At 36.8% G+C, this 1,153,433-nt stretch overlaps 3 protein-coding genes, 2 non-coding genes and 3 pseudogenes across 9 annotated transcripts; 3 read left to right on the forward strand and 5 right to left on the reverse strand.

Moving 5' to 3' along the window:
- Window positions 1-1,138: 1,138 nt before the first annotated feature.
- Garin2 (golgi associated RAB2 interactor family member 2) lies at window positions 1,139-32,609 on the reverse strand. The gene is given in 6 exon segments (XM_076848317.1): window positions 1,139-1,163; window positions 4,825-4,853; window positions 24,388-24,621; window positions 27,013-27,017; window positions 27,658-28,210; window positions 32,551-32,609. Coding segments are annotated over 6 exon segments (888 nt in total). The 3' UTR covers window positions 1,139-1,155.
- On the forward strand, window positions 6,219-13,901 carry LOC143393472 (X-ray repair cross-complementing protein 6 pseudogene; annotated as a pseudogene).
- A 14,097-nt stretch (window positions 32,610-46,706) lies between the features above and the next one.
- On the reverse strand, window positions 46,707-644,832 carry Gphn (gephyrin). Of its 5 annotated transcripts, none has more exons than XM_076850346.1 (23): window positions 644,373-644,832; window positions 504,665-504,743; window positions 393,022-393,079; window positions 374,968-375,060; window positions 332,734-332,828; window positions 299,702-299,768; window positions 295,664-295,936; window positions 271,724-271,858; window positions 256,284-256,340; window positions 207,129-207,171; window positions 171,191-171,328; window positions 134,039-134,131; window positions 121,854-121,909; window positions 117,390-117,509; window positions 115,764-115,822; window positions 114,434-114,587; window positions 97,178-97,299; window positions 80,672-80,759; window positions 67,903-67,976; window positions 63,443-63,507; window positions 60,507-60,610; window positions 48,985-49,081; window positions 46,707-47,714 (listed from the first exon to the last, which is right to left on the reverse strand). In XM_076850346.1, the coding sequence occupies exons 1-23, from the start codon at window positions 644,434-644,436 to the stop codon at window positions 47,581-47,583; spliced, it is 2,268 nt and encodes a 755-aa protein (XP_076706461.1). In that variant the 5' UTR covers window positions 644,437-644,832; the 3' UTR covers window positions 46,707-47,580. The 5 variants fall into 5 exon arrangements, with proteins under 5 accessions (XP_076706461.1, XP_076706457.1, XP_076706458.1 ...); XM_076850342.1 differs by lacking the exon at window positions 256,284-256,340 and adding an exon at window positions 294,254-294,361 and having other exon boundaries at window positions 644,373-644,831; XM_076850343.2 differs by lacking the exons at window positions 256,284-256,340; window positions 374,968-375,060 and adding an exon at window positions 294,254-294,361.
- LOC143393473 (uncharacterized) lies at window positions 95,199-95,918 on the reverse strand (annotated as a pseudogene).
- Window positions 474,517-474,589, forward strand: Trnaa-agc (transfer RNA alanine (anticodon AGC)). Its single transcript has one exon. It is a non-coding gene; the product is annotated as a tRNA-Ala (tRNA).
- Window positions 528,442-528,546, reverse strand: LOC143395998 (U6 spliceosomal RNA). Its single transcript, XR_013090899.1, has one exon. It is a non-coding gene; the product is annotated as a U6 spliceosomal RNA (small nuclear RNA).
- A 12,524-nt stretch (window positions 644,833-657,356) lies between the features above and the next one.
- Window positions 657,357-669,955, reverse strand: Ccdc196 (coiled-coil domain containing 196). Its single transcript, XM_076848319.2, has 11 exons — window positions 669,909-669,955; window positions 669,654-669,806; window positions 668,123-668,219; window positions 667,353-667,403; window positions 665,183-665,260; window positions 664,933-664,982; window positions 664,720-664,765; window positions 664,127-664,186; window positions 663,598-663,739; window positions 657,781-657,839; window positions 657,357-657,476 (listed from the first exon to the last, which is right to left on the reverse strand). The coding sequence occupies exons 1-11, from the start codon at window positions 669,953-669,955 to the stop codon at window positions 657,357-657,359; spliced, it is 903 nt and encodes a 300-aa protein (XP_076704434.1).
- Window positions 669,956-941,080: 271,125 nt separating this feature from the next.
- On the forward strand, window positions 941,081-943,049 carry LOC143393829 (protein O-linked-mannose beta-1,2-N-acetylglucosaminyltransferase 1-like; annotated as a pseudogene).
- Window positions 943,050-1,153,433: the final 210,384 nt, after the last annotated feature.

The raw sequence follows: 1,153,433 nt of genomic DNA on the forward strand, positions 1-1,153,433 counted from the left end.
TGGGCCTACATTTTCTTCTAGCAGGTGCAGGATTTCTGGTCTAATACATAGGTCTTTGGTTCACTTTGAGTTTTGTGTAGGGTGAGAGATATGGTGAAATTTCATTCTACTGCATGTGGATTCCCAGTTTTCCCAGCACCATTAGTTGAATAGGCTATTTTTTCTTTAATGTATATTTATGGTGCCTTTATGTGGGTTTGTTTCTGTGTCCTCTATTCTGTTCCATTGGTCTTCATGCCTGTTTTGGTGCCAATAACATGCTGTTTTTGTTACTGTCGCTCTTTAGTACAATTTAAGGTCTGGTATTGTGATGCCTCCTGCTTCGCTTTTCTTGCTAAGGATTGCTTTGACTATTCTGGGCCTCTTAATTTCCTAAATGAATTTCATGACTGCTTTTTCTATATGAAGAATGTCATTGGAAGTTTGATGGGAATTGCACTGAATCTATATAGCACTTTTGGAAGTATGACCATTTATAACAATATTATTTGATCAATATCATTCTCTAGTATTTCCCCTTTCTCTCTACTCCTTCCTCCCCTGGTCCTTTCCTCTATACTACTGGTCTACCTTCTATTTTCATGAGACCTTGCCCTCTTTTTTTAATATTTATTTTTTAGTTTTAGGTGGACACAATATTTTATTTTTAAGTGGTGCTGAGGATTGAGCCCAGTGCCTCATGCATGCTAGGCAAGCACTCTACCACTGAGCCACAACTCCAGCCCCCCATTTCTATTAAATGAAGAAGTCTTTAAAAAAAAAGATTTGGAAAGAGCATGAGGAAGCAAAGAAGTATAGGTGTGTAAATGAGAAGAATCATTATGGCAGCAGCAGGCAATTCTCTTCCAGTGTGTCTCACCAAAGCTCCCCCTTTTCTTCCTCAGGCTGATATTACCTTTTGACCCATGATGGATTCTAAGACAGAAACCATTAAAAACCCCTCAACATTGTATTCTACCTCTTTTATAAGATTCACTTTTTTTCACCACTACTATTAAAAGATTCCATTTATTAATAGCTTTTTCTGAAAGCATCATATCTATCATTTGAATCTATAGAAACTCATAATTTTAAAAAGTTACTTACCTTTAGTTTTCTTACACATTTTTTTTGGTCAACTTTGCCTCTTTCTGTTTTACTCTCCTTTCCTCACATCTATTCCCCTGAGAAAGGGGGAGACAGGTGAGGCACAGGGTTGAGGAAATTAGAAGTGGATTTGATATGAGAGGATAGAGGTGGAGGGAAAATGGGTTAAAAAGTGGGGGAAAGTAGAAGAGATCATTAGAGAAGAAGTGAGAAAGAAAAAGGCCAAAAGCAGGAGAGAAAAAGGCACAGAAGGAGAAAGAACTTAATTTGGGTCTTAAATTCAAATTATGTTCTAACCACCTCACCTCATCAAAAATGCCTTAATTCTTTCCAGTGGTGTTCACTGTTAGATTTCACAAACCTGTTTCCTTTTAGGGGCATCCTTCCCTTTTTATTTTTAGCCCAGACTTCATAAACAGGGAATGAACCTGACTGTTTAGGATTCCAAGGAATATGATTTGTAATATTTAAGAGGAAAGTAGAAAAGAGATAGGGGTGGGAAGGAACTCTCAATATGTCATAAGTGTTTTTCCTCTCTCTATATTTTGTCTCATTTCTTTCCATCTTGGAAAAATACCATGGAAGCACAGATAAGCCTATCATTTGGGCTCACTGTAAAGAAATCAGAAAAGCTAACGAGAATAAAGATTAGACAAACAAGAAATTAAAAGTTAAGAAAGGGGAGAGATGGACTTCGATCTAGAGAGACAAGTTTAGCTTGGGACCTATCATGTAGGTACATAGGCATGTCATAAAGATGGTGTATTGGAAGTATCATTTTACCCAAAAATCTCATGCTGCAGGGATTAAAAGTAAAATTCTCTCAAACTGCTGAGTGGTGTGAGAGATCATTGTCCCTAACTAGCATTGAATGCCAATCAGATGAGCGTAATACTACCAGAAATTTACTATTTTGGGGAGAAATTATTATTCTGGTTTCTAGCTAAAATAGAAATTGGAATTACAGACTCATTTTTAGTCTACACTTAGACTAAATTTAATGGAAAAAAATATTAAGATTTGGCTTTTGCGGGAAATAAAGTAGTGTTAAGGGTAAGAGTGTATGAATGGGGAAAAATGAATAAGAGGAGGGTGAAAAGGGGGAAAGAAATACTAATCAGGGGGAAAACTGAAAAACTATACAAGCCTAAGGAAAAAATGGGAAGATTGGGAGAGAGAAATGAAAGGAAATGAAAAAGTACATGAAAGAAAACAAACATGGAAAATAGTTAATACTTTGTGGAAAACTGTGTTGCCAATTTTGTATATTGTACTATCCTTGTTATTTAACAAACTCAAAGTGAACTTTGCTGCTCATTCATTGTATTTTTGCTTAGCTCCTGATTTCCAGAGCCCCATTTTAAGCTGCCTGCTAGATTTTAAAAGATGGGCCACCAAGACCACAAACATTTCAGCTTAAAATATTATATATTATAACTGCCCCAAAGGCCTTGAGACTACTCATGCCCTCCTAGTCCCAGCCCCTGAACCATGTGCACGCACATTTTATGGTTAGAGAAACGAGGGTCAGAAAAATTAAATATTCACGTAACAGAGGAGATACAGTTAGATCTAAACCTGGGGTTTTTGATCCTAACTTCAGTGTTCAGTAGCTGATTTCTTCATCCTTTCCAACCTTCCGCTAATTCCTTTCCACACCTCATTTTATGGACTTACTCCTCCTTGTCATGTTGTCTCCCAAACCATCATCCTCAGTATTTTTTTTCCTTGTTCTCACAGGCTGGCTGTGAGTAGCTTGTTGACTGTGTATTTTTGTCCTTATTTTCATTCTGACAGCTCCTTACATGGTCAAGACTTTGTTACCCTTCACCTGGACTATTATAATAGCTTCCTAACTGGTCTCTACTTCTGGGCCTCCTCTGTCTTATATTGCAGTCAGCATATCGTCCTAAACATGACACCAGTTTTGTCATTTTCCTATATTTTAGCAGCACCTCTTTAGCTACCTAACAGTTGTATACAAATTTCTCAGCAAATATTATATATCTGGCTCCTGCCTTGCTTTCCAACTGCATGTCTCACTACTCCTAAATGGAACTGAACTGCCTTGCATTCTCCTATTGTTTTGATGTAGCTCACATCATTCTCTATCCAGGGTATCCTCATTTCTCCTTTCCTAACTCAAAACTGCCTCCTTTACAGTTTTGCATGATTTATTCTCCTGAGCTAAAAATATTCTCCACTTTCAAAGTAGAGAATAATAACATTCTGAATTATGTTATTTGTACATGTTATAAGGCCAGGTAACCTGTCCTGTTATTTTTTAATCTCTCCCAGAGCCTACACCAAAGACTCTTCCTGCCTCATATGTAATATAGTCAGGCACCAAATGCTTGTTCAATTGAACAAAATTGAGTTTGTGGAAGAAGAGAATGAAAGAATTAGTCACATACAGAATAAAGTATCAATGTCCTATGTTAATTTTACATTTCCAAAGTCAAATAAATGAATGCCTCAGAATGTATGTAAAATGTACTAATTAGGTAACAATGTTATTTATAAAACTGCCAAATAAAATATTTGCCTGTACTAGACATCTCTGAAGTTTCTAAAAATTATCTTGATTTCTTTACAAAATACAATTTGTAGTAGAAATTGAAAGATGAAAATTCTATAAACCGCAAAGGAAATTTTGTATTTTTCTTATAAATGTCAGTAGCATTTTCCTACCAAGTTCTCAGGTTCAAACCTATAATTGGAACATAGGCCTCATATTACCATGATGTTATCCAGTACTTTTGGACACTAATACCCAAAAGGAAAGCCAATAATCATTTTTTCTTTATTTTTTTTGTAGGACTCATAAATGTGACTACAAATGCTTTCAAAGTATTCAAGCTTTTTGAATTTTTTTTTTCTCTCTTCACTCAAGCCAAGTTAAATGTTACTGTTTCTTGTACAATATTTGTATGTATGTGTGGTACTGGGGATTGAACCCAGAAGTATTCTGAGCTATACCTCCCCTTTTATTTAATCTTTTTATTTTGAGGCAGAGTCTCACTAGGTTGCTTAGGGCCTTGCCAAATTGACCAGGCTGGCCTTGAACTTGTGATCTTCCTGCCTCAGACTCTAACGTGGTTGTATTATAGCCATTCACTACAGTACCTGGCCCTATACTACTATTTTATATGCACAACTTAAGCTGAGGCCTATTCCATCTCCCTAGTTAAAAAGAAACTTGGAAGTGGGTCAGTAGCCAGCAAATGGAGGGATACCCATGTATGTCCATAAGATAACCTTCATGTGATAAATTTGTTATTCCAAGTTATCTTATTAGACAAGGGATTTTATAAAGAAGAAACTGCTTCTCCCCAGAAAATGAAATAGTATCATCTAACAGTGAGTGAGAGACTAAAGATATAAGCAGGAAGAAACGAGGAGCTAAATGATTTAGATTTACCAAAAATTTAGTTGTGCACAATCCCCCTTATAGTTTGGATTCTTCCTGCTGAGTTAGTCTTGGATTAGTTCATGCCTGATGGGTTATTAAATTCAGGTAATTGGAAAACCAAATGCTACCAGCACAGAAAAAGAAATGGGAAGCAATGCCTGGCCACTTGAAAAATAGTCTGAGGATAGGCTTTGAGGAAAAGTTTCTAAATGTAGGGCTCTCAGAATGGATTCTTTTCCTCTTAACTACTCTACTATTCAAGAACCAGAGGCAACTCCCAGACACCAAACATCACAATGAAATATGTGATGGAATTTGTTCCATACCTGAAGGATGTGAATGAGTTCTCATGCTCCTGTAAAAATAAACAGCACATTTCAAAAGTTTTCCATCATAACCACAAATATTTAGAAAAGAATTATTAGGTATGAGATAACTAGTCATTCTCTAAATGCTTTGTGGGTAGTAATGAACCATGTTTGGCAAGCTGAGGCTGTTATTGATTACAATGTTAGATAAAATTATTTATTTACCTATTATCCAACCTGTAAAAGCTATAAAAGCAAATTTTATGTAATAACATATAATTTTTTATTGCATTTATTTCCAGTCACTCAGTGAGGTTGCTGGCATCCCCAGTCCTGCTGCCTGTTAGTCCTTCCTTCTGGGCAGAGACAGATTCTAATTGCTGCTACTCAGGAGAGTAAATAAATAAATCAGTTTTATTGGTAATATAAGGTCTTATAGAAACCTTGGAGTAAATTCTGGATTGGATGGTTTGAGAAGTCACCAATCTGCTAGCTTCTTCACCAACCTCTCGCTAGGGGTAACAACAATTGGGAATCTTGTAGGCAAAGAACATACCTTTATGTATACTTATTAATATTTCTTATGGCTTATTGGATTAAACAGGAAATTAGTGGTCAGTTTTTCAGATAATTTAACTTTCAGAAATGTCTTTGGATAAAGAAACTTCTTTTTCAGTACCCCTGATTTATTAAAAAAAAAAAAAGTAGCAATAGTTAAAATACTTATTTTCTTAACTTCATTGGCATGCTAAAATATAAACCTAAGTCATTTAATTTTCTTTTCTTTCCCCCTTGGATTTTTTTATTAGAGTTTTATGGTTATACAAGTCATTTAACTTTCAACATTTTCTTGCTTATTTGCCAGACTGTCAATAAATATTTTTGACACATAATCCCTAATTATGATCCACTTTAAGGAGTCAGGCAAATACATCCAGTTCAAGTTCTAAAATTAGTCTTTCAGGAAGTAAATTTAAAATAGTAATTTTCTGAAAGATTCAAGATGGCAGACTAGAGGAAGGCTACATTCCTAGTTGCTCCATGGCTCAGGATTCAAGAAGCAGGAGTAGTGTACTTCTGTGCAAGGTGGGTAAAGTAGGGATTTCACTAAAACTCATATTGAACAGACAGGGTGTCTTAGAGATTCAGAAATTTGGGTACATTAAACAAAGAAAGACTACATTGGAGCCAAGCTGTTTGCCACAGCAGTGGTAGTGGCATTGGTTCAGCACAGAGGGAAGGGGAACACAGAGAAACACAATAGACAAATTTAATTTGGAAAAACCGGAGATCAGAAAAGCAGCCTGCCCTTAGCTAATGCATAGGCTGTACTGTGCACTGGTGCTTGAAAAGTGGCCTGTGTTTCCCAGCTGGGCATTCAGAGCTGAGGTGAGAGCTATCCTGAGGCAGCCATGCTGCAGCTGCTGCCAGGGGAGCTGGCAGATCTGAGTAAACATGGTTACACTGTCTTAGCAAGCACCTTCCACCTTCTGTATAGCCTGGGGTGTACTTAGCAGAATGGGAGCAAAACAGGCACAGAGAATATTTTACCCAGGGGGATGCAAGTTGGAAAAGTGAAGGGGAGCCCAACTCACTTCCCCTTTGAGTCTGGTGGCTCGCATGACTAGCTGAAGTGGTCAGGAATCTGAATGGGCAGATATGAATATACTCACAAACTAAGCCTGGGAAGCCTGGAAAGACTGTGTTTGTGGCCAGCAGAGTGGGTGAAGGATTGGCTCCTTTAATCCATAAGAACAATTTTTGAGAGGCTCCTGAGATGCACACTCCCAGCAGAGATAATTGCCAGGCCCTAGGGGTATGTTGATCTAATCTCTCCAAAGCAGAAACCACCCAGCAAAGCCACTGAGGCCTGATTAGATCTAAGCCTCACCTGCTGGAACTCCACTCAAAACTCTGCAGCAGCAACCCCAGCCCTGGAGTGCATTGACCTGGTCTGTATCGATAAAACTCCAACTGACAGTACTTCCAACTGACAGTACTTCCCTTCCCATTCTATCTCATAGCAGGGAGAAGAGAAGCTGAGAATTATTTGAACCAGTTTCATTCTTAGACTATTCCAACTGGTAGTTTGGTGAACAACACAAAAAGAGGAAAGGGTTAACAACCCCCAGCCCTTGCTCTCATTTACAGTACATAGCCAAAAGAAATGAAAAGAAAGACGGTTGGGCATAGATAGTATCTATTCTCATTGACTATTTTGATCACCTCAGTGGAAATAATTCATTAATTTTTCACTAAAATTTTGTTTTGTTTTGTTTTTGGTTTTGTGTGCATTTGCTATGCTGATTGGTTCATGTACATATATACATATTTGTTTCTTTTTTTCTCATTTGTAGCATTTTTAAAATATAGTTATTTTTCCTTATCTTGTCTTTTGAGGGTTAGGGATTTTGATTAGTATATTTTGATTAGTATATTTGATTAGTATATTTGTTTTATTTTATATTGTTTTTCATTTGTAAATTTCTCTTGTTTCTCTTTCTCTCTTCTGCTAACAGCCAAATTCTATTGTTCTCTCCTTTATACCTCTTTACTATGTTATTTCTATTTCTTCTTCTCCTTCCTTACAACCATCACATATTATATCTTTTCTGCATTCTCCTTGTTCACTTTTTGAAATTATGAACTTTTCCCTACCTTTCTATCACATTTCCTTTTATCTTAATTAACTGCATTCTTACAGTCTTTTAGCACTAATTGACTTATATATAAACTGCTGTCCCCACCATTAATACTGATGGATGACATAGTTGACACTTCTTGTTTGTTTTAATGCTAGACATAGTTAATAGTTACTTATTGGTTTTGCTGTTGGCAATTTCTGACCCTACAATTTCTGTTTTTTTTTTTTGCAATTAACATTGTAGATGTCATAGTTTTCACTTTTTGAAATTATGAACTTTTCCCTACCTTTCTATCACATTTTCTTTTATCTTAATTAGCTGCATTCTTACAGTCTTTTAGCACTAATTGACTTATATATAAACTGCTGTCCCCACCATTAATACATGTGGATGACATAGTTGACACTTGTTGTTTGTTTTAATGCTAGACATAGTTAATAGTTACTTATTGGTTTTGCTGTTGGCAATTTCTGACCCTACAATTTCTGGGTTTTTTTTTTTTTTTTTGCAATTAACATTGTAGATGTCATAGTAGGAACCAAGAACAACTTAGTTTAATGCTTTGTGTTGGTTGTTATTGTTATTTGTGTTGGTTGTTATTGCTATTGTTTGTTTACCCTTATTCTGTGAAGTGCTGGGAACCTACAGTTCATTAGGTAGAAACTTTGCTGCTGAACTAAACTTTACGAAAGACCCAGTGCACCTTGCTCCAAACACTATACTTTAATATAAGTATATTATGTTAAGCTTCCACTATACTTTAATATAAGAAATAGATAAAAACTCAAGCTAATGACCAGGCCCCCAGAAACAACTAGGGGTAGGACCCCAGGTAATACATATGGATATCCATTGCTATAGCAAAAACAGAGAGAAATAACACAAAAGCTGTTGAACACCTACAAGGGGTCTCAATCCAGATCACTCTAGGACATTTTATCAAGTGAAGACTGTGTCGTACAAAGGTCCATATATAGAATGGAAGAGAAATTCCTTTCAACAAAGGCATAAAATCTACCATATAAATTTAAGAAATATGAAAAAACAAGCTAGCACAATGCCTCCTAAAGTTCAAATATATCAGCAAATAACCCCAAAGTATTGAAGTGGATTAAATATCAGATAAGGAATTCAAAAGAATCATTATAAAAATGATGAATAAATTCCAAGAGAACACAGAAAAATAACTGAATGAATTAATGAATTAAGTACAGAATATGAATGAGAAATTCAATAAGGAGATAGAAATAGTGAAAAAGAACCAAAAAGAAATCTTGGAAATGAATGATACAGTAAATCAAATAAAATGTCTGGTTGAAAGTCTCTGATAGAGTAGACCATGCTGAAGACAGAATCTCAGAGCTGGAAGACAAAGTGGTTATCCTTGTATATTCAGGCAGTACTAAAGGGAAAAAAAGTAATCAGGATCAGAATATAAAAGAAATCTGGGACAACATGAAGAGACCAAATTTAAGAATTACTGGAATTAAGGAGGGCCGTGAGATATAGGCTAATGGAATGAGTAAACTCTCCAGGGAAATAATAACAAAAAAATTTCCAAACCTTGAGAATAAGATAGACATCCAGATACAGGAGGCATTCAGAATCCCAAGTAGACAAGACCAAAAAAGAACCTCTCCATGACACATTATAATTAAAATGCCTAACATATAAAGAAGGATAGAATTTTAAAAGCCTCGAGAGAAAAACATCAAATCACATTTAGAGGAAAGCCAATAAGAATCACTTCTGATTTCTCTGCACAAATTGTACAAGCTAGGAGGGCTTGGAACAATATATTCCAAGTCCTGAAAGAAAATAACCCTCAACACCAAGAATGCTATATCCAGCAAAGGTATCATTCAAAATTCTTCAATATTTCAATTGAAATAAAAACCTTCCATGATAAGTCAAAACTAAAAGAATTCATGACTACTAAACTAGCACTACAGAACTTACTTAAATACCACACATAGAAGAAATAAAAAACAAACCTCAAAGTTCACAAAAGAACAAATCTAATTTGAAGAGTAGCTAAGCTAATGATAAACAGGACCAAATTAAACATAATACTGATGCAATACGATAAATAAATCAAATGGCAGTAATTGAAAGGTTAATAAAATAGGTACTTGTCACTCCGTTTTTCTGTATGCTTAACAAAACACTGTTGAAATCTTAAGAACTGTTTGCTAATCTTGTTCCCAAAATGTGCTGTCCCCAACTGCGAACTGTTTGCTAATCTTGTTCCCAGAATGTGCTGTCCCCAACTGCCAAACTGCAAAATGTAACTTCTCTCCCTGCCCTCTCCAAGAAAAGTATATAAGCTCTGCTTAAGCTGTTCTCAGGGCTCTCTCTCTTTCTCTTTGCTCTACTCAAGTGAGCTCTGAGCCCCAGCATGCTGGTCAATAAACCCTTTGCCGTTGCATGAGATAGTCTCTTGGTGGTCTCTTCCTCCGACGCTCCCCTGACCTTTACATAATTAATAAATATTTCTCTATAATAACATTGAATGTAAGTGGCCTCATCTCTCCAATAAAAAGATGTAGGCTGACAAAATGAATTAATAAAACAAGATCCAACTATATGCTGTTTGCAAGAGATGCACCTTTTAAAGGCAAAGACAGCTACAGGCTGAAAGTGAAAGAATGAAAATTGATATATAATGTAAAAGGAGCCTCCAAACAAGCAGGATTAGCTACTCTCATATCTGACAAAGATTTTATACCAAAATTAATCAGAAGAAACAAAGAAGGTCACTTCATACTGGTAAAGGGAACAATCAAGGAGATATAACAGGGCTGAGGATATAGCTCAGTTGGTAGAGTGCTTGCCTTGCATGCTTAGGCTCAGGTTTCAATCCCCAACACTACCAAAAAAAAAAAAAAAGAAGAAGAAGAAGAAGATATAAAAATAATGATTTTTTTTTGCCCAAAATGTGTGTATAACTTATTACATAAGATATACTACCCAAATTGAAGTCCTGGATAGACCCCAGTACATAATACTTTGCGATTTCAACACACTTCTCTCACCATTAGGTAGGTCATACAGACATAAACTTAGTAAAGACTCATTGGACCTGAAAAATATTATAAGTCAAATAAACCTAACAGACATTGATAGAATATTTCATCCAACAACAGCTGAATACACTTTCTTCTCAGAGGCTCATGGAAACTTCTCCAAAATAGACCTTAAGAGTTGCCACCAAACTACTCTTAGCAAATACAAAATATTGACATAATTCCTTCTCTCTCTCTTTCTCTCTGGTACTAGGGAGTGAATCAGGTGTACTCAACAGCTGAGTCATATCCCTAGCCCTATTTTGTATTTTATTTAGAGACAGGGTCTCACTGAGTTGCTTAGCACCTCGCCGTTGCTTAGGATAGCTCTGAACTCAAGAATCTCCTGTTTCAGCCTCCCAAGCTTCTTTTCTCTATTATTAGATCATAATGGAATGAAATTAGAAATCAACATAACCAAACCCTGCAGAAACTATAAAAACACAGGAAAATTGAACAATAGTCTTTTGAATAATTTAAAGGATGATAGAAGAAATCGATGGACAAATTAAAAAATTCTTAAGACTCAAATGAGAATGGTGGTATAACATACCAGAACCTCTGGGACATTGTAAAGGCAGTTCTAAGAGGAAAGTATATAGCTATGAGTGCCTACATAAGAAAATCAGAAAGATCCCCAATAAACAACCTAATGGGACACCTCAAGTCCCTTGAAAAAGAACAAATTAATTCCAAAACCAGTAGAAGGGAGGAAATAGTTAAGATCAGTCCCCAAATCAATGTATTTGAGAATAAAAAACATTACAAAGGATTGATGAAATAAAGAGTTCATTGTTTGAAAAGGTAAATAAGATTGATAATCCCTTAGCCAAACTAACCAAAGGAAAAAAGGAGGAAAAACCAAAATAATAAAATTAGAGATGAAAAAGAAGAAATCACCATAGGCATCTCAGAAACCCAGGAGATCATTAGGAACTATTTTGAAAATGTATATTCCAATAAATTGGAAAATGTAAAAGAAATGAAGACATTTTTGACACATACAATGTGCCAAAATTGAGTCAAGAAGACACAGAAAACAAAGATCAATGACATGTAATGAAATAGAAGCAGTAATAAAAAGTCTTCTGACAAAAAAAAAAAACAAGCCTAAGACCAGTTGAATTCTACCTGACTTTCAAAGATGAACTAATTAATATCACATTCGTTAAACTATTCCATGAAACAGAAAGGGATGGAACATTTCCAAATTCATTCTACGAAGCCAATATCATGTTTATACCCCAAACCAGAGAAGGATACCTTAAGGAAAGAAAACTACAGACCAATATCCCTGCTGAACTTAGATGCAAAAATATTTAATAAGATATTAGCAAATTATGTTCAATAACATATTAAGAAGATTGTATTCTATGATCAAGTTGGTTTTATTCCAGATATGCAAGGATGGTTTAATATATGCAAATTAATAAATATAAATTCATCACATTAACAGAATTAAGGACAAAAATCATTTAGTAATCTCAATAGATGCAGAGAATGCCTTCAATAAAATTCAGCACCCATTCATGATAAAAATATGGAAAAAACTAGAGATTAAAAGGAACCTACATTGAAAAACTCAAAGCAAGTCTCATAGCAATGGGTAAAACTGAAAGCATTACCTTTGAAATCTGGGACAAGACAAGGATGTCTACTCTTACCACTCCTATTTAATATAGTGTTAGAAATTCTAGCCAGAGCAATTAGGCAAGAGAAAGAAATAAAATGGATGAAATATAGGAAAGGAAGAAGTAAAATTATCACTGTTTGCAGATGACATGATCCTATACCTAGAAGATTAAAAAAAAAACTCCACCAAAAGAATTAATAAATTTGCCAGAGCTAATAAATTTGGCAAAGAAGCACATTACAAAATCAACGTACAAAAATCAATAGCTTTTTTATTTAACCACAAGAAATCTGCTGAGAAAGAAATCAGGAAAACAATTCCATTCACAATAACCTCAAAAAGCAAAAGCAAAACCTAGGAATAATTCTAACCATAGAGGTGAAAAGGTGAGAAAACAAAAGAAACAAAAAAGAAATTCTATGATGAAAACTATAGAGCACTGAAGAAAGAAATTGGAGAAGACTTCAGAGGATGGACAAACGTCTCATGTTCATGAATAGGCAGAATTAATATTATTAAACTGGCCATACTACAAAACACAATATATAGATTCAATGCAATCCCTATCAAAATATCAATGGCATTCTTCACAGAACTAGAGAAGACAGCAAAGATATCATCAGCAGAGCAGAGGATGAGAATCTCGGAGTTCACTTTGAGGAATCAAGCAAGCTGGAACACCTATTGAGGAAGGTTTGCCTCAAGGAGCCCAGGAAGCGAGTACTGTCCAGATTCAAGTTTAAGTTCAACAATGGTATAGCGCTCTCTGTAGGCATTTATAACTTGGTCCAGAAGGCTAGCAGGCCTTTTCCAATGACCTCCAGGGAAACAAATGAACCAGGAAAAACTAAGACTCGACATTTGATGTAAATATAGGCAAAAGATACTTCAGATCTATGGGAGTTTTCAGATTTTACTAGAGAAAGAGGAAATGGAGGAGTTGAAGCAGTTTGATGAACCAGGTTTCATTTTCCTTGACTTTAAGCCCTTGCTCATGCTGAAGAAGCACCATTAACCTGAGACCTTCCCTGTTCCTTTACCCTGAGGAGACCCTGGTAAGTGGGAGCTCAACCCTGTTTAGTGCTCTGCTCACCAAGTGTCTGGAGAAGGCAGTCAAAGCAGTATGCAGATACTCATTCCACGAGAACATCCTCCCTTATTTTGTGGCTTTGGTGCCACAGGAAGAAGAGCTGGATAACCAGAAAATTCCGGTGACCCCTCCAAGCTTCCTACCCCTATGCTGGGATAAATAGAAACTGCCTCTTACTAAAAAAGTCATGGCCAACCCTGAACAGATAGCCAAGATGAAAGCCATTGTTAAAAAGGTGTGCTTCAAATACAGAAGTCACAGCTTTGAGAATCCAGTGCTGCAGTACCACTTTAGAAATCTGGAGGCCTTAGCTTTGGATCTGATAGAGCCTAAACAAGCAATAGATCTGACATTGCCCAAGGTTGAAGCAATGAATAAAAGACTGGGCTCTCTGGTAGATGAGTTTAAAGGAACTTGTCTACCCCACCAAATTACAATCCTGAGGGCAAAGTTAGTAAGTGAAACCAAGATGATGGAGGTTCTGGAAGCTAAAGGCTCAAAGTAGAGGTCTATGAAGAGGAAATGAAGGCCCACATTGTCAAGGTCATGCTGTCAAACTCACTGTGCTCATGAGAAAGAGGCCTACAGGTGTACAGGCTGAAGGGGGGCTGAAGAAGCGGGAGTTGCTGGCCACCCTCACTAAGCATTTTCAGAAGGACTGACTGGTGACCACACATCCTTGCTGACGCCAGGTTGCCTCATTTTTATTCTCAACAAAACGTGTTTTTCCTGAGATGGGAAGAGCTTCTTTCAGAAGCTGAAGGACTTTACATTTGAAACTTGTTGGCACAGAGACTGCACAGCTCTCCCACTTGGCCTATGCCTTACTCTATGTGAATAAAGAACCCCAACTTTGTACTAAAATATAAAAAAAAAAAGTTCAAAAAATAAAAAAAGTTCAAAAGGCCCGTGTCTTACTCTATGTGAATAAAGAACTCCAACTTTGTACTAAAAAATTAAAAACAGGAGATCAGTAGAGAAAAGGGATCAGGGCTGGGAGGAAGGGAGGGAGAGTGTTGGGGAGTGGTATTGGCCAAATTATATTGTTATATTGTGTGCATGCATGAATATGTAACAAGTCCCATCAATCTGTACAACTCTAATGCTCCAATAAAAAATGTAGAAAAAAATATAGTAGTAATTTTCTGAAGAGTTAGTAAATAAGAATTCATATGGCCTGTACCAAAATTGATCTGTTGATTTGAATGAGACTGATAATAAAAGTTTTTAAGAGACTAAAGATATAAATTAAGTATATCTTTAATAAATAGGTGCAAGTTAAAATAAAGCCTGCTATTATTCTATTATTAACAGTCATGGTAGCACTATTGTCAAGGCATAAGAAGGAATATACATTCTTCATAGAGTAAATACTTCATTTCTAAAAGACCTAAACTGACAATATTGAAAAGTTTAAATCTCCATCTTTTTTATCTTTCATTCATAATTAACATTCTTAAGTTAGACTCCAGCTAGTCATTATGTTCCTAATACAAATAGGCAATAAAAAAGAATTCATGATTGATTACATTGAACTTAACAGGGTTACTTAGAATGAAAATTTGTTTTTGTTTTATTTTGTTTTTCTTCATCTGTTTATTTCTCCCAAGTGAAGTCAGTAGATTAATGGCACAGGAAGCCCAGGGATGAAGCCTTGAAGAATTTAAGATTAGTTAAATAGTAAGTTCCTTTATATCTTTTTTAAATTATTCTTTTGGTTGTTAATGGATCTTTATTTATTTATGTATATGTGGTGCTGAGAATTGAACCCTGTGCTTCACACTAGCTAGGCAAGCGCTCTACCACTGAGGTATGCCCCTAGCCCAAGATCCTTTATATCTTTAAACTTCTATAATTTTTTCATTTGTATAGGGGTTCATTTTATAATTTCTAATAGTGATCATAACATGAAACTAAAAAACTTAGCACCTGCAGAACATTTTTTATCCTAAAAATGTGTTATCTTCGTAATTTTAAATATTTTAAAGAGCAGTTAAAAGTTAGCTTAATGATGAGGAGGGCTTTTTAGAGTAATAAATTATTCTCTGCAAAGATATAATACTGGTTACCTATTATGCATTTGTCAAAATTCACTAAACTGTACAACACAAAGCATGAACCTTAGTGTAAACTATGGAGTATAGTTAATAATAACATATCAGTATATCATATATAAGATATATAGGAGAAACTGTGGGGGTGAGGAGAGGAGGTGGCGGTGAGATGGAACTCTATCTCCCATCTGCCCAATTAGTCTGTAAATCTAAAACTGTAATAAAAAGTAAAGTTTGTAAATTCCTTAAATGTTTTTTAAAAGGCATCAAATATTAATCTAATGGTTTCAAGGAATTCGTTATGTACAAAAGGGCAAGGAGGAAGCTGAAATGATTTAAGTAGTTAACCTTATAATATTTTGATTCATGGTGTGTTTCTTTTTTCTTTTTTTAAAGAGAGAGAGAGAGAGAGAGAAAAGAGAGAGAGAGAGAGAGAGAGAGAGAGAGAGGGAGGGAGAATTTTAATATTTATTTTTTAGTTTTTCGGCAGACACAACATCTTTGTTTGTATGTGGTGCTGAGGATTGAACCTGGGCCGCACGCATGTCAGGTGAGCGCGCTACCGCTTGAGCCACATCCCCAGCCCCCCATGGTATGTTTCTTAAGTATTAGACAATAGCTAGGGACACTGTATTTAAGATATGAGAACAAAATAAAACAGGAGGACATCAGAATGATTTGACTTGATCAATAATTATTTAGGGGAAATTGCTAAGTTAGATGAATTGATTTTATCTTGCTCCTATCCCCCGTTTTAAAATAAATCATAGGCTTTTCTATTAAACCTGTATTTCTGCATAGTAGTGAAAGGAATATTCCCCACTGAGTGGCACATTTTTATGTCCCTCTGCATCTAACAATTCTGTCTCCCCTCTCTATTTCTGATAGCTTCTCTCTCTTTTTCTCCCTTCGTTATTCTCCTTTCTTTCCTTTTTTTTTTAATCTTGGTCTTTCTTTCTCTGTAACACATTAGACTTTCCAGTACTCCTTCTGGTCATTGTTTAGTTTCAGTGAAATAATTCAGTGGTTACAATCAAGAAATAATAGGTCAGTGTTCTGGGTGAAATTTGTATCTATTTTAGCTACTCTGTGCCTCCAATAGGAAGTAGGGTGACACATACATATACAGTCATGTTCTGTTGTTTATTAATATATATATCTATATTTTTATCTATACCTATATATTAGCTCCTAGTCATATAAGAAAGATTCCTGAAAAAGACTCCTTTGAGTTTGAGGGTTCTTTTTATGACCTTAAAGGGAAATCCTTATTTTGACTCTGAGCCTATAGGAGAGAGAGTATCCTGGCTCAACCCCACTTTGTACATAGTACTGGCTCCTCAATCAGGCAATGAATGTTCCCCCAAACTGGGCATGCATTAGAATCACTTGGAGATCAATTAAAACACAGAATGCTATGTCCCTTCCTCAGATTTTATGATTCAATAAGATAGGCCTAAGAATTTAAATCTCTTAACAAGTTCCTAGACACTCCTGTTATTGCTGTCGCTGGTCTAGCAGCCACACTTCGAGAACACTGGCATGAGAACCCTAGATATTAAATGATGTTTCACCCGAGCAGATAATCAGGATCCAACACATTGGATGTCTTGACACATGGACCTAGAGGCTCTAGAATTAGGGGAAATGTGTTAAGGATACAACATAAACATTACTCTGATTTCAAGGTTTGTGGCTCTCCTAAGGATCACTCATGTTCCTTTGCTTTCCTTGACCCCTACAACTTTGCTAGGAAAGATTAAAAAGAAAACCAGTTTTGAGTAATTAATCCTTAATCAATTAAGATATTTTAAGGTAGCTATTTTTTTGCCAGAATAGCCTACTTTCTTTAATCTACATGAATGTAAATGAATTATTAGTGACAATAGTGATCATCTAATATATCCCAACTTCTTTATATACTTCTATCACTCTACTTTTTATAACCCTACAATATGCCTACTATTTCCATACCACCACACTCCTTTTTAAGGAATCCTTCAGAATACACTTAGATTTAACATTAAGCTTACATTCTATCATTTGTTTAAGCAGTAGATATTCCCAGTGATTAAAATTATATAGTAATTAGAAACACAAAAGGATCTAGATACCTCAAAGGAGAATGTCTAAAGTCTATCCAGGATAAACAACTTAATGTTCATTTCTGAGATATTTCCAGGGACAGATTCCATAACCTATAGAGACCAGCCCTGTTATTTGTTTTTTTTTTTAGTACTAGGGATTTAATTTAGAGCCTTGCACATGGTAGTCAAGTACTCTACCACTAAGCTACATCCCCAGTCCTTTAAAATTTTTATTTATTTATTTAAATCTTGAGACAAATTCTTGCTAAATTGCAGGTGGCCTGAATTTTTAATCCTCCTACCTTAGTCTTACAAGTAGCTGGGATTACGGTTTGTGACACCTTGCCTGGTTCAGGTCTGTTGTTTATTGGTATCAAACCCATGATATGTACTTATTTTTATTTTATTTATTTTTTGTGGTACTAGGGACTGAAACAAGGGGTGCTTTATCACTGACCTAATCTCTAAATTTTTATTTTTATTTTGAGACAGAGTCTTGCTAAATTGCCAAGGCTGGCCTTGAATTTGTGATCTTCCTGCTTCAGCCTCTTGAGTAGTTGGGCTTATAGGTGTGTGCCACTGTGCCTGGCTTTGTTTTTGTTATTTTTAACTGACCTGTTACTGCTGTTACTTTACTCCATAATAATTTTTGTTCCTTTGTGTTTAAACTAATTTTTATTTTAAATCTACTTTTTAAATTTAGCCCTCTGGTAGACTTTATCATGTATTAGAATAACGACATTTTCACTTACTAAATTAACATTCTCCTATCACCTCAATTTTTTTGCTGCATTAAAAATATTTAATGAGAAAAAACTTTTTAGTTTAAGTAAGTCCCATTTGTTGATTCTTGTTATTAACTCTTGTGCTATGGGTGTCCTATTAAGGAATTTGGAGCCCGACTCCACAATATGTAGATCAGAGCCAACTTTTTCTTCTATCAAATGCAGAGTCTCTGACTTGATATCAAGCTCCTTGATCCATTTTGAGTTAAAGCTGGGAATGGAACCACCATTTGACCCAGCTATTGCCCTTCTTGGACTATTCCCTGAAGACCTTAAAAGAGCCTACTACAGGGATACTGCCACATCGATGTTCATAGCAGCACAATTCACAATAGCTAGACTGTGGAACCAACCCAGACGCCCTTCAATAGATTAATGAATTAAAAAAAAGTGGCATTTATACACAATGGAGTACTACGCAGCACTAAAAAAAATGACAAAATCATGGAATTTGCAGGGAAATGGATGGCACTAGAGCAGATTATGCTAAGTGAAGCTAGCCAATCCCTAAAAAACAAATGCCAAATGTCTTCTTTGATATAATGAGAGCAACCAAGAACAGAGCAGAGAGGAAGAGCAGGAGGAAAAGATTAACATTAAACAGAGACACGAGGTGGGAGGGAAAGGGAGAGAAAAGGGAAATTGCATGGGAAATGGAAGGAGACCCTCATTGTTATACAAAATTACATATAAGAGGTTGTGAGGGGAATGGGAAAAAAAACAAGGAGAGAAATGAATTATAGTAGAGAGAGAAGATGGGAGGGGAGGGGAGGGGAGGGGTGATAGTAGAGGATAGGAAAGGTAGCAGAATACATCAGTTACTAATATGGCATTATGTAAAAATGTGGATGTGTAACTGATGTGATTCTGCAATCTGTATTTGGGGTAAAAATGGGAGTTCATAACCCACTTGAATCTAATGTATGAAATATGATATGTCAAGAGCTTTGTAATGTTTTGAACAACCAATAAAAAAAATGCTCTATGGAAAAAAATATTTAATGAGTTTTGTGCCCTTCAATTTCTTCCCTAGGTTCAGTTTATTGGGTAGTATAATAGAAAAATTATTTTAGAGGTATTGCATAATGTAGAACCATTTTTTTGTACTCTATTCAATGTGAGTCAAATCTACATTAGATTTTTTTTGCTAAGTCTAATCTAGAATTTGAACCAACCAACCTTCCTTCCCTCCTGCCTTCCTTCTTAACCTACCTACCTTCTTTCCTTTCTTCTTCCCTTCCTCTCTCTCTCTCTCCTTCCTCTATCCATATTTTATATATATATACACACATTCATATGTGTATATATAATAACATTTATATATACATATATCGAATTTATATATATACACACATATATAGAATTTATATATATACATATGTAGAATGTATACATATACATATATATAGAATTTATATATACATATATAGAGAGAATTTATATATAGAGAGAATTTTTATATACATATATAGAATTTACATATATAGAATTTATATAGAGAGAATTTATATATATAAATTTAAATCAAATATATATAAATTTTTATATATAAATTTATATATATATATATATATAAATTTATATACTTAAATTTAAAGCAATTACCATGAGCCTGACATGTGTTTTAATTCCTAACATAGTTCTATATGGTTGACATTCCCATTTTACAAACGAGAAATCTAAAACCTAAAGAAGATCACAGAGCTAGTAAGAGAGGAGTCAAGATTTGAACAGAGATCTAACTGCAAAGCTCATCCTTAGTTGCTGTGTTAAATTTCTCCTAATTAAGGCATCAATCTTCTTTTTAAACTGTATATGTAATCAATTACATAATAAAACTTTAATAGAAACATCTATCAATAGCTACAATAAATATCAATTCCTCAATCATCAGCTATGCTCAAACTGTGGTTTCTTCCCATCCCATAGTAGAAATAAATATCATTGTATATACATTTTTGGAATTTTATTTTTCTAGCTTATAAGTCCCTATTAATTATGTAGCCCTTTTTCATTGAAATTCTATTGCTTTTCCTAATGAGAATCTGCTGTTTCACTAAATCCTGGTTAGCCATTCTTCCACTATTGGTCATTTGGATGACTTATAGGCTTAAACTATAAAACACTATGTTCAGGACTGGGGTTGTGGCTCAGTGGTAGAGCACTTGCCTAGCACTGCATAAAGATGAATAAATAAAATAAGGGTATTGTGCCCATCTACAACTAAAAAAAGTTTTTAAAAAACCACTATGTTCAAATAAGTTACTTTCTCCCTTGACTTATTTCTTTAACATGTATTTCTGTAAGTCAAGGGGTATAACCATTTGTAGCATTGAGTTTCCAAGTCACTCTGTAGAAAGCCCTCTACTATTTACGGTGACATCATAAATGTTATGGACAGCTAGTAAAGTGCCAACTGGTAACTGCTTTACTTGTATTGTATTTCTTTACTATTAATGAAGTTGATGACTCTTCAAGTATTTGTCTTCTGGTATTTTCTTTCTTTTTTTAATTTTTATTTTGGTTATAGATGGACACATACTATTATTTATTAATTTTTATATGATGCTGAGGATCGAACCCAGTGCCTCACACATGCCAGGCAAGCGCTTTACTACTAAGCCACAACCCCAGCCCCTATTTTTTTTTTTTTTTTTTTTTGGTACTAGGGATTGAACTCAGGGGCACTTGGCCAGTAAGCCACATCCCCCGCCCTGTTTTGTATTTTATTTAGAGACAGGGTCTCAGTGAGCTGTTAAGCACCTTGCTTGCTGAGGCTGGCTTTGAACTTGAGATTCTCCTGTCTCAGTCTCCCGAGTTGCTGGGATTACAGGTGTGCGCCATTGTACCCAGCCTGGTGTATTTTCTATTCCTGTTCTTAAACCATTTGTTAATTGGATAGTTTACAAATTCCTATCAGCCATTTAAGTATAAAGATAATCTATTCTGGGCTGGGGATGTGGCTCAAGCGGTAGCGCGCTCGCCTGGCACGCGTGCGGCCCGGGTTCGATCCTAAGCACCACATACAAACAAAGATGTTGTGTACGCCGAGACTAAAAAATAAATATTAAAAAAATTCTCTCTCTCTCTCTCTCTCACTCTCTCTTTAAAAAAAAAGATAATCTATTCTTTTTCCATTCTGTTGTTATGCATTTATTTAAAATTGTTTATTTGGCTGATACTTATACTTGTTATGCAGCTTGGAACTCAGTTCCCCCAGAGCTCCCATTTCCTCAGCTTTCTGCTCAAAAGTCCCTTCCTCAGAGAGCATGCCCATGACTACCTGTGTAAAATATCCCTCTACTTTTCTCAAATCACTCTTTTTTCTAAGTTTTAAATCACAGTTCATTCCAGTTTGCATATATATCTTATTTGTTTATGATCTCCCTACTAGAATAAAACATTTCATGAGACAGGGGCATGATTATTTTTATAGTCTATCTCCAGTGCCTAGCACATAGGAGGAATTTAATAAATATTATTGAGGGAATGACTCCAACTTGGCCATTGAAAATTATTTTTATTGCTTCTGTGGACAAGAAATGAACTTCCCTCTGTAACAAAGGCAATGATAATATTGCATTTTTTCCATCTTATTTTAATTATTTATTTACTCTTTTCTTATCTGAAATTTTTTGGTTGTACAGTGTAAATCTTTGGCTAACATCTTTCTTTTTGTATATTGTCTGATCTCATCGATTCAAATCTATTTTTGTATCTTTATTTCTATATTCTAAACTTTGTACTGGTAATTATTTTTAATAGGGTGCCGGGGATTGAACCCAGAGCTTTGAGCATGCTAACCATGTGCTCTATCTACTGAGCTGCACCTCTGGCCCCTGTCTTAGAATTCTGATAGCTTTAATTATGACATGCCTTAAGATGTTATGGGACCCAGTGCCCTGAAGACATTTTCTTTTCTTTTTAGTTTTTGGTTCTGGGGATTTAACTCAGAAGGGCTTTTACCACTGAGTCACATCCCCAGCCCTTTTTACTTTTTATTTTGAGACAACTTGTCTTCCTAAGTTGCTTAGGTCCAGGCTAAATTGCTGAGGCTGGCTTTGAATTTGAGATGCTCCTGAGTCACTAAGCGTACAGGTGTGTGCCACTGTACTTGGCTCCTGAAGACACTTTCCATCCCAACTGTTTCTTTGAGACTCATACCCCTATCTTTTCCATTTATTTTTAATTATTTTGTTTTGGTACTGGAGTTTTATCCCAGGGGTGCTTAACCAATGAGCTATATCCCTAGCCTTTTTTTCTTTCTTTCTTTTTTGAGACAAGGTCTCACTAAGTTGCTAGGTCTCACTGAATGGCTGAGTCTGGACTTGAACTTGAGATCCTCCTTTCTTTGCCTCCTGAGTTGCTAGGATACAGGCAAGTACCACCATGCCCAGTTTTTTAATAATTTTATAATTTCCTTGAAATATCCTATTGAGATGTTCACTGGTTTTATATTAAATACATAAATCAGTTGAGGATATCTTCTCAACTTTGCTGTTTTATTAAACTTACTGACCCATAAGGAAAGCCTCTTTTCTTTTTTCAAGTTGTACTTTATTTCTACCATGTAAGTTTTATGTTTTTAAAATCAGTTATCTTATTACCACACTTGATTTTTGTTGCTGTTGCTATTAAAAATGCATTCTTTTTTCAGTATTCTTTATGTTTATTAATTTAAAAAAATTGAGAGGTGGGTGTAATGATGTGCACCCTACTATCAACTACTCAGGAAGCCGAGGCAGGAGGATTGTAAATTCAACGTCAGCCTGGGCAACTCAGTGAGACCCTGTTTCAAAATAAAAAACAAAAAGAACTAGAGATGTAGCTCAGTGGTAGAGTGCCCCTAGGTTTGTTTTTTAATCCTGCAAAACACAAATAAACAAAATATATATAAATTTGTTACATGTGTTTAAATTATCATAACTTTTCTATTCTTTTGTATTTATATGATTAATATTAATAATTTCCTTAATTTTACAATAAGCTTGTTGTGTTTTGCCTGTTGAGATTCTAAGAATTTAGTATTTATTGTAGACTAAACTAGAATTTTCTTTTTTGTGTTGTCTTTGCCTGGCTTTATAATCCAAATAGATTATTTGCTTCATGAAATTGTGAAAACAAAACAGAATATTTTTTCTATATTTCTATATTAAAACAAAACAGTACATAAAATAGAGACAAGTCTTAGAGTATCTAAAAAACTGTTCTGGAAAAGTCAAAACTGTCTTTTACTTAAATGAGAGCTTTTTGATATTTTTTTTTTCTATTTCTTCAGTTTTCAATTTCTGGTTGCATTAATTTTGCTTTTTTTCTTTTACATTTTTAACCTTATTTAGCATTTTCAAGTTATTGAAACAAAACTGTATTTGACCTTTCTCAATAATGTTTTACCATTCTTCTTGATATAACATCTTTTACATTTTTCAATTTTACTTTAAAAACAAAATAGCCAACCCAATGGTTTGTCAGTTTTGTCCAGTTTTGTTTTGTTGCTCTTCTTGAAGAATCAACCAATCTTTTTAGCACTTCAAATTATTTTAAAATTTTCTAGTTAATTAATTTTTAATGTTAATTTATTCTGTTTTCCCCTGTTATATATATATATATATATATATATATATATATATATATATATATTTTTTTTTTTTTTTTTTTTACATTCCTCATTTCATTCTTACTAATAGGGGTCTTGCTTTGTGGCCCAGGCTAGTTTTGTTTTGTTTGTTTGGTTTTTTTTTTTTTTTGCATTCAAGTTTGCAATAAAGCTATTGAAATTATGAAAATAGTTTTTTGAATTTTCATTAGTGCAAATGTCACTCATTAGATAAATATAAGAAATACATAGAGGCTATGTAGAGAAGAAGATATAGAGAAGTATAAAGATAAAAGAAAACATACCCACACAAGCCCTCCAGAACTCAACGTCCTGGCTTCAAAATGTGAACACTGTGATTCTCTTATATTTTGTAAACACAAAATGGACAATAGGCCAATAGCCATAATACTGAGTGGTGTAAGAAGCTGGTTTAAAAATAAAAATTATCCAAGGTTGAATCAAGGTTGTGGGTAGTTAAGAGTTGACTATATCATTGGGCAATTACACTGTTATCTGTCTCTGAGAATCTTCAGAGACAAATGGCTCAATTATAAGGACTTTAAAGCACCTATTTATATTGCTTTACATCTTAGAAACCCCCACAACATTTTCTTGCCCCATACCTGGAATCTACTGCCTTGAGAGCTGTGTTTTTTAAATCAGTTGTCTTTTCTTCAGAGGTTTTGTCACTCGTTTCTTTTGATATGTTTGCCTCACTTCTTGCTGCACTCAAAGTAGTATGAAAACACCTTTCACCTTGGAAAGTAAGTGTTATGTCTGAGATGGTGACACGTTTTGAGGATTCTTTGAATTCACTCTTACTTTTTGTATCTCGTAGACATCCAGGCTTCATAGTGCTTTCTACTTTTTCCTTTGAAAATGACAAAGCAATAGCAAGTCAGGTAATAGAAGAGTGTGATATAGAAATAGATAATTTATGGAGCAGTATCTAGTACAGTAATCATTTCATTCACATTTCCTGAGTGTGCACAGGTGTTGGAGGCAGGCAGTGTGGGAACCATGGCCTGCCCCACTGCAGCCTCATTTTGTGATGTGCACCAATGTCACCTCACATAAAACAAGTAGCACTTATAATTACAGCATTTCTTGTCTGCGAATTGTGGGGGCAAGGAATGTTTTCTGAAAATGTTAGTCTCCTAGTCTACGAGCAACAAAGATATGATAGAGGCTTGGAGTTCATAATACTAGTCTTTGATTTTCAAAAGATTTAAAGCCTGTACCTAAAATCTAATACCCTAAAATCTCTCCCCATTCTTCTAATTTCCTGGAATCTGTTACTGTGCCACTTCTTAGTCACTTACTGATCACAGCAGAATCTCTCATTCAGGCTGGTGAACCCCAAAGCTTGTGTTAACATTCCTCACATCTGTACCTTCTTCCTCCCATTGCCCCTACCTGGTCCATTACCTCTATTATATTTCCTTAAAAATAATGTAGTAATCTGGATCTGGGGTTGTGGCTCAGTGGTAGAGTGCTCAGCACTACCTAAAAAAATTAATAAATAAAAATAAAGGTATTAAAAATAGTGTGATAATCTTATTTTAAAAGATAACACTTTCCTTTTTTCCCTGAAAATTAAAGCTATTTATATTATAGAATACTTGGAAAATCCTCTAAGGAATAAAGTGAAAGGTAGAAATTATTCCTTGCATGAAGCCACTGTCCAAAAAAAGCCATTCCTCTGGCACAATTAATTCCCATCTCTTTGTTCATTTATTTATTTTTTATTATATCTGCTTTGACATTGTTTTGAAGTTGCTGCCTACATTTTTTCACCTAATAAGCATTTTCCTCCTGTCATTAATAATTGTGTAAAAACATTTGATTTTTTCATAATTAAAAATAATTTATCTTTATTATAGGAAACAGAGAATCCAAAACAGTATAAACAAGACATAAGTGGCCCATAGTCCTATAATCTAAAGATTAACTGCTATTCACAATATATATATATATATATATATATATATATATATATATATTTATTTATTTATTTATGTGTGTGTGTGTAAATGTATTTTTACATCCCAGAGAACATATTATTCATTTTTCACTCAAATTTATATCATATACACTTTTCCAGGTTAAGAAACATTCTTAAATAATTTTAATAACTACAAAATAGTAATTCATTTAACAAAGTTTTACTCAGTGCCTATGATATTATCAGGCACTATGGTAGCTCCTGAACAAGATAAATATGACATCTGCCCTTCATAAGCTCAAATTTGTTTAGCTATTCCTAAGTAGATATTTAGGTTGCGTCCGTGCTTTCATTATTATAAGCATGGGAAGCATAAGATATGATTAATGTGTGGGTGTGCGTGTGCGTGTGTGTGCGCAACCAGAACCTTGTGAGTGCTAAGTATGTTCTACCACTGAGATGCACTCACAGCCTATAACTAACATCTTTGTAATTAAATCTTCATTTCTGTCAAAGGGTACAAATATTTTTAAGGTTCTTGACTCAGAATTATTTCAAGAAAACTGACCCAATTCTCATTTATACTATAAATCTCTACAAATTCCCAGTTGACTACACTTTTGCTAATATTGATAGTGTTTATTCTTTTAATTTTTAACTTTTTTGCAGTGCAGATTGAACCCAGGGCCTTGAACATGTCAGGCAAACACTCTACCTTAAGTACACTTACAGCTTTTTTTTTGAGATGGGATCTCACTAAGTTGCCCAAACTGGTCTCAAACTTGAGATCCTCTGCCTGCCTCAGCCTCCAAAACAGCTGGAATTACAAGCATGTGTCCCTGAGTCCAGTTCTGTGTCTGTTCTTTTTTTTCTTTTTTATTTTTTTAGTTGTTGATAGACCTTTATTTATTTATATGTGGTGCTGAGAATCTAACCCAGTGCCTCACACATGCCAGGCAAGTGTGCTACCGCTGAGCCACAGGTCTCAGGCCCTGTGTCTGTTCTTTTAATTAACAATTACATGGAGAAATAGGAGTCGCTGGTCAATAGGAAGATCAAGTTCTGATATTCTATTGCACAGCATAACGGCTATAGATTGTAAAATACCAGAAAAGAGAAATTTAATTTTTTTTCTAGTATTATTTATGCTCAACTTCTTCTGTGAAACTTCTGTCCTCATCCTTTGATCTATTTCTATTGTGAGCCTAGTGGAGAAATTTTAGCAGTTTTCTTCAGACTGATCTCTTCACCTATTATGCATCCTGCCATCAGATTGATCTTTAAAACAAACAAAAACCCAAACAACTCCTTCATTCCCTTACACAGCCCTTAGTTGCTAAGTTTTCTCAGAATGAAGTCTCCACTTCTTGATTTGGCATTCAAGGTTTACAAGCAACTTTCCAATCCTATATGCTAATATTCTCCACATATATTATGCTCCATCCTATTTGAATTAACCTGAAAATGGCTTTGTTTTTCCACTTCCTGAACTCTGCCTAGTGAAGTTTCATCCCTTTCTTCAAGTTACTGGGCACTTCTATATATATTTAAAATTTAAAACAGTCTTACTTTTATTCATGTCCTCATTTTGGAGGTGAAGAAACAGAGGATCACGTAGGTTCAGTGAGCTATTCAAAGTCACACAACTAACATGCAGCAGGTTAAGAATCTAACCCAGGTTTTCTGACTACATCCTCATTTCTTTCCATTACACCATAGCTTTCAGCACTAGGTTAAGTTTGACAGTAAGGATGGTTGCTGTCTATTTCAAGAGATATCATACAACCCCTTTACACCAGGTCTCAGGGATCAGATCTCATTTTTAAACTTAGGTCACTCACAGACGGCTCCACAGGTGATAATTAATGTCACCTGACTGAGAACTGTGACCTTGTTTATTGTTCTAGTGCTTGATTATTAAAGAATCAAAGTCTTCCATGTCACATACCTTTTCCTCTTGTTTAGCTCTTATTATGTCATCATTTTCAAACACCACAGTGACTCCTGAGAAGTTTGAGGCATCAGAGCTATGTGTGTCTTCTGTGGCCTCTACGACTTCTGTGATTTCTGTGACGATATTTATATCTGGAACCTCTGGGACCTCATTTTCTGGAACATCTGTCACATCTGTGACGTCGGTGACATCTTCAAGTTCCGAGAAATCTATGCTGTCCATGACATGAATGCCTTCGGTCCATGTGTACGGATGTGGGTTCTGTATAGTTGAGAACTCTGTAATGTCCATGATGTCCACGGAGCCTGTGATATCTGTGCTATTTGTGATTTCTGAAAAGCTTGAGACCTCTGATGCTTTGAGAACTTTGATTTTCTCATGATTCAAGAGGGAGATGAGGTCCACCCACTGAGAAAATAAGGCCTCCTGTTTATATGGAGGAGCACAGAGCTGTAAGTAGTAGGCTCGGCCACTCACCAGCTTTAATTTGAGGCGCAAGTTCTTAGCATCATGCACAGAAAGAGTAACAAACTGCAGAGGGAGAAACCTGAAAATGAATGCAAATGTAACATTATCTGGAGACCTGGTTGGAGACCTATAAAACAGTCTTTCCTTTTATATTTTGTATCAGCTTGAAGAGTGAGACTCAGGAAAAGGACTTTTGTCCCAGATAGTTCTGAAGGAGGACTCCTCAGAGTCATCTCATCCTAATCATGTGTCTAGACCTCTGATATACTAAAAATCAGAATGCCACCTATGTATCATGAGAAAATATGCACTTTAATTAACTCTAAAAGAGCTGTGTCTCAGAGAAATTAAGTGATTTGCTCAACATTGCAGAGCAAGTGACTGACCGAGATAAGACCAGAGCTAATTCTGATGGCAGCCAGGACATTGCGTGGAGAGGAGGCGTGTTCTTGGGAGATTATTTATCATGAGTCATCAGTTTTTGTTACTTAGGTTTATTTATTTAATTTTATTTATTTTATTTTTTAAAAAATATTTATTTTTTAGTTGTAGTTGGATACAATACACTTATTTTATTTATTTGTATGTGGTGCTAAGGATTGAACCCAGGGCCTTGCACATGCAAGGCAAGAGCTCTACCGCTGAGCCACAACCTCAGCCCCAGGTTTATTTATTTTTAAATTAATTGCCTGTTTGACTTTGTCATAAACCATGTTCCTAGACTTTGAGAACAGTTTTCCGTCATTTGCATTAGGGAATGCAAGTGAGATGCTTCTTTGGAGCAATTGTCATCAGTGGTTCCATTTTCACAGGGCTCATGCATATTTTCTAAGAGATTCTTAACCTCTTCTCTTTGTAACTCACCTTGTAAGCACCAGCTTCCCTGTAGAAGGGGATGTCAGGAGACTTTCAAACAGGGGTTCTGAACGTTTTTTAGCAGCAGGTGTCAGATGTGCTAGCAGCATCACATTGGGAGTCTTCTGGTTGGAACTGGAAGAACAGATGCCTACAGTCACCCAGTTGGCTCGATTATGGAGGTAAATGGATTCACCTCTTCTGTTGACCTGAGTGCAGAGAACAAGACAATGATTATAATATATATATATATATACACATACATACATACATACATATATATACACATTTAGTTGTTGTTGAATCTTTATTTTATTCCTTTATTTATATGTGGTGCTGAGAATTGAAACCAGGCCTCATGAGAGTCAAGCGTTCTCCTATAGAACCACAGCCCCAGCCTGAAGATGATTTTTGATGAAAGTCACAGAACAGGCAGCCTCTCTTACTGGATCAATGTAAGAGAAGTCAGGATACAGAGGGGAAATTAATCATGATGTATTTATTCCTTTGTTTGTTTGGGTTAATTTTTGGAGATACCACAAGTGAAGAGACATAATCCCTTCATGTGTGGGGGTCTCCCAGGGAAGACAAACATTAAACAACTTAAGTAACTAATTATTACTGTAGCAAGTATTACCAAGAACAAATTCTGGGAACATTTAACAGAGCACTTAGCTTAGGGTGGGATATAGCCAGTGATGTGACAGTAAATGTTTAACAGAAGATTCACTTACACATAAACTTTTTGAAAATGTTACGGATAGTTGGGTAGCAGGAAGATCAAAGCTAATCTCAGCAACTTAGCAAAACCTGCAGCAACTTTGTGAGACCCTATTTCGAAATAAAAAAGGACTAGAACTATGGTTCAGTGGTAAAGTACTCCTGGGTTCAATACCCAGTACCAAAAACAACAACAACAAAATGTTACAGATACATTGGGCAGTGGTAAGAGTGCTTACATAGCATGCATGAGGCCCTGACTTTGATCCCTGGAAACACAAAAAATAAATATATAAATAAATGAAAACTAAAATAAAATGTTACTGATATAAAAGATGAGCACCATACAATTTACATAAAACAGACAATAATCTTTACTTTTAATACCATAGAGTCAAGTAACATATTCTATAAACCTTTGTAAAACTCTTGCATCTGTAACCTCAAGAACATAGATAATAGTAAAATGTAGTAAAAAGTAGGAATTGTGAGTTTTGGCTATTTATTGGTTTGGATGTAAATTTATATATGTTATTATAATTATTACTATTATTATTATTTTGCAGTACTAGGGATTAAATTCCAGGCTTCACACATGCTATATCCCACTGAGCTATATCCCTAGTAATATAACTTAATTTTTAATAATGACTGGATTAAGTCAGGCATGGTACATATACTTGTAATTTCAACTACTCAGGAAATTGAGGCATAAGGATCTCTTGAGCCTAGAAGTTTATTGCCAGCTTGGACAACACAGCAATATCTTGTTTCTATTAATAAACAAATAATAAAATAATGATAATAATGGCAGGACTTAAAGACCAACTTGTAAACTTCCTGAACACTTGCCAATAGGCCCACTCCAGCCCACCATTGGATATGGGGTCATGGAAATATACTCTGAGGAGGGGACTCCTAGCTGAGACCTGAAGAATGTGAGAGATAAACTGACTGGTGGAGGGAAGAAGTTTCTGGGCATAGGAACAGTATATGTAGAAATCCCAAAGTCCAGTAATCTTGGGCAATAACATCTCTGTTAGTTGGTAAAAGAAGAGACTGATAAAGGGGTTGACAGAAATGTGAAGGAAACCACAGAGGAGCTACACTGGTTTCTCAGTTGTATGAGAACTGGTTCAATTAAAAAATAAACCACTTATAAACAAATATATTCCAAAAGAAGTTGTGATCCACACTCCTCACAGCCTACCCAAAGCTGTGCCTCTGATGAACAGAATCCTGGATTTGTTCATTATCCACTCTTCAGAGATGGTGACTCAGTTCTGAGGTTAAATCCCAATTAACCTAAAACTGACTTGGGACCCCTCCTGCTTGCCTGTGACTAATTTCAGCAGGGACATGTGGAGAAGGCCTGGCCAGTGAGAAGCAGGTGGGGGCCTCCTGGTGGCTCTGGGAAGGTTTCTCAACCCTCACAAGAACACAGCAGGATGAGATGTTTCTCTTGTGTTCTTGGCAGCTGTCACTGCAAATGTCTTGTCAGAGAGCAAAAAGAGAACCCAGCACCCTGGGCTCTTCACTCTATTTGAGATTATTGTTTTTGTTTGGTTTGGTTTTTTTTTTTTTTTTCATTTGAACCCATTGAGTCAGGAATCTGAGTAGCTTGCTACCAAGGACATACTGACCAGGAGAGGTTGTGGTGTATCTTGAAGGGTATGACATTTTTTTTTAAAATAGTTTTCTTAGTTGTGTATGGACTCAATGCCTTTGTTTTTATGTGGTGTTGGATCGAACCCAGTGCTTCACACTTGCAAGGCAAGTGCTCTGTAACTGAGCTACAATACAACTCTAGCCCCGAGGAGTATGACTTTTCCCCAAATTATCATGTGGCGCTGTGTCTGATCTATAGACTGTTAACTCTATCCCCAGTGTAGGTCAAGTGTCATGCAATGAAAATATTCCAAAGGTAATTTGAAAAGGGCATAGGAAGAAAAGTGAAAAAATAAAATAAAATATTATTGGTAGGAAACAAATATGTAAAAGGCAAAGAGCATCAAATCATGACTTGTTACTAAAACAAATGTTTCTGGAGGCTTCACTTCCTGCTATATTATACTGGGGCTGGAGGGGTCATGCTAAGTTAGGAATCAGTGCCCAAAACATGTTTACAAAAGGTGAAGTCTCCTTACCTTTGAAGAAGGGTCTGTTATCCTCCCTGTCACCCCTCTGTGGAATCAGCTGAGTAGCTGCTAGAATATGTTGGAATTGGAATTCAGTGTGGCTGTTAGGCAATGATGAGGCATTTCCCAACCTTTTCAATTAGAAGTATGGCCCATCCACTGAGCTCCTTTCTCCATTTATTTATCTGAATATTCTAATGTCAAGTGTGTAGAGGAGAGTTTGTGCAGCTTACAGATGTGCAGACAAGCAGTTTCATTCCCAACATAGGCATGATTTTTTAGGAAAGAGTCAGGTTTTCTCCCTGACACTATCTGAGCTAAGATTCATTATAATCCTTAGTTTGTTACAGATATTTTTCTTTCAAACATCTTGTAAGTCTAAGAAAGAAGTTATCTGAATGTTTTCCTGTGACAGGATGCTTTAAAAGTCACTTGCTGTGACTTTGGGAATATTATGTTAGAATAACAATTATGGTAGCATCAGGACAGAATTACTAAGAGTTTGTTGGGAACATTTGAAATTAATGATCCTTTAACATTGTTATTATTTCAGTTTCTTTGAAGTTCCAAAACTGTTCCCTTTAATGTTATCACATATTCCCTCACTACATTTAAGACAAGTTTCTTCCCAACCTTTTCAATTGTCTTTGAGAAAATTAAATGCTATGATTACTGGAACTGAATTTAGGGCCCAAGTTTTATTTACCTGTATAAAATTGCTCTCTAACATGGGAGGAGACACAAAAGGGGCATACTCTCCTCCATCCAACATATTTTGAAGATCTCCTGGACTGCAAGGTTGTGGGGCACAGAGTGCATCTTGCTCATTGGCCGACTTCCTATTGATTTTCTTCATTATGCTTATATGCAAACATCAAAAAATTGAAGGAATGGAAATGCAATTAATGAATACAGAGAGAATATAATATAATTAAGTTGGCTCATTTTTCATTATTTCAGCAAATTTTATCAACATCATGATATGCTTGGCATTTTGCCAGGCACTATAGATATTTCTAAATAGGACTGATAAGATCCCTCATGTAGTTTATATGCTATGGGGTGACAGATAGTAAGCAAGCCAAAAAAAGTGGGGGAGGGATTGGATAATAGGAACTATAAAGACCATAAAAGAGATATCTGTAATAAAGGTGGCTGAGATCTGTGGCTGGCAACAACACCTATAGGGTAATTAGGAAAGACCTTTATAGGAGTTTTCTCAATATATACCTTTCCCCAAATATCATTTCTTACCTCTGTAACTAATGATCCTACTGTACTTTATGTCATCCAGTGTTCTCTAATCCTTTTGTGTGAGTAGGATATCAAAAATAAACTAAACTGGTTGGCTTCCTGTTCTAAACTGAGAACACTTCTTTCATGCTATTCATCTATGACTGAGGCTTAGCTTTTGGTTGAGAGGAACTGGTGGACATTTGTCTGCTGTCTAACTCTAGTGCTCTCTCGCTCTCTCTCTCTCTCTCTCTCTCTTTCTCCCTCCCTCCCCCTGAAAACCACTTCAACAGACAACAGTGACTCTATATATTTGGATTTCACCTTTCACTTATCAGAAATAACAATTCTTACCAGAGTAAGAACCCAGAATGTAGTGTGATCAGACATTAAAAAATCACCTTTCCCACTTAAACAGATATTCCTCCAAAGATACACAAATGGCCAATAACCACATGGATAGATGCTAAATATCACAACTTCAATAATACATCATATTCTTCAGGATTACTGCTATTACAAAAAAAGAAAGAAAGAAAGAAAAGAAAAAGAAAAAGAAACAGGACTGGGGGTGTAGAGTGCTTGTGTAACATGTAGAATGCCCTAGGTTCAATCACCAGTACTGGAGGGAAACAAACAACAAAAAAACAAAAAAAAAAAAAAACAAAAAAAACAACAACAACAACAAAAAAAAACAAAAACAGAAAATAAAATTATTGGCAAGGATGTGAAAAAATTTGAATCCTTGTGCACTGTTGTTTGGAATATGAAATAGTATGGCTGCTATGGAAAACAGTATGGTATTATCTCAAAATACTAAACATAGAAATGCCACATAACCCAGCAATTCCAGTTCTGGGAATATACCCAGAAGAATTGAAATCAAAGCCCTGAAGACATATTAGTACACCCATATTCATAGCAGTATTATTAACAACAGTTAAGATGTAGAAACAACTTAATGTCCATTGGAAGATGAATGAGTAAACTAAATCTCTCTCCCTCTCTCTCTCTGTCTCACACACTCACACACACACACACCCACACACCCCCCCCCAAAGGAATATTATGCAGCAAAAAAGGAAGGAAATTCTGTCACACACTACAACATGAATGAAACTACTTGAGGACGTTATGCTAAGTGAAATAAGCCAGTCACAAAAAGACAAATGCTTGATGATCCCATTTATAAGGAGGTGTCTAGAATAGTGAAATCACAGAGGCAAAGTAGAATGATGGTTGCTAGGGAACAGAGGATTGGAAGATGGGGAACCAGTGTTTATAAAAAATGTTTCAATTTTACAACATGAAAAGAGTTCTGGAGATGAATGATGGTGATTGTTGAAACATCATTATAAATCATTTAATGCCACTAACATATATTCTTAAATATAGTTAGGGTGACACTTTCCTTCCTCAGAGACCCCTCACCCACGCAAAAGGATAAGTAGTGATTATGTTTGTTGTGGTCCCAGCCAGGACTGCAGGATACAGAGACCTCTGCTGCCAGATGTGCTCTGAGCAAGGGCTTTGGGCACAATAAGCTGTGGCCAAGGCACAATTATCCCCATCAGACTTTCCACTGGTGGCAATTCCATGGCACCCCTTGACCACATCTTATGCATGTACAGGGAAAATCAGAGTCAAGAAGAGCAAGAAAATAAAGAAATTGAAATAATCCATATGAACTGAAATGTGATGGGGCTGGGGATGTGGCTCAAGCGGTAGCGCGCTAGCCTGGCATGCGTGTGGCCCGGGTTCGATCCTCAGCACCACATACAAACAAAGATGTTGTGTCCGCTGATAACTAAAAAATAAATATTGAAATTCTCTCTCTCTCTCTCTTTAAAAAAAAATGTGAAAATCAGACCCCAAAAAGAACAATCAGAAAAAAAAAGAAGAGATAACAACCACCACCACCACCACCTAAAAACAAGAGGATGAGAAATAATAATTAAAAGAATGTATTTAGTGCTTGTTAAGTGGCAAGCAATAAAGGCTTTAATGCACTCTCTCATATAATTCAGATAACACTATGAAATAACAGCATTAAGACACTTACTTAAGGCAACTGAGACTTAGAGAAATTAACTTCCCAACATAACATAGCCTGGAAGTCCCCAAACCAGGATTCAGACCCTCCTAGCAAACTAGAAGAGCTCATGTTGTTGCCCAATGTTCCGCCCTGCCAGAGGTGCTTGGAGAGGTGAGTGTGAGAACTGGAAAGGGTGAGAGGTGGAAGGAGGAAAAGAGGACAAAAGAATACAGAAAGCACCCTTCCCTTCTCTTCCTGTTCACTCCTCTTCCTGAGCAATAGAGCCCTAAATGTGTTGGTGGGACAGAGAGAGAGAGAGAGAGGTAGGAATCTGTGCTGGAAGAAGCTGGAAGCCTCAGTTCAGAACCTAAGCAAGGAAGAACTATCCCCATCCCTTCCACACACGCCCTGCTCAGCTCAGACTCTCCTATCAGTTCATACATCTCCTCTAAAGTCTAGAAAAGCTGTTCCTGTGGGCAGACCTCAGGAGTGAGGAAGGGAAAAAGAGAACTTGGAAAGGGAAGTGGAAAAGGAAGGGAGAGAGAAAGGGAGGAAGAGAGCAAAGGTCAAGAGTAGGAGTGGCACGCCCTGTGCATGTCACACCCACAGGACTGTCAAATCTTACCTCCACTCAGGACTGAACCACATCTTCTTTTGGAAAAGAAGTTTGTTACTCACTTCAGTTTGGGCTTCCTCCTTTTCATGATGAAACCTTTTGTGAAAAAATCAAAAAGAAAAGTAAAGTATTTAGCAAGGAAGCTAATTTCATTCCCCACTTCTATTTCATATTCGAGGTCCATGAGTCAGTCTTCTAACTATACTAGGGTGAGACCTGGTCGGAGAGGGCTGTTGTCGATTATCCTATTTATGGTCTTTGAGTAGAACTGGAGTCATGAGTCCCTAGCTCATTGTTGGCCTGAAACTGCCAAACAGGGAAATCCTGGGCTCTTGTGGCCAAGGAAGATATTTGATAATGTGGCAAAGGAAGTAATAACAATTGTATTACCTGGGTGTGTTTAATTGCCACTAAAATGTGTTCTTGTGATTCCCCTGAAGCTTTTTGTTGACAACTTCTGTTAAGACTGTCTCAGTACAAAACCAACAGAACACATATCAGAGACTTGGAAGAAGTTCCTAGGATAGCCCTTTAAGAAATGTGCAGAAGATGATGGCAGAGAGGAACAACAGGTAGATATTGTAAGGGAAAAGTCTAAGTAAAAAGAAGCATCAAGTTATATGATTAACAGCATTTTTTCTTTCTTAGTGATCCATAAAATAGTGTCATGTCTCATCATGATCTTGAGGAAATGCAGTAGTCAGCTTGTTCATCCAGAGGTGGGTGATGGACCTGGGGACATAGGGCAGTGTCAAAGCACTTGCCCAGCTTGTGTAAGACCCTGGGTTTGATCCTTGTGCCACACAAACACAAAAAACAACAACAATAAAAACCCAGAGGTGGGTGATGAAGTACACATTTTTGAAAACAAAAGAAAAAAAACCCACAACATTCCAAAAAAGTGAAAACATCCATGTGTTGGAGGGTATGTCTACTTTTTACAGATACTTTCTAATCAGTAGGTGCCACATGGTCACGGGGTCTAGGGAGTGTTCCTTCTCAGTGCAGTTATTTATGTGGCCACAAGATCCCTTGGATTTAAGACCTAGTCCTCCAGAGATCAGTTGTACAGTCAGCAGATGATCTCCCAGGGGAGCTGGTAGACACAGAGAGGAAGGAGAAGATGAGAGAAAGGGAAGTGATGGAAGTAACGCAGGAAATCTGCAGCCATGAGGGGGTGTTGCCCCTATTTTTGAACTCTGGCACAAAGGTGAGGCTCTTTTATAATGTGGTGTGATGACTTTTGTTTCTATATATTTTTTCTAGAATTATTTTGACTTTTGGACTAATGGTTAGATTTTGATTAGTTTTGTTGTAACTATGATTTTATGTTATCTGTAAATTGTACTGTCTGACCTCTCCAATTTTGCAATTTTGTGTGTGTGTGTATACACACACAGACACACACACACACTATATATATACACATATATGTGTATACACACACACACACACACACACACACATATATATATTTTTGGTCTACAATAAAAATATATATGTATTTTGGTCTACAATATATAGATGATCTAAACATAAAACTCAAAAATAAAAAAACTAAATTTTAATATTTAAAGACTAATTACATTAAGACATGACAAATGTATATATAATGGAATTATAATACTTACCTGTTGAACAAATTTATAAATTAAAGCAGAGGAACAAAGCAGGATTTCTACAGACTGTTGTGGGGAAGCAGAGTTAGCTTTATTCATGGATGTACAGTATGTTTTGGTTTTGAGGTCCTGGAGCAAACCCAGGGTCTAACACCCGCAAGTACACTACCACTGAGCTACACCCCCAGCCCCAGAATCTTTTGTTATAAGGTTCTACCAGGATTATGTATTAATTTTCCCAGTCATAGTTTATATTTCCCCCCCCCAAATTATGCCTTTTCATGGTCTATCCAACACCCTATACACTTAATTAGTAAGCAAGAAATATACATAATAATATCATAGATAAGGGCTTTAATTATGCTATAGAGCAAGGACTGCACAAAGGAATCTAATTTTATTTGAGAGGGACCCTGATTTATCCTATCACTAGAAGATCCTTAGTCTCTGTTATTTCGTTTAACTAGTGCTTCAGTCATTTATTTAGTAGACAGTTCCATTGGGCTGTATTTTTTCTGAATAATTGTAGTGTAATTTTCATCTGAAAAAAGCATTGTTGGCTTTTTTAGTTAAAGAAAAGGCAAAGAGATCCCATATTAAATCTGATTATAGACCACAAATCATTGCCTTTCACGCACTGGAAACCTATCGCAGCTGTCAGGAGGGGAGCTCCTTCAGCTTTGCCCTTGACTCCACGTGGTGCTGCTGTCCCCAGGACTTCCCCATCTGTGCTTACTGTTTCAAGAATGACCAAGGCCTGTTAAGGATGAGTACAGTATTGGTATGGGGTATATGAATACTGCATTGATGGTCGGGTATCTTTATTTTTCCAGAATAAATGCAATCATCAGAAATTTTTTTGAAATGTGAGAGGTTGAATCTTAATGGAAATCAGGAAGGGGAGGCAGTGGGAGCCCAAGGAGCCATCATGGAAGTGTTTCGCTTGGGTTTTCTGGTTGCTTAATTCAGTGGAATGTCTATACACACCCCTAAAATGTTCTCTGTAAATGTTTACATTCCCATATGGTCTTTTCCCGTCAATGTTTTATTATAAATAATTTTGAAGCCTATGGAAAAGTTGAAAAAAATTCTATAGTGAACATCCATATATCTACCACCTATGTTCTCATGTGGTCTTTATTGTGCTTTTTTCCTCTGGTGCTAGGATGGAACCTAGGGCCTCACATATGCTCGCAAGCCCTCCATCGCTGAGTGGCATTGCCAGCCCCTATTATGCTTTTTCTTTGTAGTTATATGATAGCTCTTAAATGATGTTGTTTACCAGTCATTCATTAATATGCTCTCTGCGGTACTTTGCAACTTGAGGTTAATTCTTCACAGTACTTTGAAGCATACTATTTTATCTACAGGATTTTTTTCTAAGATTCATAATATATTAAAAATATTTTTAGGATAGGTCAGTCATGATTCTAGGTTGCAATTCTGGTTTCCTCTTGGAAAAAGATCTGACTGTGTAGCCTCTTCTTTCTTCACAACCATGCTCCCACCTCAATCTTTCAGCTTTGAACAGCAGACTCTGCATTTTGGATCTTCTTTTGCATTTTAGTAACTAAAAATAATGTTACTCCAATGTATTTATTCAACTCATAATTTCTAATGGAAGAAAAGTAGATTAGTAGTTTGAAAAAACAAAATTTTATAGTAATCCTGATAGCAAGGTTTCATTTCAAACTCAAGCTGTCAATAAGATTTTTAAGAAAAAGGAATTCAATCACTCAAGTTTAAGTTTCTGAGTTTCCTGCTTGTTCTGGTTGAAGTACAAGAAAAGAAAATAGAAGGAAAAGAAGAAGATGGAAAGAAAGGAGACATTTCTACCCTCTAATGATCAGTATTACTCAAATTATCCATTCCCTTGTCCCTCAGGTTCACACCAAAGTTGCAGCAACCAAACAGACACTTACATGAAGATGAGGCTGAAATAGGTCTCTGGAAATCTGGATGTTGAATAGGAGAATAACCTCCCAAAACACGTTACCACTCTTTTCACATTGCTTTAGGAGGAGATGTTTATGTCTACCAGGCAGGAAACTAACCACTGGCAAAAGAAGTGCAAGCCAGGCTGCTCTGGGCATTGTTCTATTGCTCCTGCATCATAATGTGCTGACATAGCCCTGAAGTAAGAGAAGGGGGAGAAGCAGGCCTGGAGATCAGCCACTGAGGTGACTTATCCTCAGCATTCCTGGGGAACAGGTAGAAGTTCTTGTGGCCTGTGACAATTTCAGGGTTTCCTTGGGGAGAAAACAACCTAGAAATAGTATTACAGTGGAAAAGATATTAAACAGTGAAATTTGAAAATACTTTACATTGTTTATCATTCAACTGATAATGTGTCATTCAGTCTTCCTATATCCTAATTTTCAGATTTAAACATATTTAAGCCACTTTGTGAAGAAAACCTGCAAAAAGATGCAGAATTCTTATAGGGCAGCTCTGCTTGGAAATAGGTTTGAGGGCCAGATGTATAACTTGGCCGTTTTATCCTGGTATCTTCAGCATCTAGTGTTTTCTGGACACTTGTTAAGAAGGAACTCAACAACTGTTTATCAGATGAATAAATGGCTACAAATAAATTCATGGTATCCTTTTTTTGAAGGAATCATTTCTCTTGATAATATGTGATTAGGTTGTTTGTTCCTGCCTTTCTGTGTGTCTGGGGTTCTCCCTACCATATCATCCTTCACTTTTATATCTAAGTCAAGTGCTGCAGATGCCCATCTCTCTAGCTCCCTTATTGCCTGCTTATGAGGACACACACCAGGGGCTGCTAGCTAGCTATTCAGGCCTGGGAGGGGAATTCAGTCACTCAGGTTTAAGTTTCTGAGTTAACTCTAGTGAATTCACTTCATTGAAGTCTTTATATTCTGCTTGCTTTTGGCCAGGCCCAGATAGTATTACAGTTTCTCAGAATAAACATGAACAGTGATGGTGTTCCTATAACAAGAGAGTAACTGCCATTTGGGACCAGGTGTGGCTGTCAGGGAGTTGATGGCATTCACTCCCACAGGATATGCATCAGGAAACTTTCCCAGAAGCAGAGTAGAGAGCTGGATGTATAGCTTGAAGAGTTGATGGCTCAGGCTCTGCAAAGAGTTCAACATGTATGTTCAGTCTTCAGAAAAGGGCAGGCTCTCCCTGTGAAGACACTGGGAACGTGTTGTTTTTTTGCCTTGGAAGCTCCATATTTTATGCTGAGTACCAACTTTCAGATGGATGAACTCTTCCTGTAGTCATACCTCTAGGACCAGTGACTAGGTTTCTAGTCACCTATTCAGCATATTTCTTACCTAATATAGCATAATCAGGAATACTTGCCATGTTCCTATTCTTCCTGTTCCACAACCAGGAAACATTTTTGCATAAATGTAGTTGCATTTATTCAGTTTTGATGATATTAATTTAATTCTGAAGTAGCTTGATAAAATCATTTGGTGTTTCTTCTTTTTTGAGGCTATTGAAGTATGAAAAAAGTGAAGAAATACCAAAAGAGAGAAATAAAAATTATGATGTTTTAATTATTTACTTTTCAAATATTAATGCTTTTTAACATGCACAAAATATTAAAACATATTTATGACTTTGTCCGGAGATGATGCCATAAATCAAATTTGAAGCACTTTGTCAACATGAGATCCGTGACCAATTACCCCTGTCCTTACTCCCATGAGCTGGGCCCGCTTGTTCTTGCCTACATTGGGTCCTCTCTGCTGTGTGTTGTAAGTTTGAATAAGAAGGTTCTTCCATGTTCTGTCTCTGGCTTTCTGGTGAGTGCTATGCAAGATCAGTTCTGTTGATCAGTTCAGGAATGAGCACCTATTACACACTGGGAACCAAACCTTGATAGTCTACAAAGATGAACAGTCTCTGCCTTCAAGGAACCTGCCATAGAGTTGGGGAGAAGGGATGTAAACAAATTATTTCAAGGTGTAGTGAGACAGAGGGGACTCTGGAGCACAGATGAGAGGCCCTTTGTTCAATCTGGGGATTTAGGGAAGGCTTCCTGGAGGAGCTACTGCTTAAGCTAAATCTCTTTGTGTGGTGTACTAGGCAAGTGCTCTGTCCCTGAGCTTTATCCCAGCCCTCAAGTAGAGTCTTGAAAGATTAGTTAGCCTGAGCAAAGTCAATGAGGCATCAAATGACAGGATTTGAGGGAGTAACTGGAAATGGTCTGGTTTTACATAAAGTTGGAGTGGAGGAAAATGAGGTTAGAAGAGGGAGGGAGTAGACTGTAAAGGGCTTTGAATGTCATAACTGGGCACTGGAACCTCATCTCTGCAGAGGTTTTCTACTAAAGAGGTTTCCATGGGGAGATTTATTTTCTGAATTGATCACTCTGATAGCAGTGAAAGGGATAGATTTTGGGAAAGCAATTCTGGCGAGGCACAGAGTCCAAAGTAGTGGCAGAAGGAATGGAAAAGAGGGAGATAATTTAGGAACTGTTAGTAGAGTCAGAATTTGGTGACTCACTGGATGTGGGGAGTGAGAAGTAAGATGATTCAGAAATTTCTCATTTCAGAAACTGAGTGAATGATAGTGCTATTAACTAGGAAACAAAATCTAGGCACAGAAACAGGTCTGGGAGGCAGAGGGAATGAGTTACTTGTCCAGGAACCTTGTTTAACATGGCACCTTGAATCCAATTGGTGTTTAGTAAATAATTGCCTTCTTTCTTTCTTAAATTCTAGTGGCTTCCCAGTGCTCTTAGATTATGTGACACACATCATAAGTTGTGGGTGTCTATTTAATGCTACACCCACAATACTATACTCTGGCGAGCATGATCTGACTCTGTCCTGGCTTCAGTTTTCTCCAGTTGTATTTCAGACCACTTTCCCCTTCCTCATCGTACTTCTGTCTCCATCCTGATGTTATATTCTTTAAGCCCTTTCCTCTGAAATGCTCTTTTCCCAACTTTTCACATATGGGGCTTATTTTCATATATTAGAACCCAGCTCAAATGTCACCTATTTGGAGAACTCCTTCTCAGTCATTTGATAAGTGATGATCTCTCAGCTCCAAATCCACTATTGCAGATTGCCATGTGTACTGTGGCTGGAACTTGGCAAACTGCATTTCTCTCTCCACCTGACTTTGTTAGGTTCAACAGTGGGTTGTACTAGGTTAGAGAGAGCTTGGAAAGCAGTGGGAGGGGAGAAGGGACTGCTCCTTCTTATTCTGTCAATGTCACCCTGGCAATAGCAACTTGTTGTAGCTTGTATTTGCTTCCCCTCTTTGAATTCAGCATCTGGCAGTGCCCTCCCCTTAACCTTAGTTCCAAAGTGTCTGACCTCTGAGGGTTTAGATCTGATCACTTTAACTTCTCTCTCCCTTCTAACTGCCCAGTTCATTGTAGGTACTTCCTGTAATTATTGTCTGATATCTCTGTATTTTCTTTATGCTTTTCTAGACCTCCAACATCTATTTAATTTATTCCCATATTAAAAGCTTTGTTTTGAAATACTTAGTGTGCAATTTTTGTCTTTCACAAAATGTCTGGGCCCTAACATAACTACTGAACCTGATTTAGGCCTTCACCCAGTCATTCTCTAACACATAATAGTATTTTCTTCAGAGACATTTCTTAGTCTATATTTAGAATACTTTTTCCTTTCCTGTAATCTATATTCTCCACTTGAATATCAAAAACTTTGTGCTATTTATCATTATATCCTCAGTGCCTATCATGGAAACCGGAAAACTGTAGGAACTTAATTAATATTTGTTACATAAATTGAAATATTACAAAGGACCACGTGAGAAATTCTCCATACAAAAAAAAAAGTCTACAAGAGAGCACTTTCTAATCTATTTGGTCTTAGGCTAAGTTATTAATGAGCTATGTAACAATATAAATCTCTTAAGAGAGTCAAGCATAATACTTATAAACATTATTTAATCTATACCCATCATCATTACAATAACAACACACAATTTATTTGCTTTGAATTCTTTACTTATATAAACCTAACTTTCTTTACCTAGGAACGATAATGACTTACCTTGTTAGGGTTTCATAAACATCAAGAGGGGTAATCAGATCTACAGATTTTTGTTGGTTAGCAAATAATTTAAAAAATGAAAGTCATCCTACTTGCATAACATGTAACATCACTTAATAACATTTAGTTGGTAAACTTAGTCTGTTTGTGTTCTTTTTTTATTGTGTGGTATGGATTAAAACAACCAAAACAGAACCAATAAAACTGGTTAACTTCTGTACAGCTATATGTAAGAATCTGAGAACATCTTCTGTAGTCTTTAAGTATGAATTACTAAGACAAAGAAGACTTGTTGTTATTTCATATATGTTTAATTCTTAAAAATTTTTGGTCAAATAAATGTGAAGAAAGTGAATGAAATTAATGTTCACCTTGCCAAGTAAAGCCATTCTGTTGATCTTCAAGGTTTAAATTTCTTTTGTGTTCACTTCAAATATGTTCATATGTTTTCCAACTCAGAAGGAAAAATGTCCCTTTTCTTCCTCAGGTTAATTGGGCTACCAGAATCCTTAAATCCAGCACTTTATTCTTTTGCTATTGTTTCTCCTTTTTTCAAAAGATACAAACCAAAATCTTCTTTCCACCTCATTTTCAGTTCAAGTTATCATCTTGTGTCTTTCCTTTCTCAAATTTTATCTCATGCACAATTTCCAAAGAATTTATATTCACAGTTCCATTTTATAATCTTTTGCTTTCAAACCGCTATTGAAATTTTTACTTAGAGCTCACAAATGACTGCATAATCAATAAATCCTTTTTAGGCTTCATCCTTCTTACTTCTTTTGACAGTTGATTCTTCTTTTTTGAGACTCTTCTCCTTGGCTTGTGGAATGCTGCACTTCCATTTCTTTTCTTCTGCAAACTGCTTTCCCCTTCATTCCATTTTCCCTCTAACCCCAAGGTCTCTTCTCTTCTCTTTACAAAGCTTTCCTTGACAATCCTTTCATCCGCCTATGGATCATTTATTTATGAACTCCTAACCTGAACTTTCAAATGCCAACAGGACATGGTCATTCAGTACTCCTTTGGCATCTTAAAACACATGTCCAAACTTACCAGCTCCTCCATAAAATCCAATTTTCTGACTTTTTTAAAATAAGTTTTACATTTTTCTCAGTCAAGATTGAAGACTTTGAATTAGTTCTCCTCTAACCTTCCCATTCTCATCACTTCTACCCCTCATCTGTAAAACCTCAATTACTGGTTCCTTCCTTTTTTGCAGTGCCAAGGATCAAACCCTCAGCCCCTTTTGAAATCTTATTTTGAGACAGGGTCTCACTAAGTTGCCCAGGCTGGCCTTGTGATTCCTTACTGTGTGCCTCAGCCTCCAGAGTAGCTAGAATGACAGCCAGAAGCCACCGAGTCTGACTTGATCACTTAACTGATTTCTCTCATTTCAATTTCTCCCTACCCTAATCTGTCTTACTAGATTCTGCCAAAGACTTTCCCCTAAAAGGATAGCTCTGATCATAACACTTCCCTGATCAAGAATCTCTAACAGTTTTATCATATCTAGAATAAATCTGGACTCCTTAACTTGATATTTAAGAACTTTATAGTTTGGGCCTTAACTATGTACCTTTTCAGCCTTAAAATATATCAACTTTCTGTTTTTATAGCCCAGTGTTCAAGAGTATGGACTCTGGAGCCAGAGTGCTAAATTTGAATCCTTGGTCCTCTCCAAAGCTAGCCATGTAACCATGGTCAAGTTTCTTATCTTTTGGTGCCTTGGTTTTCTCATCTGTAATATGGGAATAAGAACTACAGGGTATTGTGAAATAAGTGCTTACAATGGTGTCTGGCATATAGTAAGCTCCATATAATGTATTTACATATATTTACATATGCCAGGAACTTTTCTAAGGATTTGGGAGATCGATGAACAAAATAACAAAAATCTTTGCCTTTGTGGCATTTAACTTTTATCATAAAACAATAATTATTAAGGTCCTTAATTCTGTTTTTAGAATATTCTTCTTCCTATACCATCATTTATAAAATTCTACCCTTCCTTCAAGACCCACTGTAATGTCATTTTACACCTTGAAATTTTACCCTATAGAAGTTATCATTTGAACCCCTCCAATCCTTTTTAGTCTGCTATAGCAACTACCACTTTCTACACACTCTATCATATATTATCAAATATTAAATATATACAACATTATTGTTACTTGCACATGTTTTTGTTATCTCCCCTGATGGAGTGCAATATTAGCTATTCTGTCCTATTCATTTCTATAAATAGTAGCTTAGCGTACTTTATACCCAGCACATAGTAAATTCTTAACAAACATTTTGTAAATGAATGTAAGTAAAGAACTCTGCATGTGCTTTCATTTGACTTCTATTACCTAATCTTTCCTCAATTGTACATACAAGAGAAAATTTAAGGGGCTGGAGGGGTAGCTCAGTGGAGGCTTATGAGTTAGACACCCTCGTTTGATCCCTAGCACAAAAAGAAAAAGTAAAAAAGAAAGAAAACTTAGAAAAATATGTTTTCCACTCTGGAATTATTGAGTATTAGTGTCCAATATTGTCGTCTACAACTTGCCTTTGTCACTGTCATCTGGCACCTTTATAGTCATTTGCCAGCCTTTATAGTTTGCTTTACTATGCCTACTCTACAACATATACATCTCCCTGTTACCATCATTTGAAAAGTACCCCTAAGTTTTTTTTTTTTTTTTTTTTTAGAGAATTTTTTAATATTTATTTTTTAGTTTTCGGCGGACACAACATCTTTGTTTGTATGTGGTGCTGAGGATCGAACCCGGGCCACACGCATGCCAGGCGAGTGCGCTGCCGCTTGAGCCACATCCCCAGCCCCACCCCTAAGTTTTTATTAAAGGAATCATTATGGATACAGTCTATTTTATTTGTTATACTTTTTATGGTCAACACAGATTTTCCCTACTTCTTACTTCATTAAAAAAATTTCCATGTACTTATCTGAAATTTTCTAGTTTATTCCTTAATTATTTCCCTTCATTTCAAAGAACAGTAGCTATTTGAAATTTGCTTTTATGGCATTTAAAGTAAGATTTCGTATCTTTCCTCTATAGTGCTTAGATACTATTCTCCAACTATAACCAGCAAGGCCACACTAATGGGAGGTTCTTTTATTTTCTAATCTATATTTTCACAATGCTATAGATCACGATGGTATTTTTTCCAAACACTGTAGTAAGATACAGAGTTTCATTATCCACATTCTAAATTTCCCTCATGCCACTGAGCCTTGGTAGGCCATCTTAACTGTTCCTTTTATACAGGCAGAACCCCAACAGAATAGCATGTCAATCAATCTTCTTTTTTTAACAAAAAGGTCAACACAATGAATTTTTAAATAATGATCAAGGATTTTTTTTATTCATTAAGTTTTAGTATCATTACAGAAAATGTTATGGTACAGAGTTGTTTAACATTATTTTGTCTTTGCTCTTGATTTCCACGTGAATGCTGGTAACACTAATATCTGTACAAGATCAGTCTTTGATTTTTTTGTTGTTGTTGTTCTGTACAATTTTAAATGTATTGGTTAAAAAGGCTGTCAGCACTTAAGGAAGCATTTTCTCCCTCAGTTTGTTTGTTCAAATAAAAGGTATCCAGTTACTGCCCAAGAGTACTGTGCCACGAGGCTACTAGGGTAAGAATCTTCCCCGATGCTCTGCAGAGGATGGTTCTTGAGGCAGGGCAGGGCCTCCACCCAGTTACTCTTCTTTTGGCACAGTGCACATAAACACGAGATACATGATAAAGAACAAGCAAAAGCTCTCTGTAAAGCAGTTATGAAGCATACTAAGAAGGGAAATCCAAGTGTTGTCTAAGCTAGTATAAATAAGCAGACAGCCTTGATTTAAGAGCATAAGTAGTTGTATTTTAAAGATGAGAAAAACACAAGTTCTGCAGGCACCTACCGCTGTCTACTAAAAGCTATCGCTATCAGACCTAGCATTGAACACACAAAGCAATTTGCAAGAAAGGAAAAAATTTGCTTTGATATAATCAGAATAGAGTTGTCTGTTAAGATTTATTCTTAGGTGTTTTTTTTTTCTTTTAAAAGGTATTTAAATTCATTTGAAATATAGTTCAAGATGTTGACTATACAGATCAACTTTTATCCAAATCAGAAAACTAGCTGTGCCGATGCATATTACAGGATACAGTCAATGATATGTGGACATGCATCAAAGCTTTCTCCTGCTGGTGATCATCATAGCCGTCCAATGACCATGACATCCACCACCTCGCCCTTGTGGAGCTCCACATACTGTTCTGTCTTTGGAGGTAGCATCAACAATCCATTGGCACTGCGCATGCTCATCAGACGGCTGCTCATCTGATTACCTGGAATGAAATACTCTCATTACAGCAACATAGGCATCACAGTGTATATACTTGAAGCCCTTGCAGACATTTTTTGTCTTTAAAAATGACAAACTAAAATGCAGGGCCACAAGAGGGAAAGAGATGATTAATCTTCCTAGTACTTTTCAGTTGGCCTATAACCTATACCTTATCTCTAGAACTTCAAAAGTAGACATTAGATATTTCTATTTAAAAGAATAAAAATGAGGATTTTATAGCATTATGCAAAATGCCACAGATTTTTCCCAATTCAGATCAAAATGTTATATTTAAAATAAAGGCATATATATACATACACACACACACACACACACACACACACACACATATATATACACACATTTATTTATTTATTTATTTATATTTTGCAGATGGACACAATACCTTTATTTTATTTATTTATTTTTATGTGATGCTGCGGATCGAATCCAGTGCCTCATGCATGCTAGGCAGGCGCTCTATCCCTGAGCCACAACCCCAGCCCAAATACAGGCTTTTAAAACCTACCAAAACAATAAGGATAATAACAGTAGCAGCTACCATTTCTTTACTAAATGTCAGACTAGGTACTAGGCATTTTACTTAACTATCTTATTTGACTTTCACAAATTTAAGAGCCTTAGGTAACAGTTTAGGTCATGCTAACTGACCAATTAGAAAGCAACTTTCTCTGACAGCAAAGCCCATGTGTTTTGCTGATGTTGGCACTTCATAGGTCCTTTGTTTAAAGGGTAATACAATTTTTGTGGAGTTGCATCAAATTTAGGCAAAGTATGCCTAGAGAAGCTGGTGACAAATGTTGAAAGCCTAGTGCAGGTAACTATAAAACTCTGAATTATCAGCATTGATCTCTCTACCTTAAAATTTACCAATAATATTTAGAAAATAGTATAGTCTACAAAGATCATATTATAAGTTAGGTTTTCATCTCACACTTCAGGGTGCCCTCCTTTTCCTACAACCAAAATTATGCTTAGAATATTGCTTGAACAAACAGAACAAAATCTTCTGTAATTCTAGATTTATATTTCAAGTATTCAGAAAATATGGCTCAGTGAAATAACTACATTTTTATTAATTCTTCTTGTCCTGTTATTCTGTTTAGGAATGATTTAGCTCATCTAACCTTTCAAAAAGAAAAAAAGTGCATAATAATTTTAAAATTAGGTATAACCAATGAAGATTTTATATAAATTTGTGTTTTAACAGAATGAGTATACAAGGGTACCTGCAGATCTGAATGACTAACCTGTACTCTGTGCCCAAGGCAGTGGTTCTTGGTGATGCCAAGTCAATATACAACGATGATATTCTGGGCGAGGATCTAGTTTTACATCACATGATAACTACAGAATAAAGAGAAAAAGAAAGCAAACTTGGTTACCTCATAATTTCTCAAAACTATAGGGTAATGGAGGTCATACTGAAAATACAATTGACATGGAAGATATCCTTGGCATTCTGCTATTTTTATCACTTCCACTTCATGTTTTCAGTATGGGCAGTCAGTTTAGGGGTTTAGTTGCTCTGATGGAAAGAAAACACTAAGAAACTAGTTTTATAGTAGTGAGAAGGAGAGATGAAAAAGATAAAGTCTAATTCTGCAGTCTGTTTTTATGGGTTGTGAGGACAGAAACTCCTTCCTATGAATTGGTAAACAGAAGTAGTTATAGTGACAATAAAGGAGGTAGACCTAAATAAACAAATTCAGTATCCATTCATCCATCCATCTATCCTTCCATCTATCCAACTATTCAGTAAATATTTACTGAGGACCTAATATGCACTAGGTACTCTTTAGCTACCCCAATCCCAAAGTTGAAATATATAACTATTTTCAACATAAAAGGGATAGGTGCTTTCCCTTTTCTCACTCTTTGACTTGATTATTTGCATTTATATTTACTCATAGGGTAAACTGTCATTATTCCTAAGTCATTTTATGCTTCTCTCAATCTGTGTGTTCCCTAGTACTAAACTACAAGAGCTACTCATGTGGATCTTTTTTTTTTTTGGTAGTGGTGGTTATCAAACTCCAGGCCTCATTGATACTAGGCAAGTACTCTACCAGTGCACTACATCTCTGGCCTTCACATAGCTATTTTATTTGCTAGTGTTTCAGAAAGGTTTTTTTTTCCCCCAAACTAGTAATAGCATTATTTGGTTCATGGTGATACTGTGGATGGACACTGGACTAGGATGATAACAGACATATAGGTTCTTTGAGCTCTACTGCTAACCAGTCTTCTGCGTTAGCAGGCTATTTTGCCTTTCTATACCTGTTTATTTATCTTCAAAATGCAATTGTATTACAAATGGCTAAACTGTCTTCAAGCATTATGATCCTATTTTTTAAATAACTGAATTTGGAAACAGTTATATTATTTTTCAGTAATATATGTGATGACTGAATCTTGAGAGTAAGGAATTCACCAAGCTCGGAATTCACCAATAAAGGAATTATGGTGGTTAGAGAGAACTTACTAGGAAGGAGAAGAATCACAGTATATATATTATTTTTCAGTCTTAATCTAACTCTTAAAATTTATTTTTAGAGGAAGATATTTATGTAAATTTAAGAAACAAAAGTCAAATATATCAAATTGAAGTGAATGAAAAAATTATTTTTCATAGACTCTTTACAAACAGCTGTTTCTAGCTGGGCATGATGGCATGAGTCTATAAACTCAGCTGCTCAGGAGGCTGAAACTGGAGGATTATAAGTTTGAGGCCATCTTGGTCAACTCTGGGGGACCCTGTCTCAAAATAAAAACAAAAAAGGGCTGGGGATGTGGTTCAGTACTAGAATGTCCCTGAGTTCAATCCCCAGTACTGAAAACACTCAAAAACAAAACTGTTATTCCTTTTGTAGTCAGAAATGAAACTGATTGGGGTTTTTTTTTTGGGGGGGGTACTTCATTGAAATGCAGAAGTTTATTAACCAATTTTTTTCTTTTTTTGTATTAACACTGTTCTGGTCTATTACACTGCTTAGTTTAAGAAAGCACTTTTTACTGAGTTTCAGTGCTTTAAAGAATGATGAACACTTTGTAAACATAGACACATTCTTTGGTGCTCATTCCCACAATATCACTATGAACCATATAGTGCTATTATTGGGGGAAGAAATGAAAGCCTTGCTGAAACACTAGTGAATAAAATAGGCCTTTGAAGGCTGGGGTGTATAGCAGTGGTAGAACACTAGCCTAATACCCATGAGGACTGGTGAAAATGGTTGATATTCCTTTTCCAATGACTTCCTTTATTCATTAAAAAGTGGGCAAAAGGCTGGATGTAATGGTGCATGCCTGTAATTCCAGAGGCTCAGGAAGGTAGGAGGACTGAAAGTTTGAGGCCAGTCTCAGCAACTTAATGAGGCCCTAAGGAACTTGGTGAGCCACTGTCTTAAAAAAAAAAAAAAAAAAAAAAAAAAAAAAAAAAAAAAAAGCCTGGGATGTAGTTTAGTGGTAAAGTGTCTCTGGGTTCAGTACCCTTCACCTCCACAATGCCCCCAATAAGTGGGCAGAAGGATGTGGACCAAGAGTGGTTTTGGTTTTTTTAAAATATGTGCCTGGTACACAATAATTATTTAAAAGAAAAAATAATATTATTTGCTATAAGTAGTATTATATGGTGTGGTCTACATGCAAATGTCTAAGGGAAAGAATTAGTTTAAAAAAATCTAGGAAATGAGAAGACTAGCCATAGACTGAGAGAAAAATTTTAACATAAGCTAACATCTGATAAAAGATAATTATTCAAAATATACAAAGAACCATTGAAACACAATTATAAGAAAATGAATAATACAATTTCAAAAATGGACAAAAGACATGAGTAGACACCTCACCAAAGAAGATCTATAGATGGGAAGTAAGGATATGAAAAGATGTTCAACTTAATGTCATTATGAAATTACACATTAAAAACAACAACAATGCATGAACTATATGAACATACACCTATCATAATGGCCAAAATCTAAAACACTTATCAAATCCTCACAAGGATGTGAAGCAACAGGGACTCTCATTCACTGCTCATGGAAATGTAAAATGGTATAGCCACTTTGGAAGACTGGTAATACTTTTGCATAAATCCAATAACCATATTCATTGGTATCTACTAAAATGATGTGAAAAACTTACGTCTACACAAAAGTCTACACATGGAGGCTTCATTCAAAATTGCCAAAGCTTGGAAGTAACCAAGGTGTCCTTCAGTAGGTTAATGGATAAACTGTGTACATCCAAATAATGATATTGTTCAGTACTAAGAAGAAATAAGCTACTACTCCATGAAAAGACATGGAGGAAACTTAAATGCACATTAATAAGTCAAGTTAATCCTAAAAGATGACATATTGCATGATTCCAGCTATATGTTATTCTGGAAAAGGCAAAGTTATTGAAAAAAAAAGATCAATGATTGACAGGGGTTGAGAAAAGGAAGGACAAGTAGGCAGAGCACATAGGACCTTTAGGACAGAGAAACTATTCTGTATGATACCATAATGATAGATTACATGTCATTATACATTTATCAAAACCTATAGAATATACAACACCAAGAATAAACGTAAATGTAAAGTATGGACTCTGGATGATCACAGTATGTCAATGCAGATTTGTCAATTCTAACAAAAATGAACCATTCTTGTGCCAGATGTTGTTAGTGGGCAAACCTTTTTATTTTTTTCACTCAATCCTGCTATGAACCTAAAGTGCTCTAAAAATAAAATTTCTTAATTAACAAAAGGGAGAATATTCTGTTTTTCCTCTTTGTCCTGCTCATCTTATAGAAAAGTGACCTCAAAGTGACTTTAAGAAAAGCTTTACAGGGGATGTGATGACTGAGTCTTGAGAGTAAGGAATTCACCAAGCTAAGAAAGGAATGATGGTGGTCAAGAGAGAACTTACTGGGAAAGAGAAGAATCACACATACAGGAGGGAACCTAATGTTCTTTCTAGAAGCTGCAAATACCTTGTTATGGTCAGAGTGAGGACGAGAAGAAGATGAAACTTGAGAAGAAAACTGGGGCCTTCAGATGAAGGTCCTATGCCCTTTTGAGGAGTACGGATTTGACCCTGGTATCATGGCAAGCACTGATAGATTTTAATTGGAGATAGATTTTAATTTGAATTAGACATAAAAAGGATTTAAGAGCAATTAAGATTAGAAATCATTAAATATGTCCAAAGTTTTAATATTAGTTAATGCTAAGCTATCATTCAAACCCAGGATTATTTGGCTATGAAATTCAGGGTGTGTGTGGATGGGAGAGAGGCTTGAAGAGAATGGTGAAGATTTCAAAGACTGCAGTAGGGAATGAAAGAAGTTGATCCATATGTATAAAAGAACAGGTAAGGTGAACTTTACTTCTGCTGCTAAACTATAAGTTGGAAGTGGTAATTCAAAGAGCTGTATACTCTTTTTAGTGTTTAGTGCCCTGGAAATAAAAATGAAGAGCAAAGAAGAGACAATTGCCAGTCAGAATGTCAGTTATCAAGAATACAAACAATAATATCTGTTGGTGAGGATGTGGGGGAAAAGGCACACTCATACACTACTGCTGGGACTGCAAACTGGTGTAGCCAATCTGGAAAGCAGTATGGAGATTCCTTAGAAAACTTGGAAACCACCATTTTACCCAGTTATCACATTCCTCCATATATACCAAAAGGACTTAAAATCAGCATACTACAGGATGCAGTCGCATTAATCTTTTTTAAAATTATTTTTTATTTATATATGACAACAGAATGCATTACAATTCTTACTACACATATAGAGCACAATTTTACATATCTCTGGTTGTATACAAAGCATATTCACACCAATTCATGTCTTCATACATGTACTTTGGATAATAATGTCCATCACATTCCTCCATCATTCCTAACCCCATGTCCCATCTCTTTCCCTCCCACCCCTCTGCCCTATCTAGAGGTCCTCTATTCCTCCCATGTTCTACCTCCCTATCTCACTATGAATCAGCCTCCTTATATTAGAGAAAAGATTTGGCATTGGGTTTTTAGGATTGGCTAACTTAACATTAGCTTCTCTAACTCCATTTATTTACCTGCAAATGCATGATTTTATTCTCTTTTATTGCTGAGTAATATTCCATTGTTTATATAGGCCACATTTTTTTAAATTCATTCATCCATTGAAGTGCATCTAGGTTGGTTCCACAGTTTAGCTATTGTGAATTGTGCTACTATAAACATTGATGTGGCTGTGTCCCTGTAGTATGTGGTTTTAAAATCTTTTAGGTATAGACCGAGGAGAAGGATAGCTGGGTCAAATAGTGGTTCCCTTCCCAATTTTCCAAGAAATCTCTATACTGCTTTCCAGATTGGCTGCACCAATTTGTGGTCCCACCAGCAGCATGTGAATGTACCTTTTCCCCCACATCCTCGCCAACACTTATTGTTCTTTGTATTCATAATAGCTGCCATTCTGATTGTAGTGAGATGATATCTTAGTTTTGATTTGCATTTCTCTAATTGCTAGTGATGATGAACATTTTTTCATATATTTGTTGATTGATTGTATCCTCTTCTTAGAAGTGTCTGTTAAGTTGCTTAGCCCATTTATTGATTGGGTTATTTGTCTTTTTGGTGCCTAGCTTTTTAATTCTTTATATACCATAGAGAATAGTGCTCTATCGGATGTGAGAGGGGTAAAGATTTGCTCCCAGGCTGGGGATGTGGCTCAAGCAGTAGTGCGCTCGCCTGGCATGTGTGCGGCTCGGGTTCGATCCTCAACACCACATATAAACAAAGATGTTGTGTCCACCAAAAACTAAAAAATAAATATTAAAATTTCTCTCTCTCTCTCTTAAAAAAAAAAGATTTGCTCCCAAGATGTAGGCTCTCTATTCACCTCACAGATTATTTCTTTTGCTGAGAAGAAAATTTTTAGTTTGAGTCCATCCCATTTATTGATTCTTGATTGTAATTCTTGTGCCAAAGGAGTCTTATTAAGTAAGTTGGGACCTAATCCCACATGAAGGAGATTAGGGCCTATTGGGATAGGTAAAATTAATATTCCCAAAATGATCACACTACCAAAAAGCACTATATGGATTTAATGCAATTCTGATCAGAATCTCAATGACATTCCTCATAGAAATAGAAAAAGCAATCATGAAATTAATTCCTGCTAAGGATAGCTTTAGCTATTCTGGAAAAATAAGAGACCCAGAATAGCTAAAGCAATCCTTAGCAGGAAGAGTGAAGCAGGTGGCATCACTATACCAGACCTTAAACTATACTACAGAGCAATAGTAACAAAAACAGCATGGTACTGGCACCAAAACAGACTGGTAGACCAATGGTACAGAACAGAGGACACAGAGACTAACCCACAAAAGTGCAATTATCTTATATTAGACCAAGGTGCTAAGAACATGCATTGGAGAAAAGATAGCCTCTTCAACAAATGGTGCTGGGAAAACTGGAAATCCATATGTAACAAAATGAAATTAAAACCCTATCTCTCACCATGCACAAAACTCAACTCAAAATGGATCAAGGACCTAGGAATAAAACCAGAGACCTTGAGTCTAATAGAAGAAAAAGTAGGTCTTAATCTCCATCTTGTGCGATTAGGCCCCAAGTTCCTTAATAAGAGTCCTTTGGCTGAAGAATTAAAATCAAGAATCAATAAATGAGATGGACTCAAACTAAGAAGTTTCTTCTCAGCAAAAGAAATAGTCAGTGAGGTAAATAGAGAGCCTACATAATGAGAGCAAATTTTTACCCCACATTAATCTTTATAGCAGCTCAATTATTAATAGCCAAGCTATGGAACCAACCTAGCTGTTTGTCAACAGATGAATGGATAAATAAAATGTGGTATATATACACAATGGAATATTACTCAGCCTTAAAGAAGAATGAAATTATGGCACTTGCAGGTAAATGGATGGAGTTAGAGAATATCATGCTAAGCCAAGTAAGCCAATCCCCAAAATCCAAAGGCTGAATGTTTTCTCTGATAAGTGGAAGCTAATCCATAATGTGGGGAGGGTATGGGATGAATGGAGGAACTCTGGATTGGCCAAAGGTGGGGAGTGCAGGGGAGGAGACATGGGGATAGGAAAGATGGTGGAATGAGATGGACATCATTACCCTAGGTACATGTATGATTGCACAAATCATGTGACACTACTTTGTATACAATCAGAGAAGTGAAAAACGGTGCTCCATTTGTGTACAATGAATTGAAGAACATTCTGCTGTCATGTGTAACTGATTAGAATAAATAAATAAATAAAAGAGGAGAGAAGTGAACCAAGTTTGTGAATTCTTAGAGTGAGTTATAGAAAGAAGAAGAGACAAAAAAAAAAAAAAAAGGTTGAGTGTTTTAGAAAATGTTGTGTGGGGTGTTGTATCACACATCCCAGGATTTGGGCTGGATAAAGAAAGCTGTGAGCCAGAGGGGTTTACAGACTGAGGGAAAAGGGGAAGAATTGTAGGAGTGAATATTTATGCTAGATTTTCCATCTACTACTAAGTAATTTGCTATTATTCCTAAATGGTCTACCAAAACTGTCAATTTTTGAGATGGAGCCATTCAGAATATGAAAAGGGTGAGCATGTGAGTTGCTGAAGCAGAAATAAAGGTATAATGGAGGTAAAGCATCTAATGGTTGGAGACAAGGTAGAGAGGAAGATGTAAGCAATTTCCAGATCTGAAAGTGTGTGGAGAATGATGTCTGGAAGGTTTGATGGTAACAATGGGGAGCTGAATGTACCAGGGGATTCAGGGGAACAGTTGGCACTAAGAGCTGCACAGTGTGGAGGAGAGAGTTTGTGAGAAAATAGGTGTCTAAAGTGGATTCTATTTGAGATAGAGGCCCAGGATGACAAACGGTGACACTGGGTGTTGCCGGAGTCCTCACCTTAGCTGGGGTTTGGTTGAAGCTTCCAAAGAATGGTTAAATGAGCTTTATCACACTAAGTTTTTTGATGAGTGCTATATAAGTTATGAGGTACTATTTCCATTAGTTTACCAGAGAGGGCTTTGAGCATATTTTCCCTGTAAATCATGTATCTAAAACTTGTCAAGAAGCTTCAAAATCCTTGCATTTGCTGGTACGGATCAGTTTCAAGTTCCTATTTCCAAAGTTTCTGTAGTATAGTTATAGTTCTCATTTCCTAATAAGTTAAAGTCAAAGTACATTGCTTCTAAGTAATGTGCAGTTCTGTTGTTTTAAATATTTATTTTTTTAAATCTATAGGCCAATATATTCTCATGTAACAGGCATTTCATAATATCTTTTAATGATCAATCATTGATCTTACCACAATAAACAACCATATTTCCCTCTACAAATGCAAATACCTCAGCAGTTTTCAAAAAATAGGAACATTTGTTGAAATGCTCTGTATTTCACTGCTTATAACACCACTCAGGAGCAACCATCAAGTTCTTATAGTGTGCAGTTCAGCAACGCTCTATGAAATGAAAAGGTGGACACATCAGAAGTCTGGTGGATATCCAACATACTCATACTCTCCCCGGACTGACCAGCCCCATGGGAGATGAAGGTATTTTCCCCCTTTTTATTTCTCAATCACTACCTGAGGTGAGTTGTTAATACTAATGGAAGCTACCTCAGGTACATTTTTAGTGGGGGAAAAGTTGAGAACAAGGGCAGTATAGGGTACTTTGATGGGATATTAAAGAAACTCATGATAGGATGTCCTTGTGTTGAAGGATTGGGTCAATAATTCTATTTGATAAATTTCTAGGATTCTCTTTCTTACAATGGAGTGAAAATCAGAAGTATTTCAATTCCCAACCATAAGGGGAATATTTATTTTAAACTGTTGCTCTTCTTAATGCTTTGATATAAAAGGATGACTTTTCCTGTGCTGACATTTTGAAAATAATGCAGTGAGTTAGTCAGCTTTTTGTTGCTGTGACTATGGCCAGCAGGCTCCATTGCTCTGGGCATGAGGTGAAGCAAGACACCATCATAAAAGGCCTGGCAGAGAAAAGCAGAGACCAAGCAAGGCCCAAGAGACAAAATATAAGCCTCAAAGGCATGCCCCCAGTGACCTGCTTCCTTTAGCCATATCCACCTGCCTACAGTTACTACCCAATTAGTTAATTCAAAATATTAATCCATTAAATGGAAAAATTCACTGATTAGGTTACAGCTCTTGTAATCTAATCATTTACATCTGAACATTCCCTCATTAACACAGGAGCTTTGGGGGGACACCTCAAATCTGAACTATAACTTGCAACATTGCCCTACTCATAGGATGGTGATAACAGAGTCTAGCAGAGTATGAGCAAAACCAGCGTTAACATCTATCCCACTTCCCCAAGGCAGCGAGACAAAGCAATAAATGACTGTGGCATCTATTTTGGAGAGCAATATTTATGTAGTGTCTGTAAACTGTATCTTTTTTTTTGTACCAGGGATTGAACCCAGAGGTGCTTAACCATTGAGCAACATCCCCAGCCCCTTTTTATACTTTATTTATAGAGACAGAGTCTTGCTCAGTTTCTAAGGGCCTCCCTAAGTTGCTGAGGCTGGCTTTGAATTTATGATCCTCCTGCCTCAGCCTCTTGTGCCACTGGGATTATAGGTGTTTCACCACAGCGCCTGACTCTAAGTTGTATCTTGCATTGGAAAAGAGAGATAGTGATTTATTATGCTTCAAGGAAGTGAATAGAATTTTGCACTAAAGTGGCAGTCATGTCAGTGAAGATGTGGGGGGTTATTTTTTGTTACAAACAAAAAGGACAAATAGCCAAGTGTACTGATGACCATGCTGGCAGTTCCATGGAAGAAAGGCATCTAATTCTTGGACCAGTTCTCAGTTCCGTGAATTGACAGGAAATGTGCAGCATGTGAACAATATATCAAGCATCAGTTTGATTATAGAACACAAACTCATCATTACTGTCAGAATGAATGGCTGCCATATGTAGGCTTTAAGGAGGAGATGGTGGAGGTTAAAATAAGAAATAAATGAAAGGATTCAAAAGAGTTTTGCAGAGTCAAAGAGAAGTCATCTTAAGCTGCTTTTCTCTCTTTCTTATATCAATATAGATTTTTCTTATTTTCTTAGTGTTGCAAATATGAAAATAGTGAATTCATTATTACCAGTTTGGATGTCTAAATCTAAGCTTTAGGACTCTGACTTTTTGACTTGATTGGAATACGTTTTGTTCAATGATGGCTTTTTTTCTTCTGCTGTTTAATGTCAAATAAGACCAATACTTCACATGACTATAAAAAAATCCAGCTGATTCTTTAATGAAATTTTAAGGAAAAGAGATTTTTTCTATCTATCTGTCCACAAAATCTCAGTATTTAGAAAGTCAATTATAAGAATATCTAAAGCCTAAATTTTCTTAGTGTTTTGTCCTATGTATTATTAGAGTAATATTTTATTTCCTCTTCCTCTTATATGCTTTATGTTCTTTAAGCTAATCATAACACTCTGTCATATCTGAAGTTATTTCAGATTTTTTTTTTTGGTACTGGACATTTAACCCAGGGGCAATTTACCACTGAGTCACATCCCTAACCCTTTTTAAATCAAATGTTAATTTTGAAACAGGGTCTTGCTGAGTTGCTTTAGGGTCTCTTAAGTTGCTGAGGCTGGCCTTGAACTTTCAATCCTCCTAGCTCAGCCTCCCAAGTTTCTGGGATTACAGCACATTGGTGTGCACCACCATACCCAGTTATTTCAGAACTCTTGAAAAGTAATGTTTTGGAACTATAGTTTAAATTGCCAAGAAAGTTGTTCATCAGTAATATAGAAAGTGTACAATTAGTTGAGTAGTAAGTTAAATTGAGTGGTGTTGCTGGAGAAAGACTCTAATTTCCAAGTAACTCTTACTATACTTCCTCAGTCTTAATAGTCCTTTTCTAAACAATATCATCACCTTTTCCTCTTGAAGCACCAGGATCTCTTTTTAGTTTTATGATTGTTTTTTATTTTTTTAAAAAATTTAAAGACATTTTTAGATTTTGCTGGACAAAATACCTACTTATTTATTTATTTACAGATCACCAGGTATTGAACTCAGGGGCACTCGACCACTGAGCCACATCACCAGCCCTATTTCATATTTTATTTAAAGACAGCGTCTCACTGAGTTGCTTAGTGCTTCCCTTTTGCTGAGGCTAGTTCTGAACTCACAATCCTTCTGCCTCAGCCTCCCAAATTGCTGGGATCACAAGAGTGCATCACTGTGCCTGGCCTATTTATTTATTTTTATATGGTGCTGAGGATTGAACCCAGTGCCTCACATATGCTAGACAATGCTCTACCACTGAGCTACAACCCCAGCCCCTCTTTGATTTTTTTTTTCTGAACTGTTTGAAATTTATCAATGACATCACTGAAAAAGTAGATTAACTGCCATTCTCTGTGGTTTATAATAGAAAAAGAATTCTTATCTCTCATTCCATACAGGTCTAGTGTTAGGGCTGTGTTAGCTGCATTGTATTGCTTGTCTTGTTCTTAAGTATCCACTCAAAAGTTTTAAGTCTTTCTCTCTGGACTCCTTTATGGATGTCTAGCTGAAGAAAATAATTCACTTCAGAAGCCATGTAGGAGGGTAATAAATGCAACCCTTTCTTCTCTATTTTCTAACTTGAAGGGGTGAATATTACATTGGCCTACAAGATTACTATAAAATCCTAGATGCTTATTCTGAGCAGTTAGAAAACCCTATTCTTAACTGGTCATCAGACTTCCATGTTGGTTTCTGATCATTAGAAGACATTACCCTGGCTTTGATGATGGTTGGCCGAGGATCCAAGATGCCTTGCATCTTTCTCAGTGCAGGCACAACAAAGAGGTTACAGGTGACCACGGCTGATACAGGATTCCCTGAAAGTCAACCAAACAGTTATTTATAGCACCTACCATAAAATTTCGCCAAATAATGACATCTTATTATATCTTTAGTCATCACTGAATATGACAAGTGACTAACCACTAGTCTTCCTCTTCTGAAACACTTGGAACCCAACAGGATGACCAAATAAAGATATAGTCAACCAAATGTCATGGAAGGTATAAACATTTGGGTCTTCCAGTAAAATGAATTCTGATACCCAGAAGCTCTTTGACACTACTTATTTCTACTTTCCTGAAAGCCATGAATTGAAAGCCATTACTACTTACTAATCTTGATAATTCTTTTTTTTTTTTTTTTTTTTTTTGTGCTGGGGATTGAACCCAAGACTTTGTGTATGTGAAGCATATGCTCTACTATTGAGCGGCAGCCCCTTAATCTTGGTAAATTTTAAAGCAGTTAAAATAAACCTTTAAGATTTTAAAATTACTATAGTAACAGTGTTTTGTAAATATGACTTAAATATGAAAAATTACTGTAGTAACATAAGCCCGGTACCAAAAAATTAAAAAATATAGATAAGCATAAGGAAATTTACCTGTAATCATCTCTACCTAGAAATGTCTTTAAATTTAAAAAATGACATCAATTTAGCCTATTATTATATAAAATCATAACTTCAATTATCTTTTACTTACAAAAATTGGTTAAGAAAGGACTTATTTTTAAGTAGCAGAAAGTGATGAGGGATACTAATATCAAAGAAAAAATGAGTTGCCCAACAGAACAGAACCTGGGAAGAGGATGGTGAACCCAACGTTTCATACACGCTACGTAAGCACTCCACCACTGAGCTACATCTCCAACCCCTTTTTAAATTTGAAACAGGATCTTGCTAACTTGCCCAAATTGTCCTCAAACTATAATCCTTCCCCTCAGCCTCAGCAGTAGCTAAGACTATAGGTATGCATCACCACACATGGCTAGAAAAGCAGATTTTTAAGGAGAATACATTACTTTACCAATTGCCTCAAAAATACAACACCAATGATTATAAAATTCCCGCAATACTACTTTATATACAATTACTGTTAAGAAAGTAATTGCTGTTTATAAGAAAAAGAACTAGAAGGAAAAAGAATAAAAGGTTGTAAATAATGGTTATTTCTGGGTGGATGGGAATTATGAATAACATTTCTTTGCTTATCTGTATTTTCTATTTTTTTTTGGTAGGGAATATGTGTTACTATATAATTTTAAGAAGTTAAAAAATAGGGGGCTAGGGTTGTGGCTCAGGAGTAGAGCGTGCGCCTTGCACATGTGAGGCACCGAGTTCGATCCTCAGCAACACATAAAAATAAAGGTATTGTGTCCAACAACTAAAAAAATATTTTTAAAAAAGTAAGTAAATATGCAAAACTTTTAGGGCTGGGATTATGGCTCAGTGGTAGAGTGTGTACCTGGTTCGTGTGAAGCACTATGTTTGATCTCAGGACCACATAAAAATAAATAAATAAAATAAAGTCATTGTGTCCATCTACAACTAAAGAAAAATATTTAAAAATATGCAAAACTTTTAAATTGTTTAAAATGTGTTAAGATTAGTGATCTTTAAATATATGTCCTCAAGGAAAGTAGAATATACTTTAGAAATTGAAAATCCTCAGGGGGGGCTATATGTATAGCTTAGTGGTAGAGTGCTTGCCTAGCATGCATGAGGCCCAGAGTTCTATCTCCAGCCCTGTAAAAAAAAATTTTTTGGGGGGGGAAAGTCTTGTTTGTAAACTGAACAACTTTGCTGTTTCTGGAATCCAAACATTTGAGTTGCTGCTGCCCTCTTTTGGTTCATTCTGGTTAAGCAGAGAAAATTTAAGTAGCAATTTGAAGATAGGGTTTATTTATTTTATTTGGCAGATCATCAACACTTTTATTAGTAATGCTAAAAAAAGTTTCCAAAAATAACATTATTATACTATCACTGATGCTCTGTAGGTTAAGTCAAGACTTCTGTAGACAAAGTAAATAGTCTCTTCAAGGCAAAATGAAACTTGGAAGAGGAATCCATTTCTTTTATCTAGTGGTTTTTCAGAGAAGTCAAGGGAACATTAAAGGCCCTATGGAGTTTCTTGCCATAGATATATGGTGAAAAAATACTTAAAAAACTGATTTTGAAAGTGCATGTAACCGAATCACTTTTCTTTTTCTACAATCTAAACTTGTGAGGTTCTACTCACATGGGAGTAAGAGTGGTGATGGTAATGTTGTCAGACTGAAAATGTGAGGGATCTGGCTGAGATGTCACAGTATCAGTAGTCCCTCCTCTCTTTCCCATTCCTCCTCTTTCCAAACCACCTCAAATCTGGCAAGGGCCAGAGGCTGTTTTATTTTTATTTGTTTATTTTTTTCCTGCATGCTAGGCAAGTGCTCTATGACTGAGTGATAACCCCAGCACTGGCTTTGTATTTCTTAATTTAGTATTTGCACAAGTGAATTAAGCAAAATGCTTATAGTTGTGAGAGGTGATTCAACTGTTGATTTTGACAAATGTTCTGTAAAAGGCAGGTGCCTTGAAAAGATTTAGTGATAGCTAATACTTGATTATCATCTTAGGGTCTGGAATGTGCTTTGGAAGATATTCTCTAGTTAGACTTTCATACCATCCTGTGATGTGGACATTAGTTTCATTTATACATGAACAGCCTCAGAGAAGGTAAGCAATTTTTAGTTAGTAAAGCTGAGACTTGAATCTAGGACTTTTAGATTCCACTTTGAGTGATCTGATTGGGGACTCGTCAAATGAGAAGTTCAAAAACGTTTTGGTTATTTTTTCAGAAAAAAAAGAGAATAATTTCAATGATTCTTACCTGGTAGTGCAAAAATAATTTTTCTTACACCATCAATATCCAAAGTTGCAAATGTTGTTGGCAGGCTAGAGTAAAAAAGAGTTATACTTGTTAGTGATTGCTAAACAACATGACAGTAAATTAAGTGCTCAGTTTTTCTGTTATGTGACTACCCATACAGATCACTTATCATGTAAAAACACTTTTCTGTTGACTTACTTGTAAATCTATATACTCTGAAGTATTTCAGTAGTATTTAAATAATTTTTTTAGCATCTTTTGTTTTCAAATAACCAAACTTCTTGGTTTTCTGAAATTCACATTCTTTTCTTCTTGACAGTCCATAGAAATATATTTCAAACACCAAAGTGTCTATTTCTCCACCGTTGTAGTCAACAATATCTATACCATTTTTGCTGGACAACAATCATTCTTTTTATCAGAATATAGCCTGATATGTCTAACCGCTGATTGTTGAAGGTGAACATTTCTTATCCTTTTAAAATTATACTCACCAGTATACATAAACCTCCTTCCTATCAAAGGAGTTTTTTCCTTAAAATATTTATTTTTTAGTTGTAGTTGGACATAATACATTTATTTATTTATTTTTATGTGGTGCTGAGGATTGAACCTAGGGCCTTGCATGTGCTAGGCAAGCGCTCTACCACTGAGCCACAACCCCAGCCCTCAAAGGAGCTTTTGAAACATCTAAGTAAATAAAATACCATGGCTAGAACAGAATTAAAACAATAAACTAAAAATATTATCAAATTATAATTCCTCAATATTCTGACTCTAACTCTTATCATAGGAAGTTCATGAGGGGTGAGTGGCATGGAGGAAGTAGGCAGTTGATATCAGTGATTTTTTAAAAATTAATTATCCTTATGTGAAATTTTTGCTATAATCTTCTTTATATTACTGAAAACTAATCAATGCAGAATCCCTAGAGAAGGCTGAAATTTCCATATGGGTAAAATTTTATCCTTTTAAGCACACAAATTATTTTTATTTTTATAGGTTGATAATTCAAAACTGAATTACTCATTATTACTTCCTGCAAAAATATGGTGACACTGGTGGGGCTGGGGTTGTGGCTCAGTGGTAGAGCGCTTGCCTAGCGTGTGTGAGGCCCAGGGTTTGATCCTCAGCACCACATTAAAAAATAAATAAATAAAGATATTAAAAAATTTTTAAAAATGTGGTGATACTGGCATTTTTGATCATTTATAGCTATCATTAGTATAATCTATTTATCAGATAATATAATACAGTCATGGTAGTTCACAATGGTACTACGGGCTATTTTCATCTAGAAACCATAACTGCACAGTGTCATTTCTGTTTTATTACCGTTGTTTTTTTCTGTCTTCCCTTAATGCCAGACTGTTATTTCAAACATTAAAGCTGGCTTCAGGAATAAAGGTCAGAAAAGGAGTAATAGTCACATTGTTGGAATGATAATAGTGATAATATAAATTACTATTTTAAAATAATATCTAAGTATAACATCAACTATATAAGTCTCACAATAATCCCAAGAGGTGACAAGTATAATCCCATTTCATAGATGAGGAAAAAAGTGAGATTATACAATTTGGTCAAAAAATCACTGAGCTACTAAATTGGGAAATAAAAGAGTTGAACCAAGGTTGTTTTAACATTATGGTTCATAAATCTTTGTGGGATGTTCTGTGAAGTGTTAATACATGAACTTTGTGACCTCAATTTAGATCTTCTGAGACTTTTTTTGTTGTTTACTTCTTGATTCTTTGCTGTGCTTTAGAAAAATGAGATTAGATTGTCATATAGATTTATGGATAAGCAACTTAGCAATGATTATTACTGTGTGATGAAAATAATTTCCAAGATGTATTCTTGATAACAGCTATGTTCACTATAGATGACTATAAAATCAGTGATTGGTAGATTGGTTGATAATAATGCTTTTCTGAGTATCTTTGTCTCTAAAATGACAAAGATAATTATATTGGAATGCACTAAAAAGAACAAAGCTAAACTGTATTTGAGCTTTTTATGTTTCCTTTTCTTCTACTAGTAATAATTACCTTTAAGTTCATCTTACCTCTAGACAAGTATAAGTATAAAATTCTGACTAATTAAAGGAAGCCCACTTAAACTTAAATCACTTTATTATAGCAAACCAGCACCCAGATAATAAGAGTAAGAAAGGAATGCAAAATACTTCTTGCTTCTAGTGTATGTAAAGTAAATTTTAATTATAAGGCCACTTAAATTTTGCATCTTGCAGATAGGTCATGATAGGTAACGTGGTTTCTCTAAAGGTACTCACTTTAAAAAGATTCTACTTACAAGGAAACATTTTGCTATCATGCATTATTAACCCAAGTGTCTTACTGCTAATCTGTGAGATTTCTGTTTAAACTCTGGAAACCTTTTTTATTGGAATTCAACACTTATTATTCGTTTTGATTTCTCTCTTTTTTTTTTTTCCAGTAAGAAAAAGGAAAAAGAAGATTTATGCTTGGCTAGCAAAGGAGAAAACACACTCCTGTCCCAAAGGCTGTGATTCTCCCGTTTTGATCTCTTGAAATCAGAGTGTAACAACATTTATACAATGACTGAGGTCCCAAAGTAGTAATGAGTTTAGAGAGAATAAACATTAGGAACTGAAGAAGCAAGTGGTAAATAATAAACTGAAAAAAAGTGTGAAAATTATCACCATAGGTGTTGTATTTTAAATAACAGATATTATGCAGATAATTCTATAGAGGTAAGGGGCAAGTTATGTCAGCTTCCTTCCTGCCACAAAAGGAAAAATTAACTCAGTTTTTGAGATTAATGGAAAGTAAATTAACATGCTTTTGGGATGTGTTCTTTCTTCTAATCAAATTAATACCATCTAAAGGAATACTGTCTAAACCTAGCATAACAATATTTGCTTATGACAAAATATTATCCTTAATAAGAATGATACAAATCCCACAGTTTGAACAAAAAATGGCCCTGTCAGCAATAGCCACATTGGGGCACATTCAATACAGAAATATACTGCTAAGATGATAAATTCTATCAAACTGTGGAAAAAACTTTAGTGATAATCTTAACTTTATATAAAATGACCAAATCATGGAGGTAAAGCCTAATCTCTGTCCTAGAATTGAAACCAGGTACTAATAAATCGGGCATATCAGAAGGGCTGGCTTGACATTCAAAAGGCTTTGGGAATGTATTGATGCATCCCATAGCTCCCTGAAAACAACTGGGAAGCCACTACTCCATTCTCTTAGGGCATTTGACAACATATCATTCTAAACTAATGCATCATTACTGTTGCACTTTACAACACAGAGGTGTGCTGAAATGCTCATCCATATGCCAAAGTCTTTGAAGAGGGAATCAAAGGTTCATTGAGTAGCAGGGCTCTGAGCAGGCAGACTACGCTTGAAGACATGGCTATTCATGTTTCACTAATACCAATGTTTGGCATTCTTTGAAGACTTAAAATTAACTACAGAACTTCCCTCCACCTGCTCTTCCTTAGAGTATTATTAGATTTTAGGAAATATGAAAATATTGGTATGTGGTTACTTTTTTTCCTCCCAAGAAACAATGTGAAATCCCACTTATGAAGTATTCTTGTGAAGAATAAATAAATTAGATCTAAATCTAATTAAATCTTTAGATCTAACTTTCAATCTATAGAATATATGGGGAAAACAGGAACATTTTAAACTCAACCCATGGATATAATTAGCCAAATCCATTCTCAGGACAAGTGATTCAGTTTCTCTAACAATTCAGTGGCATAACCAAAAGGGAGAAAAATGTCAAAGAGGAGTAAATATTCTAATTTAATAGAGACTTAACTAAATACAAGGAGTGGAACTTACTTGAACCCTGATTCAAATGGAACAATTTTAAAAAGGTATTCTTTTTCTTGACATCTGGGAGGAATCTGAATATGATAAGCATATTAGATGCTATTAAAATATTATGTTTATCTAAGAGAATGCTATTGTTATTATTATTTGAGATATACACCAAAATGACACGATGTCTACTGGCCCTCTCCCACCCTCCAAAAAAGAGGCAGGGTAGGGGGGATTAATAAAACAATTATAGACAAACATTGATAGGTACTGAAGCTGGTTGATGGGTACACGGGAGGGGTTCATTGTACTTTCTTCTTTTTTGTACATTTGAGAAGTTTCATACTAGACTGTTTAAAAAAAAGAGGATAAAGTAGTTTGGGGAGAAAGAAAAAGAGGAAGAATAAACTGGTCATGGGAATTAAAAAGGAAAACCTGCTTTGCTTTGTTTATACCAAATTCACTGATTCATAAGGAAGATGAATACTAATTTGAAATAGGAGTTGCACTTATTTCTTTTATTAGCACAGTTAACTTATAACAGAAAATGTAAAAAGAAAGCAATTAAAACTTGATCAGTTAGAGTAATCCCAATCAACCCAAGAGATAAGATTATTTTCATACCCTGGTTTCATAAAAACCCTGCCAAAATGGATCTGAGCATGAAGATCAATGTCCAGCACCTGCTTGAGATAGTCCTGCAAACATCAAAAAAAAAATCACTTTACTTTCAAACATTTTAATAGCAGATTTTCAACACTTTAATGAAGATAAAATGAATTTATAAGATTGTAAAGAAACATCTTTTTATTTTAATGAAGATGATTTACTTAACAAATATGACTTTATTCCTTATTTGTTCATTCATTCATTCAATACATACTTGTTGAGTGTCTGGTAAATGCTGGTACCAATATAGGTGCTGGTACCAATATAGCTTTGAACAAAAGAAAAAATGTCTCTACCTTCATAGAAAGTACATTCTAGGGGCTGGAATTATGGCTCAGCGGTAGAGCGCTCGCCTAGGATGGGCAGGACCCGGGTTCAATTCTTAGCACCACATAAAAATAAAAAGGTGTTGTGTCCATCTACAAAAAAAAAAAAAAAAGATTCATATTCTCTCTCTCTCTCTCTCTCTCTCAAAAAAAAGTACATTCTAGTAGAGGAAGCTAGATAATAAGTAAAATAGCTAAATAGCAAAATAGTATAATATCTTTACTTGATAGATTATTGTCTCATTTCAGACAGAATTTTATGCATGAGAAAGAATGTTAACAAATATATCTTATGAAGTTATACCTAGGCAGGGAAGCCACATCTATGTGTCCTACTCTATTCTTCTTCCTTTTTTAATTTATATTTATTTATTTATTTATTTATTTATTTATTTATGGTGCTGGGGATTGAACCCAGGGCCTTGTGCATGCAAGGCAAGCACTCTACCAACTGAGTTATATCCCCAGCCCCTCTATTATTCTTTTTAAATATATATTTAATATATTTAAATATATATGCATATATACATATATACATACATGTATATATATATACACACACACATATATATACATACACACATATATATATATATTTAGTTGTAGCTGGACACAATACCTTTATTTTATTTATTTTTCCTGGTGCTGAGGATTGAACGAACCCAGGGCCTTGCACGTGCCAGGCAAGCGCTCCACTGCTGAGCCATAACCCCAGCCCTCCTCTATTCTTCTTAATGGACTTAAAACAATATACTTTCCTTGAAGAGAGACTTGGACATTTGCTCACAGATTACCAAATCTAAATAAGTCAATTAAAATGAAAAACAGAAGCAAACTATGAAACAGATATTCTGCTAACAAAAACCTATACCACCCTGTGGTTATGACAACCCAGAGTGATCTGATAAAACCTGATCTTTGTAATGAAAGGTAACACTCATTGCCCTGCAATTGGCTTTGTAAAGAAAAAAAATTTACAGTCCTTAAAGTTTCTCTTAATTAATGCAACCTCTAGATCTACTACTGAATTTCTTCTCAGTAGATTAGAGTGTCTACCAACTTGCCAAAATTTTTAATGTTTTACAAGCTATGTATGTGTGTTTTTACATACATATTTGAAGTCTATATATTTTAACTCTATATAATTTCCTACACATACAGACAATATATATTCTACATATATATTTATATATATTTTAAATATCACAAGACATTTTGCTTCTTAATCCTTTTTGCATTTCCAAGATTCTGAATCCTTTTCCCTAAAAAATTCTAGTACATATCTGAACAATTTTTGTTTGATTGAAAGTTTTTTTTATTTCATCTTCATTTTGGAAGATAATGTTTTTCTGGACATACAATTCCATATTGGCAGTTTCCTGAAATTTAGAATGCCAGTTCATTATTTTGTGGGTTCTATCATTTATGCTTAAATCATTTGTTATTTTCTTGTTCTTCTGAACACAATAGGTTCTGCTGGAACATTCTATGTTGTTGGTTTTCATTAATTTTGCCATGATTACCTAGGTGTAGTTTCTTTGCATTTATCCTCTTTGAGATTAGAAGAGATCCCTGAAACTCTGGCTTACTGTCTTTTATCATCTTTGGAAAAACTACTAATATCTCTTAAATATGACTCTTTCTTTCTCCACTCCTTGAACTTCAATTATACATGTTAGACCTTTTTACCATATCCCCCACATGTCTTTTATGTACTTTTCCATATTTTCTATTATTTTAATAAAAATTTCATTTGGTTCTTCTCAGTAGATTTGTTTTCTAGTGAAATCTATTTATAAGAACCAAATGAAAAATTGTTATTTTTTGTAAATATACAACACTTATTTAAAATCCATGTGAGACAATATAAATACTGGGATCATTTTTAGGGCTATTCTAGAAATTTTTTTCTTCCCTTAATTTCTAGACATTTTGTTCTTTCTCTGGTAATGTCTGGTAATTAAAAAAACTAAAGCTCAAATATTATGTATAAAAAATCTGAAGAGGCTCTGGATCATAATACATTTCTTCAAAATTTATCCTGGCAGTTAATTAAGGTAAACTCCAATTATACTGATCTTATTAGGTACTGAGATAATTTGATGGTAGATTTCAGTCCCTGTGAAGGCTAGTTTATTTCTGATATGTCCTTATTTCTAGAGCAAAACCCTTCAAGGGTTTAAACTGATTTAAGTCTCAAAGTTTGTGTCAGGTTCTGAACTCCTAGGCTGATAAAAAAAAATCTACTTATTTCATTAGCTTCTTAGCTACTCTTTTATGCTTGGCTTCTTGTTTCATTACCTCCCTCCCACCTCACTCTGGTTAGGAAATTAGTAAATTCTTTGAGGGAAAATATGGTGACCAGGTACAATGGCATACACCTGTAATCCCAGAGATTCAGGAAGCTAAGACAGGCGGATTCCAAGTTTGAAGCCCTAAGCAATTTAGTGAGACCCTGTCTCAAAACAAAAATTAAAAAATAAAAATAAAAAGGGCTGGTGATGTAGCTCAGTGGTAAAGCACCCCTAGGTTCAAACCCCAGTGTCAATAAATAAATAGATGAATAAACAAATAAGGTGAAAGAATTCCAGTTTGATTTCTCAGTGGTTCATTTTTCTCTGAGATCTTGGTGTCTTGAATTCTTGCTATCTTAGTTGTTCTCTTCAGACACCTGCCTTTTCTTTTTTTCTTCTTTAAAAAGTTTTCTACAGCTTTTATAGATGAACTTGATCTAAATATTCTGTTTTATCATAGCAGGTACAAAAATCTCTGGGTATTTCTCATGTGCTCTTACAGCACTATGCCCTTCTGACATCGTGCATGTAAGTTCTACTGCTCTTGCTTATAGTTCCTTATTGGACTACAAAGTTTGTGAGCCCAGGGACCCTTTCTAAGTGTGTGTGTGTGTATACTTTTGCGTGTGCGTGTGTGTGTGTGTGTGTGTGTGTATGATTGTTTATATATATAATCAATGTATCCCTAGTGAATATCACATACCTTTCACTCATTCATTAGTTCAACAAACATATTTTAGTGCTTTTTGAATATCAGGAATTCTGTGCTGAGGATTTAAGAGTAAACAAGACAGACACAATCCCTGCTACAAAGAGGTCATTCTATTTTACTAGGTGCAAATAGACAATATTAGGTAAACCAACAAATAAAATAATTGCCATTTTTTTACATGTTATAAAAGATATAAGCAGGTGCTAGCATAGTGAATAAGGGGTGAGGTGGAGAACAAGGAAAGTCCATTTTAGAAGAGATGGTAATATATTATCTATTCTTGAAGGATAAGAAGGATTCAGGCATGTGATGTGTAGACGAAAGAGAAATCTAGAGTAAGGGAAATATATATGAAGGCTTCTAAAACAGTAAAAAGTGTGTCTAGAACTGAAAAGCCAACTGGAAGCAGTGAATGAGTAGGTCAGAGGCATAAGCTGTAGCTGCTGAGACAGGTAGAGGTTATTCCAGCAAGGCCTTAGGTTATGACACAGAGTTTGAAAAGCAGATGCTTACTAAGTGAATGGGAGGAGTATATAATTTTTCTTGAAAAAAATTCTTGTTTTCAAAAATTCTCTTTTTAGATCTTTTAGAACAGGAAGGAGTGCTTCATTTTCCTGTGGCATAGGGAAAGCATTTACCAGATATAGTGATACAGACAGACTGAGGATCACCATTGTTCTTAAATTTTTGTCTACTTATTGAAGCAGCAAGAATATTTTGGTATTCTGAAACCTGGCATCAGATGAGAAGAAGAAAAACAAATAGATGCAGGAGCAAGGTCTTTTTTTTTTTTTTTTTTCCAACTCTGGTAAAGACAAATATCAGTGTCAGAAAAGTTGTAAAGACTTTGAAACGAACAAAAAACATTGCTGGGTATTCAGTGCAATACAATCTTCTGGTTTGTCTTTGAGCTATTTTACAGCAATTATCTGTAGAAAACTGATAGTAAATCTAATGGACTAAATGTACCTCCCTCCTCCTAATTCATATGCTGAGAACCTAATCCCAGTGTGATGATAGGGCCTTTGGGAGGTAATAAGGTCATGAGTGGAAGCGTCATAAATGGGATTAGAGCTCTCAGAAGAAGAGGCCAGAAAATTAGCTAGCTCTTTTTCTATTATATGAAGATATAAGGAGAAATCAGCTGTCTGAAGCTGACCTCTGGAGGAGAACCCTCACCAGAACCACTGTATTGCCATCTTGATTTACAAATTTCCATGCTATAAACTGTGAGAAATAAATATATGCTGTTCAAATTACCCAGTTTATGGTATTTTATTACAGCAGCTTGAGCTATGACAGTGAACTAAATGTTTAGCCAAAGAAATATGCAAATGAACACTGTCTGATGAGTATAACTGAATACACCATGGGTATCAACAAGTTTTGCATCTATTAGCAACTTTATTTCAGCATTCCTGACTACCTGTGTGTGTTCTTTGAATTCCCTTTTGAATCAGTTGTAATATCTTATGGTTTCCATATTATAAAGTTAAATAAAATATGTTACATTTGTTCATTTTACATATGTATGAGGTACATAGTTTAATCTTTAAAAATTATACTTCAATTTTAGAGACTCTATTGAGATGCCCCACTGATTTATTTGATAGAATCAATTAAACTTCATTGCCAGATAAGTGTTTTTTTTTTGGGGGGGGGTACAGGGATTGAACCTGGGGCACTTTATCACTGAGCTACACCCCCAGTCCTTTTTACTTTTTGAGACAGAGTTTCACTTAATTGCCCAGGCTGTCCTCAAATTTGTGATCTTCCTACCTTAGCCTTTGCAGTTGCTGAGATTATGGCTATGGGCCACAGCAACTGGCTTAGAGAAGTGCATTTTATGGGTTGCTTGAACTTGGAAATAACTTTTCTTGGTTCCTGGGGTGAATTCAAAAGAGCAGTATAACTCTTTTAGTTTCTCTATTTTGCCTTGGTTCTTTTTTTGTTTCTGTGCGCAACCAAGAATGTATTCCCCCATGTGACAGTAGTGATTGGAAATCTGGTTTTATGGCCTAAGCATGTGGTGATAGCTATAAGTGGATAATACAAATCTATTTTTAATAGAAGACAGATAATCTAGTTTATTAGTCTTTCTTGTTTATTTCTCTTAATGTCCATTTCAAGCCCAAATTAAGAATTCTGTGCCTTCTAGGAAAAGAAAATAGCTCTTTATTAGTATACAGATTAATTTATGAGTGGCTGAAATTGTAGAACTTAAGTGATCATGTTCCTTATGGGTCTAGGTGTCTGTAATCTAGAAGAGCACTTATCTTACTGAGTGTGAGATGTTTTCTTGTTTCAGGGGGGTATTCATAAATTAGATTATATTGTATCTTAAAAGTGCTCTGTTCTGATTGGCTTAAAGAGATAATAAATGCTTATATAAATAGAATATTTATAAAATTCTAGATAATAAAGAAACTTAGAGCATTTATTTATTTGTTTATTAATTTTATTAAGACATGGGGTATAGCTATTTTGCCCAGGTTGGCCTCAAACCCAAGGTTCAAAGGCTTCTCCTGCCCCATCCTCATGAGTAGTTGGGCCTACAGACACATGCCACTGTACCTGGCAAGTTAACATATTTTAAATGTGCTACACTAAGAAAAAAAATCATACAATTTTAAGACTCCAAGTTCATATAGTGAAGATAAATCTTTGGCAAATGTGACTAGTGTAATAATTTTAGTTAATAAGAACCCCCCTACCACCAAAAAAAGAAAACTCATCCATATTATTTTCTTTTTCAGTGTTAAATATAATAAAAAGTATGTATTTTACTTCAATTGGGTGTTTCCCCCCCAAATTATACAGCTTTACATACCAAATGAACTAACAATATTCCCACATAGAATTTAAGATTATAAAAATGTAAAACTGAGTCAGGCATGGTGGTGTACACCTTAATTCCAGTGACTTGGAAAGCTGAGGAAGTAGGATCACAAGTTCTAGGCTAGCCTCTACAACTTAGCGAGATCTTAGGCAACTTAGCAAGAGTGTCTCTCAAAATAAAAAATAAAACAGTGGTTAAGCAACTCTTGAGTTCAATACCCTATACCAAACAACCAAACAACCAAACAAACCAAACCAAACCAAACAAAAATTAAAACTGAGATCAATGAAAGAAAATAATTACTCTGAGAAACTTAATTTCTTTAGTTATGTTTTTTGTTTGTTAGTTTGAAGGCATGGAAAGTGTGGCTGTAGAAAATTGTATTCTGTGTGTTTATGAGATTTGCTAATCTGCTAAAATGAATATATATGATTTCTCAACTATCAGTGTTTTCTCAGAGAAATAGAAATTAGTTATTTTCTTAAACATTATAATTAATATGGGTATTTACAATTATGCTAGGATTAATAATGACAAAGTATATATGTAAAAAGAAGTATAATTATAAAAAGAATTATAATTATGTGTGTTCTTGTGTTTTCCAAGGGAAAATGATATTTTTTCTTTTTCTTGTTTTAGTTTTTTAGTTGTATATGGACATAATACCTTTATTTATTTATTTTTATGTGGTGTTGAGGATTGCACCCAGTGCCTCACATGTGCTAGGTAAACGCTCTACCACTGAGCTACAATTGCAGCCCTAATTTTTTTCCTTAAAGTCAAGTTCCCCAAATTTTTGGTTTCATGACCCCTTTACATGCTTCAAATTAAAATTCATTAATAATTTTTGTTTATATGTTTTTAACCTATAAATATTTACTGTATTAGAAGTTAAAACTAAGAAATTAAGAAAGATATTTGTTGATTCATTGGAAAATAGCAATGATGAAGCCATTTCATGTTAATACAAGTAACTTTTTTTGAGATGGGTACTTCAGGTTGAACATAGGGGTGCTTCACCACTGATCTGTATCCCCAGCCCCTTTTAATTTTCTACTTTTGGACAGGTTCTCATTACATTGCTTAGGGTCTTGATAAATTGCTGAGTTTGACCTTGAACTTGTGATTCTTCTGTTTCAGCCTCTCAAGTTGTTGGGATTAAAGATGTGCACCTCTGTGCCCATCAAATAATAAATTTTTAATACACTGTTTTATAATTTTGAAGATCTCTTTAATGTTTATCTTAACATAAGTCTGCTAGGCTCTTATCTGCTGCATTCAATTGAATGAGATATCATACATCCTTTAGCTGCTCGGAAAACTACACTGAATACTCAAAAAAGAAAAAGAATAAAAAAGGTAACTAAAGTCCTAATATTCTTATGAAAATAGTTTTGACCTTGTAGGCCACCTAAAAGGTCTCAAGGGCTCTGGTACTCTTTATTTGAAAGTAAAATGTCAGTTTTTACAGAATATAAAAGAGTAAAATCAAAAACAAAACTTTGAAAGTGACTTTTATTTGCCTTGGTTTTATTTGCCTGAAATGAAACTGAGAAATACATAAAAATTTTAGTGAGTTCACCTCATCCCTATTCCTTTTTTATTTTATTTTACCTACAGCCTTGCTAAGTTGCTGAAGCTGGCCTAGAAGATCCTCTTGCTTTTTATGGGGTATTTTAATTAATGCTTTCTCTATTATATGAAAAGCTTTTCTTATTGCGTATTCTGCCTTTTGTGCTTTATGTTTGTTTTGTCTCTAAGAAATAAAAAAGAGAGGCTGGGGTTTTGGCTTAGTAGTAGAGCGCTCACCTAGCATGTGTAAGGTGCTGGGTTAGATCCTCAGCACCACATAAAAATAAATAAATAAATAAATAAATAAATAAATAAATAAATAAATAAAGGTATTATGTTCGACCACAACTAAAAAAAAATTTAAAAAAATTAAAAAGCAAAGAACTAAGATTCCTCATTTATGAATGAGTCAAACATTAAAAACATGTTATTTACAAACATGTTATTTTCAAATATTTCAGTGTTGCTTTGAAAAATTAGGTAACTAAGTAATTCTTAAATACATATGATCCTATCATAATCAAGTACCCATTTCTCTTTTGATAACTTGTTTGATTTTGTTTTCTAAAAGTCAGACCTAAATTTAGGGGGAAAAACTCAGAGTATCTTTTACATCTAAAATCTTTGAAATTTCCTAGATAAATTGGGTGTGGTAGTGCATGCCTATAATCCCAGTAATTTAGAAGGTTAGGCAGGAGGCAGGATTGAAAGTTCTAGGCCAGCCTTGGCAACTTAGCAAGGCCCTGTCTCAAATAAAAAATGAAAAGGGCCAGGGATGTGGCCTTGTGGTGAAACACCCTAAGTTTAGTCCCCAGTAGGGGAAAAAAGAAAAAGAATTCTTAACCAGAAAAATCACAGGTTTGTTTTTCTCATAAGAAGACATGCTGGAGCGGGGCTGGAGTTGTGACTTAGCGGTAGAGTGCTTGTCTCGAACGTGTGAGACCCTGGGTTTGATCCTCAGCACCTCATAAAAAATAAATAAATAAGTGAAATAAAGGTATTGTGTCCAACTACAAAATAAATTAAATAAATCAACAAAAAAGATGCTGGAAATAATTAGGTTTATTTGATGTACTACTATTTTAAGAGCTGTCATATCTGAGAAGATATGCTCAGTCTACCCTAGGTTAGATTCATATAGGTAAAATTGTAATAATATGAAGATTTTCAAATTGTTTGCTTTATGGAAAGTCTTTGGAGATTTAACAACATCCTCCCTGTTTTTCTCTCAGGGAAACAGTGAGCAAAACATTTATGAAATTGGGCTGGGGATTAGCTCAGTGGCAGAGCACTTTTCTAGCATGCATGAAGCTCTGCATTTGATCCCTAGCACTGCAAAAACAGAAAACACACACACTCACTCACACCCCGAGTTATAAAATATATCCCAATACACAGTTTTACTTATTGGCAAATTAAACAGTCATTGAGAATTCATTATCTATAGAAAGTTTGTTTTATTCTAATGTTTGTCTGAAGGCTATGATAAGCAAGTTGATAATATGTGTCTGGGACAAGACAGATTCAGTGCACTATTGAAAAGGACTATAATAGGTACACTAAACTACAGACATTTCAAAGAATAGCCTCTTGGATACAGTTTCTGTATTGATAAACTTTGGATAACTTTTACTCCACAGCAGTGGACTGAATCAGGAATTCCAGAGCTCTTTTGTTTGTAAGCAGATAGTTTCATGAAAATTAAACTGCTAACCCAAGATCTAACAGAACAAGAAGACATAGGACTGAATGAAGTGTAAGGAAGATTTCACTGTGTATATTTATTTGGGATATTGGTAATTAGTTTAAAACATTTTGTGGCTGCATTGCTCTAGATTTGGAAAACCAAGAAGGCTTATATGGTCAATTAATACTCTTGTGTTCAAATCTGGCTAAAGCTACTACGATTAACCCTTTTTTGTGTTCAATAATAATATCTGAGATACTTTGATCATCTGGGTGGTGGAGATACTGTTGGGCAAAAGTAAGAGACTTTGAAATGGGCAAAAAAGATTACTGCTGTCAATTTAGGTATCCTTCTGGCATATTTCATTATCTTTGAACTATTTTATCATTTTGTAGGGTGTGAACAACTTACAGTAATGCATATGATTCTTTAGTTTTCAAGGCAAAAAGCAGTTATAATTTAAATTTAAATGAAAACTTTCAGTGTTGTATAACGATGAAAACTGTGAAAAAGCTGTGTGGGGGCAGGATGAGAAGATCTGTAGGGAAGCAATAAGCAATGGTGGAAGAGTCATTTCTTCTTGGCAGGGAAAAGGTCAGAATTCTGTGGGTTCTGCAAGCAGCAGGGGCCTCTCCTTCCACTCTGCTTAGCAGGTAATTTGCTGGGGAGGTGGCCAGACTTCAGAAGAGATGGCTAAAGGAAAGAAGCTGGCTGCCCTGAGGCTCCCCACCTCCCCACCATCCTAATGCTGGTAGCATGGCCCAAAGGAGCAAAGACCTGACACCGAAGGGCACATAAGAACACTCTGGACATTTACAGTGTAGACTAGACCAGATGTGTTTCCCTGATGCTTTCATGCTGCTTGAGCCCCTCCAGATTCTTTGGCATAATTCTTGGAGGAAGTGGGTCTCAGCTGTGGCTTAAATAAAATTTCCTGCCAGTTCTGTTGCATAGGTGATTAGAGTATAATTTAATCAAATGAATTTCTTGCATACTTAAATTTTTACACTTAAGATTCATGTGTGTCTTCTACATAATGCCTCTGGATCTTCCTTTATCTCCCTGTCTTTTCAGTAACTGGTTTTCAGGCCTTTCTTTCTGCTACCAAAGTACAATGAATTTCTTTTTGGGAATATAATTGGCAGGAGTTTGTTGCATGTTTTACTTCTCTCTTCCTGGTTCCTCTATCATCTCATTGTAGTTCAGAAGGTAATAAAGACAATTATAAGCTAATAGGGCATACTTTGGCAGGCCCAGGTCCTAAAATCTCTCACTTAGTAAATTAAAGGTGTAAGTATCTAACTGCACAGAATATAACATAAATAAAACCAATATACTTTATTATGTTGGCCTTATTTACTTGTAGTTTATTTGTAAGCAAATCCCTAGGATAACTGACATCTTTGTTAACAATAATGAGGAAGGTTAGGTTCACAAGTGTTCTGTCCTTTCTAAGGTTGAGCCATACTGCCAAGCCTATGTGTGCTATAAGCTTCTTGCCTCTCTAGAAGTACTAGAAAAGACAAACTTTACTTCTGTCAAATAAGTATTATCCCACAATTAAATTCATTAGAAATTAAGACAAATCCTATATGAAACAATCCCTGAAAATAACAAATTTATCATATAAATAATCCTGGCTTCAGGATATGCTCTTGTGATACTGAGAGCATCTCGTAGTAATGAAAATAGACAAGTTGCAAATTATTTTTTATAGTCCGAAGCAACTGGCTCTACTTGGAGCTAAAGACTTCTGGGAGACTTGGAGAAAAGACTAACCCAGCTACCTATCTGAGAATACTTACCTACGCTTCAATATTCTCACACCTGAATGTAATTTGAGATTGTACTCTTGAACTGAGATTCTTTTTTTTCTCTAGTTTTTGGAAGCAAGTGCTGTTCTCAAATACTCTAACACTAAAGTTTATGAATGGAAGTCAGTAATTCCTTGTTCAGGGTGTTGAATTCTGAATTTGCTTTCAAAGCCAATGCTCTCAAATTCTAACATTTGCTCTTAAAGTTCACTGTCTAAAGAGGCAGATTATAAATTTAGGCAGTTTTGTAACTACAGTGAGCAGGGACTAAGAACAAGTGTATAAATGCTAAATATATACTACATGTAAAATACAGCTTAAAATAAATCATATTCTTAAAAAAATATGAATCTTGTTATAATTTTCAGTTTAAGATTAATATGAGATAAAAGAAAACAATGGGAAGGGATTATAAACTATAATATATATTTTATATTTCTGTGATCTGAAATATTTTTGAGCCAAAATATAAGTTGGTTATTGCAGTAAAGAATATTTTACTTTAATAACATTCAGGCTGGGTATGGTGGTGCATGCCTTTAATCCCAGCTACATGGGAGGCTGAGGCAGGAGGATCACATGTTTGAAGCCAGCCTAAGCAATTTAGCAAGACTCTGTCTCAAAATAAAATAAAAAAGGCTGAAAATATAGCTCAGCAAGTGTGAGGCCCTAGGTTCAATTCCCAACATGAGGAGTGGAGACCATTATTCATGCATCCAATAATCATCACAGCTAACACATTTCATTAAGATATATAAACTTAATGATGCCAAAATATTCAAATTGGGATTTTTATAGGACTAAGCACATACCATGTACACATATACTTAGCCCCAAGAAATCATACATATTCATGTATTTATACATATATTCATTACATTATTATTATAAAAAGAAGGGCAAAAGGAATGTTTAGTTTTATCTTTCTTTCACTTCTGGGAAGGTGAGCTAAAGGATCTTGTAAGGTCTGCAATAAATATGTGGTGAGTGAGATATATGGTTGGCTCTAGGAGATTATGTTTTAATTTAAGTGGACGTCTTGGGGTGCAGCTTATAGGTTTAGTGCATACATAGGCCCCAGGTTCAATCTCTAGCACCTAAAAAAAAAAAAAAACCAACTGAGTAGAAGGGAAGACATTGGAGCTTTACCTTGGGCATAAATATCATACAAAAAGGAAGTCCTAATATAGTAAAATTTATGACAACCAAACAAAAAACAGAAGTCTCCAAGGCAAAATAAAAACAAACAAAACCAAAAAACCAAAAAAGCATTTTGCAAGTTGCAAGATTCTCTAGGCTGTCCCTGGGGTATGCTCTCTGACCTATGTGCACTATATTCTTTTTGTAGAGACAAGTAATTTCTGAAGGCCCATGGGCTTTCAGCTTTATGGGGGACTAGTTACAAATACAAGACCACAGTTAAATGACTGTAGGCAAGAATGTTAAAGGGGATAGATCTTTATGAGCCCATTTTTCATACCTTTTCCCCCATGGATACGCCCCCCGATGTGATGATGACATCAGCACGACTGATACCCTCATTCAATGCATTGAGTAAGTCATCTGGGCTGGAAAAAATAAAGACAAATAAATTAATAATACACATTAGATATAGTGCCAACTTAAAACTGAACCACCTTATTCACTGAGTAGGCATTACCATGAGCACAGCAATACATTTTGCATGAAGTGAAAATCAAAAGTGTCTCTGATCAATAGAAGCATTCATCTTACTGTGGAAAAAGGATCTTGTAAATGTTGAAGTAGTGACTACTGGTGCTTTCACAGTGTTTTTATCTCAGCAAGGCTGTCCAATGAGGGGAGCCAGTGTGGTGTTATAGGATGTCGAACAGTTTTGGATTGTCTAGGAATATCCTAGTTTCAGTGCTAAAAGTCACATGTCTTCGCAAATCCCAGGCAAACCAGGATAGTTAGTCATGCTAGATGTTGGAAAGATCCCATAAGTCTCATTAGAGGGAGTGACTTAAGTGAGCCCCTGAGAAATGGACTGGATTTTGATAAATGGGCAGGAATAGGAAAGGGCTTTGTATGCAAGAGGATCTGCACTATCAAGAGCTAGAACAGTGATTAAATCTCTTCTGTTACCTAGGTTGATGTGGATGATGGTTTGACTAGAGTAACAGACTTGACTGGAAATGACTGGTTTAGACAGGGTAAGGTATGATTTTTTTTTGGATTGTCTAGGAATATCCTCACATTCAAGAATAAGGAGTTCATCTAACAGGAAATAGAGGGGGAATCCCTAGAAATATGAAGAGCCCATAGGTATTTATTGGGAAAAGAAAAGGTAGAGAGAAAAAAAAAAAAAGAAAAAGGATAAGGAAGGCAGAGGCTGTAATGAACTTTTTTGAGAGGGTAAAAGTTCAGAGTGAATCTTAGGGATTGATACTAAGCACATTCTTGACTGTCAGCAGAAAAGGCAAGTGCACCAGGTCCTTTGATGACATATATGAAAGGCCTGGGGAAAGAGATGAAAAAGATGAAGGTCCTCATTATTGCATGTTAGGAGGGTTGTAAAACATCCCTATCTTGGGATTCATGAAGTGAAAATAAACAAAATCAGAACTTAATAAGGGACTGGATGGCAGAGCGCAGCTGAAAGGAACTGTTAAACTGTTAAACTGCTTTAAATCCAAATAAAGTTCCTGGGCAATGTGACCTGAACCTAGAATTTCCCTTTAACTGATGGAGTATAGAAAAAGTGTCTTTGAGGACTACATGTTCAGTCTCTTGTTTTTCTGAGAACTTCTAAGATAGAGGAGAGGGTATTTCCCTTTATATTACTTGACTTCTTTTCCCCTTCTCCTCCATAGATATCTAACATGGTCATCTGAAAAGGAAATGATACTGGCTTCTGGTTTTCTAGTTTCTGCTTTTAGTCCCTCTTGAGGCTGAGCTGTATTTTTGCTCTTGAATTCCATGAGATAACTCTCTATCCTCCCATTATCTGAAGTCCCTCTTCTGTAAAGCTAACTTCAGCAGATTGTTTGTTATTTGAAATCATGTGATCTCTAAATGAGACAGCATATGTTTTTCCAAATTTCTCATGACTGTGAAGCTTAATGTCCCTTCACTTTAACGCACAACTTAGTAAGAGAGGAAGAAGGAAAGTCAGGGACTACAGATGGTAAGAACTGTAACAAGAATATCATTTTACTTTTTTATACAGGCATGAGAGAGGGGAGAAGAGGAACCTAATATCTATCAAATACACAACCTTCATAGACTTTATGAGATAAGCTAGTTGGTAGGTGGCATAGCACAGAGATTAGTACCATGGACTCTAGAGTCAGATTGCCTGAACTTGAATTCTGGCACACCACTACTTGCTAGATGTCAAACCTTGGACAAGTTGATTACCTTCTCTTTGCCTCATTTTTCTCTAAGTAAAGTAGAAATAATAGAATTGTTATGAGGACTTAATAGCATAACATATATAAAGCATGTAGAATAGTACCTTGAGCAAATTAAGTTTTAAAGAAAGCATAGAGGTTGCCATTACTATTGCTGTCGAACTGACAGAAGTTGTTATGGTTTAGATATGAAGTATCCTCCAAAAGCTTAAGTGGAGACAATGCAAGAAAGTTTAGAGCTGAAATAATTGGATGACAGCCTTAACCTAATAAGTACATTAATCCACTGATAGGGATTAACTGGGTGATAACTGTAGGCAGGTAAGATGTGGATGGAGAAGGTAGGTCATTGGAAGAATCTCTTTGGGGTACATATTTTGTCTCTGGTGAGCAAAGCTTAGTCTCTCTGCTTACTGATTGTCATGTCCTGAGCAACTTTCCTCTTCCACAGCCTTCTTCAGATGTACTGCCTTACCTTAGGCACAGAGTACTGGAGTTGGCTATCTATGGACTGAGACCTCTGAAACTGTGAGTGCCAAATAAACTTTTCCTCCTCTAGAATTTTGTCAGGTCTTCTCGTTATAGAAGCAAAAAAGCTGACTAAAATAGAAGTTAAGCACATGAACATACACAACAACCTGGAAAAACACAACTTTAGCACCTGGGCAGTTTTTATTCTGGAGAATACCTATAACTAACAGAAGAAAATCTTAGATTGGGATGTAAATACATTCACAGAGTATCATGTGGAAAGTCCAAAGGACAAGATAGGCCACGTCGAGTTTGAGTAGTTTCATTTACTACAGGGTATGAGTAAAATTTCCTTGTCCTTTAGATTGGCATGTCCAAGGGTATACTGGGATTGTTCTGGCTCTGGGAAGTAATCTCCCAAGGAGAAGGAACAAAAGTAAAAGTTTGAAAAATGGCTCACATAAGGTCCAGCCTACCAATATAGGGACCCTTTCGAGTCATTCAGTTAATTGTTTATGCAACCACAAAATTACCCAGCTATTCCCTGAAAGTAAAATCTATGTATAAAATTAGAAACTTTAAAAAAATTCATGATATAGATTTGAAATTAGCTGTTTGGGCAAATATCTAAGAAGAATCATACTGAATTATGGGTATATTGAAAGTATTTTTGAATCAAGTATTTTGAACATATTTCTCTTTAATCCTTTTAATTTTGCTTTAGGGAAAAAGAAAGGCAAAATCAATATATTGTATGAAAGCACTATGTGATATATATATGATAGGTTCCTGAACTCCTTGCCTTTCTGGATCACATTATCATTGAATTGAGCCAAATGAATAAACAATGGAGTAAGTGGGGAAAGCACCATGTAGACTGTGGTTTGGGTGAGTGACTAATGAATATTATCAACAAAATACGATTTTCTGCCGTTACAAAGAAACATTAACTAATTTCATCAAACTCAAAATATATAATTTATAACATCGATTCTATTAGGATTACTGTAAAGCCAATAGAAACAAAGAAGCAATGATATGTATATCATCATGGTACTAGTAGTCTTTGTAGGTGGATAAAGTATGGTTCTTTAGCTGATGATTAGAAATAAATATATTTTTCAGTGATTTTCAAAAATTCATTATTTTCATATTATCCAGAAAGTTTTTTCCTATTTTATAAAACTGTGGAGTCTTCAACTGTCCACATGCATTTTCTAATTTGCAGAAATAAATTAGAAGGGATTTTGTTCATAATCTTTACTATAATATACCATGTTTCAAAGAGTATGCTCAGTGCTACTTTCTACTCTGTGGCCAGCAGATTAATAAAGTCATTGACTCTGAAGTTGGAAAGGTTATCTTGTCCATCATCACAGCTGGGTCTTTTATTTGGGTCCTGCTCTTCTCTGTTCTTATATGTCCCTCTCTCTCTCACTCTACTTTCTGCTACATACTCTGGTGTTTGAGGATCTGGTCAAAAATCATGGGTGCTACAGATGCAGATCTGAAAACACTTAAAATGATCTATAACTTCATTTATGTTGCATACTAGATCTTCACTTATTACTTCATAGTAAATCCATGAAGTAAACTGAGTATTATTATATCCATTTTATAGAAAAAGAAAGTGATATTCAGATAGGCAAAGTAGCATATTAAAATCCAGACAAAGCAGTAAGTGGCAGAACTGGCTAGAATCACAACCTCTACCTCCTCATGTTTGTTTTATTCCCTCGCTAATCAGAAGTGATTGTGCATTTTTTCCCCAGGCATATGATGTGTAATAAAAGCAAGATTCTCATGAGACTGGACCCTTATGTAAGGTACCTTTTACCACTTGTGATCCTCTTTACCACTGTGATGGCATGCATATGAGGTCCAAAGTGCTCTACCAGTTTCTTGAACCCTTAGGGTAAACAGGACTTTCAATAAAAAAAGGAAAACATTGTGAATATAAGAAGCCAAAACTGGAAGCTAGAAGAATAAGTACAACATTTAGTACAGCTCCTAATGAAATAAAAGCCTGGGAGAAGAGATAATTTAACAACAGCAATAATCATAACAACACAAAAAACACTAATGGATATTCAATTTCAACATTAGAAGAGTGTTATAAAACAAAAAAAATTCAAATTTAGTAGATAGAGGTGAGCATAGTCTCCATGGAAAACTCAATTAGTGGTCTAGAAGATCAAGTGTCGTATCTCCAAGGATTGTATAAAAATACAAAAAGATGAAGTCATACAGAAAATAATAAGAAACTTGGAGGACACAGCAAGAGACTGATATAAGACAAACAGGAATAAGGAGAAAAAGAAGGAGGGGAAATAGGAAAATTTCATTTATTTGGAAAGAGCTGGACTTGAAGAATGAAAAGGTCTATAAGTCCAGGTAAGGACTGTGAAAAATTACAAATCTAAGTTCTGATAAAATTTCGTAATTTTAAGAATAACTTTTAAATCTTAAAAAGCTGCCAGATAGAAAGATTGATTAGTAACAAAGGAAAAATGATATTGGCCTTGGGCTTCTTATCTATAATATATAAAACTAGAAAATAGTAAAGTAACATCAACATTTCTCTCAGAATAAAGGTGTACAACCCCCAAATCCTATACCCAGTCACACACCTTCACCAGTCAGGATAGAAGAATATTTGTTAAAATGCAAACATTCACATAACAAATCAAGTAATGTTCTAGAACAGTAATTGTAAATAAAAAAGTGAATCAAAATAGAAATCCCAAGATAGGGGAAGATAGATGGAGAGAAAACAGTACTGAAATACACACAGAGACACATATTCACTCATTTATAAAAATATATAGCTAAATCTAAATGGCTAATGATTGAATAAATTGGGTAGTTATAATTGTGTTTTAAATATGAATTCCTGAAGTTATAGAGATTTACTATAAAATAACACTTATAATAATACTCTAGAATTAAAAACATTCTAAAGCATTTAAATAAAGCATTACTCAGAATTACCTAAAAGTTGAGAGATTGGGAGGATATGGAATGTAAAAGTACTCTAACGTTACTGCCTTATTGATGCAGGGAGTGCACAAGAGAAATAAGTACATCTTGTGAGAGCGATATAGTCAGCACCTTGTTTTTATATAATAGTGAATAAATATATATTTGATTATGAGTATCACTAATTGGAAGGAGAACATGAAGGGAATTAGAAGATATAGCAAGACTTCCAAAATAATAAGGTGATAAAGGATAGCAAGTAGTGTCTGAGTCTAACCACAACAGAGGAAAGGAAAGTTAGAAATAATAAAGTTGCATAATTCATAATAAAAAGTAAGATGGAAGCAAAAAAAATCATGGGCATTATTTATAGCACATTTGGGTAAAACAAAAAGAATTTTATGGGGCTGGGGATGTGGCTCAAGCGGTAGCGCGCTCGCCTGGCATGCGTGCGGCCCAGGTTTGATCCTCAGCACCACATACAAACAACAATGTTGTGTCCGCCAAAAACTGAAAAATAAATATTAAAATTCTCTCTCCTCTCTCTCTCTCTCTCTCTCTCTCTTAAAAAAGAATTTTATGCTAGAGTTACAGTAATTTAAGGCAAATAAAAATTAGATTTTTTGTTTTAATCTCAAATCCCATTTTAATATGCTTTATAAGGGACAGACTTAAGAAATAAAAGACTGAAAATAACAAGCAGGGCAAAAAGTCACGAGGCAAATGTTAATGAATAAAAAAGCGGAGTGCCAATGTTAATGTTAAAATGGATTTTAATGTCAAAAGAACAAAAAAGGATAAAGAGAGTCAACAAATTGTGATAAAAGGTAAATCTGTAAAGTATATCTGTCTTATAGGATGGTCTCATCTCATTTCATCTCGTTTAGGCTTGGTGACTAAACTGCCAAATCTTTGTACACTGTGGCCACTCTGTAAAGGTGTTGAATGAACCCTGAATTCAAGTCAACCTCTCTGTAGTAGCTTTGGGAATAAAGAGTAGTTAGTTATTACATTAGTAACAATATTGTAGAAAATACTGTCTGACCATGGTGCAGAAGATGCTACTTAACATTTACATAATCATGGTTTCTTCTTTGAGAAGATATTAATGCAAAACAGGACTGTGTATTAAAATATCTGAAAGGCTACTATGCAAAGGGCGAGTGAATTTATTTGGTATTGCTTCAAAGGGCAGAGTTAGGATTAATGGATGGAAGAAACAGGAAGAAAGACTTTGGCTCAGTGTCATGAAAAATCTTCCTTTCTAGATAGTCACCCAACAAGAGAATGTGCTGCCTCATGAGGAAATGCAATCTTTTCATTAAAAAACAAATTAAAACAAGGGCATGGGATGTGGCTCAGTAGTTAAGTGCCCCTGAGTTCAATCCCTGGTACCAAACAAACAAATAAACAAACCTCAAAACAAAAACCTGATGGCTACCAGGAAGGGATTTTTCTTAATTTCTCTATTGAGTAAAGGCTGGACTAGTTCATAACAGAAGTTCCTTTTAATTTTAAGATATTGTAAGTCTATAAAAATAATAAAAGTTACATAAACACTATTCTCTTTGCACATTAAGACTGAAGCATTGAGGGATAAACTGATTTGAGCATTGCAATATGATACTATCTTTTAGATCAAACTCTTTTTTTTCTCACTTTGTGAACATTAGGGGCATTCCATTCCGTTATTTGACTTAAGTGAAGGGGAAAAAAAATACAAGTATCTTTTTTTTCCTAAAGTCATGCCATTAATTTTCAACTTGGGAGATGGCTACCAACAAAAGTAACAACCTCGGGCTGAGGTTGTGACTTAGCGGTAGAGTGCTCGCCTAGCACATTCGAGGCCCTGGGTTCAATCCTCAGCACCACATATAAATAAATAAAATAAAGGTATTGTGTCCAACTATAACTAAAAATATATATATTTAAAAACAAAACAAAAGTAACAACCTTCCTAGAATTCTAAGTTAATCCCCATGTCACAGAAGTATAAACTTAATAGTTAGAAAAAGAGAAAGGAGAAGTATATCTCAAAATAAATGTATCAGAGAATGAATGTGGCTTTCTCAAAACTATATGGACTAATCAGTTTCTGTGAAGGAAGAGTATAGTGTTTAGAGACTATAGACAATTTTTTTTGCTTTGCAAATCAGCAAGTCTGATTGCATAGGGAGCCCTACTTCATTAAGAGTTTTTTGCTTTTTAAAATTTGAATCTGCCTTAAATGACTATAATCCTGATTCTGGCATATATTTCTTTTTGCTTTACTATGAAGTCTGCTGCAAAATCCAAAACCAAGACAGAGCATTTACCCAAGTTTAGGATTTGTAAATTTCAGACAGCATATTCAGAACGCAAATGCATTTTTATTTTAAAATATTTAATATAAACACACAGATGGACAACAGCTGCTAATTAGTTTTATGTTTCATCTGTTACACCAACTGTAAGTTGTATCATTTTAAGATGAGTGACGATGACAGTTGAATGGTGAGAAAAATTCTAGGATTTGTAGATTAAGGAATGGTGAACCAGGCTTGGTGACATGTCTGTAATTCCAGCTACTTGGGAAGCTGAGGCAGGAGGATCACATATTTAAGGCCAGCAGTTTAGTGAGACCCTATCTCAAAATAATTACAAAGGGCTGGGGGGTGTAGCTCAGTGGTAGAGTATCTTTGGGTCAATACCCAGTTCCAAAAAAAAAAAGAAAGAAAGAAAAAAAAAAAAAAAGGAACAGTGACAGTTAATCATTTGAAGATAACAAAAAAGCTCAGGATATATATTAATTCTTCAAAGGTCAAGGATAAATTCCTCAATTACAAAATTTTCTGTGTGTCTTCTTCATGTATGGAATAAAACTATACTATATATAATCATCATTTTGTCCTTCATCAATTCTGATAGATGTTCTTGTGCTAAAGAGTCATATAAAGAAAAAAGAGAATATGGTTCCAGTTTGAATTTTTAAAAAATTTTTTATTTAAAAATTTTTTTTTAATATTTATTTTTTAGGTGTAGATGGACACAACACAGTGCCTTTATTTTTATGTGGTGCTGAGGATCAAACCCAGGTCCCACCCATGCTAGGGGAGCGCTCTACCGCTAAGCCACAATCCCAGCCCTCCAAATTGAAAATTAATAAACTAGTGTAAACAACATTTGAAAAAAAAATTTACAAATGAATAAGCAAAAATAATATCATTAATTAAATTAAATTATATAAAAATTAAAATGAAAATACAAATGGTGAGACAAAATGATCAGAATTGGTTTGGGACAATTAAGAAAGGCTTTCTGGAGGATATTACTTTTTATGAGGTGAGGGTAGGAAAATAATTTCTAGAGGTACAGTAATACCTAGAGGTTATTATTAGAAGAAACGGAAATATCAACTATAATAGCATTTTTTTTAAGGATTAAGAAAGGCAACTGTAATAACCACTAAAAAAATCTTTCATAGTATGAAGAAGCTCATCATTAAACATAAGTTTGTTAAGGTAGGAAGAATATTCTTTGTTTTTTTTTTTTTTTTTGAGAGAGAGAGAGAATTTTAATATTTATTTATTTATTTATTTTAGTTTTAGGTGGACACAACATTTTGTTTGTATGTGGTGCTGAGGATCGAACCCAGGCCGCATGCATGCCAGGAGAGCGTGCTACCCCTTGAGCCACATCCCCAGCCCTATTCTTTGTTAATCAAAAAAAAAATGAGAGACATTTGCTGACAAAGTGATCAGAAAATAAATCTATTATTTTGATTTAAAAATTAAAATTTTGTATTTTGAGCACAAAAGGGTGTTTATTCCATAAGGAAAGCAGGCAGTTATAAAGACCAATTAAATTAAAGTCTAATTTCTCTCTGATGATTAGAAAATTCCTTTAAGAACATTAGGAAATAAGCACTAAGAAGTTAGGACACATTTGGTTCAAAAATTGGAAATTGTAAAGCACTGGGCTTTGCCCATGTAATCACCATACTGTTAAGTCTATCTTGGTAATTTCTGCTAAATGTGCTAGTTTTGTAGGAACTCAATTTGCTATCTCAGTACTTGTTAATCTTCTACTTCATGCTTTAATGTGAAGAGGCAGCTTCACAAATTGGCAACGTTGAGAGCAAGCAATTCAAATTCAGAACACAAGACTATGACAGAGGCAAGCAAACCAAGAATGATTTGAGTGGGGCAGGCTTTTGTTTTTCAGAAGGGGGACCCTTTTTTTAAATTTCCCAGTTCTTCAGGTCTTAAAAGGCTATAAGGTCCAAGTCAGCATTTGGTAAGCTGTATTAAAGCTGAAGTAGAAACACAATTCAATAGTCACAGTTTTAGGAATGATTTAAACTCAATTAATGCTGAATTTTATTTTTAAAAAAGTTCCTCAAGTGGATTCTGTATATTTGGAGCATGATTACCACTTGTTACATTAAAGAGGTAAATGTGTAAGATTTAAGCCCAAGAGAGAAGCTCCGCAATATTTAAAATAGCCTTCTAAATCCATTTTAATTTTCACTTCTTTCTTTCTCCTAAGATCCTTTTCTTCAGAAATATAAAACAAGTCATTCCAGTCACAAAACTTTTGCGTTGTGCAATTTTCAGGGATTCATTTTGTTAGGTTCAGAGACACCCAGATGGCAGAAACAGAGTATTAGAAAGAAGGTGCTGTAGGAAAAGACAAGGAGACAGTCCTATCCCTGTTTAAAATAAATCCCATTATCATGACAACTGAGGACTTATCACCATTACAACTCCTGCCATAGGTTCAAATTTTAAAATGACCAATGGGAGTAAAATGGCAGTATTCTAGTTACGTTTTCTAAAGTAAACAATGGGGGAACTGGAAAGTATTCTAATCAGGTATCATATGACAGCCAATGAGAGAAAATGGGGTGAGATCTTTAATATGATCTGTATAGGGAAGAGAATGCCCCATAGTTCAGGATACAAGACCCAGATTTCCAAACATTGAGGTTTTGAGCCTCTCTATTTTGCTCGCCCAATATGCTTTACCTAACAGAGTGCTGTCTTCACCTTCAAGCCTATATAAGGGCTCAGGAGGCTGGGGTAGGAGGATCTTGAGTCAAAGCCAGGCTCAGCAACTGGGAGGCATTAGGCAACTCAGTGAGACCTTGTCTCTAAATATAATACAAAATAGGGCTGAGGATGTGGCTCAGTGGTTGAGTGCCCCTGAGTTTAATCCCTGTTACCAAAACCAAAACCAAAACCCAAAACCCAAAACTAATCAGAGATGCACATATGTCCAAATGACCAATATCTTGAGTAAATTCTGGCCTCACTGGATTAGCTGGCACATATAGTATTCTGTACTTATATATTTATCCAAATTTCCTCCTTTGTCTTAGACTCTTGCCCCTGTAATAGCTCATGCTGCCTAGAAGGACAAAAAGGAGGCTAGTAGGTTACTGAACCAGTCACAGGAAAAAGAAAACTAGGACATCTATGATCTCATATTCAAGGTAGCTAGAAATGGGTTGGCCAGTGAAAGAATATAAACTCACAAAAATCTGTGACAATTTGGAATATCTGTGCTTGACTAGTTTCACATTCAGGGTAGAGACATAAGATTTGGGAGTCCTTGGCATAAAGAAACAGAAGGACAGAAAATTATTGGTGAGCCATGGGAAGAGTTATTTTTAGGGAATAAGCATAGGAAGAATTATTTCAAAGTCAAAAGAAACAGACTGCAAATGGAGAATAAAGATGGGGAAAGAATGTTGTTAGAGGGGGATATAAAATTGTGGCAAGAGGCCTAATAGCTGGTTTTGTGGGCATTTAGTTTGTGTTTATAGATACCATTTCAACAAAGTATTGTTATTCAGATGAAGATAAATCAAAGCTGACATCATTCTGTGGTAAAAGTCACAATTTCTGTTAATTTAATCTTTCTTTTTTATTGGTGGGGACTGAACTCAGGGGCACTTAAACACTGAGCCACTCCCCAGCTTTTTCTTGTATTTTATTTAGAGACAGGGTCTTGCAGAGTTTCTCAAGGCCTTGCTAAGTTGTAGAGGCGGGTTTTGAACTTGTGATCCTCCTGCCCCAGCTTCCTGAGCTGTCAGGTTTACAGGCATGCCCCACCAGGCCCTGGCTAATCTCTTTATTTTTAATTCTACTTTCAAATATGATATTAAGTACTGGGGAACTTTCTAAAATATTTTTACTATTAGGCTATAATTTCTTAGTGGTAAGATCTATGTTTATTTATTTCAACTTCGTATCTTCAATATGAGTTGGCTTAGAATTCATGTTAAACACATGATTGAATTTATTATATCTTTGCTTCTTCCTGCAATCAATGGATCAGCAGTTTGGTATCAACTGGAAGCTTGTTAGAAATGCAAAATCTTAACCCATCACAGATTTGTGAATCACAATCATCATTTTCAATAAGATCTCCAGATGATTCTCAGAGGAATCAGTACTTACTGGTGACTGAAAAAACAGTGAATAAATAAATTGTATTGGTCTTATTTCCAGTCCCCTTCATCATAGCTCATGTGATGCATCTCAGTTCAATTATCTTTCCAAAATAATCATTTATTATGTCATTTTTGCTAAAAAAAAAAGCCTCAAATTTGACAGAATTGGATAGTTCTGCCTGGATTGCAAAGTCTCAAATTTTTACTATATTTACCTGCATTATCCTTCTACTAAAACTTCCTGTTCTAATCATTTGAACTGATCTGAGTAGATACTTATTTCTTCTTCTCCATATTTATTTGGTTCTACTTCTCTATTTTTGATCATTCAGTGTTCCCTATTTGGATTAACACCTCATCTTTTCCCATCTAAATCTCACTCATTATTCTAATCATAGCTAAAACTGCACCTTCATAAAAACCTCTGACCACTCCAGCCCATAGTGCTACTACTCTTCTGACATATAATATCTTGGCTTCATGATGATAGCAGAGAATTGTGGACTGTTAGTCCCAAGAAATTTAGATTCCATTTCTACCTCTGCCACTAACTAGCTGTATAATGCTGAGTAAGTTATTTAACATGTCTGAATTCCAAGATTTGCCTTTTTAAAGAAAAGAACTAGGAATCCCAACAGTATTATGTTCCATATAGTGTGTGAAAATATAATTTGGGGAATGTATTTTAATATACACATAATATTTGTAAATGAATGCTTTTCAAATATAGTTGTTAACTCTCAGGTATCTGAAGTACCACTTCTATAATTTTACTATACTAATAAATTATCCTCTTCTTAGATAAAAGGTCCAATAAATGAAGACAAATTTTAGGCCAACTTAATCTAAATATGTAATGGCTTACTCTTCTACTTTACATTGTCAAAATTATGGTAGGTTTAGATAAGACCAAGAACTGAGAGACTGAATCATATAGAATTTAAAAACCAGATTCTATCCTTTTTATATGACAAGAAGAGAACTGTCACTCTCTACCCATATGTGTGATAGCTTATTAGACAGGGTTTAGTGCTTGCTGACATTCTTGAGTAATTTATCTTCCTTGCTTTAAACACAGATTAGAGTTTCTCCTATGACCCTGCTTGTGTTCCTGCAGAGATTCCTGCAGAAGCTTATATATAACATTTGCATTCATTAGCAAAAGGCTATGAGAAAGAATGAAGAGCCAACCTACACAGAATATCAAAAGGCTGTAGGAGAAATGTACTTGTTTTCTTTGCTAAAGTTCTAGCGCAAATTTCCATTAAAATAGTTATAAAATCTTTTCTCCCACATTCTACCTCTGTATTCTAAACCATTCACCTTGGACCTCTAAGAGTAACAAACCTAAATTTGCATGTTGCTTAAAAAAGAAAAACAACCAAAAAATTGTTCTCAGTTTGATATAAGGCACTGCTATCAAATAAAAGGGTAAACAGTAGAGACTGGCACATTTCTTGAATTGTCTATACCTGCTTATAGTTTGTTGTTGTTTACGGCTATAGAAGGTACATCTTGGAGTTAAACATAACAGCAACATTAATTATTAGGAAATGTTCATAACAAATCAACAGTTTGGATTCCACACAATTAAATATTATCATACCAAAATAAGAACCTTTCAATGGTGTTTGGCCTTAATAGAAAAATGTCAATATAATACAGTAATTTAAAAAAAAAAAAACAAAAGTCTAACAATAGAATTAAGAATGGACAGAATTATAGTCCAGAGCAGTTTAGGGCTAAGAAGAAAAAGAAAGCTTATTTTATCTTAGAATATTTCTTGGAGCTTATTAATGCACTGGAGGCAGGGCTAGCACCATGGTTGGTTGGAAAACAACTGTACTAAATCTAGTGAGTTTGTTTTCTACAGTTTGGGGCCTGCTTGCCTTATTTCTTTCTGTGCTTTTAAAACTCTTAGATTCATCTTGTCTCTTTTCAGAAGTTGATTTTTGTGTTCTTTAAAGCTATGTCTGCATCAGGATAAGTTCTAGGTGCTTGAAATTTATGTAAAAGAACAGACTAATTCCCTTTCCTTGTAGTAGGTCTTTTCTACTATCTTCCTAAGACTACCGACCTTGATACTGCGTAACTTGTACACTGGCTACATCAGTATGGGTTCTCAGTTGGCTGGTGGACTTCTTCAGAACTAAAAATCCAGGTAAATAACAAATGGCAAAGATTTAATAATAACACATTATTATAAGTGTTGTGTTAGTAGTGGGATGCTCAGAAAGCAGACTTGCTTTTGATCACATGTGAGATACCACTAAAGAGTCATAGAAATATTTGGGAAATTTACAAGAGGGCTGAATTAATTTGGTAGGTGGGGATAATATACTCTTTTTTTTTTTTTTTTTCAGGAGAAATGGTTTTATTTGGACCCAGAGTTGAAGAATGAGAGTAGGACCTGAGATAGCAAATTGAGTTAAGGAGTAGAGATTAGCTTACAAAAGGGCAGTCAGAGATCATCAGCCAAGTGGACTCTACTTCCCAGCAGCCTTGCTGTTAGTACAATCAATAAAAGGACTGCTGGGAAATATATTTGCCACTAAATCACCCCAGTGTGCCATCATTACAAAAATGTACAGGTTTTTCATCATAGTGAAATTTCTACAAACCCACCTTTTAAAATGAAATTTTAAAAGATCACATTTTACAGAACTTATACTTGTCTTCAGCATTTAGCTCATTTACCATCTTCAAAAAAGCAGCTTCCCTGCTAAACTTTTCAGCTGTAAAATCTATTAAGCAGTGATAAGGCTGCCTTTAGTAGCCCATTGCAATTCTCTTCCCATTTTCCCTAGCCAGTCAGGACTGAACAGCAGGGTAAGGCTCAGGTGGGGACAGAATGGAGGGGCACAAGGGCTAAATTCCCCCAGTACAACACGGCAGCTGGAGCTTGATGGGACAGCAGAACTGGTGAGACTTGAGGGGAGGGTCCGGGCCCTGTATTCAGTCAGAATCACTTCACTGCTGGAAGAGGAGGAAGAGGAGAAATGCTTGCCATGCTTGTGGTGTTTGTGCATCTTTTTATGAGCTTTCTTCATTTTCTTCCGCATCTTCTTGTCCATTATCATTCCTGGGCCTACCATGCCAGGAGCCATGGGGTTCACAGGAGGCATAACAGGGGCAGGTGGTGGGTATGGAGGAGAATAGTGACCTGAGTCAGGTTGATGTCCTGGATATCCTGGTTGTGGAACAGGATAAGGGGACACCCCTGGAGGAAAACCTGGATTGACAGGTGGTGGATATGGTGGATACCCAGGATTGGAACCTCCAGGGTACTCCAAGTTGGGGGATGTGGATTTGGCCCTGGGTGCCCGGCACTGGGATTCTACACATTCAGGTGTTTCCCCAAGCCTTCCCTCAGTTGCCTGGGCTTGATCCATCCTCCTCCAGTCTCAGCTCTCACTTCCTGGTTACTCCCATACCATGCTTTGGCACCCGCCTCTATTATCCGTCATAATATACTCTTAAATATGGGCAATTATAGTCACTCTGCTTCCGTTTGTATTTTCAGTAGGTGGAGTTGGGAGAAACTTATGTTACTCAAGGATTCAAAACTCAATATAAAAATCCTAGAAAGCTATTATACTTAAATTTAAAAAAATTAATAATGAAAAATTTGACCATCTCTCTTACTCTTCTCACCTGTGTTTTTTGTGTATTTCTTGAAACCAGTGAAAGTGTAAATAGGAATAACACTATCATTAGTAGTTCTGATAGGTAACAGACAGTCACAAGTAGTGGGAACATGAAGTTAAAGGAATAATTCTATAAACTGGACCTTCTTTGTTGACTCCTTCACGCTTGCTTGCTTATTTATGGTAATGGAGATTGAACCCAGTGGTGCTTTACTGCTAAGCTACATCTCCAGCCCTTTTTTATTTTTGAGACAAGGTCTCAATATGATGCTATGGCCTTGCTAAATTGCTGAGATCACAGGCATGGGCTACCAAACATTTGTCTGAAGGAGAAATGCAGCTCTGAAATGCTGATAAGTTATCCTGAAGAGAGGGACTTTTGTGACTCTATACAGACTAGATTCCAGAACTCAGGGACAAAAGGATAATTCCCCTTAACTATAAAAATGTCAGAATAGGTTCCAGTTAAAACCTGTATGCATGGGCTTATGTGACCCAGAGTTGTCTTGGATCTTTGCCATGGACAGTGGGGGCTTGAAACTCTGATGCAATCCCATTGTCAGTCAAAAGTCAGAGAATGGATCTGGGTGAGACTCTGGAAACTTACTTGGGATTCCTAATAAAATTGGAGAGAAGAAAGAGCATGCAATCCTTCTTTTCTCTGAAAGAATCTACTCTCTTGGGAGTATCCCCTTTTAACTTTTCCTATTCTTTCTAAAAAACTCATTCCTGCTACTCTGAGCCACTTTCTAGAGTGATGGCAAGAACCAGTAAGATGAAACTTTATAGCTGCCTTGGATCAGTTGGCAGGTCCTGGCATAAAGCAAACACTATAAAAAAAAATCTCTGTACACCAAATACATCCATAGCAAAGTAAAATATTATAATAACATTCTAAGAAAATGTCTATTCTCAAAGTACATAAACACCTCTATAATTCTTTAGCCTCTGAAGAATGTGATCAGTGAAAAATTATGGTATTAGATTTTTCTCTTTGGCAGCAATTCCAACTAGTTAGTGTTTTAAAGTTAAATTTGTAGTAACAATAACAACTTTTCAAAATAAAATACAATACTTACTTGTCTCCAACAATTCCCAAGTTGATTGTGGGGTAACCATGTTCCTGAATTGTTGCTAGGAGGGTTGAACGATTGCTGTCTCGAATCTTTCCTGGTAAGAGGTCATCTTCAGGATTTAGCAGCTAAAAGCCAAAAAAAAAACCAAAAAAAAAAAAAAAACCACCACTAATTATTTTCTTAGAATAACGTTGCCTATTTCTAATGGAAAAATAAACAGAACCAAACAAAACAAGAGCCCCAGATATACTAAGCATAGTTCGGCACTCCTAACACCTATAACAGTATCTGGCATCATACGCTCAAAGGATCTTTGGAAAAATATTCAAGTAAAGGAGAATGAGAAAATGTTCTTAAAGAATTTAAAACAACAACAACAACAACAAAAACTGCAACAACAGAGATTTCCACTGTGTTGAACAGCAGATCAAATATCACACCATCTTTGGCTACAATTTGACAATAATGTTTTGGAGATACTGGGCCTTCCTAGTAATTGGTCCAAAAACAAAAACAAAAAACAATGATCTTTTGTCCTCCCAAAATTATTTTCCAACATATCTCTCAATGAGAACATCTGAAGTAGAGAATGTGTGACATTATATTCTAAAGTTTGAAGAGAATGATCATTTTTTTCAAAATTTTTTTCTTTTTTCTGAAGTGGGATCAACAGTAATAAAGAAATTAGACCTTTCTAAAGGAGGCAGATATATCGTCTCTGAGACAAACTTAAGTAATACTTAGCTCACATTCATAATTCTGTTACTCTGAATTTAGTTGATCTTTAGATATTTAATATCTATTATTAGTATGTCTTGCAGAAAATCAGAAAATGCTATTCTATAGTATGAAGTTCCAATAAGATAGAGCATATAATAGGAGGAGCTTTGGATTCAGACCCAAACTCTTTTTTCTTAATTTTCTATTTGTAAAATAATTATAACAACTACCTTCATGGTACTTCTTAGCACTGAGATAATGAGTACTCAGTTTTTTGCAGATAAATATACAATAAATGTGTTTCTTTTTCCTTCTTTATGATATATGATGTTGAAAGGGCTTCTATTTTCTTCCTAGTTGTTCTTATACTGTTATTCTTAGATGCTCATACACATGGAATTAGTTTACAATGTGAACATAGACTATTAGATTATAAAATACTTAAGAAAGGGAGTCCTTAACGCAGAGACACACACAAAACAAAACTTTAACATTAGGTGTAAAATACACTTTGACTTCAGAAAGGTTGAATGTTTTCTCTGATATGCGGAAGGTACATCAAAATAAAGAGTGGTAGGGTAAAAAAGGGGGAGAGAGGGGGGGAGAGAAAGGGAGAGAAAGGGGAGAGGGAATTTTATCAAAATAGAGGAAAGATCAGTAGAGTAGGCAAAGATCAGTAGAGTAGGGGATTGAGGAGGACGAAAAAGGGACAGGAAAAGGGAAGAACAGTGGAATGAATTTGACCAAATTTTCATATGTGCAAGAGTGGATGTGGCATGGTGGGTCCCAGAATCAGGTGTATCCAAAGGACAGTAATTTTTTTAAAAGTATGTATTTTAAAAATGTAAATAGATTGAAGAGAGATCAATCAATGGAGTGGAGGAAGGGGAATGGGATGGAGCAGTGGCAGATGAGGGAGTGCTGGGGACTGAATTGGAGCAGGTTGTGTTCCATGCTTTTGTGATAATATCAGGGTATATCCTAGTGTTGTATATAACTAAAAACAACCAATTAAAAAAGACACTTTAATTTCAGAAATGTCACAAGGTTTAAAAAAAGTATTGTTTTTCTTTTTGTGATGTGGAGAATTAAACCCAGGGCCTTACCTAAGCATGTACTCTACTGTTAAGCTGCATCTCCAGCCTAAAAAGTACTTCTCTGAAGTGAGAAAATTTGAAATATTTATTTAGGAGGTCGAAGGCAAGCCTACACACCCCAGAAACTTAAGATAGTCATACGGCCAATACCTAGGGCTTCATATATCAGTTCTCTTAAACAGTAACTGCAAGCCCCTTTCATCTTTATTCTGACTCAGTGATACTATGGGGTCAGACTTCTGGCTTTATGTTGCAAAAGTAGCTTTTCAGTCACCTGTCCCCTTATATAGATTAAAGAAAAACTATGAATATCTCAGGTAGAATCACCTGAAATTCTCCCCTTTAAAAACTATACTGATTTACCTTAATCACATGCTTTGTGACACTGCAGCCCACTTTCATCCTTGGTCATGGGTAGGCAGTGCTTGAAAAGTTGTTACGCTAATATTGATTAATTTTATGATCTTAGTTAACATATTATTGAAGTCACTCTAATTTTAAAAAGTCAAGGCTTATAGCTCTTTAACTTGTATGGTTACATTTTTTTCCCTTTCCCTCACAACAGGGTACTTATTACCAATTAAGTAAGATTCTCTCGATATTGGGCTGTTTTCTTTGCATTCATATTCATTTCTCATTTTGTTGCAGTTCCAGAAATAACAGAAGAATTAGAGATCATTAGAGGATGAGTTATATGTCTGAAAAGTTCACCTAATAATAGTTGGTTAAATGAGGGTGTGGAATTTACAGTATATTTTAAGTTATTTTTAAAGAAAACACAAAGAATTAAATAGAAGATTCTAAAGCTAAATATACTAGGAAAAACTCATAACTTTCCTGTTTATAACTAAAACTTATTTTCTCTTATACTTCTAGTCATTTTGGAAATGATACCTAACATTTATTATAGTTAAAATACAAAAGAGAAAGAAAAAGAAAACAAAAACAAAAATCCCTCAACATTTCCATTTTCTATCTACAACATATTAAATTTCAATTTCCTTTTTTTTTTTTGGCATTGTAACTGGTGCCATTATCTTCCCAGCTTTCAAATATTCAATTTTGAACCCTTTCCTCTTTTTATAGTCTACTTTCTTCCCAAAGGCCTTGATTATTAAGATTCTAATCTATTTCCTCCTTATCCCTACATTTTTCATTCCTCCAAATTCCACAGTAACAGCCTAAGTCCACTGTTCCAAGCATTCATTATATTATGTATGAATTTTTGTGAAAGCCTTATAATTGGCTGCCTTACTTACAAATGCTTTCCTTTTGAGAAATAAATCAGACATCAACTTGCAAAACTGTTACTTGCATAACAGATGTTTGTACCAAACTATGACACGTAACTCAAACTATCTTAAGATAAATTTTTTAAACATAAGTTTGTTCAGATCTATATCCTCTGACATAGAACCAAGAACAAATTGATTAAGAGTAACTTCACATGGACTTAAGTGCTCCAAAGATAAGACTAATTGTTCCAGCAAGTCACTTACTTTACAAATTCTAACTCATGGACCTTACTTATTATCTTATGCCTTAAAACCAGCCCATAATCAACCCTAGTTCTCCAAAATGTTTAAGTACCTTTCTGTAACTTCCTCATTTTGAGACACTACTGAGATCTGTTGAAGGGCAGTGGAATATGCCACTCCAAAATATACCAATTTGGTATAAGGATGATATTTGAGCTGACAGCATTTGAGAAGAAACAGATACAAGAAAAGCTCTCTGCTTTCCCCTTATTTACAAAAAATAGGACATAAATTTCCAAATGTGTCCCTCCTTTCCTCTCCACAAGGAAGGACAAACTTATTGGTCTGAAGATGGAATTAGAGGTATCTACAGAACAAACTTTTATTAGCTTTTATCTATCATTAGTTTCCCATATATCTGCTGTCTTGTCACTAAAAGTTTAAGATAATTGTTCAATGTTAAAGATGCAGTACAAGCCAGACTTATAACCATGTCTTTGAGAATTACTCACTTTACCTTGGGTATTGGCCATGTATACATACATGAGGTATACATGGTAATAAATTTGTTTTTCTCTTATTAATCTGCTTCCTGTTATGGGGGTCCCAGCTAAAAATTCAGAAGGGTAGGTTCTTCTCTTACACTGACAAGGTGATATCCTCTCTTGCTCAGAAACTTTAATATATTCAGCTTGTTTTGATTATCAGGTTTCTGGTGGCCTTTGTATTAGGACTAGGATAGTTATGAAGGTCTTACCAATTTAAGCAAGAACCCTCGCCATTGGTATTCTCATATTGGTTACATTGCACTTCACTGAATTCTCTGAGACTCTGCTTGGGGGATCTTTGTTTATGATGAAGGAGTAAGTCTAGAGCTTATCTTGAGTTATGATTCTTTTTGTTGAGCTTCGAAAGGTAGATGATATTTATTTTATTGGTTGTAAGAATAATTCTCAGGACTTTTTAGTTATTTGATTAGATTTGTAGTATTTTTGGTTTTCATTGGTGGAGATCTGCTAAAGCATTGATTTGATACTAACAATCCTATATAAAATGGCTACACTGTGTCTACAAGAATTTAAAAATTTTGTCTATGTTTGAGAGACAGCTTTGGGAAAGAGCTTCTCTTACCAATCCTGGCCTGTTAATTTTTACGGTTAACATTCAATGGTTTTAGTGTTAGCTAATACATTGATAGATTCATCATAAACTTGTGTTACCATCCTGGAATGACTTTGGCTTCTGTTTTTTCTTTCTTGCATTTATCTTTCTAAAATGCATAACTGCATCAAGGAAAACTTGCAATTGCAGTGGCCATTTTGGAGTAGTTTTGACACAATTATTATTATTAAAAGTACTTTCAGAAAAAAAGGGGGGTATTATTCTGGGTATTTTATGATTAGCACTTTTAAAAATTATTATATAAACTTGAAAATGAAATTCTACCGAAAAAGCAAAAGTTCTTTTGTTAAACCCTCTTGAAGAATTTGTCTTATGGTTGTAGTGTTAGCTAATACATTGATAGAGAAATCATTTAATTTATTTATTTATTTTTAAAGAGAGAGAGAGTGTGTGTGTGTGTGTGTGTGTGAGAGAGAGAGAAAATTTTTTTAATGTTTATTTATTTATTTTTTTAGTTTTCGGCGGACACAACAGGCTTCCTCCTTAATTTCTGTTATTCAGAGATTTAATCCCACAGGCTTGACAGCAAGGGCCTAAAGACAGTACCTGAACTGGTTGGTCACTTTCTCTTTTTTCATGTATTGAAATGGGTTTGCTTGCATCTAACACTTTTCTTCTTTTTGCAAAGGGAGGATGATTAAACTTTTTAGAGTGGTCAATAACTCTTTACATACTCACTTTTCTTTCTCCCTTTTCTGGAAAATTTATTAATTGATCAACAATTCTGGTCAGATGTTCATAACTTTAAATACTGAGATTGTCCAGATAAACAGATTGATATCTGTCTCTCTCTCTCTCTCTCTCTCTCTCTCTCTCTCTCTCACACACACACACACACACACACACACACACACGAAAAGTCACATTATAAAGTCTGATGGAGCACATTACTATTCCAAATAGCTTTTAGTTACACTCTGGGAAAAAAAGTTTTAACTGAGAACCATGACAATTGCCTCAGTTACTTGGTTATAAGATAAAGAGGAACATTCAGAGATTTTAGATATGATTTAAGGAGTGTCAAAAATTTTGGTTTATACAGAGCTGTGGAATTGCTCAGAAATAGACCACTTCTCTAGCATGCATGAGGCCCTGGGTTTGAGACTTGCACTGCAACAAACACCCAGAGAGAAAAAGAGAATTTGTTTTATAAATATAGATTTACAAATTATATTAGACAAATGTATATAATGTTTCTATTAAGATGATTTGATAATTTTTTAATTATTTATTATTTTAAAACTTATTTTGATTTTTTCCTTTTTGAGGCTGGGTAGTGGGGATTGAACCCAGGGGAGCTCTACTACTGAGCCACATCTCTAGATCTTTTTATTTTATTTTTGAGACAGGGTCTTGCTAAGTTGTCCCGGCTGGCCCTAAAGTTGTGATTCTTCTGCCTTAGCCTCCTGAGTTGCTGGTATTACAGGCATGCACCATCAATGATTCTTTAGACAGATTAATAGTTTTGGTTTAAAAATTGTGTTGTTTTCTTCCTAACTTTTGACCACGTAAGAAAATTATATTAGAAGAATATTCTAATTATGAAAGCCTTGGGTTTATTTTCCACACAAAAATCCTAATTTGGGCTGGGGATGTGGCTCAAGCGGTAGCGCGCCATGCCTGGCATGCTTGCGGCCCGGGTTCGATCCTCAGCACCACATACAGACAAAGATGTGTGCGCCAAATGCTAAAAAATAAATATTAAAAAAAATTCTCTCTTCCCTCTCTCTCCTCTCTCTCACTCTTTCTTTAAAAAAAAAAACAAAAAACAAAAATCCTAATTTGAATAATTTAAATTCCTTTAGTGGTTTTGCTAGAAAATAGCAAAATTTATGTTTATCTAAATTGAATAATGATATGGAATGACTCTGAAAAGAATTTTTTTTTTTTTGCAGTGAATCTAGGGCCTTATGAATGCTAGATGAGTGCTCTACCATGAGTTACACAGAGTTACATATCTAGCCTAAGATGAATTCTTATAATGCTTCTAAAATCATAAGTTTTTTTATGAATTTAAATTTTAGTCAGATCCTTAGTTAACTCTAAGACCTTAAATTAACATTGATTAGAGAAAATGATAATACTCTTGGATATGTGGACAATATAATGTTTAATGTTCCAGAGCTCTTCTTAATATATTATACAGTAATCATCACTAACAGGTTTAAAAGGATATATGAAGGTAGAAGAATGCTTATGTGAGATAACTAATAGGTTTTATGTTTACCTATTAAAAAAGAATAATTTTTAAGTAAAAATTATGTGATTGTGCCAGAATATGAAGAAAAATAATAAAGAATAAATCTGTGGGGGCATTACACAACAAACATAAAAAGTTCTGAGGGGAAATGACATTTATTTTCTGGGGAATAATAACCACTGTTATAATTTGGATATGAGGTATCCCCCTAAAGCTCCTGTGCTAATGTATAAATATTCAGGTGAAATGATTGGATTATGAGAACTGTAACCTAATCATTCCATCCTAATTTGAATGGACTAACTGGATGGTAAATGTAAACAGGCGGGGCGTGGGTATAGGAGGTGGGTCACTGGGGATATGCCCTGGAAGTGTTCATCTTCCTTGTGACCCCTCCTTTACCCTTCTGCTTCCTGAATGCTATGAAGTGAACAGAATTGTTCCATGCCCTTCTGCCATGATGTTCCTCCCACCTTGGGCCCACAGCAATGGACTTAGTGGACAATGGACTAAACCTATGAAACCATGAGCCAAAATAAACCTTGCTCTCCTTTCTGTTGTTTTTGTTGGGTATTTTGGTAACAGCATTGCAAAGCAGACTAACACAATTATGTAAAATAAATTTACATTAAGAACAATATATGTGTCATGATCTGAATATTTGTGTCCCCCCAAATGCAAATGTTGAAATCCTAACCCTGGAGTGATGGTAACAGAAGGCAAGCGTTTTTGAGAAGGTGACTGAATTCTGTCAGAGTTCCTTTAAAATAGGCCCATGGAAGCTTGCTTGCCCCTCTACCATGTGAAGATGCAGTGAGAAAGTGCTCTGATCTTGGAATTTTTAGCATCCAGAACTGTGAGAAACAAATTTCTGTTGTTTATAAACTACTTAATTTATATTTTATTAAAATAGCATAAATGAACTAAGACAATGTGTTAAAATTATTAACAGTTACATGATGTATTTATTCATAAGAAAAAAGGCCTTATACATTCTGCAAATTGTTACTGAAATTTGATTTGTTTTGTCAAAAATGATCAAGGTTATTTTGTGCCCAAATAACAAAGGTCCCTTTTTATAGCCAAACACAGTCTGTTAATTCTCTTGGTTTTTGAGATGCTCTTGAACTATTTTAAATATAAATTTCTAATACAGTTACTTTTTGCTGGTTTTAAAAAATATTGTTCTTTTTAAAAAAATAGTACTGAGGGTCAAACCCAGGGCCTTGTGCATGCTAGGTAAGCTCCTGACCACTAAGTTATATCCCCAACCTCTGTAAGTGTTTTTTGTCTTTATTTATGACATGTTACTATCTTGCTTCTGACAACTCTTCTAGATTTTACTTTTCCCAAATGCAGAATAATAAAACTGTTAAGATGTCTTTTAAGCTCCATCTGTATTTGTTTCTTGGGTGGCTAGTAAATAATACAAAAATTAGCTCCTTTCTCCTTATAAAAGGAGGGATGCTAAGATATTTGCAAACTTTAGTGATAATCTTGTTTTACTTTGTGTTCATATGGCAATGGTCAAATGTGTAGTCTATAGAGCCTTATCTGTTGTTGAGCCATATAGGTACAATAAATTATCATGCAGTAAAGAGAATATGAAGGCATGGTGCTTGTAGAGATAAAAGTAACCACAGAACACCTAAAACACAATCACAGTTTATAAAAAGTAATACAAGTCAATCTTGATTGACTCGAATCTCCAAAAGATAACAGTATAATTTGGCATGAAAAGTGACCAGAAGTGAAGGAACTGAAAATGAAGCAGAAATTAACAACTTGCAAAACTATACTTAACTTTCAAAACAGACAAATTACACCATATCATGACATGGAATGCAAACCATCTTAGCTTTAATTGTTTTAATACTAGCTCCTTCAGACCATATGTTCTAGAAGGAAAAGCATGAACAATTTGATTTAATAGTAACTTCACATAGATCAATATGTTATACAGATAAAACTGACTACTCTAGTAACTTTTCCAGATTATAAATTCTGACCAAACCTCATCCAGCTCTTCCCGAGCCTTAATTTCCTTATGACCAACTACCATAACCTAAATGGTATACATACCTGTTGTAATTTTCCTTTTAGAGATACTACTGAGATTGAGTCAAAGTTCTGCCCTTCCTTTCTGAAAATTTAATAGATGCTTAAAAAAACTAATTAATACGTTCTGCAGGGAGTCTTTGTATGAAGTTTTGACATGACTGTACAATACCTCAGTGATGCAGAGTTACTGAGGTTATTTTTCTCAAACACCAATTTCATTATTTTTTCCTCTTTAACTTTACTCTCTGCTATCTGCCAGTCAGCCAATCCATGGCAATATTTTATACTATTTAAATACTATACCAAAGGCTCAAGAGTCACCTCTTTCATGAAAACCAGTATTAAAAATTTTATCTCATACAGTTATATTTTTCTAGAACTTTGTGTATACTAATACTAATAAACTATCATTAGATATTTTTTGTTTCATATACATATTATATATCTTTATGTATTTCTTTTAAAAGTTTTTTTTTTTACTTTAAAATAGTTATAGATTCACAGGAAGTTAAAAAAAATACAGAGAGGTCCTCTATACCCTTCACCCAGTATCCCCCAGTGGTAACATTTTTAGAATAGTGTTAAAACAGGAAACTACAGTCAGACATATTGGCTGTCAGTTTCCTGTAATCCCAATGGCTAGGCTGAGACAGGAGGATTGCAAGTTCAAAGCCAGCCTCAGCAATGGCAAGGCACTAAGCAACTCAGTAAAACCCTGTCTCTAAATAAAATACAAAATAGGGCAGGAGATGTGGGTCAGTGGTTGAGTACCCTTGAGTTCAATCCCCAGTACCAAAACAAACAAACAAGAAAACAAAAAAAACCAAAAAAACAAAAAAAGCTCTGAAGACAACTAAAAGACACAACACTGCATGCCACAGAACTCATCTCTGAAAACATTGCACAATGCCACTGCCCGGCTCCCCCACATGACCTGACACCCTGGTGCTGGAAGTGGCCCGCCTCCATCTTGGGTCACCCTCCTCACCATCTTCAGTGGGGGCAGATCCCAGATTGGAACTCCAGCTGGCCAGATACTGGGTTTCCAACTTCGCCCTCTCCCCAGCGGCCGGTAGCCCAGCACAGTAACTGCCCAACACAAAACAGCTTTCAGTGGGACAGGTGCACAGTATGACCAGGGTGCTGCCTATGGGAGCCCTGGTGAGAGAGGTCCCTAGAAGGGGAGGGTGTAACAGTTTGGAGACTAACAGAGAGTTCGGGAACTGGGAAATCTTCAGGCAAGTTAGGGAGATAGAATGGGCGCTCAAGTCATGCAACCCAACCCCAAAAGAGACCCTTGAGGTGCAGTCTTTCTTCAGGGACTGGCGGGTGCCAAACCTCACTTCCAATGCCCTGCACCAGGACTAGCCTTCCCACTCTGGTTACCTTCACCATCTTGAGGGCAGAGATATCAGCTAACAACAGAAAACCCCACATATTGGATGAAAAGGGAGGCAGGAAAGATACTAATCTCCAACCAAAACAATTAACAATCTTGGTTTCTTCCTTCAAGATTTTTTTTTATTCTGTTTCTTCTCCCCCTCTATTCTCTTGCCCTCACATCCCCAACATATGTGGAACCAAGTACTTTGCATGAATTATAATTTTCAGGACTGAGACATCTGAATAGTATATTATAGTTATGTTGTATATGACTTTTTTTCCTTCAAATTTTACTATTTTAACATCCTTTATTTTTCTTAAAACATATGTTTTTTTTAAATGTACTCTACTATCTTCTCACATACTTGTCTACCCCAAATTACTTCCTGTCTATTCTCTTGCTACTAACCTTCTTCACTAGATTTCTCTTTCACACTTTCTAAGATGTACTGACTCTATATCCTCACATCCTGCCTCCTCAGCATATCATCCTGTGCCTCACTCCCAGTTCATTGTCCACCATCAGAAACTATAAACCCTTTTACAAACCTGATTATATTATAGATAATAATCGAATTCAACATTTCTGTACTTTGTGACCAAACTGTAAATGTCTTAATAGCAATGAATTGTTTATAGGTGGTATATTGTTTATATTGGAATCTGAGAGGTATTGGAACCTTACAGGAGCACTACAAGCCTATAGGTTAAAAAACAATAATGCCATGGACCCACAGTGCTAGAAGGGAAGACACATGAACAACAGGAAAGACAAGGGAAGAAAGTGCCCCAAACAAATCAAAATACCACATTATTAGAATCCATGGCTAGCACAGTGGAAGAAATGACAGAGAAGGAGTTCAGAATTAAATGTTCTGTGAATTAAAGGATGCTATAAGAGAGCAAATACAGGCAGCAAAAGATAATTTTGATAAAGAGCTACGTAAACATTTACAGGAAGCAAAAGATTACTTCAATAGGGAGATAGAGGTTCTAAAAACAAAACCAAACATAAATCCTTGAAATGAAAGAAATGATAAACCAAACTAAAAGTTCAATTGAAAGCATCACCAACAGAGTAGATCACATGGAAGACAGGACCTCAGACCGTGAAGACAAAATATATAATCTTGAAAAGAATGTAGACCATCAGTGAAAATGGTAAGAAACCATGATCAGAATATTCAATAAATATGGGAGAGCATAAAAAGAGAAATTTAATAGTTATTGGGATAGAGGAAGGCATAGAGTTCCAAACCAAAGGAATGAACAATCTATTCAATGAAATAATATCAGAAAACTTTCCAAATATGAAGAATGAATTGAAAAACAAATTCAAGAAGCTTCAAATAAACAAAATCACAACAGATCCTAGAACAACATATATCAAGCTCTGAAAGAAAATGGATGCCAAGCAAGAATCTTGTATCTAGCAAAATTAAGCTTTACATTTGATGATGAAATAAAAATCTTGCATGATAAACAAAGGTTAAAAGAATTTATAGCTAGAAAATTGGCACTACAAAACATCCTTGGCAAAATATTCTATAAATAGGAAATGAAAAACAACAATGAAAATCAGCAGAGGGAGGTATTACACTAAAGGAAAAACTAAACAAAGGAGAAACCAAGTCAAGTTAAATAACAAAAATAAATAAAAATGGCTAGGAATACAAATCATGTCTCAATCATAACCCTGAATGTTAATGGCCTAAACTCACCCATCAAAAGATATAAGTTAGTTGACTGGATAAAAAAAAAAAAAAGAACCAACAATATGCTTCCTCCAGAGACTCATCTGATAGGAAAAGACACACACAGACTGAATGTAAAAGGTTGGGAAAAAATCATACCACTCACATAGACTGGACTGTGGAAGCAAGCAGGGATTTCCATCCTTGTAACAAATAAAGTAGATTTCAAGCTAAAGTTAATCAAAAGGAATAAAGAAGAACATTTCATACTGCTCAACCATACACCAATAAGACATAACAATTATAAATATATATGCCCAAAACAATGGAGCATGTATGTTCATCAAACAAATTCTTCTCAAGTTCAAGAGTCAAATTGACCACAACACAATAATCTTGGGTGACTTCAACACACTTGTATCACCAATAGATAGATCTTCCAAACAAAAGCTGAACAAACAGACTATAGAACTCAATAATATAATCAATAACTTAGACTAAACTGGCAGATATAGAATATTTCATCCTTCAACAAGTGAATAAACTGTTTTTCAGCAGCACATGGACCCTTCTCTAAAATAGACCATATAATATGCCATGAAACAACTCTTAGAAAATACAAAAAAGTAGAGATACTACATTGCATTTTATCAGATCATAATGGAATGAAATTAAAAATCAATGACAAAATAAAAAATAAAAATTACTCCAATACCTGGAGACTAAATAATTTGCTACTGAATGAACAATGGGTTGCAAAAGACATCAAGGAGGAGATTAAAAAATTCTTAGGGGCAAATGAGAACACTGACACAACATATCGAAATCTTTGGGACATTATGAAGGCAGTACAAAGAGGAAAGTTCATTGCATGGAGTTCATTCCTTAAAAGATGAAAAAAATCAACAAAGGAATGACCTAACATTACATCTCAAAGCCCTAGAAAAAGAAGAACAAATCAATACCTAAAGCAGTAGAAAACAGGAAATAATTAAACTCATAGCAGAAATCAATGAAATTGAAACAAAATAAACAATTGAAAAACTGACAAAACAAAAAGCTGGTTCTTTGAAGAAATAAATGAAATTGACAGACACTTAGCTACAATATGAAGAGAGGAGAGAGAAAACTCAAATTATTAACATATATGATGAAAAAGGTAATATCACAACAGAAATGCAGAAGATAATTAAAAATTATTTTGAAAACTTGTACTCCAATAAAATAGAGAATATTGAAGAGATTGACAAATTTCTAGAGGCATATGAGTCGCCCAAATTGAATCAGGATGATATATACAATTTAAACAGATCAATTTCAAGTAAGGAAATAGAAGATGCCAACAGAAGCCTAGCAACCAAGAAAAGAAAAGCCCAGGACTAGATGGATACACAGTTGAATTCTATAAGACCTACAAAGAAGAACTAATACCAGTACTCTATAAATTATTTTGTGAAATTATTTCGTGAAATAGAAAAAGAGGGAGCATTTCCAAACTCATTTTATGAGGCCAATATCACCCTGATTCCAAAACCAGGTAAAGGCACAACAAAGAAAGAAAACATCAGACCAATATCTCTAATGAACATAGATGTAAAAATTCTCAATAAAATTCTGGCAAATCAAATATAAAAACATCAAAAAGAGAGCGCAGCATGATCAAATGGGTTCATCCCAGGGATGCAAGATTGGTCCAACATATGGAAACCAATAAATGTAATTCATCACATCAATAGACTTAAAGATAAGAATCATATGATCATCTCAATAGATGCAGAAAGAGCATTTGACAAAATACAGCACCCTGTCATGTTCAAAACACTAGAAAATCTAAGGGTAACAGGAACATATCTAGGCATCGTAAAGGCTATCTATGCTAAACCTCAGGCCAACATCATTCTAAATGAAGAAAAATTGAAGGCATTCCCTCTAAAAACTGGGACAAGTCAGGGATACCCTCTTTCACCACTTCCATTTAACATAGTTCTTGAAACACTGGCCAGAGCAATTAGACAAAAGAAATTAAAGAGATACAGATAGGAAAAGAACTCCAATTAACACCAGTTGATGATGATATGATTCTATACCTAGAAGACTCAAAATTTCTACCAGAAAACTCCTAGAACTAGTAAATGAATTAGGCAAAGTAGCAGGATTTATAAAATCAACACCCATAAATCAAAGGCATTTCTAATCAGTGACAAATCCTCTGACAGAGAAATGAGGAAAACTATCCCATTTACAAGAGCCTAAAAAAACAAAACAAAAAAACAAAACAAAACCAAAAAACCAAAAAAACACCTTGGGAATCAACTTAATGAAAAAGGTGAAAGACCTATACAATGAAAACTACAGAACCCTAATGAAAGAAATCAAAGAAGATCGTAGAAGATGGAAAGATCTACCTTGCTCGTGGATAGGCGGAATTAATATTATCAAAATAACCATACTACCAAAAGCAATATACAGATTTAATGCAATTCCAATCAAAATCCCAATGGCATTCCTCACAGAAATAGAAAAAGCAATCATGAAATTCATCTGGAAAAATAAGAGACCCAGAATAGCTAAAGCAATCCTTAGCAAGAAGAGTAAAGCAGGTGGCACCACTATACCAGACCTTAAACTATAGTGCAGAGCAATAGTAACAAAAACAGCATGGTATTGACACCAAAACAGACCTGTAGACCAGTGGTACAGCAAAGAGGACACTGAGACTAACCCACAAAATTACAATTGTGTTATATTAGACAAAGGTGCCAAAAACTTATATTGGAGAAAAGATAGCCTCTTCAACAAATGATGCTGTGAAACCTGGAAATCCATATGCAACAAAATAAAATTAAACTCCTATCTCTCACCATGCACAAAATTCAACTCAAAGTGGATCAAGGACCTAGGAATTAAACCAGAAACCTTGTGCCTAATTGAAGAAAAAGTAGGCCCAAATCTCTATCATGTCAGATTAGGTCCCAATTTCCTTAATAAGAGTCCTATAACACAAGAATTAAAATCAAGAATTAATAAATGAGATGGACTCAAACTAAAAAGGTTCTTCTCAGCAAAATAAATAATCAGTGAGGTGAATAGAGAGCCTACATCTTGGGAGCAAATTTTTACCCCTCACACATCAGATAGAGCACTAATCTCTAGGGTATATAAAGAATTCAAAAAGCCTTTATATACCCTAATCTCTAGGGTGTATAAAGAACTCCCCCAAACAAATAACCCAATCAATAAATGGGCCAAGCAACTGAACAGAACTTCTCAGAAGAGGATATACAATCAATCAACAAATATATGAAAAAATGTTCATCATCGCTAGCAATCAGAGAAATGTATATCAAAACTACTCTAAGATATCATCTCACTACAGTCAGAATGGCAGCTATTAAGAATACAAAGAGGGCTGGGATTGTGGTTCAGTGGTACAGCGCTCGTCTAGCATGTGCGAGGCCCTGGGTTTGCTCCTCAGTGCCACATAAAATAAATAAATAAAGGTATTGTGTCCAACTACTTCTAAAAAATAAATATTAAAAATAAAGAATACAAAGAACAGTAAGTGTTGGCAAGGATGCAGGGAAAAAGACATACTCATAGGTTGCTCTTAGGACTGCAAATTGATGCAACCAATATGGAAAGCAGTATGAAGATTCCTTGGAAAACTTTCAATATGTATAGTTTGTTGAAATCAATAAATATCTAAATAGGATACTCTGTATTAGAATTGATAAGTTTATCTCCCTAATTTTGAAATAATTCTTCATTCTCAACAAGGTTATACATTTACAGTATATTGGGCAGGTTCCAAAAATGCACAGCTTTTTTCTCTTAGCTTTTGAAACAAAGAGGGTTACACCTCTGAGGTACATTCCTAATGTTTTTTTTTTGTTTGTTTGTTTTTTTAAATCTTGAGCCAACATCTCACTAAGTTGTAGAGGCTGGCCTTGAACTTGTGATCCTCCTGCCTCAAACTCCTGAATAGCTGAAATTACAGATGTTGTACCATGATACCTGGTTACTTAGACAACTTGTAAAATGTTCTTATGTTGCCTTAAGCAATTGTCCTGCTCACCAATATATCACATTGGATTTGAGAAGTAGATCATACATATCAAGGGAAATCAAGACCAATACTTTAGGGGAGCTTGCACTGTGACTAGCAAAATTATGTAGTCTTATCACATTAATAAATAAGTGCAAAACTTTTTTGGTCTCCCCAAAAATAAATACATTTTTTTTCCTGTTATTGTTTTCTGGGTATCTGAGGATCTCAAGCATTCAGAAGAGACTACACTATGCTTTATTTATCTCTTTAATCACCAATTTCCAGTGTAGTGCCTGGTATAAAAGTATCCAGTAAACATTTATTGAACTAAACTACATGGTCATGGAGAGTCATAATAATAGCTAATTTTGAATAAGACTGGGGGAGAAATGTCGAGCAATATGGAACCAGAGATTGCAGAATTTAGAAGCAAAATTCTTTCTGTTAAATATATGTTATGTTAAATATAGTGCTAGTTGATTTTAGAGATCAAAGTCAAAACTATACAGATTAAAATGAAAACAATGTTTATTTTGGATCAATCAATAGTTTTAGGGAATAACTAGTGCAACTATTTGGGGAATAATCAAATTTGGAATGTTGATTTAGGTCTCCATTAGTAAAATCAAAGATTGTATTCTTTCTTTTGCCCTAACCAAAAGAACTATAAGGGTCATAGAGAGACCTGAAAAATTTTCATTTCCATGACTTCAAGAATTTAAAAATAATTGTAATAAAGGGCTACTTTCAGAATAAAGTTAGCGATTTTAAAATTTTGGTCCATTATGAGAAGCATGCTGCTAGAGATGCTATCAATAGAGAAAAACAAATAAACAGTATAATCAAACTCCTATTGGTGATCAAAGATTACATGGAACTTTAACAAGAAAACCGGTTAGCCACAGTATTCTAATTCATTGATTTATTTCCCACACAGAGGTAGCCTATCATTTCAGTAAAAGGATAGACACAAGTCATTGTCTTAATAGACTTAAGTACTGAGTATGCACAGTTTGGTATCTATAGCTTGCAGCTAACATTCTTTGTTTATGTGTACTGAATATGTGGAAATGCCATTGGTTGCAATATTTCATTCTAATAAATGGAAGGAAATATTTCTTAACCTGTAATTACTAGTGCTTTCTTCTTATCTTTACCCAAATTATCCTAAGGCCAACTTCTTATTTCCCTCTTACCAGAATGTGATGTCACTGGTAAGATACATGATCTACAGTGTTCTATTTATAACACAGGACAGGTGTCAGAAATGGCCTTGAAAACCCTCCCATAATATAAAAAATATGTATATAAATAAAATAAATATATTATATATATATATATAAATAAAATACACACACACACATATATATATATATATAAAAATAATTTTTTTTACCTCATTTCCTGTTGACATGACTGCAACCACTGGAAATTTATTAACTTCAACTTCTGTGACACCTACAGTTGCTAGAAGACCAATCTCTGAAGGGCCCATGTGGGTTCCTTTGGCCAAAACGCATTCCCCTCTTTTAATATCATGGCCGATGGGTCTGAAAAATCAAAACAGATCCATAAGTAGTATGACTAAGAATAAAATTTTCTCATCTCAGAGGGAAACTTTAGTGTCAAAGAAGAAAGAATCTTAGGGGACAAAATATCCAGAAATGAGGCAGGAAAAAAAATGAACAGATTCTAAAAACTGTATGCTTTTTTAATTTTAAAAGTTAGACACACAACAGAAGACAGAAATAAGATTTTTATCTATTTCTGCTAAACAGAAATTTTACTTCATTTATGAAAATTATTTTACAGATTGCTTTGTAATATACTATTGTTAAAAATGTCAATTGCAAACTTTCTCTGGTATAAGGCAAAGATTTATATAAAAATATCTAATGGCATTAATAGAGCTAGATAGATGTTTAACTTTGTGATGAGACTACACAAAGAGGTTATAGTGATAGAAGTAATTGACCACTTAAGTTGGTCTTGATCTGAGGTGACAGAGGTCTCAGTTAAGTTGCAGAGGGTCTTGCTAAGTTGCTGAGGGTGGCCTTGAACTTGTGATCTTCCTGCCTCAACCTCCCAAGTTGCTGGAATTATGGGCATGTGCCACTGTGCCTGTTTTGATTATTTCATTTTTTAAAATATTTTTTATTTTTTAGTTGTAGTTGGATACAATTACTTACTTATTTATTTATTTTTATGTGGTGCTGACAATCTAACCCAGGGCCTCACACATGCTAGGTGAGCGCTCTACCGCTGAGCCACAACCCCAGCCCTTGATTATTTCATTTTTAAGGGTAGTTAGTGGAGGATGTGCTATCAGACAATTATGTGAATACCCAGGTCTGGGATTATCTGTGTTACTACAAATTTCTAGATAACCCAGGGGTGGGGTTGAATATTTATGGATTATCTAGGGGTAGAATTAACTGTGGATTATGTATGCTTATGATGACTTTACCTTCTCATGTTGGTTTTGATTATTTCATTCACCTGTATCATCTTCATTAAAAAGTAGGCAGGGAAGATGTTGGATATAGAATTCAGACAATTCATTTTGCTTCTTGTTAAAGCTTGAAAGCAAACTATTATAAATCCATAGCTATAGCAATTATGGCTACTTGCTATAGCTATGGATATGTAATAGTTATATGCTCTCCTGAGTTTATGATCGTGTAGAAATGAAAGTTGGCTATATATTCTGTATATAATGAATTTACCTGATATCTTGGCCTGGTCGAGCCTGCACCAGAATTCGCACTTCAAGTTCTTCAGTACCCTATAATAAAAGCAGGTCTTATAATTTCAAATAGAAAAATCTAACAAAATTTCTGTAGAATTAAGTTTCTCTGACTTTTGTCATCAGATAGACCCAGAATATGTATAATTACAGAGAAACACAAAACAATCTGCTAACTCTTTGAAAATACTAAGAATTTCTAATATAGGTTCCTAAAAATGTAGTAGTTTGGTGTCAATAAATAAATAAACATTCTCTATAATTTTCATGCTTCTAAAAATATATCAATTCAAATATTGAATCTTACTTGTGAGTAGCATTTTCAAGGAGTGAATATGTAAATATGTGTGTATATATATGTATATACATACATATATGTGTATGTATATGATATATGCCTACCCTAATACGTAAAATGAAGATGCATAAAGGAAATCTCTCCCTCTTCAGTTCCCATGAATCGCCAATTCAAACCATGTTGAGGTTCCCAAACATCTGCAGAAATTTCAGTGAAGGACTTAAAGTTTGCCTGAGAGTAGATTTCTATAAACTAATAGTGATCATTGATTTTATATTTATTGGCTGTGAATAATATCGTGATATTGAAACTATGTCCTGTCATCTGGCAGTCTAACGATGCATGTGTCCTGGGTTTCAATGGTCTGCTGGCTTCCCTGATGCAAATAAATCCCTGTGTGGACAGCTTTAACAGCAGGCACTGTGATGTGTATGCCAGGAGTTGAATTTTATAAGCTGTGCATGTGGAAAGGTGATTAAAAAGAAAATCTCCAGAAAAATGGCTCTCAGCAAGACTGAATTTTACTATCTCACCAATCTAGGAGGATATATATATCTATTTTTAACCTCTGCTTAAAAAATAAGATATCTTAAACTTCTTCACAAAACAAGTAAGATTGCCAATCATTAAAACCTCACTTGAATCTTCCCTACCTGTATTAGTGGCTGATAATTTGGCTTCAATAATTGCCACTAATTTTAGTGAGAAAAAGGCCTGCTTAGAACACAAAACATCCAAGCATCCTTTATTTGAGAAAATGGGTTGGGGGTATTTGAAACTAATATATATTTAATATTTCTAGGCTGTCTTTTTGATAGTATAACTTTTTCCTGAACTGAAGAAAATCAAAGGAGAAATGGGTCATTTGGTTGAAATGTTTGGCTTAGTGTAATATTCAAGAACTTGCCCAAGGGTTCCTAGTTGAATTCTTCCTTATTAAATTCTGATTTCATGAACTCCATCACTCACATTTTACAAAAGCTGGTTTCAATGACACCCTTCTGAGCTACAAGGCACATCAACTGTTAAAATCATTATTTTTATCACGAGTCATTTTCTTTTCCTTGTTTGCACGTGAATCTTCTTCGGTTACTCATGTTTCAAATTTAGCTATAACAATAGCATAAAAGAACCCTCCTATGACAAAAGATTGATTTTTGAATGTTAAAGCAATTTCTTATTTATTGGAGACCCAAACATTACATAACCCCTCAAACTAGATTAACCTCATCAACATTGCAGAAAATGGGTGTGACTTCTTATATTGCCTTAGGAACAGTAACATGGTAAGACCTGGTGGTTACGTACATCATCTGATTCCCTGATAAGTTCAGTATCTTCCACTTGCACTACTGCATCAGCACCGCAGGGGATTGGAGCACCTGTTGTAACTCTCATAACTTGTCCTGGCATTACTGTCTGAGTTGGCTGGAAATACAAATATGAAATAGACTGTTGATTATCTTGCTGTTGCAAAGGAAAATATGCAGGGAATGTAACATTTTCAGATACAAACCATGAAAAAAAGTCTTATAGTGTTATTCATTTTGGGCCAATGTAATAGATCTTATCTACAATTAGGTTCGCTCATACCCAAGCTGACTTTATAGATACTTTAAGGTAAAAACTATTAGATATCTTTCTTTGCACCCTGTTCTCCTCTTGAAGAACTGTCATATTTGCCACTATTGTTTCTCATTCAATAATGTGAACCTTCTTAATGTAAGTGATTTGACAATCTGTAAGAAAAAAAAGTAGGCCATATGATATGAACAATTCTGAAATCCCAGCACCTTTGTAATGTCATAAACTTTTCATGTTTGACAAATGCAGTACTTTATTATCTAAACTTCCTGGCTAAATAAAGGCAAGTCAGAAAAGCATTTTAATTATTGGTCTAGAAAACTTTCTAAAATATATTAGTTCACTTAATTAATACTAAACATCTGACAAAAGTAATAACATCATTTAAAAATGACCCAGTGTTTGTAATGATCTGTATTAAACATTATTTTTTAAATTTAAAAATAAGAGTTCTCATTTGGTTGGTATAAGAGATAGGACCTGCCCTGCTAACTTCTCACTGCATGAAGAAAAGCATATTTCTGTATGATTCACCTGATAGACTTGATCAGACTTTAGGAAAATCACTTGTCTGAGGCTATGATTTAGGTCAGATTTGGAAAAATGAATGCTTCAAATTTTCCCTAAAAGAAAATCCTCAGACAATATTAATTTAAAAGATATCTTTTTAAAGACATCTGTTTAATAAGTATTTAAAATGTTAAGTCGTTATAACAAGAATATACTTATCACTATTGAACTATATGCTTAAAAATGGTTAAACAGGACTTTTAATGTAATGTGTTTTTAACACATGCACAAACCTCTCCTTCTCCCTCTCTTTCTGTCTCTCTCACTCACACACATACCACTTAGGGATTGATTAAAGAAAAATACCCCACCTCACCACTGAAAGTACAATCAAAGTAAAATTAGATATTTATTTGCTAGAAAAGCTTTAAAAACCTCTCTATAATATTATTGTCATAAACTATGCCACCAATTACTAGTGTTTATTGAACTCATTGTTTATGCTAGGTATAGTATTAAATGTATTATATATTTTAGAACATAAAATCTATAAAGGTAGAGATTTCTTTCACTTTCTGTTTGCCTCTCCTGATCACATCATCTTATAACTTCTGCTGTGGTCAAAAGGGCTGAACTTGATGGATTGTTTTAACCAGGTTCACATCGCTTTGGCATCTGTCTAGATTCAGCCAATGGGAGAGGCTAACAAGAGATTAGAGGGTAGAAGAGAGAGACAAGCAGAGTTTTCATTTCCTTTGTACTTTTCCTGCTGGGCTATAGTTTGGTAATGATTAGGGCACCTCTACTCAGTGAGAGCCACAGCCCCTTTGGGTGGTCCTGTTCCACAGCTATGAATCTCTGGAAGTTCAGATACCACTATTTCACTTTACTCTTTCAGATCTCGAGGTGGTAAAAGAACCTTACTGCTGTTAACACCAAGGTGCTTACTTCCCTTTGCTGGGTTCCCTTATCCTTATCCATATTTTGGAAATAGTTCCTGCATTAATCTTCTTTAACCTCCCCTTTTCCAGACATATTGCTTTATCATCCCAAGGCTTATAAGTGTCTAGCACATAATAGATAATCAAATATTTCTAGATTGAATGAATACTCAATATCTTATTATCACAATTGCATTAAGTATGTGCCTGGTTTCTTGGCTTACAACTCCATTTTTCTCCCTGTTTTTCTCTCACAGTCTTGGAAAAAGAGCTGCTTGGGATCAGATCTGGCATTAAGTTATGTAACTTAGCTCCTTTTATTCTTTATTTGAACAAAAGACATTCTAGGATTATTCACAATTATTATATTTTAATGTAATTTTTCCACCAAAATAATGCATAGAATTTAAAATGAAAAGTTGAGGGCCCATCATTTTTAAAAAATTATGTTCTTCAATTCCAGATACCACATATTGTTTGGGGCATCTCTTAATCCACTATACATAACTATTTTGCGGTACAGTATTTTTTTTGATGAAAAAGCATTTAAAATTTTCATATAATATGTGCTTTTTTTAGAAGAGGGATTACTGCCAAATTATCTTCTGAGGATTTGGAAAAATGGCATTTAAAATAGGCCTAAAGAAACTCTTGGTGGAAATTGAATTCTGAAGTGGATTTCAGGGTAGTTGCTGCTGAAACTGAACTTTGTTAGCCTATATCTTTGCCTCAAAGTAGTCAGAGTCAACGTGCTGTATTCTGGAAATTTTCTTAAAGTTTTATTGTGTTTTGGCCTCTAATTTTCTTTATTCTTGGCTTAAAACAACTCTTATGTTTTTTCTGTGATTAAGAATAAAAACATTGGCTTTTCTCTTAGATCAGCAATTCTAAATGGTAGGTCAAGGATTCCTACCGGATGACATATATTAACCCCATTTTAAAGATACTGGATATATAAAAAACATTTATATATTCACTTAGGTAGACAATATAAACAGCAATTGAATGAAGTCAGTTAAAATGGTGCATTCCAGCAATATATGCAATATTTCCCAATGATTATTAAGGTTAGCAGTTATTCTCTCCTTATTTTTATATGCTTTGTATAAATGTAAAAATGGTTGAAATATGACTTTTCCTTAATGAAAGTACTGAGTTTGATTTTTTGAGCTTTGTTTAAAGATAGTACTTTATAAACACAATTGTGCTAATCAATGAGCACAAACTATAAGTGATTTAAGGTCAAGTATTTTAGTACATCAAGAAATCATTTTATAAAATCACTGCCTCATTGTATATATGGCATTCCAATGGTCAAGTTTAAGTACTTTCAGTAGGTGAGCAGTTTGGCTCTTGCAAGTTCTCTGAATTTGCTATAAAGTATGTGTGACACATTGATTATAGATAAAGGGCATTATAGATAATTTAAGGAGAAACACACTTTGAGTAGAGTTTTGATTTTTTTCTTGTAAAAGTTTTATAAGAACTTATAAGCAGTTTTATAGTTCTTTTCTTCTAGGTCTCTAGCATAGGTGGCGGTCTTAACTACTAGTTTAATAAGGTTTAAGAGGTTCAGAAGGCCCCTAATCTGCTGTTATGGCTACTACAAATAATTTGCAGTTTCATAAGCATCCCATGTAACTATTTTTTAAATTCACCTCTGGATCATTGATTCATGTTGTTCTCTCTGCCTAGAATCCCCCTTTCTCATTTCTGCTTTTGCAGAACTCTAATAAGGTTCTAATTCCATCTCTCTACCCTGATTATGCTGAAGTGCTCAACTTCCGTTTTGTGGTCCATTGAACTTGAGTGATACCATTACCTTAACACTTAATATATTCTCTTACATTTAGTTGTATATGGTCTATTCATAATAAGAATAGCAATTATGTATTAATGTATTCTTATCTCCAGAACCTAGCAGCAGGTATACACACACATAGTGTCCTTGATAAATGATGGATGGATTTAACTAAAGATTAGGCAAGTATTCCTTGAATAATTCCTGCTCTGTGGACTTATTATAAAAATGATTTCTTTAGATGATGGAAATAGGTACCAAGAAGTAAAATAAATTGAGCGTCACAAGGTAAGTCATTTATAAAAAAGAATCAAGCCTAGCTATTCTTTCATTTGCAAAATGGTCATAGAGACTATAGTCAGCTGTGTGCAACATGTCAAAAGTCTTATAACTATAGTACCAGGCTTAGCTGAGGTTGTGGCTCAGCAATAGACCACTTAGCTTCCTCTCCTAGGCTAGGATACTCAACCACTAATATAAAGCACTCATAAGCGCTGTATAAAAATACAAATGGAAAAAATATACAGACATATTTTTTAAAAAGGTGGCAGTTTGCAAAAACTATTTCTTCCTTGGCTTAACATGTGCTTTCATATGTATCAACAATAGGAGAGGTTAAGGAAACACACAGAAAGATGATGCCAATAATAGTGACCCTAGTTTCCTTATTATAGCATCCATGCATTGAGGAGATCCAGTTCTAACCAGAAAAATCAGTATTTTTACAGGAAGAAAGAATCACTCAATCACAGGGCTAGAGGATTCTCTAAGAGAGACTTATTTTGGTTTTCCAGGTTACCATTCTTTCAACTCTTTGATAGTCTTTTGAGTAATCCTTCTCTAAGATCTTTCACAATGCTCATAGGAGTTTAGAATTAGAGCCCCAAAACTCATGAAGCTGAAATCACTAGTGTTTTTCAGGTCTATAAATCTTACCTGTTCACCAGCTTGGGATTCCCCAATGATGAAACGATCTCCGGGGCCATCAGCAGCTGAGAGATGGAACAGAGTCAAAAATAAACATCAGTATGGACCTATACCAAGGAACAATAACCTAGATTTGGGATTCTAAAATTTCACTCAGATTATGTGATAAAGTTTCAGTAAAGTGGGATATATTTCTGTTTTCCTAGACTAGATAATGGCTTTGTTCTTACTGGTTTGATTTTTTAAGTCTTCAACTCCCAAATACCAATAGAAGTGGTCCTACTTGTGTCTTTTCTTGGTGTCACAGGAGATTCTTCCTGTCACCTCAATTTCCATACTTGTGGGCTTCCAATAGGAGGTTCTTGTAGGTTATTATTCTAAATAAAGAATCAATCACAGGACTGGAAAATGCTTGAGGGGCAGTCCTGAATACCACCTTATCCATGTGCATGTATTTGTGATAGGTATGTGCATACTAATGGATATCTATGTGAATCTTAACACTTAACATATCATACTTTTCCATTTTTCTATAAATTTATTTTTATTTTTATTTTAAACATCAGAAATTTATTGGTTGCTCAAAACATTACATTGATCTTGACATATCATATATCATACATTTGTTTCAAATGGGATATGAATTCTTATTATTCCCCCATGTACAGACTGCAGGATCACGTTGATTATACAGCCACGTTTATACATACTGCCAAACAAGTGTCTGTTATAATTTATTATTTATCTACTATTCTTGTCTTCATAATAACCAAGTGAAGTAGGATGAATATATGTTCCTTTCTTCATTCTACAGCTGAAGGAAATCACTTACAAAATGAAGGAATTCAGACAGAAAAGATTTAAGTACCTAAAATAAATTCTGGTCAGTGGTAGATGTAATACTAACATTCAGCTCTTAATTCCTAGCACAGTATTTTTAAAAATTATGCATCAGAAATTATGTTACTTCTGAACCAGAATACACAGGCGGTACTGAATCACATTTTCCACTGCACATTTATTTATTTATGATAGTGCTGCAGAGTAAACCCTGAGCTTTGCTCATGCTAGCAAACATTCTAATACTGACCCAAACTCCCAACCCTGGCTATTTATTTTTAAATTGGAAAAGACATTTCCAGAATTGGGTGGAAAAAACTTCTCACCCAATCTTTTTCTCTTTGTTACATACAGTATAGTAGTGGTTGGATGAAAAAATATTCCTGGAAAACTCAGAAGGGTTTTACTGATATATCATTTGGGCTTCAGACCAATACTACTGGCAAGGAAGTGCCTATCTAATGAGTTTTATGATCATGACCTTACCTCTATGTCATCTGTGTGTGGCAAGAGTTTGGGGTACATATATAGAAAACATAACACCTTATGTATGAAAATTTTAATTGTATTTGCAATAACACTGATAGATAATAAGGCAATTTGTCTTAAAAACATGAAATTGTTTGTTCTTATAACTATAAAGTAGAATTTTTTTCTAAAGTTTTAAATAAAATACTATACATAATAAGTGTTTTGTACAGATAACTTTGGTTAACTTGATGGGGATAGGGATAAAAATTAACATTGGATTTTTCTATTGCTAAATGTACTTTATAGATATTATTTCAGTTAATAAATTCTTGGATTTCTTGTATTTTCTTGAAATCCTGTTATGTTTTAGGTGTTCATTATTATATTATAAGAGTGATGCTATTTTTTTTTCCTTTGGTACCAGGGATTAACTCAGGGGTACTTGACCACTGAGCCACATCCCCAGCCTTATTTTGTATCTGATTTAGAGACAGGGTCTCATTAAGTTGCTTAGTGCCTTGCTTTTGCTGAGGCTGGTTTTGTTGAGGCTGGCTTTGAACTTGCGATCCTTCTGTCTCAGCTTCTCAAACTACTGGGATTATAGGAATGTGCCTTGTGCCTGGCCTATGATGCTATTTTTATTGTGTCATTTTCATGATTTCCATTTTTAAAAAATAATTTTTAAACATAAATTATTTAAATAGTGATAAGAAGTCACTTCTTTAACAATTAACAACATCTTATCAATGTTGTTTAACCTATTCTCCATTTATTTTTGCAGTATTTTAAAGCAAATTATGATTTTTCTTATGGAAAATAATTAACCCGTCATTTATCTTCCAGAATTCCACACTAACTGTACCTCCAGTGTGAATAAATTTATTTTTAATTGTTTCTCTAGTAGAGAAATAATTATCAGCTTGCCACCCTCCAAATAGCCTAGATATTTTCTCTTTTTACTTCTTGCCCAAGAGGAATTAGTATGTTTTTAGATTAAAACAAAACTGAATCTGAATCATGATTCTGCCATTGGCTTTAGGACTTTCAGCAAAATTACTAAAACTTCAGTTTTATTGTTGATAAAAATGAGGATAATCATACTATAAAAGTAACACCTTTTATTGCTTATTCAATCCTCTTATTTATTCATTAAATTTCTACTGTCTGCTATTCTGTGTCATACTAGGGTCTGGGAATAATGTAGAGTAAAATCAGATATTATATTTCTATTTTAATGTAGTTCCAGTCTGTTACAAGGTTTTTCAAATTCTGGGTCACAAATGAAGGTGGGCAATAAAATCAATTTATACTGTATATTCTAGGCATTCTTACCTTCTAGTACTATAGTTCTAGTACTATATTTTTCTAATTAAAAAACATAAAAAAATATATCTCATAGGCTGAGCATGTTGGCAATGCCCATAGTCCCAGCTACTCTAGAGAGTGAAGCAGAAGAAACACATGAGCCCAGAAGTTTGACACCAGCCTGGGCAACAAAGAAGACCCTGCTTCAAAAACAAAACAAAACAAAACAAAAGTCTCATCATCCCGGTAAGAATGGTTAATGTTTCATGAAACCTGTTTTTGCATATATATATATATTAGTGTGTGTGTGTTTGCATAGGTATATACTATTGGCTTATAATGTAACAGAACTCTATTAATATAAAGTCACTGATTTTGTGGGGGGAAATAGGTATGAATCAAATAATCACATTCATGAATATATAAGTACAAATTTGGAAAACCATTCCAAAGGGGAAAAAATGGTTTTATCAGAGTATACAATAAAAGTACCTGAGCTACCCTGGAGGGTCAGGGAAAGCCACCCTGACAAAACGATATCTGATTTGAGTATGAAGGATGAATAAGAACTAAGCAGGTAAGGGGTGTGTGTATATGAGGGAGAGGGAGATGCTCCACGATTATGTACAGAGAGCATTATGTTTAGGAGCCTATGGTTAATTTATACTGTTTACTCTAGGCATTCTTACCTTCTAGTACTATAGTTCCTTGAGTACCAAGATGACTCATATTTCAGCTCCATGACAGGCTATTTCTACTACTTGCAGTATCCTTTCCTTGTGTTTCCTTCTTTTGGGTGGGGGTACGGGGGATTGAATTCAGGAGCACTTGACCACTGAGCCCCATCCCCGGCCCTATTTTGTATTTTATTTAGACACAGGGTCTCACTGGGTTGCTTAGTGCCTTGCTTTTGCTGAGGCTGGCTTTGAATTCGTGATCCTCTGCCTCGCCTGCCTCCTGAGCTGCTGGTATTACAGGCGTGTGCACTATGCCAGGCCTTATCAGTGTTTCTTGATTAAAGACCTCTTAGCTTTTAAGACTCAACTCAAGTGGCACCTTCTTTATAAAGTTTTATCTGATTACCCTCCCCTTAAGTCACCTACTTCCCCAGGTATTCCAAAATAATTCTAAGTATGGCTTCAAAAATGTATTTGCAGTTATGTGCTTACTCATTTCAGGGGAATCCCTATATTTTGTCATACAATAGATGTTAAATAAATGTTCAGTCACAGTGTAAATGTCCAATAAATAGTATCTTAAGAATCTTTTTAGAGGCCTGGCATGATAGTATATGGAAAGGGGTATATATATCCCCCAAAGATAAACTTAAAATAACGCTTTTTATTCTTAACTTTTAAAATTTGGATTCATCAGGACTTAGTGCTGCGGAAAGGCATATGTATCCAAAAAATGTACATAAGCCTAAAGTACTTTGGAAAGATATTCTAACAGGACAATGGAAAGGTCCTGACCCAGTGATTGTCTGGAGTCGGGGCTCTGTTTGTGTGTTTCCACAGGGAGAACAGCAGCCTATTTGGATTCCAGAAAGACTAACTAAAACGATTTCTACAGATCGAAAAGAAGATGATTTGACTCAAATCCATAACAGCTGATATCCAGAACTCCAGCTTGGCCATTCTTACATCTGTGACAGTGATTAACCAGGATGCTTTTTTCAATATCTATTTTATTATTGCATTTTTCCCACATCATAAGGTTCTATTTTATTTTTTGAGCTCATACAAACCTAGGTTAATGTTTTTCTGAGTTTTATTTTTTGACTGTGGAGTTTTTAAACATTGCAATGGAGATTTCACCTAGGTAAAGCTACAAGGCCTTTATTATTGTCTTATGTGTTGTACTTTTGTGTCTTGTGTTGTATGTCTGTGTGTGCGTATGTCCATATTTCATATATGAGGAGCGCTCATGAAAAATGGATCCAAATTATTATTTTTTTTATTCACGTGATTTAAATGGCTTAATTTAAATTAGGTAAACAGCTGTTAAGGATTGTTTTTAAAGGTGGTTAACAGATCTGCTTGTTTACTAATTTAAATCAGGTAAACAGCTGTTAAGGATTGTTTTTTAAGGAGGTTAACAGATCTGTTTGTTTACTTTCACCTTTCCTTTTCATTATATTTAATAATTCTTTTCAGGATAATGTCTCTTTAGCATCATTGCCAGAATTCCTATCTTCATCCCAATGAATATAACTCAACAAGTATGCTCAATCAAGGAGTCAACTTACTTTGGGAGGAAACGGACTTTGGGAGGAGACGGACACATTGATAGATTCCTCCACTTTGAACCGCTTGCAGAACTTGCCTGGACTATGTAACTACGTTTAGTGCAGCAAATTGTGGTAATGCTGGCATATCTTTGCTGATGGTGTCACCAGTGATGCAATTTTTATTTCCTTGCCAGCGCACCACATGTTAATTGTGGTAATGCTGGCATATCTTTGCTGATGGTGTCACCAGTGATGCAATTTTTCCAAAGGAACTGTCAATTGGCTTGGTGTCGTGGCATTTCTGTATCCTCCTCCCTTCTGCTAGTGATGGTCTAAAATTTGGGGGCCAATGGCTATATGCTGGACCGGTAGTCAGTGACGGGTATGATCCAATTGCAGTGGCATCAACCTAAGACAGGAGGCTGACGCCTAAAGGTCAGTTTTCCGATGACGGGTAAGGACCATATGTTGAATTGGACAACCTACCAGGCATGGTCCTTAAGCCACATTAACCTCACTCCCCCACTGGCACCAAGGCCAAATTTGGGGGCCAACAGAGGTGAGGCAAAGAACCTCACCCCCCCACTGGTGCATAGACCTATCCACAAGTATGGCTGTATGCTGGACTGGTAGTCAGTGACGGGTATGATCCAGTTGCAGTGGTATCAACCTAAGACAGGAGGCTGACGCCTAAAGGTCAGTTTTCCGATGACGGGTAAGAACCATATGTTGAACTGGACAACCTACCAGGCACGGTCCTTAAGCCACATTACTTGTTGTTTAATTAATCAGAAGGGGGGAGATGCTGGGAGCCATCAGCCAAGTAGGTATGACAATTTCCTTGCCAGCATACCCCCATGTTTCTTTAGTGGAAGGACTCGTGGAAATAGGACATTTTGCAGCTACATTGCATGTAAGGTGACCTTGCTCAAGGACCAGGGCAGATCCGTGTTTAGGGTGCTCCCGGTTTAGCGTAATAGGAGATTAGGGTGTTCCCCGTTTAGAATAGGGCGTATCTAGCTGCCTGAGTTCCTCTTGAGTTCTTAGGGTCAGACAGTATATTTTGGGAGACAGAAGCCCGGTGGAAGTGTGGATTTGGGCAGAGAACGTGGATTTCCCCAGAACGTGTTTGTAGAAGGCCGGTGTGAGATCGGGAATAAAGAATTGCTGTTTGAATCTACAAGCTGTGTGGAGGCTCGTGATTTGTGCCCAGCCAGAGAGTGTGGCAAGTATATGCATTAATCCCAGTGACTTGAGAGCCTGAGGCAGGAGGATTGCAAATTCGAGGCAGTCTCAGAAACTTAGCGAGGCCCTAAGAAACTTAGGGAGAGCCTGTCACAAATTAAAAAAAAAAACACAAAACAAAACAAGGGACTGGGGTGTAGCTCAGGGGTAAAGTGCCCCTGGGTTAAATCACTAGCACCAAAAATCCTCAAACAAAACATCAACAACAAAAACCCACCAAACCTGGGCTGGGATTGTGGCTCAGTGGTAGCATATGTGAGGCCCTGGGTTTGATTCTCAGCACCGCATATAAGTAAATAAAATTAAAGGGCTGTTGACAACTAAAAAATATTTTTAAAAACCCCACCAAACTGAAACAAACCAAACTAAACCAAAAACTCTTTTTAGAAAGATGCAAGCAATAATAGTTTACAATAATAGTTTGTTTTCCAGTGGTAAATGTATCTCTATATTGCTGGCTAAGGAAGATTCAGTCAACCAACAACATAGAAAGTTCTTGTTCCCAACAGGAGTTATTTTTATCATTTCCCTTTAACCATGTTTCCTAAACTTTAATGTTCATCCAAATTATCTGGGGAACTTGTTAAAATACAGATTCTGGTTAGTAAGGTCTGGGATTAAGAAGGTGATGCTGGTCCTTAGACTTCCCTTTTTGAGGGGCAGAGAACTACAAAATCAATTGAATACAAAAAAGGTCTAACTAAAAAAAAAAAAAAAACAATAAAAATTAGTCAACCACAAAAGACTTTATTTTACATGAACAATAAGCATCCCTATTTTCTTACAGACACAGAAAAAAAATGATCAACCTATTTAACTTGATGATAGCTGATTTTAAAATATGTTAAAATACTTTTTAAAAAAGCTTCTATTTTCCAAGATGAATTCTATAAGCTAAGGGGGGAAGGAACAGAAGTGGAGGTTTGGTGGCACATGAACCTAAAGCTTGGAAAAAAAAAACTAACCACTGTATGCTATCAGAAAAGATAGATGGGGCTGGGGTTATAGCACAGTGGTAGAGTGCTTGCCTAGCATGTGTGAGGGCACTGGGTTTGATCCTCAACACCACATAAAAATAAATAAAATAAAGGTCCATCAGCAAATAAAAAAAATAAAAGATAGGTAGATTCCAAGGATTTCTGTAAATTCCTTTTCCTCCTAATTCTGACATAACTGCTAATAAGTTTTCTTTTCTGCTTTGTAACTTTAGAATTTAATTTAAAGGAAGTAATAAAAGCAACATAAACCAAACTCTAATAGTACATGCATCATATAAATAATGTATAAAGCTTAAAGTTAGATCTTGAAATTGCTCTCTTCTTCCTCCTTTTTTCATGTCCAGAAAACACTTATCCTTTTTTTTTTTTGCACCTGGGATGAACTCAGGGGTACTTATTCACTAAGCCACATCCCCAGACCTTTTTATATTTTGTTTAGAGACAGGATCTCACTAAGTTTCTTAGGGCCTCACTAAATTGCTGAGGCTGGCTTTGAACTTGTGATCTTCCTGCCTCAGCCTCACAAGCTGCTGGGAATACTTGCATGAGCCACTGTGCCTGGCAACACTTTTACTTTTGTTCACATATTTATTTCAAGAATTTATATCATTTGACATAAAATTGATTCTAGGAGATAACTATTCATTGTGGCACTGTATAGAAAATAGTCATCTTCAAAGCATTTGCCATAGATTTATTCTTTATTTCTTTTTCCAGCACCATATGTAATCTCTCCTTAAGCCTCTTGAAATACTGTATAGTTATTCATTTATTTTCAATAATAAATAATTTCATCATTTCTATGTTAGGACTGAATAAATTGAGGCTTCTATAAATAACATAACTTTCAGAGATCCTAGAAAATATTTTTGACAGAGGAAGAAGGCAGAAGTGTTAACAATTCATCTGCTCTGATTGTGAAACTACAACTGTATGATAGATTGATAAATCAAGATTACAGGAAGAGTTTGGGCAGGGAATGTGAAAAGAGAAGGTAACAACACTGGGGTGAAAGGGTCAATATAGCAATTACGTGGGGAACTAAATTGGGGAAATTGTTTAGAGTTTTAATTGTACTGTTTTTTCTTATGGACAAGTGGGAGCTGGGAGTAGGATAAGAGAGAGATATTTGGTATTCTTTTCCAGGGGAAAATGCCTGTTTATTGTTACTATTGGGAAAGAAGGTATTTATTTCCTCAAATATAGTATTTTAAACTCTCTAGAAATAACTAAAATTAATTATTCTAAGTTATTCATCACATAAATAATATTCCTCTTTTGCATCTGAGTATTCTACAGTGGAAGGTCATAACAGGCTACCAAATGGGTTGAAAAACCAGATGAGGCGGAAGATGATTCAAATAGAATAGAAACCCTGAGACATGAACATCACTGCAAGAATAAGAACTGATTCTAAATCAGAATGGTTGTGGACTGTTCATATTGAATTTTAGTGTACTTTAGCATAATGGATTTCAGTTAAACACATAAACTGTTAATAATAGCCAAGCAGTAAGATAATGGGTTGTTTCATAATGTTCTTTTTGATTTTCTGATTAAAGTATTTTAAACCAGAATGTAAAAAAGAAAAGAGAAATTAAAAATTTACTCAGACGGCAAGAATTTCTCTTAATATATCCTTTCAGGATTGTATGTTATACATGGTTTTCATAATAATTCCTGGGTTATTAAAATAGTCCCTTTCTCTAAATGATGCCAACACAAGTTCTGAAGGGATAAATCTTTCAACTTAAACTTTTTGAATAAATTTAAACTTGAGATTCAGAGGCATTTTTGCCTTTATTAATATCTAGGAAGAAACTGTGAGACGACAGGTACCCACATTGATACTAGTGGGTATAAATGCATCAAGAGGATGATCAGTGTGATCAGTGTTAAGGAAGAAATAAAATTTCAAAAACATGAAGAATAAAAATATTATAGTGATTCTAATTCTTAATATGCCACTTTCATCTTCTTTTTTTTTCTATTTTTATCTTTCAAATTCTCTCCTTCCTGAATATGGTTTTAGATTTAGTAGATCTTCCTGTTACTTATATCATTATCACTTGATTACTGCATTCCTGACATTCTATTCTTTCTATGTTTTTAAAAAATCTTTTTAAAAAAATTTTCTTAGTCACTTTATTACTATCTTAACTGTTCAACCCACATACCTTAAAGCAAGTGATCCTCCAACTGGTTTGGAGTTTTATCCCACATGTTTCTGAAGGATACTGGCTAATGCTTAGTGCTCCAGAGCAAGTTAGCAACCTCTTACACCTAGAGGGTTAGCAATGCTCACGAGTGCCACTGGTTATTACTGGAAGGCCTAAGGCAAAGGCAAAGGGGAAGAAAAAAGGGAGAATAAAGGAAGTGGGGAGAAAGGAACTGAGTAAAGGAAGACAGAGGTGGAGAGAAGGAGGTACACAAAGTAGAAAGTGGTAGAGAGCCATAACAATTGCCTCAACTTTTTTTTTTTTTTTTTTTTTTTGGACTAAAACACTGCCTGGGGTGATAGTATGTCAGTGAAGAGACTAATGAATACAGTTACCTTATAAACGAAAATCTTAATTACTAACAGAGTTTCTCTTCCTGAATTAGAGACAAAATATACACTGAAAAATTCAGCTTTGTTAAAAAAACGTCTTTTTGTCCACCAAAGACTATTGATGCTTCAATTATAATGTATAATAAGCATTCCTACTTTGAGATTTAACCAAATCCACAATAATCATGTTATATGTTATGTCTTTGTTATAAGTTCATATCTTAGAGAACTAGGAAAATGTTATGAGAAAGAATGTGAATCAGTTGCATGTTAGATAATATCTTGGACTTTTTATACTGTGAAATATCATTTGAAAATTTTCTTTTTGGGGAAATAACTAAAAATAACACCATTCCAAAACAAAAGAATAAAGAAGATACTGAATAGTAACTTTATATAAAAAAATTAATGGATTCTATAGTAACAGAAAGGCTCTTTTATGGCTCATCTGGGTTAAATTTTGGGTAACAAAAAAGGTAAGTGCAATGGTTTCTTTTTTATTGAGTTGCTTTTAGTTACCTCAGTTAAAAATTACAGAATAACATTCTCTTTGAGAACAATACTGCACAAATAATTTATTTCTCACTCTTCTACTGTATATTTCTCTAGTATTTCATCTGCTATAGTTGTTTTACTCTGTAAGTAAGAATTGTCATTTTATAGTAATACTGTATGGCCACAAATTATAAGATCAAAACTGAATTTAGATGGGGAATAAGAAATAAAAATAATCAATAAAGCTATGGGAAAAATAAAATAATTTTCTTTCTGGACAGTATTCAAATACTACAGAAGGAACTGATTTGAAAGGAAAAAAATACAAAAGCCATTAGAAGTTATTTATTTTGGCTTTCTCAGTTTCAGAAGTAGTCTGATCTAGTGATATCAAGCTAAATGAGGCACATTCAAGATAGATTTTTTTGGGAAAAAGTACACTAGGGGAAATTAAAATATAAAACCAATCTTCCCACTATCTTATTTACATAGACTATAAGAGTAAAAATTCAGATAAATATCTTTTTTCCAGAGATTTTTTAAGAAAACATGTTAATAATAATAATAATAGTAATAATAGTTATTACCACTAAACATTTAAAAAATTATTGAGTTTTTTTTGTGTGTGTGTGCCAGGCATTTTATAAGGTTTTCTATGGTCTTATTTAATCCTCAAAACAACTCATCAGAATAAGTGTTATTATAATTATCACTATTTTACAAATGAGAAAATCAAGGCTTAAAAATTTTGTGACTTTGTTAAAGTTACATAGATGATTCTAGTATTAGAACCCCAAGTCTGACTTTGGGCAAAGCCCATACATAGCCTAATCATTTGCTACACTGCCTTCCAATATAAAAAGATACTGCTAAGAAATACTAATAGAACATGAAGGAGATTAATGAATACATCTAATTACAAGAAAAAATTTACTTTAAGGATAGATGTGGTTAAAATAAAAAACCAAAAAGCAAGTAAGAGAAGATACATATTTAACTGACATTAAAAAGGAATTGGCCTATGAGGAAATAGACATGTTTAACCTTAATGAAGTATTATAAAATATATACCTGTACTGAAACATTACATGGTACTCCAATAATAGTATAGTTTTTATGTTTTAGTTAAAAATAAATAAATGATTGGACTTTTAAGCAATGCTGATAAATCAAGAAATTTTTTAGTTTTCTTTGTTATAAGCCTTGAATCAATAATTAATAATGTAATAATGATGTATTGTTATTTTGAAGTTGCTGAGTAGATTTTAAGTGTTGTATCACAAATAATAAGTATATTAGGTAATGCATATGTTGATTAGCTCTATTGAACCACTGTACAATGTATACATATTTCAAAATATCATGTTGTACATGGAAAAATAAAACAAAAACAAAAAAATCCAATAATAGTTTCTAAGCAATTTAGTTTATTTTCATTTGGGGTTCTTAGATTGGATTTTGGGTAGGCATGTGCTATTTAGTATTTGCTTTTAAGCTTTATGCAATCTCAGGCAACTCTGAGGGCATGGCTGCTAGTACCATCTGGGGCTCCAGAGCTTTGAAATATGGCATCTTTCAGAGAAAGGTTTCCCTCATACTTGCTTTACATGAAGCCCTTTACTAATGTTTGAGTTTGAAGCAAGAGAACAGACTATCTCACTTAATGCCTGTGTTGAGAATTGGCTCACTTTCTTGAGACTGTATAGACATTTTCAACAGAGAATATTTAGAACACTAGACAAAGACTGATTTCTGTCTGGCATGTGTAGGGGTCAATAAATAAATTATAGTAACTGTGTTTTTATTTGATCACTATATATTATTTGTAAACAAGAGTTGTCTTATAACTATCATATTTTCATTGAAAAGTTTTAATTATGATTGTGCCATAAAATTCATAATTGTAGATAAGCATGATTATCTGTGAATTTAAGTTATTCTAACAATCACAGGGGAAATACACATAACAGTAATTGATTGCCTGGGCTGAGACAAAAAAATGAAAAGAAAAAAAAATACAGCATGAATATGATGAACTCAAGTAAACAAAAACATTTACCTCGGACAGCATAGCCATCTTTTACTGATGCTGGGAAGGGGGGTAGGTTGTCTTTTGCATATACATCTTGAGCAAGGACTCGCCCCATTCCATCTGATAGAAAAAAAGGAAATATGAATATTGTTAACAATGGGGTGAGCAAGCAGTCTTAAACAAGATGGGTGTGAATACTTGTCTGACACCACTTATGATGGGCTCAGTCAGATTTCCTGATTTCAGTCCTAGGGAATAGGAGACAGAAAGAAAAGATGCATCCTAGTACTTAAAATAAAAGATTACGTTTAGTTAACCATAGTAATTTTGCAGAGATTATATAAATGTGGGTTGCTATACAATCAACAAAGATGTGCTCTGATGATGTGTCATTATTTCTTTAAAAACCCAAATACGATGTTCTTTAAAAATAAAGCCAAATCTTCAACATTTTCATATCCATTGATTCAGTAATTTCCCTTCTAGAAATCTACCCTCAGAAAATAGATTAATTTTGATGCACATTTATTTTTAATTTTTAATTTTTTAATATTTATTATTATTATTTTTTTTAGTTATACATGACAGTAGAGTATATTCTGACGAATTTAAAAAAATATGGAGTACATCTTATTCTAATCAGGTTTCCCAGTCTTGTGGTTGTATATGATGTGGAGATTCATTGTGGTGTATTTATATATGTACACAGGAAAATTAAATCAGATTCCTTCCAGTGTCTTTCCTATTCTTATCCCCCTCCCTTTCCTTCATTCCTCTTTGTCTAAACCAATTACCTTCTAATTCACACCCTCCTCCACTTAATTTGGTTAGTCTCCACATATTAGAGAAAAATCTGATCTTTGTGTTTTAGGGATTGGCTTATTTCACTTAGCATGATAGTCCCCAGATCCAGCAATTTACCAGCAAAAGTCAGAAAGTTATTCTTTTTTTTATGGCTGAGTAATATGTCCATGTGTATACATAACACATTTTCTTTATTCATTCATCTGTTAAAGGACACCTAGGTTGGTTCTATAGCTTAGCTGCTGTGAATTGAGTTGCTATAAACATTGATGTGGCCAGATCATTGTAGTATGCTGATTTTTAGTCCTTTAGGTATAAACCTAGGAGTGGATAGCTGGATCAAATAGTGGTTCCATTCCAAGTTTTCTGAGGAATCTCCATACTGCTTTCTAGAGTGGTTGCACTAATTTGCAGTTCCACAAGCAATATATGAGTATACCTTCTCCCCCACATCCTCAAACATTTGTTGTTACTTGTATTCTTGATAATTGTCATTCTGACTATAGTGAGATGGAATCTCAGTGCAGTTTTTGTTTCTTTTGTTTCAATTTCATTGATTTCAGCTCTAATTTTAATTATTTCTTGCCTTCTACTGTATTTGCTGCTGATTTGTTCTTCTTTTTCTAAGGCTTCGAGGTATAGTATGAGGTCATTTATTTGTTGGCTTTTACTTTTTTTAAGGAATGAACTCCATGAAATGAATTTTCCTCTTAGTACTGCTTTCATAGTGTCCCAAAGATTTCGATATGTTGTGTCTCAGTTTTTGTTTACCTCTAAGAATTTTTTAATTTCCTCTTTGATGTCTTCTGTAACCCTTTGTTCATTCAGTAGCATATTGTTTAATCTTCATGTGATGTAGGGTTTTTCCTTTCTCATTTTATTATTGATTTCCAATTTCATTCCATTATGATCAGATAAAATGCATGGTAGTATCTCAACTCCTTTGTAATTGCTAAGATTTGCCCTGTGACATAATATATGGCCTATTTTTGAGAAGGATCCATGTGCTGCTGAGAAGAAAGTGTATCTGCTTGATGTTGGGTGATATATTCTGTATATATCAATTAAGTCTAAGTTATTAATTGTATTATTGAGCTCTATGGTTTCTTTATTCAACTTTTGTTTGGAAGATCTGTCCATTGGTGAAAGAGGTGTGTTAAAATCTCCCATGATTATTGTGTTGTGGTGTATTAGACTCTTGAACTTGAGAAGAGTTTGTTTGATGAACGTAGCTGCACCATTGTTTTGGGGCATATACATTAATGATCATCAAGTCTTGTTGGTGTATGGTTCCCTTGAGCAGTATGTAATGTCCTTGTTTATCCCTTTTGATTAACTTTGGCTTGAAGTCTATTTTATTTGATACAAGTATGGACACCCCTGCTTGCTTCTGGGGTCCGTATGAGTGATATGATTTTTCCCAACCTTTCACCTTCAGTCTGTGTATGTCTTTTCCTATCAGATGAGTCTCCTGTAGGCAGCATATTGTTGGATCTTTTTTTTTAATCCATTCTACTAGCCTATGTCTTTTGATTGGTGCATTTAAGCCATTAACATTTAGGGTTACTATTGAGATATGGTTTGTATTTCCAGCCATATTTGGTTATGTACGATACTTAACATGATTTGTTTTTCCTCTATGCTTAGTTTTTCCTTTACTGTACTACCTCCCGCTGTTGGTTTTCATTGTTATTTTTCATTTCCTCTTCCTGTAATGTTTTGCCAAGGATGTTTTGAAGAGTTGGTTTTCTAGCTGCAAATTCTTTTAACTTTTGTTTATCGTGGAAGATTTTTATTTCATCTTCAATCCTGAAGCTTAATTTAGCTGGATACATGATTCTTGGTTGGAACCCTTTTTCTTTCAGCATTTGAAATATGTTGTTCCAGGATCTTCTAGCTTTCAGAGTCTGTGTTGAAAGATCAGCAATTATTCTGATTGGTTTACCCCTAAATGTAATCTGCTTCCTCTATCTTGTGGCTTTTAAGATTCTCTCCTTATTCTGTATGTTGGGCATCTTCATTATTATGTGTCTTGGTGTGGATCTCTTATGATTTTGTATATTCGGTGTCCTGTAGGCTTCTAGTATTTGGATTTCTTTTTCATTCTTTAAGTCTGGGAAGTTTTCTAGTATTATTTCATTGAATAGATTGCTCATTCCCTTGGTTTGGCCCTCTGTACCCTCTTGTATCCCAATAACTCTTAGGTTTGGTTTCTTGATGTTATCCCATAATTCTTGGATGTTCTGCTCATGATTTCTTAACATTCTTGCTGAGCTGTCTATGTTCTTTTCAAGTTGAAAAACTTTGTCTTCGTTGTCTGAAGTTCTATCTTCCAAGTGTTCTACTCTGCTGGTAATACTCTCATTTGAGTTTTTAATTTGGTATATTGTTTCCTGCATTTCCAGGATTTCTGTTTGTTTGTTTTTTATATCCTCTATCTCCCTATAGAGTTGATCTTTTGATTCTTGGATTTGTTAATTCATTGTCAAAATGATTTTTCATTGTCTGAATTTGATGAATAATGTCTAACTTGAAACTCCAGATCATCTGAAGCATGTATATCCTGAACTCTTTGTCTGACATTCCATCAGCTGCAGATATTACCTTGTCTAATGTTGAATTGACCTGAATTGTTTGTGGTCCTTTCTTTCCTTGTCTTTTCATACTGCTCATGATTCTTTCTAGCTTTGTGAAACTGTTGTGCAAATGTTTTTCCCCTTATATATTTGTATTGTTCTTGTATAGCTCCAAAATCCCTCTTTTGCGGAGAAAGACAATGTTAACAGATCCCAATATCAACAGTACATTATCTAAGCACAAGTTTTCATTATTAATACATTTATAGTTAGATTCTAAGACTATAGATATTGGTTTTAATTATTACTTAAGAATACATTCCTTAGTTTCATAAAAGGCGTACCATATCTGGTGGCATATAGAAAACTTAATTTCAGACGAAGGATGTTATACTTAGAGGGAAAGGAGTGAGGGTATGAGGTTAAACTAACTTAGCACCTTTGGAGAACTCTAACCACTAGACTGGTAATTTATGGAAGAATGTATAGACTCAACCTCCTATTTAGATAGTTACCCTATGTATAGATAGCAAAAGTTAGGAGGTTGAAAGTGGGATAGAGAGAATACGAATTAAAAAAAAGAAAAAAAATAACAAGGAAGAAAAGAGAAATAATAGAAGGGAAAGGGAAGTAAGATAGAAATAAAGAAAAAAAATGGGGGGGAGGTGGGGTATATGCAATTCCTCTATATTATATTACTTTGGTAATTCAGTTGTTCATGCACAGTTCTTGGTTTCACATATGCTGAAGTTGTGGAAGAGAGAGAAGAAAAGAGAAAGAGGGAAAAAAAAAGAAAAAAAAAAGACTCTCAGAACACTGTTTTCCTTGCTTCCAGTAGGTGGCGTTGTCTATTCCTAGCTTGAGCCTCTGTATTCAGGGTGGTGGGTATAGCCAGTGTGAAAGGAAATGAGCTTCCACCTGTATCTTCCCTACTCTAGTCTCTGAGGTAGAAACCAGGTGCCTGTACAGTTGTTGTTTTGCATTGATAGCTACAACCCCAAAAAGCTTGTGGGAAATATTTTGAGTTATCGCGGCTAAGGGTGGGGGAGTTGGAAACCGGGTACCTGGATCAGCCGCAGAACCGTGCTGGTAGCCACACCCCCTTTGATGGATTTTAAGGGTTGATGGGCTTCCTCCAGACTAGCACTCGGGGCGGGGCCTGACTTCCGCGCCTGGCGTTTTCCTGCTCCGGTGTGGCTGGGCGGCTGGCCTCAGTGCAGTTTTAATTTGCATTTTTCCAATTGCTAGAGAGGTTGAACAATTTTTCATATATTATTCACATAGTTTTTCTTCTGTAAAGTGTCTGCTTAGTTTTGGCGCCCATCTATTGTTTGGGTTATTTGATTTTTGGTGTTGAATTCTTTATATATCCTGGAGATTAATGTTCAGAGGTGTAGGTGGCAAAGATTTTCTCCTATTCTGTAGGCTCTCTCTTCATGCTCTTGTTTCTTTTGCTGTGAAGAAACTTTTTAGTTTAATGACATTCAATTTATTGATTCTTGTTTTTACTTGTTGTACTTTAGGAGTCTTGTTGAGGAAGGTGGTTCCTAAGCAAACAAAAGCCTTCTACAGGGCTTTTGGTCTTTGATACACTTTGAGTTGAGTTTTGTGCAGGGTGAGAGATGGAGGTTAAATTTCATTCTACTATGTATGGCTTTCCACTTTTCCCACCATCATTTGTTAAAAACGCTATCTTTTCTCCAATGTATGTTTTTGGTGCCTTTGTCTAGTATGAGGTTACTGTATTTATGTGGGTATGGCTCTGTGTCTTCTCTTCTGTTCCATTGGTCTTCATTTCTGTTTTTATGCCAATACTATGCTATTTTTGTTACTATAACCTGTGGTGTAATTTCAGGTCTGGTATTGTTGTCTCCTGCTTCACTTTTCTCACTAAGGATTGCTTTGGCTATTATGGGCCTCTTACTTTTCCAAATGAATTTCATGATTGCCTTTTCTACTTCTATAAAGAATGCTATTGGATTTTAATAGGAATTGCATTAAATCTATATAGCGCTTTTGGTAGCATGGCTGTTTTGATAATATTAAGCCTGCCTATCCAAGAACATGGGAGATCTTTCTGTGATACACATTTATTTCAGAGTTGTTTACATTAGTTCAAAAATGGAAATCAAAAGAGCAATAATATAGGTATTTAAAAAAAGGTCTATCCTTATGATTAAGTATTATGCTGCCTAAAATAATACTTACAAAGAATATTCATGGACAAAAGAAAACTCTTAAAATGTATATTTAAAAAATGCACAATTGAACATTTAATATATAATCTTAACTACATTAAGATATATATATATATATATATATATATATATATATATATATATGTAAGTATCAATGGACAAGACAAAAAGGACATGCAGGAAAATACAAAGCATTTGTTATTTCAGAATGTTGGAATAATTTATGATAATTTTATTTACTTTGCTATCCTTTTATGAAAATTTCCAAGTTTTCTACAATAAGCACAAGTAATTTTTATAGTCATAATGGTTTTCATTATTAAACAGAAAAAATTAAAAATAGGAAGGAGTTTCCCAGTCATTCCATTTGAATTTTAGCATTTGATTTTGACTTCATTAACCTATATGATTTAGTGACAGTTAAAATGCATTAGGGAATGGGGATATAGCTCAGCTGGTAGAGTGCTTGCCTTACTGGGTTCAATTCCCAGCACCAAAAAAAAAAAAAAAAAAAAAAAAAGTGCACTAGTAATCTATGTTGTAGAGAATATTTTGATAGAGTCATAACCAATTCCTCAGAAGGTATCTTTATTATTAGTTTAAAAGTAGAAGAATAAAAATAAGTAGAAGATAGAAGAAGAGGAAGCAAAAAAAATCAACAAAAGAAGTAATATAGGATTGGATTTACATGAAGTTTTTCTGTAATTGACAAAATTTCATCGCTTCCACAGCTAAATAAGTGAATCTGCATTTTGGGGGGTTTTGATCTTCTTAGCCATCTATGGCTATACTTTCCAGATCCTAGGATCCAGAAGTTGTACAGAGAAATTTTAAATTTTATACTCTGATTTATAGCAAATAGTATTATTGACTCTTTCCTGTTAGAGAAATAATACCTAAATTGGTAGGGAGTGCTTCTTGATGGATCCGAGCTTTTGATATTCCTAGAAGATTGAAGTTATTCTGGATCTTTGGACCATGTAAAACAGGGAAGTGGTGGTCTGATTTATATTCACATATACAATATTAACTCCTAAATAGATCAGAGGCTATAAGGTAGTCCCTGGTAGTAAGCATTAGGATATTTGTCTAAGATCATGATTAAGCTCAAGGGCTGGAGATATAAGCTCAGTTGGTAGAGTGCTTGCCTCACATGCACAAGGTCCTGGGTTCAATCCCCAGCACAAAATAACTAACAAACTAACTAAATTAATTAATTAAAATAAAATAAAGGCATGCTGTCCATCTACAACTACAATTTTTTTTTTTTTTTAAATGTAAGCTCTATACTAGCTCAGATTCTAAGAGAATGAGTTTGTTGGGATTTCTGAATAGTTCCCTGCTAGTGGTTAATAATTAAAAATAGTACAAGGGCTGTTTTCCTGGCAACCAGCCCTGATAGTAAACATTTATTAACATTTTATAAATTAATAAGTAACATCACATACAAAATATTATTTAATCCCACAAAAAATCTAGTAAAGCATTACATTTACTTTACATATGAGGTTTAAATAACAATAGGTTATTTACTCAAGGTAATATATGGCTAAATTATACATAGTAATGGGATTAATTTAAAAAAATCATATATGCATGGAATTTAACTTGCTCCATTTCAGACCCCAGTGATTTCTTTCATTCCCCTTATTCCTTTCCCTACTGGTTTTCCTTCTATTTGTATGTTGTTTAAAATTGGTGCTTTATAAATGTATACAAAGGTAGAATTCACTGTAGTATATTTGTATAGGTACACAGTGTAATTTTGTCAAATTAATTCTGTATTTTTTCCCTTTCCCCAACCCTTCTCCTCCCCCTCAATTTCATTCCTCTACTCCACTGATTTTCCATTTTTGTGAGATTTGGCCCCCTCACCCCTTTTACCTTTACTTTGTTCTAGCTTTCACATTTGAGATAAAAACATTTGACCTTTGACTTTTTGAGTCTGGTTAATTTCATTTAGCATGATAGTCTCCAGTGCTATCCATTCACCATAATTTTATTTTCCTCTATGGCTGAGTAAAACTCTATTGTATATTTAAACTACATTTTCTTTATTCATTCATCTGTTGATGGGCACCTGGGTTAGTTCCTTAACCTGGCTTGTGAATTGTGCTGTTATAAATGTTGATGTGCTTGTCTCACCTTATAAATACCCAGGAGTAGGACAGTTGGGCCATATGGTGATTCTATTCCTATTCTTTTGAGGAATCTCCATTCTACTTTCCACAGTGGTTGTACTAATTTATAGTCCCAATAACAATGTATGAGTATACATTTTCCCCACATTTTCATCAGTATGACTCTTTTAATATTCACATTCCAAGAAGATAGGGGCTGCCCACTTAGTATGCTAAATTTGAAAGACTACTGATATAGATAACTGTAGATCTCATAGTAAACAAATGAAATAACACAATACTCTAAGGACAGAAATGATGATTATCTGCTGCTTTTGCACATTTGGAACACATAGAAGTGGAAGGAAGTTGATTAAGGTATCACTGAGAAAAGATTATCAGCTGGCTTGATTTTTCTTTTAATTCCCAAGTTATTCATATATTTTATTGTGCAATTCCATTAAGGAGGCCTTTCATGATACAGAACCTACTCAATCACAATTGGATAAAATTTGATTCTGAAACTAAAGTATAGTTTGTTCTGGTAGTTTGCAATAATTTTTTTGATTTATATTTACATATACAATTACACTATTTGCTATGAATCAGAGTAAAAAATTTAAAATGTCTCTGTACAACTTCTGGATCCTAGGATCTGGAAAATACAGCCATAGATGGCTAAGGAGATCAAAACCCCCTAAAATTCAGTACAAAAAACTTTGTTCTGGTAGTTTGCAATAATAATTGCTCCCCACCCCATCCTAACAAACACACAAACATCATAAAATATCCCTTAGATTTCTAAGAATGCTCAAATAATAACTTTGGTTTGAGAAAAATGTATATATGTAATAACAGAGTTATTTAAATGCCACTGAAACTTCATTAGGCTATAAAATAATAATCGTATCATATCACTAAGAATTCTTCAGTGTTAGTTGAAGAGTCATCTATCATAATGTGGGAAATGTTATATTGAGAATGAGCTTTTTTTTTTTGACAAGCATCAAGCTTTTTTGGTGACAAATGTCTAGTTTCTAATAAAGTGTGATTTGTCTTTTTTTTTTTTTTTTGGTGGGGTGCTGGGAATCAAACCCAGAGCTTCATGCATTCTAGACAAGTGCTCTACCACTGAGCTACATTCCTGGACCAGTAATTTGTCATATCTTCCACATGCTGTTTTTTTTTTTCCCTCATTTCTGTGCTTTAGACACATTTTTTAGACACATTTAATGTTGCTTTAGACAGGAGTGCTTTTTTTCTTTCCCCTTTCCTCCTACTGGCAAATCTCATACATCTTTCAAAGGTCAGATCATATGATTCCTCACTGGTTTTCTTTCTTTTACCAGGGCAAATTAATTCATTGACTAATTTATTTACTCTTCATCAAATGCTCGGATCTACTATGTGCTAAACACTAAGGATAAAAACACCAGTAGGATTTAGCTGATGTCCTCTAAGAATTTATGTGTATAGTACATGTGAGAAAGAAGAAAAGGAGAAATGTGTAGAAGATTATAAGATAGGATAATATGGGCAATCACAGAGATAAGTACAGGGTGATACAGAGACATACAGAAAACTATCAACCAAGAATCTGTGGAACATCTAGAAAATTTTCCTAGATGAAATAAAACCTGAGCTAAAATTTAGAGAGTAAAAAGCACCAGGTAGAAGAGGGGGCCATTTTAGACAAATAAAACAGGATAAAGGAGTTCAAACAATCTTGTAAAACCAAGAATCTAAGAAGGGACTTTAAAACAGATAATTAACAGTAATGACTTCAAGTTAACTTACCAGCAGAGTATAAGTCTCTTAACAAATAATGAGATCTGACTTAGGAATTTCTCTCGTGACAAGGTAGAGAATGTATCAGAGGGACTGCATTTATTCTTAATGTTTTGATAATATTTGTATCCATGTTATTATATACTTTTCACATTGTATTATGTTTATCTGTGGAACTTCTCTGACTTCTCCATCAGGCTATCAACTTCTTATTGTCATAGCATCTATCACTCATCTTTGTATACTAGTACCAACACAGTGCTTGGTGCACAAAAGATACACAGTAAAGGTTTGTTCAATCACTGAGTATATTAATGGCTATGTCTCATGAAAAAATATCAGACAAGTGGAGAAGAAGTTCTTAGCAATGAAACATAACCAACTTTAACCAAAGAGAATAAAAATAGGAAAGGATCTCTTGCTACCTCACTTTTACTCTCATTATTCCCCATCTGGATTCCCCCCCTACCCCCGTATAGTGCTTCTGATCTCCAGACCTATGATCCTGACTTCCCTAAATCTGTATTATCATTTTCCTTTTTGCTAACCAAAGGAACAATGCATTTTCAAGACTTCATTCAAATAGTGAATCTTTTTTAGTAAATTATTTATTTATTCTAATTTGTTATATATGGTGGCAGAATGCAATTCATTTCATATTATATATAGAGAGCACAATTTTTCAAGTCACTGGTTGTATACAAAGTATTTTCACATCATTTTTGTCTTCATACATGTACTTAGGGTAATGGTGTCTAACTCATTCTACCGTCTTTCTTACCCCCATCCCCACTCCATTTCCCTCCCCTCCCCTTTGCCCTATCTAAAGTTCGATTCCTCCTATGCTCCCCCTGTATCGCCATTATGAGTCAGCATCCTCATACCAAAGAAAACATCTGGCCTTTGGTTTTTTGGGATTGGTTTACTTTACTTAGCATATATTCTCCAGCTCCATTGATTTACCTGCAAATGCCACGATTTCATTCTCTTTTAATGCTGAGTAATATTCCATTGTGTATATATATCAAAGTTTCTCTATCCATTTATCTACTGAAGGGCATCTGGTTTGGATCCACAATTTAGCTCTTGTGAATTGTGCTGCTATAAACATTGATGTGGCTGTGCCCCTGTAGTATACTGTTTTTAAATCCTTTTGGTATTAACTGAGGAGTGGGATAGCTGGGTCAAATGGTGATTATATTCCCAGTTTTCCAGAGAATCTCCATACTGCTTGGTTGCACCAATTTGCAGTCCCACCAGCAATGTATGAATGTGCTTTTCCCCCACATCATCACCAACACTTATTACTGTTTGTATTCTTGATAGCTGCCATTTTGACTGGAGTGAAATAAAATCTTAGAGTAGTTTGGGTTTGCATTTCTCTAATTGCTAGAGATGTTGAACATTTTTTCATATATTTGTTGATTGATTGTATATCCTTTTCTGAGAACTGTCTGTTCAGTTGCTTGGCCCATTTATTGACTGGGTTCTTTTTTTTTTTTTTTTTTTGATGTTAAGGTTTTTGAGTGCTTTACATATCCTAGGGATTAGTCTTCTATCTGATGTGCTTGTGGTAAATATTTGCTCCCATTCTGTAGGCTCTCTATTCACCTCACTGATTATTTCTTTTGCTGAGAAGAAGCTTTTTAGTTTAAATCCATCCCATTTATTGATTTATTTCTTGTGCTATAGGAGTCTTATTAAGGAAGTTGGGGCCTAATCTGACATGATAGAAGGGGCTGGGGTTGTAGCTCAGTGGTAGAGCACTCACCTGGCATGTGTGAGGCACTGGGTTCAATCCTTAGCACCACATAAATAAATAAATAAAGGTATTGTGTCCATCTACAACTAAAAAATATTTTTAAAAATCTGATGTGATGGAGATTTGGATCTACTTTTTCTTCCATTAGGCACAAAGTCTGTGGTTTAATTCCTAGGTCCTTGATCCACTTTGAGTTGAGTTTGTGCATGGTGAGACACAGAGGTTTAATTTCATTTTGTTACATGTGGATTTCCAGTTTTCCTAGCACCATTTGTTGAAGAGGCTATCTTTTCTCCAATATGTGTTTATGGCACCTTTGTTAAAATCAGAGCTGAAATCAATGAAATTGAAATGAAAAAACATTTGAAAAAATTGACAAAACAAAAGTTGGTTCTTTGAAAAAAATAAATAAAATTGATAAACCATTAGCCATGCTAATGAAGAGAAGGAGAGAGAAAACTCAGATTACCGATATCCATGATGAAAAAGAAAATATCATGATGGACACTACAGAAATACAGAAAATAATTAAAAATTATTTTGAAAATTTGTATTCCAATAAAATAGAAAATACTGAAGGCACCAGCTAATTTCTAGAGGCATATGATATGCCCAAACTAAATCAGATGATATACACAATTTAAACAGATCAATTTCAAGCAAGGAAAATTAGGATGCCATTAGAAGCCTACCAACCAAGAAAAGCCCAGTATGGATACACAGCTGAGTTCTACAAGACCTTCAAAGAAGAACTAACACCACTACTTTTCAAACTATTTCATGAAATAGAGAAAAAGAGAACACTTCCAAACACATTCTATGAGGCCAATATCACCCTGATTCCAAAACCAGACAAAGACACATCAAAGAAAAAAAATTTCAGACCAATATCTATAATGAACATAGATGCAAAAATTCTCAATAAAATTCTGGCAAACTGAATACAAAAACATATCAAAAAGATAGTACACCACTATCAAATAGGGTTCATTCCAGGGATGCAAGGTTGGTTCAACATATGGGAATCAATAAATGTAATTCATCACATCAGTAGACTCAAAGATAAAAATCACATGATCACTCAATAGATGCAGAAAAAGCATTCAACAAAATACAGCACCCGTTCATGTTCAAAACACTAAAAAAACTAGGGATAACAGGAACATATCTCACCATCATAAAAGCTATCTATGCTAAGCCCCAAGCCAATCATTCTAAATGGAGAAAAATTGAAAGCCTTCACTCTAAAAACTGGAACAAGACAGGGATGAACTTTTTCACCACTTCTCTTTAACATAGTTCTTGAAACTCTAGCCAGAGCAATCAGACAGATCAAAGAAATGAAAGAAAGTAAATTGATAAGGGCATTAAGACCACTAAATGGGGAAAGATGGCATCTTTGACAAATATTATTGGGAAAACTGGGTGCCTATATGCTAAAGAATGAAGTTGGACTTTCACATTATACCATACATTAAAATTAACTCAAAATAAAGACCTAAACATAAGTCCTAACATTATAAAATGCCTAGAAGAAAATGGGAGAAGTTTATGACAATTTGGCAATGATTTCTTAGATATCATGCCAAAAAGCATAGGCAAAACCAAAAATAGACAAATGAGACTATATAAAACTTAAATATTTTGCTCATCAAAGAACATTATCAATAGAGCAGTCTGTGGATTGGGAGGAAAGAATTATATACTATATCCCTGATAAAGGAGTATATCAAGAAACAACACAACAACAAAAAATAAGATAACCCAAGTAGAAAATAGTCGAAGTATTTGAATATGTATTTCCCTAAAGATGAAGTATAGCTGGGCACAGTGGCACATGCTTGTAATTCTAGAAGCTTGGAGGCTGAGGTAAGAGGATCAAAAGTTCAAAGCCAACCTCAGCAAAAGCGAGGCACTTAGCAACTCAGTGAGACCCTGGCTGTAAATAAAATACAAAAAAGGGCTGGGGATGTGGCTCAGTGGTTAAGCACCCCTGAGTTCAATCCCTGGTACCAAAAAATGAGGTATAAATAGTTAAAAAAGATATGAAAAGATACTAAATAATTATCAGAGAAATGAAAAATCAAAACAACAATGAGATATTACTTCATACCCATTAGGAGTCTTCTATCAACAAAACAAAACAGAAAATAACAAATCCAAATTTTGGTGAGAATGTAGAGAAATTAGGACACATGTACATCATTGGTGGGATTTTAAAATGTTGTAACCACTATAGAAAATAGCAAGGCAGTTCCTCAAAAAAATCAGAAATATAACTACCATTTAATTCAGCAATCCCACTTCTGGGTATATTTCAATGGAGGGCCTTGAAGAGATATTTGTTTTTCTTTTGAGACCGTGTCTCACTATGTTGCCCAGCTGATTTTGAACACCTAAACTCAAATGATCCTCCTATCTTAGGTTCTGGAGTGCTGGGACACCAGACACACATCACCATGCCCAACTTTTTGAAGGGATATTTGTACACCCATATTCATAGACACAATATTCATGCTAGCCAAGAAACAGAAGCAACTCAAATGTCCATCGATGGATGAACAGATAAATAAAATGTAGCTGTTTTATTATCCATTAAATGAATGTATTATATACATTCAATGGTGAAATTGAAATTATTCAGCCTTAAAAAGGAAAGAAATTCTATCACATGCTATAATACAGATAAACCTCAAGGACTTCATACTAAGTGAAATTGATTAATCATAATAAGACAAATTCTTCGTGGTTCCACTTATATGAAATATCTGAAGAAGCCAACGACATAAGAACATAAGGTAGAAAGAATGTGGTTGCTGGGCATAGCAGTGCACACTTGTTTCAAAATAAAAAATAAAAAGGACTAGGGATGAAGCTCAGTGGTGAGCTTAGAATGTGCCAGGCTTCTGAGTAGAAGAAGAAGAAAGAAAGAGAAGGAGGAGGAAGGAGAAGAGGAAGAGGAGGAGAAGGAGGGAAAGAAGAAGGGGAAGGGGAAGAAGAGGAAGAATAAGAAGAGGAGGAGAAGGAGGAGGAAGGTGGAAGAAGAAGAATGTGGTAATTTACAACAATGTTAACATGTTTAACAGTATTGACAGTACTGTTTCTTTCTTTCTTTCTTTTTTTTTTTTCCTTTTGGTGCACTTGGGATTGAACCCAGAGGTCTTTTAGCACTGAGATGCATCTCTACCACTATCATCCCTTTTTGTTTGTTACTGGGGATTGAACCAAAGGTGCTTTACCACTGAGATACATACTCAGTCTTTTAAAAAAAATTTATATTAAAAAAAATTTAATTTTGATACAGGGTCTTGCTAAATTGATTAGGGCTTTGCTAAGTTGCTGAAACTGACCTCAAATTTGTGATTCTCCTGCCTCAGTCTCCTAAATTGCTGGGATTACAGGGGTGTGCTACCATATCTGGGTGAACTGTATACTTCAATATGGTTAATGTGGGCTTTAAAATGTAATTATTAAAAAAAGAGAGAAAAGAATGGAGGGCTGATATATGTCACAACATGGTGGGATTTTGAAAATATTATAAATCAAAGAAGTCATTAAAAAAAGTCAAATATTATATCATTCTATTTATACAAAGTGTCCAGAATAGGCAAAATAGACTAATAATTATTTAGGTTTGGGGGTCAGGTAATCAGAGGATATGAGGATGATAGCTAAAAGGGATAGATATTCTTATTAATGTGATGAAAACAATCTAGAATTGATTGTGGTGATGGTTCACATATCTCTGAATATACTAAAAACTTTTGTGCTATGCACTTTAAAGCTATTATTTCTTTTATTTTTTATTTTTTTCATTGCTATTACCTAATGAGTATATATTTTTTTTATTGGTTGTTCAAAATATTACAAAGCTCTTGACACATCATATTTCATACACTAGATTCAAGTGGATTATGAACTCCCATTTTTACCCCAAATACAGATTGCAGAATCACATCGGTTACACATCCACATTTTTACATAATGCCCTATTAGTAACTGTTGTATTCTGCTACCTTTCCTATCCTCTACTATCCTCCCTCCCCTCCCCTCCCCTCCCATCTTCTCTCTCTACCCCATCTACTGTAATTCATTTCTCTCCTTGTTTATTTTCCCCTTCCCCTCACAACCTCTATTATTTCTTTTAAAGTCAAGGATAGAAGTAGTTTTTACAAGGAGAATATTTCTCTCATCTCAATATATAACTATATTTACAAAAGTCATAATTATAGCATATACCAGCTAGTCTTTTTAGACCTTCTTTATATATATTGGGAGAAAAAAATAAAACATTTTATCTGGAAAGGAAGAAATGTCTCACACTTGGATAAGATTATTAATATAGGACTTAACAGTATATATAAGTGACCATCTTTTTATTTTGAATTTATGATAAATATAGGGATTGCTATTTTTAAGATAAATTGGATTCCTACTAATTTAGAGTCCAGCTTTTGGAGTTGGTATTAATATACCAGTCCAGTTTAAGTCTCTTCAAAGAGAAAAGCATGACTCACCTCAGTTTTGATCTAAGAGTCTAACAGAAGGGAAAAATATTTGGAGAAAAATATGCAATCTAGTGGAACATGGTGAAGGATTCCAGTTGGCAACAGACACAAAAGAACTGAAGGAACAAATATCAGACACACCTCCTCACTACACAAGCAACTATACTCCTGTGTCTCTCGTTAGAGTTTAGGACCAAACAATTACAGGGTCTTTCCATGCAGTAAATATGAGATTTCATTGAATGTTTAACCAGATAGATGATCCACTTGAGAATATAAGAATACATAGCAGTTCTGCAAATTTATATTATCTCACAACATGAGACAGTCTCTCTTGCATACATGTAAATAACTTACATTGATGTTAAACAATCTTTCCCCTTACTCATAGGTGAAGCCTAAGCATTAGTGTTGAATAAACTTTGGACATGTGATTTTTAGAAAGGGAGGCTTAGTCTTCAAGCCTAAATGGGAACCAGAAGCAGTAACTTCTCATTGGGATATTATGACTGTTTTGAGTTTTGCATTTGGTAGAGAAACAACAGTGGGCAGCTGAAGTAGTGGCAAGCAAAGGACTTACTGAACAAATGTAATTTCAGGAAAACATCAGCAAAATTTTTTTCTCAAATTGCCCCATTCCAATGAGACCTCAATTTATAATAAGCAAAAAGAACAGTTTTCTCAGTATGTAATTAGTGCAACTAATATGCTTACTTAGGAACATTTGGTGGTGGGAGTCTGTAGCCCTTAACAGACTGCAGTGAGCTTTTAATTTTGTTGGAGGTTAGGCTGCATGCCAAGATGCTATGGCCCTGCTTTCAGAGTCTAAGGAGATAATGTTCCTTCTGTTCTACTTTTATCACACATTGCATATCCTAAATTCTGTAAAATAATGTCTTCAATTTGATAAAGATGAAGACCATACATTATATACACATATATCTGGTTTATGTAGTAAGAAATCCTAAAGGTAGAGCTATGTATCATTAAGGACTCTGGCCATATATAATAAATGACCTCAAAAGGCTGATGACAAGGAGGCAGTGGAAAATACTGACTGGAACACTGTTGTTTTGTGTGGCATGCTTGCTTGTGTTGCAAGAAAACAGTGGCAGAGTAGTGGATCAAAAAGGGATAGTATTTTTAGGTTGTAAACAGGATACTCATAAAAGAATCTGCTTCCCAAATAATAGTGATTTACAAATTCCCTACTAGCCTGAGTACTGATGTTTTTAAACTGAAATTTGCCTAGAAAGTATCTTCATAAAGAATCCTTACAGATTCAAACATCTGACAATGAACATTCACATCAAATTAAGACAGGTTCTGAGGTTAAGTATGAAAGTGAGCATACACTCAAGTGTATTCTCTAAAGGATAAAAGTTAAATATTTAATTGGTTTGGGTGGGTATTTGTTCTGATCCAGATAAGCTCTTCTTGCTACATTAAGATATTAGAAAAAATAAGTGACTTTTCAATGTAAGATTGGAAAGAATCTTAATTTCTTACTTATCAGAATGATTACACAGTTATAAAGTTCCCTGTGTAGTTAGCTCTAAGAAGGCTTTATAGGAGGTGAAGGGAATATTCTATGTTCAGTGCTCCTCACCTTGGTTAACCAAGATTCTATTATTTGTATGAATCAATAGTATAGTGAGTAACAATGTTGATGGATAGATACCACCCAAGACTTCCTAATATATAGCATAGACATAAAACCTTCTGCAATTAATTATAAATTTGTCAAAAAGTTTATTTATTTCATTGCAACAGCATCAATACTGCAACATTAAAAAAATACCATTCCACCTAATACACGTGAGAAGTTGCTAAAAGGTCTTTTTTACTTTATTTTTTTTCTTTTTCACCCAACAGTTATTCATTGTGCTCACCAAAATAGTTGAAGAAGGCAGTGTTGACATATATCCTTATCTGGTCAAATGGTCATCAATAAGAACAATATTGACTAAGGCCAAGGATTAAGAGAGCTACTAAGAAAGTTAAAGCCTGTGTAGATTTGAGTCTCTACATCCTTCAAAAAAACTTTAAAAATGAATATAACATACTTTTTTTTAAATATATTTTTTTATTGTTGGTTGTTCAAAACATTACATAGTTCTTGATATATCATATTTCACACTTTGATTCAAGTGGGTTATGAACTCCCATTTTTACCCCGTATACAGATTACAGAATCACATCATTACACTTCCATTGATTTATATATTGCCATACTAGTGTCTGTTGTATTCTGCTGCCTTTCCTATCCCCCCTCCCCTCCCCTCCCCTCTTCTCTCTCTACCCCCTCTACTGCAGTTCACATCTCCCCCTTGTATTATTTTTCCCTTTCCCCTCGCTTCCTCTTGTATGTAATTTTGTATAACCCTGAGGGTCTCCTTCCATTTCTATGCAATTTCCCTTCTGCCTCCCTTTCTCTCCCACCTCTCATCCCTGTTTAATGTTAATCTTCTTCTCATGCTCTTCGTCCCTACTCTGTTCTTAGTTACTCTCCTTATATCAAAGAAGACATTTGGCATTTGTTTTTTAGGGATTGGCTGGCTTCACTTAGCATAATCTGCTCTAATGCCATCCATTTCCCTCCAAATTCTATGATTTTGTAATTTTTTAATGCAGAGTAATACTCCATTGTGTATAAATGCCACATTTTTTTTTTATCCATTCATCTATTGAAGGGCATCTAGGTTGGTTCCACAGTCTTGCTATTGTAAATTGTGCTGCTATGAACATCGATGTAGCAGTGTCCCTGTAGCATGCTCTTTTTAGGTCTTTAGGGAATAGACCGAGAAGGGGAATAGCTGGGTCAAATGGTGGTTCCATTCCCAGCTTTCCAAGAAATCTCCATACTGCTTTCCAGATTGGCTGCACCAATTTGCAGTCCCACCAACAATGAACAAGTGTACCCTTTTCCCCACATCCTCGCCAGCACTTGTTGTTTGACTTCATAATGGCTGCCAGTCTTACTGGAGTGAGATGGTATCTTAGGGTGGTTTTGATTTGCATTTCTCTGACTGCTAGAGATGGTGAGCATTTTTTCATGTACTTGTTGATTGATTCTATGTCCTCCTCTGAGAAGTGTCTGTTCAGGTCCTTGGCCCATTTGTTGATTGGGTTATTTGTTATCTTGTTGTCTAATTTTTTGAGATCTTTGTATACTCTGGATATTAGGGCTCTATCTGAAGTGTGAGGAGTAAAGATTTGTTCCCAGGATGTAGGTTCCCTGTTTACCTCTCTTATTGTTTCTTTTGCTGAGAAAAAACTTTTTAGTTTGAGTAAGTCCCATTTGTTGATTCTAGTTATTAACTCTTGTGCTATGGGTGTCCTATTGAGGAATTTGGAGCCCGACCCAGCAGTATGTAGATCGCAGCCAACTTTTTCTTCTATCAGACGCCGTGTCTCTGATTTGATATCAAGCTCCTTGATCCATTTTGAGTTAACTTTTGTGCATGGCGAGAGAAAGGGATTCAGTTTCATTTTGTTGCATATGGATTTCCAGTTTTCCCAGCACCATTTGTTGAAGATGCTATCCTTCCTCCATTGCATGCTTTTAGCCCCTTTATCAAATATAAGATAGTTGTAGTTTTGTGGATTGGTTTCTGTGTCCTCTATTCTGTACCATTGGTCCACCCGCCTGTTTTGGTACCAGTACCATGCTGTTTTTGTCACTATTGCTCTGTAGTATAGTTTGAAGTCTGGTATCGCTATACCACCTGATTCACACTTCCTGCTTAGAGTTGTTTTTGCTCTTCTGGGTCTTTTATTTTTCCATATGAATTTCATGATTGCTTTCTCTATTTCTATAAGAAATGCCATTGGGATTTTGATTGGCATTGCATTAAACCTATAGAGAACTTTTGGTAATATCGCCATTTTGATGATGTTAGTTCTGCCTATCCATGAACAGGGTATATTTTTCCATCTTCAAAGATCTTCTATTTCTCTCTTTAGGGTTCTGTAGTTTTCATTGTATAATTCTTTCACCTCTTTTGTTAGGTTGATTCCCAAGTATTTTATTTTTTTTTGAGGATATTGTGAATGGAGTGGTTGTCCTCATTTCCATTTCCGAGGATTTGTCACTGATATACAGGAATGCCTTTGATTTATACGTGTTGATTTTATATCCTGCCACTTTGCTGAATTCATTTATTAGCTCTAATAGTTTCTTTGTAGACCCTTTTGGGTCTGCTAGGTATAGAATCATGTCATCTGCAAATAGTGATAATTTAAGTTCTTCTTTTCCTATTTTTATGCCTTTAATTTCTTTTGTCTGTCTAATTGCTCTGGCCAGTGTTTCGAGAAGTATGTTGAACAGAAGTGGTGAGAGAGGGCATCCCTGTCTTGTTCCAGATTTTAGAGGGAATACCTTCAATTTTTCTCCATTCAGAATGTAGCCTGAGGCTTAGCATAGATTGCTTTTACAATGTTGAGGTAAGTTCCTGTTATCCCTAGTTTTTCTAGCGTTTTGAACATAAAGGGATGCTGTACTTTGTCAAATGCTTTTTCTGCATCTATCGAGATGATCATATGGTTCTTATTTTTAAGTCTATTGATGTGGTAAATAACATTTATTGATTTCCGTATATTGAACCAGCCTTGCATCCCAGGGATGAATCCTACTTGATCATGGTGCACAATTTTTTTGATATGTTTTTGAATCCGATTCGCCAGAATTTTATTGAGGATTTTTGCATCTAGGTTCATTAGAGATATTGGTCTGGAGTTTTCTTTCTTTGAAGTGTCTTTGTCTGGTTTAGGAATTAGGATGATGTTGGCCTCGTAGAATGAATTTGGAAGTTCTCCCTCTTTTTCTATTTCCTGGAATAGCTTGAAAAGTATTGGTATTAGTTCCTCTTTAAAGGTTTTGTAAAACTCTGCTGTATACCCCATCTGGTCCTGGGCTTTTTTTAGTTGGTAGTCTTTTGATGGTTTCTTCTATTTCCTCAATTGATATTGGTCTGTTTAGGTTGTCTATATCCTCCTGACTCAATCTGGGCAGGTCATATGACTTAAGAAATTTATCGATGCCTTCACTATCTTCTATTTTATTGGAGTATAAGGATTCAAAATAGTTTCTGATTATCTTCTGTATTTCTGAAGTGTCTGTTGTGATATTGCCTTGTTCATTCCGTATGCTAGTAATTTGATTTCTCTCTCTTCTTCTCTTCGTTAGCATGGCTAATGGTCTGTCGATTTTATTTATTTTTTCAAAGAACCAACTTTTAGTTTTGTCAATCTTTTCAATTATTTCTTTTGTTTCGATTTCATTAATTTCAGCTCTGATTTTAATTATTTCTTGCCTTTTACTTCTTTTGCTGTTGTTTTGCTCTTCTTTTTCTAGGATTTTGAGATGAAGTATGAGATCATTTATTTGTTGTTTTTTTTCTTTTTTTAAGGAATGAACTCCAAGCAAAGAATTTTCCTCTTAGAACTGCTTTCAATGTGTCCCATAGATTCCGATATGTTGTGTCTGTGTTTTCATTTATTTTTAAGAATTTTTTAATTTCCTCCTTGATATCTTCTATAACCCATTGATCATTCAGTAACCTATTGTTCATTCTCCAAGTGATGCATGATTTTTCCTTCCTTCTTTTATCATTGATTTTCAGTTATATTCCATTATGATCAGAAAAGATGCATGGTATTTTCTCTACTCCTTTATATTGTCTAAGAGTTGCCCTGTGACATAATATATGATCTATTTTTGAGAAGGATCCATGTGCTGCTTAGAAAAAAGTGTAACTGCTTGATGTTGGGTGGTATATTCTATATATATCAATTAAGTCTAGGTTATTAATTGTGTTATTGAGTTCTATAGTTTCCTTATTCAACTTTTGTTTGGAAGATCTGTCCAGTGGTCAGAGAGGTGTGTTGAAGTCTCCCATGATTATTGTATGGTGGTCTATTAGACTCTTAAACTTGAGAAGAGTTTGCTTGATGAACATAGCTGCACCATTGTTTGGGGCATATAAATTTATGATTGTTATGTCTTGTTGGTGTATGGTTCCATTGAGCAGTATGTAGTGTCCCTCTTTATCCCTTTTGATTAACTTTGGCTTGAAATCTATTTTATTTGATATGAGTATGGACACTCCTGCTTGTTTCCGAAGTCCATATGAGTGATATGATTTTTCCCAACCTTTCACCTTCAGTCTATGTATGTCTTTTCCTATCAAATGCGTCTCCTGTAGGCAGCATATTGTTGGGTCTTGTTTTGTGATCCATTCTACTAGCCTGTGTCTCTTAATTGGTGAGTTTAAGCCATTAACATTTCGGGTTGTTATTGAGATATGGGTTGTTCTTCCAGCCATATTTGTTTATTTATGTTACTAAACATGGTTTGTTTTCCTTTTTGATTATTTTTCCCCCCTTTACTGTCCTACCTCCCACTGTTGGTTTTCATTGTTATTTTCCATTTCCTCTTCCTATAATGTTTTGCCGAGGATGTTTTGAAGACATGGTTTTCTAGCTGAAAACTCTTTTAACTTTTGTTTATCGTGGAAGGTTTTAATTTCATCTTCCATCCTGAAGCTTAATTTCGCTGGATACACAATTCTTGGTTGGAACCCATTTTCTTTCAGTGTTTGAAATATGTTATTCCACGATCTTTCAGAGTCTGTGTTGAAAGATCAGCTGTTATCCTGATTGGTTTACCCCTAAATGTAATCTGCTTCCTTTCTCTTGAAGCTTTTAAAATTCTCTCCTTATTCTGTATGTTGGGCATCTTCATTATAATATGTCTAGGTGTGGATCTCTTATGATTTTGCACATTTGGCATCCTGTAGGCTTCTAGGATTTGGGATTCTGTCTCATTCTTCAAATCTGGGAAGTTTTCTCGTATTATTTCATTGAATAGATTGCTCATTACTTTGGTTTGGACCTCTATACCTTCCTGTATCCCAATGACTCTTAAGTTTGGTCTCTTTATATTATCCCATATTTCTTGGATGTTCTTCTCATGGTTTCTTAACAGTCTTGCTGAGATGTCTATGTTCTTTTCAAGTTGAAATACTTTGTCTTCATTGTCTGATGTTCTATCTTCTAAGTGTTCTACTCTGCTGGTAGTATTCTCAATTGAGTTTTTAAGTTGGTTTATTGCTTCCTGCATTTCTAGGATTTCAGTTTGTTTGTTTTTTATTACCTCTATCTCCCTGTATAGTTGACCTTTTGCTTCTTGGATTTGTTTATGTAATACATTGTCGAAGTGGTCGAAGTGATCTTTCATTGTCTGATTTTGCTGTCTAATGTCTTCCTTGAGACTCCAGATCATCTGCAGCATGTATATCCTGAATTCTTTATCTGACATTCCATCTGCTACATCTATTACCTCTTCTAAAGTTGAGTTGACCTGCATTGCTTGTGGTCCTTTCTTTCCTTGTCTTTTCATATTGCTCGTGTTTCTTTCTGCTTGGTGAAACTGCTGTGTTTTTTGAAATTTTCCCCCTATATATTCATATTGCTCTTGTATAGTTGAAAAGTCTCCCTTGCAGGGGCGGGCGGCGGCTCTGCTCCTCCTCCAATTGGTGTGATGTGTCTACCACGCCCGCGAACCCCTGGGCCTGTTCTGCCGGTCGGTCGCAGGTCTGCCTACCTTGCAGGCGCGGGCGGTGGCTCTGCTCTGCCCCTACTCCAATTGGGGTGTCGTGACTACCACGCCGGCAGGTCGCTGGGCCTGTTCTGGGCGCGGGCTGCGGCTCTGCTCTGCCCCTACTCCAAATGGGGTGACGTGACTGCCACGCCGGCGGGCCGCTGGGCCTGTTCTGGGCTCAGGAGGCGGCTCTGCTCTGCCCCTCCCCCAATTGGTGTGACGTGTCTACCACGCCGGCAGGCCGCTGGGCCTGTTCCGCCAGTTGGTCACAGGCCTGCCTACCTTGTGGGCACGGGTGGCGGATCTGCTCTGCCCCTACTCCAACTGGGGTGTCGTGACTACCACGCCAGCAGGTCGCTGGACCTGTTCCGGGTGCAGGCGGCGGCTCTGCTCTGTCCCTATTCCAATTGGGGTGACGTGACTACCATGCTGTCGGGCTGCTGGGCCTGCTCCGGCCGTGGGCAAAGGCTCTGCTCTGCCCCTACTCCAATTGGGGTGACGTGTCTACCACACCAGCAGGCCGCTGGGCCTGATCCGCCGGTCGGTCGCAGGTCTGCCTACCTTGCCGGCACGGGTGACGGCTCTACTCTGCCCCTACTCCAATTGGGGTGACATGACTACCACGCCGGCGGGTCGCTGGGCCTGTTCCGGGCGCCGGTGGCAGCTCTGCTCCGCCCCTCTGGCCTCCACAGTATTCAGTAGGACCCAGACCGAGAAACAGTTTCTGCAGGTTCTTTATCCCTGGGCCAGAGCAGTTCCGGAAGCCAGAATTCGGCCTCTCCGGGCTTGGTGCATGCTCTGACAGGAGCAGGCTCCAAGAAGCAGTTTCCGCGGGTTCTATAGCCCTGGGCCAGAGCAGCTCCGGGAGCCGGAACTCGGCCGCTCCGGGCTCAGTGTGTGTTCCGATAGGAGGAGGCTCCAAGAAGCAGTTTCCACGGGTTATTTAGCACTAAGTCTGAGCAATTTGTCTGCGAGACGCAGACAAATGTCAGCCTGAAATTACCTGTTCTATAGCTGAAAGAGCTGCGATCAGTCGAAAACAAGGACGGTGATGTCAGCTCTCCAAGATGGTGGCCGCTGGCTTCCTCTGTGGTCTGACCGGTGTGGAGAACCGAACTGGACCGTTTCCTTCCCCCGTCTCAAACCCAGAATTCAGCTCCGAGCACAGCAAATGCACAGCTGGCAGGAGCCCGCAGAATCAGCAGCGCTGCATCTCTGCGCCGCTAGCTCGTCGTTTCCCAGCGTGCGCTGCAGACTCTAGCCGCGGGGCGATTTGCTGAATAAGCAGCGTGACCCTCCGTATGGACAGATCGCTCGCGTTTGAGTCCCCGAAGCTGATCCTCCTGCGATGAAAATCCTTCCACTAGGTTTTGGAGCACCCCAATTTTGCTGGAAATTCCTAACAAGATAGCTTTTAGCCGTTCTAACTCGTCATTTTCCCTCACAGTGACGCGGTACAAGGAGTTGATGCACTCCCTTCGCCGCCATCTTCCTACCTCTATAACATACTTTTTAAAATATTGGTTTTTTAAAAATTTTGTAGGTGTAGATGGACACAACACAATGCCTTTATTTTTATGTGGTGCTGAGGATCAAACCCGGGTCCGCCCGTGCTAGGCAAGTACTCTACCGCTGAGCCACAATCCCAGCCCCTGAACCACAATCCCTGCCCCAAATATAACATACTTAAAGAAAGCTTAGTGATTATTTATGACACTAAAATAAATGTTTAACCAGTGAATGTTCAAAAGCACATTCTAACTCAATTTATTTCCCACAACTTCATTTGAAAGACTAACTAGACAAAATTTCAGTGCATTATAGATGTGACGTATTTAAGATTTCACATGTATGAACTCAGAAGGACTGAATGATTTAGGGGTAAAAGCCTTGTGTTAATTAGCTTTCTGTTGCTTTGACAAAAAATCTAAGAAAAATAATTTAAAGGAAGTAAGATTATCTTGGCTTATTATTTTAAGATTATTTTTGGTTTCAAAGCTAGCTCCTAGCTTCATTGCTTTTGGGCCCGTGGTGAGGTAGAGTATCATGGTACAGAGGGCATGGTGTAAAAGAACCCTTCAGCCCTTCACCTAGGAAGCAGGAAGAGAGGTTGTGCATTATAAAAGGTAGGGAGCTGGGCATGGTATCACACACCTATAATCTGAGACACTCAGGAGGCTGAGGCAAGAGGAATATAAGTTTGAAACCAGCATAAGCAACTTAGAAACCTTGTCTCAAAATAAAAAATAAAAAGGGTTGGGAAATGTAGTTAAGTGGTAGGGTGTCCCTGGATTCAATCCCCAGTACTGGCAAAGAAAAAAAAAAAAAAAAAGAAGATCCAGGGTCAAGATATACTGTTCAAGGCTATGCCCCCAAGGACCCACTTCCTCTGACTAGGCCCCACCTCCCAAGGTTCCACCACCTCCCAATAGTGCCACTAGCTGGGGACCAAGCCTTTAACACATGAACCTTTGGGGGACATTCCAGACTTAGACTATAATAGGCCTCCTCTGGTAAAAAAACAACAGCAACAACAAAAAACCCCCCATATTAATTAATGCATACTCATCCCAGCAATCATGTATATAGAATAATACAATAAAATTCCTATGCCTATAAAATATATAGCTTGTTCAAAGTGTTAGCATGTAATGCATTTGTATATTTCCATTTAAGGATGCTCATTACCTGCAAATGTGATAAGAAAGGGAGAGTATCACAGTTCTTTTGCCATTAAAAAAAAAGCCCCAAACTTTCTGCACAGTTATAGGTAGGGTTTGGAATAATAGAAAGGTTATGATTATCAGAAATGATTGTCATAATTTAGCAATATAAAAAGATATAACAGAATTGATAATTAGTTCTTAAGTTGAGTTGGATTTTATTTTATTGTCACAACTTATATCCGTTATAAATATTCATTTCTATTTATGAAATGTTAAACTTTTAAAATAATAACTGTGCTAACTATAAAAAGAATAATAGTTTTAAAAAATATTTAAAATATTCTTGGGATTACAGAAAATGCTTCAATCAAGAGCACTGAATCAAGAGCTCACTCTTGTCAGTAGTAAATAATGGAAATCTTGCCATACTCGGGGTGTAGGGTATCACTGACAAATGGGTAGCACTATGTCCAAGGTGGGAATTATTTGGTCAGGTTTTGATGTAGACAAAAAACCCAAAATGTTTATTTCATCATTTAAATAATTTAAATTCTTCTTTAATGATAATCATCTTCTTCTTCTTCTTTTTTTTTTTGTATCGGGGATTGAATTCAGGGGCACTCAATCACTGAGCCATATCCCCAGTCATATTTTGTATTTTATTTAGAGCCAGGGTCTAATTCAGTTTTTCAGAACCTCGCTTTTGCTGAGGCTGGCTTTGAACCTGTGATCCTCTTGCCTCTGCCTCCCAAGACTCTAGGATTACAGGTATGCACCACTGTACTTGGTGATGATCTCTTAATCAGTGCCCTAAAAACTTCCATATGGTCCACAGGGGAAAAATATTTTCTTACTATTGTTTCTGTGATTTTGAACCACAGAATCCAGTATTTTATTTTATTTTTTTTTAAAGAAAGAGTGAGAGAGAGAGAGAGAGTGATAGAGAATTTTTTAATATTTATTTTTTAGTTCTCAGTGGACACAATATCTTTGTTTGTATGTGGTGCTGAGGATCGAACCGGGGCCGCACGCATGCCAGGCGAGTGCGCTACCGCTTGAGCCACATCCCCAGCCCAGAATCCAGTATTTTAAAATTAATTCCTAACGTTTCCACCATAGATTGGTCCTATGTCAGGATATTACTGTGGCTATTAAGATTTAACTACAGTATTTTTTCATTGCCTATGTTATGAATCCTAAATTAATGCTATTAATATAGAATATGGCACATCAAAATTGACACTGAATAAACAGATTGTTAAATACATGTACCAAATAAGAGATGAATATTAAAAATGTGGAAAACTAATGAGGTGCCTAAATAGAATAGAAAAATTAAGAGTTATATTTAAACACTACCTTGTTTTAGCCACAGATATATTCTATAAAGCTATGTGTAATACCTTTAAAAATCTTATTGAAAAATTAATTGCTCCTTACTTTTCTAGCTAAACATTAATTACGTTCTATCAAAATTGCTTGAAGTGAGATATATTCATATGCTTTAGTTTTTATATACAATTATGTATTGGTATACATAGAAGAAAGTATGATACAGAAAGACAAGTCTGTTTGGTTATGATATAGGGCAATTAGGCCAAAAATTGTCCAATTTCTATGTGAATAAGTTAATTTTATTTAATTATATAACTATAAAAATAACCTTTCTATACAAGGGTGTTTAGTGTGTACCATGATAAATCACACATGTGGTACTCACCATAGTGGGGGAAAAGAAGCACCTGAAAGCACATATACAGAGAGCTGATTGGTAATATAATGTAATTTTTGGATATGAAGTACATAACCACAATTACTTACAGGTAATTATGATTGTACTCATACACACATACACACACCTGCACATGTCACAAACATTTATGGAGTAGTCCCTCTTATCTGCAGTTTTGCTTTCCACAGTCTTAGTTTCTGCAGTCAACTATGAACTGAAATATTAAGTGGAAATTTCCAGAGATAAACATCAGAAGTTTTAAATTGTATGTTGCTTTGAGTAGCATGATAAAATCTTGTGTCATCCCACTCTGTCTGACCTGGGATGTGAATCATCCACTTTTTCATTGTATTTACACTGTATGCACTACCTGCCCATTAGTCACCTAGCAGCCATCTTAGGAATCAGATGAACTGTGAAGATATTGCAGTGATTGTGTTCAAATAATACTCATTAAAAAAATAACACTCATTTTACTTGATAATAACCACAAAGCAAAGGAAGCACCAAGACATAAAATATGGAGGACAGATTAATTCTGGTAGTATGTAGCAATACTAAAAGGCCTATACTAGAAAAACATAGTATATAGGGTCCAATAATATCAGCAATTTCAGGCATTCACTGAGGGGTCTTGGACAAGAGAGAGAACTAATATAGAGACACATAATGAAATGTTCATAGTTGAAGAATATAGGGAGAAGTAATGATGTCATAAGATGCAGAAACAGAAGAATAAAATGAGGTGTACATATTTTAGAGACTTAATGAGGTTCATTGGACTAAAGAGATAAGAATAACTGAAAGACCAATAAAAAAAAAGAATGACTGAAAGAATGGTATAAGTGGCCATATTCATGAAAAAATAAAATATCTGTAGCAAATTCCAATGCAGACCAATATTCCAGGAGATATCTGCAAGCAGACAGGGTCACTGAAGTGATGTCCTTATTAGACTGAAGACAGACATAGCAGTAATTTGAATAATACAAATTTATTCTTTTACTAGAAAGAGTAATCATTCTCAATTCTTTGCTTCGATTTTATAAAGCTCAACCAGGGGTAAGTCAAAAAACAATGAAAAATGCTGCTTAAAAAAAATTTTCTAATGAGACACAGAGTACATGCCTGAATGACCTGAGTGGGTGGAATGTAATTATACTAGATCAAAATGCATACAGTATCTAGAGTCTATTAATGTGGACCAATAAATGGAACTGAGCCAAGGAATTCTAGCTTTTACTTTTGTAATTTAAAAGTCTTAGGGCTATGATCTTAGAATCCCCAAGAGGGGGAGAAGGAATTCAGTTACTAAATCCCCAATACAGAAGCTTAGTGAAAGTTAGATATTATATATATATATATATATATATATATATATATATATATATATATATAAATAAAATTTTTTCTTTATAGTATCCTAAAATAGGCCTATACTGGGTGGACATTATTTCCATTTTACATTGGTTCAGCTTGTGAAAGGCACAGCAAGGTAAGGAATGTCTGATGGTAAAGCTTCTTCCAGTATACTTTGCTTCCTTTTTCCTTATTCACTGACAGCCCCTGAATAATTAGGAGGAATTAATTAACTCACTGCATGACTTGTGAATCACCTTGATAAGTACTTTCTACTGCTTGGAATCCCAAGTTTCTGAATTTCTCTAAAGGGCAGGGGATTTCTATTTAAGATAATTGCCCATTTTCAGGCAACTAACTAGAAGTCAGAGACAGGAACATGTGCTTCTGTGCTGTGATCAGTATTTTAAAAGAAATAATTCACTGTTTCAAATTGAATTCGAGCAGCAAAGATTAAAGTTTCCTTGGCTAAAACTGCTAAAACTTTTTCAAAAAACAAAGAGCCTAGGTCAGAGATACTGAAGTCTTTGATCATGTAATCATAAACAAGAAAACTTAGCATTTATGATATAAGATAAAGCTCCTAAGAGAGCAGAGTCATTTCTATGGAAAACTATAGTTTTTCCTTCATTAACTAAGAATTACAGAGTGATGCCAGAATATTTTAATCTTACAGTAGTTGCTATCACATAAAATATGAAGTTGTGATTTATTCATGTCACACATTTTACCAGTAAAGAAGATGAATCATAAATGGTAATTTTGCAAATATTATCTGCATTTTTTTTTATGCCAGGTATGTCTTTCCCAAGAAATCAAAGGAAAGCTATTTATATCAATGGGGCTTGCTCCTTAAAAGCCTTGATTGCAAACAGGAGCTAAAATGAAAAGATATACTAAAGGACAGATCAGAGACAATAGAAAATTAGTTCATAGCCAAAATGGACTAAACAAACAAATGAACAAAAACCAGTTTACACACATATACCACCTTTAGGTACTTGCTTCAAAAGAATAATTTTTATACTGATTTGTGAAGCAGTATAGCATACTGAAATGAGCATCAGACTTGGAGTTAATAATCCTGGATTCTAGATGTTTTAATCATCACTTTTTTTCACTTTAAGAATCTTATCATAACTCTTTGGTCATAACTTTCCTCATCTTTAAACTAAGAGAGACCACTTGATTTCCAGGTTACCCTCTTACTATTATGGAATTCCTATATTTTGGAACTCCTTCACTGAGTTGTCTATGGCCTTCACAGCAATCACCTCCAACATTTCTCTACATGTTATATCCTTAGTCTTCTGATCCTATTGTTGAATTTTCAGAGACATACAAAAAAATCATCTTAGAGATGTCATAGCTCCAAACTGGCTCAAAGATTCAGTGGTTTCCAACTTGCCTTACAAAAACATAGAATTTCCTTGAAGGGCTTCTTTAATTATACCACCAGTAATTGCAAAGGCAAAAAAAAAAAAAAAAAAATTGAGAGTTCAGAGAACTGGAAGGTCTTTCAGTCCCCTCAAAATACTTTTCCTATTCAGTGATTAAGGGATGAAATGAAATAGTTTAGAGGTGCATCTAGCTAAAATCAAAATTAACTTTGAAGTTTTGCTCATTAAAATGCAAATGTACAGGGTACATATAACATTTTAAAGTGTAGTGAGAATAAGTATCTAATCCCCTTTCTGTGGAGTTCTGTTCCATTAAGTAAGAGAATAACAAGCCATATTTCACTCATAACAATTGAACTTTAAGTGATTCACACTTGGGACTGCTTTTTTTTAAAATGCCCTTGTTATTTATTAAGGCATTCATGATAGACAGTTAACAAATATGTCAGTCGGTTCTATCATAGAACATAGGAACAGGAGGGAAGTGAAGTCAAGCCAATTGAGAAAAGACGGAAATGGACATGAGGAAAGTCTTCATGGAGAGGCTCCTTAAACTTTGATCTTAAAAGATCAAAAGTTAGGCAGAAAAGTAAGATAAAGTTTCAAGGAAAAGATAGTGTAAGTAAGGATGTAGAGGTAGAATAAGAGGCAAGAAACAGAATGTCAGATTTGGAGAGAAGCAAGTTCTGATGATAAGGAAGTGAGGGAGGAAACTGAAAAAAATTAGAAAGATAGTACATTAGAAAGCACCTTATATGACGAATCAAGGAGTTTGGTTTATTTTGAGGTTATGGTCATCTTCACTATACCAAAGTACTGTAGATAGACAGAATTAATAACGAATTTGCCATTTGAACAGATTACCTTTGCATGAAATTGGAGAATGGGTTGGGATGTTGTTAATTGGAGGGAGCTTGTTATAATAATCCAGGAAGCTAATAATGAAGACTTAAACTAAAACAATAGCAGTGGAGATAGAGAAGAAGGAATAGATTTAAGAGAAATAGATTTAAGAAGCAAGTTTCATTGAGGTACAGAAAATAAGTTTAGTATCTGTCATATTAAATTTATTATTAGCAGATATACATATGATAAATGAGTTTGGAACTCAGGCAAGGTCTAGACAGTAACAGATTTCAAAATCACTTTATAGGTTGTATCTGAAACCACTGGCATGTATGAGATCTTGTAAGGAAATGTACAAGATGTAAAAAGAGGCAAAGAAAAAAGTAAAGAAGCTAAATGAAGGAATTGACACAAGGTGTCAAGCCTGCAAAAGAGCCAATAAAAGAGACAAAGTTTCACATTGTTTTCTTATCTCTTTTCTGTACTAGCCTCTAAGATCCATGGGGCAAACATTTTATTTTTAATTCATCTTTGTACACACAGGACTTAATAAATAAAATACCCATCTTAGTAGATGCACAATCAACATTTGTTGAACAGAATGAGTTATGTTTTTATATATTATGCTGTTTTCTAAACACCTAAAATGCCTACAAGTTCTCATTATAATACAATTGCATTAAAATTTGAGTTTGATCCAACTCCAAGGTTGAATACAAATCTCATTATTATTATTTTTTTATATTTATTTTTAGTTGTAGTTGGACTCAATATCTTTATTTTATTTTTATGTGGTGCTGAGGATTGAATCCAGGGCCTCACACGTGCTAAGCGAGCGCTCTATCGCTGAGCCACAACCTCAGCCCACAAATCTCATTATATTTTATCATTATTGGGGAAACACTTGATAAAGAGGTTAACCATCCATGAACAATTTTCTTACTTATGATGACAACTGTTCTGATGAACAAACGAAGGGGAAACAAACACATGAAAGGAAAAGAGAATGTTATCTGACAGTAATTTTCTCCTGAGGGAAAAATGAAATGGCCATTTCTAAATCTCTTTTTCCTTTAAAAAATCTCTTTCTCTAGTTAAACATGACTTAAAATACAGTTTCCTTCTTCCTTCTTTCTTCCCTTCCTTCCTTCCCTCTCTCTTTTTGTATCATTCTCTCTCTCCTCTTTTTTTTTCCCCTTTGCAGTTCTGAAGATAGAACCCAGGGCCTTATACATGCTTGGCAAGCATTTTAATTTTTTTGGCAGTTTGAAAATTTTATTTCATTAACTTAAAAGGTGAACAAAGCGTGTATTTAAAATCTTTATTTTTTATTTTTTATTTTTTTTTACTTTTTTTTATTGGTTGTTCAAAACATTACAAAGCTCATGATATATCATCTTTCATACATTTGACTCAATTGGGTTATGAACTCCCATTTTTACCCCAAATATAAATTGCAGAATCACATCGGTTACACACTCACATTTTTACATAATGGCATATTAGTGACTGTTGTATTCTGCTACCTTTCCTATCCCCTACTACCCACCCTCCCCTCCCCTCCCATCTTCCCTCTCTACCTCATCTGGGGGGGAAAACAAGGGAGAGTATTTAAAATCTTATTAAACTTTTATCTGACATATATAGAGGACAAACAGGATTTCAAGTGACTTATGAGACAGTCCACTGCCATTTAAAAATATTCTTTTTTCCACAAAACCTCTTAATTGAAAGACAAAACAAAACCTTGTCTTTTATACTGTACAAATGCTAGATGCAAACTTCTGATTTATTTATTTCATTGTCAACTCTGATGATGAAGATGGGAGGCATAAATGTTCCCAGTGCAGTCAAATGATGAAAACAAAAAGCTGTTTCCCTCAGATACAAAGAAGTTTTCTTCATTCATGTCTCTTACAGTAGGATCACATACTTGATGCTCATACCAGATCACTTCTTCTTTCGTCTTTTTTACTTCCCTCTCCTTGCTGAAGACTTGGGTCACCACCTCCTGTTTTTTGTGTCCTTGTTTTTAGCTTAAGTATTATTTCTGCTGCATACAACATTACTGATTTACGTGAAGGGAACTGTACAAGACAGAGGCTTGGCAAGCATTTTACCACTGAATTATACCCCAGCACATTTTTATTTTTGAGACAGGGTCTTGTTAGGTTACCCATATTGGCCTTGATTTTGTTCCTCTTGAGTAGCTGGTATTGCAGAAGTGAACCACTGCACCTAGCCCATTTGCTTTTTCCAAGGACCGACATTAAAGGAAACTCTTTTGAAATTTCAAGGGATCAGGGATGGTTAATTTATTTTTATGATAGGCAACACATTATTAATTTGTTTTATAACTTAATTTTATATTTATATTGTCTTAGTTTAGATTGATATCAATAAATAGCTTAACATTCTAATTTAATAATAAAGAAAATCATTTCATTAACGTTGATTTCTGAAATAACATAGTTAATTCCTGACAATTTCCTCACACCAGTGAGTTTTCTAATCTTTATTTTTGTTAATGAGGAATTAAAAAAAAAAGACAAAGTTGAAGCCTAATTATCTATATATCTATCTACCTATTAAAAGAATGTGAGTATGGGACTGGGGTTGTGGCTCAGCGGTAGTGCAGTTGCCTGGCATGTGTGAGGGGCTGGGTTTGATTCTCAGAATCACATAAAAATAAATAAAATAAAAGGCCTATCAACAACTAAAACAATATTTAAAAAAGAATATGAGTAAATTATGGAGAATGAATGGAAACTGTATAAAAACTCTTTTTGTCTAAATAGAGTCAGACTAGAGAGCTAAATCTGGCATCTAATATTTCACTAAATTTTAGGTCTTTTCATATAATTTGTTATAGCTAGGATAATTTTAAAGTATTTTAATGCTGAAAGAAGTGCATTATCACGCAGTAAAAAGAAGACTGTAATTGACACCTGAAGCCTATGCCTTTTCTGCTTTTCTTAGAGTTTCCTTGCAGAAAAATTAAAGTGTTTGTACAGATGCTCTCTAATGTTCATTGCAGTTTGAATATTTTATGACTGAATAAAGTCCTTTACTTATAAGATTTACTTAATTCTTTTGTGTTGTTTCTGCATGACAAACTAGTAAGAAACAATATTTTATTCATTTTGCATTAAGCAACTTTTTAGGGGGGAAGGAACTACATGTTATTGGCAGTAAGTTCTTAGGAGCTTTGGCTACTGGGATTACATGTTTAAATACAACTCCAATGGTAAATTATTAGAAATGGAAGTTGTTGATTAAAAATTGAAAACACTGGAGAAAACTACTATGATAGTTTGGATATTGACCGTTCCCCCAAAGGACCATGTATGAAAGGCTTGGTCTCTAGCTGGGAGGTGCTGTGGACTTTTTAGAAAGAGGAAGCTTGTAGGAAGGAGTTCCTTAGGTAAATGGAAATACGCTCTTGAAGGGCACTGTGGGGCTGCAGTCCCTTCCTCTTCCTTCTTTTTTGTTTGCTGGCTTACTGTTTGTTCTGCTCTGTGCTCTCACCATGATGTGCTGCCGTAATAGAGACTCAAAGTCATAGGGCTGGAACCTCCAAAACATGAGTTAAAATAAGCTTTTTCTCTTTATGAGCTAATTGCCTCAGGCATTTTGTTATCATGATGGAAATATGACTAATACAAATTACCTTTCCATTATCTTTCTATAAACTGTTCTCAATATGCTACTAGTAAAACAGCAACAAATAAGATAAATGAAGCAGGGAACTGAGATTAGACTGATTACTTAGTGATTTATGAATAGTGTATTTTTTCATAGGTTACATTAAAATATACATGCTCTTCAACTTAAAATGGGGTTATGTTCTGATAAACCCATTGTACATTGAAAATATCAGTAAGTCAAAAAATGCATTTAGTACACCAGCCTACTGAACATCATAGCTTAGAAACACAGTACTGTTTATCCTGGTAACCACATAGCTGACAAGGAGCTGCAGATTGCTGCTGCTGCTGCTCATTATCACAAGATACTATCATACCACATACTGCTATCCCAGGAAAAGATCCAAGTATAAGATTCAAAGTATCGTTTTACTGAATGTATATTGCTTTTGCACATAATAAAGTTGAAAAACTGAAAGTCAAATCGTTGTAAGTCCGGGACTATCTGTGTTTTCTAAAACATGATTTTAAGACACATTAGCTTTTTTGAGATATTCATGTTTATCTGTTTTATTTTTTCTGTTTATTAGTTTGTTTATCAGTTTTTTCAAGAAAATCTAATATGTATTATAATTATGTTTATCTGTATTAGAAAACACAGACAGAAAATGGGCTAAGGAACTGAACAGAGAATTCACAGAAGAATACAATCAAGCAACAAATGTATTAAAAAATGTTCAACATCTCTAGTAATTAGAGAAATGCAAATCAAAAGTACTCTAAGATTTCATCTTTCATCTCACTTCAGTTGGATGGCAATTATCAAGAATATAAGCAACAGTAACTGTCGGCAAGGATGTGGGGAAAATGGTACACTCATACACTATTCATGGGATTGCAAATTGGTGCAAAAAAAAAAGCAGCATGGAGATTCTTTGGAAAATGTGGAATGGAACCACCATTTGACTAGCTATCCCACTCCATGGTCTATAGCCAAAGAACTTAAAATCAGTATAATACAATGACACAGCCACATCAATGTTTATAGCAACTCAATTCACAATAGCTAAACTATGGAACCAACCTAGGTGCCCCTACAACAGAAGAATGGATAAAGAAAATGTGATATATATATATATATATATATATACACACACACACACATACATACATACACACACACACACACACACACACAATGGAATATTACTCATCCTTAAATAAATCGAAATCATGGCATTTGCTGGTAAATGGATGGAGCTGGAGAATATCATGCTAAGTGAAATAAACCAAACCCAAAGAACCAAAGGCCAAATGTTTTCTCTAATATGCGGATGCTAATTCACAATAAGTGAGGGAATGGTACTGGGAACAAAAAGAGGTACTTTGGATTATACAGATGGGAGTGAAGGGAGGGGAGAGGGTATGAGGCTAGAAATGATAGAATGAATTGGGCATTATGACCCTAGGTGCACATGTGATTACACGACCAGTGTAATTCTACATCATATACACCAGAAGAATGAGAAGTTACACTCACTTAGGTATGATGTGTCAAAATGCATTCTACTGTCATGTATAACTAATTAGAGCAACAACAACAAAAAGACATTATTTGTATCCCATTTCTGACAGAGAAGTCATCAGACAGACTCAGAGTTAACTATTTTCCTTACTCAGCAATGACAGCTCTCTCTTTAGAGTACTGGTAATTTGAATCAGAAACACACCTGATATCTCCCTCAACACTTTTATTTTTTTGGTACTGGGGATTGAACTCAGGGGGCACTTGACAGCTGAGCCTCATCCCCAGCCATATTTTGTATTTTATTTAGAGACAAAGTCTCACTGAGTTGCTTAGTGCCTTGCTTTTGCTGAGGCTGTCTTTGAACTTGTGATCCTCCTGTTTCAGCTTCCCAAGCCACTGGGATTACAGGCGTGCTCTACTGTGCCCGGTTCCCCCCATTTTTATGAAAAGCAACCTTTATGGTGTTATACTTTGTATAATGTTAAGGCTGACCCTATAGTTGAATAGAAATAAAAAACAAAAAGAATGATTAAATTGTGACAGTGATAAACAATCTTTCTCTTTCAGGGCAATTATACCTTCGTGTTTTATGAATCTTAGAAAAAAAAAAAAGAAGAAATAAAAGGGCAAATATGACAGTACCTCGGTAATTGATGATTTCTGTCCCAAGCACCGGAGTCATCTCCAGGACTGTGATAAAGGCTTTGTCCATAGATGTCAGAGGAAAAGGAGACATGCGGTGTCTTCTAGCCACCTTGGTGATATCAACAGCACTGTGACCTAAACAGGAAGATAATTAACTGAGAATATGATGCTGAAACACTGATCAAAAAGTGGAAATAACTTATAAATATCAGAACTCCTAATTTCAAGTGTCCCCAAGTGAATATTACCAGAAACTTTCTTTCCTTCTTCCAAAACACAGCTTGCTCTGTGTGAAAAGTTAGCATTGTTATATCATATACCCAAAGCTGGTGAAATTTAATGATACTGGCTAATGCTTTTTTTGTCAAGAGACTGTAGTAAATAAACTCATTAATCTTCACAACCACATATGGTGAGGCACCATTCTTATCCTTACTTACAGATGAGGGAAGACAGGCTTTGAGAGGCTGTATACCTTTGTGTAAATCTCAGAACTAGTAACAGAAGAGCCAGGAGTCAAATGTAGGTAGTCTTGGCTTTAGAGTTCATGTGCTCTACCACTGTTCTCAACTTTGAATACTAAAGAAACTAGTTAGCAAAATTAAGTTTTAAAACATCAATTTTTAGGATATACAGGAAATTTTCTTTCCTATGTAAAAATGCATGGAAAATATTATTTTTTATCTTTCTACTCCCTATATGACCATTGTAGTCCCATGGCATTAATATCACCCATATACTAAAACAACCAATTTTTCACCTCCAATTTCAGCTTTTACCCTCAATTCTAAATTTGTATGTCAACCAATAGCTATGAGATGGTATATGTTTTCAGACTTGGAATCACTTATCCAGCATGTACTTGAATGTGTATGTCAAACATAAAGAGCCCAAAATTAAATTCTCAATTCTCAACCCTCCTATTCTACCCATGATATCTTATTCTTGAGCAATTAACATCTCAATCATCAACAGTAAATCCATTATTTCAGCTATTATGCCAAAACCTTGGAAACAACCTTGAATCTTCTCTTTTTGTCATAGTAATATTTGAAATATATTAGAACCTGATTATTGTCACTTCCACTGGTACTGCAATAGTTGGAACTATTGCTTATGTCCTGGAAAACTGAATAGCCTCCTAACTGGTCTCCTTGCTTCTATCCTTGTTCCACTTCAGTTTCTTCAGAGAGTAATTTACAGTGATCCTTTTACATTTTACATTGGACTGTGCAAATCTAGGCTTACAACTCTCCAAAGACTTTCTATTTCAATTACAGTAAAATCTTTGCTAGGTTCTGTAAGGCCCAACTTATTATCCCCTCCACTGTTCTTACCTCCTAATATTTCCTTCCTTGTTCACCGTGCTATAGCCATACCAGTTCCTTCCTTTACAATGATCCTGCTAAATTTATCTCCCCACAGGGCCTTTATACTTGCTGTTTCCTCTCTTGAACCATCTATTCCAGATAGCATCATCCATCCCCCATTTCTTTTAAGTCTCTGCTCAGATTTCACCTCATCAAAGAGGTATCATCAGTATTATCAGACAGGCATTTCTTGAATACCCTATATATAATACTGCCTACTATTAGTTCACTTTACCCCACTTAATTTTTTCAAACACACACAGATGTTCATAACCATATAAAAATACATCAAATAATTATTTGTTGAATTAACAAAGGAATCATTTAATGACAAAAAGATTTCTTGGGGCACTATATCCTCATGCAAAAAAAAATTGGCCTTACCCTTGGAAGCTTATAAATGTACAGACCAAATGGTAAAGAGAAAGGAGTAATACAAACACTATTGGTTGGCTGTCCTAATTGCTATTCACAGCCTCCTTTTTCTTCCCTAGCCACTCTGCAAGTTAGGAGTAGTGTTATGATATAGATATTTTGGCCATTAAGATGCCCCTGGGGGCAATAATCTTATTACAAATAAAGAGATAAAGAGACAAAGCTTTAAAAGAAAACAGCTTTTTCCCTGCTACCTTCTTTCTACCTGTAACATGGCTGGATACTGGGAGCCATTTTTCAAGTATGAGAATGTAAGCCCACACAGTAATGGAAACAAGAGGACAAAAAAAGTCTGAGTCTCTGATGAAAAAGATGAGTTGCTAGGCAAGCCTGTGGACTCCCTGCCTCTGAACTTTTGATATGGGAGATAAATAAGCTTTTAATGCTTTAAACCACTTTATAATGATTACACATATCCTTCAGAAGATCGTCATTGCATCTTATTAAATTTAGCACTTTACTCCAACCCCAGCAGCTGCTCCAGAAATGCTCACTGAATTGGCTTAAAGGCACTACCCCAAAGAGTTTCTATGATTAATCATAAGTCACCCCCAAAAGACACAGAAAATTACTTATACTCTCAGTATGACATTTCTTTTCATGGATAATCAAGATCACAAGAATTCAAAGCTTGTAGGATTTTATAGATTATTTTGTGGAAAATATGAATAATGTTTTCTATTCAGAATAGTGGGTAAACATTTAAAAAAGACTTATGTATGATTTGTCACATATAATTGAAATGTAAATTTACTTATAACTCACTTTTTTTGAGGTCTGGGATTAGTCAATCAAATATCATACAAACACACTGTCTCAACCAGTGTAATTGAAAAGAATGATAGAGATAGCTGCTTCTGCTTTCTATTCAGCTATATAGGTCTCAGATATCTTTCTATGATATGCTGCATTTAATGGTGCAAATTTTATGTAATCTTATAAAAAACTGTCCCTAAAAATGTTTAGTTTCTGAGAATTAAACTATATTTTAAATTATATAGTTTATCTGTTGAATATGCTTTGTAATGGTATAAAAATAATTTTTTAAAGATCAGACAAACATATATCAAGTGATTTTATATGAACTAGGTCCAGCAGAAAAGAAAGACATGCAAATAAATAAATAATAAGAGCAAAAGGTTTGTAAACTACATGATGGTCCTTTAACTGCAGAGATTGGTAGTTATTATTTTCTTGTTTGTGAATTGCAGAATGAGTAGGTACTAGCCAGGAAATATAACTTTCATTTCTAAAATACTTTTGTACCTTGTTTATAATTCTTCTGGCACTTACCACTCAACATATTATGCTATAGATATTTAAATATCTGCCTCACCTCTGTTAGATTATGAACTTGAAGGCAGAGCCTATAAGCATATTAATCTTTGTGTCTGTTGCCACTTTTAGAACAGTGCCTCCCTCATGCTTATGAAAGCAGATCTTTTCAACAGAAAGTCCAAAGTTGGGAAGAAAAAAGCAAAGTGGTGCTTCCTGCTTTGTCCTTTTATTTCTCTAAGCCGTGAATATTTATAAATGACTACCTTATTTAAAAGTGACTACCTTATTGGGTACATAATTCATACATTTAAAAATAGGATAAACATTTAATTTTAAATTGAAATTAAACTTATTTTTTAACTAATATATAAAAAATTATACATATTAATGGGATACCATGTGAAGTTTCAACACATGTATATACATTGTGTAATGTTTAAGTCAGGTTGAACATATATGTCTCCTCAAACACTTATTAATTTTTTATGATGAAAATATTCAGAATCCTTTCAAGAAAATAATAACTACCAATCTCTGCAGTTAAAGGACCATCAGGTAGTACTCCACTGTGTATATGTATCACATTTTCTTTTTCTTTTTTTATAATATTTTTTACCTTAGTTGTTGATAGATCTTTATTTTGTTTATTAATATGTGGTGCTGAGAATTGAACCCAGTGCCTCACATATGCAAGGCAAGTGCACTACTGCTGAGCCACAGTCCCAGCCCTGTATCACATTTTCTTTATCCATTTATCAGTGGATGGATACTTCAGTTGTTTCCATTTCTTGACTATTGTGACTGGTGCTGCAATGAACATGGGAGTGAGTGCAAATGTCTCTTGGACAGAGTGATTTCACTTCCCTTGGAAACATACTCAGTAATACTTTGCTAGATCATATGTCAGTTATATTTTTAATTTTTTGAATGAAACTCCATAATGTTTTCTACAAATGGCTGTACTATGCCCACCAATAGAGTGCAACAATTCCCTTTCTCCACTACATCAGCAGCATTGTTATTGTTAAGTCTTTTTGATAATAACCATTCTTACTGGGATGAGGGGATATGGAGATACATGGCTTTACTAGTCATCTATGATGACTAGTAAGGCTAAACATTTTTTCACACACCTTTTTGCCATGTTTGTCTGCTTTCGAGAAATGTCTATTTAGGACTACTGCCCATTTTTTAATTCAGCTATTTTGGAGTTTTAGTTCCTCCTGAGTTTTTGGAGTTTTTTTAGTTAAAGAATTAAAAATAGTGTATATTTAAGACATATGATATGTTGTTTTGAAATTTTTATACATTGTAGAATGGCTATTTGGAAGTCAATGGGTTAATACTGGTCCTTGTCGATAGTATTTGCACGTTAGCCCAGGGATCTTCTAAATATATAATAAGTTAACTGCAAGGAATCTCTCAAAGGAGGATAATTTAAATTTTATGGCACATTAGCAGGTAAAGGTGTGTGTCTGCACATGTGTGTGTGCATACATATATATTTTCTTTTTTTTTTAAAGATTTTTATAATTTTTTTCATTTTAATTCGTTATATATGACAGCAGAATGCATTACAATTCATATTACACATGTAGAGCACAATATTTTATATCTCTGGTTGTATAAAATACCTTGTATATATAAATATATTTTCAACAAAAACTTATTGAGTACATTTCATGTGACAGGTTCTTCTGACTCATGATCTGTATCAAATCACATAGTATTATGAACAGTCAGCTACTTCATCAATAAAGAAGAGTTAACTTGGTCCCATAAATGTAAGGAAAACTATGTTTGTGATTTTTTCCATTTGAGAATAAAATGAATGACATAGATAAGCTAAAGGAATGGCTAATGTATCTTTACCATACCCAGTTCTCTTAGATCCTTCACCAAATGGAGGAGGAATTTATATATCCATTTAAAAAGAACCCACTTAGGTACTGGGGATTAACTCAGTGGTAGAGTGCTTGCCTATCAAGAACAACAGTAGATGGGGTAGAGAGGGAAGATGGGAGGGGAGGGGAGGGGGGATAGTAGGGGATAGGAAAGGTAGCAGAATACAACTGTCACTAATATGGCATTATGTAAAAATGTGGATGTATCACCTATGTGACTCTGCACTTTGTATTTGGGGTAAAAATGGGAGTTCATAACCCACTTGAATCAAATGTATGAAAGATGATATGTCATGAGCTTTGTAATGTTTTGAACAACCAACAACAACAACAAAAAAAAGAACAAGGTTCCAAGTTCAATCTTTAGGGGAAAAAAATTAACTAAAGATTGTAGCCAAAAAGTTTTTAAACTATTGGTTCAGTGCTCCATTTTCAAATCAAAAGTGGGTGAATAATGCTCCAGGAAATGTCCTAGGGAAACACAGAATGGAACTAGCAGCTGGAGCCCTAGGTTAGAATGCATAGCATTCACATGTCTCAGGGTCTCTTACCGAGGGCTGGCAAAGGGTAAACCATTTTTTTAGAAAGCATGTATTTCCAAAATAAATTTGGTAAGAAAATACTTGTATTTCCATTTTAAAAAGAAAAACAATTTGAACTATTTTTCTGATGTTGATGTCAGTGATTTATAAGGAGCTTCAAAATGAAAGCTTCAAAAAACTTATCTATTACTTCTCTTATTTTGAAAGTTATAACCCTAAGACCCCTTTATTGTCTTGGGCCACAAGAAAACTCAATTGGTGGGAAAAAGGATAAAAAAAGTTCCCCTGCACATCGTAACCTTCTTCTTCATTTTGAATCTACCATAGAAGTCTAAGGAAAAGAGAAAAAACAAAAATGAGGGAAAAACCCATTCATTTTTGCCCCTTGAAGACCATGTGAATTATAGCCTGACAGCCAGTGGTCCATAAAATTCATTTAGGCAAAAGTAGGAAAGGGGGGCTGTGGCTGTGGCTCAGTGGTAGAGTGCTTGCCTAGCATGTGCGAGGTGCTGGGCTCTATCCTCAGCACCACATAAAAATAAACAAATAAAATAAACATATTGTGTCCAACTACAACTAAAAAAATTTTTTTAAAAAGTAAGAAAGGAAGGAATGAGACTTTTTTTTTTAAGTATGAATGCTGTAATGAAAGGAAGTTGGATTTTTAATAAAGAAAATAGTCTCCTATAAAGCAAAAACTGGTTTTTGGCCACAAATATATTCTGATAGCTACCTCACAAATGAATACCAGTTGTGAGAAAGAGAATCTGTGAGAGCATTGGTTCCATTAAACTAATTCATACTACAAAATGGATGAAAACAAACATGTGAAAACACAACCTACTGAAAAATTACAGTACTCAAGGAAATATTTGTTGTAATAAAAATTACTTGGTCATATATGATTGCTATTGACATTTGTAGGTTGTTTAACTAATGTGGCAAAAAGAAAATACAAAAAACCTTAGGATATGGGATCTTTTTGTGGGGTTGGGGGTAGAAGTGAGGTAGACAGTCTAGAGAACCTTCCCTCTTATACCTGTCTGAATTGAGTGACAGGTTGAATTATTATAACATTTAAATTGATAGAATTCATCTGCAATGGTTTAATTTTCTGAAGTAGGTTTACAGGATTAAAGCTCTTCTACAATAGCTTAAGAAAAACAATAAAAAGCTATTCTTATAGATAGCCACAAATGGTTGCTAGAGTTTTCTGTAATAAGCTTAGTTTTCCATAAGTAAAACTAAACTGGTCTTTTTTTATAAATGTATTTTGGGGTTCAATCCAGAGGTGGTGTTGATTATAGTTTTGTTCTAATCTTGTTAGGGAAAGAACCTGAAATGCTCCTGCAGTTTCCTATCTTTCATGTAACAGTTATAGTCACTGAAAAGGCTATGTAAGAACTTATGCAAAAAGAATTTAAGAACTTATGCAAAAAGAACATGAGTTTGCCAGGACTGCCATTATTAAGACACAGTTAAATACTAACAGTAATGTTTATGATATAAAAAGCCTTTATAGGGGCACTCAGAAAATATAAATGATTCCCTTCTATAGAGTAAGGTCACAACCTTCTTTTTGTGGCATAGCGGTCTTGAAATAGAGCATTTACATCAATGAAATCATTGTTCTCACTTTCAATGCATCATTTAAACTTTTTTGTTGTTGTTGTGGTTTGTAAATGGATACAATACCTTTATTTTATTTTTTATTTTTATGTGGTGCTGAGGATCAAACCCAGCACCTCACACATGCCAGGCAAGCGTCCTACCACTGAGCCACAACTGCAGCCCCTCAAAAGTACCATTTTTAACCTCCCAATTCTTAGTGTTTGATGTTTCATCTTGATTTGAAAATTCATTTTTTAAATTAAAAGTAAGTGAAGAAAAGATTCTTTCAGGTCTTAGGATAGACTATAGTAGAAAAAAAAATGTTCACAAAGCTTCTTCTTGATTAAATAAAAACCCCAGGTGGAAACTTTATTCTTCAAAATAATCAGTAAAAGAGTTTCCTGAACTGCCTAAAGTATAAGTCATTATTCATTCTTTAATACACAGAAAATCTCAAAGAAATCTCAAAGAATAGACTTGTCTGTCCTTATTAACATTACTACTTATGTTTCACAGAGTATTTGCAGATAGAGAATCCCTTGCATTTCTATTTCCTGGATCTTTTTGAATAAAAAACTACCTATGATGATGAATAGCTCTCCTAGGACACTTAAAGAGTGAAGATGATAGTATTATGCTCATCTTAACTAGTTAGGACCTTTGGTAATTCAAAGAATGTGTGGTTCAGATGTACAAAGCATTTAGTCTTTCATATACATCTTTCCAATTGAGAGAAGTGGGTTCAAAAACTCTAAGAAAACACTGGTAAATGGCAGAGTTCATAGACTCAAGACTATAGGGCACTTTGTATTATCTGCAAATAATTTCTCATATTGTCTTCAACTGATTAGTTTTATAAGTTTTCTTATTTGCTTATTTAAGATAATAAATCTCTTAGCATTTCTGACAAAACTTAGCATGTCTGAGAAGATTACTTATTTTCTAGACCTGAATAAAAAATACTAAAGAAAGTACCTAGGATTTTTGTGCATCAAGATTGTAAAACATAGCACTAATGTCACAAAATGTTAGCTCTGCAATTATATCAACAGTTTCCTATCGCTCACAGCTTAATATTTCAGTTCCTTAAAATAGTACACAAAATTCTTCTGTTTCCTTTTTAACCAAATCACTCATTGTGCCACCCTTTGGAATTTGATAATATCATAGATATCAGAACACGTGTTATTGTTTCATATTTTTCTGCCTGGTATATTATGTTCTCTCTGCTTAGAATGCCTTTTCTTTCATTCTTTTGTTCCCTTGGGAAATTACTACTCTTCCTTCACAACTTTTTTTTTTTTTTTTTTTAAAGTAAGGATGTATGCAAACAGTGATGGGAACATGTTAGAAAGACCTGGTATAAGCTTGAAGAGATTTCCTTTGGTCTATTAAAAAATTACCACTTTGGGGCTGGGGTTGTGGCTCAGTGGTAGAGCGCTCACCTAGCACGTGTGAGGCTCTGGGTTTGATCCTCAACTACAACTAAAAAATAAATAAATATTTAAAAAATTACTACTTTGGTAACTATCATAGCAATAATTGGTTCAGGCAAAACCCATCAATTGATGCTAAGACAAGAAGGCAAAAACCTCAAGAAAAACCCCAATATATTTATATGATCTCAAAGTATATTCCCATAAGACAGTTACCAAATACAAAGCAAAAAACTGTATTTTTCAGTGGAGAAACCTGGTATATGCAATCTTAGCCAAGTGATCAAAATTAATAAAACCAGTAATGGAACACATTAACATCATAGGTCCTCTGATATGATGCACTAAAAAGGATATATCATCACATGTGAGGTATTCCTGACAAAATGCACAATGAATTGAATCATTAGGATGCATCAGAAAAGTCTAAATTAGAGGGACATTGTACAAATTGCACAATTGATCTATACTGCTCAAATATAATAAGATCATTAAAGATAAAGAAAACTTCATGAATTGTTCTAGATTAAAGAAGCCTAAGGAGTCATGATAACTAAATGTAATATATAATTCTGGGTTGGACACCAGATAAGAACAAAAGAATGTTTTTCCCTTTTGTTATAAAGAACACTATTAGAAAAACTGGAAAATTTTAATGGAATAAGATTATATAATAATATTGTGACAGTGCTCATTTCTTAATTTTCATAATTTTACTAAGGTTATATAAGAGAATGTCTTCTTATTTCCTTCCATTCACATTGTTTTTTTTGAAGGAAATGCACAGTGAAGTAGGGTGAAGAAGTATAGTGTCTACATTTGACTCATAAGCAGTTTAGGAGAGAAATGATAAAGCAAATGTGGTTAAATGTCAAGATTAGAAGGAGTCTAGTTCAAAGGTATATAGGAAGTCTTTGTTTGTAACATTTGTGAAGTTTGAAATTATTTAAAAAACAATAAAAAATCAAAGAGATTTGCTTAAAAAATACCTCCTTTATAAAGCAATGTATGCACTATAAATATTAAGATTTATTGAACACTGCATTTTAACCACATATCTCATACTAATTGTACTTATTTATACACATCTGTTTTCTTAACTAGATTCTCAGCTCTTTAAGGAAGAAAAAGTATTTTAACATCAATATCCAAAGATGCTGTGTACTTAGTAAGCCTAGATTATAAAGATTGACATAGGAGATGGGCTGAAGAGATAAACAAAACTATATACAACTTCAAACCTTATTCTTGTCAATAACTTCAGTGCACTCTGTACTAGAATTGTTCATTAAAAAAATTGCAAATGTTAGGTTGAAAATATATTTTTCTTTGCTTTTGTTAAACAGTCCTGAAAGAGTCAATTTAGGAGGCTGAAGAAAAAAGAGAATAAGATACGATAATAACTTCACTAAGATTGAAATCACGGAAATGAAAAATTAGCTTTGTTTAATGTTTGTATTTCCTAGTTTAAAGATTAAATGGTAAAACTGTAAGCAGCACTCAAAACAAATCCTTACAGATCATATTTGTGCTCAGGAAGTTTATAAAAAACAATAAGTCCAAAAGGAGAAAAAAGCAATAATTTCTCATGACTCAATGTGAATTGTCTTTAAGCTGTCTTCTTTTGCCTTTATTTTTAACTTACCACATATTAACTAAAATAAAAATATAATATTAAAAGTAAATAGAACCTTGTGCAGTGGTGCATGCCTGTAATCCCAGCAGCTTGGGAGGGTGAGGCAGGAGGATCACAAGTTCAAAGCCAGCCTCAGCAAAAGCAACTCAGCGAGTTGTCTCTAAATAAAATACAAAATGGGGCTGGGGCTGGGAATGTGGCTCAGTGGTGAGTGCCCCTGAGTTCAATCGCTCATATCAAAAAAAAAAAAAAAAAGAAAAGAAAAGAAAAAGAAAGAAAAAGTAAATAGATAAAATTTGCTGAGACCACGGTAAAAAAAGATAACATGAAAAAGAAGATGTTATTAAAATATATGACATAGATCTACTAAAATTGCACACAAAAGGGATAAAATTTTATAAACTATAAACTATAAATATAGGAATAAAGTGCTAATATGCCCACAAAGGGAAGCAAAATATTTATGCCTGAGGTGGCTTTCAATGATTTATAGGAGTTTTTCATGACTGTCTTTATAGGGCTGGGCTTTACTACAAGGTGCTTTTAAGGACTGTAAACTCTTGAGGAAGAGCTCCAGATCAGGATCCCTAGACTTTTGTCTTTACTAGAAGCTCTAGCAATGCATAAACACATTAATAATTGTGGGTACTGGTTTTAGCCACCATAGTAAAAAGACCAGCTCTCAGCAAAAGTCTCCCCTTTCCTGAACCCCTCATCAGATCTTTGTTGTCTTTGCTCCTTCTATAGGTAATAACTTTTTGCTGTGCTGTCATTTGGCTCAGGAATATAAACCTCAGCAATTATGTATCATTTGATCTGGAAGACCTTGGTTCACTCTTATCTGTTGATTTCTGGTTTGGGTACCCTTACTTTGGTCTCTGACTCCAGCTTGCTCTGTTATGCTACCAGGTTGCTGCTTCAAACCCTAAACAACCAAACTGCCTAAGATTTCTTATCCTCTAAAGAGGTTGTAATTTATTCAGAGACATTAATATAAATACAGGTTTTTGGAAATATTTTCATTGTGTTGTCATTGATATTAAAATACAAAAATTGGAATTGTGTTTTCTTCAGTAGGCTATTGTTCCAAACATTCTCTAAACAGAAGTAGAGAAAAGTGATTTTCCTTTAGAAATTATAAGTTATTATATCACTAAAAGTAGAACCTGACAAGTACATTTTAAAGTCCTTAACAAACATTAACTAATAGGTTTCCATAATGCCCTGGAAGATGGACCAAGAGAAGTTCAAAGGTTTTTTTTTGAAGTTAAAGGTATTTAACTTTTTGCAGTTAAAGTATTTTATCAGCTCATAAAAAGCTACATTTCTGTTACTCAACCTTAGTTGTCCTACATAATGGTGTTTCTCCTGTTACTTAGGTATAAGCACAAAAGGCTTCAACTTCTAGAACACCTATTCCAAATATTAACATCAATGACAGACTAATAAAAAAGCAAATTTCAGTAATATCTTTTCTAAGATATAAAAAATGGGAGAGAAGATGGCAGATTAGAGGAAGGATGCACTTCCCAGCAGTTTCTTAGCACCAGACTTACAAAGCGGGAAGACTGTTCCTCTCAGAAAGGTCGGCAAATTAAGGAATTTACTGAAACTTAATACTGAACTGTAAAAGAAATCATAGAAACACAGAAATTCAGAAACTTCTAACATAAAAAAATATAAAAATTATTCATCAGAGACACTGCCATGTCAGCTGTATATAGTGTTGGGGAGAGGTGGTGGGGGGGGGGTTGGGACAGCATGGCAGATAAAAACTAAATAGATAAATAAATAATAAAATTGACTTGGAGGAACTTGTGGATTACAGAGGTAGGCTGATCTCAATGAGTATAGTTCTCTTAAAACTGATGGAGAAATAAAAACTTTCCACAACAAGGATAAACTTAAAGAATTCATGAATACCAAGTCAGCACTACAAAGAATACTCAAAGATAAACTGCACACAGAGGAATCCCAAAACAAGCCCCTGATCCCCAAATAAATGAAGTTGGTTACTAGAAGAGTAACAACCAACGAATAAAAATCCAGACAGAATTAAAAATAGCAAACAAAGCAAAATGGCATGAAACAACAAACATATTTATAATAACATGAAATGTAAATGGTCTCAATTCCCCAGTTAAAAGACATAGATTAGCAGAACAGGTCGAAATATGCTGTTTGCAAGAGACTCATCTCCTAGGCAAAGACACCCACAGGCTGAAGGTGGAAGGATGGAAAAAAATATTCCACATAAATGAGAATCTGAGAACAAGTGAGAGTTAGTATTCTCATATCTGACAAAGCATATTTGAAGCAAAAGTTAATCAGAAGAGGCTAAGAAGGCCACTATATCCTAGTTAAGGGAAAAATCCAACAATAAAATATTATGATAGTAAATTTATAACTCCCAATGGTCAGCACACCCAATTACATAAAAATATACTTCTTAATATTAAATCTCAGATATACCCCAATACAATAATACTGGATGATTTCAACACATCATTTATCCCCAACAGACAGGTCATCCAAACAAAAATCAATGACAATATTTCCAATCTAAATAATACTACAAGTCAAATGGGCCAAATAGATATCTATAGAACATTTCACCAAAACAGCTGAATTTAACTTCTTCTCAGCAGCTCACAGAGCATTTTACAAAATATACCAGGTTCTAGGTCACTGCATAAGTGTTAGCAAACACAAAAAATTTGATATAATCCCTTGTACACTAACAGATCAAAGGGAATGAAACTAGAAATCAACAGCAAGAAAAATGATAGAAACTATATAAATACATGCAAATTGAATGACACTTTTCTTTTGGTACTAGGGATTTAACACTGAGCTATATCCTCAGCCCTTTCTATAATTTCTTTTGAGATAGGGTCTAAACAAGTGCCTGAGGGCCTCTTTAAGTTACTGAGGCTGGCCTCAAATTTGTGATCCTTCTGTCTCAGCCTCCTGAGAGGGGAATTAGTGGCATGTGTCACTGTGACTAGCTGAACAATACTCTTTTAAATGAAGACAGGATCACAGAAGAAATGAGAGAAGAAATAAATAAATTCTTAGAAACAATTGAGAACAGAAATACAACATATCAAAATCTCTGGGACAATATGAAAGCAGTTCTAAGAGGTAAAGTTATAGCACTGGGTTACTACATTAAAGAAATAGATCCCAAATAAATAAGTTTATGTTCTACCTCAAGGCCTTAGAAAAGAAAAAACAAAGTCAGTAGAAAACAGGAGATAATTAAGACCATAGCCGAAATTAATAAAATTGAGAAAAAAATATAGAGGATCATTGCAATGAAGAGAAATAAGAGAAAGAGAAATAAGATTGAGAATAAGATTTATCAATCTTATTTCAGAAAGAGAAATAAGATTGATAAATCCATAGCCAAACTAACTAAAAGAAACGGAGAGAAGACCCAAATGAACAAAATTAGAGATGAAAAAGGAGATTTTATCATAGACACTTCTGAAATCCAGAGTATCTTTACAAAGCTTTATAGTCCAATAAACTGAAAACTCTAGAAGACATTGATCAATTTCTTCACACACATCATTTGCCCACGTTGAACTGGGAGGATGCAGAAAACGCAAATAGACCAATATCATGTGGTGAAATTGAAACAGCAATTAAAAGCCTTAAAACAACAACAATAACGCCCAGAACCAGATGGATTCTTGGATAAGTCCTACTAAACCTTTAAAGAACTAACATGAATCTTTGTCAAAGCATCCAAAGAAATTGAAAGGGAGGGAACACATCAAAACACATTCTATGAAGCTAGTATAAACCTGATACCAAAACCAAACATGCATCAAGGAATAAAAACTATAGAGCAATATCCTTGATAAAAAGATGGAAAAATGCTTAAGAAAATATTAATAAACTGCATTCAAAATACACATGAAGAAGATACGCCACCATTATTAAACGTATTTGAACATAAGAATGAAAGGTTGACTCAACAGATGCAAATCAATAAATGTAATTTACCACTTAAATAGAAGTAAGGACAAGAATCATATGATCACTTCAATAGGTGCAAAAAAGTCCCTCCACTAAAAACTAGTACCCATTCATATTTAAAATGCTGGAGAAGATAAGGATAGAAGGAACTTACCTCAATATTATATGACAAATCCAAAGTCAACATCATATTGAACAGGGAAAAACTGAATTTCCTCTAAAACCCAGAAAAAGACAAAGATGTCCACTTTGACCGCTTACATTCAATGAAGTTCTTGAAACAACCAGACAAGAGAAAGGATATAAATAGAAAAAGACAAAGTCAAACTATTTTTGGTTGTTGATGACATACTCCTCTATCTAGAAGACACCCCAAAATTTCACCAGAACACTTCTAGAGGTTACAAATGAATTCAGCAAAGTAGCATGATAGAAGATCATAAATCATTAGCTTTCCTATACTCCAACCTAGTGATTCTGCTGTAAAAGAAATTAGGAAAACCCCATTCAAAATAACATCAAAAACAAAATTAAATATTTGGGAATTAATCTAACCAAGGAGGTGAATGATATCTAACAGACATAGAACACTGAAGAAAGGAATTGAAAAACCTTAGAAGATGGGAAGACCTTTCATATTCTTTAATAGGCAGAATTAATACTGTAAAAATGGCATATTTCCAAACAGATTCAACATACAGATTCAACATACAGATTCAATGCAATTCCCATCAAAATATCAGTGACATTCTTCATGGTACTAGAAAAAGAAGTCATTAAATTCATTTGGAAGAATAATAGATACAATAATATATACAATAGTCAAAGCAATCCAGAGCAAGAGAGTGATGCAAGAGGCATTATACTACCTAACTTCAAATTGTACTATAGGGCTATAATAACAAAAACAGTATGGTATTGGCATAAAAATAGACCCACAAATCTTTGGTACAGAATAGAAGACATAGAGACACATCAACATACTTACAGCCATCTGATACTTGTCAAAGTATATGTTGCCAAAAGATAGCCTTTTAAACAAACTGTGTTTGGAAAACTAGCTATCCATATGTATAAGAATGGAACTAGATACCTATCTTTCACCTTGAACAAAAAGTCAAATTAAAATGTATCAAAGACTTAGAAATTAGACCAGATAACTTGCAACTGCCAAAAGAAAACAGGGTCAACACTCCATCATATTGGTGTAGGCACTGACTTAATAACATCCCAAAAGCTCAGGAAATAAAACCAATAATCAACAAGTGGAGATTTACCAAAAAACTAAAAATGGAACCACCACATGATCACACTATCCCACTCCTTGGTATTTACCCAAAAAAACTAAAATCAGCATACTGTAGCAAAATGGCCACATCAGTGTTTATAGCAGCACAATTCACAAGAGCCAAATTATGGAATCAGACCAGATGCCTGTCAATAGATTTGTGGATTTAAAAAATACACACACAATGGAGTTTTACTCAACCTTAAAAAAGAATGAAATTATGGCATTTGCCAGAAAATAGCTAGAAATGGAGAAAGCCATGCTAAGTGAATTAAGCCAGGTTCAGAAAATCAAGGGTCAAATGTTTTCTCTCATATGTGGAAGTTAGAGCAAAATAAGGTAAAGAAGGTGGGCTGTGGTGATAGTGGGGAATCAGACAACACAAAGATATAGGAAAGATCAGTTAAAGTAGAAGAAGATGGTCAAGAAGGAGGAAAGATGAGCTGGGGTTGTTGCTCAGTGGTAGAGTGCTTGCCAAGTATTAGAAAGGCACGGGTTCAATCCTCAGCACCACATAAAAAAATAAATAAAGATATTGTGTCCATCTACAACTAAAAAAATATTTAAAAAAATGAAGTTGGCAAGAAGGATAGAAAAGGGGAGGAAATGTGGAATGAATTTTACAAAATCATGCTATGTGCAAATATAAATATGTTACAGGGGATTTCACCTTTATGTACAGCCAGAAAAATGAGAAGTTATGCTCTATTTGTGTACAATGAGTTTAAATGCATTCTGCTGTCATGTCTAACTAATTAAAACAAATTAAAAATAATTAAGTAAATAAATGAGTGAAACGAAGATCAGTGGAGTAGAAGGAGAATAGAGGGAGGGAAGAGGTAAGGGAAAGGGGCGGGTATATGGGAACTGAAATCAAATTCCATGCATGCATGATTTTGTCAGAATGAACCCAATTACTATGTATGACTGTAATATTCTAAGACAAAGATGTAAAAAATATTAAACATGATCTTTAGGCACAGGTAGATGTTAATCTGTATAGTCACTAAAATAAATCTTAGAATGGATAATCATAGAGAATGAGGCAGAGTCTCTCCATATAAATATTTAGATTTTAATGTATTTTGTACATATATAAAGTATGTATTTATTAGGCACTGGATATAATCCAGTCTTTCTGTAGACGTAAAAATGGAGTTAAATTTATAACTAATATCACTCACACAGTGATACTGTTAAAAAATCATAGTATGATTATAAATGTGAAGAACAAAATAAATGAATATACTGAAAGGGAATAATAAGTATTTTTAGCAGTAGTAGTCTTTCAATAATAGAATGAAAGTAACCTTTCTTTCTACTTTTCTGTAGATTTCACAATGACAATGTATCACTTTAAAATGTAATAAATGCTTTTTAATTCTAAATAATTGTTTTCTTAGTCAATCCAAGGTCAAAGTCCAAATTTTGGGAACTCTAGGTAAATTTCTTAACAATATCTGGTTTAATTTTGTGTGTGTATGTTTGATTTGAGACAGTGTCTCACTTAGATGCTAAGGCAGGCATGGCATGAAACTTTCAAATCTTCCTCAGCTTCCCAAGTCACCTGGATCACAGGCAGGTGCCACTGCACTTGGCTTTGTGTTTTTTTTTTTTTAAATTTTTTTCCCTATTTGAGGTGCAGGTGGCAAAGAATTTTTCCCATATTGTAGGCTCTGTCTTCATGCTCTTTATTGTTTCTTTTGTTGTGAAGAAGCTTTTTAGTTTGATGACATCCCACTTATTGATTCTTGTTTTTACTTCTGTGCTTTACAGTCTTGTTGAGGAATTTGGCTCCTGAGCTGTCATATTGGAGTGTTGGGCCTACACATTCAACAAGCAGGTGGCAGGGTTTCTGGTCTAAAGCCTAAGTCTTCGATCCACTTTGAGTTCTGTACTGGTTGATAGACAGGGGTTAAATTTCATTCTACTACATATGGATTTCCAGTTTTCCCAGCATTAATTGTTGAAAAGGCTATCTTTTCTTCAATATATGTTTTTGGCACCTTTGTCTGAGATAACTGTGGTTGTATCTGTGTTGTCTATTTTGTTCCATTGGTCTTTCTGTCTGTTTTGGTGCCAGTACCATGCTGTTTTTGTTGCTATAGCTCTGTAGTGTAATTTACCATTTGGTATAGTGATGCCTCCTGTGTCACTTTTCTCATTGAGGATTGCTTTGTCTATTCTGGGCCTCTTATTTTTCCAAATGAATTTCATGACTGCTTTTTCTATATCTGTGAAGAACACCATTAAAATTTTTATAGGGATTGCATTAACTCTGTATAACACTTTAGCACTTTTGGTAGTAGGGCCATTTGATAGATCGTTATAACTATACAATGTTTTATGTAAGACTCACATTAACTACACACACACACACACACACATACCTATAGAAAATACAGGAAAAAAAATGAGAAAGGAGTCAGAGCGTATCAATAACACAAAGGAAGACAGTGAAACAAGAAATGAGACAAAATGTTAATTTTGTCTATCTACTAAGAACATGGGGGATCTTTCCATTGAGATAGGGTCTTGACTATGTTGCCCTGGCTAGCTTTGAACTCTTGGACTTAAGTGATTCTTCTGCCTTATCCTTCTGAGTATCTGTTTGTGTTGTTGTCTGAGTATCTGTTTGTGTTGTTGTCTGTTCCATTGGTCTTCCTGTCTGTTTTGGTGCCAATACCATGCAACATCATACCTGGCTTGCTTGGTTTCTTTTTTTCTAGTGGAGGTGAAAAGTTATGCTGTTGTTTTGAGATGTTTCTTCCTCATTTATTAATGTAGGTGTTCACCTCATAAACTTTCCTGGTAGTACTGGCTTTTGTTGCAACCCATAAACTTTAGCATGTTGCATTTTTGTTTTTGTCTCAAGATGTTTTCTAATTTCTGTTGTGATTTTTTTTTCTTTCATTTGCTGTTCAAATGTATGGTGTTTAATTTACAGGTATTTGTGTATATTCCAGTTTTCCTACTGCTGTTGATATCTAATTTTATTCCATTGTGGATAAAAAGGATAATTGGTATATTTCAATCTTCCTAACTTTGTTAATATTTTCTTTTTAGCCTGCAACATGATTTATCCTGGATAATGGTCCATATGTGCTTGATAAGATAACGTGTTCTGTTGCTGTTTGGTGGTATGTTCTGTATGTTTGTTAGACCCAATTTGTTCTATAGTATTGATCAAGTCCTGTTTCCTTGTTGAGCTCATTGTTCTACACATTATTGAAAGTGGCACATTAAAATTTCCTATTAGTAGCCAGGTCGTGAGGTACACCTATAATTCCAGTGGCTTGAAAGGCTGAGGCAAAATCACAAGTTTGAGGCTAGTCTTCGGCAATTAAGTAAAATCCTGTCTCAAAACAAAAAGAAAATGAAAGCTGGGAAAGGAGCTCAGTGATAGTGCCTTGGTGTGGGTTTCCTTGGATTCTTCCTAGTTATAGTCCTTTGAGCTTCATGTGTATTTTCTCCTTAGAGTTGGAATATTTTTGACTGTTAATTCTTTAAGTTTTGTGTCCTTTTCTCTTTTTCTTCTTTGATAATGTTCATTTTGATCTGCATGATGGCATCTTATAAATTCCTTTGGTTTTCTTTACTTTTTTTTTTCCCTTCTGATCCTCTGATTGATAACTTCAAATTACCTGTATTCAAATTTACTGATTCTTTCTTCTGCTTGGTCAAATCCACTGTTGAACTCCTCTAGTTATTACATTCTTCAGCTCCAGAACTTCTGTTTGATTTCTTTTAAAATATCTTTAACCACTTTGTTCATGTTCTAGGTATGTACATGCATATTTTCATGGTTTCATTTAGTTGTCTATGTTCTGTTTCAGATCACTGAGTTTTAACAAATAAGTACTTTGGATTCTTTGCTAGATACTCAGCTCTTCTTTTCATGGGTTGGTTTTGTAGATTTATTTTGTCCCTTTGACTGGATCATGTTTCCCTATTTCCTGATGTACCTTATAATTTTTTTTTTCTGAGTTTTATGCATTTGAGAAAGCAGGCACATGTCCTAATCTTTACAGAATGGCTTTGTATAGGAGATGACTCTTACCAATCAGCCCTCATGACTAGGTTCTGGGGAGGTCCTGGAGAATTCTTTTGAGAATGTGATACCTTTGGGCTTAGGCATGTGATTTCTTCCTTTCTTTTTTAAAAAATATTTTTAGTTGTAGATTGATACAATATCTTTATTATTTTGCTTATTTATTTATTTTTATGTGGTGCTGAGTATTGAACTGAGTGCCTCATATGTGCTAAACAAGCTCCCTACCCTGAGGTACAACCCCAGCCCTGGGCATAGGATTTCTAATCAGCAAAATTTGTAGTTTTCTTTTTCAAGAACTTCAAATTTATTGTTGCTTCTGGTGTTTGTCTATAGTACCACAGGGTCCCTGATGTTGCAGCAAGCTGCCTTAGTTTTCTTTTGTATTCAGTGACACTCTTGCCCCCACTAGGCATCCAACTTTTGCCAGTTCACTGTCAGCACTATAGTTATGAAAGAAAGAAAGCAGTCATCTGAGCAGCCCCGCAAAGAGCTGGATACGAATTGTATGTTCCATTCTCCCTCTTTACTGAGGGAGAAACCAAGATTTGGGTACCTCCTCCTGATTATGCTGGGAGGTGCTAGCATCTATGTGTGGCCTGTAGACTCTGTGGTGCCAAAGCAAGTCAATCCCATTCTTCCATGTTTTAGCAATCTGCACATATTCAAATTATGCTTGTTTTGTCAATGCAGTGAAACAAAATGCAGCCCTTTGGGCAGCACTATGAAACATTGGCATTTTGAATGCCTGTTCCACTCTTCTGCAAGGAGAAGCCCTGAGTCAAGTGTTCTCTCCTGATAATGCTGAACTGTGATGGCTTAGGGGAGAGGGGAATCACAGGTAAAGCGAATGAGCTCTTCTTATTCATTTCAGTGTGGCTGTTCTCACTTCTACCTACTTGGGATGATGTAACTTCTTATCTGTTTTCTGGTGTTCTCATAAAAATACTGTGATCCCAGGCTGGGGTTGTGGCTCAGAGGTATAATGTGCGCCTAGCATGTGTGAGGCACTAGTTCGATCCTCAGCACCACATAAAGTAAAATAAAGACATTGTGTCCACCTATAACTAAAAAATAAATATTTTTAAAGAATTGTGGTCCATATATTCCTGTTAAGTGTTGTTGGAGAATTGGAACTGGGAGTTCCAATCTGTCATCCTATGAATTTAATATTTTTAGTTATACCAGCTACAATATTGACAGTGAAGAAGGTAAAAAGATTAAATAGAAGAAATTAAAGATGAAATTTTTCATATAGAATAAAATGTGATGATTAAGACAATAAGACAAGTGAGACCAAATTTAAATTGAAGGCACATACTGTTTGGGAGTTAGTAGGTTTCATAAGTTAAAAAATAAAAATATTTAAGAACTTGGTAAAGCATGTAAGGATGTATTAAAGAAAACTGATTAAAGTTTTGGTTATTAAGGAGATTGGATGAGAAAGTTGAGAGAGACAGTACTCATAAACAGTACCTCAATGAATATTTATAGTCAGTTGCTAATTATTTTTAGTTATGTAAAGAAAGACTGTCTGAGGAACTATAAGCAGCTGTTGTTAGATCCTGTGAATGTTAATCAAGAAGATAAGGGATTAAATTATAGCAGGAGAGAAATAGGAAAATTTTCCTAAACTAAAAACTACATGAAATTAGTGTCCTTTTCCAAGAATTATTTCAAAATTCTCTTTCCTGGGGAATCATAAAAAAGAACATTTCATGTCTCTTAAAGCAAGGTGCACGAAAATTAACTAGAATATCTACCTATCTGTGACGATTATAACCAAAAAGTCTAAAAATATGCTCCAGGGAAGAGATAGTAATAAGTAATGAACTTGGTTTGCATCAGTCAGAATAAATTAAGGGATAAAGGCCAATGTGAAAATATGAAATAAACAGAAGAGAAATAGTTAGGAAAAACAGTATTTTTAATAAAGAAATTGGTGGTTGATATGTATTGTTTACCTTCTCTGCTTCCATTATGGTTTCTTATTCAGGTGTTGTGTCTCTTGCCTGTTCTGCCTGTGCAAGGTCTTCCTCTCATTTATTTACTTACCCACTGAACACACTTACTGAGAGAAAGTCACTATGCTAGATTCTAGGGATAGTATCATAAATAAGAGAGATGAGGTAGTGACAGGAACTTTAAGCAAAGTGAAGAAGAGAGTACAGAAGACAGAAGTACTACTCAATAAATATGCTAGCAATAAAGTATGAAATTAGCAGGCTTTAGTGAAAAATATGGGGCAATTTGCTTATATTTGGGAGGCAAGAGAAAACCTCCAAGAGGAAATACAGCACAAGTTTTGGAAGTGATATGAAATCAACATTTTAGAAAAGAGGAAACAACTTGTAAATTGAATTTCATTAAAAAAAAAAAAGAACAATGATGGTACATAATAATGATAGTAGTATTTGTAGTACTACTAGTAGTAATCACAACAATAATAATTGACAGTTGTGTAATGATTATATACCAAGCATTAAACTATTTAATTTATACAACAACCTTCTTCTTATTCTCGTTCTATAAATGAGGCACAGATACTGAACCCTAATGAAAGTCACACAACTAGTAAGCACAGAAACAAAGATTTAAGTGTAGGTAGTTGACTCTAGATCATGTGATCTTTTATAACTTATGCCAGTGAGGATGGGTGTTTGAGACCTGCTGATATTTTTATTATATGAAAATACACTACAAAGGTAAACACTTGCTTTGCTTATGTGTAAGCTTGAATTTGGGCAAGAAATTAAAGATGCAATTTTTTAATATAGAATAAAATGTGATGACTTAAGACAATAAGATAAGTGACACCAAATTTAAATTGAAGGCCCATACTGCTTAGGGAGTTATTAGGTTTCATAAGTTAAAAAATAAAAATATTTAAGAACTTGGTAAAACATGTAAGGATATATTACTGAGAGATGTAATAAACTTGTTACATCAAAAGTCTTGGGTAACTGAAAATTGTTTTATTGCTTCCTTAAATAGGATGAAAATTTGTGACCTGTAATATTTTAAATGCTAAGGAATTTTAATGGATTGGATCTATAATTATAGGCAATATTCATCAAATCTAGTGGTAGTGACAAAAACAATTTATAAAAATTTATTTTAATTCAATAATATTAAAAGGAAGCTGCATGCAATGGTGCACACCCGTAATCTGAACTACTTGGAAGGTTCAGGCAGGAGGACCAAGGCAAGTCTGGGAAATTTAGCAAGATCTTGCCTCAAAATAAAATTTTAAAAAGACTGGGAATATAGCTTAGTGGTACAGCATCCTTGGTTTCAATTCCCTGTTCTATTAAATAATGAAATTCTCTAATCAAGTAGTAATGTCTCCTAGTAAACACGTCTCTGAGATAAAATCTAAAATTTAAAATCACAGTAAGCCAGGGATGAATATTTTAGTCTTTGAGCACTGACAAGACAATTTGGCAGAAAAGAGTTCTTGAAAAAGAGGGAAATGCTGAGACAATTTCAAATTAAAGCCACAAAAAATTCCTTATTTTGGTAGCAGTTTAACTAAATCATTATTCCAGTTTCTTGAAAGTAAAGTAAAATCTCTTAATTCATTAAAAGGAGAAAGTCATTTAGGTCTTTACATATTTAAAAACCAAAAGCCTCTTTTTCCTTACATTTTACTTTTTTAACTTTCTGTTTTATTCTAACATGAATATCTAGCAATTAGCATAGAAATTTACATATGGTTGAATAAAGGAAGACTCTTTTTCATCAAATGTGGGTGTAGATAAATTTCTTTATACTCTAGGGGTATTTTATTTCTGCCTGTATAACTGATCCTGCTTATTACATTACAGTGAGAACTGAAACATCAACTTCACTATTTACTATTACCTTCATCAACATAGTTTTAAATAGAAAGTATCAGAGTGATGTCCTTTGTTTCCTTACAAAAACACTTAGACATCCATAAACAGAACTTGCCCTAGGAGGGCTTCATTGTCTAATTAAGAACCTACAGCAACACATGGAGCAAAAAGAAAATGTCTGCACAGAAAGGACTGCTGTGGAGATTGGCATAGCTGAGATATCTGGAAATAGCCAAGAACAAAGAGGGGCAAGGGTAAGAGTATTAGCCATGTAGAGAGTGTTATATGGTCCCCAAAGGCCTGATCTGCAGAGGACAATAGCAGGTTTCACCACTGAGGTAACAAATAGTCATTATTTGGTAGAATCCTGAAAGGGGAGCTGCTTTTCAAGGAGGAGCCATTTATTGTTCTGCCCCAGATTTGTGTCCTCCAATCCCATGCATATTATGGATCCTGGCTCCATGAGCAGCAGTGGCTAGGACAGTAGACCATTGCCACAGTGTGGGTGTACACACCCATGAGTCTCTATAGATTTGTGTACCTATATTCAGACCCCAACTCTCCAGCTGTTCAACAAAGTACCAGCACCTCCTACCATATTGCCAACAGTGCAGTTGAGGCACCTGCAACCTGGGCACCAGTGCTAGCATCAACCAGGATTCCTAAGTTGAAGTCTTTCCACATGTATTCCAAAATCTGGTTCCATGGAGACTTCAGGGGCACTGTGCATAGACACTTGTGTCACTGCCACCATAAGCACTCTCATGAGCCAGACCTAGTGCTAAGAAGGATCCTTAGGACATGGCATACTCCTTAGGAGAAAAAGAGATCAGATGGTCCCAGTAGACTTCATCATCAAAGACTTCAATAGTTTTCACCACTGCTGTGGACACCACAGTTTTTATTGCTGAGGACTTCTGCAATCTGTTGATGCTGACCTCAGCTGATGAACTGTGCTGTTGTGTCCTTTCTGGAGTCAGAACTGCTGTACCCCATCCAGCCTACATCCTCACATCCACCTCTACATGAAGGTCTTTATCCACCAAAACAGGTCTATAAAGTCTAAAAGAGAAGACTGTTCCATCAAATATGCAGAAATCAATACAAGGCAACATGGAAAAAAAATCAAGGAAACATGACACTACTAAAGTAACAAAAAATTTCCAGCTACTAATCTCAAAGAAATGGAGACTTATGAATTGCCTTAAAAAAGATTCAAAATAATTGTTTTAAGGAAATTGAGTGAGCTGTAAGACAATACCCTCTACAAAATCAGAAAAATGATACATTAACAAATGAGAAGAAAGAAAGGACAAAAGGAGATAGAAATCATAAAACAAACAAAAGAGGAGTCCAGGAGCTAAAAAATATAGTACATGGAATGAAAAAAAAATGCAGAGAACATCAACAGCAGATGTGATCAAATGGATGAATCTTTGGAGGTGGCAGATATGCGTATGACCTTGATCTGATTTTACACACTGTGTACATATTGAAATGCCACACTATGATGTATAGATATGTATGAATATATAATTATTGTATGTTAATTTAAAAATGAAACTAAAAATGAATGTTTTTGTTGTGGTGGTGGTGCTGGGGGTCAAATCCAGGGCCTTGTACACTCTGAGCATGTATTCTACTACTGAACTACATCATTAGCCCTCAAAAATAATCTTTGAGCTTGAAGACAGGTCATTTGAAAGCATCAAAGAAAGTTTATAACCCAATATGCTTTTAAACCCTTGCACCCAAATTCTTGTGTTGGGATAGGCTTGAGCATTACTGTGGCATTGAGCTTTTCTCAGTGAGCTGCGCTATGGGCACAGGCTCTTGATCTCTGCTGCTGGCTGATGCTACCATGGGAATGATGCTCTTCCTGGCCTTTATGGCACCAGACTCTAACTAGAGGAGCAGCTTGGAGGAGTGCCTGGAGTCTAGCAGGGCAGACTTTACAAGTCTAACTCTGGTATGCTATTTTTACTTCTAAGGTAAGAAAATGCAAGAGACATTTGTGTGATAAAATTTCCTCCAGAAATGTAATGTATAGCTTAGGTTATGATTGGGAGTGGAACCTCCACCCAACACATACTTTAGCCTACTACAAGGAGGAAATGTAAAAATATCTGAGATGTAAAATGAGCCTCACATTACAATCAAATTAAAAGAGCTCTTAATGGAAAGCTTAATTAAAAAACTAAGAAAACTTGGATGGTGGACTGGAAAACTTGTTAAGAGATGGCAATATTACCCAAAGTAATCATTAGATTTATACATTTGCTATCAAAATTCTACAACCTTTTTTTTTTCCCTCTCCAGAAACAGAAAGGCCAATCCTCAAATTTACATGGAAAGGCAAAGTCCCGACTCTTAACGTCCCTATTTCAAAACCTTACTATAAAGTTATGGAGGCTAAAAGAGGGTAGTACTGGCATGAGGACAGACATGCCACTTACTAGGTATATTCTGAGAAAAAACTGAAAACAGGTACTTAAATCTGTACACACATTTCCACCAGCACTATTCAAAATAGCCAAAATGTGGAAACAACTCAAATATTCATCATCTGCTCAATGAATAAAGAAAGTGTGGTGTGTACTAAAATGAAACATTATACAGCCTTAACAAGGAATGAAATACATAGGCACTCATGATCCTCAGCAAAAGCAAGGCACTAAGCGACCCAATGAGATTCTGTCTCTAAATAAAATATAAAATAGGACTGGGGATGTGGCTCAGTGGTCGAGTGCCCATGAGTTCAATCCCCAGCACACTCCTGCCCCCCCCCCCAAAAAAAAATACACAGGCACCCTACAACATTACTGAGATTTGAAAAAATTAGGCTAAGTAAAAGAATCTAGAGAAACATCATATATTATATTACATGAAATATCCAGAATACAGGCATAAATCTCTAGAAATAGAAAACATTGATGGTTTCCACAGGCTGATGGCAGGGGGAAAATGAAGAGTATCAGCATAATTGGCATTGGGGTTTCCTTCTTGGGTGATGAAAATGTTCTAGAAGTAGATAGTGCTGATCGTTCAGTAACATTGTGAATTTATTAAATACAATTGAAATGTTTACTTTAAAATGGCTGATTTTACATTTTATGAATTTCACCTCAATTACAAAAAATCAAAGGGAAGAATATGGCAGACCGGCTCTGCATGAACTTAGGCAGCCAATGATGAATAATTTGATGCTTACACACAAAAAAATCCTATGCATTATAGAAATTATGGAATTCGTGTTCCTATGGTGATCAGTTCAGATAGCATTTGAAACATTACCTGATGCTTCATTCTTGGAATAGGAATGACACTTCAGTGAAATTCAAATGTGAATAAATGAAATGAATTGCTTTAGTCATTTTGTATTTGGATTGACTAGCTTTTGAAAAATATGGCTCCTTATCCTCATCTAGTTGGTTAGCCTGATAACATAATCATTGACTATCTCATGGTCACTCATGCTGAGTGATATCTGAAGATTGTAATTAAATTGTATATTGAGGTAATACACAAAACAAAACCAAACCATAAGAACCACACACAATCTGTTCAAGCCAAAACTTTACCATGTCATCTATATCTCTGGAGATCCCAGCAGGACTTCTCAGAGTTAGCATTGCCTTTTTGTTCAATTTGAGCTCTGTTCAGGTTTTAATTAATTTTGCTTACATACAAATCTTATTCTGTAGAGTAGAATGGCCAACAAGCAAACAAATCCCCAAACAACTACTCCCTTTACATACAATCCATGCCTTGCAAATATCCACTGTTTCTAAATTATTTGCTCAGTTTTAATCAAGTCACCACACTTAAAAACTCAACTTGAATTTGACTTTAAAATATCATTAATATTCCAATGCTGAACCTCGCATAATGTGGGGAGCCAACATTCAACACTCTTAGAGATCCTAGGAAGACCCAGTCAAGACAAAACTCTTTCCTACCACAGCCCAAGAATCTTGATTTGAAAAATCCCGAGCCTCCTGATTAGAAAAGGGATAGCAATTTTAACTGTTAATAATGAGATAGTCTGGCATTGGAATAAATTCTGATTTCTTTTCTTTGAGCACCCTAAATGCTAAGTTTATTTTGTCTCCTAAGAGTAAAGAATCTTTTAAAGACTCTTTAATCTGAATAAATTTGAAAAAACTTTTTTTTTTTAAAGAGAGAGAGAGAGAGAGAGAGAGAGAGAGAGAGAGAGAGAGAATTCTTTTAATATTTATTTTTTAGTTTTTGGCGGACACAACATCTTTGTATGTGGTGCTAAGGATCAAACCGGGTCGCACGCATGCCAGGCGAGCGCGCTACCGCTTGAGCCACATCCCCAGCCCCTTGAAAAAACTTTTAACCTTGGTGGATATCTGCCGTATTATTAAAAACAGACGAATGGTCTCTGTCCATCCTTATCATTTTTTTTGTATCTCCATTAGGTTAAATTTCATAAGGGAAAAGATGGGCATAGGCTCCATTACGTGTTTTTTTTTAAAATCTGTATCTGGAAACAAAGAGTTTTAGGTTTCTTCTCAGATTGGTGTCCTTTGAATAAACTTTGCCTTGGGTCATTCATTGCCTATAAGAACTTTCCTTGTTTTATATATATTTTAAACAGGTTCTTTTTAGTTATACATGACAATAGAATATACTATGAAATAATTATAAAAGCATGGAATATACTTTGTTCTAATTCAGTCTCTAGTATTTTCCCTTCTCTTTCCTTCCTCTCCACCCTGTTCTTTTTCCTGTACTCTATTAATCTTTTTGATCTTTACTTACAGTGGTTTTTAAAATTAGTTATTCTGGATGTACATGATGATAAGATTCACTGTGGTATATTCATATATGTACATAGGAAAGTTAAGTCAGATTCATTCCACTGATTTTCCTGATCCCTCCTCCCTTTCTTTGATTCCCGGTTGTCTACTCCTCTGATCTTACTTTTATTCTTTTTTTTAATCTACCCCTCCACTTATTTTGGATTAGCTTCTACATATCAGAGAAAACATTTGGCCTTTGACTTTTTGGAAGTGGCTATTTCACTTACAGTCTGCAATTTTTCTTTGTAGTTGAGTAATGCTCCATTGTGTTACTCAATGATGAATGGGTATTTTCTTTATTTATCAGCTATTGTGACTTGTGCTATTATAAACATTGACGTGGCTGTGTCACTGTGGTATGCTGATTTTATATCCTATTGACTGATATATACTGAGGAGTAGGATAGCTGGGTCACATGGTGTTTCCATTCCTAGTTTTTTGAGGAATCTCCATACTGCTTTCCTCAGGGTTGCACCAATTTGTAGTCCCAGCAGCAATGTTGGAGTGTACCCTATTACCCACATCCTTGCCAGCATTTATTGTTACTCATATTCTTGATAATTGTCATTCTGACTAGAGTGAGATGAAACTGAGATTTAGTTTTAATTTGCATTTCTCTAATTGCTAGAGATGTTGTACATTTTTTCTTAAATTTGTGGGCCATTTATATTTCTTTTAAGAAGTATCTATATAATTCCTTTGCCTATTTACTCATTTGGTTATTAAAGTCAACACCCACCAATCAATCATGTTCCTTTACTCCAATGATAAATCTTCTGAAAAAGAAATTGGAAAACTATCCCATTCACAATTGTCTAAAAACCAAAACCAAAACAAAACAACAACAGCAACAACAACAATAAAAAAAACAATGACAACAACCTAAAAACCAAAAAACCAAAACCAAAACCATGGGAATTAATCTAACAAAAGAGGTAAAGGACCTTTACAAGGAAAGCTCTCCCATGTTCCTGGATAGGTAGAGTTAGTATTGTCAAGATGACCATACTACCAAAAGTGCTCTACAGATTTAATGCAATTCCTATGAAAATTCCAATGACAATCTTCATAGAAATAGAAAAAGCCATCATGAAATTCATTTGGAAAAATAGGAGACCCAGAATAGCTAAAGCAAGCCTTGGTGAGAAAAAGCAATGCAGGAAGCATTGATCTATCAGACCTCAAATTATACTACAGAGTTATAGTAACAATAACAGCATGGTACTGGCATCAACATAGACATGAAGACAAATTGGAATAGAATACAGGACAAAGAGACAAATCTTTATAAATACAGCTCTTATACTAGACAAAGGTGCCAAAAGCATGATGGAGAAAAGCTAGCCTCTTCAACAAAAGCTGCTGGGAAACTGGAAATCCATATGTAGTAGAATGAAATTTAACCCCTATCTTTCACCCTGCACAAAACTCAACTCAAAGTGGGTCAACTAAAAACTTAGGCATTAGATCAGAAACCCTGTACCTGCTTGATGAAAATGTAGTCCCAACACTTCAATATGTTGGGTCAGGAAATAACTTCCTTAACAAGACCCTTAAAGTGCAAGCGGTAAAATTAAAAAAAAAATCAATAAATTGGATGGCATCAAATTAAAAAGCCTACTCAACACAAAGTAAACAATCAAGAGCATGAAGAGAGAATCTACAGAATGGGAGAAAATCTTTGCCACCAGCTCCTCAAGGCATTAATATCCAAGATATACAAAGAATCCAAAATACTTATTTTATCTTGTTATTAAAACTCTGGCTATGGGAGACAGCTTCCTTTTAAATATTTCCACTAAAAATGTGTCAGTTTGGATGGCTTAGCCATTAGATTGTATGATATACTCAAGCAACATTTTGGACCAACTATTTCCAGGTTCTCAAGTTTGTCTTAGTTTAAAACTAAATCTCTACTTCTTCCAGGTCAGGCTCCTATTTCTTACATGTATTTATGATATAACTCAAATTTATGTACTCATCTTTTAAAATGGCATAATTTCACTAAGGATAATTTAGAATTACAGGGGCCATTTGTGAACCACTGATGTTACCAAATTAGGATAAACTTTATTCCTACAATATGAACACCTTTGCTAGGGGCAAAGCTGCCCAGATGGCAGAACTCATTGAAGTCAAACAGTTTATCAATGAGAAAGAAGTGGGTTAATATATGTATTGATAGTAGATATACTTTTGGTTTAGGCCATGATTTTGAATTGCTTTGGGAAATAATGAGGGGTTCTTGACTCAGCAGGAAGCCCAGTTAACAGTGGTTAGTACTTAAAGAACTTTTAAGTGCTTTAATGCCTTCTAAGGAAGTAGATAGTATAAAAGTAGGAGCTCAAATACAAGGGAATGATATAGAGGCTAAAGAAAATTTGAGATCTGATATCATGCCAGATGGGTAGTTCTCATTAAGATTATAGCCCTATTAATCCCAAGAGACTAAATCTTTAGTTTAAAAGCAGTTTGAAGCTGTTACTGTAGAATGCCAGTGATCAGCTACAGAAAAAGATAAAGAAGTACTGAGAGAAATCTGGATGTAATTTGGTTTGTCAGCTAGCAATCCAATAATAATAGCATCAAAGGACCTCAAATGGAAAATTGCAAAAATTTTACATAAAATTATCCACCACTGTTGCTATGGTTTGAATGTGTTTCCACCAAAATCCAGGTTGAAATTTAATCCCAAATTAATATATATGCTGTATATATTTCCATATTCTTAATATTGCTCTTTGTATCCTTAATCATTCACTAGCAAGTGTCTAATACCTTGTTATTTAGTTGTGAACTGGTTAAAGGAATCAACCATAATTTTTTGTATCTGTTTTTGTACACATTTTTTTTTTTTTTTTTATAGCCACACTAATTCCTTAGGTTCCACTTTCTTGAAATGAATCAGTTTGTTTCTTTGGTTCAACTACTAGGTGAATTTTCAGATGACAATGCGCTAATAAGCCAGAGAGATGGAAATCCAAAATCCCCTATGAGCTCAGTCCTAAAATAGGAGGTTCTTATCTCCACTGCTGTTTGTAACTAAACTTTAACAGAAATAGAACTAATAAGAGAACTAGTGGGGCTGGGGATGTGGCTCAAGTGGTAGCGTGCTTGCCCAGCGTGCGTGAGGCACTGGGTTCGATTCTTGACACCACATAAAAATAAAATAAAGATACTGTATCCACCTAAAAACTGAAAAATAAGTACAAAAAAAAAAAAAAAAAAAAAAGGAGAGAGAACTACTGTCAGATGTGGTGATGAATGCCTGTAATCCCAGTGGCTTGGGAGGCTGAGACAGGAGGACTATGAGTTTAAAACTGGCCTCAGCAATTTAGCAAGGCTCTAAGCAACTTAGTGAGAATCTGTCTCAGAATTAAAAAAAAAAAAAATGCTGAGGTTCAATCCTTGCTACAAGAAAAAAAAAAAGAGAGAGAGAACAAGAGAACTAGAAAATAAAGATATATTATTTGTAGGCTATCTTATTTTTATAGATCTTACAAGTACTTCTCTTCTGTTTTAGATCTGCATAATGATCTTACCACTATAAAATGTTCTATTTAGCACAAACGAGCAACAACAAAATGTTAGAACATATCTAACAGGCTTCAGGGGTATTTTGGCCAGAAATAATTCCCAGGTATCTCCCAGTAGCTGGTATTGGATTTGCAGTATAAAATTTTTGACTACTACATGCAAACTCAACATGAACTTATTTTTGTTTCTTTGTTTTGGTACTAGGGATTGAATCCTAGATGCTTTACCATTGAGCTATATTCCTATCTCCTCCCATTGATCTATATTCCTATCTCCTGCATTTCAAACTGGGTCTTGCTAAATTGTCAAGGCTGACCTCAAATGTGCGGTCTTCTTTCCTCAGCCTCCCAAGTATCTGGGTTTAGAGGCATGTGCCACTGTACCCGCTTGGACAGAGAAATACATTATCTTGGCAAACTGATGCTTGTGCTTTTAGGAGATTCCTGGACATTATCCAGGTTCCACTTTAGCCTAAATCTTATTCTATAGGTTGGTTGCTCAGATTGGGGATGAAGTTCTATTTATTTAGCTTTAGATTCTCCTGGCTCCTGGTTAAGAAAAAGATCATAAATTCTGACCATAATCTTTTTCACATTTGTGTAACATGACTCAGATGTGTGATATCCACAGTCTTAAATGCTACTATATAACTGCTCTCTCATAAGATGATTCAATAAATGATCATCCAACAATGAAACTGAAAAACTTCATATTTCAACAGCATTCCCAAGACACTTCATATACTATTGTGATCTTCAAGCAGGAGTGAAGATGTGGACTGATCACATTCCTAGATGTTAATAGCCTATCTTTTAGCTCAAGCTGAAGAATGATCATAAGGGAACTCTGGTACCTGAAACCATCTATAAATTCGAAGCTTACTATCTTCATTAGCATAACATTATTATTCCTCTGTCTTTATCAACTCAACTTTATGATACCAGAAAACTCTTCCTTTGAAGATAACAGTTGTAAATAACCTTATTGTTCATCCTAGAAACTTTTGGAACAATTCATCAACTCTTAAATGAAAACTATCAAAAGACAGTTTATATACCAAGACTACAAACTGCTTGCCTTGCTCTTACCATCAGTCCTGAATGATTATATTATGATCCTTATCCAATGCTAATCAAGACTCCATACTGCTTTAATTGAACTTCAAAATCTTATAAATATCCTGATCTTATCCTTTCCTTCCTGAGAGTCTGACTTCAAGACTAAGACTCCCTTATTACAATAAGAATAAATTCAGTTTTTTCATTACTGAAACCATTTTTAAGGAGTCAAAGTGACCTCTTCCTTGGACAAAGTTACCAAAGTTACCTCTTTTTCTTTTTAATATTTATTTTTTAGTTGTAGTTGGACACAATATCTTGATTTATTTATTTTTATGTGGTACTGGGGATTGAACCCAGGGCCTCACATGTGCTAGGCGAGTACTCTACCACTGAGCCACAACCCCAGCACCCAAAGTTATATCTTTATTAAATGATATAGATAAATTCTATTAAGTTCTAACTTTTTTCCTTTTTCTAGGATCAACTGATATATTGTGCTAACACATTTTGATATATGTTGAAAAGCTGATTATACTTTTCTTTAGGTTGGTTACAATTTGGAAATGTCTTTCTTGAGGATAATTAATTCAGTAAATAAGTGAAAAAAGAAAGTGAAGGAATAAGAAGAATTCATCCTCTTGAACATAGGAAACTCAGAGATATCATCAAAGAATCATACCTGAGCTGACTCTAAATGAATAAGTAAGAGTTTTCCAAGAAAACAAGGGAATAGACAGTTTATGTAGGGGGAAAGTTCTCATAGGAACAGAAGCAGAAATTCTCTCTGAGAAAGTGAAGAATTACTGATAGGTTCTAGAGAACTGCAATATGGTAGCTCATGGCAAAGGAAGAAAAATGGGGAAATAAAAATAGCCTAGATAAGCAATGGGGGTATTATATTAAGAAGTTTTCAGGAAGAACAGCTTATGGTGCTGAAAGGTTTGGGTGTGGCCACATGTATGGATATGAGTCAACATGGAATTGGAAGAAAAGACCACAAACCTACAGAACTCATAAAACTATGCATTATGATGTTGAAGAGGCTCCCTAAATGGAACTAAGTGGCAATCAGTGCCATCCACAGGACTATTTCATCCTAAGAAAACAGGATAGGAAAAAATTGAACCATCATGATGTCCATCCATCCAAAGTGATTGTTAGCCATCAAGCCAATAACAGAATTATTGAAATGAAAGACATTTCTAACAACCCAAAGAGCCATGGTAGAAGTGAAAGAAAGTTCCAAAGAATCTTTCATCAGTAAGAAACAATTTTTGTTTTTAGTTATCATAAGCACCACCAATGGCTCATCACCATTTTAGGATCAACAATAAATGGAAATTATACACCGATCATCAGAAAATGTTGCTTTAAAGTTTTATCTGTATTGTTTAATTTTAATGAACTTTCAATCATTATTCTTCTGACCTTTAGATTTCTCAAATTAAGGTATTAGGGATTGTGGGATTTAATACATCATTAAAGAGCATCCTTCAGATTCACTTGTCTGTCACTTATTTCTAGAAGGTAAAAAACTGAATATTCACATTGATACGAGTGAAAACTTGTGAAAGGATAATATTAAACAATCTTGTTTTATTTAATTATTTATTTACTTTTGTGGGTGCTGGGCAATTTAAACCCAGGGCCTCTCACATGCTAGGAAAACATTCTATCACTAAGATATACCCAAAGCCCTGCATTTATTTTTAAAATAAAAAAATTATATTTAAATTTATTATTTTTTAAAATTTAATAAGTAAACAATATAAAGGTCTTTAGAAAACAATTACAGTGTGGGTAATTGTCCCAGTGTTTGGAGCTAAGTTAACAGATCTACAATACAGAAATGAGAATAAAACAGATTTTTACCCATTTGAAATTCTCCAATTACTATCTGATTGTGAAATAATACTGACACTCTATAAGAAATATAAGCCATTCCATTTGCTAAAGCTCCCAATAGTGTAGGTATCCTGTAGACCCATTTCAGTGTGGACCACTTGTACTTCTCTTGATAAAGATAAGGAAAAATATGGGATGATGTCAGTAAGCTATTAAGTAACAGAAAACAATTATAAAATAATTATCATTTATCCAGAGTTTTATCCTGGGAGCCCAAAACATTTATGGGAAAACTTTCAATATGACATAATTACAGGACATAGTAAAGGAAAAGCTATTTGTAGTTTATTTTTATAAAATAGGAAAATGAATAATATACAAAATTAAATGACTGTTAATTTAATCCAATTAATGATCAAACGAAAATGCAAAATAAGGATGCTTTACTATTGTTTCAGGATACTACATTTTAAAACATTGTACCTGCCAGGCACAGTGATGTACACCTGTAATCTTAGCTACTAGAAAAGATGAGGCAGGAGGATTCCAAGTTTGAGGGCAGTCTGGGCAACTTAGCCAGACCCTGTCTCAAAAAAACCCCCAAAAAACAAAAAAACAAACAAACAAACAAACAAAAACCCCAAACATCCAAAAAACAAAACAAAACGAAAAAACCCAAAAATAAAACACAAAAATCTCTAAAAACCAACAACAAAAAAAGGGTTGAGGATATAGCTCAGTGATAGGCAAGTAGCACTTACCTAGAATGTGCGAGGCCCTGGGTTCAATTCCCAGTACTGCAAAACAGACAAACAAAAAATCCCCACAAAAACATTTTGCCTGTTGAAGGTAAAATCTCTCAGGAATTCATATTCACAAAATGATTATCATGTACCCTCTTAAAAGTCACATATACTCTTTTTTTTTTTTTAAGTTAGCCTCCTTTTATGGATTTACTTCACTATTGTTTTTAGGCAGTCTGTTTTCAAATAACTTTGTGTCAGTGAAGCCATTAAAGGAGGTATCATCTTAAGGTCAGAGCGGAGTTCATTTCTACCTATTAGAAATGCATCAATGTTCTGCTGAAAATCAATTGGATTAAAGAAATATTCATTTAATAGTGATATTAATATTTTTAGAAGGTAAAAAACTGAATATTCATATTGATACAAACTTCTCTTATTGCTCTTCTTCATTCTTTAATCAAAATGTTATTTTTAGCTTTATTTTCTGTTGAACCATAATTTCTACTTCAGTAGCCTGCCACAAGTGATGAAATACTCACTGGCTCTGAGAATGTTCTCTTTGCTGCTGCACCTGGACTGGACCTGCAGAGAGAGCATAAACTCAGTAATTCAGAGCTTATAATATAAATGGCCAAATATGCAAATTCAACGGGCAAGCTCCTGAGGTCTAGGAGCAAAGGTTTTATATATCTCAGATTTTATAGCATATTAATAAAAATGTTACATTTGTTCCATATATATCTTAATTCATCCTACTTTATGTAAAGACTGACTTCCAGAAAAAACTGCAGGCACAGTATTACAAACTGGACAGAGATAAAACCAAAGGTAATATTTTGTTAATGTGTATTTGAAATCAATATTGTTGGACCTCCATAATCATTGGTTTCAAATTCATGAATTCAATAAACTATAAACCAGAAATATATATAAAAAACTATCTGTACTGAACATATACAGACTTTTTTCTTGCCATTATTCCCTAATCAATACAGTATAGCAATTATATTTATGTAGTATGTATACTGTATTAGGTATCATAAGTAATCTAAAGATGATTTAAAGTATATGGGAAGATTATATAGGTTATATGTGAATACTATGCCACAATATGTAAAAGACTTGAGTAGTAGAATTTGCTATCCATGAGGGTTTTGAAACACTTTCCCCACGAATACTGAGGAATGAATATATATGAAAAAATTAAAGTTACTTCATAGTTGTGAATACAAACCTTTAATTTTAAAGCATTTAGCATATCTCTTGACCAGAGTAATGATATAATTCAAGAAATAAAGTAAAACATTCTATTGTAGTTATTTTTATTATATATATGTTAATGAGGGGAAATAGAAAAATCCTCATGTACAACATTTACCATTGATTTAATAACTGTTGTGATTTGTTGGTTATAATAATTTATTATAATTATATGTTGGTTATAAAAGATGCTTCTATTGAAAATTAATTAATTCATTTATTTGTCAGCTCTCAATTATGTTTCTAATTTAATAAAAAACCCTTATGTTCTGACTCAATATTCAGGTCAAAGTGGAACATTCTTTTAAAGGTTTCAAAACATTCAAGGACCATGTTGGATGGCATTAACATTGTTGTTAATGTTAGATATAACTGTATTAAAGCTCTATACCTCTTTTTCCCACTCTACAGGAGCTTGCCCCAAGTGGATATGTATACAACAAATTAATTTCTATAGCTTAAAGCAATCTACTATTATATGAAACAATTTATGAAAGGAATGTTGTAACTTAGGGTGGGTTATGGTTGTCCTCCCCTGAAAAAAACTGTTAATGTTTAAAGAAATAACAATAAAAATGTCACAAAATACAGATGGGAGATGGGGGGGGGGTAGGGAAAAAAATCACACACACATACACACAAAAAAAAGAAAGAAAGAAAGAAAAATAATTTCAAATGTTAAAGTTATTCTCTTTTGGCCCAGATTGTTTTTTACTAGTTTTAAATAAACTATAATGAAGAAGCTGATCAGAAAGATAAAACTCTTATATTCTTCTACTTGGAAGTCTAATTGAAGAACAATTCTGGACCAAATGGGAAAGAAATTAATGAATCTTAAGGGAAAAAGAAATACAGAGAAAATGGCAAAAAGAAAAGAAAAGGAAGAAAGAGAGGCGGAGAGAGTAAATCTAGATAATAGAAAAGAAGGTATGGGTTAATAGAAGGGGACAATATGTAAATGGAAAATGTTCTGCTAATTTCTTACTAAAAATTCATACCAAGAGGATAAGAATGACTAATGAACTTGCTGAAAAAGAAATAAGCAAGTCACCATACTATGGAATGAAAATAAGTGTAACTATACCACTACAGCTTTAAAGGAGAAAAGAAACACATACTAACAAACAAATTAATAGACAAGCTTAATAAAGAGAGAAACTACTTTTTAAAAAGTGATTCAAAGAACACAAGAGAAAGCTAAAAGTGTGAGAGAAAAATCTGGGAGAGAGAAAGAAAAGAAAGAGCAAAATGTTGAAAGACAAAAAACAGTTTAAAGAAGTCAAATGGAAGTCAAGAAAGTCTTCAACAAGATGTGAAACAGAAGGAGCCCAAATCCATAGCGCAAAGCAATGTTTGCGAATGGAAAGTAGCTCCTTTGATCAGTAATAGTTACTCTTAAGTCGAAGCCTCTATTCCTCCAGAGTTCATCTTTAAGCCCTTCCAATCTAGAGTGGAGCTAGTGTATGGATAGAAACAAGAGATTTACAATGAACAGAGCAGTTCAGATGAGTAGTTAAAACATCTCATAAAATGTTCCAACAGATTTACATAATGTCAATTATATACATTAGATAATGTATATAATGGAAATGGTGGTGAAGAACCAGCTGTTTTTTTTACCAAAACAACAACTTAATACCTTCTTCTCCCCTAGGTGGCTTAAAAATTAAATAACAAAGAAATCATTTATAACATGAATTTAATAAACCTGTATTGCTTTGTGACAATCCAGTTTAGAATTATTTTTTCCAAATAGCTTTAGAGGAGACATTTGGATGATGAAAACAATTCAATTCTCTGAATATGAGCATTTATCAGGGTTTGTAATATGCCAAGAGTAGTAGAACCAATGTTTTCTCATTTATGTTACATTGGCTACATAGCCAGATTTGAGGGAAATCACTTAAAATATGTGCGTGTATGTATGTATGTATGTATGTATATACTGAGGATTGAACAGGGGTACTTTACCACTGAGTTACATCCACAGCCATTTTCATTGTTTATTTTGAGACAGGGTCTCATTAAGTTGCCCGGGTTGGTCTCAAAATTGCAATTCTCCTGCCTCAGCCTCCCGAGTAGCTGGGATTATAGGCTTGAGGGAAATCACTTTAAAAATTAATGATTATGAAATTTTCTTTACTTCAGTGATTTTAGTACATATATATTTAGAAAAGCACGAGGAAAATTCTTCTTTAAAAAACTTTATCATTTATGCATTCAGCAAATGATATACTATGAACCTGATCATATTTATAAAAATTACTTAATTTCATAAAATCTCTTTATATGCTCATAATGTAATGGGATTTACTTGAAAGAATAAAGAAGCAACTATTACTCTTGTTCTCACATCTAGGAACTATAAGGAAGGAAACACATAGGTCTGTCTTAAGTTTTATGGTTCGTTTTTTTTTTCTTTTTCTTTATGTTACACTGGCTTATTCAGTGGGGGGAAAAATGAAAGTCTGAAAAGCAAACAAAACCAAACCAAAACCCTGAGATTTTGGCCTACTATCAAATTTGTCAGGGATTAAAATGAAGGACTGAATGAAGGGTATGGTATAAGATTACTCAATACTATATTCTTTTGGGTCATGTTCTTTTACTATAGTTAACATCTGACTGATTTTATGGTGCTGACAAAAAAATTCCCCTTTCAATTGGAATCCAAACTAAAATAACATGTAGACATAGTACATTATATTAAAGTCAATGGAGGAAATGAAAAACATAAGAGACTTACTGAAAACACCAGTATTTATTTGCTAATCAAGAGTGCTTTGAGGCATCAAATAATTCATTTCAACATATGTTTACATATAATTTTTGCTGAAGATCACATTGTCCATTAGGAAATATTAAGATATGAAACAGAAAACAAAAGGGGGAAAGCACATAATAAATGGTAAGGAAGAAAAATGTAAATGCCTTAAAAAAAGCTGAGAACATTTTAACAAACAACCACAATCTTTAGATACAGTTAGAGAAATCACTTACCTTATGCTTAGGTCATAATAAGAATAGCACAGTGTTTAAAGTCAGCTCTTCATTATGGGAGGTACAATTGAAAGCCATAGGTTATATTAACATGAACAGCTACACGGAAATCAAGATTTTTTTCAGCCCAACATGAAAAGCTAACTCTTATGGGAGAACTTTCAACTTATGTTTAATGCGACATGAAGGACAACTGAGAATATAGACATAAAAACACACTAAAACATAAATCTCACACCAAAAAGGGAGAGATGGCTCAATCTCTCAGGACACAGATTTCATGTGATCATAGTTTGTGACATATAAGGGTAGGCACATCACTCTAACAACAGTGAAAGAAGCATGCATAAAGTATACTCATCCATTTACCTTTTACCCTCTACCCCACTCATACACAAACAAGCCCACCAAGATACAGGGAAAGAATGTAGTGCCAAGCTGTTATGAAGAAAGCAGGACACACGGAAGCACAGCAGTGGTCATGTGATTTGAGAGGTGTTCTTCCCTTAAACCATCCCATCACCATGCTTTAAAGAAGCCAGGAAAAAGATCCCCTTTCAATGCTGCAGTAGCTACGAGCCCCCAGCATGAAGCTAGTGTGTGGAATTTTGATCACCGTTCCCTGCGATGTCAGGGGCTCTCCAGTGGAAGCCAGATGTGTAACAGCAGTTAGTGGGGATACAAATGTATGAATAACAAACATCCTTTTCCTTCTGCATTTCACAGAAGTAAGAGGAGAGCAACAAATAAAATAAAACCCATGTTAAAGATAGGTTCATAACAAGATAATATATAAATATTAAAATGAAGATCACATTTGATTGCTGGTTAACACAACTCAGGTTTCACAAAAACTACCTCTATTTGCTGCCCACCAGGCTAATTCATATTCTTTTTCTTGTAAATGCTACACAGTATAGTCCATATGAAAAAATTTTGAGCAATTGGTCAGATGGGGTCCAAGTCAAGAACAAAAGTCATCCTCTTTGATGTTCATTAAGAAAAATCTATTTTTAGCATGATTTTACTGACCAATAATCACATTTTAAAATAGAAATTAAAATTCTATGTGTTTGATTACTTATGCAAACTGAGAAGTTCTAATATTTTAAATTCTTTTTTTACATTGTTAAAACTAAAAAAACAACCAAAAAAGTTTATCTATTTGGAAATGAAATTCTTTACATACTTTACTCTAACTTACTTAACATGAGCTTTTCTTGTCATTAACAGGGTTATATCAACCCACCAGAAAACATTTCAACATTGCTTTCCTATTATTGATGACAGTTGTTAACTTCATCTAGTTTATATTCTTTGTATAAGATGAACTTTATTTCATATGGGCATCTCAAAATTTAATTAGAAGTTTTTTAACTATTCAAAGATGCTGTATTTATTTTACCATTTTCTCTCCCTCATTTTATTCTTAGCAGGCCAACATAGTTTGACCTTCCCTACAGAATGGCTTCAGTATTTTAGGCTATGAGTTTCATCCATAATCTTGGTTTCCTCATGGGAAATAAAAAAAAAAAATTTGTTGTGGAGCTCAAAGAAGATAATGTATACACCACTGACTTGAAGTAATAAAGATGGAAATGAAAGTCAGTAGTTATGATCAGGGGAGCCACTCATATTTGTAAGATAACTATACATCCTCCTCATTACAATTTCCTCATTGAGACAAGCTCTTATTTTTGACCCCACAAAAGGGGGAAAAACCCAATAGGGATTGGCCAGTACTTTTCTGAAATATCAAAGTCACGACCACAGGTAGGAATGCAAGTCACATAATCTGTTATAGGGCAAAGTCTGAACCAGCTCATCTAGAAAATGCCTTGCATTCTTGAGCTTTTAAACTTTAGTTTCTTCTCTCTAAAATACAGTGCTGTTTATTTCCTGATCCAAATTCTACTTGTCCTTTTAGATCTCAGCTTAGATTATATCAGTTGCAAAAAATATTTTAAAAATCCTCAATCAGAAATATCTTCTTTTTCTAAACTCTTTTGAACATTGTTGAGCTATAATTACCATAAAACTCAGTCATTTTAAATGAGTTAAATTGATGACATTTAATGAATTCATGTGGTTGGGCCACCATCACAACAATTTGGTTTAAATTTCCCTAAATTCTCTTAATTTTTATCTTGCAGTACTAGGGATTGAATTCAGGGAGCTTCTTTCACTGAGCTACATCCCCAGCCCTATTTATTTTTTTATTTTGCAACAGGGTCTCCCTAAGTTATCCAGACTGGCCTGAAATTTGCAATCCTTCTGTCTCAGTCTTCCAAGTAGCTGGGATTACAGGTGAGAGCCACAGTGCCCAGCTCCTGAAATTCTTAAAGATTCTTATTTAAACCTCTACTAATTTATCATAGTTACTTATATAAAATTTATTGATATGAGCCCCACATAGACTGTAAGTTTATACCTTTAATTCATTTTATATTTCCCACTATGTCAAATAGTTCTTTGTACATAGCAAACAGTTACTAAATCTGAATGTTTATTTTATGTTAATTATTCTTTTCAATTTGAGCAGATGGGAATAATTTTTGTTAATATAAGTATGATTGGAGCCATTTCTATAGTATGTAAAGCTGTTTTACTGCTCACAAAGGATTTTTGCTTATTTGAGACTGATAGTATTAAGAGATATAACATGAAAAGTGAGTGAATTATAGCTAAGAGATATCTGATACCTTATAGAAAGATCTCAAGAATTTAGGAAACACATAAAGAAACATGGTTATTTTAAAAAGTTATAAGAACTTTAGGGTTAAAAAAATTCTGCTTTACTTGCTCTTTTCCCATTGGCTTAGATGATTAATTAAATGGTATAATCATTTAATAGTCATCACATTTAAAATCCTTAACCAAAGGTTAACACACACACACACACACACATGCACACACACACACACACGTGTCTGTGTGTGCACATGTGCACACACACACATCCATAACTAATCTTTGAAATTTTAGTCATTTATGTACTATCTATATAATAACATAAGCCTATGCAGACACATAGACAATATTTATAAGTAAAACAATTTTATAAATCTTATTCAGAGGACAATTCTTGAATGTTTTCCTACTGTTATATAAACTTTTATTACTTTAAATTTCACTGTTTTCCTAAATCCTGGGTAAATGTGAAAAATTCTTCTTTTTCATATTAACCTCTTCTAAAAATGCTAAAACTGTGGAGGCAACACATCTAATGAAGTGAATGATAATTACAATTGAAAACCAAAGCTTATTTATGTTCTACTATCAGTAAATTGATTACTCATTTGTACTTAAAGGGAATATTGTAGACTAACATATATGTATGGCATACCTAAGTATAGAATTGGTTATTTCCATGATTTGAGAAAATGTTAATTTGATAACTTAATTTGATGATTAGTAGTGATTAATTGTGAATAGTCTTAATGTATTGCCTAAATTTTCTAAACAGAGTCATTCTCAGTGACCTGTAGAAACTGCAAATCCTGTTAGGCCTGGTGGCACACACCTGTAATCCCAGGAACTGGGGAGGCTGAGGCAGTTCAAGGCCGACCCTCAGCAACTCAGAAAGGCCCTAAACAACTTAGTGAGACCCTGTCTCAAAATATAAAATAAAAAGGGCTGGGATCATGGTTCAGTGGTAAAGCGTCCCTGGGTTCAATCCCTAGGACCAAACAAACAAAACCCTGCAAATCCCAGCCTGGTCTCCCTTTGGTACCAATATTTTTGATTTGGTATTTGTTCTGAGAACTTTAATGTTGATCATAAGTATAAAGATGAATATGCTACCTGGTTAAATAATTATTTTAGAGCTATATGAAATGTTTTTGACTAGCAGGAATTTCAGATTATTCATGACAATATTTCCCAACCTTTGATGAATAATTGATTATTTTATAAAGTAGTTTGTCCTCATTCTAGAGGTTAGCAGTCAGGGATTATTACTGGTTTTAGGTAACACAGTAAGGTAGTAATAGAATTTAGTCCTTTTGACTTTCAAACTTAATTGTCTTTGAAGCCAGAATTAGACAGGCAGTCAGTATAGATAGGTAAATCGAGTCAAGTCAGATCAAGGAGGCCAATTTTGAGTGAGTCTGGGAAGTTGGAGACTGTCTCCTGAGGGATTGAAATGTTAATTCCTTCAGAGCCCTTCTTCCACCCTTATCAAGAACCTGCCCCTGCTCCAACCTGTTGCCAAGGTAATCTGTGCCAGGAGAATCGGTCCCTACTCCATCCTACCCTTCCCCCTTCAGCCCACCCGTTTCCCACCTTTGGGCCAGCCCACCAAGCATTCCTGGGCCTTGTTATGTAAGCAGGAAGGAGAAAGAAAAGGGGGAAAACAAAGGAAGCCTATGACATATAAAAAGGGCAGAACACCTCATCTCTTGGTATACCAGGATACGAGCTATGGCCCCTTTCTCCCTCTTGGGAAAAGTCTATATTACCCCTTTTTAAATAAACCCTGCTTTATTTAAAAATATGCTTGCCTCAGCGTGCTTCTCTAATGTTCAAACTTCAATATGTGGGGAAGCAGGACTCTTCACTGATAACCAGTGGTATGGTCTTTATACCAGTAGTTGGCCCTATCTTTCCAATTTACTAAAGACAATCATTGCATTTCTTGTTTTTTATTATATATTTTTTATTTGTTCTAATTAGTTATTCTACCTGACAGTAGAATGCACTTTCATACATCATATATAAATTGAGTATAACTTCTGGTTGTACATGTTGTAGAATCATATCAATCATGTAGTTATATATGCACATAGGATAATAATGTTTGATTTATTCTACTACCTTTCCTACCCCGATACCCTCTCTTCTCCTGTTTTTTAGGATTGGCTTATTTTGTTTACCTTGATAGTCTCCAGTTCTATCCATTTACTGGCAAAATCACTGCAATTCTAATGAGACCTCCTGAATTTCCATTGCCTCTTTGCTCCTGAGTATTTCTCTTAGTACAGAGAAGCACTGAATAGGAATGTGTATAAAGTGAAGGAAAACTGGTATAATCAAAGATATTTTGTGGAGCAGCACTCTGAGCTGCCTAGGTTTGAATCTTGGTTCTATCAATATTAGCTGTGAAATACTGTCTGAGTCATAATCTTTCTAGGCCTTTATTTCCTTATGTATAAACTGAATATAACAATAAAATCTATTTATACTCAGAAAAATTATTAAAAAACAGTATATATAAATGTTTCTTTAGAAAAGTATCTCAGAGTGAAAGTATTATGAGTGTTAGTAATTACATTATTACTAGTATTATACTTTTTCTGGATGACATTCTGAATCTGTAATAAAAATGTTGACTTTTTTTTTTTTGTGTGATTTTTGGCAGCTCTCATAAGTAAGATCAAGTAAGATTACTTTATGTAAGGCCTGACCTGTTTCAAAAGTGTTAAAAATACTAATTAAGAGATAGATGATAAAGGATAAATATGACCAATAATATAAAAATCTGAAATATTGAGCATCATGATTATTATGCATTTTCTGGAACTTCTAGAAGAAAGTTGCACTGGTTTTCATTAAACGTGAGTTTTAAAATACTGAATTTCAGGGCTGAAGTTGTGGCTCTGTAGCAGAGCACTTGCCTTGCATATGTGAGGCACTGGGTTCGATCATCAGCACCACATAAAAATAAATAAACAAAATAAAGATATTGTGTCCATCTAAAAAATTAAAAATACTGAGTTTCTAGTTTTTAGTCTTCTTGGTTTTCATTATTGAGTGTCTCATCATATCACTTATTCATTCATAAAAGAAGAAAAACTAGTGCTTCTATGGAGTATAGTAGTTTTCCTTTATAATAACCATTATTTTCCTTTTTAGTATGTTTTTCTTTATAGTTTACCATTGCTTCCCTTTTCTAAATCAAAGGCTGCAAAGTCATTATTGGTTGAAAAAGTAGTGACTCTTATTTCTCTAAATGCTTAACTTCCACTAAAAAGGCACATAGAAGATATATAAATGAGATAATCATTAATATGGCCCATTTAATCCAAAAGAGGATTTAAAACATGCACACATATGAACCATTAGAAATATTAAAATGAATCTGCAGATTGATCAACTGATTAATAACAGGGGAAAAGTCAATTACATTGCCAATTGGATATAATTTGCATTTCTATAAAATATGAACATTATCTGTATACCACAACTTATGGTAGTGCAATAGCTCTTAAAATAAAAGGAAGAGAGGTGACTCAGAGAGTCCCAAAAAATACAGCCAGTAATATTTTTTTTTATTAAAAAAATATATTTTTTAGTTGTAGTTGGACACAGTACCTTTATTTTTATTTGCTTTTATTTTTTGTGGTGCTGAGGATTGAACCCAGTGCCTTGCAGTGCTAGGGGAGTGCTCTACTGCTGAGCTACAACCTCAGCCCCAAGAGCCAGTGATCTTTTTTGTCTGTTTCAAACTCTTGCATAATTTTATCTGACAACTTTATGGCTTGGGAGTACCTGACAGAATTTACGTCTGTTAATTGATTCTAGTTTTAGAGTTTGTTCCAATTATATACCTTGATTTCAAAGATTGTATGTAATACCTCTTATAGTCACTTTAAATGGACTGCAGTCTTTTTTTTTACTGCAATATTATAAATGTAGTTTATCATATTAAAAATGGAATGAATTTATGAAAATACATTATTATTTTAAAAGTTCAACTTAAAATATAATTTCAAATGCTAAATACATAACTTTTTTTTTTTTTTTGTGTGTGTGTGTGTGTGTGTATGTGGTGATGGGGATTGAACTCAGGGTCTTGCACATGCTAAGCAGGTTCTCTATCACTAAGCTACTACACAGCCCCAAAACACATTTTTGCAGTTTTCTTTTTCATAAAGTCTGATTCAACCAAGAGAAAGTCCTAAGGGAAAGTCCTATTAAAATCAAAGAACTGTAGTATAAAAGATAACTATATGGTCCTTGTGTTACTATGGAATTCAAGCACTACATTTTTTTTTTTTGGATAAGACATTTTAGACATCTTTAATCCAAAAGGAGAAAGGTAAATAATGATGTACAAGAAAAAGTCTGAAGAAGGAAAATTCTTTCTTAGAACATTGCTTTTGGGTATTTTGGGGGTACTAGAAATGGAATCCAGGGTACTCTGTCACTGAGTAGCATACCCATCACTTTTTATTTTGAGATAGGGCCTCCTTAAATTGTCCAGGTTGTCCTTGAATTTATAATCCTCCTGCCTCAGTTTCCTGAGTCACTGGGATGACAGGTATGCACAACTATGTTTGGCTTCCTAAAGCATTGTTAAATTTGAACTTATATGTAGTTACAGTTGTTTCATCCACTTTAAATTCATTAAAAAACTTGCATTTGCTCCATCCATACTCCCTCATACTAGTGTAAATTCACATTCTTATAACTTATTCCCAGCATTATCAAGATAAGTCAGATTATTTTAGATGTTTGTAAATTGTTTCTCAATATAAGCTGTATAGCTGTATATCCAGAGGCATAAACTAATTTGATCTCTTAAAGCTAAAGTCTTAAATTATTTAATTTTCTAAGCATTAGTTTTCACATCAACAAAACCTCACAAGAATAATACTATTCATTTATTGAACAAATACTTCTCGAATACCCACCCAACGCTAGGGTCTGATCTAGAAGCAGGGTAAGCATAAATAAGACCTTGGAATTTTCATTCTTAAAGAAGACAGCTAGTTAGCAATTTAGCAAGTATATAAATAGGCTAGTTTCTGATAGCAAGAAGTGTTATAAAAAAAACAAAACTCAGTAATGGGATAAAAAGTGACTAGGGATAGGATACAGCTATTTTAGATAGAGAAGACAAGAATTCTCTGAATAAGTATTATTTTAGACCTGAGACAGTCATATGAATATCAAGGGATTAGAACTGCCAAGGCTGAGGGAACAGCTTAGTACTGTGCAAGAGGCTCAAATGTTGGTTGAGTTCCTAACTTCTATGATTATTGTGAGAACTAAACTAATGCAGGTAGAATATTTAGAACTACACCTGACACAAATATGTTACTGTGATGATAACAATAGGGGTAATAATAATAACTATTAAGATTATTACACCAACTACAAATTTCTAGAACCTAGAACTACTTTCCTCAATCTCTATTGATCTAGAACTGTTTGTAATCTCTTCCAAATAAAAAGAAACTGTTGTGATTGGTCAGAAAGGCCAAAGATTGGTAACAAAAGGAGACACAGATAGTATTTAGACTTATGGTTTTATCAAAGCAGGATAAAAAAAGGTCTTTTGGGAAAATCTGATATTTCCTAAAAATCAACAAAGGTATCTATGATTAAAGAGAATATAGGAATTGGACACATACACCTATAATTCTAGCTACTTAGAAGGCTAAGGCATGAGGATTACACATTTGAGGACAGCCTGGGAAACTTATTGAGACCCTGTCTCAAAAAAAATGGCTGGGGGTATATAACTCAATGGTAAAGCATCCCTGGGTTCAATCCCCAGTACTAGGGATGGGGTGGGAGAGAAAGAATATAGGGATTAGGGATATAGTTCAGCAGTAGAATCCAGCATGCATGAAGCCCTGGGTTTCATCCCAGCACTGTAATTTAAACTACACACACACACACACACACACACATGCACACTTTGTTGTTGTTGTTTATTCAAGTTTTACTATAAATAAATTTTTGCATAAAAACTCTTGTGGTAGCATATTACAGTTGACCCACTTGTTAGTATTTTCCAAATAGTTGGATCTGTACTTTGAAATATTGAGGTATTTAAAAATTTATGGGAAGATAAATCACATGGCATTCAATAATCACCAAACTAGTAAAAGTTTATTCATAAATAATTTCTATTTTTAGCAATCATTAACAACCAAACCCAAAATATATTGAGATGCTTTGATTCATTGTTTGTGCTTTTTGTTTCCTTTAAATTTCTGTTTTGTTTGATTTGATTTCCTGTGTATTTCTCTCACAGATTTATGACAATGGCTTGGTCAGGGTCAGCCAGGGTAGTTTTGGGATATTTTCTTTGCTTTTGGGTTAGCTTATTTTATTGCTTTCTCGGCACAACAAATAGGAAACTGGTCAGAAATGTGTGTGTGTATACCATATCTCTTTCTCTACATATGATTTGTGTATTTATAAATGCAACACACACACATAGACATTTTTTTGTGTGTGCATATTCTATCCCCACTAGCACTTACAAAATATTTTAAGTGGTACTATAAACTAGTTGATTATTTTAAAGATAAATTGAAGCAACTAGACATGGTGGTGTACATATGTAATCCCAGCAACTTGGAAGGTTGAATGGCAAGTTCCAGGTCAGTCTGGGCAATTTTAGCAAGACTCTGTCTGGAAATAAAAAATGAAAGGGCTGGGGACAAAGCTATGTGTTCAAATATGTTCTATTAATAGATATATCATTGTGTTTTTAGAAATGTAAATAATTGCCAAGGACGGCTGTGATTACCAAAGAATTGGTACTGCTCTAAGCCATGCCTCTACACATATTTGTTATAATTACATTGGTTTATGGGCATTATATCTACAAATCCTTTAGCTTAGATTTCTCAAATTCAGAATTTGAGATAATCTAAAAAGCCTATCATACTCTTTATTCTAGAAACAAATACAATGCCAATATTTTCAACCCATATTTTTAGATATAAGTATCTATTGAATTGAGAGTGCTGTTAAATTTTGAATTGCTGTCCTAGACAGTTGCACCATGAACTCTTTTGCTTTTTCTACCCCTCTCAGGGTTGTCTGAGATAGCTTTGCTGTGTCTTGTATAGCTCAGGTGATATAATGAGCAATACAATCAAGTCAAATTGCAGAAACTCATTCAGCAAAGATTTTCAACTCAAAACTCTTCCATGTCAGCGATTCTTAAAACTTTTCCACAATTCTTCAATGATAATTCTTTCTCCTATATATGTTTTTTATTCTCTATTTACCTTATATTCTCTATAGAATTCCTTACTTTTTTTCTCTTTCTCCAATTCACCATCCTATTTCTTCCTGTTTAAATGTTAACAACAATCAACTTGAGAGGAATTCAAGCATGTTTTTTTTTAATTTCCTCTTTGCATACCTATTTTTTTTAATGAAAATATGAAAAACAAGACAAAGTATAATTAAAATGAAAGAAAAATAGAAAATGCTATTGAATTTGACAATGTTTGATTTTTTTTTAAATTCTACAATTCCAAACTTTTATGTAGGCTTACTCTGCTCAAATATATTATTTGCTGAAATCAATGTTACTCAAGTGTTGATAGATCTAGTCTGAACCATGAACACATATATATCTGTGATAAGATACTTGGGATCAGTTCACTGCCTATTATCATGGAACAGCTGTGAAGTTCACTGACTTCACTGTGGACTCATCATATATAAACAGTCTGTAGACAGGGTCACTGTATGATTTAAATTTTGTGGGTTTTTTGGGTACAGGGGGATTTAACTCAGGGGCACTTGACCACTGAGCCACATCTCCAGCCCTATTTTATATTTTATTTAGAGACCAGGTCTCACTGAGTTGCTTAGCACCTCACTTTTGCTGAGGCTGGCTTTGAACTTTTGATCCTCCTGTCTCAGCCTCCCAAGCTGCTAGGATTATAGGCATGTACCACTTCGCCTGACTGATATAGAATTTTTATCCCTGGAAAAGATATTCTTAATTACACTGCTGGTGGGACTGCAAATTGGTGCAGCCAATTTGGAAAGCAGTATGGAGATTCCTTGGAAAGGAATGGAACCACCATTTGACCCAGCTATTCCTCTTCTCGGACTATACCCAAAGGACCTAAAAAAAGCATACTACAGGGACACAGCCACATCAATGAAAATAGCAGCACAATTCACAATAGCTAGACTGTGGAGCCAACCTAGATGCCCTTCAATGGATGAATGGATAAAAAAAAATGTGGCATATATACACAATGGAATATTACTTAGCACTAAAAAATAACAAGATCATGGAATTTGCAGGGAAATGAATGGCTTTAGAGCAGATTATGCTAAGTGAAGTTAGCCAATCCCCCAAAAACAAATGCAGAATGGTTTCTCTGATATAAGGGGAGTGACTCAAAATGAGGAAGAGAGGAAGAGCATGGGAAGATTGTCTCTACATAGGGAAGAGAGGTGGGAGGGAAAGGAAGGGAGAAAGGGAATTGCATGGATGGTGGAAAGAGACCCTCATTTTTTTTTTATTGGTTGTTCAAAACATTACAAAGCTCATGACATATCATCTTCCATACATTTGATTCAAGTGGGTTATGAACTCCCATTTTTACCCCAAATACAAGTTGCAGAATCACATCGGTTACACATCCACATTTTTACATAATACCATATTAATGACTGTTGTATTCTGCTACCTTTCCTATCCCCTACTATCCCCCCTCCCCTTGCCTCTCATCTTCCCTCTCTACCCCATCTGCTGTTGTTTAATTCTCTCCCTTGTTTTTTTTCCTTTCCCCTTACAAACTCTTATATGTAATTTTGTGTAACAATGAGAGTCTCCTTCCATTTCCATACAGTTTCCCTTCTCTCTCCCTCTCTCCCACCCCACTCGTCTCTGTTAAATGTTAATCTTTTCCTCATGCTCTTCTTCCCTGTTCTGATCTTAGTTGCTCTCTTTATATCAAAGAAGACATTTGGCATTTGTTTTTTAAGGATTGGCTAGCTTCACTTAGCATTATCTGCTCTAATGCCATCCATTTCCCTGCAAAATCCATGATTTTGTCTTTTTTAGTGCTGCGTAATACTTCATTGTGTATAGATGCCACAGTTTTTTAATCCATTCATTATTGAAGGGCATCTAGGTTGATTCCAAAGTCTAGCTATTGTGAATTGTGCTGCTATGATCATTGATGTGGCAGTATCCCTATAGTATGCTCTTTTAAGGTCCTCAGGGAATAGACCGAGAAGATGTGAGGAAAAAAAAAAGAATAGTGCTATCTTAGATTAGGTAGAGAGAAGTGATGGGAGGGGAGGGGAGGGGCTGGGGAGATAGGAAGGACACTAGAATGAAATAGACATTATTATTACTGTGTGTATATATGTGAATGCATGACCAATGTGATTCTGCAACCTGTATACTCAGAAAAATGAGATATTGTATCCCATGTGATTCAAGTATATGATATGTTAAGGTCATTGTACTGTCATGTGTAACTAATTAAAACAAATAAAAAATGTGGAAAAAAAGATATTCTCAATTTATTTATAGTAGTTGTAACCAGAGTATATCTTCAGATTCCTGTGAACTATATGACCTAGAATTTAGGCACAGTATATTGGAACATTAAAGCTATTCCATGCTATTTTTTTAAAGCACACTGAGGCATATACATTTACTTTAACAATAATTATTATGATTCATCTTCTTTCTCAGTGGCTCAAATGGGCTACCATTTGCTGAAAAGGGAAAGGGAAATGAAGAGAAACAGCTAGAGATAAAAATATTGGGTGATTCCTAATGGGAAAAAACACTCCCATAACTACCATCACCACCACCTTACACACACACACAAACACACACACACACACACACACACACACACACATACAGACACACAGACACATAGGAAAAAAGCACAAGAAAAAATGAAGTATAGGCAAGGAGAGTAAGTTGGTGAATGTAAATGAGGTAATAAATAATGGAATGGGGCTTCTTATAGATTATTCTCTTCTTCACACTTCTTCAACTTTCCAACTACAAGGCAGAACTTTAAAACAACTATCACTGCTGATCTGAAATTATCTCTTAAACCCAAATGGGCAATATTCAAAAAGCATACCTTATAAAATTTGAGAAGATATATATATGTGTAAAAGAAAAGATAAAAAGATAGACATTTTGACTCACATCATGGCTAATCTTAAAGAGCTATAGCAGGGCTGGGGTTGTGGCTCAGTGGTAGAGCGCTCGCCTAAAACATGTGAGGCACAGGGTTTGATCCTCAGCACCACATAAAAATAAATAAATAAAATAAAGGTATGTGTCCATCTACAACTAAAAAATAAATAAAAAAAGAGCTATTGCAAAATTTCTTTGTGGGTAGGGTGTTTTATTTGTTTGTTTTTCTTTTGTGGTGTGGGGGATAAACCCAGTGCCTCACACATGCAAGGCAAGTGCTCTACCACTAAGTCATATCCCCAGCCCAAAAGGATGTTTTAAAAGGAAGTTAAAGAGATTTCAGACACAGCTTAAAGAAAATGATTATGAGTATAATTATTACATCTTCAAGGATATATGACTCTGTAAAAAAAATAATAGTTGGGCTAGGATGTGGCTCAAGTGGTAACATGCTCACCTGGCATGCGCGGGGCTCTGGGTTCGGCCCTCAGCACCACATAAAATAAAATAAAGATGTTGTGTCCACCAAAAACTGAAAAATAGATATTAAAAAATTCTCTCTCTCTCTCTCTTCAAAAAAAACGTAATAGTAGATAGCTCTAGCTGAGGAACGTTTTGGGCTAGAATTTTGAAACAAACTTAGTTATGTCTAAAAGTTAGGTAACTGCAAGTGATAAGACAATGACATATTTGGATGGAAAAAGTGATACTTACATGCCCAAGAGCACTTTAGAGATGCTACTATCAGGGATGTGGTATACTTCAGCATATTGTGTGCCTTGCATGCTTGAGGCCCTAGGTTTATTTTTGGGAGAGCTGAGGGAAGCTACTATCTATAACAGTGAGAATAGTGACTTATAATAATGAGAATGACTATAGTTTTCTTTTATTCCTTATGTTGACAGAGTCCAGCTGATAGACAAGGACAAGCATGTGGGGAACATTTTTAGTATTTGCTATTAGCAAATATTTACAGAATTCTGTCAAGTTTCAATATATCCAAATGTTCCATAAACAGATATGTCATTGTGTGTTCAGAGATGCAAATAATTGCTAAGTATAGGTGTGTTTACCAAAGAATCAATATTGCTATCGAGACCCTTGCTAAACAGTGGCAGCTGAGGTTGAACAAATAACACTAGATTATTGTGGCCTGTCCTTTTGTTACAGAACAGTAGTCTTCCAAGAAACTGATGCACTGCAAAGACCCTCTCTTCAAATCCCTATTCTTGCAGTCAAGTCAGAGATTTCAAACATGTCATTCAAAGTAACAGGAATGAGTTTATTGAAGGGATAGGAAAAGGCAAAGGGAGATTCTCAAGGGAGAGAGTGGGTCCTCTCAGACACACAGAGAGGACCTCTCCTGCACTCCAGTTCTATTGGGGATCCCAGAGGACTATCCAGAGAGTCCTGCCCAGATCCACCTCTTGACTTTTGACTGAGAGCAGGGTGACATCAGACTTTCAAGTCCCCACTGTCATGGCCACTCTAGGTCATATTGGCTCATGCTGCCTGGTTCTAATTGGATTCTTAACCATATACTCTTACAGACTTTATGATTAGGAAGAACTATCCTTTTCTCCCAGAGTTTCAGGATTTGGTCACAAAAGTCCTGGGTTTCTTTTATCAACATTATTTTGGGCCTGCATTTCTCTTGCAGTTAAAAGGTAGTTTGCTGAGGAAGGTAACATATCCTGTTCACTTGGCCACGCAGGACTTCAGTCAAATTGCTTCTTGGAAAAGAAAGCATGTGGGGGGTCAGCACAGTGGGTCCATTTTATAGAATTATTCTCCTAACCTTGTGTTCCCACCATCCTCATCTGTTTGTCCCCTAACACTTTGAACTCTTGGACTGTTCTATGTGAATCCAAAACTGATGAATTGGTATAGTTTTTGATGAACTTGGCATGTATAAGGGAAATGAATAACAGGTTATTTAGATAATTTTAAGTTTCTGGTTTATAATGTTTTTTGTTTGTTTAAACTTCATTAGCCTACATACCAAAGGTTGGAGTAACTAAGAGTTGTGTGATTAATTACTACACGTAAATAAATTCTTTGGGAAATTTTTGATACAAATTAAGCAAAACTTAGTTAACTCATGGCCTTGGAAAATAGTTTAAGAATTAAGGATTAAATGACAGATTTCAGGATGATTTTCTACTTGAAAAATAACATTTGGTTTAATTTCTTTTCTATTAACAACAAAAAAATGCACACATGAATAAGATGAGACAATAGAACTGATGAAAGATGTAGATCATTTGATCATCAAACGAATGCTCCTGACAAACATCTAAAGTACTAAAGGTGGATTATAAAGTTTATTAAAAACAAAACAAAATAATTTGGAACTATCAGGATACAAATGAGTTGTCACGATTGATATATGTTAAGCTGGATGATTTTGCTGTCAAGTTTTATGGTGACAAAGTCAGTCTTAATTTGACTCAAACTGCTTCAGACTCTAAGCAAAATATTTGAGACAATATGCAAATAATTAACCACCCCTAATATAATCTCTTTCAAGTTTCAGTGGCATCCCTTTTTTTCTTTCCTGCTCTCATAACAGCACATTTTTGGCAGGGATGCCCAATCTTCACAACACAACTAAGTTGTACTAGCGACTAACTTAGCAGACTCTGACTCAAAGTACCATTTTTATCTCAGTTTTCACTTTCACTTCTGGGGAATTCCCTTATTTGTTAAATAGTACAGAAACTCGTCTATTAAATTCTAAAGGATTAGATTATTATATGAATTTTTCTTTTAGTGTATATGCACACAGCAGCATCCCCAAGAGTCATGCATTAATTCAGGCCATGGTTCTCAACAGAACTTTTAAGCATGGTAGCCCAAGCAGAACTGAATTGAACTGCTGTGCTGGTATAGTTGCCTAAGCGGGAAAAATAGTAGCAAGTTGGATTTTTATGACTCCAGACAATACTGTAGAGAATGGCATGGAAAAAAAATTCAAAAATAGATCCTGTTCTTATCCTGAGGCTGACTTAGAAATAGGACAAGGAAAATAGCTAATATAATTGAAAACTATGCCTCTAAAAAGTCCATATGAATCAGGGTTCCATTCATGGTTTCATGGAATATGAATCCTAAAATATCTTTAATGTCTTTCTGAATTTGCCCTTGTTCTATAAGTTGCTGCTATGATCTATAACTAATATGGGAAAGTTGGGAAAAGAGATCTATTCTTTAAATACTGAAGCAGAAATAGTAATGAAAGCTACAGCTAATTTCTTTCCTTTCTTCTTTTTGTTCCATCTCTCCCTTCTTTCCCTTTATTTTCTATGACCCCTCCTCTTTTTCATTCTTTTTTTCCCTTAAATACAAAACACTTGAGGGCTGGGGTTGTGGCTCAGTGGTAGAGAGCTTGCCTAGCACATGTGAGGCACTGGGTTCGATTCTCAGTACCACATAAAAATTAAATACAGATATTGTGTGTCTACCTACAACTAAAAAATAAATATTTTTTAAAAATATAAAAATACAAAACACTTGAGTACCCATATACTTACTTATTTCTCTCCTACTACAAGGTATATGTGCAATATTAGTCTTTTCAAGCATAATCCACACCAACTATTTTTATTATAAAATAATAGTATTTTATAATAAACCTTACTGTCTTTCATAATTTTTTGTTTTCTCTTATAACAAATCACATGGAAAGTGAGTCAAATGCACTATAAAAGGTAGATTCAGAAATAATATATTCATAATATATCAAGCAAGTTTATTTCAAAGGATGTACGTGATTTCAATTTCAACTATTGTGTTAATACTTCATTCACAGATAAAAAGTAAGTAACAAAACATGAATCTGGGTTCCCAAAGTATTTAAGCTAAAGAGAAGTCAGCCTGATGAAAAAACCATATCTATGAAATACTTTGATGTCATAGATATGAAACTATACAAGTTAGAGTTTTCAAAGCTAATGGAAAAGACATCACCTGCATTTTTATATCTAACTTAGCCTATTTCAGATGATGGAATATCTTGTGAAAATACCCTGAACTTTTCTAATTTTGTACTTTTTATTAAAAATGAGAATAAGAATGCAAATCCTGTCTGAAAGTGATGTTGCCAAAAGGTAAAAGAATAAAATTAAGTAAATTGTGAATAATAGGTATTGATGAATATAGAAAAGCAACCCCCAGGGAGAAAAGGACAATGGGTCCTAGGAAGAGAAGGAAAACAATAGGTTCTGGATTTTCATTATTTCCCAGCAACAAAGGGGTCTGAACTTTCACAAGTGTTCCCCCTGACTGTCCAATCAACATATTCTGCTATGATTCAGTTTCACTGAATCTATAAAATTCAGACTCCTATTGTAACCAGCTGCCATTTATTTCTCTTGAAAATGTGTCCCTCAAGTGCTTAATAAAGCATCACTGATCTGCTGAGGTCTGTTTCCATTTCTTTTTCTCTTTCATTTGGTGCTGAAACCCAGGAAGAGAGTCTTTATCCCACCCTGTCATAACAAACCTCTACCACTTTTTCATACTTCCTCCCATTTCTCTCTCTCTACCTTATACTCAAAGGTTAATAGCAGTCATGTTAAATGGCTGATGAGACCTGGAAAATGGCTGTTGATTGTCCCACACCTCTGTGACCCTGGGGCTGCGGAAGCCCCTAGTCAGGAGTAGCATGGCCGAATTCCCAAACTCACTCTCTTCCTTTTTTCCTTATAGATAGAGAGCCTTCGAATCCTCTGAGTCCACATTGGCTAAATAGCGGCCAGTGTGCGACCTGAAACTGACCCCATTCTTGGGCTAGGTTTTTGTTGCCTCATTGCTACATGGACAGAGAAAAGACCTGTATCAGGTACTTATTGGCTTTGGAGGCATCCTCCTTCTAATCCTCTCCTCTCCAATTCCTCCCTTCTCTTACACACTTAGACCTCCGAGTCAGAGGCCACTTTTTGCCATTTTGTTCCTGCATGTAACACTGGCCTTCTCATTCTTTAGTGAGGTAAAATCCCTTCTGGTATAATCAGGTAAACAGATGAGAGTAAAGATGTCTTTAAAATTACTAATTCACAAGTTTTTCTAGGTGGTCAGACAATTAAGAGAGTGTTGGTTTCTATAAAATATCTAGAATGTAATATACATTGTTTCTAGCAAGGAAGCGGTAGCTAGTACTGTTAACTACACTTGTCAGATAACTTGGCTTTTACAGTTAAAAATGAGTAAATCAGATTTAAAATTAACAATGGGATTAATCATAAATATGTTAGAGGAGACATCTGATTAATTTACAAAGTTAAAGTGCTGAAAAACATCAACTGTAAATATAAAATCAAGTACTCTTAACTTCTTAAATTCCATAAGATAATATATTTAAACATTGAATTTGTTTTTATAAATTGGTAAATAAAACAAGTTTAAGACTGCTTTGTTTCTGGGTCTTCACTAAAGAAAAGTCAAAGATTCTAATCAGGTGTAATTTATATGCAAAGAGTATAAGAGGTTTCAGTTGGGTTTCAATTAAAGTACTATAACAACATAAAAGTATTTCATCTTATTAAATGCAGTATTTTATCTAAATTCAGAAATTTTATAAGGGTAGTTTCAAAATGTGAATTTTAAAAAGGGGTAAACAGCTAGGAAAGAGATCTAAGAAGCTTCTAGGTATGGAAATATATTTTCTTTAAAAAAGTAAAACTTACAGACAGGATATAAGGCTAACTTCCAGTACTAATACTGACCCCAATTAAATAGAAGGGGTAAATAACTGTAAAGTTGTAGACATTAAAGTTAAAATCCAGTACTCTTAACTTTATGACTCGATGTTTAAGACCAAAACTTGGAGACTAAAGTTAAAGAATAAAAGGGCCAAGAAAGAATATAGCAAATATTTGGCTCTTGCCCTCTGAGGTCAGCTTGAACCCAGGGAAAAAAGGGGATTTCTCTAAGGGCTTTACAACTCTGGGCCCTATGACTTCCCAATCAGGGAGATTAATGAGACCCTGGAGAACAAAAAGCTGATCAATGCACAGGCTGCAAAGAAGTGTGTGGGCTTTAGAAAACAATACACCAAAAGTATGACACTTTGACACGCTGAGCATTTGGAATTAAAGGAAACTGGGAGGCCTTGGATGATACCTTAGAATCAGTTCCTAGTGCAGTTCCAGTCCTCACCTTTCTAAACCTATAGTCACCTCCTCCAAAGCCCAGTGGATCTTTGTCCCAAGTTTTTGTCTGTTGTTGGAGGGCAGGAGTCATTGATTTCTCCTAAAGTTGCCTATAGCCCCTGCCCTCCTTTTACTTTCTCATATGAAGAAGGTATTTTAGCTTTAATTATTCAGTCCCTCTGAGTTTTCATATTTAGTGTGGTTCCTGCACATGTATACATCAATAAATTTAAGTGTCTTTTCTTTTGTTAATTTGTTTATTGTCAGTTTATCAGACTTAAAGACCTTCAGAGGGGTGGGAGGAGTTCTCTTTGCTCCTTCATTTGCTAATCACATCTGGCCTTCTGAGTTTTCATGTAGAAAGTAAAATACTCATGGGATAATCAAGATCCAATTCCTTTAAAATTGTATTGCTTTAATAGGATTAAAAACTTTTTTTTTTTTTTTTTTTTGCTACATTCATAGTGAATTAGATGTTGCATGAATCCCTTCCATTTTCTGTAATTTTATCAGAACATTCCCTGAGGAACTTAAAGGTCTAATTCATTCCAGTTTTAGAGATGGATTGGGGCAAAGAGAAATTCAAAAACATCTAACCAAGTCTGATTACATGAAGCACAGACCTGGCAGTAAAAGTCATCACCTCTTTTAAGTCAAGCATATATTTATTTTACTTTGCTCAGCTGAATCAAAAGCCTACATCTTGTTTACAAGATACCAAGGAACAGAAGATATTTAATAAGTAGCACTAAATAAAGAATAAGGAACGATTCTGAAAAATCAGCATGTACTAGGAGGAGGAGGAGGAGGAGGAGGAGGAGGAGGAGGAGGAGGAGGAGGAGGAAGTATCCTATTTATAGGTCTAGAATAAAACCATAATATACAAAGCTTATTGAAATTTAACTGTATTGACATAGAATTTCAATATAAATATCCAGCTCACACATTCATTCAATAAGAATTGATTTATGATGCTGTGAGGAAATCCTTGTCCCAAATTTCCACTTTCCCCTCTTCCTTTACCATCCACCACAATGAGTATTCTAAGAAATACTGACCTGTTAATATCACCAATCAGAACTTGCCAGGTAAAAACACATTAGAGCAGGCTAAGTCTATTATATGTTAAAATGCATTTCTCTGAGAAATAATGTTAAAAGTAGTATATAGATTTCTGCATCAATCTATATATGTCTATTTACCCCACAATTCAGTTAACCTATGGTACAACTATAATTATAAGGTTACATAAACTTCTGAACACTAGCCAAGACATACAGTATCATTTATAAAGTAGTTTTCATGGGAAACTGCTTTCTTTCACAATTTTTGATTGCCTGTAGAGTTTGACACATAATGGAACTCAAGAGCAATACAACAATGACTGACAAAAAAAGCACCTTTTACATTAGCTATTATCTTTAGAAGTGTGTATATACACATAAATAATCTAGATACTAAACAAGAAAATGACTCTAGAAAAACAATTTAAAAAGCCTATAAAACAGTTAACTAGAAGATGAAAAGAAAAACATATCTTTTAAATAGATGTTTATATATTTCATACTCCACAGTCTTCATAATGATTAGAAAAAATCAAGAGAGGAATGGTGCAAATGCTGACTTAAATCAATCTGGCTGCAAAGCTAATGACACTTGATCTTTCAATCAGGCCCTGGCTGATTACTACATACAAAGCATATTTTATTTAATGAAAAATGTAGCAGATAATGAATCTGAAAGAGTTCATTTGAACTCAACATAACTTTATCTTTGAACCTTTACAATTATTATTGTGGTTACTCTTTTTGTTGTTGTTATTGTTATTTTGCAGTACTGAGGATTCAACCAAGGGGCACTCTAAAAGTTGGCTATATTCCAGACCTTTTAAATTTTTTATTTTGAGACAGGGCCTTGCTAAATTTGCTGACCTCAAACCTGAGATCCTCCTCCTCATCCCCTCAGTCTCTGGGATGACAGGCATGTGCCACCCTGCCCAGTCCTTTGGATCTTTCACGTTAAGTCTTGATAATAACAATTAATACTTATTGATTACTCTGCATATCAGGCATTGCACTAAGCAGTGTTAAACTGTTCAGTCTTTAGGTAGCATCATCCCCATTTTATAGAAATAGGAAATACAGAAAAGCTAACTTCCTTAAGTTACAAAGCTAGTAAGTTTTCACATTTAGGGGTAGAATTCAAATTTAGCTCCAAATTCAAACATTTAAACTCTTTACTGAATTAATCTTTAGTAAATTTGCATCAAAACCATAAGAAAACTAGTACTATATTAATAATTACCAAAGTATGAAAATCTTTACAATACTGTGAGAAGCTGATTGAAGTTCATTCTTTCAGAAAAACAGACCTCAGACTCTCACATCTGAAGCATAGGCTATTAAGACTATAGATTTAAAAACAAACAAACAACAACAACAAAACCCCCAAACAGGTTATATGAATGATTTCTGAAGAAGGAGAGTAAAAGTGTGGCTTTAAATAACAAATGGCTTCAAGGATTAGTGAGCTACTTAAAATAAACAATCTTTCTCAATTCTAGGGTAAGAATTAAGCCCCAACGCAGTTAATACTTTCACTATATAAAATGAGTCAGCCTTTCTCTTTCCTTTTTATTTTGAAATAGGGTCTTGCTAAGTTGCTGAGGGTATTGCAACATGCTTTCCTCCTGTCTCAGCTTCCCAAGTTGCTGGTATTACAGGTGTGAGCTATTGCCCTGGCCATGAATAAACTTCTCTTTTACAACTCTAGAATTGCACCATCTTTATAAGAACTTAAGAAAGTAGCTACATAAATTACTTCTGATATTCTATGGTTTAGATGAAGAACACTGGTTGAGAAATGGAACTAAATTTCCTTTAAAATGGAAAAAAAGGTGACTAGAGAAAACTGATAATTCTACTTGTTGAAGTCCAGGGCATACCTATTTTTCATTATACTAAAATGCACATTTTGTGTGAATAAGCAAAGGAAAACTTACACTGCTGTACTCAAGAAAATACTTATCTGAATCTTTAAAAATTAAACTAGGATTGATGATTATCCAAAGCTGTCTATAATTGAATCTATGAGAATGAATTGTAACATATGACCATGAGTTGCTCAGTGTTTGCTGAATTCCTGTTATTTATAGGAAGCTATGCAAGAGTGCATTGGCATTACCTCCTAGATCAAAGAAACAATGTGATTATTAAGAAAGACAAGGAGAAATGAACACAAAATACTGGCCTATGGTACACAAGGGCACATGAAGGAAGAGAATGATGAGTATCAGCATAATGGAGAATTAAAATCTCTCTAATGTCCACTTCTCTTACTACTGCAAAGAGAGTAATAAAAAAATACAAATTTATATGTTGTTCCTTCTTTTGAATTGGAGTTGGGGAGATAGGAATAATTATTTATTATTTGAATCTAAACAGAAGAAAAATTGGGCAAGTTACTCCTCCTATTTATTTATAAATGGAATATCAGAGTGTAATGTAGGAAGAATCAGTCAGCATACAGTTAAAATATTTTAGGAGCATTTACATAGGTTAATATATGCGTTAGGGATTTAGAAAAATGCATGCTAATCTCATGGATATCTTAGACTGGATTCTAATTCATAATCTAGTCCAACATGTGTTTATTAAATGCTTACTTGTGTGCTAGAAGGGGAAAGGGAAAAACCAAAAGAAGTTGAGTCAGTATCTTTACTGAACCAAGTTCATACACTACTACACATATAGTGATTTGTACATAATTTCCATTCAATCATTAATTCAAATCATAATTACTGAATATCTACTGCTTATTCTAAATGGATCTAGTTTATAAAGTACAGGGGGGCGGGAAAGCACCCCCTAGTCTCCAGCAGCTCAGAACACAAAAAAGGAAGTCAAGTAAACATACAATATATCATAAGTGCTATCATAGAAGTAGTGCAAACAGCTAGGGGGATATGTTAGAGATGACTGGGGTGGAGGTGGTGGAAATATTATCCGGAAAGTATTCTTGGAGCTGCTATATGAGTTTTCTCTTTTCTCCCCCGCCCCTTTTTTTGTGGGGAGTTCCTAAAATACCCAAAATTTATCATATCAGTAATGGATGTCAGAATTTAAAAATTAAATCTTCAAAACAATGGGATCACTAAACCAAGTTAAATTCAATGGAAAGCATCACCAATCGACTAGGGTACTTGGAAGACTGGGTTTCAGGCAATGAATACAAAATGTAAAATCTCGAAAATAAAGTTGACCATGGAGAAAAGATGTTAATAGTCCATGAACAGAACTTCCAAAAAATATGGGATAAAATTCAAAGGACAAATTTAAGATTCATCAGGATAGATGAAGGCTTTGAAATACAAACTGAAGGAATGCACAATCTTTTCACTGAAATAATATCATAAAAATTCCAAACCTTAAGAATTAAATGGAAAATCAAATACAGGACTCCAAATATATAGAATTATAATAGACTCACACAAAGGAACATTATTAATAAATCCTTACATAGAGTATAAGGGTAGAATTTTAAAAGCTGCTAAAGAAATAGGTCACATTTAAAGGTAAACCAATATGGATTTCTTAATATAGTCCCTAAAAGCTAGGAGGTCTTAGAATAATATGTACAAAGCTCTGAAGAAAATAGATGGCAACTAAAAACACTATACCCAACAAAATTAAGCTTTGTAATTGAAGATGAAACAAAGACCTAAACAAAAGTTAAAGAATTCACAACTAGAAAGACTATACTACAAAACATAATAAAATATTTCATGAAGAAGAAATGAAATATAAAAATGAAAACCAGTATAGGGAGGAACTACACTAGAAGAATATCCAGTCAAAGGAGAGTAGAATTTAACTTAAAAACTAGAATAAATCAAAATGACAGGGAGTAAAAATCACCTCTCAATAATAACATTGAATGGAAATGGTCTAATTTCATCAATCAAAGACAAGGCTGGCAGATTGGATTAAAAAGCAAGACCCAACAATATGCTGTCTCCAAGAGACTCACCTCATAGGGAAAGACATCCACAGACTGAATTTGAAAGGATGGTTAAAAACATCATTCACATGGATTTCTTAAATAAGCAAGGGTTACTATTCTCATATCAGATAAAGTGGTAAATCAGAAGAGACAAAGAAGGTCATTTTATCTGTTTAAGGGATTCATACAGCAACCAGAAATAACAATCATAAATTTATGCCTCAAACAATGGAGCATTTACATATATCAAAAAAACTCTTCTCAATATCAAGAATTAAACAGACCACAACGCAATAATACTGGGTGACTTTAATACACCTCTCTCATCACTGGATAGATCTATCAAACAAAAACTAAATAAAGACGCCACAGAAGTGAAAAATACAATTAATAATTTAGACTTAACAGACACATATAGAATATTTCATGAATCAATGACTAAATATACTTTCTTCTCAGGAGCACATGGATCATTTTCTAAAGGAGACCATATTTATTGTAGGCCACAAAGGAATTCTTAGCAAATACGGGGGAAAAATAGAGAGATAATAGCTTGCATTCTATCAGATCATAATGAAATGAAATTAGAAATCAACAATAAGATAAAAAATAGAAATAACTCTACTACCTAGAGAATAAATAATACATTATTGAATGATGAATGGATAGCAGAAGAAATTATAGGTAACTGAGAATAGTGATAAAACATATCAAAATCTCTGGGACATTATAAAGGTAGTTCTATGAGAAAAGTCAATAGCATTGAGCTTATTCATTAAAAGAACAGAAAGACCCCAAGTAAATAATCTAACATTACATCACAAAGCCCTAGAAAAAGAAGAAGAAGTCAATACCAAAATCAGAGGAAAGAAAATAATTAAAATGAGAGCTAAAATCAATGAAATTGAGATAGAAAAAACAATTCAAAAAATCAATAAAATAGGGCTGGGGTTGTGGCTCAAGTGGTAGAGTGCTCGCTTAGCACACGCGAGGCACTGGGTGATCCTCAGCACCACATAAAAATAAAATATAGTGTCCAGTTAAAGCTAAAAAATGAATATTAAAAAAATCAATGAAACAAAAAATTGGTTCTTTGAAAAATAGAAGATATTGATAAACCCTTAACTAAGTTCACCAAAGAAAGAGGGAAAACCTCAAATTATTAAAATTCATGATGAAAAAGAAAATATCAACAGAGACAATGCTGAAATACAAAGGATATTAAAAAACTATTTTGAAAATTTATACTCCAATTAACTAGAAAATCTTGAAGACATTAACAAATTCCCAGAGACAGAGGACCTAGCCACGTAGAACCACAGAGATATAGAATGAAATTGAAGATGCCATGAAGTTTATTAACAAAGAAGTCCAGGGATGGATGGTTTGTAAGCTGAGTTCTACCAGATCTTTAAAGAAGAAGTAACACCAATCATCTCAAACTATTTCATGAAATAGAAAAGGAGGAAACTCTTTCAAAATCTTTCTGTGAGACTAGTATCACCCTGATATCAAAATCAGAGAAAGACATCAAAGAAAAAGAACTTTAGAGCAATATCCTTGATGAACATAGATGCAAAAATTCTTAATAAAATGCCACCAAATCTCATACAAACACACTCAGTTAAGATAGTACATTGGCTGAGTGTGGTGGTGCACGCATTAAAATAGCTACTATAGCTGGGCACAGTTGGGCACACCTGTAATCCCAGCAGCTAGGGAGGCTGAAGCAGGAGGACTGCAATTTCAAAGCCAGCCTCAGAAAAAGCAAGGTGTTAAGCAACTCAGTGAGATCCTGTCAACAAATAAAATACAAAACAGGGCTGGAATATGACTCAGTGGTAGACTGCTCCAGAGTTCATTCCCTGGTATCCCCTCCACCAAAAATAGAAAGATAGTACACCATTATCAAATTTCATCCTAGGGATGCAAAGCAAGTTCAACATATGGAAATTAATAAATATAATTCACCACATCAATAGGTTTAAAGACCAGAATCACATGATTATTTCAATAAATGCAGAGAGCATTTGACTAAATGCAGCATCCTTGCATATTCAAAACACTAGAAAAATCAGGGATACTAGGAACATACCTCAACATTGTAAAAGTAATATATGACAAACTGAAGGTCAACACCATGTAAATGAAGAAACAATGAAAGCATCCCTTCCAAAACCTGGAATAAGACAGGGGTGCCCTCTTTCACCCCTTGTATTTAACACAGTCTTTGAAACTCTTGTCAGAGCAATTAGGCAAAAGAAATAAATTAAAGAATATGAACAGGAAAAGAAGAGCTCATACTATCTCTGTTTGCTACTGACATAATCCCATATTTAGAAGACCTCCAAAACTCCACCAGAAAACTTCTAGAACTCAAATGATTTCTACAAAGTAGCAGGATACAAAATAAACACCCATAAATCTACTGTATTCCTATTCACCAGTGATGAATCAGCTGAAAGAGAAATTAGGAAAACTATCCCATTCACAACAGCCTAAAAAAAAAAAAAATTGGGAACCAATCTAACAAAAGAGGTGAAAGTCATCTACAATGAAAATTACAGAATAATAAAGAAGGAAACTGAAGAAGACCCTAAAAGATGGAAAGAGCTCATGTGTTCTTGGACAGGCAGAATTAATAGTCAAAATGGCCACAATGCCAATAGTGTTATACAGATTTAACACAATTCCTATTAAAATTCCATTAATGTTCTTCATAGAAATAGAAAAAGCAGTCATGAAACTCATTCAGAAAAATAAGAGGCCCAGAATGGACATGCAATCCTTCGAAAAGTGAAGCAGGATGCATCACAATACCAGACCTTAAATTAAACTAGAATTATTCTAACAAAAACAGCTAGGTATTTGCACCAAACTGGCATTAAGAAACAGAATAGAAGACACAGAAACAAACCCACATAAGTACATTTATCTCATACTACACAAAGTGCCATAAAGATACATTATAGAAAAGATAGCCTCTTCAATGAATGGCGCTGGGAGAACTGGAAATCCCTATGGAACAAAATGAAATTAAACCCCTGTCTCTCACCATGCACAATGCTCAACTCAAAGTAGATCAAAGACTTAGGAATTTGGGGGCTGGGGCTGTGGCTCAGCAGGAGGCACTGGGTTTGATTCTCACATATAAATAAATAGAATAAAGGCCTATCAACAAGTTAAAAAAAAAAAAAGACTTCGGCATTAGACTAGAGACCCTGTGTCTACTAGAAGAAAATGTAGACCCAACACACCAACATTTTGCCTTAGGAATTGACTTCCTCAACAAGACTCCTAAAATGCAAGAAATAAAATTGAAAAATCAATAAATGGGATGGATTCAAACTAAAAACCTTCTTCACAGGAAAATAAACAATCAAGAATTCGAAGAGAGAGCCTATAGAATGGGAGAAAATCCTTGCCACCTGTACCTGAGATATAGCATTAATCCACAGGATATACAAAGTACTAAAACCTTAATACCAAAACCACAAGTAAACCAATCAATAAATGGGCAAAGGAACCGAACAGATAAAAGTGGATTTCTTCTTCTCAAAAGAAGAAATACAAATACTCAATAAATATATGGAAAAAATGTCCACCATCTCTAGCATTAGAGGAATGCAAATTAAAACTACACTGAGATTTTATCTCACTCTAGTTAGAATGGCAATTATCCAGAATACAAGCAACAATAAATGTTGGAGTATATTGGGAAAAGGGTACATTTCTACATTGTTGATGGGACTGCAAATTGGTGCAGCAACTCTGGAAAGCAGTATGAATATCCCTTAGAAAAATGGGAATGGAACCATCATATGTCCCAGCTATCCTATTCCTTAGTATATATATCCAAAGTATCTAAAGTCAGCATACTATAGTGATGCAGCCACATCAATGTTTATACCTGAACCAGTCACAATAGCAAGCTATGGAGCCAACCCAAGTGCTCTTCAACAGAATCATGTATAAAGAAATTGTGGTATATATGCACGATGGAATATAACTCAAATGAAGAATGACTTTATGTCATTTGCCAGTAAGTGGATGGATGTGGAGACTCTTATGCTAAGTTAAATAAGCCAATCACCCCAAATTGAAGGATGAATGTCTTCTCTAATATGTGGAAGCTAACTCACAATAAGGGGGGTCAGGAAGATTAGTTCAGAGGATCAGACAAAGGGAAAGGAAAGGAGGGGAAAGTTTATAGGAATAGGAATGACAGTGGAATGAATTTGACCTAACTTTCCTATATACATATATGAATATACCACGGTGAATCCTATCATCTTGTACACCCATAAGAATTGGGCCCTAATTGTAATAAGATATGTTCCATGAATGTATCATTTTATTAAAATGGATAAAACTGTCATGTATAACTAAAAAGAACCAATTAAAAAATAAGTTCAAAATTACGCTGTCAGCAGGCCCACTCTGTCTGAAAATTATAGGGGAGTTCCATCTTTGCCCATGAACAGAATTTTAAGGGGCAATTGTAATTTAGTCAGGTGAAAAAAAAAGTGACAGAAAAAAAAAAAGGCCTGTAAAATTCACAGATGTTAGGGACCCTGACAACTGGGAAACTGCAAATAAGTATGAAGCTAACTTTAGCCTGATATGGTGAGGGGTTAAGATTGATAGAGACCAATTCCGAGGCATCATGGAGAGCCCATGAAATAATTTAAATAGGAGAATGATACAGTGACATTAACATTAAAAAAAAAATCTCTGTAGTGAACAGTGTGAAGATGGATTATTAATGGAATAAATAATAAGGGAAGAGAAGTAGTTCGGAGATTGATTTAGTAATCCAGAGGAGAAACCCAACTACATAATTTAAAGTAGTTCTGGAGAGTCTGATATAGATCTTAGAGATACAAAAAAAGCTCAAAGTTGTAGAAGCCTGACTGGTCATGTGCGATAAAGGTAACTCCCAAAATTCTCATCTGAATAAATGGGTAGTGTCACCAGGATACAGTGGATACAGGAACAACTTTGGGGACCTGATTTACATTGAAAGTGTTCGTGACTTTGGAGAGAGATGTGTCCTAAAAATAGGAATTGTTGTAATAGTCATATATATAACGTTCCTAGAACAATTCCTGATCAAAGTAAATATTATAAGCAGAAGTAATAATCACAATGATGGATTGCAATGATAATAACAACAACAATGGTTAATTAAAATATTACCATCTGCAAGAACTGTCTGTAATAATGAAATTATTCTACATCTAAAGTTTATAATGTGGTAATCACTAGCTCCATGTGGCTACTGAGCACTTGAAATGGCTACGGCAACTGAGAAATTATGAACTTTATTTAATTTTATTGCATTTAAATTTAAAAATCACATTGTATTAGTGAAGATATGGCTATTCTATTAGTGAAGATCTATGTTAGGAAATGTTATAGAGACTGGGAGAAAATCAAGGTGATTACCAACATGTAAAGAATAGAGAGAAATTGGCAGGTAGACAGGTAAAAATGGTAAGACTACAAAAATGAGGCTTTCTGGAGGAAGATGGATCAAAGCTATAAAGTGAAGGAGGCATTTTTAGCAGACAGAACAACATAAATAATGGCCAAGAAGAAAGAAGGAACATAAAATGACAGGAAGATTCACCTTGATCAGAGTCATGATAGTTAAGTGGCCAACTGTCCTAGTTTGTCAGGAATTGAGAAGATTCCTAGGATGTAGCATTTATAGTTTTTTTTTTTTTGAAAGAGAGAGGGGGGGGAGGGAGGGAGGGAGAATTTTAATATTTATTTTTTAGTTTTCAGCAGACATAACATCTTTGTTTGTATGTGGTGCTGAGGATCGAACCCGGGTCGCACCCATGCCAGGCCAGTGTGCTACCACTTGAGCCACATCCCCAGCCCACGCATTTATAGTTTTATAACTGGAAATTCCCAAGATATGGGACATTCAGTGCTAAAAATCAGTAAAGGGTGCAATCAGCAAGGGTGCAAACCAGGAGGAACTAGTTACGAAAAAATAATGTTAGAATAATGACTGTCCAAAGTATGAAGGATTTATAGAAAGAAAGAAGCATTTATGCTTATTATGGTAAGAAATAGGTATTGTTTGTAGCTTTTTTGGGTTAGAGAACTGAGGGTAATTAAAGTAATGTTCAGGATAATCAGTCTGGCCTAAGAGGAAAGAGGGAGTATGCCAAAAAAAAAAAAACAAACCCTGATTTTTTAGTTACTATAGTAATTCAAGTCTGAGGTGACTGGGGCTTAAATATCAACAATGGAGAAAAACCAGATCCAGAAAACCCCTTTATTTCTCTAATGCTTACAATGTTTCAGGTATACTAGATATTACATAAATTATCAATTCTCTTGAGCCTCTAATGCAGAAACTTCATAAGTTTTAGAAAGTTTATATGTTTGTTCATGCACTCACTCACCATTTCCCAAATATTTCTTTAGTGCTTCTTATATGGCATGCCAAGTTTATTATCTACTTTCAAATCTACCAAGTTTATGTATTTTCAAATTTACCACTATAAAGTTTACCACATGTATTAGAGGTAAGATTTCGGAGGACATAATTCAAGTGAAGAAATAACAAAAATGATAAAATTTATAATACACTGGATGTCAAAGGTGAAAAACAAGAAAGACTAATTGATAACTAAATTTCTATGCCAGGAAACTTTAAGAGCAAGACCTCTGACAGAAATAAGGTATTTAAAATGCAGAGTTCAACATTCGATGTTTGGGATCACAAAAGACATTCAAACAACAACTGGATATGTTAGGTATGAATATGGGTGAGCTATATCATTAAAGCTCATATTATAAAATATCATTATTTGATCTCTAGCCATTTCTAATATATTTAATTTGTAAATAACACAGGGGAAAATATTACCTCATGATAAGCTAATCTGTATTTATGTATATAAAGTTGAACTTTTACATAAATACTTTATAGATTCTCGGCATCCTTATATCCATGAAGAATAAGATATCTTTCTCTCTTTCCTCTTACCTCCTTCCCCCTTAGATATACCAAGCTTGTATATTAGTTTTAAGATATTTACTTCAAAAACTTTATAGTTATTCAGGTACTAATAGTTTATCTTAAATTTTAAATTTCATATGCTAAATTGGCGTATGAAAATATCAACGATGACCTCTTTTGTATTTTAAATGATCACAGTACAGAGGCAGTATAAAAGCAAAAGTTCACTAGTGAAGCTACAATGGTGTTTAAGAAAATATTTTTATTATAAAAGTTGAAAAATGTGTGTCTGAGTAGATAGAAGTGTCCATCATCTTGTTTTAATACTTATCAACTGATTCAAGAATGCTTTAAGTAGACAGATTTATCAAATGTGCCTGTCAAGAAAAGTCATTATCTTTAAGGCTATGACTTATTTGGATGTCAAGGAAAGGTATGTACTTAATTTTCTTATTTTGATCAAAACAATTTATATATTCTAATTCATTCTAAAAATTCAAAAGTGAGGTAAAAATCAAAAGATGTTAACAAGCAACACTTGTACTGTTTGTGAAAGATATTATTTCTAATATTTCTTCATGTAATCTCCAAATTCAAAATTCTTGTATACAAATGGCATGAAAATAATATACATAAGAGTGAAAAGAAAGAGAACATCAGAGACACTATATTGTAATAAATAATAAATCAATTATTAAAGATAGAATTTCTAAATTTGATTTAATGAAGTAGGTGATTGCTTAGGGGTGCACAGTGAAGGTGCAATCTTAGGTGATTGCTTAACTGTGCAAAATCTTTATTTAATGGATACAGTGTCTTTTACTTTAAATATTTTCTAGTTCTGTGCTGTTTAAAAAATGGTCTTTTTTTTTTTCTTAAATAGGAAATGCTATGGTGTTTAAAGGCCAACTGTCTTTCTTTTCTTTTTGCCTTCTTTGACAAATCTATTATCTGCAATTTTACCGAAACTTTGTTTGCAAAAGCTCCACACTTATTCAATCAAGGTTGTTCGCATCAGAGTTGTTATTCTTTTTTTCTTACTCTTTTGTACTGGGGATTTAACCCAGGGCCTCTTTACTACTGAGTTACATCTTGAGCCCTTTTTATTTTTAAATTTTGAGACAGGGTCACTCTAAGTTCATTAGGTCTTCACTAAGTAGCTGAGGCTGGCTTAAAAACTTGCCATCCTCCTGTTTTAACCTCCTGAGTCTTTGGGATTATAGGCATCCACCACTGTGCTGGGACAGAGTTGTTATTCTAATAAGTATGTTAAGAGTTCAAAGGACAACTGTTTTACATGTTACAATTTTAAAATAGCACCATTTCTTTAGGGTGCTGGAAGTTCTTAAGCAATAAGTAAAAATATGGCTATGTTTTAGTCTTTGTCCATTCAAAAAGAAATAATTTATCTTCAAAATTTAAATTATCTAAATCAACCTTGTAACTCAGAAATCTAAGGTAAGGTTTTAAATGGTTCAATCTGGACTAAAAGCATGACAACTTAAACATTTATTTATTTATTTATTTATTTTGGTTTAGACTTGTTATACATACATATATATATATATGTGTGTGTGTGTGTGTGTATATAACACACACACACACATATATATATATGTGTGTGTGTATATAATATACACATATATATTGGAGAATACACACACACACACACACACACACACACACACACACACATATGAATGTTATTTCTACCAGGAGATAGTTCTTATTCTATTTTGTTTTTTTAAAAGTAAATTCTGAAGTAATCTTTTCAAAGGATTTAAGAAAATGAAACAGTGCTGGAAAATTGGAAAATGAACACTAGTTAGAAGTACGGAAAGTGAGGTTCCTCTCCCTGGGCACAGTTTTTAAAAGAAACAATCAACTACATGGAGTAACATTTGCTCAGTGGTATCAGCCAACTGAGGTTAAAAATCTTCTTGTTCTTGTACAATTATAGATAGATTCATTTTTGAGCAAGGCTTATTTTTTTCATCTAACAAATGCCTAGAAGATAGTGATGTACAATTCGTAAAGCCAATGTGCTATATTAGGGGTTGGAGACTTTCTTCAGTAGTGGGGGTAAGTGAAGATGAATTAAGTGAAGATGAATTAAGGTGGAAAAAGATACCACACCATGTTTGCCTATTTCTACAGGGATGCTATAAAATAAACACTGAACTTTACAAAACATGCCTATCAAGAGGCTTTTATGAAACTGAAACACGAGGATATTCCTTAAAATTTTAGTTATCGAATTTAGTTTTAAGTAAAAAATTTTGTGAAATAAATATTGTAAATTTAAGATTAAATAGAAAGCCATTATAAGTTATTTCTGTGTACAGGATTATTATGAATATTAGGTTCCATAATTAGTTCTTCAATTTATTGCTTTTTATAAATTAAACTTAAATACCACCTATGAAGACCACAGAAATGTGATATTGGGTGGACTAGAGAAATCCTAGGACAAATGACAATAAAGAGAAACACTTATGACAAAGAAAGCCCACATCTCACAATGGAAGAAACAAACCCAGATGAAGCCAGAGTTTATTTAAGAGCTGAGTGCCATGGAGCAAATGCCACAGCACACACAATCCCGCCTCCCAAAAGCCACTTCCACATTCCAACCTGAGAACCCTCCTGCACACATGCTGTCAGAGAGAAAGTAATACCCTGATGGATGCTGTAGGCTGTGATTGGAGATGATGCCAATGGTAGACTTCTTATACACTCTCATGGGAAATGGAGAATTGCCTGGATGAAGTGGCAGAAAGAAATGCGTTATATATTTTTTACACTGGGAAGCATAATCCTGGGGAGTTAAGAAAGACCTATGAAAAATGTAATATGAGATGATATCAACCTTCTCTTTCAAAAGTCTTTGTTGATATCACAAGTAGTTCATTTGCCTGTTAGTACTTTGTTTCTCCATCAGTATGTTTCAAGAAGAAACTAACTCTTCATCTTTATGTTAGCAAATAACATGCATGTCTAATAATGCCATCATTTTTTTTTGGGGGGGGGGGACTTGTTCCATTGTGCATATTCTTCTTAAGATTACTTTGTAAGTTTAAGTCTTCCATACCGATTGAGATTATAGTTTACTTACAAAAACATTTTATATTGCTCAAGAATCTTTATTAAAATAATTCTTCAGCCTTTTATGAAATCTCATTATGACAACAGTAGCACTATATCAAATGCATGCTAAATGTATTCCCTATATATTTCAAGCACTATTTGATGCTTAAAATACCAGATGACAAGGAAAAAGTAAAATAAAAAAATTTACATTGTTTCCTAATAGTTTGTTGTATAAGGATTCTCCTATAACCAGAACTTTTCAAAGATTTGCATTCTTTTCTTGGCACTTTTCCTGAACTCTTCTATAAATATTTTATATCCTTTTAGAACTGTATTCCAGATCTAAACATATAAGTTAAAAAGCATATATATATATATATATATATATATATATATATATATTTGTTTTATTTTAAAAGTATGCTTTGTGAATAAAAGAATAAATCCCTTTTCATCTTAAAGAGAGAAATTAACTTTTCACAAAACCAGTTTTAAAAGAAAAAAATGTATTACAATTTACAAAGTAAAATTAAAGAAGATGGCTGTAATTCTACCAACTCAATAAATTCAACTTTGTAAGGCTATGAATTTAGTAAAGCTATTTCTTTCAAGGCTTCTTCCTAAAATTTGAAATCTAAAGATGATAGTCTACCTGTGGTTCTGCATATATTACTTGCTATTTTATTTTATTTTGGTACCAGTGATTGAACCCAGGGGTACTTAATCAATGAGCTACATCCTCAGCCCTTTTTATTTTTTATTTTGAGACAGGATCTTACTAAGTTGCTTAGGGCCTTGCTAGGTTGCTGAGGCTACCCTCAAACTTGTATCCCAGGTCACTGGGACTATAGGCATGCACCATGGTGCCTGGCTGACACTTATGATGGTGTTTCTGTTTTTTTTTTTTGCATAATATTATTCTGAGATAACTTTTTGTGATCAGAATTAAGTTAACAATACTGGCCTGAATATGATAGGTACCAGTTGCTGTTTAAAGTAAATATATCATGTTGTAAACTCAAAAACTGAGATCTTAAAATCCATAGATTGTTAAAGTCCTTTTACTAAGTAGTCATATTTTGATTCCTCTCAGTTACTCAACAATGCCTCTGCTTTTGAAAGTAGACTTCATGGATTGGATATTCAGTTTGTTCATAATTTTGACAAATATGCTTTATAAATAAAAGAAAACCTATTTATGCTACAATTTAACACAACAGGAATAAGAAATCAAATCTCTACAATGGCAAAGAATAGAGGCCAAATTTCATGTTGTATATTTTGTTAAAAGAATGTGATTCTCATGACTGATAAACTCTTTTATTAGATAGTAAGAACCTTATGAATATACAAGTGTCAAGGAAAATACTTAAGTATAGTAAGTTTTTTTTTTAAAAAAGGAAATGAATCCTTACTTCATAAAAATAGAGAAATTATATTTCTTATTTTTCAGATTTTTTTATTGAATAACTAACTTTGGATGCTTTCCTATGTCTTTGTTTAATAGGATGGAATCATCACTACTTCAATGCAAATTCTCAGCTACCAAAGAAACACACAAATACGTATGCAAAGTGGATCTTTGTCTTCAGCTAATGAGTTGAACAAATTACCTGGCTCAAAAGTTTAATTCTATAAATCTTTATGGAATTAAGGTGGTAACAAGTTGGCTATTTGGGCTTAAGCCATTTAATGTGACTTCTTTTCTTTTTCTGGTGGTATTAAGGATTGAACCCAGCACTTCATTCTTGCTAGGCAAGCACTCTATCACTGAGCTACATACTCAGCCGGCTTTATCCATTTTAATGTGATACAGTGGCTGCCCCACCATACCCCAAGTTATTCCAACAACAATGCATTATAAAAATATAGAAATTGCCCCCTAATAAGTGATTTTTTTCCCCTGGTACCCTCATCCCTTTCAGCCAAGTGCAAAGTGCAAGGCAAAATAAATTAAGGCAGAAGGAAAATAAAATAAAAATGGTGAGGGCGAGCATGTTGTTGACCATGTAAGAAAACACGTGCAAAATATACCTCAGATACACTATAGGTAGATGAGCACGAGGGAAGTCGAGCCTGGTTTTGCAGTGGGGAAAAGAAAACACTGTTAAAGAGGAAATGACAGAATAATAAGGGTCCAGAGGCTCAGATGGCTCCATCACAAACACATCTGCCAGATAATAAAACAGGCTTACAAGCAGACACTTGAGTTTGAAAACATCTCAAGCCTCAAGTTACTTGAAGGAGAACTTTGTGATTAAAAAAAAAAAAAAGAAAAAGAAAAAACAAAAACAAAAAACCCATGAAAAAAGATAACATTGGACAAATTTTCCTATGGTAGCACACTAATCTTCATTGGCTTCACATTTGGAAACTACAAGTGAGGGTATTTACATCTTTACTGTACAACTTCATATAATTCCCTAAAGTGAGCACCAAAGCCAGTTCGGTATTTTGATTTATGATTTCCTGTTCTTACTATTACATTTTCAGTATTACTAGATGCCCGCCTTCTTGCTCTTCCTTTTCCTATATGTCAATACCAATACCATATAAAGTATAGAAACTTAAAACATAAAACTATTTGAGACATCTCTTTTATCTAGATGTTTCAATGATTTTCTCGAATAGTTATTTTGTCACTGATTTTTTTAAAGTTATTTTATACTTAAAAATCATGTTTAACCTTATGACGTGGCAGATTTCTTTCTTTCTTTCTTTCTTTTTTTTGAAACAGAGTCTTGCTGTGTTGCCCAGGCTACTCTTAAAAACTCCCAGGCTCAAGTGATCTCCCTGCTTCAGCCTCCTGAGTAGTTGGGACTATGAGTGGATCACTGTGCTGAACTAAGCTTTATTAATTAGAATTGGTAATTTTCTGACTTGTTCTTACTTTCTAGGTTATCATAGTGCCATGTTCAATTATGTGGCTTCTTCCTTCATAAAGGTTTTTTTGTTTTGTTTTCTCTTGTTTTGGTAATAAAGTTGAACTTAGGGGTACTATATTACTAAGCTACATCCCCAACCCTTTTATAAAAAAGACTGAGGCAGGGTTTGCTAAGGTGGCTCAAGTCCTCACTAAGTTGCTAAGGCTGGCCTCTAATTTGTGATCCTCCTGACTCAGCCTCCCTCTCAAGTAGGTGGGATTACAGCATGGATTACTACACCTGCCTCTTTTTTCTTTTTTTAGTAATTTTAATTGTAGATGGGTACAATACCTTTATTTAATTAATTTATTTTTGGTGGTGCTGAGAATTGAACCCCATGCTTTACACATGCAAGGCAAATGCTCTACCATTGAGCTACAACCCCAGCGCTACACTCAGCTCTTCGAAGTTTTACAATGCCATGTGAGCTAAAATTGTTCAGTATGTATTCTGTAGTTACAAATTGTGCATGAAATTTCAAGATACAAAGTTAGAACAAGGAAATGTAGAAGATAACAAATTGGAAGAATCAAAAACAACTTATCAGCTTTGTTCTTTAACTATATTTCTAGCACAACACTGCAGAATGTAAGAGGTGCTCAGTAAGTGTTTATTGAATGAATGAATGAATGAATATATTAACTCTTGTTTCATTTATCCTTGAAATAACTAAACTGATGAATTAATATTCAGAACTTTTGAAAGCTTAATTTCAAAAAATTTGTGATATGGCTGGGGGAACATTTCAGTGATAAAGCTTTTGTCTAGCATGTGTGAGGCCCTGGGTTCAATCCCTACTAATGAAAAAAAATAATATATTGTGATTTATAAGTATCAAGGCCACTTACTGCTTTGAGGTAGCTCTTAAAATATGCTCAATTCTATACATTTTAAGAAATTAAGCATTTTTCCAACCATACATATCTCATTCTCATAGGAGAATAGTCTTAAGAAAACTATGCTATGTCTGTTCTGTTTGAAACAGTTTGAGAACCTTGTTTTCTTTTTTTCTCAGTTCTCTATCTTTTATTATTGGGGAAAGTTACTTGTCAATGAGATCTTTTATTAGTGCCTTATTTTTGAATTAAAGTTAATTCTGAGAAGGTCAATTCTGCTTTGAGTATTAAGTACCTCATAGATGCATCATTTCCATTTCAAATTATTCCATTTCAAATGGTTATTTTATAAATATTAGAAGAGGACTTGATTTGAAGAATAGGATAAGATATACTATTCTTATGTTTTAGTAGAACCAAAAGCTTAAGAGAATTTTATTTACTTTTCACAGTAAAATTGATTTATTGTCATCAGCATTATAATTTATGATATTTATATACTTAATATTTATATATTTAATTTATATATTTAAAAGAAAACAGCCACCAAGATACTCAGGATGTTACCTAATTACTATAGTAAATAAATACATTTTTAAAATATAAATGAATGCCAAAATATCAAACAGGGAAGACTTAGGAAACTCAAACAATGTTCTGCATATAAGAACTGAAAGACATTGAAATTTACCTAAAGAAAATAGATTCTATAGACAAACAGATGTTTAGATATCTAAGGACTATTGATTATTTACTCTTTAAGAACTAATGTTCTATCTATTCATCCCTGCTCAAAATTGGCTGATTCAAAACAGATTACTTTCAGATTTTACATGCTATATATTAAAATGGTTTATATTACTTCATCATGTCAGGATATTTTTCTCAGTTATATAAAACTTTTTGTAGAGGTTATAAGATTTTAGGTAAGGTCCAATAGGCTATTTAGCATAAATCAAAAGTCCATCATGTGCTTCAGGGAATTAACTTTTTTAAAAAAATGCAATATATACAGAAAAAGTACTCATCACATTTTTAATAAATTTTGAATATGAGGAATGAATTTTAGTTTTATATTCTAAGTCCCCACAGGGACCCTTTCTCTTATCAAGAGAAGAATCTATAATATATACTCTTTATAATAATATTTTTCTTTTCTTTTTCTTTGGTACTGGTGATTGAACCTAGAGGTGCTCTACTATTGAGCTATATCCTCAGTCACTTTTTACTTTTTATTTTGAGACAGGTTCTTTTGTTAAGTTGCCCAGGCTGGCTTCGAATTTGCAATCCTCTTGTTTCAGTCTCCTCAGTTGCTTGGATTACAGAGGTCCAGCAATGTGTCCAGAAATAGTTTCATATTTGAAGACTCAGTAATGGTAATTCCATAGATTTACTTTGTGTGTATATGTGAGTGTGTGGGAGAGGTAGTATATGAAGAGAGAATAGAGAAAAAAAAAAGTAAAAAAAAAAATATGTGTGTGTGTGTGTGTGTGTGTAAACTATCTCAGGGGACTAACTCTTTTAAACATGAATCCATGCAGAATAATTAAAAACCATATCCAGAAAAATGAGCGGCTCTCCTTTCCTCAAGTTCTAAAATGAACATATTTTACAGTGTCTACTATAATCATTTTTTTTTTTTTTTTTTTTTTTTTTTTTTTTTTTTTTTTTTTAGTGGTACTAGGCATAGAATCCAAGGGCACTCTATCACTAAGTCACACCCCCAGGCCTTTTTATTTTATTTTGAGATAGGGTCTCTAAGTTGCTGAGGTTGACCTCAAACTTATGATCCTCCTGCCTCTGTCTCCCTAGTAGCTGGGATTATAGGCATGTGCCATCACACCCAGTTTATGTCAATTTATATTGAAACACTACATAGTTATAGCAAATCTTGGGAAACTTTTTTTTTGGTAAAAGATCAGAAAGAAAATATGGTAGGCATGTGCATTGTTGCAATTTCTTCTTTAACTATTCAACTCTCTCTCTGTTGCAGTCCAAAAGCTACAACTGAGTTGAATATGAAATGAAACAAAGATGAAGATGTAGATAATAGGCAAATGAATAAGCATGTCTATGTTTCATTAAAACTTTAATTTTGGACACTGAAATTTGAATTTCATATAATTTTTACATGTCACAAAATGTTCTTTTTTGATCCTCCAACCCCCACCATTTAAAAATGCAAAAATCATTCTTAACTAGAGCTGGGGATGTGGCTCAAGCGGTAGCGCGCTCGCCTGGCATGCGTGCGGCCCGGGTTCGATCCTCAGCACCACATACAAACAAAGGTGTTATGTCTGCCGAAAGCTGAAAAATAAATATTAAAAAATTCTCTCTCTCTCTCTTTCTCTTAAAAAAAAAATCATTCTTAACTAATGGGCCTACAAAAGGATGGGATTTGGCCTACAGGATGATTTGCTGACCCGAGTTATAGAACTCACTTAATGAATATAAAAGTGCAAATATCCCCAAAGATAATACCTATTCATTAAAACTGTAAGAAAGTAATTTAGAACTAAGGCTAAAGTGAAAATGCTGATCTTAAGAAACTTAAAAAAATTGCAGTCATGTAAATCATTGTATTAGCTCAACTTCCAAGTTCTAAATAACTTCCTTGTAAATTTACCTTGCATTATATTATCTAAACAAAGCATTAGTTTGCAGTATCTTATTCTGTGCTTTTCTATCTTAACACTGTCTGTACTGGTTTTTGATCCTATGCATTAACATTTGTGTTTTCCCTACTAGATTCATGTTCGATTAAATGGAAAATTTTTCTTATGTTGTTTTATTCTTTAGTCATTACTCTCAACACATTGATCAATCTAAGGATTTATAGAAATTTTTGCACTTATTAAATAAGGCAAATACTGCTTATATATTAACAGTTATTATTAAAATCACTAAAAACCCATTTAAGGATTCAAAATATCCTGCTCTGTAAATATAAAGAAAAAGATGACTCATTCTTAATTCAGAAACCAAGAGTCTAATACATCCTGCTTTTTGCTACAGAAGAGTCAATGTAGAATGAAAAATATGTTTACATATGAGAAATAAATAAGACAATATTATTCCAAAAATTACAAGGATCATTCATCAAGAGAATGCAGGGCTCTTTTTTTTTCTTGAAAAAAAATGTGTCTGTGTGTGTGTATGTATATATTTATATATATACATATACACTTAATGTTTTATATATAAATATGTATTTATATATATACATACACACACACTATGCATCATATAAATTGATGCATCAATGATTAATTAAATCCTGTCCCACAGCTCTGAATGATGTATCACATTCTCCAACTATTAAATAAAATGTTTAATTGGCAACCTGGTTCTGAAACTTTCACTTTACTGAAATTATTCCGTATTGTTTCAATGAATTGAAAGGTATCCAAATCCTTACTCTTGTTGTGTGAACACATGCAATAAATTTCCACAGAATGGAATGGTCACTGTTTGTCACTTCATTTTTAGAAAGAAAATCTGTTTAATTTGGTCTATGGTTCTGAGAATAACTTTATTTTTAAGCAACAATTTTTAATATACATGGCATACTTGAGGTATACTTGGGTAATAAGAATTAAAAAGTAAAGAAACTGAACACTTAGCTGAGACTTTGATTTGCAAGTTTTCTTAGTTGAAATTTTTAAATCTGGTAGTTAACAGATCCCTTAGAATGATATATCCCATATTTAATCTTTTACTGTAAAAATGTAATCAGAACAAAGTATTTCTGATTGAAATGGAACAAAATATGAAGATGTTGAGACTAGTTAATATATAGCAGTACAAGTGCTTAAAACAGAAATTAAACTTGTAATTTAATCCTAATTTTATACCAACTCCCTATCATGTAGACGTTAGCAAGTCTCGACTTTCTAGTCTTAATTTGACTAAAAGAAAAATATCAGTTCTCATGACTGGTTAGGGAAGAGCATGACACTAAAATACACGTATTGGAATATTTTAGAGGTTTCTAGGATAGTATTCAGCTATGCTTAGTCATAAAATTCATAATAACCTTTTTTTTAAACAACTGTGTAACAGATTCTAGGATCTGATTTTGGACAGTCTTTCAGATTCTATTAAGAATATACATAGAAAAGGACTGGCTCAAAAAAAGTAGAGAAATGGAAGATGTACAATTTCTTTTTCTGTTTAGCTATCAGAATTAATGACTGGTAATAGTAAAAACCACTAACTTTAGTAATCAGAAATGTAATATGGAGACATACATAATTATACATGGAATATAATTAAAAAGAGGCTGATATCTCAGAGAATTACCATTTTCCTAACTTTTATTCTATTTTTTAAATAACAAAATTACTATGGTAATATGAATTACATGAATGGTAATAATCTTTGGGGAAGTATATGAGGTGCTAGATTAATAGGAACTTTTTAGAAATCCCAGGAACAGGATGTCAAGGTTAAGTCATAAATTATTTAGTTTAATAATTTAATTATTTTGCTGTATTTAAATAATATACTATTTTAGAAAATTTTAACTTGACTTTTATTCAAGAGATACATTAAAAGGAAGACCAAGCATTCTAAAAGCCTGAATTATCTGTCATGAAAAATACTGTGTTAGTACTGTCTATATGATATGTACAGGATTGAGCGGCTGTGGGTATTGTTTTCCTCCAAAGGTTGTCTTTGGTATATGAACCTTTAGCTCAAGAATTTGTAATATGTTACATGAAGGTGTTCCTGGTGAAGAGAATTGCTGCTAATTTTCTTATTTTAAAACAAAAAATGACATAATTATTTTAAAATCTGAGTTAAGATTATAGTCTATTAACTCAGAATATATATGCCTACTTACTTGTCTGATTACCTATGATACTTTAACATTGATCATTTTCCTTGAAAAGTGAAATTGAATAATCAAAGCTCTACTCTTTGGGTCCAGTCCATAATTTATAATGTTGCTGACACATCCAACAAGGGACAAAAGAAATGGTTAATGGAAAAGCTCCAAATAGAAGTCCCCTGAAAAGAACATCAGAAAAGTGTATTGCTATAAAAGAAGCAATGATTTTGAAAATTTTTATTTTGCATTGGGGCCAAAATGTTATCAAATCAACTGCAATGTTAGTGTGTCTTAAGCATCCTCTATCCTGCCAATATAATCTTTATTTTACAATGTGAGCATGATGCTGTAGCTAGAAAAGAAAAAAAGAGGGGGAAAGAGACAGAAAGTAAAAAAGATGGAGATGAGAGGACAAACCAGTCAGATTTGGAATTACCAGTCAGCAGAAGTTTAAGGGGGAAAAAAATCATCAAGTGAAATCGTACATTTACTCTGAGAGAGTATCCTTTCACATTGCCTTCTAGGTGATCTCTGAGCTCCTCCAGCTTTCGATGGAGCTACATGTAAACATCAGAAAATGAATTGAAAAGGCAACTTGTTCTCTTTTCAGTTTTCCTTTTTTTCCTTTTAAAAATAAGATCATAGCATTATACATTTCTCACTGCCTTTGGCAAACATTTCAAAGCATCAAAGATCTTTGTATAACATAAGAAATACATGCTTAACAAACCCAAGACTGAGAAGCCAACATTTTACTTTATTTTTTAAATTAGAGTATCTTTTCTCCCCAGCATTAATGTAAACAAATACTATGACTATCCTTATAATTCCCAAGAGATTAACTTTAAATTTTTCTATTTGGCAGAAATATTGAGTAAATTTATTTAAAGAATATGAAATTTGCCTTTGTTTCTCAAACATACTTTTTAAAATTTAAGACTGCATCCATATTGAAATACCTAATGAAACTGTAAATATGTCAATTTGTTCTTAAGCAGATATGTGTATATACATAATTATACTGTATATACACTTAAAAGTAATAAACACACATTTATAACCTGATGTTCTATATATACCCAAAAGGTGAACTTGAGATAATCTCACACACACATACACACACACACACACACACATACAATTTCACATATAATCCAGTTTAAAGCAAAAGATGCTATAGTTATGGATGCCATTTTTTCCTTAATTAACTACCATAATTTTTAAAAATGTTGTACTGCACCCTCTCACTTGAATCTGTCATAATCCATATTCTAAACAATAATGGAATTATCTTCTCTTAAGGACAAGGTAAGATATGATACCTCACAAGCAGACAGTGAGGAATGCTACTGATATATCATCACATTTTCCTGAATGAAAAATCTTAAGTTGCCTTGTTTTTGAAATAAGCATACAATCAACACTTCCCACCCCTCTGATTATCCTTAGTGAAATAACATTTTAATATAATAGTTACCCACTATAAAGCAGTGTTAGAGAACAGAGAGGATGGCTTTTCAGGAATAAAGAACACAAACATACAAACACACCTTCATCCATGTGCACTGGTGTGTGCACACACAAATAAATAAATAAACAACAACAAAAAGTAAAACTAAGAAGGCAGAAGAGGCAACAAGAGAAAAGAGTGCAGAAGTTTGTGTTTCATAAATTGCTAAATGCAAATAAATTAGAGGTGTGTAAAATTTTGAAATGACTCAATATTAAGTCTCAAGGCAGTTACTGAATTTTAAGACACTTCAGTGCATTGAATTATTTGGTATTTTGATTAACAGTTACTATTACTGTAAAGACAAATGGGATTGAGTTATAAAAAAGTGCTTAACTTTGTGGGTGATTATTCTGCATGTTTTTAGAGTTCAGCAATTTTCTAACTTGCACTTATGGTGGCAGCATTAAGTGATCAATGACTATGTCTGTTTCTTAAGGGTGAGAACTTGCTTACCCTTTCATTATGATTAAATGTTAGGAGTACTGAGTGACCAAGATATATTGACCAAGTGGTATTTAGCCATTAGCAAATAGCTAAATCAGAAATCTACAAGTTGTATATTGTATACATGAATGGGTAAATGTTTAGATAAACCTGTGTAATGGCTATAGTTATATCAATTTTTTTTAAACTTAAAGAAAAAAAAAAGGGGGATTTAGAGTGTTTAAACACTTAGCTATATGTGGGCCCACTTACTAGCATCTTATAAAGTTCTTTTCTAGTTCCTAAGATTATATGTATTCAATACAATTATTAACTCACAACGATTTTTGTCTGGACTGAACTATAGCTGATAATGACACTAACATAGCATTTAATTTTTTACAACAAAAATGTTAAAAGGGGAAATAACATTCTAAAAATATATTAGTTCTCTGTGTAAGAGGATAATAACACACAATCAGTGACATCAGTCAGAGGAACGGTTTACTCTAGAACCCCAAATTATAGGCACCTGTAAGGAGGCAGTTGCCCTTTCTCTTGTTTGTGGTGCCATTCAAAGCTAGTTATTTGGCATCTTGCCTTCAGCTGGTTGCTCTATGTGTAGCTGAAACAAAAAAAAATAATATGACCCAACAGCCAATAAAAATAATTAAAATAAAAAAATGGGATGGTGAAAAATGGAAAAAGCCCCCTTCCTCCCACCACCCTCCAAAAAGGAAGAAGTGTAGGCTATAGACGAAATCTTGCCAAAAAATGTTAGAAACATATTTACTTTGAGGGATCCAACTCTACTAGCAACTCCTTTGCTTTCATCCGGCCGTCTAATTTGCTACAATGAGGGAAGATGGGTAAAAAAGACAGAATAAAGAAAAAGTGAACTTAAAAATTTTTCTACACATTATTAAGTAATACATGCAAAAACATTAATTGACTCTTTTAGGTACGTATTAGGAGGCCAAGGAGTTAATTAACCCAGAAGGCTGTATGACATGCTTTGTAAATAGGCTGACCACTAGAATTAAATCTTTGTTATGGCACTATTCCTGAGATGAGGAAATTGGCACTTACTTTTGGTTATCTTGGGGACTTCTGATGAAGCAGTATCTGCAGTAGTGTTACATTTGCATTTGGCTTACAAAAAACAAAGAATTACAAATATACCTATGCACTTATTCTTTTTCAGTCTTGAAGTGTTTATTCCATTGTAATACCAGAAAACCTCAATGGTATGACTAGAAACACGAGTGTTCTCTAAGTAAAAGGATCGGTCCTGACAAGCATCATTCTTGATAGACAACAGAGTGAAGCTCCTCTGCTTGCTGACCCAAGCATTGAGGTTGTTCAGCTGTCACTGAGATTCCCAATTAAACAATTGTGCTGCCCAACCAGAAAATTTTAATGCCAGACCAATGTTAGAAAGATTCACTCCTTCAAAGCTTTCTGTTATTTCAGCTGAATTTTCCTCATGTAAGATAGTGAAAATGAAAAGTAAAATTGCTATTTTTAAAAATTTGTTCCATACCATTATATAAGGAATAAAGGAAGATTCTCAATACAAAGTATCTTTCTAGATGAGGTGTTTTATAAATAGAGCTCTATAAGAACTAATGTTTTGGTGAAAGAGGGAAACAAGCCAAAGAATAAAAAGTAAAAAATAAAAAGGGTGTGTATGAGTGTGGAAGTTTCAGATCAAGTGGTTTTTTCCTATTCTCCTTCATTTTCTGTGTTGCTAGGGATTGAACCTTTGCTACATGCAAGGCAAGAAACCAATGATTTTGTAATATAAATTCCTGCAACTGAAGAATAAGGTCTCAATTCACACCAGCATGGGTGAAGTTAGACATGTTGTTCCTTATTTATCAGCAGATAGTAGAAGAAATATCAGTGTGATGCCAAGTCCCTAGCTTTAAAAATCTCAGAAAAATAAATAATACCAGAAAACATCTATGGTATACTAAAAACATAAGTGTTCTCTTAAAATAAGAAAACTAGCTATAACTACAAAAGTTTATTTCTTGGAAGCAGGATATACATTGTCTCATTCCTTTTAGGAATGTCCCTTTTAGGAATGTCTCATTCCTTTTAGGAATGCACAGGAGATTGATGAGAAAACTGAATTTTTGTTTTGAAAAAAAGCATCTTTGTACATTAGAATTACATCAACTTTTGGTTTTACGTGATATAAATAGTTTGTGTTAATGTTTCATCATTAAATAAATGTTTTGACTAAAAGATAATCATCAATTCTCACTCTTTTTAGTCAAACAGAATTGCCAAATTTAGAAAAAATGCAAATGAATGAGATCATCAACACTTGATGACCTCTCAAGGGAGAGTTAATTCACAGTGAGTTCATAATATTTACTCACTTACTTGTGCTATTTCCTTTTAATCTCAGAGAGCACCTTCATTTGGAAAGCTGTCTCTCATCTTAAATGGAGACTCACAATATTTGAAATATAGTCTTGATAGTTTCCTATAAAAATAGAATCTAATGCCTTTCTAAAGGTTTTTAGAAACTGTGAAGATTTTTGAATTATTATACAATAACAAGTGCACACTATTTTCTACACTGTTCTTTATTTCTAAAAGGCTTAAAATTGTATTAATTCAGCAACATGAGTTGTCTTCTTCAAGGTTACAGGGGAGGCTAATTACAAGTCTAGGAACAATACCCACCATTGCTGATTTCTAGTTTGAACTTGTATTCCCTAATAGGTCTAGGAATAAATGGGGCTTGAAAAAAAATTGATGTTTATAAAAAGATGTAAATTTGTATGTCTGTCTATTTCTCCATCTATGTAACAAATTTTATCTGCTAATATATTTATATATAAAAGAAAAATTCTCTGTTTCATTTCAGTTCCAAATGTAAGCACAAGCACAGAAATTTAAAGAATAAATTATAAGAGAAAAAAAGACAGTTACTCCTGAACTCTGAATGTTAAAAATAGATCATAGAACTGATATAAAGACTCTGGGAACAATTTATTAATGCTTGACATCACCTTTTGACCACAAGCCTGCTTATGAAACTATTATTAAAGAAAGACTAGAAAACCAATGTGGTTTTTAAAGCCAGAAGTGGTGGCAAATCAAGTTTCATGGTATTTTTCTTTTTTCTTTTTTGGTGGCTCCTGAAACAGATAAAAATACCTAATACTGAAAAATTTCAGAAAGAATTGGAGAAAGGTTTGTAAATATAAACTCAAATTTGAATAATGGGAAAAAGTGAAATTAACAGGTTTAAAATGTAATATCTTCATTTATCCTAGTCAACTTTTAATGGTTAATTATAATGGAATAGTATAATTCAAGTGTCTGATAATTTTTCAGACAATAATTTAAAAAACCATAAGAGTAGAATTTGGATAAGATGGATTCATTTACTTTATTATAATGTACAAGCCTCACCTTGTTAGCTTCTTTTTGAATACTTTTCTATAAAGCCAAACATTCTCTGTCATTAGATAAATAGTTTGCATAGCTTGAATATTCCTTACCCAAAATGTTTGGAAGTAGAAGTCATTCTACTTAATAGAATATTTTGGATTTTGGAATATTTGCATAGATTTTACTGGTTGAACATCCCTAATCCTGAAATCCAAATTACTCCAAAATCTGAAACTTTGAGTCCTACCAGGACACTCAAAATGTTTAAGATTTTGGAACATTTTGAATTTCAGATTTTCTGATTAGGGGTGTTTTGTCTTGTTTTTATTGTACAGGGGATGATTGAACCCAGGAGTGTTTAACCACTGAGTCACATATCTAACCCTTCTTAATTTTTATTGGTAGTCAACCTGTATTACACATAGGATCATTGCAATATGAAGCAAGTTTGAGAATTTGATGTTAAAAATTATGAGGATTACCAAGTCTGTTGAGATTATTAGAATATTTACATCATGGAAATCAACTTACTACACTAAAGAAATCTTACAAGCAAATAACCAAGAGATCAAAAAATTTCAATCATCTATTCAGTCTCTTAGTTAGAATATTTTAAACAAAATGTCCATTAGAAATATTCTGAAAATACCATACTACACTGTACCATTTCTTTTGTAATATTTGGGAACTCTTTCTTTATGGATTAATTACTGATGTAGCTATATTCAGGGATCATTAACAGCATGAGGCCTAGTGAAATAATTCTGCCATTTGTGTTTACCTTTTCTCTAAGAATATGAATTCTAGAAATTCCATGTAACACAAGAAATTGCCTGGATCCTAATCTAAAATGATGTCCATTCACTTTCATTTAGTCCACTTTTCTAAAACTAAGCTTACTGCAAAACAATTTCTGTTGTTACTAAGATAGAAAACTAACGCCACTCTGACTTTTGTGGAAATAATAAAAAATTTAAATGCTATATTTTTCATTAAAATTAGATTACACTTTGGAGTAGAAAGCCTACTTTAAAAAAATTTTTAAAAATAAAATATGAAATTAAAAAAATTTAGGCTTATGCAGTTATGTTAAGGTGGCTCCTATATAACTGGGCATAGACATTTACAGTTTGCTTCAGTTATAAGATGCTTGATGACAATATTTTAGAAAAGGTTATATACTTTGTTTTACTAATGAGGAAATTGATGTCTTGAGCACTTCACTGGTTTTCTGAACATATTAATTAAAAAGAAAAGCATAGCTGCTGTTAAATTCTCCACTCTCAGGTCTTTCCTCTAAATTTAGGCTCTTGCCTATGGAAAGGAGAATAATGTAGGTCTCCTTTCTCCCCATGATAATATTTTATATTTATTTAGATTAAGATTGCATAGATAAAACATTTCTTCTTGTTTGCCCTAAACACTGGATCATCTTATTTTTAGAAGTATCTAATTTACTTTTAGCTACCTTGAGAGACAAAATTTTAACCATATGATATTATACACCGCTTTAAAAATATTATAGGTATCAATGATATATAAATTTTTTTTACTTAAAAATTGCTTATCTTCCAACTAATATCACTGAGTATACACTGATATAGCTATAGATTATTTCTGGTAGCTATAATTTGAAGGAGTAGATTTTTTAAAAAAAGTTTTGCTTAGGAGAACAATAGTTAGGGCTAGGGCTGTAGGTCAGTGATAGAGCACTTGCCAAATATATTTGAGGTCCTGGGTTTGATCCCCAATACGAGGGGTGGGGTCGGTTCAGCATTAAACAAATTCCTATAAATAAAGAAGTATACTTTAGGGCTTTGGTTAATATTACACTTTACTACATTATTCATTTTATATTATTCAGTTCTTTAAAAAAACTGATGTAAAACAACTGTTTCATTTGTGATTTATTAAAACAAAGTAAAAAATAGTGAATAAATAAGTAAAAGTTAAAAAAAATGAGGACAAGTGTATCAAGGAAAAATAATTACTCTAGTGTTTCTGGAGGAAAGACAATGAGATTATAAAACTAAGCAAATAAATGCATAAAAAAGGAACATTATAGAGAATAAGGAGAAAATGAGAAGTAAAAAATTAGAATCTTCATACAAGTTACAGATTCTCTATACCCTTCCTACTCCCATATATTTTTATCCTTAGGAAATTGTCTTTTAAAAAGGTTTTCACTTCTCATTGTTTATTAACATTTGTAGTCATTAATTTTTACTTTATATAAATTTATAATTGTGATTCTTCAATTCTATAATAGCTTTGATTCCAAGAAAATATTGTCTATATAAAATCAGCCTTTTAAACAAGTTATTTCCTATATGTTAGTCAGAATCAATTCAATCATGTATTTTTAGACAAATTTTTATCTGCTTAAAAATATAAAGCCTATCTTTTATGGTATGAATTATTAGGCATCTTAAAATATATAACTTGTAAAGAGTATATTATATGTTATATGTTCTTTAAAAATTTATTGTTTATTTGTATATGAGTCAGAAAAAAAATTCTATAACCTTTTTTTAAGATTACAGAACAACAGATGTGCATCTACAAGTTATTTAACCCATACACATTAAGGCTATTTCTCATTTTTATGAATATTAATAATGATGTGGGAAATAATCTTGTACATAATCTTTGATGACCTCTGAAATTTTTGCATAAATTTCTAAAAACAATGCGGTATATTAAAACAAGACTTTTAACCTTCTTTGTGAGTGTGTATGCAGTACAAATAAATACATTTTAAGCCAATGTATACTTGTTGATTAAAAGGCTATATAAATTTATTTTCTTACTTGTGTGAATAGGAATACTCATATTGCTGCTCACTATAGCACTGACAATTATAATTTAAAGATAGTTATTAATTTGCAACATTTGTGTTGTTTTAAGTTTTCAGAAATTTCTAATTAGGGCACTTTTTTCATATATTTCTTTATCTATTTTTATAGGCGGCTACAGGGGATTTGCATGCCTCTTCCTGTCCTTTAATCATTCTATTATTTTTTTTCTACAGGATTAGAAAAACTCTTTGAGTCTATCAATTCTTTGTCTGACATATTTGTTATAAATATTTTATTTTTGTATCAATGCCACTATAGCTCCTTGAGGGCAGAGTTAATAAGTAAACCTATTAATTGCTATATCTCCAACACAGTACAGTATTTGACATATAATGTATAATACAAAATATTCAGAGTCAACTTCTGAATTAATATGTTTTATCCTTAATAAAAAGTTAGAATGAATAAGGAAACCTGATAATCCTAACATTTTGGGCTAGAAAATGTCTGGCTAATCTTTAAAATATGTGTAATTTAAATATATGAAGATCTACAGAATAGTTTTGAGATATACTCTCTAATAAAGTCATCAATGGGACATGGATAGTTAATTATACAGATTTAAATCATGACTATATCTAATCAATTTTGTTGCTGAAATGATGTCACAGGTAATTTTTATTTCTGCATTTGCAGAAAGTATTACCAAAGTATTAATTTTATTTATAGCAACCAAAGCTGAAAGCTAGTTTTTTGTTTATTTGGTACTATTGGGACTGAATCCAGGGGCTCATGCATGCTAGGTAAACATGAATAACATATATATCTGCCACTGATATATATCTTCAGATCTTTTAAAATTTTATTTTGAGACAGGTTCCTGCTAAATTGTTTAAGCTGAACTCAAATTTGTTTGTTTTGCCTGTAGTTGGGATTACAGGCATGTTATACCACACCCAGTTGAAAACTAGAATTTTAAATTTCATTATTTCTTGTACTTCTACAGTTTGCTTCCTATAACTTGAACAAAAATCTAGGGTATACCAAGAGAAGTCAACATTCCATTCAACAGAGACAAGTCTGATTTAAATGAGAAAGATTTTAAGGAAATTAGTATATATTTAATAGATAATCTCAAACTTTATGTACTAACATAGAAGGCAAAGCTAAAATAAATGTATTTTTTCTATATTACTTGGAGATTAATAAAATATCAGGAAGAAGGGCTAAAAAGAATATTTATTCAGTTGGAAGAACTATGCCAAAAGAATAAGATAACAGGCCTGTGACACGCTTTAAAGCCTATTTCATTTAGTATCTTGATGTTACAGATATAGAAACTAAGCTCTACTAGCTCTTATAAAGACATACAAATTTTAGGCTAGGACTTATGCTCATTATTTAGTGCCTCGTAGTGCAATAATTTTACATACTCAATGTTGTTATCTTTTCAAACAACTTTGGGTCCATAATTTTTAGGGGGTTGCCAGTAAATCATGTAAATGCAAATGCTAGAAACAGCTTCTTCCAATATAATATTAAGTTGAATTCATAAAAAAGCAAAAATAATTTATATTGATATCCATGTAAATTTTATGAATCATGAGCCTAGAAGTTCTGCATATATTCTCAATAAAGGTAGAGTTAACACAAGTTGCTCAGTTTAATTAGGACACTACTCCAAAATATTTAACTTCCAAAAGATTGCCAATAGTATTGTTTTTAAAACAGGAAAATAGAAAAGAACAAAATATCTAAATTAAGATCTAATGAAAAATTTATGCACATTTATTAGTTAAAATTAAAAATAAAAATAATTTTGTAAAATAGTATTTATTCATTATTTTGTAAAATATTATTTATTTATTATGCTCTACCAGTTTAAAATAATTACACTATGGGGCACTAAATAATGAGCACAAGTCCTAGTCTAAAATTTTTATGTCTTCATAAGAGTTAGTTGAGCTCAGTTTCTATATCTCTAATATCAAGATACTAAACTATAAATCCAGCCTTTTTTATTTTTTTTTTAAATTTTGAGACAGGATCTTGCAAATTGTCCAGGTTGACACTAAACTTGTTATCCTCCTGCCTCAGTTTCCTGAGTAGCTGGGATTATACAGGTGTGTTTCAATGAGCACAGGTTTATAAGAAAATGTGAAGTATATAAAGATGTTCATGACATAAAAAGATGTTTATATTATTAAATGAACAAGATAAGTTACAGTTTAAAGACAATAGCTAATATTTATTGAGTATTTTATTTCAAACACTATGCTAAGTGATTTATCTGCATTTTAAAATTTAATTCTTAAAATAATACTATGAGGCAAACACTATTATTATCATTTTTTTTTTGGCACTGAAGATGGAACCCATAGGTGATTAATCACTGAGTCACATCCCAAGTCCTTTTTATTTTTTTTTTTATTTTGAGATGGTTCTCGCTAAATTGCTTAGATCCTTGTTAAGTTACTGAGGCTGGCTTTGAACTTGCAATCCTCCTGCCTGAGCCTCCTGAGTTGCTGGGATTATAGGTGTGCAATACTATACTGGGCTGTGACAATCAGTATTATTATTTTTCATATTATGGATGAGATAATTCAGGTTATAGAGGTGAAATAACTTTCTGAAAGTCACATATTTAGGAAGTGATAAAATTGTGATTCATCACCAGGCCCACTGGACTCTAGAACTTGAACTCTTGATTACTGCCTTTCCATTGTGACAAAATATTTGAATGCATAGGAAAAAAAACCAGATTGATACTTAGCAAAACTTTAATAGTGATTTTTTTTATAATGAAGGGCATTTTGTGATACATTTTTTAATACTGCATTTTCTAATTTTTCAAAGTGAGCATATAAATTACTTTTGCATTTTTATTTTAAAATTAAAAAACTCATACAACTTATACTTTGTCCTAGCTATAAAATTGTTACTTACATGTTTAATAATTTCTGGTTTGTTTTATCTTAAGAGGTTTCAAATCTCATTTTAAAATTCAGATTTCAGAGTGGTAATTATACATTTCATAGTTAACTTATACCTAGCTTCAATAATGGGCAAAATTCTGTAAATACTGAATAATTGTAAAGGGATGAGTGCATTCCATTTTAAGTATCATTATAAAAGCATAGGGGAATCTTAGACAAATAAAGGCACAAATCCATGTAAAATCCTAAATATATAGCAGAATGTTATAGAAAAATGAAAATAAATGAAAAACTCAAAGTTAATAGCAAAATATAATATTATCTAATTTCAGTTTTATCAAAATGAAACGTTCTACAATATGGGCTATGTCTTTTACTCATTAAAAAGTAAAAGAAATTCTTTTATTTGAAGTTTCAATATTATGTTTCACTATCATATCAGAACAAATATAAAACAAGCAGGTTGTTATAAAGGAGGAGACACTAGACAATAATGAATTAGAGCAGAAGTGGGTTACTCAAATGTCTGTGGGATCAGGCATTGAATGTAAATGAGTAAATAATCTAGAGGATCTAAAGAATGCCAACTAAGTATGGGTTTATGTCAGTGCTAGTCCAGCAAAGTTGATCTGAGTTTTAAGGAGCTTCTGAAAAAAAATGTGTCACTTTTACTTGAAATTTATTCCTTCCTTCTTTCCTTTATTTGTCTTCTCTCTCTGCTACCTCCCACCACCCCTACTCTTTTGCTGGGGATTGAACCCGGGGCCTTGTTCATGCTAGACAACTACTCTACCACTGAGCTACACCAGCCCTGAAATTTCCCAAATTTTAAATGCTTCAAACTATTTTTAAAAATGAGCCCTCCTTACTATATCCTCAACAAAAACTATCTGTGAACAAAAAGATTATTATTTAAGAAAGGACTTTGTGTGTTTCCTGTGGAAAATTAGTTGTACTCAAATGTAGAAAGTAGAATCACACTGAAAGTGAATAGGGCCAACTAGAAATGTCATGAAGTTTTTTCTCATTTTGAATCAGAGTAACTTTTCCCTGCCCAAGAATCAGACTAGATTATAGAGCCCAAGTAAACTATTTACAATACTGAAGCATAATACTGATAATCATTTACATAAAGGATCAGATCTTTTGGACTGAAAACACAACAGTAAGATTGTCTTTATGGAAAATATATAAAAAAAGATTCAACATACATCATTTTGACTCACAAGATTTTCAAGAAACATATGCCAGTTTGTTAATTTCTTTACATCACTGCTAGCTAAGTGTGGTTTATGAACCCATTAGGGTTTCTGAGAACTTTTCAGTGGTTTACAAAATCAAAGTTATTTTGCTAATAGTAATAAGACATTATTTGCATTTTTTGCTATGTTGACATTTGCATTGATAGTATAAAACCAATGGTGAATTGGCAGTTTAGTTCAAATCAAGGAAGTGGATCTAATAGTATGAATAGTCATGTGTTATTCACTGTTGTGTACTAAGAATTTGTTTAAAAAAATCTAGTTTCATTTAACATTGTCCTGAATGAAACAGTAAATATTAACCTAATTATATTAATGCAACTTGATTGTTGAGTGTTACAAAGTAGTAAGTATGAATTAAATACTTCTACTGCATACCAAAGGATGCTGGTTGTCTCAAGAAAAAGCACTTTATGCAACTCTTTAAGTTATAAGCTGAACTAGCCAGTTTTTATATAAACACCATTTTTTACCTGAAAGAATTAAAAAAATAACCATTTCAATCATGATTATTAAGATTTAGATGTCTGGTATACATTTTCTTAAAAATGAACAAAGTGAAACTGTCAATCCAAGAAATACTGACAGTATTTTTTTTTGCCAAAGATAAACGTCTAGATCCTAAGAAAAAATAAGTTATAGAAAATGTGTATCTGTTACTTTAAGCACTTCTAATACTTTGAAAGTTTTTAGATAAGCTGGGTGGTTATATTAACAAGGATGTTTTCTTGATATAGTAAAATAAAATACATCAACACTTGGAAGAAATTATACTTTTAAAATGACAGACATGTTAGAAAATTATGCCTGGGTAAAATATCCATTCAAAATGTAAGATAGATCAATGTATTTGAGCATATTTGCACAAAAGACAACTTATTTTTTTAAAATCAAGAATATTTTTTATTTATTTTTTTTCACTAATTCAATGGTTTCTGATCTTTTTGTTGATTCTATGTATAGAACCATATATTTCTATGTTATTAACAGCTGAACAGACACTAATATGTCTATGCTGAAAGAATTTAAGATAAAAACAAAGAAAGCTGATGTTTAGTCTTCTTATTTTGTTTAGGCTCTTAAAAATGGCAGAAAATAACTTTGGGGCACAAGTAGGACCTTGATTTAGGCTAGAATTTTGGAAACTAAATGAAATTATCCAGAGACTTGGGAATCTCAGAGTTGGTCAATGCATTAGCCATATGACATAATCATTTGCATTCAATGGAAAACAGTGACAATAAGGAAGAGTTTTTAAAAAGCAACATTACTAGGAGAAAATACCAGGGAAGATTATGTTGATACTGGATAAATAATGTCATTTTTATGAGTAAAGGAAATCATATTGCCCTTCAGATTCATACATTAAAAACCTCGAATTTAAGAAAGTAGTTCATCCAGTGTAATCTATTTTTTTTCTCAAAGAACAATAATAAAAACCTGCAAAAAAGTTGTAACTCTGCATTCTGTTTGCATATACAGTTAGACAATGGTGTACTAAGGAACATACTCTTCACACAAAGATATTTCAAAAACATACTTTAAAGTCACCATATGAATTTTAGTTCAAGAATATATTAATACAATTTAGATTTTTTTCTCAGAGGAAAATATCAACTTTTTAGTTAGTCTGGGCACAAAATTCTTTTCCCACTTTTAAGGTATAAGAGAATATGTAATTATAAACTACATTTACTTAAAGTTAAATTTCAGTTGTTTAGGGAATAAAAGAATAAAATTAACCTTTAAAAATATTCTGAAGTTTAATAAAGTCTAAAGAGAATAGTAAAATGATTGAAATTTTATAGTTTTTCTTTTATTATTTTTGACCTTAAGCTTCCTAATTTAATTTCTAAATAGAGATGCTGTTGCCCTTCATAATTGAAAATCAGCAGTCACTTAATTTGTGAATTATACTTATTTTAAAAGAGAAGATACCTGTTAGAGAATTATTCTTTCATCATACCTTTTTTTGAAGACTATCATTATTTTCATACCTGAATGCTCTAGATACTGCTTAAACTTGTTTAAATAGAATCTACATACCATTTCACTTCTTTTGCTTAGGCAATGAAAGACTAAAATCCCCAGTTTGTAGTTAGAAGATTCACTGTCATAAAGCAAGAGGAGTGAAAATCATTCATCATTCAGTCAGATTTTATTTTATTTGTTGGAGAAAATACCATTCTATGAATAATCGTTTAGAATAGAAAATATATTAGACTTTGATAAGTTTACTAGAAGAAAAAAATCAAAACAGCATATTTTATAGAGAGATCTTGCTCTTATAGTAAAAGAAACTTAAAGGATCAAAAAACAATCTATATTGCAGTATGCATATAAAATGTTAATCTAAAATTAATGTTTAATATTATAGTTGACCCAGAGAAATAGGTATACACATGCAAATGAATATAAAGTATTTCAGTTTAACTACTAATCAGTGATAAAAGCAATAGAGGGAAAGATAGGAATTGGTAATTTTGAATCATTACTTAGCCATTTTGATTTCCTTTTTGTGTGTGTGCTGCTGAGGATTGAGTCCAGAGTCTTGTGTATGCTAGGCAGGCATACTATCACTAGCTATATCCCCGCGCTCTATTTTGAGTTTGTACAGACGTAGTTATTCCCATAATATTCTGTACTGCTTATGATAAATTGTAACATTTAATTATGTTTCATTATAATTTGTGGTTGTCTGTTTCATCTGTTTGTAAAGGCAGGAGACTACTTGGCAAAGACTATTTAATAAATTAATCAATCTGCTGGGTAAACAGAGATTGCGGACCTCATAATAGACACAAAGCTCAGAAATGTTAAGCACCTTTCCTAATGTAGTGTGGTTATTAAGTAGAGAAACAAGCCTTTGAATCCAGACCTTTCATTATCAAATCAAGTGCTTTTTAATGCTGATCATTTAAGACCTTATAGTATTTTTGCTGTAAAGAATTCATTTGCACATATATTTCTGTATATGACAGACTGTGCATGCTTAATCTGAAACATAGAAAGGGGATTTCTGTGGGGTTTGGCCAATACTGATAGGTTATTAAATTATAAGTATTATAATAAAGATGAAGAAAAAGCTTGAATTGTATTTCCAATTTTGTCTTGAATATCATTACATGGATATTTTACACATACCTTAGATTAAATACATTCAGAATCAAAATGCACTTCCCCTTTTCTTTAACCCTGAGAAATTGCTGCTTCTCTTTTACCTAGAACAGAGATAAATACTAAAAGATTTATGGTCTTGAAATATGACTCAGTGGAGAAAAGAAAAAAAAAGCATCACTTAAAAAATACCTGATATGTGAAATTAGATTACTGAAGTCACTGAATTAAAACTATTCATGTACTAATGAAGTTTTACCCTGAGAATTCTTGATTGGTGACAATGCCTTCATAGTGATCATTATTGCTGAAAATAATTCTTAAAACTTCTATGCAGCACAAATGCTCACGTATGGTTTTCATGTATCCTTCACACTCCTAGTAGAATGCTGCTAGAGAGGCCTTCTTTGATCACTTTACCTAAATGAGGTTCTCCTACTACACATTTTTGTTTCTTCTTGCTGTGATTTCAATAAGTTTTAAATTATTGTGAAATTATAATTTGTTGTTTCTCCACAAGTATATTTTAACATACATTCGAATAAAATACAAACTCCACGAAGACAGAGGCTATTATCTGTTACTGATATCAAAGCACTGGTAAGAGTACCTACTTTCAACTAAACAGTCTTATAAGACTTTCTATTGGACAGATTAATTTGACTTTCTTTACTCCTTTTAAAAAACAGTATTCAAATTGGTTTCTTTTCCTGAACTAGTATACTAATTCCGCATTAAAAGTGTATTTTCAAAATTACAGAAAGACAATCATTTTATCTTTAAGGCATAATAGTGTTGGTAAAAATTATCTGAAGGGAATGCAATCTTATTCCTAAAAAAATGCAGTGCTTGGGCTGGGGTTGTGGCTCAGCAGTAGACCACTCGCCTAGCACATGCAAGGGGTTGGGTTCTATCCTCAGCATCACATAAAAATAATTAAATAAAATAAAGGTATTGTGTCCAACTACAACTAATTTTTTTAAAATGCAGTGCTTTATATGAATTCATTATCAGTTAAAGGAAAAAATATGAAGTCTCCTGCTTGCCTGAAGTTTCTCAGTTGGCATATTTATTTAATAAATGTCAACTTTTTTATTTTTAGAATTTTACTTTGGTGATTTAGAAATACAAGTAATTTAAAAATTGCTGTAATTGTAAAGTTTAAAAAATGCTCAATAACTACTATGTATAATCAAATTTAGCTAAAACATGTTCTGAAAATATTTATAATTATTGCATGTTATTAAGGAAAAATTATACTGTGGCTGGTTCTGTATTCCCAACATTTAGGTCTTAATAGCGAATGAACTGAACTTTTACTTAAATTAGTGGACCTAATTTACTTTTAATAACTTCGACTTAGTAAATAAGTCTAGCTGATACAGTTCAAATTTCATGCAGTCAAATTATAAATTATTTTGTTTTAATAATATTATAACACATATGAGATTTTCTATGCAATTGAGGAATTGATAACTCATTTTTTAATTCAATGAAAATGTAGGTGACTGACACCCAAAGGGCATTAACATTCATTTTATATCTAGAATATTCTGATGGTTTTTCTTCACTGACAATTTACCATCTCAATTTTAAGTGATAAATTAATATCAGTTATTTTGGACACATGTGTAAAAACAATGATATACAACACTAACACTCTGAAGACTTCGCTGAGAAGGTTGTATCATGTAATGTACATGATACAAACTGCACTATTCACATCAAAAACTGTTTGAGATCAGTTTGAGTCAAATGCAATTATAACACTTATAAAACTAATAGAAAAGTTGGAATTGAGGAACACAGTTACATAGGTTCTTAAATGTGATGACAGGAAAAAAAGTTACAGTTTGAAAAATTAACTATTAGATCCTTAGGATAAAGATAGTATGTAGCCTGATATCTAACACTATGTTTTATTAAAGAAGATAAAATGTTACTGTAAGTCTTTTGATATCAATATTAGATTCATCACAGAGAGAACTTGAATGCAAAAATGACTAACTTATCCAGAGCAGTGACATTCCAGGAGAAAATAATTACAGCAATAATTAAATTTGCTAACTAATTTATTATACACATAAATATGTGGGAAGCAAATAAACTGTCTCATCTTGCCCCACCCTGATTCAGTGACAGGTTATAAAATATAAAGACTAAGAAATTCCTTCCCTTCCCCAAAGGTTGGCATTAAAACTTTCTAATAAATTTAGATTTGTTTCCAAATATTAGGCAGCAACATTCCAAGCTGAATATTTTTGAAAAAATCTGGAATGATACTAGAGCAGGGAGCTACCCCAGCCTGAACAAAATTTTAAAAATCCCTTTGGTTACAATATTTTGCTAATCTTGCTGTTTACTGGCCCCAAATACATTTATCTTCAGTATAAACAAATATTTTTACATCTATATTGATGAGTATGCTCAAAAATAACAGATCTAAAATAAAGAAACAGGAGCTACAGAAAGTGATACCCTTAACTGTGATGTTAGAGTAGATATCTTGCATGAAATTTCTATTTCCTACATCTATTGGGCTAATATAACAATTTGTGAAACAATGGGTGGTGACTACATTATATTCCATTTATTTCTCATAGTATCTTACATGCAATCAAAACATGACAAGCAGGGGTGAATATTGGTTAGTTTTCCCAGGTTTCATAGTAAAGCAAGTATAAGGTGCAAAGAAACTATACTTACTTTTGGTGTTGGGCAGGAAGCTGTAGAGAGGCGAGATGTAGCTTGAGCACGAGGCGATTCTGAAGGAGTAGTGCTGAGGGATGCTGTGTCTCGTGGGAGCACCTGAACACCACGAGAAATAATGGAGTCTGGAATCTGAACAAGAGGAAGAATTACGGTTTAATATTCTGAAAATCTGAATAATGTATAAAATCAATACTGACATCTAGTTTAAATTGTTTTTTTTTCTTTGGTACTTGGGATTGGATTCAGTGACACTCAACCACTAAGCCACATTACCAGCCTTATTTATTATTTTTTAAAAATATTATTAGTTGTAGCTGGACATAATACCTTTGTTTATTTAGTTTCATGTGGTGCTGGGGTTTGAACCCAATGCCTCACACATGCTAGGTCCTTGTTCACCACTGAGCCACAACCCCAGCCTCCCAGACCTATTTTGTATTTTATTTAGAGACAGAGTCTCACTGAGTTGCTTAGCATCTTGCTTTTGCTGATGCTGGCTTTGAACTCGTGATTCACCTGTCTTGGCCTCTGAGCCACAGGGATCACAGGTGTGTGCTATGGCGCTACACCCCCATAGTTTAAATTTTTTTTGGTATTCTTTGCTGCTCAGGTTTCATGTAGCTGCTGTTACTTATGGTAAGTTATAAATATATCCAAAATTTTTGGACAGGATAGACTTTCAGATTTAAAATATTTTCTTAACAAATAATATGTCATAAAACATGTACTTGAAAAGCAGTACAGCACTGTAAGTAAAAGTAAAGTGCTTAGTTTTTAAATATACTAGCCCTGTCATTTAATAGTTTGAAATTTGATAAAAGATACTCAATTCCTAGATATTATTATCCAACATTCTTTACCCTCTCTGCTTATAACTGACCTGTATGGACAGCACTGACAAGATATTTTGTGCTCCCTGACATCCAATTGGTTTAGTTAGTGGGAGGCACTGGCAAGAGAGTGAGGCTTAGGAATAAGGAATGGTATTCTTTCCCCCTGGCTCCCTCTTGACCAGGTCAACATAGGTTGGCTGTGTCCCTCAACTCAAAATCACAGTTCCTTTTTGTTTATAGCTCTTTCTTTGGGATTCCAATAGGCTCTCTAGTTCCCTTAATCACATTAGGACTAGGAGAAATGATTCTAATGTTACTAATTCCATAGTAATCCATAATGCTCAAACCTGTGTAAATACTATAGACCCTTATTAAAACCTCTTAAAATACCTATTAAGGTATGTTTTCCCACTTCTGCTAGGATCCTGATAAATATATCATTTGAATCACCCTTTCCTTTATCTGAAAAATGAGGATGGTAGTATTTGCTGAATTACTGTGATAGCTAAGATAATGTAGGCAACATTTAGCATGCTGATACAGTAAATAGTTAATAAATGTTGGCTATTATTATTTATACCTATCAATATAGTAAAGACTAAAATAAATGAGTCCTATTCCCAAAATACACAAACATAATGACAAATAGTACAGAGCATTTCTAATATTATTATTTTAGGGAATGAATTTTTTTTTTTTTTTTGGTACTGGGGATTGAACTCAGGGGCACTTGACACACAGCCCTATTTTTGTATTTTTTTTAGATACAGGGTCTCACTGAGTTGCTCAGCTCCTCACTTTTGCTGAGGCTCCCTTTGAACTCATGATCCTCCTGTCCCAGCCTCCTATATTACAGGGATTACAGGCATGTGCCACCGCACCAGGCTATGCATATTTTAATTTGTGTTTTTGGATACTAGAAATAGCTATGGGTCTACTAACCTAAGAATGGGAACTAGAGCAGTTTCAAGTTATGTACACAAACTTTTATTTTATTTTATCTTATTTTTTTGTGGCCCTGGGGATTGATCCCAGTGGCCTCACAGATGCTAGGCAAGTGCTCTGCCACTGAGCTGCATCTCTAGTTCTGTGTATAAGACTTGAAACATATCATAAAGGAGGTTTTGAATCATGCAAGCTATAAGATTGTGGGTAATTCAATGTCTATCCCTGAGAACTCATTCCTTTGGTGCATGTTAAATAACTGGGATTATTTTAAGACAGAGGATTAAAGAAAAGAAAATTGAATTTTCTTCTGTAACATAGTTTGGTCCCAATATTAATTAGAGATTGGAGGCTTGTTCTGTAAATGGGAAGGAAAATGGTCAGAGGTCTGACTATTTTTTGGCTTTTTTTCCCCAGCTACACATAAATAAACTAACAGTTATTCAAGTCTTGTTATTTTAAGCAATTATTCAAGGGCTCTTAAAGTCACTTGGGACTAAAAGAACGACAAGAAATCTTCCCCCGTAGAAGGCCCTAAAGAGGGGGATAAAACTGGTGATTGATGAAATGGACAAGTGGCCACCTGAATAATTGATTCAGTGTTCATCACAACTGATAGATCTGCTGTAGCTATGTCCAACTATACAGGCCTCCCTCTTTTCTGTGTCCTCTTTTCTATAATCCATTACTTACTGTGTTACTTTCTGAAATTCTTTTTTTTAAAAATTTCTTCTTTTTTAAAATAGTTGTATATGGACACAATACCTTTATTTTATTTGTTTTTATTTTTATGTGGTGCCAGGGATCAAACCCAGTGCCTCACACATGCTAGGCAAGTGCTCTGCCACTGAGCCACAACCCCAGCCTCACTTTCTGAAACTCTAAATCTGTCCTGTACTCTGTTTAGTGAGCATCTGTAACTTTCTTGTCCCCTACTTGTGGGTACCCAATATCTTATCTATGTGAACTTTTTTTGTTTTTGTTGTTTTAAAAAGGCTCTTTATTTCTTTTTCAAAATCTGTCTTACAAGATACTTTCTTTTCTGTTTCTTTATTAAAGGGGATATCTGACACATTGGTGGTTTTCCGTTAAAAAAAAAAAAAAAAGATCTCTATAGACCTTAGCTTTGACTCTTGCTCTAAATAACAGATAAGCATCTAACAAAGAGTTCTAAAAAAAAAAGCATCAGGCAGACATTTTATTAACAAAAGTTTTGAAAACTCAAAGGAGGCTTTCCCAGGTGCTCTTTGGTATACTCATTGGAGGGCTACCTTTGATTAACCTGTTTAAAAGGGATTTCCATTTGTAAGGGTGTCTCCCTCTGTTGGTTGCTCTTAAACTGGGAAAGGACATTAACTTAAGTGTGGAGAGTGGTGATTTGGATCATGGTCTCTCCTGTCTATGCCTGTGCTTGTGGTGGGAACTTTCTGTGCAAAGATGCAGGATAGATTTCCCAGTTGCTATGGTGATGCCCTGCCTGAGAAAATTCTGTGCAAAGCATGGAACTATATTAGTCTTGAACTTGAGTGCTGGGGATAGAGAATTCGGGGCATAACAAGATAACCACAATGTCACCCAAGTGACGTGACCTTCAAGTTTGTCTGCTTTGCAGAAGTTTTCCCACAAATAACCTTTTGATGATAAATCATATATAATGAATGGGTTGTACTAGCTCTGGATCACTGTTCCTCTATCAGAGGTCTGTGTCCCTAGTTCCAGTTTTCTCTAAGTGTTTATTTGTCTTTCCTAATCCCCCATTGCTCCTTGCTGGTTTCTAGGGTTTGACCATGCAAGTCTTGGCACTTAAATTTGCATAATAAGCCTCACCTTTAAAATTTTGCTTTCACTAGGCCTAGCCTATGCCCTTCTCAATGATGTTTAGGCTAAATTCTGTGTCTTTAAGATGTAAATTTTCTCCTTTGTTTCAAATAAATCATAACTTTGCAAGGTCAGAGTTAAGATCAAGGATTATATAGAACTATGGTAACCATATCGACAGATTAAAAAATCTAACAAATAGTATAATTTTGCTTTTTATGTATATTTTTATGTATGTTTGTATACATGTGTGTAGTGTATGTTGTGTCTACATGGTTCCAAATCATTTTATAAATGAGTATTCATAAATTAAAAAAAAATGATCCAAAGATCGTTTAGTTCATGTGAATTAAATAATTGGCAAATAATTTAAATTTGTTGGTAAGATTGTGAGAAATAGAAAGTCCAGTGGTCCATTTTCATACTACAGTATTTAACCTTAAATGTAAAGTTACTGGGGCTATAAGATAAACAGTTGGAAGAGAAACAGAGCAGAGTGGAAGGTTACCCACAATTAATTCACACAGTGCACAAGAGCCTGCCTGCCTATGTAGCAGACTCAAAGTTCTTGCACCTAAACAGCCCCTTGACTAACAGGATGGGGGTGGGGGAGAGGAGAATCAAATGAGAAAGTAAGAACTGTCTAAAGTGCCAAAATGTACTCATCCCAGGAAGGTCTTCCTACCACAATGTACAAAGAGAGGTGGAAACAACTAAAAGTACATTTCTTTAAATAACCTAAGAGGAAATAGTAAAACCTTTGGAGATCCTGCATGCTGTAGTAAAGTACTCAGCCAGTGAAGAATCAGATGTGGGACCATGCACACTGGAGATAAAATACTACTTGTAAAACACTCTGGATGTGCCTGTTCACCAGACACCTGATCTTGCAATTAAATTAATTAATTAAATTAATTTAAGTCTTGCTTCCACTGAACTTCATGTCTCTGAGTCCATTATTTGGATTTGGGCAGGTCAGCGTGTTTCTCACAAGATACAAAAGTAAAGATGTCTTTAAAATTACTAACATAAACTTTTTTTCTTTTTCTGCCTAGGTTATAAACCAGTTGGAACTGTATTTGTCCCTGTTAAGATGTTTAAAGTACAGTGACTATTGCTTTTTAGGGTTTTTCTTTGTAGGAAAAAAGTGGCTTAAAATGTTAAATATGCTTGTTGGCTATCTTAGTTTTTATGGGTAATCAAAAAATAGCTGTTTAAAATGGGTAAATTAGGTTTGACATAAATGAGATGAACATTTTTAAATGTATTTGCTAGAGAGGATATTTGAGACATATCTAAGTTAACATATTAAAACATCAACTGCTAAATATAAAGTCAAGTTCTCTTGGCTTCTTAAATTCTATAAGACAATATATATTTGGGTCTATTAATGAATATGTTTTTATAAATTTTTGGTTTATGGAAAAACAGATTAAATTGCTGTGTCATTGGTTTTTTCACTAAAAAGCAAGGTTATTTTTTATTTTCTTTAGTTGTACATGGACACAATATCTTTATTTATTTATTTCTATGTGGTGCTGAGGATCACACTTAGTGTCTCACCTGTGCAAGGCAAGCGCTCTACCACTGAGCTGTGGCCCCAGTCCAAAAGCAAGGTTATTAAGAGTTAAAATTCTAATAAATGCAATTATATATATAAAGAATATAAAATTTTAAGTTGTATTTTGATTAAAATACCATAAAAAGCATAAATAATTCTATATTATTGAGAAAAAGGAGTAATTACAATTTCAAATTATTAAGTAATTTTTAAGTAGTTCAGACATTTCTTGAAGGTGAGACCTGGACTCCTAGCACAGGTAATGAATGATTGAGTCAGGGAGATGGGGGCTAATTCAAAAGGAAATAAAATGCTAATATCTCTAAAACACTTCCCTTCTCCCAAACTGTTGCCAAGGTTTCCTGCCTCCAGGGCATTGTTCTGCCCAGCAAGGAAGTGTTAATGAATACCCACAAGGGCACTCCTTTCTCACCTTTCATCATTCACACCTTTTGGTAGACAGAGTGGTAGAAGGGGGCATAGGAAGAAAGGAAACCTGAAATTTATAAAAGGGGCAAGATACCCCCAACTACCAGAAGCCTCTTTCTCTTTCTCTCAGCTCAGTCCCCTATTTTACTTATTTTATTTTTTGGGGTACCTGGGATTGAAGTCAGGGACAGAAGGCCATTAAGCAACATCTCTAGCCCAGTTCTGTATTTTATCTAGAGACAGGGTCTCACTGAGTTGCTTAGCACCTTGAATCTGCTGAGGCTGGCTTTTGAACTCTGGATCCTCCTGCCTCAGGCTCCCAAACCACTGGGATTATAGGTGGACATCCTGATTTTCAAGACCTGTTTCAAAGGTTGTTTTAAATTATAAACTTAAAAATGGGAGTTCATAACCCACTTGAATCAAATGTATGAAATATGATATGTCAAGAGCTTTGTAATGTTTTGAACAAACAATAATAAAAAAATTATAAACTTAAGGAAAGTAAAAAGGCAGAAAAGAAATGGATCAAAAACTTAGGCACTAGACCAGAGACCCTGTGCCTAACAAAAGAAAAAGCATGTAGGCTTAGGATCTGACTTCCTTAATAAGACTCTTAAAGCACAAGAAGTAAAATCAAGAATCAATAAATGGGATGGATTCTTCTGAGCAAAGGAAATGATCAATGATGTAAAGAGATAGCCTATAGAAAGGGAGAAAATCTTTACCACATGCATTAATCTCTAGGATATATAAAGAACTCAAAAAATTTAACACGAAACAATCCCAGCCTATTCAAGAAATGGGCTAAGGAGGTGAATAGATACTTTTCAGAAATATGAGTGGTCAACAAATATATGAAAAAATGTTCAAGATCTCTAGCAATTAGAGAAATGCAAATAAATCAAAACTATTCTAAGATTTTATCTCACCCCAGTCAGAATGGCAATTATTAAGAATACAAAGAACAATAAATGCTGGCAAGGATGTGGGGAAAAATATACTCATACATTGCTGGTGGGAATGCAAATTGGTACAACCATTATGGAAAGCAGTATGGAAAACTGGAATGGAACCACTATTTGACCCAGCTATCCCACTCCTGGTTTTATACACAAAGGACTTAAAATCAGCATAGTACAGTGATGCAGCCATATCAGTGTTTTAGCAGCTCAATTCACAATACTTAAACTATGGAACCAACCTAGGTACCCTTTATTACTCAGCCTAAAAGTAGAACAAAATTATGGCATTTGCAGGTAAATGGATGGAACTGGAGAATATCATGCTAAGTGAAATAAGCCAATCCCAAAAGACCAGAAGCCAAATGTGTTCTCTAATATATGGATGCTAATTCCCAATTGGAGAGCTAGGGAAGAATAGAGTTACTTTAGATTAGGTAGAGAGAAGTGGAGGGAGGATAGGGGATATGGTGGTAGGAAAGATAGATAGTAGAATAAATCAGACATTATTACCCTATGTACTCATATAACTATATAACCGGTATGATTCTACATTATGTACAACCAGAAAAATGAGAAACTATACTCCATTATATATGATGTATCAAAGTGCATTCTATTGTCATGTATAACTAATTAAAACAAATAAAAAAAGGCAGAAAAGAATTATGTAGAAGAAAAATATGTACTACAGTCATAGTTATGAGGACATATCTCAGTAAGGAAAGTTAAAAGAACAAAGAAATGTTTTCTATGGTAAAGTAAGATTTTTGTCCTAAAGTCTAAAATAGAAAAGAGAGGACAAGACTAAGGATATAAACAATTGTAGAATGTCCAATAAGTCAGAGAAGGTTTAAGGAAGAAAATTTTAGGAAATTTGCATTTGTGATTAAGTTGACTATAATTAAGTTATTGAAAGATTTTTCTAAGGTCAAAATTTAATGTATTAATATGAAACTAGAATCTAATAATCTACATTTAAAGCAATAATGTTTTCTATAAACATTAATATGGTTTATTTTATTTTATTTTATTTTTTGGTACTAGAGATTGAACTCAGGGCACTCAAGCACATCCCCAGCATTATTTTGTATTTTATTTAGAGACATGCTCATGCCATTGCTGAAGCTAGCTTTGAACTTGCAATCCTCCTGCCTCAGCCTCAAGTTATTATGATAGATTTGCCACTCTAAATATCTGACTAGAGATGTATATACATCTAAGGTCTAAATATACCATGTCTGAGCTTTGCCTAACTATTATAATACAAGAGCTTGTAAAGTTAAGATACGTAGGTTTAATAAATGGTAACTGATAAATGCTCTCCTTTGTACAATATGAGGCATTTTTTATTATATATTTGCTATGCACTTACAATTACCTTATTTCCTAAGCTTATAAAAGTCTAGAGTTACTGATTTTTGTAAGTGCTATTAATCTACACAAACCTGACACTTCTATGTGGCTGTGATGTTAATTATTACTGGCTTCTCTGTATGTTAAACTTATTTGTGCTCCCCGAGTATATAAGTATTCTACAATGCAAAGCTTAGGAAAATATCATGCTACTTTGCTCCAAACTAAAGTTGTAGGGACACCCTTTTCCAGGTTTAAGTTGGTTTAACAGTCGTTCAGCTTATGCTTTAAATATAGCCATTACTGCTCTGCCACTAGGACTTATTTTTTAAAAATGCTTTTCAGACTATCTTATTTTTTTAATAGCTTTATTCTATTCATTTATTTTTATGTGGTGCTGAGGATTGAACCCAGGGCCTCATACATGCTAGGCAAGTGCTCTACCGCTGAGCCACAACCCCAGCCTCCCCGTGACTTATTTTTAAAGGGACATGTTTCTTCCTCTTCCTTTCTCCTTTCCCTTCCATAATCTTGGGGGGAAACAGGTTATCTTTCTTTCCCAGCATAGGCAGACTTATCTGCCTATTTACCAAAAAAATAAAATAAAATAAAATAAATCATATTAATGTTTAAAGAAAATATTGTTTCTGTCCTTGAGCACACACCCACCACAGAAATGAAGTAATTCAGACTTTAGAGATGGCACCAGAGGATCTCAGAAATAACTCTCTCCCAAAGTAATTCAGACTTTAGAGATGGCATCAGAAAATCTCAGAAATAACTCTCTCCAAAAGTAACAAGTGAATTATAACCCTGGACAGGGAATACCTGGAATGTGGCCTTTGAATAACCTCTTTTAAAACCCCTGTTCCTCAATTTGCAGTCCCACCAACAACGTATGAGGGTACTCTTTTCCCAACACTCTCGTCAACGTTTATTGTTACCTGTATTCTTGACAGTTATCATTCTGACTGGAGTGAGATGAAATCGCAGTATAGTTTTAACTTGCATTTCTCTAATTGCTAGAGATGTTGAACATTTTTTCATGTTTGTTGATTGATTGTATATCATCTTCTGAAAAGTGTCTGTTCAGTTTCTTTGCCCATTTATTGATTCAGTTGTTTTCTTTTAAATATTTATTTTTCAATTGTAGTTGGATACAACACCTTTATTTTACTTATTTATTTTTATGTGGTGCTGAGGATGGAACCCAGGGCCTTGCACATGCTAGGCAGGCATGCCCTCTACTGGTGAGACACAATTCCAACTCCAGTGTTAAGCTTTTTTGAGTTTTTTTTTTTTTGTGTGTGTGGAGAGTCCTCAAAAACTAGGAATGGAAACACATTTTGACCCAGTTATCTCACTTCTCAGCATATATTTAAGGATTTAAAATCAGCATACTACAGTGACACAGCCTAATCAATGTTTATTCACACCCCAGTGTAAAGACTGAGATGATTTTATGATCATACCCTCCCCCACAACAGGTATAGTAAAAAACCAAGCAGCACAATCCACAATAGCTAAGCTATGGAGCCAAACTAAGTGCCCTTGAACAGATGAATGGATAAAAAAAATAAAAATTGTGGTATAAATACACAATGGAATATTACTCAGCCATAAGGAAGAATAACTTTATGACATTTGCAGTAAATTGATGGATCTGGAGACCATTATGCTAAATGAAATAAGCCAATACCAAGAAAAAAAAGTTGAAAGTTTTCTGATATGTGGGAGCTAAACCACAATATTGGGGGTGGGGATAGAAGTTCAGAGGATTAAAGGGGAATGAAGGGAAGGGAACGGGTATAGGAATAGGAAAGACAGTAGAATGAATCTAACATAATTGTCCTGTGTACACATATGAAGATACCTAAGTGAATTCCACCATCATGTACACTCACAAGAATGGGGTTCTCATTAGAATACGATATATCCCATGATTATATAATTTTATCATAATGGATTCTACTGTCATGTATGATTAGAAAGAATAAAAAAAAAACCTACCTAGAGTGCATATTACTCAGAACTCTGTCATCAGAGTGCCCTAGAATCATGACTATAGAATAAAAGAGCTTTACCGTAAACAAAAAACAACAACAAAAAATCTTGTTCCCCTGGATGGGCAGAATCACGGCCTCTGGGACAGGAGTCCCTGTGTTTCTCCTTTGCTAGCAATGCATTAAAACTTCTTCTTATTCTTCCTTTTAATCAAAACTATGTCCTTATTACTGGATTGGCATCAGGAACAAGGACCATGCTTTTGGTAACATTTGTGTACTCTTAATTATATTAGAACTATCATCTTTGAGCAAAAATAATTAGCTGTGTCCAAATGTATGGCATTCCAAACTGGGCCACTGTGATAAACAAAAAGATTGGACATTAGTCACCTAGGGAGTACATCTGTAAACAGTGTATTCTATTTTATTTTTAAAACATTTAATTTATTCTTAAAAGACAAACTAAGTTGGAATATATTTGCCATTCAATTCTTTGCAGTTGGATAAAAGTAACCTGATATTGACAAGTTAATATGAAAAACCATCTCAGTCTTTACCCTGGGGTGTGAATTTATATGTATTTTTGAAAAGATAATAAGAGCCTGACTAACTTAAACGTTGGCAATGTAAACCATAAAAACCTTTTGCCAATTTTCCACAAGGAAAGGAAAGGAAATTGAAAGATCTTTTTGTCTTTTTGTTTGATGAATCTTTCAGCTGTGATATTATTATGTTAACTGTTCTTAAAATAGACTCCAAAAACAATACATGAGAACTCTGCTTCCTTATACTCCTAAATTGAATTTAGAAAGGGGCAAGGATTAACTTCAGACATAAAAACTTTAGCTCAGATTTTTTTCAAAAGGTCCATCTTACTTGGGACAAGGCTGTGCCGCTTGCCCTGCTCCATGTTAGGCTTTAACCTATTAATTTTAATTAAGCCCATCATTTAAAGTTCTGTTCAAATGATAAATTTTTATCATAAAGATTACTATGATTATACCCTCCCCCACAATAGGTATAGTACAAAGTAGATGTTTGGGTAAATTATAAAAGGTATTAAAAAGTTTTTTAAAAAATAGAAATTGTAAAAGATTTTTATGTGTGATTGAACTGACAAATTGTCTACCTAGTATCGTCAGTATTATTAATTAAAAAAAATATAGTTAGGTATGTAAAAATTTCTCACTGTGGTTTTATTTTCACTTTTCCTGATTGTTAATGAGATTAAGCACCTTTTATACATTTAATGATAATTTAGATTTAGATTAGATTTGGATTTACGTGTTTTTGTAGAACTGAAGAGATATCAAAGGCACACAAATATCATAAAAGTTTGGTTTCTTGGTTCAGAGCTATCACACAAACTGAATGTCTTAGTTCTTAAAGCTTTATAATTGTTCCCTGCTAGCAGTTTGCAGACATGCAACTTCTAACAGAGTAATCTGAGTTAATTTGAGATAATAAGCCATTACTTACAGGACACCTAGGATATAATACTATGACATTACTTACAGGACACCTAGGATATAACACTATAACTGACTCCCAATACTAAGACTGACCCCAGTTAAATGGAAGTATAATTAAAATTACAAAAGTTAAAATTAAAACTGTCTAATCCCACTTCAAGTCTGGTAGAAATGGCCATTTGGATATTTAACATCTGAGAAGTGAAGCCCCTAACTAAAGAAAATAAAAGGGCTAAGGAATAAAATGGCCATTAATTTGTCTTTTGCTCTCCAAGGTCAGTCAGGACCCAGGGAATTATAGAAGCCCTTTAAGGACTTGCAACTCCAGTTACCGGACTACTGATTATGGGGATAGTGAGAACACTAGAGAACAGAAAGCCAACCCATACTCAGTAAAAAGGAGGGTCATTGAACAGGGAAATGTACCTAGTACCAAGGGAAGCCACATGTGGTCAGCAAGATCCTGACCTACCTTGGTAAAGGATAAGAATGAGGAGCTAGACTCCTCAAATATTCCTAACTACCACCCCTGAGGCATCTCGGCTGATCTTAAAAGTAGAAAGAAAAGAGGTTAATTTTTGGCCAATAGAGGGTTCATCTACTTGGTCTATTTGTGTGTGTGTGTGGGGGGGGGGCGGGTATTTGGGGTTGAATTCAGGGCACTCTACCACTGAACTACATCCTTTTTATTTTTTATTTTTGAAACAGGGTCTCATTCAGTTACTTAGCCTTGAACTTGGCCTCAGCCTCCTGAGTTGCAGAGATTATAGGTGTATGCTCCCTACCTGTGATAACCACCCTTCTACTCAACTCCTATTAGATTAACTTTTTTTTTTTAAAGATTCCACATATGAATGAGATAACATAGTATTTATCTTTCTGTGCCTGGTTTATCACTTAACACAGTGATCTCCAGTTTCACTCACATCAATGTGAATGACAGGATTTCATTCTTTTTATGGCTAACAGTCTAAATAGATATTCTCAAGTTGAAAATTATAACTAAAAGGAAAAATCCACTATAGAGATTCACTAGCAGATAAATAATTAGTGGAGCTGAAGATAAGTCAATTGAAATTATCTAGTCTGAGAAGCAAAAAAGGGAAAATTAGAAAAAAGAAAAAAGTGATATACACACACACGCACACACATACACAATGGAGTTTTACTCAGCTATAAAGAAGAATGAAATTATATCATTTGCTGGTAAATGGATAAAACTTGAGAGAAAACATAATGCTAAGTGACATAAACCAGATTCAAAAAGTCAAGGGTTGAATAGTTAGAAAGACAATAGGAGGGGCTGGGGATGTGGCTCAAGTGGTAGCGCATTCGACTAGCATGTGTGAGGCACTGGGTTCGATTCTCAGCACCACATAAATGTAAAATAAAGATATTAAAAAAGATATGCTATTTAAAAAAAGAAAGACAATTGGAATAAAAAAGGGATCAAGAAAGGAGAAAGGAGAAGGGAGAAGACAAGTGCAAGTGAACTAAGAGGGAGGAAGGAGGAAAGGAAAAAGGGAGGCTCTGGAAATGAAATTAATCAAATCATGCTGTGTGTATGTAAAAATACATTACTACAAATCCCACTTTTATGTATTAATTACAATGAACCAATTTAAGAAAAATGAAAGGGAGACTAGTGAGCAAAGATCAGGAAGAGTGGAGGAAAAGGGAAAAACTGGGCAACAAAATTGGTTAAATTATGTTATATGTATATATCAATATATTGTAATGAATCCAACTGTTATATATAATTGTAATGCACAAGTGAAAACATTAAATAAATGAAAGTACAAAATTAAAAAATACAGGTCTTAAGGAATTTGTGGAATATCATTAAGTGTATAAAGATATGCATAATGGTGATCCCAGAAGCAGGAGAAAGCATCAGTAATTATTTAAGAAAATAATGCCTGAAAAAAACTCCAAATTTCATAAAAGGCCTGATTATACACAAAAAGCCCAAATCTTAAGAATGATAAATTAAAAATGATGGATACTGAGACATATTACAATCAAACTGTTAATGGTGACAAAGACAAGGAGTATTCTGATCATCAAAAGATTAATAGCTGATTTCTCAACCACATTAGCTGAAACCAAAGGAATCAGAAGGCAGTGGGATGACATAATCAAAATGCTAAAAGTTAAAAAAAAGTGTCAATTAGGAATTATATCTGGCAAAACTATACTTCAAAAATGAAAGGAAAATTATGATTCCCAGACCAATAAACACTAAGTTTATTGCTGCTGGATCTGTCTTATAAGAAATCTTAAAGGGAGTCTATAAAGTTGAAATGAAAGGCTATTGTATAGTGATTGAAATTCATATGAATAAATAAAGAATTCTACAAAGGTAAAGTACTCTATGTAGGTAAATATAATTTAAAAAAAAGCAACATAAAACAATTATAAATCTATGGTGATACAGGTACCCACATACAAATATGTAATTTGTGAAAAGAACATAAGCAGAGGAAATAGCAAAATTTTTACATAATAATAAAACTAATTCAAACTAGATTGCTATAAATTAAGATGTTAATTAATTCCAAGGACAATCACTAACCAAATAACTAAAAACTCCTTAGTAAAAGAAATGAGAGAAATCAGAATAGTATAGTAAAAGTTATGTATGATAAAAAAGGAACCAATGGAGGAAATGAGAAAAAAAAAGATGACGTATAGAAAAAAAAGACAAAATGCAAAAAAATCTGTTGATATAATTACATTAAGTATAAATCAATTAAACTACCCAATTAAAAAATGGGCTGTATAGTTTGAAGAAAACATGATTTAACTATATGTTATCTACAAGAAATTCACATTAGACTCCCAAATATAATCAGTTTGAAGGTGAAAGAAATTATAGTATTTCATGAAACAGTATCCAAAAGAGACCTAGAGAGGCTATAGTAATATCAGACAAAACAGACTTGAAGATCAAAATTATATAGGGAAAAAGAAAATTATTACATGGTGATAAAATATCAGTTAATCAAGAATTGGATAACAAATATATAAGAAGCAAAACCTGACAACACTGAAGAAAGAAAAGTTCAACAATATGATAAGAGACTTCACCATCCTACTTTCAACAATGGTTAAGATAGTTATCAAGACGATCAACAAGCAATATAGAAGATTTAGACAACAGTATAAACCAACTAGCCCTATATTAACCATATGTAGAACAATTCTCCCAATAACAGCAAAAATTTTTTTTTCTCAAATGAATAATAAGCATTCTCCAAAATATACCTTATAATACTGTACAAACTGTACAAAGAAAGTTTAAAAAGATTTAAATCTTATAATGCATCTTCTCTTACTTATAATGGAATAAAATTAAAAGTTGATAAGTATTCTTTAAGGAGCAATAGGCAAAGAAGAAACCACAGGGTAAATTAGAAAATAATTTGAGAAATTCATAGAATACAAAAAAATCAGTGCTCAGGGAGAAATTAGTGGCTATAAATATCTATTTTAAAAATTTAAATTCAATACCTTTTTACTTTAAGGAACTATGAAAAAACCCACGAAGCAATATTAAGAGGAAAGTAAATGATTCAAGTGAATATAAATGAAACAGAGAACAGAAAAGTGTTCAAAGTTTCAACAAATCAGAGTTGGTTCATTAAACAGACCAGTAAAATCTTTGCAAAGACTGATCAAAAAAATAAGAGAGAAGACTCAACTTATAAAAATCAGAAATGAAAGCGTGGGGGGCACTGCTATTGATCTTATAGGAATAAAAATGATTATAAGAGAATATTATGAAAAATTGCATGCCAACAAACTGGATAAAATAGATAAAATTTTAGAAGTACAGAAACTATCTAAACTGATTCAAAAAGAAGTAGAAAATATGAATAAAAGTATAACTAGTAAAGAAATTGAATCAGAAATAAAAAAATATTTTGAACAAGAAAAAATTCAGGACCAGATGGCTTCTTTAAAATTCTACCAAATATTTAAAGAAGAATGAACACAAATCCTTCAACTCTTTCACAGAATAAAAAAGGAGGGATCATTTACTGATCCATTTCATGGGACCAGTATTCTTCATCACACTAAAGACAAATAAAAACACAGAAAAAGGAAACTGTAGACCAATATCCTTTATGAATAAATTTGCAAAAATCTTCAACAAAATAGTGGGAAATTAGATCTAATGGGATATTAAAAGTATTGTACATCCAGACCAAATTTGATTTATTTCAGAAATGCAAGGAAGGCTCAACATAAGAAAATAATGTCACATCACATTAATAAAATGAATTTAAAAAAACCCTCAAATGAAAACCTCTCACAAAACACACTCAGAAAATTAGGAATAGAAGGAAACTTCTTCATCTTGATAAAGCATCTATAAAAAAGCATAGCCAACATCCTACTTAATAGTGAAGACTGAAAGCTTTCCCATAAAGTCAGGAAAAGGATTTCTGCTCTCCTCACTTCTATTCAACATTGTACTGGAAGTTCTAGCAATGGTGATTCCACCCCCACCCAACCCCATTACAGGGGATGGAACCCAGGACCTTGCATATGCAGGCAAGTGCCCTAACTCTGACCTATACCCCTCAGCTCTTTTTATTTTATTTTCAGACAGGATCTGGCTAAGTTGTCTAGGATAGCCTCAAATTTGTAATCCTCCTGCCTCAGCGTCCTGAGCAGCTGGGATACCATGCATGCGACATCAGATTTGGTTTAGACATGGAATTTTGAAAAGAAAAATAAATAAAAGGCATCTAAGTTACAAAGGAAAAAGTAAAAACACCTATATTCATAGAGACATGATTATATATGTAAAATACTGAAGATTTCACAAGATGAATGGATAAACAAATTAGAGCTAATAAACAAATTCAACAAGGTTGCAGGATAAACAAAGAACACATAAAAATCAGTTATATTTCTATATACCAACACTGAAAAATTCAAAGAAAAAATTAAAACTATTTCATTTATAACAGCATCAAAGAGAATTAATACCCACAATAAATTTAACAAAGGGGGCACAAGACTTATACATTAAAAATTATAAAACATTGCTGAAAGAAATTAAAGAAAATGCAAATGAGTAGAAAGACATCTGTGTTAATGTATGAAAGACTTAATATGGTTAAAATGGCAGTACAACCCAGAGGGATCTACAAATTCCAATGATTCCCCCATAAAAAATTTAAAAATTATGTTGAATTTCATGGAGCCCCAAATAGCTAAAAAAAAAAATCTTGACAAAAACAAAGCTGGAAGATTCTCATTTCCTGATTTCAAAACTTACTTCCAAGCTGTGTAAACAAAACAGTAGGACACTGACATAAAGGCAGATATAGATCAATGGACTAGAGTTCAGAAATACTCTTAGGAAATATCCATATACAAAAAGTAAATATGAAGTCTTACCTCATGCCACATATAAAAATTAGCTCAAAATCAAACACCTAACTATAGGAGCTAAAGCTATAAAATTCTAAGAAGAAAAAACAGGGGCAAATCTTTATGAACTTGGATTTGGTAAAGGATTCTTAGTTAGGACATCAAAAACACAAGCAAAACAGAAAAACTAGATAAACTGGATTTTATTGAAATTAAAAATCACTGTGCATCAGAGGACATTATCAAAATATAAGATATGAGATACAAAATGGGAAGAAATATTTTCAAATCATGTTTCTGATAAGGGTATAGAATACAGAATACATAAAGAACTCTTATAACAATTCACTTTAAAAATGAGCAAATAATTTGAATAGACATTTCTCCAAGGAAGATATACAAAAGACCAATGTTATGGTTTAGATGTGGTATCCCCCAAAAGCTCATGTGTGAGACATGCAAGAACGTTTGGAAGAGAAATGATTGTGTTGTAAGAGTTTTAGCCTAATCAGTGAATTAATCCCTAATGGGATTAATTGGGTGGTAACTGGAGATAAGTGGGGTGTGGCTAGAGGAAGTGGTTCATTGGGGGTGTGGCTATGGGGCATATATTTTATATCTGTAGAGGGCAGTCTCTCTTCTTCTTCCTAATCATCATGTAAGCCACTTCCCTCTGCCATGTTCTTCCTAGGAATGGAGCCAGCTGTCTATGGATTGAGACCTGTGAAACCATGAGCTCTTAGATAAACTTTTCCTCCCCTAAAATTGTTCTAGTTGGGTCCTTTAGTCACAGCAGCAACAAAGCTGACTAAAACAACCAACAAGCACAGGAAATGATGTTTAATATCCTTAGTCATCAGTGAAAAGCAAATCAAGGCAAAAGTAAGATATAGTTTCACACTTACTCAGATAATAGCAATTAAACAAACAAACAAAAAAAAAAAAAAAAAAAAAGGAAGGCTGTGGTGGACTACACCTGTAATCCCAGCAGCTCTGGAGGCAGTTGGACAGCAATTCAAAGCCAGCCTCAGAAACTTTGGGAGACCCTAAGCAACCTCAGTGAGATCCTCTCTCAAAATAAAAGAAAAAAAATAAATTACTAGGGATGTGGCTCAGTGGATGAGTGCCCCTGAGTTAAATCCTCAGTACCAAAAAGGAAAAAAAAAAAAAAGGGAAAACAAATGCTGGTGAGGAGGTAGAGAAATTGGAAACCTCATACAGTGTTGGATATGCAAAATGGTGCAGATCTGTGAAAAGTATTTTGATACTTCATAAAAAATTTTTTAAGTTATTATACGATCCAACAATTCTACACCCAGGTATCCATCCAAGAGAACTGCAAGTGGGTGTTCAAACAAAATTTTGTACAAGAATGTACATCACAGCATTATGCCTATCAGTGGATAAATAAAATGTGACTTATCTATACAATAGAATATTGTGTAGCCATGAAAAGGAATACTGGTATATACTAAAATATGGGTGAATCATGAAAATATCATACTAAATGAAAGAAGTCAACTATAAAAACCTTATATTATATGATTATATTTAAATGTAATATCCAGAGAGGCAAATCAATAGAGACAGAAACTCAATTAATGGTTATTAGCTGCTGGAGGTCAGAGGGATGGGGAATGACTACTTAATGGACAATGTGTTTTCTTGGTGGGTGGGACGTACGTGAAGAAATATTTTGGAATTAGATAAAAGTGATGGCTGTACAACATTGTAAATGTACTAAAAGCCAATGAATTGAACACTCAAATATTTCTTTTTTCAGGAAATGTATATCATGTATGCCTTCAGGACTTCTGATATTGATCCCTTTAGGGGCTATGAATAAGTGTAATAAAAATTATACCAAAGAATGAAACTGTCAAACAAGTATATCTTGAGTTCCGTTAAATATCTGTCAAGTCACTAAAAATCCTTATGGACAAGATTCAGAAAGTGGATTTTTTTTCTTATAACATTTTTTAATTGCAGATGGACACAATACGTCTATTCTATTTATTTATTTTTATGTGGTGCTGAGGATCAAACCCAATGCCTCACACATGCTAGGCAAGCGCTCCACCACGGAGTTATATCCCCAACCCCAGAAAGTGGATCTTGATGGACTATAATAGAAGGGCATGTCAACTAGTTAAGAAAGTATAAGCAATAGGGTTTCTGGTATTATGTGAAGTGGCCTGAGCTAGTTTTTGATGCTATGACCAAAATACCTGACAAGAACATCTTAGAGGAAGACAAGTTTATTTTGGCCTCACAGTTTCAGAGTCCATGGCTGGCCAATTCTATTGCTCTAGGTCTGAGATAAGGCAGAACATCATAGCAGGAAGGGTGTGGTGGAGGAAAGCCCTTTAGTTCATGGCAGCCAGGAAGTGAGGGGAAGGAGGAAGATATGCTTGAGAAGGCAGCAACAAGATATAGGCTCCAGAGGCATAACCCCAGTGACCTACTTCCTCCAGTCATGCCCACCTGCCTTACCACACAGAAATGCAGATTATTAATCCACCAAATGAATTAATCAGTGGATCAATCCACCAATGAGGCTACAACTCTAAATCTAATAATTTTCTCTCTGAACATTCCTGCATTACCTAATATGAGCTTTTTGGGGGACATGTGAGGATACAAACCATAACATGGCCTATCCTAAGAAAAAATTTTATCAATAACTTGAATGAAATTATGCTTAATATACCTGTGAGAGGAGATAGAAAAAGGTAATATACTAGATGGCTAATATAGATTTTTAAAAGATCTAGTTAGTAAATTAATGGCAGAAACCAGCAATATGAAATTTAGTAATAAACATGAAGACCTGAATTTAGATTAAAACAGTGATGCAAAATAGTCCACAAGAATTTATGGTTCATATTTATAAAGGAAAATCATGCTTATTAATTTTGTGTAGATGGTGAACATATAAATATGAGATATTTTCTTATAAATTTAAAAACTAAAATAGAAGCTTGACTGTCTGAACCTGAACACCAGTTCAGCCAATAGGCAGTTCTAAGATCTTAACCATTCTGAGCTTCAATTTTCTCACGGGCAAAATGAAGGTGAATGTAAATATTTGATGTATGTAAAATGTTTAGAAAAGTGACTGGTACTCAATTTAAAATTTTAAAATTTCACAATCATCATTGATAGAAAGAAAAAAACCATATATGTGCGCTTATAAATACTTTAATCTTCACACCCAAACTTTATAATGTATTTATTCACGGTCATTTATAAGAGTGTCATTTATTTCCAGGCAGGTTCTGTCTCATGTTCTAATCAAATGCTCTAGAAAGACAGATTTCTTCCCAAGTGATCATGTGAATCTGACATGGTTTTCTACATATCTTTTTACCAGGAGAAAATCACCACCTTTTCCCAGGGCAAACAGAAGATTTTCTTTCATTCAATGCATCTTGAGAGAATTATTCTTAATCTTGATTTCTCCAGAAGATTTAAATCAGTCAGTGAGATGGGATTTCCTATTATGTATTTCCAAAGGTATCTTTCCTTTTTGTCTTAAATTTATACTTTTCCTGTCATTATGAATTTTTTTGAACCTATCATTTGCCTTCACACTTTAAAGCACAAATTGTCTTCAGATTTGTATCTAGTCTCAAGGAGATGAACTTCACATTTATTTTATAAGCATAGAGTGGCAGGAGTTTTTTTTTTTTCCCCTCTTCTTCCTCCTTTATGTCTCATTCTCCCTACTCTCTATCCTCTAAAATTAGGTTAAATCCCTTTACTTTCATATTTGAGTTAAATCTAACCCAAATATGAAAGTAAAGGGAGTCCTATTTGATATGACGTAGTCATTATTAGAACATTTTTCATCTTTTTGATGAGACAGTAATATTGATGCATGTTAGAGAAAATGCTTTTGGTTATTAACAATAGTATACCTATCTACCTCTAATTGGCCTTTTAAAATTTATTTTAGGGCTGGGGATGTGGCTCAAGCGGTAGCGCGCTCGCCTGGCATGCGTGCGGCCTGGGTTCGATCCTCAGCACCACATACAAAGATGTTGTGTCCGCCACATACTAAAAAATAAATATTAAAATTCTCAAAAAAATATTTATTTTAGTTCATAGAACTGAAAAATCAAGAGTTACATATAGCTCATCAGGGCTTGGGTTGTTGGTTCAAATAATAGAATAAGGATCCAGTATCTCTATCTTTCATTTCTTAAGGTTATTCCTTTACAATTGATGCTACTATGTAGGACGTCTTCTTTGCAATATTACAAGAAGGATATTCTTGGAATTGTACATATTTCTTTATTCATTTTCAGCAAAACCCCAGAATTTGTGTCCTAGTACTTCAAATAAAGTCTAAGAGACAAGACCCACTGGCTCTGACTGGTTTGAATTAAGTATTCATTGAATCAATAATGGTGACTGGTTGAAATAGTTATGCTATTACATTAAGCCACTTTACCCAAACTACATGATTGAAGTGCAGTGTAGTATTACAAAGAGGGAATGGGAAATGGCTGCTTATGTGGAACTAACAAATGCCCATCACAAGAGGCATTTCCTGAAATAGCAAGTCGATCTGTTTGACAATAATTAGTAACTAATTATTAAAGAATCAGAACATGGATTGTTTCATTTTCTTAAGTGTAAGAAGTAGAAAATGGAGTAAGGAAAGTGAAGAAGTAATAAAGAGACCAACTCTAGCTGGGCTGTAAATTCTTTATGGCTGAAACAATCTATTCATATTTGCATTTAGAAGCACTAGAGCATTAAAGGCTTTCCTTTTCTTTATTTTCTGTTACCTATTTCTTTTCATTCTTTTTTATGGATGCCAGGTACCAAGAACAAGAATATTATACTCTGACAAACTCCTCTTATTATCATTTATCAAAGAAAGTACAATAATATTATATCTATTAAAATAACCAATACTACTACTTGGACAGGATTATTAAACATCAATTAATAAATGAGAAGTTCTGAGTGATGCCATATGAGGACATGTAGTGAGTACAGTTTAACAGCCATTCTCAACTTGTCCTAAAAATTTAAGGCATGCATCATATGCAGTAAATAACTTCCCTTTGAGTCATGGTCTAACTTATCACTATTTAGTGACTTATTTTTGCCATTTTATACTCTTTAATCTGGAAATTTATGGAATTTTCAAACTATCATTCAAAATATATGCTTTTATATGCTTAAAAGAATATAAATTCTTGAAAGTTTGATTCTAAAGATATGTAAATCATAGAATTTGCGTTAAGATTCAATTCCTTAAATGGTTGTAATGAGAACACAGTGAAGGAAAATAAATGAGATGCAAAATCATGAGGAAAAAAATGTAGAAAGCAAGGTAAATACAAATTAAATATTAGCTTGACTAATCTATCTAGATTTTTATGACCTCAAAGTAATCCTTTCAGGGGTTATCTTAATTAAGTCAGTCAATTTATTTAAAGATTATCCATAAATTTTCCAAGAAAAAAAATTTGGAGGAACAAAATTCTTGAAAGTCATTTGATCAATGCTCATTATCACAAACTACAGAATCAATGATAGCAGAGATAATTAGGCACAAGACAAACTATTATGTTACTTGATAAATTAGGCTCAATTGCAGTTATACTTTCACAAGACACTGTTGAAAATCCATCAGAATAAAATAACACATCTTCCATGATATGTTATAGTCCACCTCCAAAGAGAAGAAGTAGGGTATATATCTGCAAAATCACTAATGAGAAAGCCTTGTCTTACCCGTTCATCTGTACTGCCTGTTGCATGATGGGGATAATTGATGAGACCAGGGATGGGCTGCGCACCATGTGCCATGATAACAGCAGGACTGGTGTAGAATGGATGCTTCTAATGCACAACACATAACAATTATGAATATAGTGACAGGAAAACATGCAACTACACAAGCAAAATGACCAAAAGGAAAAATGGTAAAAACAAATGGAACAATGAGATGCCATAATTTTCTAACTACGGTAACAAAATCAGCTTAGATTTCAAATTCTATAAACGTTTTCCTTAAGACTGAAACTAATGGTACTTTTTACTTTTAGTTAACAGTAAAAGTGAAGAAAATGTACCTATTTAACCATTTGTTCCATTAAAAAATCACACACAACTTAAATACTTACTAGTATTAAGTAAGGACTTAATAGATCATTGAATAATCTGGATATAGATCATCTTGTCTTCATTGAAGGAACCATTTGCTACTTGCCTTAATAGAAACTTGGAAAGGATTTCTCTATGATTCTAATCTATATTTTCTCAATAAAAACCTAACTATGCTCATAGCCAACATATCTGAATGACCTATAAAACTCTGCAAATTACTTCATAAAGCAATTGAATTTCAACCTTCGTGCTATTAATCAATAAATAAACAATTATCATTTTTACAATTGATATGTTCCTTTCTAAAGATACTAAAGAAGATTAGGTGAATTCTACCAGGTAAGAATAACAGTGTAAGTCATTTAGTGACTTTAAAATGACTGAAGTTACTTTAAATATCTCAAAAACTGTTTAAAGAGAATTTGTAATACTTTGATATTATTCTAACAATATTTATTAGTTTATTAAGTTAAAAATGCAAATGTATTATATTCATTTTTTTTCTATACCACTAGGGTAATTTGTGTGCAATATTATTTAAATAAATGTTTAGTTAAGGAACATTTGACAACTGCTTAAAAGCCTTGTGTTTAAATTTTTTTAATTAATTTTTCTCAACTGATTTCTAAGGTTTTTTAACTTGTTTTCTGCTCTGTTAAGAATATGTTAAGTTTTGATGTTTTTCATATGTAAATATTATGTTTTAATATGTCCATAAAAATGATATCTTCAAAGAGTTCTTAATGTCGCATTGTTTGTCATGGAAGCTAAACTTCAACAAGTGATAGTAGTATCTATAATGTCTCATAGCACAGAATAAACTTCATTGTCTTCAAGGTCTATATCAAGAGGGAAACATAGTAATAGAGTGTAATGGATATCCCAGTTCTTTAGTATGCTCTAAAGAGAAGTATGGAAGAATGGGATGGAAAGAGGGATGTAATCAACACATTCACCTGGGGGTCCTCCAGATCTCTGAGCCTCTCTCTCTCTCTCTCTCTTTTTTTTTTTCTGAGCCTCTCTTAACAGGCTTACCTTGGCAGCAATGGCTGCTGCAGTTATATGTGATGAAGAACTATCTTCTGTTGAAGCAACACCACTGTCTTTCTTCTCTTCTTCCTCTTCTTCACATTGTACCCCTTTGTCTTCTGTCTGTTTATGGGGACTCGTTGTAGGAGGAGGGGAGAGAGGAGGTGGTGGGGAAGGTAAATCTTCTAGTTCATCATGTACCTCCTTTACTTTTACAATGGCATCACGTAAAAGGTCAATGGCATGAGGTAGAGCAGGCAGTATGAACTGAAAGCATTCCTGTCCACAAGAAGAATAAAGGAAAAAAATGAGGATGAAGCTTTTTCTACACATATAAAATGGTGTCAATCAAATTGACTCTTGATTTTGGATTTGCATTTCCTTCTATCAATTTCAAGAATGAATTACATTTAAAGCATTGCTTTTACAATGTGAAATATGAAGTAAGCATGGCATACAGTATTTTCCGTAAACTAGAGAATGACTAAGCTAGTATTACAGTACTAGATAAGCACATGCTGCATTTTTTTAAAGTTAAAATCTGATACAATTTTAGGGTTTAAAAATACATCATGAGAAAGGTGAGAAAGGCAAAAGTTTTCAGTTATAGTAGGACACTAGAACTGACAACCCACAGGACGACTAGATTATTTTGTTCAGAAAATAGTCATTATGTGACTATCATAATACAGTATAACTAGGAAACACAGTACAATATGTAAAAATAGAAATGAGCTTATATATTAACTTGCATAAAGTAAATATAATCTGCTGCTCAAGTGCTGACATTACCTACAATGTATTACCAAAAGATAAATGTGAGAAGTTATAACCAAAACATAGAGCCAGGTATATTGGGGAATAAGTAGAAGTATTTCTCTTTCTCATTTAAAGTAACACTATATCAACTAAGATGTAAAGAAATAACTTAAAATTTTGGAGAGATTACTGGAATACTGGAAGGCTGCCTAAACTTTTGACTTCTCTTTGTATGGCTCAATCAGTTTACTATATAATAAGAATTTAACCTTGACCAAAGGGCAGTAGGGCCTTTACTCTCAGCTTCTGGGAAGTTTCTCTAGACCTTTGGAATGACATGCCTGATAAAAAGTCTTTGCCTGGAGACTTTAGTCACCAGGCACTAGCACTAAAACTCTGGATACCACCAGCTAAGGTTAGCATTCTTAGCTGGCAATACTCTGAAAGTACTATTATACACTGATGAAGGGTAACATTTCCATGTCCATGACTCCAAAAGGAGAGGACAATGTAATCTCCTTGTTTGATAACTTTCTTGTATTCTTCCCTATGTACTTTTCTCCTTAGATGATTTTAATTTATATTCCTTCCCTATAAAAAATAACAATGAGTATAACAGCTCTTAGTGAGTTTTCTGAATCCTAATGAATTATTAAATCTAAGAGTGGTTTTAGGTATCTTAAATTTGCAATTGGTATCTGAAGTGAAGGCAGTCTTTTGAAGTATTCCAACTTTGTAGTTGGCTGAAGAAGATAAAAGCAATTCAACTCGATGGTCCGAAATACATTATTCTTGCTTCTAAATTTGGGTTTTTGCTGACTCATGAGTGGTGTCCAGTGGTCTGGCCATATAGTCAGGCAGAAGGGCAACAAAAACTGATCTATTAAAGAAATGTCTGCTTGGGGCATGGCCCTAAGGAAATCATTGGGGGAAATTAACAGGTGCGTTAACTGATGGATACGTTAATGTTCATCCGAAGAACTTCCTTGTAAGATTAGAAGTTGATTAGAAATGGAGAGTGGATATAAAGTGTAATTGCTTGATGCCATTACCTTGGCCCATGAGATGATTGGACACTGAAGGGCTACCCCAATGTAAAGATAGGCTGAATCTAGATATAGTTGTACCCTCTGAGACAAAATGCCAATAAGAATTGTTTTAAGAGACTGCAGAAAGCTATGGGGCAGAATCCAATGGTTTGGGAAAGGCCCTGCATGTAACTGGCAAATCATATTGATGCAAGTGGCTGCTGGTTTACACAAAGAGATCCTAATATTTTCATCCTCAGAGTAAGAGTTTGATAGAGAATAGAATCGGCAACTGAAATATTTGTTGTTTTTGGTGAGAGGAGATAAAGGTATTAAGGGCTGGTTTGTGTGTGTCTTCATGAGTACATGATCGCATTCAACATAGGAAGTGGAAAAGGAAGGTCCCCACTACAGAAATACTTTCGCTTTTCTGGGAAATGGGATTTGGGGAACGATGCTGGTATGACTATACTTTTTTTTCTTTATAAGTGTACTTTTTCTTTTTCTTCCATGTTACCTCAACTTTCTCTTTTTCTACCTGATGCAGTGGTCTCAGGATCAGTATACAGCTGTAGGTACCAGAAGAGGGAATGATTCTGAAGTGAGAAAACTGTTAACTATATCATTAAATTTTTAAGTTATAATCCTTAAGGAACTAATGTTACCATCTGGCCAAATTAGGTTTGAAAGAGTGCAGTTATATTGCCTAGTAGGATAAGGCAGTCCACTAGCTCTTTACCTTTATAATCGTACCCTATATGGATAGGAATGGAGTGAGTGGGAAGCATTTGCAAAACTAGCATTACTGATGACAATCTGGACCACCACAGTAATTGAACCTTGTGTTCCTTTCAAAGAAATGTTTGGGTAAAAATGGATACAAGAAAAGAATGGAAGCTTAGGTGAAGAAACGCATGAAAAGGTTATGCAGTGAGGAAAACAAAAGATAACACTGGTGTCTCAAAAGAGGCTTAGAACAAAAGATGATATTGTTTCTTAGCACAACAATATCAGACACTTGAAATGATGAAGTCATATGTTGCTAAGACCACTCCTTTTTTAGAACCTGACACGCTTGAAAATCTCAGTGGTAACACCTTGGGAGACATTTTGGTCATCCGATATGATGATAGATGAGCTCACTGTTAATTTCCGAGGAGGACTCTAGTATTGGGTCAGTATCTTTTGACTTGTTTATCTACCTCTATACTGTAATGCTGTAATATGTCATTATTAGTAATACTGCAGTACTGAAATAGATGATCAGATGTATAGAGAAACTGAGTTAAAAATTAGTTTCCTCAGAATATAATATCAATAGAAAATGACAGGACTAATGAAGAAGTGAAAATTAGTTCAGCTAATTTCCTTGGTATACAGTTTTGCACAAATATAGTACAAAAAGCAGTAGGTCAAGGTGGAAAATGAGTATACTACAAAAATATAAAAATGTTTGCAATAGTCCACATTACCTCTTTCAAATCTAAGTCATATAAATACTGATAATATAGATGTCCAGGCTCTCTTTGATTAATGTTAATTTTTTGCTATATGAAAGCTTGGGCAAAAAGCCAGTGGCAACTTGTGTAGTGAAGAACTAACATTACCTCAAGAGAGTTTGACCTTTGTTTTCAGCTACTGGGAGGTGATCCTTAGGTCCTCAGAATATCATGCTTGATTGGAGTAAAAATCCTTTGTTTGCCTGAGCCTTTGGCTACCTAACAGGGGCTTTGGGTTACAAGGGTATTGTTGTATTTGGAAGGTAATAGAGAGTATACCTTCCAAAGACATCAGTCCAATCTCTGGGAAGGGCTAAAAAACTAAAGGTTAGCCACATAGTCAGTATATAACACCACCACCTCTGGATACCAAGAGTGCAGGTGATGATCTCTGACTGACAATATTCTATGTGTACTGTCACACATTGACACCAGGAAAATAAAACATTCATGACTTTACCAGCAGAGGACAATAAAAACTCCACATTTGGCATTTTTCCTCTGTATTCTGTCTTATGTACTTTTTCTTTTGGTTAATTTAATTAGTATTTTTCCCTTATAATGAACTATTACTGTGAGTGTAACAACGGTTGAGGGAGTTCTCTGAGTCTTTCTAGTGAATTATTGAAAATAAGGGTGATTTTGGGAATCCCCCAATTACTGTCAGTAATGTGGAATGCTCCAACTTTTTGGTTGGCTAACTCCCAATACTTGGTTAAAAGTCCTCACACTAAACCATAAATGTCAAGGATGCTTACCTGAGATCCTTTCTTGCTACCTGGTAGGTTAATTATGAGAGTTTTCCCTCTGATTCCACATACAGGCCTGAAAGGAAAGAAAAAGTGGATGAATACTAAATTGCAATGAATGTTTGGTTTAAATATATTCAATAACAAAAGCCAATCAAATTTTCTTTACATATAAAAAACTGTTTTAGGAATAAAATCATTATAGTAAGAGATCTTCCAGTTGCTACACAAATTGGGCATTCTGGTTAATGTTTTTATAGTAACAATTAGTATGGTGGATTGAAAAAAGGCACTGAATGTGGAATCAGAATAAAGAAGCTACTTTGAAGCAATTTGATTATGTTCAAATTAGCATTTTCCCCCTAATATAAGTTTTTTCATATCTCATACAGTTGTAAGATTTCAATCAGTGAATAAAAGTTATCAAGTGTAGTAATATTTATGTTCACATAAAGCACTGAACAACTGAGTGAGATTTAGATTTGTGCTTCTGCTCAAGAAGTATAGAAGCTGTAAAGTAAAATAAGATTTTTCATAAATGAATGGCATTAGGGAAAAGGTTAGAGAGCTCAGTTACTAACAGGCTCATTGGTGGATACAGATCACTGAGAGATCATTATCAATTTCCAGTCTACATTTTAACCAATATATTAGATAAGAAAGATAAAAAGGTGGAAAAGCCCTATAAGTCTATTGTCAAAGTTGACGGTCTGGATTTTTGTGTGGCAGTTAGAATCATGTTCTTTGTTACTTTGATCTTGTAACATTATTTCTTTTTCATCTTTTGAAAGCAAAGAAATTATGTTAATTAAAAAATTTTACAACTATTTTTTTTTTTAGTCATGTAAGAGAAGAGTTGTTCACATTTATTTAAAACTTTTCTTATATCTGAAAATGACTACTGAATCACCTTTAGACTTCTTACGGAAATTCATGATTTCATTAAAAAATTAAAGGCTTATTTTCTATCCTTTAATTTTAGTTATATTTCTTTAAAATATGCTTTTGTTCTAGCAGTCAAAATTGGATAATGTACTTTAGTTATTCTCAAAATGGCCACCGGATAATTATATAGTTGTTAATATGTTCCTATTAGGAATTTTACCTGTCTTTCCTAACCAAAGTGCAGTATTATAGCCTTTTATAATTTTGATAGCTAATTCATTATAATATCAGTAATGTAATTGGAAGGCCAACAACTTCTGGCAATTTATTGGATAAATCTAAAATTTCAGCGAAGAACTTTAGTATGCCCTCATAGAATACCATGTTCAGAAGGCTTTTAGCACTTTGCCTCCTCTAAGAATTAAAAACATTCCCATAATAGGGCTGGGGATGTAGCAGAGTGGTAGAGTGTTCGTCTAGAATGCATGAGACCCTGGGTTTGAACCCCAGCACTGGGAAAAGAAAAAAACAATACACACATACATACACACACACACACACACACACACACACACACACATTCATTCTCATAACAATTATGGCATGTTATGCTCTCACCATTTCTGTAGAAGAGAGAAAAATATAATTTTTAAAAATAAAACATGATAAAATAATCTGACATGCAAAGAATTTGACTGACCCGTGGCCCTGTGAACTTTGTAATTTTACATATTAAGTTCATTCTACCTTGTGTTTCTGTAGTTTCTTTTTCAAAGCATAATGTCCATGATTTTATCCTGACAATGATGTTCTTTCTATATGTATTTTTTTTCATTCTTTTGGCTAAGCTATGTTTTTAAACATACATATGTTCTTTCTATATGTATTTTTTTTTCATTCTTTTGGCTAAGCTATTTTTTTTCTATATGTATTTTAAATTTATTGGATATTATGGAAGTTGAATTTTATTTCCAAGAAAATCATAACATCATACCACAATGTTAATAAGAAATGAAACTATAGTTAATTTTTTTCCAACTGTTTAATTTATAAGCTCAGACTTGTAATATTTCCAAAAATACTTCATCTTTTCTAGATTGACACCCAAAGAGCAGTGCTAATATAACCAATGGCTATATTTTGACGACTATTTCTGTGTGTTATTTATATGTGTGTGTGTATGTGTGTGTGTGTTTGTTTGTGTGTGATAATGACAGGTTTTGCTACACAGCAGGAGAAATTATTTCTGTTGTTCAATTTCTTTGGCCTTTTATTTTGCCAAAATTAAATTTGTCATTTTTTATTCTCTGTGAATTCCCTGATCTCCATAAGTGTTTACAAATTAATTATAAAATGTCCTTTTTCATTTCTAGGATGCTCAGAGTCTATGAAAGACAAAAGTACATCATCTTTATATAACATTTCATGGTTAATAAAGTATTTTTACATGAACTATCATATTTAATAATATAAAATAAAAGCACTAGAGTCTTAAAAATAGTCCAATATTTACTAAGCATTATGTGATAAACACTTAAGGAATTTATAAATGTAATACAGAACATTAAAATACATAAACAAATAGCTACAACACAAGATAGTAAGTGATGATAGAAACTGGTATAAAGTTTAATGAGTTCAAAAATAATAGCAGTACATTTATAGCATGAGATAAGACTTTAGAGAAAAGGGGGCATTTGAGCAGCTTTATAAAGGAAAGTTACTCCAGCAGGTAAGGAATGATAGGGGTAAGGGCAAGAAAAAGAAAGTAGCTATGTGTGGGGAAAAAAATTAAAAAGTACAAAGGAAAAAAAGCACCAAGTGCATTTTGAGTATCACTCTTTCAATTGGCAAGAGTGCATTATACTTATGGAGGAGTAATGTGAAACAGGAAGTAAAAGAGAAAACACGTTGTAGTCTGGTAGATCAGTAATGTTTCAATGTGTAGTCTCTGAATGACCATAATATACATAACTTGGGAACTTAGAAATGCAAAATCTTCCACACTGTCCCTACCTCTTCCTCTCTGTTACTGATCTATGGGGTAAGAAGCTATGGGGTTGGGATCTAGTAGGCTGTATTTTAACAAGCTGTCTGGCTGATTCTGATCCATGTTAAAGTTTGAAAATTACTGTGATAAACTGCTTGAATTTTGATACTAGTTACTATCAGTGTGATCCTGGATTAATCACTGAACTTCTCTACTCCTTAGTTTTTAAAACCTAAATTATTGAAAGGAGTAACCTAATCTCTTAAATATAATGTACGCAGTAGGTAGTATATAACTGACCTGTCTTCTCTCAAAAAGTACACTGGGATTAGACAGTGGAAGACAAATTTGCTGTAAGAAGCTAGAATATATTCTTAAGGCACTGGGACCATTGATGGATTCTGCTAAATATTGTTAAGAACTATTTCAGGAATAATAGTCTAAGATTATCTGAAAGGGGGAAACACATGATGTAAAGGAAAGAAAATCTAATAATGCAAAACATTAAATATAAGTTGAATGAATTTTGGTTCATGTTCTCTGAGATATCTATTTCAGCATGTTATGCTCTCACCATTAAACAATGCTTTGTTCTTTTCTCCCTTCTGTTTTTTAATTTTTCCCTTCCTTTTTCACAGCAGGTGAGATGTGGAGGAACTTTTCTTTTAGTCAGTAGTAATATTATGGCAATTCAACTAGGACGACATGTAAATAATGTAACACATAACATTTATGTGTTACTGACTGCTATGTACTTACATATTATTTTCATATTATTCTCATAGTAGCCCCATGAAGTAGGTATTGATTCCAACTTTATAAATGAGGAAACAGTATGAATTTGACCATGGTAACAGTTAAATGTGCAACTGGGATAAGAACTTTTCCAAAATAAGATGTAATAATATTACTGCCTTTCAGGAAATCAGTTCCTCTTGAAATCAGTGTATCTTACTCCCTCCCTCACTCCCTTCCTCCTTTCTCTCTCTTGTTCTTTCTATGTTTTTAAAAAAATCTTTAAACTTTACTCCTTTCAGGTAGACTGAATTAAAAATGAAAAAGAGTTGAACTGTAAATTTAACAGTAGACTGGTTATATGAAGAAATAATCCAGTATATGACTTCAGATACAACCAGAGCTGGATAAATAGATTTTTAAACCAAAAAATTGGGGCTTAAATTTTTAGTGAAATGTTTAGAGAAAGAGAAATAAAATAAAACTACCCACCAAGTCCCATCTCAATAAAGTCATCTCTCATGTGCATTATCTTCTAAATTTTTCACATGTAAATATAAATAACCATCATCTTGGATAGAGATGTTACTTGCCTTTTAGTTCTAGTTTTTAGATAATTTTTTCTATTTCAGATTTTTCTGATATAGAAGACTAAAAATGGCACTTTTGTCAGAATTGTAGTTAGGATAGCATACACCTTAGTCAATGAAAAACTGAAGCATATTTGCCAAAATTTATACTTGTAAACCACAGATATTAAAAAGAAAATAGAAGATATAAATTTTTCTTTTTTAGATATCTTCATTTACTATTTTATTTCTTATTTTTATTTTTTTAAGATACATATTTTTATGTATTTCCTTTGAAAGGGTTTCAGTTTCTTTAAACATCAAATTATAGGAGGCATGAACACCTAATATATTCAATATTAAATGACCATGTAAAAGAAATTTTTTAAAGCAAAACAAAGAATATATTAAAATCAGTCAACTAGGCTAGTGCAAAAGCCTGAGTATAAATTCATCAAGTTCATTCAATAAATAGTTATTGAGTACTTTCCATGGGGGTTAGGCAGTGTTAGGTAATGGGGCTACAAGAATAAAATAATCTTGCCCTGGGGGAATTTACAGATATACAGAAAAGTATCAATAAGTGTTAATATGCTTAAATAAATACTACAGGCATATTACTGCAAAAATACTAAGGGAAAAATGGGAAAGGCATTTTAGCTATATGTGAGGGAGGGTTGGGTGGCTAGGGAAACTTCTAAGAAGAAAGGAATATATAAGTTAAACCTTGTAGGTGTTACACAGATGGAAAATAAGAAGTACACTTTCAGGGTGAGAATATGGCATGTACCAAGGATCCAGAAGCTAGCAAGAGAACAACCTTATGTGTGTGGTAACAATAAATATAGGTGGAAGATAGTGTTAAGAAAAAAGGCAAATTAAATGTTGAGAGCCACAGCCAGTCAGAATGATGCCTGGCATTTGCCAGAGGGAATGTTTGAAAGATGATGCCAGCGAACCATTGAGATGATGATTTGAGTTAAGCTATATATAATTGCTGTGATGCTGGATTGATTGTATTGTATATTTGACCTGCAATGAGCTACAAAGAGCTGCAATGGGGCAGCTCTTGCTGCCTCGGGTGCTTGCTACTTTGAAGTTCTCACAGGGATTCCCAGAGAGTTCCCATTGGTTGGGGAAGTACGAGAAGAGGGATTTCTGGTTGGGGTGTGGTGTGTCCCGGGAGAAAGCCACATGCATGGTGGTCACGGGAGTACGGAGAATAAAGGAGTTCCTGTTTTGAACCTACAAGGCTGTGTGGCTGCTGGATTATTTTGTGCCTAGCCAGACTGCGGCAATTAAATAGGCCTTGGAAAGTAATCTTAAAGTATTCAGTTTTTATCCATAAACTATATCCACAGCAGAACATGAAATTCCACTGAAGAGTTCTGATCAGAGAAATAACAAACTATCTGTATTTCCAAGAAATATTTCTGACTGCAATACGGAAAACTGACTGGGGAAGTCCAAGTCAGGAAACCAGGAAATCAGTTAAAAGGTGAAATAATATAAGAAGTGAATTAGGTTGGTTACAAACACAATGAAGCAAAGTAGGCAGGTTATTGTTAAGTGTATTCTGCTATACAGAATACAATGTGTTAGGTACCTTTTTCTCCAAAAATACTTTAGGCAATTTTAATACATAAAGAATAATTTTTAACAAATGGAACATTTTGAGGAAAACTAGTACTGATCTAGATTTGTAGTATATTTGTAGTATATTCTATATTAAACTTGATCATAACAGGTATGGGTGAAAAAATATAAAAAAGTATTAACTAAAAAAAAGAAAATTTTATTAAGTATTAAATAAAAAATGTGTAAAATATACACAATAACAATAAAAACTTACTGATATGCCTACCATCTAGGTGAAGAAACAGACTATAACTGAAATCCCAAAACACTACTCGGTGCCTTGCTTAGATTTCAACTCCCTTCTTCCCCAGATAACTATTATCCTGAGTTTCAAAACTATTATCTTCTTATTTAATTTTAGCAGCATTATTGACATAGTTCGGTCATAATTAATGGATTTAAACTGTACAATTCAATGGTATGTAAAGTATATACATAGTTGAGTAACCATTACCATGATCAGTTTTAAAACATTTTCATCACTCCTGACAAAAATACCACAGCCATTAGAATTCACTTCACATTTTCTTCCAACCCTCAACCACTAATCTACATTCTGTCTTTATAGATTTGCCTATTCTGAACCTTTAACATAAATGGAATCATATGTGACTTTTTGTGACTAGCTTATTTTACTTAGCATAATGTTTTCAAGGTTCATCCATGTGGAATGCACATCAGTCATTTGCTTACTTAAATTAAAAAAAAATCCAAAATTTCCTTTTCTTGGTGACAGGGTCTTGTTTATATTGCCCGGGGTTGGTCTTGAATGTTTGGACTCAAGCAACCCTTCTGCCTTAGCTTCCTAAGCCAGGACTATACTACAGGCATGCACCATTACAACTGGCACTTAAGCATACTTTTGTACACATGTTAATCAAAACATATTGTTCAGTTTAGCATGTTTTAAAAACTTATACAAAAGAAATCATACTGTATATGTTACACAACTGGCTTGCTTACTCAATACTGTGTTTGAGATTCCTCCTTCCTGATGTGTGCAAAGCTATAGAACATTTTCACTGTTGTATACCATTCCATTATCTGACTATACTTCATTTCATTTATCCATTTTTCTTTTCTTAAATACATTTTTTAGTTCTCAATGGACCTTCATTTTATTTTTTTTTATGTGGTGCTGAGAATCGTACTCAGTGCTTCATACATGCTAGGCAAGAGCTCTACTACTGAGTCACAACCCCAGCCCCTTATCCATTTATCTTGATGGACATTTATTTTCATTTGCTGCTACTATAAACAATGTAGCTATTAACATTACTTTACATTTCACGTGAGGCTTTCATTAGGATAATGTTCTTCAAATTATTGATCATAAATAATTAATAAGATGGTGTTATGGTTTGAATGTATTCCCCCCACAAGCATGTGCATTAATCCCTAATGCAACAATGTTGGGGAGGGGGAGCTAAAGGGAGGTATTACTTGATGAACCCAGCCTAAGTCCATCTTAAGATTGGGAGCCAACTCCTCACAAAGTCATGAAAAGTTAATTTCTGTTTTACTATAAATTACTGCAATTTCTAAACTTGCTTGGAATGCCTGCCCATGCCTTGAACTCACCCATGCCTGGTTTTCCCTGACCAGATAATAACTCTCTCTGAAACCTTAGTGGTGCCTCATAAATTCTGACTTTTCCTGACCAGATAACAACTCTCTCTGAAATCCTAATGATGCCTCATATATTCTGATGTTGGGATCTAAATTTTACTCCCTAAGTGCTGAACCATTTAGACCATTAACCTACTACCTTAATGGTCTATATATTATGCTTGTCAAAATCGTGTTTTCTGTAAGTTCTCAAGACACCCCACTTTTATAACTTTTGTGCTATAAAACTGCAATCCTTGAGAGCTGGAGTATTGTTCTCTAACACAAGGATTTCGGGAGAGACAGTCCAGGCAGGTCAGAATTACACGCTTGCTTCAATTTGATCCTGAAATTGGGGTTGGTGGTCTTTTCTTTGTGTTGTGGTTTAACATTAATGAATTCTCCATCCTCATGAATGGATTATGGGTGATTATAAAAGGGCCTTTCGGTTATGAGCTCAACCTCCAATCTCTGTCAAGCATACTCTTTTACCCTTCCACCATTTGCTGTGGAATAACACAGTAAAAATATCCCAGTTTCATGTGGGCCCCCTGATTTTGGACTTATCAGCTTCTACAATTGTAAAAAATAAATTACTGCACTATATAAACTACCCATTCTCAGATATTGTTATGGCAGCACAAGATGAATTTAAGACAGGTAGGAAAAAAAAAAAAAACAGAAAGTATCAAAAAGCCTTCCTTAAAGTTATGAAAAGTATTGTGTCATAAATTTGTGAGCTCTGTATATACCCACATGTGGTGTATATGCTTAAACACACACACACACACACACACACACACACACAAGACATGAATATATGCATGTGTGTGGGTACTAGGTTAAGATGTGAAATATATTTGGTTAAAAGTTTGAAAGCTACTGTTCTAGGGTATCTAGATAGAAGTAAAACTTATGAGTCGTAGGAATAGGCAGATGTGCAGCTTTAGTACATAAAAGCAAATAGTTTTCCATAATGTTTACCAATTTACATTCTTATCAGCACTGCTGCTACCTGTTCTTGACATTGCTTGAGCTGCTTTTTAAAAAATGTATTTTGGAGTCTTGTTAAGGAAGCCGGTTCCTATTATGACATGTTAAAGTGTTAGGCCTCTATTTTCTTCTAGCAGTTGCAGGGTGTAGGGTTTCTGGTCTAATATCTAGTTTGACTAACCAAGAAAAGCCCAGGACCAGATGGATACACAGCTGAGTTCTACAAGACCCATAAAGAAGAACTAATACCAATACTCTACAAATTATTTCGTGAAATAGAAAAAGAAGGAGCATTTCCAAACTCATTTTATGAGGCCAATATCACCCTAATTCCAAAAACAGGTAAAGACACAACAAAGAAAAAAAATTAGACTAATATCTCTAATGAACATAGATGCTAAAATTCTGGCAAATCAAATAGAAAAACATATCAAAAAGAGACTGCAACATGATCAAGTGGGAATCATCACAGGGATGCAAGGTTGGTCTAACATATGGAAACCAATAAATGTAATTCATCACATCAATAGACTTAAAGATAAGAATCAAATGATCATCTCAATAGATGCAGAAAAAGCATTCGACAAAATACAGCACACCGTCATGTTCAAAACACTAAAAAATCTAGGGATAACAGGAACGTATCTAGGCATCTTAAAGGCTATCTATGCTAAACCTCAGGCCAACGTCATTCTAAACAGAGAAAAATTGAAGGCATTCCCTCTAAAAACTGGGAAAAGGCAGGGATACCCTCTTTCACTACTTCTATTCAACATAGTTCTTGAAACACTGGCCAGAGCAATTAGAAAGATGAAAAAAATTAAAGAGATACAGATAGGAAAAGAAGAACTCAAATTAGCACTATTTGCAGATGATATGATTCTATACCTAGAAGACCCAAAACGTTCTACCAGAAAACTTCTAGAACTAGTAAATGAATTAGGCAAAATAGCAGGATTTAAAATCAAAAATCCATAAATGAAAGGCATTTCTAATCAGTGACAAATCCTCTGACAGGGAAATGAGGAAAACTACCCCATTTACAATAGCCTCAAAGAAACAAAAAGAAGTTGGATCCAAGATGGCGGAGGAGAGGAGGTACTGTTTCTGGCTGCTCTGTGGAATTAAACCAAGAAAACAGGCGGCGTCTCCACAAGGTGTCACCTAGATGAAATACTACATCTCAGAGCATTTGACAAGACCCCTATACAGTGAATTTTCACAGAAACCATCAGAGCTACGAACACCTGTGCAGAAATCAGAGCGTCTATATTCCAATAAGACTTTGGACTCTGGACACAAAGCCTGCAGTTTCAGCGCACACATGGCTCTCAAGCAGCTTACCAGAAATATCACATAGTCAGCTCCGCGCCGCTCCCACGCAGGCCACGTGGCTGCAATCTAGCTACAGCACAAAGCCATCCTAGATCCTCCTGCCTCACCAGACAGCTTGGCACTGGAAGCAGTCCGACTCCATCTTGGAAAACCTCTCTAGCCATTTTGGTGGGCGTGACTATCAAATCGGACCTCCATTTGAGAAGCATATTGTCCTACATCCAACCTCCAGTTCATTGGCCACCGCCAGAAACTATAAACCTTTTTATGAAACTACTGATTATATTTTAAATAATAATTGAATCTAACATTTCTGGACATTGAGACTAAGCTGTAAATGTTTTAATAACAATAATTTGTTCATTAGGATCTGTTCACATTGTCCTTCCCCACAAAGGAGGGATCATGGAACCATATAAGAGCACTACAAATATATAAGGTAAAAACAATAGCACACCAGTCACATAGAGGTGGAAAAAAAAAAAAAAGAAATGTGAGCAACATGAAAAGACAAGGAAAGAAAGTACCACAAATAATTCAAGACAACACATCATCAAAAGAATTGACGGCTACAGCAGAAAGAATTATAGAGAAAAATTTAAGACATTAGAGAAGAAATACAGGCAGTAAAAGATCACTTTGACAATGAGCTAAATAAACAAATCCAATAAGCAAAAGATCAAATCAACAGGGAGATAGAGGCGATTCAAACAAACAAACAAACAAACAACAACAACAAAAAACCCAACAGATATCCTTGAAATGAAAGAAATAATAAATCAAACTAAAAACTCAAAGGAGAGCATCACCAATACAGTAGACCACTTAGAAAATAGGACATCAGATAATGAAGATGATACACTTTATCATCTTGAAAAGAATGTAAACAGCACAGTGAAAATGATAAGAAACCACAAGCAGAATATCCAAGAAATATGGGATGGCATAAAAAGACCAAATTTAAGAGTTATTGGGATACAGGAAGGCATAGAAGTACAAACCAAAGGAATGAACAATCTGTTTAACAAAATAATATCAGAAAACTTTCCAGACATGAAGAATGAAACAGAAATCCATATCCAGAAGCCTACAGGATGCCAAATGTACAAAATCACAACAGATCCACACCAAGACACATTATAATGAAAATGCCCAACATACAGAATAAGGAGAGAATTTTAAAAGCTACAAGAGAAAGGAATCAGATTACATATAGGGGTAAACCAATTAGGATAATGGCAGATTTTTCAACACAGACCCTGAAAGAAGATTCTGGAACAACATATTTCAAGCTCTGAAAGATAATGAGTGCCAACTAAGAATCTTGTATCCAGCAAAATTAAGCTTCAAAGTTGAAGACGAAATAAAAACCTTGCACGATAAGCAAAAGTTAAAAGAATTTATTGCTAGAAAACTGGCACTACAAACATCCTTGGCAAAATAATTCATGAAGAGGAAACGAAAAACAACAATGAAAACCAGCAGAGGAAGGTAGCACACTAAAGGAAAAACTAATCAGAGAGGAAAACCAAGTCAAGTTAAATAACAAAAATAAACAAATATGGCTGGAAATGCAAATCATGTCTCAACACTAATCCTAAAAGACAATGGCTTAAACTCACCAATCAAAAGACAGGCTAGCAGACAGGATTTAAAAAAGATCCAACAATATACTGCCTACAGGAGACTCATCTGTTAGGAAAGACATACCCAGATTGAAGGTGAAGGGTTGGGAAAAAAAATCATAACACTCACATGGACTACGAAAGCAAGTAGGGGTTTCCATACTCATATCAAATAAAGTAGACATCAAGCCAAAATTAATCAAAAGGGATAAAGAAGGACATTACATACTGCTCAAGGGAACAATATGGCAACAAGATATAACAATCATAAATATGTATGCCCCAAACAATGTGCAGCGATGTTCATCAAATAAATTCTTCTCAAGTTCAAGAGTCAAATTGACTACAACACAATAATCATGGGTGACTTTAACACATCTCTCTCACCACTGGACAGATCTTCCAAACAAAAGTTGACTAAAGAAACTATAGAGCTCAATAACACAATTAATAACTTAGACTTAACAGGACATATATAGAATATTTCAACCAGTATCAAGGGGATACACTTTCTTCTCAGCAGCACATGGATCTTTCCCTAAAATAGACCATATACTATGCCACACAGCAACTCTTAGCAAATACAAAAAAGTAGACATACTACCATGTAATTTATCAGATCCTAATGGATTAAAATTGGAAATCAACAACAAAATAAAAAATGAAAATTTATGCATCACATGGAGACTGAACAATATGCTACTGAATGAACAATGGGTTACAGAAGACAGAAAGGAGGAGATTATAAAATTCTTAGAGGTAAATGAGAACACAGACACAACATATGGAAATCTCTGGGACACTATGAAAGCAGTACTAAGAGGAAAGTTTATTGCATAGAGTTCATTCCATAAAAGAAGAAAAAGTCAACATATAAATGACCTCACACTACATCTCAAAGCCCTAGAAAAAGAAGAACAAATCAGCAGCAAAAGCAGTAAAAGGCAAGAAATAATTAAAATTAGAGCTGAAATTAATGAAATTGAAACAAAAGAAATAATTGAAAAAAATGACAAAACTAAAAGTTGGTTCCTTGAAAAAAGAAATAAAATTGACAGATCCTTAGCCACACTAATGAAGAGAAGGCGAGAACTCAAATTACCAGCATAAGTGACGAAAAAGGCATATTACAACAGACACTACAGAAGATAATTAGAAAGTACTTTGAAACCTTATACTCCAATAAACTAGAAGACATTGAAGGCATCGATAAATAACTTAAGTCATAAGATCTTCCCAGATTGAGCCAGGAAGATATACACAACTTAAATAGATCAATATCAAGTGAGAAAACAGAAGAAGAAGAAGAAGAAAAAAAAACGAAGAAAAGTCCAGGATCGGATGGATACACAGCTGAGTTCTACAAGACCTTTAAAGAAGAACTAATACTAATACTCTTCAATTTATTTCAGGAAATAGAAAAAGAGGGAGCACTTCCAAACTCATTCTATGAGGCCAATATCACCCTGATTCCAAAACCAGTCAAAGACACTTCAAAGAAAGAAAACTTCAGACTGATATCTCTAATGAACATAGATGTAAAAATTCTAAGTAAAATTCTGGCAAATCGAATACAAAAACATATCAAAAGGATTCTATATCATGATCAAGTGGGATTCATCCCAGGGATGTAGGGTTGGCTCAACATACAGAAAATCAATAATGTAATTTATCACATCAATAGACTTAAAGATAAGAATCATATGATCATGTCTATAGATGCAGAAAAAGCATTTGACAAAATACAGCACCACTTTATGTTCAAAACACCAGAAAAACTGGGGATAATAAGAACATATCTCAACATCACAAAGGCTATCTATGCTAAGCCTCAGGCCAACATCATTCTAAACAGAGAAAAATTGAAGGGATTTCCTCTAAAATCTGGAACAAGACAGGGATGCCCTCTTTCACCACTTCTATTCAACATAGTTCTTGAAATACTGGCCAGAGCAATTAGACAAAAGAAATTAAAGGGATATGTATAGGAAAAGAAGAACTTAAATTATCACTATTTGCTGATGATATGATTCTATACCTAAAAGACCTGGAAAAACTCCACCACAAAACCTCTAGAACTAGTAAATGAATTCAGCAAAGTAGCAGGATATAAAATCACTACTAATAAATCAAAGGCATTTCTGTATATTAGTGACAAATCCTCTGAGAAGAAAATGAGGAAAACTACTACACTCATAATAGCCGTAAAAAAAAAGGGGGGGGGTACTTGGGAATCAACAAAAGAGGTGAAAGATCTATACAATGAAAATTACAAAACCCTAGAGAAAGAAATCAAAGAAGACCTTAGAAAATGGAAGGATCTACCTTGCTCTTGGATAGGCAGAATTAATATTATCAAAATGACCATACTACCAAAAGCACTATATAGATTTAATGCAATTCCAATCAAAATCCCAATGGCATTTCTCATAGAAATAGAAAAAGCAATCATGAAATTCATCTGGAAAAATAAGAGACCCACAATAGCTAAAGCAATCCTTAGCAGTAAGAGTGAAGCAGGTGGTGTCACTATACTAGACCTTAAACTATACTACAGAGCAATAGTAACAAAAGCAGCATGGTATTGGCACCAAAACTGACTGGTGGACCAATGGTACAGAATAGATGACATAGAGATTAACCCACAAAATTACAATTATCTTATATTAGACAAAGGTGCCAAAAACATGCACTGGAGAAAAGATAACATCTTCAATAGACAGTGCTGGGAAAACTGAAAATCCATATGCAACAAAATGAAATTAAACTCCTATCTCTCACCATGCACAAAACTTAACTCACAATGCATCAAGGACCTAGGAATTAAACCAAAGACTCTACATCTAATAGTAAAAAAAGTAGGCCCTAATCTTCATCATGTGGGATTAGGCCCGAATTTCCTTAATAAGATTCTAATAGTGTAAGAATTTAAACCAAGAATCAATAAATGGAATGAAATCAAACTAAAAAGGTTTTTTCTTAGCAAAATAAACAATCTGTGAGGTGAACAGAGAGCCTACATCCTGGGAGCAAATATTTACCTCTCACACATCAGATAGAGCACTAATCTCTAGGGTATATAAAGAACTCAAAAAGCTAAGCACCACGAAAACAAATAACCCAATCAACAAATGGGCCCAAAACCTGAACAGACACTTCTCAGAAGAGGATATACAATCAATCAACAAATATATGAAAAATTGCTCATCATCTCTAGCAATCAGAGAAATGCAAATCAAAACTAATATTTCATCTCACTTTAGTTAGAATGGCAGCTATTATTAAGCCAAACAACAGTAAGTGTTGGCGAGGATGTTGGGGAAAAGGCACACTCATACATTGCTGGTGGACTGCAAATTGGGGCAGCCAATATGGAAAGCAGTATGGAGATTCCTTGGAAAACTGGGTATGGAACCATCATTTGACCCAGCTAATCCTCTCTTCAGATTATACCCAAAGGACTAAAAACCACATACTACAGGGACACAGCCACATCAATGTTTATAGCAGCACAATTCACAATAGCTAAATTGTGGAACCAACCTAAATGCCTTTCAGTAGATGAACGATTAAAAAATATGTGGTACATACACAGAATGTAATATTATTCAACAATAAAAGAGAATAAAATATGGCATTTGTAGGTAAATGGATGGAGATGGAGAATATAATGCTAAGTGAAGTTAGCCAATCTCCAAAAAACAAATGCTGAATGTTTTCTCTGATATAAAGAGGCTGATTCATAGGGGGTTTTCCAGGGGGAGCATGGGAGGATTAGAGGAACTCTTGATAAGACAAAGGAGTGAGAGGGGAAGAGAGAGGGCATGGAGGTAAAAGATGGTGGAATGAGATGGATATCATTACCCTAAGTACATGTATGAAGACACGAATGGTGTGAATATAATTTATATACAACCAGAAATATGAAAAATTGTGTTCTATATGTGTAATATAAATTGTAATGCATTCTGCATTATATACAACAAATTAGAATAATAAAACAAATAAATAATAAATAAATAAAATAAAATAAGGACAGTGAAGTCAGACCTTTTCCTGTACCACTTTCCACTGGGTTATTTCATTTGGTTTTGTAGTCTATTTAGATTTTCCACTTAGAATTTGCATTCCTTCCTGGGATCTGTTAGCCATAATCTGCATATGTGAAATTTTTTCCCAGTTTTGACAGATGTCTAATGTCATGCTTCCATGTTTCTACTTCTTAGTACCATAGAAAATAGTGTTAAGTGCTCTAAATATCTGCTAAGCACCACCTATTCATCTATCTACCTTTTCCACAAAAGCACTGGTTGCCACTGATCACTTTACTTTCCTGATAGTTTTACTTTTTCCAGAATGTTGTAAAATTGGAATCATATTTTAGGAATAATTTTCAGATTACCTTCTTTTACTAAAGTGTATGCATTTAAGGATCTTCCTGTCTTTTAGTACATTGATAGATTTTTGTTTGGACCTACGTTTTCAATTGGGAAAATACCTATATTGTTGTTTATTTGCATAAAAGTGATTTTTTTCAGGTATGTAACATACCTGGAAAGTAATCTAAAAGGACAGAGAACTAAAAACCACCGCTAATCATTAGGATAGAATTTATGAACATTCCACTGGATTAAAAAATATACATTCTTATGGCCATGGAATGTTCAGAAAAATAATGTCTTGGACCTATATATATATTAATTTATTATTAATTTAAAAAATTTAATTTATTATTATTATTATTTTTTTTTGAGGTAAGGGAGGTTGAACCCAAGGGCCATCTTCCACTGAGCAACATTCTAGTCTTACTTAAAAGAAAAAAAAATTTGTGAAGAGTGACTCACTAAGTTGCTAACATTGACCTTGAACTTGCTATCCTCTTGCCTCAGCCTTTCAAGTTACTGGAATTATAGGAGCGTACCAACACGCTTAGCTGGATCACAATAAGTTTAAAAGATCTGAAATCAAACAGATTGTCTTCTCTAATCACAGTGGAATCAAGTAAGAAGTAAAAAACTTAATGATAAATAGGAAAATTATATAAACCTGGAAACTAAACCATAAACTTTAGAATAATCCATGAATTAACGAGGAAGGCTCAAAAGAAATGAAAAATATTAAAATGAATGAAAATGCAAAGACAACATATCAAATTTATGATGTACCCAAAGCAGTACTTCTCATGCTTACACTAGAAAAGTCCAAATCACAAATATAAATTCCCACTTCAAGTATGTAGATACAGAGCAAAACAAACATGAACCAAGCAGAATGAATGAAATAATAAAGATAAGAGCAAAAATCCAATGAAATTTTAAATGAAAATTAAAGAGAAAAATTAATGAAATAAAATCTGGTTATTAAAAAAGAATCAATAAAACTGAAATAGTCTAGTATTGAAAAAGAGAATATAGAAATTACCAATTTAAGAGTAAACAGTGATGTTAATATAGACCTTGAAGTAAAAAAAAATGATAATAATAGGATACTACAAGCAACTTTTAATACATAAATTAGATAACTTAAATGGACAAATTCCTAAAAAAGTATAAAATGTCAAAATGAAATTAAAAAATAAGTAGTTTAAATTTCCAATAAATCAATTTCTACTGGAAAATAAATCTCCAGGCCAGTTGGCTTTGCTAGCAAATTTTATGAAATATTTAAAGTAAAAATTGAAACAAAATATGAGAAAACATTTACTAATTTATTTTATATAGTCCATATAGTTTATAAGTCAGTAATTTGACACTAAAATCACATAGAGCACAAAAATAAAACTACACACCAATATTTCTAATGTCTGCCAATGTAAAAATCCCTTAAAAAGTTTCAGAAAATAAGGAATAGTGTGTAGGATGTACTTCCTCAGTTTGAAAAAAAGCTCAATAAAAATGAAGAATGAGAAAGTAGGTTTCATTCCAGGGATGCAAGGCTGGTTCAACATATAAAAATTAATAAATGTAATTCACTACATAAATAGAGCAAATGACAAGAATCACATAATTATCTCAAAAAATGCAGAAAAAACATTTGACAAAGTACAACACTCACTCATGTTTAACACGCAAGAAAAACTAGGGATAGAAAAAACTTATATCAATATTATATAGATACATATGACAAATCCAAGGTCAACATGATGTCAAATAAAGAAAAACTGAAAGCATCTCCTCTAAAAATAGGAACAAGACCAGGATGCCCACTTTCACCAAAACTTTTATTCAACATACATGTTGAAACTCTAGCCAGAGCAATCATGCAAGAGAAATAAATTGAAGGGATATGCATAGGAAAGAAGAGCTCAAATTATCTTTGGCTGATAAAATGATCCTATATTTAATAGACTTCAAGAGCTCATAAAATAATTAAGCAAACTAATAGGAAACATGATCGCACTCATCAATCAATCATGTTCCTATACTCCAGTAATGAATCTGTTGAAAAAGAAATTACAAAAATGATTTCATTCACAATAACCTCAAGAAAAAAAGATAAAAGATAGAAAAAGAAAAGAATATATTTGGGCATCAATCTAACAAGAGTCAAAGGACCTCTACAATGAAAAATATAGAACACTGAAGAGAGAAATTGAAGATCTTAGAAGATGCAAAGACCTCTCATGTTCTTGGACAGGCAGAATTAATATTAACTGAACTGTGATACTCCCAAAAGTGTAATACAGATTCAATGCCATCCCCATCAAAATACCAATGACATTCTTCACAGAACTATAAAAAGTAGTTCTGAAATTCATTTGGAAAAATAAGAGACCTAGCCAAAGCAATCCTGGAGTATGTAAAAACATAGATGTGTAACCGATGTGATTCTGCAATCTGTATGGGGGGGCGGTAATGGGAGTTCATAACCCACTTGAATCAAATGTATGAAATATGATATGTCAAGAGCTAAGTAATGTTTTGAACAACTAATAATAATAAAAAAAATTTATGCTGGAGGCATCATAATACCAGACCTCAAATTATGCTACAGAGCTATATCAACAAAACCAGCATGTTATTGGCACCAAAATAGGCATGAAACCCAATGGAATAGAATAGAAGATACAGAGACAAACCCACATAAATAAAATTTTCTGATACTAGACAAAGGTGCCAAAAAGATATGTTGGGAAAGATAACCTTTTAAACAAATGTTGCTGAGAACAATGAAAATCCATATGTAGAAGAATTAAATTTGACACCTGTCTCAACCTGCACAAAAGCAACTCAATGAGAAATTGGACCAGAAACTCAGCAAGTACTAGAAGAAATGTAGACTGAACATTGTACCACGTCAGCATACGAACTGACTTCCTTAATAACATTCCTAAAGTACAAGAAGTAAAATTTAAAAAAAATAAATGGATGGTATCAAATTTAAAAGCTTCTGCACAGCAAAGGAAACAATTAGGAGTATGAAGAGAGAGACTACGGTATGGGCCAAAGTCTTCACCACTGGCTCCACATGTAGAGCATTAACATCCAGAACATACAAAGAACTCTTAGTACCAAAACCCAAACCAAACCATAAAACCAAACAAAGCAAAACAAACAAATGAAGAAATTAAAAAAAAAACAAAAAAACAAAAAACAAATAACCCAATACTAAATGGGCAAAAGAACTAAACAGACACTTCTGAAAAGAAGAGATACAAATGATCAACAAATAGATGAAAAAATGTTCATCATCTATAGTAATCAGGAAAATGCAAATCAAATATGCACTGATATTTCATCTCCCTGCAGGCAGAATGGCAATTATGAAAAAAACAAATAATAATGAATGTTGGGGAGGATGTGAGGAAAAAGACACACTTACACATTGTTGGTGGTACTGCAATTTAATATAATCACTTCAGAAAGCGAGGCAATATGAAGATTTCCCCCAAACACTAGGAATGGAACTACCATATGACCCAGCTATCCCACTCCTTGGTATATATTCAAAGAGTTTTAAGTCAGCATACTACAGGGATGCAACCACTTGAATGTTTATAGCAGTACAATTCACAATAGCCAAGCTATGGAACCAAACTAGGTGCCCTTCTACAGAAGAATGGAAAAAGAAAATGCGGTATATGTACATAAGGTAGCATTATTCATCCATAAAGAATGAAATTATAGCATTTGGCAGTAAATAGAAGAAACTAGAGACTAGCATGTTAAGTAAAATAAGACAGTCCCCCAAATTCAAAGGTCAAATGTTATCTGTGATATGTGGAAACTAATTAAAAAAAAAAACAAGAGAAGAAAATAGAGAGTACAGAATGAAAGAAAAAAAAAGAGTGGAGATCAGTCGAGTAGATAAAAGGGATTGAGGGAGAAGAAGGTGGTACAGAATAGAGGGAGACCAGTTGAGTGAATCTGACTGATATTTTGTATGTACATACATGAATATAGTACAGTGAATCTCAATATCAAGCATATCCACAAGACACTAATTAAAATAAAACAAACAACAACTACAAATTATAGAAAGATCAGTAGAATAGAGGGAGAAGAGGGGGGGGAAGGGGAAGTTCTGTGAGCTGAATTAACGCAATTATAGTCCATGCTTTTGTGATTATGTGAAAATGTATCCCAGTGTTAACTAAAACTAAAAAGAATCAATAGAAATTTAAAAAGTAGGGGCTGGGTTGTGGCTCCGAGATAGAGCACTTGCCTTGCATGTGTGAGGCACTAGGTTTGATTCTCACCTCATATAAAAAATAAAATAAAGGTTCATTGACAACTAAAAAATATTAAAAAAATAGTTTTTTTTAAATTAAAAGAATGTACAGATAACATTGTACTTAATTTTAAAGACTACACATATTCCCCCTAAGATCAGGAAATAGGCACAGATGTCCATTCTCATCATGGCTATGCAGCATAGTTCCAAAAGTAACAGACAGCACAAGGAAGAGAATAAAAGGCATACAAATAAGAAAGGAAATATGGAGAGCAGATGAGACCCGGGTCATTGTCTGATCCTGCAGTGTCAGTAAAAGCCAAGCCTGGGAAACAATCCTTGTCAAAAAGGTAAGGATGTTAACAACCTTGACACTTGGCTCTGATGCTAACTAACAGTTATCAGGCATTCCACTACAATTGGCTTCCTGGGTGCTTCCTAGCACTGTAACAGCAGGATAGCCACAAAATTGTTTCTATCTCTGTAACTTTTTAGTGCACAAAGAAGCCTCTAGATAACTCATAAGCCTTGAACAATTTATAATGCCCTATAGTTAACTTCCTGATTATGTGACCCTACATAATAAACTTGTGGAGCTAGTTCTGGGTCACTATTCCTCCATCAGAGTGCAGTGTCTCACCTGGCCACAGCTTTACTTAAAAATGTCTCTCTGTTTTCTTTGTGTGTTTTTCTCCATCTCCAGTTGCCCCTACTCGAGATCTTTTGTTGATGCTGCACAGGTTGCAGCAAGGAAGAACTAAAACTAGCCCTTTTTCAGATATAGAAATTTCCAAAGAATAAAAGCAAACAAGCAAGCAAAAAGAAAACAAAAACCAAACAAGCAAACAAAAACCAACAAACACACAAACCCTAAGATTAAACCCTCCTAAAACTAGTACTATCAGGTAAGAAAGCTAAACTATGAATATCCAATGAAATATATAGTAGCAATGACTATGTGATGGACACTGAAATTAAAAATGCCATTTAATAATGATTCAAAGCAAAATAAAATACATATGTGTAACTCTAAGAAAAAAAATATAGAATGTGTGTGCTTAAAATTGAAAAATACAGATTAAAGAAATGAAAGACAGGGCTCGGGTTGTGGCTCAGTGGTAGATGGCTCGCTTAGCATGTGCAAGGCCCTGGGGTTCAGGTGTGGTGGCACACGCCTTTAATCCCAGTGGCTTAGGAGGCTGAGGCAGGAGAACTGAGAGTTCAAAGCCAGCCTCAGCAAAAGTGGGGTGCTAAGCAACTCAGTGACACCCTGTCTCCACATAAAACACAAATAGGGCTGGGGATGGGGCTAAGTGGTCCAGTGCCACTGAGTTCAACCCCTCCCATAAACACACACATACAAACACACACACACACACACACACTTTTAACCCATTAAACAGTTGATGGACATTTGTGTTCTACTTTTTAGTTTATTTGAATAATGTTGCTATGGACATTGATGTACAAATATCTATTAGAGTACTTGTTTCCAACTTTCTTGGATATTCTCCAAAAGGTGGAATTGCTGGCTCATGTGGTAATTCAATGCTTTTTTGGTTTGGTTTTTGGAAATGCCATATTGTTATACCATTTTACACTATCATGAGTGATAAATAAGATTTACAATTTCTCCACAGCTTCTTTAACACTTGTTTTCTTTTTTCAAATATCACCATGCTAATGGATGTAAAGTGGTATACCATTGTATTTTTATTTCCATTACCTAATGACTGGGGACGTTGAAGATCTTTTTAGATGCTTATGTGTCCTTTGTACGGTTTCAGAAAATATATGTTCAAGTTCTCTGCTCATCCCCCCACTTTTTCATTGGTGCATTATAATTATACATAATAGTGGGATTTGTTGTTACATATTCATATATGATATGATAAGACAATTTGATTAATATTATTCCACAATATTTCTATTTTCCCTCTCCTCCATTCTCCAGTCTCTTTCTTCTACTCTCTCCCTTCAATTTTCATGAGATGCACCCCTCCCTTTCTTTTCCTTTTCCCCACTAGCTTCCACATGTGAGAAAACATATGACCCTTAACTTTTTGCATAGCAGTCATACTAATTTACAATTCCAACAACAAGGTAAAAGTATTATTCCCCTACCCCATCCTCTCCAGCATTTGTTAATATTTGTATTTTTTTTATTGATTGTTCAAAACATTAAATATTTGTATTCTTGATGGGTGCTTTTCTAACTGGAATGAGATGAAATTTCAGTGTAGCTTTGATTTGTATTTTCATAATTGCTAGAGATGTTGAATATTGTTTCCATGTATTTGTTGGGCATAATACAATGTAGTTCATTTACCCATTTATTGATTATTTTTTTTGGTAGTGTTTTTTGAGTTCTTCTAGCTTCTGAATATTAATCCTCTAAGAAGAGTAGATAGCAATGACTTTCTCCCATTTTGTAGGTTCTTTCCTCATGTTCTTACTTCCTTTGCTGTGCAAACCTTTTTGTTTAATGCTATCCATTTATTATTTCTTGGCATTGTTTCCTGAGATTTAGGAGTCCTATTGAGGATATTGTTGTCTGTGTCTATAATGTTGGAGTGTTGACCTTACATTTTCTTATAAGAGTTGCAAAGTTTCTGTTCTAATTCTTAGGTCTTTGATCCATTTTGAGTTAACTTTTGTGCAGAGTAAGAGATAGGGATCTATTCTTGTTATTCTAAGGGACATCCAGTTTTCCAACCACATTTGCTAAAAAGGCTATCTTCTGTGTAATGTATGTTTTTGGTACCTTTGTCAAAAAACAGATGACTGTCTCTGTGTGGGTTTGTCTATGTGTCTTTTATTCATTTCAGTTGGCCCATGTGTGTATTTTTAGGCCAATACCATGCTGTTTTGTAACTTTAGCTCTGTAGTATAATTTGAAATTTGGTATTATGATGCCTCTAGCGTTGCTTTTTTGGCTTATAATTGCTTTGGCTATTCTAGGTCTTTTATTCTTCCAAATGAATTTTGGGATTGTTTTTTCTAGTTTTGTGAAGAATGTCATTGGTATTTTGATGGGGATTGCTTTGACTCTCTGTTGCTTTTAGTAATATGTCCATTTTAACAATATTAATTCTGCTTATCCATGAATATGGGAGGTCTTTTCATCTTGCATTGTTTGATTTCTTTCTAGAATGTACTGTTTTCATTGCAGATGTCCTTCTGTCTCCTTCAAATCAATAAAACCTTGATTTGTTTTATTCCTAGTTTTTTTTGAGAGGGATTATTGCAAATGAGGTTGTTTCTTAGCAGATTCATTATTGGTGTATAGAAAAGCTATTGCTGTTTTGTATCTTGCATCTGTCCATTTATGTTGTTGAATTGAAGGGTTGTATAGACACATATATTTTAAATATTAATTCATTGCTAAATATTGAATTACAAATATTTTCTTGATTCTGTGGGTTGTCTTTTTACGTGTTGACACTGTCCTTAGATGTACAGTGATTTTTTAACTTTCATGAAGTTATATTCAATAATCACATGACTGCCAAATCTGATGTCATGAAGGTTTCCTCTTGTGTTTTCTTCTAAGAGATTTATAGTTTTCACTTTTATCTATAGTGAATTAATTTTTGTACAAAGTGATTAAGGGTTCAATTTTTCATTCCCTTACATGTAGTATTCAATCTTCCCAAAAATATTTGTTGAAAACACTGTCCTTTTGCTATTCAAATGTCTTAATACCTTATTAAAAATAATTTGACCCTGCATATAAAAGTTTAAATATGAACTGCCAATTGTATTCTGTGCATCTGACTTTATGCCAGTATCACACTGTTTTGATTACTGAAGCTCTGCAGTAAGTCTGAAATCAGGAAATATGAGTTCACTAACTTTGTTGTTTTTTTTTCAGATCGCTTTGACTATTTTGGATTCCTTGAGATTCCATATATATTTTTAAATAAATTTTTCAATTTCTGCAAAAACTGTCATTTGGGTTTTAACAAAGATTGCATGGGTATCATGGCATGTTAACAATATTATGTCATCCATATACATGGATGTCCTTCCATTTATTTAGGCCTTCTTTAATTTCTTTCAGCAAGTTTTGTAGCTTTCAGTGTATATGTGTTTAATTTCTTTAAGTTAACTCCTAAGTCCTTAATTCTTTCTGATGATATGGTAAATGAAATTGACTTTTAAAGATATACATGACAGGGGTTGAGGTTGTGGCTCAGAGGTAGAGCACATGAGTGGCATGCATGAGGCACTGGGTTTATCCTCAGTACCACATAAAAGTAAAATATATTGTGTCCACCTATGACTAAAAAATAAATATTTTAAAAAAGAAAAAAACAAAGGATATATATGACAGTAGATTGAACTTTGACATATTAGATATACATGGAGGATAATTTATTCTAATAAGGATCCCATTCATGTGGGTATACATAATGTGGAGTTTCACTAGTGATGTATTCATTATGAACATAGAAAAGTAGTGTCCTACTTATACTACTGTCTTTCCTATTCCTATCCCCCCTGTCTTCTTTCATTCCCTGTGTCTAATTCAATGAATTTCTAACCTTCGCCCCCAGCCCCCTCTTTGTTGGGTGTCAGCATTCAGATATCAGAGATTATTCAAATTTTCATTTTGGGGAATTGGCTTATTTCTCTTAGCATAATAGTCCCCAGGTCCATCCATTTACCAGCAAAAGTCATAAAGCCATTCTTTTTTATGGCTGAGTAATATGTATATACAACACATTGTCTTTATCATCTATTGAAGGACACCTAGATTGGTTCCATAGCTTAGCTACTGTGAATTGAGCTACTATAAATATTCAATGTGGCTGTGTTGGAACATTTTACCTCCTTTGGGACCGCAGCCATTATTGGGTGTTGGCTGAGGCGGCCTCATGGGTTCTTCCAGAGCATTTCTGTATATGTGACCTGGCTGGATTGGCGTTTGCGGGCTTTTGACCTTAGCCCCGCCTAATGCCTAATGGTTTAACCTGAAATCTGCCTAGGCCCTTAGTGATAGTGATGTAACTGCCCCCTATTGGTTCTCGCTACTGTCTCTTCTTACCCCTTCCTTCTATCACTATATAACCTTGTCCCTGATACAATAAAGTTGAGATTGCTGTACCTCCATGGTTGACTCAACTCGACTCGGTGTGATTCTTGGCCAGGCTGGGTGGTGGGCCGGGTCGCGACACTCACCCTCTTGCTCAGATAAGGGAAGCACCAGCTGGTCTCGTGCATTCCCCAAATCTTTGTTGGAGGGTGGTTCCAACAGCTGTGCCACTGTAGTATACTGTTTTTAAGACCTTTGAGTATATGCTTAAATACCCAAAGTGGGATAATTGGGACAAATGGTAGTTCCATTCCAAGTTTTCTGAGGAATCTCCATACTGCTTTCCAGAGTGGTTGGGCCAATTTTTAGTCCTATCAGCAATGTGTAAGAGTACCTTTTCTCCCGCACATCCTCACCAACATTTGTTGTTATTTATATTCTTGATAATTACCATTCTGACAAGAGTAAGATGGAATCTCAGTGTGGTTTTAATTTGAATTTCTCTAATTGCTAGAGGGGCTGAACATTTTTTCATACATTTGTTGACCATTTGTATTTTTTCTCTTGAGAAGTGTCTGTTTTGATCTTTTGCCCATGTATTTACTGGATTATCTATCTCTCTCTCTCTATATATATATATTTTTTTTTTAATGTTAAGTTCTTTTAGTTCTTTATATATCCTGGAGATCAATGTTCTTTCTGAGGTGGCAAAGATTTTCTCCCATTCTGTAGGCTCACTCTTCATGCTCGATTGTTTCCTTTGCTGTGAAGAAATTTTTTAGTTTGATACCATCGCATTTATTGATTATAGATTTTACTTCTTGCACTTTAGGTGTCTTGTTGAAGAAGTTGGTTCCTAAGCTGACATGATGGAGAGTTGGGACTATACTTTCTTCTAGTGGGTGCAGGGTCTCTGGTCTAATGCCTAAGTCTTTGATCTACATTGAGTTGAATTTTGTGCAGGGTAGGGAATAAATTTCATTTTGCTATGTATGGATTTCCAGTTTTCCCAACACCATTTGTTGAAGAGGCTCTTTTCTCCAAAGTATGTTTATGGCGCCCTTGTCTAGTATGAGATAACTGTGTTTTATATGGTTTTTTCTCTGTATCTTCTATTTTATTCCATTGGTCTTCATTCGGTTTGGTGCATATACCAAGCTGTTTTTGTTACTATAGCTCTGTAATATAATTTAAGGTCTGTATTGTAATGCCTCCTGTTTTACTTTTCTCGCTAAGGATTGCTTTAGCTATTCTGGGTCTCTTATTTTTCCAAATGAATTTCATGACTGCTTTTCTATTTCTATGAAGAATATCATTAGAATTTTAATAGGAATTACATTAAATCTGCATAGTGCTTTTGGTAGTATTGCCATTTAAAAAATATTTATTATTTTTTTAGTTGTAGTTGGACATAATACCTTTGTTTTATATATTTATTTTTATGTGGTGCTGAGGATTGAACCCAGGGCATCACACATGCTAGGCAAGCACTCTACCACTGAGCCACAACCCCAGCCCCTTATTGCCATTGACAATATTAATTCGCCTATGCAGGAGCATGGGAGAACATTCCATCTTCTAAGATCTTCTTCAATTTCTTTATTTAGTGTTCTGCAGTTTTCATTGTAGAGATCTTTTTAAATTTCTTAAAACTATCTTTATTTTATTTATTTATTTTTTTATGTAGTGCTGAGGATGGAACCCAGGGCCTCACACACACTAGGTGAGCTCTCCACCACTGAGCCACAATGCCAGCCCCTGTAGAGGTCTTTTGTTAGATTGATTCCCAAATATTGTTTCTTTTTTTTTTTTTTTTTTGAGGCTATCATGTATGGGGTAGTTTTCCTAATTCCTCTTTGAGTACATTTATCATTGGTGTATAGTAATGCAACTGATTTATGGTTGTTAATTTTATATACTGCTATATTGCAGAATTCATTTATGAGTTCTAGAAGTTTTCTGGTGGAGGTTTTTTTTTTTTTTTTTTTTTTTTTGGTCTTCTATATATAGGATCATGTCATTGGCAAACAGGGATAGTTTAAGCTCTTCTTTTAATATTCATGTCTCTTTAATTTATTTCTTTTCTCTAACTGTCTAGCTAGAGTTTCAAGGACTTTGCTGAATAGAAGTGGTGAAAGAGCGCATCCTTGTCTTGTTCCAGGTTTTGGAGGAAATGCTTACATTTTTTTTTTTTTTTCCATTTAGAATGATGTTGGCCTTGGGTTTAACATATATAGCTTTTACAAGTTTTAGATGTATCCCTAGTTTTTCTAGTGTTTAACATGAATGGATGCTGTATTTTGCAACTATTTTCTTACTTTTGTTTGTCATTAGATGTTGGTATAAAGAATCACAACTGGTTTTATATGTTGATTTTGTATCCTGGAACTTTGTTGAATTCAGTTATTAGTTCTAATAGATATAGTGGAATCTTTAGGGTTTTTTACACAAATCATTGCTACAAAGGCACTTTTGGTATCTCTTTCTAATTTGTCTATTTTAAGTTTCTCTTTCTTGCCTAATTGCTCTGGTTAGAAGTTCCAACACTATGTTGAATGGAAACAGAAAACACAGGCCTCCTTACCTGTTACTGATTTTAGAGACAACCTTTTAGAACTTCATCAGTGAGTACAATGTCTGTTTCAGCTTTTTCATATAAGGCCTTGTTCATGATAAGGTAAGTTTCCTGTATTCCTAGTTTGTGGAGTGTTTTTAATTATGAAAGTGTATCGAATTCTGTCAAATTCAGATTTTCTACATCAACTGAAATAATCAGGTCAGTTTTTTCCCCTTCATCCAGCTATTGTGCTATATTATATTGATTTATTTTCATATATTTTATGGAACTATCCTTGCATTCCAGGGATAAGCTACATCTGGTCATGGTGTATAATGATTTTTAATATGCTGCTGAATTTGTTATGCTGTTATTTTATTAAGCCTCTGGCATCAATATTTATAAGGGATACTGGTCTGTAGTTTTCTTTTGGTTTCTCTTTCTGCCTTTGGTTTCTATCAGATCAGTGATATGGCTTCATAGAATAAATTAGGAAGTGTTACCTCCTCTTAAATTTTTTTATTGTTGGAAGAATTTGGGAGGAACTGGTGTTAATTCTTCTTTAAAAGCTTTGTAATATTTTCTATTGAAGCCATGTGTAGTGGTGTACATCTGCAATCTGACCGCCCTGTGAGACTGAGACAGGAAGATGGCAAGTTCAAGGTAGCCTGGGCAACTTGGTGAGACCCTGTCTCAAAATAAAAAATAAAAAAGGGCTGGGGATGAAGCTCAGAAATAGAGCGACCCTGGGTTCAATTCTCAATATTGAGGGGGAAAAAAAAAGAATTTCCTAGTGAAGCCATATAGGTTGTGTGTGTGTGCGTGTATCCCCATATTTTACATGTAAGGAGGCTTTTGATTACTTATTTAATCTCCATACTAGGAATAAATTTATTTAGACGTTCTATATCTTTTTGATTTAGTCTTGGTATGATTTATGTTTCTAGAAATTTGTCCATTTCATTTGGGTTATTCAATTTGTTGGCATACAGTTGTTTATTTTTTTAATAGTCTTTTTTATTTCTGTGGAATCAGTAGTAATAACTCCATTTCATTCCCAATTTAATCAATTTGAGTCATCTCTCTCTTTCTCTTTCATCAATGTAGCTAAAGTCAGTTTTGTTGAACTTTGTGAAGAAATAGCTTTTGGTTTAGACGAGTTTCTGTATTGCTTTTCTACTTTCTGTTTCATTTATTTCTGCTCTAATCTTTGTTATTTTCTTATTCCTGCTAGCTTTGCAATTAATTTTTTCTTTTAGTACCCTAAGTTGTAAAGTTTTTTGAGATCTTTAATTTTTAATATAAGTATTCACAGTTACAACAGCACTGCTTTTCTGTATACAATAAATTTCAGTATGGGATGCTTTTGTTTTAATTCACCTTTAAGTATTTTTTAACTTCTCTTATGATTTCCTCCTAAACCCATTGATTAAGAGTGTAGTTTTTGCCTAACACTTGATCTAACTTAAAGAATATCCCATGTGTACCTGAGAAGGTGAATATTCTGCTGCTTAGGTATTTTATATACATGCATTAGATCTACTTGGTTTATTGTATTGTTCAAATCCTGTATTTCTTTAGTTTATTGTCTAGTTATCTCTCCATTATTGAATCTTAAGTATTAAATTCTTTAATTATTATTGCATAGCATTCCTTTAATTTTGTCAGTCTTTGCTTCATCTATTTGAATTGCCTGTTATTAAGTACATATATGTTTAAAAGTATCATAGGTTTATAAGTATCATATTAGTATGCTGTCTTAAAACTTTCAATAATATATATACTTAGTTGTCTCTTGTAAACTTTTTTGATTAAAGACATTTAGGCTGTTATGATCTAAAGGCTTCTATAAGCTGTCCTAGGGACACTAGCCTGCTGTGGTTCTAGGGGGTTGGGAGATAGCAAGTCCTAAATTAGGGTGAAAGTGATCAAAATTAAATAAAATTTGCCATCAAACTTCCCCTGAAATCTGCAAGCTTTTGAATACATTCCTAAATTCCAAAATAGTTACTTCAGAAATATTTTGCCAGTTCAACTGTTGTACAGTTGGACACATTGCTGATGCTCACGACTCAACCATCTTCTTTTCACATGCATTAAATCTACTTGGTTTATTGTGTCATTCAAATCCTGTATTTCTTTTAGTACCATCACAATAAGTACTTCTTCACAATAAGAGTACTACTAATGTAAATTATTTTAAGTGACACATGTTGTTTTAACAATAAATAGTAAGATAAGTTAATTCAGATATCAAAATTTAAGTTTAGTAATTTTTTGCCCTTAGGAAAAATTATTTTAAACCAATATTAGCATAAATCTATTTTTAACATCAAAGGGAAAAAATTACCTCCTCTTCCCAAACAGAAAATGTATTCGTTAAGAATTTTTAAATTTTATTCTAACAAGATAAAGCATAAAGACCAAATTGGAAATTATGGCAGGTAATAGGATAAATCATAACAAAAATAGATTGGTCCTATTCTATTTCATATATTTAAAAAACCAATTAAGTACCTCATCTAAATGAACCAAACATTTAAAACACAATTGAAAGATGGGGTTAGGATTATGATGGTAAATGCTTCTATAAAATAAAACACTAGCACTCAGTTTTTCTTTTTATAATTTAGATATGTTTCAGTGAATCAACCTATGTAAGTAAGACATTATTTCATATCTATAAGTTATGTGATGTCCCTGAAAAATTAAGTAGAGATCAGAAATTAAGTTAGTGACAAAACTGAGAATAAAACCCAGGATAAATCAAGCTTAATTTATAGCCACAGTGGTTGCGCTAGTATTATTAGTTTAGAAAGAAAAAAAATACTTGATTTTTTAAAATGAATAAGCATAAATGACAGACTCACGGGATTATATGCGGCTATTTTGCAAGCAGTGTAATTAGCTACTGGTACAGAAAGTGCTAGATTTAGCTAAATAACTTGCCAAAGGTGGCACTAAATATTAGGTAATACTAGATATGAACTCAAGTATCTGACCTTAAGGATAAAGTTGTTGCTCTTGGATCTTGTGGTATTGGCCAAGAAGTTAAAAACAGCATTTCTTACTGATTGTTGGCAGATACACAGTATTCTGCCTTACATGCAGAGTCACTACCTAACAACTCTGTATGTGAATAATAGGAAGATTTGAGACTGAAGTCAAAACCTGAATAACAATCCTTAATGAGGCTAGTCTGAGTTTGGAGCTGCAATACTATGATGATGATGGTGTGAATACTTAAATCCCCGAGAAAATACTGATCTCTCTGGCTAGTGGAAACTGAAAATGGGTCCCTACTATCTACAGAGCTGGGGTGAAAATCTTAGTTTTTTCTTTTTTGAAATCGTTTGTCCTTTTGTCCCAAAAGTGTTCCAATTGTACAGAAGAACATGAAAACAAAGTATATTAAGGCTCTGCAAGAAATGTGTTTTATTCAGAGTAAATGGGAAGGAGGGTCCCTAGAAGCTTGTGTGTGAAGTAAAATTCTTGGAGAGGAGAGAATTACAGAATCTGGATACCTTAATTCTGTGTATAAAGTAACTCAAGTCCTGGAAACATCTGTGAGTTGTGAATATAGAGAACACACTCAAAGAAATATATGAAATACCTTTAAAACATAAGTATGTCACTCCTCAAGTCCCAAACTAACTCCTGAAGGTTCATGTGTGCAAAAGTACAAAAAAGTACAAAAAGTTCAGGGAAATATTTCACAGTTACTTTTTTCATAGCCAATGTAGATTACTATCCCTCTCAGATAAATCAGCAATGAACAGAAAGAAAAGCCAGAAGAAGAGAAAGTGTGTATGTGTGTGTATGTGTGTGTGTATACATATATATTTTAAAAATACTTATTATTAAATATGTATATATATAAATACATATTATTAAATATATATGTATACATAAGTTTTATGTATACATATATAAATTTTCAAAACCTTCAGGAAAAAGATGATTGATTTATTCCAAAATACTTAGAAGTAGCTCCTGCCAATTAACTTTTCACATTCAGCAGGGTAGTGCTCAGTAATTATGGGGCTATAGAAAGGGGAGAGACTAACCCAGAAAAGCCTTTCAATAAGAAAAAAAACCAGTTGTTAATTCTATACTATATCAAGAAAGCTATCCTTATGTTCAAGGTTTATCTTAACAGTTGTGAATAAAAATTTCTTCAGTTAAACTGTTGGATCCTCAGTTAAACTGTTTACTTTAAGGTAAGGATCATGTCTTATTTTTCTTTCTATCCTTATAATCCCTCATGTTTATTATGGGACCTGGCAAATAAGTATATTATTATGCCTCCTGAATTAAAATGTTATAATAAAAAATTAATAAGAGATGAAGATTAATTATTTCTTGATTATATCTTATATACCAGTAAAAGTTCTTTTTATGTTCCAAAACCTCTACTTAATTACATAGGAAAAAAGAGATCAAATATAACCCTGGACTACAGAGGTATAGGTAATATCAGTAAGGGTTTTTAAAAAAAGACATAAAAGAATTAACTTGAATTCCTTAAACTCTGGCATGGACTTTTACATATAAAATCTCTACAATGCTATATTAACTCTTGAGTTTTTCTTACTAAATTTAATGTTATATAGTACATGTGAAGTAAAGAGAATATAGTAATTAATGCACCATTTACATTCTCCTGTAGCAGCTGACATTGATGGAATATAAATTAAGTAACCAAAAGAACATCATGAATCACATCCCATACAATTAAATGGATACATTTACCTTTACATTCATACTGCATACAGGATGTAAATGGCTATAAATGATTAAGAAATTCTGAAATCATAAAGTTGCTGTGCATTTCATGGTTGCTCTGAGATCAAGTGTTTATTAATCAATGGTCATTAAATCAACAGATTCTGACTAAGCTGACAGTTCCATCTTAAATGATGTATATTATACTCACTTAGGAGATTTTTTTAATCTAAGAGTTGCTAAAATAGTAACAACTCAGTCATCAGATTGAAGATGGATGTCAACAAAGGTACAATTTAAAGTATATAATTTAATGAAAGTATATATTATTAATATAATAATTTAAATATACCAAATTGCCAAGAGATTATAAACATGAATTGAATTTTTCTTTCATGATTGTAATCAATATTCTCTAAAGGTTTTAACATAATATGCAAAAAATAAGAAAAGAAATAAAAATAAAAAAAAATTTTAAAAACCCAAACAAAACCAAAACCCAGAAATTGAAAATGGCCAAGATCTAGCTAGACAACATACTAAAACTTAAACCAGGAAGAAGGTGTGAACTTAAGTGTTGTGACTGAAGTTTCTTATACTTATCAGTTGGGTTAAACTGCATAGTGGTCTGGAATTAACTTTCTTTGTAACATATTGGTTACTTTCTTACCTAGAGAGCATGCCCAGAGGTGTAACATTAAGTGATCCCATCAGCATTGCCAGGGCCATCCCTGGCGCTTCCCGTTCTATTACTTCTTTTGTGGCCTGTAATTAAAGATTAAATAGAAAACTGAGTGAAATTAGCCAAAAAAGAAGGAAGGCAGAGTAGTAAATTCACTAAAAGATAATTATAACCCAGGCTTTCTTTTATATACATATATATATATATATATATATATATATATATATATTTAATTGTTGGCAGATATTTATTTATTCATTTATTTATTTATTTATTTAATGTGGTGCTAATAATCGAACCCAATTGCCTCACACATGCCAGGCAAGTGCACTACCACTGAGCCACAACCTCAGCCAATAACCCAGGCTTTTTATAAACCATACTTTGTAATTTCTCAAACATCTGTATTTTTTTCAGGATCACTGAATTAAGGGTAAGAACCCACCCCTCCCCCCAAAAAACGAGATAACTTTTATAGTAGCAGTCTTATCATATTCCTTTGGTTTCAATAGTATTTGATAGAAATCACATTTTGCTTAATAACTAAATTCCAAAAATGAAGTCTCAGAGTGTTATTAATAGTTCAATAGATTTTTACAGGGTAAGAAAGGGGGGCATTTTTCTTTGCCTAGTACTCTAGAAATAATTAGTCCATGAAAACCTGAGATCATCTTATACCCCTCCTACTTCTATGATTTTATAATATAATTTAAAGAGACAAGAAGTTATCAAGTCAACTTTACCCATGTGCAGGCTCGAAGAAAAACTCTCCATTTATCATTGATATCAATATAAATTAACCATCTGGTTTTTTTAAAAGAATTAATGAAATTATAGGCTGTATATATTAGGAAATTTAGGACAGTACATTTTAAAGATAAGGATAAGGTAAACCTGGAAGAAGCCAGTGAAGGAGAAAGGAAAATTACATTTTCTAAGGACAGGTATAAAGGCACACCTGGGAGACAGTCCAGATTTGTGCCAGATAACTGCAATAAAGTAAATATCTTAATAAAATCACACAAAGTTTTTGGTTTGTTAGTACATATGAAAGTAGGTTTACACTATCCTATTATCTATTAAGTATAAATAGCCTTACATCTAAAACAGTATATAATTCAAAAATATTTTCTTGCTAAAAATGCTAATGATCATCTGAATGTTTTGCTGGTTAAGGGTGTTGCATTGATATTGATGGCTGCTGTCTGATCAATAGGTATAATAATAATAAAAAAAGTTTGGATAATTGCAAGAATTCCCAAAATGTGACACAGATATGAAGTGAACACATGCTATTAGAAAAATGCTGCTAGTAGACTTGCTTGAGGCAGAGTTGCCACAAATCTTCAATTTGTAAAACAAATAATTCATGCAGCACAATAAATTGAAGCTCCATAAAATGAAGTACACCTATATGTTGTACTACAATGGTAAAGATACATTTTAGGCTAAATGTAGGGGGCCAAAAACATGACTTAATCCATTTCTAGTCTTGTTTTATATAAGTGGAACAATTTACAATAATTGAAAGCAACAAAGGAACAAAGCTTGCAAAATAAAGTTTTCCAGTAAATAAAGGAATATAGAGATATTTTATATCTCTATATAGGAATATTTTTTTAGAGAGAGAGAGAGAGAGAGAGAGAGAGAGAGAGAGAGAGAGAGAATTCTTTTAATATTTATTTTTTAGTTTTTGGCGGGCACAACGTCTTTGTTTTTGTATGTGGTGCTGAGGATCGAACCCGGGCCGCACGCATGCCAGGCGAGCATGCTACCACTTGAGCCACATCCCCAGCCCCAAGGAATATATTGATATTTTAATATTCATTAGACACAGAGTGACAGTTCTAAATAAGATTGTAGCTCTCATAAAAAAATTTTCTGGGCAAAACTTGAGGACTTGATAAAGCAGTGAAAATGCAAATATGTATTAGATGCTAATTGATGTTATAAACAAACTTTTAGAACACATAAATTATTAGTTCACCCCTTAAATTTTTTTTTCAAATATTATTGTTTTTTAGTTTTTTTTCAGGTGGACACAATATCTTTATTTTACATTTATGTGGTGCTAAAAATTGAACCCAGTGCCTCACGCATGCTAGAGGAGCATGCTACACTTGAGCCATCCCCAGCCCGCATCCCTTAAAATTGTATAGGATATAGGACTACTAAAATTGATACAATCTACTGGTTTACCAAATCCCAGCATGTGCAGTATTTAACAACAGCAGAAATTTTAAAAGAAAACTAACAAAGAATACTTCTCAACAAAACCTGTTTAAATAGAGAGGCCATCAGGCAACAGAAAAGAAAACTTTAAATTCTTTTTTTTTTATAAAGTTTTTTTTTTTTTTTTGGTTGCACATGTTCACAATACCTTTATTTTATTTATTTATTTTTATGTGGCACTGAATAGAATCCAGTACCTTATATGTGCTAGGCAAGTGCTCTATTCTAAGCTATATCCCAGTCTAGAAACCTTAAATTCTTAAGTTTGAAAGTGAGTTGCCATCAGTTAAGTTTGTGTTAAGCTAGTACTATCTAAATGTTGTGTTGGTAATATCTATTATGATTTTGAGTCTTCCTGAGAAGGAACACTATTTCTGTGCCATAAAATGCTTTATTAAGGCTTATAATATCTAAAATCTTAGAGCCTCCAAATCAAGCATAATAAGAATGAGAATAATATAAAAGGAGCTGTCTGGATAAATACTTCACTATGTACTTGAAAAAGTCATCCATATAAGCAGTAGCTGACATTTGATAAGTTTGGAGATTGCTTTGGACTCCCCCCACCCCCCGCCCCCAGGAAGATTCAGAATTTTAAAGTCAGTCAAAATTTAAGATGTGGTATTCAGTGTGAGGAAATTAGATCACTGGGGGGTACTGTTTCAGGATGGATTAATCCTAGTTTCCTGGAGTTGTTTCTTGAGAAAATTAGTTATGAATAAGACTGAGCTTGACCACTGCCTTTATGGCTTTCAGTTTTGCTGTGTGATCCCTTCTATAAACAGCAGTTTATAGAAGTTTATACTCCTCTTCTGTGTTTTGATGCAGTCAAGGGAGGCCTCATCAGAGGCTAAACAGACAGGGCCGTCCAATTTTGGGCTTTGAGCCTCCAAAACTATGAACTACAAACTTCTTTTCTTTATAAAATATCTAACCTCAGGTATTTTACTGAAACAAAGAGAAATATGACTACAGAGATCCACATAAAATGATGTATTCCCAGACTAGCACAATAAAAATTGCCTAACAATTGCAATTCATTAATTTTTCTAAATTCTATAAAAATATACCATGTTTTGTCCTGAGGTCACTGAAGAGTGATCTGCCTGGAATATCTATTTTTATTTTTCATAGAATTATCTTATTGAACTTTGGTTATTTTGATATGCAATTGGATCTAATAAAATTGCTCAGTGAAATTCTTATTTACATTATGCATTACTTGAAGTCATTGTTCACCATGTTATACTGTGATCCTCCTTAGAAATACATACAGGCGAAATTTCCTTTAAAGTGTCATAACAAGATATGAATATTCTTCTGTGCTACTAGTTTAAATTATGATGCTCATGAATCAAGTTACCCTGGTAAACAGAAAAATCTATGGATATCTTTCAGTAGGCTTATTAAACACAACCTAGTTTCATTTTATTTTCTCTTGTCCTATATTTAACCTTGGTATTTCAAAAAAATTCTGTTGTGTTTATTTGGGTAAGCCATCATAAATATTTTTCAGGGTATAAAAAATGTATGAATGGGTGGATTGATGAATGTGTATATTCTTTATATGAGTTTTTCATCTTTTTAAAAACATACTCCTGGAAGGATCATTAATTCTGTCTTAAAATCTTCTAGAGAATTTGAGCCTACAAACACAGATTTTGTGTATTTTAGAACATAAAAGAAAAATATATATTGTAGTGATACCATTGAAAGGCATTAGTGCTAATAGTAGTGACATGGTGGGAGAAGCAGAATGTCAAAATTCTCTACAGCACTACATACAATAGGGTATTCTTACAAATACAGTCTTTCTTACATGGGTAGCAACTGTGTCTATTCCAGAAAACAACAGAACACCTTTTTTTCCTGTTTTTATTTTCTGTTCTTCTTAAGCTGTCTGGTGTAGCAGAAAGATCACCATCTGTGAAGTCAGACATAGCTAATGTCCAAGAGAGTGGATGTTGGATCTGCCACAGAACCTAGGGCCATGACCATCACATAGTATGTACTCAATAAATGTTTGTTGAATAAGGAAATGAATCGATAAATGAACCTATTTAGATTTGAAACCTGGCTTTACTTGGGTGCTCTGTGAGCTAGAAGAAAATATTTAACTTTTCTGAACTGTAGTGTACTTATAAGTAAAATATAGATAATAATAAAACATATCTATATTGTTTAAGAGGGTTGAGAACTAAATTAAGTAAGTCACCTAGCACATGGTAGGTATTCGATACACATCAATCTTTTATGTGTTTCTACTTTGCAATTCAACTTACCACTTTACAAGTTTGATCATACCAGAGAACAGGAATAATACGAAAATCCACAAACCACCTAGAAACAGTTGTTGCCTATCCAAAGATGAAGGCATAATGAATGGAGAGCTAAAACCCTAGTTTGAGAGCATTGGTAATTGCAGGGCAGGAAGCAGTACATGGAAATAGTGCAATCTACATTAAGGAAAACCAGCCTAATGAGGTGGGATTGGAAGATGGACAAGAGAGCAAGAGCAGAGTGCAAAGCTTTAAGTGGGGAGGCACAACTAGAAGGCAAAGAGCAAAAAGAATAAAACTTAATTTAGGATGAAACAAGAGAAAAATACCTATGTAAATTGATAGAAAATCCAAACAGAAGAATGGTTTTAAGAACACAGCCTTTTCAATCACATGTATTAGTACAATATGAATAAAGGTTATGTGTGACAGTTAATGTGCAAATAGCAAGAATTCATTATCAAAAGATTATTCATTATCAATGGCAAAGAGATGCTATTAAAAGTTTTAAATTATTGTTCTTAATTAGCTTAAAGTTTGACATCTCATTTTCTTATGAAAATAATTATTAATTATTATTAATAAATTAATAATCATACATTATTAATTTATAAAATTCAGATATCAGTTTTTTGGAATAAGCAGTGTCCAGAATAGTGAGGTTTAGTTTGATCTAGCTGCTCTCTTTAAATGACTTTTATTTTTAACCTCTAAATATTTTCTTAACTCTGAAAGTTGTAAATGCATATGAAAAAAATCACACAGTTGTGATATTTTTCTTGACACTCTGAAGATAACATTCAAATCATAAAGATCCTTCAAAGACTGCTAAGTTGCAAAAATGGTGTCATAAACAGTGGGTTCTGTAGTTGAGAGAGCTTGTTGATGAGGTGCATGTTCACTTTTTAACTTCAGGGGAAAAAATGACCTTAAAAAGTTATTGCTAACAGGCAATGATGTTTAAATACATATAAAAAAAGGGTAGCTAAATCTAAATATGTATACATTTCTTACATGCACAGTGATTCTTTGTGAAAAATAATTTAGTATAGTGCTTTACTTAATTATATGGACATACTTTTATTAACATAGCAGAATAATTTGTGATTTATATTAATATATTTGTTACCTGACTATGTAAATTTAATACAATTTCCTTCTAACAATTATTACAATGCTCTCTTTTGATTAAATAAACATAAATAGCAAAGACTATCTTTGAAACTCCAGCGAATGACTACTAACAACTTTGTTACATTATTAAGGTGAGACATGCTTAGAGCAGTGGTTCTAAAACTTCAGTATGCATCATAATTTTCTAGAGGCCTTGCTAAAACATAAGTTTTTTGGCTCCACTTCCACATATTCCAATTCACAATGTCTGACAGGCCTCAAAATGTGCATTTCTAAAACTTTCCCTGGTGATGTTTATGATGCTGGTCTTAGGACAAATTATTTTTCTTAACTAGCTTAAAGTTCTATATCTCATTTTTAAAATTATAAATTATTAATTTTTAAAGTTCAGACATCAGTTTTTTGGAATAAGCAGTGTCCAGAACAGTGAGGTTTAGTTTGATCTACAACATTTTGAAAGCCATGCTGCTGATGGAAGGAATGAAGTGAATCATGTATATCACTTGGTCTAATCTTCACAGATACTCTATAAATGTGAGAATCCTTCATCAGAGTCAAATATAGACCTAGTGAGAAAATAAATAAGATGAAAATAGGCAGTTTACTGAGTTATATTTCATTACTTCTTTCCAGTAAGGCAAATAATTTAATTTTATATTTAAAAAAGATTATAATAAACTAACAATTCTGAGGTTGCTCAAGTAAGAATCCTATGGTATACTGAAGCTATCCTCAAAGTATTTTTTTTCTTGGGACTACACATGATGGATAAAATTTACACATAGGACATCCAGGAATGTTCAAGGAGTGTCAGCTATAAATCTCCTTTCTATTCTCATTTAGGAAACACACCAGAAAAGAATAGTCATGCTACTACAATAGCAATATTGAATCTACTTTAATTTAAACAATTGATTTGTAGATTTCATTATTTTCATATTTGTTTCAATCAATCTATTTTCTAGATAGTCATAATAAATGACTGAATGTGGAAAAACTACTGCTAGAAAGAAAGAAAAGATACATTCAGGAAATCAAGGTAATTTAAAGTTTCTGTACGAGATTAAATTTTTTTTTAACTTTAAAAAAAAACAGTATCCCAAATTTACTTGGGAAATATAATCTTTTTGCTAATGTGTACCTTTTCTTTGGAGTTTTAATGTTCCTAAATATTCTGCTCCTGGAAGAAGCAAAAAACTTTTTGTGTGAAAAGAGATACTCCCTTTTGTTTTTAGTTCAAGTTTCACAATATGTAAATAAGATCCAGCTGTAATGAAAGGTCAGAGGAGACAAAATAATTGTAGGAAGAAAGCAAGAAAAAGAGACCAGAAATCTGAGTACTGTAGTCAATTTCATTTTATATGGCATTCAATGAACATATACTGTGCGATGAGCAAAAGTTGATGAGTTGAGTCAATTGTTCTCAAAGTTTGTCTTAGTTCAAACTAGCTAGGTAAGTTTCCAGTGTTTAAAAGTAATTATCTATCTTTATGATTATAGCATGGCCCTTAAAACAGCCAACTAGTTTACTTAGCTCAACCAAATGACTTCAATGTTGGAGTAAAACCAGGTTGTTGGGCTTGCTGAGAAATAATATGGCTTTGTACAATATTTAAGGCTGATTAAAAGATTAAAAGATTTCCAAATGCCTTTTCACTTTATGAAAAGTCTCACCTTGTTTGCTAACGTTTAGAAGTCAACATTCTTTTGCATTAAAATGGTTCTCTTTATACATAGACTTGTTTTTCATATTATTTTATTTATTTATTTCATTAATTTTATAATCAAATTATCAAACAAAAAACCTGGAAACTCAGATGAGTAAATTAATTTTTAGAAGAGATTTTCATGAGACTACTTATCTTCATATTCTGCTCATATAAGTAGCATTATCTTATTTCTAACTTCAGGAAAAGGTGAAAGAATACTGACATTTCTATTAATAATTAGCATATACATTATTCATTTTTAGTATCATATAAAAACAGCAACGAAAAGGTGTTGGCTATGTATGCCTTTCAATCTACATAGAAAAAAACGTGTTACTCATTTCCTCAAAAGTTATACAGAGATATGGAAAAAAATGTTTGGGAACTTTAATCTACAACAGGGTGATTACAGTTAATAATACTGTGTTATATACCTGCAATTTGCTAAGACAGCAGATCTCAAATGTTCTCAACACACATCAACAAAAAAGATAGATATGTGAGGCAATGAACACAGGTTAATTAGCTTAACTGTGGGAATCATTTCACAACGTGTATGTGTTTCTGTACACGTATAAAATCAAAACATCACATAGTACATCATAAATATATGCCCTTTTTTGTTATTTATACCTCAATAAAGCTGTGGTAAAAAAATATGAGTTTGAAAGGTAATCTAATTTGATATTGTTCTGAAAGGCTACTGTCTGATCAGTGAACTGATTAATATATGACCAACCTTTTTTTGATCTAGGCACTGTGGAGTTTTCTTTTATTTTGTTATGTGGTTGTAACATTTACTCAATACAATGGCTACCCTAAAACAATCTATACATTGGATTCTTGATATATTATTATTCAGGCTGTGCTTAAACATGCTAATTTAGAATAAAGGAAACACAGTCCTTCTTAGGCTTATAAGTACTATTTGCAAATGGCTTATTGCAAAATGATTTTATAAAATCTAAAAATTTGGTTTTTTTTGTCCTGAGATGTGATAATTCTCAGTGGTGGCCTTTTAATGAAAGCATCCATATTGAAAACATGTAACTATTATATCTGAAGTTTCCTTTCTGCAAAACTGAATTCAAAACAGTCATATGTGATAAAGTGAGAGAAACATTAAATAGGTGAGGTAAGGGAAATGGCATGAGCAGAACTGCTTAGAAGGGAGAAAAATTAAAATATATAATATATAATAAAATATATTATTATAATAATTATTTTTTTTAAAGAGAGAGAGGGGGGGAGAGAATTTTAATATTTATTTTTTAGTTCTCGGAGGATACAACATCTTTGTTTTGTATGTGGTGCTGAGGATCGAACCCGGGCTGCACGCATGCCAGGCGAGCGCGCTACCGCTTGAGCCACATCTCCAGCCCCAATATAATTATTATTTAAGGTATTGCATTTTGTCATCTCATATCAGCCTCAGTAGTTTTTAAAATTGGGGGACAATTGGGCAAAAGAAATGGTTATAGTACTTCTTAGAAGCAAGAAAAATGGCACAGAACTTCTTATCACCTTGAGATAAGCTTAACAAAATAGATATACACACATATTTGGAAGCTATGACATACTGTAAATTGAATTAAATAACTTGCTTTCTGCAGGTTTTCTCATGGAAAGATTGATTTTAATTCTACTAATCTCTCACTTTGTTATCAGATTTTTTGTTCCTGATTTGTAATTTAATTATCTAATAGTCCATCATTATTCATATATTATATGAATATCAGCTTTTATTCTTATGTCTCCTGATTTTTTTCTCAGATTTCCATTTGTAGAAAGAAGGCAATGATATTTGCTACCCTTCCAATAAGTTGAAAGTATTAACACAATAAAGCATTTTTGGTTAACTAAATCTCACAACATTCTTAATGCTAGTATGATAACATTATATGTCACATAAACTTACAATGCACTAAAACACTTACTTCTCTTTTACACTCTATTGGGGAGCTAAGTATGAACATCATTATTTAGCTGCATAATTCAGTAATGAAAGAAATATTGATATTAGAAGTTTTAATTTATGGTGTCTTTCTTTAAATATACCAGTAGATATTCTTTATTTAAAAAGTTAACATTTCTATCTTGCATAATACAGAGGATATGTGATTTATTACTTCTCTTTTTATAAGTGAAGAAATAGAAGAACCAATAAATTCTTTACTAATCCAGAGCCACAGTGTAAATCAACAGAAAATCCCAGAAGGAAATTCAGACCTGTAGACACCAATTCTGACCTTAATCTGTTAATCTAATATTTTATATTTTAAGTTTGTAAAGTACCCTATTCAGACATAGGAAGGATATTTGTACTTGGCTTAAATGTGTTAGAACACATAGGACCTTAGAATCACTCTTAATACATAGCTCAACAAATACTGCGTACTACTACCTATACCGACACACATATCTAAAGTCACCTCTGTCATGAACTGGAGTCAAACTAATTATAAAAACTGATTAGTTCTATTATAAGCACCACAGAATTGAAGCTATATGGTTTCTGAGTGTATGTAGTTAATTTGAAGATACCTGAAGAATGTACCATGTCAGCAACAACCTTAAAAATTTAAAAGATTAATGAAGTAGTAGCAATTTTGGAGACAACAATTGCCAAGAACACAGTCGTGGGCATTACTACAAAACCTCTCAATAGGTAGACTGGGAAAAGAATGTGAGAAGCTTAAAAATATCTTGTGAAGAATAAAAGTAGCTTTTACTTTAAGTCCAATGGAAAATAGCAATGTAATTATGTACTTGAATAAAGATGAAAATATACAAACAAGTGTCCATAAGTACTTGTGGTAAGGAGTTCAAATCAGTAAGTCAAATAAGTTTATATCATTTATTTTTTTTTCAGGGCAAGGACCAAACTCCGGGCCTTGCATGTATTTGGCAAGCACTCTGCTGCTAAGTTAAATCCCCAAACCCACGTTTATATCAATTTTTAAATTCCTATAACAACCATGCACTACAAATATAGCAGTGAAAAAAGTAACAGCCTATTTTTTTTTTCCTTGTTAGGATGGAAATAAGAGAAGACACGTTGAAATAGGGAAACTCAAAGATGCAATGTCCCAGTCAACTTGTCAGTGTTCTGCTATACACACTAAAGATTATTTATTAACTAAACTTGACCTGTTAGGTGAAAAACACTTTTACATTTATTTCGAACAGAAATAAAAGAGGACTTAAAAATAATAAGAAGCCTAATTTTTAAAAACTTCAAAAAAGAAGTACATTTAAACTTTGTCACTAAAAGAAGGCAAAACTCCAGAAATGCAAAGAACTTAAAAAAAAACACACTTCTTTAAAAATAAGCTTTTAATATATACTCTAAGCTGAAACATTTTATTCTATATTGAGTTTTTTTAAAAAAAAACCATAATTTTAAAAGTGTGTGTGTTTTATAATACTGATCTGAAACCTCAGAACCAGGAATTTAATCTCTATTTCAGAACATCCAGACTATGATGCTTAAGAATAAAAATAAGGCAGTTCACTATTCAAAGAAGGACTATCTAGTCTACTACATTTGACACTGAGAAATGAAAACAGAGTCCATTTCTTGAAAAGAACAAATTATACCTCAAAAATGGAGCATAAAGGTATGGATTGGGTCCTATATGCAACTGAAAAGTGACTTTATAAGGGCAGAAGACAGGATGGGAGTAAAAAGGAAGAAATTGGTTGCCCCTACTGGCATTAAAAAATTCTGTTTTCTTGTCAGAATGGATAGAAATGACTATTTCTATTGATTCTCTCTCTCTCTCTCTCTCACTCACACACACACACACACACACACACACATACTTACACATATATGTTCACTGCTGAGACTGTTTATTTATAACTTTTTTTCCTTCTATATGCTTAGACTCGTAATTTTTAATATTTAAATATTTAATCCACCTATAGCTTAATTTTTTGTTATATAATCAATCATTTCCATCAAAATGGATAGTCATTTTTTAAAATACGTTCTCCCAGTGATTTTTTGAAAATCAGATTTACAAATGTTAAGTTCTAATATAACACATAGGCATGTTAATGAGATACCATTTGGTTGTACTTATGTACTAATTCATTTTCTTGTAATGTATGAAATATTTTAATCACTGTGCCTGTTCCATTTTCACATCTAATAGAATGAAGCCCTCTCATTGTTTCACTATAAACCAACCCTCCCATACTCCACTAGCTATTTTTATAAATTTGCTCTTATTAAAAGACATTTAGAATTGCCTTTGTATATTCCTCTCCTCCAAAAATTGTGGATTATATTAAATTAATCAATAATTTAAGGCATATAATTTCAAATGAACAATTGTGTCTAAGAACATGTTATGTTGCCCTAATCATTCAAGTTATATTTTGTGTTCACCTAAAAGATTTATTTATTTCTGGTAAATTTCTTAAGGTTAGTCTTAGGTATTGTGAAGTTTCCTTTTTTTTTTTTTCTTGCTATTGTAAATGAATTCTTTATTGTATTTTCTATTGACCTGCAACTAATTTAGGTAATATCAGTATGTGAATTGCCATAAAATAAAATATAGCCACCAAATCATTCAAATCCTTTTTCAATAGATTCTTTTGGGTTTTATCATAGGAAATCTTATATATAAATTCAGTCTGGTTTCTTCTTTATAATATTCAAATGTCTTCTTTTGTATTGATATATTGTGATGGACAAACTTTCTAGAACAGTTAAATAATGGTGACAGTAACTATCTGTTATTTCTAACTTCAATAAGAATTCATCTCTATTGCTTCAGCTTTTTTATATTTGTTGTTTTTTTAAATGAAGTTGAATATTTTATTTCTTATTTTGTTGCATGCTGCTATTTCAGTGTATAAAAATCACACCAATAAATGCAGTACATTATAAAACTAAGACAGTACGTTCTTCTGACACTGTACAACACTCACTTTTCTCCATGCCCATTTTTTTCCAATGGAAGATCATTAAGTATATTGACCCAGATCCAGGGATGGATGTAAGCAAGTTACAATATTATATTAGGCTTATAATAAGACTATCCTTGAATTACATACTTTTTATAAGTAGTTTTTACCACAGATAATTTCATAAATTCTGATATCAGCCTAGTACCTATTCTAAAAATTATAAGGAATTGTAAAAAAGATGCATATTGTTTTTATCTGCAGTCATTGGGAAGTATCTTCTTCAAGTAGCAGTGTTGAGAGTAGGTTTTTAAATCTTATATCCACCAATCATCTTTATCAGCCAATCATCTTTATAACAAGATTTGTTCACAAGTCTTGGGTTTTTTGCAAGTGCCTCATTAACTTTAGTTATTTCTCCTGATAGAGGAGAATAGAGTTCACTGGCAGCTTTCACATTTTCCAAAGCACCAAACTCATCTTGTTTTTTCAATTTTGTCCCAACTTCAGGCAGACTACAATAAACAACATCTCCCAGAGGTTCCTGGTGCAAAATTGCTGATTCCCACTGTTCCAATATCATTTTCTGTAGTTATCCATTCCTGTTTCTCTGTGAAATTACAGAAGGAGAGCAGAGCAAGTTCCATGCACAACTTCAGAACAGCACCCATCCTCACCCTCCAGGGCCTAGGCAGGCAGAGCACAGAGGGCGCAGGGGTTGCATGCAGGCTGCAGGCCACAGTTAGCAAGCTCTGCATGCTCCCAGCACAATATTCGCAAGGGTACAGAGGGTTGTTCATGGCGCCTCTGCCCTATTTTTTGTTTTTTGTGATTAAAACTTTTTATCATGTTTACAATTTTAAAAAATTCTAATTCACTATGTGTTTTTCCAGAAAAATTATACTGAATTTTATACCTTTTTGGCTTACACGCAGATGATTGTATTATTTTTGTGATTTACCTAATAATGATATAAATGTTATTAAATTACTGTCCTTGAATTCTTAAAATAAATCTTACTTGGTGAATGATGTGTATTAAATAAAAACTTGTTGCTGTTTCATGTTTTTGTATATTATTTTACTATTTCTACATATAATCTTCATATGTTATTAGGCCTATAGTTTCCTTGTTATCTTTATTTCATTTTGGAATTAAGGGTTTGTTACCTTTATAGAAGGAATTGGGATTTTATTTTTAATCCTGTGTCATGATATTGCTTAAATAACAGAGAAGTAAGACAGGAATTACCTGTTCATTAAAGTTTTGATTGAATTTACTCATGACACCCCCCCACTTCCTTCTTTCAACTCTCCCACTCTTTATTCTTTCATTTCCTAATACATTGACAGATGCTGGAAATCAAGGTACTACTGAAATTTATTTTCACTTTAATTTGAATAAAAGCAAGTTAAATACATAATTATAGGATGTAAGTAACACTGACATGTGCATCTCCTCTTCCTAACCATCTAAGGTGTATTTTGATGTAGAGCTATTGTTTGAGTTTGTACAGAGCAGAGATGAGGCCAATTGTATATGCATAGCACAAAATCAAAACAATGTTTCCATTGCTCTTTTTAAACCAATACCTCTCAGTAAAGAAGTGTCAGTTGCCTTATCACTTACAATGATTTCCATATTATATTACAGTCTTTTATTTTATTTTTATCTAATAACATTATTTGATGAAGTTTCATGAGCTTAAAAAATGTCTCCATTAGTGTTGCTTGGCTTTAGTGAATGCCTGTCAGAATGATTAATAGAAAGCAGTATGACGTGATTACATTGCGAATATTAGGATATAACTATAGGATGAAAGAAAATAACAAGTTTTCGAATGTCAGGAAAATGGGTACTTGAGGTTTACAATAACATTTCTAGTAACACTTTCAAAGTAAAAAAAATTTAAATGCTGTGTCTTCATAACTAAATAATAATATGAACCCCTAGCTCACACCATCTACAGAAATTAACTCAATATGGATCAAGGACTTAAATAAAAGAGCTAAAACTATACAATGCTTAAACAGTTTGATTCCTTAAAATATAAAACATAGAATTGCTATATTATCCAGCACTTCCAGATATATAACTAAAGGAACTAAAAGCAAAAGTTTGAAAATGATATATATATACATATAAAAATAAATGTTCATTGAAGCACTATTTCCAATAGGAAAAAGATGGAAAGAATCTGAATATCCATCAATAGAAGAATAGATAGACAAATAGTTGTATATCCATAAAATGGAATATTATTCAGTAATAAAAAGGAATAATATTCTCATATACATTACAACATGGGTAAACTAATAAGCATTACACTAAATGAAAAAAAGCAAAAAAAAAAAACCACAAAAGGGCAAATATTAAATGATTCCACTTTTATGAAATATCTATAATAGGCAAATTTATGGTGATAGAAAGTTCATTAGAGGTTATCAAGATTTAGGTGTGGGAGAATTTGGGAGTTATTGCATAATAATTACAGACTTTCTGCTTGGATGATAAACTTCTTTAAATTGGTACTGGTTATGACTGCACATTATTGTGAATATAATTAATGTCAATTAATGGTGCATGTAAAAAATGGTTAAAATAGCAAGTGTTTTTGATCTATCTATCTATCTATCTATCTATATATATATATACACACATACATACATATATATCACACACACACATATACATATATATATCTTGTACCACAATCTTAAAAAAATAACATACCAAAACCCTTTGAATTATACATTTTTAATGGATGAATCATACGGTATGGGACATATACCTCAAGCTCTTAAATAAAAAAGAAAGGTTGAAAAGTAATGGAAAACTTGCAGATGGCTTAAAAATTACCCTAACAATGAAAAACATTGATGTTAATAATGTATGTTAAAATTTTGAATAAAACCTTGTATAAAATACAATTATCTTAAATAACATTTTATATATGGTAATTTGTACTTTAGTGAATTAAATATTTCACTAAGATGGAAATATTTAATATTTAACTCCCTCAATTTTTGAGTCCTTTCATTGGAAAATAGATGATTCATGTTATAGTTAGTATAATTTTCCATTAAGGCCTATTACTATACAGTAATAGTTTAAAGAAAGAACAAAGAATGTATTATTCCACCCATTTTCCCATGATTCAGGGTAAAAGAGCTGTGAACTTAGAAACAGATTTGAGTTTTTGGACTGAAAAAATGAAAGGTATTAAGGTACCAAAATGACATGTAGCTATTCCTGTAGTGACTAAACATTTAGACCCCAAAGATCTGGTAGGTTATATATTCTTTGTATTATACAGATATCTGCATTTAGGGACTAAATTTTTGCTCTAGACAGTTTATATTAATTCTTTCTTACTTTTTTAAGGTAAGGAAAGTCTCAATATTCCTTTTGACTTCTTATAAGATGATGCCAGAATGCTTTTAAAAGCTTTTCAGTTGCTGATTTTATAACTACGTTTGGTGATAATGTGAAATCAGAATAAGATATTTGATGCAAAACTTAAAAGCAAATATAAAGCTAACAGGTGCTAACACTGCCCCCACTGCAATTATAGCATTCTGTTCTTTGAATATGTGCTGAAGATTAATAGGCATACTTTATTATGCCTTCTTTTTTAAAAAAATAAAAATAATAAGTAATGTCAGCAAAGGAATGCCTGTTTTTTCCAAAAAATTAAAAAAAAGTGAATCCCGTTGGTGCTCTACATATTGTTTCTGAAATCAGAAGTTTACAAAAAAATTATATAAAGATTCCCCTTTACTTGATTTTTAAAGGACTATAATACATGTGTTAATTCAAAAAATAAAATTATAAAATTTACAAATCCACATAAGTTTGGGCCAAATACAGTTGGTCATAAAATGAAAAACAGGCAATATGAAAATTATAAGGCTTCATTCAATTAAGGTAAACAGCACTGATTATATGATGAATAAGCATAAATTTCAACTTATGTGTAACACACTTTTTCTTGAACATAGATATAAATTCATTTGAAAATCTTACATAAATGTTTATAATTTAAAATTTTTTACATATTTTATTAAATCATCAAATAATTACTATCAGATCAGAGTTCACTAACTTTTTCGTTAGAATTCTTCACATTTGAAATCATTTATAGGCAGTGCTCTGTTTATCAAGAGCTAATTGCTCTCAATCTCCAGGTCACAGACAACTAGCTTGACCACTAAAAGTAATCAACATACTAATGCTACTGCCTGGTGACTACAGAGAACTTTCGGAACTTATTTTCTTTAAAGATGAACACACAAACAAAATTAGAATAGCCAAGTTATCTCTCCCCACTTAAACATCCATACCTAGTTACTCCCAAAGTACTATTAATTCTATCCAGAGAGTCAAATGTCCCTTTATACCCTCACCTGTATGGCCCTCATACAGGTTCTTACATCTTTTATCTGAACCATTCCAATGACCTCTTGATTGTTGTTATAACTCAGTTTATGCCCATTCAACCCATTCTCCATTCTGGTGACAAAGAGGTTTTTCTAAAATGTAAGTTTCAACATATTCTTTCCTTGTTTAACATCTTTCAAAAAAAAAAATCTCATTTCCTACAAGAAAAAAAACTAAATGCTTTTTATATGACAAAGATATCACCTAACCTACCTATTTCTCCAGATCTCTCTTACAATTTCCCTCTCAAGATTCATTCTGTAGCCCAAGTGACCTACTAGCTAACTTGTTATAGCCATTGTGTTTTTACAGTAGAATGGATTAATAAATATTGATATGCATACAATGGACTATTGGTCAGTAATGGGAATGAACATACAACTACATGAAAAAATGAGTCTATTTTAGAAAAATAGTGGTGAATAAAAGAATCAGACACAAAATGCTACATACTATGATTCCATTTACATAAAGTTTAGTAAAACCCAAAAGTAATTTATAATGGTAAAGGTCAAAGAATAGTAATTACTCTTTTTTCGAGGAGGCACTGGAATTTAACCCAGGGCTTTGCAAATGCTCAGCAAGTACTGTATACTGAGCTACATTCCCAGTGTTTTTAAAATTTTATTTTGTACAAGTTCTTGTTAAGTTGCATAGGCAACCTTCAACTTGTGATCCTCCTGTTTTAGGCTCCTGAGCTGCTGGGAATAAGGTGTTGCCCCAGTGCTAGATTATTAGTTACACTTTAGGTTTGGGTTGTGATTGTAAGAGCATACTGGGGTTTTCTAAGATGCTGATAATATTCTGGTTTCTTGATTTGTATGCTAGCTACATTAGTATGTTCAGTTTTAAGTTAATTAAGCAGTGCCTATACTATGCATATATATTTTTTTGTATTTAAATAAAAGGTAAACAACAATGACAGCCTCAGTGTCTTGTCTTTGAAAGTCTCCCAAACTCCCTCAGATTGACTTCATTTTTGTTCCTAAAATGTCACATATATGCCACTACTTAATCAATTGTTATATTTTATTCATCTATTTTTTCTTTTCAATGATAGTTGTTCTGAAATATTTCAATCATAATTTTCTAGCCATATGACCCCAATCTTCAGTACAGTGTCCGACAGTTTATAGGTACTCAAAAATGTTATGTAAATGAAGGTTTCTCAATATCTGTGTAATCTACATTTTGGGCCAGATAATTCTTTGTTGTAGGGGATGTCCTGTGCATTGTAGTATAGATGTTTAGCAGCATCTCTGGTCTCTATTCATTAATTGTTAGTAGCATCCCTCAAACTGTCAAAATCAAAAATATCACCAGGCATTGTCAAATGTTGCCTGGGGACCAAAATTGCCTCTGAATGAGGAACACTTGTACATATACATGTTTTTTATGGGGAAATACAAGCTAAGTTTTAATTTTTTAACCTATATCAAACTTGGGTTCTGAAATGGTTTGCATGTTAAGGATGACTAAAAAGCACTGGAGGGAACATTGAGCTCTACATGCTAGAAAATGTTTACAAGATGCTTTCAATGTCCAGATAGTAAAATATAATCCACATTAACTGCATCTTAGAACAATGTTTTTTTTGAATTTCCACATAGAAGAGTGATTTTGGCAAGTAAAACAGTTATGTAAATAAGATTCTATATATGCAATTAAAAAAAGAGTGCAAATAGTAGTCATGTATACTTAATGTCCTAATTATAAGTTATTTCCCAAGGTCTGTATATATGAATAGGCCATTAGTTCTAAATTATGGAGATTTAATAAATTTCTGCCAAATACTTAATAGTGAAGATTCCAGAAGAAAAGGATAGCTACAAAAGAAACAAATGCATCAGTAATAGGGACAAAACTCACAAAGGGCAAATCCAGTTTATCAGAAAAAAAAAAAAAAGAATTTGTATTTTATTCACTTCATGCCTTAGGTTCATAATATATTTTTGAGTTGTCACTGTGAATGATAAAATAATTGAGTACTTCTTTGTTAATGGAGTCTGAGAAAAGAGAAAGTGAATTGGTTTATATTTATGATTCAAAATGATACAGCAAAGATATATCAGAATTAGCCAAAATTATTTCTTTACAAGCAATTTCTTAGACTATTCCTCATAATTAGAATCAGTCTTTAAGAAGAGAATATGGATCCAATTTTATGTATAACTAGAATGCACCAATCAAAATATAAATACAAGGCAGGTCAAAACAGTAGAGGAACAGGATTAGGGGAGAGAAGAGGGGACAGAAGTGGGTAGTACTGGGGACTAAAATGGAGCCAATTATGTTATATACATTTATGACTAGGTAAAAAACAACAACAACAACAAAACACAAAAAAAAACAAACACTGAGCCAGAAGAAAACTGTACAAAATAAACAAGCATTTTAAAAGAAGAAATAAAACTTGACAATTATAAGAAAAGTCTTCATTTCTACAATATGCTAAAAAACATAATATTTTTGCCTATCAAATTTCAAGATTAAAAATGTTAAAGGACATGCAATTTCATAAACATATATGAATTTGTACACATATTCTAAGAAGGCAATCTGGCAACATGCATTATAAGACCTCACAATTTTGAGTCAGTTATTCTATTTTAGGGAAATATTTCTGAAGTGATCATGAGAAGTTTATATGACAATTTATATATAGAGAATGCTTGTGATAGGAAATAGGAAAGAATCTAAATGTTTAATGGCAGAAAAATTAAATTATTCAGACCTTGTTTCTATTCTGCAGTGACTGAAAATCCCTTTTTTTTTTAGAAGAGCTATTAAATAGAGAAGAGCTTACATTATGAGAAAAGGAAATAGGTTAAAGCAAAGGCTCTGGAGTTATGACTACCTTATACAAATTCTAGTTTTTTAACATGCTAGTTTCATGATCTAGGCCAACATATTTAATCAGCTAATTTTTCAAAAACTAACTTTCCATTTTCCATTTTGTGGTACTGGGGATCTACTACTGAATTACACCTCCAACCCCTTTTAATTTTTATTTTGAGATAGAGTCTTGCTAAATTGCCAACTCAAACTTGCTATCCTGACTCACCTCTTGAGTTGCTGGGATTACAGGTATGAGCCACAGTCCTTGGGTACTTGTTTTTCAGGTTAAATAAAATATTACATATAGTGCTTATCATAATGCTTGCCATAGAGTAAGTGTATAATACAGCTATAGTAACAATTAGGATATTATTAAGACTCTTAAGACATAAAACTGTATATATGATATATTCCAAATTATGCAAATTAACCAACTAATTCTAGGTATAATTGTGGACTGGGATAAATGATGGTTTTTATTTACTTCATTTTAGTTTTTCATATTTTCTAAATTATTGTTTGCAGGAAGCATATATTACTTTTATAATCAGAAAAACAGTATAGTTATTTTAAAAATTTATTAAAAAGATAATAGGAAAAACGTCATCCTTTCCTCCTCCTAAATGACTATGTAATTTTAGGTAAGAATTAGATTTTTAATAATATTAAAAAAGATTACCAACTTACGCTTTTATGAAATGCCTATGTATGTGTGTGTGTGTGTGTGTGTGTGTGTGTATATATATATGCTGTTCTTTTTAGTTATATATGACAGTAGAATGTATTTTGACATATTATACATACACGGAGTAGAACTTCCTTTTCTTCTGAGTGTACATGATGTGGAATTACATTGGTCATGTATTCAGTATATTCATATATGAACATAGGAAAGTAATGTCTGATTCTACTGTCTTTCTTATTCCCATTACCCCTCCCTTCCCTTCATTTCCCTTTTGTCTAATTGAAAGCAATTCCATTCTTCCCTAGTCCCCTGCCCCCAATTGTGAGTTAGCACCCACATATCAGAAAGAACCTTTAGCCTTTGGTGTTTTGGGTTTGGCTTATTTCACTTAGCATGATAGTCTCCAGTTCCATCATTTTACTCAAAATGCAATTTCCTTTCTCTTTATGCCTGAGTAATATTTCACTGTGTACATATACCACATTTTCTTTATCCATTTATTTGTTGAAGGGCATCTAGGTTGGTTCCAGAGTTTAGCTATTGTGAATTGAGCTGCTATAAACATTGAAGTGGCTGCATCACTGTAGTATGCTGATTTTAAGTCCTTTGGGTATATGCTGAAGAGTGGGATAACTGGGTCAAATGGTGGTTCCATTCCAAGTTTTCTGAGGAATCTCCATACTGCTTTCCAGAGTGGTTACACTAATCTACAGTCCCACAAGCAATGTATGAGTGTACCTTTTTCCCCTACATCCTCATCAACATTTGTTGTTACTTGAATTCTTGATAATTGCCATTCTCACTGGAGTGAGGTGAAATCTTAGTGAAGTTTTATTTTGTATTTCTCTAACTGCTAGAGATGTTGAAAAATTTTTCATATATTTGTTGGGAAATATGGAAACTTGAAGACATATTTTCTTGGTGATAAAAGAATAGCTTCCTAAAGGTGGTGTTCAGTTTTACTTTGTAATTAATTACTAACCTGTATAAGAAATAGGATTTTTTTAAAAAAAATTTTTTTGGTACCGGGGATTGAACCCAGGGGCACTTAACCACTAAGCCACATCCCCAGCCTGTTATTGTATTTTATTTAGAGAATAGTTCTCACTGAGTTGCTTAGGGCCTTGCTAAATCGCTGAGGCTGGCTTTGAACTCACCATCCTCCTGCCTCAGCCTTCCCAGCTTCTGGGATTACAGGTGTGTACCACTGTGCCTGGTGACAAGTAGGATATTTAAGGAAGCTTTGCCTTTTACGACTCTCATGAAATGTATCTTAATTTTGATCAAAGTCAGTGAACAAGGAAAAAAATAACTTTTCTTTTAGGATATTCACTTAAGTTTCTATAAGAGGATTATTACCTCTGATTATAAAGTATATATACATGCACAATTGTATTATGTCCATAAATATACCAAAGAAAGTCTGATTCCTGAACATGAGGAATCAAATCTAAGCATTTTTATGTTGCTGATATGAACAGAAAATATTCTCAGTTTCCTCATAAGTACTAAATATTACAAGAAACCTAAAAAGCACTCTAAGACAAGTATAAAAATTTTGACATTGGCTTCTATTTTATAAACATCTAAGTACCTAAGTAGTGAAGTTTTCAGGCATTGATTCTGATGTTCATGAAATTAAAAACTGTTAAATTTGAATAAAGAAGATTTGTATCAAATAGTTTATCCCTTTGAAGCAATTTATTTTCTTTTGTTATTTTTTAAAATTACCTTTTGTAGTTGGACACAAAAACTTTATTTTATTTATTTATTTATGTGGTGCTGAGGAGCAAACGAAGGGCCTTGCATGTGCCAGGCGAGCACTCTACAGCTGAGCCATAACCCCAGCCCAGCAATTTGTTTTCTTTCAATGATATCATATGACACAATTTTTTCATAGCAACATTGAAATATTTGATTGTAGGAGGAAATGGGGAAAGAGATTACGGGATATAGAGAATGGTTATTAGTGCCTGTTATTGTTACTATATTCAAACACAAAGAATAAAACTACTTTCACAAAATGTTCATGTAAGGAAAATACATCTTTTACATGTTCAACTATCATTTATTTGAGTGGGAGAAAAAATGAAAAGTTAGATGATGATCTGTTTGAGAGTATTTGCCTACAAAGAACTGCCTGATTGCAAGAAAATTTAGAGAATTTTTGTTAGTAAATATAAAAAGACTTGAAGACTAATAAAAAGTGAGATAGAAATATTACCTTCTTGGGTTAACTTCACACAAAGAAAGCACATTATACAACTGTACTTTCAGTTTAGATTTCCTTGAAATAAAAATAGGAGCTCAGAGATCACAGGAAAAAAAAGCATACTTAGTATTAATAAAAAAATATTACTTATGTTTTCCTTTATCCTAGGTCTTTAAAATATATGCATAAGGGTTTTTTTTTAACTTTAGAATGCTTTCCAGAATGAACACAAGTGAAGAACAATCTTTTGAAGTTTTTCATTATTGTTAAGAAAATAAACTAAATCTGGATGTAATTTCTATTTTAGTGTCTTTCTCTTGACATGAGAACTTTGATCTTTCCAAAGCTGTGTCATTAAAATCAACAACTTTACTAGGACAGTCAGTAGAGGGAAGAAAAACAGCTTATTAAAGTATATCATAAATGCAGCTTTAAAGGAATCAGCCTGAAGTAGTCAGGAATAGGAACAAAAACAGACAGACCTCAAGTTTGAGCCCACATCGACACAGAGAGAATAAATAAATTCCAAACTAAGGTGATTAGTTCATCAAGTATATAATAAAAACAGTACATATTTCTGAACCTTCTGACACCAAGAATTCGAGCAAGTATCAATTAATAGGATAAATTAAATCCCTGAACACTGTCGATATTGACTGGTACAAGAGCCGATGCAACTTAGGGCAAAAAAATTCCTCACTGTGTTTGCCATTATATTTAAGAACAAGCTCATGCATTCTAGTTATCTATTTATCTCTAATCTTTATCTACTCTTTTACTGTACAATTAACATGTCTGGTTTTAGCTAATTATGTTTATTAAAAACTACCAATGAAATCTCTAATCTGTCACTAAAGGCACTAGACAATAAAATCAAAGACTTCTACTGGCATTTTAATTATTGTCACTATCTGTAAGCTGTGATGAAGGGTTTTTTTTTTTTTTTTTTGTGGTACCAGGGACTGAACCCAAGGGCACTCAACCACTGAGCCACAACCCAAACCCTTTTTTATATTTTATTTTGAGACAGGGTCTTACTAAGTTGCTTAGGACTTTACTAAATTGCTGAGGCTGGCTTTGAACTTGTAATCCTACTGCCTCAGCCTCCTGAACGGATGGGATTACAGGCAGGCACCACTACACCTGGCTTGTTGAGATTTTAATAAGAAGACATTCTTATTCTTCAATGTGATATTGAAGAGATAAACAATTTCCTTATATGCAGCGACTCTGAACATTTACCTCAAAGAATCAGAAGAAAAGAACAAAATTTTGTGGATGGCACTAGAAATGAATTTTTTCTTAAATATCATTTTTCCTGTCCAGGAATGTAAGCTCCTTGAGGGCAAGGTCTTATAACTGGGTCACATACAATTGGCAAAATACATACAGAGCAGTGTTTGTTACCAAGTTATGAAACAATTATTATATGTACTGAATTAACTTCTCTCCCATGCATACAGAATGATACTAGTTTATGTATCACACATGGGAGAACTGAAAAGATGTTATTCAGTTTTATGTTTAGACAAGGAACCTCAATTGAGAAAGGGTAAATGAAGTATATAAAAATCATATCAAAATTATTGAATTAATGAGTGCAAAGATATATCCATTACTCTTTTAATCACTCCAATTTTAAGTTTCTTGAAGACAAAAACCAATTCTTTGTAACTTTTTTAATTCCTGTAAGGTATACAAAAATATTATATAGAGTTCAATTTAACTCACATTGTGTATCTGTTCTCCCCCAACTCTCCCACTTTAAATCATATCCCCAACTTATTGGATCAGTATTCTGGGAGTAGGGCCTATGATTTTTTTTTTGGTAAGAAAAGTCTCTATATTAATTGGTGGGTGTCTAGGATGAAGGACCATTGAATTAAAAATGAATTCTTATTCCCACTGATGGTTCTTCTAAACAGCTAGGTTTCCTCATCTCAGTCATTTAAAATGCTGCATTTCAAATGTGTACATCTTCTCTATAAAAGTCCACATTATTCTATTTCCAAGACATGGTATCATTCTATTCTAAAGTTGGCATAAGAAAGAGCCAACAAATTAACCTTCATCAGAATAATTTATGCTAACTTTCCAGCATCTAAGATCTGTGTTAATTTAACTCAATTTTTCCTTTTATTCTTAAAATATAGGGTCTTCAAAATCGTACCATTTGGCCCTTTTAGTCTTCCTAAAAGTATATAATTTCTTCCGTTCCTAATACAGTATCTTGGACTTATCCATGCTTCATGTTAATTATGTAGTTTTCTTGATCTCTCTGCTATTAATTTTAATTTCCTCCAAAACAGACAAAAGTACCAAATCCACTCCTACTCACATAACCAAAAGAACTGAAAGAAAATCATACTTGCACACCAAATATTCATAGCAGCATTATTGATAATAGCCAGAAGGTGGAAACAATCTGTGTCCCCAACAGATGAATTGATAAACAAATTGTAAAATATACATCAATGGAATGTTAGTCAGTCTTTAAAAGGAATTAAATTCTGATACATGTTTGACTAGGAAGGAACCTTGAAAAGATTAAGTGACATAAGACAGATATGGAAGGAGAAAAATTATGTTTCCATTTATATGAAGTACCTAGAATAGGCAAATTCACTGAGAAAGTAAATTAGGGTTTACCAGGAGTTGGGGAAGAAAGTAAATGAGATTTTTTGTTTAATGCATATGGAGTTTCAGCTGGGGATGATGAAAAAGTTCTGAAAGCAGTGGTGATGGTTGTACAAAGTGTACTAATGCCACTGAATGTACTAATACCACTGAATTGTACACTTAAAATAGTTTTGTCATATATTCTTTATATAACAAATATTAACAATGATTTTTAAAGCTAGTCAATGAATCTCTTGACTTATATAAAGGGCTTTTATCTCTATTAAAGTAAAATTATTTTAAAAATCCTGTCAATACTTGCTTTCCATATTCCTTAAATTTATCATTCTCTTATTAGACTTTTTTCCTTTTCCTATTTGTTTTATAAAAACAAAATAAAATTTAATATGGTTACTCGGCATGTTTCACATTTTTAAGCACAACAATGTTGTGGATATACACATAGAACATCTCAAATTTATATACACATTATGTGCATGCACATATACACACCTCACTTTATATCTCAGACTCTTGCAAATTTAATTCCCCCAAATTCTCTGCCTCTCATTTATTTGTAAGACTACAAGCTTTACAGTCCAGACAATTTTATATTGCAACTTATCTTTAGATGCTAAGTATTATGTAAATAATGAGAAAATATCAATTTCAAAAGTCTACCCACACACACAAAAAGACAGTTTTAAAGGAGCGAAAGATAAATACATCAAAAGGATCTCCCAAAAACAATATTATGTAAGCTATGGGGAGGCTAAGAAATGATATTCTCAAAGGAAAAAAAAAATGGATCAGAACTGAAAGCGACTTTAATCTGAACTACAAAGAAGCAAAAGATAATTACATTTATTATTTTTAGAGATGATATTTATAAGTAAAATTTCAAAAAATTCTCATGATTGTACTAAAACGAATAAAAATTATTAGAGTAATCTGTTCTCATGAATCCCTGAAAAGTTGGGAAAAACAAATTAAGAAATAAATTTAGAATATGGAAAATAAGTGAAAGATCCCATACATAAGGAATAAATTAACATAACATGTGATGCAAAAAGATAACTGAAGCAAGGGTGATAAATGATTTAGACAAAAAAAAGTTACTAAATAAAGAGAAGAGTGTGAAGTTGTGTTTAAAAAAAAAAGCAGAAAGGACAGGTGGTACTGAATTTAAAAAGTCAGTTTGGGAGTTAACTGGACTGGGGTATTAAATAGCAAAGCATTTTCCTATTTCAAAGATATATCTGGACAATATGTAGGCAGAATTTTTCTTGGAGGTAAAATCTGATTAAAGTGACAAGACAACAAAGGAACAATGCCAGTGATTTACTAGATGCAGGGAATTATAAAGGAGGCAATATGAGCCAATCAGCAAGTTGCCAAGTTCATAGGAGATGAATGCAATGTCTTAAGTAAATTAATGTGGCAGCCATGGGCAGCAAATAGACAAAGAAGGCCATTGTCAAACAAACTCAGTCAGCAGTCCAACTCAGTGGCACAAGGCAAGTGGAAATAGACAGCAAAGTGCTAAACAATCTGCACCTACTTACAATATTACAGGCATAGATTTGACAGGGCAAGATCAGGCAGGCAGATGGCAGAGCATTTGGTAGGCCACAGTATAGGAGGATAGTAGGAGAGCAGATAGACAATGCTGGGCAATCTAAAATGCTAAAATAGCAGATGGATATGGCAGCACCCTGGCTTTTGCTGATAGACAAAGAATCAGTGAGTAGAGAATGCAAATTGTTCAGCAGATGAGTGAAGTGGAGGCAAAAAGGGGACAAAATCCAAAGGCAATCAAGCAGGAAGACAGAACAGTAGAGAAGCAATGACAGATCATCAGAAGCATTTGGGTAGGGCAGAGACAAGCTGTCAGCAGGGGAACAAAACACCGGTCAGGAAAAGTTGAGATTAAGAGTAAAACAGTCTCTGAATTGGGCGTATTCCATTTAGGAAACAGTAATCTATAAACTGCATATGAGAATCCACAAGAGAACAGCACACAAATGGAAATAGCAGATGGATCTGAACTCTATTGCCCAGGGATATAGAATAACCCTAGAACATAGATATATAACAATCCACAAGGAAATTAAACGGATGGGAAAAATGTGTCCAAGCATTATTTTTTTAATGATGATAAAAGAAACCAAAACACTAAAAATTATTAATCTGGAAATGATTGGCTGGGATTGAAGTCTTCGCTTACCCCTTTCTGGAGCCCACAAAATGGGAATGTTGGGAATTTCTGCAGCAGAAAAACAGAAGAGAAAAGGGATTTCTGATTCCCAGTTTAAGGAAAGCAGGTCAAATTTAGGGCTGTATAAACTGGTTCAGGGAAATAAGAACCAGCCTGAACCTTCTCCTTTCCTCAGAATCAATCACTTCTGAGGTCTGAGAAAGGTTTAGGAAGCCCTCACCCCATCATTTCCCACAACCTCCCCTTTCACACTTACCTCCAGTGCAAACACTTTCCAGCAAGGAGGTATTTGGGAAAATTCACTCCCATGTTTACATCATGGCAAAAATCTGAGGAATGCCAACTAATGGTACTTTCTGTGCAGGTCAGGTTTCTGATCAGTGGGATTCTTCCCGCTTTTTGTGAGTGAGCAGAGGGGACAATTACTAGAAACTACCTACCTCTTTTAAAGTAGATAATAAAAGAATCAGGGGTAGTAATAACAATTATACATAGTAATACCAGTAAATACTTCGGTAGTCTCATCAGTTGTCATGAATTTTAATTCAATTTATATGTTGATGACTATAAAAAAATAAAACTTCTAGCCCAGACATTTCCTCTAAACTCCAGATGTACATAACTGACTGTAATCCAACATCTCCACTGAGATATCTAAAGGCACCCAGTTGCCATGACCAAGCAAAACTCCTGATCTTCCTCAAACCTACTCTTTTACACACTCTTGTCTGTTTCAGTAAATGGTAACTCTATCCTTTCAATTGTTCAGATCAAATAGTATATCTTTTACCTGATTTTATTCTTTCTCTTATTCCATCTGTTACTTCTACCTTCAAATTTACCAATAATCTACTTCTCTTGTCTGAGTCACTATCATTTTCCTCTGGATTATTTTAATAGCTCACAAACTGGTTTCCCTAGTAAAATGTAAAGTCATGCCATGCCTCTGCTCCATTACAAGAAACATAATATGAAAGTTTTCTGTGATCACAGATTCCTCTCTTTCCTCCTTTATGTCTTTGCTCAAATGCAACTTCCATGAAGAATGGACTATTTTAAATTATAATGCTCATTCCTGCCTAGACTGTCTAAACTCCTTCTCTGGTTTATTTTTATCCACTAAAATGATCATCTCCAATACTATGCATTTTTTTCTGTATTCTTATGTTTGTGTCCCCTCATTAAAATGTAAATTCCATAAAGGTAGGGACTTTTAAAATTTTAATTAGTTATACATGACAGTAGAATGCATTTTGACATATTATAAATAAATGGAGTATAACTTCTTATTTCTTTGGTTGTATATGATGTAGAATCATACATCATATACATCACTACACCACTCTGTAGTCATATATGTATATAGGATAATAATGTCTAATGCATTCCATTATCCTTCCTTCCCCCATACCCCTCCCCTCCATCCCCTTCCCTCTATAGGTATGGACTTTTTAACTTCTTTGTTCATTTTTATGTCCCTGATACCTTGAACAGTGCCTGTCATATATACATAAATATAGCTGTTACATATTTGAGTGCCAGGAATATTAATTTCTTGTGTGGTTTCTCATTTCTTAACCTCAAAATTTGGGCACATTTTTCTGAAAGCTCATATTATCATGAGATTTTGGAATAACAGAGCAGATAGTGCACAGTTGGATAGGAATATTCTAAAACAGAAGTTGGCAAACTGTAGCCCATGGACCAAATCCTGCCTAGTGCCTGTGTTTTTGGTATAGCCCACAAACTGAGAATGATCTTTACATTTATAAATTATTCAAGAAAATCAAAAGAATATAATTTCATGCCATGTAAAATTATATGAAATACAATTTCAGTGCCCATAGCAAAATTTTATTGAAGAAAACCCAGGCTTATTCATTTATATCATCTATGACTGCTTTTGTGCTATAGGTCTGGCAGAGTTGGATAGTTGTGACAGGCCAGATGAACCATAAAGACTCAAATATTTACCATCAGATTCTTAAATAATGTTACCTGTCCTAAGGTATTTTATAGACTATAGCTTATTAATAATGCTCTTGACACTGTTGTCCATAATATAATTCTGAAAGTGCATATATACTAGGATTTGCTTTCAATATTATGTAAAAGCATCCCTCTAAATATTATTTATTTCTGCTGGTAATACTCATCCATGTATCTGTCCACAGACTGGTAACATTTTAGAAGACAGAATATAGTAAGGGTAAGTCTTGAAAATGGCAAAAAAAGGGAGGGAATGTAAAAGAAAGTACATAGGTTTACAAACAGAACTCATATCAAAGTATCATATAAATATTCAAACTTCTATATAAAATGTTTAAGAACAGTGGGAAGTCTGAATGATATGACTAAATTTTGAACCTCATCAATGGAGTTATTATTAAAATGACCTTATTATAATAGGGCTGCATTAGGTAGTCCTGAATCATAGTAAACAATAGACACATTATAATAGGACTCCATTTCATTTATGCAAAATTTAAAACTAACAATTATTTTCTCATTGGTTCCAATACATTTTGTAGAAAAGCATTTTTAAACTCTTTTTTTTAATATTTATTTTTTATAGGTGTAGATGGACACAACACAATGCTTTTTTTTTAATGTGGTGCTGAGGATCGAACCCAGGTCCTGCCCGTGCTAGGCGAGCGCTCTACCTCTTAGCCACAATCCCAGCCCTAGAAAAGCATTTTAAAAATTTGTAAAACTACTCAAAATCACATTCTAATAAAAACTGACCTACCATATCCTTTCATAAAATCTCATCCTGAGGATTATTGCATGTGAGGAACAATTATATTATTTGCTGCAAACAAACTTATGGGAAGGGGTGAAAAAGTTAAGGGAAGATAAACTATTCCAGTGACATCTATCACTATAATGTTATCTTCATTCTATGCAGAGGAATATAATTTTTTTTTGCCTGTTTTTAAGTATCAATTAGTACTCTCAGCATGATAAACTGCTTCTTCTGTATTTTTGGTTTTGATCTTTGTTTCCCTTCTCTCAGTGAAGCAAATAACAGGTTATCTTCAAATTCTAAGATGTTTACTGATGTTTTTCTGAGCATCTTGTGAAAGAATTTGGATCCTTTCTGAAAATTGTCATCAGTGAGTCATTAATAATTATTTGAAATGGTTATTCCCTTCATGGACATTTCTTCTCTACTCTAATAATATTCATGCTTTCCCCAAGTTCCAATGTAAGCAAATAATATTGATAAAATTATTAGAATAATTCCAAATAATTTATTTTGTAATTTGTATCCACTTTTTGACTTGTTACCAGTTTCCTCCTATGGTTGGCAGTAACATAAAATTACAAATATTCTGCCTTTCTAATACAGTGATATTCTGAGAAGTTCATAGTAACTGACAGATATAAACCCATTTGTTGTCACCTAATTATACATTTTGTATAAAAAATAACATGGCCATTTTATAGATGGATATCTAATACATAGAGATAAATTTACATCCTTGCTTTTAGAAAGTAATGAAGAAAGGATATATTAAAATCTTCATTCCTGTGACTTTCTAGATAAATCTGCCTTTAGCACTTTTTAAAAAATTCATTTTGTTTAATAGTTTGTTCTTGACAAAACATAAAATAGATATTTAAAAGGAATTGTATAATTTTTTTTACTGTTTGAAATTGAAATACTTTTAGCATTTATATTTGCAAAATATTTAATTATTTTTTTGTCAATGTGTTAGCATGTATTTTGTAAAACCAAAATATTCTGTTATGCCAGCCTCCATTCATTTTATAACAGTGGGCTTGGAAGGCTGAGCTGAAATGCTGACTTCAAGCATCTAGCATTGATAAATTTAAGTTAAAATAAGCATTTAGAATGTCCTTTCTGATACTTCTTTTTTTCCCCTCTATTATACTATTGTCTTTAGTTACTATTCTGCTTATTATTTTCCTCCATAGGAAATTTTTTTTTTATATTTTTTCCAATAATTATCCAGTAATGCTCTTTTTTTCTATTACAGAGAATGAAAGACAGGGCTGGGATCATGGCTCACTGGTAGAGCACTTGCCTTGCATGGGTGAAGCACTGTTTTGTTTCTGAGCACAACATATAAATAAATGAATAAAATTGAGTTCCATAAACAACTAAAAAAATAAAAATAAAAATAAAAAGAATGGAAGACAAATATCCAATGGAGGAAGTAATAATTAATGATTATTTTAGATAATCAAAAAATTCCCAAATAGTTATACAGCATATATGGTTTTTAGAGTGGCTATAGATTAGATGTGGGTTATTATCCCAAGGGTTCATGTGTTTGAGGCATGGTCCTTAGTGGGAAATGGTGTGAAACTTTTAAGAAGTGGGGCCTAGAGGGAAGTCCTTAGAGGAATTTATTAGGAGAGCTGTCCTCAAAGTGACCCGAGTCCTCCCAAGAGTTTGTTGTTATAAAAGACTGAGGTTGATGGCCAAATTCTTCTCTGGTTTCCTATCTGACAATGTCACCTCTCCTCACTTGCTCCCACCATGATGATGTCATTAGTTCCTCAGAAGAGACTGAACCAGTAGGCCACCTGATCTTGACCTTTCAACTTTTAAAACTGTGAACTAAATAAATCTCTTTTCTTTATAAGTAACCCAGTTTCAGTTATTTGTTTTGGTTACAAAAATCAACTAATATAATGCCTTAATTATATTAACTCACATAACTATTCTATGAGGTACATATTCTTCTTCATTTGACATAAGAAAACGTAGATATAGAAACTTAAGTTGTGTTAAGGTGGACATGAAATTCAAATCCAAATACTTTGTGCTTTTAATCACTGTTACATTGATTAATAAATCTTTAGAGAACACTATTTTTCTAGTTAGAACTTCAATTATAAACAGAATTTGCCATCATTTGTATTTAATTAATTTGTATGTTTACTTAAATATGATCTCTCTTCCCTATAATGGCACCATAAAAGCTGAGAACATATTGTGGTATAGAGTAGGCATGCAATTAAGAAATATTTAAAGAAAACTGAAGACATGATTTTATGTGTGGGTTTTTCATGTATGAAATTTTTGGTTTTGCTTCATTCTCAAAATTCCAAAATTGTGACCCAAAAAAGTAATTTACATTTCCCCTTAGTGTTGCTATGTGAATAGGGCCCTTTCAAATCTATAGTTTTAAATCCAAGGTCACTTATTGTCACTAATTATTTATTTAAATGATATAATTTCTTGCTTGTAATTTACCCCCAGAACCATTATATGATTGAGGTGTTTTTTTTTTAATGGATAAATAAAGTAGAGGTTATAGAAATTGGAAAGTTTGTGGCTGGTAGGAAAAAAAAATGAATGTAAAAGCAATATGAAAGTAAGTGAACTTAAAGGGAAAACGCGATATTTTACTTCAAATACTTTCATTGAAAAGAGAAATTTGAGCTTTTGTATACTGCCAAGTGTAGAATAAACAAGTAGTAGAAATCATAAGGTTACAGATTTCAGTTTGAAGTGTTTGAAATTTGAAACAATTGGAATTTTCTGAGCAATGAACTTTCAGATGGAAGTGGTAAATGAGATGTTCAGATAAAGGCTGGGAATGATAAAAAAAAAAAAACGGGCCTGCTAGAGCTTTAAATATGATGGTATTTAGTTTCTTTAAACTATAAGATATTGTGATTTTTTTCTCTATTATTATAAAGTTTGTAATTTTTATAAAATGCTAACTATACACTAACTATATACAGCACTGACAAAATCTATGATAAAATATTTCTTGATTGTTTTGATTCTGAGAAAATTTTGGCAAAAAGATTCCCAGACAACAAAATCAGGGTTGGTGTGTTACAGAAGTTTAAAATATGCACCCAAATAATGGTGTGCACAGTTAATAGATTTGCAGATTAAACCAGGACTCACTCTCTCTCTCTCTCTCTCTCTCTCTCTCTCTCTCTGTCTCTCTCTCTCTCTCTCTCTCTCTCTCTTTACCATATGCTGGGGATGGAGGAAATCCAGGACATAAAAACAATCTTCAGTAAGATTGAAATTAGTTTTGTTGGGGAAAAAATGCTAGATGTAAAAAAGGATATATTTTAAGTGAGGCTTGATGACATGATTTTAATGACTATATTGCCTGATAGTGGACTTAGCAGTTGTGGTTTCCAAGATATCTTTGAATAATGACAATTACTGTTTCTCATCTCTATATATGGTACCACTCTGTTATAAGAAAGTAATAAAATAATGTAAGTCCAGTTAATCCATCCTTCTATATAAAGGGGAATTTTCTGTCTACCCAGGAACACTTTACATTTATATTCATATGTATCTTGCCCATATGTTTTCCCTTGTTCCTTATTCTCTTCAGTGATGTCTTCTTTCCTAACCAGAATCCTATTTTTCTCTTCCAAATTTTAATTTAAATTCTACTATCATAAAAGTTTCACAGATACTCAGTTCTCTTTTAATCTTTCGGCCTGAATTGACTGACCATTTCATTATTAGGTTTAAATTTTCTTGATTTGTTATTTGACCACTGTAGGAGTACTTGAACACTATGCTCAATAAAGGACAAGGCACTTCATAAATATTTGTGAAGTTGAACAAAGACAATGAATGATGTTCTTAAAAAACTGGAAGGCTGTAAGTATGCTTGTGCTCTGAAACATACATTGCTTTGTAATAGATAATGCAAAAACTGGGGCTGGGGTTGTGGCTCAGTGGTAGAGTGCTTGCCTAGCACGTGTGAGGTACTAGGTTGGAAGGCACTGTGTCCTCCTACAACTAAAAAAATAGGAAAAACATTTTAAAAAATTATAAACCCCATACATAAAGAAGGATATTACCTTTTAACCCGATTTAAAATTATACAATGCATCCAGGTATTAAGATGTCACATAGTACCACTTAAATGTGCTGGATTTTTTGTGTTATGTATTAATTTTAAAAATTTAGTTATAAAAGAGAACAATTGGGGCGGGGGTTGTAGCTCAACAGTAAAGTGCTTGCCTAGCATGAGTAAGGCACTGGGTTTGATCCTCAGCACCACATAAAAATAAATAAATAAATAAATAAAGATAGATAGATAAATAAATAAATAAGGTATTGTGTCCAACTACAACTTAAAAACAAAAACAAAAACATATATATATATATATATATAATATATATATAAAAACATATATATAAAAAACATACATATATATATATATAATAAAAAAGGGAACTATTACAAAAAGCTATCCTTTACACATCTGAGCTGTATTAAGCAACATCCAAGAATTTAAAAATACCAAATAAATAGATCTAAAACAAAAATTATAGATTTAGTTGTGATAAATATGTTCCTAATTAACTTTCCATACTGAAACCTTTAGAAGTAGGCTATCAGGTGCTATTGAATCCAAGTGTTTTAATAATTTATATTTTCCATAGCATATAGATTATAGAAATTTTTATTCTTGTTACTTTGTTTCATGCCTTAAAGCAGTAGTGGAGAAATGTTGCCTGTAATTCTTTTTTTAATAGACATATATTAATATTTTAAAAGAAATATATTTATCAGATGGTTTCCAGAAGTATAGGGTTAGTAGCAGAAGTATTTGAAGTTACTATATCTAGATCATAGGTGTTATTAAAGAAACAAGGAAGAAAAAAAGATAAAAATGAACACCTACTAAGTGTTTATGAAGTTGAAAGGAATTATATTTTCATATGCATTATTGTTACTTACTAGCTTAAATTAGCTTGGGCATATCTGTATTCAGCTTCTCCATCTTTAAAGTAAACATAAAAATATTACCTGATTCATATGAATATTCTGAAAATTAAATGAGTTGAAATGTGCTTAAATTAGATTCTGATGGGCTGGGGTTGTGGCTCAGTGGTAGAGTGCTTGCCTAGCACACGTGAGGCACTGGATTCGATCCTTAGCACCACATAAAAATGAAATAAAGATATTGTGTTCACCTACAACTAAAAAATAAATGTTAAAAAAAGAAAAACAAACAGCTTCTGACACATAACACATATACATGTGCTATTTTTATTATTGTCTATTTTTAGTATCTTAATTATTAGAAACAAAACTTTGAGAGAAAAGCATTAAGTTAGCACATGAGGAAACTAAGGTTTGAACAGGTTAATGTGACTTGAATTTCACAGTAGCGAACCAGTAGTAGAACTGGTTTTCAAATTCAGGTCTGTCTAACTCAAATTTTTCAGTTATACCTTAGTGAATCCTAGTATGTTTAAGCAAAGGCGAGACATCGTGTCCAAAACTACTTCATAAATATCATAGGAAGAGCTCCTTAAAATGATGTCAACTATAACCATCAAATCTGATCATAGAGGGAGGTGTATTTTATTCAATTTGATTTAAAATATTTTAAAAATAAGGGTTTCTAGTATTTGGCTTTGCCAGAAAGTTCCTATTGTAAAATTCAAATTCATAATATTAACTCAAGATCCTAGTTCATTATGTTATTTTTAGTTTTGCTATACATAAGTTATTTTATTACTCAAATAGCACTAGAACTATAAAAGAATATGCAGAGTATTTCTAGTATAAATATTCTAGAGTATCAGTATATGACATTTTGGTACTAAAATAATAAATGTTTTCTAGACTGTTAAAAATAACCATATAATGTAAATGATCTACTTTGTTATCAAATTTTCTTTTAGAAACAAATTACTAAGCACACTGTTTATCCTATGCTTCTGTTACAATATAGGAGAATTTTTTTCTGACTAATAAAATGTCTGATGTTAACTTTTAGCTGAAATTTTAAATGTAAATTCTCACTTGCACAAAAGTAACAAATTGAGCATCAATAACACGTGGTTAGTAACTCAGGTTAGTTTTGTCTTCTTCCTGGTGCTTAACATAACATTCTTATTTTTCAAGAATTACAAGAAAGAATATTGATTAATGATTGAACAAAATAATACCTGACATATAGTATGCATACCTAAAATTATAAAAAACATAAATTTCAAAAAAATAATTATAAAAAGTACTTATAAGATAAAAAGCATTTCTTTTCTTCATACTAGAAATTCTACATTTACATGAAAAAATAAAATCCTAACTACCTAAGTGGAAAATATTAGTAGAAAAGCTTAGATAGGAATCTGTTCTAAAGAAATCTAAAGTAGTTATACACAACATGTCTTTGAAAATTCCTAGTCTTGTCCATAGAAATTCATACTTCCTTTGTACAAGAATTTGAGTATTTCCCCCCATTCAGCATTGGCCATTTTGTCAGATGACTCTTTGCTTCCATAAGAACAGTCATAAGAAACTATCTATTTATTTTTCATTCCTTTGTTTATTTTTTATTGGTACTTTCTATATTTAAATAAAGGTGAATATTCTTTATATCAAATTTAGAGTTTCCTGAAATTTTTGTTATTTCTTCTTCTGTATGATTACTTTATAATGAATAATTATAGCAATGAATTTTGTTAGGAGGCATTGCTAAGAACATTAGCTTATAAATTTCTTTGTGTGCAGTTTTATATAATTAAAACAAATTCATCAATTTTGAACTTTCAAAGTGTGTTATACATTATTTAGAATAAAGGCTATTTTATTTTTGTTATTTTATATTGGCTATAGAGACAATGGAGCAATACACTTCAATATGGCAAAAAAAGTATTCTTCCTTTGTTCCATCTAAATTTTAAAAATTATAAAGAATAAACCTAACATCACTTCAGATTATTAAAAAATAAAAGATAAAAGTAGGAATTTTTTTTAAAAAAAATGAGTAGAGATGACTTATTGCCATCTAATAGATCAGGGGTTTGCAAATTTTTCTGCAAGGGATCAGATGGCAAATACTTTGGGTTTTTCTAGTTAAACAGTCTTGGCTGCAAGTACTCAATTCATGTATTATAATCATAGATAGTACATAAATGAATGAGAGTAGCTGTTTTATAATAAAACTTCATTTATAAATACTGAAATTAAATGATAAATAATATACCATGTCACAAAATAAGATTCTCTTTTAAATTTTTTTTCTAGTCATTCAAAAATATAAAATTCATTCTTCGGTCACAAGTCATGCAGAAAAGATGATAGGATAGATTTGGCCTATGGCCAGTTGGTCAATCCCTAGGTTAGAAGATGAATTTTTTGAGTACAGGTACCAAATCTTACTCATTTTTAAACTTTTGCACTCAACATTGCATTGGATAAAGGATTAAAAAAAAAAAAAAGTGCTTAGGGTCTGGGGTTGTGGGCTCAGTGATAGAGTGCTTGCCTAGCATGTGTGAGACACTGGGTTTGATCCTCAGCACCACATATAAATTAAAAAAAAAAAATGGTCCATCAACAACTTAAAAAAAAAAGTTTGAGGAATAAATGAGTGGATGAGACATAAGCATACAATAAACTTTTATTAAGCTATTTAATTTATGATGATAATAATATATTAGTTTATAATCCTTAATTCTGCTATACCCAAATATTCTAAGTGTTGAAAGTTACTTTTTATCGTGTAAATATTAAACAATTTAATAGTTCGAATTCAGTATAAATATTATCACTTTTTAATAATTATATATACACTTCATACGTATCTTAATTTTCTAGTCAAGATTTATAAAACTACAACTAAAATTCCAATTTTTTTAAAAAAATGTAATTGTAGATGGAGACAATACTTTTATTTTTATGTGGTGCCAGGGATTGAACCCAGTAGTGCCTCAAGCATGCTACGCAAATGCTCTACCACTGAGCCACAACCCCAGTCCTAAACTTCTATTTTTTTTTAAGAATAAAAGATTCTTCGCATGATAGTACATTTGTTAGACACACATTGCTTTTAAGTGATAGAGACAATCTGTATAGCAAAGAGTTTTACTGAATTTTACAATTAACAGCACTTCATCAGTGACAATGAATTTTCTAGCTTTCACTGTTTTATAAGTCAATAACTTATAAAAATATATATTATATTTCAAGAATATAGTGAAATATATTCTTGAAAATAAAACTTTTCTTATTAAAATAAAACTAAAAAGTTAAGGCATGTGGTTATGTTATCAAACATAAGTTTTGATAGCATCTGAAATTTAGGCATGTATATATCGAGTGAACCATATTCTATGAAAAAAAAGGTCTAAAAATAAAAACAAATCCATCATTTAGGGAAACTAATTCTGATAATCTTATTCCTAAAACATGGAAACAAGATAAACTTTGCTAAACTTGCTATTACTTTTTACTAGATGTGGGAAGAATTCTAACTTGATTAAAAAAGTTGATTTGCTTTAGAGTTCATATTCACTGACAGACACTTGAGGTTTTTTTTTTTTTGTTTGTTTTGTTTTGTTTTTTGTAGTTGTAGATGGACAGCATGCCTTTATTTTATTTGTTTCATTTTTACGTGGTGCTAATGATCAAACCCAGTGCCTCAAAATGCTAGGTAAGCTCTCTGCCTCTGAGCTACAGCCCCTGCTCCTTGAGGTTGTTTTGTTTCATTCACTTTATCATTTCCCATGTTCATTTTCTCCTTTAACAACACAGACATCCACAATTGTCATATGTGTTTATAGATCAAACTAGTTATTGACTGTAAAATATTAGTATTTAATTAAGGGAGACATTTTACATTACTTTAACTTTGTTAAATTAATAAATCAATAACTTAAAAGTCAGTAACTTCTAACTTTATTTGAAAATATTTGTTTACAGGTAAATATATTTAGAAACAGTTTCTTTTCTATTAGGCACAACTATCAAAGACAGATGCATTAAAGACAACTAGGTAATTCATGTCCAGAATAATATTTCTAAATTCGTATTTGATTATATTATAAATATTATAAGACTGTTACCTACTTAAGGGTATAAAGAAAATGAGAAATCAGAATTATTTTGTTGGTTCTTTATTGCTTTTGTTTATTTTTAATTAGTTTTAAAAATTGGTGCATTATAATTATACAAAATAGTGGGATTCATTTTGATATATTCCTATCACATGTATTCCTACCTCATGAATTTATATATGTAAAATACAAAGTGAAGTAAACCTTTAACAGAATCAAGTTATTACCAATCAGATAAATTAACCCTTCTCAAACACAGTTAAGAAGACAAATTTATGTATATTTTAAGTGCAATATTTAAAAAATTATAATATTACTTTACCCAAAGCATTAAGGATAAGAATATCTCTATGATATTCAAGTAATTACTAATTACTTGTAAACTAATTGTAATGCCCATCAAAAAAAGGAAAAATAAACAGATACTAGAACAGCAGAAATTCAAGTAAATGGGAAAGATCAATTTTGAAACTTAACTCTATGAAAATTAAGAAATAAACTAACAAGATAGCAAAGATTTTATGGACATGAATTAAATCTATGACTATATTTGTCTTTTATAGTTATAAAAAAAGAAACAACTAACAAATTTGGCAGTTACAGAGCAATTAACAAAAAAATATTTAAACCTTATAAGTTAATTCTTACTTAAAATGCCAGGAATAGTTCTCACTGAATGCTCACAGACACCTTGGTAAGTAGGTACTTTGATTTTCCTGATTTTAAGGAAACTACGGCACTGAGTGGTTAAACAACTAGTATAGTATAACACAAAAATATGGCTTTTGTTTGTATATATGTTCATGTATGTGTATATGTGTGTGAGTGTGTGAGTGTGTGTGTGTGTGTGTGTGTGTGTGTGTGTGTGTGTGGATAGCCTCAGGATGTTGCTGATCATATGAAATACCAAGTAGTAAGAAAGTTGGACCTTTCAATTTCACCCCCTTAGGGGGTGGGGCTGGATTGCGCTTTCTAAAACTCTTAAACAATAAGATATACAGAGCTCATGAATTGGTGAACACCTCCAGGTACTAGAAGGTACTGTGACTGAAGAGGGCATGGGACTTCACTAATTCTTCCTCCTTGCCCTATGAATCTTTTCCAATGGACTGTTGTTCCTCAGTTGTAACCCATAATAAACTGGAAACAGAAATTATTTTCCATAGTTTTGTGAGCCATTCCAGCTAATTATAAAATCTGATAGGGGGAGACTAAGGGAAACCCATAGACATTGTAGTAAAGTAGGACAGAAGTGTGGGTAACCTGGAGATCCAATACTAGAGACTAGCCTGTCAAATGAAGCCAGCCTGTAGTACAGAGCCTTTAAAAATATGGAGTCTGACTATAACTCCAGGTAGGTAGGTAGGTAGTGTCAGAATTGAATTCAAATACATCAAAGAACATTTGTTATCTGAAGAGTTGAAGTGGCTGGTGTGAGAAAAAAATTCCATGTTTGTTATCATTAGTGTGAGTAAAATCAACCTATCTGTGATCACCTTTTTTAGTCAGTAGCAGAACCAGAATTCAAAGATTTGGATTTTTAGCTTAGGATTTTGGTATTAACTTGAAGTTCACAGGACACCAGATCCTTGTGATGTAAATTATTTCCTTACAATTAAAAATAATGCGATTTGTTTATAAATGAAACCTGTGGTAATTTTTTAAACTTTTCAAATATAAAAGTAAGTAGTAGTATGAGAATATCAAACCACCATACAAACTCAAGGTCATAGACCTCAAAAACTGAATACCCAAATTACAAAAATGAATTCCTTTATATGTGTAGTCAACTTTCTTATAAACCAAACCAAACCAAATCAACCAAACCAAACCAAACTGAACACACACACAAAAAAACCTCTGTAGAAGATGGTTGTACTTTTTTAGTTAGTCTCACAATATAAACAAAATGTAAAAACTGACCAAAGGACCATTTCCCATTAGGATCCAGAAACTTAATAAATGTGAAAAAGTGAATTTCCTGTTTGTACAGTTGAAATTAACAATCTCCTAGTACAACTCTTGTGATTGCTTTAAAAGCAAATCTATCTTATTTATAATCATGATTATAATAATAAATTTATAATATTTATACAGAAAATATTTTACCACTAGTCTTAGAAAATTGCTTTTCATATATTAGAGTTCTCAAAGTTTAGAAGTATACTCTGTGAATCAACATCTATCTTGGGATCTACTACATTTTCACTGAATCAAAAACTCTAGAGGTGGGGTCCAGAAATCTGTTTTAAAAAGTCATCTGGTAGATTTTCATGATTAGTTAATGTTTGAAAACCACTGTATAACCATAAGGAGGGCAGTAATTATTTAATAAATGCAAAGAAAAATATCTTGCTGTTAATAAGGTAGTATATACAATAGTGTACTGATTTGAACATAGGACTTAATTAACATTTAGTAGAAACTGAGCCAGGAATCACTTTTCTGAAAGAGTAATGCAAACACCATCCCAAGCGTAATGTAAGTTTCCATATGATTTCAAATATTCACCAGAAATTTATGGCTTCATTAAAGGAAAATAAAGACCTTTTTTTTCCTTCTATATTAGTGGACACTGCTTACTCTTTACTATTTTCCTAATTTCTCTTCCTGTGCAAAGGTTGAAGACAATTCTTGTATCATGAAGCCTAGAAATTTTGCTTTGTCAAATTAAAGTCTGCATTTAAATGTAGTTCACATTTAAAAAGGTAACCCTTTTTCATCAATAATACTGTAATATTGGTATAAATATTATATTAAAGTTATCCTATTATACTTTGAGACAAATGAATAAGATCCAATTTTGAATTGGATCAGATGCCATGCTAACAGAATTTTTTTTATAATTTTCTTTGGTAATGCTGAACTTGCAGACCACCAAGCAAATGAATGATTAACTTTTAGAACTGTTCAGTTTTCTTCAGATTCTATCATTTCTAGTTTAAGTCCAAAATAAAAACTCAAGAAACATTTTTCATAATTCTTCTGTAGCCACATTTTTGTCTTCTTATAAGTCATTTCTTTTACCTAGCAAAATTATAAAAATAATATAAAAATAGTAAAAAGGATGGAAAATAACATGATTATTCCTTGAAAATGAAAAAGACATGTACTATCTCACCTCTGGAGTGACATCTCGTGGTGCAAACCCTGTTCCTCCAGTTGTTAATATTAAATTAAGTTCCTTTTCATCACACCAATCTATCAGAGTTTCCTGAAAGAAAGCAACATTATTGTCACATTCAGAAAGACTTGCTTTACTTGCTCAAAACATCCAAGTCCACAAATACTTCATATATAGTAAACATATACTTCCTATATAGTGAGGATATAGGTTCTTTTTAACAATGAACAAGAAAAAATTGAAGGCAATTCATGGAAGAGGCTCACTCCAGATCAATAACACTGCAGTTTTGGTTATTTATTAAATATTAAAAATGAGGATATAAACATCAAATTGTTGAAAGCAAGTGAAATACAAGAGATACCTTAAAGTTATAAACTTTAAGAATTTATAACTACTGTTTATATGTACTTTAACAAAATATGTGAAGTTCTTTTCAACCATATAATATATACTCAAATTATATCAAATTGCCCACTATTTATGTGTTAATGATATGATCTGATTTCTTAATAAGTGTATCAATCCTACAAGCTGAATATTTCATACATTTAATTTTATATATATTGAAACAGACTCATTCGTTTTTAATTAATAGATTCAGAGAGATTAAAAACACTTGCTCACAAGCTCACAAACTAGGAGGAAAAGTAGAATTCAAATGAGAACTGTTAGACTCTCAATTAATGTTTTCCTATTATTGAGTCAATATCTTATGCTCAATTTCATGTTTTAGACTTTTACATTTTTCAGTATTAATTTTATATGTATTTCTTAAACTCAAGGAGTGAAATAAATGACTGCTTAAGGTTCTTTTTGTCACAATAATACTATGACACTTGTAGAGGTTAGGTTTATTTTTATTTTTTATATTTATTTTTTAGTTGTAGTTGGACACAATTCCTTTATTTATTTATTTATTTATTTATGGTTCTGAGGATAGAACCCAGGGCCTCGCACGTGGTGGTAGGCGAACACTCTACCGCTGAGCCACAACCCTAGCCCCAGAGGTTAGGTTTATATACCATAAAATTTTGGAGCTACTAGGGATCTTATTAGATTTGCCTTTCTATTTTCTATATGAGAAAACTGAAGTACAAAGTAGTTAAATAATTTACTCAAAGTTACACAGATAGTTTGTACAGAAGTGGAAGTAGGATATGTGCCTGCTGACTTTTTCTATCTATGCTAATTATGTTAAATCCATCCTATATTTTTGGCTACTCATTTAACAGTATTAACTGTCATAAAATAAATGTAAAAACTAATCCTGATTTCAGAAAGCTAATGGTCAAGTAAGATGTTCAAACTTGATTGTGCACTAAAATGTCTGTGAAGCCTAAAAAATACTTGGCTTCCACCTCAGGGGTAAAGCCTGAGTTAGCACTGGAATTTTTCTTTTCCGTGCTAGGAACTGAACGCAGAGGCTTGTGCATGATAAGTCTGTGCTCTACAATGAGCTATCCCTACAGTCTCAGAGTACTGAGATTAACAAACAAACAAACCAAAATACTTCTAAGGTAATTCTAAAGTGCAGCCAAACAACTGAGAACTACTAGTCCAAAGAGACAATGTATATAGTTATCTGAGGGTATATTTCACAACAAACTCAATTACTCATTTCTATTTCCAGAATGAATAACAAGTAACACTGTGTAGATTTATTTCACTTAAATAATATTGATATTGTAAGCTCAAGTGAGGATTTAAGCATATGGGAAGTAATATTTTATTGTCCAAAGTGGCTGTGTGATTACAATAATTTTGCATCTGATCAAAATTTTAATTATGCTTTTAGACTTTTGAGATGAAATAGTAATCTTATTATTGTCCTAATTAGTTGGGTTATAAAACAGAAGTAGTGTTCTTCTTCATCTACTAATATAAAACACCAGTATTCCATGCCCCTAGTGCCATGCACTTAATGATTAATTAATTAAAAAAAAATATATATATATATATATATATATATATATATAACAGCGGAATGCATTACAATTTACAATAGAGCACAAATTTTCATATCTCTGGATTTATATAATTTATTTATTTAACAAGAAAATATTTCTGGCTGTACATTTATTTAAGGCACATCACTAGGTAATATGATTGCAATAATTAGGCCAATCCTTGCCTCATGTTTTCATTCAAGTACAGGAGTTCTGAGTATGTAGTTTTCGAGAATTGAGTTAATAACAGTGTAATCTGAATGTGGACAATATTACTACCACCTGGGAGCTAGTTAGGAATTAAGAATTGGGAGCCTTATCCAAGATCTACTGAAATCAGAATCTGCTACATTTTTAGAAAGATTCCTCAAGTTGATATATACATATATGTACATATACAAAATACTAGGTTAAATATGCTTTCTAACCATGTACTACTCTAGATATTCTGAGTCTTATTTTTTATACTACATTAAGAAAGCACTTTATCTTAGCTAGTTATTTTTCTTAGCAATTAATCTTCTTTAATTTATCTTAGTAATTTATCATGGCTTAGTCAGAAATCAATTTATCTTATCATATTTAACTCCTTACCTTAAGGTATCTTTCATGCTTGGATAAACCTTAATGTTTGGACATCTCTACTAGGTAGGATGATACTGAGGAGTTTTGCATTAAACAGTTTTATAAAAAAAATTCTACATCTCTTTCTAAACTGGAATTGAGGACATTATTGATCTGAATGACGAATTCTCCATTATGTGGAAAGCATTTATTTAAAAATTTACTGCCTTAGGTTTATAGGTTAGAGGAGAATAAAGGTATACTTACAGACTTCCTCCTTTACCCATCAGATAACAAAATGAACAAAAAAGGGTAAAACCAGAAAATCTCCAGTAGCAACAACCATGTGAGAAAAATATCTAGCTTCATATCATATCTCTGAAGTTAGGTGATCACGGACAGAAACAGAAACTCTTTAAAGCAGCATTGGGGGCTTTTAATACTCCTCTGGACCCCCCAAAAGCCATAAAAGTGGATTAGTGCTGGGCATGGTGGCACAAGCCTGTAATCCCAGTGGCTGGGGATGCTAAGGTAGAAGGATAGCAAGTTCAAAGCCAGACTCAGCAATTTAGTATGGCCCTAAGCAACTCAGGGAGACCTTGACTCCAAATAAAATATAAAAAAGGGCTAGGGACTTGACCAGTAGTTAAATGTGCCTGGGTTCAATCCACAGTACAAAAAAAGGATTAGCAAATGCCTCAAAATTCTCACTAATACTCCAAATATAGAGAAATGCAAACTAAAATATGGCCCTTATCTTTTTTGTCTAGTAAGCAAGTACTATCAGAAATAGATATAACAAGAGACTGCCTGATTGGGATCAAGATAAAGTTTCACAAACAAATACACACTGAACTGAGGAATTGATCTGAAATTTGATGATACTCCCCATATAATCATAAACCAAATTCTCAGAAGAAAAACTATAGTAATGGACATTAAGTAATATTTCAGGGAGGTAGAGTAGAGTATTCCAACAAAGATTGCATATTGTCTGTGGTTTCTTGGTTCCCTGTTTTTCTCTGTGTAAATTTCAGACTTTTAAGCTTTTCATTTACATCATTGCAATGGTTTTGAAATTAAACTCTAGTAGGAGGCCTGGCTGTTGTTCTATCAGTCTGAAAATCCTACAATGAACAGAGACTTAAAGGTAAGAAGAAGGAAGGTGCAAAGAGATATAACACTGTTTATGTTGTTATTTTTCATAACAACCAATCCTATAAGGTTTCAAAGATGAAAAGATAATAAACATTGCTGAAACCTCTTAATGTTCCTAATTTTGTTTTTTTACATTTAGAGGAAGTTCATTTAGTGCATAATATGTCTTACAATATAAAATAGTTATTTCAAAGTCAGTGTTCTTTCATTCAGTTTCTTTAAAAAAAAAAGTAAATAAAATGCTGTGTTGTATTAGATTTACAGAATTATCCCATATGATTATGTCTTTCACCTATGTTAACATTCATCTATTCTATCTACATTACAGTCATAGAAAGATGTTAGAATGTTTTACAACTTAAAGGTTAACAATGGCTACTTCTGGCTAATTACATGTGGAATACATTTTAGTTTTCCTCTTTTGGCATTGTTTGAATTCTTTGTAATTTTCATGTATAATTAAAATACATTTTATACATTGAATTTACTGCTATTTGTCATTCATCCTGATAGTGCATTTAATTTTCCTTTCCTTCTTATTTTAGCAAGTTCAGAAATAAATTTTGTATTCAATAACTAAAAGTATATTATATATATTTGATAATAATACTATACATATTTTTTAAAATAACATAATTTTCTCTATATTTTTTAAGATACAGTAATACTCCATATATAAAAATATGTATATATAATACTATGTATAATAATACTATATAATATATATATTGCATATATAGTATTTATTATTATTATTATATGCAATATATGTATTATTATTATATATATATTATATATATATATATTCTTAGTAAATCCTCCTGTCAAGAGTTAGAGTTTATTTCCACAATCTTGTAACTGTGCTAGACTTTCCAAAACATTATAGGTCTGTAGAGTTTTTGTTAATTTCTAATTTCATTCCATTATTATCCAATAACACGCAAGAAATTAGATATTTATATATTATTATTATTATTTTATATATATTATATATTATTTGGTAAGAGTTGCTTTGTTGCCTAAGATATGGTTTATTTTGGAGAGGGTTCCACAGGCTGCTAAGAAGAAAATGTATTTGGCTGTTGTTGGATAAAATATTCCATAGAAATCTCTTAAGTTCATTTGATTTATAACATTTTCAGGTCCAAAGGGTCTACTGAATTTATGTCTGGATAACCTATCAGCCCGAGAGGTAATCTGAAATCACATTAATATTGTTATAGGGTCTGAGTTTTTAATTCAAGTAGTGTCTGTTTTATGTAATTAGGTGTACCAGTGTTTGGGGCATAAGTATTTACTATCATTATATTTTCTTGCTGGATTGTTCTCTTTACCAGTATGAAGTGACCTTCTTCATCTCTTTAAATCTTGGGCTGAAATTTGCTTTCTCAGATATAAGAGTAGTTACTCCTACTTATTTTGGGGCTCAATTTGCATAGCATAAAAATTTCTATCCTTTTACTTTCAGTCTGTGGCTACCTTTGCCTAAGATCAGCCTCTTGCAAACAACATATAGTTAGGTCTTTTATTTTAATGCATTTTGCCACTAATGTACTCATGTCTTTTAACTGTAGAGTTGAAACCAATTTCCTTCAGTATTATTGTAGAGAGATTTCTATTAATTCCTGCCATTTTGATTTATATCTAACATTTAATTTGATCCCTGGACTTGCCTCTAAACGTAACCTGATGTTTTTCTCTTGAGGCTTTTGAAATTCTGTTCTCGTTCTATATATGAGGCATTTTATTTATAATATTTTGGAGAGGTGAGGGCCTTCTAGCTCTTCCTACTTTGGGCCTGATCATTAGGTTGGGGTTTCTGTCTCTTCCATTCTGTGTATTAAAATATAGGTGAGTGTGGTTAATTTGCATGTGGGGCAAGGTACATTGTTTTTCAGCTAGGTTTAGTTCAGCAGCAGAGTCTCAATGCTGTAAACTTCTAGTGTCCCTGTAGATTTCTCTCAGAAAAGGGAGAGACAAACAATAACAATAACTGAAGTGAACAATATATAGCATTAAATAAATACCCAATGCTGACTATGACTTCTACAACACTAATTACCACAAAAACAGAAATGTTGGGGTCAGGAATTGCCAGCAGCAAAAACAATTAATGTGAATTAGATCTGGTATTAAAGTAAACAGCAGATATCAACTATATCATACATAGTGCTAATACAACAACTGGAATGATGCAGGCAAGAGTTATATAAACCTAGTAGTATTAAAAGATGATTAAAAACACAGATCCTTAAGAGAAAAGACAATGTGATGGGAAGGTAGAAGAAAGTTTAGAACATTCAAAATGTAAGTAGAATGCAGAAGAGATTTAGCAAGCAATGGTTATAAAGAAGGAGGAGAAGAAATAGGAAATTAGAAATAGAAAAATAGAAAATTAACAAAGAGATTAACAAAGAGAAAAACAAGGAACAAGAGAATTTGGATGTTATCAGGAGAAGAAACAAGAAGAAACAACAAGAATAAAATGAGAGAAAGAGAAACATCATCATCAACAACAACAACAATAACAAAAACTGGAAGATGAAATAACCAAGAACTCTAACTCTCAGAAATCAAGACAGGGAAAAATGACTTTTGTAAAAAGATAAGGAAAAATGAAGAAACAAATATATGTATGTGTATATATGTGTATACACATATATCCATGAACAAATCAGTACAGCAAGAACACCAAAAGAAACAGAATGCAGGGCATTCTTAATGAAGAATAACAGTGTACGCTGAGAAGGTAAAAAGAATCAATGAGGATGGATGGTCACTGCCTGTACTTGACTATTCTTTTTTCTGTTTCTTCCAGGGTTATGTTCTGAGAGAAAAGGGGACTGGGGGCCATGTGTTTGCCAATTCCTTTCTCTTTCTGTGTTGCTCACTGAGCTGCCATTTTTTATTTAGAAATAGGGTCTCACTAAATTGCTGAGGGCCTCGATAAGTTTCTGAGGTTGGTTTTGAACTTGTGATCTTCCTGCTTTAGCCTCCTGAGCCACTGTGCCCAGCATGTATTTATCTTTACAGTGTTATTCCAGTCCACATTATCTTCTGTTGGTATCATCATCATCATCATCATTATTAGGGATTGAATTCAGGGGCACTGGATCACTGAGCTACATCCTCAGCCCTTTTTTGTATTTTATTTGGAGACAGGGTCTCTCTGAGTTGCTTAGTGCCTTGCTTTTTGCTGAGGCTGGCTTTGAACTTGCAATCCTCTGCACCTCAGCCTCCCAAGCTTCTGAGATTATAGGTGTGCACAACCTCGCCTGGCTCCTGTAATTATTCTTAATAATCATTTGACTTTATTCAACCTTGCACTTTTGAAAAACACTGTGCTTATTCATATTTACTGTTTTTGTTCACATTTCCTTTACTTTAAAAGTCCCCCCTATTATATTCTCCGAGAAGAAGTCTTTGACTCCATAGCCAGCTAATCAGTTTTTTGGGCTCTAAAAAATATTTTAAAACATAAATTTGATATATAACTATTTCATAATGAAATTATTCAGTTCTAAACATTGGACTACTTTAGGATCATTCATTTAATCAACAGATATTTATTCACTCACTGTAATTAAAAGATTGACAAGCTAACTCATTAAAATTAAGAATTTCTATTTGGCAAAGATATTTTATGAAAAGAAAAAAAAGAATGGAAGAATAAATAGGTGCAATACATGCATCAAGGGCTCATATTCAGACTCTATAAAGTATATCTACTAATTAATGAGAAGATAGATAACCTAATTTTTAAACAGTGGGAAAGCCATGAATCAGTACTTTATAAGAGGAGGTTCAAATGACCAAGAAGAATATGCAAAAATGCTCAAAAACCTTAATTATGAAGGGAAAAATTAAAACCATATTCAGGGATCACTATATTCCAAGAAGACTACAATGAAAAGATTAACAATACTTTCAGTGAGATGGAAGCAAACTGGCATTCTTTATGAAAATGTTAAAGGAAGTATAAATTAGCCACCACTTGGGAATATTACAGAATCTAGCATGCAGCATTCATTTGCAGATCTATAACCCAATATTTAGGTTATCTCTATCCTGTCCACTAGTTGGATATCTAAAGGAAATTCACACATGTGCACCAAAAGACATGTACATAATTGTTTCTTGTACCTTAATTTACCATAGCTCCTACCTAGAAGCAACCAAAATATCTTTCAACAAAATAATTGATAAATTGTTATATATTGAATTAAATAAAATACAGATTTTAATTTATAATTCCATAGATAAAACTTTTTAGAATAACAAACAGTTCTAAAAAAAGGTAAGATAATCTACCGTGCTAGAAATGAGGACTGTCATTACTTTTGGGGAATAGCAAGTGAGAAGGGTTATGTGGAGATTTCTAGGATGCTGGTATTATTGTATTTCTGAGTATGGCTTAGATGTGTTCACTTTGGGAGAATTCATCAAGCTTCATCCTTAAGAATTAGTGTACTTTTCTACATGCACAACACACAAAACCTGTTATAATTCAATAAAAGTTTATTTTAGGAAACAGATGCTAAAAGATAGCTATGAAACTGAATAAATTAACAAAGGGAAAAGTGGGATTGCTAGTAACAAATTCAGTTTTTGTATTTGAGAATAACTTATTTTACCTTCATTTTCAAAAAATAATTTTCCTCTATATAAGATTCTTGGCTGTTCCACAGTTTTTTTTCTTTCAATACTAGGCCGATGTAATCTGATTTCAGCCTCAATTCTGATGACAAGACATAAGTGAATTTTACTGGGTTTACTTGTATATGATGACTTTTTCCTTTTATCTACTTTTAAAATTTTCTCTACATTTTTTAGTACGTTTACTGTGGTATGTGAGTGTGGATTTAACCCATCAGGGGTTAACAGAGCTTCTTAGATGTACATATTCATGTTGGTAATCAAATTTAACAAGTTTTCAACCATTATTTTCTATAATATTTTTCTGCCCTCTTCTTATACTCCAATCAGGCAAACGTTGGTGTACTTAACAGTGTCCCACATTTCTCTGAGATTCTATTCAATTTTTTTTTATTCTTTTGTTTGTCTGTTCTTTGGCTTCTATTGTTCTATCTTCAAGTTCACTGATTTTTTTTTCTTCTGCCAACTCAAATTGGTTTTGATTTCCTTTATAGTGAATCTTCCATTTCAACTATTATATTTTCAACTCCAGAAACTGCATTTGGTTTTTTAATTTAAAAAAATAATATCTATCGATATTCTCTATTTGTGGGAATTAGTTTTATGTGTCATACCCAGAGTACTGGTAAAACATTGTTTCTGAGTATGTCTATGAGGCCATTTCTGAGGAGATTAGCATTTGAATTAGAATAAAAAGGATCCACTCTCACTAATGGGGGCATGCATTATCCAGTCTGCTGATGGTTCAAATAGGAAAAAAAGGCAGAGGAGATGAACTGTCTCCTTTTCTTTTCTCAAGCTGGAAAACTCCATCTTCTTCTGTACTTGGAGCTCCTGATTCTTTGGCTTTTTAACCTTTGGACTTAATACCAATAAGGCCCTGGCTCATAAGGTTTTGGCTTGAGAGTTGGAGTTATATAATCATCTCCCCCAATTCTCAGATCTTTGGATTTGGATTGATTTATCCAAATCAATCCAATTTATCCATTGGCTTTCCCAATTCTCCAGCTTGCAGATGGTATACCATGAGACTTCTTGGCCTCTATTATCACATGAGCAAATTCTCAGAATAAATTTCTTCACACACACATACACACACACACACACACACACACACACACACACATTTCATATGGATTCTGTTTCTCTAGATACCAACTAATATGCTACTTGATCAGACACTGTCATCATAACATGATGTAATTATTTGTAGCATGGTTTCCTATAATTTCTTCTTTTGAACATATTTATATAGGCTGCTATGAAATCTGTTTATTAATCTAACATTTAGAACTAGTCCTTTTGCTTCTTGCTTTGTTTTCTTTGTACGGAACACATTCTCCTCTTCCTTACATACCTCATAATTTTTATTAAAACTAGACACTTATGTAGTCAACTATAGTACCTCTGGATACTGATTGCCCTCTCCCCTCTCTAGGGTCTTTTTGTTGTTTGCTTTCTTACTTTATTATTGAACTATATAGACTAATGTGCTAAAGTCTACTTTCTACCCAGGATGAAGCCTCTGATATCACTTCTTGGAGTACTCAACCGAGGTAGGCACATACTCACCCTAGGATGGCTATTTCTACTTTACTAGAGAATTCTTTATTTACTGTTAGCTTATCTCTGTTAAGCTATTTGACTTTGTTGTTGTTGTTGTTGTTTTTCCACTACACTATGTTGTGGGACTCCATTAATTTGCAGCCAACTGCACTATGGGTTTAAACAATGTCTTAGGATCAGACTTCAAAGTCTCATCCAATTAAATGCAATAAGAGATAACTTTATAGTCCAGACTTCAAGTTTGTTTTTTTTTTTTTCTGAACCATAGAGGACTCTTTTCAGTCATGTCTTTCTCAGGTTCTTTCTGGTAAATTAGTCCATTTAGTTTATTGCTCTTATAGAGTGAAGATTAGTCTCATTTTAATTGCTTACCTAACATCAAAATTTCCATTGTTTTAGAGAATGTCTTTAGGCTTGAATATTCCCAGATTCTGTTTCAAATAAGGTCAGTTCCTAGAAAAGATCTTTGTAGTAAACTGTTATTATGGACTACCTCTCTCTCTGGACAAAAATCTCTGAACCAGTGTTCTAAGGGTAGAGCTTGGTCTTCTTGGCTTACCTTTCCTGATGTAGAGAAAGTTTCTTATTGAGAGTGATTAGGGTCCCAGTATTCTAATATTGGTACACTTGAGCTAGTGCTTCCATCCTATGAGCAGGGGCTGGATATAGGAAGAAAAACATGATCTTTCCACCACACTGATAAGCAATTTAGCCTTTGCAAGTCAAGAGATGAAGGCATGAGAAATAATGGAGACTTGTCCATCCCAGAAAAATACTATATCCCTTAACTGGGGACTCAGGAAAGCGGGAGCCCCAAACTCTAGGTCATATCTGTCCAGAGTAAAGCTTCTATCAAACTGAATCAGGGTAGGAGAAAGACTCAGGTGTAGCTCAAGTAGCCACCAACTCTGTTCTATCTTATATTTAGTAGCTTTTCTTGAATATATTTCCTTATTTTTTATAGCCTTTATAACAATATCCATAAACTTTAAATGGTTGTTTCTTTATGATTTTCATCAGTGATGGCTGTTTCCTTGAATAAAGGTTTTAAAGTTCCTCATGTACCATTTGCAAATGTGGTTTTACTGATAATCAAAATTTTAAAAAGTATCCTAAACCTCTATTGTGTTAAAATAAAAACACATAGGAAATGTGAAAGTAAAATGGTTATGTAGTAAAAATATATGTAAAAAATATTCCATTTATAGTAGGAAATAAAACTACGATATAACTAAAGACAATTATAAAAGAAAATGCTAAGATGTTTTAATGACTTTACTTATAGACAAATTACATTTCTGAATATTAACACTCATTATTGTAACAATATGTCTACTTTTCAAATCCAATATTAATAAATGGTCACTGAAGTCTATTAATTTTTTTTTAAATTTTATGTTCTCAGGTAGTTGTAAAAATTAAGACAGAGAAGCCATATACCTACTTTTCAGCCATTTTCTCCAATGACTTGCTTAACCCTAACAGTATCACAATGAAAAATCAACAATAACAAAATCTGTCAACCTTATTTAAATTGTAGTAATTTTACATGCACTCATTTGTGTATTTATTTCTACACTATTTTATTCTACATATAGATTTGTGTGAACCCTACCACAGTCCAGATGCATAACAGTTCCATCATAAATATCCCTTGCGCTACCCTTTTGTATACACAGCAACCTTCCTTCCTATTTCCCCTCCCTGATCCTCTGACTCTACCAGTCTATTTTTCATGTCTAGAATTTTGTCATTTTGAGAATACAAATGAATAGTATGCTTTGTAATCTTTTGAGATTTCCCTTCTGATCACTCAATATTATTCTAAATATAGATATAATAACACTTTGTCTAATCATTCATTGATCTATTGAAGGACATTTAGGTAGGTTCCTGGTCTTGTCTATTCTGGCTTAAGCCAAAATGAAAAAAAATCATGTACAAATTTATACACAAACACAGATTTTCATTTCTCTGGAATAAATGCTATACAGTGCACTTGTGCTAGTGCATAAATAGCTTTATAATGAAATGACATGTTCTTTTGCAGAGTGGCTGTATCAAGTTATTTCACATCAGTAATATATGAGTACCCAGGTTCTCCATGTCCACTATATCATGTAATGTTATCATTATTTTTAATTTTAGCCATTCTTATGAAAAAATGTAGTTTAATTTTTTGTTTCCTATATATGTAAATTTTTGGTACAAACACTCAAAAGATCACTGTTTTTTTTCTAATTGGTTGAGCCTTTTACACAATGGAACATTCCTACTGACTCTAGTAATTTTATTTGTTCTAAAGCCTTCTTGGTCTGACATTAACATAGGCACTCCTACTTGTCTTTTTAAAAAACAACGTTTGCATGGTATATCTTTTCCTATCTGTTTACTTTCAACCTACCTATGTCATTGTCTATGAAATGAGTTTTGAAAATGGCATGTATTGGATTAAGAAAACCTACATGGTGTCAAACTGTCTTTTAATTGTCATATTTGGGTTATGTACATTTAGGGTAATTATTATATTTTAGGATTTAAATCTGCCATTTTCCTTTTCATTTTCAACTTGAGTCCTTTGTTTCTTGTTCTGTTTTTTTTTTTTTTTTTTTTGTACTGGGGATTGAACTCAGGGGCATTCAACCACCAAGCCACATCCCCAGCCCTTTTTAGTATTTTATTTAGAGACAGGGTCTCACTCAGTTGCTTAGTGCCTTGCTAAACTGCTGAGGCTGGCGATCCTCTTGTCTCAGCCTCCAGAGCATCTGGGATTACAGGCATGTGCCACCGTGCCCAGCTTGTTCCTATTTTTTATATGCTTACCTTACTGAGGATCACTTGAACATTTATTAAGATTTCATCTTTACTTATATATTGCTTTGTATAATTTTCCTAGTGATTTTCTCTGGATATTACCATATATTGATGTAACTTGTTATAGGAACTGATACTGTAATTTAACATAAAAACCTTATGTACATTTGGGTACCTTTACTCTTTCACATTTGATTGTGTTAAGTATTTACTCCACATACACTGAGTACAGTATCATAGAGTGTTATAATGTTTGACTTATTATAACTTCAAATATGATTTCAAAAATGTCATGAGCAAATACTTTTTATCCATTCTATTCTTTCCACTCTTGAAACTTCATGCCCCCTCCTCTTTTTTTTTTTTTTTCTTTGTTATTTCCTTTCTGTTTAGATAACTTATTTAGCCATTCTTTCAGGGTAAGTTATCTAGGCAAATTCTTTTAGTTTTCTTTTGTTTGAACATGGCTTCACTTTCTATTCACTCCTAAAGGGATAACTTCAAAGCATATAGAATTTGTGGTTGGCAGTTTTTTACTCTAGCGTCTGAAAAATGTGTCACTTTTTCTGTTTCTGCCCTGTGAGTTTTCATATTGGTGAATGTATTTTTCAGTTGTATAACTGCCATTTGGTTCCTTTTTGTAATTGCTTCATCAGTATTTCCTATCGTTTTTTTTCCCATTTGTTTTAAGAGAACTCATTTGCTTGCTGAAGTATTTTTATGGTAGCTGGCTTAAATAACTTGTCAGTTTCAACATTTAATTAATAATTGTGTTGATGTATATTGATCATTTATTCATATTCAAGTTGTGATCTGCCTGGTTCTTGGTATGATGAGTGATTTTTTATTTTACCAAGATGTTTGGGATTTTATATTCTGAGACTACTTTACCTTCTTTCAAAGCAAGTGTTCCCTATATTGTGGAGTAGTTTTTATGTTCAACTTCTTGATGGCTTCAATGACCACTCAGGCAAAACTGAAGCGCTGATTCATACTGCCTATTTGAAGGTAGAAGGTGGAAGTGCATGTCCCTTTCTGGCCTGCTAAGAATTTTCTGGGGAAGTGGGCATCACTTTGCTCTACTGTTGATACTAAGGAGTAGTATATGCTGACCCCTATGATAGGGAAGAGTAGATGATTGACTCATACTATGAGTAGAGTGTCAATTGGCCCCACCTTGTCCAGGTTTCTTGTTGTAGTGAGGGGTGAAAGCTTATGTCCCTGCCAGGTGTCACTGACATAGGAAAGGAAAAGTGGAATTGCAGTGTCTGACTCCACCTTGCAATGTTTTATTTAACCTTCTTTCTGTTTGTTGGGTGTCTTCATCTGCTTAGTTTTGCTATAACAGAGTAACTGAGATTGGAAAATTTACAAAGAACAGAGGTTTATTTCCCATAGCTGGGATGATTGGAAAATCCAATATATGGCAAGGGACTTCTTGCTGCATCATCGCATGGTAGAAGGGCAAAATAGCACACATGCTCACATGTGCCAAGAGAAAGTGGCAGGAGTGAGAAATAGAACTTATAGTTTCTGGCCATATTATAATCAACATTAATCCATTCACCTGTGAGGAGACCTCATGACCTTAACAACTCATATCAGGTCCTAGTACCCAAAACTGATTATTGGAGATTAAGTTTCTAACACATAATATTTTAGAGACATATTCAAACCATAATAGTGGGGATGGAGGCTCTGTTAATCACTGGATACCAGTGACACTACCTGGCTGGGAGAAATAGAACATAGCCTATTTCTGTTGGGATGGTGTTGGAAGATCAACTCTTGCTTAGCACTGCTACAATATTCTGGCCAAAGACTCAGTGTGACAACTGTTCTTCCAGGTGAAAGATGAAAAAATATCTCCTTGGTCTGCCAACATCACAAGGTAAAGGATAAAGAAACCTGTAAGCTGCTTCATGGGACAACAGGAAGTGAGTCAGAAGATCAACTTTAGACTGACTCTGCTAAATCTGTGAGAGAACTAAGTAGTTCCACCATTGATGTTTGGATAGAGTAGGGTGAACATTGTTAAAAAGTTTTTCTATTCTGTTAGGTGCCTCCTGTCTTGGTCTTTTGGCTAGATAAAGAGGCTTTTCTTGGAGCATTTTTTTTTCTATGCCTATTGGTGGTTCCAACTTGAAGTCTTCTTCAGCACCCTGTCCAGAATATATGGGAAATAGTAAGAAAACCCAGGGAACTAACTGCCACGTCATTTCTTAAGTCTTCAGGTTCCTCAACAAACTGCCATTTTCTTTTCACCTCTTAAAAGTTTCTCTATTTATTTGGTAATACCCAGGAAATTTTAGATTCCTGATACAAGAAAATGAATCTAGAGGAATAAGGCCATTCTATCTCGGCTGGAACTGGAAGTCTTTACTTTTGAAATTTGATCAACTTATAATATTATCCAGAACAATTAATACATGAGCCATGTATGAACTAAATAATGGTTTCTGCAGTAAGACACATTGTGGAAGATTACCACATCCGACAAAAATTGAGTTATGTTTCATCAATCAATCACACTATCCTATGGAAAGATACAAATGTATATTTATTTATACATGGTATTATTATACACAGCAAATCAAACTTAAAATTCAATTGTATTATTTAAATAATTTAAGATTATTCAGATATTTTCCAACTACACTCATTATTTCATCCATGTTTCCATTTCCTTGAGACAAAAAAAGATTATATCTGATTTTAACTGAAAATACTAATAATGCCATGAAATATAGACAAAATACTTGTAACAGTTTTTTCCCAATATTTTAAAAAAATAAGACGGCTTCAATATTTTGTATGTTTCAGGGTTCAAACTTTATGACATTATTGTGTGTGTGTGTGTGTGTGTGTGTGTGTGTATGAAATTGAAGAAAAGTAGAATTGATAATATTTGATTTGTTAGATATTTAGGAGAAGATGAAAAAGTTGGATCATGTTTCTGGCTTGGGAAGTCTGAGCATATATAATGCTGATAGAGAGGATATATAATAGAAGGAATACTTTGAGAACCAAGAGGATAAGTTTTAGTTCTAGTGAATTTGAGGTTCCTTTCAGATAATCAAATATTCACTAAATCATTGGATAAATCTGGTAGAAACTCAGAGATACAATTCAGTGATTGATATTGGAATCAGTAATCACATAACAGCTGAGGTCATGCTAGTGAACACAGAGAATCACATGTAACTGCTATATAAAGGAATAACTGTTGACTAAGGTTGTAGCCCTTATGTAGACACATCCTAAAACCAGAGAACTAATATATTCATTTAATTAGTTTAGTTTAATTAATTTTTAGAAATGCGGCTTACCTTTTAATAATGACTCTTCACTAAAAGAGCATTCTTTCATTATGTTTTCTAAAAACAGTTCTAGAGTTGTCTCTCAGAAAATTCCTTTAAAAAACGATTTGTGATGATGCTTGACATGCTTTTTCCATCAATTACTGGTGTTATATCTAATCTTGGTAGCACAGGTTGGCCTCAAACTTTTGATCTTTGTGCACTCTACCACTGAGATACATTCTGAGCTCTTTTTATATTTATGTTGAGATGGCCCCACTAAGTTACCCAGGCTGGTCTTGAAATTGTGATCTTCTTGCCTCAGTATCTAAGTAGCTGTGATTACAGGGGAGCACCAACACCCATGATCTAAATCATATTTTTTGCATCCATTTTTTTCCTCAAACTTCACTGCCACAGTTTTAGTACAGATATTAATCATTTTATGTCTACATTCCTAAAATCTGGTTTCCTTCATTCTACTAAGAATATCTTCTTTGCTGAAAGCATTTCTTAATCATCATGAAAAATATTTAAAGAAATTACCAAGCTGATAATGTTACTTTTTCTCCTAAACTCCTAAATGAGTACATAATAGCACCTTAGGTTTTCAGGATAACATCTAAACTTCTTAACATGACACAAAGCTACTTCTAGCCCTATATTTCTCCAGAACTTATTTATATCATTCAGTCTGGAGCTACATTATGTCATATTTATGTTCTCACAAATATCTCTGCCTGCCTGTTTGCCTGTCTCTCCCTCTCATACTGGGGATTGAATACAAGGTCTCATGTATGCTAGATAGGTGTTCTACTGCTATATTCCTGTCCCCAGAGTTTACCTCTTGGAAAGACTTTTTGCTGATCACCTTTTGAAACAGCCAAGTTACCTTTCTATGTGTTACCATAAAATTCTTTGTTTATCTTTATCATTTAATACCTATTTCAATTGTATTATAAGACAGAGCCCCTTCAAGAAAAATGCACTTCAACTTTATTTCCTATAAATGTTTCATAAGACCCCTTCCCTTTGTTTCTCTTTCTGTACATATAGATTAAATATTCTGAAGTCAAATATTTTTTGAGTAATTATAAAGCATACATCAAGAAGTAACATTAATGTTTCTCTCATCCTTTAACGACAATTACATTTTCTGAAATAATTATTAAATGTCAAATAAATAATCCAAAGTTCATCTTTATGCATTTGCATTTCTAAAACTGTAAAATGAGGAATGTAAATTAGAATCAAGTTTCCTCACAGTTGATTCCTCCAACTGTATGAATTTACAGAAGTTGGAATGAGACTCTTGAAACTTACTTTTAATGCTAGAATTTGATATTGAAAATTTTAATTGAATTCGGCATGATTATTGAAATCTTTATTATGCAATAAAACAACTCAACAACTTAAGAAGTATTGTTTAGCTCTGACTATTGTTATGGAATTGTTAAATTCATATATGAAACAGGAAGTACAATTCTCAATATGTGGTAAATTGCCTTTGGACAAGGGCAACATGCTGTGCTAGATGATTAATATTCCACAGACAGAAGAATATAGTAATGACCTAATTTTCAAGGAATAAGGTCTATTCTTAATTTATTATAACATAAATTTTAATTGAAATTGGCATTTGTATTTTAAAAGGAACCAGGAGATATTTACTAAAAGATTGCTATTATTTTATAATTAGTAAAGGCTATAGGAAAAAGAAATTGCAAAAAGATTTTTAAAAGATAATCTGTCATGTACACTATTGGTTATAATGCTTCTTATGTACATTTTAAAAGAACTGCATAAGAAAGGATTACTTTTTGATTCTCCTAATATTTTTCTCAGAAATGCATTGCAAATGATAGATGAAATCTGATGATAATTTATTTATTATATATACATTTTTAATTCAAATAGAATAACCGGGAACTTAATGGTATCCTAACATACCCAAAGATTCAATGATATATAGGAAAAGCAAGATTTTCCCCAACTTTCCAATAAGATACTAAGCCTTTGTAGAGGTGAAAAGTGCCATACTATACCTTGATTTCTTCTATCTCGTCTGGTACTATCTTGTATGCTGATATAGTCCCACCCAACCTGAAATTAGGAGAAGAAAATATTCTCAAAACCAGCAACAGTGAATTAAAAATATGGAAGAGTTATAGCATTAGCATCAGAGTGCTACCAATAATTGTCCAAGGCCTAGCTGCTCAATAACCAGAGAGAAAAACATTTTGTGAGAAAGTTTTCCATTTATTAGTTTAAAAGAGGTAGATTTAAAAAAATGACTTTTGAAAGAACAAACATTAAGTTCAATTTTTATCCATAACTAAACTTCTCTTATTGATGGTTTTAATAATGCTGAAGCTTCCAGTTTTATTGCTGGTTTCGATCACAACTAACATGTCTCATGAATCAATAGAAGACATGTTGTTTGTCTTTTTGTTTGATTAATTAAACTGTACTTCTTAAAGTAGTTTTAGGCTTATAAAAACTGAGCAGAAAGTAGAGATATAGTCTCTCATACCCCAACTTGCTCCAGTTTCTTATTTTTAACATCTTGAATTACTATGGTATTTTGTCATAATTGATGAACCAATGTTGATTCTGCTTTTTAAAAACAATTTAAACAGGGATATGTGTTTACCTTGCACTGTCAAAGGGAACAAGAAAAGAATTTAGGGGTCACAAATAATTTAATACCTAAAATATTTTCTTTGCCTTGAAATGGAGATGCCATTAATGTCATGTTTATGTTTGAAATAATTTTTAGAAAATGACAAAGATTTCTATAACACCATAAGCCAGGCATGTCATATATGTTATTTAATTTATTCTTGTAATTATCTCTATTGTAAAAATGAGGAAATTGAGACATGGAGACATTTAGCAATTTTTTAAAAAATAACTGAAGTAACTAGTAAGTGAAGTAGTTAATAGAGATGTATACATAAATGGAAAATACATATCAGAATTTGAATACAAAGTATAAAAATACTAATTTGAAAATATTGATTACATGTAAAAATAACATTCTGGATATATTGAATTAAATATGGTATATTATTAAAGCCATGAATCCATCTACTTCTTTTTTTTTTTTTTGGTACCAGGGATTGAACTCCGGGGCACTCGACCACTGAGTGACATTCTCAGCCCTATTTTGTATTTTATTTAGAGACAGGGTCTCAAACTGAGTTGCTTAGCACCTCACCATTGCTGAGGCTGACTTTGAACTTGAGATCCTCCAGTCTCAGCCTCTAGAGTCACTGGGTTTACAGGAGAAACATGTGCTGCCATGCCCCAACCCCTCTGTTTCTTTTCAGTTTTTAAAATGTGGCTACTAGAAAAAATTTAAATAACATTTAGGGCATTTGGAGCTCCCAACATAACTCCTTCAGTTGCTCCAGGTTCTTAAAATACAAGATAATTCACTTAACTTTCTTCAACTTCTGTGCTTACAAAGGAAACTTCTGATTACTCATCCTGAGTTTATAATTATCTCAATATCCAAAACAAGAGCATCATACATAAGAAAAGCCTAGGATATTTCCTCTCACAAATGTAAATTAAAAAACAACAGGAGCTGGGGCTGTGGCTCAGTGGTAGAGAGCTTGCATAGTATATGTGAGGCACTGGGTTCGATTCTTAGCATAGCATATAAATAAATGAACGAAATAAAGGCTAATCAACGTATTAAAAGTTCAATAAATAAATAATACTCTGCTTTCCACTAAAAATTAATTCAACAAAATGATTTTCATTGAAACATTCTAATATTTGTCATTTATTCTTGCGAATGAAACTACTGTTAAGATCTTGACTAAGAATTATTTCTTAGATTAAAAGTGCAATGATTAAATGGTAGAAACAAATTAATTTCAAATTAATTTACTTCATATAAGGCATACTATGGATGTAGTATACAAGACCATGGTACGATAACTAATAAAAGAGAAGTATTAGAGGTTACTAAAATGGAAAGTTACAAAAATTTTGTAAGAGGTTCAAAATTAGCATTTAAAAATACTTTCATTTTCAATTATTAAAATTACTCAACTAGAAGCTAAGATTGTATACATCAATGAAAACATTAGGACAAAAACTATTAAAATCTCTTAGGTCTGTAATTCATAAATTTTGAATTTATTTCAAAATAAAAAATCCTAAAAATACATACCATTATAAAATACACTGGCTTTAATTAACGTGTTCTATAATAACTGTTACATAAATGGAAAAAAGATTACAGAAATAGTTCCAAGTTGTTAGTAAAATAATGATTCAAAGATGCCATGGTGACTTAATGGAACAAAAAGCAAAAGAAAGTTGCTATAATAAACTTCAATTCTGTTCCACAAACAATTTGCTATTCTCTTGGTTAATACTAATTAATAGTATTCAAAACTGGCTTTCCTAATCCCAGGAAGATGTTGGGAAGGTAAACTTCCGGATTAGTATTCCTACATCAAATTCAAACCAATGACAATAGTTTTGACTGTTACAAAGGTGGGACAAGTAATGTGTATGGGTCAACATATTCCCACCTTGATTACAATGGACATGACATATATACATATGCATATAAATAGTATAATAATGAAGTAACAGCATAACTATATGATCAAGAAGCTAAAAATAGAGTAAATGTGAAGGACTTCCATATTATATGAAACACAGAAATGAGAAAGGTGACAAAAGCTTATGTAAATACCAGAAAAAAAATCCCATGAACAAAACAGTCTAGTAAATAAAGTCACAAATAACTCAGTCATGAGCAGTTTATATTTTAAAAAACACAATGTTCAAGAATACACTTATTTCAGCCATCCTTTTTTCTATTCCCTGAAATACTATTACCAAAGTAATAATAAACTTTCCAATTATGACTTTTGACTTTTGAACTGATTTCTGAAAATGACATTTGTATTTTCATGGTATCATTTAGTAGGGATATTCAACATGTTATCTGTATTAAATAGTTATGAACTTAGGTCTAGGCCATAAAATGATTCCAAATTACATTACACTACACCATTCTTTTTATTACACTATACTAGCCATTCACTGATGAACAAACAATACACTCTAGAGGTAGAATTCTATTATACTCTAGTCAATATATAAAAGGCATTACACATTGGAATTGTAGTGGTAATAATATTAGCAATATTACTACAAATATTATACACACACACACACACACACACACACACATATAATTGGGATTCTTTGCATAACGAAATATCTTGTGGAATGGATCCAATTCTAAACACAAAATTCATTTATGTTTCATGCACATTATATACATACCCCAAAGATTATTTCATAAAATATTTTTAGTTTTCTTGCATTTTGACCATGAACCAATGTCACTTGAGATTAGGTATGAATTTTTCCACTTGTGGAATCATGTTGGAATTCAAAAAATTTCAGATTTTGGAGCCTTTTAGGTTTCATATTACAGATGCTCAACTTAATCTGTATTTAGCATTTAATATATGCCATGTATTGTGTTAGGCTTTACATGTATGATGATTATGAAACAAATGAAACAATAGTAATTTTTCAAAGGACTCATATCTAGGAGTAGTAGAACTGGGCTTAAGAAATGAAATTTAAAAATTTATGAAAGGATCATTAAATTTATATGGAAATTCAAGGGACACAGAAAACCATCTTGAAAAGATATTGGAGGATTTCCACTTCCTGATTTCAAGTTACTACAAAGCTGTAATAATCATTAAAATTTGCTACTTGTGTACAAATAGACATATAAAACAATCTAATGACTCTCCCCCCTGACCTCCACACTTGGCAATCTCAAATGTATCTTTTATGTCCTTGAATTTGCCTATGCTAGAACATTTTGCCTACATTTTATATCTGTCTTATTTCACTAAGCATAGGTTTTCAAGGTTGAGTCATGTTGTAGCATGCAGCAGAACTTCATTCCTTTCTAATGGCTAAATAATGTTCCATTTCATGTCTGTACCACATATGTTTACCCAGATCTGTTGATAAAAGCTTTAATTGTTTTATTTCTTTTGGCTATTGTGAAGAATGCTCCAGTGAACACTGGCATACAAGTATCTGCAGCATGAGGCCCTCATTTCAATTATTTTGGATACATGATTAAGGAGGTAGAATTGCTTGGTCATTCTGTGTTTAGCTTTTTGAGGAACTATTTTTCACACTTCCACCAGCAACATATGAGGGTCCAGTCTCTCCACATCATTGCTGCTGTTGGTTATTTTCATTATATTTTTATGATCAAATTGATATGTCTGAAGTGGTACCTCATTGTGGTTTGGATCTGCATTACCCTAATAACTAAAGATTCTGAAGATGTTTTCATGTGCTTAGAGGCCATTTGTCTATCTTTGGAGAAAATTTTATTTAGGTCCTCCACCCATCTTTAAATTTTTTTCTCATATGAGTTTTAGTTCTTTTTGATTCTGGATTTTAAAACCTTATCAGATATGATTTCCAAATACTGTCTTCCATTATAAAAGTTTCCATTTCACATTCTTGATGATGTTATTTTAAGCACAAAAGTGAAGTTCAAATATATCTGGCTTTTCTTTTATTATCTGCATCCTATGTAAGAGCTTATTGTCAAATATAGGGTAATAAAAATTTATCCGTGTTTTTTTTTTTTTTTGGTGATCTTTATGGTTTTAGTCTTACATTTAGGTCACTGATCCACCTTGAATTAACTTTTGTACATAGTGTGAAGTATAGTTTAACTTACAACAAATCAGTTATTTTACATTCATGGGTTCATTTCTGAATCTTCATTTTTATTCCACTCTTCTATAAATCTTTTTTTTCTTTTTTGATTGACACATAAAAATTGTATATATTTATGGGGCACCATGTGATATTTCAGTACAGGTATACACTGTGTAATGGAGGTCATTCTTTGCCAGTACCATACATTTTGATTACTGTAAGTTTTGTAGTAAGTTTTCCGATATTGTTCTTTTTCAAGATCTGACTGTTTTGACTGTTTGAGACCCCGTGAAATTTCATACTAATTTTAGGTTCAGACTTTTCCATTTCTGTAAAAAAAACGGTTCCTGGAATTTTGATAGGATTAAATTGAATATGTAGATCACTTTGGATAGTACTGATATTTTCATAATATAATGTTTTTTACTCCATGAAGAAAGGATGCCTTTCCACTTGTTTATACTTGTTTAGGTCTTCCTAAATTTCTTTCAGCAATTCCTAGGGTTTTTATTCTTCAGATGCTATTTTAAAAGTAGTTGTTTTATTTCCTGTTTGGATTGTTTATTGCTGGTGTTTAGAAACACAAATGATTTCTAGGTGTTGATCTTGTGCACTGCAACTTTGATGAACTCATGTATTGACTCTAGTAAAAATTCATTTTGGATTTTTTATATATAACACCAATTTATGTGTGAATAGAGAGTTTTGATTTTTTTCTTTCCAATTTAGAATTCTTTATTTTTCTTGAGTAACTGGCTATAACTTCCATTAAAATGTTAATGTTTATGAATTCCAAATAATGAAAAAATGGATGTAGTTATAATTTTTAAATGTGACATAAACTATAATGGGAAGGATAGAGAGTGAATCTTAAGAAGTAATATTATCTTGCAAAATGGGAAGGTGAGGTAGCAGAATAATACCCCTCCCCTCCCCCAAGAAACATAACTCCTAATCCCAAGAATCTATAAATATATAAAATTACATGGCAAAGGGACATTAATGTTACACATGTAATTGAGATGACATTATATTCTGAGTTATCCCCATAAACCTACTATACTTAAAAGGTTTCTTTTAAGTGGAACAGGGAACTCTGAAAGATGGCAACATGAGGACTAGGCCTATCTGATATTACCAGATTTGAAGACAAAGGAAGGGGCTAGAAGCCCAAGGAAGGAGGTAGTCACTAGAAGCTGTAAAGGGCAAGGAAACAGATTTTCTTCTACAGCTCCAGAAGAGAATGAAGCCCTGATCACATCTTGATTTTAACTTAGTGAAATTTTATACAGGATTTCCAAACTATAGAATTATTTGAAACAAAATTTTTTAAGCAATTAAATTCTTGATAGTTTGTTATGGCAGACATAGAAAATAAAACAGAAGTTAGCAAATGATGTCTAAAATTGATGTAGCAAAAGACACACTTTGAAATATCAATGTAATACCAGAAGAGATAGCTAAAACACAATGGTGGCTTTTGGGAATCGGCAGGGGAAAAATGACTATTTTCGTGTGGTCATGAGCTATTACAGTATCATTTGATTTTTTCAATATGGGACTATATGTATTACTTCAATGAAAGATAAAAACTAAGTTTAAGGAAGGAAAATTGCAGTAAGCCACCCACGAATTACTTGATGATCTTCACTTAGTATGGAAGCTAGGCTCAGATCCCCAGAGATAGATTGCCCAGGGCACATGGTCTTTATCTCCACTCTACTAGGAAGACCCCTCAGTAGCTCTGGAGATGGCCATGACCCATTGGGAACTGAACAGCCCACCTTCTACCTTTTTTGGTAAAGAACATTCCATGGGAAACCTTTGATGCTGCCCAATATAAATAAAGAAAGCACAGGCTCCATTTTGCTTTTTAGTGTGGAAACTCCATCCCTGTGATTGGCTAGCCCATCCTGGCTCCGTTCTTTTTTTTAAACATTTCCTGTGTTATGTGGATTTTTTGGTCACTCTATTTTTCTTGGCCTTTATTCCACAGCCAGCCCATTCAACCAAAAGGAACCCCATTTCCACTGCCTGTGCAGGACATGGGTGGCAGAAAATACATAAACTAAGGAGACTGTTTAAATGAAAGAAAAATCTGATCATCTACTTTTATAATTTTTGCCAAGAGTGAGAGTGGAGCGTTTAGCTAGGTTAATCCACAGTAGATCGTTTTCCTGCTTTTTATTTTTATATTTTTATATATATTTTTTAGTTATAGATGGACACAATACCTTTATTTTTTAATATGGTGCTGAGGATTGAACCCAGTGCCTCACACATGCCAGCCAAGCACTCTACCACTGAGCCACAACCCCAGACCTTATTTTTATCTTAATCAGCACTTATATTTTAAAGTTTTCTGTTCTTATCTCAAACTATTTGCTCCTTCCTTCTCCATTACGATTCTTGGCAATCTGTGGGTACAAAGTAATGACTAGTTGTTCTAAGAAATTTATAATCTTGATGGAAAAGCAATACACAAACACACATATTTATATGGCAAAATATAAAGATCATATGCATTTACTGCATAAAGACTATGTTTATATAGTATGTGATATATACACATTATATATTACAATATATATGTTTACTGATATATGAGAAATATAAGATGAAATACATTTCATTTTATTTTTTATTTTTTGTCTTGGACTACATTTATTTGCAAATCTTTTTCTTTACTAGTAGGGGAAAACACTTTAAATAAAAGACACATCAGGGGCTGGGGATATAGCTCAGTTGGTAGAGTTCCTGCCTAGAATACACAAGGCCCTAGGTTTAATCCCCAGCACCACTACTAAATGTATAAATGAATAAATCCATCCTATAAAAAAAAGATACATGATATGGCTGGGATTGTGGCTCAGTGGTAGACAGCTTGCCTAGCATGTGTGAGGCACTGATTCTAGCACCACATGTAAATAACTTAATAAACAAAATAAAGGTCCATCAACAATTTTTTAAAAATATTAACAAAAATATATGATAGAGGAATAATAATGTATATTCTCAGAACACTGACAAATTTCTAAAAAGTTCTTATCACATAGGCAAGAATCATACACCTCATTTATACTCCCATCTTTATGAAACTCACTGAGTGCTTACCACTAACATTAAGCTTTCTTTTAATTAATTCTTCTCTAACCACTTGCTTACAATATGAAGTAATCTAGTACAATTTTGGTTTCGCTAGTCTGTCTCTTTACTTATTATCCAGAAAAGGGGTGAGGAGATGTGAAGGGTGGAAAATGTTGTAATATAAGAGATAAGACAAAAGAAGAAATATTTCTGAGGGTGCCTATGAACAAATAAAAACATAGAGGAAGAAATCAGAAATAAACATGTAGAGGACAGAGGGCAGTGAGAAAAAAGGAAAATACTGAAGCTTTGTAGAAAATAAGTACATGTAAATATGGAGGAAAAAATTATAGGAGCACTTAGGAACACATAATGAAATTCTGACCAAGACAAAAATAATTTTCATAACTATAGTATGCATAAAACTTTAATTAGTGAAAGATTAAGGCAGAAAGGTGAGAAGGTAGTGTTATAAACAGCAGGTTTAGAACACTTTATAAGGCTAAACACTATATAAGGCGAGTGGAAACTAACAAATGGAAAGAAAATTATATATCCCATAATTTACTTCATTTTTATATAAAATAAATAATTATGAGTAGTCTTCATAAAGGTTAGGCAGACACTTAACTTAAAGGTGAAGAAAATTTAGTTCACAAATAGAAAAACAAAAACAAACCAAATCTAACGTCAGTAGAACGAAATAACCAGATTAGATCAGAATAAAGTAAAACGGGGATTGAAAAATAATACAAAAGATTAACAAAACTTGAAACTAGTTCTTAAAATTAAAAAAAGCTGTACCTTTAGGTAGACTAAGAAACAGAGACATAATACTCAAACACATAAAATCAAAAATGAAAAGGGAAACATTACAACTGAAACTAGAGAAACACAAAGGATTATTAGAGATTATTATGAACAACTATTATCAATGAATTTGATATTCTACCAAGACTAAATTTTGAAGAACAGAAAATTCAAACACACCAATAACAAGATTGAATCAGTAATAAAAATACTTCCTATTGAAGGAAAGCAGCAATGGGTGCACTGCTGAATTTTACCATTTAAAGAAATAATAATAATTCCTTAAGTCATTCCAAAAATCTGAAGAGAAGAAATTCTTCTACATGCATTGTATGAGGCCAGCATCATGGTGATACCCAAATCAGATAAGGACACAATTTAAAACAACAACAAAAAAAGAAAACTATAGGTCAATACTTTGATGGACACAAATACAAAAACCCTTAAAGAAATTCTAGTAAACTGAATCCAACAGCACATTAAATAGATTCTTCATCATGATCAGGTGGGATTCATCTAGGAACATAGATGGCTTTCATCTAGGAACAATGGTGGCTTTTGGGAATCGGCAGGGGAAAAATAGGATGATTCAATACATACATCAATAAATGTTATATGAACAAAATGAAGTTCAAAAACTGTAGGGTCATCTCAATATATGCAGAAAAAGCATTCAACAAAATTATGTATCCTCTGGGTGAAGTGGCACATGCCTGTAATCCCAGCAGCTTGGGAGGCTCAGATAGGAGGATCACAAGTTCAAAGCCAGCTCAGCAATAGCAAGCGACCCTGTCTCTAACTAAAAAACAAAAAATTGGGCTGGGGAATATGGCTCACTGGTTGAGTGTCCCTGAGTTCAATTTCTGGGGAGGGAGGGAGGGAGGGAGGGAGGAAGGCAGGCAGGCAGGCAGGCAGGCAGGCAGGCTAAGAATTGCTCTACTTCTGAGCCACATACCCAACCCCAATAAAAACTATTTATAATAAGACAACAACATTGTACTAAATTAAGGAAAGCTGAGAGTTTTCTAAGATATGGAATAAGACAAGGAAGCTCAGGTTAACCACTTATACTAAATATAGGTTGGAAGTCACAGTCAGAGCAATCAGGCAAGAAAAAGAAATAAAAGATACTCAAATTAGAACACAAGTCACTGTTTGCAAATGACACGATTTTATACACAGAAAAAACCCTGAACACTACACTAAAAACTATTAAAACTAAGGAATGAATTCAGCAAAGTTTCAGCTTCAAGATCAACATATAAAAACTGTGGCCTTGCAATATGCCAATAGCCAATTTTCTGAATTAGAAAAAAAGATGTGGCTCAGGCGGTAGCGCGCTTGCCTGGCATGCGTAAGGCCCGGGTTCGATCCTCAGCACCACATACAGGGAAAGATGTTGTGTCCGCCAAAAACTAAAAAATAAATATTAAAAATTCTCTCTGCCTGTCTGTCTCTCTCTCCTCTCTCTTTATAAAAAAAAACACAAACAAACAAACAAACAAACAAACAAAAACGAAGTTGAAGCTATCATCCATGAAATATTAAAAACAAATGTTTTGGGCTGTGGCTATGGCTCAGCAGTAGAGTGCTCACCTAGAATGTGCGAGGCCCTGGGTTTGATCCTCAGCACTACATAAAAAAATGAATAAATAAAATAAAGATATTAAAACAATAACAACAATAACAACAACAAATCCAAATGGTTCAAATCCAGGATTTATCACTTAAAAAAATCTATGTGACCTTGGAAAAAATAAAAAAAATTTTCTATTTACACATTATAAAATTGAAATAATACCATCATTTACGTTGTAGCATTACCATGAAGAACAAATGATGAAAATGTGTGTAAGGTTTAAATAAGCAGTAAATTACTGAGTTGTCAAAATTAGTATATACATATGTGATGCACACACATTTTTATTACATGCATACTAAATCTACATTCCCTCCATGAGTACTTTTAAAGTTAATTTGTTAGTCAAACATTCAGATTCATGAATATATTCAACAAATACTTTTTTATTTGCCAAAAAATATACTGTGATTGGAGAGAATAAGATAGGCAATCTTTATCCTCATATAACTTATAATAAAGAAAATAAGTCATTAAACAGACAAATGTACAAGCTTTAATTAATTATAACTGATAATCTAGCAGAAAGAAATGCTTGAAGGTCAAGACCTGAGGTAAACTGGCATGAATTATCCTATACTTCTCTTACACTCTCAACAGCCCAAATATTTTTTAGTACCTTGTTAACAGGCTTCCTTCTTACCTATTCCTTTCATCTTATCCATTGTACAGAATAACAGTATACTGCATTAAATCAGTACCCTTCTGATTTTAACTTGCACTATACTAGAAATATAAGGAAAAAAGCATGCTGCTTAAGTTTGTATCATAATATCAGTTGGCAATGTTCATGGGTCATAAAATATTTTTTAAAATTTTTATAGTTAAAAAAATATGTGACAAGGGCTGGGGTTGTAGCACAGCCCTTCTGATATGGCTTGCATATCACTTGCCAGGACCTAGGTGCATTTCTAAGTCCTGTTGAAAAAAGAAGTGACTAAATAACTGTAGTTTTACATAAGTGTAAGGTTTTACAGAATCACCAGTCACACAGAAGGAGATCTGAAAGGATCACTAGAAAATAATACTCATAAAGGTCTATGTAGCCTACTACTCAAACAGCAAAGAACATAGGGAAATTTTTCCAATTGAAAGGGGTACAATTTAAACAACTTGATAAGAAATGTCTATTATTGATGAGTCACTAATGCTCATTTTTTTTTAAGAGAGAGTGAGAGAGAGAAGGGAAGAGAGAGAGAGAGAGAATATTTTTAATATTTCTTTTTCAGTTTTCGGCGGACACAACATCTTTGTTTGTATGTGGTGCTGAGGATCGAACCTGGGCCGCACGCATGCCAGGCGAGCGCGCTACCGCTTAAGCCACATCCCCAGCCCATAATGCTCATTTTTATAAGGTTTCAAGCACTGAGATACACTTGAAAAAGATACCCCAGAGCCAGATTAGTGATATAAATTTAAAGTAACAAAAAGTTTAATTTAAAAGTTATGTTATGGTTTCTATACTTGATAGATTTATATTAAGCAAACATAGTCAATAAAATCAAGTTGATTCCTATTGGAAAACCCCACTGAATTTTTAAAAGTATTTGCTTGCATAAATTCCAGAAAAATCTATACCTCTATAACTTTTTAGATATTGAAGACAATAACAAAAAGCCTTAAGTTTTACATAAGATGAAAACCAAAAATTACTAATTAACTTGTAAAGTATGAAGACTACAAATCTACAATTATATTCCTTTATTTAAGATCTACATATAAATGTGTCACTTGGGCACAGGTTTTCATCATACTGCATTATAGGTGAGAATGCTGATTACGGCCAAAAATTTACTATTAATGTTATTTGCACAGAAGTGTAGGAAAAACAAACACAAAACCACCCATTAAGGCTTTATAATTGATTCTTATTAAAGTTCATATTCCCATAAGGGCACCATGAAAACTTCTTTAAATAAAAGAGACACACACTATTGTACTTTTACTCTTTTTAAAGAGTAAAAATTAGTGTGAATCACACTAAAAATTAGTGTGATTTAATATTTCTATAGGTATAATTGCACAGAGTGAGTATGGTGCAACAAAGTACTGTGAAAAATACAGTTCCTTATTAATTTCATTCAGTTCTTTAATAATTTCATAGGCTGCTGGTAGAAAATATATAGATTTTATTTATAATATGTATTTTTATTAGTTACATTATTTAGAAAGCCCTGATAAGATTTAAGATAGTATTTTAAAAGGTCTATTTCACACATTCCTTAAGCAGCTGCATACATTATACAAATATCTACTGGCTCTGGGATATCTTTTTCAAGTATTTTGAAGTTTTGAACAACTGATTATAAATTACAATCTATTGACATTCCATTCTGTACCTTACGGATCAATTTGAGAAATTCTGTGGTGAAAGCATTTACTATATACTATTGTAAATATATTTAGAATTCTCATGATGTATTTAAGCCTATGTTGAATGATACACAAGTTAGGTAAGTCAAACCAACCAGGGGGTTCCTAAAAAAAATGATAGATGAAACATTATCCAATCATTAAACAATCTTAAAGGTTTCCATTTCACTTTTATTAGTTAAGGTACTGGTAAGAAACAGATTGCACATGCAAACTAATGGTAGTTAGGGAAACCATAAAGGGATAGGATAGTACTCATAGAGCCACAACAGTGAGCTATTAAACAAGACTAAAGAGGACATTCAAGATATAACCCTAAAATTCAGAAGCTTAAAACAATGAGAACTTATTATCTTTCTTAAATTTGCAGGCTGGTTAAAGAAAATTTGTTCTACGCTGGACTCAACTTGGTTTCTCATTACTACCTCAATAAGTGGTAGTAACGGGGTATCGTAGAATGGGCTTCACAGGGAGTAGCTCTCCTCCAGGTGTCTCTCAATCTTCTCCTGAGACCTATTAATAAAATGTTTTAATGTATTACATTACATAGGCAAGAGAGTAGTATATTACATATGCAAGGGAGTTGGCAGGTACATGGGTACTCATTCCATTAGTAAAAAACAGGTTAAGTGTGGCTGAGGCTATAGCTCAGTTGATAGAGTACTTGCCTCGCCCTGGGTTCAATTCCCAGCAAGACACACACACACACACACACACACACACACACACACACACACACACAAACACACACGGCCCTGGGTTGTTTAATCCCCAGCAACACACAAACACACACATACTCAAAAGCAGGTTAAGTGATCAAAAATCATAAGGCAAGGAAGATCATTACACTTATAACGGGAGGCTCTAAAAAATTATGTCAAAGGACGCCCCTTGAAAACTGGAGTCTGTATTAGAATCTACCATACATTTAAATTATTTGAATTAAAGCACATGTTCACATATAGTTTTCTGTGAGCATCTCAGGGTTTGACGCTTTATGTCTTTTTTTTTGATTGATTGTTCAAAACATTACAGAGCTCATGATATATCATCTTTCAAACATTTGACTCGATTGGGTTATGAACTCCCATTTTTACCCCAAATACAAATTGCAGAATCACATCAGTTACACACTCACATTTTTACATAATGGCATATTAGTGACTGTTGTGTTCTGCTACCATTCCTATCCCCTACTATGCCCCCTCCCCTCCCCTCCCCTCCCATTTTCCCTCTCTACCTCCTCTGCTGTTGTTTAATTCTCTCCCTTTTTTCCCTCCTCTTCCCCTCACAACCTCTTATAATTTTGTGTAACATTGAAGGTCTTCTACCTTTTCCATATGCTTTCCCTTCTCTCTCCCTTTCTCTCCCCACTCTCGTCTTTGTTTAATGTTAGTCTTTTCCTCATGCTCTTCCTTCCTGTTCTGTTCTTAGTTGCTCACTTTATATCAAAGAAGACATTTGGCATTTGTTTTTTAAGGATTGGCTAGCTTCGCTTAGCATAATCTGCTCTAATGCCATCCATTTCCCTGCAAATTCTATGATTTTGTCATTTTTTAGTGCTGCATAATACTCCATTGTGTATAGATGCCACATTTTTTTTTTTATCCATTCGTCTATTGAAGGGTATCTAGGTTGGTTTCACAGTCTAGCTATTGTGAATTGTGCCGCTATAATCATTGATGTGGCAGTATCCCTATAGTACGCTCTTTTAAGATCCTCAGGGAATAGTCAGAGAAGGGCGATAGCTGGGTCAAATGGTGGATCCCTTCCCAGCTTTCCCAGGAATCTCCATACTGCTTTCCAAATTGGCCTCACCAATTTGCAGTCCGACCAGCAGTGTACAAGTGTACCCTTTTCCCCACATCCTCGCCAACACTTATTGTTGTTTGACTTCATAATGGCTGCCAAACTTACTGCAGTGAGATGGTATCTTAGGGTGGTTTTGATTTGCATTTCTCTGATTGCTAGAGATGGTGAGCATTTTTTCATGTACTTGTTGATTGATTGTATGTCCTCCTCTGAGAAGTGTCTGTTCAGGTCCTTGGCCCATTTGTTGATTGGGTTATTTGTTATCTTATTGTTTAATTTTTTGAGTTCTTTGTATATTCTGGCTATTAGGGCTCTATCTGAAGTGTGAGGGGTAAAAATTTGTTCCCATGAAGTAGGCTCTCTATTTACCTCTTTTATTGTTTCTCTTGCTGAGAAAAAACTTTTTAGTTTAAGTAAGTCCCATTTGTTTATTCTTGTTATTAACTCTTGTGCTATGGGCGTCCTATTAAGGAATTTGGAACCCGACCCCACAGTATGTAGATTGTAGCCAACTTTTTCTTCTATCAGACGCAGTGTCTCTGATTTGATATCTAGCTCCTTGATCCATTTTGAGTTAACTTTTGTGCATGGCGAGAGAAAGGGATTCAGTTTCATTTTGTTGCATATGGATTTCCAGTTTTCTCAGCACCATTTGTTGAAGATGCTATCCTTCCTCCACTGCATGCTTTTAGCCCCTTTATCAAATATAAGATAGTTGTAACTTTGTGGATTAGTCTTTGTGTCCTCTATTCTGTACCATTGGTCCACCTGCCTGTTTTGGTACCAGTACCATGCTGTTTTTGTTACTATTGCTTTGTAGTACAGTTTGAACTCTGGTATCGCTATACCTCCAGATTCACACTTCCTGCTTAGTATTGCTTTTGCTATTCCGGGTCTTTTGTTTTCCATATGAATTTCATGATTGCTTTATCTATTTCTACAAGAAATGCCGTTGGGATTTTGATTGGCATCACATTAAACCCGTAGAGAACTTTGGGTAATATCGTCATTTTGATGATGTTAGTTCTGCCTATCCATGAACAGGGTACATTTTTCCATCTTCTGAGATCTTCTTCTATTTCTCTCTTTAGGGTTCTGTAGTTTTCATTGTATAAATCTTTCACCTATTTTGTTAGGTTGATTCCCAAGTATCTTATTTTCTTTGAGGATATTGAGAATGGAGTGCTTTTCCTCATTTCCATTTCAGAAGTTTTGTTGCTGATATACAGGAATGCCTTTGATTTATGTGTGTTGATTTTATATCCTGCCACTTTGCTGAATTCATTTATTAACTCTAGCAGTTTCTTTGTAGACCCTTTTGGGTCTGTTAAATATATTATCATGTCATCCGCAAATAGCGATAATTTAAGTTCTTCTTTTCCTATTCTTATGCCTTTAATTTCTTTTGTCTGTCTAATTGCTCTGGCTAGTACTTCAAGAACTAAATTGAATAGAAGTGGTGATAGAGGGCATCCCTATCTTGTTCCAGATTTTAGAGGGAATGCCTTCAGTTTGACTCCGTTAAGGATGATGCTAGCCTGAGGTTTAGCATATATAGCTTTTACAATATTGAGGTAAGTTCCTGTTATGCCTAGTTTTTCTAGTGTTTTGAACATAAAGGGATGCTGTACTTTGTCAAATGCTTTTTCTGCATCTATCCAGATGATCATATGGTTCTTGTCTTTAAGTCTATTGATGTGGTGAATAGCATTTATTGATTTCCGTATATTAAACCAGCCCTGCATCCCAGGGATGAATCCTACTTGATCATGGTGCACAAGTTTTTTGATATGCTTTTGTATTTGATTCACCAGAATTTTATTGAGAATTTTGCATCCAAGTACATTAGAGATATTGGTCTGTAGTTTTCTTTCTTTGAAGTGTCTTTGTCTGGTTTCGGGATCAGGGTGATGTTGGCCTCATAGAATGAATTTGGAAGAGCTCCTTCTTTTTCTATTTCTTGAAATAGCTTGAAAAGTATTGGTATTAATTCTTCTTTGAAGGTTTTGTAGAACTCCGCTGTATACCCATTCGGTCCAGGGCTTTTCTTGGTTGGTAGTCTTTTGATGGCTTCTTCTATTTCCTCCTTTGTTATTGGTCTGTTTAAATTGTGTGTCTTCCTGACTCAATCTGGGCAGATCATATGACTTAAGAAATTTATCGATATCTTCACTATCTTCTATTTTATTGGAATATAGGGTTTCAAAATACTTTCTAATTATCTTCTGTATTTCTGTAGTGTCTGTTGTGATATTGCCTTTTTCAGCCCGTATGTTAGTAATTTGAGTTCTCTCTCTTCTTCTCTTCGCTAGCATGGCTAAGGGCCTGTCTATCTTATTTATTTTTTCAAAGAACCAACTTTTAGTTTTATTGATTTTTTCAATGGTTTTTTTTGTTTCAATTTTGTTGATTTCTGCTCTAATTTTAATTATTTCTTGTCTTCTACTACATTTGCTGTTGTTTTGCTCTTCCTTTTCTAGGTTTTTGAGGTGTAGTGTGAGTTCATTTATTTGTTGGTTTTTCTTTTTTTTGAGGAAAGAACTCCAAGAAATGAATTTCCTTCTTAAAATTGCTTTCATTGTGTCCCACAGATTCCGGTATGTTGTGTCTGTATTATCATTTGTCTCTAAGAATTTTTTTTTTATCTCTTACTTTATGTCTTCTGTAACCCATTGATTATTCAGTAACATATTGTTCATTTTCCATGTGATGTAGGATTTTTCCTTCCTTCTTTTATCATTGATTTCCAATTTCATTCCATTATGATCAGATATGGTGCATGGTATTATCTCCATGCCTTTATATTTACTAAGAGTTGCCCTATGGCATAATATATGGTCTATCTTTGAGTAGGATCCATGTGCTGCTGAGAAGAACGTGTATCCACTTGATGATGATTGATATATTCTATATGTCGGTTAAGTCTAGGTTATTGATTGTGCTGTTGAGTTCTATAGTTTCTTTATTCAGTTTTTGTCTAGAGGATCTGTCTAATGGCGAGAGCGGTGTGTTGAAGTCACCCATAATTATTGTGTTGTAGTCTATTTGACTCTTGAACTTGAGGAGAGTTTGTTTTATGAACGTTGCAGCTCCATTGTTTGGTGCATACAAATTGATAATTGTTATGTCTTGTTGGTGGATGGTTCCTTTTAACAGTATATAGTGTCCTTCTTTATCCCTTTTGATTAACTTAGGTTTGAAGTTGATTTTATTCGATATGAGTATGGCCACTCCTGCTTGCTTCCGAGGGCCATGTGAGTGGTATGATTTTTCCCAACCTTTTACCTTCAGCCTGTGTATGTCTTTTCCTATCATATGAGTCTCCTGAAGGCAGCATATTGTTGGACTTATTTCTTTGATCCAGGTTACTAGCCTATGTCTCTTGATTGGTGTGTTTAGGCCATTAACATTTAAGGTTATAATTGAAATATGATTTGTACTTCCAGTCATGTTTATTTATTTATTTATTTTAGTTTGGCTAGTTTTACTTTTTGGTTTTTTTCCTCCCCCTTTACTGAGATACCTCCCGCTGTTAGTTTTGGGCACAATTTTTTAATTCCTCTTCTTGTAGTATTTTGCTCAAAATGATTTGCAGTGCTGGTTTTCTTCCTGCGAATTCTTTTAGCTTTTGTTTATGATGAAAGATTTTAATTTCATTGTCAAATCTGAAGCTTAATTTTGCTGGATACAGTATTCTTGGTTGGAGGCCATCATTTTTCAGGGTTTGAAATACATTGTTCCAGGCTCTTCTCGCTTTCAAAGTCTGTGATGAAAAATCAGTCGTTAACCTAATTGGTTTACCCCTGAATGTAATCTGCCTCCTTTCTCTCGTAGCTTTTAATATTCTCTCCTTGTTCTGTATGTTGGCTATCTTCATAATTATATGTCTTGGAGTTGGTCTCTTACGGTTTTGAATGTTTGGGGTCCTGTAGGCTTCCAGGATTTGGCAATCCATTCCATCTTTCATCTCTGGGAAGTTTTCTAGAATTATTTAATAAGTTATCCATTCCTTTGGACTGAACCTCTGTGCCTTCTTCTATCCCAATGACTCTCAAATTTGGTTTTTTGATGAGATGCCATATCTCTTGAATAGATTGCTCGTGGGATTTAAGCATCTTTTCTGTGTTGACTATATTCTTTTCAAGTTGATAAACCTTGTCTTCATTATCTAATGTTCTGACTTCTACTTGATCTAGTCTATTTGTAATATTCTCATTTGAGTATTTAATTTGGTTTATAGTTTCCTGCATTTCTAGGATTATTGTTTGATTTTTTTAAGATCCCTATCTCCTAGTAAAGCTCGTTCTTTGCCATTTGAATTTGTTTGTTTAATTCATTTTCAAAATATACTTTTATTGCTTGGACTTGCTGTCTCATGTCTTCTCTAATATTCCTTTCCATTTGAGTTAGGTATGCCTTGAGTTCTTTCCCTAACCCTGTTTCTGATGCTTCTAGGTCCTCCTGTAGAATTAAGTTGTCCTGCAGTGTTTGTACTCCTTTTTTCCCTTGTTTTCTCATGATGTTCACATTACTTTCCAGCTCTATTTGATTGCTGTGTTTCCGCTCTCTTCTATATATTTGTTTTGGTTTTGTATATCTCTGTTGTCTCTCCTTTGTGTTGGTAAACTATCCTGCTGATGTGGATTCCGCTGGGAAGGAATTTCGACGGCCGAGCTCCAATGACGTCACTTCTCTGCTATGACGGGCCCCAGGCTCCTTGCAGGGGTGTCCGACTGGGGGGGTATGACTGGACTGTCTCTGGTTGGTTTCAGCTCCCGGTCGAGGCAGGCAGGCGATCTCCTGCCGCCCAGTCGCGCAGGCAGCGGGCAGGTGATCTGTCACCGGCGGGAGGGCGGACTCCAGCCGCCCAGTCGCACAGGCAGCAGGCCCGCCTGTCGCCGGCGGGAGGGCGATCTCTAGCCACCTAGTCACGCAGTCGGTAGCTGGCAGGCGGGCGTTCTCCAGCCGCCCAGTTACGCGGGCAGTGGGTGGACTGTCGCTGGCAGGCCTGCAGTTTCCAGCCGCCCAGGCGCGAGGGCCTGGCCTCTAGACCCCTGGCTTCTCCTGCTAGTCTTGGTTTCTCCTGCTAGACCAGATATCCCCTAAGTGATGGCTCTCGGCAGTTCAAAGTGTACTCTGGGCCTGCTGTTTGTTGGGTGTGGAGGGTGGCCAATGGGAACGCCGGTACTCTATTGTTTTGATTTTCTCCGCTTGCCCCTCCCCCAGTGCTGGCTAGACAGGTTTCCTTTTCGCCGCTGATGTGAGCGGGAGTTGAAGGTCAAGTGTCTCTAGTTTTCCCCGAGTCTTTATGCAGGCTCGCTCTGATACTCCCTCCCCAAGAAAGCCTAAGAGATATTTTATGCGAATTCCCTGATGTATGGGGGATGAGCTGAGTAACACACCAGTTTTATTGTTGCAATCTGTTCAAGAGTGGCGGTGGTCACTTCAGCTCTCCAAGATGGTGGCTGCTGATTTCCTTGGTGGAGTCTCCGCTGTGGGGGACAGAACTGTACCGCTTCCTTCCCCGTCTGAAGTCCTGTACTCAGCCGGGGGGTCAGTGCGGGCTCAGCCGGCGGGATTCCACAGAATCGCAGCCACTTTTCTCCCTGCTTGCTAATTAATCGCTTCTCTGCGGCGCCCCACCATCTGTAACCGCAGGGCAGGCCGCGCGAATCAGTTAGCCCGGATTTCTGGTCCCACAGTTGGCTATTGGAATCCAGGCACTCTATTGTTTTGATTTTTCCTGCTAGCCCCTCCCCCAGCGCTGGCTAGACAGGTTTCATTTTGGCTGCCGATGAGAGGGGGAGTTGAAGGTCAGGTGTCTCTAGTTTTCCCCGAGTCTTTATGCAGGCTCACTCTGATACTCCCTCCCCCGGAAAGCCTAGGAGAGATTTTATGCGAGTTCCCCGATGTATGGGGGATGAGCTGAGTAACACACCTGTTTTATTGTTGCAATCTGTCCGAGGGTGGCGGTGGTCACTTCAGGTTTACAAGATGGTGGCTGCTGATTTCCTTGGTGGAGTCTTCGCTGTGGGGGATAGAACTGTACCACTTCCTTCCCCGTCTGAAATCCCGTACTCAGCCTGGAGGTCAGTGCGGGCTCAGCTGGTGGGATTCCACAGAATCGAAGCCACTTTTCTCCCTGCTTGCTAATTAATCGCTTCTCTGCAGCGCCCCGCCTTCTGTAGCCGCAGGGCAGGCCGTGTGAATCAGTCAGCCTGGATCTCCGGTCCCACTGTTGGCTATTGGGGGCTTTATGTCTTAAATCAGTCTTCCTTCTCTTTTTCACCAGGGCTCCTACTTCACTTCAAGTATTCCTTACTTAGACTAGGGTGTTTGTTTCCTTCCTGTTATGTATTAATCCCAGCTCTTTCTAGGTCATTATTCATTTTGTTATTGAAGTAATCTTTCTAAAATTGGAATCTTTGGCTACTCTTCTATTTAAGTATTTTGATAGTGACCCACTGACTATGCAATAAAATCTAAAACCATTACATGATGTAAAATTTTTCCTGATCCAGTCTTTATTAACTAACCTATCTTTCTGGCCCAATGTTAACAAACCCAGTGTGCCAGACTTCTTTTCAATTCTCCAAATGTTATAATGTGCTCTTACAAATTCACTGGGAGGCAATATTGAATAGAAGTTGAGAGTCCATGCTTTGGAGCCAAACAGACAAAGGTCTACATCTTATCTGCAACATTTACTAGCTGTATGACCATGGGCAAAGTTACTTGCCTTCTGAGAATAACCTAATTTTTTACTATGATTTAATGAGATGTGCTCCTTTAAAACACACACACACACACACCCGTATATAACATTCCTCATTTATAGGAAATGCTGAATAAATGGTACCTTAATTAAACTAATGATAATAAAAATGCCTAGTGTTACTGCTACTGATATCATAACTTAGAATATTCTTTTATCATCTTGTCAATCCTGAAAACTTCCCATTCCTCTCTCAAGAATCTTGTCAAATGTTGCCTTCTCTGCTTATGGAAATATTCAGATATATTTACTCTTTCATTCATTGTCTCATTGTACTTTGTACATTCTTCTATTTTGTTTGCACAGTGGAGTATGGTTATATATGTATTAAATATCAATGAAAACATAAACATAAGAACATTAACAAAGCTGTGAATTCTGTGACTTCCCATATGCAGTTGTCTGGTACCAGCACAGAGTATGGCATAATTAGGCTCTCAGGTACTGAATACATGGATACAACTTGATATGACTATCACCATCTTGAGTCTTAGCCAGCAAAATTGCCCTGAGTAATCCTCGCTGCTTCTTCCTGCATAGCACCCCAGTAAACCATAGATAAAATCATTGCAACCACAATGGCACTTTATAACTGGACAAACCCTGGCTCCAGAGATATGCCTGATTCTTCAATATTATCTTAAGATAAAACAGGTAAGATCCTGAAGTCCCTTTTGTGAAAATCTATAAATACACCCCTTTTTCAGACCCAAATTGCAGCTATCCAACTGGTCTTGCTGCCAGCAAAGACCATGTTTCTGTCAGCAAGTACCAGTAAATTGCATTCTTTATAAGGCTAGGCATGTGCCTTTCTTTCTATAGTCTCCTGGCACCTTGGTGCTTATCCTCATATACTAAGACACAGTTGTTTGAGAACCTAGAATAGACAAAATCTACAAGATTATATGACATGGAAATAAAAAAACCTCAATAATTTGACTTGTTCCTTTAGGAATTAAGAAAAAATATAATGAAAATTGAAAACCGTAGTACGTAGTGTAAGACATAAAATTACAGAAAAATCAAAAGAAAGCAAAAAAGAGCAGATAATACATAAGAGCAAATATTAGTACCATATATATGATATTAATTTATTTGATTTGGGCATATATTATACTTCCTAAGAAACAACTGTGATAACATCATCACCCCCCAAGAATAAGAAACTAGCTCTTTAAGCTGGGACTCTTTGGCAGAAATAGATGCTGTTGCTTCATGATCTGCAACTTAAAAAATTCATTCTGACCATATAAGGGGTACATTGTAAGTATAAAATTCAAACTGTACCCTTAAATGCTATACATACTAGGTATATCTAAGAGAAATATGCAAGTATCATTTTCAATAAATCTAGACTTATTCAACACTGGCCACTAAATCTCCAGGTATCCTTCTAATGTTCTGGCATATTAAGTCCAATTTTCTTGGTTATTTGAACCATATATCTACTTATTTGTTATTACATAAAGAGTGGGAGGAAGAAAAAAATTCCACTAAAACTGACATTGACACTTTCCTTCAGAAATAAGATTTCAAATATAAATGAAGACAAAATTTATTCTTAAAAATTTCAATCAAATTCATTAACAAATATTAATTAAATGGTTAGTGACCAGTTATTAATGTTAGGTGTTGGAACTAAAATAAGCCTCTACAAATTTTAGTGGATCTGATTTACACAAACTAAGTTCTGTAAACACATTTTTAAGTTGAAAGTCAATAATAATACAATAAACCAGAAAACCACAGGCATGTGGAAATTTGAAAACATTCTAAAATCATCTCATGAGCCAATGAAAAAAGCAACAACTCCAACAAAAATAATTCATACCAAATTTGTAAGTTGCTATAACAACTTTATGGATCAAAAAGTAGAATATATACACAATAGAGAATTATTCATAAAAAAGCCTTTATTGCTTTTGCTAATAAATGGATGGAAATGGAGACTATGATGCTAAGTGAAATAAGCTGGCCCCAAAAGAGTCAAAGGTTGAATGTTTTCTATGATATGTGGAAGCTAATCCAAAATAAGGTATGGGGAGGGGATTAAAAAAAGAGTAGAAAAAGATCAGTGAAGTAGACAAAAGGGAATGAAAGTAAGGAAGGCGGGATGGAATAGGGAAAGACCGTGGAATGTATCTGACTTAACATCCCTATGTACATATATGAAAATACCACAGTGAATCTCACCATCATTTACATCCACAATACACTAATTATAAAAAAAAAATCTGCAAGTAAATAGCAGAAAGATCAGTAGCATAGAGGGAAAAAAAAGGAGTGGAGGAAGGGAGGAAAGGGGAAGTACCAGGGACTGAATTAGAACAAATTATATTCCATTATTTTATAATTATGTCAAAATAAAATATATTATCATATATAACTAAAAAGAACCAATTTAAAAAGAAAAAAAGACAATGCACAACAAAATTGTATATTGTAATCACAGTGTTATTTAGTGAAAAATTATAGTAATAAAAGTATATACTAGAGAAGGGAAAGAATAAAAATTCAGTAATTTTATATAGAATTTAGGACAAAAACAAAACAACAGAACAAATAATAACAAAGAAGAGAGGAAATAATAAAAAAGTAATAAAAGAGAAAACATGTCTAATAAAGTTCAGTAAGTTAGAAAAGTTCCATCTTTTTAAATTAGTGTATATTAATTCATACAGAATAATGAGTTTTATTGTGACATATCTGCACATGCCACATATGGTACATTTTCAATAACATACTTTAACTCTATTGCCCTGCCTCCCCCCTCAGGCCTTTCCTCTTTTTTAATGTTCTCTTCTATTTTCATATCCTCTTTTCTTTGTCTACATTCCACAGGAGAAAAACAACAATGTGACACTTGTTTTTTTCATTTGGCATTTCTATTTTTTCTAATTAGTTGATATCTACAAAGGAACTCATTTAATAGAGATGAGTTTTACATTTTTTTTTACCATAAACAACCATAAAAAAGACATTCTGTCTTACACTACAGTGTAGATATACATGTGACTTAAATGAGTTCTATAAAACAGCAATTAACCTTTACTATGATATTTTTCTATAGTAACCAAAAATCGCTGGTAGCTGCATTTTTATAGTATATATCATTTAACAGATTTAGAAATAAAGAACTGTACTACCATCTTTTCATTCATGTTGCACTAAAAATTTTAAAATTAAAGATTTCAACATGAAATTAAGACATAGTTAAAAGTACACTACCCCCAGCAGCTGGGTAGGTTGAGAATGGAGGACCTCAAGTTCAAAGCAAGCCTCATCAAAAATAAAAACAAAAACGAGGCACTAAGCAAAGGAGACCCTGTCTCTAAATAAAATACAAAACAATGCTGGGGATGTGGCTCAATGGTCAAGTGCCCCAGAGTTCAAACCCCCGGACCAATCTCTGGTATCTCCAACCCCCCAAAATAAGCTTCCACTGAAAATACATGAAGATGTAAGGAGTACAAATGATAAATTTTTAAAATCATTACAAAAATTACGATTGTAGGATTGAAAATGTAGCTTCATGGCAAAGCACTTCCCTAGCATGTGTGAAGCCCTGAGTTTGATCCCCAGCATGTGGTGGTTAAAATCAGTTGTGTCTATATCCAAGTTAAAAAGTAACTATTCAATATGAATTCATCAAATTTCATGACAAGTCAGTAAACCTCACTGACCACACATTATAGTGTCCTGTAACATTAAATTCTGACAAGTTTTTAAAAACACATTGAACTGTCCCAAGTGTAAGTTGGAAACAAGCAATAATTTAATAATGTTTTACAATCAGCATCATTATCCAAGAATTAATCCACTAAGACTTTCATTTGACTATATCACAATTGTTGATAAAAAAAAAAACCTCAATTTCAGGTCAAATTGGTTTGTATTGATTCTACAATTACAATCATAGAAACATTATAAAAGATTTTTTTAAGCTAAGGGGCAATTAAAAAGTTCACAGCAGGCTCCTAAAACTGACATTCATCTTCCTATTAATCTCACTTATATATGTTTATCTTGCCCAATAACATAAAAATCATCAGTTCAAATTTCACCTAAAGACAATTTATAAATAGGATATGTGCCATCTTCATCATGAAGATGAAAAAAGAAATGGAGAATAAGAATTATTAAGTGGAAACTGACAGTTTCTAATTTCCAAGTTAGTGCTTATCAATTGTAGACTAGTGCGGTCCAATGGATTTTTATGATAGCTACACTGTAATTTTTGTTTATCTAGTAGTCACATTTTTAAATAAGCAAAAAGAAATACACAAAATTAGTTTTAATGTATTTCATTTAATCCATCATAATAACATATCATGAATTTTAACATATGATCAATGTTAAAAATCATTGAGATATTTTACATTCTTTTTTTAAATGTCTTCAAAATTGATAAGTATTTTCCATTTACCCAGTCTAGAATAGCCAGCCACATGCTGAGTGCTCAAAAGCAACATGTGGCTAGAGGTTACCATAATGAACAGTATACATCTATATCAATGTTTTAGGATTCGGTTTTTTTTTTTTTGATTAGGAATTAATTTGTAAAACTCTTTAGCACACACTGCTAGAGTGTACCCATGTATTTATTTAAAAATTATATTCATATGCTGTTATCCTTAGATAATATCTCCACATAGATAATATTAAAGTGAGTAGTTCACTACTCAGGAAATCCATTTTTAATGTTTCCTTAATTATTACGATATTTGCACCAACCTTTGATTAGATATTATTTTTTAAAAATATTTTTAGGTGGACACAATATCTTTTATGTGTGCTGAGGTTCAAACCCAGTGCCTCATGTGTGCTAGGCAAGCGCTCTACCACTGAGCCATAACCCCAGTCCCTGATTAGATATTATTTTAAAGCCATTTTTTTAACTTTATAATGTAAATGATATCAAGTTCTCCTAAAAGAAGTTTGTGCTGCTACTTTCTTGTTGCTTGTATTATTAGTATTATCTGTAACAGAAATCAAGTTCTGCTAAAAGAAGTTTGTGCTGTTACTTTCTTGTTGCTTGTATTATTAGTATTATCTGTAACCGATGGAATATTTATACGAATCTTTAAAAGAAACATAATAATTTTAGGAGATTTAGCATTATTGTAATTATACAGTAGAATACATAAGTCCACTTAACTTGGGTACCTATCAACTACAAGCAAATTGATGAACACATGAAAGCATCACTGTCAATCACCTTATATCATGGAACCTACTCTTCCCTTGAGATACCTGTCCTACACATACATGACATTGTCAATCTCTATATTAAAATTGATAAATTTTATATTTTTCTAAAGTTTTAAATTAAGATAAATAGGAATATAAGTCTTAATATTTTCTTCAAATCCCCAAACATTTGTATATTATACAGGTAAGTATCCTAAGGTGCCAAAATATCTCTTCCAAAATTTAGTAGCTTAAAGAACAAGAAATTTCTTCCTTTGTCATACAACAGTTTAGGACATGGGCTCCCAAGACAATAGTGCTTCTGCACACAAAAAAACTTAAGGTTTGTAGTCAACACATGAGCACACCTAATTGCAATGCAGGCTAGGACATGTAGTCCAATTGTGTGCTAAGTTAGCAGGAAAGAATGGATTTTGGTAGACAGCCTACTGTTTCTTTCTCAAGTCTTTAAAATGCTCTATTCTGGGGTATATGCAACACACTTCAGAGACCACTGCTCTAGATTAAGTGCATGTGAACTGCTAGAACTTTCCTAAATTTCATTTCTAGGAGATTATGATTCAAAAGACTTTAGATAAAAGCAATAAGTATGCATTTTTAATAAGAACTCTAGATGATTCTGATGTAAGTGACCAACAGAAAACATTTGGAAAAACACTGCTTGTTCAAACTCTGGCTCTTAATTTGTGACTCATAAGCACCAATAAACTTTCAATAGTACGGAGGTATTCTCCTCGAATAGAATTTGTTTCAAGTAAAAATAAAAAAAAAGACGAAAGACAAAAATAAAATAAGAATGGTATCCTAAGACCAATCTACTTTAGAACAATGCTTCTTTTAGTAGTGTCTTGAAGACATGAACAAAATGTGAGTGCTACAAAATTTTCTGTATCATTTACTGTTCTCCTATTTAAATTTTTTTACATGTTTTAGAAGAAGAGAATATTATAACCACATTATAAATATATGTACAGCCCTAAAATTATATTCAAAGAGCATAATTAATTCTCATCCAACCCCTACCCCCAAATTAGGACAACCATATGATAGTCCAGCAGTACAAATATATTATGTTTAGATCTATTGTTCTAGTGTACCTGACTTGCTGGAATCTAAATCAATCTCTCTCACTCTTTCTCTTCTTTCAGTATTAGGAATTGAACTCAGGGGAGCTCTACCTTTGAGCTACATACCTACTCCTTTTTATTTTATTTTTTTAATTTTGAGATAGGGTCTGAGTTGTTTACAGCCTCATTGAATTAGCTGACATTGGCCTCAAACTTATGATCCTCCTGCCTTCAAAGTTCCTGGGATTACCACTCCTGGCTGACTGGCTACAGTCAAAGTCAAAGTCACCTAACACAATTAAGACTGATAGTAAACACAAAATTAGTCAGATGCAACAAAATGATGGAGTGATACAACAGGTTCAGTGTGGATTCATTTCATTTGTTTTTAATTTAATCATCAGATTTTCTGTAAGGTGATACAAGAGGGTCAATGATATTTTTTAATTGTGCTAAACCTTTGTAAGCTTTAAATTATTTTGTACCTACTACTAAAAAAAGAGTAAACAAAAAACCTAACAACAAAAAGAGGTACATGATATCCTATCTCAACGTTACCTCTGTTAAAAAAGAAAAGAAAGAAACAGAGCTACATGTTGTTGTTCACACCTGCAATACCAGATACTCAGAAGACTAAGACCAGAGGACTTAGCCTGGTTAACTTACTGTGAGACCTTCTCTCAAACAAAACAAAAAGTGAATGGGGATGTAGCTCAGTTTCAGAGCGACTTCCTACATGCACAGTGAAGCCCTGGGTTTGATCACCAGTACTGCAAAAAATACATAAATACTAAATAAATTATAAATACATAAGTGAAATTTTTAAAAATATTTAAGGCATGGAAACAATCATACTTTCTCCCTCTTATAAAATTAATGTACATTTCTCTTCTTTTTGAAACTTACCACAATGGCTACCATATTTATTTAAGTCCTTTTCATATTTCTAGACTCAGATAGTACACCATTGCAATTGTAAGATTGATTATAATATCAGAATATTGATACATGCTGTCAGACCCAAAATCAGAACTCCAATTCAGTTTTAAAATTATATTTGTGATATAATTTTTTAGAAAATCTATTTCAGTTCTTGAGTCAATAATTTCTAAACTATGGGAAAAGTGAATTTAAAATAAACATCAGGCTTTTGGGGGAGTGTTTTTATCTCTACTTTTGGCATGAGGAAAAGTTTGTGGAAGATTGAACTACATGGGCATAAGAAGAAACATTATATTGTGTAAACAGTATATTGTAAAAAATACTATGTTCAGGATTATAAAAGGCACAAAATTTTTAAAAATTATTATTCTTTAAGATAAAACTTTTAAGAGGTTCATATTCTATTAACTTTGAATATACATTAACAAATTTATATATGGAAATAGCTGAGAATTTTGTTAAACTGCATTTAAAATAATAACAGATAAAAGGAATTTTTAAAATTTTTGTAAATTAACTCATAAAATTATCACCTTAAGTCATCAAATACCATATTGTACACATCCCACAGATATACATAATTGTTTATTAGGAAAGAAAATATAAGCTTTTATGCAATAATTATCTAACTTTCTTTACTTTATAATTTTTGGATATGCTTAATAATGGAAAAATATTATTATCACACCACCACATAATTAACATGTTCAGAAGGTTAAGACCAAAATGAGGTGCTATATTTTCCACAGAGAAATTATAAGAAATATAGCTCAAACTGTTTTTGACCCTTAACCCCATGACACCACTCTAGTGGATAAAAACATGTTAAAACTGAAAAGACTAAAGGCAGAGTTCTCAGAAAAAAAGTTGTTGAAGTTCTTTGTCATTTTATGCCTCCCCCAATAGAAGGACAGTGTCAAGAAAGAGCTTGCAAGAAACTTTCAGAGTTTGATATGCATTTTTTTCAATTGTGAAGAGAGTTGCTTTTGCTTGAGAATAAAGAAAAAGGACTAACTGAAACAGTGAAAATAGTAGGAAAGGAATAAGGACAGTAATGGAAGAAGTTACACTTTGGTCATTTAGCATGGCAAGGATTAATGAATTTCCCCTGGGCAAGTTGGAAAATACACAAGGTAATGAACCAAAGACAAAAGGACTTGATTCGTTCAAGGGAGGCTTTCAGGATGAGGAAACACTAGAAGAAGTTTATGGGTTATGTTATTTACTTTTTTTAAAAAAATATATTTTTTAGTTGTAGTTGGACACAATACCTTTATTTCACTTATTTATTTTTATGTGGTGCTGAGGATCAAACCCAGGGTGTGGCATGTGGGACGCAAGCGCTCTACCCCTGAGCCCTGGCCCCAGCCCTGTGGGTTATGCTATTTACCTCTATGTTTTCTCCAACCTTTTATGTTAATGGACTTATTATTATTGAATCTCCTTATATTTCTAAGTGTGTCTGTATGTATCTCGGGGTGGACATTGGGAAAGAACAGAGGATAGAGAAAGAAAAAGAGAGCAGACGTATCAAAATATTAACTAATTGATAAATCAAGATAAAAAAGTGTACACTGGTGATCATGGTACTCTTCTTTTAACTATGTATACATTAGTAAACAGTCAAAGTAAAAGGCTATGAAATGTAGCAACAAGAAAAAAAGACTTAGCAGCCATTCAGTGATGCTGGATAGTCAAGAATAAAAAAAATTAAAAACTGATGATGATATAGAAGTTGTAAGAAAAAAAGAAATGCTTGGGAGAGGTTAAATATGTAGTAAATAAAATATTCAATAAAAAGATGAATAGTTAAAAGAAATTTTTAGTACATTTCCTCTACTATATTCTAAATTCCATGTGATCAAAGGCCATACTGTATATAGTTTCATGCTTAATTTCTAAAATCTAGTGCAAAGTGTAGTACATAACATAATAGATATTCAATAAATATTACACAAAAAGTTAAGTTATTTGTACAGTTGAAATGTCCTTTTAAAGAAGTCAACTCCCGCGCTGAGGTTATGGCTCAGTGGTGGAGCACTTGCCTTGCACATGTGAGGCACTGGGTTTGAGCCTCAACACCACATAAAAATAAATAAGTAAAGATGTTGTGTCATATATATATATATATATATATATATATATATAAAGCAGATAAATTTTTAAAAAGGCAGCTTCGAAGAATAATTGCATTTATAAATTTTAATATGTATAGTAAAGTCTCTCATATGTGCCATGTTCAAAAAAGATATGTCCCAACAATAAAATACTTTAAGTAATTAATTCATTACCAAGCATGAATAGTCTTTTAAAAAACTAAAATACAATGAAACAATAAAGAATCATCATATAAATAATAAAAATAAAATAAAAAATAAAAAGGGACATTGAGGATATGGTAACATTATAGGATCTTGCATTCATTACTGTATATGGAATTAAAGATCCCTTTCAAAATTGCTTACTAAATTGAAGAATGACAGCTTACCTTTCCAATAATCCAGAGTTGAGCATACTGCACACATATTCAGGATTTACTCTTCAGAAGTTTTCCATTAACTTTTGGTTTTCACCCACTTTCAATTAAATATACTTTAAGAATATCTAAGGTCCATAACCAGTGTTTAAAAAAATATATAAGACAGGACCTACCACAGAAGGAAAACACAAAAGAGTTCTTTTGAAAAACATGACTTAAGTATCACTTTTAATACTTACTGGTAGCTTTAAATTTTTTTTTCTTTTATATTGGATATAGAACCCAGAAGTGCTCTACATCTAAGCTACAACTCCAGCCCTTTTTATCATTTATTTCAGGTCATAGCTTGCTGAGTTGTCCAGGCTGCCCTAAATTTATAATCCTTTGACCTCAGCCTCCGTAGTAGTGGAATTACTGACCACTACACCTGGCTGAAATTAAAAAAAAAAAAAAAATTTAAATGCTCACATTAAAACAATTAGAAAATTTAAAGAGCAGAAAATTTTTTTTTAGTTGTATGTAGACCCAATACCTTTATTTTATTTATTTTTATGTGGTGCTGAGGATCAAACCCAGTGCCTCACATGTACCGGGCAAGCGCTTTACTACTGAGCCACAACTCCAGCCCCCCTTTAAAAACTTTTAAAGTGACTGTAACATATATTCAGAAGTAAGCTCTATTATTATATAACATATTTTTAAATTCTTGTAGCTATCATAGAAATATATATATAACTATTAGTTGCTTTTGAGATCAAATTTATAGATGTTAAACCCTTAATGTAAGTATTTTTCTCATGACAGTGTTTATAGAAACCTCATTTCTATTGGATGAATATCTGTGATTCTTCCTCCATTCCTAGACACATCCCCTGCCTCCATTGTTTTCTGCATATAGAAAACTACAGAATAGTATATTTGACTATATTTAATTATTTTTAGGTATTTTTGTAACAAATATCAAGTGTGTATTAAAAAATACAATTTCTTGACCTTTCAAATTTTTTCTGTCTCTCATGTCTTTTCAGTAACATAACTTAATTTTTACATCACTATTTCTCTCTTCAATTGGATCTGATTGGCTGTTATGGCATTCCACTTGATTTTAAACTTTGATTTTTTAAGTTCAAGAATTTCTAATTGGTTCTTCTTCAAATTAACTAGGTCTATTTTATGGTTGTTTTGTACCCTACTGGTGTTTTGTTGTTGTTTTCTTTCAGGCTTCTTTCAGTTTTATTTTTTGGAATATAGTAAGCATGGATGTTTTCTACATTGTATCCCACCATTCCCATACTGAATATCTGTGAAGAGTTGTTTTTAATATACAGGATTTCTGCTGATTCTCATTCAAGGTTCCTTATGCCTTTTCAGGTTTACTGGTAAAAATTTCACAAAAATCTTTGAATTTTAGGATGAAGATACATACATCAGAGAAATTGCATGTGTTTCTATCTGGTGCCAAAAGGCACTATCAATCATGGACTAGTTTAAATGTATACATTAGAGGATTTTTTTGTGTGATCCAGAGAATATGAATTTGAATTCAAATTCTCAGGCTACAAATTCTCCGGCACTTTTCTTATACCCCCTATTCTTTCTAGCTCTGAGACTTCTTTATTTCAGTTTCTAGACTTCTGGAAATAGAAATGGTAAAAGGGGGACAGAGAAGAAAGGTGACTAATCTCTTTTCATATGTATAATACAATGCGATCCAAAAAGGAAAAAAAATGAAGAAAGCACTCAATAAAATATGTATTTATAATGATTTATGATAAAAAATAACTAATTTCCTGGTTTTATGAAGACAATTTTAAAATGAATAGACAGGGATAGCAAATAAATTTTCCTCTTAACATTCTTACCCAAAATTTTCTTGGTTAATTAAGGTAGTTACTTTTTTAAGGTAATGCTTTTAAAACACAAATATTCAACTAACAGAACTAAATTTAACAAATTAACATATATTTACTGTGGGAAAGAACATATTGAGTGAAGTTTTTATTTAGACTTATGAATTTATATAAAGAAATGAATATTTTAATGAAATCATCTTATCCAGATAAAGACAGTCCTTTATATAAGAGGGTTAAAATTTTATCTTCATGACACTAATGTAATGTTTTACAAGTAAGCTTTGTGCATTAGTATATCTCGCCTCCAAGCAAAATACATGCTACTTAAAACAATCAACTGTCACAATACAAAGGTTTTCAAGTATTTCCATTTTTTAGATTTTACTAAAATTTGTTTTTAAAACATTCATGTATATTTAACAGAGCAGATGGCTCACAAAGATAAATATTTGTAGTCTATCATTTCAAATAGAGACTATACCCTTTATAATAAAATAACTTTATAATAGAATGATTTCTATGACAACAAACTGCTCTTATGTAACTATTTTGAGGAAGAAAGAAAGTCTATTTTAGACTAACACATTATAATAAAACAGGAATGAGTTTTGATTTTCATTTCTAATTTGAAATGCAGGTTATTCTTTTCTGTTAATGTTTGTGAATGAATATAGAACATTTAAGAACTGGTTTTCTATCACTACTACCAACTCAATGTACTTTTTCAGAATTTGTTACAGCCTTCTAAGAGTCTGCTCTCCCCTTTAGGCAAATTTCATCATTTTGAAAGTTCCATGAAAGAAGAGGAGTGACTTGGGATATTACAAGGTAAGTCAAAGAATTGTAATTCCACTTTGGGATAAGTTAACAACAAATTCATATAAAAGAGTTCTAAGGTATGTAAGCTGCTTCTGTCTACAATCTGCACAGATTCCTATCAGAGTTTTCCAGAAAATCAAATGGATTATCTTTTTGTACTACAGCAAACCAAGATATTCAGTTAATGTTCCTCCTAGTATACCACATCTATGATTTTTAATAAAATATATGTTTATATATATATATATTTTAAAATATATATATTTAACTTATTTAAACATATGGTTGAGCTGGTTGGAAACAAAGAATTTATAAAAGGACATAAACATAAAGGAGGCATATATCCAGAGAAAGAATTTGGGGACCAATATTTGTTGGACCCTGGTAGCATCTGTGGATTTTAAAGGACCCATGCATAAGAGTCACAAACTTAGTGTTCAGTTTGGTCATTTTAATGGTTTGTATGTGAGATGTCCCCCAAAAGCTCATGTTGAGACAATGTGAGAACTTTCAGAAGGAAAGTGATTAAGTTGTGAAAGCTGTAAATTAATCAGTGAATTGATTAGCAGATAGGATTGACTGAGTGGTAACTAGAGGCAGGTAGGGTGTGGCTGGAGGAGGTGGGCATTGGGGTGTAGCTGTGGGATATACATTTGTGCCTAGGAATGAAGTCTCTCTCTCTCTCTCTGCTTCCTGATAGTTATGTGAGCCACTTCTCTCTACCATACTCTTCCATCATATTGTTCTGCCTCACCTTGTGCCCCAAGGAATGAACCCTGCTGTCTATGGATTGAGACATCTGAAACCATAAGCCCCTAAACAAACTTTTCCTCCTTTATACTTGTGCTGGTCATATTTTTAAGTCACAGTGGTGAAGAAGCTAACTAAAACAGAAATTGGTACCAGTAGGGTTGTTGCTATGACTAACCTGACCTTGTGGTTCAGAAGCTTTTGGAGGTTTTTGAAATTGGTTGGAGGAATTTTGAGATTGTAGCAGTGCACGCTGGAAATGCTTTGAATTGTTGCAAGGAGAACATAATGGCTGATTCTGGTGGCAGCTCAGAAGACCAGAATGCCAAAAGGACTGTGGACAGTGAAGACAGGGCTCAAGAGGGTTTGGAGCAGGAGGACTCTATTGAAATGTGAGACTATGGGCCATTCATTTTGTGTTCTGTCTGAGAATCTGTCTACATTCTTCCCATGTTCTGAGACTTTCTGAGAGGCTGATTTTAAAAGAGATAGATTTCTTAATCTGGTGGAAGAATGTTTAGGCAGCATATGCACTCAGACAATAGCATGGATATTGCTGGTGGCTTTTAGCCAAGTTTACTGTGGTATTCAGGAGCAGAAACAAAGAAGAAAGATTTAGAGAATGTGGACTGAAAGCCTGAGTCAAACTAGGGCCCAGAAAGTTGTAGTTGTTAAATACATTAGCACTACTAAAGAAATGCTGAGAACTTGCCTAGAGATAAGAAAGATGGCTTGAGAGCATCTAAGAAGCTGGCAAGCCACAACTACCTCAAGCTCAAGGGAATAAAGGTGAAAATTCTCTTAAGAAACCAGTGGGGCACACTCTTCTTGCAAATGGGGCCTAAGAAGGTTTTTCAACATGCTTACCCACCCAGACACTCAGAGGCTGCTGCAGCAAGGGTTCCCTGAAGGCTTGGCTACTGCTTGAGATGGCTGCAGATCTTGACATCAACCACATAAGGCTGGTTCTGCAGGAATGCAGGATGCTGGAATTAGGGGTTCATGAAGGAGTCTACCAAGATTTGCCTCAGAAGCCAGGCAAGGTTCAGCAGGGTTGGAGTTCTGCAGGCACCCCCTGAGAAGTCAAAGTCTGGAGGTATAAGGAAGAAGCTGAAGCTTCAGTAGAGAATCCTGAGATTAAGAAATGCCAGTAATATGGGACATCATTCTAGGAAAGCTGGAGGAATCCAGCAGAAACAAGCCAACAGAAAGGCCAATTGGGCTGTAACAAACAAGGCCATGGGACAGATACGTAAGCCCTTTGGAGAGGACATAAAGATCCCATGTGCTTCAGATGCCAGAAACAGAACTACAGGACTTGTTTGTCCAGCTGTATTTTAGTCTTGCTTTGGTCCCATCACTTTTTTCTAGGCTCCTATTAAAATTGCTTTTAATTTTACAGGCGTTCACAATGAGAAATTGCCTTGAGCCTCAGAGAAGACTTTGGACTTGAACTTTGAGTGATCTTGGAACTGTTGAGACTATGGGGAGTCTTGCATTGTCAGATGAGTATGAGCTTTCAGGGGAAAATGTTATGGTTTGTATTTGAGTTGTCGCCCAAAAGCTCATACTGAGATAATGTAAGAGGATTCACAGGGGAAATAATCAGGTTGTGAAAGCCTTAAACAATTGGACTGGGTGGCAACTGGAGGTAGGTGGGGGTTGTGGATTTGAAGTTTGTATCTGGAGAGTGAAGTCTCTCTTTCTGCTTTCTGATTGTCATGCGAGCTGCTTCCCTTCACCATACTCTTCCATCATGTCGTTCTGCCTCACCTTGAGTCCCAAGGAATGGAGCCTGCTGTCTACTGATTGAGACCTCTGAAACTGTGAGCCCACAAATAAATTTTCCTCTACAATTGTGCTGGTTGGGTCTTTAAGTCACAGTGCCAAAAAAAGCTGATTTAAAACAGTTGTCAAGTCATGTTATATAAAATCCAGATACACTTAATAACTTCCAAAGGATAAACTACAGAGAAAACAAAACAAAACAAAAATAGGGTGTTGACATAGGTATCTGTCTGCCTGCCTTGGATCTTGGAGAAAGAATAAGAGACATCAAAAAAAGAAAGGGAAGAAGAAAAAGAAGTGAAGAGGAGAAGGCAGGGAGGATAAAGAGAAGGAGGGGAAGGAGAAGGAGGTGGTTTCATGAAAGGCAAGTGACTCACTGGAGAGGGAGATTCAACCAAGAGATTTTATTGGGGGGCTACCTGAAGGGGAAGAAAATGAGAGGCAGAGAGTAGAGAGAGGAGATAGGAGGGCAGAGGGAAAGAGAGCAGAGGAAGAGAGAAAGAGAGTAGAGAAAGGAGAGAAAGAAGAGTAAGAGGGCAGAGAGGAAGAGAAGAAGAGGGCAGAGAACATGAGCTTGCAAGCTTCAGCATATGGAGGGTTGCATAGGCAACCTGGAGAGTGCCGATTGGCAGGATGACTCAGGAACCAGGAGCAGACACAGTGTTCCCTGGGGATTGGTTGAGAATTAAATTTGGCGCTCTTCTGCTTGGCGTCCTTTGCAGAGGAGGGGAAGGGGTAAGGGATTCTGTGATGTTCTCCCAGGACACAAACTTAACTTCAGAGGGTAGTCTCCCACACACCAAACAGTTTCCATGAGAATTAATATATACAAATCCATACATATAAATGTTTATGGCCTGAATCTATACCACTCGAAGCTCTAATGAGGCTCTGGACTAGCAATATATCTTGGGCAATGGGAAATCCTGTTCCTCTGTTAAGAATTAAAATCCACACTTTCAAAAGTCACCAAATAAAAGAGAGTGAGAGTGACAGTGAGAGAGAGAGAGACCAAACTATAGAATCCAAATTCTACAGGTATTATAATTATTAGATAAAGAACACTGATATGTTGCATATGCTTAAGTAAATATAAAAAACCTGAATAGGCAGATTTAAAATAACAAGAACCACCATGAAAGAAACATATAATAATATTTTAGGCTTGGGTAAAAAAGCCAAGATACTGCAATATATAAGATATAGCTGAAAAGAGAATCCCCCCTCCCCCAAAAAACCTGGAAGACATGTCTCAAGAAGTGACATAGAATGTAGCAAAAAAGAGCCAAAATAAAATAAAATAAAAACAGATTTTTAAAAAACATGGAGGAGATTATCTGCAATAATTCAAATTATTTACAAGTTTCAGAAAGAGCTAAAACAAAAAACCAAAGAGTAAGTTAAAAACAAAACAAAACAAAAACACGCCATTGTATGGGGTACAGATATTTACTTGTGCTCTGGAAACTTACTGGCAAAAATATATTCAAAATGAAAATTCACAAAGAAAAGCTAATTCTACAGCACTTGATTTCTATGGGCTGTTAAACTGTAGATGACCAAACTGTGATTTTAATATGTGAAATATTTCAACAATCTTCACTGGCTCTATTAAAAAATGCAACTACCCAATACACTCAAATGTAATAATCCAACAGGTACAGTAGGGACTAAAAATCAACGTAACAAAATTCTAACCTTTAGTGTTTACTTCCGTTCATAAGATCTACAATACAGATTTTCATTCCCTTGAGCCTCCATTAATTACCTTCACAAAGTTGAAAATAATACCTTAAGTAACACCTTAAGAAACCTTTGTTATAGGTTCCCATAAACAGCAAAATCACTTATCTTTAATCATGGAAATAAATCACTCAAACAGTAGAACTAGATTTATATAACAGTTTCACCTAGAAAGATTTATAGCCTTAAGTAAAATATTTAATTTTTTTTGGTTCCTTGACAAATATGGGAATATCACCCCTTGTCTCAGGATTGCTGAAAGCATTAGATGAAATATAAAATCATGTCTATAACATAGTAGGTACTCAGCAAATATTAATTCTCTTTCTCTGTGCTTCTATACTACTCTGTTTACCACTTACTACATAAAGGAATTTCATCTAGAATGGCTACAAAACAGTAAATCTCTAAAAAAACACCCTTAAAAACAGACCAAAATCATATTTGAAATTAAAGAACAAAAAAAAGGCTACATAAGAAGTTTCCAAACTTTTTCAGTCAAGGTGCCCTGAATATATCAATAATTGTTTTGTGGTACCCAAGGTTAAAGAAGTACCTGATGATTCTATGTAGTAAGTTAGTTTTTATGTCCTGACAACTTAGTAGCTGTTTAGGGGAAGGGGGGGTGGACACAAAAATTGAAAGTTAAAGTAGTACTTTTATCTTATTCTCAAATAATTATAATTACTAATGGGATGGGCAAGACTGTTGGGCCAAGGCATATTCTAATACTTTGGAAACACATTGATACCATTCCTTCCTTTTTCGTTCCACACTGATTTTCTTATACTAACTTTTTATCACAGTTACCTGTAGGAAACTCAACTTCACAAAGATACAGTGTCCTAAAGGTACAATCCAATGTTGAAATTAAATTCCCCTGAGCTAGTATTTTCTGTCATGTATGAGAAATGTGGCTGGTTTCCACCCAAACATATCCTGTGGATGCCTCTAGGAGTTTTCTATGGCATCCTAAGGATTTCTGGGTATAATTTAGGAAATGTGGGACTCAATAATGGCTTTGTGAAGAAAATAACTATTAAAACTAGTTGACTTTCATGATTTTGACAATGAGGAGCTTCACTCAATTTCTATACCAGACCTCCAAACACCTGCCACATTAAGAATGCATATGAACATTTACACTGTCTTTTCACTAAAGTAAATTGTTTGTCTAACACAAGGCTGAATTCAGTCAGTAAATACTGAATTTCAATATTGATATGTTGAATATTTGTTGAATTGAATTCGCAATAACTTTGGACCTGAAGACTATATATCAATCCTTACCTTTAAGTTATCCCCTTAAAATTAAACCTCTTTCAACTGTAATAAAAATATTCACTGACTTAACTTTTGAGAAATAATCAATAACTAATATTATTACTTAATTGGGTGATATATCACTTTCTGCTGTGATTATGATCCTGTAGTATAGCTTAAACTTCTCATAAGTCTGAGGAAATATCCATATCAAACATCTATTTACTGAACCTAACATGCCAAATGTTTCTCTAGCTAAAACAATGATATACAGAATGATCTCACAACTTTCATGGAACGTTAGCAGATAAAAGTTAAATTAGGAAGTAAATAAAATAATATAATAACTTTTGGTCAACTCTGTAGTGATAGAAATTACTTTTTGCAGGTTTATTTCAGAAGGTCTGAATAAGAAACACAATTTGATGTATATAAGCCAGCCACATAAAAAGGCAGAGGAAAACAATTCTAGGTAGAGGATAGCAAAAAGCACCAAGTTAGAATAGGACTTGGTGTATTGTTACTGGAATGAAAAGGAAGCCAGTATACCATGTATGAAGAGAATGAGAGAAAAAAATGGCAGTATTAAGCTGAATCTGGAGAGAAGCCAGGGTACCAGGAGCTATCTTTGATAGATTGGATTTTTTCCTGAATGTTATAGAAAGTCAATATTTACTTTTAGGAAGAGATATGTCATGATCTGATTTCCTTTTAATGAAAGGTTTCTCTGGATGCTACAGAAAACGGATTAGAGGATAATAGAATTCGAAAAAAAATATTTAGAACTTCTGCAACAGTTCGAGTAAGAGATAATGTTGATGGCTCGTAAGAGAATGGTGGGGAAAAAATAATATAGATTTGATATAATTTTGGAAGAGGAACCAATGGGATTTGGTAAGTGACTAGATTGGTTACCTAAGTGGTAGTGAAGGAATGAGACGCAAAACTACAAATATACCCTAGATTCAGGGTTGAGCATCTGTGTACATGGTTGTTTCTTTTGCTGAAATATGATAGAACAATGGAGAAAGAGATCTTAACAATGAAGGAAGGAATGATTAGTAATTGCCATTCAATAATCTACTCTCAAAACAACTCAAAATTGCAAGTATCTACTTGAAAATTATTTCACATATGGTTTTAAGATTTTTGAAACATATTCATCATCATTTATAAGCATGGTGCTATATTATTTTTGGTAATTTCCATTCAAACTACAATATAAACTATGCCTTCTTTAATAAATGAGAATTAGTGGGTTATTGAAGTCTTAACCAAAGTTTATCTTTAATTCTGTTATACTTAGTATGTAATGATGAAAAATTAGAATGATTTGATTAATAAGTGCCTTTCCCACAAGTCTACAGGTTACAAAAGATAAGGACTCATGTTGATCTTTGTTCATTAACATGCTCAAAATTATTAGCAAAGGAGTATATGACTGAATATTTATGTAGACACAAAGTAGATAATTGGAAGCTCTATAGTAACATCATGAAAAGAGACAAGAATAAAAAACAAATTGTTTTAAAACTCAGTGAAAAGTAGTTCTTGTAATCTAAAAAATCATATGTTTTATCGAATCATTACTTATTATTACATCAAATTATTATATGTATTATTTCCTGAAAAAAAAAGATACTTCTTATGAAGTCTTTCAAGAATTATCAGGTGTCAACTTGGAACAGAATCACCATTTGATCCAGCTACTGGACTCCTCGTTCTATACCCAAAAGACTTAAAATCAGCACACTATAGTGTCATAATCACACTAATGCTTACAGCAGCACAATTCACAATAGCTATGGGACCGACCTAGAGACGAATGGAAAAAAAATGTGATATACATACACAGTGGAATTACTTATCACTAAAAGAGAATATAATTATGACATTTGCAGGTAAGTGGAGGGAGGTGGAGAATTTATGTCAAGGGAAGTAAGCCAATCCCCAAAAACTAAAGGCTAAATATTTTCTCTGATTAGTGGATGCTGATGATTAGTGGATGCTGATCTATGATGGGAGGCAAGGCTTGGGAAGAATGGAGGAACTTTGGATTGGGTAAAAGGAAGGGTAGGGAGGGGTTATAAGGATAGGAAAGATGGTGGAATGAGATGAACATCTTTACCCTAGGTACTCATATGATTGCTGGAATAGTGTGTGTCTTTACACCATGTACAACCAGAGAATTGAAATGTTGCACTCCATTTGTGTATAATGAACTAAAATGCATTCTGCTGTCATATACAAATAAGTAGAACAAATTAAAAAATTAAAAAACAGAATTATCAGGTGTCTGATACTAGAAACATATTCAATATATATTTATTGAGCAGTCAATATATATCAGAAAATATACAGGGTGCTCAAAATCAAAGTAAGTAAATATTCCTTCAGAGGAGGTAGCAAATAGTTGACATGTATGTATTAATCAGTACTATTTATACAACTTAGCTAAAATGCATCTCTTTTCACAGATCAAGAGGTAATGGGGGCTGGTGTTGTGGCTCAGTGTTAGAGCGCTCAACTAACATGCATGAGGCACTGGGTTCAATCCTCAGCACCACATAAATATAAAATAAGGATACTGTGTCCACCTAAAAAAACTTAAGAATAAATATTTTTTAAAAAAGAGATTATGAAATTAATTTTTAAAAAACTATTTATGGCTGTTTTAATGTGACTTTCCTTCTTTGATTTTAAGCTTTATGGACTTCCATGTCTTTCAAATAATTAGTGGCACCTCACGTCTTTGTTTCCCCACTCATCATGCTACCGCAGTATATTCTTGAAAACTGATACCAGAACTTTTATTTTTGAGAAGATTAAATGATAGATACTGATTTTCCATACTCTCAGAACAATTTAAAAAGTCAGACAAAATATGTAAAACCAAAGTGTTGGTATCCTTAGAACTTAGGTGGTAAAAGAAAGTGTTCTTTACCTTTGGCTAGCTTTCAGAATAGTTCGGGATCATAGGAGGGCTGCATCTTTCGGACCCTCTTGTATTGAAGATAATGTCATAAAAAGACTTATTGATTCTGGATTGAGTCACTTATAATAGGTAGCTTTGGGCTTTTTTTCTTAAAGGGGGGGTAAGAGGGCATTAAATACTGCCCTGAAATATTTATTATTTGTCCTGGTTGAAATCTTATAAAATATTAGAAAGATTTTTTTTAAAATAAAAGAGGCCTACAGACTGAAGTTGTCTAATTGAAAGCTGATACTCAAAGCCTGATAGAAGCCTTTTATTTATTTATTATTTTAAGGGCTCTGTTCTATTTGATCATATTTCTCTCTTGGCAACTTCTCAGTCAACCAAAACTCACTTCTGAAATCCCCACCAAGTATATATTCTGCCAAATCTGTCTACATTTTTTTTGTAGGCACGATTTTGATGAGGGTAAGCTGGAGCTTAATTGTCCATTTTAGGAAACTTAAGATCTCCCTAAATTGTTTCCTTTAAGAATTCTTCCCATTTCTTCTATTCTTCTGTAAGGGTAAAATTTCTAAGCTGTTTCTAAGCCGCAAAGCCTGAGTTAAAGTGTAAAAGACCGGGCATTGTAAAGCTTCGAGGCTTGGGTTAAAAGACCAAGTATTGTTAAGTTCCCCTGCTATCCCCAAAACCTGAAATCTCTGTAGCTGTTAGGACAATACCCGAATTGCCCAGTAAATATTCTCACTGACTCCCTGGTTGTCTAATACCTTGGGACCCTGTGTAGCTTGTCATGTAGGCATTTAGGCCCTAAAACCAATCAGTTTGAATGTGTACCCCGCTTAGGAGTGACCAATCACCCCTGCCCAATCTGTTCCCACCAATGAATGTACTAATCATGTCTCAGAGTTGTTGTTCAATTTTCCTGCGCCTCATGATGATTTGTTCTGATGTATGCAAAGCCTCCACCCTCCCCAAAAAGTGTACTTAAGCACTGCTTGACCTCTGCTCTGGGCTCTGGGCTGCTCTCCCTTCTTGAACAAGCCTGCCTGGAGCCTCAGCGCGCTGAATTGGATCCTCAATAAATCCCCTTCTGTCAATTGCATAAAGTTAGTCTCTTGGTGGTCTCTTCCTCCGACACTTTGCCAGACTCTTACACTTCCTCCTTTGCTTGCCATCTTTGATCTTTTCTTCAACTCCCTGAATCTTCCATATGTTCATCTTTAAACACTTACCTCCTCCATCCCTAACTATCCCTGCTAGATTTTTTCCTTTCCCACTTCCAAAGCTCTCTGTCACTGGAATTTTAGGTCTTCTTGTGCTCAAGGGACACAGCACCCCTCCCCAAAACAAACAAACAAACAAACAACAACTACCTTAATCTGAAAATAAGCTCGATATTTAACAACTCAAATGAAGTTTGGAGACCTCTTAAGAGCTTCTAGCTTCTAGTGACTTGCCTAAAATTTATTCCACAGCCTCCATAAGATTATTTATGAGGACAAATGAAAATCTTAAACACATACTCCACAAATATTGACAATAAACAATAAATCACATATTGGGTAGGAAAGGTTAACTTATCCAATCTGCCAGAAATACAATTCAGGTAAAAATATAAACTGGAAAAAAGAAAAGAAAAGAAAAACTAGAGGTAACTATTTTATAGAAACCAATGAGTTTGCTTTATAATTTAATTGAGTCATTGCTGAAATTTTGGAATAAAAGCCATAAGATACTATAATTTTCTGCATATATGTGCCTATATAAAAGTAGGTTATAGATTTGTGATATTTCCCTATCTCCATATGAAATTGCCAAATTAATTTATAAGTCCCATAAAAGAGTTCTATTTAATTGATTAAAAGGAAAATACGTGGTTGTATCAATTAAGCATAACTAAACACTCAGAAATAAAGAAACTAGGCCAAACTTTTAAAAATTCATGTGACATGACATAATATTTCGTAAATAAAGCTGATTTAAAAATTGTCAGTATAATAAAGACAGGGATGTCTTCAAAGTTGTCAGCATCAAATATAAGAGTTATGCAATTTTTTTCTATTTAAGTTTACCAATCAGAAAATCTTAGGTTATCTCTATTAGATTTTAAGATTAGATTTCAATATTAAAATTAAAAAGCTATAAATACAACAGAAGAACAAAATGTACAATGAAATGAATTGATTGATGTATATAATAAAAGAGTGGTGGGCACCATAAGTTTAAAGGTATTTGCTTCTGTGATTGCTTAGATATTTGTCTGATTTGTCAATAAGAAAAAAATAATTTCAGAGAATAGCTATTTTTGCATAGTATGTTTTAATATTTGATATTTTCATGAACAACTCAAGCATAATCAAGTGAATTAAATAAAGGTAGGATAAATTTATGCCAAATTTAACAATAAATATTTTTCTCTTCTTAGTAACATAAGCCCTGAAAACTATACTAAGTAAAATTAAAGTAAAAAACAGGTCATATGGTCAATCACTATTTTTTCCTCCTTTTTTAAGTAACCAAGTCCTTAATCTGTAATTAAAATTATTGACTTAATTTTCCAAATAAATTAACCTTACTTTGATCAATATTAAAACATAGGTGACCACAGAAAGATTATGTTTCAACAACCATATATACTTTGGGTATTAAGTTCCAGTCCTGTTCTATGTATTTAAAATTTTGTCATCTACCTATGCTTTACTATTTGGTATCATATCACTCGATAAAGTGGTTTATTTACCTATTAAAAGTTACCACAAGAGATTAGATAACCTAATTTATACATAATAGTCCTTTTGAAGTATGTTATATATGTATAAAATCTGGTATTTTTAATTAATTATCAGCTATATTTTGATATGCCAATACCTGAGTAAAAAGTATCATTAATACTTATTGTTATGTTCTAAAAGTGTGTTCATAATTAACACATTTTCTCAATCATTGAGAGTTAGACAAGTCCCTGAAGTTAAAGTTCTATTTATTCATGGACTAGAAAAAACTCAATTTGTCTGAATTTAAAGAAACATGATTTATAATGATACCTGTAAAGTGGGTTTTTTGTTATTATTGTAGTTTTTTTGTTTTGTTTTGTCTTTGCTTTATCTTACGAGAGATTATATAATGCAAAGAAAGCTGAGCCTAAAAAGATGTTTTGTTAAAGTTAATCAATACAAATGCATTGTGAGGGGCTGGGCCTGCTGCTCAGTGGCAGAGCACTTGACTAACATGCACAATGCACTGTGTTCAATCCTTAGCACCACATAAAGAGAAACACATAAAATAAAGGCATTCTGTTCTTCTTCAACAAAAGATAATGCCGCAGTCTGGCTGGGCACAAAATCACGAGCCACTCACAGCCTTGTAGATTCAAACAGCAATTCTTTATTCCCGAACTCACACCAGCACTCTACAAACAGGTTCTGGGGAAACCCACCGGCACTCTACCGGGCTCTGAATCCCAAATACTCTCTGAATCCCAGGAGAACTCAAGGCAAGGCACCTGAGGCAGCAGGATACGCCCTATTCCCAGCAGGAATCACCTTAAACCCCGATCCGCCCTAAACCCTGATCCACCCTAAACCCGGATCCGTCCTGGTCCTTGAGCAAGGTCACCTTTCATGCAAAGTCACTGCAAATGACCTGGGTCCACCATGGATAGTCCTTCCTCTAAGCAACATGGGGTAGGCTGACAAAGAAATTGCCATGTGTCATTCCTACTCAGCAATGGCTCTCAGCATCTCCCCCCTTCTGATTAATTAAACAACAAGCAATGTGGCTTAAGGACCGTGCCAGGTAGGTTGTCCAATTCAACATATGGTTCTAACCCATCATCGGATAAACTGTCCTCTAGGCATCAGTCTCCTGTCTTAGGTTGATATCATTGCAATTGGATCATACCCGTCACTGACTACTGGTCCAGCATATAGCCATACTTGTGGATAGGCCTGTGCACCAGTGGGGGGTTGAGGTTCTTAGACTCACCTCTGTTGGTCCCCAAATTTGGCCTTGGTGCCAGTGGGGGGGTGAGGTTCTTAGAAAGGAAGAAAGGAAGAAAGGAAGGAAGGAAGGAAGGAAGGAAGGAAGGAAGGAAGGAAGAGCATTATGAAAACATCTTGTGTTCAAATATTCATTTGTCTACTTTTTAAATTAATACTAAGCCAACTTGAAAATCTGAACACATTCTCTTCATTCTTAGTACATCTATTTATGTATTTGCCAATTCTTTCGTAATTGCAAGTGAAATGTGCATATAAACTATGTTTTATCTATTTATTTCTCTATCATACTGTAATATTCCATAATTATAAATTGTAATGTTTATAATGATCCACTGAAAAGTTACACAAAAATTTAAATATATTTGTCATCTATGATATCAAATTTTTGGAAAAAACAGATTAATATTTTAGATTATTTCTTTAGGAAACACTATAAAAATGAGATTGCAGAATGAAATTGAATAAAATGTTCATAATTCTTGAAAAAAATGCCAAATTTCTTAAAGTTGTAAGATTTACATGGACACTAGTAATATCTGAATGCATGCATTTTTATTACAATAGTACAACTATAACTTTTTCTGAAGCCCTAAGAAAATTTCTGAAAATGTGTTGGATGAGCTTATCTGTAATGCTTCTTAAAAATGTAAATTTCCCTATTTTAATAAATCAGAGACTCTTAGCTATAACCAAAGAATAAAAGTTTTCAGTAAACTGTTTTTTGGGGGGTGGGTACCGGGGATTGAATTCAGGTGCACTTTGGCCTCTGAACCACACCCCCAGCCCTATTTTGTGTTTTATTTAGAGACAGGGTCTCACTGAGCTGTTCAGCATATGGCTTTTGCTAAGGCTGGCTTTGACCTTGTGATCCTCCAGCCTCAGCCTCCCAAGCCTCTAGGATTACAGGTGTGTATCACCAAATCTAGCAAATTTTTAATAAATTCTTGACAGTTATATAAATTAAATTTGGAAAATAAAGTTTAAGAACTATTCTAGTAATAATATATGATGTTTTCTCAGATTATCTAAACTCAAGTTATAAAAAATGATTTAGAGTTAACATCAATGAATGCTTTCCATTTATCCCAGTCTGTTCTAAGTTTACATGTATTAGTTATTTAAGCTTCAAAAAAATCTATGGAGTAGATATATTATTCTAATTTAGCAGATGTAGAAATTTAAGCACAATAGTTAAGTTTTTTCACTGGAAAACCTATAATTTCATTCCAGGTTATTGAGCTCAAATATAAGCTCTGAACTTTTGTACTATACTGTCTCTTATGTCAAGTATTTCCCAAGCTATTTACTATGCCATAAATTGTTCATTCCTTTAAAAAATGTTGCTATACACTGAATTTTAAATACACCCCAAAGCTCCATATATTGAAGGCTTGGAAATAAACCTATGACACTAAAAGGATACGGTGCAATCTTTAGAAAGTGGAGCCTACTGGAAAGAAGTTAGGTCAGTGAGAGCATATGTTTTTGATGGGGATATTAGGAGTTTGAATCCACTTATTTCAGTCTATCTCTGCCTCTTTTTCTAAACTGATATAAAGTTAAAAAGTTCTCCTCCATGTTCCAGTCATGATATGCTATCTTGCCACAAACTCAAGGCAAATAGAACCAAATTATCTTAAGTATTTTGTCACTGTAATGAAAAGCTGACTAACATGTTCTATCTGAAAGTAAGGAAGCAGATCTTATTAAGCTACCTAAAAAAATTAAAGCAGTAAACAATAAATATAAATGAGAAATAATATTTTTCAGTCATCATATAAAGAAATTTTAAACATATAGTTATCTTTATATTTGTATATAACATGAAAAAGGCATTTCGTGAACTAACAACTTCTGAAATGTGATGATGCACAGACTAAGATTAGATTCACTTTAACGTGGCTCATATATTATATAGACTTTTTGGAAAATTCTAAACCTGGAACACATTCTGAGATTTATATCAAAAAGAGAACAACTTACTAAATTATATATGATTGGAAGTAATTTAGCATATATTTGTATTTGTAAAAGCAATTCTAGTGTTTAAACAATATATCATAAATTAATATTTAAAATAGGAATAACTGCAAATCCTGAATAATTTAAGCATATAGTATGTAAAGTATATACAAATGTAGTAATAGTCTATACTTTTCTGAATATAGTCTATTTTATACGGGTAACATCAATTAAGGACATCCTTATATGCCTTTCCTGCTCACAAATTTTCTCTTTGTCATTCAAGTATCTCCTTCCAACAAAGCTTCCATTATGTTGTTCACATACCTAAAACTCTAGATGCTCATTTTTTTTCAAACAACTCCTAGACTTTCTTTATACCCACAATTTGGCTTCTGCAATCTGTCTTATTTCTGGAAATTGATAACTCAAACACCCTGTACTTACTAGCTTCTCCTGACTAACCAAACGGACTGGCCTTTGGAATATTTTGAGTGTCTATTTGATATATATCTTTTAAATAAGAGGGACTTGAAAGTAGTTCTTCTGACTTCATTAAGGAAATTACTAAGTATAAGGGACTTTGCTAGACTATGAGAATACATGTCAAAAGCAATATAGTTCCTCCTCTCAGGGTATTTTCAATATTTCACTGTGGTAGAAAGTTCTAATTCTGTTTTATAGTGTTATTCTCTCTCTCTCTTGAAAGGAATGGTTTAGAAAATTCTGGTAATCTTTCATTTATTTAAACCTCTAGTCATAATATTCATACCTTAAGTCCATAACAAGAACTGTGCAGTGTAACACATTATATCAATTTTGTAGGTAAACTAGCTATGATAAAAGCATTTTGAAGTGAAGATTTACAAATATATTATACTACTGTATTGTTCCCTTTAATATCTTTGAATCCATTTAAAATCTACTTTATGTTTTGATTTCTATAAGTAAGGAGTTATTAAGAGTTCCTCACATTTGACTTAATAATTTTAAAGTATCATAGTATAGTGAATTCATTAGGAGCACTTTCTCAATATAAACCACTGGTGATATGGAATTTCTGACTCTGTATTTCCTACTAAACTCAAGTTAAGTGGAAGAAAAAAGGTGGCTGACTAGTCTACAATGCACAGTGTAATATAAAAACTACCTAATTAGCCTACTTATTTTATATCAAAATATAGAATATTGATATTTTTACTTTTATCTGATTTTAGAGCTGGCAAATACAAGAGAAATTCAAAATTGATTCTCAGAGTCAATAAATTAATACTATAGATAGAAATATTTTTATAGTTTCTTATATTGTGTTATATTAAAATTCTCTAGCTTATAAAATATTCCTATCATTAAAAGACAATTATTTATCTTGAATGTGGCTCAATTCTTGTAAAGTACACGTATGAAATAAAGTACTGATAACAAGATTTTAGGATATATAATGAGTTAGCATTTGACCAAGTATATATTCTCTAAGAATACTTTCAAACCAACTGAGCATAGAAAATGAATACTGTATACACTCTCCCCTCATTTACATCATCTAACATTGCAAACTCCCCATTGTTGGAAAGCAAAGAAAGTAAGTGGGGAGATGTGTAGGAAGGGGCATAATACTGCGTTTCCTACTGTTTTCTAAAGAACACTGTGCATCTTTTACTTGCATCCAAAATTAGCAAAATACATGGAACCTTTGAAGGATTATTTTGTAAATCAACCTACATTATTTACAATGATATTGAGCACTTTTATAAAACAGTGAACTCAGCATGAGAACATGTATGTAGAAATCAGAAATCTTTAATCAGCATTCAATGAAATTAGCATCAAAACCTACAGCTTTTGAAGTATTTTTGTGAAAAGTAACATGGACAATAAAGCTTGTAATTAGGAAAATTTTGAAATTAATCCCTTCAAAAGCAAGTGAGGTGTTATAGTTTAGATGTGGTATCCCCCAAAAGCTCATGTGTGAAACAATACAAGAAGGTTTGGAGGAGAAATGATTATGAATCAATCAGTGAATTAATCCCTGATGGGATTAACTGGGTGGTAGGCTGGGGTAGGTAGGTTGCTGCTGCAAGAAGTGGTTCATTGGGGCCATGGCAATGGTGCATATATTTTGTATCTGGCGAATAGAGAGCTCTATTCTCTAATCATCATATAAGCCAATTCCTTCTGCCACATTCTTCTGCCATGATGTTCAGCCTCACCTTTGGCCCTGAGGAATGAAGTCTGCTGTCTGTGGACTGAGATCTCTGACACTGTGAACTCGAAATAAACTTTTTCTCCTCTGCAGTTGTTGTGATGAGGTTTAAAGTCACAGCAGCAAAAGAGCCGAATAAAACAGTAGGAATGGAAAACTTAAGTGATAAAAAGATCATATAGCATATAAGATTCAATTCTGAAGTTACGTAACACTGCTTTATAATTTGACTTGGGAGAGTTTTTTTTAATACCATCCCTATTTTCAAATGAAATGAATATATTTATATTTTGTATGAACTTCAATAAAATTGAGAAGGTTTACAATTTTACACCATCTAAATGTATCACAACCTTCCGAAGAACCATATATACAAACTATTTTAAAATAATTTAATTCTTTAAAAATATTTGTAAAAGAAATATTTATAAAAGAAAAGTAATTATTTGTTAAAGAAAATCAATAAATGTAATTCATCACATCAATAGACTGTAAGATAAGAATCACATGATTATCAATAGATGCAAAAAAAACCATTGCATAAAATACAGCATCCATTCATGTTTAAAACACTAGAAAAACTACAAATACTAGGAACATACCTCTGACATTATAAAAGATATATATATTAAACTCAAGGACAACATCATTCTCAATGTAAAAAAAATTAAAGCATTCCATCTGAAAACTGGAACAAGATAGGAATGTTCTCTTTCACCACTTCTATTCAACATAGTCCTTGAAACTCTAACTAAAGCAATTAGGAAAGAGAAATAAATTAGAGAGACACAAATAGGAAAAGAAGAGATTAAACTATCCTTACTCCCTGATGATATGATTCTATATTTAGAAGACCCCAAAAGTCTACCAGAAAAGTTCTAGAACTCATAAATGAAGTCAACAAAGTACCATGATATAAAGTTAATACCCATATATCAATTGCATTTCTATACATCAATGATGAATTATCTGTTAGAGAAATTAGGAAAACTATCCTATTCACAATAGCCTCAAAAAAATCAAATATTTGGGAATCAATATAACAAAAGACATGAAAGACCTCTACAATGAAAAAACCTCAGAACACTAAAGAAAGAAATTGAAGAAGACCTTAGAAGATGGAAAGGTCTCTCATGTTCTTGGATAGGCAGAATTAAAGGTCAAAGTAGTCAAACTATCAAAAGCACTATACAGATTTAATGTAATTCCTATTAAAATTTCAAAGATGTTATTCAGATAAATAGAAAAATCACTCATGAAATTCACTTGGAAAAAATAAGAGGTCTAGAAGAACAAAATAGTCCTCACCAAAAAAAGTGAAGCAGGAAGCATCACAACCCTAGACCTCAAATTATACCAGAGAGATATAGTAACAAAAACAGCATTATACTGGCACCAAAACAGACATGAGGACCAATAATACAGAACAGAAAACATAGATACAAACTCACATGCACTTATTTCATACTAGTCAAAGTCACCATAAACATACATTGGAGAAAAGATAGCCTTTTCAACAAATGGTGCTGGGAAAACTGGAAATCCATATGTAGCAAAATGAAATTTAATCTCTCTATCCCTCACCCGGCACACAACTCAACTCGATGTGGAACAAAGACCAAGGCATTAGATCAGAGACCCTATGCCTACTAGAAGAAAGTGTAGGCCCAACACTCCATCATGTCGGCTTAGGAACCAACTGCTTCAACAAGATTCCTAAAGTGCAAGAAGTAAAATCAAGAATCAATAAAAGGGATTGTACCAAACTAAAAAGTTTCACAGCAAAGGAAAAAATCAAGAGCATGAAGAAAGAGCCTATAGAATGGGGGAAAATCTTTGCCACCTGCACTTCAGATAAAATATTAATATCCAGGATATATAAAGAACTAAAAAGACTTAACACCAAAAAAAAAAAAAAAAAAAAAAAATAACCCAATAACTACATGGGCAAAGGATCAAAACAGATACTTCTCAAAAGAAGAAATATGAATGGTCAACAAACATATAAACAAATGTTTCAACTTCTAACAATTAGAGAGATGCAAATTAAGACCACACCGAGATTCCATCTCACTCCAGTCAGAATGGCAATTATCAAGAATACAAGTAACAAAAAGTGTTGGTGAGGATTGTGGGAAAAGGTACACACCTACATTGCTGGTGGGATTGTAAATTGGTACGATCATTACGGAAAGCAGTAAGAAGATTCCTCAGAAAACTTGGAATGGAACCACCATTTGACGCAGCTATCCCACTCCTCAGTTTATACCCAAAGGACTTAAAATCAGCATACTATTTTGATGTAGACAGATCAATATTTGTAGCCACTCAATTCATAATATCTATGTTATACAACCAACCAAGGTGCCCTTCAACAGATGAATGGATAAAAAAATAAGTACGTACACACAATGGAATATTATTCAGCCACAAAGAAGAATAAAATTATGGCATTTGCCAGTAAATGGATGGAACTGCAAACTATCAGGCTAAATGAAATAAGCCAGTTCCAAAACACCAAATGTCAAAGGTTCGCTCTGATATTCACATGCTAAAGACATTATGGGGGAAGGGAAGAATATAAGCACTTTGGATTAGACAAAGGCGAACGAAGGAAAGGGAAGGAGGATGGGAATAGGAAAGAAGGTAGAATGAATCAAACTTTACTTTCCTGTGTTCATATATGAACACATGACCAGTGTAATCCACACCATGTACAACCAAAAGAAGGGGAAGTTATACACCATGTATGTATAATATAATATGTCAAAATACCTTCTACTGTCATGTATAGATAAAAATAATAAGATTTTTTTTTAATTTTAAAAAATATTTGTTAAAGGAAAGAACTGTGAATAGAATAAACAAAAAACATAACCCATAAAAAATACTTGGGTTAAAAATATAAATATTTCAATATTTTTGAAGACAACTACAGCTTATTTATTTACAAAGTTAAATTAATAAGAAGATTAAAAAATTATACCTTTAGTGAAATATCAGTAATATAATTTTATGTATTAGCATGGGCTATAAATGACAAATATATGAACATGTACAGTTCGTGTTACTTGTTATTTTAAGATAATCAATATAAATAAAAATATTAACTATTTCTTTAAGAAGTAATGTAATTTTTCAAGACAGCTCTGTCTTTTAAAATAGATCAGTTTCATGTGCTTATCAATAGAAATAAAATTTGATTAATAAGTAAAAATTTCAAAAATGCGCAGAGCACTCAGCAGCACAGATGGAAGGGCGCAGAACACAGAGGCTTTGCTTGCTGTCCACCAGACCGAGCTCTGGCCACAGCACAAAGTCACCCCAGCATCACCACCTCACCAAACACCCAACATGGGAAATATCTTGGAAAATGTTACTCGCCATCTATTAGTGGCCGTGGCTACCAGCACGGTTTGGCGGCTGATCAGGTACCCGGGTTCCAACTCCCCCACCCCTAGCTGTGATAATTCAAAATTTTTCTCACAAGTTTTTGTGGGGCAGAGTTATCAAACAGAACAGCATCTGTATAGGCGCCTGGTTTCCAACTCAGAGACTATGAACAGGGAGGCTCCAGGTAGAAGCTTAACGAGCCCTCTCATACTGGATACCTCCACCACCCTAAGCACAGAGACTCAAATTTGGAATAGACAACGTCACCTACTGGAAGAAAAGAAAACAGAGTTCTGAGAGATTTTTCTTTTCTTTTCTCTCTTCTCATCCATTCTCCTCTACTCTTCCCCTTCTGGTCCTCACAACCCCAACATATGTGAAACCAAGAACTCTGCATAAAATAGGACTTTAAGAACTGAATCACGAGAATAATATAATATAGAGGAATCGCATATGCCCCACCTCTCCCCCATTTTTTCTTTTCTTATTGTCTTCCTCCCTCTCTCTTTTTTTCTTTCTTTCCTTGTTATTTTTTCTTCTTCCTTCCTCTATCCCACTTTCAACAGCCTATCTTTTACTATTTATACTTAGGGTAATTTTTTAAATACAGATAGGAGTTTGAGTTTATACATTCTTCCATAAATTACCCCCGGTCTATGCATTAGAGTACTTCTCCAAAGTTGCTAAGTTAGATTAACACCATACCCTCAATCCTTTCCCCCTTATTATAATGTCCTATACCTGACCCTCAGTTCTCTATACAACAAGAAATGGTATGCCTTTTATGAAACTAGTGACTATATTCTAAAAAACAATTGAAGCCAACATCTCTAGATATAGATTCTAACTATAAATGTATTAATAATGAAAACGTTGATATATTGTTGATACTGGGAACTGTTAACATTTTCTTTCTCCACAAAAGAGAGATTTTGGAACTATACAAGAGCAATATAAATCTATGCGGGAAAAAACATTAATACAAAAGTCACACAGAGCTGGAAAAAAATACGAGCAGTATGAAAAGACAAAGAAAGAAAATATCATAAACAATGCAGGAAAATTCAACATTAGAAGAGGTAACATCTACAGAAGAAAGAAGGTCAGGTAAACATTTCCGGATATACATGGTTTAGATGATCTGGAGTCTCAAGGAAGACATCAGACATCAAATTTAGACAATGAAAGATCACTTTGACAATGAATTACATGAACAAATCCAAGAAGCAAAAGATCAACTCTACAGGGAGTTAGAGGTTATACAAAAAAACCAAACAGAAACCTGGAAATGAAGGAAATAATAAACCAAATTTAAAAACTCAAATGAGAGTATCACCAGCAGAGTAGAACTCTTAGAAGACGGAACATCAGACAACAAAGACAAAGTATATCATCTTGAAAAGAGTGTAGACAGCACAGCAAGACAGATAAGAAACCATGAGCAGAACATCCAAGAAATATGGGATAGCATAGAGACAAAATATAAGAGTTATTGGGATAGAGGAAGGTATAGAGATCCAAACCAAAGGGACAAGCAATCTGTTCAATGAAATAATATTAGAAAACTTTTGAGACATGAAGAATGAAAAGAAAATCCAAATCCTAGAAGGCTGTGGGACGCCGAATGTGCAAAATCAAAAGAGATCCACACCAAGACACATTATAATGAAAATGCCCTACATACAGAACAAGGAGAGAATTTTAAAAGCCACAAGAGAAAGGAAGCAGATTACATTTGGGGGTAAACCAAATAGGTTAACGGCTGATCTTTCAACACAGACTCTGAAAGCTACAAGATCCTGAACAACGTATTTCAAACGCTGAAGCATAACGGGTTCCAACCAAGAATCTTGTATCAGCAAAATTAAGCTTCAGGTTTGAAGATGAAATAAAAACCTTCCAAGAAAAACAAAAGTTAAAAGAATTTGCAGCTAGAAAACTGCCACTTCAAAACATCCTTCGCAAAACATTACGAAGGGGAAATAAAAAATAACAATGAAAACCAACAGAGTGAGGTAGTACAGTAAAGAAAAAACTAATCAAAGCAGAAAAGCAATCAAGTTAAATAACAAAAATAAACAAATATGACTGGAAATACAAACCATATCTCAATAGTAACCCTAAATATTAATGGCTTAAACTGACCAATCAAAAGACGTAGGCTAGTAGACTGGATGAAAAACAAACAAACAAACAAAAAAGATCCAACAATATGCTGTGAACAGGAGACTCATCTGATAGGAAAAGACATACACAGACTGAAGGTGAAAGGTTAGGAAAAATCATACCACTTACATGGACCTCAGAAGCAAACAGGGGTATCCATACTCATTTCAAATCAAATAGACTTCAAGCCAAAGTTAATCAAAAGGGATAAAGAAGAACACTACATACTGCTCAAGGGAACCATACACCAACAAGACATAAAAATTATTAATATATATGCCCCCCAAAATAGTGCAACTATGCTCATCAAACAAACTCTTCTCAAGTTCAAGAGTCAAACAGACCACAACACAATAATCATGGGTGATTTTAACACACCTCACTCACCACTGGACAGATCTTCCAAACAAAAGTTGAATAAAGAAACTAAAGAACTCAATAACACAATTAGTAACTTAGACATAATTAACATATATAGAATTAATCAAAAAACATCAAACATCAGGAGCACATGGATCCTTCTCAAAAATAGACCATATATAATGTCACAGGGAAACTCTTAGCAAAAACAAAAAAGTAGAGATACTACCATGCATTTTATCAGATATAATGAAATAAAATTGGAAATCAACAATAAAAAAGGAAGAAAAATTCCTACATCACATGGAGAATGAACAATATACTACTGAATAAACAATGGGTTACAGAAAACATCAAGGAGGAAATTAAAAAATTCTTAGAGGTAAATAAGAACACAGAACAACATATTGAAACCTCTGGGATACTATGAAAATAGTACTAAAGGAAATATCATTGCTTGGAGTTCATTCCTTAAAAGAAGAAAAGCCAACAAATAAATGATCTCACATTATAACTCAAAGCCCTAGAAAAAGAACAAATCAGCATCAAATGCAGTAGAAGGCAAGAAATAATTAAAATCACAACTGAAATCAATAAAATTGAAACAAAAGAAACAATTGAAAAATTTGACAAAACTAAAGGTTGGTTCTTTGAAAAAATAAATAAGATTGACAGACACTTAGCCATTCTAACAAAGAGAAGAAGAGAGAGAACCCAAATTACTAGCATACAGAATGAAAAAGGCACCATCACAATAGACACTACAGAAATACAGAAGATAATTAGAAATTATTTTAAAACCTTATACTCTAAAAAAAGATAGTAAAGGTATCAATAAATTCCTTAAGTCATATGATCTCCCGAGATTGAGTCAGAAAGATACACAAAACTAAAACGGATAAATATCAAGTGAGAAAATAGAAGAAGCCATCAAAAGATTACCAACCGAGAAAACCCCAGGACCAACCATCCCTGTTTTCGACTGATCGCAGTTTTTTCAGCTATAGAACAGGTAATTTCAGGCTGACATTTGTCTGCGTCTCGCAGACAAATTACTCAGACTTAGTGCTAAAGAACCCGCGGAAACTGCTTCTTGGAGCCTGCTCCTATCAGAACATATACCGAGCCCAGAGAGGCCAAATTCTGGCTCCCGGAACTGCTCTGGCCCAGGAATAAAGAACCCGCGGAAACTGCTTCTCGGTCTAGGTCCTGCTGAATACTGTGGAGGACAGAGGGGCAGAGTAGAGCCGCCGCTCGCGCCCGGAACAGGCCCAGCGACCCGCCGGCGTGGTATCACGTCACCCCAACTGGAGTAGGGGCTGAACAGAGCCGCCGCCCGCACCCGGAACCGGCCCAGCGACCCACCGGCGGGACAGTAACGTCACCCCATTTGGAGTAGGGGCCGAGCAGAACCACTGCCCACACCCAGAAGAGGCCCAAAAACCCGCTGGTGTGGTAGTCACGAAACCCCAATTGGAGTAGGGGCAGAGCAGAGCCACCATCCGCACCCGCAAGGTAGGCAGACCTGCGACCGACCAGCAGATCAGGCCCAGCGGCCTTCCGGCGTGGTAGACACGTCACCCCAATTGGAGTAGGGGCAGAGCAGAGGCTTTGCCCGTGCCCGAAACAGGCCCAGTGGCACGACGGCATGGTAGTCACGTCACCCCAATTAAAGTAGGGGCAGAGAAGAGCCGCCACCCATGCCTGGAACAGGCCCAGCTACCTGCCGGCATGGTAGTCACGACACCCCAATTGGAATAGGGGCAGAGCAGAGCTGCCACCCGTGCCCGCAAGGTAGGCAGGCCTGTGACCGACTGGCGGAACAGGCCCAGCAGCCTGCCGGCGTGGTAGACACATCACACCAATTGGGGGAGGGGCAGAGCAGAGCCGCCTCCCGAGCCCGGAACAGGCCCAGTGGCCCGCCGGTGAGGCAGTCACGTCACCCCAATTGGAGTAAGGGCAGAACAGAGCCGCCACCCGCACCCGCAAGGTAGGCAGACCTGTGACTGACCGGCAGATCAGGCCCAGTGGCCTGCCGGCGTGGTAGACACGTCACCCCAATTGGAGCAGGGGCAGAAGAGAGCCTTCACCCACGCCCGGAACAGGTCCAGCGGCCCGACGGTGTGATAGTCACGTCACATCAATTGGAGTAGGGGCAGAGCAGAGACACCACCCGCGCCCGCAAGGTAGGCAGGCCTGTGACCGACTGGCAGATCAGGCCCAGCGGCCTGCCGGCGGGGCAGACACGTCTCCACATTTGGAATAGGGGCAGAGCAGAGCCACCGCCAGCGCCCGGAACAGGCCCAGAGCCCGCCGGCGTGATAATTACGTCACCCCATTTGGAGTAGGCGTAGAGCAGAGCCGCCGCCCATGCCTGGAATAGGCCCAGTGACCCGCTGCGGTGGTATCACGTCACCCCAATTGGAGAAGGGGCAGAGCAGAGCCGACTCTCACGCTCAGAACAGGCCCAGCAACCCACAGACATGGTAGTCACATCACCCAAACTGAAGTAGGGGCAGAGCAGAGCCGCCACCCGCACCTGCAAGGTAGGCAGACATGCGACCAACCAGCAGAACAGGCCCAGGGGTTCACGGGCGTGGTAGACACGTCACACCAATTGGAGGGGCAGAGCAGAGTCACCGCCCGCGCCTCCAAGGTAGGAAGACCTGCGACCGACCGGCAGAACAGTCCCATCGGCAAGCCAGCGTGGTAGACAGATCACCCCAAGTGGAGGAGGAGCAGAGCCTCCGGCTGCCACTGCAAGGGAGACTTTTCAACCATACAAGAGCAATATAAATATATAGAGGGAAAATTTCAAAAACACAACAGTTTCACCAAGCAGAAAGAAACACGAGCAATATGAAAAGACAAGGAAAGAAAGGACCACAAGCAATGCAGGTCAACTCAACTTTAGAAGAGGTAATAGCTGTAGCAGATGGAATGTCAGATAAAGAATTCAGGATATACATGCTGCAGATGATCTGGAGTCTCAAGGAAGACATTAGACAGCAAAATCAGACAATGAAAGATCACTTCGACCACTTCGACAATGAATTACATAAACAAATCCAAGAAGCAAAAGATCAACTATACAGGAGATAGAGGTAATAAAAAACAAACAAACAGAAATCCTAGAAATGCAGGAAGCAATAAACCAAGTTAAAAACTCAATTGAGAATACTACCAGCAGAGTAGAACACTTAGAAGATAGAACATCAGAAAATGAAGACAAAGTATTTCAACTTGAAAAGAACATAGAAAGCTCAGCAAGACTGTTAAGAAACCATGAGCAGAACATCCAAGAAATATGGGATAATATAAAGAGACCAAACTTAAGAGTCATTGGGATACAGGAAGGTATAGAGGTCCAAACCAAAGGAATGAGCAATCTATTCAATGAAATAATACGAGAAAACTTCCCAGACTTGAAGAATGAGACAGAATCCCAAATCCTAGAAGCCTACAGGACGTCGAATGTGCAAAATCATAAGAGATCCACACCTAGACACATTATAATGAAGATGCCCAACATACAGAATAAGGAGAGAATTTTAAAAGCTACAAGAGAAAGGAAGCAGATTACATTTAGGGGTAAACCAATAAGGATAACAGCTGATCTTTCAACACAGACTCTGAAAGCTAGAAGATGCTGGAATAACATATTTCAAACACTGAAAGAAAATGGGTTCCAACCAAGAATCGTGTATCCAGCGAAATTAAGCTTCAGGATGGAAAATGAAATTAAAACCTTCCACGATAAACAAAAGTTAAAAGAATTTGCAGCTAGAAAACCATGTCTTCAAAACATCCTCGGCAAAACATTACAGGAAGAGGAAATGAAAAATAACAATGAAAACCAACAGTGGGAGGTAGGACAGTAAAGGGGGTAAAAATAATCAAAAAGGAAAACAAACCATGTTTAGTAACATAAATAAACAAATATGGCTGGAAGAACAACCCATATCTCAATAATAACCCGAAACGTTAATGGCTTAAACTCACCAATTAAGAGACACAGGCTAGTAGAATGGATCACAAAACAAGACCCAACAATATGCTGCCTACAGGAGACACATTTGATAGGAAAAGACATACATAGACTGAAGGTGAAAGGTTGGGAAAAATCATATCACTCATATGGACTTCGGAAACAAGCAGGAGTGTCCATACTCATATCAAAAAAAAATAGATTTCAAGCCAAAGTTAATCAAAAGGGATAAAGAGGGACACTACATACTGCTCAAGGGAAATATACACCAATAAGACATAAAAATCATAAATATATATGCCCCAAACAATGGTGCAGCTATGTTCTTCAAGCAAACTCTTCTCAAGTTTAAGAGTCTAATAGACCACCATACAATAATCACGGGAGACTTCAACACACCTCTCTCAGCACTGGACAGATCTTCCAAACAAAAGTTGAACAAGGAAACTATAGAACTCAATAACACAATTAATAACGTAGACTTAATTGATAGATATATATATATATAGAATATACCACCCAACATCAAGCAGTTACACTTTTTTCTAAGCAGCACATGGATCCTTCTCAAAAATAGATCATATATTATGTCACAGGGCAACTCTTAGACAATATAAAGGAGTAGAGAAAATACCATGCATCTTATCTGATCATAATGGAATAAAACTGAAAATCAATGATAAAAGAAGGAAGGAAAAATCATGCATCACTTGGAGAATGAACAATAGGTTACTGAATGATCAATGGGTTATAGAAGATATCAAGGAGGAAATTAAAAAATTCTTAAAAATAAATGAAAACACAGACACAACATATCGGAATCTATGGGACACATTGAAAGCAGTTCTAAGAGGAAAATTCATTGCTTGGAGTTCATTCCTTAAAAAAAGAAAAAAACAACAAATAAATGATCTCATACTTCATCTCAAAATCCTAGAAAAAGAAGAGCAAAACAACAGCAAAAGAAGTAAAAGGCAAGAAATAATTAAAATCAGAGCTGAAATTAATGAAATTGAAACAAAAGAAACAATTGAAAAGATTGACGAAACTAAAAGTTGGTTCTTTGAAAAAATAAATAAAATCGACAGACCCTTAGCCATGCTAACGAAGAGAAGAAGAGAGAGAAATCAAATTACTAGCATACGGAATGAAAAAGGCAATATCACAACAGACACTTCAGAAATACAGAAGATAATCAGAAACTATTTTGAATCCTTATACTCCAATAAAAAAGAAGATAGTGAAGGCATCCATAAATTTCTTAAGTCATATGACCTGCCCAGATTGAGTCAGCAGGATATAGGCAACCTAAACAGACCAATATCAATTGAGGAAATAGAAGAAACCATCAAAAGACTACCAACTAAGAAAAGCCCAAGACCGGATGGGTATGCAGCAGAGTTTTACAAAACCTTTAAAGAGGAACTAATACCAATACTTTTCAAGCTATTTCAGGAAATAGAAAAAGAGGGTGAACTTCCAAATTTATTCTACAAGGCCAACATCACCCTGATTCCTAAACAAGACAAAGACACTTCAAAGAAAGAAAACTACAGACCAATATCTCTAATGAATCTAGATGCAAAAATCCTCAATAAAATTCTGGCGAATCGGATTAAAAAAATATCAAAAAAAAATGTGCACCATGATCAAGTAGGAATCATCCCTGGGATGCAAGGCTGGTTCAATATACGAACATCAATAAATGTTATTCAACACATCAATACACTTAAAAATAAGAACCATAAGTTCATTTCGATAGGTGCAGAAAAAGCATTTGACAAAGTACAGCATCCCTTTATGTTCAAAACTCTAGAAAAACTAGGGATAACAGGAACTTACCTCAACATTGTAAAAGCAATCTATGCTAAACCTCAGGCTAGCATCATTCTGAATGGAGAAAAATTGAAGGCATTCCCTCTAAAATCTGGAACAAGACAGGGATGCCCTCTCTCACCACTTCTGTTCAACATAGTTCTAGAAACACTGGCCAGAGCAATTAGACAGACGAATGAAATTAAAGGCATAAAAATAGAAACAGAAGAACTTAAATTATCACTATTTGCAGATGACATAATTCTATACCTAGCAGACCCAAAAGGGTCTACAAAGAAACTATTAGAGCTAATAAACGAATTCAGCAAAGTGGCAGGATATAAAATCAACACGTACAAATCAAAGGCATTCCTGTATATCAGCGACAAATCCTCTGAAATGGAAATGAGGACAACCACTCCATTCACAATATCCTCAAAAAAAAAAAAAAAAAAATACTTGGGAATCAACCTAACAAAAGAGGTGAAAGACTTATACGATGAAAACTACAGAACCCTAAAGAGAGAAATAGAAGAAGATCTTAGAAGATGGAAAAATATACCCTGTTCATGGATAGGCAGAACTAACCTCATCAAAATGGCGATATTACCAAAAGTTCTCTATAGGTTTAATGCAATGCCAATAAAAATCCCAATGGCATTTCTTGTAGAAATAGAGAAAGCAATCATGAAATCCATATGGAAAAATAAAAGACCCAGAATAGCAAAAACAACTCTAAGCAGGAAGTGTGAATCAGGTGGTATAGCGATACCAGACTTCAAACTATACTACAGAGCAATAATAACAAAAACAGCATGATACTGGTACCAAAACAGATGGGTGGACCAATGGTACAGAGTAGAGGACACAGAAACCAATCCACTAAATTACAACTATCTTATATTTGATAAAGGGGCTAAAAGCATGCAATGGAGGAAGGATAGCATCTTCAACAAATGGTGCTGGGAAAACTGGAAATCCATATGCAACAAAATGAAACTGAATCCCTTTCTCTCGCCATGCACAAAAGTTAACTCAAAATGGATCAAGGAGCTTGATATCAAATCAGAGACTCTGCGTCTGATAGAAGAAAAAGTTGGCTGCTATCTACATACTGCTGGGTCGGGCTCCAAATTCCTCAACAGGACACCCATAGCACAAGAGTTAATAACTAGAATCAACAAATGGGACTTACTCAAACTAAAAAGTTTTTTCTCAGCAAAAGAAACAATAAGAGAGGTAAATAGGGAGCCTACATCCTGGGAACAAATCTTTACTCCTCACACTTCAAATAGAGCCCTAATATCCAGAGTATACAAAGAACTCAAAAAATTAGACAATAAGATAACAAAGAACCCAATCAACAAACGGGCCAAGGACCTGAACAGACACTTCTCAAAGGAGGACATACAATCAATCAACAAGTACATGAAAAAATGCTCACCATCTCTAGCAGTCAGAGAAATGCAAATCAAAACCACCCTAAGATACCATCTCACTCCAGTAAGATTGGCAGCCATTATGAAGTCAAACAACAACAAATGCTGGCGAGGATGTGGGGAAAAGGGTACACTTGTTCATTGTTGGTGGGACTGCAAATTGGTGCAGCCAATCTGGAAAGCAGTATGGAGATTTCTTGGAAAGCTGGGAATGGAACCACTATTTGACCCAGCTATTCCCCTTCTCGGTCTATTCCCTAAAGACCTAAAAAGAGCATGCTACAGGGACACTGCTACATTGATGTTCATAGCAGCACAATTCACAATAGCAAGACTGTGGAACCAACCTAGATGCCCTTCAATAGACGAATGGATAAAAAAAAATGTGGCATTTATACACAATGGAGTATTACTCTGCAATAAAAAATGACAAAATCATAGAATTTGGAGGGAAATGGATGGCATTAGAGCAGATTATGCTAAGTGAAGCCAGCCAATCCCTAAAAAACAAATGCCAAATGTCTTCTTTGATATAAGGAGAGTAACTAAGAACAGAGTAGGGACAAAGAGCATGAGAAGAAGATTAACATTAAACAGGGATGAGAGGTAGGAGGGAAAGGGAGAGAGAAGGGAAATTGCAAGGAAATGGAAGGAGACCCTCAGGGTTATACAAAATTACATACAAGAGGAAGCGAGGGGAAAGGGAAAAATAATACAAGGGGGATAAATGAATTACAGTAGAGGGGGTAGAGAGACAAGAGGGGACGGGAGGGGAGGGGAGGGGGGATAGGAAAGGATAGGAAAGGCAGCAGAATACGACACTAGAATGGCAATATATAAATCAATGGAAGTGTAACTGATGTGATTCTGCAATCTGTATTCGGGGTAAGAATGGGAGTTCATAACCCACTTGAATCAAAGTGTGAAATATGATATATCAAGAACTATGTAATGTTTTGAACAACCAACAATAAATAAATAAATAAATAAATAAATAAATAGAAAGAAAAGCCCAGGACCGGATAGATATACAGCTCAGTTTTACAAGACCTTTAAAGAAGAACTAATACCAATACTCTACAATCTATTTCAGGAAATAGAAAAAGAGGAGTACTTCCAAATTCATTCTACGAGGCCAATATCACCCTTATTCCACAACCAGACAAAGACACCTCAAAGAAAGAAAACTTCAGACCATTATCCCATAAATATAGATGCAAAAATCCTCAATTAAATTCTGGCAAGTTGGATACAAAAACATATCAAAAAGATCGTGCACCATGATCAAATTGGATTCATCCCCAGGAAGCAAGGTTGGTTCAACATATGGAAATCAATAAATGTAATTCTTCACATCCTTAGACTTAAAGATAAGAACCATATGATCATCTCAATAGATGCAGAAAAAAGATTTGACAAATACAGCACTCCTTTATTTTCAAAACACTAGAAAAACTAGGGATAACAGGAACTTATCTCAATATTGTAACTATCTACTCTAAACCTCAGGCCAGGATCATTCTATAAAGAAAAAAATTGAAGGCATTCCCCCTAAAATCTGAACAAGACAGGGATACCCTCTATCACCACTTCTATTCAACATAGTTCTTGAAACACTGGCTAAAGCAATAGGACAGAGGAAAGAAATTACAGGAATAACTATAGGAAAAGAAGAACTTAAACTAGCAGTATTTGCTAATGATATGATTCTATACCTAGAAGACCCAAGAAACTCTACCAAGAAACTTCTAGAACTAGTAAATGAATTCAGCAAAGTGGCAGTATATAATATCAACACCCATAAATCAAAGGCATTTCTTCAGTGCCAAATCCTCTGAAAAGGAAATGAAGAAAACTACCCCATTCACAATATCCCCAAAAAAATAAAATAAAATACTTGGGAATCAACTTAACAAAAGAGCTGAAAGATCTATACAATGAAAACTATAGAACCCGACAGAAATAGAAGAAGACTTTAGAAGATGGAAAGATCTACCTTGCTAATGGATAGGCAGAATTCATATTATTAAAATGACCATACTACCAAAAGCACTATACAGGTTCAATGCAATTCTGATCAAAATCCCAATGGCATACTTCATAGAAATAGAAAAACAATCATGAAATTCACCTAGAAAAATAAGAGACCCAGAATAGCTAAAACAATTCTAAGCAGGAAGAGAGAAAAAGGTAGTATCGCTATTCCAGACCTTAAACTATACTACAGAGCAATAGTAACAAAAACAGCATGGTACTGGCACCAAAACAGGCTGGTAGACCAATGGTACAGAACAGAGGACACAGAGACTAACCCACAAAATTACAACTACCTTATGTTAGACAAGGGTGCAAAAAGCATGCATTTACTGGAGAAAGGATAGCATCTTCAACAAATGGTGCTGGGAAAACTGGAAATCCATATGCAACAAAATGAAATTGAATCCCTATCTCTCACCATGCACAAAAGTTAACTCAAAAGGGATCAAGGATCTAGGGATTAAATCAGAGACTGTGCCTAATAGAAGAAAAAGTAGGCCCTAATCTCCATCACATGGGGCTGGGCCCCAACTTCCTTAATAAGACAACTATAGCACATGAATTAAAACCAAGAATCAACAAAAGGGATGGATTCAAACAAAAAAGTTTTTTCTCAGCAAAAGAAATAATATGTGAAGTGAATAGGGAGCTTACATCCTGGGAACTAATTTTTACCCCTCACAAATCAGATAGAGCTCTAATATCTAGGGTATATAAAGAGCTCAACAAGATTAGCACCAGAAAACAAATAATCCAATCAATAAATGGGCCAAGAATCTGAACAGGCACTTCTCAGAAGAGGATATACAATCAATCAACAAATATATGAAAAAATGCTCATCATCTCTAGAATCAGATAAATGCAAATTAAAACTATTCTCAGATACCATCTCACTACAGTAAGAGTAGCAGCCATTATGAAGACAAATAACAACAAGTGCTGGTGACCATGCGGGGAAAAGGTACACCCATACACTGCTGGTGGGACTGCAAATTGGTGCAGCCAATTTGGAAAGCAGTATGGAGATTCCATGGAAAGTTGGGAATGGAAACACCATTTGACCCAGCAATTGCTCTTCTTGGACTATACCCAAAGGACCTAAAAACAGCATACTACAGGGACACAGCCACATCAATGTTTATAGCAGCACAATTCACAATAGCTAACTGTGGAGCCAAGCTAGATGTACTTCAGTGGATGAATATATTTTTAAAAAATGCGGCATTTATACACAATGGAATATTATTACTCAGCAGTAAAAAAGAATAAGATCATAGCATTGGCAGGGAAATGGATGTCATTAGAGAAGTTTTTGCTAAGTGAAGTTAGCCAATCCCAAAAAAACAAATGCTGAATGTCTTCTATGATATAAGGGAGGTAACTCAAAATGGGGTTTGGAGGGAGAGCAAGGGAGGAAGATTACCTCTAGATAGGGAATAGGGGTGCGAGGGAAAGGGAGGGAGAAGGGGAATAGCATGGTTGGTGGAAGGAGACTCTCATAATTATACAAAATACATGTATGAAGATGTGAATTTGGTGTCAACATACCTTATGTACAAACAGAGATATGATAAGTTGTGGTATAAAGGAATATTAAGAATTGTAATGCAAATAATAATAATAATAATAATAATAATAATAATAATAATAATAAAAGAGCTCATGTATAATGGCATAATTTTGCATGAACATACTTTATATACAGAGTTACGAAAAATGGTGTTGTGAATGGTTAATTATGATTGTAATGCATTCCACTATTGTCATGTATGTAGGAAATTTTTTAAAAGTTAAAAAAATTCAAAAATGTATATAATTGTATGTTTTTTAAAGTCCATTTTCTTTCAAATATGAACTCATTAGGAATAATAAATTACATGTTCAGCACATTGAGAAACTGACACCTATGTGAGTGACTCTCACTCACAAAAGCATTAGAAATCATCTGGATCTTAGATAAAGTCCATAGGAACAATGCTCGAGACACTGGTCAATGAAATAAAGTTCACATAAAACTAAATGAAATGTTGAAGTTAAAGAATCAACATGATTATCCTTTTAAGATCAATTCAAACCAGGTGTGGTGGTGTATGCCTATAGTCCCAGTGGCTCAGAAGGCTGAGGTAGAAGGACTGTGTGTTCAAAGCCAGCCTCAGCAACTTAAGGTCATAAGCAACTTAGCAAGACCCTATCTCCAAATAAAATATATAAAGGGCTAGGGATTTATCTCAGTGGTTAAGCACCTGAGTTCAATCCCCAGGACCAAAAGTTTAAAAACAAAACAAACAAAAAAACAAAAAACAAGAATATTAGGGGAAAAAAATCGAATTCTGGAAAGGGATTCAATTGTTTCACTATTATTTTATCATTAACATTTTGAACTATAGTGAGTATGTATTTTCTGAATCACAGATTCTACTTTGAGAAATTCCTCCTATAGTCCCATGTTTGTACATGTAAAAAATGAAACATGAGCAGACTTTTATTACACTGATATCTAAGGAACAAAAAGGCATGAACATATTCAAATGACCATCAACAAGGGCCTATTTAATTGAATTATGTCACACTGTTATTATGAAAATCAATGCAACTAATAAGAAGCAGTAGGTCTTTTTATGCTAATATGGAGTTCTTTGCCATTTGTTAAATAAAAAGAGAAACATTCAGAACAGGGTACATTTATAGAAAAAGGATGGACATATTTTGATCAAATATGTATTGTGTATATACACATGTGTATATATTTACATATTTACATTTGTGTCTGGGGTGTGCGTGTCTGTGTTATATTCACATATAACCTCTATTACGGATATGAATTCTACAATGGAAAACTGAATGAGTAGGCAAGGTGGGTATGGGATTTTTACATATTTTTCTGCATACCCGCTGGTATTTCATGGACTCATTTTACATAATTTCAAATTAAGTAAAATAAAAATATTTTTTAAATGATAAATATCTTCAAGTTCATCTTTTTTTTCTATCCTAGAATGTATAATTGCATGCAAAGCCAATAGCAGAAATATCAATTTTGAAAAAGAAGTAGAAAGCTTTAGATCACCAAGAATTGACAAAAAATTATTAAACAACAATAATTTCCTAAATAGAAAAATACCAAATTTAAATCAGATTATAAGAAATGAATCACAAAAGCAAAATCCAACATGCCTATATGTATTACTATTAGATTTCTCCAGTAAATCTAAATCATAAATTTATTTTCTACATTGCATTTAAGCTATAAACTTATTTTCTTTTGGTCATTCAGTCTGGAGATTCCAATATTTCTGTCAAAAATGAAGTAAAATATTAAATTTTAGTAACTACATGATTCTATTTGAAAGCTTACAATCACACTCAATTAAATCACCTCATCATTTTCTCGCCTTCTATGATAAAGATAAATAGGGTTTTGTGAAGTTTTTCCTCTCATTGACAAAGAATTTTTCTTTAATATCTTCTATAGGAATACAAAATATTTAACACTGTAACTGCATCAAATTTTTCGAAGTAGATTTTCTACATAAAGTAATGTTCAAAAGATGTAAGAGGCACAATTTTGATTTCTTTCTAAAAGGACAAGTTCCTGTATATAATCACTCTCATATTATAGGCCCCTAGTCAAAACTAAGTTTAAAACAATAGCAATTGTCCAATCATCAAGTGCATGCAGGACATCTATTTTTATGCTACTGTACAACTGCTTTATTCAATTTTAATCATCTTTTAGCATAACTCCATTACTATATAATTTCACATTTAGTTTTTGTTTCTTTGTTTCTATGAGGTGCTGGATTGTACAGTTTATTTCTATTTGGTGTAAATGTTCCATTACCTCATATTTATTTTAGTCTTTCTTTCCTTCTAAATCCTAATAATTTATACAAATAGCATAAAAACAGAAAATAGGTAAGACATGAGTTTACAGAGCAGGAAGGGATAAAGTCATTACTTATCTAGCATGCAGTACTAAAATGTTGGTTTATATGCTTAATTATTTTACATCAAAACAAAACAAAACAAAAAGAATGGTGAAGAGAATACTTTAAGGTTAAAAAATGGAGAAGTTAAATAATTTATATTTGTATAACAGGTACATCTAAACATCAATCCATACAGCAGTTTACTATTTCATAAAATAAAGAATTCTTACATCTAAATAGCAGCCATCAGCCTTCAACTTCTGTTGTTTTGTTTTGTTGTTGTTTTATTTGTTTTTCTTTTTGTTTTTTTTGTTTTGTTTTGTTTTTTTGTATTGGGGATTGAACCCCGGGGCACGTTAGCACTGAATTACATCCCCAATCCTTTTACTTTGTATTTTGAAACAGGGTCTCACTAAGTTGCTTAAGCCCTCAATCCGTTATTAGTCTAGCTTTGAATTTGCAATCCTCCTGTCTCAGCCTTCCAAGTTGCTGTAAGTATATTCTGAGGCAACTCTTTAAGAAAAAATTAATAGGGAAGCACTGTTCAAAAAGTAAAATAAACATAAAGAGTAACAAATCATTTTCAGTGGAAAAAATACATACTTACACACACTACACAAGGAAAATGCAGCTCTCTTTTCATTAATTGATATTCCTCGGATAATTAAAAACAGGTGTATATTCTAGCCTTCTCCAAATCAAATATCTTCAGCTTTTCCAACTATTTCATCAATTATGTAATTTTTGTGAGTTCCACAAATTTATGAACTACTATCATTTCATAGTAAAATTCACATTTTATCTTAATGTTCTTTTTTTAACATTTTTTTAGTTGTAGATGGACACAATAATTTCATTTATTTTTATGTGATGCTGAGGATCGAAACCAGTGCCTCACACATGCTAGTGAGTGCTCTACCTCTGAGCCACAGACCCTGCCCCTATCCTAATGTTCTTAAAACAAGGTATACAGAACTGAACCTAAGACTCTAGAGATAGTTTGCTGTAAACTTAATATATAACCTAGATAATAGGCTTCTACTTAGTCTAAGGTTTTGTTCTTATTTGTTATTATTATTATTATTATTATTATTATTACATGCAAAAAATGACTCCAAGTGTAAAAATCAACATTAGTAAATTGATATCATTTTCTTTTGTTTAATTAATTAATATACTCTAATTTGTTATATGACAGCAGAATGTATTTCAATTCATAGTCCACATATAGAGCACAATTTTTTATGTCTCTGGTTGTACGGAAAGTAAAGTCACACAATTCATGTCTTTATATATGTACTTGGGTTAATGATGTCCATCTCATTACACCATCTTTCCTAATCCCCTGTCCCCTCACTTCTCCTCCTCCCCGCTTTGTCCTATCTAAAGTTCCTTCATTCTCCCATGCTACTCCCCCACATCCCCATTATGGATCAAAATTCTCATATTGGAGAAAACATTCGGCATTTTGTTTTTTGGAATTGGCCTACTTCCCTCAGCATAATAGTCTCCAACTCCATCCATTTACCTACAAATGCCATGATTTTATTCTTTTAAGGCTGAATAATATTCCATTGTGTATATATACCACAGTTTCTTTATCCATTATCTGCTTAAGGGCATCTAAGTTGGTTCCACAATTTAGCTATTGTTAATTGTTCTGCTATGAACAATGAAGTGGCTATGTTATTATGGTATGCTGTTTTTAAGTCCTTTGGGTATAACCCAAGGAGCAGGATAGCTGGGTCAAAAGGTAGTTTCATTCCCAGTTTTCAAAGGAATCTCCATACTGCTTTCCATTTTGGTTGCACCAATTTGCAGTTCCACCAGCAACGTATGAGTGTGTCTTTCTCCCCACATCCTTATTGGTGTTTGTATTCTTAATAGCTGCCACTCTGGAGTGAGATGAAATCTGAGAGTAGTTTTGATTTGCATTTCTCTAATTGCTAGACATATTGAATATATTTTCATATATTTGATGACTGATTATATATCATCTTCTAAGAAGTGTCTGTTCAATACTTTGATCCATTTATTGATTGGGTTATTTGAGGTTTTTTTGTTTTGCTTTGTTTTGTGTGTGTGTGTGTGTGTGTGTGTGTGTTAAGATTTTTGAGTTCTTTATATACTCTAAGATTAGTGTTCTATCTGATGTGCCTGTGTTAAAAAAAAAAAAAATCTGTATTCTCCTTACTCCTTGTTTCTTCTGCTGAGAAAAGCTTTTGAGTTTGAATGCATCCTATTTATTGATTCTTGATTTTATTTCTTGCACTATAAAAGTCTTATTAAGGAAGTTGGGGCCTACTCTGACATGATGAAGATTTGGGCCTACTTCTTCTTCTATTAGGCACAGGGTTTCTGGTTTAATTCCTAGGTCCTTGTTCAACTTTGAGTTGAGTTTTGTGCATGATGAGAGATAGGAGCTTAATTTCACTTTGTTGCATATGGATTTCCAGTTTTCCCAGCACCATTTATTGAAGAGGCTATACTTTCTCCAATATATATTTATGGTGCCTCTGTAATATGAGATAGCTGTATGTCTGTGGGTTTATCTCTGGGTCCTCTATTCTGTACTACTGATCTACAAGTCTGTGTTGGTGCCAATACCATTCTGTTTTTGTTACTATTGCTCTGTAGTATAGTTTAAGGTTTGGTATAATGATGCCACCTCCTTCACTCTTCTTGATAAGGATTGCTTTACCTTTTCTGGGTCTCTTATTTTTCCAGACAAATTTCATGACTGCTTTTTCTATTTCTATGAGGAATGTCATTGGGTTTTGATTGGAACTGTATTAAATCTGTATAGTGCTTTTGGGAGTATGGTCATTTTGTTGATATTATTTCTGCCTATCCAAGAACAAAGGAGATCTTTCTATCTTCTAAGGTCTTTTAAAATTTCTTTCTTTAGAGTTCATTGTAGAGGATTTTCACCTCTTTTGTTGATTCCCAAGGTTTGTTTGTTTCTTTGTTTTGTGTCTAGATATAGTAATTTTTCTAGTTTCTCTTTCAGAGGATTTGTCACAGACGTACACAGCCTTTGATTTATGGGTTTTGATTTTATATCCTGCTACTTTTCTGAATTCACTTATTAATTCTAGAAGTTTTCTCATGGAATTTTTTGAATCTTCTAGGTATCGTCAGCAAATAGTGATAATCTGAGTTATTTTTTTCCCCTACCCATAGCCCTTTAATTTCTTTTGTTTATCTAAATGCTCTGGCTACAGTTTCAAGAACTATGTTAAACAGTAGTGGTGAAAGAGGATATCCCTGTCTTTTCCCACTTTTTTAAGGAATACTTTTAATTTTTCTCCATTTAAATGATGTAGGCCTGGAGCTTAGCATAGATAGCTTTTACAATGTTGATATATGTTCCTATTATCCTTAGTTTTCCTAGTGTTTTGAAAATGAAGGGATGCTGCATTTTTGTCAAATGCTTGTTCTGCATCTATTGAGATCTTATCTTTAAGTTTACAATATGTAATCAATTATATTTATTGATTTCCATATGTTGAAACAAGCTTGCATCCCTGGAATGAACCCCACTTGATCATAGTGCACTATCTTTTGGATATGTTTTGAATCTAAATTGACAGAATTTTATTGAGAATTTTTGCTTCGATGTTCATTAGAGGTACTGGGTTAAAGTTTGCTTTCTTTGATCTGTCTCCAGCTGGTTGGTAATCAGTGTGATATTGGCATCATAGAATTGAGTTTAGAAGTGTTCCATCTTTTTCTATTTCATAAAATAATTTGAAGAGTATTGGTATTAGTTCTCCTTTGAAGGTCTTGTAGAACTCAGCTGTGTATCCATCTGGTCCTGGGTTTTTCTTGGTTGGTAGGCTTCTCATGGTGTCTTCTATTTCACAGCTTGAAACTGACCCTTTAAACTTGTGTCTATCATCCTGATTCATTTTGGGTAAATTACACGACTCTAGAAATTTTTTTGATGCCTTCAGTATTTTCTATTTTGTTGGAGTATAAGTTTTCAAAATAATTTCTAATTATCTTCTGTATTTCTGTAGTGTCTGTCATGATATTTCCTTTTTTATCATGGATGTTAGTAATTTGAGATTTCTCTCTCCTTCTCTTCATTAGCATGGCTAATAGTTTATCAATTTTATTTTTTCAAAGAACCAAATTTTTGTTTTGTCAGTTTTTCAATTGTTTCTTTTGTTTCAATTTCATTGATTTCAGCTCTGATTTTAATTATTTCCTGTCTTCTACTGCTCTTGGTGTTGATTTGGTCTTCATTTTCTAGAGCTTTGAGATGTAATATTAGGTCATTATTTCTTGAATTTTCTTCTTTTAAGGAATGAACTCCTTGCAATGAACTTTCCTCTTAGTACTGCCTTCATAGTATCCCAGATATTTCAATATGTTGTATCAGTGTTCTCATTTACCTGTAAGAATTTTCTAATCTCCTCTTTGATGTCTTTTGCAACTCATTGTTCAGTTAATCGCATATTATTTAGTCTCCAGGTGTTGGAATAGCTTCTATCTTTTATTTTATCATTGATTTCTAATTTCATTCCATTATGATCTGATACAATGCAGGGTTGTAACTCTACTTCTTTGTATATGCTCAGAGTTGCTTTGTGGCCTAAGGTACAGTCTATTTTAGAAAGGGATCCATGTGCTGCTGAGAAGAAAGTATATTTACTTGCTGATGGATGAAATATGCTATATATGCCTGTTAAGTCTCAGTAATTGATTGCACTATTGAGTTCTATAGGTTCTTTGTTTAGGGTTTGTTTGGAAGATCTATCCAGTGGTGAAAGAGATGTGTTAAAGTCACGCAGAATTATTTTGTTGTGGTCCATTTGATTCTCGAACTTCAGAAAAGTGTGTTTGATGAACATAGATGCTCCATTGTTTAGGGCATATATACTTATAATTGTTACATCGTGTTGATGTATGGTTCCCTTAAGCAGTATGACATGTCTTTCTTTATCCCTTTTGATTAACTTTGGCTTCAAGTCTACTTTATTTGATATGAGGATGGAAATCTCTGCTTCTTTCTGCAGTCCATGTGAGTGGTATGTTTTTTCCCAAACTTTCACCTTCAGTCTATACATGTCTTTTCATATGAGATGAGTATCTTGAAAGCAGCATATTGTTGGTTTTTTTTTTTTTAAATCCAATCTGCTGGTCTATGTCTTTTGATTGGTGAGTTTAGGCCATTAGCATTCAGGGTTATTATTGAGACATGATTTGTATTCCCATTCATATTTGTTTATTTTGGAGATTTTAACTTGATTTGGTTTCTCCTCTGATTAGTATTTCCTTTAGTGTACTACCTCCCTTTCCTGATTTTCATTGTAGCTTATCATTCCCTCCTCATGGAATATTTTGCCAAGGATGTTCTATAGTGCAGCCTATCTAGTTGTAAATTCTTTTGACTTTTGTTTATTATGAAAGGTTTTTATTTCATTATAAAACCCAAAGCTTTATTTTGATGATCGTAGGATTCTTGGTTGGCATCCATTTTCTTTCAAAACTTGGTATATGTTGTTCCAGGATGTTCTAGCTTTCAGGGTCTAGGTTGAAAAATCTGCAGAGATCCTAATTGGTTTCCCCCTATATGTAATTTGAATCCTTTCTCTTGTGGCTTTTAAAATTCTCTCCCTATTCTGTATGCTAGGCATGTTCAGTATAACGTATCTTGGTGTAGATCTCTCACAATTTTGTACATTTGGTGTCCTGTAAGCCTCTCGTATTTGATTTCCTAATTCATTCTACATGTTTGAAAATTTTTCTGACATTATTTCATTAAATAGATTGTTTATTCCTTCAGTTTGGAACTCTATGCCTTCCTCTATCACAATATTCTTAAACTTGGTCTTTTTATGTTCTCCCATAATTCTCGAATGTTCTGCTCAAGGTTTCTTACCATCTTCATGGTGTAGTCAACACTCTTTTCAAGATTATATGTTTTATCTTCATATAATAAAGGTCCTATCTTCCAAGTGATCTAATCTGTTGATGATACTTTCTATTCAGCTTTTAATTTGATTAAATTTGTTTCTTCCATTTCAAGGATCTCTGGATTTTTTTCAGAACCTCTATCTCTTTATTGAAGTAAGGTTTGTTTTCTGTACTTGCTTATGTAGCTCTTTATCAAAATGACCTTTTGCTGCCTGAATTTGCTCTCTTCTATCATCCTTGAATTCACAGAACATTGTAATTATGTACAACCTGAACTTCTGCTCTGTCATTTCTACTGTTTTGCTGGTCATCGATTCTAATAATGTAATAATGTCTTGGTTTGTTGGGGGATATTTTCTTCCCTTGTTTTTTCATGTTGTTCATGTGTCTTATCTTCTAGCACTTCAGAGGCATTACAGTTTTTATTCTATTGGCTTATAATGTCCCTGCAGGTTTCTAATACCTCTCCTTTAAGGGGGAGAACAATGTGAACAGATCCCCCCCCCAAAAAAAAATATTCATCCTTAAACCAAACAGCTGCTATTAATAAGTTTACGGTTTTGTCACAATATGCAGAAATGAGAAGTTGAATTATTATCTATAATATAAATAGTAGGTTTGCAAAGGGTCTACATTTTCTGTTGGTGGACAAAGAACCAAGGTGAGGTGTAGTCGATGAGATGTTGAGCGGGTAGAGGGTGAGGATACAGAATTATTATATCTTAGAAGGCATGGAAGCAGAATCTAAAGAAATTGGTTAGTAGCAAGACAAGAAAGAAAGTGATTTTGGGGAGACAAGTATGTGGGAAGACAGTAAAGTACAAAAACCAAAGAAACATAAATATTAAGAAAAGTGAAAAATGTAAAAATAAACTATTCAGACATCCCAGTCCTCAGTAGCCTAATGCATGAAAAGTACTTGGTTTCACAAATGTTGGGGATGTGATGGCAGGAGAAGAAGAGAGAGAGAATTTAAAGAAAAGAAAAGAAATCTCAAAGGAAGATACAAAAATTGATTTTGTTGGAGATCAATATCTTTCTAGTTTCCCTTCTCATCCAGTAAGTGGGACTGTCTGTTGTTTGTTGGTATTCCTTCCCTCAGGATGGGGAAGTTTATTAGGGTGAGAGGGTTAGTCTTGGGAGTGTGGCTCCTGGAGGTGGGGTATAGAACTTGATGGGAGAGTGCACCCCAAGAATTTTCTATGGGGCCCACTCCTGTGATGTGGGTGCCTGGTCTTATCTCCTTCTATTGCCCATAGACCTTGCACTTCCTGGTCTCTCATTAGTGTCTAAATTAGAGACCTCAATCACCCCCTCCCTTTTTACTTCCCAATCAGGAACCTTTCTCTCCAGAGGTCTTGTGGGCTGCACTCTGAGGGCTGTACACCTGTTGAGGTGAACTGTATTATATTGGGCAGTTCAGGACCTGGTTTTGTATGCCCGCTGCATAGCCACAGACACTGTGCCAGGTTAGTGCCTGCCATGGAAAGGGAGGAGTTGGGACTTTAAGGTACCTTGATATTGTTTGTAAGCCCCATTCGGTGTTCCAAGCTGGGAGGTTCCCCAACTAAAGATGGTGATATAGGTGTACCAAGATGGACGTGGTTGCTTTCAGTGATGGAGTGTCGGGTAAGGTGTGGCTGATCAGTGGTATTGAGCGGCATTTTCAGAGATGCAGCTCCATGCTATGCAGTATTGTGGCTGCAGGCTGCCACCTGACCCAGTGCAGTGTCCCAAGGTGCAGGCTACTGCGTGTAGGTGACTGTTACAGTGGTTGCAGTGCCACAAGATGGAGACAACCAGAGGAGCCCCATGTTGGTAGATGGGGGTCCACACAGCTATGGCAGACAGAGTTCCTGAATGTGGGTTGTGGCTTGGTGTCCTGCATGGGAGCAGTGTCCATGATTCCTGCATGGGTGGGCAGCCAAGAAACCTGTGTGGGTGCTAATGCCAGTGGTCCTACTCAGGCACCCAGGGAACCTGCATGGATGGGCCGCTGGGAGTCCTGCACTGACGTGGAGGCTTGGAGACCTGTGCAGCAGGGTGGCCATGATTCCTACCTGGGAGCAGATGTCAGTGGTCCTCTAATCACTTGCAGAGAAACAGTATTCCCACTACTTGAATCCCAGGTCCCAAAGCAACCAAGAATGCAGCTTCCCTCTAGCCCGCCATCTTGGATATGGCCATATCATTTTCAAAAAGCTACTCTTTTATAATTTTTAAAATTTTTTAAAAAATATTTATTTTTTAGTTGTAGTTTGGACACAATACCTTTATTTATTCATTTTTTTGTGGCTCTGAGGATGGAACCCAGGACTTCGTGCATGCTAGGCAAGCGCTCTACTGCTAAGCCACAACCCCAGGCCTTTACTTTTTTATTTTTTAAAAATACTTTTTAGTTGTCCGTTTACCTTTATTATATTTATTTATATATGATGCTGATAATTGAACCCAGTGCCTCACACATGCTAGGCGAGCACTCTTCCACTGAGCTACAGCCCCAGCCCTCAAAAAACTATTTTTAAAATTATGATGGAAACGTAGGTCAAATACATACATTTCCTTTCTAATTTATTAGTATGTAAAATTTTGTTTATTGTGGTCCTTGAGATTATTTCTTTAATAATATGTTTGTTTCAAAATTTCCAAATCTGCTTTGGAGTGTGTCATCTTACAAAACTGAATTGGATAAAACTGAAAGGGAAAAAAAAAAAACTTTATCAAAGCTGGCAGCAGGCCAGATTCAGCTTGTTTTTCAGTTTTCTAACCACCAGTCTAGACCATACTTCTAACAACTGATATCTAACTATTGCAAGAATGAAAGATCACATGACAGGATTGGGGTTGTGGCTCAGTGGTAGAGTGCTCACCTGTCACGTGGGAGGCCCTGGATTTAATCCTCAGCATCACATTAAAAAATAAATTAATTAAATAAAGGTATTTAAAAGAAAAAACTCACATGACAGAAAGAAGAGAGAAAACTACACTAATATCTCTAATTCTATTTTCTCCCAAAGCAATAACTAGCACTCTTGAAACTGCATTTCATTTTCTGCTTTAAGTAATGAACATTCTTCTACTACAGACTTTCACGTTTTCTAAGCAGTAACAAATAACACAAGTTCCATTAACTTTCTCAGAATGCATGTTTATAGAATTACAAATAACCCAATGGTACTGTGAAATCATAGAAGATGCTGTATAATCAAGGCAAATTATAAATACTAAGTTACATAGTAGGCTTTCAAAATACTGTATTTCATTAAGTTCCTGTATTCATCATTAATATTATTTCAGATAACATTTTAAAGTAAAATTTAACAAGTTCAACCTATACTTAAGTTGATTAACTCCAATACATAAGAATAACATGTACATATGGATATAAAACATGAATAAATATAGAAATTTTCCATTTATGAGGGGATTGTTATAAATTATTATATCATCAAATAACTGGCAAATAATAAATTATCACTTATTGAAAAAATCTCAAAAAAAAACCCAAAGTCCTTTTAAAACACAAATTAAAAGATCTTTGTTATGAGGGGTATTCCTTAATGACTAATTTAGTTTACATAATAACAATAAATACACATACATCTCCTTAAAAGGAAAAACCAAAAAAATGCATGACATCTTCAGGGAGTGAAAATTTTAATCCCTTACAGCAGCAAAGTTTAAGACATCTGTACCCAATAGTGTGGTCTGTGAATCTCTAAGGCTTCAAAAAACTTTCAGTGGCCTACCAGGTCAAACTACTTTCATAATGACAAAAAGATATTGTGTTTTTCCATTTTTTTGAGAGGTATATATGGATGGTACAAAAGTGTTGGTGGATAAAACTGTTTAGTCCAGCAACAATCAAGAAAAACCTCAAATTATTTTGATTTTCATAGTAATTTTTGCCACAATGTACTGTAGTTGAATGAGAAAACAAAAAGGGCAGTTTCATGTAAGAATGTTGTAATGAAGCAGCAAAAACCTCAATCCTTGAGAATGTATCTTTTGGCAATTATGTAATAAATAAAAACAAATATAGAAAAATATTCCTGCTGCATTCTGAAGTACTGTGGTGAAACACTTTAGAAATTGTTTGATTTGAAACTAATTGCTTTTCAAATGAAATATTATGTTACCTGAAAGAATAACAAAATATGTTTGACATTTAACAATTTCTTGAAAATGAATAAAATGAGTCTATCACTGAAAGAAAATTATGATTTGCATTGATAAACTTGATAAAGATGGCAGAGCACAGGAAGTGTGCATTTCTAGTTACTCTGTGGCTTGGGATTTATGTAATGGGGATACTTTTTCTCAGCAAGGTGAGTGAAGGAGGGAACTCACTGAAATTCAATATTGGACTGTCAGATATTCTTAGAATCAAGAAATGTGGGTGAATTAATCTATGCTGATTAGTACATGAATAGATACACATATAGATATCTGATTCTTTTTGTTCCCTCATTTTAGTATTGTTCTGTTACTTTTCATTGTCTTGTCTTTTGAAGGTTTTTTTTTTTAAAGAAAAATTGGTGTTGGTTTTATTTCTCTCTCTCCCTTTCTTTTCCCTCTAATAGCCAAATTTCCTTGTTTTCTCATTCATTCTGTTTCAAATACTTTTCTACTTACGTATACCAATCACTTGTTTCATCTCTTCTGTTCCTAAACTATTTTTAATCTTCTAAGAACATTTTCTTTTCTCTTAATGAAGTGTATTTTTACCATCTTTCAGAACTATTTGGTTTATATAATTGCTACCCCAACCTTTCATGTGTTGCAGTGATTAGAGTTGTAGATGGCAGAGTTGACACCTGATATTTAATGTCAGATCTAGTTCATCCTATTTATTTTTGCTGTTAACAATTACTGATCCCAGTACTCCTGTTTTTGTGGTAATCAGTGTTGTAGATTTCCTAGCAGGCACTGGTTATTTATTGTAGTGCTGTATATTGTTCTGTTATTCATTTCCCCATTTTCTCTTAGGTACTGGGAAATTAGTGGACCACTATGAGTTCACAGGGTAGAGAATGCTGTTGAGCTAAACAAAGCCAAGAGATAGTGTACACTGCTCAACACACAAACCACACTCAAACTTCAATAATATTTTAATACAAAGAACAGAAGAGACAAGATCCTCAACTAATGATCAGGCACCATACAGGAAAAGATACAAGGAGCCATCAGGACTGACTCAATGACATTCACTCTTATAGCAAAAACCAGAATTAACACAAAGACTGAGGATACCACACTTATTAGAGGTGTCAATCTGGAATTACTCCATATGGAATTGTTAAGTAAAAAAGAACAATCGCATATAGTACAACCCACATACCCTTCTACATACAAAACAAATGAAATGGAACCCCAAAATAATCAGGAGTAGCTACTCTTATTTGAAAAAGGAGAGCATAAGCCAAAATTAATCAGAGGAGACAAAGAGGGTTACTTCATAGTAGTAAAGAAAATAGTCCAACAAGAAGATATAATAAGAAATATTTATGTCCCAAATATCAGTGCACTTATTTATATAAAATAGACATAATTTGAATTAAAGATTCTGACCCCACAGCAATAATACTAGGTGATTTCAACAGACTTGTGTTACTAGGAGATAGCTCATCCAGCCATAAACTCAGTAAAGGCACTTTGGACACAAAAAATATAAAATCATACAATAAAAATATTATAAAGTAAATGGACTTAACAGACATCTACTGAACATTTTATCCAACAATGGCTAAAATTCATTTTCTTCTTAGCGGCTCATGAAATGTTCTCAGACCATATTTTAGGTCTCAAAGCAACTCTTAGCAAATGTAACAAACAAATAAACAAACAAACAAACAAACAAAAAAGCAAGAATTCCATGCATTTTATGTGACCATAATGGAATGAAATTAGAAATCAACATCCAGAAAAACTAAAGAAACTACATAAAAACATTGATATAGAATAACACACAGAATATATGAGAAAATCAGAAGCCCAAAGCATCCTTAGGAGGCCAGCATGATGAAAGATAATTAAAACACAATGAAATTACAAAAAGAACTAGTTGAGATTCCATCAACATGTCCTAAAACAAACTGCATAAAGAAGGCAAAGACTAATATTGACCATTAAAACCTCCATAAAAGAACTAGGAGGTTTGCAAATGAAGTAAAAAATTTTAGGAGACGTTGAAAGAGAAAGAGGGAGAGAGAAAAAAGAGAAATGGGGGGTTGGGGTTGTGGCTCAGTGGTAGAGCACTTGCTTAGCATGCATGAGGCACTGGGTTCGATCCCCAGCACCACATAAAAATAAACAAATAAAGTAAAGGTATTGTGTCCACCTACTCTCTCTCTCTCTCTCATATATATATATATATATATACACACACACACACACACACACACACACACACACACACACACATATGTATATATGAGAGAGGGAGGGAGGGAGGGAGGGAGACAGAGAGAGAGAGAGAGAGAGAGAGAGAGAGAGAGAGAGAGAAATGGAGGAAGGAAGAGATTAGCCAGAAAGAGACTACTAACTCCTTCAGTTTGCCCTCTGCTCCTAGTTCAGGGAGGCAGAAACTCTACTCTGGTAGATACAGCCAAGGATAACGTGGTTTCTTATTGCCTCAGATACTAGCTAGGGCTCCAGTACATTCCTAAGAGTGGCAGGACATAAACATTTTAACATTTCTACCTCCATAAAGAAGTATTATTCCAACAAGGAGAACATGAAAGATCTGGTTCTTCTCCATCATTCCTTTCCCACTTCAGAAATGAAAGAATGCTCCATTTTAGGTAGGAGAAACCAAAAATGCTAGACCCTTATTCCCCTTATTCCCATTAAATTGAAGGTACAGATTTCAAGAGAAGTAAGCTTAAGAACACAAGAAACTACCAATTCTTCTCAGTTTCCTATGCACAAAGCAAAAGTGCATTTCACAAAAGGGTGGTCACTGTGTTTGCCACAAGCACCAGAGAAGTACTGTAGATGTTTTAATTGAAGAAAAGCAAATCATAAGGGGGAAAAAAAGAAGAAAGAAAAAAAGCTCAGTAGCTCTAGCAGACTGACTTGATTTTGAACACAGTGTGTAGAATTTGAAGCCTAAGAGTGTTGAAGAAAACAACAGAAATTGGGATGTAAGCAATGAAATGGAGACTAGTAGCTCCAGAATAGCAATTGTTGAAACTTAGATAAGTTAGACATTTCAGAGAAATAATCAGGAAAAGCAACAGTGAAGAACCATCCTCCTACCTAGGATGTAGCCTCAAAGTGTAATCTCAAAATAATTCCTGCAAATGGGCCTGAATATAATTGGATCAGACTGTAGACCCATTTATGTTTATAACTGGATAATCAAAATGGCTAAGTGACTAAGGGGCAAGTAGTATAGATAATATGAATATGATAGAAAACAGGATGATATACATCCTGGGCAAGATAGAACAGGATGGTGTGAAATTTCAACACACTACTCAGAAGATTACACAATTTAAAACTTAAGAATTGTTTATTTATGAAATATTTCATTTAATATTTTGGAACATGACTGACTTTAGGTAACTGAAATCACAGAAAGTGAAACTACCAAGTTGGGCATGATGGTGCATGCCTGTAATCCCACCTACTTAGGAAGCTGAGGATGGTGGATCAAGAGTTGAAGTTCAACCTGGGCAACACATTAAAATCCTGTCTGAAAAAATAACAGTATGTAGGAAAGTGAAACTGTGAATAAAGGAATGACTATTATACAAGCTAAACAAAGTAGGGAAAAGGGACAACTAAAGAGGGCTCACTAATAAAACCACTGTTATCTTAGTAAACTGTGAATAGGGTCCCCAATAAATTACATCAGAAACTGCACATCTGTTAAGGAAACAGATTCACTGAATTAGCCCAGCCAAGTCATTAGATTAAAAAAAAAATTTAAAATGACAATCATCCCAGGGAGAAGGAGGGAATCAATATCAGAATTATTATAAACGTAACAATTGTTACAGTCCTGGTTTCAACAACAAGAACAAAATTAAGACACATAAAAAAAAAAAAAAAGAATCAGAGAAGTGAGACCAAGGGGGGGGGGGGGAACAAGCAACAAGATCTGCTTATAAAAGTTTCCACAAGTCAGACATAGCAAACAAAATCAAATGAATATGTTATAAAGCTGTAAGAAATATATTCAAATGCCTTACTAGGAAAGCATACAGAAGTTCAGGAAAGAATGATGGTCTATTTCTCATCAAATAGAGAACAATAAATAGACAAAAATTATAATACAGGAACCAAACAGAAATGCTGGAAGTAAAAAGCACACAGTAAAATGAAAAATTAATCAGGGGCGAGCAACAGACTTGAATTGGCAAAAGAGAAAAACTTGCAAATTTGAAGATAGCTTGGTAGACATTATGTAAACCAAAAAACAGAGAGAAAACAGAAAAACAAACAAAAAAATGGAACTTCAGAGAAATGTCAGACAACACTAGGCGCACACACACACACATATATATATATATATATATATATATATATATATATGTATGTATGTATCAGAAAAGGAGCATAAAGTTAAAGGTGATAAAAATATTTTTTAATGTCAAAATTTCTAAAGTTTGATGAAAAGCGTTGATCTACATATATGAAACATATATGAAACCAACTCTAAATAGCATAAAAAATCCACACAAGACATATCATCATAAAATGTTGAAGCAAAAGACAACAAAAAAAGTCTTAAAAATAAAAATGACTCATATATACAAAATTCTAAAAAGATTAACATATGACTTCTTATCAGAAATAATAAAGACTAGAGAGCAGCAAGATGAATGGCAAAGAAAACTGGTTAAAGGGGGGAGGGGAAGAACTATGTAATAAGAATCTTATATCCATCAAAACAGTATTTGAAAACTGAATGTGAAGTAAAGATATTAGTAGCAGACATATCTTACAAGATATATGAAGTGTTCAAAAACTAAGTGACACAAGACAATAATTTGAATACTCAGATAAAATCAAAAGTAATCTTGTAATTATTAAAGACAGTACAATTGCATATCTCTTTTCCTTTCTTAACTGATTAGAAAAAAATTGTGCAAAATAGAATAGATAGATAGATAGATAAATAGATAGATAATCATTGAGTCTATAATACAAGAGTTTCATTTGGGAAAGATGAAAAAGTTCTGAAGATAGATGATGATAATGGTTGAATTATACTATGAATGGACAATATTACTACACCATACATTTAAAAATGGTTAATGTGGTAAATTTTATGTCATGTGCATTTTACCACAATAAAAAAGGAAAAAATAAAAAGAATGAAAAAGAACTGGCACTTCCTCAAAATGTTGAAGATGAATTTACCATATTACTTTGTAATACTACTAGTAGGTCTGTTACCAAAAGATTGAAAGCTGGGTCTTTGTCCCCATGCCAATCTAATAAGGAGGATGTGGTTTTGAAAAAATGAAAAAAGGCATTTTACTGCTTTGCTAACAAAGGAGAAAAAGTGGATTCCTGTCCTAGAGGCTGGGATTCTGCCCATCTCGGGGAACAGGGAGTTATTAAAGAGGTGATTCAAGGGCTACATTCTATGTGCTGTCTGTGGGAGTTGTAACTCATTTGTTAATTTGGGGAGATAGTCATTTCTGAGATCTTCTGGCATCCTTCCCAAATCTGAATTACTTCCTTCATGTAATGGTTGTGCACTCAAGGACAGATAACTCCACACAGGATAGGAAAGAAAGGTATTCCTATTTTCCCTGAGATTAGGGAGGGGGAAAGATTATGTAGGAGGTGGGAGAGAGGAAGAAACAGAAACATGCTCTTTTAAAATTAAGTTGCAGGAGCTGGGGATGTGGCTCAAGTGGTAGCGCGCACGCCTGGCATGCGTGTGGCCCGGGTTCAATCCTCAGCACCACATACAAACAAAGATGTTATGTCCGCCAAAAACTAAAAAATAAATATTAAAATTCTCTCTCTCTTTCTCTCTCTCTCTCTTTCTCTCTCAAAAAAAAAAAAAAAAAAAAATTAAGTTGCAGTGGCAGAGCAGCCAGTACTATATTTAAAGTATAAAGTAGACTACTGTTACAGTAGTCTACTTTAACTAAGTGACAAGAAAATTTAATTCCACACAAAAACTTTTGGCTATTACTTATAATAGCCAAAAATAAAAAATAAATGAATATTTTAAAAAATTCCAAATGCCTATCACCTGAAGAAATGTGGCATAGTCATAGACGGAATACTCTTCAGCAATAAAATTAAAGCACTCATATATGTTACAATATGGATAAACCTTGAAAATACCATATGAAATAAGTTATTCAAAAAACATTACATTTGTATGATTTTATATAACATGCTCAAAATAAATATATAGAGACAGAAAATATACATGCTTTACTTAAATAAGATGGTTGAGGAAAAACAGGGAGTATCTATTAATGCTTATGGGTTCCTTTTTGGGTAATAAAAATATTCTACAATTGATAGAGGTTCTGGTTGTATAATTCTGAATATTCTAAAGACCACTGAAATACAAACTTTAAAGGGGTAAATTGCATGGTATGTGATTTACATCTCAATAAGGAACACAACTATATAAAATTTTTAGAAGATACCTTAAAAAGTAAGGTAATGTAGCTGATCAGGCTTCTCAATCATGAAAAACATTTGAATTACAAATAACAATTTTATCAGAAGTGTCAGTCTTCTTAAGGACATCCAAGCCATATCTAAAACACTGCATTCAGTTTTTGCTATTTGGTTTAGAGAGTTATACTGACAAAACTTATTCTGTGTGGCTTTCTTGAGTTCGTTTATGTGGATTGAGTCACTGATATAAATACATCAAAAAAATAATTAAAAAGTTGTGAATAATATATATATGAAATTATCTAATTTTATCCATTTGGGAAACACAACATACTTTAACCGAATGCACAACTGATTTTTAAATTACATCTTATTTGCAATATCTACCACATTTCCAAAGAGGCAACCAGGGAACAAAAACAGTAATCTGAGTTCACTTTAAAAAAAAATTTTTTTTACATATTTTTTTAGACATTGATGGACCTTTATTTTATTTATATGCGGTGCTGAGGATCTAACCCAGTGCCTCACACATGCTAGGCAAGTGCTCTACAACTGAGCCACAACACCAGCCCTGTGTTTTATTCAACTGGCCTGAAAATGTGGCAGAGGTCATGCCTCCTTTATTCATCACTATTTTCCAAGTCATATCATATTGTGTGATACATAGTAGGTACTTAGTCAGTATTCACTGACTTTTTAAGTTCTCTGGAATTTATTGGCTTAGTAATAAAGAAGAAAAAAATGTTTTAATCTATGTATTTTTAAATAACCTAAGTATATTTCACTCATCTGTACTAAAAAATGTCAAGACTTATTATGTTACTTCCAGCCTAATCGAACCGTAAGATTCACACAGGTGACTAAGTAAAATTCTGACCAGAATACAAATGTCATCCATATACTCTACAACTCATATTTTTCCAGGTTTGACTATACCCTTAGTTAATTTATAAGAGAGGGAGAGAGAAAATTTTATGAGAATAAAAAAAACACCATATGTACTTAATGTACTTGAACTATTGCCTTTTAAGAAACAAAATAATTTAGGCCTGAACTACTCAAACTATTTTTTTTTTCTTCTAACAAAATTATGCTATGAAGGTTGTTCTCAAAAGGAGCTGTTCAGAAAATACATTCACCTCTGAAAATACTTTGGATAATCCTTCTTGATTTTATTAGGAAAGAAGGAAATATTTTCTTGGCTATATCTGTTTCTAGGCCTGAACTACTCAAACTATTTTTTTTCTTCTAACAAAATCATGCTATGAAGGTTGTTCTCAAAAGGAGCTGTTCAGAAAATACTTTGGATAGTCCTTCTTGATTTTATTAGGAAAGAAGGGAATATTTTTTTGGCTATATATGTTTCTAGGTATTCTGAGCAACAAGTGCCTCTTAATTAAAATATATATATATATTTTAGTTGCTAATAAGATGTAATTTAAAAATCAGTTGTGCATTATGGCAAAGTATGTTGCTTCCAAAATGGATAAAATTAAATAATTTCATGTATATATTATTCACAACCATATATATTTTCACTCCTACAAGTTGCTCATTATGTCATACATACTATGAAGATGCTGAGGCTGCCCAAAGAATCAATGTTAATCAAAGTTTTAAGTGCAGGCATCAGGTCACCAGAGAACAAAATTTTGAAATTAATACAGAGCAGGGAAAAGGCAGGGTTTGTCAGTGTATATTCACTATACTTTAAGTCTGCTACTCCTTACTCTATTACCTATTCTTCCATTTGCTCATTAAATCACTCACTCATATGATCATTCATTCATTCTTTTTTTCATCCAACTATTTAGAATATTTCTGGTACCCCCACTGTGCATTAAAAACTGATAGGTGGTAATGATATAGGCATAAACATTAATATAATCTCTGCTCTTAAGAAGGTTATAAGCCACTGAGAAACACAGAGAGCATACCAACAATTCTAAAAGAGCATAAAAAGCTACGATGTGTGCTAAGAAAACATGCAGGAGCAAGACATAGGAGATCAGCAAAATAACAACCCAACTTCACTCATTTCAACCAGGTTTTTTTCTTAAATAGATTATGTTAAATTTCAAAGTTAGGTTTTCTTCTAAATTTATTTTACATTTAATTCATCACAGAGTGCAAAAATATTATCATAGCAATTATGATAATATTTACATTTACTATGCTGTCTATGTAACAGGAAGTGCTGGTGTGTCTCCTTGAAACTGTTGCCCAATAGTCTAATATTATGGAAATTTTCTCAGCTAGGTAGAGGTGATTTAATCCTCTATAATCTCTCAAAATGTCTTTTAGAAATTTAAAATTCTTAAAACATCTTGAAAGGAAACAAATGTTATTTCCTAGCTTTTCTTTTGTCATTTTCTTCCTAATTTGGGGTGAGTTATAAACCAGTGTTCGTTAGCAATCTGTACTTATACAGACTTTTGATTAGCTAATTTATTTGTGGCTCCCAAACCACAGCCAGCAATCTTTCACTAAAAAATCCATAATTGAGTTAATATAGAAGACTCAACTATCATTCCTTGATGCTTTTCTTTTGCAGTAATTAAATGCCATAATAATAATCTCCAGTTCCAAATATGTCATCACAAGTGAGAGGATTTCATTGTTTCTCATAGATGAATAGTATTCCCTGTATATGTGTATATACACACAAAATTTTACTCTTCTATGTCTCACTGTAGACATCAAACTATACCAAAACTGAAGAAAATAAAAAAGTCTATTCCTCCTTTTACAAACAAAAATTGAGAAAAAAATTTTTTTTTAAAGTTTATTGTGAGACACCAATGAAATGTTCCAAAATCATAGACCTAGAGTTCATTAAAAAAATTTTTTTTCAAACATTTTTATGCCAGGGAATCTAGTGCTTAGATGTACTCATCATATTTTTAATAAATTTAGCAACACAAATTAAGACCAAATACAATAAACAGAGAAATAAGAAAGCCAAAAATGTGGGAATGGAAAGTGCAAAATACTTGGTTGTCGGGTGGTGCATTACTGTGTAGTTTTATGACTTTGGGTAAATCACAACTTTGTAAGCTTTAGTTTTTCAATTAAATTAATTGAATATGGTTCACCGGTTGCAAAGAACATTTCAAAAGCACTTTGCCCAAAAATCATAAGGTAATACCTAATTCCTGCCACCACTTTTCTTCACACCCTTATATCATCTCCATCCTTGAGTGTCTGCAGAACCTGTGACTTGCTTTGAACCAACAAAAGCCAGTAAAGGTGATAGTGCACACTCCCATGATGAGACATATGGCAAAGTTGATAAAAGCTTCAGAGAACAAAATTAGCCAAAGGCATCAAAAAGTCCACAGTTATACAAACCACAAAGGTATGAATTCTGTCAACAATATGAATGTATCTGGAAACAATTCTTCACTAATTGAGCCTCTAGATGATAATGCCATCCAACTAAAATTTCTTTTGAAATCTTGGAAGACCCTCAAAAGACAAGTGGTGTAAAAAATCATAATTCATTGAAACTATGAGATAATAAATGTTATTTTTTAAGCAAGCAAGCTTGTGGTGATTTGTTATATAGCAATATACAACTATGCAATAGGCAATGTAATTACAGATGTCAAAACTTTGTTTTAATAATTAATTTCAACCTCTAAACTTATTCATCTTCAGCCAACTGGGCTTCTAAACAGTGCTGCATATTAATGAAGTTTCCATTTCTTCACACAACCACTTTCCTCCAGCTTCTCCTCTATCTCTCCAAGATTCATTATGTTTCTCTTTATTTTTTAACAAAAACTTCATTTTAAATATTGCCTCCTCCAGGAACAATTTAACAGTCTTACTATTAAGACTTTGCATGTCTATATAATAATATTTTTCAGTTATAGTATCATGATGGAATTCTGAATGTTAATGTTTAACTTCCTTTTCCTTTTGGTTTATAGTGAAAATTTTCTCTTCTTGAGAAAAATAAAGTTATAGAAAAGTAGAAATAATCTGTTGCTAATACAACTGCTGTTTGACCAGGAGTAAATAAATGAATGAATTCATGTGCGTCACTGCACATTTATGCATGTGTATTATTATAATGTCAACAAGTATGGAAGAATCATTACTAATTAATTGAAATATAAAATCCTTTATATTTGTTATATATATTATTACCAATATCTGATACAATTGTGTAGGCAAGCAAAATGTGCCACGTTAATAATAATTATTCTTGACAATGCCTAAGGTCTTCTTAAATGAACTTAGTTTTTATTAGTCTTTTCTTTGGGAACCATGTTTTCCTACATTTACTTACACTAACCCACCATTTCAGCCATAAATATTTGTCTCATAATCAGTGAATCAAAATATCCCACCATCTGCTCATACTGATTAGTTTGGGTTGATCAGTGGATAAGTTACAGTTAAGAATAAGAGGTTCTGGTGTACCATTCCGCATTAAGGTGATTATAGATAAAAATAATGTACAGTACATGTCAAGAAGCTACAAGAAAGAACGTTTATGATTTTCACCATAAAAAAGTCATAAATGTTAGAGGAAATATATAGTATATAAAAATATAAATAAAGTTTTTACTCTTCTATGATTTTTTACATTTGATAGAGCTCATGGTGCCAGAAAGAAGGGGAGGAAGGAATTATAATAAGTTGGCAACCATCTTCCTGGTTTTATGCAGAAAGCCTGGTAAGACTAAACTCAAGAAAGATAAGAAGAGATAATGGCAGAGGGTGTAAGAAATAAACCCAGTGACATAAAAGCCCAAATCATATTCCCTGAAGTTCTCACAGTTCTTTCTTGGTTCTGAGAGAAGTACTCTTTACATACCTTAACCAGTCAAGTCTAGGTTTGCTTTTTAAATTATTTTGAATTAGGTTCTATACACTCTAAAAATGAAGAATCAAGTAAAATGAAAATTGAAGAATCAAGTAAAATGATACACTATTTCATTAAAATTTTTCATTTTCCATTTCCTAAATTTTATTTTATAATTCATAAATAGAGAGTCTATAAATTAATGGGGTACCATATATTTTTTCAATACATAATAAATTGCATAGAATTTAAATCAGACTATAAGCACATATCTCTCAAACATTTATGATTTCTTTATGATGAACACTTTAAAAAACCGCTTCTCATACTATTTTGAAATATACAGTACATTACTGTTACCTATAGTTACCCTGCTGTCAACAGCATATTAGAACTTCTTACGCTTAAGTACCTGTAACTTACTACCTACTTATCAACCTTGACCATCCTTCTCCAACCTCCTCTACCAGCCTTCCCGGGCCTCTGGTGAATACCATTCTACTCTCAACTTCTATGAGATAAATTTTATAGATTCTACATGTGTAATATGATGCCACATTTTTCTTTGGGGGCTTGGCTTGTTTTTATTAACATAATAATAATTTCCAGTTCCAAATATGTCATCACAAGTGAGAGGATTTCATTGTTTCTCATGGATGAATAGTATTCCATGTATATGTGTATATACACACAAGATTTACCCATTCATAAGTGCACTTTGATTTCTTCCATTTCTTGATATTATGAATCATGCTTTAATGAAAATAGGATTGATTATGTCTCTTCTACATATTTCTTTTGGATAGATACATAGTAGTAGAATTGCAGGATCATCTGTTAGTTCTATTTTTAATTTTTGAGAAATCTCCTTGGTGTTTTTCCCAATGGCTATCCTAAAAGGGCTCCCTTTTCTCCACATTCTGGTCAGCATTACTTATCTATTTAGTCCTTTTTAATATTAGCCATTCTCACATGGCTGAGGTAATCTCTCATAATGGCTCTTTTGATTCATTATACTGAACATTTTTTCATAAACCTTTTGGCCTTTTATGTTTTCTTTTGATAAAAGTCTATTTAGATCTACTGCCCACTTAAACCATTGAGTTTTTGGATTTCCTTATATATTCAGGTTATTGACTTCTTATTACATGTAGTCTTCAAATACTCCTTCCCATTCAGTAGGTTATCAAAACATCATGCTACTTGTTCCCTTTACTGTGCATAAGCTTTTTTATTTGATGCAATCCCACTTATGTAGTTTTGCTTTTGTGGACTGTGCTTCTGGAATTCTTGTCCAAAAAATTATTGCCCGTTTCAATATCCTAAACCATTTCCCGTGTTCTCTTCTAGCAGTTTCATATATTGAGATCCTACATGTAAGACTTTAAATCTTGTGTTTTTATAACTGGTGAGAGATAGAGGTTTCATTTCATCCTGATACATATGAATATCAAATCTCCCAAGCCCCATTTATTGAAAAGACTGTCAATTCTCCAATAGGTGTGTTTTTAGCAACTTGGTCAAAAAAATCAGTTGGCTATGTCTGTATGAGTTTACTATTAGGCCATCCATCTTGTTCCACTGGTCTGTATCTGTTTTTATGACAACACCACAATGTTTTGATTACAACAGCTTTCTAGTATGTGCTGAAGTCAGGTAGTATAATGCCTTTTGCTTTTTCTTTTTGCTCAAGATGCCTTTGGCTACTAAGGGTTTTGTGGTGGTTCCCTATAAATTTTAGAATTGAAGAATATGTACGACTATATTTAACAATACTGATTCTTCCAATCCATGTACATGGAATATCTTTCCACTTTTTGGCATCCTCTCCATTTTTTTTCATCAATGTTTCATAGTTTTCATTGTAAAGTATATTCCATCTCATTGGTTAAATTTATTCCTAGGGTTTTTTTGTTTGTTTGTTTGTTTGTTTGTTTTGTTTTGTTTTATAGCTATTGAAAGTGGATTTGCTTTCTTGATTTCTATTTCAGATAAGTCATTGTTAGCATATAGCAAACCTAGTAATGTTTGTATGTTTGTATCCTGCAACTTTGCTGAATTCATTTATTATTTCTAATAGTTTATTGGTGGATAAACTCTTTGGATTGTGTCTGTGTATAACTATACCATCTTCAAACAATGATAATTTGATTCTTAGTTCCAATTTGGATGCCCTTTATTTCTTTCTGTTGCCTGATTGCTCTGGCTAGTACTTCCAGCAATATACCAAATAAAAGTAGTACACATCCCTTGTCTTGTCCCCAGTCTTAGAGAGAAACCTTTCAGTTTTCCCCCATTCAGTATATGTTGGTTTATTATAAATGGCCTTTATTATGTTGAGATATGTTCAGTGAATGTGCAATTTGTTCAGTGTTTTTATCAAGAAAAAATGTTGGATTATAGCAAATACTTTTTCTGCATCTACTGAGACGATCTTAAAGATTTTGTTCTTTCTTCTTTTGATCTGGTGTCTATTATGTTTACAGATTTGTATATAGTAAACCATCCTTGCAACCCTGGCATGGATCTTACTTGAACATAGTGAATAATCTTTTTAATGCAATGCTGGATTCAGATTGCTAGAGTTTTATGAATTTTGGAACTATGTTCATCAAGGGTACCGATATGTAGTTTGTTTGTTTGTTATGTCCCTATTTAGTTTGGCTATTAGGGTATTGTTGGCCTTGTAGAATGTATTTGGAAAATTTTCATCATTTAAAAAAAATAACTTAAGGAAATCTGATATTAGTTCTTTAAATGTTTGGTAGAATTCATCAGTGAAACTATCTTTTCATGAACTTTTCTTTGATAAAAGGCTTTTTGTTACTTTTAGTTATTGGTCTGCTCATGACTCAGTCTTCATAAGATGTGTCTAGAAATTTATTCATGTCCTCTAGGTTATCAATTCATTGGCATATAATTTTTATAACAATATCCAATCTTTTCGATTTCTGTAGTATATTTATACTATTTCTCCTTTTGTCTCTCATTTTTTATTTAGTCTTCTCTCTCAGTCTAGCTTATGATTTCACTAATTTTTTTAAATTTCATTCATCATTTCTTTGTTAATATCCATTTCATTTATTTCTGCTCTGGTCTTTATTATGTCTTTCCTAATATTAATGTTGGGTTTGATTTGTTTTTGTTTCCCTAGTTCTGCGAGTTTTAGCAATGGACTGTTATTATGAGATCTTTCCAATTATGATATGGGATTGATTGCTATAAATTTTCCTCTTTTTGTCAGATCTCATGTTTTGGGCATGATGAATTGTCAAGAAGTATTTTTAATTCATTCCTGACTTCTTCCTTAGCCCACTCACTAGTTGTTCAAAACCAAGTTTTTTAATTTCCATGTTTTTATATAGTTCCCAGAGTTTTTTCTTGTTATTGATTTACAGTTTCATTGCATTGTGGTCCAAAAATATACTCAATCTGATTTCAATTTTTCAAAAATTCATCAAGTCTTATTTTGTGGCATATTATACAGTATATCCTGAATAATGTTCCATATGTTGATGAAGAAAAAAATACGTGTTCTTCAGAAGTTGAAAGGAATGTTCTGCGGATGTCTGCTAGGTTCATTTGGTCTTTGCTGATTTTCTGTCTGGATGATCTACCCATTATTGAAAGTCCACAACTATTACTATATTGGAGTCAATCTTTCCCGCTAGGTTTATTAATATTTGTTTCATTTCTTTGGGTACTACAATATTGGTTGCACATGTATTTAGAAATGTTATTTCCATCTGATAAACTGACCCCTTCATTATTTCTAATGACCCTCCATTTTTCTTTTTATTGTTTAAAAAGAAACTTTATTGATTTAAAGTTTGTTATATCTGATATAGGTATGCTACTCATGATTAATTTTGGATTCCATTTGCACAGAATATCTTACTCCATTTCTTCACTTCGGGTCTATGTGTGATCTCAGAATTGAAATGAGTCTCTAGTAAGCAACACTCTGTCTTTTTTAAGTGGAGACTTTAATTCATTTATGTTTAAGATAGTTATTGATAGGTAGGTTCTTACTACAGCCACTTAATAAAAATTCTTCTATTTTTTGGGGGGATGGGAGTGGGGGAATTCCTTACTTTTTAATTTTTTTTCAGATCTTCCGTGTTAAGTAATTTACTCTAGTACTGTATTCTGACTCCTATTGTTTTTGGTTTGTCTAGTATTTTTCCTTTGTGGTTACCATGAAGCTTATAATAAACATCATTTTATTATAACATGCTATTTTTGAAATTATAGCAACTTAATATGATCATGAAGAATAGAAACAAACAAGAGAAAATATACCAATAAGAAAACAATATTTGCACTTCCTGTCTTCTCTCGCTGTTTAATTTCTTATATCCTATTTGACATCTTTTTATATTACCTCTCTCCCAATATACTAATATAATAATTAGTATTTTTATTATTGTATTTTAGACTCCATGCTAAAGATATGAATAATCACAATGCTTATATAAAACAGATCCTTTTAAATTTGTGTAATTACTCTTACCAGTGACTTTTATAGCTTTTTTTTTGGCGGGGGGGGGGGGATATCTTTATCTCTTCTTCATTTCGAAAGGATAGTTTTTCTGACTACAGTATTCTTGGTTGACAGCTTCCCACTTCTCTCCTTCCAAACCTCCCCTTGCCTGCAATATCATGAAAATCTCAAGCCACTCTATCCTGGTCTATAAGGTATCTTTTAAGAAGTTTCCTGTCTAATGAATTGGGACACCCATCTGTATTATTTCTTTTTCCTTGAAGCACTGAGAATCTTCTCTTTCACCTCTGAGAGCTTGATTCCAAGTTGGGGTAGATTCAATTGAGTTAAATCTGACTACTGACTTCTGAATTCCCTCTACCTGGATATTTGTATCCTTCCCTATATTATTTGTTATTATTCTCTATATTATTTCTTTCCTTTTATTAATGTTGGCTTTCATTTGTTCTTGTTTTTCTAGTTCTGTGAGATGCAACAGTAGAGTATTTATATGAGACCTCTTACTTTTTGAGGTGAGATTCTTATAAACTTTCTTCTTAGTCCTCTATTTTTTTGAAATAATAACAGAAAACTTATTATTTGTTTGGATGCACTCTCTACCTGTTTGACATTCAAATCCTTCTTGAACTGCAACCCAAATATTTGCTCTTATACTACTGAACAAAAGTTCACATAAGCTTTCTTCATTAATTTTCTTTTTCAACTGTATAATTTCAAATAGCGTATCAAGTTCACTAACTTTGTCTTCTGTTTCATCTATCCTGCAATTGATGCCTTCTATCACGTTTTAGATTCACTGAGTATATTTTTCAGCTCAAGATTTTGTTTGCTTCTTAAAAACTGTTTCCATCTCCTTGATAAGATTCTTTATTAGAGTATTGCAATGTTTCTGTTTTTTTTTTTGTTGTTGTTGTTGTTGTTGTTTCAGACTCATTGAGTTTCCTTAAAAAGAGTTGTTTTAAAATCTCCACGTGTTCTCCCATACTGAATATTATTTGGTCAGCTTCTGGAAATTATTCTGAGTATTAGGTGAGGTAATGGTTTCTTGAAAGCTCTTAAAACTTGCAGAGAAGAGATGTCATCCAGGCATTGAAGTATTGGGTATTTATTCCAGTCTTGATAATCTGGCTTTGTTTGTGCTTATCATTCCAAAAATTCTAAACAAGATTCTTATGATCTCTGGAACTGTATTAACTTCCACTATTCAGTACTGGATGGTGTCCAGGTCCAGATTTGCCTGTTTTTGGTGTGTTGTTAATGTTCTAGCACTAGAGGGCAACCCAAGTCCAGGTTTGTACAAATATATGTTGATGTGCTATTCAAAAAGAAACAGAAGAGTACCTATAAAACATAGTCTATCCCTACAAACCTCTCCCTGGGGTTGCAGTTGGTCCTGTCCACAGTTACCACTTTGTATCATGCAATACAGGATTCTGCCTATGGATGTACCCGCCAAAGGCTCCTATGTCATACCTGTAACCGACAATGCTGTCAAGTTGCCTCACACCCTGAGCCCACAGCCTGCCAAGACCAATACAGCACTGTTAAAGGACCCACATTGGTATGAACTACCTATTGCTAAGATAGACTCATGGCCCAAGAACACTGCAACCAACTCAACTGGAACTACATGTCTTAGAACTTCTGGCACTACAGCTATTCCAGAGGTCTGTATTCAGGCAGGTCTAGGAAGGGTGCTGTTAGAATCTATTCAATGTTAGGTTTCACGAGCCTAGTTCTGTTTTCCAGGGAAAAGTCTTGTGGGTATTACCTTGACCAACCCCGAATGATTAGGTTAAAGTAGTCTCTTGGCCATGCAAGCTAATGTTTAGCTGGGTTACACCTGAATTTCATGGTCACAGGGGCCCACACAGTCTCACAGGAAGGATGAGTGTGCTCCAGGCCCACTTCAAGGTTATAAATAACGCAGGCCAAAACTCCAGTCTTTCCCAATACAGCTCACATCTCCACCTGATGCCAGGTCTTATCTAGAGGCATGATTTGTCTGTTAGTCCTGGCCTGTGAACTAGGCCTTCAGTTTCTAGACAATTCTAAGTATTAACCACAACAGGCCTTACACTGGGCTTCAAGACATCTATGCTAGTTAGTTTTCATACAGTATTCCCCAGCAACTATAGGAGTCTTGTTCCCCACTCTGCCTCATATATTTGGAGGAAAGGAGATTGTTGCAGTCTATTGCCTGGCCTTACATGGTTCAAACAGGTCAACTCATAGGTATTAGGCTGGGGGCAGAGGTCATAGAGCTTTGCTAAGCAGTGGGTATCATTGTGGCAGGTCTAGTACTATGATTCAAGAATAAGGTCTGGATTTAATTCTTTCTCCTCCAGCAAGCAGGAGACATCTGTCTCCACCCTGAGCTGCTTATGATTGGAGGAAAGGTCACACAAACAATTCTCTCCTTGCTTTCTTCATTTTGTTATACTAAAAGCAGGCAAGATTGTTTCTTATCTGATGCAAGGATCTTTGTCAACCATCTTGCTCTCCCACCTTATTTCATTTAAATGTTTAAAGATTGAATTGTCTATCTATATGACTCAGGCAGAAATATTAGATATTATCCATCTTCAATCATATTTCCTTAATCATAGGAACTATGTCTGTTTTATGCTAATCACTAAATACATAAAGCATCACATACTACTTTTTAATGTAAATTTTAAAGTGAATAATCCATTTAAAATTAAACATACTCTCAGGAGTAGGGGAAAATGAACGAGTTTTCTAAAAGTTCTATTATGTCTTTTGGTTTGTTGTGCTAACATAGTATAACAACACGATAGCACCAAGCAAGATTAAACTGTATTATACCTATATGCCTTATAAACCAAAATATATAATTCATCAAATTAAAAAGAAAACAATTAAAAATAACAAAATTTTATACTTAGAAGACAACTTTGATAGCTCTTTTAGATTTAGCAAAAATACTGGAAGTAGGGCAAAGTAAAAAAATCGACAGTGTTTAAAATACTGCCCTTGAAAAAATAAATTTCTACACCAAATGAAATTTATCTACAGGAAAACAAAGGATAACAATGCAAAAAAACTTCTGTTTTGTTTAATAGATAATAAAGGCCACAAATATACTCTAAAAATAAAATGTTATAAATAGTTCATAAAAAAAAATTAACTAAATTAATCTACATGAGAATGTAATGCCCTATGGAAAATAACCCCTTTAGAAACCACTGTTTATCCTCTCCTGACTGTCATTTTTAAGAAATTCAATTCACCATAGCAACCTGCCTTAACACCAGCAGATAAGTACAAGCTATATTTAGTGATGATTGCTTTTCAGACAGAAATCCTGCCTTTCCTTCATATTTAATGCCATGATCCAAGGGACTAAAATATCATTTAATCAGACTGTTGTATGATGACAAGTATACTCAGGGGGATAAGGCTGTGTTTCTCAATGACCAAAAGAATAAAGATTCCATTGAGTGGTAAAATTTGTAATGTACACAAAGGAAAATAAAATATCCATAAATATAACTATAATTTTTCCTTTTTTCTTTAAATTGTTATTCTTTAATCGCTAATATCTGACATAATATATTTCAATTAGCAGGTTGCTACTGTTGTTTTTTAATCAGTGCACTGCACTTCCAAGCTGGTATCAATTAATTAAGGAAATTTTCTTTCCAGAAAAGGGGGAAATGGAACCATGGGGAGGAAAGGAGGGAAGGAAAAGCGAAATACTAGGGAATAATATCGGCCAAACTATATTGTTATATAGTGTGCATGCAGGAATATGTACCAAATCCCACCATTACATTCACGTATAATGAGCCATTAAAAAATATGGTGCAAAAAGAGTTTTTTCCAAAAAGCAATCTTTATAGGTGAGTTATAATAACAAAAACACCACTATATAGAGGAGTTATAATAAGAATAGCAGCAGAGCAAAAATGGAAAAAAAAAAACAATACAAAACTGAAAAGATAAATTTATCAAAATGCTATGGTTACAAAACTACTATGGATTTAATTGTGCTTTTAATATTCTTTGCAATAATAGTGAAGAGAATTTCTGTATTGAACTGACAGTTTTATATAGTTTGCTTCAGAATATAAAACAGTATTATAACAATAAAAAAAATACGTGTTTCCTCCTTTACTTTCTAAAAGAGGTGTATCGAAGTCATTATTAAACACAAGATAAAAAGAAGTAAAGTTCAATTAAAAATACCAAGAACAGGGCTGGGGTTGTGGCTCAGTGGTAGAGTACTCACCTAAAACAGGTGAGGCACTGGGTTCAATCCTCAGCACCACATACAGATAAATAAATAAAGATACTGTATCCAAAATATTTTTTAAAATACCAAGAACACATACTGGATTTTTGGGTAATAATTCTTTAATGTACTTTTTTTAGTTTAGATGAACACAATACCTTTATTTTATTTATTTTTTTGTGGTGCTGAAAATCAAACCCAGTGCCTCACATATGCTAGAAAGCTTTACCACTGAGCCACAATCTCAGCTGGGGTCATAATCTTATACCCATTAGAATAGCTATTATCAAAAATAATAAAATATAGGGGATCCAACATGACAGCCAGCGAGGAAGCAGCACTTTCAATATCTCCACATTAACCTGATCAGAAACACCCATTAAAACAGCTTCATTATACCTACTGAGGGTCTTCTAGCAAAATTCCGTTGAAAGGAGACCTGCCAGGAATTAGTAAGTTTATTAGAGGTGACACTTTGCCCCAGACAAGTGAAACTTGGCCGGCAACGCGGGTGCAGAGGAACAATCCCGCGGCCACCGGCCGCTTCTGCAAGCGGCAGGCGGCCCAGAGCAGCGCGGCAGAAGGGTTCCCGCCCGGCCGGCAGACAGCTCCCGCCATCCAGGCTCCCCTGGCGGCCCCGCTCTCGCTCTGCGAACAGCCACCCCGCCCGCCTAGCTCTTAGCCACGTGACCGCAGCCGCCCGGCTCTACAAGCGGCCCCCGGTGGCTCTGCTCCGCGAGAAGGGTCCCTGCCCGGCTGGCAGACAGCTCCCGCCATCCCGGCTCTGCTAAAGTCATCGCCCACCCGGCAAACGGCTCCCCCCCCAGACGACGTGAAGGGAATCTAACCAAGCCTCTATGAAATAGCGACCTGGGATCTAAAACCAGAGATTATGTCAGACCAGAGACAAGCCAGTTCCACCCCTCCCTTCGGACACTCCGGCAAGGAGCCAGGGGCCCGCCATAGCAGAGAGGGGAAGTCACCAAAGTTCGGCCAAAGAGATTCCTTCCCAGCGGAATCTACTTTAGAAGGTGTGTGGTTCCCACCCACACCAGATACAAACAACCGGGAAATTTCATAATCTCTCTGTGGGCACGACCGTACGGGCCAAAGGACTCTCGACCCCCAACTCCCCCTACTGGCAGTGACGTGGGCATGACTGTAGGGGCAGAGGGAAGCAGAGAAGACTCCCCACCCCCAACCGCCAACTGAGAGGGCTTGACGGTAGGAGCGGAGGGAAACAGAGGACACTCCAGACCCCCAACTCCTCCTACCGCCAGCAGAGTGGTCTTGATTGTAGGGGCTGAGGGAAGCAGAGGGGATCCTCGACCCCCAACTCCTATTACCACCAGCGGCAACACCAATGGTCTTAGCCGCCAGATTTCTAAGGTGTACCCACCAAAGGAAAAATTAAACTATTGATTCCCAGACCACAGCTCCACAGCACTGGGGCTTAGATGAATGACAGAGAGAGTGCTCAGTCGTTGGGGAAATAGAGCACTCGGTGGGGCTGAAAGTGTAACCAAATCCTTGGGGACTGCCTCCAGTGAGCAGGACCTGGCTGGCTGGCAGGAGGAAGGGGAGGAGGGGCCGTAGAAGTGAAACGGCTCTGGACCAACAGGATTGAGAGACTCCCAGGAGCCGCCTTACAGGGATTACTGTTGACACACTGAGGGCAAATCTCAGCCCGGAGGGCACAGTTTTGCCTATGGGAAGAGAAGAAAATGGATCTCTAAGACCTAATTTTATTTCTTATTTCATTTTATTTTTTTTCTCTCCCTTTTTCCTTCTTTCTCTCCCCTTCCAACTTTTATTGTTCCTTCCATTCTCCTCTATGCTATCTATCTCCCTCTCCTTCTTTCTTTTCAAGAGCACCTTCCTTCCCCTTCCCCCCAACTTTCATCCCAAGCATTAAGCCCTCCATTTGGTGTAACTGTCTAAATGCAAATAGGTAAATGTTTCGAGGCCAACTATGCTGCTCCTAAATACCTAGCTACTACCAACACCCTGATCCAATCGACGGTTAGTACACCCCTTCAGTAGAGCAATCTTCTAAAGTAGCCTAGACATACTAATCCTTATACCTGCATAGCACCTAACCTAAAGTCCTAAGAACAAAAAACAAACCACTATATGTATACAAAATCTGGAAGCCCTTTATAAATTGAATGAATCAGCTCTAAAGAACAATAAAGCCCAACATCTATAGGCATAATCTCACACCACAAAGGAGAGACAACAGTGATAAACAAAGCCAAAACAAATGTATAGGAGAAAGCAGTTACAAAGCAGTCAAACAGAGCTGGAAAGCAACGTGAACAACATGAAAAAACAAGGGAAAAAAGGATTACAAACAATGCAGGACAACTTAAATATACAGGAGGACCTAGAAGCATCAGAAACATGGACCGGGAAAGAAATCAAGGCATACCTAACTCAGATGGAACGGAATATTAGAGAAGACATGAGACAGCAAGTACAAGCATTGAAAGTATATTTTGTAAAGGAACTAAACACACAAATTCAATCTGCAAAGAACGAGCTTTACCAGAAGATAGAAATTTTTTTTAAAAATCAAACAGTAATCCTAGAAACGCAAGAAACCATAAATCAGATTAAAAGCGCTAACAAGAATATTACAAATAGACTAGATCAAGTAGAAGTCAGAACATCAGATAATGAAGACAAAGTTTATCAACTTGAAAAGAATAGAGTCAACACAGAAAGGATACTTAAATCTCACGAGCAATCTATCCAAGAGATATGGCATCTCATCAAAAAACCAAATTTGAGAGTCATTGGGATAGAAGAAGGCACAGAGGTTCAGTCCAAAGGAATGGATAACTTATTAAATGAAATAATCCTAGAAAACTTCCCAGAGATGAAAGATGGAATGGATTGCCAAATCCTGGAAGCCTACAGGACCCTAAACATCCAAAACCATAATAGACCAACTCCAAGACACATAATTATGGAGATAGCTAACATACAGGACAAGGAGAGAATATTAAAAGCTACGAGAGAAAGGAGGCAGATTACATTCAGGGGTAAACCTATTAGGTTAACGACTGATTTTTCATCACAGACTTTGAAAGCGAGAAGATCCTGGAACAACGTATTTCAAACTGTGAAAAATAATGGATTCCAACCAAGAATACTGTATCCAGGAAAATTAAGCTTCAGATTTGACAATGAAATTAAAATCTTTCACGATAAACAAAAGCTAAAAGAAATCGCTGCCAGAAAACCAGCACTGCAAAGCATTTTGGGCAAAATTCTACAAGAAGAGGAATGGAAAAATAGTGCCCAAAACCAACAGCGGGAGGTATCTCAGTAAAGGGGGAGGAAAACAACCAAAAAGTAAAAACTAGCCAAACTAAAATAAATAAATAAATAAACATGACTGGAAGTACAAATCATATTTCAATTGTAACCTTAAATGTTAATGGTCTAAACTCACCAATCAAGAGACACAGGCTAGTAACCTGGATCAAAAAAACAAATCCAACAATATGCTGCCTTCAGGAGACTCATATGATAGGAAATGACATACACAGGCTGAAGGTGAAAGGTTGGGAAAAATCATACCACTCACATGGCCCTTGGAAACAAGCAGGAGTGGCCATACTCATATCGAATAAAATCAACTTCAAACCTAAGTTAATCAAAAGGGATAAAGAAGGACACTATATCCTATTAAAAGGAACTATCCACCAACAAGACATAACAATTATTAATTTATATGCACCAAATAATGGTGCAGCAACATTCATAAAACAAACTCTCCTCAAGTTCAAGAATCAAACTGACCACAACACAATAATTATGGGTGACTTCAACACACCACTCTCACCATTAGACAGATCCTCCAGACAAAAGCTGAAAAAAGACACTATAGAACTCAATGACACAATCAATAACCTAGACTTAACTGACATATATAGAATATATCAACCATCATCCAGTGGATACACGTTCTTCTCAGCAGCACATGGATCTTACTCAAAGATAGATCATATATTATGCCATAGGGCAACTCTTAGTAAATATAAAGGTGTGGAGATAATACCATGCACAATATCTGATCATAATGGAATGAAACTGGAAATCAATGATAAAAGAAGGAAGGAAAAATCCTGCATCACATGGAAAATAAACAATATGTTACTGAATGATCAATGGGTTACAGAAGACATAAAGGAGGAAATCAAACAATTCTTTGAGTTAAACGACAATACAGACACAACATACCGGAATCTATGTGACACAATGAAAGCAGTTTTAAGAGGGAAATTCATTTCCTGGAGTTCATTCCTCAAAAAAAGAAAAAAACCAACAAATAAACAAACTCACACTACATCTCAAAACCCTAGAAAAGGAAGAGCAAAACAACAGCAAACATAGCAGAAGACAAGAAAAAATTAAAATCAGAGCGGAAATCAACGAAATTGAAACAAAAAAAAAAAAACATTGAAAAAATTGATAAAACAAAAAGTTGGTTCTTTGAAAGAATAAATAAGATCGACAGACCCAGACCCTTAGCCAAGCTAACGAAGAGAAGAAGAGAGAAAACTCAAATTACTAACATACGGGATGAAAAAGGCAATATCACAACAGACACTACAGAAATACAGAAGATAATTAGAAAGTATTTTGAAACCCTATATTCTAATAATAGAAGACAGTGAAGACATCGATAAATTTCTTAAGTCATATGAGCTGCCCAGATTGAGTGAGGAAGACACACACAATCTAAACAGACCAATAACAAAGGAAGAAATAGAAGAAGCCATCAAAAGACTACCAACCAAGAAAAGCCCAGGACCGGATGGGTATACAGCGGAGTTTTACAAAACATTCAAAGAAGAATTAATACCAATACATTTCAACCTATTTCAAGAAAGAGAAAAAGAAGGAGCTCTTCCAAATTCATTCTATGAGGCCAACATCACCCTGATCCCAAAACCAGACAAAGACACTTCAAAGAAAGAAAACTACAGACCAATATCTCTAATGAACATAGATGCAAAAATCCTCAATAAAATCCTGGCAAATCGAATACAAAACCATATCAAAAAAATTGTACACCATGATCAAGTAGGATTCATCCCTGGGATGCAAGGTTGGTTCAATATATGGAAAACAATAAATATTATTCACCACATCAATAGACTTAAAGATAAGAACCATATGATCGTCTCGATAGATGCAGAAAAAGCATTCGACAAAGTATAGCATCCTTTTATGTTCAAAACACTAGAAAAACTGGGGATAACAGGAACTTACCTCAACATTGTAAAAGCTATATATGCTAAGCCTCAGGCTAGCATCATTCTAAATGGAGAAAAACAGAAGGCATTCCCGCTAAAATCTGGAACAAGACAGGGATGCCCTCTCTTACCACTTCTGTTTAATTTAGTCCTTGAAATACTAGCCAGAGCAATTAGACAGACAAAAGAAATTAAAGGCATAAAAATAGGAAAAGAAGAACTTAAAATATCACTATTTGCAGACGATATGATCCTATACCTAGAAGACCCAAAAGGGTCTACAAAAAAACTACTAGAACTAATAAATAAATTCAGCAAAGTGGCAGGATATAAAATCAACACGCATAAATCAAAGGCATTCCTGTATATCAACAACAAAACTTCTGAAATGAAAATGAGGAAAACCACCCCATTTACAATAACCTCAAAAAAAATAAAATACTTGGGAATCAACCTAACAAAAGAGGTGAAAGATTTATACAATGAAAACTAAAGAACCCTAAAAAGAGAGATAGAAGAAGATCTTAGAAGATGGAAAAATGTACCCTGTTCATGGAAAGGCAGAGCCAACATCATCAAAATGGTTCAACGCAATGCCAATCAAAATCCCAACGGTATTTCTTGTAGAAATAGATAAAGCAATCATGAAATTCATATGGAAAAACAAAAGACCCAGAATACCAAAAGCAATTCGAAGCAGGAAGTGTGAATCAGGCGGTATAGCGATACCAGATTTCAAACTATATTACAGAGCAATAGTAACAAAAACAGCATGGTACTGGTACCAAAACAGGCAGGTGGACCAATGGTACAGAATAGAGGACACAGAGACCAATTCTCAAAATTACAAATTTCTTATATTTGATAAAGGCGCTAAAAGCATGCAATGGAGAAAGAATAGCATCTTCAACAAATGGTGCTGAGAAAACTGGAAATCCATATGCAATAAAATGAAGCTGAACCCCTTTCTCTCGCCATGCACAAAAGTTAATTCAAAATGGATCATGGAGCTAGATATCAAACCAGAGACCCTGCACCTGATAGAAGAAAAAGTTGGCTCCGATCTACATATAGTGGGGTCGGGCTCCAAATTCCTTAATAGGACACCCATAGCACAGAGTTAAATACAAGAATAAACAAATGGGACTTACTTAAACTAAAAAGTTTTTTCTCAGCAAGAGAAACAATAAGAGAGGTAAACAGGGAACCTACATCCTGGGAACAAATTTTTACTCCTCACACTTCAGATAGAGCCTTAATATCCAGAATATACAAAGAACTCAAAAAATTAAACAATATGATAACAAACAACCCTATCAACAAGTGGGCCAAGGACCTGAACAGACACTTCTCAGAGGAGGACATACAATCAATCAATAAGTATATGAAAAAATGCTCACCATCTCTAGCAGTCAGAGAAATGCAAATCAAAACCACCCTAAGATACCATCTCACTCCAGTAAGATTGGCAGCCATTATGAAGTCAAGTAACAATAAGTGCTGGCGAGGATGTGGGGAAAAGGGTACACTTGTACATTGCTGGTGGGACTGCAAAATGGTGCGGCCAATATGGAAAGCAGTATGGAGATACCTAGGAAAGCTGGGAATGGAACCACCATTTGACCCAGCTATCGCCCTTCTCGGTCTATTCCCTGAGGACCTCAAAAGAGCATACTATAGGGATACTGCCACATCAATGATCATAGCAGCACAATTCACAATAGCTAGACTTTGGAATCAACCTAGATGCCCTTCAACAGATGAATGGATTAAAAAACTGTGGCATCTATACACAATGGAATATTATGCAGCACTAAAAAAGACAAAATCATAGATTTTGCAGAAAAATGGATGGCATTAGAGCAGATAATGCTAAGTGAAGCTAGCCAATCCTTAAAAACCAAATGCCAAATGTCTTCTTTGATATAAAGAGAGCAACTAAGATCAGAACAGGGAAGAAGAGCTTGAGGAAAAGATTAACATTTAACAGAGACGAGTGGGGTGGGAGAGAGGGAGAGAGAAGGGAAACTGTATGGAAATGGAAGGAGACCCTCAATGTTACACAAAATTACATATAAGAGTTTGTGAGGGGAAAGGGAAAAAAAAACAAAAACAAGGGAGAGAATTAAACAACAGCAGATGGGGTAGAGAGGGAAGATGAGAGGGAAGGGGGGGATAGTGGGGGATACGAAGGGTAGCAGAATACAACAGTCATTAATATGGTATTATGTAAAAATGTGGATATGTAACCGATGTGATTCCGCAACTTGTATTTGGGGTAAAAATGGGAGTTCATGACCCACTTGAATCAAATGTATGGAAGATGATATGTCATGAGCTTTGTAATGTTTTGAACAACCAATAAAAATAAATAAATAAATAAAAATATACAAGTTATAGCAGTGTCAGTGAGAATGTAAAAAAAGAAACTGGAACCCTAATATATTAATTGTGGAAATGTAAAAAATGTAAAAAAAATGTGCAGTTGCTATAAAAAATAATTATGATAGTTCTTCAAAAAATTAAAATTACAAAAGACGATTCAGCAATTCCACTTCTGGATATATATACAAATGACCTATTTGTACATTTATGTTCATAGGAACATTACTCCCAATAGCCAAAAGCTAAAAGCTATATAAGTGTTCACTGATGGATGAATGGATAAACAAAATGTGGCGTATACATACAATGGAAAAATTTCCCTATTTGACTCAAAGGAAAATTACTAATATGCTTCATTCTGGATTATACTTCCAGTATTCTGAGATGGCCAATTCTTCCATGCATTAAACAACTTTTTCTCTGTCAAACACAACACATATCTAAAATGGTCACACCTAAGATAGTCCTTAATTTTAAAAAATCTTAGTAAATAAAACACATCCACATACATGACATAAAATCAGCTATAACACCCACCCAAAACAGTTGTATGGGCATCATATATAGTCCCAACAAATTTTTATAGTTGTTTTCTCTTGTATGTTTTCTTTTATCTAAGTTCAAATAACTATTCCAACAAAAATAAACAACAAGGAATCTAAAACACAAATATGGTAACATGCTTTGAGTCTTATCTGCAGCACATATTCAAGGGGATTTAAAAGTATTGAGAATTTAAGAATCATCTCCATAGAAAATACAACTGAATATAATTTAAAACAAAAAATATAATTTAAATATTTTACAGTATGTATTTTATAAATAGTAGTCATCTCTCCAGAAGAAATGTTATAAATTATTTTTATAACTTAAATAGTGTACATTTCTATACTTGAAGAGAAGAAATAATAATATCATGGTAATAATGACTTGTTGTTTGGATGAAAATTGTGTAAACTTACATGTTTTTAATATGTGATGACATCAAGTTAAACTTGACAACACATTTCAATATCCTATTGAGAAACCACAACAGTAAGAAGAATGTGTATAACACAACACTAACTAATAAATTATACATATAGCAAGGGAAATCAACTTTAAAATATTCACAAACATAAACAGAAGATAAGCTATAAAAATAGTCATTTATTTTGAAATTTAGCATGCATGCAAATTATTAATTCAAATAAAACCTTAGGCAGTGTAAGTTTTCAAGTCTCTGATTATACTCTGTATGTCTCTGGTGATAGTTCTTTTTCATTATGAATTTTAATAATTCAAGTTTTTTCACCTAATTCTTTTGGTTAGTTTGGGTAAGGGTTTATCAATTTCATTTATTTTTTTTTCAAAGAACCAAATTGTTGTTTTCAAACAACCAGCAATTTCTTGAACTGATTTTCTCAATCATTGATTTTGACTGTTAATCAGGTAAAAGTGAATGTCAAGTTTCTCTTCTTTGTCTTAGACTTAACAGTTATAGGATTGTAATTGAAGCATCCACATGGTCTTACACTTTAACCCTTACAGGCTTGTGAAAGAAGCATGTATTCTCAGAAACTGAAAAAACTCATCAGATACCCACTTCTCCTCATCCTTGCCAAAAGCCACATTCAGCTCCCATAATTACAACAGATCCAAAGTTACTTGCAAAACCAGGAAGTCTTGCTTAGAAATTCACAACTTACTAAATATCTGTTCTCCCATGTTTATCATATTTGCCCAATAGCTCACTCAGTTCATTCAAGTCTAGTAATTTGTTCTATTACAGTGGAAAAGCAAAATTTGGGGATAGGTATTACAGGTTAGAAAAAATACAGAGTACCTATCATTATGCCATTAGCTTGATACAGATTTATAGTATGAAATAATTTAAATTTTGCCCTTTTGATCTGCCCTCAGGTAGTAAGGACCACATCTAGCTCAGACTACTTTTGGTGAAAACATCATTTATCTGTTTATGTATGTGTGGATACACACATATGTATATGAGAAAATAAACACATATGTACATATATACACATATACACATATATACAAATAAATGATTCAATTTTATTTCTATACTTTGTTCATAGAAATTCTGTACCTGATGACTTGTCTGATTAAGATACTGAACATTCAGCTATGAGTATTAATATTATCCAAGCCTGAGTTTTTTTCAGTCCCACTATTTCCTCCACTGTTATTCTCTTGTGAGTCTCCTGGAGACAACATATTGTCATGTCTTATTTTTAAATCTAATCTGCCAGTCTATTCCTTTTGACACAAGTGTAGGGCATTTACAATCAATGTTACTATTGAGAAATGATCTTTTATTCCATCATTTTCATTTATTCCTAGTTTTTAATTTGTATTATTTTTTCCTTTGATTGACTATTCTTCTAGTTTAGTTCCTCATTCTGCTGTTTTTCACTTTTATTTTTCATTTCTTCTTCATGAAATAGTTTACTGAGTATGTTTTACAATGTAGGCTTTCTCATTATGAATTCCTTTAAGTTTCTTTTTCTTTTTTATCATGGCTGGTTCTTATTTCATCTTTATTTTTACTGGGGATAGCATTCTCAGTTGACATCCATTTTCTTTAGAGCTTGGTATTATTCCAAGTCCTCCTAACATTTAGGGTTGGGTTCCTAAAATCTGCTGAGATCTGGATTGGTTTAACTCTAAATATGACTGGCTATTTTTCTCTAGCAGCCTTTAAGATTGTATCCTTATTCTGTATGTTAGGCATTTTCATAATAATATGCCTAACATAATGGTGGGGGTCTGTTGTAATTTTGTGTATTTGGTTCCTATTTACTTTTCCACTTCATTCTTAAGATTTGGGAATTTTTCTGAAAATATTTCACTGAAAAGATTGTGCCATGCATTCCTTTGGTTTGTATCTCTGAGCCTTCATCTCTCCCAGTAAATCTTAAATTTGATCTTTTCATGTTGTCCAGTATTTTCAGAATTTCCGCTCATGGTATCTTAACATATTTTCTCCGTGATCAACTTTATTTTCAACATCCCTTATTTTGTCATCCTTGCATAAAGCTCTATCTTCTGAGTTGTATAGTCTGCTGGTGATACTTTCCATTGAATTTTTAATGTGGTTTATTGATTTCCTCATTTCGAGCATTTCTGCTTCATTCTTTTTCAGAATCTTTATCTCTTCATCAAAGTGATCTTTCCCTTCCTGTATTTTCTCTTTGATTTCACTCCTTACATCATCCTTTACCTCATATATCAATTTAACTCTGAACTTTCAAACCTTCTCTGATATTTCTTCCACTGTAGTGTTGATGGATTCTGTTATTGAAGTATTTTGGTTTGTTTGGGGTTGTTTGTTTCATTGCTATTTCACATTGTTTGCATGTCTGCCCATTATCAGTATCAGTCTGAGTTGCAAGAGTTTCAACCATATAACCTTATAGTGTCCCTGAAGGTATCTAGTACTTCATGGTTTGGGAGAAAAAAATAATAATGACAACCAATTTAAACAATATACAGCATTAAACCAAATAGTTCCTAGTATGACACCTATAATAGTAATTGTCACAATAAACAGAAATGATGTGATCAGTTATTGCCCATAGTAAAAACAGTAAGTTTGCAAAAGGTTTTACAATTTCAAAGAGTGAACAGGAAGAGAACAGATAGATATAAGATGGTTATGAGGGAGGAGGAGAGAAAATAATTAAAAAATGAAAGGAGAAGTGGAAGACAGAAGAAAAGAATTTGGCTGTTAGCAAAAGAAAAGAGAACTAGAATAAAGATAAACAAACAAGTAAAAACAACATGAAACAAAACCAAAATGTATACTAATCAAAAATCTTAGTCATGAAAAATAACTTACTTCAAAAAATGCTAGAAATGAGGAAAGTTAGACAAATATGAATGTGTATAAATGTCCATGGAACGATTCAGGAGAGTCAAGAAAATAAAACAGATAAATAAGTAGGTAAGTAAATAAATAAATAAGGCTCTTGATGAAAAATTAAGGAATTCCTTCCACTGTGGTGTTCAAAAATAGTCAGTGCTAACACATGCTGGTTGTTTGTTCCAAGTTCTAAAATTCTGATGCCATGTAGAATTTCACAATACAGAAAATTAAAACTTAAAAATTAAATCCAATATGTTTGAGTATATATGGTTATTATATATAAAACTTATTCGTGTTTCTAGCTGTGAATACAAATAAATATTTAAAATATATTCAATGAAGCTTTAAATTGACATGAACCAATTTGAACTCACTTTTCCAAGCAAATCATGTTTCCTGTCCACTATTTACTACCACATTAGAAAGATAACATCAGCCTTAAAATCTGCTTCTTGAAAGTTAAGTTTATGATGACACAATTCCATCTTCTGAAATCTCTTCTATTCCTAAAAAGAATCTATTCCATTCAGTTTTACTACATGTAAAACAAATTATTCAAAAAGAAGAAACTACTGAGCCATAAAATAATTCTCAGTTATAATTCTTTTAAAAAGTTAACACCAATAATAAAGTTTTAAATTATACTTAGTATTAAAAAGCAAATACTCACAAAGAAGGATCTTGTACAAGATCTTTGAGATTTATCCCACTGCGGTCTTCTGCAAGATTCCTGAAGCAACTATCACTCACTACATAGAAAAGAGAAGAAAAAAGAAGATTAATATTTTATTACATTTCATTTAAGCTACTACTGACAAAAAAATAATTTTAAAATGAAAATTGGCTTTTAAATTTTTTTCCAAACTTCAATATTCACTATATTTCAGGACAGGGAGATTAAGTAGCAAATGTTAATATTAAGTAAATAAGTCAACATTTCAATAACTACTAATTTAAGTACACAGACCATATATAAATACAAGATGTAAAATATAAATATAAGATGCACATGTTTGTTTAAAACCTCCATAAAACCTCACTGATGTGTGTGGACTGGTATGACAGACAGAATCTACTAGATCCAAAAAACACAAAAGTTTTGGAAGCTGATTAGCAATTCTAAATATCTAATTTAAGATTCTTAAAAACTAACATTCATAAAAACTAACATTCTACTATTCCATTAAAAACAACACTTATTATATACAATAAAAATTACAAATATGACAAAGAGAAAAGTCTGACCAACAATCAAGAGACAAAGAATAACTCCAAGGAGATCCACAAATGAGTCAGAAAACTTTAAGAAAATTATTTAACGTAAGTTACAGAAAAGAACAACAACAAAAAAAAAAACTGTTCACACTAAGTGAGAACATAGAACTTCAATAAAGAGTTAAAATCAATGAAAAAACTAGTAATTTTAGAAATAAAAAATAGAACATGAAATTAAGAATTTGGCAGGCAAGTTTCATAGATATTTCAACACAATAAAAGACAGGATTAGTGAACTTGAAGATAAATGAGCTGAAAATGTGCAAACTGACAGAGCAAGAGAAAATGGGAAACAACAGAGCACAAAAGATGTGGGAATCAAACAATCAAATGTATTAACAGTCATAACAAAGTGAAAGGAAAGAATGAAAGGAGAACCATCAGAAATAATTAAAAATTACTGTAAATATACCAAAATTGATTCAATATATTAAGTAGCCTTAGGAAGTATAGCTAATACCGCATAAAGAAAGTCAAAGAAAGGGTTGGGGATGTAGCTAGGTGGGAGAGCACTTGCCTAGCATATCCAGGGTCCTGGGTTTCATACACAGAACCTTAACATAACAATAAAAACAGCAGTACCAGCATCAACAACAACAAAATAAAATACAAAAAGTAAGAGAAAAACACAACTAGAAGTTAAAAATGATAAAAATTAGCCAGGCATGGTGGAGCGTATCTATCATCCCAGCGGCTCAGGAGGCTGAGACAGAAAGATCAAGAGTTCAAAGCCAGCCTCAGGAAATTATCCAGGCTGTAAGCAACTCAGCAAGACCCAGTCTCTAAACAAAATACAAGAAGAGGCTGGAGATGTGCCTCAGTGGTTAAGTGCCCCTGGGTTTAATCCCCAGTAACAACAAACAAAACCTAAACTAAGTATTCAAATACAAACTGTGGAATCCAGAAAACAAGGTAAATTATGTTCAAAATGGTGGAGAAAAACTACATATCTAAAAGTCCATAGGTTGCTAAAATATCCATCAAAAACAGAGGTTAGAGTGGAAGGGAGGGGGCATGGGGTTATTAATGATAGTGAATGTGATGATCATTATTATCCACAGTACAGGTATGAAGACACAAATTGGTGTTAATATACTTTGTATACAACCAGGGATATGAAAAATTGTGCTCTATATGTGTAATAAGAATTGTAATGCATTCTGCTGTCATATATAAATAAAAAATTAAAAACAGAGGCAAACAAAAACTAATATACACATACAAAATATTTTCTCATTATTAGCATAAAAATAGTGATTATTTTCAATTACAACTTAATGGTTGCAACTGAAATATACATAAGAAAAAAGAAGAACACTTTTAGTGTTCCATTCAAAGACATAATATTACATTTTTTATTTATATTTTATATAACTTTTATTGGACCCTTAAAATTACAAGTTTTAAGTTCTCAAAATCTAGATATGCCATTGATATAAATGATTTATACATATAAACAATTTTTCATTAAAAATTGGAAAGTGGAAAAGTTAGGACTCATTCCTTACTAATTGTAATAAAATATTCTTTTCATGTGTTTGTAATCAGAAGAGTAATTTAGGTTAATAAATAATTTTCAAACTATGTTTACTAGACACTGAGCCCAAATTGTTGATTTGTTACAAATTTTCTGATTTTTCAAATTTGAACAGAAATCTCTTTACTATTTCCACAGCAGCGACATAAATAAATGAATGAATGAATGTTGCACGCTATAAGATTATTAAGAAAAGCTGTTTTCCAGCTGAGTTTAACTAAAATTGAAGGTATACTATACCATAAATTTGTTTTCATAATGTTACTTGCCCATCTTGCCAAGGAGTACAGCTTAGTTATAAACTTTAGAGCTTGGGAGTTTTGAGAGTTTGGGAGGCTTAATTAAAATGGAATAAACTTTTGGTCTTTTTTTTTTTTTTTAAGAGAGAGTGAGAGAGAGAATTTTTTAATGTTTATTTTTTAGATTTTGGTGGATACAACATTTTTATTTTATTTTTATGTGGTGCTGAGGATCGAATCCAGCGCGATGCCGCTTGGGCCACATCCCCAGCCCAACCTTTGGTCTTTTAATGACTTTCTAGTCAGCTATATGTAAAACAACTTCTGCTAAGGAAGACATTTTTCTAAATACAAGTCGCATCCAAATTTTCAGTCAGAATCAGAACAAGAAATCTAAAAAAAAATTATGAAACTTTGGTTTCCTACTAAATAAATTTATCATTTCTAGTTAAGATTTGTCATCAATGCAAAGGATTTTGATTTTGAATCATAATTAAAAAAAAACAACACTACACTTTAAGAAGCTAGTGACTGTGTTTTCATGTCTAAACCACATCAAACTCAATCATTTTTTGGTCATTAAATTTTTCTGTTTTTCTTTCTTCAGTATATGACACCTACTAGAATTACTAAGAACTTAGCTCCACTGATAAATAAAAATTATGCATTATGCCATCACATAAGTCACACTAAACAGGAGAAACGGCACTAACAGCATGTAGTCAAAATGAACAGTACTAATACAAAAATTTTAATAAACTTGTATCCTAACCTGGTTCATGTCATAATTAGCTTTGACAGAAGAATGGAAAATTTCTTGAAATACTCCATAAAAAAAATCCTAAGTAAAATTCTTAACTAGCTATTTTGCTGTAAATGTCCATCCTTCTGATCTATAGTCATGAGTTGATATTGATATACTAAGCAGTTCACATTAATTATCTCACTTAATTGACACAATCATACAGTGTTAATACTACATGTATCCTCATTTTACAAAGGAGAAAACTGAAGCATGGAGAAATTAAGCATTTCACTACTGATCAAACAGCTAATTACAGCAGTTATTAGGAGATCCCAAGCCCTGTAACTTGAGTCTACAATCTTAATCACTATGTCATACTGACCATAGTCCTCATATATATCTCATTATTCTGGATTGCCATGCATTTCTATAACTGTATAACGTTAAAAGTTATTTAATGAAAATTTATCATTTTAATAAATGCCATTCCAAAGCATTATTCAATAAATGCAGATTTTTATAGGTGGAAAAAACAACAGGTATCTTTCAGTCAAATGATTTGGTAAGAATGCTACATGATATCTCATGGGTTCTATGGAAAAATCAATGGTATTCCTTCCCCCTTTCCAGCCAAACAGCTCTGTTGTTATTTGTTTTATATATTAGAATGCCTTAAAAGATTTTACTTTAGGAAATTTTAATAATGAAATCTGATACAAACTGGATACACACACACATCAAAACAACATTAAATTCTATTCTGCCTATTATTTATTCATGTATTTATTTATTTTTGTGCGGGGAATTGAACCCAGGAGCACTCAACCACTGGGTCACATTTCCAGCCCTTTTTAACATTTTATATAGAGACAGGGTCTCATTGAGTTACTTAGTACCTCACTAATTTCTGAGGCTAGCTGTGAACTCGAGATCCTCCTGCCTCAGCTGTCCCCGCAGCTGGGATTACAAGCATGCACCATTGTTCCCGGATACCCTTCCTTAATTTATAAATGAAAATGATGGTTTATCTATTATCAGCAAGAATCGGCACTCAAACTTATGAAATTCTTGGACATATTTGTAAAATAGAGCATTTAGGAGGGATCTAAACTAACAACAAGGATCTTTCTCTGTATATACTCATCTTTCTAGTCTAGAATCAAGGCATTAGTTGATATTCATTATGTCCTAAGCACTGCAACTATAATGTACTATTATGTATAACCAATGGATTTTTAATTAAATCTTTATATTGCATTTATGGATTATCCCCTATCAGATTATCTCTTTCTCTTTTCAGTGAAAGGGACTGAACCCAGGAATATTGTGCATGCCCAGATTTTGTGTCCTTTACCACTAACCTACATCCCTAGCCCTTCTTTCTTTATAGAATGCCATTAATACCCTACCTTTCTATAATCAGGAAGGATTTTTCTGTAGTAAGAGAATTACTATCTTTAAAAGTTCATGTTTAAAATACTATATGGGAGGAACTAAGCACAATATTTACAATCCTGAGTAGACAATACTGTCTCATGTTTATGACCATAAAAATAAAGCACTTACCAATTTGAAAATTGCTAAGGAGTCAGTAAAAATGAATCAATAATTTATTTATTCTTTAGTTTCTAAATATTCAGTGAAATAAAACTCAAAAGCAAGAAATGACCCTGCAAAAGCAACTGACAATTTTTTGTAAATATAAATTTACACTATAGATTTCAACTAATTTATTCAAAATACTTCTGGTTCTAAGCGTTTCAGATAAGAGATGCTCAATCTATATTTCTCTTCCACATCTAAATCCAAACACTTTCAATCTAGTATAAGAAAAGTTCACTTAAATCCTCTACTAAAGAGTATGAACTAAATATGAAGAATTATTAGTGAACAAATTGAATTGGGTACATAAATAAATAAGAGAGGACTTTTAATTTCTGTAAGAAGCATGAAAGTTACCAATCAACCTTAACCACAAGGAAACAGTCAACTAAACTGAAAAGATCAACAACTTCTCTTAGATTCATAAGAGAAATGAGGTCACAGCAAACTACTGCTCTCACAACTAGGGAGTCCAACAGACAGACCATTTACCACTATAGAAATCCAGGAAAAAATTCTCCACAGAAACTAATACAGCAGTAAAAGAACCTGAATTATACTTGATAAAAGCTGATATTTTGGTGTAAACAAGTCTGAAAGTCAAAAGCTCCAGGAGGAGTCAGTTGTGGATATCAGATAACACAAAACCACAACCTGATGAATTTTACCTTCAGGAGCACAACCAGATTCTTATAAATAAATATCAGATAAATTGTCTTGAGAATTCAGCAGTGGGAGGGGTAAAAGGAAACATTTTAAAATATTGCAGACTACACTTCTTTACAACAAGGTCTGCACACAGAAAAATATTATTCAAGGAGAGCATAATTTGCTAGGATTTTGTCATGTGATAAATAAAATGTGAGAAGGAAAATGTACACAATTATAGCCAATTCTAGCCACCCTGTCCCAACTAAGCTGTTAGAAATTGAAAAATACTTGCAAATGTATAAGTCTAGAATAAAAAAGTGAGTAAAAGACAGACCAAACCACAAGACTGTAGAATATTTTCCTTCTACCCACAATTTACCACCACATTACTAGAAGCCAATGACAGTAATTCCTTTTACAAAGCAGATCATAACTGTCTATATAAAAAAAAATTACAAGGCATACTAAAAGGCAAAAAGAAAAAAACACAAAACAAAATGAAAAAATAGAGCAAGCATTAGAACCAGACATGATAGGAATACTGAGTTATCAGATCAGATTTTAATTAACTGTAGATTTTATAATCTAAGGGCCCTAATGGATAAGGTAGACAGCAATGAAAGAACAGATAGGCAATGTAAGCAGAGAGATGGAAATCCTAAGAAAGAATCAAAAAGGAATGTGACAGATTTAAAAAAGAAATTGTAATAGGAAGAATGTCTTTGGTGAACCAATTAATAGACTGGACAAAGGTTAAAAAAAAAAATCTCTGAGCTCAAAGACAAATCAGAATAACCTCCAAAACTACAAAGTAGAGAAAACAAACACTTATTTAAAAAACAAAAAAAGAAAAATAGAACTTAACATTCAAGAACCAACGGACAACTACCAAAGTTAGGAATGTATATGGAATACCAGTGGGATACAAAAAATACTTGAAGCAATAATAAGTTATAATTTTAAACAAACCATCAAAATGCAAATTTGAGAAACTCAGAGAATAATAAGTAGGATAAATACCAAAAATACTACACATAGGCATGTTATATTCAACATATAGAAGAGTAAGGTAAAGAAAAAAATCCTCAATGAAGTCAGAGGAATAGAAAAAATTTACTTTAGAGGAAGAAAGATAAGAATTCATCCAACTTCTCAAAAACTATACAAATAAGAATAGATCAGAGTGAAATATTTAAGTGTAAAAAGAATAAAACCTAGAATTCTATAGTCTACAAAATAATTCTTTGAAAAAGAAGAGCAATGACATTTTGATATAATAAAAAAATCAAGGTAACTTTTGCTAATATTCCTGACTTGCAATAAATGTCAAAAGAACTTGTTTTCTTATAACAGATATTGAACCAGGGATGCTTAATCTAAGCCATATCCATGGGTTCCTTTTATTTTTAGTTTGAGACAGGGTCTTGTTAAATTGCTGAGGCTGGTTTTAAATTTCTGATCTTCCTCCCTTAGCCCCCAAATTGCTGGGATTATGGACATGTGCCACCACATTCAGCTAAAGTAAGAAAGAAAAAAATGATATAAACCTGGATCTATGAAAAGAAAGGAAGAACATGATTCTAAAAAGAATAAATGAAGTTAAACAAGAACTTTTCTTTAAACTTAATTAATCTAACATAATGGTTTGTTCAAAATAATTATAGATTAATGTTTTTATCATTTATGTATGTATAGGCCACTTTTGAAAGATTATACATGAGTTAAATGAATGATAGTAATGATACAAGATGCAGAAGGTGAAAATAGGATTATTTAGTTACTAAAAGGTGTTTACACTATCCATGAAGCAATAGAGTGCTATTTGAAAGTCTACTGGGTTAAGGAGTAAATATATATTGTAGTCACCAAGACAACTACCCCCCCACACAAACATAGTAAAAGCAGAAGCATAATGTATATAATTAAATAGTAGAGAAACTCAAATTATTTAAAATGTTCAACTAAACCACAAAAAGCAGACAAAGAGTGGAAGATAAATAGAAAGAAAGAATACAGTCAAGAAATAAAAATATCCACAAGTTGTGCATGGTAACATGCACCTATATCCAAGGCAGGAAGATCACTTGATCCCTGGAGTTTAAGGCCAACTTGGGCAACACAGCAAGATAACATCTCAAAATTTAAAAGGTTAATAAATATGGTAGCTATTAATGCAACTATAACAGTAATCGCTGTTAATGCCAATGATCTAAATGCATATGTTTTAAAAAAACAGCTTTTCAGACTGAAACTAAAAACAACTCACCTATATGTTATCTGCAGGAGACTCCTTAAAACTATAAAAACACATATAGATTTAAAGTGAATTGATTGAGATATGATAACACTAATCATAAGAAAACAGTAATGACTGTATTTACTTAAGGCAAAGCAAATTTAAAACCAGGGATAGTGGATAGGGATAGAGAGGAGCACTACAATACGCCAAAGGGATCTATATTCCAAAATATACCAATCTCTACCATGTATGCAGTAAACAAGGTTAATATATATGAGGCAAAAACTAATAGAATTTTGAGGAAAAATAGATGAACACATTACTATACTCAGATTTCAACACTCCTCTATCAGAAATAAAAATAATTCAGCAGGTAGAAAATCATCAAGAGAAGCATTCTATGTCACTCCGTAATCCAGATCTCACCTATTCAGAATACTGCATCTCGGAGAGTGTTAGAGGACCCCTATACAGCTATTTCCCACAGAAATCACCAACGCTGTGACCCCACACAGAGCTCTGAGCCTCAGGGTTCAAGGAGGACTCCAGACTCCTGACTTCAGACATCGAAAGCCCGAAATTCTAGCCAACTAGGGTTCCCAAGTGCATTCGCGGAATCACCTATCAGCACCTCTACAGAACTCCCAGACTTCGCTCTGCTCCCATGCAGGGCACTCAGCTGCTACCTACCCATAACACAATGTCATTGCCTGGCTCCCCCCCACTCAACCCAACACACTGGCACTGGAAGCAGGATGCCTCCATCTTGGCTCACCCCCATCACCATATTATGTGGGAGCAGCTCCCAGATTGGATCTCCAGCTGGCCAGGTACCAGGTTTCCAACTCCTCTCTCTCCCCTGTGGTGTAACCCAACACACTAACTGCCCAACTAAAAACAACTCTCAGTTGGATAGGTGAACAATGTGACCAGGGCTCTGCCCATGGTAGCCACCGAATGAGACTTCCCTCAATTGGGAACTTCTAAGGGAGAGGGAGATGGGGCTAAGGTTTGGAGCCAACAGAGACACCAGGATCTCGGAAATCTCCAGGCAAGATAGGGAGATAGTACCAGGGCTTAAGTCATACAAGTGGTCCTAAAAAGAGACCCGTGAGGTGCAGTCTCCCTGCAGGGACTGGCAGGTGCCACTCCCCGCTTCCAGGAGCCCTGCACTAGGACCAGCCTTCCCACACTGGTTAACTCCACCATCCTGAGGGCAAAGACACCAGCTTACAACAGACAACCCCACCTACTAGATGAGAAGAGAAGTAGGGAAGATACAGATCTCAATATTTAGCAACAATCCTGGTTTCTTCCTTCAAGTATTTTTTTTCTTCTACCCCTCTATCCAGCAGCCCTCACATCCCCAACATATGTAAATCAAGAACATTGCATAAAATAGGATTTTGAGGACCAAGTCATCTGAATAATATAACATGGAGGGTTATATATGCCCTTCCTTTTTTCCTCATTAATTGTTCTTTCTCCCCTCCATCCCATATTTTTCTAAATACATATGTGTGCTTATTTTATGTACTCTTCTGTCTTCCCACATACTTGTCTACCCTAAATTACATCCTGTCTATTCTGTTGCTACTAACCCTCTTCATTAGATTTCTCTTTCACAATTCCTAAGATATATATATATATATATATATATATATATATATACACACACACACACACACACACACACACACACACACATGACTTATATCCTTACTTCCTACCTCCTCAGAATATTGTCCTACTCCCCACCCCCAAATCATTGTCCATGGTCAGAAAATTTAAACCCTATTAAAAAAACTACAGATTATACTATAGATAATAATTGAATCCAACATTCCTGTACATTGAGACTAAACTGTAAACATCTTAATAATAACAAATGGTTCATGGATGGTATACTGTTGATATTGGGATCTGTTAACATTGTCCTCCCCCATAAAGGACAAGTCTTAGAACCCTATAATAGCACTACAAAGCTATAGAGTAAAAACAATAAACCCCAGACCCACAGAGGTGGAAAGGAAGACATAGAAGCAATATGAAAAGACAAGGGAAGTAAGTGCCCCAAATAAATCAAGACACCACATTATTAAAATCATTGGCAGTCACAGTAGAAAAAACGACAGAGAAAGATTTCAGGATGTACATGATTAAAATGTTCTGTGAACTCAAGGAAGATATAAGAGAACAAATACAGGCAGTGAAAAACCACTTTGACAAAGAGCTACATAAACAAATACAGGAAGCAAAAGATCACCTCAACAGGGAGATAGAGGTTCTAAAAAACAAATAAACAAACAAACAGAAATTCTTGAAATGAAAGAAACCATAAACCAAATTAAAAGCTCAAATGAAAGCATCATCAACAGAGTAGACCACTTGGAAGATAGGACATCAGACAATGAAGAAAAAATATATAATCTTGAGAAGAACGTAGACCACACAGTGATAATGGTAAGAAACCATGAGCAGAACATTCAAGAAATATGGGATAGCATAAAAAGCCCAAATTTAAGAGTTATTGGGATACAGGAAGACATAGAGGTCCAAACTAAAGAAATGAACAATCTATTCAATGAAATATCAGAAAACTTTCCAAACATGAACAATGAATTAGAAATCCAAATTCAATAAGCCTACAGAATGCCGAATGTACAAAATAGCAACAGATCCACACCAAGGAACATAATATTAAAAATGCCCAACATACAGAATGAGCAGAGAACTTTAAAAGTAACAAGAAAAAAGAATCAGATTACATATAGGGGAAAACCAATTACGATAACGGCAGATTTTTCAACACAGACCCTAAAAGAAGATCCTGGAACAATATATATCAAGCTCCGAAAAAAAATGGATGCCCACCAAGAATCTTCTTTGTATCCAGCAAAAGTAAGCTTTACATTTGATAAAGAAAAGTTAAAAGAATTTACAGCTAGAAAACATGCACTACAAAATATCATTAGAAAAATATTCGATGAAGAGGAAATGAAAAACAATGAAAATCAACAGAGAGAGGTAGTACCCTAAAGGAAAAACTAATCAAAGAAGAAAATCAAGTCAACTTAAATAACAAAAATAAACACATACTGGGAATACAAACCATGTCTCCATAATAACCCTGAATGTTAATGGCTTAAACTCACCAATCAAAAGACATAGGCTAGCATATTGGATTTTTTAAAAAAGACCCAACAATACGCTGCCTCCAGGAGACTCATCTGATAGGAATAAACATAGGAATAAACATATATAGACTGAAGGTGAAAGGTTGGGAAAAAAATCATACCACTCACACAGACTGCAGAAGCAAGCAGGGGTTTCCATCCTCGTATCAAAAAAAGAAAAAAGTAGATTTCAAGCCAAAATAATCAAAAGGTTATAAAGAAGGACATTACATACTGCTTAAGGAACCATACACCAACAAGACATAACAATCACAAATATATATGCCCCCCAAAATAGAGCAACTATGTTCATCAAACAAATTCTTCTCAGTTCAAGGTTCAAATTGATTACAACAAAATACTCTTGGGTGACTTTAACACACCATTCTCACCACTAGATAGATCTTCCAAACAAAAGTTGAATAAAAAAAAACTATAGATCTCAATAATACAATTAATAACTTTGACTTCACTGACATATATAGAATATTTCATCCTTCAACAAGAGAATACAATTTCTTCTCAGTAGCACATGAATCCTTCTCTAAAATAGAGCATATATTATACCACAAAGCAACTCTTAGCAACTACAAAAAAATAGAGATACTACCATACATTTTATCGGATCATAATGGAATGAAATTGGATCAGTTTCAGCAATGACAAAATAAAAATTACTCCAACACCTTGTGAGACTAAACAATATACTACTGAATGAACAATGGGTTAGAGAAGACATCAAGGAAGAAATTTAAAAATTCTTAGAGGTAAATGAGAACATAGAAACAACATCTAAATCTCTGGGACACTATGAAAGCAGTACTAAGAGGAAAGTTCACTGCATGGAGTTCATTCCTTAAAAGAAGAAAAGGTCAACAAATAACTGACTTAACATTACATCTCAAAGCCCTAGAATAAGAAGAAAAAAATCAACAGCAAAAGCAGTGGAAGGCAAGAAATAATTAAAATTTAGAGATGAATTCAATGAAATCAAAACAAAAGAAAAAATTGAAAAACTTGACAAAACAAGTTCTTTGAAAAACTAAATAAAGTTCACAGACCCTTAGCTACACTAAAAAAGAAAAAGAGAGAGAAAAATCAAATTACCAGCCTATGTGATGAAAAAGGCAATATCACAACAGACAATACAGTAAAAACTGTGCCCCAACAATGGTTATTCAGGCATCTCCATTGTATGCTGACAATAATTCCTTTGATTATACAACAAAGACTAGCATACTTGGATTATACAGTGGTTCTATTTTTAGCTTTTTTACGAACCTTCATACCAATTTCCATAGTGGCTGTACTAATGTACATTTCTACCAACAAGGTGTAGGAATTCCTTTTTCCCTGTATTTTTGCAGCATTAATTGCCATTAGTATCTTGATGGATGTCATTCTGATTGAATTTCAATGTAGTTTTGATTCATTTCCCTGGTGGCTAAAGATTTTGAAATTTTTTTTCATATAATCATTGATTATTTGTACTTAGATTGAGAAGAATCTGTTGAATTCATTTGCCAATTCACTGATTGGGTTTTTTTTTGGGGGGGGGGTTTGTTTGTTTGTCTTACTTTCTGTTTTTAGTTCTTGATATATTCTAGATATTATTCCTCTGTTGAAACAATAGTTAGCATTATTTTCTCCAGCTCTGTACATAACCTCTTCACTCAGTTAAGTGTTTCCTTTGCTGGGCAAGGAGAGTTTAAATTTGATGCAATCCATTTCTTGATTATTACTATTATTTCCTGAACTATAGAAGTCTATTCTGGAAGTTGTTGCCTATGCCTATATCTTGAAGTGTTTTCCCATTTCCTTTTAACAGATTAAAATTTTATACTTATGTCTTTGATCTTCTTAAAATTGATTTTCTCATAGGGTGACTGCACACTGCACACCTATCTCTCAAGATAGGACTCTAGTTTCTCTCTCTCTCTCTCTCTCTCTCTCTCTCTCTCTCTCTCTCTTTAGCGGAAAAGAAACATGAAGATTATTTTTATTTTAAAAAATTAAGCTGGAATAGTTTCATGCTGTAGAAGTCAAACTGAAATTGAGTAGTGGACCATAATGAATGGACATAGACTGGAAAATGGCAGTCTAGCACCATTTTAGAAGGCTGACTCCACAGGAACTGGTGGCAATGGAGTGAGGAGGAAGAAGGACTGAGGACTGCTCCAGAGTGTATGCACTGATGGTGGGAAAGATGCCCACCCTGCCTAAAGGCCTTCCCAAATGCATTATTATTCTCTGATGTAGAGTAAGATGGGCAATCTGGCTGAAAGCTTTCCTGCATTCCTTACAGTAAGGTTTCCCTCCCGTAGGAATTCTCTGATGAAGAGTCAGGAATTTACAATGGCTAAAGGCTTTCTCAAACTTTAAACTTATAAGGTTTCTCACCAGTATGACATTGTTTATGACAGATCAGGCATGCTCTCTGAATGCCTTCCCACACTCAATACACCCATAGGGATTTTTGCCAGTGTGCACTCTCTGGTTCTGAACAAGAAAGGAGCCATCACTCAAGCCTTCCCGCCCTGCTCACATGCAAAAGGCTTCTCACAAGTATGCATCCTCTGGTGCTGAATGAGGTATGCAATATGACTGAAGGCCTTGCTGCACGCCTGGCAATGGTAAGACTTTTCCCTGTGTGTATTTTCTGATGTTGTGCCAGGTATGCATTCTGGCTGAGGGCTTTGCTGCAGTCCTTGCATTCGTATGGTTTCTCACCAGTATGAATTATCTGGTTATAGGTGAGATGTGCTCTGCAGGAAGGCTTTCCCATATTCCTTACATTTGCAGGGCTTCTCTTCGTGTGAACCCTATGATGAAGCCTAAGCAAGCCTCAATGGCTGAAGGTGGCACATTCACAAGTCTTCTCTCCTGTGTGAATTCTCTGATGCATGGTCAAGGATGAGCTGCAGTTAAAAGCCTTCTCACACATGCTGCATTTGTAAGACCTCTCTCCAATATGGATTGTCTTTTGCTGGATGAGCCCTATGTGATCTGTGAATGTTTTCCCACAATCAATACAGTCAAAAGGCTTCCCTCCATGTGATAGTTCCGGCAATGATATATGAGGGGAGCGTTCTGCATTCGTAGGATCTTTTCTCTGAAGAGGATCCTCTGGTGATGAGGCAGGGATAAACAGTTACCAAAGGCATTCCCAGATTCCAAACATGTGAACCCTAGTGCTGAGTTACATGTGTGAGCTGGCTACTGCTTGCAAGGGTACAGCTTTTCTCTAGTGTGTACACTCTGGTGTTGCGTAAGTTGAGGGTTCTGGCTGAAGGCCTTCTCACATTCAGCACACCTCAAGAGTCTTTCTCCAGTACAAATTCTTTGATGAAGAGTAAGAGTCAAAATTTCACTAAAAGTTTTCTCATGGTCATTACTCTGATGCAGAGTAAGATGGGCAATATGGCTGAAGGCTTTGCTGCATTCCTTACAGTAAGTTTCAAAAGTTTCTTATCTCCCTAGACTTGCTGTGTTTTTTAGAATGAAAGGTGTTTTCTTATCTGTATCAAAATTATATATACTTTCACCCATGGGGAAAATCTCTATTATATTAGATAACATATTCAAATAAAAATTTGTCCTGAATTTGGTAGAATGGTCTCTTTTCTCAAGAAGGATATTTACACGAGTGACTTTTTCTTGCCTAGAATGTGTCTTCTGACCTACTAGCTCTCTCTCAAGTAAGTCTCCCATTTCTAGTCTTCCCCTAATGTGCACCATTCAAGGCCACAGCTTGTAAGTCTTTCCGTTATTACTGACTCATATATGTCCAGATTTGAAGATAATTCCCTGATCAACCACACACACTCTGGGTCTGGGCACAGGCCACTGGCTATTTCTCTTTGTATCATTCATGGCTCCTTCTCCTGCTCCAGGAAGGAGATCACATCTGGTTTAGAAATGTAAACCAGTAGTTTACATTTACCAGTACCAGATTCCAGTAGTTCTCCAGCATCACCTTCTTGTACAGACCTCCTCTGAGCAGAGTTCATCCAATCACACTTATCTTAGGAAAAGTTTATGGCCACATCTATGACAATCCCCAAGTTCTGGTGAACATGATTTCAATCCCCACATATTTTCTAAGAAATTTTAGTGTTCTTGAGATGTTAAGAGGTGTGCTGAGGACTTGATTTAAAAGTTCAATTTCTGTCACCTCCACCTTTTTCTGGCTCTTCATGTGGAGAAATGTCTTACCCAAAACAGTTCCAGAGAATGCCCAGGGTTTCCACTGCAAGGAGACATATCCTGCACAGCCCCTCTGCCAGGCAGGCATAGAAAAAAGGGCCCAGTTACAGCCCTTCACGTATACCTCCCAAGGCCCCAGGATCCGGCCAACTCAGGGGACCCAGGGGTGCCCACTCCCTGGTCCCACCTAGGGCTCCCACCTCCCACTCAACCCCGCCAGTGTACCAGTCCTTACTCACCCCTCAGCTCTATCCACCCACCCCCTACAGGCTGTCTAGTTTTCTTCTTCCTATAGATATCCACCTTTCTCAGAACCACTTCTTAAAGAGGCTTTTTTCCCTCCCCAAAAAATATTTTTGACACATTTTTCAAGGTTCATATGACTGTAAATGTGTGGGTTTATCTGTGTCCTCTATTCTATTCTGTTGGATACATGTCTGTTTTTATGCCAGTATCATGCTGTATTTGTTACTATGGTTCTATAATATATTTTGAGTTCTGGTATCTCAAAAACTGTTGTTCATCAAGAATTACTTTGGATATTCTGGGTCTCTAATGCTTCCATAAAAATTTTAGGATTGTTTTTTCTAGGTCTGTTTAAAATGTCATTGATATTTTGAATCTGTAGGTCACTTTTGGTAGTACGCAATTTTAGCAATATTAATTCTGCTGATCCATGAACATGGGACATCTTTCAAGCCTCTAGTGTCTTAAATTTTTTTCTTCAGTGTTCTGTAATTTCGAAAGTAGAGGTCTTTTTGCAACTTAGTTGAGTGAGGAGGAACATGAGTTCAAAGCCAGCCTCAGTAACAGCAAGGTACTTAGGAACAAAGTAAGCTTTCCAGTTATGAAAAAGAGCTGTGTGATATTATAATTTTTTTCTGCATTCATGAGTATAGCACATGTCCATGAATTTTCAAAGAAGGTACTTAATGGATTTATGTTCTTTACATTTCTGGTCAGAATTTACATCAAAATATAAGTTCTTTGTGAAACCTCTCAAATATCTTCTTTAATCCCCACAAAGGTTCTACCAATCCTTGCCAATGAACAATAAGTAAAGACATAGCAAGGAGCCAGACTAGCATGTTCACTCAATAGTAACATACAGCCCTCAACCCTCAACCTCAACTATCAAAGAGTATAATTGGAAAATCTGATTTGGCAGTATAGAAGCAGAGCCATTTTCCCTTTACCTACTTGATAGGGCAAATGAGCCAGTGACTAGATAAGACTGAAGTAAAGTCCACAATCACATAACATAATACATCAAATGTACAAGTTACAATTAAAAATCGATTGTCAAATAAAGAACCAGACAATCTCAAAATAAAAGGCAGAAAACAAAACTGACATGTGCAAATATCAAGACAGTAAAGACATTAGATGTATCTAACAGAGATTTTAGCAAAAATGCTTCATTAAAAAAAAATCATGTAAACACTAACCAAAAAAAACAAAACAAATCTAAGAAACCAGAAAGGCCCAGCAAAGAAAATGTCCAAGGAAACAGAAAATACAGAGAACTATGTGGAAATTTTATAACTGGAAACTACAATAGCAAATACAAAACTCAATGGAGATTGAAAACAACAACAGATTGGAGAAGCCATGAAAAAAAAAATCAGTGAACTAGAAGATAGCACAATAATTATCCAATCTAAAAAATAAAAGAAGACTGAAAAAATTACATACTTAAAATATTAGAGAACTGTGAGTCAATAACAAAAGATCAACATTCCCATTATTGCAAAGAACAACAATGGGCCAAAAAAGTATTTGAAGGAATAATAGCTTTTAAATATCACAAATTTGATGAAATAAACAAACACACAATTTCAAGAAGCCAAACAAACCTCAGACAGAGTTGAACTTAATGAGATCCATGTTGATATATGCCACAGCTAAGAATATGAAAACTAAAGGCAAAGAAAATATCTTGAAAACAGCACCAAAGGAACGGCACTAATCCTAAAGAAGAAAAACAAGTCAAATGATAGAAAATTTCTTATCAGAAACTAGGAAGACCAGAAGGAAGCATTTTTTCAAGTATTCAAATAAAAGTACTGTGAACCCACATATTATATTGAATAAAAATATGCTCTAGAAAGGGGGAAAAATTGACTTAGAAGAAGATTAACAAAGGAAATTTGTCACCAGAAAAAGTACACTAAAAGAATGTACATGAAAAATATCCTTAAACATAAACAAAAAAATAGTAATAACAAGGAACCTTAGAATAGAAGATAGGAGTAAGGATTCTACGAAGCAAATACGTGGGTTTAAAAAAAAAGACAATATTCATCTATATACTCATCTTGGTATTTTATATTTGAATGCTAAAGAAAGAATTTTAAGTATCTGACACAGTTATAGAATTACATGGAAAAATTTCAGACAATTGTATTATAGATGGGAGGAATAATGAGACATAAAGGGAGATAAGTTTCACATTTCACTTTAAGAACATTTTATACACACACAATATAATCCTTAACCATTAAGCAATCACTATAAAAGCAGATACACTCAAACATATTATTGATAAATACAGAATTCCTGACAAGGTTGAAATAACCACAGGAAGGAAAGAAAAATAAATCAGAGAAACAAAAAGGAGAACAATAGTAAACAAGAAAATAAAATAGCAGACTTAAGCCCCTATACATCAATAATTACATCAATACAAAAGATGCCCATACATCAATTAAAACTCAAAAATTAGCAGAATGAATTTAGAAGCATGACCCAAATAAATGTTCTCCAAAAAAAATTCATAAAAATAATCATGATGTTCAAAAAAAAAAAAACAATGAAAAAGATATACCATGTACACATAACAAAGCAAGAGGAGCTATATTACTATTGGATAAAATAGATTTCAGAACAAAGAAAATTACCAGAGTTAGAGTGAATAAATATATATAATGATAAAAGGGTTAATAAACCAAGAAGACACAGCAATCACAAAGGTGTATTCACCAAACAACAAAGCTGCAGAGTACTTTAGGCAAAAACTGATAAAACTAAAAAAAGAAAGAATCCAAACTACAATTACAGGTGTCAACACTCCGCTCCTAAAAATTAAAACTATATATAAAATCAACAAAGATACAGGAGAAGTCAAAATATCATTAACCACCAGGATATGATTAACATTTAAAGAGCACTCCAGCAAAGAATACAAAGTTAATGCCTTGACAACTTATACAAAGATATACCATCTGGGCCTTGAAACATGTGTCAATAATTTTAAATAATTGAAATACTGGAATTAATAACAGAAAGATAACAAAATCCTCAAAACCTAGAACTAAATAATATACTTCTCAATAATCCAGGTATCCAAAAGAACATCTAAAACTACAAAACACACACGCATGCACACACACGCACACACACAAAGAAACCAATGAAAATGTAAATAATTGACCTATCAAAATTTGGGTAATTAAATTATACTACAGGACTATAGTAGCAGAAACAGCATGGTATTGGCATCAAAATAATAAACAATGCAGGGAAAACTGTAAATCCATAAGTTACAAAATGAAATTAGACCCCCCTCTTTCATCCTGCACAAAACACAACTCTAGGCATTAGACCAGATACCATGTGCCTACTAGAAGAAAAAGTTGAAATCTCCATCTTGTCAGTTTAGTAACTAAATTCTTGAAAAAGACTACTAAAGTGAAAGAAGTAAAATCAGGAATCAATACATGGGATGGTATAAAACTAAAAAACTTCTTCACAGCAAAGGAAATAATCAAGAACATGAACAGAGAGCATAGAGAATGGGGGTAAATCTTTGCCACCTGCACCTCAGATCATTAATCTCCAGAATATATAAAGTACTCAAAGAACTTAACACCAAGAAAACAAATAACCCAAGCAATAAATGGGCAAAAGAACTGAACAGAAACATCACAGAAGAAGAAATATAGTCAACAAATATATTTTAAAAACGTTCAACATCATTAGCAATTCGAGAAATGCAAAGTAAAATGATGCTGAGATTCCACCTCATTCCAGTCAGAATAGCAATCATTGAAAATACAAGTAACAATAAATGTTGACAAGGATGTGGGAAAATAGTGTATTTATACATTGCTGGTGGTATTGCAAATTGGTGCAACCACTCTGGAAAACAGTGTACAGACTCCTCAGAAAACATGGAATGGAACCACCATTTGACCCAGTTATCCTACTCTTCGGCATATACCCAAAGGTCTTAAATACAGAATACTATACAGACAGGGCCACATCAACGTTTATAGTAGCTCAATTCACAACAGCTAATCTATGGAACCAACCTAGGTACCCTTCAACCGATGAATGTATAAAGAGAATGTGATACATACGCACAATGAAATCTAACTCATCCATGAAGAAGAATGAAATTATGGCATTTGCAAGCAAATGGAAGAAAGTGAAGACTATCATGCTAAGTAAAATAAGCCAATCCTAAAAACACAAAGACCAATATTCTCTCTGATATGTGGATGGTGACATACAATAGGGCAAGGGGAGGGAGGAGTGGAGATTCACTGGATTGGACCAGGAGGAGTAGGAAAAATGGAGGGGGCATGGGTGTTGACAGCCACAGCTGAAGGGGCCCCAGCAAACTTTCAGACTGCCAACTGATGATTGGCTCACAGCAGCCCCAGCAACATCTAGCTGATAGGCTCCTCTGTGGTGATGCTCATTGGAGATGCTCATTGAGCTGTTTCCCTGCCCTTTCAGACTACCAGCTGATGATTGGCTCACAGCGGCCCCAGCAACATCTAGCAACATCTAGCTGATTGGCTCCTCTGCGGTGATGCTCATTGGGCTGTTTCCCTGCCCTTTCAGACCACAGAGCTGCTCATTGGGGGACTTTTTTGGCTCCGCCCATGCGACCCAGCCAATCGGCCTCAAGAGCAGGAGGATTGTGGGAGGTGAAGAGGCTGGTGGGTGTGGGAGAGGCTTGTGGGAAGCCGGTGGTGGCAGTTGGGCTCTGAAGGTTTTTTCCTGAGGAGCTGTTTTGTTTGGCGTGTGTGGTTCCAAAAATAAAGTTCCTTTCTTTTGACAAGTGGCTCCTGAATTATGCCCATCCAGACTGCGGCACATGGGAATGGGAAAGAGAGTAGAATGAATTGGACATAACTTTCCTATGTTCATACATGAATATATAAGCAATGTAACTCCACAATATGTACAACCACAAAAATGGAAAGTTATGCTCCATGTAAGTATGATATGTCAGAATATATTCTACTGTCATACATAACTAAAATGAACAAATGAAAAAAATGAAATACAAAAAAAAAATATTTGGGTAAGAGAATAATAGTATTGTTGGAAAAAATTTATAGGAACAAATATATTTTTGAAAGCAGGATTATTCTTAAATGAATAATACAAGAGTAAGAACCTAGAAAAACGAAGAGCAAAATAAAACCAAATCAAGCAGAACAACAACAACAACAAATAGGCACAAATGAAAGAAACTGAAAACATAAAACAATAGACAAAAGTCAATAAAACAAAGAGCTCTGAGAAAAAATCAATAACATTGAAAAATCCCTTAGAAGACAAACAAAGAAAAAAGAAAAGACCAATATCACTAATGAAACAGGAGATTTATCACTACCAACTATAGAAATCAAAGAAATAAAAAGGGAATGCTGTAAGTAATTGTATAAACATAAATTTATTAACCTAAAGAAAATGGACAAATTTCTCAGAAAAAACAACAAACTACCAATACTCACCCCATACCAAACAGATAATCTGAATAATCCTACAATTATTAAAATAACTAAATGTATATTTTAAATCCCTCCCCCACAGAAGAAACTTCAGAAACAGGTGGTTTCACTAAAAATCCTAGCAAAAATTTTAAGAAAAATTCATAATAATTCCAGTTCCTTTCTTCTAGAAAATAAGGAGTGAATACATCTAAATTGATTTTACAAAGCTATTATTATCCTTATGCAGATATCAAACAAGTACAGAACAAAAACCCAAAAACTCTCATGAAATATTTCTCACATGAATATAGACCCTAAAGAGCCTTAAAAAAATATTTGTCAAAGAATTCAGCAATATATAAGAAAAACTATACACTATGACCAAAGGGTGTTTATTCCAGTTATAAGACCAAAGCATTCCAAGAATTCATTTAAAAGACAAATAACAAATGAAGAGAAATTATTTTAAGCACATCATAGATTGAGGGTTAATATCCTTAACATTTAAATTATATTTAAAAATTTAAAAGGGAGAAAATAACTAAAAACATTACCTAAGTATATTCAAATAGCACTTAAGTATATAAAATGACATTTTATCTTCACTCACCAAAAAAAAAACAGAAATTTAATAAAACTAAACTGAGATACCATTATTTACCTATAAAATTGCAAAAATTGGAATGCTTGGCAAAGTTACTCTCTTTCCTTTTGTGTGAAGCTGTGTACAAACATGCAATCTCATACATTACTTTTGAGAGTACAAAATACTGTACCTTCTAAGAGTACAAAAAAGCTGTACCTTCTAATTTTACCATTAATTTTAAAAGTACATATCATTATATCTGACCCTAATTGGACTGCTGGGAATTTACCCAGATATTTCCAACAATATAGAAGCATCCACATAAGACTACTCACTTATATTTGCAAATCAAAACACTGGGGATAGAAAACAATAATTACTCCTATCTCTACAATGTGGACTTTTATGAAATTGTACAATATATGGAAAATCTCCACAAATTTCATTTGGAGTTATTTCTGGGATTAAAAGTAGGTGGTAAAATGGAAGGTGGAAAAGGTTATTGAAACTGTTTTCAAATAGGTAAGAAGCCAGAAACTTACAAATATCGCCATATTTCTGCAAAAAGACACAGAAAGGATAAACCAAAAACTGAAGGTGGCTCCCTACAGAGAAGACACAAAAACATAAGTTGGAATGGAAAAGGAAAAATTGAAATGTTTCTGAGAGTATTTTCTACTGTAGTTTGAATATTTGAACAATGTAACATAAAAAATGTTAAGATGAAAAGGAAAAAATGGAATAAAAACAGACCCAGCTGGTTCAAAATTTTATTCTAATGATACAAAAGAAAGAAAGATAAATGATCTAAATGATTCTTGAGCACATTATTTCAACTGTGTACCTTTAGTGTCGTATATTTTAAGTGCAAAGAACTCCTGAATTTCACTTGTGAAATTTATTACAAGTACAATAACAATAAAATTATTTTGTATGTTTAGTAGATTTAAACAAATGAGTAACAACACTGTGCTACTGGGAGTCAGGCTTTTATCTGTGAAAAAAGAAGATACAAATATTAGAAAGGGGGAAAAAAAGAAGAGGAAGAGGAAGAAGGAGGAGGAGGAAGAAGAGGAGGAAGAGGAGGAAGAGGAGGAGGAGGAGGAGAAAGAGGAGGAGAAGAAAGATCCTGTGATGTTGGATTGTAATTTTTTTCTCATTAACCTTTTGTTTTAATGGGTCTCAAAATTATGTGACAGATTTTGGGTCAAGTTGATCTCATTAAAAAGTACTGACTTTAACTGGAACGAGACAGGGATGCCCTCTTTCTCCACTTCTATTTAACATAGTTCTTGAAACACTGGCCAGAGCAATTAGACAGACAAAAGAAATCAATGGGATACAGATAGGAAAAGAAGAACTCAAATTAGCACTTTTTTGCCAATGATATGATTCTGTATCTAGAAGACACAAAAAAATACACCAGAAAACTTCTAGCACTAGTAAATGAATTCAGCAAAGTAGAAGGAAATAAAATCAACATCCATAAATCAAAGGCATTTCTGTATATCAGTGACAAATCCTCTGAGAGGGAAATTCGGAAAATGACCTCATTTACAATAGCCTAAAAAAAAAGAAAAAAACTTGGGAATCAACGAAAGAAGTGAAAGACCTCTACAACAAAAACTATAAAACGCTAAAGAAAGAAATAAAAGAAGACCTTAGAAGATGGAAAGATGTTCCTTGTTCTTGGACAGGCAGAATTAATATTGTTAAAATGACCATACTAAATGATCAAAACCACTGCACAGATTAATGCAATTCCAATCAAAATCCCAATGACATTCCTTAGAAATAGAAAAGGCAGTCTTAAAAACAGCATACTACAGGGGCACAGCCACATTAATGTTTATAGCAGCATAATTCACAATAGCTAAATTTTGGAACCAATCCAGATGCCCTTCAGTAGATGAATGGATAGGGAAACTTTGGAATATATACACAATGGAATATTATTCAGCATTAAGAGAGAATAAAATCATGGCAATTTCAGGTAAATGGCGAATGTTTTCTCTGATTTAAGGATGGTGATTCATAATGTGGTTTGGGAGGAGGGCATAGGAGTATCAGATGAACTCTAGATAGGGCAAAGGAGAGGGAGGAGAAGAAAAGGGGCGTGGGGGTAGGAAAGACGGTGGAAAGAGATGGACATCATTACCTAAATACATGTATGAAGACACAAATGGTGTGACTCTACTTGATGTACAATCAGAGATATGAAAAATTGTGCTGTATATGTGTAATATGAATTGTAATGCGTTCTGCTGTTATATATAACAAATAAAAAATTTTTAAAGTACTGATTTTTAAAACTAATAACTTAAAAGTACTATACACACTAAACAATGGTCCACAAAACATTTTCCTTTCCTTCTGAAGATTTTACAATGCATTGTTATCATTAATCAGTATTTTACTAATAAACTTAAATGACCAACTGAGACAAAACAAAACAAAACAAAAACATGGACTGCTTCACGAATTTGCATGTCATCCTTGTGCAGGGGTCATGCTAGTTTTCTCTATCATTCCAATTTTAGTGTATATGCAGCAGAAGCAAGCACTTGGATTGTAACCAGGATGAAATCGTGATTTTTATATTCTTTTAATTATTAGTTTATTAGCTGTGTCTACTATAAAAGACAAGGATCCAAGATACCCAGTAGCAATGAGAATATTTAGGACCCTGGAGAAATATATGATTCCAGGGATGGAGCAGAAACAAAAACATGAAGTGAAGTGGGAATATCATCTTGTAATAAAAAGAAAAGTGTTTAAGCATTGATAGAGAAGATATTAAAAAATAAGAGCATCTCAAAAAGGATCTTCGGATCAATGGGAACAATTTAAATATCAGAATAAACAATGGCAGGAATAGGTTATAAAATACATAATTTTTCAAAATAGGATTCATGACTAAACACTGCTATTAATATTTTTAAAAGTCAGGAGAAACAAAAATCTCTCCCTAATAGAAGAATGCCAATAACTGTAGAAACAATGATAAAATTAACAAATTTTCATTTTGTAAACTCCAGAGTAATAACTAATATAGGAAATAGTTTTCAGTGGATGTTAAAACACTGGGTGAGTGGTTGTAAGAGAAGCATTCTAAAGGACATTAATCCAGAAAACATTTTGAGTTGCAATGGAAGAAAAAAAAAGATAACTTTATGTTTGAGGAATCAGGTATATAGAATCTTAAAGAAGTAAACATTTAAAATCATCAACTGATATGAAATAGTGATAACATATGGTACTATTCCTTTCAAAATTGCTTAACCTGTATCTGACATAAGGAGATAAATATCAAATCCAAACTGTGACATTCATCAGAACAAATGATCAAGATTCCTCAAAAATGCCAATGTATGAAAGATTTAAAAAGAGAAAAAAATGAATAAAGTTCTATATTACAAAAGATTAAAGCGTCATAACAATCAAAAGCAATTTATTATTGCTAATTGACTCCTTGATTACAGATGATGATGATGATGATGATGATGATATGACAATGACAATAATGAGTCATATATCTACATAAAACTTCCAGAAGAAAACAAAAAATTTATTGTTAGTTGTGGGGTAGGCTACAATTTCTTAGACTGGAATTCAAAACTATATTAATTGAAAAAATTGGTAAATTAAGAATTCATCAAGGGGTTGGGGATGTGGCTCAAGCAGTAACGCACTCGCCTGGCAGGCGTGTGGCACTGGGTTCAATCCTCAGCACCACATAAAATAAAATAAAGATGTTGTGTCCACCAAAAACTGAAAGATAAATATTAAAAAATTTCTCTCTCTCTCCTCTCTCTCACTTTAAAAAAAATAATCAAAATTAAATTTAGTTATCAAAAACATTCCATTAAGAAAATGAATAGGTAAGTTACAAATTGAGAGAAAATATTCACAAATCACATATCTGACAAGGAGCTGGCATTCAAAAAGGACTCCTAAAAATCAATAAAAAACCAAAAAAGGGAAAGAAAAAAAAAGCCCAAATAACTCAACAAAAAATAACAAAATACATGAACAAACACCTCACAAAAGAATCTTCATAAACAACCAGTAAGCTCATGACGATGGTGGATAGAGTTAGTCAACATCGTTAGTCATAAAGGAAATTCAAAGTAAAACTATAATGCAATATTACTACAAATTCAACAAAACAAGTAAAATTAAGAAGACTGATAAATCTAAATGTTACACAGGTTGTGGGGCAATTAGAATTCTCAAGCATTTTTGGTGGGAGCAGAAAACAGTAAAACCAATTTTGTAAAAAATTACTACAAAACCTTGTTATACAAAACCACTTATTTATTATAGAAAAATAGTATTATAAAACCACTTTCCTTATGACCCAATAGTTTCAATCCTAAGTATTTATTTAAAAATAGAAAAAAGAAAAAAACCAAAACATACATAAAGCACTTGTATAATAATTCTTACTGTAGTTTTATTCATGCTTAAGTCTTCAAAGTCCAAACACATGGCACTGGCATCTGGTGAGGGCCTCATTCTTCATCATAACATGGTAGAAAAGCAAGAAAATATACAATACAGAGAGAAAATGTCAAGCTAGAACTTAGCCTTTTTATTCGAAGCCCATTCCTAAGATGACTAATTCATTACAGCAATAAAAGCTGAACCTTATCACCTTTAAATACAGACACAATGGTAACTAAATTTGAATGTGACTTTTGAAGGGGGCTTTCAAACCACAGCATTCACATAATGGAAATAGTATTAAAAAAGAGGAAGTAATGATACATGCAACATGAATGAATTACAAAAATATTAATCCGAGAAAAATCACACCCAAAGAGCACATACTAAGAGTCTATTTGCATGAAATGCTAGAACAGATAAAACAAATCAATGGTGAAAAATGATAACAATGGCTGCTACTGGAGATGAGAGCAGGAACTGACTTGTTTTTACTGGGTTTTTTTTTTTTTTTTTTTTTTTTTAGTTCCGTATATATTCTGCCTATTAACCTTCTATCAGATGAATAGCTGGAAAATATTTACTCCCACTCTGCCTTTTCATTCTGATAACTACTTCCTTTGCTGTGAAGGTTTCTGATCTTATCCCACTTGTCAATTTTGTTTCCTGTTCTTTTGGGGACTTCTCCAGAAATTCAGTGACTAAAGAAATGTCTTAAAGTGTTTCTGCTGTTTTCCTCTAGTACTTTTAAATCTTACATGTACACATTTCAGGTAAGAGAAAGGGACAAAGATTTAGCCTTCTCCATGTGGATATCCAGTTTTCCCAGTACCATTTATTGAAGACTTTATGGAGAATTAGGCATAGCTGGTGAGTAATGATAAAATAATTCTAAGAATAATAAAATAGAAGTGTTTCAAGAGAGGAGAAAAATAAGACCACTATGATACAAAAATATATCCAAAATTTATAAAAGAGGCCAATAACTGTACATGATAATCACAAATCTATAGAATGATTTTATATTTAAAAAAACAATGGAATTTTCTCTTGGCTCTGTAGAAGGCCTCTTTAAAAAATAGTACATATTATAAAATATCAATCCTTACATAATCTTAGAAATGCTCAAAAAAGAAACTTAAAACTGAAAAAGTCAGGGCTGGGGATGTGGCTCAAGTGATAAATGCACTCGCCTGGCATGCATGGGGCGCTGGATTCGATCCTCAGCACCACATAAGAAAAAATAAAGATATTGTGTCCACCAAAAACGAAAAATAAATATTAAAAAATTCTCTCTCTCTCTCTCTCTCTCTCTCTCTCTCTCTCTCTCTCCCTCTCTCCCTCTCTCTCCCTCTCCTCTCCTCTCTCTTTAAAACAAACAAACAAACAAACTGAAAAAGTCTAGTGGACCTGGTAGTATATTGTGGACTAAAGGCCACTAACTCTCTATTATTTTTTCAGAGAAGCATACACAAAATTAATCCAAAACTTCAATGTTCCCACTGTATTTTATATATGCCTGATTATTATACTCATTAGTACATATTCATGCTTGATTCTCTAGCTTACTACATTTATAGAACTTAGGAAACTGCCTCAAACATGATAATCCTTTAAAGTATTTGTTGATAGTAACTGTTTTTAAACTGTAAGATAAACCAATCAAACTTCCTGAACCTCAAAAGAATGATAGGAAAATTTCTAGTAAGGGTTGGATTTAACATAGTAAGAACAATTTATCTATAGTCTAGCTCATTGCTTATCTATATGTTACTATTTGTTATTACCCTGAAGTTATGTTTTCTGTTTTATCTTATTTTCTGAAGAAAAAGAATTAGCTCTCCAAATTTATTAATGTTTCATTGTTAAAGGAGAAAGATGTGACAAAGTGGAAAGATATGCCAATGTAGAAAGATTAACTTGCAATTTAAAATTCAAGGTTATATATTAGCAAGCAGTTTGTAATTAATCCTAAGAACAATAGGGTATCATCCAAAAGTTTTAAGCATGTAGAGGCTGTTAACTGTAAATCAGATAATACTCTCTTCTAGAGACTGAAATCTTAATGTAAATATTCAATGAAATGAAGAATCAAGTGATAAAGAATCAATATTATCCAATATTACTTTCCACTTCTTTGAAAAACATGCCTATCAAAGGCAGCATCAAAGTTACTGAGGTGAATGCTTTCAAATATAGTTAGATCTGACAAAAAAATCCAGGTATTCATTCAGAAGACTCCTATATACTATTTTTCCTTCTTTTCTTTTGCTTTTTTCCCCCACCCTCCCCATATTAGGGATTGAAACTGGATGTGTTTTACACTGAGCTACATTCCCAGCCCTATTTTAACTCTAAGATAGAGTCCTGCTAAGTTTTAAGGTTGGCCTTAAACATGTAATCCTACTGACTCAGTCATTCAAATTGCTGGGATTATAGGTATTCAACATCATGCCCAGGGTATATGCTATTTTAAAGTACTGTTTTAAAAGCTGATTTGGCAAGAATTTTAATTAGACAATGATATATAAATAACAGAAAGTTCTGATTATTTACTCTTTTGATTATATTAGATTGCCATGATAAGACCAGTAATCTTTTTTAGAGCCTTATTATATATTCTGTGAAACAGCCTGCTTATTAATTCTTCTTTGGAAAATGGATACTGAAAGCATCTTGGTTTCCACAGGAAGCTATAAAACAATTTTGTATATGTGATTTGTGGCACTCTAATATCATATGAGCACTTGTGAAATTCAGTACATAGCTTTTAAATAAAGATGTACTGATATAAATAGAGTAATTTTTAAAACTCTTAGCAGGAGTTAAATTGATGTCTGTAAAATGTCACTATAGTTAAATGTAATTTTTATTTTTATGATTTTATTTTTCATCTTCAAGACACTGACAAATTTTTTAAAATCTACTAAGTATAAATCATTTTTTTAATAAATATATTATTTCTACTAGGATATATGACATAGCCACATTGGAAAAATCTGCCCTATATTTTTTGTATTCTTTTATGGATACCTACAGTATATAACAGAATTGGCAAATAAAATGGGAAATGCAAAAAAATAAAAGACCCATTGGTTTTTTAATATAAAATTATTCTATAAGCTTCCTGGTAGCTTAAAAAATAATGAAAAAAAGAAAGCAGATAAGTAGCCATATGCCCACCAATAATGGATTCCAATAGTTTTAAAACTTATACTGTGATAATACAGAAAATCTTGAAGACATTGACAAATTACCAGAGACATATAACCTACCCAAAGTGAATCAGGGGGACATGGAAAAGTTAAACAGATCAATTTCAAGTAATAAAATTGAAGATGACATCAAAAGCCTACCAACAAAGAAAAGCCCAGGATTGGATGGATTTTTAGCTGAGTTCTGCCATATCTCTAAAGAAGAACTGACACCAATCCTGCTCAAATTATTCCATGGAATGAAAAAGGAGGGAACTGATCCATACTCCTTCTATGAAACTCTTAGAACGCTGATACCAAAACCAGACCAAGGCACATCAAGGACAGAAAACTTTAAAACCAATAACCCCAATGAATATAGATGAAAAAATTATTAATAAAATACTAGCAAATCAAATACAAAAACACATTAGAAAGACAGTGCATCATGATCAATTGGGTTTCATTGTGATACAAGATTGGTTCAACATACAGAATACAATCAATGTAATGCACCAAATTAATAGATGTGAAGACAAGAAACACATAATTACCTCAATAGATGCAGAAAAAGCATTACACCAAATACAGTATCCATTCATGTTTAAAATTCTGGAAATACTAGGTATAGTAGGAACATACCTCTGTGTTGTAAAAGCTATATGCATAAAACCCAAGGCCAACATTATTTTAAATTGAGAAAAGTTAAGAGTATTCCCTCTAAAAACTGGAACAAGACAGGGATGTCTTCTCTTTTTCCACTTCTATTGAACATATTCCTTGAAACTCTAGCCAGAGCAGTTAGGCAAAAGAAAAAAATTAAAGGGATATGAATAGGAAAAGAATAGCTCAAACTATCCCTATTTGCTAATGACATAAGCTATATTTAGAAGACCAAAAAAATTACCAGAAAACTTCTAGAACTCATAAACAAATTCAGCAAAGTAGCAGAATATAAAATTAACACCCATTAATCAACTGTGTTTCTATACGGTATGATGAATCACCTGAAAAAGAAATTACGAAAACTATCACAATAGCCTCAAAAACACAAAATAAGAAACAATTTAACAAAAGAGGTGAAAGACCTCTACAATGAAAACTACAGAATAGTAAAGAATGAAACTGAAGACCTTAGAAGATGGAAAGATCTGCCATATTCTTGGATAGACAGAATCCACATTGTCAAAATAGCCATACTACCAAAAGTGCTATATAGATTTATTTATTGCATTTCCTATTAAAATTCCAATGACTTTTTTCATGCAAATAGGAAAATAAAGTCATGAAATTCATTTGGAAAAACAAGAGAAGCCCAGGATAACCAAAGCAATCCTTACCAATAAATATGAAGCAGGAGGAATCTCGAAAAAGACCTTACATTATAATACAGAGCTATATAAACAACAACAGTTTGGTACTGTTACAAAAACAGATATGAACACCAATGAAACAGAAGACCTAGAGAAAAACCCACATACATTCAGTTATTTTCTACTAGACAAAGGCATCATAAATATACACTGGAGAAAAGACACCCAGTTCAATAAACGGTGCTAGGAAAACCGGAAATCCATAGATAGCATATGAAATGTAATGCCTATCTCTCACCCTACACAAAACTCTATTCAAAGGGGACCAAAGACTTAGCCATTAGACCAGACACCCTGTGCCTACTGGAATAAAGTGTAAGCCCAACTCTCCATTATATCAGCTTAGGAACTAACTTCCTCAGTAAGACTCTTAAAGTGCAAGAAGTAAAATCAGGAATCAATACTTGGGACAGCATCAAACAAAAAAATCTTCTTCACAGCAAGGGAAACAACCAAGAACATGAAAAGAGAGTTTACAGAATAGGAAAATATCTTTGCCACCTGCAACTCATATACAGCTTTAATCTCCAGGATATTAAAAAAAAACAAACAAACAAAAAAAAACTTAACACCAAAAAAATAAATAAATAATCCAGTCAATAAATGGACAAAGGATCAGAACATACATTTCTCAAAAGAAGAAATACAAATGGTCAACAAATATATGAAAAAACGTTCAACATCACTAGCAATTAGAGAAATGCAAATTAAAACTATAAAGAGATTTCATTTCACTCCAGTCTGAATGGCAATTATCAAGAATACAAATAACAATAAATGCTGGTGAGGCTGTAGGAAAAAGGGTAAACTCCTACATTGCTAGTGGGACTGCAAATTTGTGCAACCACCCTGGAAAGCAGGGTAGAGATTCCTCAGAAAACTTGGAACGGAACCACCATTTGACCCAGTTACCCTACTCCTCTTCATATAACCACAGGACTTAAAATCAGCATACTACAGTGACATGGCCACATTAATGTTTATAGCAGCTCAATTCACAACAGCCAAACTTTGGCACCAACCTAGGCCCTTTAAGAGAGGAATGGATAATGAAAATGTGGCACATATACACAACAGAATATTACTCAATCATAAAGAAGAATGAAATTATGGCATTGCAGTTAAATGAATGAAACTAGAGACTATCATGCTAAGGGAAATAAGCCAATCCCAAAAAACTAAAGTTTAAATATTCTCTCCAATATGTGATGCTAACATACAATAAGTGGGGGTAGGCAGGGAAGAATTGAAGTACTTTGGATTAGACAAAGGGGAATGAAGGGAAGGGAGGATGGAAATAAAAAGACAATATGAATCAGACATTACTTTCCTATGTTCACATATGAATACATGACCAGTATAACTCCAAATCATGTACAACCAAAGAGTGGAAAGTTAAACTCTATATATGTATGTCAAACATTCTGCTGTCAGGTATAACTAAAGAAAATAAATAAAATTTTTAAAAAACTACACTGAGATTTCACCTCACTCCAATCAGAATGGCAATTAACAAGAATATAAGGAACAATAAATGTTGGTGAGGATGTGGGGAAAAGAGTACACACATACATACATTGCTGGTGGGACTACAAATTGGTGCAGCCACTCTGGAAAAACAGTAGATTCATCAAAAAACTTAGAATGGAATCACCATTTGACCCAGTTATCCTACTCCTCTGTATATACCCAAAGGAGTTAAAATCAGCATACAACAATGACAGAGACACATCAATGTTTATAGAAGCTCAACTCACAAGAACCAAAGTACCCTTCAACAGTGGATAGAATATTACTCAGCCATAGAAAAGAATGACTTTATGACTTTTACTGGTAAACGAATGGAACTAGAGACTATCATGCTAAGTGAAATAAGTCAATCCCAAAAAAACAAAGTTCAAATGTTCTCTCTGATAATGTGGATGGGGGAAGAATCTAAATTCAGTGAATTAAACAAAGGGGATTGAAAGGAAGCAGGGGGATAGGAATAGGAAAGAGAGTGGAATGAATCTGACATAAATTTTCTGTTCATGGGGCTGGGGATGTGGCTCAAGTGGTAGCGCGCTCGCCTGGCATGCATGTGGCCGGGGTTCGATTCTCAGCACCACATACAAACAAAGATGTTGTGTCCGCCGAAAACTAAAAAATAAATATCAAAAAAATTCTCTCTCTCTCTCTCTCTCTCTCTCTCTCTCTCTCTCTCCTCTCTCACTCTCTCTTTAAAAAAAAAAATTTCTGTTCATGTATGAACATACAACCAGTGAACCTTCACATCACATATAATCACTAGAATCCTAATTAGAATCTAAGTAATAGTCCATGAAAGCATAATATGTCAAAATACACTCTAATTTCATGTATATCTTAAAAGAACAAATAAAAAAATTAACACTACTAAAAATAAAATAAATAAATAAATATTCTAGGCCTGGTGGCACATGCCTGTAATCCCCATGGCTTGGGAGTCTAAGGAAAGAAGATCTCGAGTTCAAAGCCAGCCTCATCAACTTTGTAAGGCCCTAAACAACTTAGTGATACCTTGTCTCAAAATAAAAATAAAAAGGGTGGGGAATGTTGTGCAGTGGTTAAATGCCCCTGGCTTAAATTCCCAGGACCAAATATAAATAAGTAAGTAAATAAATAAATATTTAAAATGTATTCATTTACTGCCTTTGAACATAATGATATCAATAATCCAGACTACTGGTATTTTGATTGGAAGCTTAGTAACAGAAGAGAAGAATAAAAATATAATATAGACCTGAAACTGGGGTAAAAGTAAAAAATAAAAAGGGGGAAAAAAAAAATGTTTAGAAGGCAATTGTTCAGGCCTAGAAAAAGACTTGAAATCATTTGCATAAATGTTAAATATCATTCTTTAGAATGTGAAATTTCTTTAATATAAACAATATAAAGTAGAACTAGAACACTAGTTGCTAATAAAATTAATTTAATTAACTCAAAATTAATATAATACTTGGCACAACATGAGTCTTAATACTAGAAATAATTGCCATATAGACCCAGACTAATAGTTATCAATTGTACAAAAGAATTACTTCATGGTCTGGGGTTGTAACTTAGTGATGGAACACTTGCACAGCTTAGACAAGACCCTGGTTTCAATCCTAGCACTGAAAAAAACAAATCAAAAAAAAAATTACTTCACTATGGAAACGATGTTTTCTGCTGATGTAAACTATCTTTACATCGATGAGATGGAATTATATACATATTCAAAATGACGATCCTATCCTATTTGCATTATACCTACCAGGAAGCTCCTCAGGATTCACAAAAACCTATGTAAATAAAACCCTCACAGAATGACCTCTGAGGAAAAATAATTAAATAAAAGTATCCAGCAATAATAGAGTATTGGAAATTTAAATTTGCTTATAAGAGCAGAAACGATAATGAATGCTTTTATTTTGAGCTAAAAACTGCTTTTTTAAAAAAAAAAAATTGTCATTAACAAAAATCTGTTTTTATCCTGACACTTCACCTTAAGTTGAACAGAGGGAATAATATAAACACTGTTAAATACAAGGAAAATTAACCCAATAAACTGACTGAAAATGAAATTATTTGTTAGTGACAGGCTAGATGAAGTCAATACAGGAAAAGTCATAGATTGTGTATAATTACTTGGAATGATAAAAATCACCTATTTAAAATAGAATTGAACTCAGATGCCCAACCACCACGATAGCCTCACTGAATTGGCCATTTTTATTTCCCTTCCAATTTTTCCCTTAATATTTATTCTATCTCCTTTAGAGTTTTTGTTTCAAATCGCTAAGGAAATGTGAACAGATTCTACTTTATGATGGATCCAACTTGAATACACACAGCTCTGCAAAATTACCTGCCTTTCTTCTGTTATATTATCTACTTACAAACTGTCTTATTTCTAATAAAAACAGTAAAAAATATGGAAAGGAAAATAAACCAAGTAAAACTTTAAGTCTGTTAAGAATTCTTTCAACATCTCTCATCTTAACATTTCTTCTCTTCACCATTTCTTATATCTTCATATTATCAAAGATGTCTAATGAGTTCCTCCAGAACCATCTTTCCTCTAGAAATAAAGTAGGCTTTCCTCTTCCCACATCAATATTTAGCCATTTCTTGTTAAATTTAATTAAAGTAAATAGCTGGCTGGATGGGGTAGTACAAGCCTGATAATCCCAGAGACTCAGGAGGCTGAGGCAGGAGGACTGAAAGGTCAATGTTAGCCTCAGCAATATAGCAAGGTCCCAAACAACTCAGTGAGACCCTGTCTCAAAAAAATATAAAAAAGGGCTGGGGAGGCCAGGCTTGGTGGCACAGGCCTGTAATCCCAGTGGCTCTGGAGGCTGAGGCACAAGTATGGCGAGTTCAAAGCCATCCTTAGCAACCTAAGAAAGCACTAAGCAACTCAGAGAGACCCAATCTCTAAATAAAATATTTTTTAAAAGGGTTGGGGATGTTGCTCAGTGTTAAGCTACAATGGATCCAATCACCTGTACCAAAATAAATAAATAAATAAATAACTTGTTAATTTCCCAGGCGATATCCAGGGAGAAGTCAACATAGGTAAATCTCCATCTTTTAGGAATCAAGTCAATCAAAGAAAAATTATTTAAATTAACTGAAAAATCAGGACTTAGAAGGTAGAGTATCACTCTATAAAGATAATATAATCAGATAGTGGGACTTTTTATATATGCTCATATATTCTTTATTCTATTCACAGTCAACTGATATTAGTAACTGAATTTTCTACAACTTAGATCCCTGATTATTTACTCCCTCACTCTATTATTCTCCTACTATCATTTAGACAACAGGCTCCAATCTTTCCTTTACTAAAATCTGACACCTTTCAGGGGGGGTTTAAAAAAAAAAAAAAAAAAAGGAAAAGGAAAAGGAAAGTATTGGGTGTTGTTTTAATTTAGTTGTTCAGCACAAAATAAACCAAACCAAATGGGGTCAATATAATACACACAGTCTATTTCAAAGTGTTTATAGAGATTATATGATAAAATTACAAACAAATAGAAAAACAATCTAGTTTTAACTAGAAGCATATCATGACTAATTTTTAAAAAACAGAAAGAAATCACAAAGGATTTGCTTTTTATTTTAAAAATATTTAAAACCAAAAACTTGCAAAATAACTCAACAATATCAAGTTTCAGTGAAACGTCCTCAATTGTTGATGAGAGTAAAAATGGATGGAAACACTTTGGAGAACAATTTTTAAAAATTACTAAATCTGAAAAAAATGTAGATGCCAGCAATTCTGTACCTAAATACACACACACACACACACACACACACACACACACACAAACACACACAAGAGAAATTTTCATATATGCATAATTTCTGAAGAACTATTTGCAAGAGTAAGAATTAGTAAATAATGATATATTCATGCATAATTAAAAATCTTGGCAGTTAAAATGAAGTCAAGAACTAGTTCTATCAATGTGAATATGTCTGAGAAACAATTAAAAACCATGTTCCAATATACTATGCAAATGTAGTTTAAATTATGCAAAACAGGACATTTATTCTGGATATAAGGAAAAGCATAAAAGTACAAACATAAGCACAGAAGTGAAAAACACCAAATTCAGAATAAAAGTTACCTGTGGGAAGGGGATGATGACGGGTAATAGCATTAGTAAGTGATTCACAGTCTACCATTTTATCTATAATGTTTCATTTAGATTTGGTCACTTAGCTGGGTATTCATAAGATTAATATCCCTTGTAAGACAAGATTCATATATTGCTATCTGACCCTTATTCCACAAGTAGAAATGTTTATGTAAAAGATCTATAGTAAATTTTAATAATGTCAACAGTGAAATATAGGCATTTCTAATAAAGCAAATCTTTAGTAGTTAAAAACAAAAATATACATGATAACTGCAGTTTTCACATTTTGTGAAATCATACAATTTTTTTTACTTATACTCTCAGTTATTGAACTTCCATGAGAATCCCTAGAATATCCCTAACACACACACATGCATCAAATTCGGTTACAAGTACATCAATTTAAATTGGTTTTCATTCAGCACATATATTGACCTCTTAATAATGAAGATACTTTGACAAGCGTTGTGATATGCTTTAATTAAAGGTATGTATATTATATCCATCCTCATTAACTAGCTATAAAACCCAGGGTCAAGAAAAAACAAATTAAAAGTTATATATATTTTAAAACTCACAATAACTAAAGCCATGTCATTCAATTCAGTGTTCTGGGGATTTTTTTTTTTTTTTTTTTTTTGCTGTTTTTATTTAAAAGGCAAATATCCTCAAAATATTAGTTTACCTATCTTTTAACATTTTATCGTAATAAAAATCTACTTAAATATAGTACCATCCTATTAAATCTTTTTTTCTTCAATGAATGTTTTTAATCACAACAATGTATCATAAAACAAAAGCAATTACTCAAGTAATTGCAAATGTCTTAGAATACAGTTTATTTATTGCTTCAAATAAAACATGTCGAAATTTGGAAGAATTCATTATGAAAAAGGGGTAAGAAGCAGAAAAATGTTTGTGCATTTTAAGCTAGATTCAATTTTCCCATTTACAAGATGAAACCAAAAAATTCAGTCCATGCCTATTAAGAGGGTAAACAGATTATGATGCTCTATAATTATCTAAGCATAGTAAATGGCACAGGATAGGCACTTTGTGAAAAACAAGAGTCTGAATTGAAAGTAACAGAGTAACTGGTCAGAATTCTGGTCCCTTATACCACATGGTTAATAGAATACTGTCACCAGTTTGTATCTTCCAAATAGATCAAAGGATTTACTCTTAAGTAATGAAATGGTCTGAGGGAAAATACCCTAATACAAAGACACTTTATGGGCCTCTCAACAAAATGGATAGACAACTCCCTAATAATCCTACAAAGAAGTCCACAACATTGTAAGGCCTAGGCCATCACAGGGAAAAGGCAAGTCATTCTTATTGCCTCCTACTAATTAAATCTGTGCACAAATCACAAGATATATGAAAAACTTACTCATGAGCAACATAAATAAAACTAAACAAGTTAACAAACAAGGATCCTGAAAAAGACACAGACAAACAGAAGAATCTTTAAAAACTTACTGTAATTTTACTAAAGGGAAAAAAGAACAGGAAAATTATTTTTAAATGAACATTCAAAAACCAAGAACTTTCAGATTCGTTTTTTAAATGTTAAGTAAGATGTAAAATTCAATAGAAAGTTTGAAAACAAAAACAAACAAACAAAAAACTACCGAGCAGAAAAAAAACTACCAGGAATCAAAACAAAACAATAAGAAGTCATATAATAAGAGAGAAAAGCTAAGAAAAGTGGAGGATGAATTGAGAAACTCTAACATCCAACAAGAAGGGAGGAGGGGAGGAAGGGAGGAAAAGAGGAGGGGAGGAAGGGAGGAAGATAGATGGGAGAGCCTGATCAAGGAAATAAGAATATATCTCCTGAACTGAAAAAAGATGAGTTTCCAGACTGAAAGGAACTAATTAGCAAGTACCTAACAGCAAATTTTAAAATCTCCACTAAGAAACATTCTGAAAAAGATGTCCAGAGAATGAATAAATGAATGAATGAACAAACACAAAAGATTAACAGTCAAAATGGTATGGTTTATGATTTCAAGTTTGAATGTTAAAAACTTTATAAAGGTTGTCACTCCAAACCTTCCAACTAGGAAACACAAGGTAAACTAAAAATCAATGATTTCTCTTGGACCCATCAGCAATAGAAAAGGAAGACATTAAAACTCATAGCACAGAAATAAAAAGGTCATGAGACCCTATTATGAACAATTACACACCAACAAATTGTATAGCATAGAAGTAGATAAATTCCCAGGCACATACTACATATAAAGATCTGAATAGATTAATAATAAAACAATGAGATTACATCAATAAAAAAAATCTCCCATCACAGAAAAATCCCAGGACCTGACGCCTTCATTGCTGAATTCTATGAAGTATTAATCAGAACAAATATGTATTATTCTCAAACTATTTTTAAAAGATGGTACAAGAAGAAATACTTCCAAAGTCACTGTACAAGACCATCATTACCTTGATAATAAAACCAAAGACAGAAAACTATAGGCCAATATCCCTAGTGAATATAGATGCAAAAATCCTCAAGAAAACGATAGAAAAACAAATCCAACAACATTTCAAAATCCATTTGCCATGATAAAGCAGGATTCATTACAGGGATATAAGGAGCATTCAATGCAAGCAAAACAATGAGAGTATTCATATGAAAACCATACAATACAGAAAAAGCATCTGATAAGATCAATATCCCTTTACGATTAAAAAAACTCAACAAATTAAGTATAGAGGTCATATACCTCAACACAATACAGTTAATATATTACAAACCCACAGCTAACATACTGAATGGGAAAAAACTGAAAACTTCTGAACACTCTTGTCACTTTCATTCAACTTAGTACTGAAAATCCTAGCTAGAGCAATTAGACAATGGAAAGAAAGACCATTCAAACTGGGAAGAGTGAAACTGGCTTTTTCTCAAATTACATGATCTTAAATACAGAAAACTCAAAAGACCCCATCCAAAAACTTTAGAACTACTCAATGAATTCAGTAAAGAGGCAAGATGTAAACTCAACATAGGAATATCAGTAGCATTTCTATATACTAACAAGGAACTATCTGAAAAAAAATCAAGAAAACATTCCGGTGTGACAGCCCAAACCTGTAATCCCAGCAACTCAGGAGGCTGAGGCAGGAAGATCACAAGTTTAAAGCCAGCCTCAGTAAAATTGAGGCCCTAAGCAACTCAGTGAGACCCTGTCTCTAAATAAAATATAAAACAGGGCTGGGGATGTGGCTCAGTAGTCAAGTGCCCCTGAGTTCAATCCCTGGTACACCCCCCGAAAAAAGAAAGAAATCAAGAAAACAATCCTATTTGCAATAACTGCAAAAAATACATAAGAATAAATTTATCCAAGGAGATGAAGATCTCTATACTGACAACTACAGAACATTGATGAAAGAAACTAAAAATGACAAATCAAATGGCAAGATATCCTGTGTTGATGCACTGGAAGAATAAATATTGTTTAAAAATGTTTATACTACCAAAAGTAATCCACCAATCCAATGCATCCTTATCAAAATTCCAATGTCATTCTGACTAGAAAATTTTTTTTAAATCCTAAAACTCATGTGAAAACATACAAGATCCCAAATGGCCACCATCATCTTGAGATAAAATAGACAAAGGTGGAAACATCATAGACTTCAAAATATAAAATATATAAAGCTATAGTAATCAAAACAATATGGTAATCCCATAAAAACAGACACACAGAAAAATGGAAAATAGAGAGCACAAAAATAAAACCATGCATGAACAGTCAACTGATTTTCAACTAGGGGGCTATTATGGTTTGGATATGAGTTGTTCCCTAGAAGCTCCTGTGTTGCAGGAATAGTAAGAGATGAAATGATTAGGTTATGAGAACTATAAGCTAATTAGTCTATCCTAGTTTGAATGGACTGACCATGTGGTAACTGTAGACAGGTGGGGTATGGTTGGAGGAGGTAGGTTCTGGGAAAATGACAGGAAAAGGTATGTCTTCCCTGTGAGCACTCCCCCTTTCCAGATCCCACCAAGAGCTAAGCAGCTTTCCACCAATGTACCCATCCCCCATGATATGCTATCTCATCTTAGGCCCAGAGCAATGGAGTCAACTGTATATGAACTAAGACCTCTGAAACTGTGAGTCCCAAATAACTTTGACTCCTCTAAGTTGTCTTGTCATTTATTTTGCTTGCAGTGTTAAAAAAAAAAAAAAAAAACTGACTAAAACAGGTGCCAAGAACCCACAATGGGGACAGTATAATCTCTTCAGTAAATAATAGGTAAACCAGATATCCATGTGAAATTATACCCTTTCACCATATCCAAAATCAACTAATCAATCAACCAATCAATCAATAAAATGTATTTTAAAGATTTAAATGTAAGATCCAAAACTATGAAACTACTAGGAGACAACACAGAGAAAATGCTTCATGGTAATGGCATGGCCAATACCTTCTAGACTTAACATTGAAAGAACAGGCAACAAAATCAAAACTACACAAATATATCAGCCTAACATGTTAATGCACAGCAAAGAAATAGTAGTGGAGAGACAACCTACAGGATAATATCTGCAAACCATACATCTATTAAGGGGTTGTTGTGGTTAGATAAAAGTTATACCCCAATAAACTCACAGGGCAGTTCAGGAATGTTCGGAAGTGAAATGACTAGATTATGAGAGCTATAACCTAATCAACAGATTGATCAATGTGTGCTGGATTATTAGTTTGAAAGTACTAGATAGGGCACTTCTGGAGGAGATAGGTCCTGGAAGTATGCCCTTGGGAATTACATTTTGTCCTGGCTCCTCTAGTCTCTCTCACATTCCATGAGTTAAGCAGCTTTCTTCCACAAGGCCCTTTGGCCATGATTTTCTGCCTTATCTTGGGCCCAGAGCAAAGAAGCTAGCCAACCAAGGATTGAACCTGTGAAACCATTAGCCAAAATAAACTTTTTGTCCTCCAAGTTGTTCTTGTCAGGTATGCTGTTCACAGAAACAAAAAGCTGATCAATACATAAAATGATAACAAAAATATTAAAAAGAACTAAAATACCTCAATAGCAAGAAACAACCCAATTAATAAATGTGCAAAAGAATTGAAAAAAATTTCTATAAAGAAGACATACAAATGGCCAACAAGTTTAAGAAAAAAATATTCAATCTAACTAATCATCAAAGAAATGCATATCAAAACCATATCAACTCACACCTTTTGGAATGGCTATTATCAATAAGACAAAAGGTAAGTGTTGTGGAGAAAAGGAAACCTTTTTCTAACACTGTTGATGGGAATGCAAATTAGTAGAGCCATTCCGGAAAACACTAGAGTTTCCTTAAAAAATTAAAAACAGAAATATTATACAATCTAGCAATCTCACTTCCAAGTGTATATCCATAGGAAATCAAATCAGTTTGTCAGAGAGATATCTGTGCTTCATATTCATCACTGCACTATTAACAATAGCCAAAATATGGAATCAACCTAAGTGTTCATCAATAGTTGAATGAATAAAGAAAATGTGATATACAAAATTGGCATTATTCAAATACCATAAACTACGAAATCTTGTCACTTGCAACAATATAGACAAATCTGGAGGACATCATTTTATATAAAACAAGCTGGACAATAAATGTCACATTACTTCACTCATGTAGAATCTAAAAGAAGAAGAAAAGTGGATCTCATAGAAATTTGAGAAAGTGGAAAGTAGAATGGTAGTTTCCAGAGACTGGGGTGGTTAGGAAATATAGGGAGATGAAAAGATGTTGATCAAATATATGTGATCAATAATTAGGAAAAATAAGTTCAAGACATCAGCAGTAGAATGTGATAACTATAGTAAATGAGGATATATTTTACACTTGAAAAATGAAAAAAGAATAGATGCTAAATGTTCTCACCACAAATATGATAACTATGTGAGGTAGACATGTATTAATTAGCTAGAGATGAGAGAGTTAGAAGCAGTTAGTTTGACTCATTATCTGAGGAGTTCAAGCCAGCGCTCAAACTAAATTTACCATTCCACAAAGTATATACACTTTAAAACATTATATATAATAAATGCATTGAATTTTAGGTTTAAATTTTTAAAAAACTGTTTTAAAGATAATTTTTAAAAGGCATGGTCCTTAGAGACTTCTGCCTCTTTCTGCATAAACTATAGTCACAGGAGAATGTCACTTTATTCCTAAAATCAAGAACATGTTGAATAAACAACAACAACAACAACAAAAATCATTTCAAAAACTAACAAACCTGGGACACAAATAAAGCTAAATGAACTGAAATCTGAAACATGCAAGAAGAAAAAAAGCTGTTTTCATTCATGGTGAAGCAATAAGCAACCATGGCAAGGAAAAGTTACCATGAATGGTAAAAGAAGAAACCAGAAAAAAAAAATCTAATGAGTATTAATAAGGGCAATTGTCAAATACCATGATGATCAAAATCTCTAGAACCGCAGTCACAAATAAACTTATGGACTCATTAGTCAATTCTCCTCTTCTTGTGACTAAGCTCTCACCCAAAGAGTACATCATCCAGGTGCTTTGGACTTTCATTAGAGGAAAAGAAGTCTCATGTCTAAAAATAGTCAAGATAAAACTCAAAGCTTCAAAATAGTTCTATGCAATCCCCTAATCCTTTTATTCTGATCGTTAGCAAGAAAATCAGTCAAGTGGACCTTTTGGAGGATGGTCACAAGTTCCAAGATATATGCAAAAGTAAGAGGTGAGAGAGTTAGGGGCAGTGTTTGTAGTTGATATTTGAGGAGTTCAAGCCAGTGCTTAACAAACCAAACACCTGTGGTTGCTATGCATTATAGAACTTCCATCATATGCTTTGACTACTGGTCACTGAAGTTAGCCTTTGTGATAAAAGGTGCACCATTATCAGATTCCAAACAGGAAAAAGGCTAAAAACATGACACATTGATTTCAAGAGACACAATGGTATGGCCTAAGTAAGCTGTTCCAACTGGACCTCAGTATCATAACCTGAAAAAGGTATCAATAATAGTGAAGCACCAACAGTAGACCCAAGATGAAGCCAAAGGTCCTTTACAATGAGAAAAACAAGTCAATATTTTTTTTAGCAGTAATAAACTGATAAGTAGGTAAGGGCTTTTGCATCAGACATAATCCTTTATTTCTGGCCAATTTTGCCACACTGCATACAAGATGTAGGCAAGAGGCCATGGAACAATCTGGGTAATAAAGGCTTGATTATAAGCCTGAATCCTATTAGTCTCATGGGGGGATAAGGCCCTTCCCTAGGCATCAACATGAGTAAAAGACTTTACCACTGGCAAGCATGATTTGTCTCCACATTGTGTGACCCCATACAGCCTGTGTCTATAATCTCTTATTCTTACCTAAGTGAGGTTACTGGCCACCCCTCAAAACTTAAGGAAAAATATAACATGCTCAGGAGTATTGTTGAAGGCAGGAGTTCTCAAACTTTTTTTCTGAAAAGGGCCAATAGTACATATTTTAGGCTTTGCAATCTCCATACAAACTCTGGTGCAATTCTTTAAAATTTTTAAAAATTCCAAAAGTATTCCAAGCTTAAGAGCAGCACAAAACAAGCTGCAACTTGTTTTGGAACACTGGCTTAATTCTACCCTGGTCAAATACAAAGGAAACAGTTTTCAATTCAGCTCATTGTGCTGCATCAACTTGGTCTTCCAGAGGTGGCCCTGGAGCTGGAAGTTGGCTGCCACCCAGTGGACACCATCAGCTTTTCACTTATCTGAGCCATTGGTGAACCAAACCCATACATTTAAAATAAGATGTATGTATTACATGGAATCAGTCTAAGTGCTTTATCCAAAAAGTCAATTTAATGTCATTTCTCACTTAAAACTATTTAAAACAATACCTCACAAGAACAACTTAGAGTAATAACTTTATTTGGGGGCTCTTGTTTTTGAAGATTCAGTCCATGATCAGCCAACTCCACTGCTCTGGGCCAGAGGTGAGGCAGAACAACATGGCAGAAGGGCATGGTGAAGGAAAGCTTCTCAGCTTATGGCAGCTGGGAGGAAGAGAGAACAATTGAGGAGCCAAGGACCAAATATAATAGCCAAAGAATGACCCCAGTGACCTACTTCCGCTAGTAATGCCCCACAAACCTATTGTTACCACCTAGTAATCCATTTAAATTGTGAATGCAGCAAATTGATTAATCCATGGATTAGGTTATAGCTCTCACAATATGATCCTTTCACCTCTGAATATTACTGCATTGCTACATGAGCTTTGTGGGGAATGTCTCATATCCAATCTAGAACACCACCTTGGCTCCAGAATACCACTGCAGTTCTTCCTGTCAGTTTTTAGCACGTCAAGCAATCCCCACTGCCCCTACTTCCCTGTCCACAGGGATAAGAAAGGAGGGTAACTTTGGCAACAGTATTTCACAAAGCAATAAAAGTTGGAGTACCTCCTCAAGTTTTCCATGGGCACTTAGTTTTTTCCTGGAAAGCAGTTGAGATCAGGTTATATGGGAATACTGAGATGAGAGAATACAGTCTGAGAAAGTGGCATAGAACAATAAACATGGCTCTGCATTTACTTTCAGCTTGGAGCAGCCTTCCCACATTTTAATGCTGTTGATTTACCCAAAGTTATATATCCTCACTGCAGACACAATTTATTTCAGCCTCAAGAGTTCATTGACTGTGGAACTACCATAATATTGTTTCTTCATTAGGGTCATGGGACTTGCTATCATACCATCTGGATAATCTCTTTTTCTCTCATACAGATGAGAGTGAACAGCAACCAAAATACCATTTGAGAAGGTTGTGTGAATCAGACTAGCTGCTTAACTTCTAACCATTCATTAATATTCAGGGCAGTGGGGAAATTCCCTCCCCATCCACTCCTCATGCCTAACTGTTTGTCAAAGAACTGACAATCATGTCCTTTGAAATCTCCTCACATCTCCTAACCTGGCCTATGGTGGTCCTTATACTCCCTTCTTCCACAAAGCCATGTCTCTATCAGTATCCTATCTACTTAACAAAACCACATTTACTATATTACCATAACTAATGTTTAATAAAGTTCCAGAACACAAGGTTAATATATAAAAATCAACTATTTCTATATACTAGCAATAATCAATAGGAAAATCTTTAATGTATTAATGACAGTAACATCCAAAATATGGAAAATTTTAGGCAGAAATCTGATAGATATTAATGTTCTATATACTGAACTATCAAACTGCTGAGAAAACGTAAAGATCTAAATAGAGCTATACGCAACATGGTTAACATGTCTCAAATATCCCCCAAATCAATCTATATAGATTCAACACATTCCATTCAAAAATCTAAGTAGATGTTATTGTAACATTTGATAAGCTGATTCTAAACTTCCCATGGAAATGAAAATAATATAGAAAAGAAAAAATGGAAAAGTTACAAAAGTGTACGGTTAATACTACCTGTTTCAAAAATTATTGTGAAGGAACTCTTTTGATTGTTATCAAAAGAGTGTGGTACTGATTTAAAAACAGACAAATAGATCAAAGAGAGGGGGGTAGAAAGGAGCAGAAACAGACCTTCATTCATGTATATGAAAAAAAATTAAGACAAAAGTGCAAAAGCAACTAAATAGAAAAAATATTAGCCTTTTCCTCAAATATTGCTGGGAAAACTGAATAGGCATATGGAAAAAAATAAATTTCAATCGAAACCTCACACCAAATACAAAAACTAATTCAAAAGAGATTTCAGACCTAAAACTTCAAATTGTTTATTATCTAAAAATAAACTAGGAGAAAATCTCCTAGATTTTCTGTAAGAATTTGAGAATTATGTTTATTATCTAAAAATAAACTAGGAGAAAATTTCCTAGATTTTTTGTAAGAATTTGAGAATTTCTTGCAACCAATACCAAAAATATACTCCAGAAGACAAACTGATAAATTGAACTTCATCATAATGTAAATTTTTATTCTAAGATACTTATAACATTCACAGGAAGTTGTAATAATTCTAGGGTCCCATATATTCTCCACTCACTTTTCCCCAATAGTGACATGTTATAAGTACTAAATAAAATTGACATTTGCACATTACTGTTAACTGCATACAAACCTATTCAGTTTTTGCCAAGTGTACAACTAAGCATATTAACACATGAATGTATGTTTATGTGCTTAGTTGTACACAATTTTATATCATATCATAAGCAAATTTCTTTAACCACTACCACAATCACGATACAGGACAGCTTTGGAACTACAAAATAATTTCAAAACTATAAAATAACTTCTTCATAATTACTTCTTTGTATTCTTTGCACCTCTAAATATTATTCTTGGCCAATGGACCTATGGCAACCACTAATATATTCTTCATATCTATAGATTGGCTATTCTTGTTTTGTTTCATTTTGAGAATGTTATATAAATGGAATCATAAACTACATAACCTTTTGAAACTGACTTTCATTACTAAACATAAAGTCCTTAAGGTTCATCCACATGTTAACATTTATCAATAGTTTACTCATTTTCCCATTGCTGAGTACTATTCCATTTTACGGATATACCAGGGTTTGTTCACCTATTCTCACCTACTGCGAATATTTGTTTTCAGTATTTAGGTTATTACAAATAAAGTTCCTAGCATATTCATGTACAGGTTTTCATGTATATAAATTTTCATTTCCCTGGTATAAATGCCCAAGATTGCAACTTTTGACCCATATGGGAAGTATATATTTTACAAGAAACTGTCAATTCTCTTTCCAGACTGACTACATCATTTGACGTTCAAATCATCAATGCCTGGGGGATTACATATCCTTACAGCATTCAGCATGATGACCATTTTTTATTTTAGTTCTTCTTACAACCCTGTAGTTTGATATCTTATTGTGGTCTTAACTTTCATTTCCCTAAACACAATGATGCCGAACATTTTTTTTTTTTTTTTGGTGCCTATTTGTCAAATTATCCTTTTTTGTGAAAAACCTGTTCATGTCTTTGACCCATTTTACAGCTGGATCATGTACCAGTTTGTTAGGATTGCCATAACAAAGTATCATACATGGGTGACTTAAACAAGGGAAATGAATTTTCTCACAATTCTGAAAGCTAGAAGTCCAACATCAAGGTGTCAGCAGGTATGGTTTCCTCTGCGGCAAATTTCCATGGCTTACAGAACTGTCTTTCTTGCTTTGTCTTCACATAGACACCCCTTGGTTGTGTGCATCTATATCCTAATCTCCTCTTCTAATAAAGACACCAGTCATATCAGATTAGAGCCCATGACCTAATTTTTAACTTAAACACCCTTCAAAGTCTCTATCTGCAAATACAGATTCTAAGAAACTGTGGGTTGAACTTTAACATAAGAATTTGGCAGGGGGGCATTCAGCCCTTAAGAAATTATTTTGTAATATTTTTAAACATTGCATTATGAGGGTTATTTATGTTATAGACATAAGACTTTCATCAGACATTTGGTTGCAAATATGTCCTCCAGTCTTTCATCCTCTTCTTACAAAAGATTTTCATTTCAATAAAAAATACAATTATTAATTTTGTCTTATAACTAGTAGTTTTGGTATAATATCAAAGAAGACTTCATAGATTACTAGATGTCAAAGATATTGTACTATGTTTTCTTCTAAAACAGTATTTTATTAATCATAATTTGAAATCGTTGCTCTTTGTAAGATTGATAAAATAGTGAAAAGACAAGTCATAGGCTGTATGTAAAAATCTTCAAAGCATATATCTAACCACCATTCAGAATATATAAAGAATTCTTAATAATAAATAAAAATCAATTTAAAATAGATAAAAGGTTTGAATCCTTCACCAAAGAAAATATAGATATATTTATGATTTTAAAAAACTGTGAAAAGTCAGGCATGTTGGAGCATGCCTATAATCCCAGTGGCTCTGGAGGCTGAGGCAGGAGGATCGTGAGTTCAAAACCAGCCTCAGCAACGAGGAGGCTGCTAAGCAACTCAGTGAGACCCTGTCTCTAAATAAAATACAAAATAGGCCTGGGGATGTGGCTCAGTGGTTGAATGCCCCGGAGTACAATCTCCGGATATCACCGACCTCCGCAAAAAAAAACCACAAAAAACCTGTGAAGTCAAAGTAAATTAAAACTACAGTCAGATACAACTAGTTACCTTTTAGAATGAATAATATTTAAGAGGCTGATCATAAAAACTGTGAACAAGAATGTAAAGGAACCTCACATACTACTATTGAGACCTACTACTTTGGAAAACAATTTAATAATTTCTTTAAACATTGAACACATACCTACCAAATAATCTAGACATTTCAATCCTAGGAAATCAGTCAAAATGAATAACAAACTGAAAGTCCACACAAACTTACTCATGTATATTTATACCTATTTTATTTGTAATAGTCAAAAGCTAGAAATACCAAATATCTATGAACAGGTACATGAATATGCAAATTCTGGTATAGTCATAAAATAGAATATGGTAAGCGATAAACCATTGATGTGATACTATGACCATATTTATATAAATCTCAAAAACTAAGGTAAACTAATCATTGCAAAAATAAATAGTTCAATGAGACTCAGGGGAGGGGAAACATTAGAAAAATATTACAAAGAGTCACAAGAAAACTTTTGGAAAACATTTGGGGTCTGATGGAGAGGTTCACTACCTTGTCTGTGGTGACAGCTTCACAATGAATATACAAATATATAAAGCTGTACATTTAAAATGTGCCATTTTGTATGCACACCCCCCACCTTCAAAAAAATCCCATTAAAAATACCTTCCAACTCCAGTTCCAGTCACAGATGACTTTATTGTTAAATTCTGTCAATTATTTAGCTTCCCAAAATATATTATGAAGCCACCATAATCTGATACCAAAATGATGAGGAACAGTACTCAAAAAAAATTACAGACAGACTAGTATTTGTCAAGGGTGTAGATGCAAAAATCTTTCTAAAACAGAAAAGGAAGAAAATGTGGTATAATAAGGATAACACATCATGATCAAATAGAGTTTATACAACAAATGCAAAAACTGAATTAATATTTTAAAAATCTCTACATACACTGGTAGATAAAATTACATAATCTTCTCAATGGATACATTTGCTTAAAAAAAATGTTTTTCCACACAAATAACCAATTAATAACACCAAATGCTTAAAATTCTTATAATTTTGAGGTGATGAAGGCTTTCCTGTGATAATTGACAACACAGCAAGGATATTCACTCTGACCACTTCGAGTCAATATTATACTAGAGATTCTGCAATAACACAAGGAAAATTATAAGATAATCTCTCTTATAATCATCTCATAATCATATAAAATTCAAAGCACATAAAATTCAGATATCACAAAATTTATAATATATTGATCAAGTTATTGGAAAAAATTATTGGTTTAATATTTTAAACAACAATCCATGTAAGTAATTGCATTGACTCTTTCTTGTAAAGGAGAAAAAAGAACATATGATCATCTCAATACCTACAAAAAGGTTCTAATAAAATTCAATATCCATTCATGATTTAAAAAAAAAAACCTCAATCAGGAGCATAAAGAAATTTCCTTAATTTGATAAAGGATATCTACAAAAACTAAAAGCAAGCATATATTTTATCATAAAGAGTTAAAAATTTTCCTTTCATACTGGGAATGAGATAAAAAGATTCAATATGATCTTCTATTCAAATTTGAACTAGTAGTGCTAACCAAAGCATTCAGGCAAAAATAAAAAAAGTAACAGAATAAAAATATAACTGTTATTATTCTCAACAATGTGGTATACATAAAAAATGCAAAGAATGCACAGATAAAACTATTAGAATGAAGTGCATTGAGCAAAGTTGAAGGATACAGCGTCAAATAAAAAAATCAACTGTACGGCTGGGGTTGTGGCTCAGTGGTGGAACGCTTGCCTAGCATGTGTGAAGTACTAGGTTCGATTCTCAGCACCACATTAAATAAATAAATAATATTGTGTCCAACTACAACTAAAATATATATATTTTTAAATCAACTGTAACAAGAAAATACATATAAAGACTTCTGTAATTATGGCACTTACAAAGACATCACAAGATATTATCTAATTGGCAATGTGTCTAATGAAAAATGTGCAAAATCTCCAAACTGAAATTATGTACTCTTATTCAGAAAAAATTAAAGTACCTAAGTAAAGGAGGCATACACTATACTCATAAATTGGAAGGCTCAACATTTAAAGATATACCCTCCATTCCTTTGCTTCTTGAAGATGGAAATTTAATGATATACAATAGGCTTCAAGGTGAGATTTAGGTAGCTGTATTGTGTAGAACACTGACTAAATGAAAGGGCTTTAAAGTTGGTAAAATTTGTATTTGACATCTTGTTCAAGAACTCCCTACACATTTGATCCAAGATAAGCTAGTTTTCCAAACTAAAAAGTTTATGGAAGAGACCCAAATTAATACAATTATTAAAAATTCCTTTACTGGTATGTCACTTATATTGTCTAAGGTCTTAAAAACTTTTAAATAGGAGAACTGAACTTTGAACTTTAGCAATCTGTCCCCAAAGTTTGTATGCATAACAACTTATAGTACTACTCCAAAATATTAGTTTGGCAAATACAAATATTATAGTATAAATTGTATAGTATAAAATAAATTATATACTTCCATCAGAAAGTTTCTAAAAGAGAGAGAGAAGACACAAACAAGAAACTATAGCAAGTAAACAAGAGTACTAAAATTATTCAAATTAAAGACTGATAAGATGAAATGCTGGTGAATATAAGAAGCAATTAGAACTCTCATGCATTGCTGGTAGGAATTAAAAACCATATAATTATTTTGGAAAATGATTACTATTGTTGTTCAAATCTACTCATTAATATTTATCCAAGAACAAAGAAAATATACAATAATGACTGTTCTCAGATTTAATATTTTTAATTCATCTATCTGCTAAAGTGTATTTTAAACACTAAAATCAATAATTATAGTACTATCACAAACATTTGTAAACAAGCTCAGTGTGTTGGCACACAGTTGTAATCCCCCTGGAAGGCTGAGGCAGGAGGATTAAGGTCAAAGTCTGTGAATTTTCATGTATGCTCAAGATCAGCCTAGGCAACTTGAGGAGACCCTGTCTCAATATAAAATAAACAAATAAAGGGCAACGGAGATGTAATTCAGCAGTAAAGTGCTTATCTAACATGTGACTCCTTGGGTTCAACCCCTGGACTATAGTACCAAAAAAATAAACTTGTGCAAAGTCCAAAAAAATTGAGTCACCTAATAATGAACATAACCTCCACTGATATGAAAGATGGCAACATTCTACTTTATTTCAGTTCCCATACTGTAAAAAATTGTCCTTTCATGGTGCACTTAGTGCTATATTTTTCAAGTTATTATTGTTACAAAATTATTGTTATGCTGCTGATTGTGCTATTTGAACTGACATAAAGCCTAAGTGCTGTCTAAAGTTTCTAAGTATAGAAAAGCTAGGCTGTGCCTTGAGAAAAGATATATTTAGAGAAGCTTCATTCAAGTATGAGTTACAGTGCTATAGGCTATGGATTCAACATTAATGAATCAACAATATATATTAAAGAAAGTATCTTTAGATAGAAACTAATAAAGTTGTATGTTGATTGGTTGACCAAAAAATGTTGACAGACCTAGAACCTAATCCTGTATTTCTTCTCAAATCAATGGCTCAGTATTTGATAATTCAGTGTTCATGATAACTTTATAAAATATGACTACCATGAAGAATCAACTATATCCATGAAAAGACAAATATACATAAGACATTATAGTTATAGTTTATGGAAGAGACCCAAATATAGGCAAATATACATAAGACATTAGCCCCTTGGCAACAAAATAGGATGAAACAGTACTTGAAGCAATAATAAGGAATAAACCTTAGAAATACCATGTTGGCAAGAGAGGTTTTACATAAAAAATTTCATTGCATTTGCAAAGAAAGAAAAAGAGGCAAAACAAATACTGAAAAAAAAATTAAGCATGGGAGGACTGACAGAAAAGGGGCAAGAGAACTCCCTGAAGATATGGAAACATTCTACCTATATTAGGAAATGGAACGAATTTATCATTGTATAAAACTGTTCTGCTAAGACATGTAAATTTTAATATATGTAAATAATACTTCAAAAATATTAACCATAATGAGCAGAGGATGAAAAGTAGGGGAAAGCAAAATTTAAACAAAAATGTTATAATGATAAATTTTATCTGCATGATAGGTACACTGGATTCACCATACTGTAGATATCATTGTGTTAACTGTGAGTGTTAATCATTTTTGCACTGTGGTGACCAAAACACCTGACAAGAACAACTTGGAAGAGGAAAAATTTGTTTTGGCTCACAGTTTCAGAGGTCCCTCCATGGTGAGCTGACTCCATTGCTCTGGGCCCAACATCATGGCAGAAGGGAATGATCAAGGAGAGCTGCACTATTCATGCCACCCAGGAAGCAGAGAGAGAAGAGGAAGGGATTGCAGGGAAGATAAGCTCTTCCAGGGCATGTTCGCACTGACTCACCCCTTCTAGCCACACCCCACCTACCTAAGGGTAACACTTATTTAGACTATTCAAACTAGGATGAACTGATCAGATTACAGCTCTCATAATCTAATCATTTCACAACGGAATATTCCTGCATTAACAAAGGAATTTTTTGGTTTATACCTAAACTACAACATTCCACCTCACAATACAAAGCACATTGGTCTATCTCCAAAAGTCCCCAAAGTCTTTCAACAGTTCCATCATTTCCTAAAAGTTAAAGTCCATAGTCTCATCTAAGACTCAAGACAAACTCCTGGCTGTGAGCCCCTATACAAATCAAAAGTTACATATATTCAATATACAATGGCACAGTGTAAACATTTCCATTGTAAAAGGAAAGAATAGGTCATAGAAAAAAGGCATGGGAACAAAAGAAGACTGAAACTCAGGGCAAACAGGTCCCAGAACTCTGTATATGGCATGTAGGAGCTACAGAGGTAAGTTGTGCTCTCCAAAGGACTTGGGCATCCCTCTCCTTTGGCCTTGCTAGCTGCAGCACACATGGCTTCTCTTTTAGCCTACCTCTCTCTGCATGCAGCAGTTTTTCTTGGCAGACAGTTCATATTAATGGCATCTCCAACTTTCTTGGGTCTCCATTCCACCTTCAGCTTTACCTTCACAACTTTACACATGGCCCTCTCAGGGGCAGCCTACGGGGATTCATACACTGCTACACTCTACCTGGGGGCCATCTAGGTCTCTGAAATCTCCTTGGAAACTTCCATGACTCCTTAATTTCAACATCATGCATTTCTGCAGAACAAACAACACAAGGATGATGCTAAGGTCTTCACCAGCTTGATCAAGGTTGCAATGGCTTCTGACTGTTTGGGCAGCTAAACATGGTGAAATAACATCCTACTCCCTCGCACTCCCCACCATCCCATGAGATTAGAATACCACCACAATCCTTCTCAAAGGAATTTTCCCTTCTTCACCTATGAACCTGCAATGGATGTTGTCTTCCAAATTCTTGAGATGTCCTCAAGCCACCTTTCCTATTGTCTGTTTGCAAAGTCTTTAGTTGTGGTGATGTCAACAACCACAAATTTCTAGGCCCAGTTTCACAGGCACTTTTCTGACCAAACTGCAAGATTTTAAAATCTTTTTACTTTGCTTTCTACTCCAGAGATTCTTACAGTAAACCTGACTAAAAAAGCTGCCACTGACTGCTGTATTGCCCTAAAATTTCCTCAGACAGATTAATCAGTCTATCAACTTTAAATTCTGCTTCACGTAGTCTTAGGACATGGGCAAAATGTAGAGACAAGTTTTGGCTTTTGTGGGTTTTTCTTTTTCTTTTTCTTTTTTTTTTTTTTTGGCAGAATTTAACATGAATGACCCCTAGTCCAATTACCAACAGAGTCCCAGTTCCGTCTGCACCCTCACAAACACACCCAAGTAGTCTGCATTCCCATCAGCATTCTAGTCTTCTGGGTTCCCACCAGATTTGCTCATTAAGCTCTGCTTACAACATTTTAAGACTTCATCCTGCATCTCCAAAATCTTCCAAAATCCTCCCATAAGCCATTTCCAAAGGCTTCTAAACCACACTATCATATTAGTCACAGCAAGAACCCCATGTCTTGGTACCAATTTCTATGTTAGTCTGCTTTGCACTGCTATGACCAAAACACCTAATAAGAGCAACTTTGAGGAGCAAAAATTTATTTTGGCTCCTGGTTTCAGAGGTTCACAACATGTAGGCTGACTCCATTGTTATGTGCCCTAAGTGAGGCCGAACATTACAGGGGAAGAATCCCCAGTAACCCACCTTTTCTCGCCATGCCCCTTCTGATGACAGTTACCACCCAATTAGTCCCAGTCCAGGACACAGCTCTCATAATTAATCATTTTACCTCTTAATATTCCCATATTAACATAGGAGATCTTGGGGTGGAGAATACCTCATTTTTATATATAAGGCTTTATATATTCCTTAAATTTTCCAAAATGAAAAGTTAAACTAAAGTGAAAGAAACATGGAAGAACAGAAAAGGATGCATTTTATAAGAGAAAATTTGTTTTAAGAGGTGATAACTTAGATTGAAGACCTTCATATAAGTATTAGAAATGGACACATTTGGTAGATTTTAGACATACAAAGATTAAGAAAGGCCATTTCAGAAAAAAGAAAACAATGTAAATAAAATAATAAACATATTACTGCATAAAATCTATACTTTTATCCCATCTTCCTGCTGTATTTTACATTTTAGACACTATAATTTACATCTTTTTATATCATTTCATATCCTTTACACAATTAGTAAACTTATTTTTAGAACTTTTGTCTTCACACCAAAGGTATGGGTGATTTATATACCACAATTGGGTTATTGGACTGAATTTGAAGTATATTTACTTTTACCATTAAATTTTATACTTCCATATATTTTTTAAATATTTTTATTTGTTCTTTTTATAGTTATACATGACATTAGAATGTATTTTCACATGTCATACAAACATGGAGTATAATTTGCCATTTTTGTGGTTGTACATGATGTACACTGTTCTTAACAGCAAAGGAAACAATCATAAGCCAGGGTACAGGATGTACACTCTTCATGTATTCCTGTATGAACATAGGAAACTTATGTCCAATTCATTCTATTGTCTTTCCCATTCTCATTCGGCCTTCATTCCCCCAACTCCAATCTGGTGAACCTCCACTCCTACCCCCGCACCAAGCTACTATGAGTCAGCATCCAAAATCAGAGAGAACATTTGGCCTTTGGTTTGGGGAGGTTGGCTTATTTCACTTAGCATGATAGTCTCCAGTTCCATCCATTTACCAGCAAATACCATAAAAAATTTCACCTTATGGGTAATATTTCACTTTGTATATATACATTTTCTTTATCCATTCATCTGTTGTAGGGGACCTAGGTTGGTTCCATACTCAGCTATTATGAATTGAGTTGCTATAAACATTGATGTGACTGTGTCACTATAGTATGTCAATTTTTAAGTCCTTTGGGTATATGACAAGGAGAGGGTAACTGGGTTAAAGGATGGTTCAATTCCAAGTTTTCTGAGGAATCTCCACACTGCTTTCTAGAGTGGTTGCACCAATTTGCAGTCCCACCAGCAATGTGAGTGTACATTTTTCCCCACATCCTCGCCAACATTTATTGTTACTTATATTCTTGATAATTGCCATCCTGATTGCAATGAGACAGAACATCAGTGTAGTTTTACTTTGCATTTCTCCAATTGCTAGTAATGTTGAACATTTTTTTTTTATATATTTGTTGACTGATCAGAAATGTCTGTTCAGCCATTTTGCCCATTTACTGACTGGGCTATTTGAGTGTTGAGTTTTTTTTTAGTTCTTTCTACATTCTGGAAATTAATGCTCTGAGGTGCAGGTGGCACAGATTTTCTCCCATTCTGTAGGCACTCTCGTAATCTTCTTGGTTGTTTCCTTTGCTGTTAAGAAGCTGTTTAGTTTGATAGCATCCCATGTATTGATTCCTGATTCTACTTCCTGTGCTTTAGGAGTCTTATTGAAAAATTCAGTTCCTAAGCCAACATGAACTTCCATACATTTTCAAGTTACCAATTACATTCTTTCTTTTCAGCTTAAAGAACTGACTTCAATATTTCTTGCACAATAGTCTAATATGATGAACATTGTTTGCTTCTGTATACTTGGAAAGCCTTGAGTTCTCCATTTATGAAGAACAGTTTTGGTGGTACAATATTCTTGGTTGGAAGTTTTTCCTTCTGCATATTGTACATATCATACCATTGTTTTCTGACCAAAGAAATCAACTGCTAGTCTTATTAAAATTCCTTTATATGTAATATGCTACTTTGCTACTCTTGCATTCAGGATCCTCTGTTTTTGAATACTTGATTATTAACACTTTGATTATGATAAGTCTTGAGATTGTCTTGTTTGGATTGACTCTAACTAAAGACTTCTTATCTTCTTGTATATGTATATTTATATATTATATCTTCTAAATTTGGAAAGCTGCTTTCTATTATTTTTTAACAATTTTCTCCTCTTCTTGTCTCCTTTTTTTCCGCATATAACTTGAACATTAGCTCTTTTGATGTGGGTCTATAAATTCTATGAGCTTGCTTCATTCCTTTTCATTCTTTCTCCTTTAAGACCATACACTATTAAATAACCTCTTACAGTTCAGAGATTCCTCTGCTAATAATGATCTCCACTGCATTTTTCATTTCATTCATTGTATATGTTAATTCCAAATTATTTTATTTTTTCAATAATTTTAATCTTTACTAAATCTCTAGTTTTGGTCTTTACTGTATGCCTCCTCTGGAGTTGCTTCTCTTTATTTTCTTGAACTACAGTAAGTTTACTTAAATCAATTATTTTGAATATTTTGTCAAGCAGTTAGTACTTTGCCATTTCCTTGAGGCTGCCTACTGAGAGATTATTGTGCTCTTTTGGTTATATCTCTCTGGTTTTTCATATTTCTTTTTGTCTTACATCAATGTCTTTGTACTTAATGGAAGGGTCACTTCATGCAGAATTAACAGGTTAGTTTGACTGTGGGAAAATCTTTTATATTGGGGAGCATATGGGTATCTTCTTAGTGGAATTCACTGATTTCTGTACCAGTGAAGGTGTTAGCTATAGAGTCTCTTGGTAGCTATTTTAACTGATGTCAATGGTGACAAAGACTTCAGTGACACCAGTATCTAATTTTATGGATGTCTGAGGTGGATGCAAGGATTATTGGGTCTGTGGTAGCAATGGCTAAGGTCCTCTCAATCTTCTATCCCCACCATGGAAACTGTGGCTGATAGGATCCTTCCTGACACTGAGACTGGTCTGCGGGCTCACTTGCATTTGTGTTGACATCAGTTTAGTAAGTGACACAAGTGTTCTCATCACAGAACTGAGGCCTTAAGTGTGATTCACATGGAAATATTACAGTTCTAGGATCCTGAGCAATAACGAGACTGGTACCCAGAATGTGAGCATGCCATGTTGGTAATAGTATGCAAAGTGCAGGTGCTATGCAATACCCAGGGAGCTATGAATGAAAGCACTGATATACTCAGAGTTAAAGTGGCTCTAGGGTTGCAATGGGGTCTAGCTCTCTATGGCAATTTAGCCAGTGGTTTAGAGTATGAATATAGGCAGCAAGGGCTGGGTTCTATGGCCAGGAACTGGCTCACTGTTATGACAGTTCTGGTATCTGAAATATAGGAAGGCCCAAAGTAGTTACAGAGACTGGGTCTACAGAGTGGGCATTTGCAAAGTGGGCAGAGTTCCAGCATTAAAGCACACACAGACCTGAAGGAACTGATAAATCTTTTCTCAAAGCAGCAACCACTTCTTGGTGAAGGAGGAGTATATAGCCCTGTCTACCTCTCTAGGGTTCCCTGGGGGTAATGGCTGCTAGTTCCTGAGTGGCAAAAAATATCCAAGTCCTTTACACAGCCAGCCACTGAGGACCATGGTAGTTTCAACTCAATGCTAGTATCAGTAGCTTCCAACTTCTTTGCTTCCAGCCATTTCTTTGTATCTTGGTATGCTATTCTTACCAGTGATCATTTCAATGTAAATTTTCTCCTATTATTTTTCTCCACTGTTGCTAAGGCTCCTTGTGTTAATCAGCTTTTCACAAAAATATCTAACAGGAAAATTTACAGGAAGAAAAATCTATTTTGGCTAATGGTTTCAGAGGTTCAGTTCATAGTGGATTGGTTCCACTGCTCTAGGCCTGAGGTGAGACAGAACATCATGGTGAAAGGACGTGGCAGTAGAAAGTACTCATTCCTGAGAGCCAGGAATCAGAGAGAGATAGCATGAGGAATCAGGGACAAGTTATAGTCCCTAAAGTCATGACCCAAGTGATCTTCCTTTAACCATGCCCACCTACATACAATTACCACCCAGTAGTTCTTTCAAATTACTAATTCACCATATTGATTAATCCATTCATAAGATAATAGCCCAAGACACTGCCTAAATATTCTACCTCTGAAACTTGCTGCATTAAGGATTATGCCTTCAAAACATGAACTTTCGAGTAACATTTCTAAATTTAAACCATAACAGCCTTTATGCCCAATCTTGGCTATTTATTTGTGGATAGATTTCCATCTTTGGTTTTGTTAGGAGGATGAAGGCTGATAACTTCCACACCACCATCCTGGGGAGAAACATTCATCAATACTCTCATAGGCCTAATTTAAACTATTAGGAAAGTTAATTAGCGTAGTACCTGGCATAACAATTGATTAGAACAAATGAAAAAGAAATAGCATACAAAAGAAATATGGCTAAGAGTTTTCCCCCAACAGATTAAGGATACAAATAAACAAATACAAAATAAAAGAATTGTGATTTAAAAACTACAAATCCATACTTACATATGTTTTACTGAATTATAATGGGTTTCTTTTGTTTGTTTGTTTTTGTTGGTGCTGAGGATTAAACCCAGGGCCTTGTGCATGTGAGACAAGTACTCTACTAACTGAGCTATATCCCCTAGCCATGAATTATACTATTTTAAGACAAAAGATTTTTTAACAGGAGCATGGGGGAAAAAAAAGAAAGATTGCTTTCAAAACAGTTTCAATTACACTGATGAGTAATTAATCAATAGTCAAAACAAAGCCAGAGGAGAAAGAAATAATACATCAATATGCTAACAGAAAAATCACTATCAATCTTAAATGGTAATAGTGTACCACAAAGGATAGAAAGAATCTCATACCAATAACAAAGCCAAAACAAAGACATTTTCAAGTTTTTCAAACTTTGAAAGAACTTTTCAATACTGTATGCCAAAAAGGAGGGAATATGTCCTTAAAAGGAAGCTACAATGATATGAGGAAAAAAATGATAACCAAAACCTTGGTAAATATATAAGAAAAGCTAAACAAACACAGTTAAAAACACAATGTAGTTGCTTTAGTTTGGTATAAAGAACTAAAAGTTTAAAATAAATAAATAATTTCGGCCTAGAACAATACCAATTCACAAATGATTAAAAAAAAATTAGTAAAAGGATAAAATACATCAGAAACTAAAGTAAATGGGAATAAAACAATGTAGCTTAAACCATATCTGATGTAACAGACCTTATTAAATAGTGAAGAATTAAATGATCCTTGCTACTAAAACAGAAAAGTATGACAAAGACCAAACTCTCCCATGATTTAAAAAAAAAAAAACAATTATGATTCTTATCTTTAAGTCTTTTTATGATTCTTATCTTTAAAATGAATTAAATTTATTGATTTCCATATGTTGAACCAACCTTGCATCCCTGGGATGAATCCCACTTAAGCATGGTACACAATCTCTTTGATATGTTTTTGTATTTGATTTGCTAGAACTTTATTGAGAATTTTTGCATCTATGTTCATTAGAGATATTGGTCTGAAGTTTTCTTTCTTTGAAGTGTCTTTGTCTGATTTTGGAATCAGGGTGATATTAGCCTCATAGAATGAGTTTGGAAGTGTTCCCTCTTTTTCTATTTCCTGAAATAAATTGAAGAGTATTGGTATTAGTTCTTCTTTAAAGGTCTTGTAGAACTCAGCTGTGTATCCATCCGGTCCTGGGCTTTACTTGGTTAGTAATCTTTTGATGGCTTCTTCTATTTCCTCACTTGACATTGGTCTATTTAAGTTGTATATATATTCCTGATTCAATCTGGATAGATCATATGACTTAAGGAATTTATCGATGCCTTCAATGTCTTCTATTTTATTGAAGTATAAGGTTTCAAAATAATTTTTAATTATCTTCTGTATTTCTGTAGTGTCTGTTGTGATATTGCCTTTTTCGTCACTTATGCTGGTAATTTGAGTTCTCTCCTTCTCTTCATTAGTGTGGCTAAGGATCTGTCAATTTTATTTTTTCAAAGAACCAACTTTTAATTTTGGCAATTTTTTCAATTGTTTCTTTTGTTTCAATTTCATTGATTTCAGCTCTAATTTTAATTATTTCTTGCCCTCTACTGCTTTTGACATAGCAGTAGTTATCAAAGCTACAATGGATGAATTAAAACCAGACACGTAAATGCCTGCTGGAAGATCTTACAGAGTGAAGTAATGATTTTAAAGGCTTCACATGGATATGAAAAGTTAGGAAAATCATTCAAACAGCATGACAAGTTGGCAGAGGAGGACTGTCAACTTGCTTGATGAAAAAGTGGAAGGACATATTGAAGGCCACTGAGAAGCATTAAAAGGAGGAATTGAAAGAACTTGCTTAGTCATCTACAAAAGAAGAACATGAAGAGGAAACTGAACCAGAACCAGCAACAAGGACAATACTGAAATTTACCAAAGGGTTTCACATTGCATAGACGTTAAAAAACTTGAAACTATGGAATATAATCCCTAATGTAGAGCACAGCATTAAAGTCACCTGTATGATTACCAAAGGATTATAGCCTCAGCAGCAACACTATTTTTTAAAAAGACAACAATTTCTGATTACAATGTTCTTTCAATAGGTTTCAGCAAAAATGTCTTCAACTATCAAGGATCTTCAATCGAGATCATCATGGCTTTAAGATTCAGGATCACACCAAGCAGATGATCCTCCTTCTGAAATACTATCAGAGAGTCAGTAGTACTCTAAAACTACATCAAAATGTCTAAATCATTCTCTTGGTTTCATCTCATCACATAGACACTGTATCAACTTATGTTGTCACAAAATGAATAAGGGTGAATATAGTACAATAAGATATTTTGAGATCACATTTATAAACTTTTATTTACAATATATTGTTATAATTGTTCAATTTTATTATTGTTGTTTTATAGTACCTATTGTGAATTAAACTTTGTTATAGAATACACAGGGTTTGGTCCTATTCACAGTATGAGACATGTACTAGGGATCTTGAATGAAATACTCTTAAGTAGGAGACCTACTTTACAGGCAAAGAAAACTACACATTAATATCTGTCACTTACTTAGATGATAAAATCTACTAAATTAACAAATTAAGTAACAATGACTCAAAAGCATTATTTATAAAGAAGTGAATCAATTACAGGTATAGAAGCAAGGCTTTTTGATATTTAAAATTAATCAATGTAATTCACCATATCAACAAAAAGAATAATATTAATTCACATAGAAAAACTATAGACCCAGTGTTCCAAAAAAAGGAAATTTTATAAATTGTTAATTTACTAATATCATAGTTGTGTTTACTATGTGCCCAAGAATTTATTTTTACTGAAAATTTTTATTTTCACACCTAAATTTTGCTCATTTTATTATTTTTTTAAATGACAAATTATCTAGGAATTCCATTACACATTCTGGTTTCTATTTGCATGGAATATCTTTTTCTATCCCTTCACTTTCAGTGTATTTGTGTTTTAAAAGTAAAGTGAGTCTCTTATAGGCAGCATACAGTTGGATCTTGTTTTTTGTTTGTTTGTTTGTCTGTTTGTTGTTGTTATTGTTGTTGTTTTAATCCATTCAGCCATTCTACATCTTTTGACTGGAGATTTAAACATATTTATATTCATGGTACTTACTGAAAAGCAAAGACATTCTATTGGCATTTTTAAATTGCTTTTTGGTAGTTTTGTAGATCCTTTGTTCCTTTCTTCTGGCCATTTTCCATTGTGGATGTTATGGTTTTCTGAAATGGAATGCTTTGATTTCTTACTTACCTGTAGTATATCTACTAAAACTTTTCTATTGAGATTACCATGGGGCTTTTATATGTGATTATAACAGACTATTTAAAGTTAATAACTTTAGTCACATACAAAAACTATGTGCTTTCACTCTCCTCTCATGTTACTGATGTCACAATTTGTATCTCTGATACACTGTTTATCCCTTAGGAAATTATTATAACCATAATTATTTGTAAAGATTTTCTTTTGTATTTTAATTCCCATATTAAACATATAATTTATGTGTATAACCATTATAGTATTACAGAACTCTAAATGACTACACACTTACTTTTATGTATTACATATGCATTTTATACTTTTATATATTTTCCTGTTACCAATTAGCAATCTTTTTGTTCAGCTTGAAAAACTCCCCTTAACATTTCTTATAAGGCAGATCTGGTGGTAAATTATCTCTTTCTGGTAAAGTGTTTACAGTCTTCCTAACTATACAGTATTCTTGTCTCACAAGTTTCTTTTTTTTTTTTTTTTTAAACACTTTGCACTCCAGCCTGGACAAGGTTTCTGCTGAGAAATGTACTGATAACCATCTTATAGCTCCTGATCATGTGATATACTTCTCTTCCCTTGCTGCTTTTGTATTCTAGTTTTTTGTTTATTTGCTTATTTTTGTTTCATTTTTGAAACTTGGTTATGTCTTGTTTTAGTCTTACTTGGACTGAACTTCATTGAATAACTCTGAGCTTCATGCACCTGGATATTTACATCTTTACTCAGATTGAGAAGTTTTGTTATTATTATTTCTTTAAATATGATTACAGTTCCTTTCTCTGATCCACAATACATATATTAGCATCTTGATGGTTCCATTGTTTTTATGGTCTTTGTTACTCCTTTTCATTTTTAAAAAATTTTTGTTACTCTGACTTTCTAATGACTTGTCCTCAAGCTCACTGATTCCTTCTTCTGTATAATCAAGTTTCTACTGAAGCTCTCTATGAAAACCTTCAATTCACACTGTATTCTTAAGTTCCAGAATTTCTGTTTGGTTCTTCTTCTTTTTTTTTTTTTCTCTTCTTTTTCTTTTTAACATTTTTTCCAGCTGTCGATGGAACTTTATTTATTTATATGTGGTGCTGAGGATGGAACCCAGTGCTTCACACATGCTAAGCAAGTGCTCTACTGCTGAGCTACAATCTCAGAACCATGTTTGGTTCTTTTTTATGCTTTCTATTTCTTTAATAAATGTCTCAATTTGATCATGTATTATTTTTCCGACTTTTCTTAGTTTTTTAATGTCTTATAGATCAATGAGCATCTTTAAGATGATTTTTAAAAAATTCTTTGTCAGATAATTAAAAAATACAAATCTCTTCAGAGTTTGTTGCTGGTGCTTTATTTTTTTCTTTTGGTGATATCATGTTTTCCTGATTATTCAGTTTCTTAGCTATGCATTGGTGTCCCCATATTTGAAAAGATAAGGACTTATTCCAATATTGGCACACTGATTTCAATTGGGAAAACACATCGCTGATTAGCCTGTCCAGAGATTTGGGGAAGTATATTGTCTGTAGGTAGATTTATTTAAGAAATCCTCTGGCAGACTAGCCTGGTACCTGACCATCAGGTGGACAGGCCTAGTGCCAGGGTATATAGTGTTGAGCCTAGAGACCAGATCCACTGGGGCAAACTCAGAGCTTGATTCTGCTGGGATAGACCTGGTTCTGAGGTTCAAAGGGCCAGCTTGAAAACAGGATACACTGGTAAAGGACCTACTGGCTATGTTCACTGTGGCAGGTCTTAAGCTTGTGTCTATAAGGCCCTGGCCAGGCACAGGAACTGATACAAGAACTGGGTTCATAGAGGTTGACCTGGCACTGTGATGGGCCTGGGTCTTTAGCTGACAAGGCAAAACTGAAACCTAGAAATGCAAAGGAAGGTCTTGGAGTCTGGGCCCACAGGAGCTCCTAGTGGTGGGGTCAACTACAGTGGGTCTAATGGTGTGGTTAGGCACAGAGCTGGCCTGCCACTAAGAAGGCATGCAGCCCGTGTACACAGAGGCTGACCTAGAGATATGGATCTACAGGTGTCAGCCTAGTACCTAAGGCCACAGGTTTCATCCTTATACTCGGGTGGGGCTAAAAGCTGGTCCATGGGTAATGACCTGGATAGTGGAGCTCCTATAGCTCGAGCAGCACTTGGGAGGGCCCAAAGCCTGGGGCTAGTTTGGCACTGGGGTCAGTCTATAGTATGGGTCTATAGGCTAGAGTCTAGAGAAACAAAAGCCAGCATGAGGCTGGGTTGAGCTACATTCTGGGTTGGCAGAAGAGTATGGAGGCTGAGTCCATAGGCTGTAGGTTGGCATATGGTATTATTTGTTTCCACTTGGAGTCTTGGGCTGTAGATAACTAGCCTGGAGCCTGAGCTGAAGGAGCCAGCTTAAGCTTAGATAAGTTGAGTTCATAAGGGACAGGCCAGATCTGGGAGGCATTCTGGAACTTCGGGCCAGTCTAGTGGTGGGAACAGGCCTGGTCCCTAAAGTAGGTCTGGAACGGAGTCTAAGGGGGCCTTCCTGGCACTGAGGTGGGGCCAATCTAGCACAGAGGATGGCCTAGATCCTGGGACCAGCCTGGAAGTGGGTTGAGCTTGGAGACTAAAACCACAGATCCAGTTCAGAATCTGGGGCTGCAAGGGCTGACCTGTCACGAGAGCAGAATTGGAGATTATCATCCTGGAGTCTGGGGTTTGTGAGTTTTACTGGGGTGGGCCCAGTGTTGATGTTGAAGGCAAAGTACAGTTATCTCTTACCTCTCTTTCGTCCATGAGGAGGGTATCTTTTTCAGCACTGCGCTACCTACAGTGGAAGAGGGATGATACAGGAAATATGAAACTGTCCTTTCTACACTCATTAATGGTTTTTGTTTTTGTTTTTTACTTCTGTGCTGCATCCAAATGCTGTAATCTCTCACTTGGTTTCCTCAGTCTTGTGAACGTATTTTTGCATGTAGATAGCTGCTTCTGAGAGTTAATACATGCTGGAATGGACTACTCTAATATTCTGTCAACCTTTTTCAACCTATTGGACTTTTGTTGTTGTTATTCTAATTAATAATACAAGACAGCAGAATGCATTTCAATTCATTGTACATAAATGGAGCACAACTTTTCATTTCTCTGGTTGTACACAATGTAGAGCTGCACCATATGTGCAGTCATGATGGCAAAATGAGATGAACATCATTACCCACTGGACTTTTGATAGGGCTACCAGTGAAGACTTAACCCAGGCATAACCAACCATAATAATCTTACCAACAGATGACTGCAATACTATATCAGGGATGAAGAGGCATTTCAACTCCCCACAAACCGACACCATAATGGTAATAGGTTATCTTTTATTTATTTATTTTGATACCAGGGATTGGACCCTGAGGTGCTTAACCACTGAGCCACATCCCCAGCCCTTTTTCATATTTTATTTAGAGGCAGGGTCTCGCTGAGTTGCTGAAGCGAGCTTTGAACTCATGAGCCTCCTGCCTTAGCCACTGGAGCCGCTACAACTACAAGGTTATCTATCTTTTGTCAGGAACAATGAAATTCAATTACAGAGGAGTAGAAATCAGAGACCTAGGGAGGCAGAGAAAATCTTGATGGCATATTCAATTCCCAGGTTCTAGCTCCCCATGTTTTTGAAGTGACCTTGAATCTGTGCAGTTTTTTAAATGTTCTCTGAGATACCAAGATAACTTGTAATAACCTTATTCTAGCAACTTCCTTTTTAAAGACTTAGGTTATATCACTTGCATACAAAGTAACTTTTTGTTTCTCATACACAGCAATGTTGCCAGTCCATCTTTTATACTCATCTGCTGAAGAAGCAGACTCTACATTTGTCCTCACATTTAAATCTTTCTATGGGCTAGAAAAGACCCAAAATTATATTACTCAGCACTAAAAAAATAACAAGATCATGGCATTTGCAGGGAAATGGATGGGCTTTAGAGCAGATTATGCTAAGTGAAGTTAGCCAATCCCCCCCCATAAAAAATGCTGAATGTCTTCTCTGATATAAGGGAGGTGATTAAAAATGGGGTAGGGAGGAAGAGCATGAGAAGAAAATTACCTCTAGATAGGCAAGAGAGGTGTGAGGGAAAGGGAGGAGAAGGGGAATTGCACGGAAGATGGAAGGAGACCCTCACTGTTATACAGATTACATGTATGACGATGTGAGGGGGGAAAAAAAAGAAGTGTGTCACATTAGATTGGGTAGAGAGAAGTGATGGGAGGGTAGGGGAGGGGAATGGGGGATAGGAAGGACAGCAGAATAAAATAGACACTACTATTACTGTATGTATATACGTGACAATACGTTCAATGTGATTCAGCAACCTGTATACTCAGAAAAGGGAGAAATTATACCCCATTTGATTCAAATGTATGATAAGTCAAGATCATTGTACTGTCATGTGTAACTAATAAAAAAAAGAAAAAGAAAAAAGAAAAGCCCCAAATTTTACCATTAAGTCAAGGGTTTAAAGACAAAAATTTCAGTTCACAGGTCACTACTGTTTTACATTTTTATTGCCACTCTTCTTTGAGTGATTAACATATACTTCTACTCAGCTCAAGGAGTTGGAAGAAAACTAGTTATTACAGTTTGGAGTTGGAATGTCTCCCAAAAGCCTATGTGTTAAATGTTTGCATATTAGTTCATGGTGCTATTGGGCAGTGGTGGAACTTTAAAGAAATGGAGCCTCAAATTACTGGGATGATCTTTTGAAGGGTAGTATGGAACTCCAGACTTTTCTTCTTTCTTTTTTCAATTCCCAGCTACAATAGGAGGAGTTTTGCTATGCCATGTATACACGGTCATGGTGTACTACCTCACCACAGGCCCAAAAGCAATAGGGCCTATCAATTATGTTCAGAAACCTCCAAAATCATTAGACAAAATAACCATTTTCTGTTTACAAATTGATCATCTCTGGTGTTTGTTATAGTACTAGAAAGCTAACATACAGGTGACATCAAAAATGTTTGAGACAATTACTAGTACATGGGACAATTTTTATAGTGAAAGAGTAAGTTTCAAAAATTCCAATTTAGACAGGTTCTGTACATAGACACCTTCCTGTCTCTATACTTTAATACAAAAGAATCTTAATGTGAGTAAAACTTTGACTGGGTATCTTTTCCAGTCTAAGTGTTCTCTTACTACTTCTTTAGAAGCATTTGGGGCCAAGTTGCCTCTCTGTATATACCTCTTTCCTTCTCCCTTCTTGCCAATCTACTGTTAAATGAAATTTCAACAAGACTCACTAGATTTAAACCATTCATTTGACTACTGTTTTCACAGTTGACAGTTATGTACCATGTTATAACTAATAAATCTCAATTTTACTAAAAACAAGTTTGAATATTATGCTAGTCACCTATTGTCTTTGGTCCTTAAAATAATTTCACAGGTTTTTTTGAACTTTAAGTATTCTATAATTCTAAATAAATCACCTGACTTAATGGCTTTTCAGTTCACTTAAACATAAGTGCCTTCTGTGTATCAGTCACTGGACAGGGTGCTATAGGGAAACAAGCTTCATTTCCTGTCCATAGAGTTTTAAGCTTTTGTGGGAATTATCCAGGTATCAATTGAGAAATAATATGGTGTGCTATGATGTTTTCAAAGTATATGACATTCAGATACTTGTTTTTCAGATACAGCATTAAATATGAAATCCCATGGAAAGTTTACCCTTTTTAATTCTCTTTCAATTCTTCTCACTATATCCAAAAACCTAAGTTCTTACCACTCTTTGAACGCTTATCATTCTTGAGACATTTTTAACAAAGAAAGGCTCAGAGTTGGAACACTTTATGAGCAACATTACCTAGAAGAAATTAATGACATATATTTACTCTTATTTTTATTTATGACAAGTTATTTTTGCTAAGTTATGACAAAATTATTATGGGTTTTTGTTTAACAAGGGAATTGATTAAAAATAACTAACATTGAAGAGCTGGTTATGCTATTTTAAAATATGCCAAAATTAATGATGTTTTCTTTCTTGTCCAAATTGTTTTAATTTTTTTAATCACAACAAAATTGAAATTTTAGGAGATGGTTCAAAACCATTCATTCTTCTTTTACTCTTTATCAAGTGTAGAGTCTTAACATTTGCATATTCTCCTTTCTGTCCTGTGCCTCAAAGAAAGAATCTTCACTTGTACAAACGATCTTGGTTCTACATATAGTATTGATCCTTCAATGATTGGGGACAGACAAGTAGAGAGGGACTGTACATAACCTTTACTAGGACAGACATTCTGGGTATTATGATGAAATTTAGTCACAATACCATCCCATGATGAAATCCAATAAGATCTCTCCACACACAAAATTTCTTTCATTCTTTCTTTTGCTTTATTTAGTAAGCCACAGGATAAGTTTGCCCTAAAATGTCTTAGGGAGAGAGTTCTCAAAACAGTAAGAAGCAGAATTTCTGAAATTCTGTAGATTTGCATATATTATTCATTTTTCCCTTAGTATTATAGATTTACAGATATCACTGAGACCCTGGGTTAGCAAATCTTGCCATAATTTTTAAAAATATTTTTAGTTGTAGTTGGACACAATACCTTTATTTTTATTTGTTTTTATTTTTTATGTGGTGCTGAGAATCAAACCAGCACCTTGCACATGCTAGGCAAGTGCTCCACCACTGAGCCACAACCTCAGCCCCCCCACCATAATTTATTAATATATTAGTTTACCTGAAGAAGAAATAATTGTAATATAATACATTTCAGGGATTTCAGGCTCCTTGTAAAGATTTTTCTGAGTAGCCCCCATAATATACATAAATAACTGAGATTGAGTGGAGAACACATAGAAATTGTAATTAGGATAAATTGGATTGTCTGTCACTAGCTTCCACTTGCTTTAGGGACTTTGCCCAAGACACTTAAATTCTGAGTTTTAGCAGCCTCATCCTAAAGCAGAATTATGTGCTTATTAGATGGATTATCATTTTGTCAAGTTCCTTTCACCTCTAAGAGTTTGTGATAACCTACTATACTCTCCTATTTTAAGTCCCTTGCTAATTTAAGTATGGTCTATAGACCAGCAACATCACGATCTACCAGTTAGTCAGAAAATCAGTATTCCACTACACACACTTACATCTAAGATCTGTAGTTCAACAAGATTCCTGTGCAATTATCTGGAACTGAAAATTTGAGAAGCACTGCTATGGACTATCTTTTAAATTTTCTGTTATTTCACAAATATCCAATTGTCCATCAAAAGAAACGCAAAGCCCTGAGAGGTGGCACACACCTGTAATCAAAATAACCAGGAAGCTGAGGCAGGAGGATTCCAAGTTCAAAGTCAGACTCAACAATTGGGGAAGGCCCTAAACAATTTAGGGAGTCCCTGTCTCAAAATAAAAAATAAAGGACTGGGGATGTGACTCAATGATTAAGCACCACCTGTGTTCAATCCCCAATATAAAAAGGGAGGGAGGGAAAGAGGGGGGAGAGAGAAAGAAGGAAAAAGTGAAAATGTTTTAAAGGCACAGGAATTAATTTGAGAAAAGGGGAACTGTGGCAATTTGTACCCCCTAAAAGATCAGGATAACTGAAGCGGAATAAATTGAATAACACTATTTCAAGTTATAAATCATTTAGATTGTTGGAATTCATTTTAGAGAGTAAAAGGGGATTATAAAACAGTTCTTTTTAATGTATTTTAATACAGAAGAGGAAGAAGATAGAAAATATTTACTAAAAATACACTAGTCTTAATTACAAAAATGTATTGTTCTGTAAGCAGCACTGAGGATACCTTCTTCCTATTATTTCCACCAAAACTCCCCACCCCACCTTATCTTCCAAATAAACTTAGAATCACATGCAGAAACTATAGTTGTCATGAAAATACAAATTGTCTTTTGGCCTCCTATTCTCCCCCAGGCAGATTGCTATCTGCCTTCATTGCTGAGAGAGATTTACATTAAATTGGCTAAGATCTTTCAACTACTAAATGGCAGAGGCATGATTTTATATATAAGGCTGAATCTAAGTCCACTTCTCCGTCCTCTATACCCTACTGTTTCTCTCTTAAAAAAAAAAAAAAAAAGAAAGAAAGAAAGAAAAGAAAACTTCATATTTATTTCAAAATAGCTAAAAGAGCTAAATATTTTCTTTATAAATAATTATACTTCCTTTTAAAAATACTACAAAGCCAGTATTTGGCAGTCCCTATGGCTCCAGGATCCAGACCAAACCCTATGGAATAAGACTCCAGGATGAACCCAAATCCCAAGGCTCCAAACCTGTCACTACAACCCCATAGTAGCAGGCCAGCCCTATGCATAAGATTGGTCCCTGAAGCCCAGGGTTCCAACAGATCTAGGGTCCAAGACTGCCTACACTGGACTCACTCTATTAGGCCAAGGGTCCAGCACCTTCTACTTGCACCCACGTTTCAGGCTCCCTTAGACCCAAGACTTAAGCCTGCCTACTTTGATTTGACCGTGTCCCCAAAAATTCAAGTGTTGAAAATTTGATCCCTAGAGTTCAATAGTATTGTGAGGTAAGGGCTTCAAGAGGTGTTTAGTCATGAGGACACCACTCTCATAAAAAGATTAACTATTATCACAGGAAAACATTTGTATTGCTGGAACAGTTTGGATCCCATCTTGCTCTCTCTCACCCATGTTATGACACAGCAATGAAGGCCCTTACCAGACATGGAAACATGATCAGATAACTTTTGTTCATTATTAACTGTCTAGTTTATGATATTCTAGTAGCAAAAAATGAAATAAAACAACAATCCAGTGTCAGGAAAGCCCCCACAGACTCAATGAACCCCCCCATGACAGGCTATCCCAGCAAACTCAACTTCCAGGCCTGACCCCACAAAAACAGGCTCAAAGCAGGCCCGTGCAGACGTAGGCATAAGGCCTACACTGTTATCCCAGATACCAGACTGGGCCCTAGAGCCTCAGGCTCCAGAAGACCCAGACCCAAGACTGCCTAGATGATACTGGCACTGACTTGTTCCAGCAGACCAAAAATCCAACAGCAAGACCCCCTAGAAATGATTGGCTGAAAGATAAATGGCTCTCCCTGCCAAAATTATTCTATAAAGTCAGGCAGAGGTACCTACCTCTTCAAGTCTACAGACATCAACACAAGGCCTTAAAATTACAAATAATCAGGGAAACATGACACCACAGGAACAAAACAAGGCACAAGTAAATAGGCCTAAAGAAGTTCTTGGCTGGCTATGGTGGCACACAACTGTAATCTCAGCGACTCAGGAGGCTGAGGCAGAAAAACCATAATCAAGATCAGCCTCAACTTAGCAAGGTCCTAAGAAACTTAACAAGACCCCTCAAAAAAAAAAAAAATTAAAAAGACAGCTCTGTAGTAAATCACACTTGAGTTCAATCTACTGTTTAAAGGGAAAAAAAGAATATCCCTGCCTATTAATAGGTATCACAAATGTAAAAGGATTAAATTCTCCAATTAAAAGGTACAGAATAGCTTAATACATTTTTTTTATTAAAAAACGTGCAAACTATATGATGAACTATATGCTGGCTGTTAAGGGAGTTGTTTTACCTTTAAGAACACAATAGGGTGAAAGTAAAGAATGGAAAATGATATTACATGCAAAGTAAAACCAAATAAGAACAAAGGTGGCTATGTTCATAAGAGACAAAATTGACTTTAACACTGAAGAATACACCGAGGAGTACTTTACCACTGCACTACATCTCTACTTCTTTTCTTTTTTTTTTAATTTTTTGTTTATGTTTTAAATACATGATAGCAGAATGCATCACAATTCTTATTACATATATAGAACAATTTTTCATGCCTCTGTTTGTATATAAAATATGTTCACACCAATTCATGTCTTCATACATATACTTTGGATAATGATGTCTATCACATTTGACCATCCATATTAATCCCCTACCCCCTCCCTTTCCCTCCTGCCCAACTTCCCTATCTAGAATTCATCTATTCCTCCCATGTTCCCCCTCCCTACCCTACTATGAGTCAGCCTCCTTATATCAGAGAAAACATTTGACATTCGTTTTGGGTGGGTTAGCATTATCTTCTCCAATGCCACTCATTTATCTGCAAATGTCATGATTTTATTCTCTTTTATTGCTGAGTAAAATTATCCATTGTGTATATATGCCACATTTTTTTTATCCATTCATCCACTGAAGGGCATAATCTGTTCTAATGTCATCCATTTCCCTGCAAATGCCAAGATCTTATTATTTTTTAGTGCTGAGTAATATTCCATTGTGTATAAATGCCACATTTTTTTTTATCCATTCATCCATTGAAGGGCATCTGGGTTGGCTCCACAGTCTAGCTATTGTGAATTATGCTGCAATAAACATTGATGTGGCTGTGTCCCTGCAGTATGCTGTTTTTAGGTCCTTAGGTCCTTTGGGTATAGTACGAGAAGAGGAATAGCTGGATCAAATGGTGGTTCCATAATACCTAGAAAAACTTAATACCCAAAAAACTCTACCAAGAAACTTCTAGAACTAGTAAATGAATTCAGCAAAGTGGCAGTATACAAAATCAACACCCATAAATCAAAGGCATTTCCGTATATCGTGACAAATCCTCTGAAAATGAAATGAAGAAAACTACCCCATTCACAATATCCTCAAAAAAATAAATAAATAAAATACTTGGGAATCGACTTACAAAAAGAGCTGAAAGATCTATACAATGAAAACTGTAGAACCCTAAAGAGAGAACTAGAAGAAGACCTTAGAAGATGGAAAGATCTACCTTGCTCATGGATAGGCAGAATTAATATTATTAAAATGACCATATTACCAAAAGCACTATACAAGTTCAATGCAATTCCAATCAAAATCCCAATGGCATTCCTCACAGAAATAGAAAAAGCAATTATGAAATTCATCTGGAAAAATAAGAGACCCAGAATAGCTAAAGCAATTCTAAGCAGGAAGAGTGAAACAGGTAGTATCGCTATACCAGACCTTAAACTATACTACAGAGCAATAGTAACAAAACAGCATGGTACTGGCACCAAGACAGGCTGGTAGACTAATGGTACAGAATAGAGTACACAGAGACTGATCACAAAATTACAACTACCTTATATTAGACAAAGGTGCTAAAAGCATGCACTGGAGAAAGGATAGCATCTTCAACAAATGGTGCTGGGAAAACTGGAAATTCATATGCAACAAAATGAAACTGAATCCCTATCTCTCACCATGCACAAAAGTTAACTCAGAAGGATCAAGGATCTAGGAATTAAACCAGAGACTCTGGGTCTAATAGAAGAAAAAGTAGGCCCTAATCTCCATCACGTGGGGCTAGGCCCCAATTTCCTTAATAAGACGCCTATAGCACAAGAATTAAAACCAAGAATCAACAAATGGGATGAATTCAAACAAAAAAGTTTTTTCTCAGCAAGAGACATAATATGTGAGTTGAATAGGGAGCCTACATCATGGGAACAAATTTTTACCCCTCACACATCAGATAGAGTTCTAATCTCTAGGGTATGCAATGAACTCAAAAAGCTAAACACCAAAAAAACAAATAACCCAATCAACAAATAGGCCAAGGCCCTGAATAGACGCTTCTCAGAAGAGGATATACAATCAATCAACAAATATATGAAAAAAAATGCTTATCATCTCTAGCAATCTGAGAAATGCAAATTAAAATTACTCTTAGATACTATCTCACTCCAGTAAGAATAGAAGCCATTATGAAGACAAACAACAACAAGTGCTGGCAAAGATGCAGGGAAAAAGGTACACTCAGACACTGCTGGTGGGACTGCAAATTGGTGCAGCCAATTTGGAAAGCAGTATGGAGATTCATTTTTTATTTTGAGACAGAGTCTTGGCTAAGTTCCTGAGGGTCTTGCTTAATTGCTGAGACTAGCCTCGAATTTGTAATCCTCCTGCCTTAGCCTCCTCAGTCACAAAACAGACTTTAAATTAAAAATTATAAAAAGAAACAAAACATTCATTATATAATGACAAAGATGTCAATTCAAGAGAAAATTATAATTGTAAATTTATATGCGCCTAACATCAGAGCATCTAAACATATAAACAAATACCAACACTGAAAACAGAAACAGTTATAAAAGAATAACAGGTGACAATAATGGCCCATTTTCAGCACTAGTTTCACCCATTCAAAACATAAATAAGGAAAGAGCACAATTCAACGGCAGTAGGGACTTAAAGAGATCTAACAGATATACAGAGGATCCCTGTCTTAAGATGGTTCCACATATAATTTTTTAGGTTTTCAATGGTCCAAAAGCGATAAAAATTCAACAGAAACTGTACTTAAAATTTTGAATTAATTAATTAACACATACTTATTTACTTATTTATACATACATACACACATACATACTAGGAATTGAACCCAGGGCACTTAACACTGAGCCACATCCCCAGTCCTTTTTCTTTTGTATTTCGTGAGGGGGTCTCACTAAGTTACTTAGGGCCTCACTAAGTTGCTGAGACTGGCTTTAAATATTTGTAAACCTCCGGCCTCTACCTTCAAAGTCACTAAGATTACTTGAATTTTGAATTTTCCTGGGCTAACAATATGTGGTGCTGGGCAGAACCAGAAACTTGCAATTCCTAGTCAGCCACACACTCATGAGGGTCAACAACCAATACTATGATGTTCCATAAATTAGGTATATTAAATGCATTTTTCAACTTAGAATGGCTTTATTGGGACATAGCCCATCATAAGTGAAAAGAAACCTGTACAGAATATTCACTCAAATAGGACCAGAATATACATTCTTAAAAAGCGTCCACCAAAGCCAGGAGTGGTCATACATGCCTGTAATCCCAGCAACTTGGGAGGTTGAGGCAGGAGGATTGAAAGTTCAAAACCAACCTCAGCAACTTAGTGAGACCTTGTCTCAAAAAATAAATAAATAAAGAGGGCTAGGGATGGCTCAGTGGTTAAGTGCCCCTGGGTTCAACCCATGGTCATAAAAATTCACACCAAACCTTCTAAGACACATTGTATGTGAGCCTACATAACAAGTCTTCTTAAATTTCTTAATTTTCTTCTTAAATTTGTTAAGAAGATTCAGATCACATCATGTATTTTTTCCAATCACAAATAATATAAAACTAGAATCAATAACAGAAGAAGTTTGGAAATGCACAAATATGTGGAAATTAAACATGCTCCTGAGTAATACTGGGTCAAAGAGGAAATCAAAAAGGAAATAAAACAATTACTATCGAAGGACATTCCACAGCATAATAAAGGTCATATATTACAAGTCCAGAACTAACATCATACCCAACAGTGGAGAGCAGAAAACTTTTCTTCTATGATCAGAAATAAGACAAGGAGCTGGGCATGGAGGCATACATCTACAATCTCAGTAACTCCGGAAGCTAAAACAGAAGGATCAGATAGTTCAAGGCCAGTCTCAGCAACTTAGTGAGATGCTGTCTCAAAAAAAACAAAAACAAAAAAAAAAAAAAAAACAAAGAAAGACAAGAATGTGTATTCTCACCATTTCTATTCAACACAGTATGGAAGTCCTTGTAAGAACTAGAAAAGAGAAGAAATTAAAACATCTAAATCAGAAAGCAAAAAGTTAAACACTCTTTGCTTGAAAATGACATAATCTTCCATAATAGAGAATTCTAAAAGATTCCACCAAAGGCTAGTTAGAACTAATCAACAAATCAATAAAGCTGCAGGATGCAAAATCAACATACAAATATCATAAGTAGCATTGTTGAAGTAAACCACTTTATATTTCCCTCTTTTTTCCAAAAGTTTTACTTAGTGCATTATAGCTGTAAATAATGGTGGAATTCATTGTTACATATTCATAAATGCACATAGTAAAACCTCATAATTTAGCCAATAATCAGTAGCATTTTATGCAGTAATAACTTTGAAAAAGAATTGAGGAAAACAATCATATTTATAATAGCTAAAAATAAATAAAATAGGAATAAATTTAAATGAGAAAGTAAAAGATCTATACACTGAAAAGTATCAAACACTAATGAAAGAAATTTAAGAAAATACAAATATATGGAAAGCTATCCCTTGCTCATGGACTGGAAAATTAACATTGTTAAAATGTTCATTCTCACCTCTCTAAATTGTATTTTGTGAGTGAAATCCACCAATTTCGTATCAAAATTCCACAGGCATATTTCACAGAAATAGAATAAACAGTCCTAAAATATACATAGAACCACAGAAGATCCCAAAGAGACAAAGCAATATTGAGTTACAAAGCATAAAATCGAAGGTATCACATTACCCAAATTGAAAATCTATTACAAAGCTATAGTAATCTTAACAACATCATACTGGCATAAAAACAGACATGTAGACCCATGAAACAGAATGACAGTCCTGAAATAAATACAAATTTTACAGTTAATTTATTTTCAAGAAAAGTGCCAAAACACACAATAAAGAACACACAATAAGGAAAGGGCAGTATCTTCAACAATGATTCTAGGGAAAATGGAAAAATTCATATGCTAAAGATACATGATATCTGTATACCCATGTTCATTTCAGCATTATTCACAATAGCCACAATATGCAATTAACAATTAAATGGATAAAGAAAATATAATAAGTATATATACACAGTGGAATATTACTCAGCCTTAAAAAAAATAAAGAAATCCTGTCTCCTGTGAAAACATGGATGAAATAAGGAATATTATGCTACATGAAATAAGCCAGGAACAGAAATACAAATACCACATGATTTTTACATATATATATAAAATATAAAAAAATCAAACTCAAAGAAGCGGAGTAGAATGTTGTTTCACAGAGCCTAACACTGGGGGTGGAAAGTGGGATCAAGATGTTGGTCAAAGAATACCAAATTTTTTAGAAAAGAAGAATAAGTTCAAGAGATCTGTTTTATATCATGCTAAGTGTAGTTAATAACAATATATTGTATATTTTAAAATTACTGAGAGTAGATTTTAAATTTTTTTCACCACCAAAAAGTATGTGAGATAATACAGGTTAATTACCTAATTTAGTAAACCTACAATGTATACATATTTCAAAACATCATTTTGTACACCATAATATGTATAATTTTTAATTTCAATTAAAATGTTTAAATATATTAGGAAGAAGAGGATTTATTCAATGGGAAAAGTTGCTGGGCAAAAAAAGTAGCTATTATATTTTAATGTCACAAATAGTAACAGTTTTCTCTTTCAGCAGTATAAAACAAATGCCTTTGGACATTAACAAATTTACTGGTGAATGAGGGAACAGATTTGGTTAATTCTTGAGAAAGAATGTTTTATTGGTCAGGTTTTTAACTATTTACAGAGACACTTAAACATAGTCTATCAGAATTAATAAATTTTAAAACCCAAATAGAAAAGTAAATTATATACTATTTCATCTGCTATATATGATTTTAATTCAGTTATAGTATACCACATAATATATTTATCCAGAAAGTGTTTTTATTGTTGGAAATATATATTTTCAATGTATCTTTTCAGGAAAAAGTATAATATGTTTATAAAAATGCTGTTAGCTTAAATACTAATGATGGAATACTGACATCATTTTCACAATGCAGTCAATTATACCTCTGAATTGCAAAGACAGGAATTCAAGCCATTATACAAAATTATTTGGCCTGGAAAGCAGAAAAGATATGCTTGGAAGAATAGGGACTATAAAAGTAGGAAAACATGGGATGATGATAGATAAAGTGATATATACTATAAGTAGTACAAGTAAGCTTTTGATAGAATTCAATCTGTTTAATGTACTAGAAAGAGAATGTATTTAAAGTTCAAATTCAATTGCTATTTCCAACTAAGGAAATTTTTAGAATCAAAACACCTGCTTAGCACATATTTCTTTCATTAAAATTTCTTTTGATACTGAATAAAGAAGCAAACGAAAAATAAAATAAGAAATAAAAATAACTAAGTAAACATATCTTCCCCTTTTTTCTCTGAAAATAGTTGATGGCATATCATGTTGGTGACTCAGTAGATGGCACTGTTCCCATTACATCAAAATCGATCTAATAATCTGGCTTGAAATGCCATAACAGGAAATCAGGCATAAAGGTTTAAGCAAGAACACTAATGTGCTTTTACCAAAAATATCAAACAATATTTTAAACTTTTTTATTAATTTTCTAAACCAATCAAATCTGAATATAGTGAATGATTACTTACAGAATATTTATTTCTTTCCTACCGTAGCTTCACTGGAATTCTGTTTTCTTTTGGAGATATTAATTAATGACCTATATAATACCTCTGATGAAAAATAAAGTGGTTATCTCCCCCTATTTAAAAGGTGAAATAACAGTACTTCTTGTCTTTTTTTTTTTACCAGTGCCTTGTGAAAAATAGGTGTTAGAGAATGTTTTCAAAAGATTAACTAGGCTGCCATCATTCAGTTTGAAATGTGCAGTTAATAAAAATTTTCTTCTTAAACAACACTTGTTGCACTCTTCATTTACTGACTAACATGGTTAAGCTAATTTTCTATGCATTAGCTACCCTAATTAAGCTCCTTAATGGCAAAGGATAAATCTTACAAGTTTTTATAGGCCCCCCAGTGCATAAGTATACCCATAGTACCCTCAAAAAAACAAAGGCACAGAATAAAGTTACTCAATAAATATAATGTTCAAAGACAAAAGGAACTAAATAATTCTGTGCTGAGTGGGTATATATTTTAGTCAACAAAAGTAACAAAAGAAATAGCAATAAAACCTATCCAGACTGGTAATTTAACCTGCAGATTTTATGCTCCAGTTATAAGTTATAAAATTATTATTTCCTATAAAGGAAATAACTTACATAACTTAAATGGGTTGTATTAATTGTCACAGGAGAACTGGAGTGGCCACTTCATTTATTTTTTCAAAGTATTTGCTGAGAACCTAACCATGTACTACATGGCTTCATAGTTCAGGATCTAAACAAACCTAGGGATTTTAAAAGAACTCAAGGCAATTCTGGATCTATCAGTTCAGTATCCCACCTCTTTCATCTTTTTGCTCCATGTTCCAACAGAACATATTTTCAAGATTCCAATTGAAAGTAATTCAGTATTAAAGTAGCCTTATCTTTTAGGTCTTAGCTTAGCCACTTTTCCAGACCAAGCACTGACATAGAGCCATTCCTGCTAAAAAGACCTAAAATAGATACCACCTTGAGACTATAATAGGGCTCTGGAATCTGAGCTTTCTCTAACTCTCCAGTGAAGATTCTACAGTTGGACTTTGCCTCCATATCTGCTTCGGTTTTCTTAACAGTCCTGGAGATACTGAAGCCACACCTTAGAAATCTTCCATGGGAGATTCCATGGAAAAATTTTGCTGCAAGAAAATAATCACATCTCTTCATGATCACCTATACTGAATTTCCTGACATGTCCTGCTCATTTGATTAGTGTTAGCTCAATCTGAAAACATTTAGTGCCAACCACACTAGCCAATCTAGCCTGCCATATCCTTTGGATACTCTTACATGTTCAGTCAGTTTAATTAAAAAGTCAACATCTACATCTAAATCCCAAAGTTCCAATAGTTAAGTCTCTATGTCCCCAGCTCCTTAACAGCCTTGACCTAAACTGTGGTGTCCCTTTGCAAATATTTCTGCAAAATATTTAGGAGTCAATAAATATTCTTAAACCTCTGAGGCTCAAAATATCTCCAGTTCAGAAAACAACAAACAAAATGATTACATCCAGTGGGAGAACTGATTAAAGAACAGATGAAAAAGAAAAAATGCCTTCCCTCTAAGAACTCAGTCTAGTGGGATTAAAAGACTTACAGTAGGGTTGGGGGTTAGCTCAACCATAGAGCACTTGCCAAGCACTTGCCAAGCACTTGCACAAGGCTCTGTGTTCAATCCCCAGCACCATAAAAACAGTACTTACACTAAGTCAACATGGTATGAGAAAGTATACAGTTCTGACTAGGAAAATAATAAATTATAAGGGTGTGGTGACGCATACTCATAATTCCAGCTAATCTGGAGGCTGAAGTATAGTGAGCTGAAGGCCAACCTAGGCAATTCAAATACCATCTCAATCAAACAAACACACACACACACACACACACACACACAAGATAATTAAAAGGAAAAAAATTACTGACTGCCAATACAATTCCTTAGTATTTTATTCCTTCATAAAACAGCCAAACTATCTTCTCAAGTTAGCTGAATTTTAAAAATACACCAGAGCCAAGGATTTAGGTCTCTTATATGCCTGCCTATTTGATTAAAATGAAGTATCTCTTCAATGCAGGCTATTAAATACTTGAATGGATTACACGGAAATGGTGGAATCTTTTTCTCTAGGGATTTTTAAAAGTAGGCTATACAAATTTAAATGTCAAAGATGCTTTAAGGTTATTTGAGGCACGAAGATGAATTACCTAAATTACTAGTAATAAAAGGTAAAGGAAGAGGAATGGAGGGAAACTGTGAAAAATTACACAAAATGATGAGTTCAATAGGTGCTAAAATATCGTTCGTACTAAAGACAAGAAACACTTCAAAAATCTGCAGGATTGATAAACTGAGAGTATAGCAATGAAATAGAAGATTCTAAAATGAATAGTTAGAAAATAAAAAGATGAATTTTATTTTTGCCCTTGTTTTGGTTTTGTTCTTATTTGGGTTTTTTTTTTCTGAAAGTTTTGAAAGAAGTTTTTGAATCTAAAACTATTTTTTAATTTTATGTCTTTGTTACATCCATACCTATTTTAAATTATTTATGTTAACATTATATGAAATAATGGTAAAATTTTAAATGCAAAAAAATAACAATATCTATTAGTTTATATATGTTACACAGTATCTTTTACTATGGCTTTTTAAAAAAATTGAAACGGTAATAACCTCTACTTAAGATAATAATAATCATAAACATTTTGTAATATTACCCTTCTATATTAATTTAATCCTAACAATTATATAAGGTTAAAAGTTTATAATCAAATTATATATACGTAAACCAATGCTCAAAATGGTTAATCATCTATCCGTGTTCAGGGTGGTATGGCCGTAGACGGTTAATCATCTATCCAAAAATCAGAATCTGAAAAGAAATGGAGTTGGAATAAGTGACCTCTAAAAGACCTTATAAGTCCTAACATTTTTAATGACTGATGTTTCAAGCCCTTGTTTTACATTCAGTGTTAAAAATAGCATATCTCACAGTTAAGTGAACACTATTTTTCTTACAGTGGAAAAATTCACTTTGTGGCATTTGACTTAAGTAAATTTGCATCTGGACCAAGAGAGTGAATTTTCAACAATGGATGAAACAGATGAGGAACTAAGAGGTATCATTACCTCTTTAATCTTCTACTTAAAAAACAAAATAACAACAACAACAAAAAAACTTACTTTGATTCTTATTTCCTATAAACTTAATTCTTTACAATTAAACACCAATGTATCATAGGCAAGAACATGGCACTGTTCCAATTTTAGTAAAGCAACCTTTACCACTTATTCATTTCCTGTGACCTACAAACTGTCATGAAAATAACAAAATAAATTTTTATTAGCTTTGAAGCTTCAATAATCTTAACACGCACTCACCCTCTCTTCCTTCCTCTTCCTCTCTCTCTCTCTCTCTCTCTCTCTCTACATATATATATATATATATATTTTTTTTTTGGTGGGGGCGGTTACTGGAAAATGAACTCAGGGGTACTTTACCACTGAGTTAATCCCCATTCCTTGTTATTTTGAGACAGGGTCTCACTAAGTTGCCTAAGCCTGGCAAAGTTGCTGAGCCTAGCCTCAAATTTGTGATCCTTCTGTCTCAGTCTCCTGAGTCACTAGGATTACAGGTTTGTGCCGACTCACCTGGTTTAAATATATTTTGGGGAGAACACAAATTTACATTCTTACACTACCCCACATTATTTACACTTTTCTATACAAACGATTAAATCCATCTTCACAATAACCTTTTTAAGTAGGTTAATCAACTTAATTTGCTGATAAGGAAACTAAGGCAGAAAGAAGATTCATGATTTCTCTAAAGGCACTTGAATCACCAAGTTAAATCCAGGTATATGGTATTAATTACAATGATTTCCCCCTATGTTAGTCAGCTTTTAGTTTCTGTGACCAAAACACCCAACAAGAACAACTTAGAGGAGGAAAAATTTCTTTGGGCTCACAGACTCAGAGGTTAAGTACATGAACAGTGAAAAAATTCTATCTTTGGGCCCAAGGCAAGGCAGAAGGGTAGCAGAGAAGAAAAGCTGCTCACTTCCTAGAGGCCAGGAAGCAGAGAAAGCAGCCATGGGGACAAGCTATAATCCCTAAGGGCACACTCCCAGTGACCTAATTTCCTCCAGCTTTGCTGTACCTGTCTAGAGTTATCATCCAATTAGTCCATTCAAATTAGGATGGACCAATTAGGCTAGAGCTCTCATAATCTAATCATTTCACCTCCTGCATTGACATAGGAGCTCATGGGGGAATACCTCATATCTAAACCATAATATCTCCTCTGACACAGCAATCAACAATCAGATAAATATAAGACATTATTATTATATTAAAAAAATAAATTCCCAAAGGGGTTTAAGATTCCTTGTACCACAGTGTAATGACTTGTTCCATGTGTTAACAAATCACAACCCATGCTACTAGGCCAAGTACCTCTTCTTATTGACATGGATTACATATTTTTCCCTGAGGAAAAAATCAATAATTTCTTCAAGTTCTCTGCTCAAAGACCTCTTATTGCGCTTTCTAATGTTTGATGTCTTTGCCCTCATAAATTAAGGACAAACCTGGCCCCTAGTTTTCCAAAAAGAACTCACTGAACACTGTAATTTCTGCTAAAGAAAGTAATATGAAAGGTTAGAATACTTCTAGCTTTTATAGGGGTAGTCACTTGCTAATATTTATGGATGGGTGGACACAAATTAAAGGCAAAACACTTTTATCCAACCTACAATTATTGAGATAAAAAACTAGTTTTGAGTTCACAGATTTTGTGGACAACCGAGTTTTCCCACTTTCTAATGGAGGTACTGAAACAATACCAGTATTGTTTGCATTCCACTAGATAAGAAGCAAAAGGTTTAAGAAACTCTTTTGATAGCTTCCAGCATACTGGTGTCCCAAAATATTCATCTTCTGATAAAAATAATAAACGCAGATCTATTTTTTTAAAAAGGCAATTTCTGCATCCCTAAGCTGGGCGATCTGATCCCTAGAGCAATTGTTTTGCATTAATCCACAGAATAAAGGAATTAAGAGGTCAAATAATAACTCTCAATCCAAACACAAATTGGAATAAAACTGCTAAGTAATGGTTTACACACAGCATCCAAAACAATTGCCCTAGAGATCTCTCGAGTAGAAATTCTGACAGATATGTAAAAGGAAGATTGACCATTTTGTGCTACACTAGTCAAATAAACTGAATTTTTTTAAAAAAGGAATCTAGAAGAGTTAAACTTCAGTCCTTACTCTCTAATTCATCATTGACCTGTCACTTTTTCTAGTTCTCTTATTGATACATTAAAATATTTATCTACTGTCTAAAGTCATCTATGGAATTGCTCTCATTTTCACTGGTCCTTGCACCTTTGTTAACCATTCTAAACAATTATTCTATCTTCACCTTTTCAATCAATTTCAGTTACCTTTGTGTAGACTAATTAGGAAGGACTTCTCAAGTTTCTTAGGATTGAGTTTCTAATGATCTTGAAACATTCTCTTAAAATTTACAGCACAAGAGGCTGGGGCTGGGGCTCAGTGGTAGTGCACTTGCCTAAGGCACTGGATTCGCTTTTCAGCACCACATATAAATAAATAAAATAAAAATCTAGTAACAACTAAAATATATATCTTTTTAAAAAAATTATATCATAAACATACCTTCTGCTTATATTGTTTTGGTTTACATAATAACTATGCCCTCTTTCCCAATTCACTCTGACTCCAGTATAGCCTCTTTCTTATTTTCCTCAATCCAATCTATTCCTTCCTTTTTCATTTCCTGAACTTTCTTTCCTTTCCTAAATTCTTCTATTTGAACATAGATTCTAAAATGCCATTATAAGTAACTGGGTTTCTAACAACCCTTGTGACAAACATTACCTTAACTTTTGAAATACAACAGAGAGCATTAAGTATTATGCTACTTTCAGAAAGTGAATAAGCAAATTTTTAACAATAAAGATGGCTTAACAATTTGCAAATTAGGTAATTCATTTGCAAATTTAATGCAGAAATTAAAATGCTATGTAGTTATCTTGATTATACAACTTTTACCCTGATTGACATTTTATAATAAAATGTATTATTTTGCTTTTTTTCATAACTCATGTAAAACTGTTTATTAAATATCTACTACATATTAGGTATTGTGCTAGCCACTTAGATACAGGAGTGGAAAAACAGCCTATTGTTTTTAATTAAACTACTACCAATGAATTCATATACTTAAAAGTTTGATGTTCGAGCTGGGGTTGTGGCTCAGTGGTAAAGCACCTTCCTAGTATACGTGAGGCACTGGGTTTGATTATCAGCACCATATAAAAATAAATACATAAATAAAACAAAGATATTAAAAAAAAAGTTTGATGTTCATCTGTCAGAAAAAAATACACATTCTACTCCAGAGAAGAAAATATATAGGAATAAGGCCCTACTACAGGAATGAGGTAATATATTTCTTAATCATAGTTTTCTTGCCTTTTATAAAAAAAGAAGTTGGGTGCTGATGTTTTTAGTGTTTATCATGTTAAAAACATGCCAAATTTTCTTCATAAACTTAAAAAAACTAAACAGAAAATGTATGTGAATGCTAAAGATAAAAATCCTGTAAGCTTCCATTCTAATTCAGGAGTCAGTAAACTACAGCTTTGTGAACCGCCACCTATCTTTATAAGTTTTATTAGAATGCAGAGTTGCCAATTCATTTATATACTGTCATTGACTACTTTTGAAATACAATGGCAGAGCCAAGTGGTAACAACAGAGTTATATGGTCTACATGCCTAAAATACTTACTATATGGCCCTTTAAGAAAAATTTTGCCCAAGAACCAATGTAACTGACTGATTTCTAGTCTCTACATTAAACAAGTACCAATTGGCCAGGCATGGTGGCTCATGCCTGTAATCCCAGTGACTCAGGAGGATGAGATAGGAGGATCACAAGTTCAAGGCCAGTGTCAGTAACTTCATGAGGCCCTGAACAATTTAGTGAGACAATTCCAAAATAAAAATTAGGGCTAGGGTGTGGCTCAAAGGTAGAACGCTGGCATGCATTAGGCATTGGGTTCAATCCTCAGCACATGAAAAAAAATAAAGGCATTGTGTTCACTTACAACTAAAAAATAAATATTACTAAAAATTAAAAGAGCTTGGGAGTATACCTCAGTAGTAAAGTATCCTCTGGGTTCAATCCCCATTACCAAAATAAATGAATAAATAATTTTTAAAGAAAGTACCACTAACTAAATTTTTAAAACATTAAAAAAAATCCAACATACACATTTGTGTGTTAAAAAAAAAAAAACACAAAGACATGCTTACACTACTTAAATGCTATATTTACACTGCTTAATTTCTAGGAATTTTTTCAACTGGATACTTGCTGATGTCTGTACTTCAGGTTCTTCATTTGTAAAATGTGTAAAATAGCAATTAATAATTATTACAAGTTGTTATAACAAAATATAGTGATTATAAAAATTACATAAAAATTATACAAAATGTAAAAGGTTTAACAAGATGACAAAGCACAGAATTTGCTCTAGAGAAAAAATAATAATAATATAGCTTCTAGGTCTGGCCATGGCAGAACAAATAGTATCTGACCAGCCCTCTTACCATATACAACTATAAAACTGGAAAATACATATAGAACAACACTGATTTTCAAATATTGTACAAGAGACAGCCTGGGATTGTGATCTCTATGAAAAGGAAAAGATTTGGTAAGCTCCATGATTTTCAAAGCTTCCTGCCTAGCACCATAATACAAACTAGTCTTCAGGAAGAAAGAGTCCAAGCAGAGGTCAGTGGTCTCAAGGAAATGAGGATGTGGAAAGAGAAAAGTTTAGGGGAAGTAGAAGTAGATTGAATTTGCAGGGCATATTCCCAAAAATGAAGTCATTTTACAAAGAAAGAACTCCAGAAGGTGCAAAAAGGCCTAAGGCTTTAGCAAATTCTGAGATAAACAAGTACAGGGTAAAATCTTCTAATGTCAGATAGACTGTAGTCTTAGGAATTTGGGGCTAAACTAATATCACTGCGCAACTTTGTAAGGTGTGACAGAATGTAGTCATAGGAATTTTGGGCTAAACCAATACTCCATTAATCACAAAGTAAAATACTACAGAAAGCTTACTGAACAGTGTAAGTATTCAAGTCGATCCTAGAAAGGCCACACCTTGATACAATTACTCTAGACCAGCTTGGCTTCAAACAAACAAAACTTCAAAAAAATTAAGTTTACCAAACAGCATCCATGATTTAAAAAACAAACAAACAAAAACATAGAAATTAAAAAAGGAAAATGTAACTCATAAGAATTTTTAAAAAAGAAACAACTGAAAATAAATATAGGCGGGAGAAGACAAAAATTTTAAATCAGCTATTATAAATACGTTTAAAATTTAAAGAAAGACATGATAAATGAATAGATGGGGAACTGTGGCATAGAATTTTTTTAAGCAAAAATGTTTTCAATTTAAAATTTAAAAAATGGCAGCTGGAAATAGCTTCACTCCCATCAAAAAAAATAAGAAATCCAGAAAATTTCCAAATTAATAACTTTCTGAGCCCATCAGAAAACTAAGGTCACAGGTCAAACAATGTGCCTGAAACATGGAGAGACAGGCACGGGGCAGGGGGTTGGAAACAGGATCCATGATTTTCCTAATCTGGGACAGATGCCACTTAACACTACCATAAACTGCCAAGACTAAACTAGAAATCTTCACACATTTCTAGAGACTGGCAGTGGTCTACCAAGCCAGTGTAAAACCCTGGGGGCTGCAAACATAGGAGGTCGTATATCTTCTTGTACCATCTTTCTCCTGGAATCCTATTAGGAATACATGGAATATAGAAGGGAATTCTAAGATAGTTCCTCCTCATTGCTACTACCTGAGAACAGCAGCTACAATTGAAAGACTACTCAGGCCCATCTAGCCTACCTCCTCTACAAAACAAAAACATTAGTGTAAACATTTGTACTTGGGGCACTGGTGCAAGTCCAGTGTGAAATTAGGTGTGAAACTCTGCCTAGATTCCTCTGTCCTATGTTGCCTGAGCAACAAAATCTTCAATCTTTAGGGTGAAGGGCCTCACAACCATAGCCTGGAGGATATTCACTAAAAGTGGGAGAGGGAAACATGGGGGGAAAGGGTAGCTCTACTTCTAGAGAAGGAGCAGAAAAATCCTAGTTCTGGAATTATACCTGGAAAAGGAACAGAAACACTTATAAAGACTCATAAAATTAAAACTGAATGATAACATTATTTGATAGTAAAGTGTGTACAAACACACACACACACACACACACACACACACACACACACACACAAATACATTTACATATTTTAGCTGCTACAGTTTGAACCTAGAATGCCCCCACCCTCCAACATAGCTCATATGTTAAAGACTTAGTCACCAGATTGTGGCACTATTGGAATCTTTAAAAGGTAGAGCCTAGTGGAATAAAAGTTCACTGGAGATGTGCCTTTAAATGGCATATTAGGAACCCAGTCCCTTTGTGCCCTCCCCCACCCCTTTCCCAGAAAACACGAAGTAAACAGATCTCCTCCACCATAAATTGCCATGCTGCACAGTGCTGTCACTAGGTCAAAGAAATAGTGCCAAGGCAACCATGGACTGAAACCTCTGAAACTATGAACCAAAATAAACCATTCCTCTTTTTAGGTTGGTAATCTCAGGTTATGTTGTACTGGCAAAAAGAATGACTAACATCCACCAAAAACATACACATATACACTCAGAATCTTACCATGTCATCTCACATTAGCCTATTGCTAATGCCATCATAGCTGTTATAATGTCATAGCACAACATAATACATGTTTGTGATGATGCTAGTGTAAACAAATTTACTGTGCTACCAGTTATATAAAAGCACAGCCTATACACTTATGTATACTACATAATTATTAATGACAATAAAAGACTATCATTAGTTGATGTATTTACTATATCATATTTTTAACATTATTTCAGCACTCCTTATATTTGCTTTTTTAAAATGTTTACTATAAAATAGTAAATTGAATGGTCTACACTGGCAACAGCCTCATACATCTTGTTTTTAACCTCATCTCGACTGTTTAAAAAAGACACATTGACTGACTGACTTACACCATGTAGATTTAAATAAGAATACTCTATTATGATATTCACACAAAAACAAAAAATCACCTAATGACTCATTTTTCAGAATGTATCATTAAATGACACATGGCTGTATAAAGAAAAATGTAAATAAAATGCAGTTCAAAACTACCTCAAACTAAGGACAGAAAAACACACACACAAAAAAATCATGTTTGCCACTGAGTTTTCCAAGGGAATGGATTTCACACATAAACTAAAAATTCAATTCTGCTATTTTAGAAGTAAATAAGCATTTTCTCATGGTGTAAGTAAGTTAATCAATGTGTCTTTTTTATACAATTGAGATATATATAACTAAGTAATGACAGAGTTGGAGCTGAAACCCATATTTACTCAGTTCTTAGGTGAAAAATACAATCAAATTTGCTTTCCCATTAATTTTTTCAAAGAATTTTAGAATTAAAAAAGAACGTTTTAAAGAATAGAATTTAATAATATTAAGTTTTATTCTCTGACAATAAATTGAGAATAGTTTCTCATAGCCTAAAAGGAGCAATTCCTTAACTAACTTTGAATACTGTAAACTCAAGCTGTGTATCACTTTGAACAACATATATCAATAGTCCTTATCATTACAATCACAACACTGATTTTGGTATGAAGACAAAGTTTCAGACAACAAAAGTAATTTAATAATCAGTAGTCAAGTTGCAAAAGCTTAACAAATATATCTATATTTGCATTTTTAGGTTTGTATATAAAGTACATCAGGCAAGGACCAAGAATAACAGTTTGTCAATTTTGTGAACTACACCATGCAGTCAACTCATTCAGGATCATTTGGTTTATGTAATCATGCAGAATTGCCTGAATTGTATAATCATTTAGGTCTATCTAATTTGTGTAATCAGTCTAAATGCTTTGGTTATGAATAGTGAAAGTTTTTCTCACCTACCCAAAAAGTTAACTTAATTTCAAAAGCTAAACACAGCATTAAACCTCATGTTAGTTGCTTTTTTATAAGAAGTAATTTGTATTACAAATGGCATATCTCAGTTAAACAATATGATAAGAAATGGTATTAAAAAAATTAAAAAATTAAAATTAAAAAAAAAAGAAATGGTATGGTAATAACACACGAATCCTATACCAATTTACCATGATTTCCTTTGTCAAAACACCAAGTTCACTGAAAAGCACAAGTTCAACTCAAAGGACATAAAAAGCTCAAAGTACCAATCTGTTCTATCATCAGAGGACTTTCAGCTGACAATTCAGTAATCTGTCCCAACTTTATATATTCCAACATGAAAGAGAAATGTAATCAAAGAAGGGTAACACACTTAGCCATCATTTATAATGAAAATAACCAAATAACTTATCCTGTGACTGCTAAGAAAAACTGCATTTTTATGACTGGGCGTGGTTACTGGCATATAATATACTCTCCTTCTTATAATTAATTTTAATTCCTTTCTAAATAAGCAAAAATATGGCACACACATTTACCCTTCCCTTCTTCCTCCCCATTTTATAGATGATTCATCCAATACAAAAACTAATTGATTCATCCAACACAAAAACTAACTAGAAACATCAGATTTTACTTCTTGTATATTAACTTTGCTCTTATGAATTGGGGAAAAGACTTAATGATATACATAAGAAAAAACATTTAATAATAATTTAACTGATAGAAATTCCTGGCTTATAATCATATCACACCTTGAAATTAAGCATTAATTATTACCAATCTGGATTTAACTGTATTATATGGATAAAGAAAATGTGGTGTATATATACAAAGGAGAATTACTTGGCCATAAAGAACAACTTTATGACATTTGCCAGCAAATGATTGGATCTAAAGAGTATCATGCTAAGTAAAACAAGCCAGTCCCAAAAGCCAAAGGTCGAATGTTTTCTCTGATATGTGGATGCTAACCCACAGTAAGTGGGGAAAGGTGAGAGGAAGAATAGAAATTCAGTAGATTAGACAATAAGAAATGGAGGGAAGTGAGGGGGGTTGAAAAGGAGAGAGTAGAATCCAACACAGTAGAATCTAACATAATTTTCCCATGTACATATATGAAAACAACACAATGAATCCCATCAACATGTATATCCATAAGAATGGGATCCTAACTAGAATAATATATATCCATGCTTGTATAATTACATCAAAATGGATTCTGCTGCCATGTGTAACTAAAAAGAACCAATAAATTTAAAAAAAATAAATAAAAGGAAAACAAAATTTGACCAAGTAGACAAAAAAAAAAAAAAAAAAAAAACAAGGATAAGACCGCACTAAAACCAGAAAATAAGGCCAAAAATATGTATCATTAGATAACCCCATGGGGTATTTTTTAATACACACATGTATCAGAAGACATATTTAAGTTTAGCCATCTACTTTTAATGTGTATCAAATATTTTCTGAAATTATCAAATATTTACTAGAAATTATTAATGATTATTATCTTTAGGGAGAAGGACATATAATTGAGGTTGGTAAATAAACAATGAGGATGCAAATAAAGAAGCTAAACTTATCTTTCAGTTCCTACATTTCTGTATTACATTGAATATATCATGTATATCTATTTTAATTCTTTTAAAAAGTCACAAAATACTAAGCAGACGGGGGAAAAGGCAGGAATGTGATTTTTTTTTTTGGGGGGGTAGGAAATGGAGAGAGTAGTAAGGAAGGCAAAAAAGATAACCTTCTACATACTGTATCAAAATGTTAGATTTGTGGGCTGGGGTTGCAGCTCAGTGGCAGAGCGCTTCCCCCATATGTGTGAGGCACTAGGTTCAATTCTTAGCACCACATATAAGTAAATGAAAATAAAGGTCCATCAACAACTAAAAAAATATTTTTAGAAAATGTTAGATTTGTGTTCCAAGGGAAATCCAATTCCTGGATTTCGATCAGTGGCTACTTTAGGAAGTCACACACTTCTGAACCTAAGGCTTAAGTAAAAAAGGATGACTATATTAGCAGTACATAAGATTACTTTTTAAAATAAGTATTCATCATTCTTTGTAACACAGAAAAGTAAATGAACATTTTTCTATAAAGTTAAATTTATTTTACTTTTATAACTTTTTATTCAGTAATTTTTCTAATTTTTAAAAATATTTTATTGGTGATTTTTTTTGGGGGGGTGGGGTACTGGGGATTGATCTCAGGGGCAAACAACCCCTGAGCCACATCTCCAGCCCTATTTTGTATTTTATTTACAGACAGGGTCTGACTGAGCAGCTTATTAGCACCTCACCATTGCTGAGGCTGGCTTTGAACTCATGATCCTCCTGTCTTAGCTTCCCAAGCCACCAGAATTACAGGCATGCACCACCATGCCCAGCTATAATTATTCTTAATAGTGGGCTTCCTTATGATATATTTACATTAGCACATAGCATAATTTGGGCTCTTTCATTCCCTTTGCCTTCCTTTTCCCTCCCCCTGATCTCCATCCTCTCGTTACTGGTCTCCCTTTTATTTTCCTAAGATCCCTTCTTTTCTCTTTTTTCTCTTCCACATTAGGCAAAACATACAATCATTGACTTTCTGAGTCCAGCTCACTGTACTTAACATGATATTCTTCAGCTCCATCCATTTTCTTGCAAATAACATAATTTTGTTCCTCCTTATGACTAGTAAAACTCCATTGTGTATATATACCATGTTTTCTTTATCCATTTATCTGTTGACAGACACCTAGGCTGCTTCCATAATTTGGCTGCTTCCATAATTTGGCTACTATGAAGTGTGTTTCTATAAACATGAGTATGCACAGACCACTATAGTACACTTTCTTTTGGATAAATACCAAGGAGTGAAATAATTAATTGAGATATATGGGATGGTTACACTCCTAGTCTTTTGAAGAATCTCCATACTAATTTCCATAGTAGTTGTACTAATTTACAATCCCACCAACAGTATATAAACTACTCCTTTCCCGTTTCCTCACCAGCATTATTTGTATTCTTGATGACTGCCAATCTCACTGGAACATGATTAAATTCTTAGTGTAGTTTTGATCAGCATTTCCCTGATTGCTGAAGATATTGAGCTTTTTTAAAAATATCTTTATTTTTATTATTTTTATGTGGTGCTGAGGACCGAACCCAGGGCCTCATGTGTTCGAGGCAAGCGCTATACCACTGAGCTTCAACCCCGGCCCAATATTGAGCTTTTTTTTATATATTAGTTGATTGTTTTATTGAGAGACAGACAATACTTATATTTCTTTTGAGAACTATCCCTTCAGTTTTATTTTCCCATTTATCGATAGGATTATTCTCTGGGTGTTAATGGTTTGATTTTGGTTTTGTTTTGTTTTTGAGAGGCGGTTAGTTCTTTATGTTATGGATATTAATCCTCTCACAGAAGAACAGCTAGCAAAGATTTTCTCCCATTCTGCAGGCTTTGTCTTCACACTCTTGGTTGTTTCCTTTGTTGTACAGAAGCTTTTTGATACATTCCATTTATTAATTCTTGGTTTTATTCCTGAACTTTGGGAGTTTTATAGAGGAAGCTGATGCTTGTGCCTATATATTGAAGAGCTGACCCTATCTTTTCTTTTAGCAGTGGCACTTTTATCCACTTTAAGTTGAATTTTATGTAGGGTGAGAAATGGGAATCTAGTTTCATTCTTCTACATATGGATATCTAATTTTCCCAGCACAATTTATTAAAAAGATTGTCTTTTCTACAAGATGTGTTTTTAGCATTTCTGTCAAGAATTAGATGACTGTATGTATGAATTTGTCTCTTCTATCCCACAGGCTTACATATCTAGTTTTATGCCACTATTATGACGTTGTTACTGTAGCTTAGTATTTTAATTTGAATTTTGGTGTACAATGTCTCCAGCATTGCTCTTTTTGCTCAAAAACTGCGTTGGGGGCTGGAGTTATAGTCCAGTGGTAGAGTGCTTACAGGTGTGAGACACTGGGTTCAATCCTCAGCACCACATAAAAATAAATAAATAAAATAAAGTTATTGTCCAACTTTAAAAATTTAGAAAAAGAATCTTAGTATCCTGGGTCTTTTACTCCTCCATATGAAATTTAGGACTCTTCTTCCTAGTTCTGTGAAGAATGTCATTGGTATTTTTTTTTTAAAGAGAGAGAGAGAGAGAGAGAGAATTTTAATATTTATTTTTTAGTTTTTGGCGGACACAACATCTTTGTTTGTATGTGGTGCTGAGGATCGAACCCGGGCCCCACGCATGCCAGGCGAGCGCGCTACCGCTTGAGCCACATCCCCAGCCCTGTCATTGGTATTTTGATGGGGATTGCATTGAGCTGTAAATCACTTTTAGCAATATGGATATTTTAACAAAATTGATTCTGCCTATCCAAGAACATGGGAGGTCTTTCCACCTTCTAATGTCTTCTTTAATTTCTTTCTCCAGTTTTCTATAATTTTCATTATAGAGGTCTTTCATCTCCTCAGCAAGATTTACTCCTAGGTATTTATATATACACAGACTTACATATATACATATACATACACATATATAGATATGGCTATTTTGAATGGAATTGCTTTTCTAATTTTTCAGTTGGTTCCTTTTTAGTGTATAGAAAATCTATTATTTTATAATGATCTTATATCCTGTTATTTTTGCACAACTTGTTTATCAGCTCTAGACATGTGGAGTATTTTTGGGTCTTCTAAGTATATGATCATATCACCTGCATACAGTGATAATTTCACTTCTTCCTTTCCTATTTAAACCCCTTTTCTTTCCTTCCAGTCTAATTGCTCTGGATAAAATGTCAAGTACTATATTAAATAGTGGGATGAGAATGGATATCCCTTGTCTTAAGACTTTAGAAGAGATGTTTTCAGTTTTTCCCCATTCTGTATGATGTTGGCTTTAGGTTTATCATAGACAGCTTTTATGATGTTGAGGTAAGTTCCTTCCACCCCGAATTTTTTAACATGAGTGTGTACAGGAATTTGAAGGATTTTTCTGCACATATTGAGTAGATCATGTGGTTTTTGTCCTTGATTCAATTTATACAATGAATTATGATTACTGATTTGCATATGTTGAAAAATCCTTGCATCCTTGGAATGAAACCAACTTGATCATGTGCAAAACCTTATTATGTTATTGAATACAACTTACCATGTAGCAAACCCTACATATATAATATAGGAAGATGAAAGAAAGAAACCACATTCTAACAGACTTTGTCATAAACTATTGTTCATCTCCATTCATTCTTTCAAAGAAAATCATTTATGAACTAGTGTCTGTCCTTCTGACCCAGTCATTCCTCTTAAAAATCATTTACTATTACTAAAAGTTGCCTATATTTCCCCCACTTTTGTTTTTTCTATAAAGAAGGGAATATAAAGCATCTGAACTTCACCGAATAATTGGATAATCACTCTCTTAAGATTATCACCATGCCTTGCTCCTGATTAATCTGTTTATTGTCAGTTTATTCAAGCAAACCTTTAGAAGTTTAAATTACATCTTAATATACTGCATAAAAAATTAGTCACAATAGTTTAACAGCAATAATGGCTACACCACTGTGTCTTATGCCTTCCTATTCTAGATTAGTTCTATTCGGCAAATTGCCCCTTATAAAGTTATTCTTTGTTTTTCCCGGTTGCCTGGCATTGTAAATTCTAAGGAAAACAACATTTAAATGACTGAAATACCAACTGCTAAAGCCAGCTATTATTGCAGGAAAAGCAACCTGAAAAAAAATAGTAGCAGAACCTTCTAATCAGTAATCATTCTTTAGTTTTTCAAAACCAGAAACATTAATAGCTTTCAGATAACATCAAAATGTGGGACAAGAACTTTCTAGTCCTGTTCTTTTATTAAAAGTTTATGTTTAACTTACAGGGAAATAGTATATCTGTCTAAAAAATTACAGGAACTAGCCTAGGAGAAGGTCAGTTGTTATCACAAGAATATTCTAGCAGAAAACAAAATACTTCAAATGATGGATATACTTATGGAGCCTAGATGCACAACAATATGTACCTTCCTATCTATTATTACCTCTTTACTCTCTTTTCCTCCCCATAAAAGCCCCTTCATGTACCTGACTTCCCTAAGATAGTCTTTGATTCAGGGATACCGGAACCCCAATCTTATCAAGGTGCCAGCCCTTGAATAAACCTGAGTACTCTCCCACCAACTCTCATCCCCTGAGTATTGGCTGTTGAGAAGCAAACAAAAAGATATGAATTCAGTAACACTACTGTTACATGATATATTCTTTAAATCATATTTTTTAAGAGAGAGAGAAAGAATTTTTAATATTTATTTTTAGTTTTCAGTGGACACAACATCTTTATTTTATTTTTATGTGGTGCTGAGGCTCGAACCCAGCGCCCAGGGGCGCGCATGCCAGGCAAACGCGCTACCACTTGAACCACATCCCCAGCCCCTTTAAATTATATTTCTAACACTCAGGAAACTAAGTCCATCAGTTTATACTTAAAACAATTATTCTATGAAGGTCTAGAGCTTTTACAGTTTAATAAAAGTTCTTTCCAAATTATAAATCAGTAATATCCTCTAAGGGAAAAAAACAAGGACCTTGTATGCAAATTTTTGTAGGCAAAATCATGCCTCCCCATCTAAACTGTCAATGTCCTAATACCCAGGCACCTGTGAAAATGTTACCTTACATGTGAATGAGTTCATAGTATGTCGCCCCAAATTATGCCACTTTTGGCATAAAGATTATTTTAAGCTGAAACCAACTGAGAAAAATAAGACAAAAATCTCCTACCTTCTCCCTCAATACCAGGAAGTGCAGGGCAAGTCTTAAATGAGTCTTAATCATCAGAAACAACTCTAGACTCATCAACCTACAGAAGACAGTACACCAAAAGAATCTACATAATGAACCTTATTAACTAGCCCTAATTTTCTATTAACTTCCCTTATTTATTTTCCTTCCCATAATTTGCTGCCTCTAGAAACTCATCTTGTCTTTATCTATAAAAGTATTGTTCATTGGTTAATATAAATGATAAGCCCAAGTTCTAACCATGCCTTTGAGTAATTACTCATCCCTCAGTACTGCCATGTGAATGAACAATCCACATGTTAAGCTTTTGTTTATTTTTCTCTTCTAATTTCCCCTTCTCTCTAGCCTTATTTAAGTATAGCTGACAAATAAAAATTGTCTATATTTATGGTAGGCAACATATTTAATATACATATACAATGTAAAATTAAATCAAGCTAATGAACATATCCATCATCTCACATATTCAACATTTTATGTGGTAAGAACATTTAAAATCTACTCAAAGCAATTTTCAGGTACATAATACATTATTATTAACTACAGTCATCATGCTGTACAATAGATTCCCAGAATTTATTCATTTGGTTTAACTGAAAATTAATTTGTTATTTGTTAATCCAATTTATAGGGCCCCAGATAGGGAAACAAGGACAGCAGAAGGAGAGGAAAGGATTATTTTGCTCCCCTACGCATAGCATCATGAATTTTGCAAATGTAATTAAAAGTTTAAGAATTTGAGGTAGGAAGATTACTTGAGATCATCTGCATGGGCCCAATCTAATCACATGAGTCCTTAAAGACACAAACTTTTTCCAGGTGTTTTCAAAGAAAGACAACAGGACAGTTGAAAGTCCTGGCAGTATGATAAGGACTAAACCCACCACTACTGACTGTGAAGAAGGAAGAAGGAAACCATGAACCAAGAAATGAAGGTATCCTCTAGAAGCTGAGAAAGACAGCTTACTGTTACTTCCCTAACCTCAAGAAACCAATGACACCTGCTAACACCTTGATTTTAGTCCCGTGAGGACTAGATTTTGACCTTCAGAAGTGCAAGGATAACAAATTTGGATTGTTTAAACCACCAAATATTGTGGTATAAATTGGTGTAAACAATCAAAATTTGTGGTAACTTGTGATGGCAGCAATAGAAAATAGAGTACATATTCTTTAACATCAGTTTTCTATATTAGATGTTAATGTTAATTTGCTCAATGTAATTTTAGAAATAATACATATCCAACATAAATACAGACAAAAACACTAGACTAAGATAAACTGTATTACAGTTATATAATGTTAAATATCTGTACAACCTTGGCAAAATATTTATCACTTTGATATTACTCTCTTTATCTGCAAGATAAAAAAAAGCAACTATTACAACATAAAATGAAAATTAGAGTTAATACTGTCTCAAATTTAAGAAATCTCTGAATTAAACATAATATAGAAAGAACTATTAATTCAAGATTATGTTAATGAGAATAGTAATATATCATGCCACCTGGAGAATAAATTCTATACTGAATTATATGAGCAATTAAAATAAGAATGATTTAAAATGTGTAAGAAAGCCCTTAACAGTAGAATCACATTTCAAGTCTCAGAGAACATTAAATTTCTTAAGGGCTGGGGTTGTGGCTCAGTGGTAGAGCACTCGCCTCACACACGCAAGACCCTGAGTTCCATCCTCAGCACCACATAAAAATAAATGAATAAAATAAAGGTATTGTAGTAGACTCTGATCTATAATGGTTGGGGACATGGGAAGAATGGAGGAACTTTGATTGGGCAAAGGGAAGGGAGGGGAAGGAAGGAGGTATGGGAGTAGGAAAGATGGTGGAATGAGAAGGACATTATTACCCTAGTACATGTATGACTGCACATATACTCTGATGCTACATCATGTATAGCCAGAGAAACAAAAAATTGTGCTGCAATTGGGTACAATTAACCAAAATACATTCTGCTGTCATATGTACCTAACTAAAAATAAATAAATAATTTTTTTAAAAAAGAAAAAAATAATAAAATAAAGGTATTGTGTCCAACTACGACTAAAAAATAAATTTTAAAAAGTAGGGGGTGCTGGGGTTGTGGCTCAGTGATAGAGCGCTCGCCTCACATGTGTGAGACCCTGGGTTCGATCCTCAGCACCACATAAAAATAAATAAACAAAATAAAGATATTGTGCCCATGTATAACTAAAAAAAAAATTGTTTAATTTCTTGAAAGGAAGCTTATGGTGTAAAAAAATCACAAAGTTCTGATTAAGGTACAGATAATAAAATATGATTATTTTTTACTGACACCTTGTCTCTTCATTGTTCTGATTACAGAATTTCACAGAAAAATTGTTTCTTATTTTCACAGTACTACTGTGTCTTTTGTGTATTTTCCTCATCAAATTTCAGTACTTTTATACAAAAGATCAGTTATAACAAGGTATTTATGTCATTTCTGAAAATAAATTCAAAGGAGGAGTGTATATTGTCATGATGTTGTAGAGCTTCTCAGGAAGTTATAAATCAACAGTGTCTTACTTTGTGAAGCTTTCTGTGGTAAAAATTAACAAAACTTTAATTGGGAATTCATTCAAATTTGGCTTGAGAATTTGGGCTTAGGGGGCAAAAATCATTTGCTCTGGTTTCTAAAGAGAAAAATATTTTTTCTTGTGAAATTTTAAAATAATTTGTCAAATGAATCATTGAACTCTTTCTAAAATAATGTTCATCTACTTAAGACCGTCAAACATTGCTTCAAGTGAAGACTAATTCGTATCATATTACAAATTCCAGCTAGATCAAAGAAAGGACCTCAAACCAAAATGAGACCTAAATGTAAAAAGATTCTCACTATTTGGAATTCTAATTCTACAACCACTAGATATATTAATAACTTGCAGAACTGGAAAAGAACTCAATTTTAAAAGTTCAAGTAATTTTTTTATGACAGCCTTGTCTAACCACACTAAAACCACAGAATCCTGCTGATACACAGGAAAATATTCATATAATTTGAGTTAGCCCTCAAAACTACATTTCTTGTATTTTAGTACATTCACTTGATGCATGAGAAGCATGTAGGCTATATGAAAGAACTTATATACTGCCTTTAATACCAATGTAGTAGTATATTCCACCTTACTGCTTAATGCAAAAAAAAAAAAAAATGTTTTTTTCCTTAAAAGGAAATACAGAAATCCGCTTAAAATCATCATAATTCTATCAATGCAATAGGAAACAAATTTCTAAAGATAAGAATCTGAAAGGTGGGCTGGGGTTATGGCCTTAGAGGTAGAATGCTTGCCTGGCATGAATGAGGCACTGCGTTCAATCCTCAGCACCACAAAAAATAAAATGAAGATACTGTGTCAACCTATTAAAAAAATTATTAAAAAAAAGAATCTGAAATTCACCATAAGCAGTCATTCTAGTTGTGTCAAGTATCTCAGTAGCTGTTCGCTTAAATCAGTGATTTTTTTTCCCTGTACTTTAATTACAAGTTCCTTTGCATTGAACCATCATTTTATCATTATATTCTGAACAAAACTTGGGAAAACATTTTAATATCTTAACACTAATTAAACATGTTCATTTTTTAAATTAGGATATGTAGAAATGCTTGAAATAAAAGCCTTTGTATATTCTAGCACTCAAAGACATTATGGGAACTGCCATAAACACCAATTTAAAATCATGAGAAAATAAAATATGTCAGTATGAAGTACTTCTATAAATCCTCCATTCAATGGCAAATGTTTAAAATACTTAATATAAAACCATATAAATTAGACTTTGAAAACTAGTTTTTAAATGCAGACATAAAACTATGGGACCAAAATTCTAGCTCCATGGCTTATACTAATCTTCGAAATTAGTTGACCTGAATATAAATGGTTTCATTTCATTGTATAGGTCAAAATATGCTTGTAAAAAAAGAGTATCAAGCAGGATTATTTAGATATTCTCAATTACTTTGTTCCATCTCGATTCCATTAGTTTTCTGGAATCCTTTAATGTACGAAATGTTGACCTCAAAAATATTCAACTTTGAACTTCCAATCAACATGGCATAGTGAATACATACTTAAGACTCACCCTATCAGCGTCAAATATATGGCAATAGCAGGCAAAAGAGAAAAAAAACAGGGGCGGGGGGGGGCAGTAACAAATCTGGATAGACTTAAATAAAATAAAATAACCAAGTTAAAAACTAGGTAAGGCACTGGGATTGTGGATCAGTGGTAGAGCGTTCGCCTAGCACATGAGAGGCACTGGGTTAGATCCTTAGCACCACATAAAAATAAGTAAATAAAATAAAGGTATTGTGTCCAACTACAACTAAAAAAATTTTTAAAAAACTAGGTAAAATATTTAAGACACTTCATAAGATAGGATATATGATGGTAAATAAGCACATGTAAAGATGTTTAATATCTTTATCCAAAAGAGAAATATGAATCACAAGAAGATTACAGTACATGCCTTTCAGAATGACAAAAATAAAAAACAACATGTGCTAGCAATGTTACAGAGCAACTAGAACTCTCATGTGCTGTTGGTAGGGATGCAAATTGGCACAGCTATTTAAGAAAACAGTTTGGTGATTTATTAAAAAGTAGACATTCATAAGAGGATCCAGCAATCCTATTCTTGGGATTTTACCCTGGAGAAACCAAAATATATATTCACACAGAAACCTATATGTGAAGCATTTATAGTAGCTTTACTTAAAACCGAAAAAGAAAAAGAAAGAAAAGCACCCAAAAGTCTTTCAACTAGTGAATGAATAAACTATATTCATATAATGAAATATTACACAAGAATAAAAAGAAATGAGGGCTGGGGCTGTAGCTTAGCTGTAGAGCACTTGCCTAGCATGCATGAGGCACTGACTGGGTTTGATCCTCAGAATTACATAAAATAAAGGCATTCTGTCCATCTACAACTACAAAAAAACATTTTTTTAAAGGAATAAACTATTGATGCATGTACCAACTTGAATAAATCTTAAAGATAACAAGGGAGATTTGAGGGATGAGTGTTCTGTAACGCAATTATGGTCATGGCTATGTAAATATATATGTGTTAAATTAATAGAACTGTAACAAAAAAGTCAATTTTACTCAATGTTGATTTAAAATTTACATATATATATCATTCATATATATAAATGTGTATATCATACACACACACACACACACACATACATATGTTATATATATTCCACCTTACTCTCACCCTATAATCCAAAAGTGAAAGAAATTAGAAATTGGAATCAGAACTAAAGAGTTAAAGCCAGAAACTTACTTAACTTCTTTGTACAAAAGCAAGCAGTCCCTGTAGAGCAATAGGAACTAAAGTTCTCTAACTCTACCTGAGACCATAGCTAAACTTCTTTGTATTTATACCTCAAACCACTACCAGAGTCTTACTCAGCCATAAAGAATGATGTTATGGCATTTACTGGTAAATGGATGGAACTGAACACTATCAAAAAGTCAAAGATATAATATTTTCTCTGATATGCAAAAGCTAATCCAAAATAAGGGGGGGGGCAAAAAATAGAAGAAAGATCAGTGGAGTAGACGAAGGGAATGAAGCGGAGAGAGGAGGGATGAATGGGATAAGTAAAACAGTGTAATGAAGCTTACCTAATTTTCCTATGTACATATAGGAATATACTCACCATCATGTATATCCACATGACACTAACTATATGTATATATAAACAAAAAGATCAGTAGAGTAAAGGGAAGGGGAAAGAGGGAGGAGAGAAGGGAAAAGGAAAGTGCTAGGGACTGAATTAAAACAAACTTTATTCCATGCTTTTACAATAATGTCAAAATGAAATCTGATGTTACATATGACAAAAAAAGAATCAATAAAAATCACCTATCACACCACCACAAATAAATCTATACTCTATAAAGAAGGCCGGGGAAAAAACAAAACTATGATCAAACTATCAGTGGAGCTATCACTTTAAAGAACTGCAGAAAGAAGCCCTAAATTCCATAAAGACACTCTCTAAAGTTATTGACTTACTTCTAAAATGCATTAGAGATTAAAATCTCAAGAATGCCAGCTGAAAATGGTAGCTGGAAAGCTGAAGATCTGAGCACAGATTTCACAGTCCCATAATTCTCGGGAGAACTGTAATTTAAATACTGTTAAGTTTAAAAAAGACCTTAATAAAATACCCAGGGGGTTTAAATTAAACTTGTCAGAAGGGTCTGGGCCTAGAACTATAAGCCCCAGCATAAAATAATAGAAAAAGTCAAACAGTTCACCCTGACAAAGCCTAAAATGAATGTTTGAAGGGATTACAAAAGATGACACAAGAAACAGGCACAGATTTGTCATTAAAATGACATTCCTCTTTTCTTAAGTATAAAACTTCAAATACTTAATGTTTCTATTTTGTATTATAAAATACCTAATTCAGATGAAGCCAGTTAATGTCATATACCTATGTATTCATATAGCTCTTGTTCTGATCTCTCCACCAACAAGCTTGTTTAGCTTCCCTTCCATTCTTTCATTCCTGACTTCAACTGGTAAAAATTCTGCTTACAAGCTAAGTCTACCTCATGAAATCTCATTAAAAATTTGTTAGCTAGTCTACAGACTAGGCATCATTTAATTTAAAGTACCCTTTCCTAAATCCAAATGCATACAGCTGGAAAGAATGATATCAAAAGATACAAAATATATACCTGCTTTGGTATACCCTTTGTGGGAGCAAAAAGTACACAAGCTGATTGCTGTTGAAAGATAAGCCTATGAAAGAGCCATTAGACTTGAGACTCTCTTAGGCTTACAGATCATCAAAGTCTCAAATATAATTTCACTCAGTAATTACTGAACATCAACCACATGAATAATACTATGTGTTTTAGTCAGCTTTTTCACTGTTGTGACTAAAAGACCTGACCAGAACAACATCAGAAGAGGAAAGGTTCATTTGGGAGCTCACAGTTTCAGAGGTCTCAGTCCGCTCAAGGTGAGGCAGAACATCATGATGGGAGAGTGCAGTAGAGGGAAGCAACTCACACACTGATCAGAAGCAAAGAGAGATCTCCATTTGCCAGATACAAATATATACACCAAAGCCATGCCCCAAAGCCCCACCTCCTCCAGCCACACCCCACTTGCCTTCAGTCACTACTCAATTAATCCCATCAGGGGATTAATTCACTGATTGGGTTAAGGCTTTCATAACCCAATCATTTCTTCTCTGAACCTTCTTGCATTGTGTCATGTGAGCTTTTGGGGACACCTCACATCCAAACCAGAACACTATGCTACACGGCAAACCATTGTATAAAATTAGACATTTAAGAACTACGAAATCAAAGCAAGGAATAGTGGCAAACACCTATAATCCCAGCTACTCAGGATGCTGAGGTAAGACATTGTCTCAAACACAAAGAGGGAGGGTAGAGAGTGGAATAGAAGTTCATTGAATTAGACAAAGAGGAATGAAGGGAAGGGATGGGAATAGGAAAGATAGAAGAAAGAATCAGACACACCTTTCCATATTTGAATACATGACCAGGGTAACTCCACATCATGTACAACCGTAAGAATGGGATTCTAATTAGAATAAGTTATACTCCATGTATATAAATATTTCAAAATTTACTCTACATTCATGTATATCTAAAAAGAACAAATTAAAATATTTTAAAAATCTGGCAAGTGAAAAGAAAAAGAATCCATGCCAATGTAAATAACAATTCTTTTCAAAATAATTGTGAAGTCTTTCAATTAACTTTGCATGGAAATTCTTTTCAATATTTTGAGATGGCAAGTATCTACTTTAATCATACAAACTTATGCTTATTTAGATTGTTTTTTCTTTTGTATAGTTTTGAAATTGGTCACTTTGTTTCAGTTGGTTGCACAATAAAAATATTGACACTGCAAAAAAACTTAACGAAAGTTATATTCTATTGTCTACATGGACTATTTTGGTAAGCTTTTCAATTCCATTAAATCATATATATTCTTGAACCAACATATTTCAATGCATTAATAAAATGTAAAAATAAAAAAAGAATTTCATTAAATTCTAAGTCAATCAGATGATTTATTATAATTAGCATGCCTTGGAGCTAATTATAATTATTGGAAATAATTTAGCATTATTTTATACAAATACACTGTGACCAGAAAACCTGTCTATTTCTGATTCTCTCTAACTATATTTTATCCCCTCGGCCCATACATTATACAGCAAAAATAAGACTTTACTCAACACTTTGTATCAACTCCGTAGTTCTCAGACTGTTTTGCTTCCTTTTTTTTTTTTTTTTTTCAGAGAGAGAGAGAGAGAGAATTTTAATATTTATTTTCTAGTTTTCGGCAGACACAACATCTTTGTTTGTATGTGGTGCTGAGGATCGAACCCGGGCCGCACACATGCCAGTCGAGCGCGCTACCGCTTGAGCCACATCCCTAGGCTGAGAAAGAATTTTTTAATATTTATTTTTCAGTTCTCAGCAGACACAACATCTTTGTTTGTATGTGGTGCTGAGGATCGAACCCGGGCCGCACGCATGCCAGGCGAGCGCGCTACCGCTTGAGCGAGCTCATCACATCTCCAGCCCCACTGTTTTGCTTCTTATAATCCATGGAAGAGACCATGTTTGTTTGAAAAGACTGATTCCACTAAACAGGAAAAAATAGAGCCATTCAAAAATGTGTTGAGCATTAACTACATGCCAGGAATTGTGAACCAGAAAATGACATAAGAGGAGAAGAGACGTATTAAAATGAAAGAAACATTACTACAATTTAAGTCTCACCAGTTTTCTGCCCATCCACAATAAGCTTGGATATCACAGGAAAACTCCTCTCTCTTTAATTCTCTTTCAAACTATTATGTTGAGAAAGAAAGCAAAAAGAATGAGGAAAAGCTGAATTCAGCTGCAAAGGCTACTATAAGAATGAGATGAAATATTCTAGAAATCTACAGTATTCCAATACTTCCAGGTATCCAAGTAAACAAGAAACAGAAAGAAAGAAAGCAAAATTACTGAACATGTACAGAATGTCACTCATTGCTTAAATTTCATATAGTACATTATTGCATTTAATATCTATACAACCCAGAAAGACAGACTTTCTTCTTTCACTCAACAAAAATTCACTGACACTTATTAAGTTCTAAGTACTGTTCCAAGTACTTGGAATATATCAGTCAACATACACAAAAATACATGAAGATCTATTCGTGGTGGAAATTATTCTAACAAAAGAAAAAAGACAAATATTCACACAATAGGTAAATGAACAATTATGTTAAAGGCCAATAAATACTATAGAAAAAAATAGAGACAGTAAAGGGAGTTATTATAAGAATATAGGAAAAGGTGTGTATGAAAAAGAAGAGGACATTGCCATTTTTGTTATAGCAGTTTGAAGTGACATTTGAGAAAGCTGGTCATGTGGTTCCTCGAGGGAGAGTAGTTTAGGTAAAGGGAACCATAACTGCAAAAATTCTAAGATCAATACCTACCAGGAATAGCAATGAAGCCAATGTGGTTAGAGAAGGAAGAATTAAGAAACAGTAAAAGCAGAAGGTAAGAAATCTTGTAGGTACCTTTGGGCCACTGTATTTTATACTAAGTGAGATGGAGAGTCACTGGAGAATTCAAAGCAAAGAAGAGAAATACTTCACTTAATTTGTGAAAGGATCATTCAGAATACTGTGTTGGGAAAGAATGTAGGAGGATGCATAACATGGTAACTGAGAAACATGTTAGGGGGTCACTACATAATCTAGATGACGGATAGTGGTAGTTTGGAGCAGAATGGAAACAGCAGAGCTTGACAAGAATTTGATGACAAATTGGTTGAGGAATAAGCAAGAGGAAAAAACAAGGATAGTTCTTCCTATATTTTGGATCTTGAGCATCCTTTGAAGCCTCGTGTATTGAAAGCTCAGTCCCCACAGTGGCACATATGGAGGTGGTAGAAACTTTGGGAGGTAGGGACTTGTGGGAGGACTTCAAGTCACTGGGGAAATAATCTCAATGAGGAATGTGTACCCCTGAACCCCACTACCTTTGCTCCCTGGATCATGATATCAACACTTTTGTCCCACCATGCATTCCCCACACATGATGTGTTGCCATGCCAGAGACCCAAAATAATGAAGTAACTGATCATGGACTGAAACCTTAGCTATTTGTTATAGTGATGGAAAGCTAGTACAGTTCCATTTAGAAAAAATAGAGTAGACACATTTACTAAGCTGACAAATACTTTGTGGAGATCAATTTTTAGGCAGGTAATCAGTAATTTGGTTTAGGACATACTCTGTTAATAAGACACCTACATGGCAATGTCAAGTGGGATACATACAGATGTGTATGTATATGTGATTCAGGAGAGAGATCTTTCATAAGTACACAATTAGGAGATGTCAGCATTTAGTTGGTGTTTAGAGTCACAATCATAGAGGAAATGAATACATAGAGAGGAAAAGATGAATAGTCTACTCTAGTTTGAGAGAACCAAAGATGAATACTCTAGTTTTTTTGCTTTGAGGGGATTTTTTTTTTTTTTTTTTTTTTGGACTAGGGATTGATCCCAGGGACGCTTAACCACTGAGTCACATCCCTAGCCCCATTTTTGTATTTTATTTAGAGACAAGGTCTCACTGAGTTGCCTAGGGTCTCACTAAGTTGCTGAGGATAACTTGGAACTCATAATTCTTCTGCCTCAGCTACTGAGCTGCTAGGATTATTGGCCTATGCCACTTTGCCCAGCTACTCCAGCTTTTAAGAGACTGGGGAGAATAGATGGGCAAATCATATAGGAAGGAAAATTTTTATAAAGTATAATGTTGGAAGCCAAGAAAAAGAAAGTATATAGAAGAAGGAATGATGAACTATATTAAATAGCTGCTAAGTCAAGGAAGATGATGAGTAGTGAGAAACTAACATGAGATTTAACATAGAAGGTAATTGATGATCTTATGAAGAGTAGTTCCAGTGCAGAGATAATGGCAAAAGCCTAACTCTAATGGGCTTAAGAGGAAACAGGGAAAAGGGGATTGGAACCAGGCACAGTAGTGACTTGAGAGGCTGAAGCAGGAGGATCACAAGTTCAAGGTTAAACTCGGCAACTTCCCAAGACCCTGTCTCAAAATAAAAAATTAAAAGGATTAGGGATATAGCTTAGTGGTAAAGAGTGCCTGGGTTCAATACTCAGTACCTCCCCTACCCCTCCACAGCCAAATAAATGGAATTGGAAACTGCATACACAATTCTTTCAAGGAGTTTATCGCCACTAGGAGGAAAATAATCTTACCTGGTAAGGGAAGTATGCTCAAATGAACAACAGTAGAGACAAAAGTAGGTTTTAAAGGTAAAAAGAATAGTAAGTTTGTCGTCTTATGGCAGTGATGCAGTACTGAGAAAACTTTATGACATAAGAGTTACAGAAAACTTTATGACATAAGAGTTAGAGAAGAACTGCAGAAGGAAAAAGTATATAATGCACAAATGAAGGGCTCACCTCAGAAAGGTAGAAAGTAATGGAGAAGACAATAAATGATCAAAGAAGCTGCTAGGTGGGAAGATATGATAAAAAGTCTATGCAAATTTTGTTCTAATTGCTTCGATTTTCTCAGTGAGGTAAGATATAAAATCATCATCTGAGGGACAGATCGGGAATAAAATGTTGGGAAATTCGATAAGAAATATCAAGAAATTTATCATCTAAGAAAACAGAAGAATAAATGATCTAGGAAAATATTCTATGAATGCCAAATAGTATTAAAAACTTAATTGACTCTTGATATTTGTGACTATGCATTTAAGTAAAACTAGACAGCATGATTTTGTAGTTTACTCTAAACCAATACAGCTACACAGGTACAGAGTTAGAGTTGAAAGAAGACTGGATTCAATATGGATTCGATTTTTTCAAAATGGGTTGAAAAATTTAAAAGCACATGCAAGGGAGTTGAAAAGACACATCACATATAATAAAGGACCATGAAATTAAAGTTGGATAAAAAAGATGATTTAAGGAACACAGGAACAAATAAAAGACGGTAGGATCTGAAAGTTAATTATTATATCTACTTCAAAAACAAAACTTAAGTATAGTGCCCAAATAACAGAGCATTTTAGTGACAACCAAAATATAATGGGAACCTAGATCTTCTTCATTCAAGTCATTCTGTCTATGGGAACCATAACACCTAGCTACATTGCAAATTTGATTTTTACTGGCATACTAACTTCCAAAAGGATAGACCTGAAGCCAAAATAGCCTTTCCTATGCTTTTTTTCCCCTCTGTACATGTCTCAGAAACCCTCAGAATCCAAACTCTCAAATGATACTTCTACTCACATATCATGTACATAATTTTGCTCATTTTTCCCTGCAGATGGAACTTCATGAAAACCTGAACTACTAAGAATTATACTGAATAGAAAAAAATATTTAGATATCAAATAACTAAATAAATCAATTCTCCTCATGGGTATTTTCATTCTAACAGGGAGTCTGGTTAACCCACTTTAATCTCTGTGAAATATATTTGGTAAAAATATCCAAGCTGGGTCAAGAACTTTTTGTTTCTGGCTTTTATTATTTTTAGCACCCTTAACCTTAAAATTATGTCCTAATAATAAATAAAAATTTAAACATACATATATTACAAAACCTCAGGGTTCTATTTTTAATCTTCTCTCAAAAAATAAGCGATGATATTTGCATACCAGGGATCAGAACCAAAGTTTTGCTAAAGATATTTATATTTAGAACTGTAAATTGAATATTATAGTAAGCTTAGGACTACCTGACAAATCAAGAACTGAATGTAGCCCATTTGAACACTCTACTGTTCTTATGAGCAAATGACTGAAAAAATAACTCTTATTCATAATTTATGTCAAGATAATTATTTTTAAAGAAACCATCAAAGACAGACCACCCCAACTGGAGGAGGGGCCCAGATGCCGCCTGCACAGTAGGCAGACCACCCCAACTGGAGGAGGAGCCCAGCCTCCCGCCTGCACGGCAGGCAGACCACGCGGCCCAGAGAGGGGGCACGGCCGCCAGCCGGCGCGGTAGACAGACGACCCCAACAGGAGGAGGGGCCAAGCCACTCGCCCGTGTGGTCACCTGACCGATCTCTGAACAAACATAAGGTTTCCCCAACACCCCCCACCTCAAACAACACCATATAAGAAAATCTGATGGAACTCATCTTGGAAAATCCCACCAACGCTTGAAACCCACCAACCAGTTCTGCAGCGGATCAGGCACCTGGTTTACATCTCAGAGAATAAGAGTAGAGAGGCCACAGGTGGAAGCTCAAGTCCTCTCACACTGACTACCACCACCACCCTGAACCCAGAGACTCAAGCTAGGAATAGACAATGCCACCAACTGGAAGAAAAGAAAACAGAGTTCTGAGAGATATTTTTTCTTTCTTTTTTTTCCCTTCTCTCTCTCTCTTTTCATCCATTCATCCAGTCTCCTCGACCCTTCCCCCTCTGGTCCTCACAACCTCAACATTTGTGAAATCAGGAATTGTGCATGAAAAAGGTCTTTAACAACTGAATCACCAGAATAATATAATATAGAGTAATTGCATAAGCCCCACCTCCCTATCCCCCTTTTTATTTCTTTTCTTTTTTCTCTTATTTTCTTTTATCCACTCTCTTTTTTCTCTTCCTTTCCTTGTTATTTGTGTTTCTCCTTCTAACTCCCTCTATCCCACTTGCAACCCCCTAAATTTTACTATTTACAAGTAGGGTAATCTTATAAATACAGATAGGAGTTTGAATCTATACATTCTTCCATAAATTACCCATCTATTGGTTAGAGCTTTCCAAAGTTACTAAGTTAGATTAACCCCATAACCTCACTCCTTTCCCCCTAAACATAACATCCTACACCTGAAATTCAGTTTTCCTCAAGCTACCAGAAATGGTATGCTTTTCATGAAACTAATGACTATATTTGTAAATGATAATCGAAACCAACATTTGTAGACATAGAGTCTAGCTATAAATGTAGTAATAAGGAAAATATGTGCTTAGATGATGTACTATTGATATTGGGAACTGTTAACATTGTCTTTCTCCACAAAAGGGAGACTTTGCAACCATACAAGAGCAATATAAATATATAGGGGGAAAATCAATAACACAACAGTTTCACAAAGCAGAAAGAAACGCGAGCAGTATGAAAAGACAAGGAAAGAAAGGACCACAAGCAATGCAGGTCAACTCAACTTTAGAAGAGGTAATATCTGCAGCAGCTGGAATGTCAGATAAAGAATTAAGGATATACATGCTTCAGAAATCTAGATTCTCAAGGAAGACATTAGACAGCAAAATCAGACAATGAAAGATCACTTTGACAATGAATTACATAAACAAATCCAAGAAGCAAAAGATCAACTATACAGGGAGATAGAGGTTATTTAAAAAAAAAAAAAAAAAAAAAAAAAACAGAAATCCTAGAAATGCAGGAAGCAATAAACCAAATTAAAAACTCAAATGAGAGTCCTACCAGCAGAGTAGAACACTTAAAAGATAGAACATCAGACAATGAAGACAAAGTATTTCAACTTGAAAAAAACATAGACAGCTCAGTGAGACTGTTAAGAAACCATGAGCAGAACATCCAAGAAATATGGGATAACATAAAGAGACCAAACTTAAGAGTTATTGGGATACAGGAAGGTATAGAGGTCCAAATCAAAGGAATGAGCAATCTGTTCAATGAAATAATATGAGAAAACTTCCCAGACTTGACGAATGAAACAGAATTCCAAATCCTAGAAGCCTACAGGATGCCGAATGTGCAAAATCATAAGAGATTCACACTAAGACACATTATAATGAAGATGCCCAACATAAAGAATAAGGAGAGAATTTTAAAACCTACAACAGAAAGGAAGCAGATTACATTTAGGGGTAAACCAATCAGGATAACAGCTGATCTTTCAACATAGACTCTGAAAACTACAATATCCTGGAACAACATATTTCAAACGCTGAAAGAAAATGGGCTCCAACCAAGAATCTTGTATCCAGCGAAATTAAGCTTCAGGATGGAAGATGAAATTAAAACCTTCCAAAATAAACAAAAGTTAAAAAAATTTGCAGATAGAAAACCAGCTCTTCAAAACATCCTTGGCAAAACATTACAGTAAGAGGAAATGGAAAATAACAATGAAAACCAACAGGGGGAGGTAGTAAAGAGAAAAAATAATCAAAGAGGAAATACAAATCATGTTAAGTAACATAAATAAACAAATATGGCTGGAAGTACAAACCATATCTCAATAGTAACCCTAAATGTTAATGGCTTAAACTCACCTATCAAGAGACACAGGCTAGTAGAATGGATCAAAAAAAAGATCCAATAATATGCTGCCTACAGGAGACGCATTTGAAAGGAAAAGACATACATAGACTGAAGGTGAAAGGTTGGGAAAAATCATATCACTCATATGGACCTCGGAAACAAGCAGGAGTGTCCATACTCATATCAAATAAAAGAGACTTCAAGCCAAAATTAATCAAAAGGGAAAAAGAAGGACACTACATACTGCTCAAGGGAACCATACACCAACAAGACATAACAATCATAAATATATATGTCCCAAACAATGGTGCAGCTATGTCATCAAACAAACTCTTCTCAAGTTCAAGAGTCAAATAGACCACAATACAATAATTATGGGAGACTTCAAGAAACCTCTCTCACCACTGGACAGATCTTCCAAACAAAAGTTGAATAAAGAAATTACAGAACTCAATAATACAATTAATAACCTAGACTTAATTGACATATATAGAATATACCACTCAACATCAAGCAGTTACACTTTTTTCTCAGCAGCATATGGATCCTTCTCAAAAACAGAACATATATTATGTCACAGGGCAACTCTTAGAAATTATAAAGGAGTAGAGATAATACCATGCATCCTATCTGAACATAATGGAATGAAACTGGAAATCAATGATAAAAGAAGGAAGGAAAAATCGTGCATCACTTGGAGAATGAACAATATGTTACTGAATGATCAGTGGGTTACAGAAGACATCAAGGAGGAAATTAAAAAATTCTTAGAGATAAATGAAAACACAAACACAACATATTGAAATCTATGGGACACAATGAAAGCAGTTCTAAGAGGAAAATTCATTGCCTAGAGTTCATTCCTCAAAAAAAGAAAAAACCAACAAATAAATGATCTCAAACTTATCTCAAAACCCTAGAAAAAGAAGAGCAAAACAACAGCAAAAGTAGTAGAAGTCAAGAAATAATTAAAATCAGAGCTGAAATCAATGAAATTGAAACAAAAGAAACTATTCAAAAAATTGACAAAACTAAAAGTTGGTTCTTCAAAAAAATAAATAAGATCGACAGACCCTTAGCCATGCTAACGAAGAGAAAAAGAGAGAAAACTCAAATTACTAGCATCAGGGGTGAAAAAGGCAATATCCAACAGACTCTACAGAAATACAGAAGATAATTAGAAATTATTTTGAATCCTTATACTCCAATAAAATAGAAGATAGTGAAGGCATCAATAAATTTCTTAAGTCATATGATCTCCCCAGATTGAGTCAGGAGGATATACACAACCTAAACAGACCAATATCAATTGAGGAAATAGAAGAAGCCATCAAAAGACTACCAACTAAAAAAAGCCCAGGACTGGATGGGAATACAGGAGAGTTTTACAAAACCTTTAAAGAAGAACTAATACCAATACTTTTCAAGCTATTTCAGGAAATAGAAAAAGAGGGAGAACTTCCAAATTCATTCTACCAGGCCAACATCACCCTGATTCCTAAACCAGACAAAGACACTTCAAAGAAAGAAAACTACAGACCAATACCTTTAATGAACATAGATGCAAAAATCCTCAATAAAATTCTGGCAAATCAGATACAGAAACATATCAAAAAGATCGTGCATCACGATCAAGTAGGATTCATCCCTGGGATGCAAGGCTAGTTCAATATACGGAAATCACTAAATGTTATTCAGCACATCAATAGACTTAAAGATAAGAACCATATGATCATCTCGATAGACGCAGAAAAAGAATTCGACAAAGCACAGCATCGCTTTATGTTCAAAACACTAGAAAAACTAGGGATAACAGGAACTTACCTCAACATTGTAAAAGCTAACTATGCTAAGCCTCAGGCTAGCATCATTCTGAACTGAGAAAAATTGAAGGCATTCCCTCTAAAATCTGGAACAAGACAGGGATGCCCTCTCTCACCACTTCTGTTCAACATAGTTCTAGAAACACTGGCCAGAGAAATTAGAAGAAAGAAATTAAAGACATAAAGATAGGAAAAGAAGAACTTAAATTATCATTATTTGTGGATGACATGTTCCTATACCTAGCAGACCCAAAAGGGCCTACAAAGAAACTACTAGAGATACTAAATGAATTCAGCAAAGTGGCAGGATATAAAATCAACACGCATAAATCAAAGGCATTCCTGTACATCAGTGACAAATCTTCTGAAATGGAAATGAGGACAACCACCCCATTAACAATATCCTCAAAAAAAATAAAATAAAATAATTGGGAATCAACCTAACAAAAGAGGTGAAAGATTCATACAATGAAAACTACAGAACCCTAAAGAGAGAAATAGAAGATCTAAGAAGATGAAAAAATGTACCCTGTTCATGGATAGGCAGAACTAACATCATCAAAATGGCGATATTACCAAAAGTTCTCCATAGGTTTAATGCAATGCCAAACAAAATCCCAAAGGCATTTCTTGTAGAAATAGATAAAGCAATCATGAAATTCATATGGAAAAATGAAAGACCCAGAATAGCAAAAGCAATACTAAGCAGGAAGTGTGAATCAGGTGGTATAGTGATACCAGACTTCAAACTATACTACAGAGCAATAGTAACAAAAACAGCATGGTACTGGTATCAAAACAGGCGGGTGGACCAATGGTACAGAATAGAGGACACAGAGACCAATCCACAAAACTACAACTATCTTATATTTGATAAAGGGGCTAAAAGCATGCAATAGAGGAAGGATAGCATCTTCAACAAATGGTGCTGGGAAAACTGGAAATCCATATGCAACAAAATGAATCTGAATCCCTTTCTCTCGCCATGCACAAAAGTTAACTCAAAATGGATCAAGGAGCTTGATATCAAATCAAAGACTCTGCGTCTGATAGAAGAAAAAGTTGGCTCTAATCTACATATTGTGGGGTCAGGCTCCAAATTCCTTAATAGGACACCCATGGCACAAGAGTTAAAAACAAGAATCAACAAATGGGACTTACTCAAGCTAAAAAGTTTTTTCTCAGAAAGAGAAACAATGAGAGAGGTAAATAGGGAGCCTACATCCTGGGAACAAATTTTTACTCCTCACACTTCAGATAGAGTCCTAATATCCAGAGTATACAAAGAACACAAAAAATTAAACAATAAGAAAACAAATAACCCAATCAACAAAGGGGCCAAACACCTGAACAGACACTTCTCAGAGGAGGACATACAATCAATCAACAAGTACATGAAAAAATACTCACCATCTCTAGCAGTCAGAGAAATGCAAATTAAAACCACCCTAAGATACCATCTCACTCCAGTAAGACTGGCAGCCATTATGAAGTCAAACAACAACAAGTGCTGGCGAGGATGTGGGGAAAAGGGTACACTTGTACATTGCTGGTGGGAATGCAAATTGGTGTGGCCAATTTGGAAAGCAATATGGAGATTCCTCGGAAAGCTGGGAATGGAACCACCATTTGACCCAATTATTCCCCTCCTCGGACTATTCCCTAAAGACCTTAAAAGAGCATACTATAGGAATACTGCTACATCGATGTTCACAGCAGCACAATTCACAATAGATAGACTGTGGAACCAACCTAGATGCCCTTCAATAGATGAATGGATTAAAAAAAATGTGGCATTTACACACAATGGAGTATTACTCTGCACTAAAAAATGACAAAATCATGGCATTTGCAGGGAAATGGATGGCATTAGAGCAGATTATGCTAAGTGAAGCTAGCCAATCCCTATAAAACAAATGCCAAATGTCTCTTTGATATAAGGAGAGCAACTAAGAACAGAGCAGGGAGGAAGAGCATGAGAAGAAGATTAACATTAAACAGGGCTGGGGATATGGCTCAAGCGGTAGCGCGCTCGCCTGGCATGCGTGCGGCCCGGGTTCAATCCTCAGCACCACATACAAACAAAGACGTTGTGTCTGCCAATAACTAAAGAATAAATATTAAAAACTTCTCTCTCTCTCTCTCTCTCTCTCTCTCTCTCTCTCTCTCCCTCCCTCCCTCTCTCACACTCTCTCTTTAAAAAAAAAAAAAAAAAAAAACATTAAACAGGGACAAGAGGTGGGAGGGAAAGGGAGAGAGAAGGGAAATTGCATGGAAATGGAAGGAGACCCTCATTGTTATAGAAAATTACATATAAGAGGAAGTGAGGGGTAAGGGGAAAAAAACAAGGGGGAGAAATGAATTAGAGTAGATGGAGTAGAGAGAGAAGATGGGAGGGGTGGGGAGGGGAGGGGAGGGGAGGGAGCATAGTAGAGGATAGGAAAGGCAACAGAACACAACAGACACTAGTATGGCAATATGTTAAAAAGTGGATGTGTAACCGATGTGATTCTGCAATTTGTATACGGGGTAAAAATGGGAGTTCATAAGCCACTTGAATCAAATGTATGAAATATGATATGTCAAGAACTATATAATGTTTTGAACAACTAATAATAAAAATTAATAAACCATCAAGTTAAGACAATTATAAGGTATTAATCTTAAATATATACCAAACTGTATATTAATCACTGATTATCCGGGAAGTCAGAAGGTACAATTCTATAAACACTGCACATTTCTGCTTTCAATTCATTTTCAATTAGTATGTATGGAGGATTCTACTGAAATTTGCAACTATTAAATTCTTCTTCCTTCAAAAGGATAAGAACCCCAACTTCTTCCTGTATTACTTCCTGTATAACTTCTTACAGTATTCCTCCTGTAAGAATAGATATCCCTGTCCTGTTGACTTTGCCCATGACTACTGATTTGCTGTGGTCAGTAGCATATAAAACCATCATCATCCAAGCAAAAGTTTCAAAAGCCACTGTGTATTTATGCCAAATCTCTTTGTTTTTCCCTGCTCTGTTACAAGAACAACATGGCCCAAATAGGAGTTGTTCTCCAGCCTGGTTCTCTGAATTAGAAGATATGTGGAGCAAGCTACTGCCAACCATCAACTAACATGTAGCAATAACAGAAAATAAGCTATTGTAAACTGCTGAAATATTGAGGTCATTGGCTATGCAGCATAACTTAGTAAAAGTTAATACAGCATATTATATTATAGTTAGAAAAAAAATAGATTTCACAGTTTTAACCTTTAAGGACCTTTACGCAGTTATTACAATACTTGAAAAACAACTAGAAAAAAAACAGAGTACCTGTGAACTAATATGAAATAGAAGAACTAAAATTCTAGAAGGAGGTAAACCTTCCTATGTATCAATCACATGCCATTTTCTTCCCTAGGTGCTGGGGACTGAACCCAAGGCTTTGTGCATGTGAGGCAAGCACTCTACCAACTGAGCTATATATCCCCAGCCCTCCTAGGAGAATTTTCAGATTTCAGGCATAGACTAAGAATTGAGATTGGCCAGGCAGAAGGACTCTACGGGTCAAAATAGGAAGTAGTGGTGTTTTTTAGTGTGGTAGTCCACAAGCCAAAAAGCCCCCACTGCAAGGTGGAAAGGAATATTTGCTGAATTCTACCTGATGCTGGAGGCTGCAAGTCTGAGCCTGTAGATTAAAAGACATGACAGAGTGAAAATTTTGCTAGAAATAAGGGACTAACCACAAACAACACATGAAAGGTCTCCAACATTTGCCTGAATTTGAAACTGTTAAGCAAGAGAACAAAGGGCTAATCTCAAAACCTCCAAAAAACAGAAAACAAACTCCTGCAGTCTTTCAGGACTGTGGAGAAGAAATCCCACAGTCTTTCAATCAAAAACCTAGGAAGTTAAGGGAGATAAACCAGGGTTAAACTAAATCTTACCAAGGCTGCAATTCAGACTAAACCTAACAAAATCCAACTCAACTTCTAATTAAATTGAAGTGACAATACTTCACTCAATTGGCCTAAGAGTTGAAAAGAGGAATTAGCCTCTATGTAGTTGAATTATACACAATATTTAGCATTAAATTTAAAATTACAACATATGTGAAGAATCAGAAAAATGTAACTGATAATCAACAAAAATCAGAAAACAGAAGCAAATCCAGAGATGATGCAGAGAGTCAAGTCAAGAGACAAGGGCTTTAAATTAGTGATTATTAATATACTAATGTAAAAAGAGAAAAAAATGAAGATAAAATGTATGAAAGGGTGCAGATATTCAACAACAGAAAAGATTTTCTAGAACTGAAAACCTAAGATACTGTTTTGTAATACTTGAAATACAAAGACAAGAAATACTATTAGAGATTATTTTTAAAAGTTCTTTCATAATGGCACAAATTATAATTTATTAAATTATAATTTAATAAATTATAAATTAATAAGTTATAATTCAATAAATTATAATTTAATAAATTATAACAACCCTAACTTTTTATTTTAATAAATAAATTTATTGGGTGGATTTAATATTAGGTTGGCATAATAGAAAACTAATGCATTTTAAGAACAGAAAATACTAAACTAAATGACAGAGAGAAAAGGGTAAAATGAACAAGCTATAAAAAAAACCCAACTGAGTAACACAAAGAATAGAGAGAACACACATAAGAGACATATGGAATATAGTCAAAACATATAACAGTTAAGTAGAAAAAAAAAAGACTGGGATAAAAGTAAAATTTAAAGAAATAAAAGACAAAAAAATGTTTCCAAGTCAAAAAACATCAACTCAGCAAATTCCAAACAGGATAAATGCACAAAAAATTATGCCTAGACACCACATTGTCAAACCATTACAAATTTAAAACAAAATCTTAAAAACCGTCAAAAAGTATATACTTTTTTAAAGGAGCAACAGTAAGTCTAAAGGCTAACTTTTCAACAGAAATCATGGCAGTGAGAAAACAAGAATTTCATATTTTAAGTGCTGAAAAAATAAAAGATGACAACCCAGAATTGTATACGAGGTTTTTCCTTCAAAATCAAAATCAAAATCAAAATATTCTTGGACAAACAAAAGCAAAGAAATTTGGCTCTAGCAGAGTGGAACTATATAAAAATAGTAAAGGAAGTTCCTCAGGCTAAAGCAAAATTATCCCAGAAGGTATCAACAACTGTAAAAATAAATGAAGAACACTAGAAAGGGTATATATATGAATAAATACAAAAGAAAATTGACTGTCTCACCATTTTCTCACCAATTATACTATCATGTATACCCCCAAAACATTAACTTAAAAAAAATTAATAAATAGCAGAAAGATCAGTAAAGGGGAGAGAATAGGATTGGGGACATAAACACTGTAGACTGAATTAGAGCAAATTATATCCCATGCCTTCATAATTATGTCAAAATGAATCCCAACGTTATGTATAACTAAAAAGAAAAAAACTGATTGTTTACAAAAAATCATGTGATTTAAATCATATTAAGTAAAAAACATGAAATAATAGCGTAAAGAACAGAAAGGAGTAAATGAAGTGTTTTGGGTTCGGCATTTTGGGGGAAATGGTCAAGTATTAATTTAACAAATCAATGATATTTATTAAAATCTTTAAGATTGGGCTGGGGTTGTAGCTTAGTGGAAAAGCTCTTGCCTAGCATGTGTGAGGCACTGAATTCAATTCTCAGCACCACATACATATAAGTAAAATAAAGGTCCATCAACAACTAAAAAATATGTAAAAAAAAAAATCTTTAAGATAGGTATCAAGTGTAATTACAGAAGAATGTATAAGTGAAAAGCTAATGAGTAAAAATAAAATTCAGAAAAATTTAAAAATAAAAAACCAAAAGAACTTTTCAAAAGAACAAATGGGATAGAAGAGAAACATAGAGATGAAAGATTAAAAACTAACTGTATTAGTAATTACATTAAATGTAAATGGAATAAACATTCCAATTAAAACAAAAAGACTGTGAAAATGGAAAATACAAACATGTCCCATCAGTATGCAATTTCCAAAATACCTTACGTACAAAAATACAGATAGGTTGAAATAAAAATGAAGGGAAAATATACCACTCATATTTTTTACAATATTTAGAAATATTGATGAAAAAAGAAAGGTAAAGATATTAATAAAAGTTCAAACTAGACTTCAAGGCAAGAAATACTATTAAAGATAAAGAAGGTCTTTCATAATGGCGAAAAGATCAATTCAACCATAAGTTAGACCAACCGTAAATTTTTATACACACAATAAGAACTTCAAAATACATGAAAGAAAAGCTCAAACAGCTCAAAGGAAAAACAGACAAATTTATAGTCATTGTTGACAACTTTAAAACACCTCTCTTGTAACTGCATGAACAAAAAAAAATATAAAAACTAATCACATGAAGATCTGAACAGCTTGATTAACCAATTTGGTCTTGTTGACACTGAATACCTACACCAACAAACTGCAAAAAAACAATCTTTCCAAGTACACATGAAATGTACAAATTTAAAAAACTCTCAGAGAATAAAAAGGAAAAGATTTCACAATTCTTTTAGGGAGGTCAACAAAACTTAAAATTAAAAATCTCACAAAAATATTATAAGAAAGGATAATTACAGGCCAATACCTCCTATGAAAAGATGTAAAAATCAATGAGTTGAATTAAATCATACATAAAAGGGATTATACATCTTGCTAAAGTGTTTATCCTTGAAGGGATACAGCTACATCCATGTTCATAGCAGCACAATTCACAATAGCTAGACTGTGGAACCAACCTAGATGCCCTTCAATAGATGAATGGATTAAAAAAATGTGGCATTTATACACAATGGAGCATTACTCTGCACTAAAAAAATCCAAAATCATGGCATTTGCAGGGAAATGGATAGCATTAGAGCAGATTATGCTAAGTGAAGCTAGCCAATCCCTAAAAAAACAAATGCCAAATGTCTTCTTTGATATAAGGAGGGCAACTAAGAACAGAGCAGGGAGGAAGAGCATGAGAAGAAGATTAACATTAAACAGGGACGAGAGGTGGGAGGGAAAGGGAGAGAGAAGGGAAATTGTATGGAAATGGAAAGAGACCCTCATTGTTATAGAAAATTACATATAAGAGGAAGTGAGGGGAAAGGGAAAAAAAACAAGAGAGAGAAATGAATTACAGTAGATGGGGTAGAGAGAGAAAATAGGAGGGGAGGGGAGGGGGGATAGTAGGGGATAGAAAGGGCAGCAGAATACAACAGACACTAGTATGGCAGTATATAAAAACGTGGATGTGTAACTGATGTGATTCTGCAAACTGTATATGGGTAAAAATGGGAGTTCATAATCCACTTGAATCAAATGTATGAAATATGATATGTCAAGAGCTTTGTAATGTTTTGAACAACTGATAATTTTAAAAAATGCTAAAAAAAAAAAAAAAACCATTTACTTTAGCCTAGATACTCTAGTGCCACCCTTCATCAGTCAAGAAACCTGACAGATTACTTTTCTTTCACTTTCTAAGGCTGGATTATTCATGCTTCCAACCTTTACTCAAACACTACCTTCTTTAAACTGCCATCTCTCCTACAGCCACTCAGTCAATATTAATTGTTCCTTCCTCTATGCACACACAGAATATCACCTGTGCTTCTATCATAGCTCTTATTTCATACCATATTTTAGTTACAGAGCCTGCTTTCATGTATACAAAGGAAGTATACACTTAGCCAGTCAGACAGATCAGCCATATCAATCCTGGAAATCAATGGGTAACAACACAATAGAGTCACCTTCGTATCTGATTCTATGTTAATAGTGGCAAAGCGAGATACTAGGTACTGAAAGTTCTGTACCCTACTTACAGCAAGAGATTACAATGAATAATCAAAATACTAAACTAATGCCAGTACACACTTTAGCTTACTCTCCAAGAGAATAATGAAATAGCCAAAGACAAGCAGATGAATAAAGTTAATCAGGCCAGTAATGGGGAAATATATTACTTGCTGAAATAACTAAAAAATTCATGTCAATAAATAGATAGTTAGGGAAGACAAAATTGGACCATTTACTTTTAGTAACCCTTTTCTTTTAACGGAGCCACAGCTGATATAATTTCTATCCCTTGATCACTGATTATCTAAGATAATCAGATTTCTTCCTCAAAAACTTCAGAAACATTGCTGAACCACAGGAGCACATGCCTGTAATCCCAGAACTCTGGAGGCTAAGGCAGGAGGATTACAAGTTGGAGGCCAGCCTCAACAATTGAGCAAGACCTTGTCTCAAAATTTAAAAAAAATAAAAAAAGAACATGGATGTAGCTCAATGGTAAAGGGGGGGAAAAAACTTTAAAAACTCTGCAAAATAACTCTGAATGGCTGAAATAGCTAAGATGTAAAAGCTATTGGTGAAACTATTTTTCCCAATGTGAACAAGGCAAAGGTGAAAAACAGTTCTTAAGACCTTCGATCCTAAATCCAATAATCCTATGTCCTTATCCTATATTTGGATTTTGTGAGATAGACACCTCAATAGTCTTATAATAAATGTTCCCTGTTACTAAAGCTAGATTGAATTGTCACTTGCAATCAAAGCAATCCTGTACATATTACTAATTTGATGACCCATAACTTATTACTTCCTAATACTAACATGCTTCTACAGTCTCTTCCCACCCACGAGGACTATAGGCTAAGCATGTGACGATTTGACCAACAAAAGAATGGTGGAAGTAAAGCTATGTAAATTTTAATCCTAGCCCTCAACTGGCCTGGCAATTAAAGCAACTACTCTTGGAAAACAGCTACCATACCATGAGACTAATGAATCATCCATGTAGAAACATCCACATGTAGGAAAATAAAAGTCCTGGATAATAGTCCCAGTCAAGCCTCCAAATGACAAGTATATCATGTCCCCAAACAATACCACCTTTGGGAAAAATGCAAAGTTAATTCACAGAAATGTAAGAGCTACTAAATTGTAGTTTTAAGTAGCTAAGTTTTATAGTATTCTAAAGTACAATTTTTAACTAATATAATCCACATATAGATAACTTAGAATTATATTTTTCTAATATAGACTATGTCTTGGAAAAGGAGTTGGCAAACTATAGCCCTTAAGCCAACTCTGTTCTGCCATTTGTTTTGTTTTTTTGTTTGTTGTTGTTGTTGTTGTTGTTGTTTGTTTGTTTGTTTTTTAATGGGGGTACAGGTATTAAACTCTGGAGCACTCAACAACTGAGCCACATCCCCAGCCCTATTTGTATTCTATTGAGAGACAGGGTCACACTGAGTTGTTTAGTGCATTGATGTTGCTGAGGCTGGCTTTGAAATTGCAATCCTCCTGTCTCGGCCTCTTGGGGCGCTGGGATTGCAGGTGTGTGACACCTCACCTGACTCTGGTCTGTCATTTGTTTTTGTGAATAAATTTTTATTGGACCACAGTCATGCCCATTCATTTACATACTGTTTGTGGCCCCTTTCATGCTACAAGGGCAAAAGCTGAGGAACTGTATGACAAAAATAACAGCCTACAAAGCCTAAAAAATTTATTATATAGCTTTTATAGAAAAAGTCTGGCAAACCCTGTTATATAGTATTTGGCAAGTGTTTTAATATAAAAATAAGTTAAAATATAAACCAATTTTACAATCAACTTCTTATGCTTAAAAGTACAGCTTTTTAAATATTTAATAGTTTTAACAATGCAATGTACAACATAAAGTACGTACTGAACTGAATTATATTATTTGTGAACAAGTGAGGCTATGGTCAAACTAATACACTTCTCATGGACAGGAAAACAATAGAATAATTAGGTCCCTTCCTACTAAGCTGCTTAAATATTTCTACTATGAGGGATAGGGAATCTCCATTATTCATCTTTGAGTTTCTCTGGTATATTAGATAAGACATACTTTTGAATGATATTAAGAATCAGAAAAGAATGAATGTTTTATCATGATGCACAATTGGCAATGTTTTAAAATTAATACTTCACAAACCCATCTGCAGAAGAAAATCAAAAAACCTAAGTCCAGTATTAACCCAAGTTAATGATTACCAAACTATCCCACCAAAACATCTTTGGCAATGCTTGAAATTCTACAGATCCTCTTTTGGCATCTTGCCATGTCATAAATTATCCTTCCCACTTTATACATAATGTTCTTTTTCATAAGGCCCCAAGTCATTGTCTATTCAACCCCAAACACAGTCCAAGACTTAGCTCCTTATCCATGGGGTTTACTATTTTCATCAACTAATAAAAATTCCTCTACTATAAATTATCATTTATTTAAGCTTTCTTATTTTGCTACTGCTTTATTATCCTGCATTACTATAGCATTTGTATAAAGCTTAAAACTTTCAAAACACTCTCTAAACTACAGTACATTGTATTACACAACTAAAGTTTCCCTAGATATGTATGTGCAGGCAGTTTTCTCTTCAGATCTTAAAAAGCCTTTGAGAATATCAGAAGGAATTTCTTGTTCAGACTTTACTTTAAACCTATACCTCAAAAATATCAAACATTCTTGCCCCTAGTAACTACACTGAAAATAGCATCTTCTAACAGTAACTGCCCAAAATTTAAGCTGGAAGATAAGAATTCAGATCAAGAAGAACCCCAGTAGAACCCCTAGTACTGATCCTTAATTATATTTCCTCAAATAAGACAAAATAGTAGGCAAACAGCATGGGAATAAATCAAGATTAAGGTCAGATATATAAAGGTTCTATTAGTTCCTGCCTGTTGCCATGTTTTTAAAGGTAATTATATTCAAATTTATTACAATACACAACATTTAATGAATACTTATTATACAAGGGCACACTCATTAAAAGCTTATCTCACTTATCACAATAACCCTTGAAAGCAGGCTTTCTTTAATTTACCATTTTACATATGAGAAAATTAAAACTTGAAGAAATAACTCTAAAAACTTAACTTAGATATAACCCATGTGGTCTAATTCAGATCCTGCCTACTATTCTAAATATATATGTGAGCCTAAAACTTAGGGTGTAGGTCTTATTTTTACAACAGTTTTATTTTAAATAAAGAATAGCAAAATAATCATAACTTTTTGGGAAAAGCATTAATTTTTGCTTTTCAGGTCTGTTATACCAATATATTTTAAGTTTTAAAAGAAAAGTAATTACTCCTAAATAACTATTATTCTACTAAGTGTGATTATAGGATTCAGTCATTGCACTTACATTCATGTAATTTTTATTATAATCCTTATGCATTTTGGAGTTTCAACTCTCTATAGTATATAATACTTAATGAAATAAGATTGCACATATTATGTAATGGAAGTAACAGACATTTATTTCTATTTACAGTTGATATGAATGTCAGAGTCTTTTTCCAGTAATTTTGTTCCTGTTTGAAGGAAGATATTTTGGATCAAAAACTCTGTCAGTAACAGACTGTAGATAATATGAATGTAAGCAATCACAGATGGTAAACACAAGGTACATTCATATGATTGGGATTAATAAGATTTTAGAGCTAAAGGATATTTTAGGGATCATCTAGTCAACCTCCCACTTTACAGATAATGATACTAAACTACCATGAAAATATCTAATTGGGTTTCATCCAAAATTCTTTCTCCACATAGTAGTAACAGAATCAAGAGTGGCTAGTTTCTAGCCTTTGCTATCATAGACTTTCTGAATCAAATAATAATATATTCAGTCAATATCTTAATATAAAAAGGAAACAGAAAAAATGGGAGGTGGTGACTGAATAAAAAATGTTTTTAAAAGTAAACCCAAAGGGCTGAGTTTGTAGTTCAGTGATAGAGTGCTTGCCTAGTACATGTGAAGCCCTGGGTTTGATCCTCAGCACCATAAAAATAAATAAAATATACGTATTATGTCCATCTACAACTGAGAAGAAAAGTAAACCCAGGATAAAACAATTTTCACAGTAGAGATTTTTATAGGAAACAAGTATTTCTACAGCAAAATATTAGAATAATATAAAGATTTTAAACTGACTTACAAAAGATAATTTACAGAGGAAAAACCATCATTTCCTAACTAATTGTTGCACAGAACTCTCATGTGTCTTAAAAAAGCATTTCATTTTTAAGTAAGGTTTAGATACACTAGACTATACAAGAGTTAAAAGTTAAAATATTACATAATTGTAATACTGCATCTTTAATATGTAAATATATCCAAAAGAAGGGATACATTATGTAGCACTTTTCAAATTTATTTGACCATATAAAAACCTTTTCAGACTATGCCTATTATAACATCACCCAGACAAATGTTGGAGAGCAAAATTCAGGAAAGACTGGAAAGCAACATTTGTTTAAAAATAAATAAATAAAAATTAAAAAATAACCACCAAAGACTCACAAATTCAAAATAAAGCAATAAAAAGGTTTTGAGGGGTCAAGGATATAGCTCAGTTGGTAAAGTGCTTGTCTTGCATACACAAGGCCTGGGTTTTCAATCCCCAGCAACCCCCCCCCCAAAAAAAGGTTTTGAAAACCTTAAACCTTACTCTCTATTACATGTATACTACTATTTTAAAAATACCCTTAGATAACCATTCTTATATAGAGTATGAAAAATGTGGAAGTCAATCACTGTACTACTGATATATAAATTAACCACAAATTAACCATTCTTGTTATTAGGGGGCTCTAAGTTTAAGTCACTAATTGTCACACCCTAACTTGCTCTGCTTCTAATTTAAAGCCATCTGCCAGATGAGCATTTTTCATGGAAAAAGCAAGACAAAAAGAGGAAAAGGGGAAAATGTAATTAACGATATTCTTTGGGGAATAAAAAGAAAGCAAAAAAACATCAGGACTTCAGGGAAGAGTTAGGGTTGTAAATCAGTAGTAGAGTAGCATGTGTGAGGCACTGGGTTTGATCCTCAGCACCATGTAAAAATAAATAAATCAACAAATAAAAGGTATTGTTTCTATCTACAACTTAACAAAGAAAAAAGAGACTTCAAAGAATCTCTGGAAACGTAACTACCTGCACACTTTTCTGCTTCTAGTGATAGAAAAGCCTCACTTCCTTTTCCCCCCACTACTATGGTCTGAATGTATATGTTCTTCCAAATCCATATGTTGAAACCTAACCCTCAAAGTGATAGTATTTAGAAACAAAACCTGTGGGATATGATTAGCTCATGAGGTCTCTACCCTTTTGGATGGGATTAATGTCCTTATAAAAAGAAAAGGAAGGAAAGCCTTTTGGCTTTTCTGCCACTGGAGGATATAACTAAAAGGCGCTACTCCTGATGAATAGGCCCTGATTAGATATCAAATATACTGGTGACTTGATTTTAGACTTCCCAGCCTCCAGAACTATAAGAAATATATTTATGTTAATTACCCAGTCTAAGATACTTAATTATTGCAGCCCAAGCACAATAAGGTACACTCTCCATGTGAGCCTGGTAAGGCTATCTATTTAGTGTTCCTCTCCCAAGGGTAGATACATGGCCAACCACAGGCCTCACTAACCCTTTGACTCAAAATAATTGGCCCAAAGATGAACATATAAACAAAGCCAGGTGAAGGAATATCCTGGAATTTTACATATAAATGAGATGAGAAAGAAAATATTTCCTCTGGACTCACTAGTTAAAAAAGGGAAAGCCTAAAATTGTTCATTACTATAACTTCCCAAATTATCCCTCCCCTCCCAATTCTGACTACAAGAAGGAAGTCAACGTACAACATACTCAAAAAACAGAACATTAAAATGAAGAATAATTATATTAATTTCCTGTCCACAGTGTTTGAGTCCCTAAATTCAGCTCCTTCTCTTTACTCCATGATTATAAAAGTTAATGAGTTTCCCCTTTTCACTTAAGCTAACTTTTGAGTTCAGTATCTATCATTTGCAATAAAATGACTCTAACACATACCTACATAAGCCAAGAAAAGAGTTCTCAAAAGAAGTTATAAATATTAAAAAGTTAATAAAAGTAGAAATATTAATAAGTACATCTCTTTTGGAAGGCAAGTTGGTAATTTCTATCAAAATTTTAAAATTAATAAACCCTTCACCCAAAAAATTTAATTAACCTTATATTGTTTTTTAAAAGCTCACAAATATGTAATGAAAATGTGCAATATTACCATCTATGACATTTGTCAAAGCTAAAAAATAGAAACTTCCAATGTCCATTAACTGAGGGCTGATAAAGTATAAGATAATCTATAATGCAATAAAATAGAGCCATTAAAAAAGATGTATATGAATATCCTTAAAAAATCTATATGAAATAATTTTTATATGCCAAGAAGAAATATAATATAGAAGGAATATAATATTATTACAATAATCTGAGCAAGTTACTTAATCACTCTTGGTTATACTTTTGCAACTGTAAAAATGTGATATTAATATTATTGTGCTAATTAAGTAAATTAACAGTCTCTGTAACAAGCTCTATTTTGTTTTTTTGTTTTTAGGTGCTGAGGATCAAACCAGGGCCTCCTGCATGTTAGGCAAAAACTCTACCACTGAGATACATTCCCAGCCCTTCTAGAAAGTAATTTACACTTGGTAAGTTCTCAAAAGTTAACTATTATATGCTTTATGGGAATCATGCAGATAATATATTAGGTTAAGTGGAAACTTAAGAAGACACCCTTTCTAACCAACTACCATCATATCATAAGGAGGTCACAGAATTGCTAAATGTCAATAAGCTACAAGTGTAAGTGTTATATGAAATATATCTTTTTTAATGTTAGAAACTAACACTTCTTCTAAAAATACAATATAGACCTAATAAAAAAGTAATTAGCATCAGTGGTCCATCAATTTGCAAACTCTGATATATGATTCCATATATACATATTCAAATATAATAAAAACAAAATTTTTAAAAGTAGTAACACCCAAGAGACTGGAGAAGTAAGGTTATTGAGCTTAATTTCATATGTTAGGGGCCGGGGTTGTGGCTCACTGGTACAGCACTCGCCTAGCATGTGTGAGGCACTGGGTTCGATTCTCAGCACCGCATATAAAATAAAATAAATAAAATAAAGGTCCATCAACAATTAAAAAAAATTCATACTTTATCAATACATATTATTACATTTTCTTTGCAACACACAAATTATTAAGTTTTTTAAGCTAATTAAAATCACGACTTAAGGATTTAGGAACTTTCCCATTTATATAGCTTAATTCAATGTAACTTCTACCACTTGGATATTAATTTTATAAAAGCATAATTTTTTAAAGTTTGCATTAGAATTGAAATGTTCAATACTAACTCTTAAAAATGGCGCATACCCTTGAAATGTTTCATCTTTTTGATATATGAATGTACTTTTTGATATCTGAATTTACTGTATTCAACTTATTATGTACAAGATATTCAATAGTTCTTTGCCGCAGTCTGGCTGGGCACAATTCAGGAGCCACCTGTCAAAAGAAACGAACTTTATTTTTAGAACCACATATGCCAAACAAAACAGCTCCTCAGGAAAACCTTCAGAGCCCAACTGCCACCACTGGCTTCCCACAAGCCTCTCAACCTCCCCCACTCCTCCTGCTCTTGAGGCCGATTGGCTGGGTTGCATGGGCGGAGCCAAAAAAAGTCCCCCAATGAGCAGCTCCATGGTCTGAAAGGGCAGGGAAACAGCCCAATGAGCATCACCACAGAGGAGCCAATCAGTTGGCAGCTAGAAGTTGCTGGGGCCGCTGTGAGCCAATCATCAGCTGGAAGTTTGCTGGCAGCTGGAAGTTTGCTGGGGCCCCTTCGGCTGTGGCTCTCAACAGTTCTTAACCTGAATAAGACTCTAAAGATCATTAATTTCAAGTAAACTTTTTTCTTACTTAAAAAAAATAATAATAAATAGAAAATTTAAAAATTTCTACTTAGTACTTAGGTTGTACTTGTTCTTTCCTTTTAACAAGATTCTGTACTTTTATTAACATTTCGGCATCATGCAGGCACAATTAGTCATGATTCTGAAATCATCAATTCAAAGGAATAAGTAAAATCACTTGTTATAGTAATACTCATTCATCTTCTGATTCCCTAAATACAAAAGTAAATATCCTCACTTCTGGGCTGGGGATGTGGTTCAAGCGGTAGCGGGCGCCTGGCATGCATGCGGCCCGGGTTCAATCCTCAGCACCACATACAAACAAAGATGTTGTGTCTGCCAAAAACTAAAAAATAAAATATTAAAATTCTCTCTCTCCCTCTCTCTCTCTCTCTCTCTCTCTCTCTCTCTCTCTCTCTCTCTCTCTCCCGCCCCCCTTTAAAAAAATCCTCACTTCGAGTTTAATTGACTACAATAGCATATAATTATTAGGAAGTTCTTAATGTGCTTCCCAATATGGTAGATTAGAAACTAAAATGGGAAGGTCAAATGTGTAAAGTCACAGTAGAAAAGCAAATACATTACAGAACTGTACTATCACACTCCACAATAAGATATTTAGAATGGAATATAGAACTATTATTTATTGGTAATAGTATAATCAGAGCTGTATTTGAATCCTAGAACTTCCACTGGTATAATCTTGAGCAACTTACTTAACCTCTTCACTCCTCAGTCAGTATAAGGAATATACCTCAGAGGAATAAGATAGCATCTTATAAAAGTTAAAAGGATTAAATAACATATCCAAAGCACTTAACACAAATAAAACATAAACATACTGATTAAATGTTAGCCATAATTACTAAATCCCCCCAAAAAAATAATGATGTTCAATATCTTATTGAAAGCAGGGAAGGTATAGAAGTTTAAATATTTGTATCAAAAATGGCTGATTGTGAAAACAGCTTTGCAGCTTATACTTAAGTTATCTATATAAAAATAAAAAATGGGGGCTGGGGTTGTGGCTCAGGGGTAGAAAGCTCGCCTAACACATTCGAGGCCCTAGGTTTGATCCTCAGCACCACATAAAAATAAATAAATAAAATTTAAAATAAATATGGCTATACTTCATTTTTTGAAACACAACATAAATGAAACATGAATCTGTCAATATCCAAGTTGACTGAATAACATTTTCATGATAGTGCTAGAAAATAATATCCAAGAAGATAATGACTGATCCTGTCTTATTCACTACTATACTCTCACTTAACAGAATGCCTAGCATAGTAGGTACTGAATGTTGAATGCATTATTTCATTTGTTTCTCATAGTAATCTGACAAGGTAAGCATAATTATCCCATTTAAATCTAAAATCACATAAGTAGAATGTCAGTGAGTAAGTCTTAAGTAGAGGATGCATAATTTTTGACCCCTATCAGTGTTATTTTATTCAGCAGAATTAAATACTGATTATGAGGTATCCCCAAAAGCTTCTGTTAATGCAACAATCTTCAGAGGTGAAATGATTCAATTATGAGAGCTGCAATCCATTTATCCTAGCTTGAATCCACTGGGTGGTAACTATAGACAGATGGCATTACTGGAGGAGGTGGGTCACTGGGCACATCCATGCCTTGGAAAGGTGCATTTTCCATTTTAATCCTTCCCCTCTTCCTCTCTCTCCTTCCTGATCCCACTATGAGCAGAGCTGAGTAGCTTTCCTTCTCTGGGTCCTTCCCCCATAATCTTCTGACTCAACTTAGGTCCAGAGCAAGATAGTTGACCATCTCTGGAATGAGAACTCTGAAACCAAAAGCCCCAAATAAACTTTCCCCAATCTAAGTTGGTTTTGTCAGGTATATTGGTCACAGTGATAAAAAGCTAATTAAAATAGAAATTGGTACCAGAAATGGAGTCATTACTATGTCTAATCTGACCATGTGGTTCAGAGATTTGGGAGCTGTTTTGCAGGAAGAATTTTGAAAATTCTAAGGATGCAAGCTGTAAAAGCTTCAGAATGCTGTAAGTGGAGCTTAATGGATGCTTCTGGTAGAAGCCCAGAAGACCAGGACACACGAATGAGTTCTGTGCTCATAAGGTTTCAGAGGAAAACAAGGACTCTTATTGGAAATAGGAATAGAGGCCACTCATTTTATAATTTGGCAAAGAACTTGGCTATATTGTGCCCATGTCCTGAGACTGTGTGAAGCTGAATTTAAAAGTGATAGACTTGTTAATCTGGTGGAGAAAATTTCAAGGAAGCATACCATTCAGTCAGTGATGTGGATTTTGCAGACAGCTTTTAGCCAGGGTGTGAGAAATGGGAGCAGAAAATAGGGCTAAATAATTTGAAAAACTTTTAGTTTAGCCAGTAAAGTGCATGTAAAACTGGACATTACAGCCACTAAAGAGATGCTAAGTACTTAAGAAAGATCACTTGAGAGTATCTCTTGTACTAGAGTACAAAAGAGAAAAATTCCTTTAAGGAAAAAGAGTTCATGAAGGCACCCTGTTCACAAGATTGGAGAGGCTAGGAAATTGTTTCACCATGCTGTGCCCCACTGGTACTCAAGAGGTCATTGCAGCTGTGATTCCAGAGGGCCCAGGTATTACACAACCTTGGCATCATCCACATGGTGCTGGTTCTCCGGGAATGCAGGATGCTGGAGTTAAGGCCTCAATGGAGGCTTCCATCAAGATTTTTGAAGAAGGTCTGTGAGGCCAGGCAATGTATAGCAGGGTCCAAATCCTTATGAGCTGCCTTTGAGAAGGCAATGTGTGCAGTTGTAAAGGTAAAGCTGATGCTGGAATGAAGACCCCAAGAAATTAAGAGATGCCAACAATATGGATTGTCTGCCGAAAAAAAGCTGCTAGCTGCAGAGAGGGCCAAGCTAAGAGACTAAGACAATTAGATTATTGAGAGCTATAACCTAATCAGTCCATCCAAGTTTGAGTGAATTACTGAGTATCTACTCTTAAGACTTACATGCTAGGCATTTTCATATACATTATATCAATTCTTGAAACTTTAAGAAAGAGACTCTGCCATCTTGATTTGGGAGAAGTAAACTAAAATAGAGAGAGGTTAAATGAATTCCCAAAATAAAGGACAAATTAGGGTCTAACATCCAAGTCTGTCCAACTCCAAAGTCCTTTTTAAATTTTTTTTGGTTTAACTATGCCATGCAACCTCACTAATATATATAATTACAGAGTATAGCCAACATGTTATAAACACTGTAGGAAAACAAAAATATCACTGAAAAAAACAATTCCAAGGAAAGGTTTTATTGAAAAACTGAGGCTGAAACTACTAAAACAGAAAGAAAATTAATATCATAAAAATTTCTAAATAAAAATCTGAATTTTTCTTTGGTTTATAATTATAGAACACAATCAAGAAAAGTTTGTCTTTCTTTCCATTTCTTTATTTTATTTTATTTTATTTATTGGTTGTTCAAAACATTACACACCTCTTGACATATCATATTTCATACATTAGATTCAAGTGGGTTATGAACTCCCATTTTTACCCCAAATACAGATTGCAGAATCACATCGGTTACACATCTACATTTTAACATAATGCCCTATTAGTAACTGTTTTACTCTGCTACCTTTCCTATCCTCTACTATCCTCCCTCCCCTCCCCTCCCCTCCTATCTTCTCCCTCTACCCCATCTACTGTAATTCATTTCTCTCCTTGTTTATTTTCCCATTCCCCTCACAACCTCTTATATGTAATTTTGTATAGCAATGAGGGTCTCCCTCCATTTCCATGCAATTTCCCTTTTCTCTCCCTTTCCCTCCATTTCTTATTCTCTTGCATTTTTTATGTAAAATCTACCCTTCCCCACAAATCATTCCCATTACAAAGATAAAAAAAAAAGGTCTAACATCCTTTTTATCTAATTTCTCTTTTTATCTGTTCAGAATGTTGAAGTTTAGAAACATTGTTATTAAAGCCCACAATGAATGAGTCCTTCATTCTAGTGGTAAGAAAAGCTAAAAGAGTTAAGTACTATGCTCAAGGCTATAAAATTTAGCCAGACTAACATTAAAATATGGGCCTTCCAGCATTCTATGAACCCGTGCTCCTTAAATTTTTTCACCAAAATTCCAATAACAGAAAGAAACAAGGTCTGAAGTCATATAATGGGTTCACTTGAAATTTCTTTGAAATGTCTTCATTTTATTTTAAAAGCTCATGTGAATTCTTTACTCTGTGCCTAATTTACTCATGCTTACCTTAATATTAAAGTGATTTAACATGAATACTTGTGTAAAACTGTTACTTCAAAAAATAATTATGTTTGTTCCCATAGCTTAAAGTCTAAGCCATAGAGTATCCTTGATAAAATGCCATATATGCAAATTGAGAAGCGGGGCACAAATTAGAATAACACTTTTTTCACATCTCATTTCCTTGTTCCTTTACTTTTCAAATTAAGAATTTTTAAAAATATAGTAGATTTAATCTTACTCTTTCAAAGTATATAAATACTGGCAAAGCTACTGTGCAAATTATTGGAGTTGTTTATTACAAAATTTTCAAGAAGTTTTACTTAGTTAAAATTAATTGATTAAATGCATATTAACTTGTGAATTTATCAAGCAACCTGGATAGACTTTCCACTTGGCAATATTTCATTGGACATTTACTTTTGGAGAGGTCACTCAAAAATTTACTTTAATGAATATAAAATTACATGCTATTCATATTGACTATAGTGCCAATTACTTTTATGCAAGTTAAATAATCATCTTTTTTGGTATTTTCCCCCTCTGCCTAGATGTAAAGGAGAAAATCTTTTATAGTTACATTACTTTCTTTTTTCAGAATTTCTTTTTTTTAACATTTCAAATTCCAAATAAATTTTATTGTTCATCAATCCTACTTACAGAAGTAAAATATAGATTTTATCTGTTCTACTGACTTCCAAAAAAGCATGCTGTTCAACTTATCCAGGAATCCATCATCAATAAGAGTAAAAATAGACTCTTATTCACCACTTCCTCCCCACTAACATACTGTTGATTCTTGACTACATACTCAGTTTGAAGTCAGTCACAGTCATATGTGTTTTTAATAAAGTTAAAATTCTTACTATGCAGCAACTAACAGTCTACAAAGTCTCTGGCCAATGATGATAGCATTAAGTATATTGATTAAAAAAAACATTTTCTCACATTTAATTCTTTGTATTTCTTTCAACCAAAAATTAATGAAAGAATAATCAAGTTTGAAAAACAGGCTTTTTTAAAACAAGTCATATAGCTTAACACTAAAACTTTTTTTTAAAAAAGGTAAGTTTAACAGAACATAGAATTCCATTTGATAGGATACATTTGTGTGCGGTAATGAAGTACCTACTCAATGACAACATTTATTCTCAAAACAAAGATATGTTTATATCCTTAGCAGTAAATGAGCTTTCCATAAAATATTGAGACTATGAATGTAGCTCCATGGTGGCACACTCACCTAACACATGCAAAGCGTTGATCCTCAGTTCAGAAAAAAAAGGAGGAGGAGGAGGAAGAGGAAGAGAACAATGGGACATAACATACAAGGTAAGTTTGAGGAATAAAACAAAATAAATGCTTGAACAATTCCAGAGTTCTAAGGGTAGCATCTTGTCTTTAGAATGTGGTTTTGAATATTATGAATGACTATTTATGAATGACTGAAACACTCTCTACATGTAACTGTAATACTTCTGATGTCTTAGTCTGCATTTAGCCTTTAATCTCCACTCCCAGTTTTATATCAATATCTCTTATTGATTTCAAATTTATAGCTTAGTGAAATAAATATAGTATTACTATAAAATATGATTTTTAAATATGCCCTTTCCTAAAAATTTTCATCATCTTCTTACCCATGTCACTGTTAGTGAAAACTAACAGATTATCATCCTTAGTTAAATACCTTGGTAACAAACATTAGCCATGAATAGCTGTTATATATTAAATAGCCAATGGAACATAATTAATTCTATATTACATACATGTATTCATTGTTTTCCTGGTAATATTTCTGAGAAGCTTTTATAGTAGTTGAACAAATGTGCTGCCTTGATAAATAGTTTCTTTCAAAATAGAAAAAGTAGGTGAAAAGTGACACATTCAAGATATAGTGAGCCTGCTATATAATTATTTAGACTAACTATATTTACTACAGAAGGTATTAAAAAAATTCTATATTTGCCCTATATCTTATCTTTAGTTTAAAAGCAACATTTACTTGTTTATTTGTCCCACATCATTAAAAATCATCTTCAGTTTCCACTATAAATAGTAATACAAATAGAGAACATTAGAAACAAAAATAGTAAAAACTAGATCTTAGATCACCAAAAACCACACAATTTCATTTCTGGCAAATCAACAAAATATAGCTATTAATAAAGATAATGCTCTTAGAGAGGAACAATAATCTTCACCACAAAATGTTTCCACCTACAACCTACTTTCAAATGCACATATGTTCTCTTTCCTGATAAAAAGTTAATATAACTAAAATATCCACACAACATTGTAGTCTGATTTCTAAGTCTTAAATGATTCGAGATAGTCAAGCAAAACAAGAAACACCCTAAATATTTCACTTTTTGCTGTCGCTTTTTTCAAAATTCTAACAATTAAATTCACCTGGTGAGAAACTTCAAAAAACTGTGTACTATATTTGCAGAATTCATATTTGAACAAAAAGCATGTAGAGGATGAAGTTTCAAAGTACAAGTATCTTTCAAAAGGTAACCAAATTGTCACAAAGAAGTCAATTAAGAACTTTAAAAATAACAATACAATTTCACTAAAATATTAAACACATTGTAAAACATATATATGTTGGTAGACATACTTTTCATTACTTTGTAAAACAGATTTAGATAAAATACCTAAAATTACTACTGTGAAAAATGCCAAGGAGATTTTATAAACAAGACCTCCACTGATTAAAAAAAAAAACAAAAACAAAAAAAGAAAAAAAAAAAAACACAAATATAACTTGTAAAAAAACCACATTTAAGTTTGGCTTGTTAATTCAATTTTCTTTCTTTCTTTCTTTTTTTTTTTTTTTTTTTTTTCAGTCTTGCTGATTAAACCCAGGGGCCTTGTGCATGCTGGGCAAGTGCTCTATTACTGAGCTTAATTATTAACTCAGTCTTTTCTATTTTGAAATTCGTTTTTGTTTTTATTTTTTATTTATTTTTTGTACCAGGGATTGAATCCAAGGGCACTTAACACTGAACCACACCCCCAACTCTTTTTTATATTTTATTTAGAGACAGGGTCTTGCTAAGTTGCTGAGGCTGGCTTTGAACTTTTGATCCTCCTGCCTCAGCCTCCAGAGCCACTGGGATTATAGGTGTGCACCACCACATCTGGGTTTAACTCAGTTTTCTTAAGTATGGAATCATAATACTTTAGTTGAATACAGAATAATTTTACATAGTAATATTGCTAACACCTGAAGTTCTAGAATATACAAAATTCCAAAATATACCTTCAGGGGTTTTTATAGCTTCCACCCCCCCCCCAAAAAAAAAAATCACAAGGAACAGCAGGGCTACAATAATTAAGCTGTGTGTAATAAATGCACTGTTCACAGATAGCTAGTGCTCTTTCCTGATACTTCTCCAGGTTTTTAGGTTTCATCATAGTAAATAACACTGTATTCACAGCATTCTCTTGAATAACTTCAAAGTTATTGAGTAACTTTAAAAAAAAAAAAAAAAAGCCCTGAAGTAATTTCTGAGTTCAAATATCCATTTTATCATCAAATTCTATTGCCCTCTGTTACTTCTTTCAAATTTTGCAGCTTCCTTTTCATTCTTTCAGCTACATCCTTATTCCTGATCTAGACTTTTCCTGGTAGACTACTGTACCTCATTCTCATGAGACAACTCCAAATTGTCTTAAATTCCACTGTCAAAGTTATAATCTCACCTTGACAATATGTCACCCTATTTCTTGAAAAAAAAAAAAAAACTGAGTTTTTCAAGGAGCACTTTTATCCTGGTCAAGAGACTCAGCCTCAATTACATATTTACTTATAAGGTTGCTGTTGACTTTCAACTCCCCTTAAAAATGCCAATTTCTTCTAGACCCTGGTAAATGTACTAAATTCTTCCTTCAGGTAATCACTTTTGCTACTATTCCATCTGAATGTGGAATTACTTTTGAATTTAGCTCCCAAATGTGTAACATATAGACATTTCTTATATGGTAATTACATACTGTTCAGTTGTTTGCTTATCAATGTTATCTTATTGGATTGTAGTTATATACCAGGTAAGGGCTATTTCTTATAAAACACTTATTACAACACCTAACTAAAGTGTCACTTGACCACGGTCAGAGGATTCATTAAATAAAAATATTAGGAAAAGCTTACACCAATAAAAAAATGCTCTTTTTTAAAAATCTCTATAGTTTACCCCTTACATATCTATGTTTTTCATCTTATGGACAACTTACATATTTTGGCGTCTATTAAACTTCACTGTTAATATTCTATAATTTTCAAAGCATGAAAACTTAAAAGTGTAAGTTGAGGATTGATAGAGTACACACCTTTATATACCATGATCGGATTCTTTGAAAATCAGTAATGACAACTCTAAGAATTCTGAGACACAACTGAATCTTCACACAAGGAAACAGTTTCAGCCCCAACACAGAAATGTGCTTCATCTTGATTTACGGGGTTCCCTTTCCTACAGCTGGTTTAGACTAGTTTCTCTATCCCAGGGCGTTTTCAATTAGGAAAATCCAATAAATCGCTGTTATGTCTGCAAAGAATGCCAACGAAAGGCAATCCGTTTCCTTAAGAGAGGAAAGGGGGCAGTGGGTATCCTCCTTTCGTAAAACTCGGTAGCTAAATTAAGCATTAAACTCGGCATCTCCCTGCAGTCGCGGAGATTTTTTTTTTTTTTTTTGCTACCTAATAATAAAAGCAAGTCTTATTCAATTTAGTCCCTTCTCGAGCACCGTCTCAACCTGTCAGAATTTGACAAGGAAAAAAAAATTAAAAAAGAAGTGGGGGAGACACTAGGATTTCCATCCACATTGCTTCTTTTTCCGAAAGAGTCTTGAATTTCCTTCACTCCAAACTAAGCCCTCGGATTCCAAATATAGTTCTTTAACCCCCGCCTCGCCACTCAACTACACATAAATCCTGCCAATTACAGAACCACAGCAGAAACCCCTACAAATCGGCTTGCTATTCATCTTGGAAGTCCGTACCCTGCAGCAACTGCCTATCGCCAAACTGAGGGATGTTACCCAAATACAACGCAACGGAATCAGACGTGCAGAGCACACACGATTTCCGCGAGGGAGGGAAACGCCACCCGGGAAAAGTGCGCTCCTACCAGCCTCGGGACCATCCATGGTGGGGGGGTTGGGGGAGGAGTAGGGGGTTCCCAGAAGGGAGGCGGAGAAAGGAGCCAGAGTAGGGGAATCCTTCCACCTCAGGTGAAAAGGGCCGGATCCCCGGCCGCAGCCTGTAGCCGGTCCTCGCTAAGGACCTGAAAAGGCAGGCAGAGGGCCCTTAGCTCCGAAAAGCGGAATGCAGTCACTTTCTGAGGTCCTGACCCAAGCCGATTTCCCAGCTCTCAAAGGAGACGAGGGGTGTCCCATGAGTGGCCAAGGGGGTACGGAGAGGCAGCCTGAGGAGGAGCATAGTTTCTCCTGTGAACACCAGAGTCTTGTCCGGCCGCTACCCCGGGCAAGCTCAGCTAGAGCGGCGTGGGGCCGCCGCGTGGGGGGAGGGGAGAAGGGGGTGGAGATGGGATTCCCCCCTTTCTGAAGAGCTTTAGCTGAGGATGCGCCTGGCCAGCCGGGAGCGGCGTGCTCCTGACTGCGGAGCCGGGATCCCGCCGCCTGCACCGGCAGCGCGGAGCCCCGCAGCGCCCGCCGCACCGGCCGCTAGGTCCCCGGGGGCCAGAGACTTCTGCTGCCCCGGCGCTGGGGCCTGACACCCCACGGGGCCTCCCCCAGCTCTCAGGGGGACACGCGGAAACACCCCAATCTCCAGCAGTTTTCAGCGGTTGTAAAATGCACCCCCAGGTCGCCCTCCTCAGCCTTCCCTCTTCCCGAGGCCGCAGAGAAGGGCCACCACAAGCGAGAAGCCCCAGGCAAGTCGGGGACAGCGGCCGCGGCGGTCCCGGACCTCCTCCCCGGGTTACCTGTGAGGACTCCGACACGGATTTGATGGTCGTGGTTAGTGAGGATCATTCCCTCGGTCGCCATGTTTCCCAGCGCAGTCACCGCACTGACAGGAGCCGGGAGAAGCCGGAGCCCGGAGCGCGCGGCCCGGGAGCGCGCTCGCCTCGGAGAGCGCGAGAGCGAGGGCGCCCTGAGAGCGCAAGGCGAGCGGAGATGGAGGGGGAGGCGGCAGAGCACCCGGTGGCCTGTATTAGGGGGGAAGGCCGCGCCAGGAATGCGCGGGTCCGCGGAGGGGGCGGAGCCAGAGGGCGCGACCCCGAGACCTGCTGAGAAGAGGCAAGCTGTAGTGGGGTACGCGGTGGCCGCACTGGGGAAGCGCGTGGAGGCGGCGGAGTGAGGCCAGAGACACGCGTGCAGTTCTGCGGGGCGTGAGACCCAAGACGCCTAGATGCCAAGAGACTGAGGGAAAAGAGAGCACACGCTCAGGAGGTTGCGGAGGCGGACTCGGGGACAGGGGCGGAGCTACACCCCGGGGCGTGCAACTAGTGGAGAGTGAGGGGAGGAGTGAGAGCCTAGACACGGAGTACTGGGAGCGGGAAGGAGCCGGCCCAGCCAGAGTAGGACCGGGGAACGTTTCGGGCGCGCGAGTAGCTCCGGATTGGCTGGGAGAACGCGGAGCGAGTGCGCGCGAGGCACGAACGCAGCTTCAGCCGGGCCCCAGACAGAAGCAATCCCCTGCCGAGTCTGGCCCCTCGGTTATCCGCCACCTGAGGCCGGCTCTCCCAAGCGGCGGAGCCTTTGGGGAGCGAGGCAGGCTCAGCCTCTGGGCTTCTCCCCATAGCTCGTGGGAGCAACCGGCCGGTCCGCTGAAGACGGGAGAGAACCTAGAGGTGGTTTAGAAACCTGAGTGGGTGGAAGAACGGCGGCTAAAAGGACAAGAGTCCGCTGTGGGCGGTGAGAGAGGTATACTGTCCCGCCTCATAGCCGCTAGCTTCCTCGGTCAGCCGGCCCTAAAGGAGGCTTTTTGCCTCACCTTGCTTTAGGATCCCATTTCCAAGACAGTACCTACAAGAGGGTCCCCACAAACGAAGCTTAGGAGTCTGCAGCTGGGCATCTGGAATGGAGATAACTGGCTTCAGCTTCCCGTGGTTTTATGGCCTTAAGCTTCCTCGACACAACCTCTGCTTGTAGATGAAACGCATCAATCTACTTAGAGAATGAGAAGAATGTTTTTCACACCTGGAATTGTTTTGCAGTTGTTTCTGACATGAGAGTACCATGAAAACAGCCTTTGTTGCCATTTATTTCCATGTGCCTTTTATAACAGTCACCTGTGGCTATTTATGTACCTTTCTTAGTTCCCTTTTTTCCTGACTTTTTAATATCAGAGAGGAAAAAATATACATGAATGTGTATATATTGTGTGTACACACATAATTTTTTTCCTTCAATTCTCAACCATGATCAAAACCTGGAAACATAAAAATAAAAAGCAAAGGGACTGGAGTTGTGGTTCAGCGGCAGAGCACTAGCGTAGCTCATAGGCGACCCTGGGTTCAATCCTTATCACCACATTAAAAAAAAATAAAATAAAATAAACGTATTGTGTCCAACTACAACTAAAAAGTAGATATAAAATTTTAAAAAGCAAAGTATCAAAAAATGTATAATCGCCAGCGTTTATACACAATTAAAATCTCAGGGCTGATTTGATTGTTATGAGTTTTGTTCAGTTGCAACATAACATTTCTCACCATGTTCACTGTGAAGATTCAGACTGTTGGCCCAGGAAGGTGGCACAAGCCTGTAATCCCAGCGACCTGGGAGGGTGAGACAGGAAGTTTGCAAATTAGAACCCTGCCTCAATGTAGTGAGACCTTGTCTCAAATTTAAGAAGGACTAGGGATGAAGCTTGGTTGTAAAGCACCCCTGGATTTAATCCCCATTACCCCTCCCAATCAAACTGTTGAGTATTTTGTTTTAAATAATGGGGAGTACAAAAAAGATGACAGATGGAATCAAAATGAGTTAATAATGAGTTTTTAAATTTTTTTTAGTTGTAAGTGGACCCAATGCCTTTATTTTTATTTATTTATTTTTATGTGCTGCTAAGGATGGAAGCCAGTGTCTCTGCCTCACCCACACTAGGTGAGTGCTCCACCACTGAACCACAACCGCAGTCCTGAGATAATGAATTTTTTTTAGGACATGTATTGCTAGTATTTTTGACAGTAAATTAAACTTTTAAGCCAGATCATAAATTTATTTTCCACAATTATCTCCATAGATCCTAGTGGCCAGCAAAGATTTAACTGACTTCAAATCGTGGATATAGATGAGAAAGTTGTCCAAAAGTTATCTCAAACTAAAGATGAAGAGCAAGTAGTTGTTTACATTGTTACCTTTCTAAACTATCTTTATTCTCTAAGCACTCTCATGTTTTAACTAATTAGGCAATAATAAGCTCACTAACAGGCCCAGTTATGCTAAGCAAGTTTGGACCTTCATTCTTTAAATAAGTTGCAGAATAAATATGTGAATTAAGTAAAAGGGTACACAAAACAATTTCAATTTAGAATACAGTTATTCATGAGAAAGAAACTAGCACTCTTGTTTCATAATCAATAAGAAACCAACGGACTTTATGCATCTATAAAAAGTAGTAATGACAAAATTCATGAACATTAAATTAAGAAATATTTTAGTCATCTTTTCAGGGCTGTGACAAAATTCCCAACAAGAACATCTTGGAGAAGAGAAAGTTTATTTTGGCTCATGGTTTCAGAGGTTCAGTTCATGGTTGGCCCACTCCATAGCTCTGGGCCCAGGATAAGGTCCAATATAATAGCAAATGGGCATGGTGGAGAGAAGCATCTCAAACATGGCAACCTGTTCACCAGGGACAAAATATAAACCTCAAGGCATGCCTCCAGTGACCTACCTTCTCCAACCACACCATACCTGCCCACAATAACTATCCAGTTGATCCATATCAGTGGATTAATCCACTGATTAGGTTAAAGCTCTTATAATCTGATCATTTTATCTCTGAATTTCTATCATTATTTCACACATAAGTTTTTGGGGGACAACTCTTGTCTAAATGATAACAGGTCAAATGTGAACTCTGAATTAAGAAATTTATTGAAAGTTATAATTTGCTAAATATTAATACTAATTTAAAATATTAGAATTAGTTATAAAAGATACTTGTCAAATACCTCTATCTTTCCCAAACTCTGCAAGTTTTAACAGGTAACATTTACACAGGAAGAACTCATTGTCTAGTGTGATATTTTCTTTTATTGCTGGTTATTGAATGAATAGAATAATACCCCATTTATTGTTTTTACTAGTTTCAGTTATTTACAGTCCACTGTGGTCTAAAAGTATTCAATGGAAAAAATCCAGAAATAATAAGTTTTAAATTGCATGCCATTCTTAGCATAATGAAATCACATTTCATCCCACTTAGTCCTACAAGAGATGTGGACCATCCCTTTTGTCCAGCTGTTAGTCATTTAGCAGCCATCTCAATTATCCTCAACAGTATCCATATCACAGTGCTTATGTTCTGGTAACCCTTATTAAATGATGTTCCCAGATCACAAAGTAGTGATGCTAGATATGCCAAAGAGAAATTGTGAAATGCTTTCTTTCAGTGAAGAGGTGAAAGTTCCTGATTTAACAAGGAAAAAAATCATGTGCTGAAGTTGCTAAGATCTATGGTAAGGATGAATAAGAAAAAATAACTATAGGGTTTGGTACTGTCTGAGATTTCAGGCCTCCACTAAGGGATTGGAATGATAAAGGGGAATTACTATATTATAGCATGTATACCTTTAGTTCTATTGTGATGTGACTTTTTTTTTCAAAATTCATCCTAAAAAAAAGGTGTTCAAATTTTCTCAAAGTTAGAAGGAGTGTAGCATTTCCAAGTATTAACGAGTGTCTCGGGAAACATCGAGTCAAGGGAAGAGAGAACCAGAAGTAAAAAACTTCAGTTTGTATGTAAAGAATAGGAAGTGCCCAGGGATTACTCTGTTCTTAAGGTTTTAGTAATTAAAACTACAAGAGTCTACATTTATGAGGCAACATAAAAGATAGGTAAACATCTGGCTTTCATAATGTTTTCATTATGAAAATGAAACTTTGTATTTATCAATAGAAATAAAGTTTAGAGGTTTTTCTAGTAGTGGTAAATTTACTATAGTTAACTCTTAGTTTTCCTATGTTTAATCAGAATTTCAGTGTAAATAAGGCAAAATTTTCTGGGCTTCCTTAGGCTTATTCCACTCCTACATCTTTTTGATTAACTAATACCCACAATTAAAATGGAGTCCATTAAAAATGGGTGCAAGAGGGCTGGGGATAATAGCTCAGTTGGTAGAGTGTTTTCCTTGTATGCACAAGACCCTGGGTTCAATCCCCAGCACCACAAAAAAAAAAAAAAAAGGTACAAGAAACCTTTTGAATACATTTAATGCCACTGAATTTTGTACTGCTGAATTTTGTGTATGTGCATGTTACCACAAAAAAATAAAATAAAATAAAAAGATGCATATGAGGTGAAACTGATTGATTTTAGCCAAAATTTGTTCCCAACGCTAGATTATATTGGAGAACATTCTATATGTTATTGAGAAAAATATGTATTCTGCTTGCAGCTGTAGGGTGGAATATTCTGTAAATATGTGAGGTCCATTTGGTTTAGAGTAGGGTTTAAATCCAGTGTTTCTTTATTTTCCGTCTGCATGATCTGCAAAACACTGAGAATTGAGAGTTGGCATCCCTTATTAACATTGTATTGCAGTCTCTTTCTTTAGATCTGATAATTGCTATACGTATTGAAGTGCTCTAGTTTTAGGTGCATACATATTTAAAATTTATATCCTTCTGTAGAATTGACCCTTTTGTCATTATATGATGATCTCCTTTGTCTCGTTGTATAGTTTTGGCTTAAAGTCTGTACTATCTGATGTAAGTATACTGCTTTGTCCTCTTTTAGTTTTCATGTAATATTTTCTGTTTCTTCACTTTTAGTCTTTGTGTTGTAATAGGTGAAATGAGTTTTTTGTAGGCCCCATATTGTTGAGTCTTATGTTTTCATCCATTTACTCTGTATCTTTTGATTGCAGAGTTTATTTTGTCTAGATTCAAAATTTTATTGATAGGTAGGGACTTACTCCATTTTGTTGGTTTTTGATTGTTTTATACATCCTTTTTTTCTCTCCTCTTTTATTGTTTTCCTTTGTCATTTAGTGGGCTTTTGTAGTGGTAAATTTTGATTCATTTTTCTTTTTCATTTCTGTATCTGCTGTAATTTTTTTCTTTGTGGTAACGTAGGGCTTATATTTAAAATGTTAGAGTTGGGGCTTGGATTATAGCTCAGTGGTAAAGCACTTGCCTACATGTATGAGATACTAGGTTTGATTCTCAGGACCACATAAAAATAAATGAAATAAAGGTCCATGAAGAACTAATATCTATACCACATAAAAATAAATGAAATAAAGGTCCATGAAGAACTAATATCTATATATCTATAGCTATATATGTATATGTATAAATGTTATAGTTGGGCTGGGGATGTAGCTCAGTGGTAAGTACTTGACTATTTTAAGTTGATAACAACTTAATTTTGATCATATACAGTATTCTAGCTGTCACAGACATGCACATACACACAAAATTTATGATTTGGTTGCATTTATTTAGATCTATTCTTATCATGTATTCCTCAGTAACATCATTGATAGTTATCATTGATCATATTCACTTTTAACATTCATTCTTGAGATTTGAAACATTATAGTCTACCATTACAGTAAGGTACTGTTCTGAATTTGATTATGAATTAACCTCTCCTAGTAAGATTTATACTTTTATATGATTTCCCCTTAATAATTATCATACTTTGGGGCTGAGATTGTGGCTCAGTGATAGAGCATTTGCCTAGCTCGTGGAAGGCACTGGATTCGATCCTCAGCACCACATAAAAATAAAAACAAATAATAAAGGTATTATCCAACTACAACTAAAAAAAGTATTTAAAAAAATAACTATCATACTTTTGTTTCTGGTTGAAGCACCTCCTCTAGAATTTCTTGTAAGTGTAGTTTAATGGTAATGAACTTACCCAGATTCTACTTGTTAGGAAAGATTTTATATTTTATTTATTTCAGAAGGATAGCTTTACTGGGTATAGTATTCTTGGCTGGTATTTGTTTCTGCCAGCACTTTGAAGGTATAATCCTATCACCTGTTAGCCTGAAAAGTTTCTGCTGAAAAATCTGAGTCTCATAGACATTCATGTATGTTATATATATATATATATATATATATATATATATATATATATATATATATATGATTTTTTCAGCAGAAACTTTTCAGGCTAACAGGTGATAGGATTATACCTTCAAAGTGTGTGTATGTATACATACATATATAAATTGATGCTTTTCTCTTGCTGCTTTTGGAACTCTGTGTTTGACTTTTGACAGTTTGATTATAATGCGCCTCAGAGTGGACCTTTGGGTCAATTCTATATGGGATTCTTTGAGCTTCATGGATAAGTATGTCCATATCTTCCCTAGGAGTTGAGAATTTTCTTCTATTATTTCATTAAATAATGTTTTCTTTCTTTGGGATTTCTATAATGTGATTTTTTTTTTTTTTGCTTAATTGTGTCTCATAAGTCCTTTTCACTCCTTTTCATTTTTCTCTTTTTTCTTCTGACTGGATTATTTCAAAAGACCTGTCTTAAAGTTCCAAAATTCTTTTTTCCATTTGATATAGTCTGCTATGCAGACTCTTGATTCTGTTTTTTTGTTTCATTCATTGAGTTTTTCAGTTCATAGATTTCTATTTTGTTCTTTTTTGTGGTATCATTTATTGGATTTCTGATTCACATCACAAATTGTTTTTCTGATTTCATTGAATTGTCTTTTTGTATACTCATATCTTTCTGAGTTTCCTTGTGATGATTATTTTGATTTCCTTTTAAGGAAGTTCATAAATTTCCATTTCTTCAGGATCACTTACTGGAGAATTATTGTGTTTTGTTGATGGTTTCATGTTTTCTTGCTTTTTCATCTCTCTTGTATCCCTACATTGATTACTATACATATGGTGTAATGATCATCTATTTTATGTTATGTAATGATCGTTCCAATTTTATAGAGTAGCTTTCATAAAGAAAGGCTTTTATCTGTAGATGTGTCTTTTTTTTTAAAGAGAGAGAGTTTTTTTTTTAATATTTATTTTTTAGTTTTCAGCGGACACAACATCTTTTGTTTGTATGTGGTGCTGAGGATCGAACCTGGGTCGCACACATGCCAAGCAAGCGCACTACTGCTTGAGCCACATCCCCAGCCCTGTAGATGTGTCTTAAGGTATCAGTTGGGTAGGATGAATTGATTTTGGTGTCAAATAGTTACAGTACTATAATCTCTGGGCTTTTTTATACATTTTTTTTCAGTTTTTGCCACAAATGAACTACTGCTGAACATTGTGTCCTGCAATTATGCATGAAGACTCTGAGTCTTAAAATTGACAATTTTTTTTTTTAGAAGGAGCAGGGGAGCCTGCAAAACTGCAGACTGCTTTGTTGTCACACAGCACCTCTTTTATAGGGTAGTGTGAGTTTAAATCTTAACTGTCACATAACATATTGAAAACAACAAACTTGTTTGTACTAAGAAAATATTTTCCCCAGTGACAAAACAGAATATGTTCTCATAAAATGCCAGGAAACCTACACCTAAAGTACATAGCAAGTAATACGGTTGGGGCCTTATATTTCTCCTTAATCAGGGTCATTTTGCCCCATAAGAAGTAGCCTACCGCAAGGAGTTATTACTGTCCTGCCACATTCAGTATTCCAGCCTCCTTAGCTTCAGCTAATAAACAGGAACTCCATGTTTGGATTCTTCAGGGTACACTCTCCATGTCTTCAGGAGATCAGACCCCAACAAGTTTCAGTCAAAAGCAGCTATGCTTGCAAATGTGTTGTTGGCCTAAACCATAGGAGTTTATGAGACTGATCTGCCAGTTTTGGGTGGGGCTCCACTGGAATAACACATTTAGCTGGTAGATCTGCCCACTTTGTATATGACCAGTCTGGTCTCATCTCCTGTGCTAGGCAGAACTGCCTGTTCCTTGGGGACAAGGTACTTTGTGGATTAACTCCAGGACTAAGTCACTCTGGATCACTGTAGTCACTGGAATGTGGAAAGTGGAATGTACATTAGGCAGTTTGTTTCCAGAACCTAAGTACCTACATTAGTTCAGCATTATCATGTGTAAGCACAGTGTAATGGAAGAGTAGCCAGTGGCTACTGGTACCTAGAGTAGGACATTCTCTACTGTAGATTCAGTGATTCAGTGTTAAAATGGTATCAGTGATTCAGTGTTAAGATGGTACTGTATGGCTACAGCTTGGGTTGGGAATTTGGGGGCTTGCACAATGTGAGCTCTTTCTCTAGGATAATATGAATATGTGAGATTCTCTCTAAACTGGGCTCAGGGAATGAGGTTGGTGGGGGCAAGATTTTCTAGCAGCAAAGTCTATAGGTGTCCATGATGTTAATGGGGGCCGCTATGGACTTCCTTCTTACCTTAGTATCACCTGAGGGGGAGTATGTTCTTTATCCTAACCCTAACTGAGAATACAGTATGGCAAAGACAGGGTGTTTTGTTCTATTTTCTGTGAGGTCATCTTTAGCCTCTCTACTAGGTCTCTACTATTTTCCTGCTGTACTCCAGTGCTCTCCCTGAGATACACCAGCCAAGTGTTGTTGATTCAGTATTTTGGTCTTTAAAAAAAAAAAAAAATATATATATATATATATATATATATACACACACACACACACACACACACACACACACACACACATATATGAGAGTACAGGTATTAGGAACCTCTAGTCAGCCATTTTGCTGATATTCAATTGGTATTGGTATTTGATTTCTTAAAAGGGCTCCCTGTCTACATTCAATTTTTAGGATTCAGTATATATAAGTCAAGAAGACATAGTCCCAATTATAAAAATGAACATGGGTTGAATTTAAGGGAACCTTTTAAAAAATCAGAACATTCATGCTTAAATTAATTGGTTTCAGTGTGACCAAAACTTAAAATCCAGCTTCCCAGAAAAGTATTTTCTTTCTGTAAAATAAATTTACAGAAAGAAAATAATTTTGTTAAACTAAACAAGCTTATTTTCTACCAGATCAACTAATACTTAGAAAATGGTGTATAAGAATGTTTATATTATGTTTTCTGCTTTAAATGGGCCTTATATAAAAGTTTTGTATGTTAGGCAGCATACGTGAATTTGTGAAAGAAGCAGAGAAAATGGATTTTTAATTTTCATGAAAATTATCATTTTTACCAATTAATAATTATATTTGTCTGCCTGAATATCTCCTGCTATAGGACTGATTGGTCTCAATCTCCCTTTCTAACATGGAACTTTGTTCTCTTCCCATTTCCTAATGTTTGGTGACTAAATGCAAAATATGAAGCAATGGGGACTTTGAATTGGAAGCAACTCAGACTCCTTCCAAAGTAACAGGCAGGCTGTTAGAAATTTATCTGAACAAGCAACAGATTGCAGAAGTCTCTACCTATAAAATGAGACACTGTGATGGCCATGGTCATACAACTAAAACTAAATTTTATGTCTGGATCTACAAGTTTAAGGCCAAAATGTTGTACACTGTCACTTTCCCTCTTTGATGATTGCAATTCCAGATGAAAGATGAAAATATCAAGCTGTTGTTGAACTTATTTCAAAAAGTGTGACAAAATCCCTTTAACATTGCAAAAAGGCAGCATTTGTAGATAAAATGTTAGCAAGTAGCCCAAAAGCCTCTGAATAGGTAAAAAGTCAAGATAATATAAATATACCACAAAGATAGTATCACCCAAAGTAATGGTTTATAAATATATTGCCAATAGGACAGGGTTTTTCCTCAACTGGACTGGAAATTAAAAAGTATCTCCCAGGTATAATAATTAGTGGTTTTATCCTAAGAGAAATGTAATGAGTGTAAATAAACTGTAATAATGTCTCAACCCCAAGTATTTCTGCTTACTAACTCAGTACATCTTAGTTGATTTAGAGATGAGAATATAATATAGACATATTTTAATCAAGTTGGAATTAAAGTCCTCTCTGTAATTTAAGTTAATATTTGGTTTATCTCTTAGTCTGAGTAGCTCGAATGAGTCTCTGATCTTTTGGACAAGTGTACTCAATAAATTTGTATCTGTAAAGCTGAGATCCATATCCATGACTCAATAAACTTGTTGACTAGTCAGCCAATGACTAGAAAGCCAATCTGATAACTTTGCATCATGATAGGCAAAAATCTGAATTCAATTTGGAATCTGAAAAACAAATGATTGAGTATATTCACAAGAGATACGAAAAATTGTGCTCTATATGTATAATAAGAATTGTAATGCATTCCGCTATCATATATAAATAAAAAACAAAAATAAATAAGAACTATTTTCTCAAAGTTCTAAAAATGATAAAAGGCTACAATATTTCAGTTTCATGTTTGAAGAAATTGAAAGGTTTGGAACATTTGAAGGAAAGATGGTAAGCCTGAGTGATGATGAATTTACAATTGAAATACTTTGAGAATAACAGGATTCATTTTTAAAGAAATTATAAGCCTCTAACAGCAAGTAAACTAGCTTAGTTAACAACCAAAAAAGTTGGGAGCAGATATCATATAGTAATCTAAACCCTTTGTAGTGATAAAAATTAACATTTTAAAAAACATTCAAATGGTGCTCTTTTAATCCAATCTTAAAATGAAGAATCTAAGACCCTTAGGTTAAACAATTATGTCAAGGTAGTCAGTAGTACAGATTTTATGTTCCTGTCTTTTGTCCTCCTTGCTCTGCCTAATTCAATTGATTTGGAAAATCTCAGGACTTCCAAGTCTTTCAGGAACTAAATATGCAGAGGTAGCTTTCTTGAAACAGAATGGGGATTACATATTCAGCTAGCTAACTGGGCTAGCAAAACATAAAACTAATGATGTCATGGCTTTGGAGACTTATTTTTGTAGTTAGGAATGGGATGATAATGTGTTAGACTGAAATATGAACTGGCTGTGGTGACTTATTCTGGCTCAAATAACTGTGAGGCTTTGGACACCCTTTCAATGTATATGAACTCAAGTTTTTTCTTTTGTAAAGTGAAGGAAGTTGCTTATGTAAAGTTCCTTCTAATGCCAAAAATTCTGTGATAGAAATGTTTTCCACTCGTTAAGTACACTTACCTTTAGAATTTACCTTCAAAGTACACATTTAATAAGGATTTAAATTGATGTTGGTAGAAAAAAGATTTTGCATTGGTTAATTGCCTTTACTTGTTACCAGAAAAGTATAAGAGATTCTGATGATTCTCTTATTATGAAGCATTTTTTGACAAATTAACTTTTCCATATTGAAATGAGATAGGAAATTAATGACAACTTTAAGAGCTGAAGATCTTAGGAGCTATAATGTAACTTAGGCATTTTACACAGGACAGGGCATCAAGCAGGGCACAGTGGCCCATGCCTATAATCTCAGCAATTTAGGATGCTGAAATAGGAGGATGGCAAGTTTGAGGTCAGCCTTGGCAACTTAGAAAGACCCTTTCTCAAAATTAAAAGAACTGGGAATGTAGCTTAGTGATAGAGTACCCCTGGTTCAATCCCAAGTGCCAAAAACAAACAAAAGATACAATAATGGGGAGATGGCAATTAACTTTCTATATTTTTATACAATATCATTTACTGAGTTCCTGTTAAATCCCAGGCACTGTATTGGTTGATTAAAAGGAAAAGATGAACAAGACATAATCCTGTGCCTCAAAGAGCCCACCATTTGGTGAGAGAGATATCTGGGTAAATCAATAATTGCAATATAGTAAATTAATAATTGCAAGTAAGTGCTATAATAGAAATATGAAAGCTTGGAGCAATGATTCTCAAATATGGCTCACCCTAGAATTTCCTGGGAAGGTTTTCTAAAAGACAGATGTTTTTGTAATGATTTAAATGAACTGGGGAGGTATACCCAGTGAAATGCTCTTTTTCAGAGCTCTCAAGGGAATAATAATCCACAGCTAGGATTGAGAATGACTAGGATAGAAGGGCACTAAACTCAGCCCTTAAGAAAAATAGGCAATGATCAATAAAACAAGAAGAGAAGAATCTTTAAGCTTTGTGCATGAAGATAATAAAACTTGTAGTATATCAAAGAAACGAATAGTTCTGTAGAACTCAATATAGGATGTATGAAGGAAGGGGGACAGTGAATGATAAGTCTGGAGAGGTAGGCAGGAGACAGAGCATTTATGGTCTGTGAAGGAATCCACAAGAATCCAATAAGGAAGGTAACATGATCTCATTTTTCTTTTAGTCAGAAAAGATAGCTTCAAAGGTACTGTGAGAGATGGACTAGAGGAATAGGAAGCAGGGAAACCAGTTAAGAGGATATAGTAATCCAGGAAGGAAAGAGGGCCTGAACTGAAACAATGGTACTTGGAAGGAGGAAGATACTTAGCACATAGCAAGCAGGCAGAATCAACAAGGCAACTGGATGTGGCTGGTGAAAGAGTAAAATCAGTCTAAGGAATGTAAGTTTCTTTATTTTGTACCTATTACTCACTTGCCATTAGTGGATCTACCCAGAAGTAAATACCTCAGAAACAGACAACTCCTTTTTGTGAATTTGAACTACATACAATGTGGTTTAAACCTAGAAATTTCAAATCCAAGAATGATAAAAATAATCAGAGACTGTTTACAATCCCTAAATGACTGAATTCCTGACATGCTTAAACTAAGCATCTAACAATTCTACCTAGATTGGTGGGACGGGAAAGGGAAAACAGCACTAAAACAAAGGTTTGAGAGATTTTAATTAACACAAATGGTTGTGCCTAGTCTTTAAATCTGTCCAAAGCAAATGGAGTGAAAGCCTTTTAATCCTTCAGAGCTTCCTTTGGTAGCGACCTCAGAAATAAGAGCCTCCCTCCTGCATCATCAGACTGATTTCCTTTGGCTCCTTGTTGTGCATTGTAGGTCTTTGATCCCAGAATTCTCTAAAATAGGAGAAAAAAAGAGAGAAAGACAGCTAAAACATTGAGGACCCTGGTACTCATTTTGTGAATCTCCTTAAAAAAATAATAAATTAGAATGTATGTTAACAAATGCATTAAAAAGGCTGGGAATGTTGCTCAGTAGTAGAGAGCACTTGTCTAGCTAGCATGCATGAGGTCCTGGGTTCAGTTCCCAACACTACAAAAATAAACCAACAAACAAATAAACAAATGCATTACAAATATTTACCCCTTCTATCACTCCAGTGTCTTAAGTAGGGAATTTTAAAAAGAAAATAATTCTCACCACATTGAGTTCATTTCTGCCAGTAGTTGCTCTTCCCATAGTTGCAGTGCCCTTAGAACCTAGATTTTGAGTTGTAAGGCTATTAACATTCATCACAATATCATATAATTTTATTACTATAGGACTAATAGATATTAGTATTGTTATGAATTTTATAATTATTATTTCATATAATAATTTCACCAAACAATATTTTAGCTTTGGAGCAGTAGACCTCTTGTTTTCTGCCCACAGTGGGCAGCAACAGACAGAGGGATCATTTGAGAATGACTTGCAAGTTAAGCATCTTTGTAAGTCTGCAAAATGTACTCTAATACAATATTTACATGAAGTGGAAAGATAAAACATTTACATATGTACATGTACTTGGATAACCCAGGCAGAGATTCCACAAAAAATGGTCAACTGTGAATAGTAGAGAATGAACAAAAGATAAAAGTAGGGTGGGGGAAGAGAAAGAGGAGGCAAGGAGAATGACAGGCATAGGCTGAGGGGAAGGGAAGCAATAAAAGGGGGAAAGAGGAGAATTATCAGGGGCTGTATATAGGCACCAAGGTGAACTTGCCCTGGATTAGAGTTGCCAGACTAAAATATAAGACACCCAGTTTAATTTGTATTTCAATAAACACCAAAAATGTTTAGTATAAAAAAGCCCCATGCAATATTTGGGACATACCGATACTACAAATTATTATTTATCTAAAATTCAAATTTAACTGGGTATCCTCTTTTCATTTACCAAGTATGATGGTCACTTTGTCCTAGACATCCTGCTGCTCCCCTGAGGGTGTGATGCAAATAAGGTGAATCTATTTTCATCTATTATGATAACCATACATTAATAAAGGTACAGTTTAATGGTTTTGATTTTCAAAATTTATATTTAGGGGAAAAAAAAGGATTTTTATTCTCCCCTTGGACTTCTGTGAGGTTTTGTAGGAAGCAAAAGAATGACCTTAGCTTGGAAATTAGCTGCATAACCTACTAATATTATAAACCTAACTCTGACATTCAAAAGATTAAGGTAGCCTCAAAGCTTTAAAAAACTATACTTGAGAGCAATACTATTTATCAAGGATCGAGATTTGAGCTAGCGATAGTTTTCCATCCCAGCCTTTCAGCAATTTAGCTCAACACTACTATTTTCCCTTCAGCAGCACCTGTCGAAGTGTATTTCAGCCATCAGATAGAGTAACACTAAAGCAAACCAAAGGTTAAAGGCAGAAGGAATGACTTGCTTTTGGAACAGAAGGTTATAGAGTAAATAAGGGCTCAAGGGTGTTCATTTCCCATCTCAACAGTCTTTCATCTGAATTATAAGTGTAGGAGAATATCCACATCCAACCTTCAGGTTCTCCTTGAAGGAGAACCTTCTGTCTCAAAGATCCAAAGAAAATGCTAAGAGTTGGGGGCAGGTGAGAGAAAAGCCAGAATGTCAAAATCAAATATATTATCACAAGTTATATTATTATTGAAGATAAATCTCTTCCTTAAACACCATCAGTGTGATGAGAAATTTAGCTGAATTTAGAGATTGCTTAATGTATGAACTTTAGAGGTGACTTCCAAAGGACACAACTGCTTTCTTGACACCACAAAGGCCAGGAAGGGTCTGTCGTGCACCCTGTGTCAAATTATAATTTTTTTTATTGGCTGGGGAAGCAAATTCCTTCAAAAGTGAGCTGTCTCTGGAAAAGTCAAAAGGAAAGCCTTCACCCTAGATATGAGTAACAGAAAAATATTTTTCTCTTTTAGAAAACTAGATGATGATAGCATACTAACAATAAGATAGCCAATGGTAATGCTACATCCCGGGCCTCAAGGAAATTCCTTAGTAGAGATTGCTTGAAGTGTACACAAGTCAATAATATTTGCCAACCAAATAGATCACTCCACTATAACTCAGCCAACCAGCTCATCAGACAGAGGGAGGAGGGACTATTGGCCAAGAGCAGTGGTGTAAAACCTTTTTCTATTCAGAAATGCCTAGAACAGAAGGGCCTGTACCCTGATTTCTCTGGGAGGTATGACCAAAATTGCACTCCAACCTGTCTCTAATACAGGTTTATGAAATTCAGCTCATTTGAAAGCATAGGGAATGGGACATCATCCAAGAGCACTATCAAGTACTTAAACTTTAAATAGTCCTTGTACAATTGCCCATCCCATGTTTTACTTCAGTATCCTAATTGCCTGATTTACTGTGGTGTGGTGGAGATAAACAAATTAGACAAGAATTGTGGAAGAAGTAAATAGACTTTTTTTTTTTGAATGGAGAGAACTGAAGATCAGAGAGAATAATGATAAGTAAGCGTCGCACAACAGAATACTGAGTTTAATATAGTTTAATCAAGGCTGCGATTATTCATCTTGGTGCCACAGAGCATGACACAAAACATCAATAGTTTGTTTTCCTTTTTTTCATTATATATAAAATGAAAAAAAGGAATATATATAATATATATATATATATATAATGTGTCTCATATCTATATATCTATATATGAGACACATTTTGTCCTAAGAGTAATAGAAAGCCAGGGCCTTCCACAACTTTTCCTGTTTCCTGAATAACCACTATTTGTGGTGACTTGAAGCCTAGATGTGGTTGGTGCCACCTACTGGGAATAATTTTAAATTACAAATACCTCATTCCATTTTGTAACCATGTTTTCTTTACCACAGAAAAATTAACCTTAGGGAATATGATTCCTCATTGGAAGGATGGTACAATAAACAGTTGTTAAGTTTGGATTCAAATCAGTGTTTTAGGGATGGAAGAGGAATGAAAAATCACACATTTTAACGCATAGTCCAGGAACTAAACTTTTCTCTAAGTTTGTTTTTGTTCTAGAATTCCTATTCCATAGAGTAATTTGTAAGGGTTACACAAAAGTGAGGATTTTTCAACCTGGTCTATAAAATGTCATGATTGTTTTAGGAAAGGAAAAAAGAAAAAAAAAATGAAAGCTAAATGACTTGCCCAGGTCTTGTAGCTAGTAGATTTGAGTAAGGCCTACAACTCATGTATGTGACTCTAAATCAGTGCTTTTTCCATTAAATTACAACTTCTCAAAATCTGATGGTGAGATGATTTGAGGTAGCAATTTGGATAAATTTAGGAGGTGTTGGAACACGGCATTAAATACTAAAAATCACAGTGAGAAAATTGTTCCCTTTACATTGCTTTTAACTTGATGGCATGAAGAAGAAAGTTCCAAGTTGGTGATGATTTACTTTAAAATTCTCTATGTCATGCTAATTTTACTTTCTAATAAGGATAAAGTAGATCTCAGCTTTGAACATCTTGCTATAACATTAACATTTGGGGCTGGCTGCAGTGGTACCCACCTATAATCCTAGCAGGAGACTGAGGCAGAAGGATCACTACTTTAAGGCCAGTGTCAGCAACTTAGCAAGGTAACTTAGTGAGACCTTGTCCCATAATAAAAAATAAAAAGTGCTAGGGATGTAGCTTGGTTAAATGCCCAGGTTAAATCCACTCCCAGGACCCACCCACTCCCCCAATTTTTTTTTTCCTTAAGTGTACCTTCTATTATGGAAAACTATATTAGTTTTTCATTTAAAATAGTAATATACATTTAAGTTTCAAGGAATGCATTCATGAAAAAAAAATAAATCAGTGTAAATAGCAAAAATCGTGGAAAACACCATCACTAACTACTTCCCTATTATAGCACTGTTTATATTAAAGTCTTAATAAGGTTACTTTAACAATTCTTCCATGATGAAAAATAATTTTTTTTTTGAATCAGGAATGAATCCAGGGGCACTTAGCCTCTGAGTCACATCCCCAGCACATACCTTCCCCTTTTTTCAAAATTTTGAGACAGGGTCTTGCTAAGTTGCTGGGGCCAGCTTTGAACTTATGATCCTCCTGCCTCAGCCTCCCAAGGAGGCTTATGCCATCACGCTCAGCCTAATATTTCTTTTTAATAATCAAACACTAGAGGCTATAATTATAAATCAACATAACTAAAATCGAGAACTCTGTTAGATTTCAGATCCACTAGGGCTCTAATAAACCCAAAGATTTTATGTGTATTAGAAAATAAAACAGGAATGTAATCAGTGCTCGGTGAATGTAGAATCAGTAAAACACAGGACCAGTGGGTCATTCAGGCTGGGGCTACATTAGTTTGTAGTAACCTAGCAGTATAGTACCCATCTCTTAATTTTCCAGGAGTATAGGAGAAGAAAGAGGAAATATGTTGATCTGTAGGCAATTCTAGTTCAAATTGATTCTATGTTCTGTGGGCAAGGGGGAAATAAAACCCCTCTGAGACAATTAAGTTGAATGGAATTCTTCACTACTTAACTAATCTGGGCTTGACTTGAATCTGGAAAGACATTTGAATCCTTGGCTCTGTGAATCACTCGAGATGACCTTTGACTAATTTTCAATGAGGTATACAGGGGGCTGTCTGTCTTCCTCATAACTCTCCTCTTTTTTTTTTTTTTTTTGTATCTTAATAACTATATATTGCTTCTGGTTACATTCCAGGTTCTTTCTTTCCAGCTTTCAGCTGTCAAGTTCTTCTTAAGACATAAGTTGAAAGAAAAATATTTGTGGAACATTACCTGGAGTATAGGTAGTCCATCTATTCAGTTTTCTAGATTTTCTAAATTTTGACCAATGTATCAAGATAGAATGCTACGTGCCTGTACCAAATCATCTTAAGTTGATCTATCCTTTTTAAAAATTTCAGATTAATAATTTTTTTATTATATTATGCTGAGGAACAGATGATAAACAACCTAGGAATTTTAGATTTTTTAAATCATTTAAAAATATCATTGAGGATATTGATATTATTAGATATATAGGGTCCTGTCTTCATTACAATGATAAGATTTCTCACAGGTCTGAGTATCAGGAAAAGCTATGCTTCTCCTGAGCAATTGGTTTGCTGTTATTTTGTGGAAGCTACAAGTTCATTTTTTGTTTTGTTTTGCTAGGGAATTTGGAATCAAATTTATAGCCTACCACTACCAACTACATAGTACTTCCATCATGATTTTCATTTATTTACCTAGTTTCAACTAATTTTCTCTGCCTTTGATTTATTCATCTAATCTAATTTATGTGTTGTGTGTGACTTTTATAAGCCTTTTGAGCCTTTTATGGAATAAAACTGAGAAGAAATTAGAGACCTACATACTTACACAGATAGAAAATTGTCATTCCTTGGTTATGATTTCCCATTGTGTGTCCTTTTTAAGACTGCAGTTTTAAGTTCATATATACTTGAAAATGTATGAATTCTTTCCCTGGACCTCTTTCTTTTATTCTATTTTTTATGGAAAACTATATGATTTCCTGTAACAATGCCATAAATTCCTTAGAGAAAAATCATTGAAACTCCCAGAGGAACTTCTGGATAATTGAAACTCAACAACAGTTGTCAGATGTCTATCTCCTTGGCCTTCTGCTCTGAAATAAGAGAGTCTATTTCCTTTACATTTATGAAATCAAACCATTCTGATTTCTAGGTAAGGGGAAAAGATAGAAAACTAATATTTTATTGCATGCTATGTTATCAGCATATATTAAGAACATGACATATTACTTAATCTGTACAAAGAAAACAGTTTCCTCCAGAGAGAATATTTACCTTGGTACAAGAGCTTCTGAATAATACTAATAATGATGATATTGAAATAATTTATTATTATACCACTAATATTTAACTTACCATGTAAACAATGTTTTTCATTTTATAAGTAATGGGATCTCGATGTCAACAACAACAACAAAAATCCTCCAAACGTGTAACTATATGATACTTTACCTACCTTGGAACCCTGGAAGATTTAAAAATGTTTGCTTTGGTGCAAAATTCTGTTGTAAGTACAGTGATAATTTCAATTCATTGGCCTTTTGGTAGTTCTTCAAGGCTTCAATTCTCAGCTCAATCACTTTACCATGGAAGTCATTCTGAAAGAGGACATTTTTTCAAAACTACTCATACAATATTGATTTCTCTAAATCTAAGGTTATCTGAATATTCTTCACCCAGAAATTAAAAAATAATATCCTCATGCTCAGTCTTTTAAAGTTGGGCAGATAGTACTTGTACTCCTCCCCCCCCCATTTTAAATAGAGCAAAATCAAGAATTTACGATGAAATACTATTTATTACAAGTTATTCAAGGAGAAGACAGAGATAGGTTACTTCAGCCATCTTTCCAGGATACATTCCTTTAGCAGGACAATTGGTAACCCAGGATGAAGGAATGGGTCTTTAATAATATAAAGCTGTAAACCCCTTATATTGTATAAATGAAATTGCATCCCATGTCCAGACATTGAAGACCTTGGTACCTGAAGAATGTTGGCTTGTTCCTGATACTTGACCCATTCCATTTTCCTCTGTTGCTTTTCCTGGTGGAAGAAAGAGCCTCTGGGTGACAAAGTAAATTGAGATCAAAAATCAGTTTCCTCAATATGCTGTAACAACCTTATAGCAAAATTATGGTGTCATAGATTCACTATTCATTTGGTTTCAACTACATAGTCCTCTTACTTGGCCTTCCCTGTATAATCCACTCTGTAAAATCTAAAAGATAAATGAATAGGCCATTTTTTGTGAACGAGTCAGATACGGGATGATGATATATAAATATAATACTCTAAATGCATTCTCTAAGACAAACTAATAAGTGTTCAGACATCAAATAGCTATTCTGGAGTTGTCATTGTTGGTATAGCTTTTCTCACTTTGTCCTGGATGATATGATTTCCCAGAAATTTGTCATGTCACTCCAACTCAAATATAATATCCACAAGAAGTGGATTGTTTATAAAAATTTGCATTGGTTCAGGAGTACACCATAGCTTAGGCAGATAACTGCTACATTAAAGATACCTAATTTATCAGCTCCAAAAACTACTACCATTCACAAGGATTGTACTACCTTCCTTATCTCCTTTACTTTCTCTGCAAATGATGTCTCCAGTTCACTCTTTTTTTAAGAGAGAGAGAGAGAAGAGAGAGAATTTTTTAATATTTATTTTTCAGTTTTCAGTGGACACAACATCTTTATTTTATTTTTATATGGTGCTGAGGATCAAACCCAGTGCCCCGTGCATGGCAGGCGAGCGCGTTACCGCTTGAGCCACATCCCAGCCCCTCCATTTCACTCTTGATCTTCCTAGGTGATGAGGGGAATTTGGGAGCCTGGGATGAAAGAAGAGAACTAAAGAAATAGGAGTTCCCAGGAAAAAGTGCAATATCTTGTAGTCCATAAGATCTACTATACCCTAAAAGCCCAGATCCTACCTATCTGCCTACCCAAACCAGACCTGATTAGTAACAGGTTATTTCCAGCTATGTGGCACCAACAATCTTATAATTCTAAGTACATGCCATCCACTTGCCTTTCCATCATGTAAGTCTGCCCTGGTTTTTATCTGTGGTGTCTTTTGTTGATCACGGAGTTCTTCTGTCTCTAATGTCTGTGGAGAGACATTGTGGCAGAGCTTCAAATTAGTAGGAATTAATGAGGGAAGTGGAAAACCAATATGAATCAAGGCTTTTGGTTCCTGCCAGTCCGCAATTTCTCAGGGCCCAACTTGGAACCTGCACTACCTACCAGAGGTGATTCATAAGGTAATGAGTCTTTCCCTTTGGTCCCTGAGTGTAATATATATATATATATAATTTTATATATATGTGTATATATATGTATATATACATATATATTTATACATGTATATATTATATATAAATTTTTACATATGTGTGTATGTATCATATATGTATATATGTAATATAAATTTATATATTTCATATAATATATTTTATATAATATCATTTATATCATAAATTCTACACACATATACACACCCACACACATACACGCACACAGTTTTGGTACTGGGGATTGAACCCAGGAGCACTTTTCCACTGAGCCACATCTCCAGCTCTTTTTATTTTTTATTTTGAGACAGGGTCTTACTAAATTGCTAAGGCTGGCCTAGAACTTGCAGTCCTCCTGCCTCAGCCTCCGGAGATGCTGGAATCACAGGCATGTGCCACCACACCCAGCCTGAGTATACCTTATAATTAAAAAGATACTAAATTCAACCCTTATTATGTGCCAACAGCTACTAGAACCTACTTACTACATTACTGTCACTAGTACATTACAATCATTCTTACTTAATCCACACAGGTACTGATTTTATTTTCATTTTCATGATGAGAAAATTGAGACTTGGAGAGGTTAAATAATTTATTTAGGGTCACACAGCTAGGAAAGTTCAAAGCTGCTATTTGAAACATATTTATGTTCAAGCCTGTGTTCTTAGCCACTAGGCATGCTGCTTGTCTCCATTTCTCCCAATCTATAGAAAGAGAAAGTTGATCACAAACTAAGGTATATAGACACACGCTATAAAAAGTACTTTGGTAGCTCAAGAGAAACTGGATTTCCATGGAATAATTGTGCTGGCACATTATCTATCACAAAGACTCAAGAACTTAGAAACTAGAACTTCTCATAATTTATAGAAGTGATTTGTAACTGCTGCTGAGAAGTAGGAGCAGATCTTACTTCAAGATTCAGGGCTTAGAGTTATCCTGATTATTTGTGGAAAGACGAGATGAAAAAAAGCAGTCAGCTCACACCACACACCTGTTTATGTCACAAGACTATCCACTCTTCCAGTTACAGTGCTAATCTGTGAAATAACACTCTGGTTCCAAGGGCTAGTTCACAAATGTATTTCCCCTCCTGGTTTTCCAGGAAAAGGTCCTAATATTATTATCTTAAATAATGCATGATTATTGCAAAATCACATGGGCATTAGAATTAGGTATTCCTTTGTTCATTAATTCAACTTATATTTATTGATTCTCTACTATTGTTCCAAGCATTGTGATATGTGTTAGGGATTTGGAAAAAGCAATCAAGATACTGAAGGAGGTTTTATCCCAGAATGGGGCAAAGGGACAAGAAAGGAATAATAATAATAATAATAATACAATGAAAAGTAATAAGTTAATATTATGAAAAGGGCTACTGAAGACATGAACAGGAGGGTGCTCTTCTTTAGATGAAATAAACATGGAAGGCTTTTCTAAAGAGGTAATATTTAAATTGAGATCTGAAGAATGAGGATAAGCCAATCATAATAGCATTACAGACAGGGGGTAAAGCATGAACAAAGGCCAGAGATAGGAAAAGACTGTCACAAGGAGAAACCACAAGTCACCTGTAGGGTGATTGCATAGAAAGTATGGGGAAGACTTCTATGAAAGGAGACCAGAGAGGTAGACATGAGCTAGATTATGCCACAATAAGCAGGCTATAAAGGATTTTCATAAGAAGAGTGATATGCTTTGACTGTTTTGAAAAGATCGCTTTAGCTGCTATACCAAAAAAAAAAAAAAAAAAAAAAAACCAAACAAACAACAGAGGGGGTGTTGAAATAATGCAAGGGTGGAAGCAGAGCATACAAAAATGAAAATGGGGCCAGGGGAATTGGGGATTCTTTGCATTATGAACTGTAGGACAATACTTTCAAAAGATCCTTAGAGGCACACCTTGTTCCATAGCAACTCCATTTCCTTCCGAAGCATCTTGTTTTTCCTTTCCTGTTGGAGGGGGGGAACCAAACAAACAGAGACATGTGTTTGTCTAGTCATTAAATTGAGGTTTGAAGAAATTACTAAGCTAATGGTGGAAAAGGGGTCAGGGACTTAGTAAACCACAGAGAAGGCAGTAAATGAACCTAGCCCCAAATCCTGAAATATGAGAGGTAAGTTTGATGATGGTGATGATGACAATGGTTAAAAAATGTTATTATTTCAAGTAATAACTTTAATTATGATATTATGAGCTGGTATTAATAGAAATAAGTTCCTAATACTTAAGATGTTCTCATCATAAGACAATTTATCTGGGGCTTAGACCACTAATTTCTAATATTTAAAATCCTTTTACATTGTTGATTTAATTTTAAAAGATTTTTTCTAAGACTCTCAGAGCAAATTATTTCTTTTCTTTTACTTTAATACGTATATTCTGTTCTTTAGATATATGAATGGTTAATGCGCTTATATCCATTAATGCATACATGAAAAGCTATTGAAAAGTCAAAGAAATAGAATTTTGCTAGCTAGTCTTTGTCCTTCCCAATAAACCATCTGACTCTCTTTGAATCACCTTGGACTTTCTAGATCAAAGAGATCAGAGTATTGAAGCATCAGATGCTGGAGATGAGCACTGTGTGTTTACTTCCACATCTGACAACAGCAGTGGAACTGAGCCCTGTTTAGAAAGCTGTTCCCCAGAGTACCCACCAGCCTCTTACCAGGTTCTGTTTCATCTCCTCTGCTTCTTTAATGAGGTCCATGACGGAGGATTCATCACATCCTTTCCCTGCCATGATCTGCCTCATGATCTGCAAACTAGAAGGACAATAGACATCATAAAACATGCAGACCCTCCTAAAAGATAATATTAGTATTCTGCAACCAGCCAGAAAGTACTCTACCACAGAAGTAATAAGGGGGCTGGAATCTTATGGGTTTCAGAAGTCCTTTGGGACATGGAAAGTCTCTGTAACTGGGACTATTCTATCCCTAATTTACATTTGCCATAGCTGTGTGCTCAGTAATGAGTTCTGTGCTCTTCAGTGCTCAAAATTTTGGTCTTCAATAGCCAGCAAGATTATTTTCTGTCACCTCAGAAAAATGTTTTGGTGTATATTTCGGGGAGGAAGAAGCAGTTCTTCCCCTGTAAAGGAGGAGGTTTAAAAACCTGATGTCTTCAGGATAAAATTCCAGAGTTATTCCTTATCCCTTTTCTGTCTACCTCCTCCTACTCCTTGACTTTCCAAATAAAGACATTTGACTTTGTTGGGAATCCCTATATCCTTGGTGGCCCCCCAAAGAATGCAAGCCATTAAGAAATTCCTAACAAAATCTGAATCAATATTAAGTCTCCACACTGTGAGAGAAGATGTTTTTTGAAGGCATTGATTATATTTCTGTTCTTTGCCTTTCTTCCTCCTCAGGTCTAAGCCTTTGTTTCTGTTGCCCTGAGAGAAGTCTGGTGTTGTAAGTAACTGGTAGAAGCAGCTGGTGCTTGACCACAATTTTTTTTGTCTATTTTTTTTTTTTTTTTTAGTTGTAGATGGACACAATACCTTTATTTTGTTTATTTTTTTATATTATTTTGTGGTGCTAAGGATCGAACTCAGTGCCTCACACATGTTAGGTGAGCACTCTATCACAGAGCCACAACCCCACCCTTTTATCTGTTATTTGTTTTCCAAAAGTCCAGGTTCCACAAGAGGCTTATGATAAGGGTATATGAAGATAGATCAACTGACATGAGATTTTCTGAGGCCAGAAAGGAAACAGAGTTTGTGGGTCCTAGGAATAGTGAATGTTGTAGCAAAAAATTATGGCTTCCTCATATGTTTGCAGAGGCAGAATCCTAATCCGAAGGGCTCTTAGGCTCAGAAAAGATCACTACTCCACTGCTTGAATAGAAAAAGCAGAATATTTTTTTCTTAAAATGATTTTATAAACATGAACAAGGAAGCTATGAGTCTAAACATGATAGACTGAAGCTGTTGAAGTCTGTTACCTGTTCCTTGAGTAGGCATTTTATAGAGGAAGAGTAACAACTGTAGCCTCATGAGATGAGAGTTGATTTATTTTTTTTAAATTTTACCAAAAAATTAAGGATTCATCTTCACCCCTTTATGATTACATATTCTTTACATTTTACTAGACCTGTTTGTCCAAATTTGAAAACAAAAACAAAGCAATGTAAATACTTATTGCTAATGTTATGGAGATTAAATTCTCCAACCTGAGTAGGGAGCCCCTTACCTTTTTTGTTTTTCCTCCAAGTTAGACATTAACTTCTGGAATAAGAGGTTGTTCTTATTTTCTAGAGGTTTTAACATATCTAAAAGTTCCTGCTTCCTCAGCTTTAAGTCCTCATTCAATTCCTTCAAGTAGTTGTCATCTATTTTAGAACTTCTGTGGGAAGAGACATCAAATAATATTTGTCTTTAGCCTGGGTTAATCAGACTCTCCTTTCCCTCCTGGGTAGTTGTCTTTTGGCTTTTTCCAAACACTCACCGTTTTGAGGACAAGTAAGAACCTGAGGAATTTGCACCACTTGTCATCTTGAAGGGAAACTTCTACTTTAATAATAAAGAGGCCTTCTTGAAAATACGTGCCTTCTTTTCCCATCCAGTTAAGACATCTTTTGGGGGCTGCTGTTCTTGAAACTCCTGTTGCATTGGACTGATTTTAGTTACAGTTTGAGGTCACAATAGCCCTAAGACCACAAAATCAAGAGGTCTTTTAAGTAGCACCAATGGTAGCTTGTTGACCAAAAAACTTAACTACATCAGATCAATTTTTGTCCTAGCTTTAGACAAACACCAAAAATTTTATTCTGAAGTAGGGTAGGATCAAAATCTATCTACATTATGGAATTTCTATTGTGTTAGAAAATGATGACCTATCAAAAATAATTCATCAACATCAAGGCAATAAACCTCTGTGAAATTCCTATCTATACCAAATGCTGGATTCTTTGAGAATGGAAAAGTTGAAATGGCACAGTCCCTACTTCCAGGGGGTTTAACAAAAGGAGGAGCTGTTTAAAAATAATAGAGGTCAAATTGGCAAATGAAGGGTATGATTATAAAAGTTATAGATGAGCCATTGTCATTATTTTCCAACCTTTAAAATCTGACATAACGTCAAGGTTAAAAAATATTGGACATGTAGCAAGAGGATATAATTTGTGAAAGATCCATACTGTCACTAGATCCTTCTATAGCCAGACTCTTTCTTAGAAAGCTGTAATTCTAGACTCACCTCTAGATTTTGATTCTGCCTCTATTTTCCTCTTTTTATTAGAACCACATTGTCTTCTGGACCCTAAGATCTTCTGTAGTGAAGGGAAGATAATAATCCAAGAGTTAAATATTTGTGTCTTCACGCCCTTTAAACACAGTTTTAGGGCAGTATTTTTCAGGGAATGTCTCCAATATAAATTAAATCATGTCAATTTCAAGTACTGACTGAGCATTTCCAGCCATTTTCTAGGGGTATTCTCCCAAGTAACTTTAACCTTTTATCTTTTGGAAAACCTTAAGGGCAGAATATTGTACTGGGAGAATACTAGATTGTTTGTCAGAGCTTGGTTTAGATCCCAGCTTCACTATGAGCAGGGCTGCCTGTGAGCAAGTTACTAAATTCTCTGTGCCTCCGTTTTTACTTTAAAAAGAAGAATGGTAGATAAGTTTGTTGTGAGCATGAAATGTAATATGTAAAATGCCTGGCTTATGTTAGGTATTTGCAGTTCATAAGTTTTTGTTTGACTTAGGTTTGTTTAATGACCTAATTTAGTGGCCAGATTAAAAAAAACTGATTAATCTGAAGCTAATGAAGCTTAAACTTCAGAGCCCTTCATTTTCAAGATTGCTTCCAAAGATTCTGAACCTCATTTTTTATTATAATATTGTATCCTTTTGTGGGAAGTCAAACTTCCCAGAACTATATATGATTGGATTCCCACAAAATCTGGATCTGCCCTGGGTTACCCAGGATAAACATCTCCTCTAAACATCCTCTACATCAAAGCTTCTTTTTAGGCAAATTCTACAAACACTTTTACTAAAGCATACATGTATCATGTGAAAGTTTCGTGTGATAACTAGTTTAGTATGATATTAAATTTAAAAACCATAACAAGTCAACCATAATTCCCATTGGTTTTCCTAGGAACATTTTTTCTATGAAAAATCTGGAATGAATGAAGGTGAGTAAACTCCTCACAATAAAAAGAGACACTGGATGGACTAGTTATTAATAACATCTTAAATTGCACATGTTAGCAGGTAGTACTAAACAGCAGAGAACAAAAATGGCATTGATCACTAAAGCACAATTTCTTTAAATTCACTTGGTGACATTTGCCTGACACAACTGTGATAGAATTTAAAACATTTAATGGACAGGCAGCATCCCAACTCACCTTCCTTTCTGTCCTTGCTTTTGAATGACTCAAAGAGGAAGAACACTTACTATTCTGATGTGGTCTTTTCTGTAGCCAATCAGCAATGTTTATTTCCTAACATTCTAATGTCCATTTCTTCAACTTGGAATATGACTTCCAAGGAGAAAATTTATCTTATGATAATGTATACATAAGAGCTTTAAAACAAACAAACAAAACCCAAATGGTATTAAGAGGAGGGAAATTGATCCACATTTCTTCTGGATCAGAGAGAAAGGAGGCTGATTCTGTAGATGACCATTAGAAGTGGGAGGGAAAGAAGCTGAACACTAATTTTTCCTGAAGAAGGAAGTTAAATCAACCATTGGTTAGGGAGGTATGGTAGAAATCCTTGGAAGAGTGATGACTTGGAGCAGCACCTGAGCAGTGGGAAAGGAAGTCAACTAGGCAAGAGTGAAAGGACTGCCATGTATTGCTAAGGGTCAAGGTGAGTTTGAAAACTGAAGGTTTGTCATGCCATGAATCAGCAGTTACACAATTTTCTCCAGCAGTCTTTGGCAAACTAGCAATAGTATAGGGAATAGATGGTTGGTTGACTCTAGGCTGGGACTTGGCAGAACAAATAAGTTCAAGGGAGTCAGAGGGCTGAGAATGCTGGTGAGGGTATCCATAAAGAGGTTGACCACGGCTTTCAGGCTGTGCAGGGAAGAAAATGAGAAGATAGATGGCTCAGAGACAGGGAAACCAGAAAGGGAGCATGATTGAAGAGTGTGAGGAAGGAAGAACAGAGATTATGGTCAGTCAACATGTTTCTTATGAAATAACCTGTGGAACTTCATCACTACTTGGATAAATTATAGTAGCAATTCATAATTTTTTTCTGCAGCAAACTTTGTATCCTGTCACTGCATAATATTCACTGAAAATCATGTGGAACCTCAAAATAGGCCTTATAACAAGTTATTCACTGTGACCTCATCCAACATTATAGCATTTGGTTTTAGTATCTGTTAAAAAAAAAAAGTGTGATTGCTCTATAATTAGAGAACTCAGAGCAATACCATCTTGGCGTTAGTTTTGCCAGCAGAAAATTAGATTAGTCTAATTAAGCCAGGTCTCCAAGAGTAGAGGCAATTATTTTCATATTAAAGTGAAGAGGAGTAGAGGGAGGAAGAAAGGCTCTAAGACTTTTTTATCCACTTCCCTCAGGTTTAATGTAGTAACAAAATTACAGAATACCTCATGGAGGAAACCTGAGGTTTCTGACCCACAACCAGTTCAACCCTTGAGGGGATTATAAGAATTCCATTTATTAAAATAAAAAGAATCACTGGCAAAATCATAATATCAATAACTTGTCAGCTCTTAAAAATCACTCACATCTCCCTTTGGTATTTTTTATGACCATTTTGTTGGATCCTTCTCCTTAATCCTTTGTTATAACGTTCAAACTTGGTCTGTACACACATTTGGAGGGAACTCAGGAACTTGAGAAGATTGAGTAATGCATTTTCTTAATGTATTCAGATAATTAGTACAATGGTCTTTAAACAGAGGTATGTGAACTTTCACAAAGACTTTTTAAGAAACATGGAAGCAAAGGTAGTTCTTAAAGAAAGTTTTCCAGGATCCTCAATTTTTCACAAGTATTCTTTATTAAAAAGGGTCTACCTGAGAGTGCCCCTTGTCTCTTCTACCTCCCCTTTCCCAATTGCTTTTTACTTACTTATTAAAATAATAAAATAGCTTTTAACTGTCTGGAATCTTATTTAAGTGACTCCCTTTAGGGGTGTCTAAAATCCTCAAGGACATTAAACTAACTGCAATTCAAAGTACTGGTGTTGGGGTTAAAGAGAGTGAAGGATTGTTAATATTCTTTTATAGCTCCAATGGTCTAATTCTTTGCTTTCAGCAAAATTGAAGGAAGACATCAAATTTTACTTTAAATTTATTAAATTAAATTGTTTAATAAATTATATATGAAATTTGTCTTATAATTGAGGAGTTTCAAAAATTTGAGTGACACTGCTATGACAAAACATCTTCTATTCCCATCTACTAATTTTCTCAATGATTATTATATGTAATACAAAGAATATGAATAAAATAGATTCTGAAAGCCTGTCTTATTCTAGCAATAAGTAATCTATGAATACATAAACTAACTAGGGTAAAGTAGTCTATCCATCAAATTAATAGAAGTATTTTCAAAAATATTGTTCTACTTAAAAATTGTTTATAAAATGTATATGACATATGTTTTGTTACTTGTGTACTACTAATAATTATAATATTGATATGATTCTGAAGAAATTTTAACACTTGGTTATAGAAAATAAAAAAAATAAAATTTCAATGTATATGTACATCATTTTGCAGAGAAGTATGATAGAACCTGATAGGAGCATTTAAGATTCATTGAATACTTATTAAAGTGATATGAACCAGGTGGTGGTGCATGCCTATAACCCAGAGGCTTGGGAGGCTGAGGCAGGAGGATAGCAAGTTCAAAGCCAGCCTCAGCAACTTAGGGACGCCCTAAACAACTTAGCAAGGCCCTGTCTCAACATAAAAAAATAAAAAGGGTTGGGCATGTGGCTCAGTGGTTAAAACCTCTGGGTTCAATCCCTGGTAACAAAAAAAATTAATAAAGTAAAATAAAGTGATATGAAATATTTATTTGAAAATGTCAATATTAGAATATACCAGAAATTATATTTATTGTGCCCACTTAAAATTAGAATAAAAAATTTTAGGTGCGAACTTAAAACCATGTGAAATGGTACTTACCTTTTCAAAATTCTTTTAGAAAACACAAGCAAAATTTCTAGAGACCACTGCTCTAGGGCAGAGGTTCTCTGGCTCTAATGGGATTTAAAAATTACTTGAGGAACTTGTGAAACTGCAGATTTTCAGGCTCATACCCCAGAGATTCCTACATAGATCTGGAGAATGTGTGATTTTAACAAGCACTCCTTGGTGATTCTGTGTGTGGGATCTGCATACCTGTCTTTGAGAAATACTGCTTCAAGATTTCTTCTCAGATCACAATGTATCACACTGCTTACTTCAATTATTTTTTGTTTTGTTTTGTTTTCTGGGCCATCTGTAGAACTGCCTCCTCTGAGTCATATTTGATGTAATACCTTCACCTTTCACTCAGGATGCCCTGAGAACCTTTTATGAACGAGAATGTAGCAGTTCCTGAATTTGTAAAGGAAATTATTCAAGACACGATTCCATGACAAACTCCACCACCCCATCACCACTGCTGCCCATATGGCCACACATCACACATTTATTTCAGAATAAGGTAGTAAAGAAAATGTTGCTTCTTTGGGAGAAATATTGGCATGTATTTTTCTTTGGGGACAAATAAGTAAACTAGTTTTGATTTTCTTTTCTTCTGATTTACTAAGGATCTCAAAAGCAATTCTGTGACTTTGTACTTTCATTTCCTGATTTCTGCTTATGACCTAATCTAACTAATTTTTTTCATGGTCTTGATTTTTGTCAGTTTTTTATTCTTATTTTTTTCCTACTTTCATAAATCATCTAATCCTTTGCAGATAAGTAAACAAATGAGCAAAAATTAAATTATCTCTGTATATATTTTTAAAATATATGGATATCATAGATTATAAACAAAAAAACTTTTCTAGTTTAGTGGGTATGTGTGGGTATTTGTAAAGAAAGTTTGCTTTGCTTGCAGAAGTAGAGAATGATTGATGGGAAGTTTGTATTGTATAAAGGCATATTGGGATTTCAAAGTGCCCAGTGGTAAAGGGAAGTAGAAAAGACTAGATGGACTTGGAGCTGGGGTGGCTAGATGCCCAGGCTTCAGTCTCATCATGGAACTCTAATACAAATGCAAATAGGAAAAGGAAGTGGAATCTCAATATGGAAAAATTCAACTAGTCAATAAGAGTTCAAAGAATTCACCTTAAAGGAAGCCTAGCTAGAAATTATGAAGGTGTCAATGTTTCTCAAATATACCCTGTGTCTTTTGAGAGTCCTTGAAAATAATTTTTGGTAGAAGGTAGGAGCTAGAAACATATTCAAGAATCATTTATTTGCTCTACATTTCTTGAATCCTAGAGTTGCCTGACTCTAAGATTATAAAGTCAAATGAGACAAGTAAGACAATTCTTGCTCTTAGGACTTTCCAAACTTAGATCATAACCCTGAAAGGGCTAATCTTTCGTAAATGACAAAAGGTGACCCATCTAGGCAGTAAGGCCCATAGGTACCAAGAGGAGGGGAGGAGGGAAGTCCCAATTTTCCCCTTTTGTGAGAGTGTCTTTATCAGGAAACCACCTAACAATGTACAGATTAGGCACCTTAAATGTGAGCAACTGGCAAGTGGAGGTGCTAAGTACGAAGGTAGAATCCAGGTATGGTGAGGGTTGTGCAGCATTAGAAGGCAGCAGAGGCCCTGTTTTGCAATGGGATGTGAGAATGGGGAATCAGTCTAAATTGAACAAAGAATTCTCTGGATCTGCTTTAGCTCTATATGCTCCCATCCTGCCTCAACTGAAATGACTGGATAACCTAAAGTATTCCACTGCTGCAATTTTCTTAATTTAGTAATAACCATCTATAATTTAAAAATAAAAATAAATATACAATTATGTACTTCCATCCTCTACACTGTTTCAATGATCAAAGGCTAAAAGTAAGAGATGACATTTATCATATTATTAAGACTTTTTCTGTACAGCAGTATTTTTTCTGGGATTTTGCATTTGCATTTGCAAATAAATAATTAGATGAGTATAAATGATAATTAAGAATACAGAGAAGCAGAGTCAGAGCAGGGATTTAAAAAAAAAACTATGTAGTCCTGGTAAACTTGAGAATCTTTTAGATTTATAAATTGCTCTTCTCATGCCCCCCAATTTTTTAAATTCAGAGACTTGTTTAATATACTAAGTCATACTCCTCTCTATCCAATTTTAATTTTGGTGTATTTTAGGAAACTTTCTGAATGTTACAAAATAAGCTATCAAATAAAACATTATTTATGAACTACAGAGCTATTTTAAATAAATGAAATTTTAATATTTGGGTATATGTATTATAAATTAATCTATAAGCAACATTTACTAATAAATAAAATGAAGAATATTATATAGTAACATATCATAATAATAAAAGATATGAATTAGGACAATAACCCAACTTTTTAAACTCATTATAAACTATTCACTCTTGTGTCCAAATGCTCATAAAGCTTGATTTAAAGAGTTCATATTAATTAAAATTTCTTTGGAAGTTAAATTATGATATGAATCAACATTTAAAAATATGACTGTTCTCAGGCCATTAAAAAGTATAAAAAGATTACATGTATTAATCTGGAAAGTCCCTATAAAGCCACTCTTGGACATGTGCTCATGATGAAGGGGAGATAACATTCTTTTGTGTTTGTTCTTAAACAGACTTAATAATTATCAAATCAAATTAGAGTAAATGGTTGAAAGCATCCTCATTTTTCAGTTTGAAACTTTCTTATGTTTAGCAGCTAATGTCATTAGTGTCCATCACTGCTGCTTCCTTTTTCTTCCTTATATTTAGTCCAGAATGAGAATCACAATTGCCAGTGGTGGCAATTCAGATATTCTTTGCTAGAGATAAAGAAGTAAGCCTAAGGACTGACATGTGATTAAGTGCCTGTTGATGAAATAGCAGAGAAATAATTCTGGGGTTTCTGGGCAAAATTTTACCTCTGTAATAAAAGAGGAGGGGGAAAAAGGAAAAAGTATATTTATTTTTTCCCTTTCTTTCCGGCTTTGGGCACTGCCCCCAAAGCACAGAAAACTACTGTAGCCATTTTGCACCAAAGAAGTAGAAGGCCAAAAAAACTGTACTGATCCAACCCCTTGAGATGATGGAGTTGCTGAAACAACCTTTGAATCACTGTCTCTATCTCCAAGTCTCTTACTTAGGAAAAAAAATTAAATGCCTTCATTGTTTAAGCCACAGATGTCTGAATTTTGTTATTTATAGCTGAATGTATTCTACCTGCAAGCCAGCTCACACTGACTTGTGAGATGATGGTGTTCATTTCTTTCCAGCTCTTCATTTGATGAGTTCCATTGGTAGCTTTAAATCATAAATGAAAACATTTACTCTATGGGATGAGGTCAAAGATATATATCAGAGATTTTTTTTTTTTTAATTCAGAGAGCTGGTTTTTAAATATCTATCAGGAACACACCCTTAGATGACAACCTTACTCCTCAGAAAACATAATAACAACTACTATGCTAACTCTCATCTTTTAAAGTGCATTTTAATAGTAAATGAGTAATGAATACATCAAGATATTTTTAAGTTGTAGAATTTTATTTTTAAGTTGCAGAAGAAGACACTGTAAATTCAAGAAAAGCACAATTCAATCTCAAGTCATTTTAAAACTAACCTAACATTATATAACTAGTTAATAACAGAATTAAGTCTACAATCTGACTCTTCATTCTCATGTTAGCGATCTTTTGACAAAACCATGGAGTTATTATATAATTTTTATAATGATAATAACAATACTTAGCTTGCCAATAGTTAGCTAGTGAGATACTCAATTTTCATATACCAGCCTAATTTTGATAATGCATACAATAAACCTTGTTAAATTACATATTCTAAGTTTTGGTCTATTCAGTGAAGATACAAACCTTGCAGAAGGCTGACATATGGAAATTAATAGCTTGGGATTACAAGCTGCCAACAACCTTTAATCATCATTATTCACAGTAAATCCTGCTGAGTAACCAAATGATCAGATTTGGGCTTGGGCTGCCCCAGTACATGAAGGATACTCTCATAGAGGGGTTCAGCTGCCCACCTCCTTTCTCCAAAAGGTGAAGAACTATCAGTTGAAGTCTGAGATCCTTTGCTCAAGTGAAGATAGTTAGACAATCTTGAAAGATAGAAATTGCATTGTGAAATGAAATGAATTCTCAAAGGAGCTTGGCTGGACTTGTGGAACAATGTTGGGCTGGATTCTGACAACTTAAGTTTGTAATAGCTGGCCAAATCTGCCAGGAAAGATCAGCTATTAAAATGCTCAATACTTGTTAGAGTACTTGTAGGATCCTCACAATGTTGTTGAAAGTGAAAATTGGTACATCTTTAGAAAGCAATTAGCAACATATTGCATATCGTAAAAGTAGTTATGTCAATTTGACATATTGACAATGGAATGATATGTATAAATGAATTGTGTACTGATCTCTATTTTGGGGTATGGTTGAAATTATTCATAAAATTTAAAGAAATGTTTATAATATTTGGCTGAGGAATTCTAAATTTTGTGATGTATTTTAAGGAAATATTATAGATGCAAGGATTAATGAACATTAATTTTAGAGTTGTAAAAATTGGAAATAATTTAATTTCTATCAATGAAAAGAGATGGATAAGTTATGATGTATTTATACAATAGAATGTCATGAAGCCATTAGGATAATATAATTTAAAGATATTTAATAAGAAAGTATTCGAAATGTAATGTCAAATGAAAAGGAATACAGAGCAGTATAATGTGTATATGTATGTGTTTAGAACACTGGAAGAAAAAATGCATTAAAATGAAGATGTTATTAATGATTGTATTCATACTCTATTTTTCTGAATATTTCAAGTTTTCTTTAATGGGCATACATAAACATTCAAAATGAAAATAACTTTTTTCTTATGAAATCAACCTGGGTATTACGAATAGAAAGTATAGTGACTAAGAAAATATAGGAACACCTAGACTTAGAAAAACAATACAAAATTTAAGAACAGAAGCAAAACTCCTTAAGTCACTTGGATGAAATTCTGACAGTAAAGGACATCTGTCTTAATCGGCATTGAAGTGTAGAAAGGAAGGAGCCTTGTGCCCAAAGCAAACACCCTCTTAGACAAGGTAGGTTGACTGACAATGACATCAGGGAGATGGGGGAAAGAAAAGAGAGAGATGTTCTCATTGGGTGTGAGATAATGTTTCCAAGGAGTCAAGAAGTGAGAGAATGCTTTCAAGAGCCACATGTGTGAAGCTATAGGGATGGGAGTGGGGAAAGGACTTAAAAGATTCTTGCTCTGTATTCAGAATGCACTTTCCTCTTTGGAGTTATCAAGAAACTAAGTCAAAAAATAAAGAGTGAAGAGAGCCTTATACTAATAATTACTTTGTGATTACCCAACTGTGTGTCTCTGAATGTGAGAATGATCCAGGTGAGGCTCAACTCAATTTATTTGAGTTATATCACAATCCCGGAACTTAATCTTGGTTTCCCCAGATATGTAATTACATAGCTCTAGAAATCTAAAAACCTTTCTCACATGACTGTAAAAGCCCTAGTCTAGACCAGAGGTTGTCAACACAAGGGACAGATGACATTCCCATGAGCAACATGTATCCGTGACACATTCAGGGTTGAGAAATTTCTCTATTGCCAATTCTTTCTTTTCAAATTAAGGAAGTAATACTAGTGAGTATAATTTATTAAAAAGAAACCCTTGACTGCACTTTGATGTGTATTTGAAAATGATGATTCACTCATAAACTTTGGCTGTCTTTAACAAGCTCCTTCTTTGTGTAAGGCAACCAGGGTAGGTGCCTTGAGACTCATTCTTGGAGGAAGGGCCATGCAGATGATGTACCTGATTCCTCTTTTCTGAATGTAATTAAAATCACTTTCAAAATTTCTGTCTACAGTGATACCTAAAGAAGCTTATTAAAGTTGCTGACAGTGCAGCCTCCTTTCAAGTAAGATTATCTTGGGCAAGCAAAACAGGTTGAGTTGCCAGGATCCTACACCCACCTGGAGGTAGCCTTAATCTTTTAACTTTTCTCCAAATCAAATTACAAATAATCTCACTTGAAAGAAGGCCACACTTTCATCTTAAATAGGCCTTACTTAAAATTAGAATTATGGGTCAGAGGGAAGTAAGAATGATGGCAGATTATTTTTATTCATTTATTAACAAATTATTTTAGTATTTACAATGTGTAGGCACTGTTCTAGCAGTGAATAGAGTGTTCTCTGGGCTGGGGATGTAGCTCAGTGGTGGGGCTCTTGCCTACCATGCATGAGGTAATCTCTACATTCATAAGGATCTAATTCTAATGGGTGGGGATGGATATTGGACAGGAAGCAAATTTGCAAGCATTGTTGGTTCATTTGCTCGCTCATTCAGTTTATTTATTTAGCTAGCAAACTAAAAACACCTAATATGTGCCAAGTATTCTACATGCTTTCACAAACTATCTCATTTAATTTTGCTACAACCCTGACAAAAGATTATTATCTCTTTTTTTTATAAAAATCTATAAATAATTCATTTAAAATAGTAAAAGATAAGAAGCAATCAGTATGTCAAATACTGAAGACTTAGGAAGTAAATTAGGGTAACAGCTATTAGGAAGACTTCTATGTGCTGATACAGAAAAATGCCCAAGAGAAAGTGTTAACTTAAAAAAAAGGCAAAATGTAGAACAAGTTTCAAAATCAGCTTTTCTTTATGCTTTATTAAAAAGATACAAAAATATATTTGTATATGAAAAGCATGAGAAAGGTTACAAAAATAATTCAATAGTGATTGCTTCTGGGGAAGGAGACTGATGATTTAGGATAGGAGGGATACCTACTTTTAATTATATATACATTCTTTTGAAAGTCCAAAATGTTAACTTACATTAATTACTTTCTAGTTAAATTTCTTATTAATAATGTTTTTTAAAATAATGTTTGGCCTTTAGGGATATGAGTAGTTTATTCAGGGTCATGGGAATTCAATAATTCAATTTTAGGTCCTCAATTTAGGAATGAAGATAGGAAAATGTCATGTTAGAGAAAAAACATATTTATTTGTATGCTTGTAGGTAAGTGATAACCTGTGTGCACATGCAAATGTGTTGAAGGGTAGGTGGGATCCTGGGGCTAAGGGCCCCCAGATGAATGGGAAGATTTAGACAAATGCTGATGTTTCATTCTTTTGTATTCATAGTACCCTAATATAGTGCTTGGCACTACTTGGTAATTAATGTTTGTTAAAAGCATATAAGATTATCTGCTGATATTGGAATGAGAATGCAAAGCAGGTGATTTGCATGAAGTTAAAGCAGTTTCTGTATAATATGATCTGATCATCTTGGCTGGATGAAGATGCAAGAGAAAATGTGGTTCAGAATGTAAATTACTAAGTGCCTTTGTATCCCCAGTGGGACGACATATCCCCCAAGTCTGCTGATTTGGAAAAATCCTTTTTTGCAAGGACTGAATTCTTTTGCTTGCTATTTATCAGCATTCTGCTGACAAGCCTTGTTCCTTCTCTGTCCTTAGACCCTTTTTAAAAATTTCTTTAATTAAAATGTCTGTTTTTTAAAAAAGCAGTTCAGTAGTCTAACTATTTCAAAATCTCATTTCATTTCATTTGTCGTTTATTAATGGGCCTATTTTCTCTCCAGTCTTTCTTATTCCCCAGGCGTTTTTGAGGAAACTCTTCTAAATCCCTGGGGCTATTATTACATCACTAGTTCTTTTTACTGCCTTTAAAAAAAATCAGTCTCAAACTTTAATCACTCTCTATATTATCATCCCGCCCCCACTTTTCTATTTCAAGTGGTGTGTGTGTGTGTGTGTGTGTGTGTGTGTTTTCTTCTAAATCTAGTACTCTGAGAAATCCCTAGTGAGTCCAGGCTGGTTGTATTTTTGTTTTGAGAAATTCATCAGATGAATTACAATTTATACCGATTACCTCTAGGTTATTTAAGGATAGTCTGATATTTGTTTTTTTTTGTTTTTTTTTTTTTAGCTAACAATTTATTATATCTTTTATCATTACGGTACAGGAAGATACAGCTTGTTTTGTGGGCATTTCATATTTCCTCCTAATTTTGACTTGTATTGGTTTCTTAATTTTTAAAAAATAGGTTTATTGAAATCTGTTTTTTAATAAATCCTGCCTTCTCAACATGTCTCTTGCCTGTGTCCAATTCTGAAGGCCATTTTAATGTTTTACCTTTGCTTTTCATTATTAACTGATGCTCTGAACAGCAGACTCACGAAAAGAATAAACCCCTTTGCTATCAGAAGGATAGTGGAAAGAACATTAGGTTTAGGGTCAGGAGTGTACTATTAAATTCTCTGTCTCATATTTATTTATTTATTGGATTCAACTTTTACTTATCCCTCTTTCCCCATCTAGAATCAATCATCTCCTCTTTCATAAGAAATCTTGCAAAACACTATGAATGCCTGTGAAAAGGGCATTATGTAAATGTCCAATATTATTATGCTGGAGTTTTGCCATTACTCTGTATTCAAAGGGATGAGATTTAGAATAATATTAGCTCCTTTCAACTTCTACTACAAGGTGAGTTCCATTACCAAAATACTAGGAAAATGAGTTGTACATAGTAGGCTCACAGAAAAGTTCCAAGACACTAGATTTATGCCATTATTTTTTTATGGTTATTACTGTCCTTATTATTACATTTACCCTGTTAGGACAATCATGACAGTGGAGGGATATGTTCTGTCTGCCTTATTTTTCTTTGATGAGGGAAAAGGCAACAAGAGACATGGGTCAAAAATACCTTAGTTTAAATGGCGTTGGGGGGAGATACAAAGATATTACATAATGCAAATGAAATTTGTCTAAATATTGACACTGTGGTAGAATATAAGAATATATACGGCCTTTAGAGTTACTTGAAGGTATAGGGAGAGACTACACATTTCTAGATTTCAGGGAGTCAGCTTCCTATAATGAGCAATTTAAGGGTGTAGAGAAGCCCTCAGCCTTAAAATACCTCTTGCTTCCTAAGTGCCACAGTCTGAATTCCCCAACATGAAATCCAATCTACTGAATATTCTATTCTAATTGTCAAATATTATATTAGAAACCCCTGCATAAGATTAGGAGTCCCTGAATAAATGTTACTAGCATTTAATGCAACTAGCAAGTAATTGACTATAAGTATGCAGATAACTGGTTCTCAACCCTTTGTAGAAAAGATGGGATCATGAAGGATAAGAAGAGGTTACAAGCTCAAATACCTTGTACAATCAACATAAACACACAAAGTAGACTAGATACCCATAATAGGTACTAAATTGCTTTTGTTGCTGAGTAAGAATATTATCTACCTTACTCCCAACTCCAGACCCAATGCCATGACCAAACAAACACATTCAGGCCCTGTGGAAATCCTTGGCTGCTGTTTGAGACCCCTGATAGTGAGTTATTACAGATTGAAAGAGTAACAGGGGAAAGAAAAAGTCACTGTGACTTGCAAGTTACCTAAGAGATGTCTATTGACATTGATTAATTTACCACAGGGACTGGCAATATTTCAGAAATGGGGGTACAAGAAATGACCTCTATTCTTGTGAGGAGATAGAAACTGGTAGAATAAGATCTGGTAGCCTAGAATGAGCAAAGATCATTTTAATGGTTCCAGGTTCCAAAATATTTCCTATGAATATTTCACTATTTATGCTAACATATTCTTCTTTAAAATGTAGATGACAGTCAAACACATTTAAATCAGATCACCTTGTATAACCTAGCTGAGATTAACCCCCAAAAGGGAAGGTAATTTTATATGGGGGGGAGAAAGGGGAAAAGTTTATATCTTGAGGCTTGGGTGGAAATCAAAACCGTAGGTGGGAGTGAGTGCTCTGGCAGGCTGAAGGCAATTGAAGGAAGCCTGCAGGTAGAGAGGGGGTGGGTACTGCAGAAGAGGGAGGAGGCAAGCTTTGCCTACTGTGCAGTTTTGCCAAGGGCAGCTAATTGCTTGTGCCCAGAAAATTGCCTCTGAAAGCCTTGGGCAATATGCAGTAGGTTTTCCCTGTTGCCTAGTTTATCAGGTTAAGTTGAAATTTGGTGGGGAGGAGTGGGGAAATGATGAGCTGAAAGAATTTCTGAGCTGAAAGAAACCTCAAAGGTCACCAACTTTCTCAGCAACATATCTCTGTTAAGAAAGGTAATTTGAACTCCCAGGAATCTGGGGCCATGTTTTGTTTGTTTTCAATATAAAGAGATTTTAAATTACCATACTCAACCCACCAATTTCCAAGTAAAATTGTCTAAGGCCTCACCCATGACATGTTGAATGGCTTAGCTGAGATATAGAGCTAGTGAGAGTTACAGATAGGAGAAGAATTCCATTCTGACCCCTCTGCCCTATCTTAGCAATGTACCAACAGAGAGGAATGGTAATGATGTAAGGTGAAGACAGTGAGTAACTGGGGAGGAAGGTACTAAAAGGGAAAGTGAAGGAGATTGTGCTTTCTAATTTTTTCTAGGATTGACTCTGGTATGAAAGGTATATAAAGAAAGGGAAGATATTTAACATTCATTGAGCCTCTGTTGTGTGACCATACTTTGTGTTGGACACCTTCTATTTATTATCTCAATTTGCATAGCAAGTTATCACCATCATACAATTCAGGATAAATAAATCCTGAGACTAACAATTTTGCATGTGACTGCTCAGCTGGTGAAAGGAAGAGTTAGAATTTAAATCCAGAGGTATCTAACTAGGTTAGGCTGCTTCTTTTCCACAGGCATTTGTTAAATAAATGTCTACTATATGCAAAGTACTACGCTAGGTACTTTAAAAATGGCAAAAGAGTCGATTAGGGATATAAATAAGGAGCTCTTAATTTTCTTGTTCTTGGAGTTTATAATATAAAGAAGAAACTCTTTAGTTAACTGGCTACCTTATTTTCTATTTAATATCTCAATCTGATGAAGAAGTATGTAAAATTCTACACAGCCACATAAATTGGAAGATATTCTTAGTGTTCATAAAATCTCTTTAAAAAACTAAGCAAAAATGTGCCACACATGAATAAAGCCCTTTTTATTAATCCTTAATAACTTTGTATGGCATATAGAACAATGCTTCAAAACTATCCTAAGATATTTATAGGTTTGGCAAAACAAAACAAAACAAAACAAAAACAAAAAACTTGGTGTTAGCAATATTTTCTTCAAAAGTGCATTTTAAAATGTAATGTAAGAAAAATACTAAGCACCTTTCTTTTATTCTTATTATACAAAAGTCTGTCTTTAAGAAATGGTGGTCAGATGAATGGATAAAAAAATGTGGCGTATATACACAATGGAATATTACTCAGCAATAAAAGAAATAAAATTATGGCATTTTCAGGTAAATGGATGGAGTTAGAGAAGATAATACTAAGTGAAGTTAGCCAATCCCAAAAAATCAAATGCTGAATGTTTTCTTTGAGATAAGGAGGCTGATTCATAGTGGGATAGGGAGAGGGAGCATGGGAGGAACAGACGAACTCTAGATAGGGCAGAGGGGTTGGAGGGGAAGGGAGGGGGCATGGGGTTATTAATGATGGTGGAATGTGATGATCATTATTATCCAAAGTACAGGTATGAAGACACAATTGGTGCGAATATATTTTGTATACAACCAGAGATATGAAAAAATTGTGCTCTATATGTATAATAAGAATTGTAATGCATTCCACTGTCATATATAAATAAAAAATAATTAAATATAAAAAAATGGTGGGCAATCCTCAAAACAAAGGAAGTTTCATACGTTACCTGAAGGATAAATGACTGGTGCTCAGTTAGTCAATTCAGACTCATGTTTTACCATTTTATCAACTTACTCTAAATTTTGATGTAGGTCCACTATTCTATGATCTTTAGCCTTTATTAAGCATATTTCTGATATAGATCAAATTTTGATTATGTTAGCAGTTACATTTACCTTGAAGCCATTTTTATTGTCTCCTTTACCCAGATGCCTACTATATTTCATGAGCTCATGTTTATCTTTCATCATCACATTGTAATGTGTCTTGAGATCAAACCTATTTGGGGAAATACTGATCTAAAACTTGCTGCCAAGTTAGTACATGCTCTAATTGCCAGTTTCCCAAAGGATATGAGTATCTTCTTGATTTGATTTCTTACTTTTTGAACTTTTAGACATCATTAAACACATCTCCAGTGTCCAATGCACAGACATATGCAATATAAAATGCACATATACTTAATATTTCCCTTACAGACTTGATAACAAGAAACATATAACTGGAATGGTTAAAGAAGAAAATTTTATGTTATATGTATTTTATTACAATAAAAATGTAATGGAGTAATAATGTTACATAGGGAAGAAATTTATAAATTATAAATTTATAGAATTTATAATTCTAAAAATTACAAAAATAATATTTTGGTGTCATAATTGAAAATAAAACAATGATAATATTTTATTAGTGTGAGAAAAAAACACTAAGAGCTAAATGTCCTCTAGGATCTACACAATAAATATACTCATGAGAACATTTACATAAAATTAAGGGAAAAAACTGTGTCATAATTTTCATGAGGAAATTGTTCATTAGTATGTTCTCAACACTTGGCATAACGTGTGACACATAATATGTGTTCAGTAAATATTTTTTTTTTTTTTTTAAAGAGAGAGTGAGAGAGAGAGAGAGAGAATTTTAATATTTATTTTTTAGTATTCAGTGGACACAACATCTCTGTATGTGGTGCTGAGGATCGAACCCGGGCCGCACGCATGGCAGGCGAGCCCGCTACCGCTTGAGCCACATCCCCAGCCCCAGTAAATATTTTTTGAATGTATAAGAATATTATTTCAGCTCTGAAGTTCTTTCCCTAGTTGCCCATTTAACTATTTACTTCCTAGAGAAAATTACAGAACTTTTACCCTTAGAAATAGTGGGGCTACATTAGTGTGATTATAAAACTCTTCGTAAATATCATATTAAAAACAAACTCTTATATATAACAAATATATCTGGGTAAAAATATTTTTAGGAAACTTTAAAAATCATTTACATGCCTTTACTACACTATTAGGATGAATCATGGAATTTCTAATTTTTGTAGATTAAAAATTGGCAATTTCACATCTCATTTTATAAATTCTTGGCTAATGTGTGCCTCCAGTTTCAAATGATGGAGACATTGAAACTGGAGAAAATGTACTCTAATGTTCATTAAAAGGACTCTTCTTTGCTTCCAAATGCCAGGGACTTAAAAGTGATCTCAGAAATAAGAACAAATATTACAGCACCTTCATTAAAATATGTGAAGCTGACACTTTTACTGCTAGCTTTTATGGTTAATCACAAATCTCCTACCAGATACTGTGGAATGACCATCTGAATGCATTGTAAGACTTAATGGCCTTAAATATTGATCACCCTAACACATAATATTCCCTTCCATTTCTGACATTAAAGCAAGAATTCCCAATTACTATGGTTAAAATATGATAATATAGTAGATCTGTAATTTGTGAAAATATTAATACTAAAGGGTCTGAGGTTGTTTGTGGCTCAGTGGTAGAGTACTTGCCTCACCTGTGTGAGGCACTGGGTTCAATTCTCAGCACTGCATATAAATAAATTAATAAAATAAAGGTCCATCAACAACTAAAAAAAATTAAAAAATATTAATTATAAGAGGCATAGAAATTAATTTGATCATTCATTACTTGACTAATTTTAAGTATTTAAGTGATTATGATCACTTGAATGACCCCCAGAGCCACAGAAGTGACCATGGGAAAAGTCTAACATAGGAAATATAATAACTCTTTGCTTTTGTCATCATTTGTGACACCATTAGCTACTTGTGACACTGCCACTGAGAGACCTCGGGGGGGGGGGACTTTGAAGCTGAGAGGTATAAAGGGGAGAATTAAATGCAGATGACCACTATTCCTACCTTCTAGGAGTAAGCACTTATAAGCAGTATGCCCACTTTCTTTTCTCAGTTTCTGCTTAGCAAGAGAGTTTTAGGCTGAGATTATTAAGAATGGCCAGTTACCTAGTCTTGCTAGTAGATTCTCCTGGTGGTAGTAGGAGGGGCGAGTGGGTGATATACTACATTTCAGTGGCTGTAAAACACTTCAGAGATATCTTATGCTTATATTAACATAAATATTTGGGGAAAAGTATCATATGGAACAACCTGCATCATACTGCTTTTTAAAAATAAAAAGTGTACTATAAACTTTTTTCATTTTCTTTTTTCTTTGAAGTGAGGGATTAAACCTAGGGGTGTTCCACCACTGAGCTACATCCTCAGTACCCACCCCCCACTTATTTATTTATTCATTCATTCATTTTGAGACAGGGTCTTGTTAAATTTCCCAGGTTGGCCTTGAATTTGCAATCCTCCTGCCTCTGTGTCCCCAGTTGCTGGGATTTGAGTGTACCATTGTGCCCTGCAGAACAACTCTCTTTCATCATTATTCCTATGAAACATACTTTTGGGAATTTCTTAAAATTTTATTGTACATGTATTATTCTACAGTTTATCCAATCAATTCCTTATTGCTTGTTGCTAGGTTTTTCTTAATTCATTTCTTTGCTGCTGTTAACATTATAGCTGAACCTGAACAGCAATCCTTAATCCTTTCTTTAGAATTGGAATTTCCTGATTGACAACGAGGTTTTAAATGATTTCTTGGAGAAAACATTTAGCTCCCAAGATCAGAGATAAGGATGCAATAGAGGCAAAAGGATGGATCTTTTCATACTAGGAAAGCTTTGAAGAGAGTCTAGCCTAGTCATATTAGGAATATAATGTATAGATTTGCCACTTTAAAGGCAATTATTTCAAACTAAGACTAGAAAAATAGTAGGTAGAGTAAGAGAATATGCAAATGGTTTATATTTTTGAGTATTTATTATATGTCAGGTGGTGCTCTGAGCATTTTCCATGTATATGATAAGGAATGGAGATAAGAAACACTAAACTATTTCCCCAAGGTCCCACATATGGTATGTGGCAGAGTCCAGGGCTGTCCCTGCTCTTGACACCTGTGTGTTGTTGCCTCCCTTCCAAAACACTGGCCTGCTTAGGCACAGAACCTTGGAAAGTCTCAGAGTAAGAATTTACAGTGCACATGATATATTTCTAAAGTTTCCTACTTTTCCAATTTACAAAAGTTTTCACTTTCTACCAATGTAACATTCTTTCTTATTAATATAAAAGTGAATATAATCTTAAAATTTTTACTATTTGCTGCTAATTTGGATAAGTAATTTTAAAAAATGGATCTATGTCAATAATAAGGTACTGTAATTACTGTTGCTATAGTTCAATCACTGAATTCTAAAAACTATAGTTACTGAGTTCTGATATTTGATGAAAGTAAACAATTTGCATAATACTTGGTCAGGATATTGCTGAATTCTCATAGGATAAATTCATTAAGTTTCAATTAGACTGAAAGTTAATCAAAGATGCAGATAGAACAGGGAAGATTGTGGTAATTGTTCTTTCCAGGGGATAATCCTGGAAGGTTTTAATTTTCACATAGTACATCTAAACTTTTATTATATATAAATACCTGGCAGTTTCCAAGTCAACATATTCTGCAGAAAACATGGACTCCCATAACACTGTCTCTTCCTTTAAAATGTTGGAAGATATATACATATTGTTATTGAAGAGTTCCTTAAAGCACATTTGAATAAATGAGAATTATGTTAATATTCAGGTACAATGATCAACTGGAACAGATGTTTTCTTTGCTCCTTTTACTGCTTTCTCCATCCTTCAAAATTCTCAACTCCTTTTAAGTCCCAAGGAATAGTATAACACGTCAGTTAAGAGTGTGGATTCTGGAACCACACTACCCAGATTTTAATCCCAGCCCTGCCATTTACTAGCTCTGTGACTTGGTATGGTATGTGGCAGAGGGCTCGTTAGATTCTCTGTATCATAGTTTCTTCATCTGGAATTCCAAACCTCCATCTCCACATTTGACTACTCCTTACAACTGTAGATTTTTTATGCAGTTGTTTAATTGGTATATCGACTTGGCTAACAAGCCTCTCAGACTTCAGATCATCAAATAAAGCCTGAATTATTGCTATTCTTCCCTGTCTTATAAATGGCAACAACCCTCACCCTTTGCTCAAAACACAAATCTGGTAGTTATCCTTGATTATTCCCCTTCCTCACTCCCACACCCATTACATCATCCCCTTTATCTCTGAAACAAATCTCAGATCTGCCCACTTCCACCAGCATTGCTTTATCCAAGCCATGTCATCTCGTGCCTGGGCTCCTCCAATAGTTACTTTCCTGGTCTCTGCTCCTTCTACTCTTATCTAAAATCCAATCTTCCCATATCTAGAATGATTTTTCAAAAGTATAAATGACATTGGCCATTTCTTTGCTCCAAATCCCCCAATGGCATCTTATCACACTTAAAATAAGTCAAACCCCTTAATCTGACTTTCAAAGTCTTACAAAATTAAGTTCTGCAAGTGGCTTGCCATCTCCCCAAAATTCACATCCACTTGGAACCTCAGAATGTGACCTTATTTGGAAACTGGATTTTAGATGTACTTAAGAGGAGGCCATATAGGATGAGGATGACTAAGATGTTGATGACTGGTGTCTTAAGAGAAGACAAAAGGATACATGAACTGAAGAAATATAGAAAAAGAAGGCCATGTGAAGATTGAGAAGTTGGTTGCAGTAATGTGGCCACAAGACAAGGAATATTAGAGATTTCTGAGAGCCATTGGAAGCTAGAAGAGGCAAGAACCCAGAGTCTAGAACTTCAAGCCTTCAGAGAAAGTGATACCTGCTGACTTGCTGATACCTTGCTTTCAGCTTCAAACCTCCAGAACTGTGAAAGAACACATGTATGTTATTTTAGGCCAACAAGTTTGTGGTATTTTGTTGCAGCAGTTTTAAGAAGCTAATACAGTTGTATTCATAACTCTCCAGCCTCAACTCTATTGTTCTCCCCTTCCTCTCCACCCTCTAGTCACACTGTTCTCTCTTCTATCTATGGTATTGGAACATTAAGTTTGTTCCCAACTTAGGGCTTTTGTACTAGCAGTTCCCTCTGTTTAGGATGTTCATCCCTAGATTTTTTGGATCATCCTTCTTATATATAATTCACATCTCAGTTTAAAGTCACTTTTTCAGAGAGACTTTTCTCAACTGCCCATTCTAAAGCAGCCTTACAAACAATATCTATCACATCAACCTATTTTGATTTTCTGCTTTTCACTTAATACAATTTGATGCTTTTATTTATTCATGTATCTAGAGTGTGTTGCTATTCTCTCAACACATACATACACCACATACTCATGCATTTACTAAAACTGTACTGTCCAATGCAGTAGCCACTAGCCATGTGTTAATTTTTAAATATAAATATAAATTAATTAAAATTAAACGATCACTTAAAATACAGTTTCCAAGCATTCTGCTGTCATGTGTAAGTTATTAGAACAAATAAAAAATAAAATACAGTTTCCAAACTTTAATGGCCACATTTCAAGTGATCAATAGCCACATGTGGCTATTGTCTATCATAATGGATAGCATAGTTGAAAACATTTTTATCATTGTAGAAAATTTCTATATAGAGTGATGCTGTAGAATCTAAACCCCAGAAAAACAAAGAATCTTGTATCTTTGGTACTTTGAATTTGCAGTAATATAAATATATTTTGAATGAAAAATGAAACAGTTTTCAAAAACTCATTGGGCTTTGATACAAATGAGACTTGTAAAAGAAAAGGGCCTTCATTGCTACTGGAAAGCAATATGGCTTTAAGGGACAGATGACTTCTTCTCACCTGGGCAGAGTTCCTATTTTTGTATTTGTCACTGATTTTCTTTTTGTTTGTTTACTCAATAAATATTCAAAAGTATACAGGTTGTAAAGAGAATTTCAACAAATTCTCTTTCCCTGAGTGGTCACTTCTTTGGCTTATAAATATTTTTCCCACTAATGATACACTGAGAAGTGGAAGAAGGGCAAGTGGGGGGTTTGGGTTGAATATTATCTTCGGTGCAGTATAGCATTTGCTCTAGATGTTGAGAAGACAGTATTATCAATCTCATATCTCTAGTAATCATTTCTCTATGCTTTGATTAATGTGGGTGTAAAATGTGTCTGATGTAGCAGCATGTGTCTGAAACATTCTGAGGCAAGAAGAATCAAAAAATATTTTAATTTTAAAACTGAACTTTAAATAGGCTAAAAGGGATAAGATTACTTTAATACAACAGGTAAAATATATTACTGCATTAGAAGAAAAATTATGGAAATATATCTTTGTCAGACATACAAGACAAATATATTTAAGAATCATTAAATCCTTGGCTATAAGTGCCCTATTCTGTTTTCAAATCATTAACATGAGAGTAAGATTAAAATTTGTGAGTATCTGATACTGTATGTAGCATATAAAAAAAATCAATGTTGGTATACCTATAATGCATTAATAAAAGAAAAAAGTCAATCTTAGTTTCTCTTCTTCAACTCATGCCTCTAGTTTATGCTCAAATATATGTAAAAGCTCTTACAAGGAAGATCATTGATTAGCTAATAGAGAATTATTATTGATTAACTAATGGAGAATTATTACTCAGGAACACGTTTGAAAAACTAGGGACTAAAAAGTAATTTGAAGACCCAGTTCTGAATGGGTGAACTTGAATAATATTTGATAAAACTTACCCATTTACTATTACAAAATAGACCACAAAACTTACCCATTTTACTATTATGAAAGTAAGGGTTCTGTGGAAATGCAGAAATCATAACTTGGTCTGAGCCCTTATACAGTTGTCCCATGTATGATATGTAATTACATACCATTATATAATAATATTTCTAAATAATAAACTTCATGGCTTTAGAATCATTCCTGATGATTTCACATGCAATTGAAATGGAAGAAAATATAGAAAACCAACATGAGAATTCTTTGCTGTAGCATAAAATAAGCAGGAGAGAGAGAGAGGTTTTGGAAATCAAGAAAATAGAACATAGAAAGACTTCAGAAAGTTTGGTTCCTATGCTTGATGATTTTTTCCTCTAACTCTCCAACACAGAGGGACAAAACTCTCTGTATTGTATTCAGTGGCCAGAAGCCTATGCTTGAGTGAGGTGAGTTTACCTCATCACCACTGGAGTTCTGGTAAGAAAGAAGCATGAGGATTATAGCACAATGATTCTTGAAATCTTGATGAACAGTGCCATGGTTAAAGTGACCCAATTTAGATCTATCAAGATAGGAAGAAGGGACTCCTTCAGCCATGGACAAAAACGACAGTGAAACAAGAGTGTCCCATTGGGGATTCCTCTGCACAGTCTCTTTCAGAACAGCTCTTCTCTATTAGAGCCATATTTCTTTAAGGAAGACACCATATTTGCCCTTGGTTTGTGTGTTTTTTTCTGCCTTAAATAGTAGAGCAAAGCCAGGAAGAAAAGGATGGGAAGAAGAAGGGAGCGACAAAATATGGCAGAAAAGAATATTCTTGAGGATTCCAGATGGCTGGGTTCTGAGCAGAACCACTCTACCTCCACTTCTTCATATTTACTGCTCTCCCTTCTCCTTCCCAACTCTCTTTAGTGATGTACAGAGAGACAGGTTTCTTGTTTTGATCTGCCTTTGCCCTCCGGTGCTTCTTATCCCAGGAAGAGCTTTGAGGACCCCACAAGACTCTTGGCACTATTTCATCTCTGTCAAACAATCACCATGTCTGGAAATTGAAGGAAGGAAAAGGATTAATGGTTCCCCTGCCCCCTGACTCTTGTTTAACTCAAGCTAGAACCAAAAAGTAGATAGGAAGACTGAAAGGTTGGGTAAATAAACAATGGTTCTGTTCTTGAGAAAATCTTTGCATGACAACTCCTGATTGGACAAGTAGGATTAGCACTTTATATTGCTTAAGCCATCTGTCACTGCAGGTTTAGTAAATCAAATAACACAAATGATATGTTATTCTATAAATGATAAGAGCAATAGGTGTGAATTGAATGTTGCAGAAATAGATATATATATAGGATCCAACTGATTATAGTTGCTGCATTCTAGACAATATGCACTACCAGACCAATATCCTTTAAACCTCTGTTATCACATCTCTCTCCTTCTCCCTCTCTCTCTCTCTCTCTCTCTCTCTCTCTCTCTCTCTCTCTCTCTCTCTCCATATATATATATTTGTATCAGGAATTGAATTGAACTCATGGGTACTTAACCACTGAGCCACATCCTCAATCCTTTTTATTATTATTTTTTTGAGACAGGGTCTTACTGAGTTGCTTAAGATCTCACTAAATTGCTGACACTGCCTTTAAACTTGTGATCCTCCTGCCTTAGCCACCCGAGCTGCTGGGTTTACAGGCATATGCCATTGTGCCCAGCCTTACTCTAGATATTTCAACCTCTTTCTATTTCAAATATTTTCTGTCTTCCTACATACTTTCTTCTAAAATGACATTTGGTCAAATTTTTAATTGGGCTTTCAAAATTTACCTCTACTTTCCCATCATCTGTCTATAAGATCTCTGTTTCAGTAAAAACACATGCCTGTAAATACTCTGTGATAATTTGTTATACTCCCTCCTTTTTTTGGGTCTCATCACTTTCATCAGGAATGTGCTGCTTTCAATTCAACTTCACCTGCTCCACAATAGGGCAATATCTTGGCTCAAATCCTTTAACTTCAGTGCAGCTATCCCTGAACGCAGTCCATGATATCTTTCTCCTCCAGCCTTATCTAGCTCTTAAAAGACTACACAATCTAGATTTTAATTGTATACACTTGCTCACTCTTAAATAGCCTAATATGCAAAAAAAGAGCCTTATAGTCTAAAAGCATGACAGTATCTGGCATAGTCACCCAATAAATATTCATTCATTTGTTCATTCATTCATTTGTTTTTATTATTGCCAAATAATACCATTTTTTTCTGACAAGGGTGGAAGCTAGTTGAAGAAAGTGATCTCTTTTATATGTTTCCTATGGGGTCTAGCACCCTGAAGAGCACTCAATAGATAATCAATAAATACTTATTAACTGAATGACTAATGCACTTTGCATTTGGATTTCAAGTAAAGAAGCCCTTGAGGATGCCCTGATTTTCCTCCAGATGATTTAAGTTTGACCTCTAATGCATGATAGAAAGTTCACTGATCTTTTGCAGATGGGAAAGTTGAAGTATGAAGAGAGGATTAAAAACCTTTCAAGGTCAAACAGAGATTAATGATAACTGCAAACTGAAATTCAAGGCCAAACATTTTGACCACCACTTCATTGAATTTAAAATCAATGAACTGTGCTTTTTTTCTGACATAGGTAGCTTTTTTCCATCTGATAATCTCTGATCTATAAGCTATGTCATGTTGCTATATGAGTTTAATTTTCTTTTTTTGTTCTTTTTTTTTGTTTTGTCTACTCTTCAATGACTCTTACATGTCAAAATATATCTAATTGTTTATCATGGTGGGGTTTTAAAAAAATATTTATTTTTTAGAAGTAATTGGACACAATACTTTTATTTTGTTTATTTTTATGTGGTGCTGAGGATTGAACTCAGGACCTCACATGTGCTAGATGAGAGCTCTACCACTGAGCCCAAGTTGGATTTTTTTTTTCAATGTTTGTTTCTTTTTTTTTTTAAATTTGATTTTTTAAATGTTTGTTTCTTTTTTGTTTTACAGAGATACAGAGAATGTTTTAGGAAAGAGAATACCCATTCAAGGGGGAATGTGGGCTATTTCAAGAGAAAGATGCCTTTTGCGGGTAAGGAAAGGAATTACACATTCAAGAGAGATTTGTAGGCTGGGTCAAGAGTGAGAAACAGCCTGTTTTTTTTGTTGTTGTTGTTTTGTTTCTAAGTTGTCTTTTAAGGTTAGAAAGTCTATCTCATATGTTTTTAGAATTTTGGTTTAGCACAGTACTTGGTACATAACAGATGTTTAATAAATATTTGTTGATTGGACGAATATTATCAGATAAAATTATTTTTGGAGTACTGATAAATTAATATACTTAAACCCTCTTTATAGCATTGAGGGGAGTTCAGTGTGTAAACTGCCTATTAATTCATAGCAACCTATTCTTAGTGTCAGATTGTAATTCTTTTGCCTAGTTATTGTCCTTTAGGGATTAAATAAGAATTTGAACTCACTATAGCACTATCCTTGGTTTGATTCCTAAACTGTAGGCTAAACTAGGCTTTAATTTCCATAAGTAAGAGTGTAACAGTTATATATTTAAAGAAAGAAAATAACTCTCCCATCTGAAATAAGAGGTAATTTAAGGCAACAGAATTATTGGCCCCAAGTTAGCAAAAAATATTTTAAACCTGACTCATCTGTGCCTTATGGATTTCATAACTGATGATTAGCTTCTCTTAATCAGTTGAACATCCATTTAAGGGACAAATTGATTAGCTCCTTGCATAATTAACAGAACATTAAGTACCATCACTTTGAGTTGAAAAAATTGTTTTGATTAACAGCAAATATTCATGGTTTAACATTAAGACATTAAAAGACACTTTATCATATCATTATTAATCTGTCCCCCCCCCCCAAATGTCAATGAGGTGTTTGCATGTTGTTCAGTGGTCAATGCTTGCAATTCTCAAAGTATTTTCATTTTTTCTGGCCAGCATTAAATTTAATAAATCTTTTCTACAGAGAATGAGAGCATAATATAATACATAAATAATAACTAATGCTACTATGTGAGCAAACTCAATTTGTACTAACTCTTTACTTAGTGAAATAGTAAACAACATGATTATGAGGCATGTAACAGTGAAAATAATTAAATATTAAATTTTACAAATAATTTCAAAAAGAATTGGTGAGGAAGAAGATAACTGATAGGAATGCTAAAATTGAGAGAATGGTTATTAAAAGTGCCAGTAGCCAAAAAGGACAAAATTCATGAATCAGTAGAAATTACATAGTTGAACAATGCATAAATAATAATAATAATAATAATAATAATAATAATAATAATAAATGAACAAGACATTAGAAAAACAAAAGACGCAAAAGGCTCTTCTTAAGTTGCTTAAAGATGTATTATGTCAGTAATCCATAGAAAATTGCGTTAGAATACACAAACACATAATTAAAGCTAAATATTCAGAATGTTAGGCAGCACCATCCTGAGTCAGATGGTAGTTGATTCTGACTACATCTTGGGCACCTAGGACCTAATTAGTCTTTGCAAGAAGGTGTGCAGGTGTCAGTCAGTTTGGGGGTTTGTGCTGAGCAGGACAGGTTAATGGAGAAATTGGAATATTTGAAACTGATGAGGCCTGAGGCAGATTTCATAGAGCATTTTCAGAAGTTTAGAAACTTAGAGAACATACAGGAAATTTTGTTTAGGTCTGTTTCTAAAAATCTACAGGTATGTGCTATGTGTGTCTTTTTAAAAAAAATTCTTCAGGTAAAATCACTAGTCCCAGTAAGGATTAGTTTAAAAGGAGACTGTAGGCTCCAATGAATAGAATACTTAACTGCTAATCTAAAATGATCATGTTTGTTTATTTATTTATTTGGTACTGAGGACTGAACCCAGAAGTATTTAATCATTGGGCTACATCCCCAGCCTTTTTTCTTTTTTTATTTTGAGACAGGGTCTTGCTAAGTTGTTTAGGGTCTTGCAAAATTATTGAGGTTGGCTTTGAACTTTTGGGATCCTTCTGCCTCTACCTCCTGAGCTACTGGGATTATAGGTGTGCACCACTGCACCTCGGCTATTGTGTTATTTTAATGCTATTGCATTCTACCCATTCACTAAGTGATATGTGGATATGACAATGCAAATATTAGCTGAATGGTAACAGAGACCACATAATTCCTGAGAAACAGTCAATTAATTTGAGTTCTGCTAGATCAACTTCTCAAATGTTAGTAAGCGTTGTCTGGCTGACGAGTTGAAAACCCAGGTTCAAGGATGGTCCTCAGTGATTCTGATTTAGTAAGTATAAGGTCCTTGCCTAGCATCTGCACAGCCATATGAAGTGACAGCCGCCATTTTAATAAAAATTTCACTTTCCTGCCCAAGGTCATTTCTGAGAAAGGCTCACCACCAGCCTCACACCAACCTAACACTTAACTGCCTGCATTAGGATCTGACTGGCTCTAATCCCTCAGCCTGCTCCATAAAAGTCCTGAACCCCAAGCCTGTTTTGCTTCTCTCTCCTATAGAGAGATGGCCTTTATTTATCAGCTCTGACAAATAAACTCTCGTGTATATCTCTGTCTGGTCTCTGTCTTTCATTTCTCACTTGCCAGTCTCCTGGTTCCTCACTATCCTTTCAGTAAGCTTGTGATGAGAATTGGTAGAAGACTATATTTTGAAAATCACACACAAGCCAAGAGTTCCTTGAGAGTTAGGACAATTACTGTGTCATTTTTAAATAACTGCTTCATAACTAATGTGATAAGGCTCTGCAACAACAATGATTTTTTGAACGAATACATAAGTAAATGAGTGGATAACTTGTTTCATGATTATTTATTGCTCTTCCTTATTCTCAATATCAAAAAATATTTTCAGGTTTTTCTTGGTGCTGGGGGCATAACTCAATGTTTTAATCCCCAGCACTAAAGGAGAAAGAGGGCGGAGTTGAAGGAGAGAGATCCTAATCTTAAATTTTTAATTCCAAGCAACAAAATCATGTTTTGTAGTTGGTGTTCCTGTGCATTCAGTCATTCAACATTCAAAAAATATTCATTGGGTTTACAGTATATGCCAGGGACTCCTTTAAACTCTTGGGATATATCAATGAAATAGACAAAGATATCTCCCTCATGGGGTTTGCATTCTAGAAGTATGCATGCATCATACTTCTGAGGTTTAAAATTATTTTCTGGGAATATAATTATATAAGTTCTTCACACCAAATAGAGTCTTGAATTAAGTAAAAAATTCATTTTGGAAACTTTCAAAGCTCACTGGGAAGAAGAGAGATTGGCTTAAAGCACCAGGGAGTTTTATTTTTGCACATAAATATTTATGTGTGTAAAGGGGTGTGTGGTTAATTATAAGCGACAGAAAGAGAATGACAGATGCTTAGATCCTCTGTCCCCATGGAGAGACAGACCTTGCTTGTTGGAGTGTAGTGGCACATCGTGTGGTCTGTGTACTGAATCACTGATTTAAATATTGCAGCAGCTGGAGTGCAAAGTATATCAGCAAATACTACAGGAGGAGAAGTGCGTGTGTCCTGAATACAAAGCAAGAATGAAATAGGTTTGCAATGTCGCATTAAGCAGGGCTGTGGATGGCTCTTCATTTTTTATATTTCAGTTTTAAAGGAGAACTAGGGAAGGGCAACTGGACAGTCCAGGGAACACAAGCAGGTAAATGAGTAGAGAATCTGATTTTTTTTTTTTTAGGATTAATGTCTGGGGATGGGGGGAGACTCATTCTGTCACAGAAAACCTACTCAGAGAATTCATCTCCATAATGAAAGCACTAGGCCAACTCAGTATTGTCCCTACTTCAGTGCTCATGGGGAGAATGAGGAAAAATTGCTATTTTCTTTAGCCACTTTCATTTTATCATCTCTACTGTGGGTGTGACATGAAGTTCAAAACCATTTTCTCAATTTTCCTTACATAAATAAAGTATATAAGGGCTTTCTAGTTTTTAGAGACCAACCCTTACATCCTTTACTAATTATTTTCCCCATTTTATAAATTAGGAATCTGAGACACAGTGTGCAAATGATGTTAGACAGCACTTGTTTAGATGTAGCAGAACAAAGACTAAATTTAGATTCTCTGATTACAAAATCTGTTTCTACCATCACATTTCCCTTCTTACACCTATTCCTTTACCTTCTCTCTCTTTCTCTCTCTCTCTCCCTCTCTCTTTGTTCATTATCATCTTTTCCCTTTATAATTCCCGAAGTCAGAAATGACAGAAAAACTGGAGGAGTGAAGCTGGGGGTGGAAGACAAAGAAAATGGTTAATGATGATTGGTAAAACATTTCTCCTTACAGACATGGTGTTGAAAAGGAGTAGAAAAAAAATAAAAAGCAGATTTAGAGCTATGAATTCAAAAAGCAAATGAACAGATACATTTCATAGTGAAACAATGGGATAACTAAAAATGCTAACTCCTCAATATTCTAGAACTCTACCACTTGTACTGAAGATTTCATGACATCTGATGAACTTATTGGAGAGATCACCTGGCTGAAAATAACCCCCAAAGTTCCAAGATATCATAAGAAGAGGCACCCTAATCTCAACCTGAAAACATCTGTGATGGTCATCAGAAATTATGGCCCAAGGTCACTTATCATGATAATTCTTCCTAAGTCAGAGACATAGCTTACCATCCATGTTGATGCCAGTGAGTTTTGAAATGTTCATGGGGAAACATCAGGGAACAGTGAGCTGGATTCCATTCTGCCTCATGCCTCATCAACCAGATGGTTGGCTGTATCAAAGCCAGTAATGCTGATGTCAGAGGCGAGAGAACACAGCTGGATTTTCAGGTTCAAGGGGAAAGAGGGAATCTATAATGCTTAAAGTTTGGGAGGAAATTGCCTTTGGACTAGTAGATAGAGCCAACTAGAACTGATGGAGAGTTTTTAATGTTAAGTCCTACAGCAACATTTCTGTGTAATTGCTTTTTGGGCCATGGTAGGATTTGAATCTTCTTTTTCTCACACCTGCTAACAGGCCTACTGGTGCCAGTTAGAGAGCTATTGTGTACCAGATCTAGAGGAGATTTCAGCACTGACATATTAAACTCCCACCAACTCTTGGCTACTATTGTGTATCTTCTTTCACCCCTGGGATTTGGTGACTAGCTTGAAATAAAAAACTGCAAGGATGGAAAATAGTTCAGAAGGCCAGCTCCTAGGAACTTGTTGATGAAGATTTTATTTTTTATGGGTATATTAGTATGATTTTACATTTTGGCTAGGACGTGAGAAAGATTAATTCATGTCTTGTTTTCTGGCTTGATCATGCTGGGGCTAGCAGGAAATTTAATTGCAGGCATATGGGACAGGGGAAAGGGAACTGGGCTGATCCCCTGCCAGGGTTTATACAATGTAGGAAACTTAGAGAAAGGGCCTCAGGTCTATTGTAATTACCACTCAAATGTTACCTGGTCCATTTAAATAAAAAAACTCCCTTGTATCAAATTTGGTCACAGTTCCAAAGGCCATGGTATCTGCTATCCATGTATTACCACATTAGAGGACTTACTACTCCCAGGCTACTCCAAGTCGTTTTCTATACCTGAAACATATCCTCTCCAAATGCTTCCTACTCTATGGGAATACTTCTCTCTCTCTCTCATTTAGGACATTAATTCATTATTTTCCAAGCATCAGCTTCTTCCCAAAGATCTAGGGCTGAGGGTGAGGGTAGTGGAAGGAAGGGGTATTGCATTCAGAGTCTCTTCTGCAAAACAAAGAAGCTACTGTAATAATTTCCACAAACCAAAAGAAGACTGGTCACAGGAGTATGGTTATTATTCTTGGAAGAAATGTAGGATGAGAAAAATTTCCCTTTCATTCCTTGTGTTTTCCTACAGCAGCAAGAACAAGGTAGAATTAATATCTCAATAAATTATTCTGCCACACAGAAGTAGGTGACTTGTAGGTTATTGAGGTTCAATGAAGACTTGTGGGATATGCGCACACTATCTATGATTGAATCAAGTTTGGGAATGTAGGACTAGAGAATGATTGAGCAATGATTTGCAGATGAGTGCTTGATCCAGGAAGATTCAGGCAATACTTCACTGGGACAATAAATGTGACATTTGGTGTCTGGAGAGTAACACATCCAAGGAGGCAGGGCTGTTCAGACCTAAATATACAAGAGCAATAAACAGTATTTCTGTTGCCAAGAGTGCCCGCATATAAGTGTGCATAAAATGCTTAAGCAGTGATCCCTCTGTGATGCTGCAGAAAGGCTCTCCCATAGCTGCTGCAGCAAAAGGGGTGCCACGAATTTTTAACCCCCAGGAATTAACTTATGTAAATGACTTCTGGGTAGCAGGAAAGATTTTTTCAAAAAGCACTCAGCCCAGAAGTAGCTCTTTTCTTGCCAACATCCTAGGTGATTTATACAAGTGTTCCTATTGAAGAGTGCAGAGAAAGAATTTTGCAGCAGAATGTGATTGTAGAACCAGAGGCAAGAGGTGTCCCCTAAAGTTGTAACTAGCGCATGGAAGCAGAGTGAAAAGAGTTGGATCAAGACAAGGACATTTATCTAAGCCATAACAGTATACTGATGAGACAGAATTAACAGTTAACTCCCCAGCTACATGGTTCTTTTTATTGCCCCCCCTTTTTGGTAAATAGTAACAACTACATGCTTGTTGATATATTACAATAAAATAAAGAAAAAACATTAAATGTTAAGAGTTTCACTAAGTGTCTATGGTAGATTGCAAAAATCTGTACAAATTTGTCTTCTCACCATATCCATACCACTGATGGTACTCTCTTACCTTCACTCTGGGCTAGGTCATATGACTTGCACTGGTAAATGAGAAATCACCAGGTGTGAGGCTGGTAGACTTGAAAAGTGCTTGAGAAACGCAGTTACACTGTTGTTGTGCTTAGGACCCTGAACAGTCATGTGATCAAGCTCAGGCCACCTGTGGGAGAATGAGGAACACACAGTCCACTAAGCCCCATCAATCAGCCAACAATGAACTCTACTCCAGAAGGAGGACAGACTCACTGATCAGCCATCACCATAGGTGTGTGTAAACTGGGTTGAGACCAGTGGAGAACTGCCTAGAGAAATCTAGCCTAAATTTTGAGCTACATAAATGGCTCTCCTTTTATGCCACTAACTTTTGGAATATTTTGTTATGCAAGTTTGTTATGCAGTAATAGAGAATATAGTTCTTTATGCTATGGCTCATTGAATGTCCACACCAACCCTATAAAATAGTATTGATTTTTCACTCATTTTTAGATGAGGAAACAGAAAGAATAAGAACACAGACCAGTCTTACACATCTTTCAAATGGTGGGAGCATGATTGAGGCAACCTGATTCCAGCATCCACCCACTTAACTGCTATGTATCATCAAACATTAAATAGGTCTGAGATAATAGAATAAAACAAAACAGGGCTGGGGTTGTGGCTCAGTAGTAGCACGCTTGTCTGGCATGTGTGAGGCACTGGGTTCGATCCTCAGCACCACATAAAAATAAATAAATAAATAAAATAAAGGTATTGTGTCCATCTACAATTTAAAAAACAAAACAAAACATGACTTCAAAAAATGGATGAACTATCTTTTAAAGTCACTTTTTATGTTTAATTATTTATTATATAAGTATGATTGATATATAAAAAGCTATACATATTTCAACTATACAACTTCATGAGTTTGGTCATAAGTATGACCTTGTGATACCATCACCATAATCTATGCAAAAATATGTCCATCACCTCCAATAGTTTTCACCTGCCCTGTTTATTGTTATTATTATCACTGTTTTGTGATGAGATCACTCAATGTAAGATATAACCTGTTAGTAAATTTTTAAACATGCAATGCACAATGATTACCTATAGTATTACACTGTACAGAAGATTTCTAGGACTTCTTCATCTTATATAACTGAAACTTTGTACCCTTTGGCTCATATCTTCTCAATTCCTCCTCTCCTTGGCTCCTGGTAGCTCCATTCTACACTCTGCTTCTGTGTTTTAGATTCCTTATGTAAGTGGTATCATATAGTGTTTGTCCTCCCATATCTGGCTTTACTTAGTATAATATCCTCCAGTTTCATCCACTTGCTGCCAGCAGTAGGATTTCCTTTTTTTTTTCAAGGTTGAATAGTATTCTATTGTATGTGTATTATGTGTACATACCACTTTCAATTAGTTCTTTCATTTGTCTCAAAATATAACTTTTATTAAAAGGAACCACTCATTGGGGCTGGAGTTGTGGCTCAGTGGTGGAGTGCTCACCTAGCATGTGCGAGGCCCTGGGTTTGATCCTCAGCACCATGTATAAATAAAGGTATTGTGTGCAATTACAACTTAAATAAACATTAAAAAAAGGAACCACTCAGGAAATAATGGGGAATGACATTCGCCAAATTATATTGTTATATTGTGTGCATGCATGAATAAAAAATCTCACCATTATGTACAACTATAATGAAACAATTTTAAAAATGGGAAAAAAGGAGCTCCCCAGCTAAGTTCTGGCCATGATGATGTAACAAGGAGCATATTCACTCACTCTTTTTAAACAACTATAAACCAGATAAAGCAGATGAAACATAGGTTTCAGGCTTTGGACAACAGATGGCACAGGTCTGTGATCCCTGAGATGAGAAAAACAAGTGAACCTTACAATTGTAACTGCTCATTACCTAGTGAACTTTCAGATCAAAGAATGGGGAATTGGGCCTCAAAGTAAGATTAACAACTATGCTGAGTTGAATGTAACTGTTAGATGGCTAGAATTTCCAGGGCAAAATATAGGAGAGGCAAGAACTGTTCATACAGACACACACACACACACACACACACACACACACACACATAGGGGTGTGGGGTGTGGAGATCATCAGTTATCTGAAAAGTGAAACTTTGAATCTTTGACTGCTCATGTATGTGAGAAAATTACCTGAGATCTTAGAAAGAATGCTGGAAAGAAGTACATAGATTGTATCGGCCTGGGAATAGTTGGTGTTCTCATGAGTCCAAGTGTAAGATCTTCTTTTATGTAAAGGCATAAAGTAGAATCCTCAGAGAAGTATTACCTTAACACTGGGGCCAAATTAACACTAGATTAAAAATTACTTGGAATCCATACTAACAAAACAGAAGAGGAAAGCCTGAAGTGATCCAACTGATTTCAATACTTTAACCATGTCCCAGAACAAAGCTTAATGATAGTTAAAGGAATATGACAAATCTAACACCCAACAACATAAAATTAAAAATGTCCCACATCCAGAAATAGTTTCAGGGCATCTAAAGAAGCAGAAAAATATGAACCATAGTCAGGATAGAAGCATATCCAGAGGTCTTGGGTTGTAGCTCAGTGATAAAATGCTTGCCTTGCATGTGTGAGGCCCTGGATTCGATCCTCAGCACCACATAAAAATAAATAAGTAAAAATAAAGATATTGTGTCCATCTACAATTCTCATTTTTTAAGCAGAAGGAAAATGATGGAAATGCATATGTGAAGGAATGAAAAGGACTGGAAATGACAACTATATGCATAAATATATTACTTTTTCTCATTAAAAACTCTTAAAAATAAGAACAATTTAAAAATTTTTAAAAGAGAAGCATAGGGCTGGGGATATAGCTCAGTTGGTAGAGTGCTTGCCTTGTATGCAAGGCCCTGGGTTCAATCTCCAGAACCACCACCACCACCACCACCACACACACACACACACACACACACACACACAAACAAACACACAAAAAGACTAAAAAAGAAGCATATCCAGGGCTGGCGATGTGGCTCAAGCGGTAGCGTGCTCGCCTGGCATGCATGCGGCCCGGGTTCGATCCTCAGCACCACATACAAAGAAAGATGTTGTCCGCTGAAAACTAAAAAAATAAATAAATATTAAGATTCTCTCTCTCTCTCTCTCTTTAAAAAAAAAGATAATATTAAAAAAAAGAAGCATATCCAGAAACAATAGAGATGATGGAATTATCTGACAAAAACATTAAAACACCATCCCCCTTATGTTTGAGAAAAAATAGGAAGGTATAAAAATAATGAGATAAAGGAAAGATATTAAAAAAAGACCCCAAATGAACTTCTATAAATTAAAAATACAAAGTCAGAAATAAGAAATAAATCAAATGGTAATAAAGGGCAATTAGAACTCTGTAGAACAAAAATAAGTGATTGTGAAGTCCTCACAGCATAGAACGTCCAAATGAAACATATAGAGAAAAAAAAGTCAGTAGAAAGAAAACTGGTGATTTGTGGAGATGTCAGGTGGTTTAATGTACACATACTAGGGTTCCAGAAGGAGAAAATAAAAAGAAGGGATAGATATATTTCCAGAAATATTAGTAAAAATAATTTTCCAAATGTGATGAACCCAAGTCCTCATTCATAGCCAAGAAGTTTAATATATCCCAAGCATATGAAACAGAAGAAAGGCACACAAAGTACTGTTAATATACAGAGATGAAAACAAAAATCTTAAAACAGCCAGACTCAAAAGACATACTACATGAAGAGGGAAATTTGAATGATAATGCACTTCTTGATAAAAACCATGGAAACCAGAATACAAGGGAATAATGTCTTTATAATATGAAAGGGGAATAAAATCTGTATATCTAGGACTTTATAACCAACAAAAACATTCTTCAAAAAATAAAGCAAGTTGCATTTTCATAAACACAAAAGCAGAATATATTCATTACCAGCAGATTGTACGGCAAGAAATGTGAAACAAAGTTCTTTAAGCAGAAGGAAAATATACAGATCTATGTGAAGAAATGGAAAGAACTATAAATGACAACTATATGCATAAATATATGAGTTTTTCTCATTAAAAACTATTTAAAATAAGAACAATGTATTTTGTGATTAATAACATACAGAAATAAACTATAGCACTACAATAGCACAGTGGACAGGGGAGAAATAAAAGTATACTGTATTAAGATTCTTATGCTGTAAGTTGTGGCATAATATTATTTGAAGGTAGAGATGATAAATTATAAAGATATGTTTTAAACATGAGAAGTTCAAAGTTTCTATAAACTTAGGAAAAGGTTTTAACCATGGTGAAAGTAGCCACCAGAACCAATAATATACCTGTTTAATCAATCTACAACTCACTTCAGTGAACATGCTTTTTCAAGCCAACCAATCAATGTTAGCCTCTCAATGCTGAAGTCAGTCAATTCAGGATGGATTAATGTCCACAAACATGCCACTGAGTGCCCGCCAATCAATGACAGTTTCAGCTGAATAACCACACTTTTAGAGATGATATCAATCTACTTATACCTCTCAAAGTCTGTCGGTGCCTGAGCTCCACATCTCTCTCCAACAAACATAAAATCAGTTTTCTGCACTGCTCAGATACTATAGCTCATCTGCATGGCTCTTCCTTTTATATTATTTTTTATTGGAGAAATGGAGTGGTAGTCTCATTATCTTTTGACAAATCCCAGACAAAGAGGTACAAGTCCATGATGAACATAAAAATAGACTCATAGAAAAAATATTTAATGATTACAGAAGAAGGCAAGAGAAAAAGGGACAGAGAAGAAATGAAACAGAAAGAAAACAAATGATGAGTTTATAGATATATAAAGCTAACCATATTGACATTCACATTAAATGTAAATGATTTAAACAGTCCAACTAAAAGGAAGAGATTTTCAGATTAGTTTAAAAAGAAAGTCCTAACTATACACTGTTCATTAGCAACAGGCTTTAAAGACAGATAAGTTAAAAATAAGAACATAGATAAAAATATAACACATAAATACTATTTTTAAAAAAGATTAAGTGAATATATTAATACCAGATAAAGTAAACTTCAGAGCAAGAAAGCTATGATGTGTTTTTTTTATTTTTTGCTTTGTCTGATTCTGCCTTTAATAATCACTAGAAAGAAGAGTTTAGAAGTGAAAAAAAAGTTTCAGATTAATCAGTGTCCTCCTTAAACTTGAGATTACAATTTGAAGTTTTATAAAATTTGTGATCTTTTGCAGTTTTAAAGTTTCTTTTCTAGCCTAATCTTTTTTTATTCATTTTTAAATTTATATATGACAGCAGAATGCATTACAATTCTTACTACACATATAGAGCATAGTTTTTCATATCTCTGGTTGTATACAAAGTATATTCACACCAATTCATGTCTTTATACATGTACTTTGGAGATTTCTTGGAAAATTTGGAATGAAACCACCATTTGACTCAGCTATCTCTCTCCTCAGTCTATACTCAAAGGACTTAAAAATAGCATACTACAGGGACATAGCCACACAATGTTTATTGTGCTGTTTATAGCAGCACAATTCATAATAGCTAAACTGTGGAACCAACCTATGCCCTTCAATAGATGAATGGATAAAAAAATGTGGCATATATACACAATGGAATATTACTCAGTAATAAAAGAGAATAAAATCATGACATTTGCAGGTAAATGGATGGAGTTAGAGAAGATAATGCTAAGTGAAATTAACCAATCCCAAAAAACCAAATGCCAAATGTTTTCCCTGATATAAGGAGGCTGATTCTTAGTGGGGTAGGGAGGAGGAGTGTGGGAGGAATAGATGAACTCTAGATAGGGCAAAGAGGTGGGAGGGAAAAGGAAAGGGGGCATGGGGTTAGAAATGATGGTGGAATATGATGTGCTTTAAAAAGAAAATATCTATTTCAGATAAACTTTGTACAAGCAGGAGTTATCTGTTATCTGTTAATGAACCAACAACATTTATTAAATAAAACACCTTTAAACAGAATATACATAAAACAAGATTATTCACTGATCAACTGATGAAAATGTTACTCCAGACCTGCAGGAATGTAATCTTGTATTTTCCCTAGGAGCAATGAATGTTCAGTATTTGCTAATTCATTGTTTGCAGAGACTTTATTGAAAATAATAATAAACAAATAATGAATAATTAAAATCACCTGTACTTGTAATGAACAATTAGAAGATAAATTTTAAAATAATATTTATAATAGCATTTAAAGCTCTGTAATATTGGGCTGAGGATGTGGCTCAAGCGGTAGCACGCTCGCCTGGCATGCGTGCGGCCCGGGTTCGATCCTCAGCACCACATACAAACAAAGATGTTGTGTCTGCCAATAACTAAAAAATAAATATTAAAACTCTCTCTCTCTCTCTCTACCTCTCTCTCTCTTTAAAAAAAAGCTCTGTAATATTTAGAGATACATTTAGCAAAATTTATATTAGATCTGTACATTGACAACTGTAAAACATCCCATTGCAAGAAATTAAAGAACTAAATAAATAGATATTCTGTCCTCTTGAATTACATGACTCAGTATTGTTAAGATGTCAAAATCTTAGCAGAATCCTGGTAGAAATACGCAAGTCATTCCTCAAATTTATGTGGAAACTTAAAAGATCTTGTGTAGACAAATCAATTTTGAAAATAAAGAACAAAGTTGGAGGATTTACAGTATCTAGTTTTAAGACATTATAAAGCTAAACTCATAAAGATGGTCTGATTTTGGCATTAAAAATAAACATACAGGGGCAGGGGCTGGGGCTCAGCGGTAGAGCGCTTGCCTAGCATGTGTGAGGCCCTGGGTTTGATCCTCAGCACCACATAAAAACAAATAAACAAAATAAAGGTATTGTGTCCAACTACAACTAAAAAAAAAAAATAAATATTTTTTAAAAACATACAAATCAACAGATTAGGATAGAGGGTCTAAGACCTCACATTTGGATCCCCACATAATACCTAAATCTAATTTTGTTTTTGCTAATAACCTCCACAGATTCTTAAAATTGAGCTTTTATTATGATGTAGCTAATAATTAGGCAAGCTTACTAATTTGATTCTGGTTCTTTTCTCATTTCCATCTTTACCTTTGGGAAGTCAAATGGTTAGAACCTGGACTGCAGGGAGAGTTGCAAGGCAGAAACATCTCACAAAAACTAATTGGTTGCATTAGGTGAGGTTCTGTGTTGAACTCTGTAGGAAAAGAACTGATGACAGACAGATCTCAGGATTTCCAGGTATGATGCTGGTTGGCAATATTGACAGGCCACTGTGAGGGAAATACACAACCTATGTGTATTACATGTGATGCCAACTGGGTTTGTGGTAAGTGAAATCTGTAACCAAATACATATGAAATGTGTAAGGACTATAAATATCTTCCCAGCCAGGTCTGTGGACAAATGAGTTATGAAAACCTTTCAGTTCCAAGAGCACTTTGTATTTTGTAACTGTAGATAAAATTGTATAGTTTTGAGTGAATTGTGCTGGTATCTTTTGAGTTGAATACATGAAATATTAAAAAAATACTAAAAGTGTCATCTTGTCTAAGACATCTAGCATCTTGTAGGAAATAAAATTATTAAATAAACACTTTAAGATGCCAACCCTATATTACCCCACTTAAACTTGCTTGATCATCACATTAACAAATGTCAATACTAGCTTCCAATAGAAGATCAGACTTAGATAATATTTGGGGAAATCAAACAAGGTTACTTACTTATTAAATGACACAGCACAAAATAAGCATGGGAAAAGTTCTCTAATGAGACAGAAATCTAAGATTTCAAGATTTTCTCCAAAGGGCCACACCAGTGGAAAGGCAGCAGTTGGCTGTTTAGTCTGAGTGACAGCATGTTCATGAAAGCAGTTATTCCTGAATGGTCCAGTTAAAAATAATTTTCTAGCAGAGGGGAGTGAAGGGAGAGGAGGGGTCATAGGGGTGGGAAATATAGTAGAATGAATCAACATTATTACCCTATCTGCATATATGACTACATGACCAGTGTGATTCTACATCATGTGCAACCAGAAGAATGAGAAGTTATGCTCCATTTATGTATGATGTGTCAAAGTTCATTCTACTGCCATGTATAACTAATTAGAACAAATTTAAAAAATAATTTTCCAGGTTATGATTCAGCTTCCTTGGCCTTAATTTCTATTAGGGGCTCTGATTATAAAATCCAGGGTTTATTAAGTACCCACTAAGTCCCAGGAACATTATCACTCATAATCCTCACAACACTCAAGGTGGATACTTTTACTGCCATTAACAGGTAAAGAAACTAATATTCTGATGTACTAAATACCTTGACTTGTACAGAAGAGGATTACTTCGGATTCTAACATGGACTTTCTTTTCCTTTATGGTACAGGCTTGAGGTTCTACTTTAAGTAAAGTGCTCTGTAGAAGTCTAAATATCAGCCTAGATAAATTATAAACCTGTTATTCACATTATAAAATAATAATTATTTTACAAACAAGTTTTCTTAAATAGTAAGTTTTCTTTAAATTACAGTTTCCTTGACACATTTTGTTTATTGGTCATTAATCAACTTGAATTTTGGGAACCATGGCCAAATATTGATCAATTAGAAAAGAAGACAAAGAATTTCTGAAATGCCAAAGAAAATCACATGGAAAGTACAACTAAATATATTCCCCTTTTTTCATAAATACATGCATCCTAGAACTGGATTGGTTTGAGCTGGAAAGATATTCTTCCACGGCAGTTTGGAGATGAATTTTACAAGTCCTGAATTAAAAAGAATCCTGTCAGATGTCATTAAGAGATTCACTGAGCTTCACTGAAAACAAGAGCAGACCAGATAAGTAGTTTATCCGAAATGCTATAAAAAAAAAAGAGAAAGTTGCTAAAACCCAACCAAAAGTATTACAACAGTTATTTTTAGTCTACCAAGATCTTCAAACTTAAAGATTCTCTATCCCCTCTTTTAATTATTTCTATTTAAGATATTACTCATAGAGTACCCAAGTAATAGTCAAGGGGCACATTGATTAGGACCAGAGAAAGTCATTTAATACCACAGAACAAGAGTAGGGATTAGTGGAGAAGATGTAATCGAGTTCATAACAAGCGTATTTTGAGTAAACAAAAATTAGCTTTCTTGAAGAGGACTCTACAGAATGAAAAAGTGACGAGATGAAAATGATATGAAGGGAAATTGAAAAATAAGCTTTTGCTTTAATAAGCCCCTATGATTAGATAACAAGATATTTGCATGATTAAACAGGACCCAACCACTATGACATTAACCTGATTCAGGAAAGCGGTTTTTCCTGAATACTCCATTTGAAATATTTTTCCAGCTTTACTTCTTCAGCTTCATCAATCTCTTATTTTCTATTGTGTCATTGCTTTTCAAATCTAAGCATTTGATTTTAGCATATTTATCTTAAGCACATCTCATTTCTCCATTTTTACAGGCTTCTCCACATTTTGATTGCTCTGCCTCAAAGATACTTCAGTAGTTTCCTTCATAATAATAATAGCACCTGCTATTTGTGGGCTTCGTTTTTGCTAGAAGGTGTGTTAAGTGCTCTATGTGATTTATTCTCACTTAACCCCACAATAACCTAATGAGGAAACTGGGGTTTAGAGAAATGATGTAATTTGTTCAAGGTCAAACAGATCTAAGTGGCAGAACTGGAATTTTAAGACAAGGGTCTACTTGACTTTAGTCTTTGATCTTAACTATTGCATAGCATCTGCTGTCCCTGCAGGTTTTTAAGGCTGTGGCATCCTTGTTTGTGGTGTCATTTGAGGTCCCATTTTAGGGCTCTCCAAGAGATTCCAGGCTCTGTCATCTGATAACTGGGCATAACTATTTGGTCCCTTTATCTTCATATATATGACTCTTTAATTCCTGATTATTCTCTAATCTTTGGAAGAGTAAATAGGCAATTACAATTTTAAATCTCAAAGTTAGGTCAAGAAAGAGAACTAGTCAAAGATTAAATGACTTGCTAGGGAAATGGAACCTAAGAGTTTTGAGCCAACTACTTGGGTAGAAGTTCTACAGGACAGTGAAAAACAAACCAGATGGGGTAATTGCCCTTACACTGGGGTTCCTGATCTCATGGAGTTCAGAGCTAGAACTCTTGGTTCCCCTTCCACTCCAGCGATGGTTTATTTATTTTTTTTCATTTCTAATCTTTGCTCCAACAGAAAGGTGTTAAGTGATTTATCTCAGAGAATCTCGAACCATGGGACTACCCCTGGAAGGCTAATCTATAATATCTATTACCACGTAGTGGTCAACTGAGGTCCGTGTTTCTGTAATGAATGGAAAAAAAGACAAGAAAACAACTCATTATTTTAAATGTGATTTTAATTCTCCTTAAAAAATAAAGCAAATGGCATGATAGTTTGGCAGCTTTTTGACAGCATCCACATTTGATTTGATGAGATGTGTGCTCTTATTTGAATTGTATCCAAAAGAGGGCAGACAGATGGAAGGCTTTTACAAAAGGGAAAAAAAGTCCTGGTTAGCATGAGCTTGGAATTCCTAATTTGCTTTTATTTTTTTTCTCTTAAGAAGCAATAAATAAGTCTTAACAGATGGGCTAACACTTGAGTTAAAAGCATCTTTTGAAAAATTACAAGCAATGAGTGCCTTATACAGATGTGGAGAGTTCAAATACATGCAAATCATAGCAAACCACACAGGGGGAGGATAGAGATGCAGAAACTTTCTGAGAAAGGAGGCTTAGAGAAACAAATACAGACTCAGAGCTATAAAACTATCATCTGTGACCTTGCAGCACAGTTTTTCAAACTGCAACCCATTATTAGGTTGTGAAATCAAGTTAGTAGGTTGTAAACTGGAATTTGAAAAAATGCTGGTGGTGGTGGTGGTCAGGGTGGGGACAAGAACAAGAACTGTTTAGAGTGTCCCACGCATAGTAAGAATAAATACTGTTTCATGATGGTTTGTTTCTCTTACACACTCTATACTGGGTCATAATGTATATTTTACTATATGTAGGTCATAGTTAAAAATATATATATTTTAAAGATGCTGGTCTAGCAGATGACTAATACAACTCTATTGCTTCATTCATGAATAACCACACTTTATTCTATAGTATTAACACTTGAGTTATGCTTCTGAATGTGCCAAGTATAGTCAAGAAAATTCTAGTTGACTTGAGCAGGGCTGGCTTGGTGGTCTGTGAAAATGTCCTACTTGCCAGATGTCCCTTGGAAGCCTTGTGTCTTGTTGGCATGAGATGAACACAGAGAGCAGGTGATCAATTGCCTTTGTTTTGTAGACTCAACTCAGAGAGATACTACTTTCAGATCTGATGTGAATAGTGTAATTAGGCATGCAATAAGGAGCAAGAGACCCAGAAGCTGAGCTTGTGGAGAATAAAAAAGTCATAGATTGTTTCCTTGTAAGTAATTTTTAATGAAAATAATAATGGTAGTCTAATAAATGCTAGTCATTTATCGAACAGTTACTAGATACTACTACTATGTTAACATTTTACATGAATTATCTTGTAACAATGCTAGGAGACAGGCACCATCATCGTCATTTTATAAATGAAGGAATGGATATTCAGATATGAAGGAAAATTTGCCAAAAGGTACCTAACTATTATTGGAGGAACCAGAACTTAAATTTAGGCTTATTGCCCCAAACTGAATCTTTTCTAAATCTGTACACTGCTTTGGTTGCTTTGATTTACTATATCCATTTCCTAGGCTTAAAGGTATATCCCTCACCAATATAGACAATAAGGATTGACTCTGTGAATTATTCTTGAGTACCTTTTTTCTGCCATTCTCCACAGCTTGGCCCTTAGCTCTCTGCCCAAAATATGAGCTATGTCATATCTGTCCACTTCTTCCCATTTCTCCTGCTCTCCTCCCAGCACAAGCCATTATCCTGTCTCATTCTAGCCTATAGAATGTTATTCCAAGTGTTCTCTGGCTAACATTTATGCCGCCCTGCCATTCATTCTCCATGCTGCAACTAAAGAAATCTTTTTAAAAAAATAATCATCCTTCTGCCTAAAATGCTATAGTGTTTTCCCTTTGAATTTAGAAGAAAATCTAAACTCCTAGCATATGGAGGCTACATAGACTGGACCTGGCCCTTCTCAGCTTCATCTCCTGCTGTCCTCCCACAGACTCTTACTTGGCTCAGCCTCAGGGTCACGTATCTGCTCTTTTCTTTGCCTGGAAAGTGCTTTGCCCAGATTTTAGCAACGCTGACTTTTTCTTCCACATCTATCTTGTGCGGTGTCAGTGATGGGTTCTCTGACCTATTCTCCTTAAGTGCTGAAAACCTCTCACCTTCCCTATTGCCAGTTGCCTCAGACTTACCTTCTTTGTAGCACTTCATTGCCATCTGAAAATATCTTGCTAGTTTACTTGTTTATGATCTGTCTTCTCCTCTAAGCACCAAAGGTATGTGACCTTGTCTGTGTTATCCTTGGCTTTATCCCCAGCTTTTAGAACAGGGCCAGCCTGACAATATCACATACTAAGAATTATCTGTGGATAAATGAATGAATTTTGTTTTAGTATTTTTCAAAAGATCCACATTATTTTTCTAATTTTTAATTATTAATTGAAAAATAATCTTCTAAATTTATGGGGTTTAATATGATGAGTTAATATATTGAGGAATGATCATGTCAAGCTAATGAACATATGCAGCACCTCACATTCTTATATTTTTGGTGGTGGGAGCATTTAAAATATTTCTTTAATAATATTGAAATATACAATACACTATTATTAGCTATGGTCACTATATTGTGTAGTAGTTATTGAGAACTTATTCCTCCTGTGCAGTTGAAATTTTGAGTCCTTCGATCAACTTCTCTCTATTCCCCTACTCTCACCTTTGGCAACCCTCATTCTACTCATTATTTCTACAGTTGTGACTTTTAAAAATTCTACATAAGATGATGCAGTTGTTTGTTTTCCTGTGTTTGGCTATTTCACTAAGAATAATATGCTCCAGATTTGTCCATGTTGTCACAATGACAGAATTTCCTTCTTTTTAAAGGCTGAATAATATTCAACTCTGTAGATATACCATATTTCTTTATCCATCAATCTGTTGGTAGACATCTTAGGTTGATTCCCTATCCATTCTAAGAGCATAGAACCTATCATAAAGAGAATTGTGAAGTGGCACCAAAATTGTGAAGAGAATGAAAGTAGGATTTCTCCTTATATTGCCAGATGGATGTGGCATTGTTTGTGTTTGTATGTGTGTGTGTGTGTGGGGGGGGGTGCTGGGGATTGAATCCAGGGACTTGAGCATGCTAGGCAATGAATGTGGCGTTTTGAAAACACAGGTCCTATTTGAGCTCTAGACCAGAGCTCCTGTGGGTGTGGCTTTCTTAATTACTACTATATTTGGTTTTTCTTTCCTAAAACATCACCTGCCATGACCTTGATAGACTTGAAAATGCTCATTATGTGGTGTCAGAGTTCTGTGATATCTTGGAATCTCAATTCCTATAACTGTAAAGATAAAAATAAATCTACCTAGTAGGAATGTTTTGAAGCTAAACTAAGAAAGTATATTTGAAAAACGAATGTTGGGATTAAATAAATTTTTTGGAAAAAGAATCATTTTCAGTACTGGGGATTGAACCCAGGCCTCTGCACACGCTAGGCAAGCATTGCACCACTGAGCTACACTGGCATCCCCACTACACTGATGACCAGTCTCTTCACATATTTTGGAGGGGTGAGAAGCGGATGTGGAATTGCTTTTTGTTAATTCCAAATGGGAGAAAAATATCTCTATCCCATAAAGTACTCATCAGAAATTGGGGTGTCATCCTCAAGGCCTCATTTCCCTGTATCCTCACGTCCGGTAGCCTACCAGTTTCTATTAATATTTCTTCCTCTCTATAAAGTGGGGACACCCCCCATTTCCATTTGCAGTGTAGTGGTGAACCGACATGCCCTGAGCACAGAGATCATTTTAAATATTAGTTTTCTTCCTTTGAATAAAGTCCATTGGTACCTTCCCTTAAGACACCCCTATTTTTTGGTGCCACACAAGGCTCTCTGGCACTGTGTAGTTTGGGGTGCTTTCTTGGGCTTGTCAATGCTCATTTGTTACCTCCCTCTTATACAGACACAGAAGAAAGGGGCACATCTTCCTAGTCTCCCCCTCACATTCCTCATGTGATTAAAATAGTTGCTGAAATCTGGTGTGAGTCCACTGAGGGACCTCAGCTGTTCTTCCTTCCTCCTAACATCTAACTGGAATTGCCTACTTTCACCAAACCAGCCTCAGGCCCAGAGTCTTCCTTCACTTTCTTGTCAGAAGGCACTTACATTTTTACTGGCTTGCTTTGCATTTGTGCTGGTAATAAACCACCTTAGTTTATTATGATTTTTTTAATAAACTTAATTTCTTCATTCTTTTTTCCCTTCTCATCTAATTATTTACCAGTTGGACTACTGTAATAGCCACCAAGTGGTTTTCCTGCCTTTAATCTCACACCCCTCCAATCTAACTTGCTGTTATTGTTATTATCTCATCCCCTCAGGACCATCTACCAACTTTCACAGTGACAATTAGGCAGTCTGGGAAACAAATTAAAGCCAGAGTGGTGGAGCTGGTGATACATGGCTCCTACCTTTCTTATCCATCTCAAAGGAGCTACTCTGTGTATGCTGACTATAGACCAGATAAGAGGGTAGTGCCCCAGCAGATCAATTTCAGGTCTGAGTGTGTATTAAATTGCTGGTTAACCTGGGCAGCTCACATCATGTCTCTGAGCCTTAGTGTGCTCATCTGAAACAACAACAATAGACAATGGTAGTAGTTGAAAGTTCTTTTAAATTTACTAGGTGTCAGGCACTGCTTTAAGTGCTACACATTGCATCTATTTATCTTTCCCCTTGAGGCAAACACTATTATTGTCTGCATTTTACAGATCAGAAAAATGAGGCAGAGGGAGGCTAAGGAACCAGAGCAAAGGTACAGCTAGTAAGCGTAGGGACTACAATTCCAACTCAGGTTCTAAAGTTTGCACTTAGGTGCTGCAAAAAGGAGTTGAATCAGATGAGCTTCTGGGGTCTCTCTAGCTCTAAAAACAATGTAAATTCCTGTGGTAGAGAAGGGCTGGTTCCCCAAGCAGAAAGGGTAGGAAGAGATCGAGGTAAAGGTGTGACACTGCAGCCAGTACAGTTCATCCTCAGGCTGGGAACACGGTCTAAATATAGAACCTCACTTACCATTGGAAGGTCTGACTAAACTGGGTTAGTTGCTGGGCAGGCGAGGTGCTAGAGGCAGTGCGTGCAGAAAGGTGTGCCAGCTGCGCAGCAGCACTGCATCACAATGTAGGGCAAGGTTTCTCCCTGAGCACTGCCCTGCTTGCATCACAGTTTTCCTTGCACGTCCTATAGCGGGATTATATAATGCTGACTAAGGTTGATTACTTTATGAATCAATCTGCCTCTTAGAGAAACAAGGGCATTTTGCCAAACCCTTTTCCACCAGGTCGACAGTTTCTTGCCTTTAGGTTGATTCCCTTTCCATGTGTTTTCATTTGTAAGGGAAACTCTGGCATGTGTCTAATCCATGCACAGCTGGACTGGTTTTGAACATGCAAACCTTCCTCTTTGGACTTCTTTGGGAGATGTTTCCAGATCCTTTAGATATGGCATTGAATTGTGTCCCCCTCCTCTACCCAAAAGAGATTTAAGTCTTAACCCATGCAACTTGTCAAAGTGACCTTATTTAGAAATAGAATCTTTGCAAATGTAATGGAATTATGAACAAGTCATACTGGATTTGAGTGTGCCTCATCCAATATCCTGTGTCCTTTGAAAAAGAGGTAATTTGGATATAAACACACTGACACATTGGGAGCATGCCAGGTAATCATGGAGGCAGGGATTGGAGTGACGCATTGAAAAGTCAAGGAATGTCAAGGGTTGTGAGCAAAACTCCAGAAGCTAGAAAAAGGCAAGGGAAGGTCCTTCCCTAGAACCTTCAGCATGGTCCTGCTGACACCTTGATTTCAGGCTTCTGACCTCCAGAACTGTGAAAGAAGTGATGATGCAGATGCTGAGGGAAGATGCTATTTAAAAAAAAAAATATTTCAAAACTTATTACATAGAAGAGAGAGGGACAATTGCTAAAGCAATAAACTCTGTTCACATGCTGCTGACTGGTGGAGTTAGGCCAGCACTAAGTTGTTGTTTAGTATGGCACTTTGGAGGTGATGAATAAGTAACCTTCATAAAAGTAGTTAAGGTGCAGGTGGGACAAAATCCTGATGGCAGTGGATTCAAGGGAAAGAGGTGGAAGGTGAAGTACAAACTCTTTGGGGGATTTTTTTTTCTGCAAAGGGGGCATAAAAAATAGTTTAGTAGCTGCAGGGTAATTTGATGTCAAGGGAAAGGGAGATTTGTTTGTTTACTTATTAAACAGGGAAATACTCATGTTATTGCTAACAATCTCAAAAAAGAAAAAAAAATGATGTAGGGGATAGAAGGGAGAATTGCTATGGTGATGTCCTTGGGTCAGGAAGGGAGATGAGAGTCTGTGAACGAAGGGGAGGAGCTAGCCTCAGAAAAGAGCAAGCAGATTCACTGTCACAGGAGGGAAGGCAGAATAGATGAGCGAGCGCAGGCACTGGTAGGTTGTTTGTTATACAAGTGAGAGCTCATGGGATTTTTCTCTGATTGCTATTTTCTCAGCTATGTGGGAAGCAAGGTCATGAGCCAAGAGTGAGGAGGGGGAAGAGGTGTGACATCCGGGAGAGCCAGAGAGTGAACGGACTAAAGAAATGTAGTCATAGAATTTCCAGGCAGCATTGTCTAAAAATGTAAGAGATTATGTAGGTGAGTAGAAAACAAGGACTGAGAATTTCATACATTTGTCATCAGCCTACCCTTGGAAGCTATACTACAGGCTTTGAGATTCAAAGAAGAATTCTGACCCCACGGAATTTAAAACCAAGTGTAGGCAACAAATAATAAACACATGAAAGGTTCAAATAATAATTTAAGACAATAGAAGAGATATATGTGACAAGGAAGCATATAAAACTGCTGAATATGTTTAAAGAGAGGTGATCTAAAGTGATGTGATGGTTGATCCTGGTAGAGAAGATAAATTCAGAGAAGGACAATGAGGATAAAGGAAATAATAGGAACAAAGTCCAATGACTGAAGGGAAAGAGGCAGAGGTATATCATCACCAAGTAGTATCGCCAGACAAAATATAGAACACTCAGTTAAATTTGAATTTCAGATAAACAACAGATCATTTTTAGTATAAATATGTTCCATACATACTTATCTGAAATCAAATTGAAATGAATGTCCTATAGTTGTATTTGCTAAGTTTGGCAACCATACCACTAAAGTTAAGAAAAACTGAAAGAATGTTCCCTTCCCCCAAGAGAAGGGAGAATTTGAAAAATAAAAAGTATATTCAGTAGTGGCAGATGCTTCAATGAAGACGCAGAAATGAGGCATTTGATAGAGCAACAAAGGCAGAAGCTCAAACCAACAGATATGGAATACCCAATAAAGAGACTTGGCAGTAGAGAGAGAAATATATAGTCTAAGGCCAGATGAAGAGATGGAGCCCAGTCCCTTGTCCTGCAATCACTGTGATGCCACACATATTTAGACAGTGTGTGAGCAACCAACATTCCATCTTTAAGATACTCTGTAACTGCCAGAGTATCAAACAATGAGGTCACAGTTTAGTTTGTTTGGTAATCTAGGGATCAAGTATCCCCCAGTTAAGGAGCAAGACAAGGAAAGGAGGCACATTTTGGCAAATAAAATATAAAAGAAATTTTTAAAAAGAAAGAACAGAAATACTACTGTTGTAAAAATATTTATTTGTATTCAATGGTAGGCCAAATTCAGATACTCTCAGATGAAAATCAGACTGTGAATTTCAGATTATAAATCATTTTTAAAAATATACTCTTTTGCCCAAGGAGGCTTGCTCTCTAGTGGATTTTGTTTGTTTGTAACTGGGTGGATGAAAGTGTCCAAGAGATTCCATGAGAGTCAAGCCCTGCTGTGAAAAAGGCAATGGCAGAAGTTTTCCTGCCGGGCTGCCTGTGTTTGGGGGCTTGGTCACTGAGGATGGCATGTCCAAGGGCTGTGAACTATCAGTGGGTAGAAGTGTTAGAATGACAGTGACACATACTTCTCTAGTAATGTTTTATCTTTGGGGGACTCAAGGTTCCATAGTATTATTAGAGAATATTTATTACTGAAATGCCTGCCTCCAGGAAGAAAAGGTGAAAACTTTTGGAAGGGATTTTAAAAAATGAGGGTTAGCAGAGTGACCTTTGACAATAACTGCTAATGGATTAGGGTCAGGAACAGCTCAGTGCTCACAGATCTTAAAAATATTGTCATCTATCTTTCTCCCTGAATGGAGTGTTCATCTTGCCAGTTCCTATAGTTAATTAGATTGTTAACTCTATTTATAGCAGCAAACACTTCCCTGGCATGTAGCAAAGGCTGATTATTAATCAGGGGGCTCTACTGACTCCGGGTGGAATGAAATGTAATTATTCAAATTAGGTTTAGGCCAAGGTCCAATGACCTCACAGACATCATCCTGATTTTTCAAGTTCTAGTTTCCGTAAGCTATGTCTCTGGAAGATGTATAGATTTCAGTCTTTGGAAGCCTTGGAATAAATAGTAATGTTAAGTTTAGGCATTCCCCCTCGTCCTTAAAACGACTGTACTCTCTTCTATAAATGTACCTGTGCACCTGCCAGCTCATGACTCAAAATCAGCATTACTGAATAAATCATTATACAAAGTAGTTATGGATGTAGAATTTTAATAGCAAATCAATGAAAGTTAATTTTCATGGATGCTATTAGAGAGGGTGTTCACCAAGTCTGTCTCCTATCATATATCATATTATTTTATACTCTGGGAGAAAAGATATTATATAGGTGATTTTAACAAAAGACAGACATTTGAATAGCTTAACCTTCTTGACTAGATTTGGCCAGTGTCCTCCCCCAACATTTAACTATTTATGCCTTTAATGGGAAATTAGGATACTCTCAGGGTTAGTAGGGTAAAGGAAAAAAACTTCAGAGGAATTCTCAGAGCAGCTTGATGTGGCTCTCAAGGGCATGGCCTAGAGGGAGGGGCGCTTCCCTCAAACACTGATGGAGGAATCATGTGAGATCAGCAGCTGCTGTCCCCTCTATACAACTGCCCCTCAGGTTACAAATATTTTACTCTAAACTCCTTCCATGTTTGGCCCTCAGAGATTTTCAAGTCAAGGTGGGCTGACCTAGACCTAGCTTTCTGTTTCTCCAGGAGAATCAGGTGTTTGGCACTTAAGCCTCTTTTCATTTTCACTCAAGGTGCTGAGAAACCTAGAAAATACTTTTAACTTCTGGATGGAGTAGGGCGGAGCACAAGTATTGACTGTATTACCACTTAACCTTGTGCCTGTCTTAGACAGGGATTGTTTGGTTGGAAGTAACAGAAATGATCTCTAGCAATCTAAAGCAAAAAAGATGGAGAATCTATTAAGTATGTCCATGGTTATCCATCCAGGGGCACAGAGTTTAGTTGGGTCTTGAAAAGATCCCTACTGGGACCTGGAGAACTTTGTGCTCTGCAGGGCTGCTGGTTGTCATGTTTCTGCTCCTTCTCTAGGGCAGACTAACTTTCTTTGCTTAGTTTGTATATGGTTTATCATGGATGCCCTTAAGTGGTATCCCCAGTCTTTGAGTTTTAAGATGTTCATATTCTAGATCTTATAGCTTCCTGACTTAATTCCCTTTTAAAAATAGGATCTTAAAAAATCCAGACACACTTCATATAAGGGTCACTACTTCAAAATGTACAATTCAGTGGGTTTTAGTATTTCCAGTCATCACCACTATCTAATTCCAGGATATTTCCATCACCCCAAAAGGAAACTCTATACTTATCAGCAGCTACTCCCAATTACCCACTCTCCACACATGATGTGCAACCACTAATCTATTCTCTGTCTCTATGGATTTTCCTATTCTGGAAATTTCATATAAATGGCATAATACATATATGGTGTCTTACTTCACTCACTCAACAAAATGTTTTCAAAGTTCATCCACACTGTAGCATGCAACAGTACTTCATTGTTTTTTATGATTAAATAATCTTCCATTAATAGATATACCACATTTTGTTTATCTATGCACCAGTTAATGGATATTTAGGTGTTTTCACTCTTTGACTATATTAAAAATGTTGCTATGAACATTATTTTTAAAATATTTAAATATTTATTTTTAATTAATAAAAATAAGTTGTATATATTTATGTGTATAATGTGATCTTTTGATTTGTGTGTTCATAATTGTGAAATTATGGTTGATTATAATATCTATCACCTCACATTCTTATTATCTTTTTTTTTTGGTAGTTGTACACAATAACTTATTTATTTATTATTTATTTATTTTTTAATGTGGTGCTGAGGATCGAACCCAGGGCCTTGCACATGCGAGGCGAGCACTCTACCGCTGAGCCATAATCCCAGCCCCACATATTTATTATCTTAGTGATGAGGACCTTAGGACCTTTAAAATCTGTTCTCTTAGCAACTTTTAACATGCTTTATGTCATTGTTAATTATAGTCAGTCACCATGCTGTACAATAGATCTCTAGAATTTATTATTTCTATCTAACTGAAACTTTGTATACTTTAACCAACATCTCCCATCCTTACCCCTTCCTGCTACCCATCTCTTGGTAATTATCATTCTACTTTGCTTCCGTGAGTTTAAATTTTTTTAGTGGGATCTCACATAGGAGATCACAAAGTATTTGTCTTTCTGTGCCTGGCTTATTTCACTAAACATATTATCCTCTAGAGTCATATGTGTTGTTGCAAATGACAGAGTTACCTTTTTTTATGGATGAGTACTATCCCATTGCATATATATTCCATATTTTTAAAAAAGTTCATTTGTAGATGATTACTGAGGTTATTTGCATATCTTGGCTATTAATGAATAGTGCTGCAGTGGATGTGGGCGTGCAGACATTTCTTTGGAATGTTGATTTCAATTCCTTTAGTGTGTCCCCAGTAGTGAGATTTTTATATCGTTTGGTAATTCAGTTTTTAGCTTTTTGAGAATCCTCCATAACATTTTCCAAAATGACTGCACTAACTTTTAATACCATCAACAGTCTATAAGTTTACAATACCACCAACTGTTTCCTTTTCCCCACATCCTCCACATCACTAGTTATCTTTCATAGTTTTGATAAGAACTAATCTAAGAGAAGTGAGGTGATACCTCATTGGGTTCATATTTTGAATTTCTCTGATGAGTAGAGATTTTGAATGTTTTTTTTCATATATTCACCAGTCATCTGTATGTCTTCTTTTGAGCAGTGTCCATTCAAGTCCTTCATTTTAAAATGTGGTATATCATACCTAATTGATTTGCATCTGTTGAACCATCCTTACATCCCAGCATTAAATCCCAGTTGATCATAATGATTGTTCATTTTGATGCACCACTGGGTTCACTTTACTAGTATTTTGCATCTATGTGCATCAGGGATATTGATTGACCTGTAGTATTATTTACTTAATAGTGTTTTTGTTTGACTTTGAGATCAGGGTGTGATATGACCCTGTAAACAAATTTCGGTAGAAGCATACATATACATATGTTTTTAATTCTCTTGGACATATGCTTAGGAATGGAATTGCTCAGTCATATGCTAATTCTATATTTAACTTTTTTCCCTTTATTTTGTTTATTCACTTTTATGTGGTGCTGAGGATGGAACCCAGTGCCTCACATGTGCAAGGCAAGCCTTCTGCCACTGAGCCACAACCTCAGCCCCTATATTTAACTTTTCGAGGGACTGCCATATTGTTTTTCATAGTGGCTGCACCTTTTTACATTCTTACCAGCAATCTGTGATGAGGCCCATAGGCCCATTGCTTTTTCATTTAAAATTTCTAGGAGTCAGAGTCTACCTGCCCTTTGCAATCACATGATGGGTTCCTTTGGGTAATATTGGTACTCTGTTCAGTATAGCTCAGGAAGAGGGTGGATGGTGGGGGCATGTATATAAAAGCCCATCTTGTAATAGTTCTCAGGAAGGAGTGGTTTACGTATTTTGTGTTTATCCCCAACTTCCGTCTTATCCCCAGGATGTATCACCTTTTATTTGTTTGTTTATTTATTGGTACTGGGGATTGAACCTAGGGACACTTTGCCACTGAGCTATATCCCCAGTCCTTTTATATTATTTTTAAAATTTTGATACAGGGACAGGGTCTCGCTAAGTTCTTGCTAAGTTGCCTAGGCTGAACTCAAACTTGTGATCCTCCTGCCTCAGCCTTCCAAGTCACTGGGATTACAGGAATTATACTACCATGCCTGGCTCTATTACCTTTAGAAGGGGTCAGTTAAGGACAATTTATTATTTTTAAATTGAATTGATCCTTGAACTTTTCATTAGGACAAGGTACAAAACTCTGTAGTGGCTAGTAAAAAGTAACATGTTCACTTTGAATAGATATTTCTTACCGCAATCTGTGAGGCAAATGGAAATTGCAACCCAAATCAGGGCTGTTAACCGACATGTGTAAGATCATAAAGTGAGTTGATGACCATCTGGAATTAGCATTTGGAACCTTAGTGCTATTGATTGGATTCTCAAGCTACTTGTTGGATGGAACTTAATTATTGTCCTTCTTTGTTGTTTTGGGGCCCAAACTCCCATTCTTTATTCATTCCTTTGTGGAATTTGTAGACAAAACCTCACTCACACTTTCCAAAATGAGTTGCTTTATAAAAATCCCAGAATGCAGTCAAACCCATCTGTTTCTTCTTCTACATTAACTTATTTGATGCAATAAAGCCCCAGACAGTCCTCAGAGAGATGCAGTTATAGAAAAGAGAACTGATTATGAGGGAAAAATTTTTAGGGTCATTGAAATTTATTCCCTCTATATGCAAAGTCTGCTGTGTAATGTGTGCAATAGCCTGCGATCACCTTGACATAAACTATTGCTCACGTTTGAGAAGCTAATCATGCAGCCTGTACATGAGGGGAATAGTAAGCAAAGGATTCCCACTACAGAAGGTTTAACAATCAGGAGCTTCAGACATTGCAATGGAAATGAGGCTGGTCGCACAGCATTTTAACTGAGCTTTACTCTGGAGCTTGTCTCCTAGTATTGAGATTCTCGAAAACTGTTGATTTGGATCCAAATGTGGAGAAGGATTTAACATTTGCCTTGTTTTCTCTGAAAGTCAAAATAAATGTACAGCCACAGAACTGAACCTGAGTTGGACTCGTGTGTGTGTGTGTGTGTGTGTGTGTGTGTGAGAGAGAGAGAGAGAGAGAGAGAGAGAGATAGATATTAAATAATAGATGTAGAGATCCGAATGTGGAAGCTTGGAAATAAACCTTATATAACTTTGATTTATTTCACATTATTTTTGATAATTTTTATTTACTCCAAAATATTGATTATTTACAAGCCTTCAAAGTTAGCTACCTGAGAGCTGATGGAGTCATAATTTGAATGTTATGTGAGTCTGCTTCTCAGCTTATGGATTGTGGGTCATGTTGTTTCTTCCTTACTCCTATTTCTAAGAGAGCCTCCAGACATAGCAGGTGACACTGATGGATGGTCCCTACCTGGCTCTTTATTGAAGCCTCACATTGTACACAGAAAGGGTAAGATAGTTGATGCCTCAGTCAGGAGTAGACAGCTAACAGGTCAATAGAAACTCAACCTGAAATTGCTGTCACAGCAGCTTGTTATAGCTTTTGGCTTTGATGTACAGCTACTCCACTTTGTAATTCAGCAAGTGTGGTGCTTGGGGACTGCTCCATTAGGTGCAGCTGTAACCAGAAGTCAGGTGATCTGGAGCCCAGCTCCAGCTAGAGCTCTGTGACCTTGGGAAGATTCCTTAATGCCTCTGAGTTTATTCATCTGCCAGAGCAGTGGGGTGGATGTTAGACTTCCCTAACCAGGACTGACTAGGATAATGTATGTGAAAGTACTTTGAAAAAGGAAAGTATTGTCAATACAATAAAGCTAAGACAACCCAATTCCCTCAGGGACATTTGCCCTTATAAGGTGAGGAGAGTGGGAGAAGAGAACTAATGTGACTTTGAACCAGGCATCACATATTTAAACTCATTTAATCCCACCAAGGTAGGTGTTAATTATTCCCATCATGAAGATTAATTAACTGAGGCTCAGAGAAGATAAGTCACTTGCTCAAAGTTTCTCTGTTTGTTGGTACTCAGTAGAAGCCAGACTGGAATAAGTGTGTCTGACTCTAAACCTCTGACTAAGGTAGGTGATCCCTACCCCATTGTTCACCCACTATTTACTTTACATCAACAACCCTTCTTCTTTCCCCCACTTCTGGCCCAAAGGAACTCCTTTGAGCCTGGCTTCTCATATTTAAAAACAGAATTACACCACTCTTTTTGCAGGCTAGTGTGAGGATTAAATGAGTTCGTCTATCGACAGTGCCTAGTCAGGTGTGAGCACCAACAAAGATGCCTCACGTCTCCCCACATCCAGGCTGTCTGCCTCATCCAGGCTGCTGACTCTCCAGTGCTAAGTTCAACCTGTGCCTGAGGCTTCCCTTCTCCCTTCAGCAAGAAGAATAAGAAAATGTCACTGCACATTATCTTTCCATTTTTACTGACATTAAAACTTTTTTTGAGAAATACCCTTAAATATCCTCTAAGCTAGGCACCTAAGCAAGTTCTCTGGGGGAGGATCACTCTTCAGTGGAGGGGAAGAATATGCCTTGAGCTGATGCTCAGTGACAGATGACTCAGAGTAGGGATTTTTGATATCACTGGTCATTTTATCTGTATTTTCTTACTAACTGAAAGTCATGGCACCATTATTTCTTCCAGTTCTCATCATTAATCACACTTCATATATATCAGTGAGATATTAATAAAACTTGTGAAATAATATTATTTTACTTTAAGACATGATTTGAATCCACACACTCAACTCTCTTCCTTCCAGTCAATTCATTTGAAATGACCCAAGTAATATTGAGCACATCTGTAGTAAAGTTAGAAAACAAAATACCACCATCAGACCAGAAACTTCAAGAACTTTCTATAAGACACAGTTTATATAAAACGATTTCAGATCTTACTGTATAGAAATGAGAAACTCTTACATTGTTGTGGGGCTGGGGTTGTGGCTCAGCGGTAGAGCATTTGCCTAGTGCGTGCAAGGCGCTGGGTTCGATCCTCAGCACCACATAAAAATAAATAAACAAAATAAAGGCATTGTGTCCAACTACAACTAAAAAATTTAAAAACAAACAAAACAAAACAAAACAACTTTGTTGTGGGTTGAATCCCCGCCCCCATCCCCAAAGATATGTTCAAGTTCTTAATCCTGGTACAGGTGAATGTGGTCTTATTTGAAAACAGGTTCTTTGTAGATGCAATCATGCTGAAATAAAGCCACACTGGATTAGGGAGACTAGTGCCCTTTTAAATAGGAAATCTGGACACAGACCTACAGGGAGAAAAAAAACAAAAAACAAAAAACATTGTGATGGTGAAGGCAGATATTAAAGTGATCCAGCTGCAAGCCAAGGAGTATCAATAATTGTTGGCCACCACTGGAAGTTATAGACAGGCAGGGAAATCACCTTCCCTAGAGTCTTCAAGGGAGTATGATCAGCTGAACCCTTGATTTTAGTCTTCCAGCCTCCAGAACTGTGAAAGAATAGTTTCTGTTTTAACTCGCCCAGTTTGTAGTAATTTGTTATGGTAGCTCTAGGAAGCTAAGACTTGAAAACTTGAAACTTTAAAAAATGGATTCAGGGAAGTATTGATACAACTGTAATTCAACACATGTGAAGGAAAGACCTGGAGAATAAGTGCTCCTTAGCAGAGCTGGAGGTAATTTCCAAATGCAGAGCCACAGAGGTTAAGCAAATATGGAACAAATCTGAATCCTACAAATGATCTTAGGAAGTTGGATCTTAACTCTAGACAGTGCAGCTGGCCATGACCTGCTATGTCAAATACAACAGAGGTATCATCACAGCAAATTCCTACTGAGAAAAGCCAGGGCAGATAGACAAGAGGCTGTGTGGGAACACAACGCGTGCAGGAAAGCATCAACTAAGCACAGGAGTAAACTTTCTTGCCTTCTCCTAACTTGGGGGTACACACTGAACTGCCAATGTTGTCAAAATAGAATTATAAGAATATGAAAGTTTCAGACAAAGAAGAAAGGAAAGTTTTCATTTTTATAGTTCTCTTTATTCATTAAACTCAATTTTCATTGAGCACTTATTGTGTGCTAGATATCACGCTAGGATGAGAGTTTAATTCAGAAGCCACTTCATATGCAAAGATCTGAGGTCAAGACAGAAAAAGTACATGGCACAATCAAGGAGCTGTGAGGATGGGTGACAGGGAGAAACTACTGGCATGGAAATTTTTCAATAATTATTCAAATTATTTACATAAAGGAGGCCAGTCAGAGCAGTAAGAGGAAATGACCTCTGAAATGGACTTATTCCAAGACACCAGAAAAAGAAAAACTTACATGAATCACCAATTCTTTTAAGTATTTCAATACAAGATTAAAGAGGATACTATTTAAGAAAATCAGACAATATGAGACCAGGAAATATTGCCACCAGATCAAAAATATAATCGTCAAATTAAAATTTAAATAAAGGCAGCAAGGAGAAAATTGAATCCTGTGGTAAATTAAATTGGTGAATTAGATGATTAGGTTGAGAAATTCTTCCAGAACTTGGAGGAAAATATGCAAACATAACTATATGCTTATAAAGGAAAGATATGCAGAAGACAAATCCAGCAGATCCAATATACATATAATTAAAAAAAAATACCAACAGGGGAGAGTATCTAAAGAAAGGTAACAATAAAGAAATTTTTAAAAAAGGATCCTAAGCTTAAAGAAACACTTGAGTTTTCAGATTCCTACTAGCTATTAAATAAAATGAGTGCACAGACTCCCACACTGAGATACAGTCTAATGCACTTTTCTTCTTGCACTCAGGCAAAACCAAAAACAAACTAAACATATTATTTAGAAAGGGGAAAAATAAGTGTTTCAGTACACTTCTTTTTTACCACACCAAGTGTTAAAAGACTGAGAATACCGAATTTTGAGAGAAAAGATTGTTATTAAGAATTTCTTATTCGGTTTGTTCATGAGGGGAACCTGACATCTATTCATAGACATTCAAGAACTCATGATTGTCATTTTCTGGAGAGAAATTCCCTGAAGAAGTCCTAAAATAATTAAGAAAGAAATCACAATAAATAATTCAAATTGGAGGAAGCCAGAGTATCACAGAACATTTTGCAAGGAATGAAATAAAATTTAATATCAGTATATAAATAATTACTGTTAACATTATTAAAAATAATTTTTTATTAAAATTCATATTATTAAAATTATTATTAAAAATAAAAATTAAAAATTAAATAAAAATAAAAATTAAATAAAATAAGAATTATTATTATTAAAATATGAAATTTTATTATTATTAAAAATATGAAAAATGATAAATTCCCTAGGTACAGAGGCACATACCTGTATTCCCTACAACTGGAGAGGCTGAGGATCCCAAGTTTGAGGCCAGCCTGGGCAACTTAATGAGACCCTGTTGCAAAATAAAAATAAATTGGGGATGTAGCTCAGTGATAGAGTGCTCATGGGTTCAATCCCCATTACCAGAAGAAAAAAGGTAAATTGGATTCACATTATTTTTAATACTTTTTGCTGAATTTCAATTTACATGAATGACTCTTATGAAGTGTTTCAGTCAGCTTTTTTGCTGCTGTGACTGAAGAACCTGACCAGCACAATTGCATAGGAGGAAAAGTTATTTGGGGGCTCAAAGTTTCAGAGGTCCATGGACTAAGGTCCATAGAAGGCCAGCTCCATTCCTAGGGGCTTCGGGTGAGGAAGGACATCATGGTGGAAGAGTGTGGCAGTGGGAACTAGCTCACATGATGATCAGAAAGCAGAGAGAGAGTCTCCACTTGCCATTTACAAATATATACACCAAAGCCACACCCCAATTCCCACCTCCTTCAGCCACACCCTACCACTTCAGTTACCACCCAGTTAATCTCTCTCAGGAGATTAATTCACTGGTTGGGTTAAGACTCTTACAACCCAATCATTTCTCCACCGAACCTTCTTGCATTGTTTCACACGTGAGCTTTTGGGGGACACTTCACCTTAACATGAGTCAATAATAAGACAGTCTAATAGAATCTAACAGAAAGATGAAACAAGGACATAATTTAAAGGCCATCTGAAAAAACAAAAACTCAGGCAAAAAAAAAAATAAGAATAAAGAAAGATTGGTAAAATATAAATTAAAATAACAAACATATACCAATTCCAATCCATTGATCTAATTGTTAAAGATCAATATGTCTGATGTTACCAAGTACTGGTGACTAGGGAAATAGGAACTCAGTCTATTGGTGGGAGTTTAAATTAATGCTAACATGATGGAGAATTTGGCAATAACAAGCAAAGTTGAAGATGTGCACACCTTATGATTGAACAATTTCAGTTTTAGGTCTATACTAAATAAACTTGCATATGTGGCCCACATGAACTCCTCTCTAAGGATGTTCTGCTCATTAGGCATTGTTTTTAATAGTTGAAAGTTGGAAACAATCTGTCTAGCAAAAGGGGCCCATATAAACAAATAGTGGTTAATTCATACAACTGAACATACATCACTTAAAATTAGTAAATTAAATTTGTGTTTCTACTTAATATCAAAAATGTAAAGTGAGTGCTGGGCATGATGGCATACACCTGTAATTTTAGCAGCTCAGGAGGGTGAGGCTGGAGGATTTCTGAGTTCAAAGCCAGCCTCAGTAACAGCAAGGTGCTAAGCAACTCGGTGAGACCCTGTCTTTAAATAAAATACAAAACAGAACTGGGGATGTGACTCAGTGGCAGAGTTTCCCTGAGTTCAATCTCCAGCACCCCCTCCCCCCAAAATAAAGTAGGAAGAAATCAGTAAATTCTGCAAAGGTAGGTATACCATGCTAGCATGTATGTACAGTTAATAAACTCTCAAAAACTGAACATGCATTACTGTGAGTTGCATATACCTATCTAGATAGTTAATAACTATAAGAAATAAGAACTAAAAAGAGATAGTGGTTGCCTCTGAGGAGGAAAGGTTAGGGGAGTTTTGAGATTATGGATTGCAATAGAGCATTTCAGCTTTGTAATGTTTTATTTACTTAATTCAAAAAAACCTAAAACCAAGGGACAGAATATTAGCATTATTTAATTCTAAGGGTATTTGTTTTATTATTCTTTTACTTTATTTTTAAAATCTTTCACACTACCCCCATAGTGAAATAAATACTTAACCTTATGTTCTTGTAACAGTGATTTCACTGGAAGATTGACTAATGGGTTTCTAGAGGGGAGATAGTAACTTCTGAAATGATATTAACAACAACAACAAAAAACCCTTATGTGTGTGTTCTGTATGTGTTGTTTTTGGAGAGGGCACTATATTATTTCTTTCAAAGGTATGTAGGGAAGATTTTGATTTACCTCTATAGTTGAATTGTGCTACTGGTATTTAGCACTTGGGGCTAGGGATGCTAAATATCCTGCAGTTTGCAATTCTTCCCCCACACAATAAAGAACTGACCAGCTCCATATGTCAATTATATACCTTTGAGAAATAACAAGTTGGGAATTGCATTCTACTAAAAATAACAGAAAAAAACCCTACCATTAGTTGTTTAAATGCATAAGCACTTTTCTTTTCCTTATGTAACAGGGAGGCTGAAGGTTGCTGGCACTGGTTCAATGGCTCAAGCCACGTCAGGGTCCTGGTTACAGTGTTCCGATTTGCCCTTTCTTCATAGTCTCACAATGGCTGTTGAAGCTGTAGGCATCAAGTTCAGTGTCCAAACAGGAAGAAAGAAGGACTGGAGGAGGACCGGTAATATCTATATTTGGAAAGCAAGACTCTTCCAGAAATCCTCAGTAGTCTTCTACTTAGGCCTCATTGTACCACAAGGCCTTGTTTGATACAAGAGTTAAGTTTTGTTTTTGTGGGTTTTGTATTAGAAGAATAAAAGAAATAGAAGGGTTGGAATGAGTGTTAACTAAAACTAACAATATTTACTGCAAAAGTGAATAGGTTACATTTTCATACTAAAATAAAAATAATGATTGTATCAAGATTTACTGAGGAAAACCACTCTTAACATTTAAAACAAAGGGAATTTAATGTAGGAAATTGGTCACACAGGCCTAGAAAAGTAATGAAAATAAATGAAGCAGCCTAGAGAGTATAGCCTCAAGAAGTCCCTGCCTGCTCAGTCCTGGAAAGACCAAAGAAGAAGGCAGGATGACTAGGGTCACTTGGCAGAAGCGGGAACCATGACAGGCCTACCCATCAGGAGCTGGAGCCAGAGATGAGCTGCAGATATCACAGAAAGGAGCACGGAGAGGCAGGGGGAAACAGCCTGGCTGCAACATTTCTCCCCCTGGTTTCTTCTATTGGCCAAACCCAGCTAGAAGCCAGCTGAGTTAGTCTGTAGGGACCCCACTGGTTTGTAGAACAGAGCAAGAGAATGTCATGGAATAAATAGAAATGTAAGCAGGTCTAGGACCATGTACACTAGGTCAGAAAACAAAAAACTTCTATGTAAAGTCAAGGAAGGTACATATGGACTCTAAATCATGAGTGACAAAAGGAATATTAGATGGTGGTATAGAATTTAAGGTGCAGATCATTAAATAAGATGAAAAAGAACCACAATTTTAGAGGGTGACTTTAATTCCTTTGATAGAACAAGCCAACAAAGCTAAATAGGATATTCAAAAATATGAAAGTTCACATGGCAAAAGCTAAACCTAAAACTGGAGATATTCACAGCTTTAAGTGCTTTCATTAGTACATAAGAAAAATGAAAATAAATGGATTCAATTATGGCCTCAATTCAAGAGGACATAAAAAAACCAATATAACTTTGGTAAAGCAAGAGAAAGGAATCAATAAAAATAAAAACAGAAATCAATACATTTAAAATAGGAGTGGAATTGATCAATTTACCAAAAGCCCATTTAACAAAGATCAATGAAAAACAAGAACTCTTGGAAAACCTCATCACAAAAAAGTGAGAATAAAACCAAATACACAACATTAAGAAAAAAATGGCAATAAAATTAAAGCCATTGAGATCAAAGCCACCATAAGAGTTATACTATGTATGACTTAATACACTTGAAAATCTTATGATAAGGATGTTTTTATAGTGAAAAAGAAAAAAATACAAAATTGAAAGAGGACTTATGATTGTTAATTTCAGACTTACTCTGGCATGGAACCAGAGTTTCTTCTATATGGCATGTATCATGCCTATTGGTAAGGTTTTCCCATTTAGAATATAAGCTTCCTGAAGGCAAGGATCTTGCAACTCTGGTATCTAGCTAAAGGATACATTGAGGATGCTCAGGGGATATTTGTTGAAAAAAATTTATTCTCTCCTCCTTCCCTTTCTTTTTTTCTCTCTCTGCTTTATGTTCTTCCATTTTTCTTTTTCCTCTCCAACATCCTGTAGAATATTAAAATAGAGTGTGCCTATTGTCATTCTTTGTGTCCTATCAATTATCTATTCCTTTTAGATCCTACTGCCCTGCAAAGGAGACAGACTTTCAGGCTCTGGTGTGGGACCCACAGAGGGTTCCTCTGCAAGCCATGCAGTTTAGCAGTTTATCCAGGCTGCCCTGAGCTGGTGACTCATAGAATGGCCCAGCAGGCTCTGGCTGTTGCTAGGAAACTGTGGTTCCCTTGTGGAACCCAGCACCACACTTGCAGGTTGCCCCTGATAACTTAGAGGAAATGAAGAGCTGTCAGAAAAGGTAGAGGGAAAAACAAAAAGCTAAAATGAAGAAAGTAATTTTCTTTGCCCAGCGCTAAATGACGTATCTATGGAGATTAGAGACAAAAATAGTGAAAAGATATGTTGGCATCATTAACCAAACACACTTTTGTGCTTGCTACTTTTGATATTGTAAAAATGTACTGTGAAAACACAGCCAAAAAGATATCTGTTCTGCAGACAGTCTCAGGACTTTCTGGAAACTTTGGTCATCGGAAAGGTCTGGGAATGAGAGGCTTCTCCCTCAGAATCCCTCTCCACACTCTGGTTTGGATTTCTCTGGCTTCGTCAGCCGACTTTTGCAAAGTGAATTGCCTTGGCCTCTAACACATCTTTGACCTATTCCAAATCAGTGCTGCCCATGTACACTAGGCCAGGAAGCAGAAGGAGAATAAAAGAACTTGACTGCAGTGGTTCTCAAATTTGTGCATCAGAATTACCTGGAGGGTTTTTTCAACACAGATCTTAAGGTTTTATTCTCAGAATTTCTGTTTCATGAAGCCTAGGTGGGAGGTGAGAATGGACATTTCTAGGTTTCCTGTTTATACTGATGTTGCTGGTTCAGTGACCACACTTTGGAAACCTTTGCCCTAGACTATTGGATCTTGCCCAATCACTGCCCTTCTTAACTGCCCATCCGTTAACCAATCACTCAACTGATGAAGAAACAGAGGTCCAAGGTCCAAGGAACCTTAACGGATCACCTAAGGTCATTTAACTACTGTGGTGGTTAAAACCTAGGATTCTCGAATTGAACACCAGTGCTTTCTCCACTAAAAATTGCTTTCCAAGCAGGGACTCTTTAAAAATCTTCCAAAAGACTCCAGATGGCTGCCAACAGGGGTGGTCCCACCAAGCGAATGCCAAGTTGCTAAATCCAACCCTGATAGCGACAGCTTTGAAAATGAAGCCAGAGACGGGTTGCAAAAACCTTTGTGTTCTTCGCAGCGTCGTCTCTCATATTTCTAAATACTGTAGATAGAAAAGGAAGCATGTTGGGGAGGAGCAGACACAGCTAAGCAGGGATCTGCCACGTTTCCAAAGAGGCAGGCCTCCAGGCCTCGCTGCCAAGCAAGGGCTGCTGGCGGGAAGCTCCATCCGCTTTGGACTCAAACCACAAAGCAAATCCCCTCCCGCCCGCCCCCACCCCCAGCTTCCGTGGGTGTTGAGATGGCTTCAGAGATAAATTTAAAATATAGAACATACACATTCCTTCCACTTTTGTTTGAATATGGGCTCCATCATTCATCCAGGCCAATTGTAAGCTGTAGGATAGAGAAGAAAGTCAGCCAACCAACATTTTTTTTTTTCCTACAAGTCCTGACTGATGCAAAACTAACTAGGTAGAGTATGGAGTTTATCTTTGGCTTCACTCATTTCCCTCTTTGACCCCAAGGTCCTCCACTTCCCCTGCCCTTCTTGATTTCTATTCTTATGGGATCTTGTTTTTTCTTTATCTTCAGCTAAACTCAGTTAAGAAATGAGAAAGAGATTTGCCCATGAGTCTTTTAATTTTAATAAAAGATGTTCCAAGATTAAAAACCATCCCATGTTTGAAAAAAAGAAAAAAAAGCTCAAATGAGAAAACCTGGAGTCTGACAGGGTGGACTAGGGGGAGGATCACTAAAAACCAGGACCTTTCCCAGAATTCTTTATGTTGTGCCTCCATGGTGGCCCCAATTTGTCTCCTGCTAAGGCTAAAGTTTGCCTGTGTATGGATAACACTGACAGAGGCTGGTGTTTTATGAACCATTACACTTATTTGTAGTAGTTCTGTTCTCACAAGAGCTGTGTGTCCACTAGATGGCATTCAGATAGAGCTAGTGGACAGATTCCTATCTCTACAGCTTCATGATGCTAAGAAAAGTAACAGAGGGTTCCTCCATCCTACCAGGGGTTTAGTCTACTTCACATTGTCTTTGCCTCAGGGGTGAACTCCATTTATGACTGCTCCATTCTGTTGAGTGACTGCAGAAATACATGGCATTTACTTGTGTATGGCACTTGGTAGCTTTTGATGTGCATCATCTTTGAGCTCACTCCTTGAATTTGTAGAAATTTTCCTTTTCATTTATTTTTGGGGAAACTGAGGTTCAATTATGTTGACTAGAAAGTAACAGAACTAGAAATTGATTCTAAATCTTTTGATTTCTGATTCTAAATGGACCATGATTCATCCCCAAACAATAAATCAGGGATGTTCCACAGAGGAGTTAGAAGTTGGCTAATTGGGCAGAAAGGCCCTTGGGAGACGGACTGGAGTGGGGAAGTATTCTGACCAGCCTCTGAAAATACAGAGAAGGGGAGCATTGTGGCAGCAGCCTTCCCTCTGGTGATACCAGTAGAGGCTGAGATTAGAGTGTTTTAGGTCCAGAGCAGTGGGACACGCACTAGCAGTGTAGCTGTGACTTTCAAGAAGGCAGGAGATTAAGAAAATGTGGGTTGGGCTGGCAGAGAAGAAAGACTATGCGGTAAATGGAGCAGAGAATTTTCCCAGTGTCTTCTGAGATTCTACTTGTGCAGTCAAGACAAGTACTGAGAAGGTGAAGTACAATGTGTTTCCAAATCACATTCCAGCTAGGAATGCAAAAATGACTCTGGGCTCATAGAAGGACTTGTGCTGACCAAGGTTCCCCAGGAATTATATGCATATTGTCTACTTACTTAATACTGCATATAAGTGTTATACAGTAGTGTATTTAATTAATATTGTCTTGTTGTAGCATGCCTGACCTATATTTTGGATGTTCCCAGGGATGCTGGGAGAAGGGATTATGTTAACCAGCAATGTTCCATGCATTTGGTTACTCCTGGGAAATTAATATCCCAATAGCTTTGACTAAGGAGAGAAGAGAAAGAGAACATTTCAGATATATAACTTAACAGAAACAAATATACTAGAGGGGAAGGAGCTTAATCTGTGGAGAAGAATAAAGTCCTTTGCCTTGTTGAAGTGGAGAATTTAGGAATAATAAAAAGTCAAGTTGGACAGGTAAAGATAATGGGACTGGATTATAGTGCCTGGTGTACCATGCTGCCAAAGACCTGCCTTTGTTGTGGGCATTTGGACATCACTGAAGGTTTTTAGTGTCATTCTAGGAAGATTATTCCAGAAATGCACAGGATGACTTGGAGTAGGAAGAGTGGGAGAAAAGATATAAGGCTTCTGGAATAATTTTTAAATGAGGTATAAAAGACTTACCTAGTTGGAAATAGAGAGGAAAGACAGATATGAAAGATACTAAGGTGAGTCCCTTTTACTTGCTAGTGAAAAACTCAACTGTTTGTGGAACATATTGTTCCCACTGGGATCTTGTGGGTATGAAGCAAATTTTCCTGCTATTCTCTTAACCTCACATTCTTGCTGCTTGTTTTCTCAATGTGGTCCCCTGTTGTCTTAATAGAGCAGTAGAGCCCTGCTCATTAAAACTGTGCGGCACATTACAAGTATCACTCATTTTAAGTAACTGATTTTATAGCTTTTCAAACCTGCCAAGTTGATAAATTAGGCACTGTACATTTTACACAATCTGGAGTCTCAGATGTAGGGAATTTTGAAAATTATCAAATCCTGTGGCAAATGGCAGCACCTGCTGGCAAATATGATATTACAGGCTAACTCTACACAGTAGACAGTACAATGACCCAGAGAAAGAAGAACAAAGAGAACAAAAATACAGAAGGGGAATTATAGGCTTCAGAGAAATTAATATGTTCTGAGGAATGACAAGAAAAGCAGTGATGGTAAGAAAATCCCAAATTTGGGCAACTCAATCCAGAGAAATTTCTATGTGTCTATCACTATGCTAGTTGTTTTGAATAATATAAATGGGAAATCACACAAGATTTCTGACCTCATACATTTGAAATGATACAGTCTAAAGAGCTAAATGTGGCAAACAGTTCTTTTAGGATAGCACTGCAACCAACATTTCATATTTAACTGAGCTCAACTCTCCCCAACCCTTTTTCAAGAATAACTTTGAATTTAATGCATGTGACAATTATTTTGGGGGAATTGTTTTCTCTATGAAAAACACTTTAAATATCATATTGGAAACTGGCATGTGGGGATGGGGGAACAGATTCACTTTATAGTCCTTGCTACCAGAATTCATACATTCTAGTAGTAAGATTTTCCAGTCTGTGATTCAAGGAAGATGATAAAAGTCTTCACAAGGTCTAGTTACAGATTTTCAGAAATATTGGTGTTCCAAAAAAAAAAAACTTCAAAAATTTGTTTCTATTTATCTCCCCCACCTCCAGTCCCAGAGAGCATTTAAGACAACTTTAAGGCAGACATGATCAGTAAACCATAAAGAACTAACCATGTGCAACTATTATGGAAAGAGAGAAAATGAGATATGAGACAAGGATTACCCTTAAAGATCTGACTGGGAAGATAGGAATAAGCACAAATAGTTAATGGATAATGAAAGATTATCTATCAAATATGTAGTATGTTCAAAAGCATAATTTCTAGTGCTAACTGGGTCAAAATTCTGACTGTAGTTCTCTAGCTGGGTAACCGTGGGCAAGTTACATAAACTCTCAGTGTCTGATCTTTCAAAGAGGAAAAATAATAGCACCTGTCCCATAATGTTGCTGTGAGTTTAAAAATAGATTAATATGTGAAAATAGTATCGAGAACTTGGCATATAGAAAGCATTATGTGTTAGCTACTATTATTATGGCAGGTGGTAAATGAATGGCATATTCAGCAATCTCTTTAGGAGTTAGCTCAAAATTCTCTGGGAAATAGTGACATAAACAAAGAAATAGTACTTATTTATTTATTTATTTAATTTATTTATTTTTAGTGCTTGGGATTGAACCCAGGGCCTCACACCTGCTGAGCACATACTTAAACACTGAGCTACATCCCCATCTAGGGCAATTTCAATGAAGAGGCTTAGATCTATGTCCTCAGTGTTTCTAGGTAGAGGGGCCCCTTAAGTATAGATACATCCCTAGACAAAAAAAAAAAAAAATCAAAATCAATAAATTTTCTCAGCTTTCATTTTAAGTATATGTAATGTCATTATAGGACTAGTGATTTCATTGCTTTTTAGCTTGAGTCTGGGTAATATTTGTCTGAGCTCCTCAAAAAGCATTTGAGCAATGGATTGTTTTCATTATTATTTGCACTAGCTCTGGCCCATCCATCCTGGCTAATTCACAGTCAGACTTTTGTGCTGACTTTCTGCCGGAGGACCCCAATGTCTCGACTTCCAATTTAGCATTAATATTAATGATGACCACTGGAGCAGAAAATAGATCAGCATGCAAAGTCATAGATCTGCTCCCTGAAGAGTTGCCAGTTCGTCCAAATGCAAAGGTCTGGGGTGTTCTGTCCTTCAGGTGAAGTCTGGTAAGTGATGAGAACTCCTTTCCTCATGTGAAAAGCCGATACCATTAGAGATGGTTCATTCTTTGTAACCTCATTTAGCAGCACACTAAACAGTGGTTCATTAAGCTGTAAGCAGCTGTGTAGTGGCACCAGAGACTTTGGAGGGCACTGGGCTGAGATGGTGACTTCACTGTTCAACTTCTGAGTCTGAGGCCATTTAGAGCTCTGTAGGAAGAATAGAGTAGTGAGTGCAATGAAATTGAACATGACCAGATATACCCTAACATTGAATTAAGGTTACAGGTTCTGAGATCCAGAAATAGTAACAACATTACACATTAAACAAGATGCCGTAAATTTTTCAAAGAATCATTCATTCATTTTCCTGCTTGAGTGGCCAGATGTAATGGGAATAGGAAGTAAAGTAGAAATAAAAACTGTCCCTATGGCCAAATTGTGGTTAAGTGCATTTTAGTATGTCTTTAGTTTTTATCTATATATTTTATATATATATATATTTTTTTCTTAGGTGGCATCATAGATGGGTTCAAAATTACCTTCAGGTTGTGGAATTTCTCCAGCATGCAGTCTGTTCACCTGTTTTCCTTATAAGTTGGCAATGCCCCCGGTGGCAGTGAGCACAAATAGCTCAATATGCTTTGAGTCATACTTTCCATTGTTACAACTTTTGCTTGTTTTATGGTCTAATGTTAGCCCTGACTTAATATTTTCTTTCTAAGTGCTATGTTAATAAAATTCACAATGCTTTGACTGTAGCAAAGAGTTAAATATTCATTGGATGACAGTTTTATAATCATGATAGACAAGAAAGAGCTCAGGAAGAAAGCTGTCCCCCAGCTTTGGTGATACAATTATGCAGGCAGTATGGGCATGAGTAAGGCACACTCGGGTTCCAATCCTACATGACTATAGCAATTACTTAAAGTATCTGTGTCCTAGTTTCCGTATCTGTTAAATGGGGGTGTCTGACCTTCACAGAATCCTTGTGAGGAATGGAGAGGTAACATATAAAAAGTGCCTACCAGAATACCCAGTGTATTAATAGAAAGTCTTAGAAAGTCTTTGCTGAAGAAATGAATAACTCCAGGGGAAAATTGCAGAGGACAAGGACGATCTTCCAAATACAGCAGCTTCTGAAGCATCATACTGATGACATAACGTCCTTTATGGTGCTAGTTACGTATTATAATCTGCTTTTTCTGTATACATTTTTTAATTGTGAAATTTTTGATGAAAGTGAACTTTTATATTTCCTAAAATTATATGGATTTTTATAAGATTAATTTAAATACTTTATTCTTTACTTTTAATTATGTAAATGAAGAGCCAACATGGGCTCTGGGAGGTCCATCCCAGTTTCTATGAGACCTTAGGATTGCTTAAAATGATGAATAAACAAAAAAGAATTCATGTGAAGTGACCTGTATGAAAACTTCAGTGACTCAAAAGAGCATTTGACAATACACTGCTACAATGGCCTGAAGATTGGACTGTTCCTCCTGAGAACTTGTGTGTTCATGGACTTTTCAGACCATTTGTGAGTATCAACATCTCTAACCATCATGAAGAAGGATAGTATATTTTTGGTTTAGGGCTCAATTACTATTTCTTTGCAAAGCAGTGAAGTAGAATTACTTCTGGGAAAGAAGTAGAGCTTTGTGCTGAGAGCACTGGTAGATAATTTTGTCTTTCCTATCTGTAACTCAAGCAATCAGAGAAGAGAGATGGGCTTAGAATTAATAAACAAACCAGTCAACAAAGAAATCAAGTAAAAATGGAAGCCCATAGGTTCTTTTTGACCAAACAATATTGGCAATGGAAATTGAGCAGGTAGTCCTCAGGGAGACTAACTCCATGGGCTACAAAGCCAGCAGGTGCACCCAAAAGGTTATAACCTAAACCCCCATATTCCACCATTTGAGGGAGGGGGGTATTGGGGATTGAACTCAGGAGCACTTGATCACTGAGCCACATCCCCAGCCCTATTTTGTATTTTATTTAGAGACAGGGTATCACTGAGTTGCTCAATGCCTCTCTTTTGCTGAGGCTGGCTTTGAACTTGCAATCCTCTTGCCTCAGTCTCTGGAGCCACTGGGATTACAGGCATCTTCAACCATATTTTTAAAGTGTGATGCCCTCTCCAGTCATACCCACTTTTGGACTGTAAATCTTAATCCATGTTGCCTCTTAAAGGGAGAAACATCATTTCATAATATTAAGTGCAGGCAAAGCTGCCTTATTAGGGAATGATCTTAAGCTTTTATGAGAAGTCACCTTATAGCAGTTACTTAGTGTGTCTGTTTTCTTGCTGCCACTCAAAATTCCTGGAAAGGGTTATGAGGCAGTATCCAACTTACTTGTAACTTTATTCAAATATGACAATGGGGAACTCCTGAAGATGGCAGCAGCACTTTAAATTTCGCTGGCCTGGGCAGGGCCTATGGTCAAAACAACCAGAAAGCAAATGATGCAGTCTCTTGTTTGTTCTCCCCATTCCCCCGTCAGCATTTTTGGCCACTCTAACAACCTTCAACTCAGCATAGAACATAGAAAGAGGGACTTAAACCTGGAGAAATGTGAGTCAAATGCTTTCTATCAAAGGAAGGGATTTTTAACCTTTCAATATCACCAGCCCTCCATTTTCTTCCCAAATATGCATTCTCTCTCCCCTTGAGTGTCAAACCCAAGAAACAGAAATAGGAATTGTAGATCATGCACTGATTTTTAAAATGATATTACTCTCTACTAGCTAGCTATCCTATTAGACAAAGAATGAACAAATGATTCCTTCTCCTTTTTGTTGTCAGAAATTCCCATTAAAGAAAATTAATGTTTATTCTGTAATTGCTGAAAATTATAAATTGCAATGCCTGTATGTAATAGGTCTCCATGAATATAAATAACTCTTCACATTGTATTTGAAAGGCTATATTATTCATATAATTTTCTATGTGGAACTGGAGATGTAAGACACATTTTCTATGCTGATTATTGCATTTACATTTATAATTATTTTAACTCAATTAGATATTTAAATTGTAAAGGCCTCCAACACTTGTATACAAATCAAACACTTTATTAATATGTATAGAAAAAGTTAATAATACCTCTACTCTATCCTATTTCCTCAGCTCACTGTTAAATATGTCCCAAAACCTATTTACCCCCCTCCCCCCTGCAAATAGGACTATATACAGTATTGTAGCTTTTTCTAGATCAATAGATACAGATTGAACTCTTATATAATAGTTATTCCACACGTGAATGCAGCATAATTTATTCAACCACAGCTCCTGCAATGGTCATTTGTTCTATTTCAAGCTTTTTCATCACTGTAAGCAGCCCTGCAATTTCATAGATTGCCTTATATACTGGTGCTTTTGTTCTTGCAGGCCAGAGTTCCCAAGGTGGAATATTGTACAGAGCATTTTCTGTACTATAAGTTTCTATGAATACTGTTGGATTATCTTCTGAAAAAAATTGCAACAATACATGGGTATTGATTTGCCACATGTTTAACTGAGCTTGTTGGTATCGATGTTTAATTTTTTGGGGGAGGAGCAATCTCATGAATAGAAAATAGCATCCTGATTGAATCTGCATTTCCCTGGCAATTGCTCATGGCATAGCACCTAAGAGCATGGGCCTAGAGCCCAACTGCTTGGCTGTGCATCTTATTGATTGTGTGATCTTAGCAAGTTACCTAATTTCTTTGTGACTCAGTTTCATCACTCCCACTGACAATGGAGAAAATAATCATACCTGTCGCATAAGATTTTTATTTGAATTGATTGAGTTACTACTTACAAAGACTTGGAATGGTTTCTGGTGCTTAGGGAAGTGCCTGACCCATAATAAGCCCCACATGAACTAAATAAATGCTTTCTGGTGATGCTGAACACCTTTTTATATGTTAATTAGGCATTTTCACTTGTTTTATTGAATATGAATGTCAAAATATTTTAGTGTAGAATAGTGGATGGGTATTTTCTTCACTTTTGAAATCAGATCACTCCTAGGGAAAAAATACAATCCCCACCCCCACCTCCCTTCTCTGGGAAATACTCCACTGCTTAGAAATACCAGACAAGGAGAATTTTTCTGAAATGTTTGAGAAGGAAAATTGAAAGGTTTCAGAAAGCTGAAGGATAATTTTCTAAATAAAAGAAAATTCCAGGACTAACCCCGACTAATATAAAAAAGACTAACTTTTATTCTGTAATAGGCAGAACCTCAGTTTACCTGGATAGAGATTTAAATCAGGAGGGAGGGGCAGATATTGATTTGAGGCAGTTGGAAAGCTATGTCATTGCCAAGAGTAACAATGTTACAGCTGAAAAACAGTCATTTGATATCTTGGATTTCAGGAGAGCTCAGCCTTTTCTGTTGAGATTACTAACCACATACCTCTCTTCTCAATTGGGTGTTTTTCACTTGGATTTGTCCTCTACAGGGAATCTTGTATTATTTATCAGTCACATAAATCTAAAAACACCCAGCATCAGGCTTACTTAAATGTCAGAGACAACTATTTCTTGTGTTCTTACTCTCGGCTTCTATCAGCAATATGCTCTTTTTGTTTCTTCTACCTCTTCAGTACGAATGGAGGAGAGATGCTCTTTCATCAGGGGTTGGTTTTCATCTGTTTCAGTTAAATTCACATTTGAACAGTTTATTTTATTTCAGAATGGGGGGTGGGGAGGAAGGTTCAAGGAAATGTCTGGGAGATGAGGTGTTGAGTGAGGAAAAAGGGGAGGAAAAGAGAGAGGGGAGACTTTCTGAACCATATTGGCATTTGCGCAGCATTCTTAGGCAGCGTCAAACTGATTTTTATTGAGCTTCTTAATGGCAATCGATGGGGATGTTTATGGAAATGCACCCTTTCATAATTTCGACTCCAAACATCCTGATCTGCTACCATTGTCTATTTCTTTAGCTCATTCCCTCTGGAACGTAACAGCTCTTGTGCCTCACGTTGAGTCCCTGGACCCTATCACCTTTGCTCTGATCTTTGCCTCCCCTCATGTCTTTCCTTCCCTCCTTAACAGGTTGTATTAGTCTAATTCGGGTGTTATAACAAAATAGTTTAGACTGAATTTTTTATAAACAACAGAGATTTATTGCTCACAATTCTGAAGGCTGGGAAATCCAAGACAAAACATCAGCTGATTCAGTGTCTGGTGAGGGCGCTCTCTTTGCTTCATAGATGGCACATTTTTGCTTGGTCTTCACATGGTGGAAGGGGTGAACTAGCTCCCTCAGGCCTCTTTTATAACAGTACTAATCCCACTCATGAGTGCTCTGCCTTAATGACCTAGCTACCTCTCAAAGCCTCCCCCCCAATACACACACACTTAATAGCAACACTCTGGGGAGTAGGTTTCAACAGGAATTTTGGAGAGACACAGGACTAGAGTCTATCGCCCACTACAAATAATTCATTTCATGCATCCTCAATTCCCTTACTTCTTTCTTTTCCCACCATCCTTCTCTGAATTAATTACCACAAATCTCAAGCAGAATGGTACAGTCAGCCAATCTTATAGCCTTGCCATCGTCAGCTCCTCCCTCCTTCCCTCCTAGACTATCATGTCATCCTAGACCGTCATTCTCCTCTGGCCTCTAATATTCCTTACTCTTCACTTTCAGCTCCTGGTTGAATTTTTCCATTCACTGAGAAGAGACAAGCAAGCAGAAGATAAATTCCACGTTCTTTCACCACCAGAACTCACCACCTAGCCACGTCTGTACTTACAAACCGGCTTCACTACTGTTGCTGTGGGTGAACTGTCACTGCATCTCTGAAGCCGAGTCCTTCTGCTTGACACCCCCAACCTCACTTACACAAGGACAGCACCTTGCAATTGAACATTCTCTTTTCTGCATGATCAGTTTCCTTCTCTTTCCTTAATCATCTCTATTAGAATACAGCACATTGCAATATCCCATTTTTAAAAAAACCTTCAACATCGATGTTGATCACAAAGCATCATAGACACATCTAATCCATCAGAGGAAATGTTCTCTGAACAGGAACAAAATGTGAAGCAGGCTCCTTGCCTTTAGTATAAGGCATTTTATCAAAACCCAAATTAGTGACACGGTAAATATATATTGAATTAAATAGGTCAAAGAAAACTTTGTTGTTATATTTACAACTGGATAAATGCTAATACAAAGTACAAACTGGAGTTATTACCAAGTTTCTGTGGAAGAATTAATAAAATGAACATTGAGGGACCACCAATTTCTAGTAAACTTTCTAAATCATAAAACTTTGGTATAGAAAATATTAAAAATAGATCAGGGGTAATATAATTCAGATTCTCCCATTCCCAAGAAAGTACCAGAAAGATAATATACATATTCTTAAATGTGAAGCCTATTTTGACCATAATAAAAAGCATACATATTGTCTAAGGATACTGAAGACTCCTGTTCAAACTCTTGAATTACATTTCTGAGCACTGATAGAACACAGTGTCTGGGAGGATCCAGAGGGCAGGTGCCTTATGTCAAATCAGCTGTCAGTCCAGGTCACTAGACTCACTGGTGCCTCTCCTCTTACCCTGCTGAAACTTCTGGTCCCATTACTCATGGAGTACCTGGATGCCAACTCTGCTGCTGATTTTTTTTTTTATTGGATTTTGAGTCTCCCCTGGTCACCTCCTTCATCATGGTCAAGTCCTCTGTCCCTACCACTGAACACTTCAAGGATAGTCCTACAATCCAGTGTTAGCTCCTTGAAGCCCTAAACATTTGAAGAGTAAAAATTTGTGTAATATCAGATTCATGATGACTGTCCCTATCCAGAAACAAAAATCCCACAACTTAGCAAGACCCTGTCTCAAAATATAAAATGAAAAGGTTTGGGATGTGGCTCAGTGGTTAAGTGTCCCTGAGTTCAATCCCCAGTACAAAACCCAAAGCAAACTGAAAACAACAACAAAAACAACGACAAAACAACCAAGAACAACAGCAAACAGAAATAAAAGCTCTAATTGCTAAAGAGACAACTAGCCATTGTTTTAGATTTCTCTGGTTTTCTAGAAGTCACAGAAAGTAGCATCCTCTGTGCTCAGTCACACAGTTCCACCAAATGCTCCAGGGGCAGGAGACCTAAGTGCAGAAGCCCTTTTCACCCCAGAGACAGTAGTACTTCCTGGGGATAAAGTCTACTGCATGCATCTTGGGCAGTCTGTTCTGGGAACCACAGTGACTCTTCCACACTTACCTGGCTGCTGAAGCTCCATGTTTGCATGCCAGGAGAGAAGCAGTTTCTTGGTGCTAAGTAGCCAGCTACTCTAGGGACAGGGTGTCACTTCAATCACCTGCATCAGCTGATGACCACTATCTAAACAGAACAAAACAAAACAAAAACCCACTCAACTCCTTTTACCCCAAATCACCCTCCAGTTACTGACCCATGTTATGTTCCATTAGAGTAAAACCCTAAAAGAATTGTCTGCTCTTGTTCTCACTAGTCTCTCTCCTCCCATTTTTTCTTGAACCTGCTCCAGTCAGACCTTCCTTTCCCCTATGCCACCTGCATTTTGCAAATCCGGCACTCTTAAGTGCAACTGGCACAATCACCCCCCTCCTTCTTGGAACACTTTTTCTCTCGGTTTCTAAACACTGTGTTTTCTGTTTTCCTTCTAGTTCCTTCACTTGTTTCTTTTCCCCTTTCTCATCTCTCACTATTTCAGTGACCCACGGCTTAATTCTTGGGCCCTTCAGCTACTTCTCTTCCCTCTATCCTTCTAACTTTTTATGTGATCTCCGTCAGCTTCACCCTTGGGATTGACAGATTAAATACAGAATGCCCAGTTAAATTTGAATTTCAGATAAACAGCAACTGTTTTTTCAGTCCTTTGTTTTTATTTGCTAAATCTCCCCAGTTTCTATCTCTAGCTCAAATCTCTCTGTTTTACAGATGGGGGAACCAAATCTCATATCTAAACTGACCTGATACCTTCATTCAGATTTCCAGTAGGCAGCTCAAAGTCATGTCCAAAACAAATCTTGATTCTTTTCCCTCCTCTCAAACTTACTCTAGTAAGTTTACTTACTAGAGTAAACTTACTTACTAGAGTCAACTTACTCAAGTAAGTTCTAGTCACTGCTGCCCTATCCTTGGGCAATGGTGTCAGCATTCTCATTCTCCAAGTTGAGGTAGGTATCTTTGACCCCTCTTTTCTGCCTTGCTACACACCTCATCCATTAGCAAACTCCTGGAGACAGTGTCTTCACAATATAATCAGAATACTAACTTTTGACACTTCCTCTGCTACCATGCTAATCCTACCAATCATCACTTGTCATTGTAGTCTAGACTACAGTGACCTCCTAATTGTTCTCCTTGCCTCTGCCTTTGCCCCACTTGCCTAATATATACACCTCAGAGGAATCTTTTAAACATATAAATCAGATCATGTCATTCCTCTGGACAAAAACCTACAATCTCTTCTCACTCTAGTGAAATGTGAAATCCCATATTCTCACTGTGGCCTGCAAGACTACATACCATCTGGCTCTCTGCTACCTCCTGGACCTCATGGCCACCATTGTCCCCCTTACTCCTGCTGCGCCAGGCACTGACCTCTCAGCTCTTCCTAGAACATGTCAAGCACCCCCTATTCTCCAGGATTTCATTATTGTTCCTTCTGCTGTGCTTGCACAGGCCTGAATGACTCCTTGCCTTGTTCTGTTCAAAACTCAGCTGAAATGTTACCTAATATATCATCTGTGCTTATTTCTTGACTGTTTCCCCTACTCCCACGACTAGAATCTAACTCTATGACAGTAGGGCCTTGGATTTTCACTTCCATATTTCTAGGGCCAAGGACAATGCTTGCAATCATGATGAACTGAAATGTGAAGCCCACAGCCTCGTTGCCCAGTCTGTGGCCCTTTCACCACACCACACAACCTTACGCATGTGTTAGGAATGGCTATTGATGAGAGAGTTTCCTGGTTATTTGTTCAATGACTAAGCTAGACAAGCAATGTGGGGGATGTGGTAAGGGTTAGAAGAGAGGCAACAGCATGAGTTAAGGAAGTAAATACTTGAAGGTAATGGTGGAATGGATATTGCACCAGAAAGGTGGGCCTCTGGGACTGGGGTTGTGGCTCAGTAGAGCGCTTGCCTAGCACATGTGAGGCACTGGGTTTGATCCTCAGCACCACATAAAAATAAATAAATAAAGGTATTATGTCTATCTACAATTTAAAAAGTCTTACAAAAAAGAAAAGACGGCCTCCGAATGGGGTGAGGGTGCTCTTTGTATGCTCTTTGGGATAATTTAGGCTATGTCTACAGATACTAATAGGAACAAAACAAAGAAAGAAACCAGAAATAGCTATTTGCAGGTTTTTTTCCTGGCTTCCTCTAGGCTTGAGGTTTGTGAGTTAGTACTTATTTTCATGATTGCTGCAGAATTTCAGATAGGAACTCTTTAATGGGTTATAATCTGAGTTCAAAATGTTCATGTTTTGTACCTGGCTAAAATCACTGCAGGTTATTGGATGTTCCGATTCTGAAAAGGAACTAGATGTCTTCGGTGTCCTTTGCTTGAGAAAAGAACAAGTTAGTCTCTTGTCATTTCCAGTGAAATTTTTTGACATTCTGGATTTTTCTACCATTTGATAAGTTCTAAGATCAAAGAACAGTTAAGTGACTGACTTCCTGTCACCCCACTAAAATGTATGTTCTGTGGTCAGTATATCCCTAGTCAAGAGCTTAGACTTTTCAGACCAGGCAGGCAGCTATATTGTAGCTTTGACATTTCCAAAACCAGTTTGGGATTAGTCAGAGGGTGATTGTTGATATGATTAAAAGTTAAGGATCAGAAATGAACCTTGATGCTTTCTCTGTGGATATAACAACAATCTCATCATTTAATCACCTTTATCATCATCAACACTAAGTAACATTTATTGTATGGTGCTCCACAATTGGCAACTCTTGACACACAATGTTGAGTTTCTTTTTAAAAATTTTCTCTTTTTATATTAAAGGATAATACTAAATTATAGAAAGTTGAAATTGTTCTTTTGTGTTAAAACTGTGTGACTGTTTTAAATGACCAACTCTTACTTATTTAAAATAAACAAAAATGACATGGGCTTTGAATGTTAATTAAACAACATCACCAGGCTTTGTAAGACCAATATATGGGAGGATAATTCCAAGTATGTAGTCTTTTACATTAATGTTATTTCTGATTCAAAAATTCACTTTAGAAGCATCCACAGCTGATTGTTATAATGAATAAAGAGAAACATATTAGGATTTGAGTATTAAAGCTGCTACAAGTTTGACCTGAAAAATGTCTAAGTGGACATTGCCTGTTTCACAACTGGGATTGGGAATAGGATGACTATATAACTATTTTCAATTCTTGCTTAAGAAGTATGTTCTCATATATTGTTTCTTCATTTAAGATGCTAGGCGAATAACTTATCCTCTCTGTGTCTCATTTGCAGATTGACATTCTCTGGTCTGATTTCTCCAAGAAGGTTACTTCTGAAGCCAACTGATGGGAATGCTTATGAAGAGCAGGGCTATGTAAATGTCAAAACCAATGATAATGATATAGAGTAGAGGAAAGGTAAACTGTCTCCTTTACTTAAGGCTGTGTGCAGCTTGACCTCCAGGAAAGTCACAGTTTTTGAGCATCTTTGCATAGATGCATATGTGCATACATTTAAACTCTCATGGAATAGAGATTTAATAATTTTTCAAGTCAGGTTTTTATTTTTATCTCAATGGCTTCAAGAATTTATAGCTGTCAAATCAGTAACATAATCAAATTTGTAAAATGAAGGCATTTTCCTGCACAGACATTTTTCCTTTTGTATCTGAGTTTAGATGTCTAGATGGAAACACTGAGTTTTCTTTGTCATTAACCAACTTTCAAGGCAACTTCAGTTTAATAGGCTGTAGCTCAGTGCTCCCAGCCCAGTCAGCCTCTCTCTGCTTGAGCGCAGGCAAGAGTAATTCATTCTCAGTGGGAAGCAGAAAGGGCATGTACTATTTTCCTAAGAAACCAAAGTAAAAGCTGTGTGTCTGACAGGCAGTGACATCCCCCCTCCCACTCCTAGTGGCAGCTTCACTGCAAGTCTGTTGAGAACATTTCTCAACTGTTGTCACTGAAATGTGTGGATTTATTTCCTGGAGGGATTCTTCCCTGGAACATTCTTCCTGGTATGACTGCCCTCCCAGAGAGATCTCATTCTAATTTTGCATTTTGAGGGTTACTTCCTGGAAGAGGGTCTGAACCCAATTAGAAAGTGCAAGGTTAATTGTAGCAGAGCCCCAAATATTGTTAAGAAATGAGGATCCAGTTTCCAAATGAAATACCTCCCTTGAAAACTTAATTGGACTATATGAGTTTTGGTTCTTTTAAATTCAGCAATATTTGGTTTTGTTGTATGAAAAATACTGGGAAATTGTGCTGTAAAGAAGCACTTCATTTCTGAAATGTTTTTATAATTAAGACAAGATTTCTATGGCAAAGGTGTCGCAATGTTTGGCAGTATTCAAAATACCTCCTATTTTTCTGCTCTTATTGGAAAATATATCTGGGCTTATAACCTTGAGTCTATAAAAATCATCTATTGTTCCACCAAGTTCTTTTTGGGAGAAATCCATTGTTCCTTTCTACTTGGCACTTGGCCTTGGAGGCCACGTGGAGAAAGATCTTTTCTTGCATGGACCTTAATTGCAATGCTGCGTCTGCTGTGAATCTGTATTCACCCCCATCCTTGATAGCATGCTTTCTGCTTCCGAAGGAAATGCAGTGGAAAGTTGTCCATCGGTCACAGTTTTGACCTTCATCATGTTTCTTTTTTTTTTTTTTCCAATCTGCCTATCATCTGTGATCAGGGCAAACTCCTTGTGTTTTCATCTGACATTCAAGAATAGGTAAAACAAAGTCAAACTTCTCTTCCTCCACTTCTTGAAGCACCTGCTATACTCAAGGCAGTGTTTGTGTGCAGAGCTCAGTATTCTCCTGCAATTCAGTTGGAGAAACCATCAGACAAGAAAACATAGGTAAAACAACTGGAACTTACTTCTCCTGAGCTTTCTATATTTTTTCCATTTGTATCTCAGTGGTTCATCCCTTCTGAATGTGACTCCACAGAATAGAGATTGGCTCTAATTATACCTTGTGTAATATCTTTGCTGGCATTCAATGTATTACTCTTTTATGAAGAGTAAGAACGGTGAACTTATTTTTTTGTGTCAGCTAGAGTTGTCCTAAGAAATGAAGGAAGAAGAATGTAGGATTCTTTTGGGGTCTCAAAAGACTATAAAGCTCTCAGAGACCTTGATTTTCCTTTCTCCTTTCTTCCCTTGGGGTATTATTTGATGTACACCTATGAGAAGGGGTGAGGTCTGTGTCCTCTTGTGCAGAGTCTCCAGGGTGTGGACACAGGACATGACACCTAGTAAACTGCATGGAGTTTTAGCTTTGATGGATGGTCCTTTGATCTTGCTCAACTATTAGGGATTTGTTTTCAGATACCTGACAATAATCACACTCTGCAGAAACAGCCTGCAGACTTCATCTCCCCGCCCACCCAGGGAAATTATCAGCCATGACCTTTCATCTCTTTCATGAAAACCAGATTGTGACTCTGGCCTGAACCTGATGAATTGGTATTAGGGCTCTACACTTGCTCACTCTTTGTTTTATTTTTATGACTCAAATGAGGAAGCTGTTGGTGAACTTTTGGTCCAAATTGAATGAAACTGAGACCAAAGTTCAGTAACTCTTTAGAGGACTCTGGTGCCTGGGGAGGTATGAAAGGGGAGATGTGGGCAGGATTTCTTATTTCCACCCACTTCTTTGCTTCTCCTGGGTTAATGATTCTCAATGCTGAGTGCAACTGAAATGTAGAAGGTAACGTGCACAACTAGGACAAGGACTGCCAGGCTGGAGATGGCACAGGCAGGGAAAGAGCAGTGATTAACTATATAGCAGGGAAGAAAGTGTTTATTTCAGGGTTCACCAGTGAAAAGCATAACTGAATAGCATATGTCTTGGTCAATTTGAAAAGGAAAAAAAGGGAAAGATTTGGATTTTTTCAGGTAGAGTTATAAACTACTTACTCAAAATGGCTTTTTTAAAAAACAACTTACTCACGCTGCTAAGTGATAGGACTTAATGATGATGGAGGAGTTCAGTTAGCAGGACACTTCCTGGAAAAAGAACATACCAGGTCACACATTGTCAAACAGATTTTTTTTTTGAACAATAAATTGGTGAAATTTTTGATAAAAATGTTAGAAGAAGCCAGGTAACATTTTAGCAGCCCAGCGCACTTGATAACTATGTAAATAATACGGAGAATTCATATCAAAGTTATGGCGAGAAAGGAGAGATCACTGTGAAAAGGGCTGGAAAGGGAAGGGTTTGGGGAGAGATGATGATAATGGCTATTGGAGCATTTCTTTACATATAAACTTCTATAGTTCACACACTTGTTGAAAAGAGGCATGATTACCTCCATTTTATAGATGGTGAAACAGAGCAGCTGAGAGGCTTTCTTGGTCCTCAGTGGTACAGGTGGGATTTGAACTGAGGCAATTAAGAATCTAATACCTTCTTCTATTCCACATTGCCTTTGCTTGGGCTGGCCCTGAAAGATGGATGTGATTTATCTATAAGATAGAGCAGCTTGGTAAGAGCATTGGAGGGGAGTGGCCATGGAGAAAGTAAGATGACCAAGCACTGCTCCTCACCATGCATACCACCCTGTTGTATCTGGGTGCAAGAAAGAAACTCGTCTAGAGAGGAAAGTCCAGCCTAGATTCATGAACCCAACTCTCCTGACACAAAGTAAAATGCTCTTTTTTTTTTTACTACATTTTACAATCAAATATTTTATTTCTGAGTTGTAATAAAAGATAATAGGTCTTTAAATGCTCAAGCATAACATATTGTGAATCAGTTTGTTAATGTATAAAAGGATCACAGGGGAGGAGAATTTGAAGGCCAATTTCTTAAAATGAGGTAGTGAGAAACTGAAGACGATAGATTTCTTTGCTGGTTTTACCCCAGGGTCATGTGTGTGTGTGTGTGTGTGTGTGTGTGTGCGTGCATGTGCATTGGTGCACAACTAGAGGCTCTCAGGGATACTTCCTGCCCTGTTTGGCAGTGGGCCCATCTATTCTCTGAAGGCAGAACTAATTGTTTCAAGATAGAGATAGCTTTCTCTATTTTGTCATTGGCAAGATTTGCTATTTTATTTTCCATTATCCAACTCCTAAACCAAATAGCACCCCCCACCTGTACCCCCTTTTCCAGGCTGGTAGCCAGGTTGTGGATGGGCTCCTCCATAGCAAGAACTATTTATGATGATTCTGGCTGGGGTAAAATTTTGTTACACTGTCCAGGCTTGATATCTACTTGTTCTGAAATCATAAGTGTCTGATTTCTGAGTTTCTTTCATTACTGAGCATCAGCTTGCTTGCATGGATTCTCTTGGTGCTCTGAACTTCTTAGATGCAGCTCCTACAAAGACACAAGATCTTTCCTTTTAGTCCTATTGTAGATCACCTGGTCTGGGACCCTATACTGGACATCTACTGCTTTTGCCATCCTTCAATCTTTCCCTCCAGCTATTAACAACTACCCACCCCATATTGCCTTCAACTCTTGGTGAGATTTCCAATTGAAGTATCATGCCATCTTCTAGTGCACTCAGGTGCACAATACGCATGCGTGCATGGCACATTAAAAGCCAGGCCAGTCATATACTCTCCTGTGGAGTGTAAATCTTAAACAGATTGACTGTAGGAGAGAAAAAGTTGGAGGAATGACCTGAAGTGACTGTCCGTTAGTTCTGTTATTGACATTGCCTAAGATGCCTTTGTTTATGACTACTTTAAGGGAAAAGATCCTGTATTTCTTTAATTTTTGTGAACTGCCTCATGTCCTGAACAGAGTTTCTTTTTTATTGTGGTTCAAATTAGCTATCATCAGTTTCTATTGTTTGTAAACAAAAACTTTAATCAATACAAATTCTTTCTTATTTGGATCACAACTGTTCAAGGACTAGGTGGCCCTTACAGAGATGACAAAGTCCTTTCTATTTGAGTCCTAAAACTGCTCAAAAAGTATTGGGATGAAATTGTTTTCTTTGTGGTCTCTTGAACCTGGACTGGCAGCCTTTCCTATGTTATGCCCTCTTGATTCAAGCTAGAGTTGGCCTTCGTGCAATCTATCCTCCTGCTGTACCATTAGAAGCTTCTACGTTTTTCTATCTTGGGTAGTTAACTTTGTAAATTCTGCAGCATGTCCAGCTGAAGTCCTCCATTCTGAAAGGTCTATAATACCAAGAAATAGAGTAGTGATAAAGGGGGAGAATCTGGGATTGGGACACACCTGGATTAGCATCTCATTTCCACTATTTATGGTTGGCTTTGGGCCAATTACTAAACCTTTCTGAGCCTGATTTGTACAGAAATAAATGCCTTTCATGGCTTGCACTTCAGACCCTTGTCCACATCTTGATACTGGTGTGAACTGAAGACAAAGATTTCTGGGCAAAAGAGTTCAGATAACTCAGTAAAAAATATTGTTTGTTTTTTTTTTTTGGAGGGGGATGGAGATGACTCTGCATGAGCTGTAAAGATAATAAATTTACTGGCATCATCTTTACATATGAGACGTTGCTAATAAGGAAATGCAGGTCCAGAGGAAATCAGTTACTTGACTCTGGGTAGATTTAATTAGTTACAAAACCATATCTGAAATTCATCCCTGCTAATTCCCATTGCAGAGCTCTAAAAAGCAGATCCATGATCGAGGTTGTGATTGATGCCATGTCTGCATGATTTTTGATTGGTTAACAGTAGTGCAGAGTTCTGTCACTGGAGAGATTCTGCCACCTATCCTTTAACCTATGTTTAACCTATGCTGGTAAAGGTTAAACATAGAAGGGGAAGGAGTTTTCCCCATCATAAGGAATAGGACAGAACCCTGCATGGTTAATCAGGAAAGTACAGGCTCTTTTTAACTCAGAGTTTGAGACTCTATTATCTGAGCCTCTCTCTATAACATATGTACTTAAGGATACTTGCACTGCAGGCTGTGAAGGCCAAAGAACAAACTCCTCTTCCTTTGGATGAAGCTCTTTGCTGGAAGTTAACCTATAACCTTCCTGAGTATTTGAAGTCTCTCCAATGTTTTTTTTTAGGACACTGCTGGTGTTAGGTCTTCCAACTCCAGCCAGCAGGGATAGTTTATATGACTGGCCTATGTCTGAGCAGGTAAAGGACACCAGCAAGAGTGATCTAGTCATTCTGAACTTGCACACTTGATTTGGCCAAGAGATACATGTATCCCCAAAGAGCCAGCTGAACTGCTTTGCCAGCTTCTTATCACTTATCAGTCTGGGCAGGCTTCCCAAGCAGGGGGAGACATAAATGAATCAATACAAACAAATTCTTTCACAAAAGAAAACCTAATTAGTCGCACTGCTGCCCCAATCAACGACTTCTCTCTCCTAGCCATTAACATTCCAATTCCAGGATACAACTGCATTCTGACTTCTACTAATGAAAAATACATGTCCATTTTGTTATCGACAAGTTCCTAAGCCTTGCCAAGTTTGTTTTCTTCATATATATATTATTCTTTTCTTTTCATATATATATATAAAATATATATATATATATATATATATATATATATATATATATTTAGCTATACATGAACACAATATCTTTATTTTGTTTATTTATTATTAGGTGGTGCTCAAACCCAGTGCCTCACATGTGCAAGGCAAGCACTCTGCCACTGAGCCACAACCCCAGCCTACCAAGTTTGTTTTCTAAAGCACTACCAATAATGAAAACTTTTCTGTGGTCTTAGAAGGATTTCCAGTTTAGAGAAAAGCCAGGTTCTACATTAGGGAATAGAGTAAGTTCACAGAAGGTGATGATCTAATCAGAGGTGAATTCTTCCTTGGCTACCTTTGCAAAAGGAAGATGCAGAACTGGGGAATAAAGTAAGAGGTGTGACTCCATGGAGATGGTGCAACTAATTCTACCTTCTAGGAAAAATAGGCACCTCCCACCTACTCTTTCTGTTTAGATGCTTTGTATCACTGAAGGAGAACCAATGACATTGAAGGTCATAGATCAAGAGAAACTCATTTTTTTTCATTTATTCATCATTTATCACTCTTCTCAGCAACACCAGCAATCAAAGAAGCTGCAGGTTTCATGGACTAGTGCAGAGCATTCATTACCACACTGGCAACTCAGACTGAGTGGCAATGACCTATGGAAAGTGGGTCTGCAGATAGCTGAGAACATGTGTTCACACTCCAACTCCCTGGGTTCAAATTCTAGTTCAGCCACTCATGAGATACATGACTTTGGACAGGCTTCTTCACTTATTTATTTTCAGTTTCCTTACCTGCAAAGAATGAAGCTGATACTGTATTTCCTTGAATCTAGAGTACAACTAAGGAAGAAAAATTGCTGCCAATTTAACTACCACACAACATTGATTGTGAAGCTCATCAATTTTAGAGCTGTTAAAATGTAAAAAAAAAAAAAAAAAAAAGCATATTACAATTGAAGATATAGGATAGCACTTACTTCATGATACTGATGTGAAGACTAAATGATATAATTCATATAAATACCTAGCATTTCGTCTGCCACACAGGAAATCCTAATAAATGCTTACTGCTATTTTTATAACCAGAAAGGTGATGATTTGGGTAATTCCAGCAAGTCATTTAACCCCCTGTGCTTTATTCTCTTCATCTTTAAAATGAATGGGCAACCATATGGTTCTGCCACCCAGAAATAGGAAGAAAAACTAATTAGAGAATGTTTTTAGGTCTTTAGCAGTTCTAATTGTGAAACACTATCAAACTCCTTCCGCTACTCATCTTCTGCATCTGAAAACTGAGAAGGAAATATTTTCTGTATATTTTTATGTATGTATCTATTCAGCTGAAATTCCAAGGTCAATTTAAAGTTCTATATTTCTATTATAATTATTTTTAATAATTATAAGTAATTATTATTTTTAATAATAATATAAGTTTTATATATCCATTATAATTATTTAAAAGGAATTTTAAATATAATACACTTAATATTGGGCAAACCTAAAGAAATAATATGTGATTGCAAAATTTTGCAGATGTGTGAACTCCCACATATTTTAGAGCACTGATAGAGTTAATCTGTTATGTTGGTTGGTGAAAAAGGGAAATAAGTTTTAGGTTATTGCAAATGATTATTAAACACAAAAGAGATTAATTTAAAGCAAGTCCCTAATATTAGTCACATAGAGCCTTTACCCCTTTGAGTAGTAAGAGACGAGACCAATAGGGCCAACAGTTGTATAAGAGAAGTTCAATTTAATTCAGCTTTCAGTTATTGAACCATTAGTATAAAGGAGGCCTGATACTAGGTTATAGACATGAAAAGAAATTTAAGATGAAGTTCTTGCCCTCTAAGAATTTATATTTGGATAAAAAATGACAACAATGAGACAACTACTATAAAAGTGATATGGGAAGCAGCAACCAGTTTTACCTGGGTGAGCAAAGGAAAGCTTTACATGTTGTAAAGGAGTTTCTAATACAGTCTGGGAAAGAGTACTGCCTGAACAGAGAAGTGTTTGTAGAATTGATGGGTATAAAGACACATGAATTTTGTGTAGCTCTGCATGGCCACGACGTTTGTATATTGCCTATGGGTGTTTATATGACATGGGGTCTGGCACAAGCTACATGCTTATGTAGGTATTATCATCATCATCAGCAGCATCATTATCATATTTAAATTTTTAGATTATAAACTGAATGGGGTATCCCATGGCTCCCACAGAAGTAGCTTTTTCCCACCGTCAGTGACTTTGTTCAGTTCCGTAAGGACAGTTCCATATTCAGTCGGGTTCCTTTCCACTGAAGCATTCCACAGGCCAGTGAAGCCGTGGACCGTGGCTAGCCTCTGAAATGGCTCCTCTGTATTAGACAGGATATCTTTCTCCCCCAGATTCTGCGTGGGAGGCTGATACATTTGGTTTGGTAATGAGTTTGCCTTCTGAGCCAAAGAAGAGAAGAGAATAAAAGAAGAGAGAAGGCGTGAGAGGCAATCATAGAAACCTGGAGGCTCAGATCCTTTAAAATGAAAAGGGAGCCTGCGTTTCTGCAGAAACAAGAGAGAAACAACTAACAATCTCAAAGCTCATTATGATTTAACTTTCAGATAGCACAAAATGACAGTAATGTGACTACTGACGCCTGTTTTAACCGTAAGCAGGACAAAGTAGTGGAAATGGAGTGTATTAGCAGCAGCATTAAGATCAACTCCTTGCTCACAGGCTGTGCATAGACAGGTGCGTGAATGCACTGCTAAATGCTACTCAATCTCACTGAAGTGGCCATTGCTCTTCCTTTGGCAAGTGATTGAAAAATCTTTGTTGTGTATTTACTTGAACAAAATTCTTGGAACCTTTTAAGACACTCATTCTCTGTTAAAAGAATGCAAACTGATGCTGATGGCAGCAACTGACAGGAAGGGGTAATGACCTCAAAGGGTACATTGCCTTGCAAATCTCAAAGGAGTAAAGTATACACTTATTTAATTTTTCCCCTGAAAATGAGCACTTCCTTTTGTGTCAAAGTGTTGTAGAAGACTGAAAAATAAAAGAATCTGAGTGCCCCATTTTCCCATTGACTGATGATGCCAGCTCCTTTCCCTTGCCATGTGTCTGTTATTCCTAAGAGAATGGCTATTATCATCTTTCTTTGACTTTTCCCATCTGAGAAGTACAAATTATCTTCAGCATCATATTTTGAGACAAAAGTCTGAATGGAAGTGCTAGACACTGGTGTTTGGGTTAATTGCTTAAGTTGGGAACTTTATGGTTTCCTTTTGGGCATTCGATGAAGTTAGTGTCCATAATTCTTTAACTCTATCAAAATCAAAATTCATCATTCTAAGGAGAGTTTTTTTTTTAAAGAGAGAGGGAGAGAGAGAGAGAGAGAGAGAGAGAGAGAGAGAGAGAGAGAATTTTAATATTTATTTTTTTTTAGTTATCGGCGGACACAACATCTTTGTTTTGTATGTGGTGCTGAGGATCGAACCCTGGCCGCATGCATGCCAGGCGAGCGTGCTACCGCTTGAGCCACATCCCCAGCCCCTCTAAGGAGAGTTTTAAGGACACTGATGGATCTGAAAAATTTTAAAAATTTCAAATGAACTGAGTCAGCTCACTAAAATGCACTTCAAACTGATATCAAGAGGCAAGTGCACAATTGCCCAGCAGAACCACAGGTCTGTAAATGTCATCCAGTCAGCCATACTCGCTAAATTCAAGTGAGGGTATTGAGCCCTTTTAGTAAAATGCAAAAGAAACTTTGTTTGTTTTGTACCTAGGAGGTGTTTATTCTGTATTTTGGTCTCATGACTTTATGTGTATGATAAAGTAGAAGATGGTATGAATCGGATTACCAGGGGCCAATGCCCCTCCCTGGCTCATTGTGACCTTGAGGAAGTCACTATAAATTCTTGTGGGCTGAAGTTTCTGCATTTACAAAATGAGCAAGCTACAAAAGATATTTTCTATTATTTCTTTCAGTTCTAAAGTGCATGCTTCATAGAAAATGCAAATTAACACGGTGTGAACAAGATGCTTTGTTCACTTATTCAGCAACACTGAGAGCATCTCAGGAGCTAAGTACTCTAATAGGGCTGGAGATGTAAAAGACAGGAACACTTAGTCCTGCTTTCCAGAAGCTGTTAAAGAAAGAAGGGAGATTGACCAGCAATTATAATGCACTGTGCTCAGTGTGGGCAGACTTAAGCTGTGGGGGTCCAAAGAGCAGGGCTAGCCTGGAGTTGAGCAGAGCAGCCCTTCTGGTTGTAGCGATAAAATTTGTGATCTACATCAAAATGTGAGAAAAAAAAAAAAAATCATCAGGTAGGGATAGGAGAGGATGCTGTTGGCAAAAGGAGCAGCATTAGCAAGACTCAGAAATGCAAGCCTATATATACCCTGTGCTTGAAGGGTTAACTCACATAGGGATATATCAATAGTGGGAAGTGAGGACTCCTTGAGACTTGATTGTGAAGAGTCTTGAATGCTATGCTAAGAGCTTTCAACTTTATCCCAAAGGCATGGGAATAAAACTTTCAGAAAGTTCATTCAGGTAGCGCTGTGGAGTATGACTAAAGGGAGGATGGAAGGGAGAGGAGGAAGCTCTTAGGAGAAACTTTTGAGGGTCCAGAGGAGGAAAAATGAGAGGGCCTGAGGCCATGACAGTGAGAACAGGGATGAAGGGACACTCAGAGACTGAATCCACAGACTTCATTTATTCATTCATCACTCAACAGATCTTTACTAAGCACCTGCTATAGATTAGCCAGTGTAAACCTGGCACCCCACAAAGAGAACAGAAACACTGCTGAAACTCCAAGGCAGGAGAGCCAGAGTGAGACCAGGAAAGTGATGCTAGTTTGACTGGGTTTCTTACAGGGGGTAATGTCTGACCTGTGTTTCCAAGAGGGAAAAAGAGATATGAATTTGTAGAGAGAGGCATGGGAACATTTTAATGCCTGGCCATACAAGGGAAAGAATGAGGAGATGATGGGCAGGTATGCTCGGCTAGCAGAGAATTGTCAATGCTGGAAAAGATGGATGGGAGGATAGGAAGTCCAAGTAGAAATATTTAAATTTGATGTGTTAAGTCATAGGAAACCATTGTAGGGTCTAGAAGGAAAAGAGTTATATGATACACAGGAAAAGAAACTGAATTAATGCTTGAACAACTGGGTTATACTGCTATCTAGCTGGGTTAACATTTCAGTTATTTAATGTCTCCTGGACTCAGATTTGTGTCATTAAGATGGGAGCAGAAAAGGTGTTAAGATAGAAACTCAGTCAAGAGTCAACTACAGTAGTTCACTTGAAAATGCATGTAAAGTGCATTTTCGACTGTACAAACCATTGGCCAGAAGTTATATAGAATATGCAAACTCCAGAGCAGACATTCTACGGGCAGTGGAAAAAAGGTAGGAATTATCAGCCTGCTGGGGACCTTGGAACCAGAGATATTTTCCAGGAATAGCTGAATACCTGCTTCTCCTGTCTGCTGTCCTATCTCATCTTACTTCTACCTCTGGATGTGGCCTTGCCAGTACTGGGTTTGACTTAAGAACCAAAAAGATGATGACTTTTTGGAAATATTCTCTTTGGAAATATTTTCTATCAAGGTCATGTATTATATGCACATATTCTTTTTTCTTTTGGTACTGGGGATAGAACCCAGGGAAGGTTTGCCACTGAGCTACACTTCCCGTCCTTTTGAATTTTTATTTAGAGATAGGGTCTTGCTAAGTTGCCCAGACTGTTTTTGAATTTACAATCCTCTTGCCTCAGCCTCCCAAATAGTTGGGATTACAGATGTGCATATTCTTGAATAATGATGCTAATCCTGGGGAAGAAAAGACTACGCCTGGCTCCGGGAGCTCTGGGCACCAAGGGGAGCTCTTCTGTGGGCTGTTGCCTCTGCCTCTGTTCTGAGTGGCTGCCCTGCTGCTTCTGGAATTCTTGGCCAAATAAACCAGGCATATGATCTTACAGAGTGAGTGAATGTGGTCTCTTCCTGCCTATTAGAACTACCTGAGCCTCATCAGTCTTTGTCCTTAATGGATTACTTTCTAATAGGAAAATAAGACACATGAACAAATGAATTACAATGTGACAAGTGGTCTTTAGTCCTGCAGCTGGCAGGGTGGTGCTAGGGACCCAAAGTAAAATCACACAGCTGAGTTAGGCTGTGTCTTCATTTACATTGGGCTTGTTTCTATTTCTTTCTAAAATATCTCACTGAGTCCTAACAAGTGAAGATGTTCTGATTGCCTAGTAGATAATTTTTTCTCAGGGACCAGGCAGTAGCTTGAGCCAAGGGCATGTGTGATTCTCTTTGCCCTTCTGAGTAAACCCAGATTTTTCTTCCTAGAGTTACACTGCCTGATCAGCCCAATATCTTCCCATCTTTCTCTGTCCTGTTCCTTCCTGGGCTTCTGATCTTGGGTAGCTGATTGATCAAAATTCTTTTCTTTGTCTTCTGTAGATGCTCACCATGAGGGCAAGCACTGAGTTGGCAAGGCAAGAAAGTTGGGCTCCAGAGGTCACTGGAAGGAGCCTGGAGGTCACTGAATCCATTTCCCCAAGACATGTAAACCTGCTCTGTGGATATGTAGGTATGCGAAGTAAGGCAAGTCACTTGGATCTAATTTTCTTCTCAGTTAAAAAGAGACTATCTTTCTTACTCAAAAGGCAAAAATGAGGATGAAATGCTATTTGGGAAGACATTTTTGCAAAATACAAATCACTAAATATAATGTACTATTTAATCATCAATCCTTTCTACAGCTTCTTCTACACTGGGTATCTACTAGCAATTTTTAGTTTCATTAGCTGTCTTCAAGTGTGTCCCTTACAGTCTTTCAATTGCAATCAAACTACTAATGGGCAGCTCTAATTCATGCTTTTCTTGAGGGACACCTAAAATCAGCTTTCTTCCTAACCCGGTATCTAAAGGCAGATTTTTTTTTTCTTTTTTAAAAGGTGGGGGAGGGGAAATGAAAGCCTCAATAGAGAGGTTGTCTGGCAACCAGATAAAGAAAGGAATTTCTTTCAGGCTTTCCAAGAAGACAGAATGGAAGTCTTGAAATATAAATTACTTTTTAATGGTGTCTTGAAAAAGGTGTTATTCTTCTTTATTTGCCTCTCTTTCCCTGCTTCCTGAATGTGGCCAGGCAAGCAATTAAACCATTGTGTATCTTTAAAATGAATAAAAGTAGAGATATTTTAGGAGATGGAAGGAACCTTAGAGATATTCTGGTTTATCCATTTACTTTTTGAAGTAAGGAAATGGGATTTAGAATAGGTTAAAGATTTCCTTCTTCTTACTAATGAACCAAGACTGTTAGGGTTTCCAGCTTCCAGTCCAAGGCTTTTACCACCGGCCAAAGGTAAAATTAGCACAATAACTACACTGGAGGCAGAGAATGGTATTCTAAGACCGCTACCAGGGCTCCATGTCCAGCCTGGAGGAAAAAAGCAGTCAAAAGACCCTAGGCCAGAATGACATCAGCATTTGGGACTGAGATCATCAGTGACATTTCCCATGTTTACCTTGGGGTAAAAACATCTGCTTTATTGAATTGTCCATATTTCACAGAGAAGGACAATTGATTAGTTTTCTTTCTCCTAGCTCAGAATTGTTCAAGTTATTCTGATCTCTCTACTGTGGTTCTGCTGTCTCTGGAGCTCTGCTTCAGTGGGAAGCCAGTAGCTTTCATGGAGTGTCAGGTCATGTATGTCTAGGCATAGAGAGAACTTCCTTCTGGTTGAATCCCATGACAGTGACCCCCAACCCTCACTGTCTACATTTCCTGGGTGTTATACAAATCAACCCCAGTGGAACAGTGTAGGCCAATGCCTGGGGTTTAGAAATGGTGTTTTACCTGATTTCACTGTGACAAACATTCTCTCTCCCCTGACCCCCATCTTTCTCATAGAAATGAGTTTGTGATGAGGCAAGAGTGTGCATAACAAGGGTGGGCCTGGTCCCTCCTTTGTCTCTTCCTTCAGTCTGACCCTGGGTGACACAGTTCTCCACCCTTTGCAGTGCAGGATCAGTCATGTGGTAACTGCCCTTTTGCCTCCCAGGACCTTAGACTTGGTGGCTAATGGGGGTCTTCCCAAATCCTTTAGGACTTGGTGGCTCATGGGGGTCTTCCCAGATCCTTTAGGGTTTAACCTCTGCAGAAGTAAGATTTTTAGGGAATTATTTATAGTTCTATAACTTCATGTTAGGGTGGGGCAGTGGCTCCTAGACTGGAAATTTAATGGTTAAGATATTCTGTGCATAGGAGATTCTAGGCACAGGGTACCATAGCGTCCTAGAGCTGGAAAGAGTTTAGGATTATCAATGTCAGTAGAGATGGATTTGGGTGGGAGACACTTTGGGGTCTGACTACAGCATGAGATCAATTTGGAGGCAAAGACTTGGCAGAGAAAAGTATGTTTGCTCATAGGGATCTTGCAATGCAGACTTTTGGAGGAAAGTAGGCAGGAGAAAAGAGGCAGGCTCTGTCCAAACCTGAGTGGTGAAGTGACTTGGCTAAGGATATACAGGTAATTCTCTTTCCTGTGCTATAAATTGGTGGGTCTTCTTTCCAGAGCAGCTGGTTCAGGAAGGTGAGGGGAACTGATCTTAATTAAATGAGTCAAAGAGAGGCCAGATGTTTGCAGCTGGAATTGGGCTGCATGATTTCTGCCACCTGCTGCCACCAATTTGTTCTTGGATTGACCATCTGATCTTTAGTCCATAAAACGAAACAGTGAAACACTTCTTTTGCCAATGCAATAAGGGAACTAGCCCTCCTCTCACTGACCCATGATAAAGTAGCATATCTGATGATGGTCATTGTTTGAAAGTGCCAATTAATTATGCCAAATGTCAACTGGATCCTGAGCCAGATGAGAACCAGGCATAGAAGTCCAAAAGGGCTCAATGTACTGACTTTATTCCAATCTAGAGAGAACTCTATGGATCTCGGCACAAAACGGACTTCTGAATTGAACTGATGAGCCCGTCACCAGCAGAAAAGCTAGATTCCATGAGGGGGAAAGGTAGATGTTTACAGCATGGAATCCTAGGATGAGTACAGGAAACCACCTGAGCCTGGTCCAAGTGAGAACCAGTGAGAGCTAGCCACATGCTTAGGACACTTACCTGTTTCCATAAATGGGACATAAAGAGAGTAGAGAAGATGAAGGTAGAAGAGAAGGACTCACATATCAAGAGGGCACACTTTTTAGAACTGGTGCAGGAATGGGGGAGAAAATATCTCCACTACACTGGCACTCTCTTTCTCAGAAAAACCTTGCCACCTGTCTGAGAAATTGTCTTCCATTCATTTTGTGTTCCCTCTCAGCCCACACAGTGCTGAACCCAGAGCAGGTTCCTTAGCAAATCCACATTCTACACCTTGGTGAAGTAGGGACAATCCAGTATAGCAAGCAGCTGTCCCTGGCTGTGTGCTCCCTGAGATAAAGGTTGGGTTGTGAGTAGCTCACTGGGAAGTGATGCCAGGGAACACTGGTAAAGGAGGAGGGAAGTGAGATGAGATGGGAAGGGAAAGCAGCCAGTAATGGGTATCATCAAGTAAGTCATCCCTTGGAACTGGAGCTTATGACCCTGGGCTCTCCCCTCTGCCTTAGAGACATGTCAATCTCCCACTTATAGCCTCCAGGACTCTGAAACAATGAATTTCAGTTGTATAAGCCACCCAGATTGCAGTGGCTGTTCTGGGAACCTGGCAAACTAATACAACACTCAGTTTTTCCTTTTCATTGATCATGATAAACTTGATATTGCTAATTCAAAGCAAATTTGAGTCTTTGGTTGAATTTAGCCTTTTTCAAATAACTCAGGCAATTCAGATTTTCCTCCCCTTCTTTCCCTTTCTCTCTCTCCAGGCTCTGGGCTTAGGCAGAAGTGTTTATTCATTCTAGATTCTGCCAATGTCTCTGTTTCTCTGGTGTTGGCTGTAAACGCTCCCTGTCTATTGCTGGATTCACTCCTCATGCCTCCCCTGGCTTCAGGCAACTGGGTCCAACTAATTAGTTTCAACACCCTATTTTAACTGGGAGGCTCCACCAGGTCTACCCATTCATTCTCAGCCTCATCTATACCTGTCTCAGTGACATGGGGTAAAAGTCCTCAGTGGGAGGATGATCAAGTAAAAAAGAATCCCTTTCATGGGATACTATGCAACTGTTAAAAGTACAGGGACCTCTCTTTATCCCTACATAGAAATATCTCCAAGACATATTAAGTTATGACATGAATGGTTTTGTTATGGTTTAGATAAATCTCCCCTAAGGGCCCTTTTGCTAAAGATTTGGTTGCTAGCCTGTGACACTATAGGGAGGTGTTGGAACCTTTAGGAGGTAGGGTCTAGTAGAAGAAAGTCAGCTCCTAGGGGCACGCCCTCGAATGGGAGATTGGGAATCTGGCCCCTCCTGTCTCTCTCTGCTTCCCACCTACTATGATGAAGGCAGCTTTGCTCCTCCTTTTGTTCCTTTCATGATGTTCTGCTCACCACAGGCCCAAAGCAAGAGGGCCAAGCAACCTAGGACTGGAACCTCTAAATCCACCAGCAAAATCAGATTTTCCTCATAGGTTGACTATTGTTGAACGTTTGCCGCCGTGACAGAAAGTTCACATAGTTCTGGTTCCATTTTTGTAAAAACAAAACAATATAGGTGTATATGGATGTAAAGGCACGGAAAATCCTAAACATATCTATGTGTTAGTGCTACCAGCAGGGCACCTATGGATTAGGAGAGAGATGCAGGTATGTGAGAGAGGATGCTGCCCTTTTCCTCAGAATGCTTTTGTTTTATATAAAATATTAACAGGACTGTATTAGTGAATTATGAAATTTTAACAAAAAAATAAACCCAACCCTAACAAATGCCTGCCTGTTCTTTCTCTCAGTGCCTCTAAAGTAAGCAGCTCCCTCTTTATTAAGTGTGAAAAGGATCTGGCATCCTCGCAGGCTTTCATTGAATTCTTTTTTTTTAACGGAGATATTGTTAGCTCAAAACTTTAATGAATAAATAAAGGACCAGATCCAGAGCTCCCACCTGCCCTCCACACTACAGCCTATGTTGTCACAAAGGCCTTTGGCAATCCGAAGGAATGAAGTCGAACCAAGTAACAAGGGGAATCAATAGCTTGTTCATGTTAAACCTGCCCTAATGCCCTCGGAGATGTGATTCGCCACGAGGAGAATCGATCTGCTGCTCAGCTGGTGGACATGGGGGCCTTAAAATGTTCATTTATATATATTCATTTATAGGAAGAGGACTTCACTTCATGGAGCTGTTTCCTTTCTCTTGAAAGTGAACGCATTCATAGCAGAGCTTCAGAACCCCTCATGTTGGGGCTCCAGTTCTGCATACTAAGTAAACATTCTTGAGAGAATAGTCCTTGGGTCAGGAGAAGGATAATAATGGTCATTAATATCCATCACTCATTACAAGGTTCTTCTTCCCCTGAGCCCTTCGAACCTACTGTTTATAAATGCTTTTTAATGTGCCGAATGCAGCTCCGGCCCCTTTCCCTCCCGCAAGCGCACACACACTTGGAAGGAGGTTAATTGCTGCTGTCTTTATGAGCCCTGGCCTGTGTAGACAGCATTCTTGGATCACTTCTTCTACCTCTGGGGTAGAGGTTAATGGTCACTGTGTAAGACTGCCTGGGACAAGAAACTGGTAGAATCTAATTACTGCCTCTTGTGAATGCGCCCAGGAGTGTGTCTTTATGAACGGGATGAGCTGCAAGTAATCTCCAAGTCTGCATGCTAAGTACCTTCTGGAAGCTCTTGTTATTTTGAAGACCCTAAGGAAATTATATCTTAATTGTGAGTCTAAAATGTCCCTTATTAACTGTTTGTTGCTCTTACCTGATTCTTACTGCTTTGAAATCTGCTTGATTCAGATGCTACCAAATGCCTTCTTCATTTTGTCTAAGAAACCTACATTATTATTTCTGTTTGTGTAACTACTGTCCCCAGTGTGAGTCCCTGTTCTTATTTGTTCCTTGCCTCCCCTCTTCAGGGGTTCCTCCCCAACTGGTAGATTATCCCTGGGTATCAGTGCATAATTCTCTTTTGAAACAAGTTGGAACTAATTTTCTGCTTTTTGAAAATATGACCGGACACCTTGAAACAGTCTGCGTTTTCCTGAGTCTTTTGGGTGGTGACTGGATTATTAGAAGTAAAAAAGAAAAATCAGGATTGAGGCAAACATAATTATAACTGAAACTTGAAACGGAATTTGTGAGCTATTGTTAATATGATTTTATCCCTCTGATTTGTGTGTGTGTGTCTTCTCATAATATATATCAACATTTATTTTGTCAGTGGGCAAATTATGTATTGCCTGAAACCCCTGGAAAACAACATTACTCTGTTGTTAACACGCAGGTGAAAATTCTGCACATATATACATCTCCCTGTTGTGATTCTTTCAGGCAGACATTTTTTTCTGTGAGGGCAGGAACTAAAATTTAAAAGCACCTCACCTGACAAATGATTAGGGAATTATTCTTCTTAAACCAAATGAATGACAAAACAAATCAACTCCCTAAAGTGATGCGAGATCTCCTCAAGCTGTGCCTGGGAATATTAATAAATGAAGAGACGCCTCTGCCTACAGCTTGTCATTTCAGTGTGTCTCCAACACCGCAGGCTGCAAAGTCGGAGAGCTGTGGGGCTCCTTTAGGAGGTTAAAGCCTGCCATCTTGTGACCACTGTGGAGAATTACACCAACATTTCATAAAGAATAGTATCTGTTGAAAATTTGCCAAAGGCATTATTGGCATGTGCTCACAAATGGCATCTGGATTTGGGGTGTGCTTGTTCTTTGATAGGTACCAAGAGCTTGAAGGCTTGAAAACACCCACCAGGAATTTTGGACATCTTGCCTTCAGGTTGCAAAGGAGAAGGTGGATGTTGAGGTGTGAGTTCTATTGTACTGTCAAGTTCTTCTAGGATCTGTAGTGCTGAAAAGTGGGACCATCTGGGATGGCAGTGACTGCAGCCGCCTCCAGTTCTAGACAAATGGGTAATTTCTTAAAGAGCCCTTCTGATGAGCAGAAAAACTTCAGGCTTGTTAGCTAAAGTGTCATTTTCAGATACACGTGGAAAGATCATGGCAGGTGGTGCAGTGGGGCGCCCAATTGGAGAGGCTGATCCGTCCATTGGGTGCTCAGCAAATGAAAACCAATGATGTCTGTCTGCTGGTGGTTGAGGGATTTCCCTTCCATGGGGACAAATGAGGATTAAAAATGGGAGCATCTTCCTTCTGGCTTGTATTTTTTTTTTTTTTTTTTTTTTAGGATTGAGAACACCTGGATGGTTTGCTTTTTAAAACCCATTGGCCAGATTTTGATAATTTTTCCTCAGATCCTAGGATTTGAGGAATGACAGGGAATGACTGTTGTTAGGATGTATACAGTCTACCTGGAGGTCGGAGCCTGAGATGAAAGGGAATTTACGCTTATTGAGCCAGCCAGCTCCCTCCAAAAGTTAAAGCCAGTTTGAGGGGGCTGAGTAATTTACACATTTTCCCAACACAGCTGCCTGCTTTTCAGTTTTCCATCTGTGAGCTGGAAATGATGGGAATGATCAAATTTGCCAACTGATTGTCTTCAAGGATGTGATTGTAGTGGGACAAGCCGTAGGATGTTCGTGTAGCAGTTAGTATTCTCTATTAAATGGGGTGCACTCACAGATTAAATTTAAGGTCTTTTTTTTTTCCTTTTGCAAAAAAAAAAAAAAAAAAAAAAGTGCCATCTGATTCACAGTCAAACTGGGAACAGAAAATCACCTTGAAGTAAATGTTCCTTGTTCTTCAGAGAATGCTTGAGTAGGCTCCCATGGTTATGTAAATGTCAGAGGAGTAGGCCTCCTGTTCCCCAGAGAAGGGTATAACAAGATGTGTGTGCTTTGAGTGGTTTAGAAAAGGTTGCCTCTTGTCTCCTGGGAGGAATTGGTGGTGCAGGGCAGTGGGGCGGGCAGTGTGTTGCATGCGTTGTGTGGTCAAGAGAGATGAAAAATTAATTCTGTGCCTCTGGGATTTGGTTGATCACTCCCCTTATCCCAAATCCCTGTGTTACCTCGACTTTTGTGCCCACACACTCCTGCTTTTTTCCCTCCTTCACTGGTTGCCTTTGCCTCCTCCCCTTTGCAAGAACATGCTTCTCCCCCTGTTCTGTTGCGTTTCCTCCAGGGCTTGGTCCTGCTAAAGTTTAATTTTTCCAAAAGGTAAAATCGAAAGTCTTACACAAATATAGAGGGAACACATCAAAGACATTATGTAACTCATCAACAAAGAAACCAAAAGAGATGTTAAAAATCAGATCAAAGGACCATTGAAAGCACAGAGACATAGGTACTCGGAATATTGAACTGAATTTGCTAACAGATGCAAAATGGACAGTATTTCATAGAACAATAAAATATAATTCTTGGGAGTCATTGTTTCTACCAGGTTAAAAATCAACAAGGTATCTATATGAGGACAAAAATCCATTCGCAGTGCTATGGACAACAATCATCTGCATTTCTATCAGTTTTCTACAAATTAACTTCTACCCCTAGAGAATTGTAAATAACTTTAGCCAACAGGAAGACAGTCAATGGTGCATAGATCTGTAGAATAAGAACTTCCCGAGAGTGTGACCAGAACTTTCAGTAATCTCTATTGCCCTTGATCAAGTTTTTGACAGTTTTTTCCCTGAGCTATCTAGCCACTCTATACCCTGGGCAATCTCACCTAAACTGTGTCTTCAGTTAACTCCATTAACAGCTGACTTAAGTTTATATCTTCCTTCTAATTCTCTCAGCTCTAAACCCAGGTGTGTATCTAACAACGTGTCTTAGCTTTCCAAGAAATCTCCATACTGCTTTCCAAATTGGCCGCACCAATTTGCAGTCCCACCAGCAATGTACAAGAGTACCCTTTTCCCCACATCCTCGCCAGCACTTGTTGCTGTTTGACTTCCTAATGGCTGCCAATCTTACTGGAGTGAGATGATATCTTAGGGTGGTTTTGATTTGCATTTCTCTGACTGCTAGAGATGGTGAGCATTTTTTCATATACTTGTTGATTGATTGTATGTCCTCCTCTGAGAAATTTCTGTTCAGGTCCTTGGCCCATTTGTTGATTGGGTTATTCGTTATCTCATTGTCTAATTTTTTTAGTTCTTTGTATATTCTGGATATTAGGGCTCTGTCTGAAGTGTGAGGAGTAAAGATTTGTTCCCAGGACGTAGGCTCCCTATTTACCTCTCTTATTGTTTCTTTTGCTGAGAAAAAACTTTTTAGTTTGAGTAAGTCCCATTTATTGATTCTAGTTATTAACTGTTGTGCTATGGGTGTCCTATTGAGGAATTTGGAGCCCGACCCCACAGTATGTAGATCATAGCCAACTTTTTCTTCTATCAGATGCCATGTCTCTGATTTGATATCAAGTTCCTTGATCCACTTTGAGTTAACTTTTGTGCATGGCGAGAGAAAGGGATTCAGTTTCATTTTGTTGCATATGGATTTCCAGTTTTCCCAACACCATTTGTTGAAGATGCTATCCTTCTTCCATTTCATGCTTTTAGCCCCTTTATCAAATATAAGATAGTTGTAGTTTTGTGGATTGGTTTCTGTGTCCAATTTGGAAAGCAGTATGGAGATTTCTTGGAAAGCTCGGAATGGAACCACCATTTGATCCAGCTATTCCACTACTCGGTCTATTCCCTAAAGACCTAAAAAGAGCACACTATAGGGACACTGCTACATCCATGTTCATAGCAGCACAATTCACAATAGCAAGACTGTGGAACCAACCTAGATGCCCTTCAATAGACGAATGGATAAAAAAAATGTGGCATTTATACACAATGGAGTATTACTCTGCATTAAGAAATGACAAAATCATAGAATTTGGAGGGAAATGGATGGCATTAGAGCAGATTATGCTAAATGAAGCTAGCCAATCCCTTAAAAACAAATGCCAAATGTCTTCTTTGATATAAGGAGAGTAACTAAGAACAGAGTAGGGAAGAAGAGCATGAGAAGAAGATTAACATTAAACAGGGATGAGAGGTGGGAGGGAAAGGGAGAGAGAAGGGAAATTGCATGTAAATGGAAGGAGACCCTCAGGGGTATACAAAATTACATACAAGAGGAAGTGAGGGGAAAGGAGGGAAAATATAAGGGGGAGAAATGAATTACAGTAGAGGGGGTAGAGAGAGAAGAGGGGAGGGGAGGGGGGAGGGGGGATAGTAGAGGATAGGAAAGGCAGCAGAATACAACAGACTCCAGAATGGCAATATGTAAATCAATGGTTGTGCAACTGATGTGATTCTGCAATCTGTATATGGGGTAAAAATGGGAGTTCATATCCCACTTGAATCAAAGTGTGAAATATGATATATCAAGAACTATGTAATGTTTTGAACAACCTACAATAAAAATTAATTAAAAATAAATAAATAAATAAATAAATAAACAAGTGAAAAAAAAAATAAAGGCAACTTAAAAGCAAAAAAAAAAAAAAAAAAAACAACGTGTCTTAGACGCTTTGGAAGCAAAGAGAGAAGGAAATCTGGGTAAGGTATTTTAGCTTGTTAGAGGAGCAGAAATCTGAACTCCACATTTTCCAGTTTCAGAACTGGAACCCAAAGCCTCCAACATTGGCAGGAGGATGTCATTTTGGAGGTGCCCAAACTTCAGGGGCTGGAACCTCGGTGGTAGCTCTCGTCTCCTTCTGTCTTAAGGAGAGAGGGGGTTTCCTCTGGGAAGCAGGAGGCTGGAGGCACCGACCTCATCCTTTTTCTAGCTGAGTTATGGATAAAGGTCAGTGCTGCTGGCTGCCCGGGGTGAGTGTTGCTGCTTCCTGTGATGAAGCAAAGGTTGGTGATCACCCTTTATTACTGTTGGGTTTGAGAGGCTGGGGGATTCTCATGTTGTACCCTTGATCTAGCTATCTCCTACTTTCCTCTACAAAAAGGAGGCGCCAGCCGGGGCTTTGGGGGGTAGGGGGTTGGATTTTTCCCAGAGAGATGCGGTCCAGATTTTCTGGTGATTTTCTACATCTGCTGCTTTGCCCTGTGGACCGTGGTTTTTGCTGTCCTCTGCCTTGAACTCATCCCTCCTTCAGCGTCCACGGTTCCCTTTCAAGCCCCAGCAGTCCCTGACTGGTCTCCAAGTTTAGCAACAAAGTTTGTCCTCTGCAGAGGCTTATTCCTTCCTCTGTGGTCTCTTTTTCTTATCTTTCTGACTTTCCAGGCTTGAACCTAGAGATGTTTAATCTGCTCAGATGGAAACAAATGACGGGGAGGTGAGGATAGCCAGTAGCCATTACCCTTGCCTGAGGTGAAGAGTTGATTTCCGCCTGGTGAAAGGAATGTGGGAAATATCCTTATGTGTGTGTGTTGGCGGGGGCGGGGTGGGGGGGGAGTGTGCCAGGGAGCCCTGCGGGAGGCCAGCTCTAGCCACTTGCTGATTCTTTACTCTTTTCTCTGCCAGGGAGCCACGATTTATGCAATCCCTGCTCTGGCAAAGGCCATCTCAGGGGGTGCTTGCTCTACTGGGAGGGCAAATGGAGATCGGCTCGCTGGGCCTGAGCATTGGTACAGGTACCAGGGAAAGTGTATTTGGTTGAACCTGGCATTCCCCCACACCGGAATGTTCTTAACATAGTAAAGTTCTGGATGGCAAACCCTAAGGAAACGAGAACTGCTACTGAGGGGGTTGAGAGTTAGGACTGAGAGGTGCACTTACCCTGCCCCCCAATACTTCAGTTACCAACCATATTTAGATATGGGCTCTGCACGGTTTTGTCAAGGGACCATGTTGCCTTCATTGTCCTTGAATCAACTGCAGATCCCACCTTAGCTTCCGAAGGGTGGCAGGGAGAAGGTATGAGAAGCAGCCTTTGCCCAGATGATTCCTCTCCCTGGATTTCACAGCCTACCCTGAATTGTGCCTGGGGTGGGGCTGTGGGGTTGCAGGGGTGGGGGTGGGTGGGGGGTGACTCCCAGCTAGGGCTGGCTCTCAGGCCCCAATTACACTCTCAGCCTGCTCCTTCTGAACACATTCCTAGTCTTACGAGATTGAAAACTTTTCTGCAGTCAGAGAATCCCACACAACTCCTTTCAACTCCTGCTACTCTGAAAGGAAGGAAAAAAAAAAAAAAAAAAAAAGGAATCCTGCAAATAGCACTTTTTTTTTTTTTTTGGAAGTCTTTTTCCCTTTCTATTCAATCAGAACTGTCTAAAACCACTTTCTAGCTTAGATGTCATTACCGTTTGGTGTGGAACTTCAAATATGAATACCTTAGAAACTGTCTATAGTTCTCTTGAATTAAGAAAAAAATAAGAGAACATTCTTTTCAAGGGTCTTTCTCTAGGAACAAGGTGAACGTATCCCTTGTAGACTGATTCCCTTGCTTTCCAGGTCACTTTCCTCTGGTTGTAGTTGATGAAAGGGGGACTTTAAAAATGGTTATTATTAAACTGAGGAAAAAAATCACATACAGAATTTATGCTTTTCAGTGTACAATTGTTTCTTAATGTAGTCTCAAAATTGTGCAACCGTCATTATTACTAATTCCAGAACATTTCTGTCACCTGTCAAAGAAGCTCTGTACCCATTGCCAGTCACTCCCCTTACCTCTTTTTCCCCAGCCCCTGAAAACCACTGTTGTATTTTCTATCTCTATGGATTTTCCTTTTATGGACAAGTGCTCCCTCCTCCAGCTCCTGGCAACCACTATTCTATTTGTTGAGTCTAAGAGTCTGGCTGCTTTAGTATTCCATGAAAAAGGTAACCTGCAGGATTTGTTGTACTGTGACTGGCTTATTTCATGTAGCATGATGTCCTTACTTTCTGTTTTAGTCAGTTTTTATTTTTCACTGCTGGGACTAAAAGGGCCCAACCAGAACAGCAGTAGAGGAGGAAGAGTTTCTTTGAGGGCTCACGGTTTCAGAGGTCTTAGTCCATAGAAGGCAGGCTCCATTCCTCAGGTGAGGCAGAACATCATGGAAGAAGAATGTGGCAGAGGAAAGAATGTGGCTCAGAAAGAAGAGAGGGAGACTCCACTTGTCAGATACAAAATATATACCCCAAAGCCATGCCCCCAATATTCCACCTCCTCAAGCCACACCCTACAAGCCTTCAGTTACCACTCAGTTAATCCCTGTCAGGGGATTGATTCACCAATTGGGTTAAAGCTCTCAGAACCCAATCATTTCTTCTCTGAACTTTCTTGCATGGTCTCACAAGTGAGCTTTCGGGGAACACCTCACATTTAAACCATAACAATGCTCATGCATATCATAACACATGACAGAATTTCCTTTTTATGGCTGAATAATATTCTACTGTATGTATATGACATATTTTGTTTATTCATTCATCCTCTGATGGACATTTAGGCTGTCTCTCTGCTCTTGGCTCTTATGAATAATACTGCAGTGAACATTGAAAAAGCAGATATCTCTTCAGGATTCTGATGTCAGTTCTTTTGGTTAAATATGTGGAAGTGGAATTGCTGGATGGTATGTTAGTTCTAGTCTTAATTTTTTGAAGAATCTTCATGCCATTTGCCAAGGTGGCTATTCTATTCTACATTTCTACCAGTAATGCACAATAGTTTTGATTTTCTCCACATCATCACCAACAATTGTTTATTTTGGTTTGTATTTTTTGACAATGGCTATCCTACAGGTGTAAAGTAACTTTGCATTGTGGATTTGATTTGCATTCCCCAGATAATTAGTTGTTTTGAACATCTTTTCAGATACCTTTTGGTTACTCCTATATCTCTTTTGGAGAAATAGCTACTTAAGTACCCATTTTTTATATTGAGTTGCAAATATATTTAGTTTCTTATGAATTTTGGGAAATAGCTCCTTATCAGATATACAGATTGCAAATATTATCTCCTATTCTGTATATTGTTTTTTCACTGTGTTTGTTATTTCCTTTGTTATACTACACACAAATTTTGTTTTAGTTTTGTGTTAGACCCACTTGTCTAGATTTTGCTGTTGTTTCCTGTGTCCTTTTGCATCAGATCCAGGAAATTATTGCCAAGACCAGTGTCAAGAGCCTTTTCCCCTATGTTTTCTGTGAGCAGTTTTATAACTTTAGGTCTTTGTTTAAGTGTTTAACTCTTTTCAGTTGGTTCTATTTTGTATATGGGGTAAGGATGCAAGTTTATTCTTGTAGTTACTTAGTTTTCCTAATACAATTTATTGAAGAAATTATCTTATCCCACTGTGTAGTCTTCGCCCTCTTGTCAAAAGTCATTTGACCATTGGTTTATTTCTGGCCACTCTGCTGTTCCATTGGTTTTTATGTCTGCCTTTATGCCAATACCATAATGCTTTGATTATTGTCGATTTGTAATATATTTTAAAATCAGGAATCATGAAGTGTATTTTTAGGGCCTTATTTATTTTTTTTAGTTGTCCATTTTGTTGGTGTATACTTGTAAACAGTAATTTCTTACAATTCTTTTAATTTTTGTGCCATCAATTGTAATCTCTTCCCTTTTTTTTCTGATTGTGTCTTTTTCCTTAGTTGAGCTAACTAATGATTTTTCAATCTGTGAATCTTTTAAAAAATAACTCTTTGTTTTGTTGGTTTTTAATGTTGTCTTCTTTTCTCTAATTTTTAAATTTTTGGTCTCATCTTATTTCCTTCTTACTAAGTCCAAGGGTAGAAGGATCACCAGTGTGAGGTCAGCCTCAGCAGTTTACCAAGACCCTGCCTCAAAATAAAAAACAAAAGGAGTAGCTGGTATTACAGGTGTGCATTACCATGACCAGCACTTGCTGTCTCCATTGATTTCATTCATTGTTTCATTGATTTTCTTTTTGTTGTTTTTGTTGTCGACATGCTTTGATCCATTTCTCATTTTCTTTTGTGTATTTCATGTATTTTACTTTGTAGTTATCATGGGCTTACCCCAACATCTTAACATTTATTTTTAAGTTAATAATTTAACTTTAATCTCATACAAATACTGCCCATACTGTTAGATGGGTAAGTACACAAACAACATGAAAAAGCAAGGGAACAAATTGCCCCAAACAAAGGAAGATACTTCAATAACAGAATCCATTGCCACCACGTTGGAAGAAATGTCAGAGAAGGAGTTTAGAATGTATATAAACTAATCTGCAATGTAAAGGACGATGTAAGGAGTGATATCAGAGAGAAAATACAGGAAGTGAAAGATTACTTTAATAAAGAGAGATTCTAAAAAAAAATCAAGCAAAAATCCTTGCAATGAAGGAATCTATAAACCAAATTAAAATTTCAATGGAAAGTATGACCAACAGAATAGACCACTAAGACAGAACCTTAGGCAATGATGATAAAACATATGATCTTGAAAATAAAGTTGGCCGTGCACAAAAGATGTTAAGAGACCATGAACAGAACTTCCAAGAAATATGGGATAACCTGAAAAGATAAAATTTAAGATTTATTGTGATAGATGAAGTCTCAGGCATACAAATCAAAGGAATGCACATGTTTTCCAATGAAATAATACCAGAAAATTTCCTAAACCTAAAGAATGAAATGGAAAATCAGATACAGAAGGCTTACAGGACCCCCAATATACAATATTACAACAGACCCAAATATACAAAATTACAACAGACCCCAATATACCAAATTACAACAGTCCCACACCAAGGCACATTATTATGAAAATACCTAACATATAGAATGATAAAAATTTAAAGGCTGCCAGAGAAAAGTGATAAGTCACATTCAGAGGGAAACTAATTTGATCTCAGCTGATCTCTCAACTCAGACCCCTAAAGCTAAGAGATCTTGAAATAATATACACCAAGTTTTGAAGGAAAACAGATGTCAGCCAAAAATACCATACCCAGCAAAATTAAGCTTCAGAATTGACAATGAAATAAAAATCTTCCATGACGAACAAAAATTTAAAAAATTTACAACTAGAAAGCCTGTTCTATAAAACATGCTTGATAAAATATTTCATGAAGAAAATGAAAATTAAAAGAGAAAAGAAAGTGGCTGCTGCATTATACTGGAGCATCCTTCTCCTGCTGTATGTGAGGCCTGATATGGCAGCTTAAATCAAATGTAGTGCATGTGGAGAAGAGAGGACAAAAATGCATGTAATATTATAACTTTTGTGATAAGAAAAAACACTTGAATTGAGTACAGCTCATTTAAAAAAAATGTTTAAAGTAGAGAAGGTAGAGAATCAAAAACAGAGACTCCTTGAATTATTTCTGTTTATCTGCAAAATGGATTTTTATATCTATGTTGGAGAGGAGGCCTATGATCTGGGAATTTGCAGAATTTCATGCATAACAATGAAACCAAACCCTGCACACATTGTCTCCAGTCTGAAACTTCAGCCCTTCCAGCTTCCTCCTTTATGCTGTTTAAATGCTTCAACCTCTTTTCAAGTAGGGATGGGGACTTAAGATAAAAGTGATTGATTGGTAGCCTAGAAACACAGCGTCTCCCACTTGCTCGAAGAAGAACACATGGCCTTTAAACTACCCTGGAAATCACCTTCTTGCCTCTGAACAAGGTTTCCTGTTTGCCTGACTCCTGCTTGGGGAAGAATGGAGAAAGAGGGAATAGATTATCTTCCAGAAGCAAAATCTCACTTCCTTACAACTCCGTCCTGTGGGATGGCCCCCTGGACCTACGTATGAAGTAGCTGAGGATATTTGGTATTATCTGTAATGAGTTAGTTCTGGTATGTTAATTTCTCCACCATTGGAGTTTTCAATGTGATTGTTAGTTGGCTGAATTACTGAAGAAATATACCTGCAGCCTGTTGTATAATTATCTTAGGAATTATAAAGGCAATAAATGCATGATTGTTTTTTATGAATACATTAAAGCAGAGATGTGTAATTGGCACTTTAATGATCTAGTGGCAGCAGATTATATATTAATGTGATTACAAAATGATAATTGCTTTTGGCAATTAATTGGCATCACCTTTCAGTAGCCCTTTCAGTACATTGTCAGGGACTCTCATTGCCAATAAGAAAAAGGATCCTGCAAGGCTCTGGGGGGGAGCTCTGGGGGAAGAATAAGTTAATTACTTAACAAAACAAGTGGTTGATCTTTATATTCTCAACCAACGAGTCTTTGGGGTTTAATAACAGCAGTAACATACTATATCTTTTTTCCTGAGTGGTGCCCAAATGATGTATAAACTTTTTGTAATGTAATTACCACCCATAAATCACTTCATTTTTGAAATATGGTGGCTTCTGAGGAAATGAGATTGCTTTTCACAGTCTCATTAATTTAAGAAGAAAAGAGTAGAAAAAAATTCTTGCCTCTAATAGAAAGGCAGGTAAGGATGGGAAGCTGATTTGGTTACATGTTACCGGCAAGTTGACTGAGAAACAAACAATGGCATTATATGTATACTTGAGCGTTCGCAAAGCATTTCACATATACAATTCAATTTAATTCTTACAGCTTTGTGTTTTGGTAGCAGTGTGTTTATGCAAATTGTTCTAGAAAATGTCTCCAAACATAAATTTATATCTTTTTTTTTTTAAAAAAATCTTTTTGGCGGTTCTAGAGATCCAACCAGGGCCTCGTGTATGCTCTACCACTAAGCTACACCCCTAGCCTCCAAAACATAAATTTGATGCATTGTCTCAACATTCTAAGACTCAACCAGGAGAATTTTCTATAGCCTTTCTATATTTGCTAGGGCATTCGACTTGCTTTTCACCGATTAGAAATATTAATAATCAGTATTTAAAAACAAATATTCCTATAAAGTTTTGATTAAATAGTCACAATCATTGATAGGTAAACTGATGTTGAAATTGGTAATTGAAACATTACTCTGTAATCTGTTGCTATCTTATCCTAACCCAATCTGTTGCTATTTATATTGTCTGTATTGACTTTTACCACATGCCTCCTGTTGTATCCTGAAACTGAATAATGAGATTAAGCATCTCTCAATAATGAGAGCAGACACTATATTGACTGATTTCTAACTGCTCAGCTTTATCTTTGATTTTTCTTTTGCATGTATCTCAGTCTCTAAACAGTTCTTTCTGCATTTTAATATCTGGCACCAGAAACTGTGTTGTAAAGCAACTGAGAACACTGGCAGAGTAAGAGCTGAAGTTGAGGTCACCCTACCGAAACCTTAAGTCATTTATTTGAAAAAGCTATCTTTTAGGGCCAGAGCAATAGTTCAGTGATAGCCTCTAGGTGCAAGCTGAGGGACACTCCTATCTGGAATTGTGATTCCAAATGCTGAGTTAATGCATGAAAGCAGCCCTTTGTGTTTTTGTGTTCTTGGTTGCAGAGTGAATGTTTATGACTCTAGAGACACATGTAACATTTATTTATTCATTTTCACATTTAACAATTATTTATTAAATGCCTATGATGTTTCAGACACTGTGTTACCTAGTGGGCATGCAGAAGTGAGCAAAACTGACAAGATCTTCACCTCCACAGGGAATATAGCAGAAAGGAGGAGACAGAGGGCCCCAGATGAAGTGCCCCCCCTTATCTATGTCTTTCCTTTTTTCCCCCACCTTCCCTCCCATCTATCCCTCTTTCTTCTCCTTTCCTGCCTCTCTTCCCTCTCTTCCTTTCTGCATCTTTCCCATAGGGTTCCAAAAATTATTGTCAGTATAATACAGAGCTGATATCACTAGTTTATTAGATAATGCTAATTTGAAAATGTGAGATAAAGTCCCAGGGACCTGCCATATATCAGTCTAACTTACCTTCTTTTTGTGATGGTTTTTAGGTGTCTGGTAGTATTAAATACCCCCAGGAGAAGCATTAGTGTTTATGAATACCTTTTTCTAGCTCTCACTGCCCTCTTCTTCAATTATTTTTATGAACAATGAATAAAGAGAAAGGCCAGTATCTATTCCACTGAATAACTATCATTTATTAAATTACTGTGTGCCAGATAATTTCTATAGATAATTCTGATTTCTCACAGGAAACCATTGAGTGGCATTGTTATCTTTTTATAGATGAAGAAGTCGAAGTTGAGCAAGGTTTGGTAATTGGCCTAGGGTCTTACAACTTGTAGGTGACAGAGCTGGGGCTCCGAATCATGAGAGGACAAAGCCCTTGTTTCCTTCTCTAGTTCTTACTGCTTCTAGAGCCCTGAAGTGCCCTTATATCCTTCATATCCTCTGCCTGATATTTATTTAGACTCTCCTTGTTTTCTTTAAGCAAGGATATAGACAGCGGAGACTTTTCTTTTTCCTCTGTCTATAAGACTGCTTTAGCTACCTTTCTGTTTATTTCATTTAAATTCTAGAGTTTTAGTTTTGACTTGGTTCTAATCATGATGCACAGTTTGATTATATCTTCCAACCAATTTAGAAAAAAAAAGGAAACTCCCTTTTTCTGGGATAACAAAGCAGCTGACCCCATCATTAAAGTGTATTAAGAGCACGGAGTCTCTTCAAAGATTGCATCTTCACATAGCATTAGTGCCGCAGTCTGGCTGGGCACAAAATCACGAGCCACTCAAGCAGGAACAAACTTTATTTTTGAAACTGCCACAATGCCCCGTATGCTCCCGGGAAAAATTGCCGACTGACACACGCTGTGTTCTCCCGGACCCCCCACAGGAAGTCCTTCCTCCGGAATTCCCTCCTAGCACTTCCCCAACCAATGGGAACTCTCCAGGAGTCCCGTAGCAGGCCAGGTGGACAGCAGGAGTCTAATATCCATATGAATGCAGATCTTAACATAATCATATCATCTCAATGGCTTGCTGGCATCACCTTTTAACCAAAAATGCCATGCATCATACTACTTGGCTATGGCTCTTAGCACATTAGTAGTTACTTTTTCAGGTAGTAAAAATGAGGTGTAAAGGCATAAAAAAATTCATTTTGTGTTACCCAGAGTTAAAGATTAGTTCTAAGAGTAATAAAGATTATTTGGTTAGGGCCATCATGTGAAGATAATCATTTTAGCAGAAAGATTGTGTGGGTTATGCCGGTGCCTTTTGAAATTCTACCATCACTTAGTATTTCTTAGAAGGTGGTCATAGGGCATTTGTAAATAAATATCACTGGCTCCACATTTTATTTTAGGCACACTATTTGCTTACCATGAAAATGGAGGCTTTAACTTGACTTTGAAGTCTATTTAGCTCGAAAACTGTATTTCTAATGGAATCAAAGCTTTTAACTATTGACACATTGCCTTTGGTTGCTTTTATGCATTCTTGTGATAGCTTCTCAGAAGGTCCATGTGTAGCTGTAAGGGTCTGGCGAAGCGTTGGAGGAAGAGACCACCAAGAGACTGACTTTATGCAATAAGCAGGTGGGGGTTTATTGAGGATCCAATCCAACGTGCTGGGGCTCCCGGCCCACTCAAGAAGGGAAAGCAGCCGAGAGCCCCGGGCAGGGGTTGAGCAGCGCTTAAGTACACTTTTTGGGGAGGACGGGGGATTTGCATACCTCAGAACAAATCATCATGAGGCGTGGGAAAATTGAACAACAACTCTGAGACATGATTAGCACCTTCATTGGAGGGAACAGATTGGGCAGGGGTGATTGGTCACTCCTAAGCGGGGGTACACATTTAAACTGATTGGTTCGGGCCCTGTATGCTTACGTGACAAGCTGCACAGGGCCCTAGGCTAAATGGCCAGTAGGGCATTGTCTTAACTGCCTCAGGAATTTCAGTTTCTGGGTGTAGCAGAGGAATTTAACAATACAATGCCTGGTCTTTTACACTTTAACTCAGGCCTTGCAGCTAAGAAACTTTACCCTTTCATAGCAAACCCTAGTGTAGTAAATAAGGATTTTTAGGAGTTAAAATTAATTGCTAGGGACTAAGTGAGACACAGTGCTCATTTGCTAGGGCTTCAAGGTTTGTCTGGAAGCTCAAGGTTAAATGAAATTGCTTATGGTCACAATTACAAGCAGTGGTGTTTTGAAATGCACATGCTGGAAGAAGTCTACTGAAAAAGTTGTGGAGACTTTTGGAATGTTTGGTATATATAAAACATTTGTTCATTGATTTATTATTTCAATGATTACTGGATGCTTATTGTGTACCTCTTTAGAGAAACAGAATAGTCATGACGTTATTTGTTCTGAAACATTTTGTGAAAGTCACAGTAAAGCCCTCTGGACCTATGGGTTTTTTCCATGGGTTAATGTTATTTACATCATTCATTCTTTGATTCATTGATATTTACAAGTTTCCTTCTTGATATCCTAAAATAGAGATTTGATTTTCTAGTTATCTAGCTTGATTCCACTGAAGTGAAGCAATATACTCTGCTCTGATTTTGGTTTTTTAAAAAAATATGTTGAGACTTCCTTTATAGCTCCAAATATTGCAATTTTGGAAAATGTTCTGGGTGTTCTCACATAGAATATGTATTCTGCAGTCATTAAATGCAGTTTTCTCTAATATATGTCAATCATGAAAAGTTGTTAGTTGTGTTGGTTGGATATGTGCCTCTACTAATTTTTTTAAATATTTATTTTTTAGAATTAGTTGGACACAATACCTTTATTTTATTTATTTATTTTTATTTGGCGCTGAGGATTGAACCCAGGGCCTCGCACATGCTAGACGAGTGCTCTACTGCTGAACCACAATCCCAGCCCCTCTACTAATTTGATTGACTGCTTGTTTTAGTTATGAGAGAGGTGTATTGAAATTTCCCACTTCAGTTGTGACTTTGAACATTTCTCTTTCTGTTTATTTTTTGCTTTCTATATTTTGCGGCTGTGTTGCAAGATGCAAGCAAATTTAGCATAGTTATATCTTTTTGGTGTATTAACATTTTTATTATTATGAAATGTTTTTCCTCAATTCTAATACTGTTCTTGTTCTATATGGCTACTGCAGCTTTTTGTTTATTTGTTTAGTGTTTTTATAATATATTTTTTCCTATCCTCTTGCTTTCAACCTTCTGTATTATATTTAAACGCACCTCTTTAATCAGTGTGTGTATGTATTTAAAAATTTTAATCCAATCTTATAATCTATTTTTCACTGAAATAGTTGGTGTATTTACATTGAAGGGAATAACTGATGTATTTGTGTTTATATCTGTCATCTTACTATTTGCTTTTTAAAAATTTGTTCTAATTATTTATACATGGCAGTAGAATGCATTTTGACACATCATACATAAAAGGAGTATAACTTCTCATTTTTCTGGTTGTACATGATGTAGAATCACACAAGTCGTGTAGTCATATATACACATAAGGTCATAATGTCTGATTCATTCTACTATCCTTCCTACTCCCATACTGTCTCCCCTCTCTTTCCTCCCCTATGTCAAATCCAAAGTACCTCTGTTCTTCCCTAGCACCACACCCCATTGTGAATTAGCATCTCTAAATCAGAGAAAACATTCAGCCTTTGTTTTTGGGGGGACTGGCTTATTTTGCTTGGCATGATATTCTGCAGCTCCATCTATTTATCAGCAAATGCCATAATTTCATTCTTTATTAAGGCTGAGTAATATTCCATTGTATGTGTATACCACATTTTCTTTATCTATTTATCTGTTGAAGGGCACCTAGGTTGGTTCCATAGTTTAGCTATAACATTGATGTGGCTGTGTCACCGTAGTATGCTGATTTTAAGTTCTTTGGGTATAAACCTAGGAGTGGGATAGCTGGGTCAAATGGTGATTCCATTCCAGGTTTTCTGAGGAATCTTCATACTGCTTTCCATAATGGTTGCACCAATTTGCATCCCATTAGCCATATGTAAGTGTACCTTTTTCAAAAAAGGTATGTATTCAATCTAAAAACCTTCTTCTCAGCAAAGGAAACAATCAATAAAGTAAAGAGAGAGTCTACAGAATAGGAGAAAATCTTTACCACATGCACTTCAGAGCATTAATCCCCAAGATATATAAAGAACTCAAAAAACTTAACACCAAAAAACCCACAAATAACAAATTAATAAATGAACAAAGGAACTAAACAGACACTTCATAGAAGAAGAAATATACATGGTCAAAAATATATGACAAAATGTTCAACATCTCTGGCAATTAGAGAAATGCCAATCAAAACTACTCTAAGATTTCAACTCACTCCAGTCAGAATGACAATTACCAAAAATACGAGCAACAATAAATGTTGGCAAGGATGTGGGGAATAGGTTCACTTATACTTTGACATTTGCTTTTTATTTGTCTCACCAGTTCTTTGTTCTTTTAAAAACCTCTCCTTTTTTTGTCTTTGGATTATTTCCTGTTATTTCAAGTTAAACATTATCTTACCATTCTTCTATTTATTACCTTAAGCATTATATCATGTATCCTGAACTTATTAGTCTAATATATATTAGTACTTTTTCCTCGAACCAAATAATGCAAAAATTTAGAATAGTGCTGCTCAAATTGTTGTTCTTTGATTAGCTCCTGGTCCACAGACTATTTCTACCAGAATGAAAGACTATATAAAAGCCTTTAACTCTTTGATAAATTGCCTTTGGTTGCTTTTATGCATGTTTGTGATAGTTTTCAATGAGCTAAAAAACTTGAACCAGAGTGTAAGTTAACTATATCACTAAGCATACTATTTATTTCAATGACATTGAAAAAACGTAGTTTATATATTATATATTTTGTGTATACATGTGCACACACACATGTATTTTTTTCTCTAAGCTGGGGATTGAACTCAGGGCCTCACTAATGTTAGGCATGTACCCTAGCACTGTGCTATACCCTGAGACCAAATAATTCATTTTCTAACTAAAGGAAGTATTCATGGATATACATTATGTAGCAAATTCCTTATTTTGCTATGAAATGAGGTTTTTAGTAGAAATGTCTCAGAACACTGTGGCACTATTTAAATCAACTCTCGTAAACAGAAATACTCTTTTGTCAAATATTATGATTCTCTCTATATTTTGAAGTGCATGAGACATTATTATTGTTTTATACAGCCAACCTATTTCATATTTACCCACATATATAACCTTTCATTATGATTCATTCCTTTTTGCATCTCTAAGCTATCATATGGGACCTTCTGCTTTTAAAATACTCTTTAGTGAGTTTAGTGTCAGATTGTCTTTGTTTTTATTCATCTGAAAATATCCAGTTTCCTTCATTTTTGAAGGATGATTCCTAAGTACCATTCTAAGCTGAAATTATTTTCTTTCAGCACTATTTTTTTTTTAGTTGTAGTTGGGCACAATACCTTTATTTTATTTACTTTTATGTGGTGCTGAGGATGGAATCCAGGGCCTTGCACATGCGGGGCAAATGCTCTACCACTGAGCCACAACCCTAGTCCCTTCTTTCAGCACTTTTAAGATAGCAATCCATTGTATTTTGGCTTCCCTGGTTTATAAGCTGCTAATCTGATAAGTTCTCCTGTGAAAGTAATAAACTCCCCTCTCCCAGTCTTTTTTTTTTTTTTTGTACTGGGGATTGAACTCGGGGGCACTCAACCATTCAACAACATCTCCAGCCCTTTTTTGTATTTTTATTTAGAGACAGGGTCTCACTGAGTTTCTTAGGACCCGCTAAGTTGCTGAGGCTGGCTTTGCACTTACAATCCTCCTATCTCAGCCTCCTGAGACACTGGTATTACGAGTGTATACCACTGTGCCTGGCTCACCCAGGCATTTGTAACACTTTCTCTTGGTCTGTCTACCAACTCTATTATTTGGATCCTTTAAGTGTCTATTTTTATAGTTTGTTGTTTCTCTTAGTTTTTGGTCATGTTTCCCTACTTCCTTAATGCATGGTTATTTTAGAGTATGTTCCAAATATTATATATGAAAATTAAAAATATTATTTGAGGCCTATGGTACTTTTACCTCCCTTTAAAGAAGGGACATGTTTGTTTCTCGAAGTTACTGATTGGAGTAACTGATCTCAACAGGGATTGAGAAGATTAGGACTTCAGTTTCTACAAAAGATGGCTTTTTCTTCTTTACCTTTACTTTTAGGTATATCACTTGTGTGATTACAGATAAAGGAAGGTAGAATTCTGGAGGTGGAATTCCTTCTTTCTCAGAGGACCTCTGTCTTTTCTCTTAAGGTCTCCAACAGATTGAATGAGGGCCACCCACATTATGGAATGTGGTCTGCTTTACTCAAAGTCTACTAAGTTATGCCAATCTCTTCTTAAAAAAACAAAACAAAACAAAACAAAACAAACACCTTCATAACAACAGCTATACTGGTATTTGGCATAGTATCTAGGTACAGTGGCCTGGTCAAGTTGACACATAAATTAACCATCTGTTCTTTTCTCTGCATCTCAGTCATTTCTACATGAACTGGTAATTTTCCCAGGAAGAAGAGACCCCAGATGCCGTCTGTTTTTCTTTTGTTAAGTCTTGGTCTCATAATTATTTTCCATCTTAGTTCTCTGATTCTCTCAAACAGATTTTGAAATGTTTTCTCAGATATTCTAGTTGTTCTCAGTGAGCTAGTCTGATTAATCTAGCTTATAATTTCCAGAAGTTATTCTCCTGGGATAAATGACTGTCCTTCTGAACAAAATGTTTGCATTAAATTAGGTGAGGATTCAGTTTTGCTTTTTGTTTGTTTTTTGAGGCACCTAAAATAATATGAAAGTGATTGGATTAAACAAATCTAGAATGAGGAAGAAAGATCTCTGTAGGGAAGAATTTTAGCATTATACAGATAACATTTAAAATGATAAAAATCTTGAGATTACCTAGGGGGAAACAGAAACAGAGGAATAAATAGGGACCGAAAAGCTCTTCTTAAGAATTCAACAATTAGACATCAGTTAAACATAGAAGAAGTGACCCAGGTGAAAACTTGGAGAGGGTTGTCAGAATAAGAGTATGGTATCAGAAAGGGATGAGGGAAGAAGGAGAAGGAGAGGGAGAGAGGGAGAGAGAGAGAGAGAGAGAGAGAGAGAGAGAAAAGAAAGAGAGAAACAGCGAGGGAGAGAGAGAGAAAAGTAGCGAATGATCAAATATGATTTATGTGATGAAAAGTCTGACAAAAAAGGGCCTAAAAAGTTTCTGAGTATTTGAGCCTCAGAAATCTTCTAGAGAGACTTGATAAATGGCCATACTTGTGCAGTAGTGTGGGTGGACAGCCTCAGGAAGAGTGATTCAGGGATGCGGAGGCCTGCCCAGCAGCAATCACCCTGGTGGCTTTCAATCTCTAATCTGATAATGAGTTCTCTGCTACCTCAACCTGAAAGGCTTATTTGAAACCTGTGCTCTGTCCTTTTGGCAAATCATTTAGGTAATTCCTGTCAAGAGCAAAGAAGGATAGTGGTGTTCCTACTCCTTTCTAATACTTGCCAGCTCTTTAGGGGGCAAACCTGTACATCTTCACTTTTCTAAACCTGGACCCAGCGGCACCTCCTGAGCTGAACTTGCACTGCTTGCCCCCACGGAACTCCAACTAGATGCCTCATCACAACCAGGAGGCAGTGGAAGTGCTGATATCTCCCTCTCTCTCTCTCTCTCTCTCTCTCTCTCTCTCTCTCATCCTAAAGATGTGTGCTTTTCCACAGCAAGTTTTTCCTATTTTGAGATCCCAGTGTAACTGTCTTTAGTCTTTGATCCAGAGGAAAATCAGACTAAAGAGAGCTTATTCTAGCTGCCAATATTTCAGAAAAGTTTAGAGTCAGAAATTGGAAAAGGTGGCAATAATATGCATGACACATCTTGTTATGGTCTTCATATTTCTCTAGGAAATGTTAAAGAATGGCTGCTTCCCTGTGGCAATGTGTTTGTACACTGGTGGTGAGTTCGACTATAGCAAGAAGAGCATCTGGGTAGCGAGGAAAGCAGTGATCCCAAAGCCCATTGCCCTGGCAGATAAGTGTGGTGTAAAACAGAAGTCTTCCTTCTGGGCCTATTGACTTGGAACCAAGTGTAAAATGAATTTACTTATTTCTTTAATTTATCTGACTTCTACTTGATGAGGCAAGCAGAGCCCAGGAGTCAGGCATGAAATTATAGCAAACTGGTTCACTCAGTGAGGGTGTTTTAGAGAGAGACCATTTTGCTGCATTGGGGAAAAGCTATTTGGATATAGTTTAAGGCCCCATTAAGTCTGGTCTTTAATCAATGCAATCCCAGCCAAGCTACTCTACTCATTTGGTGGATCTTGATGGCTATTAAAAAAAGCTGTACTCATATATGGTAATAACTTCATGAGTGAGATTAAATAATTGGTTGAGTGATTGGAAAGATGATATAACTTTTTGGAATGTGTTCATTCTGTATAATTGAGTCACTTAGTCTCTCTGATTTTGATCTTAAATTTAAAGTGGGGATAATAGTACTTATTCTGCCAATATCACTAGGTTATAAAGAAGATCAAGCAGGATGATGTAAGGAAGGCCCTAGATAAATATAGAACTTTGCTTACCATAATATGTTCACTTTATTTCTGGAACTAGTGACCATGGCTTCTCTTCCTGTCAGTCACTGAGTGTTTGGAAGTCTCTGTGCCATCACAACACCATCCAGGACTTGTAACCACTCAGGGCTATCACAAACACTTGAGAAACTTTAAAAGGTACAAGTCCTGAGGAAAAATAGCCAAGGGATTAAGCTGAAAATGTTGTAGACAATGCCTTATAATTTATCATTTTACTATCTCAGAAGGAAAAATACATTTTCATTGGTTGGTGATAGCCATAATAGACAACTCTGCCAACACCAAAGCATGAAACATAGCAGAGAGCAGAGAGAAGATGTGTGTGTGTGTGTGTGTGTGTGTGTGTGTGTGTGTGTGTGTGAGAGTGTGTATATGTATATATGTGTATATATATATATATATATATATATATATATATATATATATATATGAGAGAGAGGGGAGAAGAAGGGGAAGGAGGAGGAGGGGATGATGATGATGATGATGATGATGATGATGATTTAGGAAAGAATAGCATCAAGTTGCAACAACAATTGAAAGTGTTGATGAGAACAAAAATAAGAACCTCTGAATAAGTGGAGGAAGAAATTATAAAGTTTTTAGATTTGGAAGGACTCAGAGATCATTCAGTCCAGGAATGGCAAATTCACAGGTGATATGGGACAAATTTCCCATCTCACATCCTTGGCAGATCATACTGATCAATCATCATACTCTTCCTATACAGTCAAGATTATCAAAGCAAAGTGTCATCTTAAAGCTGAAATGCTTTGTAATGTGGGAAAGGGAGGTATCTGACCTTCAGCCTGTTGGAACAGGGTGTGAAAGAGATCAACAGAGTTCATTCAGTGATCTGATTCTCCCCTGATGAGGTGAACATAGCTAGTAGTTAAGTCACAGAGATGTAGGGATCTGATCCAACTTGAGGGGTCAAGATAGTGGCCCCTGCAAATTGGCTGGCATGAGAGGTGAATTTTATTCAACCTTCCCACTCTACAATTAGGAAACTATGCTATAAAGATGTAATATATCTTGTTCAAGTTCACACAATTAGTCAACCAGGACTAAAACCCAAATTTCTCTTTTCTAGTTGGAAACTCATGACCAATCTCCATTTAGAACTATTTTACTGAAGACTGATTCCTGAAATGGTTGGACAAAGTAGAGAAAGAACTATTTTTAGATGAGGGTTTAATCCAATGGATATTGAGTCAGGACTTTGAAGGTGAGTATATTAGTTTCCTGAGGCTGCTGTAATAAACCAACACAAACTGGGTGACTCAAACATCATTTAATGACAGTGTCTTGCAGTTTTGGAGGTTAGAAGTCTGAGATCAAGTTGTTGGCAGGATTTCCTCTGAAGGCTGTGAGAATCTGTTCCATGTCTCACCCCTAGTTTCTCATGGCTTGCTGGCAATTTTGGACATTGCTTAGCTTGTAGACTAATTATCTGATCTCTGTCTTCATGTTCATGTGGTATTCTCCCTGCACCCCTATGTGTATCCTCATCCACATTCATATACTTTATAAGGGCAAAGTTATGTTGGATTAAGGCCCATCCTAAGAATGTCATCTTAAATTGATCATCTACACAAGACTGTATTTCTAAATAAGGTCAGTCTGTGATACTAGGACTTCAACACAATCTAACCCTTAACAGTAAGGTTTAGTTTCTTCTAAGTGTTGGTTCTCTGTCTTTGGGAGCTAGCTAGAATCTAGTCTAATGGTTTCCTTAATGAAGTTGCATTTAGCATTAGAGTTGATTCTCAAGAAGTTGCCAGAAACAACCATGCAAATGAATTCATAAGCCATTTTAAATTCTGTGTTTATCGTATAATGTGAAAAACGCATCTTATGGTGGTTTAGAGGAGGGGGAGGGCCAGATGGAGGTGATGCCCTGCAGCAGAGAATGAGTCCTGTGAGCTTTGGAGTGAGGTTATGATATTCTGTTGTTGAAAGAGTAGGCAAAACAACTGCAGGATGATCTCTTTTAAAGATCCCACGTTAAGAAATTAAGAAATTGGGCTGGGGATGTGGCTCAAGCGGTAGCGCGCTCGCCTGGCATGCGTGCGGCCCAGGTTCGATCCTCAGCACCACATACAAAGATGTTATGTCCACCGAAAACTAAGAAAAATAAATATTAAAAAATTCTCTCTCTCTCTCTCCCTCTCTCTCTGTCTCTCTCTCTCTCTTAAAAAAAAAAAAAAGAAATTAAGAAATGCCAGAAATCTATCATATTCTCTGCTACTGGACAGAGCACAGAAACACGTGAGGTGGTCAAAGCTCTCTGCTGCCTGAGAGCCTTCCTCACAAGAAAAATAAATGAGCTTTGTTTTTGGCGTTCATTCTGTGCTTCCTATCTTTTCTTCTCAGTTACTTGGCTCTATGGTGGCACCTCATTTCTACCTCCCTCAAACACTCAGGCTGGGTTTTGTTTTCTTCATGAAGGCTGGTTTTAAGGGGAGTTCTAAAATATATTTACGTTCATTTAGACTAGTGATAAGAGTGTAAAGTGGGCTCTGTTTTTGCAGGTGATTGTCAAGGCTCATAGCAGAGGAGTAAAGCTCTAAGCCTGGAAGTAGGGGACCTGTCACTTCTAAATAGGACCTCTTTCATTAGCTAATCAACCCCTAAATTAAAATGCTATAATTATTAATTTATCCTCTGCAATTGTCAGTGACCCAGGAATTTTCTGATTGCATTAGCAATTTTCTTTACCTTGTTTTCAGTACTTAACTTACCTGCATTTGTGCTAGAAGTCTTCATCTGACTTTTCCAGAGTATGAGAGGATATGCCAGTCAGTCCTCATTCTAATCCCCCTCTTTTTAGCTGGCTTGGAGGTCTGAAATCCAATCCTGTTTGTTCTTTAGCAGAAAGTCTCTTTTCACTATGATCTCCTTGATGATGGTGATAATGCAGAACCACTTTAAGAGAAGGGCTCCACCTACTTCTTTAAGAATGAAATTTACCAGCCTTCCCTTTGATTTAATTACATTCAATCTCCTTCAGTCTTTTGACTGAGTCAAAGAGAAAGACAATAGATGTCTTGGTGCAGGTGTAGGTGAGAGATGGGACCTGGCAGAATCTGTGAGAGGTGAGGGCAACCTTGATTTGACACTGGACACTTCTTGGAGTCTGATGTCCCTCACTGGCTCTGAAGCATGGCTTTATCAGCCCTGAAGGTGGTCATCAGCGGCGGTGGGCGTCCCTGGCAAAGAGCTAACACCCTCCTCCCCACAGGAGAGTTCACAGTGTCTTCAGAGAGATAGACAGGATCAGTCCAAGGGATTAATGCAAAGACGGAAAACCCTACTCCTCTCTCTCTTACTCTAGCAATTAACCTAACAACTTTGTAGACTACATTGGCAAGTAGTGAATATAGACAACAGGATCAGCAGATAATAAATAATTCAGTGAGAAATACATTCTAGAAAACCAAGTTATGTGATTAGAGAGTTCTTGACAAACATAACATGTTTACAAACACTTATTACATTGTATAAAAAAGCTAATTTATTCTATTTAAAAAATATTTTTCCATGAAAAGAATGTCTGGGGAAGTGAAAAGTTCTGGGAAGATCAACCCCAAAATTATATCTACATAGCTTCTTCGGAACAAATGCATCTTTTTAATATTTAATTTTTAGTTGTAACTGGACACAATATCTTCATTTTATTTATTTTTATGTGGTGCTGAGGATTGAACCCAGGGCCCCCACACATGCTAGGTGAGCGCTCTACTGCTGAGCCACAATCCCAGCCCCGGAACAAATGCATTTTTAAGTTGATTATTGGCTCACTGGGTTTCTTTGGCCTTGGGATCCAGTGGGTGCCATTATGTGCTTTGAGGCTTCACTCTCACAGAGGATGGAAAGGCGAAAATTCAATTCCTATGAAATAAATCATTGTTCTCAACAGACACCCCAGGGCAATACTTTCTTGTTCAGTTGGATGAATTTTTTCAGGCACATGCTGAAATTGATTGATGACTTGCTTGACTGACTGATTGCCTGCCCATCCACATTCTTTCCTTTAGTATCTAATTATATTTACTTAATTTTTGAATACAAATTTCAAACACACCAACCCCTCCCAACATGAAAACTTCAAATAGTACCCCAAAATGCCTTAAGAAATAGTTCTACTCCCACTATTGACCCATTTTCCTGGTTCTGTTATCTAAAGACCACTGCAGTTAACACTTCCTTGCATTTCCAGAGATCTACTAAGTAGATATTAATGTATGCATCTCTCTATGTACATAAAAGAATACTATATTTGAGGTACTATGCCTTGCTTTTTTTAAAAAATTAAACAAGATGTCTTGGCCATCATCGTTTATTATCCATCCTTCTATATATCTACATACTTATCAATCAATCAAATATCTACTTATCAATTTATCTATCATTAACCTAATTCTTTGTAATGGCTTCATTGTATTCATTTCATGAACATTTTATTATTTATTTAGTCAAGTTTTCTATTGATGTTTGGGTGGTTTTGTCTTTGCTAGAATGATTTCTACCATGGAAGTGGAGAAAGCATGCAACAACCCTTGCTTTGTTTTGATGGTAGAGCATGATCTCCTAGATTGTTGAGACAATTGAGGGACCTCTGTAGAAGCCCAGGTGGGAAAAGGACAGGAATTAGATCAGAGAACAGCTGGCTGCACAGTGATGTCTTGTATGTGATGATTTCATTCTCCCCTTCCATTTCCCTAGGAAATTCTCAGAAAAAACAGTCATCACTGGCAAATGCATTTAACGTTTACATATTCAGCAAATATTATTGTGTATCTTCCATGTGCTGGGCACTGTTCTAGGTGTTGGTGAGATAGCAGTGAACAAAACCAAGTTCCTGCCATAAAGGTGTTTACATCTAGTAAAAGAAAATAAAATTAGAAGTAAAGAAATATATAGTTTTTGAAAACAAAGAAGGGAAAGGGGCTTGAGAGTAACCGAGGGTTCAGATGACTCACAGCAAGGTGGGCTCAGTGTGGGTGCTGAGACTGCCAGGCAAGTACCACAGTGTTGGCATTACCTGGAATTCTGGGGGCTTCCTCCACTACTCCCACATACATTTCCATGCTGGGAATTCCCATTGCTGCCTCTGTAGCCAGGAATGAAGTACCACCCCCTTTTCAGATATGTGATGAAACTTGTTGGGGAGGGAATGGTGGGAAGGCAGAGAGATTGAGAATTAGGAGTTTGGTGGCCTTGGGGAAAATGTGGATACTCTACCAATAGATTAATTCAATATCACTAAATTACCAAAGGGCTTCTCATCCTTCACTGTTTAGCAGGGGGCAGGGGAAATTATTCATTATTCAACATGAGCTGAAATGAAAGCACCACATTTTGTAAAACATGCAAGGTTACCTACTATGGTAACTGCTTGCAGAGTTTTAATGTGTCTGCAGCATGGCTAATTAATTTTCTCTGAGCTTCACTGGTATTCTTATTTGAGATGATTGTCTTGGTAACTGAATGCACCACAGAGAGCAAGAACATTAGAAATGCCTTTTGGGGCTGCTGTAACAATCTGAGCTGTTTTCAGGGCTTTCTCAGCCACCACCAGCAGGGACTTCCTCATGCCCCTGTACAGCTCTGTCAGACTTTCGAGCAGGGTTTACCAGAAGTTGCATCATCTATAGGACCATACATTGTGTAGCTTGGAATCTAGTCTCGGAAGTCAGAACAGTCTGGGATTTCATGTTTACTAGTAGCCACTTATTGTGTGACCTCAGGCATTTAACCTCACTGTTCCCTCACTGGTAAAGTCAGAGTAATAATTTTAGTACCTACCTCAAAGAAATGTTGCAAAGATTACAGATATTATAGATACATTTGCAAATATTTGGTTCATCTCCCTGTTTTCTCCTTCTCCTTGTCTGTTTTCCTCTCCCTCTTCCTCCATTTCCTTCTTCACACCACCATCACACCCTCATCATTTTTTTTCCTTTCTATTTGTTATATATTGAATTTGTGTGTTAGGATTTGAACTGTTGTATCCAAAGTGGGCAAACTATAAAGGATAGTATTGGCACAACTGAACCATCTTCTAAGGCATCCAAGAAGTGAGAAACTGGGTGACCTAAGCCCCACTCTGGGCTCTGCTGTGACCATGTGATTTGGTCAATCCCTTCATCTATCTGGGGTCCACCCTCCTCTTCAGTAGGAGAGATTGAAATTAATGATCTCTCTGGTCCTGTTCCACTCTGAAGGAAGTGCTGTCTAAAAGATCACAGCCAGGTAAGTTAGGGTATGTTTGGTAGCAAAGTAGCAAAGTACCATTAATAGTGGCTTAAACAAATGACATAGCCTTTAAAAAAATTCCAAATAAAATTTAACAAACTAAATCCAGCAGTATGTAAAAAAAAAGATTTTATATTGCAACTAAGCTGGAGAAATTTCTTTGTATCCTCTGAAGACAATTCATTTAATAATTCACTTACATGTAGATAGCATCCTTAACAACACTGGATATTGCCCAAGGACAGAAGTGGAACCTTATAAATCTTTTTATCTCCCAGAGTGTTTAGCTTAGCATTTTGCCAAATAAATACCTCTTGAGATAAATGAAAACAAAATTAGAACAATACAAAATCCTGAGTTATCAGCAGATTGTCCAGTACTTTACCACCTTTAGGTCTCAGGTCTAACAACAACTTGTAGATTAGTATCTAATGGTTTGCATGTATAATTCCTTGGAAGCTCTGAATTCATCATAAAAATATTATTAAACAACAATTAACCTTGTGAACAACAGAGAAGTCACTAACATTATTTATTACTTTGCCAGTTTCAATAAAGATCTAATGTGCAAATAGCTTTTCAGGGAGACAGATGCCATCAATTAAGTAAAAACATCATCAATAGAGGCAGAAGCTACTAGTGTTCTGATTGCTGATGGGCATTAATTGGTTTATGGCTAACCATTTCAATAACTTTCTGTTTTATTGTGTTATTTTATGACTGTTTGTTAAACATGTTCACACCCACATGTACTTATTGAATGTTACAGCTGAGAGGCACTTTAAGAATGCCTTACCCAACATTTTTCAAACAGTGGCCAACTGGGGGTCTTTTAAGGGACTTTCTGGGTATTGACTGTGGACACTTCTGTGGGGTAAAACAGGAGGGCATTTTGACATGGCTGTCTCAATGAAAGTTTAATCTTGGCTCAGTCTTTTAAAAAAATTATTATTATTATTATTATTATTATTATTATTATTTTTTAGTTGTAGATGGACACAATGCTTTTATTTATTTATTTTTATGTGGTGCTAAGGATCAAACCCAGTATCTCACATGTGCTAGGCAAGTGCTCTGCCACTGAGTCATAACCCCAGCCCCAGCTCAGTCATTTTGATGCAGACATTTTGTCATGTCACAGCTGCACAAATGGATCTTGTAAAAATCATAAAATTACTGATCCTTATCAGAAATGATTTGTGCAATAGCTACCCTTGATCCTTACTTTATCCCAACCCCTACTTTTGTTATGGTGATTTTCACTTTCTATTTTATTTGCTTAGACTATTGTTGAATTTTAATGCATATTTATTACTTTTACTCTGAAAAAAATATTAAAAACACTTCTTAGAAGTCTGGTTATATTGGAATGCATTCTTAGGAGCATCAGGCTTATCTCCTCAAACCAGCATTACCCAGGAATATTATGAAATGAAAATGTATATTGCCAAAAGTTCTGAGAGAACTGCTAGAAATGTAATTGGCAATTTCCTTGCATTCTGTGGCTGAGAACAAGAAGCTTGATATCCATAAACAGAGTGTCTTTAACTCTGATGAATGAATGAGAGAATCTGATACTCAGACTAGCCAAGATGTAAGTAAATTCTTAGAGAATTCCTGGGCCTCACTCCATTCCTGAACCCCATCCCCTCTCACTGAATCTTTCAATTTGACTTTATCTCCAATTCTGTACCCTTGAGTGGTGTTGTAGTGCAATAAGCTCAGGTATTCATTGGGTTTATTATTATTTTTTTAATGTTACTTGAAACATAAGCTTCTTGTAGCTGCTGAAACAAGCATGAACTTGTAGCTTAAACAGTTTAGTCACTCACATTTCTGGAGCCATAATTCTAAAATCAAGGTGTCCTCAGGGCTGTGCTTTCCTCAAAGGCTGTAGAGGAGAACCTCTCCTTGTCACCTTCAGCTCTTGGTATTTCTTGGCTTGTGGCTGCATCATAGTGATTTCTGCCTCCATTTACAAATGGCCTTTTCGCCTGCATCTTTTCCTCTTTTGTATCATGTAAGGATCCTTGTCATTGGGTTTATGACTCACCTAGCTAACCCAAGATCATTTCATCATCTCAGAATCCTTAACTGAATCTGTGAAGACCCTTTTTACAAAGAAGGTAACATTCAGTCTTGCTGGATAAGACAATGTTTATAGGTCCTGGGGATTAGGGGCAGACAGGTTTGTGGTGTAGGGGGGCTATCATTGACTTCTTTTTTAAAAATATTTTCTTCACTGTAGATGGACACAATGTCTCCATTAATCCATTTTTATGTGGTGCTGAGGATCGAACCCAGTGCCCCATGCATGGAAGGCAAGCGCTCTACCACTGAGCTACAACCCCAGCCCTTTCATTCACTTCTTATATTTGATAGTTAAAATAAAACTGGTAATTTCTTTAAAAGATATGCTTAATAGATTGTATTTTCTTCTGAGTCAAAAAGTTTCTTGGTCAAAACATCTGCCAGTATCAAAATGTCATGTACCTGACTCTGGAGACCACCTCTGCTTAGCAAGAGCCACTTTTCTGCCTTTGGCTTTTTTCCACATGTGCTTTGGCTAGAATAAAGCTTTTATAACTAAATATAAGTTTGAAAACTAGTACTTCTTGTACAATAACTTCATTTTTTGTGAGGAAAACAGACCAAAGGTTGAGAAGAACATGGCCCCTAGAGTCCTTAGACCACAAGCTTTACCTTATTTCCCTCCCCACACCTCTGAGACCAAGTTAGTGTGGGACCATCTTCCTTATTCATTAGCTCTTTTTGTCAACAAAAAAAGGATAAAACTTATGTTATGAACCTGTTAGAATTGCTACGAGTATAAAATTTTTTGAAAATAGGTAAAAGTTCCATTTATGGATTGTGATAATTTTTAAATATATATTTGAAATTGCTCCTAAAAGTGTTTATGCTTCTGTATTAAAAGAGAACAGGAAAAACAAGTAATTATGAACTCGAAGTTAGAGAAGACTCACTCTTCCATCGTAACCTCCAGCTACCTAGGGAGCTATTGGGCTAACACACAAACATTACAACCTAAAGTTTCAGAAAGGGAAGTAAGGAGGCTGTTATGAATAATGGGACTCATTTAGAGCAGAATTGGTAGTCTCACAAGTTAAAGAGGCCAGGCAGGTAATATAAACAAATGAAGCAGGGTAAGAGGAAGAAAAATAGGAGCAGAAACACAGTAGAAAATAGTTAAAATAAGGCAGCAATGATAGGAAGTAGTAGGGATTGTAGGGAACATGGAACTAGGGAACAGTTTTTGGTTCAGTCTAGAAGAAACTGGGGCTCTTTAGTTGCTCACTGAAGGTTGCTATGCAGAGATATAAGCCCCACAGGTGAGATCATCCAAAGAATAAACCAGGATTTTTGCATAAAATATTTTCTATATCATTATGTGGCTAGGCTAGGCTTTGCTGTGATGGCAAATAGCTCTTCAAATCTCAACGACTTAACAAAAGGTTTTTTTCTCCTCTATAGTAAAGTACTTGTAGAGCCTGGGCAACTCTCTGGGACAGCTTTTTTCTGTATATCAATTGGGCCATTCAGATTCTATCATCTTTTTTTTTTTTTTTAAAGAGAGAGTGAGAGAGGAGAGAGAGTGAGAATTTTTAATATTTATTTTCTAGTTCTCGGCGAACACAACATCTTTGTTGGTATGTGGTGCTGAGGATCGAACCCCGGCCGCCCGCATGCCAGGCGAGCGCGCTACCGCTTGAGCCACATCCCCAGCCCCATAGATTCTATCATCTTAACACTAGGTCTTCATGTTCTCAGAACCCAAGCGTTATGCATTGAATTGGACCCCTCCCCCAAGGTCTCATGAAAATCAAAGGGAGATCATAGAGCAGAGGGAAGGGACTAGGAGGAGAGAAGGGGAGGGAAACGGGAAATGTTGGGGAATAATATTGGCCAAATTATTAAGTTGTGGACATGTACAAATCTGTATCATCAAATCTCACCACTACAATGCACTAATAAAAAGTATGGAAAAAATAATTGTAAGCTTCCAAAGATAGCTTGGAGACTTAATCACAAGTTTCTCAGACTGTGATCTTACTTAGAGATAGGGTACCTTTATAGAGATTATCAAATTTAAATGTGATCATCGAGTGGGTTTGTATTAGTCCATTTTATGTTGCCAGGAATAGACTACCACAGATGGTGAGTTATAAAGACAAAAAGGGTGACAATTCTGGAGGACCAACATTAAAGAGCCATCCCTGGTGATGGCCTTTTGCTAGTAAAGTTGCAAGGTGGCCCTGGGCATCCACGGTGTGTTAGCTTTTCACTGCAGTGACCAAAAATCCCTGATATGAACAACTTAAAGAGGAAAGGTTTATTTTGGCTCATGCTTTCAGAGATTTCAGTCCACAGCCCCTCTGGCTCCATTGTTTTGCACCTGAGGCGAGACAGACCATCATGGCAGAAGGGTGTGGTAGAGGAAGCTGCTCAGCATATAGCAGCTGGGAAGTAAAGAAAGAGAGAATGGGTGAGGAAAGGTCTGGGTATAAGAAATACCCTTCCAGGACATGCCCCAAGTGACCTATTTCCTTCAAGCAGGTCCCACCTGCTACAATTACCACTGCCTCCCAGTGGTCCACTCAGCTCTCAGTGATGAGCTCAGAGCCCTCATGATCCAATGATTTTGGCCAAATTGTTGTACTGGGCATGTACAAATATGCACTGCTTCTCAAAAGCTCTACCTGTGAACATTGCTGAATTGGGGCCCGAGACTTCGACACATGAATCTTTGGGGGCCTTTTCATGTCCAAACCATAACACATGGCAAGAGACAAGGAATGTCCATGTGTGTCACCAGGATTCAATCACAGGGGCTCCGCCTTCATGATGTCACCTAAATCTAATCAACTCCCAAAGGCCCTCCTCTAAGAACCACAGTGGGATTAAGTTTATACCCTCTTAACACTTCACAATGGAGATTAAATTTTCACACATGTGCCTTGAGGTATTCACTCAAAGCATATCCAAACCACAGTAGGGCCCTAATCCAATGTGATTGCTGTTCTTTAAAAAAGGGGAGATTTTAGACAGAGAAAAGCACACATGGAGGTAGAATGCCATGTAAAGTTTGGAGTTATGCTGTGACAATCCAACAAACTACAAGAAGAGTCAGGACAGAGGCCTGGAACAGGACCTTCCCTGGTGTCTTCAGAGAGAACATGGCCATCTGACTGATACCCCCAATCTCAAGCTTCTAGCCTCCAAAACTGTGAGACAATGATTTTCTGCTATTTAAGATACTTTGTTTATGGTACTTTGTTATAGCACCCCTAAGAAACGAATATACCAAGAAACAGAAAGCCTGGGTAAATCATATATAGGGAGTTTTTCCTGCCTCTGCCTCAAAGACATATGCCATTTTTGCTATGGTCTATTGGTCAGAAGCAGTCATCTGGCCCAACCTACTTCTAGGGGACTGGAAAGTATTCACAGAAAAGGATAAGTGGATATTGGTGTGCCTTCATAATATCTACTTCATTTCTGATTTTAGAATATTTGCAACTAAATCAGTTTGGAAATAAAGAAAAAATAATTAAGCAAGCCTACATTGAAGGATCTAAACAAACTCTTCCTTGGTCTTGGTCTCACCAGTATGTTCCAAACTGGGATCTGCTTCTGAGGGCAAAGTCACATGCAATGCTGGTCTGTCCGTGGAGTGAGATTTGTGAGATGTAAGGCAGCAATGGAGGTCTTGGGGAGAGGAGGATTCGAAGACCACCTTTCACTAACAGGTTTTGGATGGAGCTGAGTTTTTCAGTCCTCTGCTCCCCTCTCCTCCTCCCCTCTTCCCTTCTGGAGATAGCCCACTGCCCCTGGGAATCAGACCAGTCCTACCCAGTTCATCTGAATTATAGGTGAAGTTGATTTTTGGAGATGACCTTGGGAAGCTGCCATCATTTATGCATGATTTCTGGAAATGTGCAGTCCAAATTTCAAACAACCAGCTTAGAAAATAATTTTTACGAAACAGCTCACTGGCAAATTTGGGACCTTGTGAGTGTGTGTTTTGTGTGTATGAACATATTTATAGTCTTGATTTATATGCAGCCTAGCAACAGCATTTTAAAATTATTTGTATGCAATATACTTTACTCATGTGCATATAATTTTAAAATAATATATCTAGGTTCTTCCAACTGAATTTGTCTTAGAACATATATCAGAATAACTTGGCTATGGATTGTGCTCAAAATTATTCTTAAAGAACATGCTTGGTTGGTTTCACTGAGCCAAATTTCTTTTTGAATAGTCTAAAAAGTAAGAAAAAGAAATGAGACAAATTGTACTTTTTATGTACTGTGGCACAAACTAGAAAAATATAATTGGGCTTCAGGCCAAATTCTGAAGGCAATTGGAGCTGCTTATGTCAATTGGGCATAATTATTCCTCAGCTCCCGTTGACAGAAAGAAAAATTGGTAGTGATCTGCTTCCCCATGCTGAGGATTCAGAAAGAATACTTGGGCTCCAGATCACAGCAGATGGGTGCATGTAAAAGCTGCTGATTTGTCATTTGTGGGGAGTAGGGAATCCTCCAGTTTAGAGAAGGCTTCGTGTATCAGTTGCCTTGGGCCATCTGTTCTACGGTTGAAGGCAACACCATACGCTCAGTAAATGTTTGTGGAATGAATAATGAATCTTTCCTAGAGAGCTTCCCTACAAGTGTGTCTGCTTTTTCTTTTCACCTATCATATGGCCCTTCCTCTGGTTGTTATGGGTAGAGGGTCGATGCTGAACAGGCTAAGACACTGTGCCTAGATTTATTTATTCAGTAAGTATTTATTGAAGCTATTAGGCACTAGCGACTGTCCCAGACGTCTAGCTAATGATAGTCCAACCTGGAAAAATGTGTTGGGCCTCAAGAAGAGGGAGATATCTGAGCAGGACAGAGACTTCCAGTAAAGTAGAAGAATTTAGTCCCAAACTTATGTGTTCATGGGAGACAGAGGTAGGAGCCTGGTCATTTTGATTTTCTGCTTTGATCTCTCCTTGACATAATCTGTCCATGCAAGACATTTTATGGGCTAGATCCTGGATTGCTAATTCTTTGGGATCTTTTCGTTGTCAATTTTTCTTTATTATGTTTTCAGCCTACCTGCCTGTTAACTGGCATGTACCACTCAGCTTGTAAATATGCTGCTTAAGTCTTTTACCTGAACAAACTAAATTCCTAATTTACTTAAACATTCCCCTTTGGCTTTTATTCATTTCTTGTCATTTCCTTCCAATCAAGCAAACCAGAAGGGGGAGGTTACTCAATGTCTCCCCTTCCTCATCCTTCTTGTCACACCTCCCACTTTTGCTGTGCTGCAACTCTTCTGATGGAGGTCACTGGTGTCTGTCTTAATTCACTTTTAAATCCACATTGTCAAGGTTTTGATGACATTTGACCCAGCTGACGAGGCCTTTCCTGAAATCCTCTCCTCCACTGCCTTTAGTGACCACAAATGCTCCTTATTTTTCAATTCCTTTCCTGATTCTTTTCCTCAAGCACCTTCACTATTATCTCTTGGTCCACCCACTTTTAAAATGATATTTTCTGAAGTCTGGATTTGTTTTGCCACCTATTATTTTTCATTCCACTCACTTGCCTTGGGTGACTTCATCCACTTGCAGTCCTTAGCTAGCCTCTATCCAGGCTGATAATTCCCAAATCTGTATTTCTAGCCTAAATTCATTCCCGAGCCAGACCATATACCTGCTATATGCTTAATTTCTCCACTGATATGTCCCCAGAGAACCTCAAAACCAACAGTTAAAAATTGAGCACTTCATTTTCACCCACATTGTGCTGTCTCTTCGCCCTCCACCTCGTGAGCAGTGTTCACTCCCTCTGTGGTTGCCTAAGTTATATCGCCATTTGGCCGGATATCATGGCTCATCAATCCTTCCAACTTTGTATTCTTCAGCTTCTTCCCCTTTTCATCATCCCTATGCCTACTAACTCAGTGCAGGTCACAGAATTTTTTTTGCTTGGATTGTATCAACTTTCTCCCCTTTGACTTGCCTGCCTATACAAGTTGGAAGCTGGTCCACTGTTATGGATGAAATGAAGTCAAAAGGGTGGGTCCCTACTTCAATATAATGGCTGACTTAGAAGAAGAGAAAGAGACACTAGGAGTCTAACGGATGGAGGAAAGGCCCTGTGAGGACACAGAGAGGAGGCAGCCATCTGCAAGCCAAGGGAGACCTTGATACTTACTGTTGCTTTGATCTTAGACTTTCAACACCCAGAACTGTGAGAGAATAAATTTCTGTTGTTTCAACCACCCAGTCTGTGGCTATTTTGTTGTGGCAGCCTTAGCAGATGAATAGATTCTTTCAAAATTGAATTTGATCATGGTGCTGTCCTGCTTAAGTTATTCTTTATGTAGAAGTTCCCTCCAATCCCATTTCCATCTCTTTCCTCTCTGGCCTTGCTAAAGGTCCCAATCTCTCTCGGTACCTTGTCAAATTTTCTTTCTATGGCTGGGTTTTTCTCCCTCATCCAGTCTACCCTCTTCCTAGTAATTTCCATTTGCTCTTCAGTCACTGTTTCTTCCATGAAAAGCCTTTTGGGACCTGAATCTTTACTCCCTAGTCTGCTGGGTGCTATCTCAGTGTTCCCCTAGACTTCCCCTCTTCCCCTCTTCCCCTAGGCTGTGAGCTCTGGGGGAACAGGACTGAGGTCTTATTGTCTTTCTATTTGTTAGTCTTTACATAATAGTTGGACCATAGTAAGTATTCACAAGTGATTTTGGGGTGAATGATCAAGAGTAAAGACTATTTTGGGGGATATGGAAGAAAATTTTATAAGTCACCGTGTTTACCACAGTGGTAAAAAAGCCAGTCAGGGAGAATTCTCTACCTATTGGACCTACATACACTGGTGGTCCAAGAACAAAACAGCAACAGCAACAACAACAACCACATTATCATCATCATTGTAATGACAGTGGCAGTTTCGTATATTCAGCCTATACAGTATGCCTAAAGTATACCATGGATCATATATAAAACATCCCAGTTAATGTTCACAACCACTCTGTGAAGATTTAATATTTACTTTATTTGTATTGCCATTTTACAGGTGAAGAAACAGAGGCTTAGAGTAATTAAATAGCTTAGACAGATTGTAGGTGGTAAGGCGGGAATTCAAACTCAGCTAATGCTCTTTTTTGCTCTCTTAAGAAATCTCTAGTTATGCTTGCTGTTATTTCTAATACAGATGGGGCTGTGTGACTACTTGCGGCCTAAGAATCATGAGCTTGTATCAATTCTGGGTTGAGGTCTGCTTCTTAGCATCTCTTTCTCTCCTGATGTTTGTCCTAAAGCCTCATCTTGAGATGGTAAGGCATTGATGGGTCTGGGTCCCTGAAGGACTAGCAGGAGTGGAACCCCTCACCAGTGTACAGTAGAGATGCAATGTGGGTATGCAGTGCAATCTTGTAATTTTAAAGCCACAGGGATTTGGGGATTGTGGTTCATGTTTTATTCTATCTTGATACTCAGTATCCTCATTTCTCCACCCACAGGGCAGCTATGGGATCCATTGCAGCTGTGCTATTCCCTGTAAAAAGAGAAATATGTGGGATGAACTGTTGTAATTTAGATATGTCCCCAAAAGTTCATGTGTTGGAAATGTGATCCCCAAATACCTGTTAATGATATTTGGAGGGGGGCTTTGGGAAGTAGCTTTCTCTCACTGTGAAAAAATCCCTGGGGAAAACAAATTAAAAGGGGAAAAGATTTAATTTGATATATGGTTTCAGTCCATGGTTAGACAAATCCATTGCTTTTAGGCATGTAGTGGGGAAGAAACATCATGGTAGAGGCTTGTGGTAGAGGAAACCTCACCTTCTGCAAGCCTACCTCTGCTGTTTCCACCACTTCCCAATAGTCTAATCAGTGATGGCCTAATAATGAATTAATCCATTGATGAGATCAGAGTTCTCATCACCCCATCACTTCCCCAAAGCTCCACCTCTGAACACTGACATTGGGGACCAAGGCTTTAATACATGAGCCTTCGTGGGATATTTCATGTCCTAACTATAAAAATCAGGTTTGAAGGTGAGTCCTCCATGATGGCATTAGTAGTTATATAAGAAGAGGGAGGAGACCTGAGTTTGCATACTTCTACTCTTTTCATGTGATGTCTTCCATCATGTTATTACATAGTAAGAAGGTCCTCACCAGATGTGGCCCCTTGGACTTTAGCTTCCAGTAACTGTGAGAAAGAAATTCCCTTTATTTATAAATCACCCCTCTCAGGTGTTATTTTACAGCAACACAAAAGAAACAAAGAAACTAAGAAACTTAGTACTTCCCAGCAACCTAAATAGTATCTGTCAACACAGAGAAAGACTGCCAGATGCCAGTTGCTTAACCAGATTTTATTGGGTTACTAAGTATATATTAAGTATGCTTCATTTCCTTGAAGACCTTAAATATCTGAGTTGGAGAGACAAGAACCTGTAATCAACAAAATACATACAAATACATGCAGTAATTATGTGAGTGCATTGTGGAGGTGGTTAGCAACTGAATAATATTAATCAGAAATGAGGGATATAGACCTTGAACTGTCAATTCCAAGTTGGAAAGTTGTTATTTTTTCTTTTGTTTGCACAGTTTATAAATCTGAGAACTATGAACTCTCTAGGCTAGATAGTGCTTTGTTGTGGGGGATGATCTTGTGCTTTGTTGGATGTTTAGGATGTTAAGAGCATCCCTGGCCTCTATTTACTAGCTACCCATTGATCACCATTCCACTCTGGGGCAAAACCCCAAAATGTCTCCAGACATTACTCCCAGCTTCCTGGGAGCAAATTTATTCCCACTTTGTCTACTGAATGGACCTGTGATGCTGGTTTCTCTTATATATTTCCAGTAGAACCTAAGCAAGTTTAGTTTGGTAAAAATGGCAAGTAACTTATACTTCAGGTTTAAGGAGGTCCAGGAATGTCAACCTACAAGTGTTTCCTTCTGTAAAAATACATTGCTGGAGACCTGATTAGAGAGTCCCTGTTGCAAGTCAAATCAGACAGGTCTTGTTTTTCCTTCCAATTCCAATATCCTTGGGAGGTATTTGCAAATCATTCAAGGGAGAATCTGAGAATAAATTTTAACCAACAAAGAAAAAAAGTATCAAGACTTTTCACACTGAAAAAGCAGCAGAGCCAAAGAGGCAGAGGCAGAGCTAATGGCAGGAAGAGAGAGGGGTTTGAGAATAGTGTTGCTGCAGGCTAGCCAGGAGGAGAGCCTGGTGTTTTCCTGGGGAGGAAGGAAGAGTGAGAGAATTTTAAAATGCATGAGAAGAGTGAGCAAAGCTGTCAGATGCAAGCTTGGGGGAAACTCTGAGAACATTAGGCTCTGGGATGAGGGGATTAAGGATGTCCTTGGGGGCCTGGCTTATGTACAAGGATCTGCTGATGTAGCCATGGCCTCCTTTTGTGGTCTCAACTTGATGTACTCCCTCTCATGCTTGGGGCTCAGACAAACTGGCTTTCTTCTAGTTCCTGAAATGCCCTGTGTTTCTTTCTACTTTTCCACGTGCTGACCCACCTGCTTGGAACCAGTCTCTTCCACCCGACCCAGTTTCTTCTCTAATGCCTCTGCCTACTTAGCTGTTACTCATGCTTGAGAGCTCAGCTCAATCTGTTACATCTTCTGGGATGCTTCACAGCATCCTGCTCTTCATAGCACATTTCCTAATTGATAACTAGACCTTGATTTTTGAGATTATTTTGTTCCTAACCATCTATTACTTAAAGTTTGAATGATGGTAGAAAGTATGTCAGTTTTGCTTATCATGGCCTCCATAGGACTTAACTTCAGGACTGGAATGTAGTATATGCTTAGTAAAGGTTTGGAATGAACTCATGAGGGTCTGGATTTTTCTACTTCATAATTATTCCTATTTAGGTAAAGATAGGATCCAGGATGGAAAGGAAAATGATATGAGGAGTAAAGAAAAAGGTACTAACTCATCATACCAGTAGTTTTATCTTTGCTATTTGAAAATACTTGTTTTCTTGGTTTTGCTTTTTGTTTTGGTGCTGGGGTTTGAACTCAGGGGCACTTTATCACTGAACCACATCCCAATGTGAGACAGAGTCTCACTAAGTCGCTTAGGTGCTCGCTGAGTTGCTGTGGTTGGCCTCAAACTTGCAATCCTCCTACCTCAGCCTCCTGAGTCAAATACTTGTTTTTTATCAAAGCCTAGGCCACCAAAAAATGATTTTCCTGGCCAGTATAATTAAAGTTATCCTGAAATCTGTCAATAATTAGATTATGGGACTTCTTGGACCAGACCTCAAATTCTTATTTTTTTTAGAGTTGAATATATTGGTCAAGATGTCCTGGGTTCAATAAATCGGAATCTTAGGCAGAAAGGTGTTTATGTTTCTAGATCTATCTTTCAGAACTGAGCCAAAGGCACTGAAGCAGTCCCAGAACCTCTTAGATTGTTCAGAGAATATTTGGATCCTGAACATTTTATTCTATAATGATCTCCAAGGAGAGTTGAACTTGAGTTTGAACAACTGTGTCTGGAGGAACTATGTTTAGGATTAGCTGGTAATACTGAAGTTCTCTGTTGCCATGTGACAATTACTTTACTTCAAGGTGATCTGTACCATGAAAATCAGCCTCAAATTTAATTCCTTCTAAATATTCCCTTATTTAATGGGTTAGCAAATAGTAGAAAAGAAATGAAAAGAAAATTTTCTGTGAATTATTCCTTAAAAAGTCAGTCCCAATGAAGATCAAGGACAACACAAACTTTTTAAAGTGCTGATTATATACCTGACATTATGATAAGGGCTGAGGTTATATTGTTGAACTTCACAGACATGGAGTTTAAAGACTAGATTCCTAAAATATTGAAATAGTGGGATCTATTTATTATGTGTCCATCTATCATCTTCTAACAAAGAATATACTCAGAAATTAAATAACAGAAGACTCCAATTTGTTGACAGTTTAAGCAAAAGTATTAAACTCTTAACAATAAAAACTCACTAAAAGGAAAGAAAATTTTGCCTGAATATAACAGGCAGGGGAACAAAGGTTTAAAATATTTAATTACTTTATTTCTTCAGGAATGGAGGTTATTTTTCTTGACAAAAATTAACAATACAATGTTCTTTTAAGAGCTGTTGCTCTTATATAGAGCCTGCCCCCCACATAAATACACACACTCAGAGAGGGAGGGAGGGAGGGAGAGAGGGAGAGAGGGAGGGAGGGAGGGAGGGAGGGAGGGAGGGAGAGAGAGAGAGAGAGAGAGAGAGAGAGAGAATGTGTGTATATACGTATACATATATGCTTTTTAGAAAATTAGGTGAATTTTATTCATCTGTATCTAATATGAATGTATTATATATACCTGAAAAGGTACATGAGGTCTGGTGATGGGCCAGAATATTCGAAATGGAACAATCCTGAAATATCTTTTTGGGGTACCAGGGCTTGAACTCAGGGGCACTCAACCACTGAACCACATCCCCAGCCCTATTTTGCATTTTATTTAGAATCAGGGACTCACTGAGTTGCTTAGTGCCTTGCTTTTATTGAGGCTGGTTTTGAACTTGCAATCCTCCGGAGATGCTGGGATTACAGGCATGCGCCGCTGTGGCTCGGCTGAAATTTCAAATCATGTGTTTATCTGCTAGCCCTTCCTGGTTCTTCTCTGGTTTTCTCTTCTCTAATGACAGAAAGCTGTTCTCTTGATAAATAAGTATGTGTAAAAGATGGTTCTATTGCCTATAGAAGAGCCTACTTTGTATGGTCTCATAATGATCTTCTCTGTACCTCTTCTTTCCTCCCTTCTCATCCTATTGACATACTTGGGAATGGGACATTAAAAGTCATCCATAAGGCTTCTCTCAACAAGACTCATGTATTAATCCAGGTCTTCCAGGAGGTAGATGCCAAAACAGAATTTTATCGAGGAGATGCTGACAAAATAAGAAGAGAACTGGGTGAGATTTGGGAGAACCATCAGATCATGACGAAATCTGACCATGAGTGAAGGAGAGAGGAAATAAAGATTTTGGTAAAAGCATTCTGTACTGATGACAGGGCTAAAAAAAAAAAAGTTCTAAAGGAAGTTTGGTAAGGGTCTTTGGGGAGTTCTTCAGCTAAATTCAGCCCTCAGAGGGGTCCTCTATATCCCAGAAAAGAGTCTGCCTTAGAGTCCCTGCCACGCATAGCCGTGCTTGGGAGCAGTTAGAGGAAAAGGAGCATTAAAGCCAGAGCACTCATGGATTTCAACAAATGTCTGAGCTTAGCAGCAGCCTGGAGTCTTTTGTTGTGATACTTTCTGCAGTGGGAAGTCTGTAAAGTACATTCACATGGCTGCCGTAGTTCACAAGTTCATTCAGAAGTTGGTTTGGAAAACAGGCCTACTCTAAGCAAAGTTGAGAAAGTTTTCAGGATTCCACAAAAACATTCAGTAAGGTGAATACCAGTCTCAATTTCTTTCTAGAATGTTGGCTGTCTTGTTTATAGGTGAAGTAATAAAAGAAACAATATTTGGAGAGTGGGGTGAAATCTGTTCTTCTGTATATAACGTGAGCAAGTTTTACAAAACCCAAGACGGACACGGGGTCTTATCATAGGTTCTAATATTTAAAAATTGGAAAAATCTTAGAGAATCAAGGCCATAGGGTGCTCACTATGTTTATGTCTAAGCCTTTCTTGTTTCATCCTCTCTCATGACTGGAGCCTGTTCTCTTGTTAGATTGAAAGAGGTTTGCCACATGGATTGGCTCTTTCAGCCTTCTCTCCACCCTCTCTCCTGTTTGGAATGTTAGAAAGCTGCAAGAGCTACGTGCCTCAGACTCACGGATACCAATTTCGATCTGCCAATTAGATGTACTCAGGCCGAGATTTAGAAGAAAAGAGGCAGGTGCCATTGTTCTACAGCTTTTGTTGCAAGCTAGGTCATGACATTGTAAGTAAGTGTTGGAAGAGATGTGCTGGTGGATCCAGAATCCCAGTCTAGTTGTCAGCTTTGTGGGATGAAGGCAGGTCATGACCACAGCCAAAGCAGCAGCTTCCTGATCTGTGGATAATTAAATGGACAAATGAACATTTGTTGAATAAATACACATTATAAATTAATGAACAAAAAAATGAATTTATGAAAAACAATCTTCCTCTCTGGGGAGTCACATTGGGGTGACCTTGAAAACTGTAGTTGAATGGCAGCTCTTTAGGTGATTGGAGGCTCTCTGCCTTGCCTGATGCTTCTCTGGTCCTCCTAATGTCCTTTTTTTTTTTTTCTTTTTTTGAGTGTTGGGGATTGAACCCAGGGATTCATGCATTCTAGGCAAGTGCTCTACCACTGAGCCAGCGCAGCATTTTTAAAAAATTATCTTGAGACAGGTCTTGCTAAGTTTCCCAGGGTGACTTTAAACTTGTGATCCTCCAGCCTCAGCCTCCTGAATAGCTGGGATTATAGGTATGTGCTGACATGCCCAGCTCCCACTGTCTTTTTAGGCCCCTAATGCCATAATTATTAAGCTCTCTCATTCTGTTTTTTGTTCTCTACCTGGACTATGTGGAATAAGAAAAGGAAGATGTTGCTCTCATTAATTCACTTATTCATTTGTTCATTCAGTCATGCATGCTTTTATTCAACAGATGTTTATTTTTACATTTAGTTGTTGACTATTGGCCTTGTATCAGGCACTGTGTGGAGTACTGAGGATTCCTTGGTAAACCAGACACAGATTCTGCCATTATAATTTACAACCAAAAGCCAGGGCCCTGTGAGAGGGTCAGGGAGAGGATTATTAAAGGCTAAAAAGGCTAGTGTATCAATAGCTAAGTAAGCTATGGAACCAACCTAGGAACTCTTCAACAGATGAGTGGATAAGGAAAATGTGGTATATAAACACAATGGAATATTACTCAGCCATAAGGAAAAATAAAATTATGGCATTTGCTGGTAAATGAATGTAACTGGAGACTCTCATTCTAAGTGAAATAAGCCAGTCCCCTCAAACCAAAAGCTGAATATTCTCTCTCATATGCAGATGCTAACACATAATTTAAGGTAGGAGGAGGGAAGAATAGAAGTTCATTGGATTAGATAAAGTGGAATGAGGGGAAGGGAGAAATGGGAATAGGAAAGACAGTAGAATGAATCAGACATAACTTTCCTATATTCATATATGAATATACAACCAGTATAACTCCACATCATGTACAACCACAAGAATGGGAAGTTTTATACTCCATGTACATATAAATACATGTCAAATACATGTATAATACAAGTCAAAATACATTCTATTGTCATGTATAACTAAAAAGAATAAATTAAAAAAATTTTTTAAAAAGGCTAGTGTAGGATGCCCAATTTGGGGAAAGAGGGATAACAAATACGGATTGAGCATCCATTATATTATCAGGTTTTATTATGGGATTTTATTAATTTCATTATATTTAGTCACCACAAAAATCAATGAAACAGATTATTAGCCCCATTTTGCAGATGTACAGAATAAAACAAGAGATTAAGTGTCTCGTCAAAGGATCTGAATCAGGATCTGCCTGATCCCAAACTCCACATTCTTGGAAAGCACAACATTGGCAACTTGGACAATGCTTCACAGTCACTGCATCTCCTCAAGACCCACAATAAGGACAAGACTTCAGTGCCTCATCAGTTTTGCCATGTCTCTGAAGCCCACTCAGCTCTCTTAATTCACCTCTACTTCCCCTTTTCATTTGGTTCTTATTGGTTTTCTCTTTCTTTTTTTCCCCCTTTGGCTTGCCCACCAAATGCCTTCTTTACCTTTGATTCTGCTCTTAATTTTCCCTTTGCTACTTTGCTCTTCCCCCTACTTTGGACCTCCTGCATTTCTGTGTACTCATCTCTTTCTCTCCTTCATCTTTCCTGTATCATATTCTTTCTGTCTCATTTCTCTCTCTGGTTCCCTCAGGTTCTTGGTCTCCCTTTCCCTCTCCCCTAACTCCCCCCCCCCCTCTCTCTCTCATTCTCCATCTGCCCACTATATATCCCAAAGACAGTCCCTGGCATGGAGCCCTTGGACCTCTCTATTTCTGGTCTCATGTTCAGGTTGAGAAGATAGATAATTCTACCCTTTCTCTTGGTTCTGCCATTGGATGGGAGAGTTAAAGAATTTTTACCTCCTAGTTAGTGAATATAGTTCTTTCCTTATACATTCTTGTCATGGTTTGAAACCTGATGTGTTCTTAGCACATTACTCTTGCTCTTAGAAAACTCATCCCAGTGAAGCCACTCCTCTTTCTTTCTCTGCCTGACTCTGTAGGGAAGGAAGGGTTTGAAGATGTGCCTGCTGTAAAATACTGCACTCATGTAGGGATGACATGGAGTGTAGAATTCCATGCCAGATTTTTTAAAGTACTACTATTGACTTGGGAAACAAATCAAATGAAAAATAGAAAAATCTAAATGAATATTGCTCCCAGTTAATCTTCTCTTACATGCTATTATCATGTGCTGCAATTGTGGGCTTTTTGCTGGGACTTTCCTTTCTGCTGATGGGCAATGTGCCCTGATCAGACATCTTTAAGAAGGAGGTGTGGTGGCTTAAAGTCCAAAAGGGTAATGTTTAAAATGAGAGTCTTTAGAAAAAGAGAGAAATCTCATCCTGTTTCCTTTTTTAAAGGCAATTTTACCTTTTGAAGAGACCTACAATTTCTCTTGTTTTCTTTTGAGATGGGAAGGTGAAATCTGTAAAATCATGGATTAATTTTACTCTTTATCTTCATTTGCTTTGATTGTCAGACTTCATTTCAATACTCTGCTTATCTCCCAATACTCTAGCAGAACGGTTGCCTCCCAAAATTTCCAAATCTCTTTCCCAACATTTCAGTAGTAAAGATGCAGATGACTGTTTTATATTTTGTGGTAAGCACATTAACCTTTTCAAAGAATGTAATAATCACAAATGAATTATATAATTCAGGATCTCATTTCCTTTCAATATAATAAAAACTTAAATGGGGGAAGTTAGGTGGTTTCTTCCCAATAAATCACTGTTTCATGGCCCTTGGGCTAGAAGGGCCCTTTCCCATCCCTGTGTAGAATGGTTGCTGAAAAGTTAATGGAATTTGGGACTAAATTTGTGTGCAAGTTATCCAGTTCAACAGAAATAAAAGCCCTATTGTACTTTGTAATGGAGAGCTTGGTGTTCAGCCTTGGAAGTCACACTTTTTGAAAATCACTTACAAACTTGAATTTTATGGAGAAAATTGGGATGATGAGGTGACTGAAACATATACTATGTAAAGACTGGTGAATAAATATGTTGGCAAAAAGAAGGGGGCTGGAGTGAGAAACAGGAGAGAGGTAAATAGATAATACTGTATTTATCACAGTATGGGATTCATCTTTTAATTTAAAATATAGGTGTCACATCCACACTCCGGTTGTGGCAGGTCAGTAGGGCAAGTTGCAGAAAGGTGAAAGAAAGTGCCTGGAGACAGTGTACAAGACACTGACTGAGAAAAGATGTCAAGAGATCAGTAATTTTGCAAAAAGAGTTTAGTGGTGATAGACAGAAAAGATAGCACCTCTGTCCCTCAAAGTGCTTCACCAATCAGTGTCTCCTCGGCTTCATGGCATTTTGTCTAGTGGCAGCAAGCTGGATGAGTGACATGTTTCCTTCTCACAGTGCCCTCAGTTCTGCATCTATTCTCACTCAGAGAGAGGTTTTTTATATGTTAGGCTGCAGAAGCGGTGACATCATCAGCATTAGCTTATATAACCAGCATCTCAAGGAACAACTGTCCTGGTATACATGCAAGACTGCAGCCTCTACAGATAGCACTAACTTGTCTTGGTTCCCAGTTTGCCTAAGAGAAATCCAGTGTCTTTCAAGTTAATATGAACCTGGATTTTCTGTCCCAGACTTATTCGCATTGTTTCCTTAACCTGACTAGGTTTTGGGGAGCAGAAAGAGCATATTAGCATCAGAGTGTTTTACGGTCCCCCTTTTCTCCAGGAAAGATACACTCTACCTACCATGTATCTGAATGTCTTTATAATCTTATTGTGCCCATCTTCCACAACATCCCTCAGGAGGCACATCAGGATGTAGGCTGTAACCAATTCCCACAATAGCAACACAGAGAGCAAAAGAATGTGGTAAGCCCTGCTATAAGGGCAAGTGGGCTAAACAATATAGGAGGTGATTGAAACCAAACAGAAAAAGGATCAACAGTAAACTTGCATATTGGAGTAATAGGGGTTTACAACTTGTAGAGGCAAAACCACACTGTGATAATTTCAGGGATACATACACAACATCCTGTTTAAATGAGAGTACAGGTGCAGTTAGCATATCAACACTTTCTACTCTGAAGTATCACCTTCCACAATTGGGTAGTTTCTTCATTAAGCCAAGTTGTGCCTCTATGAATATTTAGGCAGCCACAGTGTGTCTAGGACAAGTTTCAACTGGGAACTCAATGCTCATTGCTTGAGGAGAAAATACGGCAAGTGGGTAAAGTCACCACTTGCCATGCTAGCTTTTACTAGGTCCCAATTAGTAGGGTTGTAGACAAAGTGGGAGGTATACAGGTTGATGTATAAAGTCTTTTCCAAGTGCATCAGCTAAGTTATAGGACAGGTATGGCCACACATGGATGCCACAGTCCATAACCACCCCCAAGGGGAGGGGTTGCTCCCCAACATGTTGCTTATTTTGCTACCCTAAGTAGTTAGGGTCTTTGAGTATAACTGTTAAGCTTCACTGGTCGGTAGGGATCTAACCCCTAAACAGAGGGCAGAGAGGTGTCACTGCCATGGTTTCTTTCTCTACAGACAGGAGTTTCCTTCTCATTTCCACCTGTGTTGTGCTTAGCCACCATGAGCTGTCAAATAGTGTACCCTAGCGAAAGCTTAGCCAGGTCTATTGTTCCCATGCTAAGCAGAATACATGATATTTAGTGTTCTTAACAGAGGGTTAATTTAAGTTCAAGTCCATAGGGCAGTTGTCCAGCTGTAGCCAGGAGTGGTGGGTGTCGCTCCAGCTTAACATTCACTTCCATTGCATTGAGGTGACCAGTTGTAGGTGCCATGAGAGAACAGTGGAAGAGGATAGAGACAGCTTGCTATATATCCATAAATCTCTTTTGTTCTTCACTTCCACAATGGTTCTTGCCCATTCTGAAAGTAGATTAGCTCTAAGGATGAAATATCAGATATTTTTAACAGGTGTTAATACAGGCAAATCTTGATTATTCAACAGATAAGCAACCTTATCATTTTGAGAATGGTGCTGGCCGGTGGCCCTATCTCCAGGTTTACAATACTATATTTCCGATCTCATTGGTCCTTTTTCTCATGGGCTTGGGAAACCATTCACAAGACCAATAGACTATGAGGGTTCCTTGTGGCATGTATTCTGGCAGCAGCAATAGCAAATTGTTCTGTGTTCCCATTCATGGAGTACAGGTGTCCTTCTTAAGCATTATCATTTGAATCCAGTAGGTGCTATTAGTTTCTTGTGTTGACATCAGGCTGTTTGTCCAAAATCTAAGCTTATTTTTGCACCATATCTGTGGGAGTAGCACACATGAAACTAAGGAGTTGAAGGCTATTTATGGTTGCCTTCTGTGATGCCCTTCTGCAAGCATGCCTATAGTGGTCCAGTGCACATGTCCATCCATGTTAGGGCAAACTTGCAGCCTTCCAATGGGAGGAAGGTCTGAGGAAGTCAAACTGCCACTGTGTGCTGGTTACCTCCCTCAAGCTATACACCCCATCACATAAAGCATTAGCCATAGTCGCTTCAGGAACAGGCAGAGCAAGAGTCACACACAGATACAAAAGCTTGGTAGGAGCCAGCATTACTTTGCTATGGGCCAGAGAGCTTTTCTTTTTTTGTGGTCTGTTTTCCAATATAGCCAAGAAGCCACATCTTTAGTGGCATATCTTCTAGCTAGTTAGTTTATCTTTAGTTAGTTTATCTGGTTCTTCATTTCCTGGAGGAGAAGCATGGTTGTATTATGCCACATGATATAAAGTCAATTCCTAGTGTGGCAATTGTTTCTGATGCCTTTCCATATCTTTGCCTTCTTTCATAGCGGTGACCAAGGTCCTAAGGGAACTCATTTATTGCCCTGCCCTTGCCACAGGATCCACTCAAACTTATCATGGCAGCTAAAATCATCCAGTTCATGGGGTTGCTTTTGGACTAATATGCCCGAGGTTTGTAACAGCTCTATAAATATTTTTGCTTGGGAAGAGGCTTTGAGGTCCTTAAGGTCCAACTTCCACGAGGATTTCCTTTTTATTAAGTCATTAGAGTGGTTTTAACATTTGTAACAAGTATAAAATGGAAGGACGCCAGCATCTCAACACTCCCAAGAAGGTCTGACTACTTTGGAGTAGGGGAAACTTGGACTTCATCTATAATAGCAGGATCCAACCAGATAACCCTTGAGAACTTGGCAGACAGTCCAGGTCTTTGCTATTTGGAAAAGTTGACAGCCTATCCTTTCACTTGGAAATGTTCCACCATTTGATTTGCTTCCTGTGGGTGGGAAAAGGACTCAGAAGTTAACGTCACATCATCAATATAATGAAACATCTATACTGTTAGGTTTTGTTAACAGGCCATAACACTACCACCACCCCATGACATATGCTTTGGCTATTAAATATCACTGGAGAAAGACACTGCAAGTTCATTGTTGCATTTCCCATACGTAAGCACATTGCTCCTGGCTTTCCTTATTGGCCCCCTTGTGTTTCCTTTGCTCCGTTTCTCTCAACTTCCATTTCCCTTGATTCCTCGTCTTTTCAGTTCCCTTCATATCAGCTATAGCACAGGCTTCTTGAGAAACAGGAAAGACCATTAAAGGGGTAAGGATTAATACCAGAGCTCCATAATATTCCCTAGGAGCCATCTGGAGAATGGTGTCCTTCATTCCCACTGTGACTGTTTCATTATCAGGACCAGTGTAATTCAGTGTATAAATGGCATGCCTCTTCCTAATTCTGTCAAGATGTCATGCAATTCTTCCATGGATTGCCATCATGGGGGCACCATGGGCAAATGCCCAATATTGGGCCATATAATTTTATATGCAGCTATCAGTCAGGACAATAAAAAGATGCCACAGATCTCATTAACAGCTAAATATAAATGTTGCCTCAGAGTCAGGTGCATGGTGACTGAGGCAATTTTACCCATTTTACTCCCTGATAAGAGCATGTTTTCAGCACCAAAGCTACAACAGCCTCATTCTGCTATAGTTTCCCTGGCTTGCTGCCTAAAATACCCTGCCAATTTAGCAGCAGTATGATCTCTCATGCAGACATGCATATGCCCTTTGGGAGTGGGCAGATTTTCAACATCTGCTCCCACCAGCCATGGCAGATCTGTCTTTACCTTTGGAGTTATGACCAGTCTGACCCCTTGTGCTGGCACTTTGACCAGCTCATCCCAGTCCTCATCCTCTTAGTTTGAGGAGCTGGGTTCACAGGGTCCCATTTACAGGGCTTCTATTCCTTTTGAGTAACTGCAATCCTTACACTAGCTCATTGTAAATGTTTACCTTTTTAGTTTAGCAAAATGGCAGGCTATAGTATCCAAATTTCCATCAGCCCTCTTCACTTAAGCAAGTAATTTCTCAGTAGTCCCCGCTTGAGTTAAAGGGGCTTTGTGCTTCAGCTTTAATCCTTCCTACAATTCTTGAGCACAGACTCAGGCTTGTAGCTCTGCCTCTTTTGCGGCCCACAATGCTGTGAGGAGGAGCCACCCCACAGCTGCTGCTATCTTTCAGAGCATTTTCTTTTTCTTTTACACCATGTTTCCTATGAGCAACAGTACTTCCCCTAATGCTTGGGGTATTTGGGGGTCATGAAGGCTTCCAGGCATTCATAATAGCTGCTGCTCCAAGAAGAGTTCAGTGGTGATAGGCTGAACAGATAGCAAAGTGTTTCACCAAGAAGTGCCTCATGATGTTCAGTTCAGTGGTGGCTGACGAGACAAGTGACACACATCCTTTTCATAGTGTCTGTCCCCACTCAGAAGTTTTACATGTCAGGCTGCAGAAGCAGTGACACCATCAGCATTATCTTCCTTGTTAGCTTGTATGACCAGAATCCCAAGGAACAACTGTCCTGGCATACATGCAGGAAAGTACCTTTCTACAGATAACACTAGCTTGCCCTGGATCTCCGTGTACATAAGAGAAAGCCAGAGTCCTTTAAGATAATATGTATCTGGACTATCTGGCCCAGGCTTGATCTCATTTCTTCTTTAAATTTTCTGTGTTTTGGGGAACAGAAAGGAGACATTTGGGGACATAGTACTCTATTGTCCCCCTTTACTTTAGGGATAATACAACAGGACATTGAGACCTAACAGTAATAAAAAGAAGCCTTTATTGAATATTTAGTACTACGCTTAGTGCATTATATTCGTTTTGTTTGTCTGTTTTAGTCATGATAACAACCTCAAAGGAAGGCATTGTTATTTCCATTTAACAAGTGAGAAATATGAGGCTCAGAAAGTTAAGAATCTAGTCCAAGTTTAGGCAATTAATAAAGACTAGAGCCAGGATTGAGACACAGGTTCCTCTGACTTTAAAGACAATGCCCTTAAAAATAATACAAGTATGCGTCAAAAGGAAGAGATAGTGAGCAAACAGTTGCTTGCATGGAAAAGAAAAAACAGTCCTTTGTTTTATGCATGGCTGTATCTTGACACCTTCCCACTAGGTACAGTGAGAAACAGCATTACCTCTTATTTCCATATATTAGCAAGGTGAATGCGCCTCACTCATCTCTATTTACTGAGCAAATGCCATGGCATGGGTTCAATGAAAATTTTCTCCCTTGTGTTCCAATCTATTGCTGATGTGACAAGGACAGAATTGTCAGAGCAGCTCCTAATTAAATAGTTCAGAGCTTTATTAGGAAGATGTGGCTGAATGCAGGACTTACCAGGCAAGTGCTGACCACAGTTGACACTAATTGGTCCCTGGGCTGCCAACCTTACCCAGCAGAGGAACTAGACACTGAGGAGAGGGGAGGAGCACCAGGCTTGCTGAAACCACTTTTGAGGTAGATTTTGGGACCATCACCATTGGTCAGGAAGGGAATTCTCGTAGGCACAAACTAAGGATCAGATTTGAGAAGGTCACCTTGGCTTTTTCTCCTTCAGAGAGTCAGTGACCTACTGGACCCAGGGCATTTGTACTGTGGTTGATACCCTTTCAGTGAATGCATGTGTATGTGTGCATGCGCTCATAGACCACAGAGGAATGAAACACAGCACAGAGTTGTATCATCTCTGTTAGAGACGCAGGACTAATCTATTTAATTAATCTTCCACCTTTGGGAGTGTGGTAAGTATTCAGGAGACACTCCATCATAGGAGTCTTCCTGTTAAAAAAAATAATGAATTCTTGCCCCCAAACCTTAGTAACTAGGGCAGGTGAAAAGATGTGAGCACCCACTGGTTCAGTCCTAGCTTTTATGGCAGAAATTCTGTGTGGGATTCTCACTACACTGTGGGACCTTACTCTCAGACCAAGGGACTAATTCTTTTTTTCATGCTCATGTTTGCATAGGCCACTCTGAGACTAGTTAATACTAATACAAACAACACTAGATCTTCAAAACAGATTTCAAAATCTGTTAAATATCAAGATTCTGCATGTATCACTGATTTTCTTTATATTTTGCTTCCTCCTTGAGATCCTGCATGGAAAAATCCAATATTTTGATCTCACAAGAGACATTTTATTATTCTCTCAATTTTGTAGGTGATGAAACTGAGGCCTAGAGAGTAAGACCTTATGCAAGTCCTGAGCATTGGAAAGAGGCAGAGCAATGATGTATTTCAATTCTTTTGACCCTAAATTTAATAACTTTTCTGCAATGTAGCTTCCTCTGTAACAGTTTCTTCTCTTTCCATTTGTTCTACTGTAAACTTCACCAGGGTAGACTGTAAATACACACTTTCAGCATTCTCTGCCTTGTCTCCAAATAATTTTGGTCAAGTTTCCACAGGTGCTTGATATGTAGACTTTGTAGGGTACACACATGCCCTATAAAACACAGGGCAAATAAAGAACAACTGAGAGGTGGTTAACCTTATCCCCAGACACTACACTAGCTCACTCTGCAGGGAGACTTCACAAGAAGTTTGTGTCTGTAACACCCTCACAGTGGCCCTAAACAAAGAAAGCACTGTGGCTGTCATTTCACCCATCATCCTACAAAGGTTTAATGGACTTGACTTCAGGAGTAATGGGTGTCCTGTGAGATGAGGGGTACATTCCTAAGATTAGAGAAGTACTGTGACAGTTCCTTTACAGTTTGTTTTTGACTACTTCTTCATCTATAACTTAGTACTGAGCGATGCATTTTTTAAAGTGCTTCTTTTTAAAATCACCTTATACATCTTTCATTCACATCTGCCTTTCAGCTCCAATGGAATTCTGTCAAAGGAGAGGAAACATGCTTTTGTTGTTGTTGTTGCTGTTAGAACTTGAAACATAAATTTAAAAGTCTGGATTCATAAGCAGTGGTATTTTTTTTTTAATTATATGAAGCTGTTTCTTCATGTATTTCTGAGGAGGACATTGTTACTCTCCTTATGTCTAGTCTGGGGAGTTTGAATTCTGGACTAGAGTGTATTTTGGTTTCCTAATCTGTTCCAAGTAGCTTAACCTTGTTCTCTTGGCTACTGTTTAATGTCCCTTAGTCACTCTTACAACTGGCCTTGTTGTGTGTTGAGGGCCACAACCAAGTCAAGATGGCGCCTGGCAGTTTGCCAGGAGGAGTGGTTTGTGAAGTAACGCCAGCGAGCCATTAAGGTGATGAGGATTCCTTAATGACTGACTGCTGTATCTAGATGATGTTAATTAAGTTAAGCTGTGTGTAATTAGTTGGGTACATATACCTCTGCTGTCCCATAATAAAGCGGCTCCTCCCGCTGTTTTAATCTTCACAAGTTGCTTGTCACCCCCCCACCCCCGTTATTTTTTTTTTAAAGAGAGAGAGAGAGAGAATTTATTTATTTTTCAGCTTTTGGCAGACACAACATCTTTGTTTGTATGTGGTGCTGAGGATTGAACCCGGGCCGCACGCATGCCAGGCGAGCGCACTACCGCTTGAGCCACATCCCCAGCCCACCCCCTGGTTATTTTACCCAGCCAGACTGTGGCAGTTGTGGCTCCTCCTGAAACTTTCCAATTGATTGCACTGGGGCCTTCTCTTCTTCCACCTTTACCCAAGGGTATGGCCTTATCCCTGGGACCTCCCTCAGGGCATGCTTCCTTTGCTGTGGACTTGGTTGTCAGAGTAAAGGAGCACTAAGAGGGTGAGATTTCTCTATCTTCTGATTCTGAGGAAGCTGGGTTTGTTTTGAGAGGGAAAAGGATTCAGTCAGTGAGCTCATTGACATTTTGACACCATGTCAGCCAGGCACCGGGCCCTCTGCCCTGCAGCTTTGTTTTATTCTTAAGCAGTGCCATCCTATTGTCTCAGGTCAGAGTGACTGCAGCTCCTTTCAGTGGGACCCTTGGTCTTTGCATTCAGGAGGAGCAATATCTCTGACTTTCAGGAGAGCCATCTTGGGTGAGCAAGGACATCTTCTCCTCCCTGGAGCTCACTGACCAGCATGGCCTATTGTAGAAGCATTTCTGAGCTGCTTTCAACACTGATGCTTAAGGGCTATTATGAATGAGAATTTCTAGCTCAGGGAAAGGAAAGGAAAACTAACTCTCTCTCTCTCTCTCTCTCTCTCTCGTACTGTGGATTGAACTCAGGGGCACTTAACCACTGAGCCACATCCCCAGGCCTATTTTATATTTTATTTAGAGACAGGATCTCACTGAGTTGCTAAGGGCCTTGTTATTGATGAGGCTGGCTTTGAACTTGCAATCCTCCTGTCTCAGCCTCCCTGGCCGCTGGTATTATAGGCGTACACCACTGCGCCTGGCCACTTCTCGTTTTTAAAGGAAAGAAAACAAACATTATTATTTGATAGCAATTAAATATTACTTGTGATGACTTTTTATTTTTACTTTTTGCCTCAATCAATAGTTGTTTTTAAAAGTTTTTTTTAAAAAGAATATACTCATTCAACATTTAAGATACCCCTTCTATTTCTTTAATGATAATAACAAAGATTAAGTTATTACTTTGTTCCAGGACTTGCTATCCTACAAGCAGTATTTTATTTGAGCCTCTCAAATTTTCTATTAAGAAGGCATTATTATCATTCACATTTATTAAATGAGGAAAGAGACCCATATGAGGTTAAAGAAAAGTAAAGGCAAATATCTAAATATTATGGGAGATGTTAAAAAGTCACAATTCTTGCCTTAGATGAGAAGTATGACAGAATGATAAGGAACTTTAGAGACCTCTGACAATACCAGCACATTTTATAAATTAAGTCCATCACTTGCCCAGGTACCACAGTCAGTAGAGGAAGACCCTGGATGGGAACCAAGGCCCTTTGGTTCTCAGTGCACGTGCCAATATGTGCTTTCTTCCTCCAGGAGTTTAAAGTATTGTTAGGAATACCACCCCACTTCTTCCCTCTAGCATCATAACTCTGGAAGGGGGCATGTTATTAATGTACAAATGAAAATTGCAGATATAAGTTTCCATAGGCATGGAGAGGAGATCTTTTGGAGGTTTCTGATGTTCCTGGAAGGCTTAGTACAGAAGAGAGCCTCTAGCTCAACCCCAAAGGGTGTGAAAATTTGAACCCATAGAAGGAGAAGAGAACAGATGTTTCAAGAAACTTCCTGAATAAAAGCTTTGAGTTTCAGGAGACTTTTTCCATTAGGCAGAGGATTCCCGTAAGGGAGTAATGGGAGACAAAGAAGCAGGTTATTCTGAGCTTTGCTTGCCAGATACATAAGGGACAGATGGACGCAGAACCAGAAGTAGTTACTTCTGGAAATAATCTAGATGTGAACTGATGCTGCCCTGAGCAAAAGTGGAGACCAAAGAGGAAAGGAAATCTTCATGTTGTGACAAGATTGAGGGCATTTTAGGGTCTAAATACACATTGAGATAAAGAGGCCATTACTGCAGGGAGGAGGTTACGATGAGCAAGAAGCTGTCTCTGGGAAGCAGGAATGATATGGTTCAATTCTGGGGTCAGAGGGAGGTGCAAGGCTATAGGCTTGAATGCAGTTGATTTGCACCCTATTGATTTTCCTGAGGAGACCATTTTCACCCTATCGATTTTCTTGGTTGATTGGGCTGTGTTTTCTTGTTGGTTAGAGGTCACTTTGTTCCCTTTAGATTAATTTTTGGCTTCTTGCTACTTCTCTTGTTAGTGTGTGCTGCTCCACTCATGACTGGCAGCCGTGGGCCAAATACGAAATTTCCACTGGGTAGTTTTATTGTTTGGTGAAAAGTTGAGGGTGCAACAGGAAGTCGAACTTACAAAGGAGATTGAGCCTAGCTCAGCCATCTGTAAAGAGGTGTCACCGTGGCTATCATAGCAAGACTAGGATTACAAGAAGCTACACTGTCCACGTGTGCTAGATGCTTGGGTAGAAACTCCTGGGAGAGTGACAGGAGTTGCCTGCTCATGCTTCCCATACCCTCCAGCACAGCTGAGCCAAGCTTGTGGGAGACAGCCTGGAAATAACCCTGGGGAAATTCCTTCATTATCCTGGCTCCATTTTCTTTACTCCTCTATAAAATTAAAAGTTGGTACTGATGCATGAGAATTTCATGGACAAAAGTCAGGATTTGCTGACATCTGCCCAGCCTACTTCACTGGGTGAGATACTGTGTCTGGCAATGCTGGCCACACTTTTAAAGCTCCAATTCCAGCTCATCTCAGCATTAGGACTGCCCTGAAGCAACTCCCACTCTTCCCAGCAATTCAAGGGGGTAAGTGAGGCATGGGGAGCTAGCATGGCCTTGTGTCCTTGGAATCATAAACACTGTCCTTAACAATGGCCATGATATAGAAAAGGTTGAAGCAAAATCCTGGCCTGGCTCTAGAATCCCTGTACTTCTTGTTTTATTTACAAAGCTTATCACCAAATGCTAAAGAAAATAAATTGATTTCCATCTTTACTGATGTGTTAAAATTGCTGCAACACCTCATATTACCAAATAGATTTACTGTATAAATTGGAACATAATTGGTACTTCAGGCAGGTCACAAATCTACTTTGGCAGGAGCGAATCGCTCACAGTACATTGATTATCAAAATTAGTTAATTCAAGACAAACATTGCATTCCCTGATTCCTGGCACAAATCCCTCCAAATCTTCCATGCATTACTGCTATAGAGCTAAAAGATAGATATCCATCAGGTCACTGATTCTCTGCAGGGCTGATTTAGATGGTACTTATGCTAGTGCATCCACCAAGAAGAGATAGATCTCATTTATTAAAGCTGCCAGGCGGGAGCTTAAATGATGGGATTTAGTAATATTGTACTAATCTGTTGCCTTTATTTACTGCTTCCTGTCTTACTGGTGTAAATCTTCTCATGGAAGAATGTCTCCTAATTCATTCAGTTTGACTTTCCTCATGAGGAACAGAGGCAAGGTATATCCTCATGGGAACTAGCATTTTCTGAGTGCCTCTGTGTAGATGATATCGGTGTTTCACCCAGATTCCCTTCAATAATGTTGTAATAGTGTGGCAGTGGACAAAAGGGACAGCAGGCTGGGCTGTGGTATGTTTCCACTCCCTGTAGGCAGCAACTGCAGCTCCTTTTTGAGGAGGAGGCTTCAGACTCACCTCCTTCAAGCTGCTGGAAATTGCTTTGCCACACAGAGAAGCAGGAGGGCCTGGGCATCTGTGTTTCTGGGAACATAGTGGTGGCACATAAATAATGACTGAGAGGTTCAGGATTGTGAAAGCCCATTTCCCTTCCCGCAGGTGTAACTTACACTCTGGAATTCTCCTGCAGGAGCAAGCTGAAGCCAGTCTCTCTGAACTTGACCAGAAACTGCATCTTTGTGTGGCTTCTTCCCTTTCCATGCCTATTCTCCCCCCTACTCCCAGTGGACCCCCCAAGGGTACTTCCTCAATAAATCATGTGTATATGAATCTCTGTCTCAGGGTTGGCTTCTGGGAGATGTGATATGAGACACTCTGAATTCTAGATAAAGGCTGGGCACTTTAAGTCTACTATTTCGTTTAACCTGTATGATAAACAGAGTTAAGTTCATGTCTAATATCTCATTTAAACTTTGCCATAAACCCAATGTGTCAAGTATTATTATCACTCTCATTTTGGCTGTGGTGAGGGTACTAGGACTGAACTCAGGGGCTCTTGACCACTGAGTCACATCCTCAGCCCTATTTTGTATTTTGAGACAGGGTCTCACTGAATTGTTTAGCACCTTGCTTTTGCTGAGGCTGGCTTTGAATTCAAGATCTCTTGCCTCAGCCTCCCGAGCCACTGGGATTAACGGTGTGAGCCATTACGGGCGTGAGCCACTGCACCCAGCATCACTCATTTTATAAGTGAGAATATGAAACTCAATGGATTTGACCACTGGTGTTCCAGTTATCTATTGATACATAGCAAACTACCCCCAAACTTTGTGACTTGAAACAACAAACTTTTTTTGGCTCACGTATCTGCAATTTGGGTAGGGAGGGTGGGCCAGCTCAGCTAAGTGTCAGTTGGAGCAGCTCAGTTGGGACTGGATGATCTACTTCCAGCATGGCTCACCCACACAGTTGGCAAGTGGTTGCTGGTTCTTGACTTCTTTCCTCTCTATGGGGTGGCTTAGTCTTTCTCATACTATAGTGGCTGTGGTCCAAGATTAAGCATCTTAAGAGACAGGTAGATGACAGTTTTCTCAGGAACTGGTCCTAGAAATTGTTATAGATTCACTTCTACTGTATTCTAGTAATCAGGAATCCAGAACATAGGTCTATCTCTTGATGGGAGGGGTGTCAAAGAATATGGGGGCCCTTCTTATTAATTTCAGAAACTGCACATATTTAATATATATCTTTTTATAGCTTTGAACAAATACATACACCTATGAAATCACTATCCAATTGAAAGTGATAAATATTTCCATTGTCTCCAAGAGTTTTCTTGTGCCCCCTTGAGATTTTGTTTTGTTTTGATTTGATTTTTTTTCCTCTGGTAATATACTTCATATGAGATCTACCCTCTAAACAAAATGTGAAGTGAGCAATACACTGTTGTGAACTATAGGCAGCTCTCTGGAACTCATGCATCTTGTGTAAATGAAACTCTATACCCATTGTGCTAGTTAGTTTTCTGTTACTGTAACAAATACCTGAGACAAACTTTTTTTTTTAAAGAGAGAGTGAGAGAGGGGGAGAGAGAGAGAGAGAGAATTTTAATATTTATTTTTTAGTTATCGGCAGACACAACATCTTTGTTTTGTATGTGGTGCTGAGGATCGAACCCTGGCCGCACGCATGCCATGCAAGCGCGCTACCACTTGAGCCACATCCCCAGTCCCTGAGACAAACTTTTAAGGAAGAAAGGTTTATTTTGCCTCATGATTTCAGAGGTTTTAGTTCATGGTCTCTTGGCTCCATTGTCTTTGGGCCTATATCAGGGCAGAGCATCATGTCTGGGAACATGTGACAGAGGAAACTGCTCACCTCATGCTGGCCAGGAAGTGGGTAGAAAGAAGAAGTTGCTTCACATTTCAATAGTAATAATAATAACAACAAAACTATAACAATAATAACTGTTATTATTCACAATACTTATTAAATGTTTGTTATGAACTGCTTATGGTGCTTTATATTTATATTTCATTAAATCCTTACAACCATGTGAGATAAGCACTATGATTTTCTCCATTTTTGGTGAGAAAGCTGAGGAAAAGCACCCAAGGAATGTGCCCAAGATCATGGAGCTAGGAAGTGGCAGCTCCAGGGTGTGGCTCCAGATGCCCTGCTCTTGACACTAGGCCACACTGCTTCCTGTGCATTTCAGTGGCTGGGAAGATAATGATTATGTTGGATGGAAGGTGACCAAGGAGTGTTCAGTCCTGGTGTAGTGGCCTTCTTGCTGTCCTCTACTGTTGTTTCTGAGTCCTGTCTGACCTGCAGAGTTTACTCTACCCTGTTCTTTAGAATAATTGTGATACTCTTTTGTTGCTACTTACCGTATTTTGGATCTTGAATGTCTGTCCCCCAGAGTCCCATGTGTTTGATCTCTGGCATGGAGCACTATTAGGAAATGATGGGACCTGTAGGAGGTAGGACATAGTGGGAGGAAGTTAGGTCACTGGGGGAAAGCCCTTGAAGAGGGTATTGGGACCCTGGCCTCTTCCTGTCTATCTCTTTGCTTCCTTGGCTGCCAGGAGGTAGACAGGCCTCCCCCACCACGTGCTCTCACCATGATGTACTGTGCTTCTGTAGGCCCCAAGCAACAGAGCCAAGTGACCACAGACTGAAACCTCTGAAACCGTGAGCCAAAATAAACCTTTCCTTCTTTCAAGTGGATTACCCTGAGTACATTGTCACAGGGAAGGAAAGATGATAGCATATGACTTTTCCATTGATCCTATTCAAGTTATAGTTCAGCTCCTCCAGCTATACACTAACAGTTTTACTTAATTTTACATAAGGTTATTATAGCTAAAGCCTTTGCTGTTTAGATCCTCCAGCTATACACTAACAGAGCTTTCTTTTAATTTTGCATAATGTTGTTACAGCTAAAGCCTTTGCTGTCAGGGCAAAACATTACCTTCCAATAAAAAGGAAAGGTGAATGGCGAAGAAATTGAAAGCCTCCAGTTCAAGTTTTTCCTCTGGGTCCTGTGTGTTCTGGTTAAATATTGTGAAATATCTCTGTAGTAAGCTGAAAGAGGGACTTCTTGAACAGCTGAAAGATTATTTTAGACAGAGAAAAAGAAAAAGAAATTTGGTAACAATAATAACAGAGGATAACCAGACACATGAAAACTAGAACTCAATTTTCCAGTATTCCTTGCAGCTAGAGGTGATCTTGTGAACTACTTCTGGCCAATAAGGTAAGAGAGCAAACTTTCACAAGATATCTGATAAAGAGTCTAGGCAGGGGAGGAGAATATCTATCTCCTTGAACTTGTCTGTGATGCCAGAATTGTGGTTCTCATCTTGTGACCATAACAGAACAAGCATGAAGATGCAAAGCTAATACGCTGAGATTAGTGGAGCAGAATTACAGAATGAAACTGAGTTCTTGATAACATTTTTGAGCAGCTAAAACAATACCAGCAATAGCCTTCCTATGATCTTGTCATGTAAGAAAAATAAAACCCTACTTGTTTGCAAAACAATCAAACAAAAAGTACTGTGATATTTCTTAAGTGAAAAAAGGTAAAAAAAATTCTAAGAGATTTGCAAAAATTAGGGAATGAGTGAATTAGTTATAAGGGTAAACAGAAGCTAACAACTCTGATTAAAAAGGCAGTAGCAAGCTACTGGGAGAACTGAAGAATGCAGTCAGTTTGATAGCTGGATTTCATGTTGAACTTGTTCCTGTTTCTGCAATTCCAAATTGGAAGTCTCAAACAAATCATTGCTTACCCTTCTGGGGACCAGTAAAAAAACAAAAAACTGACAAAAAAAAAAAAACCAGCAAGGTAAGCTCTGTGAATGTTGTCTCTGGATTTTCTGCTGTGCACAGTGGGAGCTCTTTACTACTTTGCTGAGAGGCTGATTCTAACTTAATTTTCAGAAGCTGGCTTTGGAAAGCATTATCCTGTACCCAGCTCCCTCACTGCACACACCAGCCTGCATGGGAATGTGCTGTTGTGCACTTGACATCTTCTACAAGGTAATGCTAGAGAACTTGGTCTGATCTGTATTTGGTGATTCAGAGATCAACATAATGCCTGGCATGTGGGTGGCATTTGAATCAGTAGGGTCCTGGCAGAAAGCAGATGGTGCACTCAAATTTAGTTCACTGAAATGACTATTTACAATGGTGTGAGTGTATATAGGGAACTGGAAGGTATGGTGCAGCACCCTGAGTTCATGAGAGTGTGGAGCCATTATCACCCCAAGTCTAAAGGATGCTTAGGGAAGAGTTGGCTATAACCCCCAAACACAGGCAGCTATGGGCATAGTGCTACTATATTTAGGGCTGCAGCCTGCTCATGGCAACCCCTTAGAGAGGAATCTGGGAGAGTCAGCTCTTGCTTTCCCCCCTCCTTTGATCTACTGCTGATGCTTCCCAGTGATTGACTCAAACTGGGTTCCATCCGGAGGAAGATTAGAAGATAATCTGTATCGTAGTGTGATTTTAGGAGGGATGGCAAGACCTTTTGATCCCAGCTATCAAAACCCCTCTCACCTTGTAGCTGATACCTGAAACTCCATCTTCATTGCTCATTTCCTTGGTTTGACTTTATTTAGAAGGCAGTGCCAGCTAGGAAGAAGAGAGGGGACTGAGGGATAACAAGATAAGGTACACATTGAGGAGAGCGTTATGCCAATACAGAGTGGGTGCCAAATTGATGCAGTTGGTAGAGTTTGGTTTCCTGAGATACAGTGCTGGATGGACAAGGGTGAAGAATGGATATAGAGAGGTGAAAGGAAGATCTCCAGCCACCACTCATAAACATCTGCTGAGCAGTGACTGGTATGTTCACTTAACATGCTCTCCTAGGAGTTCCTCCCTCCCCTTCCTTACTCTTTCCTTTGTCTATTTGCACCTCTTTCACTCATTCACTCACTAATTACTACGTGCTTTGTACCATATGCCAACAGTGCTAAGTGGCAGGAGTATAACAACAGAATCCATTGTTAGAAAGAACACATTGGCAGCGGCGGGTGGGAGGATGGGGGGCTGCTGGGGTTGTGGCTCAGCAGTAGAGTACTTGCCTCGCATGTGTGAGGCTCTGGGTTTGATCCTCAGCACCACATAAAAATAAATAAATAAAATAAAGATATTGTGTCCATCTACAACTAAAAAATAAAGATTTTTCATAAAAAGAAGGAACACATTGGGATAGGATTATGACAGTATTATGATGACATTTGGTCAGTAGCACTTCATCAGCCACACTTCCAAGGTTCCTGAAGGAAATACACGTGTAGAGAATGGAGCGATATAAAGCAAAGTATCATTGTTGGTGTAGACTGGGAAGTTGTGCTGGAACACGTGGAAAGCCTCTTCTTGCCTCACTAGGAAGGCTCAAGTGGCTTAAGCCAGAGAAGGCCAGAGATCTTTCCTTTCCACCCATAACTCCTAACCCCAATATTGACATAATCATTCCTACTGGAGCAAAAGTTGCTTACTTCTCTCTACTCTGGTATTCAGCCTGTTCCTTGCTCAGGGATTTTTCCTTCTGTACCCCTGAGGAGTTTTAGTACTACTTCTAGGCCATCTTGTTTCTCCCCATAACAAGACCATCCATAGGAAGATTAGAAGATAATCTGTATCGTAGTGTGATTTTAGGAGGGATGGCAAGACCTTTTGATCCCAGCTATCAAAACCTCTCTCATCTTGTAGCTGATACCTGAAACTCCATCTTCATTGCTCATTTCCTTGGTTTGACTCTATTTAGAAGGCAGTGCTAGCTAGGAAGAGAGGGGACTGAGGGATAACAAGATAAGGTACACATTGAGGAGAGCGTTATGCTAATACAGAGTTGGCCCTCCTCCTGGTCTGGCTGAGATGCTCTTCTGTGACCCTGATGACTCAAAAGTTCACTGTTGCCTCCCTCCCTCCCTCCCTCCCTCCCTTCCTTTTTCATTTATTTTTTTGTGGTTCCTTGACTTTAACTGCAAGTATAGGTTTGTGTAACCACCACTACAATCAGGATATAGGCCAATTCCTTCACTCCTCAAAACTCCTTTGCTCTCCCCCTTTATAGTCACACTAGTCCCAAACTCTTGCAGCTGGGAACCACTGATCTGTTCTCTACCATTATCATTTTTGTCTTTTCAAAAGTGACATATAAATGGAATCATACGGTGTATAACCTTTTGAGACTGGCTTCTTTCACTCAGCACAATACCTTTGAATTTCATCCGACTGATGTGTTTTAAACCATCTGGTTTTGTTCTCTCATGGATTGGATCTGCCTTCACTCAACAGCACATTGCCTGCCATCTAGAGACTAGATCATTGTTCTGTCTGTTGTTCAACTCTTATTTAAAGCCTGTGTTTTAATCAGGCTCATTTGTTTGCAAGGAATACTCATTCAGCTTTCCCGTCAAAAATGAGAGTGTATTGTAAAGATCCAGGGCTCCTCTGGGAATCCAAATAAAGGAGGCTCTTATCATGGTCAGTTTTGGAAACCGGAGATGGTTTTGGATCCAAGACAGCTTTGAGGGAGAGTTTGTAACCACTGTATCTCCTTTAGAAGCTACATGGATTTCCCCTCATCCTGTTTCTCCCTTTGTGTCTTTGTGCTCTGTTTTCACTCTTCTCCTGATTACATGCTGCATCTACTTTCCTTTTGCATTTAGCACATGGTCCACCTCTGTCCTATGATGGTTTGACAGCTGTCCCTGCTTCCAGCTGGAATTTTAGATTCAAATTCCTGAGGAACTATCTGATTAACTCATCTTTTGAGTCTGATACCTTTTGGGTTTATGGCCATCTGATAGTCTCTGGCCTGCTTGGTTCTAACCACCTGTGTTCGGTTCTGATGGGGTCATGGTGGCCTGGTAGAATAGATTCTTTAGAATGGGGGGAATTGAGGGTGGAGTGGGCAATGGTTCATGGTTCTAGTATTTTCCATTAAGAAAACACTTTTTATGTTTCTTCTTCAGATATTCTGTTGTTCATTTGATCAAATTAGGTCATAGGAAAAGTGTATTTGGTCCATCTTGGTTACCCTCCAGCAGACTGCTTTCACTCAGCTATTTTATTACCCTGCTGACTCTTACCAAGGGAAATTTCAAGAAAGAGTCCTGTTGAAATTGTGACTTAATTTTCTGTTTTGAGGGCATTATCTATATAGTGCTTCTAATAGGAAGCTCCATGGGAGAAATTTGTTTTAGGTATGAACTTAAGAACACACTACTTCCCTTAAGGAATTGGCACTTTCCCTCCCCTTAACCAAGGAACACTGAATAATTAATTCAGTTTCCTTTTGTTGTTGCTCAGAAAACTCATTACCAATAAATCAATCAGCTAGAGCAGCTATTCAATTTCTCAGTGTTCTTGGCCTTATCTTGACATTTTCTAATTTTTCTTGATCTTTAATTTTAAATATATGTTTGTTTCCTGTGACCCATCAAATAAATGTTAAAGAATGGAGACACTGATAAATAAATAAACAAATAAAACCATACTAGAGAGAGCTCTGGGATATGGAGTCTAGTTCTTGGACCCAGGCTACCATTTTGACTTGTTTCATTAGGTCTTTTCCTATGATAAATGTCCACTGAGCTAATAATAATAGTCATAGACTTTTTGAGATAGAGAAAACCTATCATGAAATATATATTGGGAATTATATGAAGAGTTCTAAGAACTTACTTGTATCATTTCATCTAATCCTCATAATTCTTGTAGTATTGTGGTATGAACTGATGAATACAATCAATAAGAGTGTAAGTTATAGGTTATAGGTTAGTAAAAAATATAGACTGTAGATATAAGATTGTGATAAGTGAGATAAGATAATTATAAAGCAAGAACTGTCATAGACAGGCCTAAGTCTCCATTTTGCTGCCTTCTGTTTAAAAAAAAAAAAAAAAACTGTTACAAGAGCTGTTTCTGAGAAACTGAAATGAAAGCTGTTTTCTTATATTGTTTTCTGTACTTTGTACCCCACAAAATGTACTCAACCCAGGTTATGGTGGTCTTGGTGACCCAAGATTTTGAAGTAGATTCTCGCCCCTACTAACCACCTCCTCAAACTCAAGATACGATGGTCTACCACACGCTCAGATCCAAGATGTGGTTAACTGAGTTGCAAGGCTGACCGTTTTTTTTTCTAGCTTCGGTGATTGGCTTACCTGCGTGACACTAAGGAAAGCCCCTGAGTTGTGGTTTTCATTTTTAAATTCCCGGGAAGCAGCTGTTCTCCCACAGAGCTCTCATTGATTTGAGATAAATAAAATAAAGCTCTCATTGATTTGAATTTGGACTTAGAGTGTTTTCTGAAGCGGCTCCCCATAACAGTAGGAGATACATATTAGGGTAAGTAATGATGATCTGAAAGCTTCGACTTCTCCTGTAGTCTTTGGTGCGCTTTCCACCGGTTCACATGTGACGTCAACGCTGATATTCTAAATGAGTTTTTTTTTTTTATTTTTAGTGCCTTGGTTCTCTCTTTAGTACAAGTACTTAGCTTATCTGACCATGACCAGGGCAGGAATGGTGCCTAACTCCTTTGCCCAGTGGGAAGACTAGAAAGGCAGTTCCTAGGAAATTAATTTTTATGATAAAGATGAGATTTTACCTGTAGAAATTTGTGCTCACCCTTGGAGCTGGGCATGGATTAAGAAAAAGCTTGTTTTCTGCCAAAATGTGGGGCTGGGTCTGGTAGACCACTTGGCTTTCTTTTGAGGGGATGGGACTCGAGAAGGGGGCCATTGCTTGAAGTGTCTCTGGAGTCATTATTGCTGACCTGGCCTGTATCTGCGAAGGGACTCACCCATGCTCCTCTGCTAGGGACTGCTCCTTGTACTGTGGGACATTTGGGAGCCATTAGGCCTTGGCTGAGGCTTTATAATCTTTATTATAATCTATCATGGGACCCATAAATATTTAGCCAGAGAGACTGCCCCTGAGCACCAGTGACGGAGCAGGTCAATAGCAGGTCAACCGTTTTATAAAGCCACAAGGGGCTGCTTAACACAGTAGTACTTGACAAGGCATCACTTCCAGGCAGATCTCAAATGAACACTGTGATTCTCTGTGCACAGAGCTCAGTGCCAGAAGTCAATTAGGATCTGGGGTACCATCCTTGTCTTTCCTCTATCTACAACCCCTTGAAAAAGACACAATTTTGTCATTGAGAGAACAAAAAGACTATTTATGCAGAGTCTAAGAGATTGCACTTATATTTCGTATTCCTTTGATAGACTGGCTTCTAGGAACAATGCCTTCTCATTATTAATAATTTCCTGGACATTATTCCCAGATGATCTGTCCTGAGACCAGGCTGATAGGAAAAATTAGGATGCTACATCTCGAGTTTTCACCCGACGATTTAGAATTGAAGGTCTCAGTCAAACGTTTTTACCAACCTTCATCTCAGGCATTGAATGACTGAAAATCTGATAAAGGAGGGAGCCTCATTTTCTGGTCAGTGACTTTGACTTCAAATTTAGAATTACATAGACAGACATTGTGTACTCAGGAGGATCAGGAAAGGAACAACAATTGGAAATCTTCCTAGGAAGTCTCTAAAATCATGGAATTCTATCCAGTCAGATTGTGTCACCTTCTTAAACTTGAACTAGTGAGAGTGGGGGTATCCTTCCTTTGGGGACAGTGGTTTTGAGCAATTCTATAGACACCCTTATCCTCAATCCCCTTTCCAAGAAACTTTCATTTCTTGTATTATTTTAGATGATTTCTCTTAGACAACAATCTTAGGAAACTAGATGCCACCCCCACTTCCCTCAAAATAGGCCTCTTACAGAGAACCTTATTTGGAGACTGAGGACATACTTACATTAGTCACCTCCCTGTAAGGAGAGGGCAGAAGAGCCAGAGATGTAAGTAATTGCAACCCTGTCCCTCCAAGACAATGACACTATTGTCCACAATTTCTAGGGCCTTCAGAACCATCCTAACTAGACTTTCAACATTCTTTGTTCCCTTTCAGGAAACCAGATGCCATAAGCTTAGCGTGCCCTGCAATTCTATTCAACACTTGGACAACTTCCTTTCCTTCAGAACACCCCTCTGTGACAGCCACCAGAAGCCTCCCCAAGAAAAGCAGATGCTGAGCAAGTGAGAAAGGGAAGGAGGGGATGAGAACTCCTGATCTTAGGGGGATGGACACCAAAGGGGAAGCAGAAATAACCACCACGAAAACAAACAACAAAAAGCAGCAAATGTCTAGGGACTTGATTAAAATTCTATTGTAATTGACCATGTGAACCTAGAGTTTTAAAGTTGGGCTTCAATCATGTTTGACTGTGACCCATAGTTAAAAATAAGTTTTATATTACCAGTGGGTACACATACACAGTTTTACAAACAACATTCACCCTTAACTGCAAAGGATGTATACTGACTTCTTTCCCTCTATTTTATCTTACACCATTTTATCTCACCTTATCTTACCTTTATCAATTCAAGCCTTTTCTGTTCTATTTCACTAAAAAAGGGGGAAATGGTGGCTACCTATTAATTAATTCCATGACTCACTAATAGAACATAACTGGCAGCTTAAAAATAGTAGTTTGTTAAAATTCATGGATACAGACTTCTGGATTCATGAACATTCAGAACCGTGGATCATCCATTTCTAATGTAACCTCATTTTACAAGTGAAGGCACTGAGACTTTTTAGAGAGGATGTAATTCATCCTGGATCATACAGCTGGTTGATGTCAAGACCCATGTTCTTTCCTGAATTCACATGGTGATGCCAGAGGAGGTGTGGTGTGGGGCATAGAGTCTGGGTAGTTTGAGGATGTGGTCTGTTTAGAGTTCTGTGACCTTATACACATCATTAAAACCATTTTGCCTCAGTTTCCTATAAAGTGGACTGTTGTGAGGATTGATTAGGTTAAGATACAAGAGAGCTGGTGGTGAAGTTCACAGGCAAAGAATACCTGTTTCTTTTCCTTCTCTCTCTGATAGCCTGTCATGCATGTGCTATCTGTATTTCTCCTCATTAGTGCTACAATAGAGACCCCTGTCTATTCTGGAGGCTCCCACAGGCAGAACTGAAAGGGAAAAAGTTAATGTGGTATTTGGCCTCTTCTCTTCACCATTCAGAGACCCCTGTCTTGCAATTCCCCTACTCAACCCTCTCCTTTTTTTCCGATTTGCTTTTTAACTTCTTGGTTTATCTTATCATTTCTTGCCATTTTTTTAAAAAGAGATTTTTTTTATCAATATGTCTTGAATTTGGGGACCTCTTAAATTATCCAAGGCCAATATATGGATAGAAATAAGCACTCTACATAGAGATGATAAACATACTCAAAAATACCTGTATGGATCTATAACAACCTGTAGATCCCAGCGTGGGGTCTGGGTGTGGGAAATGGGAAGGGAGCACATTAAATATCTGGAAATTCATCAAAGATGTTCCACCTGGGTCTTAAAAGGATGACATTCCACAAAGTCAGACATGTGGATTTTTGTCCTCAGTTGGTGGCAGGGAAGCACCATGTTTTCCCTTGGGGCAACTAGATGCATGAGATTTTCTGTGGTCTAAATGTAAGCAAAAGTGAATAGTCACATGCCAGGAGAACCCATTCTTTCATGTGAGGGCTTCAGATGGCATTGAAGGACAGTCTCATACATAGGTGGTTTTGTCAAGAGGGAGGTTCAGTTGGCATCAACCACATGCAATGCTTTCAGAAAGATAATTGAACTTAATGTTATTTTTTTAAGTCACCCTGGGATCATTTCTTTCTCTGTGTTGGAAGGGGTTCAAAGAACTGGAGTTCATTTCTCCAAAGACCTTCACATGTTTTAGAACCACAGGAAAAATTTGCGTGAAAAACATTTAAATAACTCCATCTGCTTTTTCCTCCTGTTTCTTATTTGAAAGATAAGGCAAGGGTAAGGCTCATTTTGTTTTTTCTCTTATCAACATAAATTCTGCTCAAATATCTGGTTCAGTTTCCTTAGTAATTTATGCATTCTCAGCTCAGTGATTTTCTGCAGAACCAGCCTTTTATGAGAAACTAGAATTTTCCCGGGGAGAAAATTGCCTTCTCTGTCACTGTACTCTATATTTGGTGCATAACCACCTGTGTGACATGACCTGAGTTTCCACATCTAAAATGAAGAAGCTGCACCTAGAGAGGACATCTTTTGTGATGGTTAAGAACATAGATTTGGGAGCCAGGCTGCCTGGCTTGATCTCGACTTTTCTACTTATTGGTGATGTGACCTTGAGGAAAATTACTTAAACCATCTGTGTTTCAGTTTTTTCACCTTTAGATTGATGATGATAATAATAGTATCTGTCTCATAAAAATTATATGAATTAATGCAGTGCCCAGTTTTAGTAATTGCTATATGAGATTTAGTGTTTTTCTCACTGAAATGAACTGTAAGGTCTCCTATGGTTTTAAAAGTGGATGATGAGATTACAATAATACTATTTTACATTAGAATAGCTATTTGTTGTTTATAAGACTTAGCTCCATATATTTTCCCCCAGATGAGGAAATTGAGGGAAAGGTTAAATGAGTTGAATAAGGATACCATTCTGACACTTGCCTCACGGGATGATGCTGCTCAGCTAACTTTTCCCTCTTAGATGGTCCTACTCTGGAAACTTTTCATTATATTTAAATAGTGCTGTTTTCCTTCAAAGTGTTGGATGCTACCATAAACTTGAAGCCTCTGTGACTTTTCCTGTCCCTTTCTGTTTTAACTAAGAAATTCTATTTGTTCTGATGGGCAAACACAGAATCTTAGTGGGACGGTCACAATACCAATTCATGTCTTATGTAAAGGAGAGCATCAGTATTCTCAGTTGGCAGGGGACCATTTAAGGACCCAGGCTCTTTTCTCTTTCAGGGCTCTAGAGTTCATTCCCTTCTAGGTGGTGGATGGAACAAAAGACCATGAAGATTTTCACCTAAGTTTTAACCGCATTGATCCAGAAGAAACACACATCACTTCCTTTCACTTTTCTTTTTTTTTTTTTAATTTTTTTTTTTTTTTTTAGTTTTCGGTGGACACAACATCTTTTTATTTTATTTTTATGTGGTGCTGAGGATCGAACCCAGTGCCCCACGCATGCCAGGAGAGCACGCTACTGCTTGAGCCACATTCCCAGTCCTTCCTTTCACTTTTCAATAGCAAAAGTATACTATGTGGCTCCGTGTAGGGCCAGATGGGGCTGGGAAATGTGACCTCCATGGGGCAGTCATTTCTTGACAATTTAGAGGAGCATGAACTTTTGATCATCAGTTAGCATTTCTGCCACACTAATTCACCCCCATAGCAATCACCAGCAGGCTGTATGTATTATATCTCTCCACATTTTCTCTCCCATGGCCTTCTACTTCCATTCCCATAGCTACCACCCTGGTTTCATCCCTCCTAATCTCATACTAGCATATCATCATAGATACTTCCTGCTTCTATTCTCTGTATTTTTCCATCTCTCCCTCATGCCACAGCCAGATTAATCATCCTGAACAACTCTTTCAAAATGTCATTTTTCTATGGTTCTATTTAGCAGCAGCTCAACAATGTTTGTGTTTCTGTGTCTGTCACAGTACTAGGCACTGAAAGAGTTCATAAAGAAATAATGCTTGGTTCCTGCATTTCAGCTGCTTTTAAGCAGGGAAAACTAACATGGGTACATTAAGCTGTGAACCAGGATAGGGAGTAAGCCCTAGGATTGAAGTACCAGTACCTTCCTATTTGCATGTAGAGGAGGGGAATATTAATTACTCAGAAATGGTGAACAATCCTGGGTTATCATAAGACTTGGGAGGAGGTAATGAGTATGTACTAAGTGTCTGAAACTGAGCTCAAATTTCTGGGCTTGGTTGAATTTCATTTCAGGGAATTAAGAGAGAACAGTTGAAATTGCTAGGGAGGCTGGGTTACACATACACATAAATATACATACAAACACATACACACCACACATATAGAATACCATTATATATATATATGACAATTATATATATAATTATTATATATTTTTTTAAAATAAAGGAGATAGGAGATTCTATATTCCATAGTCTAATGAACTCGGTATCTCTATCTAGGAAAATTATAAAATTTATTAATAATAAACGGGGCTGTCTTGGGCTTACTATGAATAAATCATTTCACTTTGGTCTTGTTTTCTCTCTTTTAAGGTTAATTTTATTTAAGATCAATATAAGATAGAGATTGGGTTTTTCTGAATTCCAGCTAAGATTTTGATCAGTTTGAATACAATTCTTAAAAAAGAAATTAGAACAATATGGATGATTGTATGGTTTGGTGGACTAATAGAAAAATTAATGTGAATGTGGAAGAAGGTATGGAGAGATTTGTTTCAGGAACCTATCCCCTGCCTCCTGTCCTTTAAAAAATATTAATTTTTTTGTGAAAGACTTGATTCTCAGGTTTATGGTTACTGTGAGCAAGGGTAGTATCTTTGAGATAGAGTGATTTCTGATTAGAGTTCTCTGGATGACTTTCTAAACTTGAGGTTAGAATTAAAAAGATAAATGATGTATTGAATTATGTATGGTCATTTACCTTTGCATATGTTTATCCCCTTTTGAAAAAATTGAAGCCAAAGAATTTCTAATTATAGTCTGGCTAAACAGTGATTATGCATTAAACATTAACTTTGTACCACTCAGAATGACTATGCCAGAAGGGTTTTCTTGCTTATTAATTTAAAAAAATGGTAAAATAGAAATTAGACCCTGAATCCTTCCCTGGAATTTTCAGGAGGAAATAAGTCAATGAATTGTACTTTCCTCCTTACACTTATGTCCTGTACCCTACACCCTACTTCTGAAATAACAGCCTTAGAGGACAGAATCAATTGGAAGTAGACTGTGCCATAATGAACAGAAGTTTGGAAATTCAACATAAATATTGGAACCCTGGGTGATAGCTGGAAGTGCTATGGTTGGAAGTATTAGGAGATGCCTGAAGGCCTATCTCTACTCCCCTGGATACCACAAAATAAGTCGTGCTGAACGTATGGTAAGTCGTGCTGTGGTTTAGATGGAATGATTAAAATCATGTGACTATAAGCCAATTCCATTCCAAGAGGAAGAACCTTAAATTGTGAACATCTTCTATTCTTGGGCCAGGGATGGGGGTGGTTGCATGTACCTAATAAGTGGGATTCTCTTCATTTATAAGTGTTCAGTGCTAAAGAGTGCTTATTTCAGTTGAGTCATACAGTGTGCTTAGTCAGCAAAGGGCCAGTTTTGGAAATTACATGGCCTCATGTCAGTGATGTTATAGAGGGAGTTCTTAAGCTGAACAGAGGACAAGAAGGCTTTACGAGAAATAGCCTTTGAATATCCCTTTGGGTACCCAAAAGATCCAAATTTTTAACTTGTCATGTATGTCCTCTACCATCTGCTTAAGAACTTGAACTTTCGTGTCTGAAATATCTGTGTTTTAATCCTAACTCTGCCATTTCATTTGGAAACATTGAACAAATTACTTTACCTTTCTATGCCCTGGTTGCTTGACTATAAAGTGGGGATAAACTATTAATATGTCAACTGTTGGCCTCTCAAAAGATTCAGCTGGAAATTCTGTTGATCAAACATGGCTAAGTTTATTAGACTTGCTGTTATAAAGGGAGGATCACCACTTACCAAAGTCTTTAGAGTGACTCAAAGGAGGGAAGTCACGAGAAGGTATTTATACAATTGTTTTTAAACTCTTCCAAAAATAGAACAGTGTATACTTCCAAACTCCTTTTTTTTTTTTTTTTTTTTTTTATGAGACCAGCATCTCTCTGAAACCCAAGCCAGAAAAACACCACAAGAAAAGAAAACTCTAGGCCTGTATCCCTGATGAACATGTATGCAAAAATCCTTAGCAAAATATTAGCAAACCAAATTCAATGGCACATTAATAGGATAATATACCATGACCGAGTGTGATTTATTCCCTAGGATATAAAGTTGATTCAACATATACAAATCAGTTGATTTAATATACAACACTGACAAAATAAAAGATAAAATCACATAATTATTTCAATAGATGCAGAAAAAAGCATTTGACAAAAGTCCGATACCCTGACATAATAATTCAAGTACAGAAGGACCTTGCCTTAACACAATAAAAGTCATATATGAAAAATCCAGACCTAACCTCATATCCAGTGGTGAAAACGTGGAGTCTTTTCTCTAAGATCTGGAGCAAGATAAGGCAAGGATGCCCAGCCTCACCTCTTGGGTTCATCACAGTACCAGAAGAATTAGCCAGAGTGATGAGGCAAGAAAAATAAATAAATGGCATCCAAATCAGAGAGGAAGAAGTAAAATTATCTGTTTCCAGAGGACATGATCTTATATGTAGGATCTCCCTTAAACTACACAAAACTGGGCTGGGGGTATAGCTCAGTGGTAAGGCAGTTGCCTAGCACATGTGAGGCACTGGATTCTATCCTCAGTACCACATAAAAATAAGTAAGTAAAATAAAGCTGTTGTGTCCATCTACAACAAAAAATATTTTTTAAAAACTACACAAACCTGTTAGAACTAATAAATAAATTGGGCAAAGTTGCAGGATACAAAAATCAGTCGCATTTCTCTGTGCTAACAATAAATTATTCAAAAAGGAAACTTTATTGTTTAAATTTATTATTTTATTATGTAACTCTTATTTACAATAGCACCCCAAAGAATAAAATACTAAGGGATAGCTTTAGCCAAAGAGGTAAAAGACACACATGCTGAAAACTACAAAGCACTGATGAAAGAAATTAAAGCAGACACAAATAAACAGATATTCTTTGTTTATAAGTTGGAAGAATTAATACATTTAGAATACCTGTATTACCCAAAGTGACTTAACAGATTCAATGAAACCCCTATCAAAATCCTATTGGTATTTTTTTCAGAAAAAGGAAAAAGAATCCTAAATGTCACGTGAAACTACAAAAGACCCCAAATGGCCAAAGCAATTTTGAGCAAAAGGAATGAAGCTGGAGGCATCACATTTCCTGATATAAAAATAGATTACAAAATTATGTAATTAAAACAATATGAAACAGGCATAAAAACAATATATAAATCACTGGAACAGAATTCAGAACCCAGAAACAAATTCATGCATATACAATCAACTGACCTTCAACAAAGGTGCCAGGAATGTACAATGGGGAAAAGTAGAGTCTCTCCAATAAATGTTACTGAGAAAACTGGATATCCAAGTGCAAAATAATGATTTTAGATCTTTATCTTACACTATACATAAAAAATCGACTTAAAATGAACCTAAGATCTAAAACCATAAAACTGCTAGAAGAAAATAGCAGGAAAAGTCTTCTTGATTTGCCTCAGCAATAATTTCTTAGATATGACACCAAAGGAACAGGTAACAAAAGTAAAAATAGAAAAGTGGGACTATTTTATGGCTAAGTAATATTCCATTGTGTATATGTACAAAAGTTTCTTTATCCATTCATCTGTTGTTGGGCATCTAGGTTGGTTCCATCGCTTAACTACTGTGAATTGTATACATTGATGTGGCTGCATAAATGGATGGACTTAGAGACTAACATGCTAAGTGAATTAGGCCCATTCCTCCAAACCAAAGATTGAATGTTTTTGCTGCTATATGGAAACTAAACCACAATAAAGGGGCAGAGAGGAAGACAACAAGTTCAATAGATTAGACAAAGGGGAACAAAAGGAAGTGAGGAGAGATAGGAATAGGAAAGACAGAAGAATAAATCTAACATAATTTTCCTATGTACACATACGAAAATGCCTAATTGAATCCCACCATGGGGCCCAGCCACAAGAACTATTCCTAATTAGAATAAGATACATTCCATGCTTGTATAATTACATCAGAATGGATTCTACTTTTATACATAAGAAGAACCAATTAAAAAAAACTAAAGTGGAATTACATCAAATTTAAAGCTTCTGCACAGCGAAGGAAACAACCAGCAGAGTAAAAGGCAGCCTTCAGAATTGAAGAAAATATTTATAAACCATGTATCTAATAAGGGGTTAATATCTAAACTATAGAAAGAATTCATACAACTCAATGGCAAAAAAGCAAATAATTACATTAAAAAAGGATAAAGGATGTAAACAGACATTTCTCCAAAGAAGACATATACATGTTCAATAGGTATATAAAACAGGTGCTCAACATCACCAATCACTGGGGGAATACAAATCAAAACTATAAGGTAGTATTCCCTTGTACTCATACGATGGCCATTATGTAAAAAACAGCAATTAAAAAGTGTTAGTGAGGATGTGGAAAAATTGAAATCTTTTTACATTTTTGATAAGGAATATAGAATAGTAGAGCTGCTATGGCAAGCCATATGGAAGTGCTTAAAAAAAATAAAAATAGAACAACCGTATGATCCAGCATGTGATCCATAGTTATGTGCATTGGATATTAGTTCTCCTCTTAAACTCTTAAGATAATGCTTTTCTACTCTTGCAGCCCCCACCCCTACCCGTGAATGTTCAGCCCAAGTCTTGTACCTGGAGTACAGAAATCACTGTTTCTCTTCAGTCATGGTCATTGCTTGTTAGTTTACAACATTTAACATTTTCCTTCCTGGGATCTGACAGGTTCCATATTATTTTTGAACTTAACCTTGGAAATAGAAACCTATGGTAATTTACTATTTATTAAAGCTCTCATACATAAGTAATTAAACATTTTAATAAAAACATGCACATTATTTCATAATAAAGCTATAGTTTTATAAATGTGGTGCTTTATTTTGCATAATTAGCTCATTAGCCCTTACATTAACCTTATGAGGTAAGGTGGTTTGGGTTTTTTTTTTTTTTTTTTTTTTTAATTTTCACTCTCTCTGGGAGGAAACTGAAGTTGAGGAGGAGCTGCTGGGTAAGTAACTTGCTCCACCCTTCTTATCTGAAAGTGGTAGGGACTGAACTTGGGTTTGCTTTACTTCAAAGTCATATTTTCAACCAAAAAAACTTACAAACTTTAAAGTACATATAAATATTATAAATATAAATAAAATATATATTTTTATGAAATTTTCTCAAAGATAATTAACTTGAACATTTTTATATTCTTACATGTTATTGTCAAAAGATATATATCTTGTATATATATATATATATATATATATATATATATATATATATACACACACACACATACACATATATATTTATCTTGTAACTCTATATATGCCAATATATATATTTACATTTGCAGGGGTAATTGAATAGTTAAGAAATATCTAACTCAAACTTTATTATTTCATTTACTTACATAAACTAATAAGTATAAAGTGAGCAGACAAGGCCTTCAATGGACTTACATTTATATATTTAAAAAATTTTTTTCCATTTCTAGTTTTCCTGCCAAGACATCAAGCACAGTCAATGTGTCATATAATAACATATGAAAGTGGCTCAGGGTGACACAACTAACACTTGACTTTGCATTTCATCTTTAAACAGGATAACCTCTGTCTTTTCAGATGACTCTCCTCTCCCTGGAATCATTAAAATAGAGGATCCTTCCTCATTACTATGGCTGCACCTTCCTCACAAATTGGCCAGAACTATTTCCAAACAGGCATCATTTCTGAGTGATGGTATTTCTGATGTTTCCTGTGCGTTTTCTTTTCTTTCCTTTTTGTCAGAGGGGAAGGACACACCAGTTTCTGGTGGGCACTGCTGCCACCTCCCAGGATGTGTCGCTCACAGCCCTGTCCTGCTTTCTGCTCTTCAGTTACTCAGATGAATCACATTTCTTCAGTGCAGTATGTTTCTTTCTGGCAGTGAGTTTGCACAATCACCTCCTAAAAGTACAGGAGGCACACGAACTGTCCGCACTATTGTGGAACAATCATTTGTAACCCATACCTACTTTCCCCATTATGTTAATTTCATAGAGTTTTAGAACAGGCTGAGAGCTGAGAGACCATCTGTTTCCCTTTTCATTTTATCGAGTGGGAAACTGAGGCCCAGTTAGGCCCAGTGGTTCTCAAAATGTGGCCCTTGGGCCAGTGGCATTAGCTTCCCTTGGGAAATTGGTAGAAATGCACTTTCTCAGGTCCTGCTCTACACCTAGGGAATCTGAACTGCTGGGCCAGCCCTCTAGAAAGTTCCAAGTCTTGCTATAGTTGAGAAACACTGGGTTGAGCCTTTGTCCAGGTCCTGTAGCTGTTGGCAAAACGTTCCCAGTTTTCTTGACACCTGTTTAGAGTCCTTTGAGCTCCATTACTTTGTGTCTGTCCCTGCCTGAGCTTACACATGGTATTTTTTTTTTTCTTTTTGGCATTCTTCTGGAAGCTGATATTTATTCATTTAGTTTTAATGAGGTCCAGTCTAGCTGCCTTTTTCTTCCTCTCAGCTGGCTGAGAGATTTAAGTTCAGGGGCTATTACCTAATTATATTAATTTCATGTCTGGGGATTTTTAACAACAATTTCCTCAAATTGAAGTCTTAATTTGACCACAAATCCTTGCCCTGAGCAGCGAGGTACAGTTAGTTCTTCATGTTCCTAGATTTTTCTTTGCTTTTCAAGCAAAGTTCAGCAGCCAAGCAGATGCATTTGCTTCTACTCTTCTGGGTAGACAAGAAAGGCTCATGTCCTTTCATAAGCAATTTTCTTTTTCTAGTGACAGTTTCATCCTATTCTGACAAAACCACACATCAGGATTACCCCTTTCAACTTCATTCTCAAAGCTCTGGCTTCAGTGCCACTTATCAACGCCCCTTGTTGAAAGAACGTGGCCCTCAGAAACTTCTGAGGTTCTTCCTTTGCCTCAGCAGACCCCAGGCAAGACAGACAGCCTTGTCTGATCATCCTCCACTGTTCTTCCATTGCAGACTCCACGTGGTTGAGCTTCCAAGAGCCATCTACCTTTTAATCTCTCTTCTCTTGTTTTTTTCCCTTCGGTTCCATTCTTGAGCTAGAAGCCTGTTGTGGTCACAGGTCCTGGCAGGAAGCTCTGGTTTTAATGACTTTTTTTCTTCAATGGAAGAAGTTTGAATGAGGGCTGAAACTTTTGAGCTCAACTGCCCCTACTTGTTGTAAGGCTCAGCCTGAGCCCAGAAAACTCCGAGGGCTTTAGGACTTGATGTTTCTTTCCTCCCTTCAGGGGAGTTTCTGCAGGAGGTCTGAGCCAGGCCAGGCCAATGCAGAGAACTCTCAGGAGGCTGGGGCTCTGGGGCTGAACTCTGGAATGTAGTATACTCCTGGTGGGCCTCAACCAACACCGAAACCCATCCTGATGAGGCCCAGAGGATGTAGAGTTGACTTGGCCATCCAAGGGTCACTTGGGGTGAGGCTACTTGTGAGAACTGACCAAAACCCAGTGAACTGCAGGAAGAGAGGTGAAGATTTCAGGGAATTTCTCCTAGATACTTTCATTCATGACATCTGTCTACTTGAGGTTTGATTTTTCAGTACTGGAAACTATAAATACTAATACTTTTTGGTGACTCTGGGCTTGGGTTTAAGAGTCTGTCTTTGCATGCTGATTATATTTACATATGAAGTTGTGGTTTCCCTTGATACATAACAAATGACAAAGATAATAATAATACTAATTACTATCATGAAATATATGCTCCAGTTCCTCTGGTGGGCATGTTCAGACATTGGCACTAATCCTTCTACCCTCTTGTCCAGGTGAGGAGACAGGCACAGATATTCTCAATTTCTCAAAATAAGACACTAAGTGAGGAAATTTAGTGTCAGTTTTCTTCTTTTGTGAGGACTTGATGTAAGGGGTTAAACATATTGGCTCTGGGGCTGGGGATATAGCTCAGTTGGTGGAGTGCTTGCCTCGCATGCACAAGGCTGTTTAATTCCCAGCAACACACACACACACACACACACACACACACACACACACACTATATCACTTGTATATAAATATCATTTCACACTATAATATCTAGTTATACCCAATTCCCCTTATACCTCAGTTTCCCAATTTGTAAATTAGGCATAATGGCATCTACTTTGTAAGGTTGATGAAAAGGCTTAAGGAATTAGTATACATTAAGTACTTAATAGCTGGTGAAAAATAATTTGTTATATGAACATTGGGCTATTAAGAAAATGCAATGCTGAAAGAAAAAGGTACTGTTTCACATTATTTGCCAAATAAACTAATCCTTTACAGCAGCATTTCCAAACGTTTAATACTCGTTTTTGCCTCTTTTCCGGGGTTGGTTATGAAATAATTCAGTAGTTGGTAAGAAAAACTAGGAAGGGATATGTAATTTTTACTTAGAACAAATAAGCCATTCATTACTACCCTTGCCCCCTCTCTCCCTCCTTTCAGAGTGCTCGCTAGGTCCCCTGTACCTTTGTGACTCATGTGGCTGCAAATCACACAACAGCCAGGGCTGAATCCCATTTGCAGTACAAAGAGCCTGGCAGGGAGGACCGGGCTTAATTAGTCAGAGATGTTCAAGGTAAAGCCTTTACAAAAGAGCTAACTGTGCTGTGTAAAGGGAAGAAACACGATGAAAGCCACCATTACCGGAGCAGGGATAATGCATATATTTCCTTAGCTTTTTCTTGCCACATCATATCTGCTCAGATGTCACAGCTCCAATTTCAGGGGTAGTTCAAAGCGGAGGTTTCTGACTAGGAAACCACAGAACTAGGCAAGAGCCTTGAAGCTGATGCCATCAGATGTATAACCACTCTGGCCAATTAACATGCCGGCTTGGGGAAGATGAAGGTGAAGAAAACAAGGACTTATCTCCCAGAGCTGTATGTGAGAAACAGACATGGAAATAGCTAATCACAAATGCAATGACAGATTTCTAAACCTAAGCCTGGAAATAAAAGCACCGTGGGATACAATGTTACCTGAGGGAGGAATTTGGATGGTTAGATAGAAACAGCTAAACAGAGGCAGGGACGGCTCAAAAGAACATGGACTTGGCCAGGTAGCCAGGTAAAAGGGAAAGAGGACACAAAAGAAGCAATATAAAGACTCAATCCTAGCATTGACATTGACATTTACCAGTTTTGTGATGTTGGGTTTGTCTTTACAGCTATGGGCTCTAGGTCTTTAAGGTCTTGCAAATTATTCTTAATAACCTCCACATATTCATTGAGTCCCATATAAGGGCTTATAGAAGAAATAGAAATCTTCTTCAATAAATTGCTATAGTTTCTAGAGAAACTGGTTGGAAATGGGGCCCATATTTATTTGACTTAAATGGAATCTTTGCTTCTCCTTAATTCATATATCCTACCCTGTAGTGAGTGTGCATCTTAAAATTTCTAGATAGCAGAGAAAAAATTTTTCAAACCATAATTAGGTGGTTGTTAACTACTTCCTGGCTTTATCTATGGTCATTAGTAAGTCATATTGTTTCTGAAATTGATTTTCTGGGAGTTTAGAGGAAGTTTTTTTGATCACACTAGATGTGTAGACTATTTGGAGCATTCTAGGGTTAGAATAATCTTGTGAGGATGCTTGAGGGTATGTGATATTGAGATGATGTGTAAACTGGGCAAACCTGATCATTCATTCAACAAATATTCCAGGTACTACACTAGGTGCTGGGGAGATGGCAGTGACCATGACAGTCCCCGTTACAACAGAGTTAAAAAATTTCCTGTGTGACAAGTAGTGGCATATGCATTTAAAATGGACACAGTTTCATGTTAGAAGTGTCAGAAGCCCGCAAGAGACTTTGGAACTCAGTTACCTGTCTACTTTTCCATATTCCTCAGCCGCCTTGCATCTAGTAGGGTTGTGTGATTCGTTTTTACCAAGGATGTGTGAGTGGAAGTGAGGTGTGTTACTTTCATTCACAGTGTGTCTTCTCCACACTCACTCAAGGCCTGCCTGGATAAGTTTGGAGACCATATATTCCAGAGAACATCGCTCTAAGATCAAGGAGGACTGTCTGGTCTGTCTCAGTCTGTGATGTGAAATATAAGCTTTCTATGTCAGCCTCATAAAAGACAAAGACTGTGGCAATGTTCCAGATTTACAAAGGCTTGAAGAGACATGACAACTAAATGCAATGTCTGCCCCTAGAATGGATCCTGTACTGGGAAGGGAGAAATGCTACAAAGAACATAATTAGATCTGCTGAAAAAAATCGGGGTATGGATGTCAGATTTGATAAAACAAGTATTGCATCAGTGTTAACCTCTGAGGATGACAATTGTACTATGCATATGTAAAAGACCTTTCTAGTCTTAGGAGATATACACTTGAAGTGTTTAGGGGCAAAGGGCTATCATTTATGTCATTTGCCCTCAAATACTAAAATAAATGGGATAAAACGTTGACAAATCTGAGTAAAGCCTATATAGACGTTCCTTGTACTATTTTTAGTATTACAACCTTTTCTAAGGGTGAATTTATATTCAGACTAAAAATAATATAAAACATTACACTGTTAAATCACTAAGGTTTGGGGGTTTACTGTTGCCACAGCATAACCTATACTATCTTGACTAGTGGAGGGGGAATTGGGAACACATTGCAGGGTAAATAGGCTGCATTTAGTGGGCCAGAGAAAGACTTTCCAGAAGAAAATGATTTGAAAAATAAGTAGAAGCTAGCCAAGTGAAGAGGGAGGAAAATTCCAAGTAGAGAACTAAATTTTTGGAGGCTTAGTGAGGAGAGTACAGTACTTCAATAACACAAAAAGAATTCAACATGGCGGGAGGGAAGACATAAGAGGTGAACCTGGAGATGTAGACAGGCCAGGTCCTGAGGGATCACATAAGCCATGTTAAGACATTTGGACTTTATACTAAGGGCCAGGAAGGGTTTTAAGCATGACTGATGTGATAAAATTTACATTTAAAAAATTATCCTGGGTGCAGAATGGATTGGAAAAGAAGATGATTATATATAGGAAAAGATGAATGGGGTGGTGGCCATTGAGGTGGAGAAGTGTCGGCAGAGAGTTAATTAGGAGAGGGGGTTCTTTGACCTGGGTGACTGATGAGTGTGAAATGGGAGGAATGAGTGACAACTCCCAGTTCCTGCTGGGGGAATTGGGCAGGTGGTGCTTCCATTCCCTGAACTAAGAGATCCAGAAAGAATATCAGGTTTGGTGAGGAAAAATAATGATTTTAGTTTGGGCATGTTAGTTGGGACATCTGTTAGAGACGTGTTTGGGAGACAGTTGCATGAATGGTCAGGGAGCTCACAAAAGAGGTCCAGGTACAATAGAGATGTGGGAGCTCTGGACACCTTTGTGGAAGGGGTGAAGTCACCAAGAAGAGCATAGCATGGAGAAGAGGGCCCAGAGCAGAACCCAAAGGCAAACCAGGACTACAGATGGATAGAGATTTGCTGATGAGTCTGGGCTTCAGTACAGGGTAGCTGGCTATCGCCATTCTTGCAATGCAGTTTCTCCTTTTGAAAATATGTCTTACCTCCTTGCAGGTAGAAAAGCTCTGTTAGATGAGGGCTTATTAGATTTAGAAGCTTTAAACTAGCATGTTTCTATTTGGTAGGGTTCTTTGCACTGTATAGTGATTAAAGTTACTGGGCAATATGTTGACATCCCATTTTACAAATAGGGACCATAGAGTTCAAAAAGTTTTAAATATTTTACTTCTTGTTTCTCTGGGATTTGGCTGACAAACTGGGGATTTGATGCCAAGATTTTGGCTTCTGTACTTAGTGAAACTTTCAAATTAGTTATTTAGAGGTCAAGACATGTTACATATGCTATTAATATTCCTTTCTAAGTTTTAATCCTCAATTGAATCTCTGGTTCAATCAGCAGATGCTCTTCTTTTCACCGATATGATTTTTTTTTCTTTCTTTCTTTTCTTTTTTTATTTTTTTAAATAATTTTTATTGTTGGTTGTTCAAAACATTACATAGTTCTTGATATATCATATTTCACATTTTGATTCAAGTGGGTTATGAACTCCCATTTTTACCCCGCATACAGATTGCAGAATCACATCGGTTACACATCCACTGATTTACATATTGCCATACTAGTGTCTGTTGTATTCTGCTGCCTTTCCTATCCTCTACTATCCCCCCTCCCCTCCCCTCCCCTCCCCTCTTCTCTCTCTACCCTGTCTACTGTAATTCATTTCTCCCCCTTGTTTTTTATTCCCTTTCCCCTCACTTCCTCTTGTATGTAATTTTGTATAACCCTGAGGGTCTCCTTCCATTTCCATGCAATTTCCCTTCTTTCTCCCTTTCCCTCCCACCTCTCATCCCTGTTTAATGTTAATCTTCTTCTCATGCTCTTCCTCCCTACTCTGTTCTTAGTTACTCTCCTTATATCAAAGAAGACATTTGGCATTTGTTTTTTAGGGATTGGCTAGCTTCACTTAGCATAATCTGCTCTAATGCCATCCATTTCCCTGCAAATTCTATGATTTTGTCATTTTTTAATGCAGAGTAATACTCCATTGTGTATAAATGCCACATTTTTTTTTATCCATTCGTCTATTGAAGGGCATCTAGGTTGGTTCCACAGTCTTGCTATTGTGAATTGTGCTGCTATGAACATCGATGTAGCAGTGTCCCTGTAGTATGCTCTTTTTAGGTCTTTAGGGAATAGACCAAGAAGGGGAATAGCTGGGTCAAATAGTGGTTCCATTCCCAGCTTTCCAAGAAATCTCCATACTGCTTTCCAAATTGGCCGCACCAATTTGCAGTCCCACCAGCAATGTACAAGTGTACCCTTTTCCCCACATCCTCACCAGCACTTGTTGTTGTTTGACTTCATAATGGCTGCCAATCTTACTGGAGTGAGATGGTATCTTAGGGTGGTTTTGATTTGCATTTCTCTGACTGCTAGAGATGGTGAGCATTTTTTCATGTACTTGTTGATTGATTGTATGTCCTCCTCTGAGAAGTGTCTGTTCAGGTCCTTGACCCATTTGTTGATTGGGTTATTTGTTTTCTTATTGTTTAATTTTTTGAGTTCTTTGTATACTCTGGATATTAGGGCTCTGTCTGAAGTGTGAGGAGTAAAGATTTGTTCCCAGGATGTAGGCTCCCTATTTACCTCTCTTATTGTTTCTTTTGCTGAGAAAAATCTTTTTAGTTTGAGTAAGTCTCATTTGTTGATTCTAGTTATTAACTCTTGTGATATGGGTATCCTATTGAGGAATTTGGAGCCCGACCCCACAGTATGTAGATCGTAGCAAACTTTTTCTTCTATCAGTCGCCGTGTCTGATAGAAGCTCCTTGATCCATTTTGAGTTAACTTTTGTGCATGGCGAGAGAAAGGGATTCAGTTTCATTTTGTTGCATATGGATTTCCAGTTTTCCCAGCACCATTTGTTGAAGATGCTATCCTTCCTCCATTGCATGCTTTTAGCCCCTTTATCAAATATAAGATAGTTGTAACTTTGGATTGGTTTCTGTGTCCTCTATTCTGTACCATTGGTCCACCCACCTGTTTTGGTACCAGTACCATGCTGTTTTTGTTACTATTGCTCTGTAGTATAGTTTGAAGTCTGGTATCGCTATACCGCCTGATTCACACTTCCTGCTTAGAGTTGTTTTTGCTCTTCTGGGACTTTTATTTTTCCATATGAATTTCATGATTGCTTTATCTATTTCTACAAGAAATGCCTTTGGGATTTTGATTGGCATTGCATTAGACCTATAGAGAACTTTTGGTAATATCGACATTTTGATGATGTTAGTTCTGCCTATCCATGAGCAGGGTATATTTTTCCATCTTCTAAGATCGTCTTCTATTTCTCTCTTTAGGGTTCTGTAGTTTTCATTGTATAAGTCTTTCACATCTTTTGTTAGATTGATTCCCAAGTATTTTATTTTTTTTGAGGATATTGTGAATGGAGTGGTTGTCCTCATTTCCATTTCACAGGATTTGTCGCTGATATACAGGAATGCCTTTGATTTATGCGTGTTGATTTTATATCCTGCCACTTTGCTGAATTCATTTATTAGCTCTAATAGTTTCTTTGTAGACCCTTTTGGGTCTGCTAGGTATAGAATCATGTCATCTGCAAATAGTGATAATTTAAGTTCTTCTTTTCCTATTCTTATGCCTTTAATTTTTTTCATCTGTCTAATTGCTCTGGCCAGTGTTTTGAGAACTATGTTGAACAGAAGTGGTGAGAGAGGGCATCCCTGTCTTGTTCCAGATTTTAGAGGGAATGCCTTCAATTTTTCTCCGTTCAGAATGATGCTAGCCTGAGGCTTAGCATAGATAGCTTTTACAATATTGAGGTATGTTCTTGTTATCCCTAGTTTTTCTAGAGTTTTGAACATAAAGGGATGCTGTACTTTGTCAAATGCTTTTTCTGCATCTATCGAGATGATCATATGGTTCTTATCTTTGAGTCTATTGATGTGGTGAATAACATTTATTGACTTCCATATATTGAACCAGCCTTGCATCCCAGGGATGAATGCTACTTGATCATGGTGCACAATTTTTTTGATATGTTTTTGTATCCGATTCGCCAGAATTTTATTGAGGATTTTTGCAGCTAGATTCATTAGAGATATTGGTCTGTAGTTCTTTCTTTGAAGTATCTTTGTCTGGTTAGGAATCAGGGTGATGTTGGCCTGAATTTGGAAGTTCTCCCTCTTTTTCTATTTCCTGGAATAGCTTGAAAAGTATTGGTATTAGTTCTTCTTTAAAGGTTTTGTAAAACTCTACTGTATACCCATCCGGTCCTGGGCCTTTCTTAGTTGGTAGTCTTTTGATGGCTTCTTCTATTTCCTCAATTGATATTGGTCTGTTTAGGTTGTCTATATCCTCCTGACTCAATCTGGGTAGATCATATGACTTAAGAAATTTATGGATGCCTTCACTATCTTCTATTTTATTGGAGTATAAGGATTCAAAATAATTTCTAATTATCTTGTGTATATCTGAAGTGTCTGTTGTGATATTGCCTTTTTCATCCCGTATGCTAGTAATTTGAGTTCTCTCTCTTCTTCTCTTCGTTAGCATGGCTAAGGGTCTGTCAATCTTATTTATTTTTTCAAAGAACCAACTTTTAGTTTTGTCAATTTTTTCAATTGTTTCTTTTTTTTATTTCATTAATTTCAGCTCTGATTTTAATTATTTCTTGCCTTCTACTTCTTTTGCTGTTGTTTTGCTCTTCTTTTTCTAGGATTTTGAGATGAAGTGTGAGATCATTTATTTGTTGGTTTTTCCTTTTTTTAAGGAATGAACTCCAGGCAATGAATTTTCCTCTTAGAACTGCTTTCATTGTGTCCCATATATTCTGATATGTTGTGTCTGTGTTTTCATTTATCTCTAAGAATTTTTTAATTTCCTCCTTCATGTCTTCTATAACCCATTGATCATTCAGTAACCTATTGTTCATTCTCCAAGTGGTGCATGATTTTTCCTTCCTTCTTTTATCGTTGATTTCCAGTTTCATTCCATTATGATCAGATAAGATGCATGGTATTATCTCTACTCCTTTATAATGTCTAAGAGTTGCCCTATGACATAATATATGATCTATTTTTAGAAGGATCCATGTGCTGCTGAGAAAAAAGTGTAACTGCTTGATGTTGGGTGGTATATTCTATATATGTCAATTAAGTCTAGGTTATTAATTGTATGATTGAGTTCTATAGTTTCTTTATTCAACTTTTGTTTGGAAGATCTGTCCAGTGGTGAGAGAGGTGTGTTGAAGTCTCCCATAATTATTGTATGGTGGTCTATTAGACTCTGGAACTTGAGAAGAGTTTGTTTGATGAACATAGCTGCACCATTGTTTGGAGGATATATATTTATGATTGTTATGTCTTGTTGGTGTATGGTTCCCTTAAGCAGTATGTAGTGTCCCTCTTTATCCCTTTTGATTAACTTTGGCTTGAAATCTATTTATTTGATATGAGTATGGACACTCCTGCTTGTTTCTGAAGTCCATATGTGTGATATGATTTTTCCCAACCTTTCACCTTCAGTCTATGTATGTCTTTTCCTATCAAATGCGTCTCCTATAGGCAGCATATTGTTGGATTTTTTTTTTTTTTTTGATCCACTCTACTAGCCTGTGTCTCTTAATTGGTGAGTTTAAGCCATTAACATTTAGGGTTATTATAGAGATATGGATTGTTCTTCCAGCCATATTTGTTTATTTATGTTACTTAACATGGTTTGTTTTTCCTCTTTGATTATTTTTTCCCTTTACTGTACTACCTCCCACTGTTGGTTTTCATTGTTATTTTCCATTTCCTCTTCCTGTAAGCTTTTGCCGAGGATGTTTTGAAGAGATGGTTTTCTAGCTGCAAATTCTTTTAGCTTTTGTTTATGGTGGAAGGTTTTAATTTCATCTTACATCCTGAAGCTTAATTTCACTGGATACACAATTCTTGGTTGGAACCCATTTTCTTTCAGCGTTTGAAATATGTTGTTCCAGGATCTTCTAGCTTTCAGAGTCTGTGTTGAAAGATCAGCTGTTATCCTGATTGGTTTACCCCTAAATGTAATCTGCTTCCTTTCTCTTGAAGCTTTTAAAATTCTCTCCTTATTCTGTATGTTGGGCATCTTCATTATAATGTGTCTAGGTGTGAATCTCTTATGATTTTGCACATTCAGCATCTGTAGGCTTCTAGGATTTGGGATTCTGTCTCATTCTTCAAGTCTGGGAAGTTTTTTCATATTATTTTGTTGAACAGATTGCTCATTGCTTTGGTTTGGACCTCTATACCTTCCTGTATCCCAATGACTCTTAAGTTTTGTCTCTTTATGTTATCCCATATTTCTTGGATGTTCTGCTCATGGTTTCTTAAGAGTCTCGCTGAGCTGTCTATGTTCTTTTCAAGTTGAAATACTTTGTCTTTATTGTCTGATGTTCTATCTTCTAAGTGTTCTACTCTGCTGGTAGTATTCTCATTTCAGTTTTTAAGTTGGTTTATTGCTTCCTGCATTTCTAGGATTTCTGTTTGTTTTTTATAACCTCTATCTCCCTGTATAGTTGATCTTTTGCTTCTTGGATTTGTTTATGTAATTCATTGTCAAAGTGATCTTTCATTGTCTGATTTTGCTGTCTAATGTCTTCCTTGAGACTCCAGATCATCTGAAGCATGTAAATCCTGAATTCTTTATCTGACATTCCATCTGCTGCAGCTATTACGTCTTCTAATGTTGAGTTGACCTGCATTGCTTGTGGTCCTTTCTTTCCTTGTCTTTTCATACTGCTCGCGTTTCTTTCTGCTTGGTGAAACTGTTGTGTTATTGATATATTTATATTGCTTTTTTATAGTTGCAAAGTCTCCCTTGCAGGGGCAGGCGGCAGCTGTGCTCCTCCTCCAATTGGGGTGATCTGACTATCATGCTGGCGGGCCGCTGGGCCCCTTCTCCAGGTTGTGTGGTCTGCGTACCTTGCGGGCAACGGCTGGGCCCCTTCTTCAATAGGGGTGATCTGTCTACCACGCTGGCGGGCCACTGGGCCTGTTCTCCAGGTTTCAGGTCTGCCTACCTTGCAGGCGGGGGCAGCGGCCGTGCCCCTTCTCCAATTAGGGTGATCTTTCAACTAGGTCAGCGGGCCGCTGGGCCCCTTTTCCGGGACACGCGGTCTGCCTACCTTGCGGGCGGCAGCTGGGCCCTTCCTCCAATTGGGGTGATGTGTCTACCACGCTGGCGGGCCGCTGGGCCTGTTCTGCCAGTCGGACTAGGTCTGCCTACCTTGCCAGCGCGGGCGGCGGCTCTGCTCTCCCGATATGATTTTTAGAAGGTTATAGGGAAGCACAGATTTTTTTGGCCAATTAACCAATCACCTATTCATGCTTCAAGATGTATTCAGGTATGCCCCCAATGCAGCGCTCATTCTTCATCTCTAGGCTGGGCTAAGTGTCCTCAGACAAACTTCCAGCATTCTGCAGACAGGTCTGTGTGTATGGTTTTCTCCCCTGGCTGCAAGCACTGTGAATCTCCAGCACTGTGAGCAGGGCTTATAGACTATGCTCCACCTCAGGACTAGGGAGAGGATATCAAGGATACCTGGGTCGTGGTTGTGATTCTGTTGTGGGTCTGTTGTTGGCTGTGTCAAGGCTGCAGACTTCTCCCCTGTCCCCGGAGGACCTCTTCTCATGCAATTGACGGCTTTCAGAGTCGGTCATCAACCACAAACCTCTCTTCTCTGTCACTTTCTCCGTTCTACACCCTCACCATTCCATATAGCAATTTGACTTTTGGCAGAGAATAATTTGGCCTTGCCAGCAATTTATTGGGTCTTATAGGACACAGGTGGCTTGTCATCTTTTATAAAACTTGCAAATAGCAGGCACCTAATTAATGATGATAATAGTGATAATGCAAGGACAATTGCACTAGACACATTCTGTTAATATTGTGTCTGGTAGGAACTTTGGTCTTGCCTCTTTTTGGGTCAGTGTCTTTGCATTTGTATTTTAAGAGGATGTGTGTGTTGTGGAGATGAGCATCCAGGTGAGCCAGCATCCCCTATGCTGGGGCCCCTTCAGCTGTGGCTCTCAACACCCTATCTGCTGATATTGTTGGAGTAGCTGGAAATGAATTTCATGAGAAGGTAGGAGGGAGGGAGAAAAAGAGAGAGGAGAGGCAAGAATTCAGAAATTTGGAATGTATGGATCTACAGGAGTAATGGTATTATTTTTGACTTTATAAATAATTTAATCCTCAAAACAAACCCCAACCCAAATATTGTCTTCATTTGAAAGGTGAGAAAACCAAAGCCCAGAGAGGTTAAATAACTCGCCTAAGATAATATCTTTGGAAGTGGCAGAAGTAGGAATCGAACACAGGCCTGAGTGACTCAAAGCCATGCTCTCAGCCCACAATACCTCTACCTCACCTCCCAGGACAGTAATGCTCAATAGTTAGTTTGATCATTAGGAAGGCCCAGAGAGATACTTGTGGGCCATTCTTTCCACCTGAAATCAGAAATACCAAACACACTACCCCATGGGACCACCTTGTGCCCACTGAGTAGTTAAGGCAGAGTTTGACTTAGGATTCACCTGAGGTACAGAGGCTTTGGTAATCACTACACAGCTGCTCATGGTGTAGCAGTAGTCTGTCTCCTTTGAGAATATTCTTTCTTGCTTGGACATATTTAGCATGGCTCTATTTGAATTGCTGAAGTTATAGCATCTGGTATTTTGTATGCATTTTCTCTGAAATTAAAAAATTTTTTAAAAGTCTACTATTGTTCTCCCTGCAGCAAAGTGTCTGTCTCTCTCTGTGCCACACCCCCACCTACTTTTTAATTTTAAAGCATTTCTTTGGCACGGTCTCCTCTCCTGACTGTGTCTGCCTTGATGGAATTTGGGTTTCAATAGCATCTGCTCTGATTCCAGCAGGATTTTGAGGACTTTTAAATTTATCTGCCAATTCTTTTAAGCAACAGGCTACCCTTTCAATAATTAAGGGAGAAACCCCACAGCCACTAACAACCTGCCCTTCCTCCCCTTTCTTTCACACTAGTCCTAGAATTTCTGGTTAACAGTTCTGCTGGATAAATTAGAAAACAAAATCTCTGTGGGTGACCAGGCAAAACTTATTAATCAATCATATAACCCTAGCAGATGACACAGCCCTAATACAAATATTTGTGCTTCTGTCATTGGCACTCATCTGATCGCTGCCAAATAGTGACAGATTTTAAAGACAATCACATTAAGTATTAATCAGGCTTGAAAGATGCAGCCATGCAGAGGCATACTAACGAGTAGGCCTCTCCTTCCTGTGTTCTGCACTAGCAGCAACCCATGCCAGTGTAGTATTGAAACTGTCCTTTTCCTTCATAGAACATCCCTTTCAGCATGCTGCAAAATCTGAAACAGTGTTGGCTGGCTGAGTGACCTTGAGCCAATGACACATCTCCTACTAGACGATGCCATGGTCTCCAGGGTCCCCTGATTGTGCCCACATTCCTTACTCTCTCTCTTCTGGGCATGAGCAAGGGCTAGATGGTCAGTGTGGGAATTAGTGAGAGTGGTTAGGGGTTAGAAAAGGGGAGCAGACCATGGAGAAGGCAGCATGGAGACAGGGGATCAGCCTGGGCCTGGAAGGAAGAAGGCAGCTACAGGAAAGGGACCCAGGTAAGGCTGGGAACAACGGGCTGCCATATCTGGGCATCTGTGAGGGCAAAGTTGCCAGTCTACATCTGGAGAATCAGTCCCAGAGAGAAGGGAATTAGTTGGAGACTGAGGCTTTCCAATGGGTGATGGGTGCTCAGAGGATATAGAGAAGAATCAAAGTTCCAGACCCACCATAGTTCTTCCTTGAGTTGCCTGGTCTACCGCAGAAGGAGATTAGAGGTTCCGGAGCTATTCAGAGTTCCTGGGTATTAATTTTGAAGTCAGACTATTCAGAGTTGCCAGACAGAAAAATGGGCTGACAGCTCAGTCAGGGTCCTGTGGGGCCTTGTCCAGCTGGGGTTGGCTTTTAAGTTCTGTGATGTGAGAGATGTGAATTTATGTGTTCTGAGATGTCCAGATTCAGGGAACTGACTCACAATGACCAAACTCATGTCAGATTGATGTTTAAGTGGAAGAAGTCCAGTTTCTTACTGAGGTGAGATAGGGGTACGTGTGTGTGTGTGTGTGTGTGTGTGTGTGAACAAAAGAGAGAACATGGAATTGACTAGTTGGTGCCTTCTCTCATTATAGGCAAACCTACAAGTTATAATTTAAAATGTGATTTGTTAAGTGCAAGTTCCCAAAATGACATATTATCTTCTGGATAGTGACACAAACATACCAGCAAATTCTTCTGACTTGATCTGTATTTTTCTAGACTCTTTGAAGAGCACTTGTTCTCAATCTACTTTCACAATCTTTTCTGAACATTTAATGGGGGCTCCAAGTCATTTCCTGGACAGTAAAGCCCCTCCAGTTAGGTTTTTCTTAGTGGGTAGGGAGGGAGTTAGAGGACTGTAGGTAAAAAACTAGGAGAGAAACTCAGATGATAATGATCTCTTGGCCCCCTTCTCGGCAATCTATTTAAGCTCCTAATATTCCTTTCTTCCCTCATAAACTAGAAAATTACTAGGATCATAGAATTGCAGGAGTTGGAAGAGGCCTTAGGCATAAGCTCCTTGGGTGCAGTTTTGCCTCTTCGGCACACATCTTGTCACTTGCTTAGGGGATATGTGAGTGAGAGATAGAAGGAAGGACAGAAGTCCTTTCCCCTGAATCCCCCAAAGGCAGATATTTCTACTGGGGGTTCAGGGTAAGGATGCTGGCAAGAAAAATAGTTTCCTATGAGCCATCTTTCCTTCTGCTTCTTCATGCTTCATTCACTCCTACGGCTCAACTTTAATCCTACTCAAGAGCCACCTGACCTTCTCCATTCCCCACCCTCCTGCTGGGGCGGGGACCTGGCCCCACAGTGTCCCTCTTTTTTGCAGTGCCCCTTGTCTTTGCCTCCAGTGTCAGTACACACCCCTAGGAGGCCCCGTCCAGAGCAACACAGCCCGATACGGGAAGGCAGGGGCCCTCACTTATCTTTGCTCCTAGCAGAGAGCCCAGCCTAGAGTGAAAAGGCAATAGATATTTGTTAATTGGAGTTAAAATGTGGGACTGTGAGTGGAACTTTGGGGTTCCATTTGTAGCACTCTTTCTTCTTCCTCAGAAAGGATGAGTATTGGGAGTCTCACCATCTCTCTACAGAGAGGGAAAAACAAATAATGTGCCTTGAGCACCCCTCCACATAGCAGGAATTTGATTTTCATGGGTAGTACCCCATGGAGGATAAAATACAGAGTCCAGGGGTGTTGGGGCATCCGGATTTCACAGACTGATGAGATAAATTGTTATACCTGAGTTTCTCTCAGTTTGGGAGTTTCAGCCCTTCCTGTCTTTTAAATGCTGAACACAAAGCCCTTGTTAGTCTATCGAGATGTCCTGGGGGACTGCCCAGGGATTCTTTTGCAGGTGTTGGTGGACCCTGGTTTGACCTGGGGGTGTGGTAAGATAGATTATTTGCTGGGACTTATGAAACTTGTCCAGCTCTATTAGCATGGCTAGAACCAGTTCCTGACCCCTTTCCATCTTCTGCCACAAATTTCCAATGGTTCAAGAAGAATAGAGTTCATTTCCCCTGATTACTTTCTTTTCATTATTTTAATGTAATCTTATCTTGGTTTCTCACTCACATCCTGAGTAGCAATGAGGAAGAAAATATTGATTATGACCCAGGAAGCTGTGTCAAGTGTCTCTTGAGAGCATCAAACACACTTGGTTTTTGTATGGGGTCAATAGATCAGAAAATTCTTCCAGCTTCTAGATATTTCTGTTGCATAGAATCTTCCATTTTATAGTCTGAAATAGATGATGCCACTTTAGATCATTGGCAGATTCAGATCCAGCCCGTGCCAGGCGCAGTCACTTTTTTTTTTTTGCTGCTGGGAATTGAACTCAGTCAGAATTGACTGAGCCACATCCTCAGTCCTATTCTGTATTTTATTTAGAAACAGGATCTCACTGAGTTGCTCAGTGCCTTGCTTTTACTGAGGATCAACTCATGATCCTCCTGCCTCAGCCTCCTGAGCCGCTGGGATCACAGGTGTGCTCCACCACGCTCTGCAGAGTCACTCTTGACCCCTTTGTGTATGATTGCGTCTTCTTTTACACGTTGGCGCACATTTGCTTCCATCACTGCCCTGACTCCCTGCTCTTGGAGGACTGTCACAGCCACTAGAGGCCCTCTGCCTAGACACAGAGCTGTCTGTCCAGTGCCTGGGAGCTTATGATCCTAGCCTCCTTAGCCAATGATTGACAGGCCTGGGGTATGAAGGGTCAGTCACCTGCCTGGGGCTGGGACACACTCAGGCATAATTTATACTCCAGAATTTCCCTGTAGATCAGGTGGATGCAACTCTCCATGGGCCTTAACCTGAAATTGCACCTATGCTACGCTTCTGTTTCTTCCTGTTCTGCCTTCTCCACTTCCTTACCTGTTTCTCCTGGGAATCTGTCTGTCTTCCTTTTTTTTGTGGTTGTTGTTGTTATTGCCCTGAGGATAGAATGAAAGTCTTGTGCATGCTAAGACTGGGAGCACTTCTTAATAAATCCCTTGTCCATGAATCCTCATTTCAGGCCTGTTTCTGGGGAACCTGACCCCAGACAATGATGCCACATTGAATTCTCACAGCAACCCTGTGGCAATTGAATTAAAATAGTACTTTCATTATTCTCATTTACAGATAAAGAAATGAGATGCCTAGTTAGTTCTCAAGTGATTTCCATAGGATCATTCAACTAGTAAGGTACAGAGTTGTGGATTTCAGAACCTCTGACTTCACATCCTGGACCTGGTTATTTACTATTCTCTACTGTAGAACCCCTTCCATCTCATATGAAGGCTGGTAGTTTAGGCCAGTGACTATGCAGAAAATATCTACTCTATCACATATTATGGACAAAAAAGTAAGCAAAATAGTAATGAGTTAATTTATAAATATATAATTATAAACCATGATGAAAGCTATAAAGCTATCCAGGTTTAGATTGGGTAATGTGTATGTGGGTGTGGGGTGTATCCACCCACTTTTTGGGAAAAGATAGGTTTGCATGAGAAAACAAACAAAGAACTTACTCCTGTTTGCCTGAAATGCAATGGCATGCAGCTGAATGAAATTAAGCTTAATTTTGTATTTTCTGTTGAGGTAGAGTTAATTTTGTAAGCTTCCAGTGATCTGAAGCTGTGTTTTTGTAGCTTGCTTTCACTATCTGTCAACAACATGTAAGAAGTCTATCCACACTCAACTCTCACCGTCTCCCTTGCACAAGCCCCAAGACCTTGGCAAGCCTCCTCGGTGCCAATCAGCAGCCCCTAGTAATGTAAAAAGTGGTGGCAGCTTTGGCTTCCCCATCGCAGTGTTCCTCATTAAAATCTGTGCTTGGCAGAACAGTTGGTCCCAGATTACAGATTCTGGCTTGTGGTGGGGCAATTGAAGGACAGAGACAATAAATGCTCACAGATTGTTAATGACACTCTCAGAAGATGGGGTTCCCTTCTAGATATTTTTTTTTTAGAGAAATTTGGGCCACTGATCATACACACAGACATTTATTCACTCATTTCTAAGCTTTCATCTTTCTCTATAATGTAAGAGAGATTAATAAGCACAACTTTTCAAAGTTATGTTTTTATTTCTCCAATTGGTAATCATAAAAGAAAGAGGGGCTGAAACCTGAGCTGTCATTCAATAGACCCAGTTTAAGTGACAGGGGAGAATCTAAGAGGCATAAGAAGCTTCCCTGACTTTAAGAGAATCCCTGTGATTTAATTATTATCAGGGATAGCAACAATACTTATGACAATTATTAGATTCATCTCTGAGCTGCTATTTTACAGTTGATGAAAAGTTTTCAACTTTTTAAACTCATTTTTCCCACAATCCCTTCCTTGGAGTGGAAATTCAGAAGTTTTTTTTTTTTTTTTTCCCACTGATTCACCATTAATAAAGAGAAAGCTGGTTCTGTTACTGCTGATCCAATCCCAGTTTCTAGGGTTGTCACCTGTGAATGACTCAGACCCCAAATTACAATTAAAAAAATCAATCTATCTATTTTCAGAAGTTGTGAAGTTGGAATCAGAAAAGGCTAAAACAGCATCTATGGGTACTAATTCCCGCAAGGTCGACTTTAATGAACTTCTGGTATAACAACAGGGATAACAAGGATAATCATATTTCTAGCTACAGAAATGTCCACAAATACCCAGAACTTCAAAAGTCAGGGTTGGAAGTTTTTTGCTTAATAGACACTAGATAGTGCATGATGATTTAAAAAAAAATTTGTTATAGCCTAACTAAATTCTCACAATACAAATGATAATGATAATGGTTTACACTTATTGAGTTCCTACCACATGCTGGGAACTTTGCTAAGCACGAGGGAGTCAAAGAGGTATAGGATGGGGTCCAAGCCTTCAAGCAGTTTGTATTCAAGTTGGGAAGCTCCACTTTGGCTAACTGGTTGATGATTGCTATGGAAAAGAAGTTTAGTGGATAGAGATTGCCATGATCTGGCCCAATCAGAGGTAGCAAACAGAGGAAATAGAGCAATGTAAAGACCTTAAATGAGATAAATAAAGGGGTATGGGAAGAATGCTCCAGGCAGAGGTAGCGAAAAGAACTAGTATGTAGAGCTGGAAATGTATGAATTATGAGTTATATTTAAAAGACAATGAAGAGAATAATACAATTGGAGTGAAATATAAGAACAGAGGTAGAAACATAATCCTTGAAATCCAGGTGCCAAACAGGATACTGGTGGTGGCTACAATACATTGGATGGTAATTAAATATGGCAAATATAACAGCAATAGTGATTGATGCCATCATTAATGTCTAATATACCTGTTCCTGATGTAGGTATTTACTGTTCTTTCTCATAGAATCACTCTTTAAATCAGTAAATTTTCATTGCCCACTATAATTCTCACAAGAATCCAAAATACTTGTTATTACTTTCATTTTAAAATGAAAATACTGAGGCCCAATAGGACTAAGTAACGTGTAGAGTCACACAGCTAATTAATGGAGGAGTCTTGATTTGGGCCCACGTCTATTGGTCACAGCCTGCAGTTTCCCCCATGCTATCCCTTTACAGGGGTGGGCATAGGGAAGTTGTTTGGAAAGGTGAAGACAGGATGTCATAACAGAGAGAATCTTGGAGGTGTGCAACTATTGCAATAGGCCAGACACTGTAGTGGTAGCTTGTGGTGTGAGGAGAAAGGGAGGGAGGGATAGGGAGGGAGAAGGGGAATAGCAAGGATGGTGGAAGGAGACGGTCATCATTAAACAAAATACATGAATGAAGATGTGAATTTGGTGTCAACATACCTTATATACAGAGATATGATAAATTGTGATATAAAGGTGTATTAAGAATTGTAATGCAAAAAAAGAAAAAACAAGAGAGCTCATGAATAATAGCATAATTTGGCATGAACATACTTTATATACAGAGTTACAAAAAATTGTGCTGTGAATGGATAATTATGAATATGATGCATTCCACTATGGTCATGTATATAATAAATAAATAAATAAATATGGCTTTCCACTGTAAAAAAAAAAAAAAGAATATGTGCATCTAAAGGACAGAGTCCTTCAGACTTGTTATCTTAGGAGACTTTGGCCTTGTTCTGACAATGCTGCCATTACTCAAAAGAATTGCGAATTCTTCCTTCAGGATTGTCTTCAACCACATGGGCAAAGTTCTAATACTAGCCACCATGTCATTACTCAGCCTGATGACCCACCTGATTTTCCAAGCTTGATTCCAACTCACTTGTTTTAGAAAATGAAAACTGTTAAGGGACAAAGCTTGGCCACTCTTGAGGGCAAGCTCAGGTTGTTCTCACACCCAGGGGGACAGTTTGGACCATGTGGACATAAGGAAGTCCTGGTTTTGAACCCTGACTCAACCAATTCCTTGGCCAAGTTATTTAACTCAGTATGCTTCAGGTCCTTGAGCTGTAGAATGTATATTATGATTCCTTTCCTGGAGTGTGATCGTTTTAATTAGGATGCTTTCAGCAGCAAATGAGAAGTCAACTCAAATTGACTTAAATAATGTAGAAATGTATTTGCTCACCTAGGGATAAGTCCAGAGGTGAAGTGGGTCCCGGGCAGAATACAGCTGTGGCTGACTTCAGTTCTCTGAAGTTCTCTTGGCTCTGTCTCTTCTGATGTCCAGCTTTGTCATCTGGCTGATCCCATTTGCAGTTCTCAAGTCATTAACAGCATCTAGGACAGTTTACTTTCTTCTTTATTTCTAGTCTTTAAGAGAGAAAAATCTCTTTTAGAGTTGAATATTTACACTTTCTTTTCGTCTGTTGGGACCAACTTAGGACACATGGCCACCCATGGACCAGTGCTCAGCAGTGAAGGGCCATGTGTGAATTGGCTTAGTGCAGGGTAGACTGGGTGTTAAAAGGGATTAAATTGTATAATTCATAGGCATTATTTGGTCCACAGCTAATACTCAATGAAAGTTCATTATTTTTCCTAATAAAGGGGAGAGTATTCTTTGGGTAAATTACACATACATGCCTGACATCCATCATCTATCTATCTATCTATCTACCTACCTACCTATCTGATATATTTATATATGTATGGGATGTCTTTTCTTTAAGGTTTATCTTCACTCCCTCCTTTGATTCAGGGTCACGCTCTTTCTTCTCACCAGAACAGATTACAGAACAGTGCACAAGCTGAGATGGTAGCCCCAGACTTGTTTAGTGCATGAGAGAAAAACAACAACGACAACAACTCTTGTTGTAAATGGAGACAGAAATTGGAACATATGACCAGGTATGGAGCGTTGAGTGGGGGCTGGGAAAGAGGAGGAATCAGGAGAGGAGGCACCAAAATCGTATTGATTTTGCTTTTGCTCTATTCCTTCCAGCTCTGCTCCTGGTGCTATCTCTGTCTTCACATTAACTCATCAGGGCAGGGTGCTGGGGTGATGTTGGTGGCTCTTACCTGCAATTTGAAGGAAGTTTTAAACAGCTCATCCATCCAGGCATTTTTAGGACCCATTTCATCTTTATGTTATTTGGCAAGTAGCTGGGAAAGACCAGAACTGAGGCTTTATACCTATTTAGCACCTGGTTAAGCATCACTTGGCACCTGCCAAATGGGTCTCTACGTTTTAGGGGGAATTTGCACTGATTACTGTACTAATTAAGCAGAAGTCATTGCTACTCGCAATCATTAGGCTAAATTGGTTTCTGGGGAAAAGTCTTGATAAGCAGCTGCCCAGTTGAAGTGGATTTGAAGGCACCCCATGCACATAGCTCATGTGTTAGCAGTTGCTCTCATGCTATCGGGTCCTTAATGTGACTGAACTCAGGGATAATTGACAGTCTCAATGCTGGGTGACATGAGTTGGGGAGTCTTAAAAGGTGAGATGCTCAAACTTAATTGAGGTAAATGATACTAAGTACTGAGCATAAAGGGCATGCCCAGGAGTGAATAGATATTTCACACATGCTTAGGCCTGCAGTTATCTTCTTTGTAATTTTTGCCTGCCCTGGTTCCTTTTCCTACCCCAGTGACCTTCAACTTACCCTTTAGGTTACTGGGAACATTTTGTAGACAACGTTTTTGTGCCTGGGGTATGGTAGACTCCCTGAACTTTGATACTTAGGATTTATGGGAACTTTTGCTGGAAAATTTGGGGGAGGAACATTGTGTGGGAGAGGGGTGGGGAGGGTATATAGCAATTGCTTTGATTTCTAAAATGTTGGGAGTGCTTGTGAGCATCTGAGGACTTTTCCATGGGCAGCAGATTGTCATAAGAGACCAAGAACCTCTCAAAGAGCATCAGATTCTCTGCCTGAAGACAAGCAGTTTTGAATCAGGCACAAACTGCCTCTGAAGACTTATTTTTCTATCTTTTTTAATAACACAGCCACTGAGCTTTATAGAATATTGTGTTGGAAGTTAGAGAAATGCCAAACTGGATGGGTAGCATGAAAAATACAATGTGGCGTAGAACCTTATCTATATTTGTGTACAAAATTTACTACTTTGAGATAAACTTAAGACATTGTACTGGCTATTTCTAAGATGCTAATGTACATCATGAGGTCAGTAAATTTTCCCAACATTGTCTGTTTTCACAAGCCTTTCCTGGAATCCTGAGGGAGGTAATTTCTTTTGGAGGAGGAGGTAGATAGCTCCATATTATTAAAAATTGTGATGATGTTTGGGGGCAATTGCATCTCACTTTCTGGAAGGTTGGAGAAAAGGAATTCAATTTGAAGCCAATGGAAAATTTCAAACATGGGTGCAATCCCATATAACAAATGCCACTGTAATGAACATCTCCACATCCCAGTGATTCCCAGTGGCCTATTTGTACCAGGCAGTATTCAATGAGGAAAAACTGCTCTAAATAAAAATGTGAATTATCCCTTGAAGTTTATTCTAATAGGACACTATGGCTCCAAATCTTCAGGGGGCAGGGCTGAGAGTGATAAGAGATACTGCCTTGGAGAGCAGCCTCTGCCAGACAGTTTCCAAGGGGGTTATTTGAGAATTTAGTGGCGAAGGAAAACCAGATAGAGGACCATGAGGACATGAGCCCTTTCAGAAACATTCAGATAGCTTGACATTTAATGAAGGTAGAGAAGCTCCAACCATCTAATTTTTCAAATTGAAGAGAAGGGTAATTTGGGAATGCTAGAGAATTCAGTACCATTTTGCTAGGGGCTCCCTTCCTATTAGTGTAATGCCTGGTGCTGCTAGGGATGCATTAAATAACTATTGTGCATATAAAGTGAGAATGAGCACAGAGTTGTCCTATAAATAGTAAAGTGCTACACAAAAGTTAGATACCATAGCTAATTATGTTAATGATTTATCAGGTTCATTTCCAGGGAGGCAATGGTATGGGATATGGATGAGAGATGATGCTGAAAACAAGAAAAGGGCACGGAGATGGAAAGGAGGGAATATGGAGACTTCTCTCCTTGTTATAGACTCTTGATTTTGGAGATGGAAAACATTTTCAGATGTTTTTCCGATTTTGTGACTAGCCCTTTCTTTGGAATCTGGTAGTCAGGTAGTGAACTGCTGTGTCCAATCCAAAGAGCCACACAGCCCTGCAGTCTTTTTTTATTCTCGGGTGTGAAAGACACACATAGATGGCCCAAGAGCTCATTTTCTCTTGCTTCTGGCACCTTCACAGAGTTCTGGCTCAGTTCTGAAGCAGCTCAGTGGAGAAGCAGGCACAGGGATTTGAAGGCCCCACCCCAAACAAGGCTGTTGGACACCAGGAAGCTCCCGTTATTCAGTAGTCACAAAGCTGTTCTGTGGCCCTATAAATGAGAGAGCATCAAGGTGCACCTGTCAATGGCAACCTTGCATGGAGTATGTGGCCATCTGTGCTTGGCCTGCGCTGTGAGGTGGGGTTACATGTGTTCCGCTGCTTCTCTGCAGGTCAGTTTCCCTCCAAAAATCCATTTTACATCAGTACCACATGATCCCTTTGATCCTTGGAATTGAGGTTCTTTTTGAAATGAGGTTCAGGTTTTCTAGGCACCTGAAATGACAGGGGTGCAATTCTCCTGCCATGAGAGATTAATAATAAAGAGAACTTTTCCTTTGGAATAGACACACATGACTGGTTAGCAAGAAGGGTGGAAAGATAAAAGGGAAGAAAGGTAGATGCAACTTTCAAAGAAGCCCCATTCCAATCTGTCCCTTGACAGGAATGCCATTGGCGGTTATCTGATACTTCCTTCCCACTTCCAGAAGCTTCCTAGAGCTGCCAGGCTGCTCAGAGCAGGATTGTTTTCTGCTTATTGCCAGGGAAAATGAAGATGGGGTTGCTGAGGAAAAAAAAAAAAAAGATTCTCCCAAGCTCCTAAATGAGGCCATGATGAAAGATGTCCCTGGAGAGGAAGGGCAGGCTGGAGGACTACAGGAAGACCCACGACAGCTATGGACACAGAGGCTGGAGCGACTGCCTATTTCTTTCAGAAAGTGCTCTTTGGAGTCTGGTAGTCAGGTAGTGAACTTCTGGGAGCCTGCCTGAAGCCTGTGGACAGATGGCCTCCCACCTCCTGCTGGGGAAGCTCCTTATTCTGGTTGGGTGATGCGGCTGTGCTGTCTCAGGAGGATTATCTAAAGTAAGTACAGAAGGAATTGATTTATTTTACTGCTGAAATGCTGCCTTCCTGCAGATGGAAGGTGGCAGCTCTTGATCCAATATTATCGATTTGCTGCAGCTGGTCTGCTGAAGTCGTAGAAAAACTCCACACAATTGGCTACCCAAGGAAGCGGAGAGGTGGCTCAGCCAGACAGACTCAGCTAGGTTCGGTCAGGTGTGGGTTGAGCAAGTCGGTCTTCGGTAGCTCAAAAAAGAAGATTTTTCTCCCTGGGTTTGGTCCCTGTCTGCACAGTACTGTGGTTCAGATTTTAGCTTGGGAGTCAGTCAGCCTTGGCTTCCAATTTTCCCTCCTCATTTACTAACTGTATATACTTGATTGCATATTTAACCTCTTTTTCATTCATTTTTGAATTAAAAAAAATTTAAATGAACACCTGGAAAATCTCTGCACCTTTATATACCTGTGAAGTAGGTTTGACCCCATTTATGTCTTGGATATGTGAAAAGAGCCAAAGATACAGATGGGAGTGAGGTGGCCTGACTTTCTTCTCTAGCCATTTAATGGGAAAGTTGAACCCAAGGTGTCCTATGAAAATGATGTTTTGTCTCTCCTCAAAAGGAGTCGGGAGCTTGCCGTGGTGGCACATGTCTGCAATCCCAGTGGTCTAGGAGTCTGAGGTAGGAGGATGGCAAGTTCAAGGCCAGCCTCAGCACCTTAACAGAGTTCTAAGCAACTTAGCAAGACCCTGTTTCAAAACAAAAAAAATAAACACAGACTGGGGATGTGGCTCAGCATCCCTGGGTTCAATCCTAGTACCAAATTGGGGGAGGGCAGAGTCTGGAAGCAGCTAAATGTTCTGCCTAGAACAGTAGGACAGCTGTCACCTGAGAAAGGCCCCAGAATAAATGACAGCAAGATGCGGTAAGGAGAGCAGGTCCAGGCAGAGCTTTAGGGCGCTCTTGTTTTGATCAATCAACGACCTGTCAGGGAACTGGGTTGGGTTTCCTCTGCCTTTGCCTCCAAATCAGCTTTGCCTCTTCAAATAGAAATAAAGGGCAGCTCTGGACACCTGAAGTTAGCCCTTTAGGCCTCTCCTTATCCATGCCTGCTTTCCCAGGGCAGTTTGCTGAGCTGTTTGTCTGTTAGCACTGTTCGCTTGCCACGTCCCTTCCTAGGCAGCCTGGTGTCATGGTTGCACTGTGCCAGGGTTCCAGGTACACTCCAAAGTCATAGTTACAGTCGTGTACCTCATTACAATCTTTTGGTCAATGATAGGCTTCATATCTGATGAGAGTTCCATGAGATTATATCTCCTAGTGATGTGGTAGCTGTCTTAGTTTGTGTAACTACATTTTATGATGTTGGCACAATAATGAAATCAGCTAATGATGCCTTTCTCAGAATGTATGCCCATCAGTAAATGATGCATAACTGTACTTCCAGTTAAAAATGACAGTTAAACCCATTCCTCTCTTCTTCTTCCTGAAACCTCATGAAAATGCATGCCAAGGATTAAAAAACCTAAAGACAGAGGAAATGTGAGACACTATGAAAGAGGTCAATCAATTTTTGGAGGATGGAAAGCTACTGATTCAGAGGGGAAAGCTGTAACTTCAGTGTCCCCAGGGAAGGGCAAGGATGAGAAGCAAGATGATGGCCTGCGAGGTCCAGCAGGTGGGCTTGACACATGGGATCAGGCCAGGCCTTTGTTTGAAGTCTGTCTAGGTTCAATTAGAACCCCAGGTCCCTCCTGGACCCAGGCAGAGGTGATAACTGTCCTCCTCCCCTCTGTTTAGAAATTGGACCTGGAGAGGCTAGGTTCAGTACATGAGGACATCATACACTGGAAGTAGTGGGGGTGACACACAGACTGGCTATGCCATTTCTGAGGGTGGGGCTTTCACCTACCTTCTCTGTTCTGCCATCTCAGATGCTGACAGCCAGGACCTAAGCCCTATAGTAAAGGTGGCTTCTACTCCAGGGAGACTGAATTGGAATTGGTTACAGATCCTGAAGTTTGAGGACCCCTTAAACCTTAGAAATTGATACGCCATGCTGAGGCATTCTGAATTTCTCATCTATTTAAAAATTATCAGGAATTTAACTTTGAACTCAAACTGCACCGTTCCTGTGGTGGGTAGAGACTGAAATCTTGGTTCAATTTTTCAACCTTAACTGAGCTATTTAAGAGTCTGCCCTGCTTATGCATGGTTCAGGAGGCAGCCAGAGATCAGGTGGGAGTTTATTCATAGAATATAGGGCTTTCCCTTTCTGGCACTTTCCTTTCTGGATAAAGTATTTCACAGTTTTGCTCTTGCCCAGTACTCAAAATATTTGAGCCAGTAAGCCTGTAGGTGTCTGTTAGAATGTTTGCCCTCTGCTTGGAGCTGAATGGGACTTGTTTTCAGGCTAGAGGCAAAAAAAAAAAAAAAGGAGAAATGACCCAGGCTTCCAAATGTCAATTTGTCTCTGACTTCCAGATACTTTTGGTCACTCTTCAGTGCCTTCAGGAATTTTTTTTTGTTTGCTTGTTTGACTGATTTAAAGTTCAGGACTATAGTAGTTTTCGGAGAGGGATAGGGTGGGAGATTGGTCTGGTAAGAGTTGATTGTTGGGGCTGGAGTTGTGGCTGAGCGGTAGCTCGCCTAGCACATGGGAGGCACTGGGTTCAATTTTCAGCACCTCATAAAAATAAATTAATAAAATAAAGTATTGTGGCCAACTACAATTAAAAAAAATTAAAAAAGAGTTTAATGTTGATAGGAGCTAATTTTTGGTAGCCATTACTTTTTTTAAACTTATATTTTCTCATCCCCTTTCTCCATCTTTTAAATATGAAAAAACAGTTAAGGACCAGCAAAAGTTTGAGGAAATCATGCAATATGAGAGATAGGGAAGTATAAACAAAACTTTAAAATGGGGGAAAATTTGGGAGACAGATGCTCAGACAAAACAGAGGTACTGTCCAAGAAGAATAAAGTACAAAAAACAACCCTCCACAATAATATTTGCAGAAAGCCAATAAATATTTTACCTGTATTTCAAAAGCAGGCTGCTGTTTTAAAAATAAATTTGGAGGACCAGAAATGTCTTATAAATTAAAAAATAGCATTACACACATGCTAAATAGTGAAAGAAATTGACTAGAAAGTAAAGCAAAATGATAGACATGAACATTAAGAAAGAAAATATAAGAATCAACCTAAGAAGGCTAATATCTGACTAACTGAAGCTCTAGAAAGGGAGAATAGAGAACCAGGAGAAGAAGATCTTTTCAAGGAAATAACACAAGAATATATTCCCGAGGTGAGTACCCTAAATATCTAGAGTCTAGATCAGAGTTGGTTAACTAAGACCCATAGGCCTGTTTTGTAAATAAAGTTTTATTGAAACACAGCCATGCTAATTTGCTTCTATGTAGTTCATGGCTAGAGGATAGAGTTGAAAAGTTAAGAGTGAAACTGTATGGCCTACAAAACATAAAATATTTACTATCTGGTCCCTTATAGAAAAGGGTGCTCACTGCAGGTCTGAATGATGAGATCCCTCCATTGACCAACACCATGAATACAAGAAGACGCAGATATAAGGACATATTGTGAATTTTCAATACACCAGGAATAAAGAGAAAAATCTTGAGATTCCAGAGAGAAAAGAGGGTCACGTAGAAAGAATCAGAAATCAGAATGGAATACTTCTAATACTTCTCAAAAGCAATGGTGGAAGTCAAAAGAAAGTGGAGTGATACCTTCAGGATTCTGCAGGAAATAAAAAGAATTTAATCTGGAACTTAATCCAGTATAAAGATGAAATAAAGATGTTTTCAGACAGCCACATCTCAAAGATTGTGCTTCTAGTCTTCTTCAGAGGATATGCCTCAGCACAATGAGGGAGTAAACCAAGAAGGAGGAGGCCATGGAAGCCTGTGTGTAAGACAGTGGTGGGAGATCCTGAGGATGCTGGCTGGGCTCTAGGACCAGAGAACAATGGGTCCAGGCTGAAGGGCTGCGGGTGGGTGGTCATCTGGGAAAAATACATGGAACTGAAGCTTGTCTGTGTGCTGGACCAAGTAAAGGAGAACACGGACCATAAAGGGTTTGGAAGCATTTGGGGCTGGTTATTTGGTAAACTAAACAATTGAATAATTCACCAAAAGTACAATTATTCCATGGGAAAGATTGCATGATAAAGTATAACTGCAGCACTGAATCACCAGTGGAGAATATTTACACAATCTGCCTGGTGGCTGAGTGGTCCCCCTCCTGCTTTGTGATCCGAGAAACATTTCATCCCACTAGTTCCTTCAGCCTTGGGGGAAGCAGGAACTGGAGTGGCTGGCCTCTGTTTGGTCTTTCAGCAATTCTAACACTTTCTACCTAAAACCCTATATGAAATTTCCTTCTATTGAATGATCTGGCATGGGTTTGTGGAGTCTGATGGTAAAATCAATTAATAATCTCTGAAATTGATAAAGCAAGAAATAGCAGCGGTAGGCATTAAGTTAGAAATATGGAAGTAAATACCAAGGGTAAAAAAAGACAATGGAAAGAGTGGAAAGTCTACTATTGAGGAAAAGAACTTGGTGCTGGGAGATGAGAGAGACATATCGGGGAAATGTTATTTTTGGTTATGTCTTTTATAACATTATTTGACTTAAGCTAGATACATACATTATTTTGAAAAACAAAAGCAAAAGCAAAAATTCACTGAGAACATTTGTCAACCTCAAAACCAGGGTAGTTATCAGGTCTCATATTCCCACAGATGAAGCCATGAGCAAGTTAGAGATTTAGGTGGGTATAGGATCCTCTGAGCCAATTAGGTAGGTGTTAGTAGGAGACAAAAATTGCTCATCTGATATAGGTGGCTGGGCCATCTGGTCATCAGTACAGGTGTACCCTACCACAAGCCAACCTCAGCCAAGGCAAAGGACTGGAGTGACCCTCCTCGGAAGGAGTTATGATGGTGCTGAAGCACATGGACCATCCTCATCATAGCTACAGACAAAGGCACTGGGCAGGATTAAAGCAACATCACTTTAAAGTTGAGAGACTTCTACTAGAGGCAGTTCCCTTAGCTTTCCTTATGCAATCTAGATCTTATTTCACCATTCAGAGTTCTACTTTTTCCTGTGAGGACCAGAGACACCTTATTAAAAAGTATCATCTTTCCAAATGAATATTCATTTCTTCTTTCCTCTTCTTTTTTTCCCTCTAACTCAAGACCCTCAGCTCTTTCCTGTCTCCTGGTTTTGAAACAAGTTCCATAAAGTTTCCTAATAGAGGCTACTCCAAGGTTCTGTTTGTAGCCAGCCTTTAATAAAACTCCAAGGAATTGTGGCATTTGAGTGAACCCCACACCTTTATTTTCCATATAAGGGTGCAGTGGGAAGATCAAGGCTGTAGTCTTTCTCTCTCTCTCTCTCTCTCTCTCTCTCTTACACACACATACACACACACACACACACACATACACACACACACACACATACACACACACACACACACACACACACACACACACTTGCTCCATGGATATTTCCTTTCAGTCCCTCTGCCCTACAACATCTCTTTTCAACTCTGTCACAGATAGAATTATATCAGCACAGTGAGCAAAGACCTTGAGGCACAAGAGCTGATGGGATAATTTATGGAAATGCAATTTATCCTTGGCAGAGTGAAAAAAAAAAAAAAAAAACAGAAAAGGCCTGGCTGCTGTGGTTTGTTCTGAAAAGGGGAAAGGGCTGTGGATTCTACAGGATTTTGGAATACTCTACTTAGGTTCTTATGTTTTGAGTTTTGCTGGAGAAGTGACAAGGGGTCTTATGAAGCTCTGAGAGGAAATGTCTCCTTTCAAAGCTTCCACTGGTTCTTGGTATAACTATAGGGTCAGGGAGATCAAGAGACATGTTACTGGATTTTTGGTTTTAAAAGACAAGGCTTTGGGCCAGGTGAGGTGGCACATATCTGTAATCCCAGCAACTTGGGGGGATGAGGCAGGAGGATGGCGAGTTCAAAGCCAGCCTCAGCAAAAGAGAGGCCCTAAGCAACTCAGTGTGACCCTTTCTGTAAATAAAATACAAAATAGGGCTGGGGATGTAGCTCAGTGGTTGAGTGCCCCTGAGGTCAAACCCTGGTTACCCCACTCCCCCAAGAAAAAGACAAGGCTTTGGTACCCCACTTCCCCAAGAAAAAGACAAGGCTTTGGTACACTTTGGAAAAGAAAGATCATAACAAAGGGTTCCACCTGCTCTGCTCCAACAGAATTTAGTCTCCCCCACCTAATTCTGCCACCCCTAATCTGTCAGAATGAGAACCAAGACCAGGGGTGGCCAGAACTCCAGGGAGAGGGGAGAACCAGTCCCAAGCACCTGAAAGGATATTGGAACTTGGGTGGGAACTGTCCACAATGGGGTCTCTGCGGCAGGAATGGTCTGAAGACTCGATTTTCAAGGGGAATATGTTCCTGACCAGGGCCATAATCCCCTTCTGCTGTTGAGAAAAGGTCAGCTTCACACAGCAGCATTGGATTAGAGATGTTGGAGGGGGTAAGGGAGGCAGGGGCCAATATCCATTTTGGTAAACAAAGAGCAAGAGAGGAGAAGTGGCCAGCATGGTGGCCACTTGTGCTGGATCTTCAAGTGAGCTGGTGACCTTCACTGTGAAAATGGAAGCACCTTCTCCCCCGAGTGCTCTGGAACATCAGGGAGAGAGATGGTCATGCTGCTGTCCATTCTTTCATTGCTCCAACAAACACAAAATGACTTCCATATACTAGGCACTGTCTGGTCCCTGGAGACACTGAAGGAAACCAGAATATAACTCCCCAAAATATGAAGAATTGTGGAGCTGGAGACAATTAAGGTGCAAGGCAGCTCTTTGCCTTCTCTCTGTTTTTGCCTGAAAGCAAAGACAGATTTACAAAGACAAAGCTCTTCCTACTGCCCCCCAAGGAAGGACAGAAGGCACATTCTTTTGCAACCCTTATCAGCCCTGAGATGGCACCAGAGGAATCTGGGAGCAGCCTTCCCTCCTTCCCACCCCTTTCCTGCCTTTGGAAACCTGGGTCTATTTTTACTTGGTCTTATCACCTCTCTAAAATGTGTATTGTTCTGTTAGACACACTGTGCACCACCTGCATTAATAAACTTGCTTATTTTTTGCTTGTTAATCTATTTTGTTACAGAAGTCTTATCCTGACTATGAATTTATGAGAATTGGTAGCAGGGGGATGCAATTTTTTTTTTCTTCTCTTCACACAGGAGTAAACCAGACAAAGTCCTTGCACTCACTTGTTTTTTCTGAAATTGATTTATGTACCTTTTGTTTTACCAGCCCCTCTTTAAAAGGTATCCTTTCATGTAATCAATCCCACAGGCTAGACTCAGGCCACCAGCCCTCTAAGGTAAGGTCATAGGAATGAGAGATACTCTGGTGGCTTCATCAGTGATGGCCATTTATTATTGGGTGCTACATGCCAGGCATCCTGTCAAGCTCCTTACGTATCTAATATACATGTGACAATGTAGGGGAAGAAAATATTTTCTTTAACCCCCAGAAGCTCTTAGTTGGAATAGACTCTGGTAACAAAACACAGATTAATGAGAGATAAACAAGATATTTTTAATATGTATATTTCATATACACATGGGAGGGACCCAGGGAACGAGTAGTTCTCAAAAAGGTGGCTTTGATTTCTAGCACATCTTTCAACAAAGAACAGTAAATTTTTAGAGAAGGGACATGATAAAAGAAAAAAGCTTTGAATCTCTTGGGGAAGCAACTTGTGGGAAGGCAAATAAATAGCAGATAAAGTTAGTAAAGTACATTAATGCTGATTCTCTGGTACCCACTCCAGGCAGATAAGGGTCTAAAGTGGTCTGCAGTGGTTAACCTTTGTTCTTCCTGGTAGAAAGAGGGTCAGGATACTTGTGGACTTTGGAAACCAATGTCTTGTTTCTAGGCAAATAGAGGGAGGGCAGAGAGCTTCCCTGAGTCTTCTGCTTCTTATCTTTAGCTCAGCAGTTCCATGTATTTGAGTGGCATATTCTGGTTCCCACAATGACCTCTCTGTTTGTCTGACTCCAAAGCTCTTTGCTGGACCATGATACCATGGCTCAGATATAAGCACCTTAAAAGTTTAACTGACTTTCTGATTCAAGTACTTCTCACCCAGTTGGTAGAGGGTACTTTAAAATTCACATCTTTGAGGGTAAAGACTTTTAAAAAAAATCCTTCCCCCCAAGAGAAATTTTTTTGGTTTTCTTTAGATCCAGTATGCCTAGGCTTAAATAACATCTTGTTAAAACATTTAATTTCAAATGTTAAGACACACCCTTTCAAACTCTAATCTCTTGTTTACCTATCTCTAGAAAGTACTTTCTGGGCTGGTACCAACATTAAACATGTTCATACACAAGAGAGTACATCTTCAAACACAGACAATGAGATTCCAGTCCCCACAGTCTCCTGAAGGTCAGATGGGGGAGGTGGAATCTGACATGGCCTAAAAATCTCATGAAAAATGTCCCCATGCTTATTAGGATATAACTAAGGCCATCTCGAGGGACCTTCCCAGAGAAATCCCTGGGAGAAAGAAAAATGCTAATTTCTTATTCCAATTACCAGTATGCTCTTTAATTCAAATGAAATGCCCCCAGTGTGCTACTTGCTTTATGAGATGTATCAAAAGACATGCCCCCAACCCTCAAGGGACTTCCATCAAGAAAAGATTTGACACATGCTGGGGCTATAGAGGGTCAGACAAGTAATATGAAGGAAAAGGAGAAGGACGCTTGAATTTTTTTTTTTTTTTTTTTTCCTATAGCAGAGTCCAAAGAGACTGAACCCTGATTAGCCTTTCTTCTGCTTTATGGAATGTCTTGCTGTGGCTGCAGAAATAGAGAGGATGGAATAGAAGTTTTGCTTCTTTTACTTTAGGGTGTGCAAATTCACCCTGAAATCAAGCCTTCAATTTTCAGTGCCTTTGAGATAAGTAAAAGCCACATTAGGCTCAAGTTTTTATTATAGCCAATTTCCCCTCCTACTAAAGTGTCTCAGAAATTTATGAGGAAACCGATCTTTTTGAGTAACTGACCTGGCTCATTCTCTGCTGCAGGGGATGAAGACTAGGGAGTCCGGAGGATACTGGTTTTTCAGGGTCTGCTAGAATGAGTTGTTTCGCCTGGTTTGTTTTTGTGATGGGGGCTTTAGCTATTGCCTAGGTACCCGTAGTGGATTCAACATATACTTCAAAATATGGCTTCCTGACATTTTGATATTTAAAGCTGAAGGAATTTGAGAAATGGCACATCCAGGAAGAATTCTGCAAACTTCCCCTGAAACAGATCATAAGACGCTCATGTGAAAGAAGGCTTTCCTGTGCTTGGAGGAAAGGATTCCTAAATCCAAAGATGGAGGGATGCCAAGAGGAATCTGGGTGGACTGGCCTTGCCAAGTGTCCCCCAGCTCATACTCCTTTGTCCAATCACAGTTTTTCTGTGACTTTACTCTTCATCAAACGGAGTACAAACATACTCAAGCTTTGCAACATTTTAGGTCTTCATTTCCTTATGAAGGGTTTTGTGCTATGAAACATTTATGTTAAACACATCTGTTTTTATCTGTACTCCTCTGTTAATCTGTTTTTTGTTACAGGTGCCCCAGGTAAGAAGCTGGAAAAGTGGAAGGAAAAGATGTTTCTTTCTTCCCTATAGTTTCTGTGACTGCAAAAAGATAATCAAAGGTTGGGACACCCCATTTACTACAGAAACTGCAGATGAGGTCTGGGACAACTGACCAAAAGCCAGCAGAATGCAAGAATTCTTAGTAAGTCAGCTTCCTGGATCTCTGTAGCACCAGGTTGAGAGAGGAAAGTCAAAATTTCTCCCTGTGTATTTCTTTTCAAATTTAGGTTTGTAGGAGGTAAACATTTGTAAGAATTAGTTCCTTTGGATTGTGACTTTGGCAAACTTGGTTTTAGTTATCCATTGATTATTGAAGGAAAATATGTATTTTTCCCCTTTGCACCAATTTACTTGAATACAGCCATGTTAAGTGTAAATGTGTCAGTTGATATTACATATTTTAGTAAGGCTACAAATAATTTAAAACCCCACTTAAAGGAGAAAATATTTTAAAAGGGGTAAAATTATGACTCTTATACAAATATAGAATGAACACATGCCAAAGATTTTATTTAACTCATTAATTAAAGAGGAAACCAGTAAGATATTACAGTCAATTCAAAGGAAAATCCAAGAAAAAAATATATGTAATTAGGAATACTAAAATGAATTTGCTTAGAAGAGCAAAACTGTGGAAGAGCAATTGCACCTCTGCCAGACGGAATTCATTTGCATGTTTATGGACAAGAGTCATTTGCATTGCTGGCAGTTACATATAATTTACACAGTTGTAAAATAACTCAACAACACTGAAAGGTGCAAAGACCCCATAGAATCAGATAGCCTGGAAGAGTATATTAGAAAATACCTAGTTTTCCACTAGAGACAATTGGTTATTTTAAAGTCTTTCAAATAATTTTCCATTTATGCTACAGTGGTTTAAACCAGTAAGTTAATTTTTCTCATGCGCCAGGAAGTCTGGAGGTAGAATGATATTGAGATTCATATAATTATATATATATATATATTATATATATATATTATATATATATTATACATATATTTTAATATATATATTTATATGCTAACAAGATGACTGATAGCTGGGATGGCTGGTGAAATTTCAGCAGGACCATTAATCTCTGACCTCCCACCTTTGGGAAGGGGAGTAAGGTTTAAAGTTGATTGCCAGTGTCCTATGATTAAAGCAATCATGCCTACATAAGGCCTCCATAAAACCCCAAAGGATTTAGAGAGCTTCTGGATTGCTGAATGCATACAGGTACCTGGATGATGGTGTGCCCTCCACCCCACCCCTATGTCTTGCTCTGTGCATTTCTCCATGAGGCTGTTCATCTGTATCCTTTGCAATATACTTCATAATAAATAGGTAATGATAAATAAATCTTCCTCTGAATACTTTGAGCAGCTCTAGCAAATCACTTGAGTCCAAGGTATATGTGTGGTGGGGGGCAAGGTAGGTAGGTCATGGGAACCCTGATTTATAACCAGTCCATCAGAAGTATAGATCCCAGGTGGGATTTGTTGGCATCTGAAGTAGGTGGCAGTTTTGAGGGACTGGTGTGGTCTCCAGTGTCAGAATTGAATTTAATTATAGGCCGTACAGCTGATGTCCACTGGAGAATTTGGTGTCAGAAGTGCTGTGTTGAGTGAATGTATAAGAAAGTCGAGTAGGAAAAGCACTTTTTCTCTGTATTTCTGAAGTAGCCCAAGGCTGGTGCCAAGACAGTACACCCAGTGGCATCAGGTCAGTCTCTTTCTATGCTGCTTTTCATCTTTAGTTTCATTCCCTGGGCTGTGTGATAGCTGCTCTGCCTCCAGGCAGCTCTTTCTAATTCCAGGCAGGAAGAATGGGAAAGTACCCTAGTTCTTCTTCTGAGAGTTTCTCTTTTTATTTAGGAAGGGAAAAAACCTCCTAGAGAATCATATGGCCACCCCTAGCTGAGAGAGAATAGGAAGGTGAATATTCTGGCTGTTTGTCCCATATAGTAAAAGAAAACAAGGAAAAGGGGGAATCCAGTCGTTTTTAGGAAGTCAGTTTATATTTACCAGAGTATACCAAATCCCTCATTTTAAGATGGGGGTTCTAAAAACAATTTCTTTACTTTGTACTATAGATAAGCTTTTATTTATTATTTTTTAAAATATATTATTTTATTCTTTGCCTTTGCCCCCTATGAATAGGCCAGGGGTATGCATAGTTAGCTCCTCTTTGAGAACTAGTTTCAGTAGTGTTAGCCTACTAACCCAAGACAAATTTAAATTGAGTATATGCAACTAATTACATGTATAATGATCAGGCTACAGAATGTGAAGCTTAAATATAAAAGCCCAACCTGCTACTGGGAGGATTCTGATCCAAAGCTCCAGGTTCAGAAAATTCCTCTGACATGCTGTGTTATTTGGAGAGAGAGGTATAAGAAGTTGAACTGAAGTATGGAAGGAAATTTTTTCCTTCACTTTTGTATTTTTTTAGGAGTAAAAATTGAATCTGAAAATATGACAGCTAGAAGCTTTGTGAATGTAGGTGGAATTTGTAGCAATGGAATATTTGAAGTGTTGTGTTTGATCCAGGAGGGTTATTCTCTCATGCCTTTTCTTTTAGATTTTCCATTCTTTTTGATAAGAAAACAGATCTGGATGTGTGAGCTACATGTTCCTAGATAGTGCTTAGGAAAGTCTAACCTGCTCTTTGGAGTAGTTCCCCACTCCCCTCTGGGAGCAGAAAGACTCAATCTCATTTACATGTGTCAGTGCAATTATCTACTTCCAAATTTCTCTTCTGCATTTCTTTGCCTTTGCCCCTATGAATAGGCCAGGGGTATGCGTAGTTAGCTCCTCTTTGAGAACTAGTTTCAGTAGTGTTAGCCTACTAACCCAAGACAAAGTCTCAAATGATATTTGGAGGGGTAGATCCAAGCTTGTCTGCTCAAAAGTCAATACTTGGGGTGCAAGAGTTGGAGGGAAGGAAATCAGATTTATTCAAGGGCTGACCCTGGGAAGATGGAGGGGGCTTCAAAGCTCCCTCTTGAAGAAACTCAGGTACACAAAAGGGCTTTTATAGAGAAGGAAAGGAGGTGGTGGGGGGATAATGTACAGGAAGGCTGCATGCTGAATGGAGTCTTGGTCATGCAGGACATGCAAATCAGAATGGACCTTGACCTCCTGGGGCTAGTTACCAACATATTACTTTTCTGCAAGTTAAACATCTTAGCAATTTACATGCTCTTTGTTGGTTGATGCACAGAATTAATGAATGAGGAGGGGTATAACACATTCTGATGATTTCTGAAGGTCACCAGATGTTCCTCTTCTGTAAATCTGAAGAAAGATTATTTAGCAGTTCACATCTTAATCCTTTAGGTGCAGCTTTTCTTTTGAATTTAGAATGCCAGGCAAAGGCAGGGGAAGTACCTCTGCAAAAGGCAACTCCCCAGGGAGCAGCCCCTGTTAAAGGGAGAGTATAACTATGATTTACTGGGTGTTACTATTTAGGTGTTGAGAAGCAATTCCCTATGTTTTACACCAGTTGATACCTCTTCACTCAGGAAAGTGCTAAGGGTTGTGTGACCATGGGAGGTTAGATGTGCAGCTCCTTTCTGTATGGAAGGCTGAACTGTTATCCTTGCCTGGTGTGACCCGCGATGTTGCTGATGGTCTTTCCTATGGAACAGCTGTCATTTTCATGGCTCTTTTGTCCTGATTCTCTTCCTGCTATGTGAATCCCACAGCTCCCAGTTCTAGTTTTCAAATTTCAAATTTCCCCCCTGTTCTATGTAGCAGTTTTCTCTCCCTTTTGCTGTATCAGAGGAAAAACAAAACCAATATTTTTTTTTTCTTTTACTTGTCTAGGTTCTTGATTGGGTCTGTGTAATAAAGGGCAGATTAATAAGAGAAAAGCAAACAGAAGTTTATTAGCATGAATATCTCATATTTATGTGAGAGAAACTCAGAGATGAATAACTCAAAAGGGTGGTCAAAACTTGGGTTTAGATTTCAACAAAGAATAGGATCTTTGGGGCTTCTGGGTAGGGGAGGCAAGTTATGGGAAGGTAACCTGGAAAAGTAGGATAAACAAGAATAAGTTTCATTATGCAGATTTGCAATTCTTTTTCATTAATTAGAGTCTCCTGGTACTGAATGAGGAACACCCTTCAGAATGGAGATTTTCTTTATAAATGTAAAATTTTCTTATAAAATCTCTGCCACCAGAACTTTTCTTGTATCTGCTCAAAAAAATCTCTCTCAAAGTAATCAGCTCAAAATACCCTTATGGCAAATATCCATATTTTAGAGTGGCATATCTGGTCTCCTACATTCTTGTGCCTTTTCTTGTTTTCATATTGATTTCTCTGTTTTCTTCAAAGGCCTGCTCTTTTTTTCCCAGCTTCCCTCTTCTTTCCTCTCAAAGTGAAATCAGGAGAACAGTCTCCTCAGGAAACAGACTCCCTGTTTCTGGGAATTCCTGCTTTTTAGAAGCAAAACCAAAGCTTTACTTCAAAACATCTATAGTCACAGCTAGTGGCAGAGGCCTGCAGGGGTCTGAACTGCTGCAGTTCAAAGGCTGTCTGTTGATTAGCACCCTGAAGAGAGCAGGGAAAATATCCCTCAAGGCTTTTAACCTTCTGTGTGGGGACCATAATCCAAATCGTCCATTTACATTTTGATGGATAATGTGGAGCTGCGGAACCCTTAGCTCTCTGGGGAATGTCAGTGAGAATGAGAACAGGGTAAAGAGGAGTTGCTGATTGGAGAAGTTGTTGAGCCCCTCTACTGCCACAGCCACAGTGAACACAGTTATGGCCAACGTTTGTCCCCAGGCACCCACAAGCGAGTGGGAAGTAAAAGAGTGTTCAGTGTGAACAGCGAATCCTGACTACTCTCTTCCAAATGTGGATGAGGAAAAAAAGCCCTGAACCTGAGAAATTGATGTGACTCCATTTTTGAAAAAACCAGCCTCTACCTCAGAGCAAGGCCTGTCCAAAGGTGGGAGGGGGATGACCCAGCGTTCCTAGGCACATAGCCACCCTGCTGAGTTATTTGTCCATAAATAACAGGAAAGACCTTCGGAGCCAGATACCCCTAAAGGCAGTGACCAGATACCCTTGACTCAGCAATGCAAGGCCAAAGAATGCTTGAGACCTAATTCTGGATCATAGCAACAACCAATCAGAGTGGGACAGGGAACATATCTGAAATGCCAGGTGACCCGTCCAACAGATTCAGTGATTGATAACATGATTAGGTAACCCTGCAGTTTAGCATATACACTCTTGCAACCCCTCCCAGCCTAAACCAATCAGTTCAAATGTATCCCCCTCTTGAACTAACCAATCACCCTTACCCAACTTGTTTCCACCAGTGAAAGTACTAATCAATGTTAAGAGTCGTTGTTTGATTTTCCCATGAAATGATTTGCTGTGTGATGTTGTGACGCATAGAGTATCCCCCAAAACCTATAAATCCTCACTGAACTAAGGGCCACGACTCACTCCTCAGGACCACTGCATTGGGAACGGTTGTGAGTCCAGGCTCGAGCCTGCAATAAAGACCTTGTGTGATTGCATTGGATTTGGCTCCTGGAGGTTTATTGGGATCCCACGATTCTGGCATTACAAACCCAAGACAAAGAGATTTAATTTTAGTCTTGGTTGGCTTTGCCTTTGATTACATACGTGGATCTTTCTATCAACTCTTTGAGCTTTATTTTTTAAAAAATCATTAAATTTGTAACCATCAAGATTATTTCCAATTCCAAACATGGGATTTTTTTAATATGCTAGAGGTTTTATTCCCAGTGAGTTATACCAGCAGAACCCCACTGAAGAGCAAGGATATTCCTTTGAAGGACTAAGGTATGTTCAGCAGAATAGGCATTGAAAATGCAGTGCAGACATTGAATTAAGAAGTAGCAGTGCTTTGGAGCTGGCCTCAAAGAAAGGATTTTATTATTAAGTCAGACTAGAACGTCCCATGCTGTTTCTCTTGCATCCTTGGAATGGTGGATTCAAAGAGCTTAAACAACTTCAGAAAAGAAACTTCAAAGGATACAAGAGCAGAGACAGCACAGGGGCTTTATCTCCCATTTTTTTATCCACTGCCCCCCTGCAATTAAAAAGCAGAAGCTTGACTCTCAGGTTGCAGACACAAGGCTGAAACAAAGATATGAGACCATCAAGAATAAGTGCCTCCACATTTCAGACCAGTTGAGGGAAAGGTCCATGAAGAGAAAGGCCAATGAACTGACATTGTGATTGTCGACTTGTTGGAGAAGAGAAAAATGGAAATGTGACTTTAAACTGCAAGATAAACAAAGAACCACTCCTCTTGAATCCAGACAGTGCTTGAATTCCAGATAAAATGAGCACTAATAATATAATTACTAGTTAAGGTGTGCTAAGTGCTGCTGGCTATTGAAGTGTTTTGTGATTTCCTCATTTGCCCTTCACAATGGCCCCATCGGTAGGCAGTATTATAAATGAAGAAACCATGGTCAGAGAAGTTATTTATTCAAGTTCTCAAAGTGACTAGGTCAATGTCAGGATTTGTATGCATGTCTGTGTGTGGAATCTGTAGCAATGGAATATTTGAAGTTTTGTGTCTGATCCGGGAGGATTATTCTTTTGTGCCTTACCTATCTCTGGAGATTGTGTTCTCGTGTCTCTAATGCTTGTCCAGAGGCTACAGCCTCACTCGGCACAATTACTAGCATTGCCACTTAGACAACCAGAATATGCCACCCCCAAATATGCCACTTGGTGTAAGGATTATTTTGTGCTTTGGGCAATTGAGAAGAAACAGATATAAGAAAAACTCTCTGCCCTCTCCAATTTGCCTAAAAAAAAGGACAAAAATTAATAAAAGCAGAATTTCCCTTTCTCCTTTCTCTATCAGGGACAAACATTGACCACTAGAGAACAACTCTGGGCCCTTTACAATCTGAGGTGGCACCAGAAGAATCCATGTGCCAAAAACCCCATGTGATTATCTTCCCACAGTTGGCTATGGAAAGAGACTCAAAGACCTTTTTCTTTGTCTTGCCACTTTTCTAAAAATTTGCCTTCTTTGTTGAAAATTCAATACAAGCTGTATTTTCTTTCTTTATTTTTTTTTAAACTTTAAAAATATTTTTTTTTATTAAGAAATAAAAAAAAAACACTTCAGATATTATAAGAACAGGACTAGGAACACAGGGAAGCAAATTAAAGGTGTACAAATGAAGGCCATACATGTAAAACAAGCTAATTAAGTCTAAATAAAGCTTGGAATTTAACTAGATCCTGTCTTTCCCCTCACAATAGCATTTCCCCCCGGTTGTATACAAAGTTTACAATTCATGTCTTCATACATGTACTTTAGATAATAATGACCATCACATTCTACCATAACTTCTAACCCCATGCTCTCTCCCTTTCCCTCCCACCCCTCTGCCCTATCTAGAGTTTGTCTATTCTTCCCATGATGTACAATCAATCAACAAATATGTGAAAAAATGTTCATCATTCATTGCTAGCAATTAGAGAAATGCAAATCAAAACTACTCTAAGGTTTCATCTCACTCCAGTCAGAATGACAGCTATTATGAATACAAACAACAATAAGTGTTGGCGAGGATGTGGGGAAAAAGGTACACTCATACATTGCTGGTGGGACTGTAAATTGGTGCAGCCAATATGGAAAGCAGTACGGAGATTTCTTGGAAAATTGGGAAGGGAACCACCATTTGACCCAGCTATCCCTCTCCTTGGTCTGTACCCAAAGAACTTAAAAACAGCATAGTACAGGGACACAGCCACATCAATGTTTATAGCAGCACAATTCACAATAGCTAAACTGTGAAACCAACCTAGATGCTCTTCAGTAGATGAATAGATTAAAAAAATGTGGCACTTACATACAATGCAATATTACTCAATAATAAAAGAGAATAAAATCATGGCATTTATAGGTAAATGGATGAAGTTGGAGGAGATAATGCTAAATGAAGTTAGCCAATCCCCAAAAACCTAATGCCAAATGTTTTCTCTGATATAAGGAGGCTGATTCCTAGTGGGGAAGGAATAGGGAGCATGGGAGGAATATACAAGCTGTATTTCAAAAATACCTCTTTGAGAAGTACCATTACTTGGGCATCTGCCAAGTATGCATGAAGAATAGTTAATAACCTTCTTTGTGTTTTTCTCTTGTTAATCTGTTTTTTGTTATGGAATACATCTAAGCTAAAACTTTTCTTTCCCTAAATTATTTTAACATGTAGAGTAGCACAAGTATTTCTTCTAGAACTCCAGGGTTTCATGGAAAAGTACCAGAGTTCTGTGGAGCTGCTTTTCAAAAGAGATATCCTGTAGCTGACTTTATGTAAACACTGTCTTTTTCCAACTCCTATTTTCATGTTTTCGAACAGTTAATTTTTCCCCATTGAATTCAAGACCCTTTTCTTTCCTTCTCCAAATTATACCCTCATCTTTATTTCTAATGCAATTAGAATCTGTTCCAGAAAGCTAAATCTGCGATGTTTCTGGCTAAAGCAGAAAATTCATTATATTTGTTTAATTGTAACCCAAATAGGAAATAACACACGGATGAGATTTTTATTACAATTCCCATCCAACCTACATCTCTAATCCTATTGACCTGTTTTTCTACCTAACACCCTGGTTATACAAAGCTCCCTCAGGGGGTCTGGGAGGGCAGGTAGGATGTTCTAGTGTGACTGCCTGGGTGTGACTTGGGCATCCTCAGTCCTTGGTTATGGCCCCATCATAATGTTGTCTTTAATTTGTGGAAGTGGAGGGTTTGTAACAGTGCCCCTATGGTTTTCTCCATCTTAAATGGAAAATTTGTAGCAACAAATGAGGAAAAAACATGCTCCTGTCACATTTATCCTTAGAGTTGTTTTAAATTTGATTGTTACAAATAGATGTGGTATGTACCAGCCAGACTTTTAAAATTAAGTTTTAAACTAAAAAGTCTGTAAGGAACAATCAGGTGACATAACCAAACTGAAGTGCATTGAAGCAGGGAATTCAATGGAATGGGTGAGAACCCTGAGAGGCTTGTGCCCCTTTGTAGAGGTTGTCTCCATGGGGCCCTCGCTGATTATTGCCACCTAGCATTGGAGGTTCGACATAACCATCTTTCAATTTTTCAAGAGGATCTAGAAATTCAGAAAATTACAAAAAACATCTCAGATTTTTTTTAATGTTGGCAACATAATTTTTCAAAGTGTAAAATACTATGTAAGATAAAATAAATTTGGTACTGTAGGCTGCCATTTTTCAGCCTCTACTCTATAACTTCGTTGAGCAAAGGTAAAGGCAGGACTTGGATAAAAATAAAAGAAAGCATTAGTCCTTTTGAACTGGGTGATGTTCTGGAAAGTCAGACTTCTTTCACAATCAGCTGGGTGAAGTCAGAACTGAAGGCCTTGTTAGCAGAGGCTGCAAGACCATGTGCCAGTGATATTGGAAACAGAACTCCTACTTGATACGTGCTGGCATTTGGCTTTCTTCTGCTTTCAAAGTTTGTCATTTTGTACAAGGAAGAGATAAGTGCTGTGAGATTGAAATGCAGAAACAAGTTACTTCCAGTCACGTGAAACGAGGCTCATCATAGCTAGCACAATTGCTCTTTAAGATTTCTTTGAAAGGAAGGTAGAGGGGTGATTTGCTAGAGACTAGCCTGCTGGGTATTATTTTTAAGAGAAAACTAACCGGAGCAAGAGAAACAACACAATTGACATAATGGTATTGCATTTAAACCATGACATAAAAGAATAGGAAGACTTTGGACAAAAAAAAAAAAAAGTTTGAATGAAAAAAAAAAAAGTAATCTTGGAGGAAGTAGCAGTGGAGGTAAAGTCACAGAGATGAGATGTCATACCAGGCAGCCTTGTGGTCATTAGATTTGACTCTTTCTTTTCTTCAGTTTATTCAACACACATTGGAATAGTTTCTAAGGGCTTTAACAAATATTAATTCACTTCAGTTTTATGTATCTACTATGAGGTAGATGATACTAATTATATTCATTTTATAGTTGAGAAAACTAGTTGTTTTATTATCTAAAGACTTATTAGGTTCTCATGATGGTGGGACAGAACACAGTGGCCCCTGGACAGATGAAGAATCTTTTATTATTCACAGTTCCCAGTGAGGGAAAACCACCTTGCAGAGCCATGAGGGGTGTTGTGCCAAGGGGAAGCCTAGCAGCAAACTGGAACTGTAGGCGGTGCTTTTGTATAGCAGGAAGGATAGAATTGGCTGATTTCACAGGCTTCTTGTAGAATAGATTTTTTAATGATTCTGCAAGCTCAGGGAAAAGGGGCTGCATTCTTCAGTGTTTGATACCAGGCAGTTGGGTGTGTATGTTGCAATCCAGCTGTGTTAGAGCCCTGTGAGGGAAATAATTGAGCTAGGGGTTTAGCAAACTGCCTGCAAAGGGAAATTGAAAGCTTTTTAGCCAGAAAGGCAAAACTGAGTCAAGATAGCACTTAAGAAATAATACTTTGAGGCAGACCCGATAACACACTCACTAGTAAGTGGTAGAGGCAGGAGTCAGCACCAGACAATCTAGTTCCAGAGTCCATGGGAGAATAGGTCGGGGGGGAAAAAAAATTCAAGGTGAGATTATGGAGTTATTTGAAAGTCAAACAAAGTTCCTTGGATTTTCTTTGATCTAATGAAACAACAGAGATAAAAAAATACAATGGGAGGACAAGGACAAACATGTAGAAGGGTACATGGTGGGAGGACAGGGCCTTGGTTTCAAAGCAGCTGTCATCCTTGCCAAACTGTGTATCTTATATCCATATATTTTTCTAACCTTTTGTTGTTGTTTTTGGCAGTGTTACTGAAAGCTTGGTCCTTGTCTGAGAAACCATCCTCTACCTCAGAGCAAAGCCTGTCCAAGGAAGGGGGCGTGATCCTTGTCCTTGGAAAGACCCACAGAGCACTCCTAGGCATACACCCACCCTGCTGAGTTGTTTGTCTACAAATAACAGGAGAGATCTGCTGCGCCAGGTGTCCCTGACTCAGTCAGGCTAGGTGAGGACTCATAGCAACCCCCAGTAGCCACCAATCAGCATGAGACAGGGAAATACCTGGGATGCCAGATGACCCTCCTAGTAGTTTATGGTGGTTGATAACGTGTTGGGAAACCATGTAGTTCAGCACGTACACCCATCTTGGCTTAAACCAATCAGTTCAAATAAATCCCCTTCTTGTACTAACCAGTCACCCTTACCCAACTTATTCCCGCCAGTGAATGTGCTAATCATGATTTAGAGTTGTTTTATGATTTTCCCATGGTGTGTGATGATTTGCTAAGAGATGCTATGATGTATGTAGGGTCCTTGCCTTTCCCAAAGAGTGTATAAAACTGCTACAAACCCTGGGCTTGGGGTCTCTCAGCGTCATCAGTTGCTGGGTATGCAAGGAGGACAAAGCTACCTTGCAATAAACACCTCTTTGCTGCTTACATGGACAATCTTGGTCTCTGGTGGTCTTTTGGGGGTTCTGAACTTGAGCATAACAGGTCCAACCCAGTTTAGAAAAAAAGGAAAAATAAAGTTTTTTGCTTTGCTAGCAAAGGAGAAACACAGGAGACTCCTGTTCTGGAGGCTGTGATTCTGCCCATCAGCAGGAACAGGGGGCTTTTAAAGAGGTGATTCAAAGGCTACTACATTCCACATGTTCTCTGTTGGAGGTGTAATTCACTTCTTTATTTGGGAGATATCGTTTCTGAGACCTTCTGGTACCATCTCCCAAACCAGTATTACTTTGTTCCTAAGGTGGGTGTATACTCAAGGAGAGATAATTTCTAGGATGTGGAAGAAAGGTAATCCTAATTCCCCTGAGATAAGGGAGGGGGAGAGATTAGGGAGGAGCAGGAATAGAGGAAGGGAGAGAAACATGTCCATTTTAAAATTAACTCACTGTAGCAGAGCAGCAGGGTCTGCGTTCAAAGCATAAAGTGGACCACTGTTACAGCAACAGAGATAACTTGCATTTGCTCCTGATAGGTACCTGAAGACTGTAGCAATGTGGATGCGATTTTTGTAGATAAAGGGAAAAGTACCTTTACAAATATTTCAGTATCAGTATTTAAAATTCCTATTTAGGAAACCCTGAATGTGTGCCTCTAGGCAAAGACCAATTATTTATTAATCTGGACCTCTCCTTCTGCCCTTACTCCTACTTCTTTTGAACTCAAATTGGGATTCACTGAATGGATGGCTATAAATGCCTTTTTGATTAACTCTTTCATCCTATGTAAACTTCTATATTCATGTTTATCAAATAAATCATTAAATGTTAAAGCATCATCTGTTGGTTTTGTCTTTGTCCTAAAACACTTTCCCTAAGTGTTGTAAATGAGGGACACTGTGACATGGAGAGGGGAATTCCCAGAGTCACTCTGCTTAGATAGGCAGATTTTGTCCCTCCTGTCCTCTCCTTACCCCCGGAGGTGCTGGTTAAGCATTTGGAAACTTATTTCTCATCTGATCTTTAAGGGCTGATTGCTGGAACAACTGTGGCAGAGACTGGGGAGGGTGGTTGAATTGCTGGAGACTTACCTGCCTGGTGCTCAGGTCTCTGAGGAAACCCAGCCAGCACAAAGGAAGCTGATTCAGGATCACTTGATCCGAGCACATTGGGGCTTATTGTCTTCACTCCCCAGGATGTGAATTACACAAAAAGCTCATTTCTGTCCATTGTCAACCAGCAGGGTGGCAGCTTAGACAAGCATAAATTCTGAGGTCTCTCACAGACATGCTGGGGTCCTTGTTTTCTTTCCACTCATGGCTGAACAGGGCTAGCCCCCACTGAATATTGGGTAATAGACATTCTCCAATTCAAACACTTTTTACTATAATGTTAATTCCAAAATATTTGCTTAAGGCTTTCCAATTAACTACCAAGACCTTTACTCATTTTGTGTTGTTTGGACCCAAACAACTTTCTAGGCTGATCCTGCCCATATCAAGGTTACTTCCTCCTGCATGGATCTGCCTTTAGACTTCAGCTGGTGTGTTCCTGCTCTCTCCTGTGCCCAGCACAACTCATCCCAAGCATTTGTTTGGATTGTTGTGAATTGACTCTAGGCTCATAGGTCTGTCCCAGTTTTCTGTCTCATAGTTTAACTCCTTTGCCTCAGTCTGGCTGGGCACAATTCAGGAGCCACTTGTCAAGAGAAACGAACTTTATTTTTAGAACACACACACCAAACCACACAGCTCCTCAGGAAAAACCTTCAGAGCCCAACTGCCACCACCAGCTTCCCACAAGCCTCTCCACCTCCCCTACTCCTCCTGCTCTTGAGGCTGATTGGCTGGGTCATGTGGGCAGAGCCAAAAAAAGTCCCCCAATGAGCAGCTCCGTGGTCTGAAAGGGCGGGGAAACAGCCCAGTGAGCATCACCTCAGAGGAGCCAATCAGTTGGCAGCTAGAAGTTTGCTGGGGCCGCTGTGAGCCAATCATCAGCTGACAGCTGGAAGTTTGCTGGCAGCTGGAAGTTTGCTGGGGCCCCTTTCGGCTGTGGCTCTCAACACTCCTTAAAGATACGGTGGCCATGAGTGAAAATGAGTTTGATTTTGCAAATGAGCACCTGTCAGGGCTACTTGCCTTCTACATTTTGCTTTTAATGAGGACCTCAAATAATAGGTGTTTTTTTTTTAAAAAAAAAAAAGAGGAAAAAACATGTTTCTTTATTGGAAAGTTTGAGGCTTTATGTCTAGTTGCAATGGGGAAATTATCTATCTATCTGGAAAACAACTTTCCAATTGTACCATGGAAGCCTATTTTTCATACAATCTTGAACTGCTTTCCCACTTCCACCAGATACCTACTGAAGGCCTTTCTACAGTGAACACATTGAATTAGGTCTTTGAGAGGAAAATAAAGATCCTCAGTGTGCAGCTTGAAAGGTCTATGGTACACTCGTACATTTCTGGTGGGACTGCAAATAGGGGCACCCAATTTGGAAAGCAGTATGGAGATTCCTTGGAAATCTGGAAATGGAACCACCATTTGATCCAGCTATTCCTCTTCTCACACTATACTCAAAGGACTTAAAAACAGCATACTACAGGGACACAGCCACATCAATGTTTAAAGCAGCACAACTCAAAATAGCTAAACTGTGGAGCCAACCTAGATGTCCTTCAGTGGATGAATGAATACAAAAATGTGGCATTTATACACAATGGAATATTACTCAGCATTAAAAAAAGAACAAAATCATGGCATTTGCAGGTAAATGGATGGCATTGGAGAAGTTAATGCTAAGTGAAATCAGCCAATCCCCCTCAAAAACAAATGCCAAATGTTTTCTCTGATATAAGGGGGTGACTTATAGTGGGGTAGGGAGGGAGAAGATGGGAGAATTAGATTAATTCTAGATAGGAAAGAGGGGTGGGAGGGAAAGGGAGAGGGAAGGGGATTAGCAAGGATGGTGGAATGTGATGGTCATCATTATACAAAGTACATGTATGAAGACTTAAATTGGGTGTCAACATACTTTATATACAAACAAAGATATGAAAAATTGTGATATATGTGTATTAAGAATTATAATTCAAAAAAGTACATGTATAATGGCATAAATTGGCGTGAACATATTTTATATACAGAGATATGAAAAATTATGCTCTATATGTGTAATAAGGATTGTAATGCATTCCACTGTTATTGTGTATTTTCAAAAATTAAAAAAAAAGAAAAAGAAAAAAAGGTCTATGGAAGAGGCCAAGAGAAACAGCCAAAGGAATTGATAGCCTAGGAGCGGATGAGAAAGGGGTCAGGTAAATATGTACAAATCACATCTAAACAAGACCTGGAAATTCATAACCACACGATAGAAGACGGAGTGAGTCAGTAAAAAGACTACAGTTACAGCCAATCCTATGTCAATGAGGATGAACACAGAAGCAGGCTCTGGGGCTGGTGTTTGCATTGGAAATACCTACTAAGTTTGAAAGACCACTTACAGTAAAATCAAGGGGTAAGATAAGATCTAAACAGATAAAAGTCAAAGAACTTCTCTATTAGTGAAGTTGAAGCTCCCCAAAATGCAAATGCTCAGGATGGGAAACTTAGGTGGGGAAAACCTTGCTGTACTGATGGATCATGTTGGAAGGCAAAACAAACAAACAAAAACTCCCTAAGAATTCCTAAACCATAACTTACATAAAACCCCTAATTTATGATGGTTGAACTTGTGAGATTTTTAAAATTTAGGATGATGCATAAATGTACACGTTTTATAGAAACAGTCCTTTGACTGTTATATTTTTAACTTTTTTATGTTTAAGTGTGATTTACTTATTTATTTTTATTTTAATTTGTTATATATGACCCCAGAATGCATTACAATTCACATTACACATATAGAGCACGATTTTTCATATCTCTGGTTGTACACAAAGTAGAGTCACACTAATTCGTGTCTTCATACATATACTTAGGGTAATGTTGTTCATCTCATTCTTTCCTACCCCCTGCCCCTCCCTTTCCCTCCCTCCCCTTTTGGCTATCTAGAGTTCATTTATTCCTCCCATTCTCCACCCCTAAACCCTTTGTGGTTAAGCATCCTTGAATCAGAGAAAACATTCAGCATTTGTTTTTTTGGGATTGGCTAACTTCACTTAGCATTATATTCTCCAGCTTTATCCATTTACTGCAAATGCCATGATTCTATTCTCTTTTAATGCTGAATAATATTCCATTGTATATATACACCTCGAATTTTAACTTCTGAACTAGCAGTATGTTGCAGGATCCTCTCATGAAGCTGGGCAGTGGTGGTGAGTGCAGCTCCTGGTCAGCTACAATCAGGAGGTAAACAACTGATACTCTATGGTGTGTTGTGTTGTTGCATATGATGTTCAGTAGGTTAGGTGTAGTAAATACATTCTGACTTATGATATTTTCAGCTTACAGTGGGTTTTATCAGGGTGCAACCTCTTCATTAGTTAAGAAGAATCTGAACTTAAAAAGATTATGGGCTAGAATTTGTGTTAGTATTTGGCCTATTTTTTTAATTCTTATTTATTTTCCATTCATTTAGGTACTGTGACACACACAATTTGAAAAATCCTTAAGGTTAAATTTTCATGGAAATTGCCTTCCTGGATTCATCATTAAGAAATAGAACCATGATGTATTTAAATTTTAACTATTCAGGAGACCAAGTTTTTAAAGTAAGATTTTAATCAAAACATGAACCTTAAGATCTGTATATAATTCTATCAGTTAGTAGTGTTTTCTCTCTCACAATTGGTTCAGTATCTATTACTAAGTGGTTATTGCATACAGGACCAGTGTAACTTTATATCATGTACAACTACAAGAATGGGATCCAAATTGGAATGGGTTGCACTCCATGTATGTATAATATGTCAAAATACATCCTACTATCATGTATAGCTAAGAACAACAACAACAAAATAAAAGAAAGAAAGAAAGAAAGAAAGAAACAAACAAACAAACAACATTTCATTAACACCCAGGGAATGATAATAGCCTTCTAGGACTATTTGGTGATGCATTACTTTTTTTTATGTGACTGATGGCCTATTTTTTTTTTTTTTTTTTTTAAGGATTGGTTGTGTCCTTGGGTACCAATCAGGAACAAATGCAAATTATCTCTGCAGAGTCTCACTTTAAACTTGACCCCAAGAAAATTCCACATATCAAGTTCCCAGCAATATGAACTTGTAGGTACAAGTCACTAGACATGAGGATATAAGCTGTGAAAGAGAGTTAACAGAAACCAGTAACCATAGAATTAGACCAGCAAAGATTGTATATCATTGAAATTACCAGTGATAAAATATAAAAGAAGTATATTCAGTGATTAAAGAAGTCAAACAAAAGTTAATGATAGTTATGAGAAGGTAATTTATTTTCAGATTTGAAAGAACTGAATAGAATTTCTGGAAATGAAAAAATAATGATGAAAATTAGAAGACTATGGTTTGGCTAAAATAGCATATTTGACACAGTTGAAGAGAGATTTATTAAGCAGGAAGATAAAATTACTTGTAATCCACCATAGGAAAACATAAAGATGGACAATATAAAAGAGAATGGATATGGATAATAGTAAAAGAAGCTCCAATATATGTCTAATCATAGTCCCAGAAGAAGTAAATTGAAGTGGTAGAGGAGAGATAATATTAGAAAGTATAATACTTGAGAATATTTCAGAATTAATGAATGATACAAATTCCAGATGCAGCATATTTGTGGAATCCCAAGAGTAACAATAAAAAGAAAACCCACACATAAATACATTATTGCATCTACATCTACACATATCTGCTATTATGAAATTGCAGAACACAGTAGTGTTCTGAAAAAGATCTTAAAAGCAGTAAAAGAGAGATTACCTGCAAAGAAGGTATGGCTGATTTTAAGTAGCCACAGAATAAGCCAGAAGACATAGAATAACTATTCATAAATTCAACTCTTTAGTTAAAAGACAAAGCTCGACATCCTGAATTTTCTTTTAAAAAAATCCATACAATAACTGTTTATATGAGACACACTTAAAACATAAAAACATAGAAAGTTGAGAGTAAAAAAATACATGTAGGCAGATAATAACCAAAAGAAAATTGGCAGAGCTATATATGTTATTAGATAAAATGGCTTGAAGGTAAAGGACTTTACTAGGAATGAAGAGGGTGTCTAAATATTAAAGCTTTAATTCACCAGGAAAATAAATGATTTTAATCTTGGATGCACCTAATTACATATTTTTTAATTGATGAAACATCAAGGAGAAATAGACAAAACTACAACCAAACTGGGAGATTTTAACACATCTCTCTCAATAATTGATCCATCAAGCAGACAAAAAAATCAATAAAAACATAAAAAATTTGAACAATACAAATAGCAAATCTATTTTAATGAACATATGAAACACTTCATTCAAAAATGGATAATATACATTTATATCGAGTTATCATGGAACATTTATAAAACGATTCTAAGTAATTAAGCAAGTCTTCAACAAAATTTAAAGTTTTGATGTTAATAAGATCATATTTTATTACCGCAGTGCTAACAAATTAAAAGTAAAAACAAACAAAACTTATGAAAACTCACATCTACACATTTTATCACTTCTAAATAATTCATATGTCAGAAAGAATGGGCATTAAAAATATGGATTAAAGCAAAAAGTAATAACTGAATTGAGCATTTGCTAACATTGTATTAAGGATTTATATACATCAATATATGTATACATGTATGCTGAGAGCCATAGCCAAGTAGGAATGATGCATGGCATTTTTGGTTGAAAGGTGATGCCCGCAAGCCATTGAGATGATATGATTATGTTAAGATCTGCATTCAATTGGATATTAGAACCTTGCTGTCCACCTCAGCCTGCTACTTTGGAGCTCAGCGGGGACTCCTGGAGAGTTCCCATTGGTTGGGGAAGTGTGGTAGGAGGGAATTCTGGAGGAGGGATTTCCTGTTGGTGTAGTGTGGCCCGGGAGAACACCACATGTGGTGATTCGGCAATTTCCCCGGGAGCGTATGTGGAGTGTGCTGGTGGAGTTCAGAAATAAAGTTTGTTCCTGCTTGAGTGGCTCGTGATTTTGTGCCCAACCAGACTGCGGCACATGTATACAATGGATACAGTCACAAAAGTGACTCCCCAAGGATACTTGGAAAATACTTTTTATCCAGGATGAGAGAAAAGAAGGTTGTTTACCAATAATGAATGAATTATAACTTCATATGGAATGAATGATATGTTGTCTTAGCCTGTTCAGCCACTGTTTTGTATTCAGATCTTAGAAACAGTTTATGCTCAGATTATGTACACTATTAGTACTAATTAGTATTTCATGGCTTCTTGTGTTGGAATTATTGGAAATTGTAGAAAAGAGATAGATTGTAAAAGAGTAGTGGTTGTAAATTGTTAGCAATGTACAGATTTTAAGAATTTCTTACAGGATTTTTTTGTATTTGGAACTGAACAACAAAGAATAATAAAACGTGGTATTTGGTGGTACTTAAAGGGAAAATGTATGGTCTTAAATGTATGTGGTACTTACAAATTTATAGTCTATTATGCTCATATTAAAGAAGAAAGCCTGAAAATAATCTAAGAATCTAAATTATAAAATTACAAAAATATAATGAGCTTCCAAAAACCATAGAAGAAATAAAATAATCAAGAGAACAGAAATTTATCAACAAAGAAAAAAGTTACAGCAGAGTTATCAACCAAACTAAAAGTTTTTCTTTGAAAAGCATTAAGAAGTTGACAATCTCTGGCAAAATTAAAGAAGCTATAAATAAACAATATCAAGAATGAAATGGGACAAAACTACAGTTGCAGACAAATTTAAGATAATTACAAAAGACTAGAATGAATAACAATGGGAACGAAAGCAGAAGCATGAGAACTGTTCACATTAGCAGAAAGTATTTATTATCATATATATTCTCTCTCTCTCTCTCTTGCCCTTCCACCTTCTGCCATGAGATGGCAAAGTTCCAATGCCCTCAGCAGTGTGGGTCCCTTGGTCTTGGACTTTTCAGCTTTCAGAAAGTATATATTTTCATAATATCATAAAATTGAGAGATAAAGCAGCCAAAATTCTACTACATTTCTTGTCTTGCCCATTGCTCCATCCCTAGCCCCTGTCACATAGCCGGGTCACTGTTGTACTTTGAATGTGTCACCTACAGTTCACTGTTGGAAACTTAATCCGCAGTGCAATAGTACTGAGGGGTGGGACCTCTCAGAGGTGGTGAAGTCATGAGGGTAGAATGGATTAATGCTGCTGTCATGGCTGGCATGGGAGTAGGAGTGGGCTCCTGATACAAGACTGAGCTCAGCTCGCCACTCTTTCCCCCTCTCTCTTGCCCTGTGTAAGAATTCTGGCTGTGGAAATGTACAAGGCAGCGTTCCTCTGGTAAGCAAACTCCTGGAGAGTAACAGGTGCCCTGTTATCCACATTTAGAATATTCTACAGTTCCTCTGGAACTAGTAAGATGACTAGTATGTGCCTAGCTGCTATGGTAATGTCCTTCCAGAGGAGACTCTGTGCTAGAGTCTTATCAGCCTCCACCTTATCTCAAACACTCAGCTTCTGGGAATAAAGGAATTCTCTTAGACAACACCAGTGTGTCACTGCACCTAAACCTGCCTACATAACAGTAACTTTATACAATGAGCAATATGTTATAATTATGTCAGTGACCTAATGTGACCTATGGATATAAGTAAAGCTGGCAGCTCAGATAAGCCATCCCTTTTTACTTTGCCCCTGCACCTTGCTTGCTTCTGTCTCTTGTTTTTCTTTACAGCCCTTCTACCTTCTGCCATGACATACAAAGCTCCAAGGCCCTCAGCAGATGTGGGTCCCTTTATCTTGGACTTTCCAGCTTCCAAAACTGTAAGGAATAAACCTCTATTCTTTATAAATTTCACAAAATGGATACAGCAACTGTTGATATTTTAGTATACTTATGTTTATATTTATTTTAAAACATAGTTCACTCGTACATTGATTTTTAAGCATCAATAACACAGATACTAGATGAAAAATGATTAAAAAATAAAGCACAATGACAGACAGCATCTGCTTTGTTATTCTTTAACACTTAAAAAACAACTATGAATTTCAAAGCAGATAATCTTATTTAAATTTCCCTGGCAATGAAATGAACAATATGTTCTTCCTACAGCTATGCCTTTGTGAAGGAAACAAGGAAAGATTTTTTTTTATTAGGAATTCTCTTAGGCCAACATCCTAGCTACATAAAGTTGGTCATTACTAGCAAGAACTAGAACAATATTATTATTATTTTATAATGTCATCAAACAAAATAAGAAGTTTCTGGCAAGTGGTTTAAGAAGACACAGTTTCCTGGCACACAGAAAGGTGTAGAAACAAAAAAGGAAAATTAATGTGAAACATGGAAAAAAATTCCTCTGAGAACATACTAGGACCTTTGCCATCTAAACTGATGGAGTTGACCTATGAGGTCTTTGTCATCTTTTGAAAATCTTTCCTTGATAAAATAATTTTTCAAAACTCTTTTTTCAAGGAGGACACATGGTGGCATTTTTTAAAGAACTTGCATATCTGAGCATTTTCTTGTTGTTGCTGCCTTTTCAGATACAACATTCTCAAGGACCCTATACCTACATTCTCCTGAACTAGTAGTAAGTACTGTTTCTAGGTCCATATGTATGTCTGTAAAGGAATAGAGAAAATTCTGGAAGAATGCATACAAAATCTTCAACAGTGGTTATTTCTGTTAAAGAGGGTATTTTGAGTGTGCATGTATACACATGTGGTGTTGGTGGGGGCAGTTGTCAAAGGTGCTGTTAATACCATCTGTAGTGTTTTAATTTTTAAAAAAAATTTAAGCAAGGAAGTTATAAAGCATTACCAATAAAATTAAAAATAAAATTAAAATGAAACAATCCCTTGAGTCATATCATATTTCTTCAAGATGTTATAGACATTATTTTATTACCTCTAGCACTTAATTCAATCGATTTCTTTAATCATTTTTGAATGTTGACTGCATCATTGTACAGGAAATCTAAAAGTAGAGCTTACACAAACCGTAAGACAGATACTTATCAAGTAACCATACAAATAAAAACAATAAACAACAACAAAGTGCTTGGAGAGGGCTCTGTCTCACCAGGTGATGCCCTCTGTCCTGTTCTGATGCAGCACGAACACCCTCACCAGATGCCAGCACCATGCTCTTGGACTTCCCAGCCTCCAAACAGTGAGCCAAATAAACTTCTGTTGTGAAAATTTACCCAGCCTATGGCATGCTGTTGTGGCAACAGAAAACTTACTGAGAAAATTGCCAAGAAATTATCTGGTTTGGAAAGTTAAAAATTAAAGGAGAAAAAAATAATTTTGAATCAGGAAACATTTTTTTCTGTCATAAAAATGAGAAAAAAAATTCCAGTGGCTCATAGTGAGGCCCTAAGCAACTCAGCGAGACCCTTTCTCTAAATAAAATATAAAAAGGGCTGGGGATATGGCTAAGTGATTAGCCTCTGGGTTCAATCCCTGGTTCCCCCAAAGGGGAGAGAGAGAGAGAGAGAGAGAGAGAGAGAGAGAGAGAGAGAGAGAGAGAGAATAATGTAATTAGATCAATTAAGATTTTTTTAAAAAAATATTTTTAGTTGTAGTTGGACACAACACCTTTATTTTATTTATTTATTTTTATGTGGTGCTGAGAATCAAACCCAGGGCCCCGCACATTCGAGGCGAGTGCTCTACTACTGAGCCTCAACCTCAGCCCTCAAATAAGATTTTGATATTATCTATTCTTAATGAATATAAACAACGTGATAAGTGATTAGAATTTTTGAAGTTAAGTAAAAATGTTAATTTAGTGCACCTAGTGGATTTGTTATTTTGAATATTAAGAATTTGGAATATAATTTTTAAATAGAGTCTCCATTACTTTTTACTCCATAAAAACAAATACAAGACAAATACTTGAGAAATATTTATTTGAAGAGCCTCCAAAGCATTAAGTCTCCTTATGGGAGAGATGGAGAAAGTAAGTGCAACCTATTGTGAAGATATTGCCCATGTTTCTGGTTGGCACAGACCTGGGTCCTGAAATCATGATGCAGACAGAAAGAGCCAGCCACTAGCCAAGGGCCATGGTACTTGCCTGTAATCCCAGTGGCTTAGGTGGCTGAGGCAGGAGGGTCGCCGTTTCAAAGCCAGCCTCAGCAACTTAGGCCCTAAGCAACTTAGTAAGATCCTGTTTCAAAATAAAAAATAAAAAGGGTTGGGGATGTGGCTAAGCACCCCTGGGTTTAATCCCTGGCACCAAAAACAAAACAAAACAAAACAAAAACACCCAACCCCTACTCTTCTAGGTGTTTTTATTTGCCAGGAAGAGAGAAAGGAGCATGATATAGATTAGTTTTCTCAGTTCATCTTTCAATAGTTAGCAAAAATTCTTCCTATATTTTGATAACTACTAGTTTATGTCAATGTTTTCATTGTCATTGGAAACTCTAGCAATATGTATTTTAGTGTATATGTCAGAGAGATTGAATAGGGACTGCTAGCTAGATGCAATTTAAATTGGAAGGCCCCCCCACCTCTCTTTTTATAAAAATATTTTGTCATGGACCTTTATTTTATTTATTTTTATGTGGTGCTGAGAATTGAACCCAGGGTCTCACACATGCTAGGCAAGTGCTCTACCACTGAGCCACAACCCCAGCACTCCCCCGCCCCCTTTTGCAAAAGAATGAATATATTCCCCACAAGTGGGAGTTCAGCTGCCAGCTATAGAAGATGCTGGAGCTTAAGGCTTCAGTGCAGAGGAGGGGAAGGAGGCATTGAGGAATTATGTCACTACTTTGTAACACCCTGGGATGGGAAAGTTGATCAGGGCAGCAAACCATGTATGATGGTGTATGGGGATGCTGACAAGGGCCAAAATTCCTCCCAAGATCTGGTGTAAAATCTAGGCTCACACAAAGGGAAACTTGACTTTCCAGAGGCAGTGACTTTCATTAATGTGCACGGAGGCATCTCATAGTTTAGCAGAGACTCTATGCACTGTGTTTATTTACATGAGTACATGCTGTAATAGATAATGAATGTAGAGTAGATGGAGGCGAGTTCTCAAAACTCATGGTTATTTTCTGACTGATGTGTTGGGAAGTTTGTACTTGCTTAAGCTGCAAAATTGGGTTTCTATAACACATAACTAAATATTATTCCTAGTCATATAATTTCTGTTCATTTTTTTGGCACTACACTTTCCTTCAGGTTCCCATGATCTCTTCTCCTTGCTTTGTTTATGCCAATCATACCTGGTATATAGTATGTACTCAATAAAATATAGCCATTACTAGTTTAATGACAAGGTCAAGGATATGTAGCAAGTGTTTTTTTAAAAAGTATGCTTGCCTTGAAAGATGACAACATGAAGGTTAGTGAAGAAAATGTTTATCTTCTGTTATTGCTATTTTGATTCAACAAATGTAACCTTGGGTTGTCAGCATTTCTTAAATGCAAAACAAAAAAAATTGTAGTCTTTGTTACACAAGATAAGAATAGTTATCCATACTGAAGTAAGTTTAAATAAGTTCCTTCTTTTGGTAAAGTAAATTTAAGGAAAGAGAATTGAACCTGGAAAAATCTTGGGACTGTAGCAGAAAGGTACCCTGCTCTTGGAAACCTTTTAAGCCCAGACTGATGCCTCTGACTAACAGGAAACAGAATTACTCCTGGCACAGAGAGAAGTATCCTTCTTAGAACCAAAAGGTGTGTTGCAGGGAGTGGCAAGCTAAATTTCACCATCCTTGTTGTCTACCATAGTACAATGAATAGGCTCTTGTTTAAACATCTGAGTGTATAGGATGGTTGAATTTGAAAACACATGGGGCCAGGTGTGGTGATGCATGCCTGTAATCCCAGCATCTCAGGAGGCTGAGGCAGGAGGATCACAAGTTCAAAGCCAGCCTCAGCAAAAGTGAGGCAGTAAGCAATTCAGTGAGACCCTGTCTCTAAGTAAAATACAAAATAGGGCTGGGGATGTGACTCAGTGGCTGAGTACCCTTGACTTCAATCCCCAGACCCACCCCCATCAAAAAAATAAAAAGAAAGAATACCCGTAGGATTAGACAGCCTATGGAACAAGGTGCCCCCATTTCTGGGGAGCAGTTAGGCCAAATTATTAGCACGTTACAAGTCTACCTCTGTGGTGAGGTGCCTTGGGAGGCTACAGAATCCTGAGTTCAGGAGAGAGCAAAACTCTAGAATTCTCTAAAGCTATTCCTGAACTAGACCAAAGATAGGTGGAACCTAGAAATGAGGAAATCCTTCCAGTGTTACCTCACCACTATTTCTATGAAAAACATCCCTCTGTCTGCTTTGATGTCTCTTTAACCAGGAAGACCCTCCTCTTGTTCCATTAGGGAAACACAAACCAGGCTCATTCAGAGCAGGAATCAATCCTCTGTATGCCAGTTAATTTCATTCTGTTCCTCTGCTTCACTGCCTGGACCACTGATGCCATGTTGAAAATGCATTGCTGTTGTATACAGGGCTGACTGAGAGAACAGGGAGGATTGCTTAAATTATTAAGACTGGGAATCCAGAAAAAGTGACTTATGCAATGTTTGTGGAGGGTGATTGCTTGACATGACCAAGCGACCAGCTGTGCAGCTAAGTTGCTGCCCCAGATCCTTCACTAAGACTTGGAGTCCAGGAGCCCTGGCTTACTCCTGGGGAAGCACCTGAATTCCTTGAGTTCATGACTTCCCATCTGGATTGAGGACTCCCGGGATGAGGAGACAGCCAGTAGGAAGCATGACATTGGCAGGGCTCTTCTGTGTCCCACGGGTCAGGACCAGCTTCTCTGAGAGAAGTGGCACCTGATCTATGGATGGTGGAGGGGACAGTGTGAGGATCTGCCTGTAACTACCTCTGTGTTAAGTGCCATCTTAATTAGCACCAAAATATACTCTCTTGCAAGAGGCTGGAGAATGCATGCTGAATGGATCTTTAGAAACACAAGACGTGGGCTCTGGATGCTAACAAATGCTGACATGAGTCAACACTTATTTCTTATCTCAATTAGATTCTCACTCTTTTTTGGACGACAGCTACCCCAGCTGCTGGCAGTGTTGTCATTAGCTGGAGGCTAACAGGGCCTCCGGAATGGAGCTTATTAAGAATAAATGAACCTTGGGTTCAGACCCCTTAGGGGTTTGGTTTTCCGAAGCAAGGCACAAATAAAAACTCAGCTGCGAAGGCCTTGCATTAATATATTTTCTGGGTTATATTGATCTCCAGGGAAACTATTTTATGCAATTCTAAGTTGTTTGTTTGGTTTTTTTTCGAGGAAATCAAATTTTAAACAATCCTCAATTATCAGAGAGACTTCTTTTAAAATGGAAAGATAGCTACTTTAAAAATGCCCCTTCTTCAGTCAATACCTTGGTTCCCTGAGCCCTGATCCTGGCTGCTGACTTAACTGTGGGGCCACAACTTCTTGCTCTAGTTAGCAAATTTGTGGAGTCCAGTGTGGCTCTAGATGGAGAAAGGATTTCTAATTTTCCTACTGCCTCATCAGCAAAATGGACAGGTAAATCCCATTTACTGAGGCTTTATTACTTTTGAAGATGTAGGAGCCAGAAAAGAGCCCAGCTGGATCCCTCGTCCCAGGTGGAGTTGGCAGGATGGCAGACAGAAGGATCAGCTTTTGACTGTTAACTGAGGACAATGTAGTCTGAAGGTGATTGTGGGAAATGAAAGTGGAAACCCTTGATGTTGCTTTCTGTGAACAACTGCTTTTAGGAGAGCTCGGCAGGGTTCAGGCTGCCTTGGGTAAGTGTGAACTAAAGGCCAACAGCACCATGTTGGAAGAGGCCAGCTGCCACGGCAGGCGGGGTGTGTCCTTGTGGTTGACAGCTCGTCCCGTTTTCTTGAAATGCCAGTCAAGAGGCATCACAGCTCAGCCTGAAGAAGGGTGGCCCAGTCACCGTAGAATCATAGTGAGCTTCTGTGGGATTCTGTGGGCAGAAGAAGCCAGTGAAAGGCCTTCTAGGCTGGGGTCTTGGTTGAATCCTTAGGTAATTATTTCATGGTCACATGTTTACAGGTTTCCATTTCCTCGGGTGAATGTTAATCTCAGAGAAGATCCTATTACAGCAGAAGGGCACTCACCCTGGAAGCTCATGCCAAACCTTACCTTTCCTTCCGCCTGTGCCCTCTCTCGAGACGGTAATTTACCAAAAAAAGTGTAATTACGCAGTTGGAAAGTGTTTAAATTGAATTGTCAGGGAAATGGCATGGAGTACCTCACTAAAGGCCAGGTGTGAATTTGAAGTAATGAGACTAACATTTCAGTTTTTATATAGATGGACAAAAGAAAAGCAATAATTCTGAGTTCTGACTTCCCTGTTCCTCAATTTAACTTGGGACAACTGAAGGCAAAACCCTGGACACTTACTGTTCCAGAATTTTTTCTCTTTATTGGTTTCCAAACTCTCATTGAGAGTTCCTTTTGCTTTTTTCTTTCTTTTTTTTTAAAAATTTATGGTTGACACATAATAATTGTGCGTATTTCTGGGGTTCAAGGTGATGTTTCATTACATGAATACATGGTGTAATCATCAATTCAGGGCAATTAGTATATCCACATCTTAAAATTTATCATTTCTTTGTAATTAGAATGTTCAAAAACCTTTCTAGCTATTTGAGATAGATATTATTATTCAATCTAGTCATCCTGCAATGCAGAAGAACACCATAATTTATATTCCTTCTGACTATAACTTCATATCCCCTGACCAATCTCTCTCCATTCCCTCTTTTCTCTTCCCTTCTAGAGGCTAGTATTCTACTCTTTCTGTGAAACAACTTTTTTTACATACAATGTATGAGTGAGATCATCCAGTGTTTGCCTTTCTGTATCAGGTTTATTTATTTAACATAATATCCTCCAAATTTATCCAGGCAAATTACAAGATTTGGTTCTTTTTTTGTGGCTTAATAGTACTCCATTTTGTATATATATAACACATTTTCTTTACTCATCTATCAATGAATGCTTAGGTTGGTTCCATATTTTGACTATTGTGAACAGTTTTCCAATAAATATAGGAGAGGAGATATCTCTTTGACATACTGATTACATTTTCTTTGGATATATATACCCAGTAGTGACATAGCTGGATCATATGGTAGTTCTATTTTTACTTTTTGAGGAAGCTTCATAATGGTTTCCATAATGGCTCTTCTGTTTTATAATCCCACCAATAGTGTATAAAGATCACATTTTCTCTACATCTTCAATGCTAATCTTTTATTTTTTATTTTTGTACTAGGGATAGAACTCAGGGGCACATAACCACTTAGATGCATCCCTAACCCCTAGCCATTCTTATTTTTTATTTTGAGACAAGGTCTCATTAAGTTACTTAGGGCCCTCTAAGTTGCTGAGGCTGGCCTCAAGCTTGCAATCCTCTTGCCTTGGCCTCCAGAGTCACTGGGATTATGGGCATGCACTGGCTGATTTTTTTTTTTTAATAGTGACCATTTTAACTGGAGTGGGATGATATCTCATGTAGGTTTGTTTGGCCTAATACTTAGTGATGTTGAACTTTTTCTTTAGTTGCAGATGGACACAATATTTATTTGTTTATTTATTTTATTTGTTTATTTCTACATGATGCCAGGGATTGAACCCAATGCCTCACGCATGCTAGGCAAGCACTCTACCACTGAGATACAACCCTGGCCCAAACATTTTTTTTTCATGTGTCTGTAAGCCATTTGTATTTCTTCTTTTGATAAATATCTATAATCAGGTCTTTTGCTCAATTTTCATTTTTATTGTTGCTATTATTAAGTTCCTTGTGTGTTTTGGATATTGACGCCTTATTTGATGTATACCTTGCAAACATAACTCTTCCTCTCTGTAGGTTTTCTTTGTTGATTATTACCTTTGCTGCATAGAAAACTGTGTTTGCTATAATCCCATTTGTCTATATTTATTTTCGTTGCCTGTGCTTTTGAGCTTTTATTCAAAATATCCTTGCTTAGACCTATGTCTTCTAGTAGTTTCAAAGTTTGGGGTCTTACATGTAAATTCTTAATCTGTTTTGAGTTGATTTTTTATTTGGTGAGAGACAAGGGTCTAATTTAATTCTTCTGCATATGGATCTCCAGTTCTCCCAGTTTATCGAAGAGGGTGTTGTTTCTTATTTATTTGTTTATCATGTTTAAGGAGAAAAGATCAGTTTAATCTAAGGCTTGTTGATGGTGAAGGCAGAAATCTCCTTCTTGGATCCTCTCTCTGCACGTGTGGTGGTTTCGGTCCTCTCAGCTTCTGAACTAGAACATGAAAGAGGGTCAAAGCCCCTTTCTAGCATTTTGTTGTCTTTTGTTCTCATATTTCCCCAGAAAAGAGCATATCTAGTTACCAACTTTCTGCCATTTTATCCAGAAATCTTCCCCTCATTTAAAATATAACGCTTCTTTCTCCTACCCTGTGGCTGGTTTCTGAACAGGGAGCTAATGTGGGCCTAACTAAGTTTCGTAGTAGAACCTAAGGCTCCTGAAGTTAATGTGGGCATTTTGTAACATAGGCATTTCTGTCAAGAGCCCCTTATTTCTCTTCAAAGTAGTCCCCTTAGGATACCATTAACTTATTCCAACAATGAGGACATTGCTCAAAATGCCCACAGGTCTCCTCTTCTGAAATAGTCCCCCAACTGGGTTAAAAAGCATATGGGAAGACCTGGATCCTCATGACTGTGCATCCTATAGAAACACACAGCCTTACTTTTTGGGGGACCAAAACCAGCATTGCACAAGTGGGTCACCTACATTCAACTTTTATCTTCCAAAGTGGGATCTAAACCACTTCTGTTTCTCAAAATGAAAGCCATCTTCAAAGGATGAATATTTACCAGCCACCATTAGTGAAATTCTAGAGAAAATGCCATAGGCTATGAAAGCAATTCCTAAAATGAAGCTCCATGAATTTTTAAAATGGCAGCAGCATTTGACTTCCATAGGAACTCCCAAGGAGACTTCATTGGAACAAATAATAACTTGTTTAGATGTTCAACTTCTGAGAAATTTGTTACAAAAAGGAGTCTCATTTGGTCTGGGAAATGAAACAAGTTGGCTTAAAAAGATGGTCTCGCTCCATCTGGGATATGAGATAAATGGGTGTCAGCCCTGCAAGTGAACACAGGCAAAGTGCTTAGCATCTCTAGCTTTCTAATTCTTCACATTAAAAATGAAAGGTTTAGATTAGATAATCTCCAAGGACTGTTTTAGTTTTAATACATTATGATTCACTTATGAAACATTTATTGGGCAACTACTGTAAGTGTTAGATACTGCTGTAGACAAAGTGATAACACAATCCCTGTCCACAAGAGCTAGCCAAGGCCTATAGATCATATATATTTTTTATATCATCAATATCATCATATGCTACACTCATGTGTTATGCAATATTACATGATATTTGTTGCTACATAAACTGGCTACATGATTCACCAAATATTTTTCTTTTCTCCTTGGGGGCTCACAAGCTAGATTTTTTTTCCCCTGCCCCAGACTCTCTTATAATTAATTAGGTGAGATCAAGTGGCTGAAATCTGTCTAATCAGATGTGAGCAGAGGTGACAAATGCTGCTTCTAGTCCTGGTTTATGATTCTGTCCCATGTGTGAACTTTCTCTCTTTCATTTATTGGCTGAATAAAAATTTCTACAGAGTCAGAACAGTATGGAGCCTCAAGAGGGAAGCCTTGGGTCCCTGAATGATTCCGTGGAACATGAAAGGTCCACATATCCTGCCAGCCCGCTTTGGACTGTGACATGAGAGAGAAACAATATTTATTGTGCTAATCCACTTCAGTTTTGGTATTCATTGTTATAATGTTTAGGTCATCCTACCTGATATATTTACCTTATGAAAGAAGCAGCCTCAAGTCCTTAGATGGCAGTGGTGATGGCAGGGAGGCAATATAAAAAAGCCTCAAGCAGAGAAAGTGCTAAAAAGAGCCTCAGAAGGGGAGAGGGTCCATGTATAAAAGGAAAAAGGATCATGTGAGAAACAATTGCTTAAGTATTACAGTAGTTAATGATCTAACCTCAGGATATCTGTTTTCAAAAAAATTACTTGAAAAAAATGGGTTATCCAGCACTTTCAGAAAAATAGTCAAATGATCCTTATTTTATTTCTCCACACTTGAAGGACATTATAAAGTCTTTTGAAAACTATTCAGTCGAGAGTGTAGCCTTCGTGTCTAGTAAGAATGTCGTCTAGCATGCTGGCTCTAAGACATGACTGTCTGCTGTCTTGCAGGTTCAGAATCTCATGTGGGGCTGCCTAGAAATTTAAAAAGCCATTTTTTAGAAGTCAGGATCATGTTAACAATGCTAAAGATAAAATCTAAACAGATGCCCAAATTCATTTAAAAGACAATGTATTTGACTATTTTTAGCTCAGTTGTAAAGAAGATGTTACTGAATTCTAATGGGTATTACTTGTGATAAGCAGAATAATGGCCCTGCCAAACAGGTCCATGAGTTAATCCCTGCAGCTTATCAATGTTACCTTACATGACAATAGGGATTTTTATATGTGGTTAAATTAAGGATCTTGAGATGTATTAGCTAGGTGAGCCCAGTGTCACAAGGGCCCTAACAAGATCAAGACAGGAGCAAAAGGTTCTATAAGGAGATGCATCAGGAGAAGCAGAGGTCAGAGTGAAGTGAGGCCACATGCCAAGGAATGTGGGCAGCCTTTAAAGGGCAAATGACCAATGGGAGGGGATAGTAAGTCTACAAATAACCCACACATAAACATTCATCTAGTTTAAAACAAATCTCTATGAAATAATGTGCAGAAAAGATTATTTTTTCAAGAAATGATACTGGTAAAATTGTATATACATATGGAAGGAAATGAATTTTCACTCCTATCATGCCATAGATAAAAATTCCAGATGGATTATACCTCTCAAGATGGAGGGTAAAACAACAAGCCTTCTATAATGTAACAGGGGATAGTATCTTCATGACCTTGAGACAGGCAAATATTCTTTAAAAGTATTAACTATCCAGATTGGTAAACTGGATTACATTTTAAAATGACTCTGTTCATCATAAGTTAAAAAGAAATCCATATAATGGGAAAATGTTTTTGTAACACATCATAGCCAACCAAGTTCTCATATCAAAATGTAGGAAAAAGAGCCAGGGAAATTGCTCAATGGTAGAGAACATCCCTAGCATGTGTGAAACCCTGGGTTTGGTCCTCAGCACCATAAATAATTAAAATAAAATAAAATAAATAGTGGGAGGAATTCTTGCAAATCAATAAGGCAGAGAGTCAAATTTTTAAGATGAGAAAAAGAAAGACTCAAATAGGTAGTTTGTAAAAGAGAATTTCCAAATTTCCGATAAGCATACAAAAAGGCACTTAAATTGACCATATCATTATTTTTATTTTCTGTCTTCTGATATTTGGACATCTGGGACCTCAGATGCCCCTGGAGGGACTGTATCTATGAGGATTAGCTAATTGCTCAAGATAGATTGAACAATTTGTATTTGAGAACACCTTTTTTTTTTTTTTTTTTGTATTTGAGAACACCGTTTTTATGTGCAAACCAACTAATCCAGAAATCACTCCCCAAACTCCTTCTTTGTTGATCTCACATTCTGCCATCCCTCTGCCCCTACACCCCACAGACCATTGACATTATTTGATCCAGCCAAACAGAAACCTGCTCACCCTATCTTGTCCATTCCTTCCCATGGAAACCATGATAAAGTCTCTTGCCCATGTTTGCCCTCCTTTCTCTGCCTTTTGACCACCTTGGTGCTTCCCTGGGCGATGTGCTACCTGGTGTGCTGTGTTTCTTGTTTCTAGGGAACTGTGAATATAAAAACCATGTCTGTGTGATCATACAACTTCTCTATCAGAATAGCTAGAATGAAAAGATTGAAAATGCCAAATGTTTGCAAGAATGTGAAACAATGAGAGTTTTCACATACCATATATCCTGCTGGTGGGTGTGCAAATTGACACAATTATTTTAGAAAGCAGTTTGGCAACAGCTACTATGGTGTGAATGATCAAATGCAACAGTATTTGTAATGATCCAAAATTAGAAACAACTCCAATGTTCATCAAGAATGGGATGAATAAATATATGAAAGTATATGATATATTAATGTTTTAGTCAGCTTTTTTTCTGCTGTTACCTAACGACCTGCAGAACAACTTAGTGAAGGAAAAATTTATTTTTGGCTCAGGGTTTCAGAGGTTTGGTCCATAGTTGGCTGACCGCATAGCTCTGGGTCAGAGGTGAGGCAGGACATGGTGGCAGAGGAAAGAAGCTCAGGACATGTCAGCCAAGAAGCAGAGAGAGAACTCTGCTCACCAGAAAATAGAAACTCAAAGTCATGCCCCTAGTGATCCATCTCCTCCAGTCACATGCTGACTGCCTACAGTTATCACACAGTTAATCCATATCAATATGAACCAGAACAATTAATATGATAGAATGTTATTAGGCGATGAAAATAAATTATCTACAATTATGCATAAAGCATCTCACATGCATACTGTTGAGCAAAAGAAGTCAGAATACAAAATGTGTATAATGTATGATTGTACATGAAGCTCAAAATAGTCAAAATTAGTCTTTAGTGATAGAAGCTGGGATAATAACTTTAGGATGGGGGCTACTTCTGTATTAATTGTATTGTTTCCTAATGTCAGTGATGGTTACATAGCTGTGTTCACTTTGTGAAAATCCATAAACTGTACATTTTAGGATTTGTGCATATTTTGTGTGAACATTGTACTTCAACAAAATTGTTGAAAAAATTCAACAATAATTCTTGTGTGCAGAAGAATCACAGCAAGGATATAAATTGTATTATTATAAATGCTTACAATCATTTATGAGCAAAGCTTGTTCTACTAGGGGATCACATTGCTGGAACACCTGTGAAGTGGGCTTTAGAAGCTCAATTTTATTTTATGAGACTGTTTATATCAAATTCTGTCCTGGCTGATTATTTGCCATAAAACTGTCTTGGTTATTACTGAAATTGGAGGAAATTGTGTTTGGGAGGCTCCCGCTTAGAGAGTTGGTGGTTTGTTCGGGGTTGTGTTTCACTCTGTGTCCTTGGCTAGGTGCCACTTACTGATGTTACTTAATCTTGGCGAGTATTTCCTTATCAGTGGAATGGGGATAATAATAGTAATTGCCTCGCAGAGCTGTCGTGAGAATCAATAAAATAGTATAGGTGAACGGCTCAGCACAGGGTCAGGCACTCAGTAAGTGCTCAGTAAATATTTGCTGTTATTCTTTTCATTGTGTTTGTGTTCTGGCATGATTTCAAGATGTACAATTCAACTGTGTTTCTGTGATGTGTGGACAAGAAGTGGAAGAGGGATGTTATAAAGAGGAGTTTGGTCATAGCTTAACTCTCCTGCCCACTCCAGGTTAACCTATTGAACCTAAGAGCTTTGATGAGTGCCCGTCAGGTCACACGAAGTTTAGTGTAGTACATGGGGGATGATTCTTTGAGTAGAGAGGTCTTAGGGTTGCCATGAGATTAAGAGATGCTATTGCTATTCAAGGTTTTCTTTAACCTAAGTCTGCCTGAGGAAAGCTTTGCACCATAGCCAGAGAACTCAGGCCCCAAACGAATAAGAGGCCAAATTAACATGGTTTGGACCCAGAACTGAAATCCTGTGTTTATCTGCTTGTCTGAAAAATAAAGTATTCCTCAAAAGGTAATTGTGGATTTAGGGAAGATTTCTTAGGCCTGAGGTCAGAGCTACATTAAAGCCTGCATGTGGGGATACTTGCTGTTTGTAAAGCACAACAAAAGATCAAATAAATGCACTTAGGAAGTGTACGAACAGTCCATAAGCCAAATGGGCCTTCTGAGTTACCCAGGAACCTCATATCATTGTCCCTCTAGCCTTTAGCTTGTCACTCTAAATGCTTCTGTTAACTGGGATCTAAGGCTGGCCGCTCATACTTCTCCGTACTGCCCTGGGGATTCTCCAGCAACCAACCTCATAAGCCAGAGTTATTATAGGCTGCTTTACAAGATGTCCAAAGCCAGCTGTGAGTTTGTTTCATGTAACTCAAGAAAAACTAATGGAATCACTGACATAAAATCTCTAAGTAACATATTCACTTCCTCCTTCCATGCATGTAGCCATGGCCCGGGATGTGGAGCTAGAGGAACAATCAGGATTACTGCAATTTGAAGTTGGGGTCAGGCTAAGCCATCCACTGCTGGTTCTAAATCTCTCCTTGAGATGTTAGCTGACATGCTAGCAGGAGATAAATGGTAAAGTTCAAGGAGAAACTAACTCACCAACCTTGGAAATTTATAAGCAACTGTGTGTATGTAAGAGGGATTTTTCTGACTCTTCATAACTATAAAAAAGAATTTATTTACATTATAAAGAAAGTCTTTCTAATATGCTTTTGAAGAGAAACTATTTGAAAACCTGTACAAAAAAAAAATACAGCTTTTTATTTTTTGGAATTGAGAAGAACCTCATTAACTGGACATCCAGAGAAAGGAAGACAGGAAACTCTCTTGTTCCATGTCACCCACTTCTGAATACGTTTTGATTCCTTTCTAATTTTGCATAAAATTAGAAAAGAAGAAAAAAATAAGATTCTTGAGGAAGGAGCTTATTGGGGAAGGCAGAGATTGGGCAAAGTCAAATGGGCTTGCCTTTTGACCCCTGCTCTGCCACTTACTAGGTGTGTGACCTTAAGCAGGTCACCTGGCTTCTCTTCATCTGTGAAGTGAAGATAAGAACACAGATGACAGAGTCCTTGAGGTGGAGTCTGAGGCCCTGCCCTCTTTTTTTCCCTCTATGCTTCTCCCTGTTCTCACGGTGAGGTCAACCATGTTCCCATCTCCCATCCCCACTCATGTGCCCCTCTTCCTGTCTACTCAAAAACTATCTGGATGTCTCAAAGAGAACTTGAACCACATCCAGAATCAAACTCTTGACTTCTCTGAAACTTGGTTCTTTTTTTCAGTCTGTCTTACCTGAGAGGTCCCCTCTACCCACTGGTAAAACCAGACATCTGGGAACCCATGTCTGTCCCTCCGTTCCCTTTCCTCACCGTCCTCTCCCATTTTCAAGTCATTAAGGTCTTTGAAATGTTAATTCCTGTGTAACTCTAAAATCCATCCACTTCTACCTGGGTCCACTGCCACCACTCTGTTTTTACATTCCCAGGACACATTCCCAGCTAACTAGTCTCCCTTTTAGTTAGTTATTTTGGTTCTCCTCTGCCCAATAGCCAGACTGATCTTTTCAAAATGCTGTCTGATCATGTCATTTACCTGCCTGTGCCTTTTGGTGGCTTCTCATTACCTCCAGGAGATTGGCCAACATCTTGATCATGATCTTCAAGGACTCTATGGTTTAACTTTTCCCTACAAGTTCAGCCTCCCCTTGCCTCACAGTCTTCTTTGTCTATAGAATCTCATCGGAGTCTTCTTTCAAGTCTTCTTGTTTTTGTAGCCTTCGATCGTGAAGTAGTTTCGAACTACTTAGCAGAAATGCTGCAAAACTAGTATAAAGAATTCCTGGGTGGGGCTGAGGATGTGGCTCAAGTGGTAACGCGCTCGCCTGGCATGTGCGGGGCGCTGGGTTCGATCCTCAACACCACATAAAAATAAAATAAAGATGTTGTGTCCACCGAAAACTGAAAAATAAAAAAAAAAGAAAAAAAAAAGAATTCCTGGGTGTTGTTAACACATATTCCTCAAATGCTAAAATTTACATGCATCTAATCATTCTCTTTTTTCTGAACTTTTTGAGAGTCCTATAATAAATAAATTCATGAATATACTACTAATTTCATTAATTGTCTCTTAGTGTCTTTTATACAAAAAAGAATAAAAAACTGTCTTTTTGCTCCAAGATCAGATTCAACTTAGTTGCTATGTCTCCTTTGATTCTTTAATCTGGAAGAATTCCTCAGTTTTTCTTTTGTAACCTTGGCATTTTTGAAGAGTCTTGGGCAATTATTTTTAGAATGTCTCTCATTTGGGGTTTGTGTATGATTAGTCAAGATTAGATACAAGTAGTAGTTTTTTGACAGGACTATCCCAGAAGTGATTTTGTATCTTTTTAGTGTATTGTATCAGGATGTTTGGTCAGCCCATTAGTGCTGATATCTTACTTGGATCATATAATTAAGCTGAGGTCTGTCAGATTTCTCCAATGTAAAGTTATTATTTTTTTTTCCTTTGGAATAAATTAACCTTGTGGGGAGATACTCTGAGACTATGTTAATGACCTTTTACATAAAATAATAAACTTTTGTCTTTTAGTGTTAGAATCCATTGATGAGTCTTCAGAAATTATTACTTTGGTGATTTCCAAATGATTATTCTTTCATGAATTTTAAAATGCCATGCTTTCTCCTATCCCAGGACCTTTGCATGTATTACATCTTTTGGTAATACATGCCTGGAATACTCCTCTGCTCCTTAATGTGAATATACTACTAATTTCACTAATTGTCTCTTAGTGTCTTTTATACAAAAAGAATAAAAAAACTGTCTTAACTGCTTAACTCTCATTATTTCTTTAGATCTCAGGCCAAACACTGTTTCCATGGTGATATCTTTCTGTCTCTTTCCCCATACTAGGTACTTTTCCCATTTATGCATTTTTATTGAATCATACAGTACCTTATAGCACTTATAATTTTATACTTATTTGTGTGATTATTTAAAGTCAGTCTCCTCCACATACAAGTGTTTGTTTTCATGCACAATTGTACTTCTGATGCCTAGCATAGCCCCTGGTATACATAAACTATTCATTAAATTTAACTGAAGGAATGAGTGAATGGTTTGCATGATGTTTTATGAGGATTAAAAAAGTAAGATATATAGAATTCCAAAAATTTAATAGAATCTTAATAAACATTGGCGACTTCCATATCTTCCTGCCATTACCTGGGGTTAAATTTCTGATAGGCAAAATGTTTATACCAAGCAAAAAGGTCACCCAGGAGGTGACCTTCTATGTCCTAAAGATTGATTTCCATTTGAACTTGACATTTCTATGGAAGCAAATTTCTAAAGAACAATTTGGACTACAATATAAAGTTTTCTTTTCTTTCTTATTCATACATACATTAAAATGAGCTTCTATTGACCAGTTGTAGAAAGTGAACCCTTCTGCTTTCAAAGTGATCTCCAGTTATTTATGAGAGTCTGACAGATGACTCACTTGTAGGGACTTGTCTCAGGGTCTTCTAGTCTGGCCTCTTTGCCCTGCTGCCATATGACATCTGTGGTTCATGGCTCTTACTACAGAGCCAGTCTCTGGGCATAACTATCCTCTACAGATGGCCTCCATTGATGTCCCTTCTCTGCCCTAGGGGAGGGGCAATACCACCTTCTTGTCCAAACATCTCAAAACAAGTATTGGGAGCTTCTGATTCAAGATGCAAAACCTGGGCTCATTCATAAAGCACCCTATTCAAAGACTCAGTTGAAATTTCGGGACTTAGACAAACATGAAAAGGAAGAAGCTCATAACAGCAAAGGGTTCAGAAAGAAAAATCATTGGTGAATACAAGATTTCAAGAAATTCCCAGAGGAAGGCAAATTAGAGGGTTTTGGTAAGTGAGCAAAGCAGGGGAAGCCAGAGGCGGGGCCTGCAGGGGAGCTAAGGACCAATCTTCCAGTGAAACTACAGAGTTTGTGACTCATGTTCCTATCCGGAGCTAAAAAGGAAGAAAAGAGCTGCAGGAGTCGGCCCCATATGCCCCACTCCTTGGCCTCCATCTGTGGAACAACTAGTAGATTTAATTGTTCCTAGACAGAAACACAAACAAGTAAAAAACAAAACAAGACAAAAAGTGGGCACTTTTCTAAAGAAAGAGAACAATCTTTAGCAAGCAAAGATCTTGGGGAGGCATTGCTATCCCAGAATAAAGTGTTGTTTTGTTTTGTTTTGTTTTTTACTTCTGAAATTTGGCAGGTTGTTCCTCATTATTGCTCTGAAGTGAACACTGCTATTAACTATGCCCCTTCCAGATGCACAAATTTATCATCATTCTCTCCATCCAGGACAGAGGTCTGTTGGGGTGAATAATCATACAGTTCCTTGCAAGCAGGAGAAAGACCATACCAGCTACTTAGGAGACTCAGGTGTGTCTCTCCAATTTGAATGTGCATGGACAATATATGAGGAAGAAAAGCAGTAGGTAAAAGACCGAAATAAAAAGAACTGACCCTGGAGGAGGCAGAGCTGTTCAAGGAAACAGAAGATAACCTTAAAAAATCTGATGATACTCTGAGAGAGAATTGAGAAGACATGGCGTTTAAGACAAGAATAAAATGACATGATAAAGGAATAATCAAAGAATTCACTCTTGGAATAAAATACTTTGTTAAAAAAAAACACCTTAAAATCAACTGCAAGTTTTGATTATAAAATCAAGGCAATCTTCCAAAATAAAGAAAGATAAGTATAAAACATATGAATAGAAAATAAGAAAAATGAACATTTTAGGATTCAACATATGACCAATGGGAGTTCCAGGATTTAGGTTGTGTAATACATGGTAGAAAGTTTTGCAGTTATGAGGAAAATTTCTAAGAGTTGATAAAAGGCCTAAGTGTTAATCTTGACAAGGCTCATCAAATGCTGAGCAGCATGAAAAGGAGAATATCCAATTATAAGAATAATGTCATCAAACTAGAAGGGTGAAATTTAAAAAAAAAAATAAGAATTTTCAGAGTGAAATAAACTAGCAAATAAATAGCCTGCATTATAACAACAACAACAAAAAAAAAAATCAGCTGGCATGGGCATCTCTGGATGCTAGAAGTGATGGAGCAATTCTGTAAAGTTCTAAGGAAAATTATTTTGAACTAGCTTTCATTTGACCAAGAATTCTGTACTCTGTCAAACTGTCCATCAAGTAGAAGGACAAAATACAGTTTATAGACATACAGGGACTTGAAATATTTTCCTGATAAAATAAGGAAGTGGTTCTAGGAAAACAGGGAGAAAGAAGGCCATGATGAAGGAGAGAGTGCTTAGAAGCACAATAATGTGGTGAAGAAATGTTCAGCCAGACAGTGGCCCTTCAGGTCTGTAAAAAACAATTGGTCTAAGAATGGGAGAGTTTTTCAAATTGTGTCTGTGTAAAAATGGAGATTCCATGCAATGTTATCATGGAGAGACTGGAAATAATCGAAGACACTTAAGCTCTTTATTAATGTTTCAATAAGAAAAATAAAAGGCAATTAGAAATCTCTGGAAAAACCAAATAGAACAAAGTCATGGGTCATACAGAAGGTTCACTGGATTGTAACATGACCAGGATATGGCTTGAGTACGAGGGCAGAGAATCTGCTTGAACTTGATACTAACAATGTTCTCCAAATGTCCCAAAGGTGATGACATTTTACCTGTAGAAAAGGAAAAGTAATTATGTGATACCTTCTGACTCTGTGATGAACAGTATTTACATAGTAGTTAAAATGTAAAATATTTATTGGCTTATTAGCTTTTAGATTCAACCTGTAAACAAAGTGTGAAAGTCTTAAAATTTGTAGAGTAGCATTTAAATGTTATTATCACCAACCATATAAAGGAAAATAAACAACAGAGTGTGGATAAGAAAAGAAGTAAGGACAGTAAGTTAAGGACTTACTGTAAGATTCTCAACTTGTAGGTGGTTGTTATGGTTTGGATCTTGAATATCTAACAAGAGGCTCATGTTTTGAAATCCCCCAATTATTTTTGAAGTCATGAGCCCCAAGATACATAGGTGGGGCTTTTAGGCAATGATTAGGACTCTTACCTTATCAGTGGATTAATCCATTGATATCTGAATGTAGTCTGTGTGATAACTGTTAACAGATAAGGCATGGCTGGAGGCTGTGCCCATTTGCTTACAGAGGGATGACCTTGGGTGTTATACCTTGTCTCTGGTTCCTCCCACTCTCTCTCTCTCTCTGCTTCCAGATTTCCTCTACCATATCCTTCCTCCATGATAGTCTGCCTCACCTTAGGCCCCAAACAATGGAGTCAGCCAACCATATGTGGAAACTCTGAAACTGTGAACCCAAAATAAACCATTTCTAAGTTGTTCTTCTCAGGTATTTTGGTTACTAACTAACACAGTGGCAGCCAAAAACTACTACTAAATGTTGATGAAAATGAAAATAGCAGTTTGTGTGTATTATTTAAAATTACACTGGCAGCTGATAGGTATTGTGAATAGTTGAGTGCTACTATTTATTCCTGATAGAAAATGCAAGTGGTAGAAAAAAGACTGCTGTCATTTGTTCAGCTCATCACTAAGCAGTAAATAATCATGTTCATTGCGAAGAATATTGACTAGGGAATATTTTTAAATTAATGAGTACAGACATACAGTGCCTTTCAATTATTAAACATTTTCTCTACAGGGGACAGACCCTCTAGGGAACTGACTTAATGTTTTCAGTGCTTGAGGCCCAAACAGAGTGAAGGGTACAAATATCCCAGATTTCCAACTGCCCTGATTGTCTTTGGTAATCACAAAACTGCTGGAGAAATGTCCCATTAAAAGCCAAAGAAAGCCAATCTCCAGATACACCACTGAGCACAAGTGTACTCATTCTGCTGGCCTGTTTGATTGCTGCAGCCTCCTTGGGCCCAACTCAAGTGGCACTTGCTGGGGAGAGAGAGCTGGAGGAAACAGTTCTCCAGAGGCCAACAGAGGCCACAGGAGCAATGTCCAGGCTTCTGGTGAACGAGACAACCCTCTGCCAAATTATCACCTGAGATTTGGATGCAAGATGATGTTTGCTGGGGACATGTCTTGTATAGGCATGTGACAGCTTCAGACCCAGGTCAGTGCCCTGGATGCTGACCTGCAGGATAGTGAAACTAAATGAGTGACAAGGACAGTCATTCTTGGGTAGATTTTCTTCTTAACTGCCTTAGAATGTTTCTCGTTTTGAAGAAAAGAGATACTTGCCTATTCAGGGAGAATTGGGGCACTCTTCTGCTGACATAGAGAAACCTGCTAAACCTGATGTCTTAACTAGAAGGCCCTGTAAACTCTTGTCAGGCATCTAAGTCCACTTTGCTGCTCCATGATAGCTTCCACTTTAAAGTAGAAACTGGGTCAAGCATCTCGAGTTCTCTCCTTTCTTAAAACAGAAGGAGCATCTGTTAAATAATGGATTGTTTTTAGAAAATGATTTAGTACAACCCAAGAGATATGCAAAAGTGGTTCAGGTAATTGACAACTGATCTGATTTCCTAATTGATCCAGACAGATAGGCTAAGCTTTGAAAATCTGCCCTGACTACAGCCGCATACTAAGGGCTGGCTTCTAATGAATCAAGTAATGGCCATGAAACCTGCCATAGCTTAAACCAGTTAGACCCACAGAAGGCATCTGATGTGTAGATTATCAAGTCCATAGTCTGGTCAATGGTGGCAGCCCATGATGTCACATGTCATGCAAGCTCCGCCAAACAGGGGCATCACAAAGCTCCCTCAGAAATTCAAACCAGAATTACAGGGAGAGGGTTGATTAGTTTGTAGGAGGAACAGAAATGGGATAGGACATGGAGAGAAGGTAGAACACAGACATGATGAGGAAGAGTCCAGAGGTATGTAATAATCATGAGCATGAAGTCACCAGAGCAGAGGCAGCCATGATTAGCAGAGATAGGAAATGGAGACAGAGAGGAATTGAATCAATGTTAATAGTGAAGTGCAGAGTAGATGCTGACATTCTACACCTGAGAGAATGTCTGATCTAGGCTCCTGTATTCCCTGCAGGCCTGGCACACCACTGAGTGGGACACCATGCTATCCACTGCTTCCCTGATTGTCCTCGTGACAGGTTCCCGCAGGGTGAACTCACCTGAATGGGACTCTGTTCTTTGCAGGTCAAAGAGCCTGGCTAAGCATCCCAAAGCTCTTATGCTGCTTTCTGGTTAGACACACTCTTTTGACTCTTCTTTCCTGGGGGACATTAAAAAGTAACTCAGGCAATGGGAAAAAATGGTGTGAAGCAAAGACAATCAGCATTGTCCCCTAAAACCTAAGAGTACCTGGCAAGTAGCCCAGAAGAGTTGGTAGAGGAGAAGGTGCTGTGTACTTGGATTATGTCAGAAACTCAATTTCCTAGTATCTTCACGTCCAAGGATCCCTACCACCTCTTCCTCAACCCATCCCACTCCAGCCACCTCAGCTTTTCCCCAAGGACACTAGGTTTTAAAAGTGCTTAATTTAACACACCAGCTGTGTTCATTTAGGTAGTAAATCATTTTTCCATTGGAATAAATATGAATTTATCTCTACTCTCAGGGTGCATAAATAAAATAATACATCTACTCTCTAACTGTACCTAATTTAACTCTGAGTCCTCATTTCATTGAGCTGGGAGGAAACCTAACTTCAGTCGTTCCAGAGGCTCTATGTCCCACATGAGGTCAAATACGAGGGACTGGACCCACCACTGGTCATCTGTTCATGTTCTCTGAGACCTCTCTGGTCCCTTCAGGTCTTTCCTCCATGTTTCCTATGCCACATTTGGGACATCAGAATCTCTACTGAGCTGGAAATTCAGTGCTGGGGTCTCTTCCCGTTAGTGTGGCCCACAGCCATGCCCACTGAACTCTGTCCCTTGCTGGGGGGCATTGTCTTAGAAAATAGCAGTGGTCCTCTTCTGGGACAGCTGGAAAATCCTTGATTTTTTCAGCTGGGGAGAGGCTTCCCTAGCAAAATGAATCTTGATAATAGGAAGTTGAACAGAAAACCCTGCATGTGTGGGAAATTCATAACTTGAGTCCTTGAACATACATTCACGAACGTGAGTGTGTGTGAGCCCATGTGCATGCTCCTGTGGGTTAAATTTGTCTCTAAGACAGTGTTTTCTCTCAGAATTGAATAATAATTACGTTGATTGAATGAATGTGTATATGAAGCAACATGGTAAGTATGAATAAGCTGGTGGGATTTTTTGGAGTTTCCCTTAGTTGAGTCCCCAAGCAGAGAAGCCAAGTGGATTAGAGGCACTCATAAAATAAATTCTGCAAAGCAAGTCAATGAACTGTCCGCTCAGTCTCATTAACTTTAGGGAGACCCCAGATGAGGCGTTACTTCTAACATATCAAGTTGCAAGAAAAGTAAAAACCTGCAAATGTCTCTTTAATGTCTCTTGTTGCCATTTAATGCTAACGGGTCCTCTTGCAGAAGGAACCGAGTAACCCTGGATTTGGACATGTTTTCTTGTGCCCTCCTGTCTGCTGTCTAGCGTGAAGAGTCCTGTGCTGCTCTCTTTTGTCTGTGCCAGTAACCTTGAAATTGTAGACTTGTCCCCTCTGGTTGGAAGGTGTTGGTTCATCAATCCCAAGGTTTTCTAAAGAGTGCCTTTAGTGGCCTGGGGCCAGGGCTAGAGGAAAGAAAGAGCAGAAATACCTGTCCTTGTCCAGGGCTTTAAGTTTATTTCTGTGCACATTATCTCACCTGACCTCCGGTAGCCCTGTGCAGAGTGGTGGAGTTCTCTTCTTATAAATGTGAAGAAAGGAGTTCAGAGAGGTGGAGGGGTTTAACTCAGGGTCACAGAGCAGAGCTGGAACTGGAAGCTGGCTCTTCTCTTTCCTACTCCTGTTCTCTTTGCCTGATATCCCAGCCCCTTCTGAATGGAACTGCTAGCCAGTAGGTGTATAATAAGTATCTTGGTGGAAGTCCAGCTAGGGGTGAGGCCAGAGGTTCACAGAAGGTTCATGAACACGGAGGCTCTGAGCATCACAGAACCACTTACGACCAGGGAATAAAAGGCCCCTCAGCTCGTGGCTGCACTAGAACCTACTCCAACTGGCCACCCCAGGAGAGGCAGGGAAGTCAGCGTCTTCTGCTGAACATGGACAGGGCAGCAGTACCTGGAAAAGGGACACAATGCAATTGTAGTTAAAAGTAGGTTGGGAGAAACCTGAAAGGGGCAAGGCAGAAGCCAGGGACTCCACAGCTGACAGAGTGCTCTGTGGGCCTCTGTGTATGTCCCACCATAAAATAACAATGGTCGTCAAGTATCTGCATAGCTGCAGGTCTTGGAATCATTGGGAGATGGCTCAGGTGTGTGACATTTGGGATATGAGCACCAAGAGGTTTGTCACAATGTTTGAGCTTTCTGGGCACAAGCCTTACACAAGTGTTTAAAATCAGGTATAAAATCTTATCCCTTTTAGAATGTTCTTGCTTTTTCTTTCTTATTTTAATTATTTTTTTTTTCCTATGAGCCTTTAGCCTAGGTGTCTCTTACCTCTGCTGTTCACAGAGCAACAAGATCTATTTCTTCCTGAGTTTCCTCAGCTCTGTCCACCTCACAGGACTGACTTCAGATGTTCTACACAGCTACCCTCCCACGTTCTCTGTCTGCAGTTGGTCTTAGAGACCTGACCTCCAACTCTGACCTTCCCAATGGCTGACCAAAGGCAAGACACTTCATCTCTTTGAAGTAGTATTTTCTTTGCATGTTAGATATTTAAGATCTACTTCACTGAGGCAATGAAGGTGTCTCTTTCTATAAATGATCCAGTGCTGCATTTGTGTTACAAACAAACATAGCCACAGGACATAGCCACACTCTCCTGATGCCTCTTCCCACCTGCCGGCCTCTATGTGTATCCGCCTGCCTCCTCTCCCATGACCTGGATCCCAGGCCTCTGAACCTATTCTGGTATTCCACTCCAGCAGGAACCTCACACTCTGCTGGGTCATACTCTCAACATCAGATATAACTCTGGCTAAAACAAAATTACTCTCTCGATGCTGCTTTTCCATCCTGCTACATCATTTCTCTGGGGGTGGAGGGAAATTACTCACAAAAAAGCTGTCTATACTCACTGACTTAGCTCACTGTTCTTTCATTTCCTCTTGAGATCATCCAAACAGGCGTTTATCCTCCCACTCCAGTCTCTTTTAGATCACCAGAGAGTTCCTGCAGCAATCTCCATGTGAAGTTTTAGCCCTCTTCTCCCTGGGCCTCCCAACCTTGTTCACTCCCTGCCCTTGCAACCTTTTCTTTCTTTGGCCTGTGGGACAGGTTTTTCTCAGGCCTCATTGCCTAACTCCACCTCTTGTACATCTCTAAATATTGCTTGCCTCAGATCACAGTCCTCTTTGCTAATTATATTCACTCCCCAGGAAACTTCTCTGGTCTCATACTTTAAATAGCCTGCACATGCTGTCAGTTTCTAAAAACTCCAGACTTGCGCATCCAGCTACCTACTCAACATCTCTACTTCTGACTTTCTCTTACTCTCTACTTCCGGCCCATTAGCAAATCCTGTCATTGTATCTTCAAAATATATTTAGTATTTCACTTTTTACCTCCCTTCACCAATAGGTGCCAGTCACAAAAATTTCTCTTCTTGGCTAGTACAGTTGATCCAAACTGTTCATGCATCTACACTCAACGCCCCACAGGGAATTACTACTTGATAGCAAGAGTTATCCTTTTAAAATGTAAATCTTATTATACCAGTCTTCTGCTCAAAACTCTCCAAGAGCTTCCTGTGAAATTCTGAAGGATCCATAGGATCCAATCCCTAATTGGCCTCATCTATTAACACTCAGTCACTCCATTCCAACCCCACTGGTTGATTTTTCTGTTCTTTGAGCATGCCAAGTCATGCATAGTCCCAGCTCAGGACCTTGCTGTTCCTTGTGCTGGACGCCTTCTCCCAGTAAGTCAAAGGCCCCTTACGAAAGTATTATGTTGCTGAAGTAATTAATAAATCATCACAAGTTTAGGACCTTAAAATATATATATATATATATATATATATATATATATATCTATATCTATATATATATATATATATATATATATATATATATATATATCCATACATCAGCTCACAGTTCTATAGCTCAGAAATCCAGCATCACAGGGCTATATCCTATGTATATACCTGACAGCATTGCACAAGATTCTGGGGCTGGAAATTGGGGTTCAGGGGTAGAGCTCTCAGGTGCAAGTCCCTAGGTTCAATCACAAGCACTGAAACAAAGAAAAGTGCTCCCTTTTAGTTAAGTTAGTTCCAAACAAATTGTAACTCTGATATTTTGTGATAATCTGTGTATGACAAAAAATGATAAAATAAACAAAAGGCATAATTACAATATAAGTCAAGATGGTGGTAGAGATTGGGGGTTATTCTGAATGTGTCACAGAGGGCTTCACTCCATGGGAAATTCATGGGATCTACACAATTTCAATTTCTGTGCTTTTTTATATGTACATAGGCAAAAAAGAAAAAAAAATAATGATCTTGGAAATACAAGTTTCAAGGAGACTGGTGTAATGCTAGGCTGGTCTGGGTTTTATTCTGCAGGATGTAGAGACATTGAAATGCCCATTTGTTAGGAAGATAGTCTTACAATAACATTAACAGAAATCCAAATAAAAGGGAAGTTTGTCATTAGCCATCTTTATAATAATTTTTATTGACTTTAGAATTCATTTGAGTGGATTTACCTTAATTTACTTAACCATACTCTTTATTATCACTTTAAACCCATCAGACATTTCATTATTATAAGCAATACCTCATAAACATCATTTCTCCACTAAAAGATTGCCTCAGAATAGATTATCAGAAATAATATTTTAAGGTCAAAGGTCATAAATATTTAAATGAGTGTTGATACTGACAAATTACATTCCACAAGAATTTTTACTAGTTTATATCACCACCCAGTACCAATGAGCAAGTCCAATCATTGAGTCATTCAACAAATTCTTAATGGGCACATATTATCTGCTGATGTCAGAGAGTTTAATATCAAGCTAGGAGGACACTCAAGCAACAATCAACTACAATTGGGGGGCCTGGAAAAGTTTTCCAAAAGACCAGGCCCACACAGCAGATTATCCATGAGGTGTTTTGTGGTTATATTTTAATAGACGTAGAAGTCCATTAATGGCTTTTGAGCAGGGGTTGGAATAGATAGAATGGTGCTTTGGAAAAATTTATCGACCATCAGTTGTCAGCAAGATTGGTTGGAAGAGTGGCTAATGCCGGCAAGAAGTATATTAGGCTTTGGGATAACAAGTGAAGACTCTTTTAGTGAACTAAAGAAGAACTAGGGAAAACAGAATAGGAGAGTGGTATAAGTCATGTCAGCTTATTGAACAAGTGAGGAAATAATGTATAAGCCATATAAAATATCATTGTACAACATGAAGTATATTCAGACCATTAGGGTTGACAATTCCACACTGCAGATGGCTGATTGACTTTGGGGTCTAATTGTGACACCCGTCAGTCTGCTTGATGCCATTTACAACCCGATGGTTAGATAATCATGTGGCCCAATTAGTATGGCTGTGGGAATCTTAATGCCTATAGTCCTAATTTTCTGTCTGCTTAAAAATATGCCCTAAATGATACTTGAAGGTAGCCTTTTGTATCCTGTGTCTGTAGTGATTTTCCCAGGATGCTGTTGGCCTTGCACTTTAATAGATTCTGACTGTCTGATACATGTGCTCTTGCAATACCGTCACAATTTATTGCAGAAAATGAACACAAGCGACATCAAAATGCTCCCCTACAGCTTTTACCAGCTCTCTTCATGAAGCAAGGAGGCCATAAATCAGGCAGATGTTAAACATCCGAGTTGAAGCTGCAGCTCTTGGTTTGGGCCCAAAGTCTCTGGGCTGGCGCTGGTGTGTGGCTGAGAACGGTTTACACTTGTCTTTCTGCCACAGCATATGGGATAGCACTAACTGAGAATTACAGTCCCAGGGTCCTGAAATCCCACAAAATTAATGAACTGTAATGATTTTACAGAGATGGTAGAAGTAGAAGAGGCGTAATTTAGGAAAACGGTTTGTTTGAGCAGCCCTGAAGTCATTGTCTGCTCAGCTTCTTTTTATGGGCAGCGGGTGTTGAGGGCAAACCCTGCCCCAGTGCCATGGGCGTTGCACATGTCATTGCTAAGAGCATTTGAACTAATTAAATGAGATTTTTGAATATTCAGAAGACTGACTTGGCTTGATTGATCTAGAATCTTGTAAAACCAGGAGCAATTCCCGAGAAACTGAAATCTACACAAGAAAAACTCAGCTATTTTTTTCCTGTAGTCCTGTTGATGGCCCATTAATTTCTCTGATCATTTCTTCACCTATTTTCATGTAATTTATGATTTCCCTGACCTTTTCAGTACTTTTTTCTCCCTTATCTATAAAGTTTTGGGTGCTTTCCAGACATGGTGCACTCTTAAAAATTTGGAAAAACACACACATTTATCACTTGTTGAGAACTTACCAAGTTCTAGGCACTTTACATCTATCAATTCAATCATTCATATATATATATATATATAAATTCTATAAGGTTTTCACTCTCTTTTACCTGAGACAGTAGGAACTCAAGCTGATGAAATATTGTCCAAAGTTACAAATTGTCCATGGCTTATTTGGCATCAAAACCTACATCTGACTCTAAAACTTACTTTTCTTTTCATTCTGGCCTCAACTTCCCATCTGAAACATAATAAAATAGTGTAAACCCAACTTTTCTCCCTCAAGAAATTTTTGCAGAGTTCAATATTTTATCACATTTAATTGCACATTTCACATCATTATTGGCTCTTCCCCCAAGGAGTGGCAAATGCCTTGCTGGGCTTCAAGCTGCAACTCTTCTGGACCCAGAGGTCTAGCTGAAGTTTACAGGGAGAAAAAAAAAATCCCCTTTGTTCCAGGTACAGATTTTGAGCAGCTTTGCCATTGAGTCCAGGTTCTGTCTTAGAGTTGAAAAACATCACTAACCGTGTCCCCGTCTGGCAGATAAATCTTGCTGTCATCATGCCTGTCACCAGCCACATCTCACATGCCCTGGGCTGTCCTCTGAAGAAGGATTGCCTCTCCAGGTGACTGCTAGGCCTGAATCACTGCTGCATACATCACCCAGGCAAAGCAGACCAAGCCAAGAGCAAATGCACACCCTGAAGAGCAATTTCACCAGGTAAACTGCACAATGTGTCGCAGTTGATCTGGTGCTCACAGAGCCACCTCACTGAGGGTGGTCTATTTGCTTATTAGGAAAAGACAGGGCTTGGAAGAGGAGTTAGGGAACCACCGTGTAGTCACTGGCAAGTCCACAGTAAGCAGGAATGATAAAGTAATGCTGCATAAAAACTTTTTCATTTATTTATATAAATCTCAAATACAGTATAGAGGAAATAGTAAAATGAAACTTCACAGACCCATCACATCAGATTCAACAATCATTAAGATTTGCATCATTTATTCCTAAAACCCACTTTTTGGGTCAAAACTAGAATACCAGCTCAGAGGCCTTAGGTCTACCAGAGAAGAGGAAGAGCAAGATCAAACTCCAACTCTCTCTACTTTTCTTAGCAAATAGACACACATTTGAGAGGAAAGTGAGGAACCAGGAGATGGGTGAGTGAGAAACGAAAGACAAAGACCAGGCAGAGATACACACAAGAGTCTATTTGTCAGAGCTGACAAATAAAGGTACATCTCTCTATAGATGGAGAGAGACAAAACAGGCTTGGGGTTTGGGACTTTTATGGGGAAGGCTCAGAGATTAGAGCTGGGTGAGTCCTAATGCTGGATGGCGAAGGGTGGGGTTGGTATGAGGGAGTGGTGAGCCTTTCTCAGAAATGCGGGAAAGCAAAATTTTTCTTAAAATGGCAGCTGTCACTTAAGATGCTAAGCAAGGACCTTACCACATTTGTGGACTGAAAATGGCACAAAGGAATAAGTCAGATGGTGTACTGGAAAGTACACTGGCTCTGTTGCATATTAGGTGTTCAACAAATGGTCATGAACAACATTTGTAATACAGAAACTGTGATTTTATTATCAGGACAAGGTTCTTCCCTTAAGGAGCTTTTAATCTTCTTGCATGAGACAGACATTGAAAGTAATAGATGCAACCAGGTTATAAATACTTTCTCTTTGGAGAAAATCAAGAGGGGTAATTGTATCTAGGACAAGTGGGCTTTGAATTGACCTTGCAAAGACAGAACAGGTGCCCTCACATGCGACTTGGGTGCAGGAGGTGGTCATGGAATGGCCATCCAGAGGGAGGGAAGAGCCTGAGTAAAGGCAGAGGTATAAACCCTATGGAGAGCTCTCCTGGCAATTCAGGTGGGCACCTCATATGAGTTAGTGGTTAGAGAGCAGAAAGAACTGGCTTTTCAACTTTATCCTCTAAGCAATGGGGATCCAGTGAAGAATTTCAAACAAAGGCTTAGATCTGGAAACTGTGAGTGATGGGTGATTTTTTTTTTTTTTTTGAGAAAAAGGAAAAATAAGTTCTATTGCTTTGCTATCAAAGGAGAAACACAGGGGACTCCTGTCCCAGAGGCTGTGATTCTGCCCATCAGCAGGAGCAGGGGGCTTTTATAGAAGTGATTCAAGGGCTATATTTCACATGTTCTCCATTGGAGTTGTAATTCACTTGTTAATTTGGGAGATAGTCATTTCTGGGATCTTCTGGTACCATCCCAAAAGTCTGAATTACTTCACTTCTATGGTGGGTGTATACTCAAGGACAGATAAATCTGCTTAGGAAGGGGAAAAAAGGTAATCCTATTTCCCAGGAGATTAGGGAGGGGAGAGAGATTAGGGAGAGAGAAAATAAGTTGCAGGGGCAGAACAGCTAGGGTTACATTCAAAGCATAACGTGGACCACCTTTCCATTCTCCATTGTCAACTTCTACATTCCATTTCTATGAAAAATGGACAACAACATTATTGGCAACAGATTTGCCATTTTAGGTCGGGAGCCACTTTATCTAAATGTTCCAAAGTTTCAATTCTGAGGCTATGCCACTTAACTTTTCATAAGAATATGTGCCTGCTAAAAGGATCAACCCCACCCCAGCTTAAACTCCTAAGCAGTCTATGAGATTCCTCTTGCAGGCTATGAAGCTGCTCTGTGAGTGCAGTCAGGCTGCTGCTCTCCTTGGAGGGACAGCCTTGTCCGTATGCCTCCTGCTACCCACAGTAAATCTCCTGAATGACGTTCTGGTGTGTGGCCCAGTCCTTGGACTTCACATGGACTCTGCAAGTGTCTTTCAAGCTTCTTGCTGTAAGAGGGTAAAGTTGGCAGAGGTAACCTAAAGTCCTTGTTCTCTATCAGGTAGGGTGTGGGCAGTTGGGTGTATTCAGCACCAGAGCAGTATAGAGGTCCACAGTGGCAGATGGCAGGTGACTGAACAAGGCACACACAGGGCAGGGATCATGCTAAGACAACAATAAATAAGACAACAAAGCATTACATTTTTATAAGCACAAAAGGAATTAGTGTTTCAGTCAGTCTCTGAAAACCATGAAGACAGTAACTCATAATCATATCAGTGAAAAATAGATCAAGTTTACCAATGTAGGAGGTTAGGAAGATTTTTAGGTCTATAAGATAAGGCTCAAATTAACTCAGGACAAACTTGCAACTCTAGAGTTATTGGGTTATTATTATTAATAATAATTAATAATATTAATTATTATTATTAATAGGTACTCCCACACAAGAACCCTTCCTTTATAGCCTCCAGCTTTACTTACTTTGGGTAGGGCTGACACAAGGGTATATCTTAAGTTACATTAAAAAAAAATTGTTTTTTTCTTTTAAATGTCCATGTAGGACTGTGCTTAGGCTACTCTCTCCTGCCAGGTGTTTAAAACCAAGCCGGTCAAAACTGGCCTTGTTCCTATCTACTATTTTTTTTTTATTGGTTGTTCAAAACATTACAAAGCTCATGATAAATCATCGGTCATACATTTGACTCAATTGGATTATGAACTCCCATTTTTACCCCAAATACATATTGCAGAATCACATCGGTTACACACTCACCTTTTTACATAATGGCATATTAGTGATTGTTGTATTCTGCTACCTTTCCTATCCCCTACTATCCCCCCTCCCCTCCTCTCCCATCTTCCCTCTCTACCTCTTGTGCTGTTGTTCAATTCTCTCCCTTGTTTCCCCCTGTTTCCCCTCACAGCCTCTTCTATGTATTTTGTGTAACATTGAGGGTCTCCTACCATTTCCATATGTTTTCCCTTCTCTCTCCCTCTCTCACCCCCCAATCGTCTTTGTTTAATGTTAACCTTTTCCTCATGCTCTTCCTCCCTGTTCTGTTCTTAGTTGCTCTCTTTATATCAAAGAAGACATTTGGCAATTGTTTTTTAAGAATTGGCTAGCTTCGCTTAGCATAATCTGCTCTAATGCCATCCATTTCCCTGCAAAGTCTATGATTTTATCATTTTTTAGTACTCCATTGTGTATAGATGCCACATTTTTTTTATCCATTCATCTATTGAAGGGCATCTAGGCTGGTTCCACAGTCTAGCTATTGTGAATTGTGCCGCTATGATCATTGATGTGGCAGTATCCCTATAGTATGCTCTTTTAAGATCCTCGGGGAATAGTTCGAGGAGGGCGATAGCTGGGTCAAATGGTGGATCCGTTCCCAGCTTTCCCAGGAATCTCCATACTGCTTTCCATATTGGCCTTACCAATTTACAGTCCCACCAGCAGTGTACAAGTGTACCCTTTTCCCCACATCCTCGCCAACACTTATTGTTGCCTATCTACTATTAAGAGTCAGTAAGATTCCTCAGAGATCACTCTTGGGAACATGTGTGAAGCCCCTTGGCTCCTTTAACTTTCCTCTGCCAGGGGTGCCATCTGCCAGAATGGCTCAGGGTCTTGTTGACCATACATGGCTTCTCTTGGAAGTATTAGAGACATTTCCCTCTCCAATGACTCTCCTATCTGCAGAATGTGCACTGGTTGGCTTCCTGTTCTCTAGGGTCCTTCCAATCTCCCTGATAGGCAGATTGGGTGACTTACCAGAGTTGCAGGGCCCATCATTTTCTGGGTCCTAGCTGACCTAAGAAAACAAGGGCCAAAATGTTGGCTGCTTTTCCCTTGGTCCTTTTACTTCTTTGAGTTTGTTATCCCAAGTTTTTGTTTTAACCATCCAGCAGGCCACTTTTACCAGCCTTAAAGTGGGAGTAACAGGTTACAACCTCAATATCTATAATTTTATAGTGACCCCCTTTTATTTAATTGGGGTCACTATTAGTACTGGAATTTAGCCTTGTATCTATCTGTCCTGTAGGTGATGGGTGATGAGTGATTAATAAAACTAGAAGCAGGGAAACTAGTTAGTAAGAGTGAATCTAGGAGAGATGATAAAGGCTTATGCTAAGATGGCGGCATGTGGAGACAAAGGAAGAGCCTAGATACCAATGGTCATAAAGTCAACAGGACCTGGTGATTTGTTAGATCTCTGCTGGGGCAGGGGACCCAGAGGTACTCTGAGGAAGGAGGAGTCAAAGGCTGATGCTAGAGGTCCGGCTTTGGTGACTGGGGTGAAGGGCAGACTTCATGGACATAAGGAATTCAGAAAGAGCAAATACCAAACTCTCGCTCTAGGCAAGGTTGATCAGAGAGCACTTTATCTTACACCGTGATGCTATGCTATCCTTGCAATTCTCATTGGCATTATATTTCAGTTTTTACAACAGGCATCCCTGGAACTTTATGGGCATGTAATATTTGTTTAACTATTGTTTTACAACAATTACTATGTTCTGCTATTCTAGGCACTGTGGATACTATAAACCTCATTAAAGTGGGAAATTCCATGATCCAATTTCAAAACAGAATGGTGATTTTTTAAAAAAGAGTCCATTAACTAAAAAGAAATTTCCAAATAACCAGGTTTCCCTTCTAATTACTATTGTTGGGCATCTTCAAAGAGACTCCTTTTCAGCCCTTTTCTCTTCTATCCATTTTTTTCTCGTATGTTGTAAATAACCCCCCACAGCTCTTAGAACTCCACCCAGCTCACAGCCCTTGTTCCCATCCCTCTTGTCCTCCTGTCCTCTCCCCTTCTCTAGGTCATGCTACAAAGTCCAAAAGACCTGAGGGCAAGAGCAGCCAAAAACTGATCAGACAGAAAAAGTCAGATCCCTCTTTAGTGATTAGGGAGAGAGAACAGGCTGGCAATGCATACAATTATAATTCTGATTTCATTACACAGAGATGAATAAGCCATCTGTGATGATGGACACCTCGTTCCCCAATGATGTGTATATCGTAACCATTTCATGTTTATTTTTGTTGTAGGCAACTTTCATCTCATGGATGGAAATGCCAACATCATAATGAGCCAGGAAAGCCTGCTTACTGGAAAAGGGGTTGAGGGCAGCTTGTGTTAGGAGAACCGCCTCTGCCAGGAAGCTGGGACTGTCTGTTCTCCTCTGCCTTCACACTTCAGGCTGCTTTTGGCTGGTGTTTTAGGGAGGCGTTTGGGGATTGGTTCTCATGGGGGTAAGAGAGTAATAGTAAGGCTGTTGGAGTTGAGCCAACAGACAGCTCCAGCTTGGGGACTGTCCTTGCTGTTGGTAACATGTGTCTGTTCTCTGTCGTGCTGGCAGTTCATACCTGGCCCCTTCAGGTTTTCTGTTTTTGACTGTGCCTACTCCCTGATTTTGCCTGGCCCTTACCTATGAACTTGCTGGTAGCTCCCTGGAGAGACTTCTAGTAGAACTTAATTTCAGATGCTGTTTGCTTATCCGACCTGCAACCCCACCACTGCTGAGATTTCTGCATTTTGAAGGGCATTACTTCCCTGGGACCCTCTGCCCTCTTTCTGCCTGACTGCTTGGACTGGAGAGAATTCAGTGATAGGAGATGATAAGACAATTAAGGACTTGCCAGGGGGAGGGATTAAATTGGCAAAGTTGGGCTGAAGAGAAGGTATCAGGAGAAACTGCAAAGTATGGTTTGGGGGTTACCTAGGGAAGTTAATGGGGAAAAAATGCTTGTCGAAGTAAGTCAATCCTAAAAAACCAAAGCCCAAATATTTTCTCTGATAAGTGGGTGCTGATCCATAATGAGCAGGGGCAAGGGAAGAAGGGAAGAACTTTGGGTTGAGCAGAGGGGAAGAGGGGAGGAGAGAGGAGGGATAGTGTAGGGGGCGAGATGGTAGAATGATGTGGACATTATTTCCCCATGTAGGGATATGAATGTATGAATGGTATAACACTACATCATGTACAACCAGAGAAGTGAAAAGTTGTGCTCTATTAGTATAAATAAATAAAATAAAAATTATTTTTTTAAAAAATGCTTGGGCCTCAAACCAGTTAAATTGAATTGGAGTCTTGGGAGGCCAGCCTCCAATGTAGTCCCCAATAATCCTTGTCCTTGGTATTCACAAATGTTTAAGAATTTTCTTCCATTGAGTGTGGGTGGAACTTAGTGACTTATTTCTAATAAATAGAATAAGGTAGAAGTGAAGACATGTGATTTGGAGACCAGGTCATAAGAGGCATATTGGCACTGCTTTGGGGAAAACCAAATGTCCATATCATGAGCAGCCTGGAAGAGAGGTCCACATGTCAAGGAATTCTGGTCATCAATCATGGGAGTGAGTTTGGGAGTTGTCCTTCCAGCCCAGGTAAGCCTTTGGTGCCTGCAGCCCCTGACATCGGTTACAGCATCGTGAGAATCTCTGAGTCAGAACTGCATGGCTAGACTATTCCCAGATTCCCAGTCCACAGAAGCCATGAAACAGTCAATGTAGTTTCTAAAGCCACTAAGCTGTGGGGTGATTTGTTATACAGAAATAGATAACTCAAGCATCTACACTTTTCCTAGTTGATTCTAAAGTAAAGCCATAGTTGAGAATAATTGCTATCAAGGATGGAATGAGAGGAGAAGCTAGAGCTATGGAAGGAGCACATCCCACGTGTCTGTAACTCTGCCAGGCATTTCCATATGGTACATCTTGCTGACTTCACAGTATCCTCCAAGAGTTTTAGGATACAACCTGATTTTACAGATGAAGAAACTGAGGCTCAGCAAAGTTAGGAAGACTCACAACCCAAGTGGGCCTTCTTCAGAAGCCTGCATTTTCTCTGCTATTTCTAATGCAGCCTCCCTGATCCCACAGAGAGAGTAAGGCTCCTGCAGAGCCAGGAGCCGTAATTTTCCTGTGTCACTTTGTATCTGGATTTGCCTTCTGCTCCAGTGGCTGCTAAGTACTTGCCAGAAGGAGTGCTGATTACATGCTCACCAGGGATGTTATGTGCATCAGCATCTAGCACTCAGTAAACTTTGTGGGGAAAAACCTGAGGCTAGAGTGGTTTTGGAGAGAAGAGGGAAGGCCAGGTTGTGCAGTCCCACCACTCTGACTCAATGGGGTCCTCTTTTTATCCTCTGAAAATTTGGGGCCTTGCATCTGAGTGTCTCTCTCTGATTATTTTATGCCACCATTTGACTACAAGCTAAAACCCGAAGCCTTTTCTGATTCTCCCCACAATGTACTAAAGCAGTTCAGGGTCCTGGTTGTGCCTAAGTTCCAAGTCACTAAACATATACTGCCTGAATCTATGTCCATGTCTAACCCAGGGAGGAAATCTGCCTTGGATTAAAGATGGTTCTGGAATGACGTTTGAAGAACAACTAGCCATAGAAAAAGTAAGAAAGCACATCTCCTTCATTTGAAACTTCACAGGAGATTTTTTTTTTCTTTCCAAATCGTTATTATCATCCAGGCTGCATAGTGTTCATCAGGCTTCAGCTACAAAAACCATTCCTAAAAGAAACACATTATCATAATTGAATAATCTTTAATTAGTGATTCCAAAATGAAAAACAGCAAAACAAAACCCAAACTCAGCTCTTAATTTATGTTTAGTGAGGATTACTTAAAGTTAATATCTTGTGGAAATAGCTCAGTAAATTTAATTACTCAGCAGTGGTGTCCCATAAATCTGGAAGTAAGTAGCAAAGTCAATTAGCTCCTCCAGCCTGGCTCACATTATCTTCACCTTTGATGGCAGTTTCTGGCTAAGTGTCTTTAGTGACCCAAAGCTGTTTCGTCTTAGTGCTCTAGTACACGGAGATACTTTGAAAGGTAGTGACAGAGGCAAACATCACGTTCCTTCAGTGGCCATCCATCACTGTGGGACAGAGAGCAGTGAAGCACAGCAACCCAAGCAACTGGGGACGTGCAAATCTCCAGAAGTGGAAATCAATAAGGTGAGAATAGAGAGAATAAACCGCCCAAGAGGTCAAGGCTACGTTCACTCCCCGATCCCACTTTGTCTCTGTCCTTCAAGTCTGGATGCCATTTAAAAAATGTGTATTTGTAATCATAGTAACACTATGATATGTACAAAGAAAAATATTTTTTTAAATATGGAAAAACATAAAAATTAGAATTACCTGTAATTCCATTACCTCTAGATGATTGCTTTCAATATTTTGGTATTTTCTTTTCTGATGTATTTTTCAACAATCTGCATAATTTCCTTCCTACATTCACATCATAAACCTTTCTTCCTGCCATTTAAAATCCATCTAATGGATGGTCAGTAATTTATTATAGGACTAAGTGTTAAGCAATTTCCTATTATTGGACACACAGGTTGTTTTCAGTTTTTCATTATACATATGCTATTCTACAAGTTTTGTTCTACATAACTCTTTTCCCTTTTCACAAATAATTTTCTTAGGGTATATTCCAAGAAGTGGACTTTCTGGGTCAGAAAATTGCATATTTTCAGTCCCTTTAGGCATGTGGTTAAAATCACTCCACCTCTAGATACAGGGCTGCCTTGTTTGGTTGAGCGGATTAAACACTGCACAAAGTGTTTAATCCTACCTGAGAGGATGAGTTGGGGCTGAAATCCACTCTGCATTTCCCTTGCTCAGCCTTGCTCCCTGCAGGTGCCACATAACATAGGGGGAAAGGGATGCTTTCCGCTTTTCTGCACAGCTCCACCAGATTGCTATGTCATACCACTCAGCTGCAGGGGAGTAAGGCCAGGGCTCCAGATGTCAAGGGGAGGGGACTTTGTCTTTCCACCTGGTCTTCCCATATAGGTGTCTTTTTTTTTTTTTTCCCAATTGGACACAGGTACTGTACATGCTAACTGGAAGCTGGCTTAACAGTATAACAAAAATAACAATATTTCAAAAATTGACAAGTTGATAAGCAAAAATTGATATCTTATTCAAATTTATGTTGAATGTCTCTTTCAATGGTGTGGGTCACCAAAAGTCTCCCTTCAAGCCACCTCCATGTCATGCATCTTCTTATCAAATCCCTTCAAATAGTTGTTCTCTGGGTCACAAAAGTCTCCAAATTGGGCTTTCAGTCATATCACTGTCTCTGCAGCCCTGATGCCAGCAAAGTATGTGTTTCTTAGCAACTTCCTCTCTGTGTCTGATATCCACTTGGGCAAAGCCAGTTTTGCAGGAAAGCTAATGCCATGTAGCTCATGCTTCAGGGGTCCTTCTTCCACCTTGGGTTGAATATAGTATTGGTCCTTTTTTTAGAGAAGGGTCACCCAAATTGTGTAAACTTCAGACCCTGTAATACATGGCAAGGGCAATTCCATGTATTACCCATCTTGATTATTCCCAGTCCTAAATTTCATTTGAGTTTCAGGAGCATGAATCGAGGTCTTTGGAATTCATGGACATAGGAAACAGCTATTTTGAATATTTTCTTTAGACTAGTCAGCTCTTCTAGTGTCTTCTTTATACTTTCTTCTGTGGTCACCTCAAGAGGACAAGCATCTCTTCTGTCCACACAGGCCTCATCCAGGAACCCGCAGCTTCCCATTCCCATTCATGTCATCATATTCTTTTGCCAGAATCCTCAATTCAGTCCCTGGTTAACAAAGTTGTCAGTGCTCCTGATTATATTCATGCTGACTTTGAACCTCTTGGCGACCACAGACAACCCCTCAGGCTACTTAAATATATGCACATTATTAGACCAATTTTTTTTTGAGATATCTGCTCACCTGGTGGTGCTAAAGGGTCTAATTTTGCTTTGTAAACATAGCCAGAGATGTTGGATTTAAAGGTATTTTAGTCAAACTGCCTGGTGTTACATCCTGTCTTTCCCCCCCGCCTCTAACTTGGACACATTCCTTGAACTTTTTGATTTTCTCATTTTTAATATGAGGATAATAGCAATACTTACCTTACTGAGTTTCCTGAAAAATAATGACATGATGCATATTAAATATTTAGAAAAGTGCCTCTGATTTACTTAGTTATTACAATAATAATTCTCATTGCTTTAAAAGCTGCAATAGTTAGAATTATGGTTTGGGAAGAGAACAAAGATGAGATCTGTTTTATTCAATACCCAAACGGTGGCTGGCACTTAATAGAGGTATAGTACATGTTAGAGCTCAAATGAGTGGAAGAATGAAGTATATAATTCTGGAATTTGCTGCATTTGAGTTGAAGGGCCCCAAAGAAATTGAGGTTTGGTTCAAGAGATTAAAGAACCAGATGGTGGATGTGGTTGTTTATGATTTAGTCGTGGATTATGAAAACCTTCAGGTGGGAAAAAAATCAAAACTAAGACAGGATTGGCATAAGGGAATTTGGCTGTTTCCTCTAGACCCAGGAAACAGCTACTGAGAGTCTATTGTGCCAGTTTAGCTGGCAAGCAATCCTGTGCTGAAACCTGGCCAGTGGGAGAAGGTGGGAATGAGTGGGGGGTAAGGGCATTAGCATCAGAAGACCTGCCTGAAAACAGGGCTTCTCAGCCTTAAGCCTCCAGAATTGTGGCCCACAGAATCTGAGATTTGGATAGGGTATTCTGTGAGCCCTCTTAAAATCATATGCAGGAGGGGACTGTCCAGGACAGTGACTCCCTAAACTGATATGGATGACTGGAAGCCCAGCCCCCTCATCAAGCTGACTGGGGCTAGGAAGAAACAGAGCTGGCATTTTACCTGTATAAACTGACAAACCAGTAAGCCCTGCAGAGATTCAGTTGGCAGAGGCCATGCTTTTCTGCTGGTTCCTGTCATTGACAGCATCAAGTCGATCCTGGCAAGCAATCAGCAAAGCTCATGAAGACCTGGAGCCAGAGCAAGACTATGATGAGGCCCCAGGCCATCTGAGCCCCCAGGTGCAGAGACAGCGGTCCCCAGCTGGTCCTGAATGTGGAGGTGTGCTCAAGCCACAGCAAAGTGTATGTGGCAGTGATGGTACCACAGCCCTGGAGGATGAGGCCCAGGAGCACAGCTGGGCATCCATGTCATCATCCTCAACCAGGCCATGGGTCATGTGATGGCAAAACGTGTGTTTGACATGTATTCACCTCATGAGGATCAGGCCATGGTGCTGTTCTTCAACATGGTGAAACCTGGCAGAGTGCTCATCTATGCCATCAAGGATGAGGGCTCCTGCCACCTTAAAGATGCAGACAGGGCTCTGCTGAGGAGCCTGGGCAGCCAGGCCAGCCCTGCCCTGGAATGGGGGAGGATACCTGTTTTTGGACTCTGAGACACTGAGATCTGAAAGCAACACTTCATTAGTGGCTTCATGGCCCAGACAAAAAGGAGGTCCTGTCCTTAGGGAGCAACATTTAAGTCGCCTGCCCTTTCCTCCTGGACAAAACCAGTCCTGCAGAAGACAGAGGTACCACTGAGCTCGGCTGAAGGGACAGAGTGACACTGAGAAGACACAGAGCTGAACTGGTGCCGCAGGTGCTTTCTGCAGCAAGGTTGAGGGATATGGGAATATGTGCAAGGACCCACTGAGGTCAGCCCTGATCCGCTCCCTGACAATAAGGTCTTCAGTATACCTGTAGCTGTCATTGTAGGAAACCAGCCCACTTAATCTGTACAGGATGCTTTGCTTTCTGCTCTCAGCCCAGGGGATGTCTCCAGAGACAGTAACAGTTTTTGTTGGTGGCTACTGTGAGGAACCGATGGATGTGGTGGTGTTGTTTGGCCTGAGAGGCATCCAGCACACCCCATCAGCATCAAGAATGCCCGTGTGTCTCAGCACTCCAAGGCCAATCTCACTGCCACTTTCAGCCTATTTCCAGAGGCCAAATTTGCTGAAAGAGGACCTGGCCATGGCTGTGGGTGTTTTTTCAGTTTCCTAAGCCAATCCATCCACCTGCTGGAGGAAGATGACAGCCTGAGCTAGAATGACCAGGGTTAGGAACATAGAGCTGAGGACCCAGCACTATTGTACCATGTGGAAACCATGCCTGGGCTGGGCTGGGTACTCAGGAAATCTTGTATAAGGAGGAGCTTGAGCCCAAGTGGAAAAGCTCTGGGCCTGGGACATGTGATTGAGGATGCCAAAATAGTACTAGGGCCAAGAATGCATCATTCTCATTTCCTGATCCTACTACTTTGGCATCATGGGCCTCAACATGAATGCTACTTCCACGAGGCCTACGTCAAGAAACGCATGTTCAACGTGGTTCTAGATATCTAGATTTGGAATGTGGACAGTCTGAAGAAAGAAGCTTAGAAAGTGGAAATTTACAGGCTACTCAACGAGGCTGGAGTTCTGGACTACAGCAAAAATCCTTGTGAAGACTCCTTGATGCTGGATGCAGAGGGCCACACCTATGTGGCCTTTATCCAAATGGAGTAAAAGGTGAATACATCACCTGGACTCAGCTTGCCAAGTGCCTGCATATCTGGGACCTGGATTTATGTAGCAACCACCAGGACTATGGCAATTATTTTAGAAGAAGAACCACTTCCTAGTGGGGGTGGATACCAGCCTCCCTTTACTCAGTGAAGAAGCCACCATCAGTCACCTCAATTTTCATGGAGCCACCCCCAAAGGAGGAGGAAGCCCTGGAGCCACTAAACAGACATGAGACTCCTCTAGGACCCTGCAGGGCTGGGTATTGTGTATCTCTAGGCAGGCTAGCCCTTTGCCCCATCCTGTAGGACTTTGTAGGTGCTCACTCAGAGACTCTTCGACACTGGACCAGGTCCCCTCTCAACCTCCTCTTTGTCCAGATTTATCAAGCTGTATAAGGTGGTCATTGATTAAAAAGGAGAAAAACCTCAAAAAAATTATATGCAGGATTGGGGGAATGTCAGACTATGAATATATACATGTTATTATGAGGATCTCAATACTTTTGACAATTCTCAAACATACCAGGATCTAGAAAGAATTAAAAATGCTCTGGGTTCTGCTCAAAATTAGGGAGCAAAAAGGGGATGGTTGAGGATCCAGAGTGGCAGCAGAGGGAAATGAGAGTCAGGACACTGAGATCTGAAAGCAACACTTCATTAGTGACACCATGGCCCAGAGGAATAACTCCCAAAGTCTGAGCCCCGAGTGCAGCCGGATAAGCAAGTTTTGGGTCCATCAATGCAAGAGAGTTGGTGCAATTCTAGTGGAGGGTGCATTCTACATTCCTTTCATGGGTGCACGCTTGTCAACAACTTGGAGACTCTTAGCTCATATAGCTTAGGGATTTTTATTGCATTAAGCCTAAAGGGGAATTGTTTTATCCCTGTTGCTTTGTTTCCTGCTTCTGCTACTCCAGTTATCTTTTACAGGTACCTGTTAGCCACTGCAAGCCTCTGCAGTTCAATGTCAGTAAGCAGAGCTGCAAAGCCACAGCCTGTGAACTCTTGAACTACTAAAGTCCCCATTTTATTCTACCCCACCATGAGTGTGGAAGACAGAGTGGCAACATTCTGTGTGACATCTTCCATCACTCTGCCCCTCATGTAGGAGAAAGGCTGTTTTTCAGACCTAACTCACTGTCCTCTCCAGAATTGCACCACTGGGGTCTCCCTGAGCATTAGCCAGTCTTGCTATTCTTCCTGGGATATTAACCTGACACTTAGCTTCTGCATGGGGTTTAAACCAGGCCACAACCATGCCCTAAAGGTGCCTAGCTAAAAGACAGAAGATACACAGAGGAAGCATCCAGGGCTGAGGAAAAGAATGGATCAATGTCCATGTTGACCTCGTGGCTTAGTGGGAGCGACACACATTCCTCCTTCCTTTATTTGTTTTACTTTAGAAGAACTGGGAAGAAAGGCTCCATGTGACGACACTGAATTTTCAGAAGAGATTTTTAAGATGAATAGCTCCTGACTTTGATGAGAATATTAAAAACTTCCCCCTAGTTATTAGAGACACTGAAGTGTTCAAGACTTTGCCAGTCAAGGGTTGGCACTTAAGGTAGGGTCAACAAATGGCTTTCAGCTTTGAAAAGCTGTAAATAGAAAGAATAACTTTACAGAATAACCTCCTATAGGTCCAGTCTAGCCATAGGGTGGGTTTTTTTTTTTTTTTTTTTTTTTTTTTTTTTTTTGTCTAACAAGCTTCTAGTCTTGTCTTAGAATCTCTCTGAGGTTTATTAACACAGCAGTTGCCGGGTTTCTGATCTTGCGACTAAAATGCTCAGGGGTCACTCCAGTTAAACTGGGCTGACTGGGCTGCACGAAATAACCACACAAGAGACACAAATACCTTTTTCTTTGGGGTCGCTGTGACAGCTCCTCTGACCTTAAGGGTCCACAGGAAGAGAGAGAGAGCACGCACTGACCCCTTTTATTGAGAAGAAGCTATTCAAATGAGGCAAGGGGTCAGGTTTCAGGGGGCTGAGTCTATCTTCATGAGGTCCACTGTCAGCAGGTTGACTGACACCTGGATAGGCACACCCAAGGGCACAGTAAGAGAAGGGAACACACACAAGGCACTTCCATGGAAGATTCTACCCTAAACAGGGCAAGGAGTTATATTACAAAGGATCAGGTGAGCATAGCTTCACCCATGGAGCTGTAGCAAGATACACCCATGCACGAGACACCGACCCTCACACCCAAGAAGGGTGGGGAAACCTCTGCCACATTTCTGTGACTGAGCGCCTCAGCACCCAGCCAGGGAGTGTAACTCAGTCACATGTAAGGTTGGTCCCCCACAAGTAGTCAGTCTGGAGTCCAGCAGTTGGCCAGGTGGGTTCAGCCTCCGTGACCTGCCACCTTCTTCCATGGCCTGCTCACCTGGCCCTGAGATGCAGGAGGTGGGAGTGTCTTTGAGACTGAAAGTGAACCAACTACTCATTTGACCTTGACAGCTTTGGAATGTACCTTGAGATAACTGCTGTTTTTTCCTATCAATACTTTTTAAACATTATTTTTTATTGTTTTTGTTGCTCTGGGAATTGAACCTAGGGCCTGACAAAGCCTAGGCAACTGTTCTACTACCGAGCTACATCCTCAGCCCAAAAATTACTTAAAAGAAAAATGTACTATTAGATGTGAATGACTAGAGATTTTATGGGGCTGACTGTTCTACACATCAGGGGGATCATGCTAATTCCAATCTTCTTTTTACATAATAAAAAAGTACACACTTTAGGTCTGGGATTTTAGATTATATGACTTGTTTGCTGCAGTTCTGGCCTAAATATTATACCTCGTCTCCCAATAAAGAACAAGATTCCAATTATCCTCAGTGGTATTTACTTTTTGTATTAACAACAATGAAATATGCTCTAAGAATGAAGATAGGGACACTCAGATCCAGTTCTACTTTTTAATTCATCCTCAGTAGGAGAAAATTTGTCAACTTTTTGTTGAATATGCACAATTCATGATGTAATAAAAGCTCAATCTTATCATTATTAGATTTTTGGCTCTCTCCCAAATTTAGCCCTCTAAATTTGTACTCTATCCTGAGAAAAGAGTTGGCAAATAATAGATAGTCATTTCAAGTCTCAACACAAAATCTCAGTTCAATAACCAGAATCAATCTGATCCATGACATGAATCAATGTCTTCATTCAGAGGGGAGATGGTTCCTCTTTTCTGGGCTAAGGTCAGAAGTTGGCAGCTGCCTGCCTTTAAGGCTCTGTTCTTTCTGCCACTCACCTTCTTGTAGACTCCCATGCTGCTATTTCATATCCTGCAAGGGCTGAAAGGGGCAGAAAGGCCAGAGGAGGTAAGAGGAAGGGAGATCTCTCACTTGACTGAGTGGCCTTTGTTCTTCATCTGGAAAATGGTTAAAGCTTCTCCTGTCTCTCCTGTGGTCTGCAGATACATCCATCACGGGGGGCCTCTCATACGCAAGTCTGGAACTGTGGGTGCTGCCTTCCTTTTTTCTAAGTACACCACCTTCCTTGTTTCCCTATCTCACAGTGCTTATGCTTGCCCACAAAACTTGATTGCTCATATTCCTTCCCAATTCAATATTCAGAGACTTCAAACTGATAGCTGGAATCTGGCCATAGTGGGAATATTTACACTCAGGAAATTGGTAGACGCAAAAAGACAAAAGAGCAACAACAAAATCAGAGCTTTTCTTTCTTTTTTCCCACTGCAGAATTGACCTTAAACATTTGCCAGCATACCACTGGGTCTACCTTGCCAAGGCTCAAGCTGTTAGAATCCCCTTCTTCTCACAGGTAGTCTTCTTGGGTGGAATTTAATCAGCTCTGACACAGGTCTCTCTCCTGTATCTACAGAAATTCTTATCATCTTTGTCTTGCCAAACTCTAGGAAAGGTAAAGGCAATAACAGCTACTTTCTCCAAAGAATCTATTCATTCTCTACACCTTCACAATTCATTCCTTTTTTTGCCTTTTATCTTGATGAGAGGGCCAACTATCATGGAACCAGTTGAATTGATCATTTCCTTTGCAAACTTTTCATCTAAGGAGGCTATCTCATATTTATTTTGGTACTTGATGTGTATGAGCCTTGTTTTAATTCCTCTTCTTTATCTACTTGTCATTCTGGGCCAGGTTATGATCCTAGGGCTTTAAAAATGCTGGAGAAGCAAGCACAGTCCCATGTCATAGGCACTTAGAATTTGTGTAGTCCAAAGTGGTGGCCACTAACCTCCTATGGCTAAATTTGCATTTAAATTAAAGTAAATAAAACTTAATTCCTCAGTTGCACTGGCCACATTTCAAGTGCTAAATAGCCATATGTGGCTGGTGGTTTCTTATTGGACAGAACACTTGCAACATTGCAAAAAGTCATTATGGCCAGAGCTAATTTATCGGGACATTGCCATGAGACGTTTAAACTGGCAGAGATCTAATATGATAATGAAGGCGAGCTCTAATTCAATATAAATGCCAGTGCATATTAAATTAAGATCCTCAGAGTTTAGTTTGTACAGGCCATAAAGCATTATGAATTAAGATTCCATTATCAAACACTAGACAGGGACAAAGGAGTGAGATTGCTTCATCTTGTGATGATGCGCCATTGAAAATGGTACTGGCAAATGTCCTTGGCAAATATCATACAATGTATGTACTCTGAACTTTGTCACTTGCTTTTAAAACATCACTGTCTGACAATGTCATCCTTCAGTTTCTGTCAATCTACCTAGAATTGGAAGTTGGGATGTGGGACTGAGAAAAGGGAGCTGAGGGGTGTTGGCCAAGGTAAATTGAAAGCTGATAGTTTTAGTAGAGCCTAAGTTTTATGGCATCCAGGAAAAATGCCTTCCCTACCAGGCTTTAGAAATTTTTCTTGTTATGTAGAATTTTCAGGATTATTAGATTTGACTTAGGGAGCTTGACTTGCACCATCATTGTCTGTTGATCATAAACCTAGTGAGTGGATTCTTACAGTATAGGCTGAGGGCTTTCCCAAAATCACAAGAAAGGGGACTTGACATTCATGATTCAGTGTATGGATATGAATGAGTGTATGTTTTAAGGTAGTTAAGTTAGATCTGATCACCAGTTTTGAGGTCCAAGCAATGGGCCATGCCTGGGTAATACCTCAGAACTATCACCATCAAAATTACTGTGCAGTACTTTGAGGCCACTGTAGATGGAAAGCTTGAGTGAAAAATGGCTTTGGTCTTGAAAGTGGCCTTCTGAGGGCAACCCGTCAAGTCCAGTGCTTGAGGAGCCTCTGTGAGTGGTGAGAAATCTTTATAACCTGGAGCAGAGACAGCAGTGAGGCAGTTTTGCTGAAGTATGTAGGCTTAATGGTCTCTATATTGTCATCCTGAGTTATGAAGCTTTTCCAAGGCTGATGGCGGTGCAATGCCTGATGGTAGAAGAAGAATTCAAGGTGGGGAAATGTGAGAGTCAGGCGGTAAATCAGAGGTCCCACCCAGACATGGAAGAGCTGGGTTTGGCCTGGGAAGGCATGCTTTCCCTTGTATACATAGAAATCTTTCAAGGAAGATCATTAAACCACTGAAAGCAGGAAGGAAATGGCCTAAGGACAACTTGGAGGCTGATGGGTGAATGGAAAATTGTTACTTTTTTGCCTTGAGATGCAAATTTGGAATGATCAGTTTGAATTTTTTAGATACCATGAAGACTCTTCTATGTTTATGGTTTGGAAGTGCAATACTTTTCTCTGTTTTTTTTTTTTTTTTTTAATATATAACAAGACCATGGTTACTCTTAGAAAAGTCCAAAAACAAATCAGGTTGTTTGCCTTGAATTTTTTTCTCATTTAATTTTTAAGAGAGAACATGCCAGTATTTTCCTGAAGGAAGCTTTGGGAACACACCTCAGCCAGGTCCCTCCAGGTTCCTGCTTAACCTGGAGTTGTTAGACCAGAATTGATGACTGACTTTGGGTAGAGGTATACTAATTTGATCTAAGAACTCAGTAATGAGTAGGGTTTTCTTAGGAAGAGGGAAGAAGAGCCAGCCTATTTGCGGGGGCACTGACATGTGCCTCAGCATCCTGGAGTAGCACCAGGGGTATACTGGAAGGGTACCTTAGTCTTATCTCAGTTACAACTGAGAGGTTTCTCTGGGCTTGAGCAGTTCTGGGAATAAGTCACAGTGATGACCTTCTCCCCGTGGTTGGGGTGCCTCTTAATACCCAAGTCTGCTCCTGGAAGGATCTTCTCACTTTGCCATTTTCCATGGCCATATTCTAGATGGAAACTGGAAAAACAAATTTGGGGTTGTTGTCTGCCGCAGCCCGGCTGGCTGGGCAAAATAACCGGGGGGGTGACGAATAACTTGTGTACGTTGATGCAGCAGGAATGGGAGCTGTTTATTGTAGGATAACAGAGGTATTTATACATTTTGTACAGCTTATCTTAATTAGCATAAACTAGATACAGCAGTCAACCAATCAGGAATCTCCACACTTAATGGCTCACTTTTGTTACTTTACAAACTACTCCCTCTGGCATTTTGCCAGGCGCCATCCAGACTTGTTTACAGACTCTAACAGTTGTCAAACAATGTTGGCGGCCCACTTTCTGTTCATGCAAGTTCTGAGACCTGAGAGTTGCCTTAGAGGTTGACTAATTAGTAGGATTGGGGTTTCTTTGGTTTTATAGTTTCTTTTAAAATTTTCTTTAAGCTGTGGGTCTGTGTATTTCCAAAGCCTACAATCTTAACTGCACAGCTCTACTTTGAGCCTAAGAATTGCTGTCTCCCAGCCAAGGGCATGCGCTCTGATGTTTCCTACACCACTTACAATGCTGCTTACACCACAATCCAGTGTTATCCACTTCATCTTCACAACCACCTCAAGACGTAAGTACTATTATTATCCTGATTCCACTGCTAGTGAGACTGATTCTTAACAGTTAAAACACCAAATAAAAAGCAACAGAGATATTCAGGTTCTCCTTTTCTAGGTTGGGCCACGCTCTGGCACTCAAATTCTTTAGGGAACTCCTAGGAACATTCCACATAGTCCTGATCCATCTTTCTCAGCAAACCAAGTGCTTGTGGAGCTTCTTTTATGATATCCCCTCTGTCCTTGATCTGAGAAACTATGGAAGCTGAGCTCCTGGCATTGGACCTTCCAACGAAGGAATGCTCTTCTTGGAAGTGGTCAATAGTGTGTGAAACTCACAGTGCACCTGGCCCCGGTGCCTGTCAGAACCATAGGGAATAAATCCCTTCTCAGCCTAGCAGTAATCAGCTCATGCCTTGGAGCGTGAAATTTGATGAGCCCTTTTATCTCAGCTGCATCACTTTGACTGTTATTATGAATAGTAAAATTTACTAAACCCTCACTGGCCCACACCTCTGTCAGTGTGACCCTGATACAGGACTCAGTGACCTCCAGGGAACATGTGCGGGGTTGGATGCTTACTACAAGAGAAGCTTTGGTTTTTTTTTTTTTTTTTTTTTTTTCATATTACTTTGAGTATACAGACCACAGCAAATCTGCCATAAAAGGGGACTCATTTTTGAGGGAAACCCTAAGGGTCATTGAGGTTGATTTTTGCACTTTAGTATATACCATTTACATGGAGGAGGGAGATGGTATAGGTATGTGCAGTAACCCAGGCCTTAGTATTTGCAATGCAAATTCTGTCTCAGATTATAAAAAGAGCCACATTTTCTACTCTAGAAATGAGCTGCATGTCTGTTTCTGGAAATAGCCTATAGTGATTTCCCAAACTGATTTGCAAATTAGAATAGTCTAGGGAGCTGTTGAAAGCACATATTCCCAGCCCCTGTCACATACCATTTATATTTGAATTCATGTTTCTGAGAGTTCAGACTGGGAATCTATTGATCACTTTGGACTTGTTCTGGAAGGCACTAGTATGCCTCTGTCTGATTGATCATATCAGGGCTTAGATTTCCTGGTCTTTTTCAAAGAACAGAGAGCTTCCAACTTGAGTAAGGGAGGTTTATTTTAAGGATTCAATAGGGCATCATGGCTAGGGGAGAGAGAGAGAGAGTCCTCCTGGACTATCTGGGGACAGATGAGTGGGAGTTGAGAGTCAGGACAGAGGTTGTCCTCTTGTTCCTCAAAGGCCACAGTTTCTACCTGGCTGTTTCAAGCGCCTCACTCTTGGCCAATGCATGGCCTATTCAAGTAAGGTGTCTGCCACACTGACAGGTTTCTGTGTTTCATGTTCCAAATTCTTGAGAGATAAAAGGTCACCCGTCTGCCAATGGTCTGGCTTTTTCTATGTCCTTAGTTTACTCCCAATCTGACTAGAACTGAGGAAGCCAGGTCCATTGAGATTTTAGATTTTCCCCTTCCAAGTCTCTGAAGATCTGCCTCAGTAAGATACACAGGAAAATAAGAATAAAGCACATTGCCTAACAGCTTCATTATACCATAGAGGACTGACATTTGCCATTCTAACAAAAAACATGACTAACATGGGCCAGATGCAATTAGGGTGGCATGACTAGCAAGTTCTCTTTTGGTAGTCAAGATGCATCGAAGGTCAAGTGAGAATCAGTTCTTTTTTATTGCTTTACCCTTCACCCATTAATTCACCAAATGGGTATTTATTGACACAGAATACTTCCATGAACAAAGTAGGCAAAAATTATTGATCTTGAGGAACTTGCATTTTAGGGCAGAGGTCGGGGGGAGATGTGCAATAAGCAGTAAAAAATAAACACAAAAATAATAATAATAAAATAATAAAAACAAATAAGTAAATTGTGCTATGTTGCAAAAAGTGATTAGTTCTTTTGAGGAAAAACAAATATATCAGAATAGAGTAGGTCAGAATACCAGGGAGGAGGATTACAATTATAAATAGGGTGATCAGCATGGCCTCATTAAGGAGATGATAGTTGAGCACAGATGAAAGGAGACATTGATGTATGTTGGGAGAACATTCCAGGAAAGAGAACAGTTGAAGAAAAAGCTCCAGAGAGAATGCTGATGTCACTGGACTGGGTGAATGAGGAATATAGCAGTAGCAGAGGCAAGATTTATACAGAGAGAAGTCAAGGCAAGATTTTAAGCCAAGGGATGACATTATCTGATTTATGTCATTAATTTTTGTTTGTCTTAAACGTTGTAATTTTTATAATTGGGTACTCATCAGTCTTTTATGGATATACAACTCATTTACGCCCCCCCCCCCGCCAATTCCAGATAGAGTACAACCAAGAAAACTTCCAGTTACATAAATGTTTTTTAACTGAAGCACGACTGAACTGTGAAGCACAGATTCATGAACATTTTCCCATGAATACTCTCTTGTGACTGCCACCCAGATCAAGATACCAAACATTTCCAGCCCCTAAGATTCCCTTATCAATTCTCAATCCTTAACCTTACCACTTATCCAAGGGAGCCACTATCCTGACTTCTATTATCACAGATTAATTTCTTCTAGAAGGATTCATATAATATGTGGTCTTTTGTGTCTGGCTACTTCAGCTCACTATTTTGCAAGATTTATTGATGTGGTTGTGTGTAGTAGAAGCTTGTTGTTTTTATTGATTTAAATAATAGTAAATACACACACACACATATATGTGTGTGTGTGTGTGTGTATATGTATATATATATACACACAGCATATCTCCTGTTGACATTGTGTTGAAAATTCATGTGCATGACTTTGTAGATATATGTACTTAGGATTAGTTCCTCTAGGAGTATAATTGCTGAATAATAAGAAAGACAAATATCTACCTTTAATAGACATTTTTAAAAGTGTTGAACTGATTTTACTACCTCCTGGAATGTATGAGAGTTCCAAAACTCCACATCCTCACCAACACTTAGTATTGTCAGTTTTTAAATTTTAGTAATTTTGGTGGGTAGAAAATTAGTCCTTTCCTAATGAATAATGTTATTGAACACGTTTTTATATGCTTACTGGCCATATCATCTTTTTATAAAATATCTACATAAACATTTTTCTCTTTTAAATTTTTTAATTTTCTTATTGTTGTATGAATTCTTTCAACATTTAAGATATAGGATTTTGTCAAATATTTGCATTGCGAATTTCCTTCTGGTCTGCAGCCTGTACCTCTCTCAAAGATGTGCTTTGATCAACATTCTTAATTTAGTGATATCTAATTTATAATTTTTCCCATTTGTGATTATGGTTTGGCTTTTGCATTTAGGTATATGGATCTACCTTGAATTATTATACAGGTATGGCCTGAAGCAGAAGCCAGAGTTAATTTTTTCCCATAGGATATCTGATTGCTCAAGCATCATATTTTGGGGAAAGACTATTCTTTATTTACTGAAATGCTCTTCTTTCCCCTCCCTCCCTCCCTCCCTCCCTTCCTTCCTTCTTTCCAAGCTTTAACAAATCAAGTAATCACATATATGTAGGGCTAGTCTGGTCTCTCAAATGATTTTTTGTTTTCATTTGTACCCTTATCATACCGCCCTAATTGCTTTAATTGCACAGTAATTCTTGAAATCTGGTAGCATGAAGTTCTCCATCTTGATTATTCCTTTTCAATATTATTTTAATTATGCAGGTTTCTTTATAAACTCACAAATTTTAAAACCATCTTGTCAATTGCTAGAAAACAATATTGCTATGATTTTGATTGGGTATGAATTGAACCTATAGATCAATTTCGCAAAAATTAGTATCTTAATGTTGACTCTTCCATTCAATGTACATTTTTATCCATTTATTTAAGTCTTTGATCTCTTCCAGCAATGTTTTGTAGATTTTAGTGTAAAGGACATCTGTTGTTCGAATTTTAGGTATTTGGTGAATTTTTTATGCTGTTGTATATGGTATTTTTCATATAATTTTCTAATTTTTTGCAAATATATATAAACACAAATTTATTCTTTGTATATTCTCTTTGTATCCATCAACTTTGCTCAATTCACCTGTTCTAATAGTTTATAGATTCTCTAGGGGATTTCAATATACACTATCATGCTTTTGCAAATACAAAAGTTTTACATATTCTTTTATAATCTTTAAATTTTGTATTTCTTCTTATTATATCATTGAATTGCTAGGCCAGTACAATGTTGAAAAGAATGATGATATTCAATGTCCTCCTCTTATACCTGACCTTACAGGAAAAAAAAATTCACTATAGGGTATGGGGTTAGGTGCCATTTTTTGTTGTAGTTTGTTTTTAAATTTTATTTGTTTTGTAGTTACCTTTTGTTTTGTAAATATTAATGAAATCCCTTTCTCTATCTACTTTATTGAGAGTTTCAATTCTTTTTTTTTTTTAAATCAAGAACTGGTTTTGAGGGTTGGAGATGTGAATCAGTGATAGTGCTCTTGCCTGGCATGAGCTAAGTCCTAGGTTCATTCCCTAGCAGTGGAAAAAAAAATCAATTTTAAATTTCATCAAATGAGTTTTCAACATCTATTTGAAAAGATTGTGTTTTTCACATTATTCCGATAATGTGATGATTACATTGATGGATTTTCAAATATGAAACATTTTTTTCATATTTAAAAAGGGATTTATTTTATGATTGTGTTGAAAATAGATTAGAGGGGCTGAAGATAGGAGCTAGGAGAGGTTCTGTCAGGAGGTTATAATAACCATCCAAGAGAGAAATGATGGTGCTTCAGACCAGTGCGACAGCAACAAAGGTAGTTAGGAGCCATCAAATTATGGTTATGTTTTTAAATAAAGAATTTCTAGACATATGGTATGTGAGGAGTGTGAGAAAAACACTAGAGTCAATAAAGAATTTAAAATTTTTGGCTTGGGCAGCTGGAAAGAGAGTTGTCATCAACTGTGAAAGGAAAAGATGCACTTGGAGAGCAGGGCTTAGGTTTCGAACACATTACAGGACAATCTGGAGATGTCCAGTTGGCAGTTGGATCATTGCTGTGGAGTTAAAGAGAAGGGACTGGGCTGCAGATATGAATCTGGAAGTCATAAAAGACCAGAGGGGATTTAAAACACTGAGCCTGGAACAGTTTGTCAAAGGAGTGAGTAGATAGAGAAAAGTGCCGGGGAGAAAAGAAAGGATAAAAGAAGTACCACTGGGATGGGGAGAGACCCAAAGACAGCAAGCTAACCAGGAAGCCAGTGGAGGAAGTGAATCCAAGAGGAAGGCATGCAAGTCATGCCAAGTGTGGCTGTTAGATCAAATTAGATCAAAACTAAAATTTTATCATTGGACTTAAGAACACATAAGACAACTGGTTAACACAATAAGAAATTTTTGGGTTCTTATGAACAGAGGTGGATCAGAACGGATTCTAATAGTATTGCCACACAATGCCAAGAACCACAACCCTCTTCCAAGGTCAGGCCCTAGCATTAGGTTGGGCTCATCACAGCTCAAGTCTCCTTCCCCGACGTGAATTAGCTCACTCTTAACACCCCCATTGTTGCTTCTTTCAGGATGGCTTTCACAGATCTCCCTGCTCACTATTAAAGGGGAGCATAGCAAAGATGGTACCAGGACAGAGGAAACCATTTGTCTTCAGGCACCAGCCTATGTGAGTGTCAGCAACCCCTTAACTGCAACTCTCAGTGATGTGGCAGTAGAGAATGGCAGGAAGCAGAATACAACAGTTACTATTATGGTATTATGTAAAAATGTGGATGTGTAACCGATGTGATTCTGCAATCTTTGTAATGTTTTGAATAATCAATAAAACAAAAAAAGAGAATGGCAGGAAGGGCATTACTTTGTCCCTGGGCATTTTATGTCACCTTCTTGCCACTGCACCAAGCTCCAGTATCTGCTAAGTCCACCAGCCATGTTGTTTCTAACTGGACTCCAGGATTTTGAGACTTCACCCCAGTGACTTCTCACCCTTTATGTAGATCAAAGGATACAAGTAAGTATATGGGAAGATGCCATAACCTAACTCCCCCAGCTCCGACTTATTCAATATGTATGGGATCAGGTAAAAAAGTGCTTGATTAAGTGTGTAATGGCATGATGCTAAGATGTCATAGCACTCTTTGGACAAGGGCATCTGGACCACTTATATCTCCCTCTTTCCAGCACACTGCCACCCTGGGCACTGCCAATGGTTGCTTTTATGGCTTTTTTCCCTGAGCATCATGACTGATCAGCTCACATTTGCATAGGCTCACTTTTCCTTTACTCAGGTTAATTAAATTAGAGAGGTTATAGCCAAGTTTTGCTGGCCATGGTGTCAGAATTTTAAAGAGGATTTAATTTCATAAGTTCTAGAATTTTTAAGTTAATAACCCAAATGAAAGTATTTTGTTGAACAGTAATTGATGAGGCTTGTAAAACTTGCCAGGGGAGGGGATCCAGTACTCCTTAACACCGCTTGTCCATCTTCTGGATGAGTCATGAATCTATCAATGGAATTCAATTGATTTGCTCTAAATGAAGTTGTCAATCTGCCTTTCTCTGGATCTCAAGTATATTTGAATATTATAACGTAAATTACAGGGTTGCAATATCATACCACTGTTGTTACTTGTCAAGGGTGACCAGAAGGAAGATGCTAACAGATCTGGCTTTGTGGGCTACATGTCATCCTCTTCATGGTCTCTGTGTAAGTTCTGCTAGTTGTTCTCCACTGGGATCACTCAGACAGACCGACTTTGGAGAGATGCTCTATTTTCGATATCCTGTTGAGCTGTGGGAAAATCTGGGTTCCAAGTAGCCACAGACTATAAGACCCATCTTTACTGCTTCTTTTGATCAAGAAACCTCCTCCTTTACTGTGTCCAGATCCTACTGGTTCAGCCTAGGTGTCCGCATAATAAAGGGACCTAAGGTCACTGGAATAGTCACTTATCTGCAGTTCTCAAAATGAAAGATTCATTTTTTTTTTTTCAGGTAGGACAGCGGAATATTTTCCTCTGATGTCTGCATCCCTGGGAAAGATGGTCCAAGTAGTGCACACACAAATCCCTGCTATCCTAGTATCATTTCCAAATATGTCTTCATTTGCGTGGTATAGTAGCAAAAGGTTTGGGAATGAAGTCAATGAGGATTCAAAATTCCAATTTTTTTAACTTACCTTGTGACATTGGGGAAATTATTTTATTCTTTATGAGCTTGAATGTCCTCATTGGTAAAAATGAGATAATAATGCATCCTTCACAGTCTTAAATGAACCTGAGCAAAGAAGCTGGCACATGGTACAGGCTCAACAAATGTTCATATCTTTTTCTCTGAGAGATTTAAAAGGCTAAGTAAGAGATCCTATGAAATTCCAATCACACTGGGCAATAGACCTAAATGGGGGCTTATAAATTAATATTCTCTTTCTTAGATGCTGTGAACATGAAGGGCTGATTTGTTCAGTGCTGGCTGAGGTGGCTGTGTAGCAGAGAGCATACCTGCTTGGCCACAGCCTTTTGAAGAAGAGACCAACCCTAGGTCTCTGTGGAGCGGTACTTGGCTCCTGACATAAAAGATCCTCAGCGAATTATTTGTGAAGTGAATTAAAGTTCAGAATCATCCATGTTTGAAATCTTAGCCTCCTATGTGACAATGTTTCAATTTAAACTTATTTGTTCAAATGGAAGCACAATCCAATGGAGCAATTGTCCTCTGGGTGTTTAAAATAATACTTTATATGGAAAGATAGTTATTTTATTCAGCTTTTTTGCTATTGTGACTAAAAGGATCCAACCAGAACAATTGTAGAAGAGAAAAAGTTTATTTGGGGGAGGGGGCTCACAGTTTCAGAGGTCTCAGTCCATAGATAACAGGCTCCATTCCTCAGGGCTTAAGGTAAGACAGAACACCATGGTGGAGAGGGAATGTGATGGAGGGAAGATGCTCATGTGGTGATCAGAGAGCAGGGAGAGAAAGAGTCCACTTGCCAGATACAAATATATACCCTAAAACCATGCCCAAATTCCCACCTCCTCCAGCCATACCCTACCACTTCAATTACCACTCAATTAATCCCTATCAGGGGATTAATCTACTGATTAGGTTAAGGCTATAACCCAATAATTTCTCCTCCAAATCTTCCTGCATTGTCTCACACGTGAGCTTTTGGGGGACACTTCACATCTAAACCATAATAATGGTTAAAATGGGTTCCTACATACAGTTTGGTTAATCCCCACCATAATGCGGACAGGCTGCCTGCAGCACCCCAGTCCTACCCACAAGGAAAGGCAGCCTGGGCAAGGAGAAAAGGAGGAGCCAGTCTTCTGTATAGAGCAGTGAAATTGGGCCTTTGTTCAGGCTTGAATCCCAAAGTTCTTTTAGTTTTGCCTTTAGGTCACTGGAAGCTCCCATGTTGTTCCTGAAATCCTGTTGAACTAGTGAGTCTCCACTGGGATTGTTTTGTCCCTCAGGAGACATTCAGTAACACCAAGAGATATTTCTGGTCACCACAATGGCAGGGTGAAATGCTCAAGGCACACAGGGATGCCTCTAAAAAAGTGCAGAGGGCCAGCTCCAGCAACAGGAACTTATCCATCTAAAATGCACCAAAGCTCATAATCATAACACTAGTCACAAATATGACTTTGCCAAAGATGAGTGGAAAATATTTAAATGGTGCCTGGAACATAGAAGGCACTCAAGAAAGTTTAGTTACCATTGATTGATTTTTAGATTTTCATAAGATAAAGCCTAGTTATTGTCATGTATTAGGTACACTGAAAACATAGGTAAAACATTCTCCATAGGTAAAGGAGAATCTACAACTATCCAGGAGATCAGAGAATGTTAAGTGACAAGCTGATTGCCAGTAAGACCAGCAGGGTGAGGGCATTCCTGGCAGAGAAGAAAATAGATGTGTAAAGAGGCCTGAGAGGGCTGGCATGTTTGGGGAAGTATACATGGTTTTGAATTTCTTGGACATAGGTATAGTGAATAAGGGGCAAGAGATGAGACAGGACAGGGGAGCAGGGACCGGTTCATATGCTCTGATCTGGAACTTGGGATATATTCTATAGGGAATTTAAAGCCACTGATTTATTCAGAACAGAAGTGAGACATGATGCCATTTTCAGAACACCCTGGAAGCGGTGGGAGGATAGATGGGAAGGGTGGGCCTGGAAACAAAGATCATCCAGGAAGCAACAGGGCACTGGCAAAGACAAGGAGAGAGGTAATCCACAGAGGTTTTAGGAGCAGAACTAGGAAGAACTAGCATCTGACCTGACCTGAGAGCCAAGAGAAGTGGAATCTGGAATGAATCCCAACAACAGGGCAGATGTGGGTGGTTCCTTCCTGGGATGGAACATTGGAAGGGCAACAGGTTTTTCATGGGATGATGAGTGAAGTGGATACAAAGGGGAAGGTGCCCCCTGGAACAGGTGGGAGGTCAATCATTGGCAAAGTCGCTCTTGTTTAGGAGGAAGTAGTGACAAGGGAGCTTCAGGGATCTGCGTTTCTAAGGAAGGCTGAGAAGGAAAAACCTGTGAAAAAGATGGAGGAAGAACAGCCAATGGGTGAGGAGAATGAGAGCAAAGGGTAGTCACTGAAACCAGAGGACACCGTTCCAAAGCAAGAAAGTGCCAGTGAGAAGCCAAGTAATGTGGGGCCCAAGAGGTTCTCACCAGGTCTGTCAGCAGGTGGTGCTGATCATCTTGGTGACAGAAATTTAGGTGATGAGACCAGTGGCCAGCTTGCAGAAGGTGACAGGGCTAAGCAGGACAAGGACACTTTGAAATCAGATTGAAGGATAAATGACTGCCTTTTGAAATGGATGTTTTAAAAGGTATCTGCAAATGCAAGGTACCCAACAGGGAAATCTCTAAAGCAGCCTGCTGTGATAAAGAACAGAATCCCAACATGGAGGAAACTCTTGGATAGATGATTTCAAAAAATGAACCTCTATTAAGTGCATAAAATGAACAACTTTCCTAAGCAATTTTATAAAGTAAAAGAACATTAGAATTTATTGCTGGGTGCAGTGGTGCATACCTGTAGTCCCAGCTGCTCAGGAGCCAACGTAGGAGGATCACAAGTTCAAGGCCAACCTGGGCAACGTAGTGAGATCCTGTCTTAAAATAAAATAAATAAAAATTTTAAAAGTTTAGAATGTGTTCACAAGTTTCATAAACTCTAACCACAAGTGTGCTGTAATATAAGTTAATATATAGTTTTTAGGAACATGTCTTTTGGTAGGCAAAACTTCTAATAAATGTATTTTTCAGTGAGTACTGTAGTTTATAAATGTCTGGCAGCAAAATCCCCAAATTTCAAGCCAGAAACCCTTGAAGTATCAGATCTTCACACCTTTGATATGTTGTTTTGAGATTCAGAGGGTCACATAAATTGCTTTCCTCAGCTCACAAGAATAAGCTCATATTTTGTAAGGCACATTCAGAGTTCTCTCTCAATCCTAAATTCCTATAAAAATCCCACAGGCAATACTTTCTTTAGACCAAAGGCACATAAATTTTTCCGAATGGTGATAGATAAAATCACTTTCTAAAAGCAATAGGGACTGGGCATGTAGCTCAGTGGTAGAGTGTGTATTAGGCATGCACAAGGTCCTGGGTTCAACCTCCAGAATAAAACAAAACAAAATAAAATAATAAAGCAATAGCAGAAGGTCAGGGAGACAAGTAAATATATCTCATACTTTAAAGTTATTTTAAATAGCCTAATTCCAACACCAGTGATTCTAATACCAATGCTGTGAACTATTACCCAGTGTCATGGCATGGGAGTCTCCATGAAGAAGGCTGTTTTTGAGCTAATAGTTGACCAATGATTGGGATTTTCTTTTAAGTTGTAGATGGACACAATATATCTACTATGTATTTATTTATTTAGTGATGCTGAGGATCGAACCCAGGACCTCACACATGCCAGGCAAGCGCTCTACCACTGAGCCACAACCCCGTCCCCAGTGATTGAAATTTTGATGGAGAAAGAACCACCCAAGTGAAGGGAATGGCGTAGGCAAATTTAGAATCTGGAATATAAAAACTAGTTGAAGGTAGAAATTTAAAATGTGGTGTTTACAAAGGAAATACTTATGAATAAAAGTAGTAGGAGATAAGGCTAGAAAGGATGATTAAAATCAGAGTTTTGAGAACAAGATTAGAGCTTTGAGGTTTTAAGAAAGCCAGAATCATGTAATTTAGTAGGGTGGGAATCAGTTTCCTTAAAACTATTTTTGTAAGTCTCTGTCAAATTATGAAGTCTAAACTCCCACAGCTTGATGAAACAGAAGCAAAAATGCAGACTCTAAAAGGGGTAGTTAAAACCCGGTTAGTGGGGGACAGGAAGATTGTGGAGCAAGAGAGCCTTAGTCTGCGATGGGCTCAATGAGCAAAGGAAGAGGCCCTAGGTTAGAAGAGGGTGTAGTCACACTGCACTGTGTCCATCAGTGGGGCAAGTGTTGGCAGCAGCTGTCACCCTAAGCCCTGCCTGAACTGGGGCAACCTCGTTTCCACTTACCCTAAGCAGCCCTGAAAAGTGAGATTTCCTGCTGGCATTTATTACCTCTGAATTGAATATGGTTTCTTCTCTGGAAACAAAGATTTTTCTGTGTGGTGATGTGGACTGGCAGGTTTTATAGCATTCTCTGGGTCTCTCTTTACTACCTCTTCCATTTTATGAGACCAGGAAAAACTGTTCAGAAGTTAAGTATAAGTTGAGTAAAACCAGTAAATTAGATTTTTGAGGTAGATTTTTATTATTTTATGTGCCTGGTTCACTTCTGCCCTTCTGAGCTCCCCCCTTTCCTTAGGGAAATATTCACTTTTCTATTCCAAATGGTAGTGGTATGATTTTTCACTCACGTTGCTCTGATTCACAAAGCCACAGTTGTGAGCATGTGACCAGAGTCTGACCAATCATGGTGTCCCATTCTCCAGGCTACAGTGATTGGACAAAGGCATGGGAATATGATGGAAGCAGGGCCAATCAGAGTCCTTCTCTGGGATATTCTGGCTCTGTGGAGAGGATACCTAGAACTTTGTGCAACCAAGATCTTTCCTTACTCTGAAAGAAGCAGAACTGAGAGGGAAAGAGACCTGGTAACTTTCCTGTGAGCCCCTAGATCTCAACCTAATCCCCACCGTCTAATCATGCCCCCCACACATCCTTTTCTCTTTTGCTTGAGTTGGTTTGAGTTGAATTTGGTCTCTTAAAAACAGTCCATAAATACAAAAATATTCATTTGACTATTTGTTTTACTTTTGGCTTTACTTTCATAACTTTCTTTATCCCAGACAACCAGCAAAGCTTTCTGGAGAACCTTCCATGGTGTTAATGTAAGTTCAGGCCAGTGGTTTCCTTACAGATGTGACAACTTTTCCAACATCTTGTAATTCTGCATTCTCAGTTTCATGGAATTATGCACCCCTAAAGAAGTCTCAGAATACTTGGTAACAATATCTGTGTTCTTTGTGTTAGTTTCAAAACAATAAAAATAGATTTGCAGAATAAATCAGAAAAACAGATGAAAATATAGTAATAGCATACATTAAGTACTAAAAAGAAAAGTAGTTCAGAGAGAAGGCATTATGTCTAAGAGTATCATTAAGATGTTTCATTATGTAGTAAACGCAATGCAGTTTCATGTCCTGTCAACTTGTTTAAGACTGTGTGTGTGTGTGTGTGTGTGTGTGTGTGTGTGTAAAATTTTGCTAACTTTGAAAAGCCTCAGGCTCAGCATCAGCAAAGGACTCCTGGCCACTTGCCCATGTAGGACCACCACATCAGCTCCTGCACAGGACTCCTGGATGTCCACCCACAGAGGAATCCTGGCAGGTTCCCACACAGGACACCCAGCTGCTGCCCACACACAGGACCTCCAGCCACCACTCTGGTTGGACCCCCATCTACCAATTTGGGGCTCCCCCAGTCATCTTCATCTTGGGACACTGCAACCACTACCATAGTCCCATCCACGCAGTAGCCTGCACCTGGGGACACTGAAAAGGGTCTGAGACCAGCCACAACACTGCATGCCATAGAACTGCATCTCTGAACAAGTGGATAAATCCCACCCAACCTGACACCCCCATCTCTGAAAGCAGCCACATTCATCTTAGGAAACCTTTGTTGCCAACTTTAGTTGGGAAAACTCCCAACTTGGGATATCTACTGGGACCTAGAAGCAATATCAAGGTATCTGTAGTCCCCAACTCCCCTCTCTCCCTGGCACCCACTAACCTGGCACAGTGCTTGTGGCTATAGGGCCCGTCAGTAGCCTGTAAAGCCTGGTCCTGAACTGCCCAATACAAAACAGCTCTCCATGATGGGTGTGCAGCCCCTAGAGCACAGCCCACAGGACCTCTGGAGAGAGAGGTTCCTGACTGGGAAGTAGAAAGGGAGGGGGTGAATGAGATACAGTTTAGAGACTAAATTAGAGACCAGGAATTGTGAGGTCTATAGGTGAAATAAGGAGATAAGACCAGACACCCACATCACATGAGCAGGCCCCAAAGGAGATCCTTGAGGTGTATCTCCCATTGGGGTCTGGCAAGTGCTGTACCCCACCTCCAGGAACTCTGCCCCTAAGACCAACCCTCCCACCCTAATAATCCTCACAGCCTGAGGGTGGAAATACCAGCAAAAACCAGACAACACCACCTATTGGATGAGAAGGGAAATAGGAAAGATAGATCTCCTACAGAAACAATCATTGTATCCTCAGCACCACATACAAACAAATATGTTGTGTCCGCTAAAAACTAAATAAATAAATAAATATTAAAATTTTCTCTCTCTCTCTCTCTCTCTCTCTCTCTCTCTCTCTCTCTCTCTCCTCCCTTCCTCATATCGCCAACATCTGTGAAACCAAGTACTTTTCATGAATTAGGCTACTGAGGACTGAGATATCTGAATAGTATATTACAGTTGTGTTGTAAATTCTTTTATCTCCTAATTTTACACTTTTTAAATTTTTCTTAATATTTATGTTTGTCTGTTGTAGTCTCTCTATTGTCTTCCCACTTACTTGTCTCCCCCAAATCATTTTCTCTCCTTTTTTCCATTGAATAAAACTTTATTTTTTTATTTATTTGTTTTTTTTATTAGTTGTGCACGACAATACAATGGTCTTTTTCTCTCTTTTTTCCTGCTACTAGCCAACTTCTTTAGATTCCTCTTTCATGCTTCCTAAGATCTAATAACTCTACATTCTCATCTCCTATCTCCTACACCCCACCCGCAGTTCTCTCTTTGTCCATCATCAGAAATTGAAGACTTTTTTTGCAAACTGACTGATTATATTACAGATAGTAATTGAAATCACTATTTCTGTATATTGTGACCAAACCATAAATGTCTTAATAGCAACTATTTGGTTTAAAGCTGTATATTGTTTGTATTGGGATTTATTAATATTGTTTTCCCCCTTAAAGGAGAGGTATTGGAACCCTGCAGGAACACTATAAGTCTATATATAGGGTAAAAACTGTAATGCCTCAGATCCCCAGTGCTAGAAGGGAAGACACATGAACAACATGAAAAAAAACAATGGAAAAAAGTGCCCCAAACAAACCAAGATACTACATTATTAGAATCCATGGCCAGCACAACAGATGAAATTACAGAGAAGGAGTTCAGTATATACATAATTAAAATGTTCTGTGAATTAAACGATGATGTCAGAGGGCAAATATAGGCAGCAAAAGATCATTTTGATAAAGAGCTACACAAACAAATACAGGAAGCAAAAAATTACTTCAATAAGAAGATAGAGGTTTTGAAGAAAAACCAAACAGAGATCCTTGAAAAGAAAGAAACAATAAACCAAAATTAAAAACTCAATAGAAAGTATCACCAACAAATTAGATCACTTGGAAGACAAAACCTCAGGCAATGAAGACAGAAAATATAGTCTTGAAAAGAATGTTGACCACACATGAAGATGGTCAGAAATCATGAGCAGAACATTCAAGAATTATTGGATAACATAAAAAGACCATATAAGAATTATTGGGACAGAGGTAGGCATAAAGTTATACACCAAAGTAATGAACAATTTATTCAATAAAATAATTTTAGAAAATTTTCCAAACATGAATAATGAATTGGAAACTCAAATACAAGAGGCTTACAGGACACCAAATGTACAAAATCACAATATATAATAAATAATAACTAATACCAATGCACATTATAACAAAATGCCTACCATACAGAATAAGGAGAGAATTTTAAGAGCCATAAGAAAAGAATCAGATTGCATATACAGGGAACCAATTAGGATCGCTGCAGATTTTCAACACAGACCCTGAAAGCTAGAAGATCCTGGAACAACATATATCAAGTTCTGAAAGAAAAATGATGCCAACCAAGAATCTTATATCCAGCAAAATTAAACTTTAGATTTGATGATGAAATAAAAACCTTCCATGATAATCAAAAGTTAAATTTACAATTAGAAAGCCTGAACTACAAAATATCCTTAGCAAAATATTCCATGAGGAGGAAATGAAAAGCAACAATGAAAATCAGCAAAGGGTGGTATTACACTAAAGGAAAAACCAATCAAAGGAAGAAAACAAGTCAAATTAAATACAAAAAAGTAAACAAATATGAATGGGATACAAATCATGTCTCAATAATAACTCTGAATGTTAATGGCCTAAACTCACCAATCAAAAGACATAGACTGGCAGATTGTATTCTTAAAAAGATCTAACAATATGCTGCCTTCAAGGGACTCATCTCATAGGAAAAGAAACCCACAGACTGAAAGTGAAAGATTGGAAAAAAACATACCACTCACATGGACTGTGGAAACAAGCAGGGATTTCCATCCTCATATCAAATAAAGTAGACTTCAAGCCAAAGTTAATCAAAAGAGACAAAGAAGGACATTTCATACTTCTTAAGGTATGATATATGATGATTTCATACCAACAAGACATAACAATTATAAATACATTTGCCCCAAACAATGGAGCATCTACATTCATCAAACAAATTCTTCTCGAGTTCAAGAGTCAAATAGACCACAACACAATAATTCTGGGTGACTTTAACACACTTGTCTCATCGCTGCGTAGATCTTCCAAATAAAAGCTAAACAAAGAAACTATAGAACTCAATAATACAAACAATAACTTAGACTTAACTGACATATATAGAATATTTCATCCATCAACAAGTGAATACCCTTTGTTCTCAGCAGCACATGAATCCTTCTCTAAAATAGACTGTGTATTATGCCACAAAGCAGCTCTTCACAAATACAAAAAAGTAGAGATATTACCCTGCATTCTATCAGATCATAATGAAATAAAATTAGAAATCAATGAAAAAAGAAAAAAAAATGGAAGGTATTCCAACACCTGGAGACTAAATAGTATGCTATTAAATGAACAAAAATTACAGAAGACATCAAAGAGAAAATTTAAAAATTCTTAGAAGTAAACAAGAAAAATTATACAACATATCAAAACCTCTGGGACACTATGAAGGCAGTATTTAGAGGAAAGTTCACTGTATGAAGTCCATTCCTTAAAAGAAGAAAAAGCCAGAACATAAATACCATAACATTACATCTCAAAGCCCTAGAAAAAGAAGAACAAATCAACACCAAAAGTAGTAGAAGACAGGAAATAATTAAAATGAGACAGTGGCTCAGAAGGCTGAGATAGGAGGATTGCAAGTTCAAAGCCAGCCTCAGCAAAAAGTGAGGCACTAAGCAACGCAGTGAAACCCTATTTCTAAATAACATACAACTAGGGCTGAGGAGTGTGGCTCATTGGTTGAGTGCCCCTGAGTTCCATCCCCGGTTACCCCCCCCCCCAAAAAAAAATTAGAGCTGAAATCAATGAAATTTATACAAAAGAAATAATTGGAAAAGTTGACAAAAACAAAAAGTTCTTCAAAAAAAATAAATTAAATTGGCAAACCCTTAGCCATGCTAATGAAGAGAAGGAGAAAGAAAACTCAAATTACTAAAATCCATGATGAAAAAAGAAATATTATGACAGACACTACAGAAATATAGAGGATAATTAGACATTATTTTGAAAATTTATACTTCAATAAAATAGAAAATATGGAACACATAGGAAAATTTCTAGAGTCGATGATTTACCCAAACTGAACAGGATTATATATACAAGTTAAACAGATCAATTTCAAGCAAAAAAATAGAAGAAGCCATCAAAAGCCTACTAACAAAGAAAAGCCCAGGACCAGACAGATTCACAGCTGAGTTCTACAAGACCTTCAAAGAACAACTAATACCAATACTCCTCAAATTATTCCATGAAATAGAAAAATAGGGAATACTTCCAAACTCATTCTATGAGGCCAATATTACCCTGATTCCAAAACCAGGCAAAGACACATCAAAGAAAGGAACTTTAGACCAATATCTCTCATAAACATAGATGTAAAATTCTCAATAAAATTCTGGCAAATCAAATACAAAAACATATCAAAAAGATAGTGCACCACAATCAAGTGGGATTCATCCCAGGGATGCAAGGTTGGTTCAACATATGGAAAACAATAAATGTAATTCACCACATCAATAGACTTAAAGATAAGAATCATATGATCATCTCAATAGATGCAGAAAAAGCATTCTACAGCACCCCTTTGTTTAAAACACTAGAAAAACTATGGATAACAGGAATATATCTCAACATTGTAAAAGATATCTATGCTAAGTCCCAAGCCAACATCATTCTAAGTAGAAAAAAATTGAAAGCATTCCCTTTAAAAACTGGAACAAGACAGGGATGCCCTCTTTTACCACTTCTATTTAACATATTCCTTGAAACTCTAGCCAGAGCAAGTAGACAGATGAAAGAAATTAAAGGGGTACACATAAGAAAAGAGGAACTCAAACTATCACTATTTGCTGACGACATGATTCTATACCTAGAGGATCCACCAGAAAACTTCTAGAACTAATAAATGAATTCAGCAAAGTAGCAGGATACAAAATTAACAACCATAAATCAAAGATATTTCTGTATATCAGTGACAAATCCTCTGAAAGAGAAACTAGGAAAACTCCATCTACAATAGCCTCAAAAAAAAAAAAAATTCTTGGGAATCAACTTAAGAAAAGAGGTGAAAGATCTCTACAATGAAAACTACAGAATGCTAAAGAAAGAAATTAAAGATGACCTTAGAAGATGGAAAGATCTCTATTATTTTTGGATAGGTGGAATTAATATCATCAAAATGACCATACTACCAAAAGCACTAAACAGATTTAATGCAATTCCAATCAAAATCCCAATGACATTCTTCACAGAAATAAAAGAAGCAATCATGAAATTCATCTGGAAAAATAAGAGACCCAGAATAACCAAAGCAATCCTTAGCAAGAAGAGTGAAGTAGGTAGCATTACTATACCAGGCCTTAAACTATACTACAGAGCAATAGTAACAAAAATAGTGTGATATTGGCACTAAAATAGACTTCTGGACCAATGGTACAGAATAGAGGACAAAGAGACAAACCCACATAAATACAGATATCTCATACTAGACAAAGGTGCCAAAACATACATTGGAGAAAAGATAGCCTCTTTGACAAATGGTGCTGGGAAAACTAGAACTCCATATGCAACAAAATGAAAGTAATCCCTATTTCTCAACATGCACAAAACAACTCAAAGTAGATTAAGAACCTAGTAATTAAACCAGAGACCCTGTGCTTAATAGAAGAAAAATAGGCCCAAATCTTCATTATGTCAGATTAAGCCCCGACTTCCTTAATAAGACTCTTATAGCACAAGAAATAAAATCAAGAATCAATAAATGGGATGGATTCAAACCGAAAAACTTCTTCTCAGCAAAAGAAATAATCAGTGAGGTGAATAGAGAGCCTACAGAATGGGAGTAAACTTTTACCACACACACACACACACACACATCAGATAGATCACTAATCTGTAGGGTATACAAAGAACTCAAAAAACTTAACACAAAACACAACAACAACAACAACAAATAACCCAGTCAACAAATGGGCCAAGGAACTGACAAAACACTTCTCAGAAGATGATATACAATCAATCAACAAATATATGAAAAAATGTTCAACATCTCTAGCAATTATAGAAATGCAAATCAAAACTACTCTAAGATATCATCTCACTCCAGTCATAATGGCAGCTATTAAGAATACAAACAACAATAATAGTTAGCGAGGATGTGGGGGAAAAGGTACACTCCTACACTGCTGGTGGGACTGCATATTGCTGCAACCAATATGGAAAGCAGTATGGAGATTCCTTGGAAAACTGGGAATTGAACCACCATTTGACCCAGCTATTCCACTCCTCAGTTTATACCCAAAGGACTTAAAAACAGCATACTACAGGGACACAGCCACATTAATGTTTATAGCAGCACAATTCACAATAGCTGAATTGTGGAATCAACCTAAGTGCCCTTCAGTAGATGAATGGACAAAGAAACTGTGATTGATATATATATACACACACACACACACACACACACACACACACACACACATACATATACACAGTGGAATATTATTCAGCATTAAAAGAGAATAAAATAAGGGCATTTGCAGGAAATGGATGGAGTTGGAGAATATTATGCTAAGCGAAGTAAGCTAATCCCAAAAAACCAAAGGCCAAATATTTTCTCTGATATGTGGAAGCTGATCCATAATGGGGGTGGGAGGTGAGAAGGGATGAGAGGAATGAAGGAACTTTAGATAGAGCAAAGGGGAGGGAGGGGAAATGAGGGGTCAGGGGGTAGGAAAGATGGTGGAATTAGATGGACATCATTACCCTAAGTACATGTATGAAGACACAAATGGTGTGGCTCTACTTTGTGTATAACTAGAGACATGAAAAATTGTGCTCTATACATATACTATAAATTAAAATGCATTCTGCTGTCATGTATAACAAATTAAAATAAATAAATAAATTTAAAATTTAAAAAATTGGAAAAAGTCATATTCAAGATGATACTAGAAAAAGAGGTTGTTCAAATTACCATAAATGTGTGCACAAATATGGCATAAAGAATGTGACTACTTTGTAAAATTATAATTTAACAATAAAAATCTTTCTTTTTTTAAAAAAAAAACACATCAGATCTTTTCATTAGAAGTTTTCATGTGTGTGTATGTATCCCCTTAGTAATACAGAGTTCTCAAAAGTGTAATACACTCCCTGGTCAGAATTGTTACTATCCCAGTCTTACCATGCTCAGCTGTGAGTGAATTGGGGAAATGGATGGGGGGACTCAGGAGAGGGTCCCTGAAATGAGACCATCCAAACCAATTTCATCACTCAAGGTCAGTGACTCTGGGGGGCAAGGTGTGACAACAGGAGTAACTAGGCAGCTGGACTGGTGTTTGGGGTCTATGATAGCAGCCCAATGGTTCAAGCAGTTCTTCTCTTTGGAGCAAGACTCCAGGTGGCAGGTGGCAACTGAGGCAAGATGTGTCAGTTTACACCTGCACAAAGCTGGTGGGCATAGTGTTGTGGCTTAGATATTAGGTTTCCCCAAAAAGCTCATGTATGGGACAATTCAACAGCATTCAGAGGTGAAATGACTGGGTTAAGGCTTTCTTATGAGTAAATTGAGCCCTTGGTGGAATTAACTGAGTGGAAACTGAAGGCAGGTAGGGTGTGGCTGGAGGGGGTGGGTCATTGGGGGTATGACTTTGGGGTACATACTTTGTATCTGGCAAGTGAAGTCTCTCCCTGGGATGTCTTTGGCCACTTCCCTCTACCACACCCTTCCACCATGATATTCTTCCTCACCTTGAGCCCCAAGGAATGGAGCCCGCTGTCTATGGACTGAGACCTCTGAAACCATGAGCCCTCAAATAAAGTTTTCCTCCTCCAAAATAGTTCTTGTCAGGTCCTTTGGTCACAGCAGCAAAAAAGCTGACTAAAACATACAGTGACAGCAGGAGAGAAAAGTGGTCCGGGAAGGAGACAGGACCTGAGTCACAGTCCTCTCCTTAACTGCTCATCTGTAATAATGTCCCCACGAAGTCACATTTGGCACAGCAACTCCAAGTCTTAGCCAGCCACCACTGCATAACTGCTGCCAGGAAAATCTCTGTCCCTGTGGAGAGGAAGGTCTGGGCCATCTTACAGGTTAGCAACCTCGACCCTCTGGGGTGCCTGCTGAGGGGAGGGCCCTGGAGGTGGGGCAGTGGACAGAAGCAGTTGGTGAATCTCGACTGAAGCCTGGGGATCAGATCCCAGGCCATGCATGTTCACTCACCCTTTTGACCTAAGGATTTTTAGAGCTGGTAAACAGAGCACGTGTTCATCGGATGGTGAGAGGCTGGAGGATGGGAAAGCCAGAAGGGGGAGACCTCTTTTTCTAGGCTCTGTCATCACAATCTCTGAGATAGAGTTTATTATCTCCATTTTACAGATAATAAAACTGAGTCACAGGGAGGGAATAAGTAATTTGCCCAAGGTACCACAGAGAACAATGTTCCCAGGACTCTGTCTTCTCTTCACACCAGCATTCCACAGTGTGTAGCATAGTCTCTGTCACATGGCAGGCCACAGACACTGCTACCAACTGAGCGATTTCCAGGTGGGTACTTATTTGGAAGAACTTAATCAAGTCTGACTTCAACACAAAGTGAGCATGGTAGGCACTTATGGTCCTGTTGGTGGACTCCGGGTCCTTTCCGTTCTCTCTCCACCTTTTCTCTCTCTGGTCATTGCCCTGTTTATTTCCTTCTCTTCTGGATGGAGAACATGAAAGTAAAAAATTCCAAAGAGGAAGAGGTTTTCTTAGAGGAGAAGTTTGAGGCCTTTGCTAAGTCAGGTGTTTGTGAACTATTGACTTCATGATCTTTAGGGTTGGATCATCGAGAACTGACTTCAAACAGGGATAGAAAAGAGGTGTGGAACCCTTGGAGTACCTGGTGAGAAATTGAATTCACAGAGGGGGATTGAAGTAGAATATGTTCCTTTCAGTCCCATTGATCGTCCTTTCCATCGGGGCCTCTCCTGCAGGCTTCATTTAAGGATATAGAATTATAGGAATTAGATATGTAACTCTATCTACAGCAATGGCAGGATCATTTGTCAATGAAAAAATTCAATTGTAGAGCTTCTGGAACACTCTTTATGCCTGACTTGTTTCTGAGATCTTTTTAATTGGATTTGAGTTTTTCATTTTGTTTCTTTGGACAAATTTATTAACCCCTGTTCCGCTGGGCTGAAGGAAGACATGAAAAGCCATGTTGACTGTCAGAGAATCCTGAGTAAGATGTAAGAGCTAGAACTTATACCTGCCCTGTGTAGCATGAGTGTGCACATCTGCTCCCTCCCATCTGCCTCAGCACTGCTTGGGGGAAGAGGATGATGAGATTCATTGACTCTTGCTCTCACTAAAAGTTTTCTAAGAAGTGCTGCATCAAAATCAAAGGCTGAAAAAAGAAAAACTGAGACCCAGGAAGGAAAAGCCATTTGTACAGGGTCACAGTGAACAACAACTGAGTCAGGATGGGCGTCCAGATTTTTTTTTTTCTATCCCAAGCTCATGCTCTCAAGTATTTTATACTGAATAGGAGGAGAAACATGGTTACCAATGATCCCCAGATGTAGGTCCAGTGAACTTTTCCTTAGAAACCTCTGGCTCTCAGATAGCTCATGTTTGAGCATCGTCACTTGTCTTTGGTCTCCTTGGAAATAAGTCACATCCTCTATGATAGTTAATTTCATTTTATGTTTGAGCCTGGCTGGGCCATGTGTCCAGACATTTGACCAAATATTATTCTGGATGTTGCTGAAAGAGGGAGTTTTTATTTTTTTTAAATTGAGTTTAATATTTTAACTGATGGATTTTGAATAAAGCAGTCTGCCCTCCCTAATATGGGAAGGCCTTATCCAATCTGGTGTAGGCATTTTTTTGGGGGGGGGGAGTGGGGATATACCAGGGATTGAACTCAGGGGCACTTGACCACTGAGCCACATCTCCAGTCCTATTTTGTATTTTATTTACAGACAAGGTCTCACTGAGTTGCTCAGTGCCTCAATTTTACTGGGGCTGGCTTTGAACTTGTGATCCTCCTAATTCAGTCTCCCAGCCACTGTTACAGGTGTGCACCACTGCTCCCAGCTTGCTGAAGATCTTAGTAGAGTGATATCTGACTTCCCCTGCACAAGGGGGAATTCTGCAGCAAACCGCCTTCAGACTTGAACAGTAACATCAGCTAGCCTCCATAATTGTATAAAACAATTCCTTAAAAATAAATCTTTCTCTTTATATATATACACACATTTTACTGGTCCTGTTTCTCTGAAGAACTCTAATACCTCTTCCTTCTTAGACTTTTTCTTCTCTTTCTCTTCCTCATTCTTCCTTTGCCCCGTCAAGTAGCTTTCTCAGTTTGGGATGGCAGCTTCAGGCTCTTTTCTCTCTCACCATTTCCCTTGGAGAATATACCCATTCCCACAACTTCATAATGGATGTGAGTCACTCCGAGACCTGAGCTTACAGCCCTGTTTTCTGTACCTCCAGATCCCGTGTACTTACTGCTTGCCTGCATCTATGTACAGGGTGATGTCTTCAAACTCGGCAGCTGGCCATTCAGCTCCCACATCATTAAACTCTCGTCCCACTCATGGGATTCCTCAAACCATTCAGGATTAAACCCTTGGGGTTTCTGAACTCTTCCTTCTCCCTGGCCCCATATCCAGCTGGCCAGCCAGCATTTCACATGTCTTTCATCTAGCCTTTTCATTTTCATTGACTTCACATGGTGTGGGCCTACTTGTTTCCTTTCTAGAAGGGTCTCCTCAGCTCTAGGTCCACTCTTTTCCAGTCCACCACAAAAAAAGACATAGCAGATTAGCTTTCTTAAAACACAGTTGTTTTCATCTCTCTTTCTAGTTTGGCAGGACCTAGAGGCCTGATCCTATCTTTAACTAAGGTCCAGCTAAGGCTGGACCTGAAATTGATCCCTTGTTTGAGAATTTAGTCCAGTTCAACTTCTCACCATATGCTGGCAAAACCCTGGGAGTCAAGACCATAAAGGCTCTCAACCTCAGTTAAAATTCATCTGTGTCAATGGTCTCTTTTCAAGAGCTGCAGAAATCCTAAAGAGAGTTTGGATTGGATTGGACTTGGCATCCTAGAAAGGGATACACCAGGGTCCAGAATTAGCACCCTGAGTGATTCTGTCAACCACCGAGGGCTCTTTTTCTATTATCAGCCTGCTCAGGCTGGCTCCCTCTTTCTCTGGCTCAGACTGAGCTTATCTCCTTGGAGTCTAAACTCAGATGTAGGTATGAAAGGGGGCAGAGTCCATGAAGCATCTCCAAAGAAAGTAAAGAATTTGTGTACTTCTGAATGATACTATACCCTCAAGAAGCTTCATTTAGCTCATAAGGACGATAGCTATTGCAGAAGTGGTTAATCAGAATAATTTGCAAGTATCAATATCAGAAGGAAACTATTATGGGTTTTCTTTGGGGGGAGGGAAAAGTGGTGCAGGTAATGTGATATTTTTTATTACCTTTCAAAGAAAACATAAGAACTCTGACAGCCCTTTGAGATGAACATTATTTTTACTAAATTGAGCCAGAGTTATATAATGATAATAATAATAACAGCCGCTATTATTTATTGAGTATGTAATGGTGCCACCTACTGTGTTAAACACTTTGCACAGTGAATGCTTCTCACAACAGCCCTCTAAATTATAGACCATTATTACTCCACCTTACGATTGTAAACTAAGATGTAAATTTGGGAGATATGTCCAAGGTGATGGCTAATAAGTAGCGAAGTCAAGCTCTGAACAGAGAGTCTGGCTCCAGAGCCCATGTTTGGAACTTAAAATTCTAAGATATAGGAAAGGAAAGATATTGGGTTGATTCTTCTAGTTGGGAGGTAAACATTCACAGTGATATTCTTGTCACATCTTTAGATCACAGAGAAATAGTCTTTGCTAAGTAGGGGCTGATTTACATCTTTAGAAAAGGCCTTGAGAAGAAAAGACTCTTGTTCTTTACAGACATGTGAACCATGTTATATGGGCTAAAATTTGATGATGTGGTCTGATTCGATGTTGACTGGCTCATTTGATTTGGCTCATTACTGTAACCCGGCAATGCTTATCAAGCACTTACTGTACATTGGACATTGTGCAAGGGAATGAGGGTAGAGGAATGGATAAGGCAGACCTTCCTCCAGTCTCCACGGAGGAGCTTTGTTAGGAGAAAAGCTTTAAGCTGTAGCTTAATAAGAAAGGATTCTAAAAGTAATCTTCTGTGTGATGGTTTGGATCTGGAATGTCCCCCTTAAGGCTCCTGTGATAAAAGCTTGTTCTCTAGTTCAGCAATGTTCAGAGGTGGGGATTTGGAGAAGTGAATGGAACATGAGGGCTCTGACCTCATCAATGGATTAATCCATTGAGGGATTCATAGCTGAATGGATTATTGGAAAGTGGTAGAAACTGTAGTAGGAGGACCCTAGTTGGAGGGAATGGGTCCTTGGGGACTATGTCTTGTACCTAGCCTCTTCCTCTGTCTTTCTCTTATTCTCAGCTGCTATGGGATGGGCGGCTGGGTTCCACTATGCTCTCTCTGCCATGATGCTCTACCCCACCACAGGCCCATAGCAATGGAGCCAGCCAACTATGAACTGAAACCTCTGAAACTGAGAGCCAAAAGAAATCTTTCCTCTTTTTAATGGTTTTTCTCAGGTATTTGTCATAGGGATGAAAAGCTGACTAATATATTCCATTTGGCTGAACAGATCACCTGAAAAACTTTGCAGGAGTCCTTTAGCTTAAAAATGGAATCTCAAAAAGAGGACATCAAATCTCAGGGTGAACTCTGACAGCCCACAGGGAGGGGATTGGTTTGGGGCTGCTTTTTGTTCTGATTAATAGAGTACCATAGAGTGGGATATCTGTGGGTTATTATTGAAAAAGTGTTAAATATCTTGAAGGCACTTTCAAAAACTGCTCTTAGCCAGGCAAGGTGGCACACACCTGTAATCCCAGCAGCATGGGAGGCTGAGGCAGGATGGTCACAAGCCTAAGCCATTTAACACAACCCTAAACAACTTAGTGAGACTCTGTCTCAAACTACAAAATAAAAATTAAAAGGTAACTGGGGTTGTAGCTCAGTGATAAAGCACCCTGGGTTCAATCCCCAGTACCAAAACAACAACAAAACTGTCTCTTAATGTTGATTCCATTGGCCACCAAACCAGCACACATTTTTATAAGAGTGGGGCAACTTGGAGAAATCTCAGAGGAAGACTCCTAGAGCACATAGAAAACAAACAAACAAACAAACAAAAATAGCCCTTGAGCTGTTATTAAAGTTTAGTGAACCCCCAACACTTAGGCATTTTGCTTAAATGGGTGTAAATGTTGACTTGGGCTAAATTTTGTTCCATTTGGGCATAATCAAAATAATCCTAATTAGACACTGGCCCAGTTGGAAGAATTCTATCTGAACTAAAAAGGAGTTATTTCTCTTCAATGGGATTCTGAATTTGAGACTCATAACAGGTGACTCAGAACTTGACAACATACAAAAGGGCTCTCAAATTTGGAATGGAATTAAAGCCAAGACAAATTTTAGTATATCCCTGATGGCTAATGGGTTGCAGGTCTCAAGGCTGCTCTCCATCAGGCCACAGGGCAAAAAAAGAGTGGTAAGAATAATTGGGAATAGATGGAAAATGTAAATCCACTAACAGGAATTGGGAAGGACTTCCTTCAATGGTGCCAACTGCTAGGAGCAGATAGAGCAGAGACATCATGATGCTGAGTCTAAATTCTCTTGACGTAGAGATAACTTCAGTGGGTGTCCTGCATTGCATTGATGAGGTGAAGATTCTGAAGCTGTCCACTGAGAGTGACACATAGTTCACAATCCTGAGCATTTTCCTTGGCACTGCTGGGGCTTTAAGTCAAAGGATTCCATCTAGACCAATGAATGTGGCTGGTGCATTTGAAACCAATTCTTGCTTCCCCAGCCATAGTAGTCTTAAGAAGGACATACAAAGCATGTGAGTAACAATTTGAATAATAACATAAACCACATTTGACAATAAGTTCCTAGACAGTAGATTTGCAGGGACCCCAAGTTTCTCTTCCCTGGCACTGTTTCTGGTAGCTTCTGTGCTCTAGTTGGCGCCATTCAAGTTCTCCTGCAGCCACCAATGCATAATGTGGCCCTTGTGCACTCTGGAATCATATCCCAGCCCCTAGAGATGATAACATTTCCACTGCTGACCCTGGGTTTGATTGATTTGATGACCACTGATTTGATTCAGAAGAGAAGGATTTTGAGGGAGGGGAGAAGGAAAGGAGATAAAAATTCTTGTTGCCTAGGAGAATATCCTTTTGCAGTCTTTCTTTTAGTCGCATTTTTGTGTTTTCTTCCTCCTGTTGTCATCTTCCTCTTCCTAATTGGATTAATTTGAGAGGAAGTCCATATGGCTTTCTTTCTAGAAGTTGTGGTAAGGTGGGCCTGGGGCAGCATCTTGCTGGGAAAGAGGCTCCCCAGCTGGTGACCTGCAAGCACAGCCTAATGTGGAGCAGAAGGGAAGAATGCAGGGATTTTTTTGGACCAGCTGTTTGAGGCTCAGGAGGGAAGTCACTTTTTTTTTTTTCCTCCCTGTTCAGTCTCTTTTCAGAATAGAACAGACAGAACCAGAACTTAAGTCAGGGATCCAAGATGGCGGACCAGAGGAGGCAGCACCCTGTGCTCCCTCTGTGACCTGGGTTTCAACTAATGGGAATACTGCTTTGCTAAGAGTGATAGAGGTCCCCTCCACAGCTGATCCTGCGCAGGAATCACAGCCACTGTGCCTCAGCGTTAGGAAGTGACTCCTGACTCCTCGCCCACGCAGGTCTCATGGGTGCCTTAGCAGGACCACCAGCATCAGCACCTGCACAGAATTCCCAGACGCGGCTCCCATGAAGGACACTCAGCTGCTACCCATGTGCAGGAACTCTGGCCTTCACTCACGTGTGGGCCCCCATCTACCAATACGGGGCTCCCCCGGTTGCCTCCATCTTGGGCCTCAGCAGCTACTGCCACAGTCCCCCACTTCAGGAGTCTGCTTGTACCTGGGGACATCACAGGCTCTGAAGAAAGCTGACAGCCGCAACAATGCACACCACAGAGCTCATCTCTGAATGCACTGCACAGCACCATTGCCTGGTTCTCCCCACCCGACCCGACACCCCATCACTGAAAGCAGATTCCTCCATATTGGGTCACCTCCACCACCATCTTTAGTCATGACAACTACCAGTTTGGAACACCAGATAACCAGGTACCCATAGTTTTCTAATTCCCCCCAATCCCCAGAAGCTGCTAACTCAGCAGAGTGACTGCCCAATTCAAAACAGCCCTCTGTGACAGGTGCACAGCCACCAGAGTGCAACACACAAGACCCCCGGAGAGAAAGGTTCCTGATTAGCAAGTAGAAAGGGAGAGGGTGAGGGAGATACACTTAGAGACTAATCTAGAGGGCAGGAACCGTGAGGTCTACAGGCAAGATGAGTAGATATGACCCAGCGCCCATATCATAGGAGCAGACCCCAAAGGAGATCCTTAAGGTGCAGTCTTCCAAGGGACCAGTGGGTGCCATATCCCATCTCCAGGTACCCTGCCCCCAAGACTAACCCTTATACCCCGTCTTGAGGGTGGAGACACCAACTAAGAACAGATAGCTTCACCTACTGAATGAGAAGGGAAGCAGGAAAGATACTGATCTCCAACCAAAATAATCCTTGTTTCTTCCTTTGAGGTTTTTTTTCTTTCTTCCCCCTCTTTATTCTCCCGCCCTCACATCCCCAACATATGTGAAACCAAATATTTTGCATGAATTAGGATATTGAGGACTGAGATGACTGAATAGTATATTACAGTTGTGTTGTATATTCTTTGGTTGTTGTTGTTTTCTCTTTTTTTCTCTCCAATTTTTACTATTTTAACATTTTTTATTTTCTTAATATACATGTGTGTTTTGTGTACTCTACTGTCTTCCCACTTACTTGTCTTCCCAAAATTGCTACCTCTCTATTCTCCTGCTACTAACCTTCTTCTTTAGATTTCTCTTCCACACTTCCTAAGATATAATAACTCATTATCCTCATCTCCTACCTCCGTAGTATATCTTCCTACACCTCACCGCTGGTTCTTTGTCCACCATCAGAAACTGTAACCCATTACAAACCTACTGATTATATTGTAGATAATAATTGAGTTTACTATTTCTGTACATTGTGGCCACACTGTAAACATCTTAGTAACAACTATTTATTTTTAGATGGTATTTTGTTTATATTGGGAATCTGTTAACATTGTCCTTCCCCTCAAAGGAGAGGTATTGGAACCCTACAGGGGTGCTACAAAGCCTATAGGGTAAAAACAGCAATGTCTCAGATCCACAGAGCAACATGAAAAGACAAGGGAAGAAAGTGCCCCAAACAAATCAAGACACCACATTATTAGAATCCATGGCCAGCACAGCAGAAGAAATTACAGAGAAGGAATTCAGGATGTACATAATTAAAATGTTCTGTGTATTAAAGGATAATATAAGAGAGCAAATATAGGGAGCAAAAGATCATTTTGACAAAGAGCTACATAAGCAAATATAGGAAGCAAAAGATTATTTCAATAGGGAGATAGAGGTTCTAAAGAAAAACCAAACAGAAATCCTTGAAATGAAGGAAACAATGAACCAAATTGAAATTTCAATTGAAAGCATCATCAACAGAATAGACCACTTGGAGGACAGGACCTCAGACAATGAACACAAAATATACCATCTTTGAAAAGAATGTAGACCACACAGTGATAAAGGTAAGAAACCATGAGCAGAACATTCAAGAAATATGGGAGAGCTTAAAAAGTCAGGAAGTCAGCCTTGGGGAAGAACTCACCTGAACTGCTTCCAGTCAGCTCACCAGCTAAGGACTGAGTTCAGCCAAATGCCCAGGGCCGTCATGTACGTTGAACATTTTGTGATTTGGGTCACAAAGGTACTGGTTTGAGGGAATCAAAAGTGAAGAATGGATCCACTTGATGTTCTTTTAATTAGGTTGAGTCTGCCCTGAGGAAGGGCCAAACCAGCACTGTGAGCCTGGGGCCATCTGGCCAGTGGGCCTCCTCTCCTTAAAAGCCCTTACCAGGGATGGGGTGTGTGCCTTTCGTGGGTGTTTCTTGTGCTGTTGACTGCACTGAGTATTTTGTGCCAGTTGTTGAAGGGTTGAAGATTCAAAATCATAGCTCGCTCGCTCTCTCTCTCTCCCTTTCCTTCCAACTCTAGTCTTAAAATACAGCTATTCCTTTTGCCATGGAGGTCAGTCTTAGCCTTCCCATGGAGGACAGACTGACTGTTGGAAAGTCTGACACATTCTGGTTCTCTTCCTTTATGTGTGTGGCAGGGATTCTCAGCAGTATCACGTGGGAATGTGTGGATTTGGAGAACCAATTCTTGTAGATCGTGGGACAACATTCCCAGGAGAAAATCTAGGCAAATGAGGGAATACCAGTAAGCCATGCTGGGGGCTGGGAGGCTTTCTTCTTTGGGCTTTATATATGCCATGAGAACTTTTACATGATCAATACCTTGAAGTTATCTACTTCTTAGAGCCCCACAATACAAAGAAAAAGTTTCAATTGTATGGCATCTCTTCAGTCATATGCTTTTATGCTTCATTTTTGGGTATAAATAAGGGAGACTGGTCACTGGAAGCTGTTGTCTAGGAACCTTATATTTGGACAAGCATCTCTCATTCATTCTTCCCCAAACAAGTGACAGGCAGGTCTCAAATGTCTACTGGGACTTTTGATAGCATTCAAGAAACATTCTCATTAAAGAAAAAGTCTGAGAAACTAAGGAGTATTATCTGATTATAATTTAACATGATCTGCAGTAGAAAACAGCGGGATTTTGTTGAAGAAACTCCTTTTGATTGATGTGTGTCTCTTCTAGTTCTGAACATTTCAGTCACTGTCTCGTAAAAAGAATTTTATTGATTTGAGGCTTGGCAAAGAGAAATGATGTACCCTTCAGCCAAAAATTGCCTTGTAAAGCGCATACGACTTTTTTTTCAACTCTTTCAGAAATACTTTGTGCCTTCTCTTTTTTATTGCTCTAAAACTTCATGATGATATTCCTTGGTCTTCTCCATATATTAGGTTCAGTGCTCAGTGGGCCTTTGGATCTGAGAGCCTGTGTCCTAGAGTCTAGGACATTTTCTTCTTTTATGCTTCTTTGATATTTTGTCCCCCTCTCTGTGTACTCTGTTTTATCTTTCTGGAACTCAGATATTGGATTTCCAAACTCCTAACTTCTTCAAAAATTTTTTCTTTTGTGGTTTCACAGCCTATTATGGTTTGGATATGAGATGTCCCCTCAAAAGTTCCCATGTTAATGCAGGTGGAATAATTAGGTTGTGAGAGCTGCAGCCTAATCAGTCCATCCTAGTTTGAATGGATTGACTGGGTGTTAACTGTAAGCAGGTGAGGCATGGCCAAAGGAGGCTGAAGGCCACTTAGGACATGCCCTCAAAGGTACGTCTTCCTTGAAACCTTTTCTTCTACCTCCCCCAATTTCCTAGTTGCCATGAGCTGAACAGTTTTCCTCTGCTGGGCCCTTTGGCCATGACACTATACTCCACCTCACTTTGGGTCCACAGCAATGGAGTCAGCTGACCATGGACTGACCCTCTGAAACCAGGAATCAAAAATAAACCTTCCGCCTCTCAGTTGTTCTTGTCAGATATTTTGGTTTTTTTTTCCTCTTTTTTAATTGGTTGTTCAAAACATTACAAAGCTCTTGACATATCATATTTCATACATTAGATTCAAGTGGGTTATGAACTCCCATTTTTACCCCAAATACAGATTGCAGAATCACATCGGTTACACATCCACGTTTTTATATAATGCCATAATAGTAACTGTTGTATTCTGCTGCCTTTCCTGTCCTCTACTATCCCCCCTCCCCTCCCCTCCCATCTTCTCTCTCTACCCCATCTACTGTAATTCATTTATCTCCTTGTTTTTTTCCCATTCCCCTCACAACCTCTTATATGTAATTTTGTATAACAATGAGGGTCTCCTTCCATTTCCATGCAATTTCCCTTTTCTCTCCCTTTCCCTCCCACCTCATGTCTCTTAAATGTTAATCTTTTCCTCCTGCTCTTCCTCCCTGCTCTGTTCTTAGTTGCTCTCATTATATCAAAGAAGACATTTGACATTTGTTTTTTAGGGATTGGCTAGCTTCACTTAGCATAATCTGCTCTAATGCCATCCATTTCCCTGCAAATTCCATGATTTTGTCATTTTTTAGTGCAGAGTAATACTCCATTGTGTATAAATGCCACATTTTTTTTATCCATTCATCTATTGAAGGGCATCTGGGTTGGTTCCACAGTCTGGCTATTGTGAATTGTGCTGCTATGAACATCCATGTGGCAGTATCCCTGTAATACGCTCTTTTAAGGTCTTCAGGGAATAGTCCGAGAAGGGCAATAGCTGGGTCAAATGGTGGTTCCATTCCCAGCTTTCCCAGGAATCTCCATACTGCTTTCCAAATTGGCTGCACCAATTTGCAGTCCCACCAGCAATGTATAAGTGTACCCTTTCCCCCCACATCCTCGCCAGCACTTATTATTGTTTGACTTCAGAATGGCTGCCAATCTTACTGGAGTGAGATGGTATCTTAGGGTGGTTTTGATTTGCATTTCTCTGACTGCTAGAGATGGTGAGCATTTTTTCATGTACTTGTTGATTGATTGTATGTCTTCCTCTGAGAAGTGTCTGTTCAGGTCCTTGGCCCATTTGTTGATTGGGTTATTTGTTATCTTATTGTTTAATTTTTTGAGTTCTTTGTATACTCTGGATATTAGGGCTCTATCTGAAGTGTGAGGAGTAAAAATTTGTTCCCATGATGTAGGCTCCCTATTTACCTCTCTTATTGTTTCTCTTGCTGAGAAAAAACTTTTTAGTTTAAGTAAGTCTGATAGAAGAAAAAGTTGGCTCCGATCTACATATTGTGGGGTCGGGCTCCAAATTCCTTAATAGGACACCCATAGCACAAGAATTGTCAGATATTTTGGTCCCAGGAATGAAAAGCTGACTAATACAACCCCCTGTAACTTTTATTAATTAATTATTTTAAAATTATTATTATTATTATTATTATTATTTTGGTACTGAGGATTGAACTCAGGGCTTAACCACTGAGCCACATCCTCAGCCTAGTTTTATTTTTTATTTTTTTGGAGACAGGGTTCCACTAAGTTACTCAGGGTTGGTCTTGTACTTGGGAACCTCCTGCCTCAGCCACCCAAAGTACTGGGAATACAGATGTACAACATCATGCCCAGCTATTTTTTAAATTTTTAAAACAAACATAAGCTTACATAAAAGTCATAGATACAATAGGCAGAGTTTTTTCCTAGACCATTTAAAAGCAAGTTGTGGACATGATATATCATGATATCTGAAAGAGTCATTCAAGACAAAAGTAATAATGGAAATTTGTCCTAAACTGGAGGGGACTAAGGAGTTATGATAACTAAGTGCAACCTGGGGGCCTGGATTAAACCCTAGACTTCAGAGAAGGAAAACTGATGAAATTAGAATAAGGATTATAAATTAATTAATTAATAGTATGGTAGCAATGCTAATTTAATTTTATGTCTTTGATAATTGTACTCTAGCTATGTAAAACATAAATTGGGGAAGCTGAGTGAAAGGTATATGGTAACTCTAAGTAAGAATTTACTGTTTTTTTTGTACATCAGATAATTTTGAAATGGAAAATCCAAAATTTTTGAATAAAATAATTTGATCAGGGTTTTGACTTTCTGTTAAGCAGCCCTGAATTGTCATCACAGATTAGTCTTTCTCTGGTGTTTAAGTCAGCTTTTTTGGTGCTGCAACTAAAAGAACCAACCAGAACAAATGTAGAGAAGGAAAAGATTATTGGGGGGCCCACAGTTTTAGAGGTCTTGGTCCGTAGACTGCTGGCTTCATTCCTTGGGGCTCAAGGTGAGGCAGAACATCAGGGTGGAAGAGTGTGGCAGAGGGAGGTGGCTCATATGATGATCAGGCAGCAGAGAGAGACTCCACTCACCACATACAAAATACATACCCCAGTGACCCACCTGCTCCAGCCACACTCCACCAGCCTTCAGATTCCACTCAGTTAATTCCACCATGGGATTAACTTACTGATTGGGTTAAGGCTCTCATAACCCAATCATTTCTCCTCTAAACCTTCTTGCATTGTCTCACATGTGAGCTTTTGGGGGACACCTCATATCCAAACTATAACACCTGGCATTTTTTATTTTCTCCAAAAAAAAAAAAAAAAAAAAAAAAAAAAAGAACCTTATCAGCCCCTGGAGAGGGTGAAGGAAGGGCCTTTATTCAGTATGCAGACTTTCATGAATCTCATTTTCATCTAGTGCTTTACTCATTAGAACCTTGTGTCTCCAGACCCAGAAATGCATGGTTCAATTTCCCCAAGGAATGCACTCCTTGTTTCCTTTAGTGGGCATCAGAGGGCTGGCTACCTGATTCCATGGGTAGGATAAAGGACAGGACTGGGGTGTAAATGCTTCTCCTGAAGACTTCTGCCAATCGGCTTGTCTTTGGCCCTGCTCCTCATCCTTGCCTTCAGTGGTACCAGGTGCCTCCAAACCCAGAATCTTTTGGGAGCTTCATGGCACAAATCAGCTTGCTTCTCATTAGCTGTCCCTCTGAAAGCAATTGGGTTTTGACTTTCTCTAATGAGCTATCACTTCTTCATTACTTGTGATCATCTTGCTTCCTATTCTCTCCCTTCTCATTCTCTTTGTCCGTATGATTTATTCCTTTAGATTTCTGTACTGTCATTTTAGAATCATTTCAGTGAGAAGCTAAGATAAATACATACTTTTAATTTCCAGACTTTATTGGAAATCCTAAGAATATTTTGTAGTATTTCTCTAAGCAAGATCCTCATGCAAAATGAATTTTAGTCTGACACTTGCAACAGTCAGAATTTCTAAGATGTATATGAAGATTAGACGAGATCGTTCAGGGTGGTATGGCCATAGCCAGTGAAGATTAGGTACCTCTTTCAGACACTTGCAAGCCTGAGGCTCTGGTTTTTTAAGAAAGGTCTTCTGTTCATGTGACTTAAACTAACATAGGTTTCATTTCTGCAGACAGTATACCCAAAATGTTCAGGCACTAGACCTGAATGTGTTGTGTCATTTCCTTCTGGAGGTTTGGCTCACAGGGCCACTTGACTGAGACCGAAAATGCTGCCACTCTGAGAAACTGTGGAAAGTAGAAATTAGGAAAGATAACATGGCTAAGAGTGTGCATGTTTTGGAGCTAGACCCCTCTGGGTGCAAATTCACCCTCAGTACTTTCTTTCTACATATTCCTGTTATTTGTCCCTTAATATCTTCAATTATGCAGATATGAAATGAATATAATAATACTTCATTGATTCACTGTGACAAAGAACATAATAAATAGAAGACATAAATGGTGTAATTGTATTACTGTAGCCTACATTTTAAAATGTTTTACTTACTGGTTCTTCCAATGATGATAGAAGCAAATGGCGGGGGGTGAGGTTCAGTGTTCATTCAAGACGTGAACTATGGTAATCTTGCCCTTTAGAACAAAGCTGGAAATCATGGAACTGATACTGCCTTCCCCCAACTCCTTTGATTTGTTTTTGTTGTTGTTGTTTGTTTGTTTAAAGATTTTTTTTAAAAAGATGGACACAATATCTTTATTTATTTTTTATGTGGTGCTAAGGATAGAACCCAGTGCCTCACATAAGCAAGGCAAGTGCTCTACCACTGAGCTACAACCTCAGCCCCTCAACTTGGTTTTGAGTGTGAATTGTTCAAGCTGCAGATGTGGCCTTCCCCTCTGAGTGCCTCCCTGTAGTAATATGTTGTCTCCTTAGCAAACCAGAGACCTGACGGAAAGTTCTGTGCCAAAAATGTCCATTATTATTCTCCTTTGGATAATCCCTGCCTTATTCCTTTGGACATTAAAACCCGAGTGTATCTGGCCCAAGTTCCTCCTGGTATTCCAGATGCCAAGTCACACCCTAGGGAAGTAGCAGTATGTCTGCCCTGGGCAACTGCCTTTAAGAGGGGCCATCGGATACGTAGGGCATGTTGTCCAGGACCTTGGAGAGCACCCCGTCCCTCTGTCTCAGTCTCTCCTCTTTGTCAGTTTCTGTCTCCACCTCTCTTTCTCTTTTTCTGTCTCTGTCTCCTTCTAGTGTGATTCATAGAAGGAGAGGTTCTTCAGCCCAACCCATGGGATTATCTGTACCTGTTAGGGGATCTCTGGATCATGCATAGGTCAGGACTCGGTGGACTCTGCTCTTGGGAGATCCTCAGGCTCATCTCAGTGCTGCCAAGTTCCTGTTACAGCAGTAGGAAGAGAGCAGCTGTCGCCTCCAAGACTTTTGTTCCAGAAATTCATAACAGCACAATCCCCAATTTGAATATTCTTTTATAAAGGGGCCTAGAAAAGGCATTTTACAGCTGGCAAATGTTTTAAACATATCAGGGTGTGTGTTCACAAGGAGTCCTACAGAAACCAAGAGGGAAGCTGAGTATAACCAGAGCCTTAGAATTTCTTTGGGAGCAAAGTAGGGGAAGAAAAGTGATGCTTAGGGGCTGGGGCTATAGTTCAGTGATAGAGCATGTGCTCATACTGGGTTCAATTCTCAGCACTACATAAAAATAAATACATAAAAGATTATGTTCATTTACAACTGAATTTTTTTTAAAAAAGTGATGGTTGTCTTAGCAGACAGGAGAAGATCCAAATGGCTTCTTTTACAAACTTATTTTGGTGGTAGCAAGGATGTGGGGAAAAGGGTACACTCATGCTTGCTAGTGGGACTGCAAATTGGTGCCATGATTATGGAAAGCAGTGTGGAGATTCCTCATAAAACCAGGAATGCAACTACCACTTGACCTGGTTATCCCACTCCTCAGCATATATCCATAGGAGTTAAAATCAGCATACTACAGTAACACAGCCACATCAGTGTTTATAGTTCAATTCACAATGGCTAAGCTATGGAATCAACCTAGGGGTCCTTCAACAGATGACTGGATAAAGAAAATGTGTTATATATACACAATGGAATATTACTCAGCAATAAAAAAGAATGACTTTATGACATTTTCTGGTAAGCAGATGGATCTGGAGACTATCATGCTAAGTGAAGTCAGCCAATCCCAAAAAATCAAAGATCAAATGTTTTCTAAAAAAAATTTCAAAATATATTGAAAATTTTTGTAGAGTTATTTTTAAGCCACAGAAGATGATTATTGGGTACAAATGAAGCTTTAAGAATCTCTGTGCAACATGAGCTCAGGGTTTGGGCTTATAGTACAAAGGTTTTTTTGCCATAGTTCCTTCACTGATGAAAAACCACTGGGTGGAATCCTCCTAGTAGCTCATTGCATTTAAGAAGACACAACCCTCTTTTTTTCTGTATGAAGTTAAAAGATCAAACACAATTAAGGAAAGATATGAATAAGCCAGATGAATCCATCTTCACTGACTATACTACCCAAAACAGATGAATCTAAGAAGCATCTTGAGTTAAATAGATGAACTTGCAGAATTTAATATGCAGTGCCTTCTTTTTTGAACTGGTTCCTGTGAGGACGCATTAGAAGCTTCAGCTGGCTGCCTAAGTAGGCTTCTTGGAGTGGACCTTAGTGGGGACATCTTTGTTCAGCATCTTCCACTTTGGGAATTGACTTGCTTTAGTACCGACGGATGTGCCTTAGCTCTGGAGTGTGGAGAAACATTTCCTAAACCAGAAGGATGTGGATTTATAAACACATCAAGATAGGATTTCTAGAATGAGATCCCCAGCTTTGTGGTAAATGAATGCTACGCCCATCTCCCTGGATCACTTCCCTGCTAGTGTCTTCCCAAGTTCCCTTGGGGGATTTGCAGGGTTGCCTGATTTTGTGGGGCATTCTGCAATAGAACTAGAAGAACTGTCCCAGTTCCATTGGGAAAGATTCTTTTCTGGTAACCCAAGCCATAAATTAGTCAAACTATTTAAAAAGTTAGACCTATTTTCAAAGCCCTGACCAGGACTTCTTCAATTACCCCATCTCTGGGCTCCATGCAGAACTTCGCATTTGTATTCGTCATTAGCATGGTACAATGTCACAGCCATAGCTCGTCTCAATAAGCTAAAGTGCATTTGGAGATTAGTTGTGTCCTGTGAAAAATACAGAAGATTCCCCAGCGCCCTTGACAGGATTTGGGAGTCGCTCCAGGTCTTATCTGTAATATGTTTGCCAAACATCTCGGAGGGTGAATGACTTAACAGGGATGAGAAGTTGCCATGGGGTGGAATATTGATTCTTGTTATTTTTGGTTTTTCAAAGATGTCATTTTTCTGACCTTGTCTCTAAATCTAAATTTAGGAACTTCTCTGACTAGTCAGAAGAATTATTTTTCACAGTGTGTTTCATGGGTCATTGGGCAATTTGTTATAATTCTACTTAATCGAGCTGCATACATATAAAATCAATAAGAAGAAATAAAACAATTCCAAGGCTTGCCCCCCATCAGTTGACTCATAGAAGTGCAGCCTCTCAAGATTCTCATGTCTCACTTGGCGTAGGGGCCAGAGGAATCTTCAGGAGGTTTCAGGGACCAGCGCCATCCAGATGTGCTCATGATAAAATGTCCATTATCTCCAGTGAGTCAGAAGCCTGAGGGAATCTGACCCTGGTATTTGACAATCTGGAGACTCCATGGCCTCCCTGCAGGGCTCCTTTGGGTGGGTCTGCTCCTTGGACATACAGTGACCAAGTGCACAGAAGGACCAGGAGCATAGGAAAATATTGCAAATACAGCTGGAAATGGTTGGCTTTGCCTTCTCACAAAAAGAGGCTGACATGCAGAAAGCCAAAGAGCCCAGCAAAGGGAGCTCAAGCCCTCTCCAGCCCACCCCACCCCAGAGGGATTGTGTCTCCCTCTGATACATTTGGGGAAATCTTTCTGTGCCCCTCCCCAAAAAAACCCCAAGAACTTTGACCTTAAGCCCTATGTAAGAATTTTATCCAAGTATTGGAAACCCTTTAAGAGAAAGTTTTATTTTCAAAGCTTTTACTGATTTTCTATATTGTTAAAAGTTGAGATAGAAGGTTGTTGTTGTTGGGTTTTGTTTTTTTTGTGTGTGTGTGGATTCTTTTGTGAAGGAAAAGTCATTCTGTGGGAACTTTAAAAAGAACCCTTATGTTTGGAATGGTTTTGGACTCCTCTTGCCTGCGGCAGTTGGTCAATCTCTCCCTATAGTCGAAGCTCTTGGCATTTTTGAGCAACACGAAGCAGGTATTTTGTAGAGTGCTCCTCTATGAGAATTTGTCTGGGATTTGCCTCATGATTAGACAGGGGTTATGCCTTTTGAGGAGGAAAATCATAGGGGGGTGAAGTATCATTTTCATCACATCATATCAAGGCTGTGGAGTATCAACGTGATTCTTGATTGTTGATGTTGATGTTGATTGCCCGGCTGAGGTGTATTTGTCAGATCCCTCCACTGAACAGCTACTCTGTTTTCTTCTTTATTACCATACTGCACCCTTTGAAAAGAAGTCACTAAGCACAACCACACTCGAGAAATAAAAAGTTATGTTCCTTGAGGGCAGATTATGTACAGAAATTATGTGGAATTCTTCTGCATGGGTCATTCCCCTCTCCTCCCTCCCCAGCATTTGTTAATTTTTTCAATCACTTAGTTTTTCAGTATGGTCTCATGGATACTTATTTTATATTTGGTCATAGACCAGTATGATTTTATGATGTTTAAATCGTTCCAGATTGACCACTGGGAGTCATGTCTGCTGGCTCCTGAGCTTCATTGACATGCTGCTATTATGTGCATTTTTTAGGACTGTCACGCAACATTTTGGTCAATGACAGATCAAATATGACAGTGGCTCCATAAGATTATAATGGAACTGAAAAAGTCTTATTACCAATGATGTAGTCATCATAATGTTGTAGCTCAAGACATTACCCAGGCGTTTGTGGTGATGTAAACAAATCTACTGCACTGTCACTCATATGAAAGCAAAGGACATAAATTATGAATAGTACATAATACTTGATAGTGATAATAAATGACTGCAACTGGTGTGTGTCTTTTCTAAACCATTGTTTTTATCATTATCTGAGTGTATTCCTTCTACTTATAAAAAAAGTTTACTATAAAATAGTATGTTGCGTTCTACCAACATAAGATTTGGTGCTTCATATATTTGGTGTTTACTGTGTTTCCTGTTTATATCAAAAGGTCGGTTGAGTGATTGAATTATACCATGTAGGTTTATGTAAGCTAAATCATTGACACAATGATAGAACTGCCTAACAACATGTGTCCCTGTCATTAAGCAATACATATTTCCTTATTTTCTGCCCTTACAAGGTACTCTGGACTAAACCATACTTATTATTACTATTATTATTTTCATTATTATAATTATAGGGTATTTCTTTCCCCAGTCTTAGAGCCAGCCCTTTCTTCAAGAAATCCTTCTTCCTTTTGTTGGAGCATCACATTAGAAACAAAGATCTGAAATTTGTGTAATGTAGTTTTAATTTACTCATTTTTCATTGCATATAGTATGCTATTATAAGAATATTCCACATTTTATAGTTTATTTATCTAGTCTACTGTTGAGGGACATTTGAGTTATTTTATATTTGGGTTATTACAAATGCTTCTACTATGAGTACTCTTGTGCACATTTTCCTATATATGTATTCCTGTAGGGTATATAGCTAGGAATAGAATTACTGTGTCACAAGTTCTGCATATAATCAATTTATACAAACACTGCCAAACAGTCTAGAGTAGGAAGAAGGAAGGAAGGAAGGAAGGAAAGAAAGAAGGAAGGAAGGAAAGAAGGGAAAGAAGGAAGAGACAGAGAGAGAAAGACTGATCAATCTTGGTTCTAGATGGCTGCTCACTATGGGAATATCATTTCTTCCAGACCTTCTCAGCTGGCAGAGCAATTGTAATGTGCCTAACAACACATACAGAACAAAGATCTATAAATATTTCAGTATGTAACAATCTGTATATAATTAAGCATAAGTTCTTACTGATGTCTCCAACTCTAATCCATGACCATATGGATCATTATGGCCTCCTTCCTTGCTTATCTTTAAATTGCCACTCCAACAGGGAGAAATCTGGCTCTTTGGGAACTTTATAGGAAGATAAGAAAATGGCAACATTTTGGTATCAATGTTTCAGAAATCTCTGTGTTTGTCCATATTCTTGCCTTTCTGCCAATAGTTTTCTAAGTGTGTGTGTGTGTGTGTGTGTGTGTGTGTGTGTGTTTATATATATATTTTTTTATTTTCATATCAATAGTACATATTCTAACATAACTGCTTTGGAATGTGCTTTCTTCACCATGTAATTACATGTCAGAAGCATATTTTTGTGTTAGTAAATTCTGGTGTGCATCTTTGTTTTTAATTAACTATTTAAATGAATGCTTTGGTTGATCCCAAATTTGTTAGTATTACAAACAATGCCACAATGCAAAATCTGTCTGACATTATCTCTGTAGGAAATATTTCTGGAAGTAGAATTTTTTCTATGGAAATAAGCCTTTACATTTTTCAGAGCACTTCCAGGAATATATCATGTCACTTAGGCTGCACTTCCAGTAGTCAAACTAAATCTGATTGGGGCGGGGGTGGTCCCTACTGGCTCTGTCTTGCTGCCACAGTGGAAAGGGGCTGTCAGAGGGGCTCTGGTCTGTTTTGGCCTCTGCCACTGAGCTCATGCCTTCACCCCTGCTGGCTGCTTTGGATTTCGCTGTCCCTTGAAAGACAAGGGATCTCCCTAAAGTCAGGATCCTGGTTGGTCGTTGTACTTGACTTTCCTCAGCAAACTCTAGTGCCCCCTTTCCCTAGAAACTCTTCTCCCCCTGAATTTCTAGGTCACTTCAACTTGACCTAATTGATCACTGCATGCTCCATGTGCAACAGCCTCTGCTTTATGCCTGAAACACCATTAACACATTTCTTTTAATACCTGAGACAGTTGAGCCAATTTGTAGATCAAGCAAGAATGAGTAGAAACTAGATTATAATATTCACTCAGAACTTGGAACTGAACCCAGGGCAAGACTTACCAGAAGTGGGAGGTAGAACCTTTGTCTTTGACATCCCTATATGCTGATTCCACTAATCGCTGCCCCCGTATCAACTGCTAAGCTACTTGCTGAATAGACCTTCAAGGCGTTTCTTACAGATATTTTCTTTAAAGAAACTCCAGAGGATTAGAAGTATTCATGATTCAAGGGAGTGAAGTTAAGATGAAATGGCCAAATAATAGGCAGTGGAGCCTGGGATCCCTCCTAAACACGTACCTCCTGGGGGACTCTTGTTTCTTTCATGCATTTGTTACAAGGGTTAGAGAAGAAAATGCAGAGGATTTGGCAAGTAGTAGATATTCAGGAAATAGCAACAGCCCCAAATAGCTAATGTTTATTGAGAGCTTATCATGCCCCAGAAACTGTTCTAAGTGTTTCACACGTGCTAGCTCATTCTATCCCCACAACAACACTGTGAATACTATTCTTTTTCCCAATTTTACAGATGAGGAAACTCAAAGACAGAAGAAAGCTGGAATGGCAACTGTGTTGGAAAACCAGCTAGTGATCCCAGAGTGATTACATCTGACCCTTCCAGGAGGGGTAAGAACGATTTCCTATTTAGTGAATTCACTCTGCATCTGATTTATCTGCAGCCAATAGCAGTCACTGAAACAAAATCCCAGCTGTCCTAGAGGTCCCTCCAGTGGGAGGTGTGTTTTACTTCATTAAGCTGAGCTTCAGTTTACTTTAATATCCGCATATCTCATGTTATACCCCACAAAATCTGGAAAGGCAGGTATATAGCTCATTATCAATAGAAGAGGAGGAGGAGGAGGAGGAGGAGGAGGAGGGTGGCAGGGAGGGACAGGGGAGAGAGGGAGGGAATTGCATAGCTGTTCATGAACACCCATAGTCCAGAGGATCATGGGCCATATGAGTTGTTGTTTTTTTCCCACCAGGCCACACAGAGTCAGCCTTAGACAGATGCTCAGAGGTTGGTATGCCCTGGCCCTGTCTCAGCTTCCTTTACCTAGCCCATTTCTCTCTCTCAGATTCTGGTTTTATTTTGCTGATGCTCCCTGTGGTCAAAGTCAGAGCCCTCAATGTGATTCTATCCTACAAGAGCAGAAGGGAGAGCCCCTGTGCTCCTCTATGCCAGCGTAGGCTCTGTGGCTTCTGAGACTTGCTAAAATTTATAGTAGTAGGAACATGCAGGAGTCAGACTACATAGCTCAAATGCTGCTCTGGCAGTAACCAACTGTGTGGCCTTGAGTAGTTACTTAGCCTGGCTGTGCCAAGGATTGTTCATCTCTAAAATGAAGATAATAACAGAACCATTGCATAGAATTTTTGTGAGTTTATTTGTAAAATATTTACGGTAATGATTCTTTTGTTGTTGTTCTTTTACTTGTTTTTGGTACTAGGGATTGAGTGTCATGGGAATCTACCACTTTGCTACATCCCAACCTTTTTAATTTCATTTTGATACAGGGTCTCATTAAGTTGCCAAGGCTGGCCTCAAATTTGCTGTCCTCCTGCCTCAGCCTCTGGAGTCTCTCGGTATAGGGATGTGACACTGGGCCTAGCTAGAGTAGTGGGACATTCTTAATTGTGGGCATTTCCTGTCCTGTACCTAGGGGGCCTTTGGCAGTGTCTGAAAACATTTTTGGTTTTGGAAAAGTGCTGTTGGTTTCCATCTAGTGACTAGGAACCAAGGATGCTCAAACATCTTATTGTGCAAAAGACAACCCACAACAAAGAAGTATCCAGCCCCAGTATTAATAGTATCAAGGTCAAGAAACCCTTATTTAAAACAATGCCTTATTCATGATCAATGCTACATAAATTAGTATAAGTTTTCTGTGTTATGCTAAAAATTCCCTTTCCACTCAGATGAAAACAGAAGAGTATAAAGGGAAGAAAAGGGACCAATGTCCCTGTTGTGCCATGTGTTTGGGATGTGTCTTTAACATATTCAGCCCTGTGCCTGGCATGTAAGGTACTCAGGAAATAAGAGATTTAGGACAATTGCGTCTTTATCATTGGTCACGGTGGGAGTTGCCAACCTTTGTGTGAGTTGGTGTTGCTTTGTATTTTCCAAAGGCTTTGATAACAAGATGGGGGCGGGGAGAGTGTTGGAGACAAGAGTATTGAACCTGGCATTGGGATGGGGTGACAAAGGTGGCTCTTTTCCTTCTTGACTGGTAATTGAGAAGGGACAGTTAGGCTGCTTGGCCTTAGGTGAGGATCTGGAGCACAGAAGATCAAAGCATGCTGACACAATTTGGGGAAGGTGTTAGAAAACTGTTTTTGTAAAAAGCCGCATAGTAAATAACTTGAGTTTTTAGATCCAAGAAGAAAAATTAAGGATATCATGTACATAATTATATAATAAGAGAAAAAACTATAGATTATTATTTAAAAAATAAAACTTTATGGACCCTGAATTTGAACTTTATATAATTTTTATAAGTCACAAAATATTCTTCTTCTTTTGATTTTTAAAATCAACATTTAGAAAATATAGAATCCATTCTTAGCTCCTGGACATACAAAAACAGGTGGTGGGCTGGATTTGGCTGTGGGCTTCAGTTTGCCAACTCCTGGCTTCAGCCTCCTCCTTTCAGCCTGTGACTGTTTCCCTCTGTCACCAGCTCTAGTGCTGTTCCTTAAAATGTGCTTTCCAGAGACTGGGCCATTTTATCTTCCCCCCAGCAGTGTAGAAGGGTTCCAATTTACTGGCTTTCTAGATGATAGAAATAAGCATCTTAGGTGTCTATTTTCTAGTGTTGGGGCCTTTCCTGCAGGTTCTGCAAAAATTCGACCAATTAGTTGGTAACAGAGTCAGAATCTAAAAGCTGTGTGGGGAAACCCATCAGGCTGAGAACGAAGGGGTCCCTGATGCCTTCAATGGCACTCCTCCCAAGATGTGCTCCCTGCAGCCCTCACTTCAGTGCAACTGGGAACCACAGGCTCCTCCCGCATCCTGTCTTCTAGATACTTTAGGTAAGAAGGCCATGTGGGGCATCTCTACTTTCTTCCACTTACAAATGGAAGAATGATGGAGAAAAATAAAGAAAAGATGAAGAAAAACAGTGAATAGATGAAGAAAAACAGTGAGTCTGGATCTCATTGGCAGGTAGAAAGGAGAAGAAACTGGCCAAATTCAAGGGAACCATTTTATTGATCATAAATGGGAGCTTCTATCAAGGACTGTATGTTTTCTTTCACATGTGGAAGCTAAAAAGAAATGAAAGGAAAGGTGTATGTTGGGGGATGGCATGAAGAGCAAAGGGAGATGAGTAGAATAGAGGAAGGGGACCCAAGGTATGGGAAGGGAGAGGGAAAGGGGAAGTGCTGGGGAGGGATATGGGCCAAATTATAGTGTTATATTCTGCACATATACTAACAAATCCCACCACTGTGTACAATTATAATGTATCAATAAAAAAGAAAAGAAATGAGGGCTTCTTTCTGCAGAAGCCAGAGGGCTAGAGAATCCTCTGGGGTAGAACATGAGGACCAGCAGGGCACAGCAGGGATAGATACAAGGCAGACAAAGGCCAAGTTGGGCCCGGTCTGGAGTTACATGATATGCAGAGGTCTGGGCAGGTTGAAGGTCTGAGAGCAACAATTACAGCTCAGCCTCAAAGCATGAGTCTGAGGAGCAGGACCAGACTGGTATTTGACAGACAGAACAAGGCAGGGTCTTGGCAGCTCCAGAGTCAGGCTCACAGGCCTTCACATTCAACCAGCCCATCCTCCATGGCCTGTTACTCCCCCTCCTCAGACTCAAAGCCAGCAGTAAAAAACACAAAACCCTCACTTAATTCTAGATCCCTGAACATGGTGTGTCTTCTCATTACATCTTCCCTTCATTTGCACATGCTATTTTCAGCAGCCTGAAAATTTACACTTGTCTTTGCTCCAACCCTAGAAAACTACATGTTCTTCAAGTCCTACCTCACACATTACTTCCTGGAGAAGCCTTCCCAGTGCTCTCTGATATGCTTTTCCCCTCATGTCCTTGCCCAGAGGCACTATACCCAGGATGGCCTTCATCTTACTGTCTGGCCCCTGGGTAGTGAACATGACCAGGGCAGAGCTTTTTCACAATTGTGGTCCCTGCTCCTCACAGGAAGTACCTAGTACCCTAGGAGATTGTGGAGAGCAGTAACTTGATCATAGTCTCTGACTGCCTCAGAGCTGTGGCTATGCTTTGCTCTAGGAACTTTCTGTGCAAAGGTGCAGGACAAGATTGCCCAGGAGCTAAGGGGATGCCCTGCCTGAGGAAGTTCTGTGCTCAGGCACTAGTTGCTGGGGATAGAGATTTCTGAGCATAACAAGATAACCCTAACGTCTTGCCAGTCCTTCATCCTTCAGGTTTCTGCTTTGTAAAACTTTCCCACAAATAACCTTTTGATGATAAAACTATATAATAAATATGATGTTCTAACTCTGGGTCATTGTTCCTCCATTGGAGGTCAGCACCCCACTTGGTCCCAGCTTTCTTTTTTAAATGTTTGTGTGTCTTTCTTAATTCCCCATCACCCCTTGCCAGTTTCTAGGGTTCAGCCACACAGGTTGCTACAGGAGATGAAAGGCTATTTTGCAATTAGTCTGGCTTCTGGGGAACTGGACAGGGATTCAGTTAACTCTGGGGTCTCAGTAAGGGCTTTTCCAGAAGAGCTGATTCCTCAAAAATGGAAAGGTGGGTTCCTCAAAAAAAAAAAAAAAAAAAAAAGTCTAACACTTGACCCAGCAATTTAAATCCCAGCCACATATGTATCCAAGAGAAATGAAAATATGTCCACACAAAAACTTGCTCACAGATGTTTATTGCTGCCAAATATTTATAATAGCCCCAAAGTAGAAGCAAACTTAATGTCCATCAACTGATAAATGGCATTCCTTCAAAAGGAATGAAGTTCTGATGGACCTTGAAAACATTATGTTAAGCGAATGAAGACAGGTACAAAAGGCCACATATTATAGGATTCCATATATATGAAATAACCAGAATAGGCAAATCCATAGAAGCAGTAGGTAGATTTGCTGCTGCCAGGAGCTGGGAGGGGAGGGAGGGCGAGTGGGTACCTAATGGACACAGATTTCCTTTTGTAGTAAACACGTTCTGAAATAGCAGTGATGGTTGCACAACATTGTGAATGTACTAGAAGTCACTGAACTGTACAGTTTTAAAATGGTGAATTTCATGTTATGTGAATTTTACCTCAATCATAATAAATAAAAAAAGAGAGTGAGGTCATCTCTCAGCTCTCTGTGCATAGAGAGCCCCTGGCGCAGCAGTGATGCTTCTGATGTCCTTGCCTGCTGGCTCTTTCAGTTTCTGAAGCCTGGTGGGCCTGAGTCCAGGTAGGGCCTCTCTCCAGAAGAGGACAAAATGCAGAATTGGACTCTCTCCAGTTCCCAAAGCAGGCAGGAACTTCTATCCCATGACACCACCAAGACAGATATTTATATTTTTGTAGTTCATTTGTTATTCTGATGGACTTCCACGTTGGCATTCAGTGTGTGTTTGTCTGCTGGATCTAGAGGCCCAGAACTTGCCTGGGCAAGGGCTCCAGGGCCCAGAAGGGAAGCATCTCTCCTCCTTTGCATCACCAGTCCCTCCAGCCATCTGCACAGCCTCTCCCGGCCTGCAATGGGGGCCATCCACAGTTTCACTCATTCCAAGGACATCGCTGTCCTAGGCCCTGAGTTTTCAAGGATAAAGAAGACACAGTCCCTGCTCTCCAGGAGTGAGTGTGCAACACTGGTATGAAGGAGGTGTGTGAATCCATCGGCAGAAGGGCTGAAGTAGGGACACATGAGCTGGGTGAGCAGGGACAAGTAAGAGTTCCTCAGGGAGGCAAGGCAGAGAGAATTTTCAGAGCCAAGGACATGTGAAATAGCCTGGAACCTTGAAGGAAAGAATTGAGAATGGGGCGTAGGAGTGGTTAAGTGGTGAATGGATAAAGCTAGGTAGGGGCAAGTCTTGGAATGCCTTGTTCACCAGCCTTGAGAGGGAAGCTACTCATGGATTTTTGAAAGGGAAATTCCATCATCAGTTTTGCATGTAGAAGTGGAACAACCTATGGGAGCCATAGAAGGTGGATTGGAAAGGGAGTTGGAGAGGAGAATAGCCAGAAGGCTACGGCAATGGTCTGTGCAAAAAATGATGAGCGGGCTGGGTTGTAGCTCAGCGGTAGAGTGCTTGCCTTGCATGTGTGAGGCCCTGGGTTTGATCCTCAGCATCATATAAAAATAAGTAAATAAAATAAAGTTATTGTGTCCATCTACAACTAAAAAAATAATAATAATGAGAGCTGGATGAAGTTCATTGGTGGAGGGGGTGGAGGGTACAGAAATAGAAATGACTGGGACAGGAGGCTGAGTAGCTGAGGATGGTGCAGAAGGGTGGGATCCGAGGAACAGAGCAGCCGCGTGAGACTCTGGTTTCCTTGTTTGGGTAGAGGATCATGATGTGAGAAGAGGAGCAGATTTGGGAGAAAGATAACAAGCTATGTTTGGAACAGGATGAACTGAGAGCCCAAGGCATGTCCAGGAGGCTGTCAGGGATTGGGGCTGAGGTTTAGGGACATGTCTAAACATGGTGGGATCCCTGCGCAGACATCCCAGGTCTCTCCAGGAGTTCAGTGTTGAGAGCCAGGGCCAGAGATTTGCTGGTGCCTGCTCCTGTCAAGGTCACTCTGGGTTCGACTCTTTTCCCCTGTTGGCATGCGACTTCATGCTTTTCACTTCTCCCTTTTAATGGGAATGCATAAAGTGATCTTCACCTTCAGGGGGGACTGAGATTTTTTTTCCCTTCTCTCAGTTCTGATACGTACTACCGTTTGGCTCACTGTGAAGACAGAGTGACAGAGTGGCATGCCTTTGGCAGTGCTAAGCAGGGGTGCAGGAAGACCTGTAGGGGTATCAGGAACAAGGTGTTAAAGTGACTCTCAACAGCAGGGAGCTGGTGAAGACACACTTCATATGCCACATGCACACGTGCCCCAATGTCTTTGCAGTGCCCCAAAATAAAGTTGCCACCTCTGTCTCTGGAATACCAGGCTCTGCAGCTCTGAGGTCCACCCCTTCCCTGCAGCTCACCCCGGGCATGTCTTTTTCTGCAGGCCACTCATGATATGAGTCTTACTGGGATAAAATTAAGGTGCTAATAGGCCATGTTCCTCTCAAAGGCTCCAGGACAATATCTGTTGTCTTAACTTTTTTAGCTTCTAGAAGCTGCCCATCTTCCTTGGCTCTTGGATCCTTTCCATCTTCAAAGCCAGGGACAGTGGGTTGGGTCTTTCTCACATGGCATTGCCCAGTCCTCCTCTGCTATTTCCCTCTTCCACTTTTTAGGCCTCACATGTCTTAGTTTCTTTTGTGCTGCAATAACAGAATACCTGTGATGAAATTGACTTGGCTCACAATTTTGGAGACCGGGAAGTTCAAGATTAAGGAGCCATATTGGATGAAGGCCTTCTTGCTGTATCATAACATGTGGAAGCCATCACATGGTGAGAGGGTAGGTGACAGAGATCCCAAGAAGGGGCCAAACTCAATTTTTAACAAGCCAACTCCTGAGTTAAACCCACTTCCTGGGTGATGACATTGATTCATCCATGAGGACAGATCCCTCATGACCTCTTCAAGGTCCCACTTCTCATCACTGCTGCCTTGAGGATTAACATTCTAACACAAGCACCATGTGATGACATTGGGCCCGTTTGGAGAATCTAGGCTGATCTATTTTAAGGTCAGTTAATTTGCAATTTTAATTCCATCTGCAAACTTAATTCCATTTTGCCATGTAACATGTTCACAAATTCCAGGAATCATGATGTGGATTATCTCTGGGGGGCATCATTCTGTCAACCACACCATCATCCAAGGCAGAGCTCAAGCATATCTCTTTCCAGGACTCTCCCCTGTTGATTGCAGCTAGACCAGACTCTTGAGGCATTGCTTGGATAAAACCACAGTTATTACATTCCTGGTGTCCTTGTTCTCTGCCCTGACTTCTTATTATGGTTCTTTTCCTTATTATGGACGTTTCTTAAATGTCCCCCAAATACTGTGTGTTAAAGCCTTGGTCACCTTCCTGTAATACTATTAGGAAGTGGTGGAACCTTTAGGATGTGGGGTCTAGTAGAAGGAAGTCAGGTCATTAGGGGCATGTCCTTGAAGGGGATATTGGAACCCTGGCCCCTTCCTCTCTCTCTGTATCCCCACATTCATGAGTTGAAAACGCTCCTCCTCCATGTGCTCCCAACAAGATAGACTGTACCCCTCCAGGCCCAAATTGATGAGGCCAGATGAGCAGGGAGGAAAACTTCTGAAACCCCATGAACAAATCAAATTGTTCCTCCTGCTAAATTGATTCATCTCAGGTATTTGGTCCCAGGGATGGAAAGCTGACCGGCTCTTACCTTCCTTTCTTTACTGAAGGCTTCCTGAGCCCAGGGACAGGGTTGTATGCATTTTGTGTTACCCATGCTGCCTAGGACATTGACATATTCATAAAAGGTATGACACGGGGAAAATGGAAGGAATGGCCAATCATATAGACTTCTACCACTTAACACCTTTAATTCATTTGAGGACATCAAAAGTACTGACCCATATAGTAAGAAATAATACTAATATGTTGCGTAGCCATCTAAAATACCCAAAGAATTTTAAAATGTAACTTAAAAAGACCTACGCATAATTAGGTTAGAATTATACTGGTTAATACAGTAACATCTAGGCATATGTGGCTTTATTTAAATTTAAATAAATCAAAATTAAATTATTATATGTTCAGCTATGCACATTAGTGACATTTCAAGCTCAGTAGCTACATGTGACAGGTGACTAGCACATTGAACATTGCCAATACAGAACATTTCCATGGCTGCTGAAAGTTCAATTGTATAGTGCTGAACTGGGATAAATTAGGTTGGAGAAGAGTTGGAGGTGGAATAGGGCAGGGAGAGGGTTATACCTGCCTTCAGATCTTTGAAGAATTATCATGTATAATAGTTACTATTTTTTTTTCCTGTGTGGCCAGTGGGTAAAACATAAGGAAGCATTTTCTTTTTAAAATATTTATTTATTTATGTATCTTTAGTTTTAGGCGGATACATTAGTTTGTTTTTAATGTGATGCCGAGGATCGAACATAATGCCTCATGTATGCTAGGCGAGCACTCTACCACTGAGCCACCACCCCAGCCCCAGGAAGCATTTTCTTGTAGATGAAACTAGCTGTTCCTGTAGGTAGCTTACCACCCTTTGTCACGTTCAAATATAAGTTAGATCATTACTTTATATTTCCTATTTATTTATTTATTTATTTTAATTAGCAAGTAAAATTTGTATATGTATGGTGTAAAACCAATGTATTGATATATGTATACAGTGTGTAATGGTTAAATCAATCTAATTCACATGTATTACTTTATATATCTTCTTTTTCTCTGTGATGAAAACACTTAAAATCTACTTCCTTAACAATTTCCAAGTATACAACATATTGTTCTTTACAATAATCACCATGATGTACAATAGATGTCTTGAATTTATTCCTCCTAAGTGAAATTCTGTGTCTTCTGACCAAGGCTAGATCAATACTTTATATGCACACTGTAGTCAAAACATTGAATAGGTCAGAATTTCAATGTCCTGTATTAGTAAGCTTTGGCTGCCATAACAAAAACACCACAGGCTGGTTGGCTTACACTATATACATTTATTTTCTCATGGTTCTAGAGGATGGAAGTCCAAGACCAAGGTGCCAATAGGTGGTTTCTGGTAAAGCCTATCTTCTTGACTTTCAGATAGCCACCTTCTCTCTGTGTCCCCACACAGCTGAACACAGGAATGGGAGAGAGAGCTAGATCTCTGGGATCTCTTCTCTTCTTATAAGGATATTAGTCCGACATTCTTATCAGATTATAAACTCACTTAACCCTAATTACCTCCTTAAAGGGAACCTCTCCAAATACAGTCGGACTGAGGAGTTAGGGCTTCAACATGAGTTTGAGAATGGGGTGTATAATTCAGTCTATATCATGTACTTTGTGATACTGTTGAGCTTATAAGTAATGTTTGTTGAATAAAGGGAAATTGGAATGAAGTTTATTGTTTTAGGCAGTATCATACGAATAGTATTGAATCAGTGAAAAGTTCATTGATTCACGGATTCCTTCATTCAGTAAAACTTAGAATGAAGCTGTAGGTCTCTGAGGAATATAGCAGTATGTCAGACAATTTGACATAGAGCCATACAAACCCATAATATTTGGGGCTGTCTGTGTCCATTTCTTTTAGGATAGATATTCATGTTTGAGCAAGATTTTTGTTGGGGGATCTTGACTATAATAATACTAGCTAACATTTACAAGGCACTTTAACTATACACTAGCAATATGCTAAGCAGTTTCCATGAATTTTCTCATTTAATTCTAGGATAAGCCTACAAGGTAGATAACAATATTATGCCCATTTTATGGGTGAGGGCTTTTGAGCTTGCAGTGTTTCTCAACCTGCCTAAAGTCACAGAGTTTGTAAGGAGTAGAGTCAGAACTCAAAATTGGGTTTCCAATGGCTGCCTATGCTCTTTGCCTCTCCTGTGCCTCTTCTGACATGAGGAATGGTCCCAAAATAAAGGGACAAGCTACCTAGTGACCCAACCCAACCCTCTCTAGCTAGTGACTTGAGGTCAGTCTGGAGGAGAGAGCTATTGGAGTAGAGATAGCACAGAAATCTCCTGATTCTGGCTTCCCGCAGGGCCTACCGCTATGGTGGATTTCTCTTCCTCTTCAACTCTGCTCAGGCTGCCGTGTGAGACAGAGCCATCTTCTAGTCCCAGCTTGTTTGCCAATTTATTATCTTGCAAACAAATCCTGCCTGGTGGTATTGTTGCTGTAATGGGAAAGAAGTTCATCTATTTCCAATTCTGCAGAGTGGGCAGACTTTTAAAGGGTCTGTTTTCAGTTCACATATTAATTTCCCTCCTGCCACAACTCCAAATAGCTTCTGCTCCTAAATGAGGGCCATTTTACTTGAGTGGGAGGAGCGGAGTAATATTTTGTTGGTGCATATTTCCCAAATGGGACAAGTTTAAAGGGACTAAACTTTGTCCTGTCTCTAGATAATTAACTGAAGGAAGCTTACAAGATAAAAGTTCAAATCCTTTATTTTGTAAAAACTCTTTGCTCAACAGAGTTGATAAGAGACATGGTGTGTGTGTGTGTGTGTGTGTGTGTGTGTGTGTGTGTGTATGTGTGTGTGTGGTAAAGCTATTGAGATCTCGGGGCCTTCTTGGGACAGCAGTGTTCCTTACTGGATAGATGTGGAGTGTCAGTGACCCACAGAGCTTCCTTTTTATCTGGGAACACCACAGGTCTTGGAAGGAATAGGAGCTCCTTCCCCGTGCTCTTGAGGATGGACAGAGGCATGTTTTTCAACATCTCCTTCCCATTTCCCCCAAAGATTTCTGGCTGAGACCCTGCCAGTTAGCCATCCTACCTTGCAAGGCTTTGGATGATATTTAATCCCTAAAATCCACATGATGCTATGGTATTAGCTTATGCTTAACAAATGGAAGAAAAAAGATCTTCTAGGCCTCAGTGGGCAGACCCAGTCAGTTAAGCTGTTGGGAGGCCAGGAAATGAAATCCTAGGATACTTCATGAGTTCTGCAGCCACCACATATCTGCTGCCCTGGACTTGGTTGCTCTAGTGCCAGAGCCTGTTAAGGATGCTGGAGTTCCATCCCAAGAAGGAAGCTTTAAATGTCCCTTTCCTCTGCCCTGAAACACTGTTCATTAAAATCTGAACATTTTAATCCTGTTTTAGATTGCATTTCTTGATTTATCTCTCCCCTCCTCATATGGGAACCTAGTGACTTTCAATTAACATCATCTGAGATGAGATATGTCTGTGTACATAGCCGGGGGCTTAGATGTGCTTATTATTTGCAGAGTGTGTTTTGTGCTCTCCCAGGTTTCTCTTTGCCTACATGATGCTACTTAAAATCCACAGTGTATCTTCATACTCTGAGTTTCATTTGCTTGCAGACTTCTGGGCCTTCAGATCCCTGTGTTACCTGTCAGGCAATGTATTATTCATAGACTCACCTGTTCTTAAGTAAAAAACCAAATAGAGATTAATTCATTTTTTAAAATTGGAGAGTGGAGGGTAGGTGGGAAATCATAGTTCTAAGTTGTAAAACTGCTGCTGTGTCTACCATGAGTTATTCCAGAAATGCCCCTTGAAATCCCACTTCCCCAAAGCAAGAGGAGACTTGCCTCTCCTCCAAAGGGGACCCAGAGTCCTGCTGGGGTCCTCTGCTAAAGACACTTCTCAGTAATTTCTGATGTTTCTGATGTCACCCAGTTGTGAGATTTTTGTTTTGTTTTGTTTATGGTTTTTTTTTTTTTTTTTTTTTTTTGTCTGATAAGAATTGGTCTGTAGTGAGAGCAGGGTTGCATCATTGCATTTCATGTTGCTATAAGAAATTTCCAGAATTTGGAAGATGAAGCAAATTGCATGCTATTAGAGAATCGTGCAAAGATTACATTATTATCAGATTTTAATCCTTGCTATTATTGATTAGTTTTGTTCCTAATTTTTTAAAAAAATATTTGAAGTAGCCTTTTGGTTGAAGATTATTCCTGAACTCTTACTTGTTACTCTACTGCATCTTTCTCTTAGTGTATTTTCCCCCCTTTGAGCTTCTTATTTGTACTGAGGCTTGAATAACATCTCGTACTGTGGTTGATTATTCTCCCAGCATGAACCAGGTGCTGTTCTGATTCAGAGCGATATGACAAACAGCCACAGCAAACATGGCAAGAAAACCCAGGAAAGCTTCTGACAAGAAGTGGCCATTTCGAAGTTAAAAAGACTACAAAGACGTTAAGGCCTTTATAATATAGTTTAAATGATTTAAAGTATGGTCTCTGAGGTTAGGAAAAGCCCTAACACTTATCAGTTAACTGACTTTGGACAGGCTATCTAATATCTCTAAATCGAAGTGGCCTCATCTGGAGAAAGTAAGGAGGAGGAGAGAGGAGGAGAGGGGACTTGTAAATGAGATATCACATTTTAACATTGGCTGCTCTCCGCAAGTACTATAGTTACCGAGTTTGTGAACCAACCTTTAAAAGCATAACACTGACTGCGGAACAGTCAGAAATCTGACATATGTAGATAGATGCACAGGATGGTTTGTGTTGAAGGCTGCCATCTCCATGACAACAACAGTGCCCTCTACTTATCAGGTCTCCTGGCATATCACCTGTGGCACCCTTTTGTTTTAGTTCAATAATTCCCTGGCCATTTCAGGTGCCTTAATAAGGATGAGAAAAGATTTTCTTCTTTTTAATATGAGTAGCTTTTATTCATTTTAATTATACATATAATACATGAATATATTCTCTTTATAAAAAAATTAAACATTACAGATAAAGCTGAAATCCTCTTTAAGCATAATCTTGTTTTTATCTCTACTCCAGAGGTAACTCTTTATTATTGTTTTGATGTGCCCTGTGAATTTTACCATGCATTAAAGACACATCCATGCCCATAGAAAAAAAATACAATATTAACACTGTATGCATGGGCTTTTAATATGCAGGTTATTATTCTGCATCTTGATTTTTGTTAACTCAACAATATGTCTTGGAGATATATTATGCTTTAAAAAAATACTGTAAATGGAACTGAGGTTGTGGCTCAATGGTAGAGCTCCTGCCTAGCATGTGCGAGGTCCTGAGTTTGATCTACAGCACCACAAGGCACAAACAAATGAAAAAACCCTGCTGTGTACATATGTTTGTGGCATGGATAAACTACAGTTTAATTAGCCAACCCCATTTAAATTTTTTCTAAACTTAAAAAAAAAAAAACTTGTTATTTTGCAAACAAACCTATTAAAACCATGCTGGGACCTGCCTTCCGAACACACAGATAAATGTTTGTCTGGGAAAGATATGTAGAATGAAGTCAGTGGATCATATAGCATTAACATTTTACATTTTAATATATACTTCTAAATTACTCTACAAAGTGAGTGTACTAGTTTAAAATCCTACCAGTATGTGAAAATATCTTTTCTCCTATAGCCCTTTTATTTCTTTTCCAATTCAATAGATGAAAAGAAAAAAAAAGATTTCTCTCTAGCATTTGAATTTTCATTTTTCTGATTACTAGTAAGACTGAGCATTTTTTGTTGTGTATTTATGGATCATTTATACTTCCTTCTCTATGAATTGCCATTTTATATCCTTAGAATATTTTTCTTTTGAATCGATTTAATTTTATTTTTGACCCGTGGAGGTTCTTTATATATTCTAGATACTGATCCTTTGTTGCAAATATTCTTCTTTTGTCTATTGACCTTTTTTTATGTTGTTTTAAATCATACAGAAGTTGTCGTTTCTGATATAGATAAATTTATCAGTCTTTATTTTTTGTGCCTTGTTTAGAAATGCTTTTCCATAGCAAGGCATGAAAAACATCTTTCTATATCATATTCTACTTTTTAGTTTTTACATCTGGGTTGTTAACAAGAGAGGTGTTCTAGGTAAGGAAGCCCATACCTATGTTACAGGTGTATCCTGCAGAGTTGCAGATGTATCCAGGCATAATTGCTGGCCCCAGCCCTCAAGGAGGATTGAGCAGTGCCAACAGCTTCCAGCAGAGGGCAGTGTCTGAGCAGGTCTGCCTCTATTGGGACCCAGAGCTGTTCCCTGCCTCACCAAAGGGAACATTAGAACTGCTCAGAAATTAGCAAGTTCCAGCAAGAGGAGCATGTATCCAAGCCAGGGGAAAGACCAGGAGCAAAGTTTGTTTCCATGTACACTCCACAGTGAGAAATAAAACCGGGCCAAGGGGAAAGTATCCTGGCAGACTCCAGACTCCTCTGTTATGACTGCATCTGGGAAGAGAGCAGATCAAAGCCAGTAGAGTCACAGGGGGTTTTCTCCCAGGGAAGTTTCCATGTCTGCTTAAGTCTGGTCCACACCCCTGAGATGAAAGCTTCAGTTTTGCAGAGGAAATGCTATTTATTGGACAAACAACAGGCAGGAGTGGAAATATGTAATCCCCATACTTTTATTTCTGATTTCATCAATAATTCAAGCCCTGTCTCCTTTTGGTGGGGGCCAGGGGTGGGAGAGAAAAATTCAGTGGCTAGAGACACAGTGGACTTCCCAGGGAAAACTGAGGAATTAGCAGATAGTGCTGTGGAGTACAGTGCCCGGCCCACCTCACCCCAGGCATGTCCTGGGCTAGCAGATCTGTTTTCTGTTGTTGGTTTGTTTAATAATATCCATGTGGGATTAACAGGATCATGAAAATATGCATAGAACTGCATAAATATATCGATCCACATAAATGTGCAAATCTGAACCAGTCTCTGGGCTCCTGGGTGAGGTTTTCTCTGCTTGCCCTACACAGCCACTTTGTGCCTCTCTCTGCCCTTGCTCTGTGACCCTGAGGCTACCTGTGTAGACTGTGTCAGGGGGCTCTGTGAGTCAGGGGCTCCATTAGTCAGGGGACTCCTTGCTTATTGGTTTCTGGTTCAAATGGGCCAATGAGTGGCATCTCTGAGAGGAGGGGTGTGGATACTTACTGCCCCTTTCCCTCCCCAGTGGACTAGAGTGTCCTCATTCCACTGATGATTCAGAGGAGTCCTCTGCTAGAGGAGTAATCTCCTTTTCCCCTTCTGTTCCTGGGACTGTTCCTGGTTTCCCAACAGGCTGGTGCTTCACTACCCCTTTTTTGCCTTCCTTTAACTTGGATCACACCCTTAGAAACAGCCCCTCCATTCATTTATCTTCAATTGTCTCTTTCGAGTGTACTCCTCGATCTCTGCCTCCATCTTTGACGAATACAGAAACCTAAATCTATCTTAATTCTTCATCCTGAAACAGATAAGTATACAATGAAAAGTTTAGTGTCGTTTTTGATTCCATTTTCCACAAAAATAATTTTCAAACCCAGTGGTGGCTATTGCCCTCACAACTTTCCGAGAAAAAGATTAATGACATGGTAAACCTCCCTTAAAAACTTTACCAGAGGGACTGGGGATGTAGCTCAGTGATAACAGCATTTGCTCAGCATGCGTGATGATCTGGGTTCCATTCTTAAAACTGCAAAAAAATATCAACAAAAACAGCAAAACAAACAAACCAAAAAATCCCCCACCAGCTGGGTTCATTTTCTGTGATTCTCAAGTGTTGGTTTCTCAAAGACCCCTTCCCCTGAGGCTCACCAAAAAAATGTCCTATTATTATAAATGCTCTCCAGTTCAGCTAGAAACTTTCAAGCCAAACAACCTGGAAAATGAAAGAATCACAGGAACCAATTTGGATGCCATGATGGTTTGACTAATTCATTAAGGGATAGTTGGAGAAAGTTGCCAGAGATGTAAATTACATTTATATGCAGCCCTCCCCTTTGGGGAGAGGATTGCTGCTCGGTAAGCTAAATATTCGCAATAAACTGGCACTCTAAGTAGTTGAGGCCATTTAGTTTTCCTCTCTTCACCAGATGTACATGACTCAGTGCGCCCGTCTCCCCAGCCCCCTCCCACTCCTTCCACCTGCTGAAGGCGCAAAGGAGCAAAGCCCAGAGATTGCAATAGGGGAAACGGGACACTAATCAATGCACTGATAACTGAGAACTATTTGGACACCTATTTTAATTAAATACTGAAAGAGGCTTATTCCCCACAGACTGTCCTAGTTGTCACCACATGTCTTTTCTGGGTACACCTCTTCTGTATTTGTAGCTAATGGATGCTGCCTCCTTCCTTATCCAGTGCTCTCCCCACTTTTAGCCCTTGTCTAGAGACATTATCTAGTGACCTAACAGATGCCCTGGATGCCTCCTCTCCCCTGACCCAAGTCCGAGCCATAACCAAGGTCTGTGATTTCGCTCTCTTACTCTGACTTCATTTTTCAATTCCTGCCACTGGGTTAGAGTCCCCTGGAGCACATTATAGCCAGAGCTCCTGCCATGTACATCTCTCTCTCCACGGCACAGCCAGGCTGAGCTTCACAAGATGCAAGCCTGTTTTTGATACTTTTCTGCTTAAAACCCTTTGAAAGGAACTGATTTTGAGGACAAAAACCCAAAGCTTTATTAAAGCATTTGAGGCCTCCCTCTGCTGTGGCCTGAGTCTCCCTCGGATCTTCTTTCTGGTGCTTAATCTCATCCTGCTCTGTCTCCACTTGTCTTTTCCTTTTGCCCGTGATGTTCTCCAATCTACCTGTCTCTGCCTTTGCTAGTGCATCCTGTGCATCCTTCAGAACCCCAACTCCAACAATCCTCTTCCTTGGGGGACTCTTCCCTGATCTAAGACTAGACCGGCTTCCCCATTACCCATCTGTGAATTGGTCACAGGTAGCAATTGTGCACTTCATTGGGAGCTTGATACACATCTCTTTCACTAGAATGCACACTCTGGGAGGTGGGGAGTAGCGTCTGTTTTGTGTAACTGGCATTGCGCCCGACAGACTTGTTGAATGAATGAATGAACGAATGGGTGGACGGACACCATTGTGCTCTTTCTTTCCAGTGGAGTGTCAATGGCACTGCCACAGAGGGAAGGAATGCAGGGCCTCAGTCTGGAAAGAAGTGGGCATGGTACTGATCTGAGCAGGGTGTGGACTGGGTGTTTTCTGACGGCCAGTGATTCTATTTGGGGGCATATCTACATTCTCTGTGTAGACCTCTCCCCAGTCTAGCTCCACTGGTGACCGGCAGAGCCTCTCTTCCTCACAGCTCCATGCCCTTGTTGAGTCTTGGGATAATAAAAAGGGAAACCAGGCCTTTCATTCCCAGGCATGCTTCTGACCAGATACAATACAGCACTTAAAAGTCAGCTGGCCTCCTGGGCCTTCTCTCCTCCCACTAATTATTGGCAATGCAAAAAAAAAAAAAAAAAAAGCATTGAATTAGAAGCAAGAAAGATTTTGTCCAGAGGTTTGAATTTCTTTTTTCTTTCTTTCTTTTTGTACTGGGGATTTAATCCAGTACCACTGAGCTACATCCCCTGTCCTTTTTATTTTTCTAGGACCTCACTAAGTGGTTGAAGATGGCTTCAAACTCATGATCCTCCTGTCTCAGTCTCCCAAGTTGCTGGGATTGTAGACATGCACCACTGTGCCCAGCCAGAGGTTTGAGTTTTAAGAACCATTTTCAGAGTAATCAAATAGAAAGGAGAAAACCAAGCACACAAGGCCTTCCTTCCATTCCCCAAGTGTCCACCAAAGTTGCAGCCTCAGTAATGTGTAGGAGGAGGGGAGCCAGAGCTTGGAGAGGTGATTGCCTACACCAGGGTTTCTCAAAGTCATCTAAATCACTTGGACAGGTAGACCCCACTCCCTAGAGTTTCTGATTCAGTTGCTCTGGGGTAGGGCTCAAGAACTTGCATTTCTAGCAAATTCCCAGGTGATGCTGTGAACTGCACTTTGAGAACTGCAGAAGTACCTTGTGCTCCTTCCCCAAGCATTCTAGCCAATGCCTCTCAAACTTTAATGTATATTCGGCTCCCCCAGAGATCTTGTTAGAGCACACATTCTGATGGAGTATGTTGGAGCAGAGCTTCAGTCTCCACAATATTATAAGCTCCCAGGTAGGGGGCTGCTGTTGCTACAGTGAAGAACCCATGCTGAGACTCAAGGCCAGGTAAGCCAGCGACTTGCCTTCCAGAGCCCTGCCTCTGGGACAGGTGTCTCTTCCTTTATTAATGCCTTGCTGAGATATCAGTGATATTTTGGAAGACTTCCAAAAGAGGTAAGCACCAGGAAATATTCCAATCTAAGCTTTCCCGGGTCTAATTGGCCTGGCCAACAAATCCAATATCTATATGCCAGAAGAGGCTTTTGTCTAAGCTTCAGGAGGGAGAAGGGAACTAGGCCTTCCTTTGTCTCCCTTTTCTGGAAAGACCCTTAGCCTGGATGCTGATAAGTATGAAGAAGAAATACAGTAGCTATGCAGGCAGAATCATATGGTCAGGTCAGAAAAATGGAAAGTGTCTCTCTAGATATCAGATTTCACTGAGACCATGAAAGGGTGGGGAATTCACTGGGGGAAAAGCAAAGCTTTCTCCTTTATTTTCTCTTTCTTATGAAAGAACTGTGTGTTGCAGCATATGCGTTAAGTGCAGGAGCTCTGGAGTTGAGAGGGGAAAGCTTTAAAGGAAGCAGCATGGGTGAGCAGTTTACCATGGTACTCGGCACTTAGTACTTAAGGAATGACAACTCTTGTCATGTTTTAAGAATTACTAATTATAGTAGAATCCAAATTCATATGAGAGGAAAATTGCCAGGTTGATAGCCTATAAAATAAAATAGGATCTTTGGCCACTGGAATTTTCTATCTCCACCTGGCTCAGTCCTCGGGGATGGTGATACTCAGTGTGCATCAGGTGAGTGGAAAGAAGGAACTATACAAGTGTTGGTAAATTGGTAGGTGGGGAATACTGTTGCTCATGGAAATTGTCCAAAAGGAAAAAATTATGGAAACACCTGAATCCTCAAATGTGAGGACTTGCTGGCCCTGCGTAACCTTATCCAGTTAACTGATAAAAATCAGTCATTACTACTACTTTAGGACTATTGCAAAAAATGTTTGACATTGTATGCAAAAGTGCATGGTTGATAGTACAGTACAAATCAGGTATTTGTTTTTTTAATGAAGCTGTGGCAGCTCAGTGATGAAGCTGAAAGTGAGTGTCCCACCCTGGGGTTTTGTGTTGATTTATCTTGTGACTCATCTGTTAAAAAAAACCTCTGAGCTTCTTAATGTCATTTCTTAATGGGAATGTAAGCATCTTCAGAAGGCCCCAGTACAGGTGGGTGAGCAGGTGAGCCCACCGGAGAAGAGCTCACCTTGGCTGACCAGAAAAGGAGCCTGTGAGCCTGGCTGGCAAGGAACAGACTCCAGCCTCCCTCCCCATCCTCTCTCCTGCCTGATGCATCTCATTTATTGTTAATGCTGTTTCCGCTGGCTCATTTGCAAATAGCCTGAATAAAACATCAGAGCAGAGAGGGAGGGGGGTCCTCTCGTCTTCCTTTACTGCTTCTGCCACGTTCCTGCCCTCCTTCCCTTTCCTCTGGTCCCTTCATTACTCTGATTAACAATCTTTATCTAATTGGCGTATCGTGAAACAGCCAAATAGTACTCCTGGGCTCCTGAAGAGAGAGAGTCAGGAAAACAATTCTGGTGGCCTGGCATTTGTTTTTGTTTTTTGTTTTCCTGAATGGAGGGGAAAAAAAGCAAACACCAAATGTCCCCAGGACCCGAGAGAGGAGATTGAGGAAGAAAATGGCTGTTCTGTTCATCCCAGGAAACAGCCTCAGCCCACAGGAGGATGGTGAAGGGTTCTTCTCAGCTAAATGGTTAGAGCAAACTATTCAGGTGAAATCTCCTGGGGTGTGAGGCCCCATAGCTGCTCCCACAGTGGTACAAATCTGGCTAGTGAGGCTCACCCACAAATAATCCTAAAATAAAGCAAAATTTAAAAAACACTCCTACAAAGGCCTATGTAGTGGGCATGGCTCTAAATCCTCATACACAGTTGCGAAGGAAATGCAGTTTCTGTTATTTTTCTCTAGTTTAACTGAATTACTGAGTATTCTGATTCCTATAGCAACCACTTCCTTGTGTTTCTTAACAGCTTTACCAAAATATATGCATCCGTAAGACACCATAATTTAGCCTTGCCAATTTTTAAAAATTTGCTGTGTCTTTAAGTTTTTTTTTTTTTTTAACCCACAAGTTCCACCTAGACTCCCTCTTACTCTCTTAAATTTTCTGTTTAGGAATCTGAGCCTTTTAATCTTACAGTTTCCCACAGTCTGGATTTGTCTGATTGCATATTTAAGGAACAGTTCGATATATTCCTTTGAGCTCTGTATTTCCTGCAAATTGGTAGCTAGATCCACAGGCTTGATTAGACTTAAATTTGATCCCTTTGGCAAGATTATAGATGGTGTTGTGTTTTTCATCAGGAGGCAAATAATGTGTGCATGTCTCTCTCCTTGTGATGTTAGCAGCTGTTGATGTTCAGTGCCTAGATCTATTAAGTCACTGGAGGTTGCAAAATGGTAATGTTCTAATTCTACCATTTCTTTTTATTAGTTGGAACACTTCCATAAAGAGATGTTTTCACTCATCTATGATATGTTACCCAGTGGTACAGATCATAAAGCAAAGGCAGAATAAACACTTAATTCTTTATTTATCAGTTTTTAAAATAATGAATATACCTCTTTCATCCATCCAAAGTGGCTAGTTTTTTTTTTTTTCAAATACTGCTAGGAATCCATGGATTTAAACATAACTGATGATTTTAAATACATTGATACAGTTTTGATGTTTTGTGAAATACAAACGTTCCCTTTGGGGCATTGGGAGCTTCTTCAATTAGCTCTGGAGTCCTTGTGATATGACTCCAGTAGCCTCTAATAGCTCTGCTGTCATGTGGAATGTCAGGATATTCTAGGTTCATTTCCTACCCCAGACCTCACATCAGACATTTCCCCTGGAAGCCCTGATTCCTTTTAGTAAAACTTAGTATTTTGAGATTTTAGTCTAGGGGCTGAGGATATAGCTCAGTGGTAAAATGCTTGCCTAGCATGTGTGAGGCCTTGGGTTTGATTCCCCAACACTAGAGTGGGTGGGGAATGACTGACTACTCAGGATGCTTGTTTCTACTCTGAGTTCTTATTGCTTTTTACAGCCCTTAAGTTGGACTGAACAGGAGATCTATATCCATTCAGTTCTCTTATAACACTTATTTTTAAATCCTAACTATTCAAAAACAGTTGATATATTAGGGAACAAGTAGAGCATAACACAAATTTTGTGTTTGGCTATGGGTGATTTTATACAGGAGAAATATTAGGTGTGGGCAGAAAGCTGCACGAAGCCAATCAAGCCATGTAAGAATACATAAACAGCAAAAATCAGGAAAAATTGTTTTCAAAATCAAAGAGAAAGCACATCTATATACAAAGACCTTTTATAGAAATCTCCAAATCCTGCAAAGTGGCATGGTTTGAGGGATGATTTCAGACATCACTACAATTTCCAGAGTTTTTTGCTATTAGGTGAGGCTGCAAGTACAGAAGAGAAAGCAGGAGAGAAAAGAAGGAAAGAAGGCAGGCAGGCAGGCCCTGGCCACAAGTTGAGAAGCTGTGGTTTACTGAAATATCCAGAAAGCAAGTAAAAGCATTTGAATCAATAGACTAAGTATGAAAATCTGCTCTTACCAAGGTGAGTGGGCATCACGCAGGCAGCATCCAATCTGTTGAGAACCTACCCGGAGAGAACAAAAAAGTGGAGGCAGAGTGAATTCTTTGTCTCTCTTCATGAGCTGGAACATACATCTTCTGCTGCCCTTGGATTCCATAGATTCTGGTTCTCCAGCCTTTGGATTTGGGGACTTGGACCAGCAGCTCCCTTAGACCTCAGAGAATTACATCTTCATCTTCCCTGTATCTACAGCTTAGAGAGAGCACATCACAGGACTTCTCAGCCTCCATAATCATATAAGATAATGCTGATAATAACTCTCTTCATATATCCAAATGTACAATTTTCATTTCATATCCATGAGGGTTTGGTTTCAGGACACCCCCATGGATGCCAAAATCCGTGGATACTCAAGTCCCTCATAAAAAAGGTGCAATATCTGCATATAACCTACACACATCCTCCCCACCCTTTAAATCAGCTTTAAAGTACTTATAACATCTATAATACAATGGCCATGGTAGACAAATAGTTTTTACACTATGTTGTTAAGGGCATAATGACATGAAAAAAGTCTGTACATGTTCAATAAAGATGCATTTTTTTTAAAAAAAATATATTTTTTAAGCTGTGGTTGGTTGAGTCCATGGGTGCAGAACCTGCAGATGTGGAGGGCTGATTGTATGTATCCTTTTAGTTCTGTTTCTCTGGAGAACACTGACTAACACAGTCATGTAAATCTCTCCTGGGTTCACCTGCAGCCCTGCTGTGCTTCTGAGCTGTAGGTTTGGGGTTACTGTATTCTCAAATCATTTAACTTCCCCCTCCCTTTTTCAGCTTCCTCTGGCACATGCGCTGATCCCTCGCAGATCTTCCAGCTATTGGTGATTTCATCTGCTTGTATTTTGGAGTTTGTGGAGATTCCTTATCACTTAACTTTGCTTTAAATGTTGTCCATGCATTTTAAATTTTTTGTTATCTAATTGCTCTGTTTTGACATGGGAATCACAGGTGATTTTAAAACTATGCCACTCTCATTGCTATTGTCCCAGAACCCTTGCCTGATTACCATTTTCTTCAGCTTGTCTTTGAATATGAGCATTGATTTTTTTTATATTCATGTTTTAAATTTTTATTAATCATATTTATTTGATCTTTCCCCATTGTTTTTATGTTTAAAAAGTTCTTTATCATAAAGATGTTAGAGAAAAGTCCTTCTCTGATTTCTTGTGATATTTTAAGCTCTCTTATCCATTTCATCCATTTGAAAATTTATGTAAAATGCTGTGGGAGGAATACGTAAGTTAATTTTTTTCCCTCTAATACTGAATTTTCCAACTACATTTATTAAAATTGTAATTTATCCTTTGGATCAGTTATGAATATTGAAGTCATATCTAGGTCACCTGTTTTTCTAATGTCTATTTTTGTAACTGTACCACATTGCTTATTTATTTCAGCTTGATAGCATGAAATAGAACAAAACTAATGGAATTACATGAAATGCAAATCTATAATCTTGAACTCTCAAGGTTGCTGAAATCAACTGACCTACAAAGTCCTTAGTCAGCAGTAGCAATACAATATATTTGTATCCCGGAGTTGATTTTTTTTTTTTTTCTACAAGGGGCTTTTAGCCCTAACCTTGTCTTGTCTTCCTGTGACAAAAACAAAAACAATTAATATGTCCAATAAATGGAATATAAAGACTCCCCTCTTGTAAATAAACTTGGAAAAATGTTCCAGAATATCTCATAAAGCATCAGCCTAGGGCTTCATCTCAGATTCAATAGATTTTATTTTATGTGCAGCCTGTTGTTTAAAGGGATGGAAGGAGTCAAATAGTAAAACTCAGCCTTCAGGAAGATGCAGAGATACTAAACGGGAACAAGCAGCTCATGTCTGTCGGCCATGAATCCTCCAGAGACTCTGGCCCATTCATCTTTTGTTCCCCCCTGTATTCAGCAGTCAGGACTTCAATGCACCTGCAAGGAAACACATTCACTTATTCCATTAACTCATTCAAATATAGAGCTCTGAGAATGCTTAAGGATAACTGCCACCTTTCTCTCTGTCCTTCCTAATATGTGCCTAGACAGGAGGCTACAGTCTCAGAGAGGTGAAGGAACTTACCCAGGAAACTTTTCTGCAGAAAACCCAGAACCTGCCAGGTCATTGTTTTAAAATGGCAGCTGCATGCATAGCTTGCACAAACTCCTGACATTATAGATGAGCCAATGAACCCAATGATAGGGAGACTGTCTAGAAAAATTACTAAGGGATGTTCTGGGAATGCTATTGGTATGCGAAAGCATCAGGCTGCAAGGACCAGAGCTTGAATGTGGTCCTTTTATGTAAAACACTTTCCCAGAGGTTGAAGTCTTACACCTAGCCACAAATAGAACAAGTAAACAGTGTGTTTTAATTGCCTAAGGAACACAATAAGGAATGACTTTTAGGCTAGAAGTGCGGCCATACACCATAAGTAAAGTCAATACATTTCTTAGTACATGAATTAATTAGTATTTAAGTAATAGAAATTACTATCAATTATAAAACATTCCCACAAATGACTTGCTATGCAAACAGCTTCATTTGCCGTTACTAATAATTCCAGCTACTGACTTTCTGTAACTGTAAGCCACGATTTTTCTCTGGATGAAGAGATGAGCAGAGTGACAACACACAGTCACATTCCCACTCACCATTAAAAGGGGTGCCAGATGCCCCCATGCCCTTCTGCTGACTCTTCAGAGCTAGCTTCTTGATCTGCTTCCATTCTTGGCTGTCAGAGACGCCTCAGAGAATCGATGGCTTAGTATTTGCCCATTGTAGATAGAACTAACCTTGAGATTAAAATAAATATCCCAGAAGATATCTGAGGTGACATTTCTGTTTCTGAGCATGGCTTGTTCCAATAAAATCATTTCATCCTGTATGACCAGCTCAACAACAGTGAGAGAAGGATCTTGCTAGACAGTGGGTGATAGGGAGGAGATTTATTAGGAGGCCTAGCCCTATAGTTTAGAAGGTCAGAGGTCAGGCCCCTTCTCTTCAGTGATCTCAATGTGGGATGGGGCATAAGTTATTTAACCCATTTAAGATTTCATTCTCTCAGTTCTGAAAGGTAGATGGTGCTAGCCATTTGTTTACAAGAAAGTGACTAGAAATCGCACCTGGTATTAAAACCCTAAACAGCCAGATGATGGACAAAGAAAAAAATTGCTTTCCTTTTCTCAAAGTAAGTTGCTTGCTAACTTTTGGGTGGACTATCTGTCCCATGTGGACAGGGCCCCAGGTACAAAGATGCAGGCCCTGGGTGTTCTTCACCTTCCTCATCTCCTCTGAAGGCCACACACAAAGTCAAGTCCTGCCCAGTTGTCAAAGCTGGCATTTCTGAGCACTCCCGGTGTGCCCATGCCATCCATGGAGTTGACACGGAGTTTCTCATTCAGTTTCTCAGCACCTCTGTGAGATTAGCCATGCAAGTCCTCTTTTACAACAAAGAAACTGAATCAAAAAAGGTTAAGGTCACAGAGCTAGCTAATGACAAAGTCGAGCTCTCAACTCAGGAGATTCCTAACCACCATGCGAAACTGTCGTACGTACAACTGTCATTCCTGGTTGGGCTTCTGCCCTGAATGCCTCCCTCCTTTTCTGAATCCAGCAAGTTAGAAGATCATTGCCTCACATCACAGGGGTCTTCCAAGCAGAAGCCAGCTCAGACTCTGGGGCCTCCGGAAAGCCCTCTATAGTGCACCCTACCCTGGCTCTCAATGACCCCACCAAACCAAAAGCTTCTGGAGGACAGAAACAATTCCTTGTTAGGGCCCCAGGTCCTTACCCAGAATCTGCCAGAGGCACATAAAAGTCTGCCTAACAACTAAGTCTCTCTCTCTCTCTCTCTCTCTCTCTCTCTCTCTCTCTCTCTCTCATACACAAACAAGGACTGACACTTTGGGTCCTCAAAAGTCCCAGAATGCCTCTCCTGAACTTCTGAGTTTACAATCTCTTCCTTCTAATCAAGGACCCTTTCTATAACTGTCCCTAAAGATAACTGCAGGGGACAGGGACAGGAGAGAATGGCTGATCCTCTCTAATTGCCCTGGGTTTGCCTCTGATATTTCTTTACCTGTTGCTTCTGTACCTTTCTCCCCCAGGACCCTTCATATCTTTCCCCAGAGTCTTCCTATGGGGGGGGGGGAGTGGATAAAATAAGCATTGAGTCCAAGAAAGCCAGGACCCTGGTCTCTGCTCAGCTATATCCCCACCTACTGTCCCCACCCTGCTAACCACACCATCCTATCTTAAAAGGTGAATGCAATAAAAAAAGGAAATAAAGAGCAGAAAGCTCATATTCTTTGGCTGATCAGTCTTTGTAATAAATCCTACAGGGTGGAACGGAAATAAATTTATGAACTATCTGAGTTGCAGTTTCTTGATTTCAAAGTAATCCAATCGTGTGGAAATGTCAGTTCCAATTGAAGAGGAAAACAAACTTCAAGTGTCTGGCATGCCCCAACCTAAGCAGTCGCTGAGGTAATAAACGAAGTAATTGTTTGGGAGCTGGCAAGTCTCAGGCGGGGCTCAGGGGCCAGTGTGTACCAGTGTAAGTCCTGCACTCCCCAACAGCTCACGTTCCTGCCTCTCCTCCAGGGCCACTCCCTGCCAGACACAGGAGGGGTCAGGTACTTCAGCCACCTCTGGTCTATAGAATTCAGACTCCAGAACTCAAGTCAAAGAGCTGCTGTGCTGTTGAAAGCAGGAGCCACCAGGCTCCCATTGCTGGAAGCTGGCTGGATCAAACAGAGGCCCCCAGGGCAATCAGAAAGTTCACCCCAGATCAGTCGGAAATGAGTCAGAGGGACCCTGGCCAGCCCAGGCACCTGACAGATGCAGATTCTCATGGATTCAAAAGGGGCTGGGATGACATGGTGACCTACTGCAAGAAAGGGAAGCTCTTCTCCAAGGCACTACCCACCCAGAGGGGTCAGGATAGGACAGTGACTCAAAATGCCCTTGGAGCTCACTTTCACTTGCTTTCCAGATACCGCAGTAAACCCCCGCATCGGATCTTGTAGCTAGGCTGCGGCCTTTCGTCTTTCTTTCTTCTTCTTCTTTTATCCTTTTTTTCTTTCGACTCACCTACTGTGGGATTGCATTGTCTGAACTCTCTTGGGTTAAGATGTCTGTCTTTGTTCCTTTCTTTGTACAGCAGCTAAGTTCTTTGTGGTTCCTTATAAATTCTCTGCCTCCTTCCTCACCAGCTTCCTGCAGAATTGGCCAGGCCCTCTGATGGAGGGCTCTCTTTGCTGGCTGACGCTGCTCTTCCTGAACTTTTCTCCATGCTGGTTCTTCCTTTGTCCTTGAAAGCTGGTCTCTCCTCCACAAGTTCTCTCCTGCACATTTTCTAGCTCCATGCTCTCTTCCCGGGTGAACCTACCCAGACCCACTGCTTTATTTTCCACTATGTTCCTTGATGACCCAGCTGTGACCTCTCTCCCATGTCTACTGGACATCTCCACCTGGATATCTCTCAGCCTTCAGACCCAACATACCTAAGCACATCATCTTCCCCTGGTGTTCCCCACCTCAGTGAATATTTATCCAAGGAAGTACCCAAATAAACATTCTTAACTCACATTCTCTATAAGCTCCTGTGTCCTGACAGTTCTATTTTCTAGGTATCTTTTGAATCTGTCAACTACAATAGTCTCCTAATACATCACTCTCTTTCTAGCGTGGCTCTCTCTCCCTCACTTAGCTATGAGTACAATAATGCTACATACTGCAAAACCTTAACATCTCAGTGGCATGCAAACAAAAACATTTATTCTCCCTTATGAGTTTGTGCGAGCAGCTGGGCCGGCTATGCTTCAGGCTGTAGCAGCTGGGATGGCTCCATTCCATTTATTTCCCATGTTCCTCCCAGACCTAGTAGATTGCCCAAGCCATATTCTTCTCATGGTAAAGGCAGAGGTACAAGAGAAAAGATGGGAAAACCCAAGGCTTAAGCCTAGACTTAGAATGACACATGGTCACTTCCACCCACATGCCAATGATGAAAGTCAAGCCATATGGCTTGGCCCAAAGTCAAGAGGTAGGAAAGCTCACTTGGCTAAGTATGAGGCCATAGATAGGGCATGGATGCAGGAGCAATTAGACCAATAAAGCAATCTTTTAGTAGCCCTGATTTCTCCCATGCAAACTTGATTATGTCACTCTCCATTGTCCTTGAGATAGAGTCTGAATTCACCATCTGACCTCAGCCTGGTTAACTCCATTTGTTCTCCAGATCTCTCTTTAAATATCACATCCTCCAAAAACAGAAGATAAAGCTAGTCCACCTTTCTATCCTGAGGAACATGTCCTTGTTCCTTGCTCTTGACCCCATCATAGCTCCCAACTATCCATATAGTCATTACCCAGGGAGAATGATGTCTCTCAGTCCTAGTACTTACTCTCTGTGCCAGGATTATTTAAGGTCCCTAGGAAATAACTTGTAATGAATGGATAAAGGGTACCACATGGGTATGTGTCTATGAATATAGAGTTTAATGACTTTGCTTTTTTCATTTCTACATAAAATTAGATAAACGTAAGTTACAAACTACATATAAAAGGACCAAAAGTGGTGTGGTCCAGTCAATGAGGAAAAACATCTCAGATTTGAACATAAAGTTTGCCTTATTCTAAATGGAGATTTACCTACATATGCATTAGCACATTTTTTTAAAATGAGGACTAATATTTATCTAATAGACACAGGTGCATACTCATAGCCATTTCACCTCTTCTCTTTTAGCAGGGCCTGGTTCTACCAGTGTGACAATGTGCCCATCCCCAAATGATGACTCCTGGTCAGACTGAGCCCATCGTGCAGTCTCATTCCTCTTTTCCAGGGTAGTTATGTGACCCGCCTGGCCAATGAGATCTGTGGTGAACTCCACAAGTTCTTCTCTGATAAAAGAGGGAGCAGCAGGAGGAGAAAGTGTCTTCCTCTTTATCCTCTTATTTTGTGATTGGGAACATGTTCTGCTGAGGACACAATTCTTGGAATTCTGGCAGCCAACTTACCACCATCAGGGGAGACATCATTGACCCACTTGGTAGAGACTGCAGAAAGGTCGAGAGAGTCTAGGCCTTTGCTCCTTCTGATAATACCCCATGCTAGAACCACCTTCCTCCGGGCTTTTTGTTACATGAAATGATGAAGTGTCTTTATTGCGTAAGCCCCTGTAATGTGGTTATTCTTTATTTGTAGTTGAAACCATTCCTGACACCGATCGATGGCTTTGAAATTTACCTCCAAATACCTCCCGATTTCTGATTAACAAATATCAGAAATTTCTTATCACCGCAGCCTGTTATTTAACATAGTATTCTCAGGGCCTGGAATGTTTTCACAGCTGGCTTTTATTGACTGTTGTGGACTCTTTGGCGTGAGGATTCTGCTGCTCCTTTTGTTTATTAATCAATGTGCTAATCCTGACTTATTTCTTATTCAATCCCCTCACTCCTCAGAGGAACTGGCAGATGTGAAACTAAGACCCCTTCACCTGTTTTTTTGAGACTTTCCTGGGAATAATTCACCAGTAGGATACGGAGAAGAGTCTTCACCCACCCTCTGCAAGGTGTTCAAGTCCGGATCCCTGAAACCTGTGAATATGTTACTTTACACATGTGATTAAATTATGGACCTTGAAATGGGGTGATGATGCTGGATTACCTAGGTGGGCCCAGGATAACCACAAAGGTCTTTAAAAGTGGAAAGGAGAGCAGAGATGCGTGGAGAAGGACCATGTGCCTATGGAGGAACGGTCAGAGATGGAATATTGTTGGCTTTGAAAAGGGAGGAGGCGAACAGAAGCTGAGAAGCGCAGGAAGCCTTTGGACACTGAAGAAGGCGAGGAGACAGGTTTTCTCCTCAGGCTTTCAGAAAGGAACACAGCTCTGCCCAGACCTTGACTTTGGCCTGGTGACACCCATTTCAGTGGTGACACTCCAGAACTATAAGATACTAAATTTGTGTTGTTTAAGCTGCTAACTTTGTAGTGATCTGCTATGTAGAATAGGAAACCAAAACAGTGAGCTCACGCCTCTCACCCCCAACCCCCCACTTTGTTCTGCCCTTGTTTGTTGGTGGCGTGCCCAGCGTCTCTCACGGCCTTGGGAGCCCTGAGTGGGGTCAGTGAGAAGCTCAGTCCAGGTTGCGGTGTGGACCGTGTGCTCCGATTCCAGCCCACTGGAAAGGAGTCAGCCTTGTCTTTTTATCAACAGCGGCAAATGATGGATCATTTCACTCAGCAAATAGAAATTAAGTACCAACTCACTGCATGGTGAAAATATGGGGGATATGGTGTCACCAAAAATAGATATCGCCATCTTGTCCCCCTGGAAAAGACAGAGATTGAACCAAAAAACATATAGCAACACTTGGGATAAGGGTGATGAAGGAGAATAGGATACTGACAGAGAATAAGAGGGTCTAATTTAGACTGGAGGTCCAAGGGAAGTATTTCTTAAGAAATGAGATATAAATTGAGACCTGGGAGAGAAGTAGGAATTTATCAAGGAGGAGCTCAGAGAAGAGAGCTCTTCCCAAGGAACAGAATATGCAAAGGCCCTGAGGCTGGGAGGGTGGGGCAGGTTCCTGTGGCACTTGTGTAATGAATAATGGGAAATGGGGCATGAGAGGAGTTGGTCCATTTTAAGACTTTGGTGGTTTTAACCTAGGGTTCTGGTTTTCCTTTGCCAGACTTTGTATGGCATAACTATAGGTACCCATTTGTTGAATAAAAAACAGCATAGACCAAGATATGGGCCCTTAAGCTCTGTGGTCCCAAACAGCCTACAGCCTATCTTCTGTCTAGAGGGTGAACAGTGGGACACGGGGGGAAGGAGAGTCTGTACCACTCATTTAATTTCTATCCATATCTTTTTTCCTGGACCAACTTCTTTGCTGTAACCTCCAGAGCTTTTCAAAATTAAAATCACTACCTGTGTGGGGAGCCTGCGATGCAAATCAAATGAGAGGCTGCAGCAGGCTAATGAAGGCCAGAGACCGACAATTTAATGAAAGCGAGCCGCTCTGTTACAGGTAGAGAATGGCACCGGACCATGCGCCTCGTGAACAGCTGAGCAGGAGCAAAGGAAAATTCAGGGTTTTTGTTGGGTTCTACAAAGGATGTGGACATCTCTATATCTCTATATTCATATCTGTCTATCTATCCATCCATCTATGTGGCAGGGGAAGAGAAAAATAGTGTTTAGATTTCATCTGTACACAGAGTGCTGTTTTAATGTAGCTAAGGTAATTGAGTTTTCCCTGGTTCTCAGTCAAGTTTCAGTTAGTGAAATTGTTAAAGGGTCAGAAGCTGAACTTCCAAAGGCAAAAAAAAAAAAAAAAGAAGAAGAAGAATATTTTGGAATGGCAAAGTATGTGCAGTCAAACTGAGGTGAAGGAGGTAGATAATGTAAAACAAAAGTATATTTTGTTCTTTTACATGTAATAAAATTGTGATTTGGTTTGGATCTTAAATGTCCCAAAGGCTTATGCATTGAAGGTCTGGTCCCCAGTTGTTGGTGCTACTAGAAGGTGGTGGAAGCATTAGGAGGTGGTCTTATTGGAGGAAGCAGGCCATGGGGTCGTAACCCTGGGACCCCAGTTCCCCCACCTTGCTGACTCCCCTTCCCAAGTACCATGAGATGGGCAGATTTGCTCCACTCTGTGCGCTTTTCCATGATGCCTCAGACCTCTGAAACTGCGAGCCCAAATAAATCTTTTCTCTTTTATGTTGTTTATTTCAGTTATTTTGTCACAGTGACCAAAAGCTGACTAACACAGTATGTATTATATATTTTAAATCTTTCCTATTTATACAAATATATAAAACTATCATTTAAAATTATTTCTTCAAAACCTGTTAAATTTCAGCAAGTATTCTTTGAATACATCTAATTTTTTTGAGTCTTAGATGTTTGAAAAAAAGGCTGTTTCCCAGTTTTACTTGACCTCAAATTTTGTGACAGTTTTGGAAAGTACTTGTCAATAATTGATTGATTGTCATTCTTGGAGTCTGTTTTAATGGAATTTTCCATTTGGGAACTCGGTGAGATCCAGTGCTAGCCTGCTGTGTAGGTGTTGCCCCGTTAATATGGTGAGGTGACAGGATCTCAGTTTTCTGGAATTTCATTCATCCAAGAAATACTAATAAGAGCAAAGATACAGTGCCAGGATACCCTGGTGAAGATGGCAATTAAGCCCACATCTCTCAGTGAGCTGACAATCAACTGAGAATTCAGTGATCAATTCCCAACATTAACCAATTTCAAGAAAATCTTGGAGATGCAGAACTGGGGAACATTTGTTTGAAAACCACTGACTCAGGGCAAATCAATCAAGCTTATCTTTTCTCAGCTCCTTCAGTTTCTATGGTATTTTCATAAATATTCAGCCCCTACTTTTATTGTCAATAAGTTAATAGGCTTTATTTTTATATCCTTTTATCCTGGCACATAATTCTTTATGTTCATAGATCAATATTAGGGGAAATTTCCTTGCCAAGTAATGATCCATGTAGTCATAATAGAAGGGAAAATTTTCAAAGGTTTTCACAGCCAAAAAGAATCACAGCAGATTCATGCGGTTCTCTAACTGTATTATCCAAATGTCCCACCAGATTTATTATCCATTTTCATCTCTTTCATGATTGAGAAGAAACCTCTTGGTAACTGAGGACAGAAAATAATCTGCAAAAATAACAATCTGTTGAATTTTCAAGCTAGAAGACATCCTAGAGGTTATATTCACACACCTGAGGATGAGGGGAGGGATGCTGGGTTATTGACAGCACCTGCTCATTCAAAATCTTCTAGGTCATGGTCATTGATTTCATAAATTAGAAACAGGGTTCTTGCTTACCTCTTGCTTGAAACTTCACCAATCCAAAAATTGCTTTTGAGAAAAACAGATGCCAAAAGAAGTATATGTGCTTGAGAGGATGCAGACATCCCAAAATTAAGACTCCACCTCAAGTCTGTCCTGGACTCAGTGCAGCACTAATTCCTAATAACCAAAAAGCATCTTTAAAAATGGGGCTAGTGATACCTCCCCCACTCCATTGTTGTAAGGATCAAATGGGCTGGTCTGTGTGCAACTGTTATGTTTTTACTAGACTTTGGTTTTCAGCAAATAGCTTGATTAATCAGAAAGGGTAGGTTTCTTGATGCACCTCAGAGAAGATGTGCAGCTGGACTTTAGGAAAGGACGATAATCAGGGACCAGAACTCACTAGGGTTCTGTCTTCCTCTCTCCTCTCTGGTCATTTGATTCTTTGTATTCATTTGATCCTTCTTGAAATATCCTTTGCTTCTCTGAGTCATAGACCATGGTGACTCAATGTATGTGTGGGAGAGACTGACCGTTGGTTTCCACTAGACATTCCCAGAAAAGAAATTTTACTTGTCTATAAGTCAAGCATGGGCCAAGTAACTGGGTGTGTTGGAGGATACCACAGCAGCAAGGTTACCACAAGTTTGGAAAATACTAATGAATTGGTTATTGTCCTCAAGGGAGGAGAAAAACCCCAGGACAGGGGAGACTCAGCACAAGCCCAGCTGGCTTGGAATTCTGGGAATTTCCTTTCACACTTTAGGAACCAGGACATTCCACTCTGCTGACTTCTAATCTTCTTGCTCAGGCTGGTGGCGTGACCAGTGTCTCCCAGCCCTGGAAACAGTCCTGCCTAGAGTCAGTGAGCCGCTCAGTGCAGGTTAGAGAGTGGAGGGTGTGCTTAACTCCAGCCCACTGGAAAGATGTCAGCCTTTTATCAACAGCAGCGAGTGATCGATATCTCCCATGGTGCGAGATCCTGGGTATACAGTGTTGAATAAAAATAAAACAAATATCCCTCTCTTGTCCCCCTAAATTCTTATAGGAAGCAGATATTAAACCAAAACACAACAAATATAGAGCAACACTTATGATAAATGTGATAAAAAAGAAGAACAGGACACCAGGAAATAATAACAGAGAAGACTAGTTTAGATAGGAAGGCAAGGGAGGTATTTCTTAGGAAATTATATAAATTGAGGTCTGAAAGGTAAGTAGGAGTTAATTAGGTATGGCCCTGGGAGGAGAGAAATCCAGGCCCAGTAAACACCATGTGCAAAGGTCCTGAGACAAGGAAGTGGGCTTTGGGCCCCCTTTGAGTTCCCCTCATACATGAGGTGATTACTAGAGATCTGGAAGGATAGTGCTCAGGAAAAAAAAGGAGACTGGGCAAATAGCCCAGGATGGATTACCTGTATTTATAAAATATTGCACACATGAGAATTTTATTAGAATCTAGCCACACAAAGGAGATTAAATTATACAGTTAACAACCTGACAATGGGACTTTGGGAAGCCACTAATGCCATAAATGCTATGCAAGTGGGGAGGGACAATCTGTGGCTACTGTTGGGGTCTCTGCTGTGGTAGAAGAGGGTGACAGGACCCTGTAGAGTCCAGGATCTGGTTCCGAATCCTTTGGCCCTCCAGAACATGATGAGTGATTGATCGCCCAATGGCTTATCAAGTGGGTCAACAATATTTTAGGTTGCTGGTCCCCCCTCGCCCCCGCCACTGTCCCTCCATCAATGTGGAGTAATTTATCTCTAAATAGAAACTACTCAGTGCAGAGTATACACTGAGTGCCCCAGACCAGGTGTGGTCTGGCCAAGTGTGAGCCCTTACATGTTTGTGAACTTCTGTTACTAGTCTGGGCTGTGAGAGGAAAGCCAGTGGGGTAAGAAAATGAAGCCATCCAGCTCCTCTGTCTCAGCTCCTCCCTCTCTCAGATTAACCTTGGACTTCTGTCTCATCCAGGCTTCCGGAGAGGAGGGGATTGCTGGTGGGAATATCCCAGTGGCTCCAGCCACCTGTTTTCACAAACAGGATTGTGCTAGAATACAGCCATCGTCATGCCCCTTGGGATACCCGTTGTCCACTGCGGCTTTCTCACATGACCAAATGGCCCACAAAAACCTAAAACATCAATCTGGATCTTAACAAGGAAAGTTTTACCAGTAAGTTACTATGTGACTAATTTCACCCTAAAATGTTAGGAACAGAAACCAAGCAAAAGTATAAGACTAGTGAAGTTGTCTTTATATGCTAAAAAGGGATCCTTACTTCAAAGAAAGGAAAGAAAAGACACTTATTTATTCTGGTCAATTCTCCTATTTTCCAAATGAGAAAACCAAGTCCAGAGCGATCACATGACCTGCTCAAGGTCAGCCAGCTAACCAGCTGGTTCCTGCTAATGGGTACTCTCCCTACTCAGTGGGGTCAACAACATCAAATTACTGCAGTTCTTGGCTCTAATAGTCATTTTAGATGCTCAAAAGGAATGCTGTATTTTCCTTCCTTGGGAGCTACAGGAATTACCTTGGGAGGTACAGGCACACAAGCCTGCCCTTTGGCTGGCCAGAGTTGCCTGGATTCTGCAAACAGGGAACTCTCACTCTTTATAGCAGTTGCAAAGAGGAGGAGGGAGTGCATTTAGGGCCTGTGTGCCCCAGACCAGGTGTGGTCTGGCCAAGTGTGAGCCCTTACACATTTGCTCTTCTGCTCCCTTGGCTCCTCACATGTGTCTGCAAACATGGATCAGGCTTCTCAAATAGGGCTGATGGATCTGAATAAATAACTTGGAGTACCCTGAACACCAGTCATCTGAATGCGGTTGAGATGAGCAATACTGGGAGCTTGCATTCGGCACATGCCACTCATCCCTTCTTATCTGCCACTGTCAGCAGTGTGTCAGCAGCTGGAAGTGCTTAATCCAGTCTTCAGTCTCTCCCATTTCCTCTTGGTGCCAGAAAGGATTAGACAAACTCCCAAATAGGCCTGGCCAACTTGCATGAGGCTAGGCCACTTGTCAGAGCATCTGCCTGTGGCTGATTATACCCTCCGTTCTCTGAAAAACAACTTGCAAGACAGAGTCTGGGGGATGGACTAATTCCCTCCTGGGGCCTTTGGATCAGAAGGCTCAGGAGCCCAGCTTTGGGACAGACTTGTAACTCACAAGCTATTACCAGTAAGTCCCCTGCCATTTCTTTTGTCCCCTCTAGCTGGGAAACTATGGCTGTGACTATTTGTCCTGGCCCCTACATAGCCCCAGCCCTTTTGAATCCCCAGCCGTTCACTTGGCCCTTTCAGTTTATGGTCCTTTCTGTCAAAATGACTTAGCAGGAAGCCCCCCAGCTGCTGGGTGGGAGGGCATTTGAGTCTGAACAGCTCTCCTGGCTTGCCCTAAGCCATCTGCCTGAAAGGCCACAGTGTGTGCTGCCTTCACCTCAGGACAAGTCGGCCGCCATCATTTCTCGTGGGGCTGCCTCTTTGCTATCCCACCCGACATCCAGTACCCAAACGGGAGCAGTTCTATATTCAACAGGCAGCAGGCACCATTCAAGCCTCAAGTTCTCCTTTACCATGTATCTCGCAAGACCTGAAGCCTTCATGCAAAGAGGACTTCTAAAAACATTGGCCCTTCCAAGTCCGATGGACTAAAACTAGGCCCTCAAGCTTCATTTGCAGCATCCTCAATGAAGCTGAGGCCAGGGCAACATCAGGCTTCTCCACGTGAGTCCAGTGTCTACAGAATCTAGACAAAGCGAGGCCATCCCCTCCTCCACACACTCTCACTCTCAAGCTCCCCACACCTCCTGCCCCAGCCTTGCTCTCCACAGATGATCTTGTTTCTATTTCCCTGGGAAACATGAAGCAATCAGACATTCCCCACTGTTCCTCACTACCACTTCTACCTCCCACAGGCTTTTGTGCTGCAGGCTCTGCCTCCATGTATGTTGTGTAGATGAATATCCATTTTCTTTTTGTCTTTTCAAGGACACCCTTCCAGCCATTTATCTTTCTCTCTCCTACATCATCAATTTTCTCTCTTCTGAGTTATTCCCATAAGTATGTAAACATGAAGCTGTTTGTCTCATCTAAAAAATAAAAAACAAAAATATCTTTCCCCCAGTAACTACCGTCCCATTTCATTGTTCCAGGGTACAACAAAACTCCTTGCAAGTGTAGGTACTAGCTGTCTTCAATTCCTCTCCTTCTATCTCTTCTAATACTTTGAACATCAAACTTCTCACAGTCACCAATGACCTCCATTTGGTTAAATCCAAAGATAATCCACAATTCTTACCTACCGATCTGTCAGCATCATTTGATACTGACAGCCCTTTACCATCCATAATACCCTATTCCCTGGGCTTCCAGATCACTGTGCTCTCCTTATCTCACTTAATGAACACTTCTCAGCCTCTTCTGACTCATCCTCTTCTCCACAACCTTTTAGTGTTAGAAGACCACGGAGCTCAGTCCTTGGATCTCTTCTTTGTCAGACTCCACCTCCTGGATGATCTCATCATGTCTCTGGGCCTTAAATGCCATCTATTTATCTCCAATACAAACAGGAAAAAAAAAATACAAAAACAACAGTGGGCTAGGGGTGAGACTCAATGGTGGAATGCTTGCCTGGCATGCATGAGGCCCTGGGTTCAATCCCCAGCATCACAAAATCAAAACAAAAACAAACAAAAAACTATCTCCAACCCGACCTTACTCTAGAACTTCAGAAGAGTATATGCAAATGTCTATTTGACTGTCACTACTTGGGTGTCTGTTATGGTTTAGATTAGGTGTCCTGAAAAGCTCATGTGTGAGTCAATACAAAAGGATTTAGAGGTAAAATGACTGGGTTACAAAAGGTTTACCCTAATCAGTGCACAGATCTCCTGATAGGAGTAAACTTGGTGGTAACCATAGGCAGGTGGGGTGCACCTGGGGAAGTGCGTCCCTGGAGATGTGCCTTTTTTGAGTATCTATTTTGTCCTTGTTGAACAGTCTCTCTCTCTCTCTCTCTCTCTCTCTCTCTCTCTCTCTCTCTCTCCCTCTCTCTGCTTTCTGGTGTGATGTCCCCAACTACTTTCCTCTATCCCACACTCTGCATGATGTTCAGCCTTACCCCAAGCCCCAGGGAATGGAGCCGGCTGTCTAAGGACTGAGACCCCTGAAGCCATGTGCCCCAAAATAAACTTTGCCTCCTCTAATTGTTCTTGTCAGTTCTTTTGGTCATGACCACAGAAAAGCTGACTAAAACAGTGTCTTTCTTAGTCCATTTCTCATTTTTTAATAATTTATTTCTCACAGTTCTGGAAATTGGAAGATTAAGGTGCCAGCAGATCCAGTGACTGACAAAGGTTTGCTCTCTGCTTCATAGATGGTGCCACTAGCCGTGTCCTCACCTGACAGAAGGAGAAAAGCAGCTTCTTATAGGAAACACCTAGAAACCCTACACCATCAGCCCCTCTTAACTCTCTGAATGTACCCCCACCCTTTCCCTTTATCCCTGGTTCTGGTCATCTTGGCTTTTCTCTTGTTTCTGTCCTCAAACAAAACATGGCCACACCCACCCACTGTCCTTTTTCTATTGTTCCCTCAACCTGCCCTTAGGTACCTCCCTGACTTCTGTCAGTCCCTGCTCCAGTTAGGTCTCTTTTGATCACACTCAGACCTTGACCTTTTACTATTCTCATCCTCAGCTACATTAGAAAATTCTCAAGGACAGAAATGTATCCAAGCACCTAGAATAGACTTGACACATGCATGCATTCAACTAATATGTGCTGAAACATGAATGCATGTCCTTAGAGTTCCTGTGAAGATGCAAATTAAGGACACTTCTTCCCCATCCCCCCTCCCACTGCTTCCTATTGACGAATCAAATAAACACAGTAGGACATACATAGTAGAATGTCAGTCTTTTTCTCCCTCCACCCTGACCTATGGTACACATCAACATGCAAGACTCATGATCTACCAAAATTTTGATAGTCAGCCTATGGAATTGTTTATGTGGCAGATAAAATAATTTCTGCCGTTATAAAACTCAGTTGTCCAAAACATGCAAGTATTGCCATTTCTCTTTAATTGTTTTGAATCTCATTTTAAATAGGAGCAGAAAGCACAGTCTCACCAATCAGGGTCAGCTGCGTCACATAAGGGGTTAACATGGTGTTGTAGATCAGGGGCCTGGCCACAGAGATGCCTGTCAGCTCCTAAAATACCCACATGGCTCTTTGATTCCCAGGGATTACAATTCGTGTTAGATCCATTGAGGGGATCTTCTTACTCCAGTTGAGAGGCCAGATCCAAGGACCATGCTTGTGCTACCCTTAGCCACAAGAAAGAAAAGCAGGCTGTCTCAGTTTAGCTGCCTGCACCACAGCGGGGCACAAGCACCACCATGTCCCTGGCACTGGGATGGCAGTGTACAAATCTCAGGAGATTATATTCTAGAGAAGGAAGCCAGGTCATAGATGCAAAAACAAATGAAGAGGTGTTGAGGAGTTCTGGGAAGGGAGCCAGAAGTGGGGAGGTCTTTCAAAGTCACAACATTTGGTCTGAAAACAGAACAATGAGAAGGAAGCGGACAGGCACAAATCTGGAAGGATGGATTTCCAAGGGGGGAGAAGCCAGAGTGCAGAGCTCTGGATCAGGGACGAGTTTGGCCCCTTGAGTGGACTGAAAGGTGATTGTGTAGGTGGAGTGTAGAGAAGCAGGGGACAGCTGAGACAGGGGAGGTGGGCACAGCCCAATCAAGCAGGGCCTTCTACATAGCTCTGAGTATGAAGAAATCCTCTGAAGCCACCTCTATCCCAACTCTGCACCTCTCCTGCCACAGTCTGTGGGAAAACAACATGGTGCTTTCTGCCTTCCAGGGAAGACTAGTACATATGTTGGTGGCCCTCACATCCCCAAATCTTCTGGCATTTATGTTGTCCCAACCTTGACTTAGTTGGGAATAGGGAAGGACAGAGTCACCCCCCTTAGGAACACCTAACCACATTGTCAGGAAGATCTGTGAAAGACTTTAGAAATGGGTGACATTGATTAGTGAGTGTCCTATCCAGAGCACCCTTCTAGGTCATCTTTTATGATCTATCAACTATTTTACAATCTGTCAAAATGTAGAACTCTGGTACTAACACAAGTGATTCATAGAATGCAAATGGTGTGCAGGGGAAGGAAATTATTACCTTGTACTTGACCAGTTTTGTATCTACCTATATGTATTTTAACATTCTTTTTTGGTACTGAGGATTGAACCCAGAGGCTCTTAACCACTGAGCCACATCTCCAGCCCTTTCTATTTTGTATATTGAGACAGGGCCTTGCTAAGTATGCTTGGCCTTGCTAAGTTGCTGAAGCTGGCCTCAAACTTGTACTCCTCCTGTCTCAGTCTCCAGCCTCTGGGATTACAGGTGTGGGCCACCATGCCCAGCTATTTCAGTCTTCTTGATGATCTATGTGGTGTGTGTGTGTGTGTGTGTGTGTGTGTGTGTGTGTGTGTTTAATTCTCCTTTAGCCAGTGGTAACATCTTACTTGTAGTTTCCTCATTATTAGGAAAATATGTTCATTTATATTTGTATGAGTCAAGATTTTTACCTGCTATGTTTCCTTTGGTGACTTGAACTTCCTCTCCATCCTTTCTCCCCTATCCTCTTTCACTTATTCCCTTGTTCTGCATGATCACAAGACCTGGAAGTAAAGCAGATGGCATTATCCTGTGTGCACAGAGGGAACAAATGGAGCTTGGGAAACTGGGGGCACCCTTGATTTGCTCACTCCTGTTCTGATGCCCGTGGTACACAGAAGGGAGAACTACCCTATGGGTACTTGGAAAATGCATAGAGGGGCTGGGGATATAGCTCAGTTGGTAGAGTGCTTGCCTTGCATGCACAAGGCCCTGGGTTCAATCCCCAACACCACACACACACACACAAAAAATGCATTGAGGTGCTTAGGGGGGACATGAGGGGTCTATTCCTAGGAATGCAAATGTCCTGAAATACACAATACAGTTCCCCCAAATGAAGACCAACCTGCTCCCAATGCCAGAAGCACCTGCAGAACCACTGCATAGAATGTTGCTCTGAGAAATGGAGGTCTTAATGACTGCCCCCCAAGAATCCTACTGGGACCCAGACAGATGTTCTATCCATTTACCAAATCACTAAACCAGGACTAGCTTTATAGTCACACTCCACCCCCACACCTGGCCTCCCAAAGAATGTTTTATGGCCTTCAGTAAAGACTTCTCTCGACTGAGAACTGTGTTAGGTATATATTGTTTTAAACTGCAACATTCTCCCGTAAGATTTATAGTCTTGTTTTGCTTAAAATTCACATTTTAATGTGGTAATAAAAACAAGTGAGATGGTCTTGTTGCAAGGGATCCTATTTAGTTAATTATCAGGCCCTGTGCTGCAAATCATGGCATTGACTTTCTTGTATCCAGAGAAGGCTGCTGTTTCCCCTCCACTCACATGAGTCACATGAGCCCTAGAACCACGTGGAAGAGAGCAGAGCTGGGGCTAGAGTCACAGGAGGAGAGAATAAGGAGGAGGTCACTGCCTATATGAGCAATCCTTGAAGATCCACAGCGTGAGTATCATTTCAGGAAGCAACCCGGCGAATGGACAAATAAACAGTGTCCAGATTCCAGAGTCAGATCTTGAATCTCAGCTCTGCCACTTTCGAGCTCTGTGACCTCAAGCACATTATTTAACATCTTTGAATCTCTAGGCTCCCTGCCCCACCCCCACCACATAGATAATGATGCTGTGCCAACCTCCTGGCTTTGTTTTGAAAATTAAATTAGGTAATGGACCTAAAGAAGTTGGCACCAAAAAAGCAAACAGTAAGTGTTGGATCTCTCCCCAGTAGAGGCTGACAACCTTGAGAAACATCCAACACAATGTACCTGACACTTGCCAGGGGTCACTAGGACTGCAGGCAAGTAGTGAGATGACTGGGAACAGGCAAGCAGCCGTGGGAGGAGGTGTTAGGGATTCAATAAGAATCTAAGCAGGAAGAAGTAAGAACTCAGGCAGAGTCAGGGCCAAATGAGGTCTGAAACAACACAGAAAAGGGGTGACAAACACACATAAGTGAAGAACAAAGTGGGCTTGTATTAACCCAGAAGACATAGGTAGAGGACAATAGGCTTTTTCCCTTGAGAAGAAAAGTGGGATGGGTGGGGTCCAAGGCCAACCAAACAAGCAAACCAAAGAAATCCCTCCATAGGTCCCTTAGGCCAAAAGCATGGTCTACCCTCAAATAGACCTTGGTTTCCCAGCATTCTCCACCCATTGTGCAAATTGGTAGTGCTGAAGGAGTGGTCCCAACATTCTGGGATGGCAGCTATTATATTTCAACAATATAAACATCAGTTCACGGGAATATTTATACCCCAAAACTTATTTGGATACCCTTAGGGGTTTTATGTCTCTGGTGTCAACTCTAAACAATTGGTAGTGACCCCCTAGAACATTTTCTTGGGACATATTTTGAAGGCTGCATCTGGGAATGCTGTGATGGATTATTCATGTCTGCCAAGGGCTTAGGAATGATGAGTGGAGGAAGACTTGCTATTTAGTTTAAAGCAGTGCTACGATTCCTCCTTGCTGGTAGGCAATTGGAGCATGCCTATACAGTTCTAGGGAAGGAATTCATCCATTCATGTATTCATTTATTCATCAGTCTCAGAATATCCTCCATCAGCAGCCCTGCCACACTGGAGGAAGTGACAGAGTACTGTAGGAAGAAGTTCCAGGGACTCTCAGAGCTATTTTCCAGAGTCAAGCATGCTTTGGTATTTCATATAGATTCAACATCAATAAATAACTCCAGGAAGTAGAAATTATTATATTCAACCAACCTACTTTTGCAGCTAGAAAATTGAGGTCCATCTCAATTTTGGAAACAATGAATGGAATAAATTTCTACCGTAATAATTGTCATGTCCTCCAATGTAGCCTCACCGAAATCCTTGAAATTAAAGAGGCCATGGTTGTATGAAGCCATTTGCCCTCTGTGTTTAATAGAAGCCTTCCTGACACATTGGCCAGCCCCCAGTCAAGCTCTGAGGCTTACCTAAACTCAAGGAATGTGTGTGCACTGAGTTGGCCCATATTTTATCTCCCTACAAAATAGCTATTTAAATATCCCTCGAGTATGCACTTTTGGAACCATTAAGGCTTCCGGGTGCATCAATTACACTAATTTGGAAAAGTGATCAAATTCATGCAGGGCTGTTATTTTTAAAGAAAAGACATTTTAGTGTATTGATGGGGAATTGGTGTCCTGAGTATATAGATTTCCAGTTAGGTCCTGTCATGGCAAGAGTCCATTGGTTTCCTTTAAGAGATGGAGAACACATTATGCCTGGTATTAACAAAGATCAATTTCAGTAAAGGAAGACATTCAACACAAGGGAATTGAGCTGAGCTGGGAATAAATGACGTAATGTTTGAAGCGATAAGGGATAAGTCATCCTGGGACTGCAAGTTCTTGTATAAATGATGATTAAATGGAATTTTTGTCCCTGCTTTTTTACTAGAGGTGATTTTTCTTTACTGTAAAGTCTAATGTATCTCTTTTGGCATTGTCAGCGGAGTATGCAGTTCATAATTAGGCTTCTTAAAGATTTCAGATTTCTTTGGTCCTAACGTGAAGGGAGGGTCTTATCTTTACTGCCAACTCGTTCCTACTCTTCAAACCAAAGTGACAGTCTTTTATAAGAATTTCGCTTTGGGTGTTATCTTTCAAGAAAACTGTATTCCAAACTTCAATACAGTGAATAGAGTTACAAAGACACCATGAGGATAATATGGAAGATGTTGGAAATAAAGATAAGCTCTCTGCTGAGATGTGAGATGTAATGAAAAAAAAAAAAAAGATGAATTGAATAGGAGCAACACTGGTGCAGGATTTCTATCAGTGTCTCTAAGGAAAAAAAGTCAAAGCAAACCAGGCTGTTTCCCTTTTCTCTGCAAACACTTTTCTTTAGGGTCCATAAAAGCTATTTAGCTATTTAAGTATATTCATATCAATGCATAGAACTGGAAGAGACCTGGGGTGTTTCAACAAATGAGCAAACTCATGCTCGGGGAGGCAACATGAGTTATCAGGGATCATAGTTTCCCTTCCTTCTGGCTTCTCTGTATTTCTTGGTAGCTAATTTTGAAAATTTTAATCTTTAAAATGAACATTGTTCCAATTCTTTCAATTTTGTTTTTGATGATGATATTGATTTTTGAGTAGGCACTCAAAACGAGCATTATGATTGGGTGCCAGAAGTTCTAGCTTGAACTAAATTGAATGCTAAATCTCAGATTCCATGTTCCCTGGGGATGACGTGGCAAAGATACAAAAAGCACATTTTTTACAGAGTCACATTTGGAGGCCAGGCAAGCTCAAGAGAAAAATTATATAAGGAAATTACTTTGAGTTCATCACCTAATAGATCTTCCTTTACCTGCATTCTCCCTAGACTGAAAGGGCAGAGAGGTGAAAAGAGAGAAGTGTCGACTTTTCCAAAGCTTGGCACTTAGGACATCTCTAGTTCAGAGACAGTGTTATGGAGAACCCAAGATCAACACTGAAGAAAAGAACCACAGACCTCACCTGTGGGGAGCCATCCCTGAGCTATTTGAACATCTTCCCTTGGCCTTGAGCCAAGGAGATTTTGGTCCAGCATTGCAAGCTATTTTGTGGCTCCTCCCACTTAATGGATTGTGCAATAAACGTGACCTCTGTCTTCGATTGGCTAGGAAGACTGATCTCATTGCTCCAGAGTTGGGTGTGACCCATTGGGAACTGGACAGCCCACCTCTTACCTCATTGGGCAAAGAACATTCTGTAGGAAGCCTTTGAAGTTCCCACATACAAATAAAGCAAAGGCAGGCTCTCACTCTCTCTTTTCCAGTGTGGAAGCTCAACCCTAAGGTGGAGGAGCCGTCCTACCCTCACTTTCAAAATCTTTCTATGTCATTTGGGTTTTTCACCGCCTTCTTTTCTTAGTTTTATTTTGCAGCCAGCTCACTCCACGCAGAGGAACCCCAAATTCCATCACCCATGCAAGATGTGGGCAAGACTCACACTTATCTTAATTTTTGTCTATGTCATCCTCTTTTCCACATTTACTAGTTAGTGACTTGCAGTTTCCCTTCCTTCTCTTTTATTGATCTTTCTTGGTAGCTAATTTAGAAAATTTTAATTTTTAATTTGAACATTTTTCCAATTGTTTGAATTTTGTTTCTGATGATGATAATGATTTTTGAGTAGGCACTCAAAACTAGCATCACATCTTCCTCTGGGGCTGTCGCTCGGTGGTATAGAATTTGCCTATCATGTTAAAAAAAAAAAAAAAAAAAGACTCTCTAATACCCTCTGCCTCCTGAGCTGCCATCCTGCTGACCATCATACCTGAACATTCCAACTCTGCATGGATTTAAGCATCCACTGCCTCTGGTCTTGCTGCTGAGTGGTGCCTGAGAAAACCCACCATGGTGCCATCTTTACAAGTTATAGATCTAGGCCCCTGGCCCTTGAGGTTTGTCTAATTCCATGGGACTGTTTTAAAACTTTACCACTCTCTTCAAGCTTCTGTGTTAGCCCAAGCCTACTTTCCAGCCCGCCATTTGTAGTGGATGACTTGGCTTTCTAATCCCTGAGAAGGAGACCCATAGGGATTGGGATAATAGCATTTCATGGAGTCTAAATGCCCTGAATTGGGAACCAGAGAGCATCCTGATGAGAGGGGCACGAGGCAGAGGGAAGATGCTCCTCTTGCCATCGCAAAGGACGAGAAACCAACTGAACAGTCAAGGTGGGTTCCAAATGCTCCTGAGGCTGAGGCAGTAGGATTCCTTTAGATACTCTTTGAGAGAAATACATCTATGCCTCATTGAATTCCTAGTTAGCTTCAAATATCAACCAAAGACTTTCAGTTTCCTCTCTACCTCAAACTCATACATTGTCCAAATCACCAATAAATTTGTTATGAAGGCAATTTTGGACACAATTTTGGATACAGAAAGAAAAGATGTCATATAATAAAGTTGTATTTTTTATATTGAGTTAGGCTAAAGGAGTCCTTCTCTGAAAACTTGTAACTCAAATCGAGTTCTAGCCCAATTATTTTCCCTTTTGTTTTCATCATCTGGCTTTTCAGTAGGTAAAGAATTTTTAGCCCAAATAAATATTCTTGGCCAGGTGTCCCGCTCAAGTCATGGGGTTATAAAGAAGATGCTGACAGATTGGGAATGAGTGGCCCTATTGGTTCTTTGTTGAGTTATACATGACATCCATTTGATTCTGCTGTCATAGATAACTAGACAATAGAATGAATCTCACATAATTTTCCCTTGGGTTTCCTTTCTTAAAAGCTGAATGAAAACTAAGGAGAATTGTCATTGGGCAGGGGGCAGATGGACCCACCAACAAAGAAAGAGCTTTTAGTCAGTGGAAGAGCTGTCACTGAGGCTTCCCTTTAGATATATTTATCTGAACCATTCATATATTTAAGTTTTAAAAAGAGAAGAAAATAAAATTCTTAAAATATATTTATATTCTTTAATAGGTTAGATTATTTGTTATTTAAAGAAGCCTGTACAAATTATTCTGCAGTAAATGTAACTAAATTGTGTTTTGTCAGTAAATATGGTTACCATTAGATTATTATGATAGATACCTTCACCTACTTCTAAGAGATTTTAGGGGCTGGAGGCATAACTCAGTAGTAGAGTATATGCTTTGTTTGTGCAAAGCCTTAGGTTCAGTCCCTAGCACAAAGAAAAAAAAAATCAAGAGGGTTTAAGGAAAAACAACAACAAAAAAGGATTTGTGGTGGCATTTCCACCTTCCACCCCTTGGGGTCTACTGAAGTAGGGCCAAGTTTCATGTTCAGAGTGACTCTGAATGACTGAGCGACTCTTCCTCCATGCCTACAGCTCTTTTTGGATTCTGGTAGCAAGTATAAGGATAGTAATGACTTTTTGCACTTAATATTGTTTCTTGGCACTTCAGCATGTCTTGTTGATTCTCTAAACTCTGCCCACACCTTTGTAAGGCTGCAGGGTCATATCCTTTCCCTTCATTTCTGCACAAGATCTCTTCTATCTTTTTAGAATGTCTTCATTGAATTCTGTTTCTTGCTGGGACCCTCATTGGAACATGGAGGGGGAAAAAAACCCTATCAAATTGTAAAAGTTAAAATAACTTCTGTTCTTAGACAAAAACACTACACAATAAAAAGAGGGCTCTGGGGTAGTGCTTTGCACTTGTTCAATGGGATATTTGTTAAACCTCTGCTTCCTGCAGAGCCCCGGGGGGGGGGGGGGGGTTGGGGCACTGCATGTGTGGTAAAGGATTTCCATGGTTAGTCATTTCTGAGCATCAACATGCAAAGGACTACAAGCCTGTCCCTGAGACCCTTCCTGAAAGGAAGGAATGAAGAAAGTAGGAAAGAAAAAAGAAGAAACAGAAATAGGGAGACAGGGGCAGAGAGCAAGAGAGAGAGAAAGAGAGAAACATACTTGACATGATTGAATGAGCACTCCTTTCCTTCCTAAATCAAGGCTTCCCATTCCTAGCTAGGATTTCAGAAGGATCTTTCAAGTAGCACCTATATGTGACAGGCTGATGATTTTAAAAGATAGAAGAGAAAATTTTATTTTCTTCTCTGTTTTTTAAGCTTAAATATCTGAATGGTTCAATAAATATATCTAAAGGGCAGCCTAGGTGACAGCTCTTTCACCGACCAAAAGCTCTTGCCTTTGTTGGTGGGTCCATCTGCCCCCTGCCCACGGCCTATTGTCTTCTCCTCAGGCATTACTAGCTCTATCTTATGGGAAAGGAAATGAAGTCATTGGGAGTTTAAGAATTTCTTCAGGGTCCATGGCCATTTGTGGCTAGGGTGGTCAAGAACAGCCCTCCAATACTCTATTCTGGCCTGGATTGTTCTGACCCACCAGCAGCCAAAGGAAAGTGAACCCTGGGCTTTCTTGCTTATTCCCTTATTAGTTTCTAAAGACTCAAGAGAAATGCTCCCGCCTAGTCACCCTTAGTATGACTTCCAAATTTAAAATAACAGGACTCCTTTCAGGGCTACAGGGTCATATCCTTCCCCTTCATTTCTGCACAAGATCTCTTCTATCTTTAAAACTCATCAGCCTGTCACATATAGGTGCTGCTTGAAAGACCCTTCAGAAATCCTAGCTAGGAAAGGGAAGGCTTGATTTAGGAAAGGAAAGGAGTGCTCATTCAATCCTTCCAAGTGTGTTTCTCTCCTTCTCTCTCTTGCTCTCTGCCTCTGTCTACGTTTCTGTTTGTTCTTTTCTCTTTCCTATTTTCTTCATTCCTTTCTTGCACAAAGGGTCTTTTGGGACAAGCTGATAGTCCTTTGCAGGTTGATGTGCCCAGAAATGACTACCCATGGAAAGCCGTTACCACCCCCTGTCCCAGTAAGAGCTGTAGCATGGAGGCAGGTCACTCAACCAGCCAGAGGCATGGTATTGAATCATGGGGAGAGCAAGCAAGAAACACCTTGGTCTCTCTCTTTGTCTACTTTTTTCTGATTTCTATTAGTACTTCCCAGTGACCCAAGCAAACACAGGCCAGAGGGCAAAGGAGCCTGGGTGCTGTAGCCTTTGGGGGTACAGCAGCCTTTGGGGCACAGCAGGGTAAAGAAGGAGAGAGAATGGATGGAAGCCATGGCAAGGGACCGAGAACAAATAGTGACCAGCTAACAGAGGAATGACCCCACCTATTGACCATGGTGAGACTGATGGGTGGAATGAATGGAAGCTATTTTAGCTCACCACTCCAGCCCTCCCCTCCCCAAATGGTAGTGTTGAGTGCTCTCTGGGTTCGTTTTACAGGGATCAAGTCCCTACTGCCAGACTGAACGTTTCTCTTTTCCTCACTTTCTCCTCTGCCTGTGCTCCAGTGGCCCGAGCAACCTGCAGCTGCCTTTCTCTACACCAGTTGAACCAGAAGCTGCATATCTTGCTTCCTCCTTTTAACATTCTTCTCCTTTGCTGAATGCTAAAGGGGAGACCAGTTTCCATGGATAGTCTCCTAAACTAGCCATGGCAGGGGTCTGTTACCCAGATGGCAACCATAATTGGGGCCATATGTCCTCTAGACATCTGTCTGTCACCCTAAACAGGAGACACACTTATGTCAACCACACAGGAGACACTCTTCTTCATGAAGCTAATGAGGTTTAATCTTAAACTTCCCCTGTCCCAATCCCAGAGGCCCTTCCAAGATTCTAGCAAAAGCCTAGAAATTCCATATCCATGATTTTTATTCTTTTTCTTAAGCAGGGCATCAAGAAGGCAGGGCTAAGGACAGGAGTCCCCTGGTCTTCACAGTGTAACCACACTGATTAAAGTTCCTTCTATGTTTTTCACCATTACCTTTTCCGTTTGGTTTTTGAAGCAAGTGGCTACTTGACTGGTTAGATCCCCAGAGTCAGGCCCCTGGCCTATGACTTTGGTAATGATTTTGGCAAGCTGTCAGGAGAAAGCATACCATTTAGGCATTGGCCACTCATGGCTAGCCAACCCCAGAGGGAAGAAGGCAGAAAAGAAGGGACCCATGCAGCTGTCAAAATTGCATTCGTTCCAGGGTCTCTGAATGGCTACTTTTTAGCATCATTTGGTAAAACAGAGGAAATTTTGCACAATATGGGTCTCAAAGTCTGACCTCTGGTAGTCCATAGTCAAGGAGATATTCAAAAGGAGAAAGAGCCCCTGAAATGATTTATTTAGTTGGAAATCTTCAGACTTCGACTTGCTTTTGTATTCTGCTTTATAATTTATAGTGGTTCTTCTACTTTTAGACTTCAGCACCTGGCCCTTTTCACTTAGATGCGTCAGTCATGGTTTCAAGACTTGTTTACCACTGGATCAAGAAACTTGCAAAGCCAGATTGGCTAACACCCTAGTTCCCTCAAGACTGAAGAATGGATAAAAGATGGGGGGAATTATAGCAAGGACTTAGACTCTTCACTTTTTTCTGCAAATGTCCAATGTGTGGTTAAAAGCAGAATTGAAGACTTGGCATCTCTGCCTCCATTTTGACCCGTCTCCTTTGCTCTGAGTCACCTTGGGTTCCAGGAACAAGATCTGATCTGATAAACATCTTGTGATGTGTGGAAGCTGCCCCTACCCCCACCTCAAGCAGCAGCAACTTTCTTACAAGGCCCCTCCCGCCCAAACCTGAGATAATGATGGACAGACCACCCACCTGATCATGATCTCCTGCTGTGGCAGCTGTGAAAAGCCTCCAGCTATGCAAACCCCCAACCCTTGCTGCCATTTCCCTTTCTACAAAACCTCAAAGTCATTGTCAGTCCCTCAAAGACAGGGCTAAGGACATAGGTCCCTTGTCTTCCTGGTGCAACTACACTGATTAAAGTTCTTTTCATGTTTTTTACCATTTAAAAAAAAAAATGAAGAATCCTTGAAATAGTATAAACTTCAGTCCCCAACAAAATCTGGACCTGTCCTTTTCTCTATATCTTTGTCCCTGGAGACACCTTCCCTGCCTATAACTGGCTGCCAGTATTTGCAGTAATACAAAGCAGAGGTAATTAATATATGATAAATCTATTGGCTGAGACTCCTCCGACATATGGTCCAGTCAATGAGCCCAAACAAAGGAGCGATTGCAAGGTGCTACTGCATGCTAATAAAGCTGTGGCAGTGAAACACAACTGGTGATGTGGTTGACAAAGTCGGGCTGTCAGGGTCTGGCTAGTCACAAACAAAGTTGTAGTCCTCTGCAGTTTAATAAACCTCAAGTGTGACACCATGGCCACAGTCATCTCATCTGCTGGTTGGCGGACCTACACGCTTGCCTTTTGGGGAGGTTTGGTAAGGAAAGCTTTGGGCAGGCCTGTCCTACTGTCCCTTTTATTGCTGAGCCTTCCAGGCTACAGGAAAGCCAGCAAGAGCTCTGCCCCTGGGTGTATTTGGAGATGCCAGTGCTAGGTCACTGTACCCTAGGCTGTTTCACAGAGATGGAGATGTGGTGCAAAATTTCCAGTCCTGACAACACTGCCAAGCCTTAGGCTAAGTCCTAACCAGGCAGGCTTCTTTTAATCCATAGAGAGCCTGCAGTGCCTCATGACATTGGCTTCAAGAGTACCTGGCTTAAGATATGGATCTCTTTGTTATAACCCTTCCCTTCACAGAAAAACAAGACAAAGGCCCAGTCTAGACCAAGAACCTACTATACGGCCACACTGGGAATTAAAAAAAAAAAAAAAAAAATACTGTTTAAAAAATGCATTTCAGAAACTACCAGACCTTTATTTAGAGACAGACGGAGAGAGGGAGAAATAAGATGGAAGAGACTAGAAGATGAATGCCCTTTGTATATTCATGAAAGAGATTAAGAATGAAGGCTCTGGAGGGTTTGATCCCAGCTACTTAACCAGCTCTTTGACTTTGGATGGAAAACCTACCTTTCAGAGCCTCAGTGTCCCATTTTGTGGAACAGGAATAAAAATAGTTCCCACTCCATAAGGGTTGCTATGAGCATTCAGTGAGATAACATGTGTAAAACCCTAGCTGGGTCCTGGCACACAGGACGAGCTCGGTAGATATTAACCAGTGCTGTGTTATATGTTCTTGCATAGCACTGCAGGACAGGGGCGCCATCTTTGTTGGATGAAGCTCCAAGAAGGTCTAAGGATCTGAGCTTACCAACCATGGGCCTTTAGCGTGTTGACTGATCCCTTCCGTGAGCAAAGTGAGGGTGCTGGCCCTCTCTGCCTCACCGAGTACGCTCTAAGGAGCAAACGAGACAGGCAGCAGGCCTGGGCTCTCCTTCTCTGTGAAGGATACTGGGATGGCTGTATTCATTGAAAATCATAAAACTACTCAGACATCTCAGGCTGCCTTGTTTGTTCAGGCTTGAACCTCTGTCAGCACCTAGAGAAACATTTGCCTTCATGGTCCAGACCCCTGAGAAAAGCCAACCCAGCTTCTGCAGCCTGCAGGATGCTGAAAGTGTCCATCGTGGAGCCAACTCCCAGCCCACCACCCCACCCCACCCCACCCCACCCCCGCCTCGCAAAGGGTGCTCAGGACCGCCCAGAGCTCTAGCCTCATGGGACACTTGACAGGCTGGTCATGCTGAGCTGTGAGCAGGACAGGAAAGAGTGTCTGTGCTGGTGGCCTGGAGGACAGACCCACACTGGCGCACGTCCTGCCTTGCTCCTTTCCAGCTGGCAGGCCTGCTTAATGAACTGCGCTCAGAGCCACAATGAAAGGGGCTTTTTGATGTGCAGAGTTATTAGCACTTCGTTTTAATTATGCCTCCTGGTGTTTTCTCCAATCTTTTTCTTTCACTTTACCTGACAGTGCTATTAGTAGCTCCCAAATACCAGACTGGTAACAAGTAAATTGAACGACTGTAAATGGGAATGAGTTATCAGGCTGGTTGGAAAACAAAGGGCATTCATCTTCTCTTTCTTGTGTCAACTGAGCAGGTCTTGCCTCCTTGGGAGTGGAAAGTGGCCTCATATCTGAGACTCACTTACGTCTGAATGGGGTCTTAATTTCCAACATCAGGTGCAGACAGCCTCTTCTGAATTTGCAAAGAACAACTTGTCAGGAGCTCTTTAATACCACTTCTTCAATGAGATAAGAGAAGGGAGAGAAGAATATGTCACCCACTGAGGGAACTCTGAGAACACCAGATACCGGGACAAGCAGTAGAAAGGAAGTGTGAGGGGTGGAGAAGAGAGAGGACCAGCTTCTCTTGTAGAAATTCCTCCTGATCCTCTTCATGACCAGCCCTATGACTGAGACCTGTTCTCTGAGAAGAGGGAGAAATCTCTCAAGATGATTTAGGAGGTTCTATTCGTAGCCAGCTCTCCTGACATTTTTATGAAAAATGTTCTTTCATTTCCTGTTTTCCCAAAAGATCTTCTCACAGGGTGTGCTCTTGGTTGGTAGTTATTTTCTCTCAGCCTTTTGGAGACTTTTGAAGATTGTCTCCCTCCACCTGTTGTTGGCTTCCATTGTCGCCCTTGAAGAAACCCAGATCAATATATTACTGTTGCTATAATCGGAGTTTCTTCTCTGGCTGTTTGTAAGATCCTCTCTTTGCCCTAATATAAAAGAAGTTCACTACAATGTGACAAAATGTGGCTTTCTTCTTATTATCCAGTTTGGGATTTGTTGCAATAGCCAATCTGGAAAATTCTTAGCCTTTAATCTTCTAATGGGATGCTGCTTCTTTCTGTTTTCTGTGTTGTCTTTCTCTGGAACTGTGCTTAGACCTGTGTTTACTTCTCTGTCCTTCATGCCCTCCTGTTTTCTGAGGCCTTTAAAACTGTGGGAATCCCAGGAGATTGGGAGTGAAGTCTTTTCTTCCAGAGTAGATTTACGATTGCTTCTGTCATATGCCAGGGGTACTTCCAACACCAGGCTGCTTTGATTCTTTGATTAATTTCTCATTAATTAATGTCAGTGGTAGTTTTTGTTTTTGTAGTGTCAATTCAGTGTATTCTTGCTTGGGCACAGGCTGTGGCTACAAATATTTGGGGGAGATTCTTCATCTTCCAAGAGTCATTTTATTCATTTATTTTATGACTAGAAAGAGAATTTCCAGAATCTTGTACTTATTAAAGGATTTCTTCAGATAAAAAGAAAAGGTCTGTCGGGGCTATGACTACAGATCCTGTACCCCAGGGTGAAGGTAGGTGGGAGAAGGTACTCACTGGGCCAGAGGTTAGGAAACCAGCTCATCTGCTAATGGACCCCTTCTCTAGACAACGTCTTTGCTTCTCTGCTATGGCCCACACTTTATAATTTCAGCATTTCTCTGCTGCACAATATGCACTTTCAGTTTTGATTCACCCATTGGACGTTGCGATAGTGTCATTTCTGTGTTTAAAACAATTGACAACTCAGGGCCCCAAAACACGAGGTGGAGCTTTCCTGGGTTGTCCTCCTGATATCTTGCCCGGGGTTCTGTCTGCTGTGAGCCCCTCGATTTCCTTTCAGCTCTTCCTGATGCCAACTTCCTCTGCCTGTCTTTCCAGGTTGTTTTCAAACCACTAAGAACACATTTCCTCCTGGTGTGAACATAGTGATCGGGGTTCAAGGAAGCCATGGAGCTGAATGACCCAGGTTTGCAGTTGTTTTCTAATTTTGATTCCTGGACCTTCAACTCTCTCATGGGGGATGTGTGACCCCAAATGAGGATATGGGAATATGCTCAGTCTAGGGCTGTTTACTGTTTGCTGTTTTAGAAGAGAGCAAATGGAAGGCTCAGAAGATAAGTCTCTGTCTCTCTGTCTCTCTCTCTTTCTCTCCCCATCTCTCTCTCTTTGTGAATTGATGAAATCCTTGTGATAGCAACAGTGGATTTCATACAGTCATAAGCTTCACATATAGAATTGTGACACTCTGGTTTGGTATTGAGGAAACTTGGCACCAGTGAATGAGGCATCTCATGCTACAGTGCCCCATGCAATGTTGTCTCACAGGCACATGAATTGTGTCCCATCATAGCTGAGTCACTCCCAAAGACATTCAAAGCTGAAGCTGAAGCTGAGTCATTGTTCTCAGAATCTTTCAGAAGTCTGAGTCCATTAGTGTGTGGACAAAACAGGCTCCAACCGCCTGGTGCCAGTGGGCATCATTACCTCCCGTTCAGTCGAGTGAAACAAACTGGGTCTCCAAATAGGCTGGGCTTTCTAAGCTAACAGCCCTCCCCTGTTTATATTTTCTCCTTAAGGAGGATATTTTTTAAAAGCCTATTTCGCAGAATCAATTTTAGTGGGTCCTGTAAGATGGGAGGTGAGCTGGAGGTAGTTCAGTTTGTTTTAACAATAACTTCAGCTTATTGAAGCGAGCATTAGAGTATCATGTCCCCATATGGCAGTCATTAGAGACAGGGGAAACTTGAGAAGCTTATTGCTCTGAGATGGCTAGTAAAAGGAATTGAAGACACTTTTATAGGACCTAAAGATAGTGCCGATAAAATAAGGACCAAATCCATTTGTAGATGATAGGAAAGAGGAAGAAATCTTTGAGGAAATAAAAGGTATTAGCTCCACAGTATACAAGGTAGAGAAAAAGCCAATTTATTTTTCTTGGCCACTCAGTTAACTAATCTTTATTGAGCACTTACTGTGTTCCCAAATGTGGTGGGTTCTGAGGATACATCGATGAACAAGACATAATCCGTGCTTGGAGGACCTCACACACAGAGGCCTGCCTACAAGGGAATGAAATGAGAAGAGAGCTACCTGGGGGTGTCACACCAATGCATGTAGGGGACCCAGGGAGGCTTCCTACCTGACCTGTCAGGACAAGGTTGGGATGTGGGTTGTTCCAGGTAAGTAGAACTAGAAGTGCAAAAGCTTCCAGGAGAGAGAATACGGTATCCTTGCCAACTTCCAAGCAGCTCTCTGTGGCTTCCATTGGTTCAGAGGAGGAATGTCAAGAGATAGAACAGGGATACCGAGCACAGCAAGCCTCCCATGATTCCTGGCAATGGAGCAGCGGATGATGTGATTGGATTTTCATTTTAGAAAAATGGTGTGGGCTGTAGTGTGGGAAATGGATTGGAGCTGATAGAGACAGGAGTCAAGTTGGGAGCCTGGCAGATCAAGGCAAAGCAACCTGAACTAAGTGGCTGACATGGGATGGAGGGAGGAGAAGGGGCTGAAGAGGTGTTAAGAAGGTAGAATCAGTGGGACTTGGGAAGGGGTCAAACTTCCTCAAAGAAGAGGAAAGAGAGAAGCTAAGGGGACTCCGATTTACACTACTGGGTGCGAGGTGGTTCCATTCACTGAGATCATGAACAAAGAGGAAAGGGGGTTTTAAAGGAGAAGACAGTGAATTCAACTGTAGACATCTCATGTTTGCCTGTGGGATATCCCATAGACACTATGTGTCTGGAGCAAAGGACAGGGGACTGGTGGGACCTGAAGACTTGGGAGTCACCATCCTTCTGTTGGTAACAAAGTAATGAGATGGCTCCAGGTAAAAGAAGAAAAGATCTAGAACAGAGCCCCCGGGAACCAGCTAATATCTAAGGGGTGAAATGAGGATGAGGTGCCTATGAGGAATGACTTTTTTCAGGCTAGTAGAAGACAGGGGAGAGACAAGGCAGTAAATGGAAGAGGAGAATACAGGCTAGAAGGCAGCTCTTTAGAAAGTGATAGAAAAGGCTTGAGGTGATTGAAATGCTGATGAGAATCAGTCATTAGGGAGAGATAAGAGGCTGAAGGGGTGATAATGGGGGGGTGCACTACCTAAAGAGAGAGGCTTGCATGAGTCCAGAGTGCAGAGGCAGGGTGTGCACAGGAGGACAGCCCTGGTGCCAACAATCAAACACAATGTCCAGCTACCTGTACCAGTAAGTGCTAATGTCCCCACTTCTCAAATCAACCAGGGTCATCACCTATCTGAGACTAGAGAACCTGAATAACATTCAAAGCACGACTCTCCAAAGGATAATGGTATTTATTTGGGACTTGCAGAGCACTGCAATGGGAATATGTGTGTTATGGTAAACTATTAGTGTATTCAAGGAGGCTGAGGAAAGGGGAGGTTTTCAAAGGCAAAATGAAGAGGATGACACAAAATATTTTGAAACAACGATTCTTTGCTAATAGGATTGATAACAATAATAGCAGCAGTCTAGGGCTGGACAGGCAGTTTACAGATGTCCTTGCAGAAGTATTTTTTGTGTGTGTGTGCAAGCTTTGTGGTGTCCTTTGTGCAAGGTTGTGGTTCTAGCAGAGTCTATTGTGCATAGTTCTTATTATCAGCGTAGTTTCATGAAATCCTCTCTTTCATAACCTCCTGGCTTTATTTATGTATTGGTTAGAGCTTGACAAGAGTGTTTATTTTTTGTTGTTTATTTTGACAACTTTCACAGACTCCATAGCTACCAACTGATCTGGATGAGTCTCATATGACCCTCAGCCTTTCCCCGGTCCAGGGGCCCTGCCTAGGTTAGTCCTTCTGTTGGAGCAGCAGAGATGCACAAGAGCAAGGTCCACTGCCCAAGCCTATTTGCAGCCTCTTCTTGTGTCATGTGTACTCATCTCCCACTGACCAAAGTGTGTCATGTGACCGAGCCCAGCATCCAGTCACCCCACCCATACTGCAGAGTTAAATGGCAGTGAGCATGAGTTCAGGGTAGAATGAAGGATTTCTTAACACAAATAAAGAGAAATACAGTTTTGACATTTTGTCAAACACAAGAAGAAAAAGCAGTTTGCAAGTATTCAAGAGAAAAAGACAAATTGAAGGCCGGGCCATTCCCTCCTCAGCTGTGCAGGCCAAGGTACTGCTGTATTATTTATGTCTGCAAAGGCTAACACTAGACTGTGGTTAATGAGCAGAGCAGAGAAGATGAGAACACTTCACGAGAGGGTCAGCATTCCTTGTAAAACTTAACAACAGCCAGGTCAGCTTTATCGCTCCGGTAGAACTAAAGAAAGCCCTCCACCACCTCCACAGATCAGGGGCAACCCACTCCTGAGCAAAAAAAAAAAAATATTTCGCACCTAAGCTTGTTATTGAGAGAAGAGTATTGAACTGTGAGTTTAAATTAAAGTGTGCACGTGTGTGTGCACATGCATGTGCCTAGCACATGCCCACAGCAGAGAAAAGAATGTCTGCAAAAGTAAGGATAAGACAGCTATGGTTGCATCCATACTGCACCTAGAAGGGCAAGAAATGAGCTTGTAGATCATTGAAGTCAGGCGTCTAAGGACTACACCCAGGGTGGTCCAGGGGGCAGACAAGCAATTGGGTGATAAAGAGGGCTCTCCCCAGCTGCCTCAAACAGCCCAGAATTTATCACCTGCCCTTCTTCCTTCTCTATTTTCAGGCAGAAGCATTCTATACGTACCTCCCTCTGCTTCAGAAGCTGAGCTGAAGCACATCACTGTGAATTTATAAACACCTGGCCAAGGTGTCACATGAGTGGTGCCCCCTCTCCTTTTGTTTTGGGGTGGGGTAGTGTAGTCTGATAGAGGCATTGATAGAACAAAGTGTCTAATTTTAACTAAACTATCAGAAAATGGATATGTAGCTTCAAACATTTCCCCCAAAGAAATAGTGCTTTCAGACAACAGGGAAATGGCTGGGCTGACCGTCAGCAACCACAAGAAAAGGGCCCTCAGTGACTGTGCTGTGAGGCCACATAGTGGACATCTGATGGCTTCTGGTGAGGCATCCGCAAAAGGGCAGAGAGTGGAAATGAAGATTATTTAAAGTACATATTTACATGCCCTCTCATTAACTATCACTGATTTGCCCCACATGCATGTTGCGCCTGAAGTTATGCCTGATGGGAGTAATGAGGTGTGACCAGCAGGACACCCAAACCTTAAGCATTCAGAACACAGAAGTGAAGATCTACAATTGCCTCAGCAAAATTCTAGGTTGTGATACCCAGTCCAATAGGTTTTGTTTCTAGTGTTACCAACAACAACGAAAAAAATAAACCTTTAAATGTTTCTTACTTAGAAGAAGCAAAAGCCCGTAGATGTTCCTTTTTGTTTGTTGTGATATTAGGGACTGAACTCAGCTCACACATGATGCCAGGCAAGCACTCTACCACCAAACTGCACCCCCCACACCTTTATTATTTTATTTTTGAAACAGGGTCTTGCACAAGGGCCCTCAGTGGCTACGCTGTGAGGCCACACAGTGGACATCTGATGGCTTCTGGTGAGACATATTTTTGAGATAGGGTCTTGCACAAGTTGATTTCAAACTTGATATCTTCCTGCCTCGGCCTCCTAAATAACTGGGGTTAGTGGCTATGACATCCTGCCTGGCTCACACACTTTCCTCCTTTGTTCCTCCTTGTGTGGTAAAAATGGCTGAAATCAGATGTGGAAGAAAATATGGCTGCAAAATCAAATGGGTTCCTTTGTCATCAAATAATATTAATGGATGCACAGAAAAGAGTGTTGAAGGTTAGAAGAAATGTATATGGACAACAAGTGCAGATGTTGACAAAGTTAATGGCATTGCTAGGATCTGGTTCAATATTGAACTGTTGAAAGAACTGATTTTCTGAGTCACTTAAGGAAAGAGGCGTAAAGAAGATATATTCTCCACAGAAAATGACTTTTTGAAAACCAAATGTACTATCCCCCAGTGGAGCAGGTGGTTTGATTGGAAAAAAAAGAAGAGAAAGAATTCTGAAGTCAGACTACACAGTTGCCCCATGTGTGAAATTCATTAACCTCGTTTTTTCCCTCACAAACTATTGCAGCCAAGAATCAGAAGCCAGAATTTCACAGGGCAGCATTCTCAAACCCGAGTGTGTGTATGACGCACCCGGGGATCTTGTTAAAATACAGATTCAGTATGTCTGGCCCGTTCTGAGGGTCTGCATTTCTAACAAGCTCCCAGGTGATGGCAACACTGCTGGCCAATGAACCACACTTTGAGTAGTGAAGGTGTAAACAAATATAGAATGTTAGGGTGGGTTACTCATCTTACAAAAATAAGATCATCCATGTTCCAGAAGATAATCTTTAGACTGTTCGTATGGAAACTACAAATCACTTGTTCCACAGAAAGGTTTGCTGCCTGTCTGTGGCAACCTCCTTAAGAGTTGTCAGATGTGAAATTGGGGTTGTGTGCTCACCTAGCATGTGTGAGGCCTCAGGTTCCACCCTTAGCAAAACACACACACACACACACACACACACACACACACACACACACAAGAATTGCTGCATGTGAAGATATGCCACTGATTTTGCTTTTACATAAACCTAGTACTTTCCAAATTCTGATCATTTAAATAGAGACAAATAGTTGTTAATAGAATTCTATCTATCAGGAAATAAATACATATACATAATCTACTCCTTTATGTAAAAGTGGCAATTTAACAATTAATGAGAAAGTAACTGCTCTTCAGAAGAAACTTGAGCCTTGGAGAGAGCCATGTGAAAACAGACATCTTCCTCATAACTTTATTGTTGAAATTCCACCATACCACCCATAAAAACTTCCATGTCTTTATACCAAGAAACAGAAACTGAATTTTCTAACATTTAAAAATCACTTTCATAATATATTTTGAGCACATTTGTTAAAAACAAAAACACAGCAATTTATAAGTAAATCAGGTTGATATCTGAGAGTACAGAAAATATTAGCTGAATTTCCATAAAAGTGCTTGCATGATTAGTAAATAAGATTGAATAATCAAGATGGTGGTACATGCTTGTAATCCCAGCAGCTCAGGAGGCTGAGGCGAAGGGTCACAAGTTCAAAGACAACCTCAGCAATTTAGTGAGGCCCTAAGCAACTTAGTGAGACCCTGTCTCCAAATAATAAAATTTAAAAAAAGGGCTCAGTGTAGTTAAGCACCCCTGAATTCAATCCCTAGGGGGAAAAAAGATTAAATGTTGCAAAAAATATATTTATTTATTTTTATTTTTATTTTTTGCAGTACTTCGATTGAACCCACAGGATTTTGTGCTTCTTAAGCAAGTTCTCTACCACTCAGCTATGTCTCCAGCCCAAAAACTATATTTAAATTAAAAAAAAAGTTTGAACAATGAGTACCAGATTTAGTAAAGGAGACTAACAGTGTGTCTTCCTAGTGGATTTATGAAAATCTGTTCTTCCTCTCTGACAGAAATTAAAACCAACTAAGAAAATAAACCAACCTTATAACTAGGTCATACAATGATTATATCACAAAGTCCCACCAAGATTTTAAGACAAAGATGCATAATCAATTGTATTGCTCTCACTAGGAATATAAATGTATAAAAGATTTTAATGAGAATAAAATTTTTACCATTAATAAATGAAATCATTACTAAAAAGCATTATTTACATCTTACCCATTTTAATTTATATTTTTGTGTATATCTTCATGCATATAAAACATCAGTACAGTAGAACATTTGAATAACATATAAATAAGTACACAAATACTTTAGGGAATGGCTTACTGTTTTAAACTAATATATTGTGCAATCCCCAAACACCAGAAGGTTGACATAAATTAGCACATTTATAGACTATAAACTATAAATGGTCATTTTCTTTCATTTATTCAATATTCATCACACACACATACGGTCTCAATGGTTACTGATTGAATATATGTCCTAAAAGACATTTAACTGAAGGATGGTTGGCTTTTGTAAACAATATACAAAAAAATATGAATGCTCTATATCCACAAGAATAAGAAAATAGTTATCCTTTAGGTAGGATTAAGCATCTGTGTTGTGGCATGCCCTGGGTCTGGACCATTTATCACATCCCTGCATGCCTGGTAAAGGAATGCCAAAGAGAGGACACGGTTCCTAGGATCATGAGATCTTTTTTTTTTTAATTTGTTCTAATTAGTTATACATGACAGTAGAATGCATTTTGGCACATCATGTATAATGGAGTATAACTTTTTGTTCTTCTAGTTGTACATGATGTAGAGTTATACAGGTCATGTAATCATATATGCACATAAGGTCACAATGTCCAATTCATTCTACTATCATTCCTACCTCATGCCCCCTCCCCTCCCTTCACTCCCCTCTGTGGAGTCCAAAATGCCTCTATTCCTCCTCCACCACTACCTCCCCCTCCCCCGGCTTATTGGGAATTAGCATCTGTATATAAGAGAAAACATTCATCCTTTGGTTCTTTGGGATTGGCTTATTTAGCTTAGCTAAACACCTCCAGAGGATCCTGAGATCTTAACATCTGGATCCCAGTAGCCAACCCACGAGGTCCAGCCTTTAGAACTGGCATTCTCCAAGGAGCTGTGTAGAAAAGTTTAAATGCCCAACCAGAAAGCTTTGCAGTGTTGCTAGATTTTTCTATTTAAGTGCTCTAACTCTTTCTTTAGGAAAACAGTTTCTGAGGAACTCTTATCATGAAAACAGTTTTTCTAAATTGCCTCTTGTCAAACCATTGCTATGGCCCCGATAAGATAAATCCTATTGTGCATAATGGGTGGTTTAAAGAACTCCCTATGAGAAAACTGGATGAAGGAAGATATTTGACTCTTATTTAAGAAGGAATAGAAATTACTTTCTTGTATTAGAAGGAATCTGGGGCAGAACCAGGCTTTTAGGATAAAGGAGTGGGTATTTTTTTCCCCTCTTTCTTCCTAATTTTGATATAAGGAGGAGAAGTAAAAAAGCTAGTATTAAGAAAAGCAAATTGAAATACTTGAGGAACTAAGTTATCAGTAGGCTCTAAATGAGGATGGAACTAACAGCTAAGAGAAGTCACAAAGCTCTGCAATACAGATGTAGCCTGAGGTCCAGCTCCAGTCAGCCTCGAGGCATGGACTCCAAGGTGGAATTCGTGCCAAATTAGAAAGAACATTTTAATCATAATATGGTTATGGGAGAAGATTTAGATTTAATGATGAGCAATGATAATTATACACAGAGAGAACAGAGTTTCTCTAAGAAAAGTGCTTATTCTTTAAGAATAAATAGTTTTACTGTTCATGGCTATTTCAAGTCAGCAACTTTTAAAATATATTACATAGTTAATAATTAATTGTAAAACTGTTAGCATAAACTTGGGCAAACACAATTTGAATTCCAGGAAAACCTTTGCCTAATAGATTGTACAAAATGAATAAGGTACTTGCTGCCACTTGGTGGTAATGTATGCTAATTGCAGGTAAAGAGCCCACAGATATTTATTTAAATCCTAACTGCGGAAGGAAATTCATTTTACTGCTCACTTTTGTCCTGTTTCCTAAGGAGATATAGGTTTTCCAAGCTAAAAAGGTGAAAACATCAAGATTAATTGATTGAACATATCATTATCCAGTGTCTACTTGGTGTCAGGCACCATTCTAGGTACTGGGAAGATAGAAGTGAACTAGAAAGTCCATGGCCACGTTTTCATGGTTTTACTTCTGATGAGAAGACAGGCAATAAAGGAATTAATAATTCCTGGTATCACTAAAGGCCATATGAAAATAATACAGGGGAAGATGGTAAAGAGTGACAAGAAGAAGTGATTGGGCAAGATGTCTTTAAAAACTGAAATTTGAACTATAAGAGAAAACAATTCAGCTTTGCAAAGATCCAAGAGAAGAGCATTCAGAGTGAGAGAATAGGAAATATGAGCCCTAAAGTTAGAACAATTATTTATTTGTAATGATCCAAGGAGAGATTGGCAACAGATTTATTCAGGGAAACAGGCTAGTCCTATGTTATGCAGAATCATTTTGAATTTTATATTTAATATTTGAATTTATATTACATTGACCTTAGTTAAAACTTTATTGTAAGTGCAACAAGAAGTTGTGGAAAGACTATATTTTGTATCTCTTCCCCACACTGGTGGAGTCTGTTTTCCCATCTCTGCAATCCAGACTGGCCTCATGATTTGCTTTGAACTCAGAACATGGCAGAAATGATGTGTTAATTCCAAAGGCTTAGCATCAAGAATTCCTGTAGCTTCCTCTGTTACCTTATCAGAAACTTACCTTACTGGAACATTTTTTCCACCACGTAAGAAATCCCAGACTAGAATACTAAGCGGCAACTGACCATATGGAAGACAAGTCCTGACAATAACCTGGTCAAGCACCAAAAACCCAAATGTGTAAATAAGGGGAGTTTGGACTCATTTGGACCTGTATGGAGCAGCCACAGACGTGAGTCCCAGTAATACCAAGACAAGAACTGCCCAGCTGAACCCAAGCTATATACTGATCCACAGCATTATGATAAGCAATGAATAGTTGTTTAAAGTCATTAAGTTTTGAAGTGGACTGTTACATAGAAATAGATATCTAAATATCTGAAACACAAACCATAGGAGAATTTTAATCCTATGAGTGATAAGATCTGATTTATATTTTAAAATAACACTTTGGCGGGTCATACTCAGAGAAACACTGTGAATTAAAGGTAACAAGAAACACCAGGACTCCAACCAAAACATTTGTTCAAATAGGTTATAGCGTCCAGGGGTGGAATGGAATGATCTCATTCTGAAATGACCACTGTGGGGTTCACTATAGGAGAATACAAGGCCCATGGCAAGTATTGTCTTGACATTTAAGTTGAACAAATAGAATCTAACCCTTCTAGGTAGAGCAGTTTCCTAACACCCCAAAATTCTTACTTTCTAAATGAAATTCCCAATGCTGGCCAATGGCATGTCTGTAGAGACTGATGAAGCCATGATGAGAGTAAACCCGAGTAGAGATTTGGGCAAGATCTCTTGTACCTGAAGAACAAGATTCCATAATTTCTTAACCAGGCCAGGTGGTGCATGCCTATAATCCCAGTAACTAAGGAGGCTGAGGCAGGAGGATTCTAAGTTCAAGGCCAGCCTTGGCAATTTCGTGAGACCCTGTCTCACAATTTAAAAATAATACAAGGGCTAGGGATGTGACCTTGGTGATAGAGTACCTGTGGGGTCAATCCCCAGTAGCAAAGAGAAAGAGAGAGAGAGAAAGGGAAGGAGTGGGGAGTGGGGGGGGGGGATTAAGTCATTTCTTTCTGGCTCTGATCATGATGGATCAATGGATATCCATCTTAGCCTCCTGCCATCCTGCCATACAAGTATAAAATTGAACAAAACATTGCTGAGAGAATTTTTTAAAAACCTATATGAAGAAAGAGATACATGCTACTCATGGTTTGAAAAGCTCTATATCCTTAAAAAGTCAATTTTCTTCGAATCCAACTCAACATTCAACATTGTCAAATCAACGTTCAATGCAATCCCAATCAAAATCCCACCAGGTATTTTTTTTAGAAATTTATTAGCTCATTTAAAATGTATATGGAAATGCAAGTGTCTAGAATAAAGCAATAATTTTGTAGAAAAAAAGAAAAAGACAATATTATGGTTTGAAGTATCCCCTAAAGGCTCATGTCTTGAAGGCTTGGTCCCCAATGCAGCAACATTCAGAGGTGGGGGTTTTAGGTAATGATTAGATCATGAGGCCTTTAACCTCCCCCATGGATTAATCCATTGATGGATTCATAATGCGAATGGACCATCAAGAGATAGTGGAAACTCTAGGAGGCGAGACCTAATCGAAGGCAGTCAGTCTTGAGGGCATGTCCTTAGGGACTATATTCTGTCCCAGGTACTTTCTCTCCTGACCTTCCTCTATCTCTGCTTCCCAGCCACAATAAGTGAGTAGTTTTGCTCAACCTGCTCACCACAGGCCCATAGCAATGGAATCAGCTGACTTTGGACTGAAACCTCTAAAACTATGAGCCAAAATAAATATTTCTTCCCTTAAGTTGATTTTCTCAGGTATTTGTTAGTGACAGAAAGCTAGCACAGACCTGTTCTATGTTATATATGAAACACTGGAGAATTTTGCATGACCTGATTTCAAAACATAGTAAAAAGTTACAATAATCAGGTAGGCATAGTGTTGACTTAAGGATAAATAAATATATCAAAGGAACATAACAAAGAGTCCAGAAATAGACTCACACTTACACATAGGCAATTCATCTTAAGCAAAGATGTCAAAGCTATTCAATAGGAAATAAAGAAAGTTTTCTATAACAAATGGTTCTGCAACAACCAGGTTTTTAAGGCACTGTTGGGATAAAATACTCACAATAAATATATTTGACAAAGCACTTTTATCCACAATACATAAAGTACTCCTGAAGCTCAACAATAGAAAGACAACTCAAGTTTAAAAAAAAAATTCAAAAGATGTAAATAGACACTTTGCAAAGGAAAATATCCAAAAATAACACGAAAAAGTGTTCAACATCCTTAATCATTAAGGCCATGCAAATTAAAATCCCAATGAATGAGTCTCAAAAGCATTATGTTGAAGAAAAGAAGCCAAACAGAGAGAGTACATATAAAGTTCTGAAGTAGGCCCAGTGTCTATTGTGTTCCAACATCAGAGTAGCATGGTTATCCAGGGGAGGGGTGGAGTACAGATTGATCAGGAAGGGTACAAGGGTGCTTTCTTGTTAATGGTGATCTTTCTCTAGCTCACTGGCGTAGATTATATCACTGTATTTATTTGTCAAAACATATATACCTCAATAGATCAAGCTTTCAGAAGAAAAAAAGAATCAGCAATTCTATTTCAGGATCAAAGAGGCTAATTCGATATCATTGATGCCCAGTATGGCATTGGGGCAGCCCTAGACTGAGATTTAGAAGAACATTCCTAGGTGGGTGATTTGGGGCAAGCTACGTCAAACCAAATTCTCATAAAATGGGGAATACCTATCATAGAACTAAGATGGAGATTAAATAAGAGGATGTTTGTTGAGAGTCCTTAAAAAGATCTTCTTAGAATAATGTTTTTGATTTCCAGGGGGTTTTACCTGACCTATAACAAACTCAGGAACCAGAGTTACCAGCCCTGGGCCGCCTACCCCATGCTAATATAGACAGTGTTCTTCATTTAGTTTGGGCGGGGCCTGTGTTAAGTGTTTTCTCACTCCAGTCCTTTGAAATAAGTGTTATGATCATCTCCATTTTACAATTGAGGATAGTGCAGCTTAGCCAGGTGAATTAACTTCCCAAGGTCACCCATGTAAGCAGTGACAATGGTTTGAACCCATTCAGCCATTGTACTCACCCCACCACCCTGAATCCCCTTGGAGAAATCATGAGCAAAGAAGCAGGGTGGCAGAGAAACTAACCAGGCGAGGTAGGTCTGAGGATGTTTCTTAGGGGCATGTACTTGCCTTCCATGCAGAAGGCCCTCAGTCTCATCCCCAGCACCAGAAAAAAAGAAAAAGAAAAAAAAAAAAAAAAAAAAAGGAGAGAGACACAGGCCTCAGGTGCTGGATTTAAAGGAGCATTACAATTGTTCTGTGGTTGGCTCCACCGGGTATGGCAACCGTAGGGTCAAAGTGAGGTTCTTCCTGGAAGATGATGAAGAATGAAGAGTTGAAAGAGAGACTTAGAGGTGCAGAGAGGAGAAAACTGCCTACGGAAGGTCCTTCTCATGCTCTGGAGAAACCTCTAGGAGGAAAGCTGGGGCAACCCGGGCTGGTCAAGGCTGTCCCCTTGGCCGACTTAGGTCTCTTCCAGCAAGGGAGCTGCCTTGGGAAAAGCCCTCGAGGTCCTCTGTACCCAGCTTGTTTGTGAGCCTGATGACACAGCTAAAGCCTGCCCAGGTCACTGATCCAGCTGAAACCTGATAGTGCCTTGGAGGTTTCTGGGGAACTCAGGCACTGAGAGGTGTTGAGCTGGGATTTTAGAGTTCACCAAGGAATAAATGTTTACATCTCTCCACTTGTAAAACTTACACGAGTTCCACTTAGGGAAGCCTCAGTCAGAACTGAGTGGTGAAGAAGGGATCCTGGACTCGCCACTTAAGCTTTGGAAGCCTGGGGGATTAAGCAATGTTATTGCCCCCTTGATACCTTGAATTATCTTATGTCTTAATTGCCAGTAACAAGCTGCACTTAGCTTGTGCTGGAACATTTATCTTTTCCCTAGTTGATATTCCAAAGTCTATAGAATTGTGTATACTAATGAGCTGACCTGAGAGTGCTAGATATTAGAGAAGAACCGACAAACCGAGATATCTGATAAAACCCAGATTCTTCTGGGTTCATTTGAAGGAGGTCATGAGATGCCAAGAGCTCGTCAGGGGACCTCCCTGGAAAACATCTTTGAAAATAGAATTAGGGTCTCCTGGCAGCTTACTTACCCCATTCCTCCTGATAAAGCTCCCCTTCCCCATCATACAATATGAGGTCTGTCTGGAGGGAAATTAACTGCCTATAAACCCAGAAAGTAGGGGCTTCCCCTCTTATTCTGCAAGCCTGTTCACACGATATCTTCCCTGGAGCTATGTAGAGTATTTTGTTCCCTTGATATGGCAGGTCCCACGTCCTTTATAACCCCTCCTAGCAGTCTACAAGACTATGAGGCTTGGATCTCATTTTAAGATGCCCCAACAATGCAAAATATCACAATTTCTGAAAATTGCTTGTTTCATTAGCAATTAACAGCTGGCCCCAACCCAACCCAGAAGCATCTCTGACCTGGCCCCTGAACTACATTCTGTGCTTGTGCTGGACTATGTCCTCTGTGTTTCTTCTGTACCCACCCCACCCACCTCCCCTACCCATTTCCAGCCATGTCTTTCAGGGATACCTTAATGGCCTTCTCTCCTCCACCCATGTGGAAAATGTTCAGAGCAAGCTCCATGCCCAGGCCTGACCTTGGGGCCTCTGGGCTTGACACTAATGTCTTTCTCCTTCCTCTCTAAGCAGATTTGTTGTCTCTGGACCTGATTCCACATGAGTAGTTTCCAGCCTCCCTCTGGCAGCTGGTTTATATTTAGGTCTGGCTGCAAAGAAGCAGACAGTCCATGCAGATCTGCCTCCCGCTCCAGGGTGGACCCACTTTGTCTTCCTGACACTCCCTCTAGGACAGAGGCGGGTGGTTCTGTAAGAACTGCCAGAGGCAAGTGTTGTCTCAAAGGCCAGGAAGCAGGAGAATCCTGCAAGAGGTAAGGGTAGTGAAGAAAAGGGTAGAGAGTTTAGAAAAATGTAAAGAAGTATTAGAGACTCATAAACACAAACTGCCCGTTCCGCACCCCCCCAAAAAGCGGGGGATTCCTGCATCTTTGGAAGTTGGTGGTTGTGATACAGACTTAATAAATCATTCAAACTTGGTTGAATATCCAACATGTATCTAGCACAGACCCTGTCTCTAAGAGTTTATGTGCAATAGAGTAAATGCATTTCCATAAAAATTATGATGCAGGAAAGAATAGATTTGTGTCAACTGCTCCAGGAGCTCTGAGTCAACTTGAAGGAATAGAGAGGTTTGAAGCAACATTAGAACTGGGTTTGCAAGAATTGTATCAAGTTTAGGAGTAAAAAAAAAAAAAAAAAATGTTTAGGCATGAACAAAACATGGAGCCCCCAACGCAGGGACAAGCAGTTTGCTGAGACTTGATGCCCATCAGATTAGATGAAAGACTGGAAAGAGGGAGGGAGGGAGGAGCCAGGGACTCAAGTGCGAAAAGCTATAAGCACTATTAAAGGACTCAGATCTTGTCTTGGAGGAAATGGGATGGAGCAAGTTTGTAAGGAAAGGAATGGCAATGAAGGCATGTGTTTTGGAAAGATAAGTCTTCAATACTGTAGCTTAGAGGTCTACATAAATTCAAGGCAGAGAACAACCTAAAATAATGTAGTCTTTCACAAAGGAAATTTCCTATCCTATACCAAGACAAGGACAGGGAATCTGGTTGGGAGGGAATCAATTCTTGAGGTTCCATCAAGGAACTCAAATTTACAGGCTTTATTGCCTTTCTGGGTGTGGGAGTTGTGGGTGGAAGAGAAAAAGATGATTCAAGGCTTCAGCCTTGGGCATTCGGGTAGAACTTTGTGCCATGAATTAAAATCTGAAGTACATGAAGAGGAGTAAATGACTGGGGACATTACAAGTTCTTTTTTGCCCATGAGAAACTAGCTCAAGAGTTCCAGAGTTGCACAGCCTTCTGATTTTGATGGATGAACATGCCACACTCCACTCCCACTTCTGTCCCATTTTTTCCACCAGCTTTCACCCAAGAACAAACTGGAAAACAGGCAAACAGAAATGTTCTTTCTATCTAAATAATTCATTCACCTGGTAGCTAAGAGGAAACCTGCATTCCAAGTCTCCCATGCTGTAGGAAGCAGCTTTGCACACTTGCCACTACACAGAGCTCCTTCCCTGCACCATCTTCCCACCCCCACTGCAGGCAGGAGGGATTGATTCTAACAGGAAAGGAAGGAGGAGTGTGCTCTCTGCCCTCATGTTAAAGAGGTCAGGAAATGCATCTATGAATATAAGGAGCAATCCTTCTGGAGCCTGTTTCCTTTAGAGCAGTAAGCAGCATGAGGCAAAGATTCTCTAAATCCAAGAAAAAAATCTTAGGGGGAAGTTCTCCTTCCCAGGGTTTTAGGAACTATGCTGCAAAGAAATAATCTCCCCTACTGTGCCTTGATGCTGGGGGAGTCACTTTCCCCCTCACTCCTGTGGAGGCTTTGACTTAAATAGGCTTCTTTAAGGCCTAAACCAAGGCCCAGGAAATAAGAATGTAAGTGGAGAATTATACATTGCTAACTCTTTCTCTGGAGATCAAGGTCTCAACATGGTTCATGCTAATTTGTGCTCATCTGTAGTGGATGTATCTCCTCACTTGCAGACATCTCCTTATCCATACTGACATCAAACAAATGGCAAATAATAGTACTTAGGATCAAGGAGAAAGTGAATTTAATTTTATAAATTTTATAAAAAATAATTCTTTGAGTTAGGCACCATGGTGCACATCTGTAATCCCTGTAGGAGGGTCACAAGTTCAAAGCCAGCATCAGCAACTTAGTGAGGCCATAAGCAACTTAGAACCTGTCTCAAAATAGAACATAAAAATGGACTGAGATGTGGCTCAGTGGAACTAAAAAAATATAAATAAATAAATAATGATTATACTTTGGAAACAGTAATGGATGATCTTTCTCCCATCTCCTATCACACAATGGAGGACTGTACCCCATCCTATCCCATTCAGGCAGCCACGTCATTCAACACTCATTTTGGGGAGGAAAGAGATGTAATAGCAGAAAGCAATAGGGAAAAGAGAGAGAGAGAGAGAGAGAGAGAGAGAGAGAGAAGAAAACAAGACTTCCAGAGTTTTGAACCTGGATTTCCATACTAGCTCTGCTTTTTTTTTTTTTTTTTTTTTTTTTTTTTTTTTTTGTGGTGCTGGAATTGAACCAGATTGTGCATGTGAGGCAAGCACTCTACCAACTGAGCTATATCCCCAGCCCTGCTCTTTCTTTTTATTGGCAATCTAACTTTGGGCAAATTTACATCCCAGCCTCCATTTCTACATCTGTAAAACAAGCAAGATTAATATCAAGTGCAATAGGATGGTAGTGAAGGTCACATGAGACAATGTTCCTGGTGTGCTTGGTCCTATGACCAATGCCCTCACAGTTCTGAAGAGGAAGCACACTTTAGTCCCCACAGAACTCCACCCTTTCGTAGGGAGTCTTGTGGCTTCTTAGCACTACTCAATTTCTCCTGTGCAATTTGTAGAACTATTTAAATCTCCTTGTGATAATCCAATTTGCCCTTCTCTAACATTAAATGGTTTGAGGAGCTGGGGCAGCCCAGGAGTTTAACCTCTTCTCTGGTAATCTTGCCCAACCAGAACCCAACCAGACTCTGGAAGAAAGTGGCATGGGTCAATGAACAGCCACAACAGATGTTATAAGGTCCAATCATCATAGCTCACCTAGGTTGGGTACAAAAGTTCCCTGGTAGAAGAAAAAGGCCATGGTTTTGAAATTAGAGATGAATTCAAACCCTACTTCTTTCACTTAGGAGCAGTATGATCTTGGAAAAGTTGCTCACCTTTGTAGAGATTAGTTTCTTAAATTTAAACTTGGGGAACAAGGTTTATGAGGATTAGGGATAATATTCTTGGCCCATAGAAACTCCTTAATAAGCTGGGCTATTATTATTGCCAGGCTCCTCCAGCCTTTCTTGGGAGCCTATTTGATGCTAATGGTCAACAACACAACTGCATGATCATAAATAAGCCAGCTTCCCTAATCACTGAACCAGCAAGTTCAAGCAATTAGGAGAAAGTTGCCAGATAGCCATGGTTCTCAGCCCTGGCTGCACATCAGAATCACCCAGGGAGCCCTTAAACCTCCAATGCCCTCACCATACCCCACACCAATTAGGTCAAGGCTCTGAGGAGGCGGGGGTTCAGTATTTGTGATGCTCCTCATGTGATACCAATGTGCCCTCAAGGTTAGGAATCACTGGGCTGCTTCTCCAACATTAATGTGCATATTTAACACCTAGGAGACTTATTAAAATGCAGAATATGATTGAGAAGGCCTGGGATGGGGCCCAGGTTCTGAATTTCTAATGAGCTTCCATGTGATGCAGGGGCTAAAGGAAGACTTGCTTTCATTATCAAGATATGACAGAAAAGAACCTGGTATTTTGGAAAGAGACAGAAAAACTATAAAATGTAGCCTTGTGCTTCAAAAGCGAAGTGGCCTGGGGACCACTTAAAGAAAAGGTATGTAGCCCTAGACTCACAAGGAATCCCCAGGAGTTTACTCTGTTAAAACAAAGCCCAAGCTGACGGTCATAATCATGACCCTAAATCTCTGAAAAAAAAGTTACATTTTTACTGTGTTGTAGTATTTGTTTGAAAGTAATAGGAAGTGTATTTTTTTTAGCCAGTTTGGGCTACTATAAGAAAGCACCATAGCTGGATGGCTTAAGAACATCAAAAACTTACTTATCCTAGTTCTGGAGGCAGAAGTCTGAGACCAGGGTGCCAGCAGAGTTGAGTTCTGGTGAGGGCCTCTTTTAGGCTGTAGATTGCTGGTGTCTTATTGTATCCTCACAAGGTACAAGAGGATGAGAGAGCATTTGGGAAGGCTCATCATAAGGGCTTTATCTGAAGGACCTGATTATCTCCTAAAGACCTCATCTCCTAACACTGTCACCTTGAGGGCTAGGATTCCAACACGTGAATTTTATGGGGACACAAACGTGTGAGTGTGTGTGTGTGTGTGTGTGTGTGTGTGTGTGGCGCTGGGGATTGAACCCAGGGTCTTGTGCATGCAAGGCACGCGCTCTACCAATTGAGGTATATCTCCAGCCACTGGGGACACAAACATTTATCCCTTTGTGATATTATACATTGTGGAGATTGCTTCTAAAAGAAGAAAATTTATCACTAATTTTAAGAGGCAAGCTGTGGATAGATCTCCCTATGAGAAATAACTAATGTCTTATTGATGCCAATTACTGCATTTACCGGTCATTTATCACTCAAAGGCACATGATTCTTCAATCTAGTCATCCTGTACTATTGTTGCCAATATTCGCTCTATTCTCCCTATAAAATGATTATACTTTTCACCCCATTGACACAGGGATTAGCGATATAACATCTTTGGCCGATACAGTGTGAGCAGATGCAATAGCCCACATTCCACATCCAAGCACAAATTTCCAAGGCCATTGCATGATTCTACTGTTGTTCTTTTCCCTGTGCCACAAGACTCAAGCAGAGGGAATTTCTAATGAGCTTCCAGGTGATTCAGGGGCCAAAGGAAGACTCGCTCCCAGAAAGAAGATATTAGCAGGGCTTACCGCTGGCATGTACAGGTGCTAAGAATAAGTACTGGTTGTTACAAGCCATTGAGATGTTAGGGATATTTGTTACCACAGCATAGCCTAATGAAAACTGACTGATATATAAGCAATGGAGAGAGAACAGGTACCACCTGTTCTTACATGGGGGATAAAAAAAAAGACATGAAGATCACCAGCGGTTAAACATGGAGATATATTTATTTATACACATAATGGATATATATATGAATATATATGAATAATGCTTTTTATATAAATTTGGGGACAATGAGAGCTCAGACCTACTTCCTGGAAGATTTAGGGAGTTTTCTTATAGAAAATATTCTCTTTGAAATTGAGGGAAGACATAGCAGGATAACCAGAGGAAACATGGGAAGGGGTCTGGAGGAGACTAATACATTAGATTGTTCTAAGAGATGAGAGGGTTTGGTAGATGTTAGATGTGAAACCCAACTTTAGGGTTAAAGTGAGGAAGGGGGTGTTGGGGGACAAGAAGTGGCTGAGGGCTGTGATAAGGTGACAATTTTGTTTTCCTTAGGAGCACCAAACTCTCAAGATGTTTCTTTTCTGGTCTCCATAGAGACAAGGTCTGAGCCCACTTTCAACTCCTCTACACATTCCTCTACATGGAGGAGCCTGGGGTCATGATTGGCCAGATTCCAGGGCACTTATTTCACCTTTCCTTGTTCTTCTCTGACTCCATTTTCTCGGGTGCTGGTGGGTGTGGTTTAGGGAATAACAAGGTAACTTAGTTTTCTAGCCTGGGAAATCAAGGTACCCCAAGACCTAACCCACTTCACTCAAGTCCTGTCCTGGGTCCTAGGTGAAAGCCCCAAGTGTCATAAAGTGTCACTCTGCTAGGATGGCCACTGCCCTGTGCGCATACCTCCTTTGGAGAGCTCACCAGCAGGAAGAAGTAATTAACACAGGCAGGATTCAAGCATTCCTGGAACCGCTCACCAAATCTCTCTTTCATACCATTTCTTTCTGAATTCTAAAACTCCTGTCTTACCCAAGCCTGCTGCCCTGTAACTATCAACTGATACCCAGAGATATTTTCAGCCTGATCCAATTCTTAAATAATGTGTGTCTTTTAAGAGCACCTTGACATGCTCTGATCATGCCAATGGAGGGATTATTCTCTAAAACTTCCTTGTCGGTTTATCAGAATCCAAATGGGAACATAAGCTCTGAAAACAGTTAAATGCAGCTCAGTGATTGTGGACATCAAAATACCGAAACTAAAGCAGATGCAAAGGAGAAAAGGTGAGAGGAACAGATCAAATATGAAGAAGAGGGAAAGTCTTACATGGGAAAGTCAGGTAGGGACCCATGTGTTGGTGTCTCCCTGCACATCAATCTCATCACTCCTTCACTTGATGAAGCAGCCACTTTTACTTGGTATCTTTCTCAGCTGAGGAGAAGGTTTCTTTGTATCCCACAGAAGAGAGTCTTGGAAAATCATTTTCTGTCTTTTCTCTGCATGCAAAATCCATTATAAAGCCTGAGGTCATCTCTCTACTCTAGAGAAAAAAGGAAGTATTTGCCAAGAAGGCAGAGGAGTGTCTTCACACATATACTCAAAACAGAAGGCTATGGCAAACCCTCCGTAGGGGAGAGTTTTGTGAGCTTGTCAGAAACAAACAAATCCGGCCATCAACCAGCTCCCTGTACACAGGAACCTAACCAGGGCCAATGGCACAAAAGAACTGAAGGGCTCCGGATTTAACACCGTCTGACTTGTCCTCTGCCACCTTCCTTCAGACTTTGATCCTGAGGCCCAAGGGAAGTGGACTGCTCCTAGTACTTACAGAGACGTTTGAGAATCCAAAGCAACAGAAAGCAAGGACACAGCCTGATTCTGCCTCCATTTACACAGCCGCTTACCTCCTCCTCTGCATTGCTTATTCTTTTTCTACTTTTCTGTTTTCCTTTGTCTGAATCCCCAAGAATCTAATCCTCTTACTTCCTCCTAATTACTCCCACTTTGAGATTAACAGGGAGGGCCCTCCTCCTATTTAACCCATGTCTCCACAGTAAAGTGAGCATGTTGGGTGCCATGTCAGTGCCCTCAGGAATGGAGGTTGGGCAGAGCCTAGCAGTGCTTCAGGCAGGAAGGGAGGGATGGATGTCACCAGAGCTGAACTCGGGGAGAAGGCCATAATGACACAAGCCTTTCTGGGAACAGTGGAGAACAGGGGCTTTAGAAAGCTGTATCCATCACTTACCAATGAAGAGGTCGTTGTTAAGGCAAAGAAATGTGTAATGAAGAGTCTGATGTTGTTTTCTGATGTTTGACTATTGACAGCATTTAAGCCACCTCCCTCATTCCCCCCATGTACCTACATCTAGACCAGTTGCTAAGGAAGCTTGGGAGCTCCCTCCTTTGAGAGTGAAGGATTCCAACTGAGCAGTACCATGTCTGTGTGGGAGTTCTCACATTGGCCCCATCCCTGAGCCACAAGGGAAACCCTGAGCCAACTCCATTCCTGGCTCTCTCATGTCATTTCAGACCCACTAAGAGACCTGCTTTGCTCTCCTCAGAGACCTCAATTAAATAATCCAAACATTTCTATACCCTCTTTGGGTATGGAAAAAAATTTAAAAAAATAAAATAAATTAAAAAAAAATACTGATGTATTTGGGTGGGTGCCCACTTACCTCTGCCCACTTACCATACCAAAGTAGTTCTGAGAAATACCAGTGTGCTCACATTATCCATGGTGCTATCCCGTAATGAGGTGTAGTGAAAAGACACTTCAGGAAAGCTGGGCCACGTCAACAGGAAAAGACAAAACTAGAGTTTGATATAGCTTATGGCTGGTGGAGATGGAGCAGGTTAGAGTAGTTTTAATCTTAGCACATTGGTCTGGGCCTATCACCTAGTTTGCTTCCATAAATTTGAGCTCTATACGAAGTACATGCTACAAACATATAAAATGTGAGCTGGGGAGCATTGGCCATGGCTCTAAGACAACTTCTGGACAATAACCACCATGTATCTCACTCTTCTGACCCACTCTGTCCTTCCCTGAGTCTTCAGTCTCCATCTGCTTCTCCCTAGGATTCCAGCTTTTTTTTCATGCACTCACAATTCGATGACCTGCTCTGAATATAGTCATCTGACTTGAGTTGGCATTTCTCTTTGGAAATTCAGAATTTAATTTTTGCTACTACATATAAGGACTCTATTTAGATAAGTACTACCTCTATACACACACACACACACACACACACACATACACACACACACACACATACACACACACACACACACACACACACACACACCAGGGATTGGAGTATGTGTGGATCAGATGGAAGGAGAATCGAGAGCTGAATTTTAAATTCAGAATTTACCCTTCCCAGCTATTTTCACTACCTCTTACCCAGAGTTTACTTACAAAGAAATGGCATGTAGAGAGTCTAACAGCACTCTCTTGTTTCCTCTGAAATCGGGGCAGAACAGCTAAAGTCAATGATGTAATTTTGTCCAATAATAATAATAATAATACTTTAAGAGCACTTGGCCCATCATTGTGTCTGTTTTTCAGTTAATCAAGAATTTGTGGTTAACAGAGAAGTTAGGTTGGAAATATTCAATTTGAGTTCTATATAAATCTGCACAAAAGATGCTCTGAGATAGTGGAGAAAGCTAAATCAGAGTTTCTAGCTTGAGCTTGGTCATTCTCTTTCTCTGTTGCCTCATTTTTCTGAACCTTAGTTTCCTTGTCTATAAATTGTTGAGTTCAGATCAATCTCTAAGATTCTTCCAACTTTAACCCTTTAGAGTACGTTAGGATAGTCTAGGCTAGGTTCCAGGAACAAAGAAACTGAGAATTTCAGTGTCTGAAAACTTAACTTTGGCTGGCTCATGCCTGTGATCTGAGCAACTCAGGAGGCTGAGACAGAAAGATTGCAAGCTCAAAGCCAGCCTCAGCAACATAGGGAGACCCCCTACACAACTCAGCAAGACCCTGTCTCAAAATTTAAAAAATAAATTGAAAAGGGGCTGGAACATAGCTTAATGTTTAAGCACCCCTGGGTTAAATCTATGGTGCAAACCAACAACAACAACAACAAACCAACTTTATGTTTATTTCTCACTCATAAAATCTACTGTTGTTCTTAGATCTGTCCAGGGAAATAACTATCTTCCACAGATTCAAACTGACAGAGACTCCCTCCCTTTAATAGATGCACCTTATAGAAAAAAAGGCATCTGAAACCTTTCCAGCAAGCCCATGAGATAGCTATGGGTCAAATGCTTTAGAATGTTCTGGTCCACTTGTGACATACATGGCTTCTAGTCACAGCCTAGTGACAATTGGCTCTGATCAACTGCAAAAGGGTGGGGCAATGAAGACACATGGACATTTTGATCTCTTCTCTGGTGGGTCTAGAACTCTAGACCAAGGTCACAGTCTCTTATGTATGGCCCAGTTACCGTAACAGAGGTTTTGAAGGACCATAGACAATACCTTCAAGAAGGAGTGGCCTCAAAAGGCTCAGGGCTGTCACATATACTGTAATGTGCATCCAAACAAATCGCTGCAGGAAAAACTTACCTGACAGTGCAAAGGGAAATGCACAGATGATTTATTTGATACTTAGTAGGGGGTGGGAAGCGGGTCATATGTGAAGCCAACAAATCACATGACAATTGAAAAAGGGCCTTTATCTCATGATTCTTATGTTCTACCTCTGGGTCAGACACTGGGTCAGAAGTGTGGACAAAAATAAGTTGTTCAAACAGTTATGATGCAACAAAACCGATCCAGATGCAAACTAATCAAGCTGGAAACCGAGAAGGTATCTGCACCCAATAATGTTTTTACTATTTGGCCACTGGCTGGCCTGCTGGAACAACTCAACTATAAAGATAGGATTCCTCAGTACTTTCCACCAACTCAAAGAAACTGGTTGTCATCCACAGATCTTGTGCAGCCTTAATGAATTTGTGTCCCTCTTGGAAAAATAAGTCCAGTTGCAAAAGAAGGAAAAGAGGGTTGAAACAAGTTCCCCTGGGCCTTGGGCTGCCACAGCTGCCTCATTGATAATGCAGGAATCCTCCCTCCAAACCCTGGAATAAATCCCATTGGTGGCTGCCTTCATAATCTGAACAAATTTGGTTTTACAAGGCATTAAATGGCCCAGGAGATATGGAGAGGAAAGGAAGAAAAATGGAGTGATCTCCCAGTAGCAATTCAGTTTCCCTTTAGACTGAGAGTTCAGCCATCTCTTCGTTTCCCAAAAGATACACTGGAGAATGTTTTCAAAGGGTAACTTCCCCTTTGCTTTACTGAATGGCTATCTTGAAAACACAATTCCTCTAGATGATTCCATGTGCAGCTTCTCCCAGGGAAGTTAATTTGGCAAAGCTGGGGTGAAATCTCAGATGCTGAACTTTGCTAGAGCGCTGGATTCCTATGTTCTCCTTTTCCCTCAGTCTTCTCCCCAGCCCCACTCTGGAAGATTCTTCACCCATTATAAGCATATCATGGTGAGAATGCCCTGTTCAACCAAGCCTGAGGTTGACCATATCTGCCTAACTCATGGGCAAGCTTATCAGAAGTCTATTAGAAAGTGTTCTAGGAGGTCATTCATTTTAGGGACTAAAAGAGCCAAGAACAACTTGCTTAATCATGTAAGGGAGCCTAGGTGGCCAGAGGAGACTGAGTTCATTCTAGAGTTGACCATTTGATTTTGTTTCCCAGCCAGCCCTCTTGAACTCATGTCAGTCTGATAATATAAGAATCATTTGCTGAGCAAGTTATGTGACAGTCACTACACCAGGTGTTTTAAACTCTTTATCTGACTAATCCCCTTAACAAAGTTAGGTAGAAGTAAAGTCTTTCCTAAAGAAAGAAGCTGGTGCTAGTGGAGGTATGGGGAGGTGTAGTGAGTAGCCTGGGTTACGGGGCTGACATTACTGAGGAGGTGTGGCTAGGTTTGGAACCCAGCTCTGCCTACCTGATTTGAAGACCAGTGCTCTTTCCACTGTACAGTACACCAAAAGGAGTAAGGCAGAGTGTAAGACAGGAGGAAAGTGAGGCCTTTTTCTCAACTTCCATGCAGAACATCAGGAAGCTTCAGTTTCTCAAATGCTGAGATAGAAGAAGGAAGAATCTGATATCAAGACATTGACCAGTGAATGACTGGTAGTACCAGATGGAGCCGCAGCGCTGCCTTGCAGAAGCACACAGATCAAAAAGCATATGAGAAACACCCAGTTCCCTTCTCCCAGAAGCACCTTCAGGGACAGAGGTGTGCATAAGCAAGTAGGGCAAGAGCCCACAAAACCAAGTTAGCACCCTTAGCACAACACCTTTAATTCTTATGGGAGAATGACGCCCAGGAAAACCAGGACCTCCAACACAAAGACCCAGAAAAGCTTAGAGGCTTTGAAGTAGAAGGGAGTTTATAAATTCTTTAGTCCAGTTTTCTGGCTTTTAAAAACTAACAGTAGGAATTTTTAAATTATTTTTCTAATAAGTTTTGTATGGAACCTCATTATGTTTTTTAAAAAAGAACAATAGAAACCCAAAACCTGATTCACCTCTCTTTATCCCTCCATGGTGGCCACAGATAGAATCCCATCCCTTCATTTTGCCAGTGAGGAAATGCCTTGGGAGAATTAAAGCAAATTACTCCATGTTACAGGGCCAGTCTCATCCTTTTCACACTTGGATGAGGGGTCTTTTCAATGCACTACATAGGCCACCCAACCAAAGAGTGGTTGTCCTCTAAGCTTGCCCAAGTTCTGATGGCCTGGGAGAATTTCCTAACTCCTTCAGACCTGTTCCCTAGAACCACGTGTCCCAAAGTATGATCCACCATCAACAATGGTCCACAGTCCAGTGGTGGGCTGTGAAGATGGCAAAGTGATACAAAAATAAGAGTGCTCTTTGCAATTCTCATAAGAAATGACATAAACTTCTATATAGGTTTTGATTTTTGTGTGTGGATATGGGATAGTTCTTAATCATATATCAAGCATGCCATGAAAGTTTGTCATAAAGCTAATGTTGAGTATTTCTGGACTAAAATGAGCAGTTTCTAGCATTTCCTGAGACCTCTTTAAGCCATAGACTCCAGAGTCTGGCTTCCTCACACTTCCTAGCACAGGACTGAAGCTCCAGTTACACATGTGGCTATGCAGAGAGATGGGACTCCTGAAACTTCAGGAGATGACTATCTTATCAATACAGCATCACCATTGTCATGAATGAGTCCTAGTTTTCAACAGCTGAGTTTCTTGATGAATTAAGATATCTGTACTCATGCTAATTAATCATTTTGTTTTTGACTTATGCACTATTTTATTTTTGCTAAAATTATATTCTTCTTCAATGCTTTATCAACACAAAGTTCTTCCACTTGAAAATGAGACCAAGTCACAGATGGTATTGTCCCCATTGCGGAGGGGGCATGGCCTGGGCCACAGAGATGAAGGAACCCCAACTAAAAAATACTGATGTGAACAGGTGGGCAGTCTATTCTGACCAGAAGAGAAGTGGTTTGAACCAAAATTGGAAGCAGTTTTGAGCATCTTCTTTGTGCTAAGCATACAGTTAGATTGCTACAGACGTAGGAGACCAGTGCAATATTTACATTGCAGAACTAGTATAATATTTATAGGACTAGAGCAATATTTAGTCTCAGTTTCCTGCCCCTCAGCTCTATATCACCTATAGTCCCATCTGACACTTAAACCCTAATTCACCAGCCTCCCCAAACTACGAGTTGTTTTACCATTTCAGTTTATGATTTAATCTATCTTCTATGCCCCCAGGCTGGTGACCTTGGGTTACTCTTTGATCATTCCTTTTCCCTTAACAATCCATCAATTATCACATCCCTTAGATTCTGCCATTATCTTACCCCTCCAAAACCACTCTTGTTTAAACCCACATTAATCCCCATCTGAAATATTCTGGCAACTTCCTCTCCCTCCTCCCTATCTCCCATCTCTCTCCCTTCTGAGTCATCTTATGAAAATAATTACTCTTCCTCAAGCACAGCTGTGATTAGATAAATTTTTTTTTCCAAACCCTCAATGGGTCCCCACTGACTGACAAATTATGTATAAATTGCTCACCCTAGTAGTTACAGTCTTATACTTTATCCCCCAACTCTTCCCTACTCTACCTTATGCATCAATCAAACAAGCTGCCATCTAGTAACTTCTTCACCTTCATGTTTCTTCTCATGTTGTTCCCTCTACCTAAAAAGTCTGGAATGCTTTTTCCCGTTCCTTAAGGTCATCATCCTTAAAGGGACAGCTTGAACATCACCATCTTCACATGGCCTTTCCACCACAGGGGAGCCTATCCTCTTTGACCTCCCATCATTCATGGTTTGTACCTCTCTTGAGTTTGATTGCATTTGTACCATTTGTTCCTTGTTTTGTTCCCACAGCTGGAACACATGATAGATGTATAGACAAGAGGAATAGACCATATGGGTTCTATTCCAACTTTATGGCATTATTATCAATCTCAAAGTGGCAACACCCTGGGATATAATGACATTCCTAAAAGCTCTTTGCTAAAACACAGAAGAAGGGTCTGATGTGGATCTGGGATGCCCCAGTATCATGTCCTTTTGACATTAGTGGGATCTGAAAAGAATAAAATAGGCATCATTATGGCTGTATGTATATAGGTGACTGTATAACCAATGTGATTCTGCAACCTGTATAATCAGAAAAATGAGAAATTATACCGCATTTGATTCAAATGTATGAATTGTCAAGATCATTGTACTGACATGTGTAACTAATAAAAAAGAGTATATTTAAAAAAAAATTTGTCTTACAGCCTGAAATTATAAAAATAACAGCCAATATTTATATGTCAACCACTATGCATCAAATGCTGTTCTAAATGTTCCACACATGTCAATTCATTCCATCCTTACAAAGTCTCTTTGCTGCTGAAGAAAAAGGGTGTATTTATGCATCACACCCAAGATCACAGCTAATAAGTGAATGAGCTGAACTCCAGTAGACTAACTTCACAGGGCATGCTCCCAACCACTCCATTATTAAACTTCTCACCCTCCTGTAAGAAGCCCCAGGACTCATCTCACCCTTCAGTATGCATGCGTCTGTCTAAGAAGCCATCTCATAAGTAAAATGGTATCCCCAGAGCCCACATGGGGCTGCTGCATGGGCCTCTACAAATGTGGTGCTACAGTCCCTGTCTAGAGGATGGACACAGCAGCAATGGCCATGCATGAAGTGTGTGCAGGGGGTAGGGCTTAAATGCTCTATAAAGGTACAAATGCAATGATATCTTGGGGTCAGGGTGGTGCCTCACTGGCTCTACTTCCCCCACTCACTCTCTGACCCCTCCTCTCCCTCCCACCTGCTCAGGGGCATGACTACTGCTGGGACAGAACACTGTGCTTAACCAGACTCCTGCTTCTCTGTCTCCATCCACTCTCTGGTTCCCCACAGTGGTCTCTTCTCCTTAAAAAATGTCATGTTAGAAGAGGAGCCAAGGCAGGGCCAGAGTATACAGATGCCACAGGAAGATGCCCCTGCTCCTGTGGATCATACAATCTAGCATGAGTTGAGCTTCCATTTTATACAAGGCACTAAATGAGTTCTCTTGTTCTCTCCCCCTCCCTGTTTCCTTTCCTCGTTTTACATATAATAAATCTGAGGGCTCAGAAAGGTATAGTGATATTTTTTCCCAAGATCATACAGTTAGTTTGTGGAAAAGCCAGGATTTGAACATATCCAGAGCCTTTGCTCTTAATCACTAACACACACTGTATGTCTGACCCATCAAGGATGTGGTTGTAGGTGTGTGAAATAGCCTTTAGAACAATTTTTTTTTTGTTTTTTGTTTTTTAATCCTGGCTTCACTTTAGAATCAATTAAAGCACTTTCCAAAATACCAATGGCCAGTCACCATACCCAGAAATTCTGACATCCTTGGTGTTGAGGGTTATCTGAATGGCAATAATTCCTACAGCTCCCCGTGGATTCCAATGCTTTAGATTTGGGGTGGTTCCATCCAGTTATCAAGTGTCATGTGTGCTGACATACAAGATAACCTCTAAATCTACCCCTAAAAGGAGTCCTAGAGAGTTTTGGCCAAGTTGAGCATGTGAGCTTTTGGAAATACAGATAATATAATCAAAACATTTGCTTCTATTTAACTTATCAATTTAGTTGTACATTTAAAATCATGTATTATACAAAGTAGCAATTTAATTTAGAAACATTGCTTTTCCAATTTTCATAATCCAGACTATTTTATTCAAACTTCTCACATGCATCTATCACTTAGTGTCTTTCCTCACATTCACGCCAAATGTCATCCACATAGGTGTCCGGGATATATCACCTGTACAGCTATTCATTGATTGAAATACATCAGTTTTTCAGTACATGTATAACGTGGTTACTGGAAATTTTGTCCCAAGCCACAAGAAAAAAAAAATTTCATAACATCAGGATGGATAGTTGTTCCTGTGTGTTATATCCAGGGCTGGTAGACATCTGGTAGGCTAAGTTTGCCCCTAGCTCCATTCGGAGAAGTGTCTACCTTGTTCTGATCTGTTGTTAGATATTTCAAATGTTCCCTTGCCTGTGGACATAGCCTTGATTTTTATAACCTACCAACCCCTAGCTATATTGTGCCCTAAAGTGAACCTTAAAATGGCTTATTTATAACATTGACCACACTTATTTATAATGAGGTCACACACTCAGTAATAACTGCTAAAACCACATTGAATTTCTTTGCATCTTATTTCTTTTTTAAAAAAATGATTTTGTCTGAAGTGACCTCTATCATGTTGATTGGGGTGGATTTTCCAGCATCCTGGGATCAGAATTAAGGAACTGAGGACATGTCCTATAAAGCAAAATAACTTGGAAGGATTCTGTTATAAGGTGACTGACTCTTTTCCAAAAGGTAATTCAGAGAGAGGGGAGCTCACTTTTTCTCCAAGCACAGACAGTTTTTATTGAACACCAAATAAGGAGTAACTCACTGTCACTCATATTTTTTACACCCAAAGTCCCAAGTGGCATAGTGCCTTATGCACCTTGTGGCACCTTATGTGGAAGCTTTGAGTTTCTTTCACTTCTTTTGTTATCCTCAGACTCAGAGAAGTGACAGAGGCACAAGAGAGCTCCTCCTCCCTCACACTCCACCCCCGCCCTCTCCCTGCCAGGTGTCCGCCTCTCCACCAGCTCCCTGTCTCAGCGGGAATATGATGCATGACACAGCCAAGCTGCTTCTGGAAGACTGTTTGAACAGGGATGAGACAAACCTCCTTAAGCTTCTTATTCTTAGTTGGGGATTGTTCCTCCTAGTCAATTGATACGGGAAATAATTACTTCTTAGAATCTTTGAAAACCAAATGTGTAAAGAGAAATTAAAATCTAATTAAATGGATGCAGGCAGTTCTGCCTGAGCTGACAACCCTTAAGCCACTGTAGTTTGTCAAAGGTTACATTATCTCTCTGTCCCTGGGCACCTCAGGCTTGGCTTCGAGCCCAGCGCTCCTTCCCCAACACCCTTTTGTCTGGCCTGTCCTGAGCCCAGGATTCTCATTGTTCTTGAACAGAAACATCCAAATGTTTATGAAATGGGCCAAAGGCCTGTGGATTGCTGAAGGGCCTCCTGCAAAAGAAAGGGTTCTTCTTGATCTCAAAGCTTCAAACCAGTATTTCTCAACAGGGTTGCCTCTTGCACTGTGGCAGAACAATGGTTATACATCTCTGGAAGCAGGTAGGGGCAAATAGCACCCCAAATTGACAACTACCGCTTTGGAGCTGGCAGCCAGGAACCAACCTTAGGCTCCTCAGCTTCAGTAAGACCATCCCATAGACCAGGGGTTACCCCAAGTGTGGTTTGTGAATGGGTCCAGTCTGTGAGCATGTTACCAGTCTGCAATGAGATTCCTGAGTTTGGGGCTGGAAGTTTTTATAAGAATTTGACGTTGTCACATTTTCATTGCATTTTACAGATTTGAAAATCAAGTTTTTAGTGGATTGGAAGGGAAAAAAGGGGGTCATCACACAGATTGTTTGAGGAGTTCTATCCTAGACCCCCAACTATTCTGAACCCTGTTCTCATCAACTTCAGCTTCACACTCCTGAGCAGGACTTGATCTTGATGTTTGAAGGTGTTTTTTCAGACTTTGTCTGAAAAGTTGATTCTTCCTCCCCTGGCCATATTCTTTTGCTGAGGTAGTTTTGGTTGCAATAAACAAACTTGTTCACATTGCCTGGAGGATAAGCAGGGTAAGATGGTCACTGCAAAGATTCACATGGAGAAAAGCCCAGGAATATATCTGGGATTGCTGATAAGACCCAAGGGAGGTGAGATCAGGCAGCAGCTCTGTACCCATCTTACCCAGGGCCACCTGTCTCCTCTCTGCATCTTTCTCTGTCCTGTGTGTGTGTGTGTGTGTGTGTGTGTGTGTGTGTGTGTATGTGTGTGTGTGTGTCCAGCTGCCTCTTCTGTGTGTTCCTAGTTTCTGATCCTTCTTCTCTGCCCTGCATTGGCCCATTATGGCCTTTTCTAACCTAATGGCCTCAAGTCCATCTGTCAAAAGCCTAGGCTCTGACCTTCTCTAGTTTAAAGCAATGGGTAAGAATCTGATGGGCTCTGCCCATCTTCCCTGGCTGGGCCTCAGTCTGAGCAAGTTCAACATTGTTGGTATTTAGGCCAGGTGCCCTCTTCTGGCCCATTAGTTTCCTAATTAGAGGGAGGGAATCACCCAATTCAAACTGGGTGATGTCAGACAGTCTGGCTGACTCCCTGGGCCACACTAGTCCTTTTCAGGGGACATACTGGTGGGTATTGGACCACCTATTGGATTCTATGGCATCACCTATCAGATTCTGTGGCCCCATGAAATGCACATTGTGGTCACTTTTCTGCTTGAACCCATCACAGTGCTGAGGCTAGGCTGGTGGGGGAGGAGAGGAGTTGGCTGGAGGCCTTTCCCTCTACCAGCCACGGTGTGGCGGTTGGCTTCACAGGAGTTCATTGGTTTTTGGCTGTTGAAATCACAGCAGAGTTATCCATTGCTGAAGCTCTTCAACAGCCTAACAGTTATTACTCTCTGGGCACTTTCCCATTCCCTTCTGAGCCATTTCATTTTCTCAGTCTTGTCAGAAGTGAGCATTTGCATCAGCATGCCATGCCCCCCTTGTAATAATGCAATAATGTTATTGTTTGCACACAACTGTTAGGAGTGAGAGCCACAGAGGTGCCTCACACCCACACTAGTTCCCTGGCCAAGCCCCAGCTGAGTCCTGGGCATCACTTATGGGATGCCTGTGTGGGAAGGCTTTCCACCCCCTGTAGGCCCTCTCCAGTGGCTAGCAGAGGATCTGACAGCTAGTGTGGATGCCTCTGTCCCCATGACCAGTCACTAGGAGTTTGGAGCTCATCTTTTGTCCTTCTCTGAGCCCTGGGGCAAGAGTGGATCCATCTCCTCCCCACCGTTAAGGATCATTCTGGCCCCTAGGGGGAGCTCAAGTTCTCCTTCACTCCATTTCCAAAGGTTGGCCTGGCTCCTGGGGGTGCTGCTTCATGCCCATGCCCGCAGGCAGAAGACTTTGAGAACCAAGATTAGAAAGAGACTTGGAGGAAAGTAAAAGAATCCTTTTTACTTTGTTTGGTCTGGGATGCAGGGATCTATGAAATGCTCCAAGTGTTCTTGGCTGGGCTTTTTCTCCTTGACTGTATTTTCTCCCTCCTTCTGTAGGTAGACAGGGACCTCAGGCAGCTACCTGCTGCCTCAGAGCTGGATTGCCACAGAAAGGAAGTTAAGGATCCTGGGTCCTGTATTTACTTATCTCCCCCTCCTCTTCCTCCTCCTCTTCCTCTTTCTCTATACCCTTCTACCTTCCAGATAGTTGGCAACCACCTCTTATCCCACTTCCTATCTCCTGGCTTGAACCAAGTAAAAGCCTAGGTTACTTTTTCCATTTCTTGGACCAGTATCTTCCCTTCTAGTTCTTTCCCACTAGGAGGAAGTGAGTCCTGAGATAATCAGAGACTACCATCTCCCCAAACCATCCTCTTATGAAATTCAATGTGTGACCTTCAAATAATGACTTATATACTTTCTTTGATTTTATTCACACAGCAGTGAATAAAATAAGTGATGCCCAGGACTCAGCTGGGGCTTGGCCAGGGGACTGGTATGCGGGTGAGGCACCTCTGTGGCTGTCACTCCTACTAAAACATGGCTGGAGCAAATGCACTTGCTATGAATTGTCAACCTAAAATGAAGCCATCTAGGAAGATTTTCTATGATTGAGTCAAAGAGGAGTGAGGGGGCCTGAGGATCTAGGGGGTACGATCACAAGCCATTTGGCCTTTGTGTCTAGCAGATGCTTTCTGACTGGGCACATGGGAGGCTTGTCTGAGGCCTCACACAACTCTGCTGAGTGCCTAATAAGCAGTTAGTGTCAAAAGTAAGTCGCTGAGGGCCTGGATGTAGCTCAGCAGCATTTGTCTAGCAACTGTGAGGCCTGGGTTCAACTCCCCAATACAGAAACAAACAAACAAACAAAAAGGCTAGTGGCTGAAAATAAACTGGGGCTCTGTGATGCTATTTCTTAGCCCAAACATCTGCTATATAGTATGAGACTAATAGAGATCGGGAGGGTGCAGCACTCAACACAGGAGCCATCTTCAAGGACAGGAGCTAATCAAGGACACTAGGGCCAGGTAATCTGTTACCTCTGGGCAGCACATAGCAGTGACTAATCACTCCTTGGGTTATAGACACATTTATTAATCTGATACCAACACCCAATACATTATTTATGACCCCACATATGAATAATTCAGAGTCTATATTTAAGAGGTTTCTGCTTAAAAACCAGCTTTGACCTGGTTCTTGACTCTTAACATTGATCCAGGAAAGACTGGGAGAGAACAACACAACCCATGTTCTGTGTCCATGGGGTGTCAACCAGGTCGTCCCTGACATGGGACATTTAGTACCTCTGCTATCCTCCTTCAGTTTAAATCTTAAAATTCTTAGAAAGAGGAGAAAAGAAACTAATAAAATTAGCAGTGACAGATATAATATCCATGGTCCAAAAATGGTTATATTTGATGCCCCAATCTTGCTCAGTGGTCTCAGGGACAAAACCAGGACTCCTTGATGACCTAATTCCCTAGGGCATGCCTGATGTGCTTACATCACATAGTAATGTATTCCTTCTGCTTGAAAGATACTGAGGTAGGGACTCACTAATCATCGGGTTTACTACAGCACTCAGCACAGTTCCCAGCACTTAGTAGGTCCTTCTACATGAATATGAAATGAAAGATTTAATAATGTAGGTATGAGGTGGATGTAACCCCTACTCCATTGGCAGTTTAGTTCATTTCCATGATGAGGAAGGAGAAATTTTCCAAGTGTGGCTTTCCCGGAAGTTCAGAACACTGTCCTTCACTCTGTAGGGCCATTTCATAATAATCCTTCTTACTTTTAAGCCCAGAAGATTTATGGAATAATCTGCAAAACTCTTCCACCTTTTCCCTATGGTTGGAGTTGAGTTTATCTCCACTCTTGCTAAGAGCAGGTCTTCTATCCTTGACTACCTAAACAAGAGGAGATGGATTAGGTGAGGTAGCAGAAGGAGCCTGCCATGTTGTGGCTGAAGACAGGTCAATTCCCTGAGCCACAGTTGGTTTGTTTGCAAAATAAAAGGGTCAAACTCAAGAGATTTACAAGGGCATTTCTTTATTAAAAAATGGATAGGAAAAGAGGCTTGCCTTGAGTCATCCTGGGTTTAGTGGCACTCAGAGAGTGAGAGTGGAATGGTCCACAGTGGCTTGGCCAATAGAAGAACATTGATCTGGGAGCCAAGTGCTCTGTCCCAGGGCCAGAGCCAGCAGACAGACAGCAGCCTCAGATTTGGGCTGATCATCTGCAAACCCAGCGAGTGGCTGCTAAATCACACCCGCTCCTATAAAAATAACTCCCTGTGCATTCCTGTGGGGAAGGGGAGGGAGGCTAAAAGTGCCACTTAGGGTGATACATAAGCTCTAGGCAAGAGACAGCATTTAGAAGTGATGAAAGTTAAACTTGGAATTCTCCTAGTTCAGCCAAGTGTCCCTGAGTGCACCTGCTCTTAGATCATGTTAGAGAAATGGGGAATTATTCTATTTTCAAAGACATGAGCCAATGGAGGCTCAATTACCTCTTTTGAGAGCCTGTTCTGGCTTGTGATCATGGGAAGAGTTTTCTTCTAATTGAATTCTTTCTTGATGAGGCCCATTTCTTCTTGTTTAATCTTTTCAGTTGATAGGCACTGGCTATGTGGGAAGCTGGGTTCAGATTCCCTGCTTCATTTTGCTCCTTTAATTTAACAGCCTTCCTGGGAGGATCTCTTTTCTCTCTAGGAGAAGATAATCTTGTAACCTTAAGGTTAGAAACCATCCCCTCTTCCATGTCTCTTCTCAGGAACTTCTTCAGTTGCTACACCTTCTTTTCAAAAAACCAGTGACTGAAGATGAAGTGTAATCACCTCCTATAATGATATAAGTTTCTTTCACGCTGCCCCCAAATTTCATGTTTGCTTTCTTTCTTTCTTTCTTTTTTTTTTTTTTTTTTTTTTTTTTTGGTAACAGGGATTGAACTCAGGGGCACGCAACCATCCCCAGCCCTATTTTGTATTTTACTTAGAATCAGGGTCTCACTGTGTTGCTTAGTGCCTTGACATTGCTGAGGCTGGCTTTGAACTTGCAATCCTCCTGCCTCAGCTTCCTGAGCTTCTGGGATTACAGGCATGCACCACCGCGCCCGGCATCATGTTTGCTTTTAAGAAATACCACTTCTAACTTCATTTAGCTTCTAGTTCACAGAGATTCTCAAATGGCTTTCTCTCTAGAAATGTATATTTCATTGTATGATGCTCAGCTCATTTATATGCACATAATGACATTGAGAAATGGTAGATAATAATGACTGTGATGGGACACAGCCATATCAATGTTTATAGCAGCACAATTCACAATAGCTAAACTGTGGAATCAACCTACATGCCCTTCAGTAGATGAATGGATTTAAAAATGTGCATATATACACAATGGAATATTACTCAGCAATAAAAGAGAATAAAATCATGGCATTTGCAGATAAATGAATGGAATTAGAGAAGATAATGCTAGGTGAAGTTAGCCAATCCCAAAAACCCAAATGCTGAATGTTTTCTCTATTATAAAGAAGCTGATTCATAGTGGGATAGGGAGAGGGAGCATGGGAGGAATAGACGAACTCTAGATAGGGCAGAGGAGTTGGAGGGGAAGGGAGGGGGCATGGGGTTATAAATGATGGTGGAATGTGATAGACATTATTATCCAAAGTACAGGTATGAAGACACGAATTGGTGTGAATATACTTTGTATTCAACCAGTGATATGAAAAAATTGTGCTCTATATGTGTCATAAGAATTGTAATGCATTCCGCTGTCATATACAAATAATTAATAAATAAATGAATAAATAAATAAATAAATAAATATTTTTTAAATGGAAAAGACATGGGGGTGACATAGTGTTGCTGAGAGAAAATGGCACCCTTGGAATGCAGCAGCATCTGCTGAGACATCGTAGAGTGCCCCAGCGAGGGGAAGCCATAGATGACCATTAACAACCAGCAGCCAGCATTTAGCATTGCTATGACAATCTGTCTGGTCACAGTTGTCTCTGAGCTCCTTGGGCATGTTTATGACTGACATGCTCCTCAGAAGATACAAACAAATCTCCATCTTACTCAAACACTTAGGATTTTCTTGTTGGTCTCAGACACACAGGGAGAAAAGCCAGGGAAGATGAAGGTGGCTAGAAACCTCACAGAGGACTTTGCCATTCAGTGAAAGCCAGACCTCAGCAGCTGGAAGACCACCCCTAAAAGAACTTGCAGGGCTGTCGGGTGGTATTTCTAGAGCCTACCACCCCCTGAGACTCAGCTAGCCCAGGCCTCAGACTCCTCATATGTAAAAAGAGATCATTATTGCTTCAGAAGTTACTCCTGTGTGTGGCTGGGGGTGTGGGCAGCTGGTGAGCTTTGTTAAGACTATTTTTGATGCACTCTGGAGTCTTCTGCCATCTAATAAGTGAAAGTTTACTGAACCCCGCCCCCCCCCCCAGCACTTTGCTAGGCACCAGAGGGAATGCAAGAACAAAGTTCTTGCCCAAGCCATTGACAAACTTTGGGGAAGGAAGAAGTGGTAGGTAAGAAGGCAGAGAAACACAACTGGGTCTTATCCTGTGATTCAGGAACAAAGTGCTGTGAGTTCACTGAAGAGAGAAAGATGACCTTTGATTTGAGTAAGGTGGCATTTGAATTGCACCTCAAGGGAGAGCTTCTCTCTTTCTTTTTTATTATGGATGCTTTCAAACCTATCAAAGAGAAAATACCAGAATACACTCCCATGTACCTCACCAAGCTTACCTCAAATCTCACAGGACCACTCTGGTTTCATGTAAAACCCCACCCACTTCCCACTACCACCCCCAGGGGTCATCTAAACCCCAGAAAGTATATAATTTCTTAGGAAGGTACTTCAACATTTGTCTCTAAAAAGATAAAGAATGTTTTAACACATATACAATATGATTATCGAGTCTGAAACAATTTCCCTACTATCATCATATAGTCAATCAGTACCCAATTGTCTCATAAATATTTTTTATAGTTGCTTTGTTCCAACTAGTATGCAAACTAGTTTGATAGGGCTCTTGAATAATATTCTCCTTTCTTTTTTCCTTGCAATTTGATGTTGTTGAAGAAACCTCATCATCTGTGCTATTGAGGTTCCCCAAGTCTGGATTTTGCTGATGGCATCTCTAGAACACTTAATGTGTTCCTCTGCTCCTTATATTTTGTGTGAGCTGACAGTTCTATCTAGAGCCCCATCAGATTCAAGTTCCAGGTTTTCTGCAAAAATATTTTATGTGTGGGGTTGGGCATTTCCCATCCAGAGACTCAGAAAGCCCAATGGCCTCATTTTCTGAGGCCAACAGACGCTAATAATCATCACCTACATGCAACATTCTATTGCTTGACCCACGCAATGGTGACACAGGTAGTTGCTCTGGAATTATTCTATAACCTGAATGTGTCTGTCTCATGAAATTTCCAGTGTGTGCAATATCACATCAAAAAAGATGATTTTTTTTAAAGAAACAAGCCTAGCATTCTGATAGGCTTTTGGAAGGCCCTGAAAGCTTTGTGTAGGGCAGTCACAACCATGGGATAGAGCCAAGTGCCTAAAAGATTAAAGCAAGACCTTAACAGCCCAAACTCCAGTTTCTGAAAACCAGAAGCCAGGCAGTCTGGTTCTATTGAGACACTTGCCCATGGGCCTCCCCTTTGGACTACTCACCCTATAGAGTAGATTATGCTTGTGTCTCTTCCTACCAACATTAATCAGAAGGCTAAGCAGCCCTAGTTATCTGCCAGTGTTTATACTAATAAAATGGTATTTCTTAAGGTGGGTGTTTCCCATAGTCAATTAAGCATGAGTGAGTCTCAGCCAGTGAAGTTCCCATGTTATGATCAATTAATATGTGGCCTTAGGGAGACTCCCAGATAAGACAGAGGGAGGGTCTTGTGGAGTTAACTACCTAAGTCCAAATCCCACAGTCACCTCTTACAACTGGGATACCATAAAACATTACTTAACCTTTTCAAGACTCAGTTTCCTCATCTGTAAAATGGGAGTAAAGATGGTACTCATCCCCTAGTGTTGCTTTAATGATTATGTCATGAAAATCAGGACAATAGTAAGGAACCAGTGCATCAATAACCAATTATTCTGGCATACATGATTCCTTTGACATTTGTCTCCAGAGTCACAGGATATCTGATCTTGAAGTGGCATCTTAAGAAGTATTAATCAATGAGGCTAGAATTGAAAAGTAGGACTTGGGATATAGCTCAATGGTAGAGCACTTGCCTGGATGCATGAGGTCCTGGGTTCAAGTCCCATTTAAAAAAATAGTGACTGCTGCATTCTTAGATCTATAAGGGACTTGGCTACTAAACCAATGTGGAGTCAGATGGTTTCTTCCCCCCCCCCCACCACCACCATTAAAGATATTTTGTATATTTAGGATACTTTCTGAGTCTGAGCAGGAAATAAATGATGGTGATCACTTGCCACCTTCAACCCTTTGCCAGAACCCTGCCCCATGGAAACTGTAAAGTCATTAGAAACAGAGATAATTAACATCCAAAACAGGCAGAGAAACAAGTGGTCAAACTTTATGATCTACAAATGACCAAGAGCCTAAAATCACTGAAGAGAAAATCAAAACAGCCTAAGACAAATTCACCTGCTTTGTCCTTTCCTTTGGTTAATGAGGCCCTGGCTTGAAGCTCATGGAAGGAGATTGGGGCAGCATGATGGGCTGAGGCCATCTCTAAAATGAGGTCCCTCTTTCAGTTTAGAAATGACTTCCAAATGAGGCATCTTCCAGGACTCTCTTAACATGACCATGCAGTTAGTGATCCATCCAACAAATATATGTTGAGCATCTATGGTGTCAGATACCAGGTGAGGTTCCAACAGCCATCATAAACAACATCGACCAGAGCTCAGCCTTAGGGGACTTACTTTCTAATGGTAGAGATAAATAAATGAGCAAGTATAATAGACAAAAAGAAATATAGTTTTAAAAGAGCCCAGTCTCATTTAAAAATACCTAAATGGCAGTCTTGAGTCACTATGTAAGGATTTCTAAGAACCAAGGGTAGATGCTATTTCCACCTCTGCTGCTGTCTCAGTCTAGTTTCTCACCACTTTGTACCTAGACTCTTAAAAAGTTGCCCAAAGGCTGATTCCTCTTTCCAGAAGACCACTTTTATCATATCATATCCCTGCTCAAAAATCTTTTGGGACTTTCCACACTGACACAGTCAAGTTTATACTCTTTAGTCTGGATCTTGAAACTTGAGTACACTTTTGCAAGTAGGTAAGGGAGGTGGAGGTGGGGAAGGAACACTGCTAAGAGCCGAGGAGGCAGGGGCTTCTTTGCGGTTCTGTCTTCTCCATGTGAGCTCTTGGCATCTTCTGAGCCCCTGAAAGCCTAGAGCACCTAGGATATATTAGCCATCCCAACATCAATGTGGGTTGTTCCTCCTTTGTGTCAGCCCTCACAAATCAGATGAATATCAAAATTACACAAATCCTGTGTGCTAGTTACAAGCAATAATGGTGACTCTAGTTAGTGAATCATAAGGACTAAAATGATAGTTATTGTAATAGACCAAAGGAAAGAAATATTTTGGGGGGAAGGGGTACTGGAGATTGGACCCAGTTGCCCTTAACCACTAAGCCACATCCCCAGCCCTTTTTGCTTAGGGCCTCGCTAAGTTGCTGAGGCTGGCTTTGAACTTGCAGTCTTCCTGCCTCAGCCTCCAGAGCTTTGGGGATTATAGGCATGGGCCACTGGGCCTAGCTAAGGAAAGACATTTTAACAAGAGTAGGTTGAATCTGTCTAAATAAGAAGTATAACTCCACAATTATAATAGCTTTTTAATTTTTTATGTCCATTCTCCAAACTCAACTGTTGGAGTACTCAGCATACCGCCCCCGCATCCCCCGCAACTGAAGAGAGCAGACAGATGGGGTGGCATGGCACGTGGCACCCAGGAGGTGCTTTTCTTCTGGTGGTGGGCACCAAGGCTTCCCAGGAAGGGAGACCCAGCAAAGCTTTGAAAGGTGAATTAGTGTTGACGGGATGGTGAGATTGGAGGGGACGCTGAGAGGCCGTGCCAGGGACCAGGGGGCCCGTGGTGTGCTGCGGGTGAGGGATGATCAGAGCCTTTATGGTATTGAAGTTTGTGCACTTTATTCTGTAATGGGGGAGGGGAGTCTCTGGGCAGAGAAACCTGAAGATGACTCCAGCCCAGACCAGACAGAATGGGTGGGGGTGCAGCCTCTGGAGGCAGGGACGCAGAGGCACAGGGACGCGGAGGCACAGGGCGCTGTAGCCCACAGATCTCGACACCCTCCCTGTAGGTGCCTTAAAATCCCCAAGGTGAGAGGAGGTGATAGGGGGCGCCTAGGTCATCCAAGCTCTTGAAGCCTTTCCTGTTTGCCTCAACTGCCTTTGCATCCACTGTGTGCTCCAAAAAATGGACAGTGAGGAGTGGACTCCTCCGGCGACATGTTTGTGGTGATGTGCAGACGTGGACGTTTGCCAGTCTGGAGTTTATTAGTGGCGCTCTCTCGAGCGCATCCTGTCTTGTCAGGAATGCGAAGCCACTGGGGGATATATGCGGCAGCTGCCACGTCTCGACCCCTCTCCATTCCGCTGCTAGCTCAGAGTGCCACGTGGAGTCTAAACCCATAAAGGTGTGTGCATTCAGATGTGCGAAGTCACATATTTTGCCTAACATATAGGAGAAGGATCAGTATCATGTGAACATTTCGGTCTCTGCCCGTGTGCTGTACACACACCAACACGAGTCAAAACCACACCACACTCACAGCTCCAATCCCACAGATGCCATGGTGCGAAATCAGGCGCCAGCCTGGACCGAGTCCCAATCCTCACCTTGGTCCTGATTCAATTCTGCTGCTCAGCTGTGGGGTTAGTCAATTTCTTTAAGATTCAGATGAGGCTCTGGATTCCCGCCCACCACCACCTAAGCAATGGCTTCTGTGAACCTTCAGATAAGAAACAGGTGACAGGCAAATGGCTCAGCAACATGACCAGCAATCACAGGGCGTTTCTTTCTTTCCTTTTTTAATTCAACAAGAAGAGAATCCCCGAGTATGCTATGCAGGATTCATAATCACCGGAAATTTCAAGTGTGGAAAATCAAATTGAAAATAATTGACTCTTTGTGGATTAAGGAAGCATTTAGAGATCTTTTAGGACCCTAATTAAGAAACCCATTCTAAATGTGAGTGGCCTGGACAAAGCTGAGCCCACTGCAGAATCCTGCAACCAGAAGCTCTGAACAAGGGAGCTTACTGGTGTTGGGCAGAACTGGTAAGGAGAGTCAATCTTACATTTATTCACTTAACTCACATTTATTGAGTAATAATGTGTTTTCGACACCAAAATGCAAACCAAAGAAATAATGGAAAGAAACTGCCTGAGTCAAATAGACGTGGGTTGATGCTGGGTTCCCCTCTATAATCTGGGATCAGTTGGTAACACTTTTCAAGCCTCAGTTGCTTATGTGTGAAGTAGGGACCATTGAACCCCTTCTCTGGGTCATGGTGAGACTTGCACAGGGCAATCTCACAGGTGTTCATGTCAAGTGGGATCTCGACTCCCTCCCTGTAGGTGCCTTAAAATCCACAAGTGAATACAACATCAAAATGCCAGAGAATTACCTAAAAGCTTATTATTATATTGCATTAATTTATAGCAAACTGCTCAGCGTCAAACAAGGGAGCCTGCTGCTATCTAGACAGGAGCTTCTCATACCCCAGAATTTTTCAGAAACCCATTCCAAGCAAGGGTTGACATAAACTCAAGCTGAGCTTCAGTTCTGTGACACTTTAAAAAATCTGTAATATTAAAAGTAAATTACATAGTGCATATGACTAGGCACTGAAGGTGTTTAGGGAGTAATTTCACAGTTGATGATTCAGGCCTTCCCAGTAGATGAGAATTCACGTTTCCGCAGCAGTAGGGGAGCAAAGTCCCAGCAGTTGGGGAGGAGATGAGGACATAGGGAGTAGGACTGATTTGGGCAGATGAGAACCTGGGCAAGAGGATGGCTACCATTTTCTGAACTTATATTCAACAAATGAACAGATACTCTTGGTTATAGAATCTGGGTCAGGAAATGTGGGTTAGCCTCCCTGTCCCTCTACAGTCCCACAGGGTAACTTGGATCTGGAGGTTCAAGTGGCCATGTGGCTTCCCAGGACCCAGAGGGGCCTCTCACTTATCTCCCCAACCCTCCATGTTAAAGTCCCCTTTGCCACCATTAGCACCTGCTCAGGTCTCCCCTCTGGTGTCTTTTTTGGAGTCATTATTATATGTGTGGTTTGCTCTGTAGTTAGTTTAGAAGATGGAGTTTCTCATTCTCCCCATTGAAGGAACAAGGAGCTATCCCCTTCGGCAGCAGGGAGAGATTCAAGCCAAGCTATCCACATGCTCTTCTCTGTCTAGGTATGGGATGGGATTTGGCAGAAACAGAATCCAGAGCCCTTCTGGGTTATCAATGGGAGTCTGGGCATTGGGCTTGGTCCTCATCCAAGGGATGGAGTTGAGCTGGGCTGTGTTTCAGCCATTCTGAAGAAATAGCCATTCTGATCTACCCTGCCCCATTCTAAAGTCTGGGGCAGGGTAGATCAGAAACCAAATGGGACTGGCCTGGAGCCAGGGGAAAACAGAGTCAAACCATGCAGGCGAAGCCAAGTTGGAAATGACAAGGAAGCCAGGAGACATCAGCCTGGAGCAGTTTGACAAATCTCACCAAATTGCTTTTGACCCAGCTGTGAAGGCTTTTGCTCTAACAGCATCTTAAAAGCACTGACCAGCTTCTGACAAGTCCACAGGAAGCAGGCCCAGGTTAGACAGGCAGCAAGTGCCTGTGGCACAGAGCAATCTCACCTGGCCTTAGAATTCACAAAGTATTTGCCATTCAGTGTAATGTCCAAGTCTTGTTAAAACCCGCTGTTAATTCCCATTTCACACTCAGGGGTTAATAAAGGTGAGAGACCTGCCTAAGGTCACTCAGCCTTCACATTTGAAGTCTGCTCTGGGACCTACTCCTTCCTCCGTATTTAGTTCTGAATATATGGTCTTGGCTGTATTCACACTGTATCCCATTCAATCCAGCTATGTGGGCAGCTGGAACCATTCATTACTCTCTGTTCCCAGGCTGAATGACAGTCTTGCTGGGTGGTGTTCAAATTAACCATTACCCATTTCTAATCTGACCCAGACCTGGAAGCTTACAGTGGCCCTGAGGACAGGGTACAACCCATTCTGGGAGCTTATCATCCAGCTGCACTGGGCTGCAGGTGGTGACCCTCATCTTTCCTCCCCGCATAGCCAGACCCCACTCTCTTTACTTCATGTGTCTGTGCTTTGGCACGACTACCCATTTCCTGCTTAGTATCACCTGGCTCTTGGAGAAATCAGGGAATAAGTTTTAACAGCTCCCATTTTTGGATAATCACCTGTATGAAATCTCAGCAAATATAGGTAGCAATCAAACTGCAATTCGTTAATATAAAGCAGCCAGTCCCATCAAATTCAAGTGTTGCAATGGACATGGGTGGTTGGCTGAATATCAGTGCCGTTTATAAGTACATCCTTCTTGGGATTGTCCTGGACTTGAAAATATTTTTCATTAACTAGCTGAGATTTTACAGAAATTAATTGTTTGCTATGCCTCATCAAGTTCATCCCCCGGAAATAAGACCCAGAATTGCCTTGGAACAGCTACGGGCATGGAGGTGCTTTCTGGGTAGTTCTCTGAGACACGCCACCTCCCTTCATTCTGCTCCCTAATTCTCACCTCTCTTCTGGAACTCCACTACCTAGCATCTTAATGAGGCTTCTTCTAATTGTCCTGTAACTTCACAAGCTGTTGCTTAATTTCTGTCTTTAGACTTGGCTCATATTCCAAAATAGTTTATTATTTGCTAATGCCACACTGGGCATGGTACTAACACAGCAAGGGAAGTAGAATTTGGGGACCAGAGAAGGAGTGAGGGGCCGGTAGAGCTCTGAACGAAGCAGTTCACCCTGCAGCGTCAGGAAGTTCGTTTATGAGAGAGTAATGAAAGCATTTGCCATCAACTTGCCCCATCTGTGTTAGTCAGGATTCCTTTATGGGACAAAAGTGACAGAAACCCACTCAAAAAATAATTGAAATGAATAAATGGCATTGATTGCCTCACATCAGCAGATCCAAGGGAATTCAGGCATGGCAGGACGTATCATCAGGGCTGTCCCCTCTCCAAGTCTCTGTATTCGTTTCCTGAGCGGCTCCAACAAAGTGCCACAAACCTGGTGGCTTAAAACAATAGAAATTTTGCATAACGAAGTGAATGTCTGTAATGCCACTGTTCACTTAAAAATAGTTAAAATGGTAAATTTGGCTTTGCGTCTATTTTGCTATAATTTTAAGAAACTAAGCAGCAGCAAGCCCAGACATTCATTCTCTCACAATTCTGGTGTCAGGAGAGCCATCCTCTGTCTACAGGCTCAAGGAGGCTCTTTCCTTGCTTCTGCCCAAATCCTGGTGGTTGCCAGCATTCTCTGAAACTCCTTGGCTTGTGGAGACATGGCGCTAACCTCTGCTTCCCTCTCACATGGTATTTTCCCTCAGTGTGCGTGTCTCTGCGCCTCTCTCCTCTCTCTCTCTCTCTCTCTCTCTCTCTCTCTCTCTCTCTCTCTCTCTCTCTCATTGGACCACGACTCACTCTAGTCCAGTATGACCTCATCCTAACTAATTGCATCTGCAGCAATTCTACATCCAAATGAAGTTGCACTCAGATTCTGGGCAGACGTGAATTTTTTCAACCTAATACAATTTCTTACTTCCGTTTGCTTATTTGACTTTATTTCACTCAGGAACCCCTAAGTGTCAGTGACATAACTTCAGGAAACCCTAGCAATTTCCCTTCCCCCTAAGGTCTGCATCCCCTTCCCCTCTGGCATCCATAAGTGGATTTTGATTTGGCACTGCTTGAAAAGCTCACCCCTGGACCAACCCCATGTGAGATGCGAGAGTCAGTCCATTCTGAGGCAGAGAGAGCAGGGCCAGGGGACTGGCACACAGTCTTTCCAGACTTTAAGGAAATACAGGAGAGACTCAGAGGGCACATGTCCCTAAAATAGTTTTCTAACTCTCCATTAATATAACTACATTTCTGTTATTAGAGGAGAAGAAAATCTCATTTTAAAGTATTATTTCTACCTATAGATCATTCAACCATGATGGCTGATCATCAAACCATGAGGGTTTTGGTTTAAAATTCATTAAATTAGGTGTTCCTGGAAGGCTAGAAATGGGAGATAGATAGATAGATAATAGAAAGAAGATAAGAGTCAGTGCTAGGGGTGCAGATGTGGTTCATTCTCAAAGGGTTCATATAGTAGAAGTTTGATAAAGTGTCGGTATAGAACCTTAAAGAGGAGAGGTTTAGTAGGGGGTGCACAGGTCATTGGGGATGTGCCCTCTGAAGAAACTATAGGACCCTACCTGTGATCTCTTTCTCCCACCATTTTGATGCACCATTAAGTCCTCACCAGAAACCGTATACTAATGAAACTTCCCTACCTGATCTTGGAATTTAAACCTCCAGAACTATGAGCTAAATAAAGTAGCTAGCCTTGGGTATCTTGGGTATTTTGCTATAGTACCACAAAAATGACTAATATATATATATATATAAACGGAAGGGGTGGATTCAACCAGAATTTATAGCAAGGCTATAATTAATGAAAACCCCAACTCTCTTACATTTATGAATTTAAGCCAGAAATGTAAGGAGACCCTTAGATGACACAAAAAGGTGACATAGGGCATCAGGTATGCTAAGAACTATAGGATATTCTGAACATGACCTTTATTAAAGCAAGACCTAAAGTAAACTTCAAACCCCCCTCTACCTCTACCATGTGTGATTCCATTTTCTAACTCTTCTATTTTCATTAAGTTGTCACAGCAGATTCATCAATGGAAGTGCCACTTTCAAACCTGGACTTTCTAGAAGAAACCTGCGGTTGCATGGACTTTTTTAATTAACCAACATCCTCCCCCCCCCTTATTTGTAATGTACAATTAGGGAAATGATTATTATAACCTTTTTACCTGAAGAGCAAGATCTAAGCTAAAGCAAACAGCTTCTGTCATCCAGGGTGGGGAAGATAAAATAGATTTTAGCCCCTGCAGGTCATGGCATTTGGGGCAGAGGCTAGCAATGTTCTTTGGCGGCTCACTTTTCTAAATGCTTGCTTATGCTTCAATCTCGGTGAGGAGATCTATCTGGACAGGCCTGCAGGCTGTCATTTTACTAATTTGCTTAGTCAGCAAATGGGTACTGCCGGCCCACCAGTTACATCAGGCAGAACTTGTGCATCCTGTGTGGGGCCCCTCAGCCCCACTTATGCATCAGTTAACAACCTGCTCTTCCGGATCCCTGACAGCATGAATGAAGGTTTGGACTTAAGCATCACAGACACTTATAGACACTGCTCTCTGCCCCAGGCTCACCTCACGTAATAAGAAAGAGGAGTATGAAATAGTCTTTTCTTACCTCATCTGAGCTGGCAGTGCTCTTGACAGGTCCCAAACTAATTTAGTTGCAAGATCCTCAGCAGTAACCATGCACCCAGCAGATGGATTTCATTTGCCAGTCTTCAGCCCAGATGGTGTCAAACAGCGGCACCTGGAATACCTGGGAGAGACCCCAGAGCAGAAACACAATTCCGAAAGCAAGAGGAGAAGAGAAGGCTAAGGTATTAGGGAAGAAAGAAAGAATAATATCTCATGAAGATAATTAATATGGCCAAGGGAGGGAAGAAAGGGTAAGCTACGGCTAGCAATGCCCAACGAGGAGTGACAGGCCTGTTTGCCTGGGACTTTCCCCCAGTTTTGCAGCTGAAAGTCTCATCTCCTGGGAACTCCCCACAGTCCTGGGCCAATCGGGACCTTGGCCACACAGGTAGATCTAACACGGGTGGGACAGGAAGCCCCTGAAAAGAACACTGACATCACTTTGGGGCCAGAATGTTTAAAATTTGAAAACTGTGACTCTGGACTCTGTGGTCCTGGTCCCAGGAGCAGATCCCACAGCACACAGAGATGTGGCCCAGACTGCTCAGCTAGCCAAGGGTATCGCTTCTGGTGGCACTCCGCGCTTCTCCACCATTGCATCCTGTTCTCAACACGTAAAGCTCTCTCCTGAGATGGCCAAATCTGCTTTGCTGACTGGCTGGTCTGGTGTTGATTTATGGCGTAGCTACCTAGGTTTCATTCTTGCATGTATAAAGGTCTAGTTGACAAAGGCGTACCCCTGCTGAGTGAGGCCCCAAGGATAAAGCTAAAAGAGAGCCACAATCATAGGCAGAATCAGAATCTCCCCTGGAGTCAACACAGGCCTGTCTGCAAGGAAGAATGTGGCCTTCAAGGTCACTGGGCCACAGGCAACCAACCGTTGTCCTGGGAGGTGACCCTGTGCCTCCCATAGCTCAGGTAGGGCCTTAGCATCTTTTTCCTCATCACTCCAGCCTGAGCTCAGACTGCCCTGCTGTTGGTATCGGCACTGGCCTCACCAGCATGGGCATCTCACCAGCATGGGCATTTTACTACTGGGCCTGCCAATCTGTCTGCTGATACAGGACGAAGCTCCAGGGCCTGGTCAGCTCCTCGCTGCCTTGGCTTTGGCTTTATGGCTGGGTGATGACAGCCTACCGTGGCCCCAGCAGGGCTCCACCCAGATTAAACAGAGGTGTCTATTTTGCTCAGAAGGAACCTCTCCTGCTGCTTGCTGCCCACTTGCCAAGGTGCAATAGGCCAATCATCTAGATGCTCTTTCAGGAGCAAAATGTTACTCATAGGTCCTAGTTTTCTACAATGCCCACTTCTCAATGCCACATAGATCCATGCATTTATCCACTTATTTTTAAAAATACTTATTGAGAGATGAGTACATGTCAGGCCCCTATGCAGAGGGCAAGACAAACAAGATCTTTGCTCAGGATGCAATGTCCTGAAGAGGGAAAGATAATAAACAGAAAGTACACAAGTGATCAAAAACATTTTAGAAAGCAATAACACTGGAAAGAAAACCCCCCCCAAAAAAGGGAATGTCATCTTCCTGGGAAGGAGCTTCACTTTGGTGGACCTTCCCACCCAAAGACTGCAATCTACCAACTGCTCCAAGAGGGCACGCTGCCTCCTGCTGGCCCAGAGCAGCAGAACATCCTGTGCTCTGTTGAGGCTGCTTCTGTTTGTCTGAAAGTCACTGTTGCTGTGTTCCCTCTGTGCCCTTCTCCTCTTGCCATTTGTGTAACCCAGTCAGTACTTGAAGGAGATGGGGGTGTTATGGGAACTGAACCTCGCTTTTTAAAGTCCGTGGGCTTTGGTATCAGCCAGACCGAGTTCCCTTCCTTTGTCTCCATCTGCCTTGCTAATTAGTACTGGTCCTTCAACGCAGCTTAAGCATCTCCCCTGGAAAGACTTCCCTGCGCCCTGCAATATGTGTCCCAGCAGAGGGGCGGGGAGCTCTAAATGCCACGTGGGCGTGGTCGTCTCCTCCATTTGTACTCAGCGCAGCATCTGAGGCATAGATGAGGCTCCACAGACATTCACTGAATGCACACATGAATAAATGAATGAGCCTGCAGCTCAGCAGGCCAGCCTGGATCTGATAAGCCTGGTCCCCCAGCTCACTGCATAGCCCAGAAGTCTACAATGAAAGGCAAAGTAAACTTGTTTTCCCATAAATCGTATCATGCATGAACACAAAGTTGGAAAGGCGTCTCTTGGGTGGCTCAGATTGGCTCTCCCAGAGGCCAGAAGCACAACTGCTTTTGTCAAAGCCACACAAACACCCCCCCCAGTGGACTTCCTTGAAACATCTATTGATCTTTTAGGAAAGTATAATTTAACAAAAGTGCTGCTTGCAGCTTCTTGTCTCATTGCCTGAATTCCCTCCAAGTATTTCTGGCTATAATGTGAAATTCAGCAGCTTGTCAGCCGATGATGAGGGGACTCCCTGGATCACCCACTGGCTTGCTGGGGGACAGCTGTTTTCACAGCTACCTCTGGATAAGACATTATCTCTGCCACGTTGAAATGAAAAGTTCCCTGGCTATGCTGGAGTGGAGGAATCAATGGAGGTTAGCCCCCGACGAGCCCTGACTCGAGGCCAGGTCTTTGGCATCTCCCGTGGGCTCTGCCTGCTGAGCAGAGAAGAGGGGTTCAGTGTTGTTTGAGGAAGGAGGGAAGGGTCAGAGAGTCAGTGCTGTGGTTAAGTGCTCTTTATTGTGGGTAGGAAGAGATCACTATCAATCTTTGGAATTGAAGGGTGGACCACAGGACCGTTCTCCAAGCCTCCCCCTCCTGTATGTTGGCCTGAGAACTTCAAGTGAAGGTCGTCATTAAGGTTCCATTTTGCTGAAATGTAACCTCCCTGTCCTCTGCATGGTGAGGGAAATTGACATTTTGCTTAACCCCCATTCTAGCTAGCAGCGAGGTGACTCAAATACAACAACAGGAGCAGTCGATTTGCTAGACGGGCTGGGGCAAGTCAATGACTGTAAGAGTCTCCATTCTCGGAGGAACCCACGGCCTGGTGTGTGTGACAGGAAGATATGTGTGAACATGCTTTATAAACCGTAGGGCACTGTAGTAACATGAGAAATTATTAGGATGGGCCTCCCATAAATTGCTAATTTTTGAAGAGAACTATGCAGAATGCCATTTAATATCCCCTTAATGTCTCATAAAGCATTTCTGAACCTCCCAGTGCTCCAGCAGTATCATTTTGAACTTTGTCTGTTACAGCCACAGGCAGAGTTCTTAAAACTCCTACACAAGGAGACTCAGGTATTAAGGGGAGCTGGACAGCTTAAAGATGTAATAGTAGATCTCACCACCAGGTGGCACAATTGATGACATTTCTTTGTCTTGGTTAAAAAGGGACCTGATATTTGGGGGGCCCAAGCCAAGAGGAGGCTTGCAATCCACATGCTTAATTATTTAAAAGTTAAATCAATCTAACACACAAATCAATAAAATGTTTCCTTGAAAAACACATCTTCCTAATGAAAGGCCTGGTCTAGACTCAAGACTCCTCAGAGCCATAGGCAGAAGAGAGGGAAGGTCAAGTGAGCCTCCCCCTCTTCAGCCACGCTCACGGTGTGAGAACCTCCAGATCTTTGTGCCCTTGACCTTGGGCCACCTTTAGGAGCCAGGCCACCAGAGAGTCTCTGCATGCTCTGGAAGCTCAGAATTGTTTGCACATGGACTTGTGAAGTTCTGGGGACCCACCATGTGGTGTAGAACCAGAGTCAGCTGATTTTTCTGTAACGGGCCAGATAATAACTATTTGGGGATTCGTAAGCAATACAGTCTCTGTCACATTATTCAGCTTTGCCATCATATCATTAAAGCTGCCATAGACAATACCATAAATAAATGTGGCTGAATTCACACTCATTTATAGTATTGTCTATGTACAAAAACCAGCACAAGTTGGATTTGGCTTGAAACCATGGTTTGCACATACTTGGTCTAGAAGCTGGGGGTCTAGAGTTGCAAATAAAATACAGAACACTAAGTTAAACTTGAATACCAGGTAAGCTAGATAATTTTTGGTGTGTAAGTATATCCCAAATATTGCATGGAGCATACTTATACCAATAATAATAATAATAATAATAATAATAAAAAGAATTGTTTATCTGACATTCCAATTAAGCTGTGCATCAAGCATTTTTATGTGCTAAGTCTGTCCACCCTGGCTGGGGTGGGGGCTCTGGGCAGAAACATCCCATTAGCCCTGTGGCCTCCTCACCCCAGTGGGAGTGCCACAGCTAGAGGGAGGCCAGAGCAGACCTCCAAAGCGCTGACCCTGGGTCAAGGCCATGCTTTCCCAGGTCTGAGGACAGTACTGGCTTTTAAATGACAATTTTTATTCTTTCAAAGAATACATAGATTTTTTTAAAAAAATATCTTTTCCTTTTAAATAGCTGATTTTGTGTCACTTGGGCATTATCTATTCAACAAGTGTTTGCTTCTCAAGTTCCTGTTGTGTGCCAGCTTGTGGGGAAGATGGAAAGGTGTCCTCACCAGTCCCTGTCTTCCTGGGGCTTCTGCAGTGGAGGCGGCCACCATGCTAAGTCACATATTCACCTGTAAATAATAACTACAAAGCAGAAGGGCATGAGGATGGACAGACAAACTGAGAGGCCAAGAAAGGCATGCCCGATGCCTGGGGTTTGGCCTGAGATATGAGGGTCTCGCAATTGATGAATGAAGCCCGGGAGGAGAGAACACCAGACTTGCTGAGTGCAGACCCTGAGGTGGGACCTGAGAGAGGCCACAGGTGAGCAGAAGGGGCGGGCAGGAGCCAGAGGGGGCAGGCGTGGCCAGTCCTGCTCCTGCTAGCAGCCTGACAAATCACCAGAAGAGTCTGAAGCTTCCCAACACACAGAAATGATAAATATTTGAGGAGACAGAAGTGCTAATCGCCCTGATTGAATCATTACACATTGTATACATGTATCAAATTATCATACCATAACCCATAAATATGTACAAATATTATATGTCAATTTTTTAAAAATTTTAATGCCGCGGGAAGCCCTTATAGGGTTTTAAACAGAGCATATGCTCCAAAATTCTCATTTTTAAAGATTACAGCTGCTGATTCCTCCTACAGAGAATGGGGCAAAAAGAAGAGCAGAGAGGAGACTCAGGAGCCCTGCAGCGGTTCTGGCAGGCGGGGAGCCACCCAGGCGCTGGAGGGGAAGGGCAGGCTGGGATTTCCAGCTTTGCAGAGATGAGAAAATGTAGAGAGGACACAGGACAGGGAGAAAATAGCCATCTCCATTGGTGAGGCTTCAGTTTGGATCTCGGGTTAGTCAACCTTTCACCACCTCGAACAAAATACGGGACAGGAACAACTTAGAGGAGGACAAGTATGTTGGGGCTTTTGCTTTCGGAGGTTCAGTCTCTGGTGGGCTGACTTCATTGCTCTGGGCCCGAGGGAGGCAGAACATCATGGCAGAAGGGAGGGGCGGAGGGAAGCAGTGTAGCTCAGGATAGGAAGGAAGGAGAGCAAGTGAGGTGCCAGGACAAAATAGAGACCCCAGGCCTGCCGCAGGACCTGCTCCCTTCAGCCACACCCTACCTCCTGTGGTTATCACACAGTACAGTCATCCTTTCAAGTTATTAACCCATCCAATGGATTGATCCACTGAGGAGGTTACAGCTCTAGTGATCTAATCCTAAGCTTCCTTGGGAGACACTTCATATCCAAAGCATAATAGATCTTAAGTGTCTCCCAAAGGCCCATGTGTCAAAATTTGGTCCCCATGGGAGGTGGTGGCACCTTTGAGAGTTAGGCCTTGAGGAAGGAATTTGGCAATTGAGAATTATGAATTCTAAGAGGAATATGGGGTCTCAGCCTCTCCTCTTCCTCTCTCTTTGCTTCCCAGCCACTATGATGTGAGCAGTTTCCTTTCATCATGCTCTCCCACCACAATGTTCTGCCTTACCACAAGCCAATTGGCCAACTGACCATGGACTGAATGGTCACGTCTTTTGGGAGGCCAAACTGTGAACCAAAATGTACCTTTTCTCTTTGTAAGTTTATTTTTCTCAAGTATCTTGTGACAGTAACAGAAAGTTGACTAAGACAATTGCCAAGCAGACAGATAGAGTCGGTAGAATACTTGTCTCTAGCTCTGAAGAGAGGTGAAGGCTAGGAAGGGAAGATGGGGTGGGTGGCTTATGGAAGGCATTCATAACCGGGAGAATAGCTAGGACCTTCGTGGTCAAATGAGAAAGAAGTCTAGGACAGATGTCAAAAGCATTTCAATGTTTAGAAATAGCAAAAGAGAAAAACGAGGAAGGGCAGTGCCCTAGAAGCCCAAAGAAGGGACGGTTTTACAGTATTCAATTTCTAATACTTTCTTAATACATCTTGTTTCTTGAGAACTGGAGGCCCCACCTCATCCCGGCCTCCCTTACTCCTTGCCTTTGCTAAGTGTGTGGTGACGGAAGGATGAAGCAGAAGAGGGAAGGAGAAAACACCCATGAACAGCTCTACACAAGCATTCCCACGAGTATTTACACACTCGCCACTGAAGGAGTGAGTGGAAGGATGGATGGGTCTTCATTCTTCTCTCTTATTGACAAGGAAATAGATTTTTAATCTTCCAAAATTTTCTTTGACAAGATGGCAGCCACTAACAGAAGAGGATCTTTGAACACATATAAGCTGCAGTAGCATCCCCCAACCTAGAGTGGCTGCCTGCCCCGTGGTCCTTGGTCAAGCCCACCAGGGTTGGCACCTGGGGGAGTCAGCCCCCTGCCAGGCCCCCCAGGATGAAGGACATGATGTGTGGTTCTGACCACCTCACAGGAAATAACAGGGCTCTTGTAATTCACACGAGTGACATTTCTTAGTGCCTAGTAAATAACCCTGTGTTTTGACCTGTGACAATGTGAAATGCTAACAAAGCCATGAGGAAATTAAAATACTTCCATGCGGTTTGGAGGCTGTCTAAGCGGTTCCTGTCGAGGTGAGAAAAGGCTATCTAGACTCTGGAAGAAAACAAAGGAAGAAAAAGGTCTCAGAGGAGATAGCGGCGTGGAGAAATGCCAAAGTCCAAGAGTTTATCTAGACCAAAGAGAGGGCTTTTACGTCAGGAATCCCAAGCCGCGGGTCACTAACACCTAGTGACATAGGTAAGGTGGAAATGGATGATGAAAGAGGACCTGGGCTCTGATTGCTCTATTGGAATAAAATCTGATGTCCAACAGCACTTTTTATATAGGCTGAGCATCCTGAATCCAAAATCTGAAATGCCCCCAAAATCCAAAACTGAGCACCCCAAGTAGAAATGCCAAAAGTGGAAAATTCCACCCCTGACCTCATGGGATAGGCCATGGTCAAAACACAGGCACACTAAAAATACTGCATAAAATTACCCTCTGGCTACCTGTATCAGGTCTATTATGGAATATAAACAAATGTTGTTTTTCTGTTTGGCTTCATCCCCAAGATATGTCATTATTTACATCCAAGTAATCCAAAACCAAAACCAGAAAAAATGGAAAACCTAAAACACTTCTGGTGCCAAGCATTTCAGAGAAGGGATACTCTAGGTAGCACTTTTCAAAATCCTTATGTATGTGTACCACTTTGTTTTATTTTTCCAGAAACTGGGCAAAGTAGGCATGGCAGAGATTAAGACTCCTATTTGGCAGATGAACAAAGGGATAAAGGCTCAGAGAAATAAAACAAGTTGCCTAAGGTCACACAGTGACCTGGTCAGGGAGTGGCCTGAACCCTGGTCTCCTGACCAGCAGCACTTTGTTCTAGCACAGTATCTTTCGAACAGTATCAGACCACAAACTGAGATCAAGACAAGACCTCAGTGATCCCACAAAGAATCTTCTGCCCAGCTGTTAGCAGCCTCCTGGGGCTGGTTCATGCCCCCTGCCAGGTAACACCAGGAGTCTATATAAATAGAAGCTACCAGTTAAGACACCCCAATAGAATCCTAAAGTAGGTGTCGTATGCAAAGCTTGCATTTTCCAAAAGTCTTCTGGCTCTTACTGTGAGGCATGAAATTAGGCAGCTTCACTCAATTCATTGCTACTTACTGTTGCTAAGCGAGGCGAGCTCAGCCAGGTTGGCCCTCTGCGCCAGGTTGGCCCTCTGCGCGGCTTCCTGGTGGGGTACTGTGGAGTTGGGCAGAATCAATAATCTCATCTGCCCCTGACCCTTTGATCTCCCCTCCTAGGTCCTCTTGTGCAAAACTGAAGAACTAACCACAGGACTTCCAAAAATTAAACCAAAACTGCCCCACTAGGGCAAGCCTTGGTGGGACAGGATGGGAAATAGGGGAGATGTCAATACCCAGTCTCACCGGTGTCCGGCCCAGGCAATGGAAATGGGATTTCCCCTGGTGGAATGGGCTGGCTGAGAAATAAAAGCTAAGAAAAACAAAATTAAAAAAAAAAAAAAACAGGACACAAAATGGAGTTTCAAAAGTGGGAACAGGACAGGCAAGCCAGTCAGACAGACAGAGCTTCTATACTCTGGCAATATGGAGCCTGAGCTGGCTTTATTTATATCAGGGGACATCAAAGGCAGGGATAAGGTTTCAAGAGTCATCAGGTTGACTGACATCTTGGCAGGGCTCAAGTGCTGTGTGGGATCTCTGGCAGAGCTCGAGGGGAGGTTCACCTGCATCAGGTGGTCAGTCCCTGCCTCCGTGCCACAGGAGATTTCTATTGCCAGACTTACCTCCTCAGGAGGCTACTAAGTGCAACATAGTCCACACACAGCCCATGGACGGCTCGTGACAGCCCAGATAAGAATTCTGGCCAACACAGGGACCTAAGGACTAGATTCCAAAATCCTCAAGGATAAGGATCCTTTGGGCTTCCTTTTGTATCTTAATGCAACACACATAGTCATGCAAGTTAACACTGTAGACTTGCTCACTTGAATTATCCTAAACAGATATGTGAAGAACAAAGTAGAGAATATAATATATTTGCTCAAAAAGATACCACTTCTCTTACAAATCAATAAGAAAAAGATGAAAGACACCTAGAAAAACAGGCAAATGCCTAAATAATTCTTCCCTGAACAGAATATCCAAATGGCCACTAAGCATAGGAATAGTATCAGTGGTTTCAGAGAAATGCCAATTAAAACCACCTGACATACCACCCACCCCTATTGAAATGGGGCCTGATCTCTGAGGGGCTGTGGAGCCAGCAGCAGTCTCAAACTCTGTAAACTAGTACAATTCATCCACGTGGGTTAACTATTGCATCACCCAGGCCATCATAGTTTGTTAACTAATGAACAAACTATGATGACCTGGGTGAGTTTCACCAATATAATGCTGACCAAAAGAGTACAGGATGTGGTTACGTGAGTGTATTCTGTTTATGAACATTCTTTGGGTTCCATACTTGTGACTTGTGTATCTGAATGTATTTTATACTTCCATAAAAACCTCTTTTAAGGAAAAAAAAAAAAAAGCACATTAACCAACAAACATTCCCAACTCTGCTGCTTCTACTTACTGCTGTTGTCACCCAACAAGATCTAGCTCAGGAAAAAGAGAGGAAAAGAAAATTTCTCCTTCCTTCCATCCCCTTCTGTGGCACACTGTGTCTTGGTAGAGTTTTCTCTCTCTTCTCCTTTATTTGCTTGGTGGGTTAGATCTCTGCTCTTATGGATGGTCTGATCAGAGGGCAGCTTCGGGACAGGCATGATGTTGGAGACCTGGGTCTGGGAAGGAAGCCTGGGTCCCACTGCACTCCTTGGTGGTGGACTGGATGGCAGGAGCAAGAGGCAGGATTCACTTCTGGAGATCTTGCGTGCTAATGGTGCACTTTTCCTCACCAGCATCCTAGAGCCAGGACGATGGGTTAGAAGCCCATTTCAATGGTTCAAGCAAGAAGGACAGATACCTTGAAAACAAGGGCTCACCATTTCTTAAAGATGGAGGCAAGTGACCCAGATGGCTCAAAGGCTGCAACCAAGGGGAAGAGAGGAATGAGGCATCAGTAATTAACCATGGCCAAATGTAAATCTGGTATTGAGCATGGAAGGATACTACCAAGTGCCCATGAAGAGCTTGAAGGTGTTTAGTTTCCTCTGTGATGATTAAAGGCAGCTTTGATCACTTAAAAAAAAAATCACATTTTGTTTTTCCAGAGGAGTTTGCTTTATTCCTGAAGCAAACATTGATTTATTTCCTCCTTTCTGGGCAAAAATTCCTCGAGTTTAACTGCTGTGGCTAAAACAACTCTTTTTGTGCTTCAAAGTCTCAGTTGCCTGCTTATAGGAAGAGAGTATTTTTGTCTCTTGCAGCTGCAAAGACCAGCAAATAGAAGGTAAAGAAAAGACTGTCACCCCCTCCTCCTGGGTTTGGAGCTGTCAGAAACCAGAGCTCAAACTTTATAAATAGAGGCAGGAGCAAGAGCATCATGCTCAGAAAAAACACTCTCCCCTACAAATTTTGGATATCCATTTTTGGATAACCCAAGTCAATAAATCCCATCAAGGTCAAAACCCAGGGACCTTGACAATGTGGCAGAATCAAATAGCCTTTATGTCCAATTGCTGACCACAAGTAGTTTGAGAGTCTGGGAGTCTGAGGCCTTGATTCCCAGATCTGGGAACCTCCTGAGACTAATGAGAAAAGGAAGGCAGACTTGGGGGAGGGGCATCCTCTAAGGGATTCTAAGCGATTGTAGCCAATATCTCTGCTTCCTCCAAGCAGGTCTCAGGACCCCGGCAGAGGGCTCATGTTGGCAGCTTGGACAACCCCCAGACAGGTGGTCTGGAAGCCAGGTAAATCCCTCTATGGGGGGTGCTGAAATTGCCAGAGAGTCCCAGTCCTCCTCCTGGCATGGGGACAACATCTCAGTCATGTGTTGCTCTTATGTATTTTAAAGACACTCTCTTCTTCTGGCTTTGTATCTATTTGGCAACAAAGGCGTGTTTGAATACGATTAGAGGCAAGCTCCTGCTATTCATGTGAACATACTCAGCCTGAGGTGTGCAAAGGAGAGAGCAGGAGATCTGATCATCAGTCCTGGGGATTCTGTTGGGTGGAGCAACCGTGATTCAGGACAGTCTCATCCCTGTATGGATTCAGCCCCACACACACTATTCAGCACCTCAGCAGCTGCTCCCTCCCTGTGGTCCCTCCCTGGGGACAGAGCGCCTACGGTGTACCAGGCACTGTAATGGAATCCAAGGCACAAAATGATGTGGACCCTCTTGTGCAGGACAGAAAAACAGACACATCCGAACTAAGTTCTCCCACCATAGGATAAGAATAATGATGGAGGTATATTCTATCTACTCCAGAAATACAAATGGAGGCTGATTAGTTCTAAGACGGAGAACAAGATTGGGCAGGCTAGCAGGAAGAGCATCTCCTGGACTCTCTGTTGAGTGAATAAATTGGTTGATTTTCAACTAAGAAGTAGCATTTGACATGAATCTGGAAGTACAGGAAAACTCTGAGCTGAAGGAGTTTGGGGTCTTTGAAGGAAGCCTGGGTCACACCTGCTTGGAGGGCGGTGGTGGGAGGAAACCCTTTCAGAAGGACAAGCTAAAGTTAAAGAGCGTGCTCCCCACGGTGGACGTCAGCATGCCCAAGAGGCCACCGCCTGAGGTCTAGCCACACTCAGAGTCACAGGAAGACTATGGTGCATCTTCCCAGTATGTAAATTTTGCTTAAGTCATCGGGTAAAATAATCTATATAGAAAGTAATTAAGGGCATTTCTAAAATTAAAATAACTATATGCAATGCAAGGCAAAATTGGCATGATTTTTTAGGAGAAAGGATTAGCCCTGTACATAGGTGGCCCTGCATTCTGCTGCCAGGGTCCTGCTCTGTCTCACAGGTCATTCGGGGTACTCTGAGGAAGGAGGAGAAGGCTGGCCTATGGGTAAAGTAGGGATAGGGGTGTCTTGTGAGCTAGCAGCGGGGACCACATAGTGATGAGCTTTATACACCACATGAGTTCATGAGGCCTGAGCTTTGTGGATGGTAGAGAGCTCCTGGTGGCCTTCCTGACAGGGTAACTGTCCTGTTTAAGCTGCTCTGAGACCCTCACTGCAGAGCCTTGCTGTTTGGACAATGTCACTAAAGCACCATGTGCCAACCTAGTCATCCCCCTGCATGAGACCTTCGGTGGTTCCTCCCGAGCCCTGAATAAAGTTCAAACTGTGTGCAAACTCAGGCTGCAGTGTGGAGATGGGCGGCCAGGCAACAAGGCTGGAGGTGAGGAGATGGGCAACGACCCTGGGAGGTCGCAGAGGCTGGGCTAGGAAGCGCAGTGGGGGAGGAGAGAAGCAGATGGCATGTAAGGTCCTCCTTGTTCTCTAACTTGTCATTGCAACCTCAGTCTCGCTCACGCTTTCCTACATTTCAATCAGGCTGAATGATTCACCGCTCTCACGCCTCCCTGTAAATATATGTTTTGCTCATTCCCCTCCTTCCACCTGGAATGTCCTCCCCTGACCCCACCTCCTGATGCTGAAAGTCCCCCTGTCCTTCAGATCCAGCTCGTGAGATCCCGGCAGCCCTATACTGAGTGTCCACCTGAGTGTCCACTGTGCACCAGGCTAGGTGCCCTGAATACTCTCCACTCTCTTCCCCACAAGGTGAGGAGCACTATCTCCATTTTGCAGAGACATTAGGTAACCACCTCAAGGCCACTTAGCTTGCCAGTGACAGAACCAGAATTTGAGTCCTTGATCTCTCTGAGGTTAACCCTCTAATCTTCCTACAGCTCAGTTCCATTTCCTCCTTCAGCTGATGTTTCTCTCATAACTGAGCCTATATGCGAGGACCCGTATTTTGGGTCTACATATGGGCACCTCTCTGGATATATGGTGCTGGCATTGTGAGGTGGAATGAGGGAAATGAGGGTGGCTGGAGACCTCCCCTGTGGACAGCAACACTGACTCCATGTTCTGGCTCCAATCTGAGGGCTGCATAGTCAAATCCAAGTCCTCCGGTTCACGGGACTCTGGGGGAATTAAATGGAATCCAGCAAACACCAGGCTTGGCAAATAAATAGGTGTTCAATTACTGGCTCCTGTCCCCCCTTCCACAGCACAGTTGTTCTGTATGTTTTCAAGACTGGAGGAACAAAACTCTGTGACATCGTTTGGTCATTGTATCTATATGAAATTTTGAAACACCAGCAAACCCCTGTGTTTGGGTTCAGTCTCCCCTACACCCCCGCCCCCGACACACACACACACACACACACACACACACACACACGGCTCTCAGATGTGCCACACCATGTATTTTCAAGTTAATTCGAACTAATTTTTACTGGAGCATCTCAAGATAATAAATAAATTTCTCTTTGAGGGGACCCTATGCTGGGGGAAGGTAACAAACGTCACATGAGTCACGTGATTGCGTGTCTCAAGAGCCTCTGAGACCTGCTCATCCTGAAGCCCAGGCTCTGGGCTGAGCAGACACAACCTGTGCCCATGGGGGCTGCCCTGCCATGGGGCTGGGTCTGCACCCCATTCAGAACATGCAGAAGTTATAGCTGGATTCCTGTCATGGTTGAGATCTTAACTGTCCCCCGAAGACTATGTGTTGAAGGCTTGGCCACCAGTCTGTGGAGGTGGGGAAACTGTAAGAGATGGGGCCTATGGAAAGGAGCTAGGTCACTCGGGCGTGTCCTTGAGGGGATATTGGGACCCGTCCGCTCTCTCTTTGCTTCTGGCTACTCTGAGGTGAACAGGCCTCCTGTCACATACTTCCACCACAGGCCCAAAGTGACAGAATCAAGCCACCATGGACTGAAACCTCTGGAACTGGCCCAGAATAAATCCCTCCTCCCTTTAAGTTGTTACTTCAGGTATTTTGTCACAGTGACCAGAAGCTGACTAACATAATGCCCTTCCCCTTGGTTCCTCTTTCCTGCCACCCCTGGGCCAATCACCCAGCCTGTGGACTCTCCCATCCTCCTCTCTGCCCCACTGCCATCTGCTGTGAAGCCCCTGTCTTGGCTTCCAACCCCATGCCCTGCAGTCCAGAACTCCAGGTCTTACCACACAGTCAAAAAGTATACACCCGCACTTACTATGCGCCATTACCATTCCAGCCAAGAGCCATTCAGCCCCGTATTACACTACGGCAAGACAAAGCCTGGCTCTGTGAAGTCCAAAGTCCTCCAGCTGATTGCTTACGAGGCCCACAGCATCTGGGCCCTCCTTGCTTTCCAGCCCATGTATGGCATTCTCCACTGACCCCTCTGGCATTGTCCACTCCAGTCACACTGAGCCCTTCCACCAGGCCTGCTCTTTCTCATACCAGGGCCTTTGCATATGCTCCTCCCTCTGCAAGGAGCAGCATATCCCAATTCACCTCCCCTGCCACTTCCCTACTCACCTTCCCTGCTCATACTCCCAGGCTCAGCCTCAAGGTCACCTCCTCCAGAGAGCCTTCCTTAACCTCCAAAGGTTCTAGATGCCCCTACTTTGTGCACCTATAGTACCTTGAACTTTCTTGGCTCTCCTTGAAGGCAGAGACCATGTTCCATATTTCTTTTATACCGTCTGCCTCCCTCGTGTATCAGAGGTCTCTATGCTGCTCATTGGTTCAGTGAGCCGTTGAAGCAGCCAGTCCCGTCTGCGGGTGCTGAGACCTCCCCGGGTATCAACACCCCCAGGCAGCCCCTCCTGGGCTTCTGGAACCTCAAAAGGGCCAAAGGGGGGAAGGAAATGAGCAGAGAAGTGGAGGACTGTCTGCTCCCCTGCCTGCTTCTGATTCTCCCTTCCCTCCTGCCCCACAGCACAGTGTAAATCCCAACTCACTGTGCATCTAACCCGGGAGCTCCCCATTCAATTCTGCAACCGGAGGACGGGGTGGTTTTCTTTCTTGCCATTCCGCAGGCTTCGGGCCGTGCTTAGAACACAGGGAACGGTGTTACTGGGGAAAGTCTGGAAGACCTAGACAGAAAGATTGGGGGGATCTCTGTCCCAGGGACCGGAGGGCAGGGGAGAGGGTGGGGGTAACCCTGAGTCAGGTTGGAGAAGAGGATGTCCTTCAGTTTTCATCCTGGTAAGCATTTTTCAGGTCTGCTGGGTTTTGGCACCTATCAGCAAGGCTATTTTAAAGCACATAAAATCTGAAAATAAATGGAGTAGGGCTGTGGCAAAGGAAGGCCGGCTTGGCAAGGACCGCGTCTCCTGGAGGGCGCTGTGGCTGGGAGGGAGCTGCAGAGGCCTCCCACCCTGGCCACCCCGCTCCAGCAGGTACTGCACAGCTGCGGCCCCAGGACCTTCTGCTTCTTTCTGGGCCCAAAAGGCAAGGTTTCAGGGAGAGGAGCAATAGAAAGCAGCTCATGTCACGACAAGAGACAGACGCTGACACCTGACTAGCTCACCACCCCTTCCCCATCCAAGTCCCTAACTGTATCTGCAGACCAGGTGACATCTCCCTAGCTCAGATGGCTTCTCCTTGACCCAAGTGACCCAAACCATAAAACCTTCTGCTTTATCCTCAGCCCCATTCTGCCTTATACGCTGTTGTCTCCCCTGTTTGTGGTCACCCCGGGACCTGACCTCTGACCTTACCTGTTGTATCTGGCTCTGCTCTTGTCCAGGTATGTGACACTTGATACCGCTCATCTTGTCCCAGCCTTTGCTCTCCTCACTGAAGATCATTTGCACTTATGTTCTAGACCCATGCTATAGAAGGCCAGAAATAGGCCTGAGGCCTCCTAGAAGGAGCAGGACTCTGGGTCAGGCTGCCTGGGCATCAGTCCTGTGCCGGGGTTTGTTTGCTGTGAGCTGGGTGACCAGGGTGAGTTACTAAATCTCCCTGAGCGTTGGCTTCTTCATTTGTAATATGGGGATCATAACAGCACAGGCCTCAGAAGGTCACTGGGAAAATTCACTGAGCTTATTTACGTGGTAGGTACTTAGCTAAGCACCTGATGCAAAGTAACAAATTCTACCCCAAGGCCTTACTGCTCTTCATGAGTGAGAAATGGACGCTTGCCACCCATACCCATCGCCCAGGAATACTGCAAAACAAGAATGGGGGTGCCTTTCTTTATTCTGGACAACCGGGTTCAGCAAAGATAACCAGAGCTCCAGGGAGGCCTAGGGATCTGGTTAATGCTTCATGGCTGAGAGGTGGGCAGGTACCTGGGTCAAGGGTCCAAGTGATCAGAATTTGAGAAGCAGCAGTGATTGGGCAGAGGTTTGAGAGCAGGGATATAGGACACAGGAGTCCATGAGAAAGGGTCTAGGTGGTAGGTAGATGGCTTCCCCAGGAAACCTAGAGGTGCAAAGAATGCAGAATGAGTGTGGTTCATGCACCCTGGGAATCAGGCTGCACAAGGGCCTGAAGCTGATCTCCTTCCTGCCCCTGAATAATGTGGTGAGAGGTGAGCAGACAGCCTGCAGGTGTCTGTGCCACAGGTCCTGGCCAGCTCAGGGGAGGCAGAAAGAGTTTTGGGTGAACAGGCCGAGGTTCTGCTCTCTCCCCTTCAACTGAAGTTCAGCTTGATTCCAGGACAGCAAATGCATGTCCCGTAGGCCTGTGGCCTCCCTGCCTCTTTCTGAGACTCCTGCCTTCCCGTTGCCCCTCAAGCTCAGCAATGATAGAAATGCTAGGACCTTCCGCAGGTCACCAGGGAGGATGATCCCCTCGTCGCAGAGAGGCACAATCATTAGTGTCATCTCATTAAACTGAAAACTTCTGCTGACTCAGGCTGGCGCTTGGAAGGCGGCTGCCACAGCCTCCCCTGGGGCTCCATGTGGCGGGATGGAAACCTGGAGATGGACAGGATAGGAAGGGACCCAACTCCTGCTGGGGTCTGGGCCGCAGGCCACAAGGGTACCGAGATGGGGGCGTTATCTGAGAAAACCAAGTACAGGATTTAAACAAGATAGAAGTTATTTCTCTCACACCTTCCAGTCTGAGGCCAGGATGGAGGCCCCACAGCCTCCTCTTGTCACGCTGCCCAACTGTTCCTAGGCCGCCTCCCTCACCCTGTGGTCAAGGAGAGACTCCCAGCAGGCCCACACCCCAGCCAGGAGGAGGACGGAAGGGACAGAGCAGAGCTGACCCTGTGTGCTGCCCCTGCTCAGCACCACCCTGCCACTCCTGTGGCCACAACTTAATCATGTGACCCTTCAAGAAAGCTTGCAGAACATTGTCCCCGTTAGGGGTGGCCATGTGCCCGGCTAAAACTCAGGAGCTCTGGAAAGGAGAAAAGAGACATGGGCACCACTGACGGTCTCTATCACAGTGACCAGGACAGAGCCCCGGCACAGGGGACACCCAGCATGCAGACCCACAAATCACTGTCGCGCGATAGACAACAAGAGCAAGTTCACTTTGCCAAGGAATGTTATGAAGACCTCTAGAGGAGAAGTGCCGTTCCTTCCCTCAGTGGGCTTCCAGTTGTCGTGGGGCAGGGGAGTGGCTGAAGGCCCTGGGTGCCGTAAAGGAAGTGTTTGTTCATCTTTCCGCTGCCTCCTGCGAGACAATACACCAGCTCTAGTGACACAGGATCAAAGACAGCTGTCAAGCTGCTGCTCTCCAGGCAAGACAGACACCTGAACAGGCAGCCTCAACACAGGTGGTTAGTCCAGTGACCCTCACACAGCCCGGAGCTCTCAGCAGGCCAGACAGCTGCCCGATGCTCTGGACCAGGTCAGACCCCAAATCCTGGCACAGTTGGGGCACAGCTCCTATGTAACTGGGACTGAATTTCTCATAAGCTCAGCTGAGAGGATCGGAGCTGGATTTAAAGTGATTTTTTTTTTAAAGAATACAGAAATAGGAGATTCCTTGCACCTGGGGCTACACCTGAGACTTCTCTCCATCACATCAATTAAGCTTCAGGAAACTGGGTTCAGGAGGCAGAATGTGGGAAGATTCCCAGGAGTAGGAGCTGGGGGGAGGTGCCCAGAGGATGAACAGGGGGTCCTCTCCTCCCGCGCTCCCCCACCATCATCCCCCTCAGCCAGGATTCTGATGGCTACTGGAGGGTGGTGAGGTCAGGACTGTGGACTCGGCACCTGGGGGAGCCACAGCCTCCAGATAATTTGTTTTGAGTTTCATTCTCTCCATGGCCAAAAATGTTCTTTGTCCAATCACAGTCACTATTACTTGAATTAAAATCCATTTTTTCTTATTTGGGCTTCAAAGTGCTAGGACAATGGCTTATCTCCCTAAATTGTGAGAAAATGCTTTCTAAGTTGTGAAGACTCACAAAAATATCAAGTACTGTTCTTTATATCATAGCTAAGTTCATGTTGTAAGTGGGGGTGGAAACTAAATTTTATTGAATCCCTTAGTCTATTCCAGGAGCTATGCTAAGCACCTTATATACACTGCCTTCCAGTAAACCTACCACAGCTCTGCCAGGACACATTATTTTACACATTTTTTACATGGGAAACTGAAGCACAGTGAGGTCAAGTGACTCGTCCATGGTCATACAGCTAGTTTGTCACACAGCCAGAACTAGAACTTAAGTCTGTGAGATTTTTTTCAATCTTTCATAATCCTGGAAGATTATACTTGGGTCATTCATAACCTTTTCTTCTTAGGTTAAACAACTCCAATTCTTTTTTTTTTTTTCAATTCTTTTCTGATGGGCATTTCGTCTTATGAAATATGTGACAAGTTTTGGAAAATCAGGAACTATTCTTGGTGGGTACAAACAAGTGGAGTTGTCTTAGGAGCTTAACGTATTGTTATCTCTGAGAAGAATCTTAAAATTTCACTGATGGCAATTATGGCCAATTTAAACCTGTGGGGTCACAAAAAGTCTGCATGAAATTTACAGTATTTTGATAGAGAATTAGTTAATATCTTAAAATGATAATAACAGAGTGACATTAGGACAGTAGGAATGATGGCAGAAAAGAAAAAAGTAATGTTTCTCTCTATCACTCTGTTCATCCATCTAGATATTAGATTATTCCTATGTTTAGGACCAGTTCTCTGCACATCAGGAGGCTGTGTGTGTGTATACATGCGCATGTGTGCACATTGTGTTTGGAGCAAAGAGAATTATTACACACATTTGCTATACGTGGTTAAACTTGCCCTCTTCTCAACTTGCCTATGCCAACTTTATCTTGTGCTTTTTATTTGTCTAATCATGAGCAGAAAAAATCCCAGCCGTGTCCTACCATATCAACGGCCCTTGCCCCATGTGCAAGGCCATCAAAGGCAAGGAAAGGCCAAGAAACCCTCATAGACAAGAGGTGCCTGAGACGTGGTCACTGAATGTAACATGGTGCCCAGGACCATAGAATGGAGAAAGGACATTAGTAAAAACTAAGGCTGTGTGAGTTAATAACGTTTTTAAAAATCTGTCACCAGTTCCAGTTGGGTGACAATGTTCTACATCAGGGATGGAGGCCCTGGGGGTTGAAGAAACAGAGAGACACTAAGGTCACAAAAGCGCATGAACCCAGGAGGGGACCTTGGCCCTGCTCGACCTCCAGCTGGAACCTCAGGTGTGGGTCCATCGTCTCCCAGAGGAGCGTGGCCTGAGCCCTCTGACCTGTGAGTCTTGGGTTCCAAACCAGACAAGGGTCAAGCACAGGATCCAAACTCATCTCAGGCTGCTTGTTTGAAGCCATTTAAGACCAACCCAGCACCTCTCATCCCCTCCTTCCAAATGGTCGTTTATTTTATTTGGCAAGATTTAAAAACAATCCCCAACGTCATTAAACTCTCCCCTTAATTAGCAGAGGGGAAAATGCCATTATTGGGAGCAACCTCTCTGCAGCACACTTCTCTCTGTTTGGCAAATTAAAAGCATTTGGTTGAAACTCTTCCATGGTCCCAATCAATAGCTCAAGCCATAATTATTCAGCAGTGCTTGCAGTTTTCAGTGCTGACAGCCGGCTGGGTGTGCTGATCTGTAATTGTTTCATATGCTTCTGCGGCTCGTCTCTTCCCAGGATTGGGGTCTGCAGCAGATTGATCAATAGCATCTTTGGGGTCGCTGGGGAATGCACTTGCCATTATCTAAACCCTCCCAGTGCTCCCCAGTTTTCCCAGAGAGATGTCAACCACAGTTCCATGGGGCTGATCTGCATTTTCCTGCTCAGCCACCTGAGGCAGAGCTGAGCAGCAATTTGGGGAAGTAGCAAGAAAACAGCAAATGCCCACTTTAGAGGATGATTGTGTAATAGCAGCTGTAGATGGTATATAATGGTTACGTGCCAAGGAGCAGTAAACAATCCATCTTTCTGCTCAGAATTCACCGATTCCGGCATTACTGATCATTTGGATGGGGCGTGAATTGTTGAAGTTTATCTTTTTCTCAAGCAGAAATTTTCCTAAAGGATGGTACAACTCCATGTTGTAAACAAAACTCCAAGGGAGGATGTTCAAGATATTTCAGAGGATTAAATTTTCCCAGATACACACCAACAGCCAATATGTCCCCTCCAAATCCTTCCAGAGGTTGACAGTCAGGACACTAAACCACAGCCCTGCCTCTTAATTTCCCTAGACAGAAACACTTACTTAGCTTTCTTTCTTTGTCAGATTCATTTGGTTTTGTTAGTCTATAAAATAGAAATATGGCCATTCAACTTCATAGGATGCTGTAAGAATAAATAAGAGGTTCAATGGTGACTTTTAAATATAAAAATGAGTATGTCCATTCATTATTTCATACATTGAACATTAAATTAAAGAGTGTATTTTATTATTTTCCTTTTTGTTTTGTTTTTGGTACTGGGGATTGAACCCAATACCAAAAACAAAACACTGAGCCACATCCCTGGCCTTTTAAAAACATAGTTTATTGGGACTGGGGTTGTGGCTCAGTGGTAGAGCACTTGCCTTACACATGTGAGGCTCTGGGTTCAATCCTCAGCACCACATATAAATAAATAAATAAATAAATACACAAATAAAATAAAGGTATTGTGTCCACCTACAACTAAAAACTATTTCAAATATATAATATATATAAAATTCAGAGACAGGGTCTCACTGAGTTGCTTAGGGCCTCACTAAATTGCTGAGTCTGGCTTTGAACTTGAGATCCTCCTGCCTCAGCCTCCCGAGCTTCTGGAATTATGGAGGGGCGGGGAGGGGTGTTGCCACCCACTACACCTGGTTAAGAGGGTATTTTAAATGTCTGTGGTCAATTACTTTCTGGTTTTATTCTTTATTTTTATTCTGTTTTGCCCATTTAGGCTGACTCCTCATGATATTGAATGTACCCAAAGTAATTCTTTTAAGACTTACTGACGCAGACTACATCTGGCTACCTGCTCATTCGGGAACAGAGAGATCTGGAGAGACGGTCTATTTCCTTGAAAGGGAAGATGCCATCCCTGGTTCCAGGTGAGCTGAGCCCAGGGAACCTGCACCAACTTCACTGAACATGAAGTCTGGCCAGAGGCTGCTCTCGACCCAGGCATGGAGGCTCTTCTAGAGCCTCCCAGGAGGGAGGTCACCAACTCATGGCTAAGGGTCCTGAGGAGCCAGTCGTTTATCTGTAGGCGAACATGTCCTGGCAGACTGAGCAGGGCACTGGGTCCCCCCAGCCATGACATCTCCTCATGCAGTCCTTTTGAAAGCATCTGGGGTTCTTCAGGTCATCCACACCTTCACCTAGTTTTTAATAAATGCCCACATACAAGTGTTCCTGTAAAAAGCCACTGCCCGGGGCCTGAGCTGCTCGTCCTCCTAGGTGACGTCACTGAACCTGGACCTGGGCCCCCTGCCATGCTGCATACCGAGCATGCGTGCACCTCCACATCAATTTTTGGTTTCCTCAGGAACCGAACCACCTTAGATGGATTATATCAAATGCAACCAGCATCGATGCCAAGCCAAGCGACCTACCCCAACTCTGCAGATCATTTATAATCATCATTATTCTGTTGTTTTTTCTCACATTCAACCGCCATTCACCACTATGCATCCAGCACATTTTTAAAACTTCAATAAAAGCAATATTGCATATATCCTCTGAGCTATTCTCTCCAATGGTACAGGAGAAATTAAAGCAAACCAGCCCAAAATCCCTGGAAACACAGAGTGGATTGGAAATAAGTGTCTCTTTAAGTGTAAGAGAACATGAAAACTGATGGCTCCAATCTGAGTGGGAGCCTTACTTTATTCTGGAAGAATTATTAGAAAGAAAGGGACATATATTTCTGTTGACACTGTGTATTAAGTGGACTTTCTCAACCCTATTTGTCTGTATTAAATAAATATGCTCGGTTTCCAGCCATGCCCTGTACTTCTTCTGGTTTTAAATCAAAGGGATTAAGACTTGTAATTAAGACGCTGGAGGAAGGCCTGATCAGTTTTGCCAGTGCAAATTAGTTCAGAGGCCCGGAACTGCTCCTTTCTGTTTGCTGGTATGGGAGGTTTGTTTGATTTAACATGATTGAGGAAATGAAATATCCCTAAGACAAAGAACCAATATTGTACTTCTGGAGGGTGGCTGAAGGGAAATTGGAAACTAATGCACATTAACAGCCGATCCAAAATGCACAGAAGGAGAAATGCTATTTAGAAAGAAAGTGATGCGACTAGGGCTGGTCCTTGGCAATCAATTGCACCGTCTTCTCCCTTTGTTTAATTTTTAAGGAACATACATGGAATAGAATCTCAGTTTCCACCTGAGGTCTGTGAGCTTGGAACCTTGTCCTGGTTTCGTATGAATTATCTTGTTAATGTTCACCCCATTTCTGCAGGATGGAGATTCCGAGGACCCCTATTTCAGAGGTAAGGAACCTACGGGTCCCAACACAGGGGCTTCCCTGATGCCCAGTCTTCCGCAAGACGCTACGGTTTCTTCTTTTTCTGTGGCTCCTCCTGTTAGTGAGGAAGAGGGGAAGAAGATCCTGCTGCAGGACAGGACCGACTTGTCCAGATTATTTGGTTTGGTTTTATCCCCGTTCAGTGGACCTGCGAGGGCTGTGCTGCTTCTCCAACAGCAGTGAAAACCTGGGCAGGCCGCACAGATGACCTGTGGGTCACCAGTGGCAGTGGGACAGCGGGCACAGCCTGAAAGGCTTCCTCTCCTCACGGGGCGGGTGGGCCTGGGATGCCAGAGCTTCTATCAGCTTGTCCCTCTCAGCTGGGGGAACACAATTGGGGAACACGATCGGCACTTACTTATTCAATTCCTTAGAAGCACTTTTACAGCTTTCATGTTCAACAAATCCAGCTGTTTGGTTTTCTTTCTTTTTTTTTTTTTTTAATTTTTATTCCAGTTGTTTTTCTATCTTGTGTTGTTTGTGGGGAAGGGGGTGGTGGGGCTCCCCGTGTGCTTGTGGTATTTAGTCGCGAGCTCTGGGATTGTTTCTAATGCCTAAGGGTGGATCTCATTTTATATCTGAGATGGCAAGTCAGACTTCAAGAAGGAAGAGGATGCAAGATGGATTGTTTTAATTTTGTCAAGTTAGACAGATTGTTATGCAGAGCAAACCCAAACCACCCTGTTCCCACTGCCCAGGACTTCTGTGACTGATGAGATGAAAATGAGGCGCACACACAAACACACTCACTTAACTGTATCAGTGTGTGTGTGTTCATATGGCAGAAGAGACACTGTGATGTGTCTGCGTGATGCACGTGTGGTGGGGAGGGGCTTAATGACTTGAGACACTGGGAGCTTGAGCTGTTTTTCTATGGGTAACCATCAATGGGATAGAAATGTGTGCTACTTATGTATGGATAAAGTGGTTTCAAAAAATCATTTCCTAACTGCGGGATCTAGGAGTCCTGGAGGAAGATTCAGACAGGATTGATTATTGCCTTTTCAGCTGGTTATCTCATAGAAGTTCTGATTTCTTTGATCACCAGGCGACTTCTGGCAATGTGTCAGGCCAAAGCTAAAGTCTTCTAGAAGTGCATTATTTTAAGGGTACCCAAGATCTCCTTTAATCAGGGGTGGGGGGGTGAGACACACAAGCCCAGAAGTGACTGTGTGAAGGACAATACTTTTTATACTCACAGTTCCCCAGAAACAGGAGACAAAGCACACCATGCTGGTGGGGGGTGTTAGGGATCCTCAGAGAGAGAGTCCAGAGACCGAGAGGTCAGGGGGAAACGTGGGTCAGGGCTTCTAGTGCAGCTTCTGGGGAAGGAACAGGCCAGGCGAGGTAAACAAGTTAGGATGACCTAATTCGAATAAACCTCTGCGCATCCCTAGTTATCTGGTCCCTGGGCAGGAGGCTAGTGGTCCTGAATGAGAAGGACCAAGAGGAGACCCAAGCAGAGGTTGGGGTGTGGACTCTGGTTTGGTCGATTTGACATGAAGGATGCACTCACCTCAGGGGTGTTCACTGTGTTCAGGAGTCAGCCAGCCCTGGGAGGGGTGTCCCCACAGGGTCAGCAAGGCTTCAGACTTCAAAGCATTGAAATCCATACAATAAAAAAACATGGTAAATGCACACGTGCAAGATTCACATCCTGTGGTTCTCAAAGACAGAGGAAGGACGTGAGGGGTATGGATCTCATCCATACTGGGAAACATCAGTGGTGACTCTTCAGTGTCAAAGTTCAGGGGAAAGTACTGTTTTGTCTTGTTCAAGTTTTTACTGGTTTTGTGAGCTACAATGTGGTAGTGTTTAGTATGGTCACACACTGTGCGGCCATCACCACCTGCTAATTCCTGAGTGTTTCCAGCTGGGGGCATGGCTTGGGGCTCCAGCAGGTGTTCAGCAGGCACAGTGGGGAGGGAAGCGTGCCCTGCTCTGAGTTCTCCAGATGTGCAGAACAGCAGTGCTCAGGCTGTGCCTACCCCGAGTTGCTCCATTTTATGAAGCAGTCGTTTGCATAAGTTGGACTCCATCTTGAATCCAATGCCAAGTAGAATGACTCCACACCTTGTTTGTACAAGGAAACAACCGCCATCTGCCCGGCACGACCATAAGGTACAAATGGATAAATAACTTATTGGTGCCAACTTACCAAACTAAATCAAGGACATCCTGAATCATATCAGGAACACCTGACACAGGAGCTCATCAACCTCATTTAAGACCCATAAAAGGAGGAACCTGGACACCATGACATCCTGACCTGGTCACCTAGCCATTCATCATGAGCCTCCATTTCCTGTCCCTTTAGGCCTCGGCACAGCATGGTTTCTCCTGCACAGGCCACTCCAAGCTGACACCTTAGGAGGATACCTCAAGCTGACACTCTGAAACTGCCATCTGTCCAGACCCTCTGAGGACCCTGCAGAGCTGGTTCATTAAAACCCTTATCTGACCCCCACAGTGACTCACTGAGTTTTCGCATCCATCTCTCTTGGCATGGGATTCTATAACCCTTCAACTCCCCTGACCCTTTCTTCATCACTGTGTGAAGTCCGGTATATGGCTTGAGTGTTACAGATATTAGAGAATGAGATTGAAAGGAAAGAACTTGTGGATGCCTGACTTATCCCTCAGGTGACCCAGGAGAACTTGGTGAACAGCTAATGCTGGAAGCTTTGGAGCTGGTGAGTTTATTGTAATTCAATAAATTCTGACATTGTGGAAAGACACGACATGTTTGGTCTTTGTTAATGGCATAACTTACTCATGACAAGGCCCTGGGTCTGATCCGTAGTGAAAGGAAGGAATGAAGGAAGAAATCCAAGAAGAAATTCCATACCCACCATCGGTCACTCCCCTTTCTCCCTACCTTTCCCCCACCACCAAAAACTAACCTAAATTCTGCCTCTGAATTTGCCTGCATTGGACGTTTCATGTACATGGAATCATACAGTGTGTGACCTTTGCATCCGGCTTCTTTCACTTAGCACGATGTCCTCACAGTCCATTCATGCTATGGCATGTATCAATATGTCTTTCCTTTTACTGCTGAATAATATTCCATTGTATGGATACACCATGTTTGATTTGTCCATTCATTAGTTGATAGATAATTGATTTGTTTTCACATTTTGAATATTATGAATAATACTGTTATGAACATTCATGTTACAACTTTTGTATGGAGTTTTCATTTCTCTTGGATGCATATTAGAGTGGAATTTCTGGGACACATAATAACTCTTCATTTGCTTTTTAAGGATTCGCAACCTGTTTTCTAAAGCGGCTGCGCAAGCTATGAATAAAGCTCCCCATTTCTGCACGTCCTAACAGACATTTGTTATCATCTTCCTTTTTGATAACAGTCACCCTAGTGGGAGTAAAGTGTATTTAAATATTTAAATAAATAAATATTTAATAAAGTGGTATTATAAATTAGATTTGCATTTTCTAACTAATGAAATTGACCATCTTTTCATGTGTGGAAGCTCTTTTTTTTGTTCTTTTTCCTTACAAGAAAGGTTGATAACTGAAGAAAAATAAAAATAAACAAACCAAAAAGAGGCAAATATATTAGTCCATTTTCCTTTGTTATAGCAAAATGCCTGAGGGTTAGTACTGTTATGCTCGAATTCGGGACCCCCAAAAGACCACCAGAGACCAAGATCGATGTAAACAGTGAAGAGGTGTTTATTGCGAGCTAGCTCGGTCCTCCGTGTGCACACACAGCAACTGGTGATGCTGAGAGGCCCCTAGCCCAGGGTTTGCAGCAGTTTTATACATTCTTTGGAGAAGGCAGGGACCCCCACAAACATCATAGCATCTCTTAGCAAATCATCACACACCGTGGGAAAATCAAATAACAACTCTAAAACATGATTAGCACATTCACTGGCGGGAACAAGTTGGGGAGGGGTGATTGGTTACTACAAGAGGGGGATTCATTTGAACTGATTGGTTTAAGCCAAGAGGGGTGTTCGTGCTGAACTACATGGTTTCCCAACACGTTATCAACCACCATTAACTACTGGGGGGTCATCTGGCATCCCAGGTATTTCCCTGTCTCATGCTGATTGGTGGCTGCTAGGGGGTTGCTATGGGTCCCCACCTAGCCTGACTGAGTCAGGGACACCTGGCGCAGCAGATCTCTCCTGTTATTTGTAGATAAACCACTTAGCAGGGTGGGAATGTGCCTAGGAGTGCTCTGTGGGTCTTTCCAAGGACAAAGGTCATTTCCCTTCCTTGGACGGGCTTTGTTCTGAGGTAGAGGCTTGTTTTTCAGTACTTTATAAAGAAAAGAGGTCTATTTAGCTCACAGTTTTGGAGGCTGAAAGCCCAAACTGCATGGTAAAGGCTCTGTTGAGGGCCTCGTGGCAAATGGCATCACAGGTGGAATGTGTGTGAGGAAAGATCCCATGATGAGATAGGAACTAAGAGTGCAAGAAGTCAGGCTTCCTTTTGCATAATGATTCACTCACAGGAGAACCAATTCTGGGTCTCAGGAGAAGTGTATCAATTCTTTCTGCGGGCAGGGCCCTCAATGACCCAATCACTTCCCACTGAGCTCCGTCTCAGTGGTCCATCACTTGCAAATACTTCCACATGAGAGACCAAGCTCCCAACACGTGAACACTTGGGGCACACACTCAAATCGTAGCCTAACCATGGTAGCAATAAAGACTACTTTAATTCTAGAACCCCAAAGCAATTGCTAATAAAAACTCCATATATATTCTTTTCAGATATTTTCCTAAGAATATAAAAGACCTGTAGTATGTACTCTTCTTTTGCTTCCCTTTTCTCATTTGAGAACATCTTCAATATCCATATACAAATATACAGATATATAATTATCTATTGATTTGTATGTAGAAAAATATATTTTCTACAAAATAATTTTATATGGCTTCATACTATTCCTCTGAATGCATTTATGGGATTTATTTGCATTGTTTTAAAGGCTTTCCAGTCTTTCCATTTTTGTGCTAAAATAATTTGACAGACTTAACTACATCCCTGTAACTGAGCCTTGTACAAATGCTACTAGTTCCTTAATACAAATTGCCAGAGTGGGATTTCTGCATACAGCAGTATGCAAAATCTTAAGTCTTTGACGTGTGCAATAATAATGCCAATGTCTTGTTATCATCAGTTGCCAAATAATGTAGTTTGTTGAGTCTCACTTTTTACTTCTACTTCACACTTGAGGCTGAGGATGTGGCTAGCTAACTCCATTGATCAGAGAACAGAAATAACACAGCCAAGGCTACAGGTTTGCTTTCTGTCTGATAAGTCCTGAGTACTCCTTTGCAGCCAATTTACAAATGTCCATCACTGGACATGAAGTCAACAGAAGGCGGGAATTAGCCTTATCTGCACGTTTCCTTCAGTTCTCACGCAAGCACTGCTTCCTCTGGGAGGTCTCTCCTGGCCCATGGCTAAGCCAGGTTGGGAGTCTTTGTCTGACTGGTGACCAGCCAAAAGCTCAGCAAGAAAAGGTGAGGAACTTGCTCAATCCTGTGTCTCTGGCTCCAGCATAGCACCATAAAAATACGTTTGCTGAAAATTTGACTTTTTAAAAAAGTGAATTAAGATGTTGGAAGAAAGAATCCAAAGTCCTGGCGATGTTAGTCTGAACATAAAGGAAGCACAGCTGCTAGCAATGACGGCCAGCAGAGACAACCTAATGACCAAACATGTTCCTGCCTTGCTGGGAAGGAAGTGGGGAGCTAACACAATAGAGGGTGCACTGTCCTTTGCATACATTATTTCATGTAATCCTTGTCCTAATAATACCTACAGAGTAGGTCTTATTATCTTCATTTTAGATGAGAAAACAGAGAGTCATATTTTATTCCTTACCCACCATTTCACACCCATAAAAAAGAAGAGTTGGTATCCCACACTGTATCTGTCTGCTAGCAAGGTACCTCCTGTTTTGCTACATGATCACTTTCCATTTATTCCAGAAAGATGAGAAAGAAGCAAATCTAACCACGTATAAGACTATAAGTCCTTTTACATGACTCGGAGTGTGACCGACGTTGTCCTGAAATGACATTATGTCTCTTTATACTACCATGGAGATGCAAAACTCGAGCTGGCCTGATTGGTCTTGAAAGGCTTTGCCCTTGGGGGCTAATTGTGCTTGTGGTCCTGTCAAAGGAGCACTTACTTAGGACACAGGTCCTGGTGACTCCCAAGTGTTGGTGGCATAAGTAATGTACAGACAGCCAGGCCATATATCTAGCAGCTAATTCTGAGAGCCCTGCTCCCCTTCATGCAGATTTGTGACTCTCCTGGGCCCTCGAGGCACATTTAAACAATGAGAGAGATTGGCCACTCAGCAAAGACATTTTTAATGTCACCACCATAGCATTAACTTTTCTATTTCAAACGCTCCGCTGGCATGATCCTCTGCAGGGCCACCAAGAATACCAGAATATTCTTCCTCACACTTCAAAGGTGTCTGCCAGGGGAAGTCACTCTAAAGAACTTTCCAAGTCCTGCCCAATGGCAAGACCATTAAGTAGGTCTGAGCTTAGTTGAACCAGACCATCTGGCCCATTCTGAAATCCCAGTAGGGGGATCTTCCCCTGCTTTAATGGAGACAAATGCTTGCTGACTAATCACAGTGCAAAGAGTGAACTTGGCCAAGACACTGGCAGGTCTGAGGTGGACTGCCGCTGTCTGGCTGGGCACAAGATCACGAGCCACTCAAACAGGAACAAACTTTATTTGAAAGAACCGCCAATAACACGTCCGCCCGGGAAGCTTCCCGATCCACCCACGCGGCGTTCTGCTGCTCCTTTCCGGAACCCCAGCGCAAGCGCCTCCCCGGAATTCCCTCCTACTGTACTTTCCCAACCAATGGGAACTCTCCAGGAGTCCCGCAGCAGGAGTCCGGTATCCATATGAATGTAATTTTTAACATAATCATATCATCTCAATGGCTAGCTGGCATCACCTTTCAATCAAAAATGCCATGCATCATATTAATTGGCTGTGGCTCCCAGCATCTCCCCCCTTCTGTTTAATTAAGAAGCAAGTAATGTGGCTAGGGACCGTGCCTGTTAGGTTTGTCCAATTCAACATATGGTTCTTACCCGTCATTGGAAAACTGACCTTTAGGCGTCAGCCTCCTGTCTTAGGTTGATACCATTGCAATTGGATCATACCCGTCACTGACTACCGGTCCAGCAAATAGCCATAATTGTGGATAGGCCTATGCACCAGTGGGGGGGTGAGGTTCTTTGCCTCACCTCTGTTGGCCCCCAGATTTGGCCTTGGTGCCAGTGGGGGGGTGAGGTTCTTTGCCTCACCTCTGTTGGCCCCCAAAATTAGACCATCACTAGTAGAAGGGAGGAGGATACAGAAATGCCACAACACCACATCAATTGACGACTCCTAGGGAAAATTGCATCACTGGTGACACATCAGCAAAGATACGCCAGCATTACCATAATTTGTTGTATCAACGGATAGATCACAGTGCATACAAGTGATACATAGTCCAGGCAAGTTTTGTAAGCAGTTCAAAGTGGAGGAATCTATCAATATGTCCATTTCCTCCCAAGATCATTGATATATCAGTTTATACAGTTTGTTGTGATAATTATCGAAGAAGTTGTAGTTTGGTTTTATCTTTGTCTTCACCGGCACTGGGATGAAAAATAAGAATTTTGACAATGATGTTAAAGAGAAAAAGAAAAAAAAATGTAACATTTTAACAGGTACTAAGAAAACATTTTTTTTTTTTTTTTAGAACAATTTACATTATCTTGAACAGAATTATTAAATATAATGAAAAGGAAAGATGAAAATAAACAAACAGATTTGTTAACCTGCTTATTTGTACACATATTAAAATAATTTTTAACAGCTGTTTACCCAATTTAAATTAAACCATTAAAATGACGTGAATAATAAAAAGTACTTGGATCCATTTTTTTTTTTTTTTTTTTTTTTTTTTTTTTTTTTTGAGCACTCCTCATATATGATCTATGGACATACGCACATATAGACACATAACACAAAACAGAAGTGTGCACATATAACATACAACACATAAGACAATAGTAAAGGCCTTGTAGTTTCACCTAGGTGAAATCTCCATTGCAATGTTAAAAACTCCACAGTTAAAAAATAAAACTGATCAGAAAAACATCAACCTAGGTCTGTATGAGCTCAAAAATAAAATAGAACCTATGATATGGAAAAATGCAATAATAAAATAGATATTGAAAAAAGCATCCTGGTTAATCAGTCGCAGATGTAAGAATGGCCAAGCTGGAGTTCTGGATATCAGCTGTTATGGATTTGAGTCAAATTATCTTCTTTTTGATCTGTAGAAATCGTTTTAGTTAGTCTTTCTGGAATCCAAATCGGCTGCTGTTCTCCCTGTGGAAACACGCAAACAGAGCCCCGACTCCAGACAATTACTGGGTCAGGACCTTTCCATTGTCCTGTTAGAATATCTTTCCAAAGAACTTTAGGCTTATGCACATTTTTTGGATACATATGCCTTTCCGCAGCACTAAGTCCTGATGAATCCAAATTTAAAAAGTTTAGAGTAAAGAGGGTTATTTTAAGTTTATCTTTGGGGGATATATACCCCTTTCCAATTCCCTCCTTTTGTTTTAATAAGTACATTTTAATAGTTTGATGAGCTCTTTCAACTATGCCTTGTCCCTGTGGATTGTATGGAATTCCTGTTATGTGAGTAATGCCAAATGATGAGCAGAATTGTTTAAAAGAGGTAGAAGCATAACCGGGACCGTTATCTGTTTTTAACTGTTTTGGAACGCCCACAGTGGCAAAATTTTGTAAGCAATGAGCTATAACATCTTTAGTTTTTTCTCCGGCATGAAGGGAGCCCATCAAAAATCCAGAAGAAGTATCAACTGTAACATGCAAATATTTTAATTTTCCAAATTCTGGCAAGTGTGTGACGTCCATCTGCCAAATATGGTTAGGTATCAGTCCTCTAGGATTGACTCCAAGATTAACTTGTGGTAAAAATGTCACACAATTTTGACATTGTTTTATTATATGTCTGGCTTGTTCTTTAGTTATTTTAAAACGTTTTTGTAAAGTATTAGCATTGACATGAAACCTTTTATGAAAATTTATAGCTTCTTCTATTGTGGAGAAAATATGTATGTCATGTGTAGATTTATCTGCTAATTCATTGCCTAAACTAAGGGCTCCAGGCAATCCTGTATGTGCCCTGATATGTCCTATAAAGAATGGATCTTTTCTGTCCCAGATTAGACTTTGTATAGTGGAAAACAAAGAGAAAACAGTAGAAGAAGGGGAAATCCTACCTGCATCTTCAAGGGATACTATAGCATTAACTACATATTGACTATCAGAAAATAAATTAAATACAGAATCTTTAAACATCATAAAAGCTTGTAATACTGCATTAAGCTCTACCTTTTGAGCTGATTGTTTGGGTACTAAAAATGTAAAAGTTTGATCAGGGGTAACTACTGCTGCTGTACCATTATTTGACCCATCAGTGAATATATTTGGAGCATTCATGATAGGGGTCTTTCTTGTCATTTTTGGAAAAACTACAGGATGCTTAGACCAAAAAGACAACAAAGGATTAGATGGCAAGTGATTATCAAATGAAACATTAGATTTACACATGATTATTGCCCAAGTATTTAACTCATTGGCTAACTCATCAATTTGATCCATAGTATATGGAGTAATAATTTTATTGGGAGAAATCCCAAACACTCCCTTTGCTGCTTTTATTCCTTTGAGTATTAATTGTCCTACAGCCTCAGGATATCTAGTAAGAATAGTATTAGGAGAATAAGATAAATGTATCCACAATAATGGACCTTCTTGCCAAAATACTCCTGTAGGAATATTTTTTGTTGGTAGTACAATAAATAATAAAGGCAAACTTATATCAATTCTATCCAAGTGCATATTTTCCATATATGTTTCAATGATTTTTAATGCCTTTCTTGCTTCAGGCGTTAGCATGCGGGGTGAATTTGGATCTGATGGACCTTTTAGGATATCAAATAAAGGTCCTAGCTCTCCTGTTGGTATGCCTAGATAAGGCCTTATCCAATTTATGTCTCCCAATAACTTTTGAAAGTCATTAAGTGATTTGAGTTGATCTACTCGTATTTGAATTTTTGGTGGACGGACCATGGTTGAGGATAACAGGACTCCTAGATAATTAATTGGAAGATTTAATTGTACTTTATCTATTGCTATCTCTAGATTATAATTTTTTAATAAGTTTGTAAGTGTGGCATAACATTCCAGCAATATGTTTTTATCTTTATGTGCCAATAATACATCATCCATATAGTGAAATATTTGTAGTTCAGGATTTTGATTTCTAAGTGGTTGGATTGCTTTGTTAACATAAATTTGACACATAGTTGGACTATTAGCCATCCCCTGAGGGAGTACTTTCCATTCATATCTCTGATCAGGACCTTCATGATTTAGTGCAGGGATAGTAAATGCAAAATGTGGACTATCCTCAGGATGAATAGGAATTGAAAAAAAACAATCTTTAATATCTATAGCTAAAACATACCAGGTTTTTGGTAAAGCAGACAATTGGGGAATCCCTGATTGAGCAGGTCCCATAATAACCATCTCATTATTAATGGCTCTTAAATCTTGTAATAATCTCCATTTACCAGATTTCTTTTTAATAACAAAAATGGGAGTATTATGGGGAGATATGGAAGGTTGTATATGTCCTTTCGCTAATTGTTGTTTAACCAGATCATGGGCTACTTGTATCTTTTCTTTAGTCAGGGGCCACTGAGGAACCCACACTGGTCTTTCTGATTTCCAAGTAATTTTTATTGTCTCAGTGGCCCTTTCTGAAAATCCAACCCATGTCTGTCTGTTCCTTGATCTATTTGAATTGGTGCTGCTATATTTTGTCCTTGTTTTCCTAATCTTTTTTCTTTTTTAAAACCTTGTTTAGCCCTAGTAGTGGGCGCATTAGGATTGATGTTATTTGTTAACGTTAAACCTAATTGATCTAGGACATCTCGTCCCCATAAATTTATAGGAAGATGATCCAATACATATGGCTGTATAGTTCCCTCACATCCTTCAGGATCCTTCCAATCTAATACCATTGCACTTCTATGGGGATTAGTAGCCACTCCTAGGCCTCGAAGCGTTTGAGTGGCTTGTTGTAATGGCCAATGTTTTGGCCATTCCTGACTAGATATGATGCTAAGGTCTGCACCTGTGTCCAGTAGCCCATTAAAGTCGTATCCTTGAATATTTAGTTTTAGCATGGGGCGAGAATCTAAATTTAAAGACAGCATAGCCCAATCTACACCTGTGGAGCCCAATCCCCTGGTACCTCTTTCTACAGTACGACTAGAAAATTTATCATGTAGGCTGGGTATTATTAGTAACTGTGCTATTCTATCCCCTGGTGAGATAACTGATATGCCTCTTGGAGAACTAGCTATAATTTTTATTTCACCTTCATAATCGGGATCAATTACCCCGGGACTTATCATAAGTCCTTTTAGTGTGGAAGAACTGCGTCCCAATAATAAGCCTACCGTTCCTTGGGGAAGAGGTCCTTTTACTCCTGTGGGAATAATTTGAATTCCCATCTCTGGAGTTAGTACTGCTCTTGCGGAGGCGCAGATGTCCAGCCCTGCGCTCCCTCTAGTTTGTCTGATGAGGGATTTAATGGATAATGTGTCCTGGGCACTACCTTGATGGTGCTGTTGGGTTCCTCCATTGCCCCGTATATTTGTGGTTTTGGGCCCCGGAGCATTGGGCCCTCCAGTCCGTTTTTTGGCAATGGAGCCTGATGCCTTTCTCCACGATATCGTGGGTAAACACTTGATCCTTGTCCATTTTTTGATAACGGAGTGCCCTCTATGGTAGTTTGAGAACGGCATTCATTAGCCCAATGTCTCCCTCTACGGCATCGTGGGCAAATACCTGGTATTCTATTTCTTTGATACCTAGCTTTGTTAAACCCTCCTCCTATGGGACAATTCCTTTTAAAATGTCCTGTCTGATCACAATTGTAGCATGTTTTTGGCCTGGCATCTAAAGCCTGTTGTACTGCTGCTAAGACTTGTCCTTGTTCATTAATGTCTCTACATAATTTAATATATGTGTTTAAATCTTCATGTTTCCATGGTCTAATGACCTCTCTGCAGCAACGATTTGCTTGGTCATAAGCCAGTTGTTTTATAAATGGCATTGCTTGTTCTACATCTCCAAATATCCTAGAAGCTGTCTGAATAAGCCTATCTACAAATTCAGCGTAAGGTTCGTTAGTTCCTTGTATTACCTTAGATAACTGTCCTTGTAAATCTCCATGCCCCTGTAAAGTTTTCCATGCCCTAACTGCATCTGCAGCAATTTGTGCGTATACACCAGGATCATATTCAATTTGTTGCCGTTGACCCTCATAAGGTCCCTTTCCTAACAACATCTCCAGATTTCTTTGAGGGTAACCGGCTGCTGTATTTCGCCTAGCTGTCTCCATGCAGAATTCCTCATTGGCAACCTTCCATAACAAATATTGTCCTCCATTTAGCACAGATCGACACATGTTAGCCCAATCTGCTGGTGTCATGTCTAAGTTGGTAATAGATTCAACCATGCTTATGGTGAAGGGTGCTTGCGGGCCATAGGTTGTTACAGCCTCTTTTAATTGCTTTACTGTTTTGAAATCTAGAGCGCGATGAATTCGTTGCCCTCCTGCCTGCTCAAGTACAGGGCATGCTAGTCTTTGGGATCTTGCCTTAGGATTTTGTGCATTAACTACAGGAATTGAGGGCCGCTCAGCTCTTACGCCCTCTGGTGATAGAACGGAGTTAGTAGCAGCCTCCTGTTGTAACTCCCCAACTGATGGTCGTTTTTCCTCTAAGCTTTCTTTCTTCAAATTTTCCTGTGTCTGACTAGCTGGAGAGACCTTCTCTTTTGCTTGACCTGACATGTTTTCTACCACAGTTTGGACCTCTAACAATTTACTTAACAGTTTTTCGGTTTGTTTTTTACTAGTTTCTAATCTACTATAAAGGTAACGCAACCCAGTTAGGTAGCATAAAACAAACCCGAAACAGAATGAAACAAAAACGGAGCAAAGAATAGTTGTATCAATTTTCTCTTTCTCCGGGCCAAACAACTTCAAGCCTTGAGCCAACCATTTTTCCCAGTTTGCCTGAGAAAATTCTAGGGATAGGCAGCTTGAAACAAAAACAAAATAAATCAAAAGAAGAACACATTGTTTTTTGAAATGGTCACCCATTCTGTCGCCTTCCCTCAGGGGCGAGCAATTTTACTCACCTCCAAGCTTCAGGCGCTCCCCGTACAGGGCCACCAGTTGCCGCTGTCTGGCTGGGCACAAGATCACGAGCCACTCAAACAGGAACAAACTTTATTTGAAAGAACCGCCAATAACACGTCCGCCCGGGAAGCTTCCCGATCCACCCACGCGGCGTTCTGCTGCTCCTTTCCGGAACCCCAGCGCAAGCGCCTCCCCGGAATTCCCTCCTACTGTACTTTCCCAACCAATGGGAACTCTCCAGGAGTCCCGCAGCAGGAGTCCGGTATCCATATGAATGTAATTTTTAACATAATCATATCATCTCAATGGCTAGCTGGCATCACCTTTCAATCAAAAATGCCATGCATCATATTAATTGGCTGTGGCTCCCAGCAGTGGACCATGACCTCCTAGAAGATTAGGAGGCCGGACAGGCTTTCTCTTTGAGTTCCAAGGTCAAACGTCCATAATTACTGGTTTTTTTGTTTGTTTGTTTGTTTTAACTTTGAGGTGTGTACATGAAAATTTTTCACTGACAGATTCTCAGCCAGCTCCTAGGGTTGGAGATGGTGCTTCCTGAGACACACTACCGGCTCTGGCCAGATGCTCCTAAATCTGATCTGAGTCCTGAATTTGAATATAGCTGGGTGGACAGAGAAAGTCACTGAGATTTGACAAATATTTTTCTCTAATATTATTAGTGCTTAATACTTTTGGCAACTTCAGAATCCTAAAATACTTGGTCCCTTCCTTAAGAGCATAAAGGAAAAAGCAGAGAAGCCAGATTGAGAAGCTTAAGAAATGGATTTCTAATGGTTTCTAATGGATTGATTTTCTGTTGACTCTAGTCCATTTGATAGAACACTTTTCTATGAGCCATTACTCACAAGCACTCATAAATAACAATTATAGTAAAAACAACATAAATTTTGCTGATATAGGCAAGGAATAGCTCCCCAGCCGTTTTTTAGTAAGTTGATGAAAAAGTAGAAACAGATGATGAACTCTTTAGGGCACTTGTAATTATGAAAAGAGAATTTATTCTTATTTGTCATTAAGATGTAAAGATACATGGGTAGCCCTGTCTTGGCTCAGTGGTCTCCAAACTTTCTCAATTATTTATCCCAGCTGTAGAATTTTTTTTTAAAGCACACATTCCCCAAGAATTTATACATGTTTTCATGTCTTACCATACTTTTATATTATGCACATTTTAAAGTGTAGCCAAGAAATTGGAATTAACATGGAATCAGATGAAAATCAATAGAAATTATATGATAATATTTTCTTCCTTCATCTCAAAGGATCATCTAAGTTCACCCCATTTGGAGACCACCATTTCAAATTTCAAGGATCCTGTACTGATCTCCTCAGACTGTCATAACAAGCTGTCAGAAACGGGGTGGCTTAACCAATAGAAATCTATTTTCTTATAGTTCTGGAGGCTGGAAGTCCAAGATCAAGGTGCTGGCAGGGGTGGTTTCTCCTGAGGCCTCACTCTGGGTTGCCGATGGCTGTGCTCTGGCTGCCTCTTCACCTGGTGGTCCCTCTGTGCACATCCACCACGGGGTCACTCCCTGGGCCCAAATTTTGTCTTCTTATAAGGTCATCAATTAAAATGGATGTGGGTCACACTAAGAGCCTCATTTTAATTTAATTACCTCTTTACAGGCCCACTCTCCAAACACAGTCACATTCTGAGGAACTGGGGGTTAGGAATTCAACAGAGATTTTGGAGAATCACAATTCAGCTCATAGTTCAATGGCCCCCATGGGGAAAGGGAGAGGCTGATGTCTAACCTTGGGCCACGGAAAGGTGTATTAGAGGACTGTCCCCAACCTCCCAGTTGACCACATGCACTGCAACCTCTAGGAGTAATGTTACCCTGGGATAACAGAGAACTGCCTGTCCCTGAAGCCAGAGTGGATTCCAATATCCGGTAATGCCAGACCCCTGGCCGACTTCCCAGAAATGACATTTCCCAAGCTCACATAGGGGAAATGCAAGGAAACCTCCAAGAGTCTTGGCCAATGCAGGACTGTCCTCAGTCTCTCTCAGCTGTGGGAGCACCAGCAAGGGCACTAAAGGGTCCAGTGATGAGTCTAGTCCACAAAACTTCCAGTATGGTGCTGATCCAGGGACCGTGTGCAGGGCTGGCCCTTGGCAACACTTTTGGTAAGTGTCTCTGGTGCACTCTTTTTTCTCCTTAAATGTCCTCTACTTTCAGATTTTCAAGGCTGTTGCTTTTGCTAAGGGGCCTCCCTCCCTAACTCATGTCCCCAGGTGACTCCTATTTTTCAAGAGGCTCAAGTGGAGAGAACGGACAAAACCAAACCAAAGTGATGAATCTCTAATGTTGGAATTTCAGACCCTGAAATTCTAGGTTAGGGAATTATTTGGGAAGGAGCAGAAACTTTTTTTGCCTTCCAAATAACCCCTTAGTGAGAGATACAAATTCTGGCTACTGCTATCATTAAAATGCTACTACTTCCTCTGTGGACCTGCTCTTATCTGCTGTTTCCCGCAGGGACTTCAGTAAAAAGAGGTACCATTTGAACCCAGATGGTATTGACTCCAAGCTATCGATTCCTGGCTGGGAGGCAGGAGTAGTGACCTCCTAAAGTGTAAAGGCAACAGATGAAACCAATACACAGGTTAGTGGGGGTTAAGATGAGGGCTCTGGAATTCTGTTCCCTAAGGTGACCCCTGGGTCTGCTGCTTCCTACCTGGTTGGTAACTCTTCATGCTCAATCTCCAGATTTTTAAAATAAAGAGAATACTAGTATCTATCTCACAGCACTACTAAGAAGTTTAAAGGAGATAACGCAAGTACTTGGAACAGTGCCCGACTTATAATAAACATCCAACCAAAGCTGGCCTCTGTCATTTACAAAGGTTTGTCAAGTCAGGAGGCCTGAAATTTGACAACCGTGTAGCAAGCTTGGTCCTCTTCAAATGTGCTGGGGATCTACAGGAAAAAAGATCCCCAGGTAACATTTTTCTTCCTACAATTAAATATGAATATTCAGGGCCAACATTTCAAAATATAAAATGAAGAATAGAGGAGGTTTTTCAGGGCAAGATGGGGACAGACTTGAACAGACAAGAGCTTGTTTTGAATCCTGAGCAATATTGCGACGGGGAGGTGAACCTTACCCAGGGACTTCAGCACTGGGAGGTGGTGGTGAGAAGGACAGCAAAAACTGACCAGGAAAAAACTTCACCCTTGAAAATCAAAGCCCAAACCAATGGGCCTTAAGCTTTGGGGGATCAGAAACCCATGGAGGGAGGTAGTTAGATAGCTATCAATGCCCTCCCCAGGAAAACTTGACGTGTACAGAAAACTCTGCATGTCATCGCAGATGAGTATGGGACCCACCCATGATCCTGAGACATCTGTGGCGTCCCCATTAGGGATTTCTCACAGGAGAAAGAAAAGCCTGCAGAGGACAGGGCCTGGTGCCAGGAAAGATCCAGAAGCACAAGCCTGCTGCTGCTCCTCTTAGCCAGACCTACCAGGCCCCAAGGAGGCCCTGTGGGCAGCTACCCAGCCCCTGCCTCCAAAAGTGGGCCCCACTGTGGCTAGAGTGATGTAGATGCCTAAACCAATGGTATCTTCCAGGCTCCAAGGAAAAGGTGGGCAGTGAGTGTGGACAGACGAGGGGACAAGAGGGGCAAGGCACAGCAGGTCCCAGCAGCCATCCCCCTTTGTTGGATAAACTGTGCCCCTGTGATGTTGGGGTGCGGGGAAGAGCCACCTGAGACGAGGCAGCAGCAAGCGTGATGATCCCTACCCACTACTGCTGTGCAGATCGGTGGGGTCCCCCCAAATCATCCTTGCTCCTCCTGCCATCTCTCCATTCTACATTCTGGTTATCTCACAAATCCATCTCCCTCTGTGCCCCGCTACCCACTGATATGACCCTCATCAGCCTCTCTGGCCCTCTTACTTAAGCTCCATACTGCAGCCTCAGCGAGTAATCAGAAGGACATAAAACTCCCTGCCTATGGTTTCTGATCTGCTTGATGGCCTGCCTGCTCCCTACCCGGCCCTCCAGCCTCTTCCCTTGCCCCCACCACCCTGCAGATACCTGTGCTCTGAGCACCCTGTGGCCTCCTCTCCTCAGGTTCTCCACGGCTCCTGGCCATGTCTGACCCATGCCCAATGTGCGTAGGTTTGTATCTGTATGTAGGTTGGAGTCTGACCAACCTACACACATCCTGCAGGTCGCTGGGGTCCACACTTGTCGGCTTTTTAAGGAAGTCTTCCCCAGCGCCCCCAACATCTCTCACCATTCCCCCAAACTCCAGCCAGAGGAATCACTGTCCCTGCATCCTCCTGAAGGCACACTCTCCCCAAGCCAGGCCACCTACTCCTGCCCCACCCGTGATGGTGATGGGCTCAGGTGGTGCTCTTTCCAGGGCCTCACAGCTTCCAGGGACAGGGTGTGCCCCCAACCTGTGAATGTCTCCAGCAGAGGTCTCTCCTTACCTCCTAGGTGGCGTGCTCCTTCCAGCAGGCTCCGTGCCTTGCTTATCTGTCTGTGTAGTGGTGGGTTATTGGAGAATGAATGGGTGTGTATATGGAGAATATTTCAAATAGTGTGTTATGGTTTGGATGTGAGGTGTCCCCCCAAAGCTCACATGTGAGACAATGCAGGACAGTTCAGAGGAGAAATGATTGGGTTGTGAGAGTCTTAACCCAATAAGTGATTAATCCTCTGATAGAGATTAACTGAGTGTTAACTGAAGAGGTGGGGTGTGGCTGGAGGAGGTGGGAATTGGGGCGGGGCTTTGGGGGCATATATTTGTATCTGGCAGGTGGAGACTCTCTGTTTCCTGATCACCAGGTGAGCCGCTTCCCTCTGCCATCCTCTTCTGCCATGGTGTTCAGCCTCACCTAGAGCCCTGAGGAATGTTCCGGCCTTCTAAGGACTGAGACTTCTGAAACCATGAGCCCTCCAATAAACTTTTCCTCCTTTAAAATTGTTCTGGTTGGGTCTTTTAGTCCCCGCAGTGAAAAAGCTGACTAAAATGTAGTGCCATAGTATAAGCAATGGTTAGTTTATTATTGTAATTGTTATGATCACCATCATTTCCTTCACCGACAGCCATAGTCTTCTGACACATGATAGTAGTCAATAATTTTTATAAGTGAATGGATGAAACTCCATGCATCCTTGCAGTCATCTTTGATGCTTTTTAATTTTTTATTTCGATGCCTTTAAAAAAAAAAAAAAACCCTGAGCTTGAAGTGTAGAAAGATCTGTCCAAAAGTTATACAAAAACCTGCCAGCGGAGTCTGGGGACAGATCAGCAGCTCCAGGTCCTTGCCACCTCCCCGTGCTGCTCTAGGATTTTCCAGGAGAGCTGCGAGGGGGCCGGGTCCAGAATTCCTCCTCTTCCACCACAGGAGTGACTACCCTCTGAGTCCTGGCTGTGTTCCTGCTTGAGACTGCTGCAGGGTGGGGGCGGGGCAGCACTTGAGCACATCCAGTCCGATTGAGATTTCATTAACTTACGTTCATTTGTGTCACTTAATTATTGCGGTCTCGGGCCTTCTCTAATAAATGTGTTTTCCTAACCCACAGCCTCTAGGCTATCATTCTAACCATATCTATTATGACTGAATGGCTTCTTGGGAACAGAGCGACCTTCTCTGAATTGCGAGCTAAGCAGGGCATACTAACGAGCTTCCGGAAGCTGGAGGTGGGCATCCAAGCCCCCTGTGCTCCGGGGACCGGTCCAGCAGCTTCCCTGTGAGTCAACTGCTGAAACCAGGGTCTGGTGGGCTCATGCTGCAGGGCGCCAGGCTACAGCCTGGGCGTTAGACTGTGACCTTCAGGAAAGGGCGGGGCCCTGTTGGTGGCTTTAAATGTTAAGGCACCTGGGAAAGCTCATCCATCTTGATCTGTTGGGGTCTTCAGGGCAACAGGAAGTGCCCAGAGAAGATCAAACAAAAAACAGCCCCACCCTGGGGGCAATTCCAATCCAGGCTCTTTCTCACCAACATTCAAAGATTAGCCAGCATCTATACAGGGGGTTTTATGTCCCTGTGTTCAATGCTTTTGAATTAAAATTCTTTTTGCTCTTGCCCTCCAAAAGACATCACACTGGGCAGCAGAAGCTGAGTTTTAAAAAACAAGCCATTGTATTTAATTGCAAACTCCACAAACAAATGAGCAGCTGTATCTGTTTTGACAAATACATGCCTTTTGTCTTTACAGACACTCAACAAAAAAATGCACAGTCAATAGAGAACCATATGCTTTTGGGGGACAGATTTACCTTCTTCATTATATTTTTACTTGCCCTGGGAGTAAAATTATTTTGTCTTGCCAGAGCTGACAGCCTTGAGTGGCTGCTGAGAGCAGATCCAAGGGAGTTTGGGGCGAAGGAAGCTGATCTGAGAGGAAACATCTGGAGCTGAGGGAGCTCTTTGGGGACTGGCCTCAAAGAGTTGAGAGTTACCTGAGGTGCCCACCCGCTCAATTTCACAAGAGATATATCTCAGGTGGCAAAAATGTTCCTGATGGGTTCTCAGGGGGATTCATTGTGGAGAAAGGCGTCTTCAGACTCATACATCCTAATGACTGTTTATCAACAGGGAAAGGGTAATCTGGGATACCGTCTCTGTGCTTGGCCAGGAATGAGATGTCCCTGCCACTTCGTTAGCCAGGGAATCCTGGAGACTGGAAGCTGCAACATGGATCTTATCAGCTCCATCCAGTAAAACCTTGAGGTTCTGGTCTACATAAGCAACAAACAGGGAGCGTGGTGGCAGGATTTACAAGCCCTCCCACCCCAGGTACTGGCAGAAGAGAAGCACTGTGAATGTGAGCCATGGCAAGTCCAAAGGTCCCCATGGGTAATCAGACTACAAAGAGGCATCCAACTAGCAAGAGGTGCTGGCCCTGCCTCCAGCCTCAGAACAGCCTCCCTCCTCCCTTATCCAATCTGCTGGCTGATTTTAGATCCAACAAATAAAGACACTAGGGAAAATGCTTTCCATCTGCAAAACTCATTGTAGAAAGCCCCGTACAAAACACAAAGTGGGACTTTACGTGAGTAAGAAATAAATTTTCGTGGTGTTAAGCCATATATGTGGGGTTTTGTCTGTTAGAGCAGCTAGCATTACCTCTACTAATACATCTTCATATTTATGAGGTGATAGGATGCAGGTTTTCCTAGGTGATAGTTTCTTCCTCTCTTCCAGTGAGTCATATTTTGAATCAAAGCATATCTTGAATCCCATCAAGAATCCACAAAAACACCGTCATAATGAGTAAAAATCAGTTCCCTTGTTTTGAGAAACACACAGAATAGAGAGAAAGTTTACTTCTTCCAAAAGTCAACTTTTGTGTGTTGAGGAAAGGAAGGGAAGCAAAAAGCATCTTGAAAGATTTTTAAGTTTTCTCATTTGGAGAGAGTAAGTTTGTAAGTCTCCTCTTTATGCTGCCCTCCAGCAGTTTTATTTTCCATGGTTTCAGTTATCTGCAGTCAACCATAATCTAAAAATATCAAATGGAAATTTTCAGAATTAAACAATTCATAAATTTTAAGTTGTACTTTATTCTAAGTAGCATGATGAAATCCCATCCCATCCCACCTGGCATGTGAATCATCCCCTCATTCAATGTATCCATGTTATATATGCTACCCACCCATCAGTCATTTAGTGCCTCTCAGTTATCAGATTGACAGTCAATGTATTATGAAAAAGAGAATGAGAAAGAGGCCTCATTCTTGTAACTTTTATTACAATATATTGTTATAATTGTTCTGTTTTATTATTGTTACTGATTTGACTCTCTTATTATGCCTAATTTATAAACTTTATCATAGATACATATAAATGAAGGAAAAGATATAGTATGTTTAGGGCTTGGTACTATCTTCTGTGACTTTAGCCTGGAAATTTTGGAACATATCCCTCAAGGATAAAGAGGTGAGGGGGATTTCTGTATTTGGAAAGCAATAAGTGGTAAGAAGTGTCATCATCCTTTTATAAAGGAGAAACTGAGGCAGAGTGAACACTTACTTTTGCTGAGAAATCCATCCAATCAGGGCTGCTGTTTTTGTGACTCCCATTCTACTGGCTTCATGAGATTTTGCAAATAAAACTAGTGGCCTCACCATATCAAAGGAAATAAGTACCAGGCTCTCCTCGACTCTGATTCACACAAAGATGGAGCTCACACTGGAATCATCACTTTTCCTACAATTCTTTTTTTAATTTAAATTCCAATTAGATAAGTCCAGAAGAAGGTGAGACATCAGAAGATAGGGCAGAGCTTCATGTCAAGAGATTAACCAGAGACTTTATGAAGGAAATGGGGTGGGAGGAGTGCAAAAGAAGAACAGGAGTTGGGTCAGCAGAAAGGATGCTCCCTTCTCTTGCATAGAACATTCCTCTGGATCATGAAGAGGTCCGGGGACTCTATGCGAGACACTGGAGGCATGCTGGTGCTCTGCTAGCAGGTCTTCCATCGCCATCTCTGGAGTCTGCTAAGGTTTGGAGGAGTTGGGAGGATATATCCCAAGCTGTTAGCTGCTTTGTTTCACAAACTACCCTATAAAAGCTAGGATGTGTCATTAGAGGAGATGTGGCCCTCATAGCCAGAGTCACAGCACTCCCAATGACAGTGGAGAAATGATGGAAATGTTCTGTCATTCTGTAGTAGCCAATAGCCTGCTGTGGCTACTGAATAATTGAAATAGGACAAGTACAACTAACAAATGGAATTTTTAATTTTACTTAATCTTAAATTTACTTAAAATTAAATAGCTACCAGGCCTGGTGGTACACGCCTATAATCCCAAACACAGATCTTGAACCCTACATGTTAGCAGAGGAATAAACATTATTCAATCTTTACCAGCAACCTTATAACATAGTTATTATCCCCATTTTTCCAAATGAGTATGAGATTCAGAGAATTTTTTAAATTTGCCAGAAACATCCAGCTTGTATTTGGAAGAACAGGGATTTATACCCAAATCTCTCTGATTTCATTATATTATCTCTCTTTTTTTATTTCATTATGTTCTTAAGCATACACATTATTATCACATAATTCAAGCCACACGCATACTTTTCTCCTACAGCTTCTTAAACAAAAAGTATCTGACCCCTACATAATTTTCTTCATTTCCCCTTCATCACTGTCTTGATGATGGAAATGTTAAGTAAAAGAAGGGCCTATCCTGTTTAGGATTTGCATAGCACTTTACAGTTTACAAACATCCTGATATAGATTTCATTTAATCTTCCCATCATCCATATGGAAAAATACTATCATCTTCTTTTTATACAAGGGAAATGAAAGCTGAGAGGGGCTAAATGCCATCTCCCACCCCTACCTCCCACCACCCATGCCACCCCAACTACCAAGACAGAGTTGGAATCAGAGCTCAGACCCAGGCTTACCATCGAGAATCGTGGGCTCTGCCTCTCACTCATCCTAGGAGGCAGCAGACAGATGGGGACAGGCAGCCTTAACCTTCATGTGCCTCAGACTCTGTACTCTCACAGAATGTTTTTAAATACACAAAGTCAAATATATAAGATTTCAAAGGAAACCAATTATATCGAAGTAAAAAAATATTTTTAATAAAATGTGTGATATAGTGCTATACATGTGCTTCTTTATTAACTCAACCAGATCCAGCAGCTGGTCTAATAACTTTTGCAATTCCAAAGCAGTGATCAGAGTGAAAGATATTTCAAGGAATGTGCAGCAATAGTAATGTCATATAAAAAATCCTTAATTTCATACAGTAAGAAAGACACACATTCTTCTAATACTACTGTGGTTGGTTACTCACATTTATAATTGAAGAAAATACTTAATTTCAGTTAAATGCTAGTGAAAATAAAGATTCTGTTTTTCCATCTCAATTCTTTCCACGGAATCCCTAGGACCAACTACTTAGGACCTGTCAATCTAGAGGCTTCAAAATCCTCAGGGCTGAATCTTATCGCAGTTTCCCCTCCTAGGGAACTAATGTGAAATTTGAGATTGCTGGCTTGACCAGGTAAGAAGAACTGGAAACATCCTGATAGCCATGACGGTCAACCCGGAAGCTCAATATCTAGGGTATCTCACTAAGTGCCCTGGAGTTTTCTATGAACCCCCGGTAGCGATGATGAGCATCTCGGCCATCCATGTCCTGGCCACAGAGCATTTTCCTGCCCAGAGCTCAGGTGAATAGGCCCAAGTACATCCTCAGAGAGTCAGAGGCTCGTGGTTTCTTCTTTTCATTATAAGCATTCACTTCCACACCTGATTATAAAACCACTTGATTTTGGTAGCTCAGAGAATAATAGGATCATCCCTGTCTTATAGATGGGGGGAAAAAGGAAGCACACAGTGATTGAGAGTCCTAAGGTCACATACCATAACTGCAGAGCTGAACACTCAGGCCTCTCAACTTCTAAATTCAAGTCACTATTTAGCAAGCTGGGCTGGAAGAAGAGTTAGAAGACAGGCACACACCAGAAACCAGGCCAGGTAAATCAGGCCAGCTGGTGTGCGTTTAGTAGGATGTGCTCAAAGTTCCCAGAGTCAACACTTGAATTTTGTTTTCATGCTTGAAAAAGAGAAAAGAAAGAAAGGTGACCCTGAAGATTTGTCATCTCAAAATTTCAAGGATCACATTGCAGATGGCGGTGTGCCCAGACCTCTCAGCAGCTCTTGGCTAAAGGGAGATGTTGGATCTCTAAGCTCCTGCAGATAGATTTATAGTAATTTCTTGATGTACCCAGGCAGAATGGCTGGCTGTTCCAAACCATTCCAGAACTCATGTAGGAGAACAAATAGGGGGAATGGCATTTATACAAACTTACCCTTGAGTAAATCACTGTATTATTTTTCTCAAGTATCATACGATGGGCAAGAAAAATCGCCAAAAGCCTCTTTTTTCTTTTGGTCATTAGTCTTAGCCCATTAACAATATGATAAACAAGGATTTAATTAAAAGCCACTGTCATATTTAAAACTCAAGATACATACTGGGAATAAGCTTATGTAGCTGAAAGGATTGCAGTAACAGAGTAGCAGGGGGGATTCTAAGAGACTTATTAAACTGGAAATTCATTTGCTCCAGTGGACAAACCCCAAATACTTGATTTTAACCTGTCAAGGATCCTTAATTTGCTTTTCATCTAGTGAGGGACTTAGAGGGTCTTGAATATTTGAAGCAATCTATCACTCCCTGTCCTTTTACATCTCTCTCTGGGCATTTAGCAAAGAGAGTCTAGAGCTAAAGTAGGAACATATAATTTGTGTGTGATATAAATAAAAAACCAAAATGCCTTCTCCAAGCCTGCTACAAATGCCATCAGTGCCACTACTGAAATCTCCTCAGGATTAGACTGAAATAGGAGGTTTTCAGAAATTCAATGGGAAACATGCCTGTCCCTGAGTTTTAATCATAACAGAGGTTAATACCTCACTCCCACAAGAGGTTAAGGGAGGTTGGGGGAAGGAATACCAAGGACATGTCCACTTGCCATTGTGCAGAGGGGGTTTAAGGGCATGGAAATGCTTCTTCCTGGGTGTTGGAATAGAATGGGCACTTATGAGCCTCCCTAATATGACCTCTTCCTGGGTCAGAGGTTTAAGAAAAGGGACTAGAACAAGTAAAAATAGATTTGGTCATGAAACTCCATGTAGAGTTTGAATATGTCAAAACCATGAGGGTGACCACCTTACCCACCACAGACACCATAAACAGCTCTTGGTTTTCTTGTTTACTAAGCCCAGACCCAGCTTTGGAATGACTTTCAAGAGAGCATGTCAGGCAGAATTCCATTCTGTAGCCCACCAATGTCAAACACTGTGGGCCTTCCCCACCCTCACCCATGACAGGCATTACTAATAGATTGTGGCATCTTGCTGAAGTCTGGCTGGGCACAATTCAGGAGCCACTTGTCAAAAGAAACACACTTTATTTTTAGAACACACACCGCACCACACAGCTCTTTAGGAAAACCCTCAGAGCCCAACTGCCACCACCGGCTTCCCACAAGCCTTTCAACCCCCCCACTCCTCCTGCTCTTGAGGCCAATTGGCTGGGTCGTGTGGGCGGAGCCAAAAAAATTCCCCCAATGAACAGCTCCGTGGTCTGAAAGGGCGGGGAAACAGCCCAATGAGCATCACCTCAGAGGAGCCAATCAGCTGGCAGTTGGAAGTTTGCTGGGGCCCCTTCGGCTGTGACTCTCAACATCTCCCCCTCTCTGTTTAAACAACAAGCATGTGGCTTAGGGACCATACCTGCCTTAGGTTGTCCAATACTACATATGGTCCTTACCCGTCATCAGATGAGCTGACCTCAAGGCGTCAGCCTCCTGTCTTAGGTTGGTACCATTGCAATTGGATCTTACCCGTCATTGACTACCAGTCCAGCATACAGCCACACCTGTGGATAGGTCTTTGTACCAGTGGGGGGGTGAGGTTCTTTGCCTCACCTCTGTTGGCCCCCAAATTTTAGATGAATGACCATCACAAGCAGGAGGGAGGAGGATACACCAAGCCTATTGATGGCTCCTTTTGGAAAAATTATACTACCAATGACACCATCAGCAAAAATACCCCAACACTACCACAAGTCGCTGCATCAACAGATAGTTCACAATGCATACAAGTGAGTTCACAATGCATACAAGTGATACATAGTCCAGGCAAGTTCTGCAAGCAGTTCAGTGATAGCTATTGCAGAAGCTGTAGATTGGTTTTATCTTTGTCTTCACCAGCACTGGGATGAAGATAGGAATTCTGGCAATGATGGCTAAAAAAAAATTATGTAACATTCCAGCAGGCACTAAAAGAAAACAATTTTCTGAACAATGTACATTATCCTGAACAGAATTATTAAATATAATGAAAAGGAAAGGTGAAAGTAAACAAACAGATCTGTTAACCTCTTTTTTTGTTCACATATTAAAACAATCCTCAACAGCTGTTTACCCAATTTAAATTAAACCATTTAAATCACGTGAATAAAAAAAAATTTGGATCCATTTTTTCATGAGTGCTCATCATATATGATGTATGGACATACGTACATACAAACATACAACACAAAACACAAGTGTGCACACATAATATAATACATACAACACATAACATAATAGTAAAGGCCTTATAACTTTTTACAGGTGAAATCTCCATTGCAATGTTTAAAAACTCCACAGTCAAAAAATAGAACTGATCAGTAAAACATTAACCTAGGTCTGTATGAGCTCAAAAAACAAAATAGAACTTCATGATGTGGGAAAGGGCAATAATAAAATAGAAATTGAAAAAAGCATCCTGGTTCTGTTGCAGATGTAAGGGTAGCCAAACTGGAGCTCTGGATATCAGCTGTTATAGATTTGAGCCAAATCATCTTCCTTTTGGTCTGTAGAAATCGCTTTAGTTAATCTCTCTGGAATCCAAATTGGCTGCTGTTCTCCCTGTGGAAACACACAAACAGAACCCTGACTCCAGACAATCACTGGGTCAGGACCTTTCCATTGTCCTGTTAGAATATCCTTCCAAAGTACCTTAGGCTTATGTACATTTTTTGGACACATATGCCTTTCCACAGCACTAAGCCCTGATGAATCCAAATTTTAAAAGTTTAGAGTAAAAAGGGTTATTTTAAGTTTATCTTTGAGGGATATATGACCCTTTCCAATGCCCTCTTTTTGCTTTAATAAGTACATTTTAATAGTTTGATGAGCTCTTTCAACTATGCCTTGTCCCTGTGGATTGTATGGGATTCCTGTTATATGAGTAATGCCAAATGATGAGCAAAGTTGTTTAAAAGAGGTAGAAGTATAACCAGGGGCATTATCTGTTTTTAACTGTTTTGGAACGCCCACAGTGGCAAAATTTTGTAAGCAATGAGCTATAATATCTTTAATTTTTTCTCCGGCATGAAGGGAACCCATCAAAAATCTGGAAGAAGTATCAACTGTAACATGCAAATATTTTAATTTTCCAAATTCTGGCAAGTGTGTGACGTCCATCTGCCAAATATGGTTAGGTATCAGTCCTCTAGGATTGACTCCAAGATTAACTTGTGGTAAAAAGGTCACAAAATTTTGACATTGTCTTATTATTTGTCTAGTTTGTTCCTTAGTTATTTTAAAACGCTTTTGTAAAGTATTTTCTGCTCTAAACTTTCTTCCTCTGTCTGACTAGCTCAAGAGACCTTCTCTTTTACTTGAATCAATATGTCTTCTCCTTCCTCTACCATTGTCTAAACTGAAGGCTTTGGACTAAGCAACCAAGATACCAATGCCCACAATGGCAATGTGCCAACTGGCAGAGTTCCTGGGTTTTTCTTTTCCCTCTCCTTTAAATCTTCACCATGATGGTTCCATTGTGATATATTTAACAACTCCTCCCTAAAAAGCCATGGGCTACATTTTTGTATTGTATCAACGTATGCCCTGACTGTTCTTGATTTTAGTGGAATGCCTCCTTCCTCTAACAATTTACTTAACATTTTTTCAGTTTGTTTTTTACTAATTTTTAATTCCATATCTCCATGACAAAGATACCCCTCACTAAGATAATGCAAAACAAAACCGAGACAAAATGAAACAAAAATGGAACAACAAAGAATCATTATATCAGCCTTTCTATCCTCCTGAAATGTCCATCCGTCCTTTCTCCCTATCTGTTCCTCAGATGTGAGCGGTTTTTCTTCCATCTTACACATCTCCAGGGACAGGCAACTTAAAACAAAAACAAAACAAAACAAAAGAAGAATCTTAAAATGGCTACCCATCCTCTCTCCCTGCCCTCAGGGGCGAGCAGTTTACCTTATCACTTACCCTCAGTTGTTCCCAGTGCAGGCCACCAAATGCCAAAGTCTGGCTGGGCACAATTCAGGAGCCACTTGTCAAAAGAAACGAACTTTATTTTTAGAACACACACCGCACCACACGGCTCTTCAGGAAAACCTTCAGAGCCCAACTGCCACCATCAGCTTCCCACAAGCCTCTCAACGCCCCCCCCCCTCCTGCTCTTGAGGCCGATTGGCTGGGTCATGTGGGCAGAGCCAAAAAAATTCCCCCAATGAACAGCTCCATGGTCTGAAAGGGCAGGGAAACAGCCCAATGAGCATCACCGCAGAGGAGCCAATCAGCTGGCAGCTGGAATTTTGCTGGGGCCACTGTGAGCCAATCATCAGCTGGCAGCTGGAAGTTTGCTGGGGCCCCTTCGGCTGTGGCCCTTAACAGCCTCTTGCTCCTTAAACCCAGACATAGCCCTGGACAGCAGCCTCTATCAATCAGAATTGGTTTAAGTGATGGAATACCATTACCATTTTCAGCCTTTGCCCATCTGGTTACATCTTTTTTGATTGTTGTTTTTCTCCTTTTCAGTATCCTACATGGTAAATAGTGAAATACTACCTTAGATCAGTAGACCTCACTATTCAAGAATGATACATCCCTCATATACCAAGAATGGTAGTTACAACAGCCACTCTTTTTACTATGCAGGAAAGCATAGTCAAATGCAGGGAAAGGTCACAGACAATATTCTAGGGATAATATGCATATTAGTCAGCTTTCCATCACTGTGATAAAATGCCTGAGAAAATCAACCTAAAAGGAAAAAATATGTTTATTTTAGTTCTCAGTTTTAGAGGTCTCAGTCTATGGTCAATTGGTCCTGTCACCTTAGGCCTGTGATAAGGCAGAACCTCGTGGCAGGGAGCATGTGGTAAAACAAAGCTGCACATTGCATGGTAGCTGGGAAATAGAGAAAAAAAAGGGGGGGAAGGGGTTAGAGTCCCAATCTTCCCTTCAAGAGCACAACCCTAATGCCCTAACTTCCTTCCATTACTCTCTGCTCCTAAGGTTCTACCACCTCCCCAAAGCACCATTGGCTGGGGACCAAGTCTTTAATATATGGGACTTTGGGCGACATTAAATATCCAAACCATAACAATATGGAATTTTTATTTTTTAAATAAACAACCAGCAAATTCCATTATAAATGTTGTAAGAAATGACTTGCTGCACATTTCCCAGCTGTGGTGCCTCTAACAAGCACCATTAACCACTGGACAGCAGCTTCAGGGTCAGGATAAGATCCTCCATCCCTCACCCTGCAAGCTGAGGATGCTCACAGGCATCAATCTGACATTTAGACCACACCTACACTGCTGGTCTGTCCCTTTGGACCTGTTACCTGTAGGCAAAGGTAAAAGACCTTATTTCTGAGAGAAGATAAGGAACCTACATCAGGGGCAACTCTGTCTATTAATGGCCCCTTGTGAAGTCCTTCAGTGGTCTTGGAGTTGCAATAAAAGAGAAGTAGGACATGACAAATTTTCCCATCCTGCAGTTCCTCCCTCGACCTTCACACACACACCGCCCACCCTGAATCCCCAGGTTCCTGCATCCCCACACTCTGCTGGTTAGCCTTAGACACTCAGAAGTCTCCCATGAATGCCATAGAGACATCAAAGGAAAGTATGGGGTTGGCCAATGGCCTACGGCTCAGTGTGACTTCAATTCCTTCTGGGCAGGCAATCCTCCTTCCCCATTTGCTGTTTAGCCTGAGGAATCTGAAGTTTAATGAAGTTCATGCAAAAAAGATCCATTAAACCACAACTGTCCAGTGAGTCCCTCGTTCAGGGAAGATGAGCTAGGCAAGGGGTTGAATTACACATGGCAGAGCCCCTAGCAGCAGGGAGGCTGAAGGAAAACACATCTGGCCTCCCTGGTTGTCTTTGCTTCCTTTTAATGGCTCCCACTGGCCTCCTTGTTACTTCCACAGGTAAGGAGGGAAAGCATCCTGAATAATTCAGCACTTTACATTATTCAGCTCATCACTAGGCCTCCCCCCAAGTCAGTTCTGGGAGCACAACATTTCCGGTCAGTGTTCACACAGCGAGGCCAGCTGCACGCTAACCAGAACGTGATGGAGCTTCCCAGAGGAGGTCTTGAGAAGGTGTGAAAGAATATTAATTTGGAATTCAAAACTAAGAGTTTCACCTTCCCGGTGGACCACACTGAGTTGAAGCCCTTACAGAGTAATTGAAAAATTCTTGTGTCAATAACTCCCCCGGGGAAAAGAGGCCAGGCCTCAGCAAGGCAGTTTTGAGAGATTCCAGAAGGCCTTCTTCAGGCTTGCTGTGAAAGGAATGAGTTCCCTACGCTGATTCTGTGTGTGGGTCACGCCCGGTTTGTCTCCAGGTAATTGATTTCATGGCTAAGGCTGAAGCCAGGGCAAGTCAGAGATGGTAAATACAGCAGGGCCTGTGTCTGGCTGACTTTAGGATCAGACCTGCCCGTGGACAATCCCCAGCCCAGGTAGCCACTGAGTTCCCTTGTGCTCGTCAGGTTAAGTGAGGGCTTTGTTGGTGGTGGTCCTGGGAAAAGGGAGGAACGGGGAGGAGATGGAAGGAAAAGAAAGGGAAGAGCATGATATCCATTTTGGCTCAAAGCTTTTGTATTTAGAACATACAAACCTGCAGGTCAGGAGATATTTGAGGTTATCAGAGTTGTCCTTTTACAGAAAGAAAAGAAAAAAAGGAAGAAGGAAAGTAGAGCCGGGTGGCCCTAGAGTGCAGTGGGGGAGGCAGCAGGAGGCAGAGCTTGAGCCTCTGAGCTCACTGGCCCTCAGGCCCAGGCTGGGAACAGCATGGCCTCTCCCAGAACCCCACTTCTCTACCGGGGCCCATCTCTCAGGGCCTTCTCAAAATCCACTTTTTAAAAATTCATTATTATAGTGCTTTGGGGACCAAAGGAAGGGGAAAAAAAAAACCCTTAATTTCTATGACTAAGTTATGATAATGATTGTGATATGAATATTTGTTGAAATAAAATAAAAATGAGATTCTGGTGAGCTATGAAACACAAGTACCCGAGGGAGTGGCACGTTTTCAGAACACTGACGTACAGTGCTCACGTGAGCATCCGCCACCAGAGTCTTTCCCTGTCTGTAGCAAGCCAAACCAAGGTGACAGTCCTGGGATCTGCTGAACTGTCACACCAGCAGACACTGGCACCCATATCCAACTCCAAAATAGTCCCCAACAATCAACACCTCCTTTGTCCTGTTCGCTATTCCAAGGATTTTTATGACTTGCTTTAGGAAAGAGTGAAGCGGCAGGCCAGTTTGCCTTAGAAGCCCAAACATTTTCCCCTGAGATCACCGTGACTTCTGTCTCTTCTCTTCTTTACCACTATACCACTTCTCTTCCTACTCTCCCCTAACCCCACAGAATATTCTTGTGAGATTACACCTCGGCAGAGAGAACATCTGGCCTAAATGTGTTTGTTTTGCAATTCCAGAGCCAAGGCCTGTGGTTTCCTGTGTCTAAAATGATGAAGCACCTGTGTCATTGTGGGTAGAATCTAAAAAGTGCTTTGGACAGGAAGGCCACATTATTCTATTGACAAATCTGGTGTCCAAGCAAAAGGCACTTGACAAAGGGAGATTCCAGGAACCACAAGATGATAGTCATGTCTAATGGATGCCCCCATCATAGGACCCCCTGCCTCTGTCCTCTTGATCAGAGTAAAACATTAGGAAGAAAATACAAGAATGAATCATTTTTGAATACTAATAAGCACTTGTCCTTGTCCAAGTGCAGAAAGCAGAACCTAGCATAATGCTGAACTCTGAATTTTTAGCTATCCCAAAGTTGAAGAAGGCTAACAAGTCAAGGTGATGAGCCAGAACATTCATTCTTTGCAAAACAGTTAAGAACAGTGGCAGAGACTTAATAGAAGATAATATGAGGTATGCAAAAGAATAGTAAATAGACAATGTTTTTATGGAAATTATGGTGGAGAAGCAAGTTGAAGATATTAGGAAGAAAAGGAGGAAGTGTGGCTGACTGATGCTGGAGCCCAGTGAAGACTGAAAAAAAGTTGCATTGCAACTGAGGGCAGAGGAAGAGCAGTACCTGGAGAGGAAAGAGACAGGACTGTTGAGGAGCCTGTGCTGAGCCCCCTCCCAGCATCAGGTTCCCCAGGACTTCCACCGGAGAAGCACGTGAGTTCCCAGATGCATGCTGCACATCAAGCTTTGCTCACACAGTTCTGTCTTTTTAGGTCCACCTGGCAGACTCTTACACATCCTTTTAAGACACGTCACTCTGCCATTTTCTCTAAGAAGCACTTCTTCAACACCCCACCATCAAAGAAAGTTTACATATTCTTTCTTTATACCAAGCCCCCATTTCCTTTCATCATCTACTAAGTGGTACTCCACAGAGCAGTGATTATGTCTTTTCATCTCCATGTCCCCACTGTAAGAGCAAGACAATATTTAGCAACCAATAGACAAGCCAAAACACCCTACAAAAAGAGAGACACGCATACCTTTCCTGGTCACTTGTCTGATAGTGTCTGCAAACCTTCATAGACTCATGGATCGGTCAAAGTTCGGTCAACTATGTGTAAGGAACAAGTTTAACATAAAAAAGTGTTATCTAATTAAGAAGTTATTTAAGTATCTGAAAGAACAGTGAGGGAATTCTTCAGTTTCACAGAGGTGGTAGTTGCAGAAACAGCTTCCTGGATGCATCCCAGGCTGGGAGAACTCACAAAAGTGAAATCAGCAGGAAGTAGGAAGGAGCAAGTTAGTCCCTTCTGAGCCTCTGCATCATAGTCTTCCCCCTGGCGCCCCCTACAGGAGAGCCTAATAAGGGCGCCATCTGGCAAAGCAGAAATGGGCTTCGCAGAGTCGCAGCTGCAGCATCTTAAAATGCTGTATGGAGGGAGCGTGGATAGTGCGTGGGAGACAATAGCTAAATAACTGGGACAGCCCATCATGGTGGGGTGAAGGGAGTGCACACTTTTTACTTTCCTTAAGCAAGAAGTTATTTGGAGTACCCCTCTTAGCCTATAATCGTTAGTTTGTGCCTTTTCCTATCCCCTTTAGCACCCATCCCCAGGGGTGACTCAGAAGCAACTGTTCTGTAAGTTTGCCAGGAGCACCCTGCAGAGACTGGCGGTTTCCATCCAGACTCGAGGCAAACATTTCTAGGAGCTGCCAAAGTGAGGCCATCGAGCCCTGAGTTATGAATACGCTCTTTTCAGAATGGCTGAGAGATTTAAGCACTCGCCTCCAAACTGAGGTGTGATTTTTTCCCCCTTAAACATCGTAACTCTTTAGTATAAACAACCATATCGGGTATTTAATTCCCGTACCCGCTAACAAAAAAAGAAAAAAAAAAAAAACTATTTGGCTCGACTGCTGATGGCTCTTAGAGCAAAGCAGGACACAGGAAAATTTCAGGTGCCTCTTGGATGGTGCCCACCTCATCCTGTAAGAGAGACCAGTTCTATAGAGGTTTCTTGAATCTGAAACTCAAGTCCAGGGTTTTGTGCACAGGGATTCTTCATCTCATTCTCCAAAATATTTCTGGGTTTTGTTATTCCTGCTTCTCTCCTCAGTCGAACCTGGACAGTGAAAAGGTAAATTGTCTTTTATGTCAGCACCGCCCTCCTGCTGCTTGTGCTTAGCTTTATTCTAGCTCCTTCTTGGTGCTCGCTGCTGTCTCTGGCTGTCTGGGTGGAGTCACGGTGGTGTTGCCCTGCACATCCCTCACTTCCTCCTACTGGCTGCCCCACCTAAGTTTTCTACATGCTTTCCTTCCACACCTGTCGCCCACTGGATTGTAAATACCATCATTTGCTTAGGACACATCAGGGCTGAGAGTGTGTGGAGCCAAAAATCCAAAAAGAAAATGAACTTTGAGGAACTTTTCATCACCCAAAGGGAAGCCCCATCCAGTGTAGCCTGGATTCCTCTAGGGTAGTAACACGTATGCAAGATGCTGTTTGCATAGGACATTATCTAAAATACCGAGGGTTATAGGAGTTTCCTTCAGTGTAAAGTGAAGCCAATTTAAACAATAAAATGTGGCTTTGCCTGGCACAGCGGCACATGCCTATTATCCCAGCTACTCAGGAGGCTGAGGCAGGCAAATTACAAGCTTGAGGTCAGACTGGGCAATTTTGCAAGAGTCTGTCTTGAAATAAAAAATAATAATAATAAAAAGGGCTGGGGATGAGGCTCAATGGGAAAGGTCCTTGGGTTTAATCCCCAGTACTGAAAAAAGAAAATGTGGTGTTGACACATGGGAGCGTATAACACATGTCATCAAATGCTGGTTACGCTTCTAGGGTCTGATCTGAATTACTAGGGAATGGGGGAAGAATATTCTCCAAAAGGATGCTGAAAAGAACAAAGCAATTTGTCTGCCACACTTTTCAAATAGCCTGATTTTTTATATTTTAAAGATGAAACTCAGTCTGGTGAGGGTGTGGTAAGACGCACACTCTTTGGGGCTACTGACTAGAGTATAATATTACAACTGTTCTGAAAAACAATTTAGAACCTCAGATCAAGAGACTTACAATTTCATGAATCTATCTTGGGAAACAATTAGCGATGCTATTAAAATTTACGTAAGAGAATATTCATAAAATGACACTTATATAATATTCATAATATTATATATATTAATATATAATATATATTAATATATGTAATATTCATAAAATGACACTTATATAATAGTAACTATTATAAGTAAACTAAATACAGAAAAGGTCAAATAAACCTTGGCACATTCATATGATGGAGTATTGTTTAAAAATTTTAAATCACATTATTGAGGAAAATTTATTAACATGAAACGGTGCTAGCAAGTAAAACTATGTTTTATATTATTGAAACAATCTCACTAATGTTGCTCAAATAGTCCTCCTGCCTTAGTCTACGGAGTAGCTTGGACCATGGGAATGCACCATCACGCCCTTCAATAATGCTGTCTTTTAAATTAGTAGAACATAGAACTGTGTGTATAGTTCAAACCTGAAGTTCAAAAGAATGAATATAACATATACAATATACCTGAATATAATGTAAACAATATTCACATATCTTTAGTATTTTATACAATATACATGTATATAAATATATACATATACAGGTGTGTCTGTGCGTGTGTGTGTGTGTGTGTGTGTATACACCAAGGTGAGTTTTATTTTCTTGGTAGACCCTTCTATAATTTCCAAATTATTTCTTAAATAAGAAAAAAGTTGTTTTAGAAATGTAGCTAAAATATTTGATAAGAGAAATGATTCTGGTATATTTATTATATGTTTTAAAATACAGTCTTTCTTGGGTGAGCAAGAACAATTCTCATAGTGCCCTTTCCATTTCTTTCTTGATATGTAAAGTCCACCAACTTGTGAACTTTAAAAATGTCTCCATTTTTCTTATTTTCCAAGGCTGATAGATTACAGCTGGGTAAAATTTCAGTGTCAGCAGCTAGGACAGCCCAGTAGAAGTTAGCTGAAAACTAGGCAGTCCTGAGATAGACCTTGAAAATGTATGGAAACCATGGGAAAGGTACTGATCTGTGTGTGTGTGTGTGTGTGTGTGTGTGTGTTTTCCCAGTGATTGACCCAGGGTCTTGCCTTGTGTGTGCTAGGCAAGCCCTACACCACTGAGCTGCATCCCTGGCCCTTTTTATTTATTTATTTATTTTAATTTTTATTGTTGGTTGTTCAAAACATTACATAGTTCTTGACATATCATATTTCACACTTTGATTCAAGTGGGTTATGAACTCCCATTTTTACCCCGTATACAGATTGCAGAATCACATCGGTTACACATCCACTGATTTACATATTGCCATACTAGTGTCTGTTGTATTCTGCTGCCTTTCCTATCCTCTGCTATCCCCCCCTCCCCTCCCCTCCCCTCCCCTCCCCTCCCCTCCCCTCTTCTCTCTCTACCCCATCTACTGTAATTCATTTCTCCCCCTTGTTTTTATTTTCCCCTTACCCCTCACTTCCTCTTGTATGTAATTTTGTATAACCCTGAGGGTCTTCTTCCATTTCCATGCAATTTGCCATCTCTCTCCCTTTCCCTCCCCCCTCTCATCCCTCTTTAATGTTAGTCTTCTTCTCATGCTCTTCCTCCCTACTCTGTTCTTAGTTACTCTCCTTATATCAAAGAAGACATTTGGTATTTGTTTTTTAGGGATTGGCTAGCTTCACTTAGCATAATCTGCCCTAATGCCATCCATTTCCCTTCAAATTCTATGATTTTGTCATTTTTTAATGCAGAGTAATACTCCATTGTGTATAAATGCCACATTTTTTTTTATCCATTTGCCTATTGAAGGGCATCTAGGTTGGTTCCACAGTCTTGCTATTGTGAATTGTGCTGCTATAAACATCGATGTAGCAGTGTCCCTGTAGAATGCTCTTTTTAGGTCTTTAGGGAATAGACCAAGAAGGGGAATAGCTGGGTCAAATGGTGGTTCCATTCCCAGTTTTCCAAGAAATCTCCATACTGTTTTCCAAATTGGCTGCACCAATTTGCAGTCCCACCAGCAATGTACAAGTGTACCCTTTTCCCCACATCCTCGCCAGCACTTGTTGTTGTTTGACTTCATAATGGCTGCCAATCTTACTGGAGTGAGATGGTATCTTAGGGTGGTTTTGATTTGCATTTCTCTGACTGCTAGAGATGGTGAGCATTTTTTCATGTACTTATTGATTGATTGTATGTCCTCCTCTGAGAAGTGTCTGTTCAGGTCCTTGGCCCATTTGTTGATTGGGTTACTTGTTTTCTTATTGTTTAATTTTTTGAGTTCTTTGTATACTCTGGATATTAGGGCTCTATCTGAAGTGTGAGGAGTAAAGATTTGTTCCCAGGATGTGGGCTCCCTATTTACCTCTCTTATTGTTTCTTTTGCTGAGAAAAAAACTTTTTAGTTTGAGTAAGTCCCATTTGTTGATTCTAGTTATTAAATCTTGTGCTATGGGTGTCCTATTGAGGAATTTGGAGCCCAACCCCACAGTATGTAGATCATAGCCAACTTTTTCTTCCATCAG

The sequence above is a fragment of the Callospermophilus lateralis genome, chromosome 3 (genome assembly GCF_048772815.1).
Source record: "Callospermophilus lateralis isolate mCalLat2 chromosome 3, mCalLat2.hap1, whole genome shotgun sequence".
Lineage (NCBI taxonomy): Eukaryota > Metazoa > Chordata > Mammalia > Rodentia > Sciuridae > Callospermophilus > Callospermophilus lateralis.

Excerpts from the sequence above, each read along its gene's own strand:
- Gphn (XM_076850342.1), bottom strand. The coding sequence starts at position 644,436 with ATGGCGACCGAGGGAATGATCCTCACTAACCACGACCATCAAATCCGT. Across the intron at positions 49,082-60,506 it reads CAACCATCATCAAAGCCAGG|TTATCATGTGATGTAAAACT; the intron begins GTAATGTCTTCT and ends TTTATTCTGTAG. Across the intron at positions 47,715-48,984 it reads GCCTTGGGCACAGAGTACAG|GTAATCAGATGAGCAGCCGT; the intron begins GTTAGTCATTCA and ends ATTTCATTCCAG.
- Ccdc196 (XM_076848319.2), bottom strand. The coding sequence starts at position 669,955 with ATGACAAGTGGTGCAAATTCCTCAGGTTCTTACTTGTCCTCAAAACG. Across the intron at positions 667,404-668,122 it reads AGGAGATGAAACAGAACCTG|GAAAGGAAAAACAAGATGCT; the intron begins GTAAGAGGCTGG and ends CCCCTCCAACAG. Across the intron at positions 664,187-664,719 it reads AAGTAAAGGAGATAAGGAAG|GAAAAGCAACAGAGGAAAAT; the intron begins GTAGTACAATCC and ends TTCTTCCACCAG.